This window comes from Dermochelys coriacea, chromosome 2, assembly GCF_009764565.3.
Source record: "Dermochelys coriacea isolate rDerCor1 chromosome 2, rDerCor1.pri.v4, whole genome shotgun sequence".
Lineage (NCBI taxonomy): Eukaryota > Metazoa > Chordata > Testudines > Dermochelyidae > Dermochelys > Dermochelys coriacea.
Window position 1 is genome coordinate 232,044,165 of NC_050069.1, and position 1,153,433 is coordinate 233,197,597.

Consider the following 1,153,433-nt stretch of genomic DNA (forward strand, 5'->3'; position numbering starts at 1 on the left):
TTGAAAAGCATTTGGCACGTGGAAGTATTGACCAGCATGTTTTAAAATACTTCAACTGGTGGGGAGATGAAAGGCTGCGGTAGTGAAGTACTTTTTCCTCGATGGTTAGCCCCTTGCAAAGTTTGGTAATATTTATTTCTGTTGTGATAGTGCCAGAGGTCCCAAGCTGCATCAAGGCCCTCACGTATATGCCCTGCACAAACCCATAGTAAGAAACAGCCACCCTATCCTGTCAAGCTAAAAAGATAAAGGGATGGGAAGCATGATAAAACATGCAGCAACGTGCTCAGGAGAGGTGATACACGTATCTTGCTAATTCCCTATTTATTTGCCCTCAGGACAATCAGTATAGGCAGGGTGAAGGGAGAGGGATACAATTGAATATATACAGTGTACATGCACATTTTATTATATACCTTTTTGTATGTCTTTTTTAAATTAATACATATCGATGCTAACCAACGGCCCAGTTCAACCCAACTGCTATCAGTTGTTCAGTTTCTTGCAGACACCATGGAAGGCGGCGCTGTTGAGGAGTGATTTGAAGGTGGAATGAGGAGTGGTCATTCAGATCAGAGCAGGGAGGATATTCTGTGCATATAGGCCAGTGCGCAAGAAAGAGCAAATATATGTATGCAGGAAGCTAGGATTAGGATGGGGATGAGGGGTGGAATGACAGGAGGTTTAAAAAATCATTTTGCAGTCCATCAGTCAACTAAACATTATCCAGGAAAAGATAGTATATGAATCTATTAAAACCCCAAAATGGAGTATGTCACTTGCTTTTTTTATTTACAGTCTCTGGAGTTTGGAAGTGGAGAAGAGGGTTTTTGTTTTGTTTTGAAAATGTAGTATGTAACTACTCAGTTTCACTTCTTGATTTGGCCCTATTTAACCAAAGCAAACTAGGGCAGTGGTTTACACCATGAGATGTAGAAAAACTTGCAAAATATTGAGGGAGAAGCTCATTTTTGCCTACACAAACAGAGTGTTTGGCTTTTTTGTAGGTGGAGCAGGAGGAGGTGAACCCCTGCGCCCTCAAACCCAGGCTCAAAGTGCAGAGCAGCTGTAACCTCTTCTCTCCCCCTCCTATGTGGCTACTCATCTACAAACCATGTGGGGTCAGAGTCTTCCCCAGCCCTACTAATCAGAAGTGAATGTCACCCTGTTGAACAGCTGTGGGACAGTATGGATTTTGCTGCTAATCATTTCTAAGCTTTGTTGGTTTGTTAGTCACTGAAACTGGCTTTCAGAACATGCCACTCCTGCTCATTAGCCAAATTTTAAATTCAGTAGATAACCTGATTTCATGGTAATGCATTTTCTGTCAACATAATTTTTTATTTATTAATATTAATAATTTGTCATAATTTGCCTCCTATATCATCTTTCAGGAAGCAACATCCTTTAGTTTTTCCTTTTCTGTAAGTTCTCTCATATCTTTTTACCATTGTGGTCTGAGCTCCCAGTAATTCAGATTGAATGGATTATGTCCCAGATACCCACTTGCATATTCCTCTGAATCTTTTACAATCTTCACTTTACCCTGCTCCATTCCCTCCCCTCAGGAGAAAAGCACATCGTAAGCAGCTCTACCAAGGTAGGCAAGGAATGGAAAAGTTGCTTTTCACAGTGTGAAGTAACAGTCTTTATTATACATTCTGCCTGTATATCTCACATCTTCCACCTAATTGTGAGGGAGTGAAACATTTTGTGAATGTAATATGCATATGCCATTTTCTTGTGAATACTCTTAATACTAATATTGCTTTGATGCTCACAGTCTAATTCCCAGAACGTCTCTTCCAATTACCAAGTTACCTTCCAATTTTTATATAAGAACTGGATTGCATAGGCACATACGGTCACCATTTCTTTCTATAGCACATCATTGTAATAGTGTGTTCCTAGGCAGCAAACACATCTTTTAAAAGCCAATGGGTTATACAAGGTGTAATATCAGATAAAAATTTCGTTCCTTTAATAAATATTTTGTTAATCTGATCACCCCTGGAGAGAGATGTATAGATATATATATACATACACACACACACACATCTATATCTATGTTTCAACAAATTATAATAGTATGAAACCAAATTTGGTGCTAAATTATTTAATGAAGGTTAGAAAAGTTATCATTCTTTAACTGTTGTTCTAGAAGTCTCAATCAAAAATATATAACATAGAACAGTGGTGAGCAACCTGCAGCCCATCAGGGTAATCCGCTGGCAGGCCGTGAGACGGTTTGTTTACATTGACCTTTCGCAGGCAAGGCTGCCTGCAGCTGGCTGCGGCATCCCACAGCTCCCATTGATGGGAGCTGCAGAAAGCCAATGAAGTGGGTTATATCCCACGAAAGCTTATTCTCAAATAAATGTGTTAGTCTCTAAGGTGGCACAAGGACTCTTGTTTTTTCATGATACTTTAGGTACTTACCTTTACATTGATGAAGATGAATATCTAGAGTTGGTACTGTTGTAAAACTTTTTTTCCCCCGCTTATCTCTAAGCATTTCTACAAACAGGTAAAACTGCTTTGAGACTTTGTTTTTAAAGGGCTACGGTCAGGTAGTTTAGTCACATGATCTAGGTTTTGTAGCAAGAATCCTTTTTCATTCAATGTTTAACATCTTCATTTTGGATTTTAACATTCTGCACTAGGTAGTGCATAAGTACTAGAAAGTGAAACCTACTATAACCAAGCCAGTCTGTCACCATACAGAGAGTGACTGATTAAAAGGGAGCACAATATATAAATTTATATTCACTCTCGCCTCTCATTCTCTTTATAGTAAGACTGGAAAGGAAAAACAAGTATCCAATATGATTTTGACTCTTAAGTGTCCCTTTAAGTCTTTTGCTACAAAGCAGAAACAGTTACAGTCATATAACTTCAAAGCTCAGCACTCATTTTTCATGACAAAATACTAAACCAGTGTAATGCAACCATTTACTTTTTTTTTTTAATCTCAGCCAAAAAAAAAGTAATTGAAGTTTAGATTTTTTTTTTAAAATAAGTTAATTACTAAATTACACTATTTTGTTATTTGTTTGATTATTCAGGATATTTTAAAGCACTTGCTAATGCTTACAAAAAATTCAGAGCTGCTTTTAATACAACTTCAGTAGAGATTGTAAGAAAAAAAGTAGTTTGAGTCAATTGACCACACTCATCCATCCCACATTCCCACACAGTAGAAGTTAGGGTAACCAAATCCCTTTTGGTAAATTATTTTTCTCTTATAATACAAAGACACTATAAAGGAATAATGCTGTGTCAGAGTAACTGGGAGAGGCAGTCTAGGAGGATAAAGCTTGGGGACCAGAAGCTTGATGTTGACACTAGACTTCTGTAGTTCAAAGCAGAAGGGGAAAATGGCCTACAATTTTCATTAATCCCTTTGGATCAGAAAGAACTTGTAGATGGATATGAACAGTAAAGGAATTTGGCCCTTGGCATAACATGGTGGGGTAGCAATGGAAACAATGGAAGCTGGGGTTGTTTATAATTTAGTTCCTGAGAACTCCTATATAGGTCAGTTGAGATCAGCTTTGGCAGAGCCTGTTCTCTGCTTTAGAACAGAGATTTGTGTGTTTTTTAATCCATGTAGGAAAGACCACAACAGGCCTGACACAATTCAACACTGCTGCCTTTTTCAAATTCACTGTTGCACAGCACAACTCCTACTTTAGTGCATATTGAAAGCAGCAACTAAGAAGTTCCCTGCTCTTCTCAATGTACATGTGTGTTAGAATAGAGCCAATAGTTTTGTAATTGACCTTTACAGGATTTAATTCCAGGCATTCTCCTCAAAAGATGGTGATGCCTTTTACTAGCATTGACATACAGGTGCACCTGCCAGCTAATAAATCCTATTACTAAGTAGTTGTGTGGCCATGTCTAGAGTTGGAAAACAGGTTGTTTTTTTAAAATGGGTTTGCTAGCTAACACATTTTAAGTAACAGGACTTTACACCAAGTGTACTTAGGGCTAACCATGTTTAAAAGCATTGGTTTGGCTAGTTATGATTAATCCTAGGGGTAGACATTTAAGGTAGAGAAGAGCTTTCAAACTGATTCCTTTCCCCCTGTGAGGAATAGCTATCGCTTACAGATGATGTATGAGATGATAAACATATTTATAAACAACCTTAGCTAAAAGCAGAAACTAAATCTAAGAACAAACCACACTGAGTAACAAAATTATATAACTTTTACTAAAAAAGAAAAGGAGTACTTGTGGCACCTTAGAGACTAACAAATTTATTAGAGCATAAGCTTTCGTGAGCTACAGCTCACTTTGTAGCTCACGAAAGCTTATGCTCTAATAAATTTGTTAGTCTCTAAGGTGCCACAAGTACTCCTTTTCTTTTTGCGAATACAGACTAACACGGCTGCTACTCTGATAACTTTTACTAGGTTGTTTTAATTGCAAACCAAGCAGTAGCATCTCAGGTAAAAAATAGATTGACGAGAACTCAAAACTATTTGACTTTTACAGAAGGAAATACCATTCATGCTATTCACTCAAACCAAATACAGTTTTTCTTCAATATTGAAACATTTTGTAAGTAATAGTTTTAAACAAAAGCTGTCAATCAAAAACAAGGAAAAAAACTCCCCCATCAATCCCTGAATTTCAGTTGTTTGAACTGCACCCACCATTTTCATTCCTACACATTGCCAGTTCCAGCAATATTCCTTGTATTGGAAATGAGGAAGACTACACGAACCTGCAAGCCCTTACACTGTCTGCGTACACCAAACAGCTGTAGGCATTCAGGATTAGTATACATTTTTGCAGGTTTATTGAAGTTAACCATTCTCATTGCCATCTTTTTTAATTCCCTTCTCAATTAGGACTGATGCCTCCTGATCAGCTAGCATTTAAGCCACTTGCAAGGTGGATTACAATGTTTTTTCAGACGGCACTAAGCACTGATTTCAGTCTCTAGCAGTTTGTGATACATTAACCACCACATCAATGTTTCAAAGGAGACAGAGGAGAGGAAGCAGCAAGTTACCATGATGTCACTGATGACTTGGAGTGGAGCGTATGCTTACAAAAGTTGCGGATGATACCAAGATAGGAAGACGTTGCAGGCACTTTGGGGAAAAGGATTAGAATTCAAAATTACCTTGTAGAACTGGCCAGAAATCAAAGTACTTCACTTAAGGAAGAGAAAAAAAAATGAGGAATAATTGGGTTGGTGGTGGTTCTGTTGAAAAGGAGCTGGGAGTTATAGTGGATCATGAACTGAATGTGAACCAAGAATGTGGTGCAGTTGTGAAAAAGGATAATATTCTGGCGTGTATTAACAGTAACAAAAATGGATAACAGTCCTGTGCTACTCCATAGTGGTCAGTCTTTAGCTGGAGTACTGTATCCAATTGTGGGTGCCAAACGTTAGGAAAGACATGGATAAATTGGAGAAAGTCCAAACAATAGCAACCACAATAATAAAAGGTTTAGTGCACTGGACCTCAAACTGTGGACTTCAAACAGAGGAATGTTCGGGGTGGGGAGAGCCTGGCAGGGCCCAGGTCAGTGGGCAGGCCAGTCAGCTCAATGGGCAGAAAGACAGAGCTACCCTGTCCCGCCCCAGACTCAGCGATCGCTTTGCACCCAGCTGCTGGCCCCAGCCTTGACCCCTAGCCAGGGCTCCACTCCTAGCCCTGTCCCTAGCTCCCTTATTCCTAGCACCTCCCGTCAAGTTGCAGTCACGCTCCCAGGGCCGGGGGGAGGGGGGGAAACAGGACAGGGGTAAGGCCGTGACCATGAAAAGTTTGAGGACCACCAGTTTAGAGAATCTGACCTGTAAGGAAAGATTTTTTTAAAAAACAGCCTGTTTAATCTTAAGAAAAGAAGACTGAGGGGGGAACCTGGTAACACTCTTAAAAATATGTGAAGGGTTGTTAAAAAGAGGATGGTGTTCAATTGTTCTTGTACTTTCCATGAACATGGAGACATAGTGGGACTAGGTAGATAGAACGTTTTGCCCAGTAGCTATAAAGATAGTTAAATACTGGAAAAGGCTTTCAAGGAATGTTATGAAGTCCCATCACTGGCAGTTTTTAAGAACAAGTTGGACAAACACCTATCAGGGATGGTCTACGTTTAACTGGTTCTGCCTCCATGCAGGAACCTGCACTTGATGACCATGAGGTCCCTTCCAGCCCTATATTTCTATGATTCTGTAATTATAGGATTGGATCTCATAATCTGCCAGGTAGAGACAGGAATGTGATACTATGTGCCATGAAAAAGCTGAGATTTTCACCATCCCAATGGCATAGATGATTAGACTGTAGCCTTCATGGTGTAAGTGATATTGGACTTTAAAACTGCCTCTGGTCAATCAGTCCAGCTGTGCTGTTACTGAACTGATCCAGGCTAAAAAATGGCAAGTTTGAGCTTGAAGCTCTGTATCTTTCATTCCCTGAAGTGAGAGGGGAAGTATACATATGCTACTGTAAAATATATGCTACAAAGCCTGTGTGTCTATAATATGAATAGAGAATCTTGCTTATAGTAAAATAAAGGAGATGAGATGTTATAATTATTAATTTATGAAACAGCTCTTTGTGAAATGTGACTATTTCACATCACTATTTAATGATGCAGTAATTTCTAAATTCCCCATAGAAACTAGCATTCTTGAAAAAATTTGACTTTATATTTTTCAATGTATTTAATCTGGATTTTTTTGCATTTTATAAAATTTAAATTCCCATAGCAAAACCTGTTCCTATGCAATACTATATACATTAAACCAACAAGTTAAAACAGAAAACAAGTAGTAATCTTAATGTGCAATACTGTACACATTAAGTCAACAAGGAGTAATCTGAATCCATTTACTTTTCCTTCCGCCACTGACTTACTATAAATACAAAAACTAATGGAGACTTAAAAATGAATCAATACCTCCTGCAACTGTGGTTCTGTAGAACAGCTGGGAGATGTTACTGCTTCTATAGCAACCATGTCATCAGCCTGTTGGCTTGACAACAATGCATGAGAAGAAACAGTTAACAGCTGGACCAGTTAACTCAAAAGGGGTTTTTGCAGGTTGTCTTGCTAAATGCCTATTTGCTGTTCAATTTAATAAATTTTGCAATAAAAAACCCTATACAGTCTTTATTTGCCAGCAAGATCAGGTCTTCTTCCCTAGAGTCCTGCAAAGAGTTCACATCCATTCCACGTGACGTCACACTGGATGGATCAAACCTCTGCAGCAGCTTCAGTTGATCAAGTGACAGTCCAGTTCCCCTCATGCCTTCTCCTCCAATATGTGGGTCCTTTTTTAAGTGAGAAAGTAAAGCAGTTTATTTACATTAGTCTGCATTTACTGTTGTTTTGATTAATTAAAAACACACATTAAAATATGAACTCAACAAGAAATTATGTATAGGACGATAAGTGTAACATACTGGTAGAATAATTTTAATTGAACATCTTTAGTATATTTAATATACAATTGCTATATGAGCCAAAGCCAAGTTGATCCTAGCTCTTGGAGTTTGTTCTGTTATAGCCCTTTCATAAGGAAAAGGAAAGAGGATCTTAGCTCATGCTACTGGAGAGCTAGTTACAAGAAATCATAAAATGTCTATGGAACTATTGTGGGAATGCACCCTGTTTAATGTCACTCCCTAATCTGAAAAATTAGACCCAAAAGACTAGTACTTCTTACACAGAATACAGGTGGTGACAAAAAAAATAAATCTATACACTATTCAGCAAGTACAAGAAGGTAGCACATTTAGTCTTAAAGTGACAGAAATGTAATTCCAACTCTAGATAAGTTGGTATCAGAATTAGAAAAAAAATGTTTCTTATTCAGCTGAAATATCAAGTGTTTAAACACAATATGTGCCTGCTACCTATATAGCTCCATGGGAAACGACAGTGAGTTAATGCTGTTCAACTTCATGAGTGAAATCCCAACAATACTGAAGTCAATGGGAATTTTGCCATTTACTTCAATGAGAATTTTGCTTTATAATTTATCAGGATTTCTTTTTTCTGATAGTAAACAAAGCATTTCATTTTGGATATGGTAGGTATAACCTGAAAACTCCCAGGAAGTGGATGGCAAAGACAACTGTATTCATATCAACAGGTAATAGAGGAAACGTGGGCATGTGATAGTCTTCAGCACAAGCTCCGTTAAATGTTGGATAGTACATCGTTTATTTTCTTCTACTTCTAAACACAACCAGCCACTCTTATTGTCATACCACTATCTCAAACTCTTATTTTTTAACATTTCAATTAAAAGATGCACCAATTACTTGCTCTAGGCACATTTACTACATGCACAATTACAATATTTACATGCTAAACCATGATCAAATTGACTTTTCCTCAACCATATAATCCAGTAAAATTAACAATTAATCTCCTTAACACCCTGCCTAAGTGGAAGCCTAGAAGAACAGAACTATAGCTGGTCTGTTGATAAAGTCTCTCAAAGTACTAGTACAAACAACAGAAGTATCTTAGAATAGCTGCATCCAAAGATCACACTTATTTTTATACCCCTACTATCTGCAAATATTGGCTCTGAAATGAACTAGATATTGTAACAGAACTATTTCAGCTGACATATTTGTGATTCTGTAGATAGATGTCATACAGCTCTGGCACAATGACAACGCCTTTGACTAGAATCATAGAATCATAGAATCATAGAATCATAGAATATCAGGGTTGGAAGGGACCCCAGAAGGTCATCTAGTCCAACCCCCTGCTCAAAGCAGGACCAAGTCCCAGTTAAATCATCCCAGCTAGGGCTTTGTCAAGCCTGACCTTAAAAACCTCTAAGGAAGGAGATTCTACCACCTCCCTAGGTAACGCATTCCAGTGTTTCACCACCCTCTTAGTGAAAAAGTTTTTCCTAATATCCAATCTAAACCTCCCCCATTGCAACTTGAGACCATTACTCCTCGTTCTGTCATCTGCTACCATTGAGAACAGTCTAGAGCCATCCTCTTTGAAACCCCCTTTCAGGTAGTTGAAAGCAGCTATCAAATCCCCCCTCATTCTTCTCTTCTGCAGACTAAACAATCCCAGCTCCCTCAGCCTCTCCTCATAAGTCATGTGCTCTAGACCCCTAATCATTTTCGTTGCCCTTCGTTGTACTCTTTCCAATTTATCCATATCCTTCCTGTAGTGTGGGGCCCAAAACTGGACACAGTACTCCAGATGAGGCCTCACCAGTGTCGAATAGAGGGGAACGATCACGTCCCTCGATCTGCTCGCTATGCCCCTACTTATACATCCCAAAATGCCATTGGCCTTCTTGGCAACAAGGGCACACTGCTGACTCATATCCAGCTTCTCGTCCACTGTCACCCCTAAGTCCTTTTCCGCAGAACTGCTGCCGAGCCATTCGGTCCCTAGTCTGTAGCGGTCTGTAGCGGACTAATCATGGTTCTCAACCTACAGCCCAATCAGCATAGAGCTGCAGCGCATGTGACATCCTCAGGGCCACACAGGTAGTATTGGATGCGGCCCACAACGGTAAATAGGTTGAGAACCACTGCTGTGCCAGGGTGACTTGCAGATACAGTATTAACAACCACCTTTGTATTCCCCACCCCACCAGCAGTTTTTTACATTTTCTTCCATCCTTAACATGATTCTTATAGCTATTTCAATAGCATTCATTAAATTTATTTTGCCCCTCCTGTGAGGTACTGAAATAAAAGAACAAAAAAAAGTATAAATATGCATTAAGAACAAAGAGCTACAAGGAAAATGCTAGCCTGTCACGAGCTATCTATGATCACTCTCTATTTTAAATGACTGACTGGTGTACAGATACATGAAACCACTGCAATACACTGGTGGGAGCATGACTGTAAAGCCATTTAATCTCCCTTCAGTGAATTGCAATTAGATATGTGCTGATTCACTATGAAAATCACCATGTGTTCTATAGCTCTCAACCTCTCATGTTACCTAAGGTGAAATTGGCTAGTTGTTACAAAGCACATTTCTACAGCAGCATACAGCATCTAGAATGCTAATAGAAAGACTTTGTGAAAGACCATTTTCCTGGTCAACACTATGTTGTCACTTACCGGTGACAAGACTTTCCTGTTCCTCAAATACTTTTACTTGCAAGTCCATTACTATCTATGGATGTTACACACCAGGAGTTTCAGTTTTTGCTAATTAGTAGATTAAAATTTATTTTATAGTATTCTTCTGAGAAATATCTTACCACACAACAGAAAGGAGTAGACTCATAGAATATCAGAGTTGGAAGGGACCTCAGGAGGTCTAGTCCAACCCCCTGCTCAAAGCAGGACCAATCCCCAATTTTTGCCCCAGATCCCTAAATGGCCCCCTCAAGGATTGAACTTACAACCCTGGGTTTAGCAGGCCAATGCTCAAACCACTGAGCTATCCCTCCCCATTATTCACAGCCATTATTGTAATGACACAGATCAAACAGATGTTAAAAAAAAAATCCATATGCTGTTCAGATCGGCAGAAACTAAAAATGCTGCAATGAGGGAAATATGTTTTAGGAAATCACATTCACCATTTCTTCACTGTTTCCAGAGTAGCATCCTACAGCAGAATTCTTCGCCATATTGCTTAAAATTCCAGTGCTGAAACTTGCATACCGATTTGCATGTAGTAAACTGAAACTGTTCCTACCTGTGACTGAAGCTGGAGGCAGGGAAAAGTTTCCAGGGCCCAGGCAACTTGCTCCTCATTTTCAGACAGTGTAATTGTACATGTACTATACACCAAAATGCCCCCTGGCTTCAGCAATTTCACTGCCTAGAAAGAAATGGTGGTTCAGCTTTCATGGTATAAACATCTTAAATGCAGAATTACTTTGAACAGTATAGTAGTGTAGTAAGTTTTCTTAAAGGTTGATTATGATTTGCGTATTTATTTGGAACCATTATGGTACAGTAGGTAAATGTAACACTTATTTAGGCCAGAATCTTTCTGTCTAGGACTCAGGCATCCAGTTAATTGTATAGACATTTTGTCCCTTTCAAGGGATGCAATATAACTTCTAACATTTCCAAGTTTACTTCTGGAAGAAAGATCAGTCTTTGTATTACAGAAGCCTACCAATTAGAAAGCCTTTCCTGCCCTATTAGCATTAGAGCTTGTGCAGCTTCCTGGGCTGAGGGAAGTGACCTCCTCCCTCAAGATCTGTAAAACATCCCTCTGGAAAGCTCTGTGTAACTCATCCAGATGTAGGTTGGATCTGTTTTCATCAGCTGAAGCAAAATGCGGACACAGAGTCTTTCGATCAGTGACTGACAGTTGATGTTGTTCCCACATATTTTGACACTATGATTATTAGTCCATCTTCTGTTGAAACTGGTGGAACAAAAGGATTAGAAAAGAAAATATAGTTTCCTATTACTTTACTGTACTTCAATTACACCAGTTCAAAGACACACTGAAGAATCTTTACATATCTACAGATGTTCTAAGGCTGTAAGATTAATAGTACCTGATACATGACATGACTAGGAAAAGCAGAAGTCTTTTGAAAGAGAGGAAAACAACTGATCTTGTTTTGTAAATATCTGAAGGATTCTAGACAAGGATTTAAACTTTCCTTCCTCTCTTTGATTCAGTCAGCTGTGAATAAGAAAAAACTGAGCTGAACACAACTTCTGTTTTCTCATCTTGTTCTGAGCAAGGCAGTATGCAATGGAGAGATCTAAAAGAAGAGGTGTCTTGAAAGTAGGAACCAGAGCACTAAGACTTCCTAGTATTCAATTGGTTCTGCTGACGGTCTATCCAAGAGATGAACATCCCTCAAGTGTAGACTAGTTTAAGATAAGGATACAAAAATGTGAAATCCCCAAACAGATTTGATGATACAGGAAATAGTACAGTACTCTTCAACTTAAGAAGAGATGAGTGGGTAAATCCATTGCAGTAGGGGGAATATCAACTGGAGTTTGAAATTTTTATCAGTGAGGTGTTCTTGTCTACCAGAGGGTGCATTGCCTTTTAAGGGCAAGTCTGGGCCAAACACATTCCTACTCCAAACCCACCCCTTTTAGGTCAGGTATTCTGGGAACTATGGCTAGAAGCAGGGTCTGCTGGAAACGGGAGCAGGATATATAAGCAGAAGCATTTTCCAAATGAGAGAGAGACCAGAAATAATCTAATCTAAGTCTCTCTATGATAAGGAAGGAGCTGGAGAAGAGCACCAGCTTGCTGGTGGGGCTCACCCAGGATGGTATGGGTCTCTCTATGGTGAAGAAGAGTTGAAAGGAACAGAAGCTTGTTAAGGAGAGCTCTCCAGGGGCTGTACCAAGCTTGGTGATTATTCCCTGCTGAGAGGGAGCTACAAATGAGCCTAAACGGGGCAATGTGAGTCAAAGAGCTGGTGACAGGACCTGAAAGGAGTCTTACAGACTATGCAGAAAATTCCTAGGGAGAGGTGGAAGAAGTTGTAGGACAAGATCTGGGGCAAGAACGCAGCAGCATAGGCATGAGACCTAGTTATTTAGAGGCCTAGGCTTGGCTTACATAGAAGATGAGAGGAAAGCCCCTGCCCTTTCATTCTCTGATCAAGAGGAATGACCAGGGAAGACCCTGGAGAAAAGCTATGTCTAGCTCAGGCTGAGCCCTGCACTAAGGGCTGGGGGAAGGCAAAGGTCTATCAGTGGTGCCAGTGCCCAGGACTGAAAGCCTGACCCAGGGAGCAGTACAGAACTGGTGTAGATCCTACAATCAAAGGGAAGGAGTCAGCCCAGGAACAGGGAAGCATTATTTTAAAGAAGCCCTTCATTTCGGACATTTATTTGCTCTGAATGGAAGACTTTTGTTCCTCTGGACAATACACCACAGCATCCATGTACCAGAGAGCCAGGAGAAACTGAGGGACGACTGCATTCAGATGAGGTAAGCTGCACCCAAGTAATCCTTAACTGTAAAACTATTTATGTGCAGTTTTCTTTAGCTACTTAATGATTCATACATACCATGCTGAAAAGCTTGCGTTGCAATGGCTGATAAGAAGTCACTTCCTTTAGAGTCCAGGAATAGGCCATATTTGGTCTCTGTCCCATCCCACTACAAGGAACATCAAGAAGAATTCGATCAAATGACTCTGATGAGAATGGAGGGCCTTCTGCAAAAGGCAATTGACATTTTTAAAAACTGCAGCAAACCAGTTAGTTATACATTACACACAGCCTTTGTTTCTCTTCTTGAGACTTCACCGGTAGATAGTGGCAAGCTGTCACTGATTGCCTGACATGAAGTGTTCGAGGATTTGTGCTCTATATACTGTGTCTGCAAAACTGACCTAATCTACAGGAGCAACACAGCTAGTAACGACTGTATAGATTTCATTCCTGAGAAGGAAGCATTTTACTTATCACTATCTTTACAACCCTGTGAACTTAAACAATTTGAGATCAATCTTGGCTTTAGCATTTCTGAATCCTAATTTAATGTACTGAAAATACAATATTAAAAAAGAGTGCCAATGAAAACTCCAATCCCACCCCTTTTAGGTGGCACTGATTGGGTGGTAAAGTCTGCAATGAGACGCAAAGTGGCTCCAAAAATTACAATAAGAATACTATTCAGAGTTGCTTGTGTGGAGGAAGGGAATATGCAACTCCCTATCCTGAATCCGTCCCTTCTTGTGAATCCTGCTGGGCTGTACAAGTTCTTACAATACCAGGAGTAGGGTGACTCCTCAACTCAGGATCTCAGAGACAAGAGAAACTGGTTCCCCATGTACATCTGGGAGTAGACAGTGAGGGAGAAAGTTGTGTCTGCTCACGCCTACCAAAATTTAAATTTAGATCACAAGTGAAAATGAGTTGGTGGCTTCATCCTACAACTAGCCAACCATATGCCAGCACTCCCCAAACTGGCAGTTGTTGCCCAGGTGAGACTGTGGACTAGAATACAGAGCATTTTGCAAGACTTAAGTGTAGAGATGTGTAGTAAATCCTAAATAGATTTTACATGTGCTATGTCTGGCTCTTTCCACTGCTGCTGCTTCCTCACCTGAAAAGCACTAAATACCACCTATTATAAAATACATACATATTTGTTGAAAAACTTTACAAAAAACACTACATTTGACCTTGGAAATCAATCTGACTGTAAGTTATGGGGCATTAACAAGGACTGCCCCACATGAGAAAAGTGCCTGAATTATGCAACCAAACACTTAATTTTGCTAGCTACTGACCTTTCTGAACAAGCAGGAAAAAGCAATTAACAGTTCCTTTTGGAAAAGATACAATTTAGTTTGCATAGCAAATGAAAAAGAATCAAAGATAAAATATACCATTTAAAAATTTCCATTCTGGGAACAGAACCAGAGTCATCAATACAGCAAGTCAGAAAAACAAATGAAATAAAAATAATGCTCTAGGCTTCTATAACACTTTCCATCTGTTTCCATCAAATAGCTATACAAACATTAACAAACTAAGCTTCACTGTACTCTTGGGAGTTAAAATTAATATCCTGTTCTACAGATGGGAATTCAGAGGCACACAGAAGCTAAGTGATCTGCCAAAGTCACTTATGTGACAGAACTAACAAAACCCCAAAAATTCAGAGTGTGGGCTTAAATGCTATCATGAAGACAGGCTTAATAGGCAGTCTCTCTGATATTATCTGGAGAAGGAATGAATGCCTCCTTAAGCACATTAGGCTGCAATAAGAACAGACAGTTAAGAGTTTTGCATGTGCACTACTGAGAAACTGATACTTGCAGAAGGGTAGAAAGTAAAAGGATATCCACAGTGTTGAAGCACCCTGGGTATGTGCCAAAGTTTCAAGAACTTTGGTTATTGTGGCAGGATTAACAGCACTAGCAAAAATATGATTATCATCATTTTCTTTTAAAAGACAATATCAAAATTCTTAAATCATTTACTTTACCTTGTCCATCTTCTCTCTTCCCAATGGCAAGTGCCTTAGTTCCATCACAGCAAAATGCTTTAATACAATTCAGCTGCAACAATGCTGCATTCTGCTTGATTTTTTTGACTTTGTTAGCTATCTTGTCCATGGCTATCACTTCACCCTGAAAAAGTGAAGCGTGCACCAAATGTAGTGGTTAAAATGATGAGTAGCTGCAGCAATACCTATTATCTTTCATTTAAGCTCCAATTCATAACACACACATTTTTCTCTACTTTAAAAATAAATTCTCATGAGAAAATTTTAATCTAAGTTTTGTGGGGTTATTTAAATGGGAAGAAAAAATGAAAATAATTCATTCATAAACATTTTTCCTGTTTTCTGATCATCTCTATAACTGGTCAGAAAATGTTCATTGAATATTTGACTAAAAATGGGGGGGAAGGAAATCAGTAATGTTTTCATATTTTATCAACCAGCTTTTATTAATATTTTAATGGACTCCCATCCCAAAAGTGTCTATATTATCTGATGTATAATTGTAATATACTGAGGTTATAATATTCAAGTAATGTTTCAAAAGTATATCACAAGATTTCACACAAACATTTTAGAAATGTAAATTATTTATTAAATGCAACATGGAAAATGATAAATGTAGGAGGGAATGGATTTTACAACCAGAAAAGCAAAGCAAAGCAGACAAATTAGAGAAGCCTTATTTTATACATGTTCAGGAAGTACATTAATTTATATAATTCCAATTCAACAACTGCATTCTCCTGAAGCTTTACTCCTGTGGTTTGAGGTTGGTAGAGTCTCTGGATTGAATTACAGTTACACATAATAAGAGGAACACTTTTTTCCTTATAAATCAAAAATATTTAATGTCTAAAAGTTGCAGATGAGCACTAAATTATGAAAACTGTTTCATATGCAAAAACTATAAATGGAAGTAAAACAATGGCAAAGGCACATTGCTATATAGAAACTCTTCATCACCACACTGAAGCGCTTCACTTGTAAATTTCATGGCTCTACCTACTGAATGCGTAATGCATGTTTGCAATTTTCCTATATTGAAGGGCTGGCCACCTCCCTAAGCACCATATTGATTACTTCAAGCAGACGGTCACATACAGCAAATTGTATGGCTTTTTAAAGTACACACAACTAACCATTGCAAAGTCCTACTGTGAATGCACAGATAGCTACTGAAGCACATTCTGTTGCAAATTGTAAGATCTATTTAACTCACCTCACATTTTATACGTAACTCCACTCCAGTCAAAAATGACAATTCAGCTAATAAACGTTACATTTTCTCTGAAATTACTAGAATAGATTCCCCACTCTCTCTCACATAAAAGAACAATCTCACAGCCCTTTCCTTTAGACTGAAAATGCTTTGGTATGGGCAAGTCCTGACTCCTCTCTCGCTATCCTTTTTTTGGAAGGACAACATGCTTGTGTGTTTTTTCTCCTTCGTCTTCCTCCAACTGTTAAATTTCATGCCTCCCTTTCACATGTAATAGACTTTCTCCTTTTGTCAGACATACAATTTTCGCTTAGCCTCCCAACATTAAGCACTCACATTGCCTTCAGGCCCCGTTGCATCTGATCCATTCCCCCACAACAATTAATAACCTTTTTTAATTGTTGTTCTTTAAGATGTGTTGCACGTGTCCATTCCACTCTTGGTGTGAATGCACCCTGTGACAAGCGTTGGAAATTTTTCTCTTAGTGGTACCTGTTTGGGCAGCTTGAGCACCCTCTGCTGCTGTGTTCCACTGCGTGACGGTAAAGGGCCCATCTACCCCTGAGCGCCCTCAGTTCCTTCTTGCCAGACAACTCCAATGCAGAGGGCTAAGTTAGTTGTCTGGGTAATATGAAAATTAGACACCACTTCAGAGAGAAATCTCAGATGAGAGCATGAGTACACCTTATCCTTAAAAAAGCTTGTATAAGGCAATTCAGATGTCACTGCATGCATTTCGGCCACCCTCCTGGCTGAAGCGATAGCCATCAGGAAAATCACTTTTAGAGACAGGTGCAGTAAGAAGCACATTGTTGAAGGGTCAAACAGTGGCCCTATGAAAACACAAAACTAGGTTCAAGTCCTAGGAAGGACAGGTTCTCTTATTTGAGGGTACAACTTTTCCTGGCCCTTCACAAATCTGAATGTCATATCACCAAAAAATACAGAATGGTTATCCACATGAAGATGGAAAACTGATATTGTTGCCAGCTGAACTTTGATAAAAGAAATCGCCAACCCCTGCTGTTTAAGGTGCAATAGATAGTCCAGGACATGCTGGATAGAGTACTGCTTTGATGAGACCAAATGGGAAAATGCCTCCGTTATGAACGTAAGCAGCTCTGGTAGAGGACTTTCTACTATTTAACAACGTATGTCGAACTTGCACTAAGCCAGACTGCTCCCTAGGATTTTGCCATGGAGCCTTCAAGCCATTAAATGAAGGGCTTGGATGAAGCAGTCGATCATGATCTTCGAGGTCAAAGGTGCAATGGGAGTGAAATTGGAGCTGCCGCTGACAAATCCAATAGAGTGGAGAACCATTGCTGTTGAGGCCATGTTGGGGTCATTAAAAACTGTTACTTTCTGTAACTGTGGTTCTTTGAGATGTAATGCAGATGTGCAGTCCAGATAGGTGTGCGCGTGCAATGGAGCCATAGACTTTTGCCTAGCAGTACCTGTTGGGGCGGGAGATACTCCTGCCTTGTGTCTGTAGCCCCTTCCCTCACTATATGAGGCTGTGCCACCCCAACCTCCCTCTGTTCCTTCACGCCCAATATCCAGGGGAAGACTCCAATGGAGACAGGACAGGGGGTGGGTCCTGGAATACATGTCTGCATCACATCTTGAAGTAACTTTCCTCCATCATCTTCTCCTTCTCCTCCTTGTAGATGCAGACATGTATTCCAAGTAGATGACTAGCAAGCAGTACTCCCATCCAGAGGCGGAGATCAGAATATAAGCAAGGATCACAGGACCATTCACCTGACACTAGCATCCACTCTGGAAAAAACAATGATCTGTAAATGTATGGATGGATGACCATGTGGCCGCCCTACGAACATCCAATATGAAAATGTAATTGAGGAATGCTACCAAAATTGCCCGTGCTCTCATTGAACATGCCGATATCTGCTGAGGAGGCGTAACCAATGTTATCTCATAGACAGTCTTGATACAAGACGTTATCCACCTAGAGATGGTCTGCACAGAGACCACTTGTTCCTTCATGCAGTCTGCATATGATACGAACAGACGAGGCAAAGAAAATGACTGTTCAGTCAAAAGGCTAGAGGGAGCTAATGTATGGAGGTGTTGGCTCCTCCGGGGAGGAATGTGGCCTGGGGAAAAATACTGGTAAATACACCACCTGGTTCAAATGAAACAGACCATCCTGTATACAAACTTCGGGTGTGGCCAGAGCATAACCATGTCCCTGAGGAACTGTGTGTGCAAGAAGGCCCCACCATCAGGGCCTGCAACTTGCCCAGCTACCTGATAGAGGCAATAGCTATCAAGAATTCCATTTTCTGAGACAGAAAGGGCAGCAGACAGGAAGCAAGGGGCTCGAATGGAGGCCCCATTAGAGCTGCTAAATCTGTGTTTGGTTCCCACAAGGGGACTGGAGAATGCAAGTGGAGAAGTACTTGCAGAAATCTTGTCACCATGGCATTGGAGAAAACAGATTTCCCTTGGATAGATGGATGAAACACCGATATTTTCTGCCGAGTGCACTTTTACAGAACTGAGTGCTCAGCCCAATTCCTGAAGGTGTAGCAAGTACTCCAAGATGTCCTGGACAGATGTCTCTGCCGGATGGGCCCCACAGGCCAAGGACCACATGGAAAACCTCTTCCACTTCACCAAATAGGCTGTTCTAGTGTTCTTTCTCCTCGTTCAGCCATGCAACAGCTATGCCACAAGGTGCAGAGAGCCGAACATCAGATGCCGTGTGCAGCCACAGTCCTGTATTACAAGGTCGGAAAGGGGAGGAAGTGGATGGGAGGCTGAACTGACAGAGTAAGGGGTTCTGAGAACCAGCACCGTCTCAGCCACAGTGGGGTGATCAGGATGAGTCTGGTTCAATCTGCCTTGAGCCTGAGATAAGAGGAAATGCGTACAGCAAGGTTGACTGCCAGTTGCAGTGGAAAGCGTCAGAGAGGGAGCCTGGGCTGAACCCCTCCTGAAAGCAGAACAGATGACACTTCCTGTTTTTCCTCGTTGCAAAGAGGTCAATCGTGGTGATACCAGGTGTTGTGAAATCCATCCAAAGGACCTCTGTCTTCAAGGACCATTTGTGGCTTGGGGAGGAAAAACCTGCTGAAATGATCCAGAAGGCAGTTCTGAACCCCTGGTAAATGGACAGCTATTGAAGTGATGTCTTCTTCGATGCAGAACCTCCACAGGTTGATCGCCACCAGGCAGAGTGATCTGGAGTGGGCTCCCCCTTGTTTGTTCACAAGTACATTGCGGTGGTAGTTGGTGAGTATGTGAACCACTCAATGCCTGATATGGTTTCAGACAGCACAATGTGTGTTGTGGATGGCCTGAAGTTCCCACACATTGATGTGGAATGTGGCCTCCTGTTTCGACCACAGGCTCTTCATCCTCATTGAGTCCAGATACACCCCTCAACAGAGAAGGGATATATGTCGGTAACCACGACTTGGCTGCAGAAGGTTGAGCGAGGGAGACCATTTTGCAGACAGTGCGTGGGGACTCCCACCAGTGCAGGGACTCCAGGAGTGATGGAGAAAGGTGAACCAACCTGTCCAGGGAATGCAGGATAGGGCGATAAATTGTCCTGAGCCACATCAAATGGCAGAGGTGCTTAATGACTTCTTTGTTTCGGTTTTCTCTGAGGTTGGTGGTGATTGGACATCTAACATAGTGAATGCCAGTGAAAATGAGGTAGGAACACAGGCGGATAAAATAGGGAAAGAACAAGTTAAAAATTATTTAGACAAGTTAGATGTCTTCAGGTCACCAGGGCCTGATGAAATGCATCCTAGAATACTCAAGGAGCTGACTGAGAAGATATCTGAGCCATTAGCAATTATGTTTGAAAAGTCATGGAAGACAGGAGAGATTCCAGAAGACTGGAAAAGGACAAAGATAGTGCCAATCTATAAAAAGGGAATAAGGACAACCCGGGGAATTACAGACCAGTCAGCTTAACTTCTGTACCCAGAAAGATAACAGAGCAAATAATTAAGCAATCAATTTGCAAACATCTAGAAGATAATAAGGTGACAAGTAATAGTCAGCATGGATTTATCATGAACAAATCGTATCAAACCATGATAGCTTTCTTTCACAGGGTAACAAGCCTTGTGGATGGAGGAAAGTGGTAGACATGGTATATCTTGACTTTAGTAAAGCTTTTGATACTGTCTCACATGACCTTCTCATAAACAAACTAGGGGAAATGCAACCTAGATGGAACCATTATAAGGTGGGTGCATAACTGGTTGGAAAACCGTTCCCAGAGAGTAGTTAACAGTGGTTCACAGTCATGCTGGAAGGGCATAACGAGTGGGGTCCTGTGGGAATCAGGTCTGGTTCTGTTCAATATCTTCATCAATGATTTAGATAATGGCATATAGAGTATACTTATAAAGTTTGCGAACGATACCGAGCTGGGAGGGTGTGGAAGTGCATTGGAGAATCAGATTCAAATTCAAAATGATCTGGACAAACTGGAGAAATGGTCTGAAGTAAATAGGATGAAATTCAGTAAGGACAAGTGCAAAGTGCTTCTCTTAGGAAGGAACAATCAGTTGCACACAAACAAAATGATAAATGATTGCCTAGGAAGGAGTACTGCAGAAAGGGATCTGAGGGTCATAGTGGATCACAAGCTAAATATGAGTCAACACTGTAACATTTGCAAAAAAACCCAAACATCATTCTGAGATGTATTAGCAGAAGTGTGGTATGCAAGACACAATAAATAATTCTTCTGCTCTACTCTGAGCTGATTAGGCCTCTACTGGCGTATTGTGTCCAGTTCTGGGCACCACATTTCAGGAAAGATGTGGTCAAATTGGAGAAAGTCCAGAGAAGAGCAACAAAAATGATTAAAGGTATAAAAATATGACCTATGGGGAAAGATTGAAAAAATTGGGTTTGTTTAGTCTGGAAAAGAGAAGACTGAGAGGGGACATGATAACAGTTCTCAAGTATACAAAAGGTTGTTACAAGGAGGAGGGAGAAAAATTGCTTTTCTTCACCTCTGAGGATAGGACAAGAAGCAATGGGCTTAAATTGCAGCAAGGGAGGTTTAAGTTGGACATTAGGAAAAAATTCCTAACTCAGGGTAGTTAACCACTGGAATAAATTTCCTAGGGAAGTTGTAGAATCTCAATCATTGGTTATTTTTAAGAGCAAGTTAGACAAACACCTGTCAGGGATGATCTAGATAATACTTAGTTCCGCCATGAGTGCAGGGGACTGGACTAGATGATCTCTCTAGGTCCCTTCCAGTCCTATGATTCTATGAAGAGGGCAAAGATAAAAGCTGGTGAGTTGGACCACCTGGATGCAAGCGGACATGTAATTCAGCAGGCTCAGACAAACATGGATTGTTCTGGATGATTGTGATTGCAGTCTGATACAACTGTCTAGAAAAGGTTGGTCAGCAGGAACACCGTTGACCTCATGGAATCTGACAGGGCCCCAGTGAACTCTGTTTGCTCAGTGGAAGCCACTGAGTTGACTTCACAGTGTTTAGAACAAATCCCACACGGTTGAGTAAATGTAGTGTAGTGCTGATGTGGGCCAGAATCTCCTAATTGTAGCCGCCCTTCAGCAACCAGTCTTTGAGGTAGGGGAAAATATGGATTCCCCTCTTCCTGAAATACACCATGACCAATACCATGGATTTGATAAGGACTTGGGGGTGGGGGAGAGAAGGAAGGCCAAACAGGAGAACAGTTTACAGAAAGTGAATCTCCTATCATGAAGTGAAGAAACTTCCTGTGACTTGATAGAATGGCCACAGGAAATTAAGTGTCTTGAAGGTCCAGAGCAGTGAACCAGTTCTGAGACAAAGCAGAGAGGATAGCTCAGAGTGACCATGCAGAACCTCACGTATGTGACAAATTTGTTTGAGTCCACGGAGGTCAAGGATGGGCCTCATCCTGCCCTTGAATTTTGGTATCAGGAAATACCAGGAGTAAACCCCGTGACCCCAGTGTTTTGCGGAACCTCCTCCCCGACTTCCAAAGCAAACAGAGAGCTGATCTCTGGAAGAACAATGTCTTGTGAGAGGGGTCCCTGAAGACGGATGGGGAAGAGGGTTAGGGAGGGGGTGTGGAGAGGAACTGGATGGCATAACATGATCTGATGTTTCAGAGTAGCAGCCGTGTTAGTCTGTATTCGCAAAAAGAAAAGGAGTACTTGTGGCACCTTAGAAACTAACAAATTTATTAGAGCATAAGCTTTCGTGAGCTACAGCTCACTTCATCGGATGCATTCCGAATGAATGCATCCGATGAAGTGAGCTGTAGCTCACGAAAGCTTATGCTCTAATAAATTTGTTAGTCTCTAAGGTGCCACAAGTACTCCTTTTCTTTTCATGATCTGATGGTGTCTTGGACTCAGCTGTCAGAAGTAAATCGAGACCTGGGCATTGTAAAAGTGGGCGGGCCTATCCCTAAAGGAACGGGGGGACAACGAGGGAGGACCAACAACTGGAACAATGCTCTGGATCAGTGAGTCAAAATGGACACTTAGCAGGCGCAGAGGGAAGGCACACAGGCTGGCCAGGCCCTGAGCTTGACTGCTTCCTCTTGTGAGACCTGTCCTGCTTCATGGGGTAGTCTCTCTGTCTTGAGGGGAAGGGCTGCACAAAAGGATAATGCAGCCTGTACAGCTGTTGTTGCTGAGCCCCACAGTGACATATACACCCCCAAAGACCTTTTGGTAGCCCTTGAATCCTTAAAAGATGCAGGGTTTCATCTGTCTTGTCTTTCAACAGGTGAACCTTGTGTTTGGACAAGTCCTCGATTGCTTGCTGGACATCCAGAGCAATCCTTGAATTCTGGAGGCAGGAATCCCTCTCCCTCACAATAATTGCTGAGGCCATCACCCTGCCCAAAGTGCATGTAACATGAAGGGCAGACTGCAGAGATGTTTTGGCCACCAAGTAGCTTTCAGTGAAAAACACCCAAAATTTCTCACTAGAAGCCTTGGGCAATTGCTCCTCAAATCTGGCCATAGCCAACCAATTAAGAAAGCCATACCTGGCCAGCAATGCTTGCTGGCTTGCAATCCTCACCTGTAATGAAGAGGAGGTGTATATCTTTCTGCCCAAGAGGTCCAGGCACTTAAAAGACTCTATCCTTGGGGTTGGACTTGAACCTGCCCTGCTGGGCTTTGTCATTCACCAGTGTGATCATCACGGAGTCTGGGGCTAGATGGGAAAAACCACTCATATCCCTCCACAGGCACAAAATAGCGCTTCTCTAAGCACTTGGTCACTAGTGATACAGAGGCTGGTGTAGCCCAAAAAGCTCTTTCAGGCTCGAGGAGCACCTTGTTAACTGGAAGGTCCACCCTCCCAGGGAAAGAGGGCTGTGTTTATGAGTATTCTCCTGGAGAAACACTGCTTGAAAATCTGACAGGGCCCTGGTGAATTCTGTTTGCTGAGTAGGCGCAGAGGGAAGTAGTTTACCTTTTGCCTTGGACTTTATTGCTGCCACCACCAAGCATCTAACAGATATATAACAGGGAAAGAGCCTGCTTGGAAACGTCTTTCCCCGCAAAATCCTCCCCAAACCCTACACCCCCTTTCCTGGGGAAGGCTTGATAAAAATCCTCACCAATTTGCATAGGTGAACACAGACCCAAACCCTTGGATCTTAAGAACAATGAAAAAGCAATCAGGTTCTTAAAAGAAGAATTTTAATAGAAGAAAAAGTAAAAGAATCACTCTGTAAAATCAGAATGGTGAATATCTTACAGGGTAATCAGATTCAAAACATAGAGAATCCCTCTAAGCAAAACCTTAAGTTACAAAAAGACACACAAACAGGAATATCCATTCCATTCAGCACAGCTTATTTTCTCAGCCATTTAAACAAAACAGAATCTAACGCATATCTAGCTAGATTACTTACTAAGTTCTAAGACTCCATTCCTGTTCTGTTCCTGGCAAAAGCATCACACAGACAGAGAGAACCTTTGTTTCTCCCCCCGGCTCCAGCTTTGAAAGTATCTTGTCTCCTCATTGGTCATTTTGGTCAGGTGCCAGCGAGGTTATCCTAGCTTCTTAACCCTTTACAAGTGAAAGGGTTTTTCCTCTGGCCAGGAGGGATTTCAAAGGTGTTTACCCTTCCCTTTATATTTATGACAAGTTGACTTCACTCTGCTTGAATATGGAGGAATGCGGCGACCCGGCATAAAAGGTCCTGGTATGCCTTGAAGTCCTTAGGGATAGAAAGGGAGGACAGACTGGGCAGCACCGCATTGTCCAGGGACAAGGACAAGGCTGTTGGCTCAGCTATAGATGGGTCCTGCTTCTGAGGTAGTGTCTCCAGATAGGGAAATTCCAGTGGCTTCACAGGAAAGGAAGCCATTGTTGTCTGGACTCACAATTGATCCGCAGCCACCAGTGCTGCATGAGTAGGCAACCCCTCTTTTGACTTGGATGACAAATGAGACTTCTGGGAGCGAGGAGCTTCCCACTGAGCCCAAGGGGGCCACTGATATGGGTAAAACATTGGTGGCCAGTAGGTGCCAGGCTAGAGGCCTCCATCCCGACCTTGGAAAGCATGCCATCTCTGGTAGCCGCACTGGTGAAGTGGAGTGGAGGACAAGGATCCCGACTCTGAAACAGAAGAGTCCCAGGACTTTAGAGACACTTTGGGGGAGTGACTCCAGAAGGAGCCAACAAGCTGACTCATCCATGGCCCAGAATAGGGTCAGAATCTACACTCCTGATGTAGTCGGCACTACCAATGCCAAAAATGTCAGTGAAGCAAGCAAGGTCGGTCCCAGTGCAAACAGTGGTAACAGAAAGAAAAGGAGTACTTGTGGCACCTTAGAGACTAACAAATTTATTTGAGCATAAGCTTAGGGTTCACCTGCGCATCTACCAATGTGATATATGCCATCATGTGCCAGTAATGTCCCTCTGCCATGTACATTGGTCAAACTGGACAGTCTCTACGTAAAAGAATAAATGGAAACAAATCAGACATCAAGAATTATAACATTCAAAAACCAGTTGGAGAACACTTCAATCTCTCTGGTCATTCGATTACAGACCTGAGGGTGGCTATCCTTCAACAAAAAAACTTCAAAAACAGACTCCAACGAGAGACTGCTGAATTGGAATTAATTTGCAAACTGGATACAATTAATTTAGGCTTGAATAGAGACTGGGAATGGATGAGTCATTACACAAAGTAAAACTATTTCCCCATGTTATTTCTCCTCCCCACCCCACCCCCCACTGTTCCTCAGATGTTCTTGTTAACTGCTGGAAATAGCCTACCTTGCTTGTCACCATGAAAGGTTTTCCTCCTTTCCCCCCCTGCTGCTGGTGATGGCTTATCTTAAGTGATCACTCTCCTTACAGTGTGTATGATAAAACCCATTGTTTCATGTTCTCTGTGTGTGTATATCAATCTCCCCTCTGTATTTTCCACCAAATGCATCCGATGAAGTGAGCTGTAGCTCACAAAAGCTTATGCTCAAATAAATTTGTTAGTCTCTAAGGTGCCACAAGTACTCCTTTTCTTTTTGTGAATACAGACTAACACGGCTGCTACTCTGAAACCAGTGGTAACAGAGCATGTTGACACTGAATGTGGTAAAAACCTCCACAGAACCAATTGTGGTGTTGAATGTTCTGGTGACAAGGCTTAGTACTGAAGAACCTTTTACTACTTCTGATGCTGGGTCCATATCAATCACCGGGAGAGGTGCTTTCTGATGCAGTGCTGAAGGCCTGAAAGGTTCAGCAACACCCTCTGACTGGGGGGCCATCGTGCTCACCAGCCTCACAAAGGCCTGGACCAGTGGCATAGATAGGACCAAAAGGTAGAGTACATCTGCCACAGCCTGATACGCCCATGTCACAGACACTGTTGGTTCTGGCATCATTCCCGTTGGTCCTGGGCTCAACAGACACCTGCAGGCCAGAAATGGAGTGGACGATACAGGTATCTGCCTCCCTACCATGTATCAAAAGAGGATCAGAGGTGCCCACACATCCCACATGCCAGAGTCTGTCCTGTGCTGGTTCACGCTCTTCTTAGGGGAGACAGAAGAGTCCCCCCCGGACTTGGAACGCTCACCACTGCTCTTATGAGACCTCTTACTTGGTGCCGATGATAGAGAACAACTCTTGTACGTCTTCGGAGAACCCCTGCCCTAGAACAGGAGGCAGCAACACTTTCCAAGCCAGGGGGTGATCTGCAACCCGGGGAAGGCCTGAGTACCAGGTCAGATGGCATGGCCTATTCAAGGAGATGCCAATTAAGGCGAAGGTTCCGCATCACCCAAGTCCTCTTCTTGAATGATCTACGGATCAAACAGCGCTCTCTAAAATGGGCTTCACCAAGACAGAGTAAGCACCTTGTGTGGGGGGTCACTATAGGGAATTGCCACTCCACACGAAGGGCAGTGCTTGAATGAGCACTACTGCTATCACTATGCTATACTCTATAATTTTTACACTAACACTAACTAAACTATTAACCATGTACAGCGAACTAGCCTAAGAGGATAAATTGCAAGGTTTTGAAAACAACCACCACACAGAACTCCAACTGCAGCAGACAGACCATGAAAAGGAACTGAGGGGGATCAGGGCAGTGCCATCTCATTTAGCCAGAAACAGGTCTACAGACATGAGGCGCAACTACCACCCCCCTATGGGTACTACTAGGCAAAAGTCTCTGGCTCTGCTGCGTGAACACAGCCACTTGGAATACATGTCTGCATCGACTCAAAGAAGAAATATAACTTGGGCCTAGTCCAGCTTGCTCTTTAGCAGCGCTAAATTGGGTGATTGGAGGAAAACCATAGTACAGCTTGTTCCTCCAGGATAGCAGGAAAGCGTCTGTGATGGAACTGGGACTGAGGCCTTGTAGGGAGCAAAACTATTGGCCATTTCCTGTTGGCCTTGTTTGCAGATAAGTCCCATACTATTGGAAAATTCATCTGGCTGCAATCAGGCAGAGAGACTTTTCGAAACTCTTAAATTATCTGTTTAGTTGGTCTGCCAGCTCATTTTGCAGGAAAGAGCAAGCTCCCTGCCTCTTGACGTAAAATATCACCACAGTGTTGTCTGTGAAAACAAACAGGGTTTCCCCCTTAACATGCAACACAAAGGCTTGACAGGAAAGGCTAACATCCCTTAGCTCTCTGACATTGATATGAAGAGAGAGATCCATTGAAGACCACAAACCTTGAGTTTGGAGAGAGCCCAGAGGAGGCTCCACACCCCAGGGCAAATGCATCTGTGACTAGCATCAGCAAGGCTGAAGGTGAACAAAGGGAACACCCGCATAAACATAGGGGGGTGGGGTCTGTCCACCAATCTAGTGAAGTCAGTACTTGCAAGCACATGGTGAACAAACAGAGGCCAGCCACCTTTGAAGAGCCCTGAGATGCAGCCTGGCATATTGGACTATATATGTGCATGAAGCAGAATTTCCCCTCTCGGTGGTCTGCTTAGAGGTCTTATGCCTCCTCTGAGGCACTGAGGAGGGCGAGCAGTGTTGGGACTCAAGCAACGTTGGAGGAGCACTCCTAACAAACACCGAAACACTCGGTGCCGAGTCTAACCAACCAGGCTCAGATACAGATCTTAGGGTCACCTCCTTGTACAAAAAATTTAGCCTGGCTTCTCTGTCTTTCCTTGTCCAAGTCTTTGCAGATCTGGCAATGATCCTCAATATGAGCTTCTCTAAACACTTCAAGCAGTTTGAGTTTGGATCGCTCATGTATATCGACCTACCACAAGAGATGCAGGGCTTGAAGCCTGGTGACCAAGGCATCCTTCGGTACTGAGTAATGGAAAAAAAAAAAAACAAAAAACAAAAAACAAAAAAAAAACCCTTGGTGCCAAAAGGAAAACTTACACTACCCACACTATTACCCAAGTACTAACACTATAAATCTAGAACAGTATTTCCTAGTGTGCTCTCAGGCCTGAACAGGTGCGCTATGACATTTTTTTAAAAACTAGATGAGAGAACAAAAAAGTCACTTATATTTTAATTAGTGTTGGAGCCAGATCACATTCTTTTGCTCTCTAGGTTTATACCCCTTTCAAATATTATGCATGAGTCACATTCCATTCCCCAATGCGAGATTAAGATAGCAAATCTGAGTCCTGCCAAGTGGGGCAAGGGAAGGGGAAAGAAGGAGGGGAAGCTGCCTTCTGATTGGCCATCTGTCACACAGCCCCACCTCCTTTGGGGCAGAGCAACCAATCAGAGCTCAATCTCCCTCTCCTTTCCCCTCCCCTCCTGTGAGCAATGGGTTGGCTGTTCTGCCCCTCTCTGCAGCTGCCGGCCAAAGGTGGGGGAAGAGCCCCTGGAGCTGCCTCCCCCGATGGGAAGCAGGGACACCCACTGCAACCACTCAGGATTGGGAAGGGAGTGGGGAAGAACACCAGGAGAAGCAGATGTGAGGCAGGGGGGCTGAACTGGAGGGTGGGGGCTAGGTGTGAGGTGGAGGAGCTGAGGCAGAAAAACTGGTGTGAGGTGGGGATGGGGGCAGAACTGGTGTGGGAGCTGGAGGGGCAGAAGTAGTGGGGCAAGGTGGGAGCTGGACTAGTGGAGGGTGAGAACAGAAGTGATTTGGAGACTAGCAGCACAGAACTGATTTGGAGGTTAAGGGGCAGAATTCATTGCTGGACAGGGGACAGTTAGATGTGGGATGACAACTCCTGCAGTAGGGTCAAAATCCTCACACCTAATTCATTTGGGAGCATGGACAGCTCTAACACACACTCACTCTCTGGGGAAGGGTGGGGCAGTTCACAAATTGTTAGACTGAAAAAAATAATATACTCTCTTTTTTAAATAACTGCATGTTTTGGGGGGGTCAATCTTCTGATTTGTTGAGGTCTGACATTTATTTTTTTATTTCTAGATATTGGCAACTCCGAGTGGGACTTTATATTGCATTTAAAAATAGCGGAGAAAATTGGGAAGACTATTTTGGGAATGAGAAGAATGATTAATTATTAATTGCTTGTCATCCCAAAATATTATTCTCAAGTGTGTGTCACTTTCTCCACTGAGCATGCTTTTATCCAGAGTTCTTATGTTTAGCTTTAATGTTAGTTTCCACTCTTGAAATTATTATTTCTGGCACAAAAGACCAATCATGACCTAATGTTAGCTGCCATGATGTTTTAATTTTTAACCCTATTAGCCTCGTTCCGGATTGGCTCATGAATATTTGTGAGACAAAATTAGGAGTGGCCTATGATAGATGCAATGTTATGCTACGCTCATATGAACTTGAGTTACAGGAGTCACATGGTGGTGTGTTTTTCAAATCTTACAAATCTCAAAGTTACAGTGATGAATTTTGAATTTATGACCCAAAAAATGGACAAATATTTGAAGAAAAAAGAAGATTTTGGTAGTTCCACATCTACTTGCAGTGATAAAACTGAACATGAAACAAAGAAAGTTAAAGTGGTGAACCGACACTTCTGTGAGACCTATATGCAATTTGGATTGCCGTCTATAGGAGAACCATCTTGCTCTCTTCCAAAATGTCTTCTGTGCAAGGAGAAACTCTCAAACCATGCCATGGTGCCAAATAAGTTAAAACAACGCCTTACAAGCAAACATTCATCCTTTGTTAAAAAGGATATAATTTTTTTAAAACATTTGTGGGACCAGAATGAAAAGTAAACGCGACTGATGACAGACTGCACAACATTTTCTGACAAAGCACTGGAAGCAAGCTACATGATCGCTGAGCTTGTAGCAAAGGCAAGAAAGCCACATACAATCAAAGACATTAATTTTACCAGCATGTTAAGAAATCAGGAGAGTAACGTTAGGTGCACATGAGTCAAGGAAATTGAAAAAGTTCCCCTTTCAGATAACATGGTAAGTCGCCTCATTGATGACATGTCAGGTGATACAGAGATGATGCTCCAAGAAAAATTAAAATCAAGCAGAAAATGTAATGTAAAGTACGTTAATGGAGATACTATCAAAGAAATTTTTTTGTTTTGCAAAGAACTGCCAGGTCACACGGCTGGAGAAGAAATATTCAGTGTGACAACAGTCTAACTTGAGAAAGGAGAACTCCACTGGCAAAATTATATCAGTATTTGTACCGATGGGGCATGCTCCATGATCGGCAAAGTGAAGGATTTGGAAGCAAGGTCTGGGATCAAAATCCAGATATGTTGGTAGCTCACAGTTTCCTGCACCATGAAGCTCTCGTCGCTGAAACACTGCCAGAAGAACTGTCTTTAGTATTAGATGGAGCCGTAAAGATAGTGAACTTTATGCAATTGGGGCCCTTAAAATCAAGCCTTTTCTTCTTGATGTGTAAGGAAACAGGAGTGGAGCACCAGAGTATACTTTTAAAGTATGCTGCCTTTCCCATGGAAAAGTTCTCTCATGCTTGTATAAGCTGAGAGGAGAGATCAAAATATTCCTAACTTCTGAGAAATCAATGTACATGGACTTGATTGCTGATATGACATGATCTGCCACCTCAATGAACTGAACAGGAAAATGCAAAGTAGAAACAAAGATCTTCTCTCCAGCACAGATAAATTGCATGGGTTTAGGTCTAAGCCAGGGGTGGGCAAACTACAGCCCACGGGCTGCATTCAGCCAGACAGCCGTTTTAATCTGGCCCTTGAGTTCCCACTGAAAAGCAGGGTTTGGGCCTTGCCCCGCTCTGGCGCTCCAGCCAGGGACCAGCATCAGGGGCCGCTCCGCACAACTCCCAGAAGCAACAGTATGTCCCCCCTCTGGCTCCTATGCATAGGGGCAGCTAGGGGGCTCCGCTCCACACACTGCCCGCACCCCAAGTGCCACCACCGTAGCTCCCATTGGCCACGCCTCTGCGTAGGAGCCAGAGGGGGAACAGGACGCCTGGAGCCTGCATCTCTGAGCCACCCCCCTGCACCCCAACCCACAGTCTCATTAAAAGTTTTTTTTGTTATATTTATTTTTTTTATATATATTTTTATATATTGTGGTCACTCATCACAGACTGTGAATCTCAGCATGCATCATTGCTCTATTAATCGAATTCAGGGCAGCATTTTGGAGTTCCATTCCACATCAGATAGTGCGAGGCTCGGATCTTTGACCAAGAGTTTGGCAATTGATGCTGCTCACTTCCAAAGCCATACAAAAAAAGAAGTGCCTCAAAGAGAAAAAGGTAATACCATAAATCTTGATATATAGTATCGTTAGTTGAGGTTTCTTGATTGGTTCAACTTTTGTATTATTTGTTGTTCCTCATATAATTAAAAAAAATTTATTTGGTGTAAATGTGAGAGTCAACTGAAAATACTTGTCACAGTCTGTACAATATAATTAATGATGTTAGAATATAACATAATTAACTGTATTGTACAGACTGTGAATGGCAAGGGTGGTAATCAGCTCAAACCGAGACTATAAGAGGCAGAGTTCGTTTGGAGACAATATGGTGGTATGCCTCAAAATAATTAAAGTTGTGCTGCAGCTGAGAAAAGGTTGCGAACCACTTATCTAGAAAACTATCTACAATTAATTTACAATGCACACAAATACTAAGAGCACTTGCTAAGACAAGCCAAGTGATTCCAGTGACCATCACAAAACGCAAGAAGGAACTGAGGGAGCTATGTTGGGCCCTTTATACCTGTGCACAGCAGTGCACAGCAGCAGAGGGTGCTCAAGTCGCCCAAACAGGTACCACTAAAGGAAAAATTTTCAATGACTGTGCACGGGATGCACAAATACCAAGAGGGGAATGCACATGTGAAATCACTCAAAGAACAATGAGCGAGCTTAAATACAGTATCGTTTCAAACTGCATTATACATTAAATCTCACTAGGGAATCTTTAGTGCTTGCCATCAGGGTTTACATGGACCAATTAATGCACAACACATTAATACACTTTAGAAATCACACCCCCTCTACTCTGCATTACTGATCTGTGTAGACAAGCCATTAGATACAAGTAACCATTTCCAGTGTCTACTGGATAAACAGTGATTTATTGATTTGCATTGGGGTGTTTTAACAGTGTTAATCTGTTAAAATCAGAAGCTCTATTTATATTGTATTTTATTTGTCTCTTAGACTGAAAAACTCCTTGGGGCCAGGACTTTGTTTTTGTGCGTTTTGTAAAGTGTTGTGGAGTCTTAGAAAACTTTAGAAATAACTCCTTAAGCTTCCCATACATCATCAGCTTCAAGGCTTGTGTACGTTTCTCAACACTGCCCTACACATTATTAATGCTTCTGCTAAACAAAGATTAGAACACTTTAAAAAAAAATCTGGTCACAAATGTCCACTAAAACCAGATCAGTTTGAGGCAAATAAGGTTCTATTTGCAATAAGTGACTATGTGATAAGACAGACCTGTATTTATTTCAATAATTCTGACATGCTGCAAAGTTAGCAACATGTTCAAATATTAATGGTTTTGCTATTCTGTGTTATGTGTGGATATCAATAGATAAGCAAAGTGAGTCATGCTAGTGAAATGCAGGTCAAAACTTCCTTACTGAGATAAAAAATGCTCAATGATTTTTCTTACCTGGTCATGCATTAATGTTGCAAGATGAGTTGTTTTTCCCCCAGGTGCAGCACACATGTCCAGAATTCTCTCTCCGGGCTGAGGGTTTAAAACATGGCTTACAACTGCAGAGGGCAAGTTCTATCATTAAAACAAAAAGGTTGAATTAATGCTTTAAAACAGTCTTATTTCAGGGATGACAAACGAAGGGAATATATACTGAAAACCATCTCATTAATCAGTGAAGGCACTTATATTTTTGTTGCTCTCTCTAGTACAGAGCTTGAATAATTTCAATTTAAATACTTCATATTAAGTGTATACCTATCTTTCACTTTACATCTCTGGTCGCTTTTCTCCTAAACTTAACCATTAACAATTGAGGTGCTGGGCATTTCCTGGAGATTCATGACTAAGGCAACTATAAAGCTAAATAAAACAGGATGATACTGTTACTGACCGTGGAGTTGCCCTGTAATACCATATTGACCTGGTCATTAGGATGTTTACTATATGAATGTATTTGTTTAGCTTAATGGAGGGCTGTAAAGAAAGCAAGTAGAAAGTAGAATAATGGCTCAGAATAAAACACCTCTCAGCAAACATTTGAAGGTTTATATGGGACAATGGCAGAGTTGTTAGCTCTGGAGTCTGCCTCAATCTCCTGCAGAGCCTAATGACCTGGTTTTGAGAAGAAGGGCTGAAGAGTAGGAGCAATGACCTGGTTTTGAGAAGCAGGGATGAAGAGCAGGAGCTGACAGAAACAAAGGAAATCTGATTGGATAAAAAGTGCCTCGGGCTATGTCTACACTACAGCTTATGTCAGCATAATTTATGTTGCTCAAGAGGTGTAAATAAACCACCCCCCAAGAAACGTAAGTTACACCAACATAAGTGCCAGTGTAAACCGTGGACTGCAGAGGTGGTTTTATTATGCTGATGGGAGAGCTCTCTCCCATCAGCATAGAGCGTCTTCACCAGAAGCACTATAGCAGCGCAGTTGCACTGGTGCAGCTGCGCCTCTGCATGTGTAGAAAAGCCCTCACTCTCTCTAGGCGGGAGGACAGTTGAGAAGCTGAACAGCCAGGCTGATACTCAGCACCCACTGGAGTGCCTGAAGAAGTTAGACCTGCCTAGGCCACCCTCAGGGATGGCAAGCCGAGAGACAAGATAGATTTGTGTGTATACTGTTTGTTTTAAAATCCCTTTTCTCTAAAAGCTTTGTTCCAACTAGTAAAATAAACAATAAGGTGGCTCTCTAGTCACTATATACACACCACTGATCACAAGGGAAGAATCACAGTCAGAGCTGCTGAACAAGCACAGTTGATACACAAGGTACAGTAGCCCAGGGAATGGTATGGAGTGGGAGAACTGGAATTCCATCTGAAGACAGGTGAAGGCAAGAAGCCTGACACATGAGGGGGCATGCTCAGGGAAACCAGGAAGGAGACAGAGATGCGGCTTGTTTTGGTATAAACAAGGTGTTTGTAGATTAGCCAATCAGATTCCTTAATCTGAATACTAACCGAAATTTAATATTTTTTACAAATGTAAACTACAGCTCCAAAGCTAGAGCTCCAATGCTAACATTAGATCTCAATCACATGGTTTAAGGCACTTGAAGCAGGCTTTGCACTGCATTAACAGAGTACATGTACTGGGGAGAAAAGAGGGTTACTCGCCTTGCGCAGAAACTGAGGTTCTTCAAGATGTGTGTCCCGTGGGTGCTCTGTTTAAGGTGATCGGGCACTCTGCAAGTCTAGTCGGAAAATTTCGACAACAGTACCTGGCTGGGCCGCACGTGTACTCTCCCCGTCTTGCAGCAGTTGATTAGCGCTGTGCAGCCGCCACGCCACATCCCCCCCACCCCGTTCCTTCTGTTCCGCAGAAAACTAATTAGAACTCCAAAGTAGAGGGGAAGAGGAAGGGTAGTGGAGCACCCACGGGACACACATCTTGAAGAACCTCAGTTACTGCACAAGATGAGTAACCCTCTCTTCTTCGAGTGATGTCCCTGTGGGTGCTCCACTTTAGGTGGATGTAGAGCAGTGCACCTCAGGTGAAAGGAGTGGATTGGATTTAATTCTGAATGGACGATAGGACTGTGTGTCCCAGCCGAGCGTCAGATGTTGAGACCCGGTCGATGCCATAGTGTTGTATGAATGTGTGGAGTGATGTCCAAGTAGCTGCTTTGCAATTGACATTAAAACGCACGTCATTCAAAGAGGCTACTGATGTGGCTACTGCTCTTGTGGAGTGTGTTCTGACCCGTGAAGGCGGTTGTAGTCATGTTGACAGTAGCACAGCTGGATGCAGCCCGAAATCCATTTGAAAAGTCTGCTCAGAAATCCAAAGTCTGCCTTTGGAGCATTCCGTGGTGGAGAGTAACAGCTTAGGAGCTTTTCTGAACAGCTTGGTCTGTTCTAGATAAAAGACTAGTGCCCTTCTGACATCCAGAATGTGGAATGTCACCTCTTGCCTATCCTTATGAAGTTTAGGGAAGAATGTGGAAAGATGGATGGGTTGGTTGAGGTGAAAAAAAGAAGAAGAGACTTTAGGCAAGAATTTAGAGTGGGGGGTCTCAGAGTCACCTTATTCTTAAGAAAAATTGTATATGGTGCCTCTGCCATAAAGGCCCCTATTTCTCTGACACGTCTTGCTGATGTGACGGCTACTAGAAAGGCTACTTTCATGGAAAGATGTAGTAGTTAACTTGTAGCCAGAGGTTTGAACAGGGCAATTATCAGAGATCGAAGCACTAAGGTGAGGTCCCATGGAGCAGTTGGGGCTCTAGGTTCTGGGTAGAGGTTACGAATGCCCTGCAGGAATTTTTTAGTAGTTGGATGTGCAAAGACCAAAATGCCATCCACCTTGTGGTGGAAGGTTGTAATTGTAATGAATTCATTGAAAGACCTGATTTCTTAAGGTAAAGATGTAGTCCAAGACTATGGGCAGGTTAGAATTGGTGGCTTTGATTTGTTTGTTTAAGCACCACGTGTGGAATCTCTTCCATTTGTGAAGGTATGTCGAGTGTGTAATTGTCAGTCTGCTGTTTAGCAAGATGTCCTTAATTTCTTTGGAGCAGATCATCTCCTCACCTTGAAACCATTGAGGAGCCAGACTCTCAGACAGAGCATCTCCAGGTTTGCAAAGTTTGGCCTGCATCCTGAGAAAGATTTGGGAAAAGTGGAAGGACTTCCTGTGGACATGCTGACATCTGTTGTAGATATGGATACCATGTTTGCCTAGGCCATGCTGGAGCTAATCAGGATGACTTTGGCTTGATCAGATCTGATCCTGTGGGTGACTCTGGACAGTAGTGGGATAGGAGGGAACGCATACAGGAGAGGTGCATCCCATGGGATGAAACATGCATCTCCTCTGGATTTTGGTTCCAGACCCACTCTGGAACAAAACTTTGAACATTTGCTGTTCCAGCTTGTGGCAAATAGGTCTATCAATAGGAATCCCCATTGTTGAAATATGTTCTAAATCATGGAGGTGTTTATTTTCCACTTGAGGTCGTGCATGAATTTTCGGTTTAGAGCTCCCGCCACGATACTCTGAAATCCCAGTAGGTAGGTGGCTGATATGTTGACGTTGTGTTAGATGCACAACGTCCACAACTTTATGGCCTCTGTGCATAGGGATCTCGCTCTTCCCTGTTTGTCCATCATGATCTGTATCAACTAGAAGCATGAAGTATGCACAGGTATTATGAACTGTTTGCAGTTTCAGAATGTTAATGTGGAGTGTTGATTCCAAAGGAGACTACTACCAAGGGATAGCTCAGTGTTTGAGCATTGGTCTGCTAAACCCAGGGTTGTGAGCTCAATCCTTGAGGTGCTCATGTAGAGATCTGGGCCAAAAATTGGGGATTGGTCCTGCTTTGAGCAGGGGGTTGGACTAGATGACCTCCTGAGGTCCCTTCCAACCCTGATATTCTATGAGTAGTTACTGCCTTATACTGTGAGGCTGTCTAAGTGGGCACCCCATCCCAGTAGGGAGGCATCCATTGTAATTACCATTTCAGGATGCGAGTGGAGGTGTAGGAAGGGGATGCCTGTGCACACGTTGTGCAGGTGAGCCCACCACTTTAACAAGTTCTTGACCTTCATTGGCATGCTTAGGAGTTTGTTCAGTCTGTGTTTGTGTGGAATGCACACTGTCCTGAGGCAAGCTTGCAGGCAGTGCATGCGTAGTCTGGCATGATTTACAACATGAACACTTAGTAGACGAAGGCAGGTCACCGCCATGTGACCTAGTGATGAAGGCAGGTCCCAGCAGATACTTGTAGACTGTGTATCATGGTATCGATCAAGTCTGTCAGGGCAACAAATCTCTGAAGTGGTAGTGATGCTTTCGCCTATATAGAGAGTGTAGGTAGGCCCCAAGAAAGTCCATTTGTTGAACTGGTCTTAGTGTTGGCTTTTGAAGGTTTATTTATAGACTGAGATCTATGAAAAGTGACATTGTCTTTTGCATGGCTTTGACAGCTTCTTCTTGAGTGTGAGCCTTGATTAGACAATCATCTAAATACGGGTAGCTCATGACCACTTGCTTGTGTAGGTGGGCCGCCACTACTGCTAGAATTTTGGAAAACACTCGAGGGGCCATGGAGAGACCAAAGGGTAGTATCGTATATTGGAAGTGGGCCTGTCCCAATACAAATCGGAGGAATCGCCTGTGTAGTTGGTGCATGGTGATGTGAAAATATACATCTTTCAGGACAAGGGCTGCAAACCATTCCCCTCATTCCAATGCAGAAATTATTGTTGCTAAAGACACCATCCTGAAATGTGTTTTGACGAATTTGTTTAATTGTATTAAAAAATAATGAGAATAGAAGCTCTTCCCTCCGTGTTGTACTGGCACTAGTTCTGTCATGCTTAGTTGCAGAAGTTATTATATTTCCTGTCTCAAGAGTGACTCATGAGAGGGGTCCCTGAAGAGCGACAGGGAGGGAGGATGGAGAGGAACTGGATGGAGCAGCCGGTCTTAATCTCTAGTACCCATTTGTCAGACATGATAAATACGCCAGAATGGGTAGAAGGGTACCAGATGGTCTGTAAACAGATGGTTGGTGGAGTGTGGAGTTAGCAACAGTAGTTGGGGGAGGTCTGTCAATCCTGTGACCAAATCTTCAAATTTGTTTTTTGGAGAAGGGTTGCTGTGATGTGGATGGCTGTGAAGAATTTGGATCTTCGTTTTGGTAGTCTTTGAGGATCATACCGACTCTGGTTCTGTGTGTACAAAGCTTAAGACGTTGTGACGTAGAATACTTGCCCTGTTTGCATTTTGTTGCAGGTGTATAGATGCCCAGAGATCTAAGAGTGACTCTCGAGTTCTTTAAGGAATGAAGTGACTTGTCAATCTTGCTGGAAAACAGCTTTGGACCTTCGAAAGTAAGATCCTCTACTGTTGATTGCACCTCCCTTGGAAACCCCACAGGAGCAGCTAGGAGTCCTGGCGCATTACTATGGCAGTTGCAATGGTCCTCGCTGTCAGTGGAATCCAATGTTGTCTGAAAGGCTGTTCGAGATATAAGGTGCCCGTTCCTGCTGGGCTGTTTGCCTATGGCTGAACAGAAATGTTCCCCGCTGTTAGCCATGTGGTGGGGGAAGGCAAAATGCGACCTTGTAATGAAAGCACATGTGCTATGTATGTAATGTTAACAGCAAGGTTTACCGTGAAAGAGTGTACCCATTGTTCTATAAAATGTGTCTTTTCAAATACCACTGTCCCTTTTTTTTTCTCCACCAGCTGCATGTGTTTCAAGGATCAGAGGATCTTCTCCTTCCCAGAGGCTAGCGAAGATTAGAAGGCGAAAAAAACGCACTCGCAATGAAATGTTCTCCGAGCTCATGCTGTCCTCCCACACTGACAGAGCACAGATAAATGCATGGAAGCAGACAATGTCAGAGTGCAGGAAAGCACAAAATGACCGGGAGGAGAGGTGGTGGGCTGAAGAGAGGGCTGAAGCTGAAAGGTGGCGGCAGCGTGATGAGAGGAGGCAGAATTCAATGCTGAGGCTGCTGGAAGATGAAACCAATATGCTCCAGCATATGGTTGAGCTGCAGGAAAGGCAGCAGCAGCACAGACCACCGCTACAGCCCCTGTGTAACCAACCGCCCTCCTCCCCAAGTTCCATAGCCTCCTCACCCAGATGCCCAAGAACACGGTGGGGGGGCCTCCGGCCACCCAGCCACTCCACCCCAGAGGATTGCTCAAGTAACAGAAGGCTGGCATTCAATACATTTTAAAGTTTTAAAGTGCTGTGTAGCCTTGTCCTTCCCTCCTCCACCACCCCTCCTGGGCTACCTTGGTAATTATCCCTCTATTTGTGTGATGAATTAATAAAGAATGCATGAATGTGAAGCAACAATGACTTTATTGCCTCTGCAAGCGGTGATCGAAGGGAGGTGGGGAGGGTGGTTAGCTTACAGGGAAGTAGAGTGAACCAAGGGGCGGGAGGGTTTCATCAAGGAGAAACAAACAGAACTTTCACACTGTAGCCTGGCCAGTCATGAAACTGGTTTTCAAAGCTTCTCTGACGCACACCGCACCCTCCTGTGCTCTTCTAACCACCCTGGTGTCTGGCTGTGCATAACCAGTAGCCAGGCGATTTGCCTCAACCTCCCACCCCACCATAAATGTCTCCCCCTTACTCTCACAGATATTGTGGAGCGCACAGCAAGCAGTAATAACAGTGGGAATATTGGTTTCGCTGAGGTCTAACCGAGTCAGTAAACTGCACCAGCGTGCTTTTAAAAGTCCAAATGCACTTTCTACCACCATTCTGCACTTGCTCAGCCTGTAGTTGAACAGCTCCTGACTACTCTCCAGGCTGCCTATGTATGGCTTCATGAGCCATGGCATTAAGAGGTAGGCTGGGTCCCCAAGGATAACTATAGGCATTTCAACATCCCCAACGGTTATTTTCTGGTCTGGGAAGAAAGTCCCTTCCTGCAGCTTTTGAAACAGACCAGAGTTCCTGAAGATGCAAGCATCATCCTTCCCAGACATCCCACGTTGATGTTGGTGAAACGTCCTTTGTGACCCACCAATGCTTGCGGCACTATTGAAAAGTACCCCTTGTGGTTTATGTACTCGCTGGCTTGGTGCTCCGGTGCCAAGATAGGGATATGGGTTCCGTCTATGGCACCACCACAGTTACGGAATCCCATTGCAGCAAAGCCATCCACTATGACCTGCACATTTCCCAGGGTCACTACCCTTGATATCAGCAGATCTTTGATTGCGTTGGCTACTTGCATCACAGCAGCCCCCACAGTAGATTTGCCCACTCCAAATTGATTCCCGACTGACCGGTAGCTGTCTGGCGTTGCAAGCTTCCACAGGGCTATTGCCACTCGCTTCTCAACTGTGAGGGCTGCTCTCATCTTGGTATTCTTGTGCCTTGGGGCAGGGGAAAGCAAGTCACAAAGTTCCATGAAAGTGCCTTTACGCATGCGAAAGTTTCGCAGCCACTGGGAATCATCCCAGACCTGCAACACTATGCGGTCCCACCAGTCTGTGCCTGTTTCCCAAGCCCAGAATCGGCATTCCACCGCATGAACCTGCCCCATTAGCACCATGATGCCCACATTGCCAGGGCCCATGCTTTGAGAGAAGTCTGTGTCCATGTCCTCATCACTCTCGTCACCGCGCTGACGTCGCCTACTCTCCCAGTTTCACTTTGCCAGGTTCTGGTGCTGCATATGCTGCTGGATAATGCGTGTGGTGTTTAGTGTGCTCCTAATTGCCAAAGTGATCTGAGCGGGTTCCATGCTTGCTGTGGTATGGCGTCTGCACAGAAAAGAGGCGTGGAACGATTGTCTGCTGTTGCCCTAACGGAGGGAGGGACGACTGACGACATGGCTTACAGGGTTGGCTTACAGGGAATTAAAATCAAGAAAGGGGATGGCTTTGCGAGAAACTGAATGGCCGCCTCAAGGATAGAACTCAAAACCTCAAGGATAGAACTCAAAACTGGGTTTAGCAGGCCGTTGATTTCACAGAGGGAGGGAGGGACGGAGGAGAAAATGAATATAAAACAAATCTGGTCTATTTCTTGTTTTGAGCCACTTCATCTATCTTTATACATAATGCTGGTAGCAGACTGTGCAGTACGACCACTAGCCATCAGGTGATCCTCCTGGGTGCTCGGCAGAAGATGATGCAGTATGACTACTGGCCATCTTCTTCTGCTGGCTGCAGATTAAAAGACTCTATCGCCATGAGACAAAACAAGGGAAATGACCTGGCTGAGTCACTCCCATGTTTGCCCAGGCGCTCGGTTAAAAGAGCACCCAGGACTATGTCGATGACAGCTACCAGTCATACTGCACTGTCTGCTGCCAAAAGGCAATAAACTGCTGCTGTGTAGCAATGCAGTACCACGTCCGCCAGCACACAGGAGACACAGGGTGACGGTTAGCTGAGCGGGCTCCATGCTTGCCATGGTATGGCATCTGCACAGGTAACTCAAGAAAAAGGGCACAAAACGATTTTCTGCCCTTGCTTTTACGGAGGGAGGGAGGTAACGGGGGCCTGACGATATCTACCCAGAACCACCCACGACAATGTTTTAGCTCCTTCAGGCACTGGGATTTCTACCCAGAATTCAAATGGCGGTGGAGACTGCGGGATAGCTACCCACAGTGCAGAGCTCCGGAAGTTGACGGATGCCTCAGTACTGTGGACACAGTCCGCCGACTACATGCACTTAGAGCATTTGTGTGGGGACACACACACTCGACTGTATAAAAATGCTTTCTATAAAACCGACTTCTATAAATTCGATCTAATTTCGTAGTGCAGACATATCCTGAGACTGGTGTGCCAATTGCCCTGAATGAGTAGTAGTTTATAATATAATTTGTTAAAAAACAAAACAAAAAAAACCCCACACACCACAACCCCAAGCAGTCTTCCCCAATGATTAAAAGATGCAGAAGTATATTTCATCTGTAGTACCAAGAGGACAATATTTTTAAATTAAATACTTTTGATAGTAATAATGTATTTAAAACTACAATATATTAAAAGAACAACAAAGTCCCACTGAAACCAACAATGGAAAAATTAAGGCTGGAACATAGTCCTTAAATATCCTGCATTATGACTAGATATTTTCACAAGCAAGATGTCACTTATACTTTGGAACTTCTGCGATATGGTACAATGTAGTGAATTACATATTGAACACAATGCTTTTATTGGTTTAAGACTTTCCATATGTTTAGTTTACAGCAGAATTTTTTAAAGGCCAAAACAAGCGATGGGTTTGTTTTTAACTAAAGACAGCCTCCTGACTGAATAATCTGCATCACCACAATAGGAATTTATGTGATAAGGGACTCAGATTCCAGACTAACCACAAGAGCTCTTTTGTAGATTCCAGCAGAAGCTGAAAACACTGCCCGGAAGATTTGAAGCTGTGCAAAAAGAGTGTGTGTGTGTATATATATATCTCAGTTTCAGTATGTTTGAAACAGATACCTGTAAATGCTTTATTCTATCTATCTATTGGGGAGTCAAGAAGGGTGAGATAATATCTTTTTTTGGATCAACTGCTGTTGATTAAAGACTCAAGCTTTCAAGCTTACACAGTGCTCTTCTTCCGATCTATATTCTATCTATATCCAACTTCCGCGAAGAAAGTATTGAATTAGGTGTTATGGTAGCACTCTGAAAATGGAATCCCTCTGGAGTCCTAATGAACCACCTGAAGGATATTTATTGTTCTGAAAATTGTACAGCCCCGTTTAGTAATGCACTTACCTGCAAAAACAAATAACTGGACAGCACATTGTCCAACGAAGGACTAAGGTAGACTGGGTCTGTCATTCTTACACCTATTCCTCTGAAAAGCAAGAAACTCATATTAAATCTGATTCCACTAAATTATCTGCTCTGTTCTAAAATTCTAAAACTACATTTTGCCATGGAAATATTCCTTTGTTCTCTTAATAATCACCTTTTCACAAGACATTCAGAAAATTTCTGAGTGACTCAATTGATACTACTTTAGCCAGTGATGGTCTGCTTTTTGTTTTTCAGCAATATTGATATTAATGATAAAGGGGCACATTCCACTTAAATCACCAGGGTTATACTTATGTAACTGTGAACAGAATTTTGCATAAGTGAAAATATATAAAAATCAAATCAAATAAAATAAACCTTTTACAATTTTATAACCCAAGCTAATGAATACTCTTTGAAATGTCATCACATTGGATTCACCAAATGGGTGATCTGCAAAGTAAAGAAAATATTTCTCTGTATTTTGCACATTAAAAATGGTCAAGAAAGAATGCTTTCCTCATATGTAAAACTTGCATACTACTCATTTATTTACTTTGTAGCAGTGTTGTGAGGATTAATTAATATCTGCTCAATGACTTGAAAATGTGAAGTGCTGTACAAATGCTAGGTTTTACTACTATTATTTATTAAAATGCAAATCTGAGAAACTCTAAAAAGCTGAAAGAAGAATGTGAGCAGGAGAATCTGAGGACTGGAAGGGATGTAGAGAGGTCATCTAGTCCAGTCCCCTGCACTCATGGCAGGACTAAATATTATCTAGCCCAGGGTGGGCAAACTATGACCCAGGAGCTGCATCTGGCCCTTCAGAAGTTTTAATTTGGCCCTCGAGCTCCCACCGGGGAGCAGGGTCCGGGGCTTGCCCTGCTCTGACATGCCAGCCTGTGAGCAGGGTCCTGCACGTGCCGTGGCACCACACGGCTCCCAGAAGTAGCAGTATGTCCCCTCTCCATCTCCTATGCGTAGGGGCAGCCAGGGGGCTCTCCATACTGCCCCTGCCTCAAGCGCCGCCCCCTCAGTTCCCACTGGCCTGGAACCACTGCCAATGGGAGCTGCAGAGGTGGCACCTGTGGACAGGGCGGTGTGCAGAGCTGCCTGGCTGCCCCTCTGTGGAGCTGGAGGAGGAACTCCCGTTGCTTCCGGGAGCTGCTTGAGGTAAGCGCTGCCCTGATCCCCCTCCCGCCCTTCGAATCCCTCAGTCCCAGCCCAGAGCCCCCTCCCGCATCCTGAACTCCTCATTTTTGGCCCTATCCCAGAGCCCGCACCACCAGCTAGAGCCCTCACCCCCTCCCATACCCCAACCTCCAATTTCATGAGCATTCATTGCCCGCCATACAATTTCCATACCTGGATGTGGCCCTTGGGCCAAAAAGTTTGCCCACCCCGATCTAGACCATCCCTGACAGGTGTTTGTCCGACCTGCTCATAAAGATCTCCAATGATGGACATTCAACAACCTCCCTAGGAAATTTATTCCAGTGCTTAAACACCCTGACAGTTAGGCAGTTTTTCTTAATGTCCAATCTAAACCGCTCTTGCTGCAATGAAAGCCGCTTACTTGTCCTCAGAGATTAAGGAGAACAATTTTGCCTCCTTATAACAACCTTTTATGTACTTGAAAACTGTTATCATGTCCCCTCTCAGTCTTCTCTTCTCCAGACTAAACAAACTCAATATTTTCAATCTTCCATCACAAGTCAAGTTTTCCAGACCTTTAATCATTTTGGTTGCTCTTCTCTGGACTTTCTCCAATTTGTCCACATCTTTCCTGAAATGTGGCACCCAGAACTGGAGGACAATACTCCAGTGGAGGCCTAATCAGTGCAGAGTAGAGCAGAAGAATTATTTATTGTGTCTTGCTTAAAACACTCCTGCTAATATATCCCAGAATGATGTTTGGTTTTTTGCAACAGTGTTACAACATTGACTCATATTTAGCTTGTGATCCACTATGACCCCCAGATCCCTTTCCGCAGTACACCTTCTTAGGTAGTCATTTCTTATTTCGTATACATGCAACTGATTGCTCCTAAGTGGAGTTCTTTGCATTTGTCCTTATTGAATTTCATCCTATTTACTTCAGACCATTTCTCCAGTTTGTCCAGATCATTTTGAATTTGAATATGATTCTCCAATGCACTTCCACACCCTCCCAGCTCGGTATTGTTCGCAAACTTTATAAGTGTACTCTATATGCCATTATCTAAATCGTTGATGAAGATATTGAACAGAACCAGACCCAGAATTGATCCCTATAGGACCCCACTCGTTATGCCCTTCCAGAATGACTGTGAACCACTGACAACTACTCTCTGGGAATGGTTTTCCAACCAGTTATGCACCCATCTTATAGTAGCTCCATATAGCTTGTATTTTGCTAGTTTATCTATAGCACTGGAGAATCATAATGTCCCATAAATTAAGGCCATCAACATTGATTTGCAAGGAAAAACAAAATGTGTAAAGTTAACATAGGCTCCACAGGTTTACGTTTCATTAAGCGGAGATAAAAATATTACTAAGTAATTGCAACAAAAAAAGAGAAATGGCACAAATGAACCTGAAAACAAAACTGCTAAATAACTGCAGTCAGCAAGAATGAATCTATTTTCCTAAGTGCAGCATGCAGACAAAGAAGAATTGAGACAGAAAAGCAAATATGACAGACTCGAGCTTTAGTGTCCTATATTCAATTTTGCCATATTATCATCTGAGGTAGGTTTCACACCCAAGTTTTTTGTAGATTGTTTTTTAAATCAGGCACATATGTTTGATGTAACTATATGAAAAAGAGCTGTTCTGCAATACTGGACACACTTTACATGCTAATTCTATGCTGGAGGGAAAAAACCCAAATCACTTTCTTTGACAGCAAAAACAGAGACACCAAGCATGCTTGAAGATAACAAATAATTTGGCAAAGAGTGTTATAAACAGATTTCATTAAAGATAGTCAACCTAAAATACAGCTCCTTTAAAATTGAAAACATCTGTGTTGGAAGGTGGTGGAAAGGGTGAGGCTGCATTTCTGGCCAAACTAAAGTAAACTTAGTGGTTGCAGTAGGACAGTTTATCAAAGCTGCATCCTGCTTATTAACTTGGCAAAACTCAATGTGACAATGTAAAATGCTAGTTAAAATAAACCCACTTGTTTCCCAACCAATAATGTCTTCAGAATTCACTAAACCAGTATCTACAACCCATCCTGCAACTGTAAACTGAGAACTGGAGCATTAATAAATATTTATACTATGGTAGCACCTACAAACCCTGGTCAGCATCAAGGCTCCTTTGGGTTAGCTGCTATAAAAGCATAAACATAGTATAATTTAGGACCAGGATGGTGGCTATCTTAGCCCTCCACAGATGTGCAAGTGGAAGAGAGGACACAAGGAGCTTTTCATGCCTCTTTTGAGGGGAGGGCACAATCTCACTGGCAAACCAAAAGCCTTAGCTTCCCAAAAAGCAGAGTAGGTGGGAAAGGCCACAGCAGGGCTGACCAAATGTAAGACTGGAAGAGATCTTGAGATTTAATAGAATTTAAGTCTTTAACTTAAGAATTTTAGTCATTTAATAGAATCCCCAGCACTGAGGCAGAACCAAGTACTGTATACCTAGAGAAGTGTTTGTGTAATCCAGCGTTTCTCAAACTTGGGTCCACGGATCCCTAGGTGTCCATGAGGGTACTCCAGGGCGTCCATGGGCCCACTGATCAACTCAACTGCTACCCCTCCCTCCCAGTACCTCCTGCACACCGGGAAACAGCTGTTCAGTGGCATGCAGGAGATGCTGCGAGAGAAGGGGAGGAGCGGGGATAGGGTGCACTCAGGGGAGGGGGCAGAATCACGTCCAGGGCTGCCAGCCCCGCTGATCAACTTCTGCCCCTCCCTCCCAGTGTCTCCTTCATACCAGGGAAGAGCTGTTCAGCGGGGTCCAGGAGGCACTGGGAGGGAGGAAGGGAGAGGAGCAGGGAAGGGATGTGCCTGGGGGAGAGGATGGGAAGAGGAGGGGCAGGGTGGAGCAGGGGCAGGAAGAGATGGGGTGGGACCTGAGACTGAGCAAGGATCCTGGGGGTCCATGAAAAATTTTAAATCAAAATCAGGGTCTTCAGGTTGATAAAGTTTGAGAACCGCTGGTTTAACCTGTTCTTAAGAACCAGCAATGATGGAAACTTCACAATCTCCCTTAGAATTCTATTCCAGTACTTACCTATCTTTACAATTAGAAACTTTTCCCTAATATCTAACCTAAATCTCCCTTGCTGCAGATTAAGCCATACTTCTTGTCCTACCTTCAATGGACACAGATAACATCTAATCACAATCTTCTTTATAGAACCCCTTAACATATGTGAAGACTTATCAGCTCCCCCCTCAGTTGTCTTCTCTCAAGACTAAACATACCCAGTTTTTTTTAAGCTTTCCTCATAGGTCAGGTTTTCTAACCCATTTGATCATTTTCGTTGCTCTTTTCTGGATTATTTCCAGTTTGTTCATACTGGACACAATACTCCAGTTGAGGCCTTACCAGAGCCATATAGAGAAGAACAATTAACTTCTGTTTCTTAGATACAACACTCCTGTTAATACACCCCAGAATTATATTATAGTTTTTTTTATATATATATATATATTTATATTTTATATAATATATATAAATATACTTTTTTTTTTTTTGCAACTGCATCACATTGTTGGCTCATATTCAATTTCTGATCTACTATAACCCTCAGATATCCTTTTCAGCAATACTACCACCTAACTAGCTATTCCCCATTTTGTAGTTATTCATTTGATTTTTTCCTTCACACTTTGCACTTTTTTATTGAATTTTCTCTTATTGATTTTCAGACCAATTCTCCAATTTGTCCTGATCGTTTTGAATGCTAATTCTGTTATCCAAAGTGTTATCAACCCATCACAGCTGCAAATTTTTATAATACTCTCCACTCCAAGTCATTAATGAAAATACTGAATAGTACCAGTACTAGGCCAAGGACAGACTCCTGTGGGACCCCACTAGATATGTACTTTCAGTTTGATGAGCCATTGATAACTACTCTTTGAGTACAGATTTTCCAACCAGTTGTTCACCCACTTTACAGTAATTTCATCTAGACCACATTTCTCTAGTTTGCTTATGAGAACGTCATGTAGGACAGTGTCAAAAGCCTTACTAAAATCAAGATATATCACATCTACTACAACTCCATCCACTATGCCTCTAACCCTCTCAAAAAGGAAAATTAGATTGGATGCCAAGATTTGTTCCTGACAAATCTAAATTGGTTATCACTTATAACCCTATTATCCTCTAAGTGCTCCACAAATTGATTAATATTGTGTTCTAGTATCTTTCCAAGTATCAGAGTTATACCGACTAGTCTATAATGCCCCAAGTCATCTTTGTTCCTCTTCTCAAAGCAGGCAAACAGTACCTTTCTCTTGTCCTCTGAAACATCGTCCCTCCTCCAACAATTCTCAAAGATGATCGCTAATTGTTCTGAGATTACTTCAGCTAGTACTGGATGAATTTCATCAAGACATGCCAACTTGAATACATCTAACTTCGCTGCTAAATAGAGGACCTACTCTTTCCTTCATCTTTCTCTTGTTCCTTCATCTTTCTCAATATATTTATAGAACCTCTTTTTATTGCCTTTTAAGTTTCTTGTTAGGTGTAACTCATTTTGTGACTTAGCTTTTATGATTTTTGTCCCTGCATGTTTATGCTATTATTTCATATTCCCTCTTAGCAATTTGTCCATTTCCACTTTTTGTAGGATTCCTTTTTGATTTTCAAGTCATTAAAGAGCTGATGCAGCCATATGAACCTCTTCTCTTTCTATATTTCCTTTTCATCAGGATAGTTTGCTGTTGTTCCTTTAATATTGTGTCTTTAAGAAACGGCCCGCTCTCAACTGTTTTGCTTTAGATTTGCTTTGCATGGGACCTTATCTACTAGTTCTCTGAGTTTACAAACGTCTGCTTTTTTAAAATTCATTTTCCTTATTCTGCTGGTCTCACTCAGTTCCTTTCCTTAGGATCAGGAAGCCTATCACATCATGATCACTTTCACCTAAGTTGCCTTCCACCTTCAGAACCAATATTGCCTGTTGGTCAAAATCAAGTCTAAAGTGACAGTGCTCCTGCTTACTTACCCACCATCTAAAACAAGTTGTCCCCAACACATTCCAAGAACTTACTGGACATTGAATTTTGCCATATTATTTTTCCAACAGATATCTGGATAGTAAAAGTCCTCATTAATACCAGATCTTCTTTTTGGATCTTTCTGTTTGTTCTAGAAATACCTCCTCCCTCTGATTTATTGGGCTGTTCTTCCCCTCTTTTATCTTCACTTAGAAGCCTTCCACTGGCCTACCCCTAACCTCCTTTTGGACCTCAGAACAAGTGGGTACATTCTTGACGGGTACAATGCAACCTTTCCCCCCGCCTGTCTTTCCTGAACAAGCTATACCTTTCCCCCCCACACACACAATATTCCAGTCATGAGATCCATCAAACCAAGTCTCTTTTGATTGTGCATTAAGACTTCCAGTTCTTCCTGTTTATTTCCAATAGTTCTTGCATTTGTGTATAGTCATCTAAGATGTGCACAGTCCCTCACGGTTTTCCCTCTTGTTACTCCTATGACCGTATTGTAATTTTCCATTCCCCACTTCCCTCCTAACTTCCAGCCCTCTGTTAAGGTCACCTTCTTTTATATCTAACCTGAAGTCTTTTGTCACCTGCCCCCTTGGAATCTAGGTTACAGCCCTCTTTACTAGGGTGATGAGCCAGTGTCCCAAGATGCTCTTTCTCTTCTTCATCAGGTGGAGGAAGTGCATGCTGCACCCTTTCAAGGGGTCATAAGCAGCTGTTGTAATGTGCACTCTTAAGAAGCGCAGAAGGAAATTTTAGTCGGCCAGAATTTTTCCCAAAGCTCCCACTGCCTCCATGTCCCTTCTCACATGCCTCGAATGTAACGTCTCATTCAAAGCCACAATCTGACTTTATGTGTATTACAGAATATTTCTAAATTCCTAGCTTTTTTCCCCTCAAAAAAGAAAATAAGTGCAGCTTCTTAATCCTCATTGCAGTTACTATGGACTTACTTCAGTGAGCCACTTGAACTGAAGATTTCACTGCGACTCAATTCTGAAATCCCATTTCCAATAAAAAGTCTGGTTCCCAGAAATTCTTTGGCTCCTCTTTTACACTTCCCTTCAATATCAGAGTATACAGAGACCACATCTCCAGCTTTCATAACTAGGGAAAGAAAGAGATTTTTTAAAAATTTAAATTTGGCAAGAGAACAGTGCCCAACTCACCCAGAACTTCTGATGGGCCATGTACTTCAACCCCTTGCATCATAGCAATATTGATTTCAGGTCAAGACAAGCTTTGAGTATCTCCAGCGTTAGCCAGTCCACAAAGTCACTTGGCAGTCTTCCCATTGCCTAATTATTTTCTGCACACAAAATATGACAGAGAAGCCACCTCTGTGTAAAGGATTTAGTTGAGCAAGGTACTTAAGTATGTGCCTGATCATAAGAACACAAGTAGTCCCACTGTCTTCAAGTATCTTGCTGCACTGGTGCCTAGAAGAGCTTGAAGGACACTTTGGTCTCTGGTACAAGAGAGTCTGTTAAGCCTGTTTGGAGTAAAACAGTAAGAAAGCATGGTCTACATGTGGACTCACAAAAGCTTATGCTCAAATAAATTTGTTAGTCTCTAAGGTGCCACAAGTACTCCTTTTCTTTCTCCTTATCTGTATAACTTGATCAATGATTAAGTGGCCCACTTATGCACTACCATTCATGTCTTGTTATAGCATCTGTGCTGAGTGCAATTTCTAGATACAGGGCTTTATTGTACCTCACCTCAGGCTGGCAGCATACGCTCCACTTCATTTTCCTATCTGTAAATCTTCTAAAATCTTTTTAAAGTCCTATTGAAGTATGTTTCCTTTTTATTTGATGCTGTGTGCTAATGTACAGCAATGATGATAAATCACTAGCTCATCCAGTAAGTATTTTGCATATTTATGAGTAGAACTGTACAAAATGAAAGCAGTTTCAACAACAGTTGAAGCAACTTACTTGTTTTCTCATAAATGCCTAGATTCAGGAAAGTATACATATTAAGTCAATGGGACTTAAGCACATGCTTAAAGTTAACCACGAGTTTAAGTACTTTTCTGAAGAGGACTGAATTTAAGCACATGCATAAGTGCTTCTTTTATTCAGGGCTAAAATTTACTTTTATCTAGATCAGCGGTTCTCAAACTTTAGCAACCCAAGAACCCCCATTTTGATTGAAAAAAATTTTGTGGACCCCAAAGGCCCCCCAAGCCCTGCCCCCACTTCACCCCTTCCCCCAAGGCCCCTCCCCACCTCTTCCCACCCCACCCCTGCCCCTCCTCTTCCCTCCCTCCTCCAAGCACACCCCATCTCCGCTCTTCCCCCTCCCTCCCAGCGCCTCCTGCACGCCACTGAACAGCTGTTCCCCAACGTGCAGGAGGCGCTGGGAGGGAGGGGGAGAAATTGAGGGAGGAATGGGGAGGAGTTGATCAGCAGGGCCCGCGGATCCCCTGCAGTACCCTCATGGACCCCAGTTTGAGAAAAGTTGATCTAGATGGAAAAACAAAGACTTGTGGTTCACACAGCCATAGTCATTACCATGATAATAACAAAGTGAATCATCCACAATTATATTATAAAAGTTAGTTTGATCTTTAAAAAAATAAGTAGCACAAATTGTTTCAATACGTAGCTGAAGACTAAGCACTATTCAATAGCATATGTAGAAGATTATCTTCTGGCTCGCTGGCACAGGGAGAGAGAGACACAAGGGTTCACATAATAACTTCAGAACCTCCATAAATTAGATATGAGGAAGATTTTTCTCGCCAAGAAATAATAGAAGTCAATACTAGATCTCAGTTCAGAGCAACTGCACCTGTATTCCCCTCAGTGGTCCAGCAAGGGCATCCACTCTCAGGCTTCCAACACCCGAGCTGTTGCCGCTCTGCTGTGGAGACCCGCATGTCACCCACTTCTGGGTATGTCCAGGCTGAACAGTTCCCTGCCTTCACTGTGTTACTCCCAGCAAAGACAATCTGCCTGAATCTGCTTGATTTTTCTGATAATGGAGTGATTGGTATAGATAAAAGTTACCACCTGTTTCTTTCTAAGGAAGCCTACTTTATTCTTAAGGTAAAACGCATTACAGAGAAAACATATTAAAAACACAGACGCTAATAAGCAGATTTACCAGATTTCATTGCAACTCTAACATGGGCTCCGTCACGAGCAGTTTTTCATCACCCCACCTTAAGTGTTTCCTTGTGGTTACAAGTTCATCACAGATTCACCTCAGAACAAGCATACTCATGAAAAATTTAATCCAGCCTTTAATACAGAGCAGGGGTCTTTAATCTGGAGATTCCAGAAGCAGGTAATTAGTATACAATAGGTCTCTCTCCCCAGATCTTATCTTCAATATGTTGGATTCAGAGGGGAAAACCTGCATTTCCCTCTCTTCAAGGAACTTCCTAGAATGTCCACGACACACATATTGTTCCAAAAAAACCTTTGAACTTTCTCATACCTTCCAGAGATTGTATTAATTTTGTTTTCCTGCTATAGAAGTTCCATACAATCTCACAACAGTACATAAACATTTGCACTTTTAATATAATCTACCACAAAGGTATTACCCCTAATTCAATCAGATTTAATTTAATTCAATAAGGTACATTCAGGATATTGTCAATCTGTCACACTAGACCATTATAACATCAAACACGCCAATTTCAATGTCAAGGGAAAGCAAAACAAACAAAAAACAAAAACTTCAGTTCTCCTTTACATCTACTTTCTTATGTTCCTAAGATATCATGAAGTCAATGTGTCTTTTTGCCATTTTTTCAAAAACTAACAACTCTTACATTAGTGGCCATTAACTACACAGAAGTATCAATCATGTGCCCCCATATTTCCCCTTGGTTAGATTGGGAAGTTACTAAATTGAATGTGCTTTTCTTAGGCAGTACTAAGGGTAAATACTGACTTTAATAGCAACTACTGAAGCTTATTAGAAAATCTACAAAATTAATCTCTCTGATACACACCAAAATGACATAAGTTTGGTCAGGTTATGTCTCACTTGAAAACATCTGATCTTTGTAAAAAACCCTCTTTTTCAAGTCAAAAGAAAAAGAATATAAAAATATCAATGACAGACAATCCTGCTGTTAAGAAATTCAAGTCTCTAAAAAGGAGAGAGAACTGAAAAAAGCACAGAAGAAGAGAGGTAGCATGCACCATTTTGTTATAAGTATTGCACAAGAAAAATCAAGAAAGTTTTACAAACAAAAACAAAGTAAAATAGATACTAAATGTCAACTGGAATGGATGGTTGTTTCCCCCCCTCTAAATCCTACTGGAATATATTAGAGAACTCTTACATTTTGAAGCAGATATGATTCCTGGAACAAAGACATGCGCTCCTCGTAGCACTGAATTCCCACACTGGGCTCCAACAATGACTTCAGATGATTGCTTTTGTAGATCCTTCCTGAGGATACAAAGTGTAATTTCATTACAAAAACCTGCTGACATCAGTCTATTTTAGAAAAAAAGTCCGTTCATACATGCTGTTTGAGAAAGGGTGGTGGATAAATATGCATCTACAGTACATCAAACTTACAAGATGCAGTTCAGTCCTGCTAAAAGTAAAGAATAAAACCAAGCGGCAGTCCTTGAAAAAATGCAGATTCAGCCCCAAAACTGCTACTGCCAAAAATCTGATACAAATATACAAAATCAAGTTGTTAACAGATGTGAAAATCATTCTTCTCCACTTTCTCTGGCAGTAACAATCTAGCGTTCAACCAGGATGGTCAAAAAGTGACCTTTTAAATTTAATAACTGCCATAAATCTTTACTACAACAAATATTTGAACACGATGCAGGGAATTTTGCTTGTAGCTACTGTGTCCAGATTGATAATAAGGAAGGTAATGACTCAGACTTGTCAAGGACAAGTACAAATAGTGGATTATTTAGAGATTGGTACTTCATAGGAGGATTTAAGATCAGTGCGCGACAACAAATAATAAAGTACTGTCCAACAATGTAAGAGAGAGACAGCAAATACCATAATATAATGTACAGTTTGTACACACTAGTATTGTTTATGACCCCTATAATTTACAAGCCCACTTGACAGAGTCTTGGTAAACTTAAAATTGACAATTGTGTGTAATTTTGAAGCCTCGTTGTAAGAAAGATCATTTAGAACACAATGCCATCCACAGCCTCAGAAACAACTCTGACATCATAATCAAAAAGGCTGACAAAGGAGGTGCTATCGTCATCATGAATAGGTTGGAATATGAACAAGAGGCTACTAGGCAGCTCTCCCACACCACTTTCTACAAGCCATTACCCTCTGATCCCACTGAGAGTTACCAAAAGAAACTACAGCATTTGCTCAAGAAACTCCCTGAAAAAGCACAAGAACAAATCCACAAAGACACACCCCTAGAACCCCGACCTGGGGTATTCTATCTGCTACCCAAGATCCATAAACCTGGAAATCCTGGACGCCCCATCATCTCAGGCATTGACACCCTGACAGCAGGATTGTCTGGCTATGTAGACTCCCTCCTCAGGCCCTACGTTACAGCACTCCCAGCTACCTTCGAGACACCACTGACTTTCTGAGGAAACTACAATCCATTGGTGATCTTCCTAAAAACACCATCCTAGCCACTATGGATGTAGAAGCCCTCTACACCAACATTCCACACAAAGATGGACTACAAGCTGTCAGGAACAGTATCCCCGATAAAATCACGGCTAACCTGGTGGCTGAACTTTGTGACTTTGTCCTCACTCATAACTATTTCACATTTGGGGACAATGTATACCTTCAAATCAGCGGCACTGCGATGGGTACCCGCATGGCCCCACAGTATGCCAACATTTTTATGGCTGACTTAGAACAACGCTTCCTCAGCTCTCGTCCCCTAATGCCCCTACTCTACTTGCGCTATATTGATGACATCTTCATCATCTGGACCCATGGAAAAGAAGCCCTTGAGGAATTCCACCATGATTTCAACAATTTCCATCCCACCATCAACCTCAGCCTGGATCAGTCCACATAAGAGATCCACTTCCTGGACACTACAGTGCTAATATGCGATGGTCACATAAACACCACCCTATATCGGAAACCTACTGACCGCTATTCCTACCTACATGCCTCTAGCTTTCATCCAGATCATACCATACGATCTGTTGTCTACAGCCAAGCTCTACGATATAACCACATTTGCTCCAACCCCTCAGACAGAGACAAACACCTACAAGATCTCTATCATGCATTCTTACAACTACAATACCCACCTGCTGAAGTGAAGAAACAGATTGACAGAGTCAGAAGAGTACCCAGAAGTCACCTACTACAGGACAGGCCTAACAAAGAAAATAACAGAACACCACTAGCCATCACCTTCAGCCCCCAACTAAAACCTCTCCAATGCATCATCAAGGATCTACAACCTATCCTGAAGGACGACCCATCACTCTCACAGATCTTGGGAGACAGGCCTGTCCTTGCTTACAGACAGCCCCCCAACCTGAAGCAAATACTCACCAGCAACCACACGCCACACAACAGAACCTCTAACCCAGGAACCTATCCTTGCAACAAAGCCCGCTGCCAACTATGTCCACATATCTATTCAGGGGACACCATCATAGGGCCTAATCACATCAGCCACACTATCAGAGGCTCGTTCACCTGCGCATCTACCAATGTGATATATGCCATCATGTGCCAGCAATGCCCCTCTGCCATGTACATTGGTCAAACTGGACAATCTCTATGTAAAAGAATAAATGGAAACAAATCAGACATCAAGAATTATAACATTCAAAAACCAGTCGGAGAACACTTCAATCTCTCCAGTCACTTGATTACAGACCTGAGGGTGGGTATCCTTCAACAAAAAAACTTCAAAAACAGATTCCAATGAGAGACCGCTGAATTGGAATTAAGTTGCAAACTGGATACAATTAATTTAGGCTTGAAGAGAGACTGGGAATGGATGAGTCATTACACAAAGTAAAACTATTTCCCCATGTTATTTCTCCCCCCCCTCCCCACTCTTCCTTAGATGTTCTTGTTAACTGCTGGAAATGGCCTACCTTGCTTGTCACCATGAATGGTTTTCCTCCTTTCCCCGCCCTGCAGCTGGTGATGGCTCATCTTAAGGGATCACTCTCCTTACAATGTGTATGATAAAACCCATTGTTTCATGTTCTCTGTGTGTATGTATATAAATCTCCCCACTGTATTTTCCACCAAATGCATCCGATGAAGTAAGCTGTAGCTCACGAAAGCTTATGCTCAAATAAATTTGTTAGTCTCTAAGGTGCCACAAGTACTCCTTTTCTTTTTGCGAATACAGACTAATACGGTTGCTACTCTGAAACCTTAGATTATCCTTCTAACTGTAAAGTTAAATTAAGCAATAAAAAAACTTCCAAGAGTGCAAACAATGAGGGAACACTAAAGCTGTCTAAATGAAAACTAGAAAAAAACCAGCTTAAGTATGAATACTGTAGAACATGAGCATAGGGGGATAAATGTGACCCTGGAATTCCTGTTTAACATTATCATTCATGCTACCTTCCCTAAATACACTCATGTGAGTCTTGTACATGCAAATGTTCTAACGGAGGAATATTGTTCACTACTGCAAGACCCTATACTTTGAAGTCCTGCCAAAGTCCCAAGTCCTTCAGCAGAGATAATCTACCTCCTCCTAACATACTCTACCACACGGCAATTGCTGTAGGGAAAACTAATATGAAGTCCACTATCATAAATGGAGAAAGAAAAGATTATGGTCTTTTAAAATATAACAAAATTCTGAGGGAGTTTGAAAGAGCAAAAATGTATGTTATATAGGACAAGTACTGCATATTTTGGCTTAAAAACACTTGCAACTTTTTAACAGTGTCTAAGTTATCAAAAATGGGTTAATGTAAAACCTGTCGTGAAACTCAGTAACACAAATTAGTTCTTAATGTCTGAAAATTACAAACCTGGGTCCAATGACAGGAATAAGTAAGATGTCCTGAAGTTCTGGGTGCTGAAGAACTGGAACACTAAGACCTTTAAACTGCTGTTGAATTTTTTTAAAAATAAAAGAACATTAACAATCAACAATGCTTTAAAAAGTACTTTATTGTACTTGGAATTAATTATTTTTCAGTTCACACTTTATATCTGCGAATGGTAAAACAGTATCTTTAATTGATGAGAAGCTGGGAAATCCTACATTAGGAAATGCTGTATATTATAAATACTCAAGCTAAAACACAAGAGATAAATAAGTACATTCAGAAATGCCAAGACCACACTAGGAGTCATTGACAGGATTCATTTCTCTGTATCTGTGTATTTAGCAAAGCATTTCCCCTTACAAAGCAAAAAATTTGACTAAAATACCCGTTCCAGATTCCTAGAACAAGCTGTATGATAAAACAAGCATAATTCATTACCCTCCTAGCAAACAGTTAGAGTAGCGCCAACGGCTTTCACATTACAGAAGTGTCTTGGCCCCGGTCATGCAGTTGCTGTCTGTAAACCCACCAACATCAATAATTTATTTATAGAAGAACCGAATCTTCTCAGAAAGACTGAAGAGATATGGTAGGATTTCTAAACAATTTACTTTCAGACCTTCTGGCTTACAATTAATTATCTCTGTCAGATAAAGACAGTCAGTCATAAAATAAATAGAACAAAAAAAAATAAAAAAATTAACTAAACGTCAAAGCATTTTGTTACACCAGCAGGCAGGAATTGCTCAAGTTATTTGGATACTCGGTTTCTTTCAATTTCACACACTTCTTAACTAAAACATTGCAACATCAGTTCATTTTTCTGTCACCTTTTATTAAAAGCAAGCTCTATACTTGTTGCATATATCTTCTCAGACTACTAGTTTCTATTTCTGTTGCCTTGTCTAGATTGCAGTGCCTTCATTCTAGGTTTGTAAAGTATTTAGCACAAAGGGACCAAAATCCTAATTAGGGTCTACAGGTGCTATTATAATACAAATAATTCATGAGTATTATATGGTCCTTATTTATAGATTTTAAATTTCTGAAGGAGTGTGCACGTTTCAAAAATGCAAAGGAAGAAATTCTCGGAATCAATCGCTGGTGTTTTTTATTAGACCTTATCTACAATAAAACTCAAGTTCTTTAGAACTTTGCAAAAAAACCCAAACGTGTTTTTTCTCCTGTTGATGAAAGCACAATTGGTCTAGGACACTAGGGTATTTTTAACTTCCTTTAATGTATCAGATATTGACTAGTATTGGACTTAACTCACAGACTCTACCTGTTTCCATTTGACTCTTAAAGTGCTAATAGGATTTTCATCCCAGCACTAAACTGAAAGTAGACATACCCATCAAGTTTAGGAATTGTTTCATTATTTGAAAAAAGGCTCTTGCAATCAGCTAGAAAACCAGAAATCTTGTAGCTATCTTTCGTGATAACTGGGACACAAAACTGCACAAACCTTGTGGATCTCTTCAAACAGCAGATTTTTCACTTGTTTCACTGAAGCCAAGTGAGTGTTAACTCTAACAGTTGTGAAAGCTGGAGGATGAGATAGACAATTTAATAGAGATTCATATTTCCTCTCTGCTTCCAGTGTGCCTAAAGCACTTATGAGCTAAAAGAAAAAAAGATATACATTAGTAATAAACAGCTTCATGCAGTAGTGCTTGTTGTAGTCAAAAAGTTTAAATCAACCATTACTTTATGTATGTCATGTAATAGACCCTCAGATGCATATGCGGCTCCCACTGACTTCAGTGAGAATCACATACACACACAAGAGCAGAGTCTGGCTGCTGAAAAGACCAGTCCATTTATTGAGCAAGAATATTCTAAACAAACTGATATTGGAACAGGCATTAGCATTAATCTTCACAGATTTGATATTGCTCTATTAAGTGGTATGGCTAGCTTGCTGTACAAAGCAACAGATATACAGAGACAAAAAAAGCAGACTGCGACTCAAAGTTGTGATGAGTTTGGGTGATGGATGAAGAAGCTTGAAAAAAAAAATTTTTTTTTTTACAACAGAAATTCAGGTAGTTTGTCTAATCTGTGGGAGATGGTGGACTTTTTTTTTTTTTTGATGGGGAGATGGTGGTAGTGATAATTATTCTTGGAAGACTTTAAAGAAGACTAGATTGTGATACCCCAAGATGAATTTTATTGGAACTTATTAAACATTTATTAACAGTATATTCAGTTTATTAAAAGTCCCAAAAAGTTTAAAAACAAATTTTCATATTATAGCTATATTCATACTTTTAGAAATCACACATTAGACTAGCCCTTATGACTTCTAGATGGAATTAACAATCCTAGGCCCCAATTCTTCAATGAGCAGTGTACAGTCACACTCCTGAATCCAAACAGGACCATTGAAGTCAATGATGCTCTGCATGGAACTCATTACAGGATCAGAGCCCTTTGCTGAAAAGATCTCTCTAACTCTAAATACTAAAGATAAATGCCTCTCACAATAAAAGTGTATCAGTAATTTCATAGAAAAAATAAAGTTAAAAGAATGTAATGGCTGCACAGTTCAACATTCAACCAGTGAAAGGCAAATTTGTTTACACAGGCTGACTGGTTGAGTTAGCTTTATCACATACCTCCTTATTTCTAAACACGTTCCCAAGGTATTCTTCAACTTCTGGTTGCAGTAATATTTTTGAAAAAAAAGACATTTTCCTTTATAGTGCAATAGCCTTCCTGGTAAACAACAGCAATAAACAAATTAATGTTTTCTTTATTAAAGATATTTCATTTGCATAATTGCTAATTAAATAGCCAAATGAAAAGGGTTGCAAAAAATTCAGTTTGTGTTGGGTTTGATAGTTATTCAACAGTATCATAAGAAAGTGTATGGGACATTATGAGGCACATAATTAGGTATATTGTGTGAAAAGACATTATCTCCTCCAGATTTCTCACCAATGTGAATATTTCATCAAAACAGTAAGAAATTTTTCAAAACACTGATTTTTGATTTTTTTAAGTATTACAGCTCACAGTAAAGTGAATGGACTTGCATAAGTTACTAAAACACAATGCAACTTTTTACAAGACGTATTCCCTAAGTTATGAGTTACGGTGGTGTTTGTACTGGCTAGCTGGTGTCGTTGCTAATTGTATTTTAACATGTTAATTAACTATTGGAAATTGCATTTTACACAAAGACTTATTCATAGATTCATAGATACTAAGGTCAGAAGGGACCATTCTGATCATCTAGTCCAACCTCCTGCACAGCGCAGGCCACAGAATCTCACCCACCCACTCCTATGAAAAACCTCACCCATGTCTGAGCTATTGAAGTCCTTAAATCATGGTTCAAAGACTTCAAGGAGCTGAGAAGCCTCCCTCAAGTCAACCATGCCCCATGCTACAGAGGAAGGCAAAAAACCTCCAGGGCCTCTCCAATCTGCCCTGGAGGAAAATTCCTTCCCGACCCCAAATATGGCAATCAGCTAAACCCTGAGCATATGGGCAAGATTCACCAGCCAGATACTACAGAAAATTCTTTCCTGGGTAACTCAGATCCCATCCATCTAATATCCCATTTCAGGGGATTTGGCCTATTTACCCTGAATATTTAAAGATCAATTACTTACCAAAATCCCATTATCCCATCATACCATCTCCTCCATAAACTTATTGAGTAGAATCTTAAAACCAGATAGATCTTTTGCCCCCCCTGCTTTCCTTGGAAGGTTATTCCAAAACTTCACTCCTCTGATGGTTAAAAACCTTTGTCTGATTTCAAGTCTAAACTTCCTGGTGGCCAGTTTATACCCATTTGTTCTTGTGTCCACACTGGTGCTGAGCTGAAATAATTCCTCTCCCTCTCCTATATTTATCCCTCTGATATATTTATAGAGAGAAATCATATCTCCCCTCAACCTTCTTTTAGTTAGGCTAAACAACCCAAGCTCCTTAAGTCTCCTTTCATAAGACAAGTTTTCCATTCCTCGGATCATCCTAGTAGCCCTTCTCTGTACCTGCTCTGTACCTGCTGTACCTCCTGCTTTGAATTCATCCTTTTTAAACATGGGAGACCAGAACTGCACACAGTATTCTAGGTGAGGTCTCACCAGTGCCTTGTATAACGGTACTAAAACCTCCTTATCCCTACTGGAAATGCCTCTCCTGATGCATCCCAAAACTGCATTAGCTTTTTTCACAGCCATATCACATTGGCAGCTCATAGTCATCCTATGATCAACCAATACTCCAAGGTCCTTCTCCTCTTCCGTTACTTCTAATTGATGCGTCCCCAACTTATAACTAAAATTCTTGTTATTAATCCCTAAATGCATAACCTTACACTTCTCACTATTAAATTTCATCCTATTACTATTACTCCAGTTTACAAGGTAATCCAGATCCTCCTGTATAATATCCCGATCCTTCTCCGAATTGGCAATACCTCCCAACTTTGTATCATCTGCAAACTTTATTAGCACACTCCCACTTTTAGAAGGGCAACAAAGGTGTAACAAGATTATGACTGTCGACAGATGGCTTAGGCAGTGGTGCTATAAGGAGGGCTTTGGGATGTATGGCCACTGGGAGGCATTCATGGACAGAGGTCAGTTCTCTCGGGATGGATTTCATCTGAGTAGGGAAGGAAATAGACTTCTAGAATCGAGGCTGGCACAACTGATAAAGAGAGCTTTAAACTAGGAATTGGGGGGAGATGGATGGGAGATGTCCAGAAAATCTCCACGCCAGATTTTAGCATTGAGAGGGAAGAAGATGAAGTAAGAAAGGATACAGCCGTGGGTAGAAGAATGTATATAAGGAGTGAGGGCGGTGTGGATACTAGTCTAATAGGTTATACTGGCTGTAGAATGACTGTGCCTAATAGGGTACAAAATGTGAGCGAGGCCAAACAGCAAAAATTAAGATGTTTGTACACCAATGCGAGGAGTCTAGGTAACAAAATGGAGGAACTAGAGCTACTGGTGCAGGAAGTGAAACCAGATATTATAGGGATAACAGAAACATGGTGGAATAGTAGTCATGACTGGACTACAGGTATTGAAGGGTATGTGCTCTTTAGGAAAGACAGAAACAAAGGTAAAGGGGGTGGAGTAGCATTGTATATCAATGATGAGGTAGAATGTAAAGAAATAAGAAGCGATGCAATGGATAAGACAGAATCCGTCTGGGCAAAAATTACATTGGGGAAGAAAACTAGTAAAGCCTCTCCTACGATAGTGCTTGGGGTGTGCTATAGACCTCCGGGATCTAATTTGGATATGGATAGAGCCCTTTGTAATGTCTTTAATAAAATAAATACTAATGGAAACTGCATGATCATGGGAGACTTTAACTTCCCAGATATAGACTGGAGGACCAGTGCTAGTAATAATAATAGGGCTCAGATTTTCCTAGATGCGATAGCTGATGGATTCCTTCATCAAGTAGTTGCTGAACCGACTAGAGGGGATGCCATTTTAGATTTAATTTTGGTGAGTAGCGAGGACCTCACAGAAGAAATGGTTGTAGGGGACAATCTTGGCTCAAGTGATCATGAGCTAATTCAGTTCAAACTAAATGGAAGGATTAACAAAAATAAATCTGCAACTAGGGTTTTTGATTTCAAAAGGGCTGACTTTCAAAAATTAAGGAAATTAGTTAGGGAAGTGGATTGGACTGAAGAATTTATGGATCTAAAGGTAGAGGAGGCCTGGGATTACTTTAAATCAAAACTGCAGAAGCTATCGGAAGCCTGTATCCCAAGAAAGGGGAAAAAATTCATAGGAAGGAGTTGTAGACCAAGCTGGATGAGCAAGCATCTTAGAGAGGTGATTAAGAAGAAGCAGAAAGCATACAGGGAGTGGAAGATGGGAGGGATCAGCAAGGAAAGCTACCTAATTGAGGTCAGAACATGTAGGGATAAAGTGAGACGGGCTAAAAGTCGAGTAGAGTTGGACCTTCCAAAGGGAATTAAAACCAATAGTAAAAGGTTCTATAGCCATATAAATAAGAAGAAAACTAAGAAGGAAGAAGTGGGGCCGCTAAACACTGAGGATGGAGCGGAGATTAAAGATAATCTAGGCATGGCCCAATATCTAAACAAATACTTTGCCTCAGTCTTTAATAAGGCTAAAGAGGATCTTGGGGATAATGGTAGCATGACAAATGGGAAGGAGGATATAGAGGTAGATATTACCATATCAGAGGTAGAAGCGAAACTGAAACAGCTTAATGGGACTAAATCGGGGGGCCCAGATAATCTTCATCCAAGAATATTAAAGGAATTGGCACCTGAAATTGAAAGCCCATTAGCAAGAATTTTTAATGAATCTGTAAACTCAGGAATAGTAACGAATGATTGGAGAATTGCTAATATAGTTCCTATTTTTAAGAAAGGAAAAAAAAGTGATCCGAGTAACTACAGGCCATTTAGTTTGACATCTGTAGTATGCAAGGTCCTAGAAAAAATTTTGAAGGAGAAATTAGTTAAGGACATTGAAGTCAATGGTAAATGGGACAAAATACAACATGGTTTTACAAAAGGTAGATCGTGCCAAACCAACCTAATCTCCTTTTTTGAAAAAGTAACAGATTTTTTAGATAAAGGAAATGCAGTGGATCTAATTTACCTAGATTTCAGTAAGGCATTTGATACCGTGCCACATGGGGAATTATTAGTTAAATTGGAGAAGATGGGGATCAATATGGACATCAAAAGGTGGATAAGGAATTGGTTAAAGGGGAGACTTCAACAGGTCCTACTGAAAGGAGAACTGTCAGGTTGGAGGGAGGTTACCAGTGGAGTTCCTCAGGGATCGGTTTGGGGACCAATCTTATTTAATCTTTTTATTACTGACTTAATTCTAACAATCTGATTATTCCATTAATAAATTGGTTGCCACCATAAAGAGACCAGTGATGATAAAACAAACTTCGAATTCATGTTTTATCACAACTACAAAGATAAGATGCATCCTTTAACTTGTGGGGAAGACTGGAAAGGGTTACACAGTGAATGGTTTTAAGATACCATTGTGTGATCTTTCGTTCTTTCTGAACAAAGTATTAAACATCTTCTTAATTCAAATAAATGCACATAATGATATACAACTATGTATCTGGTATAGCGTAGCAGATAGTAAATAACCATTATATTTGATATTTTTCAAATGTTCTTTCCAAAGGTATTTGCCAAATGTTAACTAGAAGATCTACCTTCCATTTTCCTATGCAGTACCTTTGCTCTAAATTATGCATCAGGGACCCTCCACAACATTCTCCTCTCCCTACCCAAAGTCCCATCCAATCACCCTAGTATGTGCTTAATATATTTATTTATATTCAGTTTTCCTCAAATTTAAAAATACCAACACTTATAACAATGAGTAACTGCACTGTAGACGTCAGGGGAAAGCTAGAGGTTTGGGCAGCTGAGAAAGGAACATTTGGCACTTAGGAACGCATCTGAGATGTCTTGGGTTTTTGTTTGTGTCAAGGAAGCAGTTGAGGCTTTTGGTACAAGAAAGATGATGCATCACTTTTGGGCATGGGCAGAGGAGACTAGATTTGGTGGGAGTGTAAGAGGGAGGTTGAATTGCTCATTCCCCACTTTAGCAACCCTTGAAAGGAATGAGCTGCCTCACTGCACCTTGTCCCTGTATCTAGCACTATGTCCCAATGTGACCAGTAAGCACACTGCCTTGATGTTTCTACTAAATTTAATCACCATTGAAAGTTAATGTTGCCATTTAAAGAAGTCTATTCATCATACTTCAAAATTGAAACATGATGAATAGACTTCTTTTAAAAAAGAAAATGTTTTTAAAACACTTTCTCAAAACACAGTTAAGCACCAGTTTAAACAAATCTGCAATTATGAAGTAATTTATACAATAACAATACTTGTAGAACTCAGGCCTACACTTAATAGTGTTACGGTACAAACACTGTATGTAAAGATGCTGATATGAATATTTTCATGGTATAAGTGACCTAAAACTTCCAGACACATCTCCATAGAAAAGTGGCAATAAATCTGATCTGGTTTAGCATTAGGTATATATATTAGGTATTTCATTATGATATGCCATTGGCAAAATGGTTTGCTTTCACTCCCTATATGTATGGTATGGATTGCATAAACTGCCTCCGAAAACAGGCCAAAAAAGTAACCAAGGGTTCACTTAATTAAAATCAAAATGTGCAGCTATAGTGAAATTGCTCAGCTATGTGACAAGACAGAAGAGTTTGTACTGTCATGTAACCAGTTACATTGATATTTTTATATTTGTAATCCCTTACAGGCTATTTGATCAATGGCCAGGTTTTCAGGGACCTGAAGATGCAGCTGGGCAACATTTTTCAGAAGTGCCTTGGTGCCCAACTCCCATTTAAATCGAAAGGGGGGGGGGGATGTCTCGGTGTTTATCTGCCTCTTTAAGTGCCTAAATACCTCTGAAAAGCCCCATAAGGAGGGAAGTGTGCGGGGCAGTTCCTCCCGTCCAGACTACGGACAGCAGGGCCCTCCCTACAGAGAGCAGGTGGGTAGGGCTGACGTACCCACACTGGCGCTACCCGGGCCGGCGCGGCTAAAGCAGCAAGCATTTTCGGTACCCACGGCTCCGGGAAGGCTGGCGCAGCTCGTGCACCGGGTAACACCAGCACCGGCTAACACTGCAGCACCCCCCGGCAGCTCTTAGCCACGCCCAAACTCCGGCGGCTCTGGGGACACCTACTCGGCACCGTGCCCCGCACTGTCTCTGCTTAGCCCTGCCAGAGCAGCCGCAACGCCCGTTCCCCGGGCAGGGAGCCGTTCGCGCGCCGCGCCGCGCGGAGAGTCGGGGGCCCGCGAGGGAAGAAGGCGTCTGAGACGGCTCGCGGGGGGGGGGGAGGGGGGGACGGGGACACGCCTCTGCTCGGTTAGGCGGAGGCTCCCCCCTCCCGACCGCGCTGGCCCCACGGTAGCGTTGGGGTGCAAGGGGGGGGTCCTACTGCCCCTTCAACAGTGACTAAGGAGCGTCTCCCCGCCAGCACTCCACGTCCCTGCCCTACCTTCGGCCTCACTCCCGCCTCTTCCGGGGTACGGCGGAAAACTCCGCCCCGAGCCTCGCTTGGGATTGGTCAAGGGCGCTCATCAGCCTTCCACTGACTGTTACGCCGGCAACCCACCACGCAGGCGCGCGCAGAAGCCGGCAAAGGGTTGGGGGCGGAGGCGAATTCCAAGTGCCCTGGGAGTTGCCCGCCTGGCCGTTCCTGCCCCCTCAGCCCCTGTCAGGGAGCGCGCGAGGTTCCCAGGAGGACGGGCACCAGGGAGAGGGCGGGCTGCTGTGGCTCCATGAGCCCCCTGAATCGTTCCTTTGGCTTCACGGGGACAACTCGCGTGCGTAGGGCCAGCCACGTGCGGAAAGCTCGGTCCGAGCCTCACCAGAGCAGTCCCCACCCCCGGGGCGTAACGGGGACAAGAACCAGCCGGGCGGCAGCCCCCTGGATGCCTCACGAAAGAGAGGCACAAGAGGCGAACCAGGGAAGAGCGGAAGAAGCGCGCTTTTTGACGGAGCTGTAGCTCTCTATAGTACACGGCATTATTTAGCCAACCAGGGAACCTAAAACCAACCAAATCAGCTCGTGTGTAGTGGCCCATTTCCGCCCGGTGTTCCTAGCTGGGAGCCGTCTCTGTTACCCGGCGGTTACGGGCCGCTGGGGCTTCGGGCGAGGAGCCCCGCTGACCGCAGGGGGACAATGGCCGGGGTGGTGCAGCAGCGGAGGCTTCCCGGAGGAGGGGTGTCCCCTGACGCTCCGATGCGGCTACGGGCACTAGGACCGCGGGCAGCCGGAGAACGCAACACCAAGCCCCGCAGCTGAGGGTGACGCCACGTACTATTTTTTTTCACGTAAGGGAGGAGGGCATGGACGTAATGGCGTCGGGCGGCACGCAGTGACGCAAGGCGGTCGGGGAAGGCATTGGCTGCAGTGGCTGGCTGGGGAGGCGGGTCTGAGGGGGGCTCCGCCTACTCGCCTCTCTGGGCTCGCTCCCTTGCCCGGGACCAGGCCGCCCGACGCCTCCGAGTCACCGGTGCTGGCTGGCGCCCCTTTGCGTCGTGGGGACTCTCGGAGCGTGACGTCGTCCGGCCGCGGCCGAGCCTAGCCATGGGCCTGATATTTGCTAAGCTGTGGAGTTTTTTCTGTGACCAGGGTGAGCGGCGTTCGCCGGGGGCGGGGCTCTGCCGGCTTGGGGGAGCCGCTGGTCCGTTGGGAGGCTGCCGGGGAGGGAGGCATGGGGCCCCGACTGGGATGGGGAAGGGACACCCCTCGAGTGTTGAGGGAGCAGGTGTGGGGGGTAATCTGTGTGAGCTTGGGGAGTGCCTGGACTGTGTGTGAATGGGGGTCGTAGGCTGGCATTGAAGGGGAGGAACGTCCGGGGTTGGGGGGGGTCATAGGCTGGCATTGAAGCGGGGGACGTTGAGTTCAGTGGGGGGTTGGCTAATGCACCCTATTCTTTCAAACTTATTTTTTCATCACTGCAACAGCAGAGGCTTTCAGGGTCTCGCTAGCTAGGGTTCCTCTCTCCTTCCGAGTCCTGTTCTGTGAAACTGCGTCCAAATTGCGGTCAGCTGGGAAACAGTGCTGTTAAGATCATGTAATGTTGGCTGTGTCAGATTGAAGGGGTCAAACTTCCAGTGTCTGTGTCTTTGCAAGTAAGCGGTCATGGGATAAGAGGGAAGGTTCTCTCATGGATTGGTCACGGGCTTAACAAAAAGGAAACCAAGGGTAGGAATAAATGGTCAGTTTTCTGAATGGAGATAGGTAAACTGTGGTGTCCCCCAAGGCTCTGTATTGGGACCAGTCCTATTCAACATATTCATAAATGATCTGGAAAAAGGGGTAAACAGTCAGGTGGCAAAATTTACAGATGATATAAAAGTACTCAAGATCGTTAAGTCCAAAGCAGACTGCAAAGAGCTACAGAAGGATTTCTCAAAACTGGGTGACTGGGAAACAAAGTTGCAGATGAAATTAAGTGTTGATAAATGTAAAGTAATGCACAGTGGAAAACATAATCCCAACTGTACATATAAAATGATGTGGGTCTAAATTAGCTGTGATCACTTGAGAGAGATCTGGAGTCATTGTGGATAGTTCTCTGAAAACATCCACTCAATATGCAGAGGTAGTTGGGAATGTTTACAGAACGTTGGGAATCATTAAGAAAGTGATCGAAAATAAGAGAGAAAATATCATATTGCCTCTATATAAATCGATGGTATGCCCACATCTTGAATATTGTGTACAAGTGTGGTTGCCCCATGTCAAAAAACATATTGGATTTGGGAAAGGTTCAGAAAAGAGCAACAAAAATGATTAGGGGTATGGAACAGCTTCCATATGAGGAGAGATTAGAAAGGTTGGGTCTTTTCAGCTTGGAAAAGAGGTGTCTAAAGTGGGATATGATAGATGTAAAATCATGACGGGTTGGAGAAAGTAAGGAAGTGTTGTTTATGCCCTCTCATAACACAAGAACTAGGGCTCACCAAATGAAATTAATAGGCAGCAGGTTTAAAACAAACAAAAGGAAGTATTTCTTCACACAATGCACAGTCAAACTGTGGAACTCTTTGCCAGAGGATGTGGTGAAGGCCAAGACTATAACAGGGTTCAAAAAAGAACTAGATAAATTCATGGAGGATAGGTCCATCAATGGCTATTAGCCAGGATAGGCAGGGATGGTGTCCCTAGCCTATGTTTGCCAGAAGCTGAGAATTGCTGATGGGATGGCCAATGGATCACTTGATTACCTGTTCTGTTCATTCCCTCTGGGGCACTTGGCGTTGGCCTCTGTCGGAAGACAGCTTATTGGGCTAGATGGACCTTGGTCTGACCCAGTATGGCTATTCTTGTGTACCTTTAGAGTTGGGTTTACTTTTTTTGGAGGGGGTGGGTCCATGATCTTTCCAGCTCCCATAAAATATCACTTTCTTACATAAAATTGCTGAGAGGCAAAATATGAATGTTGTTAATTCTTTAAAGCTTGTATGTATATACATACATGTAGTCCCTTGATTTTTGGGGATTCCATTTAAGTAGCGTAAATTAGTTGCACATCTGATACTGATTTGTTTTTATTGCTCATAGTAAGCTGTTTTTCAAGTGTTGTTTGGTTAATTATTTGACTTGGTTGAAAGGTGCTAGTTTAATATGTTTGCTTGGTTTTTAAATGCCAAGTAAATCAAAACTGAAAGACTCTAATAAGCTGTTGTAGTGAAGAGTGTAGTTCTTGCCCTTAACATAAGTATCCATTTTTGAGGCATAGGTTTAGAAGGCTTAGAGTGAAATCCTGACTCCATGGAAGTTGATCAAAATTCTCATCGACTACTGTGGGGGGTCATGATTTCACCCATTGGGTCATTAAGATACCTTAAATTTAAAGCGAATTGTGAAGCCTCATCAAAATGACTATTTGCTCTGCATGGTTCATCCTAACCTTTTCCAAAAAAAACACTTTTTTTTTATGTAAGGCTCAGGTTTTGTGTTGGATATTTTTAATAAAAAGTCATGGACAGGTCACTGGAAATGAACAAAAATTCATGGCAGCCTGTGACCTGTCCCTGACTTTCACTAAAAATATCCCTCACACATGTATTTGAGCAAAGTGCTACCAAACTACTAATATATATGGAAATACACATTTTAATATACTGCTTAATGTCACAAGTCTCTGATCACTAACAGATAACTGTACTATGGGAGAGGTGATTAGTTTAGAATACTACATTATTATTGAAAGGTAAGAGAAACCAAGCATGTATTAAGGAAAACAGGAAATAAAGTTATGATATTGAATTAGATAATATTGTGATGAAAGTAGTATGTAAAGTTTGCACAGCATGTTTAACTTAATTCTGTCAGGCACTATTCTCTCCTAAAATGTGCAGACATTCAAATTAGCAACAATGGTCTAGCTAGGGAGGAGCCCAAACACCTGGAACTCCTTTCTCCTCCTCACAACAAAAGACATTGAGAGAAACTAAGGGCATGTCTACACTACAAACTTAGCTTGACTTCAGTTGACATACAGCCACGACGCTAATTAAGTCAGATGTGCATGTCTAGACTATAGTCCTTGTGTCGATGGAGAGTGTCTTCACTAGCAGCTTTTGTGTTGATGCAAAGAGCAGCGCACTGTGGGTAGATATCCCACAGTGCAATTCGTCACAGGTGGTTTTGGGAAGGCTTTGCAATGCCTCATGGAAACAAAACATTCTTGCATAGGTGAATGGGAACATGGCTTGAATGTCCATGATGCAGTTTTCTCCCTCTCATGATTCCATCTGCATCCCATAATGTTTTGTGCCTTTTTTCAAAAGGCTGGCATAGTTACATATACACCATCTCTAGAGAAGCAAGGACTCTACACAGCTGTGCTCTGTTGTGGTGAGCATTGCAAACCCCACGCACCTTATCCTTCAGTATTTCCAGAGCCACAAGAGAAACTGCCCTGTGGAACATGGCAGTGTCCTTCAAGTAACAATGCTGTGAGCCATGGAACAAAACAATTCATGGTTGCTGTTGGCAGTAGCACAGCAGCTGAATATGGTGGAGCGCTGTTTCTGGTCCCGAGAAACAATCACTGACTGGTGGCATCACATCGTTATGCAGGTCTGGGATGATGAGTAGTGACTGCAGAACTTTTGTATATGCAAGGCCACTTTCCAGTAATTGCGTACAGAGCTCTCCCCGGCACAGCGACACTAAAATGAGACTTGCTCTGCCTGGAGAAACTAGTGGCAGTTGCTGTCTGGAAGCTTGCAATGCTACCGGTCAGTGGGGAATCAATCTGGAGTTGGGAAATTTCCATTGAGATTGCTGTGATCCAAAGATGGAGGGCCATTAGTCATCTTCTGCTATGAATGGTTGTGACTTTGGGCAATGTTCAGGAGATACTGCATGGTTTTGCTGCAGTGGGGTTCCCTAACTGCAGTGGGGCGATAGATGGCACACTCATCCCTGTCTTGGCACCAGATCACCTTGCTACAGAGTACATAAACGGAAAGGGATACTTTTCAATGGAGTTGCAGGTGCTGGTGGATCACTGGGTGCGTTTTACCATCATCAATGTGGGATGCACTGGGAAGGTGCCTGACACCCACATCTTTAAGAGCACAGGCCTGTTCAGAAAACTGCAAGCAGGGATTTCCTTTCTGGATCACAAAATCACTATTAAAGATGTTGAAATGCAAATATTGATTCTGGAACATCCAGCCTACCTCTTATTCCTATGGCTTGTGAAGCCGTACATCGGACACCTGGACAGGAGCACTTCAATAATAGGCTCAGCAAGTCCAAATGGCAGTTGAATATCTTTTGGCTATTTGAAGGGTCATTGGCACAGTTTGCTCACTAGGGTAGACTTCTGTGGGGAAAAAAAAATCCCCATGGTGGTAGCTGCCTGCTGTATGCTTCGTAATATGTGTGAAGCAAAAGGAGAGAAGTTTCCACAAGGCTGGGGCTTGGAGGTGAATAGGCTGTCTGCTAATTTTGAGCAGCCAGATACCGGGGCTATAAAAGCTCAGCATGGAGCAGTGCATCTCAGAGAAGTTTTGAAAACCCATTTTATTAATGACACACCGTGACATGTTGCTTTTCTGTTTTTGCATGCGAATAGTCTGAACGTTGCCATTACTGCTCTGTGTGTGTAGTAATGTAACAATGGAAATGCACTTCTTGCTTTTCTCTGATAGTGATTCCCAGCACTCACCAACTAGACCCGCCTCCCAGCCTCCTGCTTGGGAGACAACCCCACACTCCATTAAACTCCTGGCCCCTCCAAAGGCACTACCGGTGTGGGGTATGTGGGAGGGGTGTACTTGATGCCTGGGGAATGGGCTGCAACCCACCAACTCATCCTGCATGGAGGGCCACCACAGTGGTGGTTATGACTGAGGGGAGTTTGGCCTACTGTTTACAATGTGGAGGGGATGGGAGCCAGGGCTCCTGGGTTCTAGCCACAACTCCAGCTGTGTGTGAACTCGTTCACACACCCCATGCCTAAGTTTCCCTAGCCATCCCTCCTCCCCCAGTGCTTTGAATTAGTAACTATTTCATTTTTAAGAAATGGACTTTTATTGTACACATATATAAACAAAAATGTGACCTCGAATTAAACCTGGGAAACACATTCATCTTTTGTTCAAAAACAAACTGGCCTTGCCTGTCACACATCAGTATATGTGCAGCTGTGAGTCTGTACGCCATCCAGGGTTGAGTGGAAAAGATATTGTACTGGGCCCTCATGCCTAGTGGAATGTGTGTGTGTGTGTGGGGGGGAAATGGGAGTATGGTGATTTTGGAATGCCAAAATCTACAGCCGCAGGGGCTGTAGAGCTTCAAGATGTTTCTCCTGGAGATCAACCAGACACCTAAACATGTCTGTCTGTTCCTTCAGAATCCCCAACATCTCCTGCTGCATGCCATACTTACTCTCCTGGTCTTTTATCCTGCTCATAATGTCCTTTCTTTCTTTCTTTCTTTTCTTCCCTGTAAGAGCAATCCTCCACGCCCTCTGGTCAGTGTCCACTGTCCCAGAGGCATTCATTATCTCATTAAACATGTCATCGCGCATTCTCTTTCACCTTCATCTTATCTGAGAGAGCCTGTCTGATGGTGTGGAGGAAGAGTTGAAGGCCACACTTTCAGCTGTAAAACATGCAAAGCACAAAGGAACAATTGTCCGTGCAGACCCGGTATCCAGTGCAGATTTGCTACATAAAAATCACTCCCCAGAATCCACGCAAGTGTGAAGCGGAACATTTTCATTTCTACAAGGAATTCATTGAACCAGTTTGCCGTCCCAGCTGTGATAAGTACAGCTGGGGGACAAGGGCGCTAGAATGTCTGCAGAAGAGGGGGGCAGCCCACGATGGGATCGTAGTGGTCCAGGGGCCATGCCCCTACCCTTGGTAATGTGGGATTAGTGTGGAGGTCAGGGACTGGCGTTTCCCCTCCCAAACTGCAAGCCTTGGTAGGGGCATCACTGGGGATTGCCTGCTATAGCCACCACAACATAGTCATTAATCCCCCACCCCCGCCCGTAGCCATTGCTGCTCTGTGGCACCCAAGGTACCACCCTCTGCCCAGTCTAGAAGCTGGATCCAGGCAAAGGTAAGAGCCTCCCATGGAGCCCGGGCCACTGTGGGAAGGCCCAGACCCTCCACCTACCCCAGTCAGAGTTATGGGGTGGCCCATGTCCCCACACTCTGCCTGCCTGAGGCTTGCAGTTTGTGGGGGAAATGTTAATTCCTGCCACCCAAACCACAACCATGTGAAACAGTGGGTAGTCATGGCCCACCTGATTCCAGTGACCCTGCCTTATTGTCACTCCTGGTTCTGGAGCCCCGGTGGTGGGGGAAAAGGGGAAAAATCATGGGGGGGCACACAGACACTAGTGTTTGCCGCTTGAGCAATTGAAATGAATAGTACCACAGTCTCCTGTAGGTGATCCTAGCTGATATTACACTCTTGAGGGTAACAAGTGGCAAGGGAACAGCTGCTGCATGCAGCCAGGTACAGACCAGGGCTTTATGCTGCTGGGCTGTGTACTGTGATGGTGCCTGCCAAATTAATACTGGAGTGGCTTGGGAAAGTGTCCTACCACTGTGGAAGAAATAAGGCAGCCCTCCACAGAAACCTTCCACAAAGGATTGAGATCTCTATGAAGGATCCCTGGGACATCCCTGTGTATGTAATTCGCAGGTCACCCTCTGCCTAGATGGTCCAGACAATGAGAATCAGCTGCTTTACTTCTACTGGTTATTTAAATAAAAAATAGCAAATAAGAATATGTGATCCCACCATATTAATGCTAAGTGCATACTCACTAGAGGTTCCTTCTCTGGCATCATGCTCAGCCACACTGCATTGCTGCGACTGGCTGGACTGCGCTGGGGTTACAAACTGTTCCTGACTCTCCGGGACAGTGGCTCCCCTACTTGCCTGTCTCCCATCTTCCTCCTCCAACACCACCTCCTCAGTCTTGCCTGCAGTGGCCTGAGACTCTGACTCGAGGTGTCCATGTGGCTCTTGGGGGTCATGGTGGGGTCACCTCAGAGTATAGCCTACTGCAGCTTGTAAAAGTGGCATGTCTGCAGTGCTGTACCATGGTGACTGTTTGCCTTCTGATAAACCTGATGCAACTCCTTTCCTTTCTCTTGGAACTGCTGCTGGTCCCTCTTGTAGTCCTTCTCCAACATACTCCAAGAAATCTTCTCATAGATGTCCATATTTCTACAACTTGATCTGAGCTGTGCCTGCACAGCTCTTCTCCCTATACACTCAAGGGATCCACCACCTTTGTGTACTCCAGGTCAGGAGTGCTTTTGGAGCATGGAGTTGGCCTACTCAGCTGGACAGACAAGCTTTCCACCACAAACAAACAGAAAATGGGAATTCAGAGTTCCCAGCCCTTTAATAGGGAAGGGGCTGTTTCCTGTGTACCTGGGTGAAATTGATATGTACCAGGCTTGTTATCCCAAGGGGAGTCTCTGACACACTTTACACCAAACGCACTGCATCAGGTAGAATAAACAAACCGATTTATTTGCTATAAAGATAGATTCTTAAGTGATTATAAGTCAAAGCATAACAAGTCAGATTTGGTGAAATGAAATAAAAGCAAAAAGGATTCTAAGCTGATCTTAAGACTTTCAATGTCCTTACAACTTACATGCTTCTCACGACAGGCTGGCTCTTCAGCCAGGCTCTCCCCTTTGATCAGTGGTTCAGTCGTTTGGTGGTGGTGGTGTCTGTAGATGTAGGTGGAAGAGACAGAGTATGGCAAAATGTCTCTCCTTTTATCATATCCTTTCTTTCCTCTTGGTTTTGCCCCATCCCACTTCAGAGTCAGGTGAGCATTACCTCATTGCAGTCCCGAACTACCCAAAGGAAGGGTGTGACTCCCTCCAGGGTCTAACGGATTCTTTTGTTGTTGCCTAAGCCAGTGTCCATTGTTCCTGTGAGGCTGGGCTGGGTTTGTCCCATCCATGCCCTGACGAGGTGTGAACTGTCTCTCTGTTCTTGAAGAGTTTTTGCATGGGCTTGCTTTAAGCCATCAGGATACATTTTCACCCTCATAACTATATATATGAAATTATAACCTATAACATTCCTGTAATAATTACTATGACATCACTGTAACAACCATGCTCAGTGCATTATGAGCCTTCCGAAGACACCCAAAATGACAAACTTTTCATTGGATACCACACAATTATTTTATAAAGATGAACATGGTGGTGTAGGGTGCCCTCCCCCAGGTACAGAGTGTCACAGACGGTCCACATCTATTTGTTCCTTATACAGTAGATGTAATAAATATTTAATAGTCCTAGTTGAATATTTTTAAAAAAAGTAATTTAACTTTCATAAAAACTAAAATTCCAAGGCATATTATTATATGATTATAATGCTTTTGTTATAAATCTAATAAGTATGTACCATTTTTTCAGAGTAAGCTGTAGCTTTCCATCCATGTGATGTTCTGAATATGTGGACTAAAATTTTAAATATGACTTGTTGAAGCTTATATTGGTACCCCATAGTTAAGTTTGAGTTTTAATTCTGTTGTAACTCTTCATTTGCTCATGGTTCTACTCTGTTTTGAACAGAGTAAAAATACCCTTTGCTGTATTTTCCAGTCCAACTTTGCACATACATAGTGGAAAAATCAAAACAGAAGACTTGTGGTAACTTAACCTGCTTTGTAGCTGCCTTTGTCGTTGTGGGTTTTTTTTCTTAGTGTAAAGAAAATAGTTGCCATTTTAAGGCTATGAATAGTCTTATCTATGTACAGTATCATGAAAAAGTATTAATGCATCATTTGGCATATCACTGTTTTCTCCTGGGGGAATTCTGCACCACTGGGCGTGCGCAGAATTTATTTCCCCCACAGATTTCTTTGCTTCCCTGCAGAAAAATGTCTTTCTGCCAGGGAAGCAAAGGGAAGCTCCAAGAACAGTCATGCACCATCCCCTAGCTGTGCAGGTACATTGTTTCAGGAATCCCAGCCAGTGGCTTCTACCCTGAGCCGGTATCAGCTGCTAGTCCTGGCTGAGCTGGAGGCAGAAGAAGACGGGACTTCCTCTTCACCTGCAAGGAGTGTCTGGGGTTGTGTCAGACCCACCCCCAGAAACCTCCCTCAGCTGCAAGAAGTTCAGCATCCTCCCTTGCTTCCTTCCCCCATCTCTCATTGGCTGTTGGGGGAGGGGTCATTGTACGGGGAGCTGGTCCCCCATCTGCCCAACCCCCATGCATCTGGACCTCCCATACCCAGACACGCCCACCAAGCCTCACCCCATACACTCAGAACCTGCCTAGCCCTCCATACCCAAACCCCAGCCCACTGAACCTCACCTCCTGCACCTACTTCCCACTGAGCTCCCTGCACTCAAACCTCTACCTGATGAGCCCTTGCCACTGGCCCTCAATTAGCTGCACCCAGACCTCTCGGCTGAGCCCCAACCATTTTCACCTGGAAGCCCCAGCAGCGTACCATTGCCCCTGCACCTGGAATGCCTCCAATGAGCTCTGTGCATCTAGCTCCCCCACACCAAGACTCCCCACTCAGCTGCCTGCACCAAATTGTCTCACAGAATCCTCTCACCTGGATCCCCCCCCCACACTGCGCCCCTCCACACTTCTATCCTGCCTAGCTGAGCTTGTGTGCCCCACACCTGGTAGTTCTGGGGCAGGCCAAGAGCTTAGGCTGTGTCAGGATCATTTGCAGCCTCGCCACTGAGTCTGTGTCCCTGGGGTGGGGAGGCTGCAGGGTGATTTCCCAACTTCGTGTAGCCAGTGGCCTGTGCTCCCTACTGCCATGCTGGATTTATTTATTGACAAATAAAACTTATAGTTTACTTTTGTTTTTTGTACAGAACACAAAGTAATAATAGTGGGACTTGACAATGCAGGAAAGACCACCATTCTTTACCAGTTGTAAGTATATGAGCTATTTAAAACTTCTGTTTGTTTGATACTTTCTTTCACAATTAATGTATGGGACTTGACTGAAAATTCTGGAGTACCCAGAGCTTAGCTCGTCCAAGGAAGTTATTGTCATTCAATAATACTTAAGTTTTGTGTGTATAGTAATAAAATAGATACAGATGTTGAATTGTTTAGAGCTGAGCTTCATGTTAATCAGATACTCAGTACAGAATATCATACAGTGCTCTCGAGGACAAAAAATAAATCTCTGCAATTGAGATCTTTGGTAATTGATGAGTGGTAAAATCCTTTTACATATTGGTGAAAGCTTCCAGAAAGTAACTTGATTTAAAATTCTTATCTGCCTTTATTTTTAGTCAGTTTGCAAAACCCACATACAGACCATTATTTCCAAAAGAAGAAAAAAATGGCATCTTCCCCCTACTCAAAGGCATGTCACTGGTGGAACTAACAATTCCTTCAGAATAATATTTCATCATGCTGCCATGGCTCCTGCAATAAATGGCTATGGGTCTGTAGCTGTAGTTAAAAACAAAACAAACTCTTCCTTACCTCACAAGAGTATAAAGGATAAATCTGTAAATACTTGGGAAGCCTACAATTACTGTGATGATGAAAGTGGTATATACATTTAGATAGAAAGAAATAAAGAATGTTTCCCCAAAACCTTTTCTTCTGTACTCTACATTGACAAAATAAACCATTGTTTTAAAGTTGGTACTGAGGTATTTTCAGCTGCAGATACAGAATTTCTTTCAGAAGCTATTGTGAAATCAGACAACCTTTACATTTTCCATGTGCTTTGACAACTTTATCTTCAGATTATTCTAGCAAGATCAAAAATATTGTCTCTAGTGATGATGACCTGTTGTATCATGGCAACTTTTGTTTTGAAACAAGTACATTTTTTAGATTTTTACTAATACTAACAAAGTGTTAATCAGATTTAACTTTTCTGTACCGGATGTTCATGTATAATTGTATACATATTTATCCGTATCTATGATATGTACTACTACAAATGCAGATAAAAGGACAGACTCTTCATTCATTGATTGTAACTCATAACATGCACCCAAATTGAATAAATCTTTTACACAAAAGACGTCTCTATATATCTTTAATACATTATTATTTTATCTTTTTAATAAAAATTTAGATGAAAAAGACTATTTTAAATAATTGCTTTAAAGGAATGAAAAGGATTTACTTTTTGTTATACAAACTTGTCACAATATACGACTGATACATTAGGAAATTTCAAGATATTGCTAATTAGTTCTTGTGGTGTGATGTTTTTTCCATTAGCTTAATGAATGAAGTGGTCCACACATCTCCAACCATAGGAAGCAATGTTGAAGAAATAGTAGTAAAAAATACCCATTTCCTTATGTGGGATATTGGAGGACAGGAGTCATTACGGTCATCGTGGAATACCTATTATTCAAATACAGAGGTATGTGAAGTTGCTCCCAAACTGTAAAATAAAGCAAATAAATGTAGATTTCAGTCCTGATAGCTTGGATGGAGATTACATTAATGGGATATGGAAGAATTTACCCATATGCGAGGACAGAATTTAGGCCCAAATGCAGTAGATGATATAAGGTCATGGCTCTGTATTTTCGTTAAATCAAGCTTTTAGATCAGTGGGTTCTCAACCAGGGGTCTGCATAATCCTGCGGGTACACTGCGGTCTTCCGGGGGTACATCAGCTCATCTAGGTATTTGTCTAGTTTTACAACAGGCTACAGAAAAAGCACTGGCGAAGTCAGTACAAACTAAAATTTCATATAATGACTTGTTTATACTGTTCTATATGCTATACACTGAAATGTAAGTACAATATTTATATTCCAATTGGTTTATTTTGTAATTATATGGTAAAAATGAGAAAGTAAGCAATTTTTCAGTAATAGCATGCAGTGACACTTGCTTACAAAATCAGAAATAAAAGTAATTTTTAAGGGGAAACTTGAGGTATGCAAGACAAATCGGACTCCTGAAAGGGGTACAGTAGTCTGGAAAGGTTTTGCGCCACTGTTTTAGTGGAACAAAAATTGTGTTTCAAGTGAACAGAGTAATTCTTAATGTATTTTAACTCCAGACGTAGATCTGCACATCTGAATATGTGTATTATCATAGATATTTCAGGATCAGGAGATATTTTAGTGTGGTTTTTTGTTTTTGTTTTTGAAATTTGTCACCTGCTGCTTAGGCACCCTGTAATTGAGTACTACAGTAGAAACAAAGATACATTATGTATGTGTTTAGAATGCCTTGTAATAAACTTCTATATGAGGGGATGCTGGGCTTGAAGGTTCTAAAGCAAAAAAAAATGGGACCTTTGGCACACAGCCAATTTCTTGGTAATACTTAGAATACTCTTCCATCCTGTTCTAGACAAATGATATTATTTGTCCTCTGGGATTAACAGTCCAGTTGGGCCTGTCAGTGTATGCACAGCTTGTATTTTAGATTTCAATGGTTTTATAAGAGTTTTGTTTAGCTCACAGGTTTTAAGTTAAACTGTTTTCTAACTTGTTTGAGAAAAATAAGAGCAACATATATATCGCATTTGTCCACAGTGAATGCAAAATTTAATTGGGGATGGAGACCGCAAGCGAATGGTTTAGCTTCTGTTCTCATGCGTAGTAGTGTTTTTGTGAAGCAGTGACAGTAGTGGAAAGAGAACAAAAGTTTTGCTATGCAGCACTGTATAAAAATGGTCAGCAGCTGCTTCTGCATTTATTCAGGGGACAAAAGTAACACCAGCTGAGTGGGAGGAATGATATAGCAATAAAGCTGCCATTGATAAAGGTCAGACGTGACTTCAGATGACCAATGTATTGTTTTCACTTTGGTTTATAACACTGCAAAGATGAACATGTTTGGGTTTTTTTAATTGCTGACGCCTAATAAGGCTTATGGAGATTTAATACATGCTGCACAACTTAAGTTTGCATGTGCAAAGCTCAGTCATCTGTCGCAAAGATCTTCAGACATGTTGATTTTTAATACCTTAATAAACATAGACAGACTAGTTTAGAAAAGAACAAAAACATACACTACCTTAGGTTTCAGAGTTGTTGAATAGCCATTCCACTTTCCAGTAGGCTGCCTTCCTGCTACCTAAATTCATTTCTCTGCTAGTCTCTGCAGCAGGAATTCTTACACAACACTTCCCTCAGGCTAGCACTGGAATCCTGCTTCACCCAGAAAGACGGCAGCAGAGCCCTGGGTGCTGCCTTGTCTTGCTTCAACAGTCCACTGGTGCTACTAACAAAGCAGTATAGATTGCTCTCCTCCCTTTCAAGAAATTGCAGTCATTGCACAACACTCCAAGACTTACAGGGGCTGGAATTTGGGGGAAGAGCCTGAACCTGTTAAAGACTATCCCAAATGGTAGCATGAAGTCACGTAGCCAGCTTGCGTTCTACCAACAGCTTCACACAGGGGAGCCACTATGGTACATTGTTTCTTTTGTGTTCAAATGGAACCTTTTCCCAAGTGTATGTAGTTTTATAGTAGATATGACAGTTTACTGTGTTATGATTACTGGTAATCACAGTGCGAAGGTCCAATACAATAGGACACAATGAGAAGGTGCCATTGTCTTAGTTGCATTTTTCATTCACATTTTGAAGAATTATATGTAGAAGGTGTTTTTTTTTTTTAAACAAAACAATTGTGGTCCATGTCTACAGATAACTAGTTTATCAAACAGACTTTCTGATCTTCAGTATTATAATTACATATATTAGGTATTATGTCCACTGCAGTTTTACTTTTATTTGTACAGTCCTAAATAAATCTATGAATCTATAGCCATATATAACCACAATTTTAATGTGTAGCTAAAACTAAATGTAATCTTAATGAAACAGTTTTAAAAATAGTCCCAGTTTAAGGCTTTTCTAGCTGGTTTCTCAGGTGGTAAAAACCATGATTTTACTTGGTAAAAGCCACCTCTGGTAAATACTGTCATCCCTGGTTTCAGAGCCCGGGTCAACTGACCTGGGTTTGTGCTACGATGCTAAATAACATTGTAGATGCTCTGGATCCCAGGTGCAGAGGGTGGGATGGTCTGAGAGCCCAGGCTCCCTTCAGTCCAAAATGGAGCTTCTTAGGTCAATGGGAGGTTTGCCCAGAAATTGAATGTAGAGCTTTATGTGGTGGTTTAACTTTTTAATTCTTTCTTCTATTCAGTATCATTCAGTGGAAAAATGCTCCCCTTTAAGACCGTGTTATTTCTACTCTTTATTTTCCTTCCTCAGGCTTCTCTCTCTCTCTCTCCCCCCACTGTTTTCTGTCTCTCCATTTTCTTCACTGCAGCCACTGACTTCGCCTGTCAGTGGGCTTCATTCCCAATTCATTTTTATTCCACCACAAAAATGTGAAATAGTTGATGACACTTTATATGTCAGCATTGTTGGGATTTCCACTCTAACATGAGATAAATGGCAGGAGAGATCTAGTCTATGCGTTGCAAGTTTGACATCACTGGTCTAGAGATTCCAGTTAAAATAAGGGCCCTTAAGTGCTATGTGAATGCAAAGCTCAGGCCTCCAACAAGCACTGAGATCTTCTCTGTGCTATTGGCAATTAGATTTTTTTTTTTTTAAGCCCAGATAGTAACAGGTGAAAATGTATTTCTAAAATGCCTCACTTTACGGTGCATTTGGGGGAATCCAACCTTAGACATACATTTCTGATACATAAGGCATACTGACTAAGTGATCATTGCTCTGTGCCTGGCTTTCAACTATGCAGTCACCACGGGTCAAATTTCCATTATGCACATGACTAGCAAGTTCACATCTGACTACACATGTGTAATCTGGAATTTGCATGCACTTGTGCAGCAGGGTATGTACAATAGTCATTACGCAAGAGACAATCTTGAGGCTGATAATCCAACCTTAGATCACCAGGAATAGTATACTATTTTTAATATATATATCATATAGGGCTGCCGATTAATTGCAGTTAACTCATGCGATTAACTCAAAAAAATTAATCATGATTAAAAAAATTAATCACACTGTTAAACAATAGAATACCAATTTAAATTTATTAAATATTTTGGATGTTTTTTCTACATTTTCAAATATATTGATTTCAATTACAACACAGAATACAACATGTACAGTACTCGCTTTATATTTTTATTACAAATATTTGCACTGTAAAAAATTATAACCAAAAGAAATAGTATTGTTCAATTCACCTTATACAAGTACCTAATCCTGAGAGCATTCTGTGCCTAAAAATTATGTACACAATAATTTAAAATATGCAAAATTCTGCTAATTTTATTTGTCGAAATAACACTCCATAATCATGCCAGTTTCAATTATTTTGGTAAGTTATTTCAAAATACCTGTCCGCAAGTATGTCTGTAACAATACAGACACACACACAAATTCCCGCAGGAATAGAGTTAAAGAAACCCCTATAACAGCCCAGTTCCTGTTTCTTCCCCTCCTCCTGCCCCCTGGGGCCAGACACCCACAATCCTGACCCCATAGAGCCTAGGGATACAGAGGGAGAAACAGCCTGATACTCAGTACTAGGCTTACATGGAGTTTCCTGCCCGCCACCCTCTCATTCCCTCAGGGCACGCTGGGAACTGCAGCTGCCAGGAACCCTCTAGCTCCCTTTCCCTCCCCCCCAGTAGCGTCTTCTATGGGCGAGCTGGGCTCTGCTGGATCCAGTGGCCCCTAGTGGCAACTAGCAGCACTTGAAGCCCATTTCTGTGGGGGAAAGGAAATTCTGCACGCACGTTAATTTCTTCAAAATTCTGCATTGTGCAGTGGTGCAGAATTCCCCAGGAGTATACACCTGTCAGGGATGATCTAGATAATATTTAGTTCTGCCATGAGTACAAGGGACTGGACTAAATGACCTCTCAAGGTCCTTTCAAGTCCTGTGATTCTATACATTCTGTTCTGCCTGAGGGGACGGAGCCTGTCCCACTCCCACCTCCTCAGAAACACCCTGAAGCCCTGCCCCTCCCATGCCGAGTATGCTGCAATAGCAAGCAAGAGGGACTGGATGTCATGCTGTCTCACACGCATGACTGCCCATTTCCCCCCCCCCCACCCGCAGCGGTGATTTACATTTCTACCAGCTACTCCCGGCACCCAAGCCGACCTGCCTGGCTGCCAGGGAGTGGCACCGGGACTGCTTTTGCGGCTTCCTTTGCTTCCCTGTCAAAAGTCATTTTTCTGCGGGGAAGCAAAGAAATCTGCAGGGGACATGAATTCTGTGCATGCACAGTGACACGGAATTCCCCCAGGAGTAAAATACCATAGTGTAATCTCTTTATCGTAAAATCGCAACTTACAAATATAGATTTTGTTGTTGTTGTTGCATAACTGCACTCAAAAACAAAACAATGTAAAGCTTTAGAGCTTACAGGTCCACTCAGTCCTACTTCTTATTCAGCCAATTACTAACACAAACAAGTTTGTTTACATTTACAGGAGCTAATGCTTCCCGCTTCTTATTTACAGTGTCAGCTGAAAATGAGAACAGGCATTTGCATGGCATTTTTGTAGCTGGCATTGTAAGGTATTTACATGCCAGATCTGCTAAACATTTGTATGCCCCTTCATGTTTTGGCCCCCATTCCAGAGGACATGCTTCCATGCTGATGATGCTCATTAAAAAAGTAATGCGTTAATTAAATTGGTAACTGAGCTCGTTGGGGGAGAATCGTATGTCCCCTGCTCTGTATTTTACCTGCATTCCGACATGTATTTCATGTTATAGCAGTCTTGGATGATGACCCAGCATATTGTTCATTTTAAGAACACTTTCACTGCAGATTTGACAAAATGCAAAGAAGGTACCAATGTGAGATTTCTAAAGATAGCTACAGCACTCAACCCAAGATTTAAGAACCTGAAGTGCCTTCCAAAATTTGATTGGGACAGAGTGTGGAGCATGCTTTCCGAAGTCAGATGTGTTGGTTAGGAAAGTCCAGGTCTGTTATGCATAAAGAACATTTACTAACCAATAAGTCTCTCTTGCAAAGTTCAGACTACAGAAAATGCATAGATGGAACCTTTTTACATGTAGTCTGAGAAAACCTTTTTCTTTTATTTTCCCTAGTTCATCATTCTTGTTGTTGACAGCATTGACAGAGAACGACTTTCTATCACAAAAGAAGAACTTTACAGAATGTTGGCTCATGAGGTATATTTAAAAACTCAGTATTCCAATACATTTGGATTGTAGGCTTCCTTTTCTTGTTAGCACCCAAATAATTATAAACATGAAGACTTAACCTTTTACAAAACAAAGTTGTTTCGTTAGCATAGGTATTGATGTACATTAACTGTGCTTTTTAAAAATTTTAGATTGTCGGTGTCTAGACAAGAACAGTCAGGATATCATGAAAAATACATGCTCCATGTTCTAACACTCTTAGGAGGGTTCATTCTATTGTAACAAGGTAGCAGTTTCTTTTATAAAAGTTATACAGATTATAAAAAGTTTTTATATGTTTAACTTCATGCTGTCTGACTTGTACTGTTTTTCCTTCCTCTGTCTTACAACTACAGTTAAAAATGAAATTTTGAAGAAGCTTGAAAGCTTCTAAAACAAGTTTTGAGATTAGTTTTCACTGCTGCTTGCATCCTATTAATGTAAAGAATCATAAATAGTGTTATAAATGCTTAATCTTTGGATGATGCTTGCTTCCCTTCTGATCTAAAATGAAGTTTAGCTATGAGCAGTACTCAGTGTTATCTGAGTGGTTCATAATCTATTCCTAAAAATGAAAGGAAATTGTCTGTAAATGGGTCAGTTCAATAAAAATAGTTTTTGCTCTGGGTCTGGGGTGTAAAATATATTGTAAAATGGATGGGAAGAAGTCTTTTGTTCAAAATCTTCCCCATGATTTCAAAATGGATCCCAATATTGCAAACACTTATTCAAATACTGCCTCAGCATTGCGGGGGCAGCAGGGGGAAGGACTACATGACCTATTAGGATGTCTTTCAGCTCTACATATCCATGATTCTAAGAAGTCTTAACTCATTTGAGTTGTCCTGATGACTGACTTCAGTCAGACTAGTCTATAAGTTAGGACTACTTGTGAGAGTATGGATTTGCAGCACTGGACCTTAACTTTGCTTTTGTTTCTTTAAAGCATCCAGATATAGAAATGGATCTCCACTAATCCTAGCAGATTAATTGGTATTGAACTCTTAAAATTTGACCTAATGGTTTCTTGGTTATGAAATGTCTTTTTCTCTCTTGCCCTGCTCCAAAAAAATCTGCTGTTCCTATTTTTGTTGCCTTAGTTACATGGAAAGTTTAGACAACATTCTAAACGACTCACATCTAACTTAAACTATTCAAACATTACTAGTAAGAACTGCCCTTTAGTCAAAAGTAACAAAGGTCTTAAGATATGAAGTGGATTTGTTAAATTATGAAGTATAGTTTCTTCCTTTCCTGTTAATTAAACATTTAATTTTATTTAAAAAAAATAAAAGCACCTAGAGTTGGAAGTAATTTCAGTGGAATGGTGGCATTTTAACTCTTCAACTCTGTCATTATCTCACTTAAAGATTTCCAAAATGTTCCTCCAATAGTAATCTAATTGTCTGAACATACTGAGCTGCTTTAGAAAATATAGCATTTATTGTGTCTTTAAATTAATCATCAGTGAAGTGTGGCAAGACCAAAGGACCAAGAAGTGAAGCAAACCCTTATTTGATTTCTGAAGAATGTTAGTTAGAACAGCTTTCTAAATGAATCATTGTCTTCCACTATAATTTATTGTTGTAGAAAGCCTCTCAAAATTAAATGCTACTGCATAATTTTAATATAGAATGACTTTACTGTAACTGTGGGAAAATATATTTAACATTATATAACCTTTTAGATTTTTATCATAACATTGGCATCATAAGTACTATACATATTCTGTCTTGCTTCCAGGATTTACGGAAGGCTGCAGTTCTCATCTTTGCAAATAAGCAGGACATGAAAGGTTGTATGACAGCTGCTGAAATATCTAAATACCTCACTCTTAGTTCTATAAAGGATCACCCATGGCACATTCAGTCCTGCTGTGCTTTGACTGGAGAAGGGTAAGTGTCAAGTTACATGTGTCAAGTTCAAGAATGTAAAATAAATGGAAAACTCTGTGACTTTTAGAAGCTCATTAGCACCAGTCTAGATCTTTTGAAATAGGATTTTTCTTATTCTCACCTTTGCAGACATAATGACACCTTAAGTGTATCTTCCCCTTGGCTGACTTCTGGATCTGCCTTACAGCTGAGTCCTCCTGCTTTAACTGATAAGATTTTTTAGCCATGTGAAAGAATGATGCTCTACGCTCCTATTGACTCTCACTATGTCGACTGGCTAGCATACTTGCTCTTTGCTTAGTGTCTGTAATACCTGGGTGACTGCTTCAACTCTCTATTCACTAGGGAAGCAGCTCTGACTTGACCAGAGGATAAAGAATATAAATAGGATATGGCTTTCAGCCTTACTGTGAGGATCACTTATGAACCCCATTTTCTCTTGTGTAGAAGCCAACAAATATTTTAGTGCTCCTGGAAATCCCTACCAGGAGACTTCCACCCTTTCCTTCTGGAATGTCTTTTTAATATGTAGTCCTATCAGACCTTATTTTGACTTTTCAGATGTATACTCAAAAAGACATGTTTGCCAACATTCACTATGACATGAAGACCTTCTTTGTTACTGGTGTAAAACGTGTTACCTATATGCAGTTGATGTAATTGACTTATTAACTTTTAAACTTCTATCTCAGTTATGCCAGCAAAGTTACAAAAATTTAAACTGAGCTTTCCTCAGACCCCTTGCCTTCACAGATGAGACATTCTTGGTGTCTGACTAGAGCTAACCATGGATTTTTCTTTCAGATCCAGTTACCCAGTTTTCCTAAGTGCCCTGAACTTCCACCTTGATTTTCAAACAACCTCATCATTTGTAGAATTCATTTTGTTTCAGCAGTAAAATAGTAGAAAAATATTCTGCGATAATGCTGCCTCAGGGCTTCAAAAGTAGTGGATATAGCAGATCATTCAGAAGTTTAAAAAAAAAAAAATCTTCCCCACAATGATGAAATGTGAAGTTTACTTTTCAGATATGGCTGGGACTGTCCTGTGAAGTGTGTCTGTCTGTACCTCTGTCACTTTTCTGACCTCTTATAATAGACCATTTTTGGTCTATTAATTTTGGATATTTATTTCCAAAAATTAAGCCACTGACTTGTCCAACTAGCTACTGTTATTTTTGCTAAAGGCAACTTTGATGGGTAACTCATGAGGATCTGGCTTTATGATCTACATTTTCAGGTCAAATTATTTCATTTCATATTTAAATTGGTGATGTACTTACTGTAACTTCGTTCTTAATATGGAATCTATGTAATTCCATATTCTCATTTCAAAATTTATTGTAGGTAAACATTAGTTAAGCCAGTGCCTTTTTCTTTAATGTACGCAAAATAGGATTTTATTTGTTCACTTAATTTGAATCATTTGAATACTATTTAAAAAGGCTTTCTTTAATGAAAAGGTTAGATCACTCTCTCCTTGGCCATATTACGTTACCAAAATTAAAGGTGTTAATGGATAATACTGTGTAGGGTTTGACAGTATACTATAGCCAAAAGAGAAAAGGAGTACTTGTGGCACCTTAGAGACTAACAAATTTATTAGAGCATAAGCTTTCGTGAGCTACAGCTCACTTCATCGGATGAAGTGAGCTGTAGCTCATGAAAGCTTATGCTCTAATAAATTTGTTAGTCTCTAAGGTGCCACAAGTACTCCTTTTCTTTTTGCGAATACAGACTAACACGGCTGCTACTCTGAAACAAAAGAGAAATGTCTCTGGCAGTTGTATATTGATGGATTAAAACAACGTTGGTGCTTCCTAGCTGTCAACTTTGAGTTTTAGCCAGACATGATTTTGTGTTAGCCTCACCCTGGCATTGAATGAAGATTTAATGAAAACAGCATTTGAAATGTGATTTGTGTTAGCCCTAAGGCAACAGTTATCAAACTGTGGGTCGGGACCCCATTTAATGGGGTCGCCAGGGTTGGCGTTAGATTTGCTGGGGCCTGGGGTCAAAGCCTGAACCACGCTGCCCCGGGCCAAAGCCGAAGCTCAAGGGCATCAGCCCTGGGTGGCGGGGCTCAGGTTACAGGCCCCTGCCTAGGGCTGAAGCCTTTGGGCTTTAGCTTTGCGCCCCCTGCCCAGGGCAGCAGGCCTCGGGCGGGCTCAGGCTTCAGTCCCTCCTCCTGGGGTCGTGTAGTAATTTTTGTTGTCAAAAGAGGGTCACAGTGCAATGAAGTTTGAGAACTGCTGCCCTAAGGCATGGTGGTAAGTCATCTGTACTGCTATGTGGGAAACCCATTAAGATTTTTATATCTTTTCTTTCACTCCTTGGATGATATGTATTGAGAGTAGCATGTTTTAGCTCTGGAAGGGAAATTGAAGCTGGATTTTCTTTCATGTGATAGTATCTTTTGGCTTTAAAAGAAATCCTACCTAGGTCATGTGCACCTGCAATTGATGGTGAAAGATGGTGCTTTTTGGTAGGATGACTTATGTGAGAGCAAATGGTTAAGTCATTAAGTCATTGCAACTTCTCTTATTAATTTTCAGATTATGCCAAGGTCTGGAATGGATGACCTCCCATATTGGAGTGAGATAACTTTGTTGCAAAAGAGACTGCATCTATTTATTCTGTGAACATGAACATTTTCCTGGTACTTCTGGTTGCTAAGGCAGCGACCATGTTTAATTTATAACGACAGAAACCTCTGAGCAGCACTTGAATCAAGTGCAGCTGAACTGAAACACAAAGTATTTTTAACTTTTTTAATGCACTACTCTTCCACAGGATGAACATATGAATCTGTTTCAGTATCAAAGTTCTCCTGGCTTTTGTAATTTTTCAGTGGTTGCCTTGTAAGATATCTTTCATCATGGAAAATATTTCACACTTGATTTTTGTAATGATGCAAACTGTCTCTGTAATTTACTACCTTAAATTTCTTCATTAACACTGGGGGAAAAAGTGAGTAGATTGACATATACCCTAGCATAACTTTAATGATTTCAAAAGTTTGGGCTATCTGTGTTCAGATAGCCATATCTGCAATTGGGCTATTACCAAGGCAGATTTTAGGTATGTTAAGAATTGTAATAGTCAGCATTGAAACAGTTATTTATAGTTGTTGATATGCTTGGTTTTTGTTTTTGTTTTTTTTCATATGTGTAAGTGAATTTCTGCCTTAAAATAAAATGTTCCCTTTTTTATTTCCTTGTAAGGTAAGTAGTTCTGGGTCGTATTTTTACTTGAAAACACAACTTTCAGGGTGGATAAAAATCAGAGTTATTTAATTAAAATGCATTTTTCTTTTTAAAAATGAACCAATTTAAAAATTTGAAATTGACAACATATAAAGAGCTAAACTTAGTGTAATCTTTTAAAAGCACTTAAAGAAAAAAATTCTGCGTCTTGTATCCAACACACTTGAATGTTTTATTTAACTAAGAAACAACTTTAAAATGCTGTTTTGTATATTTGTAATTTAATTCCAATTTCCAAATACAGCTTGACACAAATCCAGAGCAAAAAACATCTAGTAAATAAATGCTTTGTTCATCATTTTCTAACAATGTACAAATTAAGAATCTGAATAAATGTATGTTAAGTGATATAATTGTTTAAATGAATGTGTATATAGAATATCCTCCCGATTTAGCAAAAAAGTACCAAATTTAGTGTTGACTGTTTTGATTAAACATGTTTTAATGGTTATACCGATCAATAAGAATGAACCTTACTTTAGGGGAGAAACTAAAAGTACAAATACAGAACAAGATTAAATTCCTACTTGCTGATTAACATAAGGGACCAATCACTTCGATTTAAATCAGTGCACCTTACAACTTTATAAACTACAACCGTAGTAAAACTACAGTGAATATACTGAATGTGAAATGTACTGATATGTTGCACTATATTTTAATAATTCAAATTTATAGTGAAAATATTATAGACACTCTTTTCCACAAGGACACTTATCAAATCTGACCTGTTTCTCGTTCAGCTGCGTGCGCTAGAAGAAAGTAGTCCTATGCTGAAGCATACTAGAACGAAACATAAAATGAATTTTTTTGCAACACTTTAGCATCCCTACAGGGCAGACTTAATTTTCTCAGCCAGAGAGAAAATGAGTAATAAAGATTCTTGACAATAGAAATAGAAAATCCATCTTTTCATTTCCTACATCAATTTTCATATTGTTTTCCATAATAGCCATTGTCACACTCACAATGTTACTTTAGAAATGAAGGGTTTGGTCTGGCAAACACACTCGGGTATAGTGCTTTGCTACCTGAGTTGTCCATTTGTGTTTAAAAAAAATCTCGGTGAAAGCCCTACAGCATGTTAGAACGTCTCAACCATCTTCAATTTATGCTGTTCATAATGATGGTATTCAGTACATTACAATTCACCTATCTGTAGTGAATGTAATGCTGGTACGGTTTGCAGTTTAAAAATATTTCTTAGCAGTTAATATATTGGCTGTAAGGAATCCTCATTCCGCATTTCAGTGACATAAAAAACTGTACAACAGTCGTATCTTGGAAATGGAGTTATAGGTGTTTCCACATAATCACTTTTAATTTTCATTAAAAATGATTAAAGTACAGTTTGTTGTAATGCAGTATATTACCTAAAATACGGTGCATGCCACAGTATTTTGCTTTTCTCAGACTAAAATCCATTATTTAACAATGGGCCTGATTTTTTAAGAGAAGCATCAGTGCTGCTTTGTTCACCAACACTTGTGAATGTGCACATGCAAAATGCATGCACATACATATGACCAGTATATGAAAATACAGTGGGAAGATTTTCCACCGAATGCATCCGATGAAGTGAGCTGTAGCTCACGAAAGCTTATGCTCAAATAAATTTGTTAGTCTCTAAGGTGCTACAAGTACTCCTTTTCTTTTTGCGAATACAGACTAACACAGCTGCTACTCTGAAACCTACTTAAAGATTGTAATGGAAAATGGGCCTGTCACCAAGCGGGGTTCTTTCCAACTCCCAAATATATGCTGCCATACCCAGTCTCTTTCAAGGAGGTTTATTTTCTTAATAGAAGCAAGTAAACAAACAGAAAAACAGTCTTAAGTCAGTTCTTGCTTTCAGGTTTCAGCTGTGCCCTCTTGGGCCTCTGGCAGCTTCCCAGTTCTGACCAGCTCTGTTCCCTGTCTGGGACAGCAGCCTCAGGGCTTTCTCTCTCTGAGCACCTGATCCCTTGCTACAGGGGACCTACCACCAGAGTTAGCTCAACTCCAGTGTGGCTCTTTCTCTCCCTCCCCCCCTGCCAGGTACAGCCTGTCCTAATCAATCACCTTCTTCCTTCCCACTGGCAGTGCTTTATAGGCTAATGTGTAGCTCAGCCCCCTTTAACTGGCTGATTGGACTCACCTGCCCTGATCCAGGGGAGCTGGGCCTAGTCTATCTGCAAGGGCCAGCTACCCTATGACAGAGACCTTCTTACATAATTAGTACTAGACAAAGTAAGAAATATGTAAATTGTCATTTGGCATAAAGTATACTCCTCCTCTTCCTCCAAGATAACTTTGTGTCTTTTCAATAATATAGGGGCAAATGAACATCTCTGTATTTGGGGAAAACATTACCTTTTTCTAGAAAAAAGAAGGTAGTCACCATTTCTGTCACACCATTTATCATACCAAGAGAAGTTAGAAAAGTAGATCATTTTTGGTTGAGAGAATGGAAAGGCTTCATTTCACCCTTCCCCATAGTGCACATGCAATATAATCTGTTCGAATGTAAGCATTTTATCTCAAAATGATGTATTGGCATCACTGGATTTTTAAGTAGTTCATTAGCTTTTGGTAAACTAAACTGTTCAGGCAGACTAAAAATGTGTATTTTTACCTTATCTTTATCTCCTGTCTTGAAAATAAAATTCTATGCCCAAATTGGTGTCCTTTCAGTGTTACATTTATGATAGAAACTTAAACACATTCTGGGGTGGAAAGCCTGTTGGACTTAACAAAGAAAATTGGCCTTCTTACAGTGTTCAGTTTTGAAATTTTCCTTTTTAAGAAAATATTTCTACAGATAACTTCAGCTAGTAGTTTTATTCCCCCTGCGAAATAGGTTAACTATGACCTATTGTACTTTACTTTGAGATAGTTGCTACTTAAGAAAATATGGATACTAGTTAAACCATTACTTGGTTATTAATGTTCATTGGCATGAGTTCTGTAAATACAAAATTGCTGAATGCCTTGCAGTTTGTGATCTGAAATTTTTTTTTAATCTTCTCTTTAATTCTAACGCTGCTTCATCAGGACAGATTCCAAATTGCAGATGGTAGATTTTTTTTCAAGCTTTAAGTAACTTTTTTTATTTTGCATTTATTTTTAACTTATAAATATCACAGTTAAAAGCCCAAAAGTTCGGGTACAGATTTCAAAACTCCTCCCTATGAGTCTTAGTGCTACAATGACCATCCTTGTTATCTTCCAGCCTTTAATTGGAAGAGATGCATGTCTAAATAAATACATGCCCACATAGAGCACTAACCGTTGGCCTTCTAGAGACATATATGCAGCCTTTTGAGTACGGGTAGTCATGATATATATAACCCTTTGCATAAGAGTTCATATGTATCAGCAGCTGACTAATGTTAGTCTCTAGCAAATTTTTTTGCAGATTTAAAATATGACCCCCTTCACTTCTTGACATCTGAGTGTCTTTGTCTATGCTAGAAGAACGACAGGAGACACTGGAAGGACAGGAGATGCTGGATGTGGCTTAATTATGCCACAACTTTATTCCTAGATGTCTGGGAGTACCTGGCAGATAGAATTGTACAGTGCAGATTAATTCCATAATCACTTATATATGCTGGGGGGGCCTATTGTCAGGCCTCCCCTTTTACCCATCCGGGTCCCCAGCCAACTCACTGCTGGAACCTCACCGCCTTTCCCCTCAAATGATGGTTAAAAGGGATGGCCTGTAAAGGAGGAAGGGCTTGACTCCCTGCTGTACCAGTCATAGGAGCCCTGACACCTTCTATCTTCCCCACCCTCTTTTCTGCTTCTTTAAAGCATACCTCCTTTTAAATCCTTTATTTGCAGGTATTTTATTCATAGATACTAAGGTTAGAAGGGACCATTCTGATCATCTAGTCCGACCTCCTGCACAGCGCAGGCCACAGAATCTCACCCACCCACTCCTACAAAAAACCTCACCTATGTCTGAGCTATTGAAGTCCTTAAATCATGGTGTAAAGACTTCAAGGAGCAGAGAAGCCTCCCTCAAGTCACCCATGCCCCATGCTACAGAGGAAGGCGAAAAACCTCCAGGGCCTCTCCAATCTGCCCTGGAGGAAAATTCCTTCCCGACCCCAAATATGGCAATCGGCTAAACCCTGAGCATATGGGCAAGATTCACCAGCCAGATCTACAGAAAATTCTTTCCTGGGTAACTCGGATCCCATCCATCTAATATCCCATCTCAGGGGATTGGGCCTATTTACCCTGAATATTTAAAGATCAATTACTTACCAAAATCCCATTATCCCATCATACCATCTCCTCCATAAACTTATCAAATAGAATCTTAAAACCAGATAGATCTTTTGCCCCCACTGCTTCCCTTGGAAGGCTATTCCAAAACTTCACTCCTCTGATGGTTAGAAACCTTTGTCTAATTTCAAGTCTAAACTTCCTGGTGGCCAGTTTATACCCATTTGTTCTTGTGTCCACATTGGTGCTGAGCTGAAATAATTCCTCTCCCTCTCCTGTATTTATCCCTCTGATATATTTATAGAGAGCAATCATATGTCCCCTCAACCTTCTTTTAGTTAGGCTAAACAAGCCAAGCTCCTTAAGTCTCCTTTCATAAGACAAGTTTTCCATTCCTCGGATCATCTTAGTAGCCCTTCTCTGTACCTGCTCCAGTTTGAATTCATCGTTTTTAAACATGGGAGACCAGGACTGCACACGGTATTCTAGGTGAGGTCTCACCAGTGCCTTCTATAATGGTACTAAAACCTCCTTATCCCTACTGGAAATGCATCCCAAAACCGCTTTAGCTTTTTTCACAGCCATATCACATTGGCGGCTCATAGTCATTCTCTGATCAACCAATACTCCAAGGTCCTTCTCCTCTTCTGTTACTTCTAATTGATGCGTCCCCAACTTATAACTAAAATTCTTTTTATTAATCCCTAAATGCATAACCTTACACTTCTCACTATTAAATTTCATCCTATTACTATTACTCCAGTTTACAAGGTCATCCAGATCCTCCTGTATAATATCCCGGTCCTTCTCTGAATTGGCAATACCTCCCAGCTTTGTATCATCTGCAAACTTTATTAGCACACTCCCACTTTTTGTGCCAAGGTCAGTAATAAAAAGATTAAATAAGATTGGTCCCAAAACCGATCCCTGAGGAACTCCACTGGTAACCTCCCTCCAACCTGACAGTTCGCCTTTCAGTAGGACCTGTTGCAGTCTCCCCTTTAACCAATTCCTTATCCACCTTTTGATGTTCATATTGATCCCCATCTTCTCCAATTTAACTAATAATTCCCTATGTGGCACGGTATCAAATGCCTTACTGAAATCTAGGTAAATTAGATTTAATTAGAATTAATTAATTCTAGGTAAACTAGATTAGATCCACTGCATTTCCTTTATCTAAAAAATCTGTTACTTTTTCAAAAAAGGAGATTAGGTTGGTTTGGCACGATCTACCTTTTGTAAAACCATGTTGTATTTTGTCCCATTTACCATTGACTTCAATGTCCTTAACTAATTTCTCCTTCAAAATTAGTTAAGGACATTGAAGTCAATGGTAAATAGGACAAAATACAACATGATCATTTCTCTATAGCAGCACAACTAACATACAGGCAGACTGGAAAGGGAACTTGGTGGATACAAGGTTATAAATAATGGAGTTCTCAGTGTATACACACTTTAATTCCAGCTCTTGGAATGTGAAGTATAAAAAACACAAAGTGGTCTAGTTCTTAAGGAGACTGGTCAAAAATCAAAGTTATGCTTTTAGCTTTTTACAGTATTCTGAAAACAAAAAAGCTGTAGATATCCAGGGACTTGCTTTCTCTACAACTCCACCAGTGTTAGTCAAGTAACAACCTGAATAAAGGAAAATGGTTTAGCTTTGTTTTTCTTTGAGACACTAAAACAAAACAGAGACAAGCAAGAATATACTTCATATTGACTTGTGTGGTGACAGTCGAAGGTTGATATTTGATTTGCCAGTTAACGTGAAGCTCTTGTACCAGTATTAAACTCACATTGACAGCAGTGACTTCATAAATAGGAACCATTGCCTAGGGCTATATTTAACTTGGCAAAGTACATTCTAAAATATTTCTAACCTTTTCAACCAAAAGAATGTTCCTTTTCAGTTATACTTTTCTTGTTTTCTCTGAAACTAGTGCTGATATAATGCTGCAAGCTTGGGAGCCAAAGAAAAGGACTGAGCAAAAGCAATTGTAATGCTTATATTGTAAGCTATTTGGGACAATGTAGGATTATAGGCCAATATTAGGCCTGAATGAACTATGATCTTAAATTCAGTTTAGATATTAGCATAAGTAATAGGCCCAAAGCACATGACTGAATGAACTTATGAGAAAGGAGAATTGTTCGTGTTAAATGTGTAGTGATGCTTTGCAATATCAGCATTACCTTATTGAGGGATTGGGAAATAAAGATAACATGATTAATTGGGCTTCAGGTGCAATAAATAATTGGTTAGAAATGGTTAGTCCAGTAGTTAAGGAAAAATATGGCAATGGAGAGATAAGGGGAAAAATAACTTGGAGAGCAGAGTGCAGCCCTCAGCTGCTTCAGTTGACATTTGCTGAGGTCCAATAACCAGTATTGACATCGCTTGTTTCTTATAGTATATTTAAAAAAAAAAGAGCAAGGTTTTCTAGGGGTTCTTCATCAGAGCTTTTTCTTTTCTCTGTAGAGTCACGCCATGATGAGATGGAGTCTTCCAGTCCTGATCTGGTTGAGAGTATTTGGCCAATGCTTGTAACTGTATTGTTGCTAGTGTGTATAATATAAGAATGTATATGCATGTATTGATACTTTGGATGTAGCCAATACCAAGTGGCCTTTGGACTAGTAAAGGAACGCTTATGTGGAAACGGAGTTGTTCAAAACATTAATAACGTATTAGGAAAATTATTTGCAACAAATAGGGATTGTGTCTTCCTTAGATGCTACGTAATGTGACAGTAGAAAGTGATAGTGTTATATAAGTACAAGAAGACTGGGTAAGCTTCTTCCTGGCATCTGTGTTTCAAAGCAAAAGAGAGACACTTTGGATATTTCCTACCATGAGGGTCTCTGTTTAGTATGCTCAGCAGAGCCAATTAACCTTTCATGGCATTTCACCTCCCTACCAGCTCTAGCTTCTGGTCTATTAATTCTCATATGTTTAGAGTAGGCAACAGACAAGCTTGTTGTAGAAAGCAGTCTGATTTTCCAAAGTTAAATGAATTCCTTCCTCTTTCACTCTTTGTAAGCATCTAGAATGGCTGTTTTAAGTCTAGAAGAAAACTTTGCTAAATGGCATATTTGTAATGGACCAACATTTTTCTTATGCTGGATAGTAGACTCCAAAACTCATCTTGGAATTCCAGCATGTATACATGAAGAGTTTAGTGAATAATTTGTTGGTTTAATTCAGTTGGCAAAGGGGATGGGTTGATTAAATGTATGTGTGACTAAGAACTCAGCTCATAAAAGACAAAATGCAACAAATAGCTTTCATCATTTATTTCAATTCAATGCACTCTTCTTTCCCAAAGGTTGAAGTACCTAAAGTACCTGGCAGGGGGTGGGAGGGAAGTCACATACTGTCAGTTTCGGGGCAACTGCAACTATATTACCTCTTCCTGGTTGCTCGAGGGCACCAACTGAAAGGTTTCCAGCTTCCAGTTGTCGCTTCTCTTGGGCCAAGATCCGTGTTTCTCACTCTTGACCTGAGTTTCTCAAGGCTGCACAGCTCCCTGCCTTATACTGTGATATTTTCAGCAAGCCAGTGTCTGCACTTTGCTTTCTCTTCAAAGGCTGCAGACAAGTATTTGACCACTGTTACACGTTACCACATGGCTCTCTTTAAGCAAGGATGTTTATTCGTAAGGTGAAAGCATTAGAGAGAAATGTATGTAACTGCAGCCTGCCAGCCACATTGGGATTACACCCTGCCTCTCATCAGCCTTGGTTATACTGCAGGGTGACCCAACACACCCCCAATCTTAAATTTTCCGCCAGCAATGAATGTCCTGTACTACCCAGCCCTCTCCTGGACAATACATCTTATATTAGGTCTGCTATTTCTTTAAAAGAAATAATATGTGCATAATTTGCCACCCAAATAGAGTTTCATAGATATTAAGGTCAGAAGGGACCATTATGATCTAGTCTGACCTCCTGCACAATGCAGGCCACCGAATCTCACCCACCCACTCCTGCAATAAACCTCTCACCTACGTCTGAGCTATTGAAGTCCTCAAATCATGGTTTAAAGACTTCAAGGTGCAGAGAATCCTCCAGCAAGAGATCCGTGCCCCATGCTGCAGAAGAAGGCGAAAAACCCCCAGGGCCTCTGCCAATCTGCCCTGGAGGAAAATTCCTTCCTGACCCCAAATATGGAGATCAGCTAAACCCTGAGCTTGTGAGCAAGATTCACCAGCCAGATACTCAGGAAAGAATTTTCTGTAATAACTCAGATCCCACCCCATCTAACATCCCATCACAGGCCCTTGGGCCTATTTACCATGAATAGTTAAAGATCAATTAATTGCCAAAATCATGTTATTTGACTTCCCAGACGTTTCAATTTAAACAGATTGGATTAGGGAAAAACAATTAAACAAATTTATTAACTGTGAAGAGAGAGGTTTTTAAGTGAGTACAAGTAATGAGATATAAAGGTCAGAAATGGTTAGAAAAAAATAAAGAGAAGATATTTACTAATACCTGACTTAACAAAGTATATTGGACTCCCCATATGCTTCTTACTGACCAAACCCCTTCTCCCAGGGTGCTGCAAATGCTTCCTTTGTTGCTTCAGGTGCCATGAATGTAATAGGCAGGGGAAGATAGAGGGGTGTCTTAGGTTGTCTGCCCCTTTTTTATAGTCCCTCTTTGAGAAGCATTTCCAGCTGGGAGCAAGGCAACAGGCAGTCTGTGTGGATATTTCCTGCCATGAGGGTCTCTGTTTACTATGCTCAGCATGCTGTTTCTTTGCTAAGATGTAGATTTTTGCCTTTTTGTCCCTTACCTGCCAAAGAATGGCCACTTAGCAGGTAATGATCCATTAGCCTTGTTTACAGATGACTGAGGCCTCATCTTGCCTTTGTCTCTGAAGAACTGCGGGTTTGGCCACTCCCCAGACTTCTCTGGAAAACATACTTTTAGTCATGATCTCATCTTATGTTTATAACTTTACATATAATGCTTATTAATCAGCAAATTATGAGTTTTTAAATTATACCTCACATGGCATACCTTGTGGAAACATTATTACAATGATGTGGAAGGTGTGAATATGGGTATATTCATATTAAAGCAATAAGGTTTTTCAAGGATATTGCTGGAAATTGCCATATCTGTCATACCAATTATATTTAGTCTCCGAACAGCTGCTATCTAATAAATACTAATCCAACAAGAACTGGTCTCTGTCACTGAATTCACTAGAAAAAACAACGAGGAGTCTTTGTGGCACCTTAGAGACTAATAAAAATTTATTTGGGCATAATTTGTCTCTAAGGTGCCAAAAAGGCTCCTTGTTGTTTTTGCTGATACAGACTAACACTGCTACCACTCTGAAAAGAATTCACTAGAGTTAAAGATCATCTAGCTGTAATGTAGGGAATTGGTTTTCGGGGCAAGATTTCATCTCAGCTTCTTAAATGTTGCCTTGATCCTCTGAACTCACAAATATTTAAGTCCAAAATGTACCTAATTAATAATTTCAAGTATCTAACATTCTCAGAGGCAGGTCCCTAGAAGACCACCCATGCTAATATGCAAGTATGGAGAGAACATAAGAACGACCATACTGGATCAGACCAAAGGTCCATCTAGCCCAGTATCCTGTCTTCTGACCCTGGCCAATGCCAGGTGCTCCAGAGGGAATGAACAGAGCAAGTAATCATCAAGTGATCCATTGCCTGTCGCCCATTCTCAGCTTCTGGCAAGCAGAGGCTAGGAACACCATCCCTGCCCAACCTGGCTGATCGCCATTGATGGACCTATCCTCCGTGAATTTATCTAGTTCTTTTTTGAACCCTGTCTTGGCTTTTACAACATCCTCTGGCAAAGAGTTCCACAGGTTGAGCCATATCTATATGGTAGCAATCCTAAAACATAGAAGAAAATACTGAACAGCACATCTGTTTGGAAAAACTACTAGGCTATGAAAGTAAGGAACAAGACAGTAGCAGTTCATATAAACAGGCGTCATGGTACAAAAGTAGAAACTACATCTAGAATACACATACAAGATATACGCACCAAAGAGCAGATATTGCTCAAACAAATATTCATTTTCATCACTGAAATGAGTAACTCCAGATAACCTGCAATTTCTGATTAAATCCTTAATATGCTTTTCTCAAATCCTAGGAGCCACAGTCTTAAATTTTTGACAAGTTTTCCTCTAACTTTTTTTTTTTTCCTGTAAGATTAAGCCAAAATGTCCTCAGAGCTTCTGTGTGGCTTTGCAAAGGCCAAGGAGGACAAGACAAGCACATTAAACTTATAGGCATAAAAGTAATGTGGGTGACCAAATGTAAAAAGATAAATACCAATATCGCTGCTCCCCCCCCCGCCCCCACCTCACTTCGTAATGTTCAAGGCAATGCTTGGTCTGATGTTTGGTAAGAGATGTTGTACTGTCATAAACTGACTTTCACTATCCTATGTATACTTACCTAACGCTCAGTTTGCACAACTGGAGCTGTCTGTTCTCTTTTCTCCTTTTACTTCCTAGGTACTCCATAAGGTCAAGATGGAGGCCAACTTTGTAACTCACAGGTGGACACAGGCTGTGATTCTTCCTCTCCATCTAGGTTTCTTTTGTCAGGATCCTTGGCCATTTTTGCAGTGAATTAGTATTCCTGTTTATATTCTGGTGGCACCTAAAGGCTTCACCCAGGGTTGAAGCCCCATTATCCTAGGCAGCCCCACCCCAAGGGCTTACAATTGAAAAGACAAGATAGACAAACAGAAAAGCAATTTTCCAAAAATAAAGTTTTTTCTCAATTTCCATCAACCTCTGCTGCCTCTGCCTTTCCTGATCTTCCTATCCTGCAGGCAGCGGAGTTTCAATTCCTAGCAAAAAGGGATTCTCCCCTAAAATTGCTAGATTCTTGGGTAGCAGATATAAAGCAACAAATGAGATTTACTCCAGTATGTGGGCAACCATTTCCAGTTTGTGTGATAAGAGAGATTTCTTCTAGTGCTTGCTCATGTTGATTCCATTCTAGGTGTGTGCGCACCCATGTGTACAGTCGTTGGAGACTTTTGCCTTAGCGGTATCCGAAGGGTTTGCTGCGGCATCCCTTTGAGTGCTGCACTCATGTGGCAGTATATTGGGCACTGTCGAACCTATGCCACTCAGTTCCTTCTTACCACCCATGATGGTTGGTCGGAGCACCTCGTTTTGCATTCCAAGAGCATTAGCAGTTCTTTACAGTCCATTGTCTTCCTCTTTGTATATAGTCTGTAGGTACTTAGCCATTAAGGTAAGTGTTAATTTAGTTTGGTAGTGAGTCCCGGCTGGGAATTCACCCCGGATGCCCTATCACAGCACCAGTCTCCAGCCCCCCAGTAGCACTCGATGGGCAGGCAGTTCACCAATCAGGGTCAGTTGGCAGACTCAAACCTCAACTACTCCTCTCTGGTCCGAGTCCACTTGGCTGCTATTTTGGCCTTCCATCTGCCACTTGAGGGTAGGTCGGTTTTCGCTCAGGACATACGTGCCAGATGCCTCGAGCGCTTCTACCCACACATCAGGGACCCTGTTCCTCCGTGGAACCTGAATCTTGTGCTGTCGTGGCTCATGGGACCCCCCCTTTGAGCCTCTGGCTTCCTGCTCTCTCCTTCCCCTTTCCTGGAAGGTTGCATTCTTGGTGGCAATAACATCTGCCTGCCAGGTCTCAGATTAGGGCACTCACCTTGGAACTTCCCTGTACGATCTTTTACAAGGTGCAGCTGTGGCCACACCCAGCTTTTCTGCCCAAGGTGGTCTCACAGTTTCATATAGGCCAGGACATTTATTTACCGGTACTTTTTTTTCAAAACTGCATAAGTCAGAGGAAGAGCATAGGTTGCATTCCCTAGATGTCAGGAGGGCACTAGCCTTTTACATTGAAAGAACGAAGCCATTCCCCAGGTCGACGCAATTGTTCGTCGTGGGGGCCGACAGGATGAAAGGTCATCCAAGAAGAAGTTCTTTGACCGGATACTGGATCACTGGCTGCATTCGCTGCTGCTAAGATCAGGCAAAAGTGCCACCTCCAATGATTGTAACCGCCCACTCAACCAGGGCACAGGCCTCTTCGGCAGCTTTGCTGGCCCAAATGCGTATCCAGGACATCTGTAGGGGGTCACCTGGTCATCCATCCACACGTTCGTGTCCCAGTATACACTTACCCAGTAGGCCCCGGACGATGCTGGCTTTGGCAAAGCAGTACTGTAAGCCACTGTACTGTAATTCTGTTTTTGCAAAAATGTTCCTAAGGTTTTGTTATTGTTTCAATGCAGAATGAAAACAACCTTTGAAACCTTGAAAGTTGCCACAAAATGGAATTCTTTTCCTCCAGCAAGCTCTACTAGCAGAGGATTTAGGCTGTTTGTGTTCCTGGAGTAATGAAAGAATTACCTGCATCTAAGGTCAAAATGAGTGGCTGGTTAAAATGCCTCAACACTGTATATCAGCATGAGGGTTACGCCCCTCAGCTAGCACTGAAGGGATACTCCACCAGATACAATTGTGTTTTTTGGGTGCAAAACAGAGGCTATTTGTCTCGATCTGCTGGGGCTGTTGCCTGATCTTTGTTTCAGCAACCTCCATTTAGCGGATCTGGATTCCTCCACAGGGTGCACATGGGGGCATATGGAACTCCAACCTCCTTCTCAGGTAAGACCTCACCTTCCTGGGGGGATACTGCTTGTCACATCCACAAGGTAGTCTGTACAGCAGCAGGATGGGAGAAGAGGGGAATGCTTGACTAGAAGTTTACTCACTGGTGAAGGAATGTATGCAGGTATTCTTCCCATCCCTTGTGTCCTCTCTTCCTTTAACTGTGTTTTTTCTTTTTCTCTGGGAATTCTGGGTCTAGGGATGGGAGGTAGTATGTGCTCAATCCTTGGGCTTTCGCTGTTCTTCACCTCCTTGCTTCCTGGTAAATGACACCATGACACTAGATGTTCTGTATGGGACTTGATTCCAATTACCTCTTTCACCAATGTGCACATTGGCCTTTTCCTCATTATGTAACCTTTCCAAACTTCATTCTAAAAACCGCTGTTCCAAACTTCTGACCCTTTCCACTTTTTCTGTTGGAAAAGGTAGGCTGTTCTTCAAGGTTTGCAGCTAGAGGAGGGCATTCCAGACCCTGGGTAACCAGCCCCACTACACAGCATCACTGAGAATAGTATGGTACACTGTCTTTTTTAGATACTTGGTACCATAGTCAATGTACCACAGCTCAGAAGCAAGCAGAAAGCTCTGAAGACTTCATCCTTTGGGTGGGTTCCCTTTAAATACACACACATCTGGTAAGTGACAGAATTCTTTACTGGAGTTGGCAGAAAAGCGTACAGCAGCTTGAGCAGTTACAATAAAAGAGAAGGGGTTCCTTCCCTAGAGGCAGCCTAGGGTAATTGAAAGGGTGCTAGGGTAAATGAATCTCATAGATCTTCTCAGATCTAGTTCCTAGGCTGCCCCTTCCTGGGCTGCCTCCCTCTCATGCATGGCAATTAAGTACTGGGCTGTAGATTGCACTGGCCAGCGTTTAGTCCTATAGCCTCTGGTCCTGCACCCCTCTGCAGGGTCATCTTCTTGTCCTGCTGTAGAATCACCTCCACATCCTACTTGCCCTCAGTTAGATGCAACTTGATTCCCTAATCAGTGCTAAGCTTTTCATCCAGCCTCCTCATATCAGCTCTTGGGCTTCCTGCTGATTGGCTTTCTTTCCATAGATTGCTCTCTGGATGCCGCTTGCATACACAAACAGCTTTCTGGCTCTTCCCCTTAAAACAATAGAGGAAAATAATGCAAATGACAAAAATAAGGAGAAACTAGTTCATATTTTCTTTGTTTATAATATGTTTGTTTTGTGCATTTGACAGCGCTTTGCATATAGTCACTTCCACTCTTTCCCTTTGTACGGTCAGCCAGTTTCCTCAGTTGGTTGTGGCTCTCTCACACACCAACAGGAGAGAAAAACACTTATAAATGTAAGTTTATAACCCATCAAAACTGGAAAGGGAACATAGGAGCATTTGTAGTATAATCTGACTCAAATTCAAACTCATGATGTCCCTTAAATGCAAAGCACTTTTATGGGTGTAATTGACAAGGCAAGTGGGAGATGGTGGAGAGCAGGAGGAAGAGTTGTTACTTAACCACTGATCAAGTAATTAAAAATTCTTCTACTGATTGCACAGCTCCATTCCACTGTAGGTGTAAGTGCACTCCAGGGCACAGTTGTTAGCTTTTTCCCTTGGTGGTTTCTGTTGGGGCAACACGAGTGCCCTCTGCTGCCTCCCACATTATGTGCAGACGTAAATGGCATAGTCACCACAATCCCTCTCAGTTCCTTCCTACCACCCATGATGGTTGTTGGAGCTCCCTTTCTTTGTTTCTGCAAGTCTTTTAATCTACTGTACAAATAGTACCTTTTTTAGTTTCTGTATATTTAGTGTAGTTTTAAAAAAAAATTGTTGTCTGTGTGGCTCCGGTACCCAATGTGAGGAATGTCATGCAAGATAACTGGATAGCTTGCAACTCCTTGATAGTTATGTGTAGACTGAGATCTTGGGGAGACCAGAGAAATCACATCTGTGCAACTGCATCCAACTGTGCCCTCCAAACCCAGGCCCGAGGCATTCATGACTAAGGTGATAGAGCTTGAGGTGGGGCAAAGGGAACACCCTTACAGACATTGTCTGGATCAGCCCACCTATCTAGGGAGGATAAGATCCAATTTGGTATGTGCACTAACGTGTCTCTGTGGGGACTCCTTGATAAATGCACCTTGGCCAACCAGCCTTGTAGCAGTCTTGAATGCAGCCTGGTGTATTGAACTACACAAGTGCATGCTGCTATGTGCTAAGTGCTATGCTTATTTAGTTTAACATGGTGAAAGGTAACCTTTTAAGTCTACAATGATACTTTGCATTGTCTGAAACCTTGGCTGAGATAGGAAGGCTCTGGTCATTGTAAATTCCAAGCCCCCCAAATAAATTCTGTTTTCTGTGCTGGAGGAAGGACTGACTTCTCTGTGTTGATCAGCAGGCTGAGCATATCAAATGTGGATCGGATTTATGCTGGACAACACCTGCAATCTGAATTCACCTAAAATCAGCCTGTCCTCCAGGTAAGCAAAGATGTGGAACCCTAACCTCCAACGGAATGCTGCTACCGTCACCATACATTTAATAAAAACACATGGGGCAGCAGAGAGACCACAGGGGAATCCTTGCACTGATAATGACAAGAGTGGATAGAGAATATTAAAAATTTTCTGTGGCTTTGATTAATTGCCTTGTGAAAGTAGCCATCCTTCAAGTCAAAAGCCCCACACTAGTTCCCTGGCTTCAGGGAAGGGATAATGGAAGCTAGAGTGACCACGCAGAATTCTGATATTTTTTAGGAACTTGTTTAACAACCTTAGATGTAAAATAAGCCTGAAATCCCCTTTTACTTTCAGGATCAGGAAGTATTGGAAGTAAAAACCCTTTTGCCTAAACAAAAGAGGGACCTCCTCTATCGCTACTATAAGAAGAAGTGATTGTATCTCTTACAATAACAGTTTTGTGAGAGGTCTCTGAAGAAGGATGGAAAAGGAGAATGGGGGAGGGGGGTAAAAATAAATTGAAGTGTGTATCCCACTTTCACCATGCTTAGAACCCACAGATGTGTTGCAAGGTGGGCCCAAGCATGGTAGAAGTGAGACAGGAGGTTTGCAAAAACTGGGAAAGAAATAGATGGCACTTTTAGAACTGCTAGTCTGCTCTTGACTAGCCCATGAAAATGAGCTTTCAAAGGATGCCACCTGCCTCGATGAACCAGCATCTGCAGAGGATGATAGTTACTGTCTTTTGTAACCTATTCTCCTTCCCCTTGGGATATCCTGGTCTCAAGGGGCAAACCCCTGAAATTGCTGGGACTTGTGAGGATAGAAGGCCTTCTGCTTCACTTTTGGGCACTGATGAGCTGCCAAAATCTTAACTGGTTCCCTCCTCACCCCATGAGGGGGTCATGGCCCACCCCCATCCCATGGGGACTCCTGCCCCATCCACCCCCCTCCCCTGTCCCCTGACTGCCCCCAGAACTGGGCAGGAAGGTCTCATGGGACACCGTAGTGGGTGCCCACCCCACCCCTAAGAGCTAGAGGGACCTGCCGGGGGCTGAGGTGGGGAGTCCCAATGGTGCTTCCTGGGAGCTGCCCCAGGTGAGCATCTGGCAGATCCCTCTGGCTCCTAGGGGCAGGGGAGCAGAGGGAGCGGCTGCTCCCCCCACTGATCACATCAAAAGTGGCGCGTTAGGCGCCGACTCTGTGGGTGCTCCAGGGCTGGATCACCCACAGGGAAAATTTGGTGGGTGCAGAGCCCCCACCGGCAGGTCCCCGCCCAGCCCCAGCTCACCTCACCTCCGCCTCCACCTCCTCCCCTGAAGGCGCCCTGCTCTGCTTCTCCGCCTCCTCCCCCGGCTTCCTGCGAATCAGCTGTTCGCATGGGAAGCCTGGGAAGACTGAGAAGCAGGTGGCGGCTTCGCGCTTAGGCTGAGGGTGACGGAGGTGAGCTGGGGTGGGGAGCGGTTCCCCTGTGCGTCCTCCCCCCGGTCCCGGGTTACCTGCTGTGGCGCGGGCGGCCCTCCTCGCGCCCCCTCGCCCCAGCTCACCTCCGCTCCGCCTCTGCATCCCTGGGCCTGAGCGTGAAGCCACCACCTGCTTCTCCGCCCACCCCGGCTTCCCACGTGAACAGCTGATTCGTGGGAAGCCGGAGGGTGCGGGGCTGGAGAAGCAGAGCAGGGCGGCATGTTCAGGGGAGGAGGTGGAGCAGAGGTGAGCTGGGGCCGGTCGTGGGAAGCTGCCGGTGGGTGCTTTGCACCTCTCAAATTTTCCCCATGGGTGCTTCAGCCCCGGAGCACCCAAGGAATTGGCGCCTAAGGTGCCACTTTTGGCTGATTGTTAAATTTAGGAGCCCTTTTAGAATCGGTTGTCCCTTGTGGGACAACTGGTTCTGAAAGGGCTTCTAAATTTAACAGCCGGTTCTAGCGAACCGGTGCAAACTGGCTCCAGCTCACCACTGCTTTTGGGGTGTAAATGCTTAGGGATTTTAGGATTGCTCTAGAGTCCTTGGCACTACGCAGGGTCTCGTCAATTTTTGCCAAAAAGAGCAATGGCCCTTCAAAGGGGAGATCTGATGGTTGAACCTCTGGCAGGAGGCCAGAAGATTGTAATCATGATGAGCACATCAGAGTGGTGACAGAGGCCATGCCACTAGCCGCAGAATCTGCTGCCTCTGGACCAGCCCGCAGATCCATTCTGGCAACCAACTTGCCTTACTTGATCAATTTCTGAAACTCCTGTTTTGCATCATGTGGAAATTTGTCTTTGAACTTTGAAACTGTCTCCCACAGGGTGAAATTGTAGCACCTGACCAAAGTTTGTTGGTTTGCATACAAAGTTGTAACCCACCTGTGGAGTAAAGCTTCCTCAAATAAGTCTAGCTTTTTTGCCTCTGTTCTTTGGGGTTGATGCCTGGTGCCCATGTGTCTGTCTGTCTCTCTCTTTCATTGGCTGCCAACATACACTACTAGGGAGCCCAGAGGGGGATGATTACAGAGATGTTTGAATCTCTGAGAGAAAACGTAGAACTTCTTCTCTACCCTTTTTGCAACAGATGGCAGGGAAGCTGCCAAAGAACCTTGGTGAGCCCCAAGTTAGCCTTATTAATAGTTAGAGCTATCCTAGCTGGGGCTGCTGATGACAAGATGTCTACATGTCTGTAGGACTTTTCCTGCATTGCCTCTGGGTGGATGTAGGGCCAAAGCCATCCTCCTCAACAATTCCTGATGAGTCTTGAAATCATCAGGAGGCAGAGAGATAGGATCTATCACAATTGCCTCATCAGAGAAAAAGGAAAAGATTGCCAATGGTGCTGGGGACTGGTCCAGTTCCTGCTCCTCTCATGAGTGTTTGTGAGAAGAGTCCTGAATCTGCTCCGTGCCAGGCTCAGTACCAACCGTAGGATGTTTGCAGCCTTGATGCTTCTGATGGCCAGTAGGTGGAGTCAGGTGGGGGATGCTCTCGCCTGAGGGGGAAATTCCAATGGGTTCCAAAAGGCCACTTATACTGCCCATCTCCAGTTTCTCAGTGTGCCCCCTGTTGACACCGATGCTGAAACCAGGATGGACAAGAAGCATATTACAGATGGTGAAAACAACAACGTTGGGACACACAGGAACCCACTTCACAGTCTGATGAAGAAGAATCCTTTTGCAGGGATAGTAGGGATGTGTCTCAGTACCAGTGAGGTATGTTCAGACTCTAAAGAAAGGGTCGCTGAGTAGATCATCTGTGGCTTTTCCCTAGAGAGTACCATCTTAATTGGTACACTAATAGCTGATTCTAATGGATCTACACAGTGTGGCGAAGTCACTAATTTTGGTTCCTAGGCACCACGCAAGATTCTTGAACTGCTAATGATGGCAGTTCTGTGAGATTTAACAAGTTTCTTGCAGCCTCAGACGCCTCAGAAGTAGATAGTATTGGGAAAGCATTCTATGATATCAGGGCATGAGGCAATGCCAATAATGGTAGACTCCCAACGCACCTCCACTTGGGACTGCTTTAAGTCACCTGCACTGGGCAATCACTTGAAGAAGAAATGATTACTAACCTTTCCATAACTGTTGTTCTTCAAGATATGTTGCATATTTCTATTACACAACCTGCACTCCTTCCTCTCTCTATGGGAGTCTTCCTGTAGGAAGGAACTTAGAGAGGTTGGAGCCGGCTCTGCCCTCTATGCCTGCATGCAGCGTGCAAGGCAGAAGAGAGCACTTGTGCTGCCCTGACAGATACTACTAAGGGAAAAAAACTCTGAGAACTGTGCACGAGCATGTACGCACATCTACAGTGGAATGGACATGTGCAACACGTATCGAATAACAACAGTTATGGAAAGGTTAGGAACTGTTTAATCTAGGAAGGTAAGGCTCAAATTTAAAGAGCTTAGAGAGTCATTTAATAAGTAAATTAAAGTGCAGAGATGCAAGTGAGCTGTCCTGATGCTGAATTGTGATGTCATAACAGTACCTTAATATCTCAGACATAACACCACTACCTCACACCCACCTCTCACCCCAACCAATTATCCTCTTCTTTGGCTACTGGCAACAAGAGAAATTTCAGTCATGCCTTTTCTTTCCCTGTGCAGGGGGGGGCAGAGAGTGGATATTTTGTACTGTGTCAAGTGTGTCTGGGAGTAGGGGGTGCATTTGACTCCACCAAACATCGAAGAAGAGCAAAACGACTGCTGTGTTGATCAACCCCCCCTGTTCTCCGATGCCTCTCTTCCTCTGAGCAGCAAGGGTTGGGAGAGGTGGTGACTGAGTAACACTGGTGAAAGTGAGTGTTAGTTAAGTGAGGTGATGTTTAATTCTGTTTTACACATTCAATTTAAACTTTACTACAGAGAACTTCTCTAGATTTAGTACAAATGGATGGTAGGGAAGCTCTTATGCACTTGGATTCCAAGTGTACTGTTACATCACATAAATGGTGTTTTACCCCCAAAATCACAAAATATTCACGTGAGGCTTATTTTTATATTACAGATTAGGTGAACTACAGATTAGGGTTAAACATTACTATAGAAAAATGTCCTGGCTATAACTGTCTCTCTCCTGGGTTTCTTGTAGCACGCATAGGTAATTCTTCATCTGCTAGTTCATAAGTGTCCTCTAGATGGCACTGAAGGATTTTGTTCCCTTTTGTAGGAGCTGCATTTAGCCAGTGATCTACAGCACCAGCATTAGGGACATATCATTGTCTACTGTCTCAATAGAAGAATTGGCAAGTGTTAAGGTTCCTTCCCCACTCTGAACTCTAGGGTACAGATGTGGGGACCTGCATGAAAACCTCCTAAGCTTACTTTTACCAGCTTAGGTTAAAACTTCCCCAAGGTACAAACTATTTTACCCTTTGCCCTTGGACTTCCACTGCCACCACCAAACGTTTGACTGGGTTTACTGAGAAAACGTTGTTTGGGAATGTCTTTCCCCCCAAAATCCTCACCAAAACCTTGCACCCCCCTGCCTGGGGAAGGCTTGATAAAAAAAATCCTCACCAATTTGCATAGGTGACCACAGACCCAAACCCTTGGATCTTAAGAACAATGAAAAAAAGCATTCAATTTCTTACAAGAAGAATTTTCATATAAGAATAGGTAAAAAGAATCACCTCTGTAAAATCAGGATGGTAAATACCTTACAAAGTAATTAGATTCAAAACATAGAGAATCCCACTAGGCAAACCCTTAAGTTACAAGAAAGACATAAAGACAAGAATATTTATTCTATTCAGCACAGCCTATTTCCTCAGCCATTTAAAGAAATCATAATCTAATGCATATCTAGCTAGATTACTTACTCAGTTCTAAGACTCCATTCCTGTTCTGTCTCCAGCAAAAGCATCACACAGACAGACCCTTTGTTTCTCCCTCCCTCCAGCTTTGAAAGTATCTTGTCTCCTCATTGGTCATTGTGATCAAGTGCCAGCAAGGTTATCCTAGGATAACCTTTACAGGTGAAAGGATTTTTCCTCTGGCCAGGAGGGACTTTAAAGGTGTTTAACCTTCCCTTTATATTTATGACAGCAAGCTTTCTTTATTTTTAACAATTTATCAGGTCAATATATATTGCTGTTCAAACAAGGAATATACTGTCACCTTTGTGTTTAATGAAAGGGTCACTAGGGAAAGAGGGCAGAGAACTACTCTTCCTTCCCACAAACATGAGCCTGATGTGTTTCTGAGGTAGTGAGGCTGCAGCTGGCCTTTCAAATGTCTGACCAGTGAAGATTATGTGAGTTAGCAGCTTCTTGTCTGAAAACAAGAAAGTGGTGACTCTTGAGTAGCAAATATGGGAGAATTTTGCATTGTAGCATGAAAGGCCCCCCAAACTAGGGTGATCATATTTCCCGAAGGGAAAATAGGACACCCCCAGCTGCTTGCCAAAACAACCCTCCCCCTACCCCCCCCCCCCGGCTGTTGCTGGTCACTGGAACCCTGCCTGCCCCCTACATGCTGGAATGCTGCTTCCACCCAGCCCCGCAAGGGACTGGCATCTCTGCTTGCCCCCTGAGTACGTTCCTCCATGCCAGACCCCACTTCTTTGACAAAAGTGGGCATTTGTCCTGTTTGCTCTCGCCAACTGATCAAGCCAGCAAGAGCAAATGGGACAAATGACCACTTTTAAGAGAAGGGGGGGAAGTCATTGGGACAGTCGGACAGGAATTAGAAAAGGGGCTGTCCTGGAGAAAACGGGACATATGGTCACCTCACCCCAAACCTGTTCAAGTGAATGATGATCTGTGAAATGTAAGGATACTTGAGAGTTATGGGGAAAGTGTGGAGAGACTGATGGGGTTGATTAGGCATGAGAGGGAAGGGAGAAGTTCTTGTGGACAAGGGGAAAGGTGGGGCAAGGAAGGTAGCGAAACTAAGAAGGATGGAATAAGAGTGAAGCTATTGGAGAAAAAAGAGGCAAGATGAAAATGGAGCAAAAGAAAGGGGAAGAAGAAAAGTAAGGAATCATAGGTGAACTATTAGTAGTTTAATGCCGAAGTGTTTCAGTAAAATATGTGACTGATAGTAGCTACATGCAATGTGTGCACCTATTAAAAAAAAACATAGTTACACACTGTTTGAGCTTGTGTTAGGTGGTGGGTTTTTTCTTGCACTATTTGTGTTCATCTCCTTCTCTGGATACTCTGCTAACCATCCCCCTACAGGGTTAACTTCTCTGCTTGGTGTTGGAGGATGCTTCTAAAGGGCAGTTTTTGTTGGTTTTTTTTATTTTTTTTCAGGTAGGAGAATGCAAATTACTGTTTAGTAGGCCGGTCAAACAATATTGCCATTCCACTGCTTCTAGACCAGTCCTGAAGAAAGCCCAGTGGAAGACCGAAGGCAGTTTGGAGTCAGGATGTTTTGATTAAAATTAACAAAAACACTTGGAAAAGGGAGCATGCTCCTTTCGAGGAGAGGGTTGATGAAGAAAGTAATTTAGTAATGGGTCTTTTGGCTCAAGAAGCTTGAAAATCATTGATCTAACTTGAGAAAAAAAGATTTCTTTATCATTTGTGGTTAGAATTATATTTCTCTGTGCCTTTTTTATTTCTGTTAACTCCTCTTTGAGATAATGCTAACCAAAATGACCTTTGTCCCTGAGCAGATGCTTTCAATTAAATGTTTCCAATGTTGCCCTATTTTGCTAAACGTCCCAGGGCCAGATTTAGGGGCAGGTGACCCAAGTGACTTCCTGGGGTGCCAGGCTTGGGGGGTGCCAGGCTTGGGGTGCTGGTCTGGTTGTTAGTGAAAAAAGGGAAATGTATCGTCTTGTATGACAGGGATAAATGATGCATGCAAATTGTGTATCAAAGTTGAGAAATGGGCTACAAATGCAATAAAAAAATAAGGTATTCAAAAGTTTAACAAATGGAGACTGGGGGTGACAAAGATGCTCCTCACCTGGGACACCATTTGGTCTAAGGCCAGTCCTTATTGTTCCTTTGATTTTGGAGACGTGTAAACTACTAATTAGATATTTAGAAAGCTGTTACAGTCTTAGGCCTAGTAACCTTTTAAGTGGGCCAAAAATTGGTCAACTTTGCCACTCTTATCCCAGCAAAATGAAGGTAACCAAACCCCCTGCTATGTATGCTTACTACTAAAAAATTGCAGATGTACTATGGCATTGGTGTGTGTGTCTGATTAAAATGTTGGTTTGTAGTAAAACTTCTCTCTTAGTACATGGGGGAAAAAATGCTTCCGCATCTATTAGCAGTTCCTGAGCAATGCCTGGAATAGCACTGTTGCCAATGTGCAATGCTGCCAGCATCTATTAATTGTGTCTCTAATTTCTACTGCAGTGTGTAGAACACATTTTTCTATGCTTATCTAAATGCTGTTTTAGCGTCGTACATAGTGTACTGCCAGTGCCAAATGCTGCTAATTTATCATTAAGTAATACAGTATTTATCAGTAATTTTTGCAATTAGAGCACCATAGCAGAGTCAAAGTGGTTCAGTGAAAGGGTTTAATGGTTCATGAGAAAAAAAACAGCAGTCTGGACCCAGTAGTTTCTAGAGGGGAGATTTCTCTTCTGGAATTCAAATTACTGTTAAGCACTTTATGGGGTGGGGGTGAGGAGAGTGGAACAAAGAGCAAATTATGTGCATGTTCATATTCAGCTTTTCTCTCAGGAATGGCTTCTCTGACACTGAGGAGCAGACTGGGCTCAGATGCTGTGGCATGCCATGCTTAGTGCTTCTCTAGCAGCCACATCAGCTGCTGAAAAAATGTAGGTTTTCATTAAAAAAAAAAGTTTCAAGTCTTTTAGATTGCATTGCTGATATTCAGAACAAGAACTGAAGCAATGCTGTCCTATGGCAAGTATAGAGAAACTGCCCCTATTGACCTAAATGTGTTGACCCCAATACCCAATAATGACTGTTTAAATGTCAAAACTATTGCTGATTACTTTGGTAAAAACATTCTGCAGTTTTGCATGGGGCTTGATATTGAAGTTGGGTTCCCAAACTGGGGATTATGATTACCCTCTCTTTCTTTATGCTCAATGGAATGAAATCCTGGGCCTTTTTTCTGTTGTAACGTGGCGTCATGGTTTGAAAAAGGTATTTCCCTCAAACTTGATTCCTGACTGATACTCACATGAAACATTCAGTAAGAAGATATTGTAGTTGTCACTCTGTCTGGAGTGGTTCACAACCATGAGTGCCTACCTCAGGGCAGACTATCAAAAACAGGGAAGACACTCCAAACTGGTGGTGCAGTCTGTAATTAGATTTCTCGGCTCTATGAGCTAAGATCAAGTGTACTATCTGTTCTTATCAGTTTATTCTCTTTTGATGAACACTTGAAACACCTGCTCTGAAGATGGATTCTCTTGCTGCCATTTTTGAAAAAATGCAGCACGTCCCTATCCACAGAAGGTTCAGCACCCCACGGCACATAGCTACTCGAGATCCTGTTGCCAGAAGAGCCAGCGCCGCCCCTCGGACTGCCATGCAAACTCTAACCACCAGAGGAGCCGGAGCCATATCTGGGAGCACCCTACAAACTCCAGACGTCACTGGAGGAACCAGCCCTGCCACCACACCAAAGCACCAGGCCTTCATCGCCAGACGGCCCAGCACAGCCCCCAACTCCATTTTGCGGGATACTGCCTACGGGAGATCTCACACTCAGGCAGCAGCCACTCATAGAAGGACCAGAGATGTCCCAGCAACCCCCAAGCTGGACCCCGTCTCTCTGACCACCAGCAATGCCAGCATCCCACCAGAGATTCCTCCCCAGCACCCAACCGAAGGGAATCCTGACCCACAAGATAGACGGCAGGCCAACCATGCAGCAGGTTCAAAGCTTGCACCAGACGAGGTCGAGGACCCTGAGGGCCAGCGGCCGGTGATGAGGGCTGCCACTCCGTGGCAGACTGCCTGGACCGAGGAGCTACAAGCAGCAGCTTCCTCTGATGACTCCAACCTCCTCGTAGACAGGCTCACCCAAGAACCGTCTGAGGAAATCACTCCCAGGAGGAGTTTGAACAAGGAGAACGCCCTGCCTGCCCACAGAATGCCTGCTCCGAACCACACCACCACCACCATCAGGGGATCCAGAAGTAGAGATGCCAACCGCCACTATGATCCAGCAGCGGCTTCCAGGATCCACAAGCTGTTCCGGGCGAACCACTCCAAAGCCATGAGGGAGATCCTAGACAGGCCCTCGCCCTACTACACGATCCCGTCTGAGCGTCTCTACATCTACTTCAAGGATGTATTCACCCGCATAGCCCAGAATGACACGCAGCGCCCAGAGTGCCTCCGCCCCCTGCCCCATGTTGATGAAGTAGGTGTCCTGGAGACTGACTATACACCCAAGGAAGTGATGGCCAGACTCTCAAAAACAAAAAACACAGCTCCTGGGAAAGACAGCATCCTCTACAGCCTTCTGAAAAAGTGAGATCCTGGCTGCCTGGTCCTCACCACGCTCTTCAACCAGTGCAAGAGATTCTGACGGATTCCCAGCTCCTGGAAGAAGGCCATGACAGTGCTGGTGTACAAGAAGGGTGAACAGGATGACCCCAGCAACTGGAGGCCCATCTCCCTCTGCTCCACGATGTACAAGCTATATGCCAGTTGCCTGGCTTCGAGGATCACGAAGTGGTCGGTGAGCAGGGAAGCCATCAGCTCCATCCAGAAAGGCTTCATGTCCTGCAAGGGCTGCTATGAACACAACTTCATCCTCCAAACCACCATCGAACCAGCCAGAAGGGCGTGGAGGCAGTGCGTGGTAGCATGGCTCAACCTGGCTAATGCCTTTGGGTCCATGCCCCCCCACCACATCTTTGCCAGGCTCTAGGAGTTTGGGATGCTAGAGAACTTCCTTCGTGTGATCTGAGAGGTGTACAAGGGATGCAGCAGCACCATTCGCTCGGTTGAATGGGAGACCACTGAGATCTCGTTCCGGAGCAGAGTTAAGCAGGAGTGTCCCCTCAGCCCTATCATCTTTAACCTCGCCATGGATCCATTGCTGCGAGTGATCTCCGATGGCACAGATTGCTTCAACCTCCATGGTGAGAGGGTGAGCATCCTGGCTTACATGGATGACCTGGTCCTGACTGCAGACGACCCAGAAAGCCTCCAAGGTATGCTACGTGCCACCAGTTGAGCTGCCGACTGGATGGGGCTCTGCTTTAATGCAAAGAAGTGTGCAACTCTCCACATTGACAGCAGCAAAAGGGACTCAGTGCAGATGATGGGGTTCCAGATCCAGGGCAAGCCCATCATCCCCCTGGCAGAGGGGCAGGCGTACCAGCTCTTTGGCACACTGACAGGTTTCCGTGTCTGGCAGACACCCGAGGACACCATCCAGGAGATCTTGCAGGACGCCGCCAAGATCGACGCCTCCCTGCTAGCACCATGACAGAAGATAAATGCCCTGAACACCTTCCTGATCTCCCGCATCTTGTTCGTCCTAAGGGGATCCTCCGTGGTGAAGGTACCCCTCAACAATGCAGAGAAGATTGTCCGGCAGCTGGTGAAGAAGTGGCTGTTCCTTCCCCAGAGAGCCAGCAACGAGCTGGTCTGCATCGCCCACAGGCATGGTGGTGCCAATGTCCCCCGCATGAGCGACCTGTGTGACATCGCGGTGATCACCCATGCCTTCTGCCTGCTGATGTGTCCTGACACCATGGTAAGGAACATTGCGGCAAATGCCCTCCATGACACAACAAAGAAGCCGATCGGCAGAGCCCCCTCCAACCAAGACATCGCCACCTTCCTGAGCGGTTCCCTGGATGGCGAATTCGGACAGGATGGGACCGACATCGCTTCACTGTAGTCCCGCGCTCGCAACGCCACGTGTTGCCTAGGGAAGCGCATTGGCTGCTGCTGGGAGTGGTGTGAGGAGCGCCAGGAGCTGGGAGTCCTGATGCCGCAGATCAGGTCCGATGACAACACCATTGTCACCCCGAGCACTAGGGGCATGCTAGAGAGGACCCTGAAGGCAGCCATCCACTCACTGTACATGGAAACCCTGAAGCGTAAACCAGACCAGAGTAAAGCCTTCAAACTGACCAGCAAGTGGGATGCCAGCAACCACTTCCTCGCCGGGGGCAGCTTCACCCGTTTCGCCGACTGGCGGTTCATCCACCATGCCCGGCTCAACTGCGTCCGGCTCAACAGAGACATCCACTATGGAAACCGAGACGAGCGTTGCAGGAAGTGCGGCTATTCCAATGAGATCCTGCCCCACGTCCTGTGCAGCTCCAAGCCCCACTCCAGAGCCTGGCAGCTGTGCCACAACACCATCCAGAACAGCCTGGTAAAAGCCATCTCACTGCGCCTGGGGGAGGTCACCAGGAACTGTGCCATCCCCGGTACTGACAGCCAGCTGCGAACTGATGTTGTAGTCACTGACGAGGCCCAGAAAAAGATCATCCTCGTTGACGTCACGGTCTCCTTTGAGAACAGGACTCCGGCCTTCCTCAAAGCCCGAGGTCGTATGCTGGAAAAATATGCAACTCTGGCTGACACCTTGAGAGCGAAGGACTACAAGGTGCAGATGGATGCCCTAATCATCGGAGCCCTGGGCGCCTGGGACCCCTGCAACGAGCATGTGCTGTGGACCTGTGGGATCGGTCGATGCTACGCATGGCTCATGCGGCGCCTCATGGTCTCGGACACCATCTAATGGTCCAGGAACATATACATCGAACACATCACCGGCCACTGACAGTACCAGGTGTGAGCTGGAATGACATTGTGCATCAACTATAAGAAAGGGACCGAGAGACTTTTTTTCCATTGGACCATATGAACTGGAACCATAAACTCACTGAACATTAAATCTCACCAAATGAGGGTAAATCCACCTTCATCATTGTATCCACTCATTATACTCCACACCTGAACATAGCCATTATTTGACTATATACCCTTATATATCAATGTGTGTACTTTGACCCGTTAACCTTTTACCCCCAATCGGAGATATTGCAGATTATGTATTCTTTACGCCACCCGATCCTAAACCAAACTTCGCACCCCTTGATAATCTGTACATTATTCCTGCTAACCAGAAATTTCTATGCTTAAACTCTCTATCATTTTTTTTATTTTAACATCTTAATAAAATTATTAAAACTGTTCTTAGTTTAATATCTGATATGTCCTTTATTTGAGGACTGTATATTAAATTGATTTTTGGAACAGGTGGAGTGAATAGGAGCTTGCTCTGTCCACTCCATGCATCGCCCTGGTATTGCACTGCCTCCAGGAATGGAGGGGAAAAAAAAAGTGAACTGCTAGATCACAGTTGCAGTCATACCATGGAGTGGCAAAGAGTCCTGTGACACCTTACAGACTATCAGATGTATTGGAACATAAGCTTTTGTGGGTGAATACCCACTTTGTCGGTTGCATGTAGTGGAAATTTCCAGAGGCAGGTATAAATATGCAAGCAAGAATCAGGCTAGGGATAGGGAGGTTAGTTCAATCAGGGAGGCCCTCTTCTAGCAGTTAAGGTGTGAACACCAAGGGAGGAGAAACTGCTTTTGTAGTTGGCTAGCCATTCACAGTCTTTGTTTAATCCTGTGCAGATGGTGTCAAATTTGCAAATGAACTGAAGCTCAGCAGTTTCACTTTGAAGTCTGGTCCTGAAGTTTTTTTGCTGCAGGATGGCTACCTTTAAATCTGCTATTGCGTGTCCAGGGAGGTTAAAGTGTTCTCCTACAGGTTTTTGTATATTGCCATTCCTAATATCTGATTTGTGTCCATTTATACTTTTATGTAGGGACTTTCCTGATTCAGGAACGTAGGGACTGTGCTGCATTCTTACATAGTTTTCTTTAAAAGCACCAAAGCTGAGCTGCAGAAGGACACTAATCCTCTTATTCTCATTAGGAGTTGATTTACAAATATTAAAGGATTTTTTTTTTGCCTCTAAAGGGCTCCATTGTTCTTCTTTTTGAAATATCAGAGACTTGTACAGGACGGTTTATAGGAGAAGGAGTTTTTGACCTGATGCTTCTCTGCTTTCTATTTTGCCACCCAGGCAACCTGGAATTAGTGATAAATGGTGATTTACCCCCAAAATCACAAAATATTCAAGGTGCTCCATATCCCAAGAGACCAGTCATTTACCCCAGATCAACTTGTATCTTAAATCTCACACCAAAGACAATTCCTGTAGCCAGTCCTGTAATTAAGTAAAGATCTATTAACTAGGAAAAAAGAAATAAGAGTTATTTACAGGTTAAAGCAAGCAACCATGTATACACAAATGAATTTCAGGCTGTGATTCAAAAGGTGACAGAAATGTAGTAATCTGTCAGTATGGAATGCCTTTGTAAGGCTTAACCCAAGTCAACCCCAGGGATCTCTGCTTTTTTGTTTCTTAGCTCCCGCCTAAGAGTCCTAAAAGCAAAGAAATGAAAAATCTTCCTTCTAACTATTTCTATTTCCCTCTTCCGGAATTCAAACGGATAGGATGAGCCCTTCCACATGTACTTCTCCATGGATGGATGAGGCAATTAACAAAGCTTTTGTCTTACAATGGCCCACTTAATTTTGATAGTCCTCCTGGGGGGGCTGGGGGAGCCACTTTTCCTATCTGAGTTCACAAATTCAGAGCAGGCATTTTTACAATTATAAAACAAACTTATATTTTACCTTGTAGCATGTAATACAGAAAATTACATGTAAGGTTAATGCATGCTGCAATTTACAAGCATTTTATAGAGTTGTCACCATGACTCTGTGGGTCACAGCCAATGTTCCCTCTGATTTTTTCCATCCATTTGCAGAATAAATTTTATGTGCATTGAGGTATGTGTGGATGTGCGCCACCAGTAGAAACAAATAACCTAGATATAATATATATTTTTAAAAAGTTACCATAGAGATAATTACTCCAGCCAGGACAGGTTGGGCATTTTAGAACTCACTACTCAAAGAACTAAATTTAAGTGTAAGAGAAGTAAAAATTATGAAATGCATAGACCAATAAAAACACTAAAATAACACACTTTGAAATAATAAAATTACAGAAAATGTATGTGCATTGCAGGAGGTACCAAAGAGTAACACCAACAACAATAATACAAGTATGTGTTGGGAGGTGAGTGTGAAAGAGACAGTGCGTCTGTATGTGACACAGACGCTGTGTGATGTGTGTGTGACAGACTTGTGACATAGAGACTGTGTGTGCTGGCTGCTGGGAAAGTTTCTGAGAGATGCTGTGCGCTGTCTCCTTAAGACACTCATGGAAAGCTCTTCTGCTCTGTCCTGAGCCATGTTGTCTCCCCTCCCCTGCTCTGCAGAGATAGGGTACATAGCCAGGAGAGGAGAGAGGGAGGGGGGCATGTGAGACAGAGACTGTGTGAGCTGGCTGTTGGGGAAATCTCAGGAGCAGTGCCCTGTCTCTTTAGAAAGGCACTCAATCACTCACTGTTCACTGCAGCAGCTCTGAGTCCTGAACCAAGCTGTGTCCCCTCTCCCCTGCTGGGGATGGGGTAAAGGGACAGGGGGGGGAAGGGGACACCCTGACATCACCTCCCTCCACCCACGCAGTTTACAGGGAACACAGATCACAAGTAAGAATACCAAATTCAGGACAAACTGCTGAGAAATAGGGCAGACACCCCACAAAACTGGTGGTTGTTTTCCCATAAGATATACCAAACCAGCAACAAAAGTAAACTTCCGTTTCACCATACTGTGTAACAAGAAGTCAAAAAAGCTGTTTCCTTAGGCATTCCAGTCCTGGATCGAACACCCAGACACTAGATTTAAAGTTGAGTGGTTATTTAAAACCAATTTCTTCAAACAAAAAGGTTTTTCTGATCCCAAAAGACCAGCTACATACCCAGGTCAATATATAACTCTTCTTACCCAATTGCTGCTGCTAGTCCTTTAGTATCTTTATATAAATGTTTAGATTTTAAAGAAAGAAAGGTGAGAGTTACAATTGGTGAAAGGAATCAAATACATACAATAATTGCAAAGTATTTGGATCAGGCTTGTAGCAGTGATGGAATGAACAGCTGGCTTGTTAAGTCTCTGGTTGCTTCCAAATCATTGATAGGTCCTCAGTCCCTTGGTTAAAATGCTCCCATTAGTATAAATTCATAGTTCAGAGGTTTGAACAGGAAAGAGGCAAAATTCTTCAAAATTGTTTCCAGCGCCTTTATAGCTTCTGAAGGGAAGAGAAACCCATTATTCTCACGCAAACAAAACCCCCAACAGTTCTCATGATACACTTAAAATCTGACCAGTATTATGCATCCCAAAATTTGTATTCATAGATCATAGCACAGTAAGCAAAAAAACAATGAGTCTTCACAACTCCACTCTCTTATAAAAATCGTGATTATTTTGTCAGCATTCACATATGTTGAGACAATATTAGGGACACAACAGCAAACTGTCCCGATGTGAAGGAAAAATAGGAAGAATAGCAAGAAGCTAATATAGCTTCATCAGGAGTGCTTTAATTACCTGAAAATCAGAAAGGAATTCTATAAAAAGTGGAAACATGGACAGATTGCTAAAGAGGAGTACAAAAGCATAGCACAAGCATTCAGGGACAAAATCAGAAAGTTGCAAAATGAGTTACCCCTAGCAAGGGATGTAAAAGACAATAAGAAGAGGTTCTATAAATACATTAGCATCAAGAGAAAGATGAAGGAAAGTGTAGGTCCTTTACTGAGTAAGGAAGTAGAGCTGCTAATGGACAACATCAAGAAGGCTGAGATTTTTAATATCTATTTTGCTTCAGTCTTGACTAAAAAGGTAAATTATGAACAGTTACTTTACACAATTAATATTTACAACCAAGGAGAAAGAACACAAGCCAAAATGGGGGAAATAACAGGTTAGAGAATATATAGATAATTTAGATATATTCATCTGGGCTTGATGAAATTCAGGTTAGGAACTAGCTGAAGCAATCTCAAAATCATCCGTGATTATCTTTGAGAACTCATGGAGAATGGCTAAGGCCTAGAGGACTGGAGAAAGGCAAACATAGTACCCACCTGTAAAAAGCGGAACAAACAAAACCTGGGCAATTATATAGACCTGGAAAGACACTGGAATATATTATTAAACAATGAATTTGTAAGCACCTTGAGGATAATTGGGTGATAAGTAATAGCCAACATGGATTTGTCATGCCAGCCCAACCTAATTTCCTTTTTTGAGAGGGTTCCTGGCCTAGTGATCGGCGGAAGTAGTAGACATGAGATATCTTGGTTTTAGTAAAGCTTTTGGTACAATCCCAAATCACATTCTAATAAGTAAATTAGGAAAATAGAGTCTAGACGAAATTACTGTGAGGTGGGAGAACAATTGGTTGAAAAAACCTACTCAAAGAATATTTACCAATGGCTCACTGTAACAGTGGGAGGTGATATCTAGTGAGGTTTTGCAGGGGTCTGTCCTGGGTCTGGGACTATTCAGTATTTTCATTAATAACTTGGATAATAGAGTGGAGAGTATGCTTATACAATTTACGGATGACACCAAGGTGGGAGGGATTGCAAGCACTTTGGATGACAGGATCAGAATTCAAAATGACCTCTACAAATTGGAGAATTAGTCTGAAATCAACAAGATGAAACTCAATGAAGACAAGTGCAAAGTACTACACTTAGGGGAAAATCAAACGCACAATTACAAAATGGGGAATAACTGGGTAGGTGGTAGTATTACTGAAAAGGATTTGGAGGTTATAGTGGATCACAAATTGAATATGAGCCAACAATATGATGCAGTTGTGAAAAAATCTATCATAATTCTTGGGTGTATTAACAGGAGTGTAGTATGTAAGATATAGGAAGTAATGGTTCCAGTCTACTCAGCACTGATGAGGCCTCAGCTGGAGTAGTTCATCCAGTTCTGGGCACCATACTTTAAGAAATTCGTGGACAAACTGGAGAGAGTCCAGAGGAAAGCAACAAAAATGATAAAAGGTTTAGAAAACCTGACCTATAAGGAAAAGTTTAAAAAAAATGGGCATGTTTAGTTTTGAGAAAAGAAGACTGAGCGGGGAACCTGATAATAATCTTCAGATATATTAAGGGCTGTTATAAAGAGGATGGTGATCAATTGTTCTCCATGTCCCCTGAACGTAAGACAAGAAGTAACGGGCTTAATCTGCAGCCAGCGAGATTTAGATTAGATATTAGGAAAATCTTTCTACCGATAATGATAGTTAAACTCTGGAATAGACTTCCAAAGGTGGTTGTGGAAACCCCATCATTAAGGGTTTTTAAGAACAGGTTGGACAGGGACGATCTAGGTATATTTGGTCCTGCCTCAGAGCAGGTTGCTGAAGTAATGACCTCTCCTGGCCCTTTACAGCCTTCCATTTCTGTGATTCTATGATTCTGTGTGGTAGGTGCCTCTTGAAATGTTTAAGATGGACTAATTCCATGACAAGAGGAGGAGATAATCACAGTAGGGATCAGAAAGAGGGACAGCAGCAATAACATTACACAACTACTCAGTGAAGGCTAATGCACAGCATAAGGGAACACAATTCCCCTCCCCTTCCCCTTCCTTTGTAACTTATTCCTACCCCATCTTGCTTCTGTCCTTCCTTTTTTTTCTTTGTACCTCCTTGTACCTCTCTTCTCTGGCCACAACGCCCAGTTCTTTCTGGGACCTACCTCTCCCTTTCCATATCTCCAGTAGCTCTTCTATTGTTGGGTCCACTCTGTTCCTTCTAATTAAAACTATTCTCCCTCAACCTGGACCATGCCGCGGGATGGGGTGAATATGGTGGTGAGGGACTGGAAAGCTAGCGGATGACAACAGCAAGTGTGCTGGAGGACTATCATTTGAAAGGGCTATTAGGCAAGGATTGATTCTCTGATAATATGAAGAACAAATATTTTAATGTTGAGACTGTAGCAAATAACACCTTCCTTCCCTGCCAAAAAATCCTCAACACCAACAACTTTCTAACTTTGCAAAGGCCAGTGCCATTAATTTAATCATAATCTGAATTAATTCTTCAACTGGGCAGCACATGTACAGCTATTGTAATTCATTATCTGTAAAGTACTTTGAAATACAGCACAAGAAAAAAACCCATATAAATGCAAATAGATAACTATAATTCACTATATATTTTCTTTGTATTTCATAACCTGTGAGAAAAAAAAATCTTTCCATTTTGCTGAAGTACTTTGTCTGTTTTCCTCTGAATCTTCCTAGCATTGCATAGTCATGAAACAGTTCAGAAAAAAATAGCAGTATTGAAAAGAATGATGAAAATGACCAAGTTTTACTCTTACACATAAATTGTAGTGCGATGGAATGTTGTCTCCAAAATCTCGATCTCTCTCTCTTAATATTACTTCCACAGAGTCCCTGCTGGGGGTGGTATTGCCTCACCAGGTTCTAAACCTGTATTTTGAAATGTTGAGGAGCAGGCCAGTTGAATTAATTCAAGGAGGTTACAGTAAGGACACGTTCAGTGTGGGCGGGAAAAGCTTTGTGATCTTGAATCTGTTTCAGCTCCCCCCACTGAGGATGCTGTGGATAAGCTAATGAGCAGCTTCTTGAAATCTACTTTCCCTCCCTGGTCCTGTGGTGGTTGCTATTAAACTGTGCCATAGGAGCAGTTTATGCATACAGGGTGCAGGATTAAGAGACTGTTCAACAGACTAAACTTTGTGTGGCTGCTTTTGCGACACTCAGCTCACCTGCAAGAGAATGTGTGTCCAGGCCCTAGAGTCAGCAGCAGAGCACCTGGTAGATGAAATAATGGATAGAAAGGTAGAAGATGAGGAGTGGTATATGAAAGTACTAAGATTTTCAAAAGTGACACGTTTTGGGGTGCTTTGATTTTTGGATGCTCAACTTGAGATGCCTTACCGGGCCCTGATATTCAGTGAGTACTGAGCACCTGCCCTGTGGAAATCAGTCCCATTTAAGATGTCTCAAGTTGGGCACCTAAATACTGAGGCACTAAAATCACTAATCACTTTTGAAAATCTTGGTGACTGACTAAAACTAACTAATAAAGCTGGGCAAAAAGTTTTATTTGAAAGTTGTTTCACAAAAAATGGCCTGCATTTTTCTAAACACCATTTTTCATGTGTGTAGAAAATGTCCAGTGTTTTGACGAGAGAAAAAAAAAAGGTGATTCCCCTGCCCCTGCCATTTTTCCTTTCTCCCCTCTCCCTTTTTTCCAGTGAAAAAATGGAGAAAGGAAAAAATGGGGAGTATAGAGGAAAGAAAAGAGGAAGGGTTGGCCAGGGAGAGAGAGGTGGTAGTGTTTGAGAAGAGGGAAAAGACCAAAAGGATTTTTTTTTCTGAAAAAACAGAATTTTTATGGAAAAAAAGACCCTAATTTTAAAAAGCTCCAATGAAAAACTACTAGCTTCTAATCCGTATACCCTTTTGAAGTATATGAGTATTATTCCATTTGACAGATAGGAAATTGAGGTAGAAAGTTTAATTGGCTTATCCAAAGTCACAGAGGCAATTACTGTCAAATGCCGGGACTGGAGCTCTGGAATTCCTGGCTTCCATTCCTGTGTCGGGGCCTCTCTGTCAAGTTTTAAATAACTACACCAAAAACAGCATAAAGCATGAAAGTGGAGTTTATTTTACCTTGGGGATAGGATGTCTCTGGTAAGAGTTTGTAAATATATCTTTCATAAGTGGTATAACTGGAAGTTTGGGGTAGATTTCAGGTAAAAATGGTGTCTCAGAGAGCTGTCATTTACTCAGTGACTTTTTGATGACAAAGTGTAGTCCAAAGGAGCGAAATAAAAGAAACAAATGCACAAAACAGTGAACATTAAAAAAATAAAAAAAGACAAGTAGCCTTTTAAATATAGTTTGCTGCAGTTTGCCTCTGACATGCTTTGTAATGAAAGAAAATGGTGCTGGGCTGGCACATGGTTTCATTTTTGGAGGGACCATTGAACTGAATGGATGAAGGGTCAAACTCGGTGTGCTGAGCTCTGCCATCTCCCTCTGCTATTATTCAGAGTTTCCAGGTCTCAACATCTTTCATAAATTGACTCCGAGTCTCTAAAAGCTTCTTTCCTCAGCTCATCCTGGAAAGGAAATATATTTAAGAACAAGTTGTAAGACAGCAGCTACTTAACAGTAGCAAAGAGAAAAGGAGTACGTGTGGCACCTTAGAGACTAACAAATTTATTTGAACATAAGCTTTCGTGAGCTACAGCTCACTTCATCGGATCCATTCAGTGGAAAATACAGTGTGGAGATTTATATGCACAGATACACAGAGAACATGAAACAATGGGTGTTACCATACACACTAAGGAGAGTAATCATTTAAGATGAGCTATTACCAGCAGGAGAGTGGGGGGAGGAGGGGGGTAGAAAACCTTTTGTAGTGATAATAAAGGTGGGCCATTTCCAGCTGTTGAAAAGAATGTCTGAGGAACAGTGGGAGTTGGTGGTGGGGGGAATAAACATGGAGAAATAGTTTTACTTTGTGTAATGACCCTTCCACTCCCAGTCTCTATTCAAGCCTAAGTTAATTGTATCCAATTTGCAAATTAATTGCAATTCAGCAGTCTCTCATTGGAGTCTGTTTTTTAAGTTTTTTTGTTGAAGAATTGCCACTTTTAGCTCTGTAATCGAGTGACCTGAGAGATTGAAGTATTCTCCGACTGGTTTTTGAATGTTACAATTCTTGATGTCTGATTTGTGTCCATTTATTCTTTTATGTAGAGACTGTCCAGTTTGACCAATGTACATGGCAGAGGGGCATTGCTGGCACATGATGGCATATATCACATTGGTAGATGCACAGGTGAATGAGCCTCTGATAATGTGGCTGATGTGATTAGGCCCTATGATGGTGTCCCCTGAATAGATATGTGGACAGAGTTGGCAACGGGCTTTGTTGCAAGGATAGGTTCCTGGGTTAGTGGTTCTGTTGTGTGGTGTGGGGTTGCTGGTGATATTTGCTTCAGGTTGGGGGGCTGTCTGTAAGCAAGGACTGGCCTGTCTCCCAAGATCTGTGAGAGTGATGGGTCGTCCTTCAGGATAGGTTGTAGATCCTTGATGATGCGTTGGAGAGGTTTTAGTTGGGGGCTGAAGGTGATGGCTAGTGGCGTTCTGTTATTTTCTTTGTTAGGCCTGTCCTGTAGTAGGTGACTTCTGGGTACTCTTCTGGCTCTGTCAATCTGTTTCTTCACTTCAGCAGGTGGGTATAGTAGTTGTAAGAATGCATGATAGAGATCTTGTAGGTGTTTGTCTCTGTCTAAGGGGTTGAAGCAAATGCGGTTGTATCGTAGAGCTTGGCTGTAGACAATGGATCGTGTGGTGTGATCTAGGTGAAAGCTGGAGGCATGTAGGTAGGAATAGCGGTCAGTAGGTTTCCGGTATAGGGTGGTGTTTATGTGACCATGGCTTATTAGCACTGTAGTGTCCAGGAAGTGGATCTCTTATGTGGACTGATCCAGGCTGAGGTGGATGGTGGGATGGAAATTGTTGAAATCCTGGTGGAATTCCTCAAGGGTTTCTTTTCCATGGGTCCAGATGATGAAGATGTCATCAATGTAGTGCAAGTAGAGTAGGGGCATTAGGGGATGAGAGCTGAGTAGACCAACACTCTTTTCCCCCCCCCCCCGCTCTCCTGCTGGTAATAGCTCATCTTAAGTGATCACTCTCCTTACAATGTGTATGGTAACACCCATTGTTTCATGTTTTCTGTGTATCTGTGTATATAAATCTCCCCATTGTATTTTCCACTGAATGGATCCGATGAAGTGAGCTGTAGCTCATGAAAGCTTGTGCTCAGATAAATTTGTTAGTCTCTAAGGTGCCACAAGTACTCCTTTTCTTTTGTGAATACAGACTAACACGGCTGCCACTCTGAAACTTAACAGTAACAATTTTCTCTTCAGTAAGAAGCATAATGTGCATCTACCCTGGAGGAGAATTAGGCAGCAATTATTGTAGAATCAAATCCTATTTCCTATGCTGGAATAAGCACAATATATGGTATGTTTTGGGACTTGGAGCAGAATACAAAGCCCATCAAAACTTATTCCTCTCATAATGCCATCTAACTGAGACTAAATGTGCCCAGCGTTGAGCTGGTTGGCAATTCCACACATTGATGATTCTCTGCATGCTTTGTAAAGGATTCCTTCCTATCTGCTCTGAATTAATTTGTTACTGAATCCTGTGTCTTTTTTCCCTTTGACTTGATTTGGGCTGAAAATGGAATCTTGTTCTGACACAAATTATATATGCCAGGATAATATTTCAAATATAGTGCTTTCCACTTAATTCAGTTGCTGGTCCATTCAATTATTCTATTCATTCAGGAGTCAGATAGTTTCTATTGGTCCCTATAAAGCTTCCACAAACACTTTTAATAAAGGTTAACCAAATATATATTTATGTAAGGAGAAGAAGAAGAAAGCACCACTGACTCAATGATCAGACCTTCACCCTGTACTGTAGCTGTCTCTGATTTAGGGTCTGATCCTAGAGTATCTGGGATCAAATATAGTGATGTGCTGAGCACCTGTAAATCTCACAGAACTCTATGGAAATCAAAGGAACTCAACAATTTTTATTTGTATGGGCCCCAATCTGGGGCTTATTGTGCTAGACATTGTACAATTAAGAGAGAGTCCCTGCCCTAAAGAGATTACAATCTAGGATTTGGTCCATTGACGTTACTCACAGTTGACGGTTCTTGGCATCTAACTGGGTGGACTCCTAGGTTGTAATTTTCTTGAGTAGGGACCTCTTTGTTTTCTTTGTACAGAAAAGTACATACTGATGGAGTTTAATAAACATAGCACATTGCCTTGCCTTGCATCTCCTCACAGATCCTCAGGATATAAACACAAGCATAGAGGAAATGTTGCCTAATTCATATGCAGTAGAGAAGTAAAACTGTTTAAATCTCCAAATCTACCCTTTTTGTGTATTTTTAGCATACGTAATAATAAATGCTATTCTGGTGTTACAAAAATGTAATCAATATGATTAAAGTGTAGTTGATCATTTTAAATTGAATAAGTGGATTGAATTTACAGGTACTTTATTTTTAATGCTTAACATTGAAGTAAAAAAAGCAAGCAGAGTGAACATTTAAGGCAGCTAAAATTACACTTAAAAGCATTGGGACGTCAGACAAAACTCTCCTAAATTAGACTCATACATGTATTTTGTTCCAAAGGAACTAACCAATAAAATCCTTGAAGCGGCATTACCACCTGGTAATTGACTGCATCTACTGCAGCATCTATGGCAGCGCTTTAACGTGGCTGTGTATTCCCGGCTCCAGCGCTGGAAGAGAGCTTTCCCAGAGCTGTAATAAAATCACCTCCACAAGGGGAATAGCTCCCAGCACTTGGAGTGCAACTCCCAGCGCTATAGCATAATTTACACTGTCAAAAAGTCACTGAGAAAATGACGGATCTCTGCTTGAAATACCATGTTTTTTCCACACCCCTGAGCGAAGAAAGTTTCAGCGCTGTAAGTGGCAGTGTAGACAAAAGTTAAATGTTCAAAGGAAAAGAGGATAAGTTGAGCTGACAAGATCAATTATTACCTTACTGTGCCCCCTTTGGTAACTTCTGTTGTCAATTAAAACAGTTTTAATCAGAATTTGTTAAAGAAAATATTGTGGGGGAGTAGGTGGGTTGGAGATAAACTTTTTTTTTATAGAATTCTTGCTTATTTCTTTTTAAACTATGCCATTATAGCACATTTACACTTGAGTGATTCATAGAAATTGTATTAATTCCATCTGTAAATGCACTTCACCTCCAAGGTGCCTTTGAATAGATAACAAAATTTCTGGATGAGACTTTAACTTGTTTTAAGCCTAAATTTTGGTAGCTTGACAGTGAAATGACCTTGCTTGATGAGCTGATTAGTCAAATATTTGCATTGTACAGTATTGTTTGTAGACAGAACTTCATTGGTTTTGTGATTAGTATTGCAGATGGAACCGTTATGCAATGGAAACAAATATAAATGTACAAATATTGTAGTGTAGAACTCAGAAACTTAATTCAATCCTAATTAAGAAGTCAAGCCTACAAGACCCTGCGCACTTTCTGAAAGGTGCTGAGTACCCTCCACTTGCATTTTACCTCATTTCTCTGGAGTTGCTGTGCACTTAGCAGCTTAAGTGATTTACCTCTGGGGAGGTTAAAGTAAAGTTTATTTGGGTTGTCCCCAACTAAGCCATTTTGCAGGAGGTGGATTTAGGAGTCCTAGGATTCTCTGTACCCAGTTTCTAGGGTTCCATTATTCATCTCAGTGCATTAGGATTTATGTGCACAGTTGCTATGGGCAATGATGGGAAATGTGCATTTCTGTATCAAGATGAGATCTTTTGTATCAAGATGAGAATGACCATGTTTCCCCTATAATGGATCACGTTTTTATCTGTTCCTGATGTTCTGGGACATAACTAAAATACAAGTAAAGAACTATGAAACATACTATACATTAGAGGAGATATTTAAATTATGCATTGAAATTTTGAAATATTGTTAAAGAACAGAATGGAATGATTGATGTCCAATTAATACACATCAATCATGTCAGTATTTAGTATTTTAATATGTTATTTTTTTATAGTTGGAAAAATACATAGCACATCATGGTTTGAGAGTCTCTTCGAGGAGAAGTTATTTGCTTATTCAAGGTATTGAGTCACTATGAGTTTGATCCTCTGTGCTTCTGTGTGCTCTCAATGTCCAGGATAGTCAATAGGATTTGAGGGCAGCCAGCAACTTGCAGAATCATTGCCTCTAATGTGTAACTTTAGACCTCTCATTGATATTCATCTCTAGCTGCCTTCCAGTAGACGCTAATAGGGGTTTTAGTTATCTGCTAAAGCCTATGATGATCAGTACAACAAAACTACACTTAGACAGTGGGGGTCTGTAGCAGTGAGTCTCTGTGGCCACACCATATGGCTTTATTCCAGTTGTCTAAGAGCTCCACAGGGTTATTACTGATATGGTGGGTAATCACGAGTGATCATGTGACTGGGCAGTGTCCCTTCCTGACCTCAGGTCTGATCTTCTGAGCTTGATGTGCAGGGACTTTGTCTCTGAGGTGGGCAATGTGACCAAAAAGGGCCAGCCAGTGGCGTTCAATGATAATTCAATCCTTTTGAGCCAGTTCTCAATGGTACATCCCTATTACTGATAAAGTCAAACCATTTTATGCCCAATAGTTGCCACTGGCAATGCATATGAAATGCCTCCAGCCCCCTGATGTCTTGTTTAAGCAAGATCCATGTCACAGATCCATATAAGAGGGTTGTATGCAGGTTTGATAAATCTGTATATAGCCACAGACAACCTTTTGTCATTGAAACATGAGAGATTTCCCAGATGAGAATTCTCCTCTTTTGGAGAAATAAAGAAGAGCAGTGACAAATATATACAACGCACCCCATTTCCCCCCAAAATGTGAGTAGATATCACCCACCACTGTCCCAAATTTAGGATCTGATCTTATATGGAAAAATACTGGAAAACAAAAGTGTGTACCAAATAATTACAGATGGCTGGATGCAATGGTTCTGTTTCCTTGCCTTTGTTGCGGATGTTAAAGTTATTAATTCACAGGCCTGGAACTGGTGTGTTCATTTGTATGAGACTATATTCAAGTTTCACACTTATGTGTGTGTGTATATATATATTTTTGATCCTGCTTAGCTTTTTCTATTTTGTCATAGATTAGTTTCAAACTAAAGGTAGCCAAGGCACTCACTTTATTTAGCTCGTAGAATCACTGAAAAACAATTAATTTAGTACCTAACATTTGAGCTAATAATGGAGGATGGAGCTATATAGTGCAGGTCTGTGTACAAATCTGTTACATTTCAGTCATTCAGTTTGACACCATTGGTAAATAACAGTAGAATCCTGTCTGCTGTAACTTAGTGGGTCTACTTTGAAGCATACATACTTATAATAGGGATGATAGACTGTAATGGAGATCAAGGTTTAGCAATTATACTTTGAATTCACCAAACTAGATCTAGTTTCCAAATCATATTTTCCTGTCATTTAAACCCATGTTTTTTGCTTTTAACAAGAAAGATACAACCAAAGAAAATATTTCCCTAGCTAAAGGGGAAGCCTTTGCTTTAATCAAGGACAGAGAAAGCCCAACTCTGGTAAAAGCAGGTGCCCAATAGATGGTATGTAAAGTGTGGGCACCATTTATCCTTAAAATGTTGGTCTCCATTTCTGCTCCTCTTTTTCAGTGTTGATTCCCGCACCCCACCCGCCCCTTCTACTCCATTTGTCACCCTATGTTTTTTCCTTTTGTTTCTGCTTCAAAAGCCTCAAAGTGGGACATACACCCAGCAAATGTGTTCATCTATTTCAAAGCCACTATGTTGCAATGGGGTTGAAATTAGACACAATAATGTTGACCATTCCTAATAACCCTTGAAGTGGCAGCAGAATGCCATGTTTCATGTAAATTATCTACGCTATAAGTGCTTCAGAGATTTTTCTAGTTAGATGTTTTTATAGGTACATACTTCATTTGAACTGTCCCTCACTATCTAATATCACTTTACAATCTTAAGACCAGAATAGGTGAATGCAATATATATATATATATATATATATATATATATATATATATTTTAAAATACTCAACATACTCCATCCTCACTCTTAAACTTATGTGCGCACACACACAGACACACAGAAGGTGGAGGCTGAGAGAAAATGAATTTAAAATATTGATTTCTATCTAGTCGGAGAGGACTTTAACCCAGGATATTCAATAAGTGTGGATCACACCATATTGTAATCTGATTTTGTTATGTAGGAGACCTCCAGTAAACATCAAAGAAGTCCAGCTCCTTAGTACTGATCTATTTCAGTCAGTGTATGATGCTGTGTAAAGATGCCCTGCTTAATTACATTGTGACGATTTAGTATCTTAAAGATTATTGATAAAGCTTAACTCTTTTGACTACTATTGTTCTATAAGCAGATATATTCACTAGCTATCTACTACACCTAGTTATTTTTCCTTGAAACTATAACTAATGTTATTTTAATTATTCCATCTAATCTGCATTACTTTGCACTTGATTTCTTTGAGTTTCATCTGCCATGGTGTTATTCTTGTTTTGTTAGACATAACCCAACTTTGTTAGATCCTTCTGCAATTCTTCATAATTTTCCCTAGTCTTCACTAAGCTCCATAATTTAGCATATTTGACAAATGTTGCTACCTCACATTTCCTCTTCCAGGTTATTAGGGAATATACTGAACAACACCCTCCGAGCACTGATCCTAGGAAGATCCCTATAAAGATCTCAGGAGAAAAACCTGTGGATAAAATACTGTTACAAGGTATTAGAAATACTCCTTTAGCATGTGTGTTACATCCCGTTCATTAGAAGATGACATAATTTGGGAATTCTCTTCCTATGCCTCATTTGTTGTTTAGTTGGCAACTATCCTTTTTTGTATTTTACCACAAATGGTTAAAGTAAGATGGGTATCTTTATTTACTAACTTGCCTCAGACCTGCTGTGAAATACAATGTTGATACAATTAGTCATTATGGAGCCTTTATTGGAAAGCTGACATTTCTTTTATCAGTCAGTCATGAAAATGGACTCAGAGGATGAAAGATTTTATCAGTTTAATTGAAGAATCAGCTGAAAACTTAGTTGATGTTGGGTAGCTAATTTAGCCAACAGGTTTATGATAGTAAAATATGCTTTGAGTCATACAAGGCACAATGTGTAGTTTACAAAGATGTACAGAAAGATCCTTCAAGCTGTCAGTGTTTCAGGCTTCAAGACACTACTCATATTGCTCTTCGTGCTTTCATCTTGTTACCTTGAGAAAACTCACTTAGATTTTAAAACTCAGCAAATTTAAAGACAGCAGACTTTGAGATCTGAATATCTTGGAGGAAATAAAAGTTAAAATAGGGAGAACAACATATTAAATGCTACAAACCATGAAAATTATGGATGTCAAGAATCTTAAAAGTTAGGCACACATTTGTAGTGCAGTGACTGAGATAATTTGATATGCCATGTCAACCACCCTTTCAGGTTATGAAGTCTTGACTATTCACCAGCTAACCTGAGAGAATCTGTAGCTATGTAATAAGGTTCCATTTGGCAGATGTACAGTTTATTCTGTTTACATGTAATGTTGCAAATATATAGCCTAAAATTCCTTCATTTCTGAAGAATCCTCCAGTAATATAGGTAGTTACTGAAACCTGTGAAATAGGTAGTTACTGTTACTGATCGGTGGTCTTCCATTATCTAACAAATATATTCCTGTGTGTCAATTAATCACACTTTGCAATGTACAGTCAGTAACATAAAATATACAGAAGCCTCATGTAGACTTAATGTCTCTTTCTAATGGTGTGACACCCATAAGATTCAAAAAACCACTGTTTGTTAATGTGGGGGAGCAGGGGGAAGCCACAGGTGAAATAAAATAAACATATTTAATTTATACTTGTAACATTTTTTGCTTAAAATGTACTAATATCTCCATTACATGTGGAATGATTTAGGTCATGCATTTGTGACTTCTCACCCTTGAAAGGTAAATATACTGTATTAAAAATAATGCATTAAATATATTTCAGTGGGTTAAGAAAGGAACACCAACATTACCATAGGTCATATGGTACTACTGTTTAGGTCTTTATTTGTATATGGAGTAATGGTCATTTTGAACCTTAGCAGATTCTCAGTTCTGGTATAAGTAGAGCAGAGCCAAATGGCACTGATTTCATGTTTTGCCTCTGACACTAAAAATACTGCTGCTGGTTGGGTTATATTAAATTTGAGTGCCAAAAATCCTATATATAGCCCCTGGAAGGCTAATATGAGGGGGAAAGAGTCCAGGAGAGCTGGCTGTATTTTAAAGAAGCCTTATTGAGGGCGCAGGAACAAACCATCCCAATGTGCAGAAAGAATAGCAAATATGGCAGGCAACTAGCTTCGCTTAACAGAGAAATCTTTAATAAGCTTAAACACAGAAAGGAGGCTTACAAGAAGTGGAAACTTGGACAGAGGACTAAGGAGGAATATAAACATATTGCTCAAGCATGCAGGGGTGTAATCAGGAAGGCAAACTCACAATTGGAGTTGCAGCTAGCAAGGGATGTGAAGGGTAACAAGAAGGGTTTCTACGGTATGTTAGCAACAAGAAGAAGGTCAGGGAAAGTGTGGGACCCTTATTGAATGGGGGAGGCAACCTCATGACACATGATATGGAAAAAACTGAAGTACTCAATGCTGGAGGGTAGGGATAGGGTCCAAAGTGACCTAGACAAATTGGAAGATTGGGCCAAAAGAAATCTGATCAGGTTCAACAAAGACAAGTGCAGAGTCCTGCACTTAGGATGGAAGAATCCCATGCACTACTATAGGCTGGGGATTGATTGGCTAGCTGGAGTTCTGCAGAAAAGGACCTGGGTATTACAATGGACGAGAAGCTGGATATGAGTCAACAGTGTGCCCTTGTTGCCAAGAAGTCTATCGGCATATTGGGCTGCATTAGTAGGAACATCGGCAGCAGATTGAGGGAAGTGATTATTCCTCTCTATTCGGCACTGGTAAGGCCACATCTGGAATATTGCATTCAGTTTTGGGTCCCCCCACTATTGAAAGGATGTGGACAAATTGAAGAGAGTCCAGTGGATGGCAACAAAAATGATTAGGGGCCTGGGACTCATGAGGAGAGGCTGAGGGAACTGGGTTTATTTAGTCTGCAGAAAAGAAGAGTGAGGGGGGATTTGATAGCAACCTTCAACTACCAGAAGCGGGGTTCCAGAGAGATGGATCTAGGCTGCTCTCAGTGCTGGCAGATGACAGAACAAGGAGCAATGGTCTCAAGTTGCTGTGGGGGAGGTCTAGGTTGGATATTAGGAAAAACTTTTTCATTAGGAGGATGGTGAAGCACTGAAATGGGTTATGTAGGAAGGTGGTGGAATCTCCATCCTTAGAGGTTTTATGGCCCGGTTTGACAAAGAGCTGGCTGGGATGATTTAGTTGGTGTTGGTCCTGCTTTGAGCAGGGGGTTGGACTAGATGACCTCCTGAGGTCTCCTTCAACTCTAATCTTCTATGATACTAATAGGCAGGGATGGATGTGAGGACGAGAATTTGTTCTGTTTTTAAGCAAATATAGTAATACACGTGGTTAGCTTTTTGTGAACAATTTAAATGTTCTGTTCCCCACTCAACTGAAAAATAATTATTAAAAATATGACCTAAATTTAACACAGGGTAGGAAATTTACATAAGAGGCAAACCTGCATGCAGCTGCATCTGTGAAACCAGTAGGCTCCTGCCAAGGTTCCTTCCCCACTCTGAACTCTGGAGTACAGATGTAGGGACCCACATGAAAGACCCCCTAAGCTTATTTCTGCCAGCTTAGGTTAAAAACTTCCCCCGAGGCACAAAACCTTTGCCCCTGGACTAGGGTATGCTGCAACCACCAAGTTATTTAGGCAAAGAACAGGAAAAGGACCACTTGGAATCCCTATTTCCCCAAAATATCCCCCCAAGCCCTTAAACCCCTTTCCTGGGGAGGCTTGAGAATAAACAAGATGAGCACAAACCAGCCTTGGATTTTTAAGACCCCAAAAAACCCAACCAGATTCTTAAAAAAACAGAACTTTATTAGAAGAGCAAAACAAAGATAAAAGAAACACTCTGTAAGATTAGAATGGAAGATAATGTCACAGGCAGTCAGATTCAAAACATAGAGAATCCCTCTAGGCAAAACCTTAAGTTACAAAATGACACAAAACCAGGAATACACATTCCCTCCAACACAGCGAATTTACAAGCCAAAACAAAGAAAACCTAATGTATTTTCAAGCTAGATTACTTACTATCTTTACAGGAGTTGGAGGGCTTGCATCCTTGATCTGTTCCTGGCAAAGGTATCTCAGAGACAGACAAAAGCCTTTTTCCCCCCCTCCAGATCTGAAAGTATCTTGTCCCCTCATTGGTCATTTTGGGTCAGGTGCCAGCGAGGTTACCTTAACTTCTTAACCCTTTACAGGTGAAAGGATTTTGCCTCTGGCCAGGAGGGATTTTATAGTACTGTATACAGAAAGGTGGTTACCCTTCCCTTTCTTTTTATGACAAGCCCCCCAAATCACAGATAGGGTGAAACACAGGCTGTGATTTCTTCCTGGAGCTCTAGGAGAAAACAGAGTTAATAAGACACATGCATCTCTAAATATACTACTAACTGTATAAAGACTAACAATATTTTCCACGTTTCAAGGATGATTTAAACCAGTTGATTCTGGGAAACTTTCACGGGAGAGTGCATCAGCCACTTTGTTAGAAGCTCCTGAAATGTGTTGTATGTTAAAATCAAAATCATGGAGAGCTAAACTCCACTGAAGAAGTTTTTTGTTATTTCCCTTGGCAGTATGAAGCCACTGTAGAGTAGCATGGTCGGTTTGCAGGTGGAAACGCCATCCCCAAACGTATGGGTGTAACTTTTCCAGAGCGTAGATAATGGTAACATTCCTTTTCACTGATTGACCAGTGGCCTTTCCTCTCACACAGCTTCTTGCTGAGAAACACGGCAGGATGGAATTCTTGATTCGGTCCTTCCTGCATTAAGATTGCTCTCACACCACGCTCGGATTCATCTGTGGTTACTAGGAACAGTTTGTCAAAGTCTGGGGCCCGGACCACAGGGTCAGACATGAGTGTCGCTTTAAGCTGTGAAGCTAGTAGGCTCCATTGATGGCTCTACTTAAATGTCACTAGAATTGAGTTATATTAGATCATTCTTAAGGAAATAAACAGCAGCTTGCATATTATTACAATTACGTATTTTTGAGTTCCCAGAATGTGTTCAAGCCATCTAAGACACAATACCTGCCCTGAAGAGAGGACAATCTCAATTTAACTGTTACGTGGTAGGTGAGGGCTAAAGACGGGATGGGGAGGAGATAGACAAGGTTCATAATAATATAATTCTTACTTAGAAAGGTATATGTACTGGATGGTTTGGTTTTATTTTTTCTGCTATTGGATACTTCTCCCCTTCACTTTTCACAGTGAATGTTTATTCAAAGATTTCTTTGTAACAGTGAATGTTATCTAAAAGTATATGAAGGAAATGTCTGGAGAAAGGTCTGAAGATATAACATCAGCATCAAAAAACCTTACAGCAGTTAGAGATTTGCAAATGCAATTCTCTGAGGTTTAAAAGACCTCAGTGTTGAGATTAAATTTAGCTCTTTTGAGGAAACTGGAGCAGAAAGTATATCAAGAGAACGCCTTGCAAGGGCTTACTTAGTAAATTCGTGTACCAGCTTGCATTCAAATTTGACTTCGGTCACAAGGTAAAATTAGTTTTTCTAATTCATCTATATGCCATAGTCACTTTGCAGTTTGGCACAACAGTTCTATGAAAAACTTTCAGATGCTGTCTGCCATGTGCCTGATTCTCTAGCAAGTAGAATCCGTCCTGAGTAAATTGGGATCATTCATCATCAGCACAAAAAAATTAGCAATTAAAAAAAAAAGTGTAGCAAAGAGAAATTGGAGCTTATTACATGGTTGGTTCAATGAGTAACACATTTGTGTGACATAACTATCTCTTTTTTCCCATCAACGCAAGCGACTTGCTACTCCAATGAGATTCCAGTTAGAAGGAGCAATAAAATAATAATGTGATTTTAGTCATTCAGTCAGTAGCTTATCCTATCTCAGTAGATGAAAGTTCTTTTAATACTGCTGCATAGAGTCAAGTAGTGTACTTAGCCTCTTGGTCCCTCCTGGGAGCTGGCCTACATTTAGGATCTGATTCAAAGCCCATTGAAGTCTGTGAGAGTCTTGCCATGGACTTCAAAGGGCTTTGACTCAAGCCCTTACTGCATACATTGTGCAGATATTATTTTAAAGACACTTTTGAAAGTATCTCTCACCAACCATGTGATATTGATAAACTTTCTTACAAATAATGTTTAGGTTAATACTTTTGCTAGCCCTGTTGAGTTTTAGAAGCAAAGTAAATGTGTTAGAAAAATTATTTATTAAAAATCAATTGGCAAGTTTTGGTGCAATATGATTTAGAAGCAGTTACTGTGTCCAGATATGATAAACAGCAATATTCAGTTTTAGTGGGGAGGCTTTTTAGATATTTGTGCATGTTCTTTCCTTTGGTATGTCAGGTCCTGATCCAAAAGAGAGTCTAAAAGACTGAGCACTTTTCTAGATATCCTGCTGTTTACCCAGGCTTCCAGTTACCTTTTGTCTCATGGACAGTCTATGCTGACATCTTAAAAAGGAATAGCTTGCTACTGTGTAATAGGGCCAGATCCTCCATAGGCATAAATCAGTGTAGCTCTGTTGACTTCACTGGAGCTAATCAACTTACATTAGGGTGACCAGATGTCCCGATTTTATAGGGACAGTCCCAATATTTGGGGCTTTGTCTTATATAGGCATTTATAAACCCCCAACCTCCTGTCCTGATTTTTCACATTTGCTGTCTGGTCACCCTAATTTATACCAGTTGAAGATGTGGGTTAAATTTTCAAAATCATCTAATCCTGTTTATGAAAGTGACTTGGGAATTTAGGAGTCAAACTCTCATTGAATGTCCAGTTGACTTTCAGTGAGAGTTAGGGTCCTAAGTAATTTTCAATAATGGGACTTAGTCACCTATGTTACTTAGACACTTTGAAAATTTGACCCCGGTCCAAAGTTTGGAACACCATGCCTGTTTTTCTGCTCAAATTGTGAGGCTCAGAAAGTGGCATGGTTTGAATAGTAATTCTATGTGACATGTTTGAGCCTTGCTGGCCCATACTTGTGTATCTATGTCTCCCACAATGTGCAGCAGCCTTTTGCCAGGTTGCCAGGCCTCCTTCAATCACTTCCTAAAGAAATACTTTTTTTCACCTGCTTCTGCATACTGTAATCTTCCCCGTACAGCATAACATAATTCATAACCCATGGCATAACTGTTGTATTTTTAATAAGTTCAATTATTTTTTCAATTATCTGGAATGAGTGAAAAGGGAATAGAGGCAGATGTTGGAGGACATGCTAGTTTCTGAAAGAGGAAGTATAGTATCCCTTTGTAATTTGTATTGGCTACCTTTGGGAAAAGGGCTGCCTCAGAGGACTCTTTCATAAACTGCTGTAGTTCCTGCCAAAAAACTGCTTGTCATGCAGATGATCATAGTAAATCCAGGTAGAGCTGTTGGATTTTTTCAGGCTATACAAGAGCATTATAGTATTGCTAAATGAACAAGCTCTCAACTGGCTAACTTAGCTTTTTCTAGCAGGTGGTAAAAGCTTCTGGAATTGAGGCAGGGGAATTAAAACAAGAAACTAATAATTATAGGGGAAGGTGTGTGTGTGTGTGTGTGTGTGTGTGTGTGTGTGTGTGTGAGAGAGAGAGAGGAGAGGAGAGGAGAGGAGAGGAGAGGAGAGGAGAGGAGAGGAGGAAGAAATGACCAAGAAATGAATTATTTAAATATTTCTAAAGAGGTAGCAAGTTAAAATTCCTCAGAGAGCAAGAGTTCCGTAGTTACAACTTCTTAAAGTTTAAAACATAAATACTTCATTATAAGGTCTCTCTCATGCTAAACATCAGCCCATGTGAAACATATCTTTTTCTGTTATAGTCTAAGATCTCTACAATATCATTATTTCCACTGAGATGGATTCACTGATGGCTGTGCAGAGGAAGCTAAGCACTATCTTGTGAAAGACTGGAGTTTAACAACAACCTAGTATTCACTCCTTCTGCAGGCCATGGACGCAGCTGTTGATTCACATTATTATTCACTGGTTATTCTTCACCATTGGGGTGCTCTGTGATGTTAAAGCGAGACCCTGATACAAAAAGCTACCAGACAAACAGATAAGATAAAATGCCCTAGAAGATCCAGAAATTTTTTCTTTTAATATTGGGGTATAGAGGGAGCAATTGACTAACTTGGGGGATTTTCAGCTGGGCAGATGAGCAATTATCTGAATCAGGGAGGGTTCTGGTGCATTGGGAGTGGCATGTCACTCCAGGAATAGGCACTGATAAACAAGAGGAGGCTCTTGATCTAGCTCCTTTTTACAGCTCCAACCTTTGGATCCCACAAAGGACAATCTGCTTTAATTAAGCCTCTAGCCCTTTTAGTTGAGACGGGTTCTGAAAAAATAAACTGATGTAAACTGATTCCTGGTGTTGAAAGAAACAAGCAACTGGGCCCCACTTCTACAGAAGAAGTCTGGGGAAGCTAAAGATATCCCTTGCCCTGGCCTACGTGTTAGAGCTCCTGTATTGATATAGATTTCAAATGGCAGTTCGTGCCAATCCCTAATGGGGCCATATGATAAGAATAGATCCTAGAACTCTTGATTACCAGGGCTGGGCTATGACTACTTAAACCAGTGGGCCCCAACCTTTCGGTGGGAATAGCATATTCCTATTCCCAGAAGACTGTGGCGGGCGCCAGACACCCCGCTGCTGAAATGCCACCCAGAAGCGGCAGTGGCAAAAAGCGCCGCCGCCCAAATGTCGCCAAGAAACGCCAACGCTTCTCAGCGGCATTTCGGTGGGTGGTTCTCCTGCGGCTGTGCTCGGCAGTAGCATTTCGGCGGCGCGAGGTCCTGCGGGCGCACACAACTGCCCTGGCAGGCGCCATTGCACCCAAGGGCACTGCACTGGGGACCCCTGACTTAAACCATGTGTAACCCGGAGTGGGATGCCCCTTCTGAGTTGTTTTTTCAGTCTGCAGAGAGCATCCCTTTCAAGTGATAAGCCCATGGCTCCACTTCTCTTTGTGGTGGGATCCTGGGATCCATTTTAGGCCATTGCTTCACTTTCTTGCTTGGCTTCTTTAACAACCCCTTTTGATCTAACTCCATAGCAAGAAATCCATCATTAACAAACACAGAGAGGCATGCACAGTTGTGACACTCTGTACCTCAGGAGAACACCTCACACCCCAATGTTCATCTTTATAAAATGATTGTGGTATCCAATGCAAAGTTTGTCATGTTGGGTGCCTTTGGAAGGCTCATGATATGCTGGTTTTTATAGTGATGTTATAGTAATTGTTACAGGTTATAATTTAATGTATGTAGTTATGATGCTGAAAATGTATCCTGATGGCTTAAAATAAGCCCAGACAAAAACTCTCCAAAAGCAGAGAGGCAGTTCACACCTCATTAGGGGAGGTATGGGACAAACCCAGCCCAGCCTCACAGAAACAAAGGACACTGGCCTAGGCAGCAACAAAAGAATCTGTTAGACTCTCGAGGGAGTCACCCCACTTCCTTTGGTCAGTTTGGGACTGCGATGAGGTAATGCTCACCTGACTCTGAAGGGAGGGGGCAAAGCCAAGAGGGAAGAAAGAACATGATAAAAGGGAGAGATGTTTGCCATGCTCTCTCTCTTCCATGTACATCTACAGACACCATCACCATTAAGTGACTGAAGCGCTGATTTTAAAAGGGAGAGCCAGGCTGAAGAGCAACATACCCACGTGTGGTAAGAAGCATCTAAGTTTGTAAAGGCACCAAAAGTGTTAAGATCAGCTTAGAATGTGTTTTGCTTTTATTTCATTTCACCAATCTGACTTGTTATGCTTTGATTTATAATCACTTAAAATCTACCTTTATGGTTAATAAATCTGTTTGTTTATTCTACCTGAAGCAGTGCGTTTCGTATGAAGGGTGTCAGAGACTTCCCTTTGGATAACAAGCCTGGTACATATCAATTTCTTTGTTAAATTGACAAACTCATATAAGCTTGCAGCGTCCAGCGGGCATAACTGGACGCTGCAAGATGGAGGTTCCTAGGGTTGTGTCTGGGACCGGAGATATTGTCTAGTGTCATTCAGTTGCACAATCCAAGAAGCAGCTTACATGCCAGAGGCTGTGCATGAACAGCCCAGGAGTGGGGGTTCTCACAGCAGCGCAGGGTAAGCCTGGCTCCCAGAGTCAAGGATTGGAGTGACCTAGCAGATCACCAGTCCAGATAACACCAGAGTGGAACGTCACAACAATATTCATCCAAAATGAAATTGATACTTCCCAGTTCTCCACACTATGCATCCCATAATATACTCTCTCTCTGCACAAATGCTTCCTGACTTCTTGTCAGAGGAAGTTTTGCCACAGATTGAGGGCAGTATATAGGCCTATGGGTTTGCTGTAATGCAAGCTTATATTTACCTTATAAATTAATGATACGTAGAAGTCAATTCCACATTCTCTTATAAAAAAAACTCAAGTGAAAAAAAATCTTTAAAGTGCTTTCAGTTTTAGGCTTTAATTCAAATTGCTAGAGACTATTGCTTCCTGCAGCCCAAGTAATTTTACAGATTGGAATGCAAGGTGAGATTGCTGAAATGTTATTTCTTAACCTGTCATGTTAGAGATTTTATCTGCATTTTGTAATGTTCTAAGAAATTGCTGTTGCTAGCAATGAAGAATAGCTATCGAGGCAATAGAGATAAAAGAAACAATAGGGCATGTTTTCCTTTTCTTTCTATTCCCCCGGGCTGGTGAGTAGATTTTCCACAGCAAGTGAATATTTAATATTTGTTAAAACTGCAAACAATTGCTTGATCACTTCTCAAGAGTAAGATAAATAGAAACATATTTACAGTGGTGTGTCTGAATTTAAAATTCCTCATTGTATTAATGGATACTACTCCCTGCACTGCCACTGATTTGCTCTGTGAATGTTGCTTTACCTCTCTGGCCCTGTTCCCCCATCTGAAAAATAGGGGATAATTATGCTTGCCCATCTTTGTAAAGTGCTGAGAGAGCTGGGGTTGAAAAGTGCTATAGAAGTGCTAATAGTGTGTTGTTTAAATCTGTATGTTTCGTCCTCCCATCCCATCACCTCAGGAGATCTTTCTCTCAAATCTCATAGTTACAAGATGCCAGTTGCCATAATGCATGGTAGATTACACATTCAACTGATTACCTTGCCAGCACAAGTGTAGACTAAAACATCAGGAGGGGTTAGTACATGTATCTTTGAGGTACATGGCCTGACAGTGGGCCAGTTCTGAGATCCTTAATCAGTTTCCCCAGCGTCTGTACTTTGGCAAGTGAAGCTTACAGGAGTTTTGCTTGAGTACAGACAGAGTGAAAACTAAGGACATTTCTGTGCAGGAATGACTTTCACAACAACATGGAAACAGAGGTTTAATGTGATGTTTCCTCTGAATTCCCCTGGCTGGACAAAGACTGGCACCTCATCTCTCTCATCTCATGAAGTAGCTTGGCGCCCAGATCCTCTGGAGGCAAGGCATTTCTATACACAGGTCTCTTGATTCCACACTGCTGTCTGCGCTGTTAACTTCCATTCGCTCTTGGACATGGCTTTCCCTAACTCTAAGCTGTTCTTGAAGCCTCTGCATCCAGAAAGCATACTAACTGCAAAGAGACAATAGTGTGTATGTTACTGCCTAACTTATTCTGTCCATAGAAATTTACTCTACTTTGGTCTGTGTATGAGTTGAATTTGAATAAAATGTATCCTCCATATCTACTGATCTGGTGTTCTGAATAAAATTGATCTGCCTGAATAACAACATTAACATTAAGAACTCCATAATCATATTTGCCATTGGAGAGGAGAGTAAGCTGACTCATCCTATTGCTATGCTCTTTAGTGAAAGGCTTTGAAAGGAACGATTACTACCTTTCTAGATGTAATCATCCCCAGGCTGCAATTGCTTCTCCGGCTCTGAGTGAATTGCTGAAATCCCAACACCATCATTTCTGTTAATAAAAAGATAGTCACCCTTTTTAATGGGCAGTGCATTGGCTTTTAATTTTCTTTCCATTCGTTTATGAGGCTAATATCCCATTTATTCTTGGTCCTGCTATTCACACTTAAAGATGGTCATATTGTTAAATCTCAAATGGTTCAATTCAGTCTTGGTTAAGTGCCCAAAAGTTTGGTTGTATACAAAAACTTTCACAAATGCTGCAGCCCTCAATAGTTCTCACAGTTCGAATGTTCAGGGGCCTGTATCTGATCAATTTCTCCTCTTCTCTTTCTATTGGAGATGTCACTAGTGGCTCTTTCTCCCTGGGTTTCCTGAAATGAGCATATGGATGGTGACAGTAATAGGCATGTTTTTACCTGAAAATTGTTCTACCCTTCCTCCAGCTCCTTAAAAGTGCTCAGGGCATATGAGGATCTGATCCTAAATCCTCTTGGCTGCGGTCAATCTGGAGGGGTTCCATGGGAGAAGTGTGTGCTGAAATATGCCATCTAAGAAACCTTCTGAGTGGTACAGCGGAAGCAATGCTAAAATTCCCATTCACTTTACTGAGGACAAGGAGTGCAGCAGAATTCAGCTTCATTTTATCCTTCAGTGATAAGGAGCTGTGGGGCTGCAAACTTGCCTTCAGTGAGGAAGTAATGAGGACAACTGTACAAATACAGGTTTCAGAGTAGCAGCCGTGTTAGTCTGTATTCGCAAAAAGAAAAGGAGTACTTGTGGCACCTTATGCTCAAATAAATTTGTTAGTCTCTAAGGTGCCATAAGTACTCCTTTTCTTTGTACAAATACAAAATAACAATTTAAAATGTTAAGTACATGTTAGAGAGACCAAGGCTGGTATTGCTTTGTAAACCTCTAGCTCCTCTGATTTTTAAACTAAATCATTTTCAGTAAAACTACTCCATCCACTCTAAAGAGCTAACAATTTGCCTACTGTTTGTTCATTTTTTTCCTTAATGTCCTCACCTTGTTGTGAATGTGCGTATTTTATTGCAAACTGATCTCTCCTCTTAAGAAACAAAAAGTATGGCAAGTTCTTAAGTACTGCCACTTAACCTGGGAGGTTATTTAGTTCTGAATAAAGCTTTGCATCAGCTTTGACCTTTTAAAAATGTTTTTTCCCTATTTCCTAGATAACCGTGGTTTTGCCACAATATTTATTTGCATCATTATCAAAAAGAGCCACAAGTATGTGTAAAAAGAAAAGGAGTACTTGTGGCACCTTAGAGACTAACAAATTTATTAGAGCATAAGCTTTCGTGAGCTACAGCTCACTTCATCGGATGCATTTGGTGGAAAAAACAGAGGACAAGTATGTGTATATCAAATCCTACTGTTGAATCAAATATTCCTACTCTATAAAATTTTTAATCACAGTTCGAATGTAAACTTTGACATGTTAAGCAATAAATATATGATGAAGCTTAAATGGCTGTAAGCAAGGAAACTTTTTGTAATTTTGTGTGATGTGCAACAGAGGGGTCCACACCACTGGACTATTCCAGTTGGTTTTGTTTCTAGTGGGGGAGGGTTGACAAAACCAGTTGAGTCCCTTCAGTGCAGGGCTTTGTTTTATTCGGACATGTTTCTGGACCCTACGTAGCCTGTGTACGTGTACACACACACACACACACACACACACACACACATACACAAAATCCCAGGAGCACTGAAGGCTCTAATTTGCTGTGTCCAAATCTAAACTTCTTGGTGTTTTTGTGCCCCAGTCAAAATATATCTCTTTGATCTAAGAAGCAGGTCCAAAATCCTACTATGCTTGAAGCCAAAGGAAATTATGCGACTTGGAGCAGCTTCAGGCCCAATATTTGTATGTTACTTTTGGTTCTGATCCTCAAAAGTTCTAATTTAGAATGGTATGGTGAATGTCAGAAGAAGGATATGGTTGGATCCTTCTCTCTTCAGTCCTCACAAAGCACAAATTGGTCAGATGACAAAGCACAGGGCTTAAGTTGTTTAAGGTTTTGCTATCTGTTTTATTTCTGGTTGTGCTAAGACAGGAGTGAGTGAAAACTCTAACTGGTTTAGTAAATTGTGGAAGGCTTCAGTCCATGCCATGCTAAAATCGCTTTTTCTTGTTGATAGGAAAGTGCTTCTATACCATATTGCTATTACTGCTGACTACATCTCTGTAATTTCCATTACATGTATTATTCCCCAAACAACGTTAGCAGTATATTTTGGAAAAGATAGAGCACCTTTTAACTTAACAAAGGCCAGGAATTTTAACATTTTATCAAGTTTCAGCCTTCCTGCTCCACAGCAATTTATAAAGAACAGTTATAAGTCAAGTACTGCATGAGATCATTCAGAGGCATCACTGGAGATGAAAAGAAAGGTAAGAGATTTTCAAGTTGCAATGCTAAAAGATGGTAAAGATTTCGTTAACTATTCTTTTGTAAAAAGTAATGAAAAAATTAAAAGTTTAGATCCTTTATGGAAATTTAGAGCTTTGAAATGAAGGAAAGATTTAGTTGAAGGGTCTTTGTTAACTTATTAATGTTAACATGTAATATATAGATAATAGGGCTATCACCAGGGCTGGCATTAGACTTGCTGGGGCCTGTGGCTGAAGCCCGAGCCCCACTGCCTGGGTCCGAAACTGAAGCCTGAGAGCTTCAGCTCTGGGTGGCGGAGCTCAGGTTACAGGCCCCCCGCCTTTGGGCCCCCTGCCTGGTATGGTGGGGCTTTGGCTTTGGCCTCCCCCCACCCCTCCAGGAGTAGCGGGCCTCGGACTGGCTCAGACTTGAGTCCCCCATCTTGGGGTCATTTAGTAATTTTTGTTGTCAGAAGGGGGTCGCAGTGCAATGAAGTTTGAGAACCCCTGAACTAAACTAATATTCTTGCTTGATTGAGAGGAGTGTTAGACTGAATAAAAAACAAATTATGCTTATGAATAACAGCATTTTACTCAGGCAAAGCATACACATCGCTGTTCGGGTACATTAGACTAAGAAAGATGCATATATTTAATTTCATAGTGTCTATCACTGGATAGTATGAGTCCCATTATTTTAAAAGTTTAATATGATAATAAAAAGCAGATGTGCTTGGAATCTTATAGACGTGGTTTACCACTTTTATTTTCAGATTGAAAAGTCACATTAGAAAACAATGCAGCTGGGCTAATTCAGCTGCTCCTCAATGTTTGTAATATGCAGCCATTTCATTGTGATGTCTGAATCTATCATACAGCTGGGACATCTTAGGTAAATTATAGGTAGGGCCCCATGTATTGGTATTATGTGGCTGCACAGATGGATATATAATTTACCTATATTTAGAATGCTGCATAAATTATGAATGATTGGTATTACAGTAACACTGAGAGACTTTAATCAGAACAGGGACCCCAAATTGTGCTGAATGCTATCCAGGTCTATAGGAAGAGAGAGACAGTACTTGCTCTGAACAGCTTATGGTAATTTAGCTGTTCTAAACTTTTCTGGCTATCATTTTCTGGGGGAATGATTGGATGATCTAAAATGGGGGGTGCCAAACCTCCTCCTGTCTAAAGGGTCAAATTACTTATTTAATTAAGATCCCTGGGCCAGATTTATAAAGTTAGGGCTTTGTATTTTAAAGGGATGTCTCCAATATGGGAAGTACTAATAAAACTTTCAAACTAATAGATATTAGTTAGTGTGACTGTACTATTCACAGCACACCTTTCACTGGAAACAATGGGAAGTTTATGCAAAGACCAAAGTAGAATGTGTCCCATATATAGTAACAAATCTTTTAACTTGTAAAGTTATTGTTGCATTTTGAATCACTCAGTGAGGAAAACTATATTGGATACTTCTAGGACCTCTGTTGTTTCTGCCTTTTGTTCATTTGGGCTTGCAGTTACTTGATTTATGCACAGAGTTATGATAATTGTGCAAATTAGATGTACAGATGCTCACCTAAATTACTTGAAAATTTGTTTCTTAAAGTGTTGTCACTGAGTTTAAAAGATTGAAATCGGGTCAAATTTGAAGAAATGGGTTAGATAGCTTCAGGTGCTAAACTTACATCCTTCTGCCAATTTTTTAAAATATTTTTTCCTATTAATTCAAACATTTTTTCTCTTCCTATTGCTGTGTGAAAGAATCACACAAATAAATGAAAATGACTGACTCTACCAGGGAAACAGTGAAACTGACAATAAACAAAATGCTGCCACATGCCCTTTATAAACTGGAAAAATATACAGAAAACATTTTCTGTTCTTTGTCATGTTAATCTTGGGTGTTACATGTAACAAGTAAGTTTAAAAAAAACCAAACCCTTCAAAGTGTGATTAAAAAAAAAAGTCCCTTTAAGTGTTAACATCTAATTGAGATGAATGAATGTGGTTTTCCCCTTTTTTACAATAATTGCTTTATGCTGTCTGAGACTCAAGGAGACAACTTTACATTTGTTTTTCATCACTCAGTTGATGTTTGTGAAGTTACTGATCTAACTATAAGTGGTAGACAAGAGCTTAGATTCTGCAGAAATTGGAACTGCCATGATGCTTATATTGATATTGTATGATAAATATGAATTTTTGAGAGTTTTAAAATTTACTCTGACTTCTTCAATCCTTGACATCAGCCAGCTGCTCCAAGGCATCACTCTCCTTTTAAGCAACAGTGGATAAACACATCAGTTGGTTTTGTCTGCTAAAATGATCAACCGTTAATAGTTTGGTGACATGTAACTTGTTACTGTTAGGTTTCAGAATAATAAAAAAAAATGACTGCTTGTCCTGTGAAAAATAGTGGGTCTAAATAAAAAAGCTTAATTGATTTGTGACTCTCCTTTGTACCATGAGACAAATTGAACCAAAGTGTTTTAATAGTTAAAGTGAAAAATAAAATACAGATAATCAAAATGGAATTCTCTTTGATTTTTATTCCAGTGGTACAGGTAAGAACCATGAGGTTTCTGTGCTGTTGACACTTCCACAGGAGACTTGGGCTGGGCCATTGTGGGAGGACCCTGTGAGTGGGGGTCCAGCAGGAAGAACCACCCAGCAGGACCTAAATGGCAACTCCTCACAGCCCGCTGATTGGCTGGCACTAGTACTTAAGCCGGCAAGCCATGACAGGGAGTTGTCTGAGCAATAATACAGACTGAATGCTTGCCTTCCTTGGTCCATACCCTGTGTGTGTGAAATCCCAGACTCCGGCTTCTGCCCGTGCCTGGCTCCTGGTGCCTGGCTGTTGGTTTAAGCTCCAGCCTATCTTGGACTCTGACTTCCCGGTAACCAGACCCTGCTAGCCTACTGATGCCTGACTCTTGGTTTGCCCTCTGGCCAATCTTGGACCTTGAAGCACTGGTACCCAATTCGGCCTGACTCCTGCTCTGACTACTTGATTTGACTGCCCACAACCCAGATGTGACAGTATCAGAGACATCAGACACAGTGCCCAGTAGCTGTCAAATCAGAATTGCTTGAGCAAGCAATCCCCAATTCTGCTTTTCTTCATCTTCAGAACCTAAGTGATGTGCTAGCAAGAACTATTAGATCAACCAGTGCCCAATTCCAACTGGCACACCTAAAGCATTGCTGCTTGCAGCCAAGCAGAAATGGGCTTAAACTGGAACTTTGGATGTGAACCCTCCCTGAATCTGAGGTAACTTTTTAAATTACAGCCAAATTTACCATCTTTGGCCTGTTTCTGGACTGGATCTGAAACTTAACCTGAATACAAACACCTCCAAAGATAGGGGAAATGCACATCTGCACTCAAACTTCTTGGACTTCTCTCTAGTACAATGAAACTACTGTAACATTTAAAACTACAAAGCTGATAGAGAAAGTCTCACCTGGAGATCTACTTGTGGTTCCACTGTTCCAGGCTGTACCCTGGGGATTCCATCACAACCAGTCTTCAGCTATCTTGCTATTTAATTCTAGCCATGAATGTCCTTGATCTGAAATAATGCACTGTGACAAGCTCCCACCCCAGGGGAAGGGAAGGAGAACAGTATTCTAGGAGAACAGTATTTCTTAGTGTTCCACTGTGGGTCTGATTTCAGTCTGCATAAAGTTGTTTGTTGTTGGGGAAAGTATTATACCAGCTAATGGTTTGCAGTGCCATAATGATGCAGATAACACATGGGCATACTTTCATTATTTACAGCTACTATGATTTCAGTGTTTTCAAACTGAATTCATTGATCCATTAGTTATGAAATAAATTATTGATATTGAAAGTATTGCACTGGGAAATCCTGAATTTATAATAGTTCTTTTTCCTTAAAATAATTCTTGTGAATTTGAAGTTGTTTCCCTTAACTGTGCAATTCCTATGGCTTCAGGGACATGCTCATTAAATTAAAAGATTCTATGATTTATTTGGACACCTAATTTAATCACATAAAGCCCAAATCCTACTTCCATTACAGAATATGTCATAAATGTTGGTGTCTTTAACTTGCTATCTGCATATAATTATTGGAAAAGTCAGCAGCTAGACCACTTTTCTGGTCTTCTTTTCCAGTTTAATAAATTTCCCTGTATTGAGCTTCATTGGCTACTAATAAAACAGAAGGTTGATATTTTGGGGCTTTGTTCCAACCTCTCTCTCTCTCTCTCTATTAAATTCACCAATAGCCTGATTCAATACCTATTGTAGTCATTGAGAATCTTTTCACTGACTCTAATGGGAGTTGAATCAGGCCCCCAATTTCATTTATAAAACACTCAATTTGCAAATACCTGGAGGATGAAGGTAGCAGCCAAGAACAAATCATGCCAAACCAGCTTGATTTCCTTCTTTGACTGGGTAACTGGCTTGGTGGATAAGGGGAATGTGGTGGACATAATATATGTGGACTTCAGCAAGGCTTTTGACACAGTCCCACATGACATTCTGATAAGTAATCTGGAGAAATGCAGGCTTGGTGGAACTACTGTTAAGTGGATATACATACTTGGTTAAACAACCACAAACAAAGAGTAGCTATTAATGGTATGATGTCAGATTGGAGGGAAATCTCAAGTGGGGTGCCACAGGGATCTGTTCTGGGCCCGGTGTTGTTTAACATCATTATTAATGACCTGGATGTAGGAATAGAGAGCATACTGATCAAAATTTGCACATGACACAAAGTTGGGGGTGGGATGGGGTGTTTGTGTGTGTGCCAACCGTTTGGAGGATAGAGCTAAAATTCAGAGGGATTTTGATAAATTGGAGAACTGGGCTATTGACAACAAAATGAAAGTCAGCAAAGACAAATGTAAGGTGCTAAACTCAGGGAAGAAAAACCAAATGCATGAATACAGAATGAGAGAAAACTGACTTGGCAGCAGCACTGCTGAGAAAGACCTGGGAGTTGTGGATCACTACCTCAACATGAGTCAGCAATGCAATGCTGTTGCAAAAAAAGCAAATGGGACTTTAGGTTGCATTAACAGAGGCATAGCATGCAAGTCAAAGGAAGTGATGGTACGGCACTATTCAGCACTGGTTGGGCCTCAGCTGGAGTACTGTGTCCAATTTTGGTCACCATGTATAGAAAGGATGTAGGGAAAGGATCAAGAGGTGAGTGACAAAGATGATCAAAGGGATGGAATGCAAGCCATATGAACAAAGGTTGAAGGAACTGGGTATGTTTAGTTCAGAAAAGAGGAAATTAAGGGGGGATATGATAATAGTCTTCAAATGCTTGAAAGGCTGCCATGAAAAAGATGGAGAAAAGTTGTTCTCTCTTGCCACAGAGGGCAGGACAAAAGGCAATGGATTCAAACTACAGCATAGCAGATTTAGATTAACTCTCAGGAAAAACTTCCTCACTGAAAGGACAGTAGGACAATGGAACAGACTGCCTAGGGAGGTTGTGGAAGCTCATTCACTGGAGGTTTTCAAAGGGAGGCTGGATAGACATCTGTCATGGATGGTTTAGACAAAACCTATCCTGTATCTTGGCAAGGGGTTAGACTAGATCAGTGGTTCTCAACCAGGGGTACGTGTACCCCAGGGGTACACAGAGGTCTTCCAGGGGCTACCTCAACTCATCTAGAGATTTGCCTAGTTTTACAACAGGCAACATAAAAGCATTAGCGAAGTCAGTACAAACTAAAATTCCATACAGACAATGACTTGTTTATACTGCTCTATATACACTGTACACTGAAATGTAAGTACAATATTTATATTCCAAATGATTTATTTTATAATGATATGGTAAAAATGAGAAAGTAAGCAATTTTTCAGTAATAGTGTGCTCAGTAATAGACACTTTTGGTTTTTTTGTGTCTCATTTTGTAAACAAGTAGTTTTTAAGTGAGGTGATACTTGAGGGTATGCAAGACAAATCAGATTCCTGAAAGGGGTCCAGTAGTCTGGAAAGGTTGAGAACCACTAGACTAGATGATCCTTGTGGTCCTTTCCTTATTCATTCTCTAAATAGCTTAGTTCTTATATCTATCTATATCTATATAGTATTTTATTGATTATAGAAATAAATTAATTTTATTTTGGCATTGACTTCTGCAGTGGCAGTTGAATTGTAAAGACAAATTCTGAGGGATCAAATTGACTTCTTGTTCCTGCTGGGTATTCACATTGAAGCCAGTTAGTACTACGTGGCTCTGAATGAATGCATTTGGCCAGGATTTTTCTGTTTTTTTTTTAACTATTGTATGCATTTCTGTTTTACAGAAAACTGTGGAAATTGTGTGAAATATAAATTTGATAGTTATTGGGGGGCATCCTAAACAAAGGTCTTATCTGGATTTATAGATCCAATTGTAAAACATGCAAACATCTGCATTTAGAACTTTGGTATGGCAATTTTTATAGTTCTCAGTGTTTTGGTTATTAGCCAAAAAGCTTTTCACTAATTTGATAATGAGGCAGTAAACAGCTTGTTTGCACTTTTTACTGAGAGTAATGCCACTCTTCTGTCATTAACTGGATAAAATATTTCTCCATATGATTAGACATGCTAAACGAGATCTTTCCATTATCATATCACAAATTCAGGCTACTATCTTTAATAGTAAGACAAAGGGGGAAGTATGAAACATTTTAACAGTGTTCCATTTATAAGAGTCAGGTTTATATTACTGTTGATCATTTGGAATGAAAATACAAATTACCTGTATGTTATTAATAAAGAAAATATGAATTTATTCCCTGCCAGAAAAAGTTGTTAAACTGGGACAATTAACAATAGTTATGAGTTCTCTGTTACCAAAGTAATGCTAGCTCCTAGCCCCTTTCAGGTGGTAAATTTTGACATTCTCTCTGCTTAACTTAGAAACAAGTTTATCTAGTTTCTCAAAGAAGATGGAAGGAAACTGACAAAAGCCATGCAGCTGTAGAGGATGTTCTCTTGCTGTGCATTCATACTTTCACTGATGTTGTGGATGAAACATTTGTTAACACTTGGCACTAAGAATTTTTGGTTTATAAATGGACAAATCACTTGTGTAGGCATAGTTTGACTTCTATATTTGGGGGAGCGGCTCCAGTCAGGCCAACGGGGCCGTGTGTGTGACAAATTCTGTGCCTGCCCACAGGAGCGCCATTTCAGATTGGTGGGGAAGGGGACGGACTTTACCCGTGATTCCCAGGGCTACTTAGGCAATGGAAAACTCTAGTTTCAGAGTAGCAGCCGTGTTAGTCTGTATTCGCAAAAAGAAAAGGAGTACTTGTGGCACCTTAGAGACTAACAAATTTATTAGAGCATAAGCTTTCGTGAGCTACAGCTCATTTCATCGGATGCATTTGGTGGAAAAAACAGAGGAGAGATTTATATACACACACAGAGAACATGAAACAATGGGTTTATCATACATACTGTAAGGAGAGTGATCACTTAAGATAAGCCATCACCAGCAGCGGGGGGGGGGGAAACCTTTCATGGTGACAAGCAAGGTAGGCTAATTCCAGCAGTTAACAAGAATATCAGAGGAACAGTGGGAAGTGGGGTGGGGGGGAGAAATACCATGGGGAAATAGGTTTCAGAGTAGCAGCCGTGTTAGTCTGTATTCGCAAAAAGAAAAGGAGTACTTGTGGCACCTTAGAGACTAACAAATTTATTTGAGCATAAGCTTTCATGAGCTACAGCTCACTTCATCGGATGAAGTCTCTAAGGTGCCACAAGTACTCCTTTTCTTTTTGAAAACTCTAGTGTTTTATATCTGACAAGACCATTGTATCTAATTCCTATATCAAGAAAGAAATTAAATAAATATTAGACCCACTCAGCTCTAATGCTAACATGTTCTGACATTTTGTGGCAAGTCACTTATGGGACCCTGATTCGGTTTAAAATTGTAATATATATTCTTACTCAGATACTTTTACTAAAGTCAGAAGGGACCATAGTGATCATCTAGTCTGACTTCCTGCACATTGCAGGCCACAGAACCTCATCCACCCACTCCTGTAATAGACCCATAACCTCTGGCTGTCCTGAAATCCTCAAATCATAGCATAAAGACTTCAAGTTACAGAGAATTCACCATTTACACTAGTTTAAACCTGTAAGTGACCACTGCTCCACTCTGCAGACGAAGGCGAAAAACCTCCACGGTCTCTGCCAATCTGACCAGGGAGAAAACTCCTTCCTGACCCCAAATATGGCAATCAGTTAGACCCAACAGGCAGATACCTAGGAAAGAATTCTCTGTAGTAACTCGGAGCCCTCTCCATCTAGTGTCCCATCTCCAGCCAAGGGGGATTTTTGCTACAGGCAGTCACCGATGGCCACACACCATTGTAGGCAGTCCCTCATATACCATTTCATCCATAAACTTATCAAGCTCAGTCTTGAAGCCAGTTAGGTTTTTTGCCCCCACTGCTCCCCTTGGAGGCTATTCCAGAACGTCACTCCTCTGATGGTTAGAAACCTTCACCTAATTCAACCCTAAACTTGTTGATGGCCAGTTTATATGTATTTGTTCTGGGGTCCACATTGATGCTTAACTTAAATCACTCCTTAACCTCCCTAGTATTTATCCCTCTGATGTATTTATACAGAGTAATCATATCTTCCCTCCGCCTTCTATTGGTTAGACTAAACGAACCAAGTTCTTTGAGTCTCTTCTCATAAGATAGGGTTTCCATTCCTCAGAAGGGAGTAACCATTCTCTGTACCTTTTCCAGTCTAAATTCATCTTTCTTAGGGCTTGTCTACACTGGCAATTAACAGCGCTGCAACTTTCTCGCTCAGGGGTGTGAAAAACCAGTGTAAAGAGTGCCCCAGTGATTGGAGCTACGCCCCTTGTTGAGGTGGGTTTTTTTTTTTAGAGCGCTGGGAGAGCTTTCTCCCAGAGCTGTGCCTGATCACACAAGGCACATTAAAGTTCTGCCGCGGCAGCACTTTAGTGTTGCCAGTGTAGACTAGCCCTTAAACATGGGAGACCAGAACTGCATACAGTATTCCAGGAGAGGTCTCACCAGTGCCTTGTTTAATGGTACTAACACTTCCCTGTCTCCACTGGAAATACCTCGCCTGATGCATCTCAGGAACGCATTAGCTTTTTCATGGCCACATCACACTGATGGCTCATGATCATCCTGTGATCAAGTAATACCCCCACCTCTTTCTTCTCCACTGTCACTTACAACTGAAAAGTCCGCAGCTTATAGCAAACATTGTTGTTATTAGTTCTAAATGCATGACTTTGCACTATTAAATATCATCCCATTTGTATTACTTCAGTTTACAAGGTCACCCAAATCTATATGGTATTCTGGTCCTCCTCAGTATTGACATTACCTCCCAACTTTGTGTCACCTGCAAATTTTATTAGCACACTCCCACTTTTGTGCCATGGTCAGTAATAAAAATGTTAAATAAGGTGGTCCCAAGACTGATCCGCTGAGGAATTCCATTAGTAACCTTCCTCTAGTCTAGCCTGAGAGTTCACTTTTCAGTTCACCTTTTGTAGTCTTCCCCTTCAACCAGTTCCTTATTACCTTTCAGTTCTCATCTTAATCCCGATCTTCTACAATTTAACTAATAATTTCTCATGTGGATCTGTATCAAATGCCTTACTGACATCCAGGTAGATAGATCTACTGCATTTACTTGACTAAAAAAATCAGTTATCTTTTCAAAGATAATTTTGTTACCACCTCTGAATACAACAATTAAAACAACTGTAGAAAAATCTATAATACTTTCTATCATTTAGGCTACTTACTTTTTGCAGTTCACCAAGCTTGGAACAGATCATTTAACTTTAGGAAACATCCTAACAGTCCTTTCTGATCTTACTCTCTTGTTAATCACTCTGTTTATAAACAAAATTCTGACTCCTTGCCTCAGGGGCACAAACTGGCAGAACTCATTGCATTGCACACTCAGGCTGCCTTCCCCTGAGGCTTTCAGTTTGGGGGGGGGGCAACACCCTTCTTTGCCTGCCCCTCCCAACTCTACCCATTACCATCTGAAAGAGAGATTGGGATGATTTTCCTGACTCTGAAGGAGCTCACCCCATCCTTGCCAGAAAGGACTAGCAAAAATTTCCTTGAAGAACAAATGTTTTGCCTTAGGGCATGACTACACTGGAAACTTCAAAGCACTGTCATGGGAGCGCTCCCTCAGCAGCACTTTGAAGTGCGAGTGTGGTCTCTCCTGAGTACTGGGAGAGAGCTCTCCCAGTGGTCCTGGTAATCCACTTCCATGAGGGGCTTAGCTCCGAGCTCTGGGAATGCGACTTCCAGGGCTCGGAGCCTGTTTACACTAGCGCTTTAAAGCGCTCTGACTTGCTGCGCTCAGGGGGGGTGATTTTTACATCCCTGAGCTAGCAAGCTAGAGTGCTATAAAATGTAAGTGTAGCCAAGCCCTTAGTGTGGATTTTATTGCACAAAATGACAGGAATTCAAACAAACAAACTTTGCCAGGTGGGAATAATCATTTATCCCTTTTCGAAGTTTTCAGCCCAACCCCCATCACCAGATTTTAGAAACTGAACTTGGTGCTAGACTTTAAATGCATTTACAATGGGAAGCTTGATATAAACTTTTGCCATCTTCCTTTGCTATCGAAAAGATTTTTGGTTATGGGAAAAATGAGTGCATTCCCCATTCCACTCCTGATAAAAATTCCCTCTGCAAGTAAGCATGCACCTTGAACTCAGAGTTTATCAGAGACTAATGGGAAAGTTTGCTGGAACCTTTGATTAAAACACAGGCATTTGTATTGTCTGTCCAGTGCCCACTATTAACTGTATGAAGGGAAAGTATGAATATATAAGAAAACCTCGAGCCATTTGGATTTGATTCAGATAAGCACCCCAAACCCTGGATGCTTATCCAAACATCCACACCTCCTAAGTGTGAAAAAGTTCCTTGAGATTTTGTAAGAAGAGACTTTCTTGCAAGACTTCCAGAACTACTTCCTTCATGTCAAGCCATAAATACAAGAAAAGCTGGTCTTGGTGTTTCTTATGGTATTTCATCCCTTCCTATTCCATTTGGAACCACAAAATGCACAGACTTTCATTAAAATGAAAACGAATGGAGGAGTTGCAGGGGCACGGATTTGATGCAACATTCAGTATAGGTTCAAGTCTAGATAGGTAAAGATTTCTTATTTTTACCCCCAAAACCTGTTCACCCATCCCTCCCTTGACATACAACTCATACTATCTCTCATCTTGCCTAGTGTTGAGATCTATCCCATCTTTTCCTGCATTTCTCATCTCTTCCCTGAATTTTAAATTTCAGGAGACAATGCTTATCAGAATGCTGTAATCAAAGCAATATTGCTATCCCCAAGCCTTTAAAAACCATCAAAAAACCATCTGAGTAAAAAATCATCAGATTGGCTTAAAAATAATAAAGTTAAAATAAACAAAATTTGAGGTTCTTTGTTTGTTTGTCTTCTACTTTTTGATCCTTTAGACTTGAGTACACTCAGTTCACACTTTTCAAGCTCTTCTCCACAGCCAACAAAGCTAGAATCTTAATTACGTTTTAAAATGAAAGCTGGGATTTGCATGCAATTTCTGAAGACCACCACAAAATATTGTGAGACTAGTGATAAAATTGTGATAGCTAGCAATGTTGTTAAAGGAGGCACACAAGATGTTTGATTTTCAAATTATTTATAAAACAAGATTTCAGAAGTATACCCCCTTGAATGTTTATATTTAACCATGTCTGATAAGGATGTGGGATAATGCTTCATCAAACCATCCTGCCTAACTGAAAATAGGTGTTAGATGAACAGTGATGTGGCAACATGTTTTTTAAAAGGTAGTCTATCCTAAAACAGATTGCATATGTTCATGGTTCTATGGACTGTACGTAAAATAAGCAGCATAAAACATCAGGCTAACCTTCTTTTATAAATATGTATTTAGGATTACAGTATGTTGTGCCAGTGGCCTCTCGGCATATCCTATAGAGGTGTGCAGAGCAGCAGCTAGAATATTAGGGCTGGGGAAAAAGAAAATGACTCCCTCATTATATACTCATGTAATTTCAATATAAAACCTAGCACTGAAAAATCTTTCACATAAGAAAACACATCTTGTGATTAGAAACAACTCTCATTTTCTGTTTGTTGTAGCAGCTATGTAACTGTAGTGGCACAAAAATGGTCTCTCATTTAACCAAAAATGTGCCTTTGGTTTTCAAGTGTATGCAGTCACTTTGCCCAAACAGGTCATGGTATTCAATAAACACAACAAGGTGGTATAAAGACTATAAAGATATATAAATAAGGGACAAGGGTTCAGCAGGTGATACATGTTTATGGTCACTGGAAGGGAATGTTGATGGCAGAAGAATATGAGGCAAAAAAAGATATCTTGGATGAACAATGGCATATCTTGAGGTGGATCAAAAGGACAATTCATACAGAGATCAGCAGAGGATTCTACAGAATGAGCTACCATGGTTGCAAATCTCTGGTAATGGAGATTTCACATAAGAAGAAGGGAAAAGTGCCAGCTGGGCTGAATTCAGGTGCTGAATCCAGTTACTTTCTCCCCAGTTTGGAAAGAGCTATTGTGAGTACTGTGGGGAGATAGCATGATCAGCTCTGGCTTTAGTGAAAGCACCTCACATTTCTGCTGTGTGTCCTCCAGATGATACTTTGACCAGCATAAATGAGGTTTAGAGGGAGCTGCAGCTAGCACTTCTTGGCCATGGGGGAGCGAACTGAGATGTGAGGGTTCATGAAGGTATGGAAAATAAGGGCTGCGAATTAGTTGGATCCATGGGAACTCCTCTAGCCCCTCTTTACCACTAAATAAGATAATGAAAGAAATTAGCTAGAAAATGTATTGTATATTCAAATTGGTGCCAAAACTCTTAGGCATCTGATTTTGAGCAATGCCCCCTTTATTCTGCGTCTTCTCTGAGTCTGACCTCTTCTAAATCTGCTTGCTCTTGTACTTTCCTAGAAGGGCACAATGGCCATTTCTCTGAAGTCTCCATGAACCAACATATGGAAAACAAGTGCCAAAAGGCTGTGTGACTGGCACTCTGTACCTCACTCCTACCTCTTGGGGTATGTCTACACTGGAATTAAAAACCCCCAGCTGGCCCATGGGGCTTCGGCTAAGGGGCTGTTTAATAGCAGTATAGACATTCCGACTTGGGCTCTGGAGCCTCTGCTCTAGAACCTTGCAAGGTCTACAACCTCTATACCTCAGTTAAACAGCCCCTTAGCCCAAGCCTTGTGAGCCAGAGTTAGCTGACATGGGGCAGCTGAAAGTGTCTAATTTCAGTGTAGACATACCCTTGCAAATTTGGTGTTCTGGCTTGGACAGGTACCTCTTCTCTCCTCCCCCTTAAATCCCAGGATCTTTCTTTATTCAAAATTCTCTCAAGTAGAAAAGCTTGATTGGGCTCTGAGTTCCAAAACAGGATGTTTAAAAGACCAGGGAAGTGCAATGAGAAAGGACTGTAGAAAGTTTGGGGTAAACCAAAGAAAATTGCCAGGAGGAGGATGCTGCTGGCCCATAAGAAGGTCATGGAGAAGAAGGGATGTTAGTCCCTATCTACTGGGCTAGATGAATTAACTATGTGATACAGCATGGCCAGAAGGCAGCAGGAGAGAGATATAGGAGAGATATGTAAGTCCCAGGATGAGGAGAAGCCTTATTCCCTATAGAGGGAAGAATGGTTTCTGTAGATTACTTAAAAGCACCTAAAGCCAATTAGAGCACCTGAAGCTAGTCACCTGATAAAAACAACCCTGCTTCAATCAGCCAGTGGAAGGGGTTGGAGCAGAGAGCAGTTTGAAGGAGTTGAAGTACAGGAGAGTTTGGAGAAGTGCCGTAGCTGGCTAGAAGACCAAGACCCTAGGTAAAGAGACACCCGGCTTGTGCAGAGAGAGAGAGAGAGAGAGGGCAGGAAGCCCCACCAGCTGAAGAGCAGGAGAGGGAAGTAGCCCAGGGGAAGGAAGCACTAGTTCAAGTGGTTTACCACTATCCCTAGGGCCCCTGGGCTGGGACCTGCAGTAGAGGGCAGGCCCGGGTCCCTCCCTCTCCACTACTCTTCTCTGGGTTACTAGTGGGACAGTAGATACCCTAGTTCAGGGGCAGGAAATTGTGCCCTAACCTCGCCCCCACAAGAAGAGGAAGTGCGGGACCTATCATAATCGTACTGGCAGTTTGCCACATGTTGTATATTAAATTTGATTCTGAAAGAGGAATAGTTCAGCTAAATGCTTCTAACTATAGTTTTAAAAATATAAATTAAGACTCCTGTGTTCTAGAGATAAACAATTTTATTTCCCTCTGGGTCAAAACACTGAGATTAATTTTTCAAGAAAAGCACAAAGTTAGCCTCACATTAATATTTTATTCATGGTTACATATTCAAGCTTTAAGGACCACAGTTATATATCTATACTGCTGCTCTGGCTGATTTCTAAACCATAGAACACAGTGAGCTCCACTAGAGGGCTCACAAGCTATTTAAAGGGATATTACCCATTTCTATACATGACACACATCCAGTCCTGATTTAAAGACTTCAAATGACAAAGAATCTACCATATACCTAGGTAAATTGTTCCAGTGGTTAATTACCATCACTATTAAAAATGTGCTCTGTATTTCCAGTCTGAATTTGCCTACTTCAGTTTCCTGCTAGTGGATCTTGTTATGCCTTTTTCTGCTAAATTAAAAAACTCTCTACTATCAGAAATATTATTAGGTAGGTTCTTGTAGACTATGATCAAGTCACCTCTTAACTTTCTTTTGGTCAAGCTAGATAGGGAGAGCTTCTTTGGTCTCATTGTAAAGCAGCTTTTCCAGACCACAAATCATTCTTCTGGCTCTGACCCTGACTCTTGCCTCCTGATTTCCAGCCTATAGCTATCTCTGATTTACAGCCCTGGCCTGACTCTGATTTTTGCTTATTGATCCTGGTTCTAGTGATTATTACAATCCCTGCTCACTGAATACCACCTTGTGGCCATCCTTGATTCATGGACACCAGCCCAGGTGTGACAGGTAGGCCAGAGTGCCTGTGCTCCATTGTATAGTATGCCCTAGATCTCAATCACTATATTGTAGACCTACTAAGGTCTGAAGCTTGTGTGCTCCACATAACACACTCATTCAATACTATGTTCTGTCAAGTTTTGTCATGTAGCACTGGTCTGGCTGCCTAGCCCAATGATTTCCGCAGAAGGAATGTAACTCTCATCAGCCATTTGGACAGGTCTGAGTTGTCACAAAATAAATTTAAACAGAGAGTTAAATAAAGCTGGTTGAGGTTGAAATTTGCTGAGGTGGATGATGGGAGTGGTAGTCTTCTTCCCAGGCTGTCAGATATTGCAAAATGTAGCTGAACACAGAGTAAGGAGCTGACCTGTGCTTCATGGCTGGTGGGGGAAATGGAATGAACATAGAAAGGAGACAGACAATCTGCACAGCTGGCTGGGGATCCACAAGTTTATGGCCAAGGTTCCTCTAGGGAGAAACCCTTTGCTCCCCCATCTTTTTGTGGGTGTACCTTCTGCCTTACTGTGTCCCTGCCAACCCTGTGGCTCAGAACCATGCATCAAAACCAACATGGATTTTTGATTTTGTTCTCCTCCATATATTTTTACATGGGAGGGGAGCATATGGTCCTGTGTACATGTTATGCCAGGAATGTAACATCATGTATTTGTCTTGCCTGGATTCATTTGTATTTGTCCTGCTAATAATTCAAGCCAATATGTTTGTTCTGACAGAAATTAAATGAGTTTGTCCTAATAGACTCCTATGTGTACGCTGCCAATAGTTCAGTTCCTTCTTTTCTTGCCAGGACTCATGTGCTATAGGCAGTGATGAGCTGCCAAAATCTTAACAACCGGTTCCCTCCTCACCCCATGAGGGGGTCGTAGCCTGCCCCCCACCCCCTAGACCCCTGCCCCATCCACCACCCTCCCCTGACTGCTCCCAGAACCGGGCAGGAGGGTCTCGTGGGCCACCGTAGTGGGTGCCCACTCCGCCCCGCACTTAAGAGCCAGAGGGACCTGCCAGAAGGTGAGGTGGGGAGTCCCAGTGGTGCTTACCTGGGGCAGCTCCCAGGAAGCATCCGGCAGGTCCCTCTGGCTCCTAGGGGCAGGGTAGCAAAGCTAGGGGAGGAGCAAGGGGAGTGGCCGCTCCGTCCACTGATCACATCAAAAGTGGCGCTTAGGTGCCGACTCTGTGGGTGCTCCGGGGCTGGTGGGTGCAGAGCCCCCACCGGCAGCTCCCTGCTCTGCACCCGGCCCCAGCTCACCTCCGCTCCGCCTCCGCCTTTGCCCCCCGCCCCTGAACGCACCGCCCTGCTCTGCTTTTCCGCCCCCCCACCCGCTTCCTGTGAGTCAGCTGTTCACGCGGGAAGCCTGGGAGGGCTGAGAAGAAGGTGGCAGCTTCGCGCTCAGGCCCAGGGAGGCGGAGGTGAGAGCTGGGACGGCGAGTGGTTCCCTGCACCCCCCTGGGTTACTTGCTGTGGTGTGGGTGGCCTTCCTCGCACCCCCCCCCCCGCCCCAGCTCACCTCCGCTCCTCCTCTTTCGGCCTGAGCACGAAGCCGCCACTTGCTTCTCAGCCCCTCCCCCCCCCGGCTTCCCGCATGAACAGCCAATTCGCGGGAAGCCGGGGGGCAGAGAAGCAGAGTGGGACGGAGTGTAACTCAGAGGCAGAGCAGAGGTGAGCTGGGGACAGGGACGGGTCGAGGGTGCGCTGCACCCACCAAATTTTCCCCTTGGGTGCTCCAGCCCCGGAGCACCCACAGAGTCAGCGCCTAAGGTGCCTCTTTTGGCTGGTTGTTAAATTTAGAAGCCCTTTTAGAACCGGTTATCCCTCGCGGGACAACCGGTTCTAAAAGGGCTTCTAAATTTAACAACTGGTTCCAGCGAACTTGTGCGAACTGACTCCAGCTCACCACTGGCTATAGGTTTGCAGTGCCAAGATCAGAGGCCTTGGTTTCTATTGTATATTAGTCCTGCCAGAAATTAAACTCCTGTGTTTTTCCTGCAATTGATGATTAAATGGGTTTTCTAGGAATCATTCATATTCACTAGGGAACTTTTCTGGCCAGAAATAATAGAAACATCTTCCTAGGCAGAATTCAGTCCCATAGGTTTGTCCTGTTGGGATTTGTATAATATTTCTCTTAAAAAGAGCACATGTGGCAAAGCTACATTTTAAAGCTGTTTTTTTGCCTAAAACTGAAGCAGCACTGGCTGAAATTGATTCAGTGATGATGAAAGGAATTGCAAGCATACAAGTTTGCTGCTATTATACACCACTTTCCCCCCCTTATAATCAATTGCCAGACATAAGTGGCTATATACATGAATCAAAGCTACATGTATGTCATTTATCATGGACTTACACCATTTCTTTCCATGCCAGGGTACCACATATTTACAGTCTTCTGACTCTGAAATGTGACTACCTTTGTTATCATATTTTGTTGCTGCCAAACAATACCCAAAAGGTAGTTTGTACCTTTTAGATGATTTATTTAATTTACACACTCTCTTATGATTTTGATTTGGAAGACAGAGACTTTATGCCTTTATCATCCAGCTCTGATCAATGTGTGTGATTCACAGCCTCAATCAATTCCACATACAAAGGAGAATAAATGAGGCACAAATTACACATTTCTATTTTGCCCCTTCGACATGTGGCCAGGCAAATTGATTTATGTCCCTTTGACATATGCTATGCGTCCCGTTGTTAATCATTTGTATGTAATGACAATGTTCAAAGGGGTGGAGGAAGTTCTTTGCAGTTGATCTGATTCCATGGGCATCATAAGAACCTAGTTAAATTCAGTGTAGATATCTAAAGTTTCTTAAGTCTAGTCACTAAACCACTGGAATGGGGATGAAATGGGACAGATAAATAAAGTTAAATAGAAACTTGTAATAGGAAAAGTATTTTTTCCTAAAATATTTTTAATCTAAATCTTATTGCATATTAACAGAGACTTATAAGATATAGAACATCCAGTACAATGTTGTAGCTTGGGAGCCTCAGTATGGTTGGTAATTAAATACACAAGATGTAAGTGTCTGCAGCCAGCTGCAGGAGCTCTTCTTATAAAACAGTAATAAGTGTATATGTTTATGTGCACCTGGCTATATCTTCTATTAGCCAATACCTGTGACAAGGTGTGAATTCAGCCTTGTCTATAAAGGGTTACCAGGTTCCAGCCCATTAGATAGATGATCTGGGGGGAGTTATAAAATGAAAGGGGAAACTGATGCAAAGGGAGCTACCAGTGGGGAATGGTGCGTTCTCTCCCCTCCCACGGCCTGGAGATAGAAGTGCTTGTTTGAGGGGATTTTGTTTAGTTTGTGGATACAAAGCAAGCCATGAAGCAAAGGATATGAAAATGCCTGTAATGGTGACTTCCCCCCCTTTCCTTATTTGATGAGTTGGCACACTGGCCAGCAGGAGCAATGACTCAGGTTTTTATTGGGCTTCAGACAGGAGTACCTCCAAATCTCTCTCAACCCTCAAGCACAAAATGGCAACATTCATACCTCATGGAGGGATGAGGTGATGTTTTAAAGAGTGCCATGCAGATTCTTCACAGCCTTTGACTCTTTTCAGGCAATTATGATTACTGCATGGACAGAGATCCCCAGGTTGGTATTCTATTAATGGCTTAATTGCACTTAGACCTTCTCAGACAGGCCATGGTGCTACTCCGGCTCATGTATTCAGGAAACTAGAAGAGGCCTTGGAGGTTGTAATCCACTGGTACAAAAGAGCATATAATTATTTGAAATGAAATTGGAATCTCTGTGTGAAATATCAATATGAAATAAAAAGTTTAGCATTATCATATGCATTTAAAGATGGAAACAGTGACTCTGATTGCATTCTTTCACTATCTGAACTGGTGGCAGAGTCAAAAGGGACATGTGATACGATCAGAAGATCTATCATTTAGCCCCTGCATTATGCAGAAGGTTTCCAGTCCATCTAATTTCATTTTTTTAAAGTGCTGAGTGAGGCTTATGGCAACAATTAAAATACAGAATTATGAAAAAGTATATGCAGCCAACACTCAGCCAAAAGTGTTTTAATTGTTCTTGGTTACAGAGGGAAACTGTGCAAAACTATGACACTAAGAATGGTTTCCACCTTGTATTGTAGTATTATGTGTGCTTAGGGCTCAATTCCACCCTAAGTGAGACAGCTTTCAGAGAACTGGGCCCATACAGATTGTTTTTTAAAGCTGCTGAGCTCCTGAAGTTTTCACAGACTTCAGTAAAAGCTGAGGGTGTTCAGCATCTTTTGATACTCTAGAGCAGTGGTTCTCAAACTAGAGCCACCACTTGTTCAGGGAAAGTCCCTGGCAGGCCAGGCCAGTTTGTTTACTTGCCGCGTCCACAGATTTGGCTGATTGCGGCTCCCACTGGCTGCGGTTCGCTGCTCCAGGCCAATGGGAGCTGCAGGAAGCAGCGTGGGCCGAGGGATGTGCTGGCTGCCCTTCCTACAGCCTCCATTGACCTGGAGCAGCGAACCGCGGCCAATGGGAGCCGCGATCGGCCGAACCTGCAGATGCAGCAGGTAAACAAACCAGCCTGGCCTACCAGGGGCTTTCCCTGAACAAGTGGTGGCCCTAGTTTGAGTACCACTGCTCTAGATAATTTTGGGTTTAATGCCCTTTGGTGGTGTTGGGTGTCTTGCTTGTGAGAGATCCAGGGATTGGCCCTTTACTGTTACAATAGAAATATGTAACTTGAAAGAAGCAACAATTCCCTCCTTATTTTGCCTGCAAAATGCCAGGTCAGTTGTAAAAATTAATAGCAACCAACAGAAAAGTGAATATGAAATAAAACACTCTACTTATCTCAGAAGCAGCCCTATTCCCCTGGCCTCCACATAGTAACACATAAGTATTCTCTCTGCTTAGGCACAAAAACCCATTTAAAAACATTAAAAAACACATGTGAATGAATTTTTGTCATTTAAAACAACTGAGGATTGTAGATGTATGCCATAAGCATTTGTCTGGCTGGCAGTCTGGAAAATTCTAGTGTCCTAAGGGTTAAGATTTGATCTGTAAGAATGCATGCCCTCTGAAAAGGAACAAGAAAAAAGTGGTGTTACTTTTTTTTTTTTAAAGAAAAGAATTTAATTATTTTCTGCATGAAGTGTTTGCTTCGATCAATAGGAGCAAAATATACTGCCCCAGGAGGAAGCTGAATGTGAAAATACTGCTTTCTGCTAAGATGGCATGTTTTGGGAATTGAAAGCTTCCTGGGCATTCAGTATGTTTTATTGATAAGAAATGAATTAAAATAAATAAATAAATACAAATTGATGAAGAAATGGAAAAATGGAAAAAATGGACTGCTTGGTATACAGTAATGTATAAATGAACTTTTAATCACCTTATTGACTTTTAAAACTTATCAAATGGACTACTTTTTAATCAGCTAATTTAACACTCCCCAGTATGGTGGAGTAATGCATGAACTCAAAAAGGTTCAGATGAAAGTGAGTCTGCAAAATCATGCTGTAAATCTCATGAAAATAGGCTCTTTGGATCTCTAGTTCATCCTGCTGCAGGTGGATGTGGAAGTTACCCAAGAAACGCTTTCTTCTTGGTATTTTGACATGTGCTCTTCCAGCCTAGTCAGAATCAAGAAAGGCACAGGCATGTGAAAATTTTAAACGTTTTACATTTAAACAAGATTTTGGCTTGGTTTAAATGGGCCCCAACCAAGCCCCAGATCTTGATTTGGAACTAGATTTGAGCTGCAAATTCTCCTCTCCTTAATGACCTGAATTGGGACACTGCATTCTCTCCTTAATATGCTGAATTGGAACACTGCATCTAAACACTCTGATAGTTGGAAAGTTTTTGAACTTTTATTTGAATTGCAGCTCCCCTTGTTTGGGAATGTAATCATCTGCTGAACTGAGCTCTAGTTTCAATGGACATTGTTTTCATTGGACACTGTTAGGAGTGAAGTAAGTCTGTTCCACTCTCTGGTGATGCTCTACTGATATAGATATCCTAAACCATCAGTAAATCCATGTTACAGGCACCCAGCTTATTCCAACTTGAAGAAGAAATAGGTTAACTTGCATCTTGTGGGAGCCTCCTGTTATTTTCTAAACTGGCTAGACATAGAGGAGAAATAATGGTGGTGTTCTCCATTACTTCCAGTAGAGAGTGGTGTGGAGGATGTATTCTCTGAGGTGCTGGCTGGAAAGGCTGGGACTAATGGCTTGCCCTGACACTAGTCTTTGGCACAGGATAGGTGGCTCTGGGGTTTTGTCCTGCTGCAAACCCAGGTTCTGAGGGAATTTGTTTAATAATGTGCCATGTTGGGCTGCACTAGGCTCTGGTGTGCCAGGCAAATGTAATGTCAATAATCACTTTTTTTTTTAATTTCACTTAGAAAATAGTAAGTTGTCTAATTTAAAGCAATGTAAGCGCATTTAGATTTGAAATATTCAATTAATTTGCTTCTAAACATATAGGGTAAGAACCTCAACAGCTGCAAATCAGGGTGATTCCATTGAAGTCAATGCGGCTATGACACTTTACACCAGCTGTTGTTCTGGCCAAATGAGTGTAGACACTATCTTCATCTCCATAACAATGGGAGAAGGATGGGTAAATTCTATGCAAAACTGGAAACAATGCAGCAAACCAAATGGAAATTTTTATTACACCCTGCATACTTAAGAATTTTGATTTCTTCTTATTCAGAAGGATTACTATTTCCCCCCACTGAATTAGGGTGTTGGAAGGCTACTTGATTGGTTGCTTAAAGGCTAATCTTAGGAACTGCAAATAAAGGCATGTTAAAAACAGAATGTATTTATCTTTGTTCTACCAATATCTGATTAGAGGAAACATTAGACCTCATTTCAATGCTGCTATCCACTTTGTACTGGGCTTCTCTTTTTATTAACCCGATTCAAAGAAATGTTTTATTTAGGCTGAGTAACATATCAACATCAGAAACAGACCAAGAGCATTTTTGTTTCCAGTCAACCAGCCCTCTGTACATATAAATGACCAGAATAAAATTCTATTTGGCACAACCCACATTCCTATCTTGTTGATAAGTTTGTCTGTTGGGAATGTTCTTTTGTTTACTCTGCTTACTTTCTCTTGCCTTTTGAGTAGTGATCACAACTCTTGTTCACATATCACAGTCCCAATTGTTGTTGCAGATTTTATGATGTTGCAACCCTGATGAAAAATACCGAACCAAAGTGAAAAATGATTCTTCATATATATATTCAGATTTGGGTGATCAATACACTTCCATTTATTTAATGTTATTGGTTATAAACCTTTTTATATAGTCTGTAAAGGGAAGTCAGTGCTCAAGGATTTGCATTAACCTTAACATTAAGTTTAATGTTTCTAGTCTGCCGAGGCCTTCAAGTACATATTGGCTATGAAATTCTTCAGGAGCTATAATAAAATATTATTTATGCTGTGAAGAAGCAGACTGGTGTGATCACTGGACTGAAAACAATTTGTAGGAGAAATCCCAGCCGAAAGTTAAACACATTTCTAAAATGATTTAACTTAAGTGAAACCCTAAAAAGTGACAATCAACATGGTATCACTTCCCTCAACAAACTTGCTCTGGTTTGTGGTATTGAGTCAAGTGGGACTGAAAGCAGAATTTCCACCAATGGAGAAGGACAGATGAAACTTAGCTTGAAGAAGCTTTATTAGTAGTAGTGATGGTTGAGACAGAAATAGCCCAGATTGAATTTGCAGGGTTAGCAATTAGAAAAAACTACTTTTTATGTGAAAACGCCTAAGAACATAAGGACAGCCATACTGGGCCAGACCAATGGTCCATCTAGCCCAATATCCTCTCTTCTGACAATGCCAGATGCTTCAAAGGTAATTAACAGAACAAGCCGATCATCAAGTGATCTATCCCCTGATGTCGATTCCCAGCATCTTGCAGTCAAAGGCTTAGGGATGCTTAGAGCATGAAGTTGCATCCCTAACCATCTTGGCTAATAGTCATTGCTGGACCTATCCTCCGTGAACTTATCTAGTTCTTTTTTGAACCAGTTATAGTTTTGGGATTCACAACATCCCCTGGCAATGAGTTCCACAGATTGACTGTGCATACTGTGGAAAAGTACTTCTTTTTGTTTGTTTTAAATCTGATGCCTTTTAATTTCCTTCTGTGACCCCTGGTTTTTGTGTTGTGTGAAAGACTAAATAACATTTCCTTATTCACTTTCTCCACAATATTCATGATTTTATAGACTCTGTCATATCTCCCCTTAGTCATCTCTTTTCCAAGATGAAAAGTCCCAGTCTTTTCAATCTCTCTCTTCATATGGAACCTGTTGTTTACCCTTAATCATTTTTGTTTCCCTTTTCTGTACCTTTTCCATTTCTAATATATCTCTTTGGAGATGGGGCAACCAGAACTGCATGCAGTATTCAAGGTGTAGGTGTACCATGGATTTATATAGAAGCTTAATGATATAGCAGTCTGTTATTATCTACCCTTTCCTAATGGTTCCTAACATTCTCTTAGCTTTTATGACTGCTGCTGCACATTGAGTGAATGTTTTCAGAGAACTATCCACAATGACTCCAAGATCTTTCTTGAGTGGTGACAGCTAATTTAAACCCTATCTTTTTATATATATAGTTGGGATTATGTTTTCCAGTATGTATCACTTTGCAACACTGAATTTCATCAGCAATTTTATTGCCCAGTCATCCAGTTTTGTGAGATCCCTTTGTAACTCTTCTCAGTTTGCTTTGGATTTAACTATCTTGAGTAATTTTGTGCCATCACACTGTTTACCTCTTTTTCCAGATCATTTATGAATACATTGAACAGCATTGGTCCTAGTACAGATCCCTGAGGGACACTGCTATTTATCTCTCTCTATTCTGAAAACTTTGTTTCCTGTGTTTTAGCTAGTTACTGATCCATGAAAGGACCTTCCCTCTTATCCCATGATGGCTTACTTTGCTTAAGGGCCTTTGGTGGGGGACCTAGCCAAAGGGTTTCTGAAAGTCCAAGTACACTGTATCAACTGGATCACCTTGTCCACATGTTTGTTGATCCCTTCCAAGAATTCTAATATATTGATGAGGCATGATTTCCCTTTACAAAAGCTGTGTTCACTCTTCCCCAACAAATCATGTTCATCTATGTGTCTGATAATCGGTTCTTTACTACAATTTCAACCAATTTGCCTGGTACTAAAGTTAGGTTTACTTGCCTGTAATTGCCAGGATCACCTCTGGGGCCTCTTTTAAAAATTGGTATCACATTAGCTATCTTTCATTTATCTGGTACAGAAAATAATTTAAGTGATAGGTTGCATAGTACAATTAGTAGTTCTGCAATTTCATATTTTGAGTTCCTTCAGAACTCTTGGGTGACTACCATCTGGTCCTGGTGACTTATTACTGTTTAATTTATAAAAAGAAAAGGAGTACCCGTGGCACCTTAGAGACTAACAAATTTATTAGAGCATAAGCTTTCGTGAGCTACAGCTCACTTCATCGGATGCATTTGATGGAAAAAGCAGAGGAGAGATTTATATACACACACACACACACACACACACACACAGAACATGAAACAATGGGTTTATCATACACACTGTAAAGGAGAGTGATCACTTAAGATAAGCCATCACCAGCAGCAGGGGGGGGAAAGGAGGAAAACCTTTCATGGTGACAAGCAAGGTAGGCTAATTCCAGCAGTTAACAAGAATATCAGAGGAACAGTGGGGGGTGGGGTGGGAGGGAGAAATACCATGGGGAAATAGTTTTACTTTGTGTAATGACTCATCCATTCCCAGTCTCTATTCAAGCCTAAGTTAATTGTATCCAGTTTGCAAATTAATTCCAATCAGCAGTCTCTCGTTGGAGTCTGTTTTTGAAGCTTTTTTGTTGAAGTATAGCCACTCTTAGGTCTGTGATCGAGTGACCAGAGAGATTGAAGTGTTCTCCAACTGGTTTTTGAATGTTATAATTCTTGACGTCTGATTTGTGTCCATTCATTCTTTTACGTAGAGACTGTCCAGTTTGGCCAATGTACATGGCTGAGGGGCATTGCTGGCACATGATGGCATATATCACATTGGTAGATGCGCAGGTGAACGAGCCTCTGATAGTGTGGCTGATGTGATTAGGCCCTATGATGGTATCCCCTGAATAGATATGTGGACAGAGTTGGCAACGGGCTTTGTTGCAAGGATAGGTTCCTGGGTTAGTGGTTCTGTTGTGTAGTGTGTGGTTGCTGGTGAGTATTTGCTTCAGATTGGGGGGCTGTCTGTAAACAGAAACAACTCTGACATCATAATCAAAAAGGCTGACAAAGGAGGTGCTGTCGTCATCATGAATAGGTTGGAGTATGAATAAGAGGCTACTAGGCAGCTCTCCAACACCACTTTCTACAAGCCATTACCCTCTGATCCCACTGAGAGTTACCAAAAGAAACTACAGCATTTGCTCAAGAAACTCCCTGAAAAAGCACAAGAACAAATCCGCACAGACACACCCCTGGAGCCCCAACCTGGGGTATTCTATCTGCTACCCAAGATCCATAAACCTGGAAATCCTGGACGCCCCATCATCTCAGGCATTGGCACCCTGACAGCAGGATTGTCTGGCTATGTAGACTCCCTCCTTAGGCCCTTCGTTACCAGCACTCCCAGCTATCTTCGAGACACCACTGACTTCCTGAGGAAACTACAGTCCATTGGTGATCTTCCTAAAAACACCATCCTAGCCACTATGGATGTAGAAGCCCTCTACACCAACATTCCACACAAAGATGGGCTACAAGCCATCAGGAACAGTATCCCCGATACTGTCACGGCTAACCTGGTGGCTGAACTTTGTGACTTTGTCCTGACCCATAACTATTTCACATTTGGTGACAATGTATACCTTCAAATCAGCGGCACTGCGATGGGTATCCGCATGGCCCCACAGTATGCCAACATTTTTATGGCTGACTTAGAACGCTTCCTCAGCTCTCGTCCCCTAATGCCCCTACTCTACTTGCGCTACATTGATGACATCTTCATCATCTGGACCCATGGAAAAGAAGCTCTTGAGGAATTCCACCATGATTTCAACAATTTCCATCCCACCATCAACCTCAGCCTGGACCAGTCCACACAAGAGATCCACTTCCTGGACACTACGGTGCTAATAAGCGATGGTCACATAAACACCACCCTATATCGGAAACCTACTGACCGCTATTCCTACCTACATGCCTCTAGCTTTCATCCAGATCATACCACTCGATCCATTGTCTACAGCCAAGCGCTACGATATAACCGCATTTGCTCCAACCCCTCAGACAGAGACAAACACCTACAAGATCTCTATCATGCATTCCTACAACTACAATACCCACCTGCTGAAGTGAAGAAACAGATTGACAGAGCCAGAAGAGTACCCAGAAGTCACCTACTACAGGACAGGCCCAAGAAAGAAAACAACAGAACGCCACTAGCCATCACCTTCAGCCCCCAACTAAAACCTCTCCAACGCATCATCAAGGATCTACAACCTATCCTGAAGGACGAGCCATCACTCTCACAGATCTTGGGAGACAGACCAGTCCTTGCTTACAGACAGCCCCCCAATCTGAAGCAAATACTCACCAGCAACCACACACCACACAACAGAACCACTAACCCAGGAACCTATCCTTGCAACAAAGCCCGTTGCCAACTCTGTCCACATATCTATTCAGGGGATACCATCATAGGGCCTAATCACATCAGCCACACTATCAGAGGCTCGTTCACCTGCGCATCTACCAATGTGATATATGCCATCATGTGCCAGCAATGCCCCTCTGCCATGTACATTGGCCAAACTGGACAGTCTCTACGTAAAAGAATGAATGGACACAAATCAGACGTCAAGAATTATAACATTCAAAAACCAGTTGGAGAACACTTCAATCTCTCTGGTCACTCGATCACAGACCTAAGAGTGGCTATACTTCAACAAAAAAGCTTCAAAAACAGACTCCAACGAGAGACTGCTGAATTGGAATTAATTTGCAAACTGGATACAATTAACTTAGGCTTGAATAGAGACTGGGAATGGATGAGTTATTACACAAAGTAAAACTATTTCCCCATGGTATTTCTCCCTCCCACCCCACCCCCCACTGTTCCTCTGATATTCTTGTTAACTGCTGGAATTAGCCTACCTTGCTTGTCACCATGAAAGGTTTTCCTCCTTTCCCCCCCCCTGCTGCTGGTGATGGCTTATCTTAAGTGATCACTCTCCTTTACAGTGTGTCTGATAAACCCATTGTTTCATGTTCTCTGTGTGTGTGTGTGTATATAAATCTCTCCTCTGCTTTTTCCATCAAATGCATCCGATGAAGTGAGCTGTAGCTCACGAAAGCTTATGCTCTAATAAATTTGTTAGTCTCTAAGGTGCCACGGGTACTCCTTTTCTTTTTGCGAATATAGACTAACACGGCTGCTACTCTGAAACCTGTTTAATTTATCAGTATGTTCCAAAATCTCTTCTACTGACACCTCAATCTGGGACAGTTCCTCAGATTTCTCACCTAAAAAGAATGGCTTAGGTTTGGGAATTTCCCCATCACATACTTTGCAGTGAAGACTAATACAGAGAATTCATTTTGCTCCTCAGATTTGATAGGGAGTCATGGAAATATAATAAACATGGGATCTTACAATAATACTTTTACTGACACTTTTCAGAATAGATTCACACTTTAAAACAGTCTATCCTGCATTATCTTGTCATATATAAGTACACATGTGCTTGGTGTCTATATTACCCTGTGATGCGTATGTAAACCCCACACTGGACAACAAGGGTTTAAGGAACTACTCTGGGCTCAGCCAACCCTGTCCTAGCATACCTGTAGGAAATACACCAACTGGGGAATGTGTTAAAAGGCAGGAGAACAGCTCACCTGGGAGCAGACTAGGGAAATGAACAGACCAGCAACCTGCAGCTCCAGCAGAGAAGAGCTAAGGGAAAGTAGAATCTCTCTCTAAAACCTGGCCAAAGGTCCCTTCCCTGAGGGATGGGAGGTTCTGCTTCAGAGAAGGGTCCAAGAAGGAAGCATCCCCCTCTCCCTCTCATGTGAACTCTGGGTGTGTTAATTCCCTCTGTTTAGTTTGGACTTCCCTAGGAGGGGAAAGCCTTATGACAGATATGGCCTAGGCAGATGGATCACACTACGGGAGGAGGCATTTGCCATCCCAAGAGAAAGGAAGCTCCCACATGACGTGCAGACACTGAAAAGTGCCTTGTGGTGAGCAGACACCCTTCACACTTACTAAACCCAGATGGCAGCCTTGGGACAATCACAGGGAGGTGGTAGAAAGTGGCCCAGAGAGGGCAGCATTAAGTGCCCCTGGCTGTCAGATCATGACAGCCCTCAAAGGGCCTTAAGTTAGGGCCCAGTGGAGTGGGTGGGACAGGGTTCCCCTCCCAACTGCTGCCCTGCAAGTCATGGGTCTAATCCCTGGCCACTAGGTGACGCTCTCCTCCCAATCACCCCTGAGCGAGCACCATCACATACCTCTTTGACAACCAGGTCAGATTGGAGTGACTATAATTTTCAAAACAAGACAGGTCTTGTTAGCTTTTTCTGCCTTGCTCCCCTCTCATCATGCATGTTCTTTTACCCTCTCTCCTGTGGTCCTCCGTTTTCCCCACTAATTTTTAAACAAGCCCTACCTTTTTCCTTGCTACTCTACAGTCAGTGTGCATGCATGCATGTATTCGTTTTTTTCACTTTCTCCTTTGCTTCCTGTTCTGAGTGTTGCCTAAACCCTTCTTAATCTCCCTTTAGCCTACCAGTAGTTTGAAATGCTTGGTTGTTTGGCTTTGTTAAAAAATAAAAATAAAAAGGCGCCCCTGTACAATGCTGTCGATATCCATGATACGGGATATAAGAAGAACATACTAATAACATTTTTCCCACAAACAGAACTGGGCCCTCTACAAACACCCTTCCCCAAACCTGCCTCTTTCTGTGACCAACAGATCTTCACCAATTTTATCCTCCTCCCACACAGTTCTCCTTTACTCCTTAACCCAGGTCTCTTCCTTCCTTCACTAGTTCTACATTCTTTATTATTATGGAGATATAATGTATACATATTATCAATTTTTCCCCTCTGGCCTTTTTGCTACATCAGCCAGGTTTGTGTCAAGAAGACAGGGTGATACGGTTCTTGACTCCATATTAGTACTGTGTGAAACTTGACAGTTTTGGCTCAAGGGGCTCATATGAATGTATTTTTTCCAATTTCAATTCAGTTGTGCCTGAACCCCTGAAATTCAAAGTGAAAATCAGTCAAAACAGCCAGGTTCACCTGTTATCTGTGCAAAAACATAAACCAGCCTAGTTTGCTCGGAAATGGGTTCAGTATAACCCCATGGAAGTCAATGGAGTTCTACCTACAAAAACTGCTGCAGCAGAGTGCAGAATCAGGCCAGTTGTATAAGTGTTGGAAACCAGGATATCTTGCCAAAAAGGGGGGGTTTCCAGATTCTGGGGTATTTCAATAACTGTTTGAAAATGAAACAAAAAAGACGGTTTTATTGGACAACAAGAGAACCAAACCAGATGACCGGTGATATTGGAATTTGAGTTACAGTGTGATAAAAATGGATAGGCAGGCCCTTTCTCTGGCTTTATCATGTATATATGGGAACTGTCTTAGGCTTTGTACAGCAAGGTCACAGAACAGCATTATCCAAATACTGACATTGTATTTTTTTTTAATATAGCCTGATCAAAATATAGAAGCTCTTTAATGCTAGTCAGAAAAAAAAACATCTTTTGTGATTAATGGACCTGTGATTATAGGGGAACTCGTGAAACCGTTTTTAAACATTAATGAGGCAGAAATGTGATCTTAATATGATGTGACATTCATGCACTGAGTAAAATTGCTCCCAAGACTGTGAACCTTACCTTTGGGAGAAACTTCAGTGTGTGTTTTCCATAGCATTACCATAAGACACACTGAGACCTACATCACTTGTAACATAGAGAAGTCATCAGATATAGTTTGCATTGTGCGCTTTGATTTTCAAGTGTTTCATTCTCAGATGCCAGCTGAGATAACTTTAATAGCTTGCACAATTTGTGTTGCATGGTCTCAGTGAGTGAGCAGCTTTACTGCTGGGCAAAAAATGAATTAATCTCAATCCATATTCTTCCTACTGATCCACATTCTTTAGGGCAAGCCACACTGGCACCAAGATGGAATCACAAACTGTTATGTTGCCAAGTATTCCAGTTCTTCTTTTACCTGGAATACTGAATATTCTCCCCTCCTTTTTTTCCTTTCCAATTGGCTTATCTGCTGTCCATTATGCCTTTTATCACCCTTTTCTGCTCGTTCCATACCTTTCTTTCCCTCTCTGTCCTTCTTGCACACTCTTTCTAGCCTTTGTTTTGCCTTTCTTCCAGTCCTACTAGTCTTCATCTTTCTTTTCCTTCCTCCCCAATTGCCTTCTCCTACATGATTCCCATACCTCACCAAGTTCTTATTCTTCCTCTTTCCTAAGCTCCTCCTTCTTGCTCTGTGCCCCCAAATCTATTTTTTGTCCCATGAGTTTCACACCCTATCCATTTCCTCTCCTGTCTAGTTCCCCTTCTTCTATTCCTCTCCTCCAATAGACTAGGAAAGATGGTCTTGTGGCTAAGGCACAATACTGAATTCAACCGGGATTCGACTCTTAGTTCTGCCACAGTATTCCTATGAAACGTAGGGCAAATTGCCTACTTTCTTTGTGTCTCAGTCTCCTTATTTGTAAAATCGAGATGAGAATCCCTGTGTCACAGATGTATGGTTCAATTTATTAATGGTTAGAAAACATTTTGAGCTCCTGAGATGGAAGGCTCTATATGCTGTAAAAAATATCATTATTATTTTTCAAAGGCTCTGCTGTATACTACAGCCGGACAAACAGTTTTCACGTTATTGGACCAGCTGGTTCAGCACTGCTGATTAATCTCTGTCTCCCAGTTCTGCCCAGGTAGTTCTCTTGTGAGAGGTGGTCTGCTCCTACACTGTATCTTTTTACCTGGGAAGTACTATATCAGCTGGAGGCAACGAACTACAGTTGTTAGCACGTTCAGTTGCAGTTTGACAGTAATTACTGTCACAGTGTTCCCCGTGTTGAGTGTAGGATTAATGCTGTGGAAGGGGCAAAACTGCAAAGATGGAGATGGTCACCTGGCATAATAGCTGACCCTGTGGCATGGGGTTTACCTGACCAGCATTCCCATATGGCATTAGCAAGTGCAGCATATTGACCTGCTCCACATGTCTTGCAGAACTGAAGAGGCATCTCTGCAAACTGGGGGAGCAGAACAGAGGATCAAAAATTGAGCAGGTGGTAACCTTAATTTTGTGCATGCCGCTACAGATCACACAACTAAAAGAATAACCAGTAGTGTGGGAAGGAGGGGTGGAGAATCTCTATTTAAATTACACATATAAAAAGTAATCATGATTAATCTCACTGTTAAACAATAGAATACCAATTGGAATTTATTAAATATTTTCAGATGTTTTTCTACATTTTCAAATATATTGATTTCAATTACAACACAGAATACAAAATGTATAGTGCTCACTTTATATTATTATTTTTATTACAAATATTTGCACTGTAAAAATGATAAACTAAACAAATAGTATTTTTAATTCACCTCATATAAGTACTGTAGTGCAATCTCTTTATCATGAAAGTGCAACTTATAAATGTAGATTTTTTTTGTTACATAACTGCTCTCAAAACCAAAACAATGTAAAGCTTTAGAGCCTACAAGTCCACTCAGTCCTACTTCTTGTTCAGCCAATCACTAAGACAAACAAGTTTGTTTACATTTACAGGAGATGCTACTGCCTGCTTCTTATTTACAATGTCACCTGAAAGTGAGAACAGGCATTTGCATGGCACTTTTGTAGCCGGCATTGCAAGGTATTTATGTGCCAGATATGCTAAACATTCATATGTCCCTTCATGCTTTGGCCACCATTCCAGAGGATAGGCTTCCATGCTGATGATGCTCGTTAAAAAATAATGTGTTAATTAAATCTATGACTGGACTCCTTGGGGGGAGAACTGTATGTCTTTGGCTCTGTTTTACCTGCATTCTGCCATATATTTCATGTTATAGCAGTCTCGAATGATGACCCACCACAAGTTCTTTTTAAGAACACTTTCACTGCAGATTTAACAAAACGCAAAGAAGATACCAATGTGAGATTTCTAAAAATAGCTACAGCACTCGGCCCCAGGTTTAAGAATCAGAAGTGCCGTCCAAAATCTGAGAGGGACAAGCTGTGGAACATGCTTTCAGAAGTCTTAAAAGAGCAACACTCAGATGCAGAAACTACAGAATCCGAACCACCAAAAAAGAAAATCAATCTTCTGCTGGTGGCATCTGATTCAGATGATGAAAATGAATGTGCGTCAGTCCACTCTGCTTTGGATCATTATTGAGTAGAACCCATCACCAGCATGGACACATGTCCTATGGAATGGTGGTTGAAGATGAAGGAACATATAAATCTTTAGCGCATCTGGGACATAAATATCTTGCGACGCTGGCTACAACAGTGCCATGCAAATGCCTGTTCTCACTTTCAGGTGACATTGTAAACAAGAAGCAGACAGCATTATCTCCTGCAAATTGTAACCAAGTTTGTTTGTCTGAGCGATTGGCTGAAGTAGGACTGAGTGGATTTGTAAGCTCTAAAGTATTACATTGTTTTATTTTTTAATGCATTTATTTTTTGTACATAATTCTACATTTGTAAGTTCAACTTTCATGATAAGGAGATTGCACTACAGTACTTGTACTAGGTGAATTGAAAAATACTATTTCTTTTGTTTTTTACAGTGCAAATATTTGTAATCAAAAATAAATATAAAGCGAGCACTATACATTTTGTATTCTGTGTTGTAATTGAAATCAATATATTTGAAAATGTAGAAAACATCCAAAAATATTTAAATAACTGGTATTCCATTATTGTTTAACAATGTGATTAGTTGCTTGACAGCCCTAATAAAAATCCTTTTACCAGTGGATAACATGTGAACTTTGCATTGTTCTGGATTGTTGTGATAGATGGACAAAATCAGGAAATTGTCTTGGTCTTGATTTAGTAAAGCCTCACCAGGTTGTTTTGCAAAGCAATGAGTTTTTTTAGTCTGGATCCTATATTACTCAAACCCCCATGTTTGGGGGTTCTGGTTTGGCTGGTGTGTTCATTGTCTCTGCATGCTGAAAGGTCCTGTGCCAGAAATAGTCTGTGGTATGTCAGGAAAATTCATGCCTCAAAAGCATGTGCATCTGACGTATAATTATTAATTATGCTTATATTGAACCAACTTCTGTTGGTGTAGAGACAAGCTAGGAATACCTTTCCCAGACCTGAAGAAAAGCTCTGAGTGGCTCAAAAGCTTGTCTCTCTCACCAACAGAAGTTGGTCCAATAAAAGATATTACCTCACCTACCTTGTCTCCCTAATATCCTGGGACTGGCATTGCTACAACTACACTGCATATATATAATTGGGGTTGGCAGAATTTGATATTTTTATTATTTTATAATTTTGGTGGATAGTATCAGTGTTTACTTTTAAGCATTTTTTTTAACTTTTATCGATTCAAATGTTCAAAGTTGAGGGAAATTATGGGGGAGATCAGCAAATAATTATTTAATGATATTAGATATTGAAATTCAAAAAGTTAGTTTTATATCCATTAAAATACAAATTCTCAACATTAAACATAAAAATATATGTCCTTAAATCAAACTCTAATAAGTTCTCAAGCAGCACGTTCTTACTTTGTGTTTTGGTAGCATATACGCTAGTGCTGGCTGGAAAACAAGAATTCTATGTCATGAAAAATGTTGAGATTCTGATATTAGTTTTGTTCCACATCTAGCCAAGAAAAAAAGAGAGCAAGACCTCCCAGAATAGCCAGTAGCCTTGTCACTAGAGCAATTACTTAGGATGTCAGACACCCATACTGAACAGCATGCTCTGTCTGATCCAGGACTTAAACCCATGTCTTCCCCAACTCAGGTGTGTGTCCTAAACACCAAGTCATTGGCTATTCTGGGATGGGGCGCTCTCTCTATCTGTATCAATATCTAAATATTTTTTCTCTACCTTGCATCACAGAGAATTTATTAGCATTTTTCAATGAAAAAAAGTTTTGTTGAAAAATTCCTGATCATCTGTAATACATGCACACCCAAAAACCTGTTTAGTAGGAGTCAGCTACTGAAAATGGCTGTCATGATGCTATTTCCACTGAAATCTGTATAGAGACCACTCTGCTTATCTGCTGTAACTAACATTGTGAAGAGACATGAGATGCAGCAACCTCATATGCATTTGTGCCTATGTCTGGATCGAGAAATGATGTGTGTGTGTGTATGTGTATGTATATATGTATTTATCTATATATCACTTTAGTTATAGCTGTAAGGGTCATGAAACCTCTGTTCAATTCTGGCTACAGACTACTTGTGTGACCAACAGCAAGTCATATAACCTTTTTGCCTCAGTTTCTCATCTATACAACTGGGATAATACCCACATGTTTAAATCAGCAAAAGGGCACTATGATAATACTTCACACTTATATTTATTATTTGTAAGTCTGCACTAACTTTTTTCAAACATATATCTTCGCTGTGTCTTATAAAATTGGTGGTAGCATATACAGTACGTTGCTATTACCCTGGAGTCTGGATTCTTTCAAATTCAGGTCACGTTTCTACTTTCCAGCAATTTTTCTCATTAATATTTTGAACTTTTAAGACTGGTAGAAGTAGAAATAAGTCACTCCACTAATATCAGTATGTAGGAAGTTATAAGTGCTTTATTCAAATACTCATAAATGCCAATAATGGTGTCCTTGAATCTAGGAGTGCCTGCTTAGGGCCAGTCAGAATACTCTTTATGCAGAACTTAAAATTGTCCGCAAAATCTATTATTCAATAATATTTAAACTATTGTTTAGAGATTCATTTAATGCTTCTATCAGCTTCATCACTATACAAGGGCCAAAACCCAGACACATTTATTCAAATCTCCCTGCAAGTGCAGGATTTGGATAAAATGGAGCCCCGATCTAAACCACTGATTGATCTTGACTTTGCAAAGAAAAATTTTGTGAAGGTTTTACTCACACCACGTGTAGTTTTGTTTGTATCTATTAGATATGAAAATGGGTGAAACCCAGAACCGCTTATCCAGAAGCCCCAAACAAAAACCCTTTTACACAAAGGTTTGCAGAAAAACTCCTACTTACATGATTGAGCCAAGCAGATGTTTAGAGTTCCATTCACTCCATCTCTGCAAAATATTGAGCAACTTCAACTCCCCTGGATTTCTGTGGAAGCCAAAGACACTCAGCAAAATGGGATCAATATTAGGTTCACAGTCAGACTTGGCTGTATTAGCACTTTGCATGCTGGATGTGATGCTTTTGGGTGCTTTATCTGTACTACAATTGTTCAGACTCTTTCCTGCTGTCATTTAATATAGTTCGGTTGTAAGAAGAGTCTGCAGTGGCAATACTACACGGAGAGTGAGGAAAAGTTTCCTTTTGCTGTAGAGGCTTATGGGTATGAAAAGCAGAGGCTTTGCTGTCAGGAGGAGTTTCATACAGAAGCCAGAACTCACTGCTGAGATGAGAGGAAGAAATTAAGAAAATACAAAGAGGTGACTGAGGGAATTTAAGGTAATGTACAGTGAGGTATAGCTTTTATTCCAAGAGGCATTTTTAATTGAAGATTGTTTAATACATTTTATGTTTTTCTTTCTCTGCTAGATTGATCTTCAAGTGTGTCTCTTTTTGTTCCAGTTCTACTTTCAAAGGTTACTTTATGTAGCATTAATCAAGGAACTCCAGAGTGTTTCTGATCTCCAAAAGGAGTTTGTTTTCTGTAGAAAAAAGTAACAATTTTAAAGATGAGGAAGGGAAAAGGACGGAAAAATAGATGATAGAAAGAAACAATGAAAGTGGGGAGGCATCACAGGCCAGATCTTCAGTGGATATAAATTGGAGTGTCTCCACTGAAATCAATAGAGAAATGCCAGTTACACTAGCTGAGGATCTGGCAGACAGAGAAGACCAAAACTGCATGACTTTGTGATGAGTATATTATTTTTCTAGAGAAGGCCAGTTGTTTGAAAAATACCTCATGGTTCTGCCACAAAGAGACTGACTTTTTTCCAAAGGGAAAGAGTTTGTTTTGATTGGGTGTTTTTGTACTTAAAACTACTTAATCACATAGTGGCAATTTTCTTCCACTGCTCCTGACACCTTTAGTGCATTCTCTTTTCTTACTGTTGGTTTCCTGCCATTTTAATTGTGTGGAATTTATGACTCTTAAAAAGAGAACCATAGCCATTAATGTTTAACTGCAGTCTGAACTCAATGCTATGGAGTCCCGAATCAGAGTTTGTCTATCTGGAAAAGTTGCATTGCTTTAATATAAGATATGGATTTTTAAACCAATTTAGTTAAATCTGACCAAAAGGCTACGTGAACACTCCTATACTGGTTTAAACTAGGTTTACTTCAATTTAGTTTGGGGGCATGTCTACTCTACAAACTTAAGCTGACTTAAGTCAACATCCAGCTGCTGCAATAATTAGGTCAGTAGTGCATGTCCACGCCACACTCCTTGTGTCAGTGGAGTGCGTCCTCCCTAGTAACGCTTGCATCGATGCTGAGAGCAGTGCACCATTGGAAGCTATCCCAATGTAACTCGCCTCAGGGGGTTTTGGGAAGGGCTTGCAATGCCCCTTGGGACCAAAACATTTTCACATGGGGGACTGGGCACACGGCTTCAACATCCCATGATGCAGTTTTCTCCCCCATTCCCCTGATGTCAACTGCAACCCATAATATTTCATGCCTTTTTTCAAAAGGCTGGCATAGCCACATGTACGCCATTTCCTGAGACACATGGATCCTGCTCAGCTGTGCCCTATTGTTGTGAGCACTACAAACACCACCCACCTTATCTTGCAATATTTCCAAAGTTGGAAGAGGAGCTGCTGCATGGAACATGACAATGTCCTTCAAGCAGTCCTGCTGGAAGTCATAGAACAAAACAATTCCCAGTTGCTCCTGGCAGTCATGCAGCAGCTGAACATGGGGAAGAACTGGTTCTGGTCCTGAGAAACAAGCACTGACTGGTGGGATCGCATTATTATGCAGGGATGACAAGTAGTGGCTGCAGAACTTTTGTATGTGCAAGGACACTTTCCAGGAATTGTGTGCAGAGCTCTCCCCAGCCCTGTGGTGTAGCGACACTAAAATGAGACAGGTTTCAGAGTAGCAGCCGTGTTAGTCTGTATTTGCAAAAAGAAAAGGAGTACCCGTGGCACCTTAGAGACTAACAAATTTATTAGAGCATAAGCTTTTGTGAGCTACAGCTCACTGATGAAGTGAGCTGTTGCTCACGAAAGCTTATGCTCTAATAAATTTGTTAGTCTCTAAGGTGCCACGGGTACTCCTTTTCTTTTTTTAAAATGAGACAAGCTCTGACTGTGGAGAAACCAGTGGCAATCGCTGTATGGAAGCTTGCAATGCCAGACTGCTACCGGTCATGGGGAATCAATTTGGAGTTGGGAAATCTTCAATTGGGATTGCCGTAATCCAAGTATGGAGGGCCATTAATTGCCTTCTGCTAAGAAGGGTTGCGACTCTGGATGATGTGCAAGAGATATTGGATGGTTTTGCCACAATGGGTTTCCCTAACTGCGGTGGGGCGATAGATGCAACACACATCCCTATCTTGGCACCAGACCACCTTGCTACAGAGTACATAACAGAAAGGGATACTTTTCAATGGGATTGCAAGCACTGGTGGATCACTGGGGGCATTTTAATGACATTGGCTTGGGATGATCAGGGAAGGTGCATGACGTCCACCTCTTTAAGGACACGGGTCTGTTCAGAAAGTGCAAACAGGGACTTTTTCTAAAATTCAGAATCACCACTGGTGATGTTGAAAGGCCTATAGTGATCCTGGGAGACCCAGCTTACTTCTTGCTCCCATGGCTCATGAAGCTGCACGCTGGCCACCTGGACAGTAGCAAGGAGCAGTTCTATCATAGGCTGGATGTGCCTTTGGCAGTTTAAAGGGCCACTGGCGCAGTTTGCTTACCTGGTTAGACATCAGTGAAAGCAATATCCTCATGGTTATAGTTGCCTGCTGTGTGCTCCATAATATCTGTGAAACAAAGGGTGAGAAGTTTCCACAGGGATGGGGCATGGAGGCGGATAGGCTGTCTGCTAATTTTGAGCAGCCAGATACCAGGGCAAAAAGAAGAATGCAGCACAGAGGACTGCGTCTGAGGAAGGCTTTGAAAACCTGATTCAGTAATAACCCTCAGGAATGTGCACTGCTTCTTGAGTTGTGCCTTCCTAATACTGTGACCCTTGCCATGCCTGCTAGGTTTCTGTCTCCAGGAAATCCCACCTGTGTTTCCTCAGTTTTCCTATACCTCCCCTTCTCCAATTTCCCCCGGTGTGAAATAATAAAGATTATTTCATTCTCAGGCCATGGACTTTTCTTGCACAAACATATTGGAAATGAAAGATCAGAAAAAGAATGCAACCTTAGACAGTCAGCAGAATACAATTTGGAGGGGAAAACACATTAATCTTGTCTTTTAAATAGAGTGGCCTTGCCTGTCAAAGATCACTGTATGTGTGCCTTTTATTACTAGTACCGTCCCCCAGTGTTGAGTGGAAGGGATATAGCATTTCCCCCCTTGCCTCCTGGAATGTTTGGGAGAAGGGGAGGGAGGATATGGTGATGCAGGAATTCCGTTCTCCAGGGGTTGCAGAGGGAGTTTAGCCTCAAGGTATTTCTCCTGAAGGTCTAACAGACACCTCAACATTCCTTCAGAATCCCCAGCATCTCCTACTGCAAGCCATCCTCATGCTCCTGGTCTTCTCTCTCCTGCTCGCAATGTCCATGTTCAGCTTTTCAGAGAAAGAAATCATCCCTGCTCTCTGCTCAGTGTCAGCTGTCCCAGAGGCATTCATAATCTCATTAAACATGTCATCACACATTCTCTTTCACCTTCTTCTAATCTGGGACAGCCTCTCCGCCAGTATGGAAGATGAGCTGAAGAGCACACTTTCAGCTGGAAGACATGGAAAGCACAAAGCAATCGTTGTCAGTGCATACCCAGGGCATCATGCACAGTTGATATATAAAAATCACTCCCCTTATTTCACTGAAGTACAAGGCATAACATTTTCATTTACACCAGCTATTCATTAAACCAGCTTGCTGTACCACACATGGCAAGTATGGCCCAGGGACATAGGTGCCAGACTGTCTGCAGCATTGGTTGGCCAACCCGAAGTGGGAACACGGGGCAGTGGGCCAATGCCACCTTCCTTTTTTAACATGGACATTGTGTGGCCACTGTTGACCCTGCCAAACTGCAAGCCTTGACAGAGGCAATGTAGGGGGTAGGCTTGCAGCTGCAAGAGTGCACAAGCAAATTTCCCTTCCCACAAAATCTTTCAGTGCCACTGCAGCTAGACGTGGCCCAAGATTTGCAGCTTCTACACTCAATGCTGACCCCTGCCACCGAAACAATCAGCATGTCTGGAAAACCATTGCCTAATACAGCAACCCAGACCAGAGGGGGGTAAGGTCAGTGTTACGATACCAGCCACTGATCCACTCACAGATCCATATATTGCAACTAGATTCTGAGGAAATATGGGCAAGGTGTATCTGAGCGGGAAATACTACAAGCAATTTAAGCTTCAGAAGAGTGCACTGGGACCAAGTTGGAGTTAATGGAGTCTATAATTGATTTTAGCAAACCAGTTCTTTGATAGAGTGGAGACTAAAACTAGACAGAGAAAGATGCAACTAATTGAACGATATAATTTGATGCTTGAAACAGGGTGTGAAACTCACTGAGTGGTAAATTAGGGTTTTCATTGAAGAGTAATTAGTATGTTTGTATGCAAACATATTCTGATTAGGGCTTTAATTGAAGAGTAATTAGTATTTTTGTACCCAAACATAGTCCAGATACTCTGAGTTCCTGTTATGGCTGTCTCATATTGTGGAACTTGAATATTAGTTTTATACATTGTTTGAATTTCAAATATCTCACTATCTCTGTTGAAACAGATGTATGTTGGTTTTCTGGACAATGGCCCTGATACCGTGCCATGTAAATCAAGGAAGTTTTGCCATTGAGGTCAATGGGAGCTACATATTTTTTTATCAGGTTATAATACAGCAATAAACCCTAAGGCTTCAGCTCTAGAAATGTGAGGTTTAACACTTTGAAATGATTACCATTTAGATAATCATGAGTAGCCATCATTGATCGTATCTTTGAAACATAAACTGTAATTTTGCCATCAGCAATGGAATTTTAATCTTTGAAAACAATGTAAATACTTAGATGTTTATTTAAAATTATGTGCTCTGGGCTATATATTAATTGGTTGTACCACCCTCAAAAACCACTGAGGACTTTCTAAAGTTGAATTAAGACTGTAAAACAGTTTCCATTAGAGAAACAGAATCTATAATTAGAGGGAATTTGCACACACATGATGTCTGACCAGGAAGTTTCCCAATTAGCCATGTGCATGTACATGCACATACACCTGTATGCATGTAATTTTGTATACCTAACTTTGAAAAGTCACCTCATTACATATTACAAATACAGACGAATACCAGTGAAAATATTTACAAAGGCTTCCATTTGACTGGTTAACTCTTCCTTTTTTTTTCATTACATTTAATTCAAATTAGCAGGAACTGGCTAATTTATTTTGTAGTTAGCACGTTTTTTTTCTCCTTTTAATTTTAATTAGCTTTTAGTGGATATGTTTAGAAAATTCAATCACTGGTCACAAAAAAAATCTCCATGATAGCTGAGAACAACAGATTTTCCTCATAGACATGTTATTGCACAATTGTCTATTACTTACATTTTACCTTTTTCTCTGAAACATCTAGTTTATATACACTTTTGGACAGGATATTGGACCAAAGGGACCATAAGTTTAATCAATGTGGCAATGCTTGTGTTCCTTTGTGCCCTTCCTTAAAAAATTGCGATAGTATCATTGTTACCTTATTTTGTCTGCTGTAGGACAAAGACCATGTCTGATGATCACTAAAATACAGGAAATACTGGAGGGTGCCCTATACCCTGTGTTATACAGGAAGTTAGACTAGATTACCATAATGGTTCCTTCTGACCTTAAAAAAAATATATCGAAGTGTTATTATTCTGGCATACACATAGACATAATTCATTGCTCAGTATTGTTTTCTGCTGACCTTTGCCCTGCTTTTCATCTTTTGATTTTTATTCTCATAAGTAAAGTCCAACCTCAAATTACTACAGCTCTGTGTGTGTGTGTGTGTGTGTGTGTTGTGTAGACACTCTCCAGAAAACAGTTTAAAATTTTGTTGAAAGATCCTAAAACTGTAGAACAGAAATCACAATGTGCAAATCTGTTCTGATTAAACAGGAACCTAAAGGCCCTATCCAACATTAGGGCCCCATTGTGCTAGGCACTGCACAAACACTGTAAGAAACCATTCCTAACCCAAAGAGATTACATTCTCAATGGAGAAGACAGATAGAAGGTAAGACGAAAGGGGGACAAAATAAAATAATAGGGTTAGAAGAGACCACAAGGGTCATCTAGTCTAACTCCCTGCCAAGCTGCAGGATTTCTTGTGTCTATACCATCCAAGACAGACTCCTTTTGAAAACCTCCAGTGAAGGAGCTTCCACAACCTCCGGAGGTGTCTGTTCCATTGTCCTACTGTTCTTACAGTTAGGATGTTTTTCCTGAGATTTAATTTAAATTTGCTATGCTGTAATTTGAACCCATTGCCTTTTGTCCTGCCCTCTGTGGCAAGAGAACAACTTTTCTCCATCTTTTTTTATGACAGCCTTTCAAGTATTTGAAGACTACTGTCATGTCCCCTGTCAATCTCCTCTTTTCCAAACTAAACATTCCCAGTTACTTCAGCCTTTGCTCGTATGGCTTGCATTCCATTCCTTTGATCATCTTTGTCACTCACCTTTGGATCCTTTCCAGTTTCTCCACATCCTTTCTATTCATTGGTGACCACAACTGGACACAGTACTCCAGCCAAGGCATAACCAGTGAGGAGTAGAGTGGGACTATCACATTCCATGACTTGCATGCTATGCCTCTGTAATGTAACCTAAAATTGCATTTGCTTTTTTGTAACAGCATTGCATTGCTGACTCATGTTGAGGTTGTGATCCACCACAACTCCCAGACCTTTCTCAGCAGTGCTGCTGCCAAGTCAGTTTTCCCCCATTCTGTATTTGTGCATTTGGTTTTTCTTCTCTAAGTGCAGCACCTTACATTTGTCTTTGTTGAATTTCATTTTGTTGTCTATAGCCCAGTTCTCCAATTTATCAAGATACCTCAGAATTTTAGCTCTATCCTCCAAGGTGCTGACAACCCCTGCTCGCCCCCTGTCCCCAGCTTTGTGTCATCTGCAGATTTGAGTAGTAGGCTCTCTATTCCTACATCCAGGTCATTAACAAAGATGTTAAACAACACCAGACCCAGAACGGCAACTTGTGGAACCCCCCTTGAGACTTCCCTCCAATCCGACATCATTCCATTAATAGTTACTCTGTATTTGCAGTTGTTTAACCAATTATGTATCCACTTAATGGTCTGTCAAGCCCGCATTTCTCCAGCTTACTTATCAGAATGCCATGTGAGACTGTGACAAAAGCCTTGCTGATGTCCAGGCATATTATGTCCACCAAATTCCCCCTATCCACCAAGCCAGTTACCCAGTCAAAGAAAGAAATCAAGCTTTGTCATGATTTGTTCTTAGTAAATCCATGCTGGCTGCTAGTGATTATCCCTTCACCCTGTAAGTATTCCTAAACTGAATGTTTTATACACTGCTCTAGTAGCTTCTCAGGTATCAAAATCAGACTGACTGGTCTGGAGTTTCCTGCTCCTCCTTCCACCCCTTTTCAAAGATGGGCACTATGTTAGCCCTTCTCCCGTCTTCTGGGATCTCTCCTGTTATCCATGAGTTGGCAAATATTATTGGCAGTGGCTCCGAGATTTCTTCAGCTAATTTCTTCAGTGCTCTCAGGAGAATAGTATCCAGGGCTGAATTCATTTAAATTAGTCAGAAGACCTCTGATGTCTTCTTTATGTATCACAATCTGCATCCCTTCCCCTTTATTGTATATGGTAACTTTGCAAGTCATCCAGTCACATGTTATTTTTTGTGAGAAGATTGAAGCAAAGTTGGCATTAAGCAGCTCTGCCTTCCTATCATCTTCTGTAACCACCTCATTTTCTCCATTGAGCAGTGGACCGACAGCATCCTTGATCTTTCTTTTTTGTCTGACATACTTGAAGAATCCCTTCTTGTTGTCACACTCCTTACCAACTGTAACTCATTCATTGCCTTGGCTTTCCTGATTTTGTCCCTACACCCTTGCGCTATTCCCATATGTACTTCCTTGGTGACATGCCCCTCCTTCCATTTCCTGTATGTATCCCTTTTGGTTTTTAGATAGATTAAGAAAAAAAAGCTCCTTGTGCAGCCACATTGGCCTCCTGTGGCTCTTCTTATCTTTTCTCTGTATTGGAATAGCTTGATGTTGATCCTCTAGCGAACAGGAGCAGCTAATGGGAGTTTTGCGAGGGAGTTCTCCAGGTGAAGGAGGAGCAATTATGTGACCCTTGGGGTAAGTTTGTTGTTTGTAGTGTGTGTGTTTGTGATTGTGGTATGCTTGCTGTTTGACTGAAATATACTGGGTGGTCTGTTTGTTTAGGGGACTGTGTGCTGATCGTGTGTGTGCTGAGCCTAGCGGCCTGGTAGGCAAGGCAGAGAACTTCTTAACGAGGCTTTGATCCCTAAGCCCTTGAGCATCCCCTTAACCGGGGATGGGGCTACTCAGGAAGTCCAGGGCTTTAAAAAGCCCACTCCCAAGTGACCAGAGGAGCTAGGGAACAGAAGCAGCTAACCAGAGTTTTGTGAGGGAATTTACAGGAGGGAGTGTTGGAGGGGGTAGGCGGGGATAGATAAACTTAACAGTCTTTAAACTTAAAGCCAGAAACACCCCCTGATAAAAAAAATTCACAAAGGAGTAAAAAAATAATGCAGGCAGAAGTCCAGCAACAGAGTGGGGGCTATCCAGTTTATTACATGCCCAATGCAGTATGTATGATTATCTGCCCTATGGGCAGGTGGCGTATCTGTGCATTCGTGCAAGGAACTCCTGGCCTTCAGAGAGTGTGTATGGGCTTTGGAGACCTGAGTGGCTGAACTGGAGGAGCTAAGGGAGACAGAGAGATACATAGATGAGACTTTCCAGGACACAGTATAACGGTCCCACCCCTGGTCTGACAACCTCTGTGCTGTTGAGGAGGATGAAAGTCTCAGGGAAGGAGAAGAGGGAAACAATCCCATAGTTACAGGTTTCAGAGTAGCAGCCGTGTTAGTCTGTATTCGCAAAAAGAAAAGGAGTACTTGTGGCACCTTAGAGACTAACAAATTTATTAGAGCATAAGCTTTCATGAGCTACAGCTCACTTCATGAAGTGAGCTGTAGCTCACGAAAGCTTATGCTCTAATAAATTTGTTAGTCTCTAAGGTGCCACAAGTACTCCTTTTCTTTTTGCGAATCCCATAGTTGGGATTCCAGATGATGGTGTGGTGTTCTCTTGCACTGAGGATACCTCTCCAGGGGAGGGAACTCCAGTTATTAAGAAGAGACAGGAATTAGTAATGGGCAATATGATCATTAGAAACATAGATAGCTGGGTTTGCGATGACCGAGAGAACTGCATGGTGAATTGCTTGCCTGGTGTGAAGGATGCAGATCTCTTGAGACATCTAAATAGATTTATGTGTAGTGCTGGCGAGGAGCCAGTGGTCATGGTACATGTAGGTACCAATGGCATAGGGAAGGATAGGAGACAGGTCCTGGAGGCCAAATGTAGGCTGCTAGGTGGAGGATTGAAGTTCAGGACCTTTATGGTAGCATTCTCTGAGAAGCTTCCAGTTCCACACGCAGGGCCAGTTAGACAGGCAGGACTGCAGGGTCTCAATCTAGTCCGACCTCCTGCACAATGCAGGTCACAGAATCTCACCCACCCACTCCTGCAATAAACCTCTCACCTATGTCTGAGTTATTGAAGTCCTCAAATCATGGTTTAAAGACTTCAAGGAGCAGAGAATCCTTCAGCAAGTGACCCGTGCCCCATGCTACAGAGGAAGGTGAAAAACCTCCAGAGCCTCTTCCAATCTGCCCTGGAGAAAAATTCCTTCCCGACCCCAAATATGGCGATCAGCTAAACCCTGAGCATATGGGCAAGATTCACCAGCCAGATACCCAGGAAAGAATTTTCTGTTGTAACTCAGATCCCACCCCATCTAACATCCCATCACAGGCCATTGGGCCTATTTACCATGAATATTTAAAGATCAATTAATTACCAAAATCATGTTTTACCATCATACCATCTCCTCCATAAACTTATCGAGTTTAATCTTAAAGCCAGATAGGTCTTTTGCCCCCACTGCTTCCCTTAGAAGGCTATTCCAAAACTTCACTCCTCTGATGGTTAGAAATCTTCATCTAATTTCAAGTCTAAACTTCCCAATGACCAGTTTATATCCATTTGTTCTTGTGTCCACATTGGTACTGAGCTTAAATAATTCCTCTTCCTCTCTGGTATTTATCCCTCTGATATATTTATAGAGAGCAATCATATCTCCCCTCAACCTTCTTTTAGTTAGGCTAAACAAGCCAAGCTTCTTGAGTCTCCTTTCATAAGACAGGTTTTCCATTCCTCGGATCATCCTAGTAGCCCGTCTCTGTACCTGTTCTAGTTTGAATTCATCCTTCTTAAACATGGGAGACCAGAACTGCACATGATGACCTTGAGGCTTTCCTCATGACATTCAACAGGTCGTCTCAGCTATCTGGTGGCCACCTGAGCAGTGGGCCACCATCCTGAACCCGTATCTAATGGGAATGGCCCAAACTGCATACTACGGCTCCCCACCAACGAGGCCTGGGATTACAGGTGAGTAAAGGCCACAGTTCTCAATGCACTGGACATCATCTCGGAGACTTTCTGATGGCAGTTGTAGGGGAATGGACACCCACCAGGCGCCCAATCCCAGATTGTTGCCCAAGAGCTGAAGGACACCTGCTGGTGGTGGCTCCAACCTGGCCTCTCATATAAGGGGTGCCTTGGAACCTGAGACCCCATGCACACCCACTGAAACAGGAGATGCGGCTTTCTCCTATGGTTGTTTTGGACACATGCAGTGGGAATGCTCCCTGATGGATTGTACCTTTGACCAGTTCTGTGTTGTTGAGTTCCGTGCTCTCAAGCAACCTGCCACAAAAATTATGATCTCTGTAGCTGTTGGTGGACTACCAGGTCTCGCCCTTGTCGACTTGGGCTATGGGCAGATGTTCAAAGGCCGGCAGTTGGATCCTCCAATGGACCCCAGCCTCAGGGTTATCTGCCTTCAGTGCATCCACAGCAACGTGAAGCTGTATCCCAGTGCCTGGGTACTGCTGATCATGAACGGAGTGACCAGACTGATCATGGTAGGGCTGGCATCTAGGCTCCTCTAGCCTGTGATATTGGGAAGGGACTGGCCAGACTTCCCAAAGTCCCGCACACAGTGAATCTGGGGACCCTTCCCCTCCACACCCCCCCCCCCCGTGCCGTTGGCCTTGGAAGGTAATCCCCTGAGATAGAATGTGAGCCGGAGGAGGATCATGACCTCAGAAACCTGGGCAGAGATGCTGTTAAAGGGCTTTCCCTTCATCCCCTTCCCTGGTTCTTGTCATGCAGACAGAAAGTAGAAGACCAGAAGTCTGAAGTGCAAGAAATTCAATGTTTATTGGGGTTAGTTCCAAGTAAACCTATCCATAGCTCTACATACTGGCAGAGTCTGTTTCCCAATGTTCCATTTCCTGCTCTGACACCACAGAGCCTTTACCATGTCCCCCATTCCAGCTCTGACACAGCAGAGCTTCACCTCTGTCCCCGTTCCCATTCACCTATTCCACTTCCCTATTCCCCATTCCCTATTTTCCCCTCCTCCTTCTTAGCAGTCCCAAATATACCTGCAATGCACAGTCCCACCTCTTACAACTTATTGTCATGTTCTGTTTGGGAGGGTCATGAGTTGGGGTCTTTGTCCCACCCCTTTTGTATCCCAAGGCCTGGCTTTTCTTTGGCTTTTGGTGTGTCTTCAGCCTGCCCCACATTCCCCCTTGCCCCTCCTGACTGGTTGCTTGACCTTGCCTTGAGATAAGGAGCTGAGGCAGTCTTCAAGTGTGCGCTCATATATTACATTCCCACCATGCCCAGTAACACTTTAACTGCTCTATCCCTTATCTCTTACCATTGTATTAACAAACCCATCTGGCTAGGGAGAAGCAACACACACATTTCTTTGGCTTTTGGTGTGTCTTTTGTTCTTTGTTCACATATATTAGTATAAGATATAAGAGTATCAAAAAGTGAACCCCAAAATTCTATCTCAGGCTGACAAACAAGCCTATATGCTAACAAAGGCCAAGATCCTCCCACCAATGATGAGGATGGACCATTCTGGGCATTGACTTTTGCTCGGATTAGAGGGAAGACTCCACACTCAGCTGGGCATATCTGAGCAGCTGGCTGCTGTCAATGGAGAGGTTATTGACCCCCCAATGAGTGAACCAGTGGCTCAAGTTTGAGCTAACCAATAACTGCATCACTAACACAGTGACTGAATTCCATGTATATTTAGAGACTTCCAGATCTCATATGAAATGGGACAGAAAGCATTAATCAAAACTCCAGACTACTCAGCAGGTAAGATTCCAGTGAAAATAAATCTATCCTTTAACATCATAATAAGTGGCTTATAATTTATGTGACAATAAAAATAATAGAAGCCTCAGAAGACAATTTCTCTGCACAGTCAATGGGTAGCGAACACAAATTATTTGCTTAGGGGTCCGGTGACAGGTACTGCTGCTGCTGTAGTTGCCATCTGTGTTCTTAAAACCCTACAAAACAGGAGGGGAATGTGGTTAGCCAGACAGAATGAGTTACCGCTTTGAAACCTTTATTATAGCTTTTATACTTGGTAATTACTTGTACCCACTGTATTAGATTATTCATTTATCCCTGTTGTCTTTTAAAGCCCCAGAAAAATATTTACTGGTAAGGATAATGAATTGTATCTTTTAATTCCATCAAAGAATGAAGATTTATTTTGTGTTAGAAAAATTCATTTTCAAATCCTTTTTTCTTCTCCCTTCATTGATTAGCGTTATTGAGTAAGATGTCTGCTGAGGCAACACTTTAAAAAATCCTATTATGTATGTACAGAAGAACCTTAAAGATACGAACACCAGAGTTATGGACTGACCAGTCAACCAGACACCATGTGAAACTGGAAGTAACCAATGAGGCAGCAGTGAAGACCAAAAAAAAAAAACCAAAAAAACGGCCAATACTGTACTGAGCCTGTATTGCATCTTAAAGGTAGGCATATCTGGGCTGCCTGTCCCCACCCCTCCTTAGGAGTGGGGAAGCCACTTACAGCTATGAGGTGTAGATGCCTGCCCTGCCAACTCAAGGCAGCCAGAGCAGGAGCAGTGCTGGGGACTGTGCTGTTTTCATCCCCCCACTCCCAGGCCGGGAGGAGACATGCTGTTTTCATCCCACACACACACCCCGGCCAAGAAAGGGACAAGCTTGCAAACTCAATCTGACCCAGGGACAGAAGCTGCCTGCAAGGAAGCTACCGGTGCTGAAGAGGGAGCTGCTGCTGGAGCCTGGCCTGGAGTGTCAGCTGCTGGGGCTGGAGCCTAAATTGCATTTTGTTTAGCCTTACAAATATTTCAGAGTTACAGACAATCTTAATTCCCGAGGTAACTGTAACCATAAAAGTGTATTTTTAAAGCATAAATAGTAAGCTCTCCATTGTAAGGCTATCAACACTTTTTTCATATCAGGTACAGCTGTCTACTTTATTTAATACAGGCAAATCAGATATTGTGGCCTCTTCCTGCAAATCTGAGGACTTTTTTGATGTAATCTTATTGCCCCAATATTTGCTGCTGGAATTTTAGAGATTTTTGCCCTCCACCTCTTTGTTCTGTATATATTCTAATTAGGGGACAAAGAATGTGGAGGTGGGCTTTGCAAAAAAATTTCCTTTTCATTTAAGGCATTGTTTTTCAAGGGAAATTAAACTAAAGAAACCATATATTTATAAGTGAATGGAAGCCTGTGCTAGGTAAACAATAAGGATTGTAATTCTTGCTCAGCTTCCAGGCTTGGAATAACATTAAATCTGGCAGCTGTTCAAAATTTGCATTTTGCCTAAACTGAGTGGAAGTTTTGAGTTCTAACTCTAAAACAAGTTTCTCCATTCCTACTAAAAATAACAAACAGATCATGATCCACAGAGAACATTGGGATCTTCACCTCCAGTTCCTAGTAGAGAGATGGTGAGATTGCAAACATGACTGTCACAATTGGCACTTACTGGTTGGTGGTTACAAAGACTGAGGCACAGATTCTGAGCCCTTCTCCGCTCTCATTGCACAGCTCAGGTGGCAGGAAGGGAGTGGGAATTGGGTGCAATCTTAGCACTGGCATTTCCCTCATGAATAGTGAGGTTCCTCAGGGGGTCAGAGCCAGCATAGCCCTGATAAAACGGATATGTTGAGAGTGAGGAGACACAGGGAGCAGGAGTGGCCAGAGCATGAGCCAGCAGACAGGTGGATTTTATGCTGTTTATGGCTGCAGCAGAGGTGGGGCTGGGCAGAGAAATGGGGAGTTGTAACCAGCTGCCTGACAGGACCTCTCGCTAGGCTTCACCACGCATAAACTTTGCAAAACAGAGAATCTAGCTGAGAGCTTAATTGTGCCATTTTGGCACAATCCATAGTAAGGGCATAGTAAGGAGTTGTTGCAGATGTTTAGCCTCTATTCTGCATCCCCTCAGGGACTGCATCTTACTCTCCCCTGGGTGAATGGCCAATTTTACCTTTTCTCTACCCATTCTTTCCAGAGGATGGAGCATCCTGTGAATGCAGGTGATGTATTTCTCCCTAGCCCCTGGCCCTTATGCAGAGGGCACTGTTTGCATCTACATCAGAGTCAGAAAGAACCTCTCCCTGAGTGAGCATGGATACTAAATATGGAGGAGAAACCCTCTGTCTGAACATATCCCTCTTTCCTCATGGAAGGGAAATGGTGTCTCCCTGGCACTGTGTCTGCACCTTCTGAAGGGTCCTAGACTGTAGGAACAGTTTAAACTGTACCCCTCCATGCTGTATAACCCCCTGTTTATGCTGGAAGGTGTTAATGGTTGCCATCAAGGGGGTCTTTAATCTATAGACAAAGACCTGATTAAAGCCAATGCATGTGCTTAACATCCTTCTTTTGGGCTGAATAAAAGGAGCAGTTAAAGGTCCCTGGTAATGTAGTGATAGATGGAAACAATAGGAGGCTACTGCCCAAGGTGCTTGGCCAGGCCATGTGGTCTGAGGGTTCCCTGATTGCAAACACACAGGCTGAGAGAGTGGTTGTTGTTTTGTGTGTCTGTGTGTGTTGATCAGAAAGCCAGCGGACAGCAAGAGAAGCAATCATGAGGATGTGTCTGAGAGGGAGCAGAGACAGATTTCCTTGGGCATAGCATTCGTAGGTGAGGCAGACTTGGAAAGAGTGAGCAAGAAAACTGCCTGCTGCACTTTGTTTTTACTGTGTTCAGGGAAATAGGACTTTGTATATATGCTTTGTAAATAAACAGGATTGCACCAAAGACACACCTAACAGGAACAACCCTACGAGGCCCCTTATTTTGGCTAACCATTCAGGCCAAAGGGGCAATATCTCTTAAAGCAGTTGGGGATCTGTGGGGAGCCTGAAGCCAGTGTGGGGCACAAGGCATTTGTATAGACATACCTGGTTTCCGGTGGCCTCTCCAAGATCTGCAACAATCTTAAAAGATCCACAGTTTCTGAGAGTTGAACCCTGAGCTTTTTCCTTAGGGAGAGGGTCAAATCCTACTTCCCAGATGGAGTGATCAGATAAAAACTCATGAGAGGTAAACTGTGTGGGGAGGAGATCTGGCTTATTATCATTAATACTGGAATCATAGTACTCTGTGTATTCCTTGGATTCTGCAATTGCTTCCCTTAGGACATGGCTACACTTGCAGATGTAGAGCGCTTTGAGTTAAACCAGTCTTCAGAAAGTGCAGTATGGAAAGCGCTGCAGTCTTTCCACACTGATAGCTGCAAGCACACTGGCATGGCCACATTAGCAGCTCTTGCAATGCCACAGGGAGCAGTGCATTGTGATAGCTATCCCAGCATGCAAGTGGCTGCAACGTGCTTTTCAAGTGGGGGTGGGGTGGAGTGTGACAGGGAGTGTGTTGTGTGTATGTGGGGGGAGAGTGGGTTTTTTGGGGCGGGGGCTGAGATCATGTCAGTTCAAACAGCAGCAGACCCCCCTCACCCCCGCCCTCTCTCTCACACACAGAATTCCACACTAATGGCTCGCTTTGTCCTGGAGCATGTCGGCTGTCAGAAATGGAGCTTTGAAAGGGCGTACCTGCATTCCTACAGTGAGTTCAAAACAATGAGAAGAGTGGCCACTTGACTTAAGGGGATTATGGGATGTTTCTGGAGGCCGATCAAAGCATAGTAATGCAACACCTCATTCACACTGATGCTGGGGCATTTCAGCCGGGACACACCAAGGTTATGCTTCTGGTGGAGGTGGATTACCAGGAGTGCTCCAGCTGTAGAGTCCAGGCACCCTACATGCCTTGCCAGTGTGGATGGGTCGTGAGTTAGGGTGCCCGGGGAATGCTTTAATGCACTCTAACTTACAAGTGTAGCCAAGCTCTTAGGCTTTGTCAATTGCTCAGTACTTTGCTATCTGGCCTTTACAGTTTTCCCTTGTTTACAGTCTCATTAACCTTTGAGGAATGAGGTGGATTGGACAGCAGACAAAGCATAAAGAATTTGAGAATGTCAAAGCAGTACAAGTTACAGCTGCACATCACATAATGGGTTTTGTATCAATGTGTCCTGATGCCACACTCTTATGTCAAAGATTTCAATGAGGAGGAAGTAACACAATGTTCATCATTCCCATAATGAACACTGAACCAGATTCTTAGCCCCATATGGTTCCTGGGCATTGTTCTGGTGGTGCAAAGGAATACTGAAGCTGCCCCTAGCCTGCCCTCTGGGTCTTGCTTTGGCATGGAGGCATTCTTGTGTGATGTCAAGCCAGCACAGCCAACAATATGCCTTCTTTAGTATAGGTGGTATGCAAGGGCCATGGTGGCAAGGGTCTTTAGTGTGGCCAGGGTAGAGGGGTGTGGTTGGAGTGTAACTGTGATTTAGTGATCCAATGCCCCACTTGTGGGTTGTTACAACGAGTGCAATTTAGAGCAGCCTTAGGGTGATATATGCTGGGTGCTGAACTGGCCTCTGGCAATCTTGGAAATTGGGGAACTGCAATAATTATATAACATTTGAAGCAGCACCTAAAGGCCCTTATTGGAATTGGGGTCCCTTTGACCACTGTACAAACAGACAGGTCCCAGTTCCGAAGAGCTTACCAAGGTCTAAGGAAACTCTGAATGTTAGACTGCTATCAATTGGCATGTTCTGTGCTTTTTGGAACAGTCACATTTAGATCTGTGATAATTGTTTTGCTCCTCGTGATATGCTCACTTTTTAAGTTCACAACAAACCACAGGCATAGGGCAGTTGGTTTGGCTTAGAAATGTGCCTGATGACTGTTCTTTTTGGTTAAAACCCACAATTGAGCCATGCCTGTCTATAACCAATGTCGTGGAATAATTGGAAACCACAGACTATAGAAAAGGAATGTCAGCTGCAGAGTGCCTGTGGTGGTGAGAAATGTTCAATGATTATTCCAAAGGAATGAACAGACTGAGGGTCTTCTTTCACTGACTGCCACTAGTTCAGACTTCATTACAGAACTGTCGTTTCACACTCTGCACATTGCTGTGACTTTGCCATGGCTGAAGTTAACCACTAGCACAAAAAAGGAAAAAAAGTAACCAATCTTTGTCCCATTGTAACAATCCTGACCTCAGAGTGCTGTCTTTACTGAATGCTATTCAATGGTTAAAAAACTCGATGAACACAGAGTTAAGGTTGCTTGGCGGCATGTCAGCCCCTTGCAGAACACTGAGTTGAGCAAAACTGAAACTTCTGAAAACCAGGAAATGCACAGGTAGGGTTACCCCTTAACTCTGTCCTCTTTCGGCAATGCCCCAGTATGCCCCATTAACATTCCTAGTTTTGCTCTTCCAACCCCCAGTTGCTGGAATGTACAAGCTCTTCACCTGCTTTTATAACCCATTCATTCTCATCATCCGTAGGCTTCTATCTAACACCATTAATGGCCAAAAAGGCAGGAGAGGTTGCCACTTTCCCTTTTTCCTCTTTGAGTGATGCCTCAGTGTGCACATAGCACATATACTGGTTCTTGGCACTACAAGTTTCAAGAGATGCCAGATCCTGGCGTATACTCACTTAGCTGACTCATCAGAAAGAACACCACACATATACAATTAAACAGCCACCTCACAGCCTTTCACAACTCCCTTACACTTAGGGCTTGTCTTCACTAAAGAGCTAAATCGTTGCTGCTGCAGTCGATTTAGCAGGTGTAGTGAAGACACGCTCAATTGATGGGAGAGCGCTCTCCCATCAATTTCTGTATTCCACCTCAATGAGAGGTGGAAGCAGTGTTGGCAGGAGAACATCTCCCATTGATATAGCGCAGTGTGACTCTGCGGTAAGTAGATCTACTAACATAACTCAAATTGCATAGTTTAGATCAACCAGCAGCGGTAGTGTAGATCTGCCCTTACTTACAGGATACCATCTCAAACTACACTTTAACTTAACCGTCATTAAAATCGTTAGAATCCTCTCACATTCCACCTCACTACTGACCATATCTTATGTAATAATATGCCCTGCTACTGACATAATCTACACAATTCTGTGTAGAAATTATGCATCCCGAAGGCGCACATTCACCCCTCCCCTTTCCTTATACACATCAGAGGATGCAAAAGATAAATCTCCTCATGTCACAATCACAGCTCTGTCACTCACCTCAGAGTTCATTTCCATTGAATTTCCTAGTTTTTCTGAACAGGAAAAGATATGTTATTGGTAGGAGTTAGTAGTTATTTAGGCAGTTGTACACATCATGTCCCATATGTGTATATTGAGCCAACCAGGCCCCAAGTCAGCTGGGCCCCATCAGCCCTTCTTCAGCACACAGCCAAGCCCCTAATCCATGGATTGCATTCCCCACTCCAACCTGGCCCCTACTCCACTACTGTCCCCAGGCCTCTCCCATCACAGTCAGAGAACACATCTCCCTGAAATCTTCCTTTATTGATTGTCAGGGACCACAAGTCTTGAACACTGGTCCACAGGACTTATTGGAGCTAGTAAGCCTCCAACCTGCCAACTGTTGTCAGAATAGGAGCTGAACTCTGATATTGGGCCTGGAATCCGACTGACATAATCCTGGGTGTCCTGATTGGTTCACAGCTTCTGTGTAAACCCAGCACAGGGACAAGAAGTTGTCCATGCAAATTGGTTCTTCCTGCTTTAGACTGCTTCCTCTGAGATACCTGATCCTACTGCCTGCTGCTGATCACCTGGTAACCTGACCCTGCCTCCCTCCTGACACCTGATTTGTGGTTTACCCTCTGGCCTGTCTCAAACTCTGACCTCCTGGTAGCAGACCCAGCCTGACTCTTGATTCCTGCTCTGACTACTATATCAGACCACCCACATCCTGGTCATGACGTTGATAGACAAATATTTCTTCCCCTCTCCCCCCACCTCCATTCCTACTACCTAACTGAAATGCAGTGACTGGAGAGAATGTTACAGTGAAATACTGATCCTGGTTGTGTTGCTCCATGGTTGGAGGTTTGATTTTATGGCAGGTCTGGTGAGAGAAATCACAGACTGGGTTTCTGTTCCAAAATACTGACACTTTTATGTCTGAGAGAAAGATCCTCTGTCCTCTATCTCCAAAAACCTCTGAGGTGCCAGAGCTTGTAATGTTTCTATGCCATACAGTACACATTTTCTGCTCAGCCATGAACCCTCCAATTTCCTGATTAATGTTCTTCCAACATTTATTAATAACTTTCATATGGTCACGGTAGCAATTATTCAGACACTCAATCAAATCAGAGGGAACCATCATAGCTCCTGGACACAAATCTCTGACAGAGTCCAAACCTACTCTCATGTATTTTATTAGGTGCACACAAGGAATGAGGCCCAGATCATTTCTTCCATGTCATTGGTTAGACACTGCAGAGTGGGCAAAACATGATGCCATGTCTGCAGGCCATCTCTGCACCCAAATCCGTCTTGAATAGCAACCCCCAGGGCACGGTTCACTCCTTGCTCTCCCACAAACTTTTGCAACCTCATGACCAAGGAATTGCTGAGAATTCACACATTGGCAACCAGGGCAGTGCACATATTTCTTTTCCCTTAGTGCAGTGGTTCTCAAACTTTTGGATTGGTGACCCCTTTCACACAGCAAGCCCCTCAGTGCAATCCTCCTTATAAATTAAAAACACATTTTTTTTATGTTTAACACTGTTATAAATGCTGGAGGCAAAGCGGGGTTTGGGGGTGACAGCTGACAGCTCGTGACCCCCCCACATAATAAGCTCACAACCCTCTGAGGGGTCATGACCCCCAGTTTGAGAACCCCTCGCCTTATTGGTTGAAGTACCTGCACTGTCCATTCCAAATCTCCACACTGTATGTCTTTGGAAACAACACATTAGTCTGTCTCCAGATCAGGAAGTAGCCACTTGACCCCTCCCCCATTCTCCAGCGGCTAGTAAAATATAGATTTTCTTGATGAACCAATCCAAGGCTTGCCTGTCCCCTGTCCTCATTGCCCACCTACTCTGCAGTACCAACCCTTCTCCCTGTCCCTTTCTCTTCTTTCCAACCTCCTTCCCCCTACAAAGTCCTCTGTCTGTGGCTCTGGCTCTTCCTTTCCCAGTATAACAAAAATGTTGGTAAACTGGCTGTTTACTATTCTGCTCTGTTCCCAGTAAAGCTCCCCATAAAATAACAGAGACAACTTGTAGCAAGCGACATGAGTTGTAGCAAAAAATATGAATGATCCTTTCTTAGTTGCACAGGTGTAGAGAAGTTTGGACTAGAAATGTCATTGTTTGTGTGTTCACCAGGGGAAATAGCATTGGCACATTCCCTCAAATTATTATTAAACATTAACTTGTCCTTAGTTATGTTATGTGAAGCGCGAATTCACAGCCTTCAAACTCAGTGAGATCTGTGATTCATCCAGTCATTAGCACTTCTCAGTTTAACAGTACAGAGCAGCAGAAGGAAACAGGGTTTGGGGGATGAAGATGGCTGTAACTTGGGAACCCTTTAGTCAAGTGACCCCAAATTTGGATCACTAGCACTATCCTGTGACCCATGAGGCACACCAAATTTCAAAACAATCTGAGTAACCATTCAGATTTCAGAATATTTACAAGAGTTCAGGTTTAAAGCATATAAATGATGGGAATGGAAATCCTCTAGCCATTTTTCTCTATTGCTGCATGTGCACTGTAAAAATATACATTTCCTTAAATACCATTCTCAGTGTGCGTCCCCCAAAGATTTAGTGGGTGCCATGCACGCTACCTTGGGTAAAACTTGTCAGATTGAGACCATCCTGATCTGCATCACATCAATGGTTTAATCTCTAGCTCGTCTCGAAACCCCCCCACCTAGGAACGTTTTGAAAAACTGCTATTTTTCAGGGTATGTATCTTCACAACCCCTAGCTCAAATGACTCCAAATTTGGATGGCTCACCCATAACTATAGTGATGCTGCTGTAACATAACAACGGAATGCATGACAGTGTGTGGGTTAATGTTCTATATGGGATAGTTGTATTACTCAGAAGCAAATCAGTCCTTTCAGCCTCTCCCACTCGTGCAGGTCCTTCTTGGAAATGTGGGCTCAATAACTTAGATTGATTTTTGAAATCTTAATATAGCAAAGCAGTATAACACCTGTTTAACCCATCTAGTATAAAATTGCTAAAATACCTAATATAAGGTATTTTTAAAATGCCTCTCATCTTATTATCTAAGCACAGGTAGATTAGTAAGTAACCCATGTCTGACTATAATTAAATGTTTACTGATATGTTGTTCATAACCACCAATGGAACTGTTTGCAGCAGTAAGCCCTACACTTGGTAGTAGGTATTCTCAGTATGGGGAAGCCTAATTTATACTATTCTAATATGAATATTATCTAAAGTGATGACTATTAAGGATGTGTTTTGTAGAAATGCAGAAAATTTCCACTTGATCACTACTAACCAACTTATATGTAGAAAAAAAAATTACTCCTTTTTTAAAACAAAAAGTAGCTAAAAAAATCCAAGTAATTTCCTATAGCAATATGTGGGCCTTTGGCTCTGACAGGGTAATTGTAATCATGCATGAGATTCAGAATCTTCATACAGCTCTTCAGTTATAGGCTAGTAATCCTCACTGACTCAAGAGATACATATCTCATATACTCCCAGAATGCAGGGAGTTATGAATTTTTTGACTGCCATTCCAGTGTCTTTCTTGTCATAAAAGCTAATAAACCCATCAAAGGCAAGGGCTGAAAATTTATTTTGTGTGATTTTTATATTAAAAGGGGGGAGAGAATATGGGTGATGACTATGCTTGTATAGGGCAAAATTTGCGGTTTTCAAACTATAACACTGTGGATAGACAAAGCTGCATTATCTATACTTTTGAATGGATGGTAGCTAGTCTGGAAAAGTAAGTTGTGATTCGCTTGCTTGCCTGTATCACTAGAGAACGCTTATTGACTTCAGTAGATACTTTCAAGCAGAGGGGAAACCAAATTTGGTGCTGTGAAGTTGCCTGTGCTTGTATTATTGCAGTGTCTCTGCATTTGTAGTTTCAAGAGAACCTATTAGGTCAAAATTGGACTAATGTGTTATATGTCCCATTCCAGCAAAGTCAAGGGGATTACTCATGTGCTTTGCTGGATATGAGTAATAAATTGTCGATCTAAGGGGGAGACAATGTCTTCCTGATTGAAAATCTTTTTTATTAAATACCTTCTACTGTAACCAGGAAATTAAAACAACTCTAAACAATATCAGCTGTTTGTTGAAAACCAAGAATGCTCTGTGCTCTGCAGAAACAGCATCTGTTTTTTGTATTGTGTGATTTGGTAAGGCAGAGACTGTGACAGACTGTCAAGCAGGAGAGGGAAGCACAGGTGTGCTAACAAACCCCATGCCACAGCACTGCTGTCATACTAGATAGTGGCGTTATCATAATCATTGAAGCTGCTGCGTGAACAAGGAAGTGGCCCAAGCAAAACTAACCATGTTAATTTCAGCCCCATGGCAAACATAATGATTTAATTGTTTGCTATATCAACAAGGACAACTACAATTTCTTTTATTGCTGTATTTTCAAGTTTGAGAGAGAGAGAGGTTTAAACAAAGGAGAATAACAAAACAACTTCACAGCATCTTTTAATTAGAGGAAAAATCCAGATGACTGGAGATAGAACATATATTCCTAATCCTTTATCTGGATTTTATTGTCAGTATAGGTAATATCTAAATCCAAATGAAAACAACATTGGCAAATAGCTTACTTTGTCTTCTAGTTTCTCTTTCATCTTTATCTTTACTGCTTTTTACTTTTAGTCACCAATATCCTTTCACCTCCATTTTTTACTCTGTCCAGTCCATATTCAAATCATTTGGACAGTTGAATCTTTCAAGACATAGGTCAAACCCGCCAGATTGATGTGTAAGTGGCTCTAAATATGGGCTTGTCTACACAGGGGCATTTAATTCAAAGGTTTTGATGTGCATCAGGTGACTCACAGTACATGAGTTGCACCAATAGCATGCACATGGAACACTTGTTCCATTTTCAGTTTGCATTGTGTGAACACATAGCAGCAGCTTTCTGCAAACTGATGGTGTAATGTTCTCTGGGTGTCTGGGTTCTCCAGGGTGTCACAGATCCATAGATCTGTGCAATGCCCCACCTTTTAAATAGTCTCTTGGAGGAACCCCTTCAGTGTGCCCCACTCTTCCTTCAGGGTAGGCTATGTGGCCTCAATGCCTCCCAGGCTGAGCCTCGGGCTTCCAGCACACCTGCTTCACACCGTGAGCTCTGCTCAGTGAATCCAAATGCGATAGACTACTGGTAAAAAGAAAAGGAGTACTTGTGGCACCTTAGAGACTAACAAATTTATTTGAGCATAAGCATTCATGAGCTACAGCTCACTTCATCGGATGCATTCATCCGATGAAGTGAGCTGTAGCTCACGAAAGCTTATGCTCAAATAAATTTGTTAGTCTCTAAGGTGCCACAAGTACTCCTTTTCTTTCTGCGAATACAGACTAACACGGCTGCTACTCTGAGACTACTGGTAGAGACTTGTACCTCTTCAGGGACTCCTGCACCTTGGGAAGTATGTGCAGTGACATTCAATCAATGTTTTTAAAACAGAGTAGGATTAATTTGGAAATCTTTAGGTTAGCATAAATAGAGATAAAAGGTTAGATAGAGATAAAGGTTAAAGCATAATCCATTCTGTTCAAGCCAGAGTAATTCATCAGCCAGCCTGCCAAAAGCTCTATATCTTTCCGACTTTCTTAGTAGTCTCTGCTAATGACCAGTAGAGAGCGCCCAGCAACCAACTTCTTATTCCCTCCCAGGCCTTTGGTTTTCAGCTAAGGCTATGCTGAGTTCACAGCCTGCATTAGGAGGCAGAGACAAGCACAATCTTCCAGGTTGTTGACAGCTAGGTATCTGTCAGGGATCTTGAACCTTAGTCCACAGGGCATGAAAGAGTTTACCTGCCACCCAGCATCCTGCTACTAGGTGCTAGAATAGCAGCTGAATTCTAACAGAGGACTCCAGTCCTGGGATCTGATCCATGGAATCCTGAGGGTTCTGATTGGTCCCTACCCTCTATTTAACCCAGAAACAGGAAGTTGTCCAGGTAACTGGGTTCTCCTCACTTAAGATTACTTCCCCTGATCTGCTGGTGACCTGACTGACTCCTGCTCTGACCACTAGGTGAGTCCACTCACATCCTGGTTGTGACTGTCTCAGTGTTCTGGCATTTTCCGTTGTAGTCTCAGATTTTCCATTGATATGGGTTGGCCTGGGCCAGTCCTTTTAATGACTCATTCTGTCTGCTCAGTCAGCTAGGCAATACGCGCACATCTATGTCTCTTAGTGTTCCCCATGAGCACCCTTAATCCCTTTCACTACCACTGAGTAGCAATGCTAAGGCACATATAGGATTCATAAAAAAAATTACAGAAAATTCTCACTTTGTCAATGTGATCCTTTCCTTTGCAGCATACATCCTGGGATTGTTTTTGCTGTGAGTTGCAGGGAGCTGAGTGAGTTTAATTTGTTTTTGTTGTTTTTTTTTAAATCCCATCTTTCTTCTGTCTTTGCCCCAGGTTTTGTTTCTGTGCCGGCTCACACCATTTTCTAATTGCTGCCAGCCGGCATGGACCCAACAATGCTATGGTGCAAATACACACAGATTACCTGGGATGTATTACAGCACTCAGAGTTAGTTGACTTCAGCATCAGACTTTGCCCATTGCACTACCAAGCAGGTGATGTTGGGAGCTGGAGAATATTCTATGGAGGCAGGATGAGGCAGAAGAACAGGATGACACTGAGCTGTTTGGAACAAGAAGACTGGTTTCTGGATCACCTTAAGTTTTCAGCACTGCTTCCTGGCCTGGGAAGCCAATGGGGAATGGTGAGAGAGGATTTTTTGCGGAGCTGTTATGACCAACAGTGGTAAGAAAATTGCAGGATGGGTAGGGCTACCTTTTTTGAAATCTTTCAGAGCTCACCCTGGAGCTTCAGCAACAGCATAGCAATATGTGGTGTCCCATACCCATGACAAAATAAGTCACCATTGACATCTGGGAGCTGGCCCCTTTGGAATGTACCAGTCTGCAGCTAACCAATTCAGTATAGGGAGATCAGTTGTTGTGGTCAGTCTCATGCATATCTGCTATGCCAATGATAAGTTGCTGTCTAACTGGGTCATGAAGATGGGCAACGCTCAAGAAATTATTGATGACTTTGTTTGGGTGGGGTACCCAAATTGTATTGGGCAGTTGATGGAACTCATGTGTCCATCATTAGCTCTCTCCACTCCTTCTTCTCCCCCAGGGTGCAGAATTAAAGAACAGAAAGGGGTATTTCTCCATGATAGTCCAAGGACTAGTGGGCCACCACAGCAGCTTTACAGACATAAATGCAGGGTGGTCTGGGAGAGTCTATGATGCTAGAATCTTTTGGTACTTAATAGAATTAAAATTAGTGAAGAAAGGACTGTTTGCCACCAGGACCACTATGAACATTAATGGTGTAGAGGTTGGCCCAGTTATTCTGGGAGACCGGGCTTATCCCTTGATGTCCTGACTAATGAAACCATACATGGGCTGTTTGGACAGAAGGAAGGAGCGTTTTAACTATCGCCTGAGTAGTTGCAGAATAGTTGTCAAGTGGGCATTTGGCCTTTATAAAGGCAGGCAGTGATGTTCTGGGATTAGGTTGGAAGCTGCAGTAAAAAATGTTCCAATCATTATAACTGCATGCTGGTTTGCACGATATTTATGAGAGTAAGGGGGGAAAGTCTCACTGACTGGACAGTCTCTATGTAAAAGAATAAATGGACACTAATCAGACATCAAGAATTATAACATTCAAAAAACAGTTGGAGAACACTTCAATTTATTTGGTCACTCGATTACAGACCTAAAAGTGGCAATTCTTCAACAAAAAAACTTCAAAAACCGACTCCAATGAGAGATTGCTGAATTGGAATTAATTTGCAAACTGGATACAATTAACTTAGGCTTGAATAAAGACTGGGAGTGGATGGGTCATTACACAAAGTAAAACTATTTCTTCATGGTTATTTCCCCCACCCCCGCCGCTGTTCCTCAGACGTTCTTGTCAACTGCTGAAAATGGCGCAACTTGATTATCACTATAAAAGGTTTTTTTCCCCCCGCCCTCCTGCTGGTAATAGGTCACCTTACCTGATCACTCTCCTTACAGTGTGCATTGTAACACCCATTGTTTCATGTTCTCTGTGTATATAAATCTCCCCACTGTATTTTCCACTGAATGCATCCGATGAAGTGAGCTGTAAGTCACAAAAGCTTATGCTCGAATAAATTGGTTAGTCTCTAAGGTGCCACAAGTCCTCCTTTTCTTTTTGGGGATACAGACTAACACGGCTGCTACTCTGAAACCTGACAAACACCTGTGGGGATAAGGCAGGCCATTCATCCAGTTTTATGCTGGACAGCCCTGTTTTTAAATGGTTTGTCCCTTGTCCAGTACTGAGACAAAACTGGACATGGTATTATGGACAGAGGATGTCATTTTGAAGTATGCTACTTTTCCCTTGCTGGCATGACTTTGAATGCACCGTGCCTGTGAGGTCATGCTGGTGGGATGGAGCACTCTTCAAAATGGTGTTCTCCATGTGGCATGATCTCCCAAGTTGAGGTTATACCGGTCGGCCCACCCTGTTCCTGGAAGTACTGGAATGTCTGGTATTCTGGGGATGCCTTAGTGGCCATTCTAGTGGAAATGCTGTCAGGGATGCCTGCTGTTTGTATTTTGAGTCACACACCTGAACACGTTAGCCCCGTCCATTGCGGGGTATTGTCTGTGGGTGGTTGAAATTTAGTGTTTCCTATGGGTTTTTGTAAAACCCTATGAATTATTTCAGCTATATTGAAAGGATTTTCTGTGTTAAATGCAATGATGACTCATAATGGATGTATTGTAAATGGTCTTTATTATGAAAGAACCATTAAAAAGGGTTTTAATGAAACCAATGGAAAAATACTATCTTGCTATTTGGTTAGTTAAATGTATTTCCAATCTACTAAATAATCAGCTATACACAAACCTTTTATTAATGCAACAGTGCAAACAAAACTCAAAGTGCATTAGTAAGAACATTTCAAATAGAACAATTTTTGAGGAGTGCAGGTGCATAAAGTTAAAAGTGAATGTACACCTTGCCTCTGGCTCTTCTTGTCTGCCTGAATTCTGGGGTTGTGCCATGGCTCAAAATTCTCAGGGGTGTTTCAGGGCTCAAAAGAGCTGGACTACCAGTATTCTTGGTGCCCAGAAGCTGGATGTGAGAGGTGAATGAATGGGAGCACTGCTGCAGGGATACCAAAAATAGGGTTTGCATTGTTCAGGAACTGAAGGGCATGGCTGGATCCCAAATTTTGGGACAGTATGGCCTGCTAGCCTAGCAGGAGCATATTCACCAGGAAGGCATTCTGGGTCAGGATAGCATCCATGAGTTTTTAGTATCTCTGTGCGACTTTACCCCCCTGAGACTCTTACTGTCTCTAAGGTTTCTCCCAAAGAATGGGAAGTGGCCTGCATGTACAAAGGATGCTGGGTGCATGTGGATTTCTGTATCTTCATGCTCGTAAAGGTGGGGTAGTTGGAGCTATGTTTCAGATTTGTTTTTGGAGTTATGTTTGTATGCTGGAGGCAGTTTTATGGCATCAGAGGTGAAAAGAGTGGGGGGTTATGGGGAACGACCTGGATAATAATCTCCTCTACATCCCCTTTACGCTCTCCTAACCCTCAATAGTGTTATGCTGAGGTGATTGACTAGGAGGTAGAGATTTGCTTTACTCAAGAAGGAAAGAGCAGACTTGTAAGATATGCTGTAATGTCCCACCAGAAGCACTGCAGGAATGGGAAGGTCAAGCAAGCTATACCATAGGGCCCGGGCATGTGGCTATTCCCTATAATGTGTGAATCAAAATTGAGCAGTTTCTCAGCCTTAAGTTCTCCTATAGCTCCCCTGCAGACATTGAGACAGTGCAGGGAAGAACAGACAGGATCCTGCAGTGACTGTCAGTTGCACCGTGTTACAGGGCATTTGTACTGCAGTGGGGAGCAGTATTGTTTGTGCCTTGACGGGGTGTGGAATATGCACTTATACCTCATGTAAACTACAAAAGCTACCCAAACTTCTTTTCTGCAATCACTGTCTCACTAAATTGAAATTTGAACGAACAAAAGTTTTTGTAATTTGAATCTGTTGTTGGGTGGGTGGGGTTTGGGGGATACATGCTGCAACTGCATCATGCTGGCAGGAGCCATTCTGAAACAGCAGGAAGTGAGAGGGAGATGGGAGCTCCTTGGTTACATCACCACCAACAATAATGCATTATACAGATTAAATATTTACATACTGAAGTTCCCTCCAGGGGATCTGACTGCTTCCAGACTGGGGTCGTGGCTTGGACTTGGATTCAGTTCATACAGAGCACCAAAAAAGGATCTGGTCAGGACTGGGGCTGTCTTAACAGCCAGCTGGAATCAGATTCCTGGGTCCCTCAAAGATCCTGGCTCTAAGGGAGCAGCTCATCTCTGGCATCCCTCTGCTCATTCCCTGGTGGGACTAGCTGGTTGTCCTTGATGGGGAGAATGTGGGCAGCAGGTTCAAATAGTGCCTGGTGGGAGGAGTTGTCCTTTAATTGTGTAGAATCCTGTTCAATTGTCAAAAAATGGATAGGTCACATGTCCCCTACTGGATTTTCTTCTTTTATCCCTCATTTCAATGTACTTTCTCTAGAGCTACTTGCTCTTTTTCCAGCAGTGGTCAGCATCCAGGTTGTGACACTTGATGGACTTCTGCTTTGCAATGTCCACAAAAAGGTCCTTATTCTTGTGGCTGGCCATAGGAGCTTCCTGAACAGATGCTTCTCCTCAAATGGCGATGAGATCCAGGGTCGCAGTATGTCTCCAAGAAGTTGACAAAGGCATTCTATGGTGCTTCTGCAGTGCTATTATGATATACTGGGATCCAGGAGCAAATGGGCAAAATTTGGCCCTGTGCTAGTTTTTAAAGAGGGGAAGGATCTTCTGGAAACTTGACACCACGGTGGAGAAGGCACACAAGTAAACGGACAGGTCAGTAACGGTTAGCCTGCAAAACACTGTGAGATAGCCATTGGAAGCCTGCAAAAAGGTGTGCACATGAACAAAAGGACAGACTAATTCAGCTAGAAACAAACCTAGTCCACTTTGCAAGAGGAGTCCAGAGTCCTGATATAAGTGGAGTCAGTGCACAGTGATGGGTTGCATTGTGTATATACAAGCTTTGTCAAACCAAAGTAACTCAATTGGATCTAGTTTAAAACCCCAGTGTAGACAGATCCTAAGTTTGTGTCATTTACAAGTTTAAGGGGCCAGAAGAAAGTGTAAATGAAACCAACTTGAACTCCAATTCTGACTGCTCTAGAGAAACCTGCAGTACTGATGCAGGCTCCTGGGATGCTTTTGAAATAGGTAGTGTCCAGACACAAAAGTATTCCATAAATTTCACAAGATTTTTCAATATTGTTACAACTATATGATTTCTGAGCAAGTTCTAAGCATCTCTGCCCTCATCAGTTCAATTCTAAATATTTTAGTGCTAACACAAGTGGCATTACAATTGCATCAGTTCATTTGTTCCTCCCAGCACAATCCCAAAGGGCTTCTACTTATCCTTCATCAACCACTTTATCTTTCAGGAACTCTGAAATCCCTGGACACATGCAAGTGCATCCCATAGAACATGCTGTCCTGATGATGAGCTGCCACTGTGGTTCCAGCCAGAAATGAAGTGAAACTTAACTATACTGCAAAAAACTCAATCAATACAGAGAAAGATACAAGACTGGATCCTTGAGAGCAATGGAAAAGGACAGACTAATTCAGATAGAAACAAACCTAGTCCACTTTGCAAGAGGAGTCCAGAGTTCCGGATATAAGTGGAGTCAGTGCACAGTGATGGGTTGCATTGTCCATTGAGGGTCGGGTCCACAGTGTTGTGTGAATAACAGCAATTTTTCTCACATTCCAGATTGGAAACACAGGCAGTACATTGCATTAAATAGCTGTTAAGCTGTGCTGAATTTATTCCTGTTTCAGATGCTGCTGTTAGAAAGGAGGAGCCGCTTTGCGCCAACAAGCAGCTCGCATTGGACAGAAGGGTGGGTAAGGCAAAGATTATCCCGACAATGTCCATAAGGCAATCAAAGAAGGATGACTTATTTTTCTCCTGTGTGTGTGTGGGGGGGGGGGAGTGGGGAGAGATGGGGATGAGAAGGGAGTCTGGTCTGTTTGCAGGATGAGATAGAGGTGAAAGGAGGAGGATGACAATTGCCCACTGCTTATTGGGAGCAGCACAGATTATTTCAGGATGACACTGCAGATTCAAATGGAGGAGGAGGATCATACACTGACCAAGCATATAGAACATGAAGTAAATCAGACAGCTGGAAACAGAGCAATAATGCTTTGTGATGGAGGAAGGCTTGCATCACCTCTCTGTCAATGTCTGCCACCAACCTGGCCAAAATCACATCAGGAATGGGAATTTTGCATTATTTATGAGCCTGGGTGGCAGTATCACAATTGTCACTGTTTCCACTTGCACCACTTTAGGTATGCCCTTATACTTCTGGCACACCTAGCATTGGAAGCTGTTGTGAACAAGGTTTGGCTCTAGCTGTTGTCTGACCCACTTACTTTGGAACACTTTCCTTTTGCTTTCCACAAATGTGATAAATGCAGCAGACAGAAATAACAAAGGTGCCATGTTCAATAACAGTGTTTTTTCTCTTCAGCTTGCCTTGAGCCCCCCCCAAAGACATTCAACCACCTTCTGGTCTGCTGGGACACTAGTTGAACTGATGTCACTGTCTCTGTAAGAAGGGAATGGTTTCCTAAGTCAGGCGAGAAGTGTGTAAATGGGATTATCTTCCTTGCCTGTTTCTGTCTGTTGTGGAATGGTAACAGGATGCCACTTTGTACACTCTGGAGCTACACAAAGTTCTTAAAAATTCACACATCATGCAATCTGCTAGGGCAGCCTATATAAATGTCTACAAACTAGCCCTGTGATCTACTTATCTTTATCAGCGTGGAGTAGTAAATGCTTCAGCTCAAGAAATTGCCATAGATAGTTTCACAGTTGTATTTGTAGCTTTCATAGGTTATGTCTACACTACAAAATTAGGTCGATCTTATAGAGGTCAATTTTTAGAAATCGATTTTATACAGTTGATTGCATATGTCCACACTAAGCGCATTAAGTGGGCGGAGTGCGTCCACAGTACTGTGGCTACCGTCGACTTTCGTAGCGGTGCACTGTTGGAAGCTATCCCACAGTTCCCGCAGTCTCCGCTGCCCATTGGAATTCTGGGTTGAGCTCCCAATGCCTGATGGGGCAAAAACATTGTTGCAGGTGGTTTTGGGTACATGTCGTCAGTCGCCCCTCCCTCTGTGAAAGCAATGGCAGACAATCGTTTCATGCCTTTTTTCCGTGCAGACGCCATACTGCTGTCAGCAGAAGGTGCAGTAGGACTGCTAACTGTCGTCATCATCCACCGCTTCCGCTGCAACTCTGCTCTGCTGCGCTTGTCTCAATAGCGAATTTCTCCATGTTGTCTGTCAGTGCTCCCGAGTACTTGTGTTCTTCCTCGGGAAATGTGCACGGTGCTAATCATCATCCTCCACCACTTCTGCTGCAACTCTGCTCTCCTGGTGCCATAAATCCATCTTGCAGGTCCTTTTGTCGTTCTGTATAAATATCTATTCTCGTGGCAACCATCATCATCCACTGCTTCTGCTGCAACTCTGCTCTTCTGTAGATGCCATGCCATGGCAAGCATGGAGCCCACTCAGCTCACCACTGCTGTTGTGAGCACTGCAAATAACTCGCGCATTATCCTGCAGTATGTGCAGAACCTGCAAAAGCAGGTGAGGAGGCGACCATGCTTCTCTCAAAGCATGGACCCTGGCAATTTGGACATCCTGGTGGTAATGGGGCAGGTTCATGCCGTGGAACACTGATTCTGGGCCTAGGAAACAAGCACAGACTGGTGGGACCGCATAGTGTTGCAGGTCTGGGATGAGTCCCATTGGCTGTGAAACTTTTGCATGCATAAGGGCAGTTTCATGGAACTTTGTGACTTGCTTTCCTCTGCCCTGAAGTGCAAGAATACCAAGATGAGAGCAGCCCTCACAGTTGAGAAGCGAGTGGCAATAGCCTTCTGGAAGCTTGGAATGCCAGACAGCTACCGGTCAGTTGGGATTCAATTTGGAGTGGGCAAATCTACTGTGGGGGCTGCTGTAATGCAAGTAGCCAACGCAATCACTGAGCTGCTGCTATCAAGGGTAGTGACTCTGGGAAATTTGCAGGTCATAGTGGATGGCTTTGCTGCAATGGGATTCCCTAACTGTGGTGGGGTGATAGACGGAATGCATATCCCTATCTTGGGACCGGACCACCTTGGCAGCCAGTATGTAAACCGCAAGGGGTACTTTTCAATGGTGCTGCAAGCACTGGTGGATCACAAGGGACGTTTCACCAACATCAATGTGGGATGGCCGGGAAAGGTGCATGACGCTCGCATCACCAGGAACTCTGGTCTGTTTGAACAGCTGCAGGAAGTACCTTACTTCCCAGACCAGAAAATTACCATTGGGGATGTTGAAATGCCTATAATTATCCTTGGGACCCAGCCTACCCTTTAATGTCATGGCTCATGAAGTCATACACAGGCTCCCTGGACAGTAGTAAGGAACTGTTCAACTGTAGGCTGAGCAAGTGCAGAATGGTGGTAGAATGTGCATTTGGACGTTTAAAAGCTCACTGGCACAGTTTATTGACTAGGACCTCAGCAAAACCAATATTTCCACTGTTACAGCTGCTTGCTGTGTGCTCCACAATATCTGTGAGAGTAAGGGGGAAACGTTTATGGCACAGTGGGAAGTTGAGGCAAATCGTCTGGTGGCCGATATGCACAGCCAGACACCAGGGCAATTAGAAGAGCACAGCTGGGCACCCTGCACATCTGAGAAGCTTTGAAAATCAGTTTCATGACTGACCAGACTAGTTCTGTTTGTTTCTACTTGATGAAAACCTGCCCCCTTGGTTGACTCTACTTCCCTGTATGCCAACCGATGTTCCCGCTTCGATCACCACTTTCAGAGGCTATAAAGTCATTATTGTTTCAAAATCATGCATTCTTTATTAATTCATCACACAAATAGGGGGATAACTGCCAAAGTAGCCCGGGAGGGGTGGGTGAGGAGGGAAGCACCGGGTGGAGTGGTGGATGAGGGGAGGAGGAAAGGACAAGGCCACACTACAGTTCAAAACTTATTAATGCCAGCCTTCTGTTGCTTGGGCAATCCTCTGGGATGCAGTGGCTGGGTGCCCGTAGCCTCCCAGCCCCGTGTTCTTGAGCGTCTGGGTGAGGAGGATATGGAACTTGGGGAGGAGGGCAGGAAGTTATACAGGGGCTGCAGCTGTGGTCTGTGCTCCTGCTGCCTTTCCTGCAGCTCCACCAGATGCCTGAGCATGTCAGTTTGCTCCCCCATTAGACTCAGCATTGCATCCTCCCTCCTCTCATCATGTTCCTCCCCCCTCTCATTGCTTTTATTTAACACTTTCCTGGTCTCTGCCATTGTTTTCCTCCACGCATTCTGCTGAGCTCTTTCAGTGCGGGAGGACCACATGAGCTCTGAGAACATTTCATCGCGAGTGCATTTTTTTTGCCTTCCAATCTGTGCTAGCCTCTGGGACGGAGATGATAAGGGGAGAGTAGAAACATTTGAAACTGCAGGAGAAAAAAAGGGAGAGTAGTATTTAAAAAGATACATTTTAAAGAACAAAGGGAAGACTATTTCACACTGAATCAAGCGATTCACATTACATAGCACATGTGCTTTTGGTACAAGGTTGCATTTTCCCTCTTATATTGAGTGCCTGCCAGTTTGGTGTGAGACATCACACGCTCTCGGCTGGGCAACAGAATTCGGCTTGCAGGCAGCCATGGTAAGGCAAAGGGTTTTGGCTTCTTCAATCTTCATAACATGTGGAAACGGTTTCAAAGAGCAGCACCCTCCTTTCCCACACCAAGCAAAGCCCGTTGGGTTGGCCATTTAAAAGGAGTGGCTGCACTTTTAGGGTGAATGTGCAGCACAACCAAACCCCCGCCCCAATTCTCTGGGATGATCGCTTCAACCCCCCCCCCCGCCACCACATGGCTAGTCTCAGGGAAGATCCCTGTCAGCCAAACGCAAAAAGCTCAGCAAGAACAGGCCTCCCCCCACTCTGTGGCTAACAGGGGGGATGATTTCTTTTCAGCCAAAGGCAAACAGCCCAGCAGGAATGGGCACCTCTGAATGTCCCCTTAAACAAATTTTTCGTATTTGAACCAGGTGACCATGAATGATATCACTCTCCTGAGGCTAACACAAAGAGATAAAGAATGGATGTTGCTTGAATGCCACCAAAGCCCGGGCCAATTTGTGGCAATGCCTTGTTCTGCAATGATTCCAGACTACTTGCTAGTGGTTTGGTGTGGTAAAAGTGTCCTACCATGGAATAAGGCTGACCTCCCCAGAAACCTTCTGCAAAGGCTTTGGGAGTACCTCCAGAGTACCCTGGAGGATTTCTGCTCCATCTCCAGACACATTAACAGACTTTTCCAGTAGCTACAGTGGCCGCAAATGCATCCCAAGTCTTCAGGGCAAATTAATCATTAAACACGCTTGCTTTTAAACCCTGTATTATATTTACAAAGGTACACTCACCAGAGATGCCTTCTCCAGCTTCATGGTCTGGGAGCCCGCCTTGGGAGGGTTGGGAGGATATTGGCTCCAGGATGATGAATAGTTCCTGGCTGCCAAGGAGAAGGGATTCTCCGTTTGCCTGTTGTGCGCTATCCTCAACCTCCTTCTCCTACTCATCTTCCTCATCCACAAAATCTTCATCCCTGTTGCATGAGACTCCCCCTTGCAGGTGTCCACGGAGTGTGGTGGAGTAGTGGTAGGAGGCCCCCCCTAGAATTGCATGCAGCTCATCATAGAAGCGGCATGTATGGGGCTCTGACCCAGAACGACCGTTTTGCATCCTTTGTTTTTTGGTAGGCTAGCCTGAGCTCTTTAATTTTCATGCAGCACTGCTGTGTGTCCCTGTTATAGCCTCTGTCCATCATGCCCTTGGAGATTTTGGCAAATATATTTGCATTAAGTCTTTTGGAACAGAGTTCTGCCTGCACAGATTCTTCTCCCCATACAGCGATCAGATCCAGTGTCTCCCATTCGGTCCATGCTGGAGCTCTTTTGCAATTCTGGGACTCCATGGTCACCTGTGCTGATCAGCTCACCACGCTGGCCAAACAGGAAATGAAATTCAAAAGTTCCCAGGGCTTTTCTTGTCTACCTGGCCAGTGCATCTGAGTTGAGTGTGCTGTCCAGAGCGGTCACAATGGAGCACTCTGGGATAGCTCCCGGAGGCCAATACCATCAAATTGCATCCACACTACCCCAAATTCGACCCAGTGAGGTCAATTTTAGTGCTACTCCCCTCACCGGGGAGGAGTACAGAAATTGATTTTAAGTTGATAAAACAGGCTTGGTCATGTGGATGGGTGCAGGGTTAAATCGACCTAACGCTGCTAAATTTGATCTAAACTCGTAGTGTAGGCCAGGGCTTAGATTCAGAGGTGTGACTCAAACAGGGTAGGGATTTAGATACAGGACTTGGATGGTTTGTGGATACTAAACGTGTCTCTGTGAAAGCTGGACAAGGACATATTTTCTCAATAGATGAGGCATAAGGATGCTCATCTACCAGCTTTCTGGAAAATTTAGAGTATAGGGAAAAGAAAATGGTAGAGTTTTGTAAAGTATTTGACTTATTTTTGATTTAATCTTCTGACAATCTTTTATTATCATCTTTAATTCTCCAGCTCGTTGAATTTGTGGTAAGATTCATTGACTTAGAACTGTAGTTTTCCAGTCAATGCTTTTCAATTGTTTTCTTTTTCTGTGGTTTTATTTTATGTTTCCACTTACCTCAAGTCCCTCTTGATTTACATAAATAATATTTAAGGTCATTCTCTCATCTTTACTCAGGACTTGGTTCTGAATCTTGCATCTGCTTTGTACTTTTAACTCTGACATCATGAACTGTGTATAAATGTCCCTTTTCTGATATTTTCAAAAATGTTTACATTTAAAAGAAAACAGGATTGAAATCAGAGTAGAAGGCTAATGCCCCCCTTTCTTTCAAACATACCCTCAGTTGACAAGACTTGTTATAATGTTCCATTATATAATGAAGCAGTCCATATAATACAATGTGCTTAAATGTTTGCATCAGTAATACAGCATCACCTATTTAAACTTGGAAAATACATCTTTTTTCCTGCTACCTGATCTGGGCAATAAATAAAAAAAGTTAATTTTTTTCTTTGATGTTCAGACTTGATAGATAATGACTTTGACTTTAGCTGGACCTCTTCAGGTGGCAGATAACCAGAATATGATGTGTATGATTAGTGAAGACAGTGTGAGGTCAAGAGGTTCAATTTCCAAATGGTCTTGGGGGATAAAACTAAAGGATTTTAAAGAGATAGCTAGACAGGATTTCAGAGACACTTAATCCTAAAGAATTAGGCTGTACCTGCAGGGTGTTCGCTGTGCTGGCGTATGGCTTTACATGAAATAAGGGCTCAGTAACTATTGCCTTATGTTCCTCCGGTCATTAGGCCTCCTCTGCGCATACAGTTTTCTTCAGCAGCTGCTGGGTGGGATTGCTTTGGAGGAAGAGGATATCAACATTCATGGTGAATATAATGTGAAAAGTTTTCCCATTTTATATGTCTCATATGATATGTATGTAGCTCTAATTATATATTTATAAATATATAAAATAAATGTATGTGCACATCATTATGGTTCTAACAATAAAACTAAGAAGCACTGAGCAGAAAATTTCACTGAGAAACAGAACAAAGTTTTGTAATTATTTTGTATTTTTTCTCCTTTTCCCCTCTACTTCTAGAATAGAGTAAACATATATTGCCTTTCCTTACCCCACCCCTCCCTATGGTTTTCTTACTCATTCTGTTACATCCACAATTAGACTGTAAAAATCATCTGAACAGAGACCTGTGTATTTATTCTGTAAAGCAGACTTGCAGCTGCTACAAAAATAAATAATGCACTTGAAGCATACCTGTAGAACACACATTATTAACATAAGTGATATTTCTAAAAAATGTAGAATTCATAAATGGATAAACACTGAAAAAGAGGTCCAGTCATTAGGCACTGATGTAATTCTCCAGAGGTCAAAAAAAGGGGAAAAAACAGCAGTTAGTCTATGTGGGGCATTAAATGTGTCCATTAGGGAGGATGTGTTGCCATTAATTCATCATTTTAGTCCCACATGAAATCCAAATATTGCACAATGTGCGTTCAGATGAATTGCTTGTATTAGTAGCAGTAGGATGAGTTTTGTACTAGTCTTAGGGACTAGGATAGAAGCTTTCTTGTTCTCTTAGCTAGAAGAGATATTTGCCAGTAGACTCTGTACATAGTCTGTGCTTGAAGGGGAAGGAGTATTGAGAAAACAGTGGGAAATCAAATCAAGTGAATGAAAAATATGGCTGGTTTCTTCCTTCATATCTTAATACTAGAAAAGGGTATCAAGAGTCATGGTGATTGCATCCAAATGATGGGCAGGCTACTGCCACGTGGCTGTCCAGAGATCAAAAGCTAAAGTTGGTCTCTCTTCCTAGTTAGGCAAGAAATTTGAAGATCCATTCCAGCATCTAGGCAGTAAGGGCAATCTTATGTCCATCCCCTCTACTGCCCCAACCAACTGTAATAAATAACCAGGAATATAGTCAAGGAGAGTTTTGACCAAAATGATGCCTTGAACTAGCTCTAAAGGCCAGTAATCTTGGACTCTAGCAGAGGGAATTAAGTCTCAAAACATGAAAAGCTCCACTGGGAGCGTCCTACATTTATCCTTCAGAATCTTTTTTATGTTGTGAGACTGTCAGGAAAAGCACCTTGGCTGATCGGTCATATTTCAGTGGAGCATATGGAAAGAGCCTTTCCTATTACATAGGTTCTAACCTTATAGACCTTATAAAGTAGAGCCACCATGTTGAGTTTCCATGGAAATATGAGATGCAATTGCATAGATGGAGGATAGTGGTAATGGTGTTTGCAACAACCCACCGTGCTAAACAGGCCATATCCTGAAGCATTTCTTCATTAGTAGCCCCAAGTAGAGCAAATCTGTCTGTCCATCCCTTCTTGATCTCTCATGGAGTTGTCTGTTTTGGTGATGAGATGAAGGTCAGTACTGATCAGTACAATCGTCATTGTACTTTACTCCAAATGTGATTAATTTGAAAAGATATGTGACCAAGCATAGTTTTAAGAATTGTTCCAATGACAAATCCAATGAAAGGGGATGTACCCCCATTGAGCAGAAGCAAAAAGGGACATGAAACTTTCATTAAGTGCTTTGCAGAGTTTATGGAGGTATATACACAAACAAAATTGGAATAGATAGCCCTGTTGCTATTAACAGAGAAAGTGTTTGGTATTTCTTTGCAAGATATAGAGAATATATCTTCTAGCTGTGTGGTAAGATGTCTTTCAGAAAGAAACCTGACCTGTAATGAGCAAGCTCTTTTCAACCTGACTAAACTCCAGGCTCATGATTTTCTTTATGTAATAGGTGTTGATCAATTTCATAAGAAAAATAATCAAGACTGAGTTCTGGCTCAATTTATTTTTCTGTATACAAAATAGTCCTCTAATGAAAGCAGCCTCCATCATAATTATTCATTAGAGGCAACCACCAACATTCCAGTGCATCAAAGTTCATTAAGTTCCAATTCCAAAAAATGCCAATTAAAAATAACATGTAATACAATGAAATAATTTATTCAAACAGTTTTATGTGCTGCTAAACACCTTGTTGGGCTGTTGATGTGCTGTGGTGCACCTTTTTCCTTATTGCATTTGACAAGCCATTAGATTAAACTTTAGCAATAAAAGCTTTCTGTAATTGAGACTACAAACTCATTTTTACAAAAGGTATTCAGACATCTTCAATTCATAGATTCCACAGCCAGAAGGGACCATCATGATTATCTAGTCTGCCCTCCTGTATAACACAGGCCATAGAACTTCCCCAAAATAATTCCTACACCATGTCTTTTATAAAAACATTGATGGAGAATCCACCACCCCCCCTTGGTAAATTATTCCAGTGGTTAATTTCTCTCACCATTAAAAATGTACACCTTATTTCCAGTCTGAATTTCTCTAGCTTCAACTTCCAGCCAATGGATCATGCTATATTTTTCTCTGCTAGATTAAAGAGTCTATTATAAAACATTTGTTCCCCACACAGGCACTTATAGTCTGTAATCAAGCCATCCCTTAACCTTCTCTTTATTAAACTAAATAGATTGAGCTTCTTGAGTCTATCACAATAAAGGATTAGAAAACTTGTCTTTAATCATTCTTGTGGTTCTCCTCTTCAGTTTTTCACTATCCCGTCTAGTATTGTGGACACCAGAATTGGACCCAGTACTCCAACAGCAGCTGCACCAGAGCTAAATACAGCAATCAAATAAACACTCTACCCTACTTGAGATTCCCCAGTTTATGCATGAAAGGGTCACATTAGCCTTTTGGCCAGAGCATCACACTGGGATCTCACATTCAGTTGATCATCCACCGTGACCCCCAAATCTTCTTCAGAGTCACTTCTTCCCAGGACAGAGTCACTCATCCTGTAAGTATGACCTACATTCTTTGCTCCTAAATGTATACATTTACATTTAGCCATATTAAAACACATTGTTTGCTTGTGTTCAGCTGACCAAGTGATCCAGATGGCTCTGTATCAATGATATGTCTTCATTATCTGCCATTCCCTCAATTTTTGTGTAATCTGCAAACTATATAAATGATGATTTCATGTTTTATTCGAACTCATTGATAAACATATTAAATAGCATAGGGTCAAGAACAGATTCCTGCAGGACCCCACTAGAAACACATACAATAAATGATGATTCCCCATTTACAATTACATTTTGAGACCTATCAATTAGCCAGCTTTAAATCCCTTTAATGTGTGCCATGTTAATTTTACATAGTATGAGCTTTTTTACTCAATGTTGTGTTACCAAATGAAACACCTTAGAGAATTCTAAGTACATAAATTCAGCACTATTACTTTTCTCAATCAAATCTGTAACCTCATCAAAAAAAGATATCAAGTTAGTTTGACAGGATCTATTTTCCATAAACACATGTTGATTGACATTATTTTATATTACCCCCCCTTTAATTCTATATTAATCAAGTTCCTTATTGGACATTGTATTATCTTGCCCAGGATCAATGACAGAGTGACAGGCCTATAATTATCCAGGTCATCCCATTTACCCTGTTAAAATATTGGCACAACATTAGCTCTCTTTGAGTTTTCTGGAATTTCTGCAGTGTTCCAAAATGTACTGAAAATCAACATTATTGGTCCAGCAAGCTTTTCAGCCTACATCCAAGAATTTTTTAAAAGCTAGCTATCTGGACCTGCCTATTTAAAAAAGTCTAGCTTCAGTAATTGTTCAATGTCCTCCTGAGATACTAGTGGAATTGAAAGAGTATCTGTTTCCCCCCCAAATACAGAACAGAAATATGTATTGAACACTTCTGCATTATTATTTATAATTCTATCCTTTCCATCTAATAATGGACCAATATCATTTCTAGGATTCCTTTTGTTTCTCATATACTTTAAAAATGTCTATTTTCCATAACTCTGCTGTACATAGAGTTCTCTTTGTGTCCCTTTGCTTCCCTTATCCATTTTCTACAATTCCTACCTTCTGATTTATATTCATTACTATCAACTCCCCTTTCTTCTATTTGTGATATTACTTGTTATTTTTATTGAAAATCTCTTTTGATCATGCAAAGAACTGTAAGATTCTATAGGCTAGACTGTATCTGGATCTTTCATGGATGTGCAATGTTGGGACAGGCTAAGCAAGCAGACTCAGATTCTGAGCAGAATCATGTAGTACAAGGACTGCAGAAAGTGAATGCCACTTCCAGGGCTAGCCTCTCTGAAGAGAGTGGGGTGAGATGACAGTGTTAACAACCCAGACCCCTTCTGCACTACTAGATGCAGATGAGGATGGGTGCTGCGTCCTATCAGAGGGCAGAGCACAGTGGCTTTTCTCCTGGTAGCTGCAGGAGGCATCATAGTGGCTTCAGGCACAATGTTTTCCACAGCTGTTCCTGGGGCAGTGCATGGTAGGGTAATCCTCAATGTCTTCAAGACACAGTTGAGCTGTTTATCTCAAGAATTTTGATGGGGAATGGCCTTTGCGCTGATATTTCATGTTGGATACTTCCTTTGGAGGTCATAAGAATATAAAAGAGAACCAGAAAATGTTTTAATCATGGTTTCTGTGTTCATGTGCTTTTTCTTCTCACTTTCTACTGAGAAATTGGTGGATGAAACTAATGTGAAAAATTGGCTATAATATTACAACATATGCATTTAATTATGAAAAACACCAGAGCTTGAATAATGAATGTTATAATAAAAACTTGAATTTTACTTTTCTGAGTAATCTACCAGGACCTATGCTTCTGCAGCCGATGTTACTACAGGGAAAAATAGAGAATTGACTGCCTCATAGAGGGGAACTATGACCTGCAGCCAAACCACTTTGTGCTTTGACTCATCACATTTCACAAACTAGGAAAGGCTGGGTTAATATCTGGATTGGAGACCGCAAGGGATACCTAGAGACTGCAATAATAAGCTTGGCAAAATTCGATGGAGAATGTCAATGTTTGCTTGAGATTTTTTTTAGATTTGTATTGATTTAAATTTTCACAGTTGCATGCAATTATGGATTTAAAACAATTTTTGTTTGTTTGGATTTTCCAGTTGTGGGAAATTGGGGGCACCGGGGGTCTCAGAAAATTATTTAATGACAGTAGACAGGGAGTTTCAAAAACTTAAAACTTTATAAACCATTAAAACACAAGTTGTCAACATCACCTCAAAATATACAAAGAGCAAGTATCTTTAAATCAACAAATCATATCTGTTTTTTTACTGTTCATTTGCTAGTCCATTTGTAAGAAACCTAATTCAAAAGTCTAAATCACTACTTTGCCTAACTGTAAACTTTGGTTATTATCAATGGGAATATTTTTTCATCAGAGTGTGTGTGTGTGTGTGTGTGTGTGTGTGTGTGTGTGTGTGTGTATGGGGAAACTGACATTTAGTAATAAAAATCTAATCCTGCTAAGACTAAGCATAAAGCCATGATGTTGATTTCCTCTGTGGCACTTTCCCCCCTGAATCAAAACTGACCAATGCTCAGAATCATCTTATTGAACACTGCTCTGGCAGCAGCATCTTTCAGATTTGGTAGCAATGTGGTATATATTCACCAGTCTATTCTGTGATTGCTTAATCTAGACTAGGTGTTAAGAAGATTCTATGTGGTGATGCTGTGGAATTGCTTGGCAAACATTTAGATACTACAGTGATGCAGGCTATTAAAAAACAAATACCATCCCCAAGACAGGGTGTGGTCCTACATGTGTGAGCTAGAGTCAGGGAAAGCTAGTGTTTGCATGTCCTGAATCCTGAATGGGTTTCAGAGTAGCAGCCGTGTTAGTCTGTATTCACAAAAAAGAAAAGGACTGCTTGTGGCACCTTGGAGACTAACAAATTTATTTGAGCATAAGCTTTTGTGAGCTACAGCTCACTTCATCGGATGCAGCTCACAAAAGCTTATGCTCAAATAAATTTGTTAGTCTCTAAGGTGCCACAAGTACTCCTTTTCTTTTTTGTGAATCCTGAATGAGGATTCTCTTTGATTTTTACTAAACCTGAGTCCCATTTCTTCTACTTCTCAGAGCTCACTACAATCATTAAAGCTCCCAGGGTATAGCCTTGCCATTCTGGCCAGTTCCATCTTAGATAATTGCATTTTGTCTTCTTAAATTCCCTTTGCAGTTTGAATTGGATATGAGATTCTTCGTTACTTTTTGTCCTATACCATTGTGAACAACTACTGTCTAGAGATAGCGCTGCAGTGATGAGTGATCTACCCTTCATCTACTTCCCAGTCGTGATGCAAATCTGAATTTAATGCTTGCAAAGCTCTAAGAGCTGTGGATGAAGGCCCTATAGACATGCAAAGCATTAATTATTTTAACTATTGCATGGATCTGAAAGTTTGATAGAAGGCAGATAAAGTAGCATGACATTTTTGTTTCTGTAAAGGCCACAGGTAATAACCCACTGAAACAAATGGTGACTTCCTGCAGGTAGTGCTGCAGCAGATGTGAGTCCACCACATTCCTTTGGTCTTCAGGTGTCAGAACTGTTTCAGAGTAAAGGTATGCCTGTACAGCAAAAACCAAACCAAACCCTGCATCGGCAAGGCTCAGAGCCTGGGTCCCCTCTTTGCTGTGTTTCAAAGCCTGGGCTCCAGCCCAAACCCAAACATCTACACTATTTTTAGACCCAGACCTCAAACCCCACAAGCCCAAGTCAGTTGACCCAGGCTCTCAGATTTGCAGGCACAGGTTCCCCCCACCCCCGTATAGACGTACCCTCAGGGTACGTCTATACTGGAATTAAAAACCCTGTTGCTGGCCTGTGACAACTGACTCTGGCTCACAGGGCTCAGGCCAGCCAATGGGGCTGTTTAACTACAGTGTAGACATTCGGGCTTGGGCTGTAGCCCAGGCTCTAGGTCTCTGTCAGATGGGAGAGTCCCAGAGCTTGGGCTGCAGCCCAAATATCTATACTGCAGATAAACATCCCTTAGCCCAAGCCTCTTAGCCCAAGCCAGCTGGCATGGGCCAGCCATGGCTTTTTAATTGCAGTGTAGACATACGCTAACAGGCAGAAAAGGGGAGTTAGTTAAAGATGGCCAATGCAAATGTACATGTTTGAAGGAAGAAAAAGAAAATGGAGCTTGTCCACAAACTAGGTAAACTAATACAAGTTCATTCCCTTTTCTAAGATGTAGCTTGTATTGTAGAGTGCACAACAGAACACCATTTATCTGTCTAGATCAGGGACAAAAAATGTGTTTAGGCAGATGGGAAACTGTCTGACAAATGATGGGGCACATTCCCAATTTTGGATAATAAAATCTGTACACAGAATGAAGTCCTGTACACTGCATCTTAAAATGGTTTAACTCTGCCCTCTCAAATGAAAGGTCTTTCAAATTATAGCTTCTATGCTTATTAGAAACTCCTAAAATGTAAGACTCATAGGTAGTTGAATATCTAATGCTAGTCATAAATCTAAGAGGAGCAAATAACCTTAGGCTATGACAAATAATTCAAAGATCATTCAACAACTGGTTGAGTGAGGAGGATACTGTATAAGAACAGATTTGGTGGACAGCAAAGAATAGCTGACAGCAAAGAATGTGGTGTCTGCGTCCTTTTGCTCTAAGCCAGGGATCTCAAACTCAAATTACCACGAGGGCCACATGAGGACTAGTACATTGGCCAGAGGGCTGCATCACTGACACCCTGCCCCTGGCCCTGCCCCCACTCCACCCCTTCCATGAGGCCCCACCCCCACCCCGCCTCTTCCAACCCCTTCCCCAAATCCCCACCCTTCCCCCACCTCCTCCCCTGAGCGTGCAGCTCCCCCTCCTCCCTGGAAAGCACTAAGGGCTGCCAAACAGCTGTTTGGTGGCAGGAAGCACCAGGAGGTAGGCAGAGGAGCAGGGACATGGTGCATGGGGGCAGCGAGTGGCAGGTGAGGGGAGCTTGGCGGCTGCAGGAAATAACTCGGGGGCGGGGAGCTTGGTGGGCTGCAGCAAATAACTCTGTGGGCCGCATGCAGCCTGCGGCCCGTGTGTTTGAGACCCCTGCTCTAAGCTATAAATAATCCATTTTGTTGCTGCTGCTAGCACTTTTTCTGATTCTACATCCTCAATATCAAACTGAATAACATGTTAGCCAAGCAAACTGAAAATGTTTTCTTTGTATGCAATATAGTGTGTCTCAGAATCTGATTTACTGGGATATTAATGAAATATATTGACAAGAAGTCAATTTTCTCCTTGAAGAGTCTTGAACTTTCATATGCTCTAGCAAGGAATCATATGACCCGTACAAAAGTTAGACTTTGGACTGCTCTCCACTGCAGTAGTATAAACCCACAGTAACTTCATTAATGGGATTATTCCAGATTTATGCCAGTGTAACCAGGAGTAGATCTGGCCCATTGAGATGAAATAGCATAGTTTTTCAGTATGCCATTTTGGGGACTAATCTGTGGTGTAATGGTATTATTTCTGTCGATAAAGGCAAATACATGTTTATGCTGAATAAAAAAAGTCAATAAATAGCCCTGTCTGTTCATGCCATATCAGCTCATGTGGATATTAAAATAATTTTGAAAGCTGCATGTGATGACAGGCTGGTTCATTAATCAATGTTTTCTACACATACCTTTTAGACAAATGAGGTAGATCACCATCAGCAAGAAAGTCTCTTCCCCTTGACCCTTCCCCCATCTGTGTGTACTCTTATGTGATTGACAGGCACTGGAAGTTTTTTCAAGGATAATAAAACACTGGAGTTCAAACCATTTTTTACTTCCAGTTTGAGCACAGTATTGAGTGACTCAGAAAATTCCACATCATGTTTTACAGAGGTATAAAACACAATTATACTTGTCATGTTAAATTAGAGATTCCATAGGAGCCAGTATATGTCTTCATAAATGGTGGTGTGATGGGATATACTCCTGGCCCTGGTCCTGAGAGCTGAATTAGGCCAGGTGGGCTCAATCAGCCAATTAAGTGGCAAACAAGGGAGATTTAGGCTTGTGGAGAGCCTTGATTAGAAAGAAGCTTACCTGTGAGGGAACAAGAGGTGGCTTCTGTAAAGCTAGAAGGCTGGAAATAATGTAGGGGAGCAACAGGGAGGAAGCCTGTAGCCTCTGTCCCTGATGTAACTGAGAAGGAAGGGGAGAAGAGGGGTAATAAGAAGCTCAGGGATGAGGGTGGGGTTTAATGTCCTCTCTAGAATTTTAAGGAGATGCAGACTGGCCTTGGACCAGAACCTAGGGAGGTCCTGGGTTTCCCTACTGCAGAGAGGTGATGTTATGGGCAGTGGATACAAAGACTACTAGGGTTGCCAGTTTTAGTTGGATGGGTTCCTGGAGGTTTTATCAAATGACATAATCTTTAATTGAAGATCAATCTTTAATTCTTAGGGACTCCAGGATCATCCTGGAGGGTTGGCAACCCTAAAGAGTCACTGCTAGAGTGACATTGCTAGGGCATCGGGCCTGAGAACTACCTGATGCTGCTTATGGAAAGAGACTTTGAAAGATTACCGTGGAAGGGGAAACCACTGAGTGACCTGTCTGGATGCCTAATTTACGAAGAGGCAGCAGCCTTTCCTGCAGTGAGAGAGGCAGAGTGCAACTGCAGGAAGGGATGTCTGCCTTAGAGCTAATCACTCAAACCACCAGGAGGCAGCACCATCCAGCAGTGAGTAGATCACTCCATCATGGGTGGGGTTCCCCCTTTCAGGCTGAAGGTTGCAACCACTTTTATTTTTAAGCTGTCTCCCAGGTAATTAAATCAGAGGGAATGGGATACTAGTTAATGGGACAAAATAATTCCCTTAGGACTGCATCACTCTAAGTTCTTTTCTTAGATTACTCTGTTTATCCTGATAGCCCCCCAAACTGCTGTTATATTATGGTCATCTACTGTGTCAGCATTCAGACTTTTTGTGTGTGTGCAAGTCTTGCAATTGTGCTGACCTATAGCTAAGACAGCTGAGTAATGAGCCATGCACCTGACAATGAAACTTCCAAAAGTCCTTTTACAGATCCTGTTCCTTAAAATTCTAGAGAGGACATTAAACCTCTCACTTTCCCTCCCTAGTCCATTCCCCAAAGTTGCTGAGTAGGAAGTGCAAAGCTGTGCTGTGACAGTTGCTGAGGATGATTTTTCCACTCCAGTTCCTTCTCCAGTAGAGTGGAGCTCTCTTTCTCTTATTAGTTTTGCTGACATTGTGTCTCTACTTAATGCTATATTTGCAGTGTACTGCTAATTCTATCCAACAGTGCTTGCATTCATAGTGGAGTGAAGCAAATAATGCACTGACTACAACAATGGCATGTGTTTTCATTATTTGAATTTATTTGACACATTTTTGGTGGATTTTCCTTCTACCCTGTGGCAGACAGTTTGTTACTACTAGGGCTGGCTGGAAAAAAAGAATTCCCTTTTGCAAAAGGGAGAAAAAAATATGGACGTTTCAACATTTTGGTTTTGTTCCACATTGGAACAAAACCTAAATCTTTTGAGAGACTGACCCCCTGGCTTACTCTGTGGTTAGAGTACTCATCGCTAATGTGGAAGACCAAGGTTCAGCTCTGTCTGATTTGTAGAAGTGATTTGAAGCTGGGTTTCCTAAGCCCCAGGGGATGTTCCTGTATTGAATTAGCTAGAGCAGGGATTTGAAGTTCAGCCTTCTACATGCTAGGTGAGTACCCTAACTACCAGGCTATATAGTCTGCTGCCTATTTCATTTGGTGACTCCTGGTTCTTGTGTTTATGAGAAGGAGTAAATAACACTTATTACTTTCTCCACACCAGTCATGATTTTACAGACCTCTATCATATCCTCCCTTAGTCGTCTCTTTTCTAAGCTGAAAAGTCCCAGTTTTATTAATGTCTCCTTATATGGAAGCTGTTCAATACCCCTAATAATTTGTTGCCCTTTTCTGAACCTTTTCCAATTCCAATATATCTCTTTTGAGATGGGGTGACCCCATCTGCATGTAGTGTTCTAGATAAGGGCATACCATGGATTTATAGAGGCAATATATTTTCTGTCTTATTATCTAGCGCTTTTTAATGTTTCCCAACATTCTGTTTTTTTTTACTGCCGCTGCACATTGAGTTGATGTTTTCAGAGAACTGTCCGATGAAGTGAGCTGTAGCTCACAAAAGCTTATGCGCAAATAAATTTGTTAGTCTCTAAGGTGCCACAAGTCCTCCTTTTCTTTTTACAGATTTTCTTGAGATTTGTCATGGTTCATGGAAGTACAGAGTAGTGTTAGTGACACACATTTTGGCCCATTTGAGTCAGGGATTCCAGAGAGATAAGCTCCTCTTCCCGAAATAGCAGTTTTTCAAAAGTTTTTAGTTTTTTTTTTTTTGGTTTGTTTTTGTGCAGATCTGTAGATCATACTGTTGCTGTGATGCATGTCAAAATGGCCTCAATTGGTCAATTTTTACCAAAGGTAGTGCATGGCACCTATTAAATCTTTGGGGGACCCAAGTTGTGAACAGTACTTGAGGACGTGTTGTGTTGTAATGTTGTAGGCATTTTTGTTATGCTTATTGCCACCCGGTGGCCAATGTGAGAATAGCTATTTACTGTTAAGAGCCCTAACGCTGTGCTGAGCATGCTCGAGTACACGTGAAAGGAAGTCTTTCCACCCTGGAAGCTGATTTAGTGTCTTTGTGAAGCTGTACCACAGTAAAAGTCATCTTTTTCAGTTCTAATCTGTTTTGAGTCTCCATATACTACACTGGTGATGAGGATAAACTGAAAACGACCAGAAAGTTCTACACACTATGTAAGTGTCTACCCCTTTTCGTGCGAAGAAAAAGAGCTGCACATGGTATAATGCAAGCATTTGATGCAGAGCAGGTCGTCTGGATTCAGGATGCAGACTCCCCCAGTACTTCACTACAAATGATAGAGGGTGATAACAAACATGCCATTTTATTGAGCATTTGTGGAGCAAAAATGTATAGTTTAATTAGAAGTTTGGTGGCACTGGAAAAGCCCAGTGCCAAGTCCTTTGAGCTGGTGAAAGCTGTCATGTACCATCAGAGATTGTGCAGCATTTTAAATTGAACAAGTTTTCCTGCCAATCTGTAATGGCAGTGACAGTATTTGTAGCAGAACTGTGTTCTTTGCCAGAGCACTGTGGTTTTGGAGATACATTAAGTGCCATGCTGCAGGATAGATTTGTCTGTGATATCAGTGATGAAAGAATTCAGAGATGTCTATTGGCAGAGTCCACCGTAGACTTTAAAAAACCTCTTTCATGCCTTGTGCAATTTCCAGAAGTTGCACAGCATGATTTGGATTTACAGGGAGGCACTAGGCAGCACATAGCCAAATGGTTGTGGGCACCATGCACAACTTGTCCAGCATTCCACACAAAGCAAATGAATTTTTAAGAAAACAGAGGTACCTCTTTAAGAACACACAAAATCGCTTTATATGCGGGAGGGGGGAAACATAACCAAATCTCCTGCCCATACAAAGTGCAAGGTCATCTTGCACAAGTGTGACGAAAAAACTGACACATGGAAGGGAAATGTGGGTCACATGAAAGAGTTTCATCCTATTTCCGAGGAGGAAGAGGAGCCAGAAGCTGAGGACTCTGTGTATACAATGCTTAATATTACAAGGAGAAGCCACTGTGAGCGGATGTTACAACTAATGGAGCAAGAATAACCATGGAGATTATAGACCGAGACGCTCCTGTATCAATCATTAAGGTTACTTATCACCAGGGGTGGCCAAGGGACAGTACACCACAATTGGGAGTGGCAAAGGTGGTGGTATGTATGTACAAGAGAATAAGTGACTTTGCTTCTCACAGGAAATGTGGAAATGGGATACCAGCACCAGAAGCTTAACTTACCTTTAGTAGTATTGAAGGGGGAAGGCCCCAGTGTCATGGAAGGAAACTGGTTAAAGTTATTAAAACTTAACTGGGTGGACATCAACCATGTCCATATACTAGTGTACTGAAAAACACTCAGAGCTGTTCAGTGAGGGTCTTGGAAATCTGAAAGAGGTCACTGGCAGAATTTACTGGATCCAGATGTTAACCCAAAGCTATTACCCTCTGCCATGTGCAATAAGGAAGATCAAGAACTGGACCGATGACAGGCTCAGTAATATCAGCTGCCTGTACAACTCTCAGACTGGCTGCTCCTGTTGTCCTTGTGTTGAAATCAAGTAGTGAGGATATGCAAGGACTACAAGGTCAGAATCAGCTGTGTGGCCAAGCTAGATACATATCTGCTTTCTTCTGTTGAAGACCTGTACTTTATCTTGGGAGGGAAAGACTTTCACAAAACTCAATTTAAGTAATGCATACCTCCAGATCCCCCTGGACAATAGATCTAAACCCTATGTAACTATCTATACTCCTAATGGGTTATTCCATTACAGCAGCTTCCCATTTGGAGTGTGAGCAGCTCTGGGTATTTTTTCCATGGACAATGTATTCCAAGGCATGCTACACGTCTATGTATACCTTGATGGGGTTCTGTTTGCCGGGGGATTTGCGTCAGAACCCTTGAAAAAACTTGAAGTGGGTACTATAGAAATGGCTATGTATTCTTCACACTGCTGAAGTCATTACCTTGGACACAAAATTGTTGCAACAGGCTTATATCTACTAGAGGAGAAGGTATGGGCCATTACTGAGGTGCCACCACCGAAATCAGTGTCCTAATTTTAAATCCTTTCTAGGCCTGCTGAATTTTTAATCAGTTTGGCCTCTATATTGGCTCTATTACACAAACTGTTACAGAAAGGGATAAAATTCTAGGGAGATCAAAAACAAAAAGTAGCTTTTGCAGAAGGAAAGACATTGTTAAAGTCATTAAACCTTTTAGGCCAATATGATAGCCAGAAAGAACTAGTCTTGTCTTGTGATGCCTCACCATATGTGGGGGGAGAAGTACTAGCCCACCAGTCATCTGTCAGATCTAAGCATCCCATCAATTATGCATTAAGTAGGCTGATCATATTTCCTCAAGGGAAATCGGTGACCGTGTGGGGCTAGCCTGAGCCCCACCCCTTTAGAGCTGGCTCAAGCCGCTCGCCCGAGCTCTGCCGCTCCATCCCCCCACAGGGCTGGCATTACTGCTCACCCCCATGTGAGACTGGGGCTAGTGTTTGTTTCCCCCCACATGTTTCTCTGCACCCCACTTTTTGACAAAAGTGGGCATTTATCCCATTTTTTTGCTCTTGCTAATTGATCAAGTTGGCAAGAGCAAATGGGACAAATGCCCACTTTTGCCAAAAAAGTCAGGATGGCCGGGACAGGGCTTAAAAAGGGGACTGTCCTGGCCAAAATGGGATATGTGGTCACTCTAGTATTAAAGCCCAGAAGAGAGAATTTATTCCCATCTAGAACAAGAGAGGCTAGCAGTGGTTTTTGGGGTAAAGAAGTTCCATTCTTACCTAATGTGGCAGGTATTTTGTTATACATTCAGACAATACACCTCTGAGAAGTTTGAGAGCAAACCCGTACCCGTTATGGCATCTGACAGAATTCAGAGATGGGCTTTCACCTTGTCAGCTTTTGACTAAGAGTTTGATTAGAACCTGGTCAAGCATTTGGTAATGTGAATATTCTGGCTAGACTTCCTTTACTGAATAGCTTGCTAAAAACACCTCAGTCTAAAGAAACCATCCTCCTTATTAAGCTACTATCCACTTCCCTGATGCAGCACAGATGAAAAGAGAGACAGAGACCATTATTGTCCTGAGCGCAGAGAATGGTTACAAATGGCTAGACGGAGAGGGTAAGCTCAGAGCTCCAACCTCATTACTCCAGAAAGGGGTGTTTAAGAGTTCAGGATGTCTGCTTATTATTTAGGTCCCAGGTGATTATATCTCTAGTAAGTAGACCAGTGGTGCTAAAGTTGTTTCATGTAACACATCCTGGCATTGTACACATGAAGGGTCTTGCACGCAGTTGTGTGGTGGCTGGGAATGGATCAGGAAATCAAGCCACCATATTCCACTGAAAGCGTGATGGGAGTGGACTCTGTGACCCTGGGTAAGGCTTCAGGTAGATTATGCTGCTCCATTTACAAGGAAAATATTTGTAGTAATTGATGCTCATTCCAAAATGGATGGAGGCACGCATAATGCCCTCTTTTACAGCCAAGGCTACAACTGATCACCTTCAACTTACATTTTCTATTTTTGGATTGCCTGGGACAGTGGTGAGTGACAATGGTACTCAGTTCATTGGTGCAGTATTTCAAAAATTTATTGAGGGGGAAAGCATCCAACACATTATAACTGCACCATAGCACTCCTCCTTCAAATGGCCTAGCGGAGAGAACTGTGCAAATCCTAAAAGAGGGAATGAAGATGGCACATGGTAGTATAGAAACCAAGATGGGCAGGCTTCTTTTCCAATATCGTGTGACACCACAAGTCACAACAGGAAAGTCAGAACTCTTAATGGGAAGGAAATTAAGAACTCATCTGGACTCTCTATGCCCTGATGTGAGATGTAATTAAGAATACAGTTCAGTTTAGCAATACTTTATATAAATTAGTTCCATATATATGGAACTGTTACGAGAAAAGATCCTTTCTCTAATAGTGGTAATAGGCTTTCAGCCTTTTTAGAAATTATGATTTACGGTCAACATAAAATGTCTGTCTTCATTTGTCATGATAAAATTTCAGAGAGTTGCTTTAGATTCACCTCATCTTGGGTGTACATTGTAAAATAATGTATCTTGATAGAAATTATTGTTCATTTAACTGAGTCCTTGTTAATCTGGCTGTTTGATTCATAGATACTAAGGTCAGAAGGGACCATTCTGATCATCTAGTCTGACCTCCTGCACAGCGCAGGCCACAGAATCTCACCCACCCACTCCTATGAAAAATCTCACCCATGTCTGAGCTATTGAAGTCCTTAAATCATGGTTTAAAGACTTCAAGGAGCAGAGAAGCCTCCCTCAAGTCAACCATGCCCCATGCTACAGAGGAAGGCGAAAAACCTCCAGGGCCTCTCCAATCTGCCCTGGAGGAAAATTCTTTCCCGACCCCAAATATGGCGATCAGCTAAACCCTGAGCATATGGGCAAGATTCACCAGCCAGATACTACAGAAAATTCTTTCCTGGGTAACTCAGATCCCATCCATCTAATATCCCATTTCAGGGGATTTGGCCTATTTACCCTGAATATTTAAAGATCAATTACTTACCAAAATCGCATTATTCCATCATACCATCTCCTCCATAAACTTATCGAATAGTATCTTAAAACCAGATAGATCTTTTGCCCCCACTGCTTCCCTTGGAAGGCTATTTCAAAACTTTACTCCTCTGATGGTTAGAAACCTTTGTCTGATTTCAAGTCTAAACTTCCTGGTGGCCAGTTTATACCCATTTGTTCTTGTGTCCACATTGGTGCTGAGCTGAAATAATTCCTCTCCCTCTCCTGTATTTATCCCTCTGATATATTTATAGAGAGCAATCATATCTCCCCTCAACCTTCTTTTAGTTAGGCTAAACAAGCCAAGCTCCTTAAGTCTCCTTTCATAAGACAAATTTTCCATTCCTTGGATCATCCTAGTAGCCCTTCTCTGTACCTGCTCCAGTTTGAATTCATCCTTTTTAAACATGGGAGACCAGAACTGCACACAGTATTCTAGGTGAGGTCTCACCAGTGCCTTGTATAATGGTACTAAAACCTCCTTATCCCTACTGGAAATGCCTCTTCTGATGCATCCCAAAACCGCATTAGCTTTTTTCACAGCCATATCACATTGGCAGCTCATAGTCATCCTCTGATCAACCAATACTCCAAGGTCCTTCTCCTCTTCCGTTACTTCTAATTGATGCGTCCCCAATTTATAACTAAAATTCTTATTAATCCCTAAGTGCATAACCTTACACTTCTCACTATTAAATTTTATCCTATTACTATTACTCCAGTTTACAAAGTCATCCAGATCCTCCTGTATAATATCCCGATCCTTCTCCGAATTGGCAATACCTCCCAGCTTTGTATCATCTGCAGACTTTATTAGCACACTCCCACTTTTTGTGCCAAGGTCAGTAATAAAAAGATTAAATAAGATTGGTTCCAAAACCGATCCCTGAGGAACTCCACTGGTAACCTCCCTCCAACCTCACAGTTCGCCTTTCAGTAGGACCCGTTGCAGTCTCCCCTTTAACCAATTCCTTATCCACCTTTTGATGTTCATATTGATTTGGAAATATAGAAGATAAATCTTCATAATGATATTGGGTGATGAAAGCTAATGACATTTTTTGCTGTGGCAAATGAAAGAATAGAAATAAGCTAATCCATATATTTCTTTTAACTTTTTTCTCTTAATGCTTTATTCATGACAAATCTCCTACAGATAAATTGTGTGTCATGTTAGCAATGAGTTGCAAGGCTACCAAACATAAATGCATCTGGTCTCTGATTTTTTTTTAAAAGGGCTTCAGTGCAGCCTCTGATTGTGTAGGTGCAATATTGTTCCTGCAATTCATTTCAGCCAACCTGGGTAGGTAGTTTGTGTAAACTCCTGCAATTGATATTTTTAGACAAAAATTGCTCTTTCATTGGGGGCAGGTCTGAGGTCCCTTTTAAAAATAAGGGCTTAAATGTTTAGACTTGTGTGGGGTTTTCCCCCCCCCCACTTCGTTGACCAACAAAAGTGCTAGTGTAGACGTAGCCTAAGAATCTGCTTCTTCATGTCTTGTCTTGTCAAGGGACAGGGACAGATTAAAGAGTGGTTAATCTCTGAAAAAGACTTTTTTTAACCTGGTATTGTGAGGATCTGTGACAATTGATTTTTTTTTTTCCTCAAGATCTCCGTAGCAAATCTGCATACTTTACTAGTAAAAATGTCTTTCCAAGTGCCATGCTTGCAAACTCTCCTTGGGCTCTAGGGTGAAGCTGTGTTCCTTTCTGCACTGGTACTTGATCTAGGTAAGTCATGTTAGAGAGTGGTTATCATTAAAACCTCTCCTGTTTTGCCTTGGATAACAAAATAATGTTACCTTAGTATCTGAAGGGTTCCTGAATTATTCCTGAAGAACCTAGAATACTACAAATACTAAAGACAGTTTTTATTTAGTTATCAAAGGCAAAATAGGAAAGATTTAAAAGCAACCACTGTAAATATGTCTAAGGACTTGTCTATACAGCAAGTTAGCACATGGTAAGCTGGGGTCTAAATCTACTATGCTCTGGTGTGCCATGAACGAAATCACCATGTGGACCCAGCTACCATGCATTAAGATTCTGTAGTGTACTTTGAGCTTCCGCTGTTTCAAACAGCGGTAGGTCAATGTGCAGTTATGGAGCTTTTAGTGTTCAGTAGCTGAGCCCAAAGAGCCAGTTAGAGAGTGGCATACTAGAACGCTGCAGGTTTACAGCACAGTTTGCAGCACCCTAGCTCACCCTATAGAAAAGCCCTTGCTGTGCACTAACTTGCCATATAGACGTGCCCTAAGGTACAATTCAGTGCTGCATTTCAGCTGTACCTTTATTCCTGTCCTCCACATGATTGTGGCTTGTCCCTTTTTAAAAAAGATTCTGTTTCCTCTTTGTTCTATGGCACAGGCATAGAGGTGAGAAATCTTATGTGACCACAAGGCTGTCCCATGAGATACCTGCTATTTTTCCAGAAAAGCAAAACCACCTTTGTATGGTACTTGTAGAGTGTTTTCTATACATGCCTTTTAAAGTGCTTTCTCAGCATTAGCATCATGTTCTTATTACGCCTCTGGTGTTTAGAGCAATGATGAAGCTCCTCCACTCCTGTTTGTTTCTGGCAAGTCTTTCAATGGTTCCCCAGCTGTACCCCAGGTTTTTCAGCTCTGCTTCCACAGCTCTTTGCCATGTTGTTTTTTGGGCGGCCTCGTTTTTGCTTGCCTTCAGGTGTTCATCTTATTGCTACTCTGGCGATGGAATCAGTTTCCATCTGAAGCACGTGATTGATCCATCTCCAACGCCTCCTGGCAATGATGGTGTTCAGATCCTCTTGGCTGCACTGTGTCAATGGGTTTGAGATTGTGCTGGGCCAAAAGATATGGAGGATTTTTCTGAGGCAGGTTGTATGGAGTGAAGACAGTTTGGACATGTCAGGCTTTTTCATTCCTCAGCATTCTGTACTATAAAGTAGTGTTGAAAGTACAGACCTCTGATAAATCTCAAGTTTGGTTTTGGTGTTGTATTTCTGCTGGACTTAGCAGAAGATGTCGCTCTCCTATCACATACCCAAGACCATGTGCAAGAAAAAACAATTTGACTCCATGCATTCTGCCAGAAAGTTGGACTGAAAATCAACCGCAATAAGACACATCGTGACCTTTAATATTGCCTCACCATCACTACTACAGATAGAGGATTATGTTCTCACCAGTGTAGAAACATTCACCTACTTGGGCAACACCATCAGCCAGGGTGGTGGAACAAGACAGGACGTCCGGAACAAAATCAATAAAGCCAGGAAGGCCTTCAGGAGCTTAAGTACAGTCTGGAAATCCTCAAAATACAACACCAAAACCAAACTCTCAACATAATGGTCTCTACTATTTGGATTTTGTTTGCCAAGGGATGGTGTGAATTTTCTGTGGTATAGATTTCTGATGAAATGAGCTGTAGCTCACGAAATCTTATGCTCAAATAAATTTATTAGTCTCTAAGGTGCCACAAGTACTCCTTTTCTTTTTGCGAATACAGACTAACACGGCTGCTACTCTGAAACCTGGTTTCTAACTCTGGCCCTGACCTTTTGGATTGGATATTTCCTTCCTGGCTTCTGCTTCAAGCAGTAGACCTGACCACTCATGGCCTGGTCTCTAACACACACTCCCTTATTTTCCCAAAGTCTGTTCTTTTGAAGTAAAAAAACATAGTTGAAGACCTAGTTTTGATTATCCTACCTCTGCTTGCCCGCAGTGTTGCTGACTAGTTGCCTTAGTATGTTCCTAGGCAGTCAGATGGTATTGTACTCAGACTGCTAACCAAAGCCACAACTGCCATGGCCATGTTGCTATTTTTAGCACACTAGTTCGAGCAGAGCTAACACGTGGGTCTAACCACACTGGAATTATGCCTCTCAGCTGCTGTGTAAAAAATACCCTGAGTTTTAAATTTTGGCACCAACACCTGGTTTCTTTGTCCCGCTTCTTGTGGAATTCCATTCCTTCAAACCCTAGTTCTGCCTATCTCCCCTTTCCCTCACCCTCCCCCACAAAAATGTTGGAGAAAACAAGTTACTCTTTTTTGTTCTCCCCAGATAAGATCTATCCTGGTGCTGATAGTCTTCAACAACCATCCTATTCATGGATACACCGACTGTCTACTTAGCACAAGGAGCATGAGGCAGAACACACTCAAAGACGGTTAAAAGACATAAGGGGACAGTTCATAAAAATCAAACTAGAATTGATAAGTTGGGGCTTGTTTACACCACAAATGTTTTGCCATGATAGATATCCTGGTATAGCTATGCTGGCAAAGCCCCCTAGTGGCGACACAGTGTGTACTGACAGAGTTATTTTGCTATTATCGTCAAACCACCTCCCCAAATGACATAAGCTATACTGGTAAAAGTAAAGATCAAGTCATACCAACAAAATAGTCCAAGGGCTTTTATTGGCATAGCTATTATCAGCTGGGGGATATAATTATTTTCACACTCCTAGCTGAGATAGCTGTGATGGCAAAACTTTGTAGTGTACACTGAGCCTTGTACAAAGACAGATCCCCAAATTGTCAGTCTTTTGCCCCAACTACCAATTTATAGGATATCATGTCTTCTGTTTCATAAGGTTTATTTGATTTAGCCACGTGGAAGAAGAAGAAAGGTCTTGGGGTAATGCAGTGGACAGACTCGGGACATTTGGATTCTATTCCCAGCTCTACCATTTCCTTCTTGTGCAACTAAGGGCAAGTCACTTGATCTCTCTATACCCCAGGCATCTCTAATGTATTTCTCCTCACAAGTACCAGTTAGTTTTATAATATTTGAGAGGCATTCGGTGATGGAGGGAGGACATAGAGGTACCTAAATAGATAAGCAGAAGCACATAAGACTTGTTTTTTCTGTGGTGTTTGTTGAATACTTTTTTTTTTTTTTTTGTATAAATAAATTGGAATCTTCCCCTTTTTTCCCCCCCCCCATCCCACTTCGTTCCCTTCAGAGAGCATTATAAGAATCCTGGTCTGCTTTAACAGCTGATTGTTTCCAGATTAAGTTTCACATTTTAGCAGACATTCATGAATAAAATGCAAAAGTTTTCGAAAGAGAGAATCAGAAGTTTGGAGAAGAGAGAAAAGGGCATGGCTGGATCTCACTTCGAGTAAAATTTAACACTCTCCGATGTAAATTCATTTATTGTAACCAATGTGTCTCATTCTTCCCCACTACTGTTTATTTCAGAGATGGGCAAACTATGGCCCACGGGCCACATCCGGACCGTCCTGCCTGGCCCCCTGAGCTCCTGGCCCGGGAGGCTAGCCCCCGGCCCCTCCTCCTCCGCCACACTGCTGCGCGGGCAGCACTCTGAGCGGTGGGGTTGCGTGCTCATGTAGGGCAGCGTGTCTGCCTATGGCTGGGCAGCGTGATAGCCAGATATGCTGCTCTGAATAGCCAGGGCCAGGGGGTTGGATAAGGGGCAGAGGGTTCCGGGGGGGTAGTCAGGGGACATGGGGTGGAGGTTCGGGGGGGGGGTTGGATAGAGCAGAGGTTCTGGGGAGGCAGTCAGGTGGGGGGGTTAGATGGGGGTTGGGTCCTGGGGGACAGTTAGGGGCGGGGGTCCCTGGAGGGGGTGGTTGGGGACAAGGAGCAGGAGGGTTGGATGGGTCGGGGGAATTTGAGGGGGGCAGGCAGGGAGTGGGAGGGTGCAGATAAGGGACAGGCTGTTTGGGGAGGCACAGCCTTCCCTACCTGCCCTTCCATACCGTTTTGCACCCTGATGTGACCCTCGGGCCAAAAAGTTTTCCCACCCCTGGTTTATTACCTCTGTTCCAGGAGGAGTTTAGAAATCATCCTGGCTTGCCTACGTGCTCACAATGGGCCTGCAAATTACTTGTCACTTTAGCCCTAATCCAGCAATACACTTTAGCATGTACTTAACTTCAAGCACATCAGTAGCCAGCCCTTCAATTGAACTGTGCATGTGCACAAAGCTAACTATGTATTTAAATGCTTTGCTGCAACAGAGTCAGAATGCACAGTAGAACTGATCTCAATATTGAGATATAATACATATGGCCTTTTTAAAATCCTCAGATACAACCACCTCACAAGTAATAAACATGTTTTTGTTATTTAGTACACCACTAGTATATCAATCAGCGTGGATCTCTCCTCTGTTTTTTCCACCAAATGCATCCGATGAAGTGAGCTGTAGCTCACGAAAGCTTATGCTCTAATAAATTTGTTAGTCTTTAAGGTGCCACAAGTACTCCTTTTCTTTTTGCGAATACAGACTAACACGGCTGCTACTCTGAAATTTAGCATGTAGTACTAGAATTATTAAATATGCAGATTTATTAATCACTGTATCATTTAGTTGGATGTTATGTTATGAATCTATTATTCAAATGAGATAAAGGATTATATGGTTCTTTATGCAGAAAATATATCTCGTCTCTTTCTTTATTATCTCATTTGGTTTTAGATGAAGGATGTCATATTGCATAATGAGGGAACCAGATCTCATTTTCACCATTGCTACTCAAACTTAATGCATGTGCTTCAAGCTTCACTGTGCTTCTAAGTAATAAGCCTTTATATGTCTTACTTTTTTTATTTGTGAAATGTGGAGAAGCACATTGTGAAGTTTCTAATTTCATGGTGCTCAATTGCCTGTGACATTATTAATTGAAAAGATTACAGTATACTATGGCTTGCTGAGTTGATTTTTCCCTTCATTTTGATATGCATGGTTTTGTGTTTTCACAGCTCTTGAAAGGAAGAGAATAAGAGTGGTCAAAAACCTTTAGCAATAGAATATTAACAATTTTTATTAATATACAAGATGTGCATTTCAACTGCTTTCCAAAAATCTTAACAGAAGGAATTTCACAGGCAAAACTCTGTAAGGAGCAGCAATGAAGCTCCACCTTTATTCATATAAACATAACTAAAACTGAGCTGTTCTCCAGTTATTGTTCAGGATAATTTTACAGAGACCTGTGTGTATTGGACTCCCGGTGCGGAATCCAGGATGCACTTGTCTGTTTTTAATAAGCCCTTGGATGGTTCTGTGCAGCTTTCCTTGAAGTGCCCAGAGTAAGTTTTATGACTCATAAACCAAAGGTAGTTAAATTCAACTGAGCCTCACAATCTCATCCAAGGGCAGATTAGACCCTTAGAGCTGAATTGTGCAAGATGAGCACTATGGCCCCAATTCATACTTTTTGCTTCATTTTAAGAATGTGACTCAGTGCTTTGCTGGCTCAGGTCCAGAGTGTTCAGCACCTTGCAGGATCAAGCCCTAAATGCGCAGTTAAATGTATATGGAATGAGGTACATTTATTTTTGGTGATTTGATTCAGAGTTTTAGGACTCTGACATCAAGATATTTAAAGGACCACATTCAACACTGAGTCACACTGTGTATAATTTCCCAGCATATGTTGCGACTGCCAAAATTAACAGTGAATTTTGCCCAAGGATTCTACAGAAAGTTAGACATCTTCTTTATTTGTATTTTATGTTATAGTGATTTGTAAAGCAAGCTTTGGTGGAAGTGGAAGTATCTTTTGTATGATTTTAAGTGCCAGAAGCCATATAAAGAAAAGGAGTGCTTGTGGCACCTTAGAGACTAACAAATTTATTTGAGCATAAGCTTTCGAGAGCTACAGCTCACTTCATCGGATGCATTTGGTGGAAAATATAGAGGGGAGATTATATACACACAGACAACATGAAACAATAGGTTTTATCATATACACTGTAAGGAGAGTGATCACTTAAGATGAGCCATCACCAGCAGCGGAGGGGGGCGGGGAAGGGAAAGGAGGAAAACCTTTCATGGTGACAAGCAAGGTAGGCTAATTCCAGCAGTTAACAAGAACATCTGAGGAACAGTGGGGGGTGGGGTGGGGGGGAGAAATAACATGGGGAAATAGTTTTACTTTGTGTAATGACTCATCCATTCCCAATCTCTATTCAAGCCTAAGTTAATTGTATCCAGTTTGCAAATTAATTCCAATTCTGCAGTCTCTCGTTGTTGTTGTTGAAGCTTTTTTGTTGAAGAATAGCACCCTCAGGTCTGTAATCAAGCCATATACTTTCCTTATCTTGACTAATTTCTTCTTCTTTGTTCAGGGCACAGCCTCTTATTCCATGGCTGTAAACTGGCACTTACAGCAGTAACTCAGGATTTTGGTTTAACACCACACCCTTTCCTCTCTTTGAGTTCAATATTACAGGCCACAGCAACTTGCCTTGGTTAATGGAGAGTTAGTAAGTTTAACCGAATAAATATATTACTATGATGTCCTTAGTCTTCATGTGTGTAACAAATGAATCCAAATCCCAGGTTCAGCACTCCAGCAAGGCAGTTTAATTAAATGCCACCAGGTACTAATACTGGTAACAGCACTAGTCAATAGAACTCCATGCATTGTTCTAAACCAGTAAGAATCCGATGCCTAAAATGCATCCTGAACAAAAGATACACTGCCTTTAGATTAAGAGTTTATAATAGAAAATCATAGTTATTAGCTTATCCTGCCTGCAGTATCTCTTCAGATGGAAAATATTTATTTCATATTTAATAGCTAGTTAAAATGTCATAAATAGTAACTTCAAAATGAGTCTGATGGACTCATCCATGGCAAAATTTAGCTCTGTAACCCAGAAAGAAATTGCCCCAACAGTATTGACATGTATCATTGTCGCAATCTTGCTTTCAAACACTGCATTTTAATGGTGACCAAGGAATCCCAGATTCATTAGTAATCATAAAAAGATAATTGAGGATTGTTTAATTTATTTACAGAATAGGCTTTCCTCTGGTGCTTGTCACCATAGTGAGTGAGCCTCTCAAACATTTATGAATTTACCCTCCCAATGCCGTTCTGTGGCAGGAATGTATTATTTGCATTTAACAGAGGATCAAATTGAGATGCAGAGAGGTTAAGTGAGGTTTTTTTTCCAAGGTCACACACACTCTGTGGTGAGCCAGGAACAGAATCCAGCTGAGTCCCAGTCCACCTGACTATCCTTCCTACACATGGGGAAAACAAAATGACCTACAGCATAGGATATGGAAATTCCAAGATGTACTGTATCAATCAGTGACTGGAGTATCGGATTCAGGGATCTATCTCAAACAGTAAAATTAATCATCATTAATATTATTTGACAAATAATGTTTATGAATGTGTAATATTCTCTCTTGATTGTTATGGAGTCCGATTTTAAAATTAGGTATTTTAAGTCTACCCAAAAAAGACTGCCATGTATGTAGGATGATTTGATTTGTTTTGTTTATACTCTAATATTTTATTGTTGCTTATATTTAATAGCATCTATGATCATTTATATTTTTCTTTGATTTTATCTAATAGGATTACTCAAGCAGGTATTATGTCACTGTCATTGGGGCAGAAAAAAATATTTCAAGGCAAGCATAGACAAAATGCTGAATTTAACAGCCGACATTCCCCCCTCCCTCCCCTGCAAACCCTCCATATCTATGTTGTAAATCACAAACACACTTTGCACTTGAGAAATGAAAAGCAAATAATCTTTGTGCAAAAGTTCTTAAGGCACTTTGTCTGATCCCATATCCCTTGCACATGCAAAACTGTTGCTGTTGGGAAGAGTTTTGGGTGTGCATGGAGTGTTACATCCTGGTCCTCTTCCCAAAACTCAGGTAGACTCAGATTTAAGATTTAACTTAAATGTGGATGCTGCATTCTCAGTGCATCACTCATAACTGCATTATCAGAACCTCCAGTTGTAGCTCAAATGGCTATTGATTGCCTTTCCCACCCATCACCACCACTCCCCTCTTCTGCTTCCTTTCTAGATTTCCTTTCACTTTCTGAATGCACTTCCTAACTTTCTTTCCAGCATCAAACTGATTAATAATGCATGCATTCCCACCAACCTAATTTAAAAACAAACAGAACAAACTGTTCCTAGCATGGGTCTAAGACCATTTCCATCCTCTTCCCCCTTCTCTCACTTCTACCTTTCCTTAGAAAATGAATAATTTAATACCTGTGATATTAGTATTCATATACATCCTTATCATTTAGTGCTGACAATTTATCAAGGCTGAAAACATGACTGTTTACAGAGAAATTAACATCTTTCATATATTGCATGCAAATGATTTGTTGTTTCCTCCAAGGCAGAATGCTCACTTTGAGATGGGGAAGTAATTAAATGTGTTAGCAGTTTGACCCTTGCTGCTCAGTTATTTGTTTTTTACTGTGGCATTTGGAATCCTCTTCCTCATAATGAATTTGGGATGTTGAATCCATGCTGGTGGAAGATATCCAATTGGTCTGAGCTTGATAATGTATCACAGACGAAAACCAACAATGTTGTGAATATACTCTAATAAACAACAGAAGTTTTAAATTTAAACAGAAATGTCTACCTTACTTGCATTTTAGTTAAATTGGTTCAATATATTTACTTTCTGCTTTTTCCTAATTAGCTATTTCTCCCCTTATTTGCAAAAAAAAAAGGCTCCATCAAATATTTAATTGCAAATCTAGTATATTACTGTAAAACTAAAATGAAAACCAAAGTGTTGAGCACATTAGCACATTAACAGCACATTTTTTATCTGTTTGATAGTCTTTCATGTCTGCTATATTTACAAGCTAAAAAAAATAGACTTAATGAGCCATAATGAGTAAAGGAATAATATCACTGAGCTTCAAAAATCTGTACATGGCACAAGAGATGTGACACTCATATACATTCTTTCTTTACCTTAATTGTGGAAATGAGAACAGCAATCAAATGAATTGAGATATTTTGATACAATATAATGTTTTTGTTTGTCAGAGAGAGTTATTTATCTTCCCGCACACTCAGCAGCCTTGCTTGCAGAAATCAACAGAGAATTGCAAGCACAGCTGCTGAGTGCTGTGGATGTCTGGCACAAGATATATGGAATAATTTATGATAAACAAAGACCCAGAGTGCTTAAGGGACAATTATACAAAATCATGGTAAGAACAGCTCTTCTGAACAGATCAGAGAATATGGGTGACCAAAAAGGCATTTGACAAGACCTAAAGCCATTGATATGAGGTATTTGTGGAAAGTGAGAGGGCTAATTGTGCTGGACCACATGTAAAATGAAGTAATCAGGAGTGAGACCAAGTCTGAGATATCCGATAGAAGCTGCAAGAGAAGAACCTGAGAGGGTATAAGCAAAAATGAAGGATGGATAAAGAGAATCCCATTAGGGAGGCATTTGAGACTAGAGCTCAAGACTGGAGAGCAAGAGGGTGGCCAAGAAAATCTTGTATGGTAAGATGGAATGGATATGGAGTGAGTGTTGGATCAGAAAGTCTGGAAAAGACTGAGCTAGTAACCTGCCTCCATGTAGTTGGAAATGGGAAAGAAGTAGTAAAGTTTTTGTTTGTGTGGATATGTCCTGCAGGCAGCCTTAAAGATCAGTTGACAAGGGGAATAATGTGCTCATCTTCTAAAAAGAATTCCATCAAAACTAAATAATTAGCATTCCTCCAACATCTAACTGCCTGTACAGTTAGTTAAATGGGCCTTATAAAACTGTCTGCACTATTGCTGCCTGGTGACCACAATTATGTTACATTAATAAGTCAACTTACGGGGGTGGGGGACACTCTATGGGCTAAATTCTTCTATGTTACAACCCTGCAACTTCATTTACTTTGATGGAAGTCTGAGTCTATTATATGATGTCACTGGTGGCTTAAACCTGCAATCATGTCATGCAACGAGGATGTCAGAAGTTGGGAATTGCCCTTAATGGATCTCAACGTAACGTTGTTTTGCCTGTTGGTAATTTAAACTTTCCATTGACTTTAATCCTATTCAGTGGCATGAAATCACAAGGGTTGAAATGGGGTTAAATCAGACCAGAATTTGGCCTTGCCCCTGTTATGTACCTGTTAAGATTCTCGCAGGAGGGCATGTGGCTGTCTTGATCCCAGGCGGCAGTTAGTGTTGCAGCTCTTGCCAAAGCTGATATAGTTATGGATGTAGTCTTATTCTGATTTTGCTGATTTAATGCTTATGGCTTCTAAACAATGCGGGGGAACTTTTATAGACCATTCACTATCCATCAATCTGAAAAACTGCCATTCATGAAGTTGCTGCTGCATCACCATAAAAATCAACTGGGCTGACCATCACTGTACATTGCCACTACAAAGACTCTACCAACTAAGACTGCAATGGTAGATCAGAATAAATTTCATCTGGCCCAATGTGCTCCTGTGTTCTGAAACTGATTATGTGAAGTAGACAAGGCAGCTGACATCTTATAAAGCTAATGTGAAATAATTAGAGGTTGGGCAAAAAAGTTGAATTTTGTCCAGTCTGAGTTTTTCAGTCCTGATCAGAAAGTTATTTAGTATGTCCAAAAGGAAATCCAAAATTTTACGATGTTATATTTTGTTGTTAAAAACAATTTTTACTTTGGTATTTTAACACAAAGTTGTAGATAATCCTTCATTAAGTGAAACTAAAATAAAAGTACATCACAGTTCCTTCATAAGTTTGTCATCTTAATGTGAATGTTCTTGAAAGACTGTGATCCTTGAAGACTTGAGGAATTATTTATTTCTTGGTTAGTCCTATTAAAGAGTTCACCTACTATCATTTTTTGTTTGTCTGCTGCAGAGGCTGAAATGGGAGAATTGAGAACTGTGCAAGGACTTAACTACTTTCAGAAATATAAACACAAAATACATTTCTGTGACTTAGTTTTTTGTCAATTTCTACACATACGCACACACATGCTCAGACAACAACAATCCCTATAAACTAATTAAACTATTTCTTCCGCAGCTGCTATTTCTATTTTTAAACATTGTGTTTTAGAAATAAAACACAGATAGATACAGTGAGGGTAGGGCTACATAAATATCTATACAAATAGAAAAGCAGCTATTCAAACCCAAATTTATCACTTCATAGCATAGCAAGAGGGAAAATGCCTATTTCTCTCAGCTTCATATTTAGTTAAAAATCTTGAAGCATAACACAAGGAGGACAAGGTAGTCTTAAAAATCCCAAGAATTCATGATGCATTCAATTTACTTGAAATAAATGGAACAATCCAAAATCTGATTAAAGGATTTTGTTATGAAAAGAGTAATAGAGCAGATAAGGTGTTAGTCTGGATGATTAAACGAAAAGACAAAGGAATAATTTCCACACTTAAAAGGTTTAACAGTGCAGTGGTAGAAGCTAACAAGGAGATTAAGCAAGATTTTGTATTCTATTACAAATTCTTATGTAGCTCCCAACATTCTTATAATAGCCATTCTCAGGAACAAATCAACAATCTAAAGTTACCTCAAATATGCTCAGAATAATATGGAGCTTTAAATAGGAGGTCATAGTGAAGTCATAAATAATGTGATGAAAAAAAATTGCATCAGGCAAAATGGCTGGGCCCATATGGATTTGTGGAATAATTTTATAAGCCGTTAGCAACAAAATTAGCCTTTCTACTAATTATGGTATTTTGTGATGATATTCTGTTTTGGGATAAACCTCATTGAAATTGTGGGTGTAGCAGTGACCCTTCTTTATTGATAAATGTAAGAAACAATGAAGCTCATTTATGGACCCAGATAACTGAAACTATAGCAGCCTGTACCCAAAACAGCAATGTATTGCCACTCAAAACAAAGGTACGGGGAAGAGACATGTGGGTGGAGGGGTTTTGCAGGATACTGTTTGATGGAGGTATCTGTGTCTGTCTGTGAGACAAGCAACAGAAAGCCCTGGAGAAAATCTGGGTAAGCAGTGGGAATGTGTTTCTGAAAAAGCTTTGAGAGAGAGATTTTGGTCTGAGTGCTGACTGAAAAGAGGCTTGGAACTGTGAGCAAAGAAACTGTCTCCTGCTTTTTGATCCCTGCTTTGTTCAGGCAGATAGGACTTTGTAAATAAACAAAGAAAATACATTGAAGAAATAATTGACTCCAGCATCAGTTTCTCCTCCTAACTGAAACCCACTAGATCTGAAATTTGGTTAATTGCTCAGGTTATTCAAAAGGAAAAATTCTCTCCATGTATTATGTTGGCATCATGTTATGCTACAAAGCAGACTACTCGATAGATCTATAGTCGACATATTTATCCATCTCATTATTAAATACTGACTTAAAAATCTCTTCCACAAATTTTGGCACTCAGACGGAAAGGGCTAATTTCTCTGCTCAGTCACAAAGACCAAGTTGGGTTCATCCAGGAATGGCATTAAATAGATAACAGGTGTAGAGCAGTGAATCTAATCTATTGGTTTGGTCTTTATATCTGGTCACTCGATTACAGACCTAAAAGTTGCAATTCTACAACCAAAAAAAAATTCAAAAACAGACTCCAATGAGAGACTGAAGAATTGGAATTAATTTACAAACTGGACACCATTAAATTAAGCTTGAATGAAGACTGGGAGTGGATGTGTCATTACACAAAGTAAAACTATTTCCCCATGTTTATTCCCCCCTCACCTCCCACTGTTCCTCAGACGTTTTTGTCAACTGCTGGAAATGGCCCACTTTAATTATCACCACTAAAGGTTTTTTTTTTCCTCTACTGCTGGTAATAACTCGCCTTACCTGATTACTCTTGTTACAGTGTGTATGGTAACACCCATTGTTTCATGTTCTCTGTGTATGTAAAATCTCCCCACTGTATTTTCCACTGCATGCATCTGATGAAGTGAGCTGTAGCTCATGAAAGCTTATGCTCAAATAAATTTGTTAGTCTCTAAGGTGCCACAATTACTCCTTTTCTTTTTGCAGATACAGACTAACACAGCTGCTACTCAGAATCCTGTCAGATACTTAGAAATGTTAAGAAACAAAATGCAAATGGTTGTTCCTGTTAAGGTAGAAATGTACTGACTTAAGTGGAGTGAAAAAATGGGTGAGGAGGGATCTCTTTAGAGCCACATAATGTAGAACACAAAGAACAGCATTATCATTGCATTTGTTCTTTCATTTCCACCTCATTTAATTTCTTTCTATAAACCTATTTTGGAGCTTCTATTACACAGTGAATGGTTTTCCAATTTAAGTCACATTCATTCATATTTTACTTAGCGTAAGTGGTATTAAAAAACTTTTTTGGTTTAAAGCTTAATGTAAGTCTTAATTGAACTTCATTTGGGTGAAATTTTAGTTCTGTAGTGTAGAGGGCATCAGGAATGAAGAATTTCAGATGTGCAAATTTCATGATTTCAGCTATTTAAATCTGAAATTTCATGGTATTGTAATTGTAGGGGTCCTGACCCAAAAAGGAGGGTTTTTTTTGGGGGGGGGGGAAGAGGGTGTCACAACGTTTATTATTGGGAGGGGTTGCAATACTACTACCCTTACTTCTGCAGTGCTGCTGGTGGTGGCACTGCCTTCAGAGCTGGACAGCTGCAGAGCAGCGGCTGCTAGCTGGGACCCCAGCTCTGAAGGCAGTGCCGCTGCCAACAGCAGGACAGAAGAAATGTCGCCTGGTATGGTATTGCCACCCTTACTTCAGTGCTGCTGCCTGCAGAGCTGGACCCTCAGTCAGCAGCTGCCACTCTCCGGCCACCCAGCTCTGAAGACATCAGTGCTAGGCTTGCCAACTTTCTAATCACACAAAACTGAACACCCCTGCTCTGCCTCTTCTCCGAGGCCCCACCCCCACTCACTCCATTCCCTCTCCCCCCATTGCTCATGATTCCCCACCCTCATTCACTTTCACTAGGCTGGGACATGTGGTTGGGGTGTGGGAGGGGGTAAGGGCTCTGGTTGAGGTGTGGTTGGGAATGAGGGGGCTCCAGGCTGGGGCCAAGGGTTCAGAGTGTGGGGGTGCTCAGGGTTAGGGAAGGGGGTTGGTGTGCAGAAGGGGTTACAGGCTCCAGCTAGGGGTGTGGGCTCTGAGGTGGGGCCATGGATGAGGGGTTTGGAGTGCAGGAGGGGGCTCAGGGCTGGGATGGGTTTGGGGTGTAGGCTCCAGGAGGGGGGATGAGGTGCGGGCTCTGGGAGAGAGTTAGGCTGCGGGAGGGTGTTCTGACCTCTGGCAGGGGGTTGGGGTGCAGGCTCCAGCCAGGTGGTGCTTGCTTCTGTTGGCTCCTAGTTGGCGGCACAGCGGGGCTGAGGCAGGCGCCCTGCCTGCCTGCCTTCGTGCCACGCAGCTCATGGAAGCAGCTGGCATTTCCGGCTCCTAGGCGTGGTGGCCAAGGGCATTCTGCACACTACCTGTGCCTGCAGGCACTACCTCTGCAGCTCCCATTGGCTGCTGTTCCTGGCCAATGGGAGCTGCGGAGCCGGCGCTAGGGGGTGGGGCCAGTGTGCAGAGCTTCCCTGATTGCTCCTCTGCCTACGGGACACAGGGACATGCCAGCCACTTCTGGGAGCTGTGCGTAGCCAAGGCAGGCAGGGAGCCTCCTTAGTCCTGCTGCACTGCTGACTGGACTTTTAACAGGCTGGTCAGCACTGCTGACCGGAGCCACTAGGGTCCCTTTTCAACTGGGCGTTCTGGTCGAAAACTGGAGGCCTGGGAATCCTAATCAGTGCAGAAGTAAGGGTGGCATGCTATGGTACTGCCACCCCTTACTTCTGTGCTGCTGTTGGCTGGGCGCTGCCTTCAGAGCTGGGGCCTGGCTAACAGCTGCCACTCTCCGGCCATCCAGCTCTGAAGGCAGAGCAGAAGTAAGGGTGGCAATACTTGTGACCCCTCCGCAACTCCCTTTTGGGTCAGGAACCCCAATTTGAGAAACCATGGTCTCCCCAGTGAAATCAGTTGTCAAGGTTCTTTCGCCACTCTTTTCAGAGTAGCAGCCATGTTAGTCTGTATTCGCAAAAAGAAAAGGAGTACTTGTGGCACCTTAGAGACTAACAAATTTATTTGGGCATAAGCTTTCGTGAGCTACAGCTCACTTCATCGGATGCATTCGGTGGAAAATACAGTGGGGAGATTTTTATATACACACACAGAGAACATGAAACAATGGGTTTTATCATACACACTGTAAGGAGAGTGATCACTTAAGATGAGCTATTACCAGCAGGAAGGAGGAAGGGAAGGAGGAAAACCTTTTGTGGTGATAATCAAGGTGGGCCATTTCCAGCAGTTAACAAGAATGTCTGAGGAACAGTGGGGGGTGGGGTGGGGGGAGAAATAACATGGGGAAATAGTTTTACTTTATGTAATGACTCATGCACTCCCAGTCTCTATTCAAGCCTAAGTTAATTGTATCCAGTTTGCAAATTAATTCCAATTCAGCAGTCTCTTGTTGGAGTCTGGTTTTGAAGTTTTTTTGTTGAAGGATAGCCACCCTTATGTCTGTAATCGAGTGACCAAAGAGATAGAAGTGTTCTCCGACTGATTTTTTTAAATGTTATAATTCTTGAAGTCTCATTTGTGTCCATTTATTCTTTTACATAGAGACTGTCCAGTTTGACCAATGTACGTGGCAGAGGGGCATTGCTGGCACATGATGGCATATATCACATTGGTAGGTGAATGAGCCTCTGATAGTGTGGCTGATGTGATTAGGCCCTATGATGGTGTCCCCTGAATAGATATATGGACACAGTTGGCAACGGGCTTTGTTGCAAGGATAGGTTCTTGGGTTAGTGGTTCTGTTGTGTGGTGTGTGGTTGCTGGTGAGTATTTGCTTCAGGTTGGGGGGCTGTCTGTAAGCAAGGACTGGCCTGTCTCCCAAGATCTATGAGAATGATGGGTCGTCCTTCAGGATAGGTTGTAGATCCTTGATGATGCGTTGGAGAGGTTTTAGTTGGGGGCTGAAGGTGATGGCTAGTAGCGTACTGTTATTTTCTTTGTTGGGCCTGTCCTGTAGTAGGTGACTTCTGGGTACTCTTCTGGCTCTGTCAATCTGTTTCTTCACTTCAGCAGGTGGGTATTGTAGTTGTAAAAATGCATGATAGAGATCTTGTAGGTGTTTGTCTCTGTCTGAGGGGTTGGAGCAAATGCGGTTATATCGTAGAGCTTGGCTGTAGACAATGAATCGTGTAGTGTGATCTGGATGAAAGCTGGAGGCATGTAGGTAGGAATAGCGGTCAGTAGGTTTCCAATATAGGGTGGTGTTTATGTGACCATCGCTTATTAGCACCATAGTGTCCAGGAAGTGGATCTCTTGTGTGGACTGGTCCAGGCTGAGGTTGATGGTGGGATGGAAATTGTTGAAATCATGGTGGAATTCCTCAAGGGCTTCTTTTCCATGGGTCCAGATGATGAAGATATCATCAATGTAGCGCAAGTAGAGTAGGGGCATTAGGGGACGAGAGCTGAGGAAGCGTTGTTCTAAGTCAGCCATAAAAATGTTGGGATACTGTGGGGCCATGCTGGTACCCATCGCAGTGCCACTGATTTGAAGGTATACATTGTCCCCAAATGTGAAATAGTTATGGGTGAGGACAAAGTCACAAAGTTCAGCCACCAGGTTATTGGGGGGTGACATTATTGGGGATACTGTTCCTGATGGCTTGCATTCCATTTTTGTGTGGAATGTTGGTGTAGAGGGCTTCTACATCCACAGTGGCTAGAATGGTGTTTTTAGGAAGATCACTGATGGATTGTAGTTTCCTCAGGAAGTCAGTGGTGTCTCGAAGATAGCTGGGAGTGCTGGTAACGTAGGGCCTGAGGAGGGAGTCTACAAAGCCAGACTATCCTGCTGTCAGGGTGCCAATGCCTGAGATGATGGGGCATCCAGGATTTCCAGGTTTATGGATCTTGGGTAGCAGATAGAAAACCCCAGGTCTGGGTTCCAGGGGTGTGTCTGTGCGGATTTATTCTTGAGATTTTTCAGGGAGTTTCTTGAGCAAATGCTGTAGTTTCTTTTGGTAACCCTCTGTGGGATCAGAGGGTAATGGCTTGTAGAAAGTGGTGTTGGAGAGCTGCCTAGTAGCCTCTTGTTCATATTCCAACCTATTCATGATGACGACAGCACCTCCTTTGTCAGCCTTTTTGATTATGATGTCGGAGTTGTTTCCGAGGCTGTGGATGGCATTGTGTTCTGCACGGCTGAGGTTATGGGGCAAGTGATGCTGCTTTTCCACAATTTCAGCCCGTGCACGTCGGCGGAAGCACTCTATGTAGAAGTCCAGTCTGTTGTTTCGACCTTCAGGAGGAGTCCACCCAGAATCCTTCTTTTTGTAGTGTTGGTAGGAAGGTCCCTGTGGATTAATATGTTGGTTAGAGGTGTATTGGAAATATTCCTTGAATCGGAGACATCGAAAATAGGATTCTAGGTCACCACAGAACTGTATCATGTTCGTGGGGGTGGAGGGGCAAAAGGAGAGGCCCCGAGATAGGACAGATTCTTCTGCTGGGCTAAGAGTTTAGCTGGACAGATTAACAATATTGCTGGGTGGGTTAAGGGAACCACTGTTGTGGCCCCGTGTGGTACGTAGTAGTTTCGAGAGTTTGGTGTCCTTTTTCTTTTGTAGAGAAGCAAAGTGTGTGTTGTAAATGGCTTGTCTAGTTTTTGTAAAGTCCAGCCATGAGGAAGTTTGTGCGGAAGGTTGGTTCTTTATGAGAGTATCCAGTTTTGAGAGCTCATTCTTAATCTTTCCCTGTTTGCTGTAGAGGATGTTGATCAGGTGGTTCCGCAGTTTCTTTGAGTGTGTGTGGACTCTAGGGTACAGATGTGGGGACCTGCATGAAAAACCCCCTAAGCTTATTTTTACTAGCTTAGGCGAAAACTTCCCCAAGGTACAAACTATTTTACCTTTTGCTGTTGGACTTTATTGCTGCCACCACCAAGCATCTAACAAATATATAACAGGGAAAGAGCCCGCTTGGAAAAGTTTTTCCCCCCAAAATCCTTCCCAAACCTTACACCCCCTTTCCTGGGGAAGGCTTGATAAAAATCCTCACCAATTTGCATGGGTGAACACAGACCCAAACCCTTGGGTCTTAAGAACAATGAAAAATCAATCAGGTTCTTAGAAGAATTTTAATTAAAGAAAAAGTAAAAGAATCACCTCTGTAAAATCAGGATGGTAAATACCTTGCAGGGTAATCAGATTCAAAACACAGAGAATCCCTCTAGGCAAAACCTTAAGTTACAAAAAGAAACAAAAACAGGAATATCCATTCCATTCAGCACAGCTTATTTTATCAGCCATTTAAACAAAACAGAATCTAACGCATATCTAACTAGGTTGCTTACTAAGTCTTTACAGGAGTTCTGACTTGCATTCCTGCTCTGGTCCCGGCAAAAGCATTACACAGACGGACAGGACCCTTTGTTTCTGCCCCCTCTAGCTTTGAAAATATCTCGTCTCCTCATTGGTCATTTTGGTCATGTGCCAGTGAGGTTATCTTAGCTTCTTTACCCTTTACAGGTGAAAGGGTTTTTCCTCTGGCCAGGAGGGATTTAAAGATGTTTACCCTTCCCTTTATATTTATGACAACTCCTCTTTGTGAACCCTCCTTCTTTTGGCATACTAAATGTTTGGCTGAGGCTGTGCAAAATCTGGCACTGAGACTGTACTTTGATGGTCATGGTGGCTTAAGGTGCTGAAGGGGGAAACTCTCACTATGCTTTTGTTTGTACCTTTGTGTATGGAAAAAAATTATTCCACCTACTCATCCATTTTTCTCTCCTAAAAATATAACAAAACATGCTATGGAAAAAGGAATGCTTTTCTATTACAAACACCTGTACAACTCCTTCCTCTCTCCTCCCGCCAACCTCCTGAACTATACCTAGGAAAAATGCAACGGGCACAGAATTTTGTTTTAAATGAAACTTTTTACTAATATCTATCTTTGAATGCATTTTACTGGCAGTGCTGTGACCTCTGTCCCTTTCTCTTTTGTGTTAGTGAATGCTGCTGATTATCAGGGTAAGGTTCAGAGGAGATAACATGATGGAGCAAGATGAATCTGAGCTTTGAGCTCTTCAGTGAAATATGCACTTTTTTTAAATTTTACCGAGTGTAAGGTTTGTGGCGCTACGCAGGAAATCTGGTGGGAAAGGAAGGAAGAGGAGGGGAAAATCTAAGGAGGGAGAAGATGGAACACTTACAAAGCAAATAAACCAGACAAATGTTTGCTGATTCACTTGATGTGTTAAATATTTTGCCTAGCTCTAGCTACAATAAACTCTTATTGTACTAGTTTTTTTTCCTGTTATTCTTTGCAGAACTACGTTCTCCAGAATAATGAACTGAAGTTTGTAGGTTCTGTAGTGCTTCAGGAATTGTCTAAATCTGAGCGTTTAATGTCTACATGGATATATTTGTGTGGGTGATCATATTATTTTATTAGCAAAAAATTTCTGATATAACAATAATTTGATTAGGTGTCTCCCTGCATTTTCTACTGAAGCACTTCAGATATCATACATTTAATTAAAAATATAATGAAATAAAAATAAAACCAACTCCACATTGTATCATTACAGAAAGGCAGCTCTGCAGTGCATTGTGTCCTGATCCTTTAGAGAATCCATTCTGCCGTGTGGCCTGTGCCCTCAGTCTTGTTCTCTTTGTTGTTAGGACACCATTTTTTTGTCTGTACTAATACATCTTAGATCTCATCTTTTGCTTCTACTTCCATGGCCTCTTGTTACAACTATCTCTTTCCAGGGAGCCTGTCTTACTTTCAGCCATATCCTCTGCTTTGCCAGGGTTTCATCTGTCTCTTTTCCCCCAGAGATCTTATGATTTAGATGATGATAATGGTCCATTCTGGTCTTATGGCTATGAATCTGTCTTTGTTAATAGTTTGGCTGTGAGTGGTGTAGTGCCAACTTCAGAAACAGATATACAGTATATCTTTAATACTGGAGCTTTATGACGCAATAACTCAACTCACCTGAAAACCCCTGATATTCATTAGGTGATCTTATCCACTATTTGCAAATGTCTGTATATATAAGTTTATTGTTACTCCTCCTATATCGTATAAATATCTTCATCCCAGGATCTTAAATGTTCTTCATAACACTAATGAATTAAGCCTCACACCATCCCCATAAAGTCGGGAAGACTAATAGAGTTTAAGGCCAGAAGGGGCCATTGTGATAATCTAGTCTGACCTCCTGCATAATACAGGCTAGTAATTTCACCCAGTAAATCCTGTATCATTGTCGAGCATCATTATCCTTCTTTTACAGATGGAGAAACTGAGGATGTCAGTTTCCTAAGGTCACAAAGCAAAACTTTGGCAGAAGTAGGCAGACAGCTGTGGTCATGTGAATCCCAGTCCCTTGTTTACAACCTCTATTGCATGCTTTCTCTCAATCTTTGTGTGTAGGGTGTGTTGATTTTCAACATTTCTTACATTTGCTGGTTCTAGTGCCAGAACCAAAAAGCACTCTGAAAAAACAAAAACAAAACAACAAAAACAAAAACAAAACATGAGAGGAGCTCTTGCTGCATTTCTGACCAGAGTGGAGGGGATTCTATAAGAGCTCTGGATAGTTCATATATAGAATGGAGAAGTATAAAAATGTTGGATGAACCCAACCACCAAACGTTTTTGAGCTTCCTTCACCACTAATGTTAATTTCTCTCGCTGTCTGTCGGTACCTAACACACACATTATCTATGTTTAGAAAATGTATGTAACCGAGAACACTCATCTTAGCATAACAAACCTCTCCATCTGCATCATGGGGCTGCTCAGTATGATCTGCATTCCACACTGATGCTCTCTCACATGTACGCTTGGATTGCACACTTTAAAGGGTCTTTTGGTTCTCTCTTACTACTTTGAGGTTTTTTTTCAACTTCCTTCTCCCATCTAATCTCCATGTCCTATGTCTCCTATTCTTCCTGGCCCTTCTTGCTGGTTCAGACATTCCTCTGCATATCTGTTAGAATTCAGAGAGTTTGGCATTCTGTCTAAAAGCAGACGTTTGTGGACTTCTTAAATAAATGAATTATGAAGAGAGCAGCAAGGGAAAAACGGTACCTTACAAATTCCAGCGATATCAAAGGAGATCTTCCACTTCTGAATAACATATCAGAGGAACATAGTCTCTTAAAATACCGGTTAGGTGCAACAAAGTACCAAAGGGTCTTAAAGGTCAGCAACATTACTTTACATTTATTTATATTCTGTGCAAAAGGAAGCAGGGAAATAAAGGTGTGTGCAATGGAAGTGAGATTCACAAGTCTTCTCTAGACAGGGATAATCATTGATATAGTAAATACTGCATACACCAATAAATTGGCCTGCTAAGACTTAGATGTCTTTTAATCCACAATGTGAGCAATTCCCCCACCCCCAAATAACAAGCTAATCTTTCATGTAACTGTTCATAATAACCTTTCTTCTTCAACCTTCTGCTGGTTATTTGGTTACAATTTATTCAATATTCAGAGTACATTAATTTGAAAAAACAACCCCCAAACAACACCTTATTCAATTTTGTTTTGTACACATATGAATATCAGAAATAAAACAATAATCATTATAACAGTGAGGTCATTATTTTGTTTAGAGAAACACATACCCTAAGTTCTATTATGCATAATGGATGCATTAATTTACAACAACCTCCTTATTTTTTCAAGCCATTCCTCTAAGTTTGAACTAGTTTTCCTTTTTTCAGTGAGAGGTTATCAGTAGTCTTGTGGCTAGTAACAGAAGAGAAATTAAGTATTTATTTCTGTTTTTGTGATTTCCACTAGGAAGCCCTGGGAGGATTACCAAAGGAACATTTGGTAATAAGTATCCAACAATTTTTAAATATTTGATTACAAATCACAGCCCAATTCTCTCTGGACATATCGCCCATACATGCATGAAATTTCTTCTTTCACCACAATTTCTCCAACTTTTATTCCCATTCACTTACCTACAAACAAACCTGACAGTTAAATACCATTGAAACAGTATCTTTAAGAATCTTCTATCATGCTGCAGACTGAGGTTGCAGTCCCTCTTTTCCAGATAAAAGCCCATTTTTCTGGGATAATTAGTCTATGCAAATAATTTCCCTACTGTGTAGTATGTGGACATTTCTTTGTTAGGAACATCTTCTGCAAAGATGGATATAAATTAGTTATTTTTGGGTCCTAATTGATCAGAAACCATCTCTTCTATTAAAGTTTTCTTTCTATATAAAAGAATTGTCCTAGAAAGTAGAGAAATATAATGCCTAACTTGAAGGTACTGGTACCATGGGCCAGTTAAAGTTAGTTTTGATTGGGAAATAAATTAGAAAAATTTCTTTGATCAGCATATGGTCAATCATATATATTCCATTGTTCTCCTGATCTTTAAAACTCTCTGGTTGGTGATTTGGGTTAAAATCAGGATTATTTGTAATAGGCCTCCTTGACAAGGGAAATAAAATAGTCTTTCCTCTAGTTCTATTCCAAACCTATAGAGGAGCCTTTGCTAAAGGATGCATGTATATACCCCCTTTTCTTTTTCTTATTTCCTGGTGTTTAACCAAAACCACTGATGGCTTTGATTACAGCTATTATATCTACTTGCTCTGAGAGGATATGGAAACCTTCCCAGACAAGGTGGAGATGTAGAGCTTTGAATGACTGTGAAGATATATAATGACAGGTTTCAGAGTAGCAGCAGTGATGGTCTGTATTCGCAAAAAGAAAAGGAGTACTTGTGGCACCTTAGAGACTAACAAATTTATTTGAGCATAAGCTTTCGTGAGCTACAGCTCACTTCATTGGATGCATTCAGTGGAAAATACAGCGGGGAGATTTATGTACATAGAGAACATGAAACAGTGGGTGTTACCATACACACTCTAAGGAGAGGGATCACTTAAGGTGAGCTATTAAGCAGGATGGGGGGGAAACCTTTTGTAGTGATAATCAAGGTGGGCCATTTCCAGCAGTTGACAAGAACGTGTGAGGAAAAGTGGGGGGTGGGGGTAAGAGTTTTACTTTGTGTAATGACCCATCCACTTCCAGTCTCTATTCAAGCCTAAGTTAATTGTATCCAGTTTGCAAATTAATTCCAATTCAGCAGTCTCTTGTTGGAGTCTGTTTTTGAAGCTTTTTTGTTGAAAGATAGCCACTCTCAGGTCTGTAATTGTGTGACCAGACAGTTTAAAGTGTTCTCCGACTGGTTTTTGAATGTTATAATTCTTGATGTCTGATTTGTGTCCATTTATTCTTTTATGTAGAGACTGTCCAGTTTGACCAATGTACATGGCAGAGGGGCATTGCTGGCACATGATGGCATATATTACATTGGTAGATGTGCAGGTGAACGAGCCTCTGATAGTGTGTCTGATGTGATTAGGCCCTATGATGGTGTCCCCTGAATAGATATGTGGACACAGTTGATCTTCCTGAAAACACCATCCTGGCCACCATGGATGTAGAAGCCCTTTACACCAACATTTCACACAAAGATGGACTACAAGCCGTCAGGAACAGTATCCCCGATAATATCACAGCAAACCTGGTGGCTGAACTTTATGACTTTGTCCTCACCCATAACTATTTCACATTTGGGGACAATGTATAGCTTCAAATCAGCAGCACTGCTATGGGTACCCGCATGGCCCCACAGTATGCCAACATTTTTATGGCTGACTTAGAAGAACGCTTCCTCAGCTCTTGTCCCCTAATGCCCCTATTCTATTTGTGCTACATTGATGACATCTTCATCATCTGGACCCATAGAAAAGAAGCTCTTGAGGAATTCCACCATGATTTCAACAATTTCCATCCCACCATCAACCTCAGCCTGGACCAGTCCACACAAGAGATCCACTTCCTGGACACTTTGGTGCTAATAAGTGATGGTCACATAAACACTACCCTATATTGGAAACCTACTGACCGCTATTCCTACCTACATGCCTCCAGCTTTCATCAAGACTATACCACATGATCCATGTCTTGTCTACAGCCAAGCTCTACGATACAACTGCATTTGCTCCAACCCCTCAGACACAGACAAACACTTACAAGATCTCTATCAAGCATTCTTACAACTACAGTACCCACCTGTTGAAGTGAAGAAACAGATTGACAGAGCCAGAAGAGTACCCAGAAGTTACCTACTACAGGACAGGCCCAACAAAGAAAATAACAGAACGCCACTAGCCATCATCTTCAGCCCCCAACTAAAACCTCTCCAATGCATCATCAAGGATCTACAACCTATCCTGAAGGACGACCCATCACTCTCACAGATCTTGGGAGACAGGCCAGTCCTTGCTTACAGACAGCCCTCCAACCTGAAGCATACTCACCAGCAACCACACACCACACAACAGAACCACTAACCCAGGAACCTATCCTTGCAACAAAGCCCGTTGCCAACTCTGTCCACGTATCTATTCAGGGGACACCATCATAGGGCCTAATCACATCAGCCACACTATCAGAGGCTCGTTCACCTGCACATCTGCCAATATGATATATGCTATCATGTGCCAGCAATGCCCCTCTGCCATGTACATTGGTCAAACTGGACAGTCTCTATGTAAAAGAATAAATGGACACAAATGAGACGTCAAGAATTATAACATTTAAAAAATCAGTCGGAGAACACTTCTATCTCTTTGGTCACTCGATTACAGACATAAGGGTGGCTATCCTTCAACAAAAAAACTTCAAAACCAGACTCCAACAAGAGACTGCTGAATTGGAATTAATTTGCAAACTGGATACAGTTAACTTAGGCTTGAATAGAGACTGGGAGTGGATGGGTCATTACACAAAGTAAAACTATTTCCCCATATTTATTCCCCCACCCCCCACTGTTCCTCAGACGTTCTTATCAACTGCTGGAAATAGCCCACTTTGATTACCACTACAAAAGGTTCCCTGTTCCCTCCTCCGCTTTCCTGCTTAATAGCTCACCTTAAGTGATCACTCTCATTACAGTGTGTATGGTAACATCCATTGTTTCATGTTCTCTATGGATATAGATCTCCCCGCTATATTTTCCACTGAATGCATCCAATGAAGTGAGCTGTAGTTCACGAAAGCTTATGCTCAAATAAATTTGTTAGTCTCTAAGGTGCCACAAGTACTCCTTTTCTTTTTGTGAAGATGTAGTTTCTATTTCAGCACACTAAAGGGAGGGCAGAAAATCGTTAACCACCTGTTTTGAAGTGGAAGTTTTAATTCATGGCAAACATTCCTGCATGTACACACATGCACCTTAGTTAGAATCTGGAAGTTCCTGACCAACCAGTAGTAAGTTCTGTCAGAGGCAGAAAACTGGCAGCCGTTTTTGAGCATTAGTAACACCCAGATCAGCTCTACAGGGAAAAGATGGAACTGGCCAGGCTAACCCAGACTAAGTTGGCAGATGGATCTCAGTACAGTTTCCTGTAATTTTATAGAAGTCAGTGGGATTGAGACTGGGAAACATCATAAAGAAGGAATTACAGACTGGAGGCCAAATGTTTGTGTGTTGTGTATTGTATCATGGAGCCAAAGACACTGTGTGAGTCTAACAGCTACAGCAATTGACAAGTTTTATTTCCTTCTTATTTGAAATTATGTATGTGCTTGGTAGTGTGGATGCTGAAACAACTGGTTATGTGGTATAACAATGTTTTGTTTCATTGTTAATATAATACCCAGGGTAAGTCTACTTGAAAGTAGAAGATCTCCAATAGTCAGACATCCCAATCCTTGTATTTATTTTGTAAAGTACTGTATATTTGGGTCTCGGCCCTGTGTTACATTCTTTATTTTAAAGGAAAATAACAAATCTTTTGTTAGTGATGTTAGTCTACTCAGGGTGTGTTGTAACTCCTGTGCTGTAATGGTTTATCTTTGGAGTATGTAATGTAGTTGTATCATTCCCAGATTGTTAGAGAGAAGTGGGTCCAATAAAAGATATTACCTCACCCACCTTGTCTATTTTTGGAGTGTTTATTCATAAAAAGGAACTTGAAATTATTAATTGTGTATGTAACAGTCTCATGGTAAAGACTGGTACTGGATTCCTAAGAAAAGAAAGTGAATCTTATTCTAATTTCCACTTTCAGTAGTTAGAAGGTTCCTATAGAAAATTCAGCTGTAGTCTCTTTCAAAGATAAGATTTGCACAGATCATGAATTCCTATAAGTCAGATAGAGGAATTCTGTAGTGCAGAATTGGTAAGTAAATTGACTTATCTCCCCTCTACATAGGTTACATGTACATTTCAGGAGGGCATGGCTTTTTTATTAATCCATGGTGCCCTAGCAATATTTGCACCACCACACTGTTTTTGTTCAGTAAAGACCAGGTGTTTGGCTGTATTAGAGCACCCCCAATCCACTACTGCCTTGAGCTGGCAGGTTTTATAGTACCATATAATGTTTGGAACAGCTAGCCATCCCTGATGAAGTATCTGCATTCACTCTGGGTCTTTCCTCAGTCCATATAAATTCTAATAACATTTTCTGTATTCCTTGTAAAGTTTTATCTGGGATGATTGTAGAATTTTGAAACAAGAAAGATACCTTTGGCAAAATATTCATTTTCACTGTGGCTGTTCTTCACATTTGTGGTATTTACTGCTCATGGTTCAGTGCTGCTGGAGTGGAGCACAAGCTAATTCATGCTGACTGAGTCCGTGTGATGATAACATGACACCCTAGCAAATCAGGATCTCTCTCTCTCTATTGTAGCCCTGCCTAAGGTGTTTCACACGTTTCCACCCTCTTCCTGTTTAACAGGAAACTTTCACCTGCCCTTCCCCTAAATCAACAAACACACGCCCCATTCCTCTCCATTCCCACACTCGTAGGCCTGGTTCTCTGTAACAGGTGAGAATAGTGGTGAGGCACTAGCCTAAGTGTTGAGAAACCACTATTCAAGTCCCTGCTCTGCCACAGACTTCCTGTGTGATTTTGGGCAAGTCATTCAGTGTCTCTGTGCCTCAGTTTCCCCACTGTAAATTTGGACTAATAGTACTTTCCTGCCTCACAGGGATATTGGGAGGATAAATGCGCTAAAGATTGTGAAGCATTCAGCTATTGTGGTGCTGGGGCCGTGTAAGTAACCAAGACAGAGCAGTTTTTGGCAGATGAATGGATAAATGATTATTTATTCATTACTATATTCTCCAATCTGCTAAAACCATGGGTGGAGAAAGTTGTACTCTGAATCATCAGATATGCAGTTAGAGGGCTACAGATAGGGCCCCAGGTTTGTTTCAAGCAGCCCAGTCCTGAAGGCAAAATTCGGCCCAACGACTGCAGGTTTGTCTAGACGGTACATTAATGCGCACCATCTGGGGTGTAAATTCTTATGTGCACCAGTGTGTCATGTGCTCACTGGCCCGTGTAGACCTTGCTGGCACACACACAATATTCCCTAGTGCATGTTAATGTAGTATGTTTGAAATGGGATTACATCAGTGTTCACTAGGGTACTTTTAGTGTTTACATCTGTATACAACTTTGCTTCTCCTTGAGCCCACCCAGGATTTAGCAGAATGGAGACTATAAGAATGAATGACTCCATGTGGATAAGCCCTAACTAGTGAATAGATCTAGTGATTCTGCTGTCTACTGCCATGCAGAAGGTCAGGTTCAGGAGGAAGTCATCACTCCTTTGAGTCAGGAAAGCCTAGAATAATATAGAGACAAAGTTAGTACCATAGAGGTTTAGGATACCTGAAAATACAGGAGTTTGTGACCTAGCAAGTTGAGTATTTTAGATATTCAACCCTTTCTGTCCCATTATAACAGGGTAGACGCGTATGTGATAGAATTAATCATCTTTCCTCTAAACCATGGGACCTTTAGCAACAAACGTATAAAATTGAAATGCTAACCTGCATTATAATGGGAAGAGAAGGTCTTTAGTTTTATATTTGCACGTTGTTGCAATGTCAAGAAGAAACTTTTAAAAGTTAAAAAGAAATATGTTACAAAGGGAATGGGAATATAGTTATAATACAAGTTTTGGCTTAAAAATATTGGTTAAAATAAGTCAGTGTATGCAATGTGCTAATAGGTGTCAATCTTGTACTTGTGTGCGGTACACATATATGGACATGAGGAGCTTTATTCTTGATTCATCAAGATAAGTAAGCACTCAAGATAAATAAGCTTGTGCCTAACTTTATGCATGTTAATAGTCCCATTGAAGTCACATGCTTACATTTCTTTTTAATACAGGGCTTTGTGTGCAGAGAGGTGCTGTAGGTGCAGAATTTGATATCCACATTTTCAGAGTGTGAATAACCTGCTCTGTGCTATATAGCCCCCAATTTTGCACATTGGTGGCTATTTAAAAAAAAAAGGCTAGCACTTAAAGGAGGTGAAGGATTTATTATTCTGGTCCAGGGACCGCAATCTCCGGTTAGCAGAAGACATTTTAAAAATGAACTCATGCATATCCAAATTACACACACAATTGTACATCTAACTTGTGTAAGTAAGTAAATAAATAAAAGTCAAATATCAAATCTAAATCCAGCAGTCTGGGTTCTTTTTTATTATTGTTTTGCTTTGCTCTGCAATAATCAGGAATGAACAGAAACACAAAATAGTTTTCTTTCATAAATAACTAATCTTCATTATTTTTAACAATAAATCCTAAAATATCTTCAATTTTTTATAATATGTAACTCGTATTACAGTGGGATTTTTAAAACTGAATTATGTCAGCAATGTAGGTATCTGAAAACCTAAAATACTTGTTACTATACAGTTGTTCTCTTCAGAATTCCAGGCTTCTCTTCTAGTACTCTTAAGAATTTTGTAGGAGCTGAACTTCCATTAAAATGATTTAGAAGAAGACACACACAGGTATTTTTTTTTTAAATAAAGAAATATCCATTTCCTATTAGAGGGGAAAAACACCATCTTCATTCAGCAAGATCAAACAGAATGAATGAGCCTGCAGCAGAAAGGCAGGCTACAATCCATCTTAACACCTTTTTATCAGTTCCTGAGGGAATGTTCAGCTATCATTATTTTTTTATATTTTTGGCATGTTTAATGTGAAAAACTTTAATGTGAGAGTTTAGATCTTTCCAAAAGGTATAATGGATAATAGTGATAAAATCATAATGACTTGGTTTGCATATCTCTACTGTATATCTGCAAGAAGATCAGAGATATTATTAAGGGAAATTCTATGGCTGGAACTTAACATTTCCTTTAGGTTTTGTGCATGAAGAAGGCAAAAAAATATGTATAACTTTAAAGATATATCCTGCAATTGGATACACCCCAGTGCCCATGCACATCTAATTGAAGGATATAGCCCTGAGCAGCTATTATTTTTCATCTTTTATTGATTATTTCAGGTTAAATTATGAGCTGGTCTTTTCAATCTTCAGATATGGATTCAAATCCTCTTTGGCTCATGGGAAGAAATAGGTTTAGTAGTCTTATTCTAGTCACTAGTGGATAGTGTTCCACATCAATCAGTCAATTCACTAATCAGTTGTGCTGCCGGTCTGGAATGAGCTTCACTGGCAGATCTGTGCTGTAAGCTTGCAAAACACCTGCTCTCTCAATACCTGGCTCCAGCCATTACTCTGAGTACTTGATTCCTGCCATCAGGGAGTGGAAGTCATTACCATCTGTCGGTTGTTGTGTAGCTTACGTTATATGAAATGAACCAGCTATTTCAGTTTCGTTCATAATCCACATCATAAAAATTACCACCACCGTAAATGACACCTTTATTGCAAGCAGTCTCAGCAGAAAGGCCAAGGAGTTGTACAGATATAAAGGGGCAGATCCTCACCTGGTGTAAATTGTCATAGTTCCACTGAAGTTAAGGGAGCTATGACAATTTACAGCAGATGAGAATCTGTTTCAAAACTGTTACCTTCTCACCCCTACATGTGGAAGGGGGCTGGTGGGGAAGCCTGTACTGCAAATGTCCTTAGCTTTGGATTGATTATTGTTGGGTTTTTTTTGTTTTTGTTTTTTTACTGTAACTTTAATTTTTTTCCAGGTCCTTCAGCAAACTGGCACTTTTCATAATTGCCAAGTTTAGTTAGTTGTTATTTTTTCTTTTTTAAATAAAGGAAAGCAAACTTAGGTACCTCTACAAAGTGGCCAAGGCTGAATTTACTTGGTTTCATTCAAAGTCATGAAGAATGTCCTGTTTATGATTTAGTAATTGGTACTTAATTGAAAATGCTACTATATTAATTGGCTTTTAATATCCTCAGTTGAACATTCAGGGTAGGTTGTAAATATCAGGCTATGTCTGCCATTTATTAAGAAAATTAACAGACTTCTGAACTGTAATTTCTATTTGCTCATGAAATGTCCATTAGAACACTTGCTTCTCCTTAGCTGGTATTAAGATATTCAAGTCTTCTTCTGTGAAGAGCTATTTCAGTTTTAAATAATTCATGATAAATGTGATTTTTCTAGCTGTGATGGATGACTGGTCATTTATCTATTCTATGTCATGGTGTTTTATTTTCCATAATAGAATTTTAATAGACATTCAATCAATTAGAATGCATCTGGCAATCATTGCAGAGTAAATGTTAAGGGCAGGATGCTGAATTCTCTTAAGAAAGTGATTGTTAACTCAAGAAGCTATGTCTTGATGTTGGTAATCTTCCCAATTAATCTGTTCTCCAGTCTTGTATCTGATAAAGGTTATGTTGAAGTGATTTTAATAATAATTGACCGTGTTGGTACAGTTTTAGGGATTGGTATGGCGAGGAAAATGCACTGGATTCATTTGTCAATGATCTTCTGTGGGTGATGGACAATAGTCAAGTATAAATGATGATTCTTTAAGATATATCAGCTGCTTTTGCTATTTGCCCATGAGTTGATTATAGTTGATATGGCTGCACACGCTGGCAGTGATGGGTGTGTCACTCTTGGGTGGCTCCATTCCTTTCTTGCTGGCTTGGCCCACTGGGTAGTTTTGGGTGATAGAAAGTAGTAAATGGTTGGAGTGCCACAGAATTCTGTTCCTGTTTATGTATGGGAGGCTGTTGGGAGAGAGAGTGAGTTTGCAGGGCTATGTGGTCTCCAGTATGTGGATGACACTGTTCTATAGGTCATGTGGCATTGGACTCAACTAATGTGACTGCATGCTTTACCCAACTTTTTGACACACAGTTGAGGGGGAGCACAGCAATAGTGGGGTGACAGTCTGAAATATTAAACATTTAGAGAAATGTCTGCAAAATTCCTTTTAATGAATGGAAGGGGACACCAAAGGAAACTCACACTACTGCTCAGGGAGTGATATGTAATTTTCATTAGTAACATCAATAATACTTTAATACAACACCTTTCATCTGGAAGCATCACAGAAGGCTTCGTATGTCACATAAAGGCATCATATCACCCTCCCCTGAAATGCAGCCTACAACCACTGCTGAGGTGGAACATCACAAACACTTAACAGCACTATCCATAACTATTAATAGTATTTGTCACTTCATTCTCTTACCCATGGGAAGATGATAGACCCCAAACTTTTGAATGTGGGGAAACTTTTTTGTTTAACTTATCAAACTTTCAAGGCCCAAATTTCTCCTGCACATTCTGATGACCTTCTTCTAAAATTTTTCATCAAAATGATTTAACATTACAGCTCATTATACAGTTTAAAAATACAGACAGGAGTGTGCTCTCCCAAATTTAATCATCCTTTTTGACCTCCTAACTGTCCAGTCAGTGGCAGCTGCATCTCAAGTTACATCAGTCAGAAAAGTAATAAAGGTTTATTGCCACACTTGAAATAATGTCGCATATAACCATTGCAATTAACTTTAAACTTTTGAATGAATGAAAGTATGAAAGAAGTCTGACCACACTTATAAATAAATTTAAAAAATGCGGCTGATGGTAGCTGATCTATAAATGTAAATAACTGAATTCTGCTTTGGAACGGAAAATGAGATGATGTAAAATCTTGACAAACAGGCCCTGTTCTTCAGCTGCATCCTGAGGTATGTTTACACTGCAATTAAAAATCCGTGGCTGGCCTGTGCCAGCTGACTCAGTCCAAGCCCTGACAGCCTAAGGGGCTGTTTAACTGTGGTGTAGATGTTCGGGCTGGGGCTGGAGCCCAGGCTCTAGGACCTTGCTAGGTGGGAGAGTCCCAGAATCCCTTATCCTGAGCTCCTCAAGCCTGAGTCAACTTGCACAGGCCACCTGTGGGTGTCTAATTGCAGAGTAGACATGCCCTAAGAGTGCTCAGTGCAACTCAGGAAAGGGTGTGTACAATGTACAATGCATCCGATGAAGTGAGCTGTAGCTCACGAAAGCTTATGCTCAAATAAATTTGTTAGTCTCTAAGGTGCCACAAGTACTCCTTTTCTTTTTTACAATGGTATGGAATTTCTCTTTGGTCCTGGTCATCAGTTTCACTGCAGCTACTTTGCACCCTGGGTCCAAAGTAGTCCTAAAGGTGTCTTAAGTGGTAAGGGGGGGATCATAACAGTACAGGTAGAGTCTAGAGTGACTTAGCATCAGCATAGTGACTCACATGCCATCCACCGCCTAGAAATTGGCATAGTTGAGGGAAAGGAGGGTGTGATGCTTCCCTATGGCTCAGCAGTCCCAAGCTGCCATAATGCCCTGTGAAAATGTTAGCCAGGTTCGATGCAAAGCATCCCTAATAGTGCAAAGTAAAAGTAAGTCATAGCACAGTTGAGGATCTGAACTAAAGAGCAGTCACGTTCTATTGGCCAGTAACTTGTAAGCGGCTGTGAGAATTTATTATATTCCACATTAATTAACTAGTGTGTCTAGAGTGGGCTTCATACCCTCTCATTTAATTGTTTTAGATGTTGAGATTAAAGGACATTACAGCAACTGGCTAAATAACAGCACCTATATGAAGTATGGTTAATCCCTTACAATTTGTATGTTCCTTTTTATAGTGGTAGAACATAAAATAATTTAAAATCAATAAGATTTTTTAACTTATAATTAATCCTTACTATTCCATACTGATTTTAAGAAACACGAAATGGCTATAAATATTACTTTTTTAACTTGAAAAGTGGCTACTGTACATAAGCACTATTTTTGTTCCTGATTTCTATTCCAGATACCAGTGCATGGCTACAGAAATGTCAAACACATTTTTATGGGACACATTTTTGCAGAGTTGATATAGTTTATTTGTCATATATAAGCCAGGCTAATTTATTTTATTTTAAATCAAAACTGATGTGCATATAATGCTACTCCAGAGCTATCCAGCAAAAGGGAGAGGTGGTTTAACATTTATATAAAAGTCCTTGAAATAAGTTAACATTTTGGGGAGAAAAGAGCCCCATTTCTTTTCTATACAAAGCCAAAGATAGTTCCTCTCTCACACACCTAGACAAGTGACACAATCTAGATGAAAAGAGACAAAATAATGCCACTTACCACGTAACGTGAGGCGTAAAAGTAAACAGGAGAGGGAAGTGACTTTTTCACAATAAAATAAGAACTATTTTTTCAAAAAGCTATTAAGGCAATCTTTGGGAAGCAGAACACACGGCAATAACTTCAGAATGGAGGGGAGGACGGAGTGCACAGCACTGAATTATGTTAACATGCATAACCAAACTTGTAGGCAAAGCTAATTTGTTAAGACAGCAGGAGTTGACACTATGATTCTTTTTTTCTTCAGATTATCGATGTACTCCTCATTTCATACAATTCAATCATGTAAGCTTTAGCTACCATCTTTATTCTTCCCGATATACTGATTCTGTACAATTCTCAAACTGCATGTATGCTTTCGCCAATACAATTTTATAGCACAAGATGGTATTGCAGTGAGTCCTTGTTCACAATTATGTCATTGAAGGCTATAGTGTCTTTTGAAGGGGCAGCTCGGGCAGAAGGGGTAGGGCAGGGAGCGCCACCCATGCACACTTGAGTCCAAAATGTTATAGGAAGTACTGTATAGATGACTTACAAGAACAAACATCTTGTTACTAAGGTCCCCATTCTGCAACTGGATCCATCACTTCAGAGCCCTGTGTCCAGCAAAGCCCCATTGCGGGTCTTGGGGGCCACGATTAAATGGATTAAGTGGTTGGAAATCTTTGCAGAGGGCTCATAGAGAGACAGCAACTAATGTTCCCATCTATAGGTTGGAATAGGAGCATGCTCCTTGGTTGTGGGTGTTATGATCACAGCATACATACAGAGGAGAAGATAAAACAGAGGTTCGAGAAGGTTGCAATGTTACTGTACTTTATTTCATAGAAAAAAAGAAAAGGAGTACTTGTGGCACCTTAGAGACTAACAAATTTATTTGAGCATAAGCTTTCGTGAGCTACAGCTCACTTCATCAGATGCTCACGAAAGCTTATGCTCAAATAAATTTGTTAGTCTCTAAGGTGCCACAAGTACTCCTTTTCTTTTTTGCGAATACAGACTAACACAGCTGCTACTCTGAAACCTTTTATTTCTTAGAATTCAGAATGATAACCCACAAGAACCCCAGAACAGAGAAAGACAACACAAGCTGCTCTCTAAAGCAGGGAGGCACAACTCCCCCCCATCTTACTCTGGGCTGACTGGCTGGTTGCAAACTGACTGCTTCTAGACCCAGATTGCAGGCTTCCCTAGCATGCAAGCAGGACCAGGAAACTCCTGAGAACATGAAATAATAGATTGTAATTTTAACAGTTTTCACCACAATGGTGACACTTTTATTTCCTAAACTCCTGAAAAGGACTCAGCAACTTGGTTACTTAAGCTTTATGCAGGTTTCTAATACTACAGCTATAGGGAAGTAGAGCAGAAATCTCCAATTTAGCTTCAACTAGCTTATTTAGCTAGCTCTTCAATTTAGCTTATTTCAGTGAGTACTTACTGTAATGAAACCTCACTGTAAGCCATATCTCTTTAGAATGCAGCCTTTTATTCCATTGGTTGTCAGTTCCTCTTTCAAGTTATGGATGAGGTGGGGGAATAGACTGTAGGGAGAATCCCTGACTTCCTGTATTTCTACATCTGCTCTCTTACTGGGAATAAAGCCTTCCAGGGCTGCACCCCTATTGCCCTGTCCCATCCCCCCATATGAACACCACTACTGACATTATCCCTTAATGAGCATTTGTCATCTGCATTTAAAATCAGTCACATATTTACATAATAGTCTTCAATTGACTTGTTTTCATACTGACACAAGAAATAGGGTTGTGTTAACAACTCAAATTCTTTATATTTGGAGGGCTTTTAATAAAGAATGAACTTCTGGAACCAGAGAAATGATAAATAAAATGGGAGCTTTTTATTACAACTCCTCACTTTGCATCTTCATATTTTATTCATCATCTATCCTTTCAGCATTTATATGAATCACAGAACTAAAATATATAAAATATTTACATCCAGTTAAAAGAAACTTCTTGAAAATGTCTTGGTTCAATTTCATGGAAAAAATGAATGTTTGCCTCTAGAAAGTCAGGAGGAATAAGAATGGTACACTAAAAATATGTAGGTTCTTATCTGTATTTCAAAAATTACAGCTTATGTATATTATCTTGAAAACAATCATGGATATTTTAAAATGAGGTGCTATCTTAATAATTCATTCAGCATAAATATATAACAAAGACATTAAATATTTTTGATTCTCTGATAGCCAGGGGGAAAATATTATAGGCAGGGCTGGTAAAACCATGTATTATTAAGGATGTCTGACACTTCCCATTATAAGACCGTGTTTTCTGTTGCTTATAAATTTACCAAACTTTAACTGTTCAGGCTGAAATTTTCCATGTTTGTATTAGGCTTTTTTTTTTATTTCAGCCAAAATGGTTCAGCCATTTCTGAGAATAAAATTAGGGAAATGTATGTTGTTTTGTCTATGTTTAAAAAAAAGTCCTTTTATTATAATTTTTTTAAGAGCTCTACTGTCCCTATCTTTTGGAAAATGGACTTGAAATTTGTCAGGAGGTTGTGTTTTGTGTCAGAGATATGCCTTTCCCGGTCCTGAAAATCCATTCAAATGTGGTAAAGTAGTAAGCCTTTCAAAATTAAAGTTCTCACATGCTCAGTAGAGACTTGGATTTTAGCAGCTAAATTCCTGGAAGATCCCATTCACACTGGGCATGCTCCAGCCTGAGACTGAGCAGGACTTTCTTGGCAATTGCATCTCTGGGCTGCTGCAGGCTGTGTTGGGTCCAGGCACTTGAACTGAGAGCAGGGTCTCTTCGGTGCCCTCAGTGATTTCCCACCCCCCTGGCCCAGGCAGGACTTTGCATTGACAGAGGAAAATGGACAAGATGACTGTATTATTCAAGGCCTTTTTCTATTGATAAAGCCTTTAGGTGAATATGTGAATTATAGCATATGTGAAAGATGGAGGGCAGATTGATGTTTTCTATTTCCTTTGTTAGGTTTTGTTCTTATTTCCATCAGTCTTTCTCATCTTCTCTTGAACACTATACTCTCATTATAAAGACATCCCTTGTGCTACTTAGTATTTTATTGCAATGTTACCTAGTCGAAATCTATGATGCTCTAGTGGTTTGGTTCAGCTCTCTCAATTTAGTTTACCAAGGAGCCATTTGTTCAGGGCTATGTCTGTCTCTCTAGCTGTTCTAAGGCTGCAAAATGTGCAGCAGCACATTTGGAAATTGACCTTTTTATGTTGTTGTTTTTTGTTGGGAACAAATAAGAAACATGTTAATAAATAAAATAAGTAACTGTGAAATTTGGAAGATATAGTTTATTTTTTGGGGTTTTATTTTTTTAGCTACAAGATAAAATTGTTCCTGTGTAAGCACACTTGGAAGGTTACCAATATTAAAGTTCATGATTATAAAAACTGAACGATAAGCATAGAGCCAAATGGGATTGTGTGTTAGAGAAATACACTGCTGCTATGATACTTTCCAATCTCATGACGTAGCCTTAGCATTCAAGGGTCATATTACATTTAATGAAATTGTAAGTCCTTAGAATCTGTAACCACATTTCCCCTTGGGGAAGAATTTGCCCAGCAAGGAAACTGTGCTGCCAGCAGATTCCTAATAATGTTTTCAGACGATGAAGCTAATGTTACAAGTTTATGTTCCTTTTTCTGTTTAACTTGTTGGCAGTACCTGGATCCATAGAAATTTCATGAGAATGACTAAGAACATGATGCACTGTATTATAAATAGGTTACTTTGCATAGGAATAATATGCATTTCCTCCTACCCTCCAGACTCATGTCAAAGCCTGTTTGGATCTTCAAGGGTGGGATCTCTTGACAATAAGACTTGTCTATGCAAAAAAGTTGCACCAGTTTAAGTTAGGTGTGATTTTTAAACTGATTCAGTTAAGCCAGAGGAAAAAGTTTCATGGACATTCTCAATTTGTTTTAAAGCAGGCTTATTTGTATTTAGTTTAAGTGAATTAGGAATCAATTAAAGCTAAGCCTGATTTTAAACCAAAATAAGAGTGTACACACAGCCCTTTTACACTGGTTTAACTAAATCAGTTTAAAACCTGTGACCCAAGTACCCCTTAATGGCAACTGGCAAGGGGATTCCCAGAGTATCTGGATTCTGGGATGTACATTCTGGCTTGCCAAAGAAAGACATGTGAGGTATTAAATGAAAGCCAGGTCACACTGGTTCTTAGTAACTATACATGTATTTCACAACAATATTATGTAAGAAATTATGTGCATGTATACTGAAAACGTTGTTAAAGTCTGTATCAAGGCATTAGCCACCAGCGGAGGTAAAAAACAGGTTTTCCTCCAAATCAGAGGTAAGAAATGTTTCTCTCTGTTGGAATGTAAATTAAGCATTGGAAACTAACACAGTGAATACCAATTTACATACAAAGTCAAATATTAATAACGAAATGTGAAGTCAACAAGAAAAACAAGCCGTGGGTGATTATCCTGTCTGAGTACTGACAATGAACTTTGGGGGTATATGTGGGATGCCAATACTCCCCCTCACTCTGAACCAAATGTAAATAAATTGGCAGTCGGGTTACATTTATGAATGTGGTCTCTTAGCAAACCTTGGTTGAAAACACTGAAAAAGTCTAAGGTGAGATAAATTTCTTTAGACAGGAGTTAACCTGATAGTTATGTTTAGTGTCTGGAAAGGATGTTATAGTTTTTATTGATATGTAACCATTTGTTTCCCCAGATACTTACTCACTATCTCCTGAATTTCTCACCTTTGCTGTATCCTTATTCATAGGGATAATAAGAATATATCTCAGTGTTGTGGTGTTAAGCAAAGTGCTGGTCCTGAGCTGAATCATATAAGCTGGTGTATATTCTGGTCCTTTGGGGCCAACAGGCCTGATATTTCTGTGAATGGCCAGGGTCGGGGCTGAATACATCAGGAGAATGCTTCAAAGGGACTTGGGTATTGGGGTGCACCTATTGTTAACCTGCAAGGCAAAGTAAGGGCTGGCAGAGCCACTCAAGCCCTCTCCTCTGGGCTAACAGGTTGGTGATGTTAGGGAGCTGACACTCAACTAAGCACAAGCAAGAATCCTTCACACTGATGGCAGGGGATTAACAAGGTGATTGAGAGCCCTGGGTCCTCAGAGAACCATCACATAACCACTTTCAGTTAAACAATGTAACTTTTTCATGCAGACAAGGTCATGTGTTTTTCTTGGTTCACTTGCTCTGTTCACACAGCTTGTTTGTATCTTTGCTTCTGGTTTCAAGGCAAAATATTTCCGTTTCCTTCAAGGAATCTTCTTTCACCCCCTCTTCCTTCTGGGTCCCCATTTATTTCATTTGCAGGACTTCAATCTCTTTCTAACTCCCCTGTGAAGGAGTATGTTACTCCTTCAAGGGTATATCTACACAACAGCTGGGAGTGTGGGCCGACATACATGCACTTGCTCTGTTGAGCTAGCATCTAAAAATAGCGGTGTGACTATTGTGGCACAGGTGGTGGTGATTTGGGCTACCAGCCCGAGTACCTATCTGGGAGGCAGGAGGGATTGTAGCTAGCTCAAGCTATTTTTCAGTGCTAGCTTGAGCAGAGCTAGCATGTATATGTTTACTCATGCTGAGAATTACACCTCCCAGCTGCTGTATAGACATACCCTAAGGAACAGGCTGGAACCTATGGCAAGGACAGCCTGGGGTGTAATCAAGGAGGCCCTTCCCTGCTCTAGGACAGGGCTATTTAAACAGGAGCAGAAAGCTGGGACAGAGAGAGGGGAGTAGAATCTGTCCTGGCTGCAGCAGGTGGTGGTTTCTCTCCCAGGCTGTGGGAGCTTAGCCTAATCTGACTCTAACTTTGTTTTGTGACCTTTAAGTTAGGGAGCTTTGAACCAGGGTCCTGAGATGAAGACCTTCTGAGCTGCTTGTTATAATTGCTCCTGCCCTGAAGCCTTATGAAATGGGGATATGATATTTTGTTAGTGTATGTTGGTTTCTCCTTGCCCTGTGCTGTTAAAGTGAACCTACTGCTGCCCCAATTGGGGAAAATTAAGGTAGGGCCACACTGGCGCCCATGGGGATGGCCCATGCCGTTACACCTCCTTTTGTCCCCATTTTCCAGGACTCTATTTCTCTCTTTCTATATCCAGAGATTTTGCAGTGCGGTACTTTGTCTTTGCTCTTTTGCAGCTCCTTTTATAAGGCTTGACTTTCAGAATGACTTTTTCTCTGCTTGTGCACATTCTCAGAGCTGTGGGAAAATGTGCATTCTTTTGTGCTATGTCACATACAGGGATGGCTGAGTTTGTAGAGCTGATGGTGAAAAAAAATTTCACACTCACAAAAATACTTCACCAACCCCCCCCCCCCCCCCGTTTTTTTGGTCAAAAGACTTGTTTGCAATTTTTCAGATTTTCATCATAAAAATAAAAGGCCCGAAGCGGGGGGAGAAATTGGCAAAAGCCCACATAAAATCCTTAAAAACGGCATTTTTCACTGCAACTTCTATTTGAACCAAACACTGTTTTCCATCATACTATATATATTAATGGAAAATGTTCAAGTAGCTGAACTGGTTCTGATCAATTATGACCGGTCTCATATTGCTGCTTCTTGCTGGTTTCTAGCCTAACATGAACCTTCTTTATAAAAGGGATGAGATAAGAAAGAAAAAAAAATACACAGCCTTCTGCACATGCTTTCCATGATGTTTACAAAAGTTTTCTTGAGTAGATTGCATTCAGTTGTGGAGGAAGACCACCTGGACAGTATCACCAAAAGATGCAGTTGGGTGCGGGGAGACGGAGGTTTCAGAGACAGCAAAGTGCTTCATTTGAGAAGGGTAGCTATGAGTTTGAAAGGTAGTCTGCTTTTGGAAATAGTGTGGGAACATCTTTGCTGATCAGAGATGAGGGGAATGGATGTGGGGGGAGGGAAGAAAGCAGAGATCAGATCAGATACTTTGGAGTGATCGAGGAGAGGGGATAGAACACAAAGTAGTTGAAAGGTATGGATAAGAAACTGAACTTTTTGTGGTGTATCTGAACGTCTAATCCTTGTGAGAATTTGGCTGCTATTATGCATTATGAAGGTCTGACACATTTTAATAAACCTTCAAGTTCATTCACTGCTATTAAATCACTCAACTATTTACAAAAAAGAGATATGTCCTGCAGTTAAATGTACTGCTTGGAGACGCACACTAAAAGAGAACATATTAGCTGTTATGATCACAGAGGGAGAGTGACAAATTGTATGGACCTGGATCAGAGCAACTGGAAATTGCCTTCAGGCAGATTTCAAACCTAATTATAATAATGAATATCTACCCGCAGTGCTGGATTTCCATCATTGCAACAATACAAATTTGCATTGGTATAACTGTTTGCCTTCAGGCAATGTCTAAGATTTTATTTCTATAGTTTGTCCCCCAAGGTAAGATTTCTTATATTTATGAAAATGCGGTTCTGATGTTCCTCATTGTAGTGATTTGTGTCACCAGAAGATAGATAACATTGGCTCTTCTTCCTTGTAGGATTTGTGTCTCTGGATCAAAGTTCTGTAATTATAGTGATACATTGTGTGGTAATTCTGCTCTCCAAGGAGGATCTTCATTTTACAATGGTTAGCTGTATGTGGGATGGTAGTTGCATTCTGGCTCGATGTCTGTCTTCATAGATATAGGAGTAGACCCTGGAACTTAGTTTCTAAGACATTGTGCCTCAGAAAATATAACCTCTTTATTTTAGTGGGACCTTATTTATTTATTTCCTCAACAGATTTCAATATTAATTTCACTTTGAGCATATTCTACAGGAGGTATTGCACCCAAGAAGGAACTTTTCCAAACCAAAAATATACAAATATCTCTGGGTGGAAAAAATTAAATTATTTTATTTGCTTTAAAAGTTTACAGATCATTCAAATAACAAAAGAGAAAAATAATAAATGTTTGTATCTGCAATTATAGTTATCCCCTATTGGTTTTTCCTGGGAAGGGTTGGGGGATCAAAAAAACATTAAAGAGTTTTTTCTTGCTTAAATAGTTAAGGAAAATATTTTCCATTTTGTTTTGGGGTATTTGTATCTTGTATTTGTTCACTACAATTGGAAGTTTGTGAAGAAGAAACCCTAGATAAAGATATCCTTGCGGGGTTTTGTGATTGTTTTAATTCTGTCACAATAAATGGAACACCCCCAGAAAAGGGGCAACTATTTCCCTGACAGGCAGAGCCAGAATATGTGATGTCTACTTGCAGGCCAGAGTGTGAAGCTATATATGGTGTATCCAGCAGTTTTCTTCTGGTGTCACTTCCATTGGTTCAAATTTGGTGGGTATGTAATAGAGTTTGTGGTTTCAGGTGGGAATAGACTGACCTGTATTTCAAAGAACCTGAAATCTGCACAATTAAGTATTTTACTTTTGGGTTTAGGATTGATTTTTATAAATGATTTCTCTCTGTCTACGGAATAAGATAAATATTCAGGAGAAGGAGGACATTGTAAGTAAGGAGTTCTGAATTGTTTCAAAGGGCTTCCTTTTGTAATGAGAGTTTCTGGCCGTGCAATTTTGGATGGAAGTGCTTCAAGTACTAATGTCTAAGTTGTAGATAAATAAGTGTGATTGCAGGGGACAGTGGCATAAACTGTTAGTGGTGCCAACATTCATCTTTTTTATGAGTCTCATGATATATATTTATCTTAAAGCACCAATTCCTGGGGGCTTCTCCGTGAGAATCTTACAGCCCTCATGGTTGCAGAGAAAATCTTGAAAATGTGACCATTAAAGACTCTCAAAACAGAAGGCAAATAAAACCCCCAAATTTATTATTTTTAAAAATCGTGGTTTGTTTTTGTTGGTTTGGTTTGTTTGTTTTTATTAAAGTTAATCTTATGGGTTTAGAACAGTTGAGGTTGGCAATACTAGTGTTACACCTTTCTTGTTCTAGGGATAGGAAGGGGGAAGAGGTGACGATGAGGAGACAACCTTTGATCTCAAATTCTGGCATGGCTGGTGTCCTGTGTGTTGCTCCCCCAGCTGGGGAAAATGCTGTGTGGGGAGAAGTCTCTCAGTTATGCTATGAAACCAAATTGTTTCTGTATTTGTGCTGATGGAGACTGCCTTTGTTGCTAAGGAATATTTTACAGTGCTCTAAGTTTCAGATTTTATGCCTGAAGTAGGGCATCCTTATGAATGTATAGAAGGCTTATTCCTATGCTATAAGCTGTCGCATATTCTTGAACATCTTTTAAAAAAAAATGCTTCCAAATGTCAGAGAGTTCTCGTAGGATGAACATTGTCACATATTGATTTTAATTTGCAGTCAGTGTAATAAATACTTAATTATGATTAAAGATAAACATCAAACTTTTGTAAAATCTGCGACAGATATCATCAACATATTTTCTAAATGGACATTGATTCTCCACTTACCATTAAAGCATCAAGGTGATGGGATTTGTCATCTAGGATTGTGACTTTAGATAAAGAGGTTCTTGTTGAAGCATGAATTTATGTTCTTAATTTTTTTAACATGATTTTTCTTAATGCTCAGGAATGGTCCAGAATTCCAAACTTGATAGGCTGAAGTTCTCTGAATAGTCATAGAGTGGATACTGCATATGTGTGAACGATACAGACTTCCAAACAGAGCTAAGCTAATGTTTCAACGTTGGTATGGTGAGACCATTTCTAAAAGAGGGAATGCAGTTTCATTTCTGTGATCTTTCCAGTGAGACTACAAGGGACAAATGGAATTATCACTTGTGATGGCATTTTCAGTCACGTGGGCAGTTGACCCCGGGAACACCCACTCATTTCAGAGGCTACTGAACACTCTTCAGGTGACACTTTTGTCACTGTTGATCTGGGCCAGACTTGAGAAGCTCAAGATCCCAAATCCCTAGCCGGTTCTTCTGCTATGGCTATGATTAAAGGCTTGTCTACATGGTGCATTACTCCACACTAGAGGGGTGTAAATTCTAATGTGCACTAGCATGTGTTTGAAACAGGACAACAGGACAACATTAACACACATAAGGGGCCTTCTGGTGCACGCCAGTGGGGTCCACACAGGCCATTTAGTGCGCAACCTGCTATTGCACTCTAGAATTTACACCCCTCTAATGCAGACTAAGGCTCCGGGTAGGCAAGCCCACAGATTTGACACACAGTGCACTTTGGGGAGCTGAATCCATGGACAGCTCTGAGAAGATATTGAGAACCAATGCTTTCTAGATATGGAATACCTAATATAAACCCAAACGTAATACTTGTGGAGTACAATAAACCTATTGGAATCAGAAATGGGATGGTGTTAAAAATGTAGCTAGTTCTGTTTGTATGTGTATAGTTGCCAACAATTACTTTATGCGGACCCTTAGAGAGCTGTCCTAGGGTTATTTCACGGAAGAAAGTGCTACTTGTAAAAGACAGAACTTCACCATCTGACTTCACACCAGGGAGTGCGCTGCTTTCCAGAACAGTTCAAGATGGGACCATTGACGGGCTCAGAATACTCTGGCAAATCAGAATACAGCACCTACTTGTATTTTCTGTCCTCCAATCACATTTCATTTCAAATGATCCAGCAGATTAGAATGTCTGATTAGGTCATCTGGATTATTTAAATTTTTCATTTACTTATTGGAGGGGAAGAAATAAACATCTACATAATATTGCTGCTATCAGCCTTGTTGTGTGCTCACTTCTTGGTTCTCCTCAGCTGTTTTTCAGAGAACAGTCAAGTCTATAGCACAAGACTGCTCATTTAACTACAGTATATATGTGACTGACTAAAGTAATAAAGAGTTACAATATAATACTTTTTTTCATGTGGAGAAATTTCACAATGTGTAAAAGAGAAATAGGTCCTAAAAATGAAGGGCTAGGTCCTTTGCTGCGCTGAGGAGCACCTTGTGCAGTTCAGAAAGGAGAGTCAAAATTGCACAAGGTCACTTCTGTACTCCTCAGTCCTGACCTGGCTGGGTACAAGGTTACTTCTCCTGCATCAAGGCTTCAGGCAGCTCTAAGTTACATAAGCTGTTAACACCTGCAAGAGCAGTGCTTAATTTGTAATGAAAGAGGTGATGGGGCTGAAACAATGATTTACTTTCATATCGAACGCAGCGAGCCCAAAGGTGGTGGGGCTGTGAACTGCCAAGCCTAGAGGTGCTGGGGCTCAGCCTTGGCAAGCCCTGGCACAAATTAAGCGCTCTGCAAGGGACAAAATATAGCCAGAAATCATCTGGGCATAAAGGTAGCCATGGTCATGCCCCTTACATCAACTGAATGGGGAGGAGATGCCATAGAAGCTTCTTTTTTGAACTAGATGATCTTTCTGCAGCACAATGATCTTCCTGTGGCCAGTAACACAGGCTTTAGAGTTGCTTTCTGCCACAACATTCTGGCATAAAGCAGCCACACACAGCACAGGATTTGAGCTGAAAATTTAACATGGGAGTTAAACTCACTTAACATTGTGAGCCTTTTCGGAGGGTGAGTTCCAAAAGTGGGAGGTCATTGAGGGGCAGTGACGTGGTGGTTCAATTAGTAACACTATACCTAGGTTGTGATAACAACCATCTTGGGTTCTTGCTTTGGTTTTTTCAATGTTTCTTGAAACCCAGGTATATTATTATGATTGCTGATTGTATTCCCTCTGATGGCCACTGATATTCCATCATTCTTGTCTGCTTTGGCTGCCCATTTGGGGGAAAAATAACCTGTGAAGTGATAAAAGATTTTCAATGTGAAAATAATTTTGTTATTTGGCAAAACAAATCCCCCTGGCATTTTGTCATTTAGGATGTCAGGTGGTTATGCTGAATTATGTTGAATACATTATACAACTACATGACTCACTTAAATGATGAGTACTTAAGACAGCATATTGTATGTTACCTGCTGAAAATAGTTGTATCTCACACTTCATGGCTTAGCAACTGAGATTAAATATTGAGAAGATATAGAGATAAATGTTGATGTAGAATGTTATAAACCTGTTGGGTCTGAAGACTACCCCATTGCTTTACTAATGGTCAGGTTTATAGCTGTTCAGCTAGGTCTTTATTTCTGAGGTGAGAATGACTAGTAAAGAGGTTACTAAACTGTGGTCTGCAGGGCACTGCTGTTTGGCCACGGAGTGGCTGGTCCTTTACTTCTGGTTCTCCTTGCTTCTAGGTGCTAGATCATGTTTAACTCTCCCCTCCCGACCTCCCCCACATAAATTTTTTTCCCAGTCTTACTTTTTCATATAAACAATTCCATATAGACATCACCACAAGGATATTACTGGGTCATCAATGGGAAGGAAGGTGGTCCACACAACAATGAATGTGTATGTAAAAACCTAGAGACAAGGTGGATGAGGTAATATCTTTTATTGAACCAACTCCCCTTGGTGAGAGAGACAAGCTTTTGAGCTTACACAAAGCTCTTTTTTGAGGTGAGACTACCCCTAACTGGAGCTGAATTATCTGTGCGCTCCAAGTGAGTGAACTTCTGCCTCACCTCAGAATCTGATACCACTACCCTTATGTTAAACCTTTACAGAGATTAAAGATAGTCGACTCCTCAATCAGTGCTGTTCTTCAAAGGCTCTAGAGTGTGTAAAGGCAATTTGGCTTTGGCTATGAATGACTTGAATTTTATTTTTTAAGATTGGTGACTTCTGCAGGAGTGACCAGCGATCTATGGGAGAAAATCAGCTAGCAACAGCAGTGGGGTTAATTGGACTTCTTCTGTTTATAAAGCTGAATGTCATTTTGTCCACATTTTTTCAGTTGATATAGACTTAGTTACGGCTCATTTGTGCCATGTACATTCAACCCAGTACTGCACTGCCCCAGGGGGAGTATATACATTGCTGCAATATTTCATGAGGTGCAGCTTGCTTTCCTCCCCTCCCCCAGCAGCTGCCCAGCTCCACTGGATAACACATAGGGGCAGGGGAGCCACAGCTAACTCTCATCTCCATTCCTCTCTGATCCTGGGGCAGAAAATTGTGCCTGGTTCTTACATGGATGAGTGAAAAATTTGGTTTGCTGCTATTTGTGGGGTCATATTGTTCATTATACACAGAAGGATGTAGTTCAAGAAGATTATTTATTTGTTATTTTCTTGCTTACAGATATGCATTCATTCTCTCGGAGCAGAAGTAATGCCATGTGACTAAGGTGACCAAATAAATGTCATGAATAGTAAGCAACCAAGTGAACAGTATGTGCAAAAACCTGTAGGCTCACATTCTTTCAAATGAGCTATCTGGAGAATACCTTTGAATATCCAAAAAGAAAAGGAGTACTTGTGGCACCTTAGAGACTAACAAATTTATTAGAGCATAAGCTTTCGTGAGCTACAGCTCACTTCATCGGATGCATTTGGTCATATGCATTTGAATATCCAGTACATTTGCTCAAATTAGTAATGATTCACAAAGAGAAGGCCAAAATCAAAACAACCCCAAAGTAGTTCAATTGACATCATTTGAGCCTATATACAAGCATGCCTCAGGTTACTGCATGTGGGTATGGTATACAAATTCTCATTCTTCATAGACCAATCATTTGTTATCACTTTGATATTAAAATCAATGCTGAATTTATTTGCCACATCTCTACATCTCATGCATAACGCTCTTCAAAAATTACTTATACTTAAGCATTGCTGCCAGATTACTTCAAGAAAAGGCACAAAAGGCTTCAGGAATATTGCTAACTGTCTGATTATACTATGTGTGCCTATGTTGTTTACTTATCTGAAATTTTTGCCAGTCATCAGGCAATAATTCCAATCAATGAGTTAATGATATACCCATGTCTTACATAGTAATGCAACAAAACAAGCCCGCTAGTCATAAAAGAAGTGATGCAATTTAGTTACATATTTTCCAAGGACACACTGATATATGGCTCAAAAGTTACTTCCTCACACAGAGCATATTTCGTTAGAGTATCAATCTCTTAAACATGAGCAACTCTAGAAAATAAAGTTTTAAAGCAAAATGTGTAAGCATGGCTTTTTATGGACACTTCTTAGCCAGTACTAGATTACTGCAATAGTTCTCTTCAAAGTGGAACCTGGATGGTAGCATATCCAATGAACAAAGTCAGCTTCTCTTGTTTGTGGTGTTCTCTCACTCTTCTAATTGTTCAGCCATCCACAGGACATTACTTCCAATGTGCCAATGGATCCTCTGTTCCACCAAAGGAAGCGTGCAATTTCACCAACCAGTGCGAAGACAGCAGTGATGAAAAACATTGTAAGTAGCTCTCTGTAGGCTTCATCAGAAGTGAAGCAAAGGTTTTTGTAGTGCAGTTAGTACAGTTTGATAGCTTTACTTATAAAATAACTAGTAGTGAACAGAAGGGTACAGAATTTCATTTGGATGAAACTTCATGGAATTGTAGTTCATCTATTTTTTTTTCTTTTACCCGAATGTTACCTTCTTAAATTTCAATTTCTATCCAAATCTGTACATCTTTAATGGATTTTTCTTATTCAAGGTACGTCACTAGATGAAACTTCCTCCCAACCCCGCTTTCCTTTAATTCACAAGTGCTTATTAGAGTCAAAATGTATTAAATGTTAGCTAGATACAAACTTTTTTTCTGGAATTCAGGTCTGCTCTAAAAATAATTTTGTGAAAGAATTCTGGTAAAAATCTTTGTTGCAGGTCCATGACAGTTCAGTAATAAAGGTTTCCATTTTGTTCCGGTACAGGAATAGTGAACAAAGTAACGCAGCTAGAGCTCACACAAGTACTAAGTGAGCAAACAAATACAAAAAAAGTTATGAACTTATAGCTTTGGCTTAATAACTTGAGATGTCATCAATGTTTCTGAATGTGGCTGTGGTCAACTAGACCTAAGACAGTGATCCAGACAATCTGACTCCACTCAAGCTGACTGCAAATTACCTAGTTGAACTGAATTTATAGCTGACATTTACCTTTGCTATAACATTAAGCTACGTTGCAACATACGTATAATGATGCCCAGCACAAGAGTCCTGTTCCTTGAAAACCCTATTCCTGGAGCACAAGGAGGAGTTTGGATTTCCTGAATTTTGTGATTTTTAACTTGAAAACTTAAATATCACTAGGTTCTACCAAAGACTACCTTGTGGCAGTACCTCCAGAAAACAGATGTTCACGTTAGCAGGTTACAGGCTTAGAAATATGTATCCTGCAGACATAACCCACTTCTATCTTCCTGCTCAACCTAACCAAAGGTTAAGCATTCTGTATGCAGTATCCTGTTACAATAGACAGGATTATGAATTACCAGGCAGAAAATTAAGTCCACTGAACCCCCTCACAAATGCAGTGCCAAGCATGTATCTTGGCAAGTTTCAACATAATAGCAGTTTGAACCCAAGGGATGTTTGTATGTTATGTCCAGCTATACCTGAAAAGCTCAGTTTGAGTATGTAGTATATATGGTCCCTGGCTGTTGTTTCCTCTATCGAAGAATATTTCCTCCAGGCACATAGGTCACTGAAATACACTTTCTGCTACATTGGCAGAATGTACAAGAAAACATGCTTTTTTGTTAATTTCTATGGCAGTTCTTTATACACTCTCTTGTTCAACCCCATGCATAATTGTGCTACAGGAGAATCATTCATGTGAAAGCAGGAGAGGGAATAAGAGACCCAAAAGACTTTTCTATAAAAATTCTATCACAGGAGGCAGGGAACAGATCTAAAGACGAAATAGACTTGAATTTAAATTAGAGATGGGAGAGCCACAAAATTGGAAAACTGGATTTCAAACAGAGTTTGGGAGCATCTGAATCTAAGGATTTAGATCAGATCTGTCTACATGGGGAAGCTATCGCAAAATAAATTAGTGTGTGAATTTAAAATGCAATACTTGTTCCTCACTAGCTGTCACTGCTGACACTCTTATTCCACACCAAAAGTGCCTTTGTGAGGATTAAGCTAAACTGCATAAAGGGACTTTAACATGGAATAAGCATGTCCACATAGACAAAAGAACTATTCTGGACAGGTTCTATGTGTAGACAAGCCCCAAGTGTTAATCGTAAAATTCAGATCCAGATCTGGGTTCTGATTTTGAAATATAGCTCTGTCATTGCCCACTGACAATTGGGGCTCTTCAGATTCAGTGTTTTTATCTGAGCTAGTCTTTTGCTTAGGCCCCAAAACTGCACTCTGAATGTGAATGGATGGATCCCTGTGCCCATGCAGAGCTCCACTGATTTAATTTGGTCTCCATATGGGAATAAGAGTTTTAGCGGCATGAATTGGATTGTAGGAATGGAACCTCAAATATTATACTTTTATCACCATTTTGATCTCATCTTTTCTCTTTCACATCTGAGCTGTTTGTGCCAGAGAGAGAGAGAGAGTGAGATAAATTATATATATATTGTATTTAAGCTGTGAGCTTCTATTGCAAAATATTCACTGGGGGAAAATGATAAAACTGCTTTTTTTTTTAATATATATATATATATATATATATATATATATATATACACACACACACACACACACACACACACACACACAGTAGGTGTTTTGGCTAAACTTTTAACTCTTCAAAAGCACTCTCAAGGAGCCATTCAAAATATGCACATTATTTTCATTGGAAGTGTCTGTCTTTGTTGGATCAGTATCTTCTGATGAAAAATTCTTTAACAGTGTGATGCAGTGTCTCATATTTCTAGCAAGATTATCAAAATTAAATAGACACAATTGAACTTGAACTGTTTGTTTCTCTGTTGAGATTTAGACAGATTTTTTTAACTTAGGGATGGATTTCAAGACTTTGTTTTGTTAATAACACTGCAAAACAAACACTGAGAAAAATGTGTCTAGAACAACTCACACATTTCTTCCTCCTCCCCTCCACTCCCCAAGCAGTAACTTTATCTGCGTAAATTTATCTTCCAGCAAATTACATTGGACAACTTTCAAGTTAGATGTTCTATGAAAATAAATAGAACCGATCTTTTAAAAAATAATCATGAGTGATCAAGAGTTTTAATTTAAAACAAAAGAACTGTGCTTCTTATTCTAACTTGTTGACATTTTAATTTGGGTTTTCAGCTATGGGAAATCTCCTGAGATAAGATTGAGTGTGATTCGGTTTATTTCATATAATAAGGCAACTATGCTCCAGCAGTGTTTGTGATAATGAACCATTGACATGCTTTTCAGCAAGATGTAGCATATTACCAAAGATGAAAACAGCAGCAAAAAATTAGCTGCTGGCTCAGCTAATCTATACATTAATCTACACCACAAATGCCTAAAACATTGCTGTCTGCTCCCTCTTTTGCACCTCATAACTAATCATTGTATTGCATTGATGTGGACACAGAAAGAGAGACATATATCATAGTATGGTTGAATGCAGAGGATGCAACTGTCTTTAAAACTATTACCCAATGATGGTGACTCCTCCCCTCTCCCCACCCCCCAACACAAATGACCCAGCAGGGCTGTTCTATTGTGGCCCAAAATTGGCACCAATGGCTTCTACAAACCTGGGGGTGGGTATGAAAGCCTCTCCGGGACCCTGACTGAAGCCAGCCATGATCCACTCCCTTCCTCCATGCTGGAGGTAGGAGAGACAAGATGAGGGAGCCAAATGCTGCGTGAGACATAGGAGAGACCCTGTCACTGTGAATTGTCATGCTGGGGACCAATGCCCAAGCAGCCTATTGCGTTAAAGGGACTTCAAATCTTGTTATCGCATCAGTCACACTGGAACTCACCGCAGGAGACAACAGCAATCAGTTTGGGTATCTCTTGCTCCCACCCTCACATCAGGCATCTAGAGAGGAATCCACTCATTACTTGAGGTCCTCCAAGAAAATATCCTACTCTGTGTTGGATAGATATACTCCATTATCTCTAAACAGTTTTGGGGGGCTGTTTACTTCCCTTATGGGAAATCACTATGCCCCCTTGTCACTTTTATAAACTTGCCAGTTTCTCAGTTCACTTCTTTCTTGGCCTGGTCAATCTTGGAAGGTCTGGTGACTCCTCATCAAACTTGTCTTGGTCTGAGCTAGATCAAGACTATTTCAAGGAAAAGAGATGAAATGTGGCTGAAATCCCTCTTTATTCTAATGATCAAACCAAGCCCTTTTGCTGTGCCTAAATAATTCTCCCCCAAGTGAATAATGATCACCTGCTGGGAATGGAAACAGCCTGCCGTGGAGTGGATGAGGGACACTAGCTGATCCCACAACTTTCCCTGATACCTCAGGCAGGTAACCAAAATGGGGACTGCGAGCCAGATTTTTGCCAGATGCCTTTTTATACACCCAATAATTTTTTTTATTAAAGCTAATGTTAAAATTATATAACATATAGGATAAGAAAAGAGTGTCTGTACATCTGGGTATAGTGTTTAAATTATCCAAAAGTATGAAGGTTGGTTGAAAAGTCATACAATATATAGAGGACATAATCAACAATAACCCAAATAAGATGATTAAATTTAACGATAGAATTTAGATATTAGCATCCAAATATTTGGGTACATGAACAGTTATGCAGAGAGTCAGTTATGGAAAGCAAATATATCAGTGAGTGAAGATGGACAAACAATGGCTATGAAGCCAAAGGGATGACTGCTTTTAATACCTTCATGGGGCAAGTAACCTTTTCACCACGCTCATTCAGCACAATTTTGGTACCATGACAAAGCTGTTCTGCTTTTAACTGACAATGTCAAGATGACTTTTCCTTGATCCCATTGCAAGTTTCCTGTGGCAACACTTTGCTAGACTCATTGCTCTTTGAACCAGAAACTATTTCCTCCATACTGAAAGCCCTCAAAAAGACCACTAGGAAGACTGCTGTAAATGATACTGCTTTACTGACGCTATTGCAAACTTGGGGAATGTAAGGATTAAATCTTTTTGTCTGAATAATAATTGGTTTTCTGCAGTCTGCCCATGGTCTCCTTGAACATGGCTAACTTTCTAGTAATCTGCAAACTACACACCCAGTGCAAAAATTGGGGAATCCCTTTACCAAAAGAAAGCACCTGCTCTTGATCTGCAATTGTAGATGAAGCCTCGATGAACTAACTCTACCACAAACTGAATTACTTGCAGTTCTGGGATGGGCCATATGTGAGGTAGGCCTGGCACATGCTGAAATCCATAAACTCTGAAAATCCTGCTTTGAAAATTTGGAATGTCCGTGTGGCAATGGAGTATCATGCTAGTCTGAACGCGATCAGTAATCAAGGTTGCACATGGTATGAGGCATTGCTATTGTATCCTTTCAGTCTGTGTTGCTAATTCCCAAAATCTGAAAGCAAGACAGAGATCAATCATGGTATGCTTAATACCAAGGACAGGTCAGGCTAGATAATCATAATGGTCCCTTCTGATCTTGGAATCTATGTTTTCACTCTGGAAATGAACTCACTTATCATGGAATCTGTTACCCCAAATAGAGATGGACACTAGGATAGAGAAAAACCCCACAAATATGATGTCCTTGATGATTCTCTGGATGATCCAGCCACCTCCGAGCACACCATTTCCCTTGGAAGTTGTTGACAGAGTATACAAACCCTGTACTGGTTAGGTGAGGGTTAATGAACCAGTGGAAGCTCAAGCAGCCCTGCTTCACCACACCTACAAGATATGGCAGGGCCAGGGGGAAGCTCAGCCGACTTAGCAGCAGCCCTGAGTGGACCTCAGCTCCTGGAGGATACTGTGGCTGAAAATAGGGATTGCTCACACAACCACAACCAATCTGAAGGGAAGGTTGGCTGGCTCTGAACAATTACTCTAGTACTATTGTTAGTGGCTCTAACTATTGTTTGACCATTGAACTAGACTGTAGCCTGTGAGAGGCCCCTGGAAGGAAGGGAAGCCTGTCAGTTTGTTGTTTTCCTTTTTTCCTTTTTGTGGGCCTTTGATATCCCAGAAGGGTTAGACTCCCACAGGACTCAGCCAGAGGACTGAATCTTCCACAACTGGATCATCCTGACTCTGAGGACTTCAGGCTAGGGGAGTACAGGGCCCCGTCACACCCCAACGGCATACTATAGGAGACCAATATCATGACAGACATACACTCGGAAGCTCATGCTACCATCAGTGTCTATCTAAGTGGACCTGCAAGTCCACATCCAGCAATCACTCTGCGTGCCAAAATGATACCTATTGTATTCTGACAAAAACATATCCCAAACCTTTAGGTCCTCTCTCATTTCTTTGGTCAGCCAAATATAGTGATGAGGCCTGGTAATACCAATTGTGGTTGCAGCTAATGTATATTAAAATTACTTCCAGGAGTCATAACCCTGCATGCAAAATTTGGATGGCCAGTGATAACCTGCAGCTGTCAGAGGGCATGCTTTCTTGGTTGCCAGAATGATGGATAATAATTCTCACGATTCTTCCAATTTTTCAAAAGAATGAGAAGATGAGGTGATGAGAAATACCCGCTGCAGTATCCAGTTCCAAATGGGTATGAGGGCCTTTCATGTTTTTCCTTGTTAATGGTGCTCCCAGACAGTGTCTATTTCTGTTCTTCCTACAAAAAGAAAATCACCAAGATAATGGGTGACTTCTCTAACTAGGATTCCCTGACCAGTGCTGATTCTAATGCAGAACTAAGCTTTTCAAAGGCTTTGCAGGAGGTATATGCAAGTAAAATTGCCCTGTGAGTTGAAACCCTAACAAACTAAAGTGAGAAGGGTGCACAGGGAGCAGTCTGAGTTAATACCATTTATTTGCTATCCGAGTTCCTTCTTCACACACCCTTATGTTCAGTGCAGGACTGAAGGAGGGACAGCATAGCACGTAGACAGTAGGATCAATAGCAATTGGGAATCCTGTTGGTACTGAAGTGGTGAGGGGTGGAGAACAGGATTCTCTCCTTCTAAACCTGGGGTGGGCTCCCCTACTGTGCCAGAGACAGCCCCAGCCACTCCAGCAGTGGGTACAGCTGGAGTCCCAGCGGTAACATCTCACCAATGGCCCCTGTGTTCCAAACTGTCCATAAGGAGGGATTACCATCCATAATTCCCAGAGGCATTACCACCAAATGGGGGTCCCCCACTGCAGAAGGGCTAGAACTGCATTCACCTCTCCCATAGCCTCACCAGTCGAATCAGAGTGTAAGGCAGCCTCAGAAGCCCCCACCAAAGCAGGGGGTTCAGCAGGCTGTTTCTCCCTTGGGCACAGGTTCCTCCTTTCAGTGGCTGCTTTTGTTCCCCTCTCTCTGCATCCTCTGGAGCTTCTGGTCCCAATTCACAGCGACTAGGTCCTGAAGCTAGAAGTTCTTTGGCAGCCGTAATTTGAGTTGGAGCTCCAGGGCTAGCCTTGGCAGCCACCTTCCTCAAAACTTCTGAGAGGGCACTGCTGGGGCTGCTTAGAGGAACCGGGTTGCTCTGAGGTTCCCCTAAGCTGCCAGGTACATATCTTCTGCTCTGGCAGTGACCCCAAAGTTGCTGCTCTGCTTCTCTCATTATGCAGCCATGCTGGCTGCTGTTGAAAAAATGCCTGAAAAATGGCTACTTGCCACAGCGATAAATAGAAGTAATCATCTCCACCTTCTGCTTGTCCAATCACCAAACCCCACCAGCACCCCACTGCCCAATGGCAGCAGTGATGGGATTGTGTCTGAAAGAAGTATACAATGTCTCTCCTGTTCCCCATGCTGGACAGCAGAAAAGAGGGGAGGGAGGAAGGGGGAAAGTGAAAGAAACAGCCCCTTCCTCCTGAACACATGGTGAAAGAGAATAGGAGCGGGAAGCAGGGGGACTGCATGGAGCACTGTCCTACCTGCTCCTGGTTGAGATCTGCTCCCACCCCTGCGGGTGTCTCTGGTGCTTCTAGCCCCATCAAACTGGCACCCCAACTAGCGAATTGAGCATTAGTCTAATTTAATGCCCACTCATGAAAGGTGCTAAATGTTACCTGGAAAGTGCTGATGAGATCCATTGATGAGATGACACCCCCAAGTAAGGATTCAGTAACTTGCAGGATTAGGCCCTTGGAGATTTCTGGGTATGAGTTCCAACTTTCCTAATAAATGTTATAACAATGTTGTTAAAAATCCAGGGTTCAATACAGTGATATGAAAGACAGTGGAGATAAAAATATTTGTGTTAAATGGTTATTTCCTAATGTTTAATCTTCATTACTGCATGAGAAAGCCCAGTGCTGACATGAATAATAGTGTGTATTGAAGCATTTGAAGTAAATGGTAACTTGATGATGTTTGCAGTATCTCTTAAGAACAATTTTTATGCATACCAAGTATTTTGCTAACCTGCACAGTTTCCTGTACATTTGTAGAGATGGTGAAAATGCATCTATATGGGACCTTATATGTGGTGGGAAAAGGGCCTGTATTATATCTGCAGTAGTAAAACAGGACATGAGATCCTCCAGGAGAGAGACATTGACCTTTTTTTGCAACCCTCATTCTCCCCTCCCTGTTGTTCCCACTGCATTGTTTATTGCTATCACTCATTGTGTCTGATCTACAGTTTAGAAAGTCTTTTAGTAATTTAAGCTATTTCTGGGTGCTTTATAAGTAATAACTAAGACTAAGATTTTGTTATGGTTATTTTTAGTAAAAGTCACGGACAAGTCAAGGGCAATAAACTAGCTGGTGACCTGTCCGTGACTTTTACTAAAAATAATCGTACAAGCCATGGGGCAAAAGCACATTGCCCCAGCTGCAGCCTCCACCATGGGGTAGGGGCGCAGGGCCCGGCTGGAGCGCCAGCTGCAGGGCAGACCCAGCTGCAGCCACAGCTCCAGCCCTAGCTTCAGCCGCTGACAGGTGAAGCCGAAGAAGTCACAGAGGTCCGGTAAAGTCATGGAATCAGTGACTCCCATGACCTCCATGACTAAATCGTAGCCTTAGTAATAACTAACAATTTGTAATTTCATTTGTATCTATTTCTCTGGGTAGGGTTGCATTATATATTTGCTCAATGAGTCAAACCTTTAAGTCATACAGTTTCTGAAAACAGTCCTCTTTGATTAGGTTCCTCCTATGAAACATGTGACTTTGAAACTGACCTGTGCAATTTGATGCAAGATGGGGACTTAAAGACTGGATGGACTAGGAGAAATGGCCTGACCAACATGGGATCTCCACATTCTGACCACAATGGAAATAAAACTGGTAAGGGTCTCTTTTATATTTTAAAAAAGGAATAACCATGTCTTTATGAACTCCCACCTGTTTTATTTCACCAACTTACATATACTCATGTAATGTTGGATTAATTGCATTGAACAACAATAACAGGCTTGCAATTATGTTGTGTGGGGTAGAATCTTTTATGTCCAGAGATGCTTAGTTGTCTGTTTATAATCACATTGTTTCTGAAATATTAGGTCTATCATGGGCAAAAGTGTTTGCCTATTTGGCCCTTCCAAATGAGCAATTAGTTATATAATTAGTCACTTGATGGTGCACTAATCACAATTGCATGGCATTTTCTGAAAGTGTGAGACTATTCTTCAAATATCCATACTACTGTGCTGGGTACTGGGTGGCTCTTAGTAAGCATTCTTTGTTCTATATCTTGATGAACCTGTGGTCCTCAAACCCCTGGTGGTCCACAGTCCATGCGTAAGGGGTCCATGAAAGGTTGGGGACATGAAAGGTTGTCGTTGCCATACAACAGTGTCTTTCAGCCTGTGGTCTGCAGACCCTTGGGGGGTCCACAGACAATGGGTAAGATTTACAAAGGGGTCCGCACTTCCATATGAATTTTTTTAGGGGTCCGCAAATAAAAAAAGGTTGAAAACCACTGATATATCTATTGACAATCACAAACCTACCTGGAGCTGATGGGTGGTAGTCACCGTTCGGGGTAAATGAGGGAACAATGAAATTCCCTTTGTTTAGTGATAGCTGAAACAATGGAAATTGCCACTCGCTGGGTAGACTGAATGCAGATGTAAGGCCTGAGAATAACTCGATGCCTTTGTGTCAGAAGCAACCAGAAAGTGGGCAGAGAGAGTAGCAAACAAGCAGAAGACAGCAAAAGAAGCACTTGTAGTGAAGCCCTGAAGGAAAGCCAGGAGAGACAGCTTCTTGTGTGGACTGCTGGCTGAAAAGGCAAGCGTGTAAACTGCATCCTGTGTTTTGATCCCACTGTATTCAGTGTATTCTTTGTTTTAAAAAAAACAGGATTGCACCAAAGAAATACATGATTCTATCATCAATTTCTCTTCCTAATGGAGACCGTGTGCAAGGCCTTGAATATTGGTTAACCACTCAGGCCAAAAGGGGTGACATTAGTATAGTATTTAAAACATGTCTGAAACCAATGTTAAGGAAGGATATTGGGGTATGTGTACCCTGCAGTGGTAACAGAGAACTTTGGAAAGTTCTAATTTTTGGAGATATCACTTGTGGTGGGATGTGGAGAGCTGTACCATTCCAAACCAACCAATACCACCAACTCATTTCTCATTGGCCAAAATAGTTTTCAGAAAATAACAATGCTACATATGGCCAGTACTGCCATAGGCTATATTTGAACTGGTGACGTAGAGGTGAATAAATGAAACATCTTTTCTTTTCTAAAACATGCAGAATGAAAATTATTTAGAAATTTTTTAACTTTTTCGTGAAAAATCTTTACCACTTTTCAACAAGCTCCAATTTCATAGTACAAGGTCCTCCACTAAGACAGTACAAACCCAGAAATCAGTCCAGGAACTCTTTATCAGGTGTGCAGTCCCATTAGCTTCAATGGAACTGTATAGCACATGAGTAAGAACAACTGGCTTGATTTTCAAAGGAAGCAGTAGGAGCTCGGCATTTTTGAAAACAGGTCCTCTTTGCATAAGTACTGGGTTGTGTAGTTGTTGGCTCAAACACCTGAGCTAAAGTCAAGCACCATGTTGATAGACCTGGTTTTTATTTCAAGGACCCAAATCATGAAGTGTTTTATATTTATAACAATAACGAATAAATCTTAGCTCTTACATAGCATTTATCAAAAATAGAGAGAAAAAAATACCAGAAATGAATTGGAAGACACCATAGCATATGGAGTAGAAATATAGTATGTTCTAGGCAGGAAGCAGAATTCTGCAATAAGTGAAGTTTCCAAGGGATCTTAAAATGTAAACCTCATGGACAGCACTATAGCAATCCTATCTGGACATGGCAGAAGCCTGGGTAACTGTGGTGGGGCCTACATCTAAGAGACAATTACAATGAACTTGCCAAGCAGCAAGAAAAAAGGATTTCTGATCTGTCTAGACATTCAGAACCAGCTGAAGATTCAATAGGATCCATCAGTTGTAATTCTTAGTAACAAAAGGTGGACAGAGCCCTTCAATCAGTAGGACGAAGATCACCTGTGCAATTTCTTCTAGTTATTTTATCTGGCCAAGCAGCATTATCTCTGCCTTATTCAAACTAAGCTACAGCTGCTAATCCACTACCATCAAAGCCACAATTTTGGCTAAAGGCTGCGAATCTTGAATAAATGAATCCTGAGCATACAGATTGCATTACAACCCAGACAATCTGCTGTATAAGTTGCATGGGTAAAAATGGTCGTAGAATCTGGCCCTCTGACTCCTGTTTCAGTTGCTAATCTAAGGAGAGAGACCAAATTGTAATCTTTCATTTTCTGTAGATATTGCTTCTGATTGTCTAGGGGTTTTGAATGTTTATCTGCTTACAGTAACTTTTCAGGCGTGTGTTTAACCTGTGTTTACTTCGCAATTTGTTTTACTCTGGTACCTGCATGGATACTGGAAAAAGCATTTGTATGATGATAAATGAATCCCAGGGTGCACTCTGAGAGGGAACAATTCTTGCCATCATAATTGATAGTAGCATAAAATCCAAGTTCACCGGGAAGCGTTTATTCCTATGAAGATTTACATAATCATTTACTAGGACCCACTTAGCATTAGCGTTATCTCTTCCTGGCTGTTACTACTCTGTGAAACTTTGTTAATAGTAAAGTAATGACAATATTTTATGCTCCAAGTATACATACATACCAAGACCCTTGTACTCTACCTTATTCTTGTATTTTGAATGTACTTTTAAAATATCTCCTTAAACTGTAATTGAACACTGTAAAATGATCTGGAAGGTGAGACCTGATCTTGTCTGTTATTTTAGATACAGTATACTCAGATACAGCTGTGTTTTTACTTACTTACTTTTAAAAGCTCATTAAAATGAGAGTCTGGTAGAGTTGAATAGGATCAGGCTTAGGGTTCAATTGCATCATCAAGTCACAGCTCACTGTGAAGGAAATGGACCCCTCCAGCTGGAGCTCCGTGGAAGCCTTGGCAGGCACAAAGATGCTTGGAATACAAGGAGAGTATGACCACTCCTATGTCCCTTGACAGGCTGAGGGAAGAGCTCCACTGGGTAACAGAGTGGGGCCAGACCATAGTTCTACCCCCTCTTTGTCCGTCTCTTCTGCAGTATTGGAAGACTTTAGTTGTCCTTATGTTCAGGTGAGTGCAAGGACTATGACTGCACCTTTCTCCCTACCTCCTAGGGTGCTTCTTGACCATCTCCTCATGCACAGGGGTCAAGCACATTTAAGCCCAAAGCTTGCAGACAGATACCATTTAAATTTCCCAATACATATCCATGACAGTGCACCATGTAATGTTTTGCTCGCTTGTGTGGATATAACCTGTAGGCAGCAGAGACACAGAAAAATAATTCTTAAGTCAGATTATGACTTGGGCAGAGCAGACTTTACTGGGGATATGCTCAGCTTATAAAGAGGAACTGCCTCACAGCTGACAATAAATATTTTTCCGAGATCTAACTTTACATTCCTATTCACTCACAAAATTTAACATACCATTTGGGGACTCCCAAATTATGATATGTACCTTAGAATTGATTTAAGATGTTATTCCAGTCTTGGATCCTCTTAAGAAGTGAATTCCCAGTTATATGGAGGGATGCTAAATCTAAATGGTGGTTTAATGCAGTTGATACATATCTAGGGATAAGAAATAAATCTCATATTGTATTTATTTAATGTGTTTTGCTTCGGTGGGGACGTCATTATTTTTAATAAAAAGTTCACACTGAAGTCCACATGGTTTCTCCTAGTGATGGAGCCTCCCCTCACTCTCTACCCCTCCTGTCCATCCCACCATGCACACACAACAGTTAGATAGAGGACCACAATTTAACTGGCCTTGTATGAGTTTGAGGAAAAAGAGGAGGAGAAAAGAAGATGGATGAGATTTTCCTCGCTCCTTCCTTGTGTCCATATGCAGGATTTAGTTTAGCTGCAATCCTCACATTCAGGAAGAGCAAGAACTACATGAATCAGCTCCACCTGCTGCACTTGATACACCATCTGCTTTGGAGTATCAAGGGTGGATCAAAAGCAGGGTCACTGCCCTGCACCAGCCAGTAGAGCTGGCCCTGCATTGGGAGAAGCACATGTTGTCACCTTTCAAAGGAGCTTGTGCTTCTGAAAATATTGTATTTGTGATGAGGCCAATTACTTTGGGAGCACCAATAGGATGATGCAACCACCACACTGCCTCCAATAAGGCCACTGCCTGTGTAGTTCTAGTTGGGTCCATATTAAACTACCATTTTAGCAAAGGAGCACAAACACTTCTGGAGCACAAACACTGCACTAGAGCACAAACACAGAGCATCCTCTTGATTGATTATATAGGAATATGCTTAATATATATATTGTGACAGGGTTGGGCCAGATGGCTATAGGAGAGTAATCCTATTGGGATCTGGGAAGTGCGTGGGCGAAGCCCGTCCACTGCTAAAGGATCCCTCCCAGCCTAAAAGGGGGATCCACAAGACCTAGAAACCAAATAATTCCGGGGGACACTAATGAAATAACAGGGACAGGATTGTGGTCAAAGGGTCAAATGAAGGGAACCGGACAGGGACACTGAGCAGAGAAACCCGGACAGCGCCCACTGCTCCTCAAAGGCGTCAAGGGAGTCAGAGGATGCCGCCCAGAGGAACTCTGCCCGGATACGTGACCAAGGATCGGAAATAGGCCCCACGGTCACAGGAGATTCCATTGGCCAACCTCCTCACTCTGGTTTTATAGATGGCCATTTTAGCTAGGGCCAGGAGGAGGTTGACCAGGAGATCCCGTGACTTTGTGGGGCCACGGATAGGAAGTGCATAAATAAGAAGGTGAGGGGAAAAGTGCAACCAAAAATGTAATAAAATATTGGTGAGGAGCTGGAATAGAGGCTGCAGCCTGGCACACTCCAGGTATGTGTGTGCCAGGGTTTTCCTCATGCCGCAAAAGGGGCAGGTGTCTGGGATTGAGGTGAACCACGCCAAGAACGCGCCCGTGCTCACGGCTCCATGAAGGAGCCGCCAACTGACATCCCCGGCGGGCCTTGGGACTAAGGTGGAATATAGGCTGGCCCACCGGGGATCCTCGCCCTCTAAAGGTGGCAGGAGGTCCCACCATTTTGTATCGGGGCAGGACACGAGGGTGAGGGCATGAAGGGTGTGGAGCACGAGCGTGTGTAGATGTTTTCTTGGCGCGGTCTGAAAACGGACCGGCTGCAGCTCATGTAGCCGGCTCACTGTGAAGGGGCGGGGGGGCCGGTTGGGTCCACGGAGCAGGGGCCCGATGAAAAGGTCCGGAGGGCCTGGCATGGAGGGTGGGTGGGACATGCCCTCATGCAGGACAAACCCGATAAACCCGAGCAGCGGGCGGCAAAGCGGCCCTCACCTCCTGAAATACGTGCAGAGGAGTACAAGATCTGAAGAGCTCCTTGCGCTGAGCGAGCGTCAGGGGATCCAGCCAGTCTCCCCGGTCATAGTCCAGGAGGTCTCAGACTCTGGTGACTTCTGCCAGGACCAACCTCCGGTGCACCGTGGGGGACTCCACCATCTGCACACGAAGCTGGGGGTTGTGTAGCAGGGGCTTCGTGAGGAGATCTTCCCCCACGGAGGCTGCCACGGACCTGGTCACTGTGAACAGTTTCCAGATCCGGAGGAGGTCCTAGTAGAAGACCGGCAGCTTGGAGAGGTCTCGTGGAAGACCTCTCGGATGGAGATAAAGGAGCTGCCGGTCATATCGGAGCCCCGGAGGCAGCGCAGGAAGGCGTGCGCCAATACGCTCCACGCCGGACTACCTGCACCATAAAGGAGCCTCTGCAGGGCCTGGAGGTGGAAGACACGGGCCTGAGTGCGAATACACTTCAGGCCCTGCCCTCCCTCCTCCAGGGGTAGATGGAGGACCCCAGCAGAGACCCAGTGCAGTCCTGACCAGAAGAACTCCAGAATCAACGTCCGGAGGTTGGCCAGGAAATCCGGGGCTGGGACCAGGGGTGTTGAGCCGATACCAGAGCATGGACAGGACTAGTTGATTAAGCACCATCATGGCAGAAAGGTAAACGCTGAGATAGAGCAGCGGACCCGCACTCCACTGGATGGCCTGAAGCGCGGGTGGGAGGGAGCTCGCCTGCTGCCAGTCCCCTACCACCAAGCCAGAGCTCTTGACCCAGTTGACCCGTGCCTAGGAGGCTGCCAAATAGATGGCCTGGCAAGCCTCCACCCGCACCAAGTCGCCCGGGTCCTGAACCACGAGGAGCACGTCATCAGCGTACACCGACAGGACCAGCCGCAGCTCCGGCTCTCGCAGCACCAACCCCGTCAACCTCCTTCGGAGGAGACAGAGGAAGGGCTCGATCGCCAGAGCATACAGCTGGCCTGAGAGGGGGCTGCAGTTGGAGCAGTAGCAGCACCCAAGAATGGGGGGGTCCAGTAGCTAGCCAGCAACCAGGTAGCAGAGAAGGAGGGGGATGGAGTCTGGCCCACCCAGGGGAGCAGCTAGAGTAGCAGTAGCAGTAGCAGTAGCAGTAGTCAGAGCCCAGGATCTAGCAGCAGCACCAGCAGCAGTCCTCTCCCTCCTTCTCCTTCCAGACCAGAGGGCTACTGGAGTGTAATCAAAGAGAGAGCTATGGGTCCCCAATTAACCAGGTCCCTTTCCCCTGGGTAAGGGAACAGGGAAGGTTCCAGAACAATCAGGAACCTTCTGGAGACAATTAAGACAGGCTGATTAGAACACCTGCAGCCAATCAAGAGGCTGCTAGAATCAAGGCAGGCTAATCAGGGCACCTGGGTTTTAAAAAGGAGCTCACTTCAGTTTGAGTTATGCGTGTGAGGAGCTGGGAGCAAGAGGCACTAGTAGCTGAGAGTGAGAACGTGGACTGTTGGAGGTGTACAAGCATTATCAGACACCAGGAGGAAGGTCCTGTGTTGAGGATGAAGAAGGGGTTGAGAGGAGGCCATGGGGAAGTAGCTCAGGGAGTTATAGCTGTTGCACAGCTGTTCCAGGAGGCACTCTAGACAGCTGCATTCCACAGGCCCTGGGCTGGAACCTGGATTAGAGGGCAGGCCCGGGTTCCCCCCAAACCTCCCAACTCCTGGTCAGACACAGGAGGGGTCGACCTGGACTGTGAATTCAGAAAAACGGCCAAGCTGAGGGCTGCCATGAAGCTCCAAGGCGAGCAAATCCGCCAATAAGCGCAAGACCCACCAAGGTAGAGCAGGAACTTTGTCACAATATATAAAGCATATTCCTGATTACCATTTCCTTAATGATTTTGAATTGTATGAATAAATCTAAGCTGTTCAGACTACAGGCAATTTCCCTTGTTTGTGAAATAGGAAATCTATTTAATAATCATGACTTTAAATTTTTGATTGATTAACTTTTTCTGAGTTAATCTTGACTGTTCCCTGGCATTTTATACTTATTAATCAAGTAATCAATCTGTTTATATGAGAGATGTTTTGGAAGCCTATTTTGAAAATCTGTTGGGATATTAAGAGGTGTGCTGTATCAATGTTTAAAGTCAGCAGAAGATAGGTGCATAGTAACTATAAGCAAAATGTAGATCATTCTAAAAAAAATATAATCTGTTCATATCAAAATATGTAGCCTAAAAGACCTGCAAAATGAATGGTATGAAAGGAAGAAGAAGAAAATAGAGTTTTTATTGTTTTTAAACTGATAAGAACATAGTGATTATTAGAGTCTAAGGCTTCAAAAGTGTCAGCCTTACTTTTTCTACTTACTTCGCTTTAGAAGAGCAAAATTGAAACCTATGGAAGACTATGGCATATATATATATATATATATATATATATATATATAGTGGTTTCCCAAAAATCTGCATTCTGTGTGTCCTTCAGCTAACATCCCACATTTTAAAAAAAGTGACCCATTTTATTACTGAGTTTGGAAGTTGTTTTCTGGAACACTGTTAAGGAAACAGTTATCTGAGAGTTATACACAAGTGCTGCGTGAACCTCACTTAAGGCTTGCTCCAAAGGCCTCTGAAATGAATGGAAGGACTCCCATTGACTTTAGGCTCTGTTACTAGAGGCCTGGTAACACTTCCTTTTAAGGTTACCTGACACTTCCCATTATAAGACCCTGTTTTCAGTTGGTTATAATTTTGCCAAACTTTAGCTGTTTGGGTTGAATCTTGTCATGCTGGGCGTCTGCCTCAGGCTAACCATTTATGGAAAATTTTAACCAAACTGACTCAGTTATTTCTGAGAACCAGGCTAGGGGAAAATAGATTGTTTTGCTCATGTTAAAAAAAAATCTGATGATCTTTCTTTGAGTTGCTCAACTCCCCCACGCTTTGGAGCAGGGTCTTCAAATTTGACAGGGGGATGGCCTTTGTGCCAGGGATGTACTTTTTGACATCTCCATGAAAATCTGCCCAAATTTGGCCAAGTTACTGAGCCATTGAAGAATCACAGTTTATACATGCTGAGTGTGATCTTACTAGAGCTTAATAGCTAAATTGCCCAAAGATTCCATCTGCACTGGGCATGCTCCTGCCAGCCTGGGACTGAGAACTTTCCCTAAAGTTGAAGCTCTGTGCTGCTGCAGGCTGGGCCAGGCAGGGGAACAGAGCATGAAGATGATGTCTCCTGTGCTGCCAATGGATGCTCCCTCCCGGGCTCAGAAAGTATGGCAGAGGAAGCTACTTGATTCAAATGCAAAGGGGACAAGAGCCTGATGGGGGGGGCGTGAGTGGAGGGGTAGAGGGGACGACATGGCCAATAACGGGAGGCTGTTGGCAAGGAGTAGAGGTAAAATGAGAACTGGGGTGGGGGGGGCATTAGGACTGGGCATTCAGGTGGGGGGTACTTGGAGCTAGGGAGGGGAGACTAGCACTGGCCTGGCAAGGAGTCTGATCTGGGAATAAGTGTGGGGGGAGGAAGGAGATGTCATGGGAGGGGAAGGGGGGAGACAGATCTGATGAAAAGTCAGGATGTGGGGAAAAAGCTGGGACTGATTGGGTAAAGAGACGGGAACAAGGAGCTGGGAAGGGAGGGGAGACACTGACATTAGACGAGAAGCCTCTGAAGGGAAACTAGAACTAGGAACCAGTGGGGATGAGGGATGTGAGGGTGAATGGGGATTGGGTGACTGGAGACCAGGGGAGGGGAGAGAGATTGTGCGAGGAGCCGTGAGGGAGGGAACATTGACTGGCTGGGCAAAGAGACTGGGACAGGCTATGTGAGAAGAATGGAACTGTGATGAGGAACCAGGGGAAGAGACAAGACTGATATGGGGAGAGGCTGAAGGGGATTGGGAAGAAGGGGTCATGCTCAGAAATGTTGGAATTAAGGTTATCTGAGCAACCTTAATGTGGCCCAGCTGTGCATATGTCTTATGATACAGTCTTTAATTACAACTATTTTTTCCACAGGATTTCTGCCTCATTCTATGGACAAGATGGATTGTGCTCAAAGGGGTGTAGTGAAAATAAATTCATTAATGTTTATGAAGCATTCAGATACTATTGCAATATGCATCATAGAAAAGCTCATGGGGGAGTTGTTTATTCTGTCTTCAGAGCAGGGTTTTCAGAGTGTATAGTTAATAAGGCTTGGGTCCTCACATTGAAAAGTGACTAGAATACAAAGTATTGAATATCTGATTATTTTTTAACATAGTTTGTAATGTATACCACAAAAATATCCCAGAAAAAGTCCTCTTATAGATAAATCTCCTCAATGTAATTCTTTATCTGTTATTTCCAATCAGTTACCAAATAATGTAATTTTTCTGGTATGTTCTATAGATTTGTTAGAATATCACTGGTTCTTAAACCTTCTGTTTTATTCTTACTCTTTTTTTAAATAGCCTATTTCCTCTTATTGTCCTCTGAAGTGGCCTCATCTCCTGCAACTTTAAGGAGCAGAGTTTTCCTCCCTACTGATAGCAAACACATTTGCCAGGTATTTGGACTGCACCTTCCTTTCATTATATTCTTGTTGTTGTTGTAATTTGCTGGAATAATCAAACTTTTCTTTGTCCTAGATTGCATTTGACTATTGGATTGGTCAAATAAGGGGAATATTGATGGTGGGACTCGAAACACATTCTAATGGTACTTTTAAAAACATCTGGCAAGAAGCAGGCGGGCTACAAAACCAGTGGAGAACAAATGTGATCACAATCAACAGCACTGAAAAATTTGAGGTTTGTAAATTGCTACAATGTATATTTATAACGGGGAGAGTAGTATATTATGTGAGGATAAATATAAAAATTATCTTAGATCTGGAAAATAATGTGAATCAAAGAAAGGATAGATACACATTTTAGTTATTCAAGACCTGTATCATTTATTATTGCTTGATCTTATCTTGTGGTGATGTGTAAACTAAAAACTGAAACCCATTTAAAATGTGCTCAGATTTTATACAGAACAATCACTCTTATAACATTTTAAATTGGAACTTGTTCATAAAAGTTACTTGTTTCAGAGCTGAGATTAGTTGCTGTATTCTTTCAGGCCCCAAAGAAGTTAACTGTTTTGCTGGACTGGAGCTTTTTTTTTTTATTTATTGGCTGTGAACTTTTATAGAGATATGCTAGGTGATTAAATATTTACAATATTTAGTCTAGCTTTGTGGCTTTGTTACAAGATGTATTTATGCAGTGATTTCACTAGTTCTCAACTGCTGTAACCTTCTAAAAGTTTGCTCAATTAGTTTAAACATTTTCATACGTTAATCTATGCAGACCACTAGCACAGTAAGGAATGGCATCATAGCTACAAAATGACATCATACACAATGTATTCTCACTGTTCGGCAGAATACTGTTTTAAAAAATATCAGGGTAATTTTATTCCTAGCCTGGTTATTATGAGGATCTGGCTATTATGCTTACCCTTCAGGTAAGGACCATCTGGTTATAAGAGCTCAGTAAGTCTCTGCCTTGTAATACTTCTGACCAAATGCCTCATTGTGCAATATACTGTTACTGTGCATGGCAGTCATAATATCATTTGATGAGGTCTTTGCCCTTAGGCTGAAGAACATTCATCACTTCTTGACTTGTAAAAGTGGATACTGTCTACTGGGTCCTACATTTTCAAAGCATGTGTGCCTCACCAATTTACTAAGGCACAACTCCCCAGGGCACATGTGCAGTGCATCTCTGAGTTTTTGGGCTTATCTGATATTATTGGACACCCAACAGTGTGCAACTTCATGCTGGAGATCAAGATCAAGCCTTACATTTGCTTTTCTATCTCCCATCCTTCTTTTTTGAGATGTAAAAAAAGGGGGGGGCGAGGGGAATTCTTAATTAAATATGGAATCTTTTCCCTGTAATCATAACTGGTTTACTGGTTAGCAAACATTTTAACCTTCCGATAGCTGTTTGGGGGGTCATTGTGAAATGAGTTGATAGTCATAATCCAATTCCTAGAGGAAAGGTGTGCACCTTATAGAACAGATCATTACTACTGTTGAAATGTCACTGCTTTTAGGACTCTTATCAGAGTGGCCAAGGATCTGAACAGGCACTGAGACTGAACTGTCAGCAGAGCCAGCAATAGGCATAAACAGACTAAGAAATTGCTTAGGGCCCCAAGAAATTAAGCCTCCCTCATTCACTTTTTATTATAAGAACTTGTCTCTGTTAGTATTGTGTGTGTGTGTGTGTGGGGGGGGTGTAAAATATTTCTGCTAAGGGCCCCAAATGGGCTAGCTCTGGCACTGAAGTACCCTCTCATCCTTGGAAGTGTTCCCTCCAGTTCCAAGGGGAAGCATATTGTCAGAATCTTGTGTGTAATCTTGCAGTGCAAATATCTTTCTGAACCTGTCCTGTGGATACTGAGATGATCTCAGTCTCCAGGGCTGTCAAGATGGCATTTTTCAAGAGCACTGAACTTCTGCAAAAATGAAAGGTAGAAAAATAACCATTGTGATATAGTCAGTCAATAGCCATATCGGCTTATTGCCAACTACAGGGAGCTCTGATGTATTGAGATCTGCACCACTTTAAGCTGCCCATCACAGAATGAACACAGCACATCCTTTGACTAGCAGAGCTCTTTCTTCAGTGTTTTTTCCCCATAGTTACTGCAAGTCTTACATATTAAATAACATCCATTTTTTTGGGTGAGGCAGAGATTGCTGTGAATAAAAGTGTTGGGATGGTAGATACTGTCCCTGTGATTCAGTCCTGTACTTGTCATTGTTTCTGTATTTGGTGTGTTAGGCTCCATTCCTGTAGTCTGATTGCACAGACAGGGATTTGTCTACCTAGGAAGACTGTTGACTTCATTGGGATTCAGCATATGCAGAGGATTCAGCCATACAAACCAGAGCTGCCAGTCACAGAAAAAGAGAACGTGTCATAATCTTAGTCACTGTAGTGCCTACAGGCTGGTGGCCACTGGCACTATATGATTAGCTAGCAATAATAGGTCTGGTAGGAAGGTATTTTGATGCATTCATTGTTATGGTTATGGCGGCAAATGCTATTGCTAAGCTTAACAAAGCATTTCCATTATAATGATTTCCTCGGCCTTTTGGGCTGAATGTTTCCAAGCTTGGTCTCATGGAACAGTAAATATGTGTTGCTCAAATTTTGAGGAGAATCAGTTCAGATGTTATGGAGTTAAATGAATTGAGTGGGGGATACAGTTTTTGCCATTTGTGAAGAAGACCTTTATAACATTTTTAAAAAACAAAACAGTAGTGGAAGATGTGAAGTAAGCATTTAACAAAAAGAAAAGGAGTACCGGTGGCACTTTAGAGACTATGCCACCGGTACTCCTTTTCTTTTTGCGAATACAGACTAACACGGCTGCTACTCTGAAGCATTTAACACTATCATTTTCCTCATGGAGTAGGAAACTCAAGCCAAGTTTGAGAGAGAAAAATACAGAACTGACACTCTTGAAGTAGAAAGGTTTAAAATTGGCATTGAACCTACTCCCTCTGAGGTCAAGTGTGTCAAGCCCTTCACTAGTACATTTTCAGTAGTGTTTTTTTTCCCCTTTTCCTCAGTTTTATATTAGGCAATAAGACAAGTTCCCTGCATGTCCCAAGCCAGTATCGAACAATGGGCAAATAGCAGAAAAGTTTTGTGTCAGAACAGTGGCAAGAAGGTAAAGGAAAGGAAATATGCAGGAACTGAACATGTACAGAATTCCACAAACTTAAAAATTTGCCCATGCTGCTATTTATAAACACTGCTGCAATGTTGTTTTTCCATACATGTGCTTTTTAATGCAGCAATGTGTTCAAACATATCAGAGTAATATATATCAATCTAAAATAATCCGTTCGCTGTATGAAAACAGTACATCTTTAAAAGATTTATAGGAATTTGGGACATATTTGACCCCATGGGAACCTTTGGTTATACCAATCATCAAGGCTGTTATTAAAGTACAGTGATGTACAATAACTATTGGTGATCTATTGCTAAGCTTTTTTTGCCTTGCTAGGCTGCAGGGAGGGGATGCTCTTGTAACATCTTGCACTGTGTTAAAAGTATTCTTCAAAAGATTCTGTGAAAGGAAGCTACCGAGGAAGTGTACAGAGTACCTCCTTAGACAGCTGAACTCTCAGCAAGGTTTTTCTTCTTTTCTCAATAGCTTCCTTTCATATGCATATGTTTAATACCTAGAGCTTCTATTTAGTTTGAAATTATGCAGTGTTCACTATATCAGAGTCCACTGAGGTTATCTATTTCCCCAGAGAAGGCATCTGTCATGTCTTTAAAAAATAAGGGCCAGATTAACCAGTTCCCATCAGGTACTTCATGCAACTCCAGCGACACAAAGCATCTGTAAACCCAGCTAGGCCAGATGGTTAAAACAGCTTTATGGCTGCTTAGCCTTGCTGATGCAGAGTGTACTAGTGGATATGGCCCAAAAGTCATCAAGTGTCATGTGAGTCAACTGCTCTAGAAAGCACTCAATAGGTGCATTTAAGGGTATCCCCTTGTATGTGTGTGAGCGTGCGCACACTGTTTTTATGCCCGATATCATCATCTCTTATTAATTATTATTATTAGTCACAAAAATTATGTATAGGGGTGTGTCAAGGTTCCTTCCCCACTCTGAACTCTACGGTACAGATGTGGGGACTTGCATGAAAAATCCCCTAAGTTTATTTTTACCAGCTTAGGTTAAAACTTCCCCAAGGTACAAATTATTTTACCTTTTCCCCTTGGACTTTATTGCTGCCACCACCAAGCGTCTAACAAATATATAACAGGGAAAGAGCCCTCTTGGAAAATTCTTTCCCCCCCAAAATCCTCCCCAAACCTTACATCCCCTTTCCCGGGAAAGACTCGATAAAAATCCTCACCAATTTGCATAGGTGAACATAGACCCAAACCCTTGGATCTTAAGAACAATGAAGAAGCAATTAGGTTCTTAAAAGAAGAATTTTAATTGAAGAAAAAGTAAAAGAATCATCTCTTTAAAATCAGGATGGTGAATACCTTACAGGGTAATCAGATTCAAAACATAGAGAATTCCTCTCGGCAAAATCTTAAGTTACAAAAAGACACAAAAACAGGAATATCCATTCCATTCAGCACAGCTTATTTTATCAGCCATTTAAACAAAACAGAATCCAACGCAAATCTAGCTAGATTGCTTACTAAATTCTAAGACTCCATTCCTTTTCTGTTCCTGGCAAAACAACACACAGACAGAGAGAACCTTTGTTTCTCCCCCTCTCCAGCTTTGAAAGTATCTTGTCTCCTCATTGGTCATTTTGGTCAGGTGCCAGCGAGGTTGTCCTAGCTTCTTAACGCTTTACAGGTGAAAGGGTTTTTCCTCTGGCCAGGAGGGATTTTAAAGGCGTTTACCCTTTATTTTTATGACAGTGTGTTTAAGGGGGATAGCAGCAGTACAACATTTAATAGTACCCTGTATGGTAGTTCTGTAGAATATGGTTCTGAAACTGCATCTGATTTTGAAAAACCAAAAAAAGACATTACTGCTCTAGTATTACCCACATCACGCAAGTTCATCCCATCTCTACTCAGATTGGTCAAGGGCATAAAATCAGGACAGTGGTTTAAATTGTTAAAAAAGTGAGCCTATCGAATAACCAGTCAAATTCAACCACATACACAATACTAATTGTGAAATGGTCAAACATTTGTTTTATTATTTTATTTGTAAATTTTTAAACTAATATGTTTGTTTAATTTTCCAAGTTATGATCCCGAGCTGAATAACATTTTTGGAGGCATAATTAAAACCTTATAATAAATAAATAAGGGAAAAATTGAATATATGATTATAATTATATTATACATCATAACTCACCCAAGCTTTACTTGATATATTTAAACTTCTTTATACAATATGTGTATACATTAGAGATGGTCATAAATAGAATTTCTGTTCCATGAAAAATTCTCACATTTCAAAGTTTGTTTTCATTACAAATCAGAATGAAACATTGCAGTTAAAACATTTTCTGCCTTTTGATAATGTTGAAACATAATATAGCATAATATACACACACACACAATATATCAGAATATTTAAATAAAATCTGTCAGTTATCAATTATATAGATTAAAACTATTTCAATATAATTCAAAACAAAATGGAACAATGTTTTGATATTCTCAAAATGAAACATCTTGACATTACTGAAACGAGAGAGTTATTCTCCCACAGAATATTTTGTCAAGATAGATGTGTTCTTGAGAAATATATAGATTTTGATGAAACTATATGTTCTAACAGAAAACTGTTCCATCCGAATGATTTTTGGCCAGCTCTAATATAAACTCACAAGATGGCACTGTTTCTGAACAACACTGTTATTTCTGAAGAGGCAGCTGCTCTGTGTTTGGCTAGCTGCAGTTTTTCTGTAGCATTAATAAGGGAAAATAGTCACTAGTTATCCTACTTTCCACAGTACTGCAGAGGCTGGGACATACATGACATGGCTAACTCAATGTAGTTTTGGCAAATTCATCTATATATTCAGCTTTGAATGTGTGCATATTTAGCTTTGTTGTACACAGCTCATTTGGGTACACATGATATAATATTGCCTATGTAGTTCAGATGTAGCCAAAAAAACTTAATGTGATTACAGTTTTGTTATTACAGTAGTTAATGTTGTTTCCCTGGAGCCAGGCAAGGAATAAATATAATGATCATATCTATGGTTTGGCAATGGAATCCTTTGTGGTATTACCCCAAAATGTTTTGGAATTCAGGTAGCACTCACTGGTGGAGGATATAATAATCTATGGCATAAATTAATTAAAAAATATGTATTTGGGGGCCTAATGTCTTTTCTATTAAGTTGTACAAGCAGTCCATAAAATTGTCTCTGAACTTTAAAACTAATACTGGAAGTTTTGTTGATTTAGTATTATCTATTTAACACTTAATAGTAAGACTAGACAGTGCTTTTAGATATAGCTCTGTAAGGGCAAGGTGTAGCATCACCACACCATAAGGAGCCCAGGGAACTGTAATTCAGTGCTGGAATTCTTTCCTTATCACCGCTCCCACCTTGTTCCCATAGGGGAAAATAATCTTCTGTTGCCTCTTGCCCATAGTAAATTACTTCTTTTTCTACACCATAATCTCAATTCAGCTGCAGTGGTCCCCTCATTGTGGGAAGGCAGCAATGCCTAGGTTCTACCCATTTCTTACCTCTCTCCAGCCACTCCCTGCTGACCTCTCTGGTGAAGGAGTACTGGATATGTAGCCCTACTCTCCCCACTTGGCCTGAGGCCAGGATGAGGGAAGGCTGTACGGGGAAGTGTGCTTGTGTGGTCTTATTCCCCTTATGTTCCTGTGTTGCCATATAGGCTGAATTACAATCTAGCCCTAAATCATTATCAGAAATGCAAGACATCTGTGCATAGCTCCAATGATACAGTATAATTGATGGGAAAATATCTCCTTTGAGGCATTAGTGATTAATATCTGATAACTTTTGGGCCCTTCCATTGACAAAAGTTTACAGGCTGGAATGGCATTAGTTGTCCTGCCACTGCTCCAGATTTCTGACTGGTAAATTCCGTTTTTAAGTCTTTTAACCACTATGATCCTAACTGACTTAGTTCCTCTGAAAGGAATACATTTTATTGTGGTCTGCATGAACCTTTTGGTTAAAGTCAATTTTGCTTTTGACCTAAAAGCATGATTAGGGTGTTTATCCATGGTGACAAAAACCACAGTAGTGATCAAAAGTCAGGCTGTTAATCCACTAAGATAATTTTTTTTGCATGACCTGGGCTTCTTTATTTCCAGTAGAAACTCTACAGTATATACCCTTGTGTGATTAGACTGTTAATTCACGTAATGTAACAACTTCAGGGATTCTGCAGAATACAGGTATCCTTTTTTTCCCTTTTTATGTATGTGAGACAACATGAATGGCATTTCCTCCTAACTTGTTGCTAAACGTCATGCAGGTTGTCATTCAAGGGACACTTGAGGCCTGGGGACCAAATGGCACCATTGCTATTGATGATATTTCTTTCAGTGGAGGATGTTTTCCAGCATTCGGTAAGAATCCTTTAACCACAAAAATAATTCTTTCCCCCTTAAGCCAAAAGAGAAAACGCAAAGTGGCCATTTTGTACTCAAAAGATTTCTCAACTACTTAATCATTTTCATGTGGCTTATATTTTATTCCTCCAAACTATCTGCTGTGAGCTTTCATAAACACAACTACAAAGAAGGACAATAAATACTTTTAACAAATCTGGTATATTATAAATGCCTCAGGAGCTTTCTGCAGAAATACCACCACAAAATCTTCAATGGGCAGGAAAGATCTACTGTTCTTTGCCTGAGAATTCATGTTTTCATCCAGCTGAGGGAAAGCTGTGGAGCTGACCTTTTAAAAAAAACCTCAAACAAACAACCTTTTAAGGATTTAAGGCGCTGATTTTCATCTGCACTGTGGATACTTTGTGCTACTCTGCTGCCTCTAAGCAGCCATTAAGTCAATGTAGCCAGCCATGGGGGAGATCATCAAGCATAGTGGCATTCTCTGGTGGTGTAGAGCCAGTGGAACGTTTCCTATGCCAGTCCCCTTTCCGTGGCCAGTAGACAGAGTTTGTCCAGGAGAAAAGGGACATGACTGGGGCTTGTCTGTACTTCCAGAGGTCCCTGACTATAATAATAATATTTTTGGACCACTGGCTAGTCTGAATTACAGCAGGAGATTGTACTGGCACACTGACGATCCAAAATTGCAGGAGTGCAAAGGTGACTTAAAATCAGCTTCGCATCTTCCCACTCCTGAGTTGTGCTGAAAGCTGTTTGGCCTGAGAATCTGGGGCTTTTTGAGTTTACTTTACCATATTGGTAATGTTTGCAATGCTCCCAGTAGTGGCACAAGAGTTTGAGTACAAATCTCAGGGCAGACTGTTGAAAAACCAGGACACAAATCCCAAACTGGTTGTGAGTTCTAAGCTTAGATTCCAGCAACCAACTTCACCAAGTGCAAACTCATCAGGCACATTCACAGCCTTAAACAGAGTCACAGACAGTCCCCTTGGATACTCTGGTCTGTCTTGAGTGTATCTCTGTGATAGATGGCCCGTATACCAAGAATCACAGCAAAATTAAGGTTACTCGTACTCCCAAATGACCAGTCACTTACGCCAAGTCAATTGTGCCTTAGATCTCACATCAAGGCCAACACTTATAAGCCAATCCTATAATACACTATATGAAGATTTATTAAATAGGAAAAGGAAATTAAAAAGTTATTTACAAGGTTAAAGCAAGTGGATATAAACACACAAATTAGTCACTTAGGTTTTAAAAGGCAATAGAGGCTTCTATAATCAGCAAGCTGTATTTGTCCTTTATGGTTAACTCAGGTTAAGTATCTGGGGATCTCTTGCTTGCCTACGAAACTCCTTACCCCGCCCTCTGAGATCCAGTAACATAGAGAGCAGCAACATGGGGAGGAGAGCAGAACTAAGAGTCTTTAGCCCTTTTGTTGATTCCTCAGTCCAGATGCAGGGAGTTTCCAGTTGTAAGATCCAACCATAACCTGTTGGGTATCAATGAGTCTCTTCTTGCAGGAGCGGCATAACACTTTCTGTAGAAGAACAGCTCTTCTCACTATGTAATATCCCTCTCCAGTATGGAGATTCATGGTCACAGAGGCTCACATTGCGCCCACTCAAATATTACATTACAGATGTCATACAGATATGACAAGTAAGATTAATGTATGGAGCACCTCGCAAGCATTTGATAAGAGTCCAAACACTGAACACTTTCTTATAATTCTAGTACCTAGCTTATCAATATTAACCCACAAGCGAGACAGACAGTTTCCAGCTATGTATTGTCAGTGTTCAGTTGAGACATGGGGACCTTGGCATAAGCTGGTGTTTGGTCTGCCAGCATCACAATGTTATCTTCTGGAATGAAGAATTTATGTTTCAGGTATATTTAGCTTTTGCAAACAGTTTTGTGCACTGGAATCCAAAATAGGAGGCTCCCCTGAGAAGGCAATGAGAACTGACATCTAAAGTAGATATCCAATCTGATTAATATTTTAAAATGCTGAACATCTGTACATGATATTACCTTCATCCTGAGAGTCAAATACAAATCTTTGGGACCCTAATAATTCAAGGCTAGATTAATATTTATTTCACAGGACACATCTCTATTTAAATAGGAAAATTAAATTTCAGGTAAAGAAACTTGCTGTGTTATAAGCATTTCCATGCCTCCAATGTCCTGCATTTGGGAAAGGTAGAAGCAAAATGGAATGCCAGGTGTACTTATTTACATGCCAGTACTCACTAGTAACTGTTACCCAGCAGGGCTGCATAGAAGTGCTGGGAACCAAATTACAGGCTTTGAACCTACTTGCCCTATGAACTGCAACTTTTCTGCAGTATGCTTTTTAGAAGACCAAATTTAAAACAGGGAGTAAATGAAACTCTTAATGCAGAAATGTGATTTTTCTCTCTCTGTCCCTTCCTTGGAGGATTACTGCAGCTGAGATGGGAGAATGGGACAGATGTAGAGGAAAAAAAAATTTGTCATTGTGGCCAATGAGCCAGTATGTCCTTGCTTCACTAACTGATTTCTCAAATAGCATGTGTATCTCTCTGTCTCTCTCTCTCTCAATCTCCTGTCTTTATTTGTAAGCAGAGCTCTTTTTTAAAGCAAAAAATCCCCCCTCCCCTTGAATCAATATATATCTTTAATTATAAGTTTTAAACTTATTTTATATATATACAAAGCACGACATAGCAATTGATCCATTGCAGCAATACAAAGCACATCAAATGAGCTGAGCCTGGATCCACTTCTTGTCACATCCAAATTTAGAGGCACATGATAGATAAGAACTTCCTGAGATGACATCTCAGGTGCCAAAGAGCAAAGAGTCAGAAGAGTTTTAATTCCAGCTTCAGGAAAGAGGGGTTTGATGTAGAACATTTCAAATAGAAGACCAGATTCATGACTGGCTGAAATGTAAACTCCTTATTGTGCTTGTCTTTGTGAAATGGCTGGGTAAGAGGGCTCTAAAAGGAGACTAGTTCTGATTTCATTAAATTTGTGGTGAAACTTGCATTTCTCCAGAAACCCTACCTGTCACAATACCCTAGCTACCAGCCATTCTGCAAATGGAGCTACATTTGTGTTCACTGATATAAAACTAAGCTTTTGGGATAGTGAATAAATTAGCTTATTTAGAGCATGTTCATTTTTTAAAGACTATTTTTTGGTCCAGACTCTACCTGAAAACGGACATGGTTTCTCCCCAAATCAGAGCACATAAAAACGCTACAAATAATTGATAAATACATATCCATGTTATGGCTCTGAATGGGCTGAAAAAGAGACTCTCTCTCTCACACACACACACTCTCACACACACACACCCTTCTCCTGCTTCTGTCATCAACTCCTTTGCTCCCTCATTGTGCCACTCCTCCTTCCTCTATTGTACAAGAACTGCCTTCTGCTACCGCCTTGTCTACTCAGCGCTCCCCCAGCAATCCTCTCCACAACTCTCCTCTACCTGCCACTGATTTCCACTTGTATGTAGCCCCCTCCTCCTGAAGTTAAAAAGATCCAGGAATTAAAATGAATGGAGAGTTTTATCCAACTTCATAACAAAAATATTTTCTACCGAGACCGACATCAGTAGAAAAATGTATTAGACCAGATATACTTAAATGGGTTTTGAGATGTTTATATTTAAAGTCTTCATTCTTTTATTAGAGCTGGATAATCCAAAGTATTTCTAAATGCTGATTTATGTAAGTAGGGTTAGATCATATAGTCCTCTTGTAAATTTATTTCCCCACTGATGTCATCATTAAGCAATGATTGCTGAAATGTCAAATTGCACCTCACTATTCTGAGGCTTGTACATGCCATTCAGTAAAATTGTAGAAGTAATATATTATGTGAAAGCCGACTTTGGTTGACTTGATATCAACAGAGTGATGGCCCTATAAATCCTTTGAAGTTTGTACTTTGCAGTTAAATTATATACTATCATTTCAGCTTTTCTATGTGTAATAAAAATGGCAAATTAGGCCCTAATCCATTCATTGTAGTAAAGTTAAGCATGAGCATAAGCAAGCCCTTTAAGAGATCATTTAAATTGACTAAATTTAGCTGATGCTTAATTACATAGCTCAAAGCCACAGATTTACAGCTATTATATAAACACATGTAAACTGCACAGAATGACTTTTAATTGTTAAATAGTAAATGATATGGAGCTATTTTAAAAAATCTCCTATAATAGCATATCTAGTGGAGCTTGCATTTCAAAGATTTTCTATATACATCAAAGTGTCTGTACTCATATTACAGAAAAAAATAGATAGATACTAACATGCATTTTCAAGCATCTTCATTCTAATCTTTCCACAAGAAAAGTAAACAGTGAATTTCTGAAAGTGAATGTTCCCAAAGAGGGAGAGGAAGAGACTATTTTTTGTTTTGACAAAGTTGCATGTTTTTAAGTTTGCTAAATTTCTGCAAAGCTGGAGCAATGTTATGAAATACTGAATTTTTACAAAAAGATCTTAGATTAGTTTTTTCTCTGTCTGGAGACTTGCAAATAAGTCACGGTTGAGAGTTTTGAGAGAATTTTAGGAAGTTGTGGTAATGTCCCCAAAAACTACAGGACAAGCCCAATTATTCTACTAAGTGGAACTACTTGCATAAAGAGGTACTTCCGAACATAAGGGTTGTACAGGTGAACCTCTGGGCTGGAGCCAGAAGACCCCTGGGTCTAATTCAATCTCTTCCACAGAAAGCCTTTAATAACTAGAGTTGGACGGAAAATGGTTTTCCCCTCTGGCAAGAATTAAAATTTTGAAAGGTTTTCCTGTCCCAACAAAAAGTCTAAAACTTCAAAAATTTTGAAAACCAAAAAAATCAGAAAAAAAATTAGATCAGGTCAATCAATACATTGTATTTTCTAATGTTCATGTTCTATTTTTTTATGTTTGTTATAAATTAACGTAATTCTTCACTCTGGAAGAATTATCCATCATTAGGCAGTGACTTTCTGAAGTGGTATCACTAAAGATGGCAGCCTAGAATACAAGATAAACCCACTGGTAGGCTGGTTACTTGTGAGGTAACCAGAGGCAGATGGGCTGTCAAGTAGTTTAATGAACATTCATTTCTAAAAGGAAATATTCTCATAAATAACTACTTCAGAGGTAACCGAATGATTGCTTTCCCATTTAGAGCAGCACATTTGCAGTTTTGAGATTGACATGTGTGACTGGAATTCCGATTCATCATTTGAACACGTTTCCTGGGTGCGCACAAAAGCAGGAAATAATCTTGCCTCGGAATCAGCCCCCCTGAAAGATCAAAGCAATGATACTAGAGGTAAGAATATTAAATAAATACATGGTTATTAGCTGTCATTAGACTGTGGTAATTTATAGGAAAAGTCAGAGGGAAACATTGTGGAAATAGAATTAAAAGTCATCACATGCTTTATTTTATACTTGAATTAGCCTTTATTTCGGAATATTCAGTATGAGTAACAAGATCTATGCATTTAGTATGAGAACATCAAGAGCTTTCATCTAAGTTTCCAAATGAGCTGATCTTTGATAAATCAAACCTTACTCTAATATTTTTTGTCCTACCTGTGGGCGGGGATTACATCATGATTCTATAGCAAATTAAATCCTTCCAAGTCCTTTTTGTCACAGCAGTGTTATCTGTAAGGTGCTGTTAAAGGGCTTATTCCTTCACCCTCTCACTTCCCTGGTCCTTCTCGCATAAACAGAGCAACAATACCTGATGTCCGAAGGTGCAAACAATTCAATGTTTGTTGGGGTGAACTTTCTGCAAGGAATGATTCCAGTTTCCTTCCTTAGTGTCCCCCTTCTCAGCTCTGATGCCACAGAGCCTTGCCTGTGTCCCTGTTTCCGTTCCCCCCCTTCACGAAACATGATTCCAATTCCCACACCCCCATTCCCTGTTCCCATTCCCCCCCTTACTTCCGGATTGACTGCAGACTCTATAGTAAAACTTGGGTTCTGCTTAGCTATACCTTAACCAATCATTTTACTGAAATTTAACTAACCAATTCTAACAGATTGATCTAACCAATTATATCCCACCACCTTAATTGGTTTACACCCAACAAAATTAATTATACAGAAACCATTAGAGAACCAGACAGAGATTATACAGACAAACAATAGGGAGGTGGAGACTACAGTGACAGAACAACACAGAAATGAGGATTTCACACCTCAGCTTTGGTAAGTGAGTTCTTGCCGGACAGGATGCTATCAAACAAAGTTTCCTTTAACCATCTTTATCTGGAGGTGATAGGCGCTATCAGGACAGGATTGTATTCCTAACGGCCCAATAGCACCTTATTTCAATGTGAATGGTGAGGACCACTTCCCAGCTTATGGCTGCCTCTGCTGCTTAGCCAAAGGCCTTAGCTTAAGCACAGGGCCTCAGACTGCCACAGTAAGAAAAGGCCTACAAACAGGCAGATTGATTTTGATTCTTGTTTTGTACCTCTATAACTTACTAAGTGATAAACACATATACCTAAATTCTTAAAGTATAGGCCTTTACAGACAGGCCTGAATATCTATATCCTAACAGGTGCTGCTCTATATTAGTCTCCAATACATTCCAAGGTTTCGCTTTACACCTTTAATTGAACCACCCAAGGACAAAACAAATCTGTATACTTAATACTTAATTTTAAATGCGAGCCTGTTTCCAGATGGTGGCAGCTTTCTGGAGGCATGTGAAGGGGACCACTCACTTCCAAGGCCACCTAATAGTCAGGCGGGAGTGGGCAGGTTTTCTTCCTCCTAGACATTCCCCTTTCTCTCTATAACTCTGCTTTGTGGTGGACCTCTGGCCAGGTTACTCGTTCAAGTCCACCCCTTTTGGGTTACACATAACGAATCCAATAATGTGGAAGTCTTCACGAGTCAGCAAGGGCTTCAGGGCTGCTTGGGATCAGGATCATTGTACCAACTAGGTTCCCAATTGTCATTGTCCCCTCTTTAAAGGTTGGTAAATGAGTCCCGGCCCAGTCTCTCCACTGGGCTCTGATCCAGGGCCCAATGGTAGACAGCTAAGCTCTGCACCTTGGGGTGCTATACAGCTGCCTCTCTGGATCACCCCCTTCCCACAGGATAAAGTAAAGAACTGAACACAAAAATACATTTCTGACCTTCAAAAGTCACCCTCCTTTGCAGGCTTGTTCAGGACAGTATCACCAAGCCTGACGCAGCAAGAGCGCCTGTGGTGTTCTCAGCTCCCAGGAACTCAGAATATAGGTCAGTTACTTTCCCTGCCATTGAGCTATTTTGTTTCCCATTTTTAAACTTCAGCTTGTGCAAGCTTTCTTGGTGCAGTGGGACGAGGGTGCCTGGGCCCAGAGCACCTCCTTATCTTCTTTTTCTCCAGTGTGGGGTTTGTATACCCCATCACAAGGTGTTACAACCTGAGTAAATTTGCCTAATCACCCCGCCCTCCCCACACACACAACTGTTCTTAGTACCTGGAGGGCTATGGTCCCCCTTCTGCACGGATTTACATGAAATCCGTGGCCCGCAATGATACATAAACGTAATTCAATAAAATGTATCCTGGATATTGCAGGAAATTGCCCTATCTGTCACAATTTCCACAATTGTCAGAAGCTGGGAATGGGCAACAGGGGATGGATCACTTGATGATTACCTGTTCATTTCCTCTGGGGCATCTGGCATTGGCCACTGTTAGAAGACAGGATACTGGGCGAAATGGACCTTTCGTGTGACCCAGTATGGCTGTTCTTATGTTCTTAATAAAAATGTAGCTTTAGTTATTATAGTCCTGGCATTCAAAACTGCTACAATTGTTAATACAATATTTTGACAAAGACTTTTGAAAGCATAAGAAAACATCAAAAATGCCATGGAATGGACTCCCAGGCACATTTTGTTCTTGTCTTTTCTGTTAGGACTATAACCAATGTTTCTATGTAGCATTAGTTGCAATGGTAACATTTTAAGTCTATAGTCTATTGATTGCTGTTTGAACCTTACTGAGCCCAGAGATGCAAAGTACTTCTTGCAAAATGTCATAGTAGTTGACATAGATGCTTTAAAAAAATAACATCTGGGTTATAGACAACTATATTTATAAAGAAAGAATTGCTTATAGGATTTGAATAATCCTCGTTTCCTGGTATTCTTAAGTTTAATAAAACCTTTTCGGACCTTGGCTGCCTTTTTGTTATTTTCAACTCTGTATCCTAAAGTACTTTATAACAATGAATAAGATGTTGATAGTAAGTATTTTCCTTGTAGGCAAACGTGGTTGCTATATGCACTTATTAATAGTACATATTTCTGGACATTAAAATATGTTATAGGGCAGAGGGAATCCTGCCTAGGAAACCCAGGTGATTCCTCCATTCTTTTGAATTATTCTGGGACCTTTAATTTCCGCCTGGACAGTTAGCAAAGAAGGGACTTCAATTGAACACCTCACATGAAGGATATTGCCTCAGTCGGTGACACACACTAACTTATTAGTGGAGTATTATGTCAGTAATGGCTATGAGCCTTCATGTGTGCCAATACAGGCAATCATTTTTCTCTAGGTGCTGAACACCCTAAACTGTCCTTTTTATCTGCTGGAATGGCTATTGGGTACATGACTGGGTCAAATTTATTTCCTTAATTAATCTGTATTGGAAATGAACATGTTTTTAAATGCCTGTCATTCAGGTATGTGGGTATCATTAATTGGGTAAATAGACACAAGTAATTGAGTAGGCTGAATATATTCTTCAGAAACAGTGGGTTGGGGCTGCTCTAAGCACTTTATATTGTAAAGGAGAAACAGCACATAAACACATGCAAGAAAAGGCACAGCAATACACAGAAATGAATTCTTCATGAATGTTGGAAGGTATCCAACAATTCTGAAGTAGTTCAGCTCCTCTCTGTTTGATGCACACTTTTTCAGCATTTCTTTTCTTGTTAATTATTCAAGTTATAAAGAGAGAGCAGAGGTCATCTTAATGGCTAAAATGCTAAAAACCAGAGCTACGATGTAATGAAACCTCAAAAATGTATTGTAGAAAGGTTCAAACTTGCAAATAGAGCTTGACTAAGCTTTAGCTTGTGATTTTGATCAAAGCTTCCACTACTATAAATAGGAAGGGGTCAGAAACTAAATTACGGAGTCCAGGTCTAGACAATTATATTTATAAAGAAAGAATTGACAATAGGATTTGAGAAATCCTCGTTTCCTGGTATTTTTAAATTTAATAAAATATTTTCGGACCTTGGCTGACTTTTTCTATTTTTTTTATCTGTGTTGCTTCATTCCCCACTTGTTCTGTTACTTTATTTCTCCTAGTTTTTCTACAGTTAGAAGTTATTTCAGAGTTTTTCCCCCTCCTTTAACCTTATAGTTTCTATCCTTACTGTATTTTTATTCATTACCAGATATTTTTCTTTTTTCAGTCTCTAAGCCTACACCATGCTGCATGTGCTCCCATAGTTCTTTCTTCCTAAAAAAAATCAAAACAGATTCTACACCTTGGTTTAACATAAACAAAAACCTCACAAGTAACTACTGATGCAAATCCAATCAGGTATATATTGTGAAAATGGCCAAAATCATTAAAATGTATGTTGTTTTACCTGGATTTTTTCTTAAATTATTTCAGCAGTTGGAGGAGAGTTTTCAGCAGACACAATTTCCAAAGCTGCTTCTTGCTACTTCCTCATAACCTTGTAGGTCAAGGACTCTTTAAATTTATTTGAGAAGGGCATTTATTTGAACTCCTTTCAGGGTCTATTATCTCCTTTTTGCTATGAATGTAGTGGCCTCATACTGTACATCTGTCCTCTTACAGTAAAGTTTAAAATGTGTTTTAACACACTTTTCTCCAATTTCCTAACAAAGCTTTGTTAGTCAAGTGGTAGGAATACTCAAATCTGTCTAGTCCTATCCAGATAGTGTTTCCATCGGTACTAGTTTGTCATGTACCCATGCAACCAAATCAAAACTCTAAAATAAGAACCAAACCCGTTGTACTGATAAGTAGGGAGAAGAGAGCCTGGGCAGATGTTTTCCTCCAGTGCACTGTCTAGTAGTATGACTGGAGTTCTCAAGAGACCACTTAGAGTACGATCCAGATTTTTGTCCTTGTTGGCATACCACAGTCCTAGGTGACATGACTGTCTTGGCACTTACCATGCTCAGACCCTAGAGGGTGGACTGAAATGTGCATCATACCCTTCCCTCTCACCTCTCTTGAAATGATCAGTAAAATGTAACTGGGAATGCATTCCCCTTAGCTGCTTAGTGTGGCAGACCTGAGTTCAAATCCCTGCTCCACATCAGGCAGAGATGGGGACTGAACCTGAGTCTCCACATCCCACGTGAATGCTCTAACCACAGGTCTAACAGTTATAAGGGAGGCACCTGCCAAGCCGTGTTTTTTTTTAATCTAGCCTTTCATTTGCTTTGCTTTTATGTTAAAAAAAAAAAAGTTCCTGAGAACAAAGCAAATTAGTTCATTTCAGGTTCAACAAGATATTTTGTTGAACCTGAAATGAAATCTTTATTGACTTTTTCGATTTACCAACAGTTTTCACAATTTTCCAGTTGAGATTGTTGAACCAATTTTTTGAAAGGGCCAGTAAATGGAAAAATCAGTTATTTGCCCAGCTCCTGATGTAATATTATCAGCTGTAGGATTCTGAATTCAGTTGAAGAATGGGCACAAGAAATTCTACCGCTAATTTATGGGCTGATCTCATCGTGCAACAGTCATAAAAATATAGATGCTTTCTGAATCTGTATAGACTAGCACACTGTATTTTTTTTAATATTGCTATCTCTATGAAGGTTAGGTTCAGTGATGAAGAGGGATAGTAGGCACTGTATTGCAATATGGAATCCTAAATAACAAGTGCAAAAGAGCAGCAATGAGGGGGAATATGTGGCAAAATCAACTGTAAACCTTTTTTATAAAATGCCATTTCCCTCTTTTATGTTTCAAGCATTCCAGGAGTATGGTCTAAATTTGAGATCAAAATTATATTTACAGAAGGTGAAAGTGATTTAATAACAAACAAGTATGTCATGAAATATCTTAACTGGGAGCTGCAGAAAATAGCAAAGTATCCTATGACTCGGGAGGAAAAAAAGCTATGCTCTAGCTAAAACAGGTGTCTTGTCTTTTTATTTCTGATAGATAAAAAGAGACTGTTGAGGACATAAGGTATTCTTTTAGGTCTCTGCAGAAACACTTTTATGAGGGGCAGCAGGTCAAGAAAAGCCCAAATTGGTTTCCTGCTTCAGATGGAAAGACAGTGTGCTGCCGACACTTTGGTGTACACATAAGCTCTGTAGAGATCTTACACCTCATGGTGTTTTCTGCAGGAGGGCAGAATTTCTCCCCTTCCCCCGTCCTTTTTTCATTCTTTAGAGACTATAGCAGTTTTACTGTGAAATATATTTACTAGAAACACACTGGGAAGGAAGAAAGGCCAACTTCAGATAAAATCCAACAATGATTAGATATGGAATGACTGAAAATGTGAAGCAGCTAAACAGAACGTGAGACAGGTTGTGGCCTGAGAGTATTACTGTCTGAAGCTTTAGGATAGCATCAGCTGATATGAACATTTGAGTGCATGGGGTCATAGTATAAACAAAATCGTTATAGGGTTTTTTCATAAGAAATTCCTGTCAATTCAAGTCACATCATTTCATAAGTTTAGAACAAGACAACCAGATCCTGGTGTTGAAACCATTAGTTGTCTTTTTGATGACAGGAATCCAGTATTCCTTATTTTTAAGGACTGAGGGAAAGAGGTGTCTTGTGAAATGGTATACAGTTTTTTTTCTTTTTTTTTTCCAGGCCATTATGTGTGTATGGGAGCTAATGACAACACATTATACAAAAGTGCTTATCTTAACAGCTCCATGTATCACTGCTTTGGCAAGAATTGCCATTTTCAATTTTATTACTCCATGGCAGATAGCAGTGTTCTCAAAGTGGTACTGTATACGAATAAGTATACTAATAAGGTAAGGAGAAACTTTCTTTCATTTTCAGACTGTAAAGAAATGAAAGTCCTGCTCTTGTCAGTCAAAAAACCAGGAAGCCTTGTCTAGTAGTACGTGTTCATACCTCACATTTAGGAACAGACTGGGGGCCAGATCCTCAGATGGTTTAAATCACCATGGCTCCGTTGAACTTCATGGAGCTGCACTGATTTAAACCCGGGGAGGACCTGGCCACATGGCTTTTAAATCCTAGGATGTACTTTGGTTGTCTCAGCCAGAGTTAAGGCTTTTTGGGATTTCCAGGGAGCAGACAACAGCAGCACCTGTGGTGCCTTTAAAATGATGCAATGTGTGCTTCCCTCCGTGCTGGGCTAGGTCCCTTTGGGGAAATTAATACCACTTGCATTGGTAACTGGAGGCTCAGACTGTGCCTGTCCCCTGTGCAGAGGCAGTAGAAAGCAAAGATTCTTGCATCATATGTCCGCACAAAGTGGGGAGCAACTCCTGCACCAACTGGTCACGTGTTCTACTTTATTCTATAACACAGTCACCTTTTTCTTGTGATAAGCAGTCACAAAGAATAGTGCTGGGTGCTAATTGTAATGTCAAACTGAATTATAAATCCCGATGCAGGCTCCTTTATTATTCTACTTGACACCACTGCATCTGTAACAAGGAGACATTCTGCTGTTAGGATGCCACTGAGAATCCCTAGTAAATTTCTCCCTTGTAATAGTCCTGTCATAGAACGTAGTATTGATGCTACTGTACAATTACTCACTCAAGGCATTAGCACTGCAGCTGGTCTCATTGGCTAGGGGCTCTCCATATTTTAATGATGGGACTAAAATTAAATTGTCGCTCCACCCAGCAAGTATCAGAAAGGAGGAGAGCTTCGCCATGCTGCGCGCACAAGGCTTATGTAATGAAATAGCATTGCCCAGTGGCATTGTCTCGTGGTCTGTGGGGCTGTCTTCACGTACAATGGTGCAGCTGCGCCGTGGTAGCGCTTCGGTGATGATGCTCCGATGCCAATGGGAGAGTGTCTCCCATCAGTGTATTTAATCCATCTCCATGAGGTGGGATTGATGGGAGAAGTGATCCTGTCGCCGTAGCGCTGCCTACACAAACTGTGGGGGGGGAGAGAGAGGGGTGTTGGTATAACTATGTTGCTCGGGGCTATGGATTTTTCACACCCTTGAGTGACGTAGTTATACCGATACAGGTCTGTAGGGTAGACCTGATCTGAATATAGTAATGGGTGGCAGGAACTCTTGAATGTTAATCCTAGCTCCCCACAAACTCATTATGTAGCCATGAGCAAAGCACTAGATCTTTTCTGTCTCCTTTTCTTGTCTGTAAAATAGGGATACTAATGTTTATCTATCACATGGTATTGTATCTGGGAACTGCAGTGTAGTGCGCATTCTAAACCATAGCCCTGACCTGCTAACACAAGAGACGGTCTCTGTATTCCCATTTATATTAATTCCAACAGAGTCCCATCTCCCTGCCATACACAGAGGTGGATCTATCAACTTCAGTAGATCTTCTCATGTTCTTAAAATTATGCACAAGCTTAAGTGGTTTGCTCAGTTATTTTTAGCTCATTTAATTTTTCCTTTTTTCTCCCTGCTTAAGGGAGAGAATAGGGGAAAGAGGACAGAAAGGTCAGCCTTCAAAACACAGGGAAGTTAATCTAATTGATTGATAATAGGCTCCTTGATATGCACACTAAAGATATTTTATTGACAGTCCCTATATCAATTTGATCTACTATGGTTCCACAATTTATCTTTCCCTTTTGATGTTTTAATTATTGCATTTTTCTTACAGTCAAAATGTATTTACTGTATGTGAGTTTAGTTGGAACTGCCATGAGCTGTAAATCACATTGAAAGACTCTGCATAAAAGCCCCTTTAGCTTGGCAGCTTACTGCCTAATGTTTAAGGGGTGGGGAAACAATCCCTACCCAGTGCTATTCAGACACTTAGGCCTGGTCTACACTGCAAACTTAAGTTTCAGAGTAGCAGCCGTGTTAGTCTGTATTCACAAAAAGAAAAGGAGTATTTGTGGCACCTTAGAGACTAACAAATTTATTTGAGCATAAACTTTCATGAGCTACAGCTCACTTCATCGGATGCATTCAGTTTCCACTGATAATGTATGAGTCTACACAATCGAGTCTCTTCCATTGATCTAAGTGGCCTGTAAAGTCAACTTCTATACTTCTCCTCCACGAGAGGTGTAGCGCTTGATTCAACATCCATGGGAAGACATAGGGATAGTGTACACACTGTGTTGTGTAGTTCAAATGAATTTGCCTCCAGGAGGTGTCCCACAGTGCTCTGCTGTGACCATTCTAGACAGCGCTTTCAACTCCACTGCACGTCAGCCAGGTATGCAGGAAACAGCCGCTCCCCGGTTAAAGCCCTGCGAACTTTTAAATTTTCATTTCCTGTTTGATCAGCTTGCCCGTACAGCTGATCAAGGAAACTGAAGGCTGTAAACACACTCTAGCATGGAGTACACATGAGGTGGTGGATCTTATTGTTGTGTGGGGAGAAAAGTCTGTGTAGGCAGAGCTCTGATCCAGCAGAAGAAATGCTGACATCTATGCCAAGATCGTGCGGGGCATGGGGGAGAAGGGCTACACCAGGGACACTTGTGCCAGAAGACAAGAGTGGCGAACAGTCGTTCTGGTTCTGCCCCACAGACATGCCGCTTTTATGAGAAGCTGCATGCGATTCTTGGCGGTGACACCACTACCCCAAAAAGCTCCATGGATATCTCCCAGGAGCCCCGGGCTACCTCAAGCAACAACGAGGAGGACATTGTTGATGAGGATGAGGAAGAGGAGGAGGAGGAGAATGTGAGGCAGGCAAGTGGAGGATCCATTCTCCCCAACAGCCAAGAATTGTTTTTTAACCCTGGAGCTCATCCCTTCACAGGACCAGTTGGCAGCGGAGTGTGATGCCGGGGAAGGCACTTTCATTGAGTACAGATTTCCAATCAAACTGGAAGTAGTTACATGCTATTATTTTTTATGTTTAATATAAACAAAAAAGTAGGTGTAGTGGGTATTGGTGGCCACTCCAGCTATGCAGAGGGTGCTCTCAAAAAAAAAAGACTGTTTATGTGCACGGTGATGTCTCGGAAATCCTCCATGGAGATTTCTAGGAAGCTTTCATGGAGGTACTTTGCAATCCTTTGCAGAAGGGTTTTCAGAAGGGCTGCCTTATTTTGTCCACCCTGGTAGGACGTTTTCCTGCACCACTCCAGTATTAACTCTGCTGGCATCATTGCAGCACACAGCATTGCAGCATAAGGACCAGGTCTGTACCCAGGCACTTGCTCCCTTGCTGCCTCTGTTACCCGTAGGAGAGTGATATCGCATAGGATCACCTAGAGGAAACGGGGAAGTTTTCAATGCTAGCCATTAAACTGCAAATAATTCAATAAGTAATCCGCCCTCTATTTGGTGAAATTGGGGTCACACAACTGTGCTTTCCTAAACATGCATGGTTGTGGTTGGAAGGGATCACCGTGTATTGCAAGCAACACTGAAAAAAATGGGGGAGGGCTTTCAGTTTGTCTCTTTCCCCAACCCAGAGCTGCTTTTGTAAAATACAAACTATTTGGAAGGCTTTACACTGGTGCCTGTCCTCAAGCACCATCCGGGTTGCTAGGGAAAAGGGGACTTTTCTCAGGTTCCAGCCTGTGATCTCAAGGATGATGTCTTCACAAAAGCAGCAGCACAAGACCCCTGGCCTTACTCGCCATGTCTGGAGCAGCAAACCGACTCTCGCAGTAGCCAGCGGCTAGGATTACATTGTGGCTTGCAGTGAAGCGCATTGAGGGGTGTGGTTTCTTTTTTTTATAAAAAGAATTAACCTTGCACCAGAAACAATGAATGAACTGTCAGTGCTGCCCCTGTGCTTTGCATTCCTTGCAGCTGAAACCTTGTCCATCGATGCATCCTCCACACTGGGACAGAGACTTTCCTAGATTAGAAGACTGAAAACTAAGCCTCAGGAGGACATGTTCAGTGAGTTAATGTGCGCTTCTGAGAGTGACAAGATGGAGCTCAGCGCATGGAGGATTACACTATCCGAGAACCTGGACACGGATGGGCAGGATAGGAGAGCATGCAGGGAACAAGAGCGAGCCACGCAGGAAGAGATGCTGCGGATTATGAAGGAGCAATCTGATATGTTGAGGCATCTGGTTAAGGTTCAAGAAAGGCAGCTGGATGCTAGAGTCCCTTTGCAGCCTATGCTGAACCTGCTGCCATCATCGCCCAGTTCTTCATCTCCTACCCCAAATGTTCTATGAGGTGGCGGGGGCTGGGGGGAGTTCAGTATTCCTTGCACTCAACATTAGGGGAGGGTACAAGGACCAGAAGGCACTCCTTCCCACACCTTTGATTGTTGTTGCAGTGCATCTGTAAGCAAGCTTTCCTTGTTCCCTTGCCTCCCCCCAAAGTGTTATCAGCCCTTTTGTCCCAGGTTGTCTTACTTTTCTTTACTCTGTCTGTGTGTTTGTGAGCATAATAAAACTTAACAGATTGAGGAGAAAAGGCTCTTTATTCATAGATTCATAGATTCATACATACTAAGGTCAGAAGGGACCATTCTGATCATCTAGTCCGACCTCCTGCACAGCGCAGGCCACAGAATCTCACCCACCCACTCCTATGAAAAACCTCACCCATGTCTGAGCTATTGAAGTCCTTAAATCATGGTTCAAAGACTTCAAGGAGCAGAGAAGCCTCCCTCAAGTCATCCATGCCCCATGCTACAGAGGAAGGCGAAAAACCTCCAGGGCCTCTCCAGTCTGCCCTGGAGGAAAATTCCTTCCCGACCCCAAATATGGCAATCAGCTAAACCCTGAGCATATGGGCAAGATTCACCAGCCAGATACCCAGGAAAGAATTTTCTATAGTAACTCAGATCCCATCCATCTAATATCCCATCTCAGGGGATTTGGCCTATTTACCCTGAATATTTAAAGATCAATTACTTACCAAAATCCCATTATCCCATCATACCATCTCCTCCATAAACTTATCGAGTAGAATCTTAAAGCCAGATAGATCTTTTGTCCCCACTGCTTCCCTTGGAAGGCTATTCCAAAACTTCACTCCTCTGATGGTTAAAAACCTTCGTCTGATTTCAAGTCTAAACTTCCTGGTGGCCAGTTTATACCCATTTGTTCTTGTGTCCACATTGGTGCTGAGCTGAAATAATTCCTCTCCCTCTCCTGTATTTATCCGTCTGATATATTTATAGAGAGCAATCATATCTCCCCTCAACCTTCTTTTAGTTAGGCTAAACAAGCCAAGCTCCTTAAGTCTCCTTTCATAAGACAAGTTTTCCATTCCTCGGATCATCCTAGTAGCCCTTCTCTGTACCTGCTCCAGTTTGAATTCACCTATTCATTCAACACATGGTGCTTGGTGAGGGTGGAGTTTACAGGGGAGAAAATACAATGCGGGGGACAGTTTGGTAAGGAACAACACAGATAAGTGTCATATTGCTCTGGCTTATTGCTGAAACAGTCAAAGCCTCACGGAGATGCAGAGCTCCTTGATCTTATTGCCCTGGTGTCTGGCTGCTCACAATTGGCTGCCAGGTGATCAGCCTCAACCCCCCACTCCGGCGGAAACTTGTCTCCCTTTGTTTCACAGATATGATGGAGAGCACAGCAGGCAGCAATAGCAATGGGGATATTGCTTTCACTGAGGTCTAACCTAGTAAGCAGACTGTGCCAGCAACCTTTTAAATTTCCAAAGGCACATTCCATGCACCTTTTCCAACCATCCCACATTGATGTCAGTAAAACGGCCCCTGTGATCCACAAGCACTTGCAACAACATTGAGAAATACACCTTTCAGTTTATGTAATCTTTGGCAAGGTGGTCTGGTACCATGATAAGGATATGCATTCCATATAGCTCCTGACCCCAGTTAGGGAACCCCATCATGGAAAAACCATCCACTATGTTGCCCAGAGTCACTGCCCTTCTTAGCAGAAGTCTGTTGATGGCCCTGAAAATTTGTATCACAACAAATATCACAGTAGATTTATCCACTCTGAATTGATTCCCCACTGACTGGTAGCAGGCTGGCATTGCAAGCTTTCACAGAACTATCTCCACTCGCTGCTCCACTGTCAAGCACCTCTAATTTTAGTATTGCTGCGCTTCAAGGCTGGGGAAAGCTCTTCACACAGTTCCTGGAAAGTGGCCTTATGCATTCGAAAGTTCTGCAGCCTCTGCTCGTCATCCCATAGCTGCATAATGATGCAGTGCCACCAGTCAGTGCTTGTTTCCTGGACCCAGAAATGGCGCTCAACCATGTCAAGATGATGTGTGACTGTCGCCAGCAACTGTGAATTGCTCCACTCTGTCTTTCAGCAGGGCTGCTTGCATGGCATCACATTGTTCCGTGCGGCAGCTCCTGTATCAGCTGTGTAAATACTGCAGTGTACAGCTAATGTACAGGGTCCAGTGTACAGGGTCCATGCTTATCATGTTATGGCGTCCATGCGGGTAACCCAGGCTTATGAAAAAAGGCGTGAAAAAAGCTTGGTTTGTTTGCTGTTGATTTTAGGGAGGGAGGGAGATAAGTGCATCATGGGAAGCTAACGCCATGTCCCATAGTCACCCACTCCAATGTTTTCATCCCATAAGGCATTCCAAACCCAACCCAAAATTCCACTCGGCTCTGTGCACTGTGGGATAGCTACTCACAGTGCAGTGCTCAGTACATAGATGCAAGCCCTGCTACTGAGGATGCACTTTGCCGACACAATGAGTGTAGTGTGGACACGCAAGATCGACTTGCTTAAATCGGAGGCTTGATGTCGACTTACATGAAGTTGACTTAACTTTGTAGTGTAGACATGGTCTAAGGCTGTCTATACTATGGACCTTACAGCAGCATGGCTGCAGCTGCACCACTGTAAGGCCTCCTGTGTAGCTGCTCTGTGCCAGCGGGAGAGCTCTCTCTCACCGTCATAATCAACCCTTCCCCAAAAATGAACGGCAGTAGCTCCTACCGACTTTGTGCTGTCCACACCAGTGCTTTTGTCAGTGAAACTTATGTCAGTTGGGGGGGGAGGGTGTTTTTTCACATCCCTGATTGACACTATTTTTGCTGACATAAGTGCTAGTGTAGACAAAGCCTAAGCTCTTGAAGAAAAGGAGCAAGTTTTCAAAATTGGCCAAAAAAAATGAGCCACAGAAATATGAGGAAATTCAAATAGATCCACCTGTAAAAGCTAGAAAAACTGTTGAACTGCAGGGCAATGTTCAAAATAAACTGACAATTAGATGATCTCTTACCAAATTACATTTTTCCCCCCAGAAGTGAATGCAGAGTGTTATCCAAGGTTAAATCTCTGGAAAAGAGGGAAGATGAAGTTAGCAAAGCTCTTAGCTTGCTTTTCATCTCTGAATCAGTTTCAATATGGCCTATATTTAGAGACAGCAAATTGATCCCATCTGATGACTCTTGGGTGTCTTAGCTGGCTGATGTGAAATGAGCAGGTATCAGTTCAGTTCTTAGAGGACAAGTATATGTATCATTAAAGCTACCGTCATCCTTGTTGCCTATTTCAACAGAGGCCAAGGATTGAATGGACACTGAGATTCTCTTATCCTGCAGATCAGGAAACCTGTTCATAGGATGAAGTAGAGAAACTTACATTTCTGTCTGTTACACATGGAGAAGGACAGAGAAAATATTGTTTTAACCCCTCGCCTCTTCCAATGTTCACAGCAACCATCTTAATGACTTCAGAGATAATACAGTGATAGTACTTGCCACTTGTAGATTGCCTTCCAGTTAAGGCACTTTAGAATCATTAATATATCCTTAACTCCATAAAATAGGTGAGCACCATTACCCCACTTTACAGATTGGGAAACTGAGAGTTGTAGAGACTAAAGCCCCACTCCTGCAAAGATTTACAAATATGCGTAACTTTAGGCATTGTGTCCCATTGCCTTCAGTTGGACTACTCACTGTGCATAAAGTTGAGTGCCTAAGTCTTTGCGGAATTGGATACTAACTGACTTACTTAAGGAAGTTTGTGGCAGAGTCAGGAAGTTCTGCCTCCAAATCATGTGCTTTCAATGCAAAAGAATAAATGGACACAAATCTGACATCAGGAATCATAACATTCAAAAACCGACAGGAGAACATTTCAACCTCTCTGGCCACTCAGTAAAAGACTTAAGGGTGGCAATTTTGCAACAGAAAAGCTTCAGAAACAGGTCCAACGAGAAACTGCTGAGTTTGAATTAATATGCAAACTAGATACCATTAACTTGGGTTTGAATAGAGACTGGAAGTGGCTGGGTCAATACACATATTGAATTTATTTTCCTATGTTATGTATCCTCACACCTTCTTGTCAACTGTCTAAATGGGCTGTCTTGATTATCACTACAAAAGTTTTTTTCTCTTGCTGATAATAGCTCATCTTAATTAATTTGCCTCTTATAGTTTGTATGGCAACTTCCACCTTCTGTGTGTGTGTGTGTGTGTGTGTGTGTATATGTATATATATACACACACACACACTTCTTACTATATGTTCCATTCTATGCATCCAGTGAAGTGGGTTGTATCCCATGAAAGCTTATGCTCTAATAAATTTGTTAGTCTCTAAGGTGCCACAAGTACTCCTGTTCTTTTTGCGGATACAGACTAACACGGCTGCTATTCTGAAAACTTCAGAACTTGTATCCTCTAAAAGTAAAACTGGGACAAAGGGGTTGAAGCCTTTTCCCTCCTGAAAATTAAAAGAACTGAGCAGTAACTGATTGTGTTGTTTGTAGATGTGATAGGCTGAACCCCCAAAGGGTGCTTTTTCTTGCAAGTTAATTTTGTCTTCCCTGATATCAGTCTGAGAGCCTGAGCCACCAGCTCATCAAAGGCAATACTTTTAAAAAGGTTTTTCATAAATATTTTAAATGATTCATAGCTTATACCTACTCCAGAGAAGAGCCCTGGTGAGAAAAGAACAAAAACAGGCTAAAAGAACATTTTATTTTTGGAGTGATTTTTCTTTATTATATGGTTACAAAGCAGGTGGAGAGAAGGCAGTAAAAGATAACTTAATTCTTAACCTTCCACTATATGTGAAGGCCTGTCCTCACCCACGTGCACTGAAGTATCTTCAAATGTTCAATACCATTTACAAAAAACTCCCCTGCAGGCATAGTGAAAAGCGGTCCCTTAGTCATCATGGGGGGAAACAAGTATTTGTTCCATGTTACTCACTGAAATGAAAGTAGCGGGGAATTCAGTGCAGTCACCACAGCCGTGTGTGTGAATGCACTTGTAGAGATATGTCAAAAATAATGAATATTTTATTTTTATAACTGGAGTTCAGAAGGAAATAGTTAAGGGAAAAGATATAGTTATCTCTGCCAACTGTAAGGATAGCAGCTGAAATGCACTGTAAGAAAAAGGAAGACATCCCACAACTCTTGCCCATGTCCATCTCAAAAAAATACTATTGGAAGAAAGGAAGCTGGACGCTCACAGCCAGGTCCCAATATCCCTATCTATTTAATATTTATATGCTTCAACTATATGTGCTTTAAGCAACAGTAGTTTTGCTCTTCATCCAGTCCTAATCACTAAAATATATCCCAAAGATCTCCAGGTAGGCAAATGCTGGAAGAATATGTAGAACGTTCTAAAGGGGAGATTGGGGAAATAAGCAAAGAAAAGGAATGTGCTAGAGACAGAGGAGGAAGATTAATCCATGCAAAAACAATACAAGTTTCAGACAAACAAACTGTACAGAGAACATTCTAAGCTCCCCTCTGCAATATCTTTTTTGAGATGGGGCAGCCAGTTCTGCACACCATATTCCAGATGAAGCTGCACCATTGATTTATATAATGGAATTATAACATTTTCCTTAATGTTCTCCGTCCTGTTTTTTCTACTCATTCCTTGAACCTTCTTATGAAATGTGTAAAAGTTTAGTTTGTTTATTTAAACTGGCCTCTGAACTGTCTAGTTGTGGTTGTGACCAGAAGCAGAATAATCATGAGAGTTTTCATAAAATTATGAAATCAAAGGGGTTTAGATAGTTTGCATAAGGTGAGCAAAAGCATAACTGGTCCTCTCGTCATTTGCAGCATACGGTTCAAAGACAGAGTGGGAATAGAGACCAGGGCTCAAGCACATTGCTGTTGCTTGGTGGGGAAGTTCTCAGCGCCACTGTCCATACTTCACTTGTTCTGTGAATAGAAAATAACCTCAGTTTTCAGTACAGTTGATCTGGCAGTTTTGACAAGCCCTAGATTCAGTTACAAGTAAGCAGACTAAATATAATGGTAACACATGTCGCTATGCTTAGTTAAAATGATAATTAATCATAAATAAATAGTTAATAAACCAACAGCCCCAAACACATGAGGACCCCATCCTCCTTTCATAAATGTCTGTGGGATATTTTCCCAATCATACCTTTGATTTCAGTGAGAGCCAACAATATTTAGTAGAAACATCTCACTAAATTCAAACTCAGTTCAGCAAAAATGGCGGCAATTTGCGTAGCAATTAATTTTACTGCTACCAAGTTATCTCCTGATTAATTAAGCAATTAACTTGTTTAATCACTATAAATGTGTCTGTTTCTCCCATCTCTCCCTGGGAGTCCAGGCTAGAAGAGTAATGTAAAGATTACAAATAAAAACACGCAGTCATGTTTCCTCACTGAAAGTGACAGGCCAGATGGGAAGTTCTGGTTGTGGTATGAAAAGATCAAGGGGGAAAAAAAGTTCAGATAACTCACTGGGAGATAAACTTTTTCATTGTAACTTCTTATTCTACATCTGACAGGAGGAACAAGTGCTGTGGGAAACCAACACATCAACTAACAATGAGTGGGTTAGAACAGATGTGCAGGTACCAGCAAGTATAAAAAAATTAAAGGTATGAGTGAAAAAGGCAAGCACTTGTCTTCTGCAAATGCATAATTTTGTTATTGTTTTTAAAGCTTCTAGGAAATTAAGATAACTTACTAAAATCATGTTTATTCTCAATGGCTCTCTGATTTTAATTGACTGGGTGCAACTTAGGCTCTGGTTATAGTTCAACAGAACACAATCTAACAAAGCATCCTGCAGCCAGTAGCTTTAATTACAAATGTGTAAAAGATGTATCCCCATACAGTAGTCAGCTTGGCCCTGATTCTTCTCTCACTTCTTACACCATTTAACACCAATGAAACTCCAGTAATTTCTGTGGAGTTATTCCTGATGAACACCAATGTCAGTGAGAAGAGAGAGCCTCTTTGATTCTTTTGGTTCAAAGAAGAATGCAAATGTTTCCAGAATTTAGTTCTTAAAATCTTCAGTGAATTATTGGGTCTCTCTTCTAATTTTGTTTTAGTAATGTATTTGTTCTGGTATTTTATACGTAAGGTATATGCAAACTCCATCAATTTTAAAAAAAAACTTGTGGGGGAAGAGAATATTTGGCTCATTACAGTTACTGAAAGGTATCTAAACAATCAGTTTCCCTAGTCTTTAGGTGTACTAGAATCAATTAATTTCAGTGAATGAGCAAACCACAATAAGCCCTTTACATTGCATGGATTATGTGCCAAGGAAACTGTAAAGTAAGAAAGCTGAATTAAGCTGAATAAAGAACAGGGCTTACGCCCTATGAGTTATTACATAAAAAACAAACAACCCCCCCACACACATTGAATTTGTACTCAAAAGTTAGGAAATGCCAGAATTAAGGTTACCTGTACAACCTTATTTTGCCTCTCTTGTGCATACGCATTATCATAGGTGCCGATTCTGTGGGTGCTCCAGCCCTGGAGCACCCACGGAACAAAATTAGTGGGTGCTTAGCACCCAATGGCAGCCAAACTCCCACCAGTGCCTCCCACCCACCTGCAGCCCCACTGAGCTGTTCTGTGGCATGCAGGAGGCACTGGGAGGGAGGAACAGGAGCAGGGATGCGGTGCGCTTGGGGGAGAGGGTAGGAAGAGGTGGGGCAGGAAAAGATGGGCTGGGCTGGGGTGGGGGATAGGAGGAGGGGTTGAGTGGGGGCAGGGCCTGGGTGGAGCGGGCTTTGAGCACCCCTGCATAGAGAGGAAGTCAGCACCTATGTGCATTATAATAATCTTTAATTTCATGATAACATACAATTTTTTCAGCATAGTCCTCTACCTGTGGAGTAAGTGGTAGCTCTGAGGCATGGAGGAGCTGCATCTTATCAGTGAAACAGTTGTAAAAAAAATTAACGTGGGCAATATATTTTTCTCTAGCCATACTCTTGGAAGCAAATGAACCTTTAAAAAATAATTCATTGTGAAGCAGACACCCAACATGGGAAATTTCAGCTGTGATAGGGTCAGACCAGATGGCTATAGGGGAGTAATAGAATCATAGAATCATAGAATATCAGGGTTGGAAGGGACCCCAGAAGGTCATCTAGTCCAACCCCCTGCTCAAAGCAGGACCAAGTCCCAGTTAAATCATCCCAGCCAGGGCTTTGTCAAGCCTGACCTTAAAAACCTCAAGGAAGGAGATTCTACCACCTCCCTAGGTAACGCATTCCAGTGTTTCACCACCCTCTTAGTGAAAAAGTTTTTCCTAATATCCAATCTAAACCTCCCCCGTTGCAACTTGAGACCATTACTCCTCGTTCTGTCATCTGCTACCATTGAGAACAGTCTAGAGCCATCCTCTTTGAAACCCCCTTTCAGGTAGTTGAAAGCAGCTATCAAATCCCCCCTCATTCTTCTCTTCTGCAGACTAAACAATCCCAGCTCCCTCAGCCTCTCCTCATAAGTCATGTGCTCTAGACCCCTAATCATTTTTGTTGCCCTTCGCTGTACTCTTTCCAATTTATCCACATCCTTCCTGTAGTGTGGGGCCCAAAACTGGACACAGTACTCCAGATGAGGCCTCACCAGTGTCGAATAGAGGGGAACGATCACGTCCCTCGATCTGCTCGCTATGCCCCTACTTATACATCCCAAAATGCCATTGGCCTTCTTGGCAACAAGGGCACACTGCTGACTCATATCCAGCTTCTCGTCCACTGTCACCTCTAGGTCCTTTTCCGCAGAACTGCTGCCGAGCCATTCGGTCCCTAGTCTGTAGCGGTGCATTGGATTCTTCCATCCTAAGTGCAGGACCCTGCATTTATCCTTATTGAACCTCATTAGATTTCTTTTGGCCCAATCCTCCAATTTGTCTAGGTCCTTCTGTATCCTATCCCTCCCCTCCAGCGTATCTACCACTCCTCCCAGTTTAGTATCATCCGCAAATTTGCTGAGAGTGCAATCCACACCATCCTCCAGATCATTTATGAAGATGTTGAACAAAACGGGCCCCAGGACCGACCCCTGGGGCACTCCACTTGACACCGGCTGCCAACTAGACATGGAGCCATTGATCACTACCCGTTGAGCCCGACAATCTAGCCAGCTTTCTACCCACCTTATAGTGCATTCATCCAGCCCATACTTCCTTAACTTGCTGACAAGAATGCTGTGGGAGACCGTGTCAAAAGCTTTGCTAAAGTCAAGAAACAATACATCCACTGCTTTCCCTTCATCCACAGAACCAGTAATCTCATCATAAAAGGCGATTAGATTAGTCAGGCATGACCTTCCCTTGGTGAATCCATGCTGACTGTTCCTGATCACTTTCCTCTCCTCTAAGTGCTTCAGGATTGATTCTTTGAGGACCTGCTCCATGATTTTTCCAGGGACTGAGGTGAGGCTGACCGGCCTGTAGTTCCCAGGATCCTCCTTCTTCCCTTTTTTAAAGATGGGCACTACATTAGCCTTTTTCCAGTCATCCGGGACTTCCCCCGTTCGCCACGAGTTTTCAAAGATAATGGCCAACGGCTCTGCAATCACAGCCGCCAATTCCTTCAGCACTCTCGGATGCAATTCGTCCGGCCCCATGGACTTGTGCACGTCCAGCTTTTCTAAATAGTCCCTAACCACCTCTATCTCTACAGAGGGCTGGCCATCTCTTCCCCGTTTTGTGTTGCCCAGCACAGCAGTCTGGGAGCTGACCTTGTTAGTGAAAACAGAGGCAAAAAAAGCATTGAGTACATTAGCTTTTTCCACATCCTCTGTCACTAGCTTGCCTCCCTCATTCAGTAAGGGGCCCACACTTTCCTTGGCTTTCTTCTTGTTGCCAACATACCTGAAGAAACCCTTCTTGTTACTCTTGACATCTCTTGCTAGCTGCAGCTCCAGGTGCGATTTGGCCCTCCTGATATCTTTCCTACATGCCCGAGCAATATTTTTATACTCTTCCCTGGTCATATGTCCAACCTTCCACTTCTTGTAAGCTTCTTTTTTATGTTTAAGATCCGCTAGGATTTCACCATTAAGCCAAGCTGGTCGCCTGCCATATTTACTATTCTTTCGACTCATCGGGATGGTTTGTCCCTGTAACCTCAACAGGGATTCCTTGAAATACAGCCAGCTCTCCTGGACTCCCTTCCCTTTCATGTTAGTCCCCCAGGGGATCCTGGCCATCTGTTCCCTGAGGGAGTCAAAGTCTGCTTTCCTGAAGTCCAGGGTCCGTATCCTGCTGCTTACCTTTCTTCCCTGCGTCAGGATCCTGAACTCAACCAACTCATGGTCACTGCCTCCCAGATTCCCATCCACTTTTGCTTCCCCCACTAATTCTACCCGGTTTGTGAGCAGCAGGTCGAGAAAAGCGCTCCCCCTAGTTGGCTCCCCTAGCACTTGCACCAGGAAATTGTCCCCTACGCTTTCCAAAAACTTCCTGGATTGTCTATGCACCGCTGTATTGCTCTCCCAGCAGATATCAGGAAAATTAAAGTCACCCATGAGAATCAGGGCATGCGATCTAGTAGCTTCCGTGAGTTGCCGGAAGAAAGCCTCATCCACCTTATCCCCCTGGTCCGGTGGTCTATAGCAGACTCCCACCATGACATCACTCTTGTTGCACACACTTCTAAACTTAATCCAGAGACACTCAGGTTTTTCCACAGTTTCGTACCGGAGCTCTGAGCAGTCATACTGCTCCCTTACATACAGTGCTACTCCCCCACCTTTTCTGCCCTGCCTGTCCTTCCTGAACAGTTTATAACCATCCATGACTGTACTCCAGTCATGTGAGTTATCCCACCAAGTCTCTGTTATTCCAATCACGTCATAATTCCTTGACATCACCAGGACCTCCAGTTCTCCCTGCTTGTTTCCAAGGCTTTGTGCATTTGTATATAAGCACTTGAGATAACCTGTTGATCGCCCCTCATTCCCAGTATGAGGCAGGAGCCCTCCCCTCACAGACCTTCCTGCCTGTGCTTCCTCCCGGTATCCCGCTTTCCCACTTACCTCAGGGCTTTGGTCTCCTTCCCCCGGTGAACCTAGTTTAAAGCCCTCCTCACTAGGTTAGCCAGCCTGCTGGCAAAGATGTTCTTCCCTCTCTTCGTAAGATGGAGCCCGTCTCTGCCCAGCACTCCTCCTTCATGGAACACCATCCCATGGTCAAAGAATCCAAAGCCTTCTCTCCGACACCACCTGCGTAGCCATTCGTTGACCTCCACGATTCGACGGTCCCTACCCAGGCCTTTTCCTTCCACGGGGAGGATGGACGAGAACACCACTTGCGCCTCCAACTCCTTTATCCTTCTTCCCAGAGCCACGTAGTCCGCAGTGATCCGCTCAAGGTCATTCTTGGCAGTATCATTGGTGCCCACGTGGAGAAGCAGGAAGGGGTAGCGATCCGAGGGCTTGATGAGTCTCGGCAGTCTCTCCGTCACATCACGAATCTTAGCCCCTGGCAAGCAGCAGACTTCTCGGTTTTCCCGGTCAGGGCGGCAGATAGATGACTCAGTCCCCCGGAGGAGAGAGTCCCCGACCACCACCACCCGCCTTCTCCTCTTGGGAGTGGTGGTCGTGGAACCCCCAACCTCAGGACATCGCATCTCATGCCTCCCAACCAGCGGAGTCTCCTTCTGCTTTCTCCCCCCAGACCTATCATCTGGTCCACTCTCCGCAATGGTACCTGTGGAGAGAACATGAAAGCGGTTAGTTACCTGTGTCTGTGTTACTGGAACCCGGACATTCCGCTTACCTCTTCTGGAGGTCACATGTTGCCAAGCTTCTTCACTGGCCTCTTGGCTCCTCTGTGCAACCTGCTCTACATCTTTAGAGCTTTGTGCCCCTAGAAGGCTATCCTGAGTTCGGTCCAGAAAATCCTCAGTCTCTCGTATACAACGCAGGGTCGTTACCTGTTGCTCCAGACCTTCAATCTTCTCTTCCAATATGGAGACCAGCTTGCACTTTGTACAGACAAAGTCGCTTCTGTCCTGTGGAAGAAAGACAAACATGGCACATCCAGTGCAGGTCACAACAGCTGAATCCCCCCCTTCCATATCACCTACCTACTACGGAGCTTCCTCAGAGACGTTGGCAAGATGTAAGCCTCACTGGGCTCACTCCAGGCGAACTCCCAGGCAAACTCCTGCTGTGAGCTGCTCTGCTGTCCCCGCTGCTCCGGGGCAGATAGAAGGCAGATATATTAGCCCCAGGCTAAGTAGGTCTCTTTCCCCTGGGTAAGGTAACAGGGAAGGTTCCAGAACAATCAGGAACCTTCTGGAGACAATTAAGACAGGCTGATTAGAACACCTGCAGCCAATCAAGAAGCTGCTAGAATCAATTAAGGCAGACTAATTAGGGCACCTGGTTTTAAAAAGGAGCTCACTTCAGTTTGTGGTGTGTGTGTGTGAGGAGCTGGGAGCAAGAGGTACTAAGAGGTGAGAGTGAGAACGTGGACTGTTGGAGGACTGAGGAGAACAAGTATTATCAGACACCAGGAGGAAGGTCCTATGAGGAGGATAAAGAAGGTGTTGGGAGGAGGCCATAGGGAAGTAGCCCAGGGAGTTGTAGCTGTTGCACAGCTGTTCCAGGAGGCACTCTAGACAGCTGCATTCCACAGACCCTGGGCTGGAACCCGGAGTAGAGGGCAGGCCCGGGTTCCCCCCAAACCTCCCAACTCCTGGTCAGACACAGGAGGAGTCGACCTGGACTGTGAATTCAGAAAAACGGCCAAGCTGAGGGCTGCCGTGAAGCTCCAAGGCGAGCAAATCTGCCAGTAAGCGCAAGACTCACCAAGGTAGAGCAGGATCTTTGTCACACAGCCTAAACAGTTTGTTTGGCAAAGATATAAGTAGCTGTAAGAGTCTTATAAAAGGCAGCTACCTACACCATCTATAATGAATCTTTTCACATTTTGTGAAAGAAAAATCCCTGTTTTTTTTTTTCTGTCAGTTCATATATTTATGCAAATATTTTAACCAATAATATTTCTCACAGCTTGTGTTTGAAGGAACTATTCAGAGCAGGACCGGGCTTATCTGTCTGGATAACCTCCAGTTCTCAGACCAGTCAACAGAATCACCAGAGCTCTGCTCCGCAGAGGAGTTCACCTGTGCCAATGGCCAGTGTGTTGCTAGTGGATCAGCCTGTGATTACAAGCTGGACTGTTCTGATGGAAGTGATGAAAATCCAACAGCTTGTTGTAAGTGAATTAAGTTGTTTTATAAAGAGAGGATGTCAAAAAGCATTGTGGTATAGTATCATATGGTATTTGTATCATAATCAGAGAAGAACTGGATAGAAAACTGGTAATAATAGTACCTTATTTATATAGCAGCTTTCATCCAGAAGGTTTGGGCCTAGGATGATTTACAAGCTCATGTAAAAATTTTTATAACTGATCACACCATCTTTCTTTCCACTTCTTTTTACTCCTATTTATCTAGGCTCCAGCACAAGATTCAGATCCAGATAATAAATCCTAAATAGTTTGAAGGGGCACAGAGATTTGTATGATGTTTGTGTTTCAGACTTATCCCTAATTATTTATATCTCTATAAGGGATTTTTTTAAAAAAATCGGGGTTTAGATTTTGCTCTAATTTCATCTAAAATTTGAATTTTTCTCTAATTTCATAGGTCTCTGACTGAGAGCGTGTACGTGTGTGTAATGTGGCAATATAACATTTATGCGTACCTTTGTTTGGAGGCTGCCTTTAATTAGCAACTGCTTCAGTTTAGTAGCAGTATCTTAGCAATTACATTTTTAATTGAAGATTATTTTGCTTAGTAGCCACAATTCTACCATGCAAGCCACAGGAAAGTAATTAAATTTAATAGACAATGCTCATATTGACGAGCCTGCCTTGGTTTAAAGCTGCATATGGAAGTAATTTTAACGGATGCTCTGGCTTCTAATGAAGATTATATGGCATACTTATGTGTGTGTTGGCTACATTTCTGAACTTCCAAATGTTTGCATTTATTCATGCAGATGACAGATAAGATACTGATAGTTGCATATATAATGCTTCTTGCAGGTTCAAATCAGAAATTGTATGCACCTAAAAGTGTAGGCACCTAAAATTCTGTTGGAATGAGACTGTAGTCAATAAAATTTTCTGTTAAAATTATTTGAAAAGAATTAAAAATTATAGATTTTTCCCTTGTACCAGCCTTGCAGTTTGAATCATTATTTTATGATCACTTAAACAACCATAAAAAGAAAAGGAGTACTTGTGGCACCTTAGAGACTAACAAATTTATTGGAGCATAAGCTTTCGTGAGCTACAGCTCGCTTCGTCGGATGTATTCAGTGGAAAATACAGTGGAGAGATGATTTATATACACAGAGAACATGAAACAATGGGTGTTATCATACACACTGTAAGGCGAGTGATCACTTAAGATGAGCTATTACCAGCGGGGGTTGAGGGGAGGAAGAAAACCTTTTGTAGTGATAATCAAGGTGGGCCACTTCCAGCAGTTGATTCTGTAATCAAGTGACCAGAGAGACTGAAGTGTTCTCCGACTGGGTTTTTGAATGTTATAATTCTTGTTGTCTGATCTGTGTCCATTTAGTCTCTTACGTAGAGACTGGCCAGTCCTTGCTTACAGACAGCTCCCCAACCTGAAGCAAATACTCACTAGCAACCACACAACAAAAACACTAACCCGGGAACCTATCCTTGCAACAAAGCCCATTGCCAACTCTGTCCACATATCTATTCAGGGGACACCATCATAGGGCCTAATCACATCAGGCACACTGTCAAAGGCTTGTTCACCTGCACATCTACCAATGTGATATATGCCATCGTGTGCCAGCAATGCCCCTCTGCCATGTATATTGGTCAAACTGGACAGTCTCGACATAAAAGAATAAATGGACACAAATCAGACATCAAGAATTATAACATTGAAAAACCAGTCGGAGAACATTTCAATCTCTCTGGTCACTCGATTACCGACCTAAGAGTGGCTATTCTTCAACAAAAAAAACCTTCAAAACCAGACTCCAACGAGAGACTGCTGAATTGGAATTAATTTGCAAACTGGATACATATAGGATATATAGGGTTTTTTTTTTCCACCAAATGCATCCGATGAAGTGAGCTGTAGCTAACGAAAGCTTATGCTCTAATAAATTTTGTTAGTCTCTAAGGTGCCACAAGTACTCCTTTTCTTTTTGCAAACTGGATACAGTTAACTTAGGCTTGAACAGAGACTGGGAGTGGATGGGTCATTACATAAAGTAAAACTATTTCCCCATGTTATTCCCCCTCCTCCCCCCCACTGTTCCTCAGACGTTCTTGTTAACTGCTGGAAATGACCCACCTTGATTATTACTACAAAAGGCTTTCTTCCTCTCCCCCACTTTGGTTCATTGGTAAGAGCTCTGCCTAGTAATTGTTCTTTAGGTCTGGAAGGAGTTGTCAAGGTTCCTTCCCCATTCTGAAACTCCAGGGCACAGATGTGGGGACCTGCATGAAAGACCCCTTAAGCTTATTCTTACCAGCTTAGGTTAAAACTTCCTCAAGGTACAAACTTTGTCTTGTCCTTAAACCCTATGCTGCCACCACCAAGCCTGTTAAACAAAGAACAGGGAAAGAGCCCACTTGGAGACATCTTCTCCCCAAAATATCCCCCCAAGCCCTACACCCCCTTTCTTGGGGAAGGCTTGATAAAAATCTTCTCCAATTTGCATAGGTAAACACAGACCAAAGCCCTTGGATCTTAAGAACAATGAAAAAGCAATCAGGATCTTAAAAGAAGAATTTTAATTAAAGAAAAGGTAAAAGAATCACCTCTGTAAAATCAGGATGGTAAATACCTTACAGGGTAATCAGATCCAAAACATAGAGAATCCCTCTAGGCAAAACCTTAAATTAGAAAAAGACACAAAACCAGGAATATACATTCCATTCAGCACAGCTTATTTACCAGGCATTTAAACAAAAGGAAATCTAATGCATTTCTAGCTAGATTGCTTACTAGCTTTTTACAGGAGTTCTGAAGAGCATTTCTGATCCGTTCTCGGCAAAAGCATCACACAGACAGACCCTTTGTTTCCCCCCTCTCCAGAGTTTAAAGTATCTTGTCTCCTTTCTTGGTCATTTTGGTCATGTGCCAGTGAGGTTCTTAGCCTCCTAATCCTTTACAGGTAAAAGGACTTTGCCTCTGGCCAGGAGGAATTTTATAGCACTGTATGCAGAAAGATGGTTACCCTTCCCTTTATATTTATGACAGGAGTCCATTCCTACTTTTTGCCCATGTAGATTGTGTACAAAAAGCCTCAGACAGCACCACTCAGGCATTGTGTAGGTGGGTGACAGTGATTTCACCACATGGCACAAGTGTTGCATACTGACTGGATTCTAGTTATATTTTAGGAGGGGAAAACTACCACACTGGATTTAATTTGAGATACAGGGATTATGTGCTTCCTATTGAGTTGGGTTATACCAAGTTAAAAAATCTATCTTGTTGTGAGGCTGTTTTTCTGAAATTTGAGTGAGTAACAGTGAGTCATATAGCAGGTATATGCTGCTCCTTAGTGAGACAGTGCTCTGTGGGAGGAAAGGGGAAAGGGAACAAATCTTTACAAATATTTTTTTAAGATTAGATCATGTGAGGTATCTTTATGGTCATGGATACCTCATGGATCGAACTTCAGTGAACATAAGAATTCCATTGTTAGGACCATTCCATTGATTGGTCTTTCCCCGCTTAGGAAATCCATCCTTCTGACAGGTTTCAGAGTAGCAGCCGTGTTAGTCTGTATTCGCAAAAAGAAAAGGAGTACTTGTGGCACCTTAGAGACTAACAAATTTATTAGAGCATAAGCTTTCGTGAGCTACAGCTCACTTCATCGGATGAAGTGAGTTGTAGCTCACGAAAGCTTATGCTCTAATAAATTTGTTAGTCTCTAAGATCCTTCTGACAGTTTCCATGCTATTTAACACAAAAAATCTAATGCACAAAGTGTCCTTCCCTCCATCCCCAAATATGCACATTTTCAATGTAAACTAAGCCCCTTCTCCCCCCAGCTTTTTATTCTCCTTCCCCCGTGACTGGGGAGGTGTTAATCGGCTACTTTGCCTTCAATGGCCCCTTGAAATATTTAACTACTTATGCTAAACAATCTGTTTTACCTTGTATTTAGCTGTGAGGCTCTGACTACCTTTCTCAGCCCTGAAGAAAAGCTCTGCATAAGCTAAAAAGCTCTGAGTAAGCTAAAAAGCTGACTGTGAGCTTGTCTACACATTCAGCTCTGCAGCTTTAGAGAAAATACTATCATGCTGATGGGAGATCTTCTCCCTTTGGGGTGGTTAATCCATCTCCATGGGAGGCAGTAGCCATGTAGATGGGAGCTCTCCTATCGATATAATGCTGTCTAGTCTAGGGGTTAGGTTGGTATAACTACATCACTCAGGAGTGTGAATTTTTCTCCCCACTACCCCCCCCTCCGAGCGATGTAGTTATACCAATGTAAGTTTGTAATGTAAGCCTGGCCTTTTTCACCAATAGAGATTGGTCCAGAAAAAATTGTTACCTCTCCCACCTTGTCTTTCATTTTCAATATAGTCATAAAATTCCACCAAATGCATCCGATGAAGTGAGCTGTAGCTCACGAAAGCTTATACTCAAATAAATTTGTTAGTCTCTAAGGTGCCACGGGTACTCCTTTTCTTTTATCAATATTTTGAGTACATTAAACTTTTTACATGAATTTCGAAACAAAATTCCTACTCAGCACATTGGTACATTTTTTAGGATCTATTCTTGGACACATTTATTCTCAGTATTTTCCTTCTGATGAAGGACTCGCATGGTACTGTGCTGGCAGTTTTCCATTCTGAATTAATACAGAGGCAGCCAGCTGTTGCCTAGTGATTTACAGGATATTTCCTATTTTAATTCAACTGCTTCTTTATAGAAAGAGGAGAGGACATAATGTTTTCCTTCATTGATGCTAACTTAACACAAATGATCTAAAAATATAAATTATTACCGTATGAAATAGGTAATTTTTTATTTTACTTCTATATAACTATTAGTTCAGAGGTGCAATACAGTTCTTCATATACCTAAAATGCATTTCTTCTTCTAAACTTCTGAAAAGTGAGGGCCTGATCCTGCAAACACTTGTGCATGTGAATAAATTTACTCATGTGAGTAGTCCCATTGAAACCAACCTACTCATGTGAGTAAATTACTACAGCACATGTTTGCAGTTTCAGGTTCTACATTTTAAAAATTTCCTCTTTGCATAGGTCCTTCTCAAAACTATTGCTAAATTTCCCATTTCACGATGGGTGCCAACAAATTAATGGATCACAATTCATTCATTGATGAATTAAAAAAACATGCATTCAGCATTTAGAAAACTAACTTGAAGGATGGGTAACAGTATAGTGATATTTTTTTAAATTTTTGTCCACCTAATATGAAAGATTTTCTACAAATGCCATAATAGCTAATGAAGCAAGCTTTTTTGTATGGAATTCAGATACCATATTTGGTTAGACCAGTGGTTCCCAAACTTGTTCCGCTGCTTGTTCAGGGCCAGGCCAGTTTGTTTACCTGCCGCGTCCGCAGGTTTGGCCGATCGCGGCTCCCAGTGACTACAGTTCGCTGCTCCAGGCCAATGGGAGCTGCTGGAAGTGGTGCGGGCCAAGGGATGTACTGGCCGCCGCTTCCAGCAGCTCCCATTGGCCTGGAGCAGCGAACTGCAGCCACTGGGAGCCGCTATCGGCCGAACCTGTGGACGCGGCAGGTAAACAAACCAGCCCAGCCCTACAGAGGCTTTCCCCGCACAAGCGGCGGAACAAGTTTGGGAACCACTGGGTTAGGCTATACTGTTATATAATATAAACATTACCAACAAGTTAGACCAATCAACATTCATAGAACTACAACATCTTTATGAGGAGTGACTTTCTGTAACTATTTCCAAAATATAAACAGCACCTATTGCTGTTTGGAAAGTCTGGTGAGAAGCTTAAGACCACTCATATTGAGAAGAAGTTTAACTCTTCTGAATTCACCTGCTCCATCTCTAGAAATTAGATTTTGTGAGGCTCAGCGAAGATGTAAATCATTGAGTAGCAAATACTCTAAAGTCAGGCAATTATTTAGATAATTTTGGAAATATGCACGTTTTGCTGCAGTATACCAATTTGCACTTGCAAATACTTAAGTTGAAATTTTAAAGATGAACTTTTAAAATATGAAAGTATATACATATTTATTTTGCTGGGGAGTTTAAAGTGGGTGGATGGTTTTCTTGATCCTGAATATTTATTTTAGTAAATGTTTAAACCATCTACATGAGACTCATTTATTTGCAGGGCATGCTAACATCTGTCCATCAGGTCTTGATCTGTCTATTGTTTGTGAATTATAAATTGAGCAGCATACAAGATATTTTTTTCATGGATTTCTTCATTGTGTATATATAGTGTAACACAAGTTTTGTGTTTCAACTGTTTTATAGAATGACTTTTTGAATGCATAGTTGAACATGGATTTCATTTATGGAGGAAAAAAAGGTTCACAGAGCATTAACTTGTTTTGTGAAACTCAGAACGTTTGATTAAATGTATGTGTAGTATAGTTGTAGCCTTTTTAATCCCAGGATATTAGACACACAAGTGGGTGAGTTAATATATTTTTTTATTAGACCAACTTCGGTTGGTGAGAGAGACAAGCTTTTGAGCAACAGAGAGACACTGTGACCCATATCTCTGCATTAAACTTGACAATGGACCTAAGCAGGGGTGAAAGTAACTTAAAGGACCGGGCAAGGTGGGGGAGGGGAGGCGAGGCGGCTCTGGGCCCGCAGAAGGGGCGGGTCCTCAGGTGGAAGGGCAGGGCTGGGGCCAGACTCCCCCAGCCAGCCCTTCAGTGCTGCTCGGCCCGCGCTGCCCAGGGCTGCAGCGGCAATTTAAAGGGCCCGGGGCTCCAGCCATTGCCAGGAGTCCTGGGCCCTTTTAAATTGCCGGGCCCTGGGGCTGCTGCCCCTTTTGCCCCTGCTGTCAGTGGCTCTGCCGGTACAGTGCTTAAAGTGCTGCCTTGGCTGCACTTTAATGTCGGCTGTGTGTGTACTGGCTTGTACTGGCAGCCACTTTCTTACTGGTATGTCGTACCAGCCCGTACCGGCTTACTTTCAGCTCTTGACATAAGCACACATTAAATAAAAAGGGAGTCAAGACAGAACCTTCTGGAATTCTACCTGTGGTGGTTCTTCTGTCATTCAGTAAAGTATTTAGTCAGCATTAGCGCTGTTTTTATTCCTTACAGACTCTTAAAAAAAAAAAAAAAGGGAAATCTATATCCAGATTTAAAATCCAAGCAGTGAAGACTACCTGTTGTAGTAGAAAGAAAGAGCCTGAAGCATGAGCCTGGGGCCTGAATTAATGTCAGCAAAAGTTATGCTATAAGCAACAGTCAGGCCATGTCAAAAGCAGATGCTTGCCTGCAAGGCAGTGTCTGGTACATTAACTCAGCACAAGTATTGCTAGCATTGCTAAAGCACGCTGAATATGTAAACACATTCCACCAGGCCAGTACAAGAACACCTCAGCCTAGCAATAAAATGATTTGACAAAAGTGATGAATAGTGATATTTTGTCTAATACCTCAGGAGTAAAAGTATGAAGACAGGTGGTGAATAGGAATGTTTGTCTTTAACATCAGAAGGAAAGTACAATGGGAGGTAACAATCATGTCATAAAACGTGTAAGGGAATAAGTAAGCTGTTGATCCTACATTGTTTGTCTCAGTCTATAAATGTTGGAATACCTCACCTTAACCCTTCTTCCAGCCTAGGGGGCAGTGGAAAGTCCCGCCACTGACTGAGCTGCGTCTATAGTCATGGGCATATATGTTGTAGTATCTTTGTAGAGTCTGCCAGGTGCTATTACCATGCTTGGTTGACAATAAACCTGGCCAGGTGCCTTTGCTACTAAAGTTTTGTGGTCATTGGGCAGTTCAACTGGGGTCTGCGCAGAGCTGGAGCAGCACACCACACACACACACACACACACACACATCTAATAACACCTATATAATTAAACAGGGATTTTAGGTTTGGACAGGTCTCTCCCTTATGAGAGGAGACTTCTAGCTAATATATAAAGTTTCTTGCACTTGGGTAGTGCCATACAAATAAATATATCACTTACTATGGAAGGTCTTTTTGATTAGTACCGTGTAGCCCATACATTGTGAGCTTGTCCACAAGGAGACATAGACTACATCTACGCTACCGCGGTAAGTTGACCTACACTGTGCAACTCCAGCTACATGAATAATGCAGCTGGAGTCCATGTACCTTAGATCGAGTTACCGTGGGGTTTACGCCATGGGGGGTTGGTGGGAGAAAATCTCATGTTGACTTACCTTACTCTTCTTGTCGGGGATAGAGTATAGGGGTCCACTGGAGAGTGATCTGCAATTGATTTGGCAGGTCTTTACTAGACCCCCTAAATCGATCGCCAGTGGATCCATCTCCAGAGCATCAATCCCTGTTGTTGTGTAGGCCTGCCCCTAGTGCATGGCAAGCCATGGTGTGAATGTACAGTGCACTAGCCTACTGTTCGCTAAGTTATCATGCAGACCCTGTTATCACACTCAACTTCTGTAGTGTGCTTTGAGCTGTTGCTGCTAGCAGTTGGTCCAAGTGCACTATGGAACTCAGTGTGTTGTAGCAGGATCCACATCCAATTATTGTGTAGCAAACTGGTGCACTATAGATTTTAAACCCTGGATTGCTGTGCACTAGCTGACTGTGTAGACAATTTCTGAGTTTCTCATGCAGAAGATCTTTGCCAGGGTTTGGAGGAGGAGGGACGGGGGAGGCAGAAGAAATAGATATTTGTTTAAGTAAAGCAAATCTAAATGCATTCTTCATTTTTTTTTTTCATACTGTCTACATCAAATGACTGCCTAAGTAAGTATAATGCCTAGGGATCTAGGTATTTAATTAGTAGATAGCAAGATAGTTTAAACTGGATAGCAATTTGCATACTCTACTTTAGTGTATTAGCAATTGAAGTCTAATTAACAAGATACCTTGTCAAAAGCCTAAGCATTTCTTAATTAGATAAATTTAATAATATAAGTACCATCTTTAACTAATATGTGATAGCAAATGGGGACCAGTGTATTAGGTTAAAATTAAATGTGCATTGTAGATCTAATTCAGTGGTGCTGATTTAAGTGTTTTGTTTCTTAGCATAGGACTTATCAGTAATTGGGAGAGCCTTTGTCTGCATAGTGTGAGGAATCTTAGGGCTGAGTCATGTGAGCAGAGCTGAATTCTATTTTATGTTAATGCTCTGCTTCTCACAATTTGAAAAATGGAATCTGGGATGATAGTTGCATGATGTAATAAATGCTTTTGGATCTTTGTCACAACCGTGTACAATCACTACAGTACTCTCCACAATTGTGATAAATGCCCTAAAGGATTTAGAAAGATATATAATACATTTCCAGGTTGTTCTGTGCTTGAGAAGAAAACTTTGATAATGTATTATACTAATAAATTATTTAATTTGGCTATAATTCTGGAGATAATGCCTTCTTTGAGTTAAGTAGAAAATTGAGAGAGTGTAATGTTGTTATACAGCCAGTGTTGGTCTAATCTGAAGCCATTCAGCCAACTTGATTGCAGTTTAATTGCCTTCTGTGTTTTGGGTAAAATTTTCTGAAGTGTCTAAGTGATTAAGGAGCCTAACTCCCATTTTCAAAAGTGACTTAAGCATTTAAGCCTTAAATTCCATTGACTTTCAATTTAAATTATTTAGGCCCATGAAATTTTTACCATAAATTCTTAATGAGCTTTCTCTTGTAAAAAGTTTTCCTTTTTAGTGATTTCAGGAAGTATTTGTAACTACTTGCAAATGAATCGCCTGTTGACAGAACTTCCTTAAGATTTCACCATTAAAATCAAGAACTTCTTAATACAGGTTTCAGAGTAGCAGCTGTGTTAGTCTGTATTCGCAAAAAGAAAAGGAGTACTTGTGGCACCTTAGAGACTAACAAATTTATTTGAGCATAAGCTTTCGTGAGCTACAGCTCACTTCATCGGATGCATTCATGAAGAAAAGTGATTCAGATTGCAATAAACATACCATTAGTTCTTTTTTTTTTAAATAGGGCAGACCAGTTTACACTTGAGGAGAATAAGAGTGACAATTCCAGCATAAACCTGTGATATATGACTTTTTCCTTATTCTTCTGCTTACAATAGCAAATTATACTACATGTAACTTTGAGTCTGGTTTTTGTGGATGGAAGCCATTAAACACAGAAGATGCTAAATGGAATATAATAAAAGGAGAGACTTCCAATGACACAAAACTTCCTAACAGAGATCATACAACCAACAGTGAACACGGTGAGTCTCTCTTGCATAGTTTCCCTTCTAAAAGTGAATTTTAATGTTCATGAAGGATGCCTGACTGACAGCAGGAGACTAAAAACGACATAATATATGTAACATGCATAGCATCTGTACAAGCTTATTCTCTCTGGCCCCTTAATGTTCCTCAGTTGTGCTCTTCCTGAGAAGTCTCCAGAGAAGTCATTGGAGTTTAAGTTTCTATGCCTATACCACGATTAATTTCAAGACCGCTAGTGAGATGCTAATTAATGCTGGTTGTAGTGTTGGTTTTGAACCACCATTATATCCAGTATTTAGACAGAGCCTATTCTTTTAGTTATTTCTCAGGCAAATTTTCCACTAAATCCAGGACTGAATTCACAGTAAATAATTTGAACAGTTTTCTTTTTCTGCAGTACAGACATCCTGATCACTTTTGCTTTGGACAGGCAGAGAATGTACAGTATCCTTTGCATTGTTGCTCTACCTCAGTCAGTAGCTATCTCGTTGTTGTTGTGCAGTGTGTTCAGTAGAGGGAAAGGAATTTAAATAAAGAGAGCTCATTTGCATTCTTTTGTAAAAGTCAAATGCTTTTACAAAGCGCTGTGCAATACTCAAAATGTCTTACATGATAACCTACAGTGTCAAGCGTTCTATGATTTCAGCATTATCAAAATATAGGATTTATTATGCACTTTCCAGAGGAGAATAGACTAATCCAAAACCTGACCGCCTTTAGGGCATGCTCCAAGGCCAATTTTGGATAAAGCTTTCCCACTGCTTAATGAGCAGCTCTTCAATATTTCATTTTTATTTCCGAACATTCAGTACGTGGCCACATTATTTCCTGCACTCCATTCAAACCCTGCAGAATTAAGAGGCACAGCGTAGAACTTGCAGCCCAAGAAAAGGATGCTAAGGAGTTTTGAAGCCACCTTTGTGCACTCCTAATCCTGGGGAGCTGGAGGAGTCCCAAGCATAACCTGGTCAGTCTTGGGAGCCTGATTAAGTTAGAGTAGCCTCCTTAGGCTACCCTATGAGTTGCAGAGCTGCCCATAATCCCTGCCATGCTGTGGCCCCACCTCAACAGATCCCTCCTAACCTCAGCCCCACCCTGACACTCCTTTTGGTTGTCTGTCACCATGCTTGCATGGGGGATCCTCCCCTAGTTAGATATGAGGACGTTAGGGCTCCTTGACACGACTCTGACCCTTTTAAACAGTATAAAGGGGCTGGAGTGGGGAGGATCTCCCTGGTAGTTCTCCATATTTCTTCAGTTCAGCAGGGTAGATTCATTCCTGATTTATGCCAGCTCCTGTCAGCACTTAGCAGGTAGTAGGGTACCTCTGGTTGCAATAATTCACCAGCAGGAAGTTATAGAAGTGCGATATGGCCCCAATTTCCTTCTGCTGTGGGAGGGGAGCAGCACAGCTTGAACAGTGAGTAATGTTGGCTCAGGATAGGATATGTCCCTCAAAACCTCTGCTGGCAGGGCTACTATGGAGCCTCACCTACAGACTGAAGCTGTGTCCCATGAAGTACCAGTGAAAACTCTGCCTGCTTATCAGTTAGGATGTCACCGGTGCCACGGAGAGTAGCAGGCTTTGTTTGTTCAGGAAGATGCGCCTGGCACCTCTCTGTATCAACCTGGGTAATCCAAACCTGTGTATAATTGTGTATGTCGTCATTCACTTGGGAGCCCTCTGCTCCATTCCCATGGATCACTGGGGAATGACTACTGTGCATAACTGTGCCAGTGCAGTAACTGTTTTGCTAAGATACAAGACGATGAGTGTAATATCCGTGGGCAAGAATGTGCCCTTGGTGTTACTTTGCATAGACTGTCATGAAAAACTTTTCAGTATTCAATGAAGGCAGCATTGATGGCTCCTAAAATGTGCAGCTTTAGGGGCCCTTGAAGATGTTTATCCTTTCCTACCTTTGTCTTGAGCACATCTGCTATAGTTCCAATCCAAAGGCAGTTATTCAGATTAGATCTTTAATTAAGCTTTCATCCCCACTAGCACAGACAACAATGCGAAGTCTGTGGACCACAGGAGAAAGTATAGCTTATTTCATTGGTTCACAACATTAACATACCTAAACGCTGCTAGGCTGCCGTGGGAATTTAAGAATAAACAGAATGCTGTACCTAATCTGAGTGTCATTGAATTTTGATTCTAAACATTATTTACACCACTATTTAAAACCAATTAAAGTGGTATTTTGGAGCTCGCAGCTGAGGTCTGTATTTTTTGATCTCTCAGGCTGTCAGTGCTCCTAGTGGTGCACCCTTCCTACACCCTGAGAACTGGACCCTTTCTGGAAGTGGGATGTGGAGGAGTGGGATAGCTGGGCAGCTGTAGTGCTTGACTGACACACACACACACGTCTGAAGTTTTCTGTCTGAGGAGGGCAGATGGAAGAAGAACTTCTCTGGAAAAGTGCTGGACCCCAGCATTTGAGCTTTCATTGCAGATGTCCAGTGTTTACTCCCTCAACAGTGGCCTCTGTGCACTTTTAGGAACAATGAGGGGGAGACCCTTAGCCTTGACTCCAAACAGCCCAGTTGCATACCCTTTAGAGTGTCGAGTGCTGCTGGAGTCTCTAGTTTCTTCTTCTCCCACATGTCCCCCACCCTTGTACTTAGGACTTCCCACATGGGGGCATTGGGAGTGGGGAAGAGAGCTCCCTACACTCTCACCCTATCCTTTCAGACTCATACAGGGTAGCCAAAGGCTGTCCCAAAATTTTCCTAGTGATCTAATGGAAGAGAATGCTACTCCACTTGTTACAATAAATGAAGGTATTGAATATGCATGAGGAGATCATTAAGAAAAGGCTAGTTCTCTCACATAAATGTTCACCGTTGTGGGACAGTGTTTCTAACATTTCATTGATTTTATTTTTCAGGATCATTCATTTATTTTGGAGGATCACCACAGGCAAGCATGAAACCTGTCATGTCCCACCTCAGGAGTCCTATCCTTACTAAGCTGTCCTTTGACTCTGTTCATTGTCAGGTAGCTGTTTGATACTAATTGTGATCACTTCATGTCCTGAGGTATTGTGTGTTTTACCTCATTCTCTGACTTTCCTTAAGCCTATCTTAGGCTGCCCTTTCAGATATTTCACCCATGTCTCAGGGTACAGTTTTGAAAACAAAAATTATTCTTGGTGGAGCTCCCTGATGGGAGCCCCCAGTGAGGTAAGGGAAATCACAGATAGATGTCTATAGGTTATGATGGAAATACATTTTAAAAATCATAGTTACATATTTATAGTGGCTTTACCTTTTTGACACAGATTGCTATCCTTTCGGATCCTATACATTCAAAGTGTGTTTCCTGTATGCCTGCTGCATTTAGTCTTGTGGGTGTGTACACAATACAGTGGTACTGCAAATGCAAAGTTAGTTTATATTACAATGGTGTAAATGTATATTGAAATTGCTGTAGGTTGGCAAGCTGTCCAACACTTTTTTAATAAACATTTATTTCAACAGATAATATTTTGGTATCAGTTGTCTCAGGATTCCCAGCTCTCTGTCTTTAAGAGAACCGTCCTTGGTGAGGATTTGCAAAAACTTGGTAACATGACAGGTTTGTCCAAGAGGCAGTGGACTAAAGCAAATATTCTTATAGAAAGCAAACCTGAGGAAATGTCACCACCTTTCCAGGTAACTGTACTGGCAATTATATTTCTTTTGTGTACAAATAGTTATTCTAATATGACTTTTAGAATTAATTTATTAATTTAAAATAATCTTTGCTTACACTTTTATAAAGAATTCCTTTAAGCTTTTTCTATAGATGTGGAAATAAAAGAGGAATGTCAATGTTTCAGAAGTTTGTGCATGAAAATCACACATTTATGAGGAAAATCAAGTAGCAGATGTACAGTCTATTAAAAAGTGGGATGAGTATTTGTGATACAGTTGAGGAAAAAAGCATACATCTCTGGGGTCTACTAACAGGACTATTGTAAGCAAGACATGGGAGGTAACTGTGTCTCTCTACTCAGTATTTGTGAGGCCTCAACTGGAGTCCTGTGTCCAGTTCTGGGTGCCACACTTTAGGAAAGATGTGGACAAATTGGAGACCGCCCAGAGGAGGCAAAAACATGGTGAAAGATTGAGGAAAACCTGTTTTATGAGATGAAAAAAATGGGCATGTTAAGTCTTGAGAAAAGAAGACTGAAGCCGGGATTTGATAAGTCTTCAAATATGTAAAGGACTGTTATAAAGAAGATGGTGATCAATTGTGTTCTATATCCACTAAAGGAAGGACAAGAAGGAATGGGCTAAATATGCAGAAAGGGAGATCTAAGTTAGACATTAGGAAATACTTTCTAACTATAAGGGTAGTTAATCTCTGGAATAGGCTTCCAAGGGACATTGTGGAATCCCGATCACTGGAGGTTTTCAAGAACAGGTTGGACAAAGACCTGTCAGGAAGGTCTAGTTTTACTTGTTGCTGCCTCATCACGTGGAGCTGGGGTTGATGACTTCTCAAGGTCCCTTCCAGCCCTACATTTCTGTAATTCTATGATTATACTCAAAAATTAGCAACTAATGATATTGGCTACCGGGAGGGTGAATGCAGGCTCCTGGACATTTCAGGCAGTAACATTCAATACTTCACCATTGATCTCCAACCACAGGGTTTAGTTTGACTTTGAGATTATCTCATACCTGCATTTAACTAGGTGTAGAAAACAACTGATGAATCACTCACCAACTAAAATGTAAAGCATTTAGCAAAGCAATCTTCCTGTTTTGGTCTTTACATTTTGTATGCTACTGTCATAATAAAAACTGTCAAACTATGGATTACAGCCAGGGTCCTCAAACTTTTCCATGAGGAGATTGCTGCAGAGATATCACAATTGATTAGTTGTTGAGCAACTTTCCTCTCATTTCAGGTCACTTGGACCACTTCACCTCCCAGTCACAATTGATGATGTGCCTGTGGCTACTATAATAAAAATAGAAAAGTAATACAGGGAAAGTGTTTGCACCTGTACCTTTTTGTTTGATGCTATTAGCATGTGCAAATGAGGAGGCGAATCAGCAGCATGGGATCAGCAAATGCTCCACAGAGCACAATTTGAGAACCTGGCTTACAGGGTGTTTTTCTATTTTAATGGAACCAGAGTCAGATCTCCAGGCTACTACAAAAGTAATGTTTCATCTGTGCTCACCCATAGGATACATCCTCAGTGTTGATTCTGCAAAGTGGTCATTAGCTCCCGGATTAAAATATAATCCTTCATGTGGCACTGTAATATGGACAATAGATTGTTTCCCACATAGAATTCTCTTCCATGGTGGGTGATGCAAACTGACACTTTTAGCAGAGTTGAAGAGTTTAATCAACCCAACTTCTGCTGTGCAGGATGCTGTTTGAACATCATTAGAGGTTAACAATGTGCTTATTTTATCAGATCAGTACCAAGAGGACAAAAGCAATAGCATTAAGCATTCCCAAGTCAGCAATTATATATTGCACACTTCTTTAGTGTGTCAGTAATTTTCTTATATTCGAATTAATTGTCTTCACCTTTATAGATTTTGCTTTTATCCTTAGACTTCTCATTAATATTGTTAGAAAAAATCTTCAATAATTTCACATGCTTCAGTCCATATTGACATGAAAGTCTTGCCTCTTTTACTTCCTGGAAAGAGGCCATTCAATGATACTATTGCTGAATAACATTCGAATCACTTCCTGCAATGAGTCTTTGGAAATGTAATGACCACCAAACTGAAAAGAGATCCTGTTTTGGAACCTACCAGATTTTGACAAATATTCTAGTAAAATCAAAGTAAATTATGGAACAGAGATATAGATAGGTCACTTATAGAATACCTGACCAAACTGGCTCATATAGGATATCTCGAAACATTTTATTTATCCACTTAGTGTATCTAAAGTAATCAGCTCTCCTAGAAATATTGTGCCCATTCATAAGAGTACAGTATGGTACTAGAAATCACATCACTGTGCCAGTCAAACTGAGCCCAACATATATTACAGAAGTATGGCCTTTAGGCATGGTGTATCAAATGTCATCATGAAAACTGCTCTACAGCACTGCCTTATGCTATCAAATCCTGAACTAGGATTCACAGCAAGCCTCCACTAGTACTCCCTGAAATTCCAATGCTACGTCAGTTTAGAAAACATGATTCTTCAGCTGAATACTCTCCTTTCTGGGTACGGTCAGAGATTGGCATGTAGCGATTCACACCAATAGGCGCAAAAAGCCAGGATGAGGGTTAAACATCCCAGAGCCCTGATGCATCAACCCTGGGCACTCAGTTCTGACTACAAGAGTGGGACAAGGCAATCTCCCTTCAAGCACATATTGGTGGGACATAATCACACTCCATCACAAGTCCTGTATGTCTTTTAGCACAGAATTTGCCTTCTGGAAGATATAGGGGCAGATCTTTTGGTAGATTTGCCATGCCTTCTGGTAGATTTGCATTACTCCACCAACATAAAGTAGCCATTGACCTGGTGGATCTGGCCATATGAAAATTCCTCCTGCATGTGGATGGATCCTTAGGTTATATAGCACTGCCATAGTAGCTTCTACACACTCTTAACCCTGCAGGGGTGTGGCAAGAGTGTGCCAATGCCCCAGTGATTCCTGCCAGCTGGAATGGCCCCTTGGAAACTGTTTGCCTTTATTTTGGATCAGGCAATTGATCTGGGGTGTTCTGAAAATTTCTCCTGAGGCATTTCATGGCTGGACTATCATGTGAGCATCTCTTGTTTCATAAATGTGCCAGTCATCCCCCCTCCCCCCGTGATTATTTTTATCATCAAGAAAACTGTTTAAAATAAGGCTAAGAAGCAAAAGCTATATTTCACATCAATGAATTTCTGAACGAGAGGGCTGTAGTTAAGTGAATCAATATAGCCCTCCGGTGACTTTCAGGTAATAAATATTCATTTTTTTTTTTTTTACCATGCTAGCTGGCAGGGAGTTTGGGGCATTGTGTGTTTAAAAGTATCTTTGTATGCACACATTACACTGTATGTGTTTCTCATATGCAAATGTCTTATTGACCTCAGGTTTCAGAGTAGCAGCCGTGTTGGTCTCTATTCGCAAAAAGAAAAGGAGTACTTGTGGCACCTTAGCGACTAACAAATTTATTTGAGCATAAGCTTTCGTGAGCTACAGCTCACTTCATCGGATGAATGCATCCGATGAAGTGAGCTGTAGCTCATGAAAGCTTATGCTCAAATAAATGTGTTAGTCGCTAAGGTGCCACAAGTACTCCTTTTCTTTTTATTGACCTCAGCAGACATGGTATAAATGAACTCGTGTCTCAGTTAAATTGAGTTGTAAACCACCACATTTAGTTACCCTGAATAGCTCATTTAAAAAGGCACATAACTTCATGACTCCACGAGGAAGACAATACTTTCAGGAAGTGATGATTAATATTGCTTAGGATTGAAACAAGTTTGTTTAGGTTCCATAACATTCTGTAAAGGTAGTTATGTTTTTGAGAGTTTAGTTGTAAGTTTCAGACTTGAATCTTACCATGCTAATCTCAACCATATGGCGTCCTTCAAAACTGGGATGGTTGTAGATGGTATTTACTCTCCATACAGATACCAGGAATTGTAAAGAAATGATATTTCTTTTTGTAATGTGACCTTTAATAAGGTTATTTATTTCTTTGTCATTATAGATCATTTTACAAGCCACTGCTCTATCAGAGGATGCCACTGTTGCTATAGATGACATTAGCATAACAACGGAATGCGGTACTGCATATAAATCACTTTCCAATACCAGCCAAGAAAGCAAAGGCAAGTTAAATTAAAGCAAGCAAATTTAAAAAAAAAAAAAGGCCTGAAGGACAAAGTATGGTGTCAAGCTAGCTTTCTTTTTTATGCTGCTTTGTTCTTTCACAAAAAATATTCTTCTGGTTGATGTCATTTCGTGGTTTTCCCCTAACAAAAGAATTAAACAATGCAATAACTAACTTAATTTGAAGATTTTTTTTTAGCCTTTCATTGACAACGAATTCCAGAATAATTTGAATTGGATATTACAGATGTGTAAATCATAATATTCATACTTTCAGAGTAATGTTGTCTTGTTAAAGTTAGTTAGTATGAAAAAGGATGCTACAAAGTAACTTTCAGCTGTATGGTTATACAGATACAGACGAAAAACAAGTAAATAGACATTATGTGTAGATCAGATCCTCAGACAGTGTTAACTTGCATGGGTTTCAGTTCTGATGGGTTTCAGTTCAGTTATGTCAGTTTGCACCAACCGAGGATCTGGTCCTATGTGCATGTATTATTAAATTCCTTCAACTTCCTATATTTTATATCCATGCCCCAGCTATACTCTAAAACAATCCCCTCACATAAAAAGCCATTAAAGTGTTTGTGGGAGTGATCTGACCACTTTTTATAATGGTGTTAGGTGGAAAATAGAGCAAGACATAGGTCTATTTGTGACCGTGCATATTCTGTAGTGAAGCCATCATCTTATGTCTAACATGATTTGCTATAGTTTCCATTAGAATCACAGTGATCTAAACTGTAGCTGGATGGAAAGAAAGTGTGACTTTTATGACAAAACTCCATCTGCATCATAAACGTATATATCTTGGTACTTTTCAACACTGATGAATATGGTCGTTAAATAGAGTAGTGTTACAAGTAGCATGGGCATAGACCGTCTCTAGGGAAGTTACTGATGGGAGGAGTGTAACACAGAAACCTGAATTTCTTCAATCCTTTTCTGGAAAATGTATGACGTAGTGGGAATGTAGATCTTTCGGTTTTCAGATGCCTTCCCTGCTCCCCCATATATTCTACTGTATTAAGGCATTTAGGAATTAGTAGAAGAGAGTTCCTTTTCAAAAAGGGTTCTTTAAAAAGAAAAACCCTACCCTCGTATAAATCACATAGTAGTGTCATTTTTTAGAAATTTACTTTTTAAGAAGGGAGCACTTCCAGCAAAGTCCTAACCAGACTAGTTGGACTGGTATGCTACCAAATTAATTCACAAACTGAAAAAGAAAAAGTATGTGTCTTTTTTTCCTCTCTTTACCCCTGGTCTGAAATAAAGTTAGCACATTTTGGGTATCACTTACATTGAACTCTGTTCTGAACTCTTCTAACACACACCTTGCTAACCGTGTAACTCAGAACATCTGGCTTCTGGGAATTTTCTTATATAATAAACGGGAAACATTATGATCAGAGTCAAGGGGCACAGTTGCTAAACTGAATCCTCTAGGCACAAAACATTAGTGCAAAATTTGCCCTTGATTGGCAGGGGTGAAAGCTATATGCTGTTGAAGATCCATGAGAGAGATGTCCTATGCATAGAATGTTCACTCTAAAATGGCTGACTTTCAATAGGAGTTGGTCCTCTAACTCCCTTAGATGCTGTCATGTTAATTTTTATGGAATATATGGGCCCACTGTGTCAAAGATGTTAATATGGCCACGTCATTATATAACAGTAAATAATTAAATATGGTTCGAGCTCTTCAGTCCAGAGTCATTGGCCTGCTTAGTCTAATGGCAACAATCAATATTAAAAATCTTCAACGACTTATTAAAGATAGAGAAAAGGAAAAAGCAATTAAAGCATTTGTAATATATATGAAATATAAAATATCAAATAAGGTGTCCATTTTAACAATGCTTTATTCCCTTTAACTGTAGAGATTTTACAGTCTTAGATGGTATTAACTGTCTTTCTGGGAACAAGAGAAGATAGCTGAGATGGTCTGGAGCTGTTAGAATCCAATCCCACTTCCTTGGAGACAAAACAAGATAAACACACGCAAGAGGACAGCAAACACAGAAAATTCAGCTTCTGTTTCTTGTGACAGGAGGGAGCTTGACCAGGGCAGTTGGGACCAAGGGTCAGATCGGGGCAAAACTGAGGCTGGAATTAGAGCATAATCAGGGTCCAGGCCAGCATCAATATCAAGGGTCAGTGTCCAGTCAAGTTTCATGATATGAGTCAGGAGGCAAAGTCCAAATCAAGCTGAGGTCGAAGCCAGGAGTAACAAATGGTCATGGGAGCTACAGAAGATCCATACTGGACGCTTCCTGGATATTTCCTGGAATGCCCCTTAGGCTCCCCACCCTATGTAAATCTATCAGATGACTTCTCGTAAGACTTTCCATGGTCTGTGTCCACAGAAGGTCGTGGGCAGTGGAGCACAATCTGGTTACAGCTACCTCTGGCTGACAGTATAGAGACTGGCAGCTCGGCCAGCCAAGGTTCTATACCTGTGAGGACTTGCATCTTGTGTTGACTCTCGTTTGCAACCTTGTATCAGCATTGGACTGTTTAGGGTGTGGTTTTTTCTGCCTCTTTGGTCATAGGCTCACCATATTGTTGCAGAGACAATATTGGCTGGCTAAGCTAGACTCCGATTAAATAGAAAGGGGAGATAGGAAAGAGAAGAAATAAGGGGGTGGGAAGGAAAATAACACAGGAAAGGAAGTGGTGAGAGCATGAACCTAAGTTTCTTATTCTAAGAGTTGTTCAGGATTTAGCCAAAGCTGATGCAGTTGATGATATCATCTGAGTCCCTATCTCTGGCCTGGTCTGGTCAGGACATCTCTCAGGATCAGGATGATGAAGGCCCAACAGTGCCACGATGGATTGTGCAGTCCCAAGAGGTTGTGGGGGAGGCAGTCATGACTGTGAAGCTTGCTCCTTTCAGCCCATTGATCGTCTAGCCTAGCACCATGATTCCTGCTATCCCCAAGTCTTATTTTTAACCCTTCCCCCCAAGGAGGCAATGGGCAAAATAGCCCATCCCCCTGATTATTTTGTCCACCAATTTGGCCTAATTTATGACACCAATTTTGGTCCATTGATTTTGGATTTCAATCTCCTTTGTTTACTGGTCACGATCTTAACCTGGTCACGATCTTAACCTGGTCCTTGGGTGGTATCAATAGACCTTTTTGTTTGGACTAATTCAGTCTTCCTGTCTTTAACTTCGGCTGACTCTTATAAGCAATTTTATGTAACAGGCTGAGTTGGACCTTGGTTATCTTGAACAACTTAGGGCAGGTCTATACTACAAATTTACATCAGCATAACTGCACCAATTCAGCTGCGCTGCTGTTGTGTGTCTGAGGACGCTTGATGCCAGTGGTGGGCAACCTGCAGCACATGGCCTGTCAGGGTAAGCTGCTGGCAGGCCACGAGACAGTTTGTTTACATTCACAGTCAGCAAGCACAGCCACCCTCAGTTCCCAGTGGCTGCGGTTCGCTGTTCCCAGCTGTGGGAAGCGGTGGCCAGCACATTCCTGCGGTCTGCGCAGCTTCCTGCAGCTCCCATTGGCTGGAAACAGCGAACCGCGGCTACTGGGAGCTGCAGGCGGCCGTATCTGTGGATGGTTAATGTAAACAAACTGTCTCACGGCCCGCCAGTGGATTACTCTGCCGGGCTGCAGGTTGCCAACCACTGCTCTATGCCGATGGGAGAGAGCTTTCCTATCCGCTTAATAACTTCACCTCCCTGAGAGATGTTAGCTGGGTCAGTGAGATAAGCTCTCCCATCGACATAGCACTGTCTACACAGTGGGCTAAGGTTGCTATAACTACATCACTCAGGGGTGTGGATTTTTCACACCCTGAGCAATGTAGTTAAACCAAAGTAAGTATGTAGTGTAGACCAAGCCTTAGACTATAAGCCTCTGCACGTCAGTGCTTTTGAAAATTCTGTCTTTAGATTCTAAGCTTTTCTAGACAAGTACTTTTCTCATCAGCACTGTGGTGCACCCAACACACTTAGGGATGTCATGGAAAATAATTATACACAAGTAGACGGGTGCTGTCATCTAGAAAGGAGAATAACATTAACTGGATTTCTAGTTCACCAAAGATGGTGTGAAAAAGTCACTTTATATATAACTGATTCCATCTGCGTGCAATATTTTATATATATAACTGGTGAAAAGAGCATCTTACCAATTTTCATTTTTTTTTAAAGGGGAAACAAACTTTACAACCACTCAATCTTCATCCCTTTATTGTCCACGGGGTTATTTACCATGCGAAGATGGATCCTGTATTTCGTCTGACAAGTTTTGTGATTTCACACCTGACTGCTCAAATGGGAATGATGAAGCCAAATGCTGTAAGTGAAAACATATTGACTAGTAACTCATGCTGTAAGGACGTATATACATATTCATTGGGAGTCTTGTGGCCAGATTTCCATTACTTCATGAATGGTGTTATTGAATCAAGAGTAAAAACTCCAGAGATGCAGTGCTTTCAATCTGAATCTGTATTGATGCCTCTTTGTAGTCTTTGTACAGTTGCCCTGTTAAAGTTTAAAACAAAAAAGCTGTACGCTGATTATCAGCAGAACGGAGCTGTTTAAAAGAGTGTTTTATTTTACAGCACCTATGATGTAAAGTACTAGATACAGTTTTATGCTGGGCTGAGAAAATTATTACCATGGTAGTCAGGGCCTGATTTTTCAAAGATGAGTGCACACAGTTGCACATGTCTAATTTTCACATACAAATGCTACAATTTAGATTTGTAAATCTAATATTTATGCATAGGCATGGCCATTTAGAAGCACAGTTGGGCATGTACAGATGCAGTTACTCAGTTTGCACAAGCAATTATGGTTGAATGTCAACTTTCAAAATTAGACCCTTGCTGTTGACTTAGATACTGACCATGTTGTTATAAAAGCCCATGAGCCATGATCATTATGCCAAATTACCATGCATTTGCTGATTTTTCCAAAGGAGATACTGTCACAGATCCATAGGATCAGTGCTATGCCCTCAGCTTTGCTTGGAAGAACCTCTTCTGTGTGCCAAACTCCGAAGGGAAGTCGGTCTTCCTTCAGGGTAGGCTACACAGCCTCACTGCCTTCTAAGACTGAACTTCTGGGGCTTCAGCACTTCTGCTTCACACCATGAGCTCTGTTCAGTGAGTCCAACTGAGACTGACTCCTGGTAGAGACTAGTACACTCTTCAGGGATTAATGCACTTCACCAGATTTGCAGACACTCTCAAATAACATTGTCAAAACAGTAGGGTTTATTAGTCAATATAGCATATTGTATATTTATTAGGAATATAGCATAGGAAATCCCTAGCTTAGCACAAAAAAATGTAAGGTAAAGCATAGCCCAAGTCCATTCTGGTTAGCCCAGAGCCCAGCCAAGCTGTAGTGAACTCCATGTTCAGGCTCTGTCTGTCTGTCAGTTTGATCTTCTTAGTCAGTTCCCAGGTGAGAGCTCCCAACTACTTCCAGAAGCCAACTTTTGTGCCCCACCTCACATCTTCAGTTCTTTATTCTCAAGTTGGTAGATTTTGCTCAGCTTCTCTGCTGAGAGGTGGGGAAATCCATCTCCCTCTAGGTCATAGGTTGCTAGGTGTCAATGTCTGTGTGATTGGATTTGGCATTGTCTTCTTGGATTCTCCACTGACATGGGGTCAGCCTCAGTCAGGTATTTTTAATGACCCATTCAGACTCAGACAGCTAGGCGACATTCATACCTATGTCTCTCAACCTGCCCTGAGAGAAAACAGTCCTTCTCCCCACCATCACTGGATAGCCATGAGGCACACACAGGATTCATAAAATATTACAGAAAATTCTTACTTCATCACAGGTACTATAAGCAATACTTAGTAAAAGATTACTGGAAAATATAGCATGATTATTTTTTAACAATTATGTAAAAGACCAGTGCAAATATAATATCAAAATTGTATTATCTAAAAAGAAGCTTGTCGTATTCTTTTACCCCATACAGTATCATGTGTTACTGAATATGATCAGAGCTACAATGTAACATTTTGCCACCATTGCTAATATGATACAAAGGTCCTACTCATTAATTATCAGTTTTGGAGAGGGAATTTCATAGTCGCTGCTCATGAAAATGATCCTGGGACCAATGCAGTTACAACACTGCAAAGTAGTGCCAACAGACAGATGAAATGAGGACAAGTACTGTGGAATCTTCTCCATACAGTGTCTTTTCCCTCCTCCTCACCCCAGTAACCTTTAGTCCTGCATCATCCCCACAATTCTAGTGCATGGACCTCTCTTGAATAAAGCAATTGTTCTCAATTTTGAAATGGTTTGTAACAAGTTGTATTCAAGGTTTGGGGCTTCAACAGATGAATGCTCTGGGCTAGAAACACACTTTCTCTCTTTAAAGAACATGTTCTCAAAGATAGAGGTAAAAAGGAAGCAACCAGTAGGGGTTAACCAGAGGCATCTGCTTCCTTCCTTTAATGATGGGAGAAGGGGAAGGAGGTTGTGTTTATCGCAGGACTCCAGCAAGGAGAGCAGGTGGATCCTGTTCCTTTAATGAAAGGGGATGGAGGCGAGATACCCAGGGGAAATACTTACCTGGCTGAGTGAATATACTATTTTTCCTTATGCGTATTGTGGTGTTTTGGATTGAACAAAATGATGATGAGTAACTAGAAAAAGCTCAAATATCTGAGACCTTTTTTGTTTCATTTGTGGAGATAAATATGCTGTAAATTACTTCCATTAAAAAAATGGATCACTTGATGATTACCTATTCTGTTCATTCCCTCTGAGGCACCTGACATTGGCCACTGTCGGAAGACAGGATACTGGGCTAGATGGACCTTTGGTTTGACCCAGTAGGGCCATTCTTGTGTTCTTGTTCTTAATCACCCTGCAAATTGAAGTGTTTTCAGTAGTGAAACTCAAAGCATTGGTGTGTCACTCAGCATTTGTTCTGGAATAAACCTTGTCCTCCCACTAGATTATAGGAGGTGGATAAATGTTCACAAAAGACCAGAAAGAGACCATTATGTTAATTTTCACTCAAAGATCTATTTGGGAGTTTGAATCTCTGGATTTCCAGGCAGTGAATATCTAGAACATTCTTACATAGATTCATAGATTCCAAGGCCAGAGGAACCTTTTTGATTGTCTACTCTGACCTCCTGCATAACACAGGCCATAGAACTTCCTTGAATTAATTCCTGTTTGAACTAGAGCATCTTTAAAAAAAACACATTGAAGGCAATTAACCATTTGAACAACTTAGCAGTGGTTGTGGTGGCTTCTCCATCACTGGAAATCTTTAAACAAAGATTGGATTTTTTTTTCTAAAAGTACCTTATTTCTAGCCTATTTCAGCTTCCAGCTGCTGGATCTTGTTATATACTCTGCAGCTAGATTGAAGAGCCCTCCCTCTGTTATCAAATTTCTATTTCCCCATGTAGATTGTGATCAAGTCAGACCTTACCCTTTGTGATAAGCTAAATAGATTGAGCTTCTGGATTTTCTCTATAAGTCACATTTTCCAAACCTGCAATCATTCTTGTGGCTCTTCTCTGAACCCTCTTCAATTTATTATCATCATCCAAGTTGAAGTGTGAAGATCAGAACTAGACACCCTATTTCAATAACTCTCATATCAGTGCCAAATCTAGAGATAATAGAACCTTCCTGTTCCTACTCACTGTTCTCCTGTTTTTACATTGAAGGAATGCATAGGCCCTTTTGGCCACAGTGTCACATTGCAAACTTACGTTTAGCTGATTATCCACTATGTTCCCCAAGTCTTTTCCAGAGTCACTGCTTCCCAGGACAGAGTCCTCAATCTTGTAAGTACGGCCTGTATTCTTTGTTCCTAGATGTATGACTTGTGCTCAGCTTACAAAGACCACTCTGTATCAGAGACCTGTCTTCATCATTATTTACCATAATTTGTTTATTTCCTATTATAGACAGTTTTACCATTTTCTTCTAGTAATGGAGCAACAGCATTGATTCCTTTTGTTCCTAGTGTATTTGAACTTCTTCTTACTGTCCTTAACTCTGCTGGCCATAGATTTCTCCTTGCAGTATTTCAGTTTTCTTACAATTTTCTACAGTTCATAGCTTCTAATTTATGCTCATTGCTAGAAACTTCCCCCTTTTTCCATTTGTTTGTTTATATATCATTTACAGTTGTTTTCACATGCCAAATAAACCAGGTTATTTTTAACCAGTATGGCCTCCTATCTGATTATAGGTTTTGGGAAATTTAGTAAAACCTTAAACTGTTCCCAATTATTCACATTTTTCTGTTTAACTTCTGTGTCCCAGCTGATTTGACTCATGATTGTTTTCAGCTTTTTGAAACTGGCTCTTTCAGTGCACCGTGTGCGTGTATGTATGTGTATATGGCCGTTTCAGTGCACCATTTGTGTGTATGACTTTATTCTGTTTCCATCTAACAAATGTGACTGAGTCATGATTGCTGGTACCTAAGCAACCACTAATTTTAGTTCTGTGATCAATTCCTCTTTCACTGTCATGATGAGGTGTAATATAGAATTTCCCCATATTGAGTGTAATACTTTTTGAGTTAGGAAATTATCCTCCTCCCATATTTTTTTGGAATTCCAAGAACTGTCTCATCCTGGCATAAGACCTCAAGCATTCGTCACTTAGGTTGAAGTCCCCTATAATAAAGACGTTTTTTCTCTACACATTATAATCGGTAGGTGGTTAAGGAGCTGGTCCAAGTTTGATTAGTGTTGCAATCTACTCCTCCATCTCCATCTATGATGGGATGGATGGGTCAAACCTGAGTGGCATGGTATCCTGCCTTAACCACTTTGGAAATGTGAAAGAAAAATCCTGTTTGTGAGTGAGTCATTTTGGAATTGAAAAAAATGCAGCCCTGCATTTGGTGGGAGGGAGGGTAGGAGAGATATTTGGCTGGACCCCCGGGAAAAAGATCTGAAGAGGAGCAGCATGGACCCCTCATCTTCTTCCTTGGCAGTCTCATGCATAGACATGGCTTGAGCAAAGTGGTGGGCCCTTAGTTGCCACCCCCCCACTGCTTGATTGGCTCATTTCTGGGCTGCACAATTGCCTCATTAACTTGTGAGAGTAGAGATGTCTTATAGTGCTGCTCCTGATTGTGGGCTGTTTTCTTTCCCCAGTCACTCTTCCCCTGGGTTGTGTTCTGTCTTCCAGTTCCTACTGATTTCCTACTTAGCTATGCATTTTGGCAAGTGCTTTGTTAATGATCTAGGAAGGGTTTCTCCCGCACCCTCATTGTAGATGGGCAGCTAGTGTTTTTTGACCTTTTTTAGAACCCCTTTTTTGAAGGTTTGTCTAGGGCTGAGGTACAACTATTGAGTTATTTGTTGCAGCTTAATTAAGGTAGAAGGAGGTCAGAGTTGCTATTACAGTCCTGGGCACTGACTAAGTGGTGTCTGGCTAGACCCTTGTTTTTTCACTGCATGGTGAGGAGAAGCACTCCTTCCTTCCTCACATCTGGAAAGGGAAATGGGGTCTGGGCCCACTTGGTCCTGATCCTTGGATGGATTTTCACAAACTCATGGATTTTTAAGGCCAGACAGGACCTCTGCGATAATCTAGTCTGATCTAACATAGGGCTTCCCTGAATTAATTCATGCTTCAAGTTCAATAGTTTAACTACAGCATATCTTTCAGAAAAACATCCAATCTTTGGTTTAAAATTTTCCATTGATGGAGAATCTGCCAGAATCCTTGGTCAACTGTTTCCATGGTTAATTTCATAGAGATCCATAGACTTGTAAAGTTTAAGGCCAGAAGGGCCCATTATATCATCTAATCTGACTTCCTGCTTCTTTCCAAATATAGAACAGAAATATTTATTGAACACTTCTTCCTTTTCTAAATCACTATTAATATCTAATAATGAGCCTATACCATTGTTAGAATTTATTTTGTTTCTAATATACTTTAAAAAAACCTCCTTATTATTATACTTAGTCCTGCCAGCCATGGACTTTTCTCTGATGTCCTTCCCTTCCCTTATCCATTTTCTAATTTCTTCATCATTTCTAATTTATTTTAGTTTTTCTCTTTTCCATTTGTAAAATGTCATTTTTATGTATGTATTTATTTATTTTTAATTCTAATTGCTGCTTTGCTTCACTACTGAACCAAAATGGGCTTTTAGCCAGTTTTCCTCTTATTTGATTGCTGAATCTTGGCTTTTTGGCCATCTAATAAACTCTTCTTAAATAGATCCTAATTTTCATTCACATTTTTCTGACTAAATTTTTCATCTCAGTCAATCTTGCTCATGTTTTTCCTCAACTTTGGGAAATTATCCATTTTGAAGCACCAAGTATATATTGCTGTCCTCTGTTTGGCCACACTGAATATTTTCAGGTCATGACTTCCTGTCTCTAGGCAACCACCAACTTCCATCCAGTGGTTAATTTGGATTTATGTATATTATGTGATCCTTGGATGTGTAAGCAGGAGAATATTCAGTAGGGCTAATACCCTAATTTTAAAAATTGCAATTATTTCTCATCTGGATTTCTCTGGCTTCAACTTCCAACTGTTGTCTGCTAGATCAAAGAGCCCTCTATTATCACATTTCTGTTTCCCATGTAAGTATTTATAGACTGTAATCAAATCACCCAATAACCTTCAATTTGATAAGATAGATAGAGGTCCTTGAGACTCTCACTATGAGACATGCCTTCCAATGTATTAATAATCATGTCTCTTCTCTGAACCCTCTCCAATTTTTCACTCTCCTTGAAATGTGGATACCAGAAATGGGGAGAGTATTCTATTAGTGGTCTCATCAATGCCAACTACGAGGTAATACCACCGTTCTACTCCTATTTGGTATTTCCCTGTTTATACATGCAAGGATTGCATAATATACATCAACCAAACTTCTAATTGCATTAAAAAAGGAAAGTTATTTGACAAGAGTTATTTTCTGTGAACCTACCTTGATTGCTTGATTACCCTCTTTTAAATCTTTATTAATCAAGTCTTGGGTCAGCTGTTTCAATATTTTGGCTGGTATTAAAATCAGGCTGACTGACCTATAATTACTTGGGTCATCCTATTTACCCTATTAAAATATTGGCACAATATTCCACTTCTCTGGAACTTCCCCAGTGTTTCAAAACTTATTAAATATCAATGTAACTACCCAAAGAGATCTTCAGGCAGCTCTCTTAAAACTTTTTGATGCAAGTTACCCAGACATACAGATTTAGTAGCTGTTGTTCAACATCCTCAGTTATTGAAGCAGCAGGCTAGTGGCAGTCTTCTCTTAAGGACTGCTTTTCCTTTTATGGCTGTTTGTTTGCAAACCTTTCCTGATGGATAGTTTATGTAGGGAGAAGCAGTTCCTCCGGAGGTGGTGGTGTTGTAACTAATAAAAATTAACTTTAACCAGATCTCTGTGTCGGTACGAAGTCAATATATTTATGTTGTGAGGGTGCTTACACTAAAGGAGACCAGTGGCAACAAACTGAAACAGTCAAAAGTTTCTCTGCCAGTGAGGCAAAAATGACCAATGAAACCTTGCAAAGGGGCCATTATGGTGTCCTGTGTGTTGGTGGCAAATGTAAAATCGGTGTTTGGAATGTTCAAACATTGTCTGAAATAGCTACAGCCATTCTCCTGATCAAGCAGTTGAACACTGAGGTGTATGCTGTATCTGAAGTGCACTGGCATGCAAGTGGTGAAAAGAAAGCTGAGGAGTATATGATTTTGTTCTCAGATGACCCTAATGGATTGCTATAGCCAGCAGTGACCATTCTACTTTTACCCAAAGCCCAACAGCATTGTTATTAGCATCCAATTCCATGATGGCTATGGGCACCTTACCATCATAGCTGTGTATAGTTCCACCGATACTAAGTCCAACAACGCAGTTGCAGATATTTTTAACCCAGAAACTCCAGTCAATCTTTAATAAAACTCTAAGAAGTGATGTAATTGTGATTCTGGGTGACTTAAATGCACAGGTAAGAAAGGATAATGACACCTGTGCAAGTATGCTCAGGAAGCTTGGTATAAGCAGAATAATAGGAATGGGCAGTGACTGCTGAAACGTGAGGGTGCCTGTGACATGATGATCAATGACTTGCTCTTCCATCACCCTAAGTTTCACAAGCAGAACTAGTACAACCTGGATGGTTTCACCAGGATTACTATTGATCATGCGCTCATTGACAATCATTTGAAAGGCAACAGTTAAGATTGTATGAGTGCCCAGAGGTGCTGAACTCGACATAACCATCAACTTCTGCTATCAAAAGTGTGCCTCCAACTTCAAAGACTGTTGCCAGCTCAGTGATGGAGCCTCAGCCCTTCCAACACCACCCATAAATCAGTGAGGAGATGCTCAAAGCACTTGGAGCTAAGAAAAAAGTGAAGCTACAATTTGAGTCTTTAAAGACACCTTTCTTGAGAGCAAAAGCAAAGTCTTAATGAATTTGACTTCAGAATGTCATCAAGTCATTGTATATGGAAGATAAAGAATCCTCAGGTCAGCTCAGACAGCCAGGTGAAAACATGCTGCTGCCATGCATGGTCTCCACAACCTTTAAATCAACTTTGCAGCTGCAGGGGAAGGTGAGACCAGCTTGTCTAGTAAAGAATTGGGATGACAGTATCCTCCAGAGTCTGCAGGATGAGTTGCATCAAAGCGAAGATCACTTCAAGATACTCCACAATTGTTTGTTGTCTGCAGTCTATCTTCCACTTGAAGAGTAAGAAGCTCTATAAGATCCATCTGCCTTCAATCAAGAAGAGATCTGGATCATAGTCCATAAGCTGACATCTGGGAAATCACAAGGGGACTGTAATGTTACCCCTTGAATTGCTGAAGACACGTGAGAGTATTATTGTACCGTGACTACATGGGCTCTTCCAGACCATCAAGTGAATGATGACTGGAGGAAGGGGAGTTATTCTGCCTGTGTTACGATAGAGGTATTACTTTCTTGTTGGTCCCAGGGAAAATATTTGCTTCCCTGTTAATATTTCAAATCAATTATGCACTTTGGAGCACATGCCAGGATACTCTGTGCAGCTATAGACCTGGTTGTTCCACTGTCAACCAGATCTTTACCTTGAGATAGCTTTTTGAGAAGATGGCTGAACTTAATAAATTGTGAACATCACTTTTTATAGACTTCCACCAGACTTTCAGTTCAGTGCATTGAGCTAGTTTGTGGGATCCCATGAGGCACCTCAGCATCCCTGATAGAAGAGCTCTATAATGGGATGGAAAGCTGAGTTCAAGTCAATGGCACATGCAAAGCGCAGTTTCCTACCTCCATAGGAGTTCGGCTAGACTGTGTTCTGTCACTATCATTGTTTAATATCAACTTAGATTGGTTGATGGATAAGCTTCAGGAGGCAGCTGTTGGTGGCATTGAGCTGAACATGATTCTGCTCTGAGATTTTGAATATGCTGGTGACATTGTCTTGTCTCTGTTTGGTGAATCACTTCAGAGGATGGGCAATCTGGTCAGGCAAGAAGCAGGACTCATTAGTCTGCTTATTAATCTCAATGAAACTAAGTCCCTGGCCATTTCTATCAAACAGCCCCTCACTCCAGATTACAATGAGCTCAGATATTAACCTGTCTAGACAGACCATCGAGCAGGTTGCAGCTGTTAAATATTTAATCAGCATCATAGACTGTCCTGGAGGATGCACAAAAGAAATGGATGCTCATGAAGCAACTGCTGCTGCCATTTTTCAGGCCCTTCAATGGCCTCTGTGAGGATCTCATGACATCAAACTTGCTACAAAGCCACGGATCTCTAGAACTACAGTTCTAGCAACTCTGTTTTATGGAAATGAATGATGGTGCCAAGGAAGGCTGAAGAACACCAGATTGACAGTTTTGATGCTTGTTGTCTCAGTCAGCTGTTTCATATCAAGAGGCAGGACAAGATCAGAAATGAGGATATTCTGAGCCAAACTCACCAACCTCCTCCATCAGCACTTGTTCAGTTTCATTTGGCTTTCTTGGTGTGGATATTAAAAACTGGAAGATCAGTGAATTCTGAAGTGTATGTACCGAGGAATGCCACTACATGGCTGGCGATCACATGAGCACCAAAAGCGTTGATGGTGTGACATGATTGCCAGTGGTGGACATATAATCAGACTATCTTAAGCACCTTGCTAGATTGATCTGGGGGCACTCAGTTTGCAAGGAGGTCACATCCCTTTGGGATTTGTGATAATGATGAAATCTTAATGTATGATGCCTTATTCATTGTGGTATCTAGGCCAAGTGGGCTAGGATATTGTGCATATTATTTGAGATTATTTGAACTTGACACAGTTAACAAGTCTTTGCTGAGAGATGTCATAAATGATTACACTATTGCACTGAATTTGTTCATTGTTAATTGCAGTGTCAGTGCAAGTAACTAGAGAAGTGTAATCCTGGTTTGCTCTGTGCAGCGTCTTAATGACGCTCATAAATGGAATTGGGCCTGAACTTTACTTCCGTCTCTGAATTCAGGATATGAACAATCCCATATTTTAGAGGACTGGAATTCAGTGTTTATATTCTCCTCATTAAGCAGAACTGGATTGGAACTGCGCTTTGAACCAAGATTCTGGGTCTGGATCCTGGGGTTTGGTTCTGGCCTAAAGCAAATATTTGCATCAGACTGCAATATTAAATTTCCTGTGCTGTCTACCAGAGAGCTCCATGTTTGAACAGAATCTCAATCAAAACCCTGAATGAGACAAGCAGCTTTAGTACATGTTAAAAAACCATGAGATCTTAACATGACTAAAACGAGCATCAGCCATTATGCTAACTAGAAACAAACAAAAACATGCTAAACTAATTTCTTGTGGTGCCACTGTCACTAAATAGGGCGTAGAACAGAACCCAGACACTTGGTTGTGTATTTCTACTGAATAGAGCAGAATTTCTCATTGTATAGTCCCTTGTAGATGACACTGTGAGAACTGCACCAGTCCGAGTATCACACTCTCAGAGCACTTCTAAATGCTGAATAGTATTCAAGTGCTCACAGTATTAAATAGAGTAATAGCTCTTTACAATCATCTCAAATTCATTTTATTCTGACCCTTGATTTTTAAAGGGGTTTGGATTAAAAAGTAATCATTTTAAAGTACCTGTCATTATGCTTAACCTCCACTGTAGTCAAATGTCTAAACGGCAGATTTGGCGAGAGACACTGCTGTCTAAGGAGCTGATCCTGCAAACTTGTAAGTATCATTAGTCTTATGAATAATCCCGTTGAATTCACTGGCACTACTCAAATGAGCAATGTATATGTATTGAGCTTCGAAGCATAAGGGCCTGATCCTTATCCACTGAAATCAGTGGCAAAACTCCCTTTGACTTTGGCGGTGCAGGATCCAGCCCTTAGTGAGAGTAAATGCATGCTTTTTTTCTTAATCACATTTTATTAAACATAATTTTTTAAACTTCTTCAGACTATTTACTTGGAAGAGATTTTTTTTCCCATCAACTACATCTTATCCCTAATAATCCTCACGTCACATTCCAAGTATTTTGTATGCAGAACTATATAAGTTCTGAATATGAAAAGGACTGACAGTTGAAGATAAAAATGAGAAGGGGAAAGGATGGTCCTGTGGTTAAAACACAAGGCAAGAATCAGACTGGGAATCTGAGCTCTGAGGTTCTAGCTCTGCCATAGAACCCCCAAATGACATCTAGCATGGAACCTGGTTCTGTAACAACTAGGCAAGGTACTACCAAACTTCAACAGGCCTTTATTCTTAAAGTGGAAACCTCTTTACCAAGCTGCTGCTGCACCCTCGGTAGCTCTCACTCAGCCGCCTCAACTCCCTTCTCTCCTTCCTGTTTCCTGTCCTTTCAGACTCCCAACAGCCAGTGCTCCCTGTTCTAATAATTACCAGCAGCATCTAAACACCACACCTGGCAACTTTATGCCTTAGTTTCCCTCTCTGCAAAATGGAAATAAGAATACTTACCTACCTTAGAAGGGTATTGTGAGGATAAATGCATTAATGTTTGTTCAGTGCTTTGAGGTCTTTGGGTGGAAGCACTATGTAATAGCCAAGTATGATTATATGTTTTATTATTATACTGTGGCAACATTCAGGAATGAAAACATGCAATACATCTTAGTTCATCACCTGCATAACTTTTGTGATATACAGTATGTTTTTTCCAAAGAAATGTCTATCACTGTTCCAAAGATTAATTTCTCTCTTTGAAAAGAAATTTCTTCTAGACCAGCGGTCTCCATTTAGAATCCTCACCAAGTAGTATATTTAGGAAAGTGACCTATCACATTTATGTGTGTCTTCTGTAACACCAGTATATACTATCAGTGCCAAAACCTGCATAATACATTTTGGAAGAAATCTAAAAGCTTTCTTTTCCAATCTAATGACGATCATGGCCTAATGGATAAGAGATGAGACTGGGAGCCAGGAGACCTCAGTTCCATGTCTATTAATGACTTGATGTGTGATCTTGGGCAAGTCATTTCACTTCTGTGTGCCCCATCTTTTATCTGTTTTTGTCTATTTATACTGTAAGATCTCTGGGCAGGGACTGTCTCTTGCTATGTGTTTGTATGACAGCAATTTGGTATCAAGTCTCACAGTGTTTGTTGCTCTTCTTAAATCCCAGCTCTTGGAGATATTCTGTTACGTGAGAATCTTTGTTTTCATTTAAACAAAAACTAAAAAGCTTCTAGCCTCCTGTTTGCAGTGAATCACATGAAAATGTGAACCAGAAAGGCTTAAAAAAAAAACAAAAAAAACCAGAAGGCAAATAAAGAGTCTCAAATTTATTTATTTTTAAAATCACATGATTTGTATGCCCATCTCATGAGTTTTTAGTTCTGACTGAGGTCTGTTGATATTGAAATATTGACTAGAGGCTCAGTAAGTGAGCATCATCTATGCTACGCACTGAATGAGGAGGGGTCTTGTGGAAAAAATAGTATGTGATCATGTAATTAACATATTAATTAAACTGTATCACAATGCATACACACAAGACATACAGTAAAAGGGAATATCTACCTAGTATGTTTAGCCTGTTCCAGTGTAAAGTCAGAATTAGATGGCACTATTTTACAAACTTTTTTTCTCTTCTGATTTTGCCTGTCTTGAATGAGAAATTCTTCCTTCATTAAACAGGATAAACATACCTATGTGCTGTGCCTACCAAACGGTCATGTCTGTCTATTCCTAAAATAAGCCTGTCATGCTGGCTGGAATGGACTATCACTGTGAGCCCTACCTCAGGGCAGACTGTCAGAAAAGAAGGCAGATGCCCCCAAATTGGTGGCGTGTTCTACAATTAGATTTCACCAAGCCAGTAACAAATATGAAGTCCTGTATCACTATAACAGTCTTACCATGGAGTTAGACAGTCCCCTTCAACTCTCCAGCCTATCTTGCCACTCAGACAAACTGAACTTTGTGATAAAGGTCACTTAAACTAAAAATCACACTACATCAGGTTTCTCCCAGTCCCAAGAGACCAGTCACTTGCCCCAGATCAATTTGTACTTCAGATCACACACCGAAGACAGTGCTGGCAGCTATTTCTGTAGTAAACTAACCAAAGGTTTACTAGCTAAGAAAAAGAATGAGTTATTGAGAGGTGAAAGCATGTAAAATATATGTACAGGTGAGTCACACTTTGTAATTTGTAATTCCAAATGGTGACTGCGATGTAATAAACTGCCAATTTCTCAAAAATCTTTCAGGGCTACCCAGAATAACTCTGGGGATTTCTGTCTTCTCATTCAATTATTCTGCCCTGTTAGAAACCAAATAGTCCAGAAATAAAGCATCTTCCTTTGAATCCATATTTATATCTTCTTTTTACAAGGCGACAGTCTCTCTATCCATGTGGGCTTTTCCTTTTATGATGGGTGAGGAATGCACTTTGCACCTCTGACTTTAGGTCATCACCACAATGGACATTTGCTTTGGAATTAGCACCTTTTCTGAAAAAGTCCTTTATTAGGATTCCCCAAGGCTTCTCTGATGTCTGAGTTATTTAGTTACAGAGCTATAGACAGTGTAAATTTTTGCTATTACATTATAAAAGGAACAAGTGAGTGAAAACAATGCATGTAATGTCCCATTAGTTTTATGAAGTTTAAACACTCAAATATTAATTGCCTTGATCTATACTAATACACAAGTGAATTGACCTGAATACACTCTGACAGGACCTGGTCTGCCACCCTCACAAAGCCCACATGATTGAAATCACAGCTAGTTCTATTACATGGGTGTTGTAAGGGATTTCCCCAGACCCACTGACTAGTGGAATGGAAAGCGAAAGAAAAAGTGTTCTGGAGCATTGTGCTCTATCTGCATTAAAGGATTGCTGGATTTAAAGACGTGGTCATATTCACATGAACACCCCATGCTTACACACTATTTTGCCTTAGTAGATAGACTCCTAAGTATAGGTTCTTATTTTTAGTTTGAATTTAGTTTATATTTTTTAAAAGGTTCTAGTCTAGGTTCAAGACTCTGGTCGTTGACATTGTGCTGCTCAGTGTTACAATGATTCCTCATGGCTTTACTTACTTCGCTTGCTAGGTGTACCTAAAGCTAAACATTCATCACATGCTCCCAAAAGTGTAGGTTTGAGGTAAGGAATTAACAAATGTCAAGAAATGACTTCTTGGGGAAGACATAGTCTTCCACTTGTTTGAAGATAGTCTGCAATCTCCCCTCACTAAGGATCCAGTTCAGTAAAGCACTTAAGCATGTGAATTTGACTCATTGATTTTACTCTTCAGAAACCGCATTGAACCAAAGTAGAGTAAGGGAGGGTTCATTAGGAGCCTGAGTTGACCAAACCATCTGACCTTCAAATACAGTTTTGTTTGTATCTGGTTTATATTTGAGGCACTATTTTGTTACTGTTGTGGACAAACTGCAGTATTTCAGATACTTAATATAAGCATTAAACTTTTTATTCTAGAAATTTGTCTGGCATTACTACAAGAATAATTTCACATTGTATTTTAGAATCTGTTGTGCAATTAAGAAGTGGCACATTAAGAGGAATAGTGTATATGGGAATATAGACCTTGTATACGTTTTATTTTTAGTTTAAATCGGTTCTGTCTTGATAAAGCTTTATAGTAACTTTTCTCTATCAAGATGGATATTTCCAAAGATAAGATGATTTATGGCCTAGTTGCTAAATTAAAAAAAAAATTACCATAAGTTGTCTTGTTTGCAAAAGAAATGGTGACTTTGGGTCATAAAATGTTCAAATGTATCTTTTAATCTTCTGATGGATGAATGTTGAGGGGTTGTTGGTTGCTAGAGTCTCTTCAATCAGTTATTTTTTTATAAGATTTTAGTTCACACTTTTCATAAACTGGTGAAATAATGTCATCTCAAGACCTTTTCACCTGACTGAGGCCATGGCAGCTACCTCAGAAATGTTCTCTGTTCCGTATTTTTCATATTTTTGGGAATGCAGATGTCTCCAAATATTTTTTTTAGTTGCTGGCTTAAGCAGGACTTTCCCAAAATTGACATTAACTATGGATAACTTAACTCGATCCTGATTAGACTAGGTTGTATGGTTTCAAGATAGGCCTTGTACGTGATTTGCCTAATGCCTTGTAGGAAGCTGCTGGAAGGAGGAGTAAACAAAGTTTGCAAACTATAAGAAACAAGAGTAAGACCAAGAAACCTCACCTTTCAGGTCAACAAACCACCTGAGGGAAGACTGACACTCTTGAAACCCTAAAGCTATCTACCTTAGGGAGAGGCAGTCAAGACATCAACAAACAGGCTACACTAGTCTTTGAGCAGTCTTCCTGCAGCCAAAGAAAGCTCGCTAATAAGAAGTGCTGTTCCAGCAACATCACCCTCTGGTTCATTGTCTGCAGTTCCAGCTAGAACTAGGGGAAATGGTTTTCCCATCCCATGAAAATTTTCAAGATTTCAAATATTTTCCTATTTCATATCAGGACAAAAAGCAAGATCTTTAACATTTTTCACAAAAAGGTGGAGAGAGACTGAATAGCCACTTGCCTGGCACTTAAGAGCACTCACCTGGAATGATGGAGACCTAGGTTCAAGTTCCTGCTCTGAATCAGGCAGAATAGAGACTTGAATCTATATCTTCCTCTGATTGTCCTAACCTCTAGTCTATTACTTATTCTGAGGTGGGGTTCTCTCCCAAATTAAAAATCACTGCATCAAAACATTCCTATCCAGCTCTATTTCCAATTTCTATGCCAGGACAATCCAGAAGACTTCACTCTTATCTCTAGTATTTTATTTTTCCTTTTTTCTATTTTTGTCTTTTGTCTTTTTGTTTTTATTCACTTGGCGACATATCAGCCTTCTTCTTCTTTAATTTTAGGATATGAAAATGCAGTTGTATGCATGCATGCATGCATTTGAGCACCAGTGAAGTCCATACAAGGAAGGTGCCAGAAAAATGTTTCCCCAGTTTAATCAGCCCTAACAATAATCTTATAAAATACTTAGTAAAATGGGTTCTGTATTTTGTGTTTGAGTCTTAAGAAACTTAGAGCTCTCAGCTGTAAACTGTCAAAAAGAGTCACCAAACTTCCACTTAAAATCTGGATTGTAATATCTCAGGGGGAGAGGAGGGAGAAGGGGTTAGCTACCACACTAGAACTGAAATCTAATGAGGAAATTTTATAATTGGCTTTGAGGTTCCAGTTAAACACGAGATAATTTGGTTCCAGTATGAAAATATTTAACCAGTTCCAGGTTACAGATTTGATTGACATGGGTAAAATTCGAAAATTGAGGTTTGTAACCAACCAGATAGGTACTTTCTTAGATTTCTTTTTAGAATTTATATGGATTGATTATTTGTTATATTGATCTGATTACTTTACTAATTGAATGTTTTAATTCCAGTACAACACTGATGCTAACCTGTTGATTTGTTTTTGATTTGATAGTTGCAATGCTTTATTTTTCATTTAGTATTAATAACAATAGTTTAGCTGTGGTGATTTTTTTAATTTATCTTTAATATTTTTAATAATTTACAAAACTGATACTAAGTCACATTTCATTCAATAAGCAATGTGGGTACAGAACCTTGGAGGACCTGGTTAGGTACCAGCTGGTCAGCCTAAAACACTATGAGATGGCATTATCATTAGTAGTAGTAGTACTGTAGTGCCTAGGAGTCCTGGTAATAAACCAGGAGCCCATTGTGCTAGGTGCATACATGTATGGTTCTTGCGTCAAGGAGTTTTGCAATCTAAGTATGCAAAAAGAAACAACAGATAGGTTTCAGAGTAGCAGCCGTGTTAATCTGTATTCCAAAAAGGAAAAGGAGTACTTGTGGCACCTTAGAGACTAACAAATTTATTTGAGCATAAGCTTTCATGAGCGACAGCATCCGATGAAGTGAGCTGTAGCTCACGAAAGCTTATGCTCAAATAAATTTGTTAGTCTCTAAGATGCCACAAGTACTCCTTTTCTTTTAACAGATGGATACAGACCGAGGAGTACAAGTAAACAATGAGATAATAGTGGTCAGCCCTATAGGCAATAGTCTCTGCATACCAACAGCCTAACCTTTTCTTTCTTTACTTAAATTGCAACTTCAGATAAGCAAACTATTTTGGACCTTTGAGTTTTAGTTGAAGGTTTGAGTCAGTTCTTATTCTGTCTAAGTATATACATGCATTCCTAAATTAAATGCATGGTCTACTGCTTCCTTTCTTTTATGTTCCATCTCTTCACTCTTGGATGCAAGTCATCTGAGCTTGGAGACTTAGCTGTTTTAGCTTCTTTATTTACTCTTTTGGTGTAACTACCGGTGTCAGAAGTTTCTTTTTCTTTGCTGCTGCTCCCTTGGAATACAGAACATGGTTTCATATTTTTCCTGCAGGCCCAGCTGAGGAAAAACTAAAGGAGAAATAGTTTTCCTTGCCTATCTGTTGCTTCCTCTCTAATTATGTTCCTTCAATGCATCTACAGTCAACTCCCCCAAACCCTGGTTCCTTATAGATTTGCAAAATATTATTTGTCATGTCATTTTTCATCAAGATTTTCTTAATCATTCTCTTCTTTGTCATCTACACTATAACTGCTTTTGGCATCAACAGCACTGTTGATTTTATATACCCCATATCAACTTATATTTTCCTTATCACACCTTGAACTTCCTTGTTGTTTTATATTTCTAGGATATTTATTTCTCAGTGGTATTCATAATGGAATATTTTATCTAATACACTCTACTTAATATCCCCTGAAATTAGCTCTTCACCCCCGATGGCCAAATGTTACATAAGCCTTTAAAATATGTGTCAAAGATTCTGATCAATCTCTTATGGAAATACCATATACAGTCAATAGTTGTTAAAAATAAAAATGGTACTTAAAACATATGATAAAGCTTGAAAATGATGGACAACATAAAAACAGTGCAGAAAAAGATAGAAATAATATTAGGTTAATTTATTTAGGAGTTTTCTATACCCTCAATTTTCAGGATTCAGCATTTTAATGCCCATAAATTGTTTGTTGCTGTAAATTAACAACACTTTTTCCAAGGGTCTCAGATAAATTTGAGTCTAAAATGTATGTTAACTTCTGTGTTGTGATCAGATGCAATTGAGCTTTATGGCCAGAAAGGCTATGGCATAAGTCTGCTACTTGCTGAAGTTTCAGTGTACTTTGAGGACAATGTGAGCGATGCTTAGGTTACCATGCCTGTCCACAGTTTTATTAAATCCATTTCATATGAATAAATAATAAATCTCTGTATAAGATAACTACTCAAACAATTCTCTTTTATAAAAAGAATGTATATATTGCAGGAATAAAATACCATTAAATTTGAGCAATTATATTTAGGAGAGCAGAGTCTGTTTTTTCACTTTTTTGTCACATATTTGTCAAGATTTCAGTAATTTGCCTCAACGCTTCTCATTTCTCATCTGTCATCTTTCCACTTGCTTGAATATCTAGATATACTTCATTTAACATTACAAACATTTTTCCTAAATGTTTACTTTTCCTTTAAATTAACACCTCTGTCTTATCATTTTGGGGATGCAGTGAATGTATTTTCACACTTAACTAGGCTGTCGTATTAGGTCTTTTTCACAGAGATCCTACTTTCACCTGTTTTGATACTATCTTATGATTTAAGGCTACATTTTAGTCACGGGTATTTTTAGTAAAAGTCATGGACAGGTCACGGGCAGTAAACAAAAATTCATGGCTCGTGACCTGTCCATGATTTTTACTATATACCCCTAACTAAAACTTGGGCTGGGGGCCACAGGTGCTCAGGGGGGCCAGGCCGGGGATGCTGCGGGTGCTGGGGAGGGTGGCCTGGGTCCCCCACTGGTGCTGTGGGGGAGCGAGCGGTGGCGTGGCCCAGGACCCCTGCTGGCACTGGTGCCTGGGTGCGGTCAGCAGCATGTGGCCTGGGCCACCCGCTGGTGCTGGAGGGTGGGGGAGGCGGCAGGCTCCCTACCTGCTCTGACCGGCATCTCCCTTCAGCTCCTAGGGGGAGGGGCAGCCAGGGGTGCTCTGTGTGCTGCTCCTGCCACAAACACCAACTCCGCAGCTCCCATTGTATGGGAACAGCAGCTAATAGGAGATGTGAGCACGGTGCCTGTGGGCGCGGGCAGTGCACAGAGCCTCCAGGCCCCTCCACCTAGGAGCTGCAGAGACATGTCAGTCTGAGCCGGGTAGGGAGCTGGATGCAGGGATATGCTGGAGGGAGCCAGGTAGCACCCCCCCACCGCCAGGTAAGCACTGCCCTGAGCCCCAATGCCCTACCCCAGCCCTGAGCCCCCTCCCACACACGCAAACTGCTGCTGCTGGCCCAAGGGCTTCCTGGCTTTGGCAGCCTCTGAACCAGCACCGGCCGCTGCAGAAGTTACGGAGATCACGGAAAGACTCAGAATCTGTGACCTCCATGACTAAAGCACAGCCTTACTTATGAGAGTTGATAATAATAAGGTAGATCTTACTAGTAATTGAAGCATTGAGTGGGATTTGGAAAATCCGGGTTCATTTCCTGTTTCTGACATAAACTTTCTGTGAGATCTTGAATCTCTTCATGTCTCAGTTCCGAATCTGTAAAAAGAGGATAATACTATTTTTCTTCCACTTTTTGCCTCTCCTGTTTATTTAGACTACAAATCATACAATGTGCTTGCACATGTGCACAGTGCCTGGCCCAGTGAAGGCCTGATCCTTGCTGATGGCTCTGTGCTACTGTAGTTAAAATGAAATAATAAATATCTTAATCTCATACTCTGTAACCCACCTGTCTTTTTCCCAGATACCTGTCTGGCACATTGTGGAAATGTTTTGTTTTAGAGCCTTGTTCTTTTCCTTACATTCTGGAAAGTTTTTCCACAGTCTGATTAGTTGGTGGTGGTTATGTTCAGAAATACAATGTGAAACGTCTCTTTCAATATTTCAGCTGCTAAATGTGACTTTGAAACAGACAGCTGTGGCTGGTTTGAGACTGTTAGAGCAGATGGATTTGACTGGATAAGAAGCTCCAGAAGTGCACTTCCATCTGCTTTTCAGAAACAAGCCCCACCAGAGGATCATACCTATAACAAATCTGAAGGTAAGACATAAACAGGTCCTTGATGCAGATACACATACACCAAACTGCCTGCCATTAAATCAGGGGCAGTAACCCCTGTTGAAATCTTCTGTGTGTTACACTGGCTCTGTGTATGAACAGTTCTTTTCTATTTTTTTTTTCCCCCAAACAGGTCATTTTATGTTTGTTTTGAGAAACAGCAGCAGCATTTCACAGGTTGCTCAAATACGAAGCCCCAAGTTCAGCCAGGCTGGATCAGGCTGCACAGTGTCCTTCTGGTATGAATTAAGTTTTATTTTAAATTTATGGAACATCTGACATTGCTTCTGCTGGACTGAAATTGAAGTTAGAATTTCTAGTGGTGTACATCTCCCTCGGCAATATTTATTACCTCCTTTTACTCTTTAGTTGCACAGGCTTTGTTATAACCACTAGGCAAAGATAAGCTGAAGCATTTGGAAAAACAGACCTGAGACACAGGACTGTTTTAGTTTTTGATCTTTTAGACATAATCCTTTTAAAATGGGTTTTCCCAGAGTAATGCACAGAAATCCCATGGTGATTCCAATAATACAGTTCTACTAAGGATGGGTCAATCTCAAAATGTTAAGGAGGTTCAGTTTGGAATAACTAACCACACAAAAGGCTAGTGGCTCATCAACGCCTCTGGGAGATTCTAAATCAAGCTGTAAATTTCAGAATGACAGGCTTTATCAAATGATTTAGTGAACAAAAAAAATTTTAAATGCAGGATGGTGGGGAAAGTTAACCAAGATTTGTGTGTTAAAGTTCATGGTGGTGCTTATTTTTAAATGAACAAGTTTGTCGTTGCTAAAATTTTGTTCAGTAATAAAATTCAGAATTGGTTTTCTGAAGTAAGAGTTAATTGGAAATGACCTCATTTCTCCTCTTATCAAAGACTGGTACTGTAGTCAATGGGAGGCAAGTCTGTTTTAGTGGTTAGAATATGGGACTCGAGGTCAAAAGTTCTGGTTTTATTCCCAGTTCTGGCATTGACTTGCTGTGTCACTGTTGTACCAGTCACATAATTTCTGTTTCTCTAAATGTAAGAGGGATATAGTAATATTAAACTCATGGGGATGTCGTAAGCATTAATGTTTAAGTGCTTTAAGATCATTGGATGGAGTGCAAAGTGTCATTAATAATTATGGTGAAAGAAAGACATGTTCTTGCATTCATTAGATTTTTGTTTTTCTTCAATGAAACTTTAAATTTATCTGTTGAATTACATTCATACAATTAATATTTTGCCTGTGAGTGTGTTGTGTTCATTGGTTACTATGAAGGAGAATTTCTCTGTACAATTGTGGATTCTAAGTTAATTAAGAATCCTTCCTCCATCATAGTTTTAATTTCTTCAGAAGTGTCCATGATTCATCTATCAGCCAAGTCTGCCTAATATAGCTATGGTACGACAATGAGATCACATACAGAATGGTGTGAATTGCTGCTGAACTGGATGTGGGCTCTGTGGACTGACTTCATTCCGGGGTGATTCCATTCAATTCCATAGAATTATAACAGAGCTGATACTGGCCCAGTATATTTAACATGATTCATCCTCATCATTTGTACCTTTTGACTTTTCCGCTGCCTTTTCAGGTATTACAGTTATGGAGAGTCAGTTGGAGCAGCAGAGATGCAATTACATGTTCATGGACTGAAAAATGCTACTGTCCTCTGGAGGGTATACTATAATCAAGGAAAGCAGTGGTTAAAAGCTTTCATTCAGCTTGGCCGCCTCCCATGGCCCTTCCAATTATCACTGTATAAAGTCAGCCTTGGATTTTATGATGGTGTCTCAGCAATTGATGATATAACTTTCGAGAACTGTGCTCTTCCACCTCCAGCAGTAAGCTGTGAAGGTCCTGATCGTTTCTGGTGCAGAGACACAAAGGCTTGCATCGACAGTTTATTGGTGTGTGATCTCGTGGATAATTGTGGGGATGGATCTGATGAGGACAATTGCAGTAAGTACTTTCAGTTCTGTTCCTTGTCCATTAACAAAGTTGTTATAATGACCACTTTCAGCCCTGGAAGTTGCACTGCTTACACTAGGGATGAATAGATCTATTGTTGAAATACAATCTTCAAATGATTGACTGGTGCCATATGCACCTGATGTGCTCTAGAAGTTAACTCTTTGGTCTGTGCATATTTGTTTTCATTTTCTACAATCTTCTTTATTAGAAATGTGGCCATATTTCTGTATTTTCTATAAAATATAGAAAGGCACTCCTTGTTCAGAATAGAATTCTCAGAGTGGTAATATGATGTGTGCTAGGGTTTTTTGTTGTTGTTTAATATGTTAACTTTCCTTAAATAGATGAAGCATGGTGAAGATCTATATTTATATGAGATGTTGACATACTGTGGGGAATAATATCCTCCAATTCTGTATATTATGGAGGTAATAGGGAGACGGTTTCCCTCCACCCACATGGTGCCACCTGGAACTGGGGTTCCACTGAGCCCTCTGACTCACCAGCCTGGGCTTCCTCTCAACACTGTGCTGCTGTGACAGGCAATAGACCGCTCCTGGTCTTACACCCGCACCAGTTACATGCAGGCTTTGGCCAGCCACTACATGAACCAACAATAGAGAGGCTACAGCCAAGATAACCCCGAGCTTCCCAAGCTAGAACCCCAGAGCTGTATTGTCCTGCCCTGGTCAAAACCCTGACCAGTACGAATTTATTACTCAGTTCGCCTCTCCTTTAATGTGGAGAGGAATATGCAAAAAACTTGTTTAACCAAACTACGATTTTTTCCCAGGCACTTCACTTAAAGGCACACCGGTTTTGATTTAAAACAAAACAAGCTTAGTAACTGCAAAAGATAGATTATAAGTGATTATAGGTGCTAGCAAACAGATCAAATCAGATTACCTAATAAATAAACAAAACTGCAACCTAAACTTGGTATACTAGAAAGATTGGATATGAATGCACAAATTCTCATCCTGACTGATGATACAAACAGGCTTTCAGATTCTCAAGGCACAATCTGCACTTGCTTTGCAGCTTGGACTCCTCACCCCTGTTCCTAGTCCTTTTCTTTCGGAGCTTCCCTCAGCTGTTGAGTTGTGGGGGAGTGAAGAAGAACAGATGATGTCATTCCCTGCTATTTATACCTTTTCCATATGGCAGGAACCATATGTTTCAAACTTGGTTCCCAGACCAGTTTGTGGAAAAATACAGGCACCCAAAATGGAGATCAGTGTCATGTGTTCTGGTCACATGCCCTTGCAAACCTTGCTGAGTCATAGCAGCCATTACTTACAAGCTGTCTGGAGTGTTCTAAGGATGTCTAGGCTGGAAGCATTTTGCCTCATGCGTTGTTATACCAATAAAATAAAAACCAGCAGGATCTTATTAAAGGGGATAAGGCAAAATGCCACAAGTATTGTGAATACAGAAAGAATCATAGGAAGCCATTAGTTATAGCTATAACGTTCCATTCAGTTTCATATTTATTCATACATTCGTTCATACACACACAGAGGTTCAGCAAGGTTGTTATCATAGTTAACAGCCTTAGAGTTGCTCTTGCCAAGCCACTGGTCAGAGGCCTGGACACAAGGAGGGAGCAGGGCCTTGTCAGATGCTCATCTGATGCTCCTGGAAGTTGGTTTGCAGAATCAGACCCCAAAGTTCTCAGTTTCTAGAGTCCATTTTTATAGGAATTTATTCTTATGCCAGTCTATGGGAATTGCTTCAATCATGCTGTTGCTGAATCAATCAGCAGATGGCACATTTCTAACGGCTCCGTGCTGCCAGATGTTATCTTGTCCTTTGGTTCTCCCATTCTTGGGGCTGTTGGGTAGATTCCAGTCTGCCCCCCGGGAGTCCTCTGGTTGTTTCCACTTGACGCCTTCTTCGGCCAATCGACACTAGATTCTCAGGCTGGCACCTCCCTATCATTCATTTATTATCCACAACAAGCATCCATCCACATAAATCCTCTATCTCTATTTTAATCACAATTGTTAACAAAGTGAGATAAATACAACAAAAGGGCGGGGAGTCTCTGTGTGCTGTTTCGGTTGTTACAAAGTATTGCTTTGAGTCTCTGTGTGTAAGTAGTTGTTGTTACAAAGTATTGCTTTGAGAACAGACTCTGTTTTAGGATGTACTAACACAATTAGCTTGAAAAATTTCACACAGAGAGGAAGAGAAACAGTAAAAACAAAAGACCAAAAACCAAGAGACCTCTTAATTAGTAATACCCTCAAATTTAAACTATTGGGAATCAAACTCATTTGTGATTTTAATACAGAATTTCTTTAATATGATCCAACATAACAGGGTGTCACCCAAGCGTAACCACGTTTGAAATACAGATACATAGTCAATATTCATAACTTCAGGCCCCAAAATGATACATGCATACAAATAGGATTATCATATTCAGTAAAACATAACTTTTCCAATGACACCTTATGACTCATCTTGTACAAATTGCATCATAATCATATCATAATCGTACCCTCGTGGGTATGGATGTGGGATGTAGTGTCACAAATTGGTCATAGTAGTGACAGTGAGATTAACTATCCCCCTCTAAGGAAGAACTCTTAAAATGGAAAAAAAGCTGCTGTATATTCACATTCATGACATTTGCCTTTCAGTGTTTCAGAACCCTGCTGCTATTGGCTTTTCCTCCATGCATGCACTCATAAATTTTAAGGCAAGAAGAACATTAACATATATCAAAATTAATAAATATCAAATACATTATCACATCCTGAGGTGTCTAAATTATGCAGATCAGAGTGAGTTACAGTAGCAGGGGAGAATTTTTCGGATAGAGGGAGATTTGTGATGGTTTCACCCTGCCATTGGTTGAATTTTTGGAAGGTGCCACTCTTATTGCAAGTCATGTCTTGTGGAGAGTCTGCTTTATCTCATTTCCTACCACAATCACTTTGTGATCCATAGACCTCCAGTTCAAGTCACAGATGAGCCAAATAATTTACCAGTGAAGAGGCGTCAAATGAGGCTTATGCTTTCTTTGGCATGTGTTCACTCTATTATCTTTTTCATTCCTGAAATGCAACACTTTCTGCTTTCCTAAATCAAGTAACTTCTTTTTGTCAGGCTGCATTTAATCCTATACAGAGGTGAAAAGGTTGAGTGTTAATGGAAAACTTCTGTTAATTTTAAAATAAATAGATTATTCCTTAATCTAATGGAAAAAAATTTGTGACTCTTCATCAATAGCGTTTTTGCTAATATATAACCTTTATGTAAAAAAACTAAAATTACTAAACAGATTTAATTTTGCCTAAATCCTGATATTAACATTAACTTACATGGGCTGTCTTGTTATATAAAATGCAGAAGGCTATGAAAAGCAGTTAGACACCAAGACTGATCCTGGGGAGAGTCTAATCTGGTACACAAGTCAAGAGGAAGAGGCTTCATGTTGATGGTGAGATAGGAAGCCACAGTGCCACTATAGGATGGAGGAGCTAAGAGGTGGGCACACAACTGGAGACCACGTTGTAAATTGGTGTGCACACAAATGGAGGCTAGGATGAGAAGCCTTTAATATGTGGCCTTAATCTTTCTGGGTTATTAGTATAAATTAGTATAATAAAGTTTTAATGTTGCACAAGGTGGTGTGAGCTGTTCTCAACATGAGTATTCACTCTATGGTGTATTGATGATTGATTCTGTATCCACGCTGTAGATTCTGTACTAAGGTATCCTCCTTTTTCTCATATTCCCACACATTTCCACTGCTTTTGCTTTTCTATTTATTTTTTCTTCCCTCAATTCCCAGGTTAAGAAGTTGAACAAATATAATAGTATAATATAACATTTACAGTGTTAAACAGAGCCCTGAATATATGCAACTAGGAGATTTGTCATTTGGGGCTGAAATCTTGCAAAAAAAAACACATTACATTTTGGCCCCATTGCAACCAAACTGGAACCTTCATTCAGTTTGGCCCCTGAATTCTAGCCTAAAACTAATCTGGATCCAAAATTGGCTCCTTGGCCTATATCTAATTAGTTTGAGTACTGAAGGTTAATAAGAGTTTAAAACCTAATTTTAAGTCTTTTTTCCTGCAAGAAAGAATGCAAACTATGAGGACACACATTCCATTCTCCCTTCCTATCCAAGTTTGTATCCTAAGTGTCTCAACCTGGGGTATGTGTACTCCTTGGATACACAGAGGTCTTCCATGGGGTATGTCAACTCATCTAGATCAGTGCTTCTCAACCTGAGGGGTTGTGAACCTCAGGGGGGCCATGGGATGGGTTTAGGGGAGTTGCAAGTGCAGGACTGGTGTTAAGGGATGGCAAGCAAGGCAACTGCCTGGGCCCCCATGTCGCAAGGGCCACGTGAAGCTAAATTATATGCTTCAGCCCCAGGCAGCGGGGCTTGGGCTTACTCTCAAGGTGGCAGGACTCCTAAAAAGGGGTACAGTCATCTGGAAAGGTTGAGAACCACTTTCCTACAGTATATTTTTCTAGTGGTTTGTCCAATCAAGTTTCAATTTAGGGACAGAATTTATCATGATACTTTAGCATAAGTTCCACTGAGTGTGTGTGTATTGCCACATATATGTGAGGAAAGCATCTAGTCCTTGGTTCTTGTTCAGACTGGTTTAAATATAATTAATTACACTGAGATTAACTCTGTGAGGAGAAAAAGCAAATTCTAGTAGATCACTTTGTTTGATGTAGCATATTGCCTTCATTTGACAAGGTCTGTATTTACATATTTCAGAATCTGAGCTACAGTGTAACTTTGAAAATGGGCTGTGCAACTGGAACCAGGACATGGATGATGACTTTGACTGGACCAGAAACAGGGGCCCAACTTCCACATTTGAAACAGGACCAATAAAGGATCATACTTTGGGCACAGTCCAGGGGCATTATCTCTACATAGAATCCTCAGAACCTCAAGTGTTCCAAAATAGAGCAGTTTTGCTGAGTCCGATCTTTAACAGCACTTTCACTCACGGCAATAAAAGCTGCATTTTCCGCTTTCATTATCATATGTTTGGAAAACACATTTATAGGCTGTCAGTCTTCTGGAGAATTTTGAGCAACTCAAGGGGTCATCTGCTATGGCAGAAGTTTGGAAATCAAGGCAACAGATGGATAAGACAAACACTCAATATTACAAGTACTAAGCCTTTTCAGGTATGATTCTTTTAGTCTGTCATCTACTTACTAGAGCACTATAAAATGCTGAGAGAATGAGAGATTATGCTAATCTAAAATAAAGCCAAAAGTAAGAAACACTCTCTGGTCAAATTTACTTTGAAACACATTTGTCATTTGATTAAATATGTTCCCAAACATTTTGTTCTGCTGCAGCCATATTTTCCCGTACCAAAATGCCTGGTTATCATCTTTGAAGATGAACACATGGCATTTTGAAACAGCTGTTACTTGGTTCTTTCAGCATTTAATACCATGAAACTATGCTTGTGTCGATTGCAAAGCCAACTGGGAATATGGATCAGCTTGTCCTTTTATTTTTTGTGAAAAGTCTTTTACTACATGATATTAGACTGAATATCCCATCAAAATATTTGGGTGAAGAGCCTAATGCTCATAGGTTGAAAAGTAGGTATCAGTTAGTGGAAAACAAATTTATTATAAAGCACAGCTGGAAATCCAGTGCCCTCTTTTTAAAAAACGCTTTGTTATAGAACATTTAAGTTTTACTTTGTCTTGTGGTTCATATTGGGGTTGGTATACCTGCAAACATATTTGAGATGTTTATTCATTTGACCGTGTGATGCCAATTCAGAAAATTAATTGAAAAGAGAATATTAGGAAAAAATAATTCCTTTATTTAACTGACCTAAGGCAATATTAGAGGTAGATGGTGCCATGTTTTGTTTCCATAAGGACTATGTTAAGGGACAAACAGCCACATTCTCGTTGACACTAAGGCCCTGTTACATCAGTTTGGCTATTTAGAGAAACCTTAGAGTGGGTGTAAAGGTTTATATCCATTTAAGACCCCTTTGCACTACAGTCTACACTACAAAAATAGGTCTCCCTAAGCTACATCCATGTACAGCCACTGCAGTAATTAAATTGCTTTTGCACATCCACACTATGCTCCCTTTGTTGTTGGTGCATGTCCTGACAGGAGCACTTGCACTGATTTAACTGTCAGTGTGGAGCATTGTGGGATGGCTTCTGATAGGAAGCAACAGTTGATGTAACCAGTGCAGTATCTACACTAACACTGTGTCAACCTAACTAAATCGACTTAAGCACTACACCTCTCGCAGAGGTGGAGGGTGATGGAACCTACGGAGAGCACTGAAGGGAGCTACATTTTAGTGTAGACACTTAGAGAGTTAGGTTGATCTAAATCTGTAGTCGCAAAAAGAAAAGGAGTACTTGTGGCACCTTAGAGACTAACTCATTTATTTGAGCATAATGCATCCGATGAAGTGAGCTGTAGCTCATGAAAGCTTATGCTCAAATAAATGTGTTAGTCTCTAAGGTGCCACAAGTACTCCTTTTCTTTTTGCGAATACAGACTAACACGGCTGCTACCCTTATATCTGTAGTGTAGACCAGTCCTTAGTGTGAATGAGAACAAGTTACTCTAGGGCAGAGAGTAATTACAGTAGAATCTGTTTGTATACAAACATGTATCTAGTTCTTAAAACCCAGAACTAAAACTCATTCTTATACCTCATTTTCTATATTAATTTAGCCTACTACATAATCTATTGATAGCTAAACATTAATGTCAGTAGTACATACTGTACTGTTTGTTGTGTGACATCTGGATTTGTTTTTATTGTGACTAGGCATACAGTATGCAACCTACTTGGAAGGAATGTGAACGGCACTTTTCACATTGGCAGCTTGATTTTACTCTCACTTATACCAGTTTCACACTGGGATAAATTTATTGTTTGAAATGGAGTTACTCATAATTTATACCTGTGTCTGTGAGAAGTGAACCAGGCCCTAAACATGGAAGCACTTGACTTTGAATTGAATTGAAATGTGCACTGCATTTAAATTGGAGTTTGAATATCTTTTAGTTCCTCTTTGTGCAAGTGCCACATGCATACTTTTTTAAAAATTTTTTGCGTAGAAAAGAAGTATGTTGGATACTTAGTAGTTTGCCTAAAGAATTCTAAAATCAATAGTCATACGGGACTCCTTGATTAGGGTTAGGAAGATGTTTTGAGTTAGTGAGGACACTTAGTGTGACAGCACCATAGGGCTCTCCTACCCTTCCTTTCTCTACAGTGTGTTATGAGCTGAGTGTAATCTTGTTATGGGAATTAACTCACTCAAGCTTATATGTAAATGAATCCATTTAAGATAGCTGTAAGAGACTGTTAAGGAGTCACATCCACAACAAGGCCTAATAAAGTCTGTTCAGAAACTAGCACCAGGTGGGTAGATGGGTTGACTGGGTATTGTGTCCAGGTGGATGGGGGTGTCAGAGAGAATAGACAGAAACAGAGAACAGACAAAAACAGAGAGAGGGAGAGGGGGCAAGAAAGCCATGCAGGAGCCTATAAGCACAGTGTGATCGAGGAAAAAGTTAGAGAGTTTTTGGGTCTGTACTGGGTAAAGAGGCTTGAGGGCTGAAAGCTAAGAAACTGCTCCTGTTGTTCTTGGTTCATTCTCTGTTCAGAGAGACAGGACTTTGTACATTCCTTGACATGAAGAAAATTGCATCTAGAAGATACCAGTCACCATCAATTTTAACTTCAAACTGGAACTTCCCAGTTTGGAGTTCTGAATTTTGACTAGCCCTCAGGTCAAGGGGGGGTAACAGGGAAAGCTATAGGGCCAAGTTTGGTGTAAAAAGGGGAGTAATGGGCAGAGAAAACATCAGCATGATATTGAATGCCTTGGATATTGCTCAAAGTTGGAGATTGTTACAGAGTTGTTCAGTTTTTGTCAATTGTTGCATTGGCCATGTATTGTAGAGTGAGCTTTTCGCCTACCTTGATTATTCATTTGGGGTTTTAATTGCTTTGGGAAGGAGAGGTCTACTAGGTCAGAGCTGTGGCTCATTCCTATGTCCACTATTGTTCTTGACTGAATTTTGCTGCCGGTTTGCCTACCCTTCCAAATTTGGTGATTTTGAAAATGAGATGTTTTTGGCTGGAATTAGAAAAGCACAAGTGATCATGCATGTTCCAAGTTGCATAGGAAACAGCTTGTTCTTCCAATTGCTGACATTTTCAATGACAACAAAATGTCAATTAGAAAAAAAATGTGTATTTTCAAAATACACCCTGGGTGGTGGAGATGATGCTTCATCCATGTGATTGGCTCCCACATAGGGGAGGTGAAATGTGCAGGGGGAAAGTGGGAGTTGATACTGTTTGCTCATTGTGAACTTCCTGTTTCAGCCTCACCCTTGATCTAGTTTCTGGATCTCTGTAGATGCTGGGGGCTTGGCTGCTCACCAGTTTTATGTTCTGAAAGGGATTTTTGGAAGGATATGGCAAAATTGGAAAACCGATGTGTGGATTTTTTTTACCTTCCATCTGGCATGTTTATGGCATTGAAGTTACAATTGTCACAACTTTGGCAGATGCATGTGGTGGTTTGGGTTAGAAAAGGTCTGACTGAAGTCTGTAAGTCAGCAATCTACTTGGGTATTGGTCCTGGGCATGATTTTGCACGTTGGGTTTGCCTCTGTGTAATGCAGCTTGTGGCTCTCTTTGTCTTATCTCTCCTATCTCTGGTGTGGAGGAATGGATGGGTCAAGACTCTGGCTTCCAGTTGGGGCCCTGAGACAGACCTAAGAGTATAGAGGGGGCATGGCCTTCACATTTAATCTCAGGTTTATAGTACATGAGGGCCATTTGTGCCTCTTGAGATCAGCAATGGAACAACCCGGCTGAGTAGTTTTGGGCTGTCACTCCAGTTGGGTAGTACTGTAGTTTTAAGTAAAGTTGCAGCCTCTGCATTTAACCACATTAGGATATCTGTGTCTCATTGTTTCCATGTGCACATCAATGGAATGTTTCAGATCAAATCAATATTTTGAAAGGAAATATTTAGCTTAGCTTTGAAATATGCATTTGGAAAATTGAAAAAATTCATAAAAATCAACATTTTCTGATAGAAAATACTGATTTTGATGAAAAAACTTTGTTTGAAATTTTTTGACCAGCTGTATATATAAGTAAGGAAAATATAAGAAGAAAAATTCCCTTTTCTCACCCCCCCCCCTTTTTTTTCTTTTTTCTCATAGATGCTTGTTACTTGTGTACTTAGATGTTCACTACATTCTAGGAAAGAAACACAACTTGTGAATTATAAACAATAAAGGGCCATATGTTCATATTATTTTTAATTATGTTAAGCAGGCCAAAAAAAGAGCAGATATAATGATATCACAATCAAGCCAATAAACTGGATGTTTTTAAAAACATGTAATAATCTACTGATTTACTGAAAGGATCCAAGAACCATAGAATCGTAGGACCGGAAGGGACCTCAAGAGGTCATCTAGTCAAGCCCCCTGCACTCAAGACAGGACTAATATTATCTAGACCATCCCTAACAGGTGTTTGTCCAATGATGGAGATTCCACAACTTCCCTAGGAAATTTATTCCAGTGCTTAACCACCCTGATAAGTAAAGGAGTTTTTCCTAAGGTTCAGCCTAAACCACCCTTGCTGCAATTTAAGCCTATTGCTTCTTGTTCTATTCTCAGAAGTTAAGGAGAACAAATTTTCTCCTTCCTCCTTGTAACAACCTTTTATGTACTTGAAAACTGTTATCATGTCCCCCTCAGTCTTCTCTTCTCCAGACTAAACAAACTCAGTTTTTTCAATCTTCCCTCATAAGTTGTTTTCTTGACCTTTTATTATTTTTGTTGCTCTTTTGTGGACTTTCTCTAGTTTTGTCCACATCTTTCCTGAATTATGGCACCCAGAACTGGACACACTATTCCAGTTGAGGTCTAATCAGCACAGAATAGAGTGGAAGAATTACTTCTCGTGTCTTGCTTTCAACACTCCTGCTAATACATCCCAGAATGATGTTCGCATTTTTTGTAACAATGGTAGCATGGGGCAGTAGTCAGAAGGCTGGATGATTCCTGGCCGTCCCTCTATAATGTCTTGGATACGAGCCCCTGACAGGCAGCAATACCTCCCGGGATGCCATGTCAGGCCAACAGATGGGTGCCTTTGTCCCTCTCAGAAGAGAGTCACCAACCACCACTACCCTACATTTCCTCCTGGTAGTGGTGGCTGCACTCCTCTCAGCTTTGGGGTACATGGCTTCTTCTCCTCCACCTCTGGGGGTGATTCCTCGTTGCTCTTTGCCAGGACAGCATAACAGTTCTTCATCATTTTGGTGTGTAGGTTGGTAGTGGGGTGGAACACTGCCTGCTCCCAGAAGTAATCAGCAGCCAGTGTCCTCCCTGTGATGGAACCACATCCTCCTCTTCTGGTGGCCTGACAGCAGACTTCTCTAGCTGGATAACTTCCTCAGACTTAGACATCTCCATCTGAATACTCCCAATGAATTCTTTGTGGGCACTGATGCTCCTCAGCCCAGCTAGCTGCTTCTGTCATTCTCTCACCTGCTTTCTGAGAGATTCCACCAGCAGGCACCTTTCATACTGGGTGGTCCCCCCCAGCCTGGCTTTGTGAGAGTGGGAAATGCAGGTCACAGTCTCTGCAAATCCATACCAGGATCTGGGTAGAAGCATCCATGGTTAGGTTCTCTGTCTGGATTATAGGTGGAGGCGGCAGGAGCAATGTTGGCCCTTCCCAACCATAGTGATTATATTAGGGCTCCCCCTTACAAACTCCCTCTCAAATTCCCCTGTTCGCTAGCTCCCCTGGATTTCTTAGCCTCTGGCTTTTTAGGTGTTCTCTTTGTTAATCACACAATGGAGAGGGTGATCATTATGCTGAATGTGGCTGATCAAGGATAATCCAAGGACAAAGGCTCAAACAGTGCCCAAACACACAATCCCAGCTGACCCTGTAACTGAAAGAAAATCACAAACAGCTAAACAAACTCACTCACCCCAAGATGAGTACTTGCACTTTATTCGTTCAGTAGGGGGATCTCCTCTCCCTCTCAAACTTCGCCTGTTTGCAGTCCCCAGTTCACTAGCAATTTGAAAAACCATATAGTCATTGTTGGGTTGGTAGTCTATAGAAATGATATTTATAGGGCCTTTGGTTGAGTTCTCTGGCATGAGCCCAGTGCAAACAGCACTCAGAGGCTTGTCTCGCTCATAGCACAGCCCATGGTGCCTTGTTCTCACACCGTTAAACGTCTCCGAAACTCTGTTCCAGCTGTAGTCAAAAGATTACTATAGTTTTATTTTGTCACTGGTCCATCACATATTGCACATCCAAGGGGTAAATATGATCACAATGAGTTGACAAGGAGGGAATGAGTGAAGAACCAGGTGGAGTAAAAGGTGGTTTTAGAGGTAACTAATTTAAATGAAAGGAATGCAAGGCAGTAAGCCAAAAATTAACCTTAACTCTCACATACTGACAATTAACAGTACCTGTCCAAAACACACAGGATACCAAATTGAGTTTTAGTTGTAGAATAGTGTGACACTGGGGTTCTCTAATTTCAGAGTTGTTATGACACAGTGGTTTGTAATGAATCTGGGTATATTTACTAAAGGAAAGTTGTATAATTTAGTCTCTTCTTATGACCTTATCTTGTAATGTAAGCAATAACTAAACAGTCACATGTTTTTGCAATTTCTATATGTGGTTTGATTTGAATACAGAGAAGCTATTTTGCTAGAGACTTTTTGTTGTTGTTTTTTATATTTTGTTGGCAGGGGTTCAGTGATGATTTACTGAGAAGTGTTTCTGGACTCTTCCAGTATGGATGTGGAAGAATGGAATGGAATGTTCACCTGTAATTATTCTGCAGTTGTTATTTTAGCAAACTCTTTGATCCTACATAGCTCACTTGCGGATTCCCATTGCGCAATATTGTGCAGGATGGAAATTAAAGCCCAATTCTCAGAACTGACAGAACTTTATTCCTTGTAAAAGAAATTACTTTTCTGGTCTAAGACTTTCATCCCAATATGGGTAAACATAACCGTTAAGTGTGTTTATCTTCTTAATCTCCTTTAGCAGTCCACTTTCATGTTTTCCATATAAGTGGTGTTTGAAATCATAGTAAAATATTGAACTGTCCAGGATAGCTCACTTATATTGATGATGCACAGTGTTTGCTTTATCATCAGTGGTAAATCAATGCCTGACACAGTTTCACCTCAGAAGAGAGGACAGGTTTTATTGTGGTTATTTGTTAGATAAATGTCATTGTTTTCCTCTGTTCCTTCAAACTGCTCCACATTTGGCAAAAATAAGTGATATGTTTAAATTAATAAAGTGATATATAAGAATATTCTTTGTTAGTCCAGGGCCCTTCCTTTTAGCCATGGAAGTTACAGAATGGATATAAATCAGACGCTTACAGTATCTTTAAAATGACATCTAGGGACATTCTGTCATATTTTACAATTTATGAGGTTATTTATAATGTAAAAACAATTTTGCCCTGATCTATTTCACATTTAATTCATCTGCAAGTTTTGTAAATGGAGATAATTACAACCCTATGATATCACAAGGCATAGGGAGTCATTTAATGTCTCTAACCCTCTATGATTATTTCATAATAATCACCCCAGGCCTTCTCTAATGGCTATTATGATTATGAAGCTTCTTTCAAACATGCAATTTCAATATTGAAATAGATTACTAGCTACTGCTACTCAAAATTTGCATTATTCAGGTATAATTCTGCTACCATATATGTCATTCATCTATTAAGGTATGAAAAACAAACCCCAAAAAGCAAGAAAAAACAAAACTAATCCTCAAGCTAAAAAATAAAAATGGAAGATACTACAGAATATAAATCTATCTTCAAAATCACAATAATTTTCTCAAAAGTTGGGTGGTAAAATACATTTAGTAATTTAATAGTTTAAAAAATGACTAGGGAAGATGTATAACTAAATACATAATAATAATTGTTTTGATTAACAATTACATACTATTGGATCATAAAGTAGTGGAATATTGATTGAAGATTATGACGATATATTGCCTATGCTTTATAGACTAGAATGAAAGCCAGGTCTCCTCTCTAATTTTTTTTTTTTCATTTTTACTTGTGCTGTGGTGGTGCCCAACACTATACAGAAACAAATATAAGGACCAAGAGGTTTGCAGTTTAAGAGCCTGATCCTCCAAACATTTACTACTGTGTGTACTGCAATTGGTTTAAATGGGATTACTCATTCTATTGAGCATTTTAACCCGGTACACTCACTGCTGTGGGTGGCTTCCTTGTGGCCACATCTGGAAATTAGCTCCCTCCTGCTCTGTTGCCCTCTCCTTTGGTTGCTTGCTCCATGGTATCTCTCTCTGTCCCTTTGGAATTGGGGTGCTTTTCCTTTGTGACTCAGCCCTCCATTAAAGTCACCATATAATTTTCCTCTTCCGGTGCAGCCAAGTCCCACCAGACAATCAGCCTGTGTGCAGTCTCGGACAGTCTTCCGCAATTCCCAACCTGTGCCACTTTCCCAGTGGCTGGTAGGGGAACCTGGTTCCACTGGCTACTCCAACTTCCAGCCCAGGAACCCTATCATCAGCAGCCAAGGTCTACGCTGTCTCAACCCTCACTGGTCTTTCCCTTAGCATCTTCCTAAACCATGTTCCACGGGCTTTCTTCTCCCAGAATACTTCTGGGTAAATCCCTTCTATCGGGGACAGGATCTCAGGGCTTTGGTTCCTCACTGGGTTTCCTCCTAATCACCTCTCTGTGCCTGGAGAGTGACTATAGACTCTCTTCCTGTCACCCACTTCTGTCAGGCTGTCAGGAGTGGCTCAGAAGCATGAAAACCAATCTCGGGGCAGACTGTTAAGAAGCAGGGCATATACCCCAAACTGGCTGTGAGTTCTATACTTAGATTTCACTAACCAAATATCAAGTGTGAACTCCTCAAGTACTATAGCAACCTTAACATAGTCACAGATAGTCTCCTTGGGTACTCCGGTCTATCTTGCCACCCAGTTAAGTTTGCCTTTGTGATAGATGGTCCCTTTCACCAAAAATCACAACAATATTCAGGTTATTCCCAGTCCCAAAGGACCTGTTACTTACCCCAGGTCAGTTACACCTACACCAAAAACAATGCTTGTAGCCAATACTATAATAAACTAACTAAAGATTTATTAACTAAGAAAAAAATAAGAGAAATATTTGCCAGGGTAAAGCAGGTAAACATACACATACCAGTTACAGTCTTAGGCAATAGAAGATGCTGTAAATGCAAACTCTGAGTGTGTCTACACAGAGAAGAAAATTCCATGATTGGCCCCACAGGGTCCTAGAGCCTGGGCTCCAGTCTGAGTCCAGAAGTCTACACAGCAATGAAAGAGCTCCATGAACCTGAACCCTGGTAGCCCATGTCAGCCAGCACAAGCCAGCTGTAGCTTTTTCTTTGCTGTGTAGATGTACCCTATATGTCTTCTTGGGCTAACCAGGCTAAGCAGCTCTGGACCCCTTGTTTATGCTTAGAAATCTTGCCCTCCCAAAGTCCAAGCAGCATAGAAACACGGTTTCCCCTTGCTAGGGATTTTTATTCTCTTCCCCCCAGAGTTCAAACTATTTGGTGAGTCCTTATGAATGTCTCCTGTTCATGGGTATGGGGGGGAAGCAATCAACAGTCTTTTATCTTCTGATGTTCCACAAGGGTTTGCCTGGTGTCCATCGGCCTTCTTTTGTTGAGCAGGAGATAACACCACCTGTGGTAAGCAAGTATTTCAACATTTGGTAATGCTTCTCTCCTGACTGGTGGTTTTGCGGTTTCAGTGCAAACACTTTTACAGTTGTAGAGCAAACACTTAAATATTGCCTTATAACATGGGATACAGATATTATAAATGAGATTAATGCATGGAGCAACTTACAAGCATTTCATAAAGTCTAAACATATTTTCATAAACCTAATATCTATTTTAACAATACAAATATGCAGGTGACCCTGACTGGTTTCCAGTTAAGCATTAGTCAGTGTTCAGTTGAGGCATAAGGGCCTTGGCATGAGCAGGCACCTGGTCTGTGAAGCATCACACAAGCCCAGACTGCTCCTGCCCAGCTGGGCTTCATCTTCAATTAGTGCTCATCAGTCAAGCTTGACTCTCCCCCAGGTGCAGCCTTAAAGCTAATTGGCTCATTTTAACCCAGTCAGAGCTTGTCTGGGACACCCCATCATGAGCACTATTCACCAAACATCCAGGGATTATGGTTGGGATGTGACCAAACATGTCAAGATAGTGTTGAATTATAGCATGCGTCTTGTTAGATTACCAGTTCATTATTTATACTTTTTATATTTGAATGTTATGTGTAGTGTTTGCATGATCTGACATATACATCCAGTACATTGAGTCATATATTGTTGTAACATACTGACAGGTAAATGATATTTAGGCACTGTCGTACAGGGAAGAGATTCAGATCTGCACTGCCTCTGGGTGGGTTCAGGCATGATGCCTTCCTAAGTGACCTGGTAGGCAGAAGGAATGTGCAAATGGTGCATCTGCTCCCCACAATATATCGGACTTGCTTAGTGGGTTAGTGCAAAGGAGAGAGAGAGAGATTGAGACTGTTATGGCTGAACTTCCTCTCCACAACTTTGGACAATGCATCCCGTTGGGAGCATGCTCTGGGAGTAGCCTTCCCATATACAGCAACTGCAGTGGAGTAGTGTCCATAACAGGTAAAGGCTCTTTGCAAAGTCTGCTTTCCCATGTACCCTGGCAAAGGCCAGTAACAGTACAGACCCATGTGTGATGCAGAAAAACAGTCATAGTTACTGTAGCTGGAACTATTTAAAATATTTTTGTTACAGTGAAATACAATTTATTTGAAGATAATAAAATTATAGTAACTCTGGCTTTATTGAATTTAGTTTACAAATTAGTGATACAAATTAGATTGACAGCCACTGAAGATCTCGTCAAGATTTACTGATCCATTAAGTAAATATTGACCTTAAGGTTAGGAGATGAACTTCAAGTAAAGAATTGCCTCGAGGGACATCATATTTGGGAATTACTTAAAAGAGAAGCCAGTATAAATATTGTTCTGTAGTCCGTTGGTTTTTAGGCATTTGCATTCTGAAAATTACAGAAGATAGAGTTGAAAATTCTGTTGCCAAATTTATAATTAATATAGTATGCCAACACCCTTTATTTACTTGCAACAAACACAATATTCCAATACCTGTAGCCACAGGCCTAGATCCAAAGCTAAAGAGGGCTCTGAAGCTCAGGAGGGCTATGAAAGTGGCTTTTGATGTTTCCCTGATCCTGGATTAGCCAGCTAACAGCAGCAGGCAGGGATGAAATGGCAGCTAGACATTGGTGAGGTGTAGGAAAGTCCTGGCAATGTCCTTTATACCAGAGCTGGAGTAACATAGGGGTGGTAGGGTAGGAGACACTGTGACTCTACATCACTGGAGGAGCCTTCTCCAGGGGAGTAATCTTCCTGCAGGTGAATGCCCTGGTTTCAAGGCCAGAATCCACCCATTTGTGGCCACGCAGCACCCAGAAGTGGGCTACCCTGCTGTAATGATTCAGCAGTTTTGGTTTAGTCAGTATTTAATTTTGATTTGAGTGCATTGAAAACAATTTTCTCATACCATCTTTGAAGTGTTTAGTAAATATTATAACAGCTTATTGCTCAGGGAGGAAGGTAAGTTTGAGATCCTATTTATCAGGATATAAGCGCATGAGTTTCCTTAGTGGTATTTCATTTGTGATTAGTTATATATAACTTTTTTAAGTCATTGGGAATCTTCTACAAGATGATAATATTTTGAAGCAGTATAACAATCAGGTTGTCCACTTTTCAAAGAATCCCAGGCAGCTGCTTCATGTTCTTATAGGCTAGATCAGGGGTCGGCAACCTTGCAGAAGTGGTGTGCTGAGTCTTCATTTATTCATTCTAATTTAAGGTTTCACGTGCCAGTAATACATTTTAACGTTTTTAAAAAGTATTTCTATAAGTCTATAATATATAACTAAACTATTGTTGTATGTAAAGTAAATAAGGTTTTTAAAATGTTTAAGCTTCATTTAAAATTAAATTAAAATGCAGAGCCCCCCGGACCGATGGCCAGGACCCGGACAGTGTGAGTGCCACTGAAAATCAGTTCACATGCCGCCTTTGGCACATGTGCCATAGGTTGTCTACCCCTGGGCCAGATAGACCCAACTTAAAAGGATGCATGGTGGGATAGATGCTCTTGAAATAAGAGAAGCTTTCCTTTAGTGCCTACCTAACCTCTTGATCATCATCCCACTAATGCCCTCAGCAGCTACACCTGCTGTGCTGTGCGGAATTCCAGTGGAATTCAGGGAAGTAGGAGGGTATGCTCTGAGCATTGTATGGCTTCAGTAACACTGTTTTGGGGATAGGCTTTCCACACCAAATGGTGAACCACATGATGAACTGCTATCAATGCCATTTCTATCCTCTGTGGTGCACTAGAATGTAGTGTCATTCTTGTAAGTTTCAGAGTAGCAGCCGTGTTAGTCTGTATTCGCAAAAAGAAAAGGAGTACTTGTGGCACCTTAGAGACTAACAAATTTATTAGAGCATAAGCTTTCGTGAGCTACAGCTCACTTCATCGGATGCAAGTGAGCTGTAGCTCACGAAAGCTTATGCTCTAATAAATTTGTTAGTCTCTAAGGTGCCACAAGTACTCCTTTTCTTTATTCTTGTAAGTGTCAATGTTTAACTGGAACTTCACTGAGGACATAGTTTTGTGTATAGATAGTGCCCGAGACCAGAGGGGCTATTTTCCTCTATATATATGTTACCCGGTATAATACACAGCGTGCACCACGGTTATACTCTTAATTTATTTATTGAATGGTGAAATTTGGGCATCAAATGTACAGATTATCTGTGAAACAGTAGTTTATTACATGGACAGTTTAATAAACACCTCAAACTTCACTTACTATAAAAATACCCCTTTAAAAAGATGACAACAAAAAAACTGGTCTCTGTATCCAGAAACATTTCATTTTCTTCAACACCTGCTTAGGGCTGCGATTTCAGGTAAGATTTCAGCTATTCAGCTCAGTAACTCACTAGGATACTGTAACTCCTCACTTAAAGTTGTCCCGGTTAACATTGTTTCATTATTAGGTTACTGATCTATTAGAGAACATACTTGTTTAAAGTTTCGCAATGTTCCATTATAAGGTTGTTTGGCTCGCTTCATTCTGCCCGCCCGCTTCTGCCATGGAGCGTGGTCTAGGGTTTGCCTGCTTCCTGGCTGGAATGCTGGGCGGGCCAACCAGGGTAAGCCCCTGTGCCCAACCCTGTTCTCCACCTGGAATGCCAGGCAGGTGGAGCGGGGCAAGCTCCACACCCTGACCCCACTCCCCAGCAGGAGTGTTGGGCAGGTGGAGTGGGACAAGCCCCTGTGCCCCAACCCTTCTATGCCCCTGCCTCAACCAAGCTTCACAATCATCATTGGTGACTACAGTATTAAATTGTTTAAAATTATTTAAAATGTATACTGTACATGTATATCATGTGTTTTGTCTGGTGAAAAAAAATTCCCTGTACCCTACCCCTGCCCCCAGCACCATTTACATTAATTCTTATGGGGAAATTGAATTCGCTTAACATCATTTCGCTTAAAGTAGAATTTTTTAGGAACATAAATACAAACGTTAAGTGAGGATTTACTGCACTGGGTAATTCTGCAAACACAGGTCTATATTTGCATATTGTATTGTCTCTCTGCTCCGCCTGTTTGCTCCATTCTTGTAGATAGACAATGTATACAAACATACTGCTCAAGGATTCTTCTTTCTGAGCCTTTGGGGGATTCTTTTTGTGACAGATGTTACAAACATATGCACCATCTTTACAGTTCATTGTTTCAAATTTATTTATTCATTCATTCATTCATTCATTCATTCATTCATTTATTTATTTATTTATTCAGTTATTTATACGTTTGAGCCAGTCCTTGAAAACATGAAAATTTCCCTTTTGAAATTTGTTAATTATAATTAAAAAAAAAAGTTTTAAAATCTAAAGGGATTGAAAGATTCAGATTGATCTGAACCAAAATTTTGTAGAGATTGTCAGTTCATTAAGTTTCCCAGATTTTGACATTTCATCCTGATTTGAGATGGGAACATTTTTTTGAATTCTTGGAAATTTTCCCTGGGAGGAAAAACTGTTTCCTGCCCAACTCTACCTGAGATACAGTTACAGACTTGCATTTTATTATTTTTGCCTTGCAATAAGATAGCAAAACCCAAGGGTATTATGTTCAGATTTCCTGAGATAAGGTGGGTGAGGTAGTATCTTTTATTGGACCAACTTCTGTTGGTGAGATAGATGAACTTTCGAGCAGCTTCACAGAACTCTTTCTCAGATCTAAGGAAGATACTCAGAGTGTCACGGCTAAATACAAGGTGGAACAGATAGTTTAGCATAAGTAGTTAACGCAGTAGTTAATATAAGAAACTATTCAAGGTAAAATGGCCCATTAACATTCCTGTAGCCAAAGGACAAAAAGTGGTGGAGGGGTTAATGGGATACAAATTATTTTAATAAGCCGTAAATCCAGTCTCTCTGTTCAGTCCATGACTTTTAGCATCTATCAATTATGAATTGAATCTCCCAGGCTCGTCTTTTGAAAGTGTTGTGCAAGTTTCCTTTGAGGATGAGGACTGATAGGTCAGATATAGAGTTATTGCTGTGTGAAAAGTGTTAACCCACTGGTGAGATGGTGTTTTTGTCCATTTGAGAGCACAGTGATTGTCTGGCTTCATCCACAGAGTTGTTATCAGGGCATTTAGTGCATTGAATGAGGTATACCACATGATGCGATAGGCACATGTAGGACACATGGATCTTGAAAGGTGTGTTGCGAGGAATATTGATTCTTGTAGCAGTGGAGATATGTCTACAGATTTTGCATCTCTTGTTCGGGCACGGTCTGCTGCTGCTTTGAGTTGGTGTACCTTGGCCTGTGGGGAGTTTGTTTCTGGTGATGAGTTTGGAGAGGTTGGGGGTTGTTTGAAGGCCAGAAGATAGGGTTCAGGAAAGATTTATTTCAAGATAGAGTTCCCATCAAGTATGGGTTACAGTTGTTTGATAATACCCCATATAGGGTCCACTGTGGGATGCTAGGTGACAACTAAGGTAGTGTGGTTGGAAGGGGTTTTATGTCTGTACTGAAGCAGGTTCTCATGGGGTATTTGGGCAGCCCATTCCATGATGCAATCTACTTCTCTGGTGGAGATTCCTTGTTTGGTGAAGGCGGTTTTGAGTGTGTTAAGGTGTATATCTCGAACTTTCTCCGCAGAGCATTTTTTGTGGTATCTGGATGGCTGGCTGTAGATAAGATTTATTGTTGTGTGTGTGTGTGTGTGTGTGTGTGTGTGTGGGTAGTTACTGGATCAATAAAAGTAGGTGTGGTGATCCTTGGGTTTCTTGTATATAACTGTCTGTAGGATTCCATTGTTGAAGCTGATTGTGGTGTACAGGAAGTTGATGCTGGTGTACAAGTGTTCCAGAGAAAGTTTAATGAATGGGTGGTGATTGTTGAAATTGTGGTGGAAATCTATGTGGGAGTTTAAATCTGTCCAGAGGATGAAAATATCATAGATGTATTTCAGTTGTATGATTGGTTTCATGGAGCATTTGTCCAGAAATTCTTCCCTCAAAAGCCTATTTCAGAATTTAAATAACTTTACAGTGAGAGGGGTTTTTTCTCTAATGTAATCTAAATCTCCATTGTTGCAGATTAAGCCCATTGCTTCTTATCCTACCTTCAGTGGAAATGGAGAATAAATAGGTTGATCACTGTCCTCTGTACAACAGCCCTTCACATATTTGAAGACTGTTATTAGGTCCCCCCCCCTTAGTTTCTTTTTCTAAAGAATAAACATGCCCCATTTTTTAAATCATTCCGCACTGGTCAAGTTTTCTAAACTTTTATCATTTTTGTTGCTCTTCTCTGGACTTTCCAATTTTTCCACATTTTTCCTAAGACGTTGCACCCAGAATTGGACACAGTACTCCAATTGAGGTCTCACCAGTAAAAGGTAGAGCAAGACAATTACTTCCTGTGTCTTACGTAGGACACTCCTATTAGTACATATCAGAATATTAGCCTTTTTCACAACTGAATCACATTGTTGACTCATATTCAGTTTGTGACCCACTATAACCCCCGACTCCTTTTCAGCAGTACTACCACGTAGTCAATTATTCCCCATTTTGTAGTTGTGCACTTTATTTTTCTTTTCTAAGTGTAGAACTTTGCACTTGTTTTTATTGAATTTCATCTTGATTTCAGACCAATTCTCCAATTTTTCAAAGTCATTTTGAAGTCTAATCCCATCCTCCAAAATGCTTACAACCACTCTGATTGGTGTCATCCTCAAATTTTAGAAGCAAACTGTCCACTACGTTATCCAAGTCATTAATGAAAATATTGGATAGCATAGGACCCCACTAGATATGCCCTCCAAATTTCCTTAGTTTGTTTGAGAATATCATGTGGGACTGTGTCAAAAGCCTTACTAAAAGCAAGATATATCATGTCTACTACTTCCTGCCATCCACTAGTCCAGCAACTCTATCAAAGGAGGAAATTAGGTTGGTTTGACATGATTTGTTCTTGACAAATCCATGCTGGCTGTTCCTTATAACCCTATTATTCCCCAGGTGCTTACAAATTGATTGTTTAATAATTTGTTCCGATATCTTTCCAAATCAAAGTTATAATTCCCCAGGTCCTCTTTATTCCCCTTTTTAAAGATAGGTACTATGTTTGCCCATCTATAGCCCTCTGGGGCCTCGCCCATTCCCTGCGAGTTAGGAAAGATAATTGCTAAATGGTTTAGTGAGAAATCTTAAAATAATACAAAATACAATTTTATCTCATTTCGTTTAATGTAGTGTGATGTGAATTCTCAGTCTTGGCATCTGCAAGACTGAAATAGTCTGTATATTGTAACCTTAGCTTCCTTCTCCCTGTGGATTTATGTCCTAGACCCCTGAAGGATCCCACCATGTATCCTTCTCTTTAAATCCCACAACCCAAGAGGGTTAACCAACAAGGTCTGGATGAGGAGAATACTCAGAATTGACTTCAGAGTCAGGCAACATCACTCCTATATCAGCTGGTAGGCAACATTACTGAGAAATATGATAGTGTCCCTTTTTTTTGCAGACAAAATATGCTGCAACCATTGTGCTGCCAATTTTCATGTGGCTTATCTATTGCAGGGTACACAGAAAGTGAAAAATTGTAGACTTCATATTGTATCAATTTAGAGAGAAAATAATGTTGAAGTCTTCACGTAAAAAGGAGTCTGTTGGGATATACTTGATATTATTTTTCTTTGAAGAATCAAACAAAAGGAGAGTTGGATCAGTTTCAATGAAATATTGATATTATCAGCATTGTATTTTTAGACTACTTGGGGTGAAAAAGAAAAATGAATACTAGGGTTGTTTCAAATGATATATCCAGCTCTACAATATAATATGCACGATCTGTGATGGGATCAGCAAAACATCACTTTAGTATTTGGCTATTCAAATGGTGGAGGAAGTATTATTTTTAATTAGCTACAACATATTAATCATCTGGTGTATTTCCTATACAGTGTTGAAATGAAGAATTGGCCTTATTTTTAGCACTAGAAACAATCTAATGAAAAATTACATTGATTGTAAAGTCAATTTCATTCATTTTGAAATATTGGATTAAAATGAATTGTTTTTCCTTTTTATCGTGCGTATTGAGATCTTATCTGATTCATCATCTTCTTATTTAAAAATAAGTTCTACCTTCATTATACTGTTTTTCAGTTACTTAGCTTATTAGCTCAGTCTTAAACTGATCTATTGTCAGTCACTCCTTTTTTTAAGTAGTTTTACCCATAGAATTAGTTGTAGATTCATGTTATGATATTTGAGTTATTAGCTTGATCTTAAAAAGAAAAGGAGTACTTGTGGCAACTTAGAGACTAACAAATTTATTAGAGCATAAGCTTTCGTGAGCTACAGCTCACTTCCACTATCCTTCTGTTTGTGTAAACTATATACTGACTGTTTTGATAATGAGAGTTCAACTTGTGTCTTTGAAATGAAGGGTGGGTGGGTGGAAATCTTTTAGTAAACACATTTGGTGCATTGATGTATATTCTAAAGGCAAAAATAGTACTTTTCTGAAGTAATGTTATAAACTCCAGCAATGTCATCTCAGGCAAAGATGATTTAACAGTATAGAAAGGTTGGTGAAGCAGGGAAACCACTATTAGAGACAGGGAAAATACTTTGTTCAGTATGAACACTAATTGAGGCAAGAGTCCTGAAGAAATGTTACTAAGATTGAAAGCATGGTCCATCTTTTTGCTCTGTGTTTGTACAGTGCCTAGCACAATGGGATCCTAGTGCATGACTAGAGTTCCTAGGTGCTACAATAATACAAATATAAAATGAGTTCATGCAGTAAAAGACACAGTTAAAACATGGAAGCAGAGTTAAGATTGCCGGTACAACCTTAACATTGCCGTTCCCTGGCTTATTACTTTTACTAGTTATTACTTTTACAGTCTTAGTTTTCTTAGTTTTGTTTTTTAGTATGGGCTAAACAATATAATAGATAACCTTTGTTTTCTATAGCACCTGACGTTCAGGGATCCCTAAAGTCTATGACATCTATTAAAAAACATAAGCTTCACACAGACCTGTAACATAATTGAATATGGAGAAACTGAGGCAATGAAAAATTGGGATCAACCTATTCAAAAGTGGCTTTTCACTTGGATGCCTCAGTTGTTAAGGTGAAGACAGGGGAAGCTGTAGATTTTCAGCATAGTTGAAAATGAAGCTTATACTGTCCCAAACCTTACTAATCATTAAGGATTATAAAAAAGGGATAATGATATTTGGTCAACTGCATAAAATATTTAGAGAGTCATGGATGAAAAGTGCTGTGTAAATGCAAAGTGCTGTGAGTAGTACAGCTGGTCAGAAAATATTTCCCCAAATTACCTTCTTAGATGTAAAACATGAAACATTTAATGGATTTTTCCCCTTCCTGACTTGCTCTAGGAGGCATTTTTGAAAATGTCACTAGAGGCTCATAGGAAAGCTGTAGAAGGCTTAGGAAAATATCCTTTTTCCAATCCTATACCTTAACCAAAACTTCATATTTTCATAGTCTCTTGGCACATGATAGCCAAGCTAGGGATGTGAGAGAGTGTGTTTTAAGAAACAAAGATTAATCCTAGCCCCATTGAAACCAATGTCAAAACTCCCATTGATTTTAATGGAGCCAGGATTTCATCCCAGGTTTTTTTGTTCTGCTCACAACTTTCTACTTTTCTTGCTATAATTGGTGGAGTTAGTGTGTGCATGCAGGAAGTAGAAGTGGTAATTCTGTCTTACTATTGCAGTTTTACAGATGACTGAGGCAAAACTTGGTATAAGTCAAGGTACATAAGTTTAAGCAATATATACGAGTAATGAACACTTATCCCCATCCTTATGTTCTTCAGAGTGATTTGGTAGCTTACTCAATTTCTACTATGAATATTTGTGACAACTATCCAGAGAATCTCCCTGAACAGAAGGGAGTGATTGATTCTCTTTTCAACTACATCTCCTTAGCTAACCAGAGGAAAAATTCCCATGGGCATAGGCCTTGCGTAGGAGAGCCATAGGCTGGCCTCCTTGAGGCCCCACTGGGAGTGGGAGGGAAATGCATGTAGCATACACTGGAACAGAGTATTCTGGGCTACTGCGGAGCAGCCCTTAGATAGCTGTGGGGAGGGCATTGTAACTTTGGGAAGCTCCTGGATGTTTTAGTATATGTTGTGGGGGGGACACACCAGCCCCCAGAGCAGCCTGTGACATGACATTTTATCCCCCTTTTTTCCCTGGGCTGCATCTTACTGTGCTTAATCTTCCAGAGTGATGGCATAGAGGGTCAGCCAAAATATCTTCTCCAGTGTCATGGATTCCTTAATTTTCACGTTTTGTTTTATTTTCAAAGGCCCTTAATTTGTTGTTAGTGGGGAGAGGTTGTGCAGGAGTGGATGAATAAATACTGACATACACACCCAGATTGGACAACTCTGAATGGGGGTACCAAGAGCTACAACACCATGGCAGTGTAAGCAAATTGTTAAAGGGAAAGATGTGGTGACAAGAATCCACCTAAAACTGTAAGATGATTTTTTTGGAGGGGGAAGGGAAATAGGGAACTTGACCCTTTCAGGGACTCTATGTAAAAGGCAAGATGTAGCTAACTAAGAAATCCTAACAGGAACTGTCACAAGAAGCCTCAAACTTTTCAGGAGAAAAATTGCCTATACTTCTCCAGGAAGGGTAGTTACTACAAAAGTCCTTTGTTTCAGGGTACTGGTCATTAGTACTGAGTGTTTGTTTTAGCCTCAAAAGTACATCCAATTGGTGGCAATTAGCCTCAGGATGTTGAGTGGTTGGCCCAGTAGTCAGGGCTGGCCTTACCATGAGGTGAACTGAGTGGCCGCCTCAGGAGCCAGACGGGGGGGAGGCAGGCAGGCACTAGGACCCAGAGTGTAGAAAATTGTCTGGTGCTGGTGCATATGTATTCTCTCTGCTCTAGATGCACAGAGATGGTGGAGTGCTGTGCTGGAGGAAGGCGGGCACAAGAGACGTAACAGGCAGGCAGGAGAAAAGGTGAGAGGGAATAACAGAAAGCAGCAGGAGCTGCAGGGGGAGAGAGGAGGAGGAGCCTCTTATGTACCTCTCTAACACTCCCAGGAGCCTGGACTGATTAACACCAGCTTCTCAGGGAGCTACCTGTTTCCTGCTGCTTCCCTGAACCCACTTGAGGAGAACAGGCAGTCAACTGAAGTAGTAGGAGCCAGTTAGGCCCTTAAGATGCTGATATCTTCCCTCACTCAGGCCCTGCTACTTGTTCCCTGCTTATTTGTTCCCTTCAATTCAGTGTTGAGAGCCACTATAGCTGGTACAGAATAGCAGTCCTGAGTGAAAGAAGAAAACGCCCCTCTGAAGCAGCATTCAGAAAAAGAAAGCAAAGGAAGCTTTTCTATCTAAGCAGGAAGGGGCTCTCCTGAGATACATAGACACAAATGTTCACGGCAAGCCTTCCAGCCCCAGTGAGGATGTGAGTGGTGAGGAGATGCCTGATCTTCCAGTTAGTCAGAGTGCAGGTGACCTGGCAGCTACTGCAGCATCCATATCGCCATCTCAAATGGATGAAACCATGCACATTCCTGAAGAAAAGTGTAGATCAGTGTGGTGGAAGTGCAAGTAACAGCTGCTGTTGAGTTTAGTTCCTTAAGTCTAGATGATCCAGGACTGTGGACCCACTTGAGCAGTAGCCTGAGGGACTTCCTTGTACTGCATGGGCTACAGCAAGTGAAAAACTTCATGTTCCCCAAAGACAATGAAAATAGAAGTTTCCATCCAACACATTACTGGCGTGAAATTCCCAATGGTGACAAAGTGAAGAAGCCATGGCTTATATACTCAAAACCCCAGAATGCTGCATACTGTTTTTGTTGCAGACTCTTCCAGTCTAATGTTCCAGCTACATTGGGTTCTGGAACAAAGGACTGGAAAAATATGGCTAGAAATCTGGCATGCCGTGAGAAGGCAGCAAAGCACCAGAGAGCAATCCATAGGTGGAAAGATCTTGAGATGAGACAAAGATTAAAGGCCACTATAGATGAACAGCATCAAGAGAAGATTGCATCAGAATCTCTTTTTACTGGCAAAATGTTCTGAAAAGGCTCATTGCCATTGTGAGAATGCTTGCTACCCAAAACCTAGCACTGCGTGGCATTTCAGATCAGCTGTATTTGCCAAACAATGGAAACTTTCTTAAAATTGTGGAGCTGATGGCTGAGTTTGATGCTGTACTCCAGGAGCATCTAAGAAGAGTCACCACCCAAGAAATGTACACACACCACTATCTTGGAAAAAACAATTCAAAATGAGATCATACAGTTACTGGCATCAAAAGTCAAACAGAAGATTGTGACAGATCTGAAGTCAGCAAGATATTACTCTGTTGTTCTGGACTGCACACCTGACAGCAGCCATACAGAACAAATGACTTTAATGGTGCATTTTGTAACAACAACAGAACCTAGTGAAAATGTCCCTGCAATGGTGACTGTAAAAGAGCATTTTCTAGAATTTATTGACGATGATACTACAGGAGCTGGTATGACAAATGTGCTTCTTAAAAAGCTGGAAGATACAGGAATTGCGATAGCTGACATGAGAGGTCAGGGCTACGATAATGAGAGGAAAGAACAGAGAAGTGCAGACACGGATCCAAGAGTTAAAACACTCTGATTTTTTTTTTTTTGTCCCATGCAGTTCTCATTCATTGAACTTGGTGGTCAGTGATGCAGCATCAGCTTCTAGTGAGGCTGCTGAATTTTTTAATGTATTTCAAAGCATCTATGTATTTTTCTCTGCATCAACCCAGTTAGCTGTAGATATTTTTATGTTTATGAGTACATTCTTGTAGACTATTTAGCCATCTCAAGTGAAAAAATAGCAGTACATGTTGTGTGAAGTATTAATGTTTACACTTTAATTTAAACATTAAAAAAAGAGGCACATGCAAGGAGAGGCATATTGTGCCAAATGAGAGACCTGATTAGCAGAACATTTAAGACAAAGTGAAATGTCACTCCACCTGCCTATGCCCAGTATTTTAATGCTGTCATGTGTTTACAATTTAACAGCATTCACTTGTGGTTTTTAATGGGACTGAAAAAATATCTCCAATCTGAAAGGTATGTTTCTTAACACCAAAGATGAAAATAGATCATTTTAAAGGAGCTAGCTAACTAGAAAAACATTCTGTGGTACAATCCAGACCAGTGAGGGCCTGCCTTGTAACCATGAGCACCTCAAAATGTTCTGCTGCTGTAACTCTCTTGACTGGATGTTTCCAGCCGGCATGCAAGCATGCACTGAGGGCTTGTCTACACTTGAAATGCTTCTACTGTACTGCTCTCCCCTGGCCCATGTTTGCTAAAATGCAAATTGATCTGTTCCTGCAAACTCCTCTCCCCTACTGTGATGCTGAGTGGTTGTCTCCTTCCCTTGTTGACTTTGATGCTCCTGATTACTTTTGATGTAAATTGCATTCCCATTGTCTCTTAGTGTACCTTGAAAATGCCTTCCAGATAGCAGAACCACATTCCTTTGTCTAGAGTGGGGTAACTTAAGCCCTGCCTGGCAGACATATTAAGAACATAATTTCAAATATGTTTCTAATTTTGAATTTATCCTCTGTACATTCACCTTTCAATAATATTAATGTAACCCTTCTGCCCGTCAGAGTTGGCAGCAACAAGGGCCGGGTTCAGTATCTAGGGGTTCCATTTCGATAACACAATGCAAAATTGGCTCAACCCCCACTCAGTGACCTGGGACAAATATATACCATCCCCTCTGGGCGCTTCTAAGAGGCAATACTTCCCCTCTCGCAAGCACAGAGTCTGAGTGTAGCAAAAGCCTTTTAATTACTGAGAGAAACAATGTGGCATTACGTTGGGGAAACACCACTAAAAGGATTCATACCACAACCCATGAGCAAAACCCATCCCAAGCAAATTGGGCTGTGACCTTTCCCTTTGGTTCTTGAGTCCAGCAACCCAAAAGTCTCTGCCTCTGGTCAGTGCAGCCCCAGAGTTTGAAAGTTTAGCTGCAGAGTTTTACCTCCCAACCTGGGTGGAAATGGGAAGGTTAAGGGGCACCTTACGTGGTCCAAAACTCTCCATGGGGCTCCACTCCGCTCTACCAGCTGTCCCACAAATCGATCTGCTCTGCCAGCCCCCATGCGAGAGCTGCTCCAGCCATCCCGCAAACTGCTCCGCTCCACCAGCCACTCTGCTCTGCCAGCTGTCCCATGAGCCGCTCCAACCATTCCACAAACTGCTCTGCAATATATCTTCAGGCTCCCCCACTACTTAACACAACACTTAGTGATTTCAGCTTGTAGTAGAGGAGCCTCAGTGCTGTGCACCATTGCCCAAAGTGAATTCAGCTCAGCAGCCTGTAACTAATTCCTAATAGAATCAAAATTAGCTCTGACATTCCATGGGGGAGGAAGAAGAAGGTGCAATTAGCATGTAGGGCCCTCATCAGGGGTCCATACCACTAGGTAGTAATACCTGTCCCCAGCCTCTCTCAATTCACTGAGTTTTGGAACCCATGTCCCTTGCCTAGCGAGTGCTACTTAGTTGATGGCGAGTCCCTCCATCATAACAAAAGGCCAAGTACAGTTCCACTGTCCTTGATTCGCATAATCAGGATAATAACAATTTATTCTTCTTGCACCAATAACAGAGAAACTGGGGAATCCCACAGCAGCCAAAGTGACCATTTGGGCAGCTATGGGCTCATGCTAGGTGGTATGGGTGTGCCTATGCAAATGAGATCAGCCCCTGAAGTTCTTTTCCACAACTCACCAACAGATATCGGGGTGGAGCTCATCCTGACTCTGCTTACATTAATGATCAGTATGTTATTAGCTTTATATTGATAGCTCACATGACACCTTCTAGATACCGGATATGACATTAGTGGGTTGGAGTACATTCAGCTGGATAGGCCAGTTAAAACTCACTACCAGATTGCAATGATATCTTCTTCCATTGGGATGCTGTTAGGGCAGTGGTGAGCAACCTGTGGCCCACGGGCTGCATGTGGCCCATCAGGGTAAGCTGATTGCAGGCCGTAAGACATTTTGCAGATGTTGACCATCCACAAGCACGGTCCCCCGCAGCTCTGCGGATCACCGTTCCCGGCCAAGGGGAGCGGCAGGATGTAGGGACGCACTGGCCACCACTTCCCGCAGCTCCCATTGGCCAGGAATGGGGCTAGTTCATCTGCACATTTACCAATGCGATATATGCCATAATGTGCCAGCAGTGCTCCTCTGCCATGTACATTGGCCAAATCGGACAGTCTCTACGCAAAAGAATAAATGGACACAAATCAGACATCAAGAATTGTAACATTCAAAAACCAGTAGGAGAGCACTTCAATCGCCCTGGACGCTCAATAACAGACTTAAACGTGGCAATTCTTCAACAAAAAAACTTCAAAAACAGATTTCAACGAGAAATTGCAGAACTGGAATTAACTTGCAAACTGGACACCATGAAATTAGGCCTGAATAAAGACTGGGAGTGGACGGGTCACTACAAAAAGTAATTTTCCCTCTGCTGATACTCGCACCTTCTTGTCAACTGTTGGAAATGGGCAACGTCCACCTTGATTGCATTGGCCTCATTAGGACTAACCCCCCACTTCGTAAGACAACTCCCATCTTTTCATGTGCTGTGATATACATTATATATACTACTTACTGTATTTTTCACTCCATGCATCTAATGAAGTGGGTTTTAGCCCATGGAGGCTTATGCCCAAATAAATTTGTTAGTCTGTAAGGTGCCACAAGCACTTCTCATTGTATTTGACACTTAGTCATTCATAAAGCTTTACATAAATATGACTCTTCTAGTTTGTAGGCACCAGTTTTCTTCTATTCCATTATATTCTTGGCAGTGCAAATACAATAGGGTGAGAAAGAAGTTATATAACTTGAGCTATATTTTGTGCATTGTGGGCTTGAGCACTCTGGTGCTGATCCAACAACACACACAAATACAGAGCTGTGTATAACTGACTTTTTTTTTCTGTTCTGGCAGGTCATACAAAAACTGATTATTTCTGGAATCTTCTACAAATTGAAAAAGTTGGGAAAAAATGCTTCGACCTGAAACAAAATATTTTGTTTTAGATATTTTAAGAAAAGCAAAGTAAATGAAGGGCTAGATTAATATAAATGGAGGAGGAAGTTGTAGTGGTGCCCTACTCATAATCTTAAGGCATTCACCTAGGATGTAGGAGTTCGAGGTTTGAATCCCAACTCTGGAGCAGAAACTTGAACCTAGGGCTCCCACTTCCCCAGAGAGTACCCTTAGATCTGTCTTTCAGCAAGTACACCTTGATTCAACCTGGATCTGAGCAGTTATTAGAGCTGGAGAAATCAGGAACTATTTATCCTCATTCATATAATAAGTGAGATGTGAAATGAGCTTCATGGTAGGTAAGTTCCCTGCAGATTGTTTTATAATAGTATATTCAGTTTGAAGAGTTTCAGCTGCCAAATTAATTTAAAAGTGATAAACATTTACAAAGGTTTCACATAGACCCAGCTATATATTACAAAACTAGATCAGAAACTGACACTGTTTCCACTTTTAAACTGGCAAATACAGAGTAGTAAAACAACCTCAGTGCTTTGAACAGCTGTTCTTTTAGAAAGCCCAAGGATAAATCAAAATCTCATATTAAGGATCTGTAGTCAATTGAGTTAGAAATACGCTGTGAAGTTTGTCTGAACTCATGTGGTTGACCCTGTGGCACAATTGAATTAACATGTCTAGTAGATAGTTCCCCAAACAAACACCTACTTTTTCTGTGTTATTTTAAAGAATTAATTTGAATCATGTTTTATGCAAAAACCCAGGATACTAGTCACTGAGTAACTAAAGAAGCCTTACAAGAAACTCAAATTTTATTTTATTTTTTCTTTAAGGTAGTGAATTATCAGAGGAAAAAAAATATTGAGCTAAGGTTCACCAAACAAAACACTTTTTTAAAAAAAATACCCAACCTGTTTCTATGTTTACATTGCTAATTTGAAGGCTCCTGCTGTCTTTCTGTGAATTACAGTTCACTGAAAGAAGTACAGTAGGTTTTTCAGAATCACAACAGGGTGTAACAAGGACGATTAAAATTGAACACAACTGAATTTGGAGTGTTGGCAAGTTCCTTATATACCTTGTTGTGTGGTGTTCACTAAAAATGGCTATCCTAATTTGTCCTATCATGATGGATTTTTTTATAATGCAGCACTAAGGAATACTATTGAGGTGTAATACGGGCTCCATTTTAAGTTAAATGGAAAACAAAAGGGTGGATGACAGATATCTATCAAAGTGGCTCTCTTAGAGAGTAAAAACAAGCATCCATCATTCTTTTTTCTGCACCTGGTTTACAACAGCTAATTAACTATAGGACAAAAAAGAATTAAAGCATAATATCCAAATGTATGTTTTTGAGATGGTTTCAGAGTAGAAGCCCTGTTAGTCTGTATTCTCAAAAAGAAAAGGAGTACTTGTGGCACCTTAGAGACTAACAGATTTATTTGAGCATAAGCTTTCGTGAGCTACAGCTCACTTCATCAGATGCATGTGGTAGAAAATACAGAGGGGAGATTTATATACACACACAGAGAACATGAAACAATGGGTTTTATCATACACACTGTAAGGAGAGTGATCACCTAAGATGAGCCATCACCAGGAGCAGGGTGGGGGAGGGAGGAAAACCTTTCATAGTGACAAGCAAGGTAGGCTATTTTCAGCAGTTAACAAGAACATCTGAGGAACAGTGGGGGGTGGGGTGGGGGGAGAAATAACATGGGGAAATAGTTTTACTTTGTGTAATGACTCATCCATTCCCAATCTCTATTCAAGCCTAAGTTAATTGTATCCAATTTGCAAATTAATTCCAATTCCGCAGTCTCTCGTTGGAGTCTGTTTTTGAAGTTTTTTTGTTGAAGAATAGCCACCCTCAGGTCTGTAATCGAGTGACCAGAGAGATTGAAGTGTTCTCCAATTAGTTTTTGAATGTTATAATTCTTGACATCTGATTTGTGTCCATTCATTCTTTTACGTAGAGACTCTCCAGTCTGACCAATGTACATGGCAGAGGGGCATTGCTGGCACATGATGGCATATATTACATTGGTAGATGCGCAGGTGAACGAGCCCCTGATAGCGTGGCTGATGTGATTAGGCCCTATGATGGTGTCCCCTGAATAGATATGGGGGCAGAGTTGGCAACAGGCTTTGTTGCAAGGATAGGTTCCTGGGTTAGTGGTTCTGTTGTGTGGTGTGTGGTTGCTGGTGAGTATTTGCTTCAGAATGGGAGGCTGTCTGTAAGCAAGGACTAGCCTGTCTCCCAAGATCTGTGAGAATGATGGGTCGTCCTTCAGGATGGGTTGTGGATCCTTGATGATGCGTTGGAGAGGTTTTAGTTGGGGGCTGAAGGTGATGGCTAGTGGCGTTCTGTTATTTTCTTTGTTGGGCCTGTCCTGTAGTAGGTGACTTCTGGGTACTCTTCTGGCTCTGTCAATCTGTTTCTTCACTTCAGCAGGTGGGTATTGTAGTTGTAAGAATGCATGATAGAGATCTTGTAGGTGTTTGTCTGAGGGGTTGGAGCAAATGCGGTTATATCGTAGAGCTTGGCTGTAGACAATGGATCGTGTGGTATGATCTGGATGAAAGCTAGAGGCATGTAGGTAGGAATAGCGGTCAGTAGGTTTCCGATATAGGGTGGTGTTTATGTGACCATCGCTTATTAGCACCGTAGTGTCCAGGAAGTGGATCTCTTGAGTGGACTGGTCCAGGCTGAGGTTGATGGTGGGATGGAAATTGTTGAAATCATGGTGGAATTCCTCAAGGGCTGCTTTTCCATGGGTCCAGATGATGAAGATGTCATCAATGTAGCGCAAGTAGAGTAGGGGCATTAGGGGACGAGAGCTGAGGAAGCGTTGTTCTAAGTCAGCCATAAAAATGTTGGCATACTGTGGGGCCATGTGGGTACCCATCGCAGTGCCGCTGATTTGAAGGTATACATTGTCCCCAAATGTGAAATAGTTATGGGTGAGGACAAAGTCACAAAGTTCAGCCACCAGGTTAGCCGTGACATTATCGGGGATAGTGTTCCTGAGGGCTTGTAGTCCATCTTTGTGTGGAATGTTGGTGTAGAGGGCTTCTACATCCATAGTGGCTAGGATGGTGTTTTTAGGAAGATCACCAATGGATTGTAGTTTCCTCAGGAAGTCAGTGGTGTCTCGAAGATAGCTGGGAGTGCTGGTAACGTAGGGCCTGAGGAGGGAGTCTACATAGCCAGACAATCCTGCTGTCAGGGTGCCAATGCCTGAGATGATGGGGCATCCAGGATTTCCAGGTTTATGGATCTTGGGTAGCAGATAGAATACCCCAGGTCGGTGTTCTAGGTGTGTGTCTGTGCGGATTTGTTCTTGTGCTTTTTCAGGGAGTTTCTTGAGCAAATGCTGTAGTTTCTTTTGGTAACTCTCAGTGGGATCAGAGGGTAATGGCTTGTAGAAAGTGGTGTGGGAGAGCTGCCTAGTAGCCTCTTGTTCATACTCCGACCTATTCATGATGACGACAGCACCTCCTTTGTCAGCCTTTTTGATTATGATGTCAGAGTTGTTTCTGAGGCTGTGGATGGCATTCTGTTCTGCACGGTCGAGGTTATGGGGCAAGTGATGCTGCTTTTCCACAATTTCAGCTCGTGCACGTCGGCGGAAGCACTCTATGTAGAAGTCCAGTCTGTTGTTTCGACCTTCAGGAGGAGTCCACCCGGAATCCTTCTTTTTGTAGTGTTGGTAGGAAGGTCTCTGTGGGTTAATATGTTACCTACTACAGGACAGGCCCAACAAAGAAAATAACAGAACGCCACTAGCCATCACCTTCAGCCCCCAACTAAAACCTCTCCAATGCATCATCAAGAATCCACAACCCATCCTGAAGGACGACCCATCATTCTCACAGATCTTGGGAAACAGGCCAGTCCTTGCTTACAGACAGCCTCCCAATCTGAAGCAAATACTCACCAGCAACCACACACCACACAACAGAACCACTAACCCAAGAACCTATCCTTGCAACAAAGCCTGTTGCCAACTCTGCCCCCGTATCTATTCAGGGGTCACCATCATAGGGCCTAATCACATCAGCCACACTATCAGGAGCCTGTTCACCTGCACATCTACCAATGTGATATATGCCATCATGTGCCAGCAATGCCCCTCTGTCATGTACGTTGGTCAAACTGGACAGTCTCTACGTAAAAGAATAAATGGACACAAATCAGATGTCAAGAATTATAACATTCAAAAACTAATTGGAGAACACTTCAATCTCTCTGGTCACTCGATTACAGACCTAAGAGTGGCTATACTTCAACAAAAAAACTTCAAAAACAGACTCCAACGAGAGACTGCGGAATTGGAATTTAATTTGCAAACTGGATACAATTAACTTAGGGTTGAATAGAGACTGGGAATGGATAAGTCATTACACAAAGTAAAACTATTTTCCCCATGTTATTTCTCCCCCCACCCCACCCCCCACTGTTCCTCAGATGTTCTTGTTAACTGCTGGAAAAGGCCCACCTTGATTATCATCACAAAAGGTTTTCTTCCTCCCCCCCCACCCTTCCTGCTGGTAATAGCACATCTTAAGTGATCACTCTCCTTACAGTGTGTATGATAAAACCCATTGTTTCATGTTCTCTGTGTGTGTATATAAATCTCCCCTTTGTATTTTCCACCATATGCATCCGATGAAGTGAGCCATAGATCACGAAAGCTTATGCTCAAATAAATTTTAGTCTCTAAGGTGCCACAAGTACTCCTTTTCATTTTTGAGATGGCATTTGATGCCAGGATGCTTTATTCAAAATGCTGCTGACATTTAATCAAGATATTTCTGCAGAATTACCACATATCTTTGGTGACTTTATTTGGAGTTGCGGTTCGTAAATTTTTGGAACTAAATATTCTGTTTTTGCAGTTTTAGATATTATTGCAAAAACATTGTTTTAGTGGTACTGTGAAGCAGTACTGTGGTTTCTGGTTCCCACTTATATTTTGTTCCTTTTTGTGAACTGGATATTGAGCTCCAATGTCATGTGCTGAGACTGGCATTCGAGTTTTTAACTATCATTTCATGAGCTTTGTGGAAACTCATTTCTGTGTGCATGTTATTTCAGTAATTAACAATGATGTTTTTTCCTGGTATACTCGGGTTATTAGCTTTTCCTGTGTAGGGTAAGGAAATCGGGACAGTAAATGTGGCAAAGGCTATATTACTTAGTAGTTGATCCAGTCACTCATGGGAAGCATCTTTGGTGTGATGGAACCATAAATTTGGCGGAGAGACAACTGCACCCTGCAAGACCACTTAAAATGTTTTGGGGATTCTGAAGAGGGCGTTGGATCATTACAATTGGGGTGCATTGGAAACCTTGTTGCGGGGGGAAGAACTGAAATGAATTTTTTTCTCCCTTTTTAATAAAAAAAAGTTCTCATTTTTCAGCAAGCTCTAACCTTGATAAACATCCAACAGGGAAGCCTTGTCAATTTTTTTTAAAAAGATAGCATTTTAAGGGAGCTCTATAAGAAACGAGGAATTTTTGAAAGGAAAGTTAAAATTAAGAAAATTGAAGCTGACAGGGTCTCTGTAACCGTATTGGTTGTGACATCACAGTGTTTGACAGTTCTGAATCAATTCTCTTGCATGTTGTTTATTCTGAATATTAATCTGTTCTATATTTTGGCATTAATGAGAAGTAAACGTATAAACAAAAAGAAAAGGAGTACTTGTGGCACCTTAGAGACTAACAAATTTATTTGAGCATAAGCTTTTGTGAGCTACAGCTCACTTCATCGGATGCTTAAGTATCTGCTATTTTAATGACATTTAGTAAAATATGTACCTCTCTTTAAAGTTTGCTTTAGTATATCTGTGTATCTAATTATTTTCAGTTTAATGGGATTCTCATACAAGTATATCACTTATTCACATAACTATTCAAATAATTAAACATGATGAATGTTGTTATGGTAACTACTAAAAAAGCTAATTAGAATGTGCCACTTATTATACCATCTTGCCATCATTTTACGTCACAATGTTTCAGTGGATTTAAATGTGATTGTATAACCAACCACATTAATGTCTTATTTCACTGTGATTAATGTGAACACCAGAGAGCATTGATAATGATTAGTCTCTTTCATGAAGTGTTACCAAATACAGTATCTCCACAAGAACAAATTTAAGCTCATTTTAAAATCATGAAACATAATAAATGGCTCTTCTATTAATTGATATTAAATATGTAATGAGAAGTGAAAGTCTACTATATGCTGACAAATGGTTTCATAATTATTGTTTCCCTAGATCTTAGTGGAAGGTACTGTGGGAGACGGTTTCTGTGGAGACATTGGAATTGATGACTTGTCCTTTACAGACTGTACCCTTTACAATGGTGAGAACAAAGTTAGAAAGTGACTATAAATCTCTTTGCACCCAGTACAGTGAGTACAGAAAGGAAATATTGAGGAAATGGACATCTGGAAAACAAATTAGTGAAAAGAAGAAAACGTGATTTGATTATTATCTGTTCTGTTCATTCCCTCTGAAGCACCTGGCATTGGCCACTGTTGGAAGACAGGATACTGGGCTATATGGACCTTTGGTCTGATCCAATATGGCTGTTCTTATGTTAGATATGCCTGGTATTCTGATTCCTGACCTTACAGAAAAAGGAAGTGCCTCTTGCCATATTCACTTAAGCTTAAGTTCTGAGATCAGGTCAGATGTGCAAGGGGAAGAAACTGTGCTTAGATGCCTGGGGACACTGGCTAGAAAATAAGCTCTGTAAGACAGAAATTCCATTGTCTAAAAAATGTCAGCAGCTCTAACAAGCAGTCACGGGAACGCATTTTCCATAACCAGCAACAAGGTAATTTGATTTCTCGAAGGAGCACCAAACTTCTAAAACAGTGTAAATATATTAAAATTTCATTTGCAAAATTCATTCCATCTTTTGATAGAGAGAGAGATCTGCACATACATCTATGTATAATCAATTTAATGAAGACATTATTCTGACAGTGTCAAAACAAAGAAATCAAATACTCACACTACAATACACAAACAATTTGAATGATACTACTGTCTGCCTGAAGTCTTCACTACCTAGTTTGGCACAATATCTACAGAACCATTATACCTTGTGTCCCAAGACATCTACAAAATTCCGTGCCTACTGTGTTTCATTAAAAAACAAACAAACAAAAAGTAAGCTTCCAAAGGGGCTGGTGTTAGATGCAGAAGAAAATGGAATGTAATATATGGTCTGACAGCTGACTCAGGCCTGGTCTACACTAGGAGTTGAGGTCGAATTTAGCAGCATTACCTCAATTTAACCCTGCACCCGTCTACATGACGAAGCCCTTTTTTTCGACTTAAAGGGCTCTTAAAATCGATTTCTTTACTCCACCCCCAACAAGGGGATTAGCGCTGAAATCAGCCTTGCTGGGTCGAATTTGGAGTAGTGTAGATGCAATTCGATGATATTGGCCTCTGGGAGATATCCCAGATTGCTCAATTGTGGCCACTCTGGACAGCGCTCTCAACTCGGATGCACTGGCCAGGTAGACAGGAAAAGGCCCGCGAACTTTTGAATCTCATTTCCTGTTTGGCCAATGTGGCGAGCTCACCTGCACAGCCATGCAGAGCCCATCAGCACAACCATGCAGTCCCAGAATCGCTGAAAAGGTCCAGCATGGACCGAACGGGAGGTTCAGGATCTGATCGCAGTATGGGGAGACAAATCTGTGCTGGCAGAACTCTGTTCGAAAAGACGAAATGCCAAAATATTTGAAAAAAATCTCCAATGGCATGAAGAACAGAGGCTATAACAGGGACCCGCAGAAGTGCCACGTGAAAATTAAGGAGCTCAGGCAAGCCTACCAAAAAACAGAGAGGCAAACGGCCGCTCCGGTTCAGAGCCCCACACATGCCGCTTCTATGATGAGCTGCATGCCATTCTAGGGGGTGCAGCCACCACTACCCCAACCCTGTGCTTTGACTCTGTCCAAGGAGTGGGAGGCAACATGGAAGCCAGTTTTGGAGGCGAGGAAGATGAGGAGGAGGAGGAGGTTGTAGACAGCTCACATCAAGGAAGCAGAGAAACTGGTTTCCCCAACAGCCAGGATCTGTTTATCACCCTGGACCTGGAGCCAGTACCCCCCGAACCCACCCAAGGCGGGCTCCCGGACCCTGAAGGTGAAATAGGGACCTCTGGTGAGTGTACCTTTGTAAATATTATACATGGTTTAAAAACAAGCATGTTTAATGATTAATTTCCCCTGGCATTTGCGGCTGGTACAGCTACTGGAAAAGTCTGTTAACATGTCTGGGGATGGAGTGGAAATCCTCCAGGGACATCTACAAAAAGCTCTCCTGGATGTACTCCAAAGCCTTTGCAAAAGGTTTCTCGTGAGGGCAGTCTTATTCTGTCCTCCATGGTAGGACATTTTACCACGCCAGGCCAGTAGCATGTAGTCAGGAATCATTGCAGAACAAAGCATTGCAGCGTATGGTCCCGGTGTTTGCTTGCTGGCATTCAAACAACATCTGTTCTTTATCTCTCTGTGTTACCCTCAGGAGAGTGATATCATTTATGGTCACCTGGCTGAAATAGGGTGGTTTTAGTAAGCGGACATTCGGAATTGCCCGTTTCTGCTGGGCTCTTTGCCTGTGGCTGAACAGAAATCTTCCCCACTGTCAGCCATGCCGTCTTCCCGGAGAATTGTGGGGGGGGAGGGGCTTAGTTGGGTTTCTGCTGCACTTTAACCCGGAAACCACATCCCCTCTTTTTAAATTGCCAACCCATTTTAAATGGCCAACCCAATGGCTACTTCATATGGGAAAGGAGAGTGCTGCTGTTTGAAACCATTCCCACAAGTTATGAAGGTTCAAGAAGCCAAAAGACTGTGGCTTACCATGGCTGCTTGCAAGCCAAATTCTGTTGCCTGGCCCTGCGTGAGTGATCTCTCACAGCAAACCAGCATATCCTCAATAAGAGGCAAAATGCAACCTTGTAATGAAAGCACATGTGCAATGTAATGTTAACAGCAAGGTTTACTGTAAAAGAGTGTACCCATTGTTCTATAAAATGTCTTTTTAACTACCACTCTCGCTTTTTTCCCCTCCACCAGCTGCATAAGTTTCTCCTTCCCAGAGGCTAGCGAAGATTAGAAGGCAAAAAAAAAAATGCACTTGCGATGAAATGTTCTCTGACCTCATGTTGCCCTCCCACACTGACAGAGCACAGCAAAATACATGAAGGCAGATAATCTCAGAGTGCAGGAAAACACAATATGACCGCGAGGAGAGGTTGCGGGCTGAAGATGGTAGGTGGTGTCAGCTTGCTGAAGAAGGGAGGAGTCAATGCTCAGGCTGTTTGAGGATCAAACTCGTATGCTCCAGCATATGGTTGAGCTGCAGGAAAGGCAGCAGGACCACAGACCGCCGCTACAGCCCTCTCCAAGTTCCATAGCCTCCTCACCCAGATGCCCAAGAACTTGGTGGGGGGGGGTCTCTGGCCACCCAGCCACTCTACCCCAGAGGATTGCCCAAGCAACAGAAGGCTGGCATTCAATAAGTTTTTTTTAAAGTGCTGTGTGGCCTTGTCCTTCCCTCCTCCACCACCCCACCCTGTGCTTCCCTCCTCCACCACCCCTCCCAGGCTACCTGGGCAGTTATCCCCCTATTTGTGTGATGAATAAATAAAGAATGCATGAATGTGAAGCAACCATGTCTTTATTGCCTCTGCGAATGGTGATTGAAGGGGGGAGGGGAGAGTGCTTAGCTTACAGGAAAGTAGACTGAACCCGGGGGGGAGGGGGTGTTCCATTAAGGAGAAACAAACAGAACTTTCACACCATAGCCTGGCAAATCATGAAACTGGTTTTCAAAGCTTCTGTGTTGCGTACCGCACCCTCCTGTACTCTTCTAACCACCCTGGTGTCTCGCTGCACGTAATCAGCGGCCAGGTGATTTGCCTCAATCTCCCACCCCACCATAAATGTCTCCTCCTTACTCTCACAGATATTGTGGAGTGCACAGCAAGCAGTAATAACGGAAATATTGGTTTTGCTGCGGTCTAAACGACTCAGTAAACTGCACCCCCAGCGCACTTTTAAATGCCCAAATGCACATTCTACCACCATTCTGCACTTGCTCAGCCTACATTTGAACAACTCCTTACTACTGTTCGGGGTGCCTGTGTATGGCTTCCTGAGTCATGGCATTAAGGGGTAGGCTGGGTCCCCAAGGATAACTATAGGCATTTTGACATCCCCAACTGTTGTTTTCTGGTCTGGAAAGTAAGTCCCTTGCTGCAGCTGTTGAAACAGACCAGAGTTCCTGAAGATGTGAGCATCATGTACCTTTCCCAGACATCCCACACTGATGTTGGTGAAACGTCCCTTGTGATCCACCAGTGCTTGCAACACCGTTGAAAAATACCCCTTTCAGTTTATGTACTCGCTGCCTTTGTGCTCCAGTGCCAAGATAGGGATATGCGTTCCATCTATCGCTCCACCACAGTTAGGGAATCCCATTGCAGCAAAGCCATCCACTATGACCTGCACATTTCCCAGAGTCACTACCCTTGATATCAGCAGATCTTTGATTGCGTTGGCTACTTGCATCACAGCAGCCCCCACAGTAGATTTGACCACTCCAAATTGATTCCCGACTGACCAGTAGCTGTCTGGTGTTGCAAGCTTCCACAGAGCTATTGCCACTCGCTTCTCAACTGTGAGGGCTGCTCTCATCTTGATATTCTTGCGCCTCAGGGCAGGGGAAAGCAAGTCACAAAGTTTCATGAAAGTGCCTTTACGCATGCGAAAGTTTCACAGCCACTGGGAATCATCCCAGACCCGCAACACTATGTGATCCCACCAGTCTGTGTTTGTTTCCCGGGCCCAGAATCGGTGTTCCACGCCATGAACCTGCCCAACTAAACGCCATGATGTGAACATTACAGGGGCCCGTACTTTGTGAGAAGTCTGTCCATGTCCTCATCACTCTCGTCACCGCGCTGCAGTCGCCTCCTCCTCACCTGGTTTTGCTTTTCTTGCAGGTTATGGTTCTTCATATCCTGCTGGATAATGCATGCAGTGTTTATAGTGCTCATAATTTTGCCATGATCTCCATGTTTTGCCACTGGCTCCATGTTCCCAGTGCTATGGCATCTGCACTGAACAAAGGCACGAAATGATTGTCTGCCATTGCTCTGACGGAGGGAGGGGGCGACTGACAACCTGGCTTACAGGGTTGGCTTACAGGGAATTAAAATCAACAAAGGAGGTGGCTTTGCATTACGGAGAACCAGAATGGCCCCCTCAAGGATAGAACTCAAAACCATGATTTCATGGAGGGAGGGGGGAGAAAATGAATACAAAACAAATCTGGTCTATTTCTTGTTTTGATCCACTTCATCTATCTTCGTACATCTTAGGTTGGCAGCAGACGTGCAGTACGTCTGCTAGCCATCGTCATCTCCTGGGTACTCGGCAGAAGACGGTGCAGTATGACTGCTGGCCATCGTTGTCTCCTGGCTGCTCACCAGAAGACGGTGCAGTACAACTGCCGGCAGGACTGAATCTCCATGAGACGAAACTTTAAAAGGGAAATGACAAGGCTGAGTCACTCCCATGTCTGCCCAGGTGCCCTGACCGACTTCACTGAGGTCAGCTAAAAGAGCATCCAGGAGTACGGCAATGATGGCTAGCAGTCATTCTGCACCATCTGCTGCCAAAAGGCAATGAGTTGCTGCTGTGTAGCAATGCAGTACCGTGTCTATCAGCACCCAGGAGACAGATGGTGAGCTGAGCGGGCTCCCTGCTTGCCGTGGTATGGCGTCTGCACGGGTAGCCCAGGAAAAAAGGCGTGAAACGATTGTCTGCCATTGCTTTCACAGAAGGAAGGGGGGGGCCTAATGATATGTACCCAGAACCACCCGCGACAATGTTTTTGCCCCATCAGGCATTGGAATTTCAACCCAGAATTCAAATGGGTGGCGGAGACTGCGGGAACTGTGCAACGCTCCGGAAGTCGACAGTTGCCTCGGTACTGTGGACGCACTCCGCCGACTAAATGCACTTAGAGCATTTGTGTGGGGACACACACAATCGACTGTATAAAAACGCTTTCTAAAAAACTGACTTCTATAAATTTGACCTAATTTTGTAGTGTAGACATACCTCACAGTAGTAACAGAGAGAAGTAGAACCGCAGACATTTTAGCACAAAATGATTTTCCTAGAATTGCTATCTTAGCAGACTCTCATGCAGACAAACTTAGTTTTAACATGCAAAAAGTACTTCTAGGCAAAATTATTAGGTCCAGTAGGACTGTAGTGCATGCTGTATGCTTTTCTCATGGATCATTTTCCCTTTTTAAAATCAAATCTAAATAGTGCATAATACAACTTTATTTTGTATAGCATCTTTCACACAAACAATGTATAAAGTTAAATGATACAAAGTTAATGTAAAATATCTGCAGTGGTGGTGGTGGTCGGGAATTAAGAGATATAGACAAGGGAGCAAATGTCTTCAGGTGACGTATGAAACTAGATAGGGAGGCAGAAGGATTTAGGAAATCTGTTCCAAATGATAGAGCTTCAGGGGACAAGGCCGCAGCACAAACGGTGAGTTTGTAGGAAGAAACAGAGGAGGCTGAAGATAGACAAAAAATGGAATAGTGCGATGATCATAAATGAGCTAGGAAAAGGGATAAACAGTGAGGTGGAAAATTTTTCAGATGATACAAAATTACTCAATATAGTTAGGTCAAAAGCAGACTGTAAAGAGTTACAAATGGATCTCACAAAACTGGGTGACTTAGCAACAAAAAGGCAGATGAAATTCAATGTTGGGAAATGCAAAGTAATGCACGTTAGAAAATATAACCCAAACTATACATACAAAATGATAGGATCTAAATTAGCTGTAACTAATCAAGAAAGAGATCTTGGAGTCATTTTGGATAGTTCTCTGAAAAGATCTGCTCATTATGGAGTGGCAGTCAAAAAAGCAAACAGAATGTTGGGAATCATTAAGAAAGGGATAGATAATAAGACAGAAAATATCATATTGCCTCTGTATAAATCCATGGTATGCCCACATCTTGAATACTGCGTGCAGATGTGGTCAGGTCACCCCTTCTCAAAAAAGATATATTGGAATTTGAAAAGGTTCAGAAAAGGGCAACAAAATGCTTAAGGGCATGGAACAGCTTCCATATGAAGAGAGATTAAAAAGAGTAGGATGTTTCACCTTGGAAAAGAGATGACTAAGGGGGATGTGATTGAGAAGTTGTGGAAAAAGTTAATAAGGAATTCCTTACTCATTCTCATAACACAAGAGACAGAGGTCACCCAGTGAAATTAATAGGCAGCAGGTTTAAAGAAAACAAAAGGGAGTACTTCTTCATGCAGTGTACACTCAACCTATGGAACTCATTGCCATGGGATGTTGTGAAGGCCAAAACTATAAAGGGGTTCAAAAACAATTGGATAAGTTCATAGACAACAGGTCCATGAATGGCTATTAGCAAAGATGGTCAGGGATGCAACCCCATGCTCTGAGTGTCCCTGGCCTCTGACTTCCAGATGCTGGGAGTGGACTGTGGGAATTAGGTACTTAAGCCTGATGAGAAAGAAATCCAGTGGAGAGGAAATTGGCATGACTCAGTCAGAGTGGTGGGACAGGAAGGTGATTATCAAAGTAATTTTTTTTTAATGGACAGAACAGCAAGGAGATGATAATAAAGGGATGTTAGATAGGAGGAGATTCTCACAGCAATTCCACAGTTCAGGTGCAAAGATCAAATAACTGTTGAATAAATACATTATTTGAATTATTTTTTTTCATAAGGAAATTTGCCAACTATCTCATCAACGCCCTCAGGAACTTCAGTTCCTGCAACACTCCCTACGAACAATTGCACAGAGAAGGAATTTGTCTGTAGAGAAACAGGCCACTGCATCCAGATGATACAGAGATGTGATTTCAGACCTGACTGCTCTGATAAGTCTGATGAGTCCTCTTGTGGTCAGTGAACTAATTATTATGCTAATTTATTCTGAGATATTAAACATATTTAATTATTCCATATCTTCATTTGTTATTCTGTATTTGTGTCCTGGCATTAATCTTCATGTAAGCTTCCCCAAAGAAGACTAACCTTCAGCTTTGTAGTATGAGAATTTGAGATGTTATGCATCTTGAACCTTCCAATGTGCTGACTGGGACTTGACACTTTATATTTCAACTCAAATTACTTACTCAAAAGCTTACATCACTTAGTGCTTGGTTGCTATACATAGCCATATAAAAAAATACAGTTTCTCAAATTAATGGAACCAGTAATTATTGCTCAGCAAGGCAGTTGTTGGTGAGCAAGAAATTAAGATAATATAGCATGAAGGGAAGAGTGGATATAACCAAAAGAGTTACAAGGAAGTAACTTGTTGGCTGCTCCTGATGGATTTCTATTATCAAGATACTTAATAATAGAAATCAAACTATTGCTTTATATTTGTGCCTTAAAATATAGTCCTTGACAGTCCTGGTCTGATAGTTCACAATAGGAAATGTAGTTAGATTGCCCCTTCAGGACAGGAACTGTGTCTATATTAGAGGTGTGGGAAACGAGAATTTCCAGCTTATGGGAAATTCTGCAATTTCTAAATTTTGTTTTCACTCTGAATTTGAATGAAACACTGAATTTCAAAATTTGCCACAAAACTACAGTTTTTTAAAAAAGTTATTTTTCTTCAATCAAAACATTTACTTTGATTTCCACTTTCAAAAAAATCATAATAGAAAAGAAAATTGTCATGAAAAGCAGTTTCAAAATGAAAATTGGAAACATTCAGTTCTAAAAATGTTGAAATTAAATGTTGTGATATTATTGAATGCTTCATTTAGATTTTTTTCTAAATAAAACTTTGTTGAAATCAACACATTCCCATGGAACATTTTGATTTCAGTAAAACAGCATTTTCCAGCCAACTCTAGTCTATATGTTTGTTCAGCACTGAATACAATCAGCTGTTATGCATCACCATAGTACAAATAAATAATAAATGAATATTTTTTTATTTTTAATACTCATGGAACTTCCTTGAATACAGCAGTTTCTTCAAAATTATTTGATTTTAATTTCACAAATCTCTTCAGCTTTTTCCTGTATAGATTGATTATGAATATTGAAAAAATAAAATGTTGCATGCTTATGATTCGTCAGACAAATCACATGGTATTGTTTTTCTTTCCTGATTAAATGTGCGAGTATTTATAAAGCATTTTGTTTGTGTAGGTATGAATATAAAATATATTGTCCACAAATACACTGATATGTGATTTTGAGATCTACTTTCTCTTAACATTTGTTCCAGCAAAACATTAGCCACTGACTGACCATGGTAAGTGAACCCAAACGGAAAAAGTGGAAGTGATTTACAAATTCAAATTGATTGACATTTTCATGCAGTATTCTGAATAGGCCTGAAATATATCGGACCCGCGCTAGAACACGTGTCTATATAACGCGAATTTGGATATAACGCGGTCACAGCCATGGATCCCAAATTTAAGTACTGTACAGTACATTTTTTTTGAGTATAGACGCGATAAATCGACCATTGAGCGCTCTCCTGTCGACTCTAATACTCCACCAGAATGAGGAGCGAAAGCGCAGTCGACGGGAGAGCAACAGCTATTCACGTTGCTGAAGTTGCATATCTTAGATCGACCCCGTGTGGTAGTGTAGACAGCCCTAAGACAATTGCTGTAGGCCTAGAATGCCATACAAATATAATGTAATAAAAATTTACAGGTATAGTATTTATCTTTAGAAAGATGTCAAAAATGTTGGGCAAAAGGAAGGCTTACTTGGTGCAGGAGAAATTGGAAGCTATCGAATGACTTAGAAATGGCAAAACCCCGGCAAAGATTACCCGCGATATTGGCATTAACGAGTCCACCTTTCGTGGATGGCTAAAGAATGCTGACAAGCTCGGAACTTGCATTCATAACCTGGATGAAGAGCATGGCCTTCAAAGAAAACGAGCCTATTTAGCGAATGATGCTAATGATGCTGCGGTGTACATGTGGTTTGTGGAAGAACAGCAGAAAGGCATTCCAATTTCTGGTCTGGTTATAGCCATGCAAGTGGAAAAATTCAACCGGGAACTTAATGATGAATTCAGCAATTTTAAGGCGAGTTCAGGTTGGCTATGGCGATTTCAGGAAAGACACAGAATATCTCAGATTGCAGTTTTGGGAGAAAAACACTCTGCTGATGCCGATGCCATGCAACCATACCCTGTGAAGCTGAGGGAAATTTTACAGACAGAGGGTTACTCGGAATGCAGTTTGCAATGCAGATGAAACAGGAATTTATTATAAAATGTTGCCCGATAAAACCCTGGCTGTCAGAACAGATGAATGTAAGAAAGAAGGATATAAACAGGCAAAAGATCACCTTACTTTATTGTTTTTTGTGAATGCAACTGGCAAGCATAAATTAAAACCATTGTGCATTGGAAAAATCTCGCATGCCTCGGTGCTTTCATCATGTAAATGTGAATTGCCTGCCATTTTCTTACAAGAACTCCAAAAATTCCTGGATGACGAGAGATTTTTGAACAATGGTTCTTCACTGAATTTGTCCCTTTTGTGCCAAAGCATTTGCGGGCAAAACGCTTAGAAGAAAAGGCCATTCTTTTGCTAGACAACTGCGCATCCTCTGGCCAAAAGACTCGGAACCCATGTTGCTAAAATACAGGTTGAATACTTACCTAAAAACATGACTTCCAAAATCCAGCTGCTCGATCAAGGTGTTATTGCCATTTTTAAACAGCACTATCGACGGAACTTGGTACGACAAATGATAGAAAGCGAGTTGTCTGTCACCAATTTTCTGAAGAAGTAGACTATAAAAGACTTTTTACATTAAAAGAAAAGGAGTACTTGTGGCACCTTAGAGACTAACAAATTTATTTGAGCATAAGCTTTCGTGAGCTACAGCTCACTTCATCGGATGCATTTGGTGGAAAATACAGTGGGGAGATTTATATATAGGTGTATATAAATCTTCCCACTGTATTTTCCACCAAATGCATCCAATGAAGTGAGCTGTAGCTCACGAAAGCTTATGCTCAAATAAATTTGTTAGTCTCTAAGGTGCCACAAGTACTCCTGTTCTTTTTGCGGATACAGACATGGAGACTCTAGATGACCTTGTAAACTGGAGTAATAGTAATAGGATGAAATTTTAATAGTGAGAAGTGTAAGGTTATGCATTTAGGGATTAATAACAAGAATTTTAGTTACAGGTTGGGGACGCATCAATTAGAAGTAAGGGAAGAGGAGAAGGACCTTGGAGTATTGGTTGATCATAGGATGACTATGAGCTGCCAATGTGATATGGCTGTGAAAAAAAGCTAATGCAGTTTTGGGATGCATCAGGAGAGGCATTTCCAGTAGGGATAAGGAGGTTTTAGTACCATTATACAAGGCACTGGTGAGACCTCACCTAGAATACTGTGTGCAGTTCTGGTCTCCCATGTTTAAAAAGGATGAATTCAAACTGGAGCAGGTACAAAGAAGGGCTACTAGGATGATCCGAGGAATGGAAAACTTGTCTTATGAAAGGAGACTGAAGGAGCTTGGCTTGTTTAGCCTAACTAAAAGAAGGTTGAGGGGAGATATGATTGCTCTCTATAAATATATGAGGGGGATTATTTAGGCTCAGCACCAATGTGGACACAAGAACAAATGGGTATAAACTGGCCACCAGGAAGTTTAGACTTGAAATTAGACGAAGGTTTCTAACCATCAGAGGAGTGAAGTTTTGGAATAGCTTTCTAAGGGAAGCAGTGGGGGCAAAAGATCTATCTGGCTTTAAGATTCTACTCGATAAGTTTATGGAGGAGATGGTATGATGGGATAATGTGATTTTGGTAATTAATTGATCTTTAAATATTCATGGTAAATAGGCCTAATCCCCTGAGATGGAATATTAGATGGATGGGATCCGAGTTACCCAGGAAAGAATTTTTTGTAGTATCTGGCTGGTGAATCTTGCCCATATGCTCAGGGTTTAGCTGATTGCCATATTTGGGGTCGGGAAGGAATTTTCCTCCAGGGCAGATTGGAGAGGCCCTGGAGGTTTTTCGCCTTCCTCTGTAGCATGGGGCACAGGTCAGTTGAGGGAGGATTCTCTGCTCCTTGAAGTCTTTAAACCACGATTTTGAGGACTTCAATAGCTCAGACATAGGTGAGGTTTTTTGTAGGAGTGGGTGGGTGAGATTCTGTGGCCTGCGTTGTGCAGGAGGTCGGACTAGATGATCAGAATGGTCCCTTCTGCCTTAGTATCTATGAATCTATTAATCTATGACTAACACGGCTGCTACTCTGAAACCTTCTTTTACATTGGCAGTGATTCCTGGAATTTATTAAGCACTGAAACGATAAACCACTGTTGGATGGTGGGACTGAGAGAGTCGTTTGGCCACCCTCTCCCTGAAGAAAATGAAGAAAGCAGATCACAGTCTGATGAGGAATTCGACTTTGAGGGATCTACAGAGGAGGAAGTTGGAAGAACAAATATGGAGTGGATGCAGGAACTGGGCCAGCAACTATCTGGGTTCGGGGTAACTGTTCTGCCACAAAATATCGAATCCTGGATAAGAGGCGATGATGAAGCAGAAGAATTTTGTCGCATTGCTGAAAGTCTAACGGATGACCAAATTCTTCAGATAGTACGACCAAACAACATTCCAGAAGCTGAGGAATTCGCCTTCACTGTGGAAGAAGAGGAAGATGAAGTGGTCATCGTTCCAACGTCAACTGCGACCATGTCTGGCTTAGAGACTGCTTTGAGATGGTTTGAGATGCAAGACATTGAGCCTATAAAAATTATGCAGCTACGTAGTCTTTTGCAGTTTGCTAAGCGGAACCAGCACAGCAGCAAGAAGCAAAAGCAACTCACCAACTTTTTAAAGAAAAACTAGACTAGTTTATTAGAACGTCTACTTTAAATCTCTAATAAAGCAACACTTTTTCTCTCGTTTATTGTTTCCTTCAAGTAGGAGTTTATTTTCTAAGGTTTTCTATACTTTATGGATGTGACATTTACTGTATACAGTAATTTCATTTTAATGCGGTCCCCACTATAACGTGGTACTTGGCATGGATCCCAAATTCCACATTCTAGCAAGGGTCCGGTGTACATCCTGCAGGCAGCAATCTGTGCACAGGAGGGCGTTATCCACTGTCAATTGCAGTTTAAAACATAATATTTATAAAACACATAAAACTGTAAAAAAATGTGTGGTACTTTAGACTGTGCCACTTATCACTGTCAGAAAGCATCATTAATCTTATGAATAATTAGGCAGAGACATTGGTTGTGGTTCGCTTTACTGTAACCTTTTAAACAATAAATCTGCTCTGTTAGCGCCCCACCCCCACTACTTTATTCCCCAACCTCTACTCCCCCAAAGAGGTTACCCCAGGATAACATGTTCTCCTCACACACACTGACTAATACAGAGATCATCTAAAGCTTGGTCTACACTACCAACTTATGGCGGCATAACTGTCACTCACGCCCCGAGTGAAGTAGTTGTAGCGACCTAGCCCACGCTGTACACAGCGCTATGTTGGTTGGAGGCTTATCCCGTTGACATAGCCACCTCTCGGAGAGGTGGAGTACCTACGCTGATGAGAAAAGCTCTCCCATCAGCATAGGTAGCATCTTCAATAAGCGGTACAGCAGCACAGCTGCAGTGCTGTAAGTGTACACAAGCCCTAAGCAGCACCAACATTTACAAGCTGCGTAGGTTAGCAATACAACTTTCACATGCCCCATAGAATCCTCAGAGCAGTCCCCTGAACTAACCAGTGCTAATCTGTTTGAAAGTCTTGGAACCTGATAGGGACTCATCCTGCACCAAAAAGGCAAATTTGGAGCTTCTAAAAAATAATTTGGAAGTTACACTGCAGTTGACAAGTTCCCTAAGTAGTGGAAATGACCATTAGTAAGGCTACGTTTTAGTCACAGTTATTTTTAGTAAGTCACAGACAGGTCAGGGGCAGTAAACAAAACATTACGGCCTGTGACCTGTCCATGAGTTTTACTATATACCCCTGACTAAAACTTGGGGAGGGGGTGGCTCGGGACAACAGCCTGGGGGGGCACCACGGATGTTGTGGGGGGACGGTTGGCGGGTCTGGGGAAGGCTCCCAACCCAGCTCCTGAGCTCCACGTGTTGCCTCTGCTCTGCCCCAAGCTTCAGTTCTGCAGCTCCCATTGGCTGGGAATCGCAGTCAATGGGGAACTGGGGGGGAGGTGCCTGCCAGCACAGGCAGCACATGGAGCTAGAAGCTGAGGGAGGAGAGTTCCTGTAGCCCTTCCAGGGAGCCCGCTCTAGGTAAGCACCGCCCTGCACCCCAGCCCTGAGCACCCCCACACCCAGACTCCTGCTGCTGGGAGTGGGAAGCGTGAGACTGCCCCAGCAGCAGCTGGTGCGACTGGCCCAGTGGCTGCCTGAGCTTCTCAGGTGGCCTCCGGGCGAGGCATGCCGGCTGCTGCAGAAGTCACGGAAAGTCACGTAATTCCATGACCTCCATGACAAACACAGAGCCTTAGCCATTAGATTCTGTGTGTGGGGACACTGAGTGGGAAACGGCAAGTAGAATACTCATTTGTCCCATCTTCAGGAAGGGATCAGCTAAGGCACAGGAGGCTAAAATACTACCCAAATAAGATGGTATTTCAGTATTTTGGTCCCAATGTCAAATGGCAGCATTACTGTAAGGCATTCAGATATGATTTGGATTGTTAAAATAAAAACTAATTTGCTTTTTGAGTTTCCTTCATAAAGTTGCTATCCCACTAGTAGCTAATGGCTTTTACACTGATATCTTGGCATATGAGATCACCAGAGGAAATGGGTCCTTTTCATATATAATGTGATCTGATAGACACCAAGGTGAATAACAGTTCAAATGATTTATTTTTCTCCCCAGGTTAGAATTAGTTTCTTAGCCAATAATATAGTGAGTATGATTGGTATTGTACCAATAGGGAAAAGCCATGCTTGTTGATACGGTATAAATATTAATTAAAGAAACTACACTGAAATTCTTTTATACCCAGATTGTTCACTAGACCCGAACATCAACTGTCTGATCATTCCCAGTTTGTAGACATATACTAAGTATTTTAATTTTGTCTTGTAAAGTCGTGGAAGTTTGTGATTTTGAAGGTGAAAACCTGTGTGAATGGTATCAACCAGCAACAGAAGTGACAGCAGCAACTCTTTCAGTCCATTCCACTAATGCATTCCAGTGGGGCCTTGGAAATGGAGCAACCATGCATCCTGGGGAAGAAAACCACAGGCCATCAATTGATCACACAATGTGAGTAAGATGTTCACACCTACACACTTACCTCTTGGGACTGTATATGGTTAGTCGGCTATGGCACTTGTGAATTCTGCTGTCATTTGCTCATTAGTGTCAGTGTTAAGTTATTCTAGGCTTGTACTGCTCTAAGAGCAGAATTTGGCTCAGTGCATGTGAAAACTGAACTCTCTTCTAACATATAACTGTCTTGTACACCACTAGCAGGGGAGGAGAATTGCTGCCCCACCATGTCCTTCACAATGCTGAGTTGTCACCTCCAGCAGTACTAGCTCTGAGAAGAGGCTGCCAATCAGTAATCCTGTAGGGACCAGGGTGTGAACAATCATGCCTAATGCTTAGAGTCAGGCACCTGAAACCAGAGCCAGGGTCAGAGTCAGGTGCCAAGCCAAAGGTCAGAGCCGGAGTCAGTGTCAGGGTTAGGATAGGAGCAGAGACCTGGAATGAGGCAGAAAAGCAGGAACTGGCAACAGAAAGGGTTCTGGGATAAGGAGCGCAGGAACCAGAAACAGGCAGGGCTTAGGAATCAGGCAAGTAGGGAGGGTCCATAGCATCTGCCAGCCAGCCAGGCACAATTTCCTGTGCTTCTTTCTGGTTTAAGTAATATGTCCCTGCCACTCAGAGGACATCTCCTCCAAACAGAAGCTTTGTGGGCCCTTAGTGAGCTAAAGTTTCACTAGCCCATTTTTCCATATCTTTGGGTGAGTGGCTAGGTTGTGCTCACAGTCTGTCCTGCCTGGGGGCTCATGGCCCAGATTCAAAGGCCTGGATCCCTCATAATTACTGGCTGATGTGTTACATCTGAGAATACAGATGGAAGCAGACGTGGGCAGCGTGTATAATAGGCTAAGGAAGGCTAATCCATCCCTAACCCAGGCCGTGGCCCGCCCTTGCTCCACCCCGAGACCCCACCCTCGCTCCCCCTTTCCCTCAAAGCTGGTGGGAGCTCAGCTCAGGCCAGCAGCCTGGAGCTCGGAGCTTGGTTAACCAGCTGCTAGGCTGGCCATAGGCATGGGGCAGCTCGGGTTGGGTCAGTAGTTGGGCCGGCTGGTGGCCTGAGGGGTCAGGCCAGTGCTTGGGCCAGCCGGGGGTCACAGCAGCTGTTGGCCCAGTGCTCGGGGCGGGCGGACCAGTGCTCGGGGCGGGCGGACCAGTGCTCGGGGCGGGCGGACCAGTGCTTGGGCCAGCCGGTGCAGCTAGGGCAGTCTGGCCAATGGCCCAGGGATTTGGACAGCTTGGGCAGGTGGGCCGATACTTGGGGCAGTTTGGCTGGGACTCTTCTGGCAGTAGGATGGAGGGGGGCCTCGGGGCTCTGGCAGGCGGGCAGGGACACAGAAGGGGTGGGGTAGGGACAGGGCCTCGGGCAGAAGGGGCAGAGTGGGGCTGGGCTGGGAGCTAGCCTCCACGAAGTGTGGGTTCACACGCTATCCATGGAAGCAGTGACTCACTGCTCTGAGATTGTGAATAATTAAGGATATGCACTAGGACTGTCAATTAATCACAGTTAACTCACGTAATTAACTCAAAATATTTATTGCGATTAATCACACTGTTAAACAATAGAATATAAACTGAAATTTATTAAATATTTTTTGTTTATCTACATTTTCAAATATATATATTTCAATTACAACACAAAATACAAAGTGTACAGTGCTCACTTAATATTTTGATTACAAATATTTGCACTGTAAAAAGATAAACAAAATAAATAGTATTTTTCAATTCACCTAATATAAGTACTGTAGTGCAATCTCTTTATCATGAAAGTTGAACTTACAAATGTAGAATTGCGTACAAAAAAACCTGCATTCAAAAATAAAACAATGTAAAATTTTAGAGCCTACAAGTCCATTCAGCCCTACTTCTTGTTCAGCCAGTTGCTAAGAGAAACAAGTGGGTTTAAAGTTCTGGAACAACCTTCCAAGGGAAGAACTGGGGGCAAAAGACCTATCTGGATTCAAGATTAAACTCAATAAGTTTACGGAGGAGATGGTATGACGGGATAACATGATTTTGGCAATTAATTGATCTTGGACTATTAGTGGTAAATAGGCCCAATGGCCTGTGATGGGATGTTAGATGGGGTGGGATCTGAGTTACTACGGAGAATTCTTTCCTGGGTATCTGGCTGGTGAGTCTTGCCCACATGCTCAGGGTTCAGCTGATCACCATATTTGGGATCAGGGAGTAATTTTCCTCCAAGGCAGATTGGCAGAGGCCATGGGGGTTTTTTGCCTTCCCCTGCAGCATGGGGCACGGATGACTTGCTGGAGGATTCTCTGCACCTTAAAGTCTTTAAACCATGATTTGAGGACTTCAATAACTCAGACATAGGTGAGAGGCTTATTGCAGGAGTGAGTGGGTGAGATTCTGTGGCCTGCGTTGTGCTGGAGGTCAGACTAGATCCCTTCTGATCCATAATGGTCCCTTCTGATCTTAAAGTCTATGAGTCTGCTCTCTTGATAAGGGGACATAGTGCATCATGTGAAGATGAAATCCGGCTGGGGAACGAAGCACATAGAGAGAAACAGGGACATGTGGCAACCAAAACACACTCACAGGAGGCATTGTGGCAGCATAAGTGAACCATAAAATTTCAGTTCTTTTCTGAAATATTTCAGTTTTCAGCTGAAAACCAGAACTTTTCAGTTTTATGACATTCAAGGTTGTTTATTTTTAAATGAAAAAATCAAAGTTTTCCCATGGAAGCAGGCACATTTTGGAAAAAAAAAAAACCTATATGAAAAACCTAATTTTCTGTTGAAAAACGGTTTCAATTAAAAATGTTAACCAGATCTAGTACATATGTCTATCACTGTATATTAAAAGAGATAAAATATCACTGTACATTAAAACATGTACAGGATGCAAATGCTATAATAGTAAATAGTAAATTCTGTAAAACAGAAAATTTGATGCTAATATTATCTACTATACAACAATTATATCATAAGATTTTATATTCTTTAGTCAGTTCAGGTTTTTTGCACTTGATTTACCATATTCCTTTTCTCTTCAAGCAGGAAGACGCACTGATGTTCTGTGGAAAGTCTAAATTGTTTCCAAAAAATGACAAACTAAAACTAATTTTTAACTATGGTTAAATTATGGGGCTTTTTAGAATAGAAACATGGTAATTTTACTGACATTAAAAACCCTAACATATTAAGCTGAAATGCAGTAATTCTCTTATACTCATATTAACAATTTTGTCAGGTTGAATGCTCTATAGTATTACTGTGACACTAAAAATAAACATAAATCTAGTTTTAAACTTCCATCAAAATAGTAACTCTTATTGCAATTAGCAACGTTGGTGTCCTCTTCTGCATTCCTTGCCACATTTAAGTAGTTATTTCCTACTTTCACAGAGAGTTGCATGCATCTATCATGCCAGATAGAAAATCTTGTTTTTCTTAATCACCTCTCTGAGATGCTTGCTCATCCAGCTTGATCTATAACTCCTGCCTATGAATTTTTTCCCCTTTCTTGGGATGCAGGCTTCCGATAGCTTCTGCAGCTGTGACTTGAAGTAATCCCAGACCTCCTTCGCCTTTAGATTCATAAGTGCTTCAGTCCAATCTGCTTCCCTAACCAATTTCCTTAATTTTTTCAAGTCAACCCTTTTGAAATCAAAACCCCTAGTCAGATTTATTTTTGTTCATCCTTCCATTCAGTTTGAACTGAATTAGCTCATGATCACTCGAGCCAGGGTTGTCCCCAACAACCATTTCTTCTATGAAGTCCTCACTACTCACCAAAACCAAATCTAAAATGGCATCCCCTCTTGTTGGTTCAGCAACTACTTGATGATGGAATTCATCAGCTATCACATCTGGGAAAATCTGAGCCTTATTATTATTACTAGCACTTGTCCTCCAGTCTATATGTGGGAAGTTAGTCTCCCATGATCATGCAGTTCCCATTAGTATTTATGTCATTAAAAACATTAAAGAGGTCTCTATCCATATCCAAATCAGATCCTGGAAGTCTATAGCACACCCCAAGCACTGTCCCAGGGGAACCTCTAGTAGCTTTCTTCCCCAATGTGGTTTTTGCCCAGACAGACTCTGTCTTATCCATTCCATCGCTTCTTATTTCTTTACAGTCTACCGCATCATTGATATACAATGCTACTCCACCACCTTTACCTTTATTTCTGTCTTTCCTAAGCAGCACATACCCTTCAATACCTGTAGTCCAGTCATGACTACTATTCCACCATGTTTCTGTTATCCCTGTAATATCTGGTTTCACTTCCTGCACAGTAGCTCTAGTTCCTCCATTTTGTTACCGAGGCTCCTTGCATTGGTGAACAAACATCTTAATTTTTGCTGTTTGGCCTCACTCGCTTTCTTCACCTGATTAAGCATGGACATTCTACCGCCAGTATGACCTATTAGACTAGTATCCATGGTGCATTGTGGGAAAAGTAGTCTAACCAGGGAACCTGACCTATAGAGGAGAATGAGATCATGAGAGCACCCAAATTTCAACTTCCATGAGGTGCATCCATGGTATTTCCAAAACAAAATATTTCTATTTTCTATTTCTCACTGAACTTTAAGTTTCATCAAAACTTTCCATGGGGGGAAAAACTCATTTTCTGTCCAGCTCTAACATGTACACTGTGTAACTGCCTGTTTTCATACAGTATAACAAATTTCATGCAGAATGGATGAAACTCTTACAGGTTCAGAGGGTAGGTGTGACGGTGGGAGAGAGGCTGTTTGTTGAATGGGGCCAACCCCATTGTCCCAATGCGGGGTTGGTACACCTCATCACACAGTCATCTGGACTCCTTGTGGGATCAAATATTTGCAACAATGTGGTCTCAGAACCCCTAGTGGGGTCAAGCAAATATCAACCCGCTGCCCCCAGGCGGGGTAGGACAAGCAGTTTGTAGCCTCTGAGACTTCTGGCCAAGGCAAACAGTAACAATTAGGGTTTCTGATCTTCCGGGCAGAGCGGAACAAACAGTCAGTCTATAGCCCCTAGGTGGGGCTGAACAACCAAGCAGTCTAGGGGGCCTCTGAGCTTCCTGGCTGGGGCAAGCAAGCAGCAACTGCTTGAGGGTGGGGGGGGTTCAGACTCTTTGGGCAGGGCCAAATAAACAATCAGTTTGTAGCCCCTGGGCGGGGCAGAGTAAGCCGATGGTCTATGGCCCCTGAACCTCATGGCTGGGGCAGGCAAACAAACAGTAGCCACACCTAGTCGCGAGTTAGTGGGGTAGGGGATCCCAGGCCCACCCTGCTCCACCGAGCTCCAACCCAGGGCCCTGTGAAGCCAGGGGATTCCTCATTAAGGGTTTTAACACCAACTTTCACTATATTCCCTGGGTCACTTCTTACCCTGTCAATCTCTTCAGTCATCTGGTTGTCCGCAGAGTAGCCGAGGCCCACAGCTCATACTGCTTGGCGAGTCTCAGGCATCTCTACAGGAGCTTGCAACACATGTCCCTCCTCCTCCTCTGCCTGCCCAGACAGAGCTTGGCTTCCTCCATTTATCTGTTCCTTCCACCTGGAGCATATGCAGCAGAGGTGAGGGGAGCCTGGCCTCTTGGACCCAATTGATTCGTCTGTCCCCGTTGGCCCAATGCGGGGTCAGTATACCCCATCACAGTAGGCACCATTTAAACTGCATGGTGCAGGATGCCAACAGAATAGCTATAAAGGGTGGAAGCTCCACAATGGGCTGAGTGAATAATTGATTTTTGGTTCAGCCAGCAAATCAAAAAATCAGGGAAAATATTCAGTGTGATTCCAAAAATGTTCAGAATTTGTCATCAAATTGGAAAAGTAAAATTCAGTCCAGCAAATTTGAGTATGCATGTATGTGTGTTTGTGCCCCTCCTGTATAACCCTTAGCCTTTAGGGCACTTGCCTGAGACACAGGAGACTGAGATCTGAATCTGCATTCTGGGGCAAGGACTTCAATTCAGATCTCTCCTATGCCAGATGAGCACCCTAACCAACAGGCTATCAGCTATTTGGGGGTGGTACCTCTCAATCTCTCATTGAAGTTGTTCCATTTTGTATAAATCATCTCACTGGGACTTCTAGATGCTACTGTAATAAATAATAATAAATAATAAATAATGTGTCTAGGCTTAAGCAAGTGCATAGACTAGGCAAGCAGCGAACTAGATAACTGCAGGCCTCATAATTCATTTCCACTTGAGAGAAAATGATTGGTGATTTAGCAAAGTCTTTGGAATCAATAGGACTATTTAGGTACCTTTGGTTTATACTTTGCAAATATTGCAGATACTTAGGAATCTGTTTCCTCTTTCTGCTGCAGTAACTTTGTATTATATAATTCATATCCAAATATCTCATCAAAGCCAATGAAGCAAAAACAACAAAAAGGATATGAAACCTAAATTCTGAGCTCACATGATAATCATTTGTTTTGTAAACAGCTCCCTTGATAACCATATATTTAGCATATCTGTCTTGCTTTGTGTCTGCTTTTCCGACAGGTATTATCCTAGTTTGGCATTCAAAAGGTAAAAACTAAATAAATAAAAAGAGAAAAATAACCAGACTATACTGCAGTAGAAAGCAGTTTTCATAGCAATCAGGGAAGTGATCAGAACCATTCTAAAGTAAGTGGTGATTGGGAGTAAGGGGCTGAAGATAGGTGAAAAAATGCCATGTAGTCACACAGGAGTGCAGTCACTTAAAAAAAAAAAAGGGGGGGGGGGCGGGAGGAGGATCAAGAGTCAAGAAGTCTATAGAATTCAGCTACATTTAGGGGGATAGGATAGGAAAAATTTAGCAAAGACACGTGTCTCATTTCCCTACTCAGCTGGGGTGCCAATGTATTTCTACCTTTTCCTGCATGTCCTATTGCTTATCCGACCTGTTCTTTTATTGTGCTTCATTCAGCTAATTTCAATACACAACAAATGTGGAAAAAAAATACCTCACTGAGTGTCTCTGTGCTCTCCACAGCAACCAATTCTGCAAAGGGTGCAGGGAGGCACATGCTGTTGGCCCAACATTTCTTCTTTTCAAATTATTCTAGTAGTAACATATATAAGTGATTTGACTACTGTAGCAATGGATCATAACACCCAGTAACATGTTTAAAAGCATGACTTCAGCCTTTTCAGACATCCAGGAAGAGCACAATCATTTTTCTGAAAGAAGATTTGCTGGAAACATCAGCCACCTGTTTCATTTAAATTAAATGATGACTTTGGCAATTTGCACTTCAGCAAATTTTGGTTTAATTAGAAACTTTGGATAAGGGACTGATTCAAATTTTGGAGAGAATGAGAATTCAGATAGTCAGGCTTCATGAAATTGGGTTTTATCTGTATAATCTTTTTGGACATACTGCAGCGTAATGTAAGTTTTTCTCCCAAGTGGCTAGGGGAAATGGTTGTGGGAACCTCTTGTTAAAATATTGGCAGAGTATTGTAACAATCAGTGTAGACACCATCTCCACCAATACCTGGTGCTATATCTTTATCCTAATGTTAAATTCTTGTCTTGTATATTGTTATGTTGATGTATTTGATATGGGGATTTTAGCAGGAGGTTCAGTTCTGCCTATCTATGCTGGAGTGGGCACTTGCAGTGTTTCAGTCAATCCCTGTGATTCTATAAGCAAATATTACACCTGGTGGCAGAAGCTTCAAGATGGCACAAGCACTTTGCTTGAGAAGAAATTTACTGGTCATGCAGATGAGACTAGAATCTGCGAGCACTTGACAGACTTTGAGCTGCTGCTCTCTGTGAATGAGTGGCCTGATATGAAAGCAGCACAATATCCAACAGTATTTTTCTATGGTGATCCCAAAGCATTTTACCAGCAGCTTCCTAGTGCAGATTGTGGTTCTTATAGATACGCCTATATGATTGCTTTGAGAGGAGCTTGGCCCTTTTGAAATATCAGAAGGCATAGCAAGCAGGAGGTGGAGTGGCAGAGAACTGCTGCATAGTTGTTTTTGTGCATTGCAGAGACCGTTTGGTAGGGCTTTTCCTGCACTACCCTGGCCAGGAGGTGGCTCGAGTGATGCAGAACCTGCTGTGCTGAATCTGGAACTGGCACTTCAGAGAGGGGACTGTCACAAATATGGCAATTTCCTGAAATAGCCTTGAATGACTTTATTGTATTAAGTTTATGTATTACTGTGGGCCAGAATTGCATGAAACCTCTCTAGGCGGGAGATGTGACAAATGTAAAAACAGTGTAATCAAAAGACTATATTGAAAATGTGCCACACAAGTATGAACTTTTGGGACAGTAAGTATTAAGTGGATTTCCTGGGGATGCCCTAGGCAGAGGTTAATGCACATTACACAACTTTGGTTATGCACAACCCCAGCCTTTTTAAGCTACATCCTGAGGAGGGGGGTCTTTGTCTGATGATTTACCTATTATAGGAGGCCAGGACCAAAGGCCTGAGCTGCATAGAGAAATAGCTGCTCTGTCCAGCCTATGTTCTAGTTCTGGGTCTAAGATGGATATAAACTTGTAAACATGGGGAAAACCTAATTGTGGATTTTGAAGGACTGAAACATAGCAGAACCCTAGGTTGGAGCTTGGGGTGACATCTTGTAAAGCTTTTTAGCATGTACGTAGGTTCTTCTGTTGTTTTAATGTTTTCTCTCTAATGCTTTCATCTTAAGAATAAATGTGCTTGCTTAAAAGGAGCTGTATGATAACTTATTACTGCAGACAGTTACACTGTAGCCTTTGGAGATAAAACAGCACAGATGCTGACCTGCTTAGGCAGTTTGGCTTGCTGGGGATGTCACAGTGTAAATCCACAGTGTAAATCTGTGTAGCCTTAACACCCCGATCAGAAGGGGGAGAAAGACTGGTAATGGCTGGGAGCTGGAAACCTTTAAGTGGGTATCCTCGAGGGACCACAGAGGGGGGAATAAAAGTGCACTTAATCTGAAACTGTGTTCAGATGGCCTATGTTCAGTGGCAAATTATGAGAGGGTCCTGTGTGAGTTTATAAATGGGAACTTCATAATCTGCTGGCGAAGGAAGATAACATACTGGATAAACCTATGGACTAGATTATATGATGAGTTTGAAATGCCCCAGGGTGACTCCTTTGCAGCACTTCAAAAAAGATTGCTAGAGAAGTGGCTAAAGAATTGAAGGAAGCCCAAGTGCAAGATATTCACACGTGCCCTTGGGATCAGATGAGAGAGACTGTTTCCCAAATTGATCTCAGAACAGATGACATTTGCAGGTGATGCAGAGGCAAAGACCACTGGAGACGGAATTGTCCAAGCAGAGGGAAACCTCATCCAGGGAAACTAGAAGTTGATGCAATACGGCCAACATCCACAACTAGTAGAATTGCCATGTTAAGAGCTGCCCAGGTATCTGTTACTGCACCTGGAGACATCAATGCCTGGTAAAGCACAATGCTGTTGGACTCAGGATCTGGAATAAGTCTCATCCATGGAGAACACCCAGCACTTCAGAGGGAGGAGATTTATACTGCAAGAGTTAAATTGGTGATTATTAATCATGAGCCACAGCAGACAGCAGATGAAATCTAGCTCCCACTGAACTTGGGGTCTCTGCAAACTCAATGGGTTTTTGCTGTGGTGACTAGTATTTCTAGTGCTGTTGTATTGGGAGTGGATTTCATCCAAGAGAATCAAAAAAATACTCCTGGGTTATTAGGAGAACCAAACTGTTCCTGGATAATATTCGGAGATGAGTAGGAGAAAGTGTAGATCCTGGAGGGCATCCTGAGGGCCTCAGAGGTATTTCTACCATACCTAAAGGATGACAGAGAGGAAGTTCTCCCTGTGGTATCTTGGAATAAAGGAATGCTGCAGTGAACCAGTAGGGCTGTTTGAAGTTACCAATGTCCACTTAGGAATGCTGTTTAGAAAAATTCTGTCTTGAGTTGGACCAAAGGATGAGTTCTGAGTAAGAGTAATTGATGTGACTGACCAGGAAAGTGCAGCTAATGAAAAATCAGACCATGGGGAAAGCGTCCAAGTTAGCTGGTGTCTCAAAGCCTCTCACAAGAACAGTGATCAAGAGCTGTGAGGTAGCCCAGTCACTAAAAGAACATAGGAGTGACTTGACAGAAGTGGCCATAGAAGGCAATGAAAGGAAGAGACTAGAACAGCTACTCTGATTATATGTTAGTGTGTTTTCCAGGAATAATGAAGAGTTGGGGAGTAACATTGGATTGTGGAGTAGCATTGGATTTTGCTTAAGCCAAGGAGTGTTCCTGTGAGGCTGCCCCGCTTCAGATTATCCTGGTGTATCAGATAGCAGTGAAAGAGAAGCTAAATTGCATGCTGGCCGATGGTCTGATTGAGCAATCTATGTCACCTTGGGCATTGGAACTGTGAAAAAATCCAGTGAAGACTTGAGGATACATGTTGCCTACAGGAGACTTAATTCACAGAGTGTTCAACATAGCTACCCACTTCCCCACATAGCAGTCACCCAGGATAAAAGTCAGGAGCAAAATATTGTGATTTGGTGTTTGGATATTATCAGATTAAAGTGGCACCTGAAGATCAAGGACAAAATTGCCTTAGTGACACCTTGTGGATTGTTTCATCTCTGCAGAATGCCTTTCAGATTTAGGAATGCACCAGGCACATATCAGAGGTTAGTGAATCATCTAACCCACTTTTTGAGAGCTGAAGACATCCACCTGTACTTAAAGACTCTATTTGTTTCCACAAAACATGGGAGGAACATCTGGTAGGAGTGGAAAGAATTCTAAAGCTTTTTAAGGATTCAGTGTTCAAACTTGCAGGAAATAACTGCCAGTTTGCAAGGAATTGCATCACCTTCCTAGGACATATAATCAGTGAGGATGGGTTGGAACCCCAACCCCAGAAACTGAACATTATGAAGGACTAGAAGGTTCCCGCAAACCTGGAAGAGTTACAGTGATTTGTAGGCCTCTGTGGATTCCACAGAAGACTTGTAAAAAATACTTCTCAGAGCAGCCAGTGACATTATTCCAGCTAACAAAGAGCAACTTTGATTGGACAGAGCAACTTGAAAAAGCATTTGAATCACTGAAGGAAGGACTTCTAAACTGCTGTGTTTAAATTCATGGATTCATCCCATCCATTCCTGGTAACTTGTGAAGCATCAACGATGGCTGTTCAATTTGCACTTGAACAAATTGATGAGCTTGGTAGGCACAGACCTATGGCCACAAATTATATGCAAGATAAACCTAGTATGCAGCTATAGAACTATTGTTGTTTACTAGGTGTGAATTCGCAGTGTACGCAGACCACAGTGCCCTGCAGTGGCTTCTTACAAAGCTCAACCCAGAAGAACACCTGGGGAGATAGATTCACAAACTGTCTGAATATACATTGAATGCAGTGTAGTTGTAGCCATGTCGATCCCAGCCTATTGGAGAGACGAGGTGGGTGAGATAATATCTTTTATTAGACCAAGTTCTGTTGTGAGAGAGACAAGATTACGAGCCGCACAGAGCTCTTCTTCAGGTCTCGGAAAGGTATTCCAAGTATCCCAGCTAAATGCAAGGTGGAATAGATTGTTAGCATAGGTAGTTAGCATATATTGTAAGGGACCATTCAAGGTAGAGTGGCCCGTTAACAGTACTCTAGTTTTAAGACAAAAAGAAGGGAGTTAGTGGGTTGCAGATTGTTGTAATAAGACACAAGTCTCTGTTCAGTCCATGATTTTTAGTGTCTAGCAGAGTTATGAATTTAATCTCCCAGGCTCGTCTTTTGAAAGTGTCATGGAGATTTATATACATTCACAGTTCACTAGAAACCTGGAAAGCAAAATGTGGTTGTGGATGCTCTCCGCCCAGCCGAGTAAGTGTAGGGAGAATAGATTTAACCTGGTCTTGTGAGTATATCTGGCAAGAACAGTCTGAGCTATGTTCAGTTCACCAACAGAACTACCAAAGGACATCCAGATTGGGGAGGTTCAAGAGTGATTCTCCATTGATCTGTTGAACTTGATGGTGAATTAAGGTAACAAGATTGTCTTGCCAGCAAGCTTACAGAGAAGAGTACTGGATTGCCTTTGTGATAATGAAGCATCAGGCCACCTGAAGCATGGAAAGACACTGAGCAGGGTATCAGACATTTTTTATTTTTGGCTGGTTATGGCTACAGATTTAAGGACTGGGCACTTCCCTGTGTTACCTGTCAAGAAAGTAAATGCTAACAAAGACAGGTGGAATTCCTCTATGAGGAATGCTCCAACCTATTCAGCCCTGGGAGTTTGTACAGATTGACTTGAGAACTCCTCTACCAGAGACACCAGCTGGAAATTGTGGTGGCACAGCCATGGAAGGATAAAAGGTCTGAGACAGTTATGGTTTCATTGATGAAACATATAGTGTTGCAGTTTGGGCCACTACACTTCATCTGCAGTGATCAGGGGAAGGAATTTGAAACATGGTTATTACAAAAGGTTTGCTGACATCTCCAGATAACCCAGGTGAGGACCAGTTTCACCCCTTCTGCAAGACATGGGGGAGTAGAGAGAGTAAACGGCATCATAGGCTCTAAACTTAGAGTCTTAGTCAATGAATCAGAGGGGTAGCCATGTGAATCTTTATCAACAAAAACAATGAGGAGTCCGGTGGCACTTTAAAGACACATTTATTTGGGCATAAGCTTTCGTGGATAAAAAATCCACTTCTTCAGATGCATGGACTGAAAATTACAGATACAGGCATAAATATATATTGGCACATGAAGAGAAGGGAGTTACCTAACAAGTGGAGAACCAATGTTGAAGGACAATTTAGTAAGGGTGGATGTGGTCCATTCCCAATAATTAATGAGGAGGTGTCAATACCAAGAGAGGAAAATAAATTCATTTGCAAACTTAACACCATCAATTTGGGCTTGAACAGGGACTGGGAGTGGCTGGCTCACTACAAAAGCAATTTCCCCTCTCTTGGTATTGACACCTCCTCATCAATTATTGGGAGTGGACCACATCCACCCTGACTAAATTGGCCTTGTCATCACTGATTCTCCACTTGTAAGGTAACTTCCTTCTCTTCATGTGCCAGTATATTTATGCCTGTATCTGTAATTTTCACTCCATGCATCTGAAGAAGTGGGTTTTTTACCCACGAAAGCTTATGCCCAAATAAATCTGTTAGTCTTGAAAGTGCCACCGGAGTCCTCATTGGTTTTTTTTAGTGAGTGAAGACCAATGAGACTGGAATACAAAGACACCCTTTGTCACCTGTGCATATAACACCAACCAGCACTCAACTATCCATTGCTCTCTCTATGAGATTACTTTTGAACCCCACAAACACATTCTTCCCTATGACTTGATGTTCAGGCAGCAAGGATTGCCCATGCAGCCACAGAGGTGAGAGGCATTGTGGAGTCTTATATCGGAGACCTGAGGACAGTATTGCAGAAGGTGGAGAAATAGATGAGCCTGAAGCGAGCAAGCCAGGAACATGGGAAAAAGAGAATTACATGCCCATCCAGGAAGGAGAGAAGGTGTGATTATGCAACTGGAACAAGCATCCTGGAAAACAATCTCAAATGTACTTCTTTTTGGAGAAGACCTTACACAGTAATTATAAGACTAAATAGCTTATCCTTGCTGATACAAAAAGCAAGAGCTTGCCTTTTCATAATGCACTGAGAAGTGGTGCACAGATTTATTGAAAGAAAGGGGAAGACAAACAGTAAGGATGCTCAACAACTATCCCGAGGGATGCAGAAGAGAATTGGGGGCTACTCCAGCAGTTTCCTGTGGCTTATAATGGAAAACTGGTTTTGGAGGAGGAATTACCACCGGGTCCCCAGGACCTCAACAGATGGCAGCTTCAACAGTCTGTCTGTCCGAAACAGATAGACCTGACCTAGAAGATGGAAACCCTGCACGCACAGATTTTCTAAATCCAACTACCAATGATGACTCCATGAGTGATTATGGGACTCAAGCGGGCAGAGCGATGCGGAGGCCTGTGTGGGTGACAGATTGCCTGGATTCCTAGGAGTTACTGTTTAAAATTGTTATTTAACTAGGGGGGAGAAAGCTGTAATGATCAGTGTAGACAGTACCTCCACTAATCGATGGTGCTGTACCTTTATTTTGATGTTATGTTGTTGTCTCATATGCTGTTATATTGTTCTATTTGATATGGGGGTTTTAGCAGGAAGTTCAGTCCTGCCTGTGTATGCTGGAGTTCGCAGTGTTCCAATACATCCCTGTGATTCGAAAAGCAAGTGTTACAACGTGACGGTGACCTAATGTCTTACTGTTCGCTCCGGATAACATTTGAGGTGTCAGTAGAAGCAGCAAGAGTGATGGATCATATTTTCTAACCAAATAAAAAAGCATATTTACCAAATAGTTTGCTGAATTAAAGTGAAATTTCATATTGTTGCAAACTGCAGTAGAATTGCAATTAAAAGAAATCATGCCCACTGTGATTAGAAGCTGTGGTGGTATTTTTACTTCTATCTTTACTACTTGAGAGGGAGAGTCTATCCTATTGTTTCCTTTTTTCCTTTCACAAGGATTTGAGAAGATATGATGAAATGCTAATGAGATGTGGCGTGTTCAGACAAGCCACAGAAGAATTGTGAATTAATCACCGCTCTTTGTCAGTCAGAGGCAGCCAAGCTAAAAACTCCAAATGAAAATTCCACCTAACAACTGGAATAATTGTTGTGCTATGATCAAAACATGGAATACATAATCTCTGCTGCCATTTATTTTACGTCTTGGTTTGTACGCTACAGTATTTAAATCAGATGCTGGTAAGAGCATTTGAATAGATATTTTTAAAGAATGATAACACTGACAGACTAAAACAAAGAAAAGAGAGCGGGAGGAAGAAAAAGGGATTATATCGATTAGTAACCTACTAATCTTAGCTCCAGGAATCAGCTATAATGGGCATTTATTTGGCTACAACTAAATTGATCAGTTTTGCAGTTTTGCTAACAGCAGAGATTGGCTTAATTGTTTGTATCAAACTAAGACACATTTGAATCAAGTGGGCCAATTTCTGCTCTTAGTTGAACATGTGCATTTCAAGTCAATGGGGTTGTGCATGAGTTGAAGTGAGGGACATAACCAGACCAGTGAGTTTGAAGATCCATGAACAATACCAACGATAATCCGCACAGATGGAAACACTTAAGAATTTGCAGAATTTCAAGGTGTGTTCATGGGCATATTTTGTTTTGGGGAGGACAAGGATTCCAATGTGCCTCTCAAGCAGCTGTCAAGTAACTCTAGTGAATATGTCAAAATTTTATTCTGTTTAACTGGTCATAGGATTTGCTGTACTGCATCAGATCATTGGTCCATCTAGACTAGTTATGCCTCTGTTTGGCCTACTCTGATTGACTCCCTAAAATTGTTACACTTTTCTAGATAAGTTTTCAGTCTGATCTTCAACCACATCTATATAGTATTCTATGTTCTCTGCCCTTCAATTAATCCTGATCCTCTAAAGATTTGTGCAAGCACTTAACTTTACACTTTGAGTAGTCCTAATATCAGAGGGGTAGCCGTGTTAGTCTGTATCCACAAAAACAGTGAGGAGGCCAGTGGCACTTAAAGACTAACAGATTTATTCGGGCATAAGCTTTTGTGGGTAAAAAAACCCACTCTTCAGATGCACGGATTGAAAATTACAGATACAAACATAAATATACTGGCACATGAAGAGAAGGAAGTTACCTTACAAGTGAAGAATCAGTGATGACAAGGCCAATTCAGTCAAGGTGGACATGGTCCACTCCCAATAACTGGGGAAGTGGTGTCAATACCAAGAGAGGGAAAATTGCTTTTGTAGTGAGCCAGCCACTCCCAGTTCTTATTTAAGCCCAAATTAATGGTGTTAAGTTTGCAAATGAATTGTAGATTTGCAGTTTCTCTTTGAAGTCTGTTTTTGAAGTTTTTTTATTGAAGGATGGCTACGTTTAAATCTGTTGTTGAATGTCCGGGGAGATTGAAGTGTTCTCCTACTGGCTTTTGTATGCTACCGCTCTTGATGTCTGATTTGTGTCCATTTATTCTTTTACATAGCGACTGTCCAGTTTGGCCAATGTACATGGCAGAGGGGAATTGCTGGAACATTGTCATATATCACATTAGTAGATGTGCAGGTAAATGAGCCCCTGATGGTGTGGCTGGTGTGATTGGGTCCTATGATGGTGTCACTAGAGTAGATATGGGGACAGAATAGGCAATGGGGTTTGTTACAGGGATTGGTTCCTGGGTTAGTGTTTCTGTGGTATGGTGTGTAGTTGCTGGTGAGTATTTGCTTCAGGTTGGGGGGCTGTCTGTAAGCAAGGACTGGTCTGCCTCCCAGGGTCTGTGAGAGTGATGGATCGTTTTTCAAGACAGGTTGTAGATTGCTGATGATGTGCTGGAGAGGTTTTAGCTGGGGGCTGTATGTGATGGCCAGTGGTGTTCTGTTGTGTTCCTCGTTGGGCCTGTCCTGTAATAGGTGACTTCTGGGTAGCCGTCTCGCTCCGTCAATCTATTTCCTCACTTCTCCAGGTGGGTATTGTAGTTTTAAGAATGTTTGATAAAGATCTTGTAGGTGTTTTTCTCTGTCTGAGGGATTGGAGCGAATGCGGTTTTATCTTAGGGGTTGGCTGTAGACAATGGATTGTGTGATGTGTCCTGGAAGGAAGCTGGTGGCATGTAGATAAGAATAGTGGTCAGTAGGTTTCGAGTATAGGGTAGTGTTTATGTGACCATCACTTATTTGCACTGTAGTGTCCAGGAAGTGGATCTCTTGTGTGCACTGGTCCAGGCTGAGGTTGATGGTGGGGTGGAAATTGTTGAAATCCAAGTGGAATCTTTGGAATTCTCCCAAATAAATTTGTTAGTCTTTAAGGTGCCACTGGACTCCTAATTGTTTTTGAGTAGTCCTGTTTACCTCAGTGAGACTACTCACAGTGTATAAAGTTAAGCATGTATGTTAGTCTGTCAGAATCAGGACCTTAGATACTCTTGGTGCCCATTTATGAAGTCAAGTGTGACTTTGTCTCCAGATAGAAGAGTTATGCCAGCTTAATTTTTAATGCATTTATAAAATTCTAGTTCCTGCTATAAAGCACATTTTAAATAATGTACCATGATTTTTTTTATTCCCTCAAAATATTTTAAAGGGATCCTTTGCTTCTTTCTTGATGTTTATTGCAAGGGAAAAAATGACTGAGGGAAAATTTCACTGGGCTACAGAGAAATTTACCATGTACAAAGTGCTGTCAAATGCACAAAGCAAATAAAATGGAGAGAGAAAGAGAGAAAGAAAGAAAGCTTTATCTTCAAAAGATATCTCAATCTTACTTTTAATGATAGTAGTTAAATTTTTCAAACAGAAAAGCAATTTTCAAATTGACAGTTCTCCCTTTAAGTTGACTGATTTTAGCAATCCATAATTTTTAACGCATTTTTATCCATCAAATTTTTAATGAAATGCTTTATTTAATTCTCTGAAATCATTCTGCTAGAATCCGGGATGCTCAAATATCATTGCACCATGACCCTCTTCTGACAACAAAAATGACTACATGACCCCAGGATGGGGACTGAAACTTGAGCCTGCCCGAGCCCTGCCACTCGGAGGGGCGGGGGAGAGGGGAAGCCCAAGCCCAAGGGCTTCAGCCCCAGCAGGGGGCCTGTAATCTAAGCCCTACTGCCCAGGGCTGAAGCTTTAGCTTTGGCCCTGGGTGGAGGCTCAGGCTTCGACCCCGGGCCCCAGCATGTCTAAACCACCCCTGGTGACCCAATTAAAATAGGGTCACAACCCACTTTGGGGTGCTGACCCACAGTTTGAGAACCACTGGGCTAGACAATCTGTGCATTTTCCTCATACTGTAGGAGACAATGTTGAGTGCACGTTGCCTCTGGCTTAAATATAAATGCAATATCTGACTGATTAAATATTTTTTTAAAATACACATAATTTTAAAAAAAAAATTACTGCATCTTAACCAAAAGAAAAAATAGAGACCTAAAGAAAAGTGACAGTAGATCTATACCCAAATGACTGCAGCAGAACTAATGGGATGCCAATTTTTAAAAAGGGCTCCAGAGGTGACCCCAGCAATTACAGGTAAGCCTGACTTCAGCACCAGGCAAACTGGTTGAAACTATAGTAAAGAACAAAATTGTCAGACACATGGATGAACATAATTTGTTGGGGAATAGTCAAAGTGGTTTTTGTAAAGGGAAATCATGCCTCACCAATCTACTAGAATTCTTTGAGGGGGTCAACAAGCATGTGGAAAAGGGGGATCCAGTGGATATAGTGTATTTAGATTTTCAGAAAGCCTTTGACAAGGTCCCTCACCAAAGGCTCTTAAGCAAAGTAAGCAGTCATGGGATAAGAGGAAAGGTTCTCTCATGGATTGGTAACTGGTTAAAAGATAGGACACAAAGAGTAGGAATAAATGGTCAGTTTTCAGAATGGAGAGAAGTAAATAATGGTGTATCCAGGGATCTGAACTGGGCCCATTCCTATTTAACATATTCATAAATGATCTGGAAAAAGGGGTAAACAGGTAAAAAGGTGAGGTGGCAAAATTTGCAGATGATACAAAACTACTCAAGATAGTCAAGTCCCAAGCAGATTGTGAAGAGCTACAAAAGGATCTCACAAAACTGGGTAACTAGGCAACAAAATGGCAGATAAAATTCAATGTTGGGAAATGCAAAGTAATGCACATTAGAAAACATAATGCCAACTATACATATAAAATGATAGGGTCTAAATTAGCTGTTGCCACCCAAGAAAGAGATCTTGGAGTCATTGTGGGTAGTTCTCTGAAAACATCCACTCAGTGTACAGCGGCAGTCAAAAAGAGAACAGAATGTTGGGAATCATTAACAAATGGATAGATAATAAGACAAAATAAATATCACATTGCCTCTATGCAAATCCATGGTACGCCCACATCTTGAATACTGTGTGTAGATGTTGTCACCCCATCTCAAAAAAGATATATTGGAATTGGAAAAGGTTCAGAAAAGGGCAACAAAAATGATTAGGGGTATGGAATGGCTGCCATATGAGGAGAGATTAATAAGACTGGGACTTTTCATCTTGGAAAAGAGATGACTAAGGGGAGATATTATAGAGGTCTATAAAATCATGACTGGTGTGAAGAAAGTAAATAAGGAAGTGTTATTTACTTCTTCTCATAACATAAGAACTAGGGGCCACCCAATGAAATTAATAGGCAGCAGGTTTAAAACAAACAAAAGGAAGTATTTTTTCACACAATGAACAGTCAACCTATGGAGGATGTTGTAAAGGCCAAGACTATAACAGGGTTAAAAAAAAAACTAGATAAATTCATGGAGGATAGGTCCATCAGTGTCTATTAGCCAGGATGGGCAGTGATGGTGCCCTTAACCTCTGTTTGCCAGAAGCTGGGAATGGGTGATGGGATGGATCACTTGATGATTACTTGTTCTGTTCATTCCCTCTGGGGCACCTGACATTGGCCACTGTTGGAAGACAGGATATTGGGTTAGGTGGATTTTTGGTCTTACCCAATATGGCTGTTTTTATGTTCTTATGTTCTTAAAATGCACAAACTAAATGAACACTATATTTAAATGCAATATAATGTATTGTGGGGTGTGTTCACTCTACATATTTGTGTTCGCAGTTTAGTGGTTAGACACTTTCCACTGTAGTATATTTATACTGGACTTTTGTATGTGTGTTAGAATGTGCTGACATAAAACAGACATTGCTTTGGGGTAGTGTGAAATTAATGTTCGTGTATTCAAAAGAGTCTTTGAGACAAAGAATGCATAAATGATACTTGAGAGTGTTGTAGATAATCTTACATTTATACCTAAGTGGAGAAAAAGAATGAGTTTTATGTATTGCTTTTACACTCCATAGATCTGTTCTCAAAGGTATTATTTTCTTAAAAACATATATATCACTCATGACCTCTATTCACAATGAAACAAAAGATAGAAAATTAAGTCCCATAGGCTGCACATCATTCTCTGTCACAGTGTTATTCCAGGATTTGTACTCACCAAGCAATTAGAACGTAGATGACGGTGATGCTTTAGTTCTCTAAGGAGGAGATTATCTGCCATACGAGGATATCACAGGCTCTGTCCACCCAGGACCTCTTTCTGATTTCATTTACTCTGGTGTAAATCATGAGCAACCCCATTTGAGTTACATTGTTTTAAGTTAGATCGGAAGAAGGACTTGAGTGCCTCCTGATAAGCACAGTTAATGTTAGACTTGAAGTATATAGAGCAAACTGAGCAGTTTATGCTCCTGTCTGGAGACTGCCTGATACTATAATCAGGAGTTGGAGGGGACAAAAATGAAGTAAAATGATATGGGCAGAAACTTTTGTTCTTTGATATTCATAGTCTCCAACACTAAAATGTTAGCTCAAAAAGGGTGTTACAGATAGCATGAGTTATCATGTAATTTGTTCCTAAAAATAAATAACCCTGGTAACTCCTTCATATTTCAGGCAATTTACCTTGCCCATCCAGAGCAAGCAGTAAAATAAGAACGCTTTATTCTTGTTTGGTTTTATATTGAGAACTTTCAATTAAGGCAGCCACTTGAGCACAGTCCCTAAGTGATTGCCATATTGAACACACAAAATATGACAACAGGTTTCTGTCCTATGATTAGGGAACTATATCAGCCAGACACTGTGATTTCCAATCCTGTTAGATGGTACAAGACCCATCTATGTTTTGTCCATTGGCACACTGGTGCACCCCAAAGGAGAAGCATAGTTCTCTCCCTGAAATCTAGCAGTTTTCTCTCTATACTCCCCCCAAATAGTTTAATTTTGGAGAAGTCCATTGAAAATAAGTGTTTTGCTACTAACATATAATGAATTATCATAGTTCAGCTCTAAGTTATAGTCATTCACATACAGAAAGAACACAAAACTAATATGACTGGTTTAGTAGTTTTATTTACTCTGATAGTTAATGATGCACGAACTGTAACACTTTCTGTCAAATGTTTGATACTATTGTTAGGAGATAGGGTGGACTGATCAGTAAACTTGGTTTTCAAGTTTTAAAAATAAATCTCCTGTACTCTAAAATCTTGTGGATACAGTTTCGCTCCCTTCCCCCATCCTATGAGAAGAAGAACCAAAAAATTGAAGTTTGAATATCAGGTGAATCACACGATATTTAGAACAAAGGAGCTATCTTGGATAATGAAGTGTGGGTCTTATCTTTGTTCTATCATCACTGTGACTTGTCAGAATTAGCCTTTCATTCTCAGGTTATTTTCTGTGTGCCAAGGCCAACATAAATATATATGGAAAAAGAACATAAAACCATACATAGCAATCACATAAATTCATTTCACTTAAGTGAAATGGACAACGGTGTTTTTCCTGCGTCTTCCAGACAAAGACAAATTTGAACAACACACTCATAACTGATGTACACAAAGGACCAAAAAATCATTCACACAGAATGTTTATCTAAATGTATCAAGTAATTTTGAGGGCATCTGATTTTTTTCTTATTTGATCCATGTATCTAGACTTTGGTATCTTTTAATAGACTCATAGGTTTCATACATATATTTTTGTTACATTTGCTTGTTGCTGAATTTGACTGAGGGCTTTCCTTATGTTAATCTATTGCCTCACCTTGTCATTGGGACTACTCATATGAAGAAGCTGAACAGAGCTTGGCTTTAAAAGGTAGAAAATTAATGTACCATTGGAGCAAACTATACATTGTATTCTGGCCAGATTGTTTAACCTATTCCATTGCACCTGGAAAGAAGACAGGTAATTAAGGATTAGACCCAGCTCAGGAGAACCAGACTGGGTGGTCCCTACAAAGAAAGGACTGCAGAAAATAGGCAGATGGGACCCAGAGGAGAAGTAAGTAGTTGGGAGTTTCCACTTTCTGGGAAAGGAATCACATAGGGGCTTGCAGTATGGCCCTTGTTCCCTGGGACTGTCCTTGGGGGAAGAGGGCAGTTGAGGAGAAGGAGATGTCACTCCTGAAGCAAGTCTGGGAGAAGAGAGTCTCAGGGAAGAAGCCTTGAGGTTCAGCAGCTCTGGAGGAGCTGGACCACCTGGGAGAAAGCCCTGGGAGGTGGTAGCACTCTGTAACAGAGAGCAAGGAAGAACTCTGAGGAACCTGCTGAGGACTGAGCCTGGGAAGGATGAATGAGTTTTTATTTCTTCAGTTTTGATTTGGGACTCTGCAAGGGGTGAGAGGTCTGCTGTTCATAGGTGCTGAGCACCTTCACTCTCACTGATATCTAAATTCACCTCTGACACTCGCTCCATTTGTTTAGTCACCTAAATATGAATTTAGGTGCCAAAATTTAAACACTCACGTTTGAAAATTTTATCCCTAGCTCTGTGGCCTACTATCCCTGGACCTAATCCAATTTTCAGATATGTTTATGGGAGAGAAGGGAAATAAAGGAACTATTAAACTTAAACCAAATACAAGATAAACAAACCAAATCTCAAAATAAAATATAAAAAGAGCCAGTTTTATCACCTCCCTGAAGCAATAACTATAAAATTTCTGTCAGTACAACTGCAGGATGATTGGGCCCCCAAGTCATACTTTTGTATGCCTTTAATAGTTATAGCTTTATCACATCCTTTCGGATATCTACCTTCCAGCAAATTTACCTCTACTTAGCGATAGCCTGAAAATGATATTGCTTTTTAAATTTCAAGTTTATTTTGCATGAATGTTAAACATTTGAGGGAGGTTATCAGGCAGGAACATTTTTCCAAAACCATGTTGGGATTATTTACTCTTTTGGGTAATTATTGCTGTTTAAATTACACTTTAGCGCACAACCTCCAAGGTGAAGATTCACATTCCTGACCACAGTTTACTTTCAATTCCTTTTTTAATTAACTGAGAAGTTTTCAAATTGAAAACAAAGAGTCTAAGATATCAACAGAGGAAAGCCTGCAGTATTATAATCTTTCAGCAGTGCTTCTCAGTAGTTAATCAAAAAATGTAGATTTTGTACCAGCTGCTGGAAATATTTTAATAATTGAAAAGTAGTGAGCTATTTGAGTGGGGGAGGTGGAAAATCCTCTTCCTCTGACTCAGTGGCCACTGTTAATTTGAGCAAAAGATAAGTATGAGTCAGGAGTATAGAAAAGCAATCCAGACATGTAGTAGAAGGATGAGATTATCTGGAGTTGATAATCCCTTTTAACACAATTGAAAATGATACATTTTACTGAACATGATTTGCTTTAATCCTGCATATTTAGGCCCTGTTCCTGCAGTAAGTTCCACACAAGTGGACGTCTTCATCCACATAAAAGTCTTTTTGAAGTCAGCGAGGCGTTGTGCAAGTGGCTGCATAGACTGGGGGCTGTTGCATTAATTTAGATGGAATATTTAGATGGACTAAATTTATTTAGATGGACTAAAGGTGTTAACATGACCCAGTCACTGTCCAACATTAAACAAAGTCTAGGACTTGATATAAAAAGACCTCAGTTTACTTAGCACCATGACAAACACACCATTAAAATAGTTAAACTATTTCAAATGTAAAGTATGAAATAAGGGGTTCATTTTAACATCGTCCCTTTTTCCCTTTCCCTTTAGCTGCAGTGGGTTTTTAAAAGGAAACCTCCCTGTTGTTTGACAGTCTCTTAGATCATATTAATGACGGTAATAACTGTTCTTTTGGGGAAAAAAAAGAAATTGGTTGAGATGGGCTGCTGCTGCTGTTACTCTTGTAAAAGTCCAATGTTAGGGCTTGGCTACACTTGTAGATGTAGAGCGCTGTGAGTTAAACCAGCCCTCGGAGAGCACAGTAGAGAAAGCGCTGCAGTCTGTCCACACTCCTCAGCTGCAAGCGCAGTGGTGAGGCCACATTTGCAGCACTTATAGTGGCATTGGGAGCAGTGTATTATGGGCAGCTATTCCATAGAGCACCTCTTCCCATTCTGGCACTGTGGCTTATGGGGAGAGGAGGTTGCAGGGCATTCTGGATCCTGTCTCAATGCCCCGTGATGCATCAGTTCACATCCCAGCAATCCCTGTGCTTCTGTAAACATCTGGCACCATCTTTCAACTTTTTTGGAACTGTGTGCTCTGTATTCCCTTTCAGTCTGAGGGAATGGAGCCCAAAGTGCTGAGGAATATGCTGATGAGACTCGCCAGCATGTCCTGTTTGGCAGTCAGGTTACTCCTTAAGCTACAAACTGACAGTGATGTGTCCGATGATGATGTCGAATCGTGTAACGCATATGACACAAGATTGCTTATGGCATTCACGGACATGCTCACCACTGTGAAACACCACTTTTGGGCTTGGGAAACAAGCTCTGAGTGGTGGGATCACATCGTCATGCAAGTCTGGGATGATGAACAGTGGCTGCAGCACTTACAGATGAGAAAAGCCAATTTCATGGGACTGTGTGAGGAGCTCGCTTCCACCCTGCGGCACAAGGACACGAGATTGAGAGCTGCCATGCTATTGGAGAAGCAGGTGCTATTGCAATCTGGAAGCTGGCAACCCCAGACAGCTATCAGTCACTAACCAACTTGGAGTGGGAAAGTCGACCATTGTAATCATGTTGATGCAAGTTTGCAGGGCCATTAATCACATCCTGCTCAAAAGAACCGTGACTATGGGTAACATGCATGACATTGTGGCTGGCTTTGCACAATAATTGGGTTTCCCTAACTGCGGAAGGGCAATAGATGGGACGCATATTCAAATTCTGGCACAGGCCCACCTCCGACTTTGTTAATCAGAAGGGATATTCTCTATGGTTCTCCAGGTGCTCGTGGCTCACCATGAGCATTTCATTGACATTAACACAGGCTGGCCCAGAAAGGTGCATGACACATGCATCTTTTGGAACACTGGTCTGCTTAGGAAACTGCAAGCCAGGACTTTCTTCCCAGACCAGAAGATCACTGTAAGGGAAGTCAAAATACCTATTGTGATCCTTGGAGACCCTGCTTAGCCTTTAATGCCATGGCTTATGAAACCCTACACAGAGAGCCTTGACAGCAGCAAGGAGCGGTGGAAAAACAGGCTGAGTCGGTGCAGAATGATGGTGGAGTGTGCTTTTGGCTGTTTAAAGGGCCGCTGGCGCTGTCTGTGTGGGAAGCTGGACCTGGCCGATGACAATATCCACATGCTCTACCCTCCATAACATTTATGAAGGAAAAGGTGAAAGATTCACTTGAGCATGGAACTCAGAGGTTCAACACCTGGAGGCTGAATTTGAACAGCCAGAGAGCAGGGCTATTAGGGGCCCAGCAAGGGGCTGCAAGGATTAGGAATGCCTTAAAGGAACAATTTGAGACTGAAAGCCACCAGTAATGTTTGGTGCCATGCACGGGAGTGAAGAACAGTAGTTCCAATGTTAGTAGGAATCTGGGTTTGCTATAGTGACTTGCAGTGCCTGTTGCTTTCCTGGGCTAAGGTATCTTTTACTTAATGCAATAATAAAGAATGTTTTCAAAGCCAAAAAATCCATTTATTTAAAAGAGAATTAATTTATTGAAAAGAAACACAACTGCTCGGGAAACAGAAAAGGCAAGGGGATGGAGTGAGAAATGGTTCAATCACAGACTTGCCTATGTCCTGTTCTCATACTCTGCCTTCCTATCTGGAGTGCTGTACAATGAGTGCTGCACTTTAGGCTGGCTAAAATGCATGGTGATGGGGATTGAGTGTAGTCGGTAAGGATCATAGTTTGCAGGGCTGGGTGGTGAAGCTACAGGTATTGGAGGCAGCTGGGGTGATAAGAACGTGGATGTGGGGGAAAGTATGTTGGAGGTGAGATGGGGACACGAGGGAAAGAGTTTTGGGAAAAGGGCTGCAGGGGGAGTTGGGCACAGTAGTGCTCCTCCCGCATAGCTATAAGCGCCTGTATTGAGTCTGCTTGGCACTCCATAATGCTTAGCAGCTGCTCCGTGCTTTGATGCCGGCATTCCACATTCTGCTGGTGGACCCTCCTTTCAGTCTCCTGCCACTCTTGCGCTTTTTGATTTTCATTAAGGGACTGCTGCATTACTTCATGCAGCATGTCCTCTTTGCTTCTATGTGGCCTCTTCCTAATTCTTTGGAATCTTTCAGCCAGTGATAACATGGATGGCTGAGATCTCAAGGTTGCATCTGTAAAGGCGAAATGCAACACTTAACAGAGGCAGCATTGTTCACACCAGACAGAGCAATGATTGGCCCATACTTAAAGACAAGCACAGTCTACACAATAGCAGAATTTTCCTGTCCCAAAGCGAGTGCACATAATCCACAGGAGCCCCAAAATGGTGAGTAAGCACGGGGCAAGGGGGACTGATTGTTTCACGGCTGTACTGTCCTCTGAGTTTCTGTGCCTTGGGGAGAGCTGACAGCTGCAGGGGGCCCCTATACTGAACACTGTCTCCACATTTTCCACAGGAGTTCATCCTGAAAGATATCTCACTGCTGAAGGTGACCTGGGAAGCAAGGGAGGGTCTTCTACGACAATACAGCTTCCACCCTGGCGCATATGCAGCTTGCCTGTGTGCAGCAATGGTCCTCCCGCTCCTCACCGCACAGTGGCGTGGACACGTTAGCCTGACTGGGACAAGGAGCACCATAGCTCTCCCAAGGAACCTGCACAGGCACATTGCCCAGCTTCTGCATGAGACCTTTGACGAGATTGCTGAGGCCAAGTACTGCAATGTGAGAGAGCACATCAATACCCTATTCCACATCTAGGCATGCATGCAGCCCTAACCCTTCTTGCCCCAAGAGCCCGCACCGAATAACTTTCTTCCCAAAATAAAAGCAGCTTACCAGGCACCTCCTCTGGTGTTTGTCCTTCCCCAAGCACCGGCCGCTGCAACTGGCTACCTTCTTCCTGGCTTGAGAACAGCTCCTGGCTGAATGCCTCTAGGGATGCCAGGATGTCTCCTTCCTCCTCAGCACCCTCGCTCCCACTTTCCTTCTCCTCTTCCTCCTACCTTGTTGAACTGGGCTCTGAAGTGTCCATGGTGGTACTCGGAGTGGAGATGGGGTTGCCCCCAAGTATTGCATCCAGCTCTTTGTAGAAATGGCAGGTCACAGGGGCAGCACCAGAGTGGCAGTTTGCCTCCCGGGCTTTGTGGTAGGCATTCCACAGCTCCTTCACTTTAACTCTGCACTGCAGTGCATCCCGGTCATGGCCCCTTTCCATCATGTCCCTTGATATCTGTCCGAAGGTATTGTAATTCCTATGGCTGGAGCACAGCTGGGACTGGACAGCTTCCTCCCAGCAAACACTGATGAGGTTCAGCACCTCGCCATTGCTCCATACTGGGAATCGCCTGGCACGTGGAGGCATGGTCACCTGGAAAGATTTTCTGAGAGCACTACACACCTGGCTGAGCAAACAGCAAGCGTTATGTCTCTCGTCAAGGTGGATTACCAGGAGTGCGCCAGCCACGGAGTCTGGGCGGTCTACGTACTTTGCCAGTGTGGACATGTTGTGAGTTAGGGTGCCTGGGCCTGCTTTAATGTGCTCTAACTCGCAAGTGTAGCCATGCCCTTAGAAGGACAAACCCCCTTGTTTGACAGTCTCTCAGATGATATTAAAGATGGTAATAACTGTCATCCCAGGTAGTGTTAGCCTATTTGGCTCATTAACGTCCGACTCCACGTCATAATTTTAACACAGCCCTTGAATCATGTTTACTTGGCCTTTTGGTTTAGAATAATTAAATTGTATCTCACATTTGTACCTTTTCCCATCAATAGTTGCTACTAATAGATTATTGTAGCATCTCATGAAAATTGCCTTTTTTTATGGTTGAGCTCACAATTTAGCGAAATTTGTACGCCCACTTGTCACAACAGGGCCTTAAAGAGTCTGTTCTCTCTTTGTTAATCTAGACCAGGATACACTTGAGATCAGGAGATAACTATTTTAGGTCCTAGTGATGGGTGCCCAATATGCACAGATACACTCTAGGACACCTGAGAGGAACAAACACAGGGTGGAAGTTCTCCAATCCTGATTCTTGTCTCCTAAATAGCACTGACAACCCATCCCCCTATGATATGAGGCAAAGAGATGAGTTGTTGGACAGTGCCTGTGCTTCAGGGACATATGCCTCCTCACACAACCATGGCAACTGTCCACAAACTACGCTCCCTGTATTTGCTTTTGACTTTCGAACAGTAATAATGTGCATGGATTGACTGTGTATAGAGCAATTAATTTGTTGTCATATAGGTCCTGTGCCCCTTCTTGGTTTGAAAGTTCTTCCAAATTAGATCTGGTTGGGAATTTTTCAACAAAATGTTTTTTCATGGGAAAATGCCAGTTGGATGAAACCAAATCTCTCTGTGGGACTGTATCAGTTTCAGTAAAACTTTCTGGTCTGGGACAGAATTTTGAGAGCAATAGGGACTAGAATAGCCACTGGCCACATGGTTAGAGTACTCCCCTGTGATATTAGGAGACCCAGCTTCAAATCTTCCAGTGCCTCATTTCATATCCTATATGAATACCCTAATCTCTGGGGCAAGTGTTTCCAGAAATTTTTGAAAGGTCTTGGTTTTGACCCAGTGTGGAATGGGAACATTTTTTGAACTCTCTTAAAAAATTTTTCCTACCCAGTATGTAGAACTCTTTTTGTTAGTATTTACAGCCAGACTTGAGCTTGAAAGAGCAGCTAGGTAGCTGCACAAGTTTTCCCTGTTCTGGATCCATTTCTGGGTTGTTTGCCCATATTTATATATTTTTAAGTCTAAATTATAACTGTGTCTATTTAAACTAAGTTTCAGAGTAGCAGCCGTGTTAGTCTGTATTCGCAAAAAGAAAAGGAGTACTTGTGGCACCTTAGAGACTAACAAATTTATTAGAGCATAAGCTTTCGTGAGCTACAGCTCACTTCATCGGATGCATTTGGTGGAAAAAATAGAGGAGAGATTTATATACACACACAGAGAACATGAAACAATGGGTTTATCATAACACTGTAAGGAGAGTGATCACTTAAGATAAGCCATCACCAGCAGCGGGGGGGGGGGAAGGAGGAAAACCTTTCATGGTGACAAGCAAGGTAGGCTAATTCCAGCAGTTAACAAGAATATCAGAGGAACAGTGGGGGGTGGGTGGGGGGGAGAAATACCATGGGGAAATGGTTTTACTTTGTGTAATGACTCATCCACTCCCAGTCTCTATTCAAGCCTAAGTTAATTGTATCCAGTTTGCAAATTAATTCCAATTCAGCAGTCTCTCGTTGGAGTCTGTTTTTGAAGCTTTTTTGTTGAAGGATAGCCACTCTTGGGTCTGTAATCGAGTGACCAGAGAGATTGAAGTATTCTGCAACTGGTTTTTGAATGCATCCGATGAAGTGAGCTGTAGCTCACGAAAGCTTATGCTCTAATAAATTTGTTAGTCTCTAAGGTGCCACAAGTACTCCTTTTCTTTTTGGTTTTTGAATGTTATAATTCTTGACGTCTGATTTGTGTCCATTCATGCTTTTACGTAGAGACTGTCCAGTTTGGCCAATGTACATGGCAGAGGGGCATTGCTGGCACATGATGGCATATATCACATTGGTAGATGCGCAGGTGAACGAGCTTCTGATAGTGTGGCTGATGTGATTAGGCCCTATGATGGTATCCCCTGAATAGATATGTGGACAGAGTTGGCAACGGGCTTTGTTGCAAGGATAGGTTTCTGGGTTAGTGGTTCTGTTGTGTGGTGTGTGGTTGCTGGTGAGTGTTTGCTTCAGATTGGGGGGCTGTCTGTAAGCAAGGACTGGCCTGTCTCCCAAGACCTGTGAGAGTGATGGGTCGTCCTTCAGGATAGGTTGTAGATCCTTGATGATGCGTTGGAGAGGTTTTAGTTGGGGGCTGAAGGTGATGGCTAGTGGCGTTCTGTTGTTTTCTTTGTTGGGCCTGTCCTGTAGTAGGTGACTTCTGGGTACTCTTCTGGCTCTGTCAATCTGTTTCTTCACTTCAGCAGGTGGGTATTGTAGTTGTAGGAATGCATGATAGAGATCTTGTAGGTGTTTGTCTCTGTCTGAGGGGTTGGAGCAAATGCGGTTATATCGTAGAGCTTGGCTGTAGACAATGGATCGAGTGGTATGATCTGGATGAAAGCTAGAGGCATGTAGGTAGGAATAGCGGTCAGTAGGTTTCCGATATAGGGTGGTGAAATTTCAATAATTTCCATCCCACCATCCCACCTCAGCCTGGACCAGTCAACACAAGAGATCCACTTCCTGGACACCACGGTGCTAATAAGCGATGGTCACATAAACACCACCCTATATCGGAAACCTACTGACCGCTATTCCTACCTACATGCCTCTAGCTTTCATCCAGATCATACCACTCGATCCATTGTCTACAGTCAAGCTCTACAATGTAACCGCATTTGCTCCAACCCCTCAGACAGAGACAAACACCTACAAGATCTCTATCATGCATTCCTACAACTACAATACCCACCTGCTGAAGTGAAGAAACAGATTGACAGAGCCAGAAGAGTACCCAGAAGTCACCTACTACAGGACAGGCCCAACAAAGAAAACAACAGAACGCTACTAGCCATCACCTTCAGCCCCCAACTAAAACCTCTCCAACGCATCATCAAGGATCTACAACCTATCCTGAAGGACGACCCATCACTCTCACAGGTCTTGGGAGACAGGCCAGTCCTTGCTTACAGACAGCCCCCCAATCTGAAGCAAACACTCACCAGCAACCACACAACAGAACCACTAACCCAGGAACCTATCCTTGCAACAAAGCCCGTTGCCAACTCTGTCCACATATCTATTCAGGGGATACCATCATAGGGCCTAATCACATCAGCCACACTATCAGAGGCTCGTTCACCTGCGCATCTACCAATGTGATATATGCCATCATGTGCCAGCAATGCCCCTCTGCCATGTACATTGGCCAAACTGGACAGTCTCTACGTAAAAGAATGAATGGACACAAATCAGACGTCAAGAATTATAACATTCAAAAACCAGTTGGAGAACACTTCAATCTCTCTGGTCACTCGATTACAGACCTAAGAGTGGCTATCCTTCAACAAAAAAGCTTCAAAAACAGACTCCAACGAGAGACTGCTGAATTGGAATTAATTTGCAAACTGGATACAATTAACTTAGGCTTGAATAGAGACTGGGAATGGATGAGTCATTACACAAAGTAAAACTATTTCCCCATGGTATTTCTCCCTCCCACCCCACCCCCCACTGTTCCTCTGATATTCTTGTTAACTGCTGGAATTAGCCTACCTTGCTTGTCACCATGAAAGGTTTTCCTCCTTCCCCCCCCCCCCCCCCGCTGCTGGTGATGGCTTATCTTAAGTGATCACTCTCCTTACAGTGTGTATGATAAACCCATTGTTTCATGTTCTCTGTGTGTGTATATAAATCTCTCCTCTGTTTTTTCCACCAAATGCATCTGATGAAGTGAGCTGTAGCTCACGAAAGCTTATGCTCTAATAAATTTGTTAGTCTCTAAGGTGCCACAAGTACTCCTTTTCTTTTTATTTAAACTAAGTTGCCTTTTCTGAAGTCACTATACTCTGTCTCTTATCCTTTTAAGCTGGCAAAGGAATGTTAGTATGGGTGCATGTCTGCACTGCTTTTGTAGCATGTAATGCCATCTCTGTATGGCTGAACTATGCAGTACCAGAAACTGGCTCTGAAGTTTACACACTAAAAAATGTAAGTAAGATGTATTCCACTTCCTGCCTCCCCACAACAGCAGTTTCCTGACATTTTGTATTTTTGTTACAGTTTTTGTCAGAAATGCAGAAGGTCAGAATAATATGTGGAAAGTTATAAACCTTGTAAAGACATGTATCATAGACTTAAAAATATTTAAATAGTTAGAATTTTGACCAGCCTCTTCAGAGCAGGCTACTGGCACTGTAAACAAAGAATAATGATGATCAATAGAGGATCAAACTGTAGAATGATGGAAAGTTCAATATAGCACAGTTTACAACCATCTTTCATGGAATATATGAGGCAGTAAAATACTGATACTGTGCTCTGGTGATAAAATACATGAAAGAAATGACATAACATGAATCCTCTCTTATAAGCATCACTGTAATGAGAAGAAAGAGGAGGGGCTTAGCTCCCTCTTAGCCATTTGATCAATGAGCTTGCAAAGTGAAGGTTCCTACTTAACTGAGACCATCAAAGGTGAAGTATTAATGCGTATGTTTGTAAACCATTGATGCATCTGAGCACCAATTTATTTTAGAGATTCTCTGTGAATTTGTGTAGTTGCAAAGTAGAGATAAGGCTGAACTAAAACTTCATCTGTGAACATTTCCAAGGGCTGGTAGAGGTCAGATTTTGGTTTCAATTTTGAGCCTAGACACTATCACTATACTGAGCCAAAACTTGATTCCAAATATCCCTCAGGAGTTGGAAAGGTTTTTTCTTTTTTGCAGCCACTTCCAAACTCTGCAGCTCAAGACAATATCTGTTATGAAGCAAAGGATTAAAGTTTTATGACCTGAATTGGCAACACTGGGTTAGGGATTTTGGGAGGGCCTGCAAAACAATTTAAACACTCCCTCTCTCTCTCCCTCCCCACCTCAAACACTGTCTCTCGCTCTCTCCCCCCATCTCCCTCTCTAGCCCTCAAAACATACCAGAATCCTGCTCATCCATGATCACGTCAAGGTGCGTGGGGCTAACCTGAGGGTTTTGAGGAGGACGCCTACCAGAGTTTTTTAGGCATTCCCGTATTTAGCTGACCTCCTGTATATGAAAGGGTGTTGGGAAGCCAGTGTTTGCAACAAACTCATACTTCAGAAGTGGAGTTCAGCTGCTCATGCTGAGGTCTGTGCATCCAGTAAACTCCATTAAAATGTTGGCAATTTTGTCGTTTTAAGTTAATTAGTGTTACTGAAGTGTTACAGTAATTCCTGTGTATAGGGAACGCTTACACTAGCACAGTAAAATTAATTGCTTTCAAATAGTAAATGTCAACAATATAATGATGCCTGCTGTAGCTGCCAACATTGAGACAAGCTTTCCAATGGATAATTTTCCAGATAAGCCAGGGATCTAGTGGCTACTAGGCCCCCAACCACTGAAGGAGTCTGCGTGCATTGTAGTAAATTTTAGCACTCATGTAGCACTATATTGAACACCTAATTCTGCCACCTTTATTAATGTCAAACAGTGCTCTACTGCATGATTGGCCTCACTGAGGTGTCATTAACAAGTGTATGTTTGAGAGTGGTGCTATGCAGAGACTAAAACCAAAAACATAGCATTTTCAGATGTGTTTTAGAAATGAAAAGTGATGAGTTAAGGGAGTTGTCAGTAAGTTGCATGACTGAGAAGCTGACACACCAAAAGTAAGATTGCCAGCTGACCAAATATGCAATAGCAGATCTCCTAGACAGTGAGTTGGTAATATCCGAGTGAAAAAGCCGAATAGGATGAGGCTCGAGGAGTAGGGTGACCAGATGTTCCATTTTATAGGGACAATCCCAATATTCAAGGCTTTGTCTTATGTAGCTTAAGGAATCATCCACTTTAAAGGCAGCTTCTTTATGTACTGTGTGCTAGGTAATAACATGAAAGTATGCAATGTTTCTAAAACTAAACTGGCTCTTGATTGAGAGAACTTTTTATAAAGGTACCACAACTGCAGCTAGCATTCAAGCCATGGGCACAAAAATTGATTTCCTGGTGCCTCTTCCAAATTCTTCTGTCCTGCAACATGTGCTCCTACAAGTTTTATGCAAGTTGCAAGAGCAACCAGTGTAAAAAAACCTCAAGGGGAGCACAGTATCCACCACTAGCTTCTCAGTTTTGTGAGGAAAGTTGCTGCTTCATTCTATGTGACCTGCAGGTAATAGAAAAGCATTTTCTGGTGAAAGCCCAACTTTGCAAGAACTGCACCAATTAATTCCTGTCTTTTAGGTGTCGTTCAAACCACTGGAGGTGATTTTAGACACATCTGCACTAGTTCTGGGCTATGGAAGCAATAAGCAGCCAAATTTCTACTTCTCAAAAGTTTTTGAGGTATGGTTGAGAAGAGGGTATTCCTGTTATGAAGAAGGCTATTTAACCTTATTCATACATCTTTTATGACCCTCCAGGAAAGATTTTGATGGAGAAACCCAAAGCAAAACCAGGAATTCCAAATTACTTCAGAATGATTGAATGTCACTGAGGTAACGGCCTTGCACAATAAGACTAGCCATGGGAACAGCAATTAGACTCACTTGAACCAGGAGGCTATCTGCAACTATGTAGGTTCCAGAACATTACCATTTCTCCTGTGTGCAGCTTTATTGGGGAAAACTGTTAAAAATGCCAGGTCTGCTCTTAACTTTTTGGTCTGGTTTACCTTAATTCAGATAAAACTGGAGTAAACTTTGGTCTGATTTCTTATGGCTGAAATAGCTGTCCTGCAAACATCTACATCATCATCGTGGAACGATAGTTTTGCAATTACTAGAATGAGACCATCAGCCAGCGTAAATCTCCACTGATTTCAAGCTCCTTGAAGTCAATGGAGCAATGTGATTTACACCAGCCCCTACTTTTTAAAATCTTGTGTTCTGCTTTTGTTTCATGAAAAGCTTCACTGAGAGGTGGCTTATACAAAGTTTTATTTGAGAAGGCATTTTTAACAGGTGTCTTGGAAGGCCAGGCATCCTAGTGGTTAGAGCTGCTGGCTTTCAGCCCCCTGCTTGGTTGAGGTGCCCCTGAGGGAAAGTGCCCCTCCCAGCAGGGAGTCAGAATCTGCTGCCCTGGGCTACTTCCTACCAGTCTCTTCAGTTTGGGGCATCGCCTCTCTAGTCCAATTTCCTGGGAAGCCTGCTTCCCATAGGGTTCTCTCTTGGGTCTTGGGCAGCATCTTGCTGCAGTCCCAGGCTTCTTCATGTGGAGCAGCTATCAGTTGGTGATGGTGAGCCCCACAATGTCTCTGGGGTTTGCTCACTCAGTTACCTTAGGTGCTGGAGGCTCCTTAGCTGGTGCTTACTCCCAGATTGGCTTCAGGTATAACGGGTCAAGGCTTGCTGAGCCCGAAGGCTCTCTTTAACCTCAGCTGTGCTGCTTCATCACAGTCTACTTATAAACTTCCATGCACTTTCCTTCTGTTATAAGAAAGGAATATTTAAAGACTGGGAACTGGTTAGCAATGTTTTATGTGTGACGGTGGACATGTTAGCTCAGATCATTACTGCTTCTCTCATGCAAGTATTTGATTTCACCTGTGCCTATGTGCCTGGATAGATCCAGCCAACGTGCTGCTTTGTTTTTATTTTGTTCTTCATTTTGCCCTTATGAATCATACATATCTCATGTACCCCAATTAACATATGAGATTATCTGCAAAACGACATACCATTGCCCGAATAAACCCTTCATTTTATGGGACCTGTAACTACTTCGTTTTTTACCCCTAACTCAAAAAGACATAATGGGAATTATTCGCCTCTTTATTTACAGAGGTTTTTACACATGGTGTGGTAGCAATTCCATATCATACAGTAATCATAGCAACCTCACCTGCTAACCAAGGTAGGACTAGACCAGAGCTTGTATGGGAAACCTCCAAGGAACACCTAGTGACTTTAGAAAAGTATTGCTGCTGATAACTGGGTATCAGAGTAGCAGCCGTGTTAGTCTGTATTCGCAAAAAGAAAAGGAGTACTTGTGGCACCTTAGAGACTAACAAATTTATTAGAGCATATCCGATGAAGTGAGCTGTAGCTCACGAAAGCTTATGCTCTAATAAATTTGTTAGTCTCTAAGGTGCCACAAGTACTCCTTTTCTTTTTGCGATAACTGGGTAGTAATCCTTTTTTTTCCCTATCAGTTCTGAACCATGGAACTGTAATGGTTGGCGTGTAAGGGTATTGTGCTACTGAAGGTGGTGTCTTCCTACCAAAATGTTCTCCACAGTTTCACAGTGATATGTTATTTGCCTTCACTTCCTCTTCTGCACTTAAATTAAATAGGCTGAAACTGTAGGAGGGGTAGAAACTCTTATGTCTAAAGACATAAGTTAGCCATTGATTGCAGGGGTTAGAAAAAACTTAAGTTCTGGGCAATTCATTACATCATTTTTCATTACTGAGACTTTAGACCTTCCTGTTCAGCAAAACTTTTAACAGTAAAGAAAATGAGCCATTAGAACAGCATGTGGGATGTGGTGGATTTTTTTATCACATGAAGTTTTTAAAATTAGGATTTGGATGTGTTTCTAAAATATATGCTCTACTCAAGGACAAGATATAGGCCTGTTGAAGGAATTACTGGGTGAGTTCTATGGCTTGTGCTATTGCAGGAGGTCAGACCAGATTCTCATAATGGACCTTACCTTAAAATCTACAAATGGAGGCAGGATACTGGCTACAGTGATCATTGGTGGATCTAATAAGACAATTTCTATGTTTCTAACTTCTTATAGCATGCACTGTTCAGCAACCCCAGATGTTCTACCCCAAAGATGGATCATTTTACCAGCCAATGATATGCAATCATATGTATATCCCTCATCTACCTTAGAGGCATTCTGGGGCTTAATTAATATTTGTTATAACACTTCAATATTATCTAATGAAAGGTGCTGTTTAAAGTATTATTACAGTTTTCTAGTGATAAACTTGCATACCTTCTCTCAAAGTGACTCCAATTGCATAACTATCATTTTTCCCCCTCAGAACAAGAGAGGAAGTCTGTGATTAAAGCACTAATGAACAGATTTGTATTAATTATTTTAAAATGGTCTTTAAAGAAGCAGTTTCAAGTCCAAGACATCAAGGAATCTCAACTGGATTATTGAAAAATGTGTAGAATTTGTAATATCTATTAATTCCCCTAGAGCTGCTGGAACTCATCAACAAAACAATGCACCAAATTCTTAATTCTAACTCAGTACAAGTGACAAGATCCTTTAGGAACTGGTGTCTAATGGTTAGAGCTGAGAGCCTGAATGTTAGGCTTCTGTTTCTTGCTCAGCTATTTTACAGAAGCATCTCTGCAAGACACCAACCTCCTAACCCACTCCCTTATTTCTAGGATGACCATATTTCCCAAAGTGAAAATGGGACATCGTGCAGCGCTCGTCCGAGCCGCCTGGTATAGCCTCTCACCTGAGCCCCACTGCCCAGTGCTGGGGCTGACAGCCTGAGGCTGGGTGCCTGGCGTTGCTGTACACCATCCGCCTCTTCCCCTACCGAACATTCCTCCATGAGCCCCTAGGGGGCCGTGCCCCACTTTTTTGGCAAAAGTGTGCTTTTGTCCCATTTGCTTTTGTCAACTGATAATCTATTGCCGGCCAGGCACAGTTAAGACCTATAGGACCTTGTGCAAGATTTTAAAAAATGGGATCCTAAAGTTGGATCCTAAACCCTTCTTTAGTCTCCTAAATAAATGATGCAAAATTGCTCAAAATTGCTGAGCACTCAGCAGCCTCCACTGAAGTCAATGGAAGCTTCTGGGTTCTCATGACTCAGTCACGTATATCAATCATGAAAATCAGGTTGTTTAGGATCCTAACTTTAGAAACCAAATCTCAGCTTCAACTTCATTGTGAAATGGGAATAACACCTGTCTTCTCAGGGATTTTGTAACATTTACTGATATATTAATAAATTAAAGAGCTTGTGGATCCTCAGATGATTGCAAAACAGTATTACCATTTGCAAATCTAGAATTTTACTATGAAAAGATGTATTGTTTTAATAAACTCTGCTTCTCTGAACAGGGTTACTAAAGAAGGCTGGTATCTGTATGCAGACAGTTCAAATGGAGAATTTGGTCATACTGCTGACATTGCCACTCCAGTCATTTCGGTCACTGGACCCAAATGCAAACTGGTATTTTGGAACCATATGAATGGTGCAACAGTGGGTTCTCTGCAGGTACGGAAACAGCATTAGAGTTTTCTGAAATTACTATATGAAAAGTCATGCCCTATCATTTAGTTTCATCAAGTCTAGACTGCTGATAAATGATGATGAACAATTATCCACACTTCACTCCCCACAATATGGTGTGACTGAGGGAAGTGTTAGCTGGAGTAAGCTCCTGAAATGGTAACTTTTTACAGCATAGATGCACTTCTGTACAAGTAAACCTTTGTACAGCATAATCTCTTTTGCTACTAAGATACATTGAGTGGATATCTGAACATCAAAGATCTTTGGATGTGACCAAAGGGTTACAATATGAAACTATCTTTGTTAGTTGGGGTTTTTTTCAGTTGTCTCATTGGTGTGATTTCCCCATGAGGTTTCATTCGTATTGTTGCTTAATTTGATTGAAATAAGCCGAATTGAGATTTTACTAGCAGTTAACTATAAAAAAATGTTTATCCATACCCCATTCTGCGTACCACTGTAAAAAGGAAAACACTTTAGTTTACACAAATACCTAACTCATTTAACAGCACATTGACCCCATTCATCTGAACTAGGAGAATAAAACAGGGAAACAATTCTAGACAGGTTTTATTGCAGTAAGTATAAATTATTTTTATGGTGTTATAAATAGAACAACAGCAGCATTTCAAAAATCCATAGTAAAAATATTTCAGATAAAATACACAAAGGCCAGATCTCAGCTGGTGTAAACTGGCAAAGCTCCATTGACTACTCAAACACTACACGTATTTTAAAAAGGATGCTGAAAAACTGGATAGAGTTAAGAAAAGATTGAATGATTCATGGTCTGGAAACAGTCCTACCTGTGAGAGATGTAAGGAGCTCACCCTATTTAGCTTATCAAAAGAAAGGTTAAAAGAGGAGTTGATGGTGATCTATAATTACTTAAAGAGGGAGAATATACCTGATACTAGAGGGCTCATTATTCTAGCAAATAAAGGTATTACAAGATTTGATGGCTGAAAGTTGACATCAGCTATGTTCAAACTTAAAATAAGACTTTTTTAATAGTGAAGATAACTCACCACTAAAAACAAGGGATGTGGTAAATTCTCCATCACCCACAGTCTTTAAACCAAAATTGGCTCTCTTTCTAAAAGGTTTGCTTTAGTTCAGCCACAAGCTATTGGGATGGATGCAGGAATCACCCGGTGAAATTCCAAGGTCTGGGTTAAGTGGAAGGTCAGACTCATATTGGTCCCTTCTGGCCTTAAAAATATATTAAATCTGTCTGTGATTCCAAAAATATTGGAACTAACTAATCCTGGAACTTTCATTTAACTGTTTTGGTATGAATCAAAAGCTCTTTTCTGGTGCCTTGTTTGGGAATAAATTGGAAAAGCTTTCTTCACTAATATTCCAAGGTCTGGTATCAGATTAAAAACTTGTGGTCAAACTCTGAATTAAGTACTCTCCTGCTTACAATATGCACATCTATCCAGTAGAAACAATAAAAACAGTTGCATAATTTAATTGCCAAAAACCTGCATTTTGTATCTGCAAAGCAAGATGGCCGAACTTTCTCAGCTTTCTACTTTATTTTTATTAAACACCTGCTGGATGTAGGTGTAACTTACTAGGACAAAGAAACAGATAAGGGAGACAAGCTGGAAGCTTAAATCAGGCATTCTCAGTGTAATGAGGATTCAGAACTGATCATATATCCCCCTAATAGGCCTTCATCCTGCAGAGTACTGAATATTCCAGGCCTGATCTAGCAAAACATTTAAGCATGCGTGTAACTTTAAGCATATGAATAGGCACATTGATCTTGGTAGTATTATTCACATTCTTAATGTTATGTATGTATTTAAATACTTTGTTAGATGGGACAGGAGTTTTCAACATAAGGCAGGATTATGCCCACAGCCACTATTAATGCTAGCGAGTTTTGTTTTGATTTCTGAGGTACATCTGAATCAATGAGGCCCGGAGCCCACCTTTTCCTTATGACCTCTCTTTCCACTGCCTCACTTTTTGTTCTCCTTGTCACTTTCCTATATGTAATTTACGGTCCAACATTCACGCAAACCCACATATACATAATTCTGTGTTACCTAATCCTCCATCTTGCTTTTCTCCTAGACAGAGGGAAGAACAAAAGGGGAGCAGTGGAAGCATTAACATTCCTGACCCCTTAAATTAGTGGAGCCGAGATGAGCCAGAACCAAAGTTCTAGATCCAAACGCCTCTCAAATTTTGGGGACATTCATATTTGGATCCAGTCTTGGCATCTCAGGCCCTTCTTGTAGGACAGGGTTTGGGGAGATTGTACCCCCCAGGATTGCATGTGGAGGGGAACCTCAGTGCATGGATCCTCACCGCCTGCACAAAAGGGGGGTTCAGACATGTCCGTGGTACCACCCTGCTGAGGCCTCACCATTCATCCATACATAGCATGGATCTACATAGCATGGAGAGAGGAGAGAGCTGGATGCACTAGGGAAAGTGAGTGGGTGTGTGTTGGGTGGGGAGGGGGAGGGGCAGGAAATGCCATAGAGAACATAAGCCAGTCTCTACTGATCCCATAGAAAAGAAAATTCAGCCTGGAGCAGAATTATTTTTTCTGTATTACCCGCTTTGCAGGGGAATTCCCATCTATGCAATGAATGAATGAATGCCAGGATGCAGAGGGGTGGGCAGCATTGCAGCTGTGGAGGCACAGCGCCACTGTGAAGATTAAATCTGATCCAAAGCCAATTGAAGTCCATGGCAACACTCCAGTTGACATCAGTGGGTGCAGGATAAGCCCTGTGGCCCTTGCTTCTTATTTATCTTCCAAGAACCACACGGATCCCAGGGGATCAACAGAGTTTTGAGGCAGGTCCGCAGACATTTTTGCCAGCGGTGGGGAAAAATCCTTTCTTCCCCCACTCCACACGCACAGTGTTACTATGTGAAGGAATCTCTGTAAGAACAAACTCAGTTTTCTTCCTTGAACTCCCCATCCATGGTTCTTGGGCTGCCACCCAATCCTCTGTTAAGGAGGTAGGCCTTGTGTCTTCTGTTCTGTAGTCCTCAGCCATTATAAGGGAAATCATGGGGCTTCTAAGACTTTTCTACCTGTAACTGAGCTATTTTTCTTTTGTGGAAAGGTTAGAAAAAGAGAAAAGTCATGAATGGGTTATGTTGTGTGAATTTTAAACCATGCCACTAAAACCACTGTCAAAATTCAGGCAAATAAAACTACAGAATAATAACAATTGACACTGAGGTGAAGTGATATTAATTTGTTGCTCTATCATCCTCTCTGAGCTAGTATAACCTGAGTATATATTTATTAAGTACTTCTGTCATACTATTCCTTCCCAGGGCTCTCTATATCTCTTAAGATTGAGTCTTTTCAAAGATTAGAAATTTCTCACATTTTAAAAAAATAAAATAGTTATGCTTGGATTTTAATCAGTCATAAAATATGCAAATTTAAGAAAAAAATCGGAAACATCCAAGTCAAATGGTGCTTTTTTAGAAGATCATAGTTATTCTCATGATAGATAACAATGAAAACATGTAGATGTATTATAATGTACATTTCTGTTTTCTCCATTATTTTTTCCTATTTCTGTAAGCCATTATTGATGGAGGATATCTGTAGACGCTTTCCTTTCTTGTCACTCCTTATGCTTGAAAAATAATATCCCCATCCTCTGTTTAAAAAAACCCCAAACTTCTGAAACCCCATGTGTTCTGTGAAGTATCTCACCATGCACCACTGTGTCTGTCTTGTGTTTTAATGTATTGCACTCTTCCCTCTTGTGTCTCTAGACTGAAACTTCTTCAGGGCGAGGACCCTGTTATTCATTTGGCACAGCTTACCTGTTGTAGAGCATCACATACACTTCTGGGACTACATAAATTTTCAAAAATGCCAGTTTTTCATTAAAGTGAAAAACGTCTAGGTCATCCTAGATCTCAAAAATAGGATTACACTGTGAGGGGAAGATGATAAATCCTTGAGAGGAGAGGCAGTTCTGGAAACAGGGGATGTGATGTAGTTTTGTCAGTACTGACTGGACAGCTTGACATGCTCCATCTACCTGATATTGTCAGCTCAGTTCAATTCAGATGCTCAAGAAGTCAGAGAGAAGCACATTTAAGAATGCTGGTTTATGTGGAGAAGTGTCTCCCCAGTTCAGCGACTATTCACTGAGGCAAGACATTAGGAGGATATTTTGTGCACCTTCCATTGTCCAAACAGATCAAGTTCTTTGGATTGAGAGGACAAGTTTATTTATAGATAAATGGGATGTTCCCTGTGTAGTTGGGACACCAAAACGCTCCTAAAACTACAATGGAATAATCTAATAGACGTATTTCAGAGTGGTAGCCGTGTTAGTCTGTATCAGCAAAAATAATGAGGAGTCCTTATGGCACCTTAGAGACTAACAAATTTATTTGGGCATAAGCTTTCGTGGCTTATGCCCAAATAAATTTGTTAGTCTCTAAGGTGCCACAAGGCTTAAATATAAAAATAACTATAAATATAAAAAATAACTCCTCGTTATTTTTGCTGATACAGACTAACACGGCTACCACTCTGAAATACGTCTATTAGATTATTCCACTGTAGTTCTAGGAGTGTTTTGGTGTCCCAACTACACAAGGAACATCCCATTTATCTATAAATAAACTTGTCCTCCCATATGAACGCTTAAACCTTTTATTACTCTTGCCATCAAGATTATTTTCTTTATTGCATTCATGGGTCCTGAACTTATTGGCTGCTGAGCATCTCTTGTTTGGGGCTGAGTGCTCTCCACTCCTATTCAAGTCAATGGCAACAAAAAGCACTGAGCTCAGCATGCACACAGGACCTGCTCGGAGCCTGTAGCATCAGGCTTACAGACTAGTAGATCACAATCATGATTATTTTCCACTGATTATTTTAAAGTGTGGGATAGGGGTTAATTTAAGGGCAAACTCTGACTGAAATGACTATATTTATATTAATGAGTTGAGAAAGATTTGATGTGACCTGGAATTCACAATTTCTCTTCCAGGTACTCAGTAAAATTGGTGATGTAACGTCTGTCCTTTGGGTTCAAAGTGGCTACCAAGGTGCTCAGTGGAACAGAGCAGAAGTGTTCTTAGGAATTCGCTCTGATTTTCAGGTTTGTGCTTCTATTTCATATGTCCCCCATTAAGTCAATTCTAGATTACATTTTAGCTTAATCATTCCCATTTTCACCCTACACACTTTGTAGCTCTTCAATTTACGTTGGTCTTCTGAATATTAAGAACAAAATCCTCTCCCGGGTCCCCAGACCAAGTATCTCAGCAGGACACTAGTGAAATCTATGAGGGAGGGAAGAGAGGTAACCCAGCCCCTGGAACATTTCCATCACTGCTACTCCAGCCTACTGAGCAGAGGCCCTAATGGCATGATAACCCCCAGCATACCCTTTCTAAGGTAGCTGTAGCTTCCATGTAGCTGCAGAACTTCTCCTAGCCTGAATCCCACTTTTGTGAAAGCTTCCCCAAATTCTTTGTCAGGTGGGGCACTGCCAGGGTTGGGGATAGGGTCCTAGGTCCCACCCCTGTCTCTCGACACAAACACACACACACCCTCCCTCGTAGGGGTCAGTGTCAAGCACCATACTTAACAATTGAACAACAATTTTAGCTAAACCAGACAAAGCCAGAAGTAGACACACCATAGGATCTCTGGCAGGTGTTATACAGACTCCCTTGCCCTAATACAGCATACAACACATTCCCACCCCCAAATCCTAGTGCTACACCCACCGACTCCTGTGTCCCACAGCAATGCCCATCCCCCTTGGGTCAGTCCAACGTATCCATGCATTCTGATACTGGCCTGGGTTGTGATCTCAAGCTGATGGGTTCTGCTGTGTGGTCTCAGGTACCTTTTTAGCTCCAGTCTATGGATCTGTGTCTCTTCCCCAGCTCAGCACTGCTGCTCTTTAGCTCTTTCTTTGTTCTCTGTGCAAACCTTCCTTGGCTTGTCCCATGCCCCTATCTGTTCTTTGGCTGAAACCCTCCCAGGGTGTCCTTGTTTTGGAGTGGCACCTCCCCACCAGCCAATCAGGTTTTCACAGAGTAGTAGGGAGGGGAGAAAGGAAGGGAAGGTTGGATTTGGATGTGGAGCTCAGAGGGGTGGAGAGTAGGATGAGGAGCTGTGAGGTGGGAAGAGATGGGACAGGCGGAAGGGTTTGGGAGGTACATGGACAGAAGGGTCTGGGCCCATTTGTCAGGTGGGAGTTATCAGGGTTAGGTAAGGGGTCCCTGCTCCCAGCCACACACCTCTGCACAAACACCAACACTCTCTTCTTGAGGGTCAGTATTAACCCCTGGAACAAGCACCACTCTTAACAGGAGAACTACAGTTTTATCTAACCAAGGTAAAGCCAGGAGTAGACTTGGGTCAGAATTCTAGCAGGGGTTTACATACTCCCTTGCTCTTGATACACAATAAAAGCATAAGAACAGCCATACTGGGTGAGAACAATTGTCCATCCAGCCCCGTATCCTGTCTTCCAACAGTGGACAATGCCAGATGCTTCAGAGGTAATGAACAGAACAGGTAATCATCATGTGATCCATCCCATGTTCTCCATTCCCAGCTTCTGGCAAACAGAGGCTAGGGACACCATCCCTGCCCATCCTGGCTAATAGCCATTGATGGAACTATCCTCCATGAATTTATCTAGTTCTTTTTTGAACCCTGTTATATTCCTGGACTTTACAACATCCTCTGGCAAAGAGTTCCACAGGTTGACTGTGCTTTGTGTGAAGAAATACTTCCTTTTGTTTTAATCCTGCTGCATATTAATACACAGTACATAAATCCTCCTACACCTGGCTAGGCACACATAGACTCTTTGCTCCATGTCAGTGCAACCCTCTGCCCCACCATAACCCGTTGGGTCCGTCCAACCTATCTGAATACTCTGATGCTGGTGTGCGCTGTGAGCTCAAACAGGCGGGTCTTGCTTTGTGGTCTCAGCTGTCCTGTCCGCTCCAGGCTGTGTGTCTGTAAAATTACCCTTTTTGCAAGCATCAGTGCAGCAGCAGCAGGCTTTCCTCCAAGCACCTCTGAGTTCAGACTCCGCACCCTTGCACTCTGGTGTCTCTACCTCCACTCAGTGCTTCTGCCACTGCAAGCACTACTCTTTCTTTGTTGTCTCTCCAAATCTTCCTGGGTTTGTCCCCCATCTGATCGTTAGCTCAAACTCTCCCTGGTGGTCCATACTTCATCCTATGACCTCGTTTTGGAGTTGCGCTCCTCAGCCAGTCAGGTTTGTGCAGAATAGTGGGGAGAGCGAAAGGGTGGGAAAAAAAGGAAGGGGAAGAGGGTCACTCTACCCAATCCCATCCCTGTCTTTCCCTTGTGTAACAGAACTCTGCTGATTCCACTCCAGAAGGGTCTTCTGTACTCATGGAAGGATTTTGTCCCAAGTGATGTTAATTAATATCTGTGCAGCACTTTTGCAGATATAGCACCATATCATATAAATGGTAAACATAAGCATCCCTGCATTTGGGTTGTGACTGATTCTTATTCATATGTTTATTTAAATATCTGCCTAAAACATCTGATTTTACACTCTTCAGAATACAAAAAAAAAACCTTCAACACAATTGAAGTCACTGAGAAGTTTGCCACTGATTTCAAGGGGAATAGGATCAGCCCCTTGCTTTCTAACTATACACTTAATGTATTTTTCTTTTTTGCCCTTTGTTATTGTAGGATTGTGGCTCCTCCAATAGCTACAACATCAACCTTTGAGGCATAAACCAGCACTGATTCATGTTTATGCAGCTTATATTTACATCAGTAAGAACTGAGAGCAATATCTAGTACTAAACATTTAGAAGACTTGGGCAACTTGCAGGAAGCATAGATACATCATGTTTTGTGTACCACACCTGGCATGTTTCAAGCTTTTATATTTCCCTTCAAGATTTCACTGAAATTTCTCTTTGTTAGATTATTTTCAGGGCAAAACGTGGTGTCAGTTATGTGGGAGATGTGGCAGTGGATGATATTTCCTTTGAAGATTGTTCCCCTTTGCTGATCCCAGACAGACCCTGCACTTCTGAAGAATTCACATGTGCCAATAAGTATTGCATCCCAAAGGATAATCTGTGTGATTTTGTGAATGACTGCGCTGATAACTCAGATGAGAACCCTAACATTTGCAGTAAGTATGGTAGTTCCTTACTCTAATTATCAGAAGTAACTGTGCCTGCTGTGAATTGTCAATGCAGCAACACTATTGACAGTTCATCAACTAATTGCAGTTAATAATGTAAGTATATTCCTTGGGTCGGTGGGTTTTTTCTCTGTTTAATTTGAAAGCATGTCTTGCAAAATAAAATTTGCTGCTCACGAATTTTTCCCGTCATAAATTAATTGAGAGAACAACTCTGCCTTTTAAAACAGAACCAAATCATTGATTTCCACATGAAAAAATAAAAGCGAAAAACATGTCAAGCAAAATACATCTGGGATCTTAGGAACCTTGCTTACTTTGATGTTTCAGGAATTGCCAAGTATCTTAGCTCTTTCATGAATACCAGACAACTTTAGTTTTGCAGCAGAAATCAACAAACAGTATCTTCAGTCTGGAATTCAAAAACAGCACTTCATATCAATAGTGTACTTCTCTAGAGGATTGGATCACACTATACTCTATTTCAGTATTGCTGGCAGCCTCTTTTGTCAATAAAATCTTGGTAAATTCTCATTCAGGCAAATCTGCATTGTTTGGTACACTACAACCATCTGTTTCTGTAAATGTTATGAATACAGCTCATCAAAAATTAGATGATGACAAAGAAGGGATCATTCAGTAAACACCAGGTCAGATTCTCAGTTAGAGGAAATCAGTGTAATGCCATTTAAAATCATTTGAGCTGTGCAGATTTATATCAGCTGAAGACTTGACCCATTGTTTCTGGTTTCTGCACTGACAAACATTTTCCTTGGTTTCCATGAATGGTGATATCAGCGTAGACATACTGGGACTGATTCTGATTTCACATGGCTGTAAACAAGGAGTAGAGCAGATAGAAATTAAAATGTTCAATCTCGTGGAAAATTCTAAATTTCACATTTGTTTTCATTCTGAATTCAGATAAGTCAAAATATCAATATTGTAGAATGGAAAGTTCTAAAATATTTTGTTTCAGAACAAACAATATTTTGGTTTGCAAATGTCACTTAATTTCAATATTTTCAATTGAAATTAAATGTTTCAACATTCCCAAATTGAAATGTTTTGTTTAATCTTTTGAACCAAATCAAAGCATTTGTTACAACTTAATTACACATTGAACTGCTGCAGTGCCTCCTGGTGGTTATAGTTCGGTGCCTCATGTCCTCATTCTTTGTATGGGTCAGGCTCCCCTGTGAGACTGCATTTTCCATGATGCACTATGGTAGTTCAGCCAGAGGGGAAACAGTGGTTCATCATGGGAAAAGTGATCCAGGTAGGGAGCCCATTCCATAGAGGAGAGTGGGGACATGAGGCACCTGAGCTACAACTCCCATGAGGCACCATGGCAATGCAGGCAGACCCAGGTTAATTCTGAACTGATCAAAAACAAAACACTTCAATTCAGTTTGAAAAAAATTAAATGGTTAGATTTTGGTTGACCCAACCTGAAATTAAGTATTTTGTTTTGATTTTCCTGACAGAAAAGTTGAAACATTTTGGCAAAATTGAAATATTCCCGCAGAAAATTTCTTTTGTGGAAAGCACATTGTCTGTCAAAACAAACAGATCCTAGATACTTGGGTGGAACGTTCCTAGTTTACTCTAAAAAGGAGGAATTCCAATAAAGTCACTGTGTGTAAACACTAGAATGGCCCAAATTGAGAGAGCAGGGCCAGAATTAGCCCTAAAGTTTCTATAGCAGTGTTCATTAGACATATTCCCATATGCCCAATTTCATGCAACTGTTAAATATATAGAGCAAGCTTGTGATCCCATTCCATTGGTTTAGTAACACCTTATTCAAGAGACATTCAATAAGAGTCTCGGAGTCTGACCCCCAATAGTATCACCATAAAACACAGACTTGGCAAAATGGTCAGCTTAACTTAGCTTTACATTTCCTTGTCATTGTACTTTGCAACATTTATGTTGCCTGAACAATGTATGTGGTGTTTTGTTTTTTCTTAATGTTTTTTTTCTTGCATTTAATAGGTACTAGTGTTTCCTTCCATTTTCTGATACTTTTCCAATGCAAAAATTAGAGAACAGCTAACTATAATTTGCCAACAAGAAAACAATGGATAGAAATGTCTCCTGTGTGTTCCCCTGAGGGCATTATTTCTGTAACATATCCTAATGTAACTTGCTCTGGTAACAGCGGGTCCTAGCCTCCTTTTCACATCCTCTTCTCTTCACAGCACTAAATGTTAACAGATGAAATTCTTAGAGATTGGAGCTAGAATCTGGAGACTTCAGTTGTTTTTCATGAAATCATCTTTAAAAAATGCTTTTAAAAATACATAAACTGCAGCCACCTCGCTCATTAAAATCTTGGTCACTAAAGTGAACAGCAGATGTGTGCATCATAGTTTAATTTTCCTTTGAACTAACTGAAGGACCATGTAGTCAAATCTAATCTGCAGCATGCAATAAATAGTTGATCAGCTCGCTTCTGCTCTCAATAAATTTCTGTGACTCCATAACTTTTAATAGTCACTTCTTATATTTTAAAATTTGGTTACCAGATCAAAGACATAAGCTTACCAGCTACAGGTTAATCAGTACTGCACAAATAGGATGAGACAATATCTAAAAATATTTATTGAAGAAAGCATTCACCTTTGTGAATACGGTGAAAAATCTGTTGAAGTGGCATATAAAAGTTGTGGCTTGTGTCCCGAGTCTTTATCTTAGCTTGGATGATGATGATAAATAAAGATTAGATTGTTTTTTCAAGGCAAATTTCCCAAAAGAAAAGAACAGAAAAGGTGTACCTATATTTCTAATTCTGTGTACTCATTTAAACAGTACAAAATAAGTCTCCATTTTCATTTTAGAGACACAAATATAAATCAAACCCTAATATTGCTGACTGCTCAAATTTACAGTCTAATAGGTTTTTGTTTGGGGGAAAAATTGGCAGTGAATTTGATAGTAGTGAAAGTGGGGCCTTTATAGCTTGGGTTTGAGCCTACACATAAGGGATATAAGGTAGGCAGATACTATACAGTCTTCCCCACAAACTTGTCTCTGTGAATGTTAGTTAACATGATTTCCTGTGCAATCCCAGTTTCGACTCACAATGGAAACTGCCAAGCATGGTAGATTAGTGGTTTTGTGCTGAAGAAAAGTATCCACTAGGCTATATGCTGAGATCACAAAACTCATTTTGACTCATTCTTTCAGATCACCAGAAGTATCAGATTAGTACACGCTTATGCACTCTGCAATTTATCCTCAAGATTTCACATCTCTCAGTTCATGGTGAAACTCTTGTTCTGTGTAAACCGGATTTAGGTGGTCATTCAGTAATACTTGGGACTGATGGTTTTGGATTGGCTGTTGATGTGGCTTGGCAGAAGAAAATTCTCATAAATATGAAACATAAACTTAAGTAAAAAGAAAAGCAATCCAGATATTTGACTTTGATATTGCTTTTTCTGTAAATATTTATGGTTACAAAATATGTTGGTGCCCATTACCATTACAAGACTTAGTTTTATGGTATGCATATCCTATTCAAACTTTCTCATGGACAATAACGGGTTTTCTTTTCATGTCATAATCCAGGCTTGACCTAAGGATGACCTTTCTTCAACTGTGAGCTTTTTTCCAGTTTTATGTCATGGTAAAGTCTATCCTAATTTACCCCAGAAAAGTACTGTTTCCATTTTTTTTTTCATTCTGTAATCTGCCTCATAACAGAGAGCCATTAAAGGATACCGCCCTCCCCAGCCCACCCCCAATTGTTTGTCACAATTGTTCATTCTGTGGAGCCACCAGAGAAGGATCCCTTCACCAAATGCTAAACTGCAAATGACTGTTTGAAAACGACTGCCCCAGAAGTCTTAGGTCTGTGCTGGCTTCTGTGGAGTCCTTAGAGGAGGAAAATCTGCAGGGTTCAAATGGAGAAAACCAGAAGTTGATAGTGCTTGCCAAGGATGGGAGTGGGGGCAGGAAGCCTGAAGGGTATGCTGATTCAGCACATCTGTTTAGTAGCTTTCAGTGATGGGCTTTTATGGATCCCTGGTGTTCTGGGCCAAGGTGCTCGAAGCACCACAGGCCTGACAGGAGTACTCTGAGAAAAACGAGGCTTACACACAGCTGTGAGTTACTGGCTTTACTGAAGGTTAGTGACCCACCCGCAACGGGGACTCCAAGCGTTGCAGTCACGAAGGCGGGGAACCCAGCACACCAGAGCTCTGCCTGAGACGGAGTCAAATGAAGGGGCAGACGGTCAGCGTTAATAAGCACTACACAAAAACACCTCATGAATATAGAATTAGGTGCTTCTTAAAGGGGGGCTTTCTACTACCTGGCGAAGGGCCATGCAAAGCAGCTATGTCCTTTAAGAACATATCCTGCAATAACACAGCAGCTGTGTCCTTCAAGAACTATCTCCTACAATAACAAAGCAACTATCTATGTCCCACAGTAACCTCTTGGCTCGAGAAAGCGAAAGTTCCCTAGCTAGGGCGTAACAAAGTCTTCCGCAGTCCCTTACACTTGGCCATAACTCTAGATACCACTGCCTCCCCTGAATGCAGAGAGCCAGGCTGCTACAGAAATTTGTGATTTTACACCTTTCTGCTCCAGACTGAGGGAATCTGGCCCATAATCTCTGCAAAATCCATGATGATCCAAAACATTAACAGAGCAATATGGCAAGGCAATACCCACAAAGACAGTTAATGTAACAGTGCTCTAAAAGATGATGCTTCTGAGACACTATTGCTAGTAGTATGTTGTTCAGTATGTGAATCCGTCTTGTGGATAAAAGATTTACTTTTGTACAGAAGTGTGTCTTGTCATAAAGGGAGTTTTTGTTTACGACACTTTACAGAGGATGGATTTTTAACTTTGGATATTTGTGCTGGAAAGCAGATCAGGTACTACAAGTGTTAGTGGGCAGACTAAAGCTACTCTGGGGACAGTCAGCTCTTTCAACTATCTTGGATTTATCCCTGCAGATTGCTGCTGAGAGAATGATCAGGGCACAGCTTTTATCAGGCATCTAATATGATAAGCACTGGTCATTCTATAGCTGATTAAATTTGTCACAGCTATGGTTCTTCAAATAAGGTAATATGTTGGAGTGTATCATCAGTACTGCTTTGTTAGTGTAATTACACAGGAGTATAGTAACCACAGAATGGTATCATCACAGCAGAATATATTGCAGCATTATTACAACAGTGTTAGGAAACTGCAGGCATCTTTATTGTACACTGAGGCTTACTACAGGGGATCTCTGAACCAGCTCTGAATAAGCCGATGTGGAAGTACCTACTGGAAGTGGGCTAAAAGCAGGATACATATTTACTGTATGCAGATACTTCTGAAAGAGACTCAGAAGGGCAACAGCGTTTTTCTGAGCCCAGAGGCTGGATGAGTGCCACTGAAGAGGCACAGCCACCCTCTGACCTGCCTTTGGAGTTGGGTGAAATGAATTCCATTTCTGTTCTCTCCCACAGTGAATTCCCTACCAAATCCTGGTAACTTGGTGTCCCGCTGTGTTTGTAAGAATGAATTTCACCCTAAGTAAACAATACTTACGTCAATTTAGTAAACGAATTGTTAGGGCCCAGATTGCACCTGGCTCTATGTCCAGGAGAGAAATAAAACCCCCACCCCTGTGAAGCCTCCCCACATCTTAGTTCAGGGGATGGGGAGGAGAGCAGGTCTTAGAACCTGGTACCACCCTCCAAACATGAAACATGTGGGTGGAGAGCCCGAGGAAGCAGGTGGAACCTTGGCTATAAGTTTCCTGAGTAAGGGTGCAGTTTTGGGAAGAGAAGATCTGCACATCTTGTCTGCTAAAGAGAGATATTATTGCTCATAAGTAAAATAGTTTTGTGAAAAGGAATATGGCAGTATCACTAAGCAGTTCAACTGTAATCTGAGTTTTTAGTTTTCTACTCCATTTTTACTGGAAGAATGACCCATTTCAAATTGCTTCATTATATATATAAAGGCCCCAAAGCTTTAATTTACATTGAAATGCTGGCAAAACAATCATAGAGCATCAGTTTGCCAACTGAAATTCTCCAAAGCATCTTGCTCATTAATTTTGCCAGCTAACAATATACTTCAGAATTAAGTTTTCATTTCCCCAGTTGTAAGATTGAAATTGTAATTTTTCAGAAATTCTCAGACTAGAAAGGGACATTAGCTTAAAATAGTTTAGCTTTTGCTCTATTTAATTACCTCTTTTGATACAGGTGTTTCATGTAGGTCTTGTGTGGCCAATATAATTTTGATCACATGCATAACATTCCTAATATAAAATAGTTTATTTCTTAATTATTCAACTGTTGTCAAACTGATTAACTAGCTAATTCACTAGCCCTGTTTCATTACTCCAGAAGCAACAGGTTGGCTTTGTCTTTATATCTCTTGGTTCACAGTTCAACATAGAGGTACTTGCTAAAGGGGATTTTACATATAATATGTATAGCATTAGTTGGTGTATTAAATATCAATATAGTTTCAGGTCCCGAGTCAGAAAAACATGCTCCTATATGAAAGGAGCTTGAGCATGTACATAAGTGCTTTACTAAAGAGAGATGGATTTAGCAAGTGTGGGAGTCTTAAAACTCAATGAAATGAACAGGGACAGACATAGTGGCTGCATATGAATTTTGTTGGCCAGTTACTCATAACTCAAAGTTATTATTATGTGTTGAATGACTATGTGCTAATCCTTTTAGCACAACATAGACTTTTTAGTTATTATTCAAATCTACACTATATTCACAAACAAAAATTGTCAAGAAAAACAAATTTTGCTTGAATTTTCATTGATGATTTTTGAATTTTCCTTGCTTCTTTTTCACAGGCAATTACATTTCCAGTAGAAAGAAAAGGAGTACTTGTGGCACCTTAGAGACTAACAAATTTATTAGAGCATAAGCTTTCGTGAGCTACAGCTCACTTCATCGTATGCATCCGATGAAGTGAGCTGTAGCTCACGAAAGCTTATGCTCTAATAAATTTGTTAGTCTCTAAGGTGCCACAAGTACTCCTTTTCTTTTTGCGAATACAGACTAACACGGCTGCTACTCTGAAACCTGTCATTTCCAGTAGAGAAATTTTGGGAGTGTTTGGCCATGTTGTTTTAGTAAAGCCCGTCACTAGGGCTTGAAGAATTGTTGGCCTCTCTCCTGAGACTTCTAAACAAATGGCACTTAAATACAGCTACCTTTTAGATCTTGACCTTTATCAGACCTCTGAAAAGGCTCAGGTTCTGTTTGTACTTTAAGAGAAGGCTTTTGTGAGTTCTTCTTTTGGCAAACCAAATGACCCATCCTGATTTAAGAATTTGGCTTCAAAATATGTTCTTTCCAGCAACAACAAGAAGAATTATTTGAGGCTTAATCCAAACCCTACTGAAGTAAATACAAAAACAACCATTAACTTTAGGGAGCTTTGGTTCAGGTTTGTAATTATCAGCAAATTATAAGAAAATGTAGCTAAAACTCTTAGAATATTGTAATTCTGTCAACATAAATATATATGAGTAGCTGACTTAAAATGTTGACCAATTTGGCACTTTACAAAAATCTAAGTCCTTGAAACTTGTGAAACAACTGTACAGGAAGTATCAAACATGCATTTTATACATATAATATAATCAGACTTTGACAGCTTTATGTATAGACATAAAATAATGTTCAGTTATAAGCATCTCGATTTGCATATTGCCCATTAAAATGTGTGTGTTAATTCTTACTGAGAGCAAATGGTTAGAGAAAATAAGCTAGAATTAAAGGACAGAGGCTGTTTGGTAATCAGAAATCCTTTTAAAATTATCTAATTATCAGCAGTCTTTTTATGATAGTATACCAACCACTTGTCTATTAAAAAGATTCATTAATAAAACAAGTCCATGTTTTTTTCTTTGTGAGGATGTAGATAAATCACTTGTTTGTCTATTTGGTTATAAGCTGGTTCTTTGGATCTACCCATATTTTTACACAGTATATTTTATTTTTCTCAGGTACATCCATGGGGCACTGTGATTTTGAATTTGATCTTTGTGCCTGGAAGCAGGATCAGAATGATGACTTCGATTGGAATTTAAGAACTGGCAGCATCCTGAAATCTGGCCCTGGACCAGCTGCTGATCATACCTTGCAAGGGCCATCTGGTCATTACATCTTCATAAAGAGCTCATTCCCTCAATTGCCAGAGCAGAAGGCCAGGATTTTCAGTCCCAAGCTAAGCAGAAGGAGCAAAAACTGCAAGGTATGTAAAGGCATAATACTGGGAGGTATGAGCTTGATTTGTAGAATGCTTCAAAGTAATAATCAGTAACATGTTTCTTAAAGAAAACTGGAGTGTTCTAAAAACATTATGATCCTGATCCTATGTTGACCTTGAAACCAATTACCAAACAAACATTTTGTTTCTCGAGATGCAGAAGATCAAAGAAGAATGACTTCTGTTGGTAAATTAAGTACTCTGGCAGATTTGGAAGTAGTCAGTAGTAGAAGCAGATATTGTCTATTTAGTGGGTGTCTTAGAAAAAGCTTATGTAACAAAAGCACTGAAAAACCTGCATATATCTGCTTTTTGCTTTAATGGAGAAATTGAATAGAGGTACATTAACAACTGGATACAAGGGAGTGTAACCGGAAATGGATGAATACATGATAAGATTCTTCTCGCTGATCTATCGGAAACTAGGGAAGAGTAAACTTTTATTCATCAAAGTGCTACAGAACATTTTTGTCATTGGTCCCAAAGAGAGCCTGGTAGACATTTGGAAAAAATGGATTGAAAGGCTGTCTATTTTCAGTGCATCATCTGCCTTCTTTGCTAAACTGCTGTTTTGTATCTTCTTAACCCAGTGGCTTAAAACAGATATGCCTGTGGCTCCTGCAGTCACAATACACTAGAAAGGGATTTCTGGAATTTTGGGGGGGGAAATGTTTTTATAGTATTACTTGCTCTATTTATATACTGTATTTTTCCACTCATTTACTCCTGTTTTCTACAATTTATAAGGTTTTACAATGTGCAGATAAATGGGGTTATCACATGACTGATTAACGTAGTCTATTAAAAGAGGGTTATTAAAGCATTCTTGCTAACCTAATTGGTAATGCATGCATAACGCATCCACTTACCTATTTAAATAATAAACCCTACATGCGAATCAATCATAAATATTGCCAACTCTATGTATTTTCACTAGCAGAAATAATTTTGTTTACCATTGTCTTTCCTTCTTCCTCCTCCAGTATTTAACTCCTGCCTTCTTTCATGCACCCAGACTTGCACACATGAGCATGCATGCATAAAACTACTGGAGGAATAAGGATTTGAGGCCTTTGTAAGAAATATTTTTATGAGACATTCAAAGGAGGAGGGAATGGAAGTTTGAAGGCGAAGCCCGTAGAGTAAAGAAAAGGTGAAAGATAAAAGGAGATGTGGGCAGAGGTAAGAGAAGCCTAAGTTGTGTACAGCCCTGAAAGTTAGGGAAAGGAATCTAGTGAATCTTGAGTTTAAAAGTGAGCATTCAGGAAATATAATTGCAATTCGTAAATGCAAAATAGAGTAAATCACTGTTAACATATCTACCCAGCTTACTAGTAGAAGTGTCAGCCTTTTCAATTTATCCATTTACATGTACATCTGCTCAGCAGTTCTTTGCTGTTCTGATCTCAAGACAACCACTCCTCCTCCCATCACCTTGAAGTATCTCCACTACTAATTATATGGCTGAAATTCTTAATCCATCCTCATCCTAGAACTTGAGTTCCAGTCCCTTGATTGAAGACAATACCAATGCCTGCCTGGTTGCACAAATTGTATCATTTGTTTTCATTTTAACCTGCAAAAGAGGGTGTTCCATCTTTTATATTAGAATTTTGTGGTGATTCATTCTGTTTTGCTGATTTATACCAATATAGCTTTATCTTAGTTTGATTCCATATAGAACTAGACATGTTAGGAGAGTAACTATCAGAAATCTTCTTATAGATTCATAGATACTAAGGTCAGAAAGGACCATTCTGATCATCTAGTCTGACCTCCTGCACAACGCAGGCCACAGAATCTCACCCTCCCACTCCTACGAAAAACCTCAGCTATGTCTGAGCTATTGAAGTCCTCAAATCGTGGTTTAAAGACTTCAAGGAGCAGAGAATCCTCCCTCAAGTGACCCATGCCCCATGCTACAGGGGAAGGCGAAAAACCTCCAAGGCCTCTCCAATCTGCCCTGGAGGAAAATTCCTTCCTGACCCCAAATATGGCAATCAGCTAAACCCTGAGCATATGGGCAAGATTCACCAGCCAGATACTACAGAAAATTCTTTCCTGGGTAACTCAGATCCCATCCATCTAATATCCCATCTCAGGGGATTAGGCCTATTTACCCTGAATATTTAAAGATCAATTAATTACCAAAATCACATTATCCCATCATACCATCTCCTCCATAAACTTATTGAGTAGAATCTTAAAACCAGATCTTTTGCCCCCACTGCTTCCTTTGGAAGGCTATTCCAAAACTTCACTCCTCTGATGGTTAGAAACCTTTGTCTAATTTCAAGTCTAAACTTCCTGGTGGCCAGTTTATACCCATTTGTTCTTGTGTCCACACTGGTGCTGAGCTGAAATAATTCCTCTCCCTCTCCTGTATTTATCCCTCTGATATATTTATAGAGAGCAATCATATGTCCCCTCAACCTTCTTTTAGTTAGGCTAAACAAGCCAAGCTCCTTACGTCTCCTTTCATAAGACAAGTTTTCCATTCCTTGGATCATCCTAGTAGCCCTTCTCTGTACCTGCTCCAGTTTGAATTCATCCTTTTTAAACATGGGAGACCAAAACTGCACACAGTATTCTAGGTGAGGTCTCACCAGTGCCTTGTATAATGGTACTAAAAGCTCCTTATCCCTACTGGAAATGCCTCTCCTGATGCATCCCAAAACCGCTTTAGCTTTTTTCACAGCCATATCACATTGGCAGCTCATAGTCATCCTACGATCAACCCATACTTCAAGGTCCTTCTCCTCTTCCCTTACTTCTAATTGATGCATCCCCAACTTATAACTAAAATTCTTGTTATTAATCCCTAAATGCATAACCTTACACTTTTTTTTCCTTTCTTAAAAATAGGAACTATATTAGCAATTCTCCAATCATTCGGTACAACTCCTGAGTTTACAGATTCATTAAAAATTCTTGCTAATGGGCTTTCAATTTCAGGTGCCAATTCCTTTAATATTCTTGGATGAAGATTATCTGGGCCCCCTGATTTAGTCCCATTAAGCTGTTTGAGTTTCACTTCTACCTCAGATATGGTAATATCTACCTCCATATCCTCATTCTCATTTGTCATGCTACCATTATCCCTAAGATCCTCTTTAGCCTTATTAAAGACCGAGGCAAAGTATTTGTTTAGATATTGGGCCATGCCTAGATTATCTTTAACCTCCACTCCATCCTCAGTGTTTAACGCTTCTTCTTTCTTAGTTTTCTTCTTATTTATATGGCTATAGAACCTTTTACTATTGGTTTTAATTCCCTTTGCAAGGTCCAACTCTACTCGACTTTTAGCCTGTCTCACTTTATCCCTACATGTTTTCACCTCAATAAGGTAGCTTTCCTTGCTGATCCCTCCCATCTTCTACTCCCTGTATGCTTTCTGCTTCTTCTTAATCGCCTCTCTAAGATGCTTGCTCATCCAGCTTGGTTTACAATTCCTGCCTATGAATTTTTTCCCCTTTCTTGGGATACAGGCTTCCGATAGCTTCTGCAGCTTTGATTTAAAGTAATCCCAGGCCTCCTCTACCTTTAGATCCATAAATTCTTCAGTCCAATCCACTTCCCTAACTAATTTCCTTAATTTTTGAAAGTCAGCCCTTTTGAAATCAAAAACTCTAGTTGCAGATTTATTTTTGTTAATCCTTCCATTCAGTTTGAACTGAATTAGCTCATGATCACTTGAGCCAAGATTATCCCCTACAACCATTTCTTCTATGAGGTCCTCGCTACTCACCAAAATTAAATCTTAAAATGGCATCCTCTCTAGTCGGTTCAGCAACTACTTGATGAAGGAATCCATCAGCTTCGCATCTAGAAAAATCTGAGCCCTATTATTGTTACTAGCACTGGTCCTCCAGTCTATATCTGGGAAGTTAAAGTCTCCCATGATCATGCAGTTTCCATTAGTATTTACTTTATTAAAGACATTAAAAAGGGCTCTATCCATATCCAAATTAGATCCCGGAGGTCTATAGCACGCCCCAAGCACTAGCGTAGGAGAAGCTCTACTAGTTATCTTCCCCAATGTAATTTTTGCCCAGATGGACTCTGTCTTATTCATTGCATTGCTTCTTGATGCTGATAATTTTAAATTTGATTTTTAAAGAGCCTTTTGATTTGAGCTGATTGAGATCCTCTGAGTGTACAGATGCAGAGCTGCTCTTTGGATTAGACTGCCTCAGTTCCAAAAACATTTCTAAATAGATTTACTGAGTTTTCAAATGGAACCTCAGCTCAGACTTTAACCCCTTACTCAGATAGTTCATATAGAAGAAGAGAAGTAATAGTGATTTGGGGAATTTACTTTTAACAGTTTTGGTTGGTTTGATGTTTTCAGATCACTTTATTTCACTTTCTCTATCTTGTCAAATCCCAAACCCTTTATAGATAAGAAATTCAGGAAATGTTAAACAAAAATGATTAGATTTTATTATACTAATAAACATGAGTAAATCAGTTTGTCAACAGAGAAAAAATAAACTAACTATTAAACACTTAATTTGGAAATTCTGGGCCATGAACTTATGTTTTCAAATCAGTTTCCTAACAGCCTTCTGAAAAAAGATATATTGAAAAAAAATCTTCCCCCATATTTGAAGATCTCTGTCTAAATCCTCTTTCATTATGCTCTCAGACTCATAGTCCCACTCCTTTTAACATCTATGTGTAAACAATAAAATATGCTTTGAAGAAATATAGAATAACGAATGATAAATGGTCCATTGTATGAATATTGATTTATACTGTATATTAAGTGCCAAAAGAATGGAGGAGGGTCACAGCTGGCAACAATGAGCTTTTTCATGAATAAATGTGTTTATCAGGTATTTGGAATTGCCTTTAATCTTCAGGCAGAAGACCTTTTTCCTATTTTTGAAACAGTCATAACCAGGTTTAACACTTTTCAAAGAACTTTTTTGAACATCTCTGCAGTTTTGAAGTTTCCTTTTACACAAGTTCTTCAAAGAGAACTCGGGTTTGAATCATATTGGCATGCACACACATGGCTGGCTGGATGGCTTTGTAAACTGTAGCCAACTGTATTTTGATGCTCAGAAGTGCTGGTGAGCATCAGTGGTTGATAGGCAAAGTAGACATGGAATGGAATAAAGAATATAATGAAATAAGGATGATAAAATCTTGTGTTTCACAGAGTACATTGATTCCCTGCAGGGATCAGGAGGGTTCTCTCTAATGCACAGAATTGCATATTTAGCTACCTATATATTACGGTGGGAATGGGGATACCATTTTCAGTTGATGCCACCACGAGATTCAGATTCCAATCTCAGTTGACCAGTGTATTCATCTGATATACAAAATCTTATGTTCCACAAAAAATACCGGTTTCAATGCCCAGGACTGCACCAGTGTAGATACATTTTCTTGTTTCTTAGAATGAAGATGAGTCTAAATTCCTTGGAGTCAGTGCAGAAGCTACTTAAGTATACACATTAGAGCCATAGCAAAACTCCCATTGACTTCAATGCACTCACCATTTCAACTACAGAAGATATGCAAATTGCTAAATGTAAAAGGAGGCAGAAGGCAAGGGGGAAAAAAAGTGTGGTTAAAAGGCAAGATATAGTCAAGCCAAAACAGTATCCTTCAAAAAGTAGAAAGTGATACTAATAGAAAGGAACACAACTTTATGGTAGGTATACTATGTAATCTGTCATTAAAATCAGTTGGTCTACCAGAGAACTGAAGGATAGTGAGAGTTGAGTCTACGTTTTGTCAAGTGCCAAGATGATCCCATAAATTATAGACCATCAAGTTTTACTTCAGTATCAGGATATTAATTGAAAATATCGAACTCATAGTTGTAATTTATTTTAAGAAGTCTTTGCTAAATCCATCACAAGAGCCTGTTAAGTAGCCTAAGTAGTCATGGAGTGAGAGGTAAAATTCTGTCATGGACTAGAATGTGGTTGAAAGAACAAAGTATAAGAATAAATGCTTCACAGGCGATGACAACATCTTCCTTTCACTGTGGTTCTTCCTTGTACTTTATCTACTGTTATCTTACCTGAGCACAGTCATTATGTTCAATATTCTGTTTCTCTTTTTACTTATGAATCCTTCTATTTTCCCTACTGTCTCTTTGTAGAGGCTCACTCTGAAGCAATCATACAAGGGTAGGAAGGAGCTCTGTACAGGCGAGGCACTTCAGAGTCCAGCAACAACACCATAATTAGCCTGAGAAGAGTCACACTTGAGTGATTCAAGATACTCTGCATATGTTAAAGGACATTGTTTATACATTGCTCCCTGCCTCTGCTGTGTCATCAGTTTTCATAGTTTTAAATTTAAATGTGAAATTTGCTCAGAAGAAGACTACCAGCAGCTCTATAAGCCCTGAAATGTTGGCTTCCAAAATAGCTTTCATTAGTTTACTGAAGGAATAGTTCTACAGATTACTACTATGATATTTTTCCTTGTGTTTAATTAAAAGCCTGGATAATGAATGATTTAGCAATTTTGATGCTCTTCTGAGAACTGAGGATGCTTCTGTAGTGAAAATTTGGGATAATTATAATAGAATATACATAATGTTCTCTACTGAGTATTTAATGTCATTACTCTTGGTTGCAGATATTATTTTATTACCATATGTATGGTGTGAACATTGGATCATTAACCATCTATCAGGTGACAGCATCAAACCAAGACAAAATCCTACTCCACCTAACTGGAAACCAGGGAAATTTCTGGCAGAGAAAACTGGTGCTTCTGGATGCAGATGAGGACTTTCAGATCACCTTTGAAGGGCAAGTTGGGAAAGGATACAGGGGCAACATAGCACTTGATGACATCACATTCACCAAGGAATGTTTGCCATCACCTGACTTATCAACAGAACCCACAGCACCACCTTCAACAGGTATTAAATAGACTTTCCAGAATCTGATGCGTGAAATTGCTCAGAGAGGCAAACAAGCCTTGCTTTGATTTTTCTGTTTGGGTTTTTTTAATGGTCAGAAATGAATATAATTTGATGTAGCTCTTTAGTATGTTGACCAAAGTATTTCGTAGAAGAGTTGTTTGGAAAAGTAAATCACTGATCCTGAATCTTCATGACATACTCATCTTGAGCAGCATAAACTCACAGGAGTGGTCCCATTTAAGTCAGCGGGGCTATTCACTTGAAAAATCAAGTGTGAAAGGACAAAGAGTGCAAGGGGCTTGCTTCCCTAGACCCACATGTAAAGAGTGGGCAGAATGTTAATGGGGAGTATAGGTACAGCTCCCTGCTAGCACCTCCCTGGTACATGTGAGACAAGAGGAAGAGGGCAAACCCCCCTCCCTGCACACTTGCCAGAAGAACTGTTGCAAGGGTGACAGAGCTGCTACTCCAGCATCTGCTCTCACTGTAATTAGTGTGCCACCAATCACCACACAGCTTCCAGCATGAACTGAAATTTAAGTCAGATGCTAACCCTTAATTTTCATCAATTTTGATTGAGAGTGATTCATAGCCCGTGTGTCAGGAAAAGCTCTTCCTGTTTTTTAGACAGCTTTTGGCAGCTAAGCTCTCAGATGCAATCTATGAATATACTGCTCTCATTGAGATTTCTGCCATGGCTTGAGGGCAGTAGAGGACTCTCAGGATTTTGTATCTTTTGAAGGGGAGGCATTTATAATGCGTTTCCATTGACTTGGGAGCCTGCTATTTTCCTAAATCTGTTTTCAGAAAGCCTCGTTGAGACAGTGAATTGGGATACAATAAGCTGTAATTTTTATTTTATTGATCTATTGTTTCACATTTGTTCTTTCCATAAGCATAGTAGTTACCATCAAATTATATAACTACTTGAAAATTATAACAAACAGTTTAAAACAGTCTAGGCTTGGCTGTTGCAGAAACTCTATACTTTTCCTAGAGAATGATATTTTTCTGATGGTTGATGGTTTGGATTCACTTTCCTCTTTCTTCTCTTTGGGGTGAGGAAAGATTTTTTCTTTCTAAAAGGCCCTGTGATTCTGATCTTTAGCATAATATCCATACTAGAGCTGGTCAGAATTCTCTAGATTAAATGAAATATCAAAATATCCTGTTTTGCTGAGATATATTAGTTTCAATGATGTTTTCATCGGGGATTGGGGGTGAGACAGGAGACACTCTGTAGCCTGAGGGTGAGAGCATTAGCCTGGGATTCTGCCTGAGTCAGAGCAGAGATTTTCATCCTATATCACTCTGACTCCAAGAGAGCAGGGACTTGAACCTTGGTCTCCCAGATCTCAGCCAGTGCCCTAGCCAGACATGAACCATCTCCTGCTTCCTGAATCAAAAAGCTCAGGTTTCAAGCTAAAAACTACTGACAATTTAGTTTTTACAAAAATGGTCAAAATGTTTTGATTGTGTTCCAATGGAAAATGAAAGCGATTTTGAAACCTCAAATGTTGCTGCAAAACAGAACTGTCATCCTCCAGTCATCTCTAATTTATATCCCTCTTATTGTCCCCTTCCCTATTTATATATATATATAGTTCATGGTAACTGCCATGGGTTCTGTGGACACAATGACAGAGCATTATCAATAACTGAAACTGGTTGCAATGAGGTAGTAATTGCCATTAGGTACAGAAAGATGGTAGTTGACATTTGCTATTACTCCATAGGGTTCATTGAAATCATATGACCTCTGATGCAACATCAACAACAAATTAATTGGAACAAAAGATGCAAAATGTAGTTTTTTTGTTAAACTGGATTGGACCATTAACAACAGTTAGGAAAGTTCTTTGTCCCTCTTCATGAGGGTATTCTATTCCTACATAATCATTTTGAAAATTACAGATGGCACGTGTACAGAAATTCGGTTACTTTCTATCTCCCCAGGCTGAGACAGAACAAAATTCTCCAACATTTTGGATTTTGCAATTAATTTTTTAATTGAAACTTTGATTGGGTGGGGAAACAAACACAACTCAGACATATTTACAGAAATTATTTTAACATTTTTCATCCATATCTAGGCTGCAATAACTTCTACAAAGCAACTATACACAAAAAGATGAGAGATTAGGGCCAGTGTGTGGAACAAAATGACTCCTGTCAGTTAGGGGCTGAGGGTGAGCCCTTGAAAGCTATGGCATCTACCTGCCACTTGACTGTCTGGTGACAGGAAGAAATCTTAAGGCATAATGACACTATGGTCCCTTGCTTAAAGGCCCATCCTAATTGTCATTCAGTTGTGGAGATTCTGCTGCCCACACCAGGAAGTCTAGGGAGATGCCTCCTCCTCCTCCTCCTCCAATGTCACTTCCCAGTGCTCCCATGGCCACTCCTGGTGGTAGCAGGCAGGTCATGAACTCTGCACCAGGGAGAGGTAGATTGGGTTTTCTGGTAAAGTTAATAGAGTGGAATTTTGTGGAGAGATTTTTCCTTAGACTTCTTGTGTGTGAACTTTGATATTTACTTAATCTCTTTTGTCTCTGTTCCCAATCAATACAATTAAGGTATTGGGTTAAGAGTATTGTGTTAAGAAAGTTAAGAAAAAGTATTGTGTTAAGAGTATTGTGAGGAGTCCATTAATTTGTTTGCGGTGCACAGACACTACACTGATCAATACCATGGAAAAGCTTATAGAAACTCACTATGTGGCTGCTGCTAAAGGACGTTTTTTGTCTTCAGAATTTTATTTACCACACTTTAGGCACTGGGTCAAGCTAAGTTGGAAACTCCATCTTGCACAGTGCATCCAGGTCAGAATTTGTCCCAGGGTGTGCAACGCTTTCAAAATATATCCTTAATACCTCATCAAATCCTTACAATCCATGTCATTCACTGCTCACTTCAATCACAGCCCAGACTCTGTGGCCTTCATTACTGACAAGATCAATACTTGAAAAGTAAAAAACCTTATACTAGTTTGACCCCAAGAAGTGCATTTGCTGAGGTTTCTAATTCTGTACTCTCTGGAGTTTCTGGACCTGCTGCATTTACAGTAGATGCGAGTCCCTGTGGCAACATTTGAAACTTTAAAAGCTTTGCTTTTGATGGTGAAAGGCTGTTCAAAAATACTTCTATCAAACAAAAGTTATTAAAGCCTAAGAAAAAGCCATGAGGGACCCATTCCTTTGTATGATATATCCAGGATGTAATGGGTAGAACTTCAGATGTTCATAGCAATTTCAAAGTAACAGTATGGGTGCCTTAGGATTCATCTGAGCTGACATTGTTTAGAGTTTATGTAAATATATTTGCCTTTTCTCACCTAGAGAATTTCCATTTATCCTGACCAGCAATTTAAACTCTGATTTCCAAAGGTCCCAGGCTAGACCTGCTATTAAGCCATGCTTTTTGCTGCATTATGGACAGTGATGGGGATGGAATTAGTTGCAGGGATTTGGGCCCATTGATACCCGTTGATGCTGGGCAGAGGGAAACAAAGCAGCACCTGAAACTGTGCAATTGGGATAAACCAAGACTGAGCCATTTAGTCTTGTTTCCACAGGTTTAATTTTATAAAGACCAGTGGTGTGTTGTCTGTGTATGCAAAGAATGTATTGCAGGCCCCAGGACTGTCTGGCCTCCAAATACACATGGAGCATGCCATTTCATAGAACAGGAGGAGAGTCGCTTCACCTCGGAGACTGCTAACAGAAACAGGGCAACTGAGAGAGACAATCACAGGAGTCATCACGCCTGACGCTGCATGGACAAGCTGAAAAGCAGTACGCCCCAAGAGGAGGGGCTGGTGATAGGCCCACTAAGGGGCAATGGAACCCTATAGACCAAGCTCCTAGAGCTGACTCCAGAAAGACTGTCTGAAAGACAGGCCACCTTTGCCTTTTTTTCCCCCCCTCTCTCATAAGGAAAAGAGCCTCTCTTTTGTCTGTTTGTTTGAGAATGCCTCATGTGCTACAAACTGGAGTGGGAGGAAGGAGAGTATAGATGACAGGCAAGGGGGTGGAGAGAGCCCCTGTTCCCCACACATGTCAATGCCTGGAGACAGATGGTTACAGCTGCTCATTTTAAAAGAGAGCAGAGGTATAATTCTATAATAAGGCACTAGTCTTCTAAGCATTTAAACTCTGCATTTCCCATTGCTGTTTCTCTCCTTGGTAAATGTGCAGTAATATTTAAAGGACGGAGGAGAGAGTTTGACAACTCAAAAAAAAGTCATTTTGAAAACAGTGTCATGGACTGCTGATTAACTGCCTGTCCGCATGGCGCTGCTTAGCAACCACCCCAGATTGGCAAGTCACTGAGACCTGCTTAGACTGTTGAGGCTCAGAAACAATCAAGCCTCATTTCAGGGCACTGCTTATCACCTCTTCACTGTATGAATAATGATGGCTATTGTAGTATCTGGAGCTGGTCACATTCTACAATGGTAGCCTGTGTAGGAAGGAAACACTACTTCCACTGTGGCTTTCTTCGCCGTGGGCTACATTTGAAATGTACAGTCTGCCTTGGGTAAGGGGCAGCACATAGCTGCAGCATTTCTGGAGCAGCCCTGGAAAAGGACTGTGACTCCCCTGCTCTGCCTTTGCTCTGGAACATTCGTCCCCTTTTCTGGAGTAGCCTACTCCCCACTATGTGCCTGGCCAGTTCAAGAGGGGACTGGGGGGAGTCAAGCTAAGGTTCTTCCTGTAGTTCATCCCTCTCTGTCCTTTTGCTCACAGGGGGACTATCCAGTGCGTGATGAGTGCGCCCCATTACACTCCTAAACCCAAGTCAATATACTTACCCTTCTTAGCAGGGAAAGGAGGCCTAATGGCCAAAGTCAATGTACTCTCCTCTAATAGCTGGGCAATGCAGTGCAATGGCCAGAGCCAATAGATTTGCCCCTCTTAACAGGGCAGTAAGGTCTAGTAGCTACAATCAGTAAATTTACCTCTGTCATCAGGGCAGTAAGCCCTAATGGCAACAGTCAGTAAATTTACCCCAGTGAGACAGCAGTAAGGCCTAATGGCCAGAGTCCATAGGTTCACCCCCCATAGCAGGGAAGTAAGGCCTAGTGGCCAGTCAGTAAATTCACCCTAATGAGACAGGACAGTAAGACCAAGCAGCCAGAGTCAGTCAGGATGGGGGCTGCCACACACAAGAAAGGGGGGTGGCAGCCTGGGTAGGGGTTCCAGGCCCTCCCTCTACACCAGACCCCAGCCCAGGGCAGGGGCACGTGCCACTGAATCAGTGGGTGGGGTAGGGTGTCTGACCAAACCACAGTGGCTCAAAATTCCAGTTCACTAGCTGGGCCCCTATCAAATTCCCCTGGGCTGCTTCCTACCATCATTCCCGCTGTCACAGTCTGGGCATCTCCTTTATCTCCCAGTTCTCCGGTCTGCACAGTCCCCTGTGACTCTGGACTCAGCAAGGTATCCATAGATACCTTGGTGTCTACCTGGGTTGCAGCATCTCCAGTTCCCATGGCCTCAGGCTTTGGCTGATCCTTGGCTGGAGACAGCAGCATACATCCTTCCTCCCCAGCAGTCAGCCACAACTGAGCTGAGCTGCTCCCTTCTATACCAGTGCACTTGGAGCATGCCTAGTAGAGTGAAGGGGGCGTGGTTTCCTCAACCCACAATGTAGACACCGTGTCACAGGGCCATATCAGGTAAGTGTCCTATGTTCTCTTTCCACTATAGCTGGGCTGAGTAGGGGAGGTCAATAGAGGTCACTCCCTGCATGCCAAATAATGGCTGCAGAAAAGGTGTGAGGACCTTTCCATTTTATTAAATTTGGTGGAATTAATATTCCACCAAATGGAATTTTCATTTGGTGGAATATTAATAGATCTTAGAGTTAAAGTGACCAATTTTGCATTTTCATCTATTAATTATTATTATTATTTATTATTTATTTGTGTTACCGTAGTGCCTAAGCACCCTAGTCATAGACTAGGACCCTATTGTGCTAGGCACTGTACGGACGCAGAACAAAAAGGCATTCCCTTCCCCAAAGAACTTATAAAATGGCAAGACAAGATGGGGAAGAACAAGTAAACAATGAAACAGTATTGGGCAGCTTAACCAATGGTGGTCTCTGTGCACCAGCAGCCTAACTGTTGTCAAGTTTTTCATATACATCATGGGAAAGAGTTTAGAGGAGGAATTGAAAGTGGATAATGAGGTAGTTTTCGAGATGTTCATGGGAGCTCCTCCCAAGCTTGTGGAGAAAGGTGCTTATCTGAAAATTTAACAAATAGGCAATGGAAGCTGGCAGCATAGGCCAATCAGAGGCAAGCATTGACATCTCAATTGTGAATGAAAGATGATAGATGAATAGCGGAGATTGACTATGAAGAGCTATGTAAGCGAATACAAGCAGTTTATGTTAGATGCAATAGAGAAGGGGGAACCAGTAGAGGGAGGCAAAGAGAGAGATGACATGGTCAAAGTGACAGGCTATGAAAATTATTCTGAATGGGTAGGAGTGGGGCAAGGTTGCATTTGTCAAGGCCAGAGAGGGAGGGGGAGAGAGAGAGAGATTTGCCATAATCAAGATGCAAGATGATGAGAACCTGGACAAGAGTTTTAGCAATATGGATGGATAGGAAAGGTCATCTCTTAGAGATATTATGCAGAGAAAATTGGCAAGAATTAGATATAGCCTGGATGTGAGGACCAAGCAAGAGGTCTGAGTCAAAGATGATGCATAAATTATGGCCCTGAGTGACAGGAAGGATTGTGATGCCATCCATAGTGATCAAGAAAGGAGGGGGTGGAGAGGTCTTTGGGGAGAAGATTAGGTGCTCCGGTTTAGCCATGCTGAGCTTGAGCTGGTAGCTAGACATCCACAAGGAGAGGTCAGAGAGACAGACTGAGGTTTTAATTTGAAGAGAAGGAGACTGATCTGAAGTAGAGAAATAGAACTGTGAACCATCTGCATAGTGATGGTAGTTGAATTTGTCTTTGTAGATGAGCTCATCTAGAGTTACGGTAGAGGGAGAAAAGAAGGGAACCCCATAGAGAGTTGGAGGAGGGATGAGGAGGGTCCTCTGAGGGACATGCTGAAAGAGCTATTAGAGATGTAAGAGGAGAACCAGGACAGAGACACAGGAGCCCAAGGAGGACAGGATTTCAAGAAGAGGAACCAAAGGTGATAGTGCCAAAGGTGGCTGACAGGTCAAGGAGGATGACGATGGAGTACTGATACAGAGCTTTAGCTAGAAAGAGGTCAATAGAGACTTTGGCGAGAGACGTTTCAGGACAGTGCAAGGGTTGGAAGCTGGATTAGAGAGGACCTAGGATTGATTTGGAGGAGAAGAGCTCCAGAACTCAATTGTAAACAGCTCATCTCTTTCATCTCCAAACTCATTGAATGGGCTAGATTTTTTAAGGTGGGAGAGACTAAAGCTTGTTTGTATTGTGAGGGGAAGAGCCAGAGGAGAGTGAGAGGTTAAGGAGAAGAGTAAGGTAGGGAATGAGGGTGGGCACAAGGGAGAACAGAATAAGGAAGAGAATGGGGTCACTGGAGCAAGTGGAGAAGTTAAAGGGGGAAAGCAGATGAGAAACTTCTACAACAGTGAGAAGGAGGAGAGAGTTGTAAGGGGAGAAAGGAGAAGTGTATCTAGCATTCTTACCTTGACTAGGCTATAGTTCAACATTGACTTGGCTATAATTGTAGTCGGGAAGGTGTGTAGGATAATTATTTCATGTAATATTTGTATTTATTTGAACATAGTCATGGATGTGCATGACACTTTACAGACATAACATAGTAGGTCCCCATCTCAAAGAGTTTATAATCTTTGACAAAACAGTAGGGGGGATGATATCACCCATGTGGGGAGAAGAGAAAGGAAGGCTGAGAGTTACAAAATATGAGCTTGTGAGGCTATTTTTGTATGCAATTTTCTGCACAACATTAATTATTTCATTGATTCAGGGATGGGAGTCATTGTTGTAAAAGTAATAAGACACCAAAGATTCATGTTACAATGTTCGGTGATTAGTGTTTATGAACCATCTTCAGCACTCAAGCTAGAGTGCTTTGGCACCACAAAAAAATACCACATTTACTACATATGGAATAATGTTACACTACAAATTCTCTCAAGATATTCAGTTAACAGACAGATATTGGGGGACATGACCTTGTGTGGGTGAGTGTGTTTCAGATAAGATTATTTTAGACTCATAATGCACAAAGTTATATCTCTAAATGTTTTACTGAATTCAATAGTGAAGTTAACATTAAAATAAATGAAAGCAAGGGGAGAGAAATTAAGAGGTAGAAGATGATCTTGAATTGCCAAATTCTGTCAATTGCTCTCAATCTTGTGTATCCAAAAATCCTCTGGGTATTCACCATGACCCTGTTTTCACATATACTGATGTGGCTTATTGCTACAGCAAGATTAAAAAAGATTTAGACATGTACAAATAAGAATAGCCTCTGCAGTTACACTAAAATACAATTACAAGAGCTTCAGAGTATAAAGTAATCTTCAACTAGACTCAGGAAAGAAATTTCTCCCTATGCACAATTAATTGAATTACAGAGGGTTTATATCTTTCTTTGAAGCATCCGGTACTGGGCACTGTCTGAAACAGAGTACAGGATGAATAATAAACAGAATGATAATACATGCTTAGAGCATGTTGTCGAGCAAATCTTGAAGGAGAAAACTGCTTCTAAAATTGCACCCACAATTTCTGTCTGCACCTAAAATTGTACAAGTGTAACTAACTTTCAGGTAAAAATAGGCTGTAGACATCTGACTTCCAGAGTGTTCCTGCAATGGTGATAGAGTCTATATTATTTTATTCTCACCTTTGATTGCTCTATACTCACAAAATTGCAGGTGCTATATTAGGAGGCCAGGTGAGGCCCATTTGAAAATGTGTCCTTTATATTTGTAAGGCGGTACACACCCTAATCTTAATATCGCTCTGTCAGGAAGGTAAGTAAAGACAACTATCCTCTTTATAGAATGGGGAAAATTGAGATAGAGGTTAAGTGATTTGTCTAGAACTACATAGTCAATGGCAGAGCTGGGATTAAGACTTGGGAAGTCCAAAAATGGCAGCTGAATCCACTGGACTTTGGGAAAGGGTAGAACCACTAATAGACTATTCTGGTATAGGACAAAATCTGTTCCCTAAGCTCCAACTATGTCTCATTACATCAGTTTAGCTTGTTGAATTAATTAAAACATACATAATTTTGGATCCAGTTATTTCATTCCATATGTGTATTGTGTTTTTTTAAATAAATTCAAAGGCAGTTGAAGTCTCACAGATAGATCTACAATCTTATTGGCATTTACCCTGAGACAATGCCTATTCTTTTTTAGCACCATTTGAACTCAGAACACCTGTCACTTAAAACAAAACACAAAACAATCTCCTATCTAAACTGTTTCCTTCTTTCCCTCAGCTCTGGAATGCCCCCTCTGAAATTACTCTGGACATCAATGTTATTTCAGGATCAGTGGCAGGTTTAGGAAGCAATACTTCATGACCCGTTAGGGCTAGAAACAGGAGATTCTCTTCTTACCAAAGGGCCACAGAATTTGCTATTAAGTCACAATACAGCAGGCTTTAAAACTGAGACACTGGTATATATGGAAAAGCTCCTTTAGTTCACTTTTAAAGGATTCTAATATTTGTTGTAATTTTATCTCATGCTGAGACCTGTACAGTTTGCATGTAGCATCGAAGGGAGCCAAGCTGAACAGGTTGAGTGATATGAAAAATTGTGGTAATTTGTTTTTAATATATTCAAACATCTTAAAAATAGTTTTACTGAAAGGCAAGTGGTGGGTGCAGAATGCATGATAGCATGGTGTGATATAAAGACCTGACTGGCACTTAATTGGGATGACCAGCATGATTCACATGTGGTTTGACCGCTTGTGAGTAATGTGGTCACCACAATTACATGCTGATAAAACTTTCACAACACAGCACTACATCATGTTCTCCTTCTTTATATATATATACGTATATGTGTGTGTGTACACACACACACACACACACACACACACACACACTGTCACACATTACCTTGTAAAAATAAGTCTAAATAATGAAACTGCTGTGGTTAGTCATTCTTGGATATAATACATTAAATGTAAGAATGAAAGAACATTCAGATCTATAGTGAAATCAGAGCATGGTTTGACCCATAATTAATTAAGGCTTTGAGAGCGGGACAATAGAATATGATGTCATCTATAGCCCTTTGAAATGTGGCACAGTCAGCACTCATTTTTCTTTGTCAAAGAACTTTAGTACCAAATATGTATCTGGGCCCTTGGGCATCCAGAGATACATTGAAGGGAAATGTGTCACACCACTGACATCAAAGTATGTGACAGGTCAAGAAGAATTACTCCTCAAGGCAGTAACTTTGAAATTGAATGGTCTTTGAAAAACTGCAGTTAACAAAGCACATATAAGGAGCTTGTATTAATTTGTGTGCATGCATGGGGCAAACTCATGATTCCTCTGAGGCAATGGACTGCTGAGGGAGCAGGTATACTGTCTGATAGGTGGTTGTTTGAGTCGTCATGACTTTAAAACCCACAATGCCTCCACTAATGCAGGGGGACCCCAATGGGGAGTAGCTGTTGCTACACTTTTGGAAAGGCATAACCAGCACTGCTCTGCCAATACAGCTCTGTCAGTACTGGAGGGCATAGTGAGTAGACCATGTCTGCATCCAGCCCAATCCTTTCTGGGGCCACTAGTTTTGCTGGCAGCACTAACTCTCTTCTCCTACTGGGTTCTCCAGATCCTGTATCCAAAGTTTGCCTCTGCATGGATGGACTGGAAAAGTGAGGAAGAGTGCCCCTTCCCCACTGTAATGCACCTTCTGAGAGCCAGCCATAAATTGTCCCACAGTATATTTACTGTGGTACCTGCAAACAGATAGCCATAAAAAATCACATATAAGCCTTTCATGGTGGGGATTGCCATGTTTCTGTTTTGTACAGCACCCAATACAATGGGAGCCCCCAATCCCACTTTTGGGTTTATAGCTGCCTATGGATACTACTAACTACTGACACACAGAGATAATGAAGCTATAGTATGGAGTATATTTTAATTAAAATTCATGGAATTAGCTAGATGAACTGCCTTCCGTCTAGATGTTCAGTTGCTCACATGCAGGGCTTGTCTACATGAGGGATTCTTGTACCAGTGTAGCTGATTTGAAACCAAAGGAAGTGCTAGCCCTGTTTTATACCAATGCATCACATTTGGCTGGCATGTGAACCATTGTAGATACTAACGCAAAAAAATCTCTAGTGTAGATGAACTACATGTATGTAAAAGCAGGGAATGAATGAGCTTCCCCTGACATCTAATAAGGAGCTGAGGGAAAAGACTTCGGGACCATATCATATTTCATAGATCCACTATTCTTAACTAGGTGTTCAGCAAACAGAGCAGCTTTGCCAAAGTGATCAATTTTTGCTGGCTGTGGGTTACAATTCACTTTAGCATTGAATGCAGGGGTAGTGAAATGTTATTATCCTTATTGTATGAGTAAACAGCAGCAGAATTGTACTTAGCCTGTGCTGACTGTGGAGATCACCCTAAACTGAGCCTCACTTGCTAAGCAGGAGGTAGGGACGCCAAGTCACAGGCAAACAGAGAGGGAGTGGGGACAGGTTTTCCTACAGTGTGGTGTGGACTCTGCTTACAGAGTCCTAGACATCATTTGATACTACCCTCTGTAGTGTTTAAAGACAGAGATGATTGGACTCAATTGAGAGTCCTTGTTTCTGGTCACTCATTACTAAATCTAAAATCACTGAGCAGGCCTAGGGGGTTAAGCTTTAGACCTGGTGTAGGGACAGTGTTGCAGTGAAAGAAAAATGTGTAGGCTGCACTACTGGTGAGGTTCCCAGGTATGCAGTGAAATCACTAAGAGCTGGGTTAAGTGATGGAATCTCAGAACATGGCATCGCAGAAGTGGCAGTGAGCGGCAAGCAGCAGCAGTGATAGTGGGGGCAGAGCTGAGGGGCAGCCAAGATAGTGGTGGTGGCAGAGATAACAGCAGCAACAGTGAGCCAGCTGCATCAGCAGCGGCACTGCTTGACATCCCCACCTTTCAGAGTGGGAGGTGAACACACTTCTGAACGATCTGTCTCTCTGACCAAACACAACCAATTGTTAGGTGCAATGGAGGGAAAGGGCAGTGGTGGGCTAAAGGGACATTCATTTGTTGGAGTTTCACACTGCAAGGTGGGAAACTGAGGCAAAGGACACTACCCAGTGTATTGTGGAGTAGGTGTTTGCTTATGGTCACATGCTTTTGAATCTTGGTTGCGGTGTTTTCCCAAATTAATGTTGGGCTTCCTTTCTCTGTTGTTAAAAGTTTTGTTATACATAGACTCAGTGCTTGCCAGTGGAAGGCACCCAGTGGTGGTGTTTAATTTTCCCAGATTACTGTGTGGGGGCTTGAGCCGGTTCAATTTTGTATTGTTATGAGGTATCTCTAGATATTGAAGCTGGCCCTTGTTGCTGCCGACACCACCTAACAGGTTACATTTTTGGGGGGGGGGCGGCTTGCCCGAGATCCCTGGTTGAGCACCCTTCACAAGCATATTTTGAATAAGTCATTAATTTGGAGGAAACAATGTTATATTTTTGGGAAATCACAGTCTGTATAATGGCTGTATACATGTTAGAGGATTGGTGCTTATAGTAACAGGGATACCTGAGGCATTCAATGAGGGCTCAATGGAATCTGCTTTATCGGCAGCCACAGAATGCCTGAGCAAGTGCAGAATGTGTGGGCACATGTTTATGAGTGAGGATGGTGCCTTTGTAGCACTCCGTGAGTTATTCGTTGCTGTGGAAGCTTTACAAGTTCCAAGTGAGCTAGCAGTGACAGATGCCACATGGAAGCTGGTAGTGCTGGAAGCCAGTCATTGCTGGCTCTTGCCTCAGATGTAGAGTTGTTAAAGGAAATGTCGGCCTTCTTAAGGAAAGAGGGAAACACTCTGGCTGCAGGCTCACCTAATGTATGGGCAAATGCTCTGGAGCAAGCATTGGAAAAGGTTGTGTAGCCCCATCCTGAGTCAAACCCATATCATATGTTAAGGTTATTCTCCACAGAGTGTATGTCATAGTGCTCCTGAACTTGCCAGAGAAGTGTGGTAAGAGAAGAAATGGACACCACTGCACTACTATGCCCCACTCTAAAGGAGTCACTAATGTGTCTGTGCTGATAGGGACCAACTCAGGTATCTCCAAGGTACTTGCTGATTCCTGCAGATGGCAAGCTGCTGACCAGTATGTAAACACCTGATGATCCACAGGCTTTGTGCTGCAGCCTATAGAGAGATCAACACTAAAAAGGAGATATCTGAGCTACCAATGGGAGCACTGAGGTCCATGGGCATGACCCCTTTAGTGGTGCCTGCAAGAACCAAGAGAGAAGTGCCTGCCATGACTACTTGCCTAAAAGGACATCGTAGAGCAGCTGACAGAAGGAGGGCTCCCTGAAGGAGCAGTGTACTGCTCCAGGAGGTACATAATCTTACCCCGGAAAGGTGACTATACCGATTGCTAATGAAACAAGCTGTGATATTTTAGTGAAACAAAGGCAGAAGATAGTAGACCTCTCTGAGCCCAAAACCATCATGGAACCACAGTGTGAAGCCCAGTTTATAATGATAGACCCTGCAAGGTTTGACTTTGGGGATTCACCATTGCCTGAGGATTGGAGCAATTGCCTAAGGAAGGAACTTTGTGAAAGGTCCAAGGTATTCTCACTGCATGAGTAGGATCTGAGATGTGCAAAGGGAGTGGGATACATCATCAGACTACAAGACTCAGGACCCTTCAGGGAGCGATCTAGGAAGATTGCTCTCTCAGAAATGGAGGATGTGCAGCCTTATCTTCAGCTGTTTGCAGATGGCATTGTCAAAGAATCCCACAGCCCATATGCCTTCATTATTACTGTGGTAGTCCCTAAGAAGAGTGGGAAAATCGGGATGTATATTGACTACCGAACCCTAAATAGGCACACTGTAGTTGACCAGTACACAATACTATGAGTACAAGATGGCTTGGACTGTTTGCTGGGGAGGCAGTGATTCTCTGTGTTGAATCTTTGAAGTGGATACTATCAGATGCCTCTGGGAGAAGAAGAAAAGGAGAAGACAGAGTTTATCTGTCCTTTTAGGTTTCTATCTGTTTGAGAGCATGTCCCACTTCTAAAAGTGCTAGCCAGTTGGAAGCATCTGGACTGAAGTTTTCAATTGATAAATGCCAGTTCTGTAGAACATCAGTCAAATACATGGGTCACATTGTGTCTCAAGAGGGTGCAAGTATTAATCCAGATAAAATAAAAGGGCTCACCATATGGCCACACCCACGTAATTACAGAGAGCTCAAGACCTTCCTAAGATTTAAGATTCCTAAGATTTAGCGGCTACTATCTAAATCTACTACTGGAGATTTGTGAAGAATTATGCTACCATAGTAAAGCCACTGAATGATGTTATTAGGGATATCAGTCCAACAAGAACAAATCTAAGACCAAGGATAATGAGAGCTTCCCAAGCCTCCAGAGATATTATGGCCCCTTGGAGCCCTTTGACTTGAATGGGTTTTGGAATAGGTCCTTAGTCTCTGCCTCTCTGAGCAGACCTTTTGTTGTTCTAGTGTCTTGCCCGACACCACCATTCTTTTCCACTGCACAATAGTGAAGCTGCTCCCAGCATAGATACTGCACAAGCTGCAGCTACTAATTTTTAAGAGTGACATATTCAAGAATGCAGAATGAGAATCAAGGAATCAGACTCAGATTTGATGCTCAATTACAACTGGTATCATGGTAATTCCCACCTGAGGACATCTGGGCTAGATTCATACAAAGAGAGGGACAGAAGGGGTTTGGGGAAATGGTTTGTATCACCTCAGGCTAGGGCTGGGGCTTCTCACACAGCATGTTTCTAGATACTCTGGAGCCACAGATCAGCATTCACAACTGAGCTAAAAGATTAAATTTGCCACTCAGTTCAATTCTGGAAGTAATAATAATAATTAGGGCTGTCAATTAATCACAGTTAACTAACACGATTAACTCAAAAACTTAATCGTGATTAATTGCACAGTTAAACAATAGAATAACAATTGGAATTTATGAAATTTTTTGGATTTTTTCCTACATTTTCAAATATATTGATTTCTATTACAACACAGAAAACAAAGTGTACAGTGCTCACGTTATATTATTTTTATTACAAATATTTAACTGTAAAAATTATAAACAAAGAAATAGTATTTTTCAGTTCACCTCATACAAGTATTGTAGTGCAATCTCTTTAACATGAAAGTGCAACTTACAAATGTAGATTTTTTTTGTTACATAACTTTTCTCAAAAACAAAGCAATGTAAAACGTCAGATCCTACAAGTTCACTCAGTCCTACTTCTTGTTCAGCCAATCGCTAAGACAGACATGTTTGTTAACATTTACAAGAGATGATGCTGCCTGCTTCTTATTTACAATGTCACCTGAAAGTGAGAACAGGCATTCACATGGCACTTTTGTAGCCGGCGTTGCAAAGTATTTATGTGCCAGATATGCTAAACATTTGTATGCCCCTTCATGTTTCAGCCACCATTCCAGAGGGTATGCTTCCATGCTGATGATGATCGTTAAAAAATAATGTGTTAATTAAATTTGTGATTAAACTCCTTGGGGGAGTGGTAATTGTATGTCTCCTATTCTGTTTTACCCACGTTCTGCCATATATTTCATGTTATAGTAGTCTCGGATGATGACCCAGCACATGTTTGTTTTAAGAACACTTTCACAGCAGATTTGACAAAATGCAAAGAAGATACCAATATGAGATTTCTAAAAATAGCTACAGCACTTGACCTAAGGTTTAAGAATCAGAAGTGTCTTCCAAAATCTCAGAGGGACGAGGTGTGGAGCATGTTTTCAGAAGTCTTAAAAGAGCAACACTCAGATGTGGAAACTACAGAACCCGAAACACCAAAAAAGAAAATCAACCTTATGCTGATGGCATCTGACTCAGACGATGAAAATGAATATGCATTGGTCCGTACTGCTGTGGATCATTATCGAGCAGAAGCCATCATCAGCATGGATGTATGTCCTATGGAAAGGAGGTTGAAGATGAAGGGACATATGAATCTTTAGCCCATCTGCAATGCCGGCTATAACAGTGCCATGCAAACACCTGTTCTTGCTTTCAGGGGACATTGTAAACAAGAAGCGGGCAGCATTATCTCCTGCAAATTAGCATTATCTTCTGTAACCAAGTTTGTTTGTCTGAGTGATTGGTTGAAGTAGGACTGAGTGGACTTGTAGGCTTTAAAGTTTTACATCATTTTATTTTTCAATGCAGTTATTTTTTGTATGTAATTCTACATTTGTAAGTTCAACTTTCATGATAAAGAGATTTCACTACAGTGTTTGTATGAGGTGAATTGAAAAATACTATTTCTTTTATTTTTACAGTGCAAATACTTATAATAAAAAATAAATATAAAGTGAGCCCTGTACACTTTGTATTTTGTGTTGTAATTGAAATCAATATATTCAAAAATGTAGAAAACATCAAAAAATATTTAAAGAAATGGTATTCCGTTAATGTTTAACATGATTAATTGTGCGATAAATCATGATGATTTTTTTATCATACAGTTAATCATAATTAATTTTACCGCCCTAATAATAATAATTTTAATAGTTAATAAACCCCCAAGATGATGGAAATAAATGGGATTAAAAGAATCCATCGCCATCCAATCTTTCCTTTCTTGTTTAATCTATTTTGCTTTACAGAATGGCTTTGATTTCTCTCAGACTTTAATGTAGCTGAAATCTGAACTAAAGAAAGACTGTTTCATGTAAGTTAACCAACACCAGCATTTTGCCACCCAGATGCATCCATCAATACTGCCTTTTTCCTCTTAATAAAGAAATGTATGAATTGGCTATATAAAATGTTATACGGCACTGTTACCTTGATGCTATTATGGCTAAGCCAAGGGCATGTAAACTATAATTTACATGGTTTGCGGAAGAACAGAATGTACCTTGTATGATAGAAGAGTTGCTGTGCAAATGTTTGCAGTAAATTTCATTGGACAGGGCTGAATTAAGTTGCAAGGCCAGATGCAAGCATAATATTAGCCAAATGTCTGTCTTCTAATAGCTGATTTTTATAACCACACAGTATACTACATTCTCCAGTTTTGTTTATCATTTAGTTTCCAAAGAGTTATTGTCAATGATACAAAGAAAAAAGGAAAGCAGACGTTCCAGTGAATGCTGCCTTCCAATTGGACAAAAATGTCTTCAGAATGCCACGGTTTGAGGATAATGCTTTCATTCCAGGTCATGGAAAATAATCTTTTGACTAATATATATGTATATAATATATAAAAATCTATAAAACAATAGAATGCATGGACCACACATTTTTATCTAGTACTATTTGGAGTTTTCTGTAACCAGGAGAAGAGAGTAGAGTTATTTTAAACCTCTTTAAATGTTTTGGCATCACCAGCACTCTGGTTGGTATAAATACAATGAAAACTGTCTTAAGAAACTAGTTAAGGGGAACAATAAAAATCAGCTGACTAAAGGAAATGATTTTCTACTAAAAGTGAAGAATTGTGCTCAGTGTATGTCGGAAATTTGGGGTGATGTCTTAAAACTAGAGCTGTGTGAATAATTGATTTTTCCCCCCACTGGCAATTAAAAAAAATCAGTTTAACTCCCAAAATTATTTTTTTTCAAAATTTTTACAAATCAAAAGTCAAAGAATAGTTTCAGGTGGAACAAAACATTTAGTATGACACAAAACACAATGTTTTGTTTCAAATATGAGCTTTTAAAAATGTTTTAATTTTTTTAAATTAAATAGAAGGAAATTTAGAAATAAAGTGATTTCAAATTGAAACCTTTGATGCTGAAAAATGTTGAAAAAATATTTTGATTTTTTTTCACAATTTTTTTTACCAAAACAATCTGGCAAATTCAACATGAATTAGTGAAATTTCTGAGTGAACCCAAATCTGAGTCTTTTTGAAGAGAAGTTACAGTTGAAAAATTTTACCCAACTCCTCTTAGAAAATGATGTTGCCCAATATAAATGTTTATCTTATACATATTCAATTGTCTGAGGTATTTCTTGTTTCTAATGAGATTTGTACTTACATACATAGAGCATTCCTACTCTCTTTCTCTCTCTTATTTATATATATATATATATATATATATATATATATATATATATATATACACACACACATACATATGTGTGCGTGTTTCTAGTAACATTCTACCAAGATGCATACGTTACCAGGTGACTAGATATTGGAACTGACCGGAGTTGGTAGCGAGAACCCATTAGTCCTACATTAGTCCAAAAATGAACAGAATAAGAATTAAGAAGTGCAATTGTTTTGTTCAGTTTCTGAATGTTTATTATAATTTCATGTTAGTGCAGGTTGTTTAGTTAAAAATGATGGTTTGAGATTAGCAAAATAATTAATATTCCTGTGTATGGTTCATTTAATAAACCATTAGAGTAATTGCATGGGTTAATTGCAAATATTGGTAGGTTTCCATCTCATATATAGTAAATAGTATAGCATGGGAGAAAAGTTCTTAAAACCTTTGCGATTAAACAATTTAGACAAACAAGGGTCACATCAAATGAATATTTTTAACTAGGACAATTCATTTTATTTCCTATGTGGATTCAAACCTGAGGGGACATGAAATACCTAAATAAATAAAACTATCAACATATAAATAGATGCTCCATGCCTCTCAGAGCCCTGCTGTGTGAAGGATCCCTGCATGGTTCCATGCAGTTACCATTTGGAGACATGTGGATCCACCAGTAATCAGATCTCCTGGACAGAGATACCTATGTAGGTGCAATACCAGGGCTACAAAGCTAATCCATGAGGCTGAAGTAGCAGCCACATAGTAGCTCTTCCACAACACCACAGCCCAGGGGAAGAGAATTCCTTCCACTCTAACCCCCTGAAGAATTACTCCCCACCCAGCCCAATTATTCAGGGTGAGTTCTGGAAACAGAAGCTTGCCTCTTAATGCACAATCAAAGTTTTAAGGGGTGAAATTGCCAGTTGGAGAGAGATTTATTTAGCTGGGCTGCAATGCAGTATTCCAATTTATTCTTGTGTATACAATACATGATCTATTGCTATGTAAACCTTGAAAGATTTGGAGAATCATTTTGGATAAGCACCCAAAATGTGGATGTCTACTTGGATCTTCTCCAAACAAATGAGACCTATTTGGTCAGCAAAAGGGTAGAAAAAATACTGTGGGATTTGGGCACCTTTGTTTCTGGTCCTAGCCAAACATATGAAACACATATGAAATGCAGAGGAACTTTTAAAAATATTATTTTAAGTTAACCAACCCACATACAGAAATGTATGATTGGCTTCAAAAAGGGTTTTGTATGAAAAACATCAGGAAAGGGTTTTTTTGACTTTTAAATGAGGGTTTGAGTCCTCTGAGTATGAGTTTTGTGGGGAGCTTTGAGTTGGTTTTCATTTTATCCAGGATCAGTGCATACTTTCCTGTTCAGTTCCCTTTTCATTCTTTCTCAGAGAAAGGTAGCTACTGAGGGTTATAAATAATCCACTTTTTCTTATTTTGAATCACTGGAGAATCACATTTAAGGCAAGTAAATGTAATCGTTGAACCTATTTCCAAAGGCATGCCAGACTTTTGAATGAAATCCTAATTCCACTAAAGGCAATGGGTCAGGATTTTCACCCTTTATGTTCCTTGTATTCTTTTGGCTGCTGATGGGAGTGGCCTTCTGAAATCCCATCCAGGTTTTGACTAGTACTAAATGTTCCAGGAACAACCCTTTCTTAAGATGCATCTTGGGAATAGGAAAGTTGTTGAAAGTAACTGGTCTTCATTTTTAAGCAAATATTCTTCTATGTATTTAGGGCCAGATCTAAATTATCGCTCATTATGTCAATGGGAGTCTTGTAATCCCCTGTGTGTCCTGTTTGTTGTAATGGCCTGAGGTAGGACAGGGTATCTTCCAAAGTTTGTCAAATAATGTTTTGTTCCTTACAATAGTTGATGGATTTATGTGGCTTTGCTAAACATATTTTTAATGTGAACAGATTGTGGAATAGTGTTTAGAAAAGGAGTTGGGAGAAAGGATTCTTAGCTATGAAATTAACTCACTGTGTAACCTGGGCATTTACTGCTCTGTTCCACAATTTTGTCATTTATAAAATGGATGTACTAATACTTACCTACCTCGGAAGGTATTGTGATAAATTATGACTATTTATAAAGTACTTTGAGAACCTTAGATGATGTGCTCTGTTAATAATAGTAATTAATAACTATCACATACTACAATATGGAAATTCTACTGAATTGTGTCGATATTAAATGGGGATAACCGTGACATTATTTTTGTCTAAACAATTTTATCTAGTGATAAAACTTCTGCTGTTTGTGAGATGGCATAATTTCAAAAACTGCTTAATCAGGTTAGAAAATATAAGTAATTATGAATAAGGAAACTCCTGATGCTTTAACATATGGTTCCAAATGCAATTTACTTTGCTTTGCAAAAGCCTTGAATCACTCATGTTAGATTTTTAGGTATACTGTTCATCACCTCTCATTGTATAAGAACAAACAATAATGCAATAGAACCCAAATTTAAAGTACTAAAAGCTACATGTTGCTTTGAGATGTCTAGTGATTAAAAGGTTGCTGATGTCTGTACCTTCCACCAGGAGTCAGATGTTTTGTATTTACCTATTGTCCTTTCCATTGAGGGATCAAAGGTGAGTGGAAGCTCAGGGCATCAGTTGCATCTTTTAATCATTATGTTCCTTTCAACTCAGTATGGCATTTATGTCCAGGATGGATAGAGAGATTTGTAATTTCACACTGTGGAATGGGGTAATTCTGAGTCTTATTCCTTTTGAGCACTGAGAGATGAAAAGTTGTTAGGGGTCAAGAGATTTACTTTAATCAGCTTTGGGCTTCTTTTTAGATTCTCCTCCACCCAACTTCAGACAAGTATTGCTAAAGCATTTAAATACACTGATTCCTAACCATTTATAGCAGCACCCTCACAATTTCAAGCTCCCTCATCTAGACAGTATTATCCACACTCAAGATAAGTTTGGAGTGCAGATAATAATATAATCAACATACTTGCTTTGTTGAAACCTAAATTCTACATTGTATTTCACAGGTAAGGTTGATTAAAATTAAATAAAGATTCAGAATCAGTGTCAACCTCTGATTTATGATTTGTGAACATTATTTGTTACCTTTTCCCTTTTGAAGATTGGACAAATGTCTAGGGTTCTGGATCGGCTTGTGTAGCCCACACTGGCATGGCTTCACTGGTCTAGTACCCGAGCTAACTAGATTATAGCTAGCTTTGGTATGTCTACATGCAATCACTCCCCATGACTCCAAAGGCCGGAGAGGCCCAGTCATAACTTAGCTTCCTTGGACTACCCTAAAGAAACCAGCATTGCCTACAGAGATTGTGCTCCCTTCCCCCGCCCGCCATCCCCAATACAACTCTGCATTTGGGGCTTGGGAAGGAGATCCTCAAGAGGCAACTTTTCAGCTGTCTTCTACAGTTCCTATATCAGGGAAATCTTCTCCTGGCCAGATACAGAGCTTTTTAGGGTACTTTTATGCTGCTCTAGCGCTTTTATTTGGTGATAGTGGCTGGAGTTGGGGGTTAAGTGTTTCATATTTCAAAATACATGTGACTATGCAGGTGTGAAATACTTAAACAGCTACAAGCATTTCTCATAGAAACCACAAATGGTAACTCTTTGTTGTACATAGTTTGGAAGAGTGTGAATTTCATACTGTTGATAATATGATTTTTCTCTCATTGCCATCCTTGCTATACAGTCATGATAGAGACTACTTTGATTTACTTTATGAAACAGTTTGAGAAAGTCAGACCAAAAAAGATCCTTCTTTTAAACAGTGAATACAAAGAGAGAAATTAGAAAATCATGGCTGCCTTGTGTAATGAAAGCCTAATTATGATTCCTTTTTTTAATCTTTGGGGTATTTTGTTGTCAAACAAATCTTGTTCCATATTTCCACAGCTTTTGAAAACCTCTACATTAATTTAGTTATTGTCTTACATGAAGAGAAAACTCAAATAAGTTCTTTAAGCTTTTTCTAGTTTAGTCACGGTATATTTATCATCTATGTCTACATTCTAGTATACTGCAGTTTCTTTGAGTTGTGAATTTCACAGGCCCACTACAAACTATATTGCCTTCCCATTACTACCCCCCTGGTCCTCCAGGTAAGGAGAAGAAAAGGGCAGTATGGACTCTGGGGAGGTTGGTGGGCAAAGTTGAAAGGGACTATGGGAGGAAACTGCACTCAACTTACAAGTTTTGTACTTTTTGGCAAATTGACTTTGGTGTTGCTTGTCTATACCTATCTGTCAGTCTTGTCTTTTAGATTGCATCTTGTGCAGGGCCCAGCACAATGGTGACTCAATGTTGGTTGAGTCTTTAGGCACTTCTGGAATGCAACTGATAACCGTAAAAGAGGGACTTGTGAACAGTGGCTACAATCTAGGAATATGTGCCTAAGCCCACCCAGGTTCAGGAAAAACCTTGTCCAGGACAAAGGGAAGACATGGATTTACCTTTGACCATGGGTGTCTGTCTTTGGAATTCGCAAAAAGAAAAGGAGTACTTGTGGCACCTTAGAGACTAACAAATTTATTAGAGCATAAGCTTTCGTGAGCTACAGCTCACTTCATCGGATGCATCCGATGAAGTGAGCTGTAGCTCACGAAAGCTTATGCTCTAATAAATTTGTTAGTCTCTAAGGTGCCACAAGTACTCCTTTTCTTTTTGTGAATACAGACAAACATGGCTGCTACTCTGAAACCTGTCTTTGGAATTGTTTCCCTGACCTCACTGCTGTCAGATGGGAGAGTGGGAGTAGGCAGGGTGCACTGTCTTGGTAGATGATAGAAGGGAGATAAGTAGACTATTGCTCCTTTGTAAGAACACATAAAAGAATAAGAGGAGAGATGAAGATCTTTGGGTTGTGGGACTGTGTTCACCAGTCCATGAGACTATGGAAGGGCGTGTCAGGGATCCTTACCTTCCTTCTCACAAGCATCATGGGGAAGAGAAGCAGCAGCTTTTGCAAGTAGCCTCCATTGTTTTTATAAAAGCTCTGGATTACCCAGAACTGAAATCAATTTAGCAAAATGCAGAAACATTTGAGAAATTAGAAAAACCTTGAAGTCAACAGCTTGAGCCCAGCCCGAGAGCAAACTGACTCTTTGCAGAGAGCTGGTACTGTATATAGATTTTTTTAAAACAGTATTACTTTTTATAGCAAGCGCTCTAACTTTTGAAACTGCTTAAGAGTCATTGCAATTTTTAAGCATTGCTTTCAAAACGAGGTGCATTTTTCACATTCTCTCTGCTGACATATTGTTACCTTTATGCATCACAAATTGTAATGAAAGCCCCTTCACTAGATGCTGCGTCCTTGGGACATATCAGTGAGGGATTTGAAGAAAAATGCTCTTTTTAACTAATGGTGTTTTAAAAAATACACAGACACAATTGAACCCTACAGTAATGTTGCCTCACAGCAAAAGTGATAATGGAGGAAGTGTCACAAGGGGGGAAAAATACAGAGATCTGAATTATCCAGAGTGCCCCTATCCTCTTGGCGTCAAACTCTCTGCCTATTGATTAATTATTCTGGCCTCTGTGATAGATTAAGGTTCTGCAGAACTCAAGCTTTCATTTTAAGAAAAAATATATTTCTAGTCATATGATTTCAAAGAAAACCTTTTGAAAGTGACTTGAAGTTCTGTCTTTCTAATCCTAGAGATGCCTATAGATTTACCCAATAATTCTGAGGTGTGAATTATCCCCATTCACTTTAATTAGTTTTTAACTTTGAAAAATAATTGTTTAATCATATCAAAATTAATAAATAGTACAAGATTACTACAAATACATTTTTGGAGCTTTTAGGAAGAAGGCTTGGAATACTTTAGTTCCTATGGTCTTGGAATTCAGGTGATGAGATTGAAACCATGACAAAGTACAATTAAGAATGGAAAACAAGAGACAAACAGATGTGCTTGTTAAGGAGCTAAGTATTAAATATTTTATGATGGAGCCATAATTAGTATAATGCTATGTCAAATACCACTTCTCCCTTGCAATTTCTCCAGGATTCTGGATCATATCATTGCTCATTTTCATGATTATATTTATTAATTGATTTTCCATTAAATTGAAGGTGGTGCTACCCATTTGAAAGGAGAAAACACAGGAATACCCATTTGAAAGGAGAAAACACAGAAAGAAACATACAATTTTACCTAAAATTTTAGAAAATGAATAGATTTTTTTGAGAACTTATCAGTCCAAATTCTTTGATGCCACCTCTCCATTGACTACACTTGACCTGCTCCTGGAGGGAGAAGAAGGTTAATGGTTGTACATCATCTGCTTGCTTATCTGTACTGCCAAAACAAAGCTCTAGCTAGCCTGTGCAGGGACATAGGGGAAGTTCAGACTCCTCCTTACTCTCTTGCATAGGCATCTAGCCCTGATGTGTGGAACCTTTGCACAACCCTGGAAATGGTCCTAACCGAAACTATTTAGAGGGTTCTAAAAATTTTGGATAATGCTTTAAAAATATTTTAATGTGTTTCTGAACTTTTTGATTCCATCTAAACAATTCCGGAACAGATTTTTCATGACTATGTCAAGCAGATACGACTCAATACATTTTCACATATACTGCGTGAAATTGAAACTAGTATATTAAGAACTTTTTTGAAAAATTAGGTGTCTCATCATGCAAACCCTTTGTGATACTTTTGGATGGATTTAAAGAATAAATAAAGAAATGACATTGTTTAAAAACATTTAAGGAGAGTACAACTACAAAGGGGTGAAATAAATTGCAGCAACAAAGCCTAAAGGAGAGAGCCTAACTACTGGCAAAGGAATTTGATTGGCTGAGAGAAATAGTAGCTGAGCCTATTTAAGAAAAAATATGTCAAAAAAGGACCTAGGATGTGGATTTAATGTTTCTACAACCTTTTAAGTGCTAATGGAACACACATGTACTTTCCATGCAATTGCCCCATTAGAGAATATGGGAATTAATCAGAATATAATCCCTGGCTACCAATGCAAATGATAATTAAACTCAGTGATATATGAGCATTGATATTTCAGTTTATAATTTAGTAGTTTTGGGTCTCTTTGCAAGTGTCTTCATTTCCTTTTAACCTTTATTGGTACAATACATAACCACTCTAATTCACTAGTATTTATATTTTCATGCTTTCTAGGTGCAGCTGGCTTAACACCATTGCCAAAAGATAAGCTCCTTTTATAAAGAGCATTTAACAAAAGGACACTTTTCCTTTTCATATATATTTTATTGAAAAAATATTAAAGATAATTTCTAATTCAGTTAGGGCTACATCCAATGATATGCAAATACAATGAAAACAAGTATTCCATGTCCTTCTAAGGATGGTAGTTTGTTTAATGTGGGTTTCTTTAATCAGTGTAAATACTTGTGAGCTCTGATCATGCTTGCCATTAAATGGTTATCATTGGTTGCTTCTTCCGCCTTTCCTCTGCTCCCCTTACCCCTCCCATTCATTCCACAATAGCTATTAGGGAGCCGTAAAATACTTTCTAAAATCAAAATTCTGGACGCTTTTGTAAAACATAATAAATCCATGTGCACAGTGTCTGACCAGGCTGTGCTTCGCAACCTGTGTTTCTCATTTGATTCCTTCCTTTTGTCCCACGTACCTTTACAGTTGCACCAAACTATGGATGAACAGTTATTAGCTGTTACTAATAGCCAGTTTCACAGAGATAGCTTCACAGAGATGGTGGCAATTGTTAGTACTGCAGAAGTGATTACTTCCCGTCCATAGATATCTGACAGATAATAAGCTGTCCATGGCAAAGGTAAAGTACAGGGTTGGAAATGATTAAAGTGAAAACAGAGAGAGCATAGAAAAACACTGAAGTTAGATCACTGATATCTAGGAAGATTCTTTGTTTAGCGCTTTGCTCCCTCTTCTGTCTCAATTTATTTTATGAGTAGCTGCTTTAATACGTATGTGTATACAAGGCAGATCTATTCAACCATGCCAGCCTTTATTATTTGTATTTATTTATTTGATAGTGCTTCCAATGTGTGAGGTGCTTTCTAGACATGGAAGAAGGCATAGTCCCTGCCCTGGAGAGCTTACAGTCTAAAAAGACAAACAAGGAGACAGCATTTGGAGTAATAACAACATATCATTAAAGTGGTCAATGCAGGAGTTGGTCATGTCAGGTAACACAGAGCCAGATTCCCTGGTGCAGCACAGTCTCATTGCACAGCAGCTCTGGTGGAATCTAGCCTCAAAGCAGCTGTGGGGGGCGGAAATCACCCCAAAGTAAGAATTCTTATATCACTTGCTCTGTCTGTTCCTAGTGTAGCAGAGACAAAGCCCCAGGGCCAATCCTGAACTGTGGTTTTTGCCTCCCAATTACTCTAATTTGGCACAGGAAGGCTGCCCATTCACAGAGCAGCCACAGGGGATCAAGGGAGTGCAAAGGTGTCTTGGTGAGTTACTTAGATTATTTCCAAGAACGCACAGTCTACCCATTATTAGCCAGTTAGCTCCTTATAGTTATCCTGGATCTGTAGGAGGGATTTTTATGTAGTGAGGGTATGGACCAGCTCAGAAAGCGTGTTTTATACACAGGAGGACAGTACAGAAAACAAAATAAAACTGCTTGCCAGAGAAGCAAATAAACAGGGAACAAGGCTAGCACTGTGGCATAATAGATAAAGTGTGGCATTCACTCACTCCAGTCGTCTCTGCATTAGATATAGCTTTGTATTTAGGGGATTAGCAAAAAAAGAGCACATAAATATAGATTCCCCTAATCATTACTCATGAGAGTACTTACACATGTAAATACTCCCACTGAAGTTAAGGATCCTACATGAATAAGAGTGCAAGATCAAGTCTTTAATGTAGGCATTCCACCTGTAACACATCCTGCTTTGCCTCAATACTGCAACCCATAAACCATGGTGTATTGTTCTGTCACTGACGAAAATCCTTTCAATTGCATTGGGATAATAGGATAAAACTAGGCTTTGACTTTCCTTGTTATTTGTCTATAATTAAATGCAGTGGTGTTTGCACTGTTAGTCCTCTTAGCTTTTTAATGATGGGTTATTGGTGCCTGTTTTTTTCTATATACATTTTTATGAGACTTTTTCCAAGTCTCAAATACATATTTAAAAATGTAATCCCTCCCTGCTCTCAAGATTTATTCGGAGCCTTTTAAAATAGTGATTATTGCCTAGACTGATTCTAGTAGCTTTTGTGCAGCCGTTATCCTCTAGTGTGTAAATCCTCCTCAGTTCAAAGATTATTGATCTGAACAACACTACACAGTGCCTCTGCGTCCATTATAGTCTAGTGTGTTGACGCAGCTGCCACACAGGGGCATGAAGTCCACCTGCTAATAATCTTTACAGAGCATTGCTGCAGGAAAACAGTTCCTCAGCCTCACAGAGAAGATGCTTCTCTCAATTAAATAACTATGCCTTTCTTATTACTTCCCCTCCGGCACACCCAGAAGGCTTTGGCTTATGTTATAGACTGATGTCATGAAGCATACAGTTTGGGGGTTTGAAGTTAGAACTTAAAAATACATTTCAATGGACTTATTTCTCCCTTGAAACTTTTACAGGTGCTTGAAAAAAAAAGTCTTTCCAGGATTCAGCATTTCAGATTTTTTTTCTATGCAGATGACAACCAGTTCCGCATTTCATCTCCCAAGTTTTTCAATCTCAAATTGGATGCACTAATATAGAGCAGTGGTTCTCAACCAGGGGTCCAGGGTCTCCTGAGGGGCTGCAAGCAGGTTTCAGGGGTCCTCCAAATATGGCTAGTGTTAGACTAGCTGGGGCCCATGGCAGGAAGCTGAAACCCCACCACATGGGGCTGAAGTCCAGGGCCCTGAGCCATGCCACCCAGGGCTGAAGCCAAAGCCTGACCAATGTAGCTTCGTGGGGGTTCCTGTGGCATGATTTATAAATGTAGATTTAATAAATGCTAATAAACATCCAGAACAGCAGCAAAAAGGTTTGTCTGTCTTCTGTTGGGGAAGTAGGTAGCATGGCAATTGTGATTCTGAGAGAGAACAGGTCATTTGAAACGATTGTGATGCATAGCACTCCTGCTTCCCATGGAGAAGAGCAGTTACAGAGGCCTTGCCAGATGTGACTAGAGTGCTCAACATCTTACAGGATCCAGGGGTAGGGGTTGGGAATTAGAAAAACCAGTATGATCAATGGCAACATTACCCCTGCAGTGATGCATTCCCCAACCTAATACCCTACTTAGCTACCAACCCTTAGGACAAACCAGACCACATAAGCCTTCCGTTCCTCCAGTTTGGCTCCCTGCTTCTTAAGCTCTCCTGTGTCCCTGGAAAGCCCCTGCTCCTCCCCATAGGGTAAACCTTGATTTGGAGGGCTGGATAGGACTCTCTTTTTGGAATCTATCAACATTGCTATATATGCCATAGGAATAAGGCCAAGTGGATGACAAGTTAAACCAAGTTGCTGCAGTTCTACTCTTCTCCCACGCTGGCTAAAATCCCAGAGGATATTCTACCAGTTTTGGAGAAGACTGCTATGATTTTGGTAACATTCCTGCAGATTTCCAGGTCCACATTATATTTCTTCCAGTGAATACTACAGGGTTTGTTTCTGTGGATGTGGCATTTGACGGTTCTTTTTAATGATATGGTTGGTCCTCTCCTTTTCTTCCCTCTTGGGTCATATAGGAAGCAGGGGCTCTTAAGGAGCTTGCATGGTCTCCTGTTTGTTCTGTTATTTAGGGTTGGATCCCTGATTGCAGAGCACCTTGAAAGGACAATGTGGAGATATGCCCATTTAGTTTTATAGTCAGTCCTGCTTTTGGAGACCCCTTTTCTGAAGTGAGCGCGGTACAAGGACATGTTATAAGTGAGTGGTATTTAGCTATCTTCTGTCTCTCCCTTTCTTTAAATGACTGCAGGGTTCTGTCTTCCCAATACTTCCACAGAGCAGAGGAGCCTTCCCTCATTTCTTTTCCTAATTTTAGGGACTCACTGGATGACTGAGGGCTCTAGTGTGTTTGAAATTCAATTAAATTAGGAAGGGAAAATTAGTGTCTGTCAGAGTAAAGGAAAAGATCTCAGACCTGATTTTTCAGAAGTACTGAGTACCTGCAACTCCCACTGAAGATCATGAAAGCTGAAGGTGTTCAGCACATCTGAAAATCATTCTGGTAGTTTGTTTTACACCCCCCTTCATTGCCCACCCAGGATGTAAATGCTATCTTACCTGATTAGGAAACAGCAGTGGCTGTGAAGCAATCAACCCCACCCTGATTAGTAGTTACCATTAGGCACCATCTACTCCAGCTATAACTAATTTAAAGAGTCACAGATGCAGTTATAAGTGTTCATCAAAGACTGAAGAAGAGGAAATCATTTTACTCTTTATTTAAAAAATACTCTACTGAGCTCTACTTCTTGTAAGAGCTTTGGAGAGATAGGACTCTCTGAGAACCAACTTTAGTATAGCCTTGGAATGAAATTTCTGAATTTTGGTAGTCAACATTCCACTAAAATGTGTACCCCACCTCTTTAGTTTATTTTTCTTTTGTTAATAAATCATTTGTTCAGTGCTCCTTAGAACAGTCTGGCCTTTTCACATCTCTCTCATGGTAACTTGACTAGTGATAGTGGAAAACCAAAATGTTTAGCTTTGTTCTTCTTTGCTTTTTCTTAACAATTGGTCCTAATCCTGCCAACAGGTGAGTAACTCTTTACATACATGAACACTATCATTTAATTTAGTGAGATGCCTCCATGTGTGTGAAGTGAATACATTTTTGGCAGGATCAGGGTCTTAGTTTGGGAAAACAATGGGGGTTTGTTGGTTTGTTTTAGTTTCATGTCTGTCTCTGTTTCTGGACCAGGGATGTGCTAAAGGAACCATCTTTTAGCCAAAGCATTTCAGGAACTGATCTGAAATGAAAATATGAAGCTTGGAAATGGATCCTGTGAAATGAGTCCTATAATGCTCAGGCTTTACAATAGCAAAGCTATCTTTCATTTATTCCAGGAAACAAAAAGGACAGCATCACCCCATTAAACTAGCTTGCACAAAGTCCACTAAAAGGGAAAACTGTAAAGTTAAAGGTTTTTTTTTCCTTTCTTTTTAAATTGGGACTGCTAAACTAAACTCAACTTTGCAATTAAAATGAAATGGCTTAATCCTACACCACATGAAAGGAAAATGTCAGCAATTAAGGCAGACTAGAAAGCTTTGTTCGTGAAGGAATGCATGGCTGGAACTTGCCCTCAAAGGCTTTAAAAGGGAAAACAGTCATTTATTTAGGCCATCTCTTCACAAAACACAAAAGAAATAAACTGATAATGGATTGGCACTTCAGCGGGACCAAAGACTTTTTTTTAAAAAAATGCTGTGGACCACCCTCCTCCTCCTAAATATCAAACTGTCTCAGATGTAATCTTCCAGTAACCTTGCTAGAAGACACTACAGTGTGATTCACTAGGATACCCCTATTCTTTTCTTTTCAGGCTCCTGCTCAGATGGCTATTGGGAATGTCAGAATGGCAAGTGTTACAGACCAGAACAAAGCTGCGATTTTGTAGATGACTGCGGGGATAATACCGATGAGAATGCATGTGGTACTTCCTGCACATTTGAGAAAGGCAGATGTGGCTGGCAAAATTCCCTAGCTGACAATTTTGACTGGGTTCTGGGAGTCGGCTCACCTCAAAGTCTCAGACCTCCCAGGGACCACACACTTGGAAATGGAATTGGTATGTTAACAATTCACAAACGAGGATATAATCCTATTCATTAAGCTTCTCATGTGTTCCCCATGAGACAACAGGAGGGTTTTAAATATCTAATTAGGGTGTCATTATTAATAAATGAAACATGTAATTGGTTATCAAAACATAATAGTAATTACTGTTCTACAATGCCTGTAGGTCAGAAAACTTTGATTCTCAGTTGCCCTTTTTCTAAATAATACTGCATGTGATGAGCAAGTCATTATTTTACTTGGCAAGAGAGTGACATTTGATCTGGCCACAGATTTTAAGGATGAGTTAACTAGGCTCAGAGATTCATTAGGATCCACTCCACCAGAGTCAGATCTCGTATCCAGGAAGCTCTTGTTCATGCACATAATGCTGGAACATTCAGCTTTGCTGTAAGCTTTTCATTCTGTACTAACAGTGGTTGCTTGGTAATATTAGAATATACTGTTGAGAAGGGGTGGAATTGTCTAATATATTGAAGAGATTTTAAAAAATGCAGTTAGGCTCTCAGCTCTCATAGAAATTTAGTTGGAGCAGAGCCCATATATGCCCTCATGCCTTAGAGAAATCTCTCTCTAAGCTGCTAAATCATCTCTAAAGAGTGTGTTTTAAGCAGGGAGGAACAAAGCTGTTTGGGGAAACAAGAACTGCCCCAAAATTCCTCCCTTGACTGTAGCCAGGGTGGCTGCAGTTCTCACCACATCTTCCAGAAAACCTTCCATAAGCTCTCATGTCTCCCTGCTTTTGCTCAAGAGCACCCAAGGACCTATTCTTTCCCAATATTCACTGAACAGGCTTTAGCTTCACTCCTACCTTTGAAGTTGCCATTACAGAGCTTCCCTGAGGTAAACCCCAAAATGATCCTGAATTCAAATCTTCCACCTTCTACAGTGCACAGAGGTGATGATACTTGAATTCAGCAGTTGCCAGAAGGAATCACTAGGTTGGATTATGTGAACGACTATAGGAGGAATATGAATTGAATACAAGAAGGCCTGAGTTTACCAGATGATTGTAGGTAGAAAAGGAGGTTGGAGCTTGTGGAAGCTTGTATGAATGGTATAGAATAATTACCTGAAACTATTGTACACCTAGTGCCAAAATTAGACATGATCTAAGCAGCCTACCCTCCACTGATGACATGAGTAGGAAGCAGTGCAGAAGAGATGGAGTGGGCCAGAGAATTTGTTCTTCTCTTTCTTTTGGCTTTTTAAAAGTCATAAGAACAGCCATACAGGGTCAGAACAAAGGTCCATCTAGCCTAGTATCCTGTCTTCTAACAGTGGCCAATGCCAGGTGCCCCAGAGGGAATGAACAGAACAGGTAATCATCAAGTGATCCATACCCTGTCACTCATTCCCAGCTTCTGGCAAACAAAGGTTAGGGACACCATCCCTGGGAAAATACGTTACTGGTGTTAAATTTTTAATATCTGCCTGATCTCATATAGAAATAAATATTTTTCCCACCATAATATTATGGCAAACATCTATAATGCAAGAGATCCCGAGAAAAGTTGAAGTCAGTTCTAAATGATGAAACCACCTCACTCAAATGGATTTGTATCCCTAGTTTAAATATAAAATGCAATATTTATGCAGTTATAAATTGATCAACAATGTACTGTTTATACTATGATTGTTTATTTGAATTCCAACTATATTGTTAGCATCATAGCAAAAAAAAGATTGAATATGAAATCTTGCTGTGTTTATTATGCTTTGTGATTGAAATATCTATCTGATTGGTTTTCATCATGCGAAAGAAATGCAGAACTGAAATGCTACCTCATCTCCTGAAAATGTTATTTAAGTATCAATATTTATTTGGGATCTTTTGGGGACTTAATCTGAAATGCAGGATAATCCTTTTGTACTGAAGAGTACAGATGGTCTGAACTAGTCTGATTCACTATGGACACCTATAGATCCACACAGATGCAAAGGACTTGAGGGTTGGTTGGTCCCTTTGCCTACCAGAGCTAGCTTTGAGCTGGTGTGACCTGGTGTTTTGGAGACCATCTTTCATAAAAGACTCACCCGCAGATTTATCAGTGTTGCATGATGTGACTTGTTTACAGAATTGCCACCTGTTAGAAATGGTTCCTTCAGGAGTTATGACCTTACCAGTAGCAATTCTACTTTAAAATGAAATAATAAAGCTATTGGAAGCCCACCGATAAAGCTCAGTAAAGAGATATGGGGCCAGATTCTCAGCCAGTATGAGAGCTAGCAGAAGGGTTTATGCCTGCTTATTCTGGTAGAAATGAGACGGGAGGGGGTGGGAGGCAAGATTGCTGCATTGGAAAACATCTGTAATTCTGCTATTTAACATGGCCTGAAAAACACATAGTGCTCTTGGAAAAGAGGATGTGGCCAGGATGGCTGAAAAATGTGTCAGTTCACCATCTCATCTTAGAAACTGCTCCCAACAGAATTCCTGTGTATCCCCAGTGAAAAGTTAACTTGTTCCCACCCACTTCCTAGTGTAACATGGGCTTTGCTTTTTCCTCTTCCCATCTCCCAGTCTTATTTGCATGCAATGGATTTGGCTGATACAGGGTGTGCATTAGGGGGTATACTTTACATTTTCTGCATTAGTTCTGCTGAGTTTTTAAAGACTAAAACAGTTCTTCATAACATGTAACTCTTGATTCTAGGAGCGTTCCTATATCTTGAAGCTACACCAGTAGGCCTAAGAGGTGAAAAAGCCCATGTGAAGAGCTTCAGGTGGAAAGAGTCAGGCACAGCTTGTATGATGAGTTTTTGGTACTACACGTCCTCAAAAGTCACAGGGGACATTCAGGTTCTCATTAAGGTAATGATCAAATAATTTTTTCTATTTGAATGTGCTGATACTTATACTGTCTGTAAGACTGTATGGTTCCAGCTGAGAATGATTCTACACACTTTCCACTGGTTCAGCTGGTAAGTGGCTTCTCTTCAGTTCTGTTGTTTGTGGATCAATGGGGACTCGCTGTTCATGACTTCCAAACCCAGTTTAGCCCAGCATTGTGCCTTTCATACAGTACCATACACTGTATGCTAATCTCTTTAACTTGCTTCACAAAACCACTCTTCTGACCCAAAATGTCTCCCCTAAAAAGCCATAGAGAACTGTTAGAAACCCTCTCCCCACTACTATGAAAGCCACATAGATAGAATTTACCTCTTACACCAAAAGGTCTAAATAATCCATTAAACCAGATCTCCCTTTCTTTTACTTTGCCTCTGAGTTCACTGTCCTTAATGCTGCTTTTCTTTTGATATATCAAACCTCTGTTGTCTTTGATACTTTCCATGTCAGAGCAATTTTAACTTTTCATTTGATTCCCTTTTCATTGATAGCCATGTGTAGCCTTGTGGATCTGATGTGTTGACATCCATGAATAGAATGAATTCAGCAGCCAGCACAAAGAAAGAGAAAATGTAAAAAGTATGCCCTGGTTGGCATATTTCATTCTATTTACACAAATGCAAGGACATGCACATGTATATGTGCATGCGCGCGCGCGCGCGCGCGCACACACACACACAAAATATACAATAACTTTAGTTTTAGAAATGGCATTTATTTTCACAAGTTAGGGGATGATGTCATAACACATAAGTGGTGCAACCAAAAGTTTATTGAATAAAAGTCATCCAATAACAAATAAAGACTGATGCCCTTCCTCCAGCTTGCTGTTATATTTATTGCTATGGAAGAGATGTATTACAGTGAAAAAGCAAGTTGACAGTCAAAATGCTGATTATTAACAAAATATAGAAAAATATCTTTGATGCTATATAAATACGTTTCAACTCTTTGTAGATTATAAACCACTAAAAGTATTTCACTACTATGAATCTATGTAGTTCTACTTATAAGTGCAATCACAAATCATCCCATGTGTGAGTGTGTGCGCACGTGCAGTATATTAGTAATAAAAATACAATTTTAAATCAATCGGGCCATATATTTGCCATCTGGCTGTTACAATCTCTCCCTGCAGGAGAGGGAGACTATGCCTAATAAAGATCAGGACAGAATTCATTTTGGGGAACTTCATGACATCTCTGATTTCCAATGAACACGTTATCTTAACTCTTTATTTTAAATTACATCCTGCCCTTGAAAATAATCTACAGCAAATTCTTACTCTGATAACCTGTGTATTATACAAATGATTCAAATCCCTGAAAGTTAAAACACTTCAGTGGACTCTAACATCTGGACATATTACCCAGAGTAAGTCTGTCTGAACTAAACAAAAGAATGGGCCTTTGGTAGTCATTAGCAGATTTTTTTTCTTGGATTAGTCCAAACACATACAAGTAAGAGGTGACTGATCTTCAACTAGCTGTTTAGTTTAATGGATCATGAGATAAATTTATACAGCTATTTACCAGAAGAGATCGAATCCATAAATCAAACAGTGAGGTGAAGACTAGAAATTCCGATTATTGATGTGTTTCTAAAATTACTCTTCAATGGTAATCCAGTCATAGGTAAAGGCAGAAAGATCCTGGTGTTTAGAATGAATGAAGTACAATGGCAAACACTTACTTCAAGTCAGTGTTTGCTTTGTGTTCTAATCTTTTTTAAAAAAAGGAGTACTTGTGGCACCTTAGAGACTAACAAATTTATCTCTAAGGTGCCACAAGTACTCCTTTTTTTTTTGCGAATACAGACTAACACGGCTGCTACTATGAAACTAATCTTTTTAAGTGTTTCAAAGATATTATCTGTGATACCTAAATACTATAGTGATTAACAATATAAAAATGCTTAATAATTAATATTCTTATGTACAAATGACTAATCTTGGTGACAAGTAAATAAGGAATTGTATTATGTATATACACACTGTGATATGAATGTTGATTGCCAAAGTAACTATAACTACAAATACACTACTGTATGAAGGATTTTGCTAGATGTGCAGATGTCTATTTATTTTATGTATATCCCACTTTGATTACATAGAATAAATTCAAAAGGAAAAACAAAAGCAGATTCCTCTACTGATCTTCCAATGGCCCCAATCCTGCTAAGTGATCTATGCAGGTGGACTCTGCGGGGGGGAGGGATAGCTCAGTGGTTTGCTAAACCCAGGGCTGTGAGTTGAATCCTTGAGGGGGCCATTTAGGGATCTGGGGCAAAAATTGGGGATTGGTCCTGCTTTGTGCAGGGGGTTGGACTAGATGACCTCCTGAGGTCCCTTTCAACCCTGAAATTCTATGATTGGAGCCAAAGAGGTTTTCCTTTTGAAATGACACAATGTTCTGCAATTTTCTCTTTAAATACTGAACACTTGATTTTTGTTCTACCCCTTTTCTTGTGACTGAGCAGCTGGTGCTCGTTAAAGAGATGTAATATGTACACATTAAATGACTACTTTAACAGTAGGTGAAAAGAGTTGGTAAATGTTGTTGTGTTCATTGTTTTTAGAGTTTGAAATGCAGTTATTTTACATTTGAGATCAGAAACCAAAGGAAGGTCAGCCTTACCCACATGAAAGAAACAGCATTTTGGGGGCATTCTTAGATGCTCTTTACCTGAAGTGCTCTACTTATATTTGGAGCATGCTGTCTTTCTTAAAGGTATTTTTACCATCACTAAAAGAAAAGGAGTACTTGTGGCACCTTAGAGACTAACAAATTTATTAGAGCATAAGCTTTCGTGAGCTACAGCTCACTTAGCTCACGAAAGCTTATGCTCTAATAAATTTGTTAGTCTCTAAGGTGCCAAAAGTACTCCTTTTCTTTTTGCGAATACAGACTAACACGGCTGCTACTCTGAAATTTACCATCACTGTTACCTTAAGCCATACACTAGCATAAAATATCTGATTAGATTTAGCCACACAATTGCTTTTGAAACCATCCCAGTACTATTAAAAATGAGTTTGGAGTCCATGAAACCAACCTCATTTGCTCTAGGATTTTTTAAAGGAAGTAACCATACACTGAAGAACTAACTAGGAAATTTACCCTTCTTCCAACTGAATAAAGGGATTGTTAAAGTTCTCTTTATCTTGAACAGATGATCCTTCCCAAATAGTTCTCTCTGTCTCACACACTCTGTCTCACACACACCATTCCACAGTACTTAAGGAAACACCCTTTCTATAGAGCTTTTTGAATCATCCCCTAGAATGTAATACAGATTTATATCCTTGCTATGGAATTCTTTAGAATGGTTCAAAAACTTATACAAACATCCCTTTCTCTATGTGTTAGAGTATTTTCTGTAGTACCCACTTGGTTTGAAAACTATTCAATTAAGTCATTCTCTCCCTTCCCTCCCTTTTTTAATTAAACCAACTTAAACCATATAGTCATTGCATAAATACCTGTAGGCTATTTTTAAACCATCCCACCCTTCTGTGAGCTGCTGTCTTTTTTCATAATTAATGGCTGAATAATTATGCAAGTTAAAGGCAGTTTGAGTGACAGAAATTTAAGTGAGACCATGACTAGCCCAGTTCTCTGTCCTATAACAAAGTCATGGATTAGAGATGGACAACGAAGAAAAAAATTCACATTGTGGATGGAGTCTCCCAATTCATCTACAGGAAATTAGTCTTCTCCTTCCATTGCTTTGCATATACAAATCCCAACAGCAGTGTTGTAGTCTGAATTTCTACTTAGCAGTATCCAGTCTCGCATAAGGACTGAAGTCTGATCAGCCAGTACCTTGTCTATGAGAAGACAGAGTGGAGTTCCCCATTTTGTTTCAAGCTATTTTAACTACTGCTCCAGTGTAACTTAATTGACTTCATAGGAGTTATTCCTGATTCAGTAGCATTAGCCCCAGACTTATATTAGTATGAGAGCAGATCAAGCCCATAGTATCCTTGTGATTTGTATAGATGATTTATGTTAGCATTAATAGGGGTTATGAACCTTCAGCAAGAGAAGCATATTATTTGTTATATTCCTAAAGTATTATCTTAGATAATGAGGTCAATTTCACATCTGATGTGGGATCACTTCATAGAGAACCTTATGTATTGCTGTCAAGCATAATGAGACTTGTTGTTGGGACTCTCAGTTGCGGAAAATTTCTGTGAAAATTTCTTTCAATTTACTGGGTTTTGTTTTAATGCTCATTGTTATTAAGATAAATCTCTGTGTAGAATCAGAATTATCTCATTGAAATGACACCGATGGGCAATTCAACTAGAAATAGTGTGTGTGCTGCTAATCAAAATCCTCACCATTTATGCAAATGAAAGACATTGACATTATAGCTGTGTTTGAAGACTGCATTATCTACCTTAACAACAAGGAGTTCGGTGGCACCAGCATGCATCTGAAGAAGTGAGGATTTTACCCATGAAAGCTTATGCTCAAATATATCTGTTAGACTTTAAGGTGCCACCGGACTCTTTGTTGTTTTTGTGATACTGACTAACACGGCTACCCCCTGATACTTATTCTCTACCTTGCCATCCATCTAATTTGAGACTGTGAAGTGTTCAGCTGCAGTGCAGCAATCACAACATGCAGATAGATTATTTCCAGGCTGAATCTGAGTGCTACTAATCAGAACATCACTATTGCTTTAAGACGTATCTAAAATGATCTGTGTATGGTTGCAGTAGAATAGGATTAAATGTAAGAAAAACTGACTTTTTGAGGCTAAAGTGTAGGAAGAAAACTCTGAAATATCCCATGCCCAATGTTTTGTACTGCTTTCCCACTCAACACCCAAATATTGATTTATTTTAAAACATGGAGAACATGGGTTCTCTGTTACTATGTAATACGTTTACAACCGAGCTAGAGAAACCATTTTCAAATTGAAGGAAAAACCCAACAATTTTATCTCTGCTTATTTTTGAATAATTGTTTCTTCCTATAGCAAAAACAACTTAAACAGTATTGGAAACAAAATTTGGGCATCACAGTGGAAGAGAAACTACAAATCAAAGAGTTATGTCATTTGCTGCAATGAGTTTTCAGATGCTAGTCTTAATTACATTGAATTAACATAATGTAGTTTAAAGGTTAATTTAGGATCTGAACAAAGCTTTTGGGGCCTCTTCAATGAGTTTGGATCAGTCCCCTTAGAGCAACAGAGAAATGTGCAAGGAAGGTATAAATAGCCATTAGCAGTTACCTCCATTTACTATGGCAAAGCCAATATGCACAGGATCTCATTAGGAATTTCCAGTGGACCTGATTCCTGAACTTGTCATAGGGAATTTATTCCATCCAGTAAATGATCAAAGATGTAGTGACATTTAGGAGGACAAGATATCCAACCCAGCTCATGGCAGCCTAAACAGAGAAAGTCCCATAGATAGTTCCACAGCTATGAACTAGCCAACCCATCGGATTAGTCAGGCATAGGGCCAGCTGTACCCAACAGCCAGAGTCCTGCAGCTGCTAATGGATTAATGTATTGCAGAACTTGTCACCTGGGCACTGCCGCTTATTATCAAGTGTCATAAACTGTCACAAATGTTGATTTTTCAGCTATCAGGAGGAAAGGAGGAGAGAAGAAAAGAAGAAATGTAGAAATGTGCAGCTTAGTTGGCTCTACAGCCCAAAGTCTAGATGACCTGTGGCCTTTCTGAAATCCCAAGATCATTTTTAGTGGAATTAAGTGTACAAAAAAAGTCTGCATAGTAAGAAGTGAAGAGGGAAATCTGAAGGATGGGGGTGTGGCAGATGTCACCTGTGTTTTTAGGTTTTGTAGAACTTAAACTTAAAAATGAAATTTTCACAAATCAGTATCGGTGGCCCCATTTACTTGAGCTGCTTCCCAAGAAAGTATGCAGTTTGATTAAACTACTTATTGGCGCTTACGAGCTTAGAAACAGCCTATGTCATCACACTGACGCTCATTTCTGGCTGCATAGAAAATGGTCAAATCCTTATGTCTGCATGGGTTCATTTCTAACAGCGTATCTGAGCCCTGTGGAGTTGCAGGATAAAAGAGTACATTTTCAAAGAGTAACATAAGGTTTTCACTGATTTGATTTTAATGGGAGTTGTGTAATCAGACAAGTTGAAAGTCCGTGGATAAGGATTTTTACTCCCTCTTCTGAGATACAAGAAATCTTCCCAAATAGATCCCTAAAAAAATCTGGTGCACAAATGCAAAAGTTTGGTAGCAACTTTTTTTATAGCAAGGTTCAGTAGGTTACATTTTCACCTTGGTTTTTCTCTCAACTCCTTAATACTCTGATCATCTCAAATCTGTGTATAGTACTTTTGCTTCATTAGTTCTTTAAAATATTTTTGACCAAAAAAAATCTCCTTTTGTTTTTCATTTTATATACCGGAGAGTCTAGTTACACATAACACAGGTAAGGGCCACATTCTGTCACTCTTATTTATAGTGAGTTGCACATTATTCCCCAAAGGCCAACTTTTCAACCCCCTATTCCCATTGGTGAATCAAAAGTCCTATATAAATCAATTGATCAACTTATACAAGTAACTACTCACTTTTGGGAGTAAGGGGTTGACAGTCTGGTAACCAAGGTAACCTAAACTGAAATCATTGGGGCTACTTGCAAAATAAGAACTACTCAACTTGAGTGAGGGTGGCAGATTCTGACTCTAATAGGGGCTTCACTATTGAATTCATGGGCAAGAAAATGCCCCCTAACTAATCAAATGTACTGACTGAACACAGTATCCAAAACCATATGCAGCTAGCTCGCTTTGCACTTAGTGGGCACTAACTTAAATGGAGTCAGACCAGGGATGAATTTGACACGATTCCAGCACTTTATGAGCAGAACTCCTAGAAAACTGTGATTGAAGCAATGAGTAGTAAATATAAAGATAAGTCAGTGATAATGGGAAAACATTATGTCTTCCAAATTAATTTTCATGACAGGAGCAGAGAAAGGTATGTGAGACTCTGAGCAGGACTGTTATCATTTACTGTATTACATTTTCTCTGATGAATAAGTTAGGAAATTATTTTAGTCTTCCTACTGGTAAATTACCTTAAAGGTAGTTTATTGTGTTCTTAAATTGCAGCCAAATTTAAACATTCATTCAAAACAGTTTGGTGACCTGGAATAATAAATCTTGCAAGTGCAGGATAAAGCAAATTGCTGTTTTGCCAAAGCCTGGAAGGGTCACTACTACATTTGGAAATCTTGTTTGTGAAGACAAAATAGGAAGAAACTGATTGATCAGAGGATTTTATCATTTAAATACCCTTGCATGTTTTGTGAGAAACAGACAAGATCAGAAAAAATTGCTTGCAACTGAATTATTCATCCTTTTGACCTGAGTTCCTTCAGAACTTGGCCCTTTTTTTCTTTTTCTTCTTTTTCTGTCCTGAGGAGGCCATTAGGGTGACCATCAGCACTGAGATTCCATCTCCAATATCCACTTGGACTTCATTGCATGATACTTCAGCTCTGTAATACTGAGTCCCTGGCCTTGATTTACTCCACCATCATAGAGGACTTGTAGAGTCACCCTTGAGGAAATCTGTGTTGTCTGCTTGGCCATCCTTTATCCCAGTAGTTTTGTCATGGAAAGGCAGTATTAAATTGTGTTTCGGACTCTATGGATGGTGGAGCTTTCTCAAGACAGACTTGCTTTGCACAGCACATTTCGGGGTACATTTACAGCCAGTAGGGGTAGCAGCTCTGAAGCCCACTGGCAGAAGCTGGTATATCCCAGGGCTGAATCAAGCCCCGTTCTTTTAAAAATGCAATGTTGGAAATGGAATGATTTTTTATATTATTCTAAAAGGTAGCATGTGAAATAGAATCTGACACTTATTGAAGAAATGAATATATTGTAGAGGCTGTCTCATGCTGATCAGATGCGAGTCCTAGCACACAGTCTAATTCCTCCAGACAAGTATCCCAGTTAGCAAAAAATGAAAATGTCTGTTGCCAAGGATTCCAATTAAGCCCAGCAAGAGTGCAAGAAGCTGTCAAGTCTTCTTCTCTACTTCTTGTTTTCCTTTCTAGCCCCTTTCCTCTTCCCTTCTGATCATGTTCTCAGATAATCTCATCCCACTATTGAAAATTGACTGAAATGAACAGATTATACATTAGCAAAAACTCAGTTAGTGCCAAGGTAGCATTGAAGCCCAATGCATGAAATTAAACAGTTTACCAATTTTATCCACACATTTTTGATACACAGTTTGTGTGGTTTTTTTCAGAGTCCTGGATTTGTTCCATTTCATGGTAGTGATCATTGACTAGTTGACAGACTTAAAACATTGTCCTAGTATGTTTAAAATTATCTTGATTAGTCCAAAAGGACTCAAAGTGGGAGGAGCCCAATTCTACTTACAGAAACTATTTCAATTTCTGGCCTCCAGTTTATAGACTAAAGTAGGTTACGGAGAAGCAATCCTGTTTCTACTTTTGGTGACAATCCAAAGTAATTTACTTTACAAAGATGGCAGGATCTGACCACTTTCCCATTAATTGTATAAAAAGGTCAAATTAGATATTATTCAGGCCTTGTACTTGTGCTTTCCATGATCTATTTGCATACTTCCTTGTAAGTAGGCCACATAGCATTATTTAATGGTAAAATTAAATGTTAACAATGAAAGATGCGTTAGGTAGAAGTGTTGCATCTTTGCAGCTACTAGCTTCCTGCCACAGTGGTGGGAAAGCAAGATTATCAGTAGCAGCATTGAGAAACAGTGTAACATTTCACAAATCTTCCCCACATATTGATTAACCTTTTCCCATCTATTTCTCTATTATTATTATTATTTATTATTATTACATGCATATATATGACACCCATCATGGAGGTATCTGGGCACCATAGAGTCGTGTCTGGTGCACCTAATATAGATAGATTAAGAATTAACACCTGCTATCTATAAGTAGCATGCCAGAAAGGGCCAGACATGGAGGAACCCAGTCAGCAGCTGAACTAGAGGCCCAGGAGTAGAGAACCCCGGGGAGAACAACGTTAAAAATAGAGTTGTTTAATCTTTCCAGAATTTGACTGTTCCCTCTGTCTGGGATATTTGAACTGCATCTCTCTTCCTTCAGAGCCTGAGTCCATCCCTTCTACCTTCAGACTACATTCGGTGCCTTTGGTGATGAAAAGAGAGGTACAGTTCAATGTTCCATGTGTTATCATTGCAATCCCAGCTTACTTTGGAGCAGCAGTGAGCAGAAACTTTTTCTTCCCTATCTTCCTTTCTCTCCAAGCCTCCATCAAGTTGAACTATTGAAATAATTGAGAGAGGAGTGGCTAAACTGAGAGCAGATAAGTAACTCTTCTTTAACAGAGAAGCAGACCAAAGCTCACTGGAAACACACTGTTCTCAAATGTTCTCTGTGCTTTCCTGCCCTCTTTTGCTACTTGGAGAAGTGATTCAAAATATGAGGAATCAACAGCCATTTTTGTCACCAACTGATCAAAAAAAGTTGTGTGAATCACTCACATGGGAGGAAGGTACTCTGCAGGTTTCCACTCCATTTTCCTAGCAAGCAGGATCTCCTGTACCAGGTTCTGTTACAATCCAGTTACTTGTAGTTGACAGCATAGCTTTTGAGTGGCAAGCCCTAAACAAGATGGGATGCTCATACCAAGTAATGGAAATGCTCCTAGCCTCCAGCAAGCTTTCCTCTGTCTTGGCTTACATAAGAGTTTGGACACACATCTGTGGTTGGTGTCAAGAGAGAGACATGAAGACTAGAAAAGAAGGCATTTCAGCTATTTTGGATTTCTCACAGGATGTCTTAGATTTGGGCATAAGATGAACTGTCAGGGACCCACAGACCTTGCTCAGTGTCCTCAGGTAATGAACCCAGCCTCCTGAGTGACTGAAGACTCCAGCAGGCACAGTTTTAAACCCTCAGTCCCTGGCTGCTCAATAGTGTTCCACATCCACAGTCGTGGTGCTGGTCATACTTCCTGTTCCAGCTCTCAGCTCCCTTCTTGCTCCTAGCCTTCACTCTAGATCTGCGCTCCTGCTTTCCTGCTCCTTCTCCCTGGTTCTGCTCCTGGATCCTAGCTCCTGCCCCCACCCTGACTGATACTCTGTCTCTGATCCCTGACTTTTGGTTCCTGGCTCCCAGCTCTGGCTTGCTCCCTGGATTTGTTTTTTGTCTTCTGACCACAACTCTAATCCCTGGCTTGTGGTTTCTGGCTTTCAGCTCTGGCTCTCTCACTGGACTTGGGATTCAGCTTCTAACCACTGCTCAGACCCCTGGCTCTAGACTCCAGCTCTCCCCCTGGACTTGATAACTTGGCTCCTGACTTGGCACCTAGGCCTGGCTATCTCTGTTCCAACCATTAAGCTAGCCTTCCACCCTGACCATTAGTCAAAACCACCCATGGCCCAGTTGCTATATCCCCCTCCCATCATTTCTTCTCAGGTTTCAGCATTATACAGTGTCATAAATGCAGGTATGAAGATCTAACTGGGTTACAAGCCAGGGTAACCACACTTTAAAGGGATTCTTTACTTGCCCATCTTTATTATTTGTATGAGACTTTGTCCATTTGGTTTGGAGAAGACCTCCTTTCCTTATAGCTAGGACAGCTGGGGGCTGACAACACCAATATTTTCAGCTATTCTCTTATTTGCCCCAGCCTTTCCTGGTCCTCTGTTACTTAAGAGGAAATAGAACTGAACATTGCCATGAGTTCTCATTCATGGAACATAAACTCGCAGATAAAGCTAAGGAGTGCCTGATTCTGATCTCATTTACATCAACCTTCTCATTAGTGTAGACAATGGAGTTAGTGCTGATTTAAACTGAGGTAAATGATCTCAGAATCAGGTCTCTCTTTACTTACAAATCAAGAAACAGACACATTTATTTTGTAAAGATGTCCTATTAAAAGACATTACTTCTCATCTCCCATATGATGGATGCAGATGAAATCATCATATTTGAATATGAGTCCAGTAGAATGACGGTTGCTTACTCTACCATTAGTGAACAATTGTATTCTAACTGATTTAGAGTAAAGGTTTGTGGGTTTCAACTAATCAGAGACTAAGTTCACCATAAAAGTACATCTTTCAAATAATAATCTTCTATGATTAGTCTGATTTTTAGCTGAAATTTTTAATATCTCCATTAAAAAAATCTGACATAACAGAAATAAACTCATTGTAATAGAACAGGATTAGTGTCTCAGAATTTGAGACTCAAGATTCATATTTCATAAAGGACTCTATTGTAGGCACTTTAGACTATAATACTACATTTTTTTTCTTTAATTATATAGACCTATAGTTAAATTTGTCTGACACTTCTAAGTAGAAGACTATTTTCCATTACTTATTCCTTTATCAAAGTATAATATATGGGCTGATATTTTCAAAGCTGGGCATCTGCCTCAGGCTGAATTTTTTGGAAAATTTCAGCCAAAACAGCTTAGCCATTTCTGAGAACGAGTTTAGGGCATTATATGTTGTTTTCCCAATATTGAAATTTATTTTTTTTGAGATGCTCTAGTTTGGAGCAAGAACAACCTCAGCATGCTTTTAATGTATTTGTGTGTGTGTAATTTATATAAACTAGGCTTATAATAGCTGTATAATGCTGTTGCTCTTTCCTAATTACTGTCAATAGCATGCAATCTATGGTCATAAGGATGCTTATTCTCCCACTTTGCTTCTTTCTGCATTTCTACCCTGATATGATAAAAATATTCTATTTTTTATAAACTCTTCTCACTACATTAAGAATCTTGGTTTGCTATTTAAGTAGGCCAACTCCCAGATGTTAAGACAGTGACTTTTCTAATACGGTGACCATGTACCAAAGGCCAGTATACAATGTGTTTCTTATCTTTTCCTTCCAAGTGGTGTGCTACTGCTGTAAAGAAGGTTTTCAGGCTGCGAGTGAATGTGATATAGAAAGATACAGTGGATGTATTTGGTTGAATATATGGACTTCACTGCTTTATTCCCCGTTGGTGTAAGCTTTAGAGTTCAGGTCTTGTTCTCAACTTTCCAAAAGTTCAATGATATTTTGAGATTTTGGTTTGTCTCATTTCAAGAGTAGTCCCCAGGTGGTAAGTTCAGATCCACATTTTGGTCTTGGGTCTGTCTGTTTATACATCTAACAAGTACCATGCATCTCAGATACTTACCAAAAGCAGTCATGGTTCCATTGTGATTCTGTGATGTGTATATGGTCAGCTACAAAGGATGCCCTGCAAAAGATGTCCAGTGGTGTGGCAGTGGACAGGTCGGACACTTTGCATTACTTGTCACCCCAAAAATGAAGTGCCAGAAGTCACTGTCCCTGATGTTATTTTCCCATTTGTAAATTACAGTTCACCTCTCCCTGGTCATAAATTGTTTGCTGTGTTCACTTGCACTTCTAGAGTACAACCACACTACACTGAACTGATGATAGAGATTGGTTTTGTAACACAGCTAGTATCAATTCTGCCTGAATCTATTAATCTGTAAAATTTCTGGAGTTAACTGCTTACATATCCAAAACTACATTTGTTATTTATTTGAAGGCTATCTCTGAGTTTGGTTGCCTTAATGCACCAATAATGCATGAAACTCACATACCTGCATAGTTTTCTATTTTGAAAACTGTCACCCCTATTCTCGCAATGGAGTCTATTAGTGCTTAAACCCTAAGATTTGTTCATGGATTAATTTTTCCCACACCTGCACAGGAAGATCCTGCTTTACTTCCCTATGGTGATAGATTGCATTAGGCCTGATGCTCTAGCTGTGCAATTAGATGGATAAAGTAAACCTCAGAAGGGATGTGGTTGTTACACAGTGGAAACTCCTATGTTTGCCTTTGCCTGTGAGGGAAGCAGTAACTGGGAGTTGCAAAAGTCTAAGTCTTATGAAAGAGTTACAAAACAAGTTATTCCAACATTGTATAAGAAAAAGTCCAATCAAGATAAAAGTAAACAATATGCAGATACCAAGCCCAGACTGCCAAGTATCCCGAGTTCCAATATATGGCTCTTCATAACTGCAAATTTGGAAATAAAAATGGAGAACCAGGGCCACATTTTCTCCTAGCTACACCCAGACAACTGTGGGTGTAACTGGAGGGCAGGACGCAGCCCAGACTGCTTTTCCCATTAGTTAATTTATACTGTATTTGTGACTGTTAAGATGTAAACAATTTGAATTACTATGTGTAATGCTCCTCCTGTAACTTTGCTCCCCGTGACGAGAAGCTATGGTCTCTCTTCTCATCCCAAGGTTCAGAGACGTGATGTTACTACTTCCTGGATGTGCAGCCCTCAGGTCCAAATTAAATTAATTTACCTCAGTAAGTTCAGCAAGATGGGGTATCAGGTAGTCAGACTGAAAATATTATTTTAAGAGTAACATAAACAGCAGCAGGTAACCCTGGAACATAAACAAAAGTTGTCCAAGTTCCATATTACCCCACACCACATCCCTCCTGAGCACACAGGCTTCAGTCTCCCCATCACATACTTTAGACTCGGTCACAATCCTTTAGCTCTTTTCACTCAGGTTGTCCGACCAGTCCCCCACAAAATGGCTGCTCTGCTCCATTCTCTATTGGCCTGTTCCCTGACTTTGGGCAAGGCACCATCCACAAAATTCAAAGAGACTTTCTAGCATTAAATGTGGAGTTCTAGTATTACTGCTGAGAGAGAAGGTTTTTTCCCAAGGAAGTACTTGTGGTAATGTGAGTTACTGTTTGAATTCGCTAGGTGGTGAGAGATGATACTTAGATGATGATACAGTACTAATGAAAGTGAATGGAATAAAATCCTTACTGCTGGTTATAAGTACCTTGAATACTTAGACTATAGGTTTGCACAAAATGGTGCTCTCTCCTGATTTCATACTAACACTATAAAGTCATGTTTATTTGTCTCCCCTACATCTCAGGCACTCACTCTTTTTATGTTCCCAATTTTACTCCAATCAAGGATATTGAAATCACATGGAAAATCTTCAGGGTCTTACACAAATAGAAACAGGAATACCTTTTAATATAAGTTTGTTTTATGGAATTACCAAGGAGAATTACTTTACCTTTAACACAAATGTTAGCAGCTAACAAGAAACATAATTGTGCAAAGTCAAAGTCCGAGTAGAAAGTGGAGGAGGGGTGTGTGAATTTTTTTCCCAGGGAAAGGGGACTTTGCAAAGAAGCAGACTTTGATTTCTAATAGACCTGATTAGCAGGAGCGCAGAGGGAGGAAAATCTGGGGAAAAACTGGGATTAAACAAAAAAAAATGGTTTTCATCAAAATTATCCTTTGGATATTTTCATATTTTCATCAAAAATATAAAAACACCAAACCAGAATTTTTTCAGTTTTCAGCATCCAAAAACTGAAACATATGAGTTTTCTACAAAATTGATTTTTTTTTGTTAATTGAAAAGCTATTTTTGTTGAAAAAAGATTCAACAAAATTTTTTCAACCAACTCCAGTTTCCAATGCTCACGGCAAGGGTAAGGAAGGCAGGCAGTGAAGGAGGAGTGGGGAATACACAATTTTCCAAGCCCCAGATTTTGAGTTTCTTTAATAAATCAACCTTACAGTATATAAAAGTCACTATTTAACATACAATTGCTACAATTATTTATTATTCTAAATATAGGGGGAAACAGTTGTCTTGTTAATGGCGACCACTGTTCTCACTGAAATGAAATGTGAGGGAATGGAGATCCCACTTGTATCAGGGTCGTGTAAAACAACACACTCTGCCAAAACCTGCGCACGTACAATTGGACAATGCCATTGAGTATGTAATGGAAATCTCAATCTGATTGCTTTGGTGAATCTTCTTGATAAATTCAACAGTAGTTAATCAGACTACAGCATCACTACTGTGCAACTTAAATCCTCTGTTTGCTTTATTAGCACAGCGGAATTAAAAATATTGATATTTATTTTAGATATATAAATATAAAAATAATTGTAAGAATATCTAGTCTCAGTAGTAATATGTAAATTAACAGAGATGATGTCTGAGGCTGCTGACCATTCTCTAATGACTGATGGAAAGTTCAGGTAAACATCAAAATATTATTTTCTTTTTGAATGATGACATCACAATAACATCGATAATGTCTAAGGTTCAGCAGCAAAATGCAGTGAGTCATCACAATAAGAGTTTATGCTTGCAAATATCCATAATGAACGTCAGCAGGTACTATTAAGTGATGATTAGTTTTCTATTTGCTGTCTCTGTATTGCACAGGCACAGAACAAGGTATCAGACCAAATAGATTGTTTGAGTACTTCAAGCCCACTGTTAAAATGTGTATCTATTCAGAGAATTGTGCTGTAATTTAGAAAAAATGTTCTCCCTATCCATCCTTAGTTGCCTTTCAATCTGGATTGGAGATCTGAAGTTTATTGATACATTCTGTGTAATTCATGTGTGTGAATTTATCATTCTACATTTATATAATCAGACCTCACATTTTTGTGTACAATAGTTATTCCTGTAACATGCAAAAAAATCCACCACTTTGGGACAGATACATAGTAATTAAAAAAAATCCATATTTTACTCACCAGAAAATGCTGAGGAAGTTTTTACTTCAGTGAAGCATTAATTTCTAAATTTTCAAAGTTATTGATCTGTGTTTTGCCCTTGAGACTCAGACACCTAAAACTCACATACAGTTTTTTTGGAAATGTGAGAAGTATCTCTCCAGCTATTTGTACCTTTGTTGGTTAGGGAAGGGGGAAAACTGTATTTGTAGAGATCAGATTCCAGAGCAGTTTACAGTGCATGGAAGATGTTTGAAAGACTGTTGTTTTTGCTAGAAACTCTGTTCAGTTGTTTGGAACTGCCATGAAATGGACTCACAAGGACACTCAGTCTGTATGAGGCTGAATCAATAAATACATCTAGGAACAAAGGTGAAACATCTTACAGCTTTTAACCCAATTGTTTAGACTTCTGTTCTGTACATTTATACTGTGTCACTTGGGCAGCAAAAATATTACCTGTTCTATTGAGCCTGGGCATGATAAAGTTCAGTACCATTTGTCAAAAGAAAACTTGAGACCTATTTTTAGGTTTTATTGGCTCTTCATCTGAATTGCTTACGGTCACCTTCTCCTGAATTGTACCACTTAGCACCTTCCCCTCATCTATCTTTAATTGGTTTGATCTCTCCTGGAGAGAGAGAGAGAGAGAGAGAGAATTATTCAAATAAGAAGTCTTAGTTTGATCCAGAAGAGGCAGTACTCAAATTTTGAATCGTGCCATCAGATTCATTTCATTGATCAGCAAACTGGAGAGGACACCTGTGATTTATGACATACAATATATAGCTAGATATGAAAGAACTCCTATTGTGCAGAATATAATTCCAGTATTCTTCACAGTCTCGTTCAGGAGTAGAACTGTGCTCTGTGATGGGAGGGTGTTAATTAGAAGCTCATATGCAGCAGAAAAATGGTTAGTTCAACCAGATATCCTCTTGCTTAACACTTTGTGCACATGATGGGTTCTTCAAGGGAATGTGAATTCTACTTTTTCCACTGGGAAGCTTTAATGATTAAGGAGGATTTCCTGAAAAATTTAGAGGTCTAACTACTAATGAAAATCCTCCCCCTCACTCATTAGCTTTTAATGTTTTTTCCTGAGATTCTTCTTGGTCAATAATGTACTGCGTGGGTCAATAAATCGTGATGGAGAAGCTCCTTCTCTCCAAAAGGAGTTCAGTGAGGTGTGACAGTTAATTAGAGCATGAATACTGGCTTGAAGTACTGTATTGTGGTAAAGAGTTCATTTGGAACATGAAGAACAGTATTGATGAGCCTGTGGAACATGGCACAGTAAACTCCTGAGTGCCCTGGGGCAATCTGCCAGCATCCACTCCCATCTGCTGCTGGGCACCACCCTTTTCCTTCCACAAACCAAAAAATGCACATCTTAAACTATACAGATGCTAACTTGGGGCTCATCAGCAATAGCAAACACCTCTTCGATCCATAAATACAGAAGACAAGAGACATCTTCTCCTCCCCGCCCAAGATGGCTGCTGCTGAGAGCAGTGAGAATGTGCTGACATCCTCACAATTAAAGCTGCAATCGCCACTCTCCAAACATTAGTGTCTGCTATTGAATCCTCCTTGCAACTATTATCAGGTAGGAGGTCAGAGGCCAAGGGCTGTATTTCCTCAATAGAAGGACAAATGCAGGGCATGGCTGCCCTAAGTGAGAAACATCTCAGGGATAGAAAATAAATTAAAGGTAAATTGACTGATCTGAAAGGCAAATCATGCAGACACAAACTTAGAATCATAGCAGTCCCTGAGGGAGCACAACAAGGCAATCCCCAGACTTTTAATAGAAATTATTGATCTGCCTGATGACTTTATATTTGATATTGAAAGAACCCACAGGTCTCTGGCCCCAAGGCCTGCCCCTGAGGCTACACCCAGAGACCTGATGATCACATTTCTCAAGTTCACAACCAAAGAATCCATTTTATGCAATGTAAGGCAAAACAAGAGAGCTTCATTGGGGTAACCCTATATCAAAGAATGATTTTTCAAGATTTTGCTAGCAAAGTTTATGAGCAGAGGGCAGTTTTTGTCAGGGCCAGAGCACTGGCAAAACAAAAGGGCTAAAGTATTGTATGGGATTTCCAGCAGTGTTGCATGTGGTATCTGAATGTAACCCTTCTACTGGGTGGAGCTGGCAGCAACCAGGGCCGAAGACCCTGGAAAGTAATGTGCCAATTTTTAAAAAGGGTAAACAGGATGACCTGGGTATTTATAGGCCCGTCAGCCTGACATCAATCCCAAGCAAGATAATGAACCAGCTGATATGGGACTCATTAATAAAGAACTAAAGGAGGGTAATGTAATGCAAGCTAACAATACCTGTGTGTTTTAATATTTCTAAATGTAATAGGATCATCTGTAAGTAAATGTAGACATCTGAGAACAAAGAATACAGGCCATACTTGCACAGCGTGTGCGGGAGCGGGGAAGAGGGGCTGTTCTAGGAAGCAGTGACTCTGAAAAAGATTTGGGGGTCATGGTGGATAATCAGCTGAACATGAGCTCCCAGTGTGATGCTGTTGCCAAAAGAGCTAATGCAATCCTGGGATGTGTAAACAGGAGAATCACAAGTAGGAGTAGAAAGATTATTTTAACACTGTATTTGGCACTGGTGCAACCACTGCTGGAGTACTGTGTTTAGTTCTGGTGCCCACAATTCAAGAAAGATGTTGATAAATTAGAGAGGATTCAGAGAAGACTAACAAGAATGATTAAAGGATTAGAAAACATGCCTTATAGTGACAGACTCAAGGAGTTCAGTCTATTTAGTTTAACAAACAGAAGGTTAATGGGTAATGTGATTACAGTCTGTAAGTACCTACATGTTTAACCAATATTTGATAATGGGTTCTTCAATCAAGCAGAAAAAGTTATAACACAATTAAATGGCTGTGGTAATCCAATGGTAAGTTGAAGCTAGACATATTCAGGCTGGAAATAAAGCATAATTTTTTTTAACAGTGAGAGTAACTATCTATTGGAACAATTTTCCAAGGATTGTGGTGGACTCTCTGTCACTGACAATTTTTAAATCAAGATTGGATGTTTTTCTGAAAGATATTATGTAATTGGTATTCTAAACGATATATTCTGTGAATTATTTCAGGGAAATTCTATGACCTGTTCTATACACAAGGTCAAACTAGACCATCACAATGATCTCTTCTGGCCTTAGAATCTATGACGCTACAGATCCTCTTTTCCCTTGCCGCTGGTCAGAAAGGGGAGAGACCTGGGTCTCCACCCAAAAAAGGTGGCAGCTGGGAGCTGGAAACCTTTAAGTGGATGCCCTCGAGGACCCGTGGAGTAGGAATACAGATACAGTTACCCTGAAACTGTGACAGCAAGCACTTCAGGAGGTCTGTAGGAGGATATACTGGAGCTAGAAGAGGTCAGATGTGACAATGGAACAAGCATCTTCTCGCTCCCTGCACACAAAAAGTTTGCTATATTTGAAGTCTTCCAGACAAGATGTTAACATCCACAACTCACCACTGCATGTTTATTAAAATAATGGCACTGATAAAGCCCCAAGTTTGAAAACAACGGACCTGGTTCTCAGTGATGGTAAATTCCCCTATGCTGATTTGTAAGCATTATATGGCTTTATATGGGTCAGAATATCCTCCAGTGAATTCACTAAGGACCTCCTTGGCCAGTGTAGAACTGGTGAAAGGAATCTATACTGGTCCTGCTCCCAGTCCCTCAGATGGATCTGCCGTATTGGGACCATGGTTGGACTGTATTACAGTACATCTGTTCTGTGCTTTCCCGGGCCAAGAGGGAGCCATGGGAAGCAGAATGTGAGTTAGAGCAGTTTTGCTTCTGCTCTACCTCATGCCCGGGATTAGTCAGGCCACTGTGAGGCCCGATAATACAGAGAGAGTAAAGATGTTTGAAATCTACCTTTGTCCCCAGGCACAGGATCAGAGTAACTGAGAATCAGGCCCAATGAGCTGCCAACAACTGGCAATACCATTTTGCGACACGAAGCATGAAATGCATGAATCTGTCAACTATGCGATGATGGAAAAATTACAAGATCAGCAAATGCTTGCTTTATCAACCTCTCGGAAGGAAATTAGTTGAAGAGCTGAGGACCTTCCACTGAGAATACCCAACTCTGAGATGTTGAAATACAGAATATTATAGAATTAGTGTCCATGTTTATCTAAGTTGCCAAACTGGGAAAAAGAAACAAATGCAGTTGTTGGACTGGTGCCATATGTTCTCAGTGCACAACACTTCCAAGTAGGTGGGATGCTTAATTGTGCATCAGCTAACTTCCAAGCAGTGTTCAGTGGTAACCCCATGTAGATTTCACTGCCGTAATCCAAACTAAAAGCCACAAGGGCTGTGCTGAAGACCAGATCCAAAAGAAAAGGTCACAGTCAATCACCTTACTAGACAGAGTGGCCAAAAAGACCTTTTGCATCTAGATTTCCAGGAGCAGTCTCAGTGCCCCCCCCCCCAAAATAAAAAAAATCCCAACTACAGACCTCTCCAGTACAGGGACAATAATCACCCCCGCTATACCCTAAAGATCCAACCCAGTAATCTCACCTCTGCCTTACCTGAAGTTAACTTCACGCAACTCACTTTCATCTACATCATTGTATGGTCTATGCCCTACCTTGGTCTGATGAAAATGAGACCTAGAGTTGTATATCATCTGTATCCTGATGGCATCACAGTGCAAATGATCTTGAAGTCACACCTGGTAGCCTCACGTGTAGGCTGAACAAGGAGCAGGGATAGAAAAGAACCTTGTAGAAGCCAACACAAAGGAGCCTTCAGAGCACTTGTGCAATTGCCCCCAAATGACCTCCATGATCTCTGAGAGGAAAGAATGGTGTTAAAGTGGTTCTTGAGGCCACAGCCTAAATTGAAAAGTTGATTAAAATAAACAAAAATGAAGCGTATAAATGTTGTACTTGACTGGCTTTGCTGTGGGACCTTTATTTTACAAGTTTGTAATTCTTCAGTGAGCAAATCTTTACGTTTGGAGAGCAAAGTGAGGTTTTGTATTTGGTCATAGATTAATTTTGTGATTCAGAGTTAGTGGAATTAATTTTGTCACCACTAGCAAAAAGAATAATGATTAAATATGATGATCATGTCATATTATTGTGCTGTAGACTGAAGCAGAGGAATGTATTTTACTGTAAAGCCAAAGGGAAACCCATGTGATCTAGGGCAGTGGTTTTCAAACTTTTTTTCTGGAGACCCAGTTGAAGTTGATGCCCATGACCCAATGGAGCTGGGGATGAGGGGTTTGGGGTGTGGGAGGAGCTCGGGGTGGGGCAGAGGGTTGGGGTGCAGGGGTGAGGGCTGCAGAGTGGGGCCAGGAATGAGAGGTTCAGGGTGTGGGAGTGGGCTCTGGGCTGGGGCAGGGTGTTGGGGTGTGGGCGGGGTCATGGATTTGGGCTGGGGATGCAAGGGTGGGGCCAGTGTGAGGGGTTTAGGGTACAAGAGGGGGCTCTGGTTTTGTGGGGGTTCAGGGCTGGGGCAGGGGGTTGGGGTGTTGGAGGAGGTCAGGGCTCTGAGCTGGGTGTGCAGGCTCTGGGGTAGGGCTGGGGATGAGGGGTTTGGGTGCAACAAGTGGCTCTGGGTTTGTAGGGGGCTCAGGGCTGGGGCACTGGATTGGGGCACAGGCTTACCTCAGGTGGCTCCCAGTCAGCGGTGCAGCAGGGGTGCTAAGGCAGGCTTCCTGCCTGTCCTGGCACCATGGACCACGCTGTGCCCTGGATGTGGCCAGCTGCAGGTCTGGCTTCTAGGTGGAGGCATGCAAGCGGCTCCGTGTGGCTCTCGCCTGCAGGCACCGCCTCCCCAGCTCCCATTGGCCAAAAATGGGAGTGCGGAGCCGGTGCTCGGGGTGGGGGCAGCACGCAGAACCCCATGGCCCTCCCGCCTAAGGGCTGGTCCTGCTGCTGGCCACTTCCGGGGACTTTTAACATCCCGCTTTGCAGTGCTGAACAGAGCTGCTGCGACCCAGTGCCTTACATTCTGCAACCCGGTACTGGGTTGCAACCTGCAGTTTGAAAACCATAAATCTAGGGATTAGAAATATAAGAGGAAAACCAATTGGATGGTGAGCGGTTATTTTTGTCAAATCAGGATAATCTGAGACCATGCTAGCAATCAGGAATGCCAACTCTGTGGCCTGAGTAGCCAGTGGGAAGTGGAGGAGAGAATTAAATAGACGATGCAGCTTAGATACCTTCAAGGACTTTGTTCCTAAGCAAAGGTTTTTTTAGTCACCATTGGACATAAGCACAAATATGCTAAATAAACCTCGTGCCACTAGACTGAATTCAGCTGGGATTTGGAAACAAAAGTTGGAGTAGGGTGTCTGAAGAAGCTCCAAGGTAGCGGAGATGAAAGTAGGGAGCCATAGTTCAAAATCCTAGCAAATGAACAAAAGCTATTCATTTTTGTGTAGGTGTTAAATGGCTTTTGAAGGACAGTCTCTTCTCACTCTGCCACCTGCCAAAAGACGTTGCTTTCCAAAGGAGGTGGGAACCTGCTGTTTAAGTGGCTAAGTAATGCTGTGAGGGAAAACCTACATCATTTATTAGCCTTTAAAAAGTGTTGTTATGGCATTACCTTTTTCAGCCTGCTTTTGGGCAGTGCATTAATCAACTGCTACCGATTCCAATTTTCTCTCTCCTTCCCTTGATGAGGGCTGGATTAATACCTGATCATTATGCAAATGTGTGCTGGGAACCAGGATCCTTCCCATCTTATGCAGGGGCCTATCACATTTGCAGTCCCTTGCTCTAGGGAGGACATGCTCCTTCTGTGACTTTGGTCTAAAAGGAGCATGGAGGAAGCAGGGCCATGAACTCTTGCTTCTCCACCCTGGCTCATGGTACAGGCTCAATATCGAAGCGGGAAGATTATGCTGTGTTAAAAGAAACTCAGAGAAGGACCATTTCTCCTGGAGGACTGCGGCTCCATACCAACCCCTTTGCAGGGCTGTGTTTAAATCACACAATCTAACCCTGAGAAATGTGTGGCTCTTGTGGGAAGTGAGGGACCCAGGATTCTCTTGGGCTGCAAGACTTTTCAATTCTGTATTGTGGTGTGGATGAAAACTTTAGTGATGTAAAAGTGCAATTTGGTGGTTCATTGTTGAGGAATTACTGGGTCCCACTCACAACTACCTCCTCCCTCAGAGGACCAGTAGGACCATTAGCCATATCCTGAAGAAGGCCTTGGAGGACGAAATCAGGACTGCTGGGCGAGGGTTTATACCCACATAGGAAAGGAAGCTTCCTGGACAGACCCAAGGAATACTTTATGGGGTTTTGCGGGCTATGAAGCTACTCCCTAAAATGTGTGTCTACCCAGAATGGGGAGCAGTCCACCTCCAAACTTAGCTATCCCACACATGTGCAAACGATTTGTCTGGTTTGGTCCAGAAGGTGGAAAAGTTTGGAGTCATAGTTCAGTTAAGCGGCTGATAAGCATCCCAACTGCTGAATGCTTATTTGAGCTTTATCTAACATTGCCATTTACTTTTTATGGGCCATAGACTACGTATCAGAATGTAGCATTTTCTGGACCCACTTAAGCTCTTTCAGCTCTTTAAGCCACAGATAGCTTTATCTTCAAGCTTCACTTGCCACAAAAGATGCTAACGATCATTTATGTCATGCCGTTCAGCAAGACCCCATTACTGGATAGTCGCCCATTGCTATTCTAACCCAATTTCCCTCTTCCTAGCACCTACATACTAGTAGTTTGAAAGAATAATTTGATTCCTTTCTCTCTGCCCATAATTCAATTGATAGCAGAAACTGCTGATGCTCAAACAACAAAGCTATAAGGAGCTAAAATACAGGTCTTAAATGAGATGTGCAGTGAAGTTATCAGCACTGATATGAAAGTTTTTGCCTTTACTGCAGAGATGTGTGGAAGTGCATGAGTTAAGGACAGAGACACTAATAAAAACAATTTTATTAAAGGGAGCAATTCTACAGGCAATATTCTTTTGTGTTTGACACACTTTCAAAAAATGGTGTCCAGTTAGCAAGACATATATGAACAGGAACATGACATGTTTGAGTTGATCTTGTGGTTGCAAGTATCTTGCTAATTGTGTGATTTCACAGGGTGTTGTGCTGTGTGTAAAGTTTAATCAAACAATGGATGATCTAAGAGTTTGAGTTTATTTTTTGCATGTGAGCCTAGGAATCTAGAATTTCCTGTCTTTATGAGGATGCACAAAACCACAGGTGAGTCTAAGAGTCAAAGGCTGTAATGTTTTCTAAAATCTGCCCATTTATTTTTATAGCGACAATTGTCACAAATGTAGTTCTGGATTTCCACAAAGGTACAGGTGTCCCGAGCCTTTTAAATAGAAGAAAACTGTGGAAACCTGTTTTAATCTTTTTTTTAATCACAAGTGTGACAACATTTGAGACAAAATTCAATTACACTGCCTGAAATTCAAATGATCCCATTTAAAATGGCTTTGATGTTAACTGTTAATTAGTATTAGCAAAGCTAATCTCAGAAATGAAATCAAAGCAAAAAAAGTATATCCATTAAACTGCTTGAGAAAGGAAAGACACACTGAGGAGGGTTTTTAAAAATACTTCTAGAAAGGCAAATGGTAAGAGTTTTCATATGGGGGAATAAGATGACTGGTATTCCGTCTGAGGATATGAAGCAGATAAATAATGCACAGTGCATATTGAATGAGAATTTAACATGAAGAGCTATTGTGTTACCCTGACCGAAGTAGTAAGCATAATGCATGGTATGAAAGTGTAGTCTAAGAGCCAAAGCATGCTGATAAGCACTTGATGGCAGATGTTTCAGGGAAATGTACAGAGATATAATCGGGGGAGAGAGGTGTTTTGTTGTCTTTAGATGAAAGATGCCTTTAATGAAAGTCTAACAGGTTTGGGAGTTTGAAAAGGCACAGGAAAAAGTATGTGCATCTCTGATCTTTGCAAACCAGAGAATACTCCTTTAGAGGGAATCATGTATCCCCTTCCCCTCCACTAAATGAAGGCTGAACTATGTATGAAATGTTGGCAATATATTAGTGATTAATATGCATGGAATAATCCAGTACCTGCTGACAATCTGTGCAGTCACTGTCCCGAAGTGACCTACGACAGGACAGGCCCAACAAAGAAAATAACAGAACGCCACTAGCCATCACCTTCAGCCACCAACTAAAACCTCTCCAGCGCATCATCAAGAATCTACAACCTATCCTGAAGGACGACCCATCACTCTCACAGATCTTGGGAGACAGGCCAGTCCTTGCTTACAGACAGCCCCCCAACCTGAAGCAAATATTCACCAGCAACCACACATCAAACAACAAAAACACTAACCCAGGAACCTATCCTTGCAACAAAGCCTATTGCCAACTGGGTCCATATATCTATTCAGGGGACACCATCATAGGGCCTAAACACATCAGCCACACTATCAAAGGCTCGTTCACCTGCACATCTACCAATGTGATATATATGTGCCAGCAATGCCCCTCTGCCATGTACATTGGCCAAACTGGACAGTCTCTACGTAAAAGAATAAACGGACACAAATCAGATGTCAAGAAGTATAACATTCAAAAATCAGTTGGAGAAAACTTCAGTCTCTCTGGTCACTCGATTACAGACCTAAAAGTTGCAATTCTTCAACAAAAGAACTTCAAAAACAGACTCCAACAAGAGACTGCTAAATTGGAATTAATTTGCAAACTGGACACCATTAAATTAGGCTTGAATAAAGACTGGGAGTGGATGTGTCATTATACAAAGTAAAACTATTTCCCCATGTTTATTTTCCCCCATTTTTACTGTTGCTCAGAGATGTTCTTGTCAACTGCTGGAAATGGCCCTCCTTGATTATCATTACAAAAGGTTTTTTTGTTTTTTGTTTTTTCCTCTCTCCTGCTGGTAATAGCTCACCTTACCTGGTCACTCTTGTTACAGTGTATGGTAACACCCATTGTTTCATGTTTTCTGTGTATATAAAATCTCCCCACTGTATTTTCCACTACATGCATCCGATGAAGTGAGCTGTAGCTCACAAAAGCTTATGCTCATAAATTTGTTAGTCTCTAAGTTGCCACAAGTACTCATTTTCTTTTTGCGGATACAGACTAACACAGCTGCTACTCTGAAACCACTCTAAACTGTAAATTCACCTTAACTTCTGGGGAAGGCCATGTGACCAGGTGACATTCCTGGAAATGCTTACTCCTTTATAACCAAATCCTGATATCCTTCCTCAGTTTCTACTCAGATTTTTAACCCAGTCCTTTTTCAGACTAGCTCCCATCAACTCAGTGAAAGCTTATATCAGTTACGGACCAAGTGTGAGCCTCAGCACTTGGCTATTAGAAAATACTTCACCCATCACAGTGTGAGGAGGCAGCAGCAGCCGCCTTCAGCCACTGCAGGAGTTTCAAGAGATCAGAACTGGCATGTTTAAGGAAGTAGTAATGTAGCACTATATTTACTATTTTCTTTAATAAAATGTATTTTCAGTGTGTATATTATTTGCTGAAAATATAGGATTTTTATTATGATGCTGTTAATTTTGTAACCAGAAATTGGGAGAAAAAAGAACTTTCAGGGAGTGAAAATGACCTCTGCTTTGCATAACTTAGAAAATGAAGGAGAAGAATGGGCAGTGTCACTAACACTGATTATAGAAGCCTGCTTAGAACAATACATGCATGTTTCCTAATAAAGGTCTACAAGGAGCCTTTCTGTATACAGTGCTATAAAATCCCTTCTGACCAGAGGTAAAGTCCTTTTACCTGTAAAGGGTTAAGAAACTCAGGTAACCTGGCTGGCACCTGACCCAAAATGGCCAATGAGGGATCAAGATACTTTCAAATCTGGAGATAGGGGGAAAGGCTTTTGTCTGTCTGTGTGATACCTTTTCCAGAACAGATAAGGATGCAAGCCCTCCAATTCCTGTAAAGTTAGTAAGTAATTTAGCTAGAAAATGTGTTCAGTTTTCTTTGTTTTGGCTTGTAAAATTCGCTGTGCTGGAGGAAATGTGTATTCCTGTTTTTGTGTCTTTTTGTAACTTAAGGTTTTGCCTAGAGGAATTCTCTGTTTTGAATCTGACTGCCTGTAAGATTATCTTCCATTCTGATTTTACAGAGTTGTTCTCTTATTTTTTTTTTTCGTTCTTCTAATAAAGTTCTGTTTTCAAGAATCTGATTGGGTTTTTTGGGTCTTAAAAATCCAAGGCTGGTTTGTGCTCATCTTGTTTATTCTCAATCCTCACCAGGAAAGGGGGTGTAAGTGCTTAGGGGGATATTTTGGGGAAATAGGGACTCCAAGTGGTCCTTTCCCTGTTCTTTGTCTAAATCACTTGGTGGTGGCAGCATACTGTTCAAGGACAAGGCAAAGTTTGTGCCTTGGGAAAGTTTTTAACCTAAGCTGGTAGAAATAAGCCTTGGAGGTCTTTCATGTGGGTCCCCAGATCTGTACCCTAGAGTTCAAAGTGGGGAGGGAACCCTGACACAGGCCAATGTATGTGTACATGACACATCATGCTTGGGCAAAATACCTTTGGAAAGTTTAGCTCTGTCACACTGTCTTAATATTGGTTAGGGTTTTACAAATGCTTTTATTTTAGGGCAAGGTAGAGTTAAGTGGCATTTGTGGATCCCGTCTGAAAAAAATTACCAGCCTTTGAGACAAACTTATTTCTAGTCACCTCAATCCTGCTCAATCCTGATGAGTGTCCTGAATTGTGATTAAAGGCACTGGAACTGAGGGCACTCTGCACTTTGTAGGATCAAACCCAAGATGATTTGGAAAGTAAAACCCTCTCTCCCATGTGGCTGATTGATTACATTCCCCCTGCTTTGGAATGATCACCATTGAGATTGTTGCCATATGATTGTATAAAGGTCCTCTCTTGGGGTGCATGGCCTTATGGTCATGGCTGCAACTCCTGACAGCCAAATTTTGAGGAGAGGAGCCCAGGCCTTCCAACTCCACCAGGCTCCGACCCAGTGCCCCGTGGGCTACCAGTAATCTGGCAACTAAGGCTGCTTAAGACTGTCCTCCCTGGGTCTCTCATCTACCACCCTGGGGTCAGCTTAGTCCAAGGCTTTCCCCTGGTGGGGAGACTCAAACCACAATAAGGAAAGGGGGTTACCAAAGTCCAAGGTCCACAGGATACTTTCCCAGACACAACCAGAGAGTTGTGTCTGGGGTGATCCTCCCTTCCCTCAGGGAGGGCCCCTCTGGGCAGCTGTCTCAGAGTCTTAGGCTCAGCTCGGCTCTGCTGCAGCTGGGGACTGCAGGTCTGCCCACCTCCAGCTCTGCCACCCAAATGAGCTAATTCCCTGCCTTTTAATTCTTCCAGCAAATGGTGCATTTCCTTCAGATGGGGAAGGGGCATCATGTGGGCGGGCTAGCTGAGCCCAAAATAATCCCTTAACCCCTTGTTGCCAAGTATGGGGTTTTGTACACCCCGTCACGTGTTGATATCTGTGTAAGATATTTTTTTCATCTACATTTTTTTAATATTTTCAAATCTTTTGGCCTGCTTGGTTAAAGTAAATACAAAGTTCAGCCTTTAAAGCTTTACATTTATTGAAATTGTTTCTCTTTGTCTCTCTTGCAGTTCTTCCAAATGAAATTGTTTTTGGAATTGAACCTGGACTAGTTTGTGTTTGATGTAGAGCTGCAGTTTTAGATAATTAATACTAATTTTCAGTAGATTCCTCTGATAGCCTTCAGGTCCCTGTTGGTGGAGTCATTAAATAAGAGGGACAAATTTACAAAGAGATAGCTACATATACTGTACAACTATTGCTAGACTCATGGTATTTGTACATGATTAACAAGATTAAATTAAATGACTTATTTTGATTTACATACTTAACAAATTATATATAGTGCTTGTCTGTCTTTCCCCAAAATAAAATAGCACATCAAAGCTGAGATGAGTTACTGTCAGTAATGCTGTGATAAAATGCAACTGAGCTGTTTGTATTGAATTGTTATGAGCCTACTGAATGACAGCGTTCCAGGGGACAGGCACAGTCATTCATAACTCACATCTTTCTTGTGACCTTACTGTCTGCTCTCATTTTTCTTCCTGTCATGAGCTTCCTAAAAGGTCTTGTTTTATTTTTCTTTTTAGATTATTCCTCTCTATTAAACCATTTGGGATTCTTTCTCCCATTTGGGGTTCTAAGACTATTACTGACACAACAGTATTAAAAAAAAAAAAGCCATGTGATCCCTACCTGAGTGAGGAATGCTCTCAACATTTAGAATGCAGTTATTGTGCAGACAGCAGCTCTTCTGAGTTTTCAAGCATCTTGAATGGTGGACTTTTGGAGGGGTCAGTTATTTATATGAGATACCTGCTGCTATTGAACCAGAGATAGAAAACAAGCTCCTTCCTATTTCAGCTCTAGCCCAGACCAAAATCAAAACCATAGAGGCATGTGCAAGTCTGGGAATGGCCTTGTGTTGGATTCAAAGTTCTAGTATTGGCCCATCTCATGAGTTCTAGTATTGACCCATCTCATGAACAATTTTTGGACCCAGTTGAGTTAGCCTTCCTCACGTGAAGCCAACAGAAAGCCTGACTCTGGAAAGTTTGGAGGATTGGGCCATTTAAAGTACTCTAAATATTATTTTAGGAAGACTTGACATCTGTAACTGTCTATGGGATGGTTGAGTTTTAAGAGGAAAATAATGTGAAATGGAAATAGAGGCAGAACCTTTGTGTTTTCAAAAAGGACTTGAAGCCCTCTGTTTTATTTTGAGTTTTAGTCTGGAAATGAAGCAGTACATTTTTCAAACCAGGCTTTAGGGATTTAGACCCCAGTAGGCACAGGTTTTAAAGCTGACTTGTGATTCTGGGTACCTTTTTGCATAGCCAGCTTGACAACTTTGCAGGATCTAAGTTTCATATGTCAAGAGCTCAGCACTTTCTGAAAATCAGGACTCTTTAAGCAATGACAACTTGGTCACATAAACCCTGAGGCACCAAAAATCACTAGACACATCTGGAAATCTCACCTAGAATCCACTGATGCTTATGTGATTTGCAGAGCTGCATCTGCCTAGTGGGTACAAAAATGGATAGACACACAAAAACTGAGCTTTCCTCATTTTTCCACATCTTGGATTGGCAGGAGCAGAGAAGTGAGAGACCTGAGTCTCACAGAGGGGATTCCAGCATCAAACAACCAGGTCAGCTGTTGGAAGGCCTCAATTATATTTATAATATCAGCAAGCAGAGCAAATGTGAGCAGTCACTAGGACTTCACATAAACCATTTTTTATTGGTTGATTTTATTTACATACCATGAAAAGTGTGTGAGGTGCTGTGCAGAGAGTAAGAAGACATGGTTCCAAAGAGTGTGCTGTCTAATCCAGAAATATATAAAGGACAGGGGACAAATGGGCAGTGACATTTAAACAAGCATCATTTTAGTTCCAGAATTGACTTGTTTTTTTGAGGGGGAGGCAAGGGTTGTTTTATATTTTTGGTGATATTTATCATTTGGTAAAATCTTTGGAGTGAAGGACTAGGATTTGCAGGCCTCTTGGAAAAAGTATGTTTTCAAAAGGGACTTGGAGGAAAGGGTAGGAGCCTATTGCCCATTGGTTAAAAGGATCTCATACAGGTCGAAAAGGCATAATGGAGGAAGGCATATGGAAAGGAACCCTGGAAGACCCTTTATAAACATGAATAATGTATATTTTAAGACTTTTATGATGCATCTCTTGAAAGATTTCTATCCCTGGTGAAAAAGCCTAGAAGAGGATATTTGTTCTTGGGAGACCAGGAATATTTAGCAGTTGTTTTCATTGCCTCCATCCAGTTGGTAAAATCAAGTATCATTTCCTGTGCATCTGCTGATATAGATATCAGATGCAAATGAGGTGGGGAAAGATTTTGACTTCCTTTGTCAGCATGGTATGGGGAGAGAAGGAGAGACATGGCAGCAGTAAACAATGGGATTCCAACATTTTATTGTACTATCAAGGTATTTTTTTCAAAGCAGGACTTTTATATTCAGTCTGGAATATCTGGTGTGTCCTTGTGTCAGAGAGTTAAAATCTCTTAGCAGGTTACTATATATTGTGTAAGGAAATACCACTTATTCCTCTGCATCTCAGGTCAGGACTTAATATTATTATGAACACATTATAACAGCAGTCTTAAGAATTGCATAGTCTTTACTACCTAGGAAAAATAATAAATCTGGTTCAGAAACAAAAAGGCAATCAAATGAAGGTAGTAATAAATTTTCACCCTTGTCTCTCTTTCTTATTCCTAGTGGGAGGATAAGCAGATTGGGAACTTCAAGAGGAATTTGAGCCTAATGAGAGGTTATTTCCTCTGGAGTTCTTTTAACTGAGATTAAGAAGAGTTCTAAGCATCTTAATTTCTCCAGACGAAGACAAACCTGAGGAAAATCTGACTTTAAATTTAGTGAAATCACTATAAAATAATTCCCATCACATCACAAGAGGAAGTTTTGGATTTGTCTCCAGAAAACCCCTATAGATGCAGTTTACTCAGAATATAAATTTCCCAATAAATCTAGATGTGTAAATATACAAATCTAAACTACTTGCAATATATATAAAAGTAATTCTCCCATTGTTTTGGGGCAGCTGTCCCTTAGCATGACTGGATGCTAGCAGACTGGAAGGCATGACTACTATTATTGGAAACCACTGTCAGTTGCTACTCTATTGTTGCTGATGATGCCTTGACTAGAGCTGGTCAAGAATTTTTTTATCAGAAAGAGAAACGTTTGGAGATCCTGTGCAGAGAGGGAAGTGGGGGTATGGAGGGTTTGAGGACTGAGTAAAAGTTGACAGCTGGGATCGGGGACCTGGAATTCAATTAGACTGGAGAAGTGGAGTTTGTTAGCTAGAAATATGGTGTTAATGAAGGAGAGAATGAATTTGAATTTTAATGGAGGAAGTCAGCTTAGTCAACAGATTTCCTCAAACGATTCTCCACAGTGTGAGAGCCCGAGCAGATGAAGTGGATGTTGGGTCTGAACCAGGAATGTGGGTTGGCATGGAAGACATTGTGAAGGGAGCCAAAGAGTCAAGAATGGAGGAGAGTGAGGTTGAAGAAAAAGGAGGAGAGAGAAGGGAGGAACGGGCTGAAAGCAGACAAGAGGTCATCAACATTGATAGACTGGAACTCAGAGAAAGGCCAAGTGACAGGACATGAGGACGGGGGCTGATGAGTGATCCTGTAAGATACAAGGTGGTGGCCAGAGAGGGAGAACTCACCAACAGAGATAGCAGAGCGAGAGCAATGCATGGTAAAGATCAAGTCAAGAGAACAGCACTTTTGGTGAGTGGGAGATTTGTACAGGGCTGCAGGTTGAAAGGAGATGTGAGGGCAAAGAAATGTGCAGCAAAGGGGTCGTCAGCATGGAAGCTGAAGTCACTGAGGATGAGTGTGCAAGATTGTGAGAAGATGAAGAGCGAGACCCAGGGGTCAAAATCAGAGAGGAAGGCTGATGGGAAGGAGTTGGGTAGATGATAGGTGACAGGAATGTGGAGAGGAAGAAGAGAAAAAATGTGCATGCAGTGCTGTTCAAAAGAAAAAAAGAGAATGAGAAGGGGGATGAGGGAGGGTTTCGAAGTGGCAGAAAAGGGAGAGTATAAGCCCAACACCCTCACCACTGTCTAACCCAGGGTGGGGAATGTGAGAGGACAGGCTTCTGTGACAGAGGGCAGCTGCAGAAGCCATGTCAGACTAAGAAATCCAGGACACTGCAAAAGCCAGGAGTGAGCTCTGAAAAATGTAATTAATGGCTGTGAACTTTGGAGAAATGCAATGGGAGACAGTAGGACAAGGGAGGAAGATGGAGAGGGATGGATGGGAGGTTAGGAATGCTGGCACAAGAGCAGCAGAAGGGATGGTGGTGGGACAGGTGTGGGAGGCGGAGAGGTTCAGGATGGAGGGAGGTCAGGGATGTGGCAAATGTCACCCAAATTGAGGTGAAGGAAATAGATATAGGACCTAGATTGATGTTGGTAGAGAGAGGAAGGAGGAAGTAGGGCTTGTGGGAATTGTAAAGGGGTGAACATGACAAGGCAGGGGAAATGAAGCCTGTGGGGCGAAAGAAAGGAGGAAGGTAAAGGAGGATGGGTACTATGAGGCAAAAGAGGCATGTGGTGAGAGCTAGGAATAAGTGGAAGATGGACAAGATTACACACACATGCACACAAAGCAGAGTTTGAAAAGTGCTGTGAAGATACTTTTACATTGCCCCATGCTGATAGGGAAAGTAGCAACCAGAGTGACCATGGAAGCAGCAGCACTGGTATACATACCAGAATTACTCAATACTCAGAAATGTTCAATATCATTTATTACTCTAATGGAGCATATGGTTAGCCTGGGCCTTTTGCCATGAGCCCAGGTTGAAACAGCAGTCTAGATAAACTCAATACGTGTGTTTTTCAGTAGAAGAATAGCTTCATAACAAACAAAAAGTCTCTCTCAGTGATCTGCAACCTTTTCTGGACTGAGTCACCTTTCTTATTGTCATATCTGCTACGTTGTTTTATGTCAATACACATATGCATGCATACTATACATAAGGGTCACAGGATGACTGGATGCAATAGGAAGGTCAAAGGCAAAGCATAGATTATTTGTTTATTTTGTCCTGGAGTTTGTTTGTTTTTGTAAAACACACAGTATGAAGGTAAAAAAGAAATGCCAGTGCCCAAACAGAAGGAATGGCTGGAGAATGCTGTAAACAAAACAATAATTCCAGAAACAGAATCCAGAATATTGTCAAAATGAGCTGTGAACTGCTGATGCCAGGTACATAGCAGAAAAAAGGGTGTACCTTACATCACACCTCATGCTGAACCAGCTTCAGTGACTGGCATTTGTTGAGACAGGGGAGGGAACAGAGACAAGACAGCTTCCATCCCCTTTTAGCCCCTTCACTTCCAGTGGGTGGCAGTCACAGTTGAAGGGCTACATTGTTCAGGGCACCTGAAGTTCTGGTTGACCAATCCTAAATGCAGCTGTGTAGAGGAGGGGTGTGTCTCACTGCCTTTTAGTTCCCTGTGTGCAAGATACTACTATAATATATGTGCAGAAAATCGCTGAATCCAGTCTTGGATAGAAATGGAAATCTAGTCTCCTAGCACCCTGCCCTATACTTAAGCTGTATATATGGCTTTTTGAGATAGCAGGATACATCTCCTCCACTTTTACAAAATTTGCATGTGAAAACATTTGAGCAAAAGTGTATTTTTGAGTATTTGCACACCTCACTGAAAATATTCCATCTTCTGTGATTGCCCAAAGAATTGACACTTTGGAGCTGTGACATCATACAAAATGGCTTGGTAACAAATTTTGCACGAGTTTTTATGAAAATGTTTAATCAGTTTCATCCACTCGTTTCAGCACCCCTTTCGCATATACCACGGCGATGAGTGTGGCATCAGAACCTGAACAGAAAAAAATGGAATAGTTAGTCAAAATGCCCTTTAAAATCAATAGGAATTTGACTGAGTAAGGAGTGATGAAATTGGGCCCCTGATATGGTTAAATGGGGTACATTTAGGCCCTGATCCTGCATGAATTTACATACATGCTCAACTTTACACACTGATAACTGATCCATTGATTTTGATATGCATAAAGTTAAGTACATGCTTAAATATTAAGACCCCCAATTCTGCAATGCCTAGAGTACAGGATATTTCTACTTTACTTTATTTCAATTAAATGCTTAATTTGATAGGAATTAGCATTTTTAATATCCACTTCAGTTTAAGGCTGTTTAATTCCCCAATCAATAGACATTACTCTACTTTTTGTAAAAAATAATCAGTGGTTTCTTTCTAATAATGTTGGGGAAGTTTTCCCATACTAAAGAGATTTCAAGGGCAGACTGCACGTATGTGCAGAGACAACAAAACGATTAAATGCACTTAATGCCAGAGAATGCTTCTGTTCTGTTTTGTCTACCATGCTGTAAAACTAAAAGCCAAATGCTTCTCTTGGTGTTCATTCATTTTATTTGTGTGCTGGATAGATGAGAGTGATTTTAAAATTTTAAACCAATTAAACCTAATAAATTGTAATCCTGTTTTAGAGATTGTTCAAGGAAAATAGAATCAAAGGGATGGACGTTTTGGAGTTACTGAAACCTTTACCACATAATGTTGCCTATGTATTTCATAAATAAAAATAATACATGAATGAAATAAAATTAGATTTGATTATCAATTTTACAGACTATTTCAATCAGTGTTCGCTATATTGCATCTACCCGATAGAAGTCCCAGGGTCATCCTAGAATCCTTACTCCTGATTTCAATCCTTCACCTTGGTTCCCCCAAAAAAGAACATTTTAATATACACTTCTGCTTTTAGGCTGTAGCTCCAAAAGAACAGTTAGTTAGAGAGAGGCCCACATTCGCTTGACTAAAGAATTTCATCACTCTTAATTAAGTTGCTTGTAGGCCAAAAGGGTGGTTGACACACCTGATGAATAAATCTATAACATTTGAACGCAGAGAAACAGAATGGGTACAGGAGTTTCATTGTAAGCAAATTAGTTATGCAAGTCATAATTGTTTTTAATCAACATCCATCTCACTTATATTGCTAAGTACCAATAAGAAGCCTTTGTATGTTATTTTATCTTTAACTGAACATGGCATAGTTCTAAGTCAGTGAGACATTACAAAGGGTCAAAGGCTAAGTTTGCAGTGTGTGGCTGTGCTCAGTCATTACCACGACCTATAAGAGATTATAGCTAATGATGAGACACTATGTATAGGACCATCAGTTCAATGCTGTTGGAGTCAGTCACTTAGTCGCATGTCAGCTTTTTCAATGTGTGATATGTCTCAGGATCTCCTTTTAATACAGGTACCAGCAATTCCATGCTTAAATTATTAGGAAATTTGTAAAACTGATTAATAAAATATTTGTGTACATGGATTGCTTATGTAATATCAAAAGTGCTCCACTTCACTTCTCTACCTCTCTATCGCCATATCCATGTGTGATGTAATATTATTCACATAAGCATGCTCCCAACAGGCATACCATATACAGAGATTCATAGATTCTTAGATACTAAGGTCAGAAGGGACCATTCTGATCATCTAGTCCAACCTCCTGCACAACGCAGGCCACAGAATCTCACCCACCCACTCCTACGAAAAACCTCACCTATGTCTGAGTTATTGAAGTCCTCAAATCGTGGTTTAAAGACTTCAAGGAGCAGAGAATCCTCCCTCAAGTGACCCGTGCCCCATGCTACAGAGGAAGGCGAAAAACCTCCAGGGCCTCTCCAATCTGCCCTGGAGGAAAATTCGTTTCCGACCCCAAATATGGCAATCAGCTAAACCCTGAGCATATGGGCAAGATTCACCAGCCAGATACTACAGAAAATTCTTTCCTGGGTAACTCAGATCCCATCCATCTAATATCCCATCTCAGGGGATTAGGCCTATTTACCCTGAATATTTAAAGATCAATTAATTACCAAAATCACATTATCCCATCATACCATCTCCTCCATAAACTTATCAAGTAGAATCTTAAAGCCAGATAGATCTTTTGCCCCCACTGCTTCCCTTGGAAGGCTATTCCAAAACTTCACTCCTCTGATGGTTAGAAACCTTCATCTAATTTCAAGTCTAAACTTCCTGGTGGCCAGTTTATACCCATTTGTTCTTGTGTCCACATTGGTGCTGAGCTTAAATAATTCCTCTTCCCTTTCCTGTATTTATCCCTCTCATATATTTATAGAGAGCAATCATATGTCCCCTCAACCTTCTTTTAGTTAGGCTAAACAAGCCAAGCTCCTTCAGTCTCCTTTCATAAGACAAGTTTTCCATTCCTCGGATCATCCTAGTAGCCCTTCTCTGTACCTGCTCCAATACCTGTAGTCCAGTCATGACTACTGTTCCACCATGTTTCTGTTATCCCTATAATATCTGGTTTCACTTCCTGCACCAGTAGCTCTAGTTCCTCCATTTTGTTACCTAGGCTCCTCTCATTGGTGTACAAATATCTTAATTTTTGCTGTTTGGCCTCGCTCACATTTTGTACCTCGCTCACATTCGGCACAGCCATTCTACAGCCAGTATAACCTATTAGACTAGTATCCACACTGCCTTCGCTCCTTATATACATTCTCCTACCCACAGCTGTATCCTTTCTTACTTCATCTTCTTCCCTCTCAATGCTAAAATCTGGCATGGAGATTACCTGGACATGTCCCAACCATCTCCCCCAAATTCCTAGTTTAAAGCTCTCTTTATCAGTTGTGCCAGCCTTGATCCTAGAAGTCTATTTCCTTCCCTACTCAAATGAAGTCCATCCCGAGAGAACTGTCCTCTGTCCATGAATGCCTCCCAGTGGTCATACATCCCAAAGCCCTCCTTATAGCACCACTGCCTAAGCCATCTGTTGACAGTCATCATCTTGTCACACCTTTGTTGCCCTTCTCTAGGAACAGGCAGGATCCCACTAAAGATCACCTGAGCCTCAATTTCCTTAAGCGTCTTCCCCAGCCTAGCATAGTCTCCCTTAATACTTTCTAGCGAGAATCTAGCCGTATCATTTGTTCCCACATGAAGGATAATTAGGGGATTCTTTCCTGCTCCCTTTAGGATCCTTTTCAACCTCAGGTCTACATCCCACCCTTCTATTCTCTGGATCAGCTCTGGTTACAGGCCTATCTATTCTTCTCAATAAAGAATCCCCTATCACATAGACCTGCCTTTTCCCGGTGCCAGTGCTATTCTGCAGTCTCTCCCCTGTTCCCTCTGGCTGCAAGTTCTTTCCATTCCTCTTTTCCCTTATAATACTCTTCAACCCATCCTTTATCCTCCTGGGGCTCATATTTGGTGTAGTCTCCCTTGACTCTTCCGCTTTTCCTATAGGACTAGCCTCTCTTCTCTTCTCCCTTGCCCTTCTACCTTCAGCGACTACCTGCTGAGCCCCTTCTTCATTTTCCAACTCTGCAAACCTGTTCCTAAGCTCTATTTCTCCTTCACTAGCCCTGCTTCCATCTGTAAGTCTGAGCTTTTCCCTTCAGATACCTCATGTCTTTGTTCCATCATCTGCTCAAACCCCTTCCTAAACTCAACCAGACTTTCCACCTGCATCTCCAAACCTCGAATCTTTTCCTCCATCAGCTCTATCAGACAGCATTTCATGCAGACAAAACTCTTACCGGGTCCCCCCTCCAGGATCATGTACATACCACAGCTTCCACATCCAGTCATCCTCATTGTGTCTTCCACTACAAGAGTCACTCCCACCGCTGCCTCCATATCTGTCATCGCCTTCCCACCTAAGTCCTGTTAATCTGGGAAACACAAACCCACCAAAAAGACCACCCCAGCAAAAGCAAACGCCAAACAAGCACCACAATACAAACTCCCCTGTAAAAACTCCTCTGTTTGCAGCTCCTGTGCCGCTGCCTGACTGGCTGGCTACCTTTATAAGACCCCTAGTCAGAGAAGCCCCGCCCCCTAATCAGGGCTCAGCTTCTCTCCCAGCACAAAGCCCCTACAAGCCTCTACACACACACACAAATACTAAAAATACAAAACCAAGTACAAATACCTTCTCTTCCAACAGAGCTCCCACTCAAACTCCCCTGTTTACAGCTCTGTTTGCTAGCTCCTGTGCTGCTGCAGCTGTCTGTCAAAAAGATGTTATTCATCTTTTTGCTCACCTGCCTAACATTACTTTTGCCTCCATTCCTTTTAGATTTTGCTTGTTTACAAACTGTTTGCTATGATTCTTCATTATTGGTCATATTCAATAGGTAATCTACATCACATGGTGTTCATTCAGCTTAATTAGGTGACTGATTTTTTTTTAAATAGGAGAATAACAAATAGCTTTAAGGTGAATAGACATTAAAATATGGCTTGAATATATGTGGTTGACAACTAAAGTTCACTATCCCTCTGCCCTTTTAACTATCTGGTAGGAATCACCGATATGCATAATCCTATCCTTAGCTAAAGACAATGAGAATCAATAGGTCCATCTCAAGATGTGAAACATATTGTCTGTGTAGCATTAATCAAGCTAAAACTACAATACAAAATTCCTAGGAAAGGAAAATTCTGGTGCTTGATAAGGAATTTTCCAGCTACTGTTAGTTTTACAAATGAAGGACTTCCATAATTTACTTATGGATGAGATTTCCATCTCTCTTGGTCTAGTAAAGGAGAAACCCTGTGAAGCAACAGACAAGTGTAAATGCCCCCTTTCCTGTGCAGAGTACCCCATTGTCTCCTATATGTTAATTAAAAACTAGAAAAGTAGAGAAAAATATGTAGGTTTAATTTAGTTAGGAATAGCCTGACTGATGATCCAAAAACTGAAAGCTCCAGAGATCAAACTTCCTGGTACTTTAGGAGCTTTCTCTCTCTCTCTCTCTTTCCTTCCTTCCTTCTCTCTCTTTTTCTCTCTCCCTGTGTGTGTGTGTGTGTGTGTATGTATATATATGTGTGTGTATATATATATATATATATATATATATATAATTTTGTGCCACCTTGGAAACAATACATTTGTTTGCTTTGTGAAGCAGGTAGAAATCTCTATATGTGAATAATCTATCTTGTTCTTCTAATTAGTGTCTCACATCCTATGATAAGCCTTGAAAGATGTGAAGAGTGTTAGATATAATCAAAGATTGATCAAATCAATCAAATCAAAGTACCATCTGTCTACAAGATTTAGAAGATCATAGGGATTTTGTTTGTTTTCTCTGATTAATGATTGTCGCACTCCAGAAGCAATAGGAACTATATGGCACTAGAAGGGAAAAAAGGAATGTTAAAAGATAAAAGCCTCTAGCAAGGGTATAACTTCAGAATACTAAGAGATATTGCTTTAAAGGGAGGATTTATATTAATAGTTGGTGCAAATAATGAAATATAATCTATTAAATGAATTAAACCCTCTGACTAAAGGAACCATTGAATAAATTTCTTACATATTGATATCATCTACTGGATATCAACAAAACCGAGAGAGCTAAAATCTGAGTACTCAGTTGGCACATGTCAATAGAAATCAGGGAGTAGCCTCCTTCAAGGAGCTTGAAATCAGGGTATATAAATCTGAGGGCTCCACGTGGGACCCCAGTGTGTTTTGGTTTTTGTTGTTGTTTTTTTAGAAGAGATTTTGAAGAGTTTGCTAATCCCCTGTACAGCAAAGACTCTCCCCCTTGTTTACGGTCACAGGACTAAGCAGAGCTTGTTGAATGCCTGTGTGGGAAAGATTCTCCCCTTCTCACAGGCCACAGGACTAAACCGATTTGATTGAACCCACAAACTAGCTGCAGAATCCCAGTGCAACCAAAACCTGCACCAGCTGTATGGAAAGGACTCTTCTTTATTCCAGGGGTAACAGGATAAGAAGAAGGGGTGAGATTTCATTTCAAAGGTTGTATTTCCCTTTTTTTCTTTAATATACAATACTGTAAGTTATCTTGCTGAGCCTACATTCTTTAATGAAACCTCGAATAGCCATATTTTAGGTTGTAACTAATGATATATCTGTGCCATCTTTTGTAAGTCCAAGCAAATTGGCTGAAGAGAGATTGATCCATAAATTTAAGCAATTGCTTTTGATATTCTAAGCTGTCCCTTTGGGCCAATCCATTCAAATAGCAGGAACCATTCTCTTAAAAGTGCCTTCAAGACAAGTGTATCTTTTTTCTTTGGAGAAATACTGGAAATGTGGTAAATGTGGTAGGTACTAAAGAATTGATTATCAATAAATCATAAGTAAATGTTATAAGAAATCATGGTTATTTGCTCTGCTCCTTGATATAATTGCTGAGCCTCAACCCCAGTCTTTGACAGTTGCAAGACTGTATTGGTGATTTCAGTACATGCCAAGAACTTGGTTGTGTCTGTATTTGCTTGGTAAACTATTTATTGTCTACTAATGTGGTTCTGGGTGAGTTAATAAATTGTTGATTAGTTAAGAATAAACAAATGCACCTATATAAGAAATATAATTTGAGTTAAAAAGTGACATGAAAAGAATTTAGCATTAAATAGTAAGCTAACACTTCTTGAACGCAATTAAAAAAGGTTATCCTATTAGATTCCATTCTAATATTAGTAATATCACTTATCCAATGGGAAATTGTTTGTTAGATTTTAGCTTTAAAATCTAACTGATACCTAGCATATTCATAAAATGGATCCCATGGCAAAATAAAAGCTTCTAAAATACATTTTTCGGTGACAGACCATTCGTTCTAAACTGTGTGAAAATCTGGGGGCCACAACATTTTCACAAATAACTAGAATTTGAACAGTCACAGCTACAGATCCACCAATCATAGTAAATAAATTCTGTGATTTTATTCACAAAAATACTTTCGAGTCATTTTTTACTATATGATGAATTCTTTGAGAGGGGTCAACAAGCATGTGAACAAGGGGGATCCAGTGGATATAGTATATTTAGATTTTCAGAAAGCCTTTGACAAGGTCCCTCACCAAAGGCTCTTAAGCAAAGTAAGCAGTCATGGATTAGGTTCTCTCATGGATTCGTAACCGGTTAAAAGATGGGAAACAAAGGACAGGAATAAATGGTCAGTTTTCAGAATGGAGAGAGGTAAATAGTCGTGACCCCCAGGGGCCTGTACTGGGACTATTCCTATTCAACATTTTCATAAATTTATCTGGAAAAAGGGGGTAAACAGTGAGGTGGCAAAATTTGCAGATGATACAAAACTACTCAAGATAGTTAAGTTCCAGGCAGACTGCGAAGAGCTACAGAAGGATCTCTCAAAACTGGGTGACTGGGCAACAAAATGGCAGATGAAATTCAGCATTGATAAATGCAAAGTAATACACATTGGAAAACATAATCTCAACTATACATATAAAATGATGGGGTCTGAATTAGCTGTTACCACTCAAGAAAGCGATCTTGGAGTCATTGTGCGTAGTTCTCTGAAAACATCCACTCAATGTGCAACGGCAGTCAAAAAAGCAAACAGAATATTGGGAATCATAAAGAAAGGGATAGATAATAAGACAGACAATATTATATTGCCTCTATATAAATTCATGGTATGCCTACATCTTGAATATTGCATGTGTAACCCACACACCTCCTGGGTGTGGTGTTCTGTCCCTTCTAGTGGCATCAAGACCACTTAGAGAGAGAGATTAATGAGTTTTCTCTATAGCCTTAGCTAACAGCCAGTTGGCTTTTAGCTCATGCAGTAGAGGCTCATGCACTAAGCTCCAGAGGTCCCTGGTTTGATTCTGCCCGCCGATGACAGGGGTCTGTTGACGTTACACATGCAGATGTGGTTGCCCCATCTCAAAAAAGATATATTGGACTTGGAAAAGGTTCAGAAAAGGGCAACAAAAATTATTAGAGGTATGGCTCTATGAGGAGCGATTAATAAGACTGGGACTTTTCAATTTGGAAAAGAGACAATTAAGGGGGGATATGATAGAGGTCTATAAAATCATGACTGGTGTGGAGAAAGTAAATAAGAAAGTGGTATTTACTCCTTTTCATAATACAAGAACTAGGGGTCACCAGATTAAATTAATAGGCAGCAGGTTTAAAACAAACAAAAGGAAATATTTTTTCACACAACTCACAGTCAACCTGTGAAACTCCTTGCCAGAGGATGTTGTGAAGGTCAAGACTATAATAGGGTTCAAAAAAGAACTAGATAAATTCATGGAGGATAGGTCCATCGATGGCTATTAGCCAGGATGGGCAGGGATGGTGTCCCTAGACTCTGTTTGCCAGAACCTGGGAATGGGCAGCAGGGGATGGATCACTTGATGATTATTTGTTCTGTTCATTCCCTCTGGGGCAGCTGGCACTGGCCATTGTTAGAAGACAGGATACTGGGCTAGATGGACCTTTGGTCTGACTCAGTATGGCCATTCTTACGCTCTATTCAAATACTAAGCATAATGTATGCTGTACATCTGCTCGGCTTGCATGCTGTAATTGTACTACAGGCTTTTGAGGCTAATTTTTTATTTACATTGGCACACTGGTAATTCAGGATGTTACTATTTCCATTTAAACCATATTGGGTAGACCTATGGATTTCTTATCTTTGTTAGTTTTCTTATTACACTTATTACCATGGTAACAATTGGAAAAGATTGTACCTATTTGAGACAGATCCCCTATATTTAAAATTGAAGAAATACCCTTGTAACCGGTAATATATTTCCAAACACAAAGAATGCACCTGAATCACGTATAAAGTCAAACGTACTGCTGCTGACATTTTTGATCACTAGTATTACACAAACCAACATTAACTATTACAGTGGGTATTCTCAGAATGATAAGACAGACTGATTTGTGTGTGTGTGTAAGTGTAAGATAACAACACACACTGCTTTGAAGTTTGGTCATACACACAGTAATTTGCGTATTAGTGCTCCATCCATTATAGATGTTTTTGTGATTTGTATGATAGTTTCTTCATCTTACTCTTTTTTCTCTCTATCCCAGCAAAACGTGTCAATCAATTACTGACAAAACTCAGTATAATACTGGAGTATCAAGGGACATATCTTAGGGTCTTCCCTTTGTCTTCACGCAGTAGTAATTTAGCAATCTGTGCTTTACATATATCTTACTATACATATCTCCTTTCATCTTCAGACTGATAACGGCCTTTCAAAAGCGTGGAGTGAGTCTGGAAACCCTGCTGATGAATGGAGGAAAGCAGAATTGCACTTGGGGAAGTTGAGGAATTTTGAAGTCATATTTGAAGGCATTCGTACCAAAGACCTAGGTGGAGGAGCAGCAATAGATGATATTGAGTTCAAGAATTGCACCACAAGTAAGTGTAAGGGACTCGTTTTCTGTGGAAATAGCTGGAATGGAAAGAGTGAGCTCATGACTGATTTTAAGCATATTATGGTTTAATTGATAAGATTTGCTGTGATGTCACTATATATAAAATCAGTCATGAACAAATTATTTTTATTCTTGAAATTTTAATAGCAGTTCTGTTTAAATGGGAACTTTCACACCCGTGCAACATTCTCAAGCAAGTGGACAAAAAGCCAGTAAATATCTGAATTCTCTTTTCTGCTTTTTAAGCTATTTGGTTTTGAATAAAAGCCCATTGGCTCCCATGCAACCAAGGAGGAGGGCTTATGAGCCAATTTACCTACCTGGGTGTCATTCTATGCTTAAGAGATGCTTTCCCTCTCTCCCCACCTTGGGATCAGAGTAGCGCTGTGTCTGTGGACTTCACTGTGACTTTACATTCTAGTAGCCTTTTGGGGGATGGGAAGGAATTTTTTCCTCACTGCCAAATTGACCCAGGCAGGGTGGCTCCCTCTGAGCAGCGTGACATCCAGTAGGTAGGTTAGGTCATATTGTATTCCTGCTGTTGTGACTTCACAGTTGCCAATGCAGGTAATTGTTTAATATGGAGTCAAGTTGCCTGATAAACTGAAATTGAAAGTTGTTTTCTTAAAGAAGGTGTGGAATGGGGTTACAGCTCCTAATGTCTGGTACAGTGAGAAGACCACACCTTTTGCCCTTTCCCTCAACCCCTATATGAGAGGGGAGCAGTGGGGTGCCAGCAATGGTTCTGGGAATAGGTTAAAGGTGTGGAGGGCCTGAAAGCAGCCCTCCCCCAGGTTGTGCAAATAACCAAAGGAAGGTTAACCTTCACCGGACAAGTTATTGCTGGATTGTGCCCAGATGTATTACATTAATAAAGCTAGGTTTCAGAGTAGCAGCCGTGTTAGTCTGTATTCACAAAAAGAAAAGGAGTACTTGTGCCACCTTAGAGACTAACAAATTTATTAGAGCATAAGCTTTCGTGAGCTACAGCTCACTTCATCGGATGCATTTGGTGGAAAAAACAGAAGGGAGATTGATATACACACAGAGAACATGAAACAATGGGTTTATCAGACACACTGTAAGGAGAGTGATCACTTAAGATAAGCCATCACCAACAGCAGGGGGGGAAAGGAGGAAAACCTTTCATGGTGACAAGCAAGGTAGGCTATTTCCAGCAGTTAACAAGAATATCTGAGGAACAGTGGGGGGTGGGGTGGGGGGGAGAAATAACATGGGGAAATAGTTTTACTTTGTGTAATGACTCATCCATTCCCAGTCTCTATTCAAGCCTAAGTTAATTGTATCCAGTTTGCAAATTAATTCCAATTCAGCAGTCTCTCCTTGGAGTCTGTTTTTGAAGCTTTTTTGTTGAAGGATAGCCACTCTTAGGTCTGTAATCGAGTGACCAGAGAGATTGAAGTGTTCTCCAACTGGTTTTTGAATGTTATAATTCTTGACGTCTGATTTGTGTCCATTCATTCTTTTCCGTAGAGACTGTCCAGTTTGGCCAATGTACATGGCAGAGGGGCATTGCTGGAACATGATGGCATATATCACATTGGTAGATGCGCAGGTGAACGAACCTCTGATAGTGTGGCTGATGTGATTAGGCCCTATGATGGTGTCCCCTGAATAGATATGTGGACAGAGTTGGCAACGGAACCTATCCTTGCAACAAAGCCCGTTGCCAACTCTGTCCACATATCTATTCAGGGGACACCATCATAGGGCCTAATCACATCAGCCACACTATCAGAGGTTCGTTCACCTGCGCATCTACCAATGTGATATATGCCATCATGTTCCAGCAATGCCCCTCTGCCATGTACATTGGCCAAACTGGACAGTCTCTACGGAAAAGAATGAATGGACACAAATCAGACGTCAAGAATTATAACATTCAAAAACCAGTTGGAGAACACTTCAATCTCTCTGGTCACTCGATTACAGACCTAAGAGTGGCTATCCTTCAACAAAAAAGCTTCAAAAACAGACTCCAAGGAGAGACTGCTGAATTGGAATTAATTTGCAAACTGGATACAATTAACTTAGGCTTGAATAGAGACTGGGAATGGATGAGTCATTACACAAAGTAAAACTATTTCCCCATGTTATTTCTCCCCCCCCACCCCCCACTGTTCCTCAGAAATTCTTGTTAACTGCTGGAAATAGCCTACCTTGCTTGTCACCATGAAAGGTTTTCCTCCTTTCCCCCCCTGCTGTTGGTGATGGCTTATCTTAAGTGATCACTCTCCTTACAGTGTGTCTGATAAACCCATTGTTTCATGTTCTCTGTGTGTATATCAATCTCCCTTCTGTTTTTTCCACCAAATGCATCCGATGAAGTGAGCTGTAGCTCACGAAAGCTTATGCTCTAATAAATTTGTTAGTCTCTAAGGTGCCACAAGTACTCCTTTTTTTTTTATTAATAAAGCTGTAGACTAGTTAAACCAAAGTCCAGGTGTCTTGTCAGTCTTCCTACAGTGTCCAGGACAATTTACAGATTTGAGTTCACTACAGAATTTAAGAGGGATTCAGCTAACAAAAATGACAAGGAAATTACAAAAAAAATGTAAATTCATGTCATAAGTCTGGTACCAGTTTATTTTCATGTGAATATAATATTTTAAAATAATAGTGCACACTTGCTAGTGCAATTAGTAGAAGCAAAATCTGTTAGTACTTACAATCACCTTGCATTATATGAAGTTAAAGGTAAACGATGTATGTATTGAGGTTATGCTGTAAAATTTGCTTCTACTAACTTTACGAGCTAATGAACACTGAATTTTGAGAGTGTATGCAAAATATATATATATGTATTAGCATTGGTATTATATACAAATAAATATTCATGGTTCTCTTTAATTCCATATATTGTAAGATATTTGGAAAATAACACTATATTTATTATTGAAAATATTCTATATAGAACTGTCTTTATATGAAAGAAAATGTTTGCCTCAGTAGGGTGCTCATCAATGGATTTTCAAATTCCAAAATTTATGTAAATGTTCAAGGTTTACTTTAGGTTTAGTCTCTCTGACTTATTGTCTGAACCTGAATGTTAATATTGTTTTATAACCACCCTTGCATTAAAAGACCATTGCAGTAAGGCAATTCAGAAGTAACTTTGGTTTATTATGATGTTAAACAACTATTTGTTTTAAGAGCACTATTTCAACAATGGGCTCTCCTGAAAAAGCAATTACATATGAGTTAGGATTATTTTCACATACATTACAACTTCTGCAACACCATAGTCCTGTGTAATTTGCAGAATGTTAGGGTTTATGAGCATGGATGAATCATGGGATGCTTTTCTTGTAGGTGTCTGGGCTATGCTGTTGAACTCCAAAAGGAGGCCAAGTGATTATGAGAGAGGCACAAAGCTGTGTTATAAACAAAACTGAAATGAAACAAGATCTAGTGTGGAAAGTTAGAAGCACAAGATAATCTTCCTTTACAGAGCTGTCACTTGCCTGGCAGATGTCTTTGGCAACATTATGGGGAAATTTTTACAAAAAATGAATTACTCATTTATCTATTGGGCACAATGAGGTTTTCATTAAACTTCAGGTGTACACGTCCAATTTCTTTAACAGTCTCCTTTTCTTTTAGCTTTACAAACACTATGTATTTCAGCCAATGGAAGGAAAATCTCATTCCCCAGTAATTTTTTGAATTTCTCTGTATTTACTCTCTGGATAGCCCAGAGTTCTATAGTTATAGTCTCAGATTCTACACTTTGGTCTTTGTGTCCCTCTTGTAGGGAGGAAAAATAATCCAAAACCCCAGCGGCTATGAAAGTTTTGCTATTGATCTTCCTTCTGCTCAGTTCTGTATTGTGGTAACAGAGGCAGCATACTATGAACTGGGAATTTTCCTGCCCGGGGGGAGGGGGGGGGAATGAAGATTTACAAGAAACTCTGGCTACAATCCTGTGACTCCTCAGATAGTTATGTGGTCCCTCCCTCTATGATCCACTTACCTAACCCAAAATGGAGCTCTGTTGCTATTGGTTCCAATAGCGCTTTAACCCCATCATTGGAAATGAAAGTGTACAGAAGAGGAGAGAAGACTCCTTTAGGCAGCATTAGCTACTCTAGTTTTGATGCAGATATTAGGAATGCATGAAGATTGGGAAAAGGCTGTTTAGAGCAGCTGTTCCCTGATTCCTCCCTCTATTCCAGGGCCCATTCCCTTTTTCCACATGTGGCCCTACAGCTATAAAGGAAACAACATCATCTCAGCTAGGTGGATGCATTTTCCTCTCCATGTCATTTCTCCCTTCCTACCTCCTGCCATGTATGTTTTCACAGTATCAAAGCAGTTTTAGGCCCCAAAGCTTATGAGTGAGGTTTGCAGAATTTTCTTGGTAGATGTCCCATTCTTTGGAGTTCCCTCCATGCTGAAATATGATTAAGCACAAATTCAGTTAATTTTAGAAAGACACATTTCTTTGCCAAATGGATTAAACCCTGGTTGCCTAGCTGACTAGTAGAGCTGCAATTACCAGGGAGGTGTGTCTGGTTGAAATCATGAATGTCTCGGCTCACCTATATTGTCATAATAATTATTACAAGCAATTGTCTGGTGTTTAAGTAATCTACAGTATTTTAGAGGAATACAGCCTTATTGTTTGTTGTAAGATGATGACTGTAGTTGCCGTATTATAAGGGCCCTGTGCCACCACAGCACAGGTGCTTAGAGAGGTGTTTGTCTTTTGTGCGGAACTCCATACTCCAGGGCCACATAACAAATATTCAATCTTATTGGTGCCTGGGTGGCAAGAATGTGCTGAATAAAGAATGGAACCCATGCCGTTTCCCACTATGGGACTTCCCTCTCCACAGGAGTTTTAGAGAGAGGCACAGGTTAATCTGCCAGGGGCTGTGTGAATTTTATGCCTTTTCAGCATACTTTTTAGGAGACAGGATATGGGACTGGTTGGCTTCGCCAGCAACACTTCCTGTTTGGTGATTATTTCTCCTTCTTAATATGTATGCGTGTGCTGTACTGAATGGAGCTGCTGGGCTTGTTGCATTCACCACAAGTGCAAGTTTAGTGCTTTTCTGGGGGATATTTCTATATAACTTGGCACCATTTTCCTGACTGCTCTGTGCAATTAGGGCCTGAAATAATGCTCATCAAAATCAAAGGGATTCTTTCCATTGGCTTTAATGTCCTTTGGATCAGGCCATTAATATGATTTTGTTCCTTTCTATGCTACAGTTTGGGCCAAGCTTTTTAATTTTCTTAATACATCTGGAGTGCTGACATTTGTCTCAGTATGTTGTCACGAAGGAGCCTGCCTTTCCCTTACTTGTTCTTGTTTGTTATTGGCTCCTTTACCTTTGTAGAACAGGCAAATAAATTGCATTTTGCCGTATTCGCAAAAACAACATTTCCCATCTGTTCCTAGCCTGGGGCACGCAGGACTACAGAAAGCATGTTGTGTCTAAGTTGTTTCTGTAGCACAACGCATGTGGTTTTATTATTTGATGTGTATGACTGAGGAAGATGGTTGTTAAAACAAACCTGTGAGCACAAGTATCGTGCAAACAGGCTCGACTTTTCTCCTTGTGACACTGCTCTGGGCACCATGAAGGCAGTGGCATCTATAGCCTACCTAGAATTGCTAAGGTGAGAGCAGTGGTGGTCACATTTGTATTCTCCAGTAAACAATGAGACCTGCAGGGTTGCAGTATAATATAAAAGATATTCAAGCCGCTGTAACTAACACAGAGGAATAAATCACTAAAACAGCCCACAAAAGCCTTAAATAAAATAAAGAATAATTAACTATCAAGCTGGCAGCTCCCTCCATACAGCTTGATGATGCATTGTAAGACTGAGATAATCAGAAAGCAGTGGAAATCAGAGTGTTTTAAATTGATTAGGAAATTTTTTTGACAATGACCTATGCATCAGAAAACTCACCCAGAGAACAGGCAGTATGGGGTGGAAAGTTTTTAGCACAGCTCTGGTCATCCCAAATGCCCAGGAGAGGCTCCTCCACCTGTTCTCGGCCTACAGGAGCTGCTGAGGGCTATTCCAGGTTACTTGTCCGTTTCTGTTTCTAACAGGACTAATTTACCCGTGAGGGGTCTCAGTGAAGGCTGTTGCTCTCCAGAGTATGGACACATATTAACATTGCTTTTGCAGGGAAGAAATGTTGGGTAGTGTCTATATCAGAAGTTAATAGCCAGGGATCACAAGTTCTGTTTCCAGATCTGGAAAAGACTTACCGTGCATATGCACCCTTTCATTTGTTTCCTGCAACAACTCTCAGCTAAAGGGTGCAATGTATATTATATGTGTCATAGTGGACTTTGCCTGGTGACAGATCAGCTTTGCTTGTTCCTTGAATTCAGAGCCTTTATGAAAGCCATAACCTAACAAAGCACAAACTTTTCACTTGATTTCCTTTATTTTTTAACTCATTAGAGTGTGGTTAACTAAAAACACTTATCTGAGCAGAGCATACAAATAGCTTTATTTCTTAAATTGCTGAGCAGCTGGAGTCCAATCCTGAGAGGACTGAGTGCACTAAACTCCCACTGATATCCATGGAAGTTGAGGGTAAGCAGCACCTTGACGGACTTGCACCCCTAATGTGTGTCAGGACTCATAGGGAACTGGGAGAAAGGGTACTGGAGTCTTTTGTCAGAGTCAGAAACAAAAAAGATGCAAACAGTTCTTTTTAAAGAGGAAAAGTTTGATAGGTTCCATATTTGATCTTTTTCTAATTTGCAGATTTGTATATTATAATTCTTGCTGAAAAACCATCCAACTATCCTAAATGATCCAGAGTGAATTTACAATGGTTGATACCTATTTTTAAAAACGTTAATTTTTATTATTGTACATATATTGTGTGTGTTATTTGCAGACCTATAATAATGGAAAACCAGAAGTTATTTATGGTACAAAATAATGTCCATGGATTGTTTTATTTTTTCTAACTTTTGATCTCTTCATTATGGCTATCTTGGAACTTCTAAAAATGGTTGGAAAGAAGTTGCAGTCCTGGACTACTTCCAGTCCCCCCTAAAGAGCATATTGTGCATTGTTGATCTGAAATTAAAGAGACAGGCTCAGAGTTGATAGTTTGCCATCACATAATAGTGGGCTAAAATCAAGCATGCAAGATCTCAGAAGTGCTATTGCCATAAGTCTGGATTTTGTACATAAGGTAGTGGAAGAATCGCTGACTGTGATCATTTGTTAAAAAATATCAAGTTCTACTCGAGCAGGATGCAAGAGATGAGAATATCAGCCTGAAAAAATACCTCACTGAACCAGATGATGTGCTTTTGGCACTAATTATTTATCACAAGGCATCATTAAAGAACACAGATAATAACAATAATTCTAAATTCAAATGTAATGGAAATTTCCAGATAAGTGAGAGGAATGATCCATGTTATGTGTCTACTGAATGATTAGCTGATTCATTTGGGCTTTCATGGTCTGTTAAATGAGTCTTGTGAAAATGCAGGAAGAAGAAACGAGCTGTACAATTCCAGTGACTTTTGTGAGCTGCCTCTTTGGAACCATATTCATAAGGTTTTTTCTTTATCTTTAAGGCGATTAGGACTGGCATTCTCAGCTCCTTCCTGTTGCTCTTGTAGAGGTGCTATAAGCATATCCAATTAAAAAAAATAAAAACAACCATGGGGACTGCAACCTGTTAGAGAAGGAAAACTAGTTTAATTTATAGTTAGTGCTGATGAGAACACTTGCCCAAAGCTCTAACCAGATTTGATGTAAAATGTACAGATGGTTTAGAAATGTTTGGTTCACTTTTTAATATTTTTTATCATTTTTGTTCCGCCTCACTTTCTCCTTATGGCATGGATGAGAGGTGAAAGTATTGTAGTAACCTCAGAAAAGCTTTGCTTTCACCCCATCAGAAGAAGGAAGCTCGGAAAGTGTTGGGGGGAAAATCTGTTCCGATGAGAATTCCAGCCCAGATTTACAGATCCAAGAGATTGTGGCTAACCCAGTGTTTGGCTGCTTAGCCCAACTTTTGTGCTTTTTAAAATAGGCCATCACTTTACTTATGCAGGGTTAGTAAGGAATTTCCCCCCAAGTCAGATTGGCAGGGTCCTTGGGGGCTTTGCAGCTTCCTTTGTGTCATGTGGGGAAGGTATCTTGCTAGGTTCATCTGGGTATATGTCACTTAATTCCAGAGGTGAGACTAAGTGATCCAATAGCCCATTCTGTCCTTAACCTTTATTACTTGAATTTTCAATTCTGCACCATGCAACAGTTATAGTTAGTGGAGAAGCTAGTTCGCCTTGCTCAGGAACTCAAGAAGAGATCAAAAGTTTATAACAAATATGAACAACCATTGCAGAAATTGGGCCTGAAATGGTAGTCTTCTAGGGACTTCAGAGAGAAATAAAAGCTGGAGTTGATTTAGCTTCTCCAGATATATATTAGTATTAGTATTTCATAATGCAAAGCATGTTACCTTTTTATGGTTTTTGATCAGTTATTCCCTTTCTTATTTTTTTCTTCCCCCTTTGGTATTGCTTAACATTTTATGATGCTTTGCTGTTTTTCTGTCATTTCTCTGAAACATGAGATCCAAAGGAGTCGGATCATGTCGTTAGCCCATCCAAAGCCCCACAAAGTCAATGGAAAGATTCCTTTTGATTTCAATAGGCTTTGTATTAGGCCTTTGGAGAGAAATAATTTTATCAGCCCCTATACAGTTCTCAGGTACCACAATGATGGGTGAATTTACAAAACACTAGAATGGAATCACTGGGAATCTTTAAATGTTCATCATTACAGGAGAAAAAAGTTAATTTTAACAAATCTAGAAACCTTTTAGTATCATTCACTTATATCATCATTCAGTGACTGATAGATATAATTTATTCTCTTTGGGTGAGATTCTCACCGTGTTCTAGTGTGCCTACCTTGGGCCACTAGGTACTTATGATCAACTGACTAGCCATCACAACCCGTAAATCTTTTTCAGAGTCACTGCTTCTCAGCATAGAGTTTCCCCATGTCAATCCTGTAAATATGGCCTACTTTCTTTGTTCCTAGATATATATATTTACATTTAGCCATAATAAAACACATATTGTTTGCTTGCTCCCAGTTTGCCAAGAGATCCAGATGGCACTGTCAGTGACCTGTCCCCTTCATTATTTAGCACTCCCCCAATTTTTGTGTCATCTGCAAACTTTATAGTGATCATTTTTGTTTTCATCCAGGGTCTCTGATAATATTAAGTAATGTGGGGCCAAGAACTGATACCTCCAGCGTTCCACTGGAAATGCACCTGATCAGTGATTTTTCCCCCTTTACAATTACATTTGACACCTATCAGTTAGCCAGTTTTAATTAATTTAATGTGTGCCATATTAATCTTATAACATTCTAGTTTTTTAATGAAAATTTTGTGAGGTACTAAGTCAAATGTTTTACAGAAATCTAAATACATTATGTCAACACTATTACCTTTTATCAACCAAGATTTTTAATCTCTGGGGAAAAAAGATGCCAATTTAGATTCACTGGATCTGTTTTCCATAAACCAATCTTGATTGGCATTCATGATATTACCCTCATCTAATTCTTTCTTGTATCAGCTTCTCCATTATCTTGCTCACAATTCATATCAGATTGACAGACCTGTAATTACCCAGGTCATCCCATTTACTCTTTTTAAATATTGTCACAACATTAGCTTTCTTCTAATCTTCTGGAACTTCCTCAGTGTTCCAAGATTTATTGAAAATCATCATTAATGACCTGGTAAGCTCCTTGGCCAGCTCTTTGGATACAAGTTTTCTGGACCTGCTGATTTAAAAATGTCTAACAGTAGTAGCTGCTGTTTGACATCCTACTGAAATACTCGTGAACTGGAAAGAGTGTTATATGCTATGACTACATCATCATTTTCTCCCAAATAAAAAACAGAAATATTGTTCTCCGGGACTATGCTATTAGGTAGTCCTTGCAGACAGCTGCTGCAGAATTCCCCATGAGGGTAGGTGAGGAAGGAGGAGGGTTTGTTCCTAGGCAGGAGAAGTTACTGCTGATCAAACCTACAGTGATTCCCAGGTGGATTTTCAATGGGAAATATACCTGTATCTGATGGAAGGAAGCGGCACAGATTTACGTCTCATCTTCTCCTTCTGGCTCCACGTTCCCTCCCCCAAAGCCAGGGGTCTGTATAGAGGGTTCATTGGGTTTTGGGGACCAGGACAGAAAATGCAAGACAGCTGCTGTTCTTTCCCTTGCTGTGTATGTTCACCATTTACTCCTTGCCCAACCAAGACTGGAGCTTGGTGCTGTACAGATACATAGTACCAGGCAGGCCAAGTCCCAAATAGCTTAGCATACAACCTAAATAGATCTCACAGTCAGAGGATAGGAGAAAATAAATGTTTATCCCCATTTTACTGATAGGAAGCTGCTGCATAGAAATTAAGTAATTTGACTAAGATCACATAGAATCTGTGGGCAAGCTGGGACTTGTACTCTGTCCAGGACCTTAATCGCAAGACCGTCTCTCATCTCTCCTTGCCCCAATTAATTATCTTCCATGCCGTTCAGTGAAAGGTAGTATGTAATCCAATGTTCCCTGCTTACATATTTGGGGTTATAGCTGATAGATCTTCCCAAAGTAATATTTCACTGTCATGTCAGGGAGCCTTAATTGTGTGGCGATCCTACACTTGGATATAAAGTATTTTTTTGCTTCAAACTACCTATGGCATTCTTTATAAACCTGATTACACTTTACTCAGAACCAGCCAAATTCTTTACCTTTTGCTAGTTCACAGTTCCATTGTAATGTTACAGTAATTTCAAAAAATTGGTTGACAATTACACTGTTAACAATGTGCAAGTTAAACTGTAATGCCTTATAAAGAATAAATTAACATATAGGAAAATGCCTATTAAATTAATGTAAACACATTAGTTTGAAACATCTATCATGTTGCAGAACTTAGTATATACAATTCACAGAGCCTCTTGCAGTCTAGTTGAGTCTTCCACTATTTTAAAATATTAGGTAAGTTAACTCTTTGAGAGCTCTTTGCTGGGTCCCCTTTAAGTCATACAGTTTCCTTCTCTAGCCATTTGGAAACCACAGACATTCTCCTAAGCCTCCATTTGAATGCCATTCTATGAAATGCCAGCATTCTTGCTCTAAGGGTTATATCATGATAGAATGTAACGTGCTGCTCTTTTGAAACATGTTGCTGTTCCATGGGTCAATGGCTCCCCATAGCTTTCCTTTGAATATATAAGTGCAGCCCAGCATGTGAAAACGAGCTCCTTAATAAACTCTTGCTTTGTATGCAGGTATTTGCTGAGGTTTATTGGTTTGGAATGATTTCTGTGTGTGAAAATGGGGGCGGTGTTTAGATTTCCATGGGCTTTATTTAGGAGTTAGATTCTTTTAAAAAATTCACATGTATTTAAGGATATTGTTAATCCTGAATGAGACTATAAGGTAACAAAGTACCTTTCCACTTGGTTAAATGTCAAAGCACAGCTGAGGAATGTGATGAAACACAAAAGCCATTTATTTGAACACATCCCCCCACAGTATGGACAAATACAACAAGACAAGAAATTGTGGAGAAAAACCCGTATTTTACATGAAATACATCATTTTACCTTTCAACCACATGATAATCAAGTACTTCATCAGGAGGAGTTAGATTGGTTCATAAAGCAGTTCCACAGAAAGATTTAAATGCCACTCTTGTACACTGTAGTGTTATAACTCAATCGGTTAAATCATGGTAGAATGCCAGAGTCTGACAACCCAGTTTTTCAATTGCCGACAGGTAGGAATTGGCAGGATAATATTTTGAAAAGCCTCATGTTTGATATGTTGATAGCAGCTTCTAACATGTTCTTATGTTAAATTGCATCCAGGCCTCGGAAATGAGATTGACGTATATTAGTTTTCAGAAACGTTCTGGGATTAAGTTTTTCTATTTTTTGAAAAATATTTAAAACATTAATGGTAACATGATACTTGAAAGGGTGCTGTTCTTGTGAATTTCTTCAGCCACTGTAGTTACTTTTTATGATCAACAACCATCATCATGTTTCTTGTTTTAGTATAATTTCTGTCAATAGAGTGGCTATGGTCAATCAGGGCCAGTACTGATGTATGCAGCAGAATGCTTAGCTCCTTCCCCCACCACACACCCTGCATTTAGAGTTGAATTTTGATAGACTATGAAGTTTGGGGGAGGGTATTTTGTTTTTAGATATTTGTACCAATTCTGGCATGTTGATTCCAAAAAAGATTTTGCCTTGGCCTGTGCCAAATTCTTTGGCACAATCTATACTGTTTGTAAATGTGTACTGCAGTTCATATGCAGCTACCCAGAAAAATGGTGTTCATGTGAGTTCTTACTCCAGAAGACTCCAAGTCACAATGTTTTGAATCCAGATCCAAACTTTCCAATAGTTATGTCTATTCAGATGTGCAGTTTGGGTAGGACCCATCTACAGTTCATCCAATCTCACTTCTACAACATAATAGTTCCCAGCTTATTGCCTGAGAGGTTTTTAATTTTTAAATTAGTTAAGAAGTATATTGCCACGTTGTTGTAGCCATGTTGGTTCCAGGATATTAGAGAGACAAGATGGGTGAGGTAATAACTTTTACTGGACCAACTTCTGTTAGTGAAAGAGACAAGATTTTGATCTTACACAGAGCTGAAGAACAGCTATTACTTTAACTACCTTGTCTTTTTTTAGAAGTATATAGTATTTTGAAAACCTGGGTTCTATTTCTGGTTTTACCACTAAATCACTTAAGTCCCTGAGTGCCCTTAGGTAAATCACTTAAACTTTCTATGCTTCTGTTTCCAAATCTGTATAACATGTTTATTTTATTGTTATTATTTATTTAATTGTATTATCTTTCATTACCAGGTTTGAGACCTTTAGACAGGGCCAGCTCTAGGCATCGGCAAAACAAACAGCACATTTCTAGGGGCAGCATTCTGGTGCCTGCCATGCCACACCTAGAAATGTGCCACCACCTCCCCAGCTTGCCTCCACCTGCTCCCTGAGCACGCTGCCACTCCGCTTCTCTCCCCTCCCTCCCAGGCTTGCCACCTGCCAAACAGCTGTTTGGCGTGGCAAGCCGGGGCAGGGGGAGAAGCCAAGCAGCGGTGTGCTCAGGGGAGGTGGTGGCGGTGGAGCAGAGGTGAGCTGGGGTGGGGAGCGGTTCCTCTACCCCTCCATTACTTCCTGCACTCGCTTCCCCACCCTCGCTCACCTCCGCTCCACCTGCTCCCCTGAACGCGCTGCCTCTCCCTTGCCTGAGAGGGAGGTGGGACAAGCGGAGTGGCGGCGGGTTCAGGGGAGCAGGCAGAGCGGAGGTGAACTAGCGCGGAGGGTTACGAGGGAGCTGCAGGAAGCAATGTCGGGGGGGAATGCGGCACGCCCGGGGGAGCAGGCGGGGAAGGGGTTGGGAAGGGGCAGAGTTGGGGCGGAGCCGGGAGTGGGGTGGGGGGGCACGAAAAGAAAGCAGGGCCGGCCAAAATTTTTTTTGCTTGGGGCAGCAAAAATCCTAGAGCTGGCCCTGCCTTTAGATCTAAGGCCCAGTACTATTCATAGCTTTTTATCACATATGAAGACTTGCCTCAGTCAGTGCTACATTTAACTAAGCCAGTCATTGAACTCCCTTTGAAGGATTTCAGTTACATCTCATGTATTTTTTGAATGTTTCCTTGTGTGTATGCTCTGTGGGACTAGGATTTAGTTTCTCATTTTGGCATCAATGAGCGCTTGTGGGTCTGCCTCTGAATATCAGGTTTTAGGCAGGCATCTGAAGTTGCGCAATCCAAGTTTTGAGAAACATACAGAATCAACAAAATCTCTTAAAAATGTTGGTCTTATTCCTTTACACACTTAAAGTTGCTCTGCCCAGAATTGTAGCTGATGATGAGTCCCACTTCAGTCATGTATGAAGGAGCCATAGAACAAATTACAAAGAATACAGTCAAAGCACATTCTCCTATGTGTATCACTGAACAGCTTGAGGCACTGGGAGAAAAAAATAATCTCAGACTCAGAGAAGTGTATTTTAAATGTTGTGCTTTGGGTTATCACCACAGCACCTATTAATGCTAATTGGAATTATGTAGCCAGTTCACTGAGCCACTTGATGAACATTTAGATCAGTATTTTAAGCTTGACAGATCTCTAAGGACTGAATCCAAGAGTTAGCTGGCCTTGGCTCATTCTTTGGGTATATTGCCCTAATTGATTCATTCATTCCCATTCAGACTCTTCCACTATTTTACCCAGATTCAAGAGTGATTGAAAAGTTGTTCTGATAAAATGAATCTTCATTTTAAATAGTTTAGACTGAATCCCTATGCAGCCTGCATGTTGACTGCAATAGGTTTCTCTACGACACACTAACAAATCTCACACAATTTCATGACCTGAAACACTTCAGAAAACTATGCACGGTATGAAAGTAGCATATTGATAATTTCAGGCAATTTGACACGATCTTATTTCTAAATTATGTCATATATTGAGATTAGGTTTAATCCTTTGCCGTGCCCTCTTTATACCTGTTTGTAGCAAATTGAATTGTATGCACAGATATCACACCACAAATAAATTAGGAATTCAGTTGTTCTGATGTGGAAATGAATTCCTATCCACCAAAACATTCCATCTTCACAGCTTTGAGTATCACCAATATAGCAGTCTAGGCAGGCACAAGACATCATTAAAAGAGAGTGGGATTGAATAACATCTGTTGGATGCAGTAAATCACTAAAGTGATAGTGTATAATGGGTAAACAAATCAAAAAGGTCATACTTTGATTTAATTAAAGTATTGATTTAAATGTCCTGTTAGTTTCAGTTGGAGAGAATCCTAGGGAATGCCCAGCACTCACTGATTTTATGTGTTGGAACAAGAACTGCATTGAGTCTCACCTTGTTTGCGACTACAAACCAGACTGCAAGGACCTATCAGATGAAGCTGATTGCAGTAAGTACAACTTTCTATATTAATATTAAAATTTTAACCATAAATACTGTAACCAGTTTAGATGGATTTGTACAGCTACTCAGGAGAAGGTAATATAAGCATGCTGTTCCCTCTCTTGTTCCCCCATCACACAAAGTATTACACTTTCAGATCCTCAAAGACATTTACTGAGCAAAAATATTTAAATGTGACTTGGTCTTCTATTTGCTCTTTGTTTTGAGTATGTTGCACATTTGTGACTAAGTTCATTTTTTTAAAGGAAGATAATCCAATGATTACTATACATATTAAATATAGGAAGAAACTTGAAAGGATTTTGAGCTGTCAACATTTAAGGGAAAAGCCTAAAAAGCAAATTGATAAAAATATAGAAGTATTTAGAGTAAGGTTCTGTTCTAAACACTGACCATGTAAAAATTATCCTTCAGATCAGCTCCCTGTATGTGCTCATTTTCATGACACGTACATTTTTATTGCTTTTTACTACTCCAAAACTAACAAAAGAGCAGAATGAGTGAGCTGGATTACTTTCCTCCTTCTGCATCATCAGTAGAACTCTTTGATAAATTCCAATCTGTTTACACCTGTGCAACCTCAGTGACAACTGAAGATTGCAACTTAATTTGGCCTGCAGAACTTTATTATTGATGATGATGTGTGAGAAGGAAAGAACCCAGTTTGACTTGTAGAGCATACATTAATAGGGCTTACAGTTAAACTACCTTTAAACATTAAACTGATCGTATTTGATGTTAAGATGCAGCACACATGGAGCCCTTGCCTCTGTCCCCACCCTGCCTCCAATGCCATTTTTGCAGAGTCACTTTTGAGACTAGAACTACATTTTAAGAGCAAGAGGACAGAACAGTTTATTAAGGCATTTACTTAAACCTGGCAATCAATCCGTGTTTCTTAAACTTGAATCTATAGGGCCAAATTCTGCTATGGTGCACATGTGAAACTATTACTGAAATCACTCTTGATATGTAGGGGAGAGAAAATGCATCTTAAACAACAAAAATAGATTTTTTCCCCTCTCGTATATGGTGAAAGGTCATATTAGACAAGGCTCCAAAAGAATGGAGAGGCATAATCTTAAATCCTATATTTAGGGATTGCAGAGGCCATATAAAGTGTTCACTGAGAATCTGTATTGTGACCAAATGTGCAATTAATGTCACTCTGGCAAGTATATTAGGAAGAAGAGGAAGGAAAAGGCATATTATCATTAAAATATTATATGATACTGGAACTCTTCTCCCTCTCTCCCTATTTGTTTTAAAATAAATAATGTATATATTTAAAGTGTAGATCCTAAAGCAGTGTCTTTATGCAGTCTTTTGGCCAGATTCACAACTGGAACAAATCTAAGCTGAACTGAACCTCTAAAAGGCTAACCAGTTCAAGTAGATAAATGGATTTTTAAAGGACTGATCATATTTTGTAGCATTACATTAATATTTCTTCAGTAGTCAGGCAGTGTGACTGCAACAAAATACTTCGTAAACTATCCACGATTATATTTTACAGGGCCCCAACAGAAAAACATCACACTCTGAAACTGTGTCTAATGCAAACTGCTTTTTAATGACACTCAGAAAACTAATGAAGATCTTGATTTATTCTGTAAATGCTGTTATTGCATACAATAGTTGCCATTGGTTTCTGTAAGTATTCTCTAGAGATAACTTGTGAGACCTTCAGCTTTCTTTTCTTAGTCAGGCAATGAATGGGAGCATTTAATGCCATAAATCAGTCCAAGTCACAAACCAAATGTTTGTTATAATGTATAAAAGCTATTCTTGGGAAAATATTAACTTCAATGCATCTTAAATGAATAAGGCAAAACTGTCCTTTGCTTCACAGATTTACCATAGATGGAGAGGGCATGGGGAACTTCTTTCTCCTCTCTGTCCAGCAACAGTCAATATTGCAATGTAGCACACAGAGTGCTAAAGTAAGTGCTAGGTTGCCCTGTTCAGCATACCTGTGGTGTTTAGATGTTGCTTGTAATTATTAGAGTTGGGAGCACTGGCTGTTGGGAGTCTGAAGGGACAGGAAACAGGAAGAAGTGGGGAGGAGTTGAAGAGGCTGAGGGAGAGCTACTGAGGGTGCAGCAGCATCTTGGAAAAGAGGTTTCCACTTTAAAAAATAAAGTCCTGTTGAAGTTTGTTAGTATCTTGCCTAGCTACTACAATACCACAATACCAAGGGCTAGGGGTGTTTGGATTTGAGACAGATAGAGGTGATCCCTGGGTATGTCTGCTGTGGTGTAGAATAAGCACTAGACGGGGGCATAAACTACTCTTTTATAATGAAGAGCAAAATGTACTGCAGCGTGCTTTCATCCTTCAGCCACCTTGAGCCCTTCCTGCCCAGGGTTGCTGCTGGTCACGCCACACCCCCAGCATAATGCAGCTGCAAATAGCAAAGGTCAGATTTTCTCACACAACACTAGGGGAAAGCCTCTGCCCCTTCAGCCTGGATGCAGGGACCTTCCACAACCCTCCCCTGGTGAGGAGAAGCAGCAGGAGTTATTAAAGACATTATTAAAGGCAGAATGCTGTGAGAGAAACACCTGTTGCTCCAACCTTCCCCACCCTCACATCACCTTTGGATATTTGAAACTTTTGGCTGCAATTTTTCTTTTTTCTCTCAGCTCCAGGTTGGAATTGATCCCCCACTTTGTTACACCAGTTTTACATCAATGTAACTATTGAAGTCAAGGATCCAGTTTTGCTGTTGAGTAAATCCTGAGTAATTCCACTGAAACATTTCTCTAGATTTACAATGGAGTTTGGCCCAACAGAAATCATATCCATATGCAATTGATGTAATGGTGTATTGTGTTGCATCCTATTTAAAAAAAATAAAATTGCAGCAGTTGCTTTTTGTATGCTTCATTCCTTCCAGTCAGGCATTCTTGCACAATTTTCATTTTCTTTCAAAGCCTATTGGAAGTACGGATGTGAAAATCACACATGAAAGCCATTTCAGTTTTCATGAACTGTAGTCAATTATACACCCAGATCTGATTAATAGCAGGCCTCAACATTGATGAACCATCTCATGTAGTGCTTGAATTATTGAAATAAAAGCAATTTTGCAGACAAATGGACCAGTCCTTTTCTTATAACTCCTAAACAGTCTCTGTTTACATCAAAAAGAAGAAATACCCCGCAGGTGCAGACATGCAGGTGACTTCATCGACCCTGCAAATGCTGTTCATAAATATTTATTATTAAATGCTTTCTGAAGCACTGGTAAGATATTAGAGCTGAATTCCTGCTGTCAGGCACTGCATTATAAATAGCATTATAAAATCAAAATTAATTTGGTTTTTGATCTGTTTAGAACTCTGCAAGACACATGTACTTTCTTTTGAGATTGCGCAGCCAAATTCTTTGCAGTGCCTGCTTGTCTATTTCACTTATTAAAGCTCAGCTTTCCTTTGTAGTGCAGCACAGCGTAAGATATGGACCAGTGTGGAATGTTCCATGTGTTTGTGTTCCTATTTTTCTTTAATGGTTTCCCTAAGGCACCAGTTGTAGGATCCTTCTCTTCGAGTTCATATGCTATATGTGTAATTTTAGCGCTCTCATGGCCAAGATGGAGTCTGCTCTGCAGACAGCTCTGGCCAAGAGACTGTGCGCCCAGGAAGGCAGCAGGGAAAGTTCCTTCCACCCCAGGGGCACCTGTTCCAAACCCCCCAGAGTGAACACACCCTCACTGGAAAAGTACAATGAATATAGAAAAGGGAACTGTTTATTTACAGAAGGGTGAAAGGAGAAAAACAACAGGGGGAAATACAGGGGAACAGTAAAACAATGTTGCATTCAACTCAAAGCTCCTATTAAATAATTGAACATTAAACATGTCAGAAATGGTCCCATCTGCTTAGATTGTCTTCTTCTCAAGGAGATAAGATGTGCAGTTTGTAATTGGAGAACAGATTAGTTTACAGTCCAAGAGTGTAAAAGAGGATCTGCAGTTTTTGTAGCATGTGGATGCTTGTCTACACCGCACTGCAGTCTGGGCTATGGGGATGTGAATTTCAGTACACACAAAGCTGAAAGGAGGGTTGGCCTGGTGGTTTAGGCCCATGACTGGGTTATGGGAGGTTTGGATTTGAGTCCTAACTCTGCTCTAGATTTCCTGTGTGACTTTAGGAAAATCATTTAATTTTGCCTGTACCAATGGAAGTTAATGTCTCATTGGAGGAGAAATCTGTGATGCTGCATGAGGGCATTTGCTTGGTGTAACTTCTTCGTTTGCAGACTGTACACAAATACTGCTTCCTGAAGCGATCATGAACTGCATACAGGCAGTTCTTGTCAGCGAATGAATCACCGCCTCCTCTCCAAGAGGCGCTGACTTAGGCTATGTCCACACGAGGAGCACTTTACCGGGAATTCTGCTATACTGCACTGGCAAAGGCGCTCCTAGTGGAGATGCAGCTATACTGGCAAAGCTGCACTTTGCACCAGTATATTAAAACCATACTCCTTCCTCCTCCTCTGCCCGCAAGCAAAACAAGCTGTACTGGTAAAAGCTCAGCTTTACGGGTATAACTAGGGGCTTCTGCTGGCATAGTTAAGTTGGTCAGGGATAATATTTCTTCACGCTCCTGACCAATATAGCTATGCTGGCAGAAGTCTGGAGTATAGATCTAGCCTTTAGTCCTTGTCCCTCTCCTGGAAAGTCACAGTTTAAACACACCATTTCTTGGTCCTAAACCCTGGGCTTTTCCCCTGGGAATCTCCTGAGTCTAAAGCTGCTCACCTGGGACCATTTGGCCTTGAAAGGTGAGCCAGGCCCTAAACTTCCTGTTGTGTAGATGCTTTGAAATCCAAAGGAACTTCAGAAAAGGTTTGCCTGCCCAAACCAAGGATGGTTTATCCCTTAATGACTGTCCAGGTGCACTGAGAGTTTCATCCTGAGTTTTTATACCTCAGTGACTCATAACATTAATGACATTAGCACCTATGGCTGTGACAATATTATCTTCTATTCTTGCTTTTTGCACCTTAGTGCTCATTATGAAATTAGATGACTTGTAGTGTTGAAAATAGTATCCCATTGGGAAAAAAAGTAAGAGGCAAATGCTGAAATAGTGAGAGGATATGTGTCTCCTTCATCCATCAATCGATCAGTTTTTCCCAATGTAGTGTACTCCAAGATTGATCTGTGCACTCATACTTTCTTCCTGTCCAACCAGAGGCAAAACTACCAGATACCCTCTCTGATTAGGGGATGTATTGTGCTTCTGGTGAATTATCAAAAGGGATACAGTATTGCCCTCTACACATTTTTATCCTGAACATTAATGTATCTTAGAGTCATATGAATCATCTCCTCAGATCTGAATAGAAGAATTTCTTGAGAACATCTTGTTGTTTTATCTCTTATTGTAAAGCATCTTGAGACGTGTTGAAACATACCACATAAAAATAAATTGAATTTAATTCTCAATACCTAGAGCTGGCTGATTTAAAGGAACACTGCCAAAGCAGGGAATGGTATTTCAATATGAGACTACTTCCTTCTTGGTTCCAAGAGCATGTAACTGCTATATTAGTAGGAGAAGTGAGTGGATGCAATTTCTGAGGAAATGCCTCTTTGTTTAAAAAAAATCATAAATGATCATTATTGGTATTATGGTAGCATCCAGATGCACCAGCCAGTGAGCTCCACAGTGCTAAGTGCTGTACAAACACATACTAAGAGACAGTCCCTGCCACAGAGTACTCACACTTTAATAGACAAGAAGAACCAAAAGTGGGAGAAAGGGAGTAATATTATCCCCATTTTACCGATAGGGAATAGAACTCAGTGAGTTAAGAGCCTGCTGCAAAGCCCACTAAAATCAATGGAAAGATTCCTATTGATTTCAATAGAATTTGGAGCTGGCCCTGAGTCACTTGCCATAGGTGACACAGGAAGTCTGTGGCAGAGTTGGGCATTAAACACAGATCTCCTAAGTCCAAATCCAGAACGTTAACCACCATACCTTCTTTCACTTATAAAACTGTGCTCACAGGCCACCATACAGTAATGCCAATATATACGCAATATCAAACAACTCTCATACTCAGTCATGTCTCCCTAATGTCCTCACCATTGGCCATAGCCATACACCAATGACATTAAATATATCCAAAGGATGGAGGGCATATAGAGCCAATATTGTATCTCTCTAATAAAGAGACCACTTTGTCTCTTGAGCCTGCATTATATCAAGATATACCATATATGTATACCACAATGTGGAAACATACGGTAAGTAACATTCTCAGCTTAACATATGTAAATTTGGCATTCGTTGAACAGAATCCTTGCTATTACTACGTGTGGTATGCTTATCATCATATTTTAAATATACCAACTGAAATACTATATATTGATATCAAGAGAGTGGATTCACTTTTTATTGCCTTTTCAGGCCAATATACCAGTATCCCTGGAAGCTGTAACTTTGAAACAGGAGATCAAGATTGGACTATTGAATGTGGATTAACACAAGATTCTGTTGATGATTTTGACTGGAGTATTGGCAACAGGGCTGTCACAGGGCAAAGTGGTCCCGATGATGACCACACACCAGGTAATATTAAGTTTCTCACATCAGTCTGGGGAAAGGGACGGAAAATTCTCATGCTTAGCTCTAAAAATCATTAAGCCATCTGCTGAGGAAACAAAGTATTCTGCAGAATTAGTCCCACAATAGGCAGGAGGCCTGCTTAGTCGACCTGAGATCAATTCAGTGTATTGTGCCAGAAGGTAGTGGTGGTAAGCAAATTCCTCAGTTTTGTGGCGCTAATTGGAAAATGCCCATAAAAAATGTTCTATTCTTTTGGATGATAAGGTATAGGGGATAGACATCATAAATGGCAGTGCTAAAGTAGGCCAGATGAGTGTATTGAATCTTGTCATGTATACAGTCATAGTAATCACCAGTGTTATCTGAATGCAATTAAAAATAAACAGCCTAACAGAGAGGCCTGTTATCAACTGTTTTAATCATTTGTTGGGTCAGCATCACTGTAATTTTATAGATTGCTCTTTTCAAAGTGGCCTTGATTATATCATTCTTGATACTCTATTGTGGTTTGATGCATTTGTTTAGTCATCTCTAGACAATGAGCTGCTAAATCAAATGTAAGGATACTTATTAATAATGACCCCTGGAGAGAAACAAACTTTTTATAAGCAGGCACAGTGGATTAAATAAACCTACTGTCCATTTGCAAGCAATTGGCAAAACCCTTATTAATTAAAGAGGTATTTGTAAACCTACTCATTTAGATCTACAAAGATGAAAAATTAAATACAAAAAAGAGAATACAGTCAGTGACAATAATGTTTCCTTTTCTGTTGGACTTTTCCATAGGAGATGCCTTATACATTTTTGACTGAGTGTCATCATTTTGTTGTAATTCTGCTGCATATTACATAGTGAGCCAGGTTCTGCTTTCAGTTACACTAGTGTGAATTCAAAGTAACGCCACTGAGCTCAATAGCTTTTTTTGTATATTCTGTGTAATGAAGCTGTAAACACATTTCTATAGATATTGATCTTTCCACAGCATCTAATTCAGATGGTCACAAACAAAAACAAATCTGAAATTTGGCTTTCAAAACTCAGAATGGATTGTTTTTTAAACAGCAAACCCATTTCATAAATGAACAAAATGTGCAGGCAGGTGGTGAGCTGAGACTTCTGCTTGCTTGCTTACTTTACTGTTATCTTGTCCTTTCCTTTTCCCTGTTTCTGCCTCATCCACCCATTGTATTTTGTCATAATCTAGGATAAGCTCTTTGTGGTCCTTTTACTGTGCATCTGTCTGAACCATGCATGATAGGGTCCCGACCCTGGATTGATGGCCCTAAGTGATCCTGCAGTGCAAATAATAAAGAGTAAGAAATCACTGCAACAACAGAATCTGACTTCAGGGGCCAAATTCTCTGCTGGTGTTAATGCATGCTATTCCAATGACATCAACCATAGCGCTCTGCCGCAGGTCATCATTTTCAATGTCTGTCCTGGGTTGAAGCTTAGCATAACACTCATGGGTTCCAGATGAAGATTCAGAGTTATGCATAGGTCCTTAAAGGATGAGTGAGGAGAAAATGGGGAAAAAGGAGCAATCGCTGCGGGGCCACAATAAAAAATCTCAATGGAAATTATTCTCCCCATGTTGTAGCTGGTCAGGAGCTTAAATACATGACACATACATTTTGTATTAGCATGTCCCAACAGAAATCCTAGCTCCTGATAGCAAAGTAACCCTTGATACTACTCACAGAACAAAGTATACTGACATGACAGGTTTCAGAGTAGCAGCCGTGTTAGTCTGTATTCGCAAAAAGAAAAGGAGTACTTGTGGCACCTTAGAGACTAACAAATTTATTAGAGCATAAGCTTTCATGAGCTACAGCTCACTTCATCGGATGCATCACGAAAGCTTATGCTCTAATAAATTTGTTAGTCTCTAAGGTGCCACAAGTACTCCTTTTCTTTATACTAACATGGAATACAATTACCTGGTATGATGAAGACAACAGGCTGTCATGTTAAGATTTAAGGAAAAAACAAATAATGCAGACCAAGTATTAGTAGGTGGTGAAAATATTGTAATAGCCATTGTCTTCATCATGTACCTGTGACCAACATGTCTGCCAACTCTCATTTCCTCCTTGGTCTTTCAGATTCTCCTCTTAGGGCTGCCTGCTACAACCTGTTGGCAAAACAACATGACTGGTAGTTGGTGCCCCTTGACCAAGACTGAGAGGGGAGTGCAGGTTCCAGAAACTCTTCACCCTCCAGCACCTCTCTCTGCAGATTACAGGGTCCTTGTCCCCAGGCAGACATCTGCATGAAATTATCCAAACAGTAATCTCAATAAAAACAAGACTGATTAAAAAGAGAAAATAGAATTAAAACAAAATTAACAGTTTGCTTAACACTTCTAGCTTTGCTCTTCTCATAAGCTAATCTCCCCAGATTTTCCACCAGCATATCCATGACGCGTTGCTTTATAAATCTTCAGAAAAGACAGATAATCAATTAAAAAAACACTCCGACCTCAAACACTTTAGTCTAATGTCAGAGCAAAATGATGATTTTATTAATCATTTATATTGTCATAGTACCAAGAAGCCAACTAGGTTGGTCTCTGTTTTGCTGGGTATGATACAAACATATAGTAACATTCCATTTGATTTAGAATACAACATATCCATGTCACTATAATAACTTTGAAATAACTTTTTTACTTGAGAATGTTTAAAATCTAGCATCTCTTGAAAGTACTGAGGTGTAACACTCACACCCTGATAATCCAACATAAGCAGATCATCTGAAAAAAATATTACAGACAGAGAGAGAAACTGAGAGCATTTCACTGATAGTCATTGCAATTTGCAAAACCCCCCTTTTCGTGGCACCTTAGAGACTAACAAATTTATTAGAGCATAAGCTTTCGTGAGCTACAAATGCATCCGATGAAATGAGCTGTAGCTCACGAAAGCTTATGCTCTAATAAATTTGTTAGTCTCTAAGGTGCCACAAGTACTCCTTTTCTTTTTGCGAATACAGACTAACACGGCTGCTACTCTGAAACCCCTTTTCGTGGTGTTTCAGCCAGAAATTACATAGGATTGAGGTGCAAACTGAATGTCTCATTCTGAATAAGTGATCATTTGCAGGTCTCTGAGAGTGGCATGTTGTATCCAGTTTTGAAATCCAGTAGACAATTTCACTTTATGAATGAGTGAACTAAGTGTGTGTGCAATTTTAGGTAAAAATAAATGCACTTCACTTCAAATAGCCTTTGATGTTATGCCCCCAGTCCATGTGAGCCTGATTCTTGAAATAATCAAGTAGTGAGCAATTATCTTTGTGTTCATTTGCACTTTCTCAAAAGGTTTATTATTTACCACAATACAAAAAAAATTCTAGATCAATTGCCAGAAATAGTTTTGTGCTAAAAAATCACACCAAAATAGATCTTTATTTAGGTGTTCCATCAGCCAAACTCCTCAGAGCCAATGAGTGGCATCATCTGATATCTTAGAAATGAATTCACTTTGGTATATTCTAATTGTTAAAGCTGTAACACAGCTCTCTTGTCCCACCCTGGTTATCCTATTACAGGAAAAGAGCAGCATTCATCAGTAGCCCTTTGGGGGCAGGGTCTGTTTCTTAATATGTATTTGTACAGCACTCTAGCACAATGGGGCCCCAACTTTATTTGGGTTCTCTAGGCACTCTGATCATAACAGTAATAATTAGCAGGGAGGAGTTAAACCAGAGTTGTGATGAGGCTGCAGAAGGGTTTGGGATTTCCAGAGAAGGGGACTGGTTGGGCATGCTTGTCGCTAGGGTATCTAGGAAGGTTTGGCAAGGGTGTGTGTGTGTGTGTGTGTGAGATGGGGTGGAATAGGTGTATGTTACTATTCACTAGTCCTCTCCATGGGTCTTGCCTCCCCCTCTAGACTATTAATTCTTCCTTCCAATATTTCTTCCATGCCTCCTCCTCCATCCTCTATTATCACCATTTTCTTTGAAGAACCCCAGCTCCACGTTCCTTAACCATGATCTTCTAGGCCATTTGCATTACACCTATTCCTCACCTTTGCATAATGCCTCACACTTGAATTGTTCAACTATCTGGTGCACAATGGAGTTTGGAATACTCCAAATCCCAGAACATATGAAACTGGAATTTGGATGGCCCCAAATTCAACCACACACCAGCAAGAGTTCAAATGTGAGGTATCTTGGCAGGGGCCAGCACAAGGCAGATGGGACCCAAGCTCACCTTTAAGGTAGGGAGAGTGCTGGTTTGAGAAATAGATATTACTGCATGGTGGTGTACTCCTGACTGTTGAAATGATACAAGACATCACTGGAGAAACTGTCCACCATGGATAGTGAAGCCCTCCTTCTAGGGAAAATCTTATTGTTCTATTGCTAAAAGCCTGTCTTAATTAGACCAGATTAATCTACTTGTAATCACCCTAGAAGTTTCTCCAAACTCACAGGGAACCTATCAATTTGATTTTGCAACTTGTTAGCCAATTATGTACCAAAAGGTTCAGAAAAGCCCATTAAGGGCCGGGACACACTACTATTGTGATTCTGAATATGCTTCAGAGTAGCAGCCGTGTTAGTCTGTATTCGCAAAAAGAAAAGGAGTACTTGTGGCACCTTAGAGACTAACAAATAGAATTTGTTAGTCTCTAAGGTGCCACAAGTACTCCTTTTCTTTTTGTGAATATGCTTGTAGCTGATTATGTTTAAACAAGAAAGAGTATTCCGTGTATTCCTTGACTTGAAAAATTCTGAATTTTATCCTCTAGAGGAGAATTACCCTGACCTTCCTCACTGCTACCACCAGAACAAAGATAGTTTGTTTTACCTGAGCAATTGAGCCATTGTAAATGTTTTGAAAATGGGATTTTAAGAGAGCTTGCTTGATCAAAAAGTGTTTGTTGCTTTAAAAAAATGTACTCGGAAGGTTATATAATTACACATTGTGTGTTACTGTTATTTCATGAATATGTTTATGTAAAATGTAGCTACTGATTGGTGCAAAGTCATTTCCATGTCTTTTAGGAGCTGATACCGCTATGAAGCTCACAACAACCTTGTCATGAGCCAAAGTCAAAAGTGAATTTTATTTATATAATAGTCCTTTAGACTTTTGATTGAATTTTTTACAACAATCAATATTAAGAAGTCAAGTGAAGGAAAGTGACAACAGTACATAGTGAGTGGCATCTGAGGGCTTGTCTTCACTACCAGGGTAAGTCAACCTAAGTTACATTACTCCAACTGCGTGAATAAAGTAGCTGGAGTCAATGTAGCTTAGGTTGACTTATCCTGTTATCTTGACTGTGCTGCATTGATGGGAGTCATTCTCTGGTTGACTTACCTTACTCTTCTTGGGGAGCTGGAGTACCGGACTGGAGAGCGCTCTGCAGTCGATCACCCCGGTAATGAAGCCTAAGAGATAGCAACCTGAGTTCTCCATCACACTAAAGCCCTTTACACCACTCTGTAAAGAAGTTCTAAAGTGAGGGTAACTATAACTGACCTCCATTTTAAGGCCCATTTACACTGCTAGTGCAATGCTATTCCGGAGAAAAGAGACTACTGTGGCATATCAGATGCCATTGTGTGATAGCTGGCGGCAAAACTGGCTTTTCTGTGGTGGCCACTATATTTTAGAGGCAATGTTTGTATGGAAGTGAAGTGTTTGGAATAAAGCTGTAGTGATTACTGACATCTTACAACCACTTTGAGCAGGGTTGGATTAGCTGACCTCCTGAGGTCTGTTCCGACCCTAATCTTCTATGATTCTATGAAAATGAGAAATGTTTGTCATTAAGTTATCCTAGGATCAAATATTACCAATATTTCAATATCAATATACTCTCTTCTAGAAAAGAGAGTAAGTGTGATTTGTCAAGGGAGAAAGCCACTCTAAAGAAAAAAAGAGTAAGTGCATTCAAAAGGAATCAGACCTATTTAAAACCAGACAATGGTCATGTTATTCATATTCCACAGAGCTGTTAATGTACTGTGCTACATCTCTGGTTTAATGGTAAAGATTTAAATCTTTTAGTGAATTATGTCCATGTAAGGTGCTGCTTGTCTCCAGCCCATGAAGGACCCACTGCCACACCAAGAGTTTCTTTTCCAGGCAATTGTATGTTCCAAACACAGGCAAAAACCTTACAAAAAACAGTTCTTTAGCTCACCCAGAGGACTTTCCCCTTTGTCCCTTTCAGTCCCTCCTGATTCAGGACCTACTTCAGGACTTCTTCCAGGCTATTTTAACTGAGCACCACTTCCCAGGGCTTTCTCCTGGAGGTCTTTTCCCCCAGCAGGTTCCTACTGCCTCCCCTTGCAGGGGATGCTGGAAGCCCCTGACAGGGCATTCCCTGCTCCCCAACTAACACCCTGGCTCTTTATAACCCCCAGTTCTGCCCCATCCTCTTAATTGGCCAAAATGGGAGCACCTGTTCTGGCATAAGGGAGCTGGACCTACTTCATTTAAAGCAGCCAGTCACCCTGAGACAGTCCAATAACCTTCAAGTTTCCCCTGTTTCCAAGAAGAACTTACAGGTAACATAACTTGGAGCTACTGTTAATTCTAGTACTAGCAAAACCCTTTCAAAAGAACAATGACTTTCATATAGACATCACTATCTCAAACGTTTTTTAGAAAAAAATGGTTCTTTTAGAGATGAATTTGCATTCAGATCTGAACATTCCCAATGTGTTCAGTCCACCTCTAGTAATTTTTTTTTGTTTGCAACAGAGCTAGGGCCAAGGTGGTGGCTGAATAGCAAAAGTGGCTTTAGGAGGGTTTAAGGAATAAATTTGTAAAATATGTATTGTTAATAATATATACATCTGTTATCAGACCCTTGGCCTATGTGTAAATATATATTTGGGTCTGATAAGATACATTATTGCTCTCACTATCTAAGTAGCTACCTATCTACTTATCTATCATGGCTTATTCTCTTAAGTATGAAGTAGTATTCAAAGAACATTTTCATTCATTTTAAGGTAATGGACAACATTTTCTGTATGTCAACTCATCTGCCCAGCAGGAAGGAAATAGGGCAAGGATAATTACTACAAAATTCTTCCCAGCCAGCCTTGGAGTGTGTAGAGTCCGGTTCTGGTTCTGGCTGTGTGATTCCAAGCAAACAGGAACTTTAAAGGTAAGAGAAAAAGTATTTCTATTTAAATATCTGATATCAATATTTGTTTCAGAGTAGCAGCCGTGTTAGTCTGTATTCGCAAAAAAGAAAAGGAGTACTTGTGGCATCTTAGATGCCACAAGTACTCCTTTTCTTTTTTATCAATATTTGTGTTTCTCGTGTTTTGAATGGTTTAAATTGCAAATGTTATATTAGCTTTGTTTAATCTCTGTTTGGTTGCCGGTTCTTTACCCAATCTTTCTGTATTGACAAGATCAACACTGACCACTCTGCTTTAGTCCTAATTTCACTGGAAATGCCATTAGTACATATGTGAGTCTCACTGTCAGAAACTCGTCCGGTCGTTGCAACCAATCTTACTGAACAGCAAGACTTTTCTGCTTTGCATGCTTCTATCCTCAACATAAAGTAAGTGCTATTTCCAAGTTATATAACACACTAATCCTGAAACGTGCTATACACAGTTAAAAAGAAAAACATTGTTTTAAAAATATGAATGTTAATGCTCATGAAGGGTAATAGATTAAAAGCTCTGGACATAAACTATTTACTCATAGAACAGATGCAAGGTGGAGAGTGATAGTGCAAGCTTCCATGAAAATGCCTTGGCAGTGTTTTTCAAGCCTACCTAATGCTCCTACCTCTAAGGGTAATGGGGTGAGTCTTTTTGCCCTCTCTCCTGAGCCGGCTTATAAAAATGCTAGTTATCATGTGTCTATAAACTGGCTTGGGACCATCAGCTCATTTCACATAACCCACTGAACAAATAACGTGTCAGACAGTAATGTGTTTATTGACTCAAGCCAGATTTGTGTGTGTATGTTTGTCAGTTTGGAAATGTGAAAATAGAGATTATGTCAGTCATACTACATGTGATATGAAACAAAATTCAATACAGATTAATTTAGCTGTCTAAAACATGTGTTAGAAGGTAGGAAAGACGGTCATGTTGACTTGGAATCTGGAAGGCAGCAGGCCAGTGTTCTAAAACTGATTCATTCTGGTACCACCTTCCTGTTTGACCTTGAGCAAGTCACTTAGGCCCAAAGGTATTTGGGTTCCTAACTTCCCTTGAAATCAATTTACCTTTGAGGATCTGGGCCTTCATGTCTCTATGTCTTGGTTCCAGATCTATAGAATAGGAATTATACTACGTCATTTTTCCACCTTTTTTCTGTCTTATTTAGACTGTTAGCTCTTCAGGGCAGAGGACTGTCTCTTATTATGTTTATTCACAATGTATAGGTATTGGGGTGCATATTTCAATTGGGCCTCTAGGCGCCACAAAAAATAAATAATAATAACCACCAGTAAACTATGTAATATCCAATCGGCAGAAGCATCAAATAATTAAAAATCAGTGCATTAACTGAGCATTTATACCAAGCATTAAACAAAAACATTTCTCACAGCTGTACAGTCTCCAGGGATACTAGTTTCAGATATTCAGCTTGAACTTCTAAGAAATTCTTATACAGAAATGTTACAGTTCTGTAATTCTGAACAACTTTTTAAACTTCTGCTCTCCATCATCAAATGCCACCTTCTTATTTTACCACTTACAAATGTGTGTGTGCATACACACACACATTCCTTTATGTTTTGCGTAGTAAAGCTAATTGAGAAAAAGAGTTGTAGATAAAGGTCAGCAATTTCTGTACTTTGTGAATATCCAGATTATATTAAGGTAAAAGGCAAATAGTGTTTACTTCTGAATATTTTATTCAAGTATTTTGATTTTACATTTTTAGGCTGGGATTTGTTTAATTACATGTCTCCTGAACATTACAGTGTGCAAGCCCCAGATTATACTTTTATTTTTATAGAGAACTTCTGTTGGACTGAAGTTTTCAGTCATGTAAATGTTTAGGGCTTGTCTTCATTACCAGGGAGATCAACAATGCAGCGGGTGTCAATTTACTGGGTCTAGTGAAGACCTGCTAAATCAATGGCAGAGCACTCTCCGGTCAACTCCGGTACCCCAGCTCCCCAAGAACAGTAAGATAATTTGATAAGGGAGAGTGTCTCCCATCGATGCAGCACCACTCAAGACACCGGCGTAAGTCGACCTAAGCTACGTCGACTCCAGCTACATCATTCATGTAGCTGGAGTAGCGTAACTTAAAAAGAAAAGGAGTACTTATGGCACCTTAGAGACTAACAAATTTATTAGAGCATAAGCTTTCGTGAGCTACAGCTCACTTCATCGGAATTGAGTTGTAGCTCACGAAAGCTTATGCTCTAATAAATTTGTTAGTCTTTAAGGTGCCACAAGTACTCCTTCTCTTTTTGCGAATACAGACTAACATGGCTGCTACTCTGAAACCTCGCGTAACTTAGATCGACTTACCCTGGTAGTGAAGACAAGCCCTTAGAAGTAATTCGTATGTCAAAATATATGACCTATGAGTCAGGTAGCAGGTGGCCACATAAAACCTGCATTTCTGTGATCATTTATTAAACTACATTAGTTAAACTTTTAGGCCACAATTCTACATAGGGATCATAAACATGAAATCTTAGTCCTGCACAGGAGTATGGTTATGTGCTTTATCTCCTTCAGGATTAGGCCTTTTATGTGGGAGCACATAACAGTAAAATTCATAACAGACAGAACTAGTCCACCAGAAATTATACACATATTTTCTTTCTCTTGAAAAAGTTGCACACTGAAGACAATGTATCCTTGATTGTGTCCTTCCCTCGTGCCATCTAATAGGTGATCTGATTCAGCAGCAAGCTTTTTTTTTTTTTTTTTTTTAAGAGGCAAAGGATATTAACTGTAATCACTCGGAAAAAAAAAATCAAACAATCACTGTGAACAGCTAAGTGGAAACCTCTGCTCAGTTTGTAGTGGAGGTAAAAAAAAAAAAAAAAAAAAGCAAATCATCTTAGGATGTCTGCAAAATGAGAGAAAATATTATAATGCTATTATGAGAGTTGACGGTACATCCACCACCTGAAATGTTCTGCTCTGTTCTGATTACTCTATCTCATAGGATATAGTCTGGAGATGGGAGTTTAAAGTGACTCAAGTCATGGAGATACTCCAGAAGAAGACAGATTTAAAAGACTGGGACTGTGGTTTAGAGAGGAGATTTGTTAGAGTCATACAAAATAGTGAATGGTAAAGAGAGGCACAATGGGTGATCCTGTTTAACCCTTTATAGTACAAGAAAATTCAATGGAAGTGAAAAGGGAAAATTGAAAACAGACACATTTTTACACAATGCATAGTTAACTTGTGGAACTTATTGCCAAAAGATTTCATTTCACTGAGGAGAAGAACTTAGGTAGTATTAAAAATGATTAATTAGATGTTTATAAAAGTAATTGCATTAGATAGGATAAAACATTTATAAGGGAGATAAGCCCTCATACTTCAGGGTATTAGCCAACGCTATCTTCAACTACCAGAAGTTCTACAGTATGTTACATTCAGGGAAACAAGGAAGAGGCCTAGACCTTCAGATGGGTAACAGGTATCTCAGTCTAAGCAAGTTGTTCCATAATTGTCCAGTATGGGGTTTCTTTCATCTTCCTCTCAAATATGTGGTAGTAGACATTGAGAGAAAAATAATTCTGGACTAGACAGACCACTGGTCTAAGCTAGTATGGCAATTTCTCTGTTCACAGGAGTAGTTTCAGGTCAATTCAGTTAAATTACATTACTTTACCCGTGCAAATAAAAACAATGCATTTCTTTGTAGATTTGGATAGCTATTTACCCAAATTTATGCAGAGCAGGAGAGAACTTGGAGAAACCAACATATAAAGCACAGTCTCTCATAAAACAGCTGGCTTCTCTTTTAAAGTTTTTTCTTCAGTCCTTTGTGCTCCATATGAGTCTATCTGTATGGAGGGGAGTAAAGCAATTACAGTTTCACTATTCAACTTCCTTCCTCTTCAGCTTTTCTTCCACACATTGTCATAATAAGGAGAGTTAAAACTAAATTAATTCCCCATGTGACAATAGTTTCAATATTTCAACTTTCTGGCTTGTTCGGGCAGTTAATGTTAGCAGAGGTTGCTATGAACCAGGATGCAGTAAATTCACTAAAAATGACCAATGGGTTTTGCATTACTATTATTATTTTAAAAAATTAACAGACATTGGATAACAACTTTTTACAATGTATTTTCAATGTTATAGTGGGTGGTGGACAATGTAATCAGCGAACTTTGCTTAATTAATTAATGTGCTTACTTTGGCAAATCAGATGTTCTACACTACGTTATATTCAGGGAAGTAAGGAAGAGGCTAGGCCTTCAGAAGGGCAGAACCTGAATCCGATTCCCACTGTGAACCCCAAATATAATGTTATATCAGTTCCTGCCATTCTTGTTCACTCTGTATACTGGCACATCTTGTATTAGTGTTTTAGTGGTCCCACTTCTCACAGTCTGGCAGGAGGCACTGCTTTAAATCATGTTGATTCAGCATGAGGAAGAAAGATATACTACCAGTTACAGTGGAACAAAAGACGTGTAGTCTGAAGACATGAACTTGCAAGGATGTGGTACAAAACAACATGTCATCATTCTATATTAAAGTCAACAGTCAACTTTTTCAATTAAAGTCAACTTTTTCAATTAAAACTGGGTTGTGGCTCACAATAAAATGAACATGTGTGGTAGCCTTTCACAAGACTCAGGTTCTCCTAGTTCCATGACTGGAGAATACAGTGCGTATGGTAGGAATAATCAGAGATTATAAAATTAGTTCATAGTCACCTGAGAGCACACTTCTTGCTATGCAACCTATAGATCTGCCAGGTTCTCAGATATACAGAAAATCACATAATTAATACAGACTCTTCCATCATGACAACTGTTAGTCAGGTAAGATCAATCAGGTAAGATAATATGTTATTTAAAATATATATATATTTAAAAGCCTTCAAGAAGGCATGGAAGAGCCTTGTGTGCTGCAGCAGCTGGTGCCAAAAATAAGAGTAGCAGTTTACATTCACTTGACTTTCAAAAGTATGTGCCCCTCTCTCAAAAATTTATAGTTGGTGAAAAAAGAATTAGCAAACCACTGCCAGGAAGTGCACACTTCAGACAATTAAAACTGAGTCAAAATTGTAAAACAAAGAAATGGGATTTGCTAAAAAATTCAATTCTTACACCAGAATACAAATGAACCAGGTGCAAAGGCACTTTGCGGAAGAACTAAGAATCACAGAGCAGAGCCTCACTGACACATTCATCTCACAGATCTACAAATGGTAGAGTCCTTAAAAAAAAACCCAATGTACTATGTATTAATAGATGTCTTCAGTTTCAAGCATTTCATAAGGAATATTTTGCAATAAAAGCAATGCTAACTTGATTTCTCTCACTTGGTTTATTGTCCATGATGATTTAGGTGAGATGGGCATTTTTACAAAACCGCCTAGAAATAATGTCAGCATGGAGTGGAGAATAAACACATATGATATTGACTAGCTAGTGCCAGACATGTGGTTTGTTTCTTATTTTAAATAATGATGCAAACCAGAAACTGCCAATAATTAAATTATTATGACTGACTTCTCAGAAGCACAGTGACAGCCTGACCCTTCCCAAACCTGGTAGTTAGAGAACTGTACTTTCACTATCCAGGTTTATAGTGGCAACAGTCTGATCCCCTTTCATCCCTCCACTTGTTAAATAATCAGCTGTGGACACACAGGGCTAGTGTGTGCCTTTATGGCACAACTCACAGTATGCGGAAGGGCTAGAGTCTCTTGAGGCACTGAGCACTATGCAAGCATAATTCTTCCTAGGGGTCTGGGAAATATGGGCCAAAGTGTCTCTTCTGTACTGGGTACTATCTGTGCTCCTCCCTGTATGAGTCCATCTCAGCTGGGTGGTATGGAATGGGAGGAGTATTGCTTTGTCCCTCCTCCACTTCCCTCCTGTACAGAGGCTAATGACTGTCAACATTAGCCTTAAGCAGTGTTTGTGCTCTGTGAGTCCCTCAAAGCTCATCCTTGTGCTGTCTGTGTACACTGAGTATAAAGACTGAGACTGCATCTAGCTCTTGAACTGCAAGACACATTTGGTTCTTATTGTGGAGGGAGGCTCTGGCAAAGAATGCAATATTGCAATCTGTCAGTTATCCTCTTCACTCGCTATGGACATATTGGAGCCACTTACCCTGGAGAGAGTAACACCTACATTACAAGTAAAGAAACAGAGTGCTAATTGAGGTTCACATTTTTCTGAACCTCTTGAGTAATTGCTGAAATAAACCAAAATCAAAACTTTTTCAATTATTATTTATGTATGTTATAGTATTTTGTAGAGGTCTCAACTGAGAATGGGACCTGCTGCACTGGGGATTATACAAATGCATCGCAAGAGACAGTCTCTACCCTGAAGAGGTTACAGTCTACACACACAAAGGATTAGAGAAAGGAAGTATTATTACCACCATTTTACCGATGGGGAACTGGGGCAGATAGATTAAATTACTTGCCCAAGGCCATACTGGAAAACTGTGGCAGAGCTGGGAATTGAACAGAGATCTCCCAGATCCCATTTTAGTGCCTTGCCCAGTATACTGTCCTTCCTCGGGGAAATTCAGGTATTTCTACATTAAGAAACATAGAATCTGGCTCCCCATTGGGTTACTCCAGCTTTACATTAGCATTGCTCCACTGATTTCAGTGGAATTCCAACAGTTTCAAGCTGTAGGAATGCCATCGTGAGCCACATATGAAATGTGTAGAATTAGGAACTTATTGTACATCAAAGCAGGATTTTTCTTATCTGAATTTTTTACCAAAAAACCTCTCTGATACTTCTCCATTAAAATTTAAAAGCCAGAACACAAAAAATAAAGCCTGTGTTCTGAGTCCCAGAGGACATTACTTTTGTCCACACCAGAACTGAAAGCAGCAGAAGGCAGAAGTTAAAATTCAGGGACAGACTGGGATTCTAGATCCTGAGTTAGTAGAGGCTGGCTAGGCTACTGAGGTGAAGAATAGTAAAAGGCCAATATGGATCCACCAGGAACCCCTTTTTGATTTTCAGGTCATTAAAGAAACCTACAAAAAGTAGAAAAAGGGACAAATTGCTAAGGAGGAATACAAAAGAATAGCACGTGTATAGGAACAAAATCAGAAAAGGTAACTCACAAAATGAGTTACACCTAGTAAGGTACATAAAAGGCAATAAGAAGAGATTCTTTAAATACATTAGAAGCAAGAGTAAGATGAAAGAAAGTGTAGATTTTCTAGTTAGCAAGGAAGGAGAGCTAATAATTGACGACATCTAGGTGTTTAATGCTATTTTGCTTGTCTTCACTGAAAAAGTTAATGGTGATCAGATACTCAACATAATTAATATTAGCAACAAGCGGAGAAGGAACACAAACCAAAGTAGGGAAAGAACAGGTTAAAGAATATTTAGATAAGTTAGATATACTCAAGTTGGGAGGACCTGTTGAATTTCATCCTAGGGTACCAAAGAAATTAGCAGAAACAATCTCAGAACCATTAGCAATAATCTTGAGAACTCTTGGAGGATGTGTGAGGTCCCAGAAGATTGGAGAAGGGCAGTGGGAAATGTGGTCTAGATGAAAGTACTATAAAGGGGTGCACAACTGACTGAAAGATCAGCCTCAGGGAGTAATTATCAGTGATTTGCTGTCAAACAGGGATGCCATAGTGGCATCCTGCAGGGATCAGTCCTAGGTCTGGTACTATTCAATATTTTCATTAATGGCTTGAATAATGGAGTGGAGAGTACACTTATAAAATTTGCAGATGACACAAAGTAGGGAGAGGATGTAAGCACTTTGGAGAACAGGATTAGAATTTAAAATGACCTTGACAAATTGGAGCATTGGTCTGAAATTCAATAGAGACAAGCGGAAAGTACTTCTCATAGGAAGGAAAATCAAATGAATAACTACAAAATTGGGAATAAACAATGTGATGCAGCTGTAAAAAAGGCTAACTTCATTTTGTGGTGTATTAACAGGAGAGTTGTATGTACAACAAGGGAAGTAATTATCCTGTTAGACTCAGCACTGGTGAGGCCTCAGCTGGAATATTGTGTCCAATTCTGGATGCCATATTTTAGGGAATATGTGGACAAATGGAAGAGAGTTCAGAACAAAGCAACAAAAATGAAGAAAACCTGACCTATAAGGGAAAAAAATGGGCATGTTTAGTCTTGAGAAAAGAAGACTGACGGGGGACCTGATTAGTCTTCACATATGTTAAAGGCTGCCATAAAAAGGACTGTAATCAATTGTTCTCCATGTCCAATGAAGGAAGGACAAGACATAATGGGCTTGAGCAAGGGAGATTTAGGTTAGATATTACAAAAAACATTTTAGCTATGAGGGTAGTTAAGCTCTGAAACAGGCTTCCAAGGGATGTTGTGAAATCCCCATCATTGGAAGTTTTTAAAAACAGGCTAGACCAACACCTGTCACGGATGGTCTAGATTTACTTGTTCGTGCCTCAGCACTGGGGGTTGGACTAGATGACTTCTGGAGGTCCCTTCAAGCCTTATATTTCTATGATTATATCAGCCAAGGAGCAGAATTTGCATTGTTGTTCTGAAAGTTAGCATATATCCTGCCTGTCTACAAATTGAAATTTAGAAAGAGGTAGCTGAAAGAAGAAAGAGGTTACAAACAAAAACCATAAAGAAACTGAAAGTATAAAAATACCTGATCATTAAAAATTCCCTTCAGCACTAGATGTAGAAATATATTTAGTCTGACAATAAGAAAGTACAGTCCTGGGAAAAAGATAAATGATTAAATCTCAGAAATGCTATGGGGAACAACCAACACATTTTCTGCCTTCTGATCATCCTTCGCTACCCAAGTGGGCCTTTTTTTCCCCCTCCTTCAGAACAATTCTTTGTCAGAGAAGCCTTTTTATATTTAGTTTCCCTCATCTATTCACGAAGAGGTGCGTGTGTGTATATTTTTATATAATAAATAATACACACATGCACTTCAGTTTTGTTTGGTGTCTCTTTTGTTCTAGTCAAATCAGTCCATTGCTAGAAATGAAAGATATTCATTGACATACTCTGTCATGACAGTGGAGGTGGCAAACGGATCCAGTGAAACGATTGCTGAATCTATGAGTGTGAAGTCTGTTCCTCAGGGAATAACACCACATCATTTTTCACCCTATTGGTTATCATTTCTTTTCTTAAATTGCCCTCAGAAGAAAGCTCTAAGATCCTTCCACCAAGCACTCTTTCACCTTCAGTGAGTACCTGACTTTTTCAACTGATGCTTGACAAGAACAGCTGCATGAAGGACTTGTTCCTCCCCTATGTAGAGGCTTCCAAGCAGGTGGGAGTTACCACTGGTTCTGCCCATTTCAATCTCATTGAAGCATGCCCCTAACATAGATATTTACTTCGATTCCTCAGCCAGTTTTTCATTGATCTAAAGATGACTAAAACATAGACACCTGCAGAAAGCTGCTGGAAGCAGCGACTGACTCTGTTTCACTAAACATCTGCTTTGATAACATTTTGTCTCAATATTCTTATGGAGTAAAGCTCAAATAAAGTATCTGATTTAAGGTCCTGGTTGGTTTTTAACTCAATTATCCAACTGAATTGGTTGGGGGACATGAAGGTCAAGTGACTTATTGAAGGTTATGCAATTAATCAACCTGGATTTAAGCTCAGAATTTTCTTGGCTCTCATTCTTTTGCTTTTCTTTATATTTCATTGCCATATCAGGGACCCTAGGTTGGGAAATGAGCTCTGGAGTGGTGGAATATCAGGCCCAAAGGTGATACACACAATTTCTGGCAATCTGAGATGCCAAAAATATAATGCTTCAGTGCCTCCTGCTGGGCAGCTGATGAAGTAAAATTGCTTTAAAAAAATCACAGTATATTAAGACTTATTGGGCTCTTCTGTTGTGTTTGAGTGGCACTGGTTCAGTAGCTTTGTTTTGCTGCAAATTCATTCCATGTAGTTTGTTTTAATATTTGATTTTGTTTTACACTGACATTTATCACTAAGTTTATATGAGCCAATTTGCCATTGCTGAGTGCAGTGCAAATTGCATCAATGGGTGTAAGTGTTTTTTGTAAGTGTTTGTAACAGATGCCAGATTGAAACCACTGGGTGCTGCAGTCCTCTGTTTATACATCTAAAAGCTTCACATACTCTCACACCTCATTTCAGACAGAGAGGGACCAACTTGAGGGATTGAGAGGTCAATTGAACCTCTGTGCTGAGTATTTCCTTTGACATAAATGGATTTTGGATCAGCTTCTATGCTGTCCAAGGCTGGCAGCAGGGTTTCCCAATTAATAACTTCTGGCCGCATTTTCTGTTATGTGAACTCTTGTTTACTAGAAACTGGATTGAGACCACCACGGCCACTCCACAACATTCAGTTATATCTAACCAAGTAATGAACCACAGCAGAAAGGCTCTGTATTACATAGCCAGTCAGCTGAGCCCTCAATCTTTGTTGGGTTGACCTAACTAGCTGTGCTTCTCTGTAGTTTCATGCTGATTACATTTTATTTTCTGGGTTTCGTTGTCAATAGGTGTACACTGCCGAAGAACATGGAATGGATATTCTGATGTGGTCTTCAAGTGGAAATAAAGGAAGCAGGTGGACATATGCAAATGTGGTTCTCTCTAGCAACAGTCCTTTCAGAGTCACATTTGAAACTCAGGTGGGAGGGAATGAGCTCACAGAAGTTGCTCTTGATGATATTTCTTTCACCCTGGAATGTATGGATGCAGGTATGTGATTATACAAATACTGTGAAACACAATCAGAAATGAAGGCATTTACCATTTTACAATGGTGAGTTTATGTTGTGATACTAATATGTTCCAAAATAACTGAAGTAGCCAGTAAAAAGTATTTAAAGAGATCATCATTTTAAAAGTCAGCATTTTCTAGTCATTGCAATCTTGGTATCTAAAAACCCACAGTTAAGAATATATTCCTGTGAAGAATATAGAGAAAAACTGTGAGATCTCAGATACCACTGCATGGATTTTTTTATTTTATTTTATTTTATTTTATTTTTAAAGAAAAGCACAATACTATTTCCATTTTACAACATCCATCAGAATGTAGAATGGAAAACAAACTTTTAGTCTGACCACAATACAGGACAGTGTGTCTCTGCATTGGAGAAGAAAACTGGGTGGTAGGAGGTAAAGGGGAAATTTCTCCTTTCTGATTCATGTGGCAGATTTTGATTTAGTCCTTTGGCTTTCCCTATGTGTCTGGATTTCCCATTGCCATCAAAAAAGTTCCACCCATATAGGAAGAGAAGAATATCTGAATAAATATATTTATCATGTGGATCTCTGAGGACAATTCTGCCCTAAAACTAACATTTGAATAAATCTGTAATTATAGCAGCCCCCGACAGTATCAATATAATTGAAGGCCTGTTAGTGTTTTATTCTGAACCCTATTTGAGAGGGATTTATCACTGCTGCACTGTAACAATTCTCTCCAGGATGAAAACAATCAGACAAGGTTTTAGCTTGGGATGGAATAGTTTTATGAGCACAGAAGTCACTCTCAATTATTTTAAAAAGTAAATGGTTTTTCTTTTATCTTTACTCTCTTCATAAAGAAAAGGAGTACTTGTGGCACCTTAGAGACTAACAAATTTATGAGACTAACAAATGCATCCGATGAAGTGAGCTGTAGCTCACGAAAGCTTATGCTCTAATAAATTTGTTAGTCTCTAAGGTGCCACAAGTACTCCTTTTCTTTTTGAGAATACAGACTAACACGGCTGCTACTCTGAAATCTCTTCATAAACTATCTCAGCAACATAACAAATTTACCATGCTGCCTTGCTCTTTGAGAATTTATGATCTTGAACTTCTACTACAAAAGCTTTGTGACTTGAACTATGCAAAAAATGGCTTACATCCTAAAGCCCTACAATACTATTTATTATGCCAGTGTACTGTATCATACAATACAATATAAAAAAAAAGTATATGCAAGATACTGTACTACCTCTTTTTCAGCCACTAACATCTATGGAGATTTTCAGCACAAATAGCAAGTATCTTTATTCACACATGTACACCATTGTTTGCATGCAAATAATGGTATTTCCATGAAGTTCAGTCATTCCTTAAACATTTCTGTGAATGAAAACAGTTTGTCATGAGTATGTGTTGATAAATAACCAATACGGATTGGATATGGCAAAATAAAATAAAAAAGATACAGATTTGTATGAAAATGTTCTGGAATAATTTTTTTCACTGTTCACAGAGCTTTAATAGTGACCCAGAATTGTTCAGACAGCATCTAGGAAACATAGCCCATGTGCGAATTACTTGTATCACACTGTGTTTAAAACACTGCCTCTAACGTCAGTGATGATAAAACCAGTCTCTGGGGAGATAAGCCACATGCTGGTTTGTACTTGAAGTTTTGATGGTGCAGTATGTTCTCACTTATGTGAGATTTGCTAAATCTAGAAATACAAAGTGCAGCTTTTTTCTGAAAGGTGCAGTTCAGGCAAAGGCTATTATTAGAATGACTTCCAATGAGCTCTGATACGCTCACATGGTCAAGTGCTTGTCCTAGATTTTTTTATGTCAACAAACTCATTCTCTCAAGAATCATTTAAGAATTTTAACTGAATGTTGGAATTACATGGTATTGTGAGGAGGGTCACACCAGGGGGTTTTTTAGGTGATATATTTTAGTACTCGTGACTAATTGTAATACCTCACAGTCCCTGTTTAAACCCCCTGAAATCTATAGATTGTCTTCTGTCTTAGTTCACTTCCATAACTCCGATTGACTTCACAGGGAGTCAAACGTGTTAACTCAAGAAAAAAATCTCTAGTTAAACAGGCATAGTTGTCTTCTCAAATGATGATAATTTAAGAAATAAGATAACTCTAGTGGTACAGTACCATTTTCTGACTGTTCTCTGATTTTTCCAAAAGGTTTCCTGATAGCAATTTCTGGTTTATTCTTTATTAAAAACATGGCTTGATGATGAATAGACCTCTGTGAATAGTCAGTTTTCATAGCTATTGAGTTAGGCTGGTTAGTTGTGATTGGTCAAGTAAGTCACAAGGTATTGTACTTGTTCTCTGAATTGGATGAGCACCAGTCTGTCAATACAAATACTTTTACTTGCATATTTAAAATTTGCTTCATTTGTTCATGAAGTTTTGACTTTGGCTGTCTCCAAAACATTCATACCAGAAAGAGCGATTGCACAGATGTTTGCTGATAAAAAACACAAAACAAGGAATAAGTATGGCTGAAGCAAAAAGAATTAGTCACGTGTACTCACCATAGGACCTCCCGTTGGAATTTGTGAGAGGTCTCTCACATGAGGCAGACACACACACACAGTCTAAATGATTAGAATCTTTATGAGCCGTCTTATGTAACTAATAAACTAATAAAGAGAGTTGTGGTCTAAACTTTATATCCCTGGTCTCACTCTGGCTCCTGAACTATAAAAGCTGCAACATACTCATGGCTGCCTGACTGTGCTAGAAAGCACGACATGTCAGAAGTGACCACATTGTGCATGAAGCAAGACATGGCTGCTTTTGTCAGGAACACAGTGGATTAGGAAATAGTGCAAACTGCTGCATAGAGGAAGAAACTGCAAGCTACAGACCACCAGGAGCCAACCAAAAAGTACAGAGTACTGAGACCCAGAACATAGACAGTACACACAAATGAAACCAAAACTAACACAGTAAAAGAGAAAACAGGTTTTTTTAATAAGAAAAAAATGAACATAAACGGTTGCCAGCCACTCCCACATTCATCTTTCCTTGGTTATAGCTGAAAATTGGAGGAGAGGGGGACAATGACTCCACATCTATAGGACAGCCTCAGGAGCCTATAAAAAAGAGGAGGACATAAAAGAGGCCATTTTATTGCTCATAGTGAGAGAGGATTCAGAGTAGCAGCCGTGTTAGTCTGTATTCGCAAAAAGAAAAGGAGTACTTGTGGCACCTTAGAGACTAACAAATTTATTAGAGCATAAGCTTTCGTGAGCTACAGCTCACTTCATCCGATGAAGTGAGCTGTAGCTCACGAAAGCTTATGCTCTAATAAATTTGTTAGTCTCTAAGGTGCCACAAGTACTCCTTTTCTTTTAGTGAGAGAGGAGACTCTGGAAGTGCATAACACATACTTACAGCTGCCAACTGAAAATGGTCCCATTTGGGGTCAGGTCTTAACAATGCTTAGGAACTATTTAACCCTAAAAATAATGTGATTTTCAAATGATACCTGTTCTGGTCTCACCTACACCTAGGAGAAGAAAAGATAGACAAGTATGTCACAGAGACAAAAAGTAAGACGTGAGTTTGGAAATATTAAAAATGACATGCTCAGAGTCAACACTGTGTTCAGTGTCACTGATAAAGGACTAAAGGAAAGGTTGTTGAGGGAGAAAGATTTGGGCTTGTAAAAAGCAATAGACATTTGCAGACCCTCTCAAGCTCCATGTCTAGTTGGCAGCCGGTGTCAAGTGGAGTGCCCCAGGGGTCGGTCCTGGGGCCCGTTTTGTTCAATATCTTCATAAATGATCTGGAGGATGGTGTGGATTGCACTCTCAGCAAATTTGCGGATGATACTAAACTGGGAGGAGTGGTAGATACGCTGGAGGGGAGGGATAGGATACAGAAGGACCTAGACAAATTGGAAGATTGGGCCAAAAGAAATCTAATGAGGTTCAATAAGGATAAGTGCAGGGTCCTGCACTTAGGATGGAAGAATCCAATGCACCGCTACAGACTAGGGACCGAATGGCTCGGCAGCAGTTCTGCGGAAAAGGACCTAGGGGTGACAGTGGACGAGAAGCTGGATATGAGTCAGCAGTGTGCCCTTGTTGCCAAGAAGGCCAATGGCATTTTGGGATGTATAAGTAGGGGCATAGCGAGCAGATCGAGGGACGTGATCGTTCCCCTCTATTCGACACTGGTGAGGCCTCATCTGGAGTACTGTGTCCAGTTTTGGGCCCCACACTACAAGAAGGATGTGGATAAATTGGAAAGAGTACAGCGAAGGGCAACAAAAATGATTAGGGGTCTAGAGCACATGACTTACGAGGAGAGGCTGAGGGAGCTGGGTTTGTTTAGTCTGCAGAAGAGAAGAATGAGGGGGGATTTGATAGCTGCTTTCAACTACCTGAAAGGGGGTTTCAAAGAGGATGGCTCTAGACTGTTCTCAATGGTAGCAGATGACAGAACGAGGAGTAATGGTCTCAAGTTGCAATGGGGGAGGTTTAGATTGGATATTAGGAAAAACTTTTTCACTAAGAGGGTGGTGAAACACTGGAATGCGTTACCTAGGGAGGTGGTAGAATCTCCTTCCTTAGAGGTTTTTAAGGTCAGGCTTGACAAAGCCCTGGCTAGGATGATTTAACTGGGACTTGGTCCTGCTTTGAGCAGGGGGTTGGACTAGATGACCTTCTGGGGTCCCTTCCAACCCTGATATTCTATGATTCTATTCTAAGCCATAAAGACACAAATAGAGATCAAGTCTGGGGGACATTCTGACAAATTTATACAGGCTTTTACACAAAAGTATGGACAAGACCCAGTCACATGAGAATCACAGCAAAGCAGACTCACCAACAACTCACACAAAGAAACAATGCTCAAGCTATGTGGTAAGACACACCCACCCAGAGTCTGCCCAGCCTTTACAGTAACGTCACAAGTGTGGACAATTAAATCACTATTCTTCTATGTGCAGAGCAACAAACATACCCAAAAGACACAGCCACAAATCTCTGGCTGAACTAGAATGTGAACAATGCCTTGTAGATATAGAATCCCAGGGTAATAGAAATTATATAACACACACTCAGCAGTGTATACATTCACTGAATATAAAGAATGGACCTGCATGATACAGGAGATGAAGCTAATGTTTTATCAGTTCACCTTTTGAAAAAGATACCAGGTCCCATCAGAATAAAGCTGTCTAAAGTTGCACATATAGCATATGGCAGTTCCAGAATAGACTCTGAAAGAGAAGTCACGCTAACAGCAGCGGTGGCCACGGCTAAGGTCAGTCTTCAGTCCTTCATCACTAAGGCATTACAACAAAGCAAAGAAGCTTGCACGCAGCTACCTAATACACAGAATTGGCATGCTTCTCACCAAAGCACCCAACACGAAAGAAAAATTGATTGCACAATATCCAAAACTTAGAGAACTAGGAGAATTGCATGAGAAGCATCACATAAATACAGACCCATCAGTCACCCCATCATACACACCTGCAGAAATATCCCCTTTGCAGTGACAGACGGACTCAGAGATGCATTCAGGCTATTAGAAAAGGGTCATACGCAAAGTGAACGGACCCACTCCATGGATTACCATCTTGGTCTTAATTGAAAAGAAAAATGGCACAATTAGGATGTGTTTGGATCCCAGAGACCTTAATAAGGCTATACTGGGATAGAATTACTCCATCCCCAGCTAACTATCTGGTAAAAGCATATCCACTATTTCAGATGAGAAAGATGGATATTGGCAAGTGTTGTGATAATTGGGCCTACAAATTTACACTGACTTTTTAGAGTTAAACTCAAGGTTAGGGTAAGTTCATAACATGTTACAATAACCTATAACAACAAGTGTTGATGCAAAAAGGTTCAAAAGGGAGACAGACTGAATTAGTCCAAACAAAAAGTCCAACTGATATAACTCAAGGACTGTGTTAAGATCAAGCCTCATAAACAAGAAGAAGGTGGAATCAGAAATCAGTGACTCAAAACTGGTGTGTCAGAAACCAGGCCTAATTGGTGGACAAAATAATGAGGAGATGGGCTGTTCCACCCACCATTCCCCTGGTGGGTCCTTAATGAAAGGCTTTGAGAAGAAAAATTGGGTACTGGAGTGAGCTTCACCATCAGGGCTACACCCCCACCATCTCCTGCATCTCCAGGTCTTCGTCATCTTGACCTTGAGAGATGTCCCGACCAGATCCGGCCAGAGAGAGGGACCCAGATGACATCTCCACCTCTATTGGCTCCAACTGAATCCCAAACACCACCTGGGATGAAACGGGATTGGACTTTAACAACAACAGCTCCAACCCATCTCAATTAACCTCTTCTCTTTTCCCCAAAAGGACAGTTATTGCCATCTTTGATGACATCTAAGAGACTGTCAAACAATGGGGAGGCGGGGGGGTCCTTAAAAAAACTCTCTTCAGCTAAAAGAAAAGAGAACAAGAGATGTTATTAAAATGGACACCTTGATTAATACTTTACATGTCAAATACTTTAACAGTTTTTTGTTCTTTTCTGTATTTAAGACAAGGTTAAAATTATTTTAATGGAATGTTTGCCTGGTACTAAGCAGGCTGAACTCTCTGTATACCACATCCTGGGCATTGTTTAATATTAAACAGTAACTAAGTTATGTTAACACCTTCAGCCCATATATCCTATCTAAATTAATTCAACATGTCACATTAGATTAGGAGTCATCTGAACTGTGCACTTTGAATACAGCCGAGGGAAGATACAATTTTCTCTATCCACCTTTTGGAATAAAGTCGCTAGTGAAGAGTTTCAACAAAAGAATAATGAAATATCTGGAGATATTGCAGGCATCCATATAATAGCAGACAATATGATAATAGCAGAATCAACTCAGGCAAAACATGATCAGATACTGAATAAAGTGTGGCAAAGGCTCATGAAGAGAATATCAAGTTTAACCCAGATAAAATCTAGTTTATGGTAAAATAAATACATGGGACACATTCTCTCATCACAAGGAATTGGGCCAGATGACAGTCAGGTTGAAGCCACAGCTAACATGAGACCTCCACAGGACAAAAAAGCATTACAGAGAAGCCTGGGGGTGATTAGATTCCTTGCACAGTACATGCCAGGTGAAGCACCTTTGACTTGCTTCACTGAGACAATTCCTATGTGAGAATATAACTTGGCAATGATCATGAGAACAAGACAAGGCAATGGAACAGCTAAAGACAGTGCTCTGTAATGTTCTGGTACTCAGTCTCTATGAGCCCAACAAGCCAGTCACTATTCAAGCAGACACATCCAAAAGTGGTTTAGGAGCTTGTCTATGGCAAGACAAAGGCCTTTTTTCATATGCATCATGAGCGCTGACAAATGGAGAATGAACTACTGGCAATTGTGTTTGCCATAAAGAAATTTCATCAGTACATATATAGAGTACAGGCTGAGGTTCACTCTGATCATAAATCATTGGAAGCAATATTCTCCAAACCTTGAAGAAAAGCATCTGCAAGGCTACAATGAATGCTACTTCAGTAGCAGAAATAATATCTCAAAGACACAGAAACCCCTGGTAAAGAAATATCATTTGCAGACATTATCAAGAGTTGCAGCGGAATATATTACGGAAACAGATAATGAAATCACTGATGAAAAGGTTGTCTATGTAGTTGAGGCCACTTCTACACTCAGCACAGATTTGTTAAACTGAAGGAGGACATACAGAAAGATCCTGTAATGCAAGTTTTACAGGATATTGTACGTAATAGTTGGTCCTGCAGAGGAGAGAAATGAATCTCAGGCAGCAGCCATATTGTTCTGTGAAAGACTCTCTTTCATTACAACAGGGGTTGTTAATGGCTGGTGACAGGATAATTATTCCTAACAGGACAACACAGAAAATGCTTATCTGCTTATATGAGTTACATCAAGGTATTCACTGAACAAAAGCCAGAGCGATGAAGACAATGTACTGGCCAGTCTGACACACAATATAGAACAACTTATAGAAGATGGACAAAGTATTTCAGGAATGTAGGCTGAGTAACCAAAAAGAACTGTTATGGTCATGTGAGATTCCTGATCTGCCATGGCTGCAGATATTCCTGATCAGATATTTCTGATCGGCCATAGCTGCAGATATTATTGACTACAGCGGACACACATATTTACTCCTAGTGGACTACTTTTCCATATTTTCAGAAGTTCTGCATCTGCCAGACAAGTAGCGTGTTCTATTATTGCTAAACTGAAAGCTCTATTAGCAAGACATGGCATCCCTAAAAAGTTAGTGAGTGACTATATTTCATTTGCAAACAGAGAAATGGTAACTTTATGAGACCCCGGGGAGTGAAACTCACTCACTGCAGTCCAGGATACCCGCAATCTAATAGAATGGCTGAGAGAACTATTCAGATGATAAAATAGTGTTTCAAAAAATAGCTGCATCAGATATTGATCCCTACTTAGTTATTTTGGAATTGAGAAACACACCACTGACAGGTATAGAAAACTGTCCTGCACAGTTGCTGATGGGGAGGATGTTGAAAACAACTCTTCCATCCTCACATACATTTCTGTAACCCAAAATACCTCAGAAGGCTCACACCAGATTAAAGCAGCTACAGGAAAGACAGAAGAAATACTATAACCAGACAGCTAAGCCACTATCTGTGTTCCATCATTGAGATCCAGTACATGTGGAAACAACACAAAATTGGCAACCAGCAAGGGTGACAGCAACAGGTCCAAAGTCATGTGGTCATATCACATTGAAACACCTACAGGAGAAAAGTACAGGCATAACATATGATACCTAAGATCTGACTATACAATACAAACAGTAGCTACACAACAAATATCTCAATGGGAAGAACCACATGAGTAGCAAGCAGAGTATAGCAGAAAACCAGCAATCAGAATTGACATCACCATGATCTGACACATAGGTTGTATCAGAAAGAAAATTCACAAGAAGCGGACATCAGGTGTACCTATCAGCACAATACTGTGACTCATATGGCAATTTTATACAGGGACAACAGGCAGAAGTAGACTGAGCCAATGATAAAGATTGAGCTGCAGCCTGTTAAGTGTTAACGACCTCTGACTCACACAGATGAAGTCAGTTGCAGGGGCAAAGCTGGACTTTTCAGTGTTTTTTTTTTCTTCTTCTCACATTGCATCCCTTTTCCCATCTCAATTTAATACAATATTTAACTTATTGAAGGTCATTTTTCATATTCAGGATCTGAAGAATTGTCCCCTTCCAACAAACATTCTCTTTGTTCTCTTCCCACCATTTACACTTTTCACCCCTCCCTAGGATAACCGTCCAAAGTTCCATATTCCATCTCCCCATTCCATCCTTGCCCCTGCCTCAAATGCCCTACCCAATTTGAAAAGTCAATCTCTTTCTCCTTCCCCAGCCAGACATCCCAATCCCATGTCCCCCATTCAATATCTGCATCTCCCACCCAGTCCCTTAATTCCATTGTACACTCACTATTCTATCTATGATACCATATTTGTCCCCTTCCTGCCTCCATGTCTTGTTCCCTGTTCACTCACCCTCAAAATCCAAAGTGTAATATAATCTCTTGCTGAACTTGGGACAGAGAGAGTGACAGCTGGCAATTGTGGCCTCCTGGACAGACAGACAGATGGTACCTGAGTTGTATTGTGATCTGCTGCTGGCCTTTAGGCACTGCTGCTGACTGGTGTAGACTGGCAGGACACTCAGATACCCTCTTCTTTCTCCACTGGTCTTGGACTATCTTGAGAAGAGGCCTTTCTTTATGATTCTTGCTGACCTGGGTTGGTGAAGAAACAAGAATAAACCAGCAGCAGAGCTGCGTAGCTGGTTAGAGAGCCTATACGAGAATGCAGTGATGAGGTCAGGAAGAGAGGAAGGAATCCATCTTTTAGTTTATTCAGGATCTTCCGTAGCAGCAGCACCTCCTTGTGAATGTATTTTCCTAGTGGCCACTTCTTTTACAGTAAAATCTGAAGATTCTACTCTGAAAATGGCACAGGAGCAGTGTTCTAGATAATCTGAGTTTCAGGTGTGATTTGCTTTTTTTGCAGAACTCTGCAAAAGGTCCAAAACAGAGAACAAAAAGGCAGTTAACAGATATATAAAGTTCTTGAGTGAAAGATTGCACAGTTCTGTGCCAGCTTTTGTTTTGATTTTGCCCATATTTGTCTTTGTTCAAAGACTCTCAACTGCAAGATAAAGAAGTATGTCACACCTGAAGTTACACTTTTCTTATATTCACCCTTTTAAAAAGATTGCTTTGCTGCTACAGACTTTTCCTTTCTCTTTCTTTCTCTCTCTCTCTCTCTCTCACTGCATTATTACTTCTCCAGCCTCACTTTAATTACTTTAGGTTTCCTGGGGCAACATGTTCTAAATGGAAGCAATCATAATTTAGCTGGTTGGGAGCTCTGAGCAATAAAGCATTTCTAGCAGCTCTAATTCAGCTGAGGTTTTTATTTGTTTTTAAATAGTGAGCCCTCATTAAACAAGAGACTTTCTATGGATCCAAGAATATTTCTGAACATTTGAATAAAATATGATCATGCTCATCCTCAGTTTAGTGCTGAAGAAACTTCCCACTAGTATCCACTGCCCATTGATAGTTGCACTGCCAGCTGCTGATTGCAAAAAAACCTTGATGTCTTCAAAACTGCCTGGCAAAAGAGATGTAAAGAAAAAGGCTTGTCATGGAGGGAATCCAGAATTTTCTCCTGCCACTCAAGATACGTAGAGATTTCAGATTCCTCTCCTCCAGTCGGGGGAGGCAGGATTCATAATGGGAATTACTGGCCCAGGAATTAGGGTCAGTTTTAGGGATGAGAAAATATAGTTAAGGATCAATCCAAACCTCCCTTTGAACTTTTAACCAGTACTTAGTGTTATGAAAAAAGTTCATTAACTTTAAAAAATAATACTGTTTCCATACCTAATTTCAAATGAGTTCAGATGATGAAGTACTAAAATACTGCACAAAAAGCTATTCTCCTTGTTGTTCTAGCCCAGCTGAAAAAAGAAAGGATCAGAAATACTGTTAAAATGCCTTGGTTTACATGATTTCCATGCCAATTCAGGCTCAAAGAGGATCATATCATATATACCAAACATTTGTCTGCTAAAGCAAACCAAAATTCTATATTTTTGGTTTTCACCCATCACTGCTTTAATTAGTTATACTTCATTAGTTACAATGCCGTCATGCCCAAATGCCTCTGGCATATCCTAACAAAAGCATAACATTTCATAAATCATTTCATTTCAAAAAGATAATCTGGCTGATAATGAAGCATCTTACAGCCTATTAGCAAATCCTCCAATATCTTGCATCCTCAACACTCCCCATTCAAATCAATACCCAAGCAAAAAGGAAATTTAATTTGCCCTGCAAGGAGGGCACAGATGAATTCTGACTGCAGTACCAAAGCTGTTTAAATGAGGAGTTGTGCTCCATTTGCTGCAACGGAAGGGATGGAAATCTCTTTGTAATTGAGGCACCTGAGGGAAGAGGAGGACTCCATCCAGCCCAGTTCTCTGAGTTCCAGTCTGAGGCCCTCAAGACTGGACAGCTAAATTTCCTGTTTTCCCAACACTGCTATTTATTTATTTATTTATATTGAGGTAGCATCAAGGAGCTCTAGCCATGGACCAGGACCTTGTTGTGCTAGGTGCTGTACAAACACAACAAAAAGTCCCTGGGAAACTTGCAGTCTGTTCTCTCCTCCCCTTTTCAAAGCCAAAGTACAATAAAGTTCTCAGTTCAGCCAATCTGTAGCCACATTACCTTGGAAGCTTTTCCTTTTCCCAAACAAAATATAGCAAGACTGCTAGTGAACAGTTCTTGTGCTCTTGCTTTCTCAGGCAGGCTAAAATAAAGAGAACCAACAGCCTCAGAACAGAATCCCTGATAATGTCATGGCAAACCTGGTGGCTGAACTTTGTGACTTTGTCCTCACCCACAACTATTTCACATTTGGGGACAATTTATACCTTCAAATCAGCGGCACTGCTAGGGGTATCCTCATGGCCCCATAGTATGCCAACATTTTTATGGCTGACTTAGAACAACATTTCCTCAGCTCTCATCCCCTAATGCCCCCACTCTACTTGTGCTACGTTGACGACATCATCATCATCTGGACCCATGGAAAAGAAGCCCTTGAGGAATTCCCGCCATCAACCTCAGCCTGGACCAGTCCACACAAGAGATCCACTTCCTGAACACTACGGTGCTAATAAGCGATGGTAACAAAAACACCACCCTATATCGGAAACCTACTGACCGCTATTCCTACCTACATGCCTCTAGCTTTCATCCAGACCACACCACACGATCCATTGTCTACAGCAATCTCTAAGATACAACTGCATTTGCTCCAATCCCTCAGACAGAGACAAATGACTACAAGATCTCTATCAAGCATTCTTACAACTACAATATCCACCTGCTGAAGTGAAGAAACAGATTGACAGAGCCAGAAGAATACCCAGAAGTCACCTACTACAGGACAGCCCCAACAAAGAAAGTAACAGAAGGCCACTAGCCATCACCTTCAGCCCCCAACTAAAACCTCTCCAACGCATCATCAAGAATCTACAACCTATCCTGATCATTCTCACAGATCTTGGAAGACAGGCCAGTCCTTGCTTACAGACAGCCCCCCAACCTGAAGCAAATACTCACCAGCAACCACAAACCACACAACAAAAACACTAACCCAGGATCCTGTCCTTGCAACAAAGCCCGTTGCCAACTGTGTCCACATATCTGTTCAAGGGACACCATCATAGGACCTAATCACATCAGCCACACTATCAGAGGCTAATTCACCTGCACATCTACCAATGTGATATATGCCATCATGTGCCAGCAATGCCCCTCTGCCATGTACATTGGCCAAACCGGACAATCTCTACTCAAAAGAATAAATGGACACAAATGAGACGTCAAGAATTATAACCTTCAAAAACCAGTCAGAGAACACTTCAACCTCCCTGGTCACTCAATTTCAGACCTAAAAGTTGCAATTCTCCCACAAAAAAACTTCAGAAACAGACTCCAGCGAGAAACTGCAGAATTGGAATTAATTTGCAAACTGGACAACATTAAATTAGGCTTGAATAAAGACTGGTGGTGGATGGGTCATTACACAAAGTAAAAACTATTTCCCCATGCTAATTTTCCCCCTACTGTTACTCACACTTTCTTGTCAACTGTTTGAAATGGGCCATCTTGATTATCACTACAAAAGTTTTTTTTTTCTTGTGCTGATAATAGCCCACCTTAATTGATTCGTCTCATTACAGTTGGTATGGCAACACCCATTGTATATGTTCTCTGTGTATGTATATCTTCCTACTGTATTTTCCACTGCATGCAGCCGATGAAGTGGGTTTTAGCTCACGAAAGCTTATGCCCAAATAAATTTGTTAGTCTCTAAGGTGCTATAAGTACTCCTTTTTTTTTGTTTGTTTGTTTTTTTTTGCTAATACAGACTAACATGGTTACCACTTTGAAGCCCACAATAAGTTCATATTCAGGTCAGTAGTATTCCTTTGGTCTGTTGCCAATCTTTCCCCTCGTTCAGTACTTAACCACCTTAAAAAGCTCTTAGCACTTGACTTTTAAATGCTTCAAGAAGGTTGATTCATGGTCCTGCTGCTTAATCATTTCTCTCAGATTGTGGAATGCCAGGGCTCAGTGACCCAGCCAAATGCCTGTGCTGCTGGGGATGCAGACAGAGCACTGAATTGGGATTCAGGAGATGTGGATTCTATTTCTGGCTTGGCAAATGCCCTGCTGGGTGATCTTGAGCAAGTCACTTCACCTCCCTCTGCCTCAGTTTCCTGATCTGTAAAATGGTGATAAAGATATTTACCTCTTTTGTAAAGCATTTTTGATATCTACTGATGACAAGCTCTGTATAATAGCTCGATATTATATTCCTGTTACAATACACTAGCTTTGCTGAAAACACTGCAGCAAATAAACTTTATTTAAACAATCTTAGTGATATATGGAGGGAGGAGAGCATTCCAATGTCACAAGCCTTCAGAAGTACTAGTCTCCTGTACATTCAGAATTACACTGTGAGCACTTCTAACCCCATCCAACGCAAACATTTCAAAAGCAGATGGTCCCTCAGGTAGATTAGACCTAAATTATGTGTGGCTTTATATACCAAAAGCAAGACCTTGGGGCTCACTCAGTGAGTTATAGGCATCAGTAGTCATTTTAATGCTTTACTGAACAACCGTGACAATTCATAGGTGTGTCAGAAAGCCATAAACAAGGCCAAAAGTTTGACTTTGTGGGCTCTTTCAGAGATCAGTCAAATGAGATACTTGCCCTTGCACAGATGATCTGCTGAAAATGAAGATACATGTGAATGCTAATTTTTGACTGCTGCTTCAGCTTTTTCTGCATTGAAGGGTTCTAAATGATGCTTGGAAATAAGATTTTTTTCAAAACTAATTAGTTACAATTTTGATTTATTCAGCTTTAGAAGATTGACCTTTGTCTTGAGATTTTATGATGAGTATTTATATAGCATAACCACAGGTATAAACAGGAGCAGACACATCATGAGAAACTCTGGGCCACTGGAGACAATTAAGAATTAGGGCTGTCGATTAACTCATGCAATTAACTCAAAAAGATTAATCACGATTAAAATAGTCACAATGAATCACACTTTTAATTGCACTGTTAAACAATAGAAAACAGTTAATTTTTATTAAATATTTTTGGATGTTTTTCTACATTTTAAAATATATTTATTTCAATTACAAGACAGAATACAAAGTGTACAGTGCTCACTATATTATTTTGATTACAAATATTTGCACTCTAAAAATGATAAACAAAGAAATAGTATTTTTCAATTCCCTCATACAAGTACTGAATTGAAATCTCTTTATCGTGCAACTTACAAAATAGCTTTTTATTATTACATATCTGCACTCAAAAAACCAAAACAATGTAAAACTTTTGAGCCTACAAGTCCACTCAGTCCTACTTCTTGTTCAGCCAATTGCTAAGAGAAACAAGTTTATTTACATTTATGGGACAAAATGCTGCCCACTTCTTATTTACAGTATCACCTGAAAGTGAGAACAGGTGATTGCATGGCACTTTTGTAGCCGACATTGCAAGGTAATTATGAGCCAGATATGCTAAACATTCGTATGCCCCTTCATGCTTCAGCCACGATTCCAGACGACATGCTTCCATGCTGATGACACTCATTAAAAAAAATGAGTTAATTAAATTTGTGACTGAACTCCTTGGGGGGAGAATTGTATATCTCCTGCTCTGTTTTACCCACATTCTACCATATATTTCATATTATAGCAATCTCAGATATTGCTCAGCACATGTTGTTCGTTTTAAGAACACTGTCACTTCAGATTTGACAAAATGCAAAGTATCAATATGAGATTTCTAAAGATAGCTATAGCACTCGACCCTAGGTTTAAGAATCTGAAGTGCCTTCAAAAATCTGAGAGGGATGAGGCGTGGAGCATGCTTTTAAACATCTTAAAAGAGCAACACTCTGATGCAAAAACTACAGAACTGAACCACCAAAAAAAGAAAATCAACCTTCTGCTGGTGGCATCTGACTCAGATGATGAAAATGAATATGCGTTGGTCAGCACTGCTTTAGATTGTTATCGAGCAGAACCTGTCACTGTCATGGACACATGTCCTCTGGAATGGTGGTTGAAGCATGAAGGGACATGTGACTCTTTAACACATCTGGCACATAAATATCTTGCAACACGGGCTACTATAGTGCCTGCAAATGCCTGTTCTCACTTTTAGGTGACATTGTAAACAAAAACTGCGCAGCATTATCTCCTGCAAATATAAACAAACTTGTTTGTCTGAGCGATTGGCTGAATAAGAAGTAGGACTGAGTGCATTTGTAGGCTCTGAAGTTTTACATTGTTTTATTTTTGAGTGCTATTATTTTTTGTACATAATTCTACATTTCTAAGTTCAACTTTCATGATAAAGAGATTGCACTATGTTATTTGTATTAGGTGAATTTAAAAATACTATTTCTTCTGTTTTTTACTATGCAAATATTTGTAATAAAATAATAATATAAAGTGAGCACTGTACACTTTGTATTCTGTGTGGTAATTGAAATCAATACATTTGAAAATGTAGAAAACATCCAAAAATATTTTAAAAAATCGTATTCTTTTATTCTATTATTCTATTTTTTTAATCGCTTGCCAGCCCTATTAAGAATCTATCATCTGCTTTGCTCCATTCAGTCATAAATGTTAGGAGTTTCTCAGCCTTGTAGTGTTTATATAAAACTGGCTAACTAAACAATGAACATTTTTCAGAAAATTTAAAAACGGTTACTTTTTTTAAGAAAAGGACTCCAGTAGATTTCCCTTTTCTCTTCTCTTACACACCTTTTTTCTTTATCTTTCTGTACCTTTTCATTTCACTCTTTTTAGTCTGTTTTCTTTCATAGTAGGCTTTTCAGTAGTGTTTAATGCTGTTTTTAACTTTATTTCATGACGTCTTGTACTTCATTGTTTTTCTTTTTATTCTTTTTCGATTATTTTCTACTTCTGAATTTCTCAATTTGTCCCTTCTCCCCACCCCACCCCACCCCTTCTCTATATATTTTAAACAGATTAAAATCAAATGTATCAGTTTATCAACAGAATAGTTAGAACAAAGGTGGCAGTCGCATATACTTCCTCACACTGCGCCAACATGCATCTGGCCTTACTTGGTAGTGACTGTCATGTTTAACATGGTGTCAGATGATCCTGGTTAACCCTGCTGATAAGGCCTTAGAGGTGAGATTATACTTCACCCTGCATGACACCTCAGTTCCTGACTTCATTGCTCAGGCTGCCAACAAAGGGGCCAGTTGTCACTGGATTATGCCAAAGAGGTGCTAGAGGATAGTACAATTTTTTACGGTGGTCGGTCACTGCTTTCACTGGGGTGAAAGGTCCATTCAATAGCTCAGAACTCATACAAACCTTCCCATTCTTTCAACACCAAAAAACCCCCAAAAAACTGTTATTGCTCCTTAACCTCTATATAAAAATCAACTGTCTCTTCCCTGAGAGGAGAGCCTTGAAGAAGCAAATAGACAAACCAGTTGGAAACTCTGAATTGATGGATTAAATTTTTCTGAAAGGTTCTTCATTCTCTATCTTTACTGCCTCACTGAGAAACCAGAATTTGGGAGTCAGACCTAGGCAGTAACCCAGCTGTTTGCACTGAGTTACTACCATTCAGCCTCCAGGTGATACAACTCTCAAATGAATCTCAGTGGGATATACATTGATTTTTGGTCACCCCTTCCAGGAGCTGTGAGCTTCTGGCACTCAAAAGGGACATAATTTTCCAGCTGAGACACTCCAGTTGCTCCCCCTCTCCATCTTACCAATATCCTTCATGTACCCAATCTTCAATCCCTTATGGACCATTGTAAAAGATTTTGAGATAGTTATCTAACTGATCATCTTCCCCAAACTCCCTAGCTCTGCCAAGAAGAGCTGTGGGTTGGGGAGGAAAAAGGGGAAGGGACACTTCAGTAATAAAATAGCATTAGCAATTTTTCAGAACAATTGCCTCCTTTTTAAGGATGGTCTATGGTCAGTGTAGTCAACAGTTTTTTTGTTTGCTGATTTCTAAAATGTAGCTAGGTTTATTTTCAATGACAAGGAAAAGCAGTTTGGTGCTTCCTGATTTAGAACCTGAAATGTTTAAGAGGTGTATTTAAATCTTGATGTTTTGTACTAGCCTGCTGGCTAGCATAAAGGAGCAGCTTTCCCCACATCACACTGGGAGAGATGTCACCCATGTGCCTGGCAGGCCTTGATCCTGCTATTTATAAGACACCAAACAATTTCAAAAAGAAAAGGAGTACTTGTGGCACCTTAGAGACTAACAAATTTATTTGAGCATAAGCTTTCGTGAGCTCTTTTTTTTTTTTGCGAATACAGACTAACACGGCTGCTACTCTGAAACCTGTCAAACAATCTCAGTTGACCTCCGTGAGAGTTCCACATGGACACAGGTTGCAGTATCAGGCCTGAGATCAGAGAACACCCCTACCTAATGCCCACCAGAGCTAGGTGGTGCATGGAGGATTTCGGACTGTTACTGGAATTTCATTGTACCATGTTCACCTAAAGTGGTTGCTAAATACATTTTTAAAACCTTCCTTTAAATTTCAATATTCATTGTATGTATTATAGGTATGAATGCCAGTGTACAAGACAAAACAGATTACACAGCACAGATCCATGTAATTATTTAGTGTTATGCAAAAGGTGTAAATTGTCATAGCTTCATAGACTTGGATGGAGCTACGACAATTTATACCAGTTGAAGATCTGGTGCAATGTTCTTTGGGGCAGGACTTATTTGTATAGTTCCAAATGTACTTCAGTGCTTATTAAAACAGAGTATTGATGATAATATTCACTTTACATCTTGTAAAATTGTTTTTGGTTGGCTTGTTTTTCCCTCCATGTCCTTATACTGAATGCATTCCTCAGTATCTCCCAGACCTGGCTTTGAATGACTATCCAGTCTGAACTTAAGAAATTCAATTTTTCTCATGATATATTGTTTGGAATACATGATTTTGTATAGCATTATCTCCCCCTGCCCTCCTTAACTCCCACCTCTTTTTGGATGGGTGGATGAACTGTATATAATACAGTACATTGCTGTAGCAAATAATACTGCCCTAAGTACAAGTCACTATCCTTCAGTGACTGAGGAAGTATCTTTTTCAACAATTAGTCATCACTTAAGTAAATGGAGGAACATGGGCTCTTGAAAGCTTGTATGTTTGGTTTCCAGTTGTTGCAAAAAAGTTATTCTCTCAAGAAAGTACATGAGTTAAACTTCATGGCCCTTCATCTGAGGGCAAAAATAAACCACTATTCATTACTGAAAGAAACTGCTTAGCATTACTTATTGTATGTGGGCATTGTTATGAAAACACTAGCATGCACCACATGTCAAAAACAGAAATAAGCAATTATAAAAACAACTAGATTCAGATGTACTAAGCCAATGGGTCAGTTTTATTTCTATGCTTGAGACCTCTGGTTTTGACAAACATGAAAAATTTACATTTAGCTTGATGTTATCATAGCAGTGCTTTCCCGCTATTCTCTCAGCTTTTGCAAAGTCTCCTTCTTAATACTGCAAAATTTATATATAGAATTGATATCCATGTGATAAATTGCATGATACATTTATTTATCATGTTCCTTTGAACACCTCGTCTGACTCTAGCTCACCCTAATCCATCCACTACTTTCAAGATTTATTCTAAATTTCAAACAAATACAATTTTAAAAAATTGATCTGCCACACAAGTATTTCCTTTTTCTCTCTCAAATGTGGAATTTCCCCCCCAAAATTACTCCTCCCTGAGGCCCAGGAAAAATTAGAGTTCAGCCTTGGAGTGGGAACAGCTTTTCCGCATTTGGAGGAAGAAGAAAGACACGTTTCACCTTCTTATATACGGTGTGTGTGTATGTAATATATACAATGTTTGTGTGTGTATTTACATGTACAGACACACACATATCTATACACACAATATGTATATAATGCTCATGTGTATGTAATAGGTATGCGTCACTTCTAAAGCTGGCACAGGAATAGGCCACAATGCAACTCACTAAAACAGGATATTTATTATGAAGGAAGCCCTCAAAGTCTGATGTTCAACTAGCTTGCTATCAGCAATATTAGTGCATTTTACATTTCGAAACCTCACTGCATCCCTAATATTTTAGTTTTTCTCCCCAATATTAAGAAAATAATTTAAATATTCCCACTATTAAGGATGAAATATGTCAGTAGCAGATATTACAGTGATGTAGGTGTAAATACCAAAATAGATAGTAGCTTTGAATGCAAAGAATTAATGTTGCGTTAATGACAATGTTGAATGGGATTTCATTCCAATTTAGCATTAGTTACTGCAGCAGACTTACCCAGTCCTAATCAAGGAGTTTGAATCCTTTGTAATTAGGTACAAATGAATGTTTGATAAATTCTCAATATTCTTAGCACAAATATTTCATTTGTTCTGTATATAAACATTTATAACCTACTTTCTGTGTTAGGACCAAGTTACCCTCTGGGGTCACATTGTGGAGCCCCATGGACTTCAGTGATGTTTTATCAGCTGTCATTTGGAGCAGAATTTCACCTAGTGTATTTAAAGTTATAGAAAATGTGTAATAGTTAACATAAAAGGGGAGGTAACAAGACAGCATGGTAGTATGGAAGTCAGGTCTGCACAAATTTTACTTCTGTGTTTTAAAGACCATGAGCCATATTTGATCTGGCATAAATTTAGAAAATTCCACTGACATCAGAGGTGTTGCTTTGGATTTACAGGGAGGGAGTCAGGAAAGCAGAAATGTTAAGCCACAATTCAACAAAGCATTTATATATGTGTGTGAATGCTTTACTAAAGCAGGATGATATTGTTCATATTCTTAAGCCCTTTCCTGAATCAGGACCATATGTTTGAATTTATCAGCATTTTATGAGCCAGAAGTATATATAAAACTAGACATAGGGTTCAAAAGGGAACCACAAATTCAAATACCTCTGAGCATGAAGCTGGGGGAGGTTAGAAACCTGGATCCAATCCGTAACATTACCTGATCTGTAACAATGTCAGTTACAAAAGTTCGCATTAGTAGAGAGTGAGCCATATTCAGCCATTGACTTCACTAACATTGTTTTGGCATTAGAAAGGGCATAATTTGTGTCCTCTGGACTAAATCCTCATCCTGGGCCCAATTCTGCCACCATTACATAAGTTGAGTAGTTCCATTAACAATGATCTAGCCCAAATTCAGAATGAAAAAGAAAAAAATTGAAAAGGTTAAAATATGTTAAACTCTATGAATATTTTAAAGAAATTACAGGTCAGAAGGGACCATTAAATCATCTTGTCTGAGCTCTTAAAGTACTTACTATGTGATGTAAATAAATTCCTAAAATCAATCAGCCAAAAATAACTATTATTTAGGAGTCTTTTGAAGATATATAAAGTGAAAACAATAGATTTTTAAAGCAAAAAACAAGTTAACATGTTAAAACATTACATAAAAATTTGAGTACCTCATTTCTTCTATTTAATAATTATATATGGATCCAATACTGCTTTTAAAATTAAAACAGCTAAAAATAGTGAACATGATCTTTGCAACAAAGATATTGTGGTAAAGAGAAGAATGAAATTCTTAAACTAGTTATCTGTCAGAATAAAAAGAAAGACTTTTAGTCATGGCTAGAGACAGTATTTAAAATGAGATGCTTGAAACAGCAGTGATTGGAATGTACGTGTGACATTGCACAGATCTTGAAAACTTTCTTTAAAAAGTTAATTCATCATTCTAATCTTGGGTAGGAGGATTATGTTGACATTCTGACATAAACCAGTAGTTTAAAATTTTTACTGGGTCAAAACAATTGATGAGGATTATTTTTAAATATGCCTTATGGCCAGAGTATGAAGGATAGCACATCCAGCATCACAGCACCACCATTCTCAGGGAACTGGGGGCCTGGAATATGCCTGTAGTATGAAGGCCATTTTCTGTCCTGGACCCACATCATCATCAGAGATTTCTCAAATCTCAGTGTCTAGAGTCAAATGTCAGTATCTAGAGTAGTAGAGTCAGGGCAGGGAATGGGAGCTCTTTTTCCCTATAATATTACTGGAAGTCACTCAATAGATGGAGCTATTACAAAAATATTATAAATTCTGGTTATTTGAATGGTAAAGCAGTTAGATCTTGAAAGAAGTGCTTATTGTCAATTGTAAAAAGAAAAGGAGTACTTGTGGCACCTTAGAGACTAACAAATTTATTAGAGCATAAGCTTTCGTGAGCTACAGCTCACTTCATCGGATGCATTCATCCGATGAAGTGAGCTGTAGCTCACGAAAGCTTATGCTCTAATAAATTTGTTAGTCTCTAAGGTGCCACAAGTACTCCTTTTCTTTTTGCGAATACAGACTAACACGGCTGCTACTCTGAAAATTGTCAATTGTGGAGCACTTCTTTTAGATGCCAATCATACATCAGTAAAGACTTTCTACTGTCATAGGTCCTGATCCTGTAATGTGTCACACACAAGTTGGCAGTGATTGCTGCACTGAAGACAAAGGAAAATATAAATGATATAGCCTCATTTGTACATCCCCATACAAGGTGCCCTGTTTCATGGTAGCAATAGCACATGATTTCACTTAGTCTCTCTGACTGAATCATTTCTTCAGTGCAGCTGCTGTCTAGAGGGTCTACACCCACGAGCAAATAAAAACTTGCATGATGTCCTCACATTATACTCCTGTTGGCTAATTCTCATCATTCATGAATGTAACATCATTCACATGATTTAATAAAGCAAGCTGGCACCACAGATGAATTTCCAGATTTAGGCCTGCTTCTTCTGTTGTTGAAGTCAATGGCAAAACTCCCATTGGCTTTAATGGGAAAACTATTTGTCTGACATGTAGTGTCTTTAACACTGTTGGTGGTAATGTAAATCCTTGGGCTTACTGGTATGCTGCACGTTCATCTAGATATAAAGAGAATTGAGCATACAGGGCCAGATTCTCCAGTCTGATCTTATCTGTACCTTTTGCACTCACACAGTACAAAGGCTCTCGAAATCAGACACATCTTTCCAATGGGGGGATCTTTGTTATACTGGACACAGAATTTGCATAATCAGGCCCTTTTGACACCCCCTCCAGGAATCCTGGTGTATGGAATATGTGGGAGCAGACATAGGGCATGACCAGAATGCAACAGACTCTATCTACCATTTGGCAGAGTTTAGTGCAATCTCCAGGTTTCTATAAATTCCGCCAGAGCCCTGGCTGGAACAGAACAGACTAGAAAATCAGGGAGCCATAAAAAGTTCCTTGTTGGCTCCTTCCCTCTCTGTTGCACAGAACAAAAACTCAGTACAACAAAGAGTCTGGACCAGAATTTGCAACAACTTATTTATCCACAGCATTTAGCCTGTAGCCCGTCTTTCTCTTTGCAGAGTATTCACAAGATGATTGCAATTTCTTCACATGTGAAAGAACATAGTGATTTTTTCCCAAATTTGTCTATTCAATCACTGTTGATTAGTTGTGATCAGCCGGATAAGTTGCACATTATTACAGTAGCACCTTAGAGTTATGAACACCTTGGGAATGGAGGGTGTTCATAATGCTGAAATGTTTGTAACTCTGAACAAAATGTTATGATTGTTCTTTCAAACATTTACAACTTAACATTGGCTAAACATATTAAATAGTTCAGCTCCTTTTTGGAACCAGATAGTTGAAACAATAACAGCCTCCACTCAAAACATGGGCACATGCAAGGCACATGTGGGTAGTGGTGTTTTACTGGGTATTGTTTGGTGAAGGTGTGTGTGTGTCTGTCTGTATAAGAAAAACAGGAGAAACAGCAGAAAAGCAAGGATAGTTAGAACAAGCACTGGTAATGTGGCTCTGAGAAAAGCTTAAAGAGAGAGCTTTTAGGCTAAGTGCTGGCTCAAAAGAGGCCTGGAACTGTCCAAAGAAACTGTCTCCTGCTGCTTGATTTATGCTGTGTTCAGGGAAACAAGATTTTGTACATTCTTTATAAATAAACAGGATTGCATCAGAGAAACACCTGACTCCAGTATCAAATTCTCCTCTTGGCCAAAACAAGCCATTAGACCACAACTTTTGACTAACTGCTGGCATCAAAAAAGGGTAACGTAACTATACAGTGTGCCCCTCTATTGTCAAGGATTTGGATTACTCCAAGGGTTAACCAACAAAATGCCAGTTTTTGCTTGTGCTGCTGGTGAATTGTACCCTGAAAACCCATTATACAGTCCTTCCTTTGATTTAATTCCCTCATTTAATGAAGCTATTCTTCAGAATCAAAGCAATACATTGATATAACAAAATAGTTTTCTTTGCAGCTACCCTGCAAAAATTTTTCCCTTGCTATTTTGTTGATGTCTAAGGGTAAACTTTGGAATACATAAAAGCTTTCTGTGTGAAATGTTCTTATTGATCTAGAGGCTTATATAATCCTTCTTTGTTATTGTTTTAATCCATTAAATCCATTGAAAGAGGAGCACTATAAGTTGATGGCTGCCAAAAATATTTACAAACCTTTTCCTAATACAGGGTGAAAGATAACTTTTAGCAACCCTTCTGTATTAAGCCTCCTGCACAAACAAGGTACAAACAAAAGAATCAAAATAAATGGTGCATTTAGGCTCCACAAGAAAAATGTGCAACAAAATAAACAGGGAGGTGATACACAGACTTTTCAATAGTGAATACTATACTAAGGGTAGTATGTGTTTAGAAATAATTTTTAATCATATTAGAAGGGTTGAATCTGCAAAATTAATTGCCTTCCCAGTAATCCCTAGAAGTGAGGATATATTCTGACTTCAAGACTGATGTGATAAATGTTCCTTTCTTGGTCTTATTTCACCTGTCTAGGAACAGCCAAACCCCAACTTCCAACGTGCAGCACTGACCGGTTCACTTGTGTTTATGTACAGCAGTGTGTACCTCTTGCTGTAAAATGTAATGGGGTAGAGGATTGTACAGATGGAACTGATGAAATGAATTGTCCTACTGAGATTCCTACCACTGCTTCTCCATGGCTTTGCAAGGATACAGAGTTCCTATGTGCAAATAAAGGTTGTATCCCATCACTCTTGAGATGTGACGGTGTGCCTGACTGCCAGTTTAATGAAGATGAAACTGACTGTTGTAAGTTACATTTAGTAATGCAGTTATATCCATGCTAACTTATTTTCATAAAATGACAAAGTATAATAGAGCTGTACTAAACAAATCCAAATCCAGTGAATTTAGTATGATTTCACAGCCAAGAACATATTTTTTTTATATCTGCATATCATATAGGATCATTTATGGTATGATCATCAGTGGTTAACTACTTGTTCAGACCTACCACCGCTGATCAGAGGCAAGTAATGAAGCAGAGTTGGGGAACAAATGCCCAATCATTTCTTGAGCAGAATACAGGAAAACTCTATAAGAACAATTGCGTGTGACATAAAAGGGGAGAGACCTGTGGAAAGGGAGCATTCCAGACCCACTCCTCCTCATTCCCCAAACTGCTGTCCCCATGGTCAGGTCCATGGAGAATGGGTATCATGGGTCCAGTGAAGGACTAGTGGTGTGGAGCAGGGACCCATATGTTTCATTCCTCACTCCCATGGTATCTTCCGTTTCTTTCTCTGTAAGAGCCATATCCCCTCAGCAGCTAGGTGGTATTTGTTCTGGAGATCCTAGGTGATGCCTGCTAACTCTGTCTGAGGAGGGATGTTGCTCCTATCTGGTGTTACTTGCAGGTACATCTAGTGTTTCTAAGGCAGGGACAGTATTGGAATCTATATCCTCCACTGTAGCTGCCTCAAGGTGTGCAAGGAAATACCCAACAGGAAATGTGATGGTAGAATAGAGAGAGGGAGAGCACCCTTTCCAGAGGGATGATATATAGAGAAGAAAAGACTGGGAGGGTGCGGTGGGACATGGCATGGAAGAGATACTGTAGAGAGCAAACTGAGAGAAAATAGAAAACTTCTGTGCAAGTAATTGAAGGAAGCGGCAATTAGGAAGCATCTACAGCAGTGGTTGGTACTGTTACAGTGCAGTAACTCCTCACTTAAAGTCGTCCCAGTTAACACTGTTTCCTTGTTATGTTGCTGATCAATTAGGGAACATGCTCATTTAAAGTTGTGCAATGCTCCCTTATAACGTCGTTTGGCAGCCGCCTGCTTTGTCCACTGCTTGCAGAAAGAGCAGCCCGTTGGAGCCAGCAGGTGGGGGCTTGGAACCAGGGTGGACCAGCAGCGTCTCTATCAGCTCCCCGCTCCCCTAAGTTCCCTGTGCGGTAGCCGCCCAGCAGGCTGTCAATTTCTGGGCAGTTCAGCTGTCCCTCCCCCCACTGGCATGTGCTGCTCCTGCCCTCTGCCTTGGAGCTGCTCCCAGGAGTCTCCTGCTTGCTGTGCAAGGGGGGGAGAGGAGAGGGGTGCTAATGTCAGGGTGTCCCCCTCCCCCCTGCTCCTTTACCCCATCAGGTCATCTCCACAGAGCAGGCGGGGGACAGACAGAGCCCAGGACAGAGGGAGCTGCTGTCTCAACTTGCTGATCTACTTAAAAAGGCAATGTATTTAGAGTGGGGTCAGCGTACTTAAAGCAGCAATGCACATCTCTCCCTCACACACACACACACACACACACACACACAGAGTGTGTGTCTCTTTCTCTCTCTGCCATGCTGTCTACTGTCCCTACATTCTTGCTGCCTTTAGAGTATGAGGCTACATTAACAACAATGTGTTAACCCTTGAGGGTTCAGCTGAGTGCTAGTTCATCATTTAGCAGTAAGGCATTCCATGGGAAATATCCTACCCTCTTCCACCCTCTGACTTCACCACCTCAACCATTACATTGTTTAAAACTTATACTGTGTGTGTGTGTGTGTGTGTGTGTGTGTGTGTGTGTGTGTGTATATATGTATGTATATATATATATATATATATATATATATATATATATATATATATACAGTGACAAAGTTCCTCCTCTACCTTGGTGGGTCCTGCTGCACTTATTGGTGGATTTTGCTCGCCTCAGAGCTTCACGGCAGCCCTCAGTTTGGCCACTTTCATGGCTCAAATATGCCGTTCACTCAGATAACCTCATCACTGGCCAGCATGGGGAAAAAAGAGTAAGAACAATCCCTGCAGTATCTGTTGATCCACCATGTGGGTCGGGGAACAGCTCAGAGACCTTCACCTCTGGTGGAAGCTCCTGTGTTGGGTCAGGAGTTGGGAGGTTTGGGGGGAACCCGGGCCCGTCATCTACCGTGGGTTCCAGCCCAGGGCCCTGTGGACTGCAGCTGTCTAGAGTGCCTTCTGGAACAGCTGCGCAACAGCTACATCTCCCTGGGCTACTTCCCCATGGCCTCCTCCCAATACCTCCTTTGTCCTCACCACAGGACCTTCCTCCTGATATCTGTTAATGCTGTTACTCCTCAGTCCTCCAGCAGCACGTCCTCTCACTCCCAGCTCCTTACGTGCACACCTCATTAACTGGAGTGACAGCCTTTTAAAACCAGGTGTTCTGATTAACCTCAATTAATTCGAGCAGCTTCCCAATTGGCTACAGGTGTCCTAATTAGCCTGCCTGCCTTACTTAGTTCTAGAACCTTCCTGAGTGTTCTGGAATAGTCCCTCTTATCTTACCCAGGGAAAAGGGACCTGCTTAACCTGGAACTAACGTATCTACCTTCGATCACTCTCTTGCAGCCATCTGGCCTGACACTGTCACAATATATATATAAAATATAGTCTTTTGTCTGTTGAAAAAAATTTCCCTGAAACCTAACCCCCCCCATTTGCATTCATTCTTCTGAGGAAATTGGACTCACTTAACATCGTTTTGCTTAAAGTAGCATTTTTCAGGAACATAACTACAACATTAAGCAAGGAGTTACTGTGTTAATTAAACTGTGTGGCTGAAACAGAGCATCCTAGGAGGCTGCCATTTTACAAGTTCCAACAAGGTGGAGGAGATCTTCCCTAAATCAAGAATACTGCTGATGGGTCTGGTGCTAAACAAAGAGCAATGATGAATGGGTTTCCAGAACTGGATAGCTATTCTTACGGAGTTCTGAGTCAACATGGATAGTGCACATATTGGAAATGGACCACACAGAGATTTTCTTTAATATGTTAAGGCATATAAAATGATTTTATTTTATTAATCAAGCAGGGAGGGAGTGCAGCCCATAATACTGTACTGCTCCACAGAGTAACCATGGTGGCAAATGTTTTTAAATGACTGTATGGCACTTCTGTTAATATACATAACTGGAAGCATTTCTGGTTTTGTTCTTAGATCACTCAGCTGCATTGCTTTGTGATTCTGCCAGTTCAGTGTTCCAGAGAACACTCCTGACCTCACTAGAGTTTCAAAAGCAACTCTGGTGCTATAGTAGCAGCAACCTGTGTCTTAGGGGAGAATGAAAGCATGAGGGACCTGGAACTCCAACTCCCAGGGTGCACTACAGCAGCTCAGGCTGACACAGAGATTAATGCTGCCCAACCCAAAATGTTTCATTCCAGGTTAACAAACTAAAACCAAATGTTTCATTTCAGTATGAAAACACATATTGCAATATCAGATTTTTCTGGATGGATATTTGATTTTTCAGTCATCTCTGTTGATACATGTTATCCATGCAGACAATCACATACTGTATCTAACACAATCAATGCAAGAGGTGTTCAGCAGTTGATTTTACAAACTATGTGGAAGAACTTTCCTATGAATCTGAGCTGAAAATTGAGCTCTGTGTTTTTGTAGAAAATTCTGAAATTGAATCAATGAAAGCACAAGCTCCAGGATGTTTCTGTCTTTAGACCATTACCTACTTCAAGGGATCCAAGGTCTGGCTGTGTCAAAAGTCCCTGTTTTCAATACTCAGCCACCTCTTTCTGCCCTAGGATGGTCCCCTATATTCTCTAGATTATCTCATTATGTCCTAAGGCTAAGATCCTGACTCCAGTCCACCAGGCCAGTTGTGTGCTCCAGGGATCACGTCTCCCACTACTAGTTCCAATGCTCTTGAAATATTACTTCTGTATCTTTCAATCTTAAAGCTACACCTTGGGAGGGAGGCAAAGTTATTCCTGGCATATTCAAAGAACAAACAGCTTGATGCTGAGATCTTAAACCCAGGAATTTTGGGTGGATTGGAAACTTATTCAAACCTACTATCAGATCCCTACTCCAAAAGTTTGATAGTTTTATGCCTACAATATGGTAGCTGACAATATAACACTACTATGACAGTTGACATTCCCTCTCTCAAGATCATAATTGAGGTTGGTGATGCTTTGGAACTGAACTGCAAGGTGGTTACTATTGTGCAGACTTTTCTCTCTTTGCTGTTTGGTATGCTTTGAGGGCTTTGCAGCATTCATCTTCTCTTGCTGTCTACTTTTGGCATGTTAGATAGCATGAACATTTGTCAGCAGAGGAAAATCAGAAGGGGGAAAAGGAAACACCTATCTTACAAACTCAGTTTACTTTATTGGAATTTTTGCGTGTTCTGTAAAAAAAAATTGAGTGTTGTGCTAGTAATCACACTCTGTAAGTAATGTAATAATAATACAGCTCAGATGATGTTTTCTTAGAAGATTTTTGTGATTTTTCTGAATCTGAATTTGCTTTCCTACGCATAAATGAACATAGCAGAGTGCAGTTAAGCTTTGATGACAACCAGAGTCATTCTTTTAGGTTAGATCATTTTTAACAAAATATTAAACATTTTTTCTGCTCCCCAACTGTCCATTTAATTCTCTTTTATCAGCTGCTTCCAAAGAGCAACCATAGTTCTATCTTTTTAAATGAAATTTCTTTGCTACTCTTTTTGAAAGGCTTCACCCAAAGCATTGAAGTCAATGGAAAGACTTCCATCAGCTTCAGTAGGCTTTGGATCAGACCCTATTCTCCTCTCATTTCACATGCACTATTTCCCATCACAATTTCATTTACCTGGGTGTGTGAACAGAAAGCCACAAAATGCTCATCCTGTTTCAGTCCCAGATTGTATCAAGTGATAGCATCATCTCCCAGGATGAAGACAGGTTGGCAAAATGTGTTCTTTAGAGATAAAGTATAAATCCTGAAAGAGGCCACAGCAAAGAGAAGCAAACACAAATGCATTAGTCACATCTCTACTACAACCACCATCACCACCACAAAAACATTGCCATGTATGATTTTAAGATTTATGTAGAAAGAAATTTCCTGCATCGGTCACTGAACAGTTTGCTTGTGCAGTGTCATGTTAATGTTGTATTATACCTATTAATGTGGTGGATTTTATTTCTTGCTGCTCTTTACAACAGAAGATTCAAGTTATGCTGCCTTTACAAATGCTCTGCTTAGCTAGCCCTTCTGTCACTCCTAATTTTAGAAAAGGGCTCTTTATCTCACCAGCTTTTTTTTTTTGTAAATTGCATGATCTAAAATGGAAAGGGTATAAAATAAACATAAAGACCCAAGGTGTGTATGCATTACTTTCCACATGCCTCCGTAGAATCTGACTTAAGTGCTAACAGCAATGAATAAGAAATGATTTCTCATTTCTCTATAGTGCAATAAAATGGATCTGTTGTGTGCACCTATAAACTTGCGAAGACATGACAAATGTTAAAATCATACATTTTCAAAAAGTTTTTCTTTTTACACACTTAATTTGCACTTACAGAATGAATTATGGATGCAAACCTGAGTATTTGTACCCATTTCCTCCCATTTTAATCCCTGCATTTGGCATCCGCATCCTTAAAACACATGGTGGTCTCTCATGACATTAAATTACAACTCTGCTGGAGCCCATTGTAGTTGTGTGAATGACCAAGTGTATTGACTGAATCCAAAGCATTAATGTAATATTAAAGTAGAAATATCAATCAAAAGTCAGAAAATTCTAAAAGTTAGTTACTGCTGCATTGATAGCTCAGCCATATTCCCTTTCTTAACACCCACTGCAGTGGTGCAGTGCAGTCATGAAGGAGATCCAACCTCTGGAAGGGGAATGTAGGGTGGTGCAGAGCCACTCAAGCAACTTCTTCACCGCCCTTCCCAGTACAGGGGTAGGGGGTGGAGAGGTGGTAAACTGGGGAGAAAAGGGCATGTTCAGGGCATCTCTATGCCCCAACAATCACCTGCTACTGAAACAGTCCTTGGGACTAATGACAGCCAGCACAAAGCAGAGACGCAGCCCAATGATTTCTCTATTTTACCCTATGGTATCAGTCTAGCAGAGAGCCAGTCCCAAGACTGGAGAAAGTAGAAGTGGCTCTATGCCACATTTGTCTTCACAACACAAGCTGTGCTGAGCACAACTTAAATGTAGCCCAGGTACAGAATTCCTATGTTTATCATGGTTTACATTAAACAACATAAGCAATAGTACATGTATCCTTACATGGAGCTTCTGTAAAGTAGGTGGGTAAGAAAAATCTTACAAAAGGTCTAAGAGATGTAAGTGAAATTGCTGAGGTTAAAGACTTGAGTTTTTAAAATATCAAATTTTCACGGCTGTATGCAATTTCACCCCTGATTTTGGATGCATTTATTACTTACTGCAGTTATATGCACAAACTTGTATTTGTGTATAAATGACACAAGCTACAAGTATTTTCCACTGAATGCATCCAATGAAGTGAGTTGTAGCTCATGAAAGCTTATGCTCAAATAAATTTGTTAGTCTCTAAGGTGCCACAAGTACTCCTTTTCTTTTTGCGAATACAGACTAACACGGCTGCTACTCTTAAACATGATCCCTATGATGTATGCAAAAGGAGGAAAACTAGCCAATATTTCCTAAAGTGACTAGTAATTTCAAATATATTTATAGTCCTTGGTAAATTGGCAGTGTGTAAGATTTATGGGCCTGATCCTGTGAACCTTTACTCCTAGGAGTCTACTTGTCGTCTGAGAGAATGCCTTCATTATAATATTCGTATTGCAAGGTTGAAGTGCAGTATTTTATATTCAGTGTTTTCTTTTGGCTCGGTGTAATCTAGTCATTTACAGTACTTAAAATATTCTTAAATTCTCTCATGCTTGTTATAAATTTAAAATCTGGGCCAAATTCTGCTCAGTTACACCGGTGATATGTCTAACTCAAGTGAAAACAGAGTGTTACTCCTGGTTTACGCAAGCATAATGGAGAGAAGAATTTAGCTCACAGTCCCTTAAACCAAGATGTTCAGAAATAATGGCTCAGGGACAGTACCACAGAACATTTCATTAGCTGGAATGTTTCTCAAAGTGACAAAATGCTGTTAGATTCTTGGACAGAATGCAGAACCACTGGGTACATCTTATAGAATCAGTGATGCCATAATGAATTACCTGGAGACTTATGTGATTCTGTCAAGATTTCCCCTCTATAATTCCTTTAGATGAGTTTAGAGAATATAACTGAATGCTACAACATGACAAATGTCTGTAGGTTTAGATTTTTAATGTAGCCTTTCTCCCCTTTTGTTACATCAACCATATATAGTGTTTAGCTTCTAGAAACAAAATGGGATACATTTACAGAAATTTTCTGTTCTATGTTTAAGAATTAATTCAATTATCTTTATAACTGAGTTATCTAGGCAGGTTCATTATGTTTTCTGATGTCTGATTGTGGATTTTCATTAAGCATTGCACCTTATTCTACCAACAACATATCATAAACACCCCCACCTAGGATCTGAACATGGTAAAAGCTTGATTCGGCAACCTAAGCTGTCTTTTTTAATGTCTAAATTGTACACCTCTGAAATGGAAGTTTATAATGGAAATGCTGATCCAGATTTATATACTCTGACACAATTAAGCTGTTATAGTTTTCCAGTAGTGTTTTATCAATGAATAAAGGAAATGTGTCTGACCATGTCATCTTTTACTTTGTTCCAGCCACAAAGGAGTGCTTCAATGGTTCTTTGTTGTGTGCATCAACTAATACATGTATTCCAGTCTCCAAGCGCTGTGATGGTATTGCAGACTGCTTTGATTTCAGTCTTGATGAATCCAGCTGTTCAGGTAGTCAGTTTCACATCAAAATATCATTTCAATAGACATATATAGAGTTTTTTATTTAACCTGCAAATGGTGCACAATATTGACTGAATCATCCTGCTGAAGCTCAGTCAGGTTACATGACGGATGAATTTGAAACATTATGTTATTTGTATAGAGAGGAGAGTGAGAGAAAAAATTGAAAAAATGGTGACTGTTTGAAGTGGGGATATTTCTTAGTATATATATTGAATGACAGTAAAACCTCTATCCTGAAAACATAGAGATTTGATTTTAATTATGCACGTAGTCCCAGTAAAGTGAATTGAACATTTGGAGGTCCCTGGGATTTCTAATGTGCTTAAAGTTAAGCACAATGCACGTGCAGGACTGGGGCCTAAAACAGAAAATAGAGAATGCATCTTAGCATAATAAAAATATTGCAAAGCCTAATATTTTAGTACAACAGAAAAATAATGGATAAAAATAGGAAATGCAGTATATCTAATGAAAATCATCTTTAGAACACACATTTTCTTATATTATACAAAGTGTTTAACTCACAAGGCATCCATAAAGCTATGTTCTGTGCCCAGATGTTAATATGAAGCATTTACTGACTTCTGGGGGAGCACCTGGAAAAGAATTAGAGCAGAAATATAGTTTATATTATGTTTTATTATCTGAAAGAGTAATATTTTACCATGGAAAAAATTCACAGTTAATATAAAATGCTTGGTAAATAGATGTTGTCATCTACCTTTGGTAATTTTTTAATGTTTTGAGTGAATGTTATAAATGCAAGGGAGTATATTTAATATTCAGTTAAATGTAGAGGATTGTGAGATGATAAATATAAAGCAGTAAATGTGAATAGAGGTAAAAAAGGGCCTTCTACTGCTTTTCAGGTGGCATATCTTTTAAATAATTTGCTTCCCACACTATCTTGCTGGAAATTCAGGTATCTGAATGGAATAACTTATCTGATATTTTTTCTTTTATGTCTCCAGCAAACAGCCCATACTATTTCTTTTATCTGACTCGATGCAGCAGTGAATTTGGTCATACATTTTCCCCCATTCCAGGAAGATGGCCCAAATCCTGCAGTTGATTCTAACACCAATAGATCCCTGTGTCCAGGCAAGGCACCACATAGATGTTAGAGTGTAGCCATGCCACATACCATGCCCAGCCAATTGCAGGATCAGGACAATGGTGGGGGTTTTAATAACTTGTTCAGTCTCGTAAAATTGAAACTTTGTTATCTGACCAGTGACTTTCTTATTGTTCAGATTATGCCATATGGTTTCTATTAATAGAATCATAGAATATCAGGGTTGGAAGGGACCTCAGGAGATCATTGTTGTTTTGGGATACATTTTCAAACCAATGAGCCACTGTCATTGTTGTTAATGGAAGTTCTGTCATTAAAAACTGAATCCTGCAAATTTCTGTGGAACTAGTCATAATGTGTAAAGTGAAGCTCATGTACAAATCTTTGCAGGATCAGGGTCTTAGGCATGCATGTAACTTTACTCAGATAAGGAGGCCCACTGAATTCACTGCGCATACCAGTAAGTAATAATTTTGCCTCTGATTCTGAAAAACTTACACACATACTTGACTTTACTCCAGAAATTAGCCACATTGAAGTTCATGAGACTGCTCCCTTAAGTAAAGTTATGCATGTGTCTAGAGTTGCAGGATAGCAGCCTAAATTGTCTTACTACTATAAATATTGCCATGGATATAAACTCCAGCAGACTGTTTTGAAAGTTTAGAGGAGCATGTACCACCCTGCTGTAATTATATAACTATAATGTGGGAGACTATTCAGTGGTAATAAAATAAAGGAGAGGGAGAGGAATTATTTAAGCTCAGCACCAATGTGGACACAAGAACAAATGGGTATAAACTGGCCACCAGGAAGTTTAGACTTGAAATTAGACGAAGGTTTCTAACCATCAGAGGAGTAAAGTTTTGGAATAGCCTTCCAAGGAAAGCAGTGGGGGCTTTTCAAAGATCCATCTGGCTTTAAGATTCTACTCGATAAGTTTATGGAGGAGATGATATGATGGGATAATGTGATTTTGGTAATTAATTGATCTTTAAATATTCATGGTAAATAGGCCTAATCCCCTGAGATGGGATATTAGATGGATGGGATCTGAGTTACCCAGGAAAGAATTTTCTGTCGTATTTTCTGGCTGGTGAATCTTGCCCATATGCTTAGGGTTTAGTTGATTGCCATATTTGGGGTCAGGAAGGAATTTTCCTCCAGGGCAGATCTTCGCCTTCCTCTGTATCATGGGGCATGGGTCACTTGAGGGAGGATTCTCTGCTCCTTGAAGTCTTTAAACCACGATTTGAGGACTTCAATAGCTCAGACATAGGTGAGGTTTTTCGTAGGAGTGGGTGGGTGAGATTCTGTGGCCTGCGTTGTGCAGGAGGTTGGACTAGATGATCATAGAATCATAGAATCATAGAATATCAGGGTTGGAAGGGACCCCAGAAGGTCATCTAGTCCAACCCCCTGCTCAAAGCAGGACCAAGTCCCAGTTAAATCATCCTAGCCAGGGCTTTGTCAAGCCTGACCTTAAAAACCTCTAAGGAAGGAGATTCTACCACCTCCCTAGGTAACGCATTCCAGTGTTTCACCACCCTCTTAGTGTAAAAGTTTTTCCTAATATCCAATCTAAACCTCCCCCATTGCAACTTGAGACCATTACTCCTTGTTCTGTCATCTGCTACCATTGAGAACAGTCTAGAGCCATCCTCTTTGAAACCCCCTTTCAGGTAGTTGAAAGCAGCCATCAAATCCCCCCTCATTCTTCTCTTCTGCAGACTAAACAATCCCAGCTCCCTCAGCCTCTCCTCATAAGTCATGTGCTCTAGACCCCTAATCATTTTTGTTGCCCTTCGCTGTACTCTTTCCAATTTATCCACATCCTTCTTGTAGTGTGGGGCCCAAAACTGGACACAGTACTCCAGATGAGGCCTCACCAGTGTCGAATAGAGGGGAACGATCACGTCCCTCGATCTGCTCGCTATGCCCCTACTTATACATCCCAAAATGCCATTGGCCTTCTTGGCAACAAGGGCACACTGCTGACTCATATCCAGCTTCTCGTCCACTGTCACCCCTAGGTCCTTTTCCGCAGAACTGCTGCCGAGCCATTCGGTCCCTAGTCTGTAGCGGTGCATTGGATTCTTCCATCCTAAGTGCAGGACCCTGCACTTATCCTTATTGAACCTCATTAGATTTCTTTTGGCCCAATCCTCCAATTTGTCTAGGTCCTTCTGTATCCTATCCCTCCCCTCCAGCGTATCTACCACTCCTCCCAGTTTAGTATCATCCGCAAATTTGCTGAGAGTGCAATCCACACCATCCTCCAGATCATTTATGAAGATATTGAACAAAACGGGCCCCAGGACCGACCCCTGGGGCACTCCACTTGACACCGGCTGCCAACTAGACATGGAGCCATTGATCACTACCCGTTGAGCCCGACAATCTAGCCAGCTTTCTACCCACCTTATAGTGCATTCATCCGGCCCATACTTCCTTAACTTGCTGACAAGAATGCTGTGGGAGACCGTGTCAAAAGCTTTGCTAAAGTCAAGAAACAATACATCCACTGCTTTCCCTTCATCCACAGAACCAGTAATCTCATCATAAAAGGCGATTAGATTAGTCAGGCATGACCTTCCCTTGGTGAATCCATGCTGACTGTTCCTGATCACTTTCCTCTCCTCTAAGTGCTTCAGGATTGATTCTTTGAGGACCTGCTCCATGATTTTTCCAGGGACTGAGGTGAGGCTGACTGGCCTGTAGTTCCCAGGATCCTCCTTCTTCCCTTTTTTAAAGATGGGCACTACATTAGCCTTTTTCCAGTCATCCGGGACTTCCCCCGTTCGCCACGAGTTTTCAAAGATAATGGCCAAGGGCTCTGCAATCACAGCCGCCAATTCCTTCAGCACTCTCGGATGCAATTCGTCCGGCCCCATGGACTTGTGCACGTCCAGCTTTTCTAAATAGTCCCTAACCACCTCTATCTCTACAGAGGGCTGGCCATCTCTTCCCCATTTTGTGATGCCCAGCACAGCAGTCTGGGAGCTGACCTTGTTAGTGAAAACAGAGGCAAAAAAAGCATTGAGTACATTAGCTTTTTTCACATCCTCTGTCACTAGCTTGCCTCCCTCATTCAGTAAGGGGCCCACACTTTCCTTGGCTTTCTTCTTGTTGCCAACATACCTGAAGAAACCCTTCTTGTTACTCTTGACATCTCTTGCTAGCTGCAGCTCCAGGTGCGATTTGGCCCTCCTGATATCTTTCCTACATGCCCGAGCAATATTTTTATACTCTTCCCTGGTCATATGTCCAACCTTCCACTTCTTGTAAGCTTCTTTTTTATGTTTAAGATCTGCTAGGATTTCACCATTAAGCCAAGCTGGTCGCCTGCCATATTTACTATTCTTTCAACTCATCGGGATGGTTTGTCCCTGTAACCTCAACAGGGATTCTTTGAAATACAGCCAGCTCTCCTGGACTCCCTTCCCTTTCATGTTAGTCCCCCAGGGGATCCTGGCCATCTGTTCCCTGAGGGAGTCAAAGTCTGCTTTCCTGAAGTCCAGGGTCCGTATCCTGCTGCTTACCTTTCTTCCCTGCGTCAGGATCCTGAACTCAACCAACTCATGGTCACTGCCTCCCAGATTCCCATCCACTTTTGCTTCCCCCACTAATTCTACCCGGTTTGTGAGCAGCAGGTCAAGAAAAGCGTTCCCCCTAGTTGGCTCCCCTAGCACTTGCACCAGGAAATTGTCCCCTACGCTTTCCAAAAACTTCCTGGATTGTCTATGCACCGCTGTATTGCTCTCCCAGCAGATATCAGGAAAATTAAAGTCACCCATGAGAATCAGGGCATGCGATCTAGTAGCTTCCGTGAGTTGCCGGAAGAAAGCCTCATCCACCTCATCCCCCTGGTCCGGTGGTCTATAGCAGACTCCCACCATGACATCACTCTTGTTGCACACACTTCTAAACTTAATCCAGAGACACTCAGGTTTTTTCCACAGTTTCGTACCGGAGCTCTGAGCAGTCATACTGCTCCCTTACATACAGTGCTACTCCCCCACCTTTTCTGCCCTGCCTGTCCTTCCTGAACAGTTTATAACCATCCATGACTGTACTCCAGTCATGTGAGGTATCCCACCAAGTCTCTGTTATTCCAATCACGTCATAATTCCTTGACATCACCAGGACCTCCAGTTCTCCCTGCTTGTTTCCAAGGCTTTGTGCATTTGTATATAAGCACTTGAGATAACCTGTTGATCGCCCCTCATTCCCAGTATGAGGCAGGAGCCCTCCCCTCACAGACATTCCTGCCTGTGCTTCCTCCCGGTATCCCGCTTTCCCACTTACCTCAGGGCTTTGGTCTCCTTCCCCTGGTGAACCTAGTTTAAAGCCCTCCTCACTAGGTTAGCCAGCCTGCTGGCAAAGATGTTCTTCCCTCTCTTCGTAAGATGGAGCCCGTCTCTGCCCAGCACTCCTCCTTCATGGAACACCATCCCATGGTCAAAGAATCCAAAGCCTTCTCTCCGACACCACCTGCGTAGCCATTCGTTGACCTCCACGATTCGACGGTCCCTACCCAGGCCTTTTCCTTCCACGGGGAGGATGGACGAGAACACCACTTGCGCCTCCAACTCCTTTATCCTTCTTCCCAGAGCCACGTAGTCCGCAGTGATCCGCTCAAGGTCATTCTTGGCAGTATCATTGGTGCCCACGTGGAGAAGCAGGAAGGGGTAGCGATCCGAGGGCTTGATGAGTCTCGGCAGTCTCTCCGTCACATCACGAATCTTAGCCCCTGGCAAGCAGCAGACTTTTCGGTTTTCCCGGTCAGGGCGGAATGGTCCCTTCTGACCTTAGTATCTATGAATCTATGAATAGTAAATAAAATAAGACAAATATTCATTGTAACAGAAATCTATGTATGTATGTATCTATGAATCTATGAATAGTAAATAAAATAAGACAAATATTCATTGTAACAGAAAAAGGAACTAATAACAAACATTTGTAAAAATTATCTTGTTATTTTAAAACCTTTGGGTTTTGTTTTTGGTTTATTTGGGGCTTTTTTGGTGAATGAATATTTTTTAAAATTAAATCTGTAAATGCTAAAATATATGTGAACTTAGGTTGATCTCATGCCCACCAAATACCCAAGGTGTAGCAAACGTCCAAAACAACACTTGGCTTGGCATGTCTTTCTTCTTAAACATCTTATTCTATTAAGACTGATTTCCCTCGAGCTGTATGAACATATATCTATGAAAAGTCTTTAATGAAAAGACTGGGCACACACAGCAGATGGTGAACATCTGTTCTTATCTCATCCTTACATTTAAACTATTAATAAGAATATCAGACATAGGCACTAAATCAGTCTAGGAAGTTCAGCACTCTAAACTAACTCTTTACTCTATTGCAGTGGTTCTTAACCTTTACTGCAGCCTGCACCCCTTTGGTTCTCAAAATATGTTCTCGCACCCCTTATCAAAAATTGTTGAAGTAGGTCAGTTCTTTAAACTGAGATATAATTTTTGTTTGTGTATTACAGTAATCGTTAAAACTGTATAATGTTAATAAATACATAGGTTTTATGAAACAAAGTAGTTGTACTTACGTGCCTGTGCTTAATTTGTGTTTTCGATGATTTACCTTCTAAAAAAATCTGGCATGTCTCGCACCTCCGGAAAGGGCATCTTGCACCCCCATGGGGTGCATTCACCCTAGGGTAAGAACCACTGCTCTATTGTATAGTGTTGGGAAGCTTCATATTGTAATATCTGAAGGTTTCAATGAATGACAAAAGCCACACTATGAGAGTCATGTAAAATTTGACCTGAGAAATCACTAGGGCCTGGACCCAGCAAAGCACAGGAATTACTTTAAGCACAAGTAGTGCTATTGACTTTGGTGGAGATACTAATATGCTTAGGATAGGCATGTGACCAAGTATGTTACTGAATCAGGGCCTACAGTGCTGGTCTTCAGAAATGCTCAGCGCCCAAAACACCAGATATACTAAATGAGAGCTGTGAGTATTCAGCACCTCTGAAAATCAAATTGTAGAAAATCTGATGTAGGGAAAAAATCTTGCATTGGCAGGAGGAGCGGACTAATGTCTATTACATCTTCTTTAATCTAGTTACCTTTGTTTACTTATATTTTCCTAGATTGTCCAGAAGGATATTGCAAAAACGGAGGAACTTGTATCATCAAAGAAGCTGTTCCTTTATGCCGGTAAGGTTCATTCTCTTATTCTTTTGAGAAGAGTTTCTTTTGTTCCCTACAATTAGAAATGACAGTCAATGGAAATGTATTTCTGAAGAGTAAATTTGTACTGCATGAGTTTGCACTATTCTCATTTACAGTAGCTGACTGAATAAGAGACCAACAAATAATGAGGGTGTTTTGAGAAGAATATTAGCGAACAAGCAGAATTTTCCACGACTTTCATCTGTCCTGTAGTTAGGATGGCCTGTTTTTTCAACACCTAACATTTCGTCCATCTCATATTGCACATCAACATTTAAAAGAACATATGGTTATGAAAAATAATGCCTTGTTTACAACAGACATATTGTGCATCTCAAGGAAGATTCACAGCAGACCACGTTCCCAGCTCTTCATTAATTTGTGATGTATCTCTGGTATAACATTACATATTGTACATATTTCAGCTGCTGCTTTTCCACTTATGTCAAAAAAAATGGTTAAATGCATTTAGGAATGTTGCAGTGCAAACCAGGGGAGCAATTGTGAATGCCTTCCCAGCTTCTGAAAAGCAATTGCTTTTTATTTTTCATGAGCAGTGATTTTCTGTATTTTCAGCACAGGCTGGACCACCAGCTAGCCAAATAAATTATTAACAGATGGATTAAGATCTCTACAATATTAAGTGAGAGTAAGTTTGGGGTGGCTGCTTACACTAGTGGGCAAAAACAATCAAGCCCTCTAATCAGGGTGAAAGTTGAGGTTGGCTTTACCTCCTTGGTGCCCCTCCCTAAGTCTCTGTCATGGGTGAATGCAAGAGAAGAATCAAGAACACAGGAGCCTCAATCTGCCTTCCATTTGACTTGTTCAAACTTACAGTATCAAACTACAGTTGCTGCATCCCTTTGATAACCACAGCCAAAAGGGTTGGTGGGAGTATGAAGGTTCATTTGTGGAGGTTGGGTACTTCAATCCCTATGCTGGGGATAATAGGAAGACAAGATAGAAAAAATCATGTAGTAGGCACAAGTCTCGATCAGGTTTCAACATCTGTTTGACATCTGGAGCACAGAGTTGGCAGATATGGATCCTGCCATTCAGTTCATGTTGCTGAATATAAATTGATAAAGTATAAAAAGTAATAACTTAAATTAAGGGAGTGGCCCCTTTGTTCGTACAACTGATGAAAGGATGACACTGCAGTGTGTATATTGACGTAGTTGTCTCCAGCCAGGCTTACAATTAAACACAGAGTAGTGGTGGACTGCAGCTTTGGTGGGGCTGTATTATTTACACCTGACCTGAAGATCTCCCACTGATTTGTATGTGAACCCTGAGCTGGGGCTTGCTTTGGTGTGAATGTCACTCCAGTGCCCCATGCATTCCTACTTGACCTAATTAAGTTCCTGTCTGTAGTGGATGTGCAACTCAATGCCCCAGCACCCACGGGACACCCGGGCAACCACCCCCCCCCCCAAGTTTTAGTCACGGGTATTTTTAGTAAAAGTCATGGACAGGTCACAGGCCGTGAATTTTTGTTTACTGCCTGTCAAGGTTCCTTCCCCACTCTGAACTCTAGGGTACAGATGTGGGGACCTGCATGAAAGACCCCCTAAGCTTATTCTTACCAGCTTAGGTTAAAAACTTCCTCAAGGTACAAACTTTGCCTTGTCCCTGAACCCTATGCTGCCACCACCAAGCGTGTTAAACAAAGAACAGCGAAAGAGCCCACTTGGAGATGTCTTCCCCCCAAAATATCCCCCCAAGCCTTACACCCCCTTTCCTGGGGAAGGCTTGATAAAAATCCTCACCAATTTGCATAGGTGAACACAGACCCAAATCCTTGGATCTTAAGAACAATGAAAAAGCAATCAGGATCTTAAAAGAAGAATTTTAATTACAGAAAAAGTAAAAGAATCACCTCTGTAAAATCAGGATTGTAAATACCTTACAGGGTAATCAGATTCAAAACATAGAGAATCCCTCTAGGCAAAACCTTAAGTTATAAAAAAACACAAAAATGGGAATATACATTCCATTCAGCACAGCTATTTTACCAGCCATTAAACAAAAGAAAATCTAATGCATTTCTAGCTAGATTACTTACTAACTTTTTACAGGAATTCTGAAGAGCATTCCTGATCTGTTCCCGCCAAAAGCATCACACAGACAGACATACCCTTTGTTTCCCCCCACCCCCCGCCTCCAGCTTTGAAAGTATCTTGTCTCCTCATTGGTCATTTTGATCAGGTGCCAGCGAGGTTATCTTAGCTTCTTAACCCTTTACAGGTGAAGGGGTTTTGCCTCTGGCCAGGAGGGATTTTACAGTTCTGTATACAGAAAGGTGGTTACCCTTCCCTTTATATTTATGACACTGCCCGTGACCTGTCCGTGACTTTTACTAAACATACCTATGACTAAAGCATAGCCTTAACAATAAGAGGCACACCCTGAAAATATGTGGTCATATTGCTCTGAAGTGGGATGGTATAGTAGTGAAAAGACTGTGCAACTGTCAGAATGAAAGCTGGGGCCAAGAGAATATTTTCTCACCAAATTGATTATACACAGTTTTAACTCTAATACTAGCCAGACAGAATGCACAATACTGTACATTCACATTTAATATATACTACTGTTCACATATAATATATTCAATTCACTGCTTTATCTTCCCTCTATTTAAAGCAGACACTGGATACATAGCAGGTCAAATTTAGGATCAGCTACATCTGCCCACTATAAAGAGAACAAAAGACATGCTTTTATTAGTGCCTGAATTGTAAGGATAGTCTATTGTTAAGCAGTAAATGTAATTACATCCCCTGCCCTGTAGTAAAACAAGTGTGTTAGAAATATATCTTCATTAAACAGTTTTTCAATTATACTGAATATGTCTAGCCAACTGAGCTACAGAGATTAGAATTTCAAGGACACATCATACACAGATAACTGATTGAGGTTATATTTGTACCTGTGTGTCTCAGAAAATGTTGGTTCTTATCCAAAATATAGAAATCAGGGTTTGATTTTGTTTTACTAGATAGAAATGAGAAAGATGCCTTTTCCTTTTTATTTTACAGAGGAGAATTGAGATTACAGGATTATAGTTGATTCCGAAGAGCTTTTTAACTATTTCTTTTAGATAAGCTAGCTGGCCTCAAATTTTCACTCATCACTCTTAGGAGACCCAAATAATCTGTTTTAATCCACAATCAAAGTGGTTTATTGCCTGTAGCACAATAGTGTTTAGCACTATTGCATGAAAAGATGAAAGTGGAACTTTTTAGTAGCTAGACATTTTCCTCAGTGTTTGAGCTGGTCTCTCAAATTCTAAATCCTGTAATATGGTAGGAATTTGTACTTAGAAAGCCTAGGTGCCCACAAACAATTCTAAATGATGCCATAGTACACTGGATTTTTGGTACTAGATAAAAGTCCATAAATAAATTGTTACTAACATGAACGGCTGTCTAAAATTGATTTGTATCTACACACAATGGTTCAAAGATTGAGGGTGACATAAATGTTGTATAAGTGAATGCATGCTGAAAGGATGGTAGAGGAGGGATGTAGCAGAAAAATCAACCAAGAGTAAGTTGTACATAAAGCAGCATCTCCCCTGTTAGAAGCATTATTGTCAATGGTTTAGAGTTCAAAAGAGTGGGAACCAGTAGATCTAGGTTTGATTCCCAGCTCTACCAATGACTCAGTGTGTGACTTTATGTGAACCTCTTAATCTCTCTATACCTCAATGTCCACATCCATAAAATGGGGATAAAACTTACTGTAACCACCTTTGTAAACCACTTCGAGATCCTTTGATGAAAAATGCCATTTTAAATATTTAATTGTTTAATTATTATTTTAATTAATTATAATCTCAGTGTAAACAAATATGATATGTACTATATTATGCTTATAACCATAACTAGATTCATTAGAGTAAATAAAATGAAAAATTGCTGCCGATAATTACTGCAAATACATTTGCTTCTGTCTCTACAAATTCCACACCTTATAAATATTACATGGTCTATTAAGGAAAAGTCAGAGTGAAAAATGCAACTTGCGCTGCTCATGTTGGCATCTACAGTGGTTAGAGATGCAAAAATGAAGGCACAGTTATTTGCAGACACAAAATTTTGCCCTCGTAAATGAACACCATTTTAGAACATTTGGGGCTTAATTTTAACAGTAGACAAGATTTGGGAGCTGTTGTGTCATGGGTATATTTATTAATGAAAGACATTGTTCAAGTGGAATCTATATGTAACATCAGAGTGATACTTGATGCACAGCTCACTAACTTTTTGTACGGGCACATTAAGAGTTGCACTCAAATTATTAGCTGATTTTTTTCCTGCTGAATTCACCTGAGTTACTCTGAAAAAAGCAGCAACTCTTTGAAACCAAGGTTGAAAGCTAAATTGTCAGTCAGTTGATCAGTGCTTACTTTAGAGAAGGGGCCTTTAACTAAGCAAATAAGGAATCAGGAACATAAGTTTCTCCCAGCAGATTTCTGATAAATTACATTTTAAAAAATAATTTCACTTTGTCATTGGACACTTTTATGGGATTTACTTAGATACACAAACTATATATTTCCACTGCTTTTTCACATGTTTTCAAGAAAAGTTGTCAATACAGGAGACCCACTTCCCTTCAAAAGCATTATTGGCCTGATGGACAATCCAAGATGTGTGCTGTTTGTTTTGATCTAGCTACAACTATATCAAATACTGGAATGTTCTACAGTTTGCCATACTTAGTCAGAAAATTTTGCTTCTTTCCTCAGTTTCAGTACCTAGGTTTTTTCAGCAATAAAATCAGTTATTTGAAACTTGCTTTCTTTTAATATGGGAGCAAGAAATTCCACTTTATTTAAGATTGAAGGAGGAGGAAATAAATTGCAATTTTGGCTGACTATGTTTGCCCCCATTCATATTCATGTGGGAACATTCATAGAGTTTGTGTGCATGAATGTTTGGGGAGGAGCCTGTGGCGTTGATTCTCCACTGCCTTTCACTTTGTGTAGTCACTTACATCTGCACAAATTGGTGTAAAATGCTACCATTCTGATTTGTTTTGTCCTCTTTGCACAGGTGGAAATGAGTACACAAGTTGCAGGTTATGGCCTGCATTTATGTGAATATGTCTGTCTATGTGTAGGCACATATATTTGTTTGTGATTCTGAATTTTCATATGGGAAGTGGTATACCAGCTATATTACAGGTATTGTCTTTTTGGATCTTGGAGTGAGGGTGGTAGAAGGTAAGAGCAGAGGCTGGTTTTAAAAACTGAAAGCAAAGGAACTGTTTGGTCATCATGCATGCTGCTGAGAAAGAGTTTCAAGGAATGTGTGCTTTGTTTTAGCCATGATAAGGAGTTCAGTGTAGCAGGTGATAAGTCTGGTGTTGATAAGTAGATTTGTGCATCAGTGGTGTGCAGGTGATACTTGAACCCATGCAAATGGATGAGGTTACCCAAGTATAAGTTATAGATAGAAAAGAGGGCTTGATGTAATCCTGAGGGACATGTAAGCATGAATGGAGAAGAGGAGAGGAGAAAAGGGGTTGCTGAATGAGTGGTCAGAGAGATGGGGGAAAGAACCAAGCAGAGATAGTGTTATGAAACCTGAGGTGGCACAGAATGTTAAGGAGGAGGAGGTGATTCTAAGTGTTAAAGGTTGTTGGAAGATTAAGGAGGATGAGGATGGAGTTTAGGCCTTGAGATTTAGTCTTGATTATAAAAAGAAAAGGAGTACTTGTGGCACCTTAGAGACTAACAAATTTATTTGAGCATAAGCTTTCGTGAGCTACAGCTCACTTCATCGGATGCAAAAGTGAGCTGTAGCTCATGAAAACTTATGCTCAAATAAATTTGTTAGTCTCTAAGGTGCCACAAGTACTCTTTTTCTTTTTGCGAATACAGACTAACACGGCTGCTACTCTGAAACCAGTCTTGATTATGTCAATGGAGACTTTGGTGAGAACAGTTTCATAGAGCGAAGTGAGTGAGTTAAAGGAAATGAAGCCTAGATACCAGTTGCAGACCACTTGTTTGAGTTTAGAAATTCAAAGAAGAATAGAACAGTTGAAAAGACAGGTAGTATTGAGATTTGGCTTTTGGAGAATGAAGAAGGTAAGAGCCTGTTTGTATGAAGACATTCATGCACAGATTACATAGATAGCACAGAGGAGTTCAGCTTCGTATCTTCCCATTATATTACTACCATCTGCAAAGTGATATCAAGGCAAATACAAAGAATTTTCCTGACTTCAGTGTATTTGTGAGTTAGAGGACAGATTAAATATTTGACTTCCCTAGTATAAATAAGAATGAAGCCACCTGCTGCAAAAGGAAATATACAGTATTGATGGAAAAGTTCCTTTTTAGATTTGCTGATGTCTCATGGAAAACTCCTTGCTGAACATCCTGATCAGAAACAATTCTGTTTTTCCTATACGGTGTTCTGTTTTCTTTTTACACTCTATTTTTAATAAGAATATTTGCATGAAAACAAAATGCTTGCTCAGGAGGGATTAATCTGCTCCTATTGCTATTTTTCACCTGAAGTCTCTAACATCATAATCATCTCCAGAGCCACCAAGTGTGATGTCACAAACAATATTAGTGTGCAAGTGAACAATAAGCTTCAGGAGAAAATGAACCCTTCAGGAACAATGTCTTGTTTTCATGTCATAAAAACAATAGGGAGCAATACAGGAAAATACAGCATTTGCAACATAAACAGAACTGTCTCTGAATACAAAAGAGCAAATGTTCTGTGGCTCCTTAAGATCAGTGTTGTGGAGCCTGTTTTGTAGAAGTTGTGTGAACAGTGCCAAACATTTTTCTTGAGTATTTGCTTTCATTTAACAATGAATTTGCTTTGGCCACCTTCATCTCTTTTGTGTTTGCTTTTAGCAATCATATGAGTGATTAAATGGTACTCATCCAAATGCTTGTGGAATTTAAAGTTTGCAGATTCAAATAATCCAAGTTCATGACTCTCTTCTTCCCTCCATCCCTGAGGTAGGAAGGCAAGTAATGTACTTCAAATCTCAGTCCACATACATACCCAGGGTATCACGCTCTTGGTTATGTATCTGTGTAATTTGCCAGTTGCCCTTCAGCGTATGGTGAGCCAGTACTAGACCTATCTCATCAGTTTCCTGTTCATGCTGCTGGGACCATAGAGATGAATTTCTTCTCCAGCAGGCAGAGAAGCAGTATCATCTGGCTATTCCAACTGTCACAGAGCTGGTCAAGCTTCCCCTTCTGGACACTTAGTGTGTTGCTGTGTCCAGGCTCACACACTGGATCCAGGTTCTTCTGAGCTCCTCTGAGTCTGGGCAGGCTCCTGGCCCAGACTCCGGCTCTGGCCTATAGACTCACTCCCAACATGCAGACTCCCTGTCTGATACCCCTTCTTGAAAGTAGGACTCCTACAGTCTAGCTACCCTGGTGCTAAACAAGCAAGTTTCCCAGGCAGTTTAAGCATATCTTTTCTCAGGAGTCTGCCTTAGTGCATACTCTGGTTTGCAGTTTGACCATTCAGGGACACATGACAGTCGAAGCCAAGAACTTAGCGGGTGAGCAAAGTAACTTCTTAAACACTTATAGAATCATAGAATATCAGGGTTCGAAGGGATCTCAGGAGGTCATCTAGTTCAACCCCCTGCTCAAAGCAGGACCAATCCCCAACTAAATCATCCCAGCTAGGGCTTCATCAAGCCTGACCTTAAAAACTTCTAAGGAAGGAGATTCCACCACCTCCCTAGGTAACACACTCCAGGGTATCACCACCCTCCTAGTGAAAACGTTTTTCCTAATATCCAACCTAAATCTCCCGCACTGCAACTTGAGACCATTACTCCTCGATCTGTCATCTGGTACCACTGAGAACAGTCTAGATCCATCCTCTTTGGAACCCCCTTTCAGGTAGTTGAATGCAAGGATGTTTTCCAATTTTTCCACATCCTTCTTGTAGTGTTGGGCCCAAAACTGGACACAGTACTCCAGATGAGGCCTCACCAATGTCGAATAGAGGGGAACGATCACGTCCCTCGATGTGCTGGCAATGCCCCTACTTCTACATTTCCAAAATGCCATTGGCCTTCTTGGCAACAAGGGCACACTCGTATTCAGCTTCTGATCCACTGTAACCCCTAGGTCCTTTTCTGCAGAACTGCTGCCTAGCCATTCGGTCCCTAGTCTGTAGCGATGCATGGGATTCTTCCGTTCTAAGTGCAGGACTCTGCACTTGTCCTTGTTGAACCTCATCAGATTTCTTTTGGCCCAATCCTCTAATTTGTCTAGGGCCCTCTGTATCCTATCCCTACCTTCTAGCATATCTACCTCTCCTCCCAGTTTAGTGTCATCTGCAGACTTGCTGAGGGTGCAATCTACACCATCCTCCAGATCATTAATGAAGATATTGAACAAAACCGACCGGAGGACCTACCCTTGGGGCACTCCACTTGATACCGGCTGCCAACTAGACATGGAGCCATTGATCGTGACTCCTTGAGCCTGACAATCTAGCCAGCTTTCTATCCACCTTATCGTTCATTCATCCAGCCCATACTTCTTTAACTTACTGGTAAGAATACTGTGGGAGACCATGTCAAAAGATTTGCTAAAGTCAAGGAACAACACGTCCACTGCTTTCCCCTCATCCACAGAGCCAGTTATCTCTCATAGAAGGCAATTAGATTAGTCAGGCATGACTTGCCCTTGGTGAATCCATGCTGACTGTTCCTGATCACTTTCCTCTTCTCTAAGTGCTTCAGAATTGATTCCTTGAGGACCTGTTCCATGATTTTTCCAGGGACTGAGGTAAGGCTGACTGGCCTGTAGTTCCTAGGATCCTCCTCCTTCCCTTTTTTAAAGATGGGCACTACATTAGCCTTTTTCCAGTCATCCGGGACTTCCCCCGATCACTCTGAGTTTTCAAAGATAATGGCCAATGGCTCTGCAATCACATCCGCCAACTCCTTTAGTACTCTCGGATGCAGTGCATCCGTCCCCGTGGACTTGTGCTCATCCAGCTTTTCTAAATAATCCTGAACCACTTCTTTCTTCACAGAGGGCTGGTCACCTCCTCCCCATGCTGTGCTGCCCAGTGCAGCGGTCTGGGAGCTGACCTTGTCCATGAAGACAGAGGCAAAAAAAGCATTGAGTACATTAGCTTATTCCACATCCTCTGTCACTAGGTTGCCTCCCTCATTCAGTAAGGGGCCCACACTTTCCTTGACTTTCTTCTTGTTGCTAACATACCTGAAGAAACCCTTCTTGTTACTCTTAACATCTCTTGCTAGCTGCACTCCAGGTGTGATTTGGCCTTCCTGATTTCACTCCTGCATGCCCGAGCAATATTTTATTTATGAATACTTTATTCAGACAGAAAGCACATAGACTTATAGATCCATGCAAAAACAACAAACCTGCATGCAAAACTCTCCCTCCAGTATCCTCACCACTCCAAGAGCCCTTTGGATTTTGGTCTGAGTCTTTTCAGGGTCCAGGTCCCGCCCTCCCACCCCCGGACCTTACTTCTCCAACTCAGTCTTTTCTTCCTGGTCATGGCTTCTCCTCTCTGACTCCTGCAGCAGGCTCCCTTCAGCTGGGGTTGTTCAAAACCCTCCTCCTCAGAAAGTATGTCCTTTTGTGTCTTCCCTGAACCTCCCAGCATCTGAATTTTTAAAAGCCGGTGCTAATGCCTGGTTTCTTTCTTATTCTTCTTAGATTTTCCATTCTGCTGCAGATAATCTGGGAAGAACCAGGTTCCCTAGCCTCCAGCAATTCCATTATTTTAAAGTGCTCCCATTTAAACAGGAAGCTATTTAGGTTAATGACTCTCCATGGTTCTTGGTCTGGAAGAGAGGTGCCACCAAACCTGGTACCAGATGGTTGATTGCACATCTGCTGAGGAATTCATTGATGCAGCAGTTGCATAAAATCACTCAGAATTCATAAATTGTGCATAGGCAGATTCCCCAAATCATTACACCAACATCATCACCAGTCATCAGCTTTGTGGATTCTTCAAAGGTACAATCCTTTATGAGTGATCATTCTGCTGATGTCTTTCTTGAGTGGATCAGCATAGGTAGCAGTAGTACACTTGGCACTATACATAACTTCCCCAAGAGGCAGTCTCGCATGCAGAGTGTTTAATTCCACCAGACCCTACCTCTTTCTTCATCTGATGGCAGTGAAGCTGATTCTTCTCCTGTAGCTCTTAGAGAAGGCATGAAACTGTAAGAGCAGCTGAACTGGCCTCAGATCTCTAATGGTATGTTAAGAACCATGTTCACATTCGCAGTACTGCACTCCCTCATGATTAGGTTAAGCATTCATGAAGCAAGTTATGTGAGGGAAACAGCATTCATGAGCTAACTTCTCCACATTTTTCCCATTGTCTACGGAGGCCTCAAACACAGAAAAGAGATTGGAGATGATCAAGCAGTCTTCTGTGACAGCATACAGCTTCTCCAACATATTGCTCACAATGTGCTGTAACTCAAATCCACACACGCACAGTGTCAGACTGAAACATGCTGCAGATAAGGCTGACTGTGTGTGTGTGCGTGTGTGTTTGTGAAATGGTTTGGCTACTAGTTTTCTTTATCATAGTTCTCCCATTCCCTCCACTGTCAAGGACACGCTAAATCTGCTGCTTTCACTGATCGGTAGTCTGTGCCTGGCCTTTTGGAAAAAATGGCTTGGCACCTACCATTATGGTACGTGCCATCAGCTCCCAGAAGCCCTCTCCTTCCACATTTTCAAGGGCCAGCATTCTCTGAACTGGCAGCATTCAGTAGCAGGGGCTAGGGATGTACATAGTGGTGTCTGGTGTCTCACTTAGAGCTCTCAGCAAGGTCAACTGGGCCTCCTACCAGCCGTGAAAGTTATAGAGGTGCTGCTGTGCCCCATCATCAAGGATGGCACTAGCTCTAACTCATGCCATGCTGGTAAGGAAGGCTCCACTCGAGCTGAGCCAGGCTGCTGCCCATCTTGGGGTTTTATTATTTATTTAAGTTATTGTTTGTTTATTATTATTATATTATTATAAAATTATAATAATAATAATATAATAGAGACATCACTATCATTGTGGTTTGTGTGGTTTCTGAGAGGTGAGGTACCTAGCTATTTGAGGTGAGTTCCATGCTTACTCATCAGGTGTCCAGGATCAAATGAAAACTACTTCAACATCCATGATTTCTGCCTTAAGTATTTCCAAGATGGATGCTGATTGCTAGTATCGAGCAGTCAGATAGAGCACGATGGGACTTTCCATCAGTCCGACTGCTTTCCATGGCCTCTCTTATTGCTGTACCTGAGTTATTGTTCTACTCTACCCAGGTGGAATGTGCACTTTGTTTCTAGACACTCGTGAAACAAGGTATTAACAACACAGTACCTTGAGGTCCTCTTTCTTTTACATTTCTAGTTGTATCTTCCTTCTGTCACTCTACGTCAGCCCTCTCCTAATCTTTCCTCTCTTACACATCCTGAGAATTAATTGGCTCTGTGACAGCATCCTCACCTATTGCCCAGAAATATGTTGAATCCAGATGTGATTTGTCTGTGAGTCACACAGAAAATTACAAACCAATAAACACTATGCATTGGTGTATTTTACAGAAGGTGGGACACTGCTTGATGCAAAGGTAGTAAACGTGTTCCTCAAACCCCTTGCCAGAGCTCTGGCACAGAGACAATTTAACAAGCCACACCAAGATCTAACTGATTCCTTTGCAACAAGGACCATGCAACCTCACATAGCTACTTTGTATCCATGACTGTGGTGAAGTAATAGCTAGGCTAGTAAATATTGGACATTTGTTGTATTTTGTGAGGAGTAAGAATGAGATATTGCTTGATTATGAATACTGAGTATCAATGACTGTCAGAGAACTTTTTGCAATCACTTCATAGAATAAAAAAATCATGACAATTCATTGAGTGAATTTAAATAACTATTAGACTTTGAAGAAATCCTGATCTTCCATTAGCAGGGAAGCAAGCTAAATTTGTTGACTATACTTTGTGCCATGAAATATTTTGCTCAGCTCTACTCATTTTGAGTAACTTTTTAAATTTAATTGGTACACTTAAACTCAAGCAGGGTTTTAAAATTTGTTTCTACCCACTGAGGCCCTTTTCCATAAAAAGTGAGGAGTAGGTTGAGTACATGGCTAAACATGGTCTTTTTAATACATGTGTGTGTGGTGAGGGATAGGTTGAGTATATGGCTAAGCATGTTTTTTTAATACATACATATAGATATAGACTGTGCAAGTGTGTATGTACGTGCACACATGGTTCTGAAGCTCTTCTTTCTCTTCCTATTTGCACGTAGAAACCCTATCCTGAGATAGACCCATGCATCCCTACACAGAGGGACAGCTGTTTTAAATAGCAGTAGTCCCAAGAGACCACAGAAGGGGAGAAAGGGTCACCTAAAAATAATAAATATGTGACTGTTTTGCGGAGGAACAATCCCTTCTCCCAAAAGAGTAGGTAGCTGAGGGCTGGGCAGAAGCACCTGGACCAACCCCCCCCCCCCCACAAGAGCAGTGAGAGAAGCCAGTAGGGAGAACGAGGAAGCAAGACAGATTGGGTTGTGGGGGGCTCTGAAAGGAATAGTTAAGACCTTCCCTACACACACCTATAGACCCCACGGGAACCTGGAGAAGTGGGTGGCTAAAGATCTACTTCCTTCTCCCCCCAAAAAGAGAAGCCTCAATTTCAAATTGCTTTCCAGGTTTTGGAGTTCTCTGCTGGGCAAACAGAGCTAGCTGTCTGTTCTGGATACAGTGTTTTTGGAAGGAATCTGCCAGTCTCAGTTTCTTTAATGTCAAAAAACATTTTGCCTCACTGTGCCTGTTAACTTCTACCTCTGAGTAGCACGATGGATGCAGGCATCTTATTTGATTAAACAAATGTGACAGCACTGCCCCAAATTTTTGTTTCTGAGCATCCAGCGTTGTAAAGAAACCTGTGGTAATCAATTTAAGTAATCAGATTTAATTTTCTTACTAAGCAGCATATTTTCTGCAATGAGAAACTGAAGGTCGGATTTCTCTGTAAAACTGGAAGAAAGCAAAGTATCTTCTACCTTTCTGTAACCCACTGTCTGAAATGAAATATTATTTCTTTGATGATCTGACAAAAGTATTGTTTGACTAGCACTGTTACAATATTCAGGACAGCACTCTTTATGGAAGGACACTGGCTGGATTTAGTCTATTGTCATCCTGCACAGTGAATTGTTACCCGGATATTTTCCAGATCCCTTTTTATCACTTGTTTGGTATGTGGATAGTTTTTTTCATTACGAAACAGTTGTACAAACCCAAGACATCCTGAGTTGCTAAATAAAATGGAGAGACTCATGAAAGTGATATGCAGCCATTCTGATGAGTTTGAGGAGCGGAGTGGAGCCAGCCCCTGTTCTGAGAGTAACAGAAGCAGAACATGGTAAATGTTACTGCTTAAACAGTGCAAAGTGTATTTTATCAGTCCCATCGGAATATGCAGGATCTGTTCTATTGGAAGGGCGGAAGCAGCGGAGCATAATTTAACAAGGAAAGTGAAAGTGACTCCGATTTGTAAGAATGCTGAGAAAAAAGTCATCTCTTGGACTTGAGATTTGTAGTTCCCCATACAAAACTCCTGGGGTAGGCTTACCCATAATGCTTGAGATGCAAAAAGCATTCCAGCCTGTCTTATATATGTCCTGTGTACCAGCTTGGATTGCCACAGTTTTCAGTTGTGCCAAATATGACAAAATTACAGACCCATTCACAAGACAATCTGCTCCTCAAAGAGAAGGCAGATACCTGTGAGCAGTAGAGAGTCAGGGTGAGGGCTGCTAGCTGGGCAGTACCTTATGGCTTGCCCTTATGACTAGCACCCCAGGACCATCTCTATCATCACACTGAATGTTGAGGTCAGTGTGGGTGAGTGTGTCTAAAATGGGGAAGAGGTTAGGTAAGTGTCTGGGGAGGAGTCTGTACTGCAGAGGTGCATGATTGAGAGGTAAGAGGGAGGACTTTGTACTGGGAGGGATGGTGTCTTGTGGAGAAGGAGGTTATCACATTCTTAAATGTATTAGCGGGAGCATTGCTAGGAACATGGCTGAGAAGCTGTAAAAATAATAGTATTTTATATTATACTGAAAAAGAGAGAAATAGCCAGAAAGCCAGAAGTAAATAAATAAATAAATAAAAACTAGGGGGGGGGGAATGGAAATCAGGCAAAGAATAAAACATCTTGAGCTGCACCTTTCCCTCTCACAGCTCCTCTCTGCCTTTTGTCTGCAAATTGTCTATAGAGATTAAAACATCTTTGGGGCAGGAATCTATCCTTTTATATGTCCATAAGGTGTCTAGCACATTTTTGGACTTCACAGAATTAAATAATTGAGGGCCAACTTCAGTTGCTTTACCCAAGATGAATAAGTACCTTGCTCTGAGATCGATCCCATTGACTTTAGTGAGGCTACTTGTAGATTTAAAGAAGCACTCCAGGTGAATAAGAGTATCAGAATCTCACCCTAAAAGGATTAGAGCAGCATGTCTCTGCTGTAGCTCTGCCAGCTCAGAATTCCATTGCCTAAGAGAAGTTTGCATGTAGAGATTTCTCAGTGAGAGGCACCTGCATGCTGGTTGTGAACATCTAAAGAGACCATACAGAATATAATATGAAGAAGGCCTGGGGGGATAAACTGTATCGGGGAAGAGTGTGGTTAAGTGTTAGAGCAATGGAGAAGAATGTGATGTGGAGAGAACCCATACTTAGGAAGAGGTAGGTTGGTGGTTAGAAGAGTTAGAGGGAGATTTGTCCTGACAAAGAGGTATGTCCTCTATTCTGTGTTGATAGCATAGTATCCTGACCTGTGACCAGCCAGTCCGCCCCTGCAGGACTCCCTGGTGGCACAAAAGCTGCAGGTTACCTTGCCTCTCTCTGATCTTACTTTCTTTCTTCCTGCTCAGCCAGCATGAGTTTAACTATGTGAGAATTAAACCCTTTGTGCTGTTGCTAGGTGGCTGAGGCACCCTCTAACAAAAGCCAAATTAAGTAGAACTTCTTGAACTTTTCTTGCCAGCTATTACAATGCTGACAGATCTGCAGTGCTCTGTGCATTTTAATTTTAAACAAATATACACAGAGGATTTTTCTCATCACTCTGAAGGGCCTTTTCATGTTTGCCATTGCTTTAATCAGCTACCAGTCTGCATCTCTAAGAGGAAATCTGTAACTATGTGCTATTCCCACACAGCCCTCAAAAAGTATTCTTATTTTTACCCTAAAGTTCAAAGAACCATGTCTATAGATTAATCTCCAGGTCATCTAGCCAATTTCTTAGAACAATCCTCTTGAAAAAATTAGAGCAGATTTTAAGATGCATTTATTTTAGAAAGATCCTTTATGTTAACATGGTGGGCAGTACAGTTATGCCCAGGACAAATATGGCCCATTGTGTCTAACACACTGTAAAATGCAGAAGGCAATTAAACACCTGAAGAGTTAATTTTGAAACGATTAATGTAAGCTTACTTTCATGACCTTTTAGCAATCAGAAAGGTTTGGACTCCAAGAGTGAACTATCTCCTTGTTGGATGAGAAATGATTTGGCTAAAACATACGATATTTTATACTCATCTCTGTTTATTTACAATATGTGTGCTTTTGAACACAGGGATTAAATAGCAAAACAGACCACAGACAAGTCACAGGCCAGAGTGCTGGAAAGTAATTGTATCAATTACTGTCTACTCTGTTGAGCCCTGTCCTACTTTACGCTCTGTGCCTTCCCACTGAGACCAGTTGGAAAGCGCAGGGTGAAAATCTGGGAAAACTTTAACAATTGGTGTGTCTATTACAGGACTCTGCTGGACAACTCTCTGGTGCTGCATTTCCTTTCTGCAGCAGAGAGGGATGACTGTCAGACATAACTGGCTGCCTGATTTTCCCTCTGGTTCTATACATGTTAGAGCAGTGGTTCTCAAACTTTTTTTTTTCTGTAGACCACTTGAAAATTGCTGAGAGTCTTGGAGGAACACTTAATGATCTTTCCAAATGTTGTTTGTACCATTAGCTAACTATTGTAAAGAGCTTTGGATAAAAGAGCTATATAAAAAAATTAATAATTAACTTTTTTTTTCCTTACAAATAAAAGCACACAACTTATATTTTCATATCAGTAGTTTTACCTTTCTAATGCGATGGATGTGCCCTCTCTCCCCCGACATGGCAGCCCCCGAGCTGGGGCTGGGAAGGAGGAGGGGTCTCTCCCTCTCTCCCCCGCCACAGCAGCCACATTGCTGAGGCTGGGAAGGAGGGCCATCTGTCCCTGGCAGCCGCAGCCCTGGAGTTAGGGAAAGTTGCCTCTTTCTCTGGCTGCTACAGCCCTGCACGTCCCAAATTCCCCCCACCTCCTCTTCTCACCTCACTGCCCCCTCCCACCTACCCTCTATTCCCCACAAGGCTCACCTTACACGTGCATCTTCTCCAGGGTCCAGTCACCTAATTAGTGGAGCCACGACTGCACAGCTCCACTAATTAGGTGGGTGGCCCTTCATTGTCTTGTGTGCAGCTGCCCAGGCATGCACCTTAGAGGGAACTATCCATGGACCACCTGAATGGAGCTGATGGACCACTGTTGGTCCATGGGCCACAATTTGAGAATCTCTGTGTTAGAGCATCATAAGCATTGAGGCAGCCTGCATATACTAGCTGGGTATTGCCCTGGTGCATTGCACTTTGGTCCATTCTCAGCAAAAACCTATTTCAAATATGTATTTCAAATAACTTTTTAATTTTGTGTCTTTACCATTCTTGACAGACTCCTTTGTTAACTACTGGTGGTTTCCACAGACAAACTCCTGTCCTACTCCAATTGATAGCAAAACTTCCATGCCCTTCAGTGAGGCCAAAAATTGGCCTGGGACTGTAAAACAAAAACAAAACAAAGATGGTAAATACTTAAGATTACATGATGACTGATTTCCCATAAAATGTAACAGGAATTTTGTACCCTTAGACACTGGTGTGGAGGTTTCGACCTGGGCTCTTGGACTCCCTTTCAAACAGTGACACCAGACACACCAGAATGCTCAGTTCAGAATCTTGATGTTTGCACAGGATAGAATTATAATGTTATGAATAGGGAGTTCTTCTCTGGAACAAGCCATTTGCAAACCATTGATTTATTCTCACATGAATTAAAGTGGGTGGTTTGATATGTATTGTAGTCTAGAAGGACAATGGTCAGTAGGAGTTCATTAACCAGAGGTTATCTCCAACAGCTTTTGAACAGGGGTGGGGAACCACAATCCTTTTTTTATTTCAGTCCTCCATGGAGTAATAATAATGCAAATGCTATGTTTTTCTGGAGATTTTAAGAAATTTGAAGTAAGTTCTCTTATAAAATGTGTTATCTTTAAGTACACTTAAAATATTGCACTAATATAGATATAGTAACTCATTGGGGTAACCTCAATATGCAGATTATTGCTGCATGACAGTTCCCTTTACAACAGTTCAAAACAGAGGGTTGTGTATGGGATGATTTGGTTTGTCAAGGCAAAGCTGTAGTGGCTACCTATTAGGGTGCCACCACTACCATTGCAGCTCTGGTGCTGCAGAATAATGGCCATTTGGAGGCTGCACAGGGGCTCCAGACCTTGGCCCTTCCTCCCAAACCTTGTGTAGGTCCAATTTGTAAAGCCTATTAAGATGAGACCAAATATGGACCAGAGACTGAAAATATTTTTATTTACTGCCAGTAGCTGTGGAACACTTTCTGTTGGTTCTCAGTAAATAAATAATAAAGCTAGCAGACTGTTTAACCAAGAATACAAATTATGTTGTATTGTACTAACTTGTACTATAGGTAAGCTTTTGTTAATATATTTCTATTGTCTTTACGCACATAATATATTTTTACTCCCTGTATACCATTAAATATTTTTCAGTATTTTGTTATATTGGAAAGATGCAATTCATTATAAACATAGAACTCTGATATACTTGGAACTCGACAGTCATCTCAGTAATCATAGCCCTAAGTACACAAATCCTCATGCATCAAGATGAGAATATAAAACACAGCGATATGTTTTGTTTAATATAAGAGGATAAGTGATTAAATAGGTTGGCATGAAGAGAAAACTGACCTTTGCCTCTTCCTAGAATTATTATGGACTTGTTTATTTATTTGCATTGGCAGTGAAAAATGTCTTGCAAGAAGTACAAAATAGCATTAAAACTTGAACTTGCCATTTTTCCTATTGCTCTATTACAGTGGTTCCCAAACTTGTTCCGCCGCTTGTGTGGGGAAAGCCCCAGGCAAGCCGGGCTGGTTTGTTTACCTGCCGCGTCCGCAGGTTCAGCCAATCGCGGCTCCCAGTGGCCGCAGTTCGCTGCTCCAGGCCAACGGGAGCTGCTGGAAGTGGCAGCCAGTATGTCCCTCGGCTTTTGCCACTTTCAGCAGCTCCCATTGGCCTGGAGCACTGAACCGCGGCCACTTGGAGTCGCAATCGGCCGAACCTGTGGACGCAGCAGGTAAATGAACCGGCCCAGCCTGCCAGAGGCTTTCCCTGCACAAGCGGCAGAACAAGTTTGGGAACCACTGCTCTATTATATACAGTTTTACAATGCAGCAGAGTATAACTACAATGCTCATATAAGTCAAAGACCAAGTATTGCATAATATAAGTAATTCTTTGTATTGCAATAGCTGCTAGGTGTCGCATTGTGCTAAGTGTTCTATATGTACTGTGACAAAGTTCCTCCTCTACCTTGGTGGGTCTTGCACTTATTGGCGGATTTGCTTGCCTTGGAGCTTCATGTCAGCTCTCAGCTTGGCCATTTTTCTGAACCCACAGTCCAGGTCGACGACTCCTGTGTCTGACCAGGAGTTGGGAGGATTTGGGGGGAACCCGGGCCTGCCCTCTAATCCAGGTTCCAGCCCACGGCCCTGTGGAATGCAGCTGTCTAGAGTGCCTCCTGGAACAGCTGTGTGACAGCTACAACTCCCTGGGCTACTTCCCCATGGCCTTCTCCCAACACCTTTATCCTCACCATAGGACCTTCCTCCTGGTGTCTGATAATGCTTATACACCTCAGTCCTCCAACAGTCCACGTTCTCACTCTCAGGTCCTAGTGCCTCTTGCTCCCAGTTCCTCACACGCACACCACAAACTGAAGTGAGCTCCTTTTTAAACCCAGGTGCCCTGATTAGCCTGCCTTAATTGATTCTAGCATCTTCTTGATTAGAACACCTGCAGCCAATCTGCCTGTCTGTCTTAATTGTCTCCAGAAGGTTCCCGATTGTTTTGTTAATGGATTAACATTGATGTTAATGGAGTTAGACATCTGGATCTAGGTCAGTGTATGGAACTTACTAATGTCATTATCAACCATCAGTGAGTTTATCAATACACAGTAAAACTAGATGGCCAAGCGGTTGTGTACTTGGTTCCATGTAGCTTCTCAAGTGGCTCAAGGGTGAGACAGGAATTGATATAGATACTATCTAAGCAATGCCAGTCTTTCAAAATGATTATCCTGAACTTTCCTCCAGTTCAGGCAAACCACAATTATATGCATATGACAAGGGGTTCAGCTCGGGGAGCGGTTATTGGACTCAAAATGGCCCTTCCATCTACATTCATTTTGAAACCCTGTGTTTATGAAATGTCATGAGAAAATAGTCCATTTACTTACCTTCCTTGTGATTAGCTAAGCCAGGGTTTAGGGGCTGGAGTTGCAGTCACCACAAAATAAGTACATCTGCTGCAGCTTTAAAAGTGTGGAACCAGTAATGCTTTCCTAATCACCACAGATATGGCCAGTGTGCAGCCTCCACAGCATATTTTGCCCATTCCTGGGTCTCAGTTCTCAGTGAAGTCACAACCCACATAATATTCTCTGTGCAAGTCAAACTTTTGGCAACAGGCTCATGAAAGAAGGCTCAGGTCCAAACCATAAGAGACATGTCAGCAAACAGTTTAACATCCTTTTTGCCATGTGGGTGACCAGAGCAACAGGAAGGCTGTTTTTATTGAAACCTCATGGAAAGAGAGTTCCCAGCATTTTTTTCTTGGGGAAATAAATAAATAAATAAATAATGCTATTGTGGTCTTGATAGGAGTCAAATGCTCAGTTAATATAATTATACCCAGAGATAGGTACATTTGTGTAGTAGCACAATCAGAAAAATGCCAAATATGAAAACTGCTTATCCTCTTTCACCTCCATTCCTATCAGGAAGGAAGAAATAATTAAATTAAATCTGTGTTCAGAGCAAAATATTCAGTTTCCTTTTCTATACTTTAGGTTTCAAAGATGCAGCTTTCCGGCTAAGCTATTCCTCAGAGTCAATATTTTAGAACATATTTAGTAAAATTTTAAAAATGGTTGAAAACATACAGAAGCTATCCTTATCTGAGAGAATAGATATGCAGTTTTACAGTTTCTTCCATCAGCAGGGAGGTGGACTGGATGCACTAACTTCTTTAACTTCTATGAAGGTGAAAAATGTAAACATTAGGGGCTACATTTTCCAAACTCTTCATGAACTGAATTCCTCAGATTTTGGGCAGTCAACTTGAGACAAGTTAAGTAGGAGCAGCGGTTGTTCAGTGACTCTGAAAATCAAGCCCTAAATGCATTGATTTGGCCATCCAAAAATAGAGGCACCAAAATTTGACCTACACCTATCAGTCCGTCCGTCTCCCCCCACCCCCCAATTGCTAGTGCCAGTGCACTATATGACATCAAAACATTCTATTGGAACAGTTATCTGGATTTATATATTTTAGGCCACATACTGATCCTACTGAAGTCTTATATTTTGGATTTACAGCTTTATTCCATAGTTTGATGCAGTGTTTCTATATTGCTAATCAAGTGCATACTTTATAAGCTGAAATTTATTGTTGTTTGTCACCCCACTTAGTGTTGTATACCTATTGGACAACAATTTTGCATGGCCTGGTGAGTGAACTGTGTAATTCTGGTAGAAAGATAATTCCAGTAATAGGCTTACACTAGAAGTGACAGACTGAAGTAGCAGTTGTTATGGTGTTAACTTGTGATCAAACTGTATGATGTATGTAAATTGTAGTGTCATAAAAACTATAGGCCAAATCTTCACCTGTGTAAATAATCATAGCTCCATCTGCAAACCTAGCTTAACAAAAAAGCAGGTGAACGTTGTGATGAATAACACATAGAAAAATATTAGTTCAACTTTTACTTCACAAAACAGGTCACTGGCTAAATAAACTGTGCTGTTCACTCCTCGTTCATTAAAACCCTGCTAAGACAAGTCCAGAGCAAAAAGCCAGCACATCAAAGTGCAGAACATAAGTGAGGCAGAATATTGTGTAAATCTGCTACCAAAGATCTTCATGTTGATATAGAACCCTGCATTTAGCTGACTTAGCAGTGGAACAGTTGAAGGTTTATTTGGTTTGGATTTTTTTTAATGGATTTCACTTTGCACTTTTGGCCTTGTAATTTGTTGGCTGAACAAGGCCTATCCTTGGAAGACCTAGGATACGGTTGGCCTGTTACTCAGTGAGGGGGGAAAACAATAACAGAAAATCTGGAAATGGCAAAAGTCCTAAATGACTTTTTTGTTTCAGTTTACACCAAAAAGTTTAGTAGCAATTGGACATCTAACTTAATGAATGCCAGTGAAAATGTGGTAGGATCAGAGGCTAAAATAGGGAAATAAAAAGTTAAAAATACTTAGACAAATTAGATGTTTTCAAGTCACCAGGGCCTGATGAAATACATCCCAGAATACTCAAGGAGCTGACTGAGGGGATATCTGAGCCATAAGTGATTATCTTTGAAAAGTCATGGAAAACGGGTGAGATTTCAGAGAACAGGAAAAGGGCAAATATAGTGCCCATCTATAAAAAGGGGGATTACAGACGAATCATTTTAACTTCAGTACCTGGAAAGATAATGGAGCAAATAATTAAGCAATCAGTTTGCAGATACCTAGAAGATAATAAGGTGATAAGTAACATTCAGCATGGATTTGTCAAGAACAGATCATGTCAAACCAACCTAATAGCTTTCTTTGCCAGTGTAACAAGGTTTGTGGATGGGGGGAAAGTGGTAGATATGGTATTTCTTGACTTTAGTAAGGCTTTTGATGCTGTCTCACATAACTTTCTCATAAACAAACTAGGGAAATACAACCTAGATGGAGCCACTATAAGGTGGTGCATAACTGGTTAGAAAACCATTCCAAGAGAATTCATAGTCAGGCTGGAAAGCATATCAAGTGGGGCCCTGCAGGGATAGGTTCTGGGTCCGGTTCTGATCAATATCTTCATCAATGATTTAGATAATACAGTGTATACCTATAAAGTTTGTATATGATACCAAGCTGGGAGAGGTTGCAAGTATTTTGGAGGATAGGATTAAAATTCAGAATGATCTGAACAAACTGGAGATATGGTCTGAAGTAAATAGGATGAAATTCAGAAAGGACAAATGCAAAGTACTCCGATTAGGAAGGAACAATCAGTTACATACATACAAAATGGGAAATGACTGCCTAGGAAGGAGTACTGTGGAAAGGGATCTGGGGGTCATAGTGGATCACAAGCTAAATACGAGTCAACAGTGTAACACTTTGCAAAAAAAAAAAAAAAAAAAAAGCAAACATCATTCTGGGATGTATTAAAAGGAGTGTTGTAAGCACGACACAAGAAGTAATTGGTTTGTTTAGTCTGGAGAAGAGAAGACTGAGAGGGGACATGATAACAGTTTTCAAGTACATAGAAGGTTGTTGCAAGGAGGAGGGAGAAAAATTGTTCCCCTTAACATCTCAGGATAGAACAAGAAGCAATGGGCTTAAACTGCTTAAACTGCAGCAAGGGCAGTTTAGGTTGGATGTTAGGAAAAACTTCCTAACTCTCAGGGTGGTTAAGCACTGGATTAAATTGCTTAGGGAGGTTGTGGAATCTCCATCATTGGAGCTCTTTAAGAGCAGGATAGACAAACACCTGTCAGGAATCATCTAAATAATACTTAGTCCTTCCTTGAGTACAGAGGACTGGACTAGAAGTCCTCTTGAGGTCCCTTCTCCTATGATTCTAAAGCTTAAACCCCCAAGTGATCAAAAATAAGCGCTTGTCTTCACTACCGGGGAGATTGACACTGCTCTCTGGTCGACTCCAGTACTCCACATTCCCGAAAAGAGTAAGGAAGTCAATGGGAGAGCATCTCCTGTCGACATAATGCAGTGAAGACACTGGGGTAAGTTGACCTAAGATACGTCGACTCCAGCTACATTATTCACATAGCTGGAGTTGCCTATTTTAGGTCAATTTACCTCAGTAGTGAAGAAAAGCCAGAAGGAAGACAGTCCCTTGAATAATGAAACCATCACATCATATTATTTGAATGGCTAGGTTTCTTAAAAGCAGGATTTGACTTTGTATTTTTTCCTTCTCCATCTTGCAGTCTGCCATAAATTCTGGCCTTGTATGTATGGGGTCACCGGTTGATTTATAGCTGTCATTTCAGTAATACTGACTATTTCAAGCCTAATCTCATTCTAATAATTCCTCTGAAATGATCTCTGTTTGAATTGTAGTCCTCCTATAATTTTCATAACTTTTAATATAACTGACTTATTTCCACTCTCATGAAATTGAACATAAAGGTGTAATCTCAGTTGCTCAGCAGTACAGTTTGCTCTTACTAATAAATGGATCAGCTCCAGTATGAAATGTCTTTGTTCTAATCCAGTGTTTGCCAAATGTCTTCTTATAAGGGATTGGTGAACTGGTTCAAATAAAATATTGATCAGATCAATCACCCCAAATTTAGACATAGCTGAATTAGATTTTGAAATAATTGATTTAACTTTTTTGGTTTTGTTTGTAATTTTTTGCTTTCTTTTTTCATTTCCGGTTGTTAGTGGGATCTTGTATAGAAGGTTCCACAATTTACTATTTACAGGTATCTTGTTATTTTTCTTTTTTCCCAAGCGCATATAGTTGAATTTGCGTAAGTTAAATGCACATATGATGCGATTCATGTGTATAAGCCCTAATGCCATGGAAAGCAAATGGAGATTCTCCTAAACTTCAGTGGTAGAGGCCTGTGTTTTTAGTGCAAAAGATCGCGAGTTGATGTGTGTGTGCTGTTACTTGAACTGCAAGAATTGTATATGATCATGGAATATTATGGTATCAAACCTTGGGATACGTATGCTGTCTGGCCCTCAAAATCTTCACTAGTTCATAATAATGATGGTTGTTTTCACTTACTAAAAATGGGATAAGCAATGGGGAAAATGTGCAAAGCCTATTATGATTAGAGTAGGTTTCCAACTGCATTTAACTGTAGGTTTAACCACTATATGATTAGAGTAGGTTTCCAACTGCATTTCTCAAGATAACAAGTAGGTGAATATATAATGTTAGGGCTTGAATGAAACTTTAGGCTCAGGCTGTTTATGAGTCAGACCTGAGTCACAATTCTTTTCCAGACCCCTCTTTGCTTCCAAAAGGAAGTAATTCACTGTCCTGTAATTCAGCTATTTAATCCCTTCATCAAGTGAGTAAAGTGCGTTTTATGTCCCTACATCATTCTGGCTCAGCTCGGAGGAGAAAAGATTCTGAGTCCGAAGGGTGTGTAGTGGAGGATTCAGAGCTGAGGGACATGATTCTGAGCAATAGAGAGGCTAGGTAAGAAGAGGTGGATTCTCCTCCTGAGGACAGGGAGGAATGTGGTGTGTTTCTGACTTGGTGAGGGGTTTGAGGAAGCTGAGAAGGTTTAGGAAGTTTTTAGCTGGAAGAGAGGATGGGAAGGTGGGAGATTCAATTAAAAGGTGTAGGAAAAGTGGTGTGTTAAGGTAAGACAGAGATTGCAGGGGGAGAATGTGAGATCAGACGAGAACAGAAAAGGCATGACTGAGAAACAAACTGTTTTCTCCCACCCTGCCTTTTACAGAAAAGTGTCCCAGTTCTTTGAGCTGAAAAGTGTGAGAGGGAAGCAGGCATTCCTTTTAATTCCCTCATCTACTGCCAAGCTCCCTCATCCATTGCCAACACAGTTCTCTGTGATCCCCTTGACCTCAGCTTTTTCACTTTGAAAATATGATCAGCTTGCAGGATAGAGGGGCAGGTTGCAGATATTCATCTCCAGTCCCACTACTTATTTGGGTACCAGCTGCCAATGCCATAGAGTACACAAGCAGCTGGTTTTTTTTATTTGTAGTTTACAGACGGACCTGTGGATTAGCATTTCTCTGGAGCATGTGAGAATGTACTGCTCTGGCACAGGGCAGCTTTGTGAGATTTATAATAAATAGCTATGGTGAACCATTCCATAGTCTACTCTGGCACATGACTTCCTGTCCTTCGGTTAACCACCACTGCCAATTCAAGGTATTAGTACAATATAAAGTTGCTTTAGTCTCTTTAGGAGACTAGTTGAAACTTTTGAAGTACAGTACTTAATAGCACTAAAGTTTATCCTGATTAGAGTAAGGTTTAAAAAACAAAAGCACCTAGTTTTAAAGAGTTATGAGAAACTGCAAATAAATAAACATTTTCATGTGGTGAGAACTTAACAGTGCACAGTGATCACTGCACAACAACTTCAAGAAATACTTTAATGAAAAACTGCTTGCTATTGAAAATACACTTCTCTTTTTAAAGCTACAGGCTAGGATTAACCCCTTTCCTTCCTACCCAACTCCCCCCAGTCCCTCAAGGACAGTCACATGAGGGAACAGAATCCTGATCCCCAAGAGATAAGAGAATTCTTTTGGCTGCAGACAGAGCAACAGTGGGAGTAGGAGGGAAGGAATCAGAGAGGGTTTCCCTATTTCTACCCACTCCTCCGAGCCTGAATTTAAGCCCTAGGGACTCCTGAGGAGAGACCCATGGGGTAGGAGCCTCAACCATCAACCTGAGACATGAAGCCAGACCTCCAGAAGGCCAAGGACAGACACAGAGTTGCACCTTCACAGCCCTGAGTCCCTCCCTCTGGAATCTGGAGTATCATTTTAGCTGACAAAAATTAAATAAAGAGACCCAAAAAACCATTGAAGTGGGACTAGGTGTTACTCTCTCAATGAGCCTGGGTTATGGGTCAGAGGAGAATTTGGCATAACAGGGGAATTTAGTATTTTTAATCTTTTTTTAATGGTGTTGATCCACTGGCACATGTGTACTTGCAGGTAAATGGGGCCTTTCAAAACTAGAAAATAAGTGAGGGATAAGTTTATATCTATATCTTAAAAAGGAACTATTGTATTACCAACTGCAAATGTGCAAACATAATAAATCAGGCCCTGAAAAATCATGACATTGACTTTTTGCATTCTTTTTATTTAAATTCTTGCTTTTAAATCTTTAGGATTTATTTGGTCATGTTTTAAGCTTTTTTTCTGCAGCCATAAGGGCTAGAAACTTGCAATTTTTTAAATGAAAGTTGAGATTCTCACATGACTCCAGGAGTTAGGGCTTTAAAAACAAGCCAAATATCATGAGTGATAGAATTGCAAGAGTTGGCAACACAGGAACTAACGTGGCATATGCCTATGATCATCCTTACCATTTTGTTTATATAATTTATCTCCCTTCTTTCTACTCAATATCTGTCTTTTTATACTCTGAATTCTGTGAGGGTGGGGACCATTTTTTCTTCTAGATGTACAGACCCTCATCCTGATTGTGGCTTTGGGGTACTGCCACAATATAAGTAACAAAGCTGCAAAAGTTGGAGAGCTGATAGATAAAAAGTCTACCTTGAAACAGTGGGCTGTAAAATCTGTAGAAACCAGTGTATCTTGGAAGACAGAGGTAGCATTTATGGACAGAAAAAATTGACAATTTTATAAAAGACCTTAGTTATGCCTTAGAGAACAGGAGAAACCTGAGGTCAGTCTGGTTTCCATATGAACAGATTCACTAGAACTGGTAGGAAAAAGTCTGTCTAGTGTGACAAAGCTCTGTACTTGCCTCCATGGGTCCCGCATCTCCTAGCAAATTTCGCTAGCCTCAGAGGCTCACTGTGACCCTCCACGGAACCCTTCTTTCTCTAGAGACAAGGGTCACAGTCTATTGAGCCATTTTCATCATAAGCCAGCGAGGGAGGTGAGGAGAAGTTATCCTTCCTCGCACAGTCTCCGTTGTCTCCCAGTCTCAGTGATTAATCAGGGGGCAAAGGTGGGGAGGGGGAGCCCAGGCCCATCCTCTACTTCGGGCTCCAGCCCCGGGACCCTAATAGTATCAGCTATGGTAACTGACCTTTTAGAAACATGACGTGTATAATTCCCTGGGCTACTTCCCCCACAGCAGCCCTCAATTCCTCAAGCTCCACTTCACCCTTAACTCAGAGCCTCCTTCCTGGTGCCTGATATGGTGTGTACTACTCAGCCTCTCCAACCGCACAACTTCTTCCCACAGCTTCTGACATGCATTCCCACCTGACTGACTGGGAGGCTTTTAACTAGTTTCAGCCAGCCCCTGATTGGCTTCAGGTGTCCCAATCAACCTAGCCTTCTCCCTGCCTTCTGGAAAGTTCTTCATTGGCCCCAGGTGTCTTAATTGACCTGGAGCAGCTGCCATTTCACTTATCCTGGAACCAGGGATTTGTTTAGCCTGGAGCTAATATATTTATCTCCCACTACTCTTCCATAGCCATCTGGCCTTGCCCCGTCACACTAGTAAAAAAAAAAAAAAAAAAAAAAAAAAGGAAACATCTTTTCAGGATGCAGTGTTTGTGTCAGAAGAGAAGCTGTCATATGTTCCCATCACTGCATTCTCCTATATATGCCACTGAACTGATTAATTCAAATCATTTTTGTGAGTGCTTTCCAGGATGCTTCTCAACTTTATATGCTAATAGGATCATTATGATTTTCTTTCCTTATCAAGAATGCAAATATTAGTTGCAGTATTTTTATCTCAGCACCCTAACTCTATGAGAACCATTGTGAAATGGTGTATCATTTGTCTGGTTATGACTGTTGGTTGTGTGGAATAGAAGGATGAGGCAAAGCTCCTACTTTATAGTTCCCTTTGTGTTCGTGTCATAGTGGGCACCATCCACCACAGTTCTGCAGTGATAACTTATTTCAGAGTAGCAGCCGTGTTAGTCTGTATTCGCAAAAAGAAAAGGAGTACCCGTGGCACCTTAGAGACTAGCAAATTTATTAGAGCATAAGCTTTCGTGAGCTACAGCTCACTTCATCGGATGCATTTGGTGGAAAAAGCAGAGGAGAGATTTATATACACACACACACACACACAGAGAACATGAAACAATGGGTTTATCATACACACTGTAAGGAGAGTGATCACTTAAGATAAGCCATCACCAGCAGCGGGGGGGGGGGGGGGGAGGAGGAAAACCTTTCATGGTGACAAGCAAGGTAGGCTAATTCCAGCAGTTAACAAGAATATCAGAGGAACAGTGGGGGGTGGGGTGGGAGGGAGAAATACCATGGGGAAATAGTTTTACTTTGTGTAATGACTCATCCATTCCCAGTCTCTATTCAAGCCTAAGTTAATTGTATCCAGTTTGCAAATTAATTCCAATTCAGCAGTCTCTCGTTGGAGTCTGTTTTTGAAGCTTTTTTGTTGAAGTATATCCACTCTTAGGTCTGTGATCGAGTGACCAGAGAGATTGAAGTGTTCTCCAACTGGTTTTTGAATGTTATAATTCTTGACGTCTGATTTGTGTCCATTCATTCCTTTACGTAGAGACTGTCCAGTTTGGCCAATGTACATGGCAGAGGGGCATTGCTGGCACATGATGGCATATATCACATTGGTAGATGCGCAGGTGAACGAGCCTCTGATAGTGTGGCTGATGTGATTAGGCCCTATGATGGTATCCCCTGAATAGATATGTGGACAGAGTTGGCAACGGGCTTTGTTGCAAGGATAGGTTCCTGGGTTAGTGGTTCTGTTGTGTGGTGTGTGGTTGCTGGTGAGTATTTGCTTCAGATTGGGGGGCTGTCTGTAAGCAAGGACTGGTCTGTCTCCCAAGATCTGTGAGAGTGATGGGTCGTCCTTGAGGATAGGTTGTAGATCCTTGATGATGCGTTGGAGAGGTTTTAGTTGGGGGCTGAAGGTGATGGCTAGTGGCGTTCTGTTGTTTTCTTTGTTGGGCCTGTCCTGTAGTAGGTTCAGCTCACGAAAGCTTATGCTCAAATAAATTTGTTAGTCTCTAAGGTGCCACAAGTACTCCTTTTCTTTTTGCGGATACGGACTAACACGGCTGCTACTCAACAACTTAAAAAGAAATACATTCTGATCCTGGGCCTCACTCAGTTGGTGCACAAAGGCCCTAAACACTGTGGATCAAGCCTCCAGGGATCTTCAGGTGATCTAGAACCCCTGTTGTGGCTCCATGCCACCCTCTCCCAACAGGTGGCTTAGGACCATGGCCAGAGGAAGGGAACAAGAGCAGGATTCCATATGCCCTAAAGATCCTTGGGTGCTATTTCTAGCCCTAGGGCTCTTGCCAGGTGTTGCAGCTTCAATTTGCACCAGTGACTGGCCTATTACGGAGTGATGCCAGGATCGGGGGAGAGCAATGGACACTTTTGGACTCTTGCTTCCTCACCTGCACCAAGTGTTCCTAGGCTGCAGCTGAGGATCTAGCTTATAGAGTGAAGAAGTGTTGTGGCTGTTTGATAGGGTGCCACTTTATACTCAGGGAGTGCTGGGCACTAAGGAGGACATGCAGGATTTAGTTGCAGCAGAGTGGCATGAAGTAAACCATTCAACCCACCATTGAACTCTGGCAGACAAGCAGCTTCCAGGCCATGTAATTTGTTCAGTAAGTTTCAGGAATGTGGGTGGAGGCTAACATTTCATTCTTTTTGTACTTCCAGCTTACGTGGTCATTCCCAGTGCTGAAGTTGCAGTGTTTAAACCCTGGTGCTGATGGAGGAGTTGTTGCCCTGTTCAGAATAAAATCTGGTTTTCCCTTTTCCTTTTAAAAAAAAATAGGAAGTTGCCTATCAAAGACTATTTTAAGGTTGCGGCATTACAGTTGCGAGGTCCAGTACTCAGGCATGAGGAAATGCCAGAGGTAACATTCCCAGTGTTGGAGGAAATGGGGGTTCTGTAATTAAAAACCTTCTCTTAATGCCTGTGCAAAAAGAAGCCTGAATTATAATTGCACAGGCATCCTTAACTCAGCTATTTCCTAACGTTTGAGGGCTTGACTATGCAACCTTTATTACATTCTTTTCATGTCAGGGCTTTTTTATGTAATTATTTATATAGTGTCCTAGAGTCCGCTAAATATCGTATCATTTAAGCTATATTTCCAGAAATGGGAGCGAGAACTCCCCTAATTGCTATGGAATTCATTTGTGGATATCAAAAGAGGACAACTACAATCAATGTGGGGACGTCATCATGATATTATTGTTTTACATGTGGAGTATACCATCCACAGGTGCTGCCTTTTGTTTGTGCCAGTGGGTGCTTCTCTCCACTCCCTCCCCTCTGTGCAAGTGGCAGGCGGGGTCTCAGGGAGAAGAGGCTGATCAGGGGTGGGGCCTCAGGGTGGAGTGTAGGCGGGGCCTTCGGGGGAAGAGGCCAAGTGGGGGCAGGGTCTCAGGGCAGAGTGACAGGTGGGGCCTTGGGGGGAAGAGGTGGAGCACGGCCTCAGGGCCGGAGCATAGGCAGAGCAGGGGGGCGTGGCCAGATTAATCTGGCCCTGCGGGTGCTGAGCACCCCCTATTTTTTCTTGGTGGGTGTTTGAGCCCCAGAGCACTGATGGAGTTGATGCCTATTATGCCACCAATTTACTATGTTGCCTTTGCTAGGAAATGAATGCTTCAGATGGAAGGTAAACCACTGTTTCCGTATAATGTGGAAGTTCGACAGTGCAGAGCTGCTGCTTTTCATTCCTGGAAGCATACAACTGAAACATGAAAAAGAAAAGTTTTGAAAGGATACATTTCATAATTATTGATGCACTCTGGTGCTACAGTTGTGCACCTGACTTGTAAAATGTCAAGAAGAGGCTGTGTTAGACATTATTGTGTAATGTTGTATCCAGTGGGAGCAGATGAAGTGATGATTGTCTGGGAATGACAAAATGATTTAGAATCTCCAATATGTACTGCAACCCACCTGGCAGAAGTAATGTCCTGTGCTGGCAGGCTCAGGTTAAAGCAAGCCAGTTTAGCTGATAAGAAGACCAGACCAAGATTATTTTAAAAAAGGGAAAATAAATTTTATCATAGTTTTTTTTTTTTAACAAAGATGTGTGGCATAATGCATACAATGAAACATAGTCATTACTCAAGCCTTTTAAATGACTGACTTTAATTTTATCAGGGCTTTGCAGATTCCTTCATTTGAAAGATATTCAGAGGGTAAACAGCAATTGAAAGCAGACCGGCTTTGACTGGGATAAATGTCCATTTCCTATCACTATAGAACTGATAGTTCAGTAGCGTCTAAATAATGCAATGCCGCAGACTCTCTCTGATTATTGCACAGTAATAAGACCAGTGTTTATTGCAGAACCCAGTTTATTCATTTCAACAAACTCCAGCTTGTAAAATAAGATGCTTTCAATTCAGCTGCAGAATCAAAACAGCTTAAAATAAAAGGAAAAAAAGAGACAAAAGTCCAAAAAAGGTTATAGCATCCCAATGTGGAAATGCTAAAACAGACATGAAAATATAACCAAGAGACAAGTAACACTAGAATTACAGAGAAGAAAAAACACAGAGAGTAAATTATAATGAAATTAACATGACAATAGATTTGTTTTAAATCAAGAAAGAATGCAACAAGAGACCATGGAGGGATAAAGGGGAATATGAATAAACAGACATAAAAACAGGAGCAAAACAGTAAAAGGAAGATGATCATGGTAAAATCCAGCCAGTGTAAATATATTTAGGTATTTTATTGGATTTTTTTAATTGATCTCTAATCCCCATCTGTTCTAGCAACAAAATTATCATTAAGCAAAAGCTTTCTTCTCTGGAGCCACCAGGTTTGTCTTAAAGCTACAGTGTTTGTACCGTCTGCATTCAGCTGCAGCTTTGCAACCCATTATTTCCTCTACCAATTTTCTCTCTTATTTTAACTGTATGTGAATTTGGTGGCATTTGTCAAAGAGAAGGACATTTTTACTATGATTGATAAGTACATATAATGGTCAGACACTAGGCAGGCTCCTAGCCGTAATTTGATCAATGCAGAGATTCAGTTGCCATCTATTAGTCCATTTTCAGATTCCACACTCAATACCCTTATAAAAATTATAACTTTAGGAAATGAGAAGAGAGAGAAGGGGGAACACAAAGAGGGGGAAAGCCTTGCAAACGGGATGGGGGGAGTGCAAACTGAGAAAAGAGAGTCAAACCTTTTTTACACAATTGTAGCATGGAGACCTATTATACTAGTACAATCTTTTAACTCTACCCCAGCTACATTGTCCAGCAATGCCAGAAGGACAGGAAACATTGGATGTAGTTTTAATTAGGCTGCAGCTTTATTCTTAAATATCTGGGAGTATCTGACAGGTAAAATAGTGCAGGTAATTCCATATACATTTATAGAGATGTGGGGCTGCTGTCAGACCTCCCCTTTTCCATCCTGGTTCCACCCAGCCCACTGCTGGGACCATGCCACTCCCACTTGTAGGAAAGTTAATGTGGGCTGTAAAGAAGGGGTGGTTGACTATGTCCCATACCAGTCATAGGAGCTCTGAATCCTCTTTTTCTGCTCCTTTAAAGGATGCCTTCTTTAAATCCTTTACCAATCAATTGTATCAAAGTGATCTTTTTTATCTCTAATCCCCATCTGTTTTGTTTTATATTTATATGTATCCATTCATATGGAGTTAACTGAATTGGACATCCACCACAAGCTTCCATAATGAGTTGCGACATGATAGCCTAACCCCAATTTTCTTACCCCATCAGATCCCTAACTTGCTGTGTGGTAGTGAACTCCTCCCACACACCACACCCTGCCTCAGCCATTCTGGCAGTGAAGGAAAATTCCTTCCCAGCCCCCCGAGGAAAGGAGTGACTAGTGTAATGGCCATCTCATATAATGAAGAAACCTGGTATTTTAACTACTTCCATGGCTGGGAGGGTGGGTGCTGCTAGCCTGGTCCAGATTAAAGAGGGCTTTCCCTGAACTGCCCTGAGAATAAATATGTCCCTTTTCCCTTCTCATCAGTTGGCGGGAAAGGAGGCAGCATCTCCCACACGCCAATCCCGTCTGCCTGTACTGCTTCCTGTCTCTTTAGCTGGAACAGATAATTCTTTCAGGGAGGGGCATCTTAAAGAGGCACCATGCCCCTTGCTACCAGCCTGCTGGACAGCCCCATCCCTGCAGTTAAAGGGAGCAATTCACCTTCTCCATCCAGCTGGACAAAGGGCCCCACCGCTTAATTCACAACATTCCTGCTATTGCTCTAGAGTTTCTCTTAAGCAAGGATTAATTTATTGTCCTGCGTTGTGGCATGGTACTTTTGTAAAAAGCAAAAACTGTGGGCTAGGATGAAGCCATTGGATATTGGTATTCCCTTGTGACTTGAGCCACCATTTGAACTCTGATCTCTAGTGGCTAATGGTCAGTGTGTTTAACCCATGACACCACTTTCAGCCTCTCAGTTTCTTTTCAGTGGTGTTGCATTTTAATGTCAACATCAGTTTAGATGAAACGACAAGCCTTATTTGGTGGTTTGACCTCTAAATGTGATAGTGTCAAAATGTTCTTTTCGCCAAGAAATATTGCATCAAAAACAATCACTTTACATTAAAAAAAATAAACCAAATATTTCTTCTGGAAAATAGATTTTGTAAGTTTTATTTTGTTTAATGGTTTAGCTGGCGAGGCAGTCATTTTCCTGTTTACTGAACCTAGCATAAATCTTTCTTTTCTTCAGAACCAAGAGTTATTTTCTGTAGTGACTCATTATTGGCTTTTAGCCAGTAGTGTTATTTTATATGACAGTGAAAAATCTCTAACACTAGACACAAAAGAACCACTATTTAAGAAGGTGAGAAAAGATAGCATTAAAATGATTGTACATGTTTGAAATGATAGATTTCAAGTCTGATCGTCTGCTATGGGAATTGTTCCATTTCATTTCTGTAGTCCTCACTAGGCCAAATTCTGCCATAATATACAGTGTGTGCAACATATTTTAACTTGGATTTAAGGATTACGTAAAATAGCAGCTGTTTCTTTGAAGAGCTAAGGAAATGTAACTTTCTCCTACATCCACATCACTCTGCTTGTGTGATACTCCATGGAGATTGCTGTGCATACCATAATGTACAAAGCCACTAAGGCAAATGATTAAACAAGCAATTTGCACATATGTATATTCCTTTAGGAAGGTATAAAATATAAAGAAAAATATTCATTCTGGGGGCATCATGCTGGTTTAAATCAAGAGTAATTCCAATAAAGTCAAAGGAGTTACTCCAGTTTAAAAGCAGTGTAACTGATCAGATTCCGATCCAGTGTGTTCTAGCTGAACATAGGCAGCTTATATTTATGCAACTCTAAGTTTAAAATTAGAGCTGAGCAGAGGAAGGTAAATCCAGTTCATGGAGGATTTGGGGATTTTGAAATTTGGTTCTGATTAGGAATGAAATTTTGAAATCCTCCATGAACGGGAATGAAGCCTGAGCTCCAGGCAGTTTTCCTTGGAGGCTGCCTTGGAGTCACAGAAACTAGTAGCCTGGGCTTCCAAGGAGCTGTAATCTCAGAAGCCAGGACTCCCAGGGCTGCCAGGTTCCTGGCTTCCCATCATCCTGCCAGGTGAGCTGTTAAGGATCTGGGAACCTGGACGCCTGGACTGCCAATTTATGTTTAATATTGGTCTAGACTGTACCCAGTTACCCTCTGGATGCCCGGGGGAAACAGGGGTGGGATTGCAAGGAACCCTCTTATGTCCCTACACAACAACTGGACATAACTAAAGTCTCTGTGTTTCCCCAAGAACAAAACTGTTTCTTTCATTTACACCTTGGCCCCACCACAAACCGGTGCCCAGGCATGAATGGATATAGCACCCATCCTGCACACAGTTAGCACTATATTATAATCACCATATACCCATATTACAAATGTAGCAATAGTGAAGCAGTCACAAGATTAGTGCAGTGTCAAGTTTAGGAGGCAGGCGTATCCCAAGCGTATACAACAACCAAAGTAAAAAATCATTGTCAGTCCAAAAATGTCAATAAAAAAAAATTAAAATTTAAATCTTAGTTTTAAAAATAAGAAAATCTTGCAATATCGATGCTCATCCTCATCTATGTCTTTTTCCCTTTCCCTAATTCTGGTCACACACGAAGGAAACAATTATTTGACTACATTAGCTTGCTCTAGGGCCATTTTGAATTTATACATGACATGGCTCATCATGCTTTCTCTGTGGCTAATGGAAGTGAAATAGGAGACGCCAAGAGGGCTCACAGTGGGGGAAAAAAGTTTAGTTTGGCCCAGTGGCTAACTGAAAGTTCTGTGGTTGGGAGTGAAGAAGGGGGAGAGGGTGCGGTTTGATGCTGATTTAAAGGCAGGGATGGTTAACTCTGTACTTGCCATTAGTTAACTGAGGACTGTATGTCAGAAGCAGATTGAGTTGCTTCTTGTATAGACAGAAGTTGAAATTTGATTTCCTATGGTGTGCTGGTGGTATTTTTACATTTTTTATATGCGTACTGTGTCCACAATCCCATCTATTTTCTCTGGCTATTCTGTAAGGGAAGGGCTTGATGAAAGTCTGAGTCTGCGGGGCAGGAGGGTGGGAAGGTTTGTGGAAGTTCTGCAGGGTATTGAGTTTTGTTTGATGTTATTAGGTTAGCTACCAATTATTATATTGGGTTCCCATAACTTGTGTTGGGGTGCCTAGGGCTTTAGGTAGGTACTGCTTTAAATATATTTGTATAGACTGAAATAAACAAACACATGGGATTATTCTGTCTGCATTTCCATTATCACAAAAAGTTCCTGGCAGTGATTAGTAATTTGGCTTATCATAGGAAGTTTTCTGATATTTAATCGGCCTTTTAAATTACTTTATTGAAATTGTATCTGGCATTTAAGAGGTTAACTTTCACATGAGGAGGGTAAATTTAATACTTTTAGCTGAAGCATTTATTTGTGATTAAAAGTAGTTTTACCATTTATCAAATCCCACTCTAAATACCTTGAATGAGGTATTGCCAATAAAATGGGTTGACAAAGGATTGCGGGATTCTAAAAGAGAACTGCAGAACACTGTTTGACATCCATGCAGCTTCCTCATTATGGAACATTAGTAACTTTGCTTTAGGGAAAATAGCAGCTTTCAGCATTGAGTTATTCAAATACATCAAGCCCTTCATTGAAAATACAGCTCACTGAGCTCTTATCACCTCTACATTTGAAGGTCAGGGGCCTGATTCTTCACTGCCTTGCACTGGTGGTGTCATTTACACCTGTGCAAAGGTGGTGTATAATGCTATTACATCAGAGAGGTAGTATTTTACATCCACTTTGCACAAGTGCAAATGACTGCACAAGTAGAGAATCAGACTCAAGGTGGAGATATTCAAATCAAATTGAAGGCACTGGAAATAAGCATTTGCATTAGTTCTAATTGTTTTGAGTTTTACATGTACGGTCCTTAATGTAATGTAAAGTTCTATAGCCTGAGATGCAGCACTTTGTCATCTAGACATGTTCCTGGTAAATTAGACCTGCCCTGTATGAACATCTAAAAGGAAAAAATCTTTGCCTGTTCCTTATTTCCTGAGTTAAATGAGCTACGACCACAGTCCCAGGGTGCAGAAACATAGGCAGTACTATAGTTCATTCCACAGCATTACGAGTATAGGTATTAGGGACACTGGAATGCGTTACCTAGGGAGGTGGTAGAATCTCCTTCCTTAGAGGTTTTTAAGGTCAGGCTTGACAAAGCCCTGGCTGGGATGATTTAACTGGGACTTGGTCCTGCTTTGAGCAGGGGGTTGGACTAGATGACCTTCTGGGGTCCCTTCCAACCCTGATATTCTATGATTCTATGATTCTATGATTCTAGGGAGTAATGAGTTGGAAATCCTAGGGGCAAAACTGGAAGAGTTAAAACCATCCCACTCCAGGGTGACTCTCCCATCTGAACTTGCTAATAGCAGAAGACATTTTATCAGGCAGGATAGATTAGGATTGTGTACTGGGATGGAAGGATTCTAAACGCTGGTTTATCTGTTTCTCTCTCTTTCTCTTCCTGTTTTCACTATGAGGATGCCCCTTGCCTGGATGGATAGGAATGGTTATCTCCCTAGTTCAGGTAGGAGTTGGATGGCTCTTAGAAACATAGCACTTCTTTGAAATACGCTACTGCTAATTAGTCAGCAAGCAATTAGTCCAAGCAAATTAATTGTATGCTTTTAATGTGGAACTTCAGAACTTTATGGCTCACGGGATTTATTCAGTGACTTCTACAATCGCCTGTCTTCAGAATAAAATGAATAGCTCCAGGTTAGGAGAGGCTTTTTTAAGAAATGCCTTCAAAACTCCTCCCACCCCTGCTGGTGGAGACTTAACACATTGCCCAGAGAGCATATTTGACCTCTATCCTGGAGGGTGTCTCCTTCACATCATAATTTGTGTATCCCCAGTTGCCCAAATCTTAAGAGGAAAGCAACAGTGACTTTGAAGGAAGCAACTCATCTGCCTTTCAACTGAAAGTAATGTGCTGTGAGAACTGTGTAACCACAGCAGTGGGAAGGGTAATTAGGAGTGTTCTCCTTCATTAACTTGACTTCAAGTGATCTGACTCTTGGCTTTATACTACAAGCTGCACAGACCTACCTGGAGCTGTTAGAGCAATTAAAGTTCACTTCAAGACAGTAAAATACCAGGATTCCATATATCTATATAATGAAGGCTAAGAAATCTTCATTCATTTCCTTATATATCTGCCTGATATTATGATTACTGTTATTTATTATTTGTATTATTCCAATAATGCCCAAAGGCCACAGTCCGGATTGGGCCTTATTTTGTACTTTGCCCTCAAACACACAAGGAAACATATTCCCTGACCAGATAGAGTCTAGTCTAATTTAGAGTTTACAGTCTAATTTGCTGTTGAATCAGAAGCTTGCCTTGCACATCTTTTGTGGAGATTTTTTTTTTTACTTACAAAACAGGTCCAAAAGAGACTATGAGGTTGATTTTTCTGCTGCCTTCCAACTTTGCTAGTCATATATACCTGTGCAGAGGGCAAAGTGAGTGTAAATCACCACCAGATCAAATGATGACATTTTACACTCATTTTGCAAAGATGTAAGTGATTATGCAAGGCACAAGGCAATGGACAATCAAGTCCATAGAGGTGTACACATAAATCTCTCTTTCCTTTCAGTTGTAGGGGTTTGGTTGGTTCTGTTTAGTTCATTTTCCTGTGTTGTTTTTTTAGTACAGTGTTCCTGTGTGAAGGCCTGGTCAAAGAAATAGGGTTTTGCCTTTGGTTCTGCTGATGGTTTTAGGATCACCTTGGTCTCTTCCAGGAGTGAGCTCCAGGTTTATGAATTAGTTACAGAGAAAGTTCGGTCTCCTGCATGCATGAATTTCACTCTTAGGGTCAACAGTTCTGTGTTTCACTGAACATTGCTGTTGTGCTAATTATGCAGCGTAAAGCTGTAAATTGGGGATGTCTGGGAGAATAGGAGAAGTGCTCCTGTTTGAGCTGAAATTCACTGGAGAGCCAGTGAAACACCTTGGAATCATGCTCTCTACAGCCTATGTTGTTGAGCAGTCAGGCTGTTGTATTCTTGATCAATTTTAACTTTTACAAGATCAGCAATTTCATACCTAGGAATAGAGAATCACAGTAACCAAACCAAGAGCCATGAATGCCTCGATCATTGTGCCAAAATCTGAATCTGTCAGGAAGGGGTGCAGTCTTCTTGCCACCATCAATGGAAAAGGGTAATTTCTGTGGCAATGGCTATTCGGGTATTCAGAAACATTGAGAAATTCAGTTGTACACCAAGGTTGAAGTTTGCCTTAACAATCCGAGGGCAATGTTATAGAGCTGACAGGTTTCCCTCTCCCCACCAGTGCCACCTCAGCCAAATCTCAGGCAGACATTGGATATTGAGAGATTTCTTTGCATCTCATATGAAAGTGATGTAATGCAGGATGTCATCTGTGGATTGCTGACAAATAGTAGTGTCATTTTTTCTGAATCTCAGTCATCCAAAGCTCCTTGTTATCCTAAATAAGGTCATGCCCATTTGATTTATTGATTTTGAAAATTCTCTCAGTTATCTCAGCATCCTCAACGTCCCCCACTCGATTGGGATAATTGAGATTTCACTAAAAGAAAAGGAGTACTTGTGGCACCTGGCACCTTAGAGACTAACAAATTTATTAGAGCATAAGCTTTTGTGAGCTACAGCTCACATCCGATGAAGTGAGCTTTAGCTCACGAAAGCTTATGCTCTAATAAATTTGTTAGTCTCTAAGGTGCCACAAGTACTCCTTTTCTTTTTGTGAATACAGACTAACACGGCTGCTACTCTGAAACCTGAGATTTCACTGTATGGCTTGTACAGAAATATTGTTTGCAATTGTTTTTAATTCATGGACTGGCTATGTTTAACATCTTTCTTTAATCATTAAGGATCAGATCCCTCCATTCAAATTGGAGAGTACATTCTCCACAAATGGTCTCACTGAAGTCAGTGAGCGCATATGTAGTATAAGGTGCTATTCAACATGAGTAGAAGGATCAGAATCTGGCCCTACATGAAAGTAGGCAAACTTTTGTAAAGACATTTTGTACACCTTCCTCCCCTTCATCCAGAAAAGAGTTTGGATTCAGTAAAAGCTACATTCAGCATCCACATATGCTGGGTTGGGTTTTGATTGGGGGGAAAAAAGCCCATCCCATTTTATTTCCAGGTTTAGTGAAATCTGCAGGCATCTCAGCAGAAGGGAGAAAATAACATTTGCAACTTCTTGTTTGGGAAATGCCAATTTGTAATTAATGAAGGGCCAAACCTCAGAAGCATTTGGGTGAATCTCCAGATTACAAACAGGGCTTGTCTGATGGATTTACATTCTATTCTAGTGGCTGATACTACACTAAGTTTTTCCTACCAACAGATAAAAGGCAAAAAGTAAATTAAATAGTGAAGCCAAGGCTGGAAGTCTTGACTAGTAGGTGAACTCTCTTTCTATTCTTCTTGTTTCACAAAATGTCTTTCCATTATCAGCAGTGATTTTATATTTATTTCCAGTTTACTGATGAACATATTCAATAGCTTCAGGCCTAGTACTATACTATACTATGTGGAATCCCATGAGAAACACCCCCATTCAATGATGATTCCCAATAGCAACTACTTTTGGAGATCTGTCAGTTAGCCATTTCTTAATCCATTTAATATATATAGCCAAATGCAAAGATATACCTCTAGCAACAAGGCAGGCAAGGCCATTCCTACAGAACAGGGTACTGTATACCAGAAAGTAATGCATCCAGAAAGGAATGCATCCGATGAAGTGAGCTGTAGCTCACGAAAGCTTATGCTCAAATACATTTGTTAGTCTCTAAGGTGCCACAAGTACTCCTTTTCTTTTTTGCGAATACAAACTAACACGGCTGCTACTCTGAAACCAGAAAGTAATGACTCTGAAGAGGATTTAGCAGTAATAGTGGACAAGCATCTCAACATGCTGTGACAGAAAGGGCTAATGTGATCCTTGGATGTGTAAACAGGAGACAAGGGAGGCAAATTTCCCTCTGTATGCAGCACTGGTGAGACCAATACTGCCCTACTGTATCCAGTACTGCTGTCCATATTTTTAAAAGAATGTTGAAAAGTATAAGAGGGTGCACAAAAGAACACAAAAAAAAAGATGCAAGGCTGGAGAAAATACGGTACGTTGAAAGATGCAAAGAGCTCAAACTGTTTAGTTTATCAAAAAGAAGACTGAGAGATGATTTGATTGCAGTGTATAAGTACTTTTATGGGGAGAAAACACTGAGTGCCAAAAATGCTCTTTAATCTAGTAAAACAGCATAACAAGAACCAGTGACTGGAAGCTTTCAGAGTAGCAGTGGAGTTAGTCTGTATTCGCAAAAAGAAAAGGAGTACTTGTGGCACCTTAGAGACTAACAAATTTATTTGAGCATAAGCTTTCGTGAGCTACAGCTTACAAGCTGAAACCAGACAAATTCAAATCAGAAATAAGGCACAGTTTTTAACAGCGAGAGTGATTGATGCTTGAAACAAAATATAAAGTAGTGAACTCTCCATTTCTTGATTTTTTCAGATCAAGACTGGATATCTTTCTGCAAGATATGCTTCAGTGAAACACAAGTTGGACTCAATACAGGGTGAAATGTAATGGCCTGTGATATGTAGGAGGTCAGACTAAATGACCTAATGGTCCTTTCTGGCCTTAAACTACATGAATCTCTGAAATCTCTTTCTTCCCCCTAGCCCCCTTTATATAGAAACAAAAAGAGTTGTGATCATATAATTATGTGCACAGGCACAAAGGGGCCAATTTAAGGTTGTACAAGCAACCTTAATTCTGGGATTTCCTAGCATTGATGCTTGACTTTCCAACCTTAATAATGTTCTTTTAATATTGTTTGTATATGTGTAATTCACACAATATATAGATTTACCTATCCTTATTTTAAAACTCAATGTAACAGTCTCTGTGTGGTTTATTGGCTCAAAATTAAAATATTAAAACAAAATGGTCAGGGAGAGAAGGAGCCAAGCATCTGTAAAAGGCAAAAGGCCATCATAATTACCAAGATCCTAGACCATCCTAGATAGGGATTATAGACATGCTTCTGGATTTATGTAGTCATAGGTCAATGAAATCGATGCACTAAGCTGATTCTTTCAGTCTCTCAATTGCATTCATATATGGTGAGATTGAGAGTGTGCTCTATGGATTCCACAATTGAACCTCTAGCCCCTTAAAGTGAAGAGATCAGCAACTTTACAGTCATTTGAAAGGATTATAGTGGCTGGTTTATTTTGGTTAGTTAGTTTTTCAGTGGAAATTTGGTTAAGGATTGTATTTTGAAAAGAAGAATAAAATAACAAATGATTAGATAGGAAGAAAGAAAAAGAAACACAGATTCTTTCTCTCCCTTCTCTGCTCCCAGGCCTTCCTCTCCACTGCGAGGGCTGGCCTCTCTACTCTGAAATGTTTCTTATTCTCACTGGAGCCAAAGAAAACAGGAATAACAGGGGAATGAGTCACACTTGGGCAAGTACTGGTGTAGAACAATGCTGTTTGGTGATGGACAGTGATGACAGAACAGCTAACTGTGGGGGCTGCTTATGAACCTTTCTGGTTTGTTTTTTGTATTTAGAATTTGCCTTTTCAGTCCATCAATGTTGATCCTGCAGGTTATGCATTCTGGAAATAGCTATAAATGCCCAAGAGCATTTGGACTACCTGAACTGTAATTTCCAGTGCTTTCTATCATCCTTTAGCATGTTCCCTACATTCTCTGCTTAAATGCATCCCCAGGCCCTCCTTTCTCACAAATTTTTTTTTTATTTTATTCACAGATGTGGAAAAGAATGGGAAGGAAATCGTTGCCACATCAAGGTTAATCCTCCCCCAGCTTCAGCTTCCATTTCCCTTCAAAATGGTAGGTCAGGTGAAAAGACATTAACAGCACTCAAGCCATTCTTTTAGTGTTTCCCTTTGCTTATTTATCTCTTTCTTTGGTCTGACTTTGCAGATATTTGGATTGGCGTGGGCATTGCATTAGCTTTCCTACTGATCAAAATCACAGTTGCTGTGTTGTGTTTCCTTTGGAAGAAGAAAGTGCCAAGAACGTAAGTGAAGCCTTTTATTGTGTGCAAAAGCAGACAAAAATGTGCCACAAAGCAACAGCTAACTGCCCAGTTTCTGTGGTTTCACCTTTTAAATCTCCTCTCAGTCTGTTTGCCTTAAATATGCAGCTATAAACATAAAACCTGGCTTTGCACCACAAGCTGACCTTAGTGGACCTCAAACTGAAAACAGCTAAATGCATCTTGATTGCTTAGAGTACCTTAAATGCAAGATTGTGTGGTTATCACTGAATTACAGAGCCCCAGGATCCATAACAGCTCAGAAACGCCCATCTTCTTTTACTTGATGTTTAAATGGGAGGACCTAGGAGACATCTGTGGTTTCTCAAAACTTCCAAGGCCAAATTCAATTCTCAGATGCACACCTCCAACTCCCCAGGAAGCCAGCAGGCACTGTGTGTACTTCAGAGAGCAGAATTTTGCCCTAAATGTTTTCTAAAATATTTGTGAAACATTGAAGAACTTTTGTTTTCAAAGCATCCCCCTCCATGTGAAAATTACTCTGCATGGAATAGAAACTTTTTTCTAACAAAAAGGATTAGTTCAGAAAGACTGAATATCTTTATTCATTTATTTAAAGAATAGACAAATAAGAATCCAAACAAGATTTGTGGAACTATTAAGCTGTGTGCTCTCTTCTCTTTCACCATTCACATGGCTTTTACCACTTCCCCCATCCTCTTCTCCTCTCTCCACACCCACACTCATCTAGATTGTGAGCACCTTGGAGCCTGGGCCCTATCTATCATGTGCCTTTTGTGCGGTTGGTGCTGTGCAAATAAAAGCAATCTCTTGCTGGCATGCCAAAATATAAAATGACTCCACCATAATTATCAAAGGAGAAAGGAAAAACATTGCAAGGATGGTTGAAATAAAGAAGTGCTGTTTCTATAATGCTGCTACATAGGTTCTTTTTAACCAGTCGTTCACTTTCTCATAATCTTTGAAAAATACCCCTCAGACTCACAGATCATTGACAGGTCTTTTGGGGTTACCTTAGCAACACTCTTTGCCTTTTCTGTTCCTCTTCTCTCAACCCTCCTTTCCATTCCTACAGTCCAGTCTCTCCCTCTCTCTCTCTCTTTGCATTTGCTGGATTTCTTGTTCTCTCTCTCTTTCTTTCTACTGCCAGTTGCCTCTCCTCTCTATAGTGTCAATTCTCTCACACACACACACACACAGAGACAACTAGCTACCAGGGTCTCTCTTTATTGTCAACTCCTATTGCTCTTCTGCCTTGTCCACGTCATTTTGTATTGTAAGACTCCCCTCACCCTCAGTTTCTCTTCTCCAGGCTTCATCTTCAAAAGCCACCTCATCTCCTTCATGCTCCTGCTTTACTGCAGACCTTTTTCAGTTCACGGCTGCCCCTCTCTCTCAACCCCACTGCTAAACACTGCAAACTTATGGACTGAGACTTTTGCTGAGGAGACCCCACTAATCAACATTCCACCATAACTAGGAAACAGCATGGTCTCCTGGACACAGCAGTGAGCTATGAACTAAGAACATTTTTGTTCTAATCCTGGCTTTGCTACTAACTTGCTGTATGGCCTCACCTAACTACTCTGTTTCTGTTTCCTCCTCTAAAGTGTGAATAATAAAATTTCATTATCTTACTTCATTGGGCATTGAGGTTTAATTCACTCCAGTTTGTACAGCCCTCTGAGGTTCTTAGATAGAAGGCACTATAGAAATGTGAGATGAATCGTGCTACCCTCAGTGTCACCTAAAGCTGACTGATTTTTTTAAAATTTCTATGAACATTTGTGCAAAAATGTTTTGGTATTTTTCCCAAAACATGTTTACTGTTAATTTGACTGGCTGTAGTGTAAAGTATTATTTATTGTTATGCTACTTCTCTTACTTCCTAAACTTGTCCTTCTACCTGCTTTAGATGGTTTAAGGGTTACTGAACTTTTACCCACTTGTCTTCTAGCTTCCCAGCCAGGATTTAAGGAACAGAATCCTCCCCCCTTATTTTAATTAATAAGCTGACAAAAGATGCCAGAATGACAGCTCTAGAATCTTCTTTTTTCTACACAATGAGGTACCACCATGAAATGACAATAGCAGGCAAGCAGGCAGCCTTTTTGTTCTCTGTTTGAACAGCACCTAGCACAATGTGATTCTGGTCCATGATTGGGGTTCCTAAGCTCTATGGTAATACAGATAATAATGATCGTAATAAGTGCAGGATTCCCCACACTGCCCTCTGCATGTATCTCAGCTGTGACCTGGGGATGAAAAGTTAGACAGTTCAGTCTCCAGGGCCTAATTAGTCCTTGACCTGTCTGCTGTGATTTCCAAAAAGATAGCTTGTGATGGTGGAGGCTTTTCTGATTTAGAGTGCTATCTGTTATGAATGAGACAGAGATTACCAACTCACTTCACATACAGCATCAAACCACCATTAGACAGCAATTGTTTTAGGTCACTATTAACAGGCAGCTGATTTGGACCAAAAATCCGGATGCACAGGTCACTGTAGCCATGAAATCATGAGGACATTGTTTCAAACTTCATCCAGGCAGCAACTCCATATTCTGAAAGGTGTGTTCAGCACCCAGCAAATTTTGGTAAATAATAATAATGTGCCAATAAATAATAATAATTATAAGTGATTTGTGCTTGTATAAGCTTGTAAAGTGCTCAATGTGATAGGACCACACAGAGACCTGAGATGTTACTCCTGCTTTTAAAGAAGAGGATTTGATGCAGCAGAGGCATTTAAGTGACTGAAGGGTTAACTGCACTTGATACTTTATCACAGCTTGGTTTCATTACAAAGACCAATGTCCACTTTGCACCTTTCATGGAGTGATGTGATTTTGCACTAGGTGTTAGGCACAGGAGAAGTGTTGTACTCTAAGAGAAGAATCCTTCATTCTTTATTCAGAATGAGTTTGGCCTGAGTGATCAGTGCACAATTGGGCCCCTGTTTATATAATGTCTATTAGGTTAAACATGTTCAGGCTCTCATACCATTATGGGGCTGCATATTCAGACATTTGCAGCTGCTCCTCCTCAGACACTCCCATAAGCTTTTGTGTTTGTTCCCATAGCACTTTACAGGAGACAGTGGATCTATCAGTACCTCAAAGGAACTAGCACAGGATTGTGCACAATGGTTTGTAGCACTGTTCTAGCATCTGATGGAGACTCGCTGCAAGTAACGCAGCATATCTTGTTTATAAGAAGAGCAGCTACAGGGAACAGGAATAGGCCTGTACCCTTAGACAGCTGCTGGGTTAAGGGTTATGACTCACATGATGAGACCTGTTGGATTAAATTGTATCATTCTTCTCCTAATGGACAAAAGCAGCCAGCCCCATGGCTTGACAGCTGTGTATATCACTGCCACAACGCCATTCCAATATGGCAGTGACTACAAGGATCTCAATTAGGGTTGTGGGCAACTTTTGTAGAGAGAGAAACCCCAAACCTTGAGGAAACCTGACAGGTTCCCACATTCCTGCTTGTGCTCCAGAGATGAGGTGCTTAGGCTCAGTGCAAGGCTGCCAGCCATGATCCTTTTTCTGTGGCAGATGCCCTTCCTGAATGAATGGAAGCAAGGCACTAAGATGGCTTCCAGTTCTTTGCAGTTGTCCACCCAAGCTTGATTTTTTTCCCCTCCCGGATAAATGTTAAACAATTACTAGAAAATCCTTTTCAAGCTGCTCAGATGTGTTTATTTGCCACTGTCTATTGCACTGCCAATGTCCCTAGTTCTTCTGATTCTATTTATTATCCATCCTTTGCCTGGCCCACTAGTGACAGTGTTAGTGTACCTTGGGAGATGTTGTTCCTATCAGTCCCAGTGAGCACAGAACTCCAATCCTCCTGGAATTTGTCAGCAGCATCACTACTAGGCAGGTATCAAAAAGTAAACAGACTCAGAAACTTTGGGGAAATGGGTTAGAGGAGACAATGGCAGGAGATGGAGGCCGTTCTTTTGGAAAGAAGGAGAGGGGAGGTATGGTCTTGTGGTAAAAGCACAAGACGGAAGTCAACAGGCATGTAGCTCTTCTCCATAAGCTGTTTTATCAGCCTATGAAAGCACTCCAAATGCCACCTTTGTTTCTATAGGAGCTATTTCCACCACCACTGTATTTTCCTGGAGAGGACAGTCTATGCCATAGTAAGAAGATCTTGGTTTATTCTTGACTTTTTTCAGAAATTATATTTCTGACGGCTATTACACTTAGGACAGAGAATACAATGTAACTAGAGGAGAGAAAACCAGGAGATCACTCAGTCTTTAAGTTGAACATGACCAAGATGAGAGATGCAAAGGCCTTTTTTAAAAAAAATACAAAGTAGCAAAAAATAACTGAAAAGGAAATGAAGTACAGAACCAGGCAGACAAGACAGTATATTAGCAGCCTAATCAAGCAAGAAACCCAGATGTACAGTAATTCTAAACCAATCACCATAACTGTCTTTTGAGTCTACCCAGATTGCACCCTGACATACATTTCCTCTGCAGAATGGCATGACTACACTATATTTTTTAAATCTACATTGTGTGTAAAAAGCTTTGTGAATATTTTAAGAACTGAGACCTTTCGTTAGATTTACAGTTTGAAACATCTATAAAGTATGTGTTCAAGAGATAAGTGTAATTAGAATTGAATCGTTTGTCTTTTAGCTGTTTTTGTTTGTTTGTTTTATTTTTTTGGTTATAAGTGTGGTAAAATTCAATTGAGGGCACACTCTTATAACATAGACTGCATAGCATTGTATGTTGTATTCTAGCTAAAACTGACAGTGTTTGGTTTTGCAGTCAAGATTGAATTTTGAATTGTTACATCCAAACCAATTAAATCCAGATACATTGATTTTTCCATTAAAAAAGCCTTATGCAACTCAACGATCTCTTTAAACACTGACAAGTGTTTTTATCATCAATGCAACTTTCTCCCATCTCTGATTAGAGTGTGATGCTATTCATGGTGAGTGGAATCTGTACAAAAGCAACAGCTGCTGCTCTGTCATGGAAATGAGTTTGGCAAAAGTATCACCCATGTGATCTGGTTTGCAACCCAAGATGATTAATTCTTTCCTTTCCTTTTTGTGGTAGCTCTGGTTATGTTAGAAAACTCAATTCCATCTGAGCTGTTTCACCCATACCTGTGGCTTAGTTTGTTTTTCCTAAAAATCCAACCATTTGGCATTTTTTCCCCCTAATTGATCCCTTCTTTTTCCAAAAAGAGGAGGAGTACTTGTGGCACCTTAGAGACTAACACATTTATTTGAGCATAAGCTTTCGTGAGCTACAGCTTACTTCATTGGATGCAACTTCTTTTTCCAATTTTGTTAATCTGAGATTCTACATGGCTGCGTTTTATATACTTGACCTATGGATTTATTATTTTGGACTATGATATTTGTGAGTGATAAGTTGGTTTACCCTTTACTGTAGAGGGCTGACACAAGATATGTAACTTAATTCCCATCGTGAGACCTTGTGATGGACATACAGCTCATGGCTGCAGCTTTCAACGAGAGTAATGTCAAGTAACAGCAAGCATTACAAGAATGAGATTAACTCAAGTCACTGCTATATATTTAGTGAAATTGACTGCTCAAGAAGTTTAAAATTAGGGTGTAAACTGATGACCAGCTGGCATCAGGAAGAATTTTCATCTTCTGTGTAATACTGCAGTTCTATGCCTCTCTGTGCAGCATCCACGTTAATAACAGGATGCTGAAGTGAATGAACTGCTGTCTGTTCTAGTATGACAATCCTTATATTCCTAATTAGCCAAAGGTATAATACACCATGTTCACATTATGGGATATGGGTCCAAATTTGCAAAGTAACATCAGTTTGGCATCCATTTTTGCCAGCACAGCAAAAAGAGTTAACCCCTGCGCTTCCAGTGTGGGGCCATTCTGCCCCATCACAGAGTGTCTTACTTAAACAAAATAACAAAAAAAGATGTGCAGGCAAGCATCTTGTAATACAGTTGATGGATTCAAGCAACTACACACATAGGTGACAGGTTTTTACACATGAAAATCCACTCTGTCCACTTTTAAGTAATCTCAAAATAAGATGATGGGGTTTTTTTAAGTATAACTACAAGTTGTTTACTGGGAAGGTGATTTAAAAAATCCATTCATTTCAACATTACAAGTTGCCAGCTAAGACTATGGGTAAGATTTGTTTTTTAACCAATGGGAGTTAGGAACCTAAATCCCTTTTAAAATTTGGTTGCACATGATTATTCATGATCAATTTATGTTACACTAAGGAATACTGGATCACTAGAGTTTTGGGGCAAAACAATGGTATAAAGAAAATGATTTAATCCCACATACTGCTACCAATATAACACTGTTATAACTTTTAATAAGGCACATGCAATGTTATGTTCTTGTGATATTTAATTACCCTGCCTACTAGCTTTGTTGTTTGAATGTCTGGCAACAGTACTCCAATCCGTTTTCACCATACCTCAAAAAAATCATAAGCGGTTTGATTAGGAAGCTGAAAATCTGCTTGTTTATGGATAAGAGACTGATTACTAATTGGGACTTACCAAGGGTGAGCGAGCTGCAAGGGCCCACTTGGCTAGTCATCTCCTGCTGAAAAACAAGACATATAATTCCAACTAGTAGTCAGAGAGTAAAGGGAGTGAGAGCAACTTGCAAGAGCAGGTTCCTCAAAACAAACCAGAACTTTGCTCCTGCCCGTATCTCCTTTATTCCCCCTTCTGTCTTCCTCTGCCAATAACTCTGTTATGCTCTCCACCCCCAGAAATTCCCTTTGTCTCTTTCAACCGCTCCTGACTTTGTGTCTTCTTGCAAGTTACCCCCTTATTCTTGGAACAGCGTCCTAATTAATGTACATTAGGCTCCTCCATTAAAATAATCTGTTTTGTATAGTATTCAGGTCTAAGACCACATGCCACTCTCTTCCTTACTGCACTGTACTATGATGTCTTTGTGCCGCTTGGGCTTGTGCCATTAAAGTGAAGGCCAAGTCTACACTTACTGGAGATTGACGCTGCTGCGATCTATGCAGCGGGGGGTCGATTTAGTGGGCCTAGTGAAGACCAGCTAAATCAACCGCAGAACGCTCTCCAGTCAACTCTGGTATTCCACCGGAACGAGAGGAGTAACATAAGTCAGTGGGAGAGTGTCTCCCGTTGATGCAGCGTGATGTAGATACCGCAGTAAGCCAACCTTAGCTACGTCAACTCCAGCTACATTATTCACATAGCTGGAGTAGCATAACTTAGGTCGACTTACCCTGGTAGTGTAGACAAGGTCTGAGTCCATAACTTACCTGTTTGACCCTGTTTTACCTATTGTATAGCACCAAATATCCTTACATGACACTTTGTAAATCATGTTGCATAAGTCCTTGGATGTGCAATAGTATATTATTTTTTAGCAGAAACAAGTTAAACAATTCTATTTTTACTGTCTTTTCAAAAACTGCTAGCTCACAGAACAAAACCCAGCAGGCCAAATTCATCTCCTGTGTAATTCTGGTGACTTCAGTGGAGTTATATCAGGAAAGAATTTTGCCCTTTATCTTTTTGGCTCAGCCTTAACCAGTTTTACTATTGAGAGTCTATGTCTTTTTAAGGAACCTGGAGGAAATCCATAATACTGCATTCACTAACCCATTGTATGAGGATCATAGCTCACCTGGGGAAGTAAAGGTAAGTAGCAATAGCCAGTTGTACACTTACAGAAGTAGAAAGTACAAAGCCACAGTGTTGTTCAAACATGGTGCCCAGGAAAACAAATGAATGTTTTTAAATAGAGAAAATAAGTCTTACAAAACTACTTCATTGCCACTGGCAGTCAAGGTAAGATTTCTACTGCACTGTATTTTCAGCATACTGATAGACCCATTTGAAGGCAATATAGTGTTAGGAATGTCTTTGTGATTGCAGCTAATATTCGCTGGCTGGTGAATCTGAATAACACCTATTTTGGTTAGAGTATTTAGTCAGATATTTAGAGCAAATGCCCATTCACTGGGCTTCTCTCTCTCCTCGTGCTTCTGAAAATAAAGAGCACTTTAAAAACATAGAGAACTAGCTAAACTACAGCACTTAGCTACATGTATGCAACACCATTGGATTTAGTGAAAACTATGCTACGCACTCTAATCTTTTAAACTCTTTGCAATTTGCATTGCTATAAAATATTATAGTAAACAAAAAGTCTGCAGAATATATCATTAGTGGTATTGCGTTGCCTAATCCCATTTGCTGAACATAACTGAGTTTACTAATAAAACATTGCTAATTAAATTATACATCTAACAGCTTCATACAGTTGTAAAGATTCAGGAAGAAAAGATTCAAGCATCAAATTATATAGTGGGCCAAAAATTCTGCTCTAAGTTAGACAGTTCAAGCCCATTAACTGAATGCATCTCAATTACATTGCTGTGGTATTATGACTTATTTTTTAATTTAAAAATAACTCATTTGAAGAACATTATCCATATGCCTTGGAAATAAAAGGTGCAAATTAAATCTTAAAGCATCTTCCCTACCTCATTTTGAGAATACTCTTATCTGAACTATAAGAACTAGGCTAAGTTTGCCATGGCAAATAAAATTTCTCTTATCCTTTCCTCAGTAAGTAATATCAGATTCCACCACAGTATTAAACAGGATTAACGATGACATGCCATTTACTTTCTATAAAAAGTTCCGCAAATCTGATTTTGGAAACATTAGATCAGATTCATTCACTTGCAGGTTTGGGTTTGTAAGAGCATGTTAGAAACATTCCCATTACAGTCATGTCCATTTTACTAGGACACTTCTATTTTAGTTAAAATAGATTCTTGACAGGCTTCATTTAATAGCAAGTTGAAAAACAGAAGTGTGTTGTCAGAAGAGATATTTTCATACTGGATGAAAGATCACTGGGCACTGTGATTGAAATCTGGTGCTCCACTGGATTTTCTCTTTTGTTTTCTTTAAGAATCGAATGATATGTGCTTCCAATAATTTTTTTCTGTAAGAGCCAAAACAAAGGTTACGCTATTTTCCCAGAGTTTAAAGAACATTAAGTTTGAGTGATTCATGTCTCCAATCAGAAAATATAGTCAAATAATAACAGTATCACTATTCTTCAGATGAACAAAAGTTAAGTACTTAACAAACTCAGCTTAACTGACCTTCCTGACAGACTCAACCTAGACCTAGCATTACCACATTTTTGCCCATATAATTGTATAATTTGTTGTTTAGCTTTAATTTTATCTCTCAGTTGTATCATTTGATGACAATAGTTCAGTTATCTCTCTCTTTAATGTCACTTACTGTTAAATAAAGTTGCTCTGAAGCTGATCTATCTCTTTTGTAGTCTCCTGAGTATGTTGCCTCACCCGTTGTTCAAATCAGCGTTTCCCCGTGGCAAACGCAGCAGGAGGTATGTATCAATAATTTTCTTTTCAAAATTCCACGTTCATTCCTATGATGGGTATTTCAAACCTCTCTCAAATTATTGCATTATTGACAAACTACTTCTCTACTTTGCTTTGTTTCCGCTTGCATTTGCTAAATATTACAGAAAAGATCCGATAGATAAGCATATTTAGGCAGAGTACTAAGTATGAAGATGACTTTACTGCAAAGTATTTGTTTTTAACTAGATTACTAATTGAAACAACCTTGTATGGAGTTTAATTTGAAATTCTGAATTAAGTTGCAAATCCTAAATTAAATGTTTTTCTAATCTCCTTATTTGGGTTTTCTCTTTAAAAGAACTAAGATGGCTGCTCAATTTGAAACATTTCATTATACCAAATACAGTAAATGCAAATAGACTGCTCTTCTGGGCGTACCATGTTCAGCTCAGAATTAAGAAAATTTCAAGACAAATGATTATGCTACTGAATTGTATTAAGAGGTGCAAATCTTAAATTGAGTCTTTAGCTTCTCTGTGAGTTTTACAAAATGAAAATTCACTGACATGGTTCTAAGTACTACTAGCCATTCCATTGCTTGCTTATAATAATCTCTCAGAAGAGTCTTAGATAATCTGTTAAATAGGATTTCATCTTTCCTTATTACATATAGCAGTATTAGGAGGTGCCGTCAATGTAATATTAAAGGAAAGGCTGGGAACTTCCTGAAAATCATACATATTCCTCCATCCACAACTTTTAGCAGCAATGCAACCCAGGTACAGCTGAAGCTACTGCCATGAACTTCATTCAGTTGCTTAATGTAGCATAGCATTTCACAATTTTGTGCAGCAGTTTAACCCTTATCAGTAAGGCAGTTGTTCAAGAAATGGTCAGGGATGACAAAAGGCCTTCCATTGAGAGTAACTTTATATCCTTGTCCATAACTCAATGTATATGGTGCTTTAAATACCTCTCCAGGGATGAGCAATCAGTTACTTAACCAAAGCACTCCTATAATAATGATGCTGCAAAAATGTACTCAAGGGGCTAGATCATTATTATTATTCATTTGTATTACAGTAGCACCTTGAAATCCAAATCAGATGGGGCCCCATTGTGCTAGACATTGTAAAAAAATGCTTATAATCTATCCAGACAAGACAGACACAGGTGGGAAACAGAGGTATAGAAAGATGAACTGACTAGCCCAAGGCCACCCAGCAAGCATTTACTTCAGGAGAAGTATGCTCGTTTACATCAGCTGAGAATCTGGACCAAAATGTTTGGGATTCTTGGCTTAGTTTGAACATAAGGATGTTCTCTGGGGCAAGTGTCATTGCATGTTACTTGGATATCCTAATATCTACTGCCATTCTTGCACCTATTTCCAAACCGCACTTACTGCTGAAATAACATTTTTATGCCTTTCTTCTAGCATGCTTCCAGTAAAGATACAAGTGTCTCTTCCTTTTCCAATCCTCTTTATGGCAAAGCAACAGAAAACATGGAGAACTTGTGCAATTTCTTCAAAGTAGACATACAATAGAATTGATACTGTGTGTAATTTTTTCCTTTGTCTGAAGATTTTGTTTCTAAAATCTAGTGGAAAGTATGTGATTAGAATACTGTGAAATAATTCCTCAATTAAAATAATTATGTTCTAAATATAGCACTACCGTGAAAATAGCATATGTGAAAGTTTAAACCTATGTGATATTTCTCTTGGTACAAAAATAGACTGGTAATTGTAACTATGAATTCACTGCACATTTGAACGGTTGAAATTCAAGTATATTAATAAAAAGAAGTTTCACTTAATTCAAACCATTTTCTTGGGGTTTTTTGGTTCTAATTTTACTGCTGCTATTGAGAAAAGGTGACTCATTTCTGTAATTTTGAACCATAAGGGCACTTTACATAGTTATTTTAGTGTTCCAAAGGGAAAAAGGAGGAGAGCTAATGTACCATCCAAACAAGCAGACCAGGCTATAGTAAAGTGATTATAATAAATGTCTTAGTCTTGGGTCTGAATACCAGCTTTGCAAGTCAGAGGTCTGACACACTGTGTTGTATACATGACTTCACAAAGACATAAAAATTAACATTGAAAACCATACCTACTCAAACGTCCTTCTGCTCCACTTTTCACCACAAGCTACTCATGTTTTTAGGTTGGTGATTGATAGAAGGTGGATATTAGCCTCTGCAACAAACCATCTTCTCTGCTGAATAGATTGTTTCCCACCAGAGCCAAGAATTATGGCCTCCCAACCTTAGTGTAATTCTGAATAATCAGCAGGATTTTAGGGGGTGATATTGGATTGTCTCCTAATTTTGAATATAATCTGTGATGCAAAGAAAAGATTTGAGATGTTTATAGTTTAAGCAACTTCGCAATATATGTTCCTCGACAGAGTCCAATAGGCTCATATAGTTGACAAAATTCTTTTTTATTTTGCCCTTATAGAAATATTCTGCAGGAAAGGGACAAAGCACTGTGTGGGACCATTACCATAGAATGCTGTGATTTTTCTGGTAACGGCTTTCTCCTCTTGATTATATGTTGGAGTACTGAAAGAATAAATATGGAAGTAATTTGCTGTACTACCCTTGCAAGCCTGGTGCATTGAGAATTGGGACTCGATTCTGGAAGGTGCTGAGTAATGTCAACTTCTGAGCTCACTGGGATTTCAATTAAGTCCAGAAGAGTTGATTGCCTTCAGCATTATCAAGAGGCTCAAAACTTACAAGAGTGAGTCCTTGTAGTAGAATTCTCATTTATTCTGTCATAACCTGACTTTAATTCCAAAATTGTGCTAACACTGTGAAACCCTGAAGTGTTGTGTGTTGTAACCCATCATTCCCAAAACTTGCTGTCACACTTTGCATTGCTATAAAAAATTATAGTGATGCAAACGTTACAATTAACAAATACATACAGTATAACCCAGTCCCTCTTACCATACAAAATCAACCATTTTATTACATAATAAAACTAATCAGTTAATATTCTTAACAGAGGCATATAGATATAAACAACTATAATGGAGAAACTTAATGAATTCCTGAATATCATTTATTTTCAATAGCTGTTTTCTGACACCTGAAATCAGAGGTGTTATTCCTCCCGGTTATCTGTACATCACAGTGGGACTTTTACCTAAATCATCTTCAGATTTTACATTTAGATAAGGTGATTTTTACACTTTCTTTTAAAATACTTTTTCCCTTTCATCTTTCCTGACCTTCAATTATTTTTCACTACCCATATAGCACCGGAACAAAAGATTCATTTATATCTGCTAAATAGTAACTGCCTTGTGCTTGACAGCTGAGGAGCAGCGAGCAGACTGCTGTATTCAAGACAGCGTTATTTCCATCAATTTGGTTGGGACTTTGCAGCAAGCTGCCTGTAAACAGTCTTTTATTAGAGCCAAAGAGAAAATTCACATTTTCATTTTCACTTGCCACAATTTTGATACTAAAAAAAATCTAAAACCAATGCCGGAAAGAAAATAAATATTGTTAAATCTTTGCAGTTGGGTTTTTCTCCACTGAATACCAGCCCTTGACTAAATATACTATATAGACTCATATTCATACTCTCAGTGCTGCTGAGCCCTATAAATGAGGGTTGTTTGCTGGGAAGACGTTAGTTGACAATATCCTGGAGACTTTATATCTTAGTCTAATGTATGTACACACCTGTACAGGAATACCAGACAGCAAAAACAAAATGCAGCACAAATCTTTAGGCAAAGCTCTGGCCTAAGTCTGCAGCCAGACTGAGATCAGAATCTGGCTTTTTGTGTTTGAGGCAGGGTTGTGGATATATAGATAACTATGACATAGGCACAGAGATTATCAGTTATGCTAGTGTAATTCTAGAGTAATTCCAGTGTAATCATTTGAACACTTCACTAGAATTACTCTGGATTTACACTAGTGTAAAATATCAGAATCACACACAAACACACAGAAACTTTCTTTGGCCCATGTTTACCTGACTTGTGCAAACAAGTTCAGTCCAAGGTATATGTAACACGGGGCTGCACGTAAAGACATGCAAAACTGCATCTTTTAAATTCTGGCTTCTTTTGTCTGCTGGAGAGCCTTATTTTGTGTTTTATCAAGAGGGAAGAAGAACGCTAATAAATTAACAAAAATGATAATTCATGAGTTACCCCTGAGGGCATTCTGCACCAAAAAATTAAAAATTCTGCACCAAAAAAATAAACATTCTGCACACAATATTTTAAAATTCTGCAAATTTTATTTGTCAAATAAATGTGGAGGCTCTAGCATGACATTGAGGAGCACAGGCCACTGGCTGCAGAGACGTGGGAGATCACTGTGTAGCTTCCCTCACCCCCCCCCCACCCCGGAACATGGACTCAGCAGTGAGGCTGAACCCATCCCTGACACAATGCAAGGACTGGGCCTGCCCCAGAAATACCCCAAGGCCCTGCCCCTCCATGCCAGGTGCACCAGGTATGGGTAGGCAGGCTCAACAAGGCAGGATCCAAATGTGGAGGGGCTTAGTGTCAGGGGATCCAGGTGTGGGTTGAGAGCATTCTGTGTGGGGCAGTCTGGGTGCGGGTGGCTCAGTTGGGGACCCAGGTGGAGAGGGGATCTGGATGCACAGGGGTTTGTTGAGGGGTTCTGGGTGCTACGGTAATGGGACTCTTCAGGGGGATCCAGGTGAAGTTGGTTGGACTCTGGGGGTGGGGACGATAGAGCTAGGCAGGGAGGTCTATGTGTGGGGGTTCAGTGAGAGTGTCCAGATGCTGAGTGAGAGGGGCTCAGTGGAGTGGGGATCCAGGTGCAGCTGGTTGGGGCTCAGTAGGGTGAGAATCAGGTGTGGCTGACTCGTCAGGGTGGTCCAGGTGCAGGCAGAGTGGGGCTTGTTGTGGGGTTCTGGGTGTGGTGGAGGTAAGGCTAGGCGGGAGGGTCTGGGTATGAAGGGGTCTGGATGCACTGGAGTAGGGCAGATGGGGGAACAGCTCCCTGTACAATGACCCCTCCCCCTGCAGCTGAGGAGTGATAGGTGCAGGAAGCATGGTTGGGGGAGAGAGTTTTCAGAGCTTTCTACACCCAGGGGAGAAATCTGGGGATGGGTCTGACACAACCCTGAACGCCATGCAGGGGAAAAGGAAGTCCCATCCTCTCCATCCCAGCCAGGACTAGCAGCTGAGCCCAGTACAGAGTAGGAACCACCAGCCAGGTCTTCCCCGGTCCCACCTCCTACCCAACAGTGATTTATTGCTCTGCTGGCTGCGCTGGGCACCCAAAACATACTATTGGGGAAGGTTGCATGACCGATCTAGTGGCTTCCCTTTGCTTCTCTGTCAGAAAGTCATTTTTCTTCAGGGAAGCAAAGAAATCTGCAGGGGGACATAAATTCTGCACATACACAGTGGCACAAATTTCCCCAAGGAGTATAAATTTGTGTACTAAGGGCATATTGCTATATGCCATTAAATAACCTGTGAAAATGGAGGGGGGGGTTAAATTATGTACAGAGGGGAGCTTTTATGACCTAATCCTTGAAAGTAAAACTGAACCATTTATTTTCCTATTATTTATTTTCCTGTGTTTTTTAAATCATGAAACTAAGAAACTCTCCAACACTGTGGCATATATAGGGGGTAATTAAGTATAAAATGCAGCAAAGTAGAGGCAGGAAAGGCACAGAAGGAGGGTGGTAGCCCATGGCATGCTATTCCCACACTCAACTATCACCACCTTGCCACTGGCAGCTCCTCTACAGCAGCCTCCCCTTTTTGAAATTAGATGCAACCGGCTGGAAAGGTGGTTGAGCTATAGCCACTTTCTGTGCCATGTTCCCATAGCAGCCCACCAATGCTCAGATGGCAAATTGCCACCTAAGTTAACGGCACTTGTTTCAGCTTTAATTTGTGTATTGTAGTTTTAACCACCCTCAAAGGCCATGGGCTACATGGAAAGGATTTAGACACATAAATCCCAGAATCAGGCCCCAGTGGGACTCACAAAACTACAGCTTCAACTTCCCCCAAGCCCTGTAAGTGCCTAAACTTGCTCAGTGCCTCAATTTTTTGCAGTAAAAATGCACTGTAGGTGCATATGTTTCTTCCTCTGAATGTGCACACTGCAGCCCAAGCCCAGAGCAATGTTCACACTGGGGCAATACAGACCTTCCTCCACCTAAACTGCAAGGTCCAATCTAGCAGGCATGTTCAGATCTCGCCTACTGGATCAGCCCCTCTAGGCATGCATTCACAAAATGGCCTAGAGAGGGAGGAGGAAGATGACCTCCCTTGTAACTTTTAGCCCACTGGTTAGGGTACTCAGTATGCAGGAAGCTCCCAGTTCAGGTCCTCCCTCCATCTCAAGGGGAGAAGGGATATGAAGTGGGATCTTCTAACATTCAGGTGGGAGTCTCCTGTATAACATCTTATCCTTCTCCCCTCCTCCCTGGCTTCTTGCTAAAATGGCATAAGTGTTGAATGCCTATAAAAGGGTTGCAACTGAGAATCCCAAGCAGATGGAGTTGTGGGGATTAATACACGCCCCTTGGCTTGGCATCTCCCATTGACTAGCTTAGTCAAGGAGCCACATAGCCTGCTGGCTTTTGAAAAGCCCATACTAAGGTGCCTCTCTCTCCCTAATCATTGTATAGAGAGCCTAGGGGCCAAACTAAGGCATTTGTGAATCCCAGTGATTTTTGAGGTACCTAAAAGTGAGATGTGGCAACAGGAAAGTCATCTGCAGCCTCAGTGAGGAAGCCAGCAACAATATGGCACTTGAGCCAGCTATGCTAGTCAATGAGTGGGGAGCTTGAAAACATACCAAAAGGGCAATGGCTACGCATGGCTGGCCGTGATCTGTGGGTATTGCTTGCAGATACGTAGGCTCTCCATTAGTGGCAGGCCAACCCATGTATGCCTCCCACCACTTAGACTCGGCCCATGGAAAGGGGTGATATATTTTATATTCCCTTAGTCCAGTGGATTTTTAAATGTAATGTTTAAATATCATGTTGACCATTTTTGCACACAAGCAGATACTTGCAAATCAAGGGCCAGATTAAGTATCATTTCACAGATGTGAGTAAAGGTCAATCAAACTCAGGAAACTGTCTAGGCAGCAAAACTAAGAATACCAAAGAGGTCAATCAGCTCAGGAGGGAGAGTTTTTCTACCTTCCTACTCAAAGTGTGCTCGTGTAAGGGTAGTCAGTGGTGCAAGCCATACTGAGATAAATGAGTTAAAAAGAAAAACCCAAGGACAAGTTATCCCTGGGAATTCTTTAATCTTATGTGTAATTATATCATCAGTTCCAGACTAAAGGCTTTGGATCATAATTGCAGGAAAGAGTCAGTTTCCACTCACTCAGCCCAGTGTTTAGAATGCAGCTATGGAGACTATACACATATAAAAGACACAAAAAATGAAAAGTCACAGTGGTTTGATATTTGTTGCATTTTCCAAGTGTTTGGGAATTTGGACTAATCAATTTAAAGAGTATTTTAAAAGCAGTTATACCAACTCTTCTTTTAAATGTGCTCTAAATTTGAATCTTGATCCTTAGAATCTCCATTTTTTCTTCTCTAGATCATGTGGGTCATTCCTGTGGCAAGATTTTAAAATATATGTGCCAGGTGATGTTACAAAGTCTTAGCCAACATTATTATACTTTTGATACCAAAAGATAAAAATACAATAGACTAAGCAGTAAAGCATAATCACCTGGACACATATAGTAAGGACCTCAATATTAATAATCTATTTGGCATTCATAAGAACAGCTTAACAAGAAGTGGACATTAATAAGTTCTACATTACAATTGGTCTCCAACGAAATGAGTATTACGCTTGCATTAGTATCTAAAGTACTCACCATGATGCACATAAAGTGTTGTCAGGGAATTAATGATTTGCTACTTATTGCAAAAAGGGGCTGCATTCATTGTAACATGATTAATCATGGAATAAATAAACTCAACGAGGTAGGTAGTACTTTTAAGATTACATACCATCCTCAGTCTCTGTGTGGAACTCTTACTGATACCAAGAAAATCAAGAGCATTAAGGAGAAGAGCCCTATCTGTTTCAGTACCAGAAACTGAAAATCCATGATGAATAAGACCCTACTTGACTCGCAATATTGCAGAAATTGTGGATTCCACAATATGAGGCTTCCACCGCAGTTTTGGGTGCCGCCACGCAGGGTGCCCTCACTCCCATCCCCGGGCTGCTGACAGTGGGTGCCTTCTATCAATTTTATTTTTTTTAAATTGCAAATTACATCTAAATCTTGACACTGAAACAAAAGGTTGGTTTCAGGTCAAAGGAAACATTTTGTTTGACTCAAAACATTTTTTTTTCAATTCATAAAAAATTCAAAAAAAATTATTTTTGGGGGTCAACCTGAAATTTTTTTTCAGAGCTTCCAAGAAACTGAAAAGTCTATTATTTTCACAGCTCTAATTGTAGGTGTTCCAAAGTTCCTAGTCCTCTTTGTCTCTTTATTTCACACCATGACAGAAAAGACAAAGATTCTGTGTGATACATTGAGTTGCTGCAGCATCCCCAGTAAGGAATGACAGGTATGTTGGTGGAGGAAGAGTCCTTTTTTTGGGGGGGGGAAGGTCCTGTCAGACACACTGCATATAAAAAGTAATGTGATGGGAAAAGCAAGCATAAGGCAGTAAGGGGTTTTGTTGTCATCAACTTTGTATTTACAATAATGAATGGTACAGCTGTTTTTTCAGAAAAAGCTGTGACATGGATTTAAAATCTGAAACAAAACAGCATTTGTGACTGCATCCTTGACAGAGGATTATGCAGTGGTTTATTGTCATTAACATTTTGCTGGAGGTTACAATAAAGAGGAGAGACTTCATTTGACTCGAGAAAGTAAAATTGCCATGTTTCATCTTCACCTTTGAGCTGGTGTAGGTAGAATCTGTCAGGAGAGAGACAAATAGTCCCTCCCTCCCAAGTTTCCACCTTACTGTTCTCCTTCCCCTCCCTGGGGTGGGAACTTGTCACAGTGCAGTATTTCAGATCAAGTCTAGGTTTTTGCTCACTAGATGCCCTTAGGGATCTACTTTCTATTCTATGCAAATAAATTATGCAGCCTAAATTGAAGATTTTATATGTATGAAAGTCAGGAAGTTAAGAGACAAGATCCTCAAAGAAATCTTAACTTTTGTCTCTGTCACCAGTCCATTACAAGGGCAGAATCACCCAGGGATCTATGCAATATATATTGTCACCTAGGGCTTGATCCAGCACCCATTGAAATTGATGAAAAGATACCTACTGACTTGAATGGGCATTTTATCAAGCCCACAGTATCCAACACATTCATTTCACTTATGCATGTGCACACATAAAAGGGAGACTTGCAGGTACACACCTAATCCCCCAACAATCCTTGCAGGTTGCAGCACTGTGGAATAGGATGGGGAGCAAGAGGATGGAGAAGCTACATTAGGCCTTTCAGGTCTTATTTCACAGGCTCCAACAAAGTCTAGCACCAAGGTATGCATTTTGTAAGTTCTGTGCATAGAAAATCTCAGCCTTAATATTGCATGGATGATGCTTTTAGACTCCATTAGAGGCCATTGAAGTCTTGTCTGATTATAGATAAAACTGCACTAATAAAGGTGAGGCTGAGAGTGGAAAATTAGCCTGCAGAATCTTACAGAACCAGTGGTTTTGGGAATCCTGATAAAAAGGACAGATAAGAAGCACAGTCCTTGGCGGAATTGAGCTTTCTCCCCAGGGTCATTTCATTAAGTTGTGTGTTTGCTTGGTGTTCAGTCATGTCAGTGACAAGCCCCCAACTCTTTCATTTGCATACCCAGATGGTCAGTGAAATCTGGGTACAGTTTTTAGGAGTGTTAGTCACTTAGCCAATGTTGCAGATGAAAGTGGTGTCTCGCATACAGCTGCAATGATTGTTGATCATTAATTTGAGGATGGCTCACATGAACCCTATACTCATGGGTGACAAGATCTCATTTAAGAAGGAGAGCAGAGGGACAATTCTTCACCATGCACAGGAGGGGATATTAGTCACCTCGCTGTTGGTTAGAGTCTTATTTGTGACTACAGAGATCCTCAGTCCCTGGGTGAGAATGTCAGGTAGCCCTTAATTTGGTTTGCCTACTGACCTGACAGATACAAATGCCATGCACTCACTCTGCTTTGTGGGGTGTAGAATGATTGTGAATGCAAAATTGTGGGTGCAAATGCAAAGCCCATTTTAAAATTTAGCATTTTAAATAAAAGCAGGGGGCTATAATTTAAAAAAAAATTTCAAGAACGCATCATCTGTGTGAAAATATAATGCCTGCAGTGCTATCAAGGTTATAAAGACCTACATTGATATGTTACATAAAAGTCGGTCATGTAAGTTAAATTTCCTAGTGGCACTTTTCACTAACAAAGCCAAATTTCTCACAAAACACTTGAGAGAAGAGCAGTAGAACTTGTTCATTTGGGACAAATTCTCATGCTCCTAACCTTTCCCTTGAATTTGCTGCAGATTTCCTAACATGCACACCAAATTCTGAGATTGAGTAAGATATTAACAATAAGTGAATATTTATATTGCTTGTGGCACCTTAGAGACTAACAAATTTATTTGAGCATAAGCTTTCGTGAGCTACAGCATCCGATGAAGTGAGCTGTAGCTCACGAAAGCTTATGCTCAAATAAATTTGTTAGTCTCTAAGGTGCCAAAAGTACTCATTTTCTTTTTGCGAATACAGACTAACACAGTTGCTACTCTGAAACCTATCATTTATATTGCTGAATTTCTTTAAGTAGGACATAACTATAGAGCTGCAGTGTTTCACAGAGTTGCATTAGACCACTTTCCCCGCTTACATGATATTAAAATTCCAGGTATTGTAATAGGATCTACCCAGAATCACAATAGATTTACAAAACAGCCTATGCCTCAGAAGAAGATATTTTCCCTTCTATGAGACCCATGTGACATTTTCGTATACTGTGTATGGTTTGCAAGTCACTGAGTACAACCTTTCCCTATTAGTAGTCAAGCCATTGTATTCTCTTGGTGTGGTTCTTTGTGAGAACAATTTCTAGTCGGCTAAGCAGTGAAAGGAACTCTATATCCGTACAAATCACTGTATGCCAAGAGAAACTAACAATGTGCACATTTTCAATTACAAAATGCAAGTTGTAACCAACTTCAGCAACAGTACAGACATAACAATACTCAATTCACCAGCTAAGGAAGAAACAAAGTAATAGAGGTACCAATTGTCACAGATCCTAGTGAGCACCCCCTCCTGGCCAGCTATTAGGACTGCTGTGAGGAGAATCCAAGCCTCTGTGGTCAGGGTCGCCTGGAGCGTTAAGCTACTTAAACCTCAGGTCTCTGCAACACTAGTTCTTCCCTTAGCCTCTCTAGCACATTTCTTGGGTACTGACTTTCAGCCTACCACCCCTTCTTGGAAATGAGGCTACTCAGCCCACCTACCATAGGCCTCCAGGACCAGCACTGATCCGCAAGACACCCCAAGTACTTACCCACACGCCTCTCCGATTAAGCCACCCCGAAAGATGTAAAGCCCCTGGTCTACAGTTTAACGCACTTAGGGGCATACAGCAGCTGTAAAATAGTTAACACACAATTTGCACAATCTAACAGTTTTATGTTCCTTTATTCTTAATCATATGTAAAGCACAAGAGTATAGACCATACAAAACATATATGCATGCATGTCCCTGTCTCAGTTTCCTCACCACTCCAGGGCATTCTATGGGCTGTGTTCCAAGTCCATTAGGGTCATGTAGGTTCAGGAAAGCAGACAGGACCACCCCTACCCCATGATGGTGCTACATGTTGGGTCACCTCTTCCTTCCAGGGCCTCTTACACATGTTCTGTGACCTTACTTTCCTGCTTCTTTCATACTTCCTCTTCCTGTGGCTCCCTGTTCCTGCATGTTTTTTTATTTAACACACACACACACGGCTCTTTCATTTTCTTCCTGCTAACTTTCCACAGCTCCGACCTTTCCCCCTCCCTGTAGAGGAGTCTGCTAAATTGGTTGTCTAAGAAAGCAGCTAACTCACTGTCCCAGAGGTTTGCACCTGAAAAAGGACCATAAGTCCTAAGCACCTTCTATTGCATTTGGCTGGTGTGTACCTTCCACAAAGCTTATCAGCAGTGGTGGATCTACATAGAATATCAGAGTTGGAAGGGACCTCAGGAGATCATCTAGTCTAACCCCCTGCTCAAAGCAGGGCCAATCCCCAATTTTTGCCCCAGATCCCTAAATGGCCCCCTCAAGGATTGAACTCACAACCCTCGGTTTAGCAGGCCAATGCTCAAACCACTGAGCTATCCCTTCCCCTACAGGCACTCATATAACACAGTAGATTTTCATAATACACCTTCACCAGATCAATCAGAATTCACAAATTGTACAGATATAGCCCTGTTCATCACACCAATTAAATACTTTAACTTAGAATAAAAGACAAATTGCTTCCAAAGGCAAAATGTCCAAAGGAAATGGCCAAATGTTTTGATTTGAACTCTGAATATGGCATGAGAGTGAATTGTACAGCAGGCACCTGTCACATTCACCATTAACTTAATGTCACTTTTTGCCTTTATTGTCTGTAGATTAGATAAAACTAATTATACAGGTGATGTCCTGTGATGAGATGTACAAACCCCACACTGAAAGGGAGGGATTAAAGAGCTACTTTGAGCTCAGGCAGCCCCACCACTTGCAAAGCTTGGATGGGCTGCAGGAAGAGATCAACAGGAGACTAAACCAGCTCAGTATTAGGTAGCTTGTGGAGGTGAAAAGACCTTAGCTCATTGAAGGGAAGTACTGTAAGAGGTCTAGGTAGGGCGTCTGGCTCTTGTGACTCTACCAGATCTGCTGAGGCTACCAGGATTCCTGACATTCAGAAGATCTGAGCTAAACCTTTGGTTTATTTTGTTTAATGTCTTCACTTTGTCCTTTGATAGAAGGGTTAGGTAGGAAGCAATCCAGGAAAGCAGTGACACAGCACCTTTGTGGTGCAGACCTTTGCTGCCTATCACGGGGCCCTGCACTGGAACCCGATGGTGAGAGTTCCTTGCCATCGTCTAGGCTGACAAAGACTGTGTACCTGCCCTGGCATGAGAGAACCTGAATTGGAAAAGGGCCTCAAAAACCATGAGAGCAGAGACCTTCAGACACGTACCTGGGGGAGCTCTGGAGGATCCCTCCCTCCTGACTGATTCTATGGCTGTCTGTTGTCCAACTCTCTGTGTAACATAAGAGGAGTAAGGCACTATCTGCATGCTCTGGAACTAGCATTCTGGGGCCTGAATGTGGTGGTGTGGATGCAAGGAGGTGCCTTGGTAGTGAGTGGCTTATTACATAACCCTTCTATTTAGAATAGACTAGAAAATACCACCAGTAGTAGTACTCTCGTACCTAAAATTAAAGGGAAATGTTTTAAGGGTGCCCACTGTACTTTAAAGGACAACTTCTGACTATAAATATTTAACAGAAACTCTCTCTGACCTCATTTGTGATTCCTTCCCAATGTTCTCAGAACTTAAAAGGCAAAAAATCTGCAATTGTAACTTGTATGTGTGTACAGGTATGTATTGTGAGTATAAACATGACAGAGAATAGTTGCCTTCCTATTTCATGCTTTGTGGGGTGTTTTTTAATTATTTATTTTAAATGGTACAGGACAAATTACAAGTGGAAATCTTACTTTGATTAACACTTATTTTAAGTGTTTTTTTCCCTTAAAATCTTTCTGCCATGATATGCCTTATTGTGTCACTGTATGATGGAAAGCAGTTCTGCTCAGTGTTGCTGTTAACATTAATGGCAGCCCTTGGAAAATAATAGCATTAGATTCTGTGATCATCTGGAAGATGTAATTACACATTTAATGACCCAGTTTATGGTGTACATCTGCACCACACACTTGCAATTCATCAAGAATGAGTATGTATGCTAGTTACGAAGATGAGAATCTTTCTACTTTGTTCTCCATCAGATCACAGTCCAGCAGCTCCTGTAAGCACATGCTTAACTTAACTTAAAGCACATAAATAATTCCAGAGTGGTCCCATAAAAGTTAATAGGACTAAGCACATGCTTACCTTTAAGCAAAGGGGTATGTGCACTACTGGAGTGGGGCCATAGTGAATTGTTACTTTGTTTAGAACATACTTCCTATCCTGTCTTCTGCTTGATCAGTGAGTTTTTAGGTAGTAATACAAACTTCACAATGTTTTAATCCATATTCAGCAAATGCTTCAATCCCACAGAAGTAACTCTCTTCAGTGTGATTTAAGCAGGTGCTTAAAGTTAAGAAGATGATTAAGTACTTTTTGCAATGGGGGCTTAAGAGGGCTAGATTCACAAAGGGGCATAGGCACCTGCCTTTTAGGTATTTAAGTTCAGCACTTAGGCACCACTGACAAAGGCACCTAAGGGGTTGCCGATAGCTATGTGCACAGCTGCATAAGTCCTGAAGCCACCCCCCAGCAACAAGCTGCTCAGAGCCCTTAATTGCCCTTAAACTCCGTTGGGATTCTCCAACAAGGTATTACCCTATGTGGGACCCACAGATGAGATAATCAGATAGGTGTGCAGTATTCACAGGGCTCTCATCTGGCATGTGGGAAACACAGGGTTGAATCCCCACTCTGCCTGATTTCCAGTAGGGACTTGAACCCAAGGTTCCATACCCAAGGGGAGAATCCTACCACCAACTAGAGTGTTAGCTATGCTGATGTGTGAGGGGAGGAGCTCTCAATCTCTCCTGCTGAAGTTGTTCCACTTCGTATAAATAACTAAATATTCATTGAAGCAGGGATTAACCTTTCCACATCCCATAGAAAGGCCCTAATCACTGGATTATGGAGCCAATCTCTCTCACTTTTGTTCTCTCTGACCCAGTGAATATTTATTTATTGACAAAGTGGAATAATTCTGGTGAAGTTGATATATTTCTGTAGGTGCTGGTCAGTGGTGACTTATATTAGGGATTTAAAATAGCTGTGGTCAAACACATTCCTCCCCACCCCCCATCTTTGTGTGAAAAGGTCAATACATTCTATGGCAAATTTTATGCCTGAATAAAGCACTAACCCTTCTATGCACAAGCTGAAGAGAGATTCCCACTCTTCCCGCCTTCCCGCCCTCCCCCCAAAGCACCCCTGTCTCTTCTGAGTTTCATAATGAGTGTGACTTGGATCCATAGAGGGATATCATCGAGATGATCCATTGCTAAGAGGTAAAAGAAGGTGCAGGATGTATTTTATGGAGAAACTCCAGAGCAGTAAGTAAACATTTGTGCTGTAGGTTAAATCTCATTTTATCAGAGAATTACACAAAGAGAACAGATTTTTTTCTCTCTCTCTTTGGGTTCTGCTGGGACTATAAATGTCTCTAACATTTCGTAGCTCATTCCTTTCTCCCAATAAATGGATGTTTCCAAAGTACCTTGTTGGAGGCTTCAAGGATCCAAAGATCATGTAAGGCTGAAGTATCCAAAGATCTAAGTTACACAATGGGCCAGAGCCCTCTTGCTTTACACAACTAGTCCCATTGAAGTCAATGAAAATGCTTATGTAAATAAGGTGAGCAGGAACTGGCCCACCATAATCAATGACATAGCAACTGGGGTTAGATACAGAGATCTAGCAGGGTTAATCAAAGACCTAGTGCTAGATTTTTCCAAAGGTATTTAGGCACCTAGTAAGAGTGGCAAAGGTGCCTAAGCAGGATAGGCACCTAACTCCCTTTGAAAGTCAGGGAGTTAGGAGCCTAAGTTGCTGACATGCTTTTGAAAATCCCTATAGGCACCTACTTTCATCTTTCGGCACCTGAATGCCTTTGTGTATCTGGCCTAATGAATAACAAAATATCAGCCTGTATGCCATCAGGAGCACTGTCCTCAGGAAATGAACATCTGTATGTCATGGCATATATATTTCCCATCCCTTTCCTCTGAGCATACAGTGGAAATGTGAGCTTTCTTGCCGTGCAGGGTTAATGCAGTTTATTCTATACAATTCTCCAAATTCAGCTCTCTACAGAGATTTGAGATCTGGTTGTCATGAAAGAAGATAAGACTATACTTGTTACATGTTTACACCATGTTACATATTTTGAACATACAATTTGCCATACTGTGCTAGCCATATTTCTCATAGAAGATTTTATTATGACTGCTAAAACATCCCTCTTTTTTTTTCTTCATTCTTGAGCATCTAGACTTTTTTCCTAGCATCTTACATTTAAAAAGAAAGGGGATGGGGGAATATTTTGGAAAGATCCAATTACATATCTTACTGACTACAGAAAAACTCGGCAAAGATTTTTTTGTGCATGGGATAAATTCCATAGCCAAATGGAATCTATTATGTAGTCCAAAAATGGTACATTTTAGTTCCTGATTTAAAGTGAAATGCATCACCATGTATCCTGCATAACGATGACTTGTCTCACTGCCAGGTACATCTTGTGTTCTGTTTCATATCTTTCCAAAAACCAAAAGAAATAACACATGCCAAATTTGCACTTTTTTTCATTTTAAAAAATGGAAATTACTTCCCTGACACTTTTTAAAATATATGACCACTTCAGAGAGAAGATTTGGGGAAATTGTTTTGTTTTCCTAAGCACAGAAATCAATCAGAAGGCAGAATGAGATCTTTTATCACTGATATTTCTGAGCAATAGTCCAAAAAAAGACCTGACAGCTGAGTTTTTCTCAAACAAAGCATATCTTCTCTATAAGACTCTTCATGAAACTCAAACAATATTTCTGTGAGCTGCATATTATTTGGGAAGAGGCTTACATCTGACTTCAAGGAGCTGCGAGACCGAGAACACCACCAACACAGGTCATTCATATGGTTAAGCTTTAGAGGGCTGTGTACCTACTGCCTTAAAAATTTCAGTCATTACACAGACCATACTAAAATGTTTGTCAATATTTTCAGACTCCTTTCCACCTGGAATCTGAAGCTTAGATGGCTTGTTCCCTGACTTTTACTACCTGATACTCAGAGGGGAGACCACTCTTCTACCAGAAAACAACTTAAAATTGGATTGAAACAGGGTTTTCCCTCTCCCTATGATAACAAAGCCTTTTTTGCACCATCTCCTTTCTTCAGTAAGGCCAGTTCTGCCCCCAGTTACAGGGCTCCAACTTCCACCAATTCTGCACTTACCTCAAGTTCTCACTGGTGTAACTAGGGTCACCTGAGCAACTAAGATCAGAATTTGGCCTTAAAGGTCTATAATGAGATTATTTTTTTACTTGAATACTGTAGTTTTTTTTATGGAGAGGTTTACTTTATTCCTGGTAACTAGTAAAATACTTCTAGTGTTTAACTTTTTAAGAGCTTTTTTTTTTTTTTGGACTCACTAGATTGGAGTTAAAAGAAAAGGAGTACTTGTGGCACCTTAGAGACTAACAAATTTATTAGATCATAAGCTTTTGTGAGCTACAGCTCACTTCATCGGATGCATTTGGTGGAAAAAACAGGGTTGAGATTTTTTGAAAACCTTAATATACTGTTATTTCAGAGTCACTGCTTAACTCTCTCTTCTTGCCTTTTGAATATTCCTGAATCACTGTTGTTGGCACCCATATTCCTGGATCTTAAAAGTAAACTTGCATTTGCTCTTTAGTAAACACTACCAGTGGCCAAGAGCATTGATAGATTTTTTTTTTAGAGAGAAAACAATTTACCACATGCAGGAACACATTATCCATCAGACACTCCTCATGAATATGCTCTATTTGTACAGTGAGGGATGTTAGGAAGGGAGATGGGGAGGTTACAAATAAAGAGTGACATAAAGAAGGGCACAGTCCAATACACAACACCTGCATTTATTTTGGGGGGTGGGAAGAGGGAAGGGGAATTAATATAACTAATTCTTATGTCCTGTGGATCATGGGGAGGGGGTTAGCAAGTGTCTGCTACTGTTCATCACAGCTTGCTGAGTCAAAATGAAGAACAGAGAAAGCAAGCACCAAGATGGCCTTTAAGCCTTTAGTAGACACTTCAAGTGTGATGGATTATTAATGTGAAGTTTCATTTATACAGCAAGGCCCTTTAAGATCTATGTAAACTACTTTCAAGAGAATGAGAAAGTAGCATTAATAAAGATTGAGCAGGCAACCTCTTAGCCAGTGGAGCTCTAGTCTCAGAAGTAGGCTCATATTAGAAAAAGAGTAGGTAATGTTACACAGTACTTGAGGCCAACACTACAGCAAAATGCCTCATATAGTTGCTAAGGCCAGATGTTTTAAAACAGGAGTATATATTCACTCCTGAATACATGACGAAGGACTCTTACTTCCTTACTGGTATCTGCGTTGGAATCCTCTGTGCCACATGCATCTGATCTCAAACACAAATGTGGTTCTCCTGATGAAGTCATTGCGAGTCCCACACATGTGAGGGTAGAACTTGGACTACTGTCTCCACATACCCCAAGGCTGCTTAAATGAGTTGCTGCATGGCATTTGCTGCAGTACTGGCTCTGCTATAGGCAATAAAGCACAAGCAGTGTAATTTAAGCATCTTTGGTGATATGTAGACATAGTTGACTCTACCCTTAGTGGAAAAAGTCTGCAATAAAAGTGACCGCTGTCCTCTAAAAAAACCAGTAAGAATCAGTAAGCTGAAATCCAAATGAGGCTAACATCAAGATTATCAGTCAAATTTCATTCTATCTTTATAGAAATTGCACATAGGAGGAAAAATATGACTATCAAAGAAGTTTTTGAATATAATAGTTATCTTGTGTGTTTATTGTACTAAAAATTTCTTTGGAAGAGAGATTTTAAATTCTCATTGCTGGAACCTACTCTGTGTGCGTTGTGACAAAGTCAGGCTGGACGGCTTTAAAAAGGTGGGGGAAGGCAGATATGTTAGCACTAGAATGTTAAAGGCCCTCTTCCCTATATCCTGAGAAGGGGTTACCTCAAGTCAATTAGGAACACCTGGATCCAGTTAAGGGCTACCACTGAGCTTCTCCAGGAGGGGAGGTTGTGACCTTCCCCATCGGAAAAGCAGACAAGCCTGAGAGCCTGCTAGGGGAAGGACTGAGACCCTGGGGTAGACTACAGGGCGACACTCAGCCCCAGGGAGGAGGCAGGGAAAGGTATCATCCTTTGTTTTTGTGTTTATGGGACTATTCCCCTTTTGTTTGGTGGAGGATAACACCATAGGCCTGCCCTGAGGCCTACCCAGGAAATACAGCCAAAGGAGCACAGAAAGGGGGAGGACAAATCCTGCCAGAGTAGGATGAGGCTGACTTACCCCAGGCCTGTCATCACCAGAGGGGGAAGTGTTTGGTCTGGCGAGACGAAGGAGGTGCCTTGCCATAGTGTGTTTATACAAAAATGTGGTTGACACAAAAATCCTTTATATCCTAATCCACTATGTTAACTGTCTGTGATGTCAATAGCTCCATCAGTACTGCTCTCAAGCTTAGATGTTTTGTAACAGTATTTGAGGATGCTGGTATCACAGAAGCATGCATTTTTCAGGGTATTTCAACATGTGATGCTACCTTAATCACATTATCAGCTGCAGTACTGAGAGTAAGAACTGCATTCGGGCTCATCTCCGCTGGAGCTCACAGTAGATATTTCATTATTCTCTTTTTTCTGGTTCCTCTGTCTTCTGAAGGAAGAATTTGATTCAACTGATTCCAAGATGTAGCAGCTACTATGGATATTTTGAAAGTGCTTTTCTAGTGATTGAATGGAATGAGTGACACTCCTCAACGGGCTCCAGGGAAAGTGGGCAATGTATGGAGAGTAAGATGAATGAGGATTAAGCTGCCTTTGCAGAGGAAAACAGCTTCTGGGAGTGACACCATTTAGAAAATGGAAAACAAGGGCTCAAAGACTCAGAAGAATAACAAGGAATATTAGAGGAAAGAGGACAAAGATGTTTTATTAAACCTGTATTTGATCTAACTAGTGCAATAGCTTAGGCAGGAAGTCTCTGGCAATTTCATAGTCTGGACCATATCTTAACAGAAAGTCCAATTCAGCAAGGTTCTTAAGCACATGCATAACTCTCAGCATAGGAGCAGTCCCTTCCATTTTAGGTGCACCTGGCTCCTATTACCATAGTATCTGGGCATCTTACACTATTTTATATATGTATCCTCTCAACCCCCCATCAGATAAGACAGTGCTATTATCCCCATTTTACTTCCTGTAAACCTTGCTTCTCTACCTCTAAGTGACTCAGCCCAGCTCTCCCAAGTGCCAAGCTAATCCCCTATCCTACACCATCCTCCTCCTCTGCACATGCTTAAGGTTATGCGTGTGCTTAAAAACCTTGATGAACTGGAGCCACAGAGGTTGCCTCATGGTCACCTTTCTTCCACTTGATGACTGTAGATGATTTCATTCATAATTGTGGGGGCCATGTACTCTCTCATTCTCAACTGCATTACATTCTTATGGACACTACCGCAATTGTTTGCATGGGAAAGAGCTGGTTTGGGGACACGGGAAAGAAGGAATTAAAATTAATAGGTCTCCTGTGTCTTCATCTAAATGTAAAAAATGTTGACCAGATCAATAGTTGATTTATAAAAAAAAAAACTGAAAAAATTAGTGAGTATCACTGATACTTTTTCACCTATTTTGTTATTTGAAAATCATTAACCAGCTTTAATTTTTAAATGCGATTTATGGTTTGGAAATAGAGGTGACGCAGCACCACGGAGCAGTTAGCTCTTTGTGGATCACTGCTGATCCACAAACCACAGCTGGGGAACCACTGTCCTAATATGCTGAAATCTGCATAGCAAACTGCTGTATAAAACAACAAAAAACATTGCATTTTCCACTCCCAAAACCTCTCATTTGTTTTTTTAAGTCCACTATGATTTTTTTTTTTTTTGCCTTCTAATGCCTGATTCCTCAAGAAAATAAAAGATCTGAGTTGAAAGAAGAATCATTCCAGGCATACACATGAACTCCAAATGGGAGTTTCACCAATTAGAGAAGCAGATGAGGTGACCTTTGGGTCCTGATATGGCAATTGCTATGTAGTGGGCTAGAATTGTTGACCTTTGGCTTTATCAGCTCAGACCTCTACTTACTGAGATGAAGGATAAATTCTAACTGAGCCAGAAGTGAACTAGCAAACATTTGAGCAAGTGTAATATTTGAAGCAGGCAAGGACAGTAATACACGCAACCCTGCATTCTCTGTAGGCTATGGCAGAGCCCATTTTTGAGCTCAGGACAAGAGATAGCATTCACAGGATTTCACTGCAGTTAAATAATACAAACTCAAACTTGTAGTGAACTGTAGCTGTAGGATAATACTATCTAACTTCATACATGTTGCACGAGAAATAGACGAAAAGAGCAGGCCTCTAACCAGAGCTAAAGAAACAACTTCAGTAACTTACTTAGCTTCCAGCCACTGAAGAAGTCTGATCTCCTGTCTAGTATAAGGCAGAGGTACACACACAAGCCAATTCATAGATTCATAGATTCATAGATACTAAGGTCAGAAGGGACCATTCTGATCATCTAGTCCAACCTCCTGCACAGCGCAGGCCACAGAATCTCACCCACCCACTCCTACGAAAAACCTCACCTATGTCTGAGCTATTGAAGTCCTCAAATTGTGGTTTAAAGACTTCAAGGAGCGGAGAAGCCTCCCTCAAGTGACCCATGCCCCATGCTACAGAGGAAGGCGAAAAACCTCCAGGGCCTCTCCAATCTGCCCTGGAGGAAAATGCCTTCCCGACCCCAAATATGGCAATCAACTAAACCCTGAGCATACGGGCAAGATTCACCAGCCAGATACTACAGAAAATTCTTTCCTGGGTAACTCAGATCCCATCCATCTAATATCCCATCTCAGGGGATTAGGCCTATTTACCCTGAATATTTAAAGATTAATTACTTACCAAAATCCCATCATACCATCTCCTCCATAAACTTATCAAGTAGAATCTTAAAACCAGATAGATCTTTTGCCCCCACTGCTTCCCTTGGAAGGCTATTCCAAAACTTCACTCCTCTGATGGTTAGAAACATTCGTCTAATTTCAAGTCTAAACTTCCTGGTGGCCAGTTGATACCCATTTGTTCTTGTGTCCACATTGGTGCTGAGTTTAAATAATTCCTCTCCCTCTCCTGTATTTATCCCTCTGATATATTTATAGAGAGCAATCATATGTCCCCTCAACCTTCTTTTAGTTAGGCTAAACAACCCAAGCTCCTTACGTCTCCTTTCATAAGACAAGTTTTCCATTCCTCGGATCATCCTAGTAGCCTTTCTCCGTACCTGCTCCAGTTTGAATTCATCCTTTTTAAACATGGGAGACCAGAACTGCACACAGTATTCTAGGTGAGGTCTCACCAGTGCCTTCTATAATGGTACTAAAACCTCCTTATCCCTACTGGAAATGCATTCCAAAACCACTTTAGCTTTTTTCACAGCCATATCACATTGGCAGCTCATAGTCATCCTATGATCAACCAATACTCCAAGGTCCTTCTCCTCTTCCGTTACTTCTAATTGATGCGTCCCCAACTTATAACTAAAATTTTATTAATCCCTAAATGCATAACCTTACACTTCTCACTATTAAATTTCATCCTATTACTATTATTCCAGTTTACAAGGTCATCCAGATCCTCCTAATATCCCAATCCTTCTCTGAATTGGCAATACCTCCCAGCTTTGTATCATCTGCAAACTTTATTAGCACACTCCCACTTTTTGTGCCAAGGTCAGTACTAAAAAGATTAAATAAGTTTGGTCCCAAAACCGATCCCTGAGGAACTCCACTGGTAACCGCCCTCCAACCTGACACTTCGCCTTTCAGTAGGACCCGTTGCAGTCTCCCCTTTAACCAATTCCTTATCCACCTTTTGATGTTCATATTGATCCCCATCTTTTCCAATTTAACTAATAATTCCCCATGTGGCACGGTATCAAATGCCTTACTGAAATCTAGGTAAATTAGATCCACTTCATTTCCTTTATCTAAAAAAATCTGTTACTTTTTCAAAAAAGGAGATTAGGTTGGTTTGGCACGATTTACCTTTTGTAAAACCATGTTGTATTTTGTCCCATTTACCATTGACTTCAATGTCCTGAACTATTTTCTCCTTCAAAATTTTTTCCAGGACCTTGCATACTACAGATGTCAAACTAACTGGCCTGTAGTTACCCGGATCACTTTTTTTTCCTTTCTTAAAAATAGGAACTATATTAGCAATTCTCCAATCATTCGGTACTATTCCTGAGTTTACAGATTCATTAAAAATTCTTGCTAATGGGCTTGCAATTTCAGGTGCCAATTCCTTTAATATTCTTGGATGAAGATTATCTGGGCCCCCTGATTTAGTCCCATTAAGCTGTTTGAGTTTCGCTTCTACCTCAGATATGGTAATATCTACCTCCATATCCTCATTCCCATTTGTCATGCTACCATTATCCCTAAGATCCTCTTTAGCCTTATTAAAGACTGAGGCAAAGTATTTGTTTAGATATTGGGCCATGCCTAGATTATCCTTAACCTCCACTCCATCCTCAGTGTTTAGCGGCCCCACTTCTTCCTTCTTAGTTTTCTTCTTATTTATATGGCTATAGAACCTTTTACTATTGGTTTTAATTCCCTTTGCAAGGTCCAACTCTACTCGACTTTTAGCCTGTCTCACTTTATCCCTATATGTTCTGACCTCAATTAGGTAGCTTTCCTTGCTGATCCCTCCCATCTTCCACTCTCTGTATGCTTTTTGCTTCTTCTTAATCACCTCTCTAAGATGCTTGCTCATCCAGCTTGGTCTACAACTCCTTCCTATGAATTTTTTCCCCTTTCTTCGGATACAGGCTTCCAATAGCTTCTGCAGCTTTGATTTAAAGTAATCCCAGGCCTCCTCTACCTTTAGATCCATAAGTTCTTCAGTCCAATCCACTTCCCTAACTAATTTCCTTAATTTTTCAAAGTCAGCCCTTTTGAAATCAAAAACTCTAGTTGCAGATTTATTTTTGTTAATCCTTCCGTTCAGTTTGAACTGAATTAGCTCATGATCACTTGAGCCAAGATTATCCCCTACAACCATTTCGTCTATGAGGTCCTCGCTACTCACCAAAATTAAATCTAAAATGGCATCCCCTCTAGTCGGTTCAGCAACTACTTGATGAAGGAATCCATCAGCTATCGCATCTAGGAAAATCTGAGCCCTATTATTATTACTAGCACTGATCCTCCAGTCTATATCCGGGAAGTTAAAGTCTCTCATGATCACACTGTTTCCATTAGTATTTACTTTATTAAAAACATTAAAAAGGGCTCTATCCATATCCAAATTAGATCCCAGAGGTCAATAGCACACTCCAAGCACTATCGTAGGAGAGGCTTTACTAATTATCTTCCCCAATGTAATTTTTGCCCAGACGGACTCTGTCTTATCCATTGCATCGCTTCTTATTTCTTTACATTCTACCTCATCATTGATATACAATGCTACTCCACTACCTTTACCTTTGTTTCTGTCTTTCCTAAACAACACATACCCTTCAATACCTGTAGTCCAGTCATGACTACTATTCCATCATGTTTCTGTTATCCCTATAATATCTGGTTTCACTTCCTGCACCAGTAGCTCTAGTTCCTCCATTTTGTTACCTAGGCTCCTCGCATTGGTGTACAAACATCTTAATTTTTGCTGTTTGGCCTCGCTCACATTTTGTACCCTATTAGGCACAGTCATTCTACATCCAGTATAACCTATTAGACTAGTATCCACACCGCCCTTGCTCCTTATATACATTCTCCTACCCACAGCTGTATCCTTTCTAACTTCGTCTTCTTCCCTTTCAATGCTAAAATCTGGCGTGGAGATTACCTGGACATCTCCCAACCATCTCCCCCAAATTCCTAGTTTAAAGCTCTCTTTATCAGTTGTGCCAGCCTTGATCCTAGAAGTCTATTTCCTTCCCTACTCAAATGAAGTCCATCCCGAGAGAACTGTCCTCTGTCCATGAATGCCTCCCAGTGGGCCATACATCCCAAAGCCCTCCTTATAGCACCGCTGCCTAAGCCATCTGTTGACAGTCATAATCTTGTCACACCTTTGTTGCCCTTCTCTAGGAACAGAAAGGATCCCACTAAAGATCACCTGAGCCTCAATTTTCTTAAGCGTCTTCCCCAGCCTAGCATAGTCTCCCTTAATACTTTCCAGTGAGAATCTAGCTGTATCATTTGTTCCCACATGAAGGATAATTAGGGGATTCTTTCCCGCTCCCTTTAGGATCCTTTTCAACCTCAGGTCTACATCCCGTATCTTAGCACCCGAAAGACAGCACACCCTTCTATTCTCTGGATCAGCTCTAGTTACAGGCCTGTCTATTCTTCTCAATAAAGAGTCCCCTATCACATGCCTTTTCCTGGTAACAGTGCTATTCTCCAGTCTCTCCCCTGTTCCCTCTGGCTGCAAGTTCTTTCCATTCCTATTTTCCCTTATAATCCTCTTCAACTCATCCTGTATCCTCCTGGGGCTCATATTTGGTGTAGTCTCCCTTGACTCTTCCACTTTTCCTATAGGACTAGCCTCTCTTCTCTTCTCCCTTGCCCTTCCACCTTCAGCGACTACCTGCTGAGCCCCTTCTTCATTTTCCAACTCTGCAAACCTGTTCCTAAGCTCTGTTTCTCCTTCACTAGCCCGTCTTTTCCTCTGCCTGGTTCTTTTAGTCACATGCTTCCACTGACCACTTTCCTCACCCAGTCTCCCCTCAAAATTCCCCAGCCCTGCTTCCATCTGTAATTCATTACATGCCTTATGTTATTTTTAGTCACACTAGCTGATAGTTAAATTTCATCAGATTCTGAAGGAACAGAATCAGGTGTAGTGTACTGTAACATGTTAGGCTTCCGTACAGATTAAAAGTAAATGCCATGTGTTTAAAACTTAGATTGCAGTAAGAATACAGCCATTTTCAAAACTACTTTGGGGTCACCAGCCAGTGCCAGATTGAGAGACTGCTGAATACTCAGCAGCATTCTTAGAATGGGCCTGAGCCTCAATATCTTTATTGGGTGAAAACTGCCTTTGATTTCAGTGAGAATGGCCGACTCAGACACTGCACCTCTGCATTACGGTCCAGATCCTCAACTGCTGTAAACTGGAATTGCTCCATTGACTGCAGAGGAACTACTCCAGTTTACACATGTTGAGAATCTGGCCCTATATTTCCTTTACTATAAGGATCCTGTGGTTGTTACATGACTGGAGCTCTCAACTGAATTTCTAGTATGGGTTTTCACACAGCAACAGGGACTGCAGGAGGGGAGAAACTTTGTTACATGATCATAAATTCACAGCTGAAAAAGGTAAGAGGACTCACAGGCAGGTTAAGTACCTGGAATTTTTTTTTTTTTGTCAACCACCGAATTATATTGGCTCTTTTAGACACAATGGATCAAACTCTTGGCCAGGGTAAATCACTATAGTTCCATGATTTCAATGGAGCTTTGTGATGTTACTCCAGAGGAGTAACAGTCCCCATGATCCTAAACCTTTCATCTTTAATCAGTCAAATGTATCTGACTCCAATAAAACCATGTCTAAGTAAAGACTGCAAGACTTGGCCTGATACATGTTAGTGCCTTGCAAAAAACAGTATTATAGATATGAATTGTTATGTGTAATAGCTGGAAAGCAGAACAAAACACAGAATGTAAGGAACATGATCTCTTTCCTAAGAAAAAATTGCAAATATAGCTCTAAAGCATATAAAAATGCTAACATACTTTGCTGGAAACAATTTTGGAAGACTTATTCTACTATCAAATTTGTAAAAAGAAAAGGAGTACTTGTGGCACCTTAGAGACTAACAAATTTATTTGAGCATAAGCTTTCGTGAGCTACAGCTCACTTCATCGGATGCATTTGGTGGATGAAGTGAGCTGTAGCTCATGAAAGCTTATGCTCAAATAAATTGGTTAGTCTCTAAGATGCCACAAGTACTCCTTTTCTTTTTGCTAATACAGACTAACACGCCTGCTACTCTGAAACCTATCAAATTTGTAAATTTACATTTACAATTCACTTTAATGATTAAGATTGCAAATGTTTGAAGTATGTTTCAAATAGTTGTAAACTATAGTCTGTGCAAAGAATCCTTTCTGGGTTCAAAGCACCATTCTCTCACACACATCCAAAAAGAGTGAGCAAATACAAAAGAAAAGAAATGGATGATGGGCATAAAGGGTTCGAGTTTCTTCAGCACAATAAAGTCTTACTTTCTCCTTTGATTGGACAGTATATTTAAGGTGGACCTCATGATATATGTTAAAACTCATGGTTTCCAAAACACATGATAAAATTAAATTTAGACAATATCCCCAAATTTTGAAATAGGATATTAGCTATTTAGGCTTTTATTTTATAGTAAAAGGAACTAATGGGGGGATTTTGTTTCCTTTTCATCATCTGTTCTATGATGCTATGTAGCTAATTATTACCACCACATTAATTAACGTGGAGACTGAATCATAACTGTGGCAACAATTATTCCTTCAGTTGAAACTTCCCAGGTGCAGCCATGGTCTGAGAATAAATTAGGTTTACCAAATTTGACAAAATTTAGCATAGTTCTTTTTGAGTTACCAGTATTCAAATAATATTTTTTGTTTAAGATGCCTTTTTGAACTCTGATAACTCAAAAATGGCTTTGTCTTACTTGGAACAATCAGTCTTCTATATGTATCACTCACTTTGAGTAAAAAAAACAATGAACCTGATTTCTCCTTAACTTTAGTAGAGGTATTCTTGATTTACACTGGTGGGCTACTGAGATCGAACTTTGTCCTAATATGTAAAACTGACTAATATGACTAACTGAGTAAGTTGAATATGATTTACTAAGCATCACCTTATCATTTTCATAGTGATATCAACCCCCGTGTCAGAAAATAAGATGTTAATTGATAACATGACTACTGAACACTTCACACTGGTGGCTCATTGATTTTAATATTGTAAACTTGTCACATCAGTTTTAGTCAAACAATGTTGAAGGAACAAGCTTTGGACTGTAAGATTCCTGAGCCAAATCCTGATGCTTTTACTCAGGTTTACTCGGTCCTTGCTCAACCAAAACTCATACTGATTTCATTAGACTTTTGCCTGATAAGTAAAGGCCTTATCATGTAAATAACTATTGATGTGAAACATATTTTCTTTCTACACTTAACGGGAGAGATGTTTATTTGCAATAAATGTTTAAATAAAAATAATGTTTAGGGAAAGAACAGCAAACTGAGATGAGACTAGGAACATTTCTGAGTGTAATGCAGCATATATAGAAACCTGCTACTGAGCCTGGAAATGTTACTCAAGATGAACAAAGCTCAACATCCTATTCAGTAATAGTAACCCTTACCTCTACTGCTTAGACAAGTAGAGGTAACAGTGTAACAATCATAAATAAACAATGGATGCATAAATATGTATGCTGGACTGTTGCAGTTGACCTCTTAAGAAGGATGTAACAATTTCCCCTTTCAGGAGCCGGAAACTTGAAAGAGGTTGTCAGGACTAGGACTACAGCTAACAGAGAATCTGCTACTGCTCCATGGTGGAGCTAATACCTTGGGATCCACAAGTTCCAAGATAAAGATTTAGCTGGGATGGGTTCTCACAAAGGAAAAAAACATCAAGGAAGTGAACAAACAAAGTGAGGAAAGAGCTTTGGAACTGTTCAGGGAACTCCTGTTTAATGAGATCCCTACCCCCATCTCAGTGCTGCTCCCAACACTGCCCTCCTTTGTACACTGTGGTTGAGCAGGGAGCAGTTTTAGGGCTGTAGTAGCCCTCTTACATGGACTGAGTTGGAGGTTAACATGGGAGACTAACCCCCATCCCACCATTTTAAAAATAACACACCTGTCTTTTTGGATGGGAGCCACTGCCACAACTCCCTGCATTTTGCAAAATCCAAAGAGGGGACTCCTGCTCAGGTTCAGCTGGTGCCTTATGGCAGCACCACTCTGCACAATCCCCCATCTGAACATATCTCAGGAATTCTCCCTGTTTTGGAAACTTTCCAAGCAAAGCAGGGAGTCCCATCACCAAGGAAGGATAGGAAGAATATCTTCACCCTGACTTGCCAGCCTGCACTTCCCTTTAAAGAAATATCCCCTATTCAGACTGTCAAGTGTGCATGACGTGTATTTTGCAAATCTGTCGTGCATTCTCACATACCTGGTAAATGTCACACATTTTGAGCTGCCCTTCCCCATGCAATGAGGGAAGGATGAGCCCATGGATTCAGTGATGTTGACTAACCAGGTCAGCCTAGGGCCACAGGCCAATACACTTCTGTTAGTGTAGATCAAAGCAATTGTTAATGTATAAGTGTGTATTCAGATGTTTAAAACTCATGAAAGCTAATGGGTCATTATTTGTATTGTTCTCCCTTATGGATTCCTGTTATAATGTAACAGCAAACATTTACATTTGTGTATAACCCTGTAACTAAATTGCCCATCAAAGATCTTTTTAACAGAAAATGCTAATTTCAAAGCAAGTGGTCATTTTGTGTGATGATCAAGGTCAAAGAGTATAAGTGTATTCCTCACTGTCATCAAAGAAAAAAAAACAGATGGGTCATCTTGCTTTCTGTGTAAAGGAGTAATAAATATGATTCAAGAAATGATCCATCATCTTTGACTGTTTGGATACTTACAGACAAGGTACCAGATGCAAAGCAGAGATCCCCTGGGTTATCCTGAAAGGGTTACTTTCACCTTTTATCATTTGGAATTACAAACTGTGATTCATTTGTTCATATGTTTTTGCCTGCTTTAACCTCTCATTAACTCTAATTTCCTTTTCTTAGCTAATAAACCTGTAGTTAGTTTACTATAGAATTGGTTACCAGCGTTGTCTTTGGTGTAAGGTCTGGAGTACCAATTGATCTGGGATAACTGACTGGTCCTTTGGGACTGGGAGAAACCTAATGTGGTGTGATTTTTGGTTTATGTGACCTTTATCCCTAAATTCAGTTTGTCTGGGTGGCAAGATAGTCTGGAGAGCCTACGGAGACTGTCTGTGACTCCATGGTAAGACTGGTATAGTGATACAGGAGCTCACATTTGTTAGTCTTGATTAACGTAATTACAGAACACACCACCACGGTGGCGTGTCTGCCCTGTTTTTCTGATAGTCTGCCCTGAGGCAGGCATTCACAGTTGTGAGCCACTTCAGACAGCATGATAGATTCTATTACTTGATCCTCTAGTGACTGGTCTTAATATTTCTGTGTATGTCACATCTCATTAACTAAACTGTTGGTCCTGGGGTGCATTTACACATATCTGTACTGTTTCAAGGCTGAGTCCTTTAAGACTGAAGGACTGAATTCAGGAAGCACATGATCATGTGACTGCAGATGGCAAGCAACATCTGCTGTAACCAGAGACTGCCTACCCTGAGTAAGAAGAGAGCCAGGATCAGTGAACAACCTGAAGGAAGTAGGGGAAGCATGTGTCTTCACTTCCCAGCTTGCAGAAAGCAGGGAACCATCCGTGCTTAAGAGTTATGTATTATGTTGACTTTATTTTTTCTGTGATTTAATAAACTCACCCTGAGGAAAGGGACATGAACTTAAACTGGATTACCCAGCTAGGGCACCTGACACTTGGTGTACACAGGCCTCATACAACCAACTTAAGGAAGGTAACAATAATCACCCATTTAACAGATAAGATAACTGAGTGGCTGAACCAGGTCCATGCAGGTAAAACTGAGAATAAAACACAGGTCTTTAATATGACAGACTTAATTTGCCACACAGAGAAAGGGGATGGATCCCTTGATGATTACCTGTTCTGTTAATTCCCTCTGGGGCACCTGGCATTGGCCACTGTCGGAAGACAGGATACTGGGCTAGATGGACCTTTGGTCTGACCAAGTATGGCCATTCTTATGTTCACACTGCCTTTTAGAAGAAATGGGACAAATTATTTGCAATCTAACACACACTAACAAATACAAGTTTATGCGTCTGCAACTATCTCCATGTTAATTTGCATTGTCCTTTAGCTCAAGTGGTAGATACTCATGCTCAGAGACCCTAGGTTCATTCCTTGCATGTGATGCAAACAGGGGTTGTGTTACACTTAGCTATACTGTATCTAACTACTAGACAACACTCTGCTCCCAGAGCGAAGAGTAGAGCCCAGGAATCCTTGTTCTCAATAGTCCAGTGTTGGTTCCCAAATGATTATACAACCGGTGACACAATATTTTGTCTCTCTCCCTTTAAGAGCTGTTCCTTATAGACCATGGCAACATGCTTGCCCACTCCAGTTACAGCTCAGGTCTTCTCCTTGGGGTTTCAAACTTTGCTGATGACCCATGTTGCAGGAGAAAAATACATGTAAGTTAGGCTGAGGACCATGGAATCAATTTTGAAATGACTTTATATTGCAAAGCATTCTTTTTATAGGTGAATGCATGTGTGCTGTTAATATTTGGTTTATTGTTGCAGGTTTAGTGTTTGTATTTTGGTTAATGGGAGCTGTTCCTTAAAGAAAAGGATGGGCATATATTATAGACCTTGTGTGAAATGACTGAGAGCAGTAGATAGGAGAAGCTGTTTGTGTGTCCAGAGAGAGGAAGACCGTGCCTGTGTAAGCTCCAAAAAAGGTCAAAACTTAAGTTAATAACTTCTCTTCCCTGAAAGGAAGCCCCATTCTCAAAGATGTAACATTAACACTTATTAGGGGATTGGTTGCCTCAAGACGCTGCTACTGAGGTACAGAGCCTTCTGCCTATTAGGTCACCTATTAGAAGCCAGCCCAGCTCTGCGGAGATTAAAAACTGTGCCCATCTAATGGATGTTTGGTAGCTCTGACATGTGATGAGTTTGGGGCTCAGTTTCAGCTCCCACATCACAAACTCCCACCACACATTGGACTAGTTAGCAAACTTGGTGGAGAGAAGGGCTGGATTACCCAATAGGCAGACTAAGCGCGTGCTTAGGGCACCAGCAAAGCAGGGGGCACCAAAAAAAATGAGATTTTTTTTTTAAAAAAATTGATATTTCAAAAAAAGTATCGAAGTAGTCATCATGGGAAAAATCAGAACTTTCTTAGACTTTCTTACACTCCACTACACACACTTCCCCTGGTTTTCTGTTCTCTTTTTATTACTTATCCCAACCTAAACCAGGGGGGCGTCCTACTAATGTAGATCGAAATAATGCAAGGAAATCAGATCCTGTCATGTACTGCAATAAATTTGTTTTATTATTGATATATTCTTCTGAGTTCTACGTACTTGATTAGTTTTCTTCCTTTTATATATATATTAAAATAGTGTACATGGAGTAATTTCACGCATATACTTACTACACTATAATTGATACACTTGAAGCTCATATGAAGAGGAGAGGTGAAGTATAAAAAGAAGTATCAAGTAGATTTTCTTTTTTATCTGACAAACAATATTCACAAATATTCCCAAAAGCTAGTTGACTCATACCCTGTTGACTTCAACATGAATCTCTGTGGAGAAGTACAGCAGTTCCACTGTTATATGCAGGCAAAGTTTATTGAAACAGAAAAAATGAAATTCAGTCACATTGATCTTCATGACACAATATTGAAAAACGGAATATAATATGTATTTCCAAATGTAGAGATACCACTATGTATTTTTCTAACATTGATGATTACTAGCTGCTCTGCAGAATGCTCTTTTTCTCAGCTGAAAAGAATAAAAAACCCTCAGAGAACAACAATGTGTCAGGACAGACTTGATTCACTTTCCCTATTGTGCATAGAAGCAGACATGCTTCGTCGAGTCAGCTTCGATGAACTTATCCAGAATTTTGCAATCAGAAAATCTAGAAAGAAGCTATTTTAATTTCAGCATACATGTAAGTTTTGTGTCATTTCAAAAAATAAAATGTTATTTCACGGTATAGTATTGTTTTTATTTTGAATTACATATGGGGGAGCATCATAATCTTTTCAGTGCTTAGGGCCTCTAAAGGTCTTAATCTGGCCCTGTTGAGAGACCAAGAACTCCAAGAGCCATGGAGGCTGAGCTCCCTTTGTTACCCAAGAAGAAGCTCTCCCTACCTTAAGGATGAGGCATGCTGACAAGGCAGTGTGTGTGTGTGTGTTGCCCTATAGATATGCTTGACAAGACTGTACCAGCACTCCAATAATTTTAAAGCCAGTGTTCAGTGACGTTAATTGGTTGCAATTAAGCAAATTAGCTCATTTGCATAAAATGTCATGCAAGGAGCTTTACAGAACATTGCAGCAATGCCTGCTGGATGGGAATCAGCCAAGAAAGAGCCCTTCTCCTATAGAATGCCCTGGGAAGGGCAAAGAATATGATGTCTTCTAAAAGTGTAATACAGCTTCTCCTGAAGGTTGCTGTATTTCCCTGCTTAACTCAGACTGTCTTCACTAGAAACACTGCAGTGGCATAGCTGCGGCACCACTGTAGTTGTAGACACTTACTACAACCATGGGAAGGTTTCTCCTGCCACTGTAGTTAATCCACTTCCCTGAGAGGTGGTAGCTCCATCAACAATATAATTCTTCCATTGACCTAGCGCTACCGGGGGTTAGGTTGAGCAAAGGAACTGGCTCAACCCAACTTTTTTAGTGTAGACCTGGCCTAAGGAAGCTGCTTCCCTGCCAATAAAATGCAGAAAAGTTGTGGCCCTTTAGTGAACTAGCAACCACAGAAGCAGCTGTGGACTGTAGAAATCCCTACATTTGCAGTGGAGAAACTCAGGCTATGTCTACATTTAGGCTATGTCTACACTACACATAGTAGCTCTGTGAAGACACTCACTACAGCAATGGAAGGGTGTGAAGTTCCCCTCTGGTGTTATCTGAACCGCTGATCTGCTATGTTACTCCAATCCAGTCTTACCCTGCTCTGCTGTAAGAACCCCCACTCCTAGACTGTTCACACACATCCTCTAGCATGTAAGCTGCTCCTTGGATTGTGCAACCAAATGACATTAGCCAATATCTCTGGTCCCAGACACAACCCTAGGAACCTCTGTCTTGCCGTGTCCAGTTATGCCCGCTGGATGCTGCAAGCTTATATGAGTTTGTCAATTTAACAAAGAAATAGATATGTACCAAGCTTGTTATCACAAGGGGAGTCTCTAACATGCTTCTAACCTACCACACTGCTTCAGGAATAAACAAACAGATTTATTAACTATAAAGGTAGATTTTAAGTGATTATAAGTCAAAGTATAACAAGTGGGATTTGGTCAAATGAAATAAAAGCAAAACACATTCTAAGCTGATCTTAACACTTTCAGTGCCCTCACAAACGTAGATGGTTCTCGCCACAGACTGGCTGGTTGCCCTTCAGCCAGGCTCTCCCATTTGATCAGCACTTCAGTTGTTTGATGTCTGTCAATGGAGGTGGAAGAGAGAGTATGAGCATGGCAAATGTCTCTCCCTCTTATCATGATCTCGTCTCTCTTGCCTTTGCTCCCCCATGTTCAAAGTCAGGTAAGCATTACCTCATTGCAGTTCCTGACCAGTGCAAAATAGTAGAGTTCTGGGGTGAAGAGCTGGGGGGAATTGTCTGGAGCCTATTGTTGGTTCATGAGTGGCTGGCAAAGCATTCATGTAACTCAATTGGGTGTGTCCATGCCTGTGTAAGTACAGCACCTCTCAGAGGTTAGTAGCTTCACAACAGTATCACAGAATCACAGAGTGAGAGAGATACTCCTTGTTGGTGGGACAGAGGGCTCAGCAGTCCGACTGTCCGGATTGCACCCCAGGAACCCGTCACAATAACCATTAAAACATTTTGATTTACAACTACATAGAGACTTTACTCTAGATTTGGTACATCTTTTTGCTACCTTAAATGTTTAGTATATATAAACTTCTCTTATCAAAACATGTTTCACATCGACATATTATTTATTAAAGGAACAGAGTGAATAATAGTCAGTGAATTACACTGCTTATTTCAGATCAACCTGGAGAAAATTTCAACTATGTGTAGGTGAAAGTAGCTGGATCTTAAGTTCCTACTCCCCTAAGTCTCTTGAAAATGAGACAACAGCCTCCTAGGTTATGTACGCTGTTCTTCAAACTTTTAAAACTAATAGATTTCATCCCCTCACTCCTCATTTTTATTCATACATGGAAGAGAAAGACACGTTTTACTGCTTTTCAGCCTTCCAATCAATTCTCAACTTCGAATGAATTTGTCCAAATAAAGAAAATATTCTCTCTGTGTCTGCTGAAGAGGCTAGTGCTGTCAAAAACTGGTTTAGCACTTCAGTAAGTTCTGGTTCCAGGTGCTTACCTGGTGACTTCCACCAATACATCAGGATGACCTTCCTTAAAATATCATAAAACATGTACTGCTTGAATGGTTCACCACCAGCCCTGAAATTTACTATGGGTGGCATGATTGATGAGTAATTATTAGATGCCCACGTCAAGGCATCAGCATCTTCTTCAGCAGTTAGGCATTTACTCTGGTACATTGGGTTGAAAATACTGGGAAGAAACTAAGTGTTTGATCCATCTTCTTCTGTACTGCCTGCAATTTAACTTTGTTGTTGTGTATTTCTTTCTTCAATGTATCTTGAAGTTCTTTCCAAATTCAACATCATCAGCAATACAGCAGCAATCTTTCTGCAGTTTGTCCAATGCTATGGAAATAGGTTTCAGTATATTCACCATATCTTCTACATTTCTCTTTAGTCCAATGTTGACTACTTTGGCTGTGATAGTTCCATTATTTTGTCATGAGTTTCTTCACAAATTGTCATCTGAATAGGTCAGTTCTTAATAAATAGCTCAAAACAGTCAACCACTGAATTCCATTGTACATCTTGGGGGAGAATTAGTTTGGATTCTCCTGCTCTCTTCAGTGAAACTGAAGGTTATGGAAGTATTTGGCAATTTCAGCAACATTTTCCTTTATTCCTGGAGTTGTACTTAAGTCTTTGGCTAAAAGATGCATCAAATAAGCACTGTACCCTTATGTTATAAGTTTCAGGTTCCCTTTATTATCTTCTTTCTTATCTTTGCTACATTTACAGCATTGCCTGGGACAAAGCTACACACTTGATACTTGAATTTTTGTTCACAGCTTGTTATAGCTTTTACTTCTACTTCTTGTAAGTATTCTGCTGTATGGGCATTTCATGATGTATCAATTGTTTCTGTAAAATAGACATCCCCCCTCTCCTGTTATCACACAATCACATATTACTGGATCATTGTGTACATTGCTCCACCCATCAAGACTCAAATAATGAATTTCCTGTCAATGTTTTTTGCACACTGTTCAATTTCCTTCTCATATACTGTATCCAGCAACCTTCCGGCAATGTCTGCTCTGCCAGGTGGAATGTAGCCTGGTTGTAACAATTGAACCAGGTCAATTAAATGTTTGTTCTGAACTAGCGTAGTGGGGCGGTCACCCCGCTCCAGTTTGGAAGGGGTTAAAAACCAGCTCTGGGAAAGGGCTGGCCTGGGGAGCCAATCACGAGTGGCACTTGTAGCGGCCAATCAGGGCCTGCCTGGGCCAGTATAAGAAGGGTTCCTGGGGAGAAGGGAGTCAGTCTAACTCCAGCAGTGGAGTAAGAAGTTAGCTGCCTGGTAGAGACAGAGGTACCTTGGACAGAGCAGTACTGGGAAAGGGCAGGCTGAGCTGGGGAGCTCTGGCCTGGTGACTTTTCAGGCTGAGGCCTTGCAGCAAAGACCTGAGGAGGTACTAGGGCTGTAGGGAGGCAGCCAGCCAGGCCAGGAAAAGGCTACAGGTCCAACCCCCTTGCCAGTAATTAGTGGCCATATCGGACTGCAGATTGTGCCTGAGAGAAGGGGCTAGATGATGATGGGCAGTAGCCACTGAGGCAAACTGGGTATAGGGGGTTGGGGTTCCCCTGGAAGAGGACACCCAGAGTGTGGGGGCACTACTCTGGGGCAGCATGCAAAGGTAAGGGGCACTGCAGTCTAGGAGGGACATGGGGCCAGAGGTGGTGGAGACAGCAGTGCAGGTAACTGAGGGTGAGAAACCAGCCAGAGGAGGGTGCTCCTGAGCTAGATGAGCTAATTGCTGGACTGACCAGCAGGAGGTGCTGTGCCAGTTAGTCAGCGCTTTGCTGAGTTCATTTATGCAACAAATTCTCCCTTTTGTCTAGTTGTAGCAATCTCTAAATCTATGGAATATTGCTGGAATTTGCTGGTCCTGATTACAAATTTATCTGTAGCTTTACAGGATAATGAAGGCAGTCTCTTACTTTGTTTTTGTTATCAGTAACTTAATGTTTCATTGCAGCACTGCTGGTGGTACCAGTAGATGTCTTTGAAGTTGTAGACATTGCAACTGATGGACATTCATAATCCCTTATGTCTAAGATGGACCCTGAACAAAATGGGTTTTTTTTTTAAAGTCACATTCACTCACTGTGAGTGCACTGCATTTAAAAAAAAAAAAAGATTGCAAAGGAAAGATTCCTCCTACTTCAGCTCTTTGTACCACAGTTTATATTATATATCTTTTTCTAAACCAGTTTTATAGGGAAAATAATGCACAAATCATAGGGATTATCTAAATCAATGCAGACCCTTATCTCTAACAACATATGAATCAGCTTGAAGTTTTTTTAAATGTTAAAATTCATAAATGCCTAATAAAACTCTAAACAGGAAATTTTCACCAGTTTGAGCAATACAAAAAATCATTTCCAAAGTCCAGCAGTAACTGTAGAAATGTTATTGATAAAAACTCCCACAACAAACATCAATTATATTTTGAACAAAAAACACTTTCAAATTCTTAAATAAACAATCCAGCCAACTTAGATTATTGTCATAAATTTGTGTTTTATCATCTACTAGCATAGTAAGACCTGGTAGGCAGGCCCTAAGAATGGTGCAAAAATAAATCTACTATCCAGTTGTTCCACATACTTCAGACATGTCCAATCATCATCTGCAAAAACCTTGTCTTCTGATCAGCATTCCTCATAATGTTGATTCATTCTGATGACCAGGTCTTCAGGCCTTGCATCTTTTTACTGAACTCTTTACATTTGGCATATGTTCCTTTTTTTTAACCCAGAAATGCAGTAATTTCTTGAAAATATTCCCAAATTGGTGGGGGGGGCGGGGAAGGAGGTGTTATGACTTGTAGCTATGGCAGGTTTTTTTCCCTCCAGTTCCCAGGTGCTGAAATCAACACTAGAGACTGCACCCAAAGAATGTTGTCCGTTCTTCCCCCGATATTGACACTAATGTTGCTTCTTTCTGGTAGCACACTCTGTTCTTGCTCCCTTGTTACATAATTCCCACTCCCCTGTTCCCAGAAACACAAAAGAATTAAAAACAGTCTGGGACTTCTGCTCATATAACCCACATGCCATTTGCACTGCAGAATTGTATTTGTTTAGAGACTGAGAGGCAGTTAAATTAATGGATTTCTGTTTGTTTGAATCCTTGTCTGTGTACACATGCAAGGAGACAGAGGAACACTTGAAGCATCCAGAAGCAAGGGCTAGTAGTTACTGGGCAGATCAGTGTTTTTCCATTAGCTGGAGAGTAAAGTTCATGATGGGTGGAGTCATAAATATTCATTATTTAAGAGATGATCCAACCAGAGCTCAGTAGGGAGAAGCTATAAAATAGATCTTTGATTCCACACAGATGGGGTCAGTGAATGATCCTGTTGAGATACATTATGGTGTCTCCTGGAGTCAGAGGCCCCGTCCCAAAGCTGTGATGCCTTTGCCAGTCTCTTGCTCCCAGTAGCACAGCCCCTGAGTCCCCCACAGGATCAAGCCCTTAATACAGTACATGACCAACTGTGCAATATTCATAAAGCTTGCCCTCAAAAGTTGGATGTTGTTCCCCTGATTCTTTATATAGAAAAGCAGCTTTTAACTCAAAGTTTTTGATACAGGCTCATGGATTAAGCATATTTATTTTTTATTTTAAAGTTTTAAGAAATTATAATTTTAGTCCTTAGCCCTATTTTGTATTAAATTCAGAGTTGCTGGATAGCTGCTCCTTCCATGAAAATGTGAGAGCTCACGATTTGCATCTCTAGCACCAGCAAAAGCTGGGGAGACTGGACTTGCATTCCTGATACTTCTAAGGTTAACAAACAAAACCTAGCAGGTATTCTTTATGTATCATAAAGTTAAAATCAAGTTTTAAAATTTCACCTTTTTAAAGATCATTTTCAAGTGACTTGGCCAAAGTCTGACTGTTTGTGGAAGGACCCAGTTCTCCAGGGTGAATTCCTGACCCCACTGGACTAAATGGCAAAACTACCATTGATTTCAATGGAGCGAAAATATCACCCTAGTCTTCAATTTAGCACATTCTCTCCTCTTCAGTTTCTCTTTCTAGTACGATGACAGCATTTCTAAAATTATTTGTTAGCAAATAATATCTGGACTGATTGATAAATCTTTCTGCTAATCTCCTGCAAATAATAAAGACCCTTGAGAAGGACGAACACAATGGACCCAAGCGTATTTATCTGTGTCAGATATATAGTCTATTTCATAGCGAATGACTGTGCAAAGTTCTGCTTATAGGGAAAATATGCATTAAGACATAAGTGTTTTGGTATGCTTTATGCATAAATGTGTCAAGACATTAAAGGGTAAAACAATTATAACAGAGCCAATACATTTTTAATTTCACAAACAGTGGTATAAATTACATGAAGATAAAATCTCATGGCTGCGTCTTTTAGTGTTTACATATTAATAGTTAATTTATTTTTTGAAGCGCAGCATCCCTATTTAATTACCATGGGTTGAAAGGGTATGTGGTATATTAAGGGTTCTCCATGAGAATTGCTATAGCAATTGTCTGCTTAACTGGTTAATACAACTAGGTGAGTTCTAGCACAAACTGGTCTCTATTTCATTTGTGTGCCTGAGACAGTCATATGTGCCTTCCGCTAGTTTAACTCGCATGGACCGTTGATCCTTCAAAGATTTATGTACGGGATCGGATTATTTAGAGTGCATTAAATTAAGCACGTGGATAAATCCTTGCAATGTATAAACCGTAGTTCCGATACTGTTTAGTACTGAACATCTATCACAACCATTTACTTTGCATCAAAAGGGGCTGACTTGTCCAAAAAGCATTACTAGTGACAACTCCTCATTAAATGTGTTTCTTGGGATGAAATATTCCATATGCATCTGCTTTGCACACCAAAAAAAAAAAAAAGTATTTTGAGCAGAGGCATTTATAAAAATCAGGATTCCTGTTCCATAGACTTTGTGCGATATTTCCAGTACTCACCAGTGTAAGGGTTAAATGGAAGGGGCTCTGCTTGGCTACAGTAAAACTTTCCCGAGCCATACCTTGACTTTCCCCACTTACACTGGCTGCTGCTCTTTCACCCACCTCCTGGCTATCCAATAGTTCTAGGGAGCAGATTGTCTCTGTTCCTTTCCCTTGAACCCCGCTTATTCTCCAACCCTCTTTCCCGATCTCCAGCTGATCTAAACGCCAGAAACTGACATAAGCAAAAGTCAGGACCAAGCCAGTGTCTCTAATACTCTTCTTTGCACTTTAGATGGCAGCATCGGGACCATGAAAAACTCACTGAGTTTGAGAGGGGTGGAGGGGTTCAGGGACATTCCTCCCACCAATAACCAAAATGCCTCTTTATCCTCCCGTCTAAGGACACATCCTTTTTTAAGTGGATTCCCTTTCTCCATCCTCCACCAACTCCCCGCCCCCCCCCCATGAACGCTGCCTACGGACACGCTGCTCCTCGCAGAACCCCCCGTCGTGTCTGCCGGGGGCCGGCAGAGCGGTGCCCTCCGGGCGCCAGGGCGGAGCTGGGCTCGCCCGACGTGGGCTGGGGGGCGCTGGGCGCGGAGCTCCCGCCTCTCTCGGCTCGCGCTCCCGAGGAGGGGGTCGGGGGCTCCGCTCTCGCGCTCCCTCGCTCTCAGCCCCAGGGAAGCGCAGCGATTGGGCCGGTCGTTTCCGGCGGCCTGGCCCCGCGAAAGGGGAGCGGGGCCGCTCGGGCCACCCGGCCGGCGGCGCGCGCTCCCCACGTAGGGCCAGGCGCCCGCGCCAGCCCCAGACGCGTTCCCCGCGCGGCTGGCCCCGCCACACACCGGCTTCGCCTGCGGGGCTCCTCGCTGGGACCCTCCCCGGGTCCCGCGCCTTCGCCGGGTCTGCGCCGCCCGCTGCGAGCAGCGGCGCTGCCCTGCTGGCCTGAGCGCACGGGGCTGGAGCAACAAGACGCCCAGCCGGGGGTGGGGGGAGAAACTTGGTTTCTTTCCTCCTCCCCTCGAGCCGCGCAGAGCGGGGTCGCTCCCGTGCCGGCGCTGACGGGCAGGGGGGAGGATTTGCCTTGAACTGCGCGTGGACAGGAGCCACCAGCCCCCCTCCCACTGGGCGGGCTGTGGGGGGGGGGTCCGGCCAGCCGCCGCCGCCGCCGCCGCGAGGAGGGAGAGTTGGGCGCTTGGCGGCCGGAGCGGGGCTTGTCCTCGCCAGCTGCTGCGTTCTTGGGGCTGCTCCCGCCGGAGGGACCGAGGCAGGCGTCTCCCCGCGGCTGGAGGGGAGCCGATGCGAGCCGGCGGCAGCCCGGCCGCGGTGAGCAGTGGGATCTGCCGGACGCTCCCGGGCCCCGCAGGCGAGCGGCGCAGCGAGCGAGCCCGGCAGGCGCGGGGCGATGGCGAGCCCGAGGCACGGCCACTTGGCGGCTGCAGCGCTCTTCCTTGCCCAGTGCTTGGCAGCCCGCTTCCAGCTCGTGGACGGGGAGGCGGCGCGGCGACCTCAGGGTAAGGGCTGCTGCTGAAGTTCCCTTGGCGGGGCTGCTGCGGAGGCGGGGGGAGCGGCCGCTGGGGGTGGGCGAGGCACCCGGCCGGGCACACGCCGATCGGCAGCCCCCGACCGTGGCCTCTGATCCCCCCCACCCCCAGGCGCCAGTGCTGGGTGAGGCCACCCCCCCCATCCTCCCTTTGCTGCACGGCCGAGGAAGATGGTGTCTGCAGTGAGATGCGGCGGTTTGCCCCTTCCCCTGGGCCCGTGGGAGGATCGCTGCCTTGTAGCTGGTGGAGCTGCGGCCTCCCCGCCCCCTCTTCCCGGGCTTATTGTGGGTAAATCGGGGACTGAGGGTCCGGGGGGGATGTGCCTCTCCCGAGTCCCAACTTCTCACTAGGGCGGGCCCCAGGACTCTCAGTCCCAGCCATGATACTTGGGCGGTGGGAGAGCCGCGCTGCAAAGGCAGAATGGCCTGAATTAGTCCCCTAACTGGGCTGAACACTCAGGGAGCCTGAGTCTCCGGGGACCTGTGCCCCGGCCCCGGCCGCCATGGCCTTTCGGAGAGACCCTGCCTTTGTAAAGCTCAGCAATAATTGCCACTTCCCCGCTCTGGCCCTTCGCTCAACTCTCTGTGGCCAGCGGCTTCCAAAAGCGAGCCCCTGTTCTCCCTTGCGCTCAGCGGGTTCCTTGCTGTTACTAAATAGGCTGCTTTCTCCAGGTGGTCTCTAGTAATGGGTGTTGTCTTCACTTATGGTCTGATTTTCAGAGGTGCTGAGCAACTGCAGCTCCCTCTGACTTGAGCTGGAGTTGAGGTTGCCCCTTACCTCTCAAAACCACGTTATAAGTGTCCCTGGTAAACTTTACCTCCCCTCTTCAGCACACGTTAGCACCAGCCCTTTCCCCTGGCACTATGGGCTGACCACGTTTGCTTGTAACTCTTTTAGGGTCCTCTAGTTCAAAACTTTCCTAGAGACACCTGTTAGTGCATCAGGCCAGCCACATGTAGTGGGTTCTCATCAGCTACCCAATCTTTCCCAAATCGTGGTCCCCTTCCTGGTCATCATATCTCATAGACCTCTGCATACTGTAATCCATAGAGGGAACTGCCAGGGAAATCTTGGCATGCTTGGGAAAAGTTGGCTGATGAATCGGGTGGGATAAACATTTTTTAGCATATTAGGAGCCTAAGAATAACAACTGGAAGCTGCTGTGTTTAATATTATGGGTTAGATTTGGAAATGCAAGTATTGTATTATCATTAAACATCCATCTTTAGAGACATAAGGACACTTTACTCTCCCTTTCCTGCCACCCAAAAAGTTAACCCCAAACTGGGTCCTGTAGCCCTTCTACAAATAGTCTGTAAGAAAACTAACCCTGTTTTGCACAGAAGGTTTGATACAAATGTGAAGAGCTGAGTGACTGGAACAGGATAGATGCAGGAGTTTTAAAAACATCCACCTAGGGCTATGCCAGACAGGGAGGGCCTACCACTGAGTTCAGGAATTGCTAAATGACAAGGTAGCCCAGCAGGTTGCTGAGGGCTCTTATGTCAGTTCAGGGAAAACCCAGAAGGAAGGTTTTCATATACTCCTGTTCAGCATGTGTGTGTCCAACCTGGTGCTGCCATTTCTAGGGCTTTGCCTTTAGGAAACCTACACTAATATTATTTACAGTAAATCACTAGAGAAAATAAAGGAAAGGGGTGGGGCTATGAAAAAAATAGATGTAAGGCTGTAGTCTGAGCACATGAGGTTCATTAATCTTCCATTGTAGGTGTGTTTGTGCAGAAGATGTGTCAATAATTTCTTGATTAAATACAGTCTATTGATGAAGTGAATGATCAATGCACAGTGCTGGTCATTCATTGCTGATTTAGGCTTTAGAGTTGCATTATTTTAATAAAGTCTATCTCAGCACTAAATAGAATGGCATATCATCTGCTCATTAATCTTTTATTGGTTTATTAATGTGGTGTGTCTTAACAGGTTAAGGAAAAATATTTAAGCTTTGAATATGATCTATGGTGTAAAGTACCAAGATGATTATTGTAAAGGTGAATTTTATTTTTGTGTTTAAACAAGTCCTGATGAAATAATCTGTAAGAGATAATCTTCTCTCATAACAGTAAAATGGAAATTTTAAATGACAACTTTTGACAGGCAGCTTGTTGTGAGGTTTGTTACCTTTTAAAATCCTGTTTCTGAAAATATGATGTTACTGTCACAAGCATGTTGTTGAAATTCAATAATAGAAACTGAAATTCATTCAGCCTTAATATGTATGGTTCTTTCGTTCTTCGATAGAGAAGCACAATAGATTAATAGACTATATTTCTTACAGCAAGTAGAGAGCGCTGTTTTGCAGAACAAGGAGACCTGAATGCAACAAAAAATATATTTTGAAAGTTATTCCATGAATTTTTATATCCATATGTCCAAGAAATACCATTTTGAAAACGAACATCTGTATTCAACTTCAGTTAATGTGGTCTGAAATGTAAAAAGTGCCATTTAAAAGCTTTACTTATACACTAAGATCAATATCATGCCCCTCAGACGCATTTAAATATAGTCTTCTAAAATTTAAATGGAAACATAAATCTTTGCAGTAACTGCAAATGCTTAATGAGTTTGATTATAGTTTGTGTCTGGGCCGTGTATTATTTACATTCTCAGGAGTAAAATACATTCTTGTAATTGAAATAAAATAAAAATAGAAAGGAATGCAAACAATACATGTGGTATAGATTCTTGAATACCTGGATTAAAGAGAGGATTTTATGGAATGTTATCAAATGAACATCATGATTTCATATAAAACTGACCCACAGTTTGCTGAGCCATGGTTTCGGATAGCTTTTGCCAGCAGTTCAGAACTAGTCCCTTCAAACTTCCTGAGATAATAACCATTTGTCTAGTAGCCTTGAGGTTTGATGTTTAGCAATCAGTAATTTTATAGCAAATGTGTTTGGCTGTAAACAAACAAAAACATTCCTGGTTGTGGAATTAAATTTGAAATATTTGTGCTGTTGATGAATAGGAAGGATATCCACTAGAGGGCAGAACTGTTGTCCTTTGTAACTTTATCTTTCAGCAGGCAAGGTTCTTTTCAAAAGGCTTCAGATCAATTGTCTTATACTATCTTTTTTCTATATTTGTGTTTGTATAAAGCTTCATTTTGCTGACTAGAAATGCATAAATCAGTGGTCAAGGTTCTTAAATGTAAGATTTGGGTATATGTGTGTTTTAAGATAATCATACTGAATATGAAATAAGTTCAGTGAACTGAAAACAATGTTCTTTTGGAAGTTAGCTGAACAATTAAAGCTTCCGGTTGTCTAAGTGAGAGCTTACTAATTGTTGAAGTATTCCCACAAGAAGCCTTGAAAATGTTACTTTTCTGAAAACACGATCAGTCAGAATTAGGAGGCTCTTATTGTAATTTTTATTCCATCAAAGTGTGTTCCAGTGTTTTGGTATAATTTATATTAATTGACAAACAGCCATTTCCAAATATTGCTCTTTAGAAGGGGGATAAAACAATTTTTATTATTAGATTAACCTTTAGCTAATATTCAAACATTCAAACCTGTTGCACTGCTTGAGTTGCTTGTCTGTGTTACTTTTTTCTCATTAGGCATGAGGAGAATTTGCTGATTAATATTTCCTCTTAAATTAGCAAAAGAAACAAACTATTAGGCAGTATATATGTTTGGTAACTTCTGTTTCTTTTGCATAAAAGGTTATACCTTATTTCTGTGAGTTAATGATATTTGTAAATGAAAAATCAATAGAGAAATGCAGGTGGCCATTACTGATACTTGGGTTTAGCAGTAAAGCCAACACATGTCCTATATAAGTAGTATTTAGAATTCCCTTTAAGGAACTCACCTCCATTTATTTACATCCTTACTTTTCCTACTTTCTCCCCTTAATTGTATTATCATTTTTTCTAAATGTGTGGTTTGAAATATTGCTGATATACAAACGTGTTTGTCCCAGATTAGACACACAAGCTTTCAGGTTGATTTGAGTCTCTAAATTCAGGTTTTGTAACATGTTTCTACAAAACTGTAGTAAGATCAGTAGTTATAGTTCATTGACTTTTTAAAAATTACTCTGAAACCAGCTTATCTGTAAACATTCCCTTGCATCATTTGCATCAGACTTGTGACTGGCTTTAAATTTGAAGTTGACTATAAAGCACAGTGGAACTGACTATTGTCCCTTGTCCAAGCTGTCAACAAATATAATTAATGATGAAAAATAAATCAGACTTTTAAAAATTGTCATTTGAGTAACTTAGTTTATTACCACAGGTAAATTAATGTAAAGCAAAACATTAATGGACTGTAGGGGCCATATCCTACCATCTTGTGAAAACCCCAGGGGACTCATGGAAACTCCATGAGATTCAAAAATTGCAATTTCATTGGAATACTTTGAGGGGAATGGACTTGAGGAACTGTGAAGGAGGTAGCAGATGTAGCCAGTATATCTGAGGTATCCATTGGAAATGAGAACTGCAGTCCCATGGTGTACTAGGCCGTATATAGAACTGCCTGCCAAACTTCCTTGAGAAACTCTGCTATTCTTCCTCTGCACTCTAACAAAGCTTAAAAGGATGCAGTCTTGGAACTGGAGTTAGTGTTTCCCAAAGTACTATTGAGTCCTGTGCAGCTATCTACTGGAAATCCACGCCACTCTGAGAGAAACATGCTACACAGAGTATATCTGAATCAAGCTGGTTTTGTTCACAAAGCAGATAGAAAACTTCTTCCAGGTTGAAACATTTGACTGTGTTTCTGAGAGAAAAGGCCCTCTGGGTTCACCAGACTATCTGATGCCCTGAACAGTTTTGCTGGTCAGGACTCTGAATACACCTGCAGAAAGAAAACTCCATCACAGCCACAGTTTCAAAACCTCTCTAAGCTGCAATCTGTCAGACTTGGAGCATGATGGTTCCAACTGGTGTTAAACCATGCCCTATGTGTTTCATACATAACAAGCTGACTGTATAGCTAAGTGATCTGCAAGAGTGATTTTTAAGGTGAAAATGTTATTAGAGTCACCAGATTGAGAGCAGAGGACAAAAGATAGATTGATAAATTTGGAAAGCGTAGACATTCAGTTTTTCACCCAGTTGCTTCAAAAAAAGAAAAAAGAAAAGGCGTACTTGTGGTACCTTAGAGATTAACAAATTTATTTGAGCATAAGCTTTCGTAAGCTACAGCTCACTTCATCGGATGCATGCAGTGGAAAATACAGTGGGGAGATTTTATATACACAGAGAACATGAAAAATGGGTGTTACCGTACACACTGTAACCGGAGTGATCAGGTAAGGTGAGCTATTACCAGCAAGAGAGCCGGGGGGGGGGGGGGAGCCTTTTGTAGTGATAATCAAGGTGGGCCATTTCCAGCAGTTGACAAGAACGTGTGAGAAACAGTGTGTGTGTGTGGCGGGGGGGAATAAACATGGGGAAATAGTTTTACTTTGTGTAATGACACATCCACTCCCAGTCTTTATTCAAGCCCTAAGTTAATTGTATCCAGTTTGCAAATTAATTCCAATTCAGCAGTCTCTCATTGGAGTCTGTTTTGAAGTTTTTTTGTTGAAGAATTGCCACTTTTAGATCTGTAATCGAGTGACCAAAGAGATTGAAGTGTTCTCCGACTGGTTTTTGAATGTTATAATTCTTGACGTCTGATTTGTGTCCATTTATTCTTTTATGTAGAGACTGTCCAGTTTGCCCAATGTATATGGCAGAGGGGCATTGCTGGACCAGTATCCCTGATAATGTCACGGCAAACCTGGTGGCTGAACTTCGTGACTTTGTCTTCACCCATAACTATTTCACATTTGGGGACAATGTATATCTTCAAATCAGTGGCACTGCTATGGGTACCCGCATGGCCCCACAAATAAATGGCTTATGCTCAAATAAATTTGTTAGTCTCTAAGGTGCCACAAGTACTCCTTTTCTTTTTGGGGATACAGACTAACACGGCTGCTACTCTGAAACAGTTACTTCAGTCACTCAAGCAAGTGTACAACCAAATAGCTAATTCTGTTGCAGATATAATTTTCAAAACTATACATGATTAGGCTTATACATGTGCATAAGTTTATGAGTATAGGCTAATGTGTGTGCATTTCACACGCACAACTGCATGCCTATACTCTTTCAGAATTATTGCCCTATTAAGATGTTACCCCATCCAAAGGTCAGATATGTTACTATCACAAAGGCCACTGACAGACAGTAACCAGCTCAATAATGTCTTCTTCTAGAGAAATTAGAAACTCATCTGTGTCTGTCAGTCTTTATGGGTGGAGCAATGATGAACCCTGACTTCAGCTTGGATGATTTAATGATACAACCACAATAAGGTTCTGTTTTCAAAGCCTCACACATCTTCACTCCAAATCTTAACCCCAAATATAATGATCTATATGTATACACCTAGAAATCATTTAGGTTAATAGAAACTGATACTAAAATACAGACAGTTGAGAGCAGTCTGTCTTAAAGTAGACCTCTGCTTTTTCATACTTCCTTTCCCACAGTGGTAAGTGGAATATGATACAAATCAAAATGACATTTGTTTTGGGAGTAATTCTGTCTAATTCTATCCCTGGTTTTCTCCTCACTAATATAACCTAAAGCCAGAGTTTAAAATAGACTCAAAACAGTACCAGGCTTATCATTGCTCAGTGATGAAATTTAATTAGGTCATAACAACACTCTAAAACTCAGACAGCTTATAGCAAAACTTCATTTAAAGCAACGTTTGGGGAGAGGAGATGGGGAGGCACAAGGAAGAGGATTTTAGGATTGTGAGCGAATAGCATTCCTTCTCATCTAGTTCTAACTTGCCAACAGTGTGAGATATCATCAGATCACTGAAGGGCTAATTAGAGATGGGGCTGAGAATGCGGGGGCGAGGGGAGGGAGTGGAATCTAACTTGTTGTTCCCCAATTGGCAAATGTCAGTATTACCAAACTAGAGCATTACAGAAACAAAAAGGAACTAACATCCACCCATGAGATTTCTTTCCACCCTGAAATATATGGAGAAGCCACATCAAGTTCATGTTTCTGTCTCTTGGTGCTCTTTATGGCAAATGAGCATGAAACATACCAGAAAATGCCGTTAGATGCTGTTTGTGAATGCTGTGTGGTTTGTTTAATCATGGAGCACTACCTCACTTAATTTTGTTCTGGCCCTCCTTGATACAGCCCATTTTAGCCTGGCTCCACATATCTTTCCCTCTGCAATCTGCATTCTGCTTTGCTGAGTGTATTTATTAATTCTGGGTTTGAAAGACTTTATGTAATATAGTGACTCCATTGACTAGAACACAAATATGTGGGAACATATTCTCTGCTCATAGTGGTCTTATTCCCTTTGATATGATGTTTGTGTTGATTTCAATGGGAGCGGATCAGGCCTCAGCACTGATGCAGGAGAGACTATTCTGGATCCCCAAAGCACTTATGCGTGCATGTAACTATAAGTATGCAAGAAGTGCCATGGCTTTGCTGGATCGGAATCTATGCTCCTTTGTCAGCAGTATATATAGTTTTAACCTAAGTCTTCTAGATTTCATTGACTACATCCAGAAAAGAGAGCTTTTTAATGTCTAGTTTATTTAGAGTTCCTCCCTCTTGAAATGACTTTGATTCTGTTCAGGTTACACCTATGCAGCTCAACTGGCTTCAGAGGGTAGGATTTAGCCCAATGACTTTTCAGTAGCAATTATGTTACTACTGCATCTTATTGTTTCCTTCTATTAAATTATTATTTTGGCTCTTGTTTTTGATCAGACTTTGACTCTTACAAATCCTGAATGGGCAATATCCAATCTGGGTTTGTAATTCTGACTTTCCTTTATATGAAAGCTCTGGATGGACTGATTGTAAAAGGCAACCTTCTCCCATTGTAACGGTTAGTAGTATTAGCCAAAATTTTCTAATCTGAGTGCATCAAGTTAGTCTTGTAAATCAATGTTCAGGCACCTAAATTTAGTAGCCTGATTTTTGAAGGTGATGAGCACCTCACATTGATCTCAGTGAGATTTTCATGTGCTCAGCCCCTCTGGCACTACATTTATTTATATGCCTAAATATGTATTTAGAAGCTCAACTTTGAATGCCCAGGTTCAAAAATGTTGTCTGAAGCTGCTATTTTCCAACCATTGGAAAGAATTGTGTAAGAGTTTTTCACCCTGATGTTGTTCAAAGATTTGTCTGCTTTGAAAGTGTCATGATTGTGCCAAATCTATATTTAGATGTTTTTGTTCAAACTGAAGACCTTGATTATAACTTCCTGTATTTTATTACTATTTTGTTGCCAAGAAATGGAAGGTTGGGGAGAGAGTGGTAATATTTATATAGGGCCTGCATTGCTTTATGCTCTGTTTCTGGAGAGTCAGCAGAGGGAGTGAAAGACAATGATTCATAGATTCATAGATACTAAGGTCAGAAGGGACCATTCTGATTATCTAGTCCGACCTCCTGCACAACGCAGGCCACAGAATCTCACCCACCCACTCCTATGAAAAACCTCACCTATGTCTGAGCTATTGAAGTCCTCAAATTGTGGTTTAAAGACTTCAAGGAGCAGAGAATCCTCCCTCAAGTGACCCATGCCCCATGCTACAGAGGAAGGCGAAAAACCTCCAGGGCCTCTTCCAATCTGCCCTGGAGGAAAATTCCTTCCTGACCTCAAATATGGTGATCAGCTAAACCCTGAGCACATGGGCAAGATTCACCAGCCAGATACTACAGAAAATTCTTTCCTGGGTAACTCGGATCCCATCCATCTAATATCGCATCTCAGGGGATTAGGCCTATTTACCCTGAATATTTAAAGATCAATTAATTACCAAAATCACATTATCCCATCATACCATTTCCTCCATAAACTTATCGAGTAGAATCTTAAAACCAGATAGATCTTTTGTCCCCACTGCTTCCCTTGGAAGGCTATTCCAAAACTTCACTCCTCTGATGGTTAGAAACCTTCGTCTAATTTCAAGTCTAAACTTCCCGGTGGCCAGTTTATACCCATTTGTTCTTGTGTCCACATTGGTGCTGAGCTTAAATAATTCCTCTCCCTCTCCTGTATTTATCCCTCTGATATATTTATAGAGAGCAATCATATCTCCCCTCAACCTTCTTTTAATTAGGCTAAACAAGCCAAGCTAATCAAGCCAAGCAATGAACAAATCCTGTCCTGAAAACCATACTTGTATCATATAAAATGTTGAGTTGGAGTCAAAGTCTGTTTTTTGGATTTCTGTGTGGCTCTCTTTGATGTCAGTAGAAGACCTGATGTCTGGAAAATCTGTGCCTGCCTTACCTTGTAGACATACAATGCCAAAGTTGGGCACTGATGGTGAAATCCAGGGGCTTAGTGTCCAGTCCAACCAGTGAGCTGAGAGGTAGATGTCTCCCTGGAAGTGACAGTGAAGCAGAAGGACTCTTCCCATCACTGTCCACTGCAGAGCTGTTGCATGAAGACCACTTCAGCCCAGTGGATGATGTAGCATTTGCTGTCCTAGTGCGTCTTTGTAACAAGGGGAGGACTAGGAGGATCAGGGTGGATTTGATTTAAATCGCTAGTCAGGAAGTGATTAATCATGTTTTTCTACATAAAAGTGCATTCTTGTTGGTTGTTATAACCTTAATACATATTCTTCACAACTCAGAGATAGACGTAGGTTTCATTTTTAGAAGGTTCACACTGTACATTTTTAAACAGAGATTTATTTTGAAAACTTTTCAGATTAGTTTTACAGGTATATCAGAAAATGAATGAGTGTTTGGTTATTTCATTTACCAAAGGTAATTGAAGCAGATATTTATGAAGTCATTGGGAGCTGAGCTATCTCCAATTCAACAGGTTAATCATTAATATTTGGAGGATTTTCTTGCCATCTGTATTAGGAGGAGAACATCACCAGACAGACATCGATATTGTTTTATTTAACTAAAACAACAATGTTATGTATTCTGGATTATTTTCTTCAACAGCAAACATATAATATTTCAACTAAACAAGCATATGTCCCTCGCTTCTCACATTTATCTCCCAACTTCTTCTCCTTGTCCAGATCTGTTCCACCCCCAACAATCTTCTATTCATTGAACTTTTTGAAACTTTGCACTTTTAGAGAGAGGTAAGGGATTGACTCTGTATACACAGATTTGCAGAGGGACAATAGAGTTGAGGTCTGTTTTTTCTCACCTCTATATATTATTTATTTATTTAAAACATTTTTGCTGTTAACAAGTATGTTACCTCTGGAGACACCAAATCCACAGTTCTCAAACTGCAAAACTAAGCATCTCTGATGGTATCTTCTAGACTGAGCACTGAGTCCCACTGGAAAGATTAACCTAAATAATCTATACAGAAACCTGTAGAGCCCCATAAAATGTGGTCCCTAATCCATGAACTATTGGAGCTCATTTACAAAACTTTTCTTAAACATTACATGATTATATTCTCATACTATAGAATTAGAATTTATAATCCCTGTTCCATTATGAGATAACTTTGAGCTATAGTTTTAATTAAGATAGGGTTTTTTCCTCAAAAAGCATTTTATCAAAAAAATCCGATTGAAATAAAAAATCCATCTTTTTAAAATCATTAATTTTTGTCCACCCTGTGGAGGATATACTTAAAGGAAGCTATCTAGGCCCTGCACTTCACCCATGGTATGCCGCTCCTCTCTATGCACTACCACACACAGATTTCCTGCAGAGTTGGGCTCTGAATTGTACACTTCCTCCTCTGCCCCCAGACCCAACATACTTTCGTTGCCTAGAAAACTGCACTAGTTGAATTGCTGTGGATACCTCTGTGACACCCAAGCTGGGGGACTGGGAGTACCTCAATAAGGCAGCAGGTACAAAGCCATTTTGGATTGTGAGCTATATAAGAAACAGGGTAGGTGTAGCAAAACTTGCTACTGTAGATGGAAAGAAATAAAATGAGTTCAAATGGGCATAGTTTTTTTTTTTAAGTCTGTGTAGGTATTACAAGCCCTCAAAGAGAGAGTACAGAAATAGAAAGGGTAGAGAATACTTGACAGCTCCCTTTAACACCAGTGGTTATTTTGATTAGAGTGGGTCAAAAGATTTTCAGCACAACAGTTTTCCATTGGAAAATGCAGTTTTGTTTGGATTCTGACCAAATTTTCAATGAGAAGGTGTCAAAACAAATTTGTGTGACTTTCACATTTTGTTTCAGAGTCAAAATGTTTCCTTTTAACTTTGTTTTAGTTTGTTAAAGCCTTAATATTATTTTATTTTAATATATTTAATATTTTATAAGGTAAAGTTTCAACATTACCTAAGAAAGCAGTTTCTGAATCACTTTTTTTGGAGGGGGTGAGTGGGGGATTTCCATTCTGCGAGAGATTTTGATTTTTTGCTCCACCTGGGAATGAAAACACATTTCAAAATGTCAGAATTCCTAAGGGCTGGAAATTCCATTTTCTGACTACCTTTAACTGTGAGTCCTCATTGTTTGAGCATTTTTGACCACATGCTGTGATCTCTTTCAAAACCGATCATTTTGCTTTGTGAAAACTGCAGTTTGGGTTGTTGTGGGATGGCTGAAATGAACAGTCCAGCTGGGTCATTGGCCTGGGTTTAGTGAACTCCTGGCTTTATGGCATATTGCTCATTCAGGCTTGCTTCTTAGTTAATATTGAAATTCATGAGGGAATTAAATTAAAAGAGGGCACATTCTCCAGATTGCAGCTGCTGTAAAGATAATAGACTTATGGGTTATTTGCACTGAAGACATTTATGGACTGGAAGCTTAGCATTTGGTATATTGCAAAACCCTGGCCTCAGTATCAGCACAAATTATTACTGGATCCTAATCAGAACACATACATACTGATGGAAATGATCTTCTTAATATAAAGGAAATAGATAAAACATTACTTGCTTATAGATTAATGCCACCTTTGTTTATCATTTCATATATTTTAACATCTTACTAATTTTTCAGATATTTTTAACCACGTATATTTAGCAAGTATATTTAAGATAATATTTTATAATTGAAGTGGTATAGGGGTTGCATGATACAGTGGAATCTGTTTCTGAATCTGAAATCTCTGAAATGCAGAGATTTCAAATTTAAGTTAAACAAAAAAAAAAAAACAAAAAACCCCACTCCAACAAAACAAAACCCCCCAAACCAAAACCTTATCCAAGAAACAAATGAAAGGAGAAACAACACCAGATTTTACTGACAAAAACTGTATTTTTGGTTTCCCAAAACTTTCTCCTTCACTGCTAATGCTGCAAGTCATTGGCAGCATTGCCTTTTTTCCAGTATAAAAAACCCAACAAAAAACGACTGACAAAACAGTGTTTAGCATACCACCTTTACTATATCCTGTTTACTTACTCTGCCTTGGTCTACACTAGAAGTTGAGGTCGAATTTAGCAGCATTAAATCTATTTAACCCTGCATCCGTCCACATGACGAAGCTCTTTTTTTGACTTAAAGGGTTCTTAAAATTGATTTCCTTACTCCACCCCCGACAAGTGGATTAGCGCTGAAATTGGCCTTGCTGGGTCGAATTTGGGGTACTGTAGACACAATTAGATGGTATTGGCCTCTGGGAGCTATCCCAGAGTGCTCCATTGTGACTGCTCTGGACAGCACTCTCAACTCAGATGCACTGGCCAGGTAGACAGGAAAAGGCCCACAAACTTTTGAATTTCAATTTCCTGTTTGGCCAGCGTGGCAAGCTGCAGGTGACCATGCGGAGCTCATCAGCAGAGGTGACCATGATGGAGTCCCAGAATCGCAAAAGAGCTCCAGCATGGACTGAAAGGGAGGTACAGGATCTGATCGCTGTATGGGGAGAGGAATCCGTGCTATCAGAACTATGTTCTAGTTTTCGAAATGCCAAAACATTTGTGAAAATCTCCCAGGGCATGAAGGACAGAGGCCATAACAGGGATCCGAAGCAGTGCCGCGTGAAACTTAAGGAGCTGAGGCAAGCCTACCAGAAGCCAGAGAGGCGAACGGCCACTCCGGGTCAGAGCCCAAAACATGCTGCTTCTATGATGAGCTGCATGCCATTTTAGGGGGTTCAGCCACCACTACCCCAGCCGTGTTGTTTGACTCCTTCAATGGAGATGGAGGCAACACAGAAGCAGGTTTTGGGGATGAGGAAGATGATGATAACGATGATGAGGTTGTAGATAGCTCACAGCAAGCAAGTGGAGAAACCGGTTTTCCCGACAGCCAGGAACTGTTTCTCACCCTGGACCTGGAGCCAGTACTCCCCCGAACCCACCCAAGACTGCCTCCTGGACCCGCCAGGCGGAGAAGGGAGCTCTGGTGAGTGTACCTTTTAAAAATACTGTACATGGTTTAAAAGCAAGCATGTTTAATGATTAATTTGCCTTGGCATTCGCGGTGCTCCTGCATGTACTCCCAAAGCCTTTGCAAAAGGTTTCTGGGGAGGGCAACCTTATTGCGTCCACCATGGTAGGACACTTTACCACTCCAGGCCAGTAGCACGTACTTGGGAATCATTGTAGAACAAAGCATTGCAGTGTATGTTTGCTGGCGTTCAAACAACATCGGTTCCTTATCTCTCTGTGTTATCCTCAGGAGAGTGATATCATTCATGGTCACCTGGTTGAAATAGGGTGCTTTTCTTAAGGGGACATTTAGAGGTGCCTGTTCCTGCTGGGCTGTTTGCCTGTAGCTGAACAGAAATGTTCCCCGCCGTTAGCCACGGGAAGTGGGAAGGAATGAGGGGCTAGCCACACGGTGGAGGGAGGCAAAATGCGACCTTGGAACGAAAGCACATGTGCTATGTATGTAATGTTAACAGCAAGGTTTACCGTGAAAGAGTGTACCCATTGTTCTATAAAATGTGTCTTTTTAAATACCACTGTCCCTTTTTTTTCTCCACCTGCTGCATGTGTTTCAAGGATCACAGGATCTTCTCCTTCCCAGAGGCTAGCGAAGATTAGAAGGTGGAAAAAACGCACTTGCGATGAAATTTTCTCTGAGCTCATGCTGTCCTCCCACACTGCCAGAGCACAGACGAATGCAGTGGAGGCAGACAATGTCAGAGTGCAGGAAAGCACAAAGTGACCGGGAGGAGAGGTGGTGGGCTGAAGAGAGTAAGTGGCGGGCTGAAGAGAGGGCTGAAGCTGAAAGGTGGCGGCAGCGTGATGAGAGGAGGCAGGATTCAATGCTGAGGCTGCTGGAGGATCAAAGTAATATGCTCCAGTGTATGGAAAGGCAGCAGGAACACAGACTGCTGCTACAGCCCCTGTGTAACCAACTGCCCTCCTCTCCAAGTTCCATAGTCTCCTCACCCAGACGCCCAAGAACTCGGTGGGGGGGGCCCTCCGGCCACCCAGCCACTCCACCCCAGAGGATTGCCCAAGCAACAGAAGGCTGGCATTCAATAAGTTTTAAAGTTTTAAACTTTTAAAGTGCTGTGTGGCCTTGTCCTTCCCTCCTCCACCATCCCTCCTAGGCTACCTTGGTAATTATCCCCCTATTTGTGTGATGAATTAATAAAAAATGCATGAATGTGAAGCAACAATGACTTTATTGCCTCTGCAAGCGGTGATGGAAGGGAGGAGGGGAGGGTGGTTAGCTTACAGGAAAGTAGAGTGAACCAAGGGGCGGGGGGTTTCATCAAGGAGAAACAAACAGACCTTTCGCACCGTTGCCTGGCCAGTCATGAGACAGGTTTTCAAAGCTTCTCTAATGCGCACCATGCCCTCCTGTGCTCTTCTAACTGCCCTGGTGTCTGGCTGTGCGTAACCAGCGGCGAGGTGATTTGCCTCCACCTCCCATCCCACCATAAATGTCTCCCCCTTACTCTCACAGATATTGTGGAGCGCACAGCAAGCAGTAGTAACAGTGGGAATATTGGTTTCTCTGAGGTCTAACCGAGTCAGTAAACTGTGCCAGCACGCTTTTAAACATCCAAATGCACATTCTACCACCATTCTGCACTTGCTCAGCCTATAATTGAACAGCTTCTGACTACTGTCCAGGGTGCCTGTGTATGGCTTCATGAGCCATGGCATTAAGGGGTAGGCTGGGTCCCAAGGATAATTATAGGCATTTCAACATCCCCAACAGTTATTTTCTGGTCCAGGAATAAAGTCCCTTCCTGCAGCTTTTGAAACAGACCAGAATTCCTGAAGAAGCGAGCGTCATGTACCTTTCCCGGCCATCGCACGTTGATGTTGCTGAAACGTCCCTTGTGATCCAGCAGTGCTTGCAGCACTATTGAAAAGTACCCCTTGTGGTTTATGTACTCGCCGGCTTGGTGCTCTGGTGCCAAGATAGGGATATGGGTTCTGTCTATTGCCCCACCACAGTTAGGAAATCCCATTGCAGCAAAGCCATCCGCTACGACCTGCACATTTCCAGGGTCACTACCCTTGATATCAGCAGATCTTTGATTGCGTTGGCTACTTGCATCACAGCAGTAGATTTGCTCACTCCAAATTGATTCCCGACAGACTGGTAGCTGTCTAGTATTGCAAGCTTCCAGAGGGCTATTGCCACTCGCTTCTCAAGGGCTGAGGGCTGCTCTCATCTTGGTATTCTTGCGCCTCAGGGCAGGGGAAAGCAAGTCACAAAGTTCCATGAAAGTTCCCTTATGCATGCGAAGGTTTTTCAGCCACTGGGAATCATCCCAGACCTGCAACACTTTGCAGTCCCACCAGTCTGTGCTTGTTTCCCGAGCCCAGAATCGGCACTCCACCGCATGAACCTGCCCCATTAGCACCATGATGCCCACATTGCCAGGGCCCGTGCTTTGAGAGAAGTCTGTATCCATGTCCTCGTCACCGCGCTGACATCGCCTACTTGCCCGGTTTCGCTTTGCTAGGTTCTGGTGCTGCATATACTGCTGGATAATGTGTGTGGTATTTAATGTGCTCCTAATTGCAAAAGTGATCTGAGCAGGCTCCATGCTTGCCGTGGTATGATTTCTGCACAGAAAAAAGGCGCGGAACGATTGTCTGCCGTTGCTCTGATGGAGGGAGGGGTGACTGACGACATGGGTTACAGGGTTGGCTTACAGGGAATTAAAATCAACAAAGGGGGTGGCTTTGTGAGAAACAGAATGGCCCCCTCAAGGATAGAACTCAAAACTGGTTCTAGCAGGCCGTTGATTTCACGGAGGGAGGGAGGAGAAAATGAATACAAAACAAATCTAGTTTATTTCTTGTTTTGATCCACTTCGTCTATCTTTAAACATCTTGCTGGCAGCAGACTGCAGTACGACTGCTAGCCATCGTCATTTCCTGGATGCTCGGCAGAAGACGGTGCAGTATGACTGCTGGCCATTGTCTTCTGCTGACCGCAGATTAAAAGATAGTGCACTGCGGGTAGGACTGAATTGCCATGAGACAAAACTTAAAAGGGAAATGACCTGGCTGAGTCACTCCCATGTTTGCCCAGGCGCCCCGATCTCATCGAGGTCAGTTAAAAGAGCACTCTGGACTACGCTGATGATGGTTACTAGTCATACTGCACTGTCTGCTGCCAAAAGGCAATAAACTGCTGCTGTGTAGCAATGCAGTACCACATCTGCCAGGACCCAGGAGACATACGGTGACTGTTAACTGAGCAGGCTCCATGCTTGCCGTGGTATGGCGTCTGCACAGGTAACTCAAGAAAAAAGGCGCAAAATGATTGTCTGCCCTTGCTTTCACGGAAGGAGGGAGGGAAGGGGGCCTGACGATATGTACCCAGAACCACCTGCAACAATGTTTTAGCCCCATCAGGCATTGGGATTTCTCCCCAGAATTCAAATGGGCGGTGGAGACTGCAGGAACTGTGGGATAGCTACCCACAGTACAATGCTCCATAAGTCGACGGTTGCCTCGGTACTGTGGACACGCTCCGCTGACTACATGCACTTAGAGGATTTGTGTGGGGACGCACACAATCGACTGTATAAAAACACTTTCTACAAAACCGACTTCTATAAATTCGACCTAATTTCATAGTGTAGACATACCCTAAGTGTGGCCTGGCAAAGCAAAGCCACACTTGCTGGAGATTCAGCTCATTAGACTTTGTTAGTCCCTCATTGGCACCCTATGCAGGATTATGTGGATGCTCACCCTCGACTGAGAACTTAATTATCTTTTTTTTTTCTCATTCAACCGAAATTAAATTGGAACACTTCTTGGAGAAGCCTAAATGATCTAAAACAGGTGGTGTTCCTTTGATATTAGTCATAAAGTTGAGTTTGAATGGAAAAGAATACCATTATCTATAACGGGTCTCAAACTCAAATGACCACAAGGGCCACATGAGGACTAGTACATTGGCTCGAGGGCCACATCACTGACCCCCCCCACGCAGCCCTGGCCCTGCCCCTACTCCACTCCTTCCATGAGGCCCTGCCCCTGCCTCCATTCCAGCCCCTTCCCTGAAATCCCCACCCCAACTCCACCCCCTCCCTGCCCCCAGGGAGTGCAGGGTGCAGCTCAGGGCAGGGGGTTGGGGTGCAGGAGGGGTGTGGGGTGTGGCAGGGAGCTCAGGGCAGTGGGTCGGGGTGCAGGGTGCAGCAGGGGACTCAGGGCAGGGGGTCGGGGTGCAGGAGGTATGTGAGGTGCGGCGGGGGTTGGGGTGCAGCAGGGGGCTCAGGGCAGGGGGTCGGGGTGTGAGGTGCAGCAGGGGGTTGGGGTGCAGGAGGGGTGTGGCAGGGGGCTCAGGGCAAGGGTCGAGGGGTGTGGGGTGCAGCAGGGGGTTGGGTGCAGGATGGGTTTGGGATGCAGCAGGGGGCTCAGCTGCAGGAGGGGTTTGAGGGGCGGGTCCAGCCCAGCACGCACCAGGGGCAGGGCAGGCTCCCTCCCTGCCTGCCTGCCCTGCCCCTGCGCTGCTCTGGGAAGTGGCCGGAACCGGGGGGGCACAGGGATCTGTGTTGCCCTGGCCGCGCCTCCAAGTGCTGCACCTCCAGGCACCGCCCCCCGCAGCTCCCATTGGCTGGGAAAGGGGACCTGCGGCCAATGGGAGCTTCGGGGAAGGTACCTGGAGACGCGGCCAGGGCAACACAGACCCCTGTGCCCCCACCCACCACCTACGTCCCAGCAACTTCCTGGAGAGGTGAGGCGGCAGGGTAGGCAGGCAGGGAGCCTGCCCTGCCCCCAGTGCGCGCTGGGCCGGGCCGGGCCGGGCCGGAGCCGCTCTAGGTAAACGCTGGGGGCACCGCGGGAAGCTGGCGGTCCGCAGAAAATAACCCCGCGGGCTGCATGCATGTTTGAGACCCCTGATCTATCATCATTTTTTATTAAGAAGCCTCTTAGACCTGCAAAAGAGGCTAGTTCTTAATTATAATTGAAGACTGCTAGGATTGGCAGTTCTGTTATGAGGGACTTGGCCACACAAGGTCCAACCTTTTGGGCAAATTTCACTTTTTGGGGGAGTAGATTGGGGTGTGGATTTCAGATATTTCAGCTTCTGTGAATTGGTCTCATCCTTTAATGTTTGCAACAGTCCAAGCGCAAATCTTGCTGCTTCTCTCATTTTGGTCTGTGAACTCTCCATCATCCAGCACCAAAGTTGCTCCTCCAGAATGGGCTTGTGATTTATTTAAACCTTGAAATCCAAATCTGCAAATCACTCCTCCCTATTCCAGGCCATGTTTCTCTCTAGGTCTGTCTAGTTAGCCTCATCACCATAGTATTTGAGCACCTCACTAATATTAGTGAATTTATCCTCTGGGCAGTAGGGTGATATTGTCCCAATTTTACAGATTGGGAATCAAGATTTGGAGACTGTGAGTAATTTGCTTAAGGTCACATGGAGGTCTTTGACAGAGCCAAGATTTAAACAAACTCCAGAGTTTGAACTCTATGGCCATCATCCATTCTACTTCATAGCAAATGAATCACTTTCTTCCAATATACCCCCAAATTTCACCAACGTTCAGGGGTTTGGCACCCCCAATCCAGGGCTGTAATTGACCCCAGCTGACTCTAAATTCACAAATTCAACTTGTGGAGGGCACAACTTCACTTCTATCTCCTTCTATCTAAAAAAATCACAGGCCAAATGGCCAGTGACTTTAGTCTTTCTGTTGGGCCCCATCTGACTTCTCATTCTACTAAAGGTGTTATTTTAGAGCTCCCTGTAAATTGCACTTCCTACTTCTCCGTGCATTCATGAATGGAAAGCCTGAATTGAGGAAGTAGCCACCTGTGAACTTGACTTATTTTTTCATTTGGTTGCAGTTAGGGAGGAAGAGAACTGCAGCTAGGGTCTAATCCTGCAAGGTGCCAAGTGCCTGCAGTTGTTCATAGACAGTCATTTGTGTGCACAGTTCTGTAGGTGCACTCCTTAGTGTGTGGGCATGACAAAATTTCCATATAAACACAGGGCTGGATCCTCACACCCACTGAGAATCTGGAACGCTGTTGCTATCACTAGCTAGTACTATTGACAATACCCACAGAATTGCAAGAGCAAATGACTGTGTTTGTAAGACTAAAGGCTACATCCTGCAAATTTGGCCTCTGAGAGTTATACTTATGATGAAATAAAGGAACAAGCCACAATAATTGTTATAAATTCTAGTATTATATTGCACAAATGTAATAGCACCACTAACTGGGAGTGTGTGTTCCATGAACTTTTAAGCACAAGCATTACCAACATATGCAGAATAGCCTGTGCTTGTCGTGCTCTAATATAAATCATGTTGAAGTTTCCTGCAGAGTGAAAGGGTATGAATCCAAATGGAGTCAATCACTATACCATCTAATAAAATCACTATTCTTTGGTGTCTGCTAGTTTTGTAGTGATGTAGCCTGGTGTGTACCTACAAGAGCTCTGGTAGGTGGTTGAGAAAAGGAGGCAGAAACAAATTTCTAAAAGTAACTCTTGTATTTATCTTGCAGTGTTTTTCTAAACCTGAAAAAGGGATTCACGCGATCCTTTCCAGAGGATCACTGAACCTCAAAAGATGGATTCTGTCCTTTGAAATGTCTCAGTTTACATCTTTAGGCTCCCATTCAGGGAAGCAACTCCATTAGAACCACACTAAAATATGTGCTTGATGTTCCATTAAAGTCAATGGAATTTAAGCATATGGTTAATATTAAACATGCTTAAATGCTGCCCTGAAAATGAATGGACTTAAGCACATGTTGTATAGTTTTTTTCTGAGTCAGGGCCATAGAGCTCAGATTGCCATGAGGCACAGTACATTGCTGGTATATAGTTGTAATATCCCAAAAGGGTCTCTAGAAGGAATTATACTCTGTAGGCTGGTACAGAAAGAGATTTATGGTGCTGTCTCCTCCATGCTCCATTGGGGTGTTGTGCAAACAGGAGGAATACAGAGAGAGTAGTCCCTGCTTTTCTGTATGTGCCCTCACCACACTCCCCCATAAGGACCAGGAATGATCTCACTTACCCTGTACAAATGATATTTAAGAGCTATACAAACCAAATATTCTCTTATAATTTATAATCTCCTGGTAATGAGGGAGTGAAATATGGCCTGATCTTGAGTGGTGCCTCAGCTGCCATTAAGGTCAATCTGTGGAAGTGTAAACACCTACCACATGCTACTACTTTACTTTAGGTTAATGATCTTTACACAGACAAAATTCCCATTAAACTCAGAGAATGGCTCAGAAATATTAATGAATCATCATCCTTCTCCCAGGTGTGCATAGATAATTCTCTGTAAGTTTTTTAGGACAGGGAAGTTATCATCAGGTATGTCTGCAAAGCGCATAGTAGTCAGTAGGTGCTGTATAAATAATAATCTCCTCTTTGTAACTTTGGATATGTTCCTTCTCTGTTTGTATTCAAATCCCCTTCTCTTATCCTTATTGCACTATTTGATGGTGCTACTGAGTGAAGGTGTATTCCATACTAATGTTCTCACTGAAGTTAAAAACTCCTGTGCCACAGAGCACTACCCATGTTCAGTGACCTTCTGCACTGCACAACTATGTCTTGTGGATGGTAATAAACATCATACTCTGTAAGCACTGATCAACACTGATGCTGCTTTGCTGGGCCAGCCATATTCCCCACCATGACACTCTCAACCACCAAAACTGCCCCTCTTTTGTTGGGGAAATGCCTTCTGGACTTTTATTTAGAATTAAATATTTGGAAGACCATTGAATTCCAAAGTGTTTTTAATACCACTACCTGGCTGGTGAACACACCGTCACCAAAAGATTCAGTTGTACAATAAGGTTACACGTGATGGACATAAACTAAATAATCAGCCAGACCTTCTGAAATACCTAGCTAGAGACAGGTCCAGGTGGCATTCGATCTGCAAGGAGGGATGATGATAACCTATTTGAGGCTGTCAACAAAGGAGGAGGGAAAGTGAGAGTAGTTTTGCATTTATTGTAATAAAACACACAAAAGAATTGCTACTCTCTTAGGCCCTGGTCCAGCACAGCTCTTAAGCTCATGGTTAAATTTAATAACTTGCTTTAGTCTCATTTTAAGTCAATGACACTTAAGTATGTACTTATAGTTAAGTACATGCTTAAATGTGTTGCTGAATTGTGGCCTTAGCACTTACCGTATCCAGAAGTTCTGAAAAAAATGGTTAAACAAAATAATTTGTATATCTATAGAGGTGTTAAATTAACAAACTAGGGCTTAAAGTCTGCCCTCTGATAGAAGTGGTTTTATTCATTTTTGGGAGCTATGTGTCCCCAGTTGAGAGGAGACTTTAGCTGTAAAGTTTTTGCTTTAATTCCATACTGTTCTCAACATTTTCTAAATTTTTATGTGGAAGGTTTTAGTGTAGGATTTTTGGTCATAATTTTGTTAGATACCATTTTCCTTAGGGAGTTAAATATGGATTGTTTCCCATGAAAGACTGAATAGATGGGAGTCATTTTATTATTGTTAGAAGAACGAGGAGTACTTGTGGCACCTTAGAGACTAACAAATTTATTGTTGTCACTTTTGCTATTGTAAATGCTATACTGTCTTTCTTAAACATACTGATATACTTTTTGAAGATGTGTTATGATTTGGAGGTCCTAGGAAACCTGAAATAGTCTAGTTGCCTTTCTGTTCTTTATTTCCAGTGTTTGAATTGTGTTACTAAAAGCTGAATGTGAAATTGGTTTTAACCACAATATCAAAGGAAAGTGCATTAACTTGTAGCGTCTCAAGCTCTCCTAAATACAAAAGAGGGGATAAAGAATGTGAAGTCCTCAGATGGAAGTGAGAGCTATTGGAAATCTACAGTAGAACCTCAGAATTACGAACACCAGAGTTACAAAATGACAAGTCAACCATACACCTCATTTGGAACTGGAAGTTTGCAATCAGGCAGCAGCAGAGGCCGAAAAAAAAGGAAAAAAAAAAGTAAATACTGAGTTAAACATAAACTACTGAAAAATAAAGGGAAAGCAGCAGTTTTCTTCTGCATAATAAAGTTTCAAAGCTGTATTAAGTCAATGTTCAGTTGTAAACTTTTGAAAGAACAACCCTAACATTTGTTCAGAGTTACAAACATTTCAGAGTTACAAACAACCTCCATTCCCAAGGTGTTCATATCGCTGAGGTTCTACTGAATTGGAAACTAAAGGGCTGATTCTTCTCACCTATTCATTTGAGCAGTTGTACTGCTCTCTGAAGAAGTAGTTGTTTGCTTGAAGCTGTAGACTAGAGGAAAGGGACCAAAAGATCCAGTTGTTGATCTAATGGACTTTTAAAGAAAAGTAAAGTCACTCTGTTCTTTAATCTTCTGCAGGAAGGCAAACAGGCGGGAGCTGGGGAAGAGTCTAGGCAGACGCGCTACAGAAAAGCAGAGTAGCTACAGTGCGAATGTGTTCCTTATTCTAATTAAGTCCCTGGTTTAGCATTAGAAGAAAATGATTCTTTCTGTGATTGTTTAGCATTGTCGCATGACAGTCATATAAAGGAGGATCTGTTCATTGCATACTCCTGAGAATGTCGAAACCTTCTTTATAATAAAGGGCATATGAGCTGGAAGAGGAAGCTGGTGTTTGTTCCCTACCTGTATTTCCCTCCCACGGGACTGGTCTTATCAATGGTTGCCTTGTAAAAGTGTCTGAGGAATGAAAAGACTCATTGTCTGCACTATGCTGTTCTTCTAGGCATTCCTGAGAAATGTCTTTTAATTACTGGACACCTGTTTTAGCTAGGACAGAAGGAGGAAAAAGCCATCCAATCTGTAGCGTTTCTTTTAAGATTCCATTGGTAATATAGCCATACAAACATGCTTTACTGAGGGGGGGAAAGAGAGAGAGAATGAATAATGATGATAATGACGAGGGTAGGGTCAGCTTTTTTGGCCCTACAGTAATTTTCTGTATGTTTACAACTGTACTGTGGCTTGGACTGCACTTTAACAAAGTCTCCTCTGACTGTAATTCTGGTTCTGTAAGCAGAAAGGACGATAATATAACCAGAAATCATTCATTTTATAGGGAATGTTGAAATGTCAGTGTATCCTCCTATAAATGTGCACCCATCTGCAATTGTGGGCTGCATTTCCTTAACTTGTTAACTGGCACATCAGATCATTTATCTTAGTTTGCCAAGGCAAATCACTTGCAGTCTCATACTTTCTCATGAATCATAGAAAATGTTTCTGTCTTCCTAGACGTCTCCCTCCCACCCCTGCTTCTCTTTTCTTTGGTTCTTGTTCAGCTAGGGTCTTTGATGTCCACTTGCCAGGGTATTAGTAGAAATCTCATTGAATTGTAACCACTCTTGCTGTTTATATTTATCTATCCAAATGGCATTGGAAGAATAATAGCCATCCTACAGAACAGACAGAGAAATCCATTAATAATTTTAAGATTTAAAGTCATGTCACACACACTTTTACCTGATATATATGTGCTAATATATTTTACTTATCACCTGTCAACTTACAGAAGATTGCTCAGAATTTTGGAATAATAACTGTTTATAAGTTTTTCTATGGTTCTCCTTACCATTCTATTTGAATACTTCACAAACAATGATGGAGTTAGCCATTAAACAGCCCCATCAGATAAGTTGATGTTATTTGTTCCCACTTTACAGATGGGGCATTGAAGCATTGAGAGATTAAATGCTTTACCCAAGATTATGCAGACAGAATGTGGCAGAGTCAGGAATGAAACCTAGGTCTTCTGATTCTTAGCCCAGTTTTTTAACCATCAGACCAAATGTTGTGCCTTCACAGCAACTGAACAAGAGATTACAAAAACCTGTTAATCAAAACACAAGCAGGTATCGGCTGTGCAGTTTATGTTTGAACTCTGATCCATACTTCCTTACTGTCAGCCTCTTCCTGTCTCTTAACAAATCTTTAACTCCTAATTTAAAATGTCTGGCAATCCAATGGCAGGTTGCTCCTCTCTCTGCTTCCATAGAGGCAGTTGAGATCTGTCACTGAGGGCAAAGCCACCTTTGCTCAGAACAATGGCTGGATTTGTTCTGTCTCCACAAGAGGTAACAGGCTGTCCCAGAGCATAAGAGGCCAGGAAAAAGTTTGGTTAGGTTTGACAATTTTGAGATTTTATTTCTTTGCAATTCTAAATTTCAAAAATATCTAAACGGCACCACAGTTCTTCTTTATCTTCATCTTCTTCAAAGGGACAATAGCATAAGCTACATAAAGTCAAAGAGGAAGGCAGAGATCCTAGCTTTCCTCCTATTCTTCATTCCCAGAGGTGGAGTCAGAATTTGTCGAGATGGTAGAAACTCATTAGAGGTTTACTCCCTTCAGCTTCCTTTAAGGTTATGCTAAGAAGGGTCCTAAATACCTTTGCTATCAGCTCAGAAGAAGACAATCTGAGGAAAAACTTGTCCTTAAGGATAGCAAAACTGCTATGAAATATTCCCCTTCTGTCCAAAGAGGAAACTTTGTAGTCCTCTCCAAATAACTCTTTTAGATGCAATTTATTCTGAATGGGAATTTCTCTGTCTAAGTAGGCAAATTCAGAAATGTTGTAAACATTATTTGAATTTCCCTAAAGCTGATGTGGCCATTGCCTCACCAGTAAAGGGCATCAGCCATGCTGCTTTCTGAGGAGGATAGAGCCCCCACACAGGACAGTAGAAAGAGAAACATCAAGATGTCTTATGCAGATCTCTGAATTTTGATAGGGTTCTCTTGTCATGAAGTGGATCAAATCTACTTGATTCACATCCTTTCAATTCCCATCCTTGTAAAGGCCAATATTACACAAAATATCCTTGTCTGTTTCTTTTGTATGGGTTGTATTCCTAAATGATCTTTTGTCTTTAGATCCATGGTTTCAAACACTGTCACATGCACATCTGGTAGAACCTTGACTCCTGGTGTAAACTTTTACGGACGCTTTGAAAGGCAGTTGCTGCAGTCTCCCCTCTTTCAAGTAGTCTAGAAGCCATATTCATGACCCATTGGAGATTTCTTTTAAACAGGGTAGTGGAGAAGAAAAAGTAGCACTGCAGTCTCCCAAGAGAGATGGAACAGGTCAAACAGGAGAGGAAGATTCAGAGCTTGCTTTGCTTCAGAAATCTCTGCCACCTCACACTACTTCCTGACTCTCTTCCCTAGAAGTCTAGGAAAGCACAGGGTGGCATCAATACTTTAGTCAGCTATGCATTTGCACAACATTTAATGGGTGAATCTGAAAGATACTTCAGAGAGGCTATTCTTTGAAATTGAAATACCTGTGGAAGGAGAGATTCACCCAGTCTCCTGCATTAAAACAAAACAAAATAGTATCTGATAGAAGATACAACAGCGTTGGATTTGAAAGCCTGTGTGATTGGAGTTGCTGTCCCTTTGCATCCCCTGTGTTAGGGTTCCCAAGTTAAATCTGCAATATTTTCCTTTGCATCTGTATTCTTGCACCTGATGGAGAGGCTGCATCCACATTGTTGGGTATTTCTGGAAGACCCTGTACGTGGCTATTCCCTGGAGGATCTGACAACATGATTTTTCTCCAGTAGTAAAATGAGCATGCTCAGTGTTTAGGGGATATGCACAGAGGCATCATAAATACTTTGTGGTGACTCTTTAATGAGCCTCCACATTTGTGATTGCAGCCATCAAACTCTGTTCTCAGATGCACTTCTCTGCCTCCCACTGGTCTGAAGTCAGAATTCTGAGTGTTTTCTTTCCCCGAGAGATGGTGATTTCTTCAGGAGGGTTAAAAGCAAATTTAGCAGATAACTGTGTACAGACTGGATGTTAGTGTGCTTGATATATCCAGGCACTTGGATAAAACTAGAGGTCTAAATGTTACCAAGCTTCTAGCTTTCTAGGCTTTAGAAATAAATATCCATATACAAAAGAGCAGGAAAATACAGAAAGTGAATTCTAATCAAAATCATTCTCGATTTATTGTTTTCACTTATATTTTGGTAAAAGCCAAAGGGACAGATCCTCAGGACTGGCCATTTTGGCATGCAGCTCAGCTTGGGAGGAATCACCTTCTCTGGGCCACAGCCTGGTCCTGATGTACAAGTTGGAGCAGTCTCAGTATTGCACTAAATAATGTTAGTGGGAACAGCCGACAGAAATTGACTGGATAAAATGGTTCCCCAGTCATGTTCCTGTTTCCCCAGCCAAGTCCCCTGTGCTAGCAGGAAGGCCGGGAAGGGGTGGCTTAAGAGCTACGGTAGTAGTCCTATACCAAGTGTGGATATTCCCCATATTAGAGGTACCTTAAGGTTTCTGGTTAAGATGACTTTGCAGCTCCCACAGATGGTGTTGGCCCAAAATCTGTCAGGTGCTGTCCATGCCAAGGGGAAAGACTCAATCCTTGCCCTGAAGGGTGTATAATCTAAGTATAAAATTGACATAAATCATTCATGTATTGAAATAACCTTGATAAAAGTATGTCAAGTTGTAGAAGAACTGTTTCACAAAGAAACGATGACCAAAAACCAGCCAACTGTGAGATGCTGATTTTCTTGTGTACGTTTAAGCATTTCAGTATAATTTATAGCCCTTTCATTGTATAACGTTAATGACAAGTACCATTTACTTAAAGACCTGATATTAATTAAATGCATCAGCCGGATGTCTTATTTTTCTTTTTGAAGAACAGTTATCTAGTTTGGAGATCTAATTAAGTCATCAACTAAAATTGTCTGGATTCAGTAAAAATATATTTTTTCTTGAATCTTCAGAGTATTTATAAGTGGAAAATATAGTAAGTTTTCTATTCTTTTGTTTATGCTATGTGTCCATTGTTATCTTTGATAATCTCCTTGGAACATGTGCCCAAGTTAGTTTGGAATATGTGATTTCATAATGGCTGTAATAGGTTCAGAGCTCTTTCAGCAGAGCTGACAACATGTTACTCTGGTTAATATGAAGAAATTACCTTTAAAGTCATAGCATTTAGTTCTAAAACTGTTATGGTGTGATTTCCTAAGTACTACATCCTCATGTATTTAGCACTGACGTCAATAAGATCTAAATGAAATAATCTCTTTAAGAATCTCTGTGTGTGTAATCTATATGGGTATATTTTGAGTTCTCTGTATATGGGCTTCTATTGTATTCACTTCTAATAACACCAGATAATATGAAGGCTGTGTAGTGACCTTACAAAGCTTTTCAGCTGGAAGCAAACTGGATTCCAGTCATTTAGTCTTTGGAGACAAATATCAGAAAGGTGATGTAGAGCAGGGGTGGGAAAACTACAGCCCGCAGGCTGGATCCAGCTCATCAGGGCTTTGGATCCGGCCCGTGGGATTTCCACTCCCCTTGCGCCACGGGCCCCACACCGCGGCTGGAAGCGGCCGGGACCAAGTCCCTGTGGTCCCTGGGGGAGTGAGGGCAGAATGCTCCATGCACTGCGCTCGCCTGCAGGCACTGCCCCCCACAGCTCCCATTGGCCGGGAATAGGGAACTGCGGCCAATGGGAGCTTCGGGAAGGTACCCGCAGGAGAGGAAAGTGCGCAGAGCCCTTTGCCTGTCCCCCACTCCCAGAGGCTGCAGGGACGTGGTGCTGGCTGCTTCCGGGAGTGGTGCGGGGCCAGGGCAGGCAGGGAGCCTGTCTTAGCCTTGCTGTGCACCGCTGCCACCCAAGAGCTGCTCCAGGTGAATGGCGCTGGGCTGGAGCCCACACCCCGAACCCCTTCTTCACCCTGCACCCCAGCCCCCTGCCACATCCCACACCCTCCCATACTCCAACCCCCTGCCCTGAGTCCCCTCCTGCACTCCGCACCCCCTCCTTCACCCTAATCACCTGCCTTGAGCCCCCTGCCGCACCCCTCACCCTCCTGCACCCCACCCCCTTGCTCTGAGCCCCTTCCTGCACACTGCACTCCCTCCACACACCGCACTACCTCCCGCACCCCAACTCCCTGCCCCAGCCCTACATTCATGGCCCTGCATGCAATTTCCCCACCCAGATGTGGCTCTTGGGCCAAAAAGTTTGCCCACTCTTCATGTAGAGTATAATATTCAGTCTCTTATGACATTATGACTTCTGATCTCTCATTTCATGTACTTACAGTGCATTAGTGTGTATATCTTTAAAAGAGCTGTTCACTTTGATTTGTGACTTGAGATGCTTATACCACACAATTGGTTCTCTAACTGGCCTGTGGAAAACTATTGGTCTGTAGGACACTTTCTTGTCATCTGCAAAAAGCTGGCTGGTCACAGGGTTCAGGCGGTCTTTATTTCCAGCTGGTAAATTTCATTTAAAGAAGATTAAAATACCTTGTGATTGCCATTGGATACAAATTGGACAGGATGTTTTAAGAAGGCATTTGGGTGCTTTATTGTGGCAGTGTTGATAAAATGGTAATTTTTCATCATGGATGATGTTTCATTAAGAATATTACTAGGACATCGCTAGAAAGATAACATTTGAGTGTCCATTAAGGTACCATTTAACTAGGTGCATCCAATTACCCTTTCGACATTTATTAAGTATCTTCTGATAGAAACTAGGATTGTCATAGCCATGTTTCTGAAAAGAATATTATGTGGGAATGAATATGGAAGGTTTAGGCAATCATCTCACTGGAGAAACCAGTGCATGCGGAATATGGGACCCATTCTTTATTTACATAAACTGCACTGAATTTTTTTGGTTAAACCTGCTTATTTGCCTCATTTTTACTCTTAACTTGTCCAGTTACATGCAGTCTCCATGGTCTCTTTCTTAATAAGAATGTGATTGTCAGCATTTAATGTATGTATTTCCCAGAGGAATGAAGCCTATTACTGTTTGGAGGATGTTATTTATATACATGTTTTTCTGTTCATTAAAGTTTTACTTTGACTCAGTTATATATTTTTATTTATTTATTTATTATTATTTATTCACAATTCTGTTTTTTTAGTATAATTGCTCTGTTTTCAGTAAGTCCACTGCTTTTCTTATAACTAAGCAATCTGTGGAAGACTGTAAACCTCCACTAGTAATGATCTTTTATTGAAATTTAAAAATTATGATTTGATTGAAATGTTCATTATAGGGAACTTAGCTTTAAAATATGAGCAAGAGTAGAAATTAACGTGCTGTAGAAGTGGGGAGAAAGCTATTGCGGCTGGAACTGCTTTAATAAAAAGAAGGCCTTCAAGCTCTTTGCAATTGTAATTTGCTAGAATTTCTGCGTAGTATGAACTCATTTTTGCAGTTTAATAGTACTTGAGACTATGCACAAATAAAATGCCTAAGCACTGGTAACAGGACATTGCTCATCACACTTACTGCAATATTTGGCCTGTGCAATGATTTCAGTATTTACAGATGATAGTCCAAACCCTACTGCTCTTATTCTGGCAATACTCCCAGAGACTTTAATAACATTTTTTCTCAGGCTATGACACTACAGCCCGGATTGACGCTCTGAGATCGATCCACTGGCGGTCGATTTAGTGGGTCTAGTGAAGACCTGCCAAATCAATAGCAGATCGCTCTCCAGTCAACCCCTATACTCTGTCCCTGACAAGAAGAATAAGGTAAGTTGACGGGAGAGTTTCTCTTGTCGACCTCCCATAGTATAGACCTCTCAGTAACTCGACCTAAGGTACATCAACTGCAGCTACGTTATTCACATAGCTGGAGTTGCGTAGCGTAGGTTGACTTACCGCAGTAGTTTTGACATAGCCTTGGTGAAGTTTACAGGATCAACCTTACTGAGCAGTTTGAGCCAAATTGTTACCAGTAGTCGCTACCTGTGTGTGCAAGGGGAGGGAGGATGTAAGGAGCCCATGGAGCTAATTAGCCATCCTTGGGGAAGGGGGTGCATATTTCCCTTAGTGCAGTGGTTCTCAATCTTTTCTACTGGTGACCCCTTTCACACAGCAAGCCTCTGAATGTGACCCCCCTTATAAATTAAAAACACTTTACAATATATTTAACACCATTATAAATGCTGGGGTCAAAGCAGGGTTTGAGGTGGAGGCTGACACTTTGCAACCCCCCACATAGTAAACTCATGACCCCCTGAGGGGTCACGACCCTCAGTTTCAGAACCCCTGCCTTAGTGGAAGTGCAGCAACCATGCCCCTTCTGCACCTGGGAGACATTGTAACTCATTGAAGCACAACACCTTCTGGAGCTTGCCTTTTTTGACTCCCATGCCTTGTATTCTCATCCGATGGCTGGGGCTTAATGCCACAGTGGAGCCTTCAGTTTCAGGACCTTGATCCCCAGAAGAGAAAAGTTCTTCTAAAGGCTGTTGTTCTGCTCCATTTCAAATCAATGGCAAAACTCCCATTTAACATAAAATGGGAATTAGGATGAAGAACTAAGGTTGTAGTAAACACCAAGGGCCCAGTCCTGCAGTATCAGAATAGTAACCATCAACTTCTCACACAAACTGAGCAAGGACTGCAGGATTGGGCCTGTGGAGAGAAACAATGGTCTGTTTATGCAGCGTGTTTCCCACCAGCAGGTGGTCTCATTCTAAAGTTTGCATGAGATCCAGACTTTACTTACAAAAGTAAAAGGAAAGATAAGCTTAGATGACATTGAAACAAGATGGTTTGAATATGCGACTCTTAAAATACTGTTCTTCTATTCAAAGAATAAAGAACTGAAGAAATTGGGAAGTGCCTAATGAGTTTTGATAAATAGAATGAATTGGCAGATATGCTCATGTAATTTCCTGCTCTTGATAGCTTTATGACCTCTTCAACCTTAACTATCTTTCTTTTACTGCAGTCCTCCATCTGTTAAAATAAATGAATCTCGGAAGGAATCATTGTAAGAGGAGAAAGCAGCTTCATGCTATACCGCAGCAAGCTATGTACCAGCATCTCTGGACTACTTCTTCATTAGGACTCTAATAATGATGTTTTTTTTAGAGAGTCTAATTATAGATCTGGTGAAACATGAAAAAGAAGAATCTAAGCAGGGCCACAGATATTAAAGATACTTATACAAAGGATTTTCTGTATTGGAGAGCCTTCCATGAAATAATATGTTCAGTAGGCTGGTCTGTAAATTTGTGATGATCCAATCAATCTCAAGAAACAAACAAGCAAAATCCCTGACCTGAACTTCAGCCTAAGTATTGAACTGTGTGTCAGCTCTTCTTTAGGTGTGAAAATCCTCATCTAAGGAACAAGTTTACTCTGTGATCCCTAAAAGGCTTACTACTTTTTATAGTTTGTCAACATTTTTTCAAAATTTGACATTTTGAGAAAAAGTGATGATTTTACCTCCCTGCCATGGATTTTTAACAGCACTGCTACTTTTACTGCAGTCTATCTGAGGATCCTAGAGAGTATCTTTGCTGCACTGGGTATTGCCATCCAATGGCATGAAATCTTAATGAAAACAGGAAGCAATGCATTCTGGGATACTTCTGAGGTTAACAGGAGTCAGAATACAGGAAGAAAAGCTGGAGAAGGGAAAAATCAAAGGACTTGGTTAAGCCTATTCTGATCAAACCGTATGTCTTTTGAGGTTCATTTATTACTAGTTTCAATGTGAAAATATTGACTGCATAGTCACTTACACTCAAGAGTTCTTGTTCAGCTTTCTACTTATATATCCCCCCATAACAATTTCTCCCAAGGTTTAAACATAGAAATAATAACAGCAATCTCTCTCTCTTTTTCTTCCTCCCCAGATAATAGGAGAAATAGTTTGATTATGTTTTGAGTATGTATGAAGAATTTATTGGGGGAAAGCTAAGCTTGAACAATTATTTGCTCTTGGGCCAAAATTTTCAGATTCAAGTTTCAGCTCCATAATAAAAGTGACCTGATACATTCTCTCTCTTTCCCCGCCCAACAGGTGGTTAGCACCTGCAGCTCCCCCTGACTTCAATGGCATTTGCTGCCCATCTCTGAATGTCAAGCTGACTTATGTTTAGGTACCTCAGCATCTATTTAGAAGCCTAGAGAAAGTGGATGGGTGGAAATAAGTGAATTGTTCACAGGATCTAAAGCACAGTCAGTTGGCATGTTCCACCCTTGCAATGCACATACAGCAAAAGTCCAAAGAGAAGCTTAAACTGAAAGCAGAAAGACTTGAGTCTGAAGTAAGTGCCAAAATTCCAGCTGCCTGGAGAGCAGGCCAAAGGAAGGGTTGTCAATGAGCCACTGCTTGCTAGGTTACCAGTAATGCTGCCTGTAAACATGGTTTATGTCATATTCTGGCTGTTTCTTCTCTACCCATTCCTACTGAAGCCATTTCGTAGCATCACACATTGCTTGTTTGTATGTAATACAAGACAGTGACATTTTCACACATTGGCCATGCTCTTGTTATCTCTTTTCTCTCGTTTTTATGAGTCTGCTGTACCCTTTCCATGATAAAACCTGGCAGATTGCCATTAGTCCTGTCTATTCCTGGCTGCCATCCTTCTCTTGCTTGTCTGCTCTACTGGCTATTGCACAATCTTGATGGCATAGCATAGTTAAGCAAAGAATTTTTTCCCACCTTTTTACGATACTCTGACTTCTCCTTACATAGATATATTCCTTGGTACTCCACCTTGTGCAGACTGCACCCACACCCGTCAGTACACTGCTCAGGACCGGCCCACAGCATTTTGGCACCTGAGGCTGGAAGCCAAATAATGCTCCCATGTCCGCTCACTTGGGCCAAAACTTTGAAAGATCTCAATTCTGCCTTCTTCCTGTTCTACTCCTCTCATAGTACTGCTCTGCTACCTACCCCAATAAAGGAGAACTAACAACTTAAAATATCTTGTTCAAAAATTTTAAGTAACACTTAACTTTCAAACACCTGAACAGCAAATGTAACTTTTCTTGTCTGCATAGTAAACACTGGCATTTTTATCTGTTTGAATAATCAAAGTGGTGCTTTCCTGCCTTCTTGGTTGCAAAGATTTGAACTGCTTCCTGCTGTTGGTCCACAGTCTGGGCCAACTCATGCTCTATTGAGATGGTTGCAAGGCCAACCAGCCTCTCCTGTGTCATTGTGGAGCATAGATGTTTTTTATTAACTTCAGCTTGGAAAAGCTGCATTCACCACTGGCAACTGTTACAGGAAGTGTTAGAAATATGCGCAGAGCAACAAAAGCATTTGGAAAGAGGGTGGTCATCTTATTTGTGCATATATATTCCAGAACAGCCTTTGGAGTTGATCCTGCTGAAATGTATCTTGGGCTTTTCAGTTCATTACCTAAATCACTCGCATCAATATCACTCATGTCATCATGTGTCAACACTGTCTCTGGTGCCCTGCATTGCTGGTGTAGGTATTCTTCAGGTATAGTGAGGAGTTTTGGAATATCATACAACATCCCAAATATTGTTCCTTGAGCTGCATGAAACATTCTTCAACTGACTGTATTGCACAATCTAGCACCTGGTTAAAGTATTCAACTTTGAGTTGTTGTTTGGGGTCTCTTATGGAATTATTCCATACCTCTTCTTCTTCGGTGACTCTTGTATTCTTGAATGGGTAGGAAAATAGCTTCAGTGTGAAGTTCCTCTGCTAATTTCTGTGCACTCTTCAGAACATTCTGAAATCCCTCATCTGACTGATAAAACTGTAGGTATGACTTTGCTTTGTCCAGTTGTTCCATTGCTCCAGATAGATCAAGGTCAACACCTTGGAGTCTCTTGCTTACAACATTTATTTCAAACAGTATGCCATGCCACCACACTAAGCCACACAGAAATTTGAAGTTATGTATGTTTCTGGTGATTCCATTTCCCTCTGCCACTGTTCTCCCATGAACAGTTTTTGTCATAGCATTATCCTCAATAATGGCAACTATGACATCATCTGTCTTCCCAATTTGGTGTTTGATAGGCTTTATCGCCTCCACTTGACTTTCTCATTGTGTGGCACTTAGAGGTTTCAGTGTCAGAGAGGATGTTCCCAGATGTTGCTTTAAAATTTGCCATCAATGAGTTGAATCAGAGAAAAATACATAGATGCTTTGGATTTCATTAAAAAATTCAGCAGCCTCACTAGAAGTTGATGCTGCATCACTGACCACCAAGTTCAATGAATGCGAACTGCATGGGACAAAAAAAGCTCGAGGGTTTAACTCTCGGATCCGTGTCTGCACTCCTCTGTTCTTTCCTTTCATATTGGCAGCATTATCGTAGCCCTGACCTCTCATGTCAACTATCGCAATTCCCATATCTTCCAGCTTTTTAAGAAGCACATTTGTCATACCAGCTCCTGTAGTATCATCAATGTCAATAAATTCTAGAAAATGCTCTCTGACAGTCACCATTGCAGGGACATTTTCACTAGGTTCTGTTGTTGTTACAAAATGCACCATTAAAGTCCTTTGTTCCATATGGCTGATGTCAGGTGTGCAGTCCAGAATAACAGAGTAATATCTTGCTGACTTCAGATCCGCCACAATCTTCTGTTTCACTTTTGTAGTGATAATCAGGATTTTTGCTGATACAGACTAACACGGCTACCAATCTGAAATCAGAAAAAAAAGTTTGTTTACATTTCCAGGAGATAATGCTGCCCGCTTCTTGTTTACAATGTCACCTGAAAGTGAGAACAGACTTTCACATGGCGATGTTGTAGCCGGCATTGCAAGATATTTATATGCCAGATGTGCTAAAGATTCATATGTCTCTTCATGCTTCAACCACCATTCCAGAGGACATGCGTCCATGCTGATGATGGGTTCTTCTGAATAATGATCCAAAGCAGTGCAGACCAAAGCATGTTCACTTTCATTATTTGAGTCTCATGCCATCACAGAAGGTTGATTTTCTTGTTTGATGGTTCGGCTTCTGTTGTTTCTACATCAGAGTGTTGCTCTTTTAAGACTTCAGAAAGCATGCTCCACACCTCGTCCCTCTCAGATTTTGGAAGGCACTTCAGATTCTTAAACTTTGGGTAAAGTGCTGTAGCTATCTTTAGAAATCTCACATTGGTACCTTCTTTGCATCTTGTCAAATCTGTAGTGGAAGTATTTTAAAATGAGCAACTGCTGGATCATCATCCGAAACTGCTATAATATGAAATACGTGGCAGAATGCGGGTAAAACAGAACAGGAGACATACAATTTTCCCCCAAGGAGTTCAGTCAAAATTTATTTAATGCATTATTTTTTTTAATGAGTGTCATCAACATGGAAGCATGTCCTCTGGACTGGTAGGTGAAACATGAAGGGGCAGACGAATGTTGAGCATCTCTGGCACGTAAATACCTTGCTATGCCAGCTTCAAAAGTGACATGCAAACACCTGTTCTCACTTTCAGTTGACATTGTAAATAAGAAGCTGGCAGCATTATTTCCTGTAAATGTAAACAAACTTGTTTGTCTTAGTGATTGTCTGAATAAGAAGTAGGACTGAGTGGATTTGTAGGCTCTAAAGTTTTACATTGTTTTGTTTTTGAGTGCAGTTATGTAACAAAAAAATCTACATTTGTAAGTTGCACTTTCACAATAAAGAGATTGCTTTATGGTACTTGTATGAAGTGAATTGAAAAATACTATTTCTTTATCATTTTACAGTGCAAATATTTGTAATAAAATAATGATATAAAGTGAGCATGTATTCTGGTGCATTTTGTATTTTGTGTTGTAACTGAAATCAATATATTTGAAAATGTAGAAGAACATCCAAAAATAGTTAATAAATTTCAACAAATATTCTATTGTTTAATGGTGCAATTAAAAATAAATTTGTTAGTCTCTAAGGTGCCACAAGTACTCCTTTTCTTTTTGTGAATACAGACTAACACAGCTGTTACTCTGAAACCAATTAAAATTGTGATTAATCATGATTAATTTTTTGAGTTAATTGCATGAGTTAACTGTGATTAATCAACAACCCTAATTTGAACATTTGTTGTTGCTGTGCAATTCTAACTATGTGGCTATATCCTGCAGTCCTTACTTGAGCAAAACTTCCATTAACTTTAGTGGCTGTGAGATTTTACTCATGGGTTTTGCAGGAGGTCTGAATGTGATTGTGATGAGTTATTTTGCAGCAGAAGTCAAATGGTGTAAACAGATATCACTCCCTGAGGGCATCAAGGACAAAGTTTAGAACAGCAGTGACAAAGTCAAAACAACTTGGTGGTTAGGAGACTCTCAAGAGAAGCAGTAAGTGCAAAAGGTCATTATTTGCTAACAGTTAGAGCAATAACTCAGAATATACCCTTAGCTGAAACTTTGTATCCTTTGGGTGTCAAGTTACTATCATGGGTTTTTTTTTTTCTTACTACAAGCTCCTGAGAGAGATTTTGAGAGAGATTTCCTGGTATTGATGGGGACAGTGGCACCATTTGAATTGTAATTTCCTGATTTGTTTAATAAGCCTGGCTTCCTTTTTAAATCTCAATTATCTTAAAGCTGTGGTCTGTAGCTATAGAATATGGCACTAATGTATTATCTGTGTGCATTTCCAATGTTTCCCTCAGAAACCTGTTTAATGAGATATCTTTAATGTGATCAGTGGTTAAGATTCCCAATCTTGACAAGACCTGGCATCTTAATGCTGACACAAAAACTCTGTGCATGCATGTAAGGATTTTGCATAGTGCCCATCGTCATAGTATTGGAGTACTTTCAATGTCTGAGGATTTTTGATGTATAGATTAGATAAAATGAGATGGGATTTCTGTGTGTATGTGTAACCCATTTTCCAAAGAAGATTTCTTCAGTATTTTATTTTCTTCAACTTTCTTAGTTACATCTCTCACTTGCAAAATCCTTTATCCTCCTATATCAACTTTTCTACTCGTTTGATGGATTTTATTTTAGGTAACTTGGAGATAATTGTTCAGGAAAATCACCACTGCAATGCTACGGCTGCAGTTATCTCTTGGGTTCTGATTTTGGAACTGCATTTTCACAGTTTCTAACATCATGAGATGCTCCTGGTTGAGTTATAGCCTTGTATTCAATTAGAAATAGTGTTTTTTTTTTATACAGAATATGAAGAGAATGGCTGTTTTCCTGTAAGCACCTGCTTAATTCTCTTGCAGTCTATCTCCTCATTACACATGTGCTGCTCCTCTTGTTATTCATTAATCTTCCTTGTGAGCTGCATGTTCAATAATTCCTGTTTTACTAGGTCCTGAGGAATATATGTAGTGTTTTTTCTTGGTACAAAATATGAGGTTCTTTTATTTTTTCTGGACATTGCAAATTGAAGTCATTATCAATTTTCCCATCTATTGTTGCTATCAAATCATAGCTAATCTCTCTCTCTCTCTCTCTCTCTCTCTCTGATTGTAACAGTTATTTATTTGTTTGTGTTGCTGTAGGGCCTACAATTCATTCAGCAGTGTTCAATAACATATTCCCTGTCTTGAAGACCACACAATCTGAGAAGAGTTTATAGGGGGAAAAGTACACCAAAACTGAATGCACTACCTGACTATCCAGTATCTATATATTCCTACTGAGGTCTCTTTATATGGCATCTTCACCCTAGTTTCAGGGTGGGTGGTGTCAGGCTGGGCTCTCCCACCGGAAGTTGAGAGACGTTGGGGAAAGAAGTATAAAAGGCGGAGCCTCCAGCTCACTTGGAGCCCAGCCAGGTAAGGAGACAGACATGCCTGGCTCTCTGCAGGTCTCTGTCACTGCTGCTGAGCCACGCAGCGCCCTGACCCAGGAGGAGACCAAGTCTGCAGGGGAGCTGCTGCGGGAGACGGGGACAGATGCTTCTCCCACATTGCTGGTGTGGGACACTGAGGAGGAGCTCTGCTGTCCTGACAACTCACCCAGGCTTCCAGAACTGCCAACCATGTCAGACACAGAGGAGCTGCTGGGACTACCACTAGCTGTATATCCCGATGAGATGGAGAATGACCCTAGGATCCAGGTACACCTCCAAGGAGAGGGTAGGAAGCAGCCCAGGGACAGCAGATTATAGTCTGGCTGTGCTGCTGCCTGTACCCAGGTCAGCGTGTCGTGGCTGGATTCCCTGCTGACCCACTGTTAGGGCCCTGGGCTGGGACCCGATGGAGTCAGGTGAGCCTGGGTCCCTAAACCCTTACTGCTGATAACCCCATGCCAAGAATGGCAGACGCCCCATCACAAGCCAAAGGGCTTGTGTTGTCTGCCATCGGCCAATGCTAGGATGACAGACTGCTTGTATGTTCTGCCCCGCCTGAGGACCAGAGCTCATAGTCTGCTTGTATGCTTTGTCCTGAAGGCCTGAGACTACAGAAAAATGTTAGCTCTGCCCTGCCTCAAGGCCTGACAACCGCCACCATGCTACTGGTAGCCATCAGTGGAGGTATTTTCTCTTTTTGGCTTTAATGTGAATTTAGTGCTCATATATAAAGGTGAACAGTCAGCTGTGAAAACTGAAGTTATCTGGTCACAAAACGGACGCTGGCATTGCACAGCTATCACACTGGCCCCACAGTGCACTATCCATGCCCAAGAATGTAAGTTGATTTGCCTACCCATTCAATCATTGGCATCTCTAAGACTCCTGACAAGCAAACTAATTATGATGTGTGAGCTGTAGCTCACGAAAGCTTATGCTCAAATAAATTTGTTAGTCTCTAAGGTGTCACAACTACTCCTTTTCTTTTTGCGAATACAGACTAACACGGCTGCTACTCTGAAACCTGTAATTATGATGTGGTCACCCTCACTAAGGGCCTGATTCCACCCTGTTTATTCAGATTGGATAATATCTCAATGGGGGCTCAGTCCAGCTAGGTGCTGAGCACGTTGTCTCCAATCCAACAAACATGTACTTAAACATGTACTTAACTTCTAAACACATGAATAGTTCCATCTAGCATTCACTGGTGTGTATTTATCATCCTTTTGGGTCAGTGGCCAGTAAGCTCTTTCAGCTTTATTATAATGCTGGCTGTTCATTCTCTTTTATAAACAGCATTGTGCCTCCCTTAAAAATGGACAAACAGGAAACAATTGATTTCACATCCTGTCCACATTACTGAGCTTGATGGTGGATGAACAGAAGGAATGTGCTAGGTAAACTTAACCCAAGATCTCAGCAAGCATTTTGCCTAGCTTAGTGAACAGCAGATATAGTGAATGCCCAGTTCTGAAATGGCAAGCTGTCTGTTCGTGCATTTTTAAGTGCCACAACTTTCGGATCCTATTCTTGTTCAGATTACTACTTCTCCAGCAGTGATGAGCTAAAGCTTATTATGTTTTAATTACCTTGTGACTTGTTGCTGAGGTATTTCTTTGTATATCTCTGGATTTTAATTCATGGAATAGCCATGGGGATTGAACTGTGTTCTTGGAATGCCTATTCCTTTCTGGAAGAAAGATTTGGTATATGTAGTCTGTAAATAATTTAAAGTGGAATCTTTCTGAAGCAGAATGTTGTCACTGTAATAGAAATAAAGTTGTTAAATTCATAGCCAGCTATTTTGTCTAAAATAGTTTTACATTTTCTACAGTGTAATAATTAAGGGATTTTGAAATCACCACCATGACTTCTGGTAGGAAAGCAACAAATTCACTTTTGCATGATGATGTGGTTTTCTGTAGTACTTAGAACACAGGTGGGCAAACTATGGCCCGCGGGCCACATCTGGCCCACGGGACCCTCCTGCCCGTCCCCATAGCTTCTGGCCCGGGAGGCTAGCCCCCGGCCGCTCCCCTGCTGCTCCCCACTCCCCCGGCGCAATGCTCTGGGCCGGGCGGGGGGGGCTGTGAGCTCATGGGGCAGCGCAGCTGCAGAGCCTGGCCTGACCCAGTGTTCTGTTCTGTGCAGCGTGTGGCTGGCTCCAGCTGGGTGGCGTGGCTGCCTCTCCTGGTGCAGCCGTGCTGCCAACCACCGGTGCTCCGGGCAGCGCAGTAAGAGAGCAGGGGGTGTTGAATAGAGGGCAGGGGAGTTCAGGGTGGTGGTCAGAGGGCGGGGGTGTGGATGGGTTCGGGGTGGTCAGAGGGCAGGGAACAGGGGGGTTGAATAGGGGCAGTCAGGGGCAGGGGTTCCGGGGGCTGTCAGTGGACAGGGAAAAGGGGTGGCTGGATGGGGCAAGGGTCCCAGGGAGCCAGGCAGGAATGAGAGAAGGGGTTGGATGGGGTGGCAGGGGGCAGTCAGGGGACAGGGAGCAGGGTGGGGGTGGATGGGGCAGGAGTCCTGGGGGGCCATCAGAGAACAGGGGGGGTTGGATGGGGCAGGAGTCCCGGGGGGGTCTGCCAAGGGGTGATAATGGGGGATGGGGCCAGGGGCCAGGCCATGCCTGGCTGTTTGGGGAGGCACATACAATTTCCAAAACCTGATGCGGCCCTCAGGCCAAAAAGTTTGCCCGCCCCTGACTTAGAACCATGTTCTCCCTGCAGTTTGGATGACTAAGTCTGATGTTTCCTTCATATCTTCAGTCTTGATAGGGAAAGAGGGAAGCTGAAAGTGCTTGTAACTAGCTGTGAACTTTAGCCATAATAATGTGATTACAAAGCCCAAGTGAGGTGCTGCAAGGAATAACAGCATGGGTACACTTTGTTTTGTTTATTATTAAGAGTCCATATAAATCTAACACAACAATGATCTCTTTGTTTACTTACAAAAATAACTTAGTAGAGAAATTACACAAGATTCTAACTAACTGCAGGTGGGTGGGTTTTTTTGTTTGTTTCTTTTGTGGGTTTACAGATACAGGGGTTGGTCATGCATCATTAAAGCCTATGGGAATTTTTCAGTTGAGTTGAATAGAAGCTGGATCAAGCCCGTACTCTACAATTATCATTAAATTAGCGGCTAGAATTAGATAATGAAATAGTTTTTCAAGTTAGAAGGTGTTGAGCTGCATCTAGTAAAAAATCTTTAAGAATAAACTCATGGGGGCTCATGTTAAGAGAAAATGCTACCCTTGTAAAACAGTGAAGAGGGCCTTACCAAAGCTATTATTTTGTGAGAAGTACATGTGAGCACTCTAAAAATGTCTGTGGCAGTGTTTAGATAAAGCATAAGTGCCTATATATATAATGTTTTACAGGTTCACGAATTTTCCAAAATCCATTACTGTGAAGAGAATTTTCTTTTTTAAACTAGAAGATTTTGTATGATTAAGAACATAAGAACGGCCGTACCAGGTCAGATCAATGGTCCATGTAGCCCAGTGTCCTGTCTTCTGACAGTGGTCAGTGCCAGAGACTTCAGAGGGAATGAACACAACAGAGTAATTAATGAGTGATCCATCCCCTGTTGTTCACTCCAACTTCTGGCAGTTACAGGCTTAGTGTTCCATCCCTGATCATCTTAGCTAATAGCCATTCACTGACCTACACTCCATGTATTTGCCTAATTCCATCTGAAATAATATTGAAGCACCATGCCATGTTTACATCAGAATACTAGAGTAACTCTGTTCAGAATGACTGCTTCCCCTCAAAGTATAAACTGCTGAACTCTTTTAATCTGTGACTTTGAAGTGGCAGGAGAGTCTTTGAAGCTGAACTGCTGTACAAGGACCAAAGCATAAAAAGAGAATCACTGGGGGAGAATACTAGGCTTTATACCATTGTAATTCCTGAAATAGAATGCAGGAGTTCTGCCAGCTGAGCACTCTGTCATTATTATTATCCCAGGGAATGTGTGCCACCTTGATAATTTTGTTCAAAGTATAAAAATCTAAACTTTGCTTCACTGGCACAGTAGTTGGCTGTGGAATTCAAACTAGTTACACAAACAAGAATGTCATTTAGCTTATCTGAAGAAATCACCTTTCCTGCTGATCTCAGAACAGACAAAAAATGGCCCTATCTCATGATGGAACGTGGTGAGGAAATGAGGACAGAATTAGGAATTTTTACTCTTGGGCTGCTGGGCTAATTTATCACTTCTAGGTATGTCACCATCACATTTCTCTTTAGTCGAATCCATGTGAGCACTTATAGGCTAAATCCAGTAAACTCTTCGAGACTGTTTCTTTGTGGCTATGTGCATGTATTTCAAAAATCCTGATTTTGGTCAGCCTCTGGATTTAGGGCACTGCTGTACAGACTTGACAAATTTATCAGGCATCTACTAGCTATGGTAATATGTAGATTCAGAAGACACAGTGGAGGGCACCCTCAGTGAGGTTCAGAAACAATGCCTTGGGAAGGAGCCCAGCTCTTCACTTCTTCCATCCATCCCCAACTGATCAGAATTGGGAGAGTGCTGGGCTTTCCCCTGGTGTGCTGTTCCAGGACCCTCTGCAGAGGCTCCATTTCTCAAGGCGATTACATTTTTGAGACATTTGATGCTCAATTCCCAGAGGGAAAGATGTTTAGGAATAGGAATGGGAACATCCTGTGTAATCTATATGGCTTCCATCACCTTAGAATCAGAGCAGGATAGAAAATAATACCGAAAACATTATAGTGCCATCATATCAATCAGTGAACCGATATCCAGTTAAGGTCATCTCCTCTTAAAAAAACAAAACTAAATGAGAGGGTATCCAGAGAAAGGCTACATAAATAGCCAAAGGCATAGAAAAACTTCCAAATGAGGAGATACTGACAATTTGGGGACCATGTAGTTTTGAAGGAAACAAATGAGAGAAGACATGATAGAGGTGTCTTCTCCTAGATGACACTACTATACAGTGGTTGCATAACTGGTTGGAAAACCATTCCCAGAGAGTAGTTATCAGAGGTTCACAATCAAGCTGGAATGGCATATCAAGTGGGGTCCTGCAGTTCTGGGTTTGGTTCTGTTCAATATCTTCATCCATGATTTAGTTAATGGCATAGAGAGTACACTTATAAAGTTTGTGGATGATACCAAGCTGGGATGGATTGCAAGTGCTTTGGAGGATAGGATTAAAATTCAAAGTGATTTTGACAAACTGGAGAAATGGTCTGAAGTAAATATGATGAAATTCAGTAAGGACAAATGCAAAGTATTCCACTTAGGAAGGAACAATCAGTTGTACACATACAAAATAGGAAATGGCTGCTTAGAAAGGAGTACTGCACAAAGGGATCTGGGGGTCATGGTGGATCACAAGCTAAATATGACTCAGCAGTGTAACATTATTGCAAAAAAAAGCAAACATCATTTTGGGATGTATTAGCAGGAGTGTTGTAAGCAAGACAAGAGAAGTAATTTTTCTGCTGTACTCTGCACTGATGAGGTCTCAACTGGAGTATTGTTTTCAGTTCTGGGCGCTACGTTTCAGGAAAGATGTGGACAAGTTGGAGAGAGTCCAGAGAAGAACAAGAAAAATGATTAAAGATCTAGAAAACGTGACCTATGAGGGAAGACTGGAAAAAATTTGGTTTGTTTAATCTGGAGAAGAGAAGATTGAAGAGGTATAACAACAGTTTTCAAGTTTGTTACAAGGAGGAGGGAGAAAAATCGTTCTCATTAGCCTCTGAGGATAGGACTAGAAGCAATGGGCTTAAATTGCAGCAAGGATGGTTTAGGTTGGACACTAGGAAAAATTTCTTGTCGTGGTAGTTAAGCATCGGAATAAATTGCCTAGGGAGGTTGTGGAATCTCCATCATTGGAGATTTTTAAGAGCAGGTTAGACAATCACCTGTCAGGGATGGTCTAGATACTACTTGCCACGAAACAGCTGTTTTGCAGCGGCAAGCACTGGGAGGAGAAGCGGGGACGTGGTGTGCTCAGGGGAGAAGGTGGAGGTGAGCTGGTGTGGGGTAGGGCGGAGAGCTTGGCTGCCGATGGTACAGAGCACCCACCAATTTTTCTCCAGCCCTGGAGCACCCACGGAGTCGGCGTATGTGTGTGTGTGTGTGTGTGTTGTTTTTAGAGTAGCAGCCGTGTTAGTTTGTATTCGCAAAAAAGAAAAGGAGAACTTGTGGCACCTTAGAGACTAACAAATTTATTTGAGCATAAGCTTTCGTGAGCTACAACTCACTTCATTGGATGCATCTGATGAAGTGAGCTGTAGCTCACGAAAGCTTATGTTTTGTTTTTAGTTATACACACATTTTACTCACAGCAAAATGACTGACCAAGTATTCTACAATTATACTAATAACATAGTAAAAACATCCTGATTGATTAATAATTAAATCACATGGTGTTTTAATATTGTGTGCTGCAAAGAGCCGCAGGAGACACAGTAAGGGGCCACTTGCGGCTCCCAAGCCTCAAGTGTTGAATATTACTGATCTAACGCAATGGTGTCCTGGTCCACGACTGAGGCTCCTAGGCACTACAGCAGTACACATTATTATTTTATTTTATTATTGTTGTTGTTGTTGTTATTATATTAAATGTAACAAAATATAATAATAATTAATATTAATACCCATGACTTTCATTGGAACCCAAAACAAGGACATGGTCTAATCTTAGTGAAATCACATTTTTCCCTTCTCCTGGGGTATGTCTTTGACCACTATCTGTGCAGGAATATTGATTGGATTTCCATAACAGCAATAATCTGTTGCCAAGAGAATGCCTATATGCCAAGATATACTCAACATAATATAGACAAATATGGTCAAGTAAGGCAACGTAAAGCAATTACAAGAATCATTTTCTGGTACAAAATATTTAATATCTCTGTGGACCACTCAGTTTCATTCCTTTGAAAATGGGCACATTTTCTTGGTCCTATCCCATCTTGCTTTTCATGCCGGCATTTGAGGCTCCATTTCCCCTTGTGTTTCACCTGCTCTTTCCTTCAAAAGTGAGCAATGGCTGTCTAACTTGATGGTGTAGACCAGGGGCAGGCAAACTTTTTGGCCTGAGGGCCACATCGGGTTTCCAAAATTTCGTGGAGTGCCGGTTAGGGGAGGCTGTGCCCCCTGACGGCCCCCCGGGGACTCCTATCCCATCCAACCCCACCTGTTCCTTGTCCCCTGATGCCCACCCACTCCCCCCGGACTCCTGCCCCATCCACTACCCCCTGCTCCCTGTCCCATGACTGCCCCTGGACCCCCTGCCCCTGACTGCCCCTCACCGCCCCATCCAAGCCCTCCTCTCCTTCCTGACTGCCCTCCTCGGACCCCTGCCCCCATTCAACTCCCCTTTTCCCGTCCTCTCATTGCCCCAACTCCTATCCACACCCTCAGCCCCTGAGCACTCTCTTGAGCTCCCCTGCCCTCTATGCAAACCCCCCCTGTCCCAGCCCCCTTATCGCGCTGCCTGGTCAGGCCAGGCTCTGCAGCTGCGCTTTCCCAGGAGCTCGCAGCCCTGCCACCAAGAGCATTGCGCTGGTGGCACAGTGAGCTGAGGCTGCGTGGGAGGGGGAACAGTGGGGGGAGGGACCGGGGGCTAGCCTCTGGGCCAGGAGCTCAGGGAACTGGCTGGAAGGTCCTGCAGTCCATAGTTTGCCCACCTCTGGTGTAGACCCTTTCAATGTTTAGCACATTTCCTCTTTTGTCATCCTGCCTCAATATTTGAAAGTACAGTAAAGAGAGAAATTCTTCAGTCTCCTATTGCTTCAACTCCTATCCTAGCTGAATGAAATTGTAACTGACTAAACTCGATGAGTTTTTGTCTTACAAACTGTTCCATCATCCACAACACTAAGGGACAATGTTATTTTACTTGGGAGTTTCAGCATTGTCTCCTCTGAGTGCTTGATACCATTGGTAGAGTTTTGTTTTGTTTTTAGTGCTACGGTCTGGTATATTGAATGGAGAGTGGCAGAATCGTGCATTTTGGAAACTAGTTTTCAGGCAGAGTTTTCCTTTTAATCTTCACTTCTTGCCCTTGTGGTTGGATTCATCCATGTGGAAATAGTTGTTGTTTAATTGGTATTTTTGTTATGGATGTTTGAATAAGAAAAAAAAAAGTTAATTTAATAAGAGAGCTCATTTGCCGGAGCTAGATCTCCCCAAAAAGATCAGTTCAGTCTGTTCTTTAATTGCCACTTTCATGTTCCCATACAGAGTGTATAAAACAAGAGCTAGATTTCTTAACTGCTGCTTGTTCCATCATTGTAACTGCAGCATAAAGATTTTTGACATAGTTCCTTGAGAGGGATCTTTAAAAATACCTAGGTAATTCCACTTTAGCTACCTTTGGGGAATAGGCACAAGTGAGAAAAGAGCTGCTTGTCAGTGCAGGTGATTAAAAAAGCCACCCATTAAAATTGCTCCCTGTCCCATGACTGCCCCTGGACCTCCTGCCCCTGAATGCCCCCCACCACCCCATCCAAGCCCTTATATAATAATCTTATTTAGCATCTGTCACACACAAGTGTTGCAGGATGCTCCACAGCTGATTGCAGTCTGTATGCATAAATATAAGAAGATTTTGTCGGTTGCAATACATCATTCAGGTGACATCTCTAGTGTTGTGCTGCTCTTATTAGGCAATAAAAAGGTCAAAAGAGCAGCCTGTAGAGAAGACGATGAATGAGAACAATTTTTATAAAACTGTCTACCAACTTAGAAACTGCTGTCTCACCTCCAGCCCAGGATTCAACCATAGATATGGTACAGCAAGGTAAAGAATGGAATAATTAGTGGTAATTTAAAAGAAACTAGGAAGACTCAAAGATTTGATTGTTCTGTTGGAAAGAGATCTAGAAGTCATAGGTTAATGAGACGCAAGGAGCCTTGAGATGATATTTGAAAGGACTTGGGGCATAAAGAGAGTGTCTCTTCCTCGAGTTAATGGCAATTTGAAGAGATAAATTATGGGGACAGAAAAGACCTGCTGTTTCAGGATCTGAGGAATAGTTTTCTGGCAAACGTAACTGTTTTTGGTAGATTAAATAAATCAGTTTCTGCAGTTTTCGGAGTGTCATGCAAAGCTGAAGAAAGTTGTTAATTAGAAATATATATGGGAAAACAAACTAAAATCCCTCTACCCAGCTAAACTTCCATTTTCTCTCAGAAAATTCCAAGTAGTGATCAATCTAGACATACGGAAATAAATAGTATACCAAAAAAAAAAAAGAAAAGGCGGACTTGTGGCAACTTAGAGACTAACAAATTTATTGCTCAAATAAAATTGTTAGCCTCTAAGGTGCCACAAGTCCTCCTTTTCTTTTTGCGGATACAGACTAACACGGCTGCTACTCTGAAACCTGTCATAGTATATAGAGTGGCTCATTTCAAAAGACACAGTATTTGTTGAACTAAATTTATACATGTTTCTATGGCCTAGAAATAGATAGGAAATCTTGGAAGCACTAAGTTTCTTGTTTCAAAGTAGCAGCCATGTTAGTCTGTATTCGCAAAAAGAAAAGGAGTACTTGTGGCACATTAGAGACTAACAAATTTATTTGAGCATTAGCTTTCGTGAGCTACAGCTCACTTCATCAGATAGTAGAAATGCATCTACTGAATGTAAGTGAGCTGTAGCTCACGAAAGCTAATGCTCAAATAAATTTGTTAGTCTCTAATGTGCCACAAGTACTCCTTTTCTTTTTAAGTTTCTTGTGATATTTTAGGTATTTCCTGTTTACTACGAGGTCAGAAATATCATGAGAATGATTTCATATATCCAGTAGGGTCATCTTGGATACTTAAAGAAATGTCAGTTTGGACCAGTCCTCATTTTATGCTTACTGAATTCGAAGTGACTGTCTGAGAAATGTTAGTGCAGTGTACAAGAATTATAATCAGTACAGGAGAAGCACTAAAAATACTTTTTGCCAATTGCACGAAAATTAATTTATCAGAATAATTTAGGTATTGGACACATTACAGAAAGACCATTTATATAACTATTCTGAACAAGCTGTTTAGCTTTGGAGCTGTTCTTTCCATTTTTAATTTATCAGTTTTCATTTTGAGAAGATAAAAGATGCAGCTAAAGACTATTAATAGTTTAAAAGGCTTCTGTAGAACAGACAAGGGATGAAATGCTGAGCCTTTTATTAGCTGAAACTCTAATTCTCTAACTAATGGATAGGTAGCTTTTGTTCCTCTCTTGCGTGTGTCACATTTCAATGACTGTAATAATATTTGTATCCCACATTCCTTATTTCACAGAATCTCCATTCTATAAAGATCAGTGAATGGCCTTTGATGATTGAAGTGGTGTTGATAGAAGACATTCTCTCTGTCATACCAAAGCATTGCACTGTTGAATTTTTTATTTCATGGAACTTAAAGGGATTGAAAATTATTAAAATTGTTAACATTTCTGGCATCAATTAATACTGTGATCAAATAAATATACACAAGATTCTGTTTATGAAACCAATAAATATTATCAGAGGTCCAATCCTGCAAGCTTTCCTCACAAGGAAGTTCTGTTGAAGCTGATAAGAGCTTTGTACAATTAAAGCTTTGAGGATCAGGGCTGAAATCCTGATCCCATTGAAATCAGTGGTTGTTTTATCATTGACGGCAGTGGGGCCATAATCTCATCCCAGATTCCTAAATTGATACAAAGCCCAAAAGATGAGTGTATATTATAATATTATGTGGATCCACTAATGGCAACAATTACTTTGCTCAAACATTATGTTACAAGTGATATTATTTTCTGTGCATTTATGCCATGAAACATTTTTCAAAACTTTTATAAAGTATAGGGATGGATTTTGAAAACCCTAACTCATATGAATGGTCCCACTGAAGTCAGTAGAATTACCTATGTGAGTATGAACTACATTAAAGAGAAAGGGTTACAACAGTTTGCCTACAGTATTAGAAGTATCATAGGTAGGCTTGGCAGAATTCCAATTTTTTAAATAATTTCAATGGATAATGATGTTTGTTTATTTTATATGTGTTTAAAATTTTGATCAATGTAAATTTTTACAGTTATGGGACATTGTGGGGGGGAGGTTGGACAACAGAGGGTCAGACAATTATTTAATTACAGAAGACAAAGAGATTCAAAAAGCTAAAGGATTATAACCATTACAACAAATTGTCAAGATCACCTGTCAAAATATATAAAGTAAAAGTATTCTTATAGATTCATAGATACTAAGGTCAGAAGGGACCACTCTGATCATCTAGTCCGACCTCCTGCACAGCGCAGGCCACAGAATGTCACCCACCCACTCCTATGAAAAACCTCACCCATGTCTGAGCTATTGAAGTCCTCAAATCATGGTTCAAAACTTCGAGGGAGCAGAGAAGCCTCCCTCCAGTCAACCATGCCCCATGCTACAAAGGAAGGCAAAAAAACCTCCAGGGCCTCTCCAATCTGCCCTGGAGGAAAACTCCCTCCCGACCCCAAACATGGCAATCAGCCAAACCCTGAGCACATGGGCAAGATTCACCAGCCAGATACCCAGGAAAGAGTTTTCTATAGTAAATCAGATCCCATCCATCTAATATCCCATCTCAGGGGATTTGGCCTATTTACCCTGAATATTTAAAGATCAATTACTTACCAAAATCCCATTATCCCATCATACCATCTCCTCCATAAACTTATCGAGTAGAATCTTAAAACCAGATAGATCTTTTGCCCCCACTGCTTCCCTTGGAAGGTTATTCCAAAACTTCACTCCCCTGATGGTTAAAAACCTTCGTCTGATTTCAAGTCTAAACTTCCTGGTGGCCAGTTGATACCCATTTGTTCTTGTGTTAACATTGGTGCTGAGCTTAAATAATTCCTCTCCCTCTCCTATATTTATCCCTCTGATATATTTATAGAGAGCAATCATATCTCCCCTCAATCTTCTTTTAGTTAGGCTAAACAAGCCCAGCTCCTTAAGTCTCCTTTCATAAGACAAGTTTTCCATTCCTCGGATCATCCTAGTAGCCCAGTTCTTAAATCAAACTGTAATACGATGTCAAGCAGCATTTTTCTTACTTTGCCTATCTGTAGACTTTGATCATTATTAATGAAAATTTTTTCTCATCAGTTTGTGTGTGGACAGTGAAATACACTTTTACCGATAATCTAATCCTTACAAGCTTGATCACAGGTAATATATTAATGACTCAGAGCAGAAAAATACTGTGTATAGTTTTAAACGGCCAGACACTGAATGTAGGCAAGGCATTGTTTACAGTTCCATGACAATAGAAGATTAATGCAGGTGGACAGTGCAGTTGGAATGCTAAGTTAAAAAGAAATAGTTTGGGTAAAGTTTAAACTTTGAAAGAAAAAAGGTAAGTCCTGGAAGGAAGATCAGTATATTTATTTTGTATTGTAATCATGCATAGTTCAAGTATAAAAAATAAAACAATAAAACCCCCAAAGTTATTTAAAATGATGCAACATCCTTTGACGATCTGTTTAAATACTGACACTGTAAACTAATTACTAAAATATAACATGATTTTTTTCTGTACCCATAATATGCTGTCCGCTGTGTATAGAGTAAAAACCAAACAGCTCCTCTCCCCATTTTCTGCCATGAAGACCCTACAGTCTTATAGACAGACAAGAGTTGTAAGTGCATTTAGGATTTTTTGATGTTATCCCACTGTTGCTCTGGCACTGGTGCTAAAAATGGTGGGAGCATTGCAAGATGTCTGAAAAACACCACCAGCTGGTGTTCACTAGCAGTGCATCCATTGCTAGCACTAGCAGCGGGAGCCATACAGAAAGTGTAGACAAGGCCATAGAAAAGACAATGCACTGGAAATGCCTTTTTAATTATATGAATGTACTATTTAAAAAATATTCCTCCTGTCTTCCTTCCCGGAGTAACTTCTCTTTTCAATATATTTTAAATTTTAAGGAGTTGGTTGCTGCAAAGAGGTTCTATAACTACTACAGATCCAAATGTGTGTTCTTTCATGAAGTGAGTCTCGGCAACAGAGATGTGGAATTTCAGGCATTTGTCTTGCAGATCTTCTCAACAGACCCATGTCTTCAGTAGAAAACACCCATTGAATGGATGGGGCTTGATGTGTCTTTTGAATTAATAGCCTGATAGATTATAAAAATGAGGGATGCAATCAATGGACAATGGCTCTTTCACAGGCAGAAAAATTTGTTTCAAAAGAAACAAATAGTGGGTCAGAATTTCTGTTCCTGATAAGAATCCTAGGGACCTTTTATTACTGAGTTTATGGAGAAGGACTTTGCAAGCTGAGTACAAGAAGAATGTTGAAAGATATTTTCAGTCCTGTTACCAACACTGACTGATTACTAGAAATGCAGTCACCACCACTGGAAGGATTTTGGGATGCATTCATAGCAGTCACTTTACTCTTGAAATAATTAGGTAGATCAGTCACTATGCCCAAACAAGGGAACACATGTGTAGATTCATCACAGATTGGCTTAGCCTGTGTTCATGTTTTCCTTTCACACCAGGTAAAAGAGTGGTAGGAAAGTCTTGAGGGACACTGCTCAATTCTGTGCTTGAAGGGCACCTTGAGAAAGAAAGGTTGGGGTGAAATCCTAACTCCACTGAAGTCAATGAGAGTTTTGCCACTGACTTCAGTGAGGTCGTGATTTTGCCCCTGTACCCTCTTATTCCTTTCTGTTTGCTTTAATAATATGGTGTTAAGCGATTAAAAAATAATCGTGATTAATTGTGCTATTAAATAATAATAGAATACCATTTATTTAAATATTTTTGGATGTTTCTACATTTTCAGATATATTGATTTCAATTACAACACAGGTTTCAGAGTAGCAGCCCTGTTAGTCTGTATTCGCAAAAAGAAAAGGAGTACTTGTGGCACCTTAGAGACTAACAAATTTATTAGAGCATAAGCTTTCGTGAGCTACAGCTCACTTCATCGGATGCATGAAGAGTGATCACTTAAGATGAGCCATCACCAGCAGCGGGGGGCGGGGGGGAGGAGGAAAACCTTTCATGGTGACAAGCAGGTAGGCTATTTCCAGCAGTTAACAAGAACATCTGAGGAACAGTGGGGGGTGGGGTGGGGGGAGGGGAGAAATAACATGGGGAAATAGTTTTACTTTGTGTAATGACTCATCCATTCCCAGTCTCTATTCAAGCCTAAGTTAATTGTATCCAGTTTGCAAATTAATTCCAATTCAGCAGTCTCTCCTTGGAGTCTGTTTTTGAAGCTACTTTGTTGAAGGATAGCCACTCTTAGGTCTGTAATGTGAACGGAGAGACTGAAGTGTTCTCCAACTGGTTTTTGAATGTTATAATTCTTGATGTCTGATTTGTGTCCATTCATTCTTTTATGTAGAGACTGTCCAGTATGACCCTGTACATGGCAGAGGGGCATTGCTGGCACATGATGGCATATATCACATTGGTAGATGCGCAGGTGAACGAGCCTCTGATAGTGTGGCTGATGTGATTAGGCCCTATGATGGTGTCCCCTGAATAGATATGTGGACAGAGTTGGCAACGGGCTTTGTTGCAAGGATAGGTTCCTGGGTTAGTGGTTCTGTTGTGTGGTGTGTGGTTGCTGGTGAGTATTTGCTTCAGATTGGAGGGCTCTCTGTAAGCAAGGACTGGCCTGTCTCCCAAGATCTGTGAATGATAGGTTGCACTGTTCCTCAGATGTTCTTGGTAAAGAACTGCTGGAAATAGCCTACCTGCTTGTCACCATGAAAGGTTTTCCTCCTTCCCCCCCCCCCACTGCTGATGATGGCTCATCTTAAGTGATCACTCTCCTTACAGTGTGTATGATAAAACCCATTGTTTCATGTTCTCTGTGTGTGTATATCAATCTCCCCTCTGTATTTTCCACCAAATGCATCCGATGAAGTGAGCTGTAGCTCACGAAAGCTTATGCTCAAATCAATTTGTTAGTCTCTAAGGTGCCACAAGTACTCCTTTTCTAATTACAACACAGAATACAAAGTGTACAGTGCTCACTTTATTTATTTTTATCACAAATATTTTCACTGTAAAAAGCAAAAGAAATTGTATTTTTCATTTCACCTAATACAAGTACTGTAGTGCAATCTCTTTGTCATGAAAATTGATGCTAATTCTACATTTGTATATACCAAAAAAAACCTGCATTCAAAAATAAAATAATCTAAAATTTTAGAGCCTACAAGTCCACTCAATCCTACTTCTTGTTCAGCCAATTGCTAAGACATACAAGTTTCTTTACATGTATGGGAGATAATGCTGCCTGCGTCTGGTTTACAGTGTCACCTGAAAGTGAGAACAGGCGTTTGCATGGCACTGTTGTAGCTGGCATTGCAAGATTTTTACATGCCAGATGCGCTAAAGATTCATATGTCCCTTGATGCTTCAACCACTATTCCAGAGGAAATGCATCCATGCTAAAGACAGGTTCTGCTCAATAATGATCCAAAGCAGTGCAGACCGACGCATGTTCATTTTCATTATCTGAGTCGGATGCCACCAGCAGAAGGTTGATTTTCTTTTTTGGTGATTTGGGTTCTGTAGTTTCTGCATCAGTGTGTTGCTCTTTTAAGACTTCTGAAAGCATGCTCCACACCTCATCCCTCTCACATTTTGGAAGGCACTTCAGATTCTTAAACCTTGGGTCGAGTGCTGTAGCTATCTTTAGAAATTCACTTTGGTATCTTCTTTGCATTTTGTCAAATTTGCAGTGAAACGAACAACATGTGCTGGGTCATCATCCGAGACAGCTATACATTAAGTATATGGCAGAATGAGGGTAGAGGAGAGAGGGGGACTACAATTCTCCCCAAGGAGTTCATTCAGAAATGTAATTAACACATTGTTTTTTTAATGAGTGTCATCAGTATGGAAGCAAGTCCTCTGGAACAATGGCTGAAGCATGGAGAGGCATATGAATCTTTAGTGCATCTGGCATGTAAATATCTTGCAATGCCAGCTACAACAGTGCCATGCAAACGCCTGTTCTCACTTTCAGGTGACACTGTAAATAAGAAGTGGGCAGCATTATCTCCCATAAATGTAAACAAACTTGTTTCTCTTAGCAATTGGCTGAACAAGAAGTAGGACTGAGTGGATTTGTAAGCTCTAAAGTTTTACATTGTGTTGGTTTTGAGTGTAAGTTTGCACTTTTTATGATGAAGAGATTGCACTACAGTACTTGAATGAGGTGAATTGAAAAATACTATTTCTTTTGTTATTTGTACAGTGCACATATTTGTAATAAAAATAATGTAAAGTGAGCACTGTATATTTTGTATTATGTGTTTTAATTGAAATTGATATATTTAAAAATGTAGAAAGGCATCCAGGGCTTTGGAGCTGTGCTCTGGCTCCGCTCCAGCTCCAGTCAAAAACTTGCAGCTCCACTGCTCCAGAGCTGCTCCGCGCTCCAGCTCCTGGTTTCACTCCAAAGCCCTGAAGGCATCATAAATATTTAATAAATTTAAACTTTTATTTTATTGTTTAACAGTGGAATGAATCATGATTGATTTTTTAAATTGTGATTAATTTTTTTAATTACGTGAGTTAACTGTGATTAATCGACAGCCCTATTTAATAAGCAAGATTTTTTTCTTCATCTGTGTCCCTGCTTGTCAGAATGGCAGCATGACAGATAGAACTCCATGGAATTTATAAAGACTGGAACTAGGAATGGAAGGCATTGTAAAAATGAAAATAAATAAGTTGGAACTGGAGGAGCATCTTTTTATTTTATTATAGGGTTAATCAGAGATATGGCTGGTGGTTTTACAGTGGCAACTATCTTGAATTTATTCATAGTATACTTAGACATTGGAACTAGTCACTGAAACTTTTCTGCTTGGCATACTTAAGCATTCACAACTGCCAAATATGTTCATGTGTTTTTCCTCCAAACAATAAACAATGGTAAATTTGTGGATGCCCTATCCCAGGTCATGAATCATAAAATCTCCTGGTATTTCAAGCTTCTGAATTACAGTATATATGACACTTGTTTCCTCCAGGGTGCTGGTTGTCTAGTTAAAGGCAAGCTTAGTAGCATTTGACACAGTGGTGCAAGTACGGTCCAGTACGCTGTACCAGTAAGATATTTATAGCTGGTACGGCATAACGGAAAGACACAGGAGGAGCCCGCCTCCAGCCCCACCCCGCACCCAGCTCTTCCACGCAGCCACGTCTCCAGAATCCTCCTGCCTGGGGTCTGTACAGCAGGCCTGCTAGAGGACTGGGCTGAGGGGGCGGGGCTGGGGGCAGTACAGCAGCTGTGCCAGAGGAGCTGCCGGAATTGGGCTGCCCTGTGGCCTCACGTTCTTCTCCTTTAGCTGTTGCGGTTCCAGAGAGCCCTGATTTCCAGGGAGCCGCAGCGGCAAAAGAAGCAGAACATGGGGCCATCAGACGGCCCCATGCTGGCAGCTCCTCCGGCATGGCTCTACTGCCCCCAACCCTGCCCCCAGCCCTTCCACACAGCTGCATCTTCTGAGTCCTCCTGCCTGGGGTCTGTACAGCAGAAATCTCCAGCACAGCAGGAGGAGGACAGAACCCGCTCCCTCCCGCCCCCGTTAACGTGAGATGGATGCGGATCATGGGGAGGGGACTGGGAGCACACGGGGGTCACAGGCTGGGGGTGGGGTGGGGCAGGGAGGAGTCACATGGGGGGTCATATGGGGAAAAAGTTGCGTGCTCCATCCCTTTGTATCCCTCTCATGAGAGCAGCGTACTGGCAAGAAATGACTTCTACTTGCACCACTGATTGGACGACTAAGGCTGATGTATTAAGAACTCCACAAGACGTACAAAATAATAATTCATGTTTTATTTGAGTGTGATGCCTTGTACAATGCAGTATGTTTTCTGTTGGATCAGTATTCTGTGCTATATTATTCAGCATCATCTCTGGCTCTAAATCTAGCCCGTTGCCCTGGCTCCCAACCTTAACTGGCAAACTTCTTCCTCCAGAAAGCCAACATTTTTTGGGGATAGGGGTGCGACACCTGTAGATAATTACGTGTGAGTCCTTTGGTTCCAGCAGTCTTTAATTGACAGAGGAATCAAGAAAACTATTGTCTCTAATGTACATGTACTATTTTTTTTCAAGAGACTGACTGGATGAGCTGTTCATATTTCCTCCTAGTAGTTGAGGGATCTGAAGCACATGCCTTCCTTTACAGACCAAGCTCTCCTTGTTACAGATACAAGTAGCTTATTTCTTGTTCTCTTGTGTTATTTCTTCCACAAATTATTATCGGTTCTGGTGGGTTTCTTCATTTGCTGAGACATGGGACAAAAACATCTCTGATTAATGGGTTCTCCAGACTATTTGTAAATATACTGTTATCCTGGCCTTCCTCTAAAATCTTTTTATTTTCCATGTGTCTTGCCAGGAATTTAACAGACAAAGAATTCTTTTTTTCCTCATGCAAAGACAGAGCCACTAATTGTGTCAGTATGTGCATCTAATTAACATAAACTAGGATTTGTGGCCTTCCAAAGGGAATTGAAATATAAGGTAGAAGACTTAAGGAAGATTTCCTGTCCCAGTCTGTCACTTCCCAAGACAGTGGTAGCTGAGGTTATAGTAGAGTTCATGCAGGAAAGGAATGCCTTTGACTGATAAATGAACAGCATCCATAGCTTCAAAAGGAGCCCTGTCCAGGACTCAGCTGAAAGCATAATGGGAAAGTTGTAAGAGATGAGCTGAACACTATTATTTCTATGAGAGAGAACTCACAGCAACCTGGTTTGCAAAGGAGAGCACAGAAGTGCTTGGATAGGATGTGATTTCTGAAAACTTGAGTTAGCATGTTCTGAGTGGAAAGAATGAGGTGTACTTGTGGCACCTTAGAGACTGATACATTTATTTGAGCATAAGCTTTCATGAGCTATTCTGTCTGCTACTCAAGATCCATAAACCTGGAAATCCTTGACGCCCCATCATCTCAGGCATTGGCACCCTGACAGCAGGATTATAGACTCTCTCCTCAGGTCCTACTCTACCAGCACTCCTAGCTATCTTCGAGACACCACTGACTTCCTGAGGAAACTACAATCTCACCGATGAAGTGAGCTGTAGCTCACGAAAGCTTATGCTCAAATAAATTTGTTAGTCTCTAAGGTGCCACAAGTTCTCCTTTTCTTTTTGCGAATACAGACTAACACGACTGCTACTCTGAACACAATCCATCGGTGATCTTCCAGAAAACACCATCCTGGCCACTATGGATGTAGAAGCCCTCTACACCAACACTGTATTTTCTTCCTACTGTATTTTCCACTGCATGCATCTGATGAAGTGGGTTTTAGTCCACAAAATCTTATGATCAAATAAATTTGTTAGTCTCTAAGGTGCCACAAGTACTCCTCATTCTTTCTGCTGATACAGACTAATATGGCTACCACTCTGAAACATGTTCTGAGTGTCTGTCTGCAAACTAGATATCCTTGAGCATGTTATCTTTGATCATAAATCTGAATATATGTTGTTTTCCTCAAAGAGTTTCTGGCATTCCTTGCTTTCTGGGTCATTGAGAGCCTCTATAATAATTTCCAAATAATTTCTGGAGATCCAAAATGTGGGGTATTTTTATTGGGGCATATCGATGATACAAAAAAGACTTGAACAAATATGATGCTCAGTATTATCAGTCTGATAGATTAAAGGACTCTATGTTCAAGTGACTAAACCAGTTCAATAGATCAGTGAGCTGAACCTAAAGCATTCAATTCTTTTTTTCAATCCTAAACCTTAGTGTAACTCCAACAGACCCTGGTCATCGGCAGGCAGGATTGAATTGGGGAGCTCTGAAGCTTAGTGCATGAGCCTCTACCGCATGAGCTAAAAGCTAACTCGCTCTTAGATAAGGCTGTAGAGCAGACTCATTTAACTTGCTCTAAGTTGTCTCAGTGCCACTAGATGGGACAGAACACCATACCCAGAAGGTGTGTGGGTTACAGTAGCACCACTAAAGATGTGTTTTCACTTTCTGGAAGTGATCTGGACACAGGTTTCAATCTAAGCCATTGCCATCAGGGGAGGAAGTCTGATACCTCTTACCATCTTTAGGGAGGGAGGTACTCTGGTTGGACAGCAAGGAATGGGAAAAGTTCAAATGCATGCACAGTAGGAAAGGGACTGTCCCCTTCTTAGTTTCTCTGCTTAGATTGGCTGGGTAAATGGGGATGGGACCAGCTGATTGGCTGCTTTGTGCCCCTACTTGTCTATTTCAAATAAGCCTGGGCTTTGCAAAACCTCTTTTGCTCTAGTTAGTTGACCTGTCTGCCCTCCTTCCTTCCCTTTTGGATATAGATTAGGAGCTTTGCCACTTAGGTTCCTGCAGCTCTGAGAAATTGCCTGTAGTACAAAGGGGGAATGTTCCTGTTGTGCAAAATTGCCATGTAGTACATTAATTTTTTCGCCTTCCTTCTGGTACCATAGTTGGGTTAAAAACAATAGGATTTGAGGTTATAATGCTGTGTCACAACTTGCAGCCAGAGTGCACTGCAGATAAAGGCTAAAAAGGCTAGTTCTCAGATATAAATGAGACCCAGGATTGTGAAGTTGGACATTGTGTTCGTGCGGGGGAGAGCTTGAAGTCTTTGTAAACTGAGGATCCCTCCATCTTGCCTTCTGGCCTCTGACACTCCATCCCCTTTACCTTGAATTATTGTTTGGTTTGTGGTAAAAGTCCTGCAACCTGCACTGGAACCAATGAAATGGCTGGTATGTGAGGGCTAGGGTGGACATGTAGTTCCCCTCACCAACATATAATAAAGTTGCAGCCTGCCCTTTAAACTCATCCCACATGTCTGTCAGTCATTCGTCTGCTTCTCCTGGTCAATGCACCACCTTTTTTTGTGGTGTTTGGCAGTCATATGAAAAAGCTGCATAATTCTCCAAGTCCTTACTTCGGCAGATTAAATAATTCCATTTTCCAAGCAGTGTGATCTGAAATCTGGGAACATTCTTTGAGGTTTCATTGCCTGCTCTGCCAGAGAGATGTGACAGATTGGATGAAGAAACATCAAGTTTGCTCTCAGTGCAGTGTTTGGATACAATTCTTTGGGCAGCTGATCAGACAGGCTTCTCTCAAGGCTCTTCAGAAAGTGTACTATTGGGGGAAAAATAATTTCTCTGTTGCTGTTTGAATATAGGAGATCACATAATCTACCAGTGGGAACTATATTGCCAAATGTGTACTGTTCCCCTTGCTTCACTGATTTATTTAGTCTAATAGAACAGCAACATGATTGTTAATAGGAAGTGTGGTGGTGACTGATAGTTGTATTGTTACCTTGAAGTTGCTCTGATGCTACCAATGATTTTACTTAATTACCCCCAATTTCTTCAAAGGTGCCTATTCCCAGTTTTTTCAATGTGTTTTAACTATATGGAAAATTTGAAGAGTTAAGTTACAAGCCATTTGCTGACTCTAGAGGGGCATGAAAAACTTGAGATTCAAAAAACAATATCTTATTTTTAAGGGGCTTTTCCAATGCATTTTAACTCAAACTAATTAATTTACCTGAAAATCCTCAGAAAATTTAGTCTTTACTCAGAGATTATGTGCTGTAAATTTGGGGAAGATACACTCTATTCTTTGTGTGGCACAAAGAGTAAATCTTTCAGAAATGAAAATTAACTGGAGATTGTAAAAAGTGCAGTAAAGATTGTTCTGTTAGCATAGAATGAATGTTAGAGTGGCAGACCAATTCGCTCTGGGAAGTAGCAGTTGTCTTTGAATTCTAAGATGCATTCTTTGCTGCATTTTTTTTTAATTCTAGCTAATTTTACCATCTAAAAGATTTACTGAATGGCTGTTTTTGTTTGGATCAGTCTTCCATCTATTTCCTTTGTTTGCAATTACTATTTTTGAGGTTGTTCACTGTTTTTATTACCCTTGCTGTGCAATTGATGGATGATGGTCACTGTTTGCTGCCTCTCATGAATTATTACTTCTGACCACAACGGTGGCTATAACACAGAAGAAAAGCAAAACATATTTTCTTTCCTGCAGTTTTGCTTTCTCTGATGTTGATTCACTGTTTTGAACAGACCTTTCCTATGCTAATCTAATAACCTATGTATCTTTGGTTCAGCACTGGATTCCCTTTGCAATTTCTCCAAGTCGAGGCAGAAGAGCGTCCAACAAGGCTAAATTGTCACAGAATGGCATGTACATAATGGTTGTGGTTTTGTTTTTATTGGTTCCAAATTGTACTAATGTAATTTTTATATATAGGAGTTTTGTATCTCCTCTGCTTTGTGGACCAGTGGCTCTGGTGCTGGAAGTGAGAGGTTCCAACTTTTGTGTTTTGTTTTTTTTTAATTTATATTAAGGCAAAAGTGTCTCCATTCAGCTAGATTGGGCAGAAATAGCCATGAATTATAATATTTTGATTACTGAATAGTGAATCTAGGTGAGAGAATTGATTGTGCCCTTTTACATCCTGAGTCAGGGTATTAATAGGTTACAAATGGAATTTTTCTAATTACTGAAGACTTCACTCACTTTATACTAAAGTAACTGTGTTTCATGCAAATGTAGTGTTCCTTCAGTTTTATTGTTGAAAATCATCTACCTCAGAAATTAGGAATCGTGACACTGAAGTTGTAGAGAGAACACACTAAAGAACAGGTTCCAGAGTGGTAGCCGTGTTAGTCTATATCAGCAAAAACAACGAGGTGTCCTTGTGGCACCTTAGAGACTAGCAAATTTATTTGGGCATAAGCTTTCATTTGCTAAAACCCACTTAATCAGATGAATGTTGTGAAAAATACAATAAGCAGTAAATATATCACAGCACATGAAAAGATGGGAGTTGCCTTACCAAGTGGGGGGTCAGTGCTAACGAGGCCAATTCAATTAAGGTGGAAGTGGCCTTGCATGTGATGAAATGGATTTTAGCCCACGAAAGCTTATGCCCAAATAAATGTGTTAGTCTCTAAGGTGCCACAAGGACGCCTCGTTGCTTTTACACTAAAGAAGTCACAGCAAAGGAATGTATCTACAGCATTTCATGGGTACACTTTTCTTTTTCCCTCATTTTTGGGTTTTTGTCACACACTGTGTTTCACATTTGGGCTTTGGTAGGTCAAAAGTTTAGAACCAGGCCAAGTAACTAAAGCCTATGCCAAGTGCTCAACTAGTGTGATTTATCTGTTTTGCTGCCTGCTTTTCCTCATTCAGAGCTGTCAGTGGTTCTGACCCTCCCATCTGGTTCAAGCAATGCAGTACAGAAAATAATTTATTTTTCATTTGCTTTTTCTTGGTAACAGAGTAAAAAGCTAACTGTGTGGTGTGGCTAAGAATATGCCAAACTGATTTATAGCTATATTTAAGTCTTTGAGGGTACGTCTACACAGCCCTCAGCAGTGAGCCTCCTAGCCCAGGTGTGCAGACTTGGGCTAGTGGGGCTCACATTAGTGCTCTAAAAATAGCTGTGCAGACAATACTTTGCTAGTGGCTTCTGGGAGAAAAAGCAGAGCCTGTATTGTTAAATGCTCCCTCCTCCCCAGTACTTTCCATTCCTTGTCTCAGAAGCTATTTTTAATTTATCTATTTTGAAGAGATTTTTGTCTTCCTATGTAGATATTTGTGCTAAAGTTGTATTCACACAAACATCTGCACAAATCCCAGTTCAAAATAAATATTTAGTTCAGGGAATTATTACAAAAACAGCTGCCTGCTGACATTATGTTCCTGCGGGGCTGGCAAGACCAGCATTCTGCACATCAGATTTTTCTCTGACAGTTGTGCAGAGACAGCTGGGTTGCTTAGAACTTGCATAGCATGTTGTAAGGAGTAAAATATCAGGCCAAACATTCTAGACTGATTGAGCATCACTGTCCCACCTTAATCAATCCTCTAGGGTTCTGTGCATGTATGACAACACAAATGGAGCACTCTATTATTACTGACACCAAGGAGGGGGACTTTTCGGTGAGAGACATCAAGTACTTCACATTGCTTGCTAGTTAAATCTAAGATCACAATGGTGCAAGGATTCAGAGTAGCAGCCGTGTTAGTCTGTATTCGCAAAAAGAAAAGGAGTACTTGTGGCACCTTAGAGACTAACAAATTTATTAGAGCATAAGCTTTCGTGAGCTACAGCTCACTTCATCGGATGCATTTGGTGGAAAAAACAGAGGAGAGATTTATATACACACACACAGAGAACATGAAACAATGGGTTTATCATACACACTGTAAGGAGAGTGATCACTTAAGATAAGCCATCACCCACAGCAGGGGGGGGAAAGGAGGAAAACCTTCCATGGTGACAAGCAGGTAGGCTAATTCCAGCAGTTAACAAGAATATCAGAGGAACAGTGGGGGGTGGGGTGGGGGGGAGAAATACCATGGGGAAATAGTTTTACTTTGTGTAATGACTCATCCATTCCCAGTCTCTATTCAAGCCTAAGTTAATTGTATCCAGTTTGCAAATTAATTCCAATTCAGCAGTCTCTCCTTGGAGTCTGTTTTTGAAGCTTTTTTGTTGAAGTATAGCCACTCTTAGGTCTGTGATCGAGTGACCAGAGAGATTGAAGTGTTCTCCAACTGGTTTTTGAATGTTATAATTCTTGACGTCTGATTTGTGTCCATTCATTCTTTTACGTAGAGACTGTCCAGTTTGGCCAATGTACATGGCAGAGGGGCATTGCTGGCACATGATGCCATATATCACATTGGTAGATGCGCAGGTGAACGAGCCTCTGATAGTGTGGCTGATGTGATTAGGCCCTATGATGGTGTCCCCTGAATAGATATGTGGACAGAGTTGGCAACGGGTTTTGTTGCAAGGATAGGTTCCTGGGTTAGTGGTACTGTTGTGTGGTGTGTGGTTGCTGGTGAGTATTTGCTTCAGATTGGGGGGCTGTCTGTAAGCAAGGACTGGTCTATCTCCCAAGATCTGAGAGAGTGATGGCTCGTCCTTCAGGATAGGTTGTAGATCCTTGATGATGCGTTGGAGAGGTTTTAGTTGGGTGCAAGGAGAATACCTGTTTTATTAGATCTCATTTTAAAAATCCCATTCTCACTATTCTCGTCAATGAATGGCAATTTTGTGCACAGAATGAAGGACAAGGATTTTCTATAGGCCTTACTTAATAATTGTTCAATAAAAGTTTTTTCATATGGCAATGATAAATTTCTGATGGATGAAACAGAGGGAGAGGCAGGGGTCATCAGTAGCTTTAAGAGGATAACAGCACATGTTTTTTTCAGTTTTTCAGTCTCTGAGATAAGTGTATGTGTGACTGTTCTATATGTAAGGGGACTGTTGCTAACTTACTAACATTCAGTGGGGGTGTTTTAGTTGCTAGCTCCCAGTACTCAATGGGGAATCAGGACCCTGAGACTGACAGTCCCCAGGAACAATGGGGAGAGGCCAATGCTCCAGGTCAGCCTAAATGACAGGGCGGGCAGGCTAATCAGGGAGTAAGGAGGCCAGGGAGGTCCTGTCCTCCATGTGAACTGGATTTGCCTGGGTCAGACAGAGTGGGGCTGAGCTAAGGAGAAAGCAGGGGCCCAAGCTAAGCTGGGGAGCAGAGCTGTGCCAGATCCAGAGGGACCAGAAAAGCAGCCCCGAGAGAGCAGACCCTATCCTGGGAGCAGAGCTGCAGCCCCAAAGCCAGAGGCACAGCCCAGAGAGAGCAAACTTGCCCTCGGAGCAGAACTGCAGCAACCAGAGCCACAGGGGCCAGAAAAGCAGCCCACAAAGCAGGTCAGTGCTGGGAGCAGAGTCACAGAAGCAGCCTGCAGAGCAGACCTGTCCTGGGAACAGAGCTGTAACAACCAGAGGCAGAGGGGCCAAAGAAGCAGCCCAGGGAGCTGGAAGCAGAGCAGCAGTAGCAGCAGCAGTGCTGAGACCGAGTGGTGGAGCTGGGTGCGATGAGCAGCTGAGGAGAGCAAGGGGGACCCTGGGCAGCAGACCCAGCAAAAGGGCGGGGGGGGTGACACTGGGAAGAAGGGTCCTACCACTTAGAGCCTGAGAGCGTGTGGCCACGACCAGAGCAAATGTCCAACCCACAGCATCCCTGCAGCACAGCCAGGGCCTGAGAAGAAGGCCTGGGACTTACAAGGAACAGACTGTGAACTGCCCGGACATTCCAGAGATAGTGTTTGTGATGTTCCCTGCCACAGAGCGAGTTGATGCGTTTCCTTTAACCTTTCTCATTTTTCCTTATTCTTTTTAAAATTAATTGTTGATTAAATAACTTTAACTTGTTTGTAATGGTCAGTGTGTCAGAGAAGTGCCCAGGGCAGAGAGAGTACCCCGGAGCGGGGACACCCTACCCCTTGTACTAGGTGACCACAGCAGGGTTGGGGGTTGAGCCCCCCAGGAATCCTGGGCCCAGCCTTATTGGGGTTATGAGGACTCTGCCAGACAGGAGAGTGGAAGGGGAGTCCTCAAGGGCAGGGAGGCCACTGGGTAAAGGAGGTGGGAGTGAGGACTCGGATCCTTTCGCTAGCCCACTTCACCGGGGTAGTGCAGAAGCCAGGAAAGTTCCCCACAATAGCGGGACTATTCCCCCGCTTACATATAGGAGTGCACACTTCAGTTACGTGAGCTGAGTGCCTTTCTCATGAGTGACATATTGAATAAAACTGCCAAGCACAGTCAGTGCTGGTCAAATGATGACACATTTGAATGTGCTGATCACAGTATCATATATAGATATATTATGGCAAACACTTTCAAATATTGGAGCTTAACATTAGGCTCCAAAATCCATGTTTAGGCACCTTGGCCTGTTATTTTTAAGTGGTACTAAGCACCTGCTACTGACATTAAAGTCAGTGACAGCTGCAGGTGCTTACTCAGCTGCTCTTAAAATCAGGCTTCTTTCATTTAGAAGCCTAAATATGCATTTAGGAGCCTACTTGAAGCAACCAGGTGTGCAGACATTGACCATTTGCTACAGAGCAACAGCAGAAATGAGCCTAGAACTATAAAGTTTTGTGTTATCTACATTGGCTCATGTTAATATTGGTAGAAATATTTTGAGTTATTGAAAGTCTTTATTTCCTACTAGCATGTTAAAATATATATTTGTATAGACAATATGAAAAATAGCCTGATTTATATTTTTAAGTTAAAGGGGTCTCCAGCCTTGTATTTTACAGTGGAACAGTGAAATAAATTAACTTTTTGTGACTCTGAGCCAGGCCAGGAGATGGTGCTAGGAAATAAAGGTTAATACCCCATATCCATTACTGACTCCCGCTATTCTGTAACAGACATAATTAATTATAGTGATCAATTTAGTGAGTTATTAGGGGTGTGTGTGGGGGGGGGAGTCCTGCATCTTCCCATACTACTTTGCATCTTACCCAAGCAGGAAAATTCCGCAGAATCATCCCTCCGCATGATGGTGCTGTACGTAAGCAGTTCTTATCCAGCAAGCCAGCAGTAGAGGTTTGGAAGTGACTAGAATCAATAATATCATAGAGTGCAAGGCCAGAAGGAACCATTGTGATCATTGCATAACTCAACTTTGTTTCAAATTGCTACTTTCAGCGCCAACAGAAAAGAGATGCCATATGTTGAGGGATAGTTTTCCTTTGATGGGGACCATGCTGCAGAATATAGGGTAAGGTAAGGTAAGGTATATTGGATATAATGGAACAAATGGCCAGTGAGACAAAACAAAATGGGGATGGTTTAAAAGAAAAAGAAACTGCAGTGCTACAGTAATGGAAGGGATTTTTGTTAATTTCCAGTCCCAAAACAAAGTGCATTCCCCAAAATACGTTGGAGGGACCCATGTGATAGAATAGGATGATGCAGTAATTACAATGGATCCATGTATCTACTTTGTTAAATCAAGAGTTCTGTCTTGTTTCTTTAAAGTAAATTAACGGCAAAAGAACCTGAGCAGTTGTGTTTATTGCCATAGGGATGACTCTTCTTCATACATCTTTCAGGGCCATTTATTAATCACTTCAGCCATGTACTTGGCATATCCCTTTCTGAAGTGCCAGTACCCCAGTGGAATTTTGACACTTCCTACCACTGTGATGGTCTGCAGCACAGATTGAGGATGGTAACGGTATTTTAAAAAGAAAAGCAATTTGAAAGTGAGTAAACAAAGTGAGCTGTAGCTCACGAAAGCTTATGCTCTAATAAATTTGTTAGTCTCTAAGGTGCCACAAGTACTCCTTTTCTTTTTGCGAATACAGACTAACACGGCTGCTACTCTGAAAATAGTCGTAGTCTGCATCAAATACTCTTTGCAACACTTAGCAGTTTTCTCCAAGGGACTTACTCAGCCTGAACTTCCTAGCTGTGATAGCAGACAATAAGAATCTACACTTCGATGCTTTCAACTCTCCTTCATTATAGACATCGTATTCATTGTTATATCATATGAAGTGTTGCCTTGGAGGAGTTGTTTATGCCTCTGCGCCCCCCCCCCCATTTTTTATGGTTACTTACACTTCACTCACATGAAACTGAAATGAAAAGCTTCTTTCTTTCCTTTCCCTATTTACTACATTGTAGGTTTGATTCTTAAAGCTAAGGAAGACTAAAGGAATTAAGGTGAAACTTCCTGAAATAGGATCTGTTTGAAGGATTTGTATGACAGTGTTTGTACAAGATGTGTGAAAGGTTAATCATCCAGATAAAGAAGGGCAAAGAGGACAACCCCTAAACATGCTGGAAGAACCTGGGTTTTGTTTGTTAAAGTCTTAATATCAAGCAAATAGAAAATGAACACTAGAGTTTAGTATCTGAAATTTGGCAGGACGATAGCCTGTAAAGTATGTTAGTCGGTTGATCTGCTTTGGGAGAAAAATATTAAATAACTGTCAGGGAAAAAAATAAACAATACAGATATTTTGTTTAGAAAATTAGCTACTGAACCAGTAATAATACTTTGCAGTTATATGCCATCCTTCATCTGAGAAAGTGCTTTCCAGTGGTGGGTAAGTACTATTTCCTTTTACAAACGGGCCATAGAGATGCTGAACGATACGTCCAGGGTTACACGGTGAATCAGTGGTGGTAGGGACTAGAACCCAGGCCTTTGAGAGTAGATTGAGGAACAGACCCACGACTCCTGATTCCCAGTCCCTTGGAACCAGTTGCCTTGTAATTTTTTTCCCTAAGGATAATTTTCTACAGTTTTCTGTATATCAAAGATGATTGAGAACAAGACTAATAAAATAAAAAGATTTTCATAAAAGAACTTCTGGCATCATTGGATTAGTTAGAGCTTAAATGTAGGAAAGTAGCAGTAGTGATCGTTTACTGACACAGCTTTCTTTCCATCACCTGGTGATACTGTGGGATAGCCAAGACAAACTGTGCAGTACAGCAGTTCTCGCATTATATCCCTGAGCAATACTTGATCGTGGATCAAGTCCTAAGCTGTGACTCTGGAAGTTCACATGCCAATAATGAACAGTTAATACTGTCTAATTCAAAAGTTCAATGAATTGCTGTGTAAATATTGTAACACATACATATTGGGGAATTAGCTTGGATAGTAAGCACTAATCCTCAAGTCTAACCCAACTGAATTAAAAACAAGGCTTCTCTAACAAGGTTAAAGCAATACTGTCAGGTTCCTGAGGAAGCAAGTTAAAACTCAATAACAGATGTTTCTCAGAAGTTACCACAGTCAGATGCCTGTGTAAGGAAAAACTGGCAAATAGCTCAAAGGTTTACCTTTCTTTCTTTAGAATCCATTACATCACAAAACCAAAATACAGAGGCATTATACATGGATGATGCTTTCAAGTGAACCAATGGAAAGTCTATAACTCGTAGACATCCAATATTCCTTGGAAAGAACACTGGCATAATGTGATTGGAAAGCAACATTTTTAAGATGTATAATTCTTTATCTTCTACTTTGGGTTTATGAAAGCGCAATATTCATTCTGTTAGTCAAGTAGAGAAACAAAAGACTTTGGGTCTGATTTCAGATATATTTGTAAAGATGCAGATAGTGGATTTTTCAAAAGCACCTAGATGCCTAACTCACATTTATTTCAGTGAATATATGTGCCACCTTGGCAGGAAAAGCGAGAGCTCTGATTTCCCATGAGGCAGTGCATTACATTGCCATTAGTTTACTGACTGGCATTAGAGTTTAGGTGTTATAGGAATGTAGTGTTCACTTAACATATTAGGGACTTGATTTTCAGTCAGTTGGTTGGCATGCAAATACACATCTGTTATGTGCTTATGGTAGCAGATATACGTGTATGAAAGTGACACCCAAATATGGCTATAAAGATGCTTCTCTAGCTACATGTGGATGCAAATTGGGAATTTGTGTGTGGAAGAAATAGCCATGTATTCGCATATATGCAAATATTTCCTGACAAATGTGCTGTAAATTAGGCCCTAGGAGTAGAATTCTAATTCAGAAATTGTTGCTGTGCTATAAAAAATGTTTATCTACATAAGTAGTAATTGTAGTTTACCTTAAAGATCCCAGGCAGATAGAAAAAACTCTTACCTGTCAGCTTATTAGAGCAAAGAACTAATGTCCAATATACCGCTTCATGACAGTGTCTGGAAGCAGCTAGAGCTATCAAACATCTGGGACTATAGTGGAAATTCACACCTATTATTTTCTGCCCCACAGATGGTTCTTCCAGAGCTAACAGTGCTAGAGATATAACACCCATGAAAGAAACATTTTAAAGGTTACAAACACTTTGCTTTTCAGACAGGCTGACTAGGAACTATGACATACTTTGCTTTCGGGACTGTTGGATCATCAGATGCTAAAACTTGAGAGAGAAAGAAATTGACAGCTTTTCTTTTTGAAGTGGTCCCTGATCTCCATTAGAGGAGAACTGACTAGCAAAGAGACACTAGAAATGAGAGAAGGAAGATCTTCAATAATTCCTTACTCCCTTGTAATTATCTGGTTAGGTACCACAACATAGAATATCTTTTTTTAGTAAATGCTGCCTTGGAAGAAACCCGAAGGAATTATTCTGGAACAGTAAATAAACAATAAACAATAAATTCTGGAACAATTGGTAACTTTGCAAAAGTAACTTGTTGAAAGCTGCAGATTCCTCCACAGAAGACATGGGTGTTATTTTTGGCCTTTGGAGCTTAGATTCCTTTTTGTTTTTATTAGTTTAAATGCTAATTTGGATCCATATTGCTTGCTAATGCAGAGTTTTCCCACTGTAACGTGGGTACAAAACCACAGAGAAAGAGGTAGACTTCTGGATTGCCTTAGTACTTACCAGATAAATATTTAGTGCTCTCCTGACATATGGTCTTTGTCAGGCTTTATCCTTTCCATGCAGTGGTTCTGGGCAAAGATAGGATCAAAGATTGTTTTGGATTTGTGAAGTGATGAGTTGCAGATCCATCCATACAAAATCTGGTGTAGTCCATAAGACTGCTTTATCTGAATGGAGCATTGCTCTTCTATAGACACAGTTTTCAGCTCAGATTCTCCTGGCTGCAGGAATGGGCATTAGAACAGATATTCTGATAGAATGGATTCTGAAGCATTACATTCTTCTTCTTGACTTCATTGACAGTGTGAGTTTTGCCAAAATAAGGCCAGACTAAAATCTAAGGAAGGACTTCAGGATTTGATCTCTGATGTTGTTAATTATTTATTTTGATGTTAACCATGGGAGCTAGTTGCTTCTATACAAGCTGCATTGAATCACAAGCTGTGAAGAATGCCTAATACATTGCTCAACTTAAGTTTAATTTTATCTTTTCCTATTGAAGAAGACACGAAGGTCATCACTGTTCAGCAGAAAGCATGCAACACAATACAATAGTAATCTCTGAAAAGTTAATGTTCTATTTTCTGCAGTGTTGTCAGGTTCTTCTCAAATCAACATAAATGATCACCAAAAATGTGTAAGACGGAGTAGATATTGATTTATTTCAGTTAGAGGAGGGAATAGTTTTCTGAAAATAAGGGAACTAATGAGAATTAAGTTCTTTAAAGCATAAGCTAGTGAAAAGACCTTGAGTTCCACTTTCTACAATTTCTGTAAAAAATTCTCTGCTAAAAACTTTCTTCACTTAGGACAGTCACATTTCTCATAGGTATTGCCAATAACTTAAGCATAGTATGAAAAGAAGTCATTCTGTACCTACTGCGGACTTCCAGCTCAGGCTAGTGGTGCCTCAGACCCATAGTAAAGATTATTTTTCAGATGAATTGATGATAGGGCATTCAACAGAACCCTTTTTTCACTTTAGGGTATAGAACTATCAGGTATTCAGGATCCTTTTTCTTAGTAAAAGTACTTTTTGAAACAGGGTTCAATAAAGGCTAGGGAAGAAAAGAGGGTTTTGAATGGTACAAAATATCAAAACCTTTACAAGAGTCTGTTTCTTGGCATGCTAATGACCAGGATATGGAAAGTGTGCTGGGTCTTCTCCTTTGCATGGGAAATTAACAAGGATGTCAGATTACCATTGAGTCCCAAATGCTAGGCCCACTTCTGCACATCAGCCAGGGACCACATAGCATTTATTTGATGTTTTTTTCATATACTTTATTTACCTTACTAAGGCACCAACATTGTGGCCAACAAGAACTTGACTGAAACAGTAGTTGCTTCTACGAAAGAAAACAAAATTTGCTGAGAAATCTGGAGTGAAGCAGTGCTCTGACAGAAGTTGATTTGCATTTCAGATTTGGAGTTATGTGCTTTAAAAGGTTACTGGCAAATAGTTAACACCTGTGAGCACCTAAACATCATGTGACACATTTCATTGGAATCACTCTTAAATTCTTGATGTATTTGCAAGCTATTTTTAATTAGGAAGTAAAATAACTTAAACCATGAGGGAGTCTAAATATTGCTGAAACATTGGCTGACTGTAATTCTGGGTCAGATTTTTGCAAAGCACATGCACAAAACTCTGTAAAAAACAGCTACTCTCTCCTCCTAGCTTTCATATCTGCAATTTCCAATGCATGCACACATCATGATTTGGACACTTCATGCCTGGATGCATGAGCTAATCAGGAATTTGTGAGTGCACATCAGGTGCACACACTTCAGAAAAAATGGGCCTTCCAAAATATATGAAAATATATCATGGAGACCCAAATAGTTTAATGTATAATGTGAAGTTAGCTGATAGGAGCTAAACTGCAGGCTTTGATGAGTCATTGTGTTACAATATTGTGTAAATTTTGTATAAATTAAGAAAGGAATGTATGTGGGGTTTTCAACCTTTTTCTTTGAGGCCCCACCCAACATGCTATAAAAACTCCACGGCCCACTGTGCCAGCCACAACAACTGGTTTTCAGCATATAAAAGCCAGGACCGGCATTAAGGAGTAGGAAGCAGGGCAGTTGCCGGGGCCACAGGGTGCCCCACAAAGCTAAATTGCTCAGACTTCTGCTTCAGCACAGGTGATGGGGCTCAGGGCACCAGGCTTCTGCCCTTAATGCCTGGGCTTTGGCTTTCTGTCCTGGGCCCCAGTGAGTTTAACACTGATCCTGCTTGGCGGACTCCCTGAAACCTGCTTGCGGTCCACCTCCACCGGTCCCTGGATCCCTGGTTGAGAACCACTATTCTAGACTACAGATAATTGTTCAAATTTTTGGATTAAAAAACACTAAGCATGGTAGGATTGTAATCATGAGGCATATAAATAGTTAATTTTGTAAAGTTCAGCTATTAAATTAGTTCTGGAAAATGGGGAAAACAGTAAGTGTAGGGACTAGGCAAGAGAATTTTTCTAGACTGTTGTTTCTCTCAATGTGTTTGCCATTTTCATAGGAAATGCAAGGAGCATAACTGAAGGCAGAGCTTGTTGTTGTCACTGATTTCTGTTATCAAAATATGACAGGAAGGAAAGAATAATATTGGAGTGATTAATGCTGCTAGGTTTCTTCCATTCCACGAGGCAGAGGTCTAAGTCACTGAGCACAAGATTAAAGGTACAAATGGTGGTTGAGTGTCATGGAAGGAGATAAAGTCAGCTGTTTAATTGAAAGAAACTTGTGGAAGTTTAATAAAAAAAATATTCATTTTCACGGAAAATTGTTTCGTTAACAATTGAAAAAGACTGAATAAGTGGGCTCGTCTGCCAGTTTTTAAGGAACCTTTATCCTATCGCATCTAGCTACCTACAGGGCTATTTGAAAGGAAATAGCTAGTGCTTTGTTGTTGGCTATGGCAGAGGGAATAAGGGCAGGTCTAGCCAGGACTTCTGTAGCATTTTGGGGGTTGGCCCCAGAAAGAGCATGTTCTGGAAGGCAACAGCAAGGCATGCTGAGAAAGGAACAGTACTTTTCAAGGCTTCCAGTGTGCTCAGCATGAGGAGATGGGGAGGAGGGGAGGGGAAGAAGAGCAGCAGTTTACTGGAGAGACTCTCCTGGGGCTGAGGGACTGGACAAATTTTGGTTCCCTGCTGAAAGGGGCGTTGGGAGAGGCTGTGTGGGAAGGAGCCTGTTGGAGGGTCTAGGAGGAGGCCTAGGAGCAAGATGCAAAAGTACTGTGGAGATGGGGAAAAGCAGGTGAAGGAAACTTCCTGGTGCAGATACAGTAGTATAGCTTTGAGGCCTGGTGAGTGCAGCTGCTCTTCTTTTGGGGCCTTACAATGGAACTTGCAGAGAGGGGGGAGAAAGTCCTTCCTTCATGTTAGGGGAGTGAAGCAAGAGAAGCCCTGCATGATGGGAGACTATTTCACCTTGGGAATATGCAGGTCTATTTGGTGAAGCTCCTTGAAGGAAGAAACAAAGGTCTATTTAGCCAATGACTATTGAGCTCCTTCAGTTGATGGCAGAAGTCTTGTTATCAGAATGTCTATTTGGGTTTTTTTCTTTGGAGGTGGGGGCTCTTGTTAACCCCAGAAGGGGAAGACTTTTTTCATCCGGCTTAAGGGCTAATTTGCTAAACTGCTAGTCCAGCAGGAGACTGAGACACCGCTGACATCAGAACAATAAGTTGTACCTGCACAGGAGGGGATATAAATTTGTGTGTGTTTGTTCATGGCAATGAGATGAGAAATAGATATGGAGAGAGCAGAGATTTTAAATCATTCATTGGTGTTTTCAAATGTAGATTAAATAGCTATTAGTTCAATTTCCTTGTGACTAATTCTTTCTTGTTTAAGACTGGATAGCTTGCTGCTGATCACCAAAGGGAACTATCAAGTTAGGGTTGCCAACTTTCTAATTGCACAAAACCTAACACCCTTGACCCTTCCCTGCCCTTCCCTGAGGCCCTGCCTCTTCTCTGAGGCCTCACCTCCTGCTCACTCCATACCCCCTCCCTGTCGCTTGCTATCCCCCACCCTCACTCACTCACTCATTTTCACAAGCTCGGGCAGGGGGTTGGGATGCAGGAGGGGGTTTGGGCTCCAGCTGGGGGTGTGGCCTCCAGGATAGGGCCAGAAATGTGGGGTTTGGGTGTGGGAGGGAGTTCAGGGCAGGGGCAGGGGGTTGGGGTGCTGGGGTGGGCTCTGGGGTAGGGCTGGAGATGAAGGAGTTGGGGTGCAGGAGTAGGCTCTGGGCTGGGGTAGGAGGTTGGAGTATTGGAGGGAGTGCAGGCTCTGGGAGAGAGTTTGGGTGTGGGAGGGGCTTCAGGGATGGGACGAGGGTTGGGGCATGGGAGGGGGCTAGGGGTGCAGGCTCTGGGTGGCACTTACCTTAAGGGGCTCCCTAGAAGCGGTGATATGTCCCTTGGCAGCGAGGCAGAGGCACGGCCAGGTGGCTCTGTGCATTGCCTCCACCTGCAGGCACTGCCCTTGCAGCTCCCATTGGCTGCGCCTCCACCTAGGGAGCCGAGGGATATATCGCCACTTCTGGGTAGCCATGTGGAGCCAGGTAGAGAGCCTGCCTTAGCCCCGCCACCTGGACTTTTAATGTACTGGAGTTGCCAGGGTCCCTTTTCAACTTGGCATTCTGGTTGAAAACTGGACACTTGGCAACCCTGTAGCAAGTACATCTGTGAAGAAGAGACTTTGCCCCTTCTGACTCCCTGCCATCATATTTTGTCTTATCAGAATATAAAATAGGGGCTAAACTAATGAGTGCGGGAGGGGAGGAAAGTGTCACTGTCTAAAATAATGCAAATGATGTTATTGATAGGCATTTGGTTCAGATTGTTTATGCTCAGGTTTTCTTATTCTGGGGTTATCTTTAAGTATTTGCATTCCTTACAGCACAGCACCTAAAAACATACCATATTTCTACATAAGCAATAGTAGTTATGGAGTATGATGTAAAGTTATGGTCTAGCTCTTTGCCATCCCTTCACCCTGTCTCATTCCTCATCCTTTCTGTATCCTACTCTGTCTTTTATGTTGAGTGCTGCTAAAGTCTGGAGAGCAAAGTTAGCAGAGTTTTTATATAGCAAAAAAGTTAGATGCCTCATCCACGTAGGTTGACATCAGTCTTCACATGCTTTGAGACCTGAAAGATACACTCACTCACCTGGTAATATCTCAGTTTTTTCACAGAAAAATGGCTTCTGTGCTCCATACATATGAATGAGAGGCTGAAATCGCAGTCCTGTGCCTCCTGACCTCACTTTTGATTTGATTCAGAATACCAGTCTTGTCTTTGGAATAGTCTTCATGCATTTACTGTTGAACAATATCATCTCTCTAGTTTTCCCAGGCCTTGGAACCAAGGCCTATGTAGACAAACCTGTTGCTGTCATCCTTGGCTGTGTTCCTGTGTTGTAAATGCTGAAGTGAAAAAGTATGTCTCAAGAGAATGTGAAAAGAAGCTGCCAACACCCTCTACGGAGGGGGAAGGGGTGCAGGGTGTGTGTGTCTGTGTGTAAATGTTGATGCCATAAGCATAGAAAACCCCAGCAATAGTGCATTAGATGCACATAACTAGTGCACTATGTTGAAATGGTGTGAACTGGAGCAATCTGGCAAGAATCCTTAACATGGGGCTTAGTCAGAAATTCCTAGGCCAAGAGGGACCATTGTGATCATCTAGTCTGACCTCCTGTATAATACAGGCCATAGAACTCCCCGCTGCTCCCCTCAAAAATCCTAGAGCACAGCTGTCATAAAAATAAAGGGAAGGGTAACTAGCTTTCTGTATACAATGCTATAAAATCCCTCCTGGCCAGAGGCAACACCCTTTCACCTGTAAAGGGTTAAGAAGCTAAAATAACCTCTCTGGCTGGCACCTGATCAAAATGACCAATGAGGAGACAAGATACTTTCAAATCGGGAATGGGGAGAAACAAAGGTTTTGTCTGTCTGTGTGATGCTTTTGCCAGGAACAGATCAGGAATGCAGTCTCAGAACTTCTGTTAGTTAGTAAGTAATCTACCTAGAAATGCATTAGATTTCCTTTTGTTTAATGGCAAGTAAAATAAGCTGTGCTGGATGGAATGTATATTCCTGTTTTTGTGTCTTTTTGTAACTTAAGGTTTTGCCTAGAGGGATTCTTTGTGTTTTGAATCTGATTACCCTGTAAGGTATTTACAATCCTGATTTTACAGAGGTGATTCTTTTACTTTTTCTTTAATTAAAATTCTTCTTTTAAGAACCTGATTGCTTTTTCATTGTTCTTAAGATCCAAGGGTTTGGGTCTGTGTTCACCTGTACAAATTGGTGAGGATTTTTATCAAGCCTTCCCCAGGAAAGGGGGTGTAAGGCTTGGGGGGATATTTTGGGGGGAAGACGTCTCCAAGTGGGTTCTTTCCCTGTTCTTTGTTTAACACGCTTGGTGGTGGTCCGCATAGGGTTCAAGGACAAGGCAAAGTTTGTACCTTGAGGAAGTTTTTAACCTAAGCTGATAAGAATAAGCTTAGGGGGTCTTTCATGAGGGTCCCCACATCTGTACCCTAGAGTTCAGAGTGGGGAAGGAACCTTGACAATAGGTTTTTAGAAAAAACATCCAATCCTATTTTAAAATTGTCAATGATGGAGAATCTACCACCATCTCTGATAAATTGTTCCCATGGTTAATTACCCTCAGTGTTATAAAGTTAAGTCTTATTTCCAGTCTGAATTTGTCTAACTTCAATTTCCAGCCACTGGACTGAGTTGCACCTTTCTCTGCTAGATTGAAGAGCCCATTATCAAATATATGTTCCCAAGATAGTACTTATAGTCTCTAATCAAGTCACCTCTTAACCTTCTTTTTGTTTAGCTAAATAGATTGAATTCCTTGAGTCTATCGCTATACAGCATGTTTTCCAATCCTTTCATCATTTTGTGGCTTTTCTCTAAATCCCCTCAAATGTATCAACATCCTTCTTTAATTGTGGACACCAGAACTGGACACAATTTTTCAGTAGTGCTTGCATCAGTGCCAAATACAGAGATAAAATAATCTCCTACTCCTACTTGAGATTCCCCTGTTATGCATGGAAGGATGGCTTTAGCCCTTTTGGCCACAACGTTGCATGGGAGCTCATGTTCAACTAATTATCCCACAACCCCCAAATTTTTTTCAGTGTCACTGGCTTCCCAGAAATAGAATCCCCCATCCCATAGGTATGGCCTGCATTCTTTGTTTCTAGACGTATACATTTACATATGGATGTATTAAAACTCGTATTATTAGCTTGTCTCCAACTTGCCGAGTGCTCCAGATTGCTCTGTATCAGTGACTTGTCCTCTTCTTTATTTACCACTCCCTCAATTTTTGTGTCATTTGAAAACTTTATCAGTGATGATTTTATGTTTTCTTCCAGATCATTGATAAAAAAGTTAAATGGAGTGTAGGGCCAAGAACTGATCCTTGTGCATCATTGGATCCTCCATGGAATATGCAAGACAACTTTCACTGCAAGTTAACACTGTTTTAAGTAGCCATAATTTACAATTCAAAATGTTTGGTTGGAGGTGTGGTAGGTAAATTTAAATTGCACAAAAGAAGAAAGATGCATACAGCATAGAAATAGTTAATTGTGGCAGTAATATTTGGGAAAGACATACACAGTTACTGTGTGGGCAAGCATGTGCTTTCTGACTCTTCATATGAGACTGATGCCAACATATTAGATTATTGGGGAACATGCCAGTGGTGGGCATACTTACACTGTGATGTTCTTCCTCCTTTTACACCTTCATGGACCACATCCGTTGCTGACAACATATGCTGTGCTGGTTGTAGAGGTTCTGCTGCAGCATATTTTTCTTTTCTTTTCCTTTGTATTTGGTGGTTTATTGACAAATTTTAAGCTTAGGCAGAAAAATATGAATATTAAAATGGCAGAGACTATGAAAATGAAAATCCATGTCTGGTATGTGAAATGGACTATAATGTTATACAGTCAGAAGCATATGATAAATTAAGTGATCAGTTTAATTTACCTTTCTCTGTATACTTTGTTCCCATTACTGCTATTAGGAGTTATGCATGCAGATCCAGAGTAGAATATACCAGACCCCAGAACGGCTAAATTATGCAAACTGGTACCTTTCGGAAAACGGCTTTTTTAGTTTTATTTGTTATTGTACATTACCATTAATCTTAAATCTAGTGATCAAGATTTAAGTGTTTGTATTCACAGGGTTTTCAAAGTAAAAACTTTGGCAACGGTTCATCCCAGAGATAGGTGTAATTTAACCTTTATGGAACAAATCTTGCAATCCTTAGGCTTTGTTAAAACTCCCATTGACATCAACAATAGTTTTGCCTGAATAGATACTTAAATACTACAACAAGAGGCCTTATTTCCAACACATATCATAAATGTTAAGCATTAACAATGAATATGCTGTACAGTGCTTGAAGTTATGCAGACATTTGTCATCGCCCAAACTATAAAACCCCTCCTTTTCATATTAAAGGCATGTTTCATGGCTTGATTTACCTTTACTGGCATAGCAGTTTGCTGCACAGTTTTCTAAAAGTGATACTCAATCTCAACTCAAACAGATTGAAGCAGTCCATAATTTGAAATGATAGCCTCAAAATGCTAATCAACGATGAAAACCAAATCAGTGCTTGGCTTTCCCTGGTACTCTCTAGGAGCCATATTATTGCATGCTTCCACTTCTGATTAGTAATAGGAGTAACATTGTTTGGAGGAAGTTTTGAAGCTGGTGTAACTTACAAAAACTTCTATTAAGGCAATGTGTAAAAGTAACAAGTGAATACTTCATTAAGAGACTAAGAATTCCAGTAAATTCTGGTGAATTCCAGTAAATCAGTTACCTGGGCTTGGATCTGAATATTGTACCTTGGAGGTCACAGACAACTATGTTAGATACATGTCACCCCATCTCATTCTCTCCAGAATATTTAAGAAGCCAATGTTAAAGCTGTGGTTTCTCATTCCTGAAAAGGACATTCTCTCTCTGTTTTTGTTTAGTAATTTTAGCAATTTGTCAAACTTGTCACAGATCCTCCCTGAGATCTTATTATGGAATTAGCTGGCAAATGAGCTTTCTCTTAGAAATTAATCCAGTTCTCAAGGTGGGATTATGGAAACTTCAAATATTGCATGTTTTTCTTATTCTCTTCAGTTGGAAAACATCTTTCTTGGACCTGCTAATTCATTAAGACTTGGGATAGGCTTTTCATCACCTGGATTGTTTGGAATTTTACTCTTAAAATGTTGGGTATGGTATTCTCTAATTACTGTATTTTTTAACAAGGGAGGGACTTGTTTTATTTTAATTGCACAGTTGTCTCAGGAATCATCTCAGAATGATTGTGTGGTGTAAGGTGGCAGCATGAATGAATCCTGTAGCTGATGCTTTAGTCACGATTTATGTACAAGGAGTACTATGATAATTTAAAACAGAATAAGTATAAGACTCAGAGAAAGGGACTGACAAGTCCTGTCACATCTTGCATGGTGGCCATAAAATGACTGTGCTTTGTATCTCCACTGTATGCATATGTGGATGAAGAAATGACAACAAATTTGCAACTAGTGAAGTAACAGCTTGATCTATATGAAACCTATTACAAAATACATACCATACTCTTTTCTGCTTCTAGCAAAAATATGTTGAGTTATAAGAAGAGCTGGGGAAAGGGAAAGGGAACCTGAACACACTTGAAGCATGTTTAGGGTAAACTCATCAGGGACCGCTTCAAAAATCAGATCCACAGCGTTAGTAGAAACTTAAGCTAGTTTTCTGCCATTGCTGTTACATTGGCCACACTGATGCACTATACATGATTCTCAACTCTGCTTCCCTTGGGCACTATAGAGCTGGGCTCCAGATTAGTAATCACAGTCCTGTGTAGAGGAGTGTGCACAAAGGCCACACCCTTTGACACAGGAACCTTGGTGGGGCTGCTGCTCATCCTTCAAGCAAATTATGGGGAAACTTCCTATCCTCATTCCTGTGTAGTTCATCCACCCCTTTCCTCTCCCTCTCCCTCTCTCCTCAACACACAGATTCTGCTTACTTGGACTCTCTCCAGTGAGAAGTTGGAGTGGGAGTGAATTTTACCCGGTTGTTAAAAATCAAAGAAACAAAGAAAACTGCTGCATACCTCTGATTTTTTTTCCATCCAGTAGGCAGTGCAATGGTAGGCTTTGCAATCCATGTAGGTTTTTTGAAGTATTTTGCCATTTGTTCATTTTTCTGCAGTATCAACCCCTATATTAAGGTTGCCTAACATTTCCCATGAAAAAAAATATGACTTTTGGAGAATTTCTAATGTCTCATGAAATTCTAGTTTTTTCATCACAATTTTGAAAAATTGCAAGGGGATGGTCCTGCGATCAGGGAGGTGCTCTTTTGTTATCTCAATGAAAAAACAAGCAGCTTCGACGTAGCTATTAATTATTGATAATTCTCATTTGCAGTTTGCATTATGCACAGATGAGCTTGCTAGAAGCTAAAATCGCTCAGCATTCCATTAGCACTGAGCATGCTTCCCAGTGTCTCACTTCCCCATGGAACTGAACATCCAGATGGGGGCTCTGGCAGAATGTTCAATACTTCTGAAAATTGGGGCCAGATGCCTCATGAAGAGACCTCAGTTAGAGGCCACCTGTGAAAAATTTCATTTTAAGTGATCTCCCCAGCATGACAGAGGAAATCTGTGACAGAGGCCGGGACACAATCCAGTTCTCTTGTGTGTCATTCATCTTCCATAACCACAAGTCTGTCCTTTTTTTTTTTCTGCAGTCCATGTCTCATTCTCTACCTGTCTGTCTTCCGACTTCTAGAGCAAATGAGGGAAGGGTCCTACAGAAAACCTTACTCAGTACACAGCCTTGATTTACTCCTGAAGCACTGCCCATTGTGCTGAGTGAGGCAAAGGTCTTGTGAAGAAAATAGTATGTGATTGTTTAATTAAAAACTTTATTATAATGCATGCACAGAAGGGGGAAGAGGATTGAATTAAATCTGTGTTGGTGTTTCCTAACTATTGAGGGCTTCACTTTCCAACATTAACGGCAATCATTTAGTGTACTTTTTATGTGATTATAAGACTAAAGTCGACTTTAGTTACTGATGATCCATGATACCTCTTTGACAAGGGATGCAGATAGTTGGCTCCATTTTGCTGGCCATAGAGCCATATTTTCTAGTCTGTCTCAGCTCTCTTCTCCTGTCCATCTTTTGGTCACTGGTGCAGATTGCCTTTTTTTTTTTTTTCAGTGCATGCACTGGTGAGGACTATTGATCCTATAATTGTGTCTCCTTGCACTTTGTATTGATTAAAATAATTACACTGGCCCAAATTCATTCCTGGTAAACTCTAATAAATTAATTTTTGCATGTTCTTGATTTACCAGGATCATCAAATTGCACATCTGGCTCAGAGTTACAGCTGATGATCAGGTTTTTTGAAAGATGTCCTGGGCATTTATCCACATTCATCCTCTTGTACAGAAAAAGAGAGGACTTGAGTCTCCAAGGCTGTTAATCCAGTCCCTTTCATAACCCTCACAGTAACATATTTTCATTTAATTTGGAAGAAACTCAGTCAAGTGTTATTTGCTGATGATGATAAACTGCTTTTATGACAGCATCATAATCCTAAAGAGGTCGAGGCCTCTAGATATGTTTAATGATCAGAACCTGATATATTACACAGGAGGAGCAAATGGAGATCAACTTTTAGTCACACAGAGTTGTTTACCTCAGAGAAAAATGGGCAAGAGCCAGTGAGGGGCAATAAATGAAACAGACTTATGATCTAGGAATTAGTAAATGATTAGTCTGAAATAAAAACCTATGGTTGCCGATTAATTGCAGGTAACTCACATGATTAACTCAAAAAAATTAGTCATGATTAATCACAGTTTTAATCACACCGTTAAACAATAGAACACCAATTGAAATTTATGAAAGTGTACAGTGCTCATGTTGTTGTTTTTTTATTACAAATATTTGCACTGTAAAAATGATAAACAAAAGAAATGGTATTTTTCAATTGACCTCATACAAGTACTGTAGTGTGATCTCTTTATCATGAAAGTGCAACTTAAAAATGTAGATTTTTTTTTGTTACATAACTGCACTCAAAAACAAACCAGTGTAAAACTTTAGAGCCTACAAGTCCACTCGGTCCTACTTCTTGTTCAACCAATTGCTAAGAGAAACAAGTTTGTTTACATTTACAGGAGATAATGCTGCCGGCTTCTTATTTACAATGTCACCTGAAAGTAAGAACAGGTGTTTGCTTGGCACTGTTGTAACTGGCATCACAAGATATTTACATGCCAGATGCGCTAAAGATTCATATGCCTCTTCGTGCTTCAGCCATCATTCCAGAGGACATGCTTCCATGCTGATGACACTTGTTAAAAAAAATGCATGATTACATTTGTGACTGAACTCCTTGAGGGAGAATTGTATGTCTTCTGCTCTGCTTTACCTACATTCTGCCATATATTTCATGATATAGCAGTTTCGGATGATGATCCAGCACATGTTGTTCATTTTAAGAACACTTTCACTGCAAATCTGACAAAATGCAAAGAAGATACCAATGTGAAATTTCTAAAAATAGCTACAGCATTCAACCCAAGATTTAAGAATCTGAAATGCCTTTCAAATGCCTCATCTGAGAGGGATGAGGTGTAGAGCATGCTTTCAGAAGTCTTAAAAGAGCAACATTCTGATGCAGAAACTACAGACCCCAAACTACCAAAAAACCAAAATCAATCTTCTGCTGGTGGCATCTGACTCAGCTGATGAAAATTAACATGCATTATTCCACACTTCTTTGGATTGTTATCAAGCAGAACCCATCATAAGCATATATGTAAATATCTTGCGACCCCAGTTACAACAGTGTCATGTGAACGCCTGTTCTCACTTTCAGGTGACATTGTAAACAAGAAGCGGGCAGCATTATCTTCTGCAAATGTAAACAAACTTGTTGTCTGAGCTATTGGCTGAACAAGAAGTAGGACTGATTGGACTTTTAGGCTCTAAAGTTTTATATTGTTTTATTTTTGAATGCATTTTTTGTACATAACTCTTCATTTGTAAGTACAACTTTCATGACAAAGAGATCACACTTCAGTACTTGTATGAGGTGAACTGAAAACTACTATTTCTTTTGGTTTTTTACAGTGCAAATATTTGTAATGAAAAATAAATATAAAGTGAGCACTGTACACTTTGTATTCGGTGTTTTAATTTAAATCAATATATTTGAAAATGTAGAAAACATACAAAAATATTTAAATAAATGGTATTCTATTATTGTTTAACCGCACAATCACGATTAATTTTTTAAATCACGTGACTGCCCTAAAAAACCCGTAAATCTTGCTGTTCAGCAATTTTAAACCTTTGTATTAAAGCTGGTTATAACTTTTTTTTTTTTAAAGAAAGTATTATCAGGACACAGGACTAGAGTAGTGGCCTGTCTCTGGGATAAGGAAAAGAGGCAGTCATTACATCTGTGATACATGGAAGATCTGCCTAGTCCTATGTGTAGCTCAGATTTGTTCACTGCTATGCCTACAAATAATTTATTCATCCAAAGATGTATCACTATTCATGCAGGGTAACTGTGGTGTGAAATATTCACCATAGGCAAATAACTGAATTCTTTGAAGGTATGTGTGGGTGTACGGGGGTGTGCAAGTATTCTGGGAAAGCTTAAAAAGCTCTGTTTCTTATGCATTTGGGTTTCATGACTGTTCTTTTGTCAGAGGTGAATCCTGCACTGCATGGAGGGTCTTTGCATGGACGTTTTTCCATTATACAGAAGCAAAGAAGGCTTTCTGGAGCTCAGACAACACTATTTGCCTTTTGCTGAGCACAGCTGCTGATGTTGAGTGAGGCGGGAGAAGATTGCTTCAAACTGCTATTTTTCTTTTGTGTGCTTCTAGGGACTAGGTGTCAGTGCAGAAAGCAAGTAGAAATCCTTTTAAAACTAGGTACAAAGGATTTGCCATACTGGATGGACCAATGTCTAATCTGGTTGGGCCCTCTCTCGCTCTGACATTGTTTAATGCCAGAAGCTTCAGATAAGGTGTAAAACTTACATCTTGCATCTAACTGCAATATTATTGCAATATAATATTATTATTAATATTAGGAAGATTTTTCCTGGCCTTAACTGGTGATCAGTTTATTCCTAAAGCATGCTTACTGAGAGCCTACCAAGCTACTTAATTCATATAGCTCTTCATTCTTATTTTTGAAATCTTATTTTAGTTGCCTCTATGCTGTTCTGTAGTAGTGAGTTTCATAGGTTAGTGTTTCAGAGTAGCAGCCGTGTTAGTCTGTATCCACAAAAAGAAAAGGAGTACTTGTGGCACCTTAGAGGCTAACAAATTTATCTGAGCATAAGCTTTTGTGAGCTACATCTTACTTCATCGGATGCATTCAGTGGAAAATACAGTGGGGAGAACATGAAACAATGGGTATTACCATACACACTGTAACAAGAGTGATCAGGTAAGGTGAGCTATTACCAGCAGGGGAGGGGGGGAGAAAACTTTTGTAGTGATAATCAAGGTGGGCCATTTCCAGCAGTTGACAAGAATGTGTGAAGAACAGTGTGTGTGTGTGTGTGTGTGGGGGGGGGAATAAACACGGGGAAATAATTTTACTTTGTGTAATGACACATCCACTCCCAGTCTTTATTCAAACCTAAGTTAATTGTATCCAGTTTGCAAATTAATTCCAATTCAGCAGTCTCTCGTTGGAGTCTGTTTTTTGAAGTTTTTTTGTTGAAGAATTGCCACTTTTAGGTCTGTAATCAAGTGACCAAAGAGATTGAAGTGTTCTCCAACTGGTTTTTGAATGTTATAATTCTTGACTTCTGATTTGTGTCCATTTATTATTTTACGTAGAGACTGTCCAGTTTAGCCAATGTACATGGCAGAGGGGCATTGCTGGCACATGATGGCATATATCACATTGGTAGATGTGCAGGTGAACGAGTCTCTGATAGTGTGGCTGATGTGATTAGGCCCTATGCTGATGTCCCCTGAATAGATATGTGGACACAGTTGCCAACAGGCTTTGTTGCAAGGATAGGTTCCTGGGTTAGTGGTTCTGTTGTGTGGTGTGTGGTTGCTGATGAGTATTTGCTTCAGGCTGGGGGGCTGTCTGTAAGCAAGGACTGGCCTGTCTCCCAAGATCTGTGAGAGTGATGGGTCGTTCTTCAGGATAAGTTGTAGATCCTTGATGATGCGTTGGAGAGGTTTTAGTTGGGGGCTGAAGGTGATGGCTAGTGGCGTTCTGTTATTTTCTTTGTTGAGCCTGTCCTGTAGTTGGTAACTTCTGGGTACTCTTCTGGCTCTGTCAATCTGTTTCTTCACTTCAGCAGGTGTGTATTGTAGTTGTAAGAATGCTTGATAGAGATCTTGTAGGTGTTTCTCTGTCTGAGGGGTTGGAGCAAATGCGGTTGTATCGTAGACCTTGGCTGTATACAATGGATCGTGTGGTGTGGTCTGGATGAAAGCTGGAGGCATGTAGCTAGGCATAGCGGTTAGTAGGTTTCCGGTATAGGGTGATGATTATGTGACCATCGCTTATTAGCACCATAGTGTCCAGGAAGTGGATCTCTTGTGTGTACTGGTCCAGGCTGAGGTTGATGGTGGGATGTTGTTGAAATCATGGTGGAATTCCTCAAGGGCTTCTTTTCTGTGGGTCCATATGATGATGTCAATAATGTAGCGAAGTAGAGTAGGGGCACAAGGGGACGAGATCTGAGGAAGCGTTGTTCTAAGTCAGCCATGAAAATGTTGTCATACTGTGGGGCCATGCAGGTACCCATAGCAGTGCCACTGATAGGTTAGTTTGTATGCTGCACACATATTTCCTTTTGCTTATTGTACCGTTGGAAGGAGAAAATAGGCCTGCCTGGCTGACCAATAACTTTGTTTATTCAGCAACATTCCTCTTCACTACCCTCGCATCCCCAAAAAATGCAAAAGTGCTTCGGGGTACTAGATGACATCATAAAAATAAGTTAGTATACATTTTAAAACATGAGACTAAAAATATCATGTTGTGAAACGTCAAATGAGTATCTCCTTCCCAAGCCAAATAGTTCTTGTCTTTTTTAACTTCTCCTAATACAGAAGCCTCTCTCCTTGCTTCCAGTTATTTTCATAACCTTTTTCTAAACAGCTTATGTTACTGCCATGTATTTTTTTGACATTTGATGTTAGAGAGGAAAGCAGTAATGCTGGTGGGACCATACCACTTATTTATAATATTGTGAAATATTTTGTATTCTTTGACTTCTTCTAAAGAAAGCATATGTACTTATTCACTTTTGTAAGGTGCTATACATTGCCCAGACAACGTGATTAACTATCTCAAAATGATGCCTGGAGCTTTTTTCTGAGGGGACAAAATTTGTACAGAACCTTCCAGTGTGATGTGTAATCACAGTTGTTCTCTGCAGCATGCATTGCCCTGTTCTTGTCTGTGGCAAATTTAATCTGTCCTTGTGTTTTCAAGTTATTTAGTTTGGACCCCGATCCTGAGAGATGCTGAGAATCTGCATCTCCCAATGAAGTTCTTCCAGCATTATTTACAATCCCCCTTAGTCTTTAGTAAGTTTTCACATCATCATTCACCCTTTCTCCCAGTTTATTAATAATAAATATATTGAAGAAATTTGGTCCTGAACCCTGGAATAATCTATTATTAACTTCTCATGTTAAGAAAGGGCTGTGTATCTCTGCTTTGTGTTTCCTATGACTTGACCAGCAGAATGACAACTCTTCATGAGAAAGTGCAGCAGCAGCCCGCCATGAAAGGGTTAACAGGATTTGGGAAGTCTGACACTCCAGTGAAAAAAACAAAATAATTAACCAATTAGTTTGTGGTGGGGAGATAAAGGGAGTAGCTTTTTATAATCACAGTTAGACATTCCAGGCAGGGCATGTGTCATTTTGAAAGCTGAGGCAGCTGAAGGCATAAAACAAACAAGGCATGTGGGGTCTAGAATTATTTAGCCCAGCCTACACTCTTTCATGTTTAATTGCTTAATTACAGTTTACTGTACATTCTAATAGCAGAGACAATGCATCATTCAGGCTAAAGCAATGCATGATGCTCTGGTGCTCACTGCATTTTTTCCAGACTAAGTGAAATTCATTAATGTGCCCAGTCAAGTAAATGAAATGATCTTTTGTGCCGTTCGCTTTTGTTCCTCTTTTGTTTTCTCAACTGACTGGAGACCTTTTTGACTTAACAGCTTTGCGAATAAAGGGAAGGAGGGAATGGCAAGTGATTGATGGGATTATTTTCTTTTGGTGGGTACTGAGGATGGTAAAAATATTGGAAAATGATACTGATCAATCCAATGTTTAGCAGAGAGCAGTAGATTTTCATTTTTCAAGCAGGAGTCCTTGATCTGTTGATTATTGATCTGTCTTGGCTACTGAAGCATGCTATTTGGCAGTTACTGTATTAACACACTATTGAATTGCCAGCTTTTCTTTCAGAGAAGCTTTAACACCTTAGTGGTGCTTAAGAAATTCTTTGACTATTAATTAAACTGTTCACAATAGGCCAGTCTAAATCCTTTTTATAGGAACAATTAATTTAGGAACAAATTATGTAGCTAGATTTATACAATGACTTAATAATTTCAATGTGTATTGTCCATCACCATAATTTCACAGATGAAAAATACCTGCTGGGAAATACTTTTATGACGTGTTAAGCTAATTGTCAGCTTCTGGCATGCTATTCAGAATTGCACAGTTTCTATGGCATATTACAAATGACAGATCCCAAGGCCCAGAGATCTCTCTTCCTGTGTCCTGATGATTTCAAATGCTGTCATCAGTAAGGCTTAAATTAAACCTTTGATATAGTGAAAAGGATAAATGTTCGATCGATGTTCATTAGAAATGTCACTGGCTGGTTTTGATGATGCACTTGGTGGGAAACAAGTCCTGTTAGCAGTGGCATGAGTGAATCCTATAGGTGTCCCTTTGGCCCTGATCATCCCATCCCACATGCACTTTGCAAGAGAGGAAAAGAGCATAATGAACAGCAGCTTCATTGAAAACTGACATGGAGGGTGAGACTCTGGCCCCAGTGAAATCAATAGCAAAACTGTAATTGACTCCATTGGGGCCAGGATTTCGCTCAAGAGTATATAACAAGTTCAATGCTCTGATGCCCCTCCTGAGTCTTTCACAGACTGCTGGATGGCTGTAGTGGAACTGGGCAGGCTTTGGGGGGAGGCCTGTTTCTTCCTCTGCTGTGAGGCCTGTCTAACACCCCCCCACCACCACCAAAAAGACTGCTAACAGATAAGTGAGGCATTGTTCTCACTTGGCAACACACTCCACTCCCTTCCCAAACAACTGCTGGTGGTGGATCAGCCATTGCCACCAAAGAGCCCTTGAGGGGATGGGGATAATGAAGGCCTGAAGGTCCCTCTCTCTGAAGACCATACTGGTATGTGGGGTGGGGGGGAGGCTGATCCTGCAGAGGGAGAGCGATTCAAAAAGGAGGTTGCTGCCATTTTGTTTTGGATGACTGAATCCAAATTTATTTGTTAGTCTCTAAGGTGCCACAAGTACTTCTTTTTTTTTTCTTTTTTTTTGTGAATACAGACTAACACGGTTGCTACTCTGAAACCCTGTACTGTAACTCTGGCAGCATTTGGATCCAGAGCTGAATGGAGCCACCTTGGTCAGCCTCTAAATGTTGGTACTACTTGATCTTGATTCCAGTGTAATATGTAGATTTGTTATGCTGAGCCTGGAATTGACATGCATATTTTATTCCCTGTATAATGCTAGGAGCAGGACAAGGATCATATAAAGGAGAAATAGAGAGTATAATTTTCACTTGATAATGGCACAAGTGAGCATGGGAAGCTTTGCCCTTATAATCCAAAATGAAACCTACAGTAGGGATGGTTTCGTCATTGGGTAGGCAAATGCTATGCTGTGCTATGTGTGTTTTATAGAAATATAGCTGCCTGGGTCTGTCCCTCCATCTGCAGCTTGAGCACTAGAAAAATTATTTTTCAGTGCTGTCCAGATTTTTCTTCTGAGCTGAACTTTTTGTCTGCTAAAATTAAGTTTTAATTTTAAAAAATATATACACTTATGAAAACGTTGAGTTAAAAGGAAGTGACAACAATATAACTTAAAGGGACCACTCAAAGTTGACAAGTTCAAAAGTGTAATTTATTTTATGTTAAATCTCCCCCCACTTGTCCAAAAGTGTGTGTGTGTGTGTGTGTGTGTGTGTGTGTGTGTGTACGTGAGGGAGGACTTCTCTTGATCCTGTAAAAAAACCAAAAAACTATAACCTTGCTACAACTAGAACTGTGATGTTGATAAAATGGCGTGTTGTACAACAAACAGCAACAAATCCAATATTTGGGTTTCTTTTCAATTACAGCTGTATGCAAGGACGTTGTGTTCTGCCTGCCCATTCTTGTGAAGGGGCAGGACTCTGAAATGTACAATAATCCTGCCATGGGAGTTGTTTGAAGAATGAGATTCTTGTGCATTTCAGTACTATATCTGGTGAAAAGAACAGAACTGACAGATGGAATTAAGAAATGCTTGATCATCTACACACACACACACACACACACACACACACACACACACACACACACACACACACACACACACACACACACACACAAAACTAGTGTGACTAATTTTAGGCCTACTAGTCTCTAGTCCTTTTAACTGCGACAGTCTGAGCAACACACTAAAGCAATCACAGATAAGGACATCTAGATTTTTTTTGTTCTCAAACTGCTTCTACTTAGATATAGTTGCTTAGGCCCATTCCTACTTGAATAACTTTACACATGTGTGAGAAGTCCCCCTTACTTGTGGAAGTATTTGCAAGATTAGGCCTTTATTGATCAAGAAAAGCACTTGAACTTTAAATAAATTAATCTGTTTTCCCCTTCATATTCCGTCACTCCAATATGTAAGTGTTCATCACTGAAATCTAGAACTTTACGTTTCTACTCTTCTGAAAGTAGAGTTCATTCTAAACTATGTGGCAGTCTATATGTCAAAGTTCCTGTGTCTTTAGGTTTTAAAATCTCATGATACCTGCATGGGCAGGGTTGGAATCAGTGATTTGATAGCACTGAAATAAAACAGAACATTGTTCTGAAACTGCGTTTTGCCATGTGTGGTGCTCATGAAACTAATAACAGTGAAGAATCCAGTGAAAAAAGAAACACATGTAGGTGTTAATTTCTAGCTCACAGTGCAGGGGGGAATTAGACACACAGGTCTTGCTGATATTAATTGAAGTAGTGTTTCTGATTCCTCTTTATATTCTTATGTTCACATCATCGCAGCCCATCATTGAGAAATCATAATTTTCCTCATTTATCCAAATACAATTCTGATTAATGCACTTTGGTGGTGGTTATTCTTGAACATCAGGAGGAGAGGCTTTCAGGACTTCCTATCCTACACACTTTCTGGTTCTTTGTTGGTAGCGTCAGTGCTACAAGCATTTGAAGTCCTAACAATGAATCCTCTGTAGTTTAATACAAGGTTAATAGAAACTGTAAACAAGCAGTGTTGTTGAATGGTTGATTGTAATTTTGCTAGATAATTCAGTAAAGAGATTCACAGCCCCTATTATTTCAGGTATTGCAAGTTGTATGCAGTTGTGATCAACATGCACTTAGTTTATAATATATAATCCCAGATACATAGAATCTCAGCAGCTACATTGAACCACTTAAATTACCAGTTTTGATTTTCTTACTGCTGCCAGGGGTGAAGTCTCTTTGCTTTCTCAGGGAGTGGCATGGCCGAAGTTGGTGAGATTCTATTGTAGGTATTTGAAGACTCACGTCTGTTTTATCTTCTGTCTCAAGGGATTGGTGCTGATCTTCATCACTATGGAAAGCAGTTACCTTGTTACTAGTTGTGCTTATACAGGTTTTCAGGAGGGCTGGCGTGGAGGATTGACTTAGCGAACATTCTATGGAGGTTTTTGCTGTGACAAGCACAGATTTTTGCAAGGCCCAGGTGCTCATGTGATTTAAAATTTCACGATTCCTAATCCTTACAATATTATAAGGATTACATATTCTTGCAAGGGTGGGAACACAGAAAAAATATTTGGTATTGTTCAGACCCTCTGCAAATAGCTTGTAAATGCATTTATAAGCCAAAATAATGATTGCAGCTTTGTTTTCAAAGCTCAGCTAAATATTCCCAGAGTAATGAGAGCAGTGAATTGGAATGATTTTATTTAGATATACCTTTTTGATCAAGAGAATATAGTTTGATAACTGGTCACATAATACTGAGTCCACTGTTATTTTCTTTATTTTCTAAAGAAAAATAAGGCTTTGTTTTCTATTTTACTTTGTCTTTATTGGCTTTTGGATCGCTATGATTTTGCATGCCAGAATGTTACTGAATACATAGAAATCACTCTCAAATATAACTCAGAGGCCCAACATGTTCCAATAAGTCTGGACACATTGCAGAACACATTAACAAAATCGAATTGTGAAACACATTAAGAAAATCCATATTTTGTACTCCGTTTAAGCCTTCTAGGTCTATGGAAAGCTGCTACAGTGGAATAAGCTCTGGCAGCACTGCAGTCTATATATGAATAAAATCTATGTAGTAATTTAACCTAAATATACCAGTACATTGCATCTACTACAAAAAAGAAAAGGCAAATTAAGACTAATGGAGAAGCCAAAGAGCATTGTTAGCTAGAGGTGGATACATGTCCCATTCATATTCATCTGCTAGAATGGAGAAAGTTCTAAACCTAAATCCACATAATTTCCTCAGATCCCATCTTTACAAATGCATGTTAGTCATGAATACAAAACTGTTTAAAAATGTACATGTGCAAACTAAGCAGGCTAGAACAGAAATAAGGTTTGTAAGACCATACAGCAATATTTGTGACAAAACAGTTTCCGGACAATAATAGTGAAAAGAGATTGTGCAGAAATAGTATTTCCCATGTACAACATCTCATCCGCTGGCTGGCTGGCCTTTTTTCTATGGTTCTCGTGATAACAGCTGCCCTTCTTCTTGTTTTATAGCATTTTTATACCATTGCAGTAAGTAATGTATCTGTGCAAAATTACTGCATTTAAACTGAACTCCTATATTGCAACTGGATTATACATTAAAATATTCAAGCTCTGACTTTCTCATTTATTTTCTGTTCGATATAACAGATCTTTATTATAAATAGTCAGTAATCTCTCCATACCTAAGGCTGCAATCAGCTTCCAGCATAAAGCCCTATTTTGGGTCCCCTGCAACTTTTGGAAAAATAACTAGGCCTGAAAATTGTCATGTTTACCCTGAAGGTGAAGGAGAATATTTCTGCAATTTTTGAATTTCTGCAAGTTTTAAAATTGGCAAAACCATTTGAGTGACAGGTGTTAATATGTGTTTCAAGTCAAGGATAATATTTTAATGTATACAAAGAAAAATTCATAGTTATAGAGGATACATGCTGGAGGTCTCATGCTGCTACTAGTAAAACATCCTTTAAAAGGAAACAGTAATAATTTTAATAATATGCTTTTTTAGTCACTCTTACACCCCATTCTGTATTTTGGAAAGCAATGACTCTGGAAAAGACTCTGGAAAAGAAGCGAAACACAGTCTCCTCTACCCAATGACTCTGAAATGAGCTCCAAATGCAATGATGTGGCTAAAAGAGCTCTGCAATCCTTGGATGCATGAGCTGGGGAATATTCAGTGAAAGTAGGGGTGTAGTATTTCCTTTGTATTGGATATTAGTGACACCAGTACTGTGCCCAGTTCTGGTGTCCATACTTCAGAAAGGATATTGGTAAACTGGAAAAGGTTGAAAAAAGAGCTACAAAAATTATTTGAGGTCTGGAAATCCTGCTTAACAGAGAGAAACAAATAAGCACAATCTTTTTAACTTATCCATGATCAAAAAATACCTACATGGTGAGAAGATTTCTGATAGTAGAGAGCTCTTTAACGTAACAGACAAAAAGACATAATAAGATCCAATGGCTGGAAGTTGAAGCTAGACAAATTCAGACTGAAAATAAGCCACAATTTTAACAATGAGGGTTATTTAAACACTGGGACAACTTACCTAGGTATTTGGTAGACTCTGTCACTTGGAGTCTCTAAAGCAAGATTGGATGGCTTTCTGAAAGATATAGTATAACTCAATGGGAAGTAATGGGCTTGATGCAGGAATAACCAGGAGAAATTCTATGGCCTGTGTTCTGCAGGAGGTCAGATTTGATGATCACACTGCTCCCTTCGGGCTTTAACCTGTAAAGCTGAAATTTTGACTGCTGTCTAATGCTTCTTTGTCTACCTCTATATCAAAAATAACTTGTTACTGCCACTTCATTCTTTTCACAGAGTGAAAGCTAATGTGCTCCCTATATTTCAAGGAAATAAGCAGCATTTGAGCAAAGTTATGAACACTTTTATATCACTGATTTCAGTCGGAGCAGGATACAGCACTACATATTTGAGAGCATGATGCACTTCATTGTCTGATTGCAGCTTAGAAGGAAGAGAACTTCCTTCTGTAATTTACTGAGGTTTTCCTTTGGCTACAGTGTTAGGAGATTGTGCTTTTGGAACTATGGGCTAGGGTTCTGTTCTATTGTGGTTTATGGTCATAGCCTGTTGACAGTTCAGGTTTATTTATCTCTCCCTTTTGACTGCATAGAGAGAGAAATCCTCAGACTTGCACTTTTTATAGGTAAGTCTCGTTCAAAACCAGAATTTGTTCTGAAAATTTTGAACGGACTGCTTGAAATTAAAGCTATTAAAATAGCTCCATCTGAACTTTTTTGTGAAGCATCTAATAATTATTCATGCCCTCTGTATACCCAATAAAACCACATTACATCACAACTTTCAAGGTTTACTAATGTCCCCCAACCATACTGGGGTGTAATCTATCTGCAGCATTGAGGTGTAGAACCATGGTGACTCAAACCATGGATAAATGCATATAGAAAAATATGCTTGTAACATTGGCTTGTGCAGCAGGCAGTTGGAAAAGGAAGGGCTAATAAGCATAACTGAAATCGCTCCTCACGAATATACTGTGTACAATCGATACATCCCTACTCTTTGATTTGATCATTGAAAGAATCCATCAGTGACAGGGTTGCTTGTAGAATATAATCTCTGCCAAAAAATTTCTCTGCTCCTGCTCCATCAACTTTAGCTATGGAGAATTGTGCCTGCCACTTATCAAATAATGGCAATTATTGAAACACAGTACTGTTTCTTCCCTTGAAACTGTCTGTTGTTCAAGCCAGTGTCAATAATAATTCCATCTCGCTGCATTCGTAAAGCACTTATCACTATATTGCTATACCACAGGAGGCAACCTATGGTAGCAACCTGCATGGACCTTGCAGAGAGGAGTACATGTTGCAGCAGGGAAATCTTTGGAGGAGGCATCAGAAGATTAGTCTGTGTCCACATGGTAGCTTCAGGTTCAGCGTCTCTGTAAAGAGTTCTCTTAATAAAAAGCCAATTTAGTTTTATAAGCATGGAGTCCTCTCGTGTTATTAACCAGTGTGACTGGATGCCTGGGATGAGAATGCCACACTCAGGGAAGACTGCAAGAAACAGGGCAGACAATCCCTCAAAACTGGTGTTTATGCTATAATTAGATTCACCAAACCAATATCAAAAGAACTTCTATAGTACCGCAGTGGTTAGCAAGAAGCGAAACACAGTCTCCTCTACCCATCCAGACAAATTGGTCCAATTTAGTGAGGGGTTACTGAAAACCTGATTTACCATATGTGAGGTTCTATCAATCCCAAGAGATCAGACACTTAGCTTGAGGTCAATATGTATCTCAGATCTTATCCAACTATCACACTGTCAGCCAATCCTTAGTGAACTAACTAATCATTTATTTATAAAAGAAAAGAAGAGAGTTATTGAATGGTTAAGGAATCATATGGATACAAGTGATTTTCAGTGTTCAGAGACCAGGATCCATAGTAATGATGGAATAGGCTGCTGGCTTGCAAAAATCTCTCTGGTAACTTCCAAAAGATTGGAAGGTTCTAAGTCTATAGTTCAAAATACTAGTTTTAGTTGTAAATCCACAGTCCAGAGAAGTGGAGCAGGAATGAGGAAATTGGAGGTGTCTCAGGTATCTTTTATATCTTCCACCATATGCATGGAAATTTACTGTCCCAAACAAAGCCCACAGGCCCTGTGTATGGAAAGTTACTGACAAAGATGGAGTCTGAGGTCACATGTCCATGTCACATGCCGTTACATGTTTTGCTGAATCACAGGGGTTGCCATTAGCTCCTTGCAGTCTGAGGTGTCCTCAGGAAGAGCCATCTGGAGGGTTGATTCTTCTTAATGGCCTATCAAGCTTGAATAGTCCATTCACAATTGGCTGATGAGACTGGATATAAACTACCTTGTTGGTTTCAGAGTAGCAGCCGTGTAAGTCTGTATTTGCAAAAAGAAAAGGAGTACTTGTGGCACCTTAGAAACTAACAAATTTATTTGAGCATAAGCTTTTGTGAGCTACAGCTCACTTCATTGGATGCATTCAGTTGGTGTCACCTTGAGTACAAACACATTTGAGGTACAAATACAGGGCCAATATTCATAACTTCAGATACAGTGATGTTACATGGATTTAACAAGGATAATCTTACTTGACAGATTTTAACTTTTCCATTGACACCTTCCATGATACACTTTGTATAAGATTTGTTGCAACTGTATATATATACAATGGTAGCAACAAATGGTGATCTTCAATCATACAGCATCACACCCAGCACACAGTACATGAAACACCTAAGCTGCTGTAAACAAAGGAAGTGGGAACTTAAGGGATGATTTTGGCCTTAAGCTATTAACAGAAATGGTAGATCATTTGATTTAACAAAATTGCTCGTGAGAATGATTGCAAGGGGCCTGTATTATGATGTCAGCACCTAGATGCTACTATACATTAAAAGCACCGAGAAGTGCTTACTGTGGATTAAATGTGAAGCTGGCCAAATAGGATTTGATCCTATACTTCCTCAAGTCAATGCAAAGCTCCCGATTAATGGTGCAAGGTCAGGGCTATCATGCAAGAAAGGGGTTTAGCTATTTGGCTGAAATTGTAAATAACAGCTGGCAGCCTCCTGGGCTGTCTCAGCAGCATTCCTTAAAATTGGCATGGAAGCTGAAGAGCTTTCATCCTCAGGGCAGGGTTGGGGAACATTTGCAAACAATCTGTTTTGTCAATGCTATGCCTGTGCAGTGAATAAAAAAAAAAATGGCTGTAAGTCTCTACCAATGTTAGTCAATCACCATATATGTGCACCAAACTCACTTAGAAAAGGGTTAAAAAAATAGATGAAGCACTTTTTCTGTATGTCTGTGGAGGGGAATAAGCAAAGATTTACAGTAGATGGAATTTGCAAAAGCATAATTGTGGGAAAAAGCCATATTTTGTGTCTCATGGTATGTCTACTCAGAAACTGAAAACCCACAGCTGGACTGGGTCAGCTGACTAGGGTTTGTGGAGCTCAGGATGCAGGGCTGTAAAATTGCAGTGTAGACATTTGGGCTCAGGCTGGACCTCAGCTCTGGAACCCCAAAGGAGGGGAGGATCCCAGAGCCTGGGCCCCAGCCTGAGCCCAAATGTCTACACCACAACTTTTAAGTCCCTCAGCCCGAACCCTGCGAACCTGTGTCACCTGAGATGGGCCAGCTGTGGGTATTTAACAGCTATGTAGATATATCCTCAGTGATTTTCCCCATGTCCCTTTCAATCATAGAGAACTGAATCATCAGTATAGCTATGTAAACATTATAAAGAATATACATTTGTCCCTTTTTAGTTTATTATATGAAGTTCAGTAGACTTTTAATATTAAATAAAAAATAATAATCAAGGTGCAATCACTTTTCATTGGACTCCCACATTTGTATTTAAATCTTTTATACAGAATGCCTTTTTGGGTCCTGATCTCTTGTCACTGCATCTATCTTTTAGCATGATTTAAAATGAGAGAGTGAAGCATTTAAATTGCATTGTTTGGCATCTGAAAATTCCCATACACCTTCTCCAGTTACGCGGGGATGGGCAAAGTGACATTTATGTAAATAAAACAATGATATCACATACTACAGTCTAGTCTAGGTTATATAATTTAGGTAGTTCTATCTGATCTAATCCTGTAAGGAGGGAGAGATCTTGTAATTAGTGTACAGTGGAAACTGGAGATTCTTGAAAAGTGTCAGTTTCATATGTGATCTTGCAGTTATGTAAAAACATTTACCTCCCTGCTATGTTTTCACTTTTAAGCAGTTCAGCTGTACATATGTATATAGTTTATTGCATATGTTGTTTTCCCCAAACTGATTCCAAATTATGTTATTTTCAGTAGTAGAATCGAAGATGTGAATGAATGACTCTGCAAGGGCTCTCCTGTTCAGTATTCCTCAGGCTTTCTCCTTGAAAGCATTCAAAGCCTATATCCAAAGACCATACTCCACTGATGCTATGACTTCTTGTGATTGCAGTCTTATTGGAATCTTATTATTATTATCATCTATTATTTATTACTGTTTGTTAAACTCTGACAGCGTGCTGTGCAAGACCAACAGATCAAGAAAGTTCCTGCTACCGAGAGCCACAATCTAGACAGATATAAAGCTAAAATGCACTGGGAGACCCAGAGGAAGGAATCACTTTACAAGTATTTTTTTAAACAATTCTTAAGCTGATCATTTTCATATTGTTTCTGTTATGGTGGTACTCTAAGGCACCACTCAGTCATAGAGCTAGGTGCTGTACAAACACATAGGTAATGAAGGTCCCTGCCCACAAGAACAGATCCCCATCCTGCAGACACTTACACACATACTTCACTTTAAGCACATGACTTCTGTGGGTCTAATCACAGCAGGATCAGTGCTGAAGTCAAGACAAAGATATAAAGTGCACTAAGAGGGAAGTGGTGAGAGGTCGAGGATAACTGTGATAAGATCATAGTTAGATAGGATACTATGTGCAAATTCAATGGCTCCGAATCATTTGAGAAATTGAGACTAGATCCTCGGTTGGTTTCAATTGGTGTAGCTCCATACAGGTGTGTGGGTTGGGGTTGCAGCAGCACCCCCTGGCTTGAAGTGGTTTCAATCATACACAGGGTTTACAATTTTGTTTAGTGGCTTTCGGCACCCCCACTACAAAAATTGTTCCAGCACCCCTGGCTCCATAGAGTTCTAAAGAGCAATTTAAACAGACTGAGAAACTGGTGCCTGATTTTTAAATTACTTCCCTATCAAACTGTAGCCCTGTGTGCTCCCTTACCCGTTACTCCCATTCTCCTCCATCCTCTGACAAGTGACTCTTGACTCCCTGCTTCTTATTTCTGTAGTATTTTGTTGTTTTGCCCCTATGCACCCATCTAGAATTATTAGTTTGGGTGTTTTTTAAGTGATATATTTTACCACAACTCCCTCAAACAATTTGTCTCCTCCTCTTGTCTGCCTACCACATATTCTGTTCTGTTCCATTCAAATTCCTACACCTCCCTCATCACTGTAGTACTAGAGCACCTTCTACTTGGTACCTCAAATGATGGGACTAGTATCTGTCATATGCAGTTCACTCTTTCTCTCATCCTCTCCCCAGGAGGAGAATTCTGTGTGCAGCATGGTGTTAATTTTGTTTACAGTACTGTGCACATATAGTCTATAAATGTATTTATATTAGTGAAGACAAGGCCAAAGACATGCACATTGTATTTGGAACAAAAGGTGGTGAGGTTTGTGGTGGTTCTTAGGTCCGGTAGAAGTTTGTTCTACAGGCTTGGACTGGCCCCCAAGAAGGCTCAGTTGCCTGCATGGACAAACTTTTTTACTTTTGTGGTAGGTTGGTTCTCATCCCAGAGCTTTCTGCATTCTGGGACAAGGTCATTGAGTGCCTTGAACATAAGGAATGAGTGGAAACAACTAGGGCTATTTGCCTCCTAAATCTTGGCTCTGCAAGTGTGGGCAGGGCTTACCTCATTCTGGTGCTGCTGGCAGCCACTAAAGCAGCTGCTGTGGACTCTCTTTCTCGGAGGATGCTGGGGCCTTCGTAAAGGGCCTTCGTAAATGTAAAACATTTTGTTTGGGGGCCTAGTGGAAGAAGTGAATCTCTGACAGGGATTCGAAGGTTGAGGGCCTCTGGCATGCTGGGATTGAGAAGCTGTTCTATGTATAGTGGACAGACTGCATGGAAAAAGACACAAAGTTGGGAATGAAACAAGGAGGTAAAAGAAAACCAGATAAGGACTTGGTTTTGCAATTTGACTTTGAGATGCATTCTTATTGCTGTGTTAAAACCAGTGTAAAGATGCAGGCCTGTGAAAACCGCAATCCTAGAAGCTAACATCGGAAAATGTATTTTAAGTGTTGAGATGACAGAATGCTGATGGGTGTATTTTTAACAGCCAAGTGTAAAATTTAGGGCAAACATAAAGTATACTTATGGGTAAAGAAATCACCTTTCGTTCACATCAATTTTACACCACTGTAAATCTGTCTTCAGTGGAGTTACTCTGGATTTACAACCTCATTAGAGAAGAATCAAGCCCAGAGCTTGTTAACTAACGTTAAGGGCATAGTGCAAAGCAAATCTGTTTACTCAGGCTTTTGCATGTAAAGTGGCAGTATATTTATATGCTTGAAGTCAGTAGGAACTTTTCTTTATTAAGCTTTGAGTAAAGGCTCTAGAACTTGGTCTTCGTTTATTATGGGATGAGTTTATGTAATATTTGTTATATCCTTTTAAAATGGAATATATAACTAGAGGCAGCTGTAATCGGTGCATTTTAAAATTAGAAGACAAATCAGCCAATATATGTGACTTTTTCATTAATCCAAAATCATCTCTAAATATCTGTTCCATCATAGGCTACTTTTAAATTATCATATGCAATGAAGACATTGTTATTTGCATGAGTGGTAACATCTACTTTTTGCAGAAATGTAGACCATTTTATCTCATGGGTGATAAGATTTATAGTTTTCTATCTTTTTGTTCACACAACAGAAATAAATACTCTAGAGACGTTCAGCGATTCTAAGGCCAGAAGGTGCCATTGTGATCATCTAGTCTGGCCTCCTGTACAATACAGGACATAGAACTTCCCAAAAATAATTCATAGAGCATATCTCTTAGCAAAACATCCAATCTTGATTTAAAAATGGTTAGTGATGGCGAATACACCACCCCTCCATAAATTGTTCCTGTGGTTAATTATTCTCACTGTTAAAAATCTACACATTATTTCTGGTCTGAATTTGTCTAGGTTCAGCTTCCCGCCAGCCATTGGATCGTGTTATATCTTTCTCTGCTAGATTGAAGAGCCCATTATTAAATAATTGTTCCCTGTAGTGGACTGACTGCATGGAAAAAGTCACAAAGTTAGGAATGGAAGAAGGAAATAAGAGCAAATCAGATATGGACTTGATTTTGCAATTTGACTTTGAGGTGCATCCTTATGCATTTCTGTATGTATATTGCAATCAGGTCAACCCTTACTCATCTTTGATAAACTAAATAGATTGAGCTGTTTGAGTCTATCACTATAAAGCATGCTTTCTAATCCTTTAATCAATCTTGTGGCTCTTCTCTTAACCTCTCAACATCCTTCTTGAATCGTGGTTTCCAGAATGGGACACAGTGTTGCAGCAGCCTTTCTTGTTCAGTAACATAAAAGATACTGTCATTTTGTTCATCATCCTGGGACATTATAGCAAGGCCATTTCCTAGCAAATACTAGCATCATTTAGCAACTATTAATCAAAATTTTTCACACATTTTTTCATCTTTAATTAATTCAAGTTGCACTTAAAAATTCACTCGTTTCATGAGACCTACAAGTAATCTGTTTATATTTTAAAACAAACATGCAAGAAAAACCCCACTAAGTCATCTCTTCCTCTGGATTTCCCAATACATCTTACCTTTGTTCCTTAAGTTCTGTGCAGCAGCTGGCCTAATAAAATCTTTATTCCCTGTGCATTAGTGCACTTTTGGCCAGTTGATGTGCACATTCATGTCTGGATTGTTTTTTGCATCAGCACCTGAATTAAATAGAGTAACTTTGCTGGACTTGAGATTAAACTGGAAAGTAGGTATGAAAACCTCTAAAGCAAAAAAGCGAGAAACAAGGTGCACTTTTCTAGAGAGTACTGCAATATATAGCAGCCACTGGGAAGGGGATATAAACTCTGGAAGTAGAGGAGAAGTCACTGGGAAGGGATATAAACTCTGGAAGTAGAGGAGAAGCTCCCTAGAAATACATAGTTTCCCCAAGAGAAGAAGGAAAAAGTCAATGAGGCATAACTCTTTTATAAACTGGTCTCCAGAATGGTAATACCTGAACTTAATGGTACCTCTTTTCCCCCAGGTTTGTTCCCTTTTGTTCAATTTGTAAGACTGCATTATTGCAGATCTTTGGAATTGCATACGTAATTTGGATGGAACTGGAATGGCGTTGTCATTGTTCTGGGTACGGACTTTCTCCCTTGAGTAGAGATGATTGTCTAAAATGCAGTTTCAGGCAGAGTATTTCTACAATATCCAAGCTTGGACACTATGACATTTTAATTTTAGGCTCTGGTAATCAGTATCTCTCAGTCCTCAAGTTCACTGAATGTTTTGATAGAACTCAGGGCCTAGACTAGTTCTGAGAAATTATTTCCAATTTTAGTCTCTCAACAGCAAAACATGAAGACCAGCATTCTGCCAGACTTGCTCATTCCTAATGGGATCAGGGCACCTTTTTTGCTTAGCAAGGCTGAAACGTCTATCCCTTTTAATAGTGCTTACACTCCATTTAGTATTCCCACTGCAAGTGCTATTAAATAAATACTCCTTAATGAGAGTTAAAATTACAACACAGAGAAATGTGCTAGTTAGCTTGGAGCCACGTAAAAGGCTTAGTACAAATCCATAATATTCCAGCATAAATGGAATATATTTTTCACTGTTAAATCAATAGTCTTCAGTGTGTGTTTACAAATTGGCAATGTTTATATAATGAATTAGATTGTCTATGGTTTATTCATCTGGCATCAGTCATACTGTGAACTCCAAAACTACTTCTTAAGAGTCATCCCTTCCCCTTTTTCTGATCCCTTTGTAAATTTAACAATGGGAACTGGGTCTTTTGTTTACACCACATATTCAGTGGGAATGACTCTACTCCCCGTCCTCCTCTGAACTCCTTGTAGACTAAAAGAAAAGGAGTACTTGTGGCACCTTAGAGACTAACAAATTTATTAGAGCATAAGCTTTCGTGAGCTACAGCTCACTAGCTCACGAAAGCTTATGCTCTAATAAATTTGTTAGTCTCTAAGGTGCCACAAGTACTCCTTTTCTTTTTGTGAATACAGACTAACACGGCTGCTACTCTGAAACTTGTAGACTAAGAAACAGACCTTGCAGTTTTCTCTTCCATACTGTTTGTTTGCTCTTATTCTAGAGGCAGTTTGTGAATGTTCTCATCAATTGTCCTGACCCAAGGCCAGTTTGACAGAAATTATGACTATGCTTTGTACCTAAAAACACAGAAAGACCATATTAATTTGTATGTAGAATATGTCTGACATATTTATTACAATGTTTTAAATATAAGCTTCATTCATCAAAATATTTTCTTAGTGTACATAAATCTTTAGTGTTGCTTCAGCAGTTAAAAAATTGTAGATACAACCATAGATAACTTGAGGGTGGAGGATTCAGTGCATTAGGAGTTGACACATGCAGAAATTTGCACTCACACATTTGCCCATATATTTCCTGAAAGTCAGGCACAGTATACACAAATTCAAAAAGCCATTATCAGCACTGTCAAAATCAAATCAAAGACATTCTCTTCTCACCTCTCTTCTTTCTGGACTTTCTTCCATTTATAAAAAATAGACCTGTTTGAAAATTTTAGATGAAAAATATCCTTTCCATCCAAAAAGTTCACGGAAAACATTTCCTCTTCCCAATCCCAACATTTTTATCTTAAAAATATTTTAGGGTTTCAGTTGCTGGTTTTTTGGTTTTCAGAAAGAATCACAGGGAACTCAGGGGAAAAAGGGAATAAATAAAAAATATGCTGGGTAAAATTGGGATTTTTCCCAATAGCCTTGACTGGAAGAGGCGGAGACTTTAAAGATTTAAAGGCCCCGGGGCTTTTAAATCACCCCCCGGAGGTCCTAGCTGCAGAGGCGGCTGGGAGCGCCAGGGCTCAGGGCCCTTTAAATCATCGGTGGAGCCCTGCCACCACTACCCGTTCTGCTGCAGGGCTTGGGAGGTGATTTAAAGGGCCCAGGGCTCCAGCTGCTTTAAATCACCAGCCTGGGGAAGCCGGCATGCCGGACCGCACCATCTTACTTTCACCTCTGCCCAATTATTAAAAAGAGTTTAATCATACACTGTTCATGAGGCTGAACTGTTTTTTAACGGTGTTCTTGAACTGGGCTAGAGCCCTGCAAAAGTCTGAGTGAAGTAGTTTGGAAGCACAGTTAATCTTGTCTGTACTGCAAGACTGAACTGTTAAATGACTATCATGTTGTAATGGGTCTTCAGCATGATAGATTTTTTTGGAAGTTGATTACTAGGAATGGGTGTTATACTGAGTAAGTCGAGAGAAGTCAAAGATAGTGTGATATGCAGGTTCAGGGAACTGGAAGTAGGTATAATTTACTCTAACCTAATTTCTGTTTAGACTTAGTTTAGACTTTTTAGACACATCTGTAAATAGGTCTCATTGTATTGAAATTCTGTTTTCACTTGCACCTGAGCAACATCACTGAAGGCAATCGATATGTTCTGCAGAATTTTACTACTGGTGGTGGAGCACAAGCCAGAAAGAACAGAGTTTGATTGTCACATCTCAGGTTAAGTAGTAGAGTTGACAGTTTGAAAAAAACAAATCTAAAAAAAACAAAAAAAACTTTGTAAATTGAGATAGTTTGATGGATTACTAATGAGATTAACAGAGGTGGATCCCAACAATACCAATTTGATAAAGTCACTTTTCAGGGCAGAAGTGCAGTTTAATGCTTTATAGTCACGTAAAAGCAAGGAAGTCTCCTTGTCTAGGCACTTAATTTGCAACTGTGTGGCACTCACAGAGGAAGGCTGGTCCAGTGGTTAGAGCCTAGGTCTTGGGAGACTTGGGTCCATATCCCTGCTCCATCAAAGACTTCCCGTGTGACCTTGTGCAAATCATTGTCTCTCTGTGTTTCAGTTCCCCATCAGTAAAATGTGAATAATGGGGTGTTATGAGGATAAATACATTAAATATTGTTAAGCACACAGATAGTACAATGTCTTAGATTGTCCTTATAGCTGTATTATCTGAGTGCCTGATGTAGGGGTATGCATATGTATACACAAAATGAAAACAGCCAGTTTATTCCTGTATTGGGAAGTCAGATTCGATCCTTCTTTCCTTCTGCTTTTGCTCTATATGTAGGAGTATTTTTAGTGTCTCTGATTTTGATTTAGAGGCTTGATGTAACCAGAGAGCCTTTCAAACCACCACTACTTCCTCCTCGCTTATTCTATGTGAGTGACCAGATTGGGAATTGCTAGATGAAAGCCCCTATGCTACAAGTCATTCTCAGACGTAGAGGAACATTGAATGAGACTGCATCCCGGGCAGTACAATACACATCTAAAGCAACTGGCAGTTTTAGTAACTTTTATTATTTTAGCATTCTATGATTTAATTTACTTTGGGTTTGAACAGGGTATTGCAGGACACAAATGGTGACTTTGAAAATATGTCTTTTAATGATTGGCTATCAGTACAATATGGAATATATTTATTTGAGTTGCATGTATTCTTTTAAGAGTTTTTTTTCTGTTCTGTTTCCATAGATGACATTCTAATTCTGCTATGTAAAAGTATCACGTTTTCAGCATAAGCAGTATCTAATGTGAATTCCTTTTTTTTAAAAAAAACTGATTCTGACAGATTAAAAAGCATGGTGCTGCAGTCTTGCTTTAGAATACAGAACACTCTCCTTCTCACAATGACATGAGATCTAGCCGATTTTACTTCTTTCATCTACTGAGTTTTAAATGCTGTTTTCACCCCTTTTCCACTTTCCTTCACTTTTCTCACTGTTCGGGTCCAATCCAGTGTGGTGCTGCCCACTCTGCAATCCTGTTGCATTTAATCAGAGTTGATAATGCTCAGAACCTGACAGTATGCACTCAGCTCCTAACAGGATCAGACCCTTACTGTTCTAAATCTTCTCCTGTGCTCTTAGTGTGGAAACATAACTCTAATCTTTCAGCTGGAGCTTTCACTTGGTTCTGTTTCTAAAAGCAAGTGCAAGTACAGATAAGAATGAAACTAGACAGGAATCACAAGAGTGAAATGGAAGATGTCTCAAAAGGAGATAAATATACAAAACACAAAGAGGAAGTTTTAAAAAATTAAAATTGACATTACATGGAATAAACCAAAGATAGCAACTTGCTTCATATTTCTCTCTCCCGCACTCATAGAGCGTTCCATGTAGTTTTATTAAATTGTTTTACACTAATACTTACTGGCTCTAAGTAAAATGGGAATACTATTACTCTAGACTGTACAAATACATAATGAGATGCAGTCTCTGTCCCTAAAAGCTTACAAACTAAATAGACAATACAACTGGCCGGAGGCATCCACATTCTAGATTTTGAAATTTGTTTTTATTCCATGTTGGAATGTAAACAAAGCCTTTAGAACTTTATTTTAAAAAAATACACTTGTGTCAAGATGTCTGCTGTCAGAGTGAAACACCACCTTTTTGATTCAGGAAGATAAGAGAACACATTTTTTTTTAATCCCAGCTCTCTATGAATCAGGTATAGTAGGGATTCAAATCTGGGTCTTCTACATTTCAGGCTAATTCTGTAACCCCCAGGCTATGCTGGATCAGGGGAGAAAATATCTTTCTGTCTCTCACTCGTTCTCTGTCTTCCTCTCTCTCAAGAGCTCTGAACCAAAAAACTTTCTTGACAAAAACTCTGTCGAAACCACTATATTTCTGAGAAATATTTGGGCTTTGGATCATTTTTAACTTAATGAAATGTTAATCAGCTCTAATAGACAAAATGTGAGAAAGGAAGGATTACTATTCTTTTATGTTGCTTCTAAACCTGATGTGAAAATATTGCTTAGATCTTTCATCTCAAGACGTGATGAAATTTTGAAGCCTGGGAATAGGACTACTCACAAGCTTTAAAGTTAAAGCATATGCTCCTGTGCTTTGTTGGATCAGGATCTCAGACACAAGTCAATGGGAATTTTGTCATTATCTTGTATGGGAGCAGAGTTGAGCACTTAATGAGTAAATTCCTACATGGAAGAAGCCTTCTTTGCACTTGTGTATTACATAGTACTGCTTGGCTCAACGTTTCCCACAGATGAAATTTATCTCTGAAGGCTATGTAGTAGTGGGTGTAAAAATAGGCTTTGGAGTAGTGGGTGTAAAAATTAGTCTAATATGTTTAAGCTTCTATGTCAAAAAAAGAGCAAGCCACTTAGAAATGACTAATTATGTATATTCTGACTTTTTTCATCAGACCCAATCTGTGGTATTAAGAGCTGGACAATAGAGAATTTCATCCAGGAGTTAAGGCATCTACTGGAAACTGGGAAAAAGCAGGGGAAATTGATAAGCTTAATCAAGGGGAAGAAAGCAGAATTTGGGAGTAGGCATTAAAAAAAGAAGTTAAATAGGGCTTCAAAAGTGTCTGAAAGTCTGACTTTCTGTATTACTGAAATGGTAGCCTAAGTGATACATAAACTCTCTGTGGCTTTTGAAACCAGCTTTTGTGTGAACAATAGTATAATTTAAGTAGAAGTTGCAGTATATAGCAGAGGAGACCCAACTTTAATGATCTCTTAATCCTTTTTCTTCAGACATATAATAAAAACATTGGTGGAAGAGTTTTTTTTTATGACACTTCCTGCTGTTCTTTCATGGTAAATTTGTATAATAAATGGACCAGAGTATGATTTTGAAGGTACGTTTCTCTGCATGTCACTTAGAATATAAAATATAGCATTTCCAAAACTATATATATAAACTTTTATTTAAAACACTTTCTAAAAACGTCTTTATTTAGGGAGAAGGGGTTTTGATTGGTTGCTCTCTTATGCTCTGACTTTGTTGGAATGATTGTCAAATCTATAAGATGTTTTTCTTCTCCCAAAGTGCCGTGGATGGGGGGGGGGGACCCCCAGTAATAGATACTACTGTCTGAACATTAATGGTACTCATCTCATTTTCATTTACATGCATAACATGATTAAAAACACATTATTTTGCATTAAATTCTTGCTAAAGGGATGTGGGTTCCTGACAGAGACTGTCCAAATTAATTTAATTGGGATCCTGCTGCAAAACATCTGCAGATCAGGGAAAATTAGAGAGAGGTAATAGTAGCTGTTATAATTAATAGATCATTTTAAAAACAAAAACAATTACTACATTATACTGATTTTTTTTGAAACAGCCAATTAAATAGACATATAGTAAGCATACAAGAAGAGTAATCTTAGTTCATATCCCCCGTACATATAGATGATTGTTAAGCAGACAATTGTCTCAGTATGTAAAATACTATAGTTCTTGAGCTTATTATATTTTTGGTCCAGGGTCTAATCCTGTTGCAGTCATGAATGCTTCCTGGTGGGTAGTGAGCATCCTCTAATCCCATTGACCTCAATGTGCTTCATAGAATCAGACCCCTAATCAGATTAGGCTTTTTTAAAAATTTTTTTGTCAGTAGTATTATCTAGCTCAATATGGCAAAGGCTGAAGTGGTGCTGATAGGAAGAGAGAAGGTTTTAATAGAGTTAGTTGGGCGGGTTGGGGAGGGGAATCTAGCTGGAGTTCTGACCTCTCTGTCCCTTGTATACATATGACCTCCTGTTGTCAAGATTGTACACACTCTTGGAATCTTTTTAGAGTTGTCTCTCCTCATAGACTCCCAAATGGTAGCAGTGAGCAGAAATACCTTTTTTTCATCATCAGGTAGGGAGGAGGTAGTGCCTTCCCGGTCATATCTGGTGAATCTGACCTCACTGACCAATATTTTGACTTTTCCAGGCTTGGCTGCTTTACTGGGCTTTACCTGGTGTTGGCTATAAAGGCCATAGGGACGCTTCACCTGGCCCAACATAGACATGAGAGCACATCCCACAATTAGTCCATGTTGCCAATCCAGTGCTAGGTTTGTTGCCAGCTGTTGGTGCTAGACAATAAAGCCTTCATTGTTCTGGTTTGAATGAATGAATGGTGTTTTTTTAAATTAGGGAGGTGTGGTTTAATAACTTCATAATTGACTTGCATTTTTCCACTATAGTGTTATTTCATTCTCTAGCTTAGGGATGTAAACAAACATTCACCATAACCAAAATTATACCACTTACTCTGAGGATGATGAGAGTTGATGACATATTTTGCTCTGAATTATTTTTGGTTTACAGCTGTGTAACACCATTGCCACCAATAGCATTATTACTAATTGACACCAGTGAAACAGGTCAAAAATTAGCCCTTTACTATTGGCTGTCCATAATATAAAATATGTTCAGAGGTTTAGAAATTTACAGTGACTCAATGTCTAAATCTAAGGATGTGATTCTCACTATTTTCAGACCATCTAATTTACCATGGCTTTCTTTTAGCACTTCAGATTTTATATAGATGTAAGTCTCTAAACTGTAACATGCCTAGATGGATTATTTTTGTTTGTGTTAACTGAAAACAAGGTATTAGTGTTATTCATCACTAATGTTTCTATTCATGCCCAGGGTGCTGAAAAAACATTTTCAGCATCAAAGGCCACTGTATGAAATTTTATATATTAGAATTTTTTTGAGCCTTGATAGGCCTCTGGGTTGGGGTAACATGGCATGCCATGGTCTTGAAAGGATGTTGGATAGGAAGGAGAAGAGCTCCCCACAGAATTTTTGTGGGTCTTCCAAGGAGCCTGCCCCTTCTTTCCCATGGTGTTCTGGAGTGACAGAATGCTGTGGGATTTTGGAGATAGTGGAAGGAAAAGATGTGCAGATCCTCTAACTCTCTCCTCCCCACTGGTGGCCATGCTAGGATTGTGGGACTAGAAAACAGTAGAATCTCAGAGTTCTGAACACCTTGAGAATGGAGGTTGTTTGTAACCCTGAAATGTTCATAAAAATGTTATGCTTGTTCTTTCAAAAGTTTACAAATGAACATGGACTTAATACAGCTTTGAAACTTGACCATACAGAAGAAAAATGCTGCTTTGTTTTAGTTCACGTTTAGCACAATACTGTACTGTATTTGCTTTTTTTTTGTCTCTGCTGCTGCCTGATTGCATACTTCCAGTTCCAAATTAGGTGTGTGGTCGACTGGTGGTCAGTTCGTAAGTCTGGTGTTCGTAACTCTGAGACTCTAATGTAACTTTCTGTCAGCAGCATTGCTGACACTTTGCCATCTTGGGAAAGGATTCATTATCACTTTGTCCACCATGCATCTCCCCAGCCCTCGCCTGAGTGATCCAGGCTGAGCTCTGGGGAGTAGATTTGGTGGTTACCTATATGGGCTATATAAGATGGGGCATTTCCAGCAGATCGAGGGACGTGATCATTCCCCTCTATTCGACATTGGTGAGGCCTCATCTGGAGTACTGTGTCCAGTTTTGGGCCCCACACTACAAGAAGGATGTGAAAAAATTGGAAAGTGTCCAGCGGAGGACAACAAAAATGATTAGGGGACTGTAACACAGGACTTATGAGGAGAGCCTGTGGGACAGGGCTACCCGGGGGGGGGGGGGGGGAAATGGGGCAATTTTCTGCAGGCCCTGGGCTCCACAGGGGCCCCCATGATAGTTTTCGACGGCACTTCGGCGGCGGGGGGGGGGGGTCCCTCAGTGCCGCTGAACACACCCGGAGTGAAGGACCGATGCTTCTTCTGCTCCATGTCTTCGGTGAAGTGCCGAGAAGACCTGGAGTGGAAAGACCCCTGCCGCCTGAATTGCCCCCCAGGCTCCCTGAATTCTCCGGGTGGCCCTGCTGGGGAACTGGGATTGTTTAGTCTGCAGAAGAGAAGAATGAGGGGGGATTTGATAGCTGCTTTCAACTACCTGAGAGGGGGTTCCAAAGAGGATGGATCTAGACTGTTCTCAGTGGTAGCAGATGACAGAACAAGGAGTAATGGTCTCAAGTTGCAGTGGGGGAGGTTTAGGTTGGATATTAGGAAAAACTTTTTCACTAGAAGGGTGGTGAAGCACTGGAATGCGTTACCTAGGGAGGTGGTGGAATCTCCTTCCTTTGAAGTTTTTAAGGTCAGGCTTGACAAAGCACTGGCTGGGATGATTTAGTTGTGGATTGGTCCTGCTTTGAGCAGGGGGTTGGACTAGATGACCTCCTGAGGTCCCTTCCAACCCTGATATTCTATGTTGGATTTATTCTTTCCTAATTGTTGAAATGGTCATGCTACTTTTGTATTCTGTTTTCCATGTGCACTCACAATAATCTTATGCTGGACTTTCTTTCTGCTTATTGCTTTTGTTTTAAAATAGGTTTGATTATATATCATTGATGTTGTTTCTGTGTGTGTAATGATGTGTTGAGTAACCTTACTGCATTTTGAAGTCTACTACTCAGTTTGATTGTTTTTTGATTGAGGTATGCTGTAGTTTTAGCTCCCACTTTTTTTTGTTGTTGTTGTAAACAAGACTGTGTTTTACATAGATTTTTTAACCTTGTTAAATATTTTGATAGATGACAGTTTTAACAGTTAGAAGTGGGAGGAAGTGGGCTTAGTTCCTGAGCTGTTGGGCATTATTCTTAACACATTGTGATCAAGAAATCTCTTATGATGACATTCTGTTTAAAATTTCACAAATACTGCCTTCTGATTTACTAATAAATGAATATTGTTAATGTGGGCTGTGTTTCCCTCATTGTGTTGAATGGCATGATTAATCTGAAATTATATAAAGTACTGTCTTTCATCTGAGGATCTCAAATTGCTTTGCAAATGTCAAGTTTGCAACATCCTTTTGAGGCATAGTCTGTTAAATGGATTTGTAATCTGAATCCTTCCCGCACTGTGAGGTATTGCTTAGGGCATGAACAAAGCGCTGCTTATTTTATATATGGATAAAAGGAATTGTTCAAGGTCATGCCATTGACAAAGTCAGAAAAGGAACCACATGGTCCTGGCTCAACATCTGCTGCTCTCTCCACCGTACCCTGCCTCCCTAAAAATAACCACAATGTTCAATAACTTGACTTTTTGAATTATTATATTGTTCAGGGGGTACAGGTTTTTCTACTAAGAGTTAAGATACTCTTGGTTAATAATGCAGAAGAACTCCATTTTACAAACTTAATTGGGAATTGAGGAGTTCATAAAATCAAAAAGTTCATTAAACTGAACAAGTTATGGTAGGTGCGGTGGGTAAATTGCAGTATGGCCATTGCATTGCTTTCTTCCTGTCCTTCAAATCATTGCAAACTGACTTACAAAGCATTGGAGTGTGAAGGGTCATTGACTTGGTCTTCATCAATATTACTTCAATTATGTGATTTTTTTTTTCCCTCCTGCTCCACCTCATGTCAGGGGAAATGTTTCATATAACTTGTCATTTGTAAGAAAAATGTAAGAAAAATGGATGATTCCACTGTCCCGCCACCCCCCCCCCACTGTCCTCCCTCCCAATTTTTGGACCATCTCTTCATAATTCATAATGATTTAGTTGGGGATTGGTCCTGCTTTGAGCAGGGGGTTGGACTAGATGACCTCCTGAGGTCCCTTCCAACCCTGATATTCTGTGATTCTATGAACTCAGCATAACTTTTAGTTTGTTATTACTGTATAGAAAGAACTACTTAGTCCTACTGTAATTGTTCTTTCAAGCCCAGTTCAGTTTTTCTTTTCTGTTTTTTATAAATAGACTTTCATTGGCTGTGGACTAATATTTGAATGCTTTTTTTAACCTGTTTTCTCCTTAACAAATGGACACTGCTTTATTTAAAGTAACAAAAGTAATATACCATGGGGGTGGGCCAAATAGAGTTTAATATGACCATTTTCAGTAGTACTACACCATATTATTGAAGGATCCAGGAAGACACTCTTGGCCCTGGCAAACTTAAATAAGAGTTAAAGGCCAGATAGTAACTGTGACTGGCTTTTGTGGGGCAAAGCTGCAGAGAGGGCTGTTGGGCATGCATGGGCAAAGCCTCTCTGTGCTGGCCTTCCAAGTGAGGGATGGAGAGCTTGTTTTTAATGCTTCAGTTATTTTTATTTAAATATTAGATAACTACCATACCAGTACCCAGAATCTGGTGTTGACTGTAGCCCCTCCTTGCAGTTCAGAGCCCTTGCCTTCCAAAATGGAGGATTACCTTTAGTCTCCAGAGCCGTACCCACATCTTTACACAACTGTGACAACTGTTGCACATATCCTCCACCTTGTGTGGCCTGGGCAGATCACAATAGCAGCCCCTAAGAGTAAGGACCCATTGGTACTTACTCCCTCAAAGGAACAAATTACCCAGGAAGGAGAGGGAATATGGCCCCACATCCTCTCTTCATTGACTGGTGGAGTGAGACCTGCACACTAGGAAAGCAATCCGCGCCATCCTTATGTATGGCGTGGAGTGTGCATCCACTGGGCAATCTGAGGGAGGTTTGAGGCTGGGGGCACAGTCTCTCCTGGTGCTCCCCTGTGGTCGCATGGCTCTATACTGCAAGAGGTACAATTTAGTCTTAATGGTTTGCAGGAGGGGGCTCTGGGCTGGGACAGAATGTTGGGGTGCTGGCTCTGGGAGGGGGCTCAGGGTGGAGCTTGTGGTACAGGAGGGGGTTTGGGGTGCTGGCTCCAGGACGAGGCTCAGGAATGAGGGTTGGGGTGCGGCCTCCCTCCAGACAGGCTCCCAGTTTGTGGCAGGTGCAGCGAGGCTAAGACACCTGCCTTCCCCGGCCCCACACCACTGCCAGAAGGGGCCAACGCACCCTTGTGGCCTCGGGAAGGCGGGGGCACGTGGCTCCATGCGCAGCCCCTCTCTGCAAGCACTGCTCCCACAGCTCTCCCAGCCAATGGGAGCTGTGGGGGCGGTGCTTGCAGGCAGGAGCAGTGCGTGGAGGCAGACCTTTGCCCCCCCACTCGCGCCCACTATCAGGGCCACAAGGCTGCGCTGGCCACTTCCAGGAGGGAGTCTGCTTTAGCGGCAGCCACACTGCACCACCCGAGATCCTCTCCCAGTCGACTGGTTGGTGACCACTGATCTAGATCATCCCTGACAGGTGATTGTCTAATCTGCTTTTTAAAACCTCCAGTGACAGAGATCCCTATGCAATTTATTCCAGTGCTTAACTACCCTGACAGGAATTTTTTTCCTAATGTCCAACCTTACTGCAATTTTAAGCCCATTGCTTCTTGTCCTGTCCTCAGAGGTTAAGAAGAACATTTTTTTTCTCCCTCCTCCTTGTAACAACCTTATATGTACTTGAAAACTGTTATCATGTCCCCACCTCAATCTTCTCTTCTCCAGACTAAACAAACTGGATATTTTCAATCTTTCCTCATGGGTCATGTTTTGTAGACCTTTAATAATTTTTGTGCTCTCCTCTAGACTTTCTTGAATTTGTCCACATCTTTCCTGAAATGTGGTGCCCAGAACTGAATACAGTTGAGGCTTAATCATCGCAGAGTAGAGTAGAACTTCTCATGTCTTGCTTACAACACTCCTGATACATTACAGCAGGGACCGATATACAGGTCAACTGTGAGGCAAACCTGCAACCAAACCAGGGCTGCTCACTCAGCTGCCCCTCCAACAGAGCCGTGGTGAGTCATCACTCAGGCATGCAGCAGTAGGTTATCCTGGAGTGGAGCCTGGGTCAGATGACACCCAAGTTCAGGTACTTCCCCAGTCCTGCCACAGCTGCAGATCAGTCTGTGCAACAGTCCTACCCAGCCAGGAGCCCTTCTGCAGCCTTGCAGGGTAGCAGACTATAGAATCCTAGTCTGCTCCTGATCCACTTCCTGCTCTAGCCTTGCCTGAGTCCTGTTACAGTCTTGTCCTTGCCCTACCCTGACCTTGCTCCAGCCCTGCTACTTACCTGCTCCACCATTGTCTCTGATTTCGGTTCTGATCCTGGCCTGTCCCTGGATCTCGATTCCAGCACTACCCCTAGTCCAGTCCTGACCCTACATCTGGCTTTGACCTCCACTCCAACCATTAGACCTGAGAATTGGGAAGCAGCACCTGACATCAATTGGTTCATCTTTGCATTTGAATTACAACATGTATTTCTACTCTTAGATGAAGGATCTCTTGTTATATTGCATAATTCAGTCATAATCCTTCATTTTATTAATGGGAATTAGGTTTGCTAAAAATATCTCCTCAGATATTTTTACTTGTTTGTCAGCTTTACAGTATCCACAGTTGCTCCATTTGGATACAAATTGAGTGGTCTCGGAAGGGAAAAAAAGTTTTAATAAGTCTTATTTTCCTCTTAATTGTAAATTTTCTTTGAAAAGAGTAAATAGCTAAAGGGCAGCACTTTATTGTCTGTAGCAATATATTGTTAGTAAATCACCCTAGGGGTAGGATGGATGTGATTATCTACTTAATCGAAGCATCAGCAGGTGGAATTCTCTTTTTGTGCTAAGTGTTTTCATAATGGCTAGGCAATGTAATACACAATTACTACCAAAGACTGATTAAATTGTTTGTTCTGTGTTCTAAAAATAGAGAGAAAAGATGCACATCAGTTTTTTTTGTTTGTTTGAGATGTTCTAGGAAAAAAAATCTGCATGCAAATTTTCTTTTAAAAACAAGTGGTTTATGTATAATATTATTGTTGTTACCAAGAAAGGTATAAAGAAAATATTAAATACATTCCTAATGATAAATGAAAGCTAGTACAATGAAGGTTGCAAAACAGTTTCTATTTTAACTCCCTGTTTTTACGATCTCCTAATTGAAACACATAAATAAAAAAAATATAATGAGATGATATTTCCCATACCTCATTCATGTCCAAGTGTTTTTCCCCTAAACTTCCCTCCTCCTTTGCTGTCTCCCACCACAAAAAAGTGAATAAATCCTTTTTTAAAAAAACTTCTGATACATGAAAGAAATACTTTTCCCATTGTGCTTTCTAGAATATAGTAAATAAATAAAAAGCTCTAATTGTATTGTTTTAATAGGGTTACAGATAAAATGAATGAAGTTTTAAAGTTGACGCAGACTTATTATTGAGGACTAGAGCTGTTTCTTGGTAGCAAATTAATTGGTTTTACTATAACAACTATCTGAATGTTTGAAAACTGTATACAAAGCATGTAAGAGAGAACTTTACTTTGACAGGTGCCATTTTAAACACGGGTGTGCCTTTGCATGTCTGCATAGTTAAGTGCACACTGGTTGGCTTAAGGAACTTGCAAGCTTGGGTCTTTATGTGACTCGGTGCCTGGGATAGACCACACTGAGAATGTCACACTCAGGAAAGACTGCAAGAAACAGGGCAGTCAGTACTCCAAGACTGGTGGTTTATTCTAGAATTAGATTCACCAAACCAGTATCAAAAGAGCTTCTGTAGCACCACACTCGTTTAACAAGAAGCCAAACACAGTGCCCTTTAGGCAATCCACTTCTTGGTTCCCATCCAGACAGATTGGTCTAATACACTGAGAGGTTACTGAAAACCTGATTCATCATATGTGAGGTTTTGCCAATCCCAAGGGTTGGACACTTGCTCCCTGGTCAGTGTGTATCTTGGATCTTACTAAACTATCATCCAAGTGATTTTCAGTGTTCATAGATCAGGTTCATAGCTGGTTTTGTGCATTTTTAGTTGACTTCCAATTTCCATCCAAATGCAGCTTGACACAAATAATTAGTATAAAAATTAATCATCATCCAGTAAATAATAAACCCATCACTCAATGTAATAAAAAAGTAAAAATTAAGAAACTATATAATTGCTTAAATAAATGTGTATAAATATAATATATCCTCCTGGTTAGCAAAAAGAAATGCCAAATTATACCAGCCATAGAGAATCAACCTGTCTAGGAAAATCTCAAAAGGACAAATGCAAAAGCAAATTAAATTCAGTTATTTAAATCAAGGTTTTCTGCTTGCTGATTTAAATCAATACATCCTGACACAATGTGAGATGTCCTACTGACTTTGATGGGACTGTTCAATCTGTAACTTTAAGCATGTGCTTCAGTTCCATTGACTTCAATAGGACTCAAACATGTGCTTAAATGCCCTCTTGAGCAGGGGTTGCTTTCCTAAATTAGGAACCTAGGCTACTAAGATCACTCTTTTCTTCAGCCACCAAGTATTTTTCATTTACATCTGTCTTCTATCTATATTAAGTATTTAGATGACACAGCGGTGGATGTTATAAAAGCACCACTACCAAGTGGGTTTTGAATATTCTAGTTCTGGACAGGATTGGAGGCCAAAGTACCAAGATGGTGTTTTTCTTATGTATTTCCAACTCAACTAGAGGTGGGAAATGTTGGGGATCTTGCAACATCTCATGCCTTGGTTTCAGATAAGAGAGGATGGAATAGTTGAAGCAAGCATCTGAACTTTGGGATGTTTGTCAGATATATAGTTTTGCAGAAGCTTCCACTTGCATTTTCTAGTTGGTCTTCTCAACTTTTCATGTATTCAAAACTCATCTGCTAAAAAGTTTTATAATCCATTTCAGAGAACCATCACCCAGCAAGAAATGTATTAACTTGATACACTGTCTTTCTGAAAGCACTTTGGCACTAGCTTGTTCATACTGTTAATGAATAATATATCATTGTAGAAGCCCTCCCCACTGCTTTATGCTGAAATACATACATATGTTAAAAATAAAACATTTGGAAGAATAACCACATGGTAAAGGGCAGATCACCTGAGGAGAAATCCAGACAATTGATGGACTAGTATAGTTATGAATAGAGCCCTGCAAATCTGTAGATATCCACTTTATAACCGTGGACCATTTTTGCAGATCAGATGCAGATACAAATTTTGTAGTCATGCAGGGCTCTAGTGATGAAGGGGAGCACCAAGGCCACAAGGTAGAGTAGGTTGAGGGAAGGGGGGAAGTAATAATCCAATGAGAGAGAAACCAGTGGTGTAGTATAGATATAAAAAGGTATGGGTACGTCTAAGTTTCACGCTGGGGGTACGATTCTTAGCTTGAGGGGATGTATTCATGCTAGCTCTCAGCTAACTCATTGAGCTAGTTTATTATAAACAGACAGTAGCTGCAGCAATGTGAGTGGCAGGAGGGGCTAGCTGAGTACATGCCTAGGGTCTTGGATGGGTATGTACTTGGAGCGGCTAGCCTCTCCTACCAGTCATGATGCCTCAGCTATACTCTGTTTTTAGCACACTAGTTGGATGAGAGCTAGCATGGGTATGTCTCCTGGAGCTAGGAATCACACCCCCAGTTTGAAATGTACATGTCCCATATGAGGCAGAAGATAGGTAAAATTCAGCTAGGCAGTCAGCCATTGTCAGACAAGTCGAGGTTGCAATATGCCTATGTGTAGTAAGTCACCATGATTTTATCTGTAGGAAGACAAAGTACACTTAGCACTAAAGTTGATATAAAAGGATGTTTTCATTATTGACAAACTGAGTTTTATAAATTCACTGATATCTCACTAAAGCACCTTACATTTTATTTTGAATGTTATAGGAATAAGGTTAAGATGTCAGCACTTTTTAACTAGACCACATAATAAAAAGGGAGGGTGGAAGTTACTTTATTTTTGAGCTTGTCAATTTATATAAAATGTGCCTTGGGTGACTAGTTAAAAAAACACTAACAGCAATTTCTTATGCTTCATTATTCTCAGTCCACCAGGCTGAACTGATGGTTTTTTTCTCAGCTCTCCATTTAAAAGGCAGCAGCAACAGTAGCAGTTGATGACGGCTGGATTTTTGGTGCCTGCCTCTCTGCTCTGCCTTTGCACTCAGGAAGCAGTAGTTCCCCAGTCTTGCTCTGCCTCACCGAGTTCGGGTCATGCAGCAGTGCTCTGCCCTTTTTATTGTTCTTTACTGACAGTGTTTCAAAAGATTGGTAAAGAAAGGAAAAAATAATCACAGTATAAACCTAACACCCACTCCCCCAACATTCCTAAAGAAGCTGTTCTATAAAATGTGGCATATACAGTATACAAGGTGGTGAGGAGTAGGGCTAGGTTTCATTGGTGCTGGATTGGGGTGACCTGCATGACTCCCTTCTTGGCTTTGCAGTTCGTGAGTAAGGAAGCCATCTCATATTCATGTTGATAAAAAACCTGATTCAGGAAAACAGATGCTTTACTTGTAAGGATGTTTTAATTCCAGTTCAAGTCAATGGGATTTATTCATGTGCTTAACTCTATATACCGCACCATCAACTATTCCCTGTAGATAAAGATGTACACTTAATGTATTTAATGTTCACTGAACCCAAGGGTTAATTCATGTAACCAGTGTTTAAGCACAGATGATCCATGGGTCTCACTAAACTTGGTAGCATTACAGGGATCGTAATTTCACATTCTCTAATGTATTAGACCAGCAAGTCTTTTTGTCTGCACGAGGCCTAAAGGTCTTTTTCTTTCTTACCACTTTCAACGAATTAAGTTATCGTGGAAATTACTAGGAAAATCTCTTCCATTTTCCTGTCTGAAGTGCTGTGTCCCAAACAGCAGCATAAAAGCCCCAAACTCTTGGAGATGATCTAGAAAAAGGGATTGTTAGAGCCTGAGATTTTAAACTTTTGTTTTCCATGGCTTCATATGGCTGGATTCTGAAAAATGTTATTGTAGAAAATACTTTTTCCAGATGTTCTAACATTTCTAAATGGATTTATTGAGCATTTAAAACTTTCCAAAGCTCTAAATGCTTCACAAAACCAAAGACAACTTCAACTTCTTCCTTGTTAGGTTTTGCTGATTATTTATATGTAGTAATCTTAACCAGTATTAAAATTAATTATAGTATTAAACATCTATTTTATTTAGGAAAATCCCTGCGCAGCAGTACTTAATTGGTCCGTTGACCACACTACAGTATGGATACTATACTATTTATATGTTAATAAAGTGACACATTAAATGTGATTGGCAGTTGGATGCAGAAAAGACTATTTTTTGTTGGTGTAAGGTGTATTTTTTTCTTGTCATAAGAGCATAACATTATCTCTAAAATTATTCTTGTGATGGTCTGGCTCACAGACACCCTCTTGGGACTGCCACCTGATGTGCTGAGACTACCTCTAAGCCCATTTTCCTTGGCAGCTTGGGACTTCAGTACTCTACCTTTTTGAGCTAGTCATGCTAGCCTGCTACAAACACAGGCCCAGGTCTGAACCACGTCCCCCGCCCAAAGCTGCAGGCTTAACTGAAAACAGCTTAAGAAGTGCTCCTATTGGGGTTCCTTCCCCACTCTGAACTCTAGGGTACAGATGTGGGGACCCACATGAAAGACCCCCTAAGCTTATTCTTACCAGCTTAGGTTAAAAACTTCCCCAAGGTGCAAACTTTGCCTTGTCCTTGAACAGTATGCTGCCACCACCAAGCGTTTTAAACAAAGAACAGGGAAAGAGACCACTTCCCCCAAAATATCTCCCCAAGCCCTACACCCCCTTTCCTGGGGAACACAGATCCAAACCCTTGGATCTTAAGAACAATGAAAAAATCAATCAGGTTCTTAAAAGAATAATTTTAATTAAAGAAAAGGTAAAAGTATCACCACTATAAAATCAGGATGGAAAATACTTTACAGGGTATTCAGATTCAAAACACAGAGGATCCCCCTCTGGGCAAAACCTTAAAGTTACAAAAAACAGGAACCTCCCTCTTAACACAGGGAAAATTCACATAAAACAAAAGGTAAACTAATCCACCTTGCCTGGCTTACCTATACTGGTTGCAATATTGGAGACTTGGATTAGGGTGGGTTGGAGAAGATGGATTTCTGTCTGGCCTCTCTCAGTCCCAAGAGAGAACAAACACGTAAACAAAGAGCACAAACAAAAGCCTTCCCCCGCCTTATCTTGTTCCCTTATTGGTCCTTTGAATCAGGTGCCAGTCAGGTTAGCTGAGCTTCTTAACCCTTTACAGGTAACAGGATGTTGCCTCTGGCCAGGAGGGATTTTATAGCACTGTATACAGAAAGGTGGTTACCCTTCCCTTTATATTTATGACAGCTCCTGTCTCCAACACCCAGATACCTAGTTCCTAGTGGCCCTCCAAACCCTCAAGAATTGGTTTTGTTCTATATAAAGCTTATACAGGATAAAATCATAAATTGTTTGCCCTCTGTAACACTGATAGAGAGAGATGCACAGCTGTTTGCTCCCCCAGGAATTAATTACTTGCTCTGGGTTAATGAATAAGTAAAATGTGATTTTATTAAATATAAAAATTAGAATTTAAGTGGTTCCAAGTAATAACAGACAGAACAAAGTAAGTTACCAAGCAAAATAAAATAAAAAACACAAGTCTAAGCCTGATAGAAAACTAAATGCAGGTAAATCTCACGCTCAGAGATATTGCAATAAGCTTCTTTTCTTCAGACTAGACTTCCTCCTAGTCCGGGTCCAGTAATCATGCATACCCCCATTGTTACTGTCCTTTGTTCCAGTTTCTTTTAGGCATCTCTTTGGGGTGGAGAGGTCTATCTTCTGAGCCAGCTGAAGACAAAATGGAGGGGTTTCCCAAGGCCTTTTGTATTCTCTCTCTTGTGCAACATTCCAGCCACAAGAGGGGTCTCTAGCCACCTGGGCAAGTTGCATGTCTGTGAATGATTCAGCTTTTTTCAGGCCTATGCCATTGTTTACATGTTAATTTGAACGTTCCCAGGAAAGCTCAGATGTGGATTGGCGTCTCCAAAAGTCCATTGTTAGTTAAGCACTCCCAATTACTTGAATAACCCCTTCACACTATGTTGACCAAATCTGTTTTATGTGCTTCCTACAACCAACACTTTAAATACAAACATAGAGCCAACGCTCATAACTTCATACATAAAAACGATACATGCATACAAACAGAATGAATATATTCAGTAGATCATAACCTTTGCAAAGATATGTTACATGGCATATCTAGCATAAGACATATTCCAGTTATGTCATATTTACACTCATAAGCTTATTTCTATAAAGCATTATGGGGTGCAATGTCACAATTTTGTCTTTATGGTTTATGCATCCAAGATTGTACAGGGTGGACATAAGAGCCCAAGCCATCTAATGAGTTTAGCAAACACAAAGGGCCAGATTTTTCAGCTGGGTTGAAATCTTGCTTCCCTGTTCATTTATATGGACAAATGAATATCTTATGCAATTTTGGTAGCTAATATTCTCTACAACAAATGTTGATGAGCTTTGCCTTTCTTTTTCTACTTTTTAATATCTGCTTTCTTATTGCAATTTCCTCCAAATTTATTTTTTGTTCAAAATTATTCAGTAAATGTTGTTTTAATCTGGAGGTCAATAGCACATATTCCAAAACCAAACTGTGTATTAAGTCAGCTAAATTGCATGTCATTGTTTTTGTTTCCTGATTACATGACCATACATACACTTCTGGCAATAATACTGAACTCAAATTCTGCCAACATTTGTGCCAGTGAATTGGATTTCTTTAAAATGTTCTTGGAAAGCAAGATGCAAGGTGCTAATGTGGTTGAAGTAAATTTGTTTAAAAATGTAACTAAATATTCATAGAACCTTTTTTTTTCATTTTTCACTCAACTTCAGTTTGATGTGTAGCTATCAGATTTGTTCCTGTAATAAAGTAGTTAAATAACTACTTAAATCTGTGCCCACAGTTCATAGTACTCATAAAAAAGGGTCAGGGCACTGACAATTGCTGGTTTCTAAATATGCATAGAATAAATATTATATCAACCATTATACTGCAAACGCTACACAACACATCTGCCTTTTTTTTCATCAAAAAAGAGAGTGTGCATAGATTTTCAAGGATTTGCCACATCTACACATTGTCACATTTTTAAGCCTTGTCAGAAGAGAGAGGAATTCTTTTTATCAGCATAATGGTTATATTGTTCCATGTTGTTTTAGCCCTGGGGAGAAAGTTATCTCTGACATGTTTCCAGAATCCATTACCCTAATTAATTAGTTGGGGTTTATATAAAAATTGTTGTCTATATTTTTTCCTTATTTGACTCCACATACGGTAAAACCTGCCTTAGTGATCACCTTTGAAGAGAGACCACAAGCGACTATTTGAAGAGCTCATGGGACGATTTCCCCTATAATTTAACTCTGAAGAGCGATGACCTGTCATCTGTAACCATTAAACACATTTGCTTACTCCCATGCATATAAACAAACCTATAGGACAAACCGATATTCGCTTATCAGTAGGGGTCTAGTGTACCATACCATGCCACCCTTACTTCTGCGCTGCTACTGGTGATGGCACTGCCTTCAGAGCTGGCACCCTGCCAGCAGCCTCTACTCTCCAGTGCGCAAACCTTTGAAGAGAGACTACCTCTTACAAGTGAGCACTTTTGTTAACTCCCATAAATGGTCACTCTTGGCAAATTCTATGGCATTTTCCCTGTTATAAAAACATGTTAAACATTACATTTGGGGGAGGGATAGCTCAGTGGTTTGACCATTGGCCTGCTAAACTCAGGGTTGTGAGTTCAATCCCTGAGGGGACAGTTTAGGGACCAGGGCAAAAATTGAGGATTGGTCCTGCTTTGAGCAGGGGGTTGGACTAGATGACCTCCTGAGGTCCCTTCCAACCCTGATAGTCTATGATTTATGGGTTAAATACATTTGTTTACATAAAACTGTTTTGAGTCACTTTAATCAGCCACTGCTCAGAGACCTAGACAGAAGTTTTCTTTCAGTTGCCAAGTACAGTTGGGACTGTTTTGTTTACATGGTTCTGAAATAGGGGGACTGCCACCCAGAGATCCATTCCAGGAGTGGTTAGACCGCAGATTCCACCCTTAGGAGGTTCAAAGGAATCTTTGTCACCTGAGGGGTGCACTTGAGAGGGACAAAAAAGGAGCTAAAACTCATCTCACCCTGTAACCATAACACACTGTATCAGGTATTCTGTGGCTTAATTGAATAAGCTATGTAAGGAAGGTGGTGATGTTCCCTTTATAGCCTTTTGCACAGAGGGACTTTACAAAATAAGATTCACCCATCATTCTCCTGCTTATAGCTGTTTAACATATAAAAGATCAATTAGACAAGCCTATTCATAAATATTAATTTATTTTTTCCAATAGATATTAGATTTGTTTAATAACTTTATCCCAGTGCTCAGGATCCATCCAAAACCAAGATGGCTATGCTTTGTTTGTGAAATATTAGAGAAGACAAACCTGCCTGTGTTGCTAGTTTCCTATTGGCTTTGCTGAATTTGTAATGCTTTTGAACACAGCAAGCACAGTTCATATTTTTGCTTCCCTGGCCTCATTTCAGCTATTTGAGGAATTTCTTTAAGTAGAAAAAGTAATGCCTTGCTCTTTTAGATGTATTAAATCCTACAAAACTGTCTTCGGGCAATGAATTATTCCAATGGCTTGTTTACTTGGAAGAGAAGGCAGTAATAAAGGTGATTTGTGCTTTTTTTCTAGATGATACAGACTTTTGTCATGTATTACTCATTGAGATGATCATTTACCCGGGTTGATGGAACTGAGCCTTTGCACCTTTTAAAGTAGCTTGCTATTAACTGTTACCATTTTCTTGTTTTAAAAGCTTTCCAGATATTTTCCATCTCCCAGTGGCAGTTCTGAAGGGAGAGCAAAAAATGGACTATGCAGTATATTTGATAGGAAATTGAAGGGATTTGGATTATATTAGAAACCAGCCATTAAGATGCTTATCAAATTGAAGGCAATTTCATGTACTTTCCTGGAGAACTGTGGAAAAGGAAGTCTTACTGGTAATAAATGCTACTTCTAGACTAGAGAAGTGTGTCATATAACCCCATTGGGTAGTCCTCACTTCCCAAGGTAATTCTTTGGGCAATGAGAAGAATTAGAAGGCAGCTTTATTGGCTGACTACAGTCTGTGATATCTCATGCCTCTTGCTACCAAAAACTAAACTAAAACATTCTAATCTATTTCTGATTAGCCCGGGATCATTTAAAAGGCTAGATTCTGCAGATGCTTTTAGGGCCTTTAACTCTCATTGATTTCATTAGACGGTAAAGGCACTCGGCACCTTGCAGGAGGGTGCATAGCAGTTTACAGGATTCCATCCTAAGGAACCAACACTGTCCTTAAGTACACACTTAGCAGTCAGATTCTAAAGGAAGAACACCTCCATTTGGATTGACGTCATAGAAGAGGCTAGCTGACCACTTTCAATCGCTGACAGTTAAAATGACAACAGAAAGAAACCTTAGCCTAAAGAAATTCATTTTTTTTGGTACAATGGAAGGTCTGTGTTAGATATCAGTGAGTACAGCAAACATTAACTACTATTATATGTGCCTGCAACACTAGAGTACTGAAAAAGGGGGGTGGGGAACCATGTTGATCAAAGGCAATCAAAATTCTATTAGAAGAAATTTCAGTATAGCTTGGGGTTATTATAAGACAGATCACCAAGGGATGTTTCAGACACTTAAGACAGTGCATTATTTCTTGCATCTAGTCTGATTAAAAAGACACTAAGGGCCAATGTTTTTAAAGAGCTCAGGACCAGGTTTTCACAGTCTCAGCATCAGCAGCCCTCCATGGGGATACTTATGACCAGATTTTACATGAGCTCCTAAGAAAGTCTGGCCACGTATTTTGGTGTCTAAATGGGATCTGAGCTCTTTCAAAACCTGGTTTCATGTATTATTGCTGTTTTGACTTGTAGTCTTGTCTATACAACCCACACATTAGACGTAGAGGTGGGAAAAACTGGATCTTATCAAGGTCAAATGACCAGTTAAAGCTGTGATTAAATAGTCAGGTTGAAAGACAATCTTGTAGATACAGAGAGAGTTTTTTGTCTTGGGCTCAGAACATCTGGTAGCCCTCACAGAAGCATGTTCCAAAATGGGCACTGAAATGGATACTTGCTTCAAGTACAGTGATTAGTAAGAAATAATTTAGGAGAAAAGTAAATTATGGTTGCTGAAGGTATTCCACAGCACTAATCCTTAGTGCTGAATAGCCTACATTAGGGATGATAACAGGAAAGAAAAGTTACTTCTAGCCCATAAAGAGAAATTAAGTTTATTTTTATGGTGTACCATTTTTTTATGTTTTATGGTGTAGAATTTTTGCTTTGGGGCTAAACAGGTGAGCTGAATATATTTGGTTGTATAGTGTTCACCAACATTTGTTATTTTGTCTGTTACTACAGTTTTTTTTAACTTTACTAACACTTTGGAAAATTAGGTACTAGTATGTTCACTATAATACACTATACGAGGGGTTCTCAACTGTTTTCTTTGTGAGGCCCCCACAACATGCTATTAAAAACTCCACGGCCCACCTGTGCCACAACAACTGTTTTTCTGAATATAAAAGCCAGGGCCAGCATTGGGGGTAGCAAGCAGAGCAATTGCCCAGGGTCCCATGCCATAGGGGGCCCTGCAAAGCTAAGTTGCTCAGGCTTCGGCTTCAGCCCCAGATGGCAGGACTCTGGCTTTCTGCTCCGGGCCCCAGCAGGTCTAATGCCAGCCCTGCTTGGCGGACTCCCTGAAACCTGCTCACAGCCCCCCAGTGGGCCCAGGACCCCTGGCTGAGAACCACTGCACTATACACGGGCTGGTCTGTTCCAGTTCTTATTCCATGCCCATCACTGTAGTATCTCAGTGTCTTTTAGAAGCACATTAAGCAATATGACTAACATTTGTCATGACTGGTTCCTTCCTTCCTTCCTAGTGTCAGGATGTATTTATTTTTTAAGCAATACATTATTTGTGCTGTGCTCTGTGTATTAGTGAAGACAAGGTCAGTCTCTAAGATGCCACAAGTCCTCCTTTTCTTTTTAAGGTCAAAGAAGTGCACCTTTCACTTGGCATGGAACGTAATGAAGCATGCAGATTTCTAATATTGTGTATCAGCCCCTAAAAAGTTCTGTCTCCTTATGGTATGTAGAGTTGTTGACTGTGATCCCCATCTCAGAGCTTTATGCTTTTAGTTTTTACATACTCTGAGCCCAGATCACTAATAGCCAAAATATTAAAGGTGTCCGGTTCCTGGGAAAACAACCCGACTCTCTCAGGCTTGGGTCAAGTCATCTCTGATCACCACCTCTTCCTGCCCATGTCATGAGGGTTGCTGCATGTCCCATTTCTATTGAGCACCGTCACCTTGCTGCTCACTGTGTGTGCACTTTGAAGTGAGTCTCCTGACGAATTGCAGCAGCTTTCATTCCACAGCATGGACAGCGCAGTGAGGCAGCAGTGGCTAGCAGGAGTGGGGCACACAGGTGACGTGCCAACCCTCCAGTCAAGAGGTGGCTGGAGACAGATTGCGGGCATGGGCCATGGAGAGTAGGAAGCCCCCTTCCAGGTTGAGCCCCAAGAATGAGGCAGTGGCAGCACTGACACAGATTCAGGAGATGTGTCGAGTTTGGATTGGGGCTAAAAACGACTCAGGTCAGTTATGCTTGGGTCAGGTTCATATCCAGGTTAGTCTTTAAAAGTAGGCCAGAGCAAACCTCCAAGCTGTAGAAAGCAGTGTCCCCAAGTTACATATTCTCCCAAATGAGAGCTTAGCATAAACGAAGAACTCAGGAACACTTTTAAATTGCACACTGCTGTGATTTCTTTTTTAATGAATGACTACAGTATTTAGATAGTTTAAGGAAAGAACTTTTTGTGGAACATATAGTATGGCTTAGTATATATCAAACAATCACGATTAAAACTGTAGTGTTTGTTTTCTATTCCTATGAGACACATATTCTAAAATAATAAATGACTCAGGACAATTATATGTTAGACTGATTTTTTTTAAGGTAGGTTCGGATCAACTGAAATTACGGTAGGAAATGTCTGCTACAGTAAGTATCATTATGATTGAGATTTATTCAAGGCTGCATGGGATATTAGCTCCTATGTAATGTTCAAAGTTAAGAATTAGGGCTAGCAGCTGCTCCATCCCTAGCTTTTCTCAGAGGCGTTTGCATATCTAACTGCAGTTGTATCTGCATATCTTCTGGGAGTACACAGGATGAGGTTTAGAGAGACACTCTAAAAATGTAAGTGCCAACTTAAACTGCCACTTAACACAGTAATTGGGTAACACTAGGGAGACCTAATGCCTACTGAACACAAGTGACTGAGGGGCAGAATGGAAGCAATGCAAACTCTTTTATTCAAATATACGAATTGTTTAACCTAAATAGATGTAGCTGGTGTCTGAATAATGAGAAGTAATAAAATGATTTGCTGCAGGGATGTTGCTCACTAGGCCCTCTTCGTTTACACAAAGGTATATTCGGCAAGCATAATCTGATCTAAAGGGTGACATGCAAAGTGTTTTTTAAATATTAGACTTGAGCCTGTTTTTGCTGCTTAATGATCTATAAAGAGGTTGTGAAAGGGTTATTGCATTTCTAAAAAGGTTTTGTTTTGTTTTTATCCTCTGCTTGATTTTTATCTTTAAAAATATCAGAAACTTGTGGCATTCCCTGGGTTTTCTTTTAATTGAAGAGTTGAATCTTTAGCATTTTCTCCAAAATTTACTAACGTGAAATTAATATTAAAAAAACAAATCTAAATTTTTTGTAACTGTCTCAATACAAATCTCCTCCCCTCTCAACATGTCCTCTCTTTTCTGAGTGGCCCTGTGTAGACAAGCCCTTGGCTGTTGTGATGTCCTCATTTCACTTGCTCTCTGGGAGTCAGAGAGTTTACTTTAGGTGTTCAGCTTGTTCCCCTAGCTGTCTGTAAGGAGCTTAGTTCATAGTTGGTGTTATACTACTCCTGCTAACAATAAGCACTAAGTAATAATAAAAATAATAATTAACAATTAATTTAATTATGTACTTTTAAAAGTTATTAAATATTAATAGGTTTCATGCTCCAATTTTTTTTAATTATAGCCTTGAGTCCTCAGACAATAAGTCATTCTCTAGCCTCTGTTCTTGACGCAGCATGAGCAGGTTCCAGTTTCTCCACCATGCAAGTACAAAGGACACACTTGCTTCCCAGGCACCCCTATTATCCTTACACTCATTTGCTTTTCCAACTCTAGTGCCATAGTATCTTTTTAATTCTCCCCCTGCAAATCTCAGCTCAGTCTCTGACTCTATTTGCTCCTGATCCACAAGAACGTGGTAATCTCACCACTTTTCTCACTCATTGCCATTATGCTCAGAATTTCCCGGTGAGCAGAAGTAGAACTGAAGGAAAGGTGTCTGCTCCCTTTTCCCTATTGTCAACATCAAACTTCAGGGGTTTGACATAGTGGCTTGCTCCCATATTAGACCAGAATCAGATTTTGAGGAAATTTTGGGTGGCAACATGAAGTCAGAGAGAATAGCATGTAACATTGCATGGTTTAATTATGTAAGGAGGGTCGTGTCCTCATATCTTCAGTGGATGAATTCCTGATCTGGCAGACTGGTTTTCTCAGGAGATATGTACCATTTGAATCTGCCCTGGTAGCAATCAAAAGTTACTGCCATCTGGTTAGTGGCTGTTAATTGGTTTTATGTGAAATGAGTTGGTGGTTTTAGTTGCTAGCATTCCTAATGAACATGGCAAAACCCAACATTGCAACTGACACCATTTGGCCCCCTTTTTGTCAAACTCAACCAAGTGGCCAAGAACTAAATGATTACAGACTGAATTACCTTTCAGCTCTAAATCTGTGCCCTCCAGCTCAGGTTTAAGGTACATATACACACATATGAAGGGCCTCAGTTTCTAGTGCTGTCAATCCAGTGCTTTTGAACAAATGCATCTTTTTTTTTAAAGAGAATTCATAACCACTGTAGAAGAAAGGATCAGTGAGAATGAGGTTTCTTGGCAGGTGTGTGTGTATTTTAAATATATGTAAAATAAAGCAAATCAGGTCACTATATTTTTCCTTTAAATGTGAAAGCAAACATTCCTGGTACTGTTCATCAAACTCGTGGCAATTTATTCAAATTTAATTGCGCTCAGCAGAGGAATCTAGCAATTGATACGATTTTTTAAAGAGAGGATTCAAGAAATCAGATTCTAAGTGAATTTGGAGCTACTGATGGAAATTCAACATGGTGTTTCAGACTTAGAGAGAGAGAGAAAAAACAGAACAACCATTTCTGTTAAGACAGAATATTGACATTTTCAACCATAAAACCATGGTCCAATAGTTAAAACTAAGTTGTTTTTCTGAAAGTACTAATTGCAATTTTAAATTTTAAACCAAGGGCCTGAAACACTAGTTCTAAAATAGTAGAACACCACTGAAGCCAGTGGAACTACACCAGCTCAAAACTTGATATATCACCATCGTGAATCAGGCCCAGAATATCTATCTGTTCATATCTTTCCGAACATGTATTTACCAGCTGGTATTTTGAGACTACCAGGTCTTTAAAGCATCCATTTAATTAGATCAAAAAGGTACACGGATGTCAAAGCCTGGTCTTACTAAAGCTAATTAATGAGAACTCCCATCAGTGAAACCAGTATTTGGGGCTCGTGATGTAATTGTCAAAGGAGATGTAACTGGGCCTCTAAACTTCTCTCCTGCATTGTAACTCAGGAGTGCACTAAAATTCAGTCCAACATAAACAGGGTGCTGAACGAGCATGCAGCAGCATAAACATACCACAGGTGTGTCTTTGCAACTCCCCTTCTGCCTGCAGCATCTGGATACCAAACCTGTAGAATTCAGGTTATATGATATAGTCTCTGTAGTGCAGATATACTCCAAAAGACTTTGCAAATGCTCTAGTCTTAATACCACCACAGGTCACGCAGTAGACTTAATATTGAGGCTGACTCTGAAAATGATCTATGTTAGGGCCAGTGAGAAAATGCACACATATATGCGTGTGCTGCTTGAGTCCTTGCATTTACAGGCATTGCTTGGCTTGTAATGATACTCCCTGCTTTGCTCACATGCAGCAGTGCATGCCACCATAGATCATGGGTTGCATGTTTATATTTCCTTGCCCCGCCCCATAGAATTCATCTTGGATCGCGAATGGTCAGGTAGGGGGAAGAGAGGACTGTAGGACAGGGAAGATGAAGGTTCTTCCATCCTCCAGTGTAGCTTTGTATGAAAAGCCTGCCCACAGCCTATAACATTTACTATTATAGTAATGAGATTTGTTATAAACAGGCAAAGCCTTATGATGAAATGTCACCATAACAATAAAAAAGATGGTGGATTGCGTGTTACCTGACTCAGTGATGCTGGTTCCTCTGCCACATCCTTCCTGGTCCATTGCCCTGTCTTGCCCTGAAGAGGTGCTGGGACTGCAGCCTGAGGTTCATGCTGGCTGTGCCCTGGCTCAGTCAGCATCTACCCCATATTCTCTGGTTCCAGCTCTCCTGGTGTCTGCTCTTATAGTCTCTCTGGCTCTGGTCAAATACAAACACTGCCTGGAGACAAAATTCTGTTTAGCATGAAAATGGGCTCTGTGCTCAGGGTAGTGCTGAGCACTTGGTCCAGCTCATTGGTGAATGTTCACATTCTCCAGGACTTGCTGAATGGGGAGTTCTGGACTTTGGTCTTACACTACAAAGTCTGGAGGGATTTGATTTTTCTACCTGAACTGAGGTCCTGTCTGTGAAATCCCCTCCTCAGCCAGCTTCCTGGGGAGTGGCCTTGTAGACCTGCAGATTTCAGGTAGATCTCCACAAATTTTGGGTCTTAATGATACCAGTGGTCATCCAGAACCTAGGTGTCCGCCTCCAGCCAGCTGGCAGTATGCTTGGGTATCATTTTCTGGATGCGCTCGTTTTTCAAATGCTGTGAAAGAGCAGTAGAAATACAGAAAGGGTGCCAGTACAGCACGCCATGTGCAACATGGAATTTAAACATTGAGACGGTGTATATAAACTGGTAGGTGATGCCTGGTACAGAAGAAGAGAGCAGGTTGATTAGCAAAATTGTATATATTTTGGTAATCAACCTGCTGCCTTCTTCTGTACCAGGCATCACCTATCAATTTATATACACTGGCTCAGTGTTTAAATTATTTATAAAATGTATATACCAGGAGGAATTGTGGGATGGCACTGGAGGGCTATAAGGATCCCGTTTGATTGGCTTGAGCCCATACTGCAGAGTGGAAAGTTTCCATCTGGGGGCTAGCTAGCCCAGGTTGATAGCAGCAAACTTGAGCCAGAGGTTAGTGTGTGTGGATGGGAGCTGGGTTAGGGATAGCAGTGTGAAGAATCAGACACTGGTGTAGAAAGAAGGGACAATAGTATTATGGCCTTTATCTTTCAAACTTGGTTGCTTAAATTTAGGAACCTAAGTCCATATTGAGTGACCCCACAAGAATGGCCTGATTTTGAGTTTCTGAGCACCCACAACTTCTTCTAACCTTAGATGAGTTGCACATGCTCAGCACATCTGAAAAACAGACCATATGTTTTTTAGGTAATTAAATATGGATTTTGCTCTGTAATTCTATACCCAAATATGTCAAATCTATCCTAAGTGTACTTAGAAGTCCTAGGAGGTATATTGAAATAATGACAAATCCTTTTTGTATTACACACACACGCGCGCATGCGCACACCCCTCTAAAAAACCATCTACTTTCCTATAGAGGATATTGGAACCAACTTTTTAAGAAGTCACTGTCCCAGTCAATAGTACCATTTATCATAATAGTTCTGATTCAAATGAATACATTTGCTGTGGATACAGTAGACTTCTTCTTTTTTGTGTGTCTTGTTTAGGAGGTGCCATGGTCTACGTAAATTCATCAGTATTACAAAACTGCACAATTTCTTTTATAAATTTGTTTTTGGGCACTGAAGGATTTTTTATTTAAAGAGAATTTTCTTCTAATTCCTCGAGTGAAAGACTTCATAACATTAGCATGCACTGTGGTTACTCAAACTGAAGTGAATGGCTTGTTTGCAAAATGAGTTTATTTAAAAAAAAAGAACAAAAAGGAAATGCTGTCAGGTTGAGATGTGCTCCATTTCAGACAGGAATACATTATTTGGTTGAGTTATGATCTTGTGCAGGTAGGGGACTAGAATGGAAACAGCAGCAGCCCTAATATACAGCAGTGCAAGCAACACTGTTAGGATACAAATAAAATATTAACGCCTAGTCATAGGATAAAATTATTTGATGATGTACTTGAAACTGAAAAAATAATTCTGCTATTATAAAGTGCATTAAAAAGCCATGAATTCAACTGGTTGAGTTATTTTTTTACTGATTTTACTAATATTATGGGACCATTACTAGACTGAAGTGTCTTTTCCCCTATGGTAGTTGAAAGATTAATCAGAGTCAGAAGAGCTTTTACCAATAAACATGGAGGCACTGTTAATTTGAAGTTATCCAAACATTTGAAACTCTTTTATATAACATATTACTTCTATATCAACAGGGCAGTAAGAAATACGTTGTGAATGCACTGGAAAAGGGTATAACTAAAGAGTAACTAATTTTGTCCTTACTAGCCTATGGGTGCAGTTCCAGTGGATTTGCTCAAGGTACTTCTCAATATAAAGGGACAGAATCTGGCCCTGTATAAAGGTCAGTAAGTTACTGTCTTAATTTGTTCCCTGTTCCATCATTGTTAGGCACATCAGTGTGTATTTAGAGTGAATCAGTATATCACACCTCACTTTTCTTCACTGTAGTAGTTCACTGTAGTAGTTCACTTCCTATGGTCTTTGAGCTTGAACGGAACAGGCATGGCCCTTTTTCATAAGTCCGCACCTTTGGTTTGAAACCAAGGCTTGGCAGAACAAAATGGCAAGAAACATAGAAGAGAATAGCAGTCTGTCAAATTTGTTTCCTTGAGAGCTTTACAGCATTTCTTTCCTAGTTTTTTTAAGAGAAAGTCAAATGACTATAATCCATTTCCTCATGTATGTGACTCATCAGCGGATTTACTCAAATTTCAAAGTTCAATAGCAAATATGCCAGTGTTTCAGCAGGCAGTTGAAGTAGGATGTATTACAACAGACTGCTGCATTAACTTCTTCACTGGAAAGTAGTTTTTTTTACCAGTAATTCACATTATTGGATCTCAGACTACAGAAAAAATTCTCATTTAAAACATTACCCATCCTTCTTTCCACGTCTAGTAAAACTCCATTGTGACACTGTTGACTGTGATTTAAAGTATATTATATAACACTAGAGCTGCTGAGTATCTCCTGCATGTGAATGTCTCAGTCATATAGATAGAATTTTCTAACCATGCATTCTAAGAACATTGGACACGTTCTCAGTGGGTTTCCATGTCATCTTAAAACCTGAAGTGCAGTGGAAACATTGTATTTCTGCTGTGTAGGAGAGCTAAGGAGTAGAGTGTTTGCACCCACCCTGGCATGCACTGGAGCAAAGGATTTGGGGATATCAGAAGGTCCAGGTATATCCAGTGCACAATTTCCACTGGGTCAAAATGCAACGTAGTGAGCAGTCATGCAGTGTTGACCAGAGCATGGCTGTGTACCAGATATTCTGGTTGGGATGCAGTATCTGACCCTCAGTTGTGGAATGGTTACATGTTAGTCCCTCGTTTAGGTTCAAATAATGCACTTGGAGGATACTCTCACCATACAGCTTCTCTTTAGAGCCAACAAAGTAATCGGAGGTAGAGATGTGCCTCACTCTTCAGAGAAGTCTGTGTAGCATCGAACACAGTGCTATCTGCTTAGCTGTGGGATTTAGCTATTTGACCTAGCCTTCAAACTGGTGTGTGACTCTATCTTGCATGACATACCTTAGGAAATACCATTCTAAATAAGATGGGGAGGGAATCCGAGCTCTGATGCATTAAAATTTTTGAAAGAACCCAATAAAATACTCTTTGTACACTGACCTGTCCTGGTCCCTGCTAAGAAGGAGGAGGTGGGAATAGGGAATGGAGAATGGGGACACAGGTAAGGCTCTGCGGCATTAGAGCTGGCGTGTAGATCTATGGATATGTTTGCTTGGAACTAAGCCCAATAAACATTGCATTGCTTGCACTTCAGACTTCTGGTCTTCTGCTTTCTGTCTGTGTGACAAGAATCAGAGGACGGGGTGAAGGGAAAGCCCTCTAACAGTCCCCTCAGGGGTGACTTATCTTTATCAGTACAGTTTTATTAGACGAATGATTGGGAGGGAAGACATTGTTTAAATCATTTATGTAAAATAACTACGGGAGGCTGAAGAAGGGAAGAGGTTAATTATTACAGTCATCAGAAGCTCATAAGGCTGAGGAAGGGGAGAAGTGGGTCAGGAAGAAGAAATGTGGAGGTAGAGAGAACAGTCAGTTATCTCGTATATTGCAGTTCCACTAAGCTGTCATGTTTTTCAAATGTACTAGCTGGATATTCTGCATATTTAAGGTTATGGATGTCTAGTCTCTTTAGAGATTATTTACAGTGAACCAGCATGGTTCAGATAACAGAAGCCTAAGTCCTTTACACAGCTCCTCAAGGAGTGGAACTCAGACTCAGCAATATCTACAGGTAATAACTAAGGGTCTGTCTTCACTTTAGGGCTAGCGTGGCATGGACAAAGCCTTGTGTACTGCAAAGTACTACCTGTGCCAGACATGTGTAATTGTGTTTGCAGTGGTGCTGCACTAGTGTATTTCTGGTGGGATATCACAGGATTCTTAGGGGTCCATTAAACATATTGGAACTGCAATATACGAGATACCTGACTCTTCTCTCCCCCTCCACATTTCTTCTTCGTGACCCACTTCTCCCTATATAGCTGCCTTATGAGCTTCTGATGACTGTGTAATAATTAACCCCTCCCCTTCCGCAGCCTCCCGTAGTTATTTTACATAATAACTGGTGAGCTGTTTGAATTCATTCTCAGAGTGCTCTCTCTCCCCAGCCTCTACCCCCAGGCATGGAGCTGCTGTTTGTGGCAGCGACATGAGAACAATACTTGAAATACGTAAGTTCCAAATGTAGTTACTCATTAATGCACATAGTTCTGATGGCAAAAGCAAACAGCATTTGTTAGCAAGAACTTCTAATGAGGATGTCATTGAGGAAAATAGTCTGCAAACCACAAAGTGATTCTCAGTGCACGCGACTGACTGCTCTGCCTCTTTGTTTCTTTCCTGTTCACTAAACATAAAAATGTCATTTTTGGTACTTTTCCACAAATTGTGGGCCTTACTGACCTCCCACAACAGCTTTACTAGTGTGGTGGCAGTGTCTGACTGGGAACATGGAAGGAGGATTTATGTATGGCATCTCTGGTCAAATGCTATAGAAGTGCTGCAGAAATGGAGCAGGCAAACGTGGGGTTAAAACACAGAGCATAAGAAGGGAGGAGTTAGGCAAGAAAGTATAGTCCAGGTGGAATTGTGGGATAGGATTTATTAACTTGTAATACCACTGGAAAATAGGCAGGTTTCCCACCAGGGCTGTAGTGAAATATATACCCTTAGCTGTGCCTGCTAGCTTTGACTTAAAACACCCCCAAACCGGGTTAGATGTTTTTATGTGTGGATGGAAGAGGAGTTAGAGGAAACACATGGGCTATAGGCCAGGTCAACTCCACAGTAAAGAAATACTATAAGTTATTCTACCTCTGTGGCTCAGTTCTAGCCAAAACTGCTGTTGCCATTGAATTCTGTGCTGGCATTTCTGAAAGAGGTTAATTTGTGAAGTCAGAAATCTAATTTCACTTTCACCTGAGGATCTAACCTGTTTTTTATCTCTAAAATGTACTCTAAAAGTATTTGCTAGGAAGGAACATTAATGTTAAGCTTGCCTTACTGCCTTGCTACAATGAGCTATAATACCATGACATTTATTAGCTTACAGTAAGTACCTAAGGCAATACAAATGTTAGGTTTGTAGAGTCATTTCAAATGCGTTTTGCTCACTTTGTTTTTAAAAAATCACGATCCTGAGCTGGTATGTACAGGTGTGTTGACTAACAGCAGAAATGCTGCTTTTCTGGGATACAGATGTGGAATACAGTGGGAAATTCATGCAGGATGATTTTGCACTCACATGTGTGCTATGAATGTGAATCTATGGTGGCAGATCTTCACAAGAGAATGCAGAAAGGAGAAAGTGAGTAGGTCAAGGGCTTGACTGTATTCCATGCACAACATGAATCCACATGGCCCAAAACTGGCATAGAAGAGTAGTAAAAAATCAGTGTAAATATTGCATCATTACTGACCTTCCAGTACCCCGCAAATCCTGGCAATTGATGAACTGTTTGAGTATTCAGAGCCTTACTAGTATGTTGGAGCATAGAAGACCATCTCCCAACTCTGTTATGTTACCTTCCATTTCTCCATGAGTATTGCTCTCTTAGGAGTACTCAGCTGTGTCAGGATTCCACTCTTGGGCAAAAGTTGCATTGGCCCAAATTTTTGACTAAATTTGCTACCAAGTGTGCACAAACCTTGATTGATGAATGCATGTGGAGTTCGTATGTGCACAGATACTGTAGGTTTACAGGTTCTTATCTGTTAACCTGTCTTACATACATGTTTTGGGGTGGAAGGTTGCACGTTTATACCCAAAGTGTACACACACTTAGGTGCATGCCTGTTTGAAAATTGGAGTTATTGTAAAGAGCTGCCTTTAAATTATTGATGATCAGTTTACTTTCTTCCACTTTCCTAAGTAATGTGAGAATGAGTTAATGTTCTTGCTGCATACCTTTGATCGCAAAGCATGCCTGAGAATTTTCATAGTAGTGTGTATCCAATATATTTCTTTATATATAATATTACATATACTATATAGCACTTAAAAGTCCACGGCTGTGGGTTCAAAATTTAGGTTGAATGTAAAATCTGAAAATGACCAGTGAGCCCCAATGTACCATATGCCCTCTTCTCCTACCCTCTGCTGCTTCGGATCCTTGCTAAAGACTCGGCATTTCCACCAGGAAAGCAAACACTAATCAGCTAGCTGCTGCCACACCCCACAATTATGGATGAGAAATGGGGATAGAGGGTGGATGATGGATTTATGTCAGTTTTAGGATTTTACACAGCTGTCCTTCTCTGTAGTATCTGGGCAAATTCTGTGTAAAATGGATGGCAACAGTGAGGCCCCAGTGGACTTGATGGACTCTGGCTCTTTTCAGGGTGAAAACTCAAGCTTGGGGTGTTTCTTATTGATAAATGTGTGACATACCGGAGTGCAATCTACACCAGTGAGGTGCTGTGCCACCCCTGCCCTGCAACCTTTGGGTGTCTTACCATACCTTGCTGCAGTAGCTCCCATCTGGGCCTCTCACAAGTAACTTTCCAGTATGCAAGTCACACCCTGAGTGCCTGTGTGTAAGTGCAACCTGCCAGGCACACTTGGGTTACAGGCTGGCTTTTATCAGCCTGGGTTACCTCTGTTGGGTGACTCCAGCCTCTGCTGGGTGACTCCTGGATTTCCCCCCAGAAAACTATATTCTGTACTGCCCAGCCATCTCCTGGATAGTTCAAATATATTAAATCCATTATTCCTTTAAGGGAATAATACACAACTCCTCACCACTTTAAATAGACGTTATCCAGAGATGTTAACTTAAACACACTTGTTTTATTTCAGAGTAGCAGCCATGTTAGTCTGTATTCGCAAAAAGAAAAGGAGTACTTGTGGCACCTTAGAGATTAACAAATTTATTAGAGCATAAGCTTTCGTGAGCTATAGCTCACTTCATCGGATGCATTTGGTGGAAAAAAACTTTTTTTTTCCACCAAATGCATCCGATGAAGTGAGCTGTAGCTCATGAAAGCTTATGCTCTAATAAACTTTTTTTTTTCCACCAAATGCATCCGATGAAGTGAGCTGTAGCTCACGAAAGCTTATGCTCTAATAAATTTGTTAGTCTCTAAGGTGCCACAAGTACTCCTTTTCTTTTTACTTGTTTTATTGTTTCATATAATCCAGTGTATAAACTACAAAGAGATATTTTAAGTGAGTACAAACGATGAGGCATAAAAATTAGAAAAGTTTACAAGAAAATAAAGATAAAAATGCTGTCTAGTGCCCTGCTTAACAAACTATATTAGATTCAAATCAAAGTTTTTCACCACATGCTTCCAACAGCAGTACTGACCAAACTTTCAGGTCAGTGAAATTCCTCCCCCAATGTCTAATGACTGTTTCCTTTGTCTTCTCAGGTGCGCAGAATGAGATGGGCAGGTAGAGAGAGGAGGGGAGTTTTGGGGTGTTTGCCCCTCCTTTTTGTAGTTTCAGTTGGAAAAATTTCTATATGAGAACAAAGAGACAGGGATCTTGTGGAAGAAAGTGAGCTCAAACTGTTTCTTTGTTAAGAGGCAGATCTCTTTGTCCTTGTCCCCTTTTCTTGCCAAAGAATGGCCACTTGATAGGTGATGGCTAAGGCTATGTTTTAATAATGGGTATTTTTCGTAAAAGTCATGGATATGTCAAGGGCAGTAAGCAAAAATTCACGTCCTGTGACCTGTCCATGACTTGTACTATATACCCCTGAGTAAAATGTGGGGGTGGGGGATGGCCCAGAGGTGCTGTGGGGAGGTTCCATGAGCTGTCCCTGCCCCGGGAGCATCTGCTCCACAGCTCTCATTGGCCAGAAACCGCAGCCAATGCAAGCTACTGGGGTCACATCTGTGGGCAGAGGCAGCATGCGGAGCCACCTGGCCATGCCTCTGCCTAGGAGCTGTACATGCTGGCTGCCTCCGGGGAGTCCCCAGAGGTAAACACCACCTGGAGCCTTCACCCCCTCCTGCACCCCAACCCCTGCATTAGCCCTGAGCCCCCTCCCACACCCAAACTCCTGCTGCTGCTGCTGCTGCTGGAGCGGGAGGCGCATGGTGGCCCAAGACTGCCCCAGCCGCATCGACCGCTGCAGAAGTCTCTGAGGTCCCAGAAAGTCACGGAATCCGTGGCTTCTGTGACCTTTGTGACAGACTCGCAACCTTAGTGATGGCCCATCAGCTTTTCTGAATACAGAAAAAACATACTAACTCTGCACCATCCTCTGTGTCCTTGTTGTGTTATTGGGGCTGTTTAATGGTCTTACTTCAATGGGAGTAGATTTGACTGTGATGGGAGAGTTTATACACCATTTAAAGACTCATTTATGCTCTCAAAATGGGATTTAAATGGGACCATAAATCTTGTGCTGATTCTCTTTTGAGGGGGTGAATTTGACCTCTACTTCGGTTCTGTCTTCATATTTTTGTATTGTAATGTGCTGAGTACATATATACCTGTGTCTATTACTTTTATTAGTTGGCATTGTTGAATTCACATTGCCAATTTACATTGAATACACATTGAGTTCATAATGTGATTTATTATACAGTTTGCTTCACCTAGCATACAAGTGTTCAGTGCTGAAGCAGATTGTTTTGAAACATTTTCTGAAATGGGGCTAATCTGTTGAATAGTAGACTGGAAGATGTTTTCAGTTCCTTCTTGAGCTACGTGAAGAGGCATCTGTCTGCACTAATGTGGACAGATTGCTTTGCCAAATTGGGGGGAAATATTTGAAAATGGGTGAAACTCAAAAAACAAGTTACATTTTCAGATAACATAATGTAGGTAAACATTGACATAACCATGACCTGTTATATGTGAAATGATAACTTGCCTCCAAAATGCTGTATACATAAAAGTACTGTAACTCTTCACCTTTACAAGGGAAAAAATCACTTAAGAGTATAATTAAAGCAACCTAATGAAAAAGGAGCTTTGTGTAGAACAAAACTATTCAGAGTTTCCTATTATACAGCCAAAAGCTCGCCACTAAAAGCTCTTCATTTATTGTCCTATCCTGTTACATCTGTAGTGGTTATCTTTTAGTAGTGCACAGTTCAACACTTGTTTTGTTAATTTAAAGCTTCACTGTCAGCTAGATTCAATTTAGATGTAGTGTTTTAAAAATTATTTATTTACACAAATTTAATGTTAAAAAGAACATTTTCATGGCCATCACTGTCTAAAAACATTAGTGAAAACAGTTTGTGTTTTAATTTAAACATCACCCAGCAGTGCTTGCATTTGAGCTCTCTGAAGATGTCCATAGAGCTGCTCAGTCTAGGTCTCCTCTCCTGATCACTGGTACTGTCCTCAGGTGGGCTTCTCAGGCACAAATGACATCATTAAACTTACTCAACATATAGCCGATTGTTCATTATGAAGATGCCACCAAGATTAGTTCATATTTTTGTGACTCATCACTTCCATCTTAGACTTTCTGTTTAATGTTTTGAGCATGGTACTATGTAGGCAACATTCTATTAGACCTTTTTTAAGAGAGGCTATCAGATATTTAAATGTTTGTTAAAATATGCATTTCTGTGTCCAGTAATGACATAATAAGTTCAAGCTGGATGAATTTCTGCCTTGCATTTCTCTATTTATACTCTTTTTTCCTTTTTTGCATTTCACTCAGTTTGGGCAATAAAAATAAACAAGTCATCTGCACTTGTGTTTTAGTTCATTCCAGTATCTGGTTCATATGAATACAATGCTGCAATGTCTGGGTTGCAAACACAGTAAAGGAATGTTTAAATCCTAACTGTTTGCACTAAAATTAAAATAATCATTGACATTTAATTTAATACTAGGGATTATAAAACCTTTATTTTACTAGCAGGCAAGGAATGGAGCACCTGACATTGTCTCTTTAAAACAGCATGGGTATGGGAAATTTTTGCTCAGTGGTGGAACAATAGTAAAATACAATTATTTCCTTCTTTTTTTCAGAAGGTGGCTAATGGGATCATTTTACCCTACAAAACTACCAGCCCATCTAAACTGCAGATTCGGGAGTGTTGGGAGTCAGGATTACAATACAGTTGTTTCCCCAACCTGGTTAAAATATGGTTCCATCTTGTTGTATAAATGGGACCCTAACTGTGTTGTTCCAATGCTCCAAAGGGTGCTAAAACTTTGGATGGCTGAAGACATTACAATGACTGGGGAGACAGACAAGATTTTGTCTATACTATAAGATGAAATTCTGTTTTAACTGTGGTGTGATTGGGTTCCTTGACTTGATTGTTTCTCCTGCAGGAGATGTACTTCTCAGAGAAGTCGTAACTCCAGGGTGGTATTTCTGTCCCTGGAGGATAGCTAATGTAACACCAGTTTTTAAAACGGGCTCCAGAGGTGACCCTGGCAACTACAGGCCAGTAAGCCTCACTTCAGTACCGGGCAAATTGGTTGAAACTATCGTAAAGAACAAAATTGTCAGACACATAGATGAACATAGTTTGTTGGGAAATATTCAACATGGTTTTTGTAAAGGGAAATCATGCTTCACCAATCTATTAGAATTCTTTGAGGGGGCCAACAAGCATGCAGACAAAGGAGATCCAGTGGATATAGTGTATTTAGATTTTCAGAAAGCCTTTGATAGAGTCCCTCACCAAAGGTTCTTAAGCAAAATAAGCAGTCATGGGATAAGAGGGAAGATTCTCTCATTGATTGGTAACTGGTTAAAAGATGGGAAAGAAAGGGTAGGAATAAATGGTCAGTTTTCAGAACGGAGAGAGGTAAATAGTGGGCTCTGTACTGGGCCCAGTCTATTTAACATATTCATAAATGATCTGGAAAAAGGGGTAAACAATGAGGTGGAAAAATTTGCAGATGATACAAAACTACTCAAGATAGTTAAGTCCCAGGCAGACTATGAAGAGCTACAAAAGGATCTCACAAAACTAGGTGACTGAGCAACAAAATGGCAGATGAAATTTAATGTTGATAAATGCAAAGTAATGCACATTGGAAAAGACTATCCTAACTATACATATACAATGATGGGGTCTAAATTAGCTGTTACCACTCAAGAAAGAGATCTTGGAGTCATTGTGGATAGTTCTCTGAAATCATCCACTCAATGTGCAGCGGCAGTCAGAAAAGTGAACGGAATGTTGGGAATCTTCAAGAAAGGGATAGATAATAAGACAAAAAATATCATATTGCCTCTATATAAATCCATGGTATGCCCACACCTTGAAGACTGTGTGCAGATGTGGTCGCCCCATCTCAAAAAAGATATATTGGAATTGGAAAAGGGCAACAAAAATGATTAGGGGTATAGAACAGCTTCTATATGAGGAGAGATTAATAAGACTGGGACTTTTCAGCTTGGAAAAGAGACGACTAAGGAGGGATATGATTGAGGTCTATAAAATCATGAGTGGTATAGAGAAAGTAAAGTGTTGTTTACTCCTTGTCATAATACAAAAACAAGGGGCCACCAAATGAAATTAATAGAGAGCAGGTTTAAAAGAAACACAAGAAAATATTTTTTCACACAATGCACTGCTAATCTCTGGAACTCCTTGCCAGAGGGTGTTGTGAAGACCAATACTATAATGAGGTTCAAAAGGGAGCTGGATAGATTCATGGAAGATAGGTCAATCAATGGCTATTAGCCAGGAAGGAGAGGAATGGTTTCCCTAGCCTCTGTTTGCCAGAAGCTGGGATTGGGTGACAGTACATGGCCACTGTCAGAGGACAGGATACTGGACTTTATGGATCTTTAGTCTGACCCAGTATGGCCGTTCTTATGTCTAATCCCCTGGAATGGAGGTAGAGTTCCACTTTACTTGTGGTTTTTAAACTGAATATATAACAGTAAGGTGCTTAAATTTTACATCTTTGAGAAAAAATATATTAATATAAAAATATATTAATCTATAATTTTCACTCCCAAATCCCCTGAATATGGAAAAAATGCAAAAATTTGGGTATGTCACGATATATGATTTTAATTCTAGTTTTTCCACCAACAAAATTATTTGTGGGGGTTTGTTCGGCTTAGCATGTTGATTAAAAAGACTAAGAAGAAATCTAAATAGTATAGTGTTGAATCCTGCAAATAGAAAATGCCAGATATGATATGGTAGCACATCCGTGCCATAATTTTTGTTGAAAATGTCTAGCCTAATAATGAGAACCCGGTCCTGCATTGTGATTGACCAGTGTATATCCCTGCTCCTTTGCAGAATCACATTAAAAGAAGGATTCCATCTCAAAAAGGATGCTGAAAAATTAGAGGGGATTCAGAGAAGAGCCCTGAGAATGATTAAAGGATTAAACATGCCTTATAGTGATGGACTCAGAGAGCTCAGTCTATTTATCTTAACAAAGAGAAGGTTGAGGGCTAATCTGTAAATCCCTACATAGAGAACAGATATTTGATAATGGATTCTTCAGGATAGCAGAGAAAGCCATGATCCAATGGCTGGAAGTTGAAGCTAGAGAAATTCAGACTTGGAAATAAAGTATAATTTTTAAATGTGAGAGTCATTGACCATTGGAACAATTTACCAAGGGTTGTGATGGATTTTCTATTGCTGGCAAATTTTAAATCAAGATTAGATTTTTTTTTTCTAAAAGATATGCCTGTTTTATAGAGCAGGGTTGATTAGGTGATCACACCAGTCCATTCTGGCCTTGGAATCTATGAATCCATGAAAAGTGATGGGTCTCTGGGACATAAGAGGCCACATTAGCAGACCTCAATTTAGGACTACGATATTACTTATTAAAGGCCTGATCCAAATCCCATTGAAGTCAGTGGAGTCTAAATATTGGGATCAGGCCCTAAATCTTTAAAGATGTCTTTCTTTAGTCTACAGCTTAGTTGTCAGCAGATCAGGGTTTTTTGTTTCTCATTGGTGTTTGTGGTTTTTGTTGTTGTTGTTGTTAGCCAAGTCACCAAAGAAACAAAATGAATGGGAGGATTTTTTTTCTTCCAGGTCCACTGTTTCTAGTTAAAAGAAAAGGAGTACTTGTGGCACCTTAGAGACTAACAAATTTATTAGAGCATAAGCTTTCGTGAGCTACAGCTCACTTCATCGGATGCATTTGGATGAAGTGAGCTGTAGCTCACGAAAGCTTATGCTCTAATAAATTTGTTAGTCTCTAAGGTGCCACAAGTACTCCTTTTCTTTTTGCGAATACAGACTAACACGGCTGCTACTCTGAAACCTGTTTCTAGTTAAAATGTTTAGTCTTCAGAAATGTCCTTATTTTTGTTACAGATCAAAATTACACTGCTGACTGTGAAATGGAATATCTTTTTGGAAAACTATGTAAATTAATTGTAGCTAATTGAATCTGAAAAGGAGAGCATGTGATCTTTTCACCTTTCACTGAGAGTGGTATTTTGGACAGCTAACTCTCAGACGAACGAACGAAGGAAAAAGAATGTCATCATTATTAGCTTATTAGAAATGGCATGGATGGAAGCATACTTTACTGGAAACATTGGCTAATGTTGTAATTTCTGTATTGAAGCAATAAACAGCTGCCGTTCTTCTAATCTTTCTGGTGAAAAACAAGCTGCTGCTCCCATTATATTTCATATGTATGTTGATACAGTGCCTAAGGTATGCTAGTTGGTGTTTATATGAACTCAGTGCTGTATATTACAATACGGGGAAGTTTCTCCCTTCTGTATGATATTCACAGAGGTACCGAGGCTTATAGCATCTGCCTCTCAGCTCTGCTTCCTAAGGGTTTATTATATTTATTCATCCCTCAGTGGATGTGGGTAGCTTCTGTTAGGTTTTTCATTACACTTGCAGCTTTTTGTGAGCATTTTGATTCTGATTCTGACCTCAAATACAGTGGTGTAGAACTGGAAAAACTCCATTAAAGTCAATAGAAATATTATAGTTTTACCGCAGTGTTACTGAGGTCAGGATCAGCCCCAGTGAATGAACCAGTATCCTCTCTAACTTCAGCTTGACAGAGTACTGTAAGTAGAAGATGTAAAGTCTGATGGTTTCACACTGATGCCAGAACATTTTTCATATAGAGATTAAACTATAGCAGAGATGATACAATTATGACAGAAGGGGACTTGGATCATTATGGGGAAACAAGGATTCTATTTCTATCAGCATCAGTATGAGAGCCGTAACAGCAGCCTGAAGAGCTCTCAGGAGAACTATGGCTGATGGGAGAATCGCTTTCAGTGTTGCGTTGTCTCCTGCTTCTATAATGCGTTGGAAGTCGGAGTTTGGTCTCCTGGTGGTTTCCTTTGGAGAGGAAGGAAGAATTTCAAGTGACCCGTAATATTCGGATTGCTGTATGCAATGGAATAATTGCTAACCCAGTGGGTGATCAGCTGGGAAGACTAATGGTGTCTGCTTAATTCCTACTGTGGGCAATGGCCTGTGAAAGCATGGGATGGGGGTGTAGAGTGTAAAATCCGATTTATTTTTTGTTTAAGTGATGGAATAACATTTGAAGAATGCCTTTATAGTTTTACCAAGCGTTCTTCCTTTCTCCCCCTTTTACCCTTTCTTTAGGATATATAAGGCACTTTGTTTCGTTTACTGAAAAAAGTAATTATAACTATAATCATATTTTTGAATAATGGTAGCAAACTGAATTTTATGAAAAAGTAGTTATTATGGCATTGCCTAAGGGCCAATAAGGAATGGGGCCCCATTGTGCCAAGAACCGAGTTAGTAGTCCGTCCCTGCCTCAAAAGTTTTATGGTCTAAATGGACTGCAATTCAAAAGGCAGCACTTAAGTGCATGGGCCATGGAGGGCAGATATCTGCTGTGTTTTATAATAGTGAAAACAGTTCTTTCCTTTATTATGTATAATTAAGGACCAAATGTGATAGCAGTTTACTATACCTTATCCTATGGACTTGATAATTAACCTGGTATTTTCCATAGCTGGCACTTAGTTTGAGGGATACCATATAATAATGGCTACCACAAAAATAAAAGTCTGAATTGATTTGTAATTTGAGATATGTGCTCTGTCATGGTTCAGATAAAACTGGTGGTATATTTTGGAATAAAACCAAACTTAGTAAGTTTCACACTGAACACAGAAGAGGATGGCAGAAGACCTTTTACCCACATATATTTTGTAGGCTAGTGGAAAAAATTGACCAAGCTTTGAGCTATGTATGTTGCCTCATCACCACCATAATCTATTTATTTTCTAATGTGTTTTATTACCCTTTTTCAGATGGATTTACTAAACTGTTATATATACTTGCATACAAATTTTCATATGAGAGTGCTGTTTGAATGAACTGAATATGCTGCACTGAATAGCTCAGTGGTTTGAGCATTGGACTGCTAAATCCAGGGTTGTGAGTTCAATCCTTGAGGGGGCTATTTAGGGATCTGGGGCAAAAATTGGGGGTTGGTCCTGCTTTGAGCTGAGAGTTGGACTAGATGACCTCCTGAGGTCCATTCCGATCCTGGTATTCTATGATTCTAAGTACTCTGGTTATGTGAATACAGAAATTACAGTAGTTAAACTAGATAACGGATAATTTGTGTCCAAATCCAGTAAAGTGACTGACTTGTTAACATCAATATTTAGATAAGAAATCATGAACACTGGCTAGTTTGATATGTAAATAGGCCTTATTCAGAGTTTGGTCATTTCACCTACAACTATTCTTTTCTATGGAGAAGAGTTTTTCTAGGGTGTCCTTTTTATGTGTGTGTCTGTATGTTGGGAAGGAAATCTCATTCATTCTTGTGTTCTGGTGGATGTCTTGTGAAAACTATTGATTGAGCATGGAAAATACACCAGCAGATGGCATAGCCTGATGATAGGCCAGTAATCTTGGAAGTGCAAGACTGCCAATCCTGAAATTGAAAACAGGTGGCAAAAATTTCTCTTGGAGACTTGGCATCTGTAAGTAATCAGTTACTCTAAGAGCCTTGGTGGAACACAAATTAGCTTCATTGCTGATTACATTTTCAATATCTAAAGGAGCCAGCAGCTGTATTTATTTAGAATTACAGTATACTATGTAGAAGTAAATGATCACCTGTCACAATGCTTGATTTTTCTTCTACTTTGTTCATATAGGTACTGATGTAAGAGATTTTTATTTGGTTGAATAACATATTTCACAACCATTGCAGTAGCATGATGGCTGATACTACTGATGGGAAATGGTTTCTTTAAATGTTGTCACTTGCTTCTTCCCATCACCACAATGACACCCTTACCCTTTAAAAAAAATAAAATAAACAAACACACACATCTGCACTTGGTTTTCCTTAGCTGAAATTAAATCCCACAAAACCAAAACAGTGGTTTGCATAGCAAATGTTCATTACTAAAGTATGTTAACAGGGAGATGCTATCTTCCTGACCTTTGTCATTTTTATAGTGGTTTTTTTATTTTTTATTTTTTAGAGAATAGTGGGTTAGCTCGCAAGCCAGACTGAAGCTTTGAACCCTTTGAAAGGTATCTTAAAGTAACTCTCATAGACTAAAACAGTGGTTCTCAACTAGGATCCAGGGCCACTGGGGATGGGTTGTGAGCAGGTTTCAGGGGGCCCGCCAAGCATGGCCAGTATTAGACTCACTAGGGTCCAGAGCAGAAAGCCAAAGCCCCACCACCTGGGGCTGAAGCCGAAGCCTGAGAAGCTTAGCTTTCTGGTGCCCCTAACTCCAGCTCTGGCTTTTATATGCAGAAAAACAGCTGTTCTGACACAGCTGGGCCATGGAGTTTTTAGAGCATGTTGGTGGGGGCTCAGAAAGAAAAAGGTTGACAACTCCTGGACTAAAAGATACTGAGGGCTAAACCACCTGAAATATCTTTTTAATGTATGAAGAACAAAGCCCTTTGAAGCAGCCAAACTGGAAGACTCTAGGCTTAAAGCTGATCAGGAAAAAAAGGGTTTTGGTCTATGGGAGAAACTGAGTGATGGGGGAGGAGGAAATGAACCCAATAATTTTTGATAGTCAAAGTTTCAAACACAGAATGCTAGAGAAGGTTTGAAAATAGGCAAAATGATTTCCTCCATCTCAAATTTGAATTGAAAGTTCTTCAGATGTAGATATTTCATCTATTTCAACATCGCAATTGCCATATTGAATAATTTTGGAGTTCATTATCTATGACTAAAATTTCCAAAGCGGAATGCCTTAGTCTGGGCTCCTAAATTTATTTTTAGGCACCTCAAAGTAAGTGACCTGACTTTCAGAAGTGCTGAGTGCCCACAAATCCCACTGAAATAAATGAGAATTGCAAGGTTGTTTAACGTTATAGTGATCCACCTGAAGATTTAGTTCTTCTTCAACTGTTTCTACATAGTCCCACAAAAGGTACTACGCCACCTTGTGGTAGAACCTTCTTCTAGTAGTGTCGGCTATAACATTCCTGTGCTCTCCGTCCCTCAACACCATCACACAATGAGGGTGAGGTTATAAAGGGAGCAAAGAACCCTGACCACTGCAATTCCTTCCAACCACGTGCCACGAACAGATAAGAGCCTCTTTGGTTTCCCCAAAGCAGAAGCTGCTTCTTTGCAGATAGAGAATGCTATTTTGCTCTACAAAATGGTGCCCACCATGCAACGTCACCTTGTACACATGTGTGCAAAGTCATGCTGTTGTCCTCCATGCGGCATGAACCGGCATGGAGGATGCCATTTTTAATGCAGGAGGCAATATATCTGAAAATGGGGGCATGCAGGTAAAATATTTGTGAACGGTTGCTTTAACGATAAGGAGACTTACCTGCAAATCCATATCCTGAAGAAAGCCCTCAAGATCAGACCCTCTGGATCTGAACAGTCCTCTGATCCCAGGCTGAAAAGGCCCTGCCCCCAGCAGCAAAGTACTGAAGGTTTCTGAAAAGTCTGCATCACTGCTCGGGACCAGATCCATTACCTGTGGCTCCCTCAGTTATGCCTCTGAGGCTACACATGACTGAACCAAGGGCCACCCGGTCGGATACCATTCCCCCAGTACTAGAGGAGAAGTTGAGAGACAGTTTGGCCACCTTTGCTGGTGCCATACCTCGTGTCTACAGCCTTCCAATCCTGCTGGAACTCCTGCACCTTCTGGACCAGGATGTCAAATCCTAGATCTAGGAATATGGATTTCATGGGTGTGTCAGGATTGGGGTCATCATTGCCTTTGGTGCTAACCATTGGGGACCTGAAGAGAAAGAGGCATAAGGCCAAAGCTCTATTTTAGTAGAGCCAGTTCTGTGAATCAGAGCTATCAGATCTATCTTATATGGGCAACGGTTCTATGGTCCAGAAATACAGACTGGTTCTGCCCTCATCACCAGTAGCAAGGAAGATAGATTTGAGTATGGCGTTGGATTCAATATTGTCTCAATCTTCTGATCCATTGTTGGTTCCTGATTTGGCTCCTATATTAGTTCCAGCTACTTCCTTCCTTCAGTGAGTTCTGTCAGTGTGGCAGCCCAAGTTCTCCTCTTGACACCGTTTCACATGTCAGAGCTGAGTGTGAAATGCAAGGGTTCTAAGAAGAGGCCTGCTTCCCTGACTCTGAGATCCATTTCTTCATCCTCAGTCAGGAAGAAGAGGCTAGATGGCGTGGGGACACTTTTGGAGATCATTCTGTGCTCCCTCCTCATAGGATCCTTCAATATCCCTTTCTCCACAAATAGCCCTGTTATCCCCAGTTCACTCTATCTTGGATCCAGACCCAGTCTGGATCCAGTGTTGTTTAACATCTTTATTAATGACCTGGATGTACGTATACAGGGGATACTGATCACATTTGTAGATGAGACAAAACTAGGGGGGATTGCCAATACAGTGGAGGATAGAGCTAAAATTCAGAGGGATTGTGATAAATTGGAGAACTGGGTTTTAAACAACAAAATGAAATTCAACAAAGACAAATGTAAGATGCTACACACAAGGGAAAAAATCAAATGCACAAATACAGAATGGGGGAAAAATGGCTTGGCAGAAGCACTGCTGACAAGGATCTGGGAGCTTTGGTGGATCACAACCTCAATATGAGTCAGAAATGTGATGCTGTTGCAAAAAAAAAAAAAAAGCAAATGCAATTTCAGGCTGTACTAACAGAGGCATAGCATGCAAGTCGCGGGAGTTGATATTACCACTATACTTGGTGCTGGTTATGCCTCAGCTGGAGTACTGTGTCCAGTTTTGGTCATGAATGATGTAGAGAAACTGGAAAGGATCCAGAGATGAGTGACAAAGATGATGGAATGCAAGCCATATGAGCAAAGGCTAAAAGAACTGGGTATGTTTAGTTTGGAAAAGAAGAGATTAAGGTGGGACGTGATAGCGGTCTTCAGATACTTGAAAGGTTGCTATAAAAAGATGAAGAAAAGTTGTTCTCTTTTGCCACAGAGGGCAGGAGAAGAGGCAATGAGTTCAAACTACAGCATAGCAGATTTATATTAAATCTCAGGAAAAACTTCCTAACTGTAAGAACAATGGGACAATGGAACAGACTGCCTAGGGAGGTTGTGGAAGCGTCTTCACTGAAGGAGGCTGGATAGCCATCAGTTTTGGATGATTTAGACATAACACATCCTATATCTTGGTAGTGGGTTAAACTAATGACCCTTGCGGTCCATTCTAATCCTATGATTCTGTGATCCAGAAGGTGATAAGGAACATTTGTCAGGACACGGCAGTGATTATATTTATTGCACTGGCTTGGCCACATCAACAGTGGTTTTCTGATATCTTTCAACTGTCCAGCAGAGTCTTCATGTATCTCCTCTGTTCCCAAAGCTCGTCCCCCCAGAAAGAGGGCAGGAACTTTTATCTGGACCCAAAATTTCTTCACCTGATGGCGTGGGCGATCTGAGACCGATTCTGTCTGCTCTTGAGCAGTCATGTTCTTCATCAGTGCAGGAGATACTAATTAACTCACCAAAACAATTTATTAGGAACTGTTACTGTTGAAAGTGGTCCAGATTTCTGACTTGGATGAAGGAATGATCTGATTCTCCTGTATCAGCTTCCATTCCTTGTGTTCTGAAATACCTAATGTAAAAAAACTCATTGTTAAAGGGGAACCATTTCTGTGTATTACACTCTAGTTGATGGGAGATGAATATTTGTTCATTGTTCAGTTAAAACATTTATGAAAGGATTATCAAATCTGTATCCCCCTGTTAGAGATCCTGTTCCTTCTCGGGACCTCAGTTTGGTATTGGCCATGCTGGTGAAATCACCCTTCAAACCCTTGGCTGAGTGTTCTTTCTGGCATTTATCTATCAAGATGGCTTTCATTATTGCCAGGAGCATAAGCGAATTGAATACCCTTATGACTGATCCACCCTTCACTTCTTCTTTCCATATGGACAATGTCATTTTCAGACGTGATCCCAGATTCATACCCAAGGTGGTGTCTGATTTCCACATTAATCAGACAACTAATTTGCTTGTTTTCTTCCCTAAGCTGCACTCTAATGGGGGGGAAGGTGGGGTGGAAAATCAATTCTACATACTTTGGATGTTAGAAGGGCTTCTGCCTATTACCTACTTGGAATTAAGAGTTTTCCTATATTGCCTAGGTTGTTTGTGTCTTATGCCAAGAATCAGATGAGCTATATGGTTTCTTCCTAGACTGTTTCTTGGTGGACTAAACAATGTATTGCTGAGTGCTACACACTGGCAAAGACCCTGTACCTGCTGCCATACAAATGTATTCCATTAGAGTTGTAGCTTCTTCCTTCATCTGCCGTAGGCAGGTGCCAGTTATTGAAATTTGCCCTCAGTTCCTCGTAACTCTGAAGAGAGGTGCAGGAAGCATGGTCGCTGACACTGCTATAAGAAGGTTCTACTGCAAGGCATCACAAGGTGGCACACCATCCACGAGTTTGAATATACAGAGCCATCTCAAAGAACTTGGGTTATAGATAAGTAACCTTAATTTGCAATTGCTAGGCTGGTTGGTACCAACTTTAAGGAAGTCTGTGCCTACAGATGTTCACATATACTGAAGGGCAAAAAGACTAAGACCTTCAAAACTGTTTAGTGATTTTGGGTGCTCATATGGAGAAACCTTTGTGTGGCTTGATTTTCAAAAAGTGCTGAGCACTCATCTTGTGAAAATCCTTTTTTGATGTCTCAAGTTGGGTACCTAAAACGATTAGTCATTTTTGAAAATGTTGGCCAAAACGTTTGCTAGAGCAGGAATTCTCAAACTTTCCTCCCAGCTTTAACAGAGACACTGTCTCATGGGCTCACCTCTCATTCAATTATGCAAATGCACAGATTGCCTATACTCTTGCTGGCAACTACAGCAATTGTGTACATGGACAATAATATTAGTAAAATATTTAATGTACTTTTAGCTTTTCTTAGTGCTCATTAGCAGCCGGATACAAGGAGAGCAGCCAGCACTATGTGACCAGCCAACGGTCTGCAGACCACCACCAAGTGCTCCTTAGACCACAACCACGACCATCTCTTTGATACAGTATGTCTTGCAATGGCAGAATGTTAGAACTGTATTTTCTCCCGGTGTTTCAAAGTCTTTTCTGTGGGATCCAACATGAACGGCAGAATGAATTCATGAATTCTATGAATTCACTCTGGCTAATGATTATGCCTTTATGAACAATATTTGTAGTTATATTTATTGGATTTACTAGCTCCCTTTCTTGAAATCAGAACATGCCATCCTTTTAATGTATATAACAACAGCTATCTTTTGACCTAAATGTTTTCAATCCTTTTTTTGTTTGTTTTTCAATGGGGCTTTCGTCTCAGTTCTGCACTGCTATTTTGCCACTGGATCAACTGATTTGTGGAATTTTCCATTGATATAGTGTAGCCTTTATCCATGTAACGGCAGGTTTTTGTTTTGTTTTGTTTTAAATTTATAGTGTTCTATGCATGTCTAAACTCTATTTTGCACTCTGCATATTAGCTATGCTGATGGAAACACTCTTCTGTTGGCATAGCTGTGTCTTCTATGCTGGGAGTTTTGTTGGCATAGTTATGTCAGTCAGAGGTGTGTTTTTTCACACTCCTGACCAACATAGTTGTAATGGAATAAATTTCAAGCCTAGACCAAACCTCAGTGGCTGTAGATAGCTTGGTTCTGATTCTAGCATGGGTTTCCTTTACGGGAATGAACAGTCTTTCCTTCCACCCCCAAAAGAAATTTTATCTGAAACTGTTGTGGGAGTAAAGAACAGATTTACCATCATCTTCAAAGATTTCAGTCTGGAATGTTAAAACTCTTGGTGTTTATTGGAGATTTAAAAAAAATATCTGAGCTGGTATTTGTTAAATCAGTGGTTTTTAGAACTTAAGCTGCAGAACAATCTGTTTGTAAGATCAGGATTTCCTATGGAGAGGCAGTATGAATGAATGTACCACAAGTATCTACCCTCATTCCTCTCACCGAAAGCAATTCTCGGTCATTACAGCATTACTCTGATACTGTTCATTTTAGCAAACCTGTTGGTGATAATAAGACAAGTTCTTTTTCCTGTCAGTTAATGAATATTTATATGAGAAGAGCATATAGTGCAGGGGTCGGCAACCTTTCAGAAGTGGTGTGCCGAGTCTTCATTTATTCACTCTAATTTAAGGTTTTGCGTGCCGGTAATACATTTTAACATTTTTAGAAGGTCTCTCTCTATAAGTCTATATTATATAACTAAACTATTGTTGTATGTAAACTAAACAAGGTTTTTAAAAAGTTTAAGACGCTTCATTTAAAATTAAATTAAAATGCAGATCTTATCAGTTTAGTGCAATGGTTCTTAACCTGGGATGCATGCACCCCATGGGGGTGCGAGATGCCCTTTCTGGGAGTGCGAGACATACAAGATTTTTTTAGAAGGTAAATCATCGAAAACTCAAATTAAGCACAGGCACGTAAGTACAACTACTTTGTTTCATCAAGCCTATGTATTTATTAACATTATACATTTTTTAACAATTACTGTGGAAAACAAAGTTTTTAAGTTTTCAAGTTTTTAAGCTAATTGTAGTGTAATTTTTTATAAGGGCTGCAGAATGCTGGGCCCAGGCTAGGAGCAGAGCCCTGAGCTGGCTGCCGGTACCCCAAGTCAACAGGAGGACTGAGTAGGGCCGGAGGCCCGGACCCTGGCTGGCAAGGGGCTGGGTGGCTGGAACCCCAGACCAGCAGCAAGGTGAGCGGTATCCCAGGCCGGCAGTAGGCTGAGCGGGGCAGATGGCCGGGGCCCTGGCTGGCAAAGGGCTAGTGGCTGGCACCTCAGATTGTCAGCAGGCTGAGCTGGGTGGTGGACAGAACCCCAGACCAGCAGCGGCTCACCCGCTGCTGGTCTGGGGTTCCGCCGTCTCCTGCCAGCCAGGGTACCAGCCGCCAGCCCCTCTCAGCCTGCTGCTGGCCTGGGATTCCATTCACCCAGGCAGGCAGTGGGCTGAGCGGAGCCAGCAGTCGGGACCCTGGCTGGCAGCAGCGTGCTAGTAAAAATCTGCTCGCGTGCCGCCTTTGGCACATGTGCCGCACGTTGCCGACCCCTGATATAGTGTGTGTGTGCGTGCCTGTATCTAATCCCCCCAAGATTAGATAACAAATTATATACACTTTCAAACATATGTAGAAATAAAAGTTACTTGACAGATCTTTAGAAATCACTTTGGTAGATTATTTAACCAGGGTATAAGCAGGAAGCTCATAAAAGTCTGCAACTTCAGTATAGTTAGTCAGGACTGAAACTGTGAAAATATTGTTTGCATTGATGTTAATTTTGGGAGGAAGTGGTGAGTCTATGGTTGCCAATTGGTGGAAAGGTAATAAGAGTGGCTGTCAGTAGTACATATACTGTTTGGTTAAACAACTGTAATTTGAAAGACTCTGTTTTTTGGAAGTGGTCGTGGTTTTGCAGTTTGCCTCCAGTCAAAGCTGTACCCAAATAGAAGAGCCTCTAAGAAACTGACATACGGATAAAAAGAAATCAGTAAATTAAAGTATAAAAGAGTTGTCAACATAAAAAGTTTATTTTTTCAACAAAGGGATCTATTGGACAGATTGATAAACTCAACCTTGGACAGACTTTTTTCCTCCTCAAATCTGTTCAATTGTTTAAACTTGAGTCTTAAAAAAAAGTGACCCTGATCAGTACTTGTCTGTTTGTCTCTGTTAACATAAATCATGTGCATTAATTTCAATTAATTTGAATTAATTTCAATTCAGCAGTCTCTCGTTGGAGTCTGTTTTTGAAGTTTTTTTGTTGAAGGATAGCCATTCTCAGGTCTGTAAATGAGTGACCGGAGAGATTGAAGTGTTCTCCAACTGGTTTTTGAATGTTATAATTCTTGACGTCTGATTTGTGTCCATTTATTCTTTTACGTAGAGACTGTCCAGTTTGACCAATGTACATGGCAGAGGGGCATTATTGGCACATGATGGCATATATCACATTGGTAGATGCCCAGGGGAACGAGCCTCTGATAGTGTGGATGATTAGGCCCTACGATGGTGTCCCCTGAATAGATATGGGGGCAGAGTTGGCAACGGGCTTTGTTGCAAGGATAGGTTCCTGGGTTAGTGGTTCTGTTGTGTGGTGTGTGGTTGCTGGTGAGTATTTGCTTCAGATTGGGGGACTGTCTGTAAGCAAGGACTGGCCTGTCTCCTAAGATCTATGAGAGTGATGGATCGTCCTTCAGGATAGGTTGTAGATCCTTGATGATGCGTTGGAGAGGTTTTAGTTGGGGCTGAAGGTGATGGCTAGTGGCGTTCTGTTATTTTCTTTGTTGGGCCTGTCCTGTAGTAGGTGACTTCTGGGTACTCTTCTGGTTCTGTCAATCTGTTTCTTCACTTCAGCAGGTGGGGATTGTAGTTGTAAGAATGCATGATAGAGATCTTGTAGGTATTTGTCTCTGTTCGAGGGGTTGGAGCAAATGCGGTTATATCGTAGAATTTGGCTGTAGACAATGGATCATGTGGTATGATCTGGATGAAAGCTAGAGGCATGTAGGTAGGAATAGTGGTCAGTAGGTTTCCGATATAGGGTGGTGTTTATATGACCATTGCTTATTAGCACTGTAGTGTCCAGGAAGTGGATCTCTTGTGTGGACTGGTCCAGGCTGAGGTTGATGGTGAGATGGAAATTGTTGAAATCCTGGTGGAATTCCTCAAGGGCTTCTTTTCCATGGGTCCAGATGATGAAGATGTCATCAATGTAGCGCAAGTAGAGTAGGGGCATTAGGGGAGAGCTGAGGAAGCGTTGTTCTAAGTCAGCCATAAAAATGTTGGCATACTGTGGGGCTATGTGGGTACCTATTGCAGTGCCACTGATTTGAAGGTATACATGTTATTCTAAACAGAACGAAATTCAGACCCATGCAGAGGGGCCAGCAAAAGTCCTCTGAACCACTTTTAAACTCATAAAGTTGGATTGCTCATGATTTAGGTAGGATTTAGGTGGTGCCATGGCATGGTTTAAGTGAACCATAAGCAGATATTGTGCCCATGCTAATCCTCTGCACAGGTGTGAATTTCACCCAAGAATGAGAAACAAAACAAAAAAGATTGTCTATATTATGAACAATATGTAGAGATTATTTTTTAAAATATTATGTGAAATGCCACGTTCCCTTCAGGAACTAGGTAAAGTATATGAGTGCTAGCATACTTCCAAAGCCCTCAAATTATTATTGAATCAGTTGCACACCACAAAATGTAAAGAGTTTGTTTCCAAAACTTACTGTGGCTCTTGTGGCTCAGGATGGGCTGTCAGCCAGTCTGATGGCTAAAGCCTTGGCCACAGTTACATTAACATAGAAATGTAAGGCTGTTTCTTTCATATGGCTGATGCTTTATCTTCATTGAGGATAGAGGACATGGAGAAAGGAAGCAAACTATTGGGACTGTGCTTGGGTTGGAAGGGAAAGTGATGATGTGTTTTGAGAAAGCATTAGTACAGTAACTCCTCACTGAATGTCCTCCCGCTTAACGTTGTTTTGAAGTTATGTTGCTGCTCCCTTAGGGAACATGCTTGTTTAACATTGTGCAATGCTCCCTTATAATGTCGTTTGGCTGCCTGCTCTGTCCACTGCTTGAAGGATTCTGTGGAAGAGTAGCGACTTTACAAGGGAGCATTGCACAAGTTCCTCTTCTCCGCCTCCTCCCTCTCTCTCCCAGCACTTCCCCTGCTACCAAACAGCTGTTTGGCAGCACTTAGGACTTTCTGGGAGGGAAGGGGAGGAGTGGGGAAGTGCTGTGTCTCTGCTCCCCCACCCCCGCCTCCAGAAAGTCCTAAGTGCCGCCAAACAGCTGTTTGGTGGCAGGGGAGCGCTGGGAGGACGGGGGAGGAAGCAGGCTCCGGGGAGGAAGTGGAGTGGGGGTGGGAAGAGGTGGGCCTGGAGTGGAGCAGGGACAGGAAGAGGTGGGTCTGGAGCATCCCCTGGCAAAGTCGGTGCCTGTTCTTCTGGGGGGAAGCTGCTGCGCAAGGTGCTTCGTAGCATCCTTGCCTGCCTCATTGTCTGCAGTGGGCTGTGCCTGTGTGGGGTAAACCAGGGGCACCTCCCAACCACAATACAGTACAGTACTGTACAGTATATAATGCCTTTTGTCTGCCCCTCAAAAATTATCTTGGAACCTAACCCCTTGCATTTACATTAAATCTTATGGGATAATTGGATCAGTTTAACATCATTTCACTTAAAGTTGCATTTTTCAGGAGCATAACTACAGTGTTAAGTGAGGAGTTACTGTATGTGCTTGCTAGCAATAGCAAAAATGGTGGCAAGAATGAGGAAAAAATGGGCTAATTTTTAAAGTACGTTGGCTGGGTATCAGTTCCCTCCTCATAAAGCAGTCGACTTCCCAACTAACATTTTATTCCCAGATTATTATGCATGCTGAGTAATCCTTTCTTGCCTGTGATTAATAAGGCTCAAGAAATTTAGTGCTACCATGTCTAATAAAAACATTTTTTTAAATAAAATACCCCCACTATATTGTCCCTTATCACCAAACAACCACTGTTCATTTTTCTTTCTATTTTCTCCTTTGATTTTTGCCATCTAACCAAGAAAAATAAACAAAAACGAACAACCTCCTCCCCCCCTCACCCCTCCAAAAAACCTTTGAGAATTATTTATAGGCAGGGTAGGAGTATGCATCATGCTTACTGCTGAAGAGAAAAACTAGGCTATTAGTGAAGATATCCTTGTTTTGCCATTCTTTTTGTTGTGTCTGTGTACTGGGGCGTTGTTCAAATCTGTTTGGTTCACTGAGTTTACGTATTTAGAGTTAATCCAAATCCAGCACCATTGACAAAATAAAGCCCCAGAAACATTTAAGCACTTTGCTGTTCTATATAAATGTTCCGTTGGCATTTGTGCTGTGAATCAGAGCAAAATTATTGACTATGCATTTTACACTAGTAGAGCATGGAACATCAAATATTGCACAATACATGATCTCCTGTTTAGAAAAATGCCAGTACACCAAAAACCAGGTAAAATAGTAAATCTGTTCCCTTCTTAAATGTATAATGAGGTCATTTTTGCTGCCTTGCCTCCTACCAAAATATTACACATTTTGCAAGTGGAACACGAACAAAGCTTTCATGCCTATTAAGAAAAACACACAGAGGATTCACCAGGGACCCTAGCAAACCCATGTTGGGGGTAGTTTTGCAGAGCTGTAGTTTTTATCATGGAAATGGTAAGGTTATAGTGAAAATAATACAATAAAAACCTACTTACCCAAACTTTTCTAAGATTATGCAAATCTGAATTAAAGATAGGTTAAATGGTGCAAAGAACTAATCTCCTCCAAGTAGTCTGCATGCATTAATAACTGATGGCAAATGGTGGCATGTCCTCTGATTTTATTAAAGCAGAATTAATGTGGATAAATAATTTAAAACAAAAAATTGTTTAAACTTAAACTTCTATAACTTTTTAAAAATTAAATTGCATTGCAGGAATTAAAAATATCACAGTCCTGTAGTTCAGTTAGAAATGTATACAGTTCTTCAGTGTTCTAGAGAGCGTGCTCTTCCTGCATGCTGGTAATAACACAATTGACTGACTGCATGCCAACACAGAACATACTTCTGTACAAGCACCTTTTGGGGAATGAAGTACGTTATACCCTGTTTACTGTGCATTTAAATTAAGCATTTCCCAAAGAATTTCATTGTTTTGACATCTCTCAGAATTGATATGTTATTTTTTCTTCCATGTTACTGCAAGTTGTTAAATACATTACTTTCTGTTGACAAAATGTGTCTTATCATTCGTATCTCTAACTGGTATCATTTTTAAAATTTATTTCTCTGCTTCTTGATGGTATTAGGTTTGAAGTCTTGTTGTTTCCTGATGCTAAATGTGTAGCAATTGACACTACTTCTTGATACACATTTGTATGATCTTTTTGGCCGCCACATCAAGTGGCTCCAGCAGTTTAGATTTTGTGCCGGTATTTCAGAACAGTCTCAATTCTTATTTCATCTCATATATAGGTAACAAGCATAATCACGATGGTTTTTATTCAGGCAAAACTCCTAAAATTGGAGTTATGACTAAGTAAGGACTGGGGATTTTTTAGCCCAAATTCAACAAAGAAATGTCCCATAATTATCCTCACTCAACAAGACTGAAAGCAGTTTGCTTCTGCACAATAGCCACGAGTCGGATTGGAAGAAATTAACAGTGGTGCTTCAGTAAAAATAATGTAGCTCTCATCTTGTGCCTTCATCATTATCTCTCCAAGTGCTTCATAAAAGAGGTCAGGATCATTATCTCCGTTTTACAGATGGGCAAACTGAGGCACAGAGAGGTGAAGTTACCTTTCCAAGGTCAGCCAGTAGGCCAGTGGCAGAGCTGGGAATAGACCCCAGTCTTAGTCCCAGTCCAGGCCACATCACCCTTCCAAACGTCCCCCACTAATGCCAAAATGACAATGATCACATGACTGTCCAATTCATTTTGTACTTTCATGAATAATTAATTAACAATATTACAATAAAATTGTTATCATTGGGCTTCATTGCTAACATCCCATTCACCTCTCTTAGAATTATTGTTTCCTGTTGTTTGCAGACTCAGGCAGACATTATTATATCAGTTTCAGCTTGTTACTCATTTCTCATTACTTTACCAGCGTAGAACACTTTTAAAGGTTTTTTGCTTCAGTATGGGCTTTTTTATTTTTTTCATGCAATGTAGGCCATGTCTGCACTAGAAAATTGCACTGGTTTAACTAAAGGTGCAGTTTTAAACCAGTTTAGTTAAACTGATGCCCACCCTCGTGCAGACACTATTATTTCGGTTCAAGAGTGGCCTGTTTCAATCTAAGCTTAACATGATCCCTAACTGACTTAAACTAAACTTGAAATAAACCACGCTTAAACTACAATCTGAGGGAGCCCGCAAAGGGTTTTCACTGGTTTAACTAAATCAGTTTAAAATTGCATCTTTAGTTAAACCAGTGCAATTTTCTTGTGTTGCCATGGCCTCACATTCTGCAGGATCAGACAACATGTAGTTTGTAAGGTGTCATCTTACTGAAGAACCTCAGCTGGGCCAGTTCAGTACCTGACAATTTTAAATTTTCCTAGGATGTAAGCCTTCAAGATAAAATACAGTGTAAACCTCTTGTGATATAGATGCTCCATAACAGTAATCAGATCTATGATTAAGATAGAAGAGAGAGGGAAGGAAGAACTCTTGTGTGTAGGCCCCTCTGGATTATTGTAACTATTATGGGGTGCTCAAAAATCTAAATGATCGTTGCCAGCATTTGACATTTCCCCCCTAAATCAATAAATAATCTTGGGCCTGCTAAACCCTCTGCAGCTGAAGTTATATCTGGGTGCTTTTTGATGCATTGTGGGTTCTTCAGCGACCAGCGTATCAGCACTGATACTTGCATATTACAAATCTTTCATGATATTGCAAAAATGACAACAAAATAAGTAGTGATAGAAAACCTTAAACTACTTGGAGCTTGTATAAGTATCCATAAATCCAAACACTTCCTGAGCCAAGAGAGAGATTCTCAGTGTCCCACCCCTCTGCTTTACCACACATCCTGTTCTGTGTTACCAGTAGCAGTTGTGTGAGGGCAGGCCCTGTGGCTTGCCACACCCTCTGCCCACTCCCCCATTGTGCATTTGGGGTTTGTAATGGAAAATCATGTCTCTCCAAACTAATAGGATTGTTAGATTGTTATAGATTGTTAACGAAACAGTGGATAAGGAAGAAACAATAAATACAATTTGTTTGGACTTTGAACAGCCTCCTTTGCAAACCCACATTTTGAGTAGAAGCATCTTAATCTTCAGATTTAGATGCTATAAGGAATGAAGAGACAAAGTGCATGAGGTAACTTTTTTTTTTATTGGACCAACTTCTATTGTAAGAGAGACAAGCTTTTGAGCTTACACAGAGCTTGTCTTCAGGTCCGGGAAATGTACTCAGAGATGTGTAAGATCTATAGATCTCGAATGAACTTACAGAAAATAGTAAAAGACAAAAGCACCATATCATTCAGGGGTGAACACTGTGCACGATCACCCTATATCTGACCACTCAGTCCTCATCCTCAAAGAAAACCTGCACAATGCCTTCAAAAGACGAGACTGAAAGTTTACATTCATAACTTTGCTAGATACTAAAAATCATGGAGTGAATAAAGACATTGGATTTATGTCTTATTACAATAATCTATAACCCACTAAACCTTGCCTCTCCCCCCTCTCCCTTTTTTCCCCCTCCTCCGTTCCCTCCTATTAATGGAAGGGTGTTAACTGGCCACTTCACCTTGAATGGTCCCTTGAAATATGTTTTAACTATTTATGCTAAACAGTCTGTTCTATCCTGTATTTAGTGGTGACACTGTGAGTAAGTTTCTCAGACCTGAAGAAGAGCTCTGTGTAAGCTCAAAAGCTTGTCTCTCTCTCACCAATAGAAATTGGTTCAAAAAAAGATACAACCTCGCCCCCCCTTGTCTCTCTAATATCCTGGAACGAACATGGCTACAACAACATTGCCTATAAGAAAATGAAGTAACACAGGCTTACAGCACACCAGCCACATTCCAACCTCTTCCTGTTCTAGAATCAGTCTGTAGAACCTTTGAATTTCAGATCTGTCATGTTGGCTAAGTAATACGTTTCTTGTTTTGCTGAATCACTTTTCAGTTTTGTCCTTGTGTAAGTCATTTGGTGTTAATTAGATAAAACCATGCTTCACTGAGAGTGCAGCAGTAGTATCATCAGCCTTTGGTCCATCAAGTGCCTCTGCAACTTCTGTTAGTTGCTTTTGTAAACTTAGTGACTTACTGCAGAGTCGCAATTTAATTTGTGTAAAACTCTTATTATATTTCACTTGAACTCTGCCTTAGAGAAGTGTAAATGTGAACATGCTAGTGGTATTTAGATGAAAATGTAAGGACTCAAGGCCAGTTCCTTGGCCTGATATATTCACTTTTGTGCCATAAACCTGTCCTAATCAGGTATTTGGGTGTTCCTTTTGTGTGGGGAAATTTTATGGATGATGTAGTGGTAGTAACAGAAAATAAAGACACTGAGAAGAACCCCCAGCTCCTCTCCCTTAGAAAACCCAATATCATCCCCGTTCCTCTGATGAACCCCTCTCCACAGAAAAAGCCTGGCTAAATAGACACATCTTGCAATAAATCTGTAAGATCAACATCAGGACAGAAAACATGATAATAATTTTAAAGCACTAAGGTTTCAGATATTTCTCAACCATAGCCAATTTAAACATGCAGGAACCCACTGCGTAAGCACAGTGAGACAGTCTTTATTTTTCTTGAATGCTGGAGCAGTTCTCCTGGTCGAGAGTGCCATTTTTCTTTATTCTTAGCAGAGGATCCACGAGGAGCCTGTCTTGTCAGCACTGTTTGGGGTGTTCAGAGGCTAAACCTTCATTTTTATTAAATTAATCAATCAATGCCTATAACAGTCGATACATTCCATAGTAGCTGACATAATCTTGCCAGGTTCTATGCCACTATTTCAAATTAACACATTTTTTTCAGCCTTCATTTGCTAAAAAAAAGACATTCTCGTTTAATGCATAATGAAAATCCCACTGCAGGGAGCCCTGGGCACTTTAAATCACCGGCCTGGGGAAGCCGGTCTGGTCCAGCATGGCGTACCGACTCTTGCCGGTACCCCGTACTGGACTGTACCAGCTTACTTTCACCTCTGTTTTTTATCCACCCTAGGGCCAGATTCCATGGTCTTGTCTTTAGGTGTAAAGGATTATATAAATTCTAAATAGAAGTATTACCACTGAATTTATTCCGTTCTTATTTTGGCAAACTCTCATTGACTCAGTAAGAACTGAGTAAACACTGAGTTAGGACCTCAGGAGTTTGTCCATATTTAGGCACTGATTTGCTAACAAGATGATCATAGATGTTCTCCCATGGCAGGAGTGGTGTGGGACACCTGTGGTTTGGATAATGGATTTTTTTGTTACACCAAGTTATGCCACCCTTGTTCCCCTATTTCTGCTGTAGTAAGGACAATCTGGAAACTATTATCATTAAGGAAAGGTACAGTGCAGAGTTGTTTGGATTTAAATCCTGGATTGTGTTTCTTGTCCATTTAAATTGTCATTTTAACTCAGTCATTTTAACTTTTCTCTTCTGTATTTCTTGGCTCATGCTGTCAGATCTTGTCTTGTCTCTGTGGATATGACATTGAGTCAGGGAGTTGGAGGGCTCACAGTTGCAGTCTGACATGGCTGCCCGTGAAACCAATTACCCTCCAAACTCCAATATTACTGAGCCCGACAGGCATATTGAGAACAAAAGTATCTTGGCCAGACCAGTTGCAGTGGAATTAACACACTTAGCCTCTGCATGCTACAAAGAAGTCAATGATCTAATACTGTGGTTATCTAATCCACCAGTTAAGCTGTATACTTGCATCTTTTTTAGCCTTCGGCTTTCCTTCAAGCTAAAACTGATCAGAACTTCTCCACCAGGACTGCTTTTACCATTACCTGCTGGGAAGATCAGAAACTAGCCAAATCGACACAGTTTGGAATATCACAGATTCTTTGTAGTCTTCTCCTTGCACACTAATGCAAGGGGGCTTCCAAATATATGCTACATTAAAGTTGTATAAATAGCTGATTTTGGTTTGCTTTTCTTCAGCGTCCACTCGTGGAAACTGGTACTAATATTCTGTCTGCAAAATTGTCAATCTCATTCTTTCCCACCTTGTTTTATTGCATCTATGAAATTGAGAATTAATAATGCTAGATGTTTTAGGTCATCACACATCTGCCAGCCTAATGAAATGAAGTGTTGATTTTTTTCCCCCATAAGAGCTCACAGTGTGCTGTAATGATGAGTGAAGACCCCTCAGGAAGAAGTTTTACCCCATTCTTGGGCAGGCACTTGTTTTTATGCGTAGTTTTGTGAGACACTTTAAGGGGGAAAAAAACGAAACACAACAGGCTGCCTTTCAAGTTATGGGTCTGATGTGAACGTGCTGTAGTGAGCTTCATTAAATGTTAGTGTCTGATCTGGGCAAACGCTTTATAATCCAGTAATTGACTGGAAAAAAGTGTTTCTCAATATATGTACAATGAGTTTAAATAAGGTAAAGTTAGTATTAGCATTCTCTGGAAAGACCTCAGATCCAGACTGAGAAAATGAGAAGTGTGTATAAATAGAATATTAGATGGATAGTTCTGGTTTTTGTAACAGGTCAGTTTTGTTTTTTTCCCTCAATCTGATAATGATGTAGTTTTTAGGCAAACACACAGAATGACATCCGTGGTTTAATTTTAACTGCGTGGTAGTAATGTTTTGATTGAAAAGACAGAAATTAACATAACTTTTTTGCCATTATTACTACAACTAATAATAAAAAATCCATCGGATCTAAAACATGTTAATTTTCTGCTTTTCTGTGCTGTGCTCTGATAATTCACAAGAAAGGACAGATTAAAACAGTAGCCACTCTCTGTAAAACTGTGAATTGTGAGATGGGAGACAAAATGTAAAATTATTTTGAGAATATTACTGACATGCTTTCTTCTGACTTTATATGCAAAGGTCATCCATCATAAACTGTACTCTTGAATGTCTGGGGGACCAGCAGTATCGGAAAAGTCCATTGTGCCACTGGGGAAATGCATATGAAATCTCGTTGTGTGGAATGCAAGCATTCATGTAGAACATTTGTACACTGTGGACCAGATAATAGACAACTGGAAGTACAATTTCTAGGGGAAAGTACAACTCTATTCAGCACAACAAGAAAATTTGATTTTCCCTATTCAGGCTGAGATTAGTTAATTCAGTAGTACTGTTAACCACCCCTAGATTCTAGAATGCAAATCTGATCTCTCTGTATGCTAGGAGAGAGGGAGAGGGAAGTGGGGACAGAAGACGGAAGCTGCCCTCTTCAACAATATTGATTATTTAATGAGTACTTAATTTAATGGGGGGTCAGTTAACTTCTCTTTCTCTTTAACTTTGTCTGAATTTGTTTTAGTCTTTCTCTTTCTTATGGTGGACTCTTTCATCCAAGGAAATAGTTTAGTGGAATCATACAGTTGTATGTAGAGCTTCCCTCATGCCACCAAAGACCAGTAATTTGTGAGGTGAAGAAGGGGATGTAATAGATTCACAGACGTTTGAAACAGATTAAATCTATAACAAAGGAAGAGTAAACCTCTCTGCTGGAATGTTTTTTTTGACTAATTGTTTTGTATTAAGACTAGAGGTCCCATTCCTGTATCAGGTAATGGGCTTATATTGGAGCAAGGGAGATTTAGGTTAGATATTAGGAAAAACTTCCTAACTTCTCAGGGTAGTTAAGCATTGGAATAAATTGCCTACAGACATTGTGGAATCCCCATCATTGGCAGTTTTTAAGAACAGATTAGACAAAAACCTGTCAGCGATGGTCTAGATCAGAGGTTCTCAAAACAAAATTTTTGGTGGCTCAGAGTGCGGCCACCAGCTCTTGCTGGTGGCTGCTCTGACGCTTTTTCCTAAAATACTTAATTAACTTTAGGAAAAACAAATAAATATGCACATATACATGTCCCAATCATTGTAACTTATTTATGTAGGTTTTTTTTGCAGATACAGTACTAAAAATATTATGTAGTTGTCTCTATTATTTGCTGGGTCTAAACAGAATAGAAACACAAATACAGTGCTTTGAACATTCTTGTCCTTTTTCTTATGGCTTTTGCTTTTTTTTTTTTTTTTTTTTTTTTTTTTTTAAGACATGCCACCCTCCACACAAGGGCTGAAGCCTGACAAGTGGCCCAGGGAAGGTGGGGAACTCACTGGCTGTCTGCTTCTCCAGCTTTTGGGTCACCAGAGGTGGGCATGACCCAGCCACTGATGGTGTCCCTGCGGGGGTGGGAGGGCTGCTGCTTTGCCTCCTGCCCCCAATCACACCCAGGAGGCTGTGGCCGCAAGAAAAGTCCCTGGTCACCACATGAATTTGAGAAACGCTGGTCTAGATAATACTTAGTCCTGCCTCAGTGGTGGGGACTGTACCAGATAACCTATCAAGGTCCCTTCATTTCTTTGATTCTATGATCAGTAATGGTAGCTGAAAGACACCGTGGCGTGTTTTTGCGTTTTTATCATATATGGTAGCTAAATTTATTGGAGCTTTTCTTTTGTAAACAAAGATTAAACTAGAATCATTGAAGTCTTCTTTCTCTGTGGGTTCACAAAATGATTTTTTAGCCTCAACATAGAAATTAGTGTGTAATAAAAAATATTACACTACCCATCATTAATGTAATTGTTATTCTATTTTTACTCTGCCAACAGGGTGCCAAGTACATTACAGCCAAAACAAAAATAACAAGCAAAGATAAGTCTCTGCTCTAGAGTGCTTCCAATCTAAGGGCCTGATACAGTGAGGTGTTATATGTCTTCAATTCATGTTGGCTCCAGCACCTCCTAGAATGAGGCATAGCTTTGAAATGCCTGTTGTGGAAGCAGGAAGTGAAACATATGCAACACGATATGATAAAATAATGATAACCTATTGTCCTCATCCCTCCTTAAAACTTTCCTTTGACATGAGGCCTACAAAATACTTGGCAGCGGTTAGGCCACGGGTGTGCTGACACTACTCATTATCAGGTTGACCACTATTGTCTCATTGTTTCAAGGTAATCCCTCATCTGTCAGTATCCATTTGTTGTACATTGTTTTATGCTTAAAATATCAGCTCATTGGGGCAGAAACTGTCTCTTTGTTTTGTGTTTATACAGCACCTAGCACAATTTGGTACTGGTCCATGATTAAAGCTCCTAGGTAAATGGTCATACAAATTATAAATAATAAAGCAGGGCCAGTTACGGATATATGCTGTGCTCAGTTAGGGACTATCTTAAATGATTTTGTTGATGTAATTGGAGATATGAAGGCTAGCTGGGATTTGACATTATTTCAGCCAACATTATATAAGTTTGTGGCAGTCAAAGGCTAAAATATTACTATTGTAAATGCCTAAACCCATTTTAATTTACTAATACTATTTTCAGGGACAAATTGAAACATAAAATTTTATTACAATAGTTTAGTCTAGATAAGAAACACACTATAATGGTCATATTAGTGATGAAGATGAGGTTCTGAAAACCCTGACTCAAATGTGTTCATTGGAACCTAACTGATGTGACTTTAAAATTACTTATGGTGCATGGATTCAACTTGCGAAGGACAAAAAGTCTGAATGTATGTCACTGATTTTATAACTGAAAAGTAGCACATATTATAATTGGCAGTAACTTTGTATTAGACATGAATCTTAGTTGACATTTACTTTATTTCTGAAGAAATTGCTTAAATAGATAGGTTATATTTGTAAAATGTACTAGTAGATACAGTAATATTAAAAAGATGAGAACTGGCTGCATAAAGTCCTATAGAAGGCCTTAAGAACATGTACTATCCATTGGGTTGCCATTAAAAAGTCAGTCTTTACCAACATCTAACACACATAATAGATGACACAACACAGTTATTTGCTATTTTAAGCTAAGGGCAATAACTGTGTTAGCTCTGATTATCATAATCCTACCTTATCATGAGGTACCCTAGTGGGATAACAGTTGATTGTTGATAAACAGTGACTTAACGCTGATCACTGCATGGACTCAGTACTTCTCCCTTGAAAGGCAATGGGAGTTCTGATATTGAATTTAGTGGGAGCAGAAACAAGCATTGCTTTGTTCAACCAGGCAATATAACTCCCTGTGACTCACATGAATTCAGAATTTTTCTAAACTGCAAAGAGAGTCACACAAAGGGACAGAAAAATTGCATGGGGGGAGTATGAATAAGATGAGGAAAAATAAAAAAAAGGCAAGGAATTCCTAACTGGAATTCCAGTACTGAGACTCATAGCAGTTCTATTCTATAATATCTCATTGGAATCATGCTGTGTATTGGTACTGTAGTTGATGAATCCTTAAATCTGAATTTTCGTGTTTTATAATAGGTGTAGTATTGTGCCTCGCAAAATGTCCCAGATTTGTGAGGGATGTCGCTCATTTTTGTCTCAAACATATCTATATTCCCCAGAAATTTGGTATCCCCTCCCTTTCATGGCTTAAAAAAACCCAACAAAAACATGTACATCAGAAATAAAAAAAAACCACGAAACTAATCTTATTAAAAATACTTAAAGCATTGCATCCCACAGAATTTTCTATTTCTTGCATGAATATTTTTTTCTGTCTTATATTTGGTCTTTCTCACTTTTTAGCCCTGTCAGGTTGAGAAGCAGGATTTTATATTTCATAAACAAACCTTTTAATACTTTTCTTGAGGTATGAATTGTCATACTGTTTCGAGTGGTTCAGGGACCGTGAGTGCCAGCCTCAGGGCAGACTGTCAAAAAGAAGGGCAGACACCCTAAACTGGTGGAATGTTCTATAATCAAATTCTATAATCAAATCAAATCAAATCTACCCAATAACAAATGAACTCCTGAATCACTATATACCAGTCTTAGCAGAAAGGTGAAGACAGTCCCCTTGGACTCTCCAGTCTAGCTTGCCATCCAGGCAAGATGGACTTAGTGATATATGGTCACCTACACCATAGATGACAAAATATTCAGGTTGCTCCCAGTCCAAAAGACTAATCACTTACCCCAGGTCAAGTGCACCCTAGATCTCTCACCAAAGACAACACTTGTAGCCAATCCTATAATAAACTAAAGGTTTATTAACTAGAAAAAAGAAATGAGAGAATTATTTACAAGGATAAAGTGGGTAAACATACACACAAATGAGATACAGTCTTAGATTCCAAAAGATTATAGTAGGTGCTGTAAAATGCAAAGGTTTATATGTCCTTTAGGGCTAACCGTGCTTTGAAATGTTCATCCCTCAGAGTTCAAGCAGCATAGGGAAAACAATTTGTCCTTAACAGGGATTTTTATTCGCTTCCCGCAGGATTCAGGCTGTGATGGGATGAGGACATGTGTATGTTCCCTCTTCAGAAGTGTGGGGGAGCCAATCAACAGTCTTTTATCCACTGATGTTCCATAGTGGCTTTTCTAGTGTCTATATGCTTTCTTTTGTGGGGGGCGTAAATAGGGTTGCTAACCTTCCAGGATTGGCCTGCAGTCTCCTGGAATCGGCACTGATCTCCCGGTGACTACTGAAAGCAATCCAGGAGATTTTAATAGGATATTTTAAGAAAATGACATTATGTCATGTTGGGGAAAAAAAATCTCCCAGAATAACTTCAGTAAGAGTTGGCAACTCTAGTGGTAAACGAGTATTTCATACTTGGTAATGCTTTTCCCCTGATTCTGGGGGTTTACAGTCTTAGCAAACATTTTTATAGTTACAGAGCAAACACTTAAACACTACCTTATAACTTGGGATACAGATATTCTAAGTAAGATGAATACACATGCAGCATCCTACAAGCATTTCATAAAATCTAAACGCATTCTTATAACTAGGGTTGCCAACTTTCTGATTGCCAAAAACTGAACATCCTTGCCCTTCCCTCTGCCACGCCCCTTCCCCAAGGCCATGCCCCTGACCCGCCTTTTCTTCGAGGTCATGCCCCCTGCTCACTCCACCCTCCTTTCCTCTGTCGCTCGCTCTCCTCCACCCTCACACACTCACTCATTTTCGCTGGGCTGGGGAAGGGGGTTGGGGTGCAGGAAGGGGTGAAGGCTTTGGCCGGGAGTGCAGGCTCTGGGGTGGGGCTGAGGATGAGGGGTTTGGGTGTGGGAGGGGACTCCAGGCTAGGGCAAGGGGTTGGGGTGTGGGACAGGGTGAGGGCTCTGGCTTGGGGTGTGGAATCCAGAGTGGGGCCAGAAATGAGGGATTTGGAGTATGGGAGGGGGCTCTGGGCTGGGGCAGGGAGTTGGGGTGCGGAAGGGAGTGTAGGCTCCAGGAGGGAATCTCCTGGGGTGTGGCTTGGGGTGCAAGGGCTCCGGGATGGGGCCAAGGGGTTCAGGGTGCAGGAGGGGGGCTTAGGGCTGGGGCAGGGAGGTTGGGGTGAGGGGTGCAGGCTCTGGGTGGAACTTAACACAGATGGTTCAAGCAGTCGGCATATCCCTGCAGCCCATAGGTGCAGAGCCAGCCAGGCAGTGGTTCCTGCACAGCTCCTGTTAGCCGGGAACCATGGCCAACGAGAGCTGTGGGAGTGGCACCTGCAGGCATGGGCAGCGCATGGAGCTGTCTGGCTACCCCTGCACATAGGGGCCGCAGGGACATGTCGCCACTTCTGGGAGCCATGCAGAGCCAGGGCAGGCAGGGAGCATGCCTTTTAGCCTCGCTGAGCCGCCAGCCGGACTTTTAGTGGCCCAGTCAGCAGTGCTGACCAGAGCCACCAGGGTCCCCTTCTGACTTGGCATTCTGGTTGAAAACCAGACAGCTGGCAACCCTACTTATAACTCTAATATCTATTTTGATATTACTAGCATACAAGCGAGCCAAACTGGCTTCCAGCTATGCATGTCAGTGTTAGTAAGGGCTAGTGGCCTTGGCATGAGCAGGCACCTAATTTGCCAGACCTGCATTCCATTTGAATTGAATTACTTATTCCTCTGCACTCTAATTGGGTGAAAACACTGAGATTTACATGGTAACAGTAAAATACTTTGTTACATTTCCAGTAAGCTGCTGTTCTTTGCATCAGCGATCCATTAGCTGCGTTCACAAAGAAAAGTGAAATAGCTTTAACCTGGGAAAGAGCTGCTTTCTAGGGCTCTGCACATTTATTTTTCCTGCGTTGTCTGACTTGAGAAGTTAGAAGACACTATCACTGATCTAACTGATTTCCATCAGTGATTAATTAACTTTACATTTACATATAGTGGATAGAAAACAATCAATCTGTTCAGCCGACTTCAAGAAAGTGATGCTGTGTTTCATTTCCTTAAGATTGGAGATTCATGAAGGGGAAGCTGTTTTGCTGAGTTGGTTAGAAAGGGCTGTTGAAATTTTTGGCTGTTGCTTTTAGAACAAACAGTACAATAATTTGGTGGACTTTATTACATATAGAAATGTGATACAGCAATAGTTAGAGACAGTAATAAGTACAGTCAGGGGCTAAGAAAACTCCATAGTCTAGCTCTGCTATTTCACCTCACACTTAACCTGCAATATCCCTACTCTGCCAGTCCTGGATCAATCATGTTGAATTCTGCAGTAGTTTTGTATTGCTTCAACTATACTGGCAGAGCTAGAGACTGGACACAGTTATATTGGTAAAAAGAAAAGGAGTACTTGTGGCACCTTAGAGACTAACAAATTTATTAGAGCATAAGCTTTCGTGAGCTACAGCTCACTTCATCGGATGCATTTGGTGGAAAAAAAAGAGGAGAGATTTATATACACACACACACAGAGAACATGAAACAATGGGTTTATCATACACACTGTAAGGAGAGTGATCACTTAAGATAAGCCATCACCAACAGCAGGGGGGGGAAGGAGGAAAACCTTTCATGGTGACAAGCAGGTAGGCTAATTCCAGCAGTTAACAAGAATATCAGAGGAACAGTGGGGGGTGGGGTGGGAGGGAGAAATACCATGGGGAAATAGTTTTACTTTGTGTAATGACTCATCCATTCCCAGTCTCTATTCAAGCCTAAGTTAATTGTATCCAGTTTGCAAATTAATTCCAATTCAGCAGTCTCTCTTTGGAGTCTGTTTTTGAAGCTTTTTTGTTGAAGTATAGCCACTCTTAGGTCTGTGATCGAGTGACCAGAGAGATTGAAGTGTTCTCCAACTGGTTTTTGAATGTTATAATTCTTGACGTCTGATTTGTGTCCATTCATTCTTTTACGTAGAGACTGTCCAGTTTGGCCAATGTACATGGCAGAGGGGCATTGCTGGCACATGATGGCATATATCACATTGGTAGATGCGCAGGTGAACGAGCCTCTGATAGTGTGGCTGATGTGATTAGGCCCTATGATGGTATCCCCTGAATAGATATGTGGACAGAGTTGGCAACGGGCTTTGTTGCAAGGATAGGTTCCTGGGTTAGTGGTTCTGTTGTGTGGTGTGTGGTTGCTGGTGAGTATTTGCTTCAGATTGGGGGGCTGTCTGTAAGCAAGGACTGGTCTGTCTCCCAAGATCTGAGAGAGCGATGGCTCGTCCTTCAGGATAGGTTGTAGATCCTTGATGATGCGTTGGAGAGGTTTTAGTTGGGGGCTGAAGGTGATGGCTAGTGGCGTTCTGTTGTTTTCTTTGTTGGGCCTGTCCTGTAGTAGGTGACTTCTGGGTACTCTTCTGGCTCTGTCAATCTGTTTCTTCACTTCAGCAGGTGGGGATTGTAGTTGTAGGAATGCATGATAGAGATCTTGTAGGTGTTTGTCTCTGTCTGAGGGGTTGGAGCAAATGCGGTTATATCGTAGCGCTTGGCTGTAGACAATGGATCGAGTGGTATGATCTGGATGAAAGCTAGAGGCATGTAGGTAGGAATAGTGGTCAGTAGGTTTCCGATATAGGGTGGTGTTTATGTGACCATCGCTTATTAGCACCGTAGTGTCCAGGAAGTGGATCTCTTGTGTGGACTGGTCCAGGCTGAGGTTGATGGTGGGATGGAAATTGTTGAAATCATGGTGGAATTCCTCAAAAGCTTCTTTTCCATGGGTCCAGATGATGAAGATGTCATCAATGTAGCGCAAGTAGAGTAGGGGCATTAGGGGACGAGAGCTGAGGAAGCGTTGTTCTAAGTCAGCCATAAAAATGTTGAAAAAGCACAAGAACAAATCCGCACAGACACACCCCTGGAGCCCCGACCTGGGGTATTCTATCTGCTACCCAAGATCCATAAACCTGGAAATCCTGGACGCCCCATCATCTCAGGCATTGGCACCCTGACAGCAGGATTGTCTGGCTATGTAGACTCCCTCCTCAGGCCCTTCGTTACCAGCACTCCCAGCTATCTTCGAGACACCACTGATTTCCTGAGGAAACTACAGTCCATTGGTTATCTTCCTAAAAACACCATCCTAGCCACTATGGATGTAGAAGCCCTCTACACCAACATTCCACACAAAGATGGACTACAAGCCGTCAGGAACAGTATCCCCGATACTGTCACGGCTAACCTGGTGGCAGAACTTTGTGACTTTGTCCTGACCCATAACTATTTCACATTTGGTGACAATGTATACCTTCAAATCAGCGGCACTGCGATGGGTACCCGCATGGCCCCACAGTATGCCAACCTTTTTATGGCTGACTTAGAACAACGCTTCCTCAGCTCTTGTCCCCTAATGCCCCTACTCTACTTGCGCTACATTGATGACATCTTCATCATCTGGACCCATGGTGGGAGAAATCTGTAGTGTAGCCCTGAGCTAGGAGTAGCACCAATTTTATTATTTAAGTACAAAATCATAGCCCTAACAAAAATAATTAAATCTGTATAAAAACTATGCAAACCAGGCCTAACCTATGTTTGAACCTGGACTTTCAAATAGGAAACTGTACATTTACCTACTGCATTATCTGGTCTATGAAAAAGGGCCATACTAAGTTCAATTGTTTATATTAGTAACCTGATGTAATTGTACTGAATGTGATTTTTGACACAATGTAATTATGGGTGGGTGTGGGTGGGTGGTTGTACATACCCCTGCTTTTCTCTCCAGGAGTCTGTTATCAAATATGGATGCTTAAAATATAGTAACTTGGTATTTTCAATCATACTGTCACTGATTTGTATTGCAGGCACTAAACACATCTTTGATTTAATCTGTTGGGTTTGTCATATTTGTCAGCACTGTGTGACCTGAGGCCCTATTATCCCTTAACATTCTGATGAGCTTCTCTAAGGTGAAGCAGGTAGGGTAGCTTTGAATGGATTTTTGACTGGCAGTTGATAAAGCTTTCTGAGGGAATGGGTCAGTTCAGCTAGTGAGCGGTTCCTCTGTCTCTGGCAGCTGATTGCTAGATAAAACAAGGATATCTGAAGCAGTTTATTGAAGAGCGTTTTAGGCTTTTCAGAAAACACACTGCCTAAAAGAAACACAGTGACTAAAATAAAGCAATGGGATTAGTTGGTTTCTGGAGATGGCTAAGGCCTGAGACTATTTATTCTGCTTTAAGAATGGTCATTAAAAGTCATATTCTTTCAGGAGCTGACCACCTTCCGCTCACATTAATTTCCAGGGAGATGAGGGTGATCAAACAGTTTGGAGGATGAGCTCAGAACCTTATTGGATAGTGTCCCAAAATAGCCTATACAGCAGCCTGAAGTCTGTCATAACATTTGTCACTATTGCAACTGACTCTGCCCTGTAAGGAGTGGTGGCTGGTAGATTCATCCCCATCCCCAATTTCCTTACATGCAAAAATGCAGGGATTCCTTATTACTCATTTAACCTTTTGAATGCTAGTTTTCTGTTCACTTCCTCTAAAGTGTCAGCAGGAAGATTACCTATTAGGGCTTTGGAAATGCCATTTTGCTTGAGTTGCTGCAAGGGAAAAGAGTGATAGAAACTATTTGACTAATTATTTATTTTTCAGCATCTGAAAATTCTTTCCTCACCTTTATCTCTACTGTACCTCTTCCCTTGATGACCCTTATGGATCCTGAGCATGTTCCCAAATTGATCAGCAACAAAACAATGTTAATCGGGATGACTTTACATGATGAGTTATTGTATTAAATTGCCATCCATCACCATAGCATCTGAATGCCTTCCACATAAAATCAGCAGCAATAGTGAAGTCCTTAGTGGACATGAATGTCTGGTTCCTCTTCCCCTTTGGGGATAAAACTCTGCCTGGGGTATTTTTTTAATTGGGTGGTTGGTTTTGTTTAAGATTTTTGGTTTCCTTTGAGGAGAGATGGTACTTGGGTAGATGGAGGTGTCAACGTGGAGAATGTAAATCTTTCTGTCATGGAAAGGCTTTTCTTAAGCCATGAAATAGACAGGGATGAAAACAACAGTGCTCTGTAGAATTTAGTACGGATCTACAAAAATCGCTCAAATCTTTTGAATTTGATAACATTAAATTCTTTTTGTAGATTTTTAAAAATAATTTTATAGCATTCATTCAGATATATAGTATAGTATTAAATTAAACAGGATGGTTTAAAGAATGTGTAGAAAGATTAACAACTTTTATTTGATTTTATAAGACTCTTTTATGTAAGAAATAATCAGACCTTATAATTATTATGACTATTACTTTTATAATCAATAAAACAAAGTGATTGGCTGTGATAGGTGCTTGGATCCAAACTGATAAATAACCATCTGTCCCCTACATTATTATTATTTTTCTTTTGTCAAACAGGTATGTTTTATGAAGTTGTTCAGAGCTCCCCTCAAGTGGAGGAAAACGTAAAAGTGGATTCACATCTATACAGTCACAGGTGGAAAAGGCACTCAGAGTCTCTCAAATCAATCGATACTAACAGAGCCAGCATGGGGCAGGATTCCTCAGAGCCTGGGGGCTTCACAGACCTACTACTTGACGAGGGACATGACAACACCACACAGATTGAGGTAAAGATTTGTTCCACGTGAACTTTATTTAGTTTGTGAACTACGCTGTTAGCGGTGACATGAATCAAAGTCCCAGAACCCTACAAAATGTTTTTAAAAGATAAGAAATGAGTTCAGTGCATTTAAACTTTGACTGAGGCTAGCCTAATGGCCTCACAGTTTATGTAACATGTTATCATGTGGGCTCCAGTTTCTGTTCTCCAGTTGCTAGGCTTGGAGAGTCTGGGAGGGAGTGACACTTGTGACTCTTGGGGAAAGAGGTGGTTTCTTCCATTGTACTGGTCATTTCAAGATGGAGGCTTTCGGTTTCCTTGCCAAACAAGTCAAGGGAGGCTTTTTGGCATCATTATGAGTTCTTGCTGGAGGGCCTGAAAAGGAAAAGAGAAGAGTATATAAAAAGGAAGCAACTTATTATTAATTATTTGTATTACTGTTGTACCTAGGAGTCCTAGTCATGGACCAGGACCCCATTGTGGTAGGTGCTGTACATACACAGAACAAAAAGATAGTCTCTGCCCTAAAGAGCTTAGAATCTAAGTATAAAACAAAAGAAAACAGATGGACACAGAGACCCTGATAGGGGATTATCAGGAAATAATGAGACAATATCGGTTGGCATGATAGGTCTCAGTGCACCAGCAACCTAATTGTCGATTTGCAAAGGAGAGTTTTAAGGAGGGTTTTGAAGGAAGATAATTAGATAGCTTTGTGGATGCTTAGAGGATATCTTTTACAAGCAGTGAGGGGCAGCATGAGAAAAAGCATAAAAGTCACCCTTCATAAAAGCCTTGGTAAAATCCTTAGTTTTGTGCCATATCCTCTGGACTTTTGGTGACTCGGAACATGGGTGTGGAAGGGGTAAGTGCCTAAGAAAATTGGCAAGTAGTTGTGGAAATACCAAGTTAGACATGGAGATGAGCAGCTCCCCCTCCATTCAATCCCAAACCTTCCCACAAAGGTACGCTCCCAAAACATTAATATGTGAAGCCTTGCATGGGAAATGCTGGGACATACTTTCTCACATTTAGGACTTGATTCATAGTACATTGAAGTCAATGGAAAGATTCTCTATTGACCTCAGTAGACTATGGATCCTTAGAGCTGTGACTGTTGTGTGAATATTAGAACATAAACTTAAACTTTGATTATTTGCTCAGGAGCTTGAAGGGACAGATTTTCCTCTCATTCACACCTTTGTAAATCTAGATGAACTCTATTGACATCAGTGGAGTTACTCCCATATTACACCCATATAACTGAGAGCAGAATTTGACCCTAAGTATTTTTGAGATTCTTCACTCTGATTGGTTGGTGACAAGTAACTGAATATTTTTTGGAGTTGAGCTATTTTTCTGTGGTAATTTGGAAATCCGCTATCTGATTAGATTTTGTGTTTATAGATGGTGTGACAAAGCTCTATCCTTGCCTCTGTGGGTCCCGTGTTTCCTGGTGGATTTCGCTAGCCTCAGAGGCTCACTGTGACCCTCCACGGAACCCTTTTTTCTCTAGGGACAAGGGTCACAGTCTACTGAGCCATTTTTATCATAAGCCAGCGAGGGAGGTGAGGAAAAGTTATTCTTCCTTTCACAGTCTCTGTTGTCTCCCAGTCTCAGTGATTAAACGGGGGCAAAGATGGCGGGGAGAGCCCAGGCCCACCCTCTACTCCGGGCTCCAGCCCAGGGACCCTAATAGTATCAGCTGTGGTAGCTTTTAGAAAAATGACATGTACAATTCCCTGGGCTACTTCCCCCACAGCAGCCCTCACTTCCTCAAGCTCCACTTCACCCTTAACTCAGCGTCTCCTTCCTTGTGCCTGATATGGTGTGTACTACTCAGCCTCTCCAACAGCGCAACTTCTTCCCACAGCTCCTGACATGCACACCCACCTGACTGACTGGGAGGCTTTTAACTAGTTTCAGCCAGCCCCTGATTGGCTTCAGGTATCGCAATCAACCTAGCCTTCTCCCTGCCTTCTGGAAAGTTCTTAATTGGCCCCAGGTGTCTTAATTGACCTGGAGCAGCTGCCATTTCACTTAACCTGGTACCAGGGATTTGGTTAGCCTGGAGCTAATATATCTATCTCCCACTACTTTTCTATAGCCATCTGGCCTTCCCCTGTCACAATGAACAGTAAGTAAAGACTTCAGTGCTGATTGACTTGATGTTTTAAAAACAGTAATTACTTGTTGTTGTTTGCTTAAATGATGAAAAGTACTCTATATTCTTGAAGCAGAATACATTTTGGAATAAATAATTATTTAATCTAAATCCTATACAACTCTACTCTCTATATTTTGCTCTATATTTAAAGTACCATTTAAATCTTAATTCTAGGAGAACTTATTCTTGAGTGAACAAAACAACTTTCAGTTTTTGTGGCACATCTAGTTTAATTGTATTATTTATTGTTCTTATTATTTAATAATTATTTTGGCTAAAGAACAACAAATACAGGAAACACAAAGCCATCTGTGGAGTCAGTAGTGTTTCCGTCAAAAATGATAAGGCTTTTCTGGGTGGGAGACAAAGGGAGATTGTTTTTTGCTTTTTCAGTTTTACAGTTTTCAGAGTGCTAATTGCATCTTCTGTTTGCATTAACATGGAAGTTACTGGCTGGTAAATGATATTCTTGACCTGTGTGTTGATTTATGAGTTGTTTATTGCCTTATGTACTCCCTTCTGGGCACACATGTAACTAGTCAGTCAGGCAGGACACAGATCTTGCTTCTGATTATTTGGTTGATAAAGTAAGACACGCAGCTATAAATATATTCATGTAGCTGAACTTTTAATGGCTTATCTCTAAGGGGTAATGCAGTGTTGCCTTGCTTCTCTGTTCTGCTGCTGTTCTAAGATTTTATAATCTGAACTGGCTGTAATTCCAGGAATGACAGTAAAATGTGGTGGTGTGCAGGTTAGAAGAGAATACTTGCAAGGAGATGTGGGTAGTGGTGATATTTTTCCACATGCATCTTCCCTAAATATGTTTAGATTGCTGAGAGCAAAGTGCACTGACAGTGTGTACTAACAAGCTTCACTCACAGTAACCTACTTTATTAAATTTAGGTGCAGTACCCCTTCATATTGCTCCTTTTCTAAAGGCTTCACCGCAGTGTAAAATAACTGAATTGTGGCTGTATTGTAAATTCTCATTATAACACACAACCACCTTACAAAATCCTTGGTGCCCAGCTTCATAGAAGAGGAGCAGTGTATAACAAATATTCAAAGTGTAGATAGCCGTATGTAGCGAATTCCTCTCCTGAACCTTTGGAGATCAGCAGCAGTTCTGGTAAGGCATACCGATTTTTTTTAGTAATCCTTCTTCCCTGTGTATTGTAATTCTTGAAGAAAATCCACAAACTGATGGTTGTCTCTTATTAATATTTAATGACAATAAAGCATTACAAGACTCATTCACAACAGATATTGTTTGTCTAAATTATGTTATACTCTTTCATTGTAAATATCAAAGATGCTTTGACATACACCCTAAGGATGATATATAGTCTCTCCCCATAGCTTCCTTTACCATGATGAGCCCTGTTTCAAACCAACTGTAAAACAAACACAAAACAAGAACAAGAAGAAAGAAATATGGGTGTGTGTCTTATTTTGTAAAAAGCCATAAATTTGATTTCCTAAGTGTAGTATCAAATTTGACCTTTCTTATGGAAAAAAATTCCTAGAGACAAATTCAGCCTGGGGTAAGTGGGTGCAGCTCCACTGATTTTTCCTAGTATTTTATAGTACTATAATAATAACTTTTCACTTATAAATTTTTATCAGAGAACAGCCGAATGTTTTAGAAGCTATCAACTAAACCTCACAACACTCCTCTGCCCCATAGTCTGTAATAAGTCAAGAAGGGTTAATCTTGTTGGTTATGTGGATTGAAGGCCTCCAAATAGTGGTGGGGTGATTCCGTTTCTTCTAAGTCAGGGCCAAGCCAGTGACCTCAGTGCTGGATCAGTCTGAGATGATTAGATGTGCTGTACTGCTGCAGGTGCAGTCTCTCCAATGAAACATAAGTCTGAGATCCCAAGCATCATTCAGGATCCTTCAACATTTGTGGCAAGAGTGGGAATGTTTACTCTCTTCCTGGCCAGAATTCCCTTTCTGCCTACTGGGGCTGGATTCAAAAAAGCATTTCAGCACTTGTTTAAACTAAAACACATGCTCAAGTGCTTTCCTGTATATGGATATTTTCTTGTACTGGGCCCTTAGGAAGGTGGACCCTGTTGAAGATAGCCTGATGGATTCACCCATTTAATTTTTGGTAGGGCCAGATTAAGACGTAGATTGTATTGGCCTAGAGCACCTGCTGCTGGAGTCACATGATTACATCATAATCTTATCTTTCATTTTAAAAAGCAGTAAATGTTTAGCCCTTATTGTTGCAAAAAACAAAAACACGCACACACCTTGAAAATGTGAACTGAGAGTGACCAGCACAGCAATATGTGTCTGAGCTTGCAGATGGCCTGCAGCAATAGCTCTGAGTGGTGTGAACTTCCCCAGGCATCTCTGTAGAGTGCTAACTCCACTGCTCTGGGGGGGCCCTCCCAACACCATCCCCACAAAAGACTTGTGTGTAGTAAGAAGAGAAGACTACGGTGTGCCCAGCTCACCCACCTAATCAGTTTCACCCCTTCTGATGGGTTAGGTCCTAGGGGGTGGGGTTCCCCTACCTCACAGGCGGGGCGGGGGGAAGAGAAGAGAACCCTTACTGACACCCCTACTGCTGCCAAAGGCAGGGAAAGAGGCTGGTGCCAGTCCAGGGTGGAAGAGGGAGAGGCCATCCAAAACTTCTGCCTGCCATTTTGGTAGGGTAGGAGAGGGTGATCCACCAGCCACCACCACTCCAAGTGAAGCTAGAACCCTGTGTGTGCCTAGGGTACTGGATTGCCTTCATTACCAGGCAATAACCACAATTTTTAGAAGTTTAGGTCTGGAAAGGACCTCAAGAGGTCATCTAGTTCATCTGTCCAGCACATCCCTCGGCCCATGCCACTTCCCGCAGACCCCATTGGCCTGGCGAACCACAGCCTGTGGGAGCTGCGATCAGTCGAACCTGCGGACGCTGCAGGTAAACAAACCGTCCCGGCCCCCCAGCAGATTTCCCTGATGGGCCACGTGCCAAAGGTTGTTGGTCCCTGCTTTAGCCTATATATTCCAAGATAATCCAACTAAGATTTAACTGGGTTTGCATGTTTAAGTTAGTCATTAAGTTATCTAGTTCTTCTTGAAAACTGTTGGCTTTTCAGGTAGTTTGTGAGTTAATCTCCTAAAAGTAGATTTCTTTCAAAGAGTTGATTGAGGATTTTAATCCCATGAAGCCCGTTAAAGTCATGCTAGTCTGGTGGCTAACACCCTAAACAACTCTTTAACAATATTTTCCTCAAAGTAAAGATAGAGGACACTAATATTATATACTCCTTAGCTTTGATAGCATTTGATATGGAGGAAGGTATTACCAATATACATTGCAGCCCATTTCTCTGCATTAGATAAGGCTACACCACTTTTTAGTAACTACTTTCTAAACCTTGAGAATATCTTGTTTTTTAAAAATTATTTCATGGCAATTGCAGTCTGTATTTTCCCATTTATAATCCCATGTGTTTAAAGTAGATATTTTGTAATGATGATTAATATTTATCAGTTTTAGGATGCAGTACACTGTTAAAAGTGCTTAGCATTAGCCTAACTCTGTTCCCATTGAGATCAATACTAAAATTCAAGTGTATAATGTAAGGCACCTGCTCAAGTACCTTACTGAATCAGGGTGACTATGTCTGCAAAGCCCCTTGTACATCATACAAAATATTATATTAATAATAATAAATAATAATTATTATTATTGTTTATTAGGTGAGCTGTAAATGATGTACAGGACACTCTGTGGGCCCTCTGCATATGGGTAAATCTCAGCCTACGCTGCTAGTTTTGTTTTTGTGTCCCAAGTCCTGTTTACTGCACAGAACGGTAGATCAGCTCCTGGTGCACCGTTTGCCAGAGGTCACTAGTAATCTGATTGGCCTCTTACTTCACCATCTTTTTTTCCTATTCGTTGTGCATGTTCTAAAATCTCCCACCTGCATACAAGGGAAACAATACGGTGCTAAAATGAAAAAGGTTGAAAATGGGCCATTTCAAAAGGATATTTTGAATTGAGGTCAACAGAATATTTGTTCAATTAGTTTGGGGGATGGGAATTAATATAGCATTTGCAGCCCTTTAAAATACATCAAAATTAGATGTTTTCACTGATTTCAGATGTCAGAACAAAAGCAAACAAAGTAATAGCTCCAAGCATAGATAGGTAAGAGCTGACATCAAACATGCTAGCAGAATGGTTTTATTGCTTAGCATTCTGAAAAAGGGGAGAAATGCATTGTTTTTCACATGAAGATTTATAATATAATAAATTATTGCAACAGTATGTCATGAAAAGATTCAGTTCCAAGTAAGAAACCGCATGTTCAACATGTTAAATCAAAACAAACTTCAGTATATTTTACCTTCTCCTCACCTACCAGAGTACCTATGTGAATTACAGAATTTAGTACCAAATCAGTGAAAAGCAAATATATCAATCAGTAGTGAGGTAACATATTTATTCTTCTAGAGGTGCTCGACATCTCCTGCTGTGTACTGTTTTTGTTAGCAAAGTTGGGTTGTCACCAGCTGAAGTCTCTGTTCCCCCACTCCCTTTTCTGATTTTTTTTTTACCCCCTTTGGTTCCTCTAAAAGTCTGCTGAAATACAACTTTCCAGCAGCCCCTGTAGTTGAGACCTGCACGTTGTCTTGACCTAATGAGGACAGGGCTGGTGGGTTTTTGCTGGAATAGGGACTTTGCACTTGTTGTTTTCTGTTTTCTCCTGGAGTTGTTCCCTAGCAAAACATTTTTCTCCTTAACTCCAGTCACTCATGAAAGTCAGTGTCTGATTCTGGCTGGAAAAACAACAGGACCTGAGTTTTTCAATTGTTGGGATTTGAGGGTGATTGCTCTCCACTACTGACTGACAGCATCTTCAGCAAAAAAGCCTTCAATGTACACGCTCTTTTGTTCTTACTTCAAATCTGAGCTATGAAACAAAAATAATGATTACAACTAAATTGCACAGAGCTTGATGAATGAATAAGGCATTACTGGAATTAATAAATCATTGCTGGAATTATTCCATAATAGTATTACGGAAAAACTTGTCCATGCTTAATTATAAAAGTCCTTGCTTCGCTAGCAAAGACTAAACAATGTCATGGTCACATATTGGCTGTTTGGCCAATTCTTTTTTTTTCCCCCTTTCACAGTGCTTTGCTCACTAATTGTGTCTGAAGGATTTTGAAATAAAAAACAGTATAGCAGATGTTGTGAAATTTAAAAAGTTCTCTCTTTTGCAAGCTGTTTGGAAGCATGCATTGTAGCCAAGAAAAAGAACCCTCTTTATCACATAATTTTACTGAACCCATCTTCTAGTCTCTTCATTCATCCTGAGTTCTGACTGAGGGGATTTTAAAAACTATTGTCCATTCTGTGATCTTATAGCTTCTAAATTAACATAGATGAATTCAATCTATATATGTAGCACTGTCTTTCAGTTTGTTGGGGGGTTTATTTACATTTTGATGGTTTTATTTTAAATTGCATTCTCAGTATCTTGCTTTCCTACTTATATGGCCCCTTTCAGTGTAATAACTGAGTTCCATAGGTAATGTTTTCACTTGCAGACTCTAAGTAATAAAATCAGAGCTGTTATTAGTCTGCATCACGAGTTGGAGGTGGGATTTTTCCCTTGTGATGGACAACTATGTTTTAAAATATGGATTATAAAATATCAGGCAGAATAATGTAAACATAATTTCAGTGTTTTGGAAACGTGAAAAGTTAAACAAAAATTTATTAGAATTTGACTCACATTTTAGAATTAAAATGTTTGTGATTGGGAAAGGAGCTGATTTTTCCAATTGCATAGATTTATTGATGGAATAAGTTGATACTTTAAAAGAATCCTGTAGGGCCGCATGTGCTGTAATGTATAGTCTCCAAGAGCCAAGAGAAAGCTCTTTTTTATGAAACCTTCTCGAAGGAAAAACCCGAACGAAATAAAGAAACAACTCCAACTGAATTTTCAGTACATGTTTTCTTATGCTATTTCATTCTGGGGTTTGGAGACAGGAGACAGAAAGTTTCACATCTACACTGCTTGTCCTGGGTATAAACCTGTTGAATGCCATGGGTCAAACAGACAACATCCTTCACTTCAGAATTGTTGATGAGGAATTCAACCTTTATTGCAGGGGTGGCCAACCTGAGCCTGAGAAGGAGCCGGAATTTACATTGCCAAAGAGCCACAGTAACGTTAGCAACCTTCCATTAGCTCCCCCCATCCCCCGCTCCCAGCGCCTCCCACCCACCGGCAGCCCGCCAATCAGTGCCTCCCCCTCCTTCCCTGCCCCACCTGATCAGCTGTTTCCTGGTGTGCAGGAGGCTCGGGGGGGTTGGGAGAGGAGCAAGGGCATGGCAGGCTCGGGGAGGGGGCAGAAAGGAGTGGAGTGGGGGCAGGGCCTGTGGCAGAGCCAGGAGTTGAGCAGTGAGCACATTGGAAAGTTGGTGCCTGTAGCTCCAGCCCTGGAGTTGCTTATACAAGGACTGCATGTTAATTTCTGAAGAATCGCATGTGGCTCCAGGCCACAGGCTAGCCACCTCTGCTTTGTTGGTCTTCATCATAGGTTCCTCTTCTGACTGATGACCGGATGGAAGCAGAATGGATTTAAAAAAAAAATCAGGGAAATGGGATATGGAGTTGTGTAGAGGGGAAAAGAGCTGTATGGTATGTAACCATGGCATTGTGTAGCCACCAGCAGCACTGCTCTTAGTCACAACCCAGTAAAAGGCAGCACCGCTTGCTAGGGTGGGATGCGATCGGGGTTGAGGAACAGTTGCTGAGCTGAACATAGCATACTACCCTTGAAAACGGTCACAACCTACTATGCTGTATATTCCATGTGTTACTGTTGTTGTGAGTAACTAAACTCCCTCCAGAGTGAAGAGCAGTAAGATCCTTCCAGGTGAGGTGTCACAAGCTAGCCATGCTGTCAGTACTGGGAGAGGGACTAAGGTGAAGCCTGCACATATACCCTTGTGTCTATGGAGCGGAGTTTTTACATTGAAAAGGGATAAGAGCCAGAGACTCCCATGAATTCCACTAGGGTTTTTGCTATTACTATTGATTTTATGTGGAAGGTGCTCAAATACTGTGGGATGAACCGTTAGATACACATATTTAGTTAAAAATTCATAACTGCTGATATAGTACGTACAAAAACACAATCTCTGTAAGTAAAGGATCCATCCAGGAGGTGCAAGACTGGGACTTCTCTTGTGGTTTGCAAATCACTTATCTGAATTTCTTATGGACTTCTGATGCACAGGCCATACTCTTCTGTACTCCTTTTCACATCCCCACTGTAAATATGCCCATCAGACTTCCACAGACTGCAGCAGGGCTCAAATTAGACTGAACCCATTTAAAACTTGTTTTACAATTAATTGGCCATTGAAGATGAGTCAAATCAAGTTTTAAAGCATTTTAGACAACTTTCTAATTTAGGCTGGGCTAGTCCGTTTCACATGGAATCATATTTAAACCTAATTTCTTTGTGCGGTTCAGCAAATATGCATTTCACCTTCTGTAGATGAGGCTTAAAAGCTTTCCAGTCTCACTGAACTCACATTGCTCTATCCAAATCTGAGGTTTAGCTTGCAGTCAAGTGAAATATTGAAAAGTGATAGAGAAATGTAAAATATTATCAAGAAAACTCAGAGGTAGGTTCTATTACATTCTGAATGATTCCAACTTGGTTCTCACTTCTGCAGGTCATTACCAGCAGCATATTAAATTAAATCTAATCCAATGCCATTGTATCAATCCCATGTCTTTTTAATGAAGAGAAGCTTTTAACAGAGGTTTGTGCATAAGCTAAGCAGGTACTAGAAGAGAGATCTCTTCAGAATGTTGATTATATGCTTTAAACTATTGGGGTGTATCTTTTGCTTTCCCTGGGAACTTATTGTTCCGCAAATACTGGCATGGTAATTGGGATCATTGTCAAGTAGGATATGATGCTGCGTGGGGGATAAAATTTGATCCTGAATGGTTAAATCATTTACTTACTGAAGGGAAAGATCCTAGAGAGTCTAACTAAATTTGTAATATTCTGTTTAGAAAATTACTTTGTTGTTATTGAGGTGCTATTTCAAAGTGTTTTCATTCAAGCTTTTCAAAAATTTATTCCAGAAAATTACCTTGACACAAGACGAAGAATGTAATTTACTCTGTGCATAATCAAATCTCCTTTGTTCAGACAGAGACAAGGAAACAAATGGTCCTGGCATCCTTGCTACGTGGTTAAGAGAAATGTTTTCAAAAGAAGCTGCTTTTTCAGATGATAATCACAAGCAAATAGTAATTTATTGTAATTGACATTCTTTCCAGTACTCCATTGATTTTGTTGTTGGTGTATGTGTGTGTTGATTATAAAGAAGTGCCAGAAAGTGAACTGGTCTAGAAGGAGCGTATTTCAGCTATATAACACCCTACCCTTTTACCCCTATCCTACTAAATCAAAGCAAATAGTATGTCAGCCTGGACTGGAATCAGAATCTGGGACAGTCATTAGTTTACACACTTTTGTTCCACTTTTAGTTCAGCTGAGTTTTCCACCAGAGATGTCATGCTTTCTAGCTAGCCTGTGGACCCATATATCACTGTCCTGTTTTCTTCCTGGCTTGCCGTTGCAAAATGGTAAACTAAACAAAAGCATCATATATATTTTAAAATTGAATTTATTCATTACTTACTTAGATCAAGTTAATCTTGATACATGTGCTGGGTAGGATGTCTCGATGCCTTGTTTAGGGGGAGTGAATTCATTATAGCAAGTCCTGTGAGAGCCACTATTGCAAAGGGTACATCAACAATTCCATTATTCTCATTCAAAAATCAGGGGTTGATACCACCACTACTAATTCAATCACAGCTGAAAATGACAATGGCTGGGCCTGATGGTGAATCTTAAAATAATAATAATAAATAAAAAAATAAGGCTGTCTATTAATCACAGTTAACTAATGCGATTAACAAAAAAGATAAAAAAATTAATCATGATTAAACGCAATGTTAAACAATAGAATACTAATTAAAATTTATTAAATATTTGTGGATGTTTCTGTGTTTTCAAATATATTTATTTGTATTACAACACAATACAAAGAGTATAGTGCTCACTTTATATTTTTTATTACAAATATTTGCACTGTAAAACATGATAAACAAAAGAAATATTTTTCAATTCACCTCATTCAAGTACTGTAGTACAATCTCTATCATGCAAGTGAAACTTACAAATGTAGATTTTTTTTGTTACATAATGGCACTCAAAAACAGAACAATGTAAAACTTCAGACTCAGTCCTACTTTTTGTTCAGCCAATTGCTAAGACAAACAAGTTTGCTTGTTTGCTGCCTGCTTCTTATTTATAATGTCACCTGAAAGTGAGAACAGGCATTCACATGGCACTTTTGTAGCCAGAGTTGCGAGGTATTTATATGCCAGGTATGCTAAACATTTGTATGCCCCTTCATGCTTCAGCCACCATTCCAGAAGATATGCTCCCATGTAGATAATGCTCGTTAAAAAAATGAATTAAATTACTGACTGAACTCCTTGGGGGAGAATTGTATGTCCCCTGCTCTGTTTTACCCGCTGCCATATATTTCATGTTATAGCAATCATGGATGATGACCAGCACATGTTCATTTTAAGAACACTTTCACAACAGATTTGACAAAACACAAAGAAGGTACCAATGTGAGATTTATAAAAATAGCTACAACACTCAACCCATGGTTTAAGAATCTGAAGTGCCGTCCAAAATCTGAGAGGGACGAAGTGTGGAGCATTCTTTCAGAAGTCTTAAAAGAGCAACACTACTATGCGGAAACTACAGAACCCGAACCACCACAAAAAGAAAATCAACCTGCTGCTGATGGAATCTGACTCGGATGATGAAAATGAACATGCGTCGGTCCACTCTGCTTTGGATCATTATCGAGCAGAACCCATCATCATGTGCTCTGGAATGGTGATTGAAGCATGAAGGGACATATGAATCTTTAGTGCATCTGGCACGTAATTATCTTGTGATGCCAGCTACAACAGTGCCATGTGAACACCTGTTCTCACTTTCAGGTGACATTGTAAACAAGAAGTAGGCAGTATTATCTCCTGCAAATAGTAACCAAACTTGCTTTGTCTGAGCGATTGGCTGAATTAGGACTTAGTGGACATGTAGATTCTAAAGTTTTACATTGTTTTGAATGCAGTTATTTTTTGTACATAATTCTACATTTGTAAGTTCAACTTTAATGATAGAGTTTGCACTACAGGACTTGTATTAGGTGAATTGAATTCTATTATTATTCATATTCTATTATTGTTTAACAGTGCGATTAATTGCAATTAACTTTTTAAAGTTTTTTTTAACTCTAAAACCAACCCTAATATAAAAAACAACAAATTATTTTTTAGAAGCTCACCAAAGCAAGGAAATTCCTAGTCGTCATCAACAGTCCTCAGGGTGCCTAGGCATTTCAGCACACAGGAAACTTAATTTAACATGCTGATGCTAGGATCTTCCAAGATAGCATACTCACCTACTCACCACCCGTAGCTCCTCCTTGTGTTAGGGTGAGATTCAGCAAGGGGTCCTTGTCCGGTGCCTCCTGCTGGTAGGAGAGCCCAGACCCACTTTTTACTCTGGGTTCCAGTCCATGGACTCTGTATTACACAGTTAGGTCTGCCTCTTTTGTTGTGCTGCTGTTTCCCTCGGCTGCTTCCCAACTCCAAGCCCCCTTATGTTTCTTCCCTGCAGCCTGTGCTTAACACTGCCACCCTTCGGTTCCCAGACCTCCAACTTCTCCCTAGGTCCTTCCAGCTTCTCGTTTCTGTGCTGGTCTGACAAGTCTTCTACCCTTCCTGAGCTCCACTAAAGTGTTTTACTGACCCTATCTCAGGGCCTCCCCCACAGGAACCTAACTTCCTCCTGCACAGTTCTTCCTCTGTTGCTTCTGGTTTTAGCAGGTTTTCCCTTGCTGCTTCCCTTCCCCAGGGACTCTGGCAGCTTCCTTTAGGGATCTCTTTGCTCTGTGTAAGCCCTAGCTCAGGGCTTTCCTCCACAGGAGCCAGCACAGGCTCCCTGTGGGTCCTCCTCCCTGACTTCTTGCCTGTTTAAGCCTTATCACAGGGCTTCCACCCACCAGAGTCTGACCATGCTCCTTGTTGGGTCTCCTATCTTCAGGAGAGTCTTGTCTCCTCTGCAATCTCTCTCCTCAACTGAATTCTCCACTCTGTATATTCTTTTCCTAACCCTTTCACAGCTGGGGTCACTGATTACCCTTAAATTGGCATATTGCCATCAGCTGGAGCCTAGATGCCAGGTCATAGCAAGGCTGAGCCTGGTTTACCTTAATGGGCCAGCCAGCCTGTGATAGGCCTTCAGTAGTGAGGATCCAGATGGGTTGCTCAGATTGAAATGGAACCTGCCTCTGAATTTTCTTGACAATAATATTTTACATTTCTATATCACTTTTCTTCTCAAAGATTCCGAAAATGCCTTACAAATATGCTGGAATCACTCTAACCACCACTGAAAGGAGCTGTGTGAAATACTGAAAGCAAACCTTGTTCCCATTTGCAATGAGTCCTGAATTCAAGGTTTGATTCATTTGTGTTCCTCAGCACATGCTCACAAAAGTTCACTGACTGTAAGTTCAGCTGGTAAGAACTGAATTTGCAGAGCTGGTTGAACGTAAACCACCCTCTCTCTTTTCTCTGTCTTCTGATCCTCAACAACTGTCCTTTACCTTCCACCTCACCGTGGGATGGCCTCACCATGAAAATATCTAAAGTCAAAAAGCACAAAACAAACAAAAATGGGTGGTGGTGGTGGGGAGAGACTTCACTGGTGTGGGGGAAAGGAGATGGATTTCTTAGAGGGAGAGGACTGAGTATCATATAACCTCCAAGAAAGATTGTATGGGGTTGTTATGCTTAAACCTGGGTGAACCAAACAGCCCTATCCTGTTTAAAAGCAATGCTGCACAGTCAGTTATGGGCAAGAAGTGTGAGTAGGAGTACTTTATCCAGCTGTAACTGTAGCAGAATTGAGGTGAGTAGATAGACAATTGTTGCATTAATTCACATAATTCTAGTTTAGATAAGTCAGATGCACAGGAATAGACTTTTTTCAAAGCTTTATGAATTCCAGTGACATTGATGGAAGCTAAATGGCTATACCATTGTGCATCACTTTGAAAAGTTCTCCCTTCAAGTTACTGTAAAATAAGAGATTCAATTATCGATTACCTCTAAAAAAAATTATCTACTTAGCAGATAGATACATCAATTGAATTTGCACAAATACATACATTCTTTGACTATTTTTCCTGGTAAATTGCAATGATTACAGTGCTTGCCATATGTGTCAGTAACAGTATGAAAGATGCAATGGATTAGTTATTTTTTTCTCTCTCTCCTCTTCATCTTTTACCTTGTTAAAATGCTTAGGAGGGTATGCATCTGCCTCCATATATATTACAGATTCCACAATATAGTCATACAATTACAGGATCCAAAGAGCTAAAAAGACTTCAAAATCAAATAAAAATTCTTCTTGGGAACTACCTGCATTTTAAAATTCTTTGTGCAAAACAACTTCATAGTGTTTTGTCTTGTCCCTATATCCTTCTTTCATATCTTAATTAATTAGCTTGAAATTGCAAATAGAACTCCTATAAAAGTAAGAATTATACTCTGGTGCTCTGTCTTATCAGAGCAAAAAGAAAAAAAGCAAATACAATTTTAAAAGTGGAGTGATACAAAAAAGAGAGATTTGGTGAAGACAGCATAACATTAGAAATTATACGGAGAAGCCAAAATGTCATTTAAAATATGGTCAAAAATAGTCACTTTCATGAATATCTTTTTAGGAATATTTAAGTGAAGGGAATTTATATTTTATAAGAGTCTAGTTTAAATATACCGGCCCTGATTGTCTGAGGCTAAAAGGTGCACAGCAGGGGTGACCAACCTCTGGCTCCGGAGCCGCATGCGGTTCTTCAGAGGTTAATATGCAGCTCTTTGCATAGGCACTGACTCCGGGGCTGGAGCTACAGGCGCCAACTTTCCAGTATGCCGGGGGTGCTCACTGCTTAACCCCCTGCTCTGCCTCAGGCTGTGCCCCCACTCCACCTCTTCCCCCAAGGCCCATGCCCCTTCCCCCGAGCCTGCCATGCCCTTGATCCTCCCCCTCTCCCACAGAGCCTCCTGCGCATGCGAAACAGCTGATAGCGGCAGGCAGGAGGTGCTGACTGGCAGGGCTGCCGGTGGGCAGGAAGCGCTGGGGGCTGGAGGGCAGAAGCTGATGGGTGGCTGCTAACGTATTACTGTGGCTCTTTGGCAATGTACATTGGTAAATTCTGGCTCCTTCTCCGGCTCAGGTTGGCCACCCCGGAGCACACAGTATAACTTGGGAGTGGAACCAAGTTGGCTTTAAACCAGTTATGCACACCTACAATCCTGGGCCTACTATGTACTCGGGCAGTCCACTGGAATAAGCTAGAGTAGCCTCGCGATTTTCAGACTCATCAGAAAAAGGGATAGTCACCTTGTTAGAATAACTGCTGAGTCTTCAGAGAGCCCTGGGGAAAAGAGTAACAATATAGAGTTTTCTGAATGCTTTTACAGTGCCTGATATTATGCATACTGAGTGCCTTTGGAATGTGTGTGTAACTAGCAAGTGCCTTATTAAGTGTCTGGCTTAACTATTGTGTCTTAGTATTGTGGTTCTCAAAGGATGTTTTGTGGAATATCACTATAATATCAGATAAGAAAATGTTTCCATAAACATGTCCTTGGGAGTCCCTGGTTGCAAGAATAGTCTGATTAAATCTCTTAACTCACAGAGTTTTCTGTTTGGTTTTCCTATCTGGATTCTGATGTGTGCTCATGAATCAAAAAGTACCCATTTGGATTTCTATAACAAAGTACATAACTTTAACAACTTTTAGTAAAGAAAAATGTTCTAAGGAGTAAGAGAACTCACAACAGCAACCTAACCAGTTTAGTTAGCAAAGCCTTTCTCTCCTGAAAGATTTTAGAAGTAATTTTGAAATTCTGAATGTTAGTTATGTGGTTTGCACAGTCTTACATGTTAGTCTATTAATAAAGAGTCACTGGCATCACAGTGTATGCACATGGCCTAAAGCAGAAATTATAATTCTGCTACATACAACACAATGTTCTGCTTTGTTACTATTATATGGCCACGGGGCTAAATTAAATAGCATTGCTTTGATATGGACTGCTGCTCAATGGGTTGAATATAGCAAACCTTTATTTGAAAGCCTTGGATTAGACTTCATCCCCACCAGTAAGAAGCTAGTGTTTTATCTTATCCATGGTCCAGCCTGTAACAACCTTAATGTCAGATGTGCATGTTCTTACAACTGATTGCTTTGCAGTTTCCAGTGTGAGCCCTGATAAATCAGTAAAACATCTTATTAACAATTGAAGTTCAGCACACATGGGTACTTGCGAAAGCAGAGTTCCCTGTGCTGTCCTAACTAAAGCCCTCATCAACTGGAAAGTACTACTACTACTACTACTACTACTACTAATAATAATAATCTGTAATACCTTTCATCCTGCTTTAGGCTTGTGACAGACTGTACTTCCCATTTGATTCTGGTGCAGCCGCTGGGTGGCTGGTTCAGATCAACTGGGCATGTTCTCTGTTTGTCTGTTGGCTCTACAGACAGAGAAGGGCTAACTGATGCGGAGCAACTGCAGATGGTTTCCAGAACCTGTCAGTACCAGGTTCTGAGTACAAAAGAAGAAGCAAGCAGGCAGTGGCAGGCTGGGAGGGTATGGGTGTTGCTGTCCTTGAACTCAAGAAAGTAATACAGTACCTTTATTTTAAAAGGTTGAACTGCTGTTATATCTTAGGGAAGGGAAGGATGTATGTATTTGTTTGTTGAACCATGTGTTGTGCCCCATACAAGGTAAGACGTAGAAGGTTTCTTTTACACTTTGTGGTTTCTTTTGTTTTATATGTATATTGAGAAGGGAGAACCGACTTTGTGACAAAACTGTACAGGTTCGCTCCCCTGCCACAGAAATGCATCTCTTTCCAGGGCAGAAGTAGCAGCCATTCTACACCAGCAACAATTTTTTTTAAAAGAAAAGCAAATGACCTTTTCCAATTTAAAAAACCCAGGAGAAATGTTGATATTCACATAACATAGTTATGTGGAGTAGCTGTTGTTGTTATGTAAAAATGTTTGGTATGGCTGGAAAATCCAGTTGGTTACCTTTCACATAGGGTTGCAGGGTTCTGAAAGCTAATTGGAACTGAGAGCTGTCTGGGTTGCTGGAGGTAAACGCTGTTTTGTGGGCTGTTAAGTGGATGTAAAGTTAAAAATTAAAATAACATTTATTTAACACTTTTCTTAATGTGGAGAACAACACATTAGTTATCCTAATTGGAATTAGGCCAGATTATTCCTCTCATGAGAAGTGCCATGGGATATTTAAATTATCATGTAACAGAAATTACATATCAGAAGAGGAATCTTGCCTGATGAATCAAAGATTCAGGCAATACTGAACATTCTGAGACCTGAAGATAACAAGGGAATTCAAAGGCTGTTAGGCATGTTGAATTATGTCAGCAAATTCATACCTAACCGTACATCTCATACAACTCACCTAAGACATCTCCACTAGGTCAGTGAATGGGCATGAATCTCAGAGCGCAAGAGTTCAGTGATTTAAAGCACATTCTGACATCAACTCTAGTGCTGCAATTTTTTTACCCATTAGAAGACATAAAACTCTCTAGAGATGCCTCCAAAGGAAGGCTGGGAGCAGTACTATTAAAGTGTCATGGAACTGATTGATTGCTAGTCTTGCATTCATCTAGGGCTGAAACAGCCCTATAGATTAGGTACCCACACATTGAAAAGACTCTAGATCACATGTATGCATGTACAAGACATCACGACTTTCTCTATGGTCATAGCTTCAAAGCAGAGACTTGTTGCATATCACTGATTTACAATACAGAAAAGGGGGGTTGGAGAAGCATCACCCAGGACATTGCAACTACTTTTGAAAATAGACTTGTAGACTTTATGGCCAGAAGGAATCATTGTGATCATCTAGTCTGAGCTCCTGCACATCACAGGCCACAGAAACTCACCCACTCATTCCTGTAATAGACCCATAATCTCTGGCAGAGTTACTGAAGCCCTCAAATCATGATTTAAAGACTTCAATTTACAGAGAATCAACCATTTACTCGAGTTTAAACCAGCAAGTGACCCGTGCCCCATGCTGCAGAAGATGGCAAAAACCCCTCAGGGTCTCTGCCAATCTGACTTGGGAGAAAATTCCTTCCCACCCCCAATATGGCGATCAATTAGATCTTGAGCATGTTGGTAAAACCCACCAGCTAGCAGGGGCACTGGAACAATTTTTATAGTGAGGGTGCTGAGAGCCACTGAATCAAACTGTAACCCCTGTATATAATGGAAACCACTTCAAGCCAGAGGGTGTTGCAGCACTCCTCGCACCCCTTGTTCCAGCATCTATGCCAGCCAGACACCTGGGATAGAATTCTCTTTAGTAACTCAGAGCCCTTCCCATCTAGTGTCCCATCTCAGGCTGTTGGGGATATTTGCTATTAGCAGTCACAGGTGGGCCACATGTCACTGTAGGCAGTCTCATCATACAGTCCCCTCCATAAATTTATCAAGCTCAGTCTTGAAACCATTTAGGTTTTTTGCCCTCACAGCTCTCCTTGAAGGACTGTTTGAAAACTTCACTCTTCTGATGGTTAGAAACCTTTGTCTAATTTCAAGCCTAAACAGAGGTGTAATGTGACCTTTGAAGTACAACCTGGAGGCTACTTAGTAATGGCAGGCACACTCTCAAGGATATATGCTCCATCTGACATTACACACGCCTGATGGTCTGGAACCAGCAGTAAACATACATGTGAACATGATAAATGTCAAGTGCTGTATCTCCAGGCATATGGATTGAATTGGAGACACAAACAGCTAAAGATGAAATGTTTCAGGGAGTGATACAAGTGATAAGTAAGGGACGACAAAAATCAATATTTCTTGCCAGCATATTCCCACTGTAAAAGTCAGCTGTCAGTGATCTCAGAAATGTTCTTGAAGGGAGCACAGATTGTGGTTCCCACAGTGATGAGAAGAAATATATTGGAATGAATACATGAAGGCGACCTGGGAATGAACAGGTCAAAAAGGTGAGCTAGAGAAGTTATATTCTGGACACACATGTATCGTGACATTGAAGAAATAGTGAGCATGTGTGGAACATGTCAGAAATACAGAGATTCCTGGCAGAAAGACCCAGTGATACTGCACAAACAACTTGCAATTCCATGGAACAAAGTTGGAATTAACATTTTCAGCCTGGGAAGACAACACCTTCTGATAATGGACTACTTTACCGATTTCCCAGAAGTAGACACACTTGAAGATTCCACAGCAGCAACAGTTGTCAGGCACATTAAATATGTATTTGCACATTGTGTAATTCCAAGAACAGTAATAACTGACAACAGATTACAGTTCAAGAATAAGGAATTCCTGGACTTTGCTAAAATGTATGACCTTCATCATGAGGCATCTAGTGCCAGATATCCTCAAGCAAATAAATTAGCTGAATGTGGAATATGTATGGTGAAGAACCTGCTTAAAAAAAAAACAATAGATACAAGAGAGGATGCATATTTAACAAATATACAGCTACTTTGCTAGAATTTGAAAAGTTACATGCCGAACACCTCTATAACATACATATAAATGCTTGATTACCCAATGTGGGACAAAGGATGACCAAGCAGTCTCTGTTAGAGAGGAAGAGACTGGGAAAGTGCAGTCAGACCAAATGTCACAATAAGGGAGCAAGACTTCTTCCACACTTAGAAAACAAAGATTCAGTGAGAATTTAGCAAGGTGGCACTGGCCTGTCAAAGTTACAATTATCAAAGAGGAGTCTCTTCATTCATACTCAGTGATCACAGACAAAGGCAAAATCTTAAGAACGTAATGTAAGCATCTGCTCAAGGTACCTGACAACTTGGCTGAGACAAATAAAGTGAGAGCAGACGTACAAGCTGAAAACAATTCTCAGGCTAACCCTGTTACTGACTATGAGACTAAACAGCCTGTTACAGACAAGGACTTGCCTTAAGGGGGTTTTCAATACAGCAGGTTGGGGAGATCTCTGAAATACCGTAAGAGACTGATTAAGACACTGTCCTCCAAGCAGTGTTGAGATGCCACACTTCCTATACACTCCAGCGGCAGACGTTGGTTTCCTGGGAGACACTTCCTGCTGGGGCAGAAAAAAGAAGCCCAGGACAGGGCAGTCACAGGCTGCAGCTATATGGTGTAATAGAAAATTTGTTACCTTATTTCTATATATAGTTCCAGTTCATAACATAAGGTTTATCTTGGCACCATCTGCTCAGCAGTAAGACATTATAGCGTTTACTGGTAAAAATTTAAAAACCAGAGGAAAAACACATAAGAACATAACATAAGAATGCCAATACTGGGTCCAACTAGTGGTCCATCTAGCCAAGCAAGTAGACCATTAACATTAAGAATATAAGGGCAGCCATAATGGGACAGCAATGATCCATTTAGCCCAGCATTCTGTTTTTGACAGTGGCCAATGCCATGTGTGTCAGAGGGAATGGACAGAACAGGCAGTCATCGAGTGATGCATCCCCTGGTTTCCATGGCCAGCTTCTGGCAATCAGAAGCTAGGGACACCCAGAGCATGGGGTTACATCCCTGACCACCTAGACTTATAGCCATTGATGGATCTATCCTCCATGAACTAGTCAGTTCTTTTTTTGAACCCCATTATAGTTGTGGCCTTCACAACATCCCCTGACAATAACTTCCACAGGTTGACTGTGCATTGTGTGAAGAAGTACTTCCTTTTGTTTGTTTTAAACCAGCTGTCTATTAATTTCATTGGGTGACCCCAGGTTCTTATGTTATGTGAAGGAGTAAATAACACTTCTGAATTCACGTTCTCCACAGTGGTTATGATTTTATAGACACCTATTACATCCCCTCTTAGTCATCTCTTTTCCAACCTGAAAAGTCCCAGTCTTTTTAAACTCTCCTCATACAGAAGCTGTTCCATATCCTCAAAAATACTGTATGCAGTATTCAAGGTATGGGGGTACTATGTAGTGGCATTATGATATTTTCTGTCTTATTATATATCCCTTTCCTAATGGTTCCTAACATTGTCAGCTTTTTTTGACTGCTGCTGCACATTGAGCTGATGTTTTAAGATAACTCTCCACAATAACTCCAAGATCTTTCTTGAGTGGTAACAAGTAATTTAGACCCCGTAATTTTGTATGTGTAGTTGGGATTATGTTTTCCAATATGCATGACTTTTCATTTATCAATATTGAATTTCATTGGTCATTTTGTTGCCCAGTTGTCTAGTTTTGTGAGATTCCTTTGTAACTCTTAATTGGACTTAATTATCTTTGCACTGGAGAGGTCATTAAGGATCGACAACGTGTCCTGAAAGATGATCCCTCACTCTCACAGACCTTGGGAGACAGGCCAGTCCTTGCTTACAGACAGCCCCCCAACCTGAAGCAAATACTCACCAGAAACCACACAACAAAAACACTAACCCAGGAAACTATCCTTGCAACAAAGCCCATTGCCAACTCTGCCCGCATATCAATTCAGGGGACACCATCATAGGACCTAATCACATCAGCTACATCATCAGGGATTTGTTCACCTGCGCATCTACCAATGTGATATATGCCATCATGTGCCAGCAATGCCCCTCTGCCATGTACATTGGCCAAACCGGACAGTCTCTACGCAAAAGAATATATGGACACAAATCAGATGTCAAGAATTATAACATTCAAGAACCAGTTGGAGAACACTTCAATCTCCCTGAACACTCATTTACAGACCTAAAAGTGGCAATCCTTCTCCAAAAAAACTTCAAAAACAGACTCCAATGAGAAACTACAGAACTGGGATTAATTTGCAAACTGGACACCATCAAATTAGGCCTAAACAAAGACTGGGAGTGGATGAGCCATTACACAAACTAAAAACTATTTCCACATGCTAATTTTCCCCCTACAGTTACTCACACCTTCTTGTCAACTGTTTGAAATGGGCCATCCTGATTACCACTACAAAAGTGATTTTCCCTCCTGCTGATAATAGCCTACTTTAATTGATTTGTCTTGTTAGAGTTGGTAAGGCAACCCCCATCTTTTCATGTTCTGTCTCTCTGTGTGTGTGTGTGTGTGTGTGTGTGTGTGTGTGTGTGTACAGTATCTTCCTACTGTATTTTCCACTCCATGCATCTGATGAAGTGGGTTTTAGCCCATGAAAACTTATGCCCAAATAAATTTGTTAGTCTCTAAGGTGCCACAAGTACCCCTTGTTCTTTTTGCTAATAGTGAAGAAATCTCCCAGAGACAAGCTTCCTTCTGCTGTTGGCTTTATTTGGTTTAATAAAAAACAGTGGTACCAAGTTGATTCTTTGCATTGCCTGAAAGAGTGAATGGCTTATTAGATTAATAATAGGTTTATTATTAATTTGTTAAATAAGTTTATCCAGTCTGTCTCTCAGTGACTATGACCCTGCATTATGGGAGCTGTGAGGCACTCAGATAAGAGAGTGCAGTATAAAAACCTAGTTAAAATCCAAGGTGTTAGTACTAATCTATAAAGCCACACATTTATATGATTGAGTTCCCAGCTCTATCTCCCCTTGTTCTAACTCAGCAGTTGAGATCAGTTGAGGTGTTTGAACTAACAATCTCAGGGTGTAAATCTGTGGGATTCAGAGTAGCAGCCGTGTTAGTCTGTATTCGCAAAAAGAAAAGGAGTACTTGTGGCATCTTAGAGACTAACAAATTTATTTTAGCATAAGCTTTCGTGAGCTACAGCTCACTTCATCGGATGCAGTGAGCTGTAGCTCACGAAAGCTTATGCTAAAATAAATTTGTTGGTCTCTAAGGTGCCACAAGTACTCCTTTTCTATCTGTGGGATTGTATTCATTATTCGGTGAGTTATGTGGTTCTACCACTCACTCTCCTATTGGCAAGAAAAAGCAAATTTCCTGATTGTCTCCTTCCCCTGACCAAACTTTAAGGCCTATACACAGTACTCGCACAGGCTTTTCCCACAGCAGATGGCATGGGATAAAATTTGAGGTATTTGTGTGGGGGATACTGTTAATTCCTTGAGTTGACATTGAGCCAGTATATTGTAAGAATTTATTTTAAGTGTATGTGTACATACATTTAAAGACTATGATAGTCAGAGTACATAAACAAACATTTACTTTTCTACATGAATATTAAAGCATTATCATTTTAAAATTCATTTGGATGGTAAACAACTTAATTCAGGATTTAGCCCCCAAAATTAAAGATGATCATTATATATTCATAGAAAAAACCTTCCACATTACAACTGGTGAACTTTAGCTTTAATTCTCTAAAATTCAGATTTTAAGCAATTTTTAAAGCTCAGGTTTTTCTGATAGGCTAACACAAGTAAACAGCGAAAACAATTACCTCACTATGCAGACTGGTTATGTCTCATTTGGAGAATTGCAATTGGCTTTTGGGAACCATATTTTGAAAAGATATTGACAAATAGTACTAGATTTGGAAAATAAGAACCATGAGGCGTGTTTGAGAGCTTGTGCCTGTTAAATTCGGAAAGGAAGCATGATTTTGAGTTGTAGGGGGTCACCGTCCTCAGAAATGCAAAGGGTTATTATAAAGAAGTCTGGACAATTAATTATCGTTTATTAACAAGGACAGAAAAATAAGTAATGTGACTTGGGCCAACTTCAAGGAAATCTTAGTTTAACATTTAGAAAAAACTTTGTAACTCCATCTACAGCTAGGCAATAGAAAAGCTGGTAAGGGAGACTGCAAAATGATTGGGATAGTGGTATTCAATGCTAGAGAAGACATCGACCTGGTTATGGGTGGATAATTAAATCAATACTTCCATGATACAGAGGAACAGAGTAAAAGGCTCATTAGAACTACTTTTCAAACCAAATGATTCTGTATTCTCTCATCTATGTTTTTAAGGCAGCCAAGAACAGCTCCAGTGTTTCTTGCCTATTACAGGTAAAATATAAAACAGTTGCAGTTAAGATTAAACATATATTCTGAATATTTATCTTGTAGCATAACAAACTGATTGATTTTTAAATATATTTCTTTATATTAAAATTAGAGAAGAGCCTGAGCCTCAAAACTGAACAGCTAGCAAACTTCATTTCAGTTCCCAGATCCAGATATGGTTCTATGACTTTTGGGTCATTTAATTGTAAGTAAATCTTGGTATCCAATCTGGAAAATTAATCCTATAGAAACTGATAAATTGCTCATTTAGTGAACTACAAAATTAATAGTGCTAATAACAGTGCTTGTTCAGAGCACCCCACATAGCTGTAGAACAGGGCAAATAACTGACTCTGGTTTGCTGGCAGTTCCAAAATCAAGGGGAAACATTGGTTTGGATGAAACTTAATCCAAAAACTGTTAATATTTGAGAGTGACTGACTAGTAACAATCAAATTCTTCTAAATAAGCAGTTGTTGTCTATCTCTTGTACAAGATTTTCATACAGTAGTTTGCAAAGGGCTTATCCGCTGTAATTAGTCTTTTCACATTTTAGAAATGCTTGTTCTAAATAAGTCATATTCAGGGGTCCTTGGCTATAACACGCTATATACGTGCAAAATAACACTATTATGCTTTGATTATAATTAAAGGGAGTTCTGTGCTAGAAGCCTTTCCTGCTTGCTAAAGTACAATTTCAGGAGGAAGCTGCACTGCAGCTATTAGTAGGACAATCCAATTTTCTTCCCATCCAGTTGTCCCCTATGAACCCATCCCAGCATGGATCTGAACACATGTGCACACAGAGTCTCTCACACACAACTTCCTTTTCCTAATGGTGGTTGGACATGTTCCTGACACTCTTCACAATGGCATGGATTCCTTCTTGGGTCTAATTTTAAAAATATTGAAAATGTGCATAAATCAGAGTCTTAATCAGCAATGCAGCACACGTGCCCTTCCTCCCTGCCCCAATACCACTGAGCATGCTTGTGATCTTCTTCCAGCAAGTCCGGGACAGTGATGGAAAGAACCTGTAAGCAGCTCCAATGCAGTTGATGGTGAAGTCATGTTAATCGTCATTTTTTGTTTTATTTTTTCTTCATCTTCTTGCTCTTTTTTGTCTGGATAATAATACTCAGTGCTTTTCATCTACAGACCTGGAAGTGTTTTTTACAAAACATTTTTACCCACTTTTTTATATGGGGGGAACTGGGGGCAAAGATTTTGAGTAATGTGCTCAAGGTCATATGAGTCAGTAGTAAACCTGGGAAAGGAACCCAAGTTTTGTGACTCCTGGTTCTGGTATCTAATGCTGGAGCACCTGCCATTCTGGCTCATTTTGATAGCAGTGCTTTTTTCTCTATGAAGTGAAAATGAAGAATATATCCAAAGTACTCATTTTTGCAGTAAGGAAAAATTTTTAATTGCTGTTATTCTAAAATGTCATTTATTGTGTTTGTGATAATTTCCTATTTCTAAATTTCCAAAACCACATTTTATCATTATCTCTGTCTACTCTTTTTGAAATATGACCTGTCTTATATATAATTTGCCTGCCCTTCCTCCCAGTTCTGCCATTTTGTTCTCCAAATATAGGTTGAGGAAAACATAACTGATGTATAAACTGCTCATCTGTAAATGTCCATATCTAATTGAGAGTTGAAAATTCATTCCTTAATTCAATTTTCTATAATTTTGTTTCTCTTTATGATAAATTTTGCAGAGTTACATCTCTCCCTCCCCCGCCCCGCCCCGTCTCTCCCTCTCGAATACAGTGGTTCTCAAACTTTTTTTTCACAGACCACTTGAAAATTGCTAAGGGTCTCAGCGGACCACTTAATGATCTTTCCAAATGTTGTCTGTACCATTAGCTAACTATTGTAAAGCACTTTGGATAAAAGTGCTATATAAAAAAAATTAAAAAGTTTTTGTTCTTCAAATGAAAGCACACAACTCATATTTTAATATCAGTAGTCTTATCTTTCTAATATGATGGGTGTGCCCTCTCTCCCCTGCCACGGCAGCCCCTGAGCTGGGGCTGGGAAGGAGGGGGGTCTTTCCTTCTCTCCCCCTCTGCAGCAGCCACAGAGCTTAGGCTGGGAAGGAGGGCTGTCTCTCCCCGGCAGCCACATCCCTGGATCTAGGGAAAGTCACCTCTTTCCCTGGTCACCACAGCCCTGCACATCCCAAATCCCCCCCTTCTCGCCCCACTGTCCCTCCCACTTACTCCCTATTTCCCCAAGACTACCACATCACCTTACATGTATGCCCTCTCCAGGGTCCAGGCACCTAATTACTGGAGCCAGGCCTGCATGGCTCCACTAATTTAGGTGCATGGCCCTTCATTCTCTTGTTTGCGGCCACGCAGGGGTGCATCTTAGAGGGAACTATCTGCAGACCACCTGAATAGAGCTGGCGGACCACTGGTGGTTCATGGATCACAGTTTGAGAACCTCTGTCTAATACATTTTATAAGAAAGAAGGTATGGGAGAAAACTAGTAGAGTCACAGACATGTAGAACTGGAAGGGACTTTGAGATGTCATCAAGTCCATTCCTCTGTGCTGAGGCAGGACCACGTAAATCTGGACCATTCCTGACTGGTGTTTGTCCAACTTGTTCTTAAAAATCTCCAGTGATAGGGATTCTGAAACTTCTCTTGGAAGCCTGTTACAGAGCTTACCTACCCTTAAAGTTAGAAAGTTTTTCCTAATATCTAACTTCAATCTCCCTCTCTTAAGATGAAGTCCATTACATCTTGTCCTACCTTCAGTGGACATGGAGAACAGCTGATCACCATCCTCTTTATAATAGCCCTTTACATATTTGAAAATTGTTATCATGCTCTTTGTAACCTTTCTTCAGAGGTTAGGTTTTCTAAACCTTTTATCATTGTTGTTGCTTTCCTCTGGACTCTTTCTAATTTATCCACATTTTTCCTAAAGGGTGGTGTCCAAAATTGGGCACAGTAGTCCAGTTGAGGCCTCACCAGTGCCAATTAGAGCGGGACAGTTATCTCCCATGTGTTCCATAGGACACTCCTGGTAACACACCCCAGAATGATATTAGCCTTTATATTAGCAGTTTGCAACTGCATCACATTGTTGACTCATATTCAATTTATGACCCACTGTAATCCCCAAATACTTTTCAGCAGTACAACCACCTGGTCAGTTATTTTCCCTTTTGTAGCTGTGCATTTGATTTTTCCTCCCTAAGGGTAGTACTTTTCTTTATTGAATTTACATCTTGTTGATTTCAGACCAGTTCTCAAATTTTTCAAGTTATTTGCAACACCTCCAAGTTTGGTGTCATCTGTACATTTTATGAGCATATTGTCCACCCTGTTTTCTAACTCATTAATGAAAATATTGAATAGTACTTGATGTGGGACTCACCCCTGCAGAATCCCACTAGACACACCCTCCTCGTTTGACAGAGAACCATTGCTAATTACTCTGAGTACAATCTTTCAACCTGTTGTGCAATCACTTTAGAGTAATTTCATCTTGAGCACATTTTCCTAGTTTGTTTATTAAAATGTCATGCGGGACTGTTTCAAAAACCTTACTAAAATCAAGATATATCACGTTCACGGCTTTCTCCATCCACTTGGTCAGTAATCCTGTCAAAGAATGAAATTAGGTTGGCTTGGTATGTTTTGTTCTTATCACTTGCCATCCAATTGGATGTAATATGTGTTTATTTTTTCTAGGTGTATAGAAGCAGTATCTTTAGTTCATTCACAATTGGTCTGTTTGCTGTTCCCATAGCAATGTTTTGATGATCATGTATTTGTTAAAACTCAGACCCCAGTAGTTCAGTTTACAGTGAGAGGATGAAATACCTGTTAATGTCCAACTCCATTTCCTTGATTAATTAAGATTTTCTTCATTCTTTTGTTTCAATGTAAGTCATACAGTACAATTTCTATAAATACAGTGTCTAAAGAAAAGGAAGCTATCTTGTTAGGTGCAGTTTAATTGTGTCTTTTATTCTGGCAAGCAATCATTTTTGTATTTGTGAAGTTTGCTTACTGATATTTGAAGTTTAAGAGCCTTGCATGTTTCATTCTTTGATCCATCATGTCACAAATGGTTCTTTAAAATTAAAGTGAATGCAGTGCTAGATTGGGAGTTGTGGAAATGAAAGTCTTGTATACACATGATACATAGAGGGTAAGACTGGAATGAGGGATGAGCAAAGTTAGAACCACCAAAATCTAATAATTTTCTGTCTGGATGCCCCACTTAAAATGGTTTGTTTTGTGTGACTCTTCCCCGCCTCCGTTTTACTCCTCCCCCCCCAAAAAAAGTTGTCCTTCTGTTCAGACAGTACAGACAGTGGTATGAATTCTACATTATCCAGTGAATGGTATAGCTCAACTCTAAGCTTGAGGAAGTAGTTCTAAGAATGAGAAAGTAATTCAGTCCAACGCTTCTCTGATGGGACTGCCAACAAGATTGCCATTTGTAATTTCTCTGGTAGGAGTGCTGTAGGACTGCCACCTTCCCTCACATAAATTACCAAAGTGTCCTTAGGTAACAAAGACTTTATAGTTTGGATGCAAACATTTCTAAAAATAAAACCAAGGGAGTTTGGATTGAAAATATCAGATTCCTATCCCTCTTGGATTCAATCAGATCAGTGTTTGAAAATAGAACCCTTGATGCAGTTGCATCCACAATAAAACCTATCTAGGCCTCGTCCTCTGTCTCCTGGGGATTTCTAATGGATGTGATGAGGGCTAGCCAGCCTCCACTTCCATGAGTAGGTGGTAATGGTGGAAATCACGCGAGAACAGCCATTCTTACTAGTTTTCTACTGCTTTGATTTATACCACAGACGCTGTGATGGTTTAGATACATATATGAACATGGAATTATAATTGATAGGTTCTGCAAAAACCAGAGGCCACTGGGTTTATCCACTTCTGCTAAGTGAAGTTGATACTGTAGAAAGATCATGTCTGTTTCTGCAAAAAATGACCAAAAACTGACTAAAAAGTTTTGTTTTTGAACGGTTCCTGCTGATGCCTCATTAAGTTGTGCTCAAATGGCTAGTAGAAAAAACTTTAGCACTTGCGGTCTGATCTAACTTTACTGAAGATGGTGGAAAGTTTTTTGTTGATTCCAGTGGGAATTAGATCAGGCCTGCAGTGGTTTTTGCTTGTGTAATCATAGAGTGAAGCTACGGCCTTTTATGAATCCTGTCTCACTGAACAGAGGACAATGGTTTCTAGAGCAAATATATGAACGATGTTTAGATAAACAATACCGCTTTTGCTTTTGTAGACACTAGTCAGTAGCCAACTGCCTTTCAGCCACATTTTTCACAGATTTCTGTACAATTCTCCCACACATGAAGTGTGAAGAAAATCTTGGGAGTTTTCATTGATTTTTAGTGTTAATTTCTTTTCAGATTTATAACTTGGACACTTAAGTGCTCCACTTTGCAGAGTAAAACAGAGTGCAGCAGATTCGGGCACTGAGTTGGGGCCACTGGAGTTGCCTCAGGCCTACAGAAAGATCCTGGCAGTGGAGCAGCCTGCTCCTGTTTCCCCTATTCTTGGTATTTTTTCCATGCCCTAAATAGAGGTTCCAGAGAGTGAAAACGCATACTGTTCCTCTTGCTGTATAAAGGCACAGACTGTTCATATATCTGTCATTTCTATAGTGGTGGGGAGAAAAACTGCCCCATCCAATGAGGAAAAACAGGTGGAAGCCCTGTAAGTCCGAATATAAAGCATTCCCTGCCCCAATGTGAGAATAACCTATATGAGGGATGATTTTGTCCTTTTCTTAGAGAAAAGTTTTTATGAGCATTTCTATAAATGTTTATTGTGGGGAAAAATGTGAAACCATGGGCCAGACAGCAATGATACTCAGACTTAATTTGCCTGTCGAGAGGCCTATTAGAGCCTCTATTATAAGTACCGGACTTGTTGCTGCAACAGCTTGGGATGGTTTAACACCTGGATCTTCCGTCTCTTCATCTAACAGCATGAAGAATAGGACGCTGGGGTTGTTAGGAAAAAGTTGTTCATTAAAAGTGCAAAATGTATTGTTACATTCCAGGAAAAAGTCCACATGAAAATATTATAGTCTCAAATGGAAATGTTGTGGATTTCCATGTGTGGTATAGATGCATACAGAGCACCAATTAGTTATATATGAGAATATTTATTGTATCTTAAAAAACCAGCTCTTTCACTATCTTCTGTGAAGTTCACCTTTCAGCTATATCAGAATTGCATGCTCCTGGAAGCGGTAAAACAATTTTCATTAATGATGTAGTCAACATGTTCTTAAAAGGGTCTTAATAAGACACCATATTCTATCTTGTGATTTGAACTTAGTGCTTTAGCAATTGATGCGACCTCCCTTTGAACCTCTGGGAAGTTGTGCTTTGTTTCATCTGTCTATTAAGATAATTGCTACAAATAAGCAAATTATATGCATTAGTGGGCTGCTCCACTATTCACTGTCTTTCAAAAAGATAAAAATCATTCTTCATATTCACCCAACATTTCTACCAAAGGAGGTCTCAGATTTTCATATAAGACCGTATACAACTTTACAAGTGCTTCCCCCCCCCCCAGCTTCATGCTCAGAAAGGGAAGCTAAATTACATGTTGTATATTAGAAGAGCTTTAGCTTTTTATTTAGACAGGACTAAACCATTTAGACAGGCTCCAAGCTATTTATTGAAAAGCAAAATAAGGGTAAAGCTATTTCTATACAAACACTTTCAAGTTGGGTTAGAATTTGTGTTAATGAAACTTATGAACTGAAGAGTTTATCTGTTCCCCAGGGAAATAGAACACATTCTACTAGATCCAAGGTAGACTTTATGGCTTTTTCTATGCATATACCTCTAATAGAAATATGTACATCAGTAACATAGAGTTCTGTTCATTTGACTAACACTATTCCTTAGATTTAGGGTCAGATCTGATGCAAGTTTTGGCAACAAAGTCCTGCAGTCCTTATTCAGTCTGGACTCCAGGATCCCAATGGCCATGATCAGAGTACTGTTTATTAATCTGTCCCTGAGTGGGAATCTGTGGAGAACAGTTGAAGAAGAAATTAAGGTTACTTACATGTAACTGAGGTTCTTCAAGATGTATTCTTCATATTCACGCTCGCTGCCTGCCTTTTCCCACTACTTCAGAGTCCAACTTACCAAAGGGCTTGGAGTCACAGGGGAGAAGGAAATGAGGCAACTGGAGTAACCACACGCCTTTTCTACTCCCTCTCTGGAATATTTGTCATTCACTGAAAGGAGGGACACAGGAGGGCTCCTACGGCTACTACTAGCCAGAGTTCTACCCTTGAGGCTGTACTGGATGGCACATTCCATGAGTGTGAGTACACAGACTCTATCTTGAAGAACCTCAGTTACAGAAAAGTAACATTAATTTTTGCCATAACATCAAAATGATAGCTCATATTCAGTTGGTTCTCTACTATGACCCCTAAATCCTTTTCAGAGTTACTGTTTTTCAGAATACATTCCCCCATTCTATAGTTATGGTCTGCATTTCTTGTTCCTAGATGTATAACTTTGCTGTATTAAAACTAGGGCTGCCAAGTGATTAAAAAAATTAATTGTGATTAATCGCACTATTAAACAATAATACAATACCATTTATTTAAATATTTGTAGGTGTTTTCTACATATTTAAATATATTGATTTCAATTACAACACAGAATAAAAATTGTACAGTTCTCACTTTTTATTTATTTTGATTACAAATATTTGTACTGTAAAAAACAAAAGAAATAGTATTTTTCAGTTCACCTAATGCAAGTAAGTTGAACTTACAAATGTAGAATTATGTACAAAAAACACCACTGCATTCAAAAAATAAAACAATGTAAAGCTTTAGAGCCTACAAGTCCAATCAGTCATACTTCTTGTTCAGCTAATCACTCAGACAAACAAGTTTGTTTACATTTGCAGGAGATAATGCTGCCTGCTTCTTGTTTACGTCACCTGAAAGTGAGAGCCGGCGTTTGCATGGCACTGTTGTAGCCAGCGTTGCAAGATATTTACGTGCCAGACGCGCTAAAGATACATATGCCTCTTCATGCTTCGGCCATTGTTCCAGAGGACATGCATCCCTGCTGATGATGGCTTCTGCTCGATAACGATCCAAAGCAGTGCAGACCAATGCAAGTTCATTTTTATCATCTGAGTCAGATACCACCAGCAGAAGGTTGATTTTCTTTTTTGGTGGTTTGGGTTCTGTGGTTTCCTCATCGGAACGTTGCTCTTTTAAAATAAGAAAAGGAGTACTTGTGGCACCATAGAGGCTAACACATTTATTTGAGCATAAGCTTTTGTGAGCTACAGCTCTATTCATCGGATGCATTTCCACTGAATGCAACCGATGAAGTGAGCTGTAGTTCACGAAAGCTTATGCTCAAATAAATTTGTTAGTCTCTAAGGTGCCACAAGTACTCCTTTTCTTTTTGCGAATACAGACTAACATGGCTGCTACTCTGAAACTTGCTCTTTTAAGACATCTGAAAGCATGCTCCTCACATTATCCCTCTCAGATTTTGGAAGGCACGTCAGATTCTTAAACTTTGGGTCGAGAGTTGTAGCTATCTTTAGAAATTTCACATTGGGTCATCATCCAAGATTGCTATAACATGAAATATATGGCAGAATGTGGGTAAAACAGGGTTTCTAGTGGAAAATATTTCACTGTACTCACTGTACTCATGATACAGCACATTCTCCTTCTCCTCCTCCTTTTCAAATATAAAACAGAATTATTTATTTACCACATCTGCCTTTTCTGGATCTTTATTAACAATTTTACATTCTCCATGTAGTAATTGACTTATACCATTGATAAAAATTCTTTTGTTCCTAATATATGTTTTTAAAAATCTTTCATTGTCCTTAGGCTTGCAAGCCAAAGCCTTTTCCCTTTCTTTAGCTTTCCTCATCAATTTTCTGCACATTATAACATCTAATTTATATTGATTGCTATCTCTTCTTCATTTTTGCCATTTGTCATATATTGTATTTTTAATATCTAATTGCTGCCTTCACTTTGCCTCCCAACCAAAATCTGTTCTCTTTCTTGATTATGGATTTGTGGCCTTTTGGCCATCTAAAACTTTTCTTAAAGACCTCCCAATTTTCATTTAAAATTTTCTGTCTAAATTTTTTCCTCCTAGTCAATTTCACTCATAATTTTCCACAACTTTGGAAAATTAGGCCTTCTGAAACACCAAGTATTCATGTTTCTGTTAGGGACCACTCTCTGTTTGCCTATATTGAATACAATCAGGTCAGGATCACTTGTTCCCTAGGCAACTACTAACTTCTAGTCCACTGATGAATCATCTTTAACCAACTCAATGAGATCCACAATAGTTACCTCATGTTGGGTTAATACCTTTTGCGTTTGAAAAGTATAATTAGTATGCTTAGTCTAGGTTCTTGTATATAAGTGTCCATCTGCAAGTATGATCTGCAATGGCACTGAACACTCATCACAGAAACTACTACTGCATTGTCACTGATTATCACTAATTTCTATACTCAGCACAGAGAGAGCAAGTACTCTCAAGTTTCCCATTGATTTCAGTATGCTGTGGATCAGTTTTCTAGGGGGATAGAGAGACTTATCCTCTTATTCCTAAAGGGTGGTTCCTTCAATTCAGACATGAGGAAAATTGGCAGGGCACCATCAATATTTCCCATACATTATCTGTCCTGAGGATAAATAGATAATTCCAATCTCCATGGCTGTCAATCGGGCACCTTTAAAAAGACAAGCTCACTTCAAAAAATTAAACTAACTAATAATAATAATTAGGGAAAGAGGGGGAAAAGGAGTTAAAGGAACAATAAATACAGAGTGAAAGTTTCTTAATTAAAGAATTCTGAGATGATTTCTGTAGCTGCACATGCTCTGTGCAAGTCACAAGTGATTATATTGTAACCAGCTCATGATGTCCGTACATCCAAATGGAAGTTGCTTTTCTGTTCTGTGTGCTGATAATTTACAGGTTAACTAGTTTCTCATTTCACCTGCTTCCTTGGCCAGAGACCTAACTAGCAATTTGAATACATTTTGGAGGCATTATGTGGTTATTACTTTGAAATATCACAGAAATGATCATGCATGGTTTGTTGTAACAGCTTTTTAAAAAAATCAAAGTGTTGGAAGGTCATGTACAGATAACTGAACTGAAGTTATATAAGTAGGCTTTCTACAATGATTAATAATCTAGATGCTGAGGATCATTACACCACACCTGAACTGGTAATAATAAGGTCAAGGCCACAAGAATAGTTAAATCTGAGAAAAACAGGAAAACGCCTAGGGCAATGAAATAAGCTATCTAGATAATATAAGTGGAGGGATGCATAACCAAGGTACGCTAAGAAAGCGTAACCCAGTCAGGAAAACAGTGTTGTCTGTGATTATAAAAATGAAGGCTATATATAGCTTGAAATATACCAAGTATGGATAAGGGTGATGAGTGAACAGTTAGGTAATACATGCAAGAACAAGGATAGCTCTTGTGTGATGTATGAGTGATGTAGTGTATAAAGCATAAAAGAGTGCTAATTAGTGACCACGAGGGAACAATGCAGGATCTACACAGCCAAATGGGAATGGACCTGATGATAACAGAAACAGCCTACCTGCACTCCAGGACTGGGTAACTGATCACTAGCCTGTCCTGCTCTATTTTACTTATACTTCATAATTGATTAAGGTGGTAATATATTGCCCTCAATATTTTCTTAATAAAACATTAAAATTGAGTACGCTTAATAATTGGGTATGGACTGTTTGTTTTGCCCAATGAACTCACCTAACTCTCTGCCACACATTGGGAATCTTAATCTGTGAAAGGAGACCAATTTTTTTCGGAACAGGAAAATGGTTTTGTGGTATTTAGATTGTATTCTGGTGCATTTGTACACACGCTGTATGGTCTGTGTTCTGTTATTGTATGTATGTGTTCTGTTATTTAATTTGACAAATACAGGAAAAGTATGATCTGCAATGGCACTGAACACTCATTCACTGCAATGGGAATTACAGGTGCTCAACACTTCTGAATAAATCAGACCCAGTAAGACTACTAGAATTGTATAGGTCACCATGCAACATCCCTGGTCAAAACAGTGTGAAATTAACTTCTGTGTAAAAGAGAAAAGGAGTACTTGTGGCACCTTAGAGACTAACAAATTTATTTGAGCATAAGCTTTCGTGAGTTACAACTCACTTCATCGGATGCATTCGGAGGAAAATACATTGGGGAGATTTATATATACACACAGAGAACATGAAACAATGGGTTTTATCATACACACTGTAAGGAGAGTGATCACTTAAGATGAGCTATTACCAGCAGGAAGGGGTGGGAAGAAAACCAAGGTGGGCCATTTTTTGTTTCCACACAGTAGGAAGATTGCAACTCCAGCAAAGAGGAATCGTTAATGATTCATATAATTAACAGTGGTGACAAATAAGTTGTTCGAGAGGCAGGGAAGAAATATGATGGACGTTTCTGTCCAGCATCCACTTTATATATAGCACCAGTTGAAAAATGGTTAATGCAATAATCCCACCAACCAAACTGAAAAAGTCTGGGGAAATCATTTCAGTAAAAGCTGTAAGCAGTAATCTGGAGAAGCTACTTCCTAAGCATATTTATGGACAAGACTACTGCTCTAGATGAGGTAGACAACAAATAGTACTTCAAAAATAGTGTTCAAATATCAACTCGCTAGAAATCTTCCATGTTTTTGCTCCCACAAGAAATGAGATGGAACCAAGAGTTGGCATCTTTCTCTGCATGTTGTTTATTTTCTGTCAAGCTTTTACTGCATTTGAAATATTTTTAAAGTTTGCTCCGATTCCTTAATAGCTACATTGCTTTTGTATTGCTATCACTGATTTTTACAATGTCTGCAGACTTACATGCTCATGTCTCGAGAGCTAGGGAAATAAATAATACATTTTAAAAAATACAATGGCCTGAACCCAACACTAGCATCAATTCTAGCTTTTTGATGTCCCTATATATCTAGACTCTATTAATAGAATGTATTACAGACTAGATATACTATTGACAGAGACCCATAAATCAGAGAATAAAAATCATAAGCCATAGATTCTTGTTGATACAAATAAAATATGACTCATTAGCTGGGCACTGTGTTAAGACTAGCAATCTTTGTGTTGATTTATTACTGGAAGTATATGTATCAAATTATGTGAGTTAGGAACTTGGAATAGAACCGGGATTTTCTAATTTACTAAAAATAAAAAATAAAGCGGGGAGGGGCAGAGTTCTACCAGAACTAATGTTAGGCTAACTACACCATTCTCCAGTCTAGACACATTGTAAGATTTACAAATAGTAGAAATGGGAATTACAATAAAAGGGCATTTAACAGTGTAGTCACAGAATGTTGTCTGTGGGAAAGATGTTTAGAATGAATTTAGACCCTTTGTTGAAAGGGCAAATGCTGGTTTCCTTACATCATCCCTGTTGAAACGATTTCATTTCCCTTTAGAAATACATGAAGTTAATGTATCTGAATTACGGCAGTGCATAAGACTGTTTTTTTACACAAAACTTAATAGCTATTTATACATCAGTTATTCTATACATATTGACTTGGTTGTTGAGCTGAAGGCTATAATTAGTGTGTAATTGGAAGATGTTAAAAGATTCTCCTTTAAGCATGGATTAAGGTACCATTTAAAATATTCTTATAAAGCAGTCATTTGGCCTTAATAATATGGCCTTATGCTGTGGGGGGGGGAGGGGTTATGTAGTCATTTGGTTGCTAGAGAGAGTAAATGGAATAGTTTTGATCAGTTATAAGAAATTGGCAATAAATAAAGTCCTTGTGGAGCTTTAACTGCAAATTAGCTTTGCAGTTAAAGCTGTGCATATTTATCTTTGCTTAAGATAAATAATGCAATAGTTATTTTGTAATCCCTTCTCCCTATTATCTCTGGAATTGATCTCTTCCTTGGGTCTCTATGATGCCATTAACCTAAATTTTAGCTTCTATGGAATCATTATGTCATCTGAATGATGAATTAGACTCGGAAGCTTTAAATTTACTGTATCTTTTTTGAATCATCTACCGTAACAGTAATAACTCTTGACTCTAACAACTCGAAAAGAAAAGTACTTGGTTAAGTTGTTTGCATACCATCTTTCTGATAGTATGGTTTTACTTATGTTTACTTTTATTACGAATCTGGAGCTTTTGAGGCTATTAGGAGTTGCTTATTAAATGCTGTCACTGGAGCTAATGCTCTTTGACATATAGGGTACATCAGAAGATAACCATAAAGTACCTCCATCTGCAACAGCTGTGAGTGAAGTGCATCAGTAACGACTGCTAATAAATTGTCATTTCCAGATAAAGCAAAACTTATGATCAGTATATTTCCCTTTAGTCTTTTTATTTATTTAAATTGAATTTAGTAATTTTGTATTAAACTACCATGGGTTCAGCTCCTGTTGCTACAGTTACAAGCTCAACAGAGTGAAAATTACCTCTAGTGCTTTTCTCAAGTTTGAAGGCTCTAGGAACTCAGGAAGTCCAAAGATAATGACCACAGAAACAATCACAAGTACAAAGTCTTATCTGTACTACAAGGTTTATTACAGCAATAAGTAATGTTACAATTACCTGTGCATATATAAATCCTACAAAAAATGCATGCAGTGACTAAGACTGTAGTCATACTCACATCCTTAAAGGTATTGCAGAGTCCGATGGATCTCTCAATAGATAAGGGATTGGCAACCTTTAGCGCGCGGCCCGCTAGGGTAACCCCCCTGGTGGGCTAGGCCAGTTTGTTTACCTGCCGCGTCTGCAGGTTTGGCCGATCGCAGCTCCCAGTGGCTGCAGTTTGCTGCTCCAGGCCAATGGGGGCTGTGGGAAGCGGCAATTGTCGATCATCGATAGAGGGATTGTTCCTGCTAGAGTTTCTCATGGGGTTATCCTTTGGGGTCCTCTCATTTTTACCCAACCAGGGAACCTCTCTTATCTTGTTGTTATGACCACACTTAACACCATATGCATATGCATGGGGGTTTCAACCCTCTTTTCCTTATCTGTACTTCCAACCCCCATGAATATCGGGGTGTCCCATTTTTCATAGGTTGTTCTTAGTTCCTTTTATTGTCATTAGCATCTATGCACAACATGTGTCCTTGGCAACCTGTGGTCAGGACACAACATTCAAAGATGTTACAATCAGGTGTCTTGTGGTCTTGGATAATACATTGCGGTCTATTGCAATCTACTATTTCATAACATCACCTATTGGCACATTTTTTTACAGTAATCTTGTGACTTTCCTTGCATAGGGTTATTCCTCGGTCATTCACTCATGTCAAGCATTCTTAAGCCTATGGCCTAGTCTGGCTAAGCAAAAATCTTACAGGTCTGAGCTGTAGGCTTTGCATTCCAGCAATGCTTTACTTGTATACCTAATACACACTCATCACTCCTAAATACTTGTCAGCCTTATACTTCTATAAACCTACAATTTAAATCTATTTAACATGCATTGATTATATATGAAATAGCATATGAATTGACCATAACACCACATAATACAATGACAAACAGATGATAAAATGAACTAATTGGCTGCATCCCCTAGAATAAAGCTATAATTAAGCCCTTGAAAATGTAAATATCATGTATCTACTGCAGTACCAGTTTGTGATAAATTTGTGCACTTTGGATGAGAGTTGTGTGTGAAAGAGTATCCATTGTGATTCCACACACCCCACTCCAGAGGTTTGAGGGAACCTCCAAAATGATTTCAGGACTGATCTTGCAGTCCTTTCTCAGGTAAAGATCCCATTCCTTTCAATGACAATTACAGATGTGACCAAATGTAGGATTAGAGCTTTGGACAGCTGGGAATCGCCTCCATGTTCATAGAGAATCATAGAACTGGAAGGGACCTTGAGAGTCATCTAGTCCATTCCCCTGCATTCAAGGCAGAACTAAGTATTATCTGGACCAGGGGTGGGCAAACTTTTTGGCCTGAGGGCCACATCCGGTTTCCAGAATTGTATGGAGGGCCGGTTAGAGGAGTCTGTGTCTCCCCTAACGAGCCCCCGCCTCCTATCTGACACGTCTCCCCCTCCCCAGCCCCGCTTCTCAGCCCGACAGCTCCCCTGGGACTGCTGCCCCGTCCAACCCCCCCTCTCATTTCTGACTTGCCCCCCCAGGACCCCTGCCCCATCCAACCACCCTTCTCCCTGCCCCTGACCACTCCAGAATCCCTGCCCCCCGCCACCCCATCAACCCCCCTCCTCCTTCCTGACTGCCCCCGGGACCCCTACCCCATCCAACCCCCCTGTTCCCCGCCCTCTGACTGCCCAGACCCCTATGCACACCCCTGACCACCACCCCCAACTCCCCTGCTCTCCATCCAACCCCCCTTCTCCCTGCCCTCTTAACACACTGCCTGGAGCACCAGCTGCTGGTGGCGCTGCAGCCATGCCACACAAAGCACCAGGTCAGGCTGCGGCTCTGCAGCTGTGCTGCCTGGCCGCCCAGAGCGTTGCGCCGATGGCGCGGTGTGCTGAGACTGCGGGGGAGGGGGGAAAATGTGGGAGGGCCAGAGGCTAGTCTCCTGGGCCAAGAGCTCAGGGGCTGGGCAGGAGGGTCCCGCGGGCCGAAGTTTGCCCACCTCTGATCTAGACCATCCCTGACAGGTGTTTGTCCAGCCTGCTCTTAAAAAATCCCAATGATGGAGATTCCACCACCTCCCTAGGCAATTTATTCTAGTGCTTAACCACTCTGACAGTTAGGAAGTTTTTCCTAATGTCCAACCTAAGCTGCCCTTGCTGCAATTTAAGCCCATTGCTTCTTGTCCTATCCTCAGTGGTTAAGAAGAACATTTTTCCCCCTCTTCCTTGTAACAACCTTTTAGGTACTTGAAAACTGTTATCATGTCCCCTCTCAGTCTTCTCTTCTCCAGACTAAACAAACCCAAATTTTTCAATCTTCCCTCATAGGTCATGTTTTCTAGACCTTTAATCATTTTTGTTGCTCTTCTCTGGACTTTCTCCAATTTGTCCACATCTTCCTGAAATGTGGCGCTCAGAACTGGACACAATACTCCAGTTGAGACCTAATCAGCATGGAGTAGAGTGGAAGAATTACTTCTCATGTCTTGCTTACAATACTCCTTCTAATACATCTTTGAATGATGTTTGCTTTTTTTGCAACAGCATTACACTGTTGACTTGTATTTAGCTTGTGATCCACTATGCCCCCCAGATCCCTTTCCCCAGTACTCCTTCCTAGGCAGTCATTTCTCATTTTGTATGTGAGCAACTCATTGTTCCTTCCTAAGTGGAGTACTTTGCATTTGTCGTTATTGAATTTCATCCTATTTACTTCAGACCATTTCTCCAGTTTGTCCAGATCATTTTGAATTTTAATCCTATCTTCCACTTGCTTTTGATCAGTCGTTCTCTAGGCTGTCCTTTGACTAGAGAAAGTTAGAAATGGATGGTAATGGTTTTAATTTACTCTAAAAAAGGAAAGGAGTACTTGTGGCACCTTAGAGACTAACAAATTTAATTGAGCATAAGCTTTCGTGAGCTAAAGCTCACTTCATCGGATGCATTCAGTGGAAAATACAGTGGGGAGATTTATATACACAGAGAACATGAAACAATGGGTGTTACCATACACACTGTAAGTAGATTGATCACTTAAGATGAGCTATTACCAGCAGGAGAGCGGCGTGGGGGGAGGGAAGGGGGAAGAAAACCTTTTGTAGTGATAACCAAGGTTGGCCATTTCCAGCAATTGACAAGAAGTCTGAGGAACAGTGCGGGGTGGTGGTGGGGAATAAACTCTAAGTCTAGCATATTTTGATAGTAAGACTCAATTACTTTGCTTGGTGAAGAAAACTGGAAACAGAAGTATGTAATCATGTCACGCTATTTCTTGTTGCCATTGAGGCAAGAAGTGTGTAAGCTTGTCACAACTAGAAGTAGAGGTTAAACTCCTTCATTTAAATTATTTCTGACAGTGACAACAATTCATTTGTGACAAAGGAAAACAATTAAAGAGCAAGAAAAAGAAACAGGAACATTAGATAAGTTCCATCTCTGGCTGTCACTCAAGCACCTTATTTTCCATCCCTCTCAGCCTCCTCCTTTTAGGTATCCTACAAGGTAGCAGCTGTCATAATATTAGCAGGACTATCTAATCTTCTTAGATTCCAAGTCTACCGGTTTCCATTCTTCTGCAGATGCCATGCAGTTATCAGCAATTGTAAAGTTCTTTAGTTTCAGCTGTAAGCAAGGATATCCAGCTGCAATGAATGTTGCAGATCCACAAGTAGAAGTGCAGATTGTAAAATCTCTGGATCACAACTCAAGTTCCTTCATAAAGGAGAAAAACTGTGAAGCTAGAAAGGAAAATACTAGAAGCTAGCACCATAAAGTCGTCGATAGTCCCACCATCTTCCAGTCCCTTGAGCACATAATTTGGGTGTTCCCTTGAACGTTTCTCTAGACCTGTACATCCAGGCCATTTCCAAATCTTTCCGTTTCTTTCTCCATATGTTTTAAACCCTGGTCTTTTCTTGCCGTACATGCTGCCAAAACTCTCAATCGGGCCCTTATCTCCTGTCTTGAATATTCCAGCCTCCTCCGGTATAGCCTTCCTGACACCCACCTCCTTTGAATGAGGTCCAATCAAAACATGACTACTCAGATTGTCTTCCTGGCCCATTGTCATGTCATTTCCCCCACTTTTTGAGCCCCTTGCTTCTCCACTCCATTGAATGCAAGCTTCTTATCCTTGCCTGTAAAGCCCTTCTAAACCTAAGCTCTATTTGGCCAACAGTACCGGAATTATCTCTGGATAATTTATTTTTAAACACAATGATCTTGAAGTCTACTAGTTGTTGATACATGGCTAGTAGTGTAGTGGCTGGAGCAATGGCGTGGCATGCAGAAGACCTGGCTTCTATTCCTGGCTCTGTAACAGGCCTGCTGTGTGATTTGGGCAAGAGAATTCCCCTCTCTTTACCTCTGTTTCCCCACCTGCAAAAATGTGGGGTTGTGGAAGGGGAATAATACTGACCTCCTCTGTAAATTGCCAAATAAGAGCTAATTATTATTATGGATCTGTTTCTATCATTGCTTCTATCCCATTGCTCCTATCCCTGTTACCTCCATCCTACCTTTCCCTTCCAATTGATTGTTACACCCACTTGTTGTATGTTATCTTAAAGCAGATGGAAAACTCTTCAGGCCGGGGACTATGTTTGAATCCATGCTACAGCACTCAGCACAATGGGATCCTGATCCTGACTGGGGCTTTTGAACACTATTATACTACAAATTGTGTGTGTGTGTGCGTGTGTACATGGACATAAAAATAATCATGTCAAATTTCGACATCTTTTGTGTGCTGAAGAAGGGTAATGATTTTGTACTATATTGCATAAGCTGATTGCCACAGAGTAGAGTGTTGCATTTTTCTGCATGTTATACTAACAATACTTAACCCTTCTGTTGAGGCTTCTATCCAAAGATCTCAGAGCGGCTTAGAAACATTAATAACTTTACTCACTGGAGTATTATGGGGCTAATTGTTTTATTATGCTCACCTGACAAGATTTTCAAAATTGACTAGTGAATTTGGGTGCCTCAGATTTTAGGTGTTCAGCTTGAGATGCTATGGAAGGGGCTTGAACTTTGGAGTGGTGGATGCTCAACTTGGCCATTCAAAATAACTTGTCACTTTTGAGTGTCTTGGCCATCATGTGCACCATATACAGCATTGCAGAAGTGGACATAGGCACTGAACTTCTTCTGAAACATCACAAAGTTGTCACTGTTGTAAGCAACTGCAGTACTTGGTGCACTTAATAGTGTGATCCATTATAGCAAATACAGTCCTCACGTATTTTACCTTTGACTTTGCTTCTGTGGATGTTTAAGCATGAGCATTAAGTACTGTCAGTTTAGAAAACGCAGAACTGGAAATTTTAGTTTAAAACATATGTATGGTAATTTATTACCCTGAACAGTTAGGATTTTATAGGGGTTGAGGCTAGAGCTGGGTGAATTTTTTCAGACGAGTTTTTTTTTTGCCCCAAAATGCAGATTCAGGTCAACTGAAACATATTTCTGAATTGGTGTTCATTTTGGCAAATTGTTTTGGACTAAATAAAAAAGAAAAAAATTGAAATGATGAAATGATTCATTTAATCAAAAAGGAAACATTTCACATTTTCAGTCTAGATTCACAAAGGGAGTTTGCCACCATTCACAAAGCAGTAATGATAAGGTGTTCTGGGAAGATATCTCTCAATCTCTTCTTGAAGCTATTCTACTTTGAATAAAACACTTAAATAGTCATTGGCCAGAAAAAGAGAGTGAGAATGATTCCATTGCCTACTGATTAGGGCATTCACCTAGGCGGGGAAGACCTGGGTTCCAGTTCTTGCTCCAGAGCAGGGATTCAGACATGAATCTCCTGCAGTGCAGCTGAGTGCCCTAACCACTAGCATAAAGGTTATAAGGGACAGCTCATCTTCTTTGGGTTTTTTTTTAATTTGTTTTTGTTTTGTGAATGTAGCCTCTCATTTCCTTCACTTTAATTAAAGTAATTAAAGTAAATTTAAAGAAAATTTCATTTTCTAGTTGAACAAAATGTTTAATTTGACCCCCCAAAATTGTTTCCAACTTTTCAGATTTGTCAAACACACAGACATGCGCACACAAGCTTTGATTCTGGTCAACTGGAAGAAGTTTTTCAGAACTTCCAGCAAACCAAAAAATCAATTGTTCATACAGCTCTAGTTGATACCGCTAATAAACATGAACCAGAGAGATGGACGTTCTGGCTTTGGTACAGCAGAATCCATTAAGTAGTTAGATCTCTTTACTGAGTGGAACATGTACAATAAAAAAATAATCTCATGCTAATTTAAGATGAAATAGTAGAGTAGTCTGACACATACCAAAGAACAATTTTTATTATCAATAATGGGCATTCTAATAAAAAGCAGGTCAATAAAAGGAAAACACATTAAAAATTCCATCATTGTAAAGCCATTAGCTGAAAGTAGTACTGCTTCTTGCTGTTATTAAAGTGGAGAAGTTATCACAGGGGATTTACTGGCCATCACTCACTTGGAAGTCAGCATTCATTTTCCCACAGATTTCAGCAGCTATATATCTGAGTTTTGGGATGACTAAAATTTCATTTATAAGATAAGATTATAACATGCAAGGCAAATATTTGCCTCCTATTTTATTTATATCTATCTATCTATCTATCTATCTATCTTCTATAATAGATTTAAAGTTTGTACCTTTTCCTTATTAGTTTACTTGTCATAGAAACAGTTTGTTCTTTTTGTTGTTTTAAGGAACAATTAAACTCTGTATTTCAAAGACAAAATTTAGAAATGTCTGGGAGATATTTTCCATTTTAATCTGTACTTGGTTTTGTTTGTGTGTTTCCCCCCCCACAGGAGGATACAGATCATAATTATTATACTTCCAGGACATACGGCCCATTTGATTCTATCAGCCGGGATTTGTGGGTGAACATAGACCAAATGGAAAAAGACAAAGTCAAGATCCATGGGATTTTGTCCAATACCCATCGGCAAGCAGCAGTAAGGGATTTGCTATACATTGATACTCTCCCTCTTTGACTGGCTTTGATATTTTTCTCCTATGACTGACACATCAATAATTATCTAGGACAACCTCTACTAAAAGCAGTTCACCTCTGCATTTATAGCTTAGAGCTCTGGATGTCTGAACAATGCTGATAAAAAAAATACATGTTGCTTTAGTGCATTTGCTGAAAGTGTCCCTTGGGGAATATTTTCCTCAAGGAACTTTTTCCAGATGAACTGAAAATTCACCTTAGTTGTGTTTGAGGTTAGATCAAAAACTATGATGCACAAAGCAATCCTGCTGCTGTTGAAGTCAGTGGGAATTTTGCCCCTGGTTTCACTGACATCAGGATTGGGCTCAAGATTAAATTGCTTAACTCCTGTTTTTAACCCCAATAGGGAGTAGACTTGCATTTACATTTTAAATTTGTGTGAAGTGCCAGCCACATCTTTCTTTTGAGAACTCTTAAATTGTTGCCAAAATATTTAAATTTTTTTGTCAAATGATGATAGCTAAAGTGGCAGATGTAATTCCATTTCCAGATTAGAAATCTACATTGGCTAATTCTGATCACATTGTCCTGTACCATGAATACTAAAATAAGCAACTATCATACAGTTATAATTGGATACTGCATGATTTCCAAGTGGTATTCCCATGTCTGACCAACTACTGGAAACTGCCTGAACAGAAGAGCCAATACTGGCATTAATTAAGTAAGGAAAATTAAGATTCTGTGTTGTGACTCAAAGTTCTTGCTTCATCTACTGCCCAGTTAGTTGCAACAATTAGATGAGGTTCTGACAGTTGAAAAAACTCCAGCTAGTAGCTTTGCTTGATAGCTCAATGGTTCTTAAATATGCAAGAGGGGCCTTCTGAGGCTGAGAGAACAAAAACAAAGCTAAAATTTTTTTCTCCACTGGGTTCTGTCATATTATTTCCCATAGCCAGTAAACCCACCAGTGAGGTGACAAGCTGAGAGGGAAGTAGGAGACAGACAAATCACTGTGGGATTTAGTTCAGAGTTCAAAAACTGAGGAAGGTAATAAATCCAGTAGATTTAGGCTGACAAAGGACAGCATTCAGGCAATCTTTTGCCTAGCCAAAAGGTCAAAATAAATAGCTAAGAAGTCTGTAAGGGGTTGGGAATAATGGAAATAAAGGGGTTCAGACAGATCCCTATCTTTGGGATGAATTTAATAAAGTTTGTATCAGTTATCTGTAAGTTTTGCATACATTCTAAGTCAGTTCATGGGGGTGGAGGCTGGGAAGTGTGCCACAGATAAGAATCTTTCATGGTTTTGCTACTGTGCCAAAGGCTTCTTCTCGTGAGCACTCTCTTCACCTGAGTTGGGAAAAAGACTGAAAAAATGCAAACTTTGTACAAAAGAACTAACAATACCTTTCCCAGAGTTAAATATTTTCCTAACAAGAAACACTCTGGCAATAGCTGGGGCCCTAAATCTAGCATTAAATTAAAATTAGAAATGTTACATAATACTGTTTCAGAGTAGCAGCCGTGTTAGTCTGTATTCGCAAAAAGAAAAGGAGTACCCGTGGCACCTTAGAGACTAACAAATTTATTAGAGCATAAGCTTTCGTGAGCTACAGCTCACTTCATCCAATGAAGTGAGCTGTAGCTCACGAAAGCTTATGCTCTAATAAATTTGTTAGTCTCTAAGGTGCCACGGGTACTCCTTTTCTTTTTGATAATATTGTTTGGCAGCCTTCAGCGGGCATTAATTTTTTCTCTGAATGTACATGTTAACTTGTAAGGACACTTGTTTCAACTTGGACCACTGTGGCTAAGCATGAGAAATTTCAGTCCAAGAGCAAAATTTTGTGAAAGTTGTGAGGGAGTGAATCCAGAGGTTTAGAATGGACTGACACTTAAAATGCTGCAGTGTCACAGCTGCACCATACTGTAGCACCTCAGTGAAGACACTATCTATGCCGGCGGGCGGGGTTCTCCTATCGGCGTAGGTACTCCACCTCCATGAGAGGCAGTAGCTAGATCAATGGGAGAATTCTAGACCTAGAGCTGTCTTCACTGAGGGTTAGGTCAGTTTAACTGTGTCACTCAGGGGTGTGGATTTTTCACATCCCTGAGCAACATAGTTATACTGACCTAATTGCCTAGTGTAGACCAGGCCTAAGTGTATGTCTATACTTAAACTGCTGCAGCAGCACAACTGCAGTCAAGCAGCTGTGCTGCTATAGTGCTTCAGTGTAGACACTACCTACACTGACAGGAAGAGTTTTCGGATTGGTGTAGGTAATCCATCTCCCCGAAAGGCGGTAGCTAGGTCAATAAAAGAATTCTTCTGTCAACATAGTGCTGTCCGCACCAGGGATTAGGTCGTCATAGCTAGGTCTCTCAGGGATGTGGATTCCTCATGCCCATAAGAGCTTGTTTACATGGTGAATATCCAGGAAAATTAATCCAAATTAACTAAAGATATGAATTTGAAGTGGATTAGTTAAACCATATTAAACCAAAGTGAATTAAACTAAATCAAATTAAGGTCCCTTTAATTCTGATTAACAGCATCCACACAAGGATGCGATATGGTTTAACTAATCCATTTCATATTCACCTCAGAGAGTAACAGTGAATCCACCTGCTTTGTGTCCATAATAGATAGAGATGTAAGTAATGATGTTTGCCCACAAAATTCAATTATAGGCATAAAAATCCAGGCATAGATTTTGCTATTGTTTTTAAGACCTCTCTTGAGACCTCTGTTTTATGTCCTCTCTTAAAGATGGATAAGTACCAATGAATCTACCGGAAAGGTTTTATTTCTCTCTGTATAATTGATTTGTATTTGCATGTTTGATCAAGCAACACCCACATATGGCTCAGCTGTCATGGAATGATAGTCTGGAATTGGACACATTCTATGACCTGGCTCCTACATGGATGTTTTACAGGAAAATTTAAAAAATGACTCTCTATACTAAAAGCCTTTTTAATGAATTATGATTTTAAAATTGCTTTCATAATTCACTTGGCTTTCTGCTAGCCTAGGGACCAAGACTTTTAGTTCAAAGGGTAAAAAATAGTAATTCTAAAAGACTGATTATAGTTAAGTCAAGATTCTAATCTTGCATCTAGAGAAAAGGAATGTGGGCTATAGTTGTACTTGACACCAGTTCACAGCTTTATACTTCCTTACAAATGATCACCATGATGACTTTTGAAAAAATAAGAAACCACAAAACTAGTATAGTGTTAAAAATGCCAAATGGGCAGTCTAGTTCGAGCTTGGCCAAAAGCACTCTCATCTCCTTGTGCAGAGATGAAACTCCTTCATTACTCAATGAAAGGTCAATTCACACATCTTGCTGAGACTTAGTGATTTAGATGATGATGACTTCTTAAGCATCATTCTTTAGTATAGGAAAACAAGGATTCAGATTTGCTTAAAAGCTCAGTGTTAATGCATTTTATAATTTGGGGATTCTGAACAGACGTAATAAAGCTTGAACATATTGTATCAACTTGTAAACTGTTCGGAGCTTGAGGTCATAATGAACTAGAAACGCAATTTTGCAAAACTATAATTTGGAAAGATTCATTGGACACTTAGTTTTTTCTAGATTCACAGTAAGATCTCAAATGTGACCTCCTGTCTCAATATTTCAATAATTTGGCAATCTAAATGTTCTCATTTCTTGGATGAGAACCTCTGCTATTTTTGTAATTTTAATTTTTAAAACGTTTTTCAATAAATTACTATTTGGAATTTTGACACTGAAATTTGTATCCTGAGTGATGTTTGGGTTTTTTTATCTTCCACTTCCCTTATATAGTGGTTTATTATTGTAAGGTAGCTCATTAGTGTTTGCATTTGTTTATTTTTAAAAATAAAACATTAGCTGTGAAAAAATAGATAATTAGAAATGATAAAATAAGACAGAAAAATTAAAAATTAGGAAAATTTAGAAAAAAAATAGAAAAATTCCAAAGTAAGAAAATGTACTTTCCTAATGGTTATAAGGAAGAAAAATGAGGTACAAGCCTGCAATTATATATAGTGTCATTTCAAAGTTGTGCAGCTTTGGGACAGATGCAACTACCTGTATACAGGACATTAATAATGCCCACCTCACGGCCATGCTGGGATATAATTTCTGTAACAAATGCCTATAGAACACAACGATATCTATAGGACTGACACATCAAGAAATCAGTGTTTCTGAAATGGCAATTTGCCCATAAGTATTTTCTGTATGATTCCTTCTGGGAATGCTAAGAATTGTGGTGTCACCTTTCTTCCACCATCACCTCAAAATAAACTAATGGACAAAATACCTATTCAGTCTACAGGTAAATAAATGTGTTCTGCAATACTGAAAGATACATATAGCTTCTCAGTTGCCCTATACCATTTCTTACTCCTGTTTTTCAAGGGAAAAGGAACAATGCAGATTAGCCATGAAGTGTGTCAGTTCTAAGTCCTGCGCTATCAATGCTTGATGATATTATTCCACAGTTGTCATTGGAATCATGAAAAGTCAATTAATACAGTCTTTCTTTGTTTCTGTCCTATCTTTGAAAATAAAAAGAATTATATTTTCCCATCTACAACTCTTTCTCAACATTTTTATTTATTCTTTTTATTTTTCATTAACATTTTGGCAATAAAATGAAACTCCAGTTATGATTTGGATGCACAGATTCATTGGTAGGACATCTAATAACAGATTTGCTTAATCAGGAAGATACCAGATATTTAGTGAATACACAATTCTCTTTTGTGCACACAAATTCTATCACTTGTGCATGGAAAGAGCCTTTCTCCTGGAAGGCATATCAACCCTACAGCATTATAACTGCAAAAGTTGATATAAGCTTTCCAGCTGCAAAGGTGAGCATGACTTAAATGATGGTTGTCCTTAAAAATACACCTTTAAAACAGACATTAATGCCCTGTATTACAGATGATTATTTAAATCCTAATATTGTATTAAACAGATATTACAGTTCCAGGATTTAGGGCCCAACTGTACAAATGAAATCAATGAGAGCTCAATATTTGTTGAATGGGCACAGGATGGGTCTTTTAATAGTACAGCTTTTAATTCAGAGTCATGCTATATTGCTAAGGGGGCACAGTTGTTTGCTAAAGTGATTCTAAATTGTTCTAATTGTTTGTCTAAAAGCTATTCTAAATGAGCAGAACAGGAGTAAGGGGAGATATAGGTGGAAATAACAATGGTTAATGTTAAGCAAAAAATAAAAATAAAAAAATGTAAAAACCCTCTACTTTCTGGTCTGGGCAGAAAGAAATAGTCTGGAGGCAAGACTTAAAACAGTGAAGATTAAAAGAAGTATGTTGAAGATGGAGATACTTAATAGGAAATATGAATGGACTTATAAGAAAGGAAGAAAAAAGTAAGATAATTAGAAACCAAAGAGGAAAAAGAAGAAATAAATACTGCTATGCTGGTCACTCACAAGTGACCATATCTATTTAAACAGTAAAATCTGCTTCTTTGCTCCTTTTTTATGAGTATATATTTTTCTTGCCCAATTTTGGGGGGCTCTTATGCTTTACCTGAGTCCCTCAGTATTGTTTTGGTCAGAAAAATTGGCATTTTTAAACTGTGCCATTGAAAATAATGTATAACAGATGAAGCACATGGACAATAAATAGAGTATGTACATTAATATACCATATTTGTCCACAAAGAAAACATGTAGGGAAAAAACTGTTTAAATTAGTTCATATATTGTCATTAGATGTGCCATCTTGCCTTGAAGTATTCAGTTTATATGTAGAGAGAGAGAGTCTACATAGTCCAGTTAGCACAATGAAAATGCATTTTACTGTTCCAGGTGTAAACAAAAAAAGTAATAACAAATCCCTTCAAAATTCTGATTTCCATTTAAGAGGAAAGAAAATCTAATTTCAAGTCTTTGTAATCTTCAGTGATTAATTTCATGCAAAATAAGTCATTAAAAATCTCTGATGGCTGGAGAAACTAATCCTTTTGCAAGGGAGCCAAATTCAATCCAAAGGTAGTATACAAATTAAAAACAAGAAAGAAGTAGGCTTAGAAAAATACATTTGAAGGATATTTTAAATACAGACCATTGCCTGCAATTGATGGAGTGGACAAATATTAGGGTATGTTGTAATATTCAGGTACTATTATAGCCATGAAATAATGATGGTTGTCATACTAAGAAAAAAGGCAGAAATAACCTTGCTTAGTGGAAACCCTTCCCAAACATGATGATTACCCATCACCGAATAGAATCATTCATTTAGTGGGGCTGTATTTTTTTTTTAATTAGTAGCATAGATCCTATGTTTCCATGTGCTGTTCTTTCAGGCCTTTAGCACGTACACTTTTTTTTTCTCCAATGTAACCACTGGGGATTCCAAATGAGGGATGGCAAGGCTGCTTTAAAAATGGCAGGAATAAATGGGTTAATCATATTTTGAAGTGGAGGAATCTTCATTTTTCTCTTCCTATTCTTCACATTATTGATTTTTCTTTTTTGGTATTGTTCCTTGCAGAGAGTGAATCTGTCCTTCGATTTTCCATTTTATGGCCATTTCCTACGTGAAATTACTGTGGCAACTGGGGGTAAGTGGCTGTCTACCCATTCACTTTAAGGAATCTGACAAGAGTTTCCTGGAGCTGTTTAAAAATACCTTTTCTTCAGATGTCAAGAGATAAAGTTTAGTATTTATTTGGGAAATATTCCTTTCCACAGAAAGCACATAACAAAATAATTGTCATGTTGGAAAAACTTCCAGCTGCTCAAGTGAAACTGATCTAAAAGTGTTTTCACTAGAAAAACAAATAGTGTGAATAATTTCCTATTTAAGTATTTCCCCATTCTCCTTTTGTTTTTACTTCTTTTTGTGATCAGAGCTGTAATGCTGGTCATGGAAATTGGTCAGAAGCCACAAAGGAGGGGAAACATAAGCAGGAGAGAAACAAAATGATTTTTTTTCAATTCCACATTTTTTTTCTTTTGCTGACCTCTAGAAAAAGTAGAGACGGGCCTAAACTACATCCCCTATTCCAAGACCCATCCTCCAGTTTTGGGGAAGATTTTATACAGATCCAACTTTGTGGCTTGGGCTTATCTGTATAATGGGCCTGACTCAAAACTTTGGAAAAACTTGGATTTGGATTTGAACGTCCTAGCATAGGCCCATTTCTGTTAACAGATTTACAATTTCTGAGGCAATGTATTCAACTAGAGGGCTCAATGCAGGAAGAGGAAAGTGTGTTAGGAAAGCTACTAGTGAGATGAGAGATTGGCACAGCTCAGTGGAGAACTGGGCTCACTGTTTGTGGAGGTTGGTGGTGGGCAGTTGTGATATTGCCCATGGTATAATCTGGACAGTTGAACAGCTGTGTCCCCTCAATTCTCCAGCCTTTTACCCTGCTTCGCTGTAAGAACCACTCCTGTTCTGGTTACATAGCCTCTAGCATGCAAAATCACTCCCAGCTGAATTATGAGAGTGCTCTGGCCAGTCACTCCTGAATTATATCACAGGGTGACACCAGGATGCTTCCAGTCCTAGACTGTCCTCCAGAAATGTGTATCATGTACTGCCCAGCCCCTTCCTTCTGGACACTACAAATTCATAGAAAGTCCATCATTTCAATAATTGAAAATGATGTGCAGGGACCCTGTTATCTCAAATGGAGGTTCCCAAACACGTTAATCCAAACACACTGGTTTAGATAAAACAATAAAACAATTCTATTAACTACAGAAAGATAGATTTTAAGTGATTACAAGTATTGCGGCATAAAAGTCTGAATTGGCTACAAAAAATAAAAGGTAAAACACAAATTAATATCTTAACAAGCTAAGTGAATTTAAAGCAAAAAGGTCTCTCTTACCACATGTTCAAGAAGTCTTACTAGCTGAATCTTTCAGACAGGATCCCTCCCCAGTCCAATGATGCTTCCTTTGCCTTTAAATTGTTGGTGCTGTGAGTACAGATGAAGAGAGAGATGAATTGGGGCATCTCTTCTGATTTTTTATAGTTGTCTTTTCCTTTTGAAGATCATCTCCACTTGGGGTTCAGGAGACATGAGGTCTTGGGGATGGGAATATTCATCTGCCTTTTTATTTTGCCAATATATAAATTTCTCACTCACATCCTTCTTCCTGCCAAAGAATGGCTGCTTAACCAAATCATAGTCCATTTGATTTCATTCACACCTGGCTGAGGTGTTGGCTAGCCTTTTGTCTCTGGGGAACTGATTGTTTCCCCAGACTTGGATCATACCTTATACAATAGAATGTTAGAACTTTACATACAATGTCACCATGCATATTTTACCAGGACATTAATGTTCAGCGGATTATGATTATACCTGTGTGACACTTTGTACCCCAAAGCAGCACCATGCTACCCCCAAATTTACAGTGGTTATATGATTATGATATGTTTTGTAAAAAGAATGCCTTGTAAGGTATCATTTTAAAAAGTCTTAATCTGTTGAACATTAGTATCCTGTTGAATTGTATGTGTTATCATTGTATGTGGAGTTACGAAGTTTTGTTATGTGTAGGTTCCTGAAATATGTTATGAAGTTGGAAACACCCAGGCCTATTAAGGGGAATACACACTCACAGGCAGTACTGTGGTACCCAGGTACTGTATACAATTGAGACCTCTCAGAGAGAGCATGGAGACTGCTTGACTCACAACATAGCAAAAGATCTTTCCAGCAAGCTGGATGAACCTATAAAGGAGAGGAAGTGACATCATCATTTGTCCTCACTCCCCTCACATCTCAACACCTGGAAAGACATCTGGAGAACAAAGACTTTGATTAGGGGAGGTGGTCCCAGACTAGAAAGAAGAATCCTAACTTGTGTGTTAAGGAACTATACCATCAGGTTAAGACACTGCTTGATTTGAATTCTGTCTAGTTTATAAAACTCAGATTGTGATTTTACTTTTATTTCCTAGGTAACCATTTTTGATCTGTATGCTTATTACTTATAATCGCTTTCTGTAGTTAATAAATCTGTTTTTTATTGTAGCTAAAGCAGTGGGTTTTGCTTGAAGTGCATGGGAAATCTGCTCAGGAACAAGAGCTGGTGCATGTCCTCCCCACATTGAGGGAGGGGCGGACTGGGTAATAAATGTACACTGGTCAGGCTTCTGACCAGGGCAAGATGGTACAGCTCTGGGGTCCCAGGCTGGGGAGATATGGGGAATTGGCTGGAGTCTCTCTATTGTTGGTTCATGAGTGGCTAGGAGAAGCATTCATGTAATTCAGCTGGGTGTATCCGTGCCTGTGGATATCTGTGTGAGTGAAGGACCTGGATAGGTTTGCATCTTGTAAAAGCATCACAATGTGAGAGAGAGCCCAAGTTGGTAAGACAGAGGACTCAGCAGTACCCCAGGTCCAGGAACCTGTCACAACCTCACAAGGCATACTTTGTACAAAATTTATCATAGTCTTGTAAAAAGGGTGAACACAGAGTGTGGTAAGTTGCTTGTTACCAAGAGTACCAGTTTTCCAAGTCACTAGCTGCTGACTGCCCCATTTCCATTGTGCAGATACAGGCTTGGTACCAAGGATGAGACATACTTAGTCTCCCTCCAGATGCAACAGAATTCTTATGTGTGCTGGATGGGCTTGTAGAAAGGGCTGTGTGTTCAGGTTCAGGTTTTGATTCACCATGTAGTCTCAGAGTACAGGGAATTTTTTCCTTTATCATGTACTAACTGTGTGTATGCTTAGGACCCAATCCTGTGAATAGTTCTGCACAGTAATCTGCCTTGCGGTGTAATGTAACTGTGACCTCATCCTTCCTCTGGGAATATATAACACATTGCACACTTAACATATGTACCTATGTCAACTTTGAATACTTGCTAAGGTTGTAATCAAAGTGTGGGAGATGAATCTCTCCTTAGAAGAGGGGTTCTTTCTCTGTGGGAGAAAGCTCCTTGAAAAGAGGGAGAACTCTTTAACTGTCATTGGAAATGTACTGTGTGTCCTGAACTGGGTATTTCCTTGTTCTTAAGGGTTTGCATTGCTTAACCCATCTTAATCCCTTTTCAACATAGTTGTTTTATGGAGTTTTCTGTTTCCTGTATAGTGCTGTCATTGAGTTTGTTGAATGAGATTTTTCACTTAGTATTTCAATGAGCTCTGGTCATTGTTGCTGGAAAGTTGCTAACATGGTCTTTAAATTGAAAAAAATTGTAAAGGGGGAGGAAGGGACTAAAACACTCAGCCACTGGGGTAATAGTTGTCGTTTTAGAGTAGTGCTAATTGGAGGTGCTTTCAATCTCAGGGTTAAAATATTGTAGCTGGTGTTCCTTGAGGCAAATTGCTCTAGTGTGGGCTGGTGTGAATAGGTGACAATATTGAGTAAAGGTTGGTGTTAGCTTTTCTTCTGCGTGTTTAAGGATTGGTTTCAATGAGGCACAATAAAAAGAATACAGAATCGTGTGATGATCTTCATTATCAAGATTTTCTCTTTCTTTTCAACAAAATTCTGACAGGGAGCTGGCCTCCATTATTATGAACCTATTGAATATCTGCAGGGATTTCTCTCTTGTTTTCCATTCCACTTGGCCTTGCATTTACATGTAAGTGCCAGATATCAGGTGCTCATTCCTGTAGTGCTTGCTCAGAGGCTGATCCTCAACCCAGTAACAAACCCAAGTAAATGCTCTGTGTGCCAGGCTGGGCCCTAGTTAGAGCCTGGGATGGAAATAATCCCCCTCTACAAGCTGCAGACACTCCCCAACCGCTGCTGTAGCTGGAAGTTGGCAGTCGCCCCATGGCTGCTACATTCTTCCTCCTCAAAGGTCACTGACCCTCTGGTTCCACAGACTCCAGCCATCCCTCCTTGTGTAACCCCCATTGTGGAGTTGAGGGAGATATGTTCTCCACAGCCCTGAAATTTTTCTATCCTGTAAATGTCCCTCTCAGTAGTGTCCTAGAACTTGTGCATTTCCATTCAATTTCTTCTCTCTCCCCTGCAACTCTTCTTATGTGGTTACAGCTGCTGCCTCCCTTGCCATCAAATCTCCCTTCATGGAGCCTCTATGAATCCTTTCCACTCCAAATGGCTGTATCTGTTCCACTGAAATCAGGGCCTTTGGTGGCCACAAGTGGAGGAGATTCCTCAGACATAACTCCTAATTACTTTTATGGGAATTTTGCCTGAGTAGAGACTTCAGGAGTGAGCTCCGGGTTGCTGAAGCACAAGGAGAATTCTTTAAAACTCATTACTTTTGAAAACGAATGTTTGATAAAGTTTTGAAAAGAGCCAATGGGGTGGGGGTTAGGGGAACTATGCCAGACTCTATAAAGATTATCAGTTTAATCAAACTGCAAAATTTTGTGGAAGACTAGTTTAGTATTGTGCAGTGAGGGCTATTGGTCACTGAGCGGGAAGCCGTGGGAGCCGAAGAAAATGTGGATAAGCAATCAGATAAGAATAGGAACTTTTGGAAGTTCAGTTTGGGTAAGTATTCAAACTTTTGAGGTTCACCCATCACCAATAGTTACGTCTAGGAAAGTGATGCTTTTTACACTTGTCAGGGAAGGCAATTTGAAAGGAAAGTACCCAGATATTTGATGCAGGTTTGCTTTGTTTTACTGTACTTTTCATAGGGGTATTCTCAGAGATAATGGACTACTGAATGATCATTATGCTTCTCTTTTCATTTACTCCAATTTTGATACCTTGTTTTTTAAAACAACATATTGTACCAAATATATATGAGGGATATTTTGTCAGTTAAGCTAAACATGTATTTAACAAAGCTCCTACCTATGTCACTGGCATTAGTACATTAATAATTCTAGCTTTGTTACCACTGTGTGTAGCCATTTTATTGTCTTTGCTCTTATTGCGTACCAATAATCTTTAGTCAATATTAGTTTTTAAAATATTATTTTGGTAAAGATGAAAGTGACTGTATGACATCATGTTACTCCATCCTTCTGCATCTGCAAGACAATTCTGAGATTCAAAATTAGCATTTTTAGCAGGAAGAGGAAGAGTTGGTCCTAAGTGTGGGCTTTGGCTACACTTACAAATTATGTAGCTGTACTATTGTCATCAGCAATGAAAGTTGTAGTGTGGACAGGGCTCATGTGTTTTTATGCTGTTGGGTTAACCCTACTCAGTATTCAGCACTCTGCTATGATACTTCCTATTCTTAGTGAACTGGAAGACTTCCCCAGTTTATCCTGAGATCAAAAGAATGACCAATTTAGCCTAACAATGTCCACTTCCCAAAGAACAGTACATGTTAATTATGTTAATAACAACACTAGGAACTGTTTTATATCACAGTCATTAATTAAATAACATTGTTAAAAGAAAAGTTGAGGCTAATGGCACATTAAATCCACATGATGGTGAAATTTTGTGGGTGCCCTGTCTACCCAACAGCTTTTCACCTATTTCACCTATAGAAAAATCACTGCTTCAGAGTTGGCTATTGAAGACACTGTGTAGATGTAGACCTTCTTTCAGTTTCATCTGTTAAACTAAAATTAGTTGCTGCTTCTGAGTAGTCTTGATGAGAAGTTATTGTGTTTGGCTCAACAAAGAACTGGGAATGAAATGATTGGTTTGGGGATTTAATGTGTCATTGTCCATTTCAACAAGGTTACTGAATTTATGACTAGGAGGTAAAACTGTTTCAAGCGTTTTTAGCATAATTCATCATGTACAGCTCTTAAAGAGGTCAACATCTATCACATGTGATTCCCGTATATGTTAACGGTGATATTTATTTATTTATTAATGCTCTCTGAATACCACTGGCGGGCTTCTGGTCTTTAATAATAGAAGGTATCATAATAAGTTGCTCAGTGTCAGTTGACTGTGAAACTTCCTTGAACTTATGGTTTATTGGCCAACAGGTTTTTTTATTCCTTTGCTCAGGTTTTTGATATTTTCATGCTAAACCTACCTGAACTGTGACCTGTCCTGTGCATAGGCAGGAGAGAGATGAGCACAAGGAGCCTCTCTTCCTCCCTCACCAATGCCAACTAACTGATCTAGCTGGCTGAGCAGCAGGGTGCATACTCCCTGTGGAGCTCTGGGAGGAATTGTGCCAGGAGACCGAATCCTTCCCAAAGTTGTCCCGGGGCTTGGTGGCTTCAGATTCCTCTCAATGCAGTGTCTTTTTATTTTTAATTGTATTAATTTTCCATGCTAATGGCACTAATAGCTCTTCACTATTTTCTCTCTATATGTGGCAAGCTTTGTTATTCATTGCCCTATGTTTTCAAGTGGAGATCTGTGTCATCTAGTGTAAGCTCCTTAGCAGGCTCTTTTCCTATTCCCACATCTGACCAACACCAGAGCATTTCTCTTCAATAATATCCATTGCTGTGTCTTTAGCATAGTTATGCAGGGTGGCAGGAAGTACAGCCTCTGGTAATTCATATGTTTGCCCCCAAGTCTTATGTCGATTACTAGGCTCTAATGAGGTTTTAGAGTTTGTGTCACTACCCTTAGGGTCATAAAGTTTGTTTCCGGTCTTTCCATGGAACAAAAAGATACTGCTATAAAAATGTATTCTGCAAAGGAAGGATTTTACTAAAGTCAGTGTGTGGCTTGAAGACGATGGGAAGGTCACCTGTTTCCAGTTTTAACACAGATACTTGGTAATAACAGAAAGTAGCTGTGTTATATGCCCTTTAATTTAATGTGGAAATGGTACCCAAGAATGCTGGGGTTTTGGCACTCACACATAGAAAAATTGTACGTAGGGCCTAAATGTGGAATACATTATTACTGTGATGGGTTCAGTCACAGAGACCGCCTTGGGACTGTCACCTGACATGCTGGAATTACCTCTGTGCCCGTTTTCCACTGCCAGCTTGGGACTCCAATCCTGCCTTGTTGAGCCAGATGCTAGTCTGCTGCAACACAGACCCAGGTTTGGTCCACGCCCCCAAAGCTGCAGACTTTAACCAAAAACTGCTCAGCAAATCACCTATCTCCAGCACCCAGACACACAGTTCCCAATGGGCTCCAAACCTCAAATAAATCAGTTTTACTCTGTATAAAACTTATACAGGGTAAACTCGTAAATTGTCTGCTCTCTATAAAACTGATAGAGAGATATGCACAGCTGTTTGCTCCCCCAGATAGTAATATTAAATATAAAAAGTAGGATTTAAGAGGTTTCAAGTAATAACAGAAAGAACAAAGTAAGTTACCAAGCAAAATAAAACAAAACATGCCAGTCTAAGCCTAATACATTTAAGAAACTGAATACAGGCAAATCTCATCCTCAGAGATGTTCCAGTAAGCTTCTTTCACAGACTAGACCCCTCCTTCGTCTGGGCCCAATCCTTTCCCCGGTACAGTTCTTGTTAGTTCCAGCTCAGGTGGTAACTAGGGGATTTCTCATGACTGGCAACCTCCTTTGTTATGTTCCACTCCCTTTTATATCTTTGGCACAAGGTGGTAATCCTTTGTCTCTCTCTGGGTTCCCACTCCTCCTTCTAAATGGAAGTGCATCCTATGAGACCCCAAGCCTCCATTCTTTCTGGCCTGACTCACACAAACACAGGAAGGCTTACAAGTAAACAGCCATTTACAGCCAATTGTTCTAGTTAATGGGAGCCATCAAGATCCTAAGCCACCATTAATGTCCCACACTTTGCATAATACAATAGGACCTCAGAGTAATACTTCATATTTCTAGTTTTAGATACAAGAATGATACATTCATACACACAAGATGAACACACTCAGTAGATTATAAGCTTTGTAATGATACCTTACAAGATACCTTTTGCATAAAGCATATTCCAGAATCATATTTCCATAAACATATGGAGTGCAACACCACAATTATGTGTTTACAAAGGCTTTAGCAGCATGAGTTTGGGACGGTATGTTATTCATGAATGGTAAAAGCCCCAAGTTAGTTAGGCAAGTTATCTACTACATGACACCTGTTTGGGTACTTGTTTATTCAGAAAATTCTACCCTTTCTGCTTTGCTTTTTACAAATTGTAGAAAATTGATAAGGAAAGCAAAGGGACACAAGGAGAAATCTATTCCCAGCAGAGTTAAGAATAATAAGAATGAGGGTTTTTTTAAGTATAGTAGAAACAAAAAGAATCATAACAATGGTATCATTCCATTACAAGATAGAAATGGTAAAATTATCAACAATAATGTAGAAAAGGCAGAAGTTCAGTAAAAATGTATGTTCTATATTTGGAGAAAATCATGATTGCTCATATCACATGATAACTCTCTTTCCATTCCACTGGTATCTCAAGGTGAATACCTTCCGGATCCAGCACCCTGCACCCCCTCCTGCACCCCAACCCCATGCCCTGAGCCCTCTCACACACCCAAAGTCCCTCCCAGAGCTGGTGCCTCACATCCCCTCCCGTGTCTCAACCTCCAACCCTGAGCCCCCTCCCGCACCCAAACTCCCTCCCTCTTAGTTAACTGGAATTTTTTACTTTCCGCAACCCCATTCTCGTAACATGCTGGATAACAAAGTCTTTACTATACATACAACATTTGTCCCTTGCTGTGCCATCATGTAGTTAGTATCTGTCACACATTGTACATAAAAATTTATTCTAAGAATGCATTTGAGAATTTTTAAAAACTTTATTTTGACAGTTTTATTCATATCCACCATTTGTAAAGCCAGATGCCATAGTTACCAAGCTCCCAATTGTGTAGTGCTCAGAGGGACCCTAAAGCACCTCTAAAAACAAGTACTCCTTTCCTAAAATAGTATCTCTGTATGTAAAAATGTCACAATTTTGGGCCATCCAGGGCTAGAATTCAATGCTGAATCTTACTGGGAATCTAGAGCTTTCCCCTTTCCGATGGTATAAAGCTTCCTTTTCAAGACCAACAGGGCCAGACGGTGTATTTTAAAACCGTTAAATTTTGTATCATGAAAAGTGTAACCAACCAGGACTGAATTTTGTCACTAGTTTATTGTAGGAGGCTGGCAACAGAGAAAATGTGTTGGGGTTTTGTGCTAAACAGGGCTCTGTGGGGCTTTAGGGGTGATACTGGAAACACACCGGAGAGGAGACCTGGCTGTTTCCTGTGCCACTATCACCCATCACCTAGGTTTCTGCATGGAAATCTGGGAGTTGGTTAATACAGTTACATGCTATACTAATGATTGTTCCTTGGACACACGCCTGATGGGAGAACAGGGGCTTCCTCGCCTGTACATTTTGGTGATCATAGAGTTGGGAAGTCCAGGAAGATTTCCTCTTCCCCTTTGGGGGAACCTTTAGCAGGAAACTACACAAGGGGAAAACTCAGATTATTTCCTTCTTTTCTCTTTTCCTACTATGTAAATCTACAAAGCTCTGTAGAATGGATATAATGTGCAGAACAAACAAATACCCAAGCCGGTGTCATGTATTAAAAAAAAAAAAAAAAAGCAAAAATCATCCTCAGCATAGATAGTCCAAAATTAAAACTTAGCACTGTTATGACTAGAAGTACTCATGGATAAACCTAAGATTTTATCACAAATATTTTTAGTCAAATCAGGAACAGGTCATGGGGAATAATGAAAAATTCACAGAAGCCCATGACTTGTCCCTGGGGAATAATGAAAAATTCACAGAAGCCCATGACCTGTCCCTGACTTCTACTAAAAATATCCGTGACAAAATGGGGAGCCTGGGCATCTGAGGGTGGGCTGGGAGCTCCAGGGGCCCCCACCGTTCATAGGGGCTCAGAGCTCCAGGATCCCTTTCTGCTGGCGGCTCTGAGCAGCGGGGGGTTGCCCCTGCCACCAAGGCAGCCAGGAGCCAAACTGAGGTCTGCTGTTAATCTCTGAGGCAAGCAAATCTGCCAATAAGCACAGGACCCACCAAGGTAGAAGAGGAACTTTGTCACACCTACCACTTATAATGATGTAAGCCAGTTGTAGGCCATCCCATTTTAATTATCCAAAAAGGAGTACTGACTCCAGCACTGGAATAGCACTTGCTTGACTTTAAGTGAGCAGTTCTACTGGCTAGTTATATGGGGTGGGATCCACAAAGGTACTTTGGCACTTAAACCCCAGACTTAGAAGCCCGAGTCATCAATCTTGCTGGACACTTCAGTGTAACTGCCCACATGTTTAAAATCCAGCAAGTGTTTAAGTGCTTTGGTGAATCAAAGCCATAATGATGTAGATATATATAGATCTTGATAGAAAAAGTCAGACATGGTCCTGACCCTTAGGAGCTCCTGATCCAGTTTGTACAGATAAGACACAAGAGTGGGAGCAGAAAGAGTTGTAAGAGTTCAGTGATGGAACACAAGGGGAAATAAGAGGGTTCCCAGGGGAAGAGTCACTTGCTTTAAGGAGAGAACCAGGCTAGTTCAAGAATAGTTTGTGACTTCCAAAAACCTCTGTGATTTCAGCCAGCACCAGGGTCACCTGATGTCTGCGGAGGCAGGGAGTTGTGGGGTACCTCCCCACACACACACACCCTCTACTCCAGGTTCCAGCCCAGGGCCCTGTGGAATGAAGCTGTCTAAAGTGCCTCCTGGAACTGCTGTGCAACAGCTACAACTCCCTGGGCTACTCCCCCATGGCCTCCTCCCAACACCTTCTTTATCCTCACTACAGGACCTTCCACCTGATGTCTGATAATGCTTGTACTCCTCAGTCCTCCAGCAGCACATCTTCTCACTCCCAGCTCCTTATGTGCCCCCCTACTAACTGATGGGAGGTCCTTTTTAAACCAGGTGCCCTGATTAACCTGCCTGCCATAATTGATTCTAGAAAGTTCTTAAGTGGCTCCAGGTGTCTGGATTAGCTTGCCTGTCTTAATTGGTTCTAGCAGGTTCCTGATTGCTCTAGCCCCTGCTCTGGTCACTTAGGGAACAGAAAACTATTCATCCAGTGGCCAGTATATTTGCCTTCTACCAGACTCCTGTACCCCGCTGGTCTGGGTCTGTCACATAGGTTATACTCGTACCTCCAGGGACTGGCTGTATGTATTCTGACTCATCTCTAATTCCTCATTATGTAGAGTTTAATAGAGTAGAGTTTAATACTTGAACATACATTGTGCATTCTGGTTTTTAGTTTAGCAGCACTGTAAAAAAATTCACTAATTCTTGAATTCTTTCATACTATATTTTAACTGTACAGTAAATACCCTTAAGTCCAGTGTTGTGTGCTACTAGTGTTTTGAGGTGCTGCTTTCTAAATCTTATACATAGTGTGGTGTTTGTACTGTTTGAGCTGTAAGGTTATTTATGAGTTCAGGAGTAAGCTTTAACTCTGTTGTGCCTTCATAGTGAGTGATGGTGAAATTCACTGTGGACATCCAGTCTCACATGCAGGTTTATCATTTTTTGTTTTTTTCTGTGTGCTGCTACCACAATATTTGAGCCTCAGTTCTCAACAGAATAATTGTATTTCACAGTCCCTGATCGATTTACTGGGGGGGGGAATCATTTCCAAACCAGACAACTGAAAACTGATGAGAAAAGTGGATAGTATGTTTAATGTTTAATTTAAAAAGGAAGTTCCTGATAATGAGTAGAAAAACAAGCCTCCCCCCACCCCCAGTAATAATGTATTTCACAATAATGATTCCTTAACATAGAGAACATAGACCCAATAAAACCTGTTCAGGACCTTCAACTTTCTAATATCTACAGAAACTATAAGATGTATTTTAAAATCAGTGTTTGTACCCTACTGCTCTGTTTCATAAAATAAAATCAGCCTGACTAGCAATGGGTCAAACAGATTTGGAAAAATTCACATAACCTCTTGAGACAGAGTGCAGGGAGTGAACAGGTGAGCCTGCACTCTGATCACTTAGATCAGTGATACTCAGTCCTCAGTAGTTCAGGAGCCAAATTAGTGTTTAATATTACCCAAAAGAGCCACAGTAGTGTGAATTCATGTTTCATTTACTCTCTAGATAGATATTCACACAGCAAAATGACTGACCAATTATTATTATTTTATTAACTACAGTTGATAAACTACAACATAGTAAAAGCATCTTGATTGGTTAATAACTTAGACAGGTTAATTAAATCACACATTATTTTAATACCATATGCTGCAAAGAGCCGCAGGAGACACTTGCAGTTCGGGAGCCTCAGTCTGAGTATCACTGACTTAGATGCTAAATAGTTCACCAGAGGAAGCTTATTGGAGTAATTAGCTAATCAAGCTGGCAGGCTGTGTGGGATAAAGATTCAATTAGCCCATCAGCCCAATTCTGATAAGAGGCACAGGAAGGAAGTTGGAGGGGAAGAACAGGATTAGCTGAGCCCAGTTACACAAAGGCCTCAGAAAAGGGAGACCTCTGTTCCCCTCAGGTCCTGAGGAGAGGGCTACTAGCTCTGTAGATATTGTAAATAGACTGTGGCATGGGGACTGTAGTAGTAATGGGTGGAGAGAACTTAAAATAAAAGGTCACTGAGTGCACACCTCACGGAATCAGTGCAGTTTCTGTGGGGAAGAAGACAGGAGCAGAGCCGTGCCCTGTTATACCTCTGAACATAAGGGATTTGGAAAGGCTTGGGAAAATATTGAAAATCCAGCTAATCATTATTAATAATATAATATTTAACATTCAAGTTGTGGTAATGTCTAATAGTCATAACTAGGTTTGGCCCCATTGTGCTAGGTGCTGTACAACTGTCCCTGCTCCAAAGAGTGTAGTCCCAGTAACTCTTAAGTAAGCATTCTTGAACATACTGAATTCTTAAGGACCCTGACTTGAAAGAAAACTGCAATGAATTATAAAATGGCTTCCGCTCACTTATTCCAATGTGAGTCATGATGAAGAGCTTTCTCCAGCTTCCATGTAAACAAGTAGCTAAACTCATGTTGACTCCATGGAGCATGGAGAGAGCATGGATTAGGCCCCAAATCATTATTTCTTTAAAAGGTGCTATTAATAAAAAGTTTTAATATAAAATAATGAATCTTGAAGCAGCTAGTATAGCGGGTATCTTGTCATCACCTACATGAGAGAAACTGAGTGCTGTATCTCTCTGAGATGTTTTCAGTTCCTTGTGTGTATCAATGTCAAATTTATAATTTTTACCACAAAAAAACTATGGAAATCTTCTTCTGTTACTTGTGTTTCTAGCTATACCTCTGAGCTTCCTGATTTGGTTTGTCATCAGACTTTCCTGTAGGAATTACTGTTAAAATGGCAGCCCACAGATATTGGGTCCTGATTGTGCTTCCAATAAAGCCAGTTGCAAAACTCTCATTGACTTCAGTGGAGCAAGATGATTCCCTTAGTCTGCCATTTGTTCCATGTCAAAGGAGATGTCAACATATTTGTAACTACTGCTTTGTAATTTCCTTGTTTTAAATCAATCTGATGAAGTGTAACATTATGTGGTAATCTAAAACAGTACTGAACTCACTGCTGCTTTCCTTTGAGATAGCAGAGTGTATTCAGAGATTGAAGGAAGCAACAGAAATCATTACTTTAACCATTTGGGTTTGCTGCAAAGCCCATCTTTTTCCCAAGGCATTTAGGGAGGTTGGAAGGGCATAAGAGGACAGGCTGGAGGAAGATATGGGAGGAGTATCTTTAGATAGATAGAGTAGCGTTTATTCTTGTAGAGTAATCTATTAATTGGAAAATGTATAACTGGAAAATCTGATTAACTGAACTGTTATACTGCAAATTTTAGCTAAACTAAATGTTTGTGTCAAATTTTGGAAGGTTCGTGGAGCTGTGGTTAGATGCCAGTGAAGTCCAATAAATAATTTTTTTAGTCTATCTGCTCAGGGCTAAATTTTCAAAAGTGACTAGTGAGTCTGGGTGATTCAATTTTTGGGTCCCAAGTTTGCATCTTAAAGGGCCTCATTTTCAGAAAGTGCTGAAGACTCATCATCTGAAAATCAGGCACTTTTGAAAACAGGCACAAAATCTAGAGAGAACTTGCATTCTTCTGTTTATTTAATAAGAGAAAAGAATTCTAAGAAAATGAGACATTTACACGTCTGAAAGAATGCCTTAAAATTCTGTCTCTGTTAGTGGTTCTGATAGAAACAGATCTCTTTCTCCTTTCACTTTAAGCTTACTAATTCATCATGACCCTAGCAATCTATGTAAAGCAATTTTAGAAAATTACAGCATATTTCACTCTAACTACATTCATGAGTGTGGGTTTTTTATTTTTGTTTCTGTCGTTGTGGAGTAAGCAGCTTGTTATCTAGAAGAAAAAGTTTGCAAGCCTAAGATAGCCTTAATTACAATCAGTGGAAGATTTCGAAGTGAGCACTGAAATTAATGCAGGTAGCAAAGCAAATGTCCAGAGATGCCTGATGCCAGTCATCATCACTGATGTGGTGGTGGAGAAATATCATGTGGGCCCTGCATGGAGACAGCACTAGAAAAGGTTGAGGACCATCTCCCTGATAGCACAGCACGGGAATTAAGATGTGTGTGTATTTGATCACTTGTTTCAGTAGAATTACCAAAAATACGTATTGTGCCCCTTCCTCAGTGTTACTAAGTGATGACCCCATCCCCCCGAGTGCTTAATTTGTAATGAAAGAGGTGTTGGGGCTCAAGCAATTTTTTTCCATTCATAAAACTGTCACGGTAAGCCCAGAGGTGCCAGAGCTATGAACTGACAAGCCTAGAGGAGCCCTGGCAAGTCCTGGCACAAATTAATCACTGATGACCCCACTTTGTTTCATCCTAATCCTCAGATCCCCCATAATTCTCAATTTCCATTTGCCCTTTTGAGGGAAAACAGGTAGGAAATATGTAGGATGGATGAATCAAAATGGTAAGCCTTTTTATTCCTTTGGCTAAAATAGCCAGTTTCTCTATCTGGGCTCTATCAATGTTGGACGATAAGTCTGCATCTGTAATGACAGTAACACCCTGTGATGGGATCCCCAGGGTACAATCTGGAACTGTGGGACCATTGTTCCCCCTTAACTCTCCAGCGTGGGCTGTCTCTCACGATGTTCTGCTAGTGATAAGCAGCAAACCCCTGCAGGTGCTGTTATCACTCAGCCACCAGCATTCAGAGACACACCCAGCTAGATTGCATGTATGCTATCTAAAACACTCATGTACTGTACATAGGGAGACACCAGCAAATCCCCACAGCCCACAGCTTTGTACCCCATGTATCACCTTACACTGCTGTAGACCTTCTCTTGAACAATGCAAGCTCATTAATTAGTTCGCCACTTCATCAAGGATAGTGGAGATGCACCAGTCTTTGTAACCTCAGCAGATCCCCCAAGCACTTTAGACAAACTCACCGGTAAGGATAAAACATTAAAATAAGTCTGTTAACTACAGAAAGATAGATTTTAGTGATTATAAGTAGTAGGCATAAAGGTCAGAGAAAGTTACTTAAGAAAATAAAAAGTAAACATGCATTCTAAATCCTAAACTTTCGGACTAAGCAAGATTTGAATCAAACAGCTTTTCTCACACCACTGGATGTTGTGGGAAGGTTACAGTTCTTAATACACAGGCTGAATTTCCTTCTCAGCCAATCTCCTCAGTTCAAAGTCTTTGTCTTCTCAGCATTCTTCTTGCCTTCCAAGTAGGTGGGGGAGGAGTGGGGTGACCTCCTGGTGCCACTGTCCCTTACTTTATATTCTCAATTCATGTCCCAGGGAAGATACTGGTGCAGGCATGTCCTGGTGGATCTTGCTGAGTCACAGAGTTGAACAATCCCCATTGTGTGGTACTTTTCTAACTGAGTCATAGAGTTGAGCAATCAAATTGTGTGGTGCTTGTGCAACTGTCTCTTACAGAATTGTAAATCTCTTGTTTACAATTCCCCTGCTGGTCAGTGGCTCATGATGGTTGCTTAAATACTGTTTGTGTGTGGGTCACTGCCTTTGTTGTCACTGGAAAGCTAGCAGTGAGCATCTCCCAAAGTCACAATATATTTCAATAACAACCATACAGCAGAATATCACAATTCCATATACAATGATGATGCACGCATTTTGACAGAACACTGAGTTTCAGCAGATCATGACCTTTCATATGGTACCTTACACGGCATACTTTGTATGAAACATTTCAATATACAAATGATGAATGGGTGTTACAGGGTGCTATTTTGAGGTACAGCATTTCACACACTCATACAAGGATAACATTAAGAATGGAGTTTTATTAACTTCTGAATTGTTCTGTGGATTTGATTGAATGGCTGGTCACACCTCACTTCTGCTGGATCTTAAATAGAGCAAATACTGTTTGCTTGCAGATAATCCAAGAAAAGAATACATACAGCTGTTGCCTAAAATCGCATTTTGCAAGATCAGTGTCCATGTTGCATTTATCCTTCTGTGACTATTGGAACTGCTCTTTTCTAGAGTCCTTGACATCCATCTTGTCCCCATCCAGCCTGTCCAAATGTTGTTGCTAAATTCATCCCCCTTGGAAGTTAAGATCCATGTTGCTTCACTCTGTAAGGTCCTGATCCGAAAACCCATTGAAGTAAATAGACTCCCATTCAATGAGGTTGGATCAGGCTCTAAATTCCTTCATTGGCTTCCCATTTCCCTGGGTATTAAGTTCAGACTTGTTCTTCTTACATTCAGGTTCCTTTCCCCTGGCTTACATCACTAACCTTGAATTTAGTTACAATCGCTTCCTCACTCCAGTCCACCAGCAAATCAGCCTCAACTACTCAGTTGTTTTTTTTCCTCCACTCATCACCGGGTTGCCAGTTATGCATGTAATGTTTGCTCCTGAGACGGGAGCTTGCATTTTCTGATATAAAACAGTGTAAAAGGAGTGCAAATGACTAAGCAATTGTTTTTGTTTTTTTAAAATAAAACTAGAGCTTTGTTCGTCTTTAGAGCTTGAACTCTGTTCAGGATTTCCAATACAAAATTGTTTTAATGTTAAAAGTATGTATTGATAAATGGAAGGTGGTTTTGTTTTGTTTTGTTTTTTGTTTTTTAAGTTTTCTCAGGAACTAGAATTTTTGACAGTATGGTAAAGCCTGCTCACCTGAGAGCAGACTGAATCAAAAAGCTCTTGAGAAGAATTTAAAAGGTGACTGTATAAAGTATTTCAAAGCACTTAATTGACTCTCTAAGAGCTAGTGTTGTACTGGTATTTCAGCAAAGAAGGAATGTGTATTTATTTGTGAGCAGTAGGCTAGCGGTGTAAATTACTATAAAAGAAGTGTGTTGAACTCTGAGCTGAGTGGCAGTGATGGTGTGATTTCATGTTTCTCAGTTTTAAGTTGTACTAAAACAACAAACAAAATCAGTTGTGAGAGAGGTGATTATTTGGGGATAGCTTGACTGTGCAATATAATTCAATTTCTGTAAGCACATTCACTCACTGTTATAGATGTCCTGCTTTCACTCTTTGCCTTTCACTGGGGAGATTTGAACTATAAAGGCAATATTTTTGAAATACTGACTGAGAGTTATAAATTTCTCTTCTCACAGCTGTTCAACCCTACAGTGAAAAAAATAAAGATTTTTCTTTCAAGGGAGTAGTCTTCTATGAAGTGTGATTATGTGGCATTAAGACCTAATAGTACTTTTTATTTCCATGCTCTGTATCCAACAGTTTCCTACCCGTCACACAAAATATTGTTTTAAGGGCAAAATTGTGCCTATTATACAAATACAATCTTTAGACAAAGCAACAAGTAAAAAACAACTTGGCAACACCCCCGTTCAAAACAGTGGCACCTCCTACACTGTCATTGTAAGTCAAGATCTAAGAGATGTCCACATCACCTGTGTCATGAAAGGAGCTGATGATTGCTGGACTGACCACCACCTGGTGAGGTCAGTCATGTCCATCAGGATTGCATCAAAACATAGAAAACAACCCAAATCACACAGGTGGCAGTACAACATCCAAAGACTTCAATTCTCAGTGCACCAAGAGAACTTCCAAATACTCCTCAGTGAAAAATTGGCCATTTGCACACCTGGAAATGACAACACAAGTGTTGAAGAAGACCAGGAAGTCCTAAAACAGACCATCCATGAAGTTTGAGAAGAATCCATCTTGCTACCCGCCTCCAAAGCTGAAGTTCAAAGGAGGATCCGAGAAATCAAAAACAAATGGTGGGAGGACAGAGCAAAATAAATCCAAACATTTGCTGACAGACATTTATGTGGAGCTTTTTTCCTGAGACAAAGTCCCTGTATGGACCATGCCCATGTGGCCTCACACCTCTGAGATCCGAAGATGGTAGTACCCTTCTTAAAGATAACTAATCCATCAAAGAGCACTGGAAGGAACACTTCCAAAAGCTTCTAAATTGAGAATCGACTGTGACTGACGACATTACCAACTCCATCCCTCATCACCCAATCTGGGAAACTCTTTCCAACCCACCAACACCTGAGGAGGTCTGCAAAGCAATTAAACAAATGAAGAACAATAAAGCACAGGTCCTGATGGCATACCAGCTGAAGAACTGAAAGTGGGGGGAGAAACACTGACTAACAAGCTTCACTTGCTGCTCCTCAAAATCTGGTGCACCGAAGAAATCCCTGCCAACTTACGTAATGCTAACATCTTTGCCATTTTCAGAAAGGGAGATAGGGCTGACTGTGGCAACTATCGAGGCATTGCCCCCCTCTCCATCACTGGGAAGATTCTTGCTGGAAACTTACTGAATCGCCTGCTCACTCTTGCAAAGGAAGTATTTCCAGAGTCCCAGTGTGGCTTCCAAGCATCTGAGGCAGCACCAACATGATTTTCGCAGCCAGGCAGATCCAGAAAAAATGTCAAGAACAACACCAGAAGCTGTATATGGCCTTTATCAATCTGATCAAAGCCTTTGACTCTGTCAACCGTGAGGCTCTGTGGAAAATTATGTCAAAGTTTGGCTGCCCAAGCAAATTTATCAACATTCTAAGACTCCTCCATGACCAGATGACTGCCTCCATCCTATGCAGTGGCACTACCTCTGAGCCCTTTGTCATCTGAACTGGCATAAAACAATGTTGTATACTGGCACACCCACCCTTTTCTCCATTTTCTTAGCAGCTATGAAAACACTAATCCAAGACCTTCTGCCACAGGGCTTTGACATCCAATATCGGATTGATGGCAACCTCTTCAACCTTTCTCGTCTCCATGCCAGAACTAAAGTAATATCAGCAACAATAACTGAACTCCAATATGAAGATGATTGTGCTGTAGTTGCACACTCAAAGGAAGATCTGTAAACATAATTGCTTCTCTGAAGCTTACAAAAGCTTCGGGCTAACTCTGAACATCGGCAAAACAAAAGTTCTCCACCAGCGAATCCCTGATGATCCCAATCATCAGACTCAGCAAGAAAGATCTATATTGACAAAGAAGAACTGAAAAATGTAGAATACTTTGCCTTTCTTGGCAGCCATCTTTCCCAGAAGGCAGATATAGACGTCGAGATTCAGCACAGAATTTGCTATGCCAGCCTTGCCTTTGGGAGACTGTCTTACCAGGTGTTCAACAATCACAACATTAGAACGCATACTAAACTTTTAGTTTATAAAGTTGTGGTAATCCCAACTCTCCTCTACAGCTGTGAGACTTGGGTGACCTACAGAAAACATTTGAAAAACCTGGAACACCAGCACCAGCACTTTCTTTAGAAGATCCTCAACATAAGGTAGGAGAATCATCACACTAATGTCAGTTTTCAGAGTAGCAGCCATGTTAGTCTGTATTCGCAAAAAGAAAAGGAGTACTTGTGGCACCTTAGAGACTAACAAATTTATTAGAGCATAAGCTTTCGTGAGCTACAGCTCACTTCATCGATGCATCCGATGAAGTGAGCTGTAGCTCACAAAAGCTTGGAGAGGTTTTAGTTGGGGGCTGAAGGTGATCACTAGTGGCATTCTGTTATTTTCTTTGTTGGGCCTGTCCTGTAGTAGGCTCTGTCAATCTGTTTCTTCACTTCAGCAGGTGGGTATTGTAGTTGTAAGAATGCATGATAGAGGTCTTGTAAGTGTTTGTCTCTGTCTGAGGGGTTGGAGCAAATGCGGTTGTATCGTAGAGCTTGGCTGTAGATAATGGATCATGAGGTGTGATCTGGGTGAAAGCTGGAGGCACGTAGGTAGGAATAGTGGTCAGTAGGTTTCCGGTATAGGGTGGTGTTTATGTGACCATCGTTTATTAGCACCGTAGTGTCCGGGAAGAGGATCTCTTGTGTGGACTGGTCCAGGCTGAGGTTGATGGTGGGATGGAAATTGTTGAAATCATGGTGGAATTCCTCAAAGGCTTCTTTTCCATGGGTCCAGATGATGAAGATGTCATCAATGTAGCGCAAGTAGAGTAGGGGCATTAGGGGATGAGAGCTGAGGAAGCGTTGTTCTAAGTCAGCCATAAAAATGTTGGCATACTGTGGGGCCATGCGGGTACCCATCGCAGTATGTTTCCTAGTTTCAGTCAGGCAATAACATGGTAAGTTGAACTATAAGGGGTTTGTGTCACCTTCCCACCTGCCAACTTATGTTTTCTCCTTGGGTTTCTCCTTTGTGTTTTGTTAGGATGCAGCTCCTGATGACCCACATACTGGGAGAAGCCACCTCAGCCAGGGCCCCTTTGACTGAATCCTCAACTGTCTAAGACCTTGATGGAGTGCTAAGATTCCAGACTCCCTCTCACCTTTGCTCCTTCTCCTTCGTGGATTGAGGGGTTTGCTCTCTTTTGGGGTGGTTTGGGTGAAATTACCCATCTAACAGTCTGAGACACCTTGTGACCACCTTAAAAACAAGATTTTTTTAAGGGGAGAGAGAAAGAAGAGGGAACACGAGGAATATTAATCCCACTAGAACTATGCTTCTGACACTTGACAGATAAAAAACACTGTCTTAGAAAAGCAAGCATAGGCTTTAAGATGCTGCATGAATGATAGAAGACAGTAGGTCCCCTGACCTACGAGATTTAAACATAAAAATGCATGATCCTTGACTTCTATAGAGTTGTCATCGATGGGACACAGTTCCGCTTTGAGAAATCTCTTGAGTCCTGCATATAACAATTCCTTTTGTATAGTGTGTGCTCAGGTACTCGGATATATACTCCTAGATGTGGTAGAAACTGGCAGGGTGGTTGTTGTTGTTTTTTATTCAAGTGCAAAACATGATGCACTTCAGCAGAGTGCACAACATGATGCACTTCAGTGCAGTTGTTGCAGTTATATTCTTATCTCTCATTGAGCACTCATTGGCTTGACTGCCCATAATGGCCAGTTGGTTCTTCCTCAACCAGGTCAGAGACATGATTGTGCAACTGGAGCCCCCAGTTGAAGGTTGATAACAAGCAAACTGGTTTATAGAGCCAATGTAGCGAGTCCCGTGCCTTTTTTTTTTTTACAGTAGAATCTCAGAATTATGAACGCCTCGGGAATGGAGGTTGTTCGTAACTTTGAAATGTTCGTTATTCTGAACAAAACGTTATGGCTGTTAATTCAAAACTTTACAACTGAACATTGTCTTTCAAACTTTACTATGCAGAAGAAAAATCTGCTTTCCCTTTATTTCATTAGTAGTTTGTTTAACACACTACTGCACTGTATTGTTGTTGTTGTTTTTAATTTTATTTTATCTCTGCTGCTGCCTGATTGCGTACTTCTGGTTCCGAAGGAGGTGTGTGATTGACTGGTCAGTTTATAACTCTGGCATTCATAACTCTGAGGTTCTACTGTACTTGGACAATAACAGTGGAGGAACTGAGCACCAATGCTATTGGAAAATGACAATAGCATGGTAACAGTTTTGATATATTTTAGTAACGCAGCAAACTTCTGTCACCACAACACGTGAATGTACAATTGGGAGTGTTTTAAACAAAGCATTGTTTTACAATCAATTTGTCCTTTAAGCCAGAAGGTCTTAAGAACATATTTATTAGAGAGTTTTGTGGAGCAGGTGGTCTTTACAGCTAGTTGTGAAAAAGATATCCAGGCCTCAAAGTAGGATCTGTCAAGAGGAAGATGCACTGCCGGGAGAAAGTAATAATTAGTTTGAGGGGGTTACAGATATCCTTTCATCTATTCTTTCATCTTCTATGGCGCATTATATTTTCTATTTGTATTTTAACTGTAAATTGTCTAACATTGTTTCTCCTTCAGTGTGCTTGACAGCAGTGTTCTGTTTTACTCGATTTCTTTATCATTAAATTGTTACACTTAGTTTTCATGTTCATGTTAAGGTGGCAGTGTGCTTAGTGATTTTCAGGTTGTGACACAAAAACAAAAATCCAATAGTCTGTACTCCAGACATTTCTTGGTGCATAAGATACTACAAAACATTCTTTAGGTATGTTTCATGCAGCAGTGCATAATGATACTGTCTCTGTTTCCTATGCTGTCACAAAGGGGTGTTTTGCGGATGAATTCTTGGTCTTAATGTTGAATTTCTTATGTTTGTCCTTTTGTGGGGAAAAGTCTGAGACATGCTGAACACCTGAGAACTCACAACTCCCACAGGAATCAGTGAGAGTTTTCTTTAAAGAAGGAGTATAGAAATATAGAATTCTGGCCTTGTGTCTGCCCAATAACATTAGTTAAGTCTTGTGATTAATTCCCTTTATTTTATTTTAGCTAATTTTTAAAGAAACAAATCAAACAAAACTAGACCCATTTGTAGAAATTTGTGAGAATTAACGTGATGGATTTTAGTACTCATTTTATAGCCACTTTTCTGTACCAGGTAATTAAGGAATAGCAGATATTTTTAAAATCAGAATTATGTAAATGTGAATTACTCATATAACTTGTTGCAAAGCTTTTGACACGGTCTCCCACAGTATTCTTGCCAGAAGTTAAAGAAGTATGGGCTGGATGAATGGACTATAAGGTGGATAGAAAGCTGGCTAGATTGTCGGGCTCAATGGGTAGTGATCAATGGCTCCATGTCCAGTTGGCAGCTGGTATCAAGTGGAATGCCCCAAGGATCGGTCCTCGGGGCGGTTTTGTTCAATATCTTCATTAATGATCTGGAGGATGGTATGGATTACACCCTCAGCAAGTTTGCAGATGACACTAAACTGGGAGGAGAGGTAGATACGCTGGAGGTTAGGGATAGGATACAGAGGGCCCTAGACAAATTAGAAGATTGGGCCAAAAGAAATCTGATGAGGTTCAACAAGGACCAAAGGGACCAAATGGCTAGGCAGCAGTTCAGCAGAAAAGGACCTAGGGGCTACAGTGGACAAGAAGCTGGATATGAGTCAACAGTGTGCCCTTGTCGCCAAGAAGGCTAATGGCATTTTGGGCTGTATAAGTAGGGGCATTGCCAGTAGATCGAGGGATGTGATCGTTCCCCTCTATTTGACATTGGTGAGGCCTCATCTAGAGTACTTTGTCCAGTTTTGGGCCCCACACTACAAGAAGGATGTGGAAAAACTGGAAAGCGTCCAGCGGAGGGCAACAAAAATGATTAGGGGACTGGAACACATGACTTATGAGGAGAGGCTGAGGGAACTGGGATTGTTTAGTCTGCGGAAGAGAAGAATGAGGGGGGATTTGATAGCTGCTTTCAACTACCTGAGAGGGGGTTCCAAAGAGGATGGATCTAGACTGTTCTCAGTGGTAGCAGATGACAGAACAAGGAGTAATGGTCTCAAGTTGCAGTGAGGGAGGTTTAGGTTGGATATTAGGAAAAACTTTTTCACTAGGAGGGTGGTGAAGCACTAGAGTGGGTTACCTAGGGAGGTGGTGGAATCTCCTTCCTTAGAAGTTTTTAAGGTCAGGCTTGACAAAGCCCTGGCTGGGATGATTTAGTTGTGGATTGGTCCTGCTTTGATCAGGGGGTTGGACTAGATGACCTCCTGAGGTCCCTTCCAACCTTGATATTTTGTGATTCTATGACTGGTCCAGAGCCATGGCAGTTAACTGCATAAATCCATATTTAAATATATGGAAATTTGACTAGATAAAACATTGCTGAGAATCTATTGGACTGGCATTTATCCTAAAATTCACATACAAATTACTCATGATTTTTAATACAATGTGTGTAGTCTTATAGCTTCCTGTCCCTCTTTCAGCGCATTTTAATTGCAGCTGCAAACTCAATAGTCTTCTTCAATGACTTGTACTGTAGGTCCTCTTTTTTAGCATCCCGTGTTTTCTGTTCATGTCATTGATACCTGCTGTCTTGAGAACTTGACCAAAATAGTCTCATGTTGAATTACTTTTTATCCTATTTAAATTCTATCTAACATTCACTATCCCAAACCCCCAATCTCTTTCAATCCATTTACTTTCCTACACTGCACCTGAGTTGTCAATAACCCAACAATATGTCCCATAGTGCTGCATTTAAAGGAAAATGTGTAGTCAATGAATCTATCCTATTGTGGGTCTTATTCACATCCATTTTTCTCTGTTCATTGTCCTGTTGCCTCTTTCGGCACTTCAACCTTATCTTCTCCCCTTTCTCATCTGTCTCTCTAATTCTTTCAGTGCTTGTTTTCCTCACCTTTCTTTTCTCTATCTCTCATTCTGACTTCTGTTCTTTTTAAAAATTAATCTTTGCCCACCCCTAGTTCATCTGTAACATTCCCCTTGCTCTAAATCAGCTTAATCAAAATTGTAAGCTTTTGGCGGGGCAGAGACTGTCTTTTTACTATGTGTTTGCACAAAATCTAGCACAAGATCTCTAGGCAGAACTGCAACGGGAATAATAATTAGCAATCTTGCCTGAAATATGTATTCCTATAATTTAATAAAAACTATATAAAGGGGAAAACTATATTTAATTTCATATAAAATGGATGTGAAAGTAATAATATGAGACAGAACCAGATACTAGCATTCTTCACATTTTACTTATTTATTATTAGCATTCATATTCTCTCCATCTCTGTGTTATCTGGACACACTTTACATGCCTTAAATTAAATCAAAAACTTTTCCATGTGTTAAGGAGCTAAGACTCTACAACTTCTTTTTGCACTATGACTTTAGGCAGAGACAAGGAAGATCTGGCCAGGAGACTAAACAGTAAGGGAAACAGAGACAGCAGTAACTTCACAGTTTTCTTTGTACACCTGTGCTCTAGCTGCCATTCTGATCTCAGTGACATTTCATAAGGATAAAACATCAGAGAGCTTTACATTATGTATTGAGTTCATTGGGGGGTATCTCTAGGACTCCCCACCTAATATGGGTTAACTTGATCAAGCGACAGACTTGTTACATTCTGATAGGATTCAGTGAGGCAAGGTAAACTGGCCTAGTAATTAGAGAAGGGGAGATAGGAGTCCATTGGGACTCTGGTTTCTGTTAGCTATACCACTTAATCACTGTATACAATAAGAAAGTCAACCACTCTGGACCTCAGTTTACCATATTAGATACATTTTACAGGAGTATTGTGAAGTTGAACTGCTGAATCTTTGTAAAGTGTTTTGAGATCCTTGGATGAAAAGTGCTATATGAATGCAAAGTATTAAAGTATTATTACAAACAAGGAGCTACTGTCTTTGAATCTGAGAGAAACTAAGAAAAGTGTCAGGGGGGAGGGGACATTCTCTGAAATGTTTTCTTAGGCTCTACCAGTCAGTTTTTATACAATATGTCATTCCAACTTATTGTACTACTTTCCCTGGGAGTCCTTCGAAACTGAAGGGTGGCCCTGGTGTTGTGAAGCTGTTTAACAGACAGAACAAATGTGGTGGTGGGGTGGGGGGGTAAGAAAGGAATCATCTTAAAATGAAATGAGCTATGTCCAGTAGTCAGAAGAAATGTTGACTGGCTCAGCTGTAGAAAGCAGTGAAGCCTGGGTGTTCCAGTGTTTGACTTAGCAAAAGCAAATGACAATACATTAAACATTTGTCATCTCACCTGCTCTAGAGAATGAGTGAATTGAAGGCACTGGCCTAAAAACCCATTTGTGTCACAAAACCTGTAAAAGGCTCCAGCCGAGTAGCTTCACAGTAATCAACCTCAAGAGGAAACAAATAAAAAATTGCCTCTTCGCTGTGAGTGCATAGAGAAATTATAAGGAAACATTGTGTGGGAGAATCTCATTACAACAGCTGATGATATCCATGGAAACCTTAACCTTGTAAAACTATAAGCAGTCATAAGGAAAAGTGCTAAATGGGACACAATGCATTGTTATCAGTTAGCTTGGTGATCAGTATAAAGGAGCCTGTAGCTTTGGTCCCACCTCTAGACCCATCAGCAAAATGCTCAGTCACATGTGTATGTCAGTGTGTATGAACGTATAATGCAATGTGTCCCTGTTTTTGATGAGGAAGGTTTCCATGGTAACGCAGGAGACGATTGATAAATGGGTGGTGATGTGATCTACAGAGTGCCTCACCTCCAGGTAAAGTTTGAAGCAGAATGAAAATGGTGCCATTATCAGCAAATGGCAGACAGTTTGTGTAATTTAGTGGGCCACTTAATTTAATTCATGAGTTACTCTAACTCAAACCTGAAGGATAGCCCTATTCGATAATTGTCTCATTTTTTCATGTGGTTGTTGGTGTTACCTTCAGATTGGAGGGCTGTCTGTAAGCAAGGACTGGCCTGTCTCTCAAGATCTGTGAGAGTGAGGGAAATCCTGAAGCAAATACTCACCAGCAACCACACACCACACAACAAAAACACTAACCCAGAAACCTATCCTTGCAACAAAGCCCATTGCCAACTCTGCCCCCACATAAATTCAGGGGACACCATCATAGTACCTAATCACACCAGCCACACTATCGGAGGCTTGTTCACCTGCACATCTACCAATGTGATATATGCCATCATGTGCCAGCAATGCCCCTCTGCCATGTACATTGGCTAAACCAGACAGTCTCTACATAAAAGAATAAATGGATACAAATCAGACATCAAGAATTATAACATTCAAAAACCAGTTGGAGAACACTTCAGTCTCCCTGGTCACTCGATTGAAGACCTAAAAGTCACAATATCACAAAAAAAAACCCCTTCAAAAACAGACTCCAACGAGAGACTGCTGAATTGGAATTAATTTGCAAACTGGACACCATTAAATTAGGCTTGAATAAAGACTGGGAGTGGATGGGTCATTACACAAAATAAAACTATTTCCCTATGTTTATTCCCCCTCCCCCACACACACTGTTACTCTCACCTTCTTGTCAGCTGTTGGAAATGGGCATCCTGATTATCACTACAAAAGGTTTTTTCTCCTGCTCACCTTAAGCTCCTTAAGCTCACCTTAATTGATCGTTCTCATTATACTGTGTATTGCAACACCCATTTTTTCATGTTTTCTGTGTGTATATATATATCTTCCTACTGTATTTTCCGCTGCATGTATCCGATGAAGTGGATTTTAGCCCAAGAAAGCTTATGCTCAAATAAAGTTGTTAGTCTCTAAGGTGCCACCAGTACTCCTCTTTTTTTAAAAAAAAAAATTTTTGGTTTCTTATCTGCTTGATCTCATTAAACTTCTGAGTTTCAAAAGATCATCCCTGAAATGCTTATTTCCAGAATAGTATTTTGCCAGATGACATTTTGTATCAGAATGGAAATTAAGGGACACTGCATAAAGTGTACATGTAATATCCTAAAATGCATTTGCCTATGCTCGGCATAAAGGTAACGTCTAGACAGAAAAAAAGGGTTTAAGATTTTTTTTCTGAGCTAAAGCAATATCAAGCTCTACTTAAAAGTTTTTTGCATTTGTCAGTTTGGTTACATGCCTCTGTCCTGACATCATCAGGACCTTGAAAGTTCAGTTTATCAAAACTGTATTAATCTTATGACCTTCTCTTTCTCCTACTTTTGTTCAAATAAATACATAACAGGCCAAATTTAATTACTTCAATGAAGTTACACCAGATTGAAGTTGACCCAGTGATGGAAAGCTGATTTTTAACATACTCCATTAGTGTAAGTGGTGCAGTAAAAAGATGCCTGCAGACTTCTGTGTTTATAAGACTCTAGGAAAGGCTCACAAAAGCCTATGCTCTAATAAATTTGTTAGTCTCTAAGGTGCCACAAGTACTCATTTTCTTTTTACGGATACAGACTAACACGGCTGCTACTCTGAAACATGGTATAAGTATCCATCTATATAGCTTTATATATCTCATTTAATCAGTGTGCTATACGTAGCACCTACCTCCATGATATGAAACAGTTGAAGAGCACATAAGTTAAAGAGCACAAAATTAAAGAGCACAAAAGCTTATAACAAGTATTTCTCTCTCAGTTCTTCCAGGCAAAGAAGCACGAATTTGTGGCTGTAGGATTTTTTTTAAGGGTATTGATTATGGAGGAAGGTTTTCTTGAAAAAATGTGTTTTATACCTTGATCTAAACACAACCAGACTTGGGCTCAGTCTGATCTCATTTGGAAAGGTATTTCACAGCTAGGGTCCTGCCACTGAGAAAGGAATATCATTTTCATTATTATACTACAGGCATTGTTACCCTGCATTAAAGTACAAGAAGAGAAAAGGTGATGCAAGACGAGTAGGCACTCAACTAATTAACATTTGTTCTTGGCTGACAATCTAGTGTGTCACACTGAGCAAAGATAAGTTCCAAACAAACTAAAGCTCCAGGAGTAGCTTAATTAAAATTGGAAGCTCTTTAGCCAGGTAGTGAAGGAAAAGATTGTTACAGCAATAAGAAATATGTAACCTTGCCTAACCTTTTCTGTCTGACTTTTTAGAATTGTGCAAAAATTAGGCAGCACCTGAATGAAGTAATGAGGGTTCTTACTGCATCCACCAGTTCCCATCCAAGGGCAGGCAACTGACAAACTGACAGGAAGGTTATCATGCAGCTTGCTAACTAATATCTAACCAACCTGCACACAATTTTTCTTTCCATTTATCAGCTATTGCAGAAGTCACAGTAACTGCCTCAAGTAAATCTTCATAGCAGGGCATTGTGGCATTACAGAACACTTTCTCTTTACTTCTGCTATACAAATTCACTCCAGTTAGGATACTGCTGATGAGTAACCAGGAGCAGGCCATACCTGATGAACTAAAGGATAAAAAGGAATCAATGGCCAATAGTCATTTGCTCTAAGAAATAGGTTAAGAGACGGGGGGAGGGGTAGAAAGTTGCACTTGCTGGAGGTAAATGATTTATCTTCAGTCCTGTAAAGTGCTCAGATACTTTGGTGGTGCTAAGATAGAAGTACTAATAAATAAAATGAGTAGAGTCCTTTGCTGGAGTGCAGTGTATCAAAAGATGCAAGATGGAGGACATCATCAAAGAAGATTTCAACTGAATGGCAAAACGGACAGGGACCGGAGTCTGTATTTTAATATACAACTTGGAGGATCAGCCAAGAAGGTGAAACATACCTTGCATAACATATTTGGGGAAACAACAGAAGAGGGAGAGAAATAGTATGGGATAACTTGAAGCCAAGTGCATTATAGCTGCAAGAAAAAGTAACAGGATCAGAGGGCTCAGAACAGGACCAATTAGTTAAAAATCAGAAGGGATATTGGCTGTGTTATGCAAAGAATACCCCCCCCCAAAAAAGTCCCTCACTTGGAAGTGTGTGTTTAGTAGTATTCACTGAATTTAAAAAAGGATATTAAAATTATTTCAGAAAAACTGTTTCAGAAAAGGCTACAAAGATACAGATGAGAAGGTCTGTTTTATGAGGAAAGACTTCAAAGAGCTGAATATGCTCAGTCTTGAAAAAGAAGAGGGCACTTGGTTACAGAATTTAAGTATTTAAAAGGGTGATACAAGCAGTTTGGAAAAGACCTGTTGAGATAATGGAGGATCGCAAAATGAGGGGTCATGATATGGAACAGGCAAAAGATAAGTAATATGTTTAGAACTGACAGGAAAGGAGAGGTTTCTCTCTAAGGAGGAACATACCAGCAAAAAGGAAAAGTGAAGGTAAGGAACCCACTATGCATTAATTTTGGAAATAGTGGGCACGTTCTTAGGCCAAAATTTAGAAACTTGGGTGCTAACGGTCAATCACCTAAATCCACTGAGAATCCTGCCACTTTTATCAAGGTGTCTAAATGTGGATTTAGTTGCCTAATGTTAGACACCTGAGTTTGAAAATGTTTGTCTTGCTCTCCATTCAGATTAGATGGTTTATACCTACTAAAGCTTTCCACCTGAGAGGTGGCAATGAATTAGATGGCCCAAAGGTTCACTTCATTCAGTGCATCTTCTATGTATCTGGCATTTGGTCAGGGACTTTATCCTGGGCCTGCAAGACTATTAGGTAACCAACATATCTAGCCTGTCACCTGACAGCAGCTGTAACCTAACTGCTCCCTGAAACCCACAATCTGCAGAGGTTGCATGCCACAGGAGGTTCTTCTAATGGTCTGACTGACAGTATTTTAGCAATCCTTGATTGGCTTCTTGATCCTACATAAGCCATGGGGCATACCAGGAAGTGTGCAGGCAACAAAGTGGATCCCTAGCTAGCTGCCATGGCTGCCCTGGTTCTCTGTTTCTGAACTCGCAGTGTTGCCCTCAGCTCTGACTTGAATACTTACTCCCGATGGATCCCTAGAACCACAGCATAGCCTCTGGTACCTGGTAATGATTCTCAGCCTGATTGACTCTGTGTCCAGCTCTGACCCTCAGCTTCACTCTTGACTCTGATACTGGCATCAATTCCTGGATTCCAAGATCCTGCCACTAGTCCTGCCTACCTTCACCCAGGATCCTGACATTCAGAAACTTAAAATAAAGATTTTCTCGGAGGTTTATTCAGCTATGATCATGATTTAAACAACTGTGTTTTCATACAAAATTAATGGTACCATGGAAAAAACAACCTTATTTTTCACCATACAAACATGAAAAGTTTCGTCAAGTGCTGGTTTACACCAAGAGGTGTCATTGTCTGGATTCTGATTGTCGTTGGGATTCAAGCTGTTCTATAGCCAAGGATCTGGCATAACGCTTGCTGGAGCACCTAGGTTAAACCAGTTTAAAATGATGGCCCTTGCCAGCATACAAGCCCATGTTAATTATGCTTCATATTACTCATTATGTGGTGAATCATCTGTACAGCTTTGGGAATAGGACATTTGAATGTGGGGATATTTCGCTGTGTGAGCTTTATGGTTTGGGGTAATTGCTGTCAACACAGACTAATACCCTTTGTGCCACTTCTCATTTATGCCTCTTCTCATACGAACTAGACGGCATATCCTTCAGGTTTGAAGTTGTTTGCTGAAATTGGATGATTCATGCCACATAGTTGTTATACTTTATCCTCTGCACTTAACAAAATCCTTCATGCTACAGCTTACTTGAACTTCATTCAAGAAGAGCTCCTAATAGCTGCTTTAAGAAAAGGAGTACTTGTGGCACCTTAGAGACTAACAAATAACAAAGACTAACATCATCTTCCTCTCCAAATGCAAACAGATGGACATCATACCAAAAGGACTGAAGGTAAAAAATCCATTACAATCTACATACCACACAGACTATGCTGACAGCTTGTGCCACACACTCTCAAATGTTAGTCTCTAAGGTGCCACAAGTACTCTTTTCTTTTTGAGAATACAGACTAACACAGCTGCTACTCTAAAACCTAATAGCTGCTCTGTGTACTTGTTTTACAAAGTATGAGCTTCCACGGCTCATTAACTTGCAGGTGAAGTAAAAAGTCACAATTCACACACCCAGTCAGAGGGTAAAACTTACAAATCCAAACATATGGACATTCCCAAGTGAAAGGCTAAATATGGCTGAAAGCAGCCTCTCTTTAGAAATTCTTGAAGTCCCACATTCCTGTGTGCATGGCTGTGCCATGTAATGTGAAAATGCTGTGTAGTAAAGTGCCATTGGAAACAGAAGGTTAATCACTGGAAATGCTGCTCCATGGTGTACATCATCTGCTTTATGTGTGGGGCACAGGCTTGCTGATTCTCGGACAAGGCACCTATGTTTCTGCAGAAAAGGACCTAGGGGTTACAGTGGACAAGAAGCTGGATATGAGTCAACAATATGGATATGTGCCCTTGTTGCCAAGAAGGCTAACAGCATTTTGGGATGTATAAGTAGGGGCATTGCTAGCAGATCGAGGGACGTGATCGTTCCCCTCTATTTGACATTGGTGAGGCCTCATCTAGAGTACTGTGTCCAGTTTTGGGCCCCACACTACAAGAAGGATATGGAAAAATTGGAAAGCATCCAGAGGAGGGCAACAAAAATGATTAGGGGACTGGAACACATGACTTATGAGGAGAGGCTGAGGGAACTGGGATTGTTTAGTCTGCGAAAGAGAAGAGGGGGGATTTGATAGCTGCTTTCAACTACCTGAAAGGGGGTTTTAAAGAGAATGGATCTAGACTGTTCTCAGCGGTAGCAGATGACAGAACAAGGAGTAATGGTCTCAAGTTGCAGTGAGGGAGGTTTAGGTTGGATATTAGGAAAAACTTTTTCACTAGGAGGGTGGTGAAGCACTAGAATGTGTTACCTAGGGAGGTGGTGGAATCTCCTTCCTTAGAGGTTTTTAGGTCAGGCTTGTCAAAGCCCTGGCTAGGATGATTTAGTTGTGGATTGGTCCTGCTTTGATCAGGGGGTTGGACTAGATGACCTCCTGAGGTCCCTTCCAACTCTGATAGTCTATGATTCTATGTTTGGAAGTGGTAAATAAGATGATTTGAAAACAGGAATGAAAGGTAATGGCAACAGCAGCAGTGGTGAAAAAAGCACATGTCTGTGACTCCTGGGCATTAAATGGTGATAGTCAACCTCGAGGATGGAGAGTGAAATGGTGACAGCCATTTGTCATCTTCACCAATCTGTAAAGAGAGCAAGCACTATATATCTCTCCAACTCAGCCCCAAACCTTTATGTTACTGGTTGGCCTTTCCCTCTTCATTCTCTAAAACATGCTGTCTGCTTTGTTTTAATAGGTATTTGGGGGGGGGGAAAGATCCGTCCCAATGTCAGCCACATTATAGCTTTGGTGTGTAGCTACAAGTTGATGAACAAGCGAGTGCTGAAGGTTTTGTTGGGGGCCTTTTAAAATAAAAATAAAGATCTATGACCTGAGCTCTATGGTTTTTTCATGCAAGCATGGTGGACAGACATTATTGATGGCAGGTTTAATTTTAAAAAACTGTATAAAATAACGAAGGCTTGTCACTCTCTGAAGCTGGTAGAGGGACACGTAGGAGAGACCATGCCATCTCCACTCCAGAAAGCCTCTTCCCTTCGGAGGTTAGAAAGTTGTTGTGGGTTATTTCAAATCATGGGAGGTGTACAATGCTGTGCCTTTCCAGTTTGGGATAGGTATTCATTCTCCCGCAAAGCCCCCCCACCCATGTGTAAATGGTTCTACTGTTGTGATTTCCACGTATGGGGGTATGGAGTGCCTGGAATTATCCTGAAAAAGTGTGGGGTTGGTGCACAAGAAGTCTCTAGGCTTGGCTGAAGTCTTTGCCATCTCTGAGCCACTAGCCAACCTAAAGGAGCGGGAAAGAGGCAGGGCCATGGCCCCACCATCTTGGATTGCCCCAGGAGATGGCTATCTGTGGACAGAACTGTTGGAAGCACTCCTTAAGGGTGTAGGTGCAGGCACACTCCCGCTGTATGCCTGAGAACTTCAAAAGATGAGCCTCCGTCAATCACAGGGCCTCTCAAATCTCCCACAAAGCTTCCAGTGCAGGCTAGTACCTTAAATGTACAACTGGGCCCTTGGTTAAATCTGAATTCCAATCTCCTATGTCATGTGTGGCTAAGCTTGTTATGTCAGATCTGTGCATTTTGCATTTAGGGCTTGATCTCACAAGCTCTCCGAGAAGTGCTGAGCATCGTTAGGTTGTTCCACCTCTTGCAGGATCAATCCCTTAAATATTTTCTAAAATCTGTTATCAAAATGTGAAGAACTTTGTTTGCAACCTGCAGTACATTCTGCCCCCTTAAGGTTGCAAAATAGGTCCTCTCCTTTGTGCTGTTACTAACCACTTATGAATCACTGAAGTATGTAATTTATTCATAAAATGTATGGATTGCCTACACTCCTCTTTGTAAATAGTGTGCATTTATTTTATGAATCTCGACTTTCCTGACCATATTAAAAACTATGAAAATATTGTTTAAGTATAACTTAGATATGGGAGTTCTCTTTTTTTCTGCTCCCTTCTTTTGGATTCTTCAGCTTTACACGTGTGCACGTGCACCTTCACACACACACACACACACACACACACACACACACACACACACACACACTTCTGAGGCTTATTCCTCCATTTTTTTGCATAATTGATGGGAGTTAATGGAAGTACGGAGGTATTTTTATATTGTCTTCTCCCAAAATGGTTTAGTATTCAATTAAACAAAATTTACCAGACACTGGCTGTGCCATGGTGGCGTTTAATCCCCCAAAATAAAGCATAAGACTGTAAATAAAAGCTGTAAAACTGAAATAAACTGTAAATCTACAATTTCTAATGTATATGATTAGCCAGAGAAGAACGGGCCTGTTAGAATACAGATTTGTGATTTTTTGTTATGTTTATGTTTTTCCTCTGGTGTATTTAAGTCTCTTGATGTAAGGTTCTCTGATTTGTATTTATGTTGTGATTGATTCTAATGCTGCAGCTGAAATTCTAAATATCAGGATCCAGCTTCTTCTGCTATATGTTTGCTTTCTCCTGTGCACTCATTGAATCTACACACTTGTAAAATGAGAACAGAATTTAGCTCCCAGGCATTTCTGTTGTCTCTCCTTCTGTCTGTAGTATCTTTGAGTCACTGTTGAAAACTGTCTTCTGGCAGTCCCAGAGCTATATGACTGTGATGGCAGATGCCCTGTGACTAAACTGTAATCTCTCCTTCTTTTCAAGTAATAATTTGGCTTTAAACCTGAAGGTGACCTATTTGCATATGAAACCACTGCTGCTTCCAGTGAAAATAAAAAGGAAAAAAAATACAATCTATGTGGCATATTTATATATTTATACCATATTTATATATATTTATACCATATTTATATTTATACCAAAGGCCCCAGAGAAGCAGATTTCCTGTTTGATTTCACTCCAGACAAAGTTTGGGTACAAATTGGCATTTGTGCCCCATTCAGAGAGCTGAGAGCCCCAGGGATATTCAAGGCTGATGTTTGGACATGTCCAGGAAGCCAGTGGTTTGAGAACTTCCAGTGGGGCAGGCTTAGTCTTTCTTGGGTGTACAATCCGTATTTTCAGATGATGCCCGGGCACTCAGAGGTTGCTCCAGCTGCTCAAAACTTGGTTGGGTCAGAGAAGAAGAGGAAGAAATGGTTCAGAGGTTCAAGCATCAACCTCTCACGTGAGATCTTTATGCTCTAAAAATAGTTTACATGAGACTAAAACCCACCCTTCCCATTATGTTGACCACATATTTGAGGCAGAGTATCCAAGAAATTTTCATGGGCATTTTTAAGTATCCCACCAAGTGCTGTGTGTTCAGGCACTGAATCCCAGCTTTGCAAATCCCCTAGCTGCCCAACTCCCACTTGAGGCTCTAGCTGAGGGCCCAAATTGCTGTACACACCTTGGCCAAGCTTTTGTAAAAGGTTGGCTGTAGTGTGTAGAAACTGCCCCTTATTTGCTTCATATTCCACTTCAAGCACAAAATGTGAAAAGCTATAAGCTTTTCCTGCTCCTTTTTCTGTTTTTGAGGCTTTCACATCAGTTCTCAGTGCTGGAGAAGTCATCACCCCATCTTTGCTGGAGAAAGATGCCCTGTGAGTGAATTGCTGAAGATCCTGGAGTTACACTGGAGCACGGGGAAGGCAGTGAGCACAGCAGTTCTCGGAGATCGTAGCATCATGTAACAGTGAGGCTTGACAATGCCAGCTGAGCCTGAGCATCCAGAGAACAGGGGCACCCCTAGTGAGAGCAAATAATGAAGGAACAGGGGCAGGCAGTGCCCCCGTAGCTCCCATTGTCAGCAGTTCCTAGCCAATGGAAGTTGCGAAGCCAGTGCTCTGGGCGGAGACAGCACGCAGAGCTGCCTGACCACACCTCTGCCTAGCAGCTGAGCAAGGGGAATGTCGCCACTTTCTGGGAGCCCCACCCAAGTAAGCGCTGCTCAGAGCCCGCCCCATCCCCTCCAGTGCCCCAACCCCCTTCCCCTCCCACACCCAAACTGCTGCTGCTTGGTGTGGGGGGAAATATGGAGCCAGGTAGGGAGCCTGCTGGCCCCAACCAACCCCTCCCCCCCAGCACTAGCAGGGGTCCCGGGCTGCATGCCACCGCCTGCCTACCTCATCACCCAGACCACCCTCCCCCAGCACCCACAGCACCCCGGGCAGCACCTCCCCCCCCCCAAGTTTTAGTCCGAGTCATATAGTAAAAGTCATGGACAGATCATGTGTCGTGAATTTTTGTTTACGCCAGTGACCTGTCCCTGACTTTTACTAAAGATATCCATGACTAAAATGTAACCTTACTCATGGGTGTTAGGGAGAGATGGAATTCTCCCTGGGTAGAACATAGAATAGCATGTATCTGTATGAACTTAACTACTCTCCTGGCAGCAAGAATACAAAATATCATAGGTCTGGTTTGCTGCATTTTGGCATTTCTCACAAAGAGCCAGACCCTTCAGGCTTTATTCCCAGGGGCTTCAAGCATTCTGGGCAAGAAATGCAAAATCTGGCCCCAAAGGGGAGAGAGGCTGAGCAGTAAATGCAGTTCTGCATTCACAAAAGAGAGACGGTTTTCTCTTTAAACAAACAAATACTAAAAGATAATGTTATGGAGTTGTAGCCTGGTGAAAGGACTATATTCAATTATTGCAATATAGTTCCTTCTGCAATGGCCAGCCAAACAATCTGCCTGCAGATCTTTGACAGTTACCACTGAAATATATAATTTAATCTAACAAGACATAACTAGAAGGACCAAGCAAAAGCAATCATGGACAGAGAGATGCTTGTCAGAGACAGAGGCCCCTGCAGAAGAGGCTGCTGCTGCTGCTGAATTTAGAGACAAGAATTTGTCCAATATCTCATTTACTGTAAAAATAGATGAGGATGCTGGCATACAGCCTAAGAGAATAGTTAGGCTGTACTTGGTAACAAGGGTGGAGATCTGATTGTACTGTTGATCTACTGCTGCATATAAATATGACCTACTTATCTGCTGTTTCTCTTAAATCCTGTGACTGTCAGTGTGAAATATATAAGCCAGAATCAGTGATGCTACTGTCTAACACTGTGAGACTTTGTTCCGAGACAAGACTGATGGTCTATTCCTTCTGCTGGTGTTCTGGGTGTGCAACAGTGTACACATCCTTATTTAAACTCTTTCTGCTCTTTTGAGCCTGGTTTCTGGTGGTGTGTATTATGGAGTGACTCTGCTGATGTCTGTCTCCCCTTTGCCTGAGCTACCTACCCCATGGCCCTCTTGCTTAATCCCAGACTGATAGAAACGCTGGCTCATTTTACAGATATATTCTTGGATTTAGTGAGGCATGTGGGAAAGACAATTCATTTCACAACAGGCATGGACCACTTGTCAAGCTGATGACTATACGTGAATATACAAGTTTTGTGGCATAGACCTTGGACAGGGAGAAGGATGGTGATGCATTCTGTTCTGCAGCATGCAACAAGATACCAATCTATGTGAAAATGCTATTTCAGAAAATTATATACTGCATGTAATTTATTATGCAAGCTAAGAGAAGTAATGGATATGATATTAGCTCCTCTCTCTCCCCTAGGTTTTGTGGATCAGATAGTAGGGCCACTCTGGTGCAAGTGGTGCATGAAAGAGTTGTGTCCAAGTATCTGCTATTGCATGTTTTGTGAATTTGATCTTGTACGAATTCCTTCTTAAAAAAAAAAAGGCAGAACATGAACTACTGCCACTCCACATCTTGCATGCTGAACTTTCAAGTGAAGTTCACTGGCATTTGTGTGTTTTTATCTGAAAAGTAACCATTATCCTGAACTCTTCTGTTAATGTTTGGGTTTGCAAAATCACCCAGAAAAACGAAAAAGCTTGTGTGGAAAAAATTGTCCATGCTTTTGCATAGCTTACATTTGATAAGGAACAAGCTGCATATTATATACTATGCCACACCTGAACATTTATCACCACTATATGGTGAAATGTCTTAAAGCAGTGTTTCTCAAACTGGGGTCTGTGGACCCCATGGGGTCCGCGAGGGTATTCCAGGAGATCTGTGGGCTTCACTGATCAACTCCTCCCCCTCCCTTCCTCAAATCCCCCCTCCATGCACCTCCTACATGCCAGGGAACAGCTGTTCAGCGGCATGCAGGAGACGCTGGGAAGGAAGGGGAGGACCAGGGATGGGGTGCGCTCGAGGGGGTGGAATCACGTCCAGGGCCTCCAGCCCCGCTGATCAACTCCTCCTCATCCCTTCCAGTGCATCCTGCACACCGTGTTACAGCTGTTCCCTGGAGTGCAGGAGGTGCTGGGATGGAGGGGGAAGAGCAGGGACAGGGCATACTCAGGGGAGGGGCAGTAAGAGGTGGGGAAGAGGGAGGGGCAGGGTGTAGCGGGGGTGGGAAGAGGTGGGATGGGGGTGGGGCCTTGGGGAAGGGATGGAATAAGATATATAGGGATGGAATAAGATAATAAGACAGAAAATATGCTATTTCCTCGATATAAATCCATGATACGCCCACATCTTGAATATTGCATGCAGATGTGGTTGCCCCATCTCAAAAAAGATATATTGGAATTGGAAAAGGTTCAGAAAAGGGCAACAAAAATTATTCCGGATATGGAATGGCTGCCATATGAGGAGAGATTAATAAAACTGGGACTTTTCAGCTTGAAAAAGAGACGACTAAGGGGCGATATGATAGAGGTCTATAAAATCATGACTGGTGTGGAGAAGGTAAATAAGGAGGTGTTATTTACTCCTTCTCATAACACAAAACTAGGGGTCACCAAATGAAATTAATAAGCAGCAGGTTTAAAACAAACAAAGGAAATATTTTTTCATACAACACACAGTCAATCCTGTGAAACTCCTTGCCAGAGGATGTTGTGAAGGCCAAGACTATAACAGGGTTTAAAAAAGAAGTAGATAAATTCATGGAGGATAGGTCCATCGATGGCTATTAGCCAGGATGGGCAGGGATGGTGTCCCTACCTCTGTTTGCCAGAACCTGGGAATGGGCAACCGGGGATGGATCACTTGATGATTATTTGTTCTGTTCATTCCCTCTGGGGTACCTGGCTTTGGCCACTGTCGGAAGACAGGATACTGGGCTAGATGGATCTTTGGTCTGACCCAGTATGACCATACTTATATTCTTATGTGGGGTGGGGGCAGGGCTTGGGGCTGAGTGGGGTGTTTGTGGGGGTCTGCAAATTTTTTTAAATCAAAATGAGGGTTTTCAGGTTGCTAAAGTTTAACTACCACTGCCTTAAAGTACTGTTAGTCCTTTATAGCTATCACCTGAAGTAATGTCTGGTGAAGACGTCTGCATTCAGTGTAGTCCTGCTAGCTATCCTGCCACAACTGTTATCTTTTTGGATTGGTGGGTGGGTATGATAACTACTGTTAAATTTCCCTAGTCCATGTTATAATGAACATATATATTTTTTTTGCTTGGAAACTAAATGACTTTTTCTTGACAAATATAACATAACTGCATGTAATAATGACATTCAGTAAATCCAAGACATTGTAACCTCCCCCCGTCTAAAAAGGCAGGAATTACTGTTTATGTACTCTGTAATTACATGGTACTTGCTTACATGTACCATAGATATCTTGCTGCTACATGTAATTTACCATATGATTAAATAATCCACATTTATCATCTGAGTAGAAGTGTGTTGCATGATATGTGTACCCCATAAAACGGAGCATTATTGTAATGTCATTCTTGACTCCCTTCCAAAGCTAACTTGCTTTAGTTCAGTCAGAAGGTAGATCTGTAGAACAAAGGAGAAATTATCTGCTGATCTATTTGCGGTGGCTGTTTCTAAAACACTTTAACTGTTCATTTTAAGACTACTGGATTATTGTCAGGAGACCGATATAAAATGTTTGCCATCTGTTCTGCTGCTTGCCTGGAATTTCCTTCAGATTGCATAACATGGCTCACTGAATTTATGAAAGGTGACCCTTCCAGTCTTTTTCAAGTGCTTTGAAGAGGAGTTAACAACTTGTATTTCCATACATTTTTGTCATAGTGAAGGATAGAGATACAAATCCAGTTTCATGCTTGCTTTAGCATACAATCACTTTTGCTTTGAGCCAGTCTGATGATATTTATTCATCAAAAGAGTCTGACTGGCAGGGCTCGCAGCAGTATGCACTGAAAAGCATCAGTGGACCCACAGACAGGCAACTGACCCTATTGTGGGGAGACTGTGATTAAACCTGTTTAAAACGTATTAATGAGTAGTGCTTGTGAGAACCTTGCAGAATTAAATTCGGAAAGGGGTTTGCAAAGTGAACCCATGAAGTTTGTTTGGCTTGCAGGGATTAGAAGTTAATGAGATTCTTAATATTGCTTATGGAGTCTAGTTCAGATGAACTTAGTACTCCCCAGAGAACGAATATCTGCCACCTATGCTCCTAGAGCTCAACCGATGTTATTGGAAGCGTGGACTTCCGGGGCTTATTGAGGTCAAGGAGAGACAACTGTTACGGTAGTGACAGAGTTCAGATGTGAGGAGGGGAAGTTCCCTCCCCTTCAATAGCTCTGTGTACACAGTCACTTCTGTGCTCACAGCCACCAAATATTTGCAGATGGACTCTGTGTTGTATGAACTTAAGCTGAATTGACCAAGAATCCACATCTGTTTCTGTGAGTATGTTACGAAGTTTTCCTTACTAGTATTTTTTGTGGCTGAAGCAAAACCTTTCACATATTTATGTTAATGATCTCATCCACTGACAGCACTGCTACACTGTAGTCAGGGTGGGATACTTCACTAGTTCTGTTACCCCAGTCTTTGTGTTTTAAGTTCAGTGTAAAGTTTCTTCTGGGCTGAAATGTATTATATGCTACAAAGTTAACACCATTTTTTTTTCCTTTTTGGTTTTAGTGGGGTTATAAAAATTTGGGGTTAAGCAAAACTGCTACATTGCATAGTTTAGGACAGGAAGTGAAGAGGACTATCCTAGCTAAATAACACTACTGTGGGAATTGATTTAAAGAAACCATAATTACCAAATTTAACAGCACACTTTGTATCAAAACACCATCCTGAACCTCCATTCAGTACTGTCTAGAGGAAAAAGTGCTGTTTGCTGAATCATTACTCACCATTCAGCATTCCAGAACTGATTCTTCCTAAGCACCGCTCCCAGCATGGTCAGTTAGTCAACATTTTCTCACTACAAATCAGATGTGCTGCAAAATATATTAGAAATAAGCAAAAGATGGTAAATAAATAAATTGAAAAATTGACCCAGGCCCAACCACCCTTTTGCAGATCTTGTATATGTTCGGAGGTGCTGATTAATACAGTACTATAATGTAATCAGATGCAAGAAAAGTGATGAGAGAGCAAGGGAGGAGAAACAGTTCTGATTACTGAAGGTATTCGGGCTAGGCTGACTTTAGTGCTGTCTGCCTGCCAAGTTCCCATTGCCAAATATTGAGACTGGTATATTCTCTCCCCCTGCTCCCATACACACACTCTGTCAGTGGCTACCCACTTTCTAATTGACTGTAGCCAGATATCTTTCAGGAAAAAGCCAGCATGTATTTTCTGTAATTATTTACAAACAAGAAAAGGGGGCTAAATTTGTTAATTGCTTTTTAAAAATTACTCACCTGACTCTAATATGTGTATGGAGTGTGAAAAGTTATGAACCGGGCTAGAGCCAACTGCTTTTCCCTTAAGAGCTTTTCCTTTAGAAAAGGCTGATCATTTTTCTCCCATGAGGAGGAGCATTGTTAGAAAGGGAAATTCAGTATAAGATGAGAAACCAGAGGTCAGGATTCCATTCCAAATAACTCCCAACCCTTGACAAGAAAGGAAATGAAAAGGGTTATGAAGAAATGTGATGTTTATGAACAACAATGTAGAATAAACCACTCTCTCTGAAACATGCATGGATTTTCTCTTAAATTCCTGCATCCTCTCCCTGTCATCTCCTCCTTCACCACCATCCCACCAATCATGGTGTTCAACTGGAGAGCTCATTGTCTCTAGCAAAACCATATTGTCTGTCATGGGTCAATTTTGAGTATCATCTGAATAAACATGGCCATTAAACAAAGAGCTGCAGAGTATAATATTGTAGTCTCCATACTTCCAGCCATGGCAGGAAGTGGGACGAAATAATGATATACAGCATCTGAAAACCTTTTTGAATAAGGACTTCAATACTGGCATAAAAAAATCATGTCCTTTGCTATTTCAGTCTGTAAATCAGATGTATGTTTTCGGATTCTTAATTTAATCAATGGGCATTTCTAAACCACCTATCACCATACTATCTAGCAGCTGTAGTTCTTTTGGTGTGTTTTTTTCCCCACACATTTATGGATATAGTATTTGTGAAAAGATTGACCTGCTATTTCCTTTGTGACCTGTACATCTTTTTCATGGCTGGCTTTTGCCAAGGTTATAGCATGATAAACTCAATAGGTCTGATCCTCTGCATTGAAAATCCCTTGTCAAACACAATTGAGCCTCAGCAGTTAAGTACTTTTTCTGTTTCACAGAATTCTCAATGGAACAATGTTTCATTTTTTAAAAACTTTCTTCTGACATCTTTTTTTTTGGGGGGGGAGAAAGAGGGGCAGGGGGGCACAATACAATGAATACAAGGTTATGTTCTGTGATTGTTTAATTTTTCCCCCTCTGCAACTTTTCAAAACTCCAATTTTAGAAAAATGACAGAGTGGCAAATGTGTCATTTTTCCTCCTGGCCATTCTGTAGCCTTTCAGAGCTGAGGAACTTTTGAAAAGTTAGAGCTGGAAAAGTGTGAAAAAAGAGAAAAATTGTGGAGGGGAAAGTCCTAGAATTGCTAATTCTGTTACTCTCAGCAAAAAAAGGGAAGGAGAAATACAGGGAAAACCAATAATTTGAAAATTTTTAAAAAGTTTATATTTTGAAAAACAAAATAAAATTTTCAACTCAAAATTAAAGATATTTTCTTTGTTTCATTTTTATTCTGAGATTTACCATTTAAAAATAAATAAAATGTCATTTCCCCTGCCAAAAATTTTGCTTTTGGCAAATCCCCATTTTTTGGCATAAAACTTTTTGACACGTTCTACAGAATAGATTTTTTTTTTACAATACAGCAAAGAGCCTGCAAAATTACAATTTCCTCTGCAGATGCTTGTAAACCTCTTCTTAATATTTTGCAAGTTCAACATTAGCTACAGTAGCATAACTGCCAAGATGTACAACCTGAGTGAGGTCATCCTTTCTCTCCTCTTCTTACTCTGATTCTGACCCATCTAGGAACAAAGCTAAAGACTTTGTTTGGTAGGCCGGAGGTGTGAGTGACTTGAGAGCTATCAATTTTCAAGGCTTCTCATTGAATAGATACTATTTTCCTGTACAGATCATTATGATTCTGTCGCCATACCTTCTCTGGAGGAATAAGTACCTGATCAGACAGGAATGATGAGTCATTAGAATCTAAATAGCCTCCTGTCTTGTTTTCTCATGAATGTGAAAGTTCTATCTCCACAATTCAAAGAGTATAAATATGTAATTAAAAACATAGGAACAGATACATCAGCTACAATTAAAGCTGAAGTTTGGTTATTGCCTGCCATGGTCTCTTTGCTGGCATTATTCTCCCCTACTCCTCCACCCCTTCCTGTCATATCCAACATCTTTTTGACAAAGTCCTTTTTTTTTTTTTGGCATTTTAGAAGAAAAGTATCTGCTGGCAGTGTTTCATAGTACATAAAAACCTCTAAATCTCTTTGCTTAATTAAATGGGATATTCAACAGAATGTATTACAATCGACCAGATCATATATTTTTTTTACAAAAGTAATGAATATTACAGCAATCTGAGAAAATCACTTACATAACTCAGTGTCAACACATTAGAGAGAGAAGGTGGATGAGGTAATATCTGTTATTGGACCAACATCTGTTGGTGAGAGAAGCTTTTGTGTTTACACAGAGCATTTTCAATTGTTCCAGATACCACTTTTCATATTAAAAGAAGAGTAGGAAGAATGCAGAGAAGCTCATCCCTTTAGCTTTCAAACATCTACATGTGAGACCACAAAACTCTGTCTAGAAGAACTAAGGTTCAGCTAGTCTTTTACAAAAAAGTTTCCCATTAGAGGAGGTTTAGGCAGTTATGGGGTTTTTGTTATACCTTTTGGGGTTTCCCCTTTCTGATATGCCACCTTTCAAGCTGAGAGAAGATTATGGCTGTGTACTATAAGGCTATCTTAGTGGATATGAAAATTTTTTTTAAATCTCTCTCTCTCTCCTCTCTGTCTCATTTTTCCAGGGGGAGACAGGAACAGTGAGAGGGCATGACCTCGAGTGAGCACTAAGCTCATTATTCAGTTATTTAACTCTCAGATTGTTTTAGCGATCTGGAATTGCTGCTGTCCTTTTAGTTAGTTATACACCAGTCTTCATGTGTTTAGAATGATGATGGCACTCTTCCAAAACCATAGCATTTTAACAATAACTTAGTCATTTTGTGTGAAGGAAGTAACTCTAAATTGACTTGCTTTGATGAGGCAATAAGGAGGTATCAATGTAATTTGGTAGATAAGAGTGTATAAAGGAATTATGTTAACTCTTTCTAGAATCTAGTGTTCTGATATGTATTGGGAGGTTAATGATTTCATATAAATTTTCTTAATTTGCATCAAATGCTTCTGTGGAAAATTATTAAAATAATCAAAAACACAAAGGAAAAAGTATCAGTTAGCAAAGTTGTTTCTTGGTGTAGCGATCTCTAAACTATATTTTAAACTACTGAACACTGGTAAAATTTCACCCTGCTTAATGAATCTTATCATTTATTCATATAAAAAGCTTGCAGCTCTACCCCCAAGTGAAATATTAGATTTGATCTCAAGTACATGAAATAAAACAATGGACCAGATCTTCACCTGATGTAAATCAGAGTTTTTTACGGAAGTCAGTAGAGATCAAACATTTACTGCTAAGGACTGGCCCAATAATCCAAACTCTGCTTTTCCAACCTAGGGAAAATTCTAAAACAAATGGAATTAAACCTATTTACCAAATATATTTGAAAGCATTTCTGTACAGATTGGTTCGAAACAGATATCTTCCAACCTAATGAAAAGATGTGTCTGAAGGAGTAAAAGAAATTTTTATAACTCAAGGTTAGAATAGTTTCAGCAAATCTGTCTTTTACTGCCCAAATAACTGCTTTGAAGGATTGTAGTGTTTTTAGGAAGGAAATAAGTGGAGTATGGTGTAAATTCTCATGTCAGAGATACTTCACGAGTCATCTCACTTGCAGAACAAAACTGGAGTTCTTAGATTTGTTTCAGCAGTTAGGAGAAGTTTCTTCAGATCAGTTATGGTTTCTGAAAGAGTTCGAAATGAGCATATCTGGGATGATTAACCTCGAAAGGATTCTGGCCACATTTTATTAGGTCCTAAATTTTAAGATAATTGTTTTACAAAAACCTTTTGAAAGGAAGATATCAATGTATGTGAATGGCTGATGTGGAACCATTTGCTTCAAAGGTGGCATGTTTAGGTGACAAAATACACTTGAATATTGATATTCTTCACCATGACTTTTTCAGCAAACTGTCTTCGCCTTGTTAAGGTGGGATTTTTTGAGATTTGAAGCCTTTAGATCATAGAGTTTTATCTAACAAGCTGAACTTGTGTTACAGTGTCTGCTTTTAACCTTAAACATTTCAGAGAAGATTGAGCTTCACTGCCTGTTTAAAACAAAAATAAATAAATTTCTGTGCCAGATGTGTTGTGTGTTTTCTACAGTGCTCATTTGCTGGATTTGACTCAGTTTTAATGTTAAAATAACCATTTGGAAATCCAAGCTGAACCGTTACATTCAAAATAACTTCTACTTTCTCCAGTCTTTTAACAGTAAATACTATTATTTTAAATACACTTCCCCTACATTTTCTTTAAAAAACATAGATGGAGAGTCATTCATTCCCCACAAGCATGCTTCATTTGGAAAGCTAATGGTTTCACCTATATACTTTTACAAATATTCTGAATTCCTATTCCACATATAAACTGTGTATAAATGCTCAGTTGAATGCATTTATATGAAACAGAACATATATTTAAATGTATATTTCAAATAACATTGAAATGCTTTAAATATATATTATTTTCTTACCTACAGAATATGGTAAATATTATGCAAAATCTGCAGAAGGCATACCATTATTTTGCATGCTGTTTACATAATATATTTGATTAAATGTACAAGAAAATTCTGGCTCACAAAGGAGCACAGTACTAAAACAAACAAGTGCAGATGTTTGCACAGACAACTGTGTTAATCACCACCCAAATTCTGGCTGCTAATGGCAACAATGCTATCCATGTGCATATATTGGTGAAGGTATGGTGTCGGTAGCCTCTCAGTATCTGCAGATTCAGCCATGTCTCCTCTTTTCCTACCCCCACCCATTGCATAAAAAAGCACGGAAGTGGGAAAGAGTTTTTGAAATAGTTCAGAAGCATTTGAACAAAAAGGACACGTAGCCCTCTGGACTCAGACTTTGCACATGTATACCATGTAGGGTGACCAGATGTCCCAATATTAGGGACTTTGCACATGTCTAACACCTAAAGTTGCCAACTTTCTAACGGCACAAAACTGAACACCCCTGTCCCGCCCATTCCCTGAGGCTCCGCCAATGCCCTACCCCTTCTCCAAGGCCCCAGCCCTGCTCACTCCATCCCTCCTCTCTCCGTTGCTCGCTCTCCCCCACCCTCAATCACTTTCACTAGGCTGGAGTAGGGGATGGGTGCAGGAGAGGATGCGGGGTCCTGGCAGTGCTTACCGCAGCTCCCAGGAAGCATCCGCCAGGTCTCTGAAGCTCCTAGGTGTATGGGTGTCCAGGGAGGCTCTGCCCTCATGCCCACAGGCTCTGCCCCTGCAGCTCCTATTGGTTGCAGTTCCCAGTCAATGGGAGCTGCAGAGCTGGCACTGGAGGCAGGGTGCAGAGCCTCCCTGGCTGTCCATGTACCTAGAGACTGCAGGGAGCTGGTGGCTGTTTCCGGGAGCCACACAGATCTAGGGCATGCTGGGAGCCTGCCTTAGCCCCAGAACCCTGCTGTGCCACCAACTGGACTTTTAACAGCCTGGTGGGTGGTTCCGACCGGAGCTGCCAGGGTCCCTTTTTGACCGGCCATTCCAGTCAAAAACTGGATGCCTGGCAACCCTAGCTGGGGATGAGGGGCTTCAGGATGCAGTTCAAGGCTGGGCCAGGGAATTGGGGTGTGGTTGGGGTGAGGGCTCTGGCTGGGGGTGGGGCCGGGAATGTGAGGTTTGGGATGCAGGAGGGGGCTCCGGGCTGGGGCAGAGGGTTGGATGCAGGCTCTGGGGTGGGGCCGGGAATAAGGAGTTTGGAGTGCAGGAGTGAGCTCTGGGCTGGGCCGGGGGGGTGGAGTGTGTTGGGGTGTGAGGGCCAGAGCCCTCTCCCTGCACCCCAACTATCTGCCCTAGCCTGGAGCTCCCTCCCACATCCCAAACCCCTCATACCCGGCCCCACCCCCAGCAGGAGCCCTCACCTCCCTGCACCCCAACACTCTGCCCCAGCCTGGAGCCCCCTCCCACACCCCAAACCCCACATCCCCGGCTCCACCCCCAGCCAAAGCCCTGACCCTCCCCACACACCTCAACCCCTCGGTCCCAGGCCGGGGCCCCCTCCTTCACCTCAAACCCCTCATCCCCACCCCATAGCCTGCACCCCCTCCTGGAGCCCTCACCCCCTCCTGCATCCCAACCCCCTGCCCAGCCCGGTGAAAGTGAATAAGGGTGGAGAAGAGTGAGTGATGGAGGAAGGGGGGATGCAACGAGCGGTGAGCGGGGTCTCAGAGAAGGGGCAGTGCCATGGGTTCGGTTTTGTATTATTAGAAAGCTGGCAACCCTACTCTGTGTGCAAAGGGACCTGATCTGAAGCCCATGGAAGTTAGGGTGTGTCTTTCAGTTGTTTTAGTGGATTTTTGATCAGGCCCCAACTGGGCATGTTGTGGTTTCTCCACCACAGGGGAATCCCTAGAACAGGTACAGTCAGCATTGCTAGTTCTATGCCAGCCCTCCAACAGCACCTAGAGTACAATTAGGCTAAGGGTGGGTGATGGCCAGAATGCTCCTGCCCTTATGGGCTGTTATTGGCCAGCCCAAGTTAGTGCAACCTGATGCTGGCTCTGACTTGTGCCAGGGACAAACTGGTGGCCCCAGAATCTGGGATATTAAAGAGGACATAAAACCAGTACAGGAATCATTTTGGAGCCATGCAGACTGCTACCAGCTGGCATAGTTTATAGCAGCCCAAGATAGCTCTATAAACTATGCCGGGTCCAGGGCAGAAATAGTCTGAGAATCCGTGAGCTTCTGCTATCTCCTTTACAGCTTCCCCTCTCTGCCCCATGCAGCGGTTTTAGCATGGATTTGGATGAAAATGATCAGTAGAGGCTGTGTACTCTCCCACTGATTAAATAAGGAAAATGAAAGGGAGAAATGAAAACGATCATTTCAACAGCACACAGCAAGATGGCACAGTGGGAATGAATATCTGCTATTACATCTCTGCTACCATGGCTGCTTATTTTTTAATATAAAATCACACAGCTGACATCAGGGCTTCATAGTTGGTGTATCTCAGGCCATTGGCGTACAGGGGCAGATTTTTCTCCATTTCCAGTTTTTTTGGAAATTCTTACGCCATTTTCCTTCTAATTCGTGTGCTGCTAGAACATAACTAATAAACCTGCAGAGAACTGTATGCTCGACTAGCAACTCAGCCTCTGCCCAGTGGAAGCCTCTTTCATGCCAGACCTTTCACTGTACTGTCACTGCTGGCAGATGATTACTTTTCCAGCTTGCTAACCAGAGCTCTTTGTCTTAGCAGGGCTTTGAACATATGGTTTTGCTCAACACTGATGATAACAAATGGGCATTTTCTTTACAAGGCAATCTGATTTTTGCATGTGTAAAGTGATGCTGTTTGTTTAGATTTTCTTTTAAAATGTGCTTTGAGCTCAAGATGCATGTACCAATATATTTTTAAAATAAATACATTTCCAATTGGCCCAATAGTCATATTAACTATCCTTCCCAAGCCTAATACCTCCTCTTTAATCCACTGGCCATTAACCTGTCCTCTTGGGAAAGAGATGAACCTTGATATGTGCATTGGAAGTCAATGATTTTAGGCACACTCAGGCTAGCAGCCAGAGTGAATTCTAGAGCTCAAGTCTCTTCAGTGACAACTTCCTTTTTACAGCCCCATCACTCATCATCTGATTTCAGGTGCTGCAGTATTGCACAAGGAGAGAGTGGTCTCTAATGTAACCAGACCCAGTCCTGTTAGGGCTTTGTAGGTCACAAAACCAACTCTTGTATAGCACTGAAACATGAATACACATGTGTAGTAGGTGCAGAGCCAAGTATCACCATGTGGAGGCACTTGACATGCTGTATATTTTATTCTGGGGTATGCTATATGCATTTCATTTAATACTCCAGTTCAGCTCTTGTCATTTTCAGAGCTACAAGATCAAGAGAAAGACAATTACACTTTGCTATAGAGTCCTTCAGACAAATGTCAGAAAATGCTTCTCTGCCTATATTTGTGAATAGATTATTACATTCCCAGTCCTGTCAAATGAACTGCTTGGTAATTGGAATAGAAGAGGACAGTTTTATATATTTATTTTTAATAAGGGATGATTTTGGTGAACTAACAAAGTTAAAGCCCTTCTATAAAAGCAATGACAGGAGTATTTCAAAATGATATTCCGCATTCATTATCTATGTTCCTGCCACCTAGAGCCATGAAAACTTTTATTGTTGGAAGTGCAAGTGTCATGAAGTGGAAAGAATTTTTCATACAATGTTCTTGTTGATAACTTTGTACTGCCAAGCAAATTTTTCCATTTAAGGGGTTTGTGTTTTCACTCAAGGATAACTAAACAGTGAATGCAGTCGGAGTGACTTAAGAGATGTAGATGGCGAGAATTGCCAAGGACATTATTGTCGTGTATTAAATATGCCATTTCAGTTGTCAGATTACACCTTTTCCCATTGGCATTCTAAGTATCTTCAAATAAAATATCTTTGTTGAGCACCTACCGTAAGCTTGCAAACAAACAAGTTCCTGTAAATGCCAGTCATTCAAATAAATGCCATAAAACATTACACACAACATGTACACAGACAAAACTCTTGTAAATCCACATCTTGCAATAGTTTCAGAGAAAACCTGGATCATAATATCTGAGTGTCTGAAGTATGTGCACTCTGAATGGACTCTTTCAGACTCTTTTTTGCAATAATACTTCAGCTGAACTCTTTACTCAGTCGGATTTGTAACTGCTTTTTAGATACCACCAATTGTTCGAGCCAACCCACTACAGTATCCTGGAAATCACAATCTCAGCTTTTTATTTTGTTTCTAATTCTGCAATGTACTTAAGCATGTGCCAAATGTAACCCTGAACATGTGAGTAGTCCCACTGAAGTCCATGCATGAACTCACATGCATAAAACTAGGTACATGTTTAAATACTTTGCTGAATTGGCCTTAGAAAGGAGATTATTTCCAAGACAGAGTGTTTCATTCTTTTTACTTACCTGTATAGCTCATGTTTTGCCATATCTTCAGTGAAACAAAGGGTGCATAAAGGGGGAAATCTGTGTAGTCTAGTGGTTAGAGCACTGAGCTGGGACTCAGGAAATATGGGGTTTATTCCTGGCTCAGCTACTTGCCTACTAGTTGACCTGAGGCAAGTGCGTTCACCTCCCCGTCCCCATCTGTAAAATGAGGACAGTGATCCTGATCTCCTTTGTAATGACCTTTGGAATCTACTGATGAAAAGTGCTGTAAAAGAGCTAGGTATTGTTATTTAATTTTTTATTAAATGGCTTAGTTATTCACACTACCTAAAGCCGATATCCTACAATTTCCTTGAATTTGGTGAATAATGCAGGAAGCTTGTGTTGGGTGACTGGTGTCTAGGCATGTCTATTGAAAGTGAATAAAAGAGGAAAAAGCCAAATTCTGCAATCCTTATGAAGGCAAACTGCCACTGATGTTTGAGAACCAATATGGGCCTAATTCTGCCCTTGAATCAACTGATGAAAATCCCAAGTAACTCCACTGAAACCATTCAAGTGTGAATCTAGAGCAACCAGTGGAACAGAGAACACCATTTGGTTTTGTCTTCTGTAAATGGAATTGAAATTTTGGAAACTGGCCCAGGTCAACTTTAAAAAGCTGACCCACAATGTGAACTTCTCCATCAGTTTGTATACACATGTTTGTATGTACATGTACACCCACACACCACATGAGATTTAGCCTTTTTATTTCTATACTATTCACCTGTACTTACTTTAGGTTTTGTTTATACTCGTTCTTGTTTTACGTAGATCTGTTTGTTATAACTTATAAAATCCTGAACAACAGAGTTTTGATAAATTTCATCCGAACATTTTAGAGGCAGCAAGTATCTTGTTTCTAGCTTTAGTCCTTTTGAATAGGTTTGCAAAAGAGCCCTCCAAACTCTTCCCACAAAAGGAGGATTAAGTGGTTCAGGAAATTGTAGGTCTGGAAAATTCTTCCTTGACTATCAGAAAACTGGCTTACAGACAGTATAAGCCACTGCTTGCCAACTTTCTATGGAAGCCCCTTCAGGGATAAGTTAAATTTATATTGAAGTATTAATGGCAATGATAAAATATCAACAGTGGTTGCCTTTGAATCTCTGGGATGCTTTGAACTGACTTTGTATTTCTTTCCAAATTGTTCTGAAGCATGACAGGAGTTCTCATTAGAATGACCTTTGTTCGGAACCTTCCTCGTTTCCAGTTATCATCACCCTTCCCTCCCCCTTTCCACTGTTATCTATAGGAAAAATGTACCACTGGCAAACAAGTAGAAATATGCATTATGGCTACTAACTACCTGGATTGATTGATTGATTTATTTACTTAAATATTCCAACAACTATTTTTTCCCTTGTATTTTTGTACCTGGCCTGAGTATTAGTTGTGATGGTAATGTTTACAGATGTGAATTGGGATGAGAGGGTGTGCAAGCATATGAGAACACTGGAGTTACACCAGGAATGAATTTGAGGTGCGAGGTGTTAAAAGGTAATCCTGATACATGAATGTGACTTTCAAGATTGTATATATCATCTTCAGAATATTAGGGGTGTGGTTGTAGGTATATAGATCCAGACAAGAATATGACAAAAGGCATGTACGTGTTACCTCAGGGACCATGCACTATAAGGTGGGTAGAAAGCTGGCTAGATTGTCGGGCTCAACGGGTAGTGATCAATGGCTCCATGTCTAGTTGGCAGCCGGTGTCAAGTGGAGTGCCCCAGGGGTCGGTCCTGGGGCCCGTTTTGTTCAATATCTTCATAAATGATCTGGAGGATGGTGTGGATTGCACTCTCAGCAAATTTGCGGATGATACTAAACTGGGAGGAGTGGTAGATACGCTGGAGGGGAGGGATAGGATACAGAAGGACCTAGACAAATTGGAAGATTGGGCCAAAAGAAATCTAATGAGGTTCAATAAGGATAAATGCAGGGTCCTGCACTTAGGATGGAAGAATCCAATGCACCGCTACAGACTAGGGACCGAATGGCTCGGCAGCAGTTCTGCGGAAAAGGACCTAGGGGTGACAGTGGACGAGAAGCTGGATATGAGTCAGCAGTGTGCCCTTGTTGCCAAGAAGGCCAATGGCATTTTGGGATGTATAAGTAGGGGCATAGCGAGCAGATCGAGGGACGTGATCGTTCCCCTCTATTCGACACTGGTGAGGCCTCATCTGGAGTACTGTGTCCAGTTTTGGGCCCCACACTACAGGAAGGATGTGGATAAATTGGAAAGAGTGCAACGAAGGGCAACGAAAATGATTAGGGGTCTAGAGCACATGACTTATGAAGAGAGGCTGAGGGAGCTGGGATTGTTTAGTCTGCAGAAGAGAAGAATGAGGGGGGATTTGATAGCTGCTTTCAACTACCTGAAAGGGGGTTTCAAAGAGGATGGCTCTAGACTGTTCTCAATGGTAGCAGATGACAGAACGAGGAGTAATGGTCTCAAGTTGCAATGGGGGAGGTTTAGATTGGATATTAGGAAAAACTTTTTCACTAAGAGGGTGGTGAAACACTGGAATGCATTACCTAGGGAGGTGGTAGAATCTCCTTCCTTAGAGGTTTTTAAGGTCAGGCTTGACAAAGCCCTGGCTGGGATGATTTAACTGGGACTTGGTCCTGCTTTGAGCAGGGGGTTGGACTAGATGACCTTCTGGGGTCCCTTCCAACCCTGATATTCTATGATTCTATGATTCTATGATTCATCAGCACTCAAGTGCTGAATGAAACAAGAAATATTTAAAATGTCTGAATAAGCCAGAGGGAGAATGCTTCTTAAATGTAACTCTCTTGAGAAACAAACAGCAAGACCTGTGAACTAATAAAAATGCATTTTAGTGACTGTTGTCTAGTAGGATTTCTGCTTAATCTAAGAAGACATATGGTAGAATACAAGTCTCATTGAAAATCCATTTGCAATAGAACATCTGAAAAGTTTAGATTTTAAGTAACCAAAAAAGCACATAAAGAAAAGGCGAGGAAAGAAGAAATTACAGTTTTTTATAAGCAGAGAGAATTAATTGTTTTCTACCAGTTCACAAAAGTGAACGTTGTAAAAGATGTTTGGGTTTGTTTTGTCTGTCTCTGTGAACCTCTGAAAACCAGGTCACCTGCAGTTAGGGACCTAAATATAGATTTAGGAGCTGAATAGTAGACATCCAGGTTTTAGAATATTACCATCATTTGAAACTCTGAAACTGCAAACCGTATTTTAAAAGAAAACAAAGGCAAATGAATCCTCTAATCCAGCCCATGGAAATGTAGGATGTTTCCTAGAGTATATTTTCTAATGTTTTGTCCAGCATAGTTTTAAATTTTTGAATTAATGAGTTTTCTAACATTTCAGCAAGGGATTGCTTCATGATATTTGGTGATAACTGCTACTAGCCAGGCAGGTTGGTTTTTTAAATACCCTCTCTAGTCATTGCACAGTGCAACATGTAAAACTGTATATCTGACAAACTCAGTTATACTGTGCGAGCATTTAGTTAAAAAGGGTCAGGAAAAAGTTGTTATTGAAGATAGCCTGTTTAACAACATGAGATGGGAGAGGTGCTTATGGTATGGACTGGGACTCAGGAGATTTGAGTTAAATTCCTTGCTCTGCCACAGAATTCCTGTTTGACCTTGGATAACTCATCAAATCTCTCTGTGCCTCACTTTCCTGTGACAGAAGTGGAGTTATGCTATAATAATTTATGAATACTTCATGTTGACTAGAGTTGACTAGAAAACAGATTTTCTGTCCTGTAGGAAAATGAGAGGGTTCCAGATTTTGTTGTTGTTGTTCTGAAATGTCAAACCTTGGATTTCCTGTGAAGGGAAATATCCTGATTTGGGAACATACAGGTACCACCTGTCTCAGGTATCTCTCTCCCTCTATGCTGTTCCTTCTTCCTGTGTTGCATCCAGATAACATAGAGGGGGAAGAAAGCCCCACCCTACCCCCAGACTGGAGATGGGAAGGTGAGGAGGGGGAAGGGAAATCCATGTGCCTAAGACAGGAAGGAACACATTCACTATCAGCATTGCTGCTACCACCACTTTTCCCATCAAAAATTTCATCAAAAGTGACATGGTTCCTGCAAAACAGCATTTTCTGATGGAAAACGATCTTGTTAGAAATTTTTTCAACTGTTCTAACGTTGGCCTGGTTATTGGGTTGTTTACTGTTTGGATATATTGGTTTAGCATCATAGGAGGCAGAAAGAAAAAGCAAGCAGGAAGGAAACAATGGCTTAAGATAAACCGCCCCTCAGTAAACTCTAAGGGTTCTTAAGAGACAATGTCCAAACTATTAGCTGTGAAGTATCTACTCCTGGCTCCAGCTAGCTTATAGGACCAATTTTGACAAGCAGGGCCAAAGCCTGGGAACTGACAAGCAAAAAGATAACAGTTTAGAAAGATTTCAGAGTGGTAGCCGTGTTAGTCTGTATCAGCAAAAACAGTGAGAAGTCCTTGTGGCACCTTCGAGACTAACAAATGTATTTGGGCATAAGCTTTTGTGGGCTAAAACCCAGTGCATCAGATGCATGGAATGAAAAAAAACAATAAGCAGAATATATATTATAGTACATGAAAAGATGGGCATTGCCTTACCAAGTACGGAGCCAGTGCTAACGAGCCAATTCAATTAAGGTGGAAGTGGCCTATTCTCAACAATTGACTGTTGTAAGGTGCGCAGTGTAGCTGCTCTTTATCACTAGGAGAGAGCTCTCCTGGCGACAAAATAAAACCACCCCCAACGAGGGGCGGTAGTTTCGTTGACGGGAGAGTGTCTCCCAACGACGAAGCACTGTCGACACCGGTGCTTTTCATCATCCCCGAGCAACAAAAGTTTTTAACGACAAAAGTGCAGTGTAGACAAAGCCTTACTGTGTGTCTTACAAAAAGAAGTTGTGGTCTCATCCCTGAAGAGCTGACAGCTGAGAAGACAAAACAGGCAGACTAATGAAGGGGGGAGGGGAACAACACATGAGCAAAGTAGCAAAGATGGTAATTGGCTGCATTTTGATAATGCCTGCTTTACGCAGCCCTTCTGAGTTTTGCCCCAGAACAGAAAATATCCTTCATTGTACAATGAATTTCAATCTATTTTTCTGCCACTATGAAAATCTACTCCTTGAAATGATTCCTCCTTTGTTCAGAGCTCCTTCTGATTGCTCTCATGAAACTTTTTGTGCCTTTTATTCTGTTATTTAATTTACTGTTAGAAGTTGGTAATGGGATTAATTTATCTTTAAAACTCTGGCAATATCTAGTTAAATCAGACATTTATTAAATCTTTTTAGAAATTGCTGATTTTTTCTTCTTTATTGTAGGTTTCATATATACTGGAGAAGTTGTGCATCGAATGCTAACAGCTACGCAATACATTGCACCCTTGATGGCAAATTTTGACCCGAGTGTGTCAAGAAATTCAACAGTGAGATACTTTGATAATGGTATGTGATAGTCCTACATAAATGAATTTGTCTATCTCTTGGCTATTTATATTTTCTTAAATAGCTTTTAAAAAAAAGATGAAGACTACTTAAAATATTGTATGTGGCTAATAGGTCATCTAAAGAATGTGGTTAAATATTCGTAAAATGGATTCTAAAACATGGTTAGACATTCATGAATGGATTGTATTAAATGGTTTAAAAAAATCCCACAAATGCTAGAACGTGTAACACCAGTTCTAGACTTGAAATATACTTTACCATTTTAAAGAGTAAAATCTATCTCCTGCCAAGGTGCATAGCCCTCTTGATTCATTTGTGTAGTAAGTTCTGACCACCCAGTAGCTATAAAGAAAATAGCCTTGTGAGATGTAATATTAAGCATACACAGAGGCAGGGCATGTATGTGCTTAATAAATCCATCACTGATTAAATGTGCAGTGTGACCCAGTATAGGAATTCAGTAAACTTGTCTGTACTAGCAGTCCTTCATAGGAAAATCTGAAAAGCTAAAAAGCAAAGTGAAATATTATACTTAGGGCTACTCTTTGGGATACATTTCTAAAACATTAACTATGAGGACATGTTCGTAATCATGAAAATTTATCACCAAAAAACTTATCTTGAAAGTTATGCTCATCCAATCAGAAATCAGCCATGTCATATGTCAGTCGCAGTCCAGTAATTTTTTGTAGAATTTATTTGCCAAAAACATTCAAATAAATACATTTGACAAAACCGTGCTCCCTTTGGAGATGATTTACAAAGAAAAAAGTGGTGGCATTCATGCAATAAATTATTTGACATGAATTGTTCTGCCAGCTGTGGTCCTAACATAGCAGTGTGTTTGGTCAGCTATTTTATTTCTTCTTAATTCAACTGATGGACAGTGGAGTCATCTTTTTAGTGATGTTTGCTGAGAAAGAAAAAGGCTATATGGAGAATTTCCATTATCGTGAATTGTTAATCCAGGTATACAAACAGTTAGGTGCTATTGTTGAACCTGGACTGTTAAGGTAGCACTATGTATGTGTATCTATATATGTGTGTATGTATGTTATATGTCATATACATGAATGACAAATGCAAATTCCTGCAGATATAATGGAGCTGTCAAGTACAGGTGTGCCATAAACACTGAGGGAACCTGGCTAATTGAAAGGGATCTCAATGTCCTTGAGGAGGAACTTCTTATGCTCCATACCTCTTACATTGCCCTTAAAGTGAAGGGGTTGGGCAATTGCCTCAGAGTATGTGTCCACCTTTGGAAGTAGCTAATATTTCCGTAGTCATGAACTTCTGCTGTGCTGTATGTGCTTTAGGACCAAGGATTTGGCTGGTTACTGTAAATGAAAAGAAATAGAACAAGTCACATCATTAGCTACTTAATTCTGTTTTTGCCTTTGTCATTCTCCCTCTGCTGTTTCTCCTTGAAGTACATTAGTTACTTTGGAAATAATTCTGTATCAATATGGGTAGAGCTTAGTGACCTACCCATGTTGTTACCTCTCATGGAACCCAGCCCAGCAGACAGCTTCCCTGGGAAAAAAGAGCCAGTGCCACGGAAGCTGCTGACTCCCACTTATGCACAGGAGGGCTGAGATCAACATGGATATGGGGAGCAGAGTCCGGCCCATTGATGGATTTTGTTTGTAACATTATGCGGGTGAAAATGAATCCTGAAATGGGAAAAGTCCTTTTAAAATTGAAATTTAAAATAATTTATTTAGCATTTAAAAATGAGCTTGCACGCTTATTGCTGTCTATGAAGAATGCATTGCATACAACATTGATTTATGCAGTAAGACCATGAAATATACACTTGCAAATGATGTGATAGATTTGCATGTTCATAGTTTCCTAAAACATATTGGCAAAAAACAGGCATATAAACTATAGTGCAGAAGATCTGTGGCTGAGGAGTTTGCAGGATTCATCAAAGATGTGTTGATCTAGAGGCACATTGACCCACCTTGAAGCATCTTAGTGACACTACAGCAAGAAATGAAATAGAGGTTTTGTGAACCAAAGCACATAACTCCCATTAGTGTTAAAGGGAGATGTACACTAGGGGAAGGATATGGTCTTAAATATGAAAAACATGTTTTCAGTTAACACTGTTTTGATGATAAATTCCTTTCAGCCTAGCTGCCTGAACCTCTCACCATCTGTAAAACATGTTTGCAGGGCATGTGAATCACTTGAGGGTACGTTTTTAGTGTGGTGCTTGGGGATCCAGCCAGACAGCTCCCATGAATATTAATAGGCCTTTTGCAACTAAATCTCTGCACACCTAACTCAACATTTACCCCCATCTATGGCTTTTTAGTGGCTTTAATTTAGACTGCATAATTAATATTTATTGCCAACCCCTAGTATTTTTCAGCATTCAGAAACACAGTGAAACCTTCCATTGTACAGAAAAAATAATGTTGTTTATATTGCTGCATTGTAATGGAGGAAACTAAATACCTTAAATAATCACTTTTTCAGTACCAGCAATTCCATTAACTTTTCAACCTAGATTGCCATTAAGTTATAGGATAAGTGAAGGACACTGGTGTTGTGGTTAAAGCAGCAAACTTGGAGTAGGAATACTGGGTTCTGTTCTTGATAATTGACACTGATTCACTCTGTGACTTTAGGCAAGTCCCTTAATCTGTCTTGACTCAAATGTATTTATATAATTGATATAATTAATTATAACACTGTAAAAAACATGTTACAAGAGAGTTTGGTGCTCAAGTAATGTTTATTAGATCTTTGGTGCTTTGAGGTCTTTGGCTGAAATATGATATATAGGGACACAGTATTGTTTTTATTTAATATAACTTCAGTAAATGCTCACACTAATGTTAATGAATATTTTTCTCATGTTTTTCTTCCCCTCTCTGGGGCTCACAGGCACAGCACTTGTTGTCCAGTGGGATCATGTACATCTCCAGGATAATTACAACCTAGGCAGTTTCACTTTTCAGGCTACCCTTCTCAATGATGGGCGTATCATTTTTGGATATAAAGAAGTAAGTTGGGTTTGAAAACTATCATTTGAATAATTGTATCACTTTACAATCCCACAATTTCTGTCTGTCAGGACCTACTCTGTATAATTTTTATTTTGGTTACTTGAAAGTTCAAATGTGTCAAAATCACTTTTATATTTTGTTACACATAAGATCCCTGTTCTGATGAAACTTGAATTCCTTTGTAAAGCTGAAGGTCATATGATTACCTTGAAAACCTTGGCTTGAATATCATAGTTGGTGAATTTCATTTGACTCTAAGATGATCCTTCTCTGGATGTTTTCAGTGCTGATTGTTAAAGTCCTATTGGGGGTTGGGAGGTGGAATCTAATTTGATGGAGTAGTTTAGCTAGATTTGGCCCTTTTGTAAATATTGTGTACATAGTAGTTGCCATTAAAAAGTGACCATTTACCAATAGCTACCACACCTTGTCATCTGAGACACTGCAATATTTTCCTGTATATAAATAATAACTGTAGTATCTCACTGTTAGCTCTGTGAGGAGTTTTCAGTTTATATGTAGATTGGAGACAGATTGGTAGCAGAACAGTGTTGGGTGGTGGCAAACAAAGAGTCTTTTCTGCTTCAGTTTTGCTCAGTCAGGCTCTTGGAAGTGCTTCAGAAGCTTAGAGTGGTGACCTACGCTTCGGACTCACTTCTTTCCTTGCTGATAAAATGAGTTGGGGGGATGTTTTCTAGTCAATTTCAATCAAAGTTGTTTATCCATCTTCTTACTCATGTTCACAGAGACCAAGATATTTTTAAGCTCAATTTGGCAAGGAGGTTTTGACTTTTCCTTTTGGATGTGGACCTGCCTATGGTTATTAATTTTGTAGAAGGGAAGGATGTGGCTGGGGTGTGGCCATGGATTCAGAAGATAAATTTCCTACCCTGAGACAGACATCCTGTATCAGTACAGGCAGGTCACTTAATCTCTCTGTCTCAATTCTCCATCTGTAACATCAGGATAATAGGTTTCAGAGAGGTAACCATGTTAGTCTATATCAGCAAAATCAATGAGGAGTCCTTGTGGCACTTTAGAGACTAACACATTTATTTGGGCATAAGCTTTTGTGGGCTAAAACCCACTTCATCAGATGTATCTGATGAAGTGGGTTTTTCTAAAGTGCCATAAGGACTCCTCGTTGTTTTTATGGGGATAATAGTACTTCCATACACTGCATTAAAGTCTTAGATACCATGGTAGTGGAGCATATTAGCACCTGCTATAGATAAATGCTCCTTGTCACCTCCAGACTGGATTATTACAATGCAAAATTAATGGGGCTATTTCTTAAGACCACTTGGAAACCTCAGATAGTGTCAAATGTGTAGGAATGCCTACTTAGCTGTGTATCTCACAGGGGACAATGCTGTGTTTGTGATCTACTTTAACTTTGAATTCATTTCTGGATGTTACACAAAATGTTAGTTTTGATTTTTAAAAATGTAACTTGTTTGACTCTGGAACAGATTTGCCCTCTTGGTACAATAGCACACCACTCTGATCTTCAGGGTATACGGCAAGACTTACATTTTTCCCTGGCTATCGAAGAGGAGGAAGGGTTAAGGTCGATAGGAAGGTAAAAATGTTGATGGATTGGATGAGTAGGGAGGACCCGGATCCAACTTGTAATTTTTGAGATAAATATTTTCTAGAAAGTGGCTTGCAAATGCACTTCGAATTTGAGAGAGGCACATTTTGTAAATTAAACTAGTGACTATATAATGGTAACCATTGTAGTCATTACTCCCCATTCTCCTGTGTCCTGAATGTTGTGTCACATTTACACCTGTGCAGAGTGGGAGTCAGAGACTGTCATTTTGATTTGGCAACATTTTACAGTCATTTCGCACTCATTTTGTATAGGTGTAAATAATAATGCAAGGAGCCAGGCACTCCAATACCACCACATTTGCTCCAAAGAGAAAATTCAGAATCAGAACACACATCTAAACACACTTAAACACTTCCTTCTCTAAAGAAGGAAACTCCACCAGAGAAGGAGATTGCATCATGGAAAAGGCTACCAAATACTCCAGGAGAACCTGCTTCAATAGAGAAGAAAAACTCAGACCCCTAGCTTCCACCTTCCACACCACACTGCAACCCATATAGAATCATAGAATATTAGCGTTGGAAGAGACCTCAGGAAGTCATCTAGTCCAATCCCCTGCTCAAAGCAGGACCAACACCAACTAAATCATCCCAGCCAGGGCTTTGTCAAGCCGGGCCTTAAAAATCTCTAAGGATCAAGATTCTACCACCTCCCTAGGTAATCCATTCCAGTGCTTCAGCACCCTCCTAGTGAAATAGTGTTTTCTAATATCCAACCTAGACCTTCTCCACTGCAACTTGAGAGCATTGCTTCTTGTTCTGTCATCTGCCACCACTGAGAACAGCCTAGCTCCATCCTCTTTTGAACCCCCCTTCAGGTAGTTGAAGGCTGCCCATCAAATCCCCCCTCACTCTTCTCTTCTGCAGACTAAATAACCCCAGTTCCCTCAGACCTCTCCTCGTAAGTCATGTGGGGATCCTCAAACAGTTACAATCCATATTTGATGGGGACCACATCCTGAAAAAAATAATTGTTGAACTTCGTCTTCTGGCCATCAGACAACCCCCCCAATCTTTCCCAGCTCATCATCAAAAGCAAGCTCCACACAGACTAGGACCTATGAACTCAAAGCAGCATCAGACCCTGCCAGTACCCACTGCTATGATGATCAATCCCCCCTTCTCCCTCCCCATCTTTCAAGATTCATGGGTCCTACTGATACTTTTCACAACATGTGGTATACCTCATCCAGTGCACTAAATACTCCAACAGCAACTATGTGGGTGAAACTAGACAATTACTGTGCTCTTGAATGAACTCACACAGAAAAAATGATAAAAGAGAAAAACACTATATCACCTGTGGGCAGACAGTGCATAACTGATCTTTCAATACTTGTCCTCAAAGGAAATCTGCTTAACATCTTCTAAAGGTGAGCATGGGAGCTTAAATGTATAACTCCACTAGACACCAGGGACTGAACAGGGACACTGGTTTTATGTCTCATTACAGCAATTTGTAACACACCACACTGCCTGCTACTCTTAATTGCCTACTTCAAAACACTTTGTACATAACAATCTAACTCCCAGTTGCCCACTTCATTTCAAGTGACTACCACCAACATGCATTACCTCTTCTGCTGGACAATCTGTTCCATCTTGTATTTAGCTCAGACACTCTGCTTCCTTTCCCAGACCTGAGGAAGAGTTCTGTGTATCTTGAAAGCTTGTACCTTCCACGAGCAGAAAGTTGGTCCAATAAAAGATATTACTTCACCTACCTTGTCTCTCTCATAACCTGGAAGCAACATGGCTACAAGAACATTGCAAAGTACAAAAGTTAGACATGGGGCAGAAAAGTTGGCCAATAATACTGGGAGACAGAGTTAACTGTTATCTATAAAGAATCAAGCTTAAAAATAACTCTGACTACATGCTTCAGGATATTGGGAGTGGAGTGGAAACTAAGGCACCTTACCTGAAGCTTTCATCTCTTGCTCCTATTTATTCAAACCATCTGAGATTTCCTTTTTCATATCCTCCTTTCTGTCATCTTGGCCCACTACAGGCCTTCTGACCCCATAAATACTGTGATGTTGTATTGAAGCAAGGTCTCAGGTCCCGCTTAACTGGGTTCTAGAGAGCTATGCTATTAAAATCTTGCACATTCTGTGGACTCCCTGGTCACATGTACTCCAAAGGTATTGAAATCAATGCTTACCTTCAGAGCCCAAGGAAACTCTGAACTCATGTGTTGAAAACAGCAGCTAGTCCAGCAAGATTGTTAGCACTACTGAGACTCCAAAATGTGTTCCAGGAAAATCAGTAGGTAATTTGGATTTGGGAAGAGGGATCTATGTACCTGAAAATTTTCAAAACTAAGTATTTAAGTTCTCTACGAAATATGGGCTTGGGTTTAGTCTAGTTCTTTTTTTCTCTGAACTTGTTTATCCATCCCTAAAAAGTATTTTTATCATCATCTTTTCTAGTGTAAGGAGTTTGGTGGCACCTTAAAGACTAACAGATTTATTTGGGCATAAGCTTTCGTGGGTAAAAAACCACTTCTTCAGATGCATGAAGTGAAAATTTCACTCCATTTTCACTCCATCCGTCTGAAGAAGTGTTTTTTTACTCACGAAAGCTTATGCCCAAATAAATCTGTTAGTCTTTAAGGTGCCACCGGACTCCTTGTTGTAGTCCTTACAGATTAACACGGCTACCCCCTGATACTTTTCTAATGTATCTTTCTGATATTCCTTTCGCATTATAATATCAGAATTGATTTACAAGAATGTAAATATACTTTGTATAAGCCAAAGGCTTCTGTGTATTATAAATTCCTTTGAGGAAATAAACTAGAAAGATTTTCAAGTAAGCTGAATGTTTATTTTTTAACATTTGAGTTTGTTTACTGTGTACACATTTTCTCTTTGAATGCTGCTTTGCTAATACTTAATGTTATTCAGCATGCAGAACCTCATTGAAAGTGTATTATATTGGCTAACTAATGCCGTTTACATTAATGAATATTTTACTGGTAGTGTGTAATGCTTAGGACACACTGAAGTGATAATTCAGTTTTGCCAGTAGGGGATATTAATAAACAATCTGCTGGGGAATGTGCTTATGTATGTTTGAATAGGGACTGCCCTCTCCTTCTATAGTAAATCTCAGAGAAGGTCAGTTTTCAAGAGCTTTACAGTTCATTAAAGAAAATAGCTTTTTAATCCAATCTTCTGTTGGAAGTACTTAAAGCTAATGTTACTTAGGCCAGGTCTACACTACAGAGTAGGGTAGACATAAGGCAGCTTACATCGACTTAACTCTGTAAGTGTCTACATTATAGCATTTCTTCCACCGATTTAAGTCCCCCACTACACTGACCTAATAATTTCACTTTCACAAGAGGTGTAGTGCTTTGGTCGATGTAGTTAGGGTGACGCAGTGTCTGTATACTGCGTTATTTACATTGCCTGTCAGGCTGGATTCTCAGCTCAGCACAGAGCTCCCAGCTGGAGCCCATGGGCAGCCGGGCTCCCAGCTGGAAGTTCTGCAAGAGCTGAGAGCGCAGGCTCTCAGCACCGGGCAGCCAGGCTCCCAGCTGGTAGCTCCACGCCGAGCTGAGAACCTGGGCTCTCTGCCCTCACCCTCCTACCCCCTTAAGTTTATGCAAGTGCTTCTGGTGAGGACGTGCACCACCGACAGAAGAGGGTAGTGTGGACATGTACAGTAGAAACTCAGAGATAAGACTACCAGAGTTATGGACTGACTGGTCAACCGCACACCATGTGAAACTGAAAGTAACCAATAAGGCAGCAGTAGAGACCCCTGCGTCCCCCCAGAAAAGCAAATACTGTTATGTGCCTGTATTGCATCTTAAAGGTAGGCAGATCTGGGCTGCCTGTCCCCTCCGCCACACATGGAGCAGCCACTTACAACTAGGAGATAAAGATGCTGGGGCTGCCAGCCCAAGAGAACCAGAGCCAGCAGAGCAGGAGCAGTGCTGGGGTCAGCATCGCTTTCACCGCCCCTATGGGAGGGGGATGCACTGTTTTCAACCTCCCTCCCCTGGCCAGGAGGGGGACATGCTATTTTCACCCTCCCTCCCCTGGCTGAGAGGGGAACAAGCTTGCAAACTCAGTCCAACACAGGGAAAGAAACAGCCTGCAAGGACGCTGCTGGCACTGTGGAGGGAGCTCAGCTGCTTCTGGAGCCTGGCCTAGAGTGTCAGCTGCTGGATCTAGAACCCAAACTGTGCTTTGTTCAGAGTTACGAACCTCCATTCCCGAGGTGTCTATAATTCTGAGGTTCTACTGTAATCAATGTGGTAGCTGTAGATCAACCTAATATAGGTTGACTTAATTGTGTAGTGCAGACAAGGTCTTAGTGTAATATTTACTGTTTCTGTCTTTAGGTGTAATTAATGCATGGCCAATGCAAATTAACCAGAGGTGTCAATGGCTCTCTGAATGTTTGAGGACATTTTTCTACATTTCATTGACATGAAGTCTGTCTCTGTTTGTTTAGATAGTTATGATCCTTCAGTCAAATAACTATCCAGAAACCATTATAAAAGTTGAAACACTTGTAATGGTTGAAACACCATTATAAAAGTTGAAATTGCAGTATATCTGAAGCCAGCAAATAGTTCTGAGAGAGACATGCTGTCAAGTTCCTCTCTCTTCTGAGAGGAGACAGTGGTTAATAGAGATGTATAATGTCGGCATTTAGATTAAGTGAATGCTCTTGCTGTTTATGCTGGAAAATATTTTGTTTTAGGTAACAAAGTTTAAAAACTCACTGTTGATTCATGAAAAATCAGAAAAATACTCACTTCGAAGACAGTTCTGCTTACATAATGGGTGGCGGGGGTTGTTTTGTTTTTTGCATTTCTCTTCCTCTTCTTATTACTCTGGATATTTACATGGAAACGAGATCTTAGTTTTTAAGATTTTACCTGTTTCTCTGTCTCACTTCTCATTTAAAAATATCATCCCTTGTTTGTAGTTTGACATCACAGTTGGCTGATGTGAAAATGATTGAGATCACATAAAGAGTATTGGGATTTTAGGTGAATACAGTTTAAACAAGACCATAAGGAGCTAAGATCTGGTTTTCATGTAAATATTTCTAGTGATATAAAATCAAAGAAGAAATATTTACTAAAGATAAATACAGTAACTCCTCACTTAAAGTCCTTCCGGTTAATGTTTCCTTCTTACGTTGCTGATCAATTTGGAACATGCTCGTTTAAGTTTCGCAGTGCTCCCTTTTAATCTTGTTTGGCAGCCACCTGCTTTGTCCACTACTTGCAGAAAGAGCAGCCCGTTGCAGCCAGCTGGTGGGGGCTTGGAACCAGGGTTGACTGGCAGCTCCCCACTCCCCTAAGTTCCCTGTGTGACAGCCTCCCAGAAGACTATCAATTTCCCGGCAGTTCAGCTGTTCCTCCGCCTACTGCCATGTGCTGCTCCTGCCCTCTGCCTTAGAGCTGCTCCTCCTGCTTGCTGTGTGGAGGATGGGTGAGGGGGAAAGGGGTGCTAATGTCAGGGTATCCTCCTTCCCTCACCCCCTCCTTTACCCCATCCACAGAGTGGGAGAGGGGGAGATAACCAATAAGACAGGGCTCAGGACAGAAGCAGCAGCAGCTGCTGTCTCAACTTGCTTATCTACTTTAAAAGGCAATGTACTTAGAGTGGGGTCAGCATACTGAAAGGGGCAATGCACATCTCTCTCTCACACACAAGGTGTGTGTCTCGGTCTCTCTCTGCCAGGCTTCCCCTCCCTCCATTCATGCTGCTTTATAGAGTGTGAGGATACATTAACAACAATGTTTTAACCCTTGAGGGCTCAGTCAAGTGCTAGTTAATCATTTAGCAGTAAGGCATTCCCTGCTATATCCCACCCTCTGACACCACCATGTTAACCAAGCTTCACACTCATCATTGTACAGTATTAAATTGTTTAAAACTTAGCTGTGTGTGTGTGTATATATATATAGTCTTTTGTCTGGTGAAAAAAAATGTCCTGGAACCTAACCCCCTCATTTACATTAATTCTTATGGGGAAACTGGATTCACTTAACATCATTTCGATTAAAGAAGCATTTTTCAGGAACGTAACTACAACATTAAGTGAAGAGTTACTGTAGGCCAGAATGGCTTGAAATACAATATATTCCAAAGTTTAAAGTGAAAAATCAGCTTCTCTTTAAAACAATATTAGGGGTGGGAATGATTCATATACTCCTCAAATATAATAAAATACACAATTATTAATCATTTCTTCTTCAGTGATGATGTTTTATGCAGTTCGGTGGACAGATTAACGCCCTAATGTCTATACAGAGGTTTGAAGATGATACTCGATAAAATATTATGTATTACTAATTATTATTCTAGACCATACTCTGGGTCTTATATTTGACATGGAATTAGATTGGGGGAACATGATAATTATATCCTTCTCAGCGCCTTCTTCAGAGCAATTGTGTAACTTTCGGGGGGGGGGGGCAAAGAATCTATTTCACTGGTCTGGCCTCCAAGAAAGATGAACCCAAACAGGGACTTCAGAACTGTCGAATGGAAAATACTGCTCACTTTAATACTGTCGATGGCTTTTTGCAACTGATACAGTGCTCTCTAAAATCTAGATCTCTCCTTTTCCAGTATTGTCTGCATAGGTCATCATGGCATACAGACATCCTAGGGAGGACATTGCTATTGGAAAGCTTATTTCCAAACTGGTCACTTGTAGAAGAGAGAGTTTTGTGTTGGCCATGGTGGAAGCTAAAATAGGCTTTTAGGGTTTGTTTGTTTTTTGAATTTGCCCTTCAAGTGTAGTCCCACAGTGCTACTGCCACCTTTCAGCAACCATTCTCACAGCTCAAAGCCACTAGCTGACACAGTTTTCAGCTAGTATTATATACACAGTACCTTTTCTACCCTCTCAAGGGGGGATGCAAGGAAATTGTAGGTGTTTATACCAACTGTATATGACTACAGTTCTCAATGTTCTCGTTCATCATTTATTGGAAATCTAATGGGTTTGTCTGCTGGATTTTACTAACAAGGCATAATAGTGAAGAGCCTATTATTAGCTGGTATTTTGCTCAAAAGATGTTTAATTTATATAAGATGTTATTGATAGAAATAAATTACAAAAAGACTGAAATAGCTTGCCCTGTAACATAGGTCTGACTCTCCCTCACAGGAAAAATATATTGTGTGCATATGTATATTTAAAGAAGAGGATGTTTTTCTTTGGCTAATTATATGATATGAATTACCAGTCTACTTCAACTGAACCATTGTTTTGTAACATTAATCATTTGACATAGGCTATATTCCACTTCGAAGAGTTGGCCTACCTGACTTACTGTATTTAACTTCATTTCCTTGTGAGAATGCCCTTCCTAATCCTAAAACCTCATTCAAAGCCTTCTGTTTAAAAGCAATCAGTCACAGGACAGGGTTTCTTCCCAGCTTCAAAACATACACTGCCTTGCCCAGCCTCCTTCAAACCAGTTTATTTTTCAAACATAAACAAACCAAACACAGACAGTTCCTCAGTTCACTCTTCTCAGCCAGCCCCCAGCTCCTTCTGGAACACCTGCCCCAGAGCTGGTGCTAGGCATAATCAAACTAAGCAATTGCTTAGGCCCCCGATCAGCTCAAGGGTGCCTACTATTCACTTTTTATTGTAAAAACTTGCCTGTTTTAGTCTTGGGGGGAGGATATTCCTGATTAGGGCCCCCAATGGGCTAGTACTAGCTCTGATCACCCCCTTACTCCAGGACACTACTACTTGAGCTAGCTCCACTCCTCTGGTTGCTATCCAGTCAGAGCTTGTCCCAATCACTCATTCCCCATTCCTGGCCTCACAAAACATTCCTTATAATACTCCAGGGCTCCCACTTCTGAAACTGGACCCCAGATTTTCCCTCTCCAACCCAAACATTCATTTCACGTAACCCAAGCATTCCAGAAACCATTTCCCAGGACAGATACATTCATTGACAGCACAGAGGGTTCCCCACGTCCCACAGGAACAAACCCTTAATCCCAGTCCTTCTCAGTCCTGTGCAGTGGGGCCAAGGACACATACTCGGTCTCACCAGGCACAATCAGTATAAATCGCATCTTCTTCTCTGACCCTTATTAGTGTTTTTTTCCTGTAGCTGCTCCAACTCTCCTTTCAGCGGGCTCATCTCATAGGCCATGTCTGTACTACAAAGTTAAGTTGACTTTATGTAACTTGACATTGAGCCTCTGATTTAAGCAAGTCAATCTTGCGTGTCCACACTATGCTCATTGTTTCGACAGAGTGCATCCTCACTAGCAGGACTTGCATCGACACACGGAACACTGAACTGTGGGTAGCTATCCCACAGTGGTGCTTTCCCCAGCATCATGCTCCTCTGCCAGCTGGGGAAGGCACTGGTCCTGTGAAGGGATGGGCTCCAGCTTAAAAACATATCTTGGCTGTCAGAGAGAATGGATCCTCCTCTTGCTTGGCCCACATTCTCCTCTTCCTCCTCCTCGTTATTGCTGAAGTTCTCCCAGGGCTCCTGGGAGGTATCCATGGAGTGTTTTGGGGTAGTGGTGGGGTCTCTGCTGAAAATCGCATGCAGCGCCTCAAAAAGCGGCATGTCTGTGGGGCAGAACCAGAGCGACTCTTCACCTCCCTTGTCTTCTGGTACGCGTGCCGAAGCTCCTTTATTTTCATGCGGCACTGTTGCATGTCCCTGGTGTAGCCCTTTTCCCCCATGCCCTGCACGATCTTGGCATAGATGTCAGCGTTTCTTCTGCTGGATTGGAGCTCTGCCTGCACAGACTCTTCTTCTCACACAGCAATAAGATCCAGCACCTCCTGTGTACTCCATGCTGGAGTGTGTTTGCGGCCTTGAGTCTCCATGATCAGCTGTGTTGGCGAGCTCTTCGTGAACTCTTCTAATTTATGGGAGATAATGCTCCCCACTTCTTATTTACAATGTAAACTGAAAGTGAGAATAGGTGTTCACATGCCACTGTTATAGCTGGCATTGCAAGGTATTTATGTGCTAGATATTCTAAACATTTGCATGCCCCTTCTTGCTTCGGCCACCATTCCAGAAGACATACTTTCATGCTTATGACAGGTTCTGCTCAATAACAATCCAAATCAGTGAGAACCAACGCATGTTCATTTTCATCAACTGAGTCAGATGCCACCAGCAGAAGGCTGATTTTTTTTTTTTTATGTTTATGTTCAGGTTCTAGTTTCTGCATCGGAGTGTTGCTCTTCTAAGACTTCTGAAAGCATGCTCCACACCTCGTCCCTCTCAGATTTTGGAAGTCTCTTCAGATTCTTAAACCTTGGGTCGAGTGCTGTAGTTATCTTTAGAAATCTCACATTGGCACCTTCTTTGCGTTTTGTCAAATCTGCAGTGAAATTGTTCTTAAATCAAACATGTACTGGGTCAGCATACAAGACTGCCATAACATGAAATATATGGCAGAATGTGAGTAAAACCACAGAGCAGGAGACATACAATTCTCCCCCAAGGAGTTCAGTCACAAATTTAATTAATGCATTATTTTTGTAACAAGTGTTACATTTGCAACTTGCACTTGCACAATAAAGAAATTGCACTCCTGTACTTAAGTGAGTACTGTACACGTTGTATTCTGTATTATAATTGAAATCAATATTTTTGAAAATGTTGAAAAACATCCAACAATATTTATAATAAATATCAATTGGTATTCTATTATTGTTTAGGAACGTGATTAAAACTGTGATTAATTGTGATTAATTTTTAGAAGTGAGTTAATTTGTTTTGAGTTAATTGCTTGAGTTAACAGCCATTAATTGACAGCCCTTATTCCTATGATAGCCCTACACAATACTGCTATAACTGCAGCCTCCATTGTACCCTTCTCATAGTCACTGTTCCTTTGAAGCCCTGCCTGAGTCCCTGCTGCACACTGATCGGACCAAGGCCCTATAGTGTTTTACCTCTGCCACCAGTTTCCACTCCCCACTATCCTCCTCTGCGTGAGTGCCCCAACCTGGGAAATTATTTCCCTCATTCTTAAGGCTCTCCACCTCCACAGACACCATCTTTCCCAAGTTCCCTATTCAAAGGGCAGAACCACCTGATGTGTCCCATTTCCACACACCTGAAATACTCAGGCCCCCTCCTACCCCTCCTGGTCCAAACCTCCCAGTAGTCACACCACTACCTGGGGCAGGGGCGTGTGCAGAAATTTAAATTTGACCCCTTTGGAGTTCGCTCTTCCCTCCCCAACCCCCTCCCGCCCCAGCCCCAGCCCCAGTCCTGACCCCGATAGGAACTAGCTCTCCCCCCACCTTGGCCACCAGAGCAGCTGCTCTTCGCTGCCCCTGTTTCCCTAGGGCCGGAGAAGTTCTGTGACCCTGATAATTATTGGGGAGGCTGTGCCGTTGCTTTCCTTCCTGCCCCCTTTTTGCGCACCTCTGACTGGGGCACCCAAATCTTCAGTGTCAGTCTACATTCTTAGAGTTTACATTCTTAGTGGGGCAGTACCTTCTAATGTCCTTACCCCCTCCCCCCCCGCCACAAAAGCATACACCTCCTGAGAACCCTATCGTCCTTGCCCCTTCTTGAACTGCAGTAACTTGCGGCGTTCCATGGTGGGTCTCCCCGATTTCTACGGTACTATCCTGTGACAGACTCGATATGAAAGCATTATTGGAAAACATTAAATTAGATTTCTGATCCAGTTTCTTGGTTCTGAACTTTAGGATCTTGGGTTGTTGGCCCTTGTTATGTGTTAGAGATTGATTCCATGCTTAACATCTCATTAGAATAAGCACACGAAAACTGAAATCTGCAGGCAATTTGGCAAAATCTGTGAAGATATTTCTGCTCCAAATCTTTGTGCAGATGGCTCTATTTGTCTTTTCCATATTACAGGGCTCCAATCTCCTATTTTAATACCTAATATCACCATTAGACACAAAATGAGACATTCACAATTTTTATTTTATGGGCACACTTGATATCATTTACATCTCAGGCTACCAGTTTTGTGGGCACAGTTAGATAGTTAAACAAACACACACACATACACCCCTCTTGAACTGAACCTGGAGTTTTTGTGATCATGAAACTCTGGTTACTTAGCTCATCTAGTCTGACCCTTCTGTATCTTACAGAACTTATTCGGCACATCAGACCCCATCAATGTCTTATTTATCCTGGTCTTGAATAGCTAAACGGATGGTGCCTTTTATGGTCTCTTTTCCTCCAGTTTAAGAATATTTCTTCATATGCAGCCAAAGCTTTTCCTCCTTTGTCCTACAATCTTCTGAGGCTGTGATTAATTCCCTTCTTTCATTTATACTCTTGCTTTGAAGGAGTTTTCTAGACTGTTATTATATCCCCTTTGAGTGTTCTATTTTGGAGACTATGAAAATATGGTTCCTTCAGACTCTTTTCATATGTCTTGTCCTCCAATGCTTGTACTAACCTGAATATATCGTTATGGTTTTCTGTATTTTTCCCAAACTATGGAGAAAGAACTATATAAAATATTCCAGGAATAGTTGCACCAAAAAGTAAATGGAATGCCAGGATATAAAGATTCCTCAGGAGGATACATATGTCATCTGGATGACTTTGCTATGCTGATTAATATTTAATAGTAGATATTAAGTTCAGATAATTAAGCCATCAAGTAAACCGTCCCATTAAAATGAACATGGAAGCTAATACTTTTCTAGGGCAGTATCGTTCCCGTCTATTTGGCTGCAGACCCAGACAGTATTGTAACAATTGTCATTGTCCAGTCTAGCTGAACACAAAAAGAAGGAAAGAAGTGTTTTTGTTTTGCTTTAAAAAAGAGGTGATTATGTGAATATTGTTAAATAGGCTGTAAATCAAAGTAGGATAAAATTAAAGTTTCAGTCTGTATTAAAACTTATTTTGAGCATGCTGCATCCTTCTTATAGTATGTTTAAACTTCTATTTTATATCTGTTAAATACATACTATATGCTCATTCTGGCAGTACTGTTATTTTTAGACTTGAATTTCTTGATGTAAAAAATTAATATTTAATGCACATCAATCTTTTTTCTCTTCCAGATTCCTGTCTCAGTGACACAGATAAGTTCAGCCAATCACCCAGTGAAAGTGGGACTGTCAGATGCATTTGTGGTGGTGCATAGGATCCAGCAAATTCCCAGTATGTAATAAAAATTCTGTATGATGTGAACTAGTGTGGAGGTGGGGAAGCAAATTTTGCATGGAAGCGGATTTAACTGAACAACAAATCACTTAGCTAATTTCAGTTTGTTAATTCAAATGCAATTTTATATAATTTACAGATCCCACTGTGGCTTTCTGTTTTGTTATTTCTCTTGAACTGATGACTTAAGTAAAATAAAATAATTAAAGAGTCAGATAAAGTAAAATAAATCAACAAACACAACTCTGTATTCCGTATAGGATACTCCACCTTAGTTGCTGCAATATGTTTCTTTATTAATAAATGGGAACAAATAAACTGTGCATAGAATGCCTTTGTGCCCAGGTGACAGATAAAATCATGCTTTCAAAGTTGGATTTTCTTTCTCAAAACACATTCCACACTGTGAATGTCAGACCACATACCTTCCTTTCAGTGAGAGGAAGGGAAAGAAGACACAGAAATTAACTAGTATTTTGTGTTTGCATAAATCTTTTCATTTACACTGCAATTTGCATTTTTATTTTCTCTGAGGTTAAAGGTGTTATAAAAGCTTTAAAATACTCATCTTACTTAAAATTAAGACTAGTCATCACTCCTTATTTTGTTATCACTTGGTGTTCGTATACCTTGATCGTAGCTCGACTTCAGTTGTACCATTAAGGATTCAAATGCACACTTCATTTTCTAGGTGTGTGTCTTTACATACATACTTTGGGCCAGATTTACCCATTACACCTTAGGGAAGGCGCCTGGCAGCAGGATATGCTTGGAAAAAAGCTGCAGTGAAACAAGCTGCCCAGGACTGTTCCTAGTGCTTTGGGATTGTATAAGCAGTTTCCAAAGTGGATAATGCTGGCAGGGGTGTGGCATAGCCAAACTTGATGTGAGCAGACCTGATTCAGCCCATCCCCAAAGCAGCCTGCAGGCTGGCTACCATGGAAATTAAAACTGCATTCAACCCTTACAAATGCCTTTTCTATCCTTGCACCAGCAGGAGTAAGTCTGACCTGACACTTTTCAGCTATATGAGTGGTTTGGGGGGAGGGGTTGTTTGTTGTTTTTTCCCTTGATTTTATGAAGTGACACTAATTTACCAGCTCACATATTATAGAGTGTAATTGTAAGCTTATTCTGATCATTTTGGCATCTCTGGTAAATGGCAGATAAGCAATCTGGAAACTGGTGAGAGGCTCTAAGCAGTGGAATTGTATCAGCTATTTTGATTGTTTCCTTTCTACACTACCTACTGTACTCTTTAGGTTGTGCTACTTTGACTTCTTAACTTATAGGAGAGTACTGTTTTGTGAAGGGTGGAAATTCTTGGAAACTCTGTTGCTTACTAGCTTGAAGTTCTTGAGGGAGGTAGTAGTATTCAAGGGAATGGCCAATTTGCAGTTGGCTTTCCTGGAGTCAAATAGTGCTTTCAACAGAACAAGTTTATATTAGTATGTGCCAGCAATATAATTGTATCCTGACAGAACTATTAAATAGTGTTGGCCTGTAGAGAGCCAATGTCAGCAACTTTTTAAGTATGCATGTTCTTACATTCTTGTCTTTCTGGGGTGTTAAATCAACCATGGTTCCAGTCAATTACTGCAAAAGTGAAATAAAATAATAGTAGTTTTAGTTTATTTATTGGTTCTTTAGGACACAGAAAGAATATAAATTGCTGCTTACTTTGTCCCTGTAGAAAGCACAGAGTTCCTATAGCTGTGTTATGGGTTCTTGTCTAATATTTTAGCTAGGACTTTGCATCAACTAGCTAGACAGGATGGAAAACTGTAAAATGGAATATGAATTTCACATAGGACTCCTTTATAACCCTATTAGAAAAGAGCTTACAGTTCATTTGTGTTGATTTATATGCTAAATGTTCAGCATCCTCCGTGTCGTGCTCAATAACTGGTTGACTTCATACTGCGAAGTTGGGGAAATGCCCTCAGTCTTCTTGTACTGTTGCTTTTTCTCTTGATGCTTGAAAAGCTGTTTTTTCAACCTGCTTACTTGGTGCCACTTCCATTTATGGCAATGGGACAAGGGCATATTTCCTGTAGAATGATAATGAAAATTAAGTTCAATGCTACTTGAAGTGAACTCCCAGCATAGATAGCTAGTATACACTCATGGCAGATCAGTCCGATTGGTGACTTGGAAACAGAACATCATCCAGAGATGGGTTTGGAATCTATTTCAACACTTCAAACCTGCTTTGGTATACTACAGAGGGTAAATGAATTAGAATTTGGATAGATTGCGAGTGAGGTTCCTTGTATTGTCTACAATAAATGCTTGTTCCGGTAAAATGAAGCCTTTGGCTTTGAATTGAATGTATACTAGTGTAACTGTCTAGAATCTGTTCTTAGGCAAAACAGTATAAATCCAGTATAATTATAATGAGGTAAATAACATTCTCTAGATTTACACAAGTGTACAGTAACAGAGTGCTTTCTCACTGTAAGGAACAAGCATTTTCCTTTCACAGAGCAGTAGAGATGTAGCACATAATATCTGCAGTGTGTTTTTACATTGTTCAACCAGTTGAACTTCTCTTGACTGAGCAGAACTCTCTTTAAATACACAACTAGGTGTTTGACCTTTTGTGTACCTATAATCCTCGTTAGTCTTTGTCAAAAGGATTCATTTTCTCTATATATGGCATTTCTGGCATTTCCCTCTATAGTACAGGCTAATGGGTGTGAGAAATCTGAGGTGAACCTCATTTTACCAGGACCTGTATCGGACATATAATTAAAACTTTTCCAGATGTTCTAGCATCAGTAGGTGCAAATTCAAAATGCCAAAAGTGAAATTTCTTAGGCTTATTTCCAAAATTCTTCATTTGGGTCAGTTCATCTTCTGTTATACAAGAGAGTTTATTCTTTGGTGGCTTCTAAATGGTAGGCAGCAGCTGATTTACATTTGATCTTTTCAACTTGTGTCACTATTGTTCAGTACAAAATGTAGCCATGGTATGTTAGCTATTATTAGGCACAGACAGATAATAAGCTTTTGTATTTAAAACAAAAAAACAGCACAATTGGCAATTCAGTTGGGAAAATTGCAGACATAGTGGTACAGTGATAAATTTTGTGAATCACTGTACTGATTTCTCTACACTGGACGTCTTATAGAACCACATCTGGTTTATTTGGGGCTTTTTTCATTTTTTTTTCCTACCAGCCCCCCAAAAAATTAAAACCAAAAGTATTTTCCAAGTTTCAATGGGATAATATTTTTAAAATGATTATAGCCATATGATCATGACTTCAATATTCCAGCAGGGACTGACATTAAAGCTGTTGTCCTCTATTTACCTCAACAATTTTGAACTAGTTAAAAGGCTTAATAAGTCTGTTTTTCAGAGGTGTTGAACATCTTTATTTCCCACTGACTTTAACTGGAATTATTGGAACTCAACACCTCTGCAAATCAGGCTCTACAACTTCAGGATACCACCCTGCTTTTTGTGGAAGAAAATTTAGAGCTAACAGCTGGATCTTTCAAACATTGGCCAAAAGAGAAAATAAATTTTGTAAATATTCATGAAACAACACATTTATTCCAAAATCAGGCGAAACTGCTTAATGTTGATGAATAAATATGCTTCCCTGAAAATCTGATTTGGAGGCATTTCATTTTTGTTAGGTTGGTTATTTCCTCTAAAAAGCATTTAACCAATACTGGAAAAGGATTGTTTATAAGAATTGGGAACAAAACTGAAGGATTTTTTTTTCTTCACAGAGAAGTCTTAGTCTTAGTGTTTAGACAAGTATCAGTGGGGTAGCCGTGTTAGTCTGGATCTGTAAAAGCAGCAAAGAGTCCTATGGCACCTTATAAACTAACAGACGTATTGGAGCATAAACTTTCATGGGTGAATACCCACTTTGTCGGCTGCATGTAGTGGAAATTTCCAGAGGCAGGTATAAATATGCAAGCAAGAATCAGGCTAGGGATAACGAGGTTAGTTCAATCAGGGAAGATGAGGCCCTTTTCTAGCAATTGAGGTGTGAACACCAAAGGAGGAGAAACTGCTTTTGTAGTTGACTAGCCATTCACAGTCTTTGTTTAATCCTGTGCTGATGGTGTCAAATTTGCAAATGAACTGAAGCTCAGCAGTTTCTCTTTGAGTCTGGTCCTGAAGTTTTTTTGCTGCAGGATGGCTACCTTTAAATCTGCTATTGTGTGTCCAGGGAGGTTGAAGTGTTCTCCTACAGGTTTTTGTATATTGCCATTCCTAATATCTGATTTCTGTCCATTTATCCTTTTTTGTAGGGACTGTCCAGTTTGGCCAATGTACATAGCAGAGCGGCATTGCTGGCACATGATGGCGTATATTACATTGGTGGACGTGCAGGTGAATGAACCGGTGATGGCGTGGCTGATCTGGTTAGGTCCTGTGATGGTGTCACTGGTATAGATATGTGGGGAGAGTTGGCATCGAGGTTTGTAGCATGGATTGGTTAGAGTTACTATGGTCGGTGTGTAGTTGCTGGTGAGAATATGCTTCAGGTTGGCGGGTTGTCTGTGGGCAAGGACTGGCCTGCCTCCCAAGGCCTGTGAAAGTGAGGGATCGTTATCTAGGATGGGTTGTAGATCACTGACGATGTATATCACTGATGATGTGTTGGAGAGGTTTCAGCTGAGGACTGTATGTGATGGCCAGTGGAGTTCTGTTGGTTTCTTTCTTGGGCTTGTCTTGCAGCAGGAGGCTTCTGAGAACATGGCTCTGTTGATCTGATTCCTTATTTCCTCATGCGGGTATCATAGTTCTGAGTATGCTTGGTGAAGATCTTTTAGGTGTTGGGCTTTGTCTGAGGGGTTGGAACAAACGCGGTTGTACCTCCGCGCTTGGCTGTAGACAATGGATCGTGTGGTGTGTCCGGGATGGAAGCTGGAGGCATGAAGGGAGGCATAGTGGTCGGTGGGTTTTCGGTATAAGGTGGTGTTAATGTGACCGTCACTTATTTGCACCGTGGTGTCTAGGAAGTGGACCTCCCATGTGGATTGGTCCTGGCTGAGGTTGACGGTGGGGTGGAAGCTGTTGAAATCGTGGTGGAATTCTTCCAGGGTTTCCTTCCCATGGGTCCAGATGATGAAGATGTCATCAATGTAGCGTAGGTAGAGAAGGGCCATGAGTGGACGAGAGCTGAGGAAGCATTGTTCCAGGTCAGACATAAAAATGTTGACATATTGTGGGGCCATGCGGGTGCCTATAGTAGTGCCACTTATTTGGAGGTATTATTGTCACCACATTTGAAATAATTGTGCGTGAGGATAAACTCAAGGTTCATTCACCTGCATGTCCACCAATGTAATATACGCCATCATGTGCCAGCAATGCCCCTCTGCTATGTACATTGGCCAAACTGGACAGTCCCTACGTAAAAGGATAAATGGACAGAAATCAGATATTAGGAATGACAATATACAAAAACCTGTAGGAGAACACTTCAATCTCCCTGGACACACAATAGCAGATTTAAAGGTAGTCATCCTGCAGCAAAAAAACTTCAGGACCAGACTTCAAAGAGAAACTGCTGAACTTCAGTTCATTTGCAAATTTTACACCATCAGGTCAGGATTAAACAAAGACCGTGAATGGCTAGCCAACTACAAAAGCAGTTTTTCCTCCCTTGGTGTTCACACCTCAACTGCTAGAAGAAGGCCTCATCCTCCCTGATTGAACTAACCTCGTTATCCCTAGCCTGATTCTTGCTTGCATATTTATACCTGCCTCTGGAAATTTCCACTACATGCAGCCGACAAAGTGGGTATTCACCCATGAAAGCTTATGCTCCAATACGTCTGTTAATCTATAAGATGCCACAGGACTCTTTGGCAGCATTTAGACAGTTTATCTCAATTGATGGCAATCATCGTTGGAAGGATATATCATTTGCTAGTTATAGTTTTCCTGTTAATGGTGGGATAAAGCTATGTACAATCCATTCAGAGTCTCATTGTCTAAGGGAAACCTCAACAGAGGAAATGGGCATCAGAGTTGTTTGGAATTAATTCACTCATTGGTTTCTTATCAAACAAAACATGAAAAGTGGTACATTTAGTGATGGGTCAAGCTTGGAATTCAGATCTGAAAAACACGCGAAGGTCTAGATATGCATGTGATTCTGGAAAGCGACCATTTTGTCTGATATTAATGTAAGTGTCTCTTCTTTGACCCCCAAAGGCTTGGCAGTAGCAACTCTTTGTTCTCTGTCTACTGCATTCATTTACCTTGGATGTTTCCTAGGATTTGCCCCATTGCTATTGTAAAGCAGTTTGGGGGCTTTTGGGGGATGGGAGAGTGAGTGGGATGTGGAATTTTGGTAGACCCCTTTTTATTTTATTTTATTTTATTGTTCCTGTTGGTTGAATATTTTCCTAGCCTGAATACTGTGCAGCGTTGCTAGTGCAGAACAACTGCTACATTCCAGATGTACCTGAGTTTGTGTGAGGTGTGAGTACATATCCTGGACACTATAAGAGGGATGTGCCACCATAAGAGGGATGAGTCTGGCAGTGAAAGTCGGATAGGAGTTGGCTAATGGGGGTACAAGATGTCTCTGTTCTGTCTATAGACAAGCTGAATGTTCTTTAAATTAACTTTTCTGTCTTGCAAGAAAGCACACTATAAGTCTTAATACCTGTCTTCAGGTTAGGTATTGCTGTGACTGGCAGTAGTTCTGATAGTATGGCTAATTCTACAGCTGCTCTCAGCAGGTCTTTTTCTTTTCTTTCTTCATCATCCCTGCTATATCAATTGCCAACTCCTTGCCCCTCTGTTGCCACCCTCTCTTCACTGTTCCTTATTCTTTTTTCTTCTCTCTCAGACCAGCCCTTTCTTTCTACTCCCAGGCCATTCTCAATCTTCTTCTCTCTCTACTGCATTCCCTTTTCCTACTCTCAAGCTTTATTCTACACCTTGGTCTATCATCTCTGCTCCTAAATCCCTTTTCTCTCTCTCTTTTCCAGGACACTCCTTTTTCAATACCTTTTTCCTATTTTTTAAAAATAATTGTTTTAAAATTGCTCATGTAGAAAATAATGAAGAAATATTGTCTTCAACCTGACACTGTGTTCAACTCTAAAACACCGAGCAAGTATCCTGCTTGCTGAGTTCACACTGCACTGAGAATCATGGTCCATAAGTGCCATGTAAAATGATGTGAATTCTCAGTTTTTCCTACAACCTCACAGTGGGTTGCTACTCCATGCTGGTCTTTTTATTGGAAACAATGGTTGGGATAACTCCTATAATGAAGACACATAAATGGCTGGACTTTGTCCCAGTGATGATGTTTCACACTGGGCTCTGTTAAGGCAGGTTCAGCTATTTTAGGAAGTGTGGACTGAAACAACCCAAGATTTAAAAACACTGAAATTACTCTACAACACTGTGTATTCAAATAAAAATGGAAGTTTAGTTATCAATTAACATTCCAGTTTTAGTGCAATTAGTGCCACTCAATATATAGTAAAAAGAAAAGGAGTATTTGTGGCACCTTAGAGACTAACAAATGTATTTGAGCATAAGCTTTTGTGAGCTACAGCTCACTTCATCGAATGCATCTGATGAAGTGAGCTGTAGCTCATGAAAGCTTATGCTCAAATAAATTTGTTAATCTCTAAGGTGCCACAAGAACTCATTTTCTTTTTGAGGATACAGACTAACACGGCTGCTACTCTGAACCTGTCCTATTGAGTGTTTTCCCCAACCAGCCAAACTACACGTGGCAAACACTCAACTGTGTCTGTTGCTGGATGGCTTTTCTACATTACTCACTAAACAATTATTTGGTGCTTAATTCATTGGCTCACTCATTGACAGATTATCTCATCTATGTGTCCTCAACTGCCACCCTTTCTCACCATGATCTTATAACTTTTGTTGAACTGAGGTTCAAATTCCTCCAACTGCTGGTGACTTTGCAGGGGTTTGAGTAACTTTAAAGAATATTAAAAATGACTGTTGTACAAAGAAGGACCCACATCTCGGTTGGAGGTTTAGGGCTTGTCTACACTGCCTTGCAGTTCAGATTATGGGGGGTGAAAAGCAGTGTGCACCAAAGTGCTGCACTGTAACTGCCCTGTGTAGATACTGAGGGCATGAACTAAACAGCTCCTCATTTGTATTAACATACTCCTCTTCAAACAGGATTACATTAATGCTAACGAGGAACCTTTTCATTCGCACCTAATGCATCCACATGGGGAAGTTATAGCACAGACAGGAGCCAGATTTAAAAAAACCAAAACAAAACAAAAAAACAAATGAAAGCTTCAGGCATCAGCAGGAATTCATTTCAAACGCATTCCGTGATTGCTTTGATTTGGCAAGTGCTTCTCTTGGACAAAACATTCTGGGAGAATATATCCTTCACTACTGGCAGATCCACCCAAACCAAGCCCAGATTAGCTTCATCTTGGCAGGGTTTCCTAGCCTATACCTTTAGAAGTCTGGCAAGTATCAGAACATCCACAGCAGATGACTTACCTTGCCAGGATCTGCCTACTATCCAATCAGAATGGCGGTGGTAAAAATATATACGTGTACCAACTTAAAAAGCTATCACTGCATCCAAGATAAAAACAGAGATCCTTCACCAGGAGTGGTTCAATGATAGCAGAAGTCAGCCTCAAATAAATAACAAGTTGAGTTAATTGGCAATGGCACCTTAAGCCTTATGGACAGTTAGGTAGAAGTATTATTGTCTGCAAGCAAGATTCTGCCTATTCATGCCTAAAAGCTTGTTCAAAGAGGAGAACAGAGAGGCTGTCCAGTGCAGTCGCTTCACAAAGAATCTTGCCAGGGCAGGATTTCACATGACATCCCAGCCAAACCCTTCTTAGGGCTGTCTTCACTGCTCCTTCAAGCAGGTAGCAACTGCTTGCTGGTTGCTTTGACAGCTTTTGCTTGCTGTTGGTGGCAGCACGTGTACTTGACCTAGCAAAGCTCACATACTGAGGCCAAACTGTGCTCTTCAAGCACAGTAGCTAGGTGTATCTCCTAGTGCGCTCTAACACAGCTCGTAGGGATTAATATTTATTGCTGTTAATGTGTTTATTTCAGTGTATAATAAATATATAAGTAAAAACTTTTTGCATCTGAAAGAAGTGGCCATGACCTTCTGACCAGAAGAAGCTGGGGAAAATACTTTCTTTTTGTCACAGCTACTATATGATTTCCTAACAACATTTGGGGATGCAACAGTACTCTTAAAGTCCATAGCAGAATGGCTGATAAAAACACGTCCCTCACACCAACCATATGGCTGTGCCCCATTTGCATGGTGCAGAATTGGCAACACAAGCCTGCCTAAGCATAGGTTTGTAGTTCTCTGTATTATTTTCTCCTCCCATCAGCTCAGCCGACAAAATTAACCAAGGTAATCCATTAATCCAATGTCTGAATCTGCTCATTTCTCTTCTGTCCTAATCATACTGAAGTGAGAGTGTTTGCAGTGATTGAAATGGAAGCTTGATCAGGCCTCTGACAAAAAATTTAACCTTGAATCCAAGGCCTACGGAAATGGTCAATCATTATAATGTAAGACCAGTAGTATAGTCTGTCCTTCTAATTTGCAAGTGTTCTGGACTGCTTTGCAGCCATACACTCATTATCTGGAATATTGAAGATGACTAGAATAAATAATAGAACAGTGAATAGGAAACTAACAATCAACTGTTTCTTTTTTTTACATTTCCCTTCTGTTGCTTTGGGTTTGTGTGTTCAAAGCCTGTCTAAACAGTACACTTTTAACTTTGCAGAGAATCTTCTGCTTTGAGAAACATACCTGATTTCAGTTTATGTAGTGATTTCACATGCAGCTGCCTTTTTAGTAACACTTTTCTTAGCTCCTTTAACATTTTTCATTTTTTTAATATTAAAAACTTCTAATCCAATACTTTTGTACAAAGGCTGCAGTATTAAGATGTGAAGTATCTTCCAGCTAACAAATAAATTAAGTAATTAAACCATTTTTGTTTGCACATTTTGAGAACAAATGGCATTCCAACAGTATGTTTCTATAAGCCATCTAGCTTGGGAAACATCTTCTGGTGGTAAATATCTGAATTATAGACTAAAATCTATTTGAGTATCAGCTTTAGAAGTTCTGCCTAAATGTGTTAATGAGATGGCTGAGAGCTCATTCAGCATTTTCATAGTCCTTTATTGGTGAAAGGCTCTGATGGTTTGAATGAATCTCCCACTCTAGAGCTGTTAAATTAAAATTGCTCCATGGGGGAAATGTGCTCTGTGTGTGTATGTGAGTGTGAGTGTGTGTGTGTAGTATAGCAAGCAACTGGTAAACCCATTGGTTTCTCACAGGATGCAGCTTGCAAAACAATAAGATATGAAAATATCTCCTCCCTGTTTTCCTCCCTGGTAGATGTCCGTAGAAGAACGATTTATGAATACCACAGGGTGGAGCTACAAATGTCAAAGATTACCAATCTGTCAGCTGTTGAGATGATACCTCTACCTAGTAAGTAAAATTTAATTTGGACAGGTCCAAAATAGTTAGAAAATGCAGCATTCCAAAATATTTTCCTAGAATCTGAGGGTTTGAAAACTTTATATAGCTGACTCAAGTAAGTTAACAGATCAGAGTTTTATCATAACTGCCAGCAGATCTTGAATGATAACTGCACTAAATGATTTTCCAATGAGTGTCTATATATCCATTGTTTGCTTCATGAAGAAAGGGAGTAAATTACAAGATTGTGAGTCAAACAAAAAAACTTATGTGTGCAGTGCAGCCCAACTTAAATGAACACACAAACAAGTTTTGCAATTCATCCACCTTCTTTGCTCAAGGTAAACCCACATTGTTTAGAAATCTTAGCATTTAAATGGCCAGCTGTACCACTATGATACACTGAAAGTAGCTATCACCCTTTTTTCCTAATCCAGTTATAGTTCTTACACACATTCCTGCCAGTCTTCTTATCAGCTTATGTCTAACTGTTAGCTATACTCAGAATGTAAGAATAAGAAGGAAAGAGATTTAAGGAAATAACTTAATACTTAACAGTAAAATTAGCAACCTGAGCGAAAGGAGGTTTTTGGAAATGGGATTAAATTTACAAATGGAAAACAAATTAAATCGTGAAGATCAAAAGTACCTTCTCTGCATACATCTGTACAGTACATGCTAACAGGCTATCTTTTATATGTCATGCTATACATCTGAGAGACCAGTGATCACTTAAATATATTTTTGGAGAGGATTTATTCTTGCTTTGTACATGTAGTAAGAATTGTCTATAAGATTAATGGGTGTATTAATTTTTATTTATTTATCCATCTCCCAGCCTGTCTCCAGTTTAACAGCTGTGGTTCCTGTGTCACTGCCCAGATTGGCTTCAACTGCAGCTGGTGTAATAAACTCCAGAGGTAAAGAGCCTTGTTTCTTTGGCCTTTGATATATGGCCGTGCTCAAAATGTATTCAAAAAAAGTTTGACCTTATATGATTCAGAATATAGGACTTGTTCTTTTGGGAATTTATTTGCTGAGGAAAGACAAGGGAGATGCTTTTGGCATTGTCATTTACAGTATCATCCTAAAGTAATATTGTTCACCACTATGAACCTCAGCAGCTCCCATTATCAGCAACACATCACTAACCCATTTAACTTTAATAAAGGAAGCTAGGAAAGAAGGGCCCAAGGGCTGACAGAGCAAGCATATGTTTCTCAGAGTTCCTACCATTATTTCCATACTCTTATCTGAAGTTCTAATTATCTTTGGTTTAAAGTGGCCGACAGAAACCATAATTAAATTCATATTTGCTCCTTGTATGTCATCAGAAAGAAATGTCACTGCATGCAGAGGCCAAGGGACAAGTATGTAAATGTAGCTATAAAAACCTGCTGGTCCCCCAAACAGGGATGAGACTGACACAACTAGGAGTTTAAAAAAAAAATCTTTGAGCCTCTCATCATGGTTAGTGAACATTTTGGGTCTCATCATCCCCTCACTGCTGCATTCACTCTGACAGTCATGTCAGCTGCAGGAACAATTTGGAAGCTTTATGGAATAGTTGAAGTGTAAAGAGCATAATGACAACTCTGTTATCGTGGCTTTTCAAAAAGTTCTTCATTTGCTGACCTTGGTCTAGAATTTATTTAACAGCCATTCAGTTATGTAAAACACAATATAGCTATGGATGTGAATTATTTGTGTTTTACTTTTCAACCTTAGAGATTAAGGACACAAGTCTTATTTATAAACTATATGAATAATTAAAGGAGAAAAGGCTATTAGCATTTTAAAAGTGTGCAGTTATTTAACAGGATGCTGAAAGATGGGCAAATAGTTGATTAAGGTGGTATGGAATTAAGAATTTGTGGTAGTTTATGTTCATGTTTTCCTTAGCCGCTTCACTTGAAGTAGGTGTGTATCAAAGCTTACTGCAAATCAGTTTTGTCCACTTATTTTGCCAGACAGCCTTGATAAGGTATTTTATCTACATCAGATTGTATCATGCAGCATGACAAATGTTGTACAGAATAAAAATATACACCTGTAGCAGGCTATTCCAAGGAAAGGCTAAGTGAGCAGGACTTGCATGTGTGCCCCAGTTGCTTGGTGTGAAGTTTAGTCTTAGGATTTGTTCCTGCTCGCACTGAAGCATGAACATGCATTGACTTAGTTAGGAGCAAGATCTGATGCTTTGGGATCATGTTGCAGTCCTTCTTGCTCAGGTGAAACACCCACTGGAATGAGTGGCAGCTTTGTTTGTGGAAACAGCAAAGATTGGTCCCTTTATGAAAGTAAAAAAACAAAACCTCCCAGCAATTGTTGTGCAGTTTTTGAATCATTATACTGAGCTACCAGAGCATTAGAAGTGCTGCAAAAAAGGCTTGATAAATCAATTCAGCCACTCATCAGTGGCAAGTATGGGGGGAGGGGGCGTGAGACTTTGATTTCTATAGAATATAAGTTTTCATTAAAGAGATTCTTGTCCTTCTGGTTGTAGATCACCTTCTATCAAGTATGTAACCTAGTACTATATGATTTTCTGCAAACAGACAACTCCAGTGCTGTTACAGTGCTCATGGCTTTGACAAGAGGTGGTAGAGTAAAATGAACAGCATGGCACATTTGCTGTTGCTATTTGTGGGTGGGAGTGAAGCTGTCAGTCATTTCATGCTACTTGTGCTTGGGAAATCTCTGACTAGCAGCAGAGGCTATTCTAACCTGAAGTTATTCATGAGAAGGATAAAAAAAAGGAGACTAAGGTTATGTCTATATACAGAAATTACACTAGTTTAAATACAATTCATTTAAAAACTGGTTCTGTCATTTAGCTTGTGTTTGTAAAATTACTGATAAAAAGCCAGATTCAAACCAATAAAACGTCCACCCAGGATTTTGCACCTGTTTAACTAAATTAGTTTTTAAACTGATTTTTGTTAAACTGATGAAACTTTATGTATGAAACAGTTCTAAGAGAGGGGAAGACTAAGGGAGACCTCTTTGCTCTCTCCACTTCTGCCTGCTGCCAGGAGGCTCGGGGAAGAATAGAGCAGTGGAGACACCTCCCTTAACAGTGGCTAGGAGGCTCTGAGAGAGGAAAAGAGACAAAAAAGCTCCTTCTTTCCATTAGCAACAAAGGAGGTGGGGCTTCAAATTTATCAGAGGGCTACTAGCTAGAGCAGGGGTGGGCAAACATTTTGCCCTGAGGGCCACATCTGTGTGGGGAAATTGCATGCAGGGCCATGAATGTAGGGCTGGGGCAGGGAGTTGGGTGCGGGAGGGAATGCAGAGTGTGGGGGGGTGCAGTGTGCAGGAAGGGGCTCGGGGCAATGGGTTGGGGCACAAGACAGGTGTGGGGGTGTATGAGGGGGCTCAGGGCAGGGGGTTGGGATGCTGGAGGGGTGCGGGGTGCAGCAGGGGTCTCAGGGCAGGGGGTTGGGGTGCAGGAGGGGTGTGGCAGGGGGTTTGGGTGCGGGGTGCAGGAGTGGTTCGGGGTGCGGTTTCCAGGGTGGCAGCAACACGCAGCGAGGCTACAACAGGCTCCCTGCCTGCCCTGGCCCCACGCTGCTCCCGGAAGTCTCTGCAGCCCCTGGGGAAGGTACCTCCCTGAAGCTCCCATTGGTCACAGTTTCCCATTCCCGGCCAACGGGAGCTGCAGGAGGTGGTGTCTGCATGCAAGGGCAACGTGCAGAGTCCTCTGCCACACTTCCTCCCTCCAGGGGCCATAGGGACATGGTGTCAGCCGCTTCCGGGAGCTGGGCAGGGCCCACGACGCCAAGGGGGTGACAATACCCGTGGGCCGGATCCAAAGCCCTGACAGGCTGGATTCGGCTCGTGGTTCGTAGTTTGCCTACCCCTGAGCTAGAGACTGGTACAAAAGATGGACAGTGAATTCTCCACTGCTGTGCACCTCATGCAGTCATTTACTTGGGAATACAGCATGGTTAGATCAAAATAATGGCAATGTTTTACACCCTCTTTGCATAGCTGCAAATGACTGCATAGTCATACATGGAATTGCCAGGCAGGATCAAGGGACAGCACCCTGATAGAAACCTCAGCACTAGAGCTCTGTGTGAGGCTATTTTTTGCATCTCACTCTCGTTCCACACCGTAATACCCACTCCCACTTCCGCATTGTTTCATGCAGTTTTATCCCACTCCCACCTGCAAAAACTTTAGATCCTGAAAATTCCTCAACAGACAGATTCCCCCATGCTCTTAAAATAACCAAAAACAAACAAAACTAAACAAAACTAAAACATGGTCAGTTAATATTATGCCTGTCAATTAATCGCAGTTAGCTCATGCAATTAACTCAAAAAAATTAATCGCGATTAATCACACTTATAACAATAGAATACCAATTGAAATGTATTAAATATTTTTTATGTTTTTCTACGTTATCAGTATTGATTTCAATTACAACACAGAATACAAAGTGTACAATGCTCTCTTTATATTATTATTTTTGATTACAAATATATGCACTGTAAAAATGATAAACAAAAGAAATAGTATTTTTCAGTTTACCTAATACAAGTACTAAAGTGCAATCTCTTTATTGTGAAAGTGTAACTTACAAATGTGGATTTTTTTTGGTTGCATAACTGCTCTCCAAAACAAAACGGTATAAAACTTTAGACCCTACAAGTCCACTCAGTCCTACTTCTTGTTCAGACAATCGCTAAGACAAACAAGTTTGTTTACATTGACAGGAGATACTGCTGACTACTTCTTATTTACAGTGTCACTTGAGAGTGAGAACGGGCATTTGCATGGCACTTTTTTAGCCAGCATTCCAAGGTATTTACATGCCAGATATGCTAAACATTCATATGCCCCTTCATGCTTCAGCCACCATTCCAGAGGACATGCTTCCATGCTGATGATGCTCATTAAAAAAAAGAATGCATCAATTAAATTTGTCACTGTACTCCTTGGGGGGAGAATTGTATGTCTCCTGCTCTGTTTTACCTGCATTCTGCATATATTTCGTGTTATAGCAGTCTCAGATGATGACCTCGCACATGTTCATTTTAAGAACACTTTGACAAAATGCAAAGAAGGTACCAATGTGTGATTTCTAAAAATAGCTATAGCACTAGACCGAAAGCTAAGAATCTGAAGTGCTGTCCAAAATCTGAGAGGGACGAGGTGTGGACAATGCTTTCAGAAGTCTTAAAAGAGCAACACTCAGATGCGGAAACTACAAAACCCAAACCACCAGAAATGAAAATCAACCTTCTGCTGGTGGCATCTGACTCAGATGATGAAAATGAACATTCTTCAGTCCATACTGCTTTGGAACATCATCGACATGGACGCCTGTCAGGAGCGGGGGTGTTGATAGCGGTCGGGGCAGTCAGGGAGCTGGGGGGAAGTTGGATAGGGTGTGACAGTCCCGGGGGGGGGTTGGGGACAAGGAGCGGGGGGGGGGGGTTGGATGGGTTGGGGGTTCTGAGTGGGGCAGTCGGGGGTGGTAAGTGGGAGGGGGCAGGGTAAGATAGGGGGCAGGGGCCAGGCTGTTTGGGGAGGCACAGTCTTCCCTACTCAGTCCTCCTTGCAGTTTTGCAACCCTGATGTGGCCCTCGGGCCAAAAAGTTTGCCCATCCCTGGCTTACACAGAGACTTGAAGAAGAGCTCTGTGTAAGCTCAAAACCTCCTCTCTCTCTCTCTCTCTCTCTCTCTCTCACCAACAGAAGTTAGTCCAATAAAAGATATTATCTCACACAATTCCAAAATGGGCAGTTCTGAATAACTATAAAGCATAAAATATCCAATGGTGTGCAGCATGAAATGTAGCTGAATGGTATCAGAAATTTAATGCAATGCATAGTAGTAATTAGGAAGCACATTACAATGTATCAATCATCAAATGCAAGTTCTGCTCTCAACTTGCAAAATGTTTTCTCCTTCCCAGCAGCTTAGATTGCTTTATGCAACATTTTGGTCCAGTGATTCTCTTATGTTATCCGGCCACTCTTCAAAGATGTCCACATTGTCCAAAGGATGATTATTTTTACAAATTACAGTCATTGCCCTCTTGCCTTGATACTGTGAAGGGAGTGAATTCATTTTCACGGTCTAGCTTGCGTTTCAAGGGAAGGCGAGTTTGGACTATGACAAATACACATCAAGTTCCCCAACACCCACTTTTTGGTAATCTTTTGCCATATTTTATAACCTGTTTGGCAACTATATTTTGTGTGTCTTGATAGCAGCAAAATGCTCCAAATCATGAGCTTCAGTTCCAGCAAGTATTTTTGTTCTTTAAAAGCCAAAATTAACTTTGATAAAATATTTCACTGTTATGTGTGGTAAAGGAATACAAACTAGATTAAGATAGCTGAATTTCCTGGTCCAAAATTGCTAAGGATAGATTTTTGTGTGTGGCTTCATCCCAAGTACTCCATTTTTTCTGTGAACCATTGTTTATCAATTGTAATTCCTGTAAAATAATACAGCCCTGGATTTTTATCTCCCATTGGGATAAATATTGTACCTCTGCAGTGGAGCAGAATCTATTTGGGAAAACAGATAAAATACCACATGAACTATTAACACAGGCATTTTGAAAGTGCTTAAGAATATACAGAAAATTAATATTTAATTTTGGAGGGAATACTTGCAGAATTTTTTCAAGTAGTCATAAGAAGGTACTTTGGAAACTACAAGACAAGCCCATCCACAATAATTGAAAGACTTTTCCTGAGTAATGTATCTGACTCCTGTAAAGTAGATAATGGCCCTAAAAACTGTTTTAACAGATTGAGTCAAGAAACAGGACAGAAAATAACAGAATCTCCTTCCTTATACTCAAGAGTCCATAGAGGAAGGCAATTAACATTTACTGTGATACCCTGAATACAGCATTTAACTTGGGCATTGGGAAGTCCTGCCATTGTCAAGTAAGGAGCAGGGAAGCAGTGAATTTATTTCCCACTGATCAGAATGTGATAAAACAAGATCCACAAGCGGCTTCAGTGGCCATTGAAGTGGTCTCCTAGAGAAGCAAAGAAGCTGGGGCAATAAGCAGATATTCTAAAGTGAGATTGCTTAGAGCATGTAAGCTAATAAAGAAATACCAAACAACCATCTCTTTAGTATAAAGTAAAACTCTTTTACACTCCCACAGCCCCTTTTTCTTGAGGACAGCATTTATCAAAGCTACGTTACCACTAAACACAGCATTCTGTATTTTTTGTCTCTCATGCACAGTACAATACAATTAAAATTTTATATTGTGTCATTCGTATGACTAAGCACAGTTGTTACAACAATAAAATCTTTATTCAAAGGCCTTGTCTACCCAGAAGAAATCCACCAGCACAGCTATTCCAGTATGATTTAGCTATTCCTGAATAACTCTCCTGCATGGACACACTATTCTGGAATAAAAATGATTTTACTTTTTTCAGAAGAATAGAATGTCCACATGGGGAACTATTCCGGAATAGCTATTGCAGAATACCTTAGTCCACAGAAGCTATGCCGGTAACTTTCGCCATGTAGATGAGCCCCAAGAATGTGAAAGTAGACGTGAACGTGAGGCCAGGGTAGATAATAATTAACTCCAGGGCAGGGTGCTTGCTGACAGCTCCCCAGTTGTACACTGTGGGGAAAAATGGGATCTGAGCTGAATTTTTGAGATGTGGTGTGAATGAAGAGAGGGCAGCCTGTTCTTGGTAGCTGTTCTGGCATCAGCAAAAAGATCAGCTTCCCACAGAGTGATCAGAGGGAGAGGGTAAGAAATAACACCCAAGACTCAGAGTAGCAGCCGTGTTAGTCTGTATTCGCAAAAAGAAAAGGAATACTTGTGGCACCTTAGAGACTAACAAATTTATTAGAGCATAAGCTTTCGTGAGCTACAGCTCACTTCATCGGATGCATTTGGTAGAAAAAACAGGGGAGATTTATATATATACACACAGAGAACATGAAACAATGGGTTTATCATACACACTGTAAGGAGAGTGATCACTTAAGATAAGCCATCACCAGCAGCAGGGCGGGGAAAGGAGGAAAACCTTTCATGGTGACAAGCAAGGTAGGCTATTTCCAGCAGTTAACAAGAATATCTGAAAAAAGAAAAGGAGTACTTGTGGCACCTTACAGACTAACAAATTTATTAGAGCATAAGCTTTCGTGAGCTACAGCTCACTTCACGGGCTTTGTTGCAAGGATAGGTTCCTGGGTTAGTGGTTCTGTTGTGTGGTGTTGCTGGTGAGTATTTGCTTCAGATTGGGGGGCTGTTGCCCGTTGCCAACTCTGTCCACATATCTATTCAGGGGATACCATCATAGGGCCTAATCACATCAGCCACACTATCAGAGGCTCGTTCACCTGCGCATCTACCAATGTGATATATGCCATCATGTGCCAGCAATGCCCCTCTGCCATGTACATTGGCCAAACTGGACAGTCTCTACGTAAAAGAATGAATGGACACAAATCAGACGTCAAGAATTATAACATTCAAAAACCAGTTGGAGAACACTTCAATCTCTCTGGTCACTCGATTACAGACCTAAGAGTGGCTATCCTTCAACAAAAAAGCTTCAAAAACAGACTCCAACGAGAGACTGCTGAATTGGAATTAATTTGCAAACTGGATACAATTAACTTAGGCTTGAATAGAGACTGGGAATGGATGAGTCATTACACAAAGTAAAATTATTTCCCCATGTTATTTCTCCCCCCCCCACCCCACCCCCCACTGTTTCTCAGATATTCTTGTTAACTGCTGGAATTAGCCTACCTTGCTTGTCACCATGAAAGGTTTTCCTCCTTTCCCCCCTGCTGCTGGTGATGGCTTATCTTAAGTGATCACTCTCCTTACAGTGTGTATGATAAACCCATTGTTTCATGTTCTCTGTGTGTGTATATCAATCTCCCCTCTGTTTTTTCCACCAAATGCATCTGATGAAGTGAGCTGTAGCTCACGAAAGCTTATGCTCTAATAAATTTGTTAGTCTCTAAGGTGCCACAAGTACTCCTTTTCTTTTTGCAAACACCCAGGACTGTTTTTGAAGGGAACTGTATAACTATAGAATAGTTATATTTAGTACTCGTATTACTTTACATCCATAGATCTAAATGTGTCTTACCCCAGTACATAAACAAGTTTATCCCCATTATACAGATTAGGAAATGTAAGTACAGAAAAGTGAAGATTTAATTTTTCAAAAGCATCCCCTAACTTTGGGAGTCACCACATTGGGTGCCCAGTTTCACACTCCCAGCAGCCAGGGAGAACCAGAAACGAGCTGCTTAACAGAAATAGACAAAACACAAAACATGGCAGTAATAGGCGATTTCAACTACCCAGACATCTGTTGGAAAAGCAATATGGCAAAACACAAAATTTCCATTAAGTTCTTAGAACTTTTTGTTTCAGAAAGTGGAGGAAGAAACCAAAGAGGGAGGGTAGGGACGGCATTTTAGGCTTGATTCTGACCAACAGAAAGGAATTTGTAGCAAATCTGATGGTGGAAGGCAATTTGGGTGTACGTGATCATGAGACGATAGATTACATGAGTCTAAGGAAAGGAAGGAGAGAGAGCAGTGGAATAAGGACAATGGACTTCAAAAAAGAAGACTTCAACCAACTCGAAGAACTGAGAGGCAAGGTCTCGTGGGAAGATAATCTAAAATGACAGAGGAATTCAGGAGAGCTGTCAGGTTTTCAAGGAGACAATATTAAAGGGCACAACTTCAAACTATCCTGATGCGAAGGAGAGCTAGGAAAAAAATAGTAGGAGGCCAAGGTGGCTTCATGAAGAGCTCTTTAATGACATGCGCGCCTCAGCGCTTTCCTGACTCTGGGCCACAGTGATAAGGAGTAGGAGAAAATAATTCTCTCTCATATGCAGGTGTGTACACTAGTAATGGCACCTGTTATGAAACCAGGAAGTTATTCCTGAGTTTTAAGTGATGTGCTCAACACGAAGTCTAAAGTCCGAAAGGCTTTTGAGAAGGATCCCAGTAATGTCATGTAAAGTCTTGATATTTCTGAGTTCTCTTTATTACAATCACAGCTTCTACCTAAATCGATACTGAGGAAACACATTATTTTGCATTCCAAGCTGAATAACTGGAAGGGGGAAAAAGCAAGTTTGGGAACTTGCTCTTCTCAGGAAAATGATTTTAAACTGAAATATTATTTGATATTTTTTGTAGATACCTTTATAGTAGCTCCTTGTCGATATACAAAACAATACCTTATCGCTCTATATTTAGATCTCTGGGTAAGCCTGAAATGTTCTTGTTTGTTTTTTTCTTCTTTTCAGTAGCAGTTTCAAATATATTAAGGTTAATTTTAAATCTGATTTTGGATCTGAAAATTTCCAACATTCAGGGTGTTGGGGTGGGGTTTGTTTTGATTTAGACCTATCTGTACCATAAATATTTTCCTATAAGCTTTTGAGGGCAGGTTACTGTAATATAAATAATAATCAGATGTGACCATGTTGCTTGTCCACCCACCCCTCGTAAAAAAATTAAAAGAACAGAGCAGGGAGAGATATTTTATAAAGACACTGAATTAGATGAAAGTTAATAACATTAAAGGCCACTTTTTCAAAAGAGATCTGGACTAAAATTTCCAGTGCTCAGTATGCACAATCCAGGCCAGGCTCACAAAAGTGCTCAGTCAACACCCAGAAGCTCCCATTGTGGCATGCATTATGCTAAACACTTTTGTAAATCTGGCCCTTACTGTGGATGCTGAGCTTTCTTGAAAATCATGGCCCGTTTGTGTTGTGGTTGTGGTGTTCCTTCAAACTTCATAGATCCACCCTTGGGAGCATTGAGATGCAGGGAGGTATTCATCGTCCAGTATCTCATGTAATTGACCATTCAGATAGTTAAATCTGAATGATCCTGGCTCCTTTTTAAACACATTTATTTTTTGTAATTTGGTGGAGTTTTCTTTCTTTTTTCCCCTTGTGCATGTTAAATATTTATAATCAGAATTAAGTGTGGGAGGTGTTGATTTATATTATGGATATTTTTACCGCAGCCCAATTTTAAGTGACAGCAATGGGCCGCTATAACAAAATCAGGTATAAGATCTGATCTCCTGAGTTACAAAGAAAGAAAATGAAGAATTTGTACCAATTAAGTAAAACACCAGAGGCATCATACATAACCCAGTGAACATTGTCGATTCATATACAAATGACAAGAAAAATCTAATTTGAAATGTTTTATAAGGGCTAGAGATTTCAAACAATGTGTGTTCCCTAAACATTAGTACATTCTAACAGCATGCAGAACATTATGAAAGTGAGACCCAATTTGCTGATCATTTTGCTGCTTCAGGCAAAGAAAAGTGGGGGGAAATTGTCCAGATTCTGGCTCACTCTATAATTAATATTCCAGTTACAGTGTTTCTTTTGGGAGTGGTGCTAGAGTGGCTTTATATGAAAAATGAACAAGCATGCATATTTGTAACATCTAGGTCTATTGTGGCAGTCTATTGAATCAGCTCAAATTTGTCCCTATGCTAAACTGAAGATAATGTTAGTGCTGTTTTTCCAACTTGGGGCCAGTTGCTGCCCAGATTATACCACAATCACATTGAAATTCATGAGGTAAAGAATTTGGCCCTTCCTTGGGGAGAGTGCTTTGATTTTAACACAATGTTTTGTTTTCTTCTTTTTTAGAGATCGTCTTGCGATAGGGAGGGGGGGTCTTTTAAATCAAGTGCAACAAAAGTGTCGGGAATGATAAGTTTTGTATGGGGAAATGTGTCTGCCCCGATATGCTGCTGATAACTAGAACTGTATTTTATGGAGCAGAAAATTGCTCCACACCCAACTTCTTCAATTCCCTTCCAAGCTGCCTTTTTCTTAATTTGACAAGCTAATCTGAACACATGAACTGCATGAAACTGTAAGGAAATTAGCATTCAATAATTGAGAATTTGGTATGCATGGCTAACCTGATGGAGTAAAGCAAGAAAAGAAAGCAACACAGGACTGTGTAATGAACAAAGCATTTCCTCAAACTGGGGTAAACTTCGTGATGTTTGGGATGTGATGAAGGGGGCCTTGTAAGATCTTAGAATTAGGTCTCCCACATGGGATGAAAATTGTGTCTTGAAGACAATGTAGAGTGAGTGAAGTTAAAGGCTGTCATCATCGCTGAATACATATGATTATGATTCCATAAAGCATTTATATTGAAAATTAGCCTCTAGCCAGATGAATTAGACTTTTATTGAGATTTATGCATTGATGAACTGCAGATAAATTAAGCAGTCCTTCTAATACATAATATCATTGTGTAGCTTTTAGTAGCATCTGGACTTTATGAAATCATTGTGGAATTGCAGGACACAAATGTGTCGAGAAAAGCCGACTTACCAAATTATAGTTTATGTATACCTCATGGCTGGTCCATACAGAATTATTTTCTCAGGACACACCCTGGCATTTTCCTACAACCTTAGTTTTTACATCCTGCATATTCCACTCCACAATGTTTCTTTCCTTCCTCACACTTTCTTCTTCTGCAGTCCCTTCAGGTTCTTCTGCTCACTGATAATCCCCAATGCTTAGCTGCTAAGAATGGATATCTAAGCTGCTTGCACTGTTCTGTTAACATGTCAGTTTATAGTTGTTATTCTCATCTAAATTATTTAGTGGATATGTTCAGGAATCCTGCTCCAGAACAGAAACCTTTCCATTCCTTCCTGGTACAATGCCACTGAACAAGCTTTTACATATGTTATCAGCTCCTTCCTGTTGAGGATACTTTCCCTAAAGCTCTAAGTCTGCTCAATATTGAAGAAGGTTCTTAAGAAATGTGGTGTTGAGTCCCAAAATCCTGCTATACTTGATTTTGAGTTTGTCTCCAAACAATTGGCCAAAAGGACGAATGATGTTCCCCCTCCTCTGGAATCCTACTCATGTCAGGATCTTGCTTTTAAGAATGATTTACTAGGAAAGTATAACAATAACCAGGACCAGAGCGAGAGACCCAGCCAAGCCCCACTACTAACATTTCTTGGATAAACATGTCTTGCTCCAAGAGATGATTTTTATTTTCATTCTCCTTTCCTTGCCATTTCTCTTAAAGAATTATAGTTCTGCAAGAAATCTGGACACAGACTATGGAAGTCACTGCCAGATGAAATAACAATGGCCACCAGCCTTTGCTATTTTCAGACCATTTCAAAATCCATTTCTTTGACTTTTTTTCGCAACATAGGCCTCTCAAGCATAACAGGTCCTCATTCTTGTTGTGTTCTGTAAAATAGGTAGGAGATTTTTAAAGACACAAAGAGCAATTAAACATTTAAATCCCATCCACACTAGGGGAGCTGAGTATCTAACTACCATTTGTGCCTTTGAAAATGTTTATTTTTGCTGGCTGGGATAGAAGAGAGATTATAATTCTTGTGTTAGTTTTCATGGAAGATCTTCAGATACAGTAGTGATGAAACCCTAGATAAATAGCCCATTTTTTCACTAGAAACGCCTGTGAGATTTGTTATGCTCAGATCTGTTATGATTCTTTTACATGCCAGTAAGCTATTATTGCTATTATTGCTCATTTATAATAATAGAACAAAACAATGAAAATGCCCAGTCTTTGATGAGCCATTTGTATCAGGAGTTGAAACTTCCATGCCAGCATAAATCTTTGAAGTCTCAGTACAGTAGAGTTAATTCCTTAATTCCTGCATTGTTTGTTTATCTTGGTAATGCTAAAGCCATAACAGTGAATGTGGCCTTATTCTATTAAGCTGGCATGTGCCATTGGATGAAATACTCATTTGCTGGCAGAACTACAGCATGTTCAGTTGCACAGCAGTTTCCACCATCACATTTTCTTATGCTTGTTTTTGTACATTGATAGCTTGTATCACACCAAAGCTTAGATTCAGGCATATTCCTATACAACAGGCACCTTGAGAATCTCAGGTGAAATGTGCTATTTAAATGCTATAATATGGTGTATAAAGAATGGTGTATGGTGTATAAAGAATGGTGTATGCTGTAATGTAATTACAATAAATGTAACAAACTCAACCCAGAGGTCTTGTGGTAATTCTGTTCATTGTCACTATCTGCAAATGGTTAGATCTAGGTATATCGTAGGAAGAGTGCAACTGATCCCTGACCAGATGTCTGGTATCACTCACCCATGACCCCTGCTCCAGCAGGCTGAAGAGTAGCAGTAGCAGTCTTTGAAATGATTTCTGCCCATACTTCCCAGGCAGAATGATGGTGACTAATGAGGAGTTTTTATGTTGGTGGCTGACATTCAGGGTTTTGACAGGGAAGAGGAAGAATGTGTGGGGGGGGAATATAATTTAAATGCAAATAAGAATCTGCTTATAGGTAAGCACTACTGGGCTGCAAAAATTCTCCCAATCAATTGCTGGCCAAATATATAACCAAAGCATTTCTAATTAATTGAATTCCTTATTGTAATTCCAGCACAAATCTGTATTGTGAGAGACAGGAAACTAACTAGCTAGTTTGGTAGTCCTCATTTTCTTAACATTAATTTTACAGTGTTCATATTCAGAAATTTGCATGACAATTTGGCTAGTATTTTAGTGTGTACATTACATTCTGACTAGATGGCCTGAAATAAAACAATTGACTGTCTGAATCTCATAGACCCAAATATCTGTTTTAGCCATGGAGAAGCTGGGTGGCCACTATTTTGCTAAGTTCTCTTCTGGAAGGACTAACACATTAAAGCTGTGCTTCTGAAAATGACATGAGCATAACTGGAGACATGTTGACACAGTATTGCCCTTATAAATACCTTGTTTAAGGTAGGGGGAATTAAGGAAGATGCTGCTTTTTGGTGTGAAAGTATTTTAAATGGCATCATGGAGTACTTCAGATCCATAATGATTAAGTAAAATATTCATCCTATCTAAGGTTCCCTGAAAAGAGTCTTTAGGTAAACTTGAAGTCTGTACAGCTGCACATAGAATAAAAATATTAGAGATGAAGAACTACTCAGTCATTTAATTCATTCCCCCCCACAACTGGAAAATTGTTCTCTGCAGCATATATATTTTCTAATGGTTGCCCAGTCCAGTTTTGGATGTTCCAGGTGATGGGGACTCCAGTATTTCCCTTTGGAGGCAATTCCAGTTTCAGAAAATTAAGAGAACTTCTCTCAATATTTGTCCTACGTTTTCCTTTCCTTAATTTCATCCCATTCCTTTACTCTACCCTTTTGTTCCCAACCCCATAATAGCCTAGTTCTACTAAACTCTTCCAATATAAGCAAAAAGAAAAGGAGTACCCGTGGCACCTTAGAGACTAACAAATTTATTAGAGCATAAGCTTTCGTGAGCTACAGCTCACTTCATCGGATGCATTTGGTGGAAAAAGCAGAGGAGAGATTTATATACACACACACACAGAGAACATGAAACAATGGGTTTATCATACACACTGTAAGGAGAGTGATCACTTAAGATAAGCCATCACCAGCAGCGGGGGGGGGGGGGGAGGAGGAAAACCTTTCATGGTGACAAGCAAGGTAGGCTAATTCCAGCAGTTAACAAGAATATCAGAGGAACAGTGAGGGGGGTGGGAGGGAGAAATACCATGGGGAAATAGTTTTACTTTGTGTAATGACTCATCCATTCCCAGTCTCTATTCAAGCCTAAGTTAATTGTATCCAGTTTGCAAATTAATTCCAATTCAGCAGTCTCTTGTTGGAGTCTGTTTCTGAAGCTTTTTTGTTGAAGTATAGCCACTCTTAGGTCTGTGATCGAGTGACCAGAGAGATTGAAGTGTTCTCCAACTGGTTTTTGAATGTTATAATTCTTGACGTCTGATTTGTGTCCATTCATTCTTTTACGTAGAGACTGTCCAGTTTGGCCAATGTACATGGCAGAGGGGCATTGCTGGCACATGATGGCATATATCACATTGGTAGATGCGCAGGTGAACGAGCCTCTGATAGTGTGGCTGATGTGATTAGGCCCTATGATGGTATCCCCTGAATAGATATGTGGACAGAGTTGGCAACGGGCTTTGTTGCAAGGATAGGTTCCTGGGTTAGTGGTTTTGTTGTGTGGTGTGTGGTTGCTGGTGAGTATTTGCTTCAGACTGGGGGGCTGTCTGTAAGCAAGGACTGGCCTGTCTCCCAAGATCTGTGAGAGTGATGGGTCGTCCTTCAGGATAGGTTGTAGATCCTTGATGATGCGTTGGAGATGTTTTAGTTGGGGGCTGAAGGTGATGGCTAGTGGCGTTCTGTTGTTTTCTTTGTTGGGCCTGTCCTGTAGTAGGTGACTTCTGGGTACTCTTCTGGCTCTGTCAATCTGTTTCTTCACTTCAGCAGGTGGGTATTGTAGTTGTAGGAATGCATGATAGAGATCTTGTAGGTGTTTGTCTCTGTCTGAGGGGTTGGAGCAAATGCGGTTATATCATAGCGCTTGGCTGTAGACAATGGATCGAGTGGTATGATCTGGATGAAAGCTAGAGGCATGTAGGTAGGAATAGCGGTCAGTAGGTTTCCGATATAGGGTGGTGCATGTATAGCTTGTGCCACACACTCTCAAAGAAACTGCGGAACCACCTGATCAACATCCTCTACAGCAAACAGGGAAAGATTAAGAATGAGCTCTCAAAACTGGATACTCTCATAAAGAACCAACCTTCCACACAAACTTCCTCGTGGCTGGACTTTACAAAAACTAGACAAGCCATTTACAAAACACACTTTGCTTCTCTACAAAAGAAAAAGGACACTAAGCTATCTAAACTACTATATGCCACAAGGGGCCACAACAATGGTTCCTGTAACCCACCCAGCAATATTGTTAATCTATCCAACTATACTCTTAGCCCAGCAGAAGAATCTGTCCTATCTTGGGGCCTCTCCTTTTGCCCCTCCACCCCCACGAACATGATACAGTTCTGTGGTGACCTAGAATCCTATTTTCGACGTCTCAGACTCAAGGAATATTTCCAACACACCTCTGACCAACATATTAACCCACAGAGACCTTCCTGCCAACACAACAAAAAGAAGGATTCTGGGTGGACTCCTCCTGAAGGTCGAAACAGCAGCCTGGATTTCTACATAGACTGCTTCCGCCGACGTGCACGAGCTGAAATTGTGGAAAAGCAGCATCGCTTACCCCATAACCTCAGCCATGCAGAACACAGTGCCATCCACAGCCTCAGAAACAACTCTGACATCATAATCAAAAAGGCTGACAAAGGAGGTGCTGTCGTCATCATGAATAGGTCGGAGTATGAACAAGAGGCTACTAGGCAGCTCTCCAACACCACTTTCTACAAGCCATTACCCTCTGATCCCACTGAGAGTTACCAAAAGAAACTACAGCATTTGCTCAAGAAACTCCCTGAAAAAGCACAAGAACAAATCCGCACAGACACACCCCTGGAGCCCCGACCTGGGGTATTCTATCTGCTACCCAAGATCCATAAACCTGGAAATCCTGGACGCCCCATCATCTCAGGCATTGGCACCCTGACAGCAGGATTGTCTGGCTATGTAGACTCCCTCCTCAGGCCCTTCGTTACCAGCACTCCCAGCTATCTTCGAGACACCACTGACTTCCTGAGGAAACTACAGTCCATTGGTGATCGTCCTAAAACCACCATCCTAGCCACTATGGATGTAGAAGCCCTCTACACCAACATTCCACACAAAGATGGACTACAAGCCGTCAGGAACAGTATCCCCGATACTGTCACGGCTAACCTGGTGGCTGAACTTTGTGACTTTGTCCTGACCCATAACTATTTCACATTTGGTGACAATGTATACCTTCAAATCAGCGGCACTGCGATGGGTACCCGCATGGTCCCACAGTATGCCAACATTTTTATGGCTGACTTAGAACAACGCTTCCTCAGCTCTCGTCCCCTAATGCCCCTACTCTATTTGCGCTACATTGATGACATCTTCATCATCTGGACCCATGGAAAAGAAGCTCTTGAGGAATTCCACCATGATTTCAACAATTTCCATCCCACCATCAACCTCAGCCTGGACCAGTCCACACAAGAGATCCACTTCCTGGACACTACGGTGCTAATAAGCGATGGTCACATAAACACCACCCTATATCGGAAACCTACTGACCGCTATTCCTACCTACATGCCTCTAGCTTTCATCCAGATCATACCACTCAATCCATTGTCTACAGCCAAGCGCTATGATATAACCGCATTTGCTCCAACCCCTCAGACAGAGACAAACACCTACAAGATCTCTATCATGCATTCCTACAACTACAATACCCACCTACTGAAGTGAAGAAACAGATTGACAGAGCCAGAAGAGTACCCAGAAGTCACCTACTACAGGACAGGCCCAACAAAGAAAACAACAGAACGCCACTAGCCATCACCTTCAGCCCCCAACTAAAACCTCTCCAACGCATCATCAAGTATCTACAACCTATCCTGAAGGACGACCCATCACTCTCACAGATCTTGGGAGACAGACCAGTCCTTGCTTACAGACAGCCCCCCAATCTGAAGCAAATACTCACCAGCAACCACACACCACACAACAGAACCACTAACCCAGGAACCTATCCTTGCAACAAAGCCCGTTGCCAACTCTGTCCACATATCTATTCAGGGGATACCATCATAGGGCCTAATCACATCAGCCACACTATCAGAGGCTCGTTCACCTGCGCATCTACCAATGTGATATATGCCATCATGTGCCAGCAATGCCCCTCTGCCATGTACATTGGCCAAACTGGACAGTCTCTACGTAAAAGAATGAATGGACACAAATCAGACGTCAAGAATTATAACATTCAAAAACCAGTTGGAGAACACTTCAATCTCTCTGGTCACTCGATCACAGACCTTAGAGTGGCTATACTTCAACAAAAAAGCTTCAGAAACAGACTCCAACAAGAGACTGCTGAATTGGAATTAATTTGCAAACTGGATACAATTAACTTAGGCTTGAATAGAGACTGGGAATGGATGAGTCATTACACAAAGTAAAACTATTTCCCCATGGTATTTCTCCCTCCCACCCCCCACCCCCCCACTGTTCCTCTGATATTCTTGTTAACTGCTGGAATTAGCCTACCTTGCTTGTCACCATGAAAGGTTTTCCTCCTTCCCCCCCCCCCCCCCCGCTGCTGGTGATGGCTTATCTTAAGTGATCACTCTCCTTACAGTGTGTATGATAAACCCATTGTTTCATGTTCTCTGTGTGTGTGTGTATATAAATCTCTCCTCTGCTTTTTCCACCAAATGCATCCGATGAAGTGAGCTGTAGCTCACGAAAGCTTATGCTCTAATAAATTTGTTAGTCTCTAAGGTGCCACGGGTACTCCTTTTCTTTTTGCAAATACAGACTAATACGGCTGCTACTCTGAAACCAATATAAGCATTATCATATAGTAACAAATAAATCATTTGCTTTTCACCTTCCAGATACCATAATGTATATTAATGTGTATTTCTAATGAGGAAACTGATGATCCCCAACTGTTCTATAATTCTTCAAAAATCTTGCTGAGTATTGACTATATCATTTGACTTTGCACTCGTTTTAGGAAAAAGAGAGTGAGTTAGGTGGAGGAAAAAACAAATACCTTTCTGAACTTAAAGGTGGCATCATCACAGCTCTCTGAGCAGAGTCAATCACAGGACATTTCAGCCCCTTTTGTTTCATTGCTCTCCTGGGTTGATTAATTCTTTGAGACTCTGTAGCAGAGTTCCACATTGTTTTCCTTTGGCTCTGTTTTAATTATCCTCTCCAATTCATCTTCACAAAAACATCAGTATGAGCATAGAGCTTCTAGAAGTGTATGGATTCTTAACAAGAATAGGGAAGAAAAGATTTCCATCAGGCTGCCTAATAAACCTCTTAAACATTGGCAGTCATGAAGGATCATCATATTGTGTAGATTACAACTCTTCCCTCACAGTAACATCCTCCCATTGACCTCTTAACAACTCTTCCTCCTTGTAGCTGAAATCCCTGCATTACCTTTTTGAGTGTATTAGGACTTGAGAGGGCAACATATCATTGCAACACCTGGATGTTTCTATAATTCCCCTTTTAGTGGTGTAAGCATCACTCCTCAGTGATATTGAGATAGCCACGTTTTCTTTATTAGCTATTCCCGTTACACAATCAGCATAGTTTAGGATGGGTGTGAAAGGGATTAGACACTCCAATTTTGAAGGGACGTGTAGGCCTGCTTTATTGCAAGGAACAATTTTTTCTCCTTTAACTATCAATTCTTCCTGGTTTTCACTCTATAAAGATGTTCCAGTGAAAAGGTTTCTAATCTAATCTCAGGAGTGGCCCTTCATGTGTGTTAATGGTGAAACAACTACAAAGTGAAGCTGAAAGGCCAGGATCCTTAACCAAGAATGAGCTATGCATCCCCTGATAATCTATAAAATCACTCAGGGTTTTTATTAGTAGCATATTACAAAATAAAAGTGTGAATGTAGTCCATGTAAAAATGAAGGCCCTTATAGCACTGGTTTGAAGCAGGCACAGTGTGAGCAGGCATTGGGCAAGATTTTTCACACAAGTTTACCAATTGCAGCTCAGCTCTGATTTGCAACATTCCTCCTAATCTAGGCATCTTTAGAGCAAAACCCACCAGTTCTAATGGTTTGTACATTGGGTTTTTTAATCAAATGAAAACTCCTTGTTTTTGCACACTTGCCTGTTCCAGAAGTCAGGGTTTCTGTCTCCCTGCCCCCTCTTTATACATCACAGTACCTGCAGTAGTTTTTCTAATGACAAAAACTAAATCCTTATAATTTAACTCCAGAGCAGGCCTCTCACTGGCTATTCCATCCTTTCCCTGTGGGTTTGCCTATTAAGTAGGAAAAAGTTATGGTTAGGAAAATGTTAGTAAAACAGATACTACTATATGTAGGTCCTTTTTTATAGGGACCATTTAAAAAATCTGGCTGTAAGGAGAAAACGCTTGCCTTGCCTGCCTGTGAATGAAAACCTTTGATTTATTTTTGTCACAAGCACTAGCATTCGTTCCTAGCAATCATAACTGCCTCATTCCTCTCTGCTGCAAAAAACCCGGGGTCTTCTCTCTGAAAAGCAGTCAGTCTTTTTTACACTGCTCTGTCTTCAGTCTTTATAGCATCCATTGACAGAATATTTGTTTTGTCTTTCACCTCCACTCCTTGGGACTTTCTTGTGGCAATTTACAGTGGAGGTTTCTGTAAGAGAGTTGAATTCTTTCCTTTCAGAATGGGCAGAACGAGTGTTTCAAATTTGTACACCATCAGATAGAAAAGAAACAGGTTCACTCACTTAAAAATGAGAGTGAAGAGCTTATAAGGTGTAGCAGATAAGGTTATGGGGCCAAGCTCTGCTCACCTTATTCACACAAGTAAATCTCATTTCAGTCAAACCATTTTGCTTGCATGAATAGGGTCACCACGATTTAGTCCATAATACTCAGTAATCAGTTTCTTTGTTTCTGCCTTTACAGAGGGATGTAGTGGAGGCCTCAAAGTCTTGGGTCAGTTTTCCAAGGATGATGGCGAAGGACCTAGGTCAGAGTCAAATTAAGGTGTAGGCACTTTAGGCCCATACATTGCCCCAAGTTCCGGAGTCTTGTGATTACATCTAAATAGGAGCTCTCAGTTCAAAAGAAAAAAAAAAGTCTGTAACTGAACTTATGACATGAAATAAAAATGTGTCACAGCTGTAATGGGTGCAGCAACATCTGCAGACAGCCTGAACAGTAGCTCTAGGAGATATGAACTGTCTCATTCATTTCTATGGTCTGTTAGCACTCAGAGCCAGTGCACATGGCAACCCTGGAAACCCCACCTCAGAAAAGGACTCTATGTGTGTACAGGCCCAGCCCACTTACCCACCCACCCAACAGATGCACCCTGGCAATTGGGGTGGGGGGTTCTACTACCACAACCCGCTTGTCCTGGAAGGAGAGGAAACCCCTGCTGACACCGTGGCTATTCCTAAATGGGGGGGGGGAAGGTTGGGTGCTGCTATTCCTGGGGGAAGAAAGCAGCCCCCTGTTGCTGCTGCTACCTCTCAAGGAGAGGGTCCTTCTGCCACTACCACTCCCAGGGAGGGTGAACCCATTGCCTGGGGGCTGGGGGTGGCAGAGCCATGTAAGGCCCTGTGTACTAGTACACGAGATTGCCTCAATTTGGCCTTGAGCTAGGTTGTATATAGATAATGATGTAACTGTTTATATAAAAGTTAGATTAGTTTACAGCAGACATAGAACCACATCTAGATTACATATATCAGTGGGTATTAAAGAAAGTGTATCATCTTGTAGTTAAAGTATTGGAGTCCTGGGCTCTGCTACAGGCTTCCTGTGCGATCTTAGTCAAATCACTTAAAATCTCCCCTGTGCCTCAATTCCTCTTCTGTAAAATGGGGATAAATGGTACTTTCTTGTCTCTGTGTTTTAACTATTAAGTCTGTGACCTCTTTGAGGCAGGGACTAACTCTTACAATGTGTATGCACAGGGTGTAGCACAACAGGGCCCCAGTATCAGTTTAGGCCACTTAGCACAGTTGTGATGCAAACAATAATAAATCAAATGACAAGTAGCAGTAGACTAGGAAATTTAATCATTGTGGGGGATGCTTTGGAGACTGTTTTATGGGACAGAACATTGTCTGGAATGCACAGATTGGTTATGGGCAGCCAGCCTGGATTCCTATTCAAGAGGCCCCACTTAGCTGATCAGCAGCAGTTCTGTGGAGGCTGGCTTGGTGAAAGAATTGGGGAGTAAGGATGCAGGGAGCCTGAGTTACTGTGAACACTGACCTTCCTTGCTCTCTCCTTGCTGAGCTGTACCACGTGTCTGCCTCTTCTTCCAGAGCAGCAGCCCTTTGATCTGCAGCTGGGAAGAAGCCTACTCCGTTTCCAGCCCCATCTTACTGAATGGACTTCAGTGCGTCCCTTTCCCTGCTTCCAGGGCACTGAGGAACAGACAAAGAGCATGTTCCTTCCCAATGGCCTGCCAAAGGCGCTGTTGGGAGGTTAGCAAAAACGGGTTGTATTAAATATTCAGAGCTGGCTACTGCTTGCCATTAAGCCTTCTCCCCAGCAGCCATACTTGCCTGTGTTGCTCCCCAAAGCCAGGTCAGACCCCACTGACCAGTTACCTCAGCCAGGTGAGAGAACCCCAGCACAGCTCATGCTTCCATGGAGAAGAGAGGGTGAATGTGCCACTCTTTTGCTGCTGATCTTAGTGCTGCTGCTGATCTTAGTGCTGCTGCTCTTGGAAACAGCAGTCTGTTATTTTTCCAGCAGCTTCTGCTATCCTTGTGCACACGCTTCAGACCTTGCCTTCTGCTAATGGCACAGGAAGCTACCTGCATAGGTAGAGGGAAAGGAAAGAGGAAGTGGTCAGATGCACCAAAAGGAGCTAAGTTACTACTTTCAAAATAAATAAACCAAGAAGCTTAATCACTGTGAGCCTCATTATTTTATTTAAAAGTAAAAAGACAAATCAGTGAGTGGATGAACCCAGCTGCACTCTAAAGGAAGTCAGAGTCAAACTTTATTTAGAAAGCTATTATATAAAGCTTATCACTTATTTATTTATCCACGGAGGGGGAGGGAGGGAGTCTGCTGATTGGTGGTGGGGAAAAGTAAATGTATTGCCTGAGGAGGTAGTCATCCTGGGAGATCTCACTCTGAAATTTAAGTAGCTATGTGGAAAAGAGATAAAAGGATTCAGACTTGTAAGCCAAGGTGATTGTAAGAAAGTAATTGTCATGCTGCGGTTAAGAAGCCAGAGCGACATAGGTGGTCCTAATAGTGATATTAGGATTCAGGACCTGATTCCCCACTCCCTTGCACCATAGGGAAGTCATTTACACCTGGGCAAAGTGGGTGTGAAACACTAGCAGATGAGAATTCTCTGCTAACTTACACTGATGATAGCGTACAGCCCCTTTGCACAGGGATGAGTTACTACACTAAGGGTATGTCTTCACTACCCGCCAGATCAGCGGGCAGTGATTGATCCAGCAGGGATCGATTTATTGCGTCTAGTCTAGACGCGATAAATCGACCCCTGAGCACTCTCCCATCGACTCCTGTACTCCAGCACTGTGAGAGGCGCAGGCAGAGTCGACGGGGAGCGGCAGCAGTCGACTCACCGTAGTGGAGGCACCACAGTAAGTCAATCTAAGTACGTCGACTTCAGCTATGTTATTCACCTTTAAATGGTTTAGGTTTATCTTAGCTGCTCAGGAGCAGGGCATATAGCAGCCGCATAGGAGCAAACTTCCCCTTCCCAGCGCTACCAGGGCATCCTACTACAGAGAGATCTGTGGAGCCTCCAGGAATAGGCCCTAGTTAATCAAGGGGTTTAGGCATGTAATTAAGCAAGGGGTTAGGCATGAGACTACTCACATGCTTAAAGTGAGGCATGGGTTTAAGTACTTTGTACAAAATCTGGGCCATAGGGCACAACTCGTTTTACACCACAGTAATTTGCAGTGACACTTAAATGAATTCCATACACATTTATCCAGCTCTGGAGCTGAGATAAGGCTAGTGGGAAACAACAAGAGCAGGAAAATGCAATTTCTTTCCACCCTAAGCTGCATGAGAAGAAAATGATACTGGGAGAATGGGAGGACCAAGACAAGCCTGTCCTGGAGTGAAATGGAGGAAAAGTCAGAGTGAGCATAAAGATAACATATATATATAATCCCTTTCAGTACTTGTTTCTTACAAACACCAAATGGTGAGGGTTTGATATCCAAGAGCAAGTTACTGCATTAAGATAAATCAGTTCAAGTGCAATTTAAATGGGTTTAAATTAGTCTTTATTAGGGGTTTGCCCCAATGTAACTAGATAGATTGTTAGCTTTACCAATATAAGGATTCTATTGTAGAACATGTCACAGGTACAATGGTTACTGCCACCAAGACTGCCAGTATTTTCCCTGATACTTCCTTTCTCTCTCAACCTAGTCTGAGACTGTATTTAAAATTACGTTAATCCATTCAATAATTTAAAACAGTACAGTTGCATTTTCCCTGAACAATAGCGTGCTGTTTGTTTTCAGCCTGCCTACTCTTCTAATTAATCCCCCGGTTACACTTTTATTCAGAGGAATAGGTAAATGTTTTAACTGTGCTGAATCAATATTTGTATACAGTGTAGTTACGAAACTGATTCAAAACCTTTGTTGCTGAGTGTGTCTTTTCTATGCCCAGGATCTGGGTGTTTGTGTGATGCTTCAGATATCCTGGGAGAGATATGCAGGTTGCTATTAAGGTGGAAGATAAATGTCACAGAAGGGGTTGAATCTCCTGATTGTGTTTCATTCCACCTGTCAGATACCTAGATTTTTCATTGTGGGGGGGAGTTGTCTTTTTCCTTCTCAGTTACTTTCCTGAGTGTATTTATCCTGCACAGAGCATAATGTGCTAAATCTTCTGTATTGGGTTACTGTGGGAGCTGGCTGACTTTTTTCCAGCACTGGGCCTCTACAGCAGAAAAAAAGGATAGAGGTTTGGCTACTAGAGTAAATGGAAACTCCTCCTCATCTATCTGCTCTCTGCCAAACAGAGGTAAATGGCCTCTAGTAAATCTCATGATGTTTACAGCTCCTTTCAGTCTCACATAAGTCACAATGGAAGGATTCATACTTCATTTGTGTGGCATAATGTCAAGTGTGTCAGCATGACAAACCATCACCATCACATAAGTAAACACTTGAATTTTCCCTCTGATTCCTAAAATTGCACATCTGTGTTCCATGTAAATAAGGAATCCTGGGATTCCCTGTTTCTCAAATAGTGTCCTTGTTCTCATTTCCGAGAACATGCTATGTTAATTGCTTTGCTAGAAGCAGATCTTGGTCATCACTTGAAAATGAAATTGTTATAAAATGGCCGTGTTGTCAGATGGCACAAATGGCATAGCTAATCAAATCTACTCCAGTGTTTTCTTGGCAATAGGGAATTATTGCCATGCCATTAAATGAAAGACTTATAAATGCTTAATGTAGAGCAGGCAGTGCGCTGTTGTAATGACAGGTTCCGGAGTCCTAACTCAGTGATGCAATAGAGATTATATCCTCTAAAACTGGCATTTCCTTGACATGTGTCTCAGAAATATTTTGCAGACAATTTGTTTGGAGCCAAAACTATCTAATTTCTGATAAACCTGCTTTCAGATAATATTGTTTGGGCTCACCAGTGCGTCAGCAATGTCTAGCCTTTCAAATTTTTTAGGGGGCAGTAATCTTAGGAATGTTTGTTTTACATGTTTTCGATAGGAGCTGTTGCAAATCCTTGCACAGAGCATGGCTGTATTGTTAATTATGACAAATTATATTGCCTACTGCAATATTTCAGTAGTTTGCCAAAAAGAAACTTCAAAACAGTAAATGAGTAAGTCTGGGATACATTTTATTCATTCAACCTAATGAATTTTAAATTTGGCACCATCTCGATCCAAGATAGAATACAAGATGGTCCTAGATACGGCTAGACTCCAGTAAGTGTGGGTGTATAATTTTGCAGTAATTATCTGTTTATAATAATACACTGTGGGGTTGGGTATTTTAGTTTCTAAACTTTGGGCCTAATTTTCAGAAGTGCTGAGCCCCCAGCTCTGACTGAAATCAAAAGGAACTGCAGGTGCTCAGCCCCTTTGAAGATCAGGCTCTTTTTAGAGCTGGGCAAATATGGTACTGGCAAAGCCATTCAAACATCATTGAAAATTAGGGAGTGAATGTCACATGTAGGTAGGAACCTGGCTTTCACCAGTTCCATTCTGCTCAGGCAAGTCACCCCTCATCTCCCAGTTAGAGAGAAGAACCCTTAGACTGGGAGAAGAGAACACCATCCCTCACCCTGCTTGGCACTCCTTCCTTGGCTCCCAAGTGAAGGCAAAGATATACACACCCTACTGTGGCCTCTGTCAGAGTGAGGTGTGTGGAAACTCATAGCCACCAACATGCCATGTTACCACCAAATTTGGGAAACCACAAACTTTTTTAGAAAAGGGTTCAAGTGGCTCCCTCAGCCTTTAACTGCACAGTTTTAATTATCCCTAATTGTTTCATGGTTTTAAAAAGATATCTAGGCACCTTTGAATTATGAAGGACCAAATAATACCATCCAAATATAGCTAATTGGAGTGGTGGGTGAGATTCCTTATGCTTGGTAATGTGAAGAAAAAGAACTCAAAACAACGTAGACTGACTTCAACACAGATTGCAGGTGCCAAAAGTGTTTCTCCTGTTGCAGTCTTGTACTTGAAAAAGACCCTTTTGTTCTGTCCCTTTTACTGACCTGTGTCCCACATTCTGCTCGAGCTATGTTGTTTCCATTTATGATGTGGTACATCATCCCTGGCATTACATAATACAACATAGTGCCATGCAAAGCCATTCGCTAAACAAATGTGGGCAAAATTTTGAAAGCAGTCTTTGGAAGTCTAGCCACTTGCTTGCCCTTTTAATATAACTCTGCATATCTATAGCTCCTTCTGTTCATGGATCTCAAAGTGCTTTACAACCATTAATGAACACTCCTATGAGGTGGGGAGGTCTATGGGACTCATTAACTTAAAACATTACCAGCTGCTTTGAAAGTTTTCTCATTATTTACTGAAATTAGAAAGGATTTTTAAAACAGGTTATTAACCTCAGTTAATTTGTCAAGAAATGCGTATGTAACCTAAATCTTTTCAGGTAGTAAGGAGATTGAAGCAGCTCTACAGTATTTACAGACTGCCACTGGGAGTGTTCAGATGGATTGTTATGTAATCCTGGCATGTTGATCGTACAGCAGTGAGTGTCTTGATGTCTCAGATCACCTAGCCTGATAAAAGGAAAGCAGTAATGACTGATACATTATGCCCTTTCTGCTGTTGCTTTTTACAGACTAAGAAGAAGCCAGAACAGAATTAATTTAATGACTTAATTCTATATGCTTGAGATTAAACTTAAGCCCACACTGCTTGGTGCAGAGAAGCAATTGACTGTCAAAAGGGATGATACTCTGGTATCTAAAAAATGACAAACTGAAATAAACACCCTTAGATGAAAATGGTTAAATGATTTAACCATATTTCAGTCAACAAGCTGTGCTAATCATTCAGTTTATAAATAAATCAATTAATTACAGTCTCTCTCTCTCCCCCCACCACCTTCCCTACCTGCACCCCTCTTTCTATTTCCATCTGGACTGCTTTTATCTCTTTCATCATTTAAAGATGCTCCAGTGGATTTGATCGCCACCGGCAAGATTGGGTAGACAGTGGCTGCCCTGAAGAGGTAAGAAGGTGTTTACAACCTTGATATGACCACCAAAGTCAATTTGCAGTTATTATTAGGACCTTACCAGATTCATAGTCCATTTTGGTCAATTTCAAGGTCATAGGATTTTTAAAATAATAAATTTCATGATTTGAGCTATTTAAATCTAAAATTTCACGGTGTTGTAATTGCAGTGGTCCTGACCCAAAAAGGAGTTGTGGATCGGGGGGGGGGGGGTCGCAAGGTTATTGTAGGGGGTGTTACGGATGCTGCTACATCCTTACTTCTGCACTGCTGCTGGTGGCAGCGCTGCCTTCAGAGCTGGGCAGCTGGAGAGCAGCAGCTGCTGGCCAGGAGCCCAGCTCTGAAGGGAAAACCACTGCCAGCAGCAGTGCAGAAGTAAGGATGGCATGGTATGGCATTGCCACCCTTACTTCTGCACTTCGGACTGCAGAGCTGAGCCCTCAATCAGCAGCCGCCACTTTCCAGCTGCCCAGCTCTGAAGACAGCAGCGCAAAAGTAAAGGACAGCATGGTATGGTATTGTCATTCTTACTTCTGCACTGCTGCTGATGGGGCGTCGCCTTTAGAACTGCTGCCCGGCCAACAGGAGCCACTCTCCAACCACCCAACTCTGAAGGCAGTACAGAAGTAGGGATGGCAATATCGCAACCTCCCTAAAATAACTTTGTGAACCCCTGCAACTCCCATTTGGTCAGGAGCCCCAATTTGAGAAACACTGAAAATTTCTCCCCCATAAAATATGTATAGTAGAGGGTAAAAGCACCCAAAAGACCAAATTTCATAGGGGCAGATCAGATTTAATGGTCCATGATGTATTTTTTATGGCTATGAATTTGGTAGGGCCCTAGTTATTATGCCTCTGATTAATTTCTGCAGATTATTAAGCAGCATTTTTCAAGGCCAAGTGCATGCTACAATTATCCATATACATTACTTAAAAACTGAGTAGGTTGTATTAAAGAAACATTAGGTTGAGCAATGTCATTATTATTTGAAGGTATAAAAAGGGCATAATATGAATTTTTTATTTCCATGGAAATATGGTAAACCCAAAAATTAATGCAACAAAAAGGCTAATGCTAAACTTCTGACCCTGCATTGGTTGTTGTAGCACTAAGATTCTCATCAGAATGATGGCAGAAGCTGAGCTGTAGTTGCTAACTGTCCTTGAGCCTTCCTTGCCTTTGCTTATCCCCATTTTAGTTGGATGAAAAGAGATCCTTGACAGACTCTGCAAGAATAGCTCTAGCTAAAGATACAGCCCGAGCATTTTGGTTATGAATTCTGGCCAAGCCTTTAGCATTAAGTACAGATTTTGTTGTTACTCATTTTTAAAGACTTATACATTCAGTTCTCCTTTAAAAAAAGAAAGCAACAATAGATATCTGACATAAGGGAGGGTGGGCTGCAATCCTGGGACTGCTGTTGACTACAGGAGATGCAGCCAGAGGGTAAGAAGGCCCAGAACAGGTCATTTTCAAGTTACATTCATTAGTATCTTACATTATGTTGGTCCTTTCCCAGTGACTTCATTGTACAAGTTTTTTTCATGTGAGGATTTGTGGTAAAATGAACTAATTCATCTAACAGACTTTGATTCTCTCAAAGGCTGATAAAGAGCAATTACTTTCTCTTTTTCAGCACTAAGGGCCAAATTCTGTCTTCAGTTACAACAGCTCAGCCCCAGTGACAGGATATGGCAGGGTATAATGAAAGGCAAAATATGTCCCTAAGAGTCTGTTTAGAAGAGCATGCTTGACTTTAGTCTCAATAATTGAGTCCAATGCGTACACTGATATGAGCCCATTGTGGTGGGGGTATTTTTTGTTGGAGTTCTTCCTCTTATACAGCCCTAATTGCAAAGTAATACTGGATGATTAGGTACAATAATTACATACTAGCTGGTTGTTATAAAGGCTTGTAGCTTCAGCTTTGCAATTTGCAAACTGAATGTCTAGTGATGGGGTTGCCCTCAGAGTTTTAGTGCTCAGAGAGGTAACTTTTGGAGAACATGCAATTAAGGCTACTAGTAAATCTATCACTATGGGGCAGAACCTTACAGAATGGTCGCGGATTGAAGGATACTGATGGCCACATGCCTGTGTTGTGAGTCACACAACGCGACCACACCCCACGAGGATCTCTGGAGGCATTTTGCCTCAGCCATATACAATGCCTTCCTGAGCTCTGGGGAATGCTGGTGGACCCTCGCTGCTTGGGCAGAACGTGTCCACAGCTCCTCTCTGCACCCATCCAGTTCTTCTAGCTAGTGACCTCTCTCCTCTTTGCCAAGATCTGTACTAGCAATGCTAGCTCTGTGAAAGGCTTGCATTCCCAAAGCACAAGGCCTCTTTCAGTGAGCTGCAAAGGGGGGAGAGAAGAGATACTCATGACCCCTCCCTCCCTCGGCACCTATAGAGGATGTACTATTTCTGGCCCTATATATTTAGATACACACATAATACCTGACCTACTTATCAAAAATATTACTAACATGGTATTGAATTTGAATGAGTTATTGTGTTTTGTGATTGAGAGCAAGCTTATATTTGGCATCTCCTGGAGATTTTTTTCTAATTAAATATATAATATTAACATAAGGGCTTGGGTTGGGTTTTTGTAGGTGGGGATGGAAGGTGGTGGAAGGGTTGTTTGTTTTGGGGATAGTATTAGGGTGTTGTTGTTTTTTCATTTAATTTCCTAATTTGTTCTTATAAAAGAAAGGGTAAAGGGAAGAGAGGACAAGAAAATAACCATGCATGTCAAAAGTAAAACAATACACACTTGTTTTTGAATTTCACATTTCACTGAGATGAACACACTGCCAGGAAGCAGAGTTCACAACTCTCTGAACTGGATGATGTATGTCGGGTGTGAGGCGGGGGTAGTTCATATATTTGCTGCTGTTTGGCTGGAAATATTTTTCTGCAAAACTGTGTTATAGATGCACTGCAAAGAAAACAAAACAAAAAAGGTTTTAATCTTTACTCCTACTGAATATATAAATGTCACCTTGAGTTAAAAATGTATACATGTACATATTCACATATATGATTTATTATATAAAAATAAAAAAGCAAAATTAACTAGTTATATGTAAAGCTATTTTATGTATATATCATTATTATTGTCTTTGGTAATTTCCAAGGAAAATGTAATTAATTAAAAATTACAATTAACTACACCATATTTTCTGTATTTTTATTTTACCCAGACATGTATCTTGCTTTGTGTTTTATGGCACCCAGAAAAAAAAAGATGGATTGAGGTGTGCATTCCAACTACAATAGCAAAAAAAGAACAACTCCCTCCCCAAACGTAACTTCCTAGTGATGAATTTAGATGTTAAAACTTTGTGGCAGTAATAATATACATTTGGTATTCAGAGCCTTCACATCTTTGTCATCAGCAGGTTAGGCACTGCCAATTTTCCAGTTCAGTTGAATACCTGTCATTCTATGGAACCCTGTGCAGAGTATTTTACTTTAAAACTAAATAAATAAACTCTCTAAATATTCCTTGATTTAGTTTCCATTTTCATTCTTTCTGGCTCTGACTTTTAGTTTAATGACAAATGGTCTCCACTGAAAACTAATTTTCTTCTGGCTTGTTTCTGGTGTTTCTCAATAGTCGAAAGATATGGTCTGTGAGAAGAATGTGGACACAACTGAGAAGCCCCCTCATACCACCACTTCCCTCCAGCCAACTACCACGAGGTTCAGAGTTTTAACCACCACCAGAGGAGCCACTACATCCCACCTGCCAACCAGCCTGCCCACAGAAGGTGGCTTACCATGAAATGCTTTAGTCTATAATAGTCTTATTTACAATGTAGAAGAGAAAACAAAACTTTTGATCTTTTAAGTTTGCGGGGGGAGGAGGCAGGAGTATTTGTTGGGTTTGTTTGTTTTTGTTTTTGGAGGGAGAAGACTTAGCATGGAGCAAATATCTGAAGGGCTTTGAATGTTTCCAAAACAAGAAGCTTGGATAGTGATGAAAACCAAAGCCCTAATTTTTCTTCTTAGACCAACGACACAAACTCTGTGTCTTCAAACAGCCCTCTCTCAGCTTTTTAATTCTAACTGCTACATCCTGGCTGCCACTACTGCTGTCTTGGCCTTTGTCTCTGCAGAGACTGCCTATTCTCTGCTCCCACTAAGTTGGAGTTATTTGTATTACAGTAATATCTAGAGGTCCCAGCAAGGTTGGAGGCTTTATTGTGTGAGGTGGTGTACAAACATATGGTTAAAGACAGTCAACATTTCGAAGAATTTACAATTATGACGCTTAGAAGGTTATTGGTACTCGTCAGAAAAATCAGGTCTTATGGGCCCGAAGCAAAGCCCATTGAAGTCAATGGAGAGACTTGCATTATTGACTTCAGTGAGCTTTGGAACAGGTCCTGAGGATCCAATGTTGGCCACCTGAAAACAGAGACACTCAAAATTAAAGATTTCTTTTGAAATTTGGCACTAACCTTTTGCGCCAGTACTGACTGCAGTATTCTTTTCCAGAAAGACCCTTTTCTTTAGGGTCCCAAAGCAAAGTAACAGGATTGAGAGATAATGTGGGAACCAACATTTGTAGCTGTTCCTCTGACTTCAGAGCTTAAACCTTGCCATCCTACAGATAAGATATTCTAGCCTCCTGCATCTGGTAGAAATTCAGCTGGATAGAAAAGCTACCTAAAATGAATCAAGTAGCAACTATAAAATATCATGGCAGCTCTTATTCTAGCAGAATTGCCTGTTAATATATGGGAAGCTGTACAGTATGGCCAGAATTTTTTAATAGATTCTGGCAGAAATATTTCTAGCTTCTAAGTGTTAAGCCTAAAACTGAAGATGTTACAAGGTGGGAGTCTATTGATGAAAAGGGCTGGCTTTCATTGCAGCAAAGCAGCAAGAAAAGTTTAGAAACTGTCACTGCAGGATTTGTAGCTTTATTCCTGAATGCTCATTTGCCAATAATGCCCCAGATATTTGGCTCATCAAATATACAAGTAATAAAAGAAATCTGGAAATATATAGAGACTTTGAAACAGGTATATTTTTCCAATGATTTCTTATGGGAACAGTTAATAATTGTTTTGGGGGTTTTTTTACTGTCGACTGCTCCCTGAGTCCTGAATATGTCATGTGACCTACAGAGTCAGTCATACAAATAATCATACTTATATTACATAGGTAAAGGTGCTTTTAAAAGCTATGGGCTAGATCCTCATACCTTTATTCATTTTGAATTCTACCTTACTCCACTGATAGTCCTTTAGATGTCTTAGTACTATTAGAGGAGTACGGTACTACTCAATGTGAAGAAGAGGATCAAGCCCTATATGAGTAGAACACCAAATTCTATTCTGATGGTTAAATCTGTTGGACATTAGAATATCATTAAAGAGATCTATGACCAAATTAAACTAGGTTTCCTGTGTTAGTAATGGTGAATTTCTTTTTTAGATGATACCAAGATAGCACTGCACCTAAAAGATAATGGAGGTAAGAGGTGATTTTTGTGTGTGTGTAAACAATGTCAATAGGTTACATAACTACAGCCTGCTCAGCTTAATTCCTCTAAATCAGAGTGTAGAAATGTCTTATACCAGGTCCCCAAGGGACTTAAATTATCCACATCTCTATGGCAGAGTACCAGGGTAAAAAGGCTAAGCAACTGCTTAGTAAATTAAATGTTTACAACAGTCTTTATAACTCATTAGTGTAACAGTAAAATAACTTTAGCATTGAAAAAGTTGATCTATTAAAGGCAAAAATCTAGGGGAGAAGATGATATGGGGAGTGGGGCTGGTGATAGTTTTTAATAACAGTATTCATATATGTGTTGTGATGTGGTCTATATAAGATACTATAAGCTACAGTATTTGTAGCTTGATGTAACAGGTTAAGTTGTTATCCACATGATTTCTCTGATTAGGCATATAATATTATGGACCCTTTTCAATGGGGCTCTTCAAGAGACCTCACCCCCACAGTCCTCCTGGCAGTATCAGCATCTCAGTTCATGCTCCCTTTGGAATTGTTGAGAGTTTTGCCAATGACTTCAAGAGAAGTAGCACTGAGTCACTAAACATAGCTCATTGAAGCCAATAGAAAGACTCCCATTGACTTCAGTGGGTTTGGATCAGACCCTTAGAGTGAATGCTGATTTGTTCTGCATGATGAAATGCACTGGACCTGCACTGATGTAAAGGGAAGCTTTACTGTTGATACTAGTTACCTTTTACAGTTGTCTTAGGCTTAAAAGAATGTGTGGTGTCCATATGGCCCTTGACATTCTGGATTGATTTTTTGCTGCTTGGTTCACCAGTGATATCCTTGAGTGGATTTTTTATTTAGTTCTCCTCCTCTCATAAGTTAAATATCTCCCTCTGAATCATTTTTCTAGTCACTCATCTGTCTGGATAACATCTTCACCTCACTATCAATAGCAACAGCGCAGCTAGGAATGTATTGAACTTTGCCTCATGCAGGGCTGTTCATTTGTTGTTAATTGACATGGATTTGAAATATTACTGGAAACTCTGAATAAGGTAACTTACAAATTAACCATTTAACCATTTTATTAAAAGGGATACTGCTATGGTTGGTCAGCCCCACATTTGACCTGTTCTTTCCCTTGTTTGTTTTTGAACTTGTTACACTTTGTTTTATCAAAACAAATGCTTCAGTGCGCTTCTTCTTAAAGAGCATAATAATATAAAATTACATCAAACCCAAACAATATATTTTTAAAAAATAAATTCCAGTTCTCTCCCACACTGGGGGAGTTACTTCAAACACTGTATTTGGCTTCCTCCTCTTGCCTAAGATCTGAGAAGGAAATCTCTGAAACAGAAAGCAAAACGTTCAAAATCAAGAGGAAGAACTCAGATGTAGTCCCTTGGTAGAATTTGTGGTATGGCTTTCTTTAAGCCTAGGTAGGCAGTTTCAGTGCATAAAGCTGCTTGATTTCAGAAATAGAAACCAGCAGGTATAGATTCACTTTTCTTGCGTTAGTTCTTGAAATAAAAAAGAAGGTGGTGATATGGACTTCAAACAGTATGAAAGCAAAGTCATTCAGCAGGATTTTTCATTCACATAGTAAACCTAGCTTTTAATCTGGGAAGTTGTTCTTCATGAATCTTCAATTATGCATTGAGTTTTACAATAGCCCTTAGATTAGGCTCTGATAAAACCTCCGTAGCCACAGGTTTGTTCTTTGATACGCTGTGATTTGTCAGCCTTTCATAAAGAGTAGAAGTTTCCAGGTCAACCAAATACAGAGTCTTTAGCTTTTCCAAACTAGATCCTGTAAAACTCAAATCAAAGTGAACCTTTTGTAATGGAAAACTAAACTATATCTGATCAATAATGGCTATAGCTAGATGTGTCCTTGGATGATAACAGTCAACAGATGGTTAGATACAACAAAAGGATTCTGTATAAATTCTGACACATTTCAGAGTAGCAGCCGTGTTAGTCTGTATTCGCAAAAAGAAAAGGAGTATTTGTGGCATCTTAGAGACTAACAAATTTATTTGAGCATAAGCTTTCGTGAGCTACAGCTCACTTCATCGGATGCATACAGTGGAAATGCATCCGATGAAGTGAGCTGTAGCTCACGAAAGCTTATGCTCAAATAAATTTGTTAGTCTCTAAGGTGCCACAAGTACTCCTTTTCTTTTTGTATAAATTCTGCATTTCCCCTTTGACTGGAATTTATGAAGCCAAATTTTATCAAGCAAAAATTAAAATTTTAAAGCAGACTCCATTTGTAGGTCAAACTGCCCTCACCTTTTAGTTATATGAGAAAATCACTTGTAATTTAGTGCTATACCCATTCACATATAACCTTGTGTGGCACCTTTTACCATAAATTCCAATTTAGCTTTTATCTATTTCTTCTGCATTTGTTCTTCCATTACTGCCAGTTACCCGTATGCACGTCTAAGGATTTTTTATAGTCGGCTAGCTTAACGTCACACTTGTTAACTCTTCATTCTCTTAAAAGTTTTCAAACTTGAAAAACCTGGTTTAAAAGTTTAGGAAAATTAAGATGTTCTTGTACAATAGCATTGCTTTTTTATATTTTATGTTATAAAAGCCCTTCAATCCATTGTTGTTCTTATTTTCCTTTAACTTCATGTGTACCAAAGCTAACATATTTCAAAAGCAGTTATCTAATTTTTCATAAAGGAAGCAGGCAGCTGGCAATAATGTTACAGTAATAGCCCTTTCATGTTGAGAATTCTTGGGTGCGTGATTTAGAATCACTTATTCAGGGAAGCTAAAAAATGGAATTTAAATACTTTGGTTCATGTAGGATGAACTAAGCTTTTCTAGTTTAAAATTATTTATGATTGAGTGAGCCCCTTTTTCATTGAACTAGTTCAAACTGAATTTAGATGAAAACAACAGATAATTGTCCCAGAGTTCTATATATTTGTTTTGATCTTTTTTAGATAGCTCATTACCATGATCTGCTAGCTGTAGATTCTTCACTTCTCTTGAGTTTGAGCACTGAGAAAGATAGGATTTATGTGTAAGGCAATGGCCATGAGACCAACTGTTTCCATTTTCCATTAGTCAGAATATCTTCTTAAAGAATAAACTTCCATTTGAGAACTACCAAGCTCTCTGATGTGCTACTGTGAAATTCGCCCTTGAGCAGAAGACCAACAAAAGGCCTGTATGAGCATGTCTGTATTGCAAAGAAAAACCCTTGATGTCAAGTCTCAGAGCCCAAGCCAATTTGCAGGGATCAGGCTGAGAGGTTAAACATATCAGTGTAGACATTCCTGCTCGGGCAGGAGCCCAGGCTCTGAGACCGTCACCCCTTGCCGGGTTTCAGATCCCAGGCTCCAGCCTAAGCAGGAATGTCTACATTCTTATAAATAACCCGAGCTCCGTAAGCCCAAGTCATTTGACCCAGGCTCTGAGATTCAGCACCACAGGGTTTTCTTTGCATTTTGTAGATACACCCCATGCCACTTATGTCCTACTTAAGCTCTCAAAACCATGTTTTAGCTGGAAGTGAGTGTTGTATAAGACATCTGCCAGCCTTTTGTATAGGGTGAAATACAGTGTGTGTAGTATGCATATGGCCATCAAACAAAATCAAGTTTTGCAGTCTTGGGAAAAAGACATGAATACTGTTGCATATATTTGGTACAATACAGTGTTTATTAAAAAAGCAATATAAGACTGGACTTTTGCAATGGAGCCTAAGGGTTTTAGAGAAACAAGGTGGATGAGGTAATATCTTTTATTGGACCAACTTCTGTTGGCGAAAGAGACAAGCTTTTGAGCTTTCTCTGAGCTCTTCTTCAGGACTGGGAAATGTACTCAAGGTGTCATAGCTAAATACAAAGTGGAACAAATTGTTTAGCATAAGTAGTTAACACATATTTCCAACTCCCATTGGAATTTGAGCACCTAACTGCCTTTGAAAATCCCAGTCTAAATTTATGCACACATAATAATAAATTTGGATAGGGCCCAGTCCTTCCCTTCTTGTGCACCCTAAACTCCAGTTGAAACCTATGATTATGTTTATTATATTGATACCTGCTAATCATTATCTTAAAAGTATTTTCTTTTAACATACTAAGTTTCTGCATGATTCAAAAAAAGATGCTTAGAATTGCTCAGTTAGTGATAGCATGGCACATTCGAGAGCTATATTACTACTATTTCAGGGAGGTGGACCCTGCACAGGCTAAGATCCACCATTCATGGCTTTGTTGTTATTCCCTCAGATCGTGGCTTGCCCAAAAGAAATAGTACCCCTGCCCTCTGACTAATCGGCTCTGATGCCAAGTACACCTGTAGGCCAAGAAGTCAAAAAGCCATGGTTCAGTCTTCCTTTTCCAAGTCTTTTCCTGCGAGAAGGGGAGGGTATTAGCTCTAGTCTGCATTTTGGCAAAACTCCAAATGGGATTTGACTCTACAATTTAATAGGTCTACATTTTTATAGGTCTAACCCTGAGTTTCTCAGCTGTTTAAAAACATTTGAGTTCTGACATAATTGCAGAGTTTATGCAGTTCATGGTAGCAAAGAATTTCCCCAGTGGAGACTTGACAGAGTATCCAACTGTTCTTTATTTTATTGATGCTGTGCTGTGTTTGTTTAAAAACAGTCTTATCAATAAGCAGCTTTAGGACTGTGTCATTAGTGATGGAAACAGCAATCAGAAAAAATAGAGAGATGCTACCAGAGCTCAAAGATAAGAAAAAGAGGGGTATGGGGGGGGGAGTGTATTAATAGGATAAGGACAAGTAGGTGGGGCTTGTGAAAAGCAATTAGCCACCCAGACTATCAAATAAACCAGCAAGAAAATTGTCTTGTGCACATACTTTACTGGTCCTTTAACAAATCAAAAATAACTTGTCATTTGTGATGTGAAACCAAGTATCTAGGTCAGAGGTGGGCAAACTACGGCCCACGGGCCACATCCGGCCCGCGGGACCCTCCTGCCTGGCCCCTGAGCTCCTGGCCTGGGAGGCTAGTCCCCGGCCCTTCCCCTGCTGTTCCCCCTCCCCTGCAGCCTCAGCTCACTGTGCCGCTGGTGCTGTGCTCTGGGCGGCGGGGCTGAGAGCTCCTGGGGCAGCGCAGCTGCAGGGCATGGCATGGCTACCGGTGCTCCAGGCAGTGCGGTAAGGAAGCGGGGGGGGAGTTGGATAGAGGGCAGGGGAGTTTGAGGGGGTGGGCAGGGGGCTGGGGTGTGGATAAGGGTCGGGGCAGTCAGAGGGCAGGGAACAGGGGGGTTGAATGGGGGCAGGGGCCCCCGGGGGGCAGTCAGGAAGGAGAGGAGGGGTTGGATGGGGCAGCGGGGGGGCATTCAGGGACTGGAGGTCAAGGTGCAGTCAGGGGACAGGGAGCAGCGGGTGGTGAATGGGGCAGAAGTCCCCGGGGGGCCATCAGGGGACAGGGAACGGGGGGGATTGGATGGGGTTGGAGTCCCGGGTGGGGCGGGGGGGGCATCAGATGGCAAGAAGCAGGGGGGTTTGGATAGGGGTCAGGGGCCAGGCCACGCCTGGCTGTTTGGGGAGGCAAAGCCTCCCCTAACTGGCCCTCCATACAATTTTGGAAACCCGATGTGGCCCTCAGGCCAAAAAGTTTGCCCGCCTCTGATCTAGGTAAATTTGCATATTTACTTAAGCTAACAAATGCCCTGTGCTGCTGGATAGCTCCACTTTGCTATCTCAGCAGTATCAGCCCAACCAATTATCAAGCCATTTCTCCTCTAGCACTTCCAAGTAATGAATTTGTTCACATAATCAAACTCTCTAGACTAGTTAAAGTTGGAATAGGGTCTTGAATACATCCCAGAGCACTCCTGTTTTTTTCAGTTTTATATGAAATATAGTCAGAGTTGGACTATAAACTCAAAATGTTTTGCTAACTGCAGTTCATTGGTATACAATTTCAGTCCATGTGCTTGGAAGAAGAAGCCACTGTTTCCTGAGAAAGGGTAATGGGAAATCTACTGTAGCATGTGGCTGTGAGCAACATTCTTCCTTCCCAAAACAGCCTATGTATGAACCAAAGGCATTAAAGGGGAAATATATAGTCTATTAAATAAAATACCTCTGGCTGCTGTTAGATCTAGGTATCTACTAGATAAGAGGATGGCAGCATCCATCTTAGCAAACAGTGGGGATTGAACCAGAGACCTCCAAAGCTGAGACTTTACAGCTTGAGCTAAGGAGCCAGCCTGCATAGTTGGGGGCTGTAACAGACTCACATTCTCTGTGTATCAGACCCAGAGGGGAACATGTTATATGTATGGGTATGTCTACATTGCAGCTGGAAGTGAGCTTGGACCCAAGGGGTAGGGTTGACCTCATGTGGCTAGCTCGAGACTCCACTGGCACTACAATGTCTGTGCTGCTATTTTAGTACACAAGTGAGAGCCCCACTACCACTAATCTATACCCAGGCTGGGAGGCTTGCTCCCAGACAAAGTGTAGATGTACCCACTGATTGGTGAATTATGCTGGCTATTACTAAAGCAAGTACAAACAATGAGTGCCAGCCATCGGCTGAGTTGTGAGCAACGCAGAGTGGGACCCTCCTACCAGGAGTTCCTGGAGGCATTGTGCCTCAAATAAACAGTGGCCACATGAAGCCCCTATCAATACTTGTTTGGAATCATTCTCCCAACCAGCCCTTTCTTCATGTTAACAATTGGGCATGAGTGATGGATACCTCTAACCTATGCTCAGTTTTAAAAGTGCTTCTCCGTATTCTACCAATCATTATTCCTGGAAATATAGTCACCTGTGGGATATGCTAGAACCCCCACATGCACCAGTACTGCAGAGGACTCAGACCCTAAGAAGATGACACAGCTAAATTGACATGTTCATAAGGATCAAAATCAGTCACCACTATTCAAATCCTGACAAAACCAACCACTCACAGCCTTCTGACATGCACGGAGCTCAAGGAAAAGTGAAACAAACATTCACAATCCCCATCAGCAGCATTCGAAAAATTCCTCCTTAACCCTTAAAGACAAGCCCTGGTTTAGCACAAAGTATGGCAGATACATGGCATGAGTGTGCTGCCTAGGAACTCTTCATGCAGTCCAAGCACAGCTAATGCTGACAAGATGGGGGCAGGCGGATCTTGATATTTTTAGCCGTAATGTTTTGTAAAATCAGTCTATCCTGTGCCAACTCTGTTTTCTGAGACATGGGGCTTGACAGCTGTTCCTTTTATAAAATAAATTCTCAATATTGTGCTGCAATACCTAAATCATTTTACTTAAAAATTGTAAGTATTCTCTGCAATGGTGAAAGGAATTAATTATATTCTTAGCCACAGATAATGCAGCAGTAATTTTGCATGGTGCCATGAGTTACTGAGGCCATGCTTTATTATTTGGAAATAAAAATAATGACTTGTCGAACTGATTTCAGAGTAGCAGCCGTGTTAGTCCGTATTCGCAAAAAGAAAAGGAGTACTTGTGGCACCTTAGAGACTAACAAATTTATTTGAGCATAAGCTTTCGTGAGCTACAGCTCACTTCATCGGATGCATTTGGTGGAAAATACAGAGGGGAGATTTATATACACACACAGAGAACATGAAACAATGGATTTTATCATAAACTCTGTAAGGAGAGTGATCACTTAAGATGAGCCATCACCAGCAGCAGGGGGGAGAAAGGAGGAAAACCTTTCATGGTGACAAGCAAGGTAGGCTATTTCCAGCAGTTAACAAGAACAAATTAATTCCAATTTAGCAGTCTCTCACTGGAGTCTGTTTTTGAAGTTTTTTTGTTGAAGGACAGCCACCCTCAGGTCTGTAATCGAGTGACCGGAGAGATTGAAGTGTTCTCCAGTTGGTTTTTGAATGTTATAATTCTTGACATCTGATTTGTGTCCATTTATTCTTTTACGTAGAGACTGTCCAGTTTGACCAATGTACATGGCAGAGGGACATTGCTGGCACATGATGGCATATATCACATTGGTAGAGCGCAGGTGAATGAGAGACTGCTGAATAGGAATTAATTTGCAAACTGGATACAATTAACTTAGGCTTGAATAGAGACTGGGAATGGATGAGTCATTACACAAAGTAAAACTATTTCCCCATGTTATTTCTCCCCCCCACCCCACCCCCCACTGTTTCTCAGATATTCTTGTTAACTGCTGGAAATAGCCTACCTTGCTTGTCACCATGAAAGGTTTTCCTCCCTCCCCTTCCCCGCTGCTGGTGATGGCTCATCTTAAGTGATCACTCTCCTTACAGTGTATATGATAAAACCCATTGTTTCATGTTTCTGTGTGTGTATATAAATCTCCCCTCTGTATTTTCCACCAAATGCATCCGATGAAGTGAGCTGTAGCTCACGAAAGCTTATGTTCAAATAAATTTGTTAGTCTCTAAGGTGCCACAAGCACTCCTTTTCTTTTTGCGACATGTCGAACTGTAATCCAGCACAAGATCTTTTAACGGGATGGTAATTAACTTGTCACCACTATAATATTTATGCAACAAAAAATGGTCTTGTATATTTTCAAGTGTTGTTCAATTTTTTTATGGTTCGATCCTTGTTAATTATCAGGCTCTTAGGCATGCAGTACTGTTTGGTTCAACAAATGTGAGCTGTACGCTTTAAATCCAGCCTGCTTGTCCAAGGACTAGTTTAAATTCTCAGCCAGAGGATAAAGTGCTGAACTCATCCATCCTGGAGAAACAACATCACAGATTACATTTCCTGAAAGTAAAGATTATTAATGTAATAGGTCTGATAAATTGCTTTCACTTCAGTTTGCTTCCTGGTGCTTTGGGGAGTGCCCAAAAGAGCCTTAAGCTAAAGTATGTGGATTTTCTCTAGTATTTTCATATCTTCACTGCTCACCAGTTTTGCTGTCATCATCTTCTTACTGCAGTTATCCTCACAGTAAATATGGGAAATAAGGGGTAAATTACCCAGAGAGTCGATACATATAACTACAAAGTCTGCCCAAAAAATAAAGCCATTGTTATTTTCTATGCAGAGAATGCATGTCAGACCCTGGCTTTGCCACAGAAGCCTTGTCTACACAAACAAACTGTAGTGGTTTAAGATATGGTGTAATGTTTAAGCGGTTTAGCTAAAGTGAAACATCTGTGTGTGTAGACACTTACCTCGATTTAAGCCTGGCTTACGCTGGTTTAATTTGCCTCTGCTGCTGACATATCTATTATTGTAAACCAGATGCAAGACCACACACACAGTTGTGCTGGTCTAACTGAATCAATTTAACACCACCCATTTAATTAAACTACTGTATTAAACTACTGTATTAAACTTGTATGTGTAAGCCAGGCCAAAGTGTTTTGCTGGAGAGCGGACAGGGGAGTAGAGAATTAGGCACTGTCCAGACTGAATGCTTTTCCTTTAAAATTTCCCACTTTTGTTCTCACCAGTACAGCTCGGAGCCCTGTATATACTAACATTCTCATCCTTGCTACCATTGGTGAGCGACACAGTTGTTTGTGGAAAATTTGTAGGGAAGACTAGTGCAGATACACCCTGAGTTAAAAGTGCTGTAAAGCTTTATGCCTTCACAGGGAAAATATAATGAATGCCTCAGGGAGCACTAGAGGCAGCTTTAGAAAGAAGGTAGCATGCATAGGCCCAGTAGCTGTACCTAACCTCAACTGGCAGGCAGAGGAGACAGTGCCTTGGCCACACTTAATCCAGCTAGCCACACTCCCTTGGGGATGAAGAGCGCAGGCAGGTGATTTGCCAGGCCAAATGACACAGCACACAATTGAGTCCCTTTGAGCCTGTCAGACAGACTAAAGTTATTTCTAGTACAAGCCCCTGGAGGTTTTGGTGTGTATCTAGCGCAGAACAATGCAGTAATTTGCACCATTAGCCTATACCAATAGAGCATTGGCACCCAGCAAACTAGAGCGGTGGTTCTCAACCAGGGGTACGCATACCTATGGGGGTACATCAACTCATCTAGATGTTTGCCTAGTTAAACAACAGGCGACATAAAAAGCACTGGCCAAGTCAGAACAAACTAAAATTTCATACAGACAATGACTTGTTTATACTGTTCTATATACCGACAGGTTTCAGAGTAGCAGCCGTGTTAGTCTGTATTTGCAAAAAGAAAAGGAGGACTTGTGGCACCTTAGAGACTAACAAATTTATTTGAGCATAAGCTTCATGAGCTACAGCTCACTTCATCGGATGCGTTCAGTGGAAAATACAGTGGGGAGATTTATATACATAGAGAACATGAAACATTGGGTGTTACCATACACACTGTAACAAGAGAGTAATCACTTAGAGTGAGCTATTACCAACAGGAGAGTGTGGGGGGGAACCTTTTGTAGTGATAATCAAGGTGGGCCATTTCCAGTAGTTGACAAGAACGTCTGAGGAACAGTGGCGGGTGGAGGGGGGGAATAAACATGGGGAAATAGTTTTACTTTGTGTAATGATCCATCCACTTCCAGTCTCTATTCAAGCCTAAGTTAATTGTATCCAGTTTGCAAATTAATTCCAATTCAGCAGTCTCTCGTTGGAAGTTTTTGAAGTTTTTTTGTTGAAGGATAGCCACCCTCAGGTCTGTAATAGAATGATCGGAGAGATTGAAGTGTTCTCCAACTGGTTTTTGAATGTTATAATTCTTGACATCTCATTTGTGTCCATTTATTCTTTTACATAGAGACTGTCCAGTTTGACCAATGTACATGGCAGAGGGGCATTGCTAGCACATGATGCCATATATCACATTGGTAGATGTGCAGGTGAATGAGCCTCAGATAGTGTGGCTGATGTGATTAGGCCCTATGATGGTGTCCCCTGAATAGATATGTGGACAGAGTTGGCAACGGGCTTTTTTGCAAGGATAGGTTCCTGGGTTAGTGGTTCTGTTGTGTGGTGTGTGGTTGCTGGTGAGTATTTGCTTCAGATTGGGGGGCTGTCTGTAAGCAAGGACTGGCCTGTCTCCCAAGATCTGTGAGAGTGATGGGTCGTCCTTCAGCATAGGTTGTAGATCCTTGATGATGCGTTGGAGAGGTTTTTGTTTGGGGCTGAAGGTGATGGCTAATGGCATTCTGTTATTTTCTTCGTTGGGCCTGTCCTGTAGTAGGTGACATACTGTACAATGAAATGTAAGTACAATATTTATATTCCAACTGATTTATTTTATAATTATATGGTAAAAATGATAAAATAAGCAATTTTTCAGTAATAATGTGGCTGTGACACTTTTGTATTTTTATGTCTGATTTTGTAAGCAAGTAGTTTTTAAGTGAGGTGAAACTTGGGCATACACAAGACAAATCATAGAATCATAGAATATCAGGGTTGGAAGGGACCTCAGGAGGTCATCTAGTCCAACCCCTGCACAAAGCAGGACCAAACCCCAACTAAATCATCCCAGCCAGGGCTTTGTCAAGCCTGACCTTAAAAACTTCTAAGAAAGAAGATTCCACCACCTCCCTAGATAACACAATTCCAGTGCTTCTCCACCCTCCTAGTGAAAAAGTTTTTCCTAATATCCAACCTAAACCTTCCCCACTGAAACTTGAGACCATTACTCCTCATTCTGTCATCTGCTACCACTGAGAACAGTCTAGATCCATCCTCTTTGGAACCCCCTTTCAGGCAGTTGAAAGCAGCTATCAAATCCCCCCTCATTCTTCTCTTCTGCAGACTAAACAATCCCAGTTCCCTCAGCCTCTCCTCATAAGTCCTGTGTTACAGTCCCCTAATCATTTTTGTTGCCCTCCGCTGGACGCTTTCCAATTTTGCCACATCCTTCTTGTAGTATAGGGCCCAAAACTAGACACAGTACTCCAGATGAGGCCTCACCAATGTCGAATAGAGGGGAATGATCACGTCCCTCGATCTGCTGGCAATGCCCCTACTTCTACATCCCAAAATGCCATTGGCCTTCTTGGCAACAACAGCACACTGTTGACTGTTGACTCATATCCAGCTTTTCGTCCACTGTAACCCCTAGGTCCTTTTCTGCAGAACTGCTGCCTAGCCCTTCGGTCCCTAGTCTGTAGTGGTGCATGGGATTCTTCCTTCCTAAGTGCAGGACTCTGCAGTTGTCCTTGTTGAACCTCATCAGATTTCTTTTGGCCATTCCTCTAATTTGTCTAGGTCTCTCTGTATCCTATCCATACCCTCCAGCATATCTACCACTCCTCCCAGTTTAGTGTCATATGCAAACTTGCTGAAAGTGCAATCCACGCCATCCTCCAGATCATTCAGATATCTGAAAGGGGTACAGTAGTCTGGAAAGGTTAAGAGCCACTGAACTAGAGAACCATGGCACTACAGAGCCTGTTCATGTCCAGCATCCTGAATAAAGAATCCCTTTGGGCTTTCTACTTCCAAGTCTTCTTGATTCCAGTCCAGAGCAGACTGAGTGAAACTAAGTGACTTGTCCATGGTCAAACAGAAAATCTGTGGCAGAGCCAGAAATTGAACCCAGATCTCCTGGGTCACAGTTTGTAGTACTTGAATAAGACCATCTTTCCTCCCTTACATGCAGGGGGGAAGATAATTTTAAGACATTATCTTAACCACAAATGCAGTGGCAAATTACTGCCACAGCCAATTTGGGGGACTCCAGGAATGCATTCACACCCTGCTATATGTATCTCATTGTGCTGGTAGGGCTAGTGCCATGGTGTAATAACAGCATCATGCTAGAAATATGAATCTTGAAAATAGTACCCTGGTGTGGTGATCACTCTGGGCTGCTAATGTGAATCCTCCATTTTTGTATGCAGTGCTCTTGTAGCTCTGATGGTCCCAAGATGTTAGCAAGACAAGGTGGGAGAGGTAATATCTTTTACTAGAGCAACTTCTCTTGGGGAGAGACAAGCTTCCAAGCTTATGCAGAACTCTTCTTCAGATCTGTAAGTTCGAAAGCTTGTCTCACTCACCAACAGAAGCTGGTCCAATAAAAGATATTTACATCACCCACCTTGTCTCTCTAATGTGAATCCTGTCATTCTGGGCCTGTTCGGTGCATCCTAATATACTGAGAGCATGATTTTTGGCCACTAGAGGAGAAGTATAAATCTTAATGTTAGTAGTCGGCTGTTTCGATCTTACTCTACACTGAGCCTGGGAGTTTTAATTTTGGCATGTGTATCCTGATGCCAATCTAGGAAGGCAGTAGAGTTTGGAAATAAGGTGAATACAGGGCCAGCCTTACGGGTGGGGGGGCCATGGTCGGGGGGGTGCTGTGATCAAGAGGCAAGGAGCAGGGTGAACCTGGGGTGCCATGCCATGAAAGGGAGCTCGGGGCAATGGAGAGGAGGCAGCAGGGTCCAGGGACAATGTGGGGGATTCCTCTGCCAATTTGGCCTTGCCCCCCCCCCACACACGCTTTTACAAGGTTCTAGCACCATTGGGCTCCCCACAGCAAACCGTCTCCCTGGGCAGCTGCCACAGCTTTTACCACTGCCTGGCTAAGAAGCAGGGCCTTGGGGGAGAGGAGGAGCAGGGGATGGGGCACCATGGCGAAGGAGTATGGGGGACCCAAAAGTTCTTTGTGCCTAGGTCCCCAATACATCTTAATCCACTTCTGCATAAATTTATTACTCCTTGTGCAGCCAAGCAAATAACAGTGAAGCAGAAAGCTCAAAAGTATTAATGAATGCTAAAGGAATTACTTCAACCCAAAACAAGGACATCATACTCCATTACAGTGAAGAAAGATGGAAGTCGAGAGCATTAAGTTGTTGCAACAGCAGTAAATGCACTGTTATGGATGTTCCTTTGATTCTCTGTAGGGTTCTTCAAACTGTAAATCTCTCTCTGCTTTCCCAACATGTAAGATCCTAAACCATCTGTTTTCTGAGATGACTGCAGATAGTTCCCCCATCAGCCATGTGTGGTAACTAAACAATCCTTGGGGCTGTCTTGCAACTTCTTTACAGCTAAGCATTATGCACTAGGAGGAGCATTTCTGCTCTTGCCCTGCCCAGTGGGGAGAGAGGGAACATGTGGGAAAGAACCTTTGCCTGGTGATTCCCAGAAGATTCCGTTACGGGGAAGCAGCTATTTCGTATCTCCTGAAATTCCTGGGAAAGGGGGCAATTGGACCAAGTAGGGAGCAAGAAGTAGCTTAGGAGAGAACACTGTGGGAATGATAGGTTTCAGAGTAGCAGCCTTGTTAGTCTGTATTCGCAAAAAGAAAAGGAGTACTTGTGGCACCTTATGTTAGCCTAGGTGCATTAGTATTTTGAATGGATGACTGAGGTTGTAGTGCAATGTGGTGAGAGGGGCTCAGTGTCTCAACTTCAGATACAGAACTGAAATCTCCCAGTGTTTGAGGGTGTAACCCTGCAACTTCCCCAAAAGCAGAAAATACGCAGCCCCTAAACCCAGCTCTCAGCATATCCCTCTTTCCCCAAGACCTCAAGATTTGCAGATTGCACTATTTTTCACAAACAGGTGAGTGGATTTTTTGTAAAGCTCAGGGCCCGCCCTGGAGAATACTCTACCAGCCCCATTCTCTTATAAAACACAGGGGCTCATAGGGTGCAGCCATGCATTGGCCATGTGAGGCATTAAATGACCTAACAACTATAGGTCTTTAGAAGTCTCCAATTTCTGTGATTCCATAATAATTGTGTGATTAAAACCCTTTGTCATGTGCGATTATGGGACAAAGGACTCATCTGTAAAACTTCCATAGCTCAGCAGTTTCCATGTAAGGTGCAAGGGTACATTTCCATCTGCTCTGAAAAAAATGATTATGAAAAAAATGGGACCTTCCCCCAGGACAAGCCTGTTCTTTGTCTGTACTCTGTCATTTCTGCTTATTTTAGTCTCTCTCTTTAGGATCAGCACTCTAGATTGTGAGCTCTTTGGTGATCAGACCTGTCAGTTGAAGTGTGTGTAAAGTTTCCCCCACCACCACCACTCTTTGATGCTATATACATAAAATAATAATAATGTATTAACATATTTTAATATTCCTAAGCCAGTACTGGAAAGAGCTTGTTTATTAAGAACATGCGGGTATTACTATTGCTTTTGCATTAATATTACTAATACATAATAAAAGTACTGCATGGTTTCTCAGCCAGCACAATCTCCATGCTACAATCCTTTGCTTAAAAAATCAAACCCAATCCTGAAACATTCATTTTTTCATCCTTACTCATGCAAATTGTGCCAATCAGAGTTCTATCATTGACTTCAAGAAAAGCAGGAACAAGCCGAAAATCAGCAAAGACAAAACCAACAAAACAAAAACAAAACAAAAAAAAACCTTCACCAAGTGGCATATTCACACAAAGACCCTGAAAAACGCATTGTACGTTCTATTTCTTTAACATTTAAATTACTATAGGACAGTGATTCTCAAAGCCGGTCCGCCGCTTGTTCGGGGAAAGCCCCTGGCGGGCCGGATCGGTTTGCTTATCTGCCTCGTCCGCAGGTTCGACCGATCGCAGCTCCCACTGGCCGCGGTTCGCCGCTCCAGGCCAATGGGGGCTGCGGGAAGGGCAGCCAGCACATCCCTTGGCCTGCGCTGCTTCCCGCAGCCCCCATTGGCCTAGAGCGGAGAACCACGGCCAGTGGGAGCTGCGATTGGCCGAACCTGCGGACGCGGCAGATAAACAAACAGGTCCGGCCTGCCAGGGGCTTTCCCCGAACAAGCGGCGGACCGGCTTTGAGAACCACTGCTATAGGACACTAACTCATTAGTTCCAGAAATCAGTGTAAATATGTGATGGTGCTTTATGCTACTACAATTACTCATGTGAATAGTCTTTCATTAATCTGAATAGCCCAATAAATTCATTATTTTAGAATGATCATTAATAATACATTATAGCATTGCCACATGGCCTAACAGCAAATGCATTTTTAAAGCACTCACAGGAAAACAATTTCAATGCCCATCTTGTATTCCTTTGTAATGAAATTAGGGCCTGATTCTGCAAGTCTACTCATCAGAGTAGTCCTTTTAACTAGTCACACTAATACCAACAGGAGTTTTACCATTGGCTTTAATGGGATTACTTAAGTCAGTAAGGGTTATAGCATCAGCCCTTAATAATTTTTGGTGTTAAACTGGACTCACCCTGAAATACAATTTCAACCTTAATTTTTTTTAAAGAAAGGTTTTGTTTGTGTATTTCACTGTTTGTTTGGTTTGGTTTTATTAAGAACTAACAGTTTAACTTGGATTAGCTCATAAAATATCCAGGTAGGGGACCCATAGATAGATCTCTAATAGATCTTGTGAGGTCATCAAAGCAGGGCTTCCCTCCTGCATGTTTCATAGCAAGCCCACAGAAGGGGGATAGAATCATAGAAACGGAGGGCTGGAGGGGACCTCTGTAGTCCAGCCCCCTACACTGAGGCAGGATTAATTCTGAGAGAGATATGGGAGCAGAGGAGGAGGAAATCTAAGAGGCTTTTGTCCACAAAGAAAAATGTACTCCCTTATGTTTTGTATGTAGAAAATTTTAAGGGTTTACAATGTTTAATGTGGATTACAAATTTCACCTTTTTTGCCCTTCTACATCTCTCAAGGTCTTCTGTGTCCCCTCTAACTCTGCTGTGCTTCCCCACATCTCCCGCAAATTCCCTTGAGGCCTTGTGCCCCATTCCACATAGCCCACAGGTGTTATCAGGAGATCAGTTTACATTGATAAACTTTTAAACATTATTTTTAAATGCCTCAATATATAAGTGAAGAAGAGTTCTGTGTGGATGTGACCTGGGCCATAGCCAGGAGTAACTGGAAAAGGGAAAAAACCCACAAATAAACAAAAATGAAAATGCATCCTGCCACTTTCAGGTGCACACGTATGTACAGCTATATTGGGATTTATGAGCAGGGCTTTTTGGAGCCTGGTCTAAAATATAAGGGCAAACTGATAAGAAGGGCTGGCTTGCTTCAACTTAGGCCTAAAAAAGAAATGCATAACTTAGAAAATTTCTTGCAAAAAAAAATAAGTTGTTGGTGTAGCTCCTCAGTTCCTCCTTGCTTCCTGGTCTGGAAGTTCACTAACTCTGTCCTATGGGGGTGGGCAGACGAGGCTCCCACTGAAGAAATAGTAGTAGACCTTCAGGGATTTTCCCTTAGCCTTCCACTGTCTCCTCTTTATATTTCTGCTCTAATGAATTCCTAGTTAGCCCCTTCCCTTCCTTCCTACATTACTGAAGGGCAAGTGCCCTCACGATCTCTCTCTATTATAATAATAGCATAGTGGAAAGCTAGCATCAAGCTGAACTATGGAGCAGATCTTGTAGGCAGTATACTATAGTACTGTCTGTCATGTACATTGTTCTATGGAGCAAAATGGTTAGTGTGCTATAGGGAGGTGAATGCTATAAATACAGTGTGACAAAGCTCTGTTCTTGCCTCCGTGGGTCCTGCGTTTCCTGGCGGATTTCACTAGCCTCAGAGGCTCACTGTGACCCTCCACGTAACCGTTCTTTCTCTAGAGACAAGGGTCACAGTCTACTGAGCCATTTTCATCATAAGCCAGCGAGGGAGGTGAGGAGAAGTTATCCTTCCTTGCACAGTCTCTGTTGTCTCCCAGTCTCAGTGATTAAACAGGGGCAAAGGTGATTGTGAGGGAGCCCGGGCTCCAGCCCAGGGACCCTAATAGTATCAGCTATGGTAGCTGACCTTTTAGAAATATGACATGTACAATTTTCTGGCTACTTCCCCCACAGCAGCCCTCACTTCCTCAAGCTCCACTTCACCCTTACCTCAGGGCCTCCTTCCTTGTGCCTGATATGATGTGTACTACTCAGCCTCTCCAACAGCACAACTTCTTGCCACAGTTCCTGACATGCACACCCACTTGAGCGACTGGAGGCTTTTAACTAGTTTCAGCCAGCCCCTGATTGGCTTCAGGTGTCCCAATGAACATAGCATTCTCCCTGCCTTCTGGAAAGTTCTTAATTGGGCCCAAGTGTGTTAATTGACCTGGAGCAGCTTCCATTTCACTTAACCTGGTACCAGGGATTTGTTTAGCCTGGAGCTAATATATCTATCTCCCACTACTTTTCTATAGCCATCTAGCCTTGCCTTGTCACATGCTCCCCCTCCCCCCCCGCTCAACACCATAGAGTTCGGCAACTTGGGACGCCAGGCAGTATGCTCATGACAGACCATCAGCATTGCCATGGTGACATCCAGCCGTGTGCCATATGCAGAACTGGAATGGTTGGAGGGATAAGAACCACCTGGTGACCCTTGCATTCTTTTCCTTATTCCGCTGCATCCACTGGAGGGGTGCATGGTCTGTTACAAGAGTAAATCGCCGGCCTATGAGGTAATAACGCAATGTCTCCATAGCCCATTTGACAGCAAGGCATTCTCTCTTGACTACTGCATATTTCTGTTCTCTTGGGAGAAGCATTCTGCTTAGGTAGAGGATCGGATGTTCCTCTTCTCCCACCATTTGCGACAGAACTGCTCCCAACCACACCTCGGAAGTATTTGTTTGTAAAACAAATTCCCTGTTAAATTCCAGGGCTATGAGTACAGGGTCATTACAGAGGGCCGTCCGAAGGTCTGTAAATGCCCCCTCTGCTGCATCGGTCCACTTTACCATGTCCGGACCTCGGGCCTTCACCAGGTCCGTTAGGGGACTTGCCCTAGTGGCGAAGTGGGGAATAAACCGTCGGTAGTAGCCTACCACACCTAGGAACGCACGGACCTGCTTCTTTCAGGTCGGCCGGGGCCAGTTTTGAATTGCCTCTAGCTTATTCGTTTGGGGCTTCTCTATGCCCCTTCCCACAATATATCCCAGGTACCTAGCCTCTGCTAGCCCTATGGCACATTTAGTGGGATTAGCAGTGAGGCCAGCTCGCCTTAAGGTGCGCAGTACTGCCTCAACTTTCTCCAAGTGGGTTCCCCAGTCTGGCGTATGGATGATGACATCATCTAGGTATGCAGCTGCATAACTAGTATGGGGGTGCAGCAGCTTATCCATGAGGCACTGGAATGTGGCTGGGGTCACCATGTAGTCCAAAAGGGAGGACAGTGTACTGGAATAGCCCATTCGGGGTGGAGAATGCTGTCTTTTCTTTAGCTTCTTTGGTCAGAGGAATCTGCCAGTACCCTTTTGTCAGATCCAGTATAGTCAAGAATCGGGCACTACCCAATCGGTCAACCAGTTTGTCGATGCATGGTATGGGGTATGCGTCAAACTGGGGTATTTCATTCAGTCGGCGAAAGTCATTACAGAATCTCATGGTACCGTCAGGTTTAGGCACTAGAACAATTGGACTGGACCACTGGCTTTAAGATTCTTCAATAACCCCTAATTTTAACATTTTCTTTTCTTCGGCCTTGATTTCCTCTCTTTTGGCTGCTGGGATTCGGTAGGGTCTCAATGTTACCTTGGCTCCGGGGATCATGCAGATATGGTGATAGGTCGCAGTTGTCCGCCCTGATTTTGTAGAGAACACATCTCTGTTGTGATTAATCATGTCGGCTGCCTCGATCTTTTGTATCGGCATCAAGTCGGATAATATCCTCACTTGCTCATGTAAGTTATCCTTTTGGGGAAGGGTCTCCTGCATGACTAAGTATGCCTCTTGATCGTGCCAACGTTTTAGAAGTTTGATGTGGTAAATTTGCTCCGATTTCCGGCGGCCTGGCTGCCGCACCTTATAGTTCACCTCTCCCATGGCTTCAGTTATTTCGTAGGGTCCCTGCCACTGGGCCAACAGTTTATTTTCTGCTGTGGACACCAGTACCATCACCTGATCCCCTGGTTGAAACCGTCGAAGCTTCGCTTGGTGATTATAATGAGTTCGTTGGGTCTCCTGTGCTCTCTCCAAGTGTTCCCGTACAATGGGCATAATTCAGGCTATCCGATCTCTCATCTGCAGTACATGCTCAACTATGTTACTTCCAGGATTTGGCTCCTCTTCCCAGGCTTCTCTGACTATATCCAATATGCCCCGAGGGTGGCACCCATATAGTAGTTTCAATGGAGAGAAACCCATGGAGGCTTACGAAACCTCCCGGATGGCCAACATGAGGTAATACAATAAGGTATCCCAATCTTTCCCATCCCGGCTCACCACTTTCCTGATCATGGCCTTGAGGGTCCTATTGAACCTTTCCACAAGGCCGTCTGTTTGCAGGTGGTATACAGAGATCTGTAGTGCTTTTACATGGAGCAATGAAATCATGGAGAAATGAGATCTTTCATCAACTTGGACATGAAAGGTGTCCCTTGATCAGTCAATATCTCCTTGGGTAGCCCAACCCGGGCAAAGATCTGTACTAGCCCCTTAGCTATTGTCTTGGAAGCTGTGTTGCACAGGGGAACAGCTTCGGGGTACCGGGTTGCATAGTCCAGTACAACAAGCACATGTTGGTGGCCCTGAGCTGTCTTCTCTAGGGGCCCTACCAGATCCATGGCTATCCGTTCAAAAGGAACATCTATTATTGGAAGAGGTATCAAAGGAGCCCACAAGTGCAGGCGAGGGCTATGTAACTGACACTCCGGACAAGAGGTGCAGTATCGCCGGACATCTTCATGTACTCCTGGCCAGAAGAACCTCCGCAGGATCAGTGCCTGGATTTTCTCTTCCCCTAGGTGTCCTCCAAACAGGTGATTGTGGGCGAGACTCAATATGGCTTTTTGATGTTTTCGTGGCACCAGAAGTTGTTGTATCTCTTGCTCCTGCATTTGCACCACGCGGGTCAGGAGATCTTTCTTCACTATAAAGTAAGGTCCGGGACCCCGGACCTTCCCATCCACGTGTATCCCATCGATCTCAGCCACCTCTTTCCTGGCGTTACCATATCTGGGCTCTTCGCCTGGTCCCACCCAAAAGTCTCTCTCCTGGGACTAACCTGCCCAAGCTCCCAGGGGCCGGCTTCTGCTTCTTCCAATGGCTCACCGCCATCATGGCTGGGGGCAGCTTCTGGCTCACCTTCTGTGGTGGAAGTTTCTCTGTTGGCTTCTCGCGTGCATCTGCCTACTAGAGAGGTCTTCTGGCCCTGGGTCAGGATCTGGGTTCCCAAGGCCTTCGCGGCCTTCCTCTCTTTTTTTGACTTCCGGATCATTTGGGGGGCTGAGAACAGATCCTGAGAAATCTCAGCGAACATCGGGGGTTGACATTCCCCCAGTGACAAGTCGCTGTCCTCAGGGTCCCCACCTCCCTTCAGCCTTGCCCGGGGGAGTAAATTATCAAACCCTGGATAGTCCCTCCCAATGACTACAGGATATGGGAGTTTAGGAACTATTCCCACGATCACCTCAATAGGGTTTCCCTGAACCTCTGTCTCCACTGGGATGGTGAGGTAATGGCTCACGGCCCCATGCACGCACGTCACTGCTACGCGTTTGGCTTGTAGTAGCTGACTATTTTTACCAGCTTACCTGATATGAGGGTGATAGCACTCCCAGAGTCCACAAGCGCTGTAGTCTCTGCTCCATTTATCTTCACTGGCCTGGTGTAATTATGCAGGGCTAATGCGACCCCCGCGAGGTGGATAAGGGAGCATGGGACCTCCATGGTAGTAAAAAATTTTACAATGGTAGTAAAAAATTGTGCAGATGGTACAAAAATTAATACATAAGACCCCTTGAAATGTGAAACATGATTGGCATAGCAATTTTGAAATGTATCTGCTCCTAGCTGTGAACAGTAAAAACAAAGAAAGTTAATTCATTTAAAGTGCACTGAAATGGCGAAGGCCCCACAACTTCTTTTTGCTGTAGGAGCCCCCACCCCTTGTAATGATGTGGGCCACCCAGCGCTGTTCCACCATATTCAAGCACATTTGTCTCCTCTTCTTTCTTTTCTGCCCATTTTCTTTCTCTCTCTCTCATCCTTTTCTGTCTCTTGTTTCTCTTTCTCTGATCTTTTACTTTCTTCTTCTTTTGCCTGGCTTTGCAACACCCCCAACCCCACAGGCCACAAGAAGGGCAGGGTGGGCCTGGGCCCCCTTGGGCTCTTGTGGTTGAGCTTAGTGCTGTGAAAGCAGAGGAGAGACTCTTAGGCTGGTCAACTGCTATCTGAGCCTTCAACATGTGAAGTGATCCATAGCCAGCTTTCGCAAGACCTGGAAGACAAGACTACTAGCTTCCAAGGAGTTTCCTGCTGCTTTACCTATAGCCACGGAAGGAAATCTGTAGAAGGAAATAGGTTAAGATGTTCATGCTCTTCTCCAAGATCCCAAGTTTGGGTAGCATTTTAAATTCCTTCATATGGTTTTTCTTATGGACCTCTAGCTTTATACAGTTTGATTCCATCTGAGAGTACTACTACGCATGAACATGTGTAGCTGGGATCATGAGAGTTAACCATTCATCCTAAGTGCTCAGCTGGTATCGTGACCGGCATCATTGTGAGAGAACCTAGATAGATAGTCCCTTTCCTGTTCTTTTTCAATTTTCCTTGTCTAAGATATGCTTTGAATGATCTGTTGACCAGCTGGTGAATGCTAAAAGATCATGTACAGTAGTTGTTACTATTTTTATGTATCATTTGTTTGCAGTGGTGCCTCTGAGGTACTAGGAGCTTTTCAGGCACATGAGAAGGTGCAGCCCCTGCCCTGAGGATCTCACTAATTAAGGACAAACAGATTCATCCTAGGCCAGGAAAGGGAACAACAAAAGGGATTTCAATACAACTCAACAAGCGTCATTATAGGCAACATGACAGAAATGTGTTTTGGAGAGGGGCTTAAAAGTGAAGGGTCCTTGTTAATGAGATCAGCTTTCAGTTGCATAAAAATAGAACTGTCACTCAATCAGTTACTACACTATATGTAGAAAAGAAGTAAGAAGAGGGTGGCTTTGGAGTGATTCAGAAGCCCGGAATGGGGTCACGTGAAAGCAGATGAAATAGGTGATTGTTCGAAAGACAAAATGGCAGACAAGGATGGGAACACAAGCACCAATATTAGCTTTTGTATGCAAATCACGTGTTCCAATTGGTCTTAAAACTAAGTCAGGGCTTCTGAATCATTCTAAGGCCTTCTCCTTCTTCTTGTTTCTTTTCTATGTACAGTATGGTAACTGATTACATGTGAATTCTGTTTATAGGAAATAGTAGCTGATTAACCTACGGTTGATGTTTGAAATTGCTAAAATTCTCTGGGATGCCCAAAATAGGAATCAGACTCGCCTAAGTGCAACCAGTACCACAGATGACAACTAACTAACTTAATGAGCTTCTTTCATCATGATGATAACACTGTTAATCAGATTTTCAATTGGTTGATTTATCTGGGAGTGGAAGTGTTATTTGCTTTACAGGATATACTCTGGTATGTCTTCTTTCCCCAAGGCAAATGTATAATACAAGAGACCCATCAGTATAAAGTTTAACAAAATGATCAACTTCAGTAATACTTGTGCTCCCTTCATACCAAGATTTAAATATTTGAGGGTCATTTAACATTCATTTGTTACACTTTTGCAATGTGATTCAGTTGCACAGGACTTTGGGAAATCATTCTCCAAGCTAATGAATCAGGCTTTCAGAATGTGTTTATTAGCTACCCCTCACAGGGAACTGTGACATCTCTCAAATTGAAGCTTGCAAAAAAAAATGACAAAATACATATTTCAAAATGTATTCAATTAATACTTGATGTCTGTAGGACAACTGCGATAGTTTTTTGGGAAAATCAAAGTCAAATTTTGCTCTTATGTAAATTCATTATGTAGATAATTAGGAACTTTAGAATGTCCAAATTACTTTCAGAAAGAAGGATATTAATTTTGTTTATTGAGCTAGAAATAATAAAACATTTGAAAATGTCATTTCATTAACATTATATGAGTATGTATATGGGGGAAAGGAAGATGTAATTTCTTTCTGCAACTTGGGCCAGGAAAATGTAGGACAGAGAAAACAAATGTTCAGTTGTCATTTTAATAATTTATTGTAGACGAGAAGAAATAATCTCTCTTAATCACAAAACAGTTGCCATGCTAATAAGTATTCCATGCTTGTAGCTTCTACAGATGATAGCGCTGCAGAGAAGAAAGGTGGAACTCTCCATGCTGGTTTAATTGTTGGAATTCTGATATTGGTCCTCATTGTAGCAGCAGCCATCCTTGTGACAGTCTATATGTACCATCATCCAACATCAGCAGCTAGTCTCTTCTTTATTGAGGTAAGTCAACAGTGTCATGATGAGTCACTAATTCTGTTACTTGTTTAACATAATTATTCAGAATAGTACTTTCTAAGCTTAAACTACAGACTATTCTTAGAATCAGGTACTAGCTTTAATCTGTAATGTTTAAAGACTCTTAAATACCTAACCCAAAAACTGCTGCTATAAATTCAGCCACTTCCCCCACCCCTCACGACCCTCCTTTTATTTCAAGAAAGTAGGAGTTTTTTACACAATATGTATTCAAAGGCCATTTGCAGTCATTTCAGTTATCAGTCATTTTCACAAAATCTCTTGCTATCTTACAGTTTACTCACTTAAAATAACATTTTGTCACTAGATTTATTGGTAACTATGAAATAGATGCACATTGTCATTTTATTTGCGAGCTTGTATTTATTTTTTAATCTGCTTATTTGTCTAGTGTAAAAATAAAAGAATATGTGCACTAGTAAATTCTGCAAAATGCCTGACCTATGGCAAGTTTAATAACACTTGGGGTAAGCCAGACACTTCTGCAACAGATTCATTTATTGAAATCCTTTAATGCAGTATCTGACAGTGTCTGACAACATAAGACTGGAACATTATTCCTAATGCAGGTATTTGTGGCTCCAGTATATTGTTAGGATCTGCACACTGCTGTGATAAATATTTCTTGTGGAGCTCAGCAGAGTTCATCTGTATCAAGCTAAATATATACTTGCTATACAAAAAAGAAAACTGAGACCACGGATGAAACCAACTTGCAGTATTGGCTTACTTTTAAGAATATGGATACTTGCAACAGACAACAATAAAGATGCATAACAACTGGAAATATCATGAAGGAGTTTCCTTGGGATTTCTTAGGTCAAAGATCAGCCAAAAGGGTCTGGATTATTGATAAAACGTTCAATCTTAGTAACAGAAGCATGAATTGAAATGTAAATTAAACATGGCTTCATCTTTAAAATTACTTTATAGTTAAATAGAGAACTTACATGCAGGAGTAGTGACAGAAATCCAAATGAAATGCTTACAAGTATTGTGAGAGCTCAGGCTATGTTAACTATATTAACCATTTGGGATCAGGATCCAAATAACAAACTCAGGAATTTTTCATACATATCTAAGTGACATACTGAGGCAAATTTCTGTTGGTGTAAGTGAACCCAACTCCGCCGAAGTCAATGGACTTGTGTCTATTTCCATTAAGCAGAAAATTTGGCCCACTGTATTTTTCACTAGCTTTAATTGACCCTGGCATGGGAAACTTATTTATCTGTTAACAAAAACTTCCAAAAAGACTTGATTTGTGTGGCAACACCATTTTTCAAAAGGACAGAAACAAGGTACTGGCTAACAGTAAAATGCATATTAAAAGGGGGTTTCTGAGGTGCGTAGTTACATGGTCCAGAGCAGAAATTCTACAAGTTAACAATTTATTATTATTAAACCTTTGTATTATAGTACAATTGTACACAGTTCTCCTTGGAATAGTAGAGCCATCTAATATATAATATATTTATTGTCACCAAAAGTGAAGTAATCCCAGCATTCAATGCTAATGAACTAGCTTACTAGTTTTCAAGACAGGCTGTTAGAAAATGTGGTAACATGATCTGTCTATCCTACCCAAAATGAATAGGATGCATGAAAATAAGGACAGTTATTGGTATGTAACAAACCAGTGATCATCAAAACTATGACTATTACCCTTACTACTAGTGCTGTAAGCTACATAATCCTTTTTTTTTTTGGCAATGATATACTATTTGTGAAAACCATAAGTTCTGCGGAAATTAACAAAAATACAAGCCTGGGTATTGTGCCAGGAAGGGGTAAGCTTCTTGTGGTCAGTTTCATAATAACAGGTAGAGATGTGCCTTGAACACTGAGACTCAGACTTGCAGAGTATTTTAATTGATTTTTTAGGTGTTTGAAAATGAGTAGAGAAAAGGATTATTCTGAATTTTAGAACATTACCACGGCTTTGGAAATATAATAGCAAGTATCTGCAGCCTACACTAGAGGAGAATGCTGTTGCTTTCTGAAATACAGTTGGTTCTTGCACTGATTGCTTCTATTAAGTACAGTTTTATTGTTTGATCTTTTCAGATTCTTTTTTAACTACTACCACTGATCATTTAATTACACAAAGAAAAACTATAAGTAGTTTAACCAATTGAGAAAATGCATTATAAAGATTCATCCTTCTCACCTGGTGCACAAGGGGATGCACATGCAACTCCCACACCTGGAGATGAGAATGTATCCCCCTAAGATTTGCTTTTGGAAAGAACAAATATACATATGTGGGAGGGAATGTAGAGGAAGATGACAAATTATAATTGTTATATGGAGACAACTTATACAAAAGCATTTACTCATTTGGTTGTAGAAACAATACAAAAGGTTCTGTCAGCATAAAGATTCATGACTGGAAATAAGAGAGATTTCTGAGTAAGTGATGCTGGTGGCACAATGATGTAAAGGGTGTTAGAGGGTGATTTGAGACCAAAATACCAGTCAACAGGGTTAGCAAGGTTCTCCAAATTAGCTAACTTACCTTATTTATTGGAGATAAGTATAATATAGATCTGGTGTTAGTATTGTAGGATATGGATTGAGAAATGTTGCCACAGTCTTGACTAAATAGCATGAAAGAAATTCTCCCTTCCCGGAACACACACACACAAATGTTAGGTAAAATAAGAGTAGTGAACAGGAAAAAAACATTGTTTTCATATATTTTGTATGACTTAAAGCACGGGTAGGCAGGCAACATCTTCACATAATTGTATCTGAACAATTGACCTATAACCATTCTGCTTTTCCAGAATTGGTGTTCCTTGAGTATAGAGCATGAACTGTACCACCTTGCTTTGACTGGTGGGTTAGTCAAGGCTCAAGATGAAGCCAAAAATTCATTCTCATTTGTCATACTCAATCAAGATTTGAATCTAGGTCTCCAGAGTGAAGGCTAGTCAATGCAATAAATAAATAGCCAATGCACTGATGGGGAGAGAAGAAAGAAAGGAAGTGGACCTGGCTTTCCTATGCTTATAAAAACAAGCTATCTGCACCCTTATAAAACATCTTATTGAATTAAATTATAACCTTTGTACAGAATTTTTAACCCAAGTTATAGAATTCTGTAACAGAAGTACAAAGAATCCACTCTTAAATTCTATAGGACGATCTTTTAATTCTCTATGAAGTATGTAATTTTTTACTAGATTCTGGTTTTCCTCCTTTCCCCCCCCTGCTGTGGGTGATGGCTTATCTTAAGTGATCACTCTCCTTACAGTGTGTATGATAAACCCATTGTTTCATGTTCTCTGTGTGTGTGTATATAAATCTCTCCTCTGTTTTTTCCACCAAATGCATCCGATGAAGTGAGCTGTAGCTCACGAAAGCTTATGCTCTAATAAATCTGTTAGTCTCTAAGGTGCCACAAGTACTCCTTTTCTTTTTGCGAATACAGACTAACACGGCTGCTACTCTGAAATCTGTAGGTTTATAGAGAGACTGCTATAGAACCCTTTGGGTTTTATTAAACTGTATAAGACTTTTTCCATGCGGAAGGTGTTTGTGTCTGGACTGGGTCTGAATGCTGTGACTCAGAAATATTTTGGTTGTCAGTTAGGAAGTCACAGATGAGCCCCTTTAATTGGAGTTTGTATATATAGCTACTTCCTCTTGTTTGATTACATACTACAATTATACATTGTTCCTGCATCATATCACAGTAGGAAGAGACTGCAGTGTGATTTCCATTTGCAATCTATATATCATTAGGCTGGATAGCCAGTCACCCTATATAAACCAACTGCCATGTAGCATGTACTCTGACTGGACCCCATGACACCTGTACAGTACATACTCTTAGTTAACATCAACAGGTTTCATTTGTATTTATACAATTTTTTTTGAAAGAAGACAGCAAACTGCAATTAATTTTCACTAATCAAAGCATTTTATTATTCACTGCTCTTCATTATAATATCTATTGCCATCTATTTTAATAGCAAATATTCACCATAACAACAGATGTATAGGACAATCTCTGCTGATGTTTTGTTAGCTTGTTAATGTAATGAACCGAAAAAGATTTTACTCCTCTTTTAACTTTGTGTTTTGAAATAGAAAATGTTTTATTTAAAACTGGAATAATTTTGACATGTTTTGACATTAAATAATTTTGACATGTTTTGACATTAAATAATTTTGACATTAAATAACAAATGTGATACTCCTTAGTTGGTATGTAAACAGATACATCTACACTAAGAGCAAGGGGTGTGATTCCCAGTTCATGTAGACATACTTGTGCTAGTATTCATCTGAGCAAAGATGCTAAAAATAGTGGTGTACCTTCAGGAAGCTTGGACAGCCACAATGGTAGCACAGGCTAGCCGCTCTGAGTACAAACCCACCTGAACCCCATAGGTATGTACTCAAGGGAGCTAGCCTGTGTCACCAATGCTGCTGTCCACGCTACCATGGCTACACTACTATTTTAGCAGGCTAGCTCAGAGGAGAGCTAGCACACTTATGTTTCTGTAGGCTGGGAATCACACCCCTACCTAGCAGCGCAGACATAGGCTAAATCAGCAAGAATTTTCCATCATTTGCAGGGATGGGGGATTCTTGGTGGAGATTTTAGTACTGGTCAGCAAGGTCAATTTTCACTATAAAAGAGGTAGTTATTAATCAGTCATTTCTTCTTATCACATATTAATGAACTTGCAGGTATTTAATAATCCTTAGTATATTTTAGAGCATATCCAACAATCAAGTACAGAGTAATGGATATCAGCAATGAATTGATTATAAGAGAACTTCATAGATTGAAAATTGTTTATCAAGTTCCATGGCTGGCTTTCAAATTGTCCACTCAGACGGCACTGCCCCTTTTTCCACTCTTTGGATTGGAGGAGAATAAATGTATCCAAATGGAGCAGGGAACCCAGACAAAGAAAGCAGGAACAATGTAGTAGTAGTGCTTTCTATGGCAACTATGTTTCGAGCTTTGCATGTTTTCAGGAGGAAATGGGTAGAGAGAGAAGGATTATTTTAGGCAGCATGATTCCTTTATAGTTCCAAGTTGGAACACTTATTCACCCTCTTGAAAGTGGTAGTTCATGTTTATTATTCAGGAGAAAAGCAAACAGCAAATATGCTGAGCTGGATTGCTGCCAAAGGAAAAGGGGACAGGGAAATTAAAACAAATTTCTTTGAAGTAGCACACATGTAGCTAACATTTCCATGTTAGTTAATGACACGACAGAACACAGAATACCTCTTGTGTCATTTCTGAGAAAATTAGGGGTTTTTTCACCTTTTGACTGGAAACCTAGAATTCTACAATAATGGAACCTACCCTACAGCTTGTAGTAATGTTCTTACAGCACTGGGAATCATTACATGGACCACAGGAGTATTTCTTTTAAAAGGGGAGGAATTGTCTAGAAGAGTACAGTATTTAGACATACCTTAGAAGAAATACATAGCAGTTGATGGAATTTCTTGGGAAATGCTATTCCAAAAAGATAAGTCCAGGTTGTTCCAACAGCCACCAGCAACTTTATCAAAAAAGAAACCCAGAAAAAAAGGTCAAAACCAGAAAGTCCACCAGAGATTGTAATAATACCAATGCAAGAAGAACATACACCAGAGGTTGGCATACAGTCTTACAGCTGCCACTAATTCTGGAGATGGTAAAAGAACAACCTAGCTCTCACTTTCTTCGTGGAAAGACTCCCTCTGAAATCAATGGATTTGGATGAAATCCTAAAAGAGCATGTGAAAGACATGCCAAATTCACAGCTGGTATCAACTGCCACTGCTGCAGTGAACTAGAAGGGCTGTACCAGTTGATACCAGCAGAGAATTTGGCACTCAATTGTACAATAAACAAAAAAGATGAAGGGCTAACTCCTCATTCCATTGCTACAAGCAGGAAAACTCGCATTGAATATTAATAGAGTATCTATGTACTAAAGCACTTTTGAGTAGTTTTGTAGCTGTACAATTAATAAAGTTTTACACAGACACACACACATATTCCCCTCTGGTCTCTGCACTAAAAAGTTGTCTACACAGAGGGGTAAAGCATTCTACATGGGATGTGATTTTTTAAGTGCTCTAACATAATGCATTTTAATTTGTCTGTGTAGAACCTGTTGATGTGCACTAAAGGTTCCCCAGTGCACTTTAGCATAGTGCTGTTTCAAACCGCAAAACATTAAATTACACACCAGCAGGGTCTACACAGACCATTTAACATGCATTATGTTAGTGCACTTTAGAAATCACAACCCTGTAGAGGTTATTACCCTGCTGTGAGTCTGTATATTTTAAGTTGTACATTGGTTACGTTACTGAGGTTGATTAGCAAACACTCTCTTTTTTATGTAAGAGCACAGAAAAGGATGAAGCTGAAGTACGTTTTTCTCTGTTTCATCATTTGTGTGACTTATGGGCATCACACTGCATGCATGAAAGCATACACATGCTCTTTTTCATTCTTTTTGAAAACAAACCAAAGTGGTGAAGGAAGGAAGCTACAGTCTGCAGGGGCTAATTTAACTATGTCTACATTCTTAGTGGAATACTGGGTTTCAACAAATTGTATGCCCAAGACAAGAAAAATGCTATTAACTTCAAAAGAAGCAGTGGTCTTGAGATTTCTGTGAACTTTTCCTTAGAGTATGAAGCAAAGTAGGTGCTGAAGTCTTTGTACTTGGTTTATTGAGCACAAAACATATCTTCAGTTACATTTGGAACAGAAAATAGATTTTGAACTGATAGTCGGGTGACCAGATAGCAAGGGTGAAAAATCGGGACAGGGGGTGAGAAGTAACTGGCACGTTTGTAAGACAAAGCCCCAAATATCGGGACTGTCCCTATAAAATCGGGACATCTGGTCACCTAACTGATAGTATGATTTTTGTGTGGATTTATTAGTTAACTAGCAATGATATCTGTATCATTTATACAGAATGGTGTCAGGTAGTTTCATAATTTTTCAAAAAAAATCCTTTTTTTATTATTAATCATTTGGAAGATTGAAATTTAATCTGACACCTCTCTATTTCTTCTTCTCTCCAGTGTATCCAACATGCATTTCCTTGTTTGTTATTATTGGACTACTCATAATTAAGTGCTATAGCACTTATTTAGGGGATAATACTGAAAGTTTCTATCTCAGAAAATAAAATGTGTATGTGGTCAAGTGGAAAGAATTATGAACTTTTCAAACAAAAGGACCACTCCTGTTCTCATTGACATTTCAATGGGAACAGGCCACAAACCAAGAAAAATGTTTTTATTATAATATGGAGCCTATTTACTTTTAGAGGGTTCCTTTTAAATAAAACATAAATAAAACATAATGAGTAAAGATGCATTTTCAATGTAATAGAAGAGATATTGCCTGCTCAGGTTCTTTTTTAAATTATTGTTAAGATCTTTTTCCCCTCTTGGAATACAAAAGTAAAATACATTTAGTTGCCAGGAATACTTCCTTTTGAATCAGTTCACAGATTGACTCTGACCTTCAGGAATTCCTTCACAGTGTCTCTTGAGAATAAGGGATGTTGCAGCAAGATTAGACTTTAAACTCCCCCTTGCTGATTTTTGGAGGATAATGCACATATAAAGACTGATATCTTTCATATTTGTTTTAACAAGACCACAGCTCACATTAGATGCCTTAGATACAACAAAATTAATGAACCACAATAATAGTTAGCTATAATACAATTATAAAATAATTAATTTATCCACTAATCTATGTAGCATAAAATTTACTGCAGTCAGGATGTAAGATTTGTCTGGCAAAAAGCCAGGCATGATGTGCCAGTTATGTTGGATTACATGCCTGTGAATATAAGAACACATGAAACCGAGATGAATTGAAGGGTGTGCTGTATAAAGATTAAATACAAGAAAACATGGTTCAGGAATTTCTGAAGTTGCATTTGAATGAGGTTATATTCCTACCTGTGTAACTTGGTTGATTCAAATGTGAGCCTTGGGGTGAAAGGGAATTATGCGTGAAGGACAAACTAGACAAAATTAAGAGGTAATATGTGAGATGACAAAAATTAGACTGTCTTGTATCCAGGCATCTTTACGCTACTTGCTCCCACTTACCTGTGTGTAAGACTACATCTATACTATGCAGCACTGGTGGAGGTGTATAGTATCAATGTAGCTACATGCCTCAGTGAAAAGCAGGCTCCATCCACACTACAGTGTGTAGCTACCCATTGTCAGCAAAAAGCTCTGGCAGAGGGAGAGAGCAGAGAAAGGCTTCAGCAGTTCCCTACGGCCAGAACCTTTTACTGTGATGAGGAAAGGCAGAGCTGGCAGGGAGCTGGCAGAGCCTTTCCCCAATATGGGAGCCTTTTCCTGCTGCTGGTGTCTTTCACTGCAGCGAGAAAGGGCTTTGCAGCAGGGAGGGTCAGGAGCCTTTCCCTGCTGTCCCCCTCCCACCATGAAAATAGCATTGCTAAAAATAGCAGTGTAGATGGGAAAGCAAGGAGAGAGTGTATAGGGTAGGTACTTGGATACATACTTACACCCTTCAGGCATGTCTCTACTCTGCTTAACTAAACCATGCATCACCAGCTGTGCTGCTATCTATATCCATGCTGGCAGGGCTTTGCAGGTATATACGCTACACACTGCCGAAAGAGGCGTTCATTGTTGATGTACCCAAAGAGAGACTATGCGGATGTAACTTACATAGAGAAGCCAAAGCAGGAGTGGTATGATGGCACGTGAGTGTAAGTAAAGCCTGGCAACAGCACAATGGTATTCCTCTATGGCAGTTCTCAGCTGGGGTACAGTGCTGCAGGAACCATGGCCAACTGTCATGAATTAGGTTTGGGTTTAGATTGTGTTGTCTTACTTCAGGGCTAGTGCAGGGGCAGCTTGAGAATCAGGGAGCCATTATCAGCTCTCCATTACTGAGTGGATCTTGGCACAGGAGAGAAACTGGCCCCATTAGAATTACTTCCCTTCATCAGGCTCAGTGTGCCAAATTCAGAGATTGGGTGTCTGTGTTGGTGATAATTACACGTTGGTAAGTAGTTCTGAGTCTAAGTAACTGTAGAGGTAGTTTAGGTTGGTCTAAAGTTCACACTGAGGAAACCAAAAGATGTAAATTATCCCTATCTAGTTGTCCTGCAGTGATTAGATACCAATCTCAGGGCAGACTGTTGAGAACCAGAGCACAAACCCCAAGTTGGTTGTGAATTCTATACTTATATTCCACCAGCCAATTTTCAATTGTAAACTTCTCAAGTACTATAACAGCTTTAACATGGAGTCACAGGCAGTCCCCTTGGGATCCCCAATCTGTCTTGCCACCCAGATAAGCCTACCTTTGTGATACACCAAGAATCACAGCAATCACAGGTTACTCCCAGTGCCAAAGGACCAGTCGCTTACCCCAGGCCAATTGCACCTTAGATTTCATACCAAAGGTAACGTTTGTAGCCAACCCTATAATAAACTATCTGAAGATTTATTAAATAGGAAAAGGAAACGAGAAAGTTATTTACAAGGTTAAAGCAGGTAAACATACATACACAAATGAGTTACAATCTTAAGTTTCAAAAGGTAATGGAAGCACCTATAATAAGCAAACTCTGTATTGCCTTTTAGGCTAATCCAGGCTAAGCAGCTGGAGATAATTTACTTTTGCCTAGAAAACCTTGCTGCTAGAGTCCAAGCATCATAAAGATACAGCTCCTTCTTGTTTGTGGTTTTTATTCACTCCCTGCCCCCACCATGGTTTGAGCTGCAAACTCAGCTGATGGGAGGAATCCACTTGCATACCTTATCTGTATGGGAGTGGGAGAAGAGCAGAACAACAGAGTCTTCTGTCCTCTTTAATGTTTCCCAATAATCCATCCGATGTTGATGAACCTTCCTTGTCGGGCAGGAAGTAACATCTTCTGTTGGAGACCAACACTTTGCACTAGTTGATGTCTCTCTCCTATCTGGTGATTTACACAGTCACAGAGGCTTACGCAACAAATGCTCGACTATTACCTTTTAACAACGGAAGCAGATGCTATAAGTGAAAATAATGCATTCAGCAACTCACACGCATTCAATGAAGACTAAACACTTCCTTATAATTTTAATACCTATTTTAATTATATTAACACAAAGGCGAGCTGGACTGATTCCAGCCATGTATTTGTCAGTGTTCATTTGAGACATGGGGACCTTGGCATGATGCGTCATCAGGTCTGCCAGCATCACAGTCTCTACTTTGACTCCCAATAGGGGTAAGACTGGGGGGTTCTTTCTGCCCCACTCTTACCCCCAACCTCCACCCCAATTGGCTGTTTGAAAGGAGACAACTGAAGAAAAAATAATATAATAATTGAAAATCTAGTTTGCAATATTTTTCCTGGTGTTGACTTTCAGATTTCTTGCCCTGATGGGCTTTTTGGGCTCCATCTAAGGTTCAGCATTTTACATCTTTGTCTATAGCAGCACATAGCAGATAAGATTGCACAGTGATAGGTAAGGATTTTTCATAACTATTTCTAACAATGCAGTGATTTCACAGATGCTGCGTAGCTCTTTAAAATAATGCAAAATAAATAGGAGAAAGAGAAATGTAAGGCCAGATTCTCAGCTGGTTTAAATTGAAGTTGATGGAGCTATGCTGATTTACATCAGCTGAGGATTTGGCCCATAATTGCTTTTTTTTTGTCTGAAAATGGCAAGGCACCCCTGCTCATGAGCACTGTCACTGATCTAATTCTTCCCTGCACTGACAGACGAGTTCCACATCCTGAAACTAATGATTAAAAGAAAAAGAAGTATAATTTTTCTCTTCTTTGAAAGTTCTATATTATCCTGGCATTTGCTATTGATCTAATTGTTATTGCACTGCACTGACAATACATTTATATCTTCAAGAGCTTATTCAGCTCAGCGGGAACCAGCAACTCAGCAGGGAAGACCCAGATCATGTCAGTTGGAAAAACCTGTAAAATAAATAATTATCACTGAAAATAAAAGTCAAAAGGGTAAGGAAGGAGGTGTCCAGTTTCTCATCATTCAGCAGCTGACTGCTTAGATGATCCTATCTACTGCTGGTCCTTAAAGTTGCAGAAACTTTTTTTTATAAGGAGAAGCATTTTAAATCGAAGAGGTCTACTTTGGAGAAGGATTTGTATCGAGTGAAAGAAAGAAATGAATAAGGTATTTTCATTGGTATCTCCATATCATCCTTTTGACTTGTACAGTCAACAGTACTTGGGTCAATCTGTACTTTAAAATAATTTCTATTATGCATCCAATTCTTGTGGTACCAGGCAAGTCATGTTACCTAGTTACTTGGAAGTAAGGTATATTGGAGACACAGTGTTTGCAGGCACTTTGGGTTGGACCTGATATTTCAATACCTGCTCATGTCTGACTGACATTTAGTCAAAAGAATTGGGTGTTTCGGGTTCGGAGAAAAAAAACAGGCTCGCACTAAAATTGCAAGTATTCAAAAAATACTTGGATAACTGTGAGGGTGCAGATGACCCATAGAGCAATCCTGTTATAGCCAAGATCATCAGTGGTAGACAAGACTAGGCATTTGATTACTTGTCATGGGACAATGGTAGTCCTGGATATCATAATCAAATATTAGTTTATTTGCATAAGGATGATATGGGATCTTGTTGATAGTGTGTTAACATATGCCTTTATTCCTTAGTGGACATTACAATTTATTTTAATTAATGTTGAAGACTGCAAAGCTATCACAGATAATAGTTGTCTAATATTTAGTAAAAAGGAACACAATTTATATGTTCCTATTGAGAATGTACTAATATTGATTGGATAAATTGTATAGTAAGATCAAAATGTAATAGATTAATATATTTTCTTCCTCCTTTCTTGGTTCATTGGGTAATTTTGTACTATCCTTTTAAAGCTTTGGCACTCAACCTTGAGAGTTGTGAGGAATCTATATTTAAATATCTCTGCTTGTGAGACATAAACATCTGCTGTTGTCAAAGACTGAAGTTCAGTCAAAAAGCCCATGAGTACTTCTAATAAACTTTTCACTTGATGTTAGATATCTTTATAAGTCTAATCCACTGAGCTGGATAAGAATATGTGCCATAGACAGGACTTCTGTGAATTGTGTGAGATATAACATTTGTCAGAAACAGTGGAGGTTCCCTTTTAAAGTTAAAAAGAATGGTAGATACAGAATATAGAGCTAGGGAGGGCAGGGTTGCATTAGAAACCTGAACTTGAAAGATGCTCAGTACCTTCAACTCGCATGGATTTTAATGGGAGGTGATGGTGTTATGTCCCTCTGAGAAGGCCTTCAGGACTTTGCAGGATCAGGCTCTTACACAGATGTAAATCAGAGTAACTCTATTACAGTCAATTATACACATGTAAAATAGGCATGGGAGGAGACTCAAATCTCCATGAATCAAGGTAAGACCACATGATGAAGTTGGTAACTGGTTAGGAATGAAACTGCACAGCAGACATTTTGGGATTTGTTGCTGGTAGGATGATACTATTAAAGCAATAGGCAGGTTTTGCTAGTAGTTTACAGGCTTCTCAGTACAGGAAATGGAAAGAGACATGACTGTAATGGAGGTTGTCCTTGATTAGTTTTCTGACACAGTAGCTGGTCTCACTGCATAGGATTGTACTATTTTTATAGTCCTCAGTGTGCAGTTGTAGAGGATGGTACATGTCACCAAATTACTCTCCACAGATAATATTATCCACAGGTAATACAAACTTATTTTGCAGAAGCATGAAAGGAAATGTAAAAAAAGAATTATTAAGAATTGCAGCAAACTAACAATGAAGCACAGTGTTCAGTGTGCATCATTATAATTACTATAAATGAATTCCTGTCACAGGTGAAATGTACCATACTATTGACTGATCTTTCATAGAGATTATATGGATCTTTATAAGGGATAACAATATGTTTCTCAGTTCCTACAGGAGGCCAGGGAAAGCAGTCATTAGGTGCCAGTACTTCCATATTATAGTGCTTGTACTCTATCTGAAAATGATTATATGCCAGTGAGCACATCTGTTCAGAACTTCTATAATCGATCTTCTCCTACATCACTTATCTCCTAATCTTTATATTCCTATGGCATCTGCCCAGTAGACTTTTCCTGCCCTCTGGCTCACATTCAATGAATTTCCTTCTTCTTGTTTTTATATATATTTAAAAACATCTTCCATTTATTTTGTAGCAGTTTCTTTACTGAAACACAGAAATGATTGTTTCCTTTGTTTTCAGGATAACATTGATTAGAAATCCTGACTGAATTCTAGGCTGTAAAGAGGTATATTCAGTTATAATTTTCTGCAGAACTTCTCAACTGAATTGCAGTTGTCTGTTCATCTCAAAGCTATGTACTATATTATTTTATAGTTATGTCATCAGTGGTCCTGTGGATAACTATAGATGGGAAGCCTTGTTGGCAATAGAAAATCCATCACACCTCTTTAAATGGTGTCTGGTTTTTCAGAGTGAGTCTGAAGATTGAAACCAAAGGTTTGTTTTCCTTTTCCTCTCTTGTAGAACTATGCCAGAGGTAATGTCCTTTACTAGAACCCTCGTCATGAAACTCAGCCAATCAGATTACATTTCTAGATGGCACTAATTTATATGAGAATCTGGTGGAGGGTTCAGCTTGGGACATGTCTGGGGTTCTTTTAAACACATTACTCTGCAACTGAAAATCAGCTGATTTAAAGCTGACCTGCAAAGGATTTCATAAAAGTCCCTCAATTCAGTATGTGTTGAATGCCCTCAGTTGCCAAACTAATTGGGGCATATAGCTCATTACAAGCTCTATCTCTTAGAAAGCAGTTTCATGGGTCTTCTGAATCCCCTGAACAAAGCAGCCAAGCTCCTAATGTGGATGTGGATCCTTCTGTGGTTGACTGAAATTCTGTCAGCAAAGAAAGAATGCTATGGGGGCATATTTGTTTGCATGCCATATTTATTTGTGGCTGATAACTCCATTCTGATGCCAGGAATAAGAGTGATGCCCTGAGGCCCAGGATTCACCCAAATGAAAAGGTGGTGAGGGGAATAGTGCTACCCACTGGGATAAGCCTGGAGACCTCCCAGTACAATAATAACAAAGAGAAGAAGCCCCAAACTTCCACACTGTAGTACTTTGGTTGGGAAACACCTCACCTGTGCTCTTAAAAAGTAGACAGGAAAAACCCATCCTGCTCCAGGGTCTGCATAAAGATGTTTATTCCAGGCTAAGGGCAGTAGGAACTCCAGCAGACTGCATGGTCCCCAGCAGTGGTGCAATGGATGGGTCCATCACAGGAGTTTGAGTTTGGAAATGAATTATCCTGCTCTGGAACTATTTCTCTTTTTTACCCTTATGACCTTCCACAGGGAACCAACCTCTTTCCCCACATATGGCAGGTCATTCTTCTTCACACTCAGTATCCATGGCCTTCTGGGGGTTGCAAGACTGGAGGTATTTTCCTCTAGCAGATTTGCTTAGGAAGATAAACTTGGGACCTATTTCTGGAAGATTCACTCGTGTCAAAAATCCCAGTGAATTCAGTTGCAATACACTTTGTAATACATGCTGTGAGAGCAAACGAGAGTCTTAGTAGCCCTATTTACAGTACAGCAGTTCAGAAAATAGCCTCAAAGGTTTCAAATTCTAAGTGAAAGAATCATGTTTTCTACCTACTTGAGAGAGAGCAAATGCAGAGAATTTATTATGCTGTTCCTGGGCTGCTGTGGTAGCTTGAGGAGCTTCAAATCCCATGATGCCCATTAATTTACTTTTCGTTTTATCAATTAAAACTGTAATATCTCTACAGTTTTATCTGGGTCAGCAACAAAGTCAAGTGAATCGGTAGCTTGTCAATGTTCTGTTTTCAAAGACTAGATCTTCCTACATACACACATACAAAAAACACAGCAACAAAAACCCTAATGTATGTTATTAGCAATGTAAAACCTGACAAGGTAGCACAAAAATATTTCTCTTACCTCTGGCATGAAAAGAATCTTCACAAAGTTTCAACTCTGATATTTGAATATGACCTTCAGATTTATTTGTTAGTTTCTGGGGCAACAGCTGACATTTATGCTCTATCCCATGTCAGGTGAACTGATTCATTTTTCATCAAAAGGAAATGCTAATTAAAAAGTATCTTGCCCGTAGACTGCAGAGCTAAAAATGGTAAAATCAGGTTGGAAAACATCTTAATACATTAAAACTTAGGTCATCCTTAGTCACTGTCTTCTGAGACTCTGTTTGTAATTATTTTTCCTATTGGTTTTCCATTGGTTTTTCATTTTCTCATTTCATTAGACTTATATCAGGTCAAATTCTTGCTCTAATTTACATGGTGTAAGTCTGGAATAACTTCATTGGATTTACACCAGTGAATCTGAGAACAGAATTTGATCCCTCTTCATTAGCAATAACCTAACTGTCCTTTTTAATTTTTAAAACAATCTGAATCAAGTATACATGGAAAGTCTAACAAAAAGTTGGAATGGGCTGAGTTGCCTTATTAGGAAAAACATGTCCTTTCAAAAGAACAGCACTATACAGTCCTACTTTTAACATTGCAGAGTTTTACACAATGAAGCCATAGGTTTTAAATAACAGTCAAATAAAATTTAATATTGCACACCTCAAAAGCACACCTGACCCTAGAAGGGGGCGGGGAGGAGAAGGAGCAGCAGCTTTTGTAGTATATCTGCATGACAGTGATCCCCATGTAAGCCTTTCTTTGTGCCCTACCACCAATGTCCTCACAGTTACAGTCTTTTTGAGATTGGAATTCAGCAGTCCCTGAGAAATTCTTTAGCTAATCCTGCTCTAAATCAGCTTCACTAATCCCAATATAATGTAACAGCAGCGGGTGTTCAGTGGTTCTTAGCACAGATTCTCTCTACCATCAAATATACTAAACAGCAAGAAGCACAATAACACTACAGCAAAAGGAGACATTTAGAGGAATTTATTTTCAGGACAGGAAAAGTAAAAAGATCTTGTGGTCAGAACAGAGTTTTCCTCACCAAGTATAAATCTGAGAAAAAGCCATTTAGGCTGTGTCTCGGTCTTAAAATGAAACTATAAAATTGTAAGTGATTTTTCTTTCCTCATCCTTCTGTTTAACTTGAGCACTTTTGGAATGTTCGCTTTGTAATTCAGCAGTCCCCCAAAGCGGACTGCTACTTTATGTAGCAGCTTTGAAGAAGAAACAATAGATAATTAATAATATATTTACTTAAGCCACAATTTTCAGAAGTCACTAATGACTTTGGCCATTTAATTTGAGATACCTTGAAGGGCCTGCTTTTCAGAAAGTACTGAGCAATCATCCCTTGAAAATCAGCATCCTTAAATATGCATCAGCTTGGGCACCCAAAAATTGAGCCCCATAAGCACTAGTTACTTTTGAAAATTTAGGGCTTAGAAGTGTCTTTCATCTCAGAAGGCATTGTAGATACACAGAAATCTCATTTCATCTACCACTGAAATGTATCCACTTCACTTGGCTGGTTCTTGGCTGCTGCTTAAAGAACTGATCCAGGGCCTGATGAAGTCAATAGAAAAAAATTCTGTGGGAGCTGGATGAGGCCCTAACAGTACAAAACACATTGGGATGGTTGGAATGAAGATACTACATGTATTTGAAACGGCTGCAGGGAAACTTACTCAGGCAAAATGTAGTTATCTGGCTATACCAAAAGAAGTACCAGAGACATTTGATATGGTTTTAATCAGGCTGTGACTTTATTATTAGATGTCTGGGATGTCTTCTGCCAGCCCCCACTCTTTTTCCATCCAGGTCTCCCAGCCAACCCATTGCTGGGACCATACCAACTGCCCCCCACCTCGTAGCAGGCTTAAGGTGGACTATAAGAAAGCAGGGGTTGGCTCCCTACCATACCATTAATAGGAGCCCCAAACCCTCCCCCCATTCCATTCCTTTAATCAATACCTCCTTTTTAAATCCTTTACCAAGCCATTTATCTGGTCACTCTATGCCTTTCCTATGGTGTGCCTACACGGGACAACCGCCACAAGGAGGTGTCAGGTGTGGGTCTGGCTGCCTCCCCCACAAACCCAGTCGGGTTCCCAGACATCTCCCACTGCCCTCTTTTATATTGGCCAAAACCAAATTAGCACCCACGTCTGGCAGGGGAACCCGACCCTCCCTGAATAATTCTGGTGCACCAGGTTGCAAAATAGCCAAGCCTCTTATGACCCCAGGAAATCTGGTCACCACCTTGTTCAGATCCTCTTCGCCTTATCCAACAAGGTGGTGCCCCATGGCTCCCTGCCAGACCATGCATTAATGCTTGTCTGACTATACAATTTTTACACCTGGCAAAATTCAAGGATCAATACTGCATCTATTTGAAACTGGTGCAGGAAAAATTATTCAGGCAGAATGTAGTTATTCAAATCAGAATTTTAATTTCTTGGAAACCCAGGTAAGAGTGCCAGAATTTGGCTCTAAGGACTGATATGAAACAGAAATATCTGTTGTATTAATATAGATGGAATATATGGACCCAAAGAGTCAAAGATGTTAACATGACCCTGAAATGGCCCCATATCAAACATTTTTAAACAAGGTTCAGGCTTAATACCATGGCAAACACATCATCAAAACCCTTTTTAACCTTTTATAAAAGGTACAGAAGAAGAAGGATAAACAGTTAAAGCATTTGAAATGTAAAGTATTAAGTAAGTATTTCATTGGTTCCCTTTCAAAATAGAGTCTTTCGAAGTAAAAACACTTTATTTGACAGTCTCTTAGATGGTATTAAAGATGGTAATAACTGTTCTCTTGGAAAAAAGAAAAGAAGTTAGTTGAAATGAGCCAGAGCTATTGTCGGTAAAGTCCAACCCTGTTTCTTAGAAGACAAACCAAGACAAACATGCACAAGACGAGAGAAAAAGATAGGAAAAACAGCTTCCATATCTGTTGAATGTTGATTCATTTGCAATCGCATTGTATGAAAAACACAGGCACTGTCTTGTCAGACACTCTGAGACATAGCAAACTTGTTACAGACTTGGCTGTTTGGGGCATTGCTTTTAGCTCCCTCTTTCTAGGCAGAGGATCACAGCAGAATTGCAAAATATGCAGTCTTGGCTGGCTAAGCCAGACTTTTGTTAGACAGAAGGAAAAAGGAGAGGGATAGGAAAGAAAAAAAGAGTGGGAGGAAAAAGAACACATTTGGGCAAGGGTTAGACAGAGTCTCACATCCAGGTGGTGACTGAAATTTAGCTGGTGCCAGTAGAAGCGGAGTAGTGATGACATCTGGGTCCCCTCTTTCTGGCCCAGTCTGCTCAGAATAACTTTCAGGCTTAGGACAAAGACAGTTTGAGGTCCCCAGAGCTGGTGGGGTTTGCAGTCATGATGGTGAAGCTCTCTCCTTCCTCTTAGTCTGATTTTTCAGTCAGCCAATGTTGCATAGTCAGCTTTCCCCCCCTCCAAAAAAATCTCCTTTTGAGGACACCAAAAGGGAGCGATGGGTGGAATAGCCCATCCCCCTCATTATTTTGTCCACCAGTTAGGCCTCATTTCCAACATGACAATTTTGGTTAATTGATTTCCAGTGTCACTCAGTTTTTGTTTATCAGACAAGATCTTAACATGGTCCTTGAATTTTATGAGTAGGCCATTTTGTTTGGCCTAATCCGGTCTTTCTGTCTCACTTTTTCCCATCAGCATTTATTGTGATAGATTATTGTGCACTTCATAAACTTTTATCCCCTTTCCCACAGTTAGGCTCACAATTAGGGTACATTTATAGGCCCAAATACTACATGTCACATTGCAACCTGGACTCCACCTTTCTGCAGTGGAAGAGAGACCATTCAGAGGGACACAGAGTAGAACTTGATGGGAACTCTCTAGGCAGGACTATGAAAGGAGGCATTGTGGGCAGGCCTGGGAGTGGGTTGATTGCCCAGTGACTCTGAGCACAGTGAAGATCTACCAAAACCCCAGATGGAGAGGGAGGAGACAGCAGGCAACACTAGCTCATCTTCCCAGGACTAGTAGCCAGTGCTGGGCTTCTTGAGAGTGCCAGGCTTTTCTTATGAGTTAAGAAGGAAGGATTAACTTCTTCAGCTCTGGTCATCTATCCCTTCCCTACAGCTCCCAAAATGACCTACTGCATTAGCCAATTGGATTTTAGTATCAAGGCAACTGAAATCACAAGGTACTTTTCAACACTTGCTTTCTTGTTGTTGTCCCTTACATATTCTAAAAAGGATTTTGGTTTTGTTTCTTTTGTAGCGCCGCCCAAGCAGATGGCCTGCAATGAAGTTTCGAAGAGGCTCGGGACATCCTGCGTATGCGGAAGTGGAACCAGCTGGAGAAAAAGAAGGCTTCATTGTATCAGAGCAGTGCTAAAATCTCTAGGACCAAGAGCACCAGTACTGGTCTACAGGGGTGTCAGACATTTACTTTGCCCCCCCCCCAAAGAAAAGAGGGCCTAACCTACTGTCGCTGTAAAGAAAGAAGATTGTTGGATAGATCTTGTCCAAGAAGAAACGGTCTAGGATAGCAGAGCACCCGCTGCGCTGTAGTTTCCCCTTCGTGGATTGACATACAGTAGTTCATTCAGAACACCCTGAGTGGACCTCTACCATCTGAGAAATGTGGCACAAATGCCATGTTATTGGCTGAGGTATGGAGTTGCATAAGAATAAAAAAATATAATAAAGCTTTAGTCCATCCGGGTGCTACCCTTTTGTTCAAGCATTCTTCTCTGGTTTCTCAAAGATAAACTGTGTTACAAATCTGTAACCCTTTCAGGCAAAGAGCAATGGTCCGTTCTGACAAACTTGCTAAGAAAATAAATTCAGTGCAGGTAAAAAATAAGCAATTTTCTGTACTTCTACAAATGAATATGGAATACAATTCTGAGTGTTCAATGCCAAACTAACATAACCGAGTGAGTGAGTTACAGTACAACATATATTCTTTCCAGGAGTAATAGAATGTTTCTTGTACTTCGTTGGTTAATATCCCTTAAACAAGCCATGATAAAGAATTATAAAGTTAGCACAAGGCGGTTAGAAAAAATAGCTGGGAGTTTTCACTATGGTGAAATTAGACTATATAATTGGAGTTCATGGTGAAATTGGACTAATTTTCAGTTTCAATGTTCACTGAACAATTAATTATCGGATTTGTTTTAAGGGATGTCACTTCCATTTCCAAACAGTGGGCTGAAATGAAGGCAACGGATGCTTTTGGCTGATTCTGGCAGAAATCAACATAGACCATTTCTCAGACAATGTGATGAAAAAATGTTAAGATTTTAAACAAATGGGTTTTATCCTCATTGTGAGTCCTTCCCGAAAAGCGTTGCAGATTCCAGTGCACCCCTCCCAGAGATACAGATTCAAAGTGTTGCAGAACCCTGCTGATTCATTCGGTGATTTTGTTTAATACACATAGTAGTTGCATAAATATATATATAAATATATTTTTTTTTATAGCTAACACAAGGCAGGCTCTTGTGGCTGTTAAGACTGCATTTTTGTCATCCAAACGGAGGAAATGGATTGCATTACTGCATATTTCCACTGAGTTGTAAAATAATCCTTAATATTAGAATATTTTTATGTTGCTTAGGGATGGTGGTTCGTTTAGTTGCAGTGCCATAACTTTTCTACCAACTGGAACCACGTTTCTTTTAATATCAACCCTTTTCCTCCCTGACTAGGGAAAAACAATATGATAAATTCCCAGTGAAAAGAAAATATATTCCTTTGGGTGGAAAGGGGTTAATATACACTGAGCTACTAAACTTTTCAATTCAGGTATTGTATGTACATTTCATTGTGGTCTTTCACTTTCAAATCTTTTACATACTGTACAAGCAGAGGCCCTTGAATCACTTTAAGGTATAGTATTCAACATTTGCAGTTTTAGGTCTCAAGTAGTTTAGACATCTAGTAGTCACAACCTTAATTAATCAGTTATTTACATTTCTTGTCAATGCTTGTATGGTCTAAATTTGTTTACTTAACTCTGTTTTAAAAATAACATGATTTTTACTTGTTATTTTCTTCAGTAAAGAATACAATACTGTATTTTCTGTATTCATTCTTTATTCTGTGTAACACACATTTTACTGTCGGCTTTAAATCATCCACTGTGAGGTTTGAAATATTCAAAATCTAACCAGTATTAATTTGAAACTGATAAAAACCACATCTTGAGGTCTGCTGAAATCTTGCAGCGATCATTCTTTTCAATTTGTGTGGCTCTACCAACACCTGTATCTGATGGGGGAGGGATTAATGTACTGGCTATTAATTCAGATAGCAATAATCAAATATATGCACATGCCTATCTGGTGACACTAATTTTTAAAATAAAACACATAACAGTACACATAATTTAAAAAAACAAACTTCCGGGGTCTGATACTTATAATCAGTTTTTCTATCTTATTCCAAGTAGATTTGAAATCATCAGCTAGGATCTATCGGCCTAATAAAACAATCAAAGAACTCGCACTTGTGATTTTTGAAGCATGATGTCCTCACCAGTTAAAATAAATGTTATTCCAGATCACATCATGACATATCAGCCAACATATAAATGTTGTGAATCTGACTAAAGAGTATCCACATGGTATTGCAATATGTGTGGTTGTCTTAATATTCATGTAAGTAAAGACTACTCACAGAACTCTGGGTTTGAAGGTGAAGTATAGGCTTAGTAAAACAAGCTGGATTCAATTTTACTTATGTATGTTATACAGAGTAAACAGTTGAGCTGGCTGAATAATACTGGTCATGTTATTTGTGAGTTTCATGATTTTTTTCATTGTCAACAATTTTTTCTGTTTTCATTCCTATCCCCTTTATAGAGCTGGATGAAAAGTTTGTGATAATTCACAAATAAACATACATTTGATGACATTTCTTAATTGAAATATTCATGCTTTTTTTTCCACTCTTTGGTCATCCCTGGTAAATTGGTGACATATTTCACTGAATGGCTGATATAAAAAAAAATCTTAATAGAGTTGAGTTGATTTGGCTTTCCCATACTTCTGTGTTATACCATTATTGGTTATACCATTATTAGTTGCTGGATTTATTCGATAGGCATATTCCTGTGTCCAAAGAGCACTGATGTCTGAAGGGGAAAATTCCTGCATACCTGTAGAAACTGATAGTGTCTCATCAGTGTCTGCTTTGATATATTCTGTAGTATGTTCCATTTATCCCAGTGGGCGAAGGTAATTAGTAATCTGTTGTTGTTTTATGATTCCATCTGCTTTTCTACATTTTTAAAAATTAAAAGTGATACAAATGTGATTCTTTGCTCCAGCAGCTGTAATGAAATATCAGAAGATGCAAAGAAGCTTATTGTTATCACTTTATAAACTGTAACATTGATTGATCCAGGTGTCCCTCTTCATGACAATCCAAAAGAAATTGCAGCTTGATAGCAGTGGAACAATGGCTTCACTAACAATCTCCCTGTTCCTTACTCTTCGCGTACTTCAGAATTATTCATCTAGGTAATTGTTTATTTAAAGTGCCATTTATTGTAGCAGTTACTGTAGCTCATAGCCCATTTCTCTGTGCACAGGTATTTGCATACAAATAGATGTTGAAGTGATTAGAAAAGTTTCACAAAATTAGCCTTTCCTATTTTTTCTAGATTTAGTAGAAATGTGCTTTTAAGTCTAATGTCCCCAATGAAATTATGACATTTTCTGCTGCAGATGACAGAAAAAAGGCACTTTCCAGGAAAAAGATTTCAAACTACTTTGCCAAATGGCACCTTAGACTCTCAGTAAAATAAATCAATGAACTAGATACATGTATTACACTCAGAAAATATTTGTTAAAAGAACACTATTAAGGTTGCAAAGCAAAGCACTCACAAGTTGCCTGTTCAACCTAAATTTAGTCCCTTATGAGCTTGCATTATGATACAGTGTTTAAGTACATGGCTGCATATTAGTTTTTCTAAAGGATGCCTGCCTCATTCAGTGATAGGAGTTATTTTCTTTTCTCCTCATTGTTCAATTTGTGGCCCCATGTCTTATTTATTGTGTGCTATTCAAGTCCTGCTCTGAAGACAGAATGATTAATTTCCTCGTGGGCTTTTCACATGTATCCTATAGGGTTAGCTTGCCTTTTTTATATTCAGCAGTAAGGCAAGGAACCTACAGGCCTGTATCCTTTGAGGCATTTAAATAATACTGGGTCTGATCTTGGGACAAGAACCTGTCAATGCTCAAAGTGATAACAGGGAATTCTTAAGTAATCTATATAATTAATACATAATCTATAGCTCAGGCTACATAATGATGCACATCACTCTATTATCTGAGTGCTTCACAAACATTAATTCATTTAGTTTCACAATACTCTTGTGAGATGGGGTGATATTATTCTCATTTTATACATGGTGAACTGAGGCACAGTGAAATTAAGTTTCAACTAACGTTGGGTGCCCAATTTGAGCCACCTAGGACCTGATTTGTCAGAATACTTAGCACTATAAAGCACTTTATGCATCCAAAGTACAGGTCTCCTTGACTTTAGCTGCAGTTGTGAGTGTTCAGCACATCTACAAAGCAGAGCCCAGGGTATCAAAGTGGGCACCCAGAAAATGAGGAACATGCAATTAGTGACCACATATGAAAAGTCTGGTATAAGTGACTCGTCCAGCATTACATAGTAACTCGGTGGTAGATGCAGGGATAGAATGCAGTTCTCTAGGTTAGCATTCAGCTGTTTTAACCAGGAACCCCTCCTTTTTCTTTTTTACAGTCCAACACTCTGCAACAAATGAGGCAGGGGTTCTGCACCCAACAGCTTCCTTCACTACACAGCCCTAATTCAGCCTTTGGGCAGTTCCATCCTGGCATTTTCTGACCTTTGAGTAATTGACTTTGCTTGAAATTTAATAATGTTTCTTACCTCTGTGTGTGTGCGTGGGTGCATGTGACAAGCAAACTGAAAAAACAGATTCTACCATGTGGCATCATATCAACACGTGGGTCATGAACAGAGACCTTAAGATCTACCACACCAACCTTGGCCACTTGACCTAACTATGCAACTGACAGTAGTATTAGGTAGTCATCCTTTCCGTGAACCAACACTAGATGGGGATGAGAGCCCTGGGCTGGAGCATGCTCAGTGCAGATGGAATTCTCACAGAATTTGAACAGGTCTCTACTGAACATATGCAAACTGAGATTTTTTTCAAAGGTTTAGAACATGGCCACATCTTGGCAGATTTTCAAAGGGATGCAAAAAGCTGGCTAGCTCACTTTCACAGCTCTATTTTTTCCTTTAAAAAAGAATAAGGAAGGGGAAACCACGGCTTAGATCCATTTTTTTTCTTTTCCTACTCTGTTGGTTCTAACCCTAGCCACAGTTTTCAGTTTCGCAAACCTTTCCTTAAATCAGCTTGTCTCTCCTGATCCACCTTAGTAAGTGCCCAGCAGCATGTAAGTTATGAATTGCTTTTGACAAAGCAAAGATCTGACAATGCTATTGGAAGGAAAAGATGCTTTAAATACAGAGATGCTTTAACAAATCTGCATTTTTCTGCTAGCCTTATTTTTGATCTTAAAAGCAACTATAGTTGTCTCTGAGTACATAAACAAATTCTAAAGAGAATACTACAGTGTATGCACTATATACCACTCTTCTGACATATATGTATCATCAGTGCTATATAATATAATTTGCCATAATTTTAGTTTAGAAAAGCAAAGGTTTCCATTAACCCTTGCTCCCCACCCTACACACACACAGTAGGCAGACTTGTGTTATGTGTTGTTTAAATAAGCCATTCCGCTTTAGGATGGAATTGGAAGCAAGAGAATGCAGCTGGCATATGAACCAGTGAGAAAAGAGATGGACAGAGTATTCGTGTCCCTTAAGAACTGACATGTTTAAATAAATTGCCTTCGTTCACCCTGATACTGAGTCTTTCATTTCAGTTAAATGGAACCCAGTGAAGCAGAACTCCACCTTGGATGAATTTAATACAAGCTCTAGAGTGACAGTTAAAAAAAATCAATTAATTAATTTAATTAAAAGAAGAGCGAACGCAAAACATTTACCTAGGACTTTGGCTCCAAAAAACTCTTAGTGAAAAAGTTAAACTGAATATTGGTCCAAATTCATACCTTTAATGAAATTATACCATGCATAAACCTGGTCCCTTTTGGCCAGATCCCACCTGATGTATATCAGCGTAATTCCACTGACTTCAATTGAGCTATGCTGATTTACATTTAGCTCATTAAGTTGACAAGACCATCAATACACATTTGTTGAAATTATCATTCTGCAATTAAACTACAATTTTACTGTGACAGGTTCCTGTAAAAACAGGTTGGGGGGGGCCATGTTTTTTTTCTACCCAATGACTGTATCAATGACTTCAGTTTACAGGCAAAACAGTTTTTCTAACTGCCAGCGCTGAAAACTCATGATGGGCTCTGAAGTTCAAGCTGGATGTTTTCTTTCCTACATATTGTCTCCAGTAATTAAGGTTCTTGCATCTATAATGTCCAATAAATGCATGCATTTATCACTTTCCTGTAGTTTTATCTATTCATTTTCATTACAAAAATTACATTCCATATAGAATATTTCACAGTGATTATTTACAGCATTTCTCAGATGATTAAAGTCTCTTGGCCTTTGGTGTTGTCATTTAAAATGGCAAGGCATGCCATAATTGCTCATTAATAAAAGACCATTTAAGTAAAAGACAAGAAGCTAATCCTGCGAGGTGATTAGCACCCACAAATCCCATGGGTACTTCCCAGTGGGTACTAAGCACCTTGCAGGTTCAGGTCCATTTTTAGGTACAAAACTGCCTAAACTGGAGGCAGTCTAATGACTCAGCACAGATTTTTCATCTTGGTTATAAAACAAAAACTGCTACCTGAAAATTCTCCTTCCAATAGACAAATACAGGAACAGAAAATTAATGCATTCTCTATTTGCCTGCATGATATGTTGCCCTCTTCACAGTAATCTTAAGGTACATTTCTCTAGCTCTATGTCATTCCAGGACACAAACAACTCTGTGTCTTGTCTCCCATCACCAGAAGCTGTATTTGAACAGAGGATGTCTGATACTTACACTTTTAAGCATTTCTTTTTGTGATTGCTACACATTGTTCATCTCTCAGCACTCAGGAGAGTGGGCTTATGTCTCGGCTGGAAATTTCTTTAGCTTCTTGATTAAGCACACTCATTACAGCTACATTTTTAACTTTTAGTTATTCTGTCTACCACAGGCATGCCACTAATTCAGAAAATAAAAAATCTGCTAGTTTACTACACCTAGAATTTGTAATGGATATGACAGAAAAAATCTGTGGCTCTTTTTATTTATACCATATTTTCTAAATTATCATTATCAGGCCTGAATAGGTAATCCTGGTCACAATGAATAGTGCTTACTTATATCAGTAGTCCCATTGAAGTCAAGAGTCAGAATAGTGTGTTCTGTTACTTCCCTCTTTGCACCACATCCTATATGTATAAGATTCATAGATTCAAATAGTTTAAGTTTTTGTGGTTCTTTTGTGATCCCATGCACTACGCCCCTGTTTATATATCCCCCTCTTGCTACAATGTTGTACTGGGAGCTCATGTCCACTATGGTGCCCTAAATCCATTCCAGAGTCACTACTTTCTAGGATATAGTTCCCCCATTCTATAGGAATGGCCTGCATTCCCGGGTCCTGTTGCCCAATCTTTAGATTATGTATTAATGAAGTGAGCTGTAGCTCACGAAAGCTTATGCTCAAATAAATTTGTTAGTCTCTAAGGTGCTACAAGTACTCCTTTTCTTTTTGCGGATATAGACTAACACGGCTGCTACTCTGAAACCATTAAAAGAAAAGGAGTACTTGTGGCACCTTAGAGACTAACAAATTTATTAGAGCATAAGCTTTCGTGAGCTACAGCTCACTTCATCGGATGCATTTGGTGGAAAAAAAGGACAAAAGTCACAAAGTTCAGCCACCAGGTTAGCCGTGACAGTATCAGGGATACTGTTCCTGACGGCTTGTAGTCCATCTTTGTGTGGAATGTTGGTGTAGAGGGCTTCTACATCCATAGTGGCTAGGATGGTGTTTTTAGGAAGATCACCAATGGACTGCAGTTTCCTCAGGAAGTCAGTGGTGTCTCGAAGATAGCTGGGAGTGCTGGTAACGAAGGGCCTGAGGAGGAACTTTGTGACTTTGTCCTCACCCATAACTATTTCACATTTGGTGACAATGTATACCTTCAAATCAGCGGCACTGCGATGGGTACCCGCATGGCCCCACAGTATGCCAACATTTTTATGGCTGACTTAGAACAACGCTTCCTCAGCTCTCATCCCCTAATGCCCCTACTCTACTTGCGCTACATTGATGACATCTTCATCATCTGGACCCATAGAAAAGAAGCTCTTGAGGAATTCCACCATGATTTCAACAATTTCCATCCCACCATCAACCTCAGCCTGGACCAGTCCACACAAGAGATCCACTTCCTGGACACTACGGTGCTAATAAGCGATGGTCACATAAACACCACCCTATATCGGAAACCTACTGACCGCTATTCCTACCTACATGCCTCTAGCTTTCATCCAGATCATACCACTCAATCCATTGTCTACAGCCAAGTGCTACGATATAACCGCATTTGCTCCAACCCCTCAGACAGAGACAAACACCTACAAGATCTCTATCATGCATTCCTACAACTACAATACCCACCTGCTGAAGTGAAGAAACAGATTGACAGAGCCAGAAGAGTACCCAGAAGTCACCTACTACAGGACAGGCCCAACAAAGAAAACAACAGAACGCCATTAGCCATCACCTTCAGCCCCCAACTAAAACCTCTCCAACGCATCATCAAGGATCTACAACCTATCCTGAAGGACGACCCATCACTCTCACAGATCTTGGGAGACAGACCAGTCCTTGCTTACAGTCAGCCCCCCAATCTGAAGCAAATACTCACCAGCAACCACACACCACACAACAGAACCACTAACCCAGGAACCTATCCTTGCAACAAAGCCCGTTGCCAACTCTGTCCACATATCTATTCAGGGGATACCATCATAGGGCCTAATCACATCAGCCACACTATCAGAGGCTCGTTCACCTGCGCATCTACCAATGTGATATATGCCATCATGTGCCAGCAATGCCCCTCTGCCATGTACATTGGCCAAACTGGACAGTCTCTACGTAAAAGAATGAATGGACACAAATCAGACGTCAAGAATTATAACATTCAAAAACCAGTTGGAGAACACTTCAATCTCTCTGGTCACTCGATCACAGACCTTAGAGTGGCTATACTTCAACAAAAAAGCTTCAAAAACAGACTCCAACGAGAGACTGCTGAATTGGAATTAATTTGCAAACTGGATACAATTAACTTAGGCTTGAATAGAGACTGGGAATGGATGAGTCATTACACAAAGTAAAACTATTTCCCCATGGTATTTCTCCCTCCCACCCCACCCCCCACTGTTCCTCAGATATTCTTGTTAACTGCTGGAATTAGCCTACCTTGCTTGTCACCATGAAAGGTTTTCCTCCTTTCCCCCCCCTGCTGCTGGTGATGGCTTATCTTAAGTGATCACTCTCCTTACAGTGTGTATGATAAACCCATTGTTTCATGTTCTCTGTGTGTGTGTATATAAATCTCTCCTCTGTTTTTTCCACCAAATGCATCCGATGAAGTATGCTGTAGCTCACGAAAGCTTATGCTCTAATAAATTTGTTAGTCTCTAAGGTGCCACAAGTACTCCTTTTCTTTTTGCGAATACAGACTAACACGGCTGCTACTCTGAAATCTGAAACCATTGATTACTTAAGAATTCCCAGTTATCACTTTGAGGGTTGACAGGTTCTTGCCTCAAGATAAGGCCCAGTATTATTCAAATTACTACATAGTTGGGAACCCTGATGTACACAGTTGCAACACTCACACTATAGCAACTCTTTTATATTTACAAATATGGTTTATTAATATATTTAGCACAGTCACAAACACCCCAATTCAGTAAAGTAGATAGAGATACTACAGAATGTACATCTGCACATCCATATACTCACACCATCCCCATCCTCACCAGTGGCCCCTCATTCTGGCACCTCCCAAGGATTACAACTCCCTCTCCTACCGCCCCTGGCCTGGGATGCCACTTTTATAATACAAGCAGTCCTCAGATTTACGACACAATTGTTTCCTAAAAATTGCATCGTAAGTCGAAACGTTGTAACTCGGAACCACAATTCACTCCATGCAGGGCCCAGCATTGTAAAGTCGAAACCAATTGCCGTAAGTCGAATCAGGGTGTCAATTCAGAAAAGTTGTAAATGCCATTCATTATAAGTCAAACACTGGAAAGTCGAGGATTGCTTGTATGTTACACTGACACCGTTATGTTCGATACATATTCAATAGGGGATTTTTCCCCTTACCTTATTTGTATTTCCTCACCTTATTAATGTTGGGGTGTCTGTTTTCTATAGGTTAGTACTAATATCAATTATCTCAATTTATCATATATGTCAATTCATTACTATGGCCCTTTTGTGGGTAGGTATCAAATTTGTTATTTCTATCCTAACCAGTTATTTTGGTTCTTTCCAAGTTGTGGTTTACCTGTTACGTTTAAAAGGATATGAACTTAGGAAGCACTCTCTGCCAACCTACCTCAATTCATCCTCTATTCCAAAGGTCGTCATCTGTGGACTTTATGCTTTAGCTCATCACCATCTATCTAGGTAAAAGGTCCCAAACATATGTATACTAACTTTGCCTTAGCTCAGCATACGGGACATGGCCTGTAGGTCCCTTGTTTACAGCCAAAATATAGTCTAATATAAACCTATAGCCCTATTATAATAAAACAAATAATCACACCCATAAGAAACTTATAAGAAAAGATATTTAGGCAAGCAAGTAGGCTGGCCTTAGATGTATCTCATGTACCTGTTATCTATGTCAGTTCATTGCCAGGACACTTCTGTGGCTGAATTATTTACTTGTGGGCAGAACTTCCCCTTAAACTCCATTTCCAGAACCCCAAATACTTGTGGTTTTCCATTGGGCTGTTTATCTGTGCAAAATATATCTGTTCAAAGTTTATAGGCCTCAAGCCGTGTGCTAACTTACTGAAGCTAATGTCTTACAGGACACAGGCCTGTAGGTTTCTTGCTTTACTGCTGACTATAATGCAAAGCAGAATATAATGTAAAGCAGTGAATATAATAAAGGCAAACTAGCCCACTGGGCTACAGCCTTACATATACAACTGTGGATTTGAGAGTACGAAAACACATTTTTGTTTGAAGGCGCCCATCTTACCAAGCAATCCAGATTGTAATTCTGCAATTCCCTGTCCTCACTATTATTTACCATTCAGCCAATCCTTTGTCATCTGCAAACGTTTTCAATAGTGATTTTATATTTATGTCCTGATCATTGATAATGTTGAATAGTTTCAGGCCCAGAAACAATCCCTACGGAACTCCCCATTAGAAAAACCCCCATTCAGTGATGATTACCTATTTGCCGCTAGATTTTTGAGATCTGTCAGTTAGCCAGTTCTTAATCCATTTAATGTTTGCTTTATTGACACCATATAGGTCTAATTTTTTAAGCAGAATATCAAACCCCTTACAAAAGTCTATCTATAACTCACATCTATGCTCTGATCTTTATCAGCCAAATTTATAATCTCATCAAAGAATTAAATCAGGTTTGTCTGACAAGACCTATTTCCATATGTAATTTTAGCGCCCTCATGGCCAAGATGGAGTCAGCTCTGCAGGCAGCTCTGGCCAAGCAACAGCATGCGCAGGAAGGCAGCAGGGAAAGTCCCTTCCACCCCAGGGGCACCTGTTCCAAACCTCCCAGAGCGAACACACCCTCACCGGAAAAGTACAATGAATATAGGAAAGGGGGATATTTATTTACAGAGGGATGAGAGGAGAAAAACAACAAGGGGAAGTATAGGGGGAGCAGTAGAACAGGGTTGCATCCAAACCAAGGTCCCACAGGCCCGGCAATGTGTCTGCACGCAGCGTTCAGGAGGCCTGAGCAAAGGTCCTGTTCAATGGTGAGTCTTGGGTGCTCCTGGTCGCCATCAGCGCCAGTGAACTTCCCCCAACAAACCCCTCCGGTGCCCTCACTTGCCGCTCTCTGCAAAGCCACACAGAGCATCAGCCTCTCTTCTTAACTAGCTAACAGCCTCCCTCCTTATTCCCAATGCAAAGTCACAAGCTCCAGTACTCACAGTCCCATGCAGCTCTGGGCAGCAGTGACACTGGGTCCAGCTCCGGCCTGTCCTTCTCGGGTGATTCCCCCCCCGGCACATGCTCCTCCTGGCGCCTGTCCTGGCGTGTCCCCGATCGGCCGCCCTGCCCTTCCCAGGCTTCAGGCAGGTTCTCTCTGCTTCACTTCGTCCAGGGCCTCCAGGCTGCAGCCCTGCTCTCTCTGGAACTCCAGCATCACACCTGAGTTTCCCTCCTTTCTCTCACTGCTCCCCCTCCCCGCTAGGAAAAAGATTTAAAGGGGCCATGCTCTCTAAACCCCAAAGGGTTACACATAAAACCGTTATTTTTGTTTATTATGTTGACTGGCAATAATTATATTCCCATCCTTTAGTTTTTTATCAATTGAATCTTGTATCCTCTTTTCCATACTGTTCCCCTGGACTGATTTCAGACTAACTGGCCTATAGTTACCATCTCATACACTCTATTCTGTTACTATCAGCTTTCATGCACAATTGTGCTTTAAATATATCATGCATTAACAAAACTAATTAATAATAATTAACATACACACATAGGGTAAGATTCTCTCACACACCCCAGGGCCTTTATGTGCATACAAGTGTTGTAGGCCCATCAGAGAGCCCTAAAAATCCTGGGTCCAGACAAGGGAGGATTATGCCAGCACAGGCACTGTGGAACAGAGCTATAAAGCTGATTCCCTAGGACACCTTTGCATGCTTTGAGGGAGTCGGCTGGGAGCAGAAGGAGCGCGGCTGGGGCAGGATCCCAGCTCACAATTCTGGAGATGCCAGGCAGCACTGTGACTCAAAGCGCAGACTGGGAGGCTGCTGTGATACAGGCCGCCCGCCATGTTTCTGTTATATCCAGGGCCCTGAAGCACCCGCAATCAGGAAAGTGCAATGATAGTTTTAAATCAATATAGGCTCCCCCTCAACTCCCTAGGCTGTGAGCTCTGTGCTGCGCTGCTTAGAAATGTAGCACAGCATCTCACCCTTAGAACATATACTCCTCAGGGCAAGGACTGTTATATGTGTGTAGTAGGCCTAGCACAAAGGGACCCATGTCCACGGATTTGGCCCCTTGGCTCTACCGCAAAACAAATAAATGATAACAAAGTAGGGATCATGGCAACAGCAGTGATTTATGCATCAGAAAATCCACATTATGTGATGGAAGTTGGCAAAGAAGCTGTAAGTAGACGAATACCACGCTTTTGTCATTACTGCCAGGTGGCATTTCTCATCTGACAAAAAGGAGATGCGTAGGATGCATTGATTAGCAGAATACATTGGCTGCGTAAGTGAAATCACCACTTACTGTAGAAATCCTGCTCGCAGCGTTTTGTTTTTCCTCCCTCCATTCATTCTTCAAGACTGGCACGTCTCTGCTATTAATATTTAGCTATCAAGAGGCAATACCATAATCATTGTTGGTACTACAACTACCTAGCTATCTGCAGTAGATGCTTATATGGCTCCTATCATCCTCATATCTAATGCCTCATAGACATAAAATGAATTTAGCCTGACAACAAAACATATCTGTGAAATAAGAAAGACTGCTGGGGAACTGAACCACAGAAAAGATAAATGATTTGTCCACGGTTACATAAGAAGTCTATGGCACAGCCAGGACCCGAAGCCAAGATACTTGATTCCCATTCCATTGCCTTAATGACAAGACAATATTTTCCTCCCTTCAGTCTCATGAGAAGTAAAGTTTGTCTACTGTGCTGGGAATGTAATTATTTTGTCTCGCACTAAAGGAGTCGTCACCTTTTTATGCCTTTCCCATAGAAAAAGGGGATGGCATAACAACATTTTTATTTGTTGGAAAAAAAGGCATGGTCACTTATCTGAAGACATCTTTTAATGCATACTAAACATCTGAGGCACTGAATATAATTAAAGCTTCTGTATAGTAGTAGTGGCATTTACTATGTGAAAATCTGCCCATCTTCTCTTCAGTAGTATTCATAATTGTAAAGCATAAACTTGTTGACCTATTGAGAGAATAATGGATTCCTGAAAATCTTTCTGTCCCTTCAGCATGTGCAACTCTCTGCTATTGGGAATCTTAGCACTGTTGCTGGATGGCAATTATATCTTGAGCTAGGTAATGTTACAGATCATACAATCCTTCAAGGCTCCATCATGTTTTATGGAACATGTCTCCCTTGGGATTGCATTTAAATCCTGGTATCCATATGGTGAACACAGCAGCACAAATCAATTATTGGATGAAATCAAAGTTTGAGGTAGTCATTTTAAAAATGCAATCAAAAGCCCTTCTAGCTTTAAAAGCTTGCAATTTGTTGTTGTAGGTTAAGGAATGTATACAGGAATAGATACAGAAGCAAAGCAATCTTGATTGTTATGCTAATGGTAGGAAAGCTTAACTTTTTTTTCCACTAAACTATTTTTAGAATCCAGAAGCAAGGACAGATCAGATGAAAACATCTTATCAAATTTTGGAATTGTCATTTCCAGACATTAAAAAAATTCTAAAGATATTTATATGTGTAACAGATCAAAAGTTCCTTTATTATCTTATTCAGTTTTAACTATGTGTCTTTTCTTCCCCTCCTGATGTAGTCAGAATTTTAAAATAAACATCAGAGTAAGGTAAAACAGTGTATATGTACTGAGCCTTCAGTTTCACAGAATGAGGGAAATTTTTATGTCATAATCACTATAAAATCAGGATTCATCAAAAGTCAATATGTATGCTTAAACACAAATTTTTATAGCTTTCTACAATCTTCAGCTAGTAGATTTATGGCACAGTCCATACTATTTTTCAATTTTTCAGTGTTGTATGCTTTTTAATGCTAAAAGAGTCTGACCTTTTGACAGAGATGGTTTTATTAACACACATCACTAAAAGGTGTCTTTCTTCATAGACCATAGAAATGTAGGGTTGGAAGGAACCTCAAGAAGTCATCCAAGCCAATCTCCTGCTCTGTGGCAGGACCAAATATACCTAGACCATCCCTGATAAGTGCTTGTTGTACCTGTTCTTAAAAACCCCTAACAATGGGGATTCCACAACCACCTTTGGAAGTCTAGTCCAGAGCATAACAGTACTTACAGTTACAAAGATTTTCCTAACATCTAACCTAAAACTCCTTTCTACAGATTAAGCTCATTACTTCTTGTTGTATCTTCAGTGCACATGAAAAACAATTGATCACAGTCCTCTTAATAACAACCCTTAACATATAAGAAGGTTCCCCCCTCAATCTTCTTTTCTCAAGACTAAACATGTCCAGTTTTTTTAACCTTTACTAATAGGTCAGGTTTTCCAGACCTTTATCATTATGTTTGCTCTCCTCTGGATTT

At 40.8% G+C, this 1,153,433-nt stretch overlaps 4 protein-coding genes, 1 non-coding gene and 1 pseudogene across 19 annotated transcripts; 5 read left to right on the plus strand and 1 right to left on the minus strand.

The window, feature by feature from the left end:
* Positions 1-7,071: 7,071 nt before the first annotated feature.
* Positions 7,072-66,518, minus strand: NSUN6 (NOP2/Sun RNA methyltransferase 6). 10 transcript variants are annotated; one of them, XM_038390892.2, is made up of 12 exons: positions 66,271-66,518; positions 59,285-59,384; positions 58,132-58,287; positions 56,643-56,722; positions 52,988-53,097; positions 49,632-49,785; positions 42,470-42,551; positions 32,702-32,821; positions 14,920-15,064; positions 12,990-13,138; positions 10,681-10,806; positions 7,072-7,304 (listed from the first exon to the last, which is right to left on the minus strand). In XM_038390892.2, exons 2-12 carry the CDS (start codon positions 59,357-59,359, stop codon positions 7,092-7,094), a joined length of 1,410 nt encoding a protein of 469 aa, XP_038246820.1. In that variant the 5' UTR covers positions 59,360-59,384; positions 66,271-66,518; the 3' UTR covers positions 7,072-7,091. The 10 variants fall into 10 exon arrangements, with proteins under 10 accessions (XP_038246820.1, XP_038246819.1, XP_038246821.1 ...); XM_038390891.2 differs by lacking the exon at positions 66,271-66,518 and adding an exon at positions 65,709-65,821; XM_038390893.2 differs by lacking the exon at positions 66,271-66,518 and adding an exon at positions 65,393-65,514.
* Positions 65,893-96,477, plus strand: ARL5B (ADP ribosylation factor like GTPase 5B). 6 transcript variants are annotated; one of them, XM_043509411.1, is made up of 7 exons: positions 66,630-66,849; positions 70,019-70,310; positions 76,580-76,640; positions 77,961-78,108; positions 83,772-83,855; positions 85,611-85,762; positions 88,317-88,982. In XM_043509411.1, the coding sequence occupies exons 4-7, from the start codon at positions 77,965-77,967 to the stop codon at positions 88,363-88,365; spliced, it is 429 nt and encodes a 142-aa protein (XP_043365346.1). In that variant the 5' UTR covers positions 66,630-66,849; positions 70,019-70,310; positions 76,580-76,640; positions 77,961-77,964; the 3' UTR covers positions 88,366-88,982. The 6 variants fall into 6 exon arrangements, 5 of the variants coding, with proteins under 5 accessions (XP_043365345.1, XP_038246823.1, XP_043365344.1 ...); XM_043509410.1 differs by lacking the exons at positions 66,630-66,849; positions 70,019-70,310 and adding an exon at positions 65,893-66,171; XM_038390895.2 differs by lacking the exon at positions 70,019-70,310 and having other exon boundaries at positions 66,612-66,849.
* Positions 96,478-113,096: 16,619 nt separating this feature from the next.
* LOC119852387 lies at positions 113,097-113,239 on the plus strand (annotated as a pseudogene).
* A 3,682-nt stretch (positions 113,240-116,921) lies between these two features.
* LOC119852378 lies at positions 116,922-117,108 on the plus strand. The gene has a single exon (XR_005291638.1). It is a non-coding gene; the product is annotated as a U2 spliceosomal RNA (small nuclear RNA).
* Positions 117,109-228,373: 111,265 nt separating this feature from the next.
* MALRD1 (MAM and LDL receptor class A domain containing 1) lies at positions 228,374-710,121 on the plus strand. Its single transcript, XM_043509412.1, is given in 44 exon segments — positions 228,374-228,682; positions 228,684-228,722; positions 228,724-228,766; positions 284,685-284,790; positions 293,538-293,678; positions 303,688-303,782; positions 303,865-304,026; positions 311,263-311,356; positions 316,553-316,699; positions 323,232-323,401; positions 334,253-334,345; positions 340,743-340,947; positions 351,006-351,152; positions 354,051-354,160; positions 354,643-354,816; positions 358,849-358,969; positions 363,151-363,297; positions 383,429-383,581; positions 383,733-383,838; positions 385,184-385,551; positions 390,323-390,744; positions 422,742-422,829; positions 430,302-430,478; positions 437,684-437,861; positions 475,573-475,729; positions 480,751-480,861; positions 483,702-483,915; positions 491,933-492,180; positions 498,805-499,093; positions 529,869-530,114; positions 532,780-532,937; positions 576,284-576,464; positions 591,381-591,509; positions 597,952-598,113; positions 605,095-605,252; positions 615,791-615,992; positions 640,583-640,858; positions 648,611-648,736; positions 655,955-656,021; positions 698,621-698,703; positions 698,797-698,893; positions 706,515-706,590; positions 708,260-708,325; positions 709,741-710,121. Coding segments are annotated over 44 exon segments (6,750 nt in total). The 5' UTR covers positions 228,374-228,575; the 3' UTR covers positions 709,852-710,121.
* Positions 710,122-749,316: 39,195 nt separating this feature from the next.
* On the plus strand, positions 749,317-1,139,857 carry PLXDC2 (plexin domain containing 2). The gene is made up of 14 exons (XM_038393403.2): positions 749,317-750,163; positions 925,152-925,363; positions 970,243-970,389; positions 976,930-976,999; positions 1,033,415-1,033,537; positions 1,036,442-1,036,560; positions 1,050,232-1,050,331; positions 1,060,729-1,060,824; positions 1,061,654-1,061,735; positions 1,089,043-1,089,103; positions 1,092,739-1,092,892; positions 1,094,568-1,094,606; positions 1,118,563-1,118,723; positions 1,138,050-1,139,857. Exons 1-14 carry the CDS (start codon positions 750,055-750,057, stop codon positions 1,138,164-1,138,166), a joined length of 1,590 nt encoding a protein of 529 aa, XP_038249331.1. The 5' UTR covers positions 749,317-750,054; the 3' UTR covers positions 1,138,167-1,139,857.
* The last annotated feature ends 13,576 nt before the right edge of the window (positions 1,139,858-1,153,433 follow it).

Excerpts from the sequence above, each read along its gene's own strand:
- PLXDC2 (XM_038393403.2), top strand. The coding sequence starts at position 750,055 with ATGGCGAGCCCGAGGCACGGCCACTTGGCGGCTGCAGCGCTCTTCCTT. Across the intron at positions 970,390-976,929 it reads ATACCCATCGGCAAGCAGCA|AGAGTGAATCTGTCCTTCGA; the intron begins GTAAGGGATTTG and ends TGTTCCTTGCAG. Across the intron at positions 1,094,607-1,118,562 it reads GCACCTAAAAGATAATGGAG|CTTCTACAGATGATAGCGCT; the intron begins GTAAGAGGTGAT and ends CCATGCTTGTAG.
- ARL5B (XM_038390895.2), top strand. The coding sequence starts at position 66,804 with ATGGGCCTGATATTTGCTAAGCTGTGGAGTTTTTTCTGTGACCAGG. Across the intron at positions 66,850-76,579 it reads GAGTTTTTTCTGTGACCAGG|AACACAAAGTAATAATAGTG; the intron begins GTGAGCGGCGTT and ends TTTTTTGTACAG. Across the intron at positions 76,641-77,960 it reads ACCACCATTCTTTACCAGTT|CTTAATGAATGAAGTGGTCC; the intron begins GTAAGTATATGA and ends TTTTTCCATTAG.
- NSUN6 (XM_038390892.2), bottom strand. The coding sequence starts at position 59,359 with ATGTCTTTTTTTTCAAAAATATTACTGCAACCAGAAGTTGAAGAATAC. Across the intron at positions 15,065-32,701 it reads CAACATTAATGCATGACCAG|GGTGAAGTGATAGCCATGGA; the intron begins GTAAGAAAAATC and ends TCACTTTTTCAG. Across the intron at positions 13,139-14,919 it reads GAAGAGAGAAGATGGACAAG|AAGGCCCTCCATTCTCATCA; the intron begins GTAAAGTAAATG and ends TGCCTTTTGCAG.